The sequence below is a fragment of the Alligator mississippiensis genome, chromosome 4 (assembly GCF_030867095.1).
Source record: "Alligator mississippiensis isolate rAllMis1 chromosome 4, rAllMis1, whole genome shotgun sequence".
NCBI lineage: Eukaryota > Metazoa > Chordata > Crocodylia > Alligatoridae > Alligator > Alligator mississippiensis.
The window spans coordinates 238,763,567-239,780,164 of record NC_081827.1 but is presented as its reverse complement, the minus strand read 5'-3'; the positions used below and the strand labels follow the sequence as shown (position 1 = coordinate 239,780,164).

The 1,016,598-nt window shown below is 43.1% G+C and overlaps 3 protein-coding genes and 2 long non-coding RNA genes across 10 annotated transcripts; 2 read left to right on the top strand and 3 right to left on the bottom strand.

Moving 5' to 3' along the window:
- Window positions 1-49,247: 49,247 nt before the first annotated feature.
- GPR39 (G protein-coupled receptor 39) lies at window positions 49,248-166,787 on the top strand. Its single transcript, XM_006258101.4, has 2 exons — window positions 49,248-50,332; window positions 165,992-166,787. Exons 1-2 carry the CDS (start codon window positions 49,465-49,467, stop codon window positions 166,513-166,515), a joined length of 1,392 nt encoding a protein of 463 aa, XP_006258163.1. The 5' UTR covers window positions 49,248-49,464; the 3' UTR covers window positions 166,516-166,787.
- On the bottom strand, window positions 166,590-184,247 carry LYPD1 (LY6/PLAUR domain containing 1). The gene is made up of 3 exons (XM_014599310.3): window positions 184,089-184,247; window positions 183,533-183,670; window positions 166,590-167,125 (listed from the first exon to the last, which is right to left on the bottom strand). Exons 1-3 carry the CDS (start codon window positions 184,177-184,179, stop codon window positions 166,890-166,892), a joined length of 465 nt encoding a protein of 154 aa, XP_014454796.2. The 5' UTR covers window positions 184,180-184,247; the 3' UTR covers window positions 166,590-166,889.
- Window positions 184,248-184,706: 459 nt separating this feature from the next.
- NCKAP5 (NCK associated protein 5) lies at window positions 184,707-649,622 on the bottom strand. Of its 6 annotated transcripts, none has more exons than XM_059727432.1 (18): window positions 649,548-649,622; window positions 589,407-589,470; window positions 524,617-524,750; window positions 404,570-404,660; window positions 379,294-379,440; window positions 333,060-333,128; window positions 325,262-325,300; window positions 315,294-315,413; window positions 287,714-287,818; window positions 284,404-284,595; window positions 276,335-280,161; window positions 275,452-275,629; window positions 268,818-268,896; window positions 238,060-238,374; window positions 235,439-235,575; window positions 230,749-230,881; window positions 224,180-224,367; window positions 184,707-186,424 (listed from the first exon to the last, which is right to left on the bottom strand). In XM_059727432.1, exons 2-18 carry the CDS (start codon window positions 589,407-589,409, stop codon window positions 186,143-186,145), a joined length of 6,039 nt encoding a protein of 2,012 aa, XP_059583415.1. In that variant the 5' UTR covers window positions 589,410-589,470; window positions 649,548-649,622; the 3' UTR covers window positions 184,707-186,142. The 6 variants fall into 6 exon arrangements, with proteins under 6 accessions (XP_059583415.1, XP_019336002.1, XP_059583410.1 ...); XM_019480457.2 differs by lacking the exon at window positions 649,548-649,622 and adding an exon at window positions 649,046-649,198; XM_059727427.1 differs by lacking the exon at window positions 649,548-649,622 and adding an exon at window positions 637,904-637,965.
- On the top strand, window positions 411,702-415,241 carry LOC109281411 (uncharacterized). The gene is made up of 3 exons (XR_002088056.1): window positions 411,702-411,782; window positions 414,506-414,733; window positions 414,833-415,241. It is a non-coding gene; the product is annotated as an uncharacterized LOC109281411 (long non-coding RNA).
- A 17,335-nt stretch (window positions 649,623-666,957) lies between the features above and the next one.
- Window positions 666,958-966,963, bottom strand: LOC132250413 (uncharacterized). Its single transcript, XR_009462133.1, has 4 exons — window positions 966,689-966,963; window positions 887,753-887,963; window positions 863,552-863,680; window positions 666,958-667,027 (listed from the first exon to the last, which is right to left on the bottom strand). It is a non-coding gene; the product is annotated as an uncharacterized LOC132250413 (long non-coding RNA).
- Window positions 966,964-1,016,598: the final 49,635 nt, after the last annotated feature.

Genomic DNA, 1,016,598 nt, shown 5'->3' with positions numbered 1-1,016,598 from the left:
GAGAATAGGAAGTGTATAAATAAAAATGAATGAAAAATTCCTTCCCTGGCTAGTAATGAGCCTTACCGAGACTGGAATCCTTCCTGTAAAACGACTTTTAAGAGACAATGACGCAGTCATTACCATCCACTTGTGTTAATATTGGAGGTTATCAAATGCAAGTGAAAATTAGGCAAGATTATAAGAACATTACATGGGCCAAAACAAAAGAAGTGGAAGGGCAAGGCACAATGAGTTGCAACTAGCATGGCATGTAAAAGGTAATAAAACAAGAATTTTGCAAGTATGGCAGAGGAAGAAGATCAAGGAAAACAGGTCCCTTACTGAATGCAGAAGGCAACCTAGTAATAGAGAGGCCTGAAGGATTTGGCACCTTTTACATTAGTTTTCTTAAATAAGGTCAGTTACTAGATGACATGCAGTTGGCAGCAAAGATAGGAGATAAGCAGCCTAGAATACTGGAAGAACATATTACGGATTACTTAGAGAAGCTGGATTTTTTCAGATCAACAAAACCAGATGGGATGCATTGCAAGATACTGAAGGAATAGCCTGATGTAATTTCATAACCATTGGCTCTTGAGAAATGGAGGTCCAGTAAGCTCCTGGATCACTCAGAAAGGGCAAATGTAGTGCACATCTTTAAGAAAGAGACAGAGGATCCAGGAAAATACAGACCTGTCATTTTGCTCTTGATACCTGGAAAGATTATGGAGCAGGTCCTCAAGGAAACTTCTTATAAGCACCTAGAGGAGAACCAGTTTAACCATCTTTATTTTCTTCCAGGACAAGGCTTTATGGATGGCGGGTAGTGGATGTGATGTACCTTGACTTTAGCAAAGTTCTGGACACTGCCTTCCCTAAAATCCTCACTAGCAAACTAAGGAAATACAGTCTAGTTGAAAGTACTGTGAAGTGAATGCATAATTAGATATATCATCGTCAGGCTCATCAAATTGTCACCCATGGCTCTGTGTCAAGTGGAGAGGAGGTATGGAGCAGGGTTCCCCAGGGGGTCTGTCCTGGGTCTGGTAGCGCATAATATTTTCATCTATTTGGAGAATGGGATTGAAAGCATACTTAACAAATATGCAGATGACACCAAAATGGGGTGGAGTTGCAGACACTCTGGAGGGTGACTTTGAATTCAGAGTGACCTTGATAACCTAAAAGTGGTCTGGAATCAAATGAATGAAATTCAGTAAAGACAAGTGCAAAGAGCTGCACTGGGGACAGAACAATCATAGTCACTCCACAGCCTGTAATTGTGCATGACTAGTCTGCAGCACTGCAGAGAATGACCAGGTGGGTTGACAGTGAACCATAAGCTGAATATGAGCCAGCAGTGTGTTCTTGTTACAAAAAGGTTAATAGTATACTGGACTGAATCAATAGGAGCATCACTTAAAAATCAAGGAAAGTGATTCTCCTATTTGACACTGATGAGGCCTCACCTGGAGTACTGCATCCAGTTTTGGGCCCCTCACTTCAGGAAAGAAGTGGACATTACAAGGAGTCCAGTGGAGAATGACAACAATTATTAGAGACCTGGGAAGAACGATTTATGAGGAAAGGCTGAAAGAGCTACGGTATTTTGTCTGGCAAAGAGAAAACTAAGAGGGGATTTGATACTACTTTTCAGATACTTGAAGGGTGTTTATACGGAAGATGTAGATAAGATTATTTTTTGTGGTCTCAGGGGACAGGACAAGGAGCTATGGTCTTAAATTGGAGCACAGAAAATTCAGGTTGGAGGAAATTTCTCACCATCCGGCTACCCAGAGAGGTTGTGGCATCTGCATCCTTGGAAGTTTAGATAGACACTGGACAGGTAATTATGATCAGTCGAAAAATGATCCTACCTTGAGCAGGGGACTGGGCTGGATGACTTCCTGAGGTCCCTTCCAGCCCTACCTAACTTTGAGTATATTAAATGCTCTTTATCCAGAGCAGTTCTGAATGACACAGGTGAAAGATTTGATAAAGTAGTTTGTCTCCTATACACAGAGCAAGCAGAAAGAGATATATTCCAGTGCTTTTCCCAAGGGAAGGGAGTGAGGAAGACACAAACTCTATTTTGAGGATTATAAATACCAGCCACGTTGATTGGAGAAATGTGATGAAGAGACTAACCAGGTATGGACAAAAGATAAGATGAGTTGGATGGGTCCACCTGGTATCTGCGAAACAGCTCACCCTAGTTTCTGTCTTCTTGCCTTCAGTGAGGCAGGCACAGTTTTTCAAAACTGTGAAGAGCTATAAAACCACTTTTCAGAGGGAGCTGTTTTCCGAAGAGGCAGCTTGGTCTGAAGATATCACAAGAGCTGGAAATACTTGATTGTCTTGAAGGCCTAGCCCCTGGGCTCTAGCGGGTCTGAGAATCTCACCTTTCAAAAAAGAAAGTTTTTAACCATTATGATTGCCAATAAATGCTTGAAAATGTAAACCATGAAAGCTTAAATATCAGAACACAAATAAAAATCTGTCAGAATTCATCATTTTAAAAAGACACTGTATTATGATCTTCAGAGCCTGACTTGTGACTTGTTAAGTATTTGTGCTTGGCAAGACTGGGGATCCTCCAAGAAACAGTATTAAAGAGGCACAGGGTAACTTTTAGTGACATTTATTTGATATCTTTAATAATACTTGTTTTCTGTTAAACTTTTCATAGTTTCTGTGTTATCTGGTACTCATCTCTCATTATAAGTGTCATGCATCTTGCTGTTGATTTATACAAAATAAAATGCCTAGTATATCCTTAAGTCTTATGTTTCCTCTCAACATTTAAATGTTTTTTCTGTGCCGTTTGTGTGCTAGGAGCACAAGTGGGAGAAACCTATTTCCACAAAGATCTTAAAATCTAAAATACAGATGTGGATATGGGGAACACAGAGTTACCGACTTTGCATCTTTATTCATTTTTGCCCTGTCATACAGTTTTGGAAAGGAGAAGGTGTTTAGCTGGCTTAGGTTTGATGCATCTGCGGCTTCCAGAAGATGTGTGTTTTTAAGAAGAGGAACTGGGATCTTGTTGTTGAATGTGTCACTAGAAGTATCGTAGTATTGTTTTGCCTGGCTTCATTGCCAGCGTTTGAAAACAAGCTGGTTTCTACGGACTACTGCGTAGCTGCTCAGAATACAAAAAGGACCCTGGGGAGGAAGTGCAGTCTTATAACAGATATTCTGTTATTGCCACTGAATTAGGCACAAACCGCAATGCCAAATGGGTCTTTTTCTATTGATGTCGCTGAAGGCTGGACAGGGCACTGGTGTGCGTCCTTAGGAAAGTCACATCACCTTTGCATCACACAGCTTTTCCCCTCTGCACAGTGAGAATAATGGTGCTCACCTTCCTTTCCAAAGATCTTTGAGTCCAGCTGAGAAAATCACCGCTGAGAAATAAATGGTTATTTGCTATTAGAAGGGACACTGTTTTCAAAGCATGCTGGCTGCTTTCAGCCCAGACGGCCTCCCATCCTGTTGATCTCCTGTTGCTATCCTTCCTGGCGTCTTCCCCTGCAGCCTCCTCTCCTCTTTGTGCTACCCACCTGTACAAGTTGGGCAATCAGCCCAGTTCCTTTAGTTCTTAATGAGTCCCGACTGGAGATGCCAACAATAATACATCTCTGCTCTTGCCTCTGCTACTGCTGGTCCAGACCCTTTAATATTGATGTCTCCCTAGTGGCAGCAATGAAGATTAACTACCATTTGTTGCTTTTTTAAAAGTAAGTCTTCTAGCTATTTAAAGACAGTGTTCCAAATACCTATAAGACTTATTTTTTCAATATAGCAAATAGTAGTTTATCTTCATTGATGCCATCCCAGAGCCTTGCCAATACGAAAGGGCCTAACTGGCAGCAGTAGCAGAGATGTATTAGGGCTGGAGACTGGCTGGGACTCAATGTGCATGGGGAATCAGGCTGGTTGCTCAAAAATGACATGTAGATGAGAGCAGGAAAAAAGGGTACTAGGAGCAGCAGACACAGTGAGAATGTGGCAGCCCAATTAAAAGCTCATGCGAGGTAACTGCCCCTTTTGTCCACCCACCTCTTTCTCACTTCCCATGGCAGCAGCCACACAGCAGTTCTGGTGGCTTGGGAACTGATGAGACTGGAAAGGGCCTCCTTTGGATTGAGTTCAGCTGCTGTGTTCACAGGTAATTGTTAACAATTTTGGTCCCCAAAATCCCCACCATACATGCTCACCCACAGCTACAAGGAATGATATGTGAACCTCCCTAGAACACCCTAAACCAGGGGTGGCCAACCTGTGGCATAGGTGCCACGAATGCCCCAGGCAGCTGCTCTGTGTGGCATATGGTAGATAGGGGAGGAAGCAGGGAGCACTGCAGGAGATAGCATAGGGAGCAGAAAGCAGAGTAGCAAATTGTGCAGGGAAGCACAGGGAAGGAAGCAGATAGCAGAGCAGGCAAGGGAAGGGGATTGGCGTGACACCCAGGGAGGATGAAGGTCTAGTAGGCCTGGCTCCCATTACCCTAAATCATGACGAGCATAAAAGCAACCAAGGGCACTGCCAGTACCCCATCACTGCAGCAGCATGGAAGTGGTTGAATAACCTGGTCTGAGGATCTTAGGAAAAGAACCACGCTCCCTGTTACAGAGAAAGGCAAAACCCATACAATCCATGCTAATTTGATACACGGGAAACATTCTTTCTTGCCCCAGTAGTGTTGATTGGTATGACTAAAAACAGACGAGCAAGAGCCAGGAATATCTGGGATTAAGTACCATGAAATAGCTGGGCACATATATCAAAATCCCTCAATCTTAGCTGTGGCCAGAATCTCCGTGCTTCAGAGAGATGCAAAGAAAACAAGAAAGCAAAATTGAAAAAACCCACAGAAGCCAGGAGAATTCACTGGGGGGGGGAGTGAATTATACTGGCAAAATATTTATTCTTAAAAAGTACAAGAGCAGTGTTGTGATCTGTGTGCAAAGATGGCCTCAAGCTGATCCTAGCGTTGTTGATGTTCAGATATATGCCAGCTGCCTGTAATGCTGAAGAATCATCCCAGCCTCTGGGTATCTTCACATACCAGGGAATACCAACCACCTCCCTTCATCCTCACGTATGCCCTTGATGCTAGTGCTTTAGAACCTGTAAGAGCAGCTGTGTGCTAGTAAGTGCTCATCTGCACTGGGGATCCTTGAATAGCTGCTCTGCACATTTTATGGCAGTTATGCCAAGCTTCCCAAGTGTCTGAGCACATGCACAAAAGATGTTTTGAAAATGCATTCATTCTAGAAATGAATTCTTTACTTCAAAACCAGTGAAATAATTATTTTATACATTCAGAAGCAATCTCACCCAGGGCCTTAGCACACGCCAGTTTTATCTATACACCAATAGATGCAGAAAGACGCACAGGCCAGATTGAGTAGCCTCAAAGGGGGACAGTGTACAAAGTCTACCCCCTCTTGAAAAGGATAATAGGGAAGCAGGAAGTGTAGAGTCCAAATCAAATAGCACATGCAGTAGTAAGCAACCAAACGAGGACAAAAACTCTTCTACACACATTTTAGAAGCCTAAATAAGATGGATGAACTGGAATGCCTCATATTAAAAGGCAATCAGGACTCGTAGTAGAGATGATATCTTTTATTAAACCAACAAGATTTTTGCAAAAAAAATTCTTTAATTGCAAGCTTTCGGGCACAAACACCCTTCATTTGCAAAACTCTTGTTGGTCTAATAAAAGATATCATCTCTGCTACGATTCCTGATTGCCTTTTCCTCTAGACCAATACAGCTACAACCTGGATACTCGTCATATTAAAAGGTGACTTTGATATAATAGGTATGTCAAAGATGTGTTGGAAGGATAATAAATCAACATGACAATCAGTGTTATGCTGGATTACCAACTATATAGTAATGACAAAGTAGAACGTGCAGGTGAGGGAGTGGCGCTGTATGTTCAGGACAAAATAGACAGTAACAGTATAAAAAACCAAACAAGAAAACCACCATATCATCTCTGTGGGTAGAGATTCTGTATTTGAATTCCTGATTTGGAGGCTGAAGGTGATTACAAAATGCTAAAGGAGATTAGAGAAACTACGAGAGTGGGGCAGACCACATACACTGGGTGAACACCTCGGAGCAAGAAGTGAAGATAAAATTTCTAGATGTGATAACAAGTGACTGCTTTCCAGAACAACCTGGAACTCACACAAGGAGAAGCAATTTTAGACTTAATCCTGCATAATGCAAAGGACCTAATTCAAGAGGTATCTGTTGGTGAGCCACTCTGTAATAGCAACCATAATATAATCACGTTCAGTATGCTAGCAGGAGAGAGTCTGCCCAAAAAATCCACCAGGCCAATAAACAACTTTGGAATGAGGAAGTTAGAAGTTAAAACTAGCAGTCAAAGAACATAAAAGGCCTGAAGGCAGCCTAGAAGATGTTTAAAAATAACATGTGAGATGCTGAGCAAAAAAGTGTATGCTGCAAATTGAAAAGGCTATCAAGCAGTCCAATAAAATCCCTGCATGGTTTAATAGCAGAATTAAGGAGGCCGTCAATAATGAAGTGCTGGGCAGCGCAGATTACTTCTGCTATCTTGACTCAACTCTTACCAGCTCACTTAACCTTGATAGACAACCTGATGTGGGAATAGGAAAAGCCTCTGTCACCTTTGGCAAACTTAGCTTGTGTCTGGAACAACAAGCTGCTGACCCTGAACACAAAGGTGTCCATCTATAATGCTCATGTCCTCAGTACGCTTCTTTATGGCTTTGAAAGCTGGGTCGCATACTCCAAACAGGAGTGGAGATTGAACAGCTCCCACCTTCGCTGTCTCAGAAAAATCCTTAGAGTCACTTGGGACCAATGGATCACCAAACAGTGGGATCCATGAGAGGACTGGCCTAAAGCCCACGTAGACTACACTGGACACTTGTAGGCTTTGCTGGCTGGGATACATTGACTGCATGCCTCAAGACTGTTTGCCGAAGGCTGTGCTCTGTGGCCAACTCGAGAACAGCCTGCAACGCAGAGAAAGGCCAAAGCTCAGATAAAGCGACAAGGTCAAGCAAGGTCTCAAGAAATTCAGCATTCCCACTGACAACTGGGAGAACCCTGCCCACAACTGCTCAGTCTGGAGAATCTGAGTCAAGGCTGGTGCAGTCACTGCAGAGAACCATCAGAGAGCCCAGGCTGAGACCCGCAGGTGAGCCGGGAAGCAGAGCGTCCTTCAACCTCCATCTGACAATTGGGCCTATAGCCACTGTGGGAAGGCTTGCCACCCAGGCATTGGGCTTTCTTCCTGCACCACTGCCAAACACCACTCACAGACTGACTTAGTTGCATCTCCTTTCATCTGTCAAGATGTTGGACAATCATAGTAGGACACTGGTTGACATTGAAGTTCGCTTTCATTTTCTTACCAACTCATTTAACTTGGTGAGATTGTTCTACAGCTCCTCTCCATCAGCTTGGGATGGGACTACTGTACAAGCAGGGGCAGATCATGCAATGGTGAGGCTGCACCCCTGTTTTGGACTGTACTGTACCACTGGGGACTTTAAAAGTGCCCCCAAAGTGGAAAAGGATCCCCCCTTCTCCAACCTCAAAGGCCCATCCCTTTCCCTCCCCTCCCCATCTTCCATCCCCCACCTACTGTGGGTGCGTTCCCTGCTGTCTTGGGGGTGGGGGAACTCTTCAGAGCTGCTCCCGCTCTCTCCAGCTGTACTGCACGGGGGGCAGGGCTCACCTAGGGCAGTGACACCTGCAGCAGATTCCCACACCTGCTCCTGGGGGGACCGGGCAGTGTGGGGGAACCCACCCACTCCCCATTGCTGCTGCTGTTCCAAGCTAAGCCCAGCCCCTGCTCAACCCAGCTGGAGCAGGCAGTGGCAGCTCTGAAGCTTCCCTAACCCAAAGGCAGCAGGGAAAGCAACAGCAGCAGCTGGAGGAGGAGGGGGGAACAGGAGGGGATGGCAGGGTGGGGAAAATGGGACATGTGTCTGAGCACAGAGGGAAAGGCAGGGATTCTTATCTGCTTTGGGAACTTTAGAAAGCCCCGCGAGGCTCGTGCAGTGCAGTCTACCCACACTAGTGGGCTGGTGGGGAGGAGGCTGGGAGAGGGGGACTCTTTGGTTTACACCCGTGTTTACCAAATCCTGGGTCTGCCCCTGCCTACCAGTAAGCCATCCTCCCTCTCCCATACAGAGCAGTCCAAGAGAGGGGAGGGCAGCATGGGTCTGAGCCTGGGAAAGGAGCAGAAGCCAGCAGCATCTGACCTGCCAGCCAGCAGGCTAGAGGAGGAAGTGCTGGTGACCTTTTTGGAGACCGAAGTGGCTGGGCTAGGTGGATCATTGGTCAGACCCAGTATGGTATTTCTTATGATCTTATGTTCACTCCCCCCATCTTTAGAGCCCCACGTTTCCTACACCCCCTTAGCCACCTATCCCACCTGAAAACATCTACTTGCCTCTGAGAAGGCCTACAGCACCACTGTGGGGGTCATGGAAGTCTAACTATCAGATCATCCCTCTGTTAATAAATTGATCTTAAAAGGAGTGGCAACTGGTCATGTGTTGTTTTAATCACACCGTGCTCATTGCAGGCTTATTGCATTCACCTCCTTCCTTTCCAGGGACAACCTTGGAGTTTTCTGATGTTCAAAAGTTGAGTGTCAGAGATGTGTTTTTCTAGAAGGGGAGAATTGCTTACATGTAAATGCTGTTATGTGAAGATGCGGGTCTCAAAGATTACACCTTACCTGTGCAATCGCGTGCTAAGGTGCTGAAATTTTTGTACATCCTTCTGGGTTTAAAAATTCCTGTTTAAGGAACTTAACTTTTAATTTTCAACCACAGAAGAAATGGACTGTCAGAGAATGAAGGGCAATGGCAACATCTCAGCAGGAGTGGCATAGGGCGACTTTTGCCATGAATGGTAGTTAACAAGTGGAGCTGAAGGAGATACTGCCTACCAAGAACAGAACAAAACATCATCAGCTGCCACAAATAGGCATAGATCTATGACTACTTGTATCAGCTGAGGGTCTGGCTTTAAGAATGATCTTCATTTAAAACACAGCTACGGGTAAGTAACTAAAGCTAATATACCTTCTTTTTTTCTTAACTCATTCCCTGTCAACTTTAAATACGGGGTTCTCAAAATGTCAAAGTATTTTGTCACTCAGATCTGCAGGCTTTCTAAAAGTTGAGTTCTGCATTCAAGTGTAAAGGAAAGGGAACACGAAGCATTCAACTTCTGGGATGAGCAGAGAGTATGGACCATGTTTTGGTGATGCAATAATTTTCAGAACCAGTCTGGCTTCTTTGATCCAAAACATATAATAAACTAAGTAGCTAGTGATTCAAAGGTATAAATTACTACTTCAGCTCTGCTATGTATTGCATTTGAGGATTCTTGTTTAATATGTAAGAAAGAGCTTGTTTTGTCAACTGTTCTGTTTAGCTTTAATAATTTAATATCTAAATTATCCAGCTGCTTCTTAGTAGTACTATCACCTGCATGTTTGCTAGCAATTCTGGGATGCAACATACATTTTGTACCAGGAAAGCAGAAGGGTAGATTACAGGTCACCCCTATTAGTATCATTATTGTCCATTTTTCTTTAGGGGCTCATTCATAAAAGCTATTTTCTTCATCCTTTTGTAATATAAGTGGACACTTGCTATTATTTTTTTTTTTTTTATTTTCCTCTTGGTGCCATCTCTATTTAATAAGATTTACTCAGAAGCAGAAACTGCTGTTAGAAACAGTGTTTACCCTTAATTAACGTGTGAGCTTATTCAGGGCTATTACTAATGATCCTTTCCTGATAGCCTACTCTTCAAATTCAAATCCAAGGTTGGCAGGATTTCTTTGCCTGTGGTTATATGAGACAAAGGTATATAACTAATTGATCCCTTTTGGCTCTAGTCAATGACCTATACATTTTCCATCTTACTCAAATAGATAAGTGTAGGATTTTCTACTGCTAATAGCCTGGTTTGATATTTAGCTCCTATCTTTATTCAGTCAGCTCATTTACTGTCTGCCTTGAATGCAGGAAACATAAAGAGGCATCATTGTAGTGAAGTATGCTACAAGAATAAAGATGCTGATATATTGGAAATAAAATTATGTTTCAGTGTGACTGACAGTCTGGAGTTACAAATTCAGTATCTAGGTTTCAGTCAGAGATTACCAAGCATATTGTATTTTGGGGGTCTTATATTTAATAAAATATTAACATACCCATTATGCACAAATACCAAAACACTCTTAGACAAAAGCAAGAGATTTGACTGTACAGCTGTAGTACTAGGGATCTAACTCAGTTTTATTTCTGGGCCTCATAAAATGTAGAGTGTGAACCTCCTTTGGGACAGGGAGAGGGCACACCTCTACTAAATTACCAAACTGTCATGCTGAAGTACAAGGGTTACATGAACTGTTTATAAAGATGCAAAGATGAAATGTGCAGTGGTGAACCAGATCTCTTCCTAATGACACATGGTATTGACTTGTACAATGGAAGTAAATGAGTTAAAGTATGATACGTTTGTGTCTGAGGGACAATTGTTTTAAGTTAAAGTTTCCTTAGTGACTTAAAAATACCCTGTGTGTGTGTGTGTGTGTGTATCATTCTTCCTCTATATTTTATTCCATTCAACCACCTTCTTTTTCCTATGACCTTGCAGTCACAGCCTGTTTGGATACAGCATGCATGGATACAGATTTGCCTACCATCTTAATATAAAGACTCGCCAAGACAGTTTGCCATGGCCTTGAAATCATAACCTTATTAACAAAAGCTCATATTGATGCCGTTTCATTTTGATCTACTTATGTGGTCCCTGCAGACTTGCTTTGACATTGTCTGGCTTCATCTGGACATTGTAGAATGGCCTCCCTAAGCTCCTGTGAACTTATTTTGCTATTGATTTGTGTGCCAGCTTTGTACAATGAACACTCTAAGATCATTGGGACAATCCATAGTGCCATTCAAACAAGTAGAAAGAAGCCTAGTTGGAATAAAAACATTATAAAAGTGTCATGATCCCTCTACTCTGAATGCCTTTTTATAGATAAGGAGCTACGTTCCATCCACATGCTCTGCAGTCGGGAGCATGGGGAATTGGTAGGCTACTCATATCTTGTCAAGAACTCTCAAGATCTCATTGTCAAGATATTCTTCAACACTTGTCATAAAATCCATGTGTCATTGCTTGGCTGTTGGATCATTTGCTTAAACATTTATTAAGTAAATGACTGCTGGAGGAGAGGAGTCTGGCATTTTGTTCCAGAGGTTTTAAGACCTTGGCTCAGCCTTATCATTAGAAGTGGAACATGCAGATATGGAAAATACTCTAGCCACAAATCCCGGGTATCAAATTCTGGGCTCAAGCAACCCAAGAATCTCCACTGAATGGAGTTTCTATAGTGCAGTGTTATAAAGGAAAAGGGATCTCAGAGGAAGGCACATCATAGTTCATTATTTAGGGGTTTGAAACAGAGCTGGAATTGGACTGTTAGCTTGAACTGGGCACAGAACAATTGGCTAATATCTGTTTAACCTGCCTAATAGGCAAGGTTTCACTTGTTGGTTCATTTCTAATTTTGAAATGTCTGCCTGGGTAGACCTAGTTAAAAATAAGATATAGTAAAATTTTAGTAGAAAGAAACTGAGATTTGTGTTTGTTTGTTTATACAAGATGTTCTTGTTGTTACATTTTAAAATGGAAAATTATGCAACTATTCCGTCAGGACAAAGACAAGAAGAAATACATCTTCATTACTAAAATCCACATTTTTCAACCTTTCTATTTCAAGCTCATTTTATATATTGTAGCAATTAAATCCTAATGTGAACAGAGTGCACACTGGTTTGTTATTTTTGATGGAACAAGGGAATAAAAAGGTTAATATGACCTTCTTGTATTATGACACCAACAGGTCAGAATGGGACCTTTATGACACTAAGAGTTAAAAAAAGGGCATGATCTTGAGCATAGAGATATCCTCTCACATAATCCCATTAAAGTAAGCACTGTTAAAAAAGACCCCCCCCCCCCTTTTGTTAAAGATACAAAAAAAAAAGTTTGTTAAAGATTTGAAATGTAACATGTTAAGTAAGGCTGGGGTTTTTTAAATAATATTCCTTATTCTTTTTACCTTTAGCTGCAGGGTTTTTATAAGGAAATCCTCATCCTTTTGACAGACTTCCAAATTGTATTAACTGTCCTTTTTGGGGAATAACAGGAAGAGACAGCTGAGAAAGGCTGGAGCTGTTTCTGTCGGAGCCTTCTTCTTCAAAGGCAACACAAGACAGATATACAAGAAAGGAACCTCAGAGATGGAGACAAGAAAAGATGGGTTTCTCCATGTAAAGGGGCACCGCCCCAGCCCCCTGGCTGTAATCTACCCAGGTGCCTACACTGGCTGGGATCCCAGAGAGCTGGCTCCTCCCAGGATGTCTGACCAAGAGCCAGGCTCAATCAACTCCAGGAATCCTCCCCTTTCTGAGCGGGACTTCTCCCTTTTATGCCAGTCTTGGAGGCCTGGCATTGGCTGCAAGCATACTGGGATGGGGCCAACCCACCCACTCAAGGCCCCTTTCAGGGTACTCCCCTCCCTGGATTCCTCCTCCCCCTCTCATGAAAAAAAAGTCTACATTGAGCTGGGTTTTTCTAACCCTACGATGGATTTGGAAGGAGAAGGGTTGTATGGCCAGGTATCACTGCATACTTCAGGGATTTGTCTTCTTCATGGTGTGTGACTGGTGGAGGGGTGCACAGTCCATGATCAAGGTGAAGGTCCCACCCAGCAGGTAATACTGGAGGGCCTCTACCATCCATTTTACTGCCAGGGTTTCTTTCTCAATGACAGAGTATTTTTTCTCCCTTGGGAAAAGCTTTCTGGCTCAAATAGAGGATGGGGTGTTCCTCCGCATTCACTGTTTGGGACAACACTGCCCCCAAGCCCTCTACTGGAAGCACTGATCTGGAATATAAATTCCTTTGAAAAGTCTGGGTTGTACAGGACTAGTTCTTGGCATAGGCAAGCCTTCAATATGCGGAGCAACTGGGCACATTCTCTGGTCCACTGTAACTTTATATATTCATAGATGTTAGGGTCGGAAGGGACCTCAACAGATCATCGAGTCTGACCCCCTGCATAGGCAGGAAACAGTGCTGGGGTCAGATGACCCCAGGCAGATGTCTATCCAGACTTCTCTTAAAGACCCCCAAGGTAGGGGAGAGCACCACCTCCCTTGGAAGCCCATTCCAAATTTTGGCCACCCTTACCATAAAGAAGTTTTTCCTGATATCTAGCCTAAATCTGTTCTCTGTCAGTTTGTGATCATTGTTCCTTGTTACCCCAAGAGGTGCCCTGGTGAACAGAGCATCTCCGATCTCTTGCTGCGTCCCCCTAATGAATTTGTAGACGGCCACAAGATCACCTCTCAGTCTTCTCTTGCGGAGGCTGAAGAGGTCCAGGGCTCTCAGTCTCTCCTCATTGGCTGGTCCTGTAAGCCCCTAACCATATAAGTGGGCCTCTTCTGGACCTTCTCGAGTCTATCAACATCCTTCTTGAAGCATGGCGACCAAAACTGGATGCAGTACTCCAACTATGGTCTGACCAATGCCGCATAGAGGGGAAGTATCACCTCCTTGGATCTATTATTTACTTCTGAGGATGGTCCTTCTTCAGAAGGTCTATGAAGGGGCCTGCAATTGAAAAGCATGCAGGTATAAACTGTTGGTAGTACCCAGCCAATCCTGGAAACTGGCGTACCTGGATTTTGCTGTTCAGTGATAGAAACCTCTGCAAAACCAGGACCTTATCCACCAATAGCCATATTTGTCCATTCCCTAGAGTGTACCCCCGGTGTGTGGTTTCCATCTTCCCCACATGACATTCGGTCAGGTTTGTGATTAGACCCATTTCCCAGGGTGACCACAACACTGGCCACATGATTCAGGTACTCTGGCCATGTCTGGTGGTAAACACTGTGTCATCCAAATATGTTGCCACATGCCTCTGATCAGGCTGCAGGATCCAGTCCATCCACCTCTGGAAAGTGGCGGGGGCCCCATGTAACCCAAAAGTAATTGTCCAGAATTGGTATAAGCCAAAGGGGGTTGCAAAGTTTATCTTTCCCCTAGACTCCAGTATTAATGGGATCTGCTAAAGCCCTTCTGTCAGATTGAGGGTTGTAATGTACCAGGTCCCAACTAGTCCAGTAACTTGTTGACCTGCAGCACTGAATTTTGAGATTGCATTGACCTTACGAAAGTCACTGCAAAACCTCATAGTGCCACGCTGCTTTGGGACTAGCACAATCGACTTCTCCAGTCACTGTGTGATTCCTCATTACCCAGAAGTTCAGCATGGCCTATAGCTCCTGCTTCACCATCTCCTTCATTCTTTGGGGCGGTGGATGGGAATTTGCTTGGGTGCTCCATTTGCATCTGGTAGGCCACCAGGTTGGTTCATCCTAGATGTAAGGAAAACATGCTGAGGAATGGGCAGACCAGCCTTTGGGCTTGCTTCAGTTACCCCAGAGTGAAGTCACTCCCAAACTGTATCATCCCTTCCCCCTACCTGCCTGCAGTCCTAGCTCTGGTTCAGGAGCATAGGGAGCTATACAGTGGCACTCCTTAGCCTTCTATGGTTTCAGGAGGTTGACTTGATAGATCTATTAGCACTTCTGCCAGTCTGGTTGCCTAATTTCATACTTAACCAACCCAACCCACCAGATTACTTCATAAGGTCCCTGCCAGAGAGTCATCAGTTTTGACTCCAAAGATAGAAAAAGGAGGAGCCACCCAATCCCCAGGGTTGAATTTGCAGAGCACTGCCTTCTTATTGTAGTGCCCCTCCTGAGAGGCTTGGGCCCACCATAGATTTTCCTGGGCAAATTCACCCAGTGACTTAAGCTTCTCCTGGAGATTCAAGACCTATGAGACCACATTAGTGGCTTGCTGGGGTTGTTTTCCCCCCCATCTCCAGTATGAGGTCCAAGATTCCCCAAGGTTACCAGCCTGTAACAGGGAACTCCAACCCTGTTAACAGCAATCAGAGGGGGAGCAGGACTTTTGTAGCCCATAGTGGCCAACAGCTACAAAAGCCAGCCTCAGCATGAATACAGGCTGAGAGGCTGGGCCCTGTTAAGGTCTTTGGGAGGCTGCAGGGCAGGAACAGCCAAATCTCATTAATCCAAATAGAAGCAGCTGAGCTAAGCTGCAGCAGCTGGGGTGGGGGGTGTGGGGTAGGCTGATTATCAAGAAAGGCAGAAACCCCTGTGTATGACTGGAGAGCCAGCTGACAGAAAGGGGTGAAGCTCTGGGGTACATAAAACCAGGGCCTGAGAGCTAACAGGGGAAGTCTAGCTTTGTAGGGAGTAGATTTCCGAAAGAAGAGAGCTATAGAAGATAGCCTGCCTGATGCCTAAGTAATCCCCCTAGGGCTATAAGGAGAAAGCCAAGGGGCAGCTTAGGGTATGCAATGAGGCAAGTGGGGTGACTTTTTGTTGGAAAGTGGTTTGCTTGTGTTTGTTTTGACAATGCTTAAAGCTGGAGGACCAGCTTGTGGCTGCAAGGATGGAGGAGGCCACCAGTAGGCAACCTCCTGAGAGGTATTCTCCATTACTTGGGGGCTGAAACCCAGGAAGCTAGGATCCAAGGTGGTGGTGGTGGACCTGAGCTGAAGGGTCTCAGCCAGATGAAAAGGGTTAAAGCTGGGTAGGAGGAAGCCCAGAGAAAAATTTTGGGACCAAAGGGGCCCAGTTTCGATCTGGACATAAGTCTGCTACACACTTGCCAACAACAGAACATCCAACTGTTACAATGAGGCCAGTTCAACATATTGGAGATGCAGAAAGGGTGAAATCCTGCTCCCATGCAAGTCAATGGTGAAAAACCCATTTGATTTTGATAAGACCAAGGTTTCTTTCCAACTTTCCTGATGGTATAGAGATAAAAAGAAGCATTTCTGGGAAAGGCTGGCTGGTGGCTATCCATGAGGAGAAATGAGTCTATTAGGGCTCTGTGATTGCATATTACCTTGACAACTGAGAAACAAGTTACTGAATCTTTAGCCACGGTTCCTGCTACGTCCTCTTATGACTTCTTCTCCTTTCCACTTTATATTACTATGTTTATTAACTGGTAGCGGAGTCTAAGCAAACTTCATATTCTTTAGGAATTTGCAACATTTTCTAAAGGGACTTGTATTTAGCTGACCTTTTAAAACTAGCTATTATGCATTAGGCTGGGTTAACTATATATGTTAGACTTCTTATATTTGTTGTTCTGGATAAAAATACACACGTACACCTATCAGTTCCTGTGGATTTTGCACAAAGCAGGGAGCACGTATGACTTATTACCATACACAGCATAAATACAGCTTTCTTTTATTTATAAAACCTTTCCTAAATGCCATGATTGTTTTAATTATTCAGTTCCCCCAGCATGAGCCCATAAGGGTGGTATCAGAAGCACACTTCCTAAATACAGTACTAAACATGGAAGTATCCTCCTAAGCTATTTTAATGCTAATTATTCTGGTCCCTTCTTCAAAGCTTAGGCTTTAAACATTGTAACCATGAAAAGCAAGAGGGAACCAAATTGGAAAATGTATAGGAGCCATGGAGACGAAGTTGTGAATTGGCATTTAATCATGGAAAGAGATTCTGTAACAGTCCCATTTAGTTTTTTAAATTGGTCTGAGTCAGTGAGCTTTTATGGTAGGAAAATTGCACAGTAGGCTTTAATTGTGCATAATTATTGCACTGCATGGTGCAGAGTGCTGTATTTTAGACATTCAACTGATTTCCATTAAGTTTTTGATTGAGTTCTGGGAAGACGGATACCTGACAGTGCTTGGAATACACTTGTTTAATCTGCTGGTGCTTCCTTGTCTCTGAAAAATGAAAACAAACTTAGTAAAACATCTGCAATATTACAATCTATGCTGTATGGACATGCTCTTTCTGCTAAAATTAACTGGACTTTTGTTTTTTACTTCAACGGAAATAGACACGGACACTACACAAACATTGTTGTGTGTCCTTTTGGTTTGAGGTGTGTGCATTTATTAGTATTATATAGATTGATACCCCACTCTATCTAGAAAGGCTAAGAGCAGCTTACAATAAATGATTAACAATAACAGTCAATTCTCCAAGCAACAGCCCCAACCGAGATGTTGGAACATCTGCACAAGTGGGTATCCCCTTGGTGAGTACAGGAAGACAAGTCCAGGGCTCTGTAGACCTTATTCTTTTGTAACAGTATTTGAGGTGGGTTTACAAACTCTTATCAGAACAAGTTAGTGGCACTGCGTCCCTGTACTTTTATTGAACTCACTGGAACCCATTTTTTGATTACCTGGTGTTTTTCTCATTATAGGTATAGATATAGTCCTAGTTCATGTACCCAAGTTTGAAAACGGATGTAAAAGCTTGCCTGAGGTTACACAAAGCATCAGTAGAAGAGCTAGGAATACATTTTAAATTGCCTTAGCTACTAGTTACCAAATTACTTAGCAATGGGGCAGGTATTAGTAATTTAATTACTACCTGGCCAAACATAGGCTCACTTCAAGTAGGTTGTAAAGGGGTTCTCTGTACAAACTGGCTGAGTGTGTCCCTTATACTTGGTGACATAACGTTCTTTAGGTGAACTTTCCATTTTGCCACTTAATTGAGCACCCTTTCTAGGTTGTTCATATTTTCTTACTGCATATTCCATTCTTTCTGATCTGATCAGTTGATCATGTAGAAACACCCAGCCTGTGATTTGAGAGTAAGAGACCTTGACTTCCTCTGCTGTAATTAAGGATGTACACTGCTGTAACCTGAGGGTTGATAAAACCCGTGTTTTGATTGTTTTCTTCCTTCCACGGACAAAGCCTACTGCGAAGCTTTCAAGTCTTCAAAAATGTTCTGACTGTTTCTCATCTTTTCACCAGTAATAGACCCAATGCCAGCTTCCTATTGATCTTATGTATTCAGTATCATAGCTCTTATTCATCACGAAGCCTAATTATGAAGCTTGTGGGATGTGACACTTCCATGGAAGGACAGCTTAAGGTTTAGGTTTCGGATGATTAAACAGTGGCTGACTTTATTGTAATTATCAAATTCCATAGCCCTCTTTCTCTGCCAGAGATGAAAGTACTGTATAACAAACACTAGCTTTAGCAAAGCTATTTCCTTTCTGTTTTGAACTTGCCATTGTTACAGTACAGCTAACAAACCTCACAATGGTCCTCTTTTCCCTCTGCATATTCTAGCATGGAAGACTCTCTATCGCTAACCTCAAAGCATACACAACTGTAGGAATGAATGCTGATGACACCAGTTGAAGTGGTCTGTGTTTCTGTATGGGATGCTAATGCTGCAGTGGAGAAGCAAGGACAAGCTTTCTTATTTAAGCTGTTTATCTTGTGTTGTTCCCAGATGCTCAGAAAACAACAGTTGTAATGTAGCTGGGGTTAATCTAGGCAAGATTTTTGTCACTAATCTTTCACCCATCCATCTAAGTGGGAACTCCTTTATTAAAAAACAGAACATACAACAATTCTCTAATTACTTTGGCATTTTTCCTATATGAATTTGAATAGGCAGAAACAATACTGAACTCTTGGCATCCCACGCTGAACTCTTGGATCCTGCCAGTGAAACGATCAGTCTCTCCAGCTATGATCATTTCTGCTTTGCTACTTGCAGCAGAGAGAAGTAATACTAGAAACAAAAGTCCTAGTGAAAGCCTCATTTCCAGTGGCAGACAAGGTTCCTTGGGTGAATTTGATATCTTTTATTAGACCAACCCAAATAGTTGGAGAATAGTTATTAAGCAAGCTTTCGGGTTCCAAAACCCTTTGTCAGGCTAAGGAAGTTTCAGCAGTTGGTGTGTGCTCTTCCTGGATGGAAAAAAAAAAAAGTGGTGCTTTTAGAGGATGGGGCACTGAGAACATTACTCTTGGGGGACTGTTTTGTTGAAACCTGGTGCTAGGAACTGTGAAGGAAAAAAACTGAAGCACCTGAACAAATAACTTAGGCCTGTTATGGGTTTGGGGAATTCTCAGTTACCCCAGGCCCCTTTAAAATAATGGACAGTTTAAAGACTCTTTAGGTTCTTTGCAAATCCAAACGAATGTAAACACAGTCGGGCCTTTTGGCTACATATTGCAGAATTAAATCAAATGTGATGCTTACGCATAAAAATGCGTAAACAAAAATAATTATATTTCTTGTTGCTTCCATTTTTAATGGATTTTGCTACAAAACCCCCACAAAACAATAAAAGAAAACAAACCCAAAGACCAGAGAAAAGCCTTACTGAATGTCACTCTTTCTTAAAAAAAGAACCTGGATGTGTTCCCAGATTATACATCTGCCCCTCTAATTTATGTTTAAAATAATGTAAATACCAAATCAGACATCTGTGCACCAGATATTTACAGCTGCATGCATGTATGCTACTGCTGCTGGTGCATTTGCAGAAACCAGCATGAGCTCGCTTCTCTCCTTGACTTGGCAAAGAACACCCATTAAAGAGGACAGGCTCCAAGTATAATTAAGGAGCCACATGTTTTTTGCTTTTTTTTTTCCCTCTTTTCCTGGGATTTCTTTTAACTCTAATTCCTAGGTTTTGATTTTTCTCATTAACATGATAGTAGCAAAACTGACAAAATTGCATCTGATCCAATCTTAAGTGGTATCTTGGTAAAAAACAGATATTATGTAGACTGAATAACATATTTATGGATAGCAGGTATTTAATACTGGCTGATATCCACTATAGACTCTACATATTTTACAAATTATTTTCTTAGTGTTTCACTTAAGATGATAATGGGAGGGACTGTGCTAATTTTAATGGAGATGTCACTGTAAAAGCATTTTTATGCTATTTGTTTCATAAGACCAAGTAGACCCTTAGCAGGGTACAGAACATTTCAATATTCTGGTTTTATGAGCACAGGTTCATAAAGAACAAAGGTCATTAACATCCAATGGTTATTTAATAACCTAGACAAAATGATTGTGGAGACAGGTTCTCAAGGATGGCTAGACAACACCATCACAATTAGCAACATATTAACTACTTCCCTGAATAAAATATGACAGGTTCTCTTTACTGCAAAATTGCTCTGGATTATAGCTATTTTATTCCTCACAAGCCCAGTCCACACACACAAACTGCCCACTTGAGTGTAGGAGTGCTAGTGACACAAGGCAGCGGGTACAACCAGGGAGATAAGTGACAGCTGGAGTGAACACAACGCATTAGCTGCTAATCTGACTCTGTGGAGTAGACATGAGTTAGTCCGCTACCCTAGAGTAGCTCGAGTGGAAGGAAGATTGGGGATTCTTCCTTGCACAGTTTCCTCCAGGCTGTCTCACTGCCAGTTACACGTCCCCTGTTTAGGGGCTGGAAGTAGTCTACCAATTCATTTAGGACAGGGCTCCTGCCTGGCCCCCACTCCCCTTCTGGAGAGTCTGGCCTAATTTCATTTGAGAATTACAACACCAGGGAAGGATATTTTCTTGGCATGCTGCCAGGCAACTAGAAGCTGACCTCAAGATCCTTGTGTGCGACCATAAGAAACTGCTTCTGGGACCAGATGACATCTCGATGTGATCCCTTCAGGGTCCAGGGACACTGATTGGGATCAAGTAGAGACGCTTGCTATGCTCCAGCCCATTCTGTCTTCACTCTTGAGTTCCCAGTCTGGCTTCTATTCTACTTTTTCAAAGGACTGAATTTACCTAAAGGAGGAAAGAAAATTTAGTTAATTCCTTAAGGAGGACTAAAGCTCCCTAGCTGTTAGTGAGAGTTGGTAGGTCCACGCAGGACCATGAGAAGCTTTACTATTTTTATTTATAAATGTATTTTGCTAATATTTCTGACTACAGAAAAGTCCCAGAGGGGAAAATGCCATCTCTATTCAATGCATCTTTCATGAAAGAGTCTCATTTACAATGTAGAGGGAACATTGTGAAAGACACTCAATAGGTTCCTCCTTTTCAGGTCCCTTTTTGAAAAGGCTTCATTTATAGGTTGCCAGGTAACCCAAAGTCTTTGACTTTAAATAATTATTTCACATAGGTACATAAAGCAACATTTCTTGGGAGCTGAAACGGTAGGAGCTATCTGAAACGAACAGCAGTCTTGCCAACTGCCTACAGAGTTGACCATCAGTACTTTCTCCCACAAGAGTAAAAGAAGCAATTTGATAAACTCTTCAGTGGCTCTGTGAATCCAATTTAAAAAATATACAGCAAGTATTCTCCTTGCTGTTTATTAAACTGAATCTGCATTTTGCTCAAGGTCACACAACTGCTCAATAAGGAAATCATATTCTTAAACTGCTTCAGGAAGAACAGGTGTACAAAGGCAGCTCGGCAAAAGATCTGTGCAAGTATGAATTCATCATCAGGCATTTGCTTCTCTTTCCTTATTAGGTTACTAATTAGCTCTGTTCCATGATCTGCCCCTTCAGTTTGAAAAGATGGAAGAGTGTCATTGGGCCATGCTGTTCCCCTACATGCAGCTTCATATATGGAAGGGATTGGTATATATATCCACAGAGCCACTGGATCCAGCCTGCAGATTCATAGCTCACTAGGGGCTGGAAGGGATCTCACAGATCACAGAGTCCAGGCCCCCTGCTCTAGGTAGCAAGACACCTGGGGTTAGATGTGGGGCTTTGGTGGAGGGGCTTCAGCAGCCTCCATTGGTAGGTGCTCCTTCCTGTGCTCCAGTGGAGAAAAGTGGTGATGGCAGCTGGGACCCAGTGCCTGCCCACCTCTGATTGAAAATGGGTCTTTCTGGCCAGCAGCCTGAAAAGGTTGCTGATAGGGACATGTAGGATTGGGTTGCCTTATATTTATGCATGGGTGCGCTAGCTTTCTCAATTACACCTGTGTCTCTCCACTGACACTGCTCCAGTGACGCTGCTGAATGATACCACTTAAGTGGGATCAGATGCTGACCCAGAGTTTCTGATGCATTTCTCTTTAAACAAATAGAAGTAGGTAGGTCAGTAGATGTGTGACTTCAGCACTTGCTCTCAATCTGCTTCCACTTCTCCCATGAGCCAAATGCGGCTTCCACAGCGTACAGAGGGCATGTGGATAATTAGGGCTGTCAGCATTAATTTACAGGTTACTCTTTGGGAAAAGAGGCATCTGATCCCAGGCCCTCCACTTGTCATGTCTCATATGGTGGGTGTGAATGCTGTAGAGCAGGGGTGTCAAACATATGGCCCGTGGAGCTGTATGATCCAGCCCAGGGGTCACGGGACAGGCAACACAGGGGACCAGTCTGGGTCTGGAAGCAGTGCACAGGGCTAGTCTGGTGGAGCATTGCATGCCCCAGACTGACCTCCTGTGCTGTGCACATGGCCAGTCCATGTCCTAAGGCTCGATGCATGCACAGCAGCAGGGGCTGGCAAAGGGCACGTGCTGCCTGTGCTGTGCAGGCTGGATCCAGCATTGCATGGAGCACAGAGGGTCCAGGACACAAGTTGCATATAGTGCCCTGGACTGACCCTTGGGCTGTCTGCAGTGCTGGGTCCAGCTGACACTGTGGGCAGCACGTGCTTTCTGCTGGCCCTGCTGCCATGAACACAGCAAGCCTTGGGACCAGCACATGGACTGGACCTGGCACTGCAGACAATACACAGGGATTTGGTCCTAGTCTGAGCCACAGACCAGCCAGAGGATCAGATGAGTTTGACACCCCTGCTTTGGAGTATGGAGAGACTACCATGGGCTTAGAGGAAGTGCCAGGGTGTCTCTGTTACACTATGCTCACCAGCAAAAGCTGCCAGGTTCACAGACCTCCATTAGGCTATTGCAGCTACAAATGTAAGTGTGTGCTTAATTTTACACATGTGAGTAATTCAGTGGGAGCCAAAGTTAAGTGTCTTGAGGCTCAAGGCCTTACTGGAGTGATGAAGTCTATTCAGCTCAAGGAAAAATATTCCACATCTTCCTACCCTGTATTCTAGATAGCAGCACATTATTATTATTATTATTATTATTATTATCATTATCTCTGTGGTAGTGCCTTGGGAGGGGTGTAGATTAGGACCCAACTGTAATAGGCACTGTACACACACAGAACAAAAGATAGTCCCTGCCCTGAGGAGCCTACAGTCTAAGGAGTTCATAAGACACACTAGGACCAAGAGGGAGTCTGTAAATGTTTCATTAACATTTGATGGCTGCTTACAAATACAGCTTATGAGAGATCTATATTAACCATAACTTCTGAAAATGTGCACATTATTTTTATCATTTATCTTCCCAGTTAAACAATAGCAGCTGAAGAAAATGTCACATATTTTCTGATTAGAAGGACAGGAAATAAACAGAGGGAGATTCTCCCCAAGAAGCTATACTCCTACATGTAGCACACACAGGGAAATGAGTCAGTCCACATGGTTTTATACCACCTTTCTGTGCCCTAAAAATAAAACCACTTCAATGTTGTTTTGACTTGCATTGGTGGAGAGCAGCTCTCAAAGAATTGCTCCACAGACTAGCATTGTCCTCAAGTTCTCCCTGGGCTGGCATGGGCTTGCAGTTTATGCCAGCCATATTTCTGCTGAATCCTCTGCAGGATTTAGATCACATTTTGGTCCAGCAATGGTGCACAGGGCTTATTTGAATGACCTAGCCTATCCATTCAATGCCTGATGCCTCCTAAGGTCCCCAGTTATGATGCAGTTTGTTAATTAGGAATTAGACCCCCGTCTTGCTTCACATACTTTCCATTGACACATTGGGCAGCAATTTTGATTTTGCATCTTCCTGATGTAATGTTAAATGTTCTCTTCATTTGAGCAATATTTTGCTGTCATTATTTCTCCACAATCATGACTGCCTTTTCTGGTTTAAAAGCTCAAACAAAAATCAGTTGTTTTTCCAGAGCTTTATCGCATGACCTTAGCAGAGTATTATAATCAATAACAGCTTGATGAAAAGTTTATACCTGTGTCTAAAGTTCACAGTAATAACAGAGTTTGCAACTAACTACAGGAAAAAATCATGCAGCTTGGCTTGAGCCTTGCCTGCAGTACAAACAAACTATATGTTTCTTGGAACAATGCTATACAATATGAAATCCAGCTTTACTATTACTTCAGAATTTGCATGAGTTGTTTCACTAGCATCATTCATTATGATAGATGTTTGTAGGTCATGCTTTGAGTTTTCCAATCCCAGTTTAGGTGCTTCAAGATCAAAAACCTGATCTTTAATACATGCCTTAAATACTAACAAGACTGTATTAATGTAGGTGGAAAAAGCTTGATAGTACTGCAAATGGATCAGATTAATTTCTTGTAGGTACCAGTTCTCTGCTTAGGATCACTTACAAAATTTGGGTCAAAAATGTCTCGATCTTAGATCACTTTGTTGTCTTTAATTAATGGCATGAGAAGAGTGGTGAAGGGAGGGAAGCAGGAACGGCTGCAAAACCTTGTAGCAGTATGTAGTTCCATGACTAATTTAACTGGGGGGTCTAATCTAAACCCACTAAAAAGTAGGAAAAGACTATCATTGATTTCAATGTGCTGTGGATCAAGCATGATAGAAGTGATTGTTACAGTGCTGGGGGGGGGGGGAAGGAACAAAGAAATGAAACGCTGAACCATTTGATAGCAGGGGAACTTTCCAATCAAACCAGGGACCAAATCCCACAGACCTTACACAAGCAGCAGTACCATTACTAGTTGCAAATGGTAAAATGGGTAGTGATGATGTAGAAAGAGCAGAAGTGAAAATAATGCTGTTTTCTACTGGGGAAAGAAGCAACATGATCTGCTTATATTGCATGAGGATGATGAAATACTTTCTAGTCCATTAGTAACCAAGGAGAATGTTAGACACACACACACACACACACTTAAATCAGAACGCCCAATAATATCAAACCATGAATCCTAGAAATGTTGGCTGAAGAGTGGCCTGCTGACACTAATATTAGACAAATTTTGGAAGACTAGCGAAAACCTAGAAGACTGGAAGAATGCTGATGCCGTGCCAGTATTCACAAGGGTAAGGAACTTGACTGGTAACGATGGCCTGACAAAAGTCCTGGGCAAAATAATGAGAAAGCTGATGCAGGATTCAGCTGGTAAAGATCCCCAGGGCCTTGTGAGGAAAAAAACCCTGACTTAATTCCTTGATGTATTATATGTTTGATTTGATACACTAATTGTGGAGATGTATTAGACCACAAAGAATTGGACTTGGGACAACACAGCATTATGATTAAAAACTTAGCATTAAGTAATATTAAAAGTGCTCATTGAATGGATTAAGCCCTAGCTAGTTGACAGACCTCAAAGAGCCATTAACAATGGATTATTATTATTATTGAATGGGAGTGTTTCCCCTGGATTTTTGCAGGCTTGAGGCTATTTAACATTTTCATGTTAAATAAAGCGGAAGTAAATGTAAAGTTTGTGGTTGGCACAAAGATTGGGGCATGTACATGATCAGGGAAAGGCACCTGTAAAAGTAGGAATCTGGGCCCTTTTGGACAAAAGGCATTTTAATACAGCAAAATTTAAAAATACGAAGTCAAGCATCCAGGCACAAGGAGTAAAAGCCATATATATGGGATGGGGCACTCTGGAGAGCTCTAATTCTGGAAAGGATTTAGGGATTGTAATAAATCAGAAATGACTCACGAAGGGATCCATGTGCAATACTGCAGCAAGAAGGGATGATACAGTCCTTCGCTGCCCAAACACAGGAGTGACAAGGAGAGTCATGGAGGCAACTACATTTGCATACAACACTGGTGAGGCAAATTCTAGATTGATGCATTCAGTACTGATACCCGCTTTAATAAAGGATGTTGAAAACAGTCCCCAAAAAGGGAGCTTTAAAAAAAAAAAAAGCAATTTAACTCAGCAGAAAGATGGAAGGGTGATTTGAGACCCAATGTATAGGTATCTGCCTAGGGAAAGTGGTTCCTTAACTTAGCAGAGAAAGTTACTACAAGCACCAATAGCTTGAAACCAAAGCTACATTAAAAGAAGAAACTGAGCACATGCCTTCAGCAGTGATGGTGATTAACCAAGGACTCTCCATCTCTTACTGGTTTCAAGTCAAAACTAGATGTCTTTCTGGAAGATTTCACCCAGTGTACCAAATGTCCTGCTGGGAAATATGTAGGAGAAACCAAACGACTGCGCACCAGAATGAACACACACCGAAAATCTATCAAAGACAAGAATAACCAGCTCCCTGCAGGTGCACACCTCTCACCCACAGTCACTCCCTCGCTGATCTCTCAGTTCTCATCCTCAAAGGGAACCTACAACATGCCTTTTGTGGACGAGCCTACTGGATTCACTTCATAATGTACTGGATACAAGAATTCATGGACTCAATATAGACATTGGATTTATGACACGTTACAACCTGCTTGACATCTGATTTACCAGGTACCTGCCTGACCTGACCTCTTACATTCCCCCACCTTTTCTCTCCTCCCCACCCCTACTTCTGCCTTTTGTCTTCCTGATCTCCAACTACTTCATTTTTTGCAGACAGCCTCTTTTCTCCTTTGTACTCTATCGCTGTAACATCTCCCTTTAGTCTTCCCTCTCCCTTACCTGCTTTACCTTTTGTTTCTTTCTCATTTCTGCCTTTACATTTTCACCGACATCCTTTAAGCTTCTCTCATTCCTTGGGGTCTCAGACCAGCAGAGACTCCCTATGCCTGAAGAAGGGTGATTGCGCCCGAAACTTTGCCTAGAACTTTGTTCCAATGACTCAGTTGGTCGAGGAAAAGATATCACATCTACCTGAAGGAAACTTGCCTTCCTGGAAGATATGCATCAGCCAGACAGCAGCTACTTACTGTGCTCTCTACAGTAGTAAATGGATGAAATACCAAATTGTGATATACAGGATGTCACATTAAGTGACTGAATGGCTCCTTTTGGCCTTAAACTCCAGGAAACCAAATTAGAAAAACAAAAAAACAAACAGAAGGACAGATGAGATTCTGCTTGAGCGAGACTTGCAGGATTTGCTTTGTGTATCTAACTTGAGCACTGTTCCTGGCTCCTGTTAAAAATCCTGCCCCCAGGTGTTGCTGTTCATATGCATCAGATCAATTCTCAAAATAATGAATCCTTGTTTGCACAGTATTTCACATCACTATCAAACTACAGTATTAAAGGGAAGGAGCTATAATTAGTAAAAACCTTATGGGAAGAACCTTGTAGAAGTGGATAGGGAAGTACATTCCTATGCAATATGAAAACAAGTCATTGAAGTCAGTGGCAAGGAAGAGGTTTTAACTTCAAAGATTTATCCTTCTAGAAATGGATTGCAATTTCTATTTGATGCTATCATTTTCAGAGTAATCTCCACAGAAACCTGTGTTACTCCTAATCCTGGCCTGTTGGTTTTTCATTCCTGTTGTGTTCTGTAGAGCTTTGCAAGAGGGGAAAGTGTTTGAGAATCACTGAACTTGTTCAACGCCGTATGCTGGAATTAATTTCCTCTCCACACGCCAGTACCTTTACCTGAAATATTCAAGCTTCATCAGCCTGGAAAATGGTCAATACTGAAAACATAATTGGTCCTAAAAAGGGTTGTAATCGAAAGAAGAGAAAGTACTTATGGATTCCTCTATTACTGTTGTAGAAGTCCCCAGTAATTGCCGGCCAAAGTTTAGATTTTTTTTAAGAGAGAAAATGTCTTTCAAGGACTTTTTTCCCAGTAGTTTCTTAAATGGAATAGTAACAATAATAAAACCATGTGCACCCATGGACCTTGTTGGAATGGGACTCCTATTGTTGCAGGGCCAGAGACAGTCCTGATGGGGACTGAAGGAAGCCCTGGGCAAAGCTCCTGATGACTTCAGTGGAGACAAGGCTGTCACAGAAAGCAGCCATAAGGAAAGCAGTCAGTCCAGTTAGGTCACTCAGATGTTTCACAGCTCAAGAACAAGAGGTGCAGATGTCTGGGAGACGGAAGGTCATGAGCACTGCAGCAATAGCAATCAAAGTGGAAATGAAACAGTGCGGGTTTCTGCAGGGCAGTAGTGGAGGATGGGACAGTTCTACATCTGCACTCTCAAATGTTTCCACGTTAGGGGTAAGTGAGCTTATTTAGTAACAGCAGAGTGAGAAAAATGCCTCATGGTTTCCCTAGCAGACAAACATGACTGCTGTGAGCACATCCATGCTTTTCACATCCTTCCACAGGCCTCTTGCTGGTGGTGATGTAAGCTGAGACTCGCACATTCAGTTTTACCTCAATTACCACCAAAGGAATGAAAGTCTAGCCTTCTGCAGCCCTTTCCTTTCAAACTGGAGCACGAGGTGGTCTCCAACACCTACTCAAACTCACTGTTCCTCTTTTTGCTTTCGATTCTTCACCTTCCACCTTCCTTTGGCCAAGATGCATGGGGTAGCAGTCCCCACATCACTATACTTCTCATAAGCAGAGAGGTTGTTAGCCACCTCAGTTTGAAGTCAGGCACAAGGTCTGGTACATATACATTTTAGGCTGACTAAATCTGATACACAGAGCATAAGCTTTCATGAACTCATTTCATTGGATGCCATGCTGTGCCCCAACCACTTCTCCACGTCCCATCTTGCCACCAACTTGTAAAGTCCTGGCTGAGATTCAATTGGGGACAAGTTGGCTGAACCCCCAAACACATGATTAGGGGCACAGATCTTATACTGTACCCTTTCTTGAGATAAGGGGCTCTGCATCCTAAGTGCCTAGGCCTTAAACCAGCGTCACATACGACTTTCCCAACTAATGCACATTCAGAGCTTGACTATAATTGTTGAGGTCTCCCTCGGTTAATATTTTCCCTCCTTGGGGTTCATGAAAGTTAAAGCAAACACAAAAACTTTGCAGAGGGCTCTGGAAATCTATCACACTTTACTTGCAGACAAAACACAAAGCAGAGATTTCAGGAAGTTACAAACACCTGCACACAAAGTTTTCCCTGCAGTTCCTTACAACTCCAAGAGCAGTTTACAAGTTTGATTTGGTTAGCTGGGGTCCCAAGACACTTCTCATCTGCTTAGTCTTGCAATGTTGTTTTGATCAGTACAGATATTCTCCTTAGTTACAATGTCCAGTCCCTGCCCTGAGATAAAGTCCCTCAGGGGGATTAAGTGCCTTACCAGGTGAGTCATTGCTTGGTTACAGCCCACTTCAAATCCAAGCCAGGCCTGCTGGGCTGCAAAAGACTTCTGATTCCTTTCTATTGTTAGCACTCGTTTGGTCCTCCAGAAGTCTCAAAACAGAGGCTCCTACTAACAGACATGCCAGTAACGGTTTTTGGGGGTTTTTTGTGTGTATTTTTTTACAATCAAAATAGTTTAACAATTAAAACAAACATTCTCATAGCAAAGTGGACCAACTGATGTAGACTCTGCTTTTCCATTGCATGTGCCTCTTGTAAACCATCTGTAAATCCCAATCACAAGCCAGCAGAATCCACTTTCCAAACAAACTGAGTTAACAAAAAATTTAGCTATCACTTAAGCCTCCTTGTTCAAAACACAGGTTTTCATCTTCTCCCATCTTTTTTTTCTCCCCTCCCATGCTAGTTACAGTAGTTAGGTACCAATTTCCATAGAATTTAGTACCTAACTACCGTAACTGCTTTTGTAAATCCCAGTGGGTGCATCTACACATGTGTTGGCAGTAGGGCACAGTAAATTAATTAGCTCTGATGTAAGATAGTACTGTCAGGGTCAGTACTATCTTATGGTGGAATCATTTACTGTGCAGAAAGCATGTGTAGATGGTGACCGGGACCGCAGCAGTTTGGGCTGGGGTGGAGCAGCCCTGGGCTGGCAGCAGGCTCAGGGAGTCAGCCACATGGCTCTGCACTTTGGTGCCCCAGTCAGCCCCTCTGCTGCCTGACACTGCCACCTGGAGCCTGGGGCTGACCTCCGAGCCTGCTGCCAGTAGGGCTGTGCAAAATTTTGTCACCAGTTTTGTTTCGATGCTGTTTTGACCCATTTCGAGGTCGAAACAGCCTCGAAAGAAAATGAGGCAAGTCGAAATGTTTCGCTGTTTCAAAGCCGTTTTGACTTTTTGCCCATAGGCTATAATGGGGAAGGTCAAACAGCCTATAACTTTGTCATTTCTGGACAGATTTGTATAAAACTTGCAAAAATGGTATCCCCTTCTGAGGGCATGATGCATACCAAGTTTCAAGAAGATACGTGCAGGGGGTTTGGAGAAACTGCACCCCAAAATCTTGAGAGCCAAACTTGTGTCATGTATGTGACCACAGTGAGGTCAAAACTGCAGGCATGCTACCCTTGTGGAAGCCACAAAGTCTGCTAAGTTTCAAGGAGATAGGTGCAGCGAGTTCGGGGAAACTGTACCCCAAAATCCTGAAAGCAAAACTCATGTCCCACTGACCACTACCCTATGCTCCTTATCTATATGGGCACAAATGACATGGCCCAGAGCACTCCCAGCTGGGTCATGTACAGGGATTTGGGAGCGGGGCTTAAGGGGTTGGAGGTGCAGGTGGTGTTCTCATCGATCCTCCCAGTCTTGGGCTACGGGCTGAGGAGGAAGAGGAGGATCCAGGTAGTGAACCAAAGACTGCGGCGCTGGTGTCATTGGGAAGGCTTTGGCTTTCATGACCACAGTCCACTCTTTGGAGAGAGAGAGGCAGTGAGATGCTGGGAAGGGATGGCTTCCACCTCTCTCCACTGGGGAGGAGGCTCTTTGCAGCCAGACTGGCTGACCTGCTCCACCGGGCTTTAAACTAAGCTTGCCGGGGGATGGGGGGACTATTGCCACTGCTGGCCCACTGAGCAACCCAGCAGGCCAAGGCACTTGAGGGATCCCACCCCTGCCCTAGCCTTGGAATGAGCTGTAAGCAAGGCAAGGGCCCCCAAAGGGACACTTGCATGCCTATACACAAATGCCAGGAGCTTGGGGAATAAACAGGAGGAGCTCATCCTCCTGCTAAACAGATAATTATGATGTCATAGGGATAACAGAGACCTGGTGGGACTCCACCCATGACTGGGCCATGGGTAGAGATGGCTATACCCTGTATAGGAGAGAGAGAGTGGACAAAAGGGGCTGGGGTGTAGCTCTCTATGTCAAGGAAAGCTATGCGTCCTTGCAAGCCGACATTGGCACCCACAGTGGACTATTAGAGAGCCTCTAGGTTAAAATCAGTGGGAAACATGGCAAAGGGGACACTATGGTGGGAGTCTACTACAGACCCCCTACCCAGGATCAAGACCTTGACCAGGAGTTCACCAGGGAATTGGCTGAAGACGCACGCTCCCGGTGCATGGTTGTCGTGGGAGACTTCAACTACCCAGACATCTCGTGGGAAAAGCGCTCGGCCAAATCTGAGCGGTCACAAAGCTTTCTCTCATGCATGGATGAGCTCTATCTGATGCAGGAAGTCTACAGGCAAGTAAGAGGTAAAGCTCTAACTGACCTGGTACTAGCAACAGGGGATGACCTAATGATCGAAGGGAAGCTGGGTGACAGTGAACACGAGCTGATCACCTTCACCATCCACCATAAAGCTGGCAAGTCAATCAGTAATAAAGAAGTCCTTGACTTCAGGAAAGCAGACTTTGACAAGCTAAGGAGGCTTGTCAGTGAGGCCCTAAAGGGCCACAACCCAAAGGGGAGGGGAGTTCAGGACGAGCGGTTGCTCCTCAAGGGAGCAATCATGGATGCACAAGCAAAGTCTACCCCATCTCAGAGGAAAGGCAACAAAAGGGCACAGCAGCCCCTTGGCTCTCCAGAGAACTAGCGGTCCTCCTGCATCTAAAATGAAAGACCTACAAATGATGGAGAACTGGATCCACCACCAAGGACGACTACTCTGCTCTGGTCCGGACCTGCAGGGAGTGAACCAGGAAAGCCAAGGCTTCAACAGAACTCCAACTAGCTACAAGTATCAAGGACAATAAAAAGTCCCTTTTTAGATATGTGGGGAGCCGGAGGAAAAGCAAGGGCAACATTGGACCTCTGCTAAACCAGATGGGACAACTGATGCCCAGGAAAAAGCAAACTTCCTAAAGGGTACTTTGCATCAGTTTTCCACCAGTCCCCTGGGACGCCCCTGCCTACAATGGGACAGGGAGGCCCGGGTGAGGGAGATTTCTTACCCTCCATCAATGTTGACCTCATAAAGGAACACCTTGAGAGGCTGGATACCTTCAAGTCAGTCGGCCCTGACAATCTTCACCCCAGGGTACTCAAGGAGTTGGCTAGCATCATAGCCTAACCCCTGGCATGGATCTTCGAGCGCTCCTGGTGCTCTGGTGATGTGTTTGAAGATTGGAAGAAGGCCAATGCAGTGCCTATCTTCAAGAAAGGGAGGAAAGTGGATCCGGCAAACTACAGACCCATCAGCCTGACCTCTATCCTGGGGAAGGTCTTGGAAAAGATTACAAAAGAGGCCATCCTTAACAGACTGGCTGACGACAACATCCTGAGGGATAGCCAGAATGGGTTTGTTGCGGGTAGGTCTTGCTTGACCAATCTCATTTCCTTTTATGACGACCAGGTGACCTATCACCTGGACAAGGGAGAAGAGATTGATGTCATATATCTCAACTTTAAAAAAGCCTTCGATCTGGTATCTCATGATCACCTTTTGGCAAAACCGGCTAACTGCAGCCTCGGTCGCACCATGATCTGCAGGCTGGGGAATTGGCTCTGTGGTTGGACCCAGACGCTGATTGATTTCCGTCAACCACCATTATGGTGCCCTGTGACCAGTGGGGTCCCTCAAGGCTCTGTCCTTGGGTCTATACTATTTAACATCTTCATTAATGATGCAGACATTGGTGTTAGAAGCAGACTGGCCAAGTTCGCCGACGACACCAAACTCTGGGGTAAAACATCCACACCTGAGGACAGAAGGGTGATCCAGGCAGACCTCAACAGGCTCAGGAAATGGGCAGATGGTGTTTAACACCGAAAAATGCAAGGTTCTCCACCTTAGGAGGAAAAACCTGCAGCATGCTTATAGGCTCGGCAGTGCTACACTGGTTAGCACTACGGACAAAAGGGACTTGGGGGTCATAACTGACCACAAGATGAACATGAGCCTTCAATGTGATGCTGTGGCTAGTAAAGTGAGCAAAACCCTGGCTTGCATCCATATATGCTTCTCAAGCAAATCCCAGGATGTCATTTTCCCATTGTACTTGGCCTTGGTGAGGCCGCTGGAGTACTGTATCCAGTTTTGGGCCCCACAATTCAAAAAGGATGTGGAGAAGCTTCAGAGAGTACAGAGGAGAGCCACGTGCATGATCAGAGGTCAGGAAAGCAGACTTTATGATGAGAGGCCGAGAGTCATGGGACTCTTCAGCCTGGAAAAGCACAGACTCAGGGGTGATCTGGTGGTCACCTATAAGTTTATCGGGGTGCTCACCAGGATCTGGGGGAACATCTGTTCACCAGAGCACCCCAAGGGATGACAAGGTCAGATGGTCACAAACTCCTCCATGACCGTTTCAGGCTGGACTTAAGGAAGAACTTCTTTACTGTCTGAGCCCCCAAGGTTTGGAATAGATTGTCACCGGAGGTGGTTCAAGCACCTACTTTGAATGCCTTCAAGAGACATTTGGATGCTTATCTTGCTGGGGTGGTATGATCCCTGCTGACTTGCTGCCCCTGGGGTGGGGGCTGGACTTGATGATCTTCCGAGGTCCCTTCCAGCCCTAGTATCTATGAATGTCACGTGTACGTGTTAAGCCACAGCAGGGTCAAAACTGCAGGCATGCTAGCCCCTGCTGAGGCCACAAAGTCTGCCAAGTTTCAAGGAGATAAGTACAAGGTTTGGGGGAAACTGAACCTCAAGCTGCGGACAAGCAAAACTCATGACGTGGGTGACACTGTGCGTGTTAAGGCGCAGCAGGGTGAAAGCTACAGGGATGGTAGCCCCTGCTGCAGCCAGAAAGCCTGCCAGCTCTCAAGGAGATAGGTGCAGGGCTTCTGGGTTCTGGGGCTCTGCTCCTCTAGCTGCTGACAGGCAAAACTTGTGACATGGGTGCTTGTGCAACTATGTCTGTCTTGGGGCATGGGGGAGGGAAAACTACTGCAGGCCTGGCTGCTAGGCCCTGCTGTGGCCATGCAGCCTGCCAGCTGTCAAGGAGATAGATGCAGGGGGGTTCTGGGGCCCTGCACCTCTAGCTGCTGACAGGCAAAACTCATGTCATGGGTACTTGTGCAGTTGCTGCCTCTCATAAGGCAGCAGGACTAAAGATCCCCCATCACTTATCACGAAGACCTGAGGGTAATAACTGATCATAGTATGAACATGCACCGGCAGTGTGATGCTGTAGCCAGCAGGGCCAACAATACGCTGGCATGTATCAATTGATGCATCTCCAGTAAAACCATTGCAAAGAAGTGATTCTCCTGCTCTACTCAGCACTGGTGAGACCGCAGCTGGAGTACTGCGTCCAGTCCTGGCTCTGCACCTTAACAAGGACGTGGTAAAGCTTGAGAGAGTCCAGAGAAGGGCTACCCATATAATCAGAGACTTGCACAGCAAGCCATACAAGGAAAGGCTGGGGGACCTGAGACTCTTCAGCCTGAAAAAGAGAAGGCTGAGAGGGGACTTGGTGGCAGCTTATCGCTACATCAGAAGTGTACATCTAGGGCTTGGTGAACAACTGTTCACCAGGGCACCCTTGGGGAAAACTAGGAGTAATGGTCACAGTCTGGACACCCTAGTTGTGAAGTAGTTTTCCCTAATGTTGAGCCTAAAACGATCTTCCAGGAGTTTGTGGCCATTACTCCTAGTCAGAAATGACAAAGTTATAGTCTGTTTTGACCTTCACCATTATATCCTATGGGCAAAACATTGAAACGGCAAAACATTTTGGCAGAACAAAATGGAACAGCCATTTCGACTCGAAACAAAAGTCAAAATGAAACACTGTTCTGTTGAAACGGCAGTTGAAATGGAACGCTTCCGTTTCACGCAGTCCTAGCTGCCAGCCCAGAGCTGCTCTGCCGTGGCTCCAAATGCACCCAGGACTGCAGCAGTTTAAGAGGTGGTGCTTGGGAGCAGCTGACTCAGATGCAAACAGTGCCAAAGTTTATTGAGGTGCATTAATGTATATGCAGAGGTGCCCACTAGGTACTTATCTGTGCTCGTAGGCTTGTAAATGCCTTCAAAATCTGTCCTTCCTAGAGGCAAGAGGCTTTGTTTTTAACACTATTTAAAGGACAAGCGATTTGTTTAATATTGACTGCACACTAAGTGACAAAGCTGGAACCTGCTGAAAGTCATTTGGAGAATTTAAGAGTGGTAGTAAGAAAGCAGTAGCTCAAAGTATATCTAGATGAACTCCATGTTATATTACTTCTGTAGGATAAATAAGGGCAGTCATTTTGCTACAGCTGAAAACCATTCCTTTATCATCCCTGAATACCTAAAAGAGCTCTTTCCTGGTACATAAAGTCACTACAGACTTTTGATCATGCCATCTGCCCCAATAATAAGATAATTCCAATCTTATTATAATAACCCTAGATTACCAGCAAGTGTGGTTTGTCTCTAGTATTTGGCTTAGAAGGCTAGGGTAGTAAGCTGTTTAGTACACCAGTATTTGGGGTGGAGGAGTTTTCAAAGGTATAAAGGGAATGCTGCTGGTAGTAAAGAAAGTGGGGTTAACTACAAGTCAGAAGTGGGAAAAAATAAGCTTTCCAGGGATATAGGATATAGTCATACTGAATGCCTCGGGCACCCCTGCTCAGAAAAGGCTACCACCTCCGTGGTGTGATTTGACAATGACTCACTTTCATGTTTGCTTACTATTTATTTACCTACTTGTCTCGCAGCTGCCAGCGCACTGGAGTACCCACAACTCTGGTGTTTTCTGTTTGCATTTGGTTCTAGACTATTAAGTACATACAGAAAACACTTAGGTGTTACAAGGAAACAAATGGTATTCCTCCCTCATAAATATAAACCGCTGGATAACAGTGGGGTCATGTCCTCAGTGGCATCTTAATATAAATCTTAGGGCAATATCTACAGGGTAAGTTTAATGTGCCTGGAAGCAAGTCTTCTCAAATGCACTACACTGACCCAGGTGGGCTAACTCTTAAACCAGAAACAATGGAGCCCCTTTAAGGAGGAACTTTCATTTACGCTGGGGTAGAAGTGTACACACAAGCAGGTACTACCAAGCAGCTGACACATAGTATCCCCTCCTTTGTCCTATGAAATCATTTGTCTAAAGGAAATCTCGTGAGATAAAAATAAAAATCCATGGCACACTGCAAGATTGGAGGTTAAACTCTTTGGATGCGTCCACACATGCAAGCACGTGCACTAGCAGCAACTCAAATAGAAGTGGTGCAAATTTGAGCCAGGGCTTTTTGCCTCAGTGCACATACTTGGACATGCACTTTGTTGAGGAGCAAATTGTGCCACTTGGGGAAAAATAACCTTGCCTGGCTCCTCCCAGATCTGCAACCAGGGGGAGCTAGAGCCCGGGGCCAGCACCCGTGTTGTCCCCAGCAGTATAAAAAGCTGCCCTGGCAAGTAGCTCAGGGCTACTCGTTCTCAGGAGTTTCTGGGGCCTGGTCATTTGGTACCTGGGTTCACTATGTGTTGTGCCAGCCAGACTGATAAAGCAGCCCTGAGAGTTCCCTGCACCCTCTGCCCACTGCAGCAGTCTGACGGTAGGGGCTGCTGCCTGGCTGTGACCGGCTGTGCACCTGCCTGACCTGGATGGGGACTGCACAGCCAGTAGAGGCATCTGCCCCTCTGGGCCAGCTGCCAGTGGGCCTTGGCTAAAGGGTTGGCCTCTGTGCAACTCTACTGCTACATGTGCCCCCTGCTTGGCCACGTGGGCAGCTATCACCCGGAAGATGTTCCAGGTGTGGTGGCCTGCTTTGAACCATCAAAGCATATCCCCCTGGCCCCATTTGGCCAGGAGGTCAGCCACAGCCAGCTGGGTCCAAGGTGCCAGCTCTGAGCAAGCAGGGTCCTACCACTGGCCTCCCTAGCAGGAATTCTGGTGTTCCCTATTGGAAAACTGAAAAATCCCTGATAAAATAAATCCTGAAATCACTCTGTAAAATACCCCCAAATCCCTGTTCCTCCACAAGTAAAACAAAAGACCACTATAAAGACAGAGAGAGAGAGCAAGACAGAGACAGTGATCAGTTGGACAATGTTTTATTGATATATCTATAGTGTTAAAGCAAGCCTCTTATCAGAATAATAAAAGTGAATTCTAAATACATGTTTCATGAATACATGAATATATATTTTGCTACCCCCCCCCCAACAGGGCCCACATGCCCCACCACAGCCCCCTGATTGCTGCCCCACACAGCCCCACTCCCTGCTCCCCCAGACCCCCCAATGGCTGCCTTGCCCAGCCTCACATGACTACACCCCCCCAGGCATTGTCACTTTAAAGAAAAAACCTGGAAAAAAACCCAAAACCTGGACCCCCCCCCTACTTAACCTAGAAGCAGGGGTGGGAGGACTCCAGGGCCTCCTGGCAGAGCCCCCCGGGCAGCACAGGGCAGTGGGGGACATGAGGGCCCAGGCTGGGGCCATCCCTCTGCCCTGTGCTTTGTGGGTGGGGCCCCAGTGAGCCAGACAGCAGCTGGACTGCTGGTAAGTGCCATGCTTCAGCACCAGGGCTTCAGCGCCTGCCATAAGTAAGGGATCGGGGTGGAAGGGCTATGGGGGGGCCCCACCAGCCCTGCCTTGCCCCAAGGCCCCTGACCCCTGCTATGCCTGGCCCCACTCCCCCAGCCCTCCCCCAGTGCCCTGTGCCCCCTGGGATACACAGACCCTGTAGACCTAGGGATTGCTTTACTGCAGCACAATATATCTGAGTGCTTCTTATAGACTGAAGCATAGGAAGTAGCCTCCCTTAGTCAGCCAAGTAAAGGGAGCAAGAAGGCCTGCCCAATCTCTCTCAAGCATGTACAATAAGGCTGGCTAGAATGGATAGCTTTATTACAGAGAGGGTAGGCATGGGAAGAGGTACAAGTCAGAGAAGTAGCAAAAGATTAACCCTGAGCAAACAGAAACAGCTCGGTAGCCCCTTGATACATGACTAGAGTACATTAAGCTAAATTCCTAGTTGAATTTCTGTTAAGTTACTCACTTCCACATCCAGCAAATGAGAGACAGCTGTAAAGATCCATGTTTCTGCATGTGTTTTAAAATGTCCACCTCTCTTCTTCCTGCAGGGACCCTCTTAAATAGCCCTCCTGACCTCCCCACCTGGACCCAGTCAGGGACAGGTATCATTTGATGCCGGCCAATCAATTTGAAAAAATCACAGTTACCTAATGGAGTAACGTGGGCTTAAGCCCCTGCTCCCATGTCATGAGGCCAGAGCTCAACACAACAGAGAGGTTAAATTCTCACTCTCTTACCCAAGGTCAGTCACGTACGCAGTAACCCGGGACAGCCAGGTTGACAGACACATGAGAGAGAATGGGGAACAAGCAACCCAAAAAGTGAGGAGGCTAGGATGGAGTTCTTTCACACCATAAAACTGTAAAACAATATTTAATTTAAGTGAATGGTAGAGTACTTCAAGCATAGGGCACTTGTATTGTAAATGAGAAACAAGTAAGACATGCATCCATTTTAGTGATGCATCTGTTACGGCTTTCTCTGAAACAGGTCAAAACATACCTTCTTAGGCCCCTTTGCATAAACCTCAGTATCTGACTTTCGAAGTACAGATAAAATGTCTTATTTCAGTGTCATCTGGCCATATGAGTTCAAGTACAGAAGATGACAAGACAACAAATATGAGGTGGTAGTTAGCAATGAGGTCATTGCTTCTGCTGGAAGGGGCATCACTTAACAGGGCAGTTAGCACCAATTTCCATTCTTTCCACAGGAAATTTGCTTTAAAAACAGAACAAAGAACAACTGCATGGATTACAGCATTTTAGTACTGTTGCAGTGATGCCCCTACCCAGGAATTTCCTGAGGAACTGGAGTGTTAAAGCAGTAGATTAAGAAATGGAAATGGTAGAGATGGCAGGCTTGGAGAAGATGCCTTTTTCACAGTGGTCCATTTATTTCTTGTTAGCTGAAACTATTAGTTACAGTCAAAGAAACAAAATCAAAACTCCTGCTGGGAGCTACAGCGGAGCTACTCAAAAGGATGAAACTGTTTGAACGCTGCCTGGAACACTATGTTACTACAAAAGCTGCCATACGTTCAGAGTATATGTGTTACAGGCACATTTTACTGTTGGGTTAAAAATACAGCAAAAGGACCTCAGCAAGGTGTTGAGCAGATGCTTTGACATGTGCTTTAAAGCCATTAAACATCTATCTGGACAAACAGTTCAAAAACCATATAAAGAAAAAATGAGTTTTGCTTTGATGAGCAAAGGGCTATGTTCAAGGTTAAGGGGTGATCATTTCCTGAACTGGCCGCTGTTCTTGTGTTGAAGACCCTTGGGATTCTGTACAAATGATTTCAGGATAAACACATTCACTGTGGCCAGTTCATGCTTATAAGGGTCTTTCTTTTCATAGTTTTGAATGATAATATTTTCTTTACCTAAGAGGGAGAGTTTTGACTGAGGCCACCAAACCAACCCATCTAGTGTCAGGTTTCACATTATCAAGCCATATTAGAACGTCTTTCTTCCACGCAGAGTCAGGGGGAAGAAGCTGTTCTTTTTCTTCTGAAAGTTAAACAATTAAAAGTTAAAGGTCAGTCTGAGTCTAGCAGCCCATGGGCTCTCATGGTTTCTATAGCCAATGGCTAGCATCATGTTTCATTACCTTAGACTCCACAGCCTGAATGACCAGGTAACCATTTAGAGGTGGGTCAACTGGTATAAACTCACACCACTAGAGCCAGATGCCTTTACTTCTCCACCACCATACCAAAGATTAATGCTTTCACTCTCTGGCTGGGGAATGGGCAGTCACAACCATTCCAATGATTCACAAGTTACCTCTGATGTCAAGAACCCATAATACATGGGGTGTACTAGGCAGAGATGACCCAAGCAGGGTGCAGGGCCTGGGGCAAATCAGCCTGTGCAAGGCCCCACCCCTGGACACGAGTAAGCCAGCGGCAGATTTGGTGGTGAGGGTGGGGGATGTTGAGCATCTGGATGTGGTGGATTTGGCAGCAGGGGGGTGCCGAGCGGCCGGACGTGAAGCCAGCATCAGTGCAGTCGCCGTGCCACTCCACCAAGCTCTGCAGGGCCCCCCAAAGCACGGGGCCCAGGGTGGTTGTCCTGATTCAGCCCCCACCCAGGGATGGCCCTGGTGCTAGGGACAACATTCTCTATAAGAGAGAGATCTGTGAATGTAATTAATGTAATTAATGCTATTATTTGTGGACAGAAAACAGTGGTTCTACTTTTTTGTGTGTCTAGATATGAACTAAAGTAAATTGGGTGCTTTGCAGCCATGCTTGTAAACTACTTCTAATAAGAAAAATAAATGATCAGGGCAACGTTTGTAAAGAAGTGGGCATGGACACTTGTTACTCATTAATTGAGCGTACAGACTACCATACCACAGAACTATAGCATCTGCTTTTGATGTTGAAGTGAAAAGAAAAAAAGGATGGTCTTGCCGCCAAGACAGTTGACTGCAGCTCTGAGCATCTGTGTGCAGTTCTCATCTCTTCCACTGATTTCCTCTATGACCTTGGTAAATTAGTAAAATAAGCTAGGTGATAAACCTTGCTTTTATCTGCTAGTCTGTCTTGTCAGTTTAGACTATCATAACAGACAATTTGGAGAGGAGCCATTTTATTATGCAATGAACAATCTTGGTTTGGACCATAACAGTTACCATACCAACCCCCCAACAAAAAAAAACCCCAACCCCCACAAAACAACTAGAAATCTCACCCAACTAAGATTAATATTAACAAACTAGCATCTGGCATAGTGATATGGAAGTTGCAGCAAAGGAGGTAGACAGAATATCAGGAAAAATATCTTCACTGTTAGAATAGTGAGACCGTGGAATAGACTGCCTAGGGAAGTTGTGGCATCTTCATCATTAGAGGTGTTCAGGAAGAGGTTGGACAGCTGCTGGTCATGCATGATGTAGGTGTAGCTATGCCTATGTTCCACTATGGATATTTCCAATGTTTCTGGGCTTCACTGATTGGCACGTGGGGCTGGGAGGAGATTTTTTATCTGGAGCATATATTGGCAACTTTTGCAGTCGCAGGACAATGACCACCTCCTCCTGGTGCAGCTTAGGATGTTATGCCTTGTGTTGGGTCAGAGTTGACTGTAGTTTTGCTAAGAAGTTAGAAAATGGGTTTGCATGGGATAGTTTGGACACTGATGATCCTACCTCAGGCAGGGGGTTGGACTAGATGACCTCTAAAGTGTCTACCAGCCTTACTTGCCTTACTTTTCTATGACTCTGTCACCTCACTGAACACTGTACTATATACATATGCAACAGGATATTTAAAACCAAAAGACATATTTACAGATTTGAAGGAACAAAACCCAACACTTTTTAAATGACTTAATTATCTTCCATATTATTCACTAGAAGTATAACCGTTCTAAGGAGAAAATAACTTTCAGGTGGACTGAATTAGCTCAGGGGCAAATACAGAGAATTTTAATGGAAGACATTAGGTTACTAGAGAAGAGAAAACAGGAAGCCTGCTCCAGTTGTCTGAATGATGTTTTAAATTATTTACATTTTTAATGAAAAATAATTATGAAAGCCAATAGAAGCTGTCAAAGGCAAACTGATTTTTAAAAATACTGAAAACCATTTTGGCCCTACCTATTTTTTCTTCCCTGCTATTATTTCCATATTTCCCAAGGTACTCTCTTCTCTCCCTCAACAGGCCATTGAGGCGCCTGTCTGCAGACTAACCCTGAAATATTATTTTATTGACCTCCTATTCCTCCTTTCTAAACAAACAACCACAAGAAAAATGTGCAGCAGTGCTTCTGAGCGAGAAGAGTGTTGCTGAATATGGAAACAAACAATAGCAAAAGAGGTTCAGATTACACATCACATTAGAGATCACACGTTACAATTATACTATGTTAAGAGCACTTAAAACTTGAAAGATCACACATTCAAAGCTCGTTAACAAGTGTTAAGTGCCCTCTGGGGCCACGTCCAGACGAGCATGGCTGTGTGGTATGTGGTGCCACATACCGCACATTCATCTGTTTTTCACATTGCAAGGGAGCAGTGTGTGGGTTTTTTTTGATCCCTGGATATCCAGGGGTCAAAATAACCTGTGCAACCCCCCCCCCCCCCCAAACCAGAGCAGTGCATGCAGAGGCAGCAGGTGCTGCTCAAAACCAGAGCCTGGCTGGCCAGAGCTGCACTGCAGTATCTGCAGTATTAGCTCTGAGCGGCAGTATCACCGCTGTTGCAACCCCAGGAAGCCCCCAGGACCACAGGGAAGGCTGCTGGGGCCAGCCCAGTACTGGTCTCAGTCTCCCTTACCTGACCCGAGGCAACTTGCTGTGCGCTCACAGCATGGGCTTTCCCTAGGGACAACTAGTGACGGCACAAATGTCCATGCTCATCTGGATGTGGGCTAGGTATCTTAAAGTTATACTACTTCAGGCAAGGATTATCTTTGAGCTGTGATACCTAGCTTGAGTTAAATTAACTTCTGGCTGTTCACCTGAACTGAAACTATCCATTTGCAATGGATGGACAGCTGGGCAGCAAGTGAATGGTGAAGGAGGGGAAAGGGATGAAAGGGTTAGAACAGAAGGGGTATGGGAAGGGGGAAGGGGGCAGGACTAGAGGGGGAAGGGGGAAGATGATCTTTACCCAAAGTGGCATAACTTCAAAACTCCTAGGGTGTGTCTATATGTGAAATTAATGTGGCTGAATAAACTGAACTGAATGTATTGCTCCCGGGCACTGCGTTTGCATGTGTGCCCAGGACAGCAGTATGTTGAGCTGGGGCAGAGCAGCCTCAGATGGCAGGGAGCCCAGGGGGTTAGCCTGCCAGCCCTGGGCTGCTCCGACCCAGCTCAATATGCTGTGGAAGGCCTGGCTGGGGCACAAAGGTGCTTCAGTGTGGGGAGAGCCAGCAGGTATCTCCCACACTGAAGCACTCTTGTGCCTTAGCCAGCCCTGTCAGCATGTACATTTGTGTTGCATAAACTTGTGCCTGGCAGTACTAACGTACGAAGGAGATAAATAGCTTGTTCTGTCCTAATAGTACTGTACGTGTAGATGGTGATGTTTTACTGCGGAGCTAATTAGTCAGCTCCACAGTAGATGTCTCATGTAGACGCACCCCTAGAGGGCACTTAGCATTTGTTAATGAGCCTTTATGTGCAATTGTTCAAGCTTGAAGTGCTTTTAACACAGCCCAATTGTAATATGTAATCTCACCCAGAGAAATAGGTCAAAAAGTGTTTTTAACTTGAAAACTACACATTCATTACTTCATTTTCTTTTTGTTGCAATTTCTTTCCTCTTTCCCTTAAGTTCTGGAATTTCTCAACTGGAAGAAGTGAGAAGTTGAGGTGGTTTCTTTATTGCTGGTATGTGGCACAAACTTTTGACTATAGAATTCAGTCAGAACAATATGATTAGAGTAGCCAATTAGGGTTGATTTGCATATTCACAACATGGTCATCAAGAAATAGTTCTAGGGAGATAATGCAAATTGAATAATAGCTATCAACCCATCAGAATACACTGTTTGGCATGCTATATGGTAATAGAGAAATAACCATGTAATGATTATGCAAATTGGGCACCCAAAACCTATCAATGTGCATGGTAATTACACAGCTGAGAAGAAAAATGTACTTATAAGTCAGTAACTACATGGTATCCCTGCACACTGAAAAAGGTTAATCTACAAATGATTTGCATAAAATATGATAGCATCTGTCAAATGAGTTTGTTGTTTCTAGATTAGTTCCAGTTATTTCTCTCACAAGCCGTTCCTCTCAGTGGCCTGATCCTCTGTACAGTTTGCAAGACTTGGCCCTTAATGAGGGAATAAATTGGCCAAGAACTGAATGGTGTAGCACTTGCAATATATCCTTTCACCTCTGACATGGGCAAGGTGGCATAAGGGGAGGTTTTGGACAACAAGTACCTGTGCAATGCCTAGTATGTGGGAGAGAAGGCTTTGCTTTTCAGGGCTGTCAATCAAGCAATTTTCATCAGAACTAAAATTGCACAAGGATTAGAGAGGAATACTAACCAAAGAATTCAGGGAAGTCTTATAGCCTGCATTATGCAGGAGGTCAGATAAGATGATCACAAAGGTCCCTCCTGGCCTTCTAAAGACAAGAATGATTCACATACTACCACAATCTGCCTTTCTCATCTGGGTATTTGTATGGCCTTCATCAACTTGACAAAGTAACTACTTGGCTGGATAAAGGGAATGCCATGGATATAGTGTATCTGGACTTCAACAAAGCTTTTGACAAGGTCCCACGTGACTGACCCATGAACAAATTGGGGAAATGTGGGTTGGTAGAAAAATACTATAAGGTGGATAGACAACTTGCTTAATAGCCACAAGCAAAGGGTAAATATAAATGGATGCATGTAAGAATGGCAGGAGGTTTTGAGTGGGGTCCCACAAGGGTCTGTCCTTGACTGAGTGCTGTTTGATGGGCTTATCAATGATCTGAATGCTCATTTAGAAAGCTCCTTGAGCAAGTTTGCATATGATACAAACTTGAGAAGGATTGCAAACATGTTAGAGGACAGGAGTACAATTCAGAAGAATCATGACAGACTGGAAAGCTAGGCTGGAGGATGAAAAGAATGAAGTTCAACCCTGCTATGTAGTATGAAAAGATGCCAATTTAAACCTTCAGAAGAGTAATCAAAAGTACAAATACAAAATGGGTGACACCTGACAGGATGGCAGCACTACTAACCAGGATCTGGGGGTCTTGGTAGGTCACAGATTCAATATGAGTCTGCCGTGTGATGCAGCTGCACAAAGGCAAATGCATTTTTGGGATACATCAACAGAAGCTATTTGTGCAAGACACAGGAAGTGATGGTGCCTCTTGACTCAGCACTGGTTAGGCCTCCTCTGGAGTAGTGTGTGCAGTTTTGGGCTCCACATTTTAAAAAGGACATGGAAAAGTTGAAGAGAGTCTGGAGGCAGGCTATAAAAATGATAAGGGGCTTGGAAAGCAAGTCAAATAGGCTAGGGACAGAAATTACACACAAACTGGCTTAAGTGATCAGAAACTGGTTTAAATCTGTAACAGCACATAGGTTCAGTGCACATAAACCAGCTTCAAAATGGCCAAAGCTGATTTAAGATAAACCTGTTGAATGTAGTATCAGAGTTAACTGATTTCAGTCAAATTGGTTTACGGAACTTCTGTCCCAGACCCCTTCCTGGTTTAAGTTAAATCAGAGTCCCCCAGCATCCCAGCATGCTTTTCAGCCCTGGGCTGAGCTGGACTCGGCTGTCTGAGCCCGAGGGCAGGGCTGGCCCCACCCCTCTCCTCCTTAGCCAGGCTCTGGCTGGCTGAGAAGGGGGGTGGGGACTGAAGTCACAGCAGCGTTTGCCTGGCTTCCCCCTGCCATAAGGAAGAGGGAAAACACCTTTTCTTTCTTGCTGCAGAGAGTAGGACATAAATCAATGGCTTGAAATTGCAGCAAAGTAGGTTTAGATTGGGTATCAGGAAAAATGTCTTCACTGTTAGAGCAGTCAGGCAGTGGAAGAGACTGCCTGGGGAACCTGTGGACTCTCCATCACTGAAGGTGTTCAAGAGGTTGGACAGCCACTGGTCAGATATGATCTAGATCATAGTTTCTCAATCTGTGGTACGTGTACACCTGGGGGTACACGAGACACAGGCAGAGGATATGTGGGTACCCCAACACTCTCTTCTTTCTCTCATCCTCTTTTCCTCTCAAGCCTATGGCAAACATTTGGTTCAATTTAAAAAATGGAGTTCCCCAGTAATAATTTGGTGTGCCACGCTTTGCGTAGCACTGAGTTCAGCACTCCTAGCTTTGGCCAACATCACCTCTAGCCCAGGTACATACTTGAGTTGTGCACCTCTGGTGTAAAAGGTGGCAACCCTACCTACACCAGATCAGACATCTGTCATATCATGGCCTTATATACACAGCCCTTCTTCCAACATATGGCACACATTAGTCTGTAGATATAAAATCCCCTGGAAAATTGAGCGTTGGGGTACTTATTAACATTTTCAGAAGTTAGGGGGTACTTGCTACCTAAAAGATTGAGCAACACGGATCTAGATGTAGGTATCTCTCTGTTCTCCTAAGGGTATTTCCCATATTCTGGGCTTTGCCGGTTGCTGCATGGCACTGGAAGGGATTTTTTTCTCCTGCTGCTACATGTGTCAGGGCTTTTTTTTTTTAAGCCTTCCCCAGAGACATTGGATGTTGGCTGCATCCAAGGCTGGAGATTTTGAGTGAGGTGTGCCAATGCTCCTGCTGGGACTGAAAGCCGGATGTTCCTGGTCAGAGGATCTTGCCCCTCTGCCATATTTGGGGTCAGGAAGGAATTTTACCCCATGGTCACATTGGTATGGACTGTGGGAGTTTTTCCTTCCTCTGTGGCAGGAGGTGTAGCCCTCTCCCTGGGATCTCGACTGTATTTTTAATAACCTTGCAGCAGCAGGACATTGTCCACTACAGTTCCCTTGCTTAACCTGTGGCAGGTTAGGGTATTATGCCTTGTGTTGGGTCAGGGTTGACTGTAGTTTTGCTAAGACAATGGATTTCCATGGGCTGGATAGGAATGGTTTGGATAGGGATGATTTGCCTCAGGTAGGGGGTTGGATTAAATGACTTCTGAAGGTCTCCTCCAGCCTACTTTTCTATTATTGTGTGATCATCCGCAACAAAAAATATATTGATGCAGGAGTTGATTAGAACTGGTTAATGGGGAAAACAGAGTGAATTCTCAGAACTGCATCTACCTTGTATGCCTGTAATCCCCAGTTTTAGCAGCTTCCTACAATGTCTTTATCCACTGCCTGATAAATCATTGACTGCAAGTTCCCATCTTAGCTTAGAGTGGAAAGAAACTCCGTTATCTCTGTTTTTTATGCACAGACTTCTGCCCAGCACAAAGGCCAAGAACTCTGGATAACAAAACACAGTAAACAACACAGACAAGATCAGAAGGATGCTTTAAAAAATCATTTCTTCTCATGTAATAATAAGGGATTATCCACAGAAATTGGCCGAAAAAAAATGATAACATTTGTAAGGCCACACAAAACTAACCTGTGGCACTCACTGCCACAAGGTGTTCAAAGGGTGAAGAACTTAGTGGGAATCCCCCACAGATTGGACACTTATAAGACTGATAAGTTTATTATCTGCTGTAGTAACATTAACTAGGATAAGATATATGAGCTATCAACCTTCTGGCTGTAGACTATCATTAGCCACATGTGGTTAGGAAGAAATGGCTCCCTGGGGATAGATCGTTGTATAATTGGCCATGATAGGGATTTTTATATTTTCCTCTGAAGCTTCTGATGCAGGGGATGGGATACTGGCCTAGATGGCCCATTCATTTGATCTAACACGGCAGTGCCCATGTAACATCCTTGTTATGGTCTAAGTGCACAAATATAGAGCTATCCTCTTTCTACTTTTATTCCCTTTGTGGGACCAAATCTCTTTATTAGAGAGTTAATAAACTTTATATATATTCTAAAGATAATATTGAAAATTGCAAAATTGCGTTATGCATTTTATAATTGGTGTGGAGCAAGGAGGAGATCTAATCCTATTGGGTCTTCTCTCTCTCTTTTTTTCCCCTTTGATGGTAAGCAGCAAATTTTAATTAGCTTCATTTCCACAATTCAGTCATGCATATGTAATCTTTGTTCACACTTTTATAAAGTAAAATTAAGTGAAAGAAATTGGGTAATAATAGAAAGCTTGTCTAAGCAGAACAAATTTGAATTATCAAACAGAAAGAAAGATGACTGAAGCTACCAGGCTTGAAGTTGCACAAGGTCTGAGGTGGTTTCTCTGAAAAGGGACTGCATAAATAATCTACTGGAACAGGTGCTGATTATCCATGTTTGGGCTTCCTTTGTTCAGTAGTCACTTGGGCTGCCTAGGTGTAGTGATAACCACTGAGTGTGAGGAGACTGCTTAATAACAGCTTTCTAATGCTCTTCTTTTATCTCTAGATAAGAAGTGACCTGAACTTGTCTACTTAATAAAAATTACTTTCTGAAACCAGTTCTTTAGATTTCATACTGGGACAGCTCACCATACCAGGGTCTAACATGATTATGACTGCAAAAGCTACCCTGCCACTTTGCATTGCAATTTCAAGTACTCCTAATCTAGCCATACACCTCCTAATTACGTGTTTCCAGGGGTTAGCACAAGTGTCATAGTTTGAAACTAAAGCTAAAGCGTGTATTTAATTCAGTTCCCTGCAGTGAAACAGGGGAGAGGGCAATCCTCTGCAAGCCATGATTATTAGGAAGTATGAACACAATTAGGATTACTATCTGCATTATTTTTGTTATCTAGTGTGAAAAGATGGACATTTAAAGGGATATTATTAACCTGTTTAAACTCAAGTGTTTGACTGACTTTAAACTTATTAGGCGATCCCTTACTTCCCAAATGGTTACTTTAGAGAAGCATGATCAGTTTATCACCTGTGGACCTTTCTAAATTCAAATTTTTTTTTGGTATAAAGATGAAACAAGGGTACTCAGCTCGTGTAAACTGGCACAGCTCCACTGCAGTCAGTGTATTTGTTCCCATGGCAAGGACTGATCAAAGGATACATAAAACACAAAGGATGTTAGTCAAACCACAACCTAATTAGAGTTCAGCTGCTGAATGAATCAATCCTCTCTCTCCAGTGTCTACCAGCCCCACCTTTGTTTGTGCCCTGGCTGGTAGTTTCAAGGAAAGACCTTGTGGGGCAGAGCTCTGGTTTCAGGGAATAGGGCGGGCCCACCTGGGCTTGAATGGCACATGCCTTTCAAGTCACCTGGCTGCTCCCCAGTGACCACTTCCTTGCACAGTTAATGTTTAACAGAGAGGCTGGAGCTGCAGACACCCACATTTTTCTGTAGCAAAAGGCAAGTTGTATCCTGCATGGAGCAGATGGTAGCAGAACTGAAAGAGGCACAGAGGGTGACCCAGGGTGCTGGAGGAAGACCAAGTTGAGAGAGAGCAGACAATGAACAGAAGCTGTCTCTGAGTTTGAAGGAGGTAAATGCTGAGAACAACCCTACTGCTCTCTCGTCTTCTCTGCTGGTTTATTGACACAGGCTCTGGAGCTAGCAAATCAGCTGTGATTCAGGTGTGGCTTGTAACCACTGCAGCCTGAGTGCACTGGCTGGTGTAGGGGAAGAGGGAGGGGTTGGGGAAGATCCATTTGCTGCTGCTTCAAGGAAATAGGAGTTTCTTGCTCTTTCCTTGGAGGGGGCTGCTCATGGCTGGGCAGAGCAGCCAGTCAGACTGTTCTGATGTGATCGATCACAGCCACGTGCAAGAGTTTGAGGTGGCTCTGTGGATTAAGATCGTGCTGGCCGTCGTCTATGTCGTCATCTTTGTGGCGGGAATCATGGGGAACAGCATCACCATCAAGACCACCAGGATCCTGCAGCAGAAAGGCTACCTGCAGAAGGAAGTGACGGACCACATGGTGAGCCTGGCCTGCTCTGACCTCCTGGTCATCCTGCTGGGAATGCCCATGGAATTTTACAGCACCATCTGGAGCCCCTTCTCCACCCCGAATGGCAACGTGGCCTGCAAGCTGTACTGCTTTCTTTTTGAAGCCTGCAGCTATGCCACCGTGCTGCACGTGGCCACTCTCAGCTTTGAGAGGTACACTGCCATCTGCCACCCTTTCAAGTTCAAAGCCGGCTCCAGGCCCCGCAAGGTGAAGCTGCTCATCACCTTTGTCTGGGTTACCTCCATCTTGGTGGCCCTGCCTCTGCTTTTCGCCATGGGCACAGAATACCCCTTGGAAATTATCCAGGGCCACCAAGGTGTGACCGCCTGCACCCGGCCAACTGGCAGGCACCACATGCCTGAGTGGAGGAGTAATATGACCATATGTACCAACCTCTCTTCCAAGTGGACTGTCTTTCAGTCCAGCATCTTCAGCGCCTTCATTGTGTATGTTTTGGTGCTGGCATCTGTGGCTTTCATGTGCCGCAGCATGATGAAAGCCCTGATGGTACGTAAGCAGGGCACCATTGCAGTAAGAGGAGGATCAGGGCATCAAAATCAGCACCTAAGGACAAACGAGAGTCCCGAGAGCAAGAATTCCAGGAGACAGATCATCCTCTTCCTGGGTAAGAACGCATTGTATGTTTTGGGGATGGGTAGAAACTGCAGAGGCAGTAAGAACATAGGGCACAGAGGACCATCCATGCGGTAGAGGCCTCCCGTGCCTGTTTGAGCTGCCCAAGGGGTTGCGTAGAACTAGATTGAGTCTGGAAAAAAAAAATCTAGGTGTGCTAACACGGAGCTTTGGCTAACTTATATGTTGGGAAACATGGTTACAATTTGTTTCTGGTGGACTTTGTTCCCCCTAGAATTCCTTAGTATCTGTATCTGATCTGGGATGCAGGCAAAATGACCAGTTTGAGCTAAATCTGTGTTCCAGGTGGATGCACACTGCTCTAATTCAGAACAGCACCTAGCAAGGCTAGTATGCTGTGCCACTTTTGTCAACTGCTCCTGTCCTGCATCTGAGTGTTAGCAAAACCGCTGGGAGGGTGGGATTGGTCTCTCAGATTGCTATTGCCCTCCTTGATATTTTTTTTTCCTTTGGTCTCCTTTGAAGGCCCATAACCTTGAAATTATGTTTGATTCTTATCTGTCTCACCACATTTGTCAGACCAAAACTAATCAAGTTGTCATTTCGCCAACTCAGAATCTTTTCCGTCTGTGATCCATGTTGCCTCTGCATCTTGTTGAGGCTCTTGGAGGTACTCTTAATCATGTCCTGGTTGAATTACAGCAATTTCTTGTTTTGCTGGATTGCTTAATACAATACAAGCTGCCAAAAAAAATAATAATAATAGAACCGTTGAATGTGTGAAATGCACAGAAGAGCTAGGATTTTATGCAGCTTTCTGAAACTCAATTTGAAACCCTGGAGGGGGAACTGATACAATACAAGCAGGCCCTTAATTTAAATAATTCTTGCATGGATTAATGCTGGCCTGCACTTTCCTAGCTAGGCAAACCCTTCTTGTCTTCTCTGGTTCATGAAGGCCCTGCCAGAAGTTTGCTGATTTAGAATAGGGCTGGAGGGGAAGGCAGGGGAGGGGGAGAGCTAGGATCACTAGCACTGGTAAAAGCAACTCATGTCTGTTTGGGTCCTTGAATATCCTGAGATGAAATCTGTGGGAGGTGCAGAGGCTTAACTTGCTCCTGCAACAGCATCTCTGTGTTCAGGTTAAAGGTCTGGGACAAGGTGGGCCCACACACGCCCTCCAGGTTCTTTGTAGACTTAACATGCGAGATAGGAGGCTTCAAGCCACTCTCCTTGTTCTGCAACGTTGCTCCTTGTGTCTAACACGTGCTGCTCAAAAAATCCTCTCCTTCCTCCAGCGTTGTGTCTTAATAACGCAGATAAGTTTGGGGTCCTCTGGCATGAAAGTGATGTTAAACGATTCTACAGGCTGCTCCAAGGAACTGAAGCTAACTTCTGGGGTGGAAGGTGCTGATAACTAATGTGAGCTGGTTATGAGAGCAAGGCAGTTAGAAGGCCTGGCTTTTCCATACTTCAGTGTGCGAGGGTCTTTTCGGTACCTGTAGATAGTTTTCCCCCTCGCATGCCGTCTCAAGACACATTTGATTCCAGTTAAAGACCCAAATACAGCCACATAGGCATAGAGGTGAAGCTAAATTGCTCTGGCTTTTCTTCTTCCCTTTAATTATGCTTCCTACTTAGTGCACATCTAATTTGAAGTAGGTCAGGATGAGGCTGTTCACAGGCAGGGTGTTCAAAAGCTAAATTAAAGCACTTGGCTTGCCCTTTATCTTATGGGAATTTACCACTGATAACTGACGGCTTCTGTGAACCCTCAGCTTCCTGGAGCCATGAGACATTTCCATGACTTCCCTGAAATAATTTCTATAATATACTTCAAATGGCTCTTAATATGAGTCTTACTAATTAACTTGGGTTAGGAAATAAATGAATAAACTGAAGAGGAAGAAATCATGGCCTGTGTCCATGCGAATAATACAATGCAATTTAATTTGTGGGTTTCATAAGAATTCTGCTGCAGGGTAGTTTTAACCCTGAAGAAATGAACATACAAATTGTTTACAAATCGCTGAATTTAAATAGACTGATTTAGCAGCTCTGGGTTGTTGGGTTTTTTAGGGGGGTGGGGGTTGTTTGTTTAACAAATGGGTCAAATTAAAACAAATCTTTGCTCATTTCCAATATATTTCCCATTTTAATGTGAAATGTAAATGACAGCATATAGCAAGATGTCTTTGGGCATCTAACAGCAATAAAAACAATGTAGCATATTTCTCTTCTAGTTGTTAAAAGCGATAACTTCTATAAAAGAGAAATTGAATTCATAAATCTACCAAAGATGAGAAGAACCCAAATAGAAAGACAGAAGGAAGAACTGATGCTTTTTTAGTGTCGTATTATAGCACCGTGTTTGGGAATAATGAAAACAAATTGGGAATGTAGATAAAGAAAAAATATTGACTGTATTGCTTCAGAATGTAATTTGCAGATAAGAATCAAGATAGAGATGGGCTCGGGTGTAGTTTAGGCTTGAGAGATGGGGAAGAGGACAAAAGTAGGTACAGCTAAAAGTTGCCCAGGCCTGAATTCTTCTTACTTAATGGTGACAGAGAGCAATATTGGATCATAGTATCTGGTGTAATTGTAGACTTCTAGTCTGACAGTACAATATGCCTTTTCAATCCTAAAGTGTGTCTGAGGAATATGTTATTTAACTGCTGGGAATGGTGCTGTCTGGCCACTTTTTTTTTTCCAGGTCCTTGCCTGTGCTGGCAAGAAGGAGTGATTGGTATAGAGGCCACATTAACACTTCTGTGCCTTGTACTAGGTCTGGGGAATCCTTCTGATGGCTGGCCACCAATGGTGGTGGATTTATGGTAGTGTTGCTTCAGTGTATCGAAGAATTGATTTATTTTTTTTATTTTTTAAATAAAGCCATTGAATGTAGCACAGTGCTATTTCTTTCATACAGCTTTCTGTTATGATTGCTGTGTGCTTAGAAGATGTACTCAGGACTCAAAGTAGAGATGATGTCTTCTATTAGACCAACAACATTTTTGCCAGGCATTGGGGAAAAGATTGTAAAAGCTATACCGAGGAGAACTTTTACACTCTTATGCCTGATGAAGGGTGTTTGTGCCCAAAAGATTGCAATTAAAGAATTTTTTTTTTTGCAAAAATCTTGTTGGTCTAACAAAAGATATCTCTACTACGAGTCCTGATTGCTTTTTCCTCTGGACCAATACGGCTACAACGTGGATACCTAGAAGTTACACTAGATGTAAGTACTGTGCTACAAGGCTTACATCAGGCTTGTTGCAATTTGGATGGTGGGGAGGGGGCTGCAAAAAAAAAAATTGTTGCTGTGATCTCCAGTGTCATTTTTCATGTGTTAATCATTTAAGACCAGATCCTGCTTCTTTTAAGACTCTTCCGGGTCTTCTCCTGGGAGTGAAGCCAATCGAATCTGGTTCTGGTGTTTATATGGGGGTTTTGTCATGGGTCTCATGGCTATGGTCTGATGGCTATAAAAACATCAGCTTTGTATGTATATAAACATTAATAGAAAGCATGTCTCTGTCGAAGAGCTACTCTGCACAGTAGGCATTATGACCAGCAAAGTGTAATAAAATCTAGATAAATATTGCATCTCCATAGCCACGTATGGATCGCACTTTGTTCAGTATTTAAACTCTTGTGTATTTTATCTATAGCAGCAGAAGCTGGGCACCCTTATGTTCTCAGGCAGATGCTGGATGGACAGGGTTTGCATTAAAGTGGGAGATTTCAGCCTCCGCATAGACAGGAGCATCACAGGTTTCCCCCCCAGCCTCTTGCCTGTTTGCTGAAGGAGAGGGTGCGCTTTGCTCAGCTCTGGCCTGTCTGCCGTCTGCCAGAGGAGTTGTAGTGCTGGGAGCGGGGTGGGTGCAGGCTGGCACTGCAGGGACTGCTCTGGACCTCAAATCTTCCTTCGTCTTGGATGTGATCTATGGCCGTCCTAGCCTCTTGCCTCCAGTGGAACAGCTGCTAAGAAAGCTGCGTATCCTGCTGGGAGGTGTAAAGGACTCCTGTAGCCTCTGAACAGCTGCTGCTCTCAGCCATTTCATTAGATTAGGGCTGCAGCTTGCTTTTTTGGCTGCTACGGTATCTGCATAACTGGGCACTCTCTGGCCTTGCCTTTCTCTCAGACCAGTAGAGCCGGTTCTGCCATGCCTGGAGGCACAGAGCGATTCTCATGCCAGTTCCACGGTACTGCCCCTCCAGCTGTGGCAGACCACAGCCTCCCTTTCGCAAGGTAGATGTCTCGTGTGCTCTGACGGTCCGTGTCCTCCAGGCTCTGTGGATGTGCCTAATGCTTTGTACGGTCTCTCTCTTCCAAAGAGTTGCCATGTACTATTTTTCAGTGTTGATCTAGTTGAATGCTAAGAACATTGGACCAATATGTAGACTACCCCAAAATATTAGTGTGCCTTGTTGATTAGCAGGGATCCTGGTTTTCTCTGATTTAAAAAAAAAAAAAAAATCCCCAGTTTTCAGATTTAGAGAAGTAACCCAACACTTGCGTTTTTCCGTGAATGAAATGAAACACCACTAATATGTAGATAGATGTATAGAGACAGAACCGGCTCTGCTGGTCTGGGAGAAACATAAGGCTATATAGATATCTCTCTCTCTCTCCCTGCTAATCAACAAGGCACACTGATATTCTAGGGTATTCTATGTGTAATCATTTTCCATGATTGAAATAAAATATCACTATCTATCTATCTATCTATCTAGAGATCTCTCTCTATATCTACATACATAGATATCTATCTATCTATCTAGAGATCTCTCTATATCTACATACATAGATATCTATCTATCTATCTATCTAGAGATCTCTCTATATCTACATACATAGATATCTATCTATCTATCTATCTAGAGATCTCTCTATATCTACATACATAGATATCTATCTATCTATCTATCTAGAGATCTCTCTATATCTACATACATAGATATCTATCTATCTAGAGATCTCTCTATATCTACATACATAGATATCTATCTATCTATCTGAAGATAGATAGACAGATATCTCTCTCTAGATATATATCTACCTATATGTTACAATGAGGGATGGCGTATAAAGAGCTAGTTGGAATGATTATGGAAAATATGGCTGCCCTGTGAGCTATTCATCAGCTTAGCAATCTTTCGTTCTCCATATTCTAAAAAAGCCAGTTTGAACAAGCATGTAGGTGAATCTGAGCAATCTATTAAAGCAAAACAACTTGAGTGACCCATTCTTGGAGTTACTGGGTTGTTTTTTTTAAACTAGGGATTTAAAACAAAACAAGAAAACTCTGAAAACTAAAGTAGAACTTAAATTTTTTTTCCCCCATGAACACTAGTGTTGGCAGATTAATGTGTAGCTCAAAATAAAAGTATTGTGTGTCGAAATAGCCTTTCAAAAGATCACTAAGGAAATATATTTTGTAAGGCACTTGGCAAATGGATTTTCAGGAGGACAGATTACTTCAACTACTCTGCTAAAAATATGTGGTTGTCATCTCTAGATGACTTGGGCACTGTAAAACCTGACAATGGTAGGACTTCTGTTACAGGAAAATTAGATGTTTCTTCATAGGCTGGAAATTGTGTCTCTTTCTTTCCTTACAGAAAAAGGTACAGCTTGGGGACAGAACAAAAATTGAAAGAACAACTTGATTGATTAGTTTCCAGAAGACTACAACTGCAGCCCTTGTACTTTAAACTCGGTTCCATTGACTCCTTGTGGTTCATTTCTTTAATCATTCCACTCAACCACGTTTCTCCATAGAGTCCACTGGGGATGTGCCCGAAGGTGCATATGTTGTAGGCTGAGTGTTTTCATGTTATAATGTCCGTGCCCATATATTTCCTGGGAAGGCCTTCTTTGAAAAGAAATTGCATGTATGGATTAAAATTTAATCAGAAAACTATGTACTGATGCTGCCTTGTGCTGTGATATAGTCAGAGCCTATACACTTAGCAGGGGTCTGATATAATACAGAAACTGCTTTGATTCAGTTAGTGCCACCCACTTTGAGCCACTGAGCCTGCACCTCGGCATTGCATAAAATGCTGCCTCTTACGCGAGACCCGCAAAGCCAAAGATCTTGCTTAAGTCTGGCTGCTAAACTTGCTGTAATTTGTTCCACAAATGTTCGTTGCTGCCCAGGTTACCAAATCTGGGTAATGGCACGCTTTGCTGTATGTTCGGCTGGGTAAGGCTGTCCTTCAGTTCTGTAAGTCAATATTTCTGGTGCCATGTGCTGTCAAACAACGGCTGGACTTTACCCCAGAGATAGCTCTATCACCCTCTAATGAAATGCAGTTCAAGTGTTTTTAAGATTATAGTGTAAAACTTTTGGGGAAAAGGTTTTGCCAAAGGTCTTGTGACTTGTCCTGTACTAAAAAGCAGCTACTTTTAGTGAGGAAACTGTTTTTGTGAAGCATCCATTCTGTATTGTCAATTTTGGTTGACACACAATAAGAGCAAGCGATTGAATTCTCCAAGTAAAACTAAACTATGGATTTTCTTTTTCCTTCAGATAAAATACAACTTTCTAGATTTGAATCTGGCTGGCAGGAAATAACAGTATTTCTATGTTGCCCTCGGAAGGGTTGCTAGCCATGCGTGATCAAAGTCTTAAAAAAAATCAAGTCTCTTGAAAACAACGGCATGTCCAGCACAACAGGGCTGGGCACATCATTAACTAGCAGGGAAGACCTGTTCTTTTCTCGGGAGCCTCTTTGTTGGGCTGTTAGATGTAGTAATTATGTTGCACAAATATGGAGATAAGAATATTGCATTTATGGGAAACCAAGACAAGAGTTGCTGCAGTAATATCCGAATGGGGATAAACTGTTTCTTAATGCTTTGCTGAGGGGAAAAATGAAGTGGTTGTCTTACCACTGCATGCTGAAACCGAGAATGAGATTTTTCAAAGGCATCTTTTATGGGTGTATCTCTTCCCGAGGTTTCGGCTAGAGATTAGAGTGGGGAGGATGGCTGAGTGTCTGTGTAGAAACTGCCTAATAAAACTTGAGCAAGGGTAAAATCAAGTATGCAGGGAAAACACCAGGAGGGAATCTATTCTCTCCTGTTCATCTCTCAGCCAAGTGAACGTGACGGAGAGATGATTGCCGAGATGTTCAGAAACTGATCTTCTCTGATACACGTCTCGATGCATGCGGGGCCACCTGCAAGTTGTTTTGTCATGCTGCTGTGTATTCCTTAGTTTTAGGATAACTTTCATTTTTCTCCTGTGTGCAGTAGATCTTCTGTGTAGATAATGAATGCACCTGGTATGCTTGTGTCCTACCAACACGGGGTTTCTGGTACCTGGTAATGTGCATTTGTGTTTGAAAGGCCCCAGCAAGCTTAAAAATTCAAAGGGGCAAAATGAATGGGTTTGTTAAAGGGAGGGAGTGACTGAGAATGGGGTGAGATGGTATGAAATGGGGGACCAGTGCTAAAATGACATTGGAGAAGGGGGGATTTGGCAATTTTTTTTTTTCATTCTGTTGCTCCTTCCTTTGTAAATAGTTATTCATGGAAGTGAGAGATCAGCAGACTGGTTTAGAGTAATAGTGATTTAATCTTGGCAATATGTTACTCTTGTATCTGATGCAAAGGCTCAGAAAACCATCCCTTCTCTGCTTAGCAACTGTGTGGACAAGGGCTAGTGGTATAAACATGCTTAGGTTACTCCAGAGTAAAATCTGTGGTTGGTTTAGCCTGTAAGGAGCTGGCTGTGGCACAAATATAGTTGAAACAGATCCATCACTGCAAAGAAGCAGTTACTGGTTGGGTTTTTTTTGCAAGGGGGGGGGGAGGGGGGTTCCCCCCTGACATGTCTCCTGATTGTTCTTCATGTGTACTTGCCACCCAGTAAAACTGTGACTGCCTGTTCAGGAGAGATGGTAATGCCTGCCTTGGAAGAAGAAAATAATGTTTAACTGTCTCATTGCACTGCACTGGATTCTCAGTTTCTAATATAAACTATGCCTTTAGGAAGTCAAGGAGCTACACTGGATCAAATTGAAAGCTCCAAATTACTAATAAATTCTTAGATATTAAAGCGCTCTTCCATTAAAATTCACAGACTAGCAATCATTGTTTAAAGATAATGGTCTTAATGTCAGCTAGGAAAACAAAAGATTTAATTTTGCGAAATGTAGCATAATGCAAGTATGAAACAATAGGGGAATAGATAATGCATTTAATTTTCACAGGTGAGGACTTCAATAAATCATCTGTGAACTTGCCACAAATGAGCCCTATGTCTTGAAACTGGGGGAGATCTGTGAGCAATCTGCATTTGACTTGGCATCAGGCTCAGAGGGTAATAGCAATGATACGGTGCCAAAGGGGGAAATTAGTGCTGGAGACAATGATGTACTGCCGAAAGGAGGAGGGCAAGATTCCAAAATTGAGAGGTCTGGCTTGATGATGAACATGTGCGCACCCTTATTTTACTGGAGGCAGCCTCTGTTTTATTTTATTCACCCTTCTCTGTCCAGTTTGACCCTCCCTAGTAGTCTTTGGTTGGATGAAACTTGTCTGGGGGTAGGGGGAAGGCGGTGGTGTCTTCCTAGGTCCCTGTCCAGACCCATCTTTTGAGGAAAGGGCTGGCTCTGGGGGTACAGTCTGGAGGGAACTTTTTTTCTTTTAGGAGGTTCTGGCAGTTTGGATTCTGCAGAGGCGTATGTCGAACAAGGCGGGTGAGCTAGAAATCTGACTGTCAGACAAGACTCCTTTGCTCTAATTACTGTCTACCCATGCCAACAAGGGGGGGGAAGGATACATCAGTGAAGGATGCTAGGTGATCTTGCTCTCCTTCTTTCTATTAAAGGGCATATTGATAGATAACAGCAGGCATGCTACCCTCACAGTTTGAAAGTGAGAACCAGATGATGTTAAATGACAGGTGCTACTTTCTCCTAGCGTGGTGGAGAAGGTATAGCAAACCGCTTAATGTTCTTAGCATTTGGAGGGGCTCTGGGTAGACAGAGGAGCAGGGTCTCAAGTGCCTTCTTGCCAGGCCTTGGATGGAGCAGAGCAGATACTAGTGTTGTTTCCCTTTGCTGGGCAGCTGATAGGTGTCTTCACATGAATGTATTCTTGCATTGGGTATCCTCATATGTATCATCTGAAGGGAATGATGTCTTTTTTTCTTCCTGATAACGTTGGGGCAGAGGAAATGAAAGGAGAAAGATAGTGCTTTCGGAAATTTTTCACTTTTTTTTAGGGGTGTGGGTACAGAGGCAAAAGTATACTGTAGATGTATATGAAACCTGCACGTAAGAGAAACTGTCACCAAATCTTTCCCATCTTGCAACATCTTTAAAATGCCCAGCATATAAATTAGGAATACATGGTTCTCTGCCTACAATATTAGGGGGGTTAGATAGTTTTAAAAACAATCAGTTTCTTGTTTGAAACAATTTTTAAGGACCCTACTGCAGAAGGCAATTACACTACAGTTTTAATGGAGACAGTAATAACCTCTTGATGGCCCCTAGTCTTTCTTGGTCTCTAATCTACCCTTCTTGTTTCCCAGATACCGCTTTGCAATCCCCAGTGTGTATGTGTGGGTAGGGCTGGAAATGGTTTAATTATGCCAAATCTAAAACTCTTCATAACTTGAGAGACCAATTTAAAGTAACAGCGTCTGTAACAGTTGGTAAACTGCTTGCTATACAACAGGGGAAAATTATACTGGATTCTGCTTATTTTCAGCTCTCAAGTATGTGAGAAGCCTTAAAATCTAGGAAACATTTAATCTCACATAGGTATCTATATCAAAAACTAATGCAATTTGAGCCTTCCTAGTATTTTTCCTTGATATTGTCCAGTGTAGGTAAACACGTCTCGCATGCTGCATGCTTGTAGTAGACCGTCTTTTCACTTTAATCAGTGGGATTAATGGGTGTAACTCCCCTGCTGTTAGTATTCGGTGTTGTTCAAACTCTGAAGTGTGGCTCAGCCAAAGATCTTGGAAGGCAGCACAAGCTCTGTGGATAGATACAGAAAGTAAAAGTTTTGTTAAAGTGAGAATTGGCAAGGTTTTGTTTTTTTTTCCCTCCCTTAATTAAAAACAGCTTTCCTATCAAAATTTGAATGATTTTTTTCAACATTTTTGGGGAGGATGTTGAAACTGAGAATTTGGATTAAACTAAAAAATAGGAAACAAACCCAAGGTAACTTTCAATTTTTGCTAATCATTTTATTCCATTCTCCTACCCCACCAACTGTAATTTATTTTTTTTAAAGAATAAGTTGGATTTAAAAAAAGTTATTGACTATTTTGCAAGAGAACAAAAAATATTATTTTTATTTTTAGTGCATCAGTTCTTGAATGCCCAACTGAAACACCCCTTTAACAGCCCGGACTTTCAAAAAATTCTCAGTTCTTCACTGTTGAAAAATGACCGCTCTTTAAAAGATCTCAGGAGGCACAAAGAATCGAGATGCTAAAAATTTGGAGTTACGAATGTGAGAAGCCAATTGTGTGAGAATTTAAGGGAAAAAATTGTTAGTAGAATAGAACCAAAAAATTACTAAAATGTTTTGAAAATCTTTAAACTGTAAGAGTGTATGTATGTATGTATTCACAGGCAGATGACATTGAAAAATAGTTTCTAAGCAATGAAAATGTTAAACTTCTAAAAGATGACCATACCACATAGTGCCAGCTTAGCAATGGTGTATGGAGCAATTCAAGCAATTAAAAAATAAAAAAAGCAAACAACTGATAAGCTAAATGAACTGTGGCTTTCCTTGTGCCAACAAAAAATGAAACTGGTGAAAGATCAATAGAAGTCAATGAGTAAGTAAGCACAGTTGTCTAGCAAACGTCACCCGTTCTTCTGCCCTTCCATCAAAACGGTTTTGTACTTTTCATGGGAAAGGTTTTTTTTTTTTGGTTTTTTTTTGTTTTTAAATATTATTTTGGATCTGATGCAGCTTTTAAATAGACTTGAGTGGTCCCTTCTAGCCCTAAGTTACTAGAATCTGAGGATTTTTTTTTTTTAATGGAATCAGATCCTGTAGTGTTACGGAGGTGAAATGGCCACTACGTGTCTGTTTGACCTGCTTCGGCACTCTGGAAGTCACGGTTGGGGTGTATCAGACTCCTTTGACAATGACCTGCCATGTTCACATTTTTAGAACTTGGAATAAGAAACCAATTTGGGAGCGGATGCCAGTGATTTAATGGAAATGCTCGTGCATGAATGCTCCACTCCATGAATTTTTTTTTTTCCAGTAGTGTTGTGGCCTAGGAAGGCTAGACATATTCAGCAAAACACCAAGGATATGCTGTTTCTGAAGCAGAGATCCCTGTTTGCCCTTGGTAGGCTCTGCTGGATTTGTTTCCATCCCGTAGCAAAGACAGCACCATGCTGAAGCCCTCATTTATTTTCTTCTTCCCAGGTGGCTCAGCCAAGTCTTTGGCTTGGATATACTAATCCATGACCTATTCAAGTTGAGAGTCCTCCTGTGCCTGGTGACTAGGACTTAAAAGGCTCTGTTATGAATTCTTCTCTCTAGGAGAGAATTGGTTTAACCTTATCAAATGGAAGTGAAGTTTAAAATGACTGGATGTTTATTTGCTGACAGGCAGGTGATATCCTCTAGATTGACTGTCTCAGTGTGAACAAAGTGCTGTAGAACCAAATCATAACCTCGTGTTAGCCTTCAATCAAACCACATTAGGCTTTGGCAGTGAGGATAGTGTTTGGGCCTCCCTAGATGTATGCAGAGTTTTCTCATTTTGAAGTCTTATATAGTGATGGTATATTTGATATTTACATAATTCAAAGAGATGAATTCCTCTAAGAGCCACCGAAGACTTGATTTCATTAACTCAGGATTCAGCCATTCCCAGTTTCTCATGCAGGTGGCAAATACCTTTACTGTAAGCATACTTAAAGATTCATTTCTTTCTTTAATCAAGCGGCAAAATCCCACCCGAGGGAACCTGAATTGATTTTTTTTCTTCTCTTCAGAATGAATGCTGCCGACACCTTTCGGGTTAACTTCTTTTGGGAAATCTAAAGTTTAACCCTTGTTTGTATGACAAATTAGCCGAGAAGAAAGCTAACGCTTTCTGCTTAACCTGCTTAAAAACCTGGGCAAGGTAGGGGGCTTGTAAACCGTAGAAGCTTGATCCTTTGGGGTTGGAAGATGAACTAATTATAGTGAAAAGTAAGCGGATGGAGAACTTGCAATGCATCAGCTGCCCTGCAGTAACTGCTTATGTGCCTGATTTTTACCTTGCAGTGTATGTAAGTTCATTTGGAGGACTTCAGTTTACAATGAAAGAGGCAAGCTACTGAGGATTAGCTTATTATGAGGTAAGACCATGCACGTGAGCAGTTGATGTGCAATAAATCCCCTGGCCCAGGAACAATTTGCATCTTGTGCTCCCATGTGTTGAATAGACAGAGCAACACTAAAATTGTTACTACATGGGGGTGAATGCTGTAATTTATGCGTGTTCTTGAACTCTCTCCAAGGTAAATAAGTTAAAGTCCTTTTCTCCTTCAGTGGTTGTCAGAATAATGCTTTGTGGAAGTGGGCGTTGGGGAAACCTGGGCCAGACTTTCAAGCTTGGCCACACATCTGTGTGCCCCTGGGTGTTAGAGGACCATACCCCATCATCAAGCTATTAGCAGAAAATTGCTACGGCTAACTTCCACTAGCCCTTCAGTCTCGATGACTTTGCACTCCTAGTGTGGGGACAGGGTGGAGCTTGGAAAAGCTCTGCCTCTCGAGTCCTCCCCTGGCATAAGGCTGGTTGTTGGTGGGGGAAAACCTGTTGGTGGCTGGGATTAGATCTTAAAACTGGGGAGTGGGGGACCAGTGAGGAGTCATCAACTGAGCTGACTCTATTGTGTAGAGATCTGATTTATATAGTGTCTACCATGGCCTGATCTGTGTCTTGGACTCCTAATAGTTATAGTGCTCAAGTGAATTCTGCCTGCTTTTGATCAGATTTTTTTTCTCTCTCTCTGTCTCTCTTTCCAACTTACTTCCTTTGCATCAGAATTTTGTTTCTTCAAAATACCAGTTTTCACTTCAGATTTCTCATACGTTAGTTGAAGTTGATAGCTTGACCCTTTAGTCATTCCTGCTTCTCAGAAACACTTCCCAGAGCTCTCATCAAAACCAGAACACTCTGTTCAATTCTAATGGAGAGCTCATCTGATCTTTTAAAAGAATGTATTTATTTTCCTAGAAATGATGTGCGACACCTATTTTCTGCTTCCCTTTAACTTAGAATACAAAACATTTCCTGGTGACGGTGTCTTTAACCTGCTCCTCCGCTTTACCTCTTTCCAGCTTCTACCACAAAAAAAAAAGTAACAACTTTGCTTGAAACATTTCAAAAGAAGTTTCACCAAAAGCCCCAGGCTACTCGGTATCCAGGTTGGCTCCCCCAGAATAGAGGGGAGTTTTTCCAACTCTCTTCCATCCCAAATTAAAGTATGCCTTTCTTTTATATTTGACACACTTCCTACAAGTGTTCTGGCTATCGGGCAGCTGTCCTGTGCTGCTTTTTATATCATTCGTCTGCCATACTAACCTGCTTCAGTCTTCAGCAAAATGGCTCTTGATTGTCGTTGGTGAACCAGTTTTGGAAGACAATGTATTCACTTCAAGTAAAATCCTGTCTTGCCTTTTTTTCAAGTGCTTGGGACCATTTGCTTCCTGAAGCCTGGAAATTGCAAAGATGGATGGAAAGTCTCAGAACTAGCTACAGAGGGAAGTATGAGTGTATCGTGGCTCTGCTGGCTACGGGGCTTTTGGGCCAGGTAGTGCCTTGGAAGGCAGGGCAGTAGTGTTATTGGATCGCACCCGTAGACTCGCTTGGGGAGGCCACCTGAAGAGCAGCTGTCCTGGTGCTCTGTGCAGGGAATTCAGTTGGGTTTTGCCCTCCATTGTCTTGAGGAAGGAAACACAACCTCAAGTATTATTCCCCATGGTAACAGTTCAGAGAAGTCCTTGTCATTGTTCCTTGTTCTTTGTCTTCCTCCTGCTCTCTTGGGTGTCAAAAATCATCATCCTTCAGGGAAAGAGCAGTAGATGATATTCTCTTCGTTGTAGTGGCTGGTCATCAGAAACGGCTCTTGTAGAGCACTGTGAACCACTCACTCCATTACTATCCTTCTAGAGCAGGGGTGGACAAAATACAGCCCACCGTGTCTTTCCATCCAGATCACGGGGCCCCTTCATAAACTGGAAGAATTATCATAGACCTTGACCCTGGGATGCCCCTCTGCAAGCCGGTGCCTCCATGCAGCAGGCTCCGGCTGGTAAGAAACCACCCCCCACACCAGCCTGGATTCGCCCACCCCAGCCCTGCCTGGCAAAGGCTTTTGCCTGGAGACCCTGTGGCTGTTTCCCAGCCCTCCCTCCTTGCAAGAGTGGAAATTCAAGTAAGAGTCCCTCTGAGCCAGGGGCTCCCATTGTGGGGAAAGGTGCCAGGAGCACGGGGAGCCATGTAGTATGGAGCTAGGTTGGGCTGGTGCTGCATGCTGCAGGAGCATGGGAGCTGCGCGCCATGGGGCTGGGCTGGCTCTGCATGCTGCCATTACATGCTGCCAGGAACAGCGGGGAGGGTGGGAGTTGCTTGCTATGGGGCCGGGCAGGGCTGGCTCAACTTGCTGCCATCACATATAACTCCAGGGACTCTGAGGATCCCACCCACCATACCCACAGCACCCACTCGCCAACCACACCCCACGCATGCCCCCCCAACAAAATATACAAGTGTAAGACTGCATTTTGAGCAATTCCCTCTGTAGGCACTATGCAAACACCAGTCAGGACAAAAATATTCTTTGAAATAAAATTAAAATATGTTATAGTAGACATTTGATTTTTAGTATAAAATCTGTTGTTGAGAGGTTTTTTTTCTGGTTCCAACATGGCAACTCCCCCAAGGAGTACTTTTGGGGCAAGGGGAGGGACTTCAGGTGGCAAAAGTTAAGGGTGGGACTTCAGATCCTAAGGTGATGACCAAGGTATGGGGCTACCCTTGCAGCCCTCGACAGTTCACCAGAACTTGTTAAGCGGCTCTCCAGCCAAAAGAATTGCCTATCCCCGTTGTGGAGTGAGCGCTCAGTGTGTAGTGATCAAAGTCCTGTTCTAGGAACTGAGCATCTTCACACAGCAGGAGATGGCAGGTCAGATTTTGTCTGGAAAGTACTATTTTATTTATCTCTGCTGGAGACCATCATGTCTTCGTGTGGATGGATTCTTGTAGGTTCAGCAAAGGTACTTCAAACCTGGTCCTCAACCACTAGCTTTAGGAATGGCAACTTTATTCTCTAGAGGTACCAGTCCTTCATTCGTAAAACTGCAGGGAAGGACTTATTACAATGCACACTAGGAACTGGAATTAGTCTGTCAGGCCACTTCAAACAGCACATTGACTAGCCATCAAACACTAACGACTTTCAACCCAGTCCAGGTCGGAACGAATTGAAAACAGTGACCTAGAGGTGACAAGCTTCATATCTCTTTACATAACCCTGAACAATCCAGTCTGCCCGACCTGCGACTGTGTTCTTTAGTAACTGTTTTCTGCTTGGCTTTCCCATTATTAATATTTCAAAGTTCTAATAACTTTTGTTCCATGCTTTTGATGAAAATTAACAGCCAGGAAAAACTCTGTGCTTTAAAGTGAAAGTCAATGCTTTTGATCTGAGGACTGATGTTCCGCAAGCGGAGTTGAAACAATAATCTCATGATAAATCCTTAAAATAGAAAAGCTCCCTAGTGAATGAGTATAAATGAATGAACATTCACTTGCACTTTTTTTTAGGTTACTAAAGCTGATTAACATTAGGTACCACAATTTATTTAAAGAAGCAGAGTAATTGTTCACTTCCCATCCCAAGAACATGGAATTTATTTATTGCTCTGAATGTGTGCGTGTGTTTGATTTTTGTCTTGTCTTGTTTTGTTTTATGTGTATCCTTGAAATCACATTGGGGCTTTGGTTTTGGCTGTCAGATTTTTTTTTTTTTTTTTTTTTTTTTTTTTTTTTTGCAATTAGTAACTTTTAGTGTATAAGCAGAGGAGAAAAAAAATGGACACCATTATAGAAATTCAACAAACGAGTCCCTCTGTCTTGTCTAAAAAGGAAACAAGCTGAATTGGTTATGAGTAAAATAATGCATCATAGTTTGGGGGTGACATAAATAGCTTGATATTCAGAATAATTAAAAAGTAATACTGCTTACTGCAACAGAATAGCTTTTCCATTATGATCTAAAATGGATTAACCTATTTACCTTTTATTATGATTCTTCTTTGGGACTAAATTGGCTTCAATAAAACTACATGGGGGTCGGGGTGCGTCTTGCTGGGAGTAAGACTGTGACTTGCAACAAAATGAAGGTGTCATGGGTAGGTAATGTACCTGTATTAGTCTTTAATCTAGCCAGAGTACATCCTCTGATTGTTAGCTCATGTTTCCACATTTCGTTACTGTTACCCATGTTTGGTAGATTCAAGGCAGCATACTTGTGCTTCAATAGCATTTTCAGTTTGCAATGTAGATATTTGGTTTATACTTCTTGAGGTTCAAATCCAGTTCTCCCTCCTTCTCTCCTTCCTCTATCCTAGCCAGATAATGAAATGGGAAAAGATTTTGGACCCCAAGTTTGATGCTGTTGGAACATTTATGATGCTATTAACTGCAATTCCCTAGAGTAGAGTTGTGTTGTCCTCCCCAGAGATGTACTGACAGCTGAAAACCATAGACCTAAGCTTCTCTTCTGGTCCGTGTAACATCTCGTCTCTCTTCTCAGTTGTCTTTCTAATTTTATATTGCTACTGTCATGCTGAGTTAATTAAATGATGCAAATCTGTGCAAAGACATTTAATAGGCATTGTTCTGAACCAGTCTGATTTCCAAAGGGTGTGCCTTGAGAGTGATGGAAATGCACTGTGAGATCCCTCTGTGAGGAGGTAAATGCTCTCTTCCCCTGTCTAGCACCTGGCACTTGCCCCAGATACTCGAGGAGCACCTGTGGCTGCTCCTTGCATCCTTTTTCAGGCGTAGGGGTGAAGCGTGCTGCCATCTTTCATCCAGAAAAGTGTGCTCCAGGTATCACAAATTTGGGAAACACTGGTCTGAACTAACTTCTTAGGCACTTCATATGGTTTCCATATTTTATTCCTCCTCTTGCTGATTTTAAGGCATTGGGGTGTTTAGATTCAGGTTTTACACAGGCATCCCTTTTAATTCGACTCCAGTGTACTTCATAGGTCTGAATGAGTTAAGGTGCCATTGTAGTGTTGGCATTTTATACTTGGGATGTTTAATTCCCTTTACCTGCTACTGACTTTCCAGGCCACATAAAACTACACACTGAATCAGATGTTTCAGCAGCTCTAATATCCTTAAACACATTATTAATTTAGACTTAATAAGACAGTTTTACATTAAGTACCAATTCAATATGAAAAAACATATTTAAGGATTAATAACTTGCTGATATGCATCTCTAGCCAAAATAAATGAAACTATCAACATGATTTCAGGCAGACTAGGGAGATTCAGTATTAAGTCTGTCTTCCCACTGGAGCACATACATAAACTTGCAAACATTAATGAGAGTTTATTTGTGCACTGATGGAAGAACATATGCCACTTAAACAGGCTAGGGGAAAATCAAGGGGAAAATCAAGGTTCTTTTTGAAAGTTTCCTCTCTGAGACTATTTAACTTAAGCGTAAAATTATTGCAGGCCAGGCAAAAAGGTCTGCAGCTGGTGAACTTCAGAGTAAAGTTGAATTTTACTCTCAGGGCAGCTGTAAAAAAAAAAAAAAAAAAAAAAGGATTATAACTATGTTCTGAAAGTACTGAGCAAATTCGCAAGTAAGACGTAGTTCTAGTTGCATTAATAAACTGAAAGGGGGAAAAAAACCCTAGTCCTAGCAGCAGATGGATACAACTCAGGATTGTCAGCCTCTAGCAAAGACCTCTGTCTAGAACAGACCATTTTAGATTGAATGCCTTGAACACAGGGTTGTGCATTCAAAGCAATTTCACTTCTGTATCTTGGAGTAGCTATTTATATTACAGCAGGGCTCAGGACTGTTATTGTATTCGCATAGAGAGACCCATAGTAGAAGATCATCCCGGTCCTGAGGACTACTTTCTAAATAAACAGGACAAGCAAAAAAAGATGGCAAGGAAGTATCATAGTTTTCCAGATGAGCCAATTGATCTCTCCTCGGTTCTGGCACATTAAATACCAAATATATTAAAATTATTTCATGACTGTGTTAGAAATGCCCTTATTTACGGATGGAAAGTAAGCTAATGACTTTTGAGAACCACACGCCATGTTTTAGTTTATATGATATATTTTTTTTCCTTTGGAAGCTTAGTGTTATCTTTGTTTCCTAGCAGGCGCTCCTCTGGGAGTTGAATTTTTTGAGATCTTCAGCACAGATTACTGGGATGAAAATGAACTACAGTCAGTTGGTGGGGTTTTCACGCTCCTCGGTGTCTGTGAAATGTTGCTTGCAGAATTGAATTACCAGCCACATATTAATATTTGGAAAGTGAAGGGGATTAATTTTAAATGTGTCAGTAGCTGCTCAGAGGGAAACGCACCTTTGTTGACTTGCAAAACAAACTAGACGAAGGCTTTACTGAGCTACAGCAAGCTCTCTAACCCAAATTGCGTAGGAGTGAGACTTTGAAAAGCAGCCTGTTTTCATTTTCCCCTTGACATGCTTAAATACCTCTGCTCCCTTTTCTGTATTTTGAATCCCTCTTTTTTTATTTTTAGCTCTTCTGGTGGAGGGGCTGTGCTGCTTTTCCATGCTCCCGCCTTTCCCACAGCTTCCCTTAAATGTGGAGAATTGTTTTATCTTGAGAAAAGATGTGTGCAAGTCTTAATGGTCTGCTTTGATTAGTGTCTTTGTCGTTCGTGTGTCGCTGTACCTCCAAATGGATTGAACATAACTTCCCCGTGGTGTCTTTTTGTGTTTGTTTCATTTGTTTGTGGCTTGGCAGAAGAGGGGCAGAGTCTCTAGCGGTTTGTTTGTTTGTTTGTAGCCCTGAGCATTAAGACACTTTTCTGTTGCATCAGTGCCCACGCTTCATGCATTTAGGGTGGCAGGTGTCCAGTGATGTGTAGGATGCAGGTTTATAATTTGCAATAAATCTGCAATTTCCTGGGGGAAAGAATTTTGTGGAAGAAGGAGATGGAGAGAGAGCAGCGAAACCTGGACAACTTAATTCAGACACAGTTCAGTCCACAAGAATAATTCTCCATCCGAGTCATGTAAGCATCATTTGAATGCCTGCTGCACACGCAGGCAGGAAAACACGTTGGACACTGTCAAAGACCAATAGCTGATGCTGATAATGGGATACAATTTCACCGGCTTTTCTGAGTCACCGATATCAAGATGGGTTTTCGGCCCTTGCAGTAGAGAAAGAGATCGTGAGAGTAAGGAAGTGAAATGATGTTTGTTTTAAAAAGGGAGAGAGATGAATTGCATCAGGCTTTCAGCTAGTGAATCCTAAAGTTTCCAACCTAATTTTTGCTCTGGGAAAGTTTAAAACTTGAGATGGGTGCACTGCGTTGTGGGACTCAATCCAGTTCTAAACTTCAGGGTTTGGCCTGTGATTTCGTTCCATGGCTGGGGGAGGTCAGTATTTTTGGTGTCTTTAGTGTGCCGTGTCCTACCTGGGTGTTTGCCTGAGGGTGCAGGTAGAAGATTAGATTTTCTGAGCAATTGTTTCATTGTCTTTCAATGCCCTTAAGACCCTGCTTTGTCTAACCAAGCTCAATCCGGTGACGGTTGCAAACGCGCCCCCATCGTTCTGCCGTTTTAGGACATCTGTAGTTGTGCTTTTTCATAATCCATTTAATCCTCTAAACCTGGCATGCTTGCTTGTGTCATGTTCATGGAGGTTATTGTACAACCTTGCCTCCCACTTGCAACAAGTCTTTGTGACTTCCTCATCCTTGTATTCTTCAAACGAACAGGACAACCATCTTGGACACCAGCATCAAATCCATCAGCAGGCGGCACTTGAACAGCCTGATTAAACAACAGAGCATGTTGTGCCCTGCTTTGCTTTGGAGATTGAACTAATGAGAATTTTAAGCCGCCTAGTTTCAGCAGGGGCTGGCAGCATCCTAAACCTCTTGAACGACTTGTTACGGAGGTGGACAAGCTGCAAACTAGCAACTAATGTTGGCCCAAATTGGGGGTAGGGAGAAGTGGCTTGGGCAAACTTGGATGCGGTTGCCCTTCATAATCTATTTAGATTCCTGCCTCCCTTTATAGAGTAGCTTTCATGTATTTATTTGCTAGGATTCAGCCAAATATGATATGGTTTGGGGAGACGGGAAGTTTACAGAATTGCTAGTCCTTTTTTAACTAAAACCACATTACTGAGTGATTAAACATACTCATCAAACTTAGAACCAGGCCAAGATTCTCCAAAAACAGATTTCAGGGAGCTTTGCAAATAAATTGCTTCTGCCTCCTTCACCTGAGAAGTGTTAAACAAGCCCATCTGGGCTGCTTGGTGTCGGCAGCCCCTCTTCCTGAAAACTTGGCTTTATTTTTGTGTGTTTTCCCCGTTTCAGTGCCATAGTTTTGATGAGTTGATTTTAACAAGCTTGATTCCCCTCCACCTCTTGGAATTTGCAGGTTTCCTATTAATGACAAAGCCTACTTCTGTATGATTAGCAGCTCAAAGAAGTAATTCCCCCCCACCCCAGCATTTTGAGGCAATAAAAATTGGGAAACTTGAGGGTTTAGAATTAAAAGCAGATGATGGGGGATTAAAAACTTAGAGGTAGATATAGAAGGGGAAAAAACAGCCTTCAGCTGCCAATATGCAGAAAGCTTGTTCAGAAATCTTTCCCTCGGAATCAATATTTTGAAGCAGCAGTACCAAAGCCATTAAAACGACACATTTCAAGATTTACACCACAAAATTGCTGTCAAGTATTTTATTTGATTTGTGTTTAGAATAGGTTTTAATAGTTGAATTTGTAGGAGCTGTCAAATACTTATACCGTAGCATAGATGAGCAGATTTATGTGCTTGTTGTAATAGAGGTCTATAGGTAACTGCATTAAAAATAACGATACATCTACTGTAATGTTGCAGCGTTGCTCATGGGAAATATTCTTAATGATAACTATCAAGTTGAATCTCTTTAGTACATTAGGTCTGAGTTAACTTTATTGCTCCATTGTAAGTAGGACATGTTAATTTAACAGGTTCCTTCATTTTGGAGCAAACTTGGAAATTGTAGCATTTACACCAAAAAAGTAATTTACTGGGCTAGTCACTTTCCATATTCCCTTTGCTAATAAGGCATGGAAGAAACCCATTAGATCATGTATCACTTCCAATGCAAGATTATTCCCTAGTGCACATTTTCAAGTATCTTGTCCAGTCAGTTTGGAAGGGCCTTATTTGGAAATAAAATCTATGCAAATTGGGTGTAATAGGCACTTTTCTGGTTCCACTTCCAAGTGAGAGTTGTAGAACTAGTTTGAGAAATGCTTAAGTGTTTTCGTCCTTTTCCTTAATATTTTTCACAAAAACCAAAATTCTTCATTTCTCTCTCTCTCTTTTTCTTTTGCTTCTGACATTTGATTTGGAAAAGGCAAAAATGAGAGAGGAAACGGTATGGAGTTGTTTTTTTCCCCCCTCCAAATGTGCTTTCAAAATTAAAACATCTTCCATTTTTATTCAAACCCAGGAACATTTGAAAAATGTTTTTTTTCCACCACTAGATGGACTTCTTAATTGGAAAAAGTTTAGGATGGAATTAGGTGACCTGCTTCACTTTGAACTTGGAAGATCAAGCCCTAGATGGAAGTAACTGTCCTAGATTATCATAATGAAACCTTCTAAAATTGTAAAGAAGCCCTAGCCAAATTGCGATGGGCCACAGGACTTTCCCCAAATAAACTGTGCTAGAACACATCCTTTTTCCCCTCCTGGAAAACCCATTTAATTTCAATATATAAAAATAGTTATTGAAAATAGACCAGAAGCCTTGCTGAATTGCCCCAGTAGCTGCCCTTTTGTTGGATTAGTCTAATTTTAGCCTGAATTTGTAAGATTTGGGTATACCTGTTTAGTTGAACTCATGACTCTCTGAATTCTGTTTAGCTCATCGACATCTTGCATGAATAATGGAAAGTCTCTGTCCAGTTCTAGGAGATGCAGTGGTCGTATTGCTGTCAAATAAAGATACCACAACCACCTTGCTCCTACCTGAGATTCCCTTATTCATGCATCCAAGGATGGCATTAACTTTTTGTCAAAGCAGCTGCCTAAGAGTTGGTATTCAGCTGGCTGTCCACTAAGACCACTACATTTCTTGCTGGGGGTCTCATCCTGTAAGCATAGCCTATACCCTTGGCTTACGGAAGTCTATGTGGTCATATTAAAACATGCATTGTTTTGCTTGTACCCAATTTGCCAAGTGATCCATACCAGTCTGTTTTCTTTATTTACAAGTCAACTCATCTTTGTATCGTTCACAAACTGCACCAGTGGCAATTGATTAACAACGATAAATAGCATAGGGCCAAGAACCTTATGCGTCCCTCCTGCTAGTTGTATCTTAAGACCCGTCGTCTGTCTCTTTACCATGTGGCACATGGATTGGCATGATCCTAGCTTTTTAATATAAAAACAAACAAAACCCCACCATGTGCTACAAATGCTTCACAGAAGTCTTAGTATATTATATCAACACTACTTTCATCAACCAAGCTGGCAGTATCATCAAAAAAGGATATCAAGATTTGTTTTGACAGGATCTATTTTCCATAAATCCATGTTGGTAGGCATTAATTATTCTACCTGCCTTGAATTCTTATTATTCCTATGTCAGTCCTTCCATTATCTTGTCTTGGATCAATGTTAGACTGAAGTCCTATAATCTGTGTCGTTCTGTTTGCCATCCTTAAGTGTTGACACTTCATGGGTCTTCCCTTCCTTTAGTCTGTTTTAGAGCTGGCCAAATTTTGACGCCTTTACTTCAGCTACATTTTATAGCTCACTCCCAAAATAGCTTTCCTGATTTGAGAGCCATAGAGTTGGATATTATAGGTGGTTAACAATATTGGAATCCAGCCTTTACATAGTATCCAGTCTTCTGCTTAATCCTGCAGAAAAATCAATTGAGGCCTGGCTGTTGCTGAAACAGAGGTGATTCTTCAAATGCAGCTTTGATTTCATACTTTTCCCTGCTGCTTCATTGACAGCCTTTGTGAAGGAGCCAATCCTTGTTTAAACACCTCTCTAATTTGCAAATGTAGCATAAAAAAGTGTCTGCAGTGAAAAGGTTAACCAGCTTGGATTTAAACACCACATTTCTCCACATACAAGTAGCCCTTAAAAGCCACTGTGTGCGTTTGTCCATGCAGTGCAGATTGTTGTTGGAGTAATGGATAATCTTGAGGTATTCAATAGTCGAGGGAATCTGCAGTGTAATTAGCAAAAACCTTTTTGTGAGGAAGGGAAGAATTGAGGACATGACCTTGTTCTTGGGTAGTTCAGGTTGTACTGTGAATATTCCAGTCCTGACTGACTGTTGCTAATGCACAGTAATTTTCTCCTGACGCACGCTCTGCCACGTTATCGGGCAGTGGCAGTTCATTCTGTAATCCTGGAGCGTCAAACAAGCAAACAGAAAAAATAAGTTTTCGATCTTGAAGACTACAAAATGCCCGGAGGCAAACCGATGGGGATTGACACGAGGGTAACAAATCTTGGCACGGTCAAAGGAGTTGGGGAGGGGGAAACAAATGCTCTCTCTAATTGATGCACACCAGATTTTGCAGGGCCAGCACAAGATGTGGAAGTGGGAAAGCATCAAGACGCAGAGGGAACACAGGTGGCAAGTGGAGCTTATTAAATCAGGAGGTACAATTTGTGGTCAGCGAGTTTGCACAAGCTGACTGGCATCGCAGAGGGTGGCCGTCCTGTACATGTGTGCACCTTAGCCAGTGCGAGATGGAGCAGCCCAGGTGCTCCTCTGGATACCCAGTGCCTTCTCTGCAAGCTACAAGTCATTTGACTTGTTTTCCATTGTAGTGATGTTGGGCTCCTTAGCTACTCCTATCCTAGTTGCCTTCGCTTCTTGCTTTCTATTAACCACTTTTGCAGTGACTGTATCCCTTAAATGGCATATGTTAAGATTAGAGGTATCTATTTGTGCTAGCTGCAGTCTTAAACCAGTTTTGTAATTTTTAGGGATTTAGAGGTGAAAGAGGAGGTGCATCTCTAATCCAAGGTGATGAATATCTAATGCAAGAAGTTTTCTTAATTCAGTTTGAATTTAACTTTTATGCGCTTTAAAAATAAAGCTTTTACCCTGAGGGCTAGACTTTGGGTCCATTTGTCCAGTTCTTGACCCATAAATCTGATCTGTACTGTGGCAGTAGCCTCAATGCTACTAAAAATAAAAATCCTCCTGAACCAGAAAGTAGATCTGTGCTTCTCTGTGCTACGAGGCTTACATGATAAAAGCCCAGACTTCAACTTAATTATTCCCAATTCAGATTTGTTTTGACTTCATGATTTTCACTAAATGTAATTCACTGGCATTACACTAATAAAAATAGACACACTAGTAGTATGTTATGAGTCAGTTAGTGCGATAATAGGAAACTGTTAAAACACATCATGGCAGTAAAGGAATGTTATTCCCTCTGGCTCAAAGTCTTGGAAGAATCTTCTAAGCAGTATTTCTAATTGAGAAATTCTCCTCCCTTTGGAAACAATAATCCTTTCACAATCCAAAATGGATGTTTGATGGGTGTTAGAAACCTCCCAATTCAAAGAAATTGCCTAAAATTGCCTTGGTCTCCAGCCAGCCCTTACAGCATAGCTCCATTCACTTTTGAAAAATGCTCATTCTCTGTGAATTGGAGGTAATGGGTATAGTTCCTTTTTATCTAGTCGAGTAAAAACTGTACCGTCTTGCAAACATACTTGCATATAATGCTCTGTCCTTTGTATAGGGCAGTGTTTCTCAGCGTTTTTAGACTCGAGGCACCCCTTGGAAAATGCCAGCTCTTGGCTTTCGCTTGGTTTTTGACTGCAGAAAAAAGAACAAAGCAGTTTTTAGGTTGCAGAAAGCTTGGAAAGACCACAAGCCAGAATGTTTTTGACACTATGGAGTCCTACTTGTAATCTCCGAGTTGATCTTGTGCATTATGTTAGTGCTGAGGTATGCACACATTGGAAGGGTGTGGTGGGGCCATGCAAGGATCTGCAGCAGCACCCTGGTTGTGAATCGCTACTGCAGTACCTTCTTATGGCCAAGTTTCAGAGCAATTTATGAAATACTTTGCTTTGTTGAGTCCCTAGAAGGTTACTTCCGGGGTACTTGGATCCATTTGCTTTATGAACAAAATCATGGGATTAGCAGCCCATGGTTACGTGCAGGCTTTGTCTCTACCAGTGGCTCCCAACCTTTTGGCCCCTGGAGCCAGATGAGTAGTATGGGGTAAGGCCACGGGGCAGATGCTGCACTACCTGGTCGGACCAGGATAGTTAGCCTTGTTATCTGGCCTGCAGTGCTCTAGAAATTTGGCGGCAGGGGAGCAGCAAGTAATACTGCCACCTCTCTACCATCAAATTTCCAGACGCTTTGGTAGCCCTGTGGGCTGGATCTGGGGCCTGAGCACCCCTGGTCTATGCTGTTCTCAGCCATTATTGCAGCCCAGTTCTAAACAAATGCAGCACAATATGTACGCACCAGCCACTCTTCTGCTTTCGGAGTCATTGTCTATATCAGACAGCAGATTGAAGGTAATTTGACTCTCGCTCTGCCTTCCACGTGTACATTTCCTGTCCTAAGCATGATACTTCTACAGGGGCCATCAGAAAGCATCCTCGTACCTCTGTGTGAAGTCTGTCACTTAAGATCCATAATTAATAGACTCCAGCGTGGCTATGCAAGTTCAACAGCATCCTTGGGTCATGGGTTGTAACCGGTTTGTTTGGATATAAGTTATTCCAGAGCTAGCTGAGCTATGCCCACAGAAGCACTGCTTTTATACCAGCATCATTGCATCTATGCTTGGGGGGGTTGCCACTTTCGCTGTGACAGCAGAATTACAGCAGTCAAACTTGTCATCGTAGGCAAGTCTATAAACTGACAAGCCAAGAAATCTGTGGTCTTTAGCATAGTGTATGCCACTGGCTAGGGCACAGGGTTGGAATTCAGACCTGGGTTTTCTGATCACGGCTCTGCCCCTCTGTTGAGTGAGCTCTGGAAGTCACTACACCTCTTGTGAATGGAGGAGGAGGAATAACAGTCCCCATCGCCTTTGCAAAATGCTCTGTCACTGCAAAGTATTTTTTGATGCACCAGACGGATTTATTACAGCAGTCTTTGCTGTGTGAATTCACCAACTACAAATGCTGCAAGGGGCATAGCAGAGGCTGAGTCTGAGCACAAGTGTGGGTGTTAATGCAGATTTCCTTGCTTCTGTTGTTTGAAGTTCCCACAAGGGTAAATTTTTCAACGAGTTTTGGGAGACTTTTAGCTGCGCAACTAATTATTAAAAATCAACCTCCCCGCGCAACTTGATGATGAAAATCCTGTTCAATGTGAGATTAGTTTAGGCTTTTGTACTTCATTTCCTTGGGACTCTAATGGCTAAAGAAAAAGAAAATCACTCCTGAAAATGTGTAGCATTTTGGGTTTCACACAAATGTAATCCAATTACCCCAGCCTAGGCCATGCAAAACTATTTGGTCTGAGGTATACATCAATCTAATGGAAGTATAATATACTGAACTGAAGGGGAAGCCAGATCTGGCACATTTCTTAATAGCATAACACAAAGCAATTGCCGAAGGAAAGACATATGCTTCGGTCCTGTATTAAACAGTGTTTGAACAGAGTAATTTGCAGGGAGAAAAGGATAAAGCCCTTGCATGGTGGGGTTTGGAGGTATCATCCCAAGGGAATGGTTTTGTAAAGCATATACCATCTGGTGCATTCAGAATGCAAAAAGATTTACTCTTCAGAAGTCTGAGCCAGGGATAAAATTCTCTCTCTGCCAGGGATGGCTTAGCCGTATCCAGAGAGCAGGCCGAGTTTCATCACAGGCACTGAAGTTCCCCCTTAACCTCTAATTCAGACATCAATAGACTTATCTGCCTGTAGTTGGTAGTTTCTTTAATGAAAGTTCCTGAAGTTGTCACTTGTTCAGCAGCTGCTGCGAGCCGCTTCATTACTGTTCCTTCTGCTTTGCTTCCACTCTTCCCTTTTTTATTCCGGAGGTCGGAAAACAGGTAAACAATTTAAACCTGGTGTGAGCCTAAGCAAAGCCTGCTGACAGCGCCAAACATCAGGTCTACATAATATGACTGTCATTCTCCTCTCTTGCATGCTTTGATCAGCAGTCAAATTGCTATTGCTGGCAATTTAATTTACTTCTATTAGGTTTTGGAGATGAAACTCTTCGGCTGCTTGTCGATGTTAAAAAAAAACAAACAAAAAACGCACTTTTACCGGAAGAAGCACCTCCTTACTGCAACCCAGCTTTGCAGTCTGTAAAGATCTCTTCAGTGGGGCTTTTTGGTGCTTTTAGCTAAAGCTGATTTAATTGGCTATTGGATAAAAGCACCAAAAAAGCCAAAAGCTTGTAAGAACAATTTTTCCAGCTACTTGGTCTAATATAAGATATTGTATCTACCCGAAGAACCTTACCTGCTAAAGCATGCAGTCTTTACAGGCATTGGGCGAGCCAAGTTGAAGTAACATGCTGCCTTTTCCAGGCATGCGCAGGGCTTAGCGCAGGAATATGCCGAGTTTAAATTAAAACACCGGGTGGGTTTTTTTGTTTGTTTGTTGTTGTGTTTTTTACATCTACAGGCATCCTTCATGCAAATATCAGCAGCTCACTATTTCCATTAAATCAATGGGAGTTAGATGTCTAAATAACTTTGAGAGCCTGGGCCTTGGTTCATATCTTGAAGACAACTGTCTTTGCAACACAAATAGTTAGACATAAAAGATCACATCCTTTCCAGGGAACACCAATAAAACCACTTATAAATGGCTAATTATTAGTAGCATCATCTACTACTGTGCTTATCCAGGGCCAATCATCTCAAATGATGCTAAGGATTTTCCTGTCTTTAGTACTGGAACTATATAGATGATGAAAGTCTCATCCTTTCTGGATTGGGCACAAAGGGAAGCATGCACTTGCTAAATCTTCAATTAACTCTTAATTGACTCTTTATAAGTATTTGAAGAGTGAGCTATGCAATATTAAGTAGAAGGCCTAATTGTGAAGCTGAAAATGTAGCCACCAATTTAAAAAATCATGGTGTTCTGAGCAGCTGCGAGTTAGTTCATACTGACTAAACATTAATTTGCAATACATTTAACGCATCAAAATATCTTCAGAGCCTCTTGGATTACATCTGTGACTTCTGAATTCATGGCTACTGCAACAAGTACTGACACAAGTGATAAGGTCCTTTGTGGAGGTCTAATCCAGTAGACCCAGGGATGGAGTTGGTGGAGAGCTGGGTGCGGTGGTTGCTCCACTCCTTGATTCTTCCTCCTTCTAGTAGGGAGGTGAGGTGTGGGCAACTGGGGCCTGAGCCAGTTAAACCCAGATTAAGAAAGTTTCTTCACACTGTTGGGCTGGATTCACAAAGTAAGAACTTTCTTGGAGTCATCTGTCCTCTTATTTTTGGGGGGGTTATGCTTCTGCTTGAGCACAGCATACAAGGGTGTCTGAAGGATGTAGAGTCTCCTTTGAAATACTACTGTACTGTGGTATAAGATGTTAGAAGGCTTCAAACTTGTTAAAATAGGGGAAGCCTGCTAAATTTCATCTTGCTGTGATCTGCAAGTAGAAGGATTTGCAACAAAAACATCTGGCAGACTCCATGTACTTTTGGGCTACACCTTTTTTAATTTCTTTATGCTCTGTCTCCAAAATTATGCTCACAGAAAAAATAGTTCTGGAAGGGACCTCGAGAGGTCATACCAGATCATGCTAGCATGGAATAAAATGGAAACTAGAAATTTAGGGCACTTTTACGTGCGCTCTGGGATCCAGCACCAGGAGCTTTAATTAGTGAGCTGCTAATTAAAAGTGCCCATGAGTCTTGTGTATCAGTGTCCCCATGTTTAAAAAAAAAAATGGCGGTGGGGCACTTTGAACTAAAGCTCATCGAATGTGTGTTGTGTTTTTTTTTTCAAAGCGCCCTGCCACCATTTTTTTTTCAGCGTGGGGATGCATGGGGACGCTGTTACACGTGACACGAAAGGCTTCCAGAGCACATCAGTTTCCATGTTCCAGCCGACTCGATTAATCGAGACTGCTCTGATGCATTGGAAATCCAGTGCGTTGAAGCAGGCTCCCTGCACTTCTATAACAACCTTTTGATATGTGGTATTTTGGAGGATCAAGATGCTCTATTGGAGCAATGAAGCCATTAGGTTGTGTTAATGATAAGGCAAAGCAGTAACATCCAGAGTAAAGTTACTGGGCATCTCCACAATACTATTTAGTACCTTGGTAAAGATGGAAGGTTTCTTTTTTATTCTACTTTTTTGTTAGGATTCTTGGTATTTGTCTCGTGTGTTCTGGGGTGGGGGAGGAGTTAAGTGTTTTTTTGGGGCTGGGAGGGGAGTGATAGCCCCTGCCCTTCTGTAGGAGAGGGCAAATGGGCTTGGAGGGGATGCTGGAGGAAGGTGGGGAATCTCCCCTGGGGTTGAGGCAGACTGGTGGGGATGGGGAGTGGAGGAGGATGGGAAATGTGTACTTTTGCAATCTGGAAGTATGGCAGTTCAGATAGGATGGGCGGGAAGGTTTGCTTCTGTGGTCGTTCGGACAGAATAGTTGCAGGGAGGGGTGTTGGGGTTCTTGGGCTTTGTTCGGGGATTCTCATCTGTGGGTTGTTTATAAGCTGCTCTGAGCCTTTTGGATGGGGCAGGACGCAAGGCTAAATGTTTTAATCCTGTATCTAATCATAACATCTTGAACCAATCATTCAGGCCCGTGTTCTTTTACTGGTTCCTAATCAGTCTCTCTCAATCCTATTCATCGCTATATACCAGGAGTGTTTACAACCCAAGGGTGAAATCCTGGCTATATGGATGCCCATGGCAGTGGCCCATTTGCTTTCCATGGAATGAGGGTTTCCAAGTTCATGAATTTATGCTACCTCCTTAAGTCCCTCTGGCTCTGTGTACTATCCTTCCCTTTAGTATTGCGTGCTTTCTTTTTTCTCTCTCTCTCTCTCTACCTCTGGCTTTAATCCTTTCCCTTCAGCTTTCATACCAAGTCTTTTCCTCAAGTTAGAAATCCTCCTGTTCTCTCTTTCTAATTCTGTGCATAGAAGATGGTAAATAAAAATCTGAATTGTATTTCTTGACCTCTTCACTGTGAGGCAGTTATCACCAAATATCAGTTGGAATCGTTTGGAGGAAGGATTATGAATAATTAATCCAGATGACAGCAACCATGTCTGGTTGGCTCAGAATTAAACAATTGGAGGGGTCAGAAATGAAACCTTGTCCAGCTCTTCCTCACAAACCAAAAGAGGGGAGCAAAAGCCAATCCTCAAATGTATTTGCCACATCCTAAGAACTAGGCCTGTGCAAAGTGGCTAGCATTCACTTCGGATCCAGATTCGGCCATTTTGTTTGTTTGGGGAGGGGGCGGGGCACAGTGATTCAATTCCGTGATTTGAATCACTATCCTGAATCGATTCGGCCAAATCTGATTCGGAAGTTCGGCTGCTGCTGAATCGGCTGAGTCTCTGAATTGCACAGGAACCATCCCCCGTCCACTCTCTTAGCCCCACCTGGCCCCAGCTCCCGGCTCTTTGGGGGGGGGGGGGAGAAAAGCCCCCACTCACCAGCTGCTGCCCTACGCTGCATGGGGGGGCTCTGTCATGAGCTCCCCAACCCTCCCCCGATCCCCTAGCCCCCTTGTGGCTGCCCCAGCTCTAGCTCTTTAAAAAAAAAAAAAAAAAGCACAAACAATAAAAAGTCCTGACTCATGGGTTCCTGCCCAGCGGGGGGCAATTCCTGCTTCCCCCCATTGCCCCATGCCACGTGGGGGGCTCTGCACAAGCCCTTAGATGCCCCCAATGCTGCTGCAGGAGCTGGTGAGTGCGGGGTTTGTTTGGGTTTTTTTGTGTGTTTTAAAGGGCCAGAGCTGGGGCAGGTGGGGCAGCCATGGGGGGGCTGGGAGAGTGGGGGGTCAGGGTGCTCATGACAGAGCCCCCCATGCAGCATGGGGCAGCAGGGATTGCCCCTCCACTGGGCAGCACCCAGTTAGTGGGGTTAGCTTGGGTGAGCCATGGGGGTGTTGAGGGAGCAGGCAGGGAATGGTGCCTGGCAGGGGTCCCCCATGGTCCCCTTCCCCCTCCTCGAACCCCCCTCCTCTGGCCCCTAACTTACCAGCTTGGAGCCCGAATCACCAAAGCTCTCTGAATCTTTTCTGAATCAATTCGGAGGCTTTGAATTGATTTAGACCTTTTAATTGGTCCCCGATTCGCTTTGGATTTGGAGATTCGGCCACTGAATCGGGCCAAATCTCCTCCGAATCGAATCGGCACCCGAAGCTTTGAACAGCCCTGCTAAGAACCACTTTTAAGGGCTTCATTCTGATTAGTTATCCTGTCTATCCTCATTTTTCTGTTGTCAGGCTCATGGAGCTCCTTTGGACTCTACAAGCCAGGTGCATGTTTATCTAAATTTAAGCTAATGTAACGTGTATGCTAGGGTTAAAATTTACTTTATGCTTTCTGCCTCCTATAAAGCTTTCCTCTACCCCTCTTGTCCACTATACATGGGTTCTAGCATTGAAGCAAACTCTACTTGGTAAATGACTTTCAGGCCAAAGAATTGTGCTAACCCAACTTCGATGGAGAATGAGTTAATTGGACTGAAACCATATTGAAAAGCAAGGATAAAATGGTTTTGATCTTTATGCGCTTACTGTCTTTGGATTTTTTTCCTTATGCCTGAATCATAAATAGCACTTGGAAGTTCCCTGGCTTGGCATAAAAACATTCCAGGTGAGGCCGCACAAACTAGAAAATGCACTTAATGAAATTTATAATAAACCACAGTGTTGGTTTTGTCAGTAAGTCAGAATGCCATCATATCACTGAGTGCTGTAAAAAAAGAAACAACCCCCCACCTATTTATAATACACAATTGTTTAGAGTGGCCAGCAGTAATTTGCCACACTGAGTAAGGAACATGTGATTTGCTGTCATAAGTGAGAAGCAGCTTATGGAGGAGTGGTGAGATGGTAGAGAAAACTGTTCTTTGGGGCTGGATTTAGGACCCAGAGCCTTGATCTGGGAGGCAGGGTGACCAGGAGAGAGAGAGAGGGACCCTTTGTTCCTCTCAAGTCTCTGCTTTTGTAGTCTCCTTCCCTCCTGATGACTCTTGATCCGTGGCTATCTCTGGCTGGTTGTTTCTCTGTGGTCACACTGTCCACGTACTGTGTTGTCAACACGTTCCACATTCCAGGCCCATCACATTCACGCCTACTAATTTGGTCTTTCTGGGCCTTCTCCTAATTTGGTCTGTTCCCCCAAAACCAGGACTCAGGCCCCCTTGCTGGGGCCTTCTCAGCTTGTTATCATGCTGACCCATAACACGAGATACAGTCTGGGAACCATGGGAGTAAGTATGCCCTTGTTGTGTTAGACAACCTCTCTGCCTTGCAGGCTCTGATCTCCTTTTGTGGCATGCCCCCTCAATGGGCTGTGTCCATCTGCCAGCCTTGTGTTAAAGAGCCTGCGTGCTTCCAGGGCCACGAGAAACTTTCTGTGTGAGACTCAGGCTCTTTGGAAATCAGTTAACTCCTGCTGCCCATCTTAAACCATTCTAATGCATATATCTATACCTATAAGCCAATTCCCAAAAAGCAAACCTTTTTCTAAGCCAACACTGGCAATAGAAACTATTGTTAGGATGAACTATACTGAGCTACTAGCAGTATCCAACCTGCTTCCGTTGCGTCCTAAATTCAGGAGCCCTGCAAATCTATCTGTAATGTCTTCCTAGTGTGAGAGTGCCTGGCTATCAAACCTGTAGATCCCCTTTGGACAATATGTAGGCCTATGATTCTCTTTAAACTCTGAGGGGAAAAACCTTCTGACATCCAGTGAATAGCACTGTCAAAAGTTATCAGTCTGTTGTCAACAGTAAGCAGGAAATGTCGCTTTATTTATATCAGGCTGTGGTGAGTTTTTCTCATCCCTCCTAGGTTGGATGCAAATACTTGGGATACAGTTGAAGGATCCAACATGCTTGCAGGTGTTAAACTTTCTAGTTGGCTCTGCTCTAGGTCTGTGGTCCAAGTACTAGTCTGCTGCAATTATATATTTCTTCATGACCAGCTTTATAGTTCTGCACACGTAAACTCTGCTGGAGCTTATTCAGCCATAAGTAAATCTAAAATGTACAGATCATTAGAGGAACTATTGACCCATTTACGTGTAGAATAAGCATAGATTAACTGGGAATGGATCAGTGCACTTTTATAGCATGAGATCAATTGAGACTGAAGGATTTCTTGGGGAGCAGAGGGAAATTGCTAAAAATTGGACAAGGTAAGAGTACTTGGAGATGGATTTGAGTAGGGGGTTGGACTAGATGATGTCCTGAGGTCCTTTCCAACTCTAATTTTCTATGATTTGTGGGCCTGCGGGGCGTTCTTGGAAACAGCGGAAACAACGTTTCTTTCTCTAGTCCTAACATTAACTGAAGACTGAATAACTCCAAATGGTGAAATGAAAGGGGGGATGGGGTGAGCAGCTCTCCAGTGTTTAGAGCAAAGGTGGGCAATTATTTTGGGCTCACCGGCCACTTTTGGAGTTGTGGTGAGCTGTTGTGGGCTGGATCAACACTACCCTCTGCTCTGTGCTTGGCCAGGAAGCTGGGATGGGGCTGTGGGCAGGCAAGGAATGGCATCTGGGGGTAGAATGGGCAGGTGGGGCTAGGACTGGGATTGTGTGATGGGTTGGGCTGAGGCCAGGGTTGTGGGGTGGTGACAGCACGGGGCCAGGGATCCGGTCCATTCAAAATTGCCATGGGCTCTAAAGCCCTCCCAGTAAATTAGTAGCCCCCACAATATGGGGGCTAATGGATGAATGGAACAGCTGATTTCATGGGACAACTAAGGAAAAAACAGGATAGGGGTGATGTGGGAGGGTCAAAGTTTCAAAACATTAAAATAAGTTCTCTGGAGGGGGACACTGAGCAGAGCCCCCTGGGTTGCACCCACCAGTCCTCCAAGGCATGTAAGCAGCCAGTGGGCACCGCCCACTGGTGCCGTGCCCGGAAACGTGCATGGACAAGTGAGAGGGAAAGTCACCCTGTAGTCTCCGGGCACCTTCCCGGCCAGAGCCTCCTTGCTTGTCAAGTGCAGGGCCCACTTGGCCAGAGGCAGGAGGAGGTTGACCAGGAGGTCCCAGGAGTTGGTCGGGCTGAGGATGGGGTGACCAAAAACAAAAAGGTGGGAGGTGAAATTCAACCAGAACCTCAGGAGGAGGTTCTGGAGTTGGAGGGGCTGCAGCCTGGTGCACTCGAGGGTCATGTGTGCCAGGGTCTCCCTCTGCCCACAGAAGGGGTAGGAGACAGGGGTGAGGGATCAGGGCCTGGGGCACAGCCACAATCTGCTCCCTGCACACCCCTGGGTGCCAGTTCCCCAGGTAGGGGCATGCAGGGAGCATACTGCAGTTCTGCCCTGAGCCCCGGTCATGTGCTGTCACCACTCTGTGATCCTAGGTTCTTCATGGAGACTGGCTAGGACCTGTACAGGTGAGGTACATGGCCAGATGGATGAGATGTATGGGGAGGGGGGTGTCATGGGTAGGCAGGGAGTGGGACAGGTGAGTGGGGCCAGGTCTGGGATCATGGAGCGGTGACAGGGTGGGTCTAGGGCCTGGGACATAGCCATAATCTGCTCCACGCAAGGCCTTGCCCATTAAACCAGTGCCCATTGCAGAGATGTGTGGACAGCAGATTGTGGCTCTACCTGGGCCCTGGCCCCACACCTATCACCACCCCACTCCTGGACCTCCCTGCATATCCCGCTCCTGGATGCTTCTCTGGCTGCTGGGAAGTGAGTCCAGCCACTGTCACCCCAGCCTTGCTGCATGCCCAGGGGTGCTAGGACTGGCCATACACGCCACGACCTGGGCTACCCCCCATATCTGGGCTGAGTGGGGCTGAGGGACCTGTTGTGGGCTGGACAAAATCCCTTGGTGGGCCAGAGATGGTCCATGGGCCACATTTTGCTCACCCCTGGTTTAAAGAAAAGGGTTCCAAGAACATGTCTCATTATGTATCTCATTTGTACTGCAGCCTGGATTCAGGCTGTGGTTAAAAGAGTGAGATTGACGTGCGATCTGGGTGTCTCCTTTACTGATCAGCATGCCAGTGCTGCTCTAAAGGTAACTTCTTGTCCCTTTGGCCTGGTTGGAAGGATAGAGAATGGATTAGCATCAGTATTCAGAGCCTTTAACTACTGCTGCCACGAAGAAAAGGACATACTGTTCTGCCATCACTTAATGGTTTAACTCAGTCAGGAACTCATTATTAGGGATGCTGCAAGGACTCTGTTTATATATGTCAGGTGCGACTAGATGATGATAATGGACTTGGTGCGTTAATCTTGTTACCCCCTGGGGGTAGTTCTTTTGAACCAGTCTTCAACTGGAGTGCAAGAGAAATGAGACGCCCTCAATTCCAACATGCCAGGAGGAAGTGCTACAAAAAAAAAATTAATTGAAAATGTGTGTTCCAAGAGTGAGCTATGGACCCTTTTTCTAATAGACCTAGACTTAAATATTATTACTGAAGTACTGGCAAATTCACACATCAGTGTAAATTGTCTTGCTGCATCTGTCAACATGCACCTAAAGCAATAATAAAGGCAGAATAGCTCCTCATAAATATCCAATGTCCTAATTATCAGAGCTCGACTTAACCAATGGCAGGGTAATAAAAAAAATAGGTGGTTATATATTTATTTATTTTTGCTATGAAAATGCATACTTTTTATTTGAAGAGTGACCTCCGTGTCACAACTTTTGTGGCAAATAGAGCATGAAGCACATTGTGAAAAATATGGTTAGGGAATATGAAGCCACTAAATAGTTTATCTTATTGGCAATGTACTAAGATGAAAGTATTAACATTAAATCTATCAGGTTCCTCTTCCCTCCTTCCAAACTGTTTTAATAACATAGAATTTGAAGGTCTGAAGAGAAATGCAACACATCCGTTTCCCAATGTGCTTTGATAGAGGGAATATCATGAATTATGGAGTGTTTGCATTGGGGTTTAGAATGTCATCACTGTGTATCTCGAAGAATTGTTCTGCAGTCTTGAAAGTTTGCAATTCATTGCTTTTTAACAATGAATCACCCCATCAAGATGGGCCAAAACCAGACTGTGGGAGCCAAGCCCCTATGGATTGCTTGGATGTTAGGATTTGAATTATCTCTACACCTGCTGTTTCTGTTCTTGGTTCCAGGTTGGATTTACACCCGATTCCTGTGCTGTTTACTATGAGTCAAAACATTAAATGTAACGTGAATGTCAACAGCAATGTTTCAGTCCATTTCTTTATTATGAAGCATGAATGTGCGTTGCTCTATTCCTTAGAGCAAAACTCTTTTGCTCACATGCGTACATAAGCATGCTGGCTGGTGCATAGGGAGCTTGACTTGTAGCTTTCTTATTTGTCTTGTAGTAGAAGCTAACCCGACAGGCTAGGGACAGAAATTACACACCAACAGGTTTAAGTAATCAGAAACCAGTTCAAATCTGTAACACAACAGAAGTTCAGTGCACATAAACCACTTTCAAAATGGCCCAAACTGGTTTAAGAGAAACCTGGATGAATGTAGTATCAGACTTAACTGATTTAGGTTAAATTGGTTTATAGAATGTCTGTCCCAGATCCCCTCCAGATTCAAGGTAACTTGCAGTTCCCCAGCAGTCCAGGATGCTTTGCACTTCTCCTGTAAGCCCCACCCCTCTCTTCACAGGGTGGGCGGGCTAGCCTTGGCCCAAACTGTCTGCTCCAGCAGAGCAGAGAGGCGTGCTCCAGTGCCCCCTAGCTTCTGGCCTGGGCCACAGCAGGCATGTGGCTGCATTTCTGGAATCAAAAGTGCATGTCTGTTCACTTATTGGTTCAATCTATGCAGTTTAGACTGATCTGCGAAGATTGAGTTGGTTCAGCCTTGGGCTTTTTGACTGTCTGTACTTAGCCACAAAGTCCTAGGATCAATGAGGGTTTTAAGGCACTGTAAAACAATGTAGCAAGAGTCAGTCCTTGTCCAAAAATATCTTACAATCTAATGAAATAAAAGAGAAGGTAGGGGGAACAGAATACTTTTCTCCATGCAAGACATGTTGCATAAGATAAATGGAAAGACTTCCCTGCAGTTGCATGAGAACCGGTTGCAGCTGGGCTGCAAATGGACCCCACCACATTGCATACCGTTCAGACTATTGCCATTAACCACAAGACCGTTGTTCCTGTCTGGCTTGTCATATTTCATCTGGTGCAGTAAGTGTGAAGAGGCATGTTGGAAGGTCCAGACCTAAGCGCACAGACCTATAAGACTAGAATAATAGGACAAAAATAAATGTAGAGAGGGGGCTATGGAAGAGAGACTGTTTGCGATAACATGAGCGCCACATTTGGTCTTGAGTAACTACAGGTGTCTGTACTCTGTCTCCAGGGTGTCCTTGTAGGAATACCCCCTTATAGGAACACTCCACTCACATGCTCCAAACCTGGGAATGTGATGCTGAAGCTGATCAAGGAAATCCTCTTGAGATCACTTGAGACCTTGGTCTCTAGTGTGCTTGACAGCGAAGGTTGCAATGTCCCTAGAGCAGCTTCACCAGCATGTCTAGTTTTCAGGTTCGAAGTGCCTGGATGGGACCAGGTGAATGAGGCATGCTGGGAGCATCTTTTTTTGGGATGTCTTGGGGATACCAGCTAGATGTATTCCATGCATCCTGGTGGGATAATTCTTGTAATCATCTATGTTCCTGTGTTGAGTAGTAGACTAAGTATGTTGTGCAAGAAATAGCATAGGAGCAGATGAATGCTCCATCAATGCATGTATAGGCAATTGGGAATCTATTTTACTACTTCTAGAGCTGCTACTCCTACCCCTGGACCAGCAGAATGGAGTGAGGAGCGGCAGATGATGAATGCTGCTGTCAGGAAGACTTTCTTGCAGTTGGTATGAAGGCTTGTGTTGTGGCTTCCCCAGTCTCCCATCCCAGTGTGATGTGCTTGCTGCATTGAATTTCACCCATAAGATTTTTGCAGGCAACACAGTATTCTCTTCCAGACTTCCTATCTGACCGGTTATTCAGGTTTTTCTACTAGGCTTGTGGTGATGTTGAAGTGTCCTGCAGTCAGGTGATGGAGTAGGGTGGAGAGGTCATGGAAATACAGTTGGAAGGATAAGCTAGCTACTTTGGCTTAATATTTTAAATGGCTATAGGTTTCTTAAAATAAAATTAAATAAGATAAAATATTTGAGGTTCTATGGCAAGGCTCTCTAGTTCAATGCCTCACCTCACCATTGGGAAGGAAGTTAGTAACAGTTTCCAGTTAGAAAAATAGCTTGGTAAAGTAAGTCACAAATTTGACATACTGTAGAGTTTGTGCTTTGTAGATCCCCACTTAATTGAGAAAGAAGGGGATATGTGTACCTGCAGGGGCAAAATATTTAAAAAAACAACCAGTGGTACAGGTCAGTAACCTAGACTTTCTCCCATCTCAGAGATTTGGATTTTCATTATCACCAATGCAGGAACAAATGATTTTGCAGTGAGAAATCAATTCTTACTTTACAAGCAGGAATCTTTAGATTTAAAAGCAGCATTTTTCTCTCTTTTGGTTTCTTTGAAGCTTTACTGGGTGCTTGCAAAGACTTATCTGTTCCTTGAATACGGACAAATTAGTGGCATTTATCAGTGAAAAGTTTTAAGCATATGTAATTGGACTTTTGACCCATCTTCTACAGAGAGTGAAATAGGGTGTTTTTTTTTATAGCCTTTTTCTTGTTACAGTCTAGATAAATTTTGAAAACTATTATATGCTTCAAAGACTTAAGGGTAGGTGGACTTCTTTGGAAACAGAATGGTTTCTATAAGCATTTTGTTGGTGAACTGCTCTCTTGATATAGGATTTTTATACGGTCTATAATATTAACAATAAAATATTGTCTCCATTAAGTTTTCACGTTATCTGAAATTAAAAAAAAAAAAAAAGACTTGGGCATGCAGTAATGTTTTGACAGTAGTGCTTTTTTATAGGAATTTAAAATGGTCGATATTACAATTTCAATGACAAGCTTATAAAGAAATGTTCATGAAACCTAGAAAACCCATTTTTTTTTTTTTTTTTGTTTACAATTCTCATCTTATTTTGTAACACATCACTGGAGTGTTACGGATATGCTCACCTCTGTTTTAAAGGATGGAAATGCCAACACCCAGCAGCACAGAGTGGAGGCTATGTTGTTTAGAAAGAGTAGTCTGTCATCTTGTCTCCAGCTTCGTACTCCCTCTCTTGAATGAATCTGCCAACGTGACACTGGATACTGATGAGCAATTTGTATGGTTATAATACTATTGGCAAAATTCCATTGTTTTGATATTTAATTCTTAATTTACATTTTTAATGTGCTGTGTCCTTATTCGTAGGGCAGGCTTTACTCTTTTATCTATAATGCAATGGGTTTTTTTTCCCCCTTAAAATAATTACAAATTGCAAGGAGCCCTTTAGATTTGAATCTCTCCCTCTCACACTTGCTCACACTCGCACACAAGGACTGTGTCTGTGTAATGATTTTATTTCCTGCTTGCATACCTGCAGATGACACTTTGCTCAGATATATTTTTGGGAACTCTTTATATTTTAAAACATTACTATAAGATTAATTTGTCATTTTTCATTGCAGAGTGGGATTTGCCACTGGATGACTAAGTGATGGGAACTTGAGAATCAATGTCCCTGAAAAGTGTGCGTTTCAAAGTCTTTTTTTTGTATGTTTTTATTTTTGGTTAAAAAGTAAAGAAAAGAAAAATGTGCCTTTCAGTTGTAAGAAAATAAGAGCTTGGCAACAAGACTTGAACTAAGTTGTAACTAAGCCTTATTTTCTCTTTATAACGAGATCTCCTATTGTGCTTACAGTAGAAAACAGCTGGGAACTGAATGTACAGGGTTTTTATTAGCGTGAATGGCCCGCAGTATAGCACATCCACAGTAACTGTCTTGGGTTTTATATATTTCTATGCTACATACAACATGGCTCTCCAGCCCGCATGTCAGAATGGCATTGCCCTCCATGTACGTATCCTAAAGTTCTTAGTAAGCCTCTCCCGAGTATTCCTGAGACTTTGAGTGTTGATTAGAGCTTGTTCTTTGGTTGCACTTCAGTGTTTTTGCAAATGCATCTCCAATTACATAGGAGATCAATGAAAGGTACATGCCTTTCTGTGCGAGAGCCAAGGAAGGAAACCATCAGGGCATGGAATTTGTGCTTCCAGGCTTGAATCCTTCATCCTCTCATCTCCCCAGTATATTGATTAACCAAGGACATGCAGGGCTTCAAGAAGGAAGTTCAGCACTTGGATTGCTCCTGCAGGTGGGGAGAATTGTTCCAGAGATTTGAGCTGAGCTAGAACGGGTGTAAATTTCCATGTTGTTCTTTCCAGGGAGCAATGAACTAAGGCAAGGGTGTTAAAGATCCCACCTGTGGAGCTGCATCATCCAGCCCTTAGTGCTGGCCCTGCATGTGACCAGCCTGGGACCTCATCCCCCGCATGCCAGATCCAGTGCAGCTAGGGCCTGTGCAGCATGCCACGTCTGCTGTGACCAATTTGGGATGTCAGCCACCCATAGTGCCCACTCCGTCTGGTCTGGGACAGGCATCCCATGCAGTGTAGGTCCCAGAGCAGGTGCTGTGCAGTCCCAGGCCAGCCAGAGTGGGCATTGGATCTGGCTTGTGGGGGGGGGGGGGGAGCTTCTTGGGACCCCCGCATGCCAGATCTGGGCTCTGGCTGCTATAGGATAGCACTGCATGCAATACTTGCCCCACCTGGTCCAAGATTCATGCTGTACATGATGTCCTCCCCGGACTGGCTAGAGCAAACTTGTGGCACAGACCTAGGCTGGCAGGAGCAAGCTCCATGGGCACTGGATCTGGCATGCTCGGAGGGGGCGGGGAGAGAGATTTGGTCCACAGGGTTGATCCCTCACTGTTCATCAGGCCCATGGGGTCAGACGAGTTGACATCCCGGAGGGTATAGACTAGCAATTGCATTGAGGATGAATCTGAGAGATGCTTTGTGGATTCTGGATCTAGAAGTATTGTAAATCGAAGCAGAAGTGTTGCACATTTACTTGGTGTACAGCTAGTGCCAACATGGAATAACATTTTGTGTGTACTGGGTGTTTTGGTTCTTTCTGGGCAAAGGCCCAAGATTCTGGGAATGAAGAGGGAGAAGCACGAGGGACAGAATTCAAGCAGGCAGTCTAGAACTGCCAGGCCATTTGTAGAGCATTTGGGAGCATCATGCCTCCCAGTGACTTTCATAAACACCAGCTTGCTGAACAGAAACAGCCACCCATGCCGAGACAATAGACTAGGTCAGGTAAGACTATAAAAACATGAGTGTTTCTGCCCGAGTAATCCCTGGAATAGGATGCGATTGTGGGAGACCTGAGGCAATCCAGGAAGCATTGCTAGAGATTCAGATGTTTAAACTGGAAAACTCTGGATGTGCATGTGTATTCACTTGTGCAGAATTTGGTGCATAATGCTCAGTAAAAATGGGAAGAGTGTACCTAGGTACACCTTCAAGGGAAGACATAAAATGCTAAATTGATTTGGGGCATAATAGACCTTTTGAAAGACAGTGTCCTTGTCTTCCGTAGATGCTTCTGGGGAAGGCTGTAGGTATACCTTCTAAGTTGTTTTGATCTATAATCAAAGGAACTTAAAAATGGAAGGCACCACCTGAAGAAATTGGGGGCTGGAGCTATAAATTGCTGCTAAAGGGGAAGAAAATTTAATGGGGAGAAAGCGAAGGGAGTAGAAAGTGCTGTCTAGAAATGGAACGACTCTTTACAGGCCCTACCCCAGGGTGTCTGTTTCTGACATTGCTGAATTTCCCGGCTGTTATTGTGCGTATTCTTTCTTATTGTAACCCCAGTTAGCCCCTCCTCTCCCCCCTCCCCCTCTCCACCCACACCCATTTTTAAAGTCTTTTCATTTAGACTATGTGATCCTTTGTGATTGAAACACAATTTTCAGACTATCTGGAGAGACTAAATGTTTTTCACTTTCTAGGGCAAGACCTTGAAAGGAAGGGTAGAGCCTGCCTATGAATACAATTTAAGGGGCTTATGCTGATGCTATGAGATGGAGTGGGAAATTCTCTTAGTATTTGAACCAAACCTGGGCCCAAGTGACATGGGAAGCCTGGCATGTAAGGCAGGTGTAAAAGGAGGCAAAAAGAGCTAGAGTGGTAGATACAGTTTGCTGTACAGCATGCATATTGGCTTGGCTCCACGTTGGCTTTTCTTAGTGTAACCAGTATGTTTGAACACATAGTAGCCGCTCTCATTTGCAGTCCTATAATACATGGATGTACATCTAAAACTAGATAAAAGCCCCAGAGAAGTCTTACATTAAAGGCAGGGACTAAGTTGAGCTGTCAACGTAACGCCTTAATGTACAATATGCTCTTTGGAGTAGGGACTTATCAGCACGGAGGTTTTTTGGTGGTTCTCCTCTTACATAAATGAAATCTCTTATGCTTGCAGAAATAGATTCATAGATTGATGGGGGCTGGAAGGGACCTTGCAGATCATTGTGTCCAGCGCCCCCCCGCCCTTGGCGGGAAGACATTGGAGAGGGGGTATGCAAACTTGATTTATTAGCATCCTTCCCAAAACATGCTGATGCTTTGGGGGGAAATGCTGTAGAAACCAACCATTCTTACTTGGTGTCTGTGCTAGGAAATGTCAAATGCATGTGTGAATTGTAACAGAGAGCTCTTAAAACAATGACTCTCCAGGTCAAACAAATCTAAAGGTCAAAGTGCAACTCTAGTGCATACCTGGCCTCCATAGAAACCTGTATACTTGATTTCTACTATGTGGTACAGAGCTTGCACTTCAAAGTAGCCCCATTGGCTGTTTAGTAGTCAGCACTTTGCTTGGTACTAAGTGCTTTGTAGGATGCCGATCTAGCTTTCAGCTCTTTGAAGCAGCAGTGTTATTTTTAGATTGGTCTGTAGAGCACCTACTTTATTTAATGTGTTAGGTTTACTTAAGAGGCTTGTAAAACTTAATGAATCAACTCCAGAGTTCATTGTGGCACCCGGTGCATATTCCTGAGGCTTTTACCTTTATCTGCAGTTTCATATGCACACTTAAGCCCTCATTAAAACAAACCTTCACCTCCCAATAAGCACCACTTTGTTTTACTTCCTTTTCTATTTTCATCGGTGTCTTGCTGGGACAAGAATTCTCTCCCGAAGCTCCTGGTTTTGCAAAGACCCCGTTAGAGAGGGGTAGGTAGCTCTGTTAGTCTGAAGTCAGGCAGAAGGCAAGGGAGAGGTGCATCTTATAGTCTAACTGAATCAGAGATGCATAAGCAAATACCATCTGATTAAAAGACCTTGTTAGGGAGGGAAGCAGGCTGCTTTTTGAGTTTGCTTGCAAATTCCTTGGGGGTCTACCTTGGGGGGGGGGTCTTCCAGCGGAGACTGGACAAGCGCCTGGCTGGGGACGTCTGATCCCAGTGCTCTTTCCTGCCCAGGGCAGGGGGGTCGGACTCAATGACCTACTGAGGTCCCGTCCAACCCTAACATCTATGAATCTATGCTGTTGCAGAACAACAAAATAATATAGTGCCACTGAATGTATGAAACCTTTTTCAAAATAACAGCCAACATCCCCTAGTAATTCAGCACGCCTCAGAATAAATGCAGTTCTCTCCTTTTGTCATCTCAGAAAGTAGCATGTGAATGTGATGAGACTGTGACTTTCTGGGTATCCTTAGGATAGTTTTTTGCATTTCTAAACTGCAGTATGGAGACAAATGATGTGCATGTGGGAGATTTATTTTGTGGGTGTATCATGGCAGTGTCCTGGAAGGAAGCTGCATCCTGTGAGCAGCTTCACAGATGACTCCATGTTCTGCGGCCCTGGTTGTGGATGAGCTGGGGACTTTGCTGCATGTTTTCACACCTTGACTCAGTGGCTATGACCTTTGTTTTCTTCATGCAGATGTTTCCACTATGCCACATCTTGCTGTGTTTTACCAGCTAGCTGCCTAATATGTGACAAAAGGTGATAAATAGATAAACTTTGAGGAATACTTAGCTGGCTGTTCACCAAACCTAGCACACAGGATAGTCAAGCCTGGGTGGGACAGTGTTTCATTTTGCTTCTACAATCTTTGAAGGCAAAACACCCCTTCAGCCAGAAGGGGGCAGCAACATACTAAGGGAAAAAAGGCTTTTGTAATATGAATAGGCTTGGCAGAATTCGGTGTTTATTTTGTAATAACTTTGGCGGATACTATCAATGTTTATTTTTAAGGTTTTATTTCAATTTTTATTGATTTAACATTTTCAGGATAGCATGACATTAAGGGTGTGGGGGCAGATAACTTAATGATAGCATACTGTTAAAAGCTTTATAAAATTGCATGTCAAAATGTAAATATCCATAAACCAATCAGTCATACCTGCTTTAAATCATTTTGTTCATTTGGTGGTACATTCGTAAAAATAAACAAATAAAGTTTTAATTTTGGGTCTTTTGTTACAGTTGCTGGAATGCATAACTCGCTAGATCCAGTGCAAGCTCTCCAAATTTGAGTTTGTCTTTATTGAAGTACAAAACGTTAAGTTGTCCAAGTCGGTCTTCAACATTTGTCGTGAACTTTTCTGAACAAACTGAATGGTCTTTCCACCGACACTGAAGTTACTGGTGCTGTGAGTGCACATAATGCTGCACAGGACGTAACAGGCAGTGACCTGGTCTCACTTTCCGGTAATCAAGTGCTGTTATGTTGCTGTCATAGGGCATTTCATGTGCCATGTACAAGTCAGTCATGCTTCTGCCTTGCAAGGGAAAATATGCAGACAATTTTTGTAGTTGCAGTAATTGTTAGAGGTGCACCGATATATCAGTCCATATTGTATCAGCACTGATAAAAGGAAAATTGACATTATTGGCAATTGGCCGATATGGCTGATTAATGTCACCAATAAATGTCATGTGCATGTGCACAGCTGCAGCATGCATGTGGCCAGGAATGCAGCCTGGCACCTAGGAAAGCAGCATCTGGCTAGTAAGTCTATGGGAGGGAAGGGACGTGGGTGGCAGACTGAGGCTGCTATAGTGAGGGAGGGAGTGGGGCATGGGGAGGGGTGGAATTGTGGGCAGCATGTCTGGGGAGCGCAGAGGGTTGCGGGGGTGGATCCTGCTGCTGCATCCTCAGGGGAAGCATGGGGGGCATGTGTCCCCTGGATTTGTGCATGGGGTGAGGGCGGTATGCCCATTGCAGGCTGGGGGATGCGCCATCCTTCTTCTTGGCAGGGGGGCTTGGGTGGGCCAGGCAGTGGCAGCACTGGGAGGTGGGATACAGGGTGGCTATGGTGAATTTTGGTGTAGGACCGCCCCCCCCCGTAGCCCCCTTCCCCAGCACCACTGCCGCTAAGCCCCCCTGCCAGGAAGAGGCTGGCACAGCCCCTGGCTCCAGCCTGCCCTTACCCTGTGCACAAATTCAGGGGCACATGCGCCCCCCCCCCCTCCCCCCCCAGATGAACCAACTTGTGGCTCTGTCCTGCACACAGCCCCAGCCTCTGCCCCAGCCTGATCCCTCTCTCACCACAGGGACCTCAATCTGCACCCCCCCCCCCCCTTACTGGTTTGACGCTGCTCTCCAAGCTGCTGGGATGCATATTGGCAATTTGATTGGTATTGGCCAATATGGCTAGTTAACAATTGACCATCAGTATCTTCCAAAAAAATCTTTATCGGTGCACCCCTAGTAATTGTGTGACATTTGAGCCTTGATAAATGGGTTGAACATTTTGCAGTTGGCAAAGACGGATTCCGATCCATAGAGTCCATCTGGTACGTTGTGGGATGTGGTTGCCTTTGCTTTGCTTTGAAATTCTGAAGCAAAAGCATGCATTGCAGATGAAAGGGGCTGCCCTTTAGAGCCCACTGCCCTGAGTTCCACTTCTTTTAAAGCATTATTTACATCAACAGCAGCTTGCTTAAGCAGAGTGCCAATGTGATGCATTTGTTTCCATTTGCAAATGAACAGCAGGGATTTTCCTTAAAAATGCACAAGCAAAAGATGACCTTGCAGTACAGTTCTTGTTGGTTTCCATTGTCCTTGACCATCCTGCATAGCTTCACTGCTTTCTTCCAAGTGACAGCCTTTCTTACTGAAGAACCAGATGCAATCTCACAGTCCCAATGTGCACAAATATATTTTGCTGCATGCAGCAGGCCAGGAAAACCTGTGAGACTTGCACAACACTAGGGGAGAGGGGGGAGCATGTGCAAAACTGATGGATGTGTGTTGTTGCTGGCATAGACTCTGAAAAAACTCTAACTTTTACTTGTTGCTATGTTTAAATATTGCTGGAAAATGGACCACCAGTGTGTTGATATCACAGAACCCATCTGTTTTTTAATGCTTGACCAATGGCCACATGCAGAAGAGAAGCAGTACGTGGAATGTGCAGCAGATGTGGATGCATTTTGTTCAAGTTCTTCACTAGGCGTTGCATGTACATTGTGGAGTCACGGTTGATTTGACACACACTTTTCCGGTGTTAGGCTGTATTCTCTCATTGCATCTTGAATCCCAACTGACATGACCCCTGTGTTGCACTGAAGAACAACAGAGGATTTTAATAGAATGTTATTTACAGACTTATTTTTATTCCTGTAGCAATTGCCAGCTGTCCTGCAAGCTTGCGGGTTTCATCACTTACTAAAGAAAGTTTTTCATCACTCTGAAGTTCCTTAATAGTTGCTTGGTGGTGGGTGAAAACTTCAGGCAAGTATTTTATCTTCCAGCTGACAATGTTCTGGGCAGGTATGAGCTGCTGGTGTGTATTGGCGAAGCAGAGCAAATAAATAGCTTGAACCCCAGGTCCCGTTCATAGGAACGGCGTCGGAGCACAACACACGTATCAGGTCCCAAGGAAAATCCACCACTTCTTCCTTCCATTGTCTCGCTCTTCCCAAGCAGACCTCCATCAGAGTCTGTTTGACTTTGTTTTAATTTCGAATGGGTCTTACTGTTCAAATGTTCAGTAATGCGATTTTCCTGTTGGATGACTTCTGTCTTACAAACTGTGCAATGCAAAATCTCCTCCGTCTTTTTAATCATGTTTAATTCTAGGTCAGGGTATTCACTGCAGTATTCCTCCATGCTTTTTCTTTTGCAACCCATTATTGAAATAAGACCAACCCCCCCCTCCCCATTATAGTGCAGTGTAAATGCCTGCCGTGACAATTGTAACTATGTATGACATATGATTGTTTTCAACTTTTTAACTCCCATACATTGTAAGCTTGAATGATGCACAGCATAATTTTTTTCACAGCTCTGCCCCAGAGCAGGCGGCTGTAGCCAGAGATTTAAATAGGTGCTTTACTTATTGTGTTTTATACACGTTAATGAACTCTGTTTGGGGCCATCGTTGTTGTATAAATTTTGATTATTAACAATGCAAATATTTTTCCGTTGGTCTGCGAGTGTGAGGTGAAATCAATATTTATCGATGTTCATCAGTGGAAAAACCCAAACCTAAATATGAAGTATGAATTTAGAGGTGGCAAAAGAATCTCCAATGCAGGCTGGAAAGGTTTTATTGTATGCATCTGTGCTTTCTTTGAGGGGGTACATGTTGGAAATACTGCCCCAGTTCCCTGTATGTATCTTTATTCTACAGCAGATATGATGAATAATTGCCATACCAAGTTCCTTTAGTTTTAATTCAAGAGATCCCTTCCATGTTCCTGTTTAGTTTCTGTAACTTTATAAACTATGAACTGCACAAGTCTATAGAAAATTATATGTAAAGTAGGATTACCGTTTTCACTTTATTCACTTTATTATGACAATTGGCTCTTTGTGGTAGATTATTTTGATCTGTCATCTAGTTGGATTCCTCTCCCCCCCACTTTTAATTTTTTATTAGAATGCCAAATAAATATGACTCTTAATACTTAAAAATCTAACCACATATTGTAATTTGGACATTTTGAATTTTACTTCTAAGTTCACTTGCAAAGCAAATGCCAAGTAATTTATTTTCATAAATGATCATAGTAATTAGAGATGATTAAAAACCTACTAGGTCATCTGCAGTGTCTAGAGAGCCCAGTCCTCTTCATGGGCCAGACTGTCAAATGCACACATAACAAAGAAAGTCTTTGCTCTGCAGCTCTTATAATCTGTGTGTAAAGTTAGAGGCAACTGGTAGAAATGTCAGGCAGCCGGAGTAGGAGATTATGGCAATTAGTGTAAGCGTAGTAAATGGCAGCCCCTGAATGCTGGCTGCTTAGAAGCCATCCATATCATTTGTAGGCACTTTAGGGACAATTATGAAGGAAGAGACAGTGCAGTGGTCTCAGAGATCATAATGTGAAGTTATTCCAGTGGGTAGGCAGCAGCAAAGCAGAAGGTGGGTTGGAAAGCAGCAGTGGCAGACAAAAATTGGCCTTATTGGCAGAGCTGGCATGATGTCTGCAGCTCTGCACCATCCAGACTTATTGGGACCCTCTGCCAAAATCCTCCGTAGCATGGGCTCCACATCAAATTGAGGTGCTTGCATGCTGCTCTTTCCCCACAGTCTACTTACTTCCATGTTTAAAACTTAGCCTAGTTGCTTGCCTTCCCAGTATACCTCCAGCTGCTTAAGTTTTTCTCATAGCCAATACCACCGTTTCCTGATTACTAGGAAGCAGGAGGTGCTTGAGACCTCCTTCCTGTGGTTTACTACTGCCTTAGATACCACCTAATATGACTTGTGGTAGAGGAAGACCTAAGAGCAGTGAGTCTGGGCCACGTGTATATGTTTCAGGATCTTGAGGGTATGGATGTACCGCAAAAAGTAGTTGAGAGTGTATGGCAGGGAGAACTAGAGTTGCACTGGACTAAGGGCGGTGGAGGGCTGGGCCCAAAGGAGGTAACCACTAGAATATTTTTCAGGGAAAGTTAGAAAAATCTATTACCTGTTTTGGCAGTTTCAAGCCATTCAGTTATAACTCTTGCACCCCTCTTTCCTGCTCCCCCCTTTTTGCTTTTGGGCATTCACTTTTTCAAGTAGAGGAACAGCTGTGCAGTACAGATAAATTGTGAACCTTCTTGAGTGGTAACCATAGAAAATAGGGATTCTGCTTGTGGCGCCAGCCCCTTTCTGCTGTAGCTTTTTTAAGGAAAACTGATGCTGAATAGCTGATTAGAGCTCTGTTCTCTCTGCCTGGCACTGCCTCTTACTATTCCTTCCTAGATCATCTAGTTTGTTGAATACCACTAGTGGAAAAGGCAAGTCTCTATTAAGTATCCATGGGAAGTAGGGAGAGGAGAATATTGGTATAAATGAGGTCAGGAATATATTTAGGCTATAGTTAAAAGGTTTCTGCCCCTCAGGGTGGTGATGATGTAAAACAGTGACCTAATGGGGGCAGGAAACATCAAAACTAGTCTGAAGATGAGTAAGGTTTAAGATGCATGGTTCTCTGCAATAGCAGGAATCTCTTTTAAGCTCCATGCCCCTAAATTAGGGAGGAATAAAAAAAACTTTAGAGAAGAAGAGTGAAAGGGTATTTATTTTATTTTTATTTATGTATTTATTTATTTATTTAGATTGGACAACAAAGGCTTAGGGTGCCTTACAGTAAATGAGGGGAATTGATGAGGGGAACTAATTAACATAGGACTAGATTATCAGTGTTCAAGAAGGACCCCCTAAACAGTACGCCAACATAGTTTTGTGCATTAAATGGTTGCTCACATCAGATTTTATAGTGCTTCCAAAAGATGTCCAGGCGTAGGCTTTGGCAGGCCTCAAAAGGGAGGGTCCTGGAGTTGAGGGGCAACTGATAAGAACAACCTGTGCATTTTAGCCAGGGAGGGCTCACCATATTGATGGTACTTGCTTGCTATGAGTGAAATGGGGTAAGCACAGAGCAGGAAAAAGGGGTGGGAGAGGCAAGTGAAAGACCCAAGTTGGAGGGATTTAAAGAGAAGAGGAAGACTCTAAATAACCAAGCAGAAGAGAGAATTTCACTGGCTATTTCATCAAGCAGCATTTCATGCAAGTCTCAGCTGGACTCCTTATGTTGACTTCCATGTGGGTAACGGAAGTTAGATTGGGCAGCCATTTTTGCCTAATCTATCCTCCCTGAACATATGTGCAGTTCAGCATTTAGGTTGATGTAACCCTAGTTAGTAGGGCTGTGTGAAATGGCTGTGTTTCGATTCGGTTTCGGATTTGGCCATTTCAGAGGGCAGTGATTTGTTTTGGATCGCTGTCCTGTTTCGTTTAGGATGAATCTTCTCCAAATCTGTTTCAAATGGGTTGCAAGGGAAGCTTCGCACAGCCCTACCCAGCCAGGGCTGCAGGGCCCCAGCGGGGAGCAGGATGGGGCTGTGGGTGGCTCGTCCAGGGAAGGGGGAGGGCCGCTGCCCTCCGTGCAGGTGAGGAGACTCCTGGGTGGGTCTCTGATCCCTGTCACGCTGGGTCGCAGGGCAAGGAAGTAGCACAGAGTGGCAAGCAAGCCTGCTGGTCCCTGTCACACAACTCGGCTCCACAGGGAGCAGAGATCCGCACTGGGGTCTCCTCACTGCCGCTGCCTGCTCCGTGCTGCCCCGACAACATGGGACTGCGTGAGACGGGCAGTGGTGGTGAGGAGACCCTGGTGCGAATCTGTTCCCTGCAGAGCCAGGTCGGATGACAGGGCAGTGCTGGTCCCTGCTGCGTGACCTGGATCCTCAATGAGCAGAGATCTGGAGCTGCACGAGGTGGGCAGCAGTAGGGAGGAGACCCCGGCACAGATCTCTGCTCCCTGCAGAGCCAGGTCATGGAGCAGGGATTCCCCAGCCTCCAGTTTGATTCCCCAGCTCTCTGATCAGCTGATCATTCCCGCAGCTCTTCCCAGAGGGCGTAGGCCCCCGGATCTGCGTGCAGGGTTTCAACAGGCTGCCACCACAGTCTTCCCGGCACTTGGCACAGGCAGTGCCGAATGGCTACTGCTAGCTCTGGCCTGCAATAGCATTCTGCTGAAACCCTAGGGTTGACTTGGTGCCTGAAAATCCCCTTAGGCTTGCATGGGGTTGATTTGGTGCCTGAAATTCCCCATAGGCTTGCATGGGGTTGACATTGTGCCTGGAAGCACCCATTGACCTGCATGGGGTTGACTTGGTGCCTGAAAGTCCCCCTTAGGCTTGCATGGGGTTGACATTGTGCCTGCACCCCCCTGGGAAGAGCTGGGTGAATCGATCAGAGAGCTGGGGAATCAAACCAGGAGCTAGATGTCAACATCAGAGCAGTCGTCCCCGGCCCCTTCTTAGTTTTTGTTTCTCTGCAAGCCTGGCCGAAACGCCGAAATTCTCTGAAACTTTTGGGAGCCTTCTGATTTGTTTCGGAGCTATTTTTGGAGTCTTCCGTTTCTATTCGGATTCAGTGTTTCAGGTGCCGAAACAGCCCGAAACACCTCTGAAACAAAACAGTTGCCGAAATTTCGCAGAGCCCTACTAGTTAAGTCAATCTAAGCGTAACATCTGCATGTATCCCATGTGAGGCAAGTTGTAAAACAGGACCATGTTAGAACATTTTAAAGCGGTATTCCTTTTGAAAGGATACATAGGTATGGGATGCCCTGTTTCTGGCTGAGTTTTCTATTCTAATCGCTTCCTACTTGCTCATGCATTTCTCACTCTTTGCAGACTGAAATTTTCTGTGCTTGTGTTTTTTTTATTATTATTATTATTAAGCAACATTGGTTCAGCTGGTTTTGATTTATGCAAGCATGGGGAAAATATACTTTTCCCATATCTACGGAGTGAAAAACTACACACTCATAACTCTAAGCTGGCTGAAGCTAGCAGTGTCAAATTAGCTTGTTTATAGCCCTCGCTGGGGAGTTCCAAGTTTGGAGAAAATCAGCTCCGTGCTTGAAGTTTGGACTGTTTAGAAAATCAGCATTCCTATGCATGTACATTAGGGTCTGTTTTTTCTAATGCTTTTAACCCAGATCAGCTTGGAGGATTTAAGGATACATTGATTGAAGAGCCTTTCCTTTTTTTCCCCCGTTAAAAGTCGTCCCACTAAAGCCCTTCGGTCAGACACGTATGGAGCTTAGGCACAAAGCAGCACATTTTCCTTTCTCTTTTTAAAATAAACACACACAAGAACCTAAATGCAATGGGAAACTTTTAAAATAATGCAGGACTAGTGTTTTTCATATAATGTTAAGTTTGAGAAATCGAGCACCAGCTTTCAGATCTCTCTTTTCAAAGTTTCTTCTATAACGCTTTGGTTATCTCAATCGTGTAATGGGGAAAAAAAAATACCCTGTATATTTTTGTACCCTTGTTTTAATACCGAACGTTAATGTACCAAGCTTATTTACAGCTACCAACATAGCTGCCCCTTATTTTGTGGTTTTACTAAGTGCCAAATCACAGGTGTCAGGCCTCAGTTTTGACTTCTCTGGTCTGAATTCTGTGCTTGGCCTACTCCAAGGCCAGACTTAGTTTCCAGCACATACTTGGTATCAAGTGACCAAGTTGGTACCAAGTCAGAAGATCAGCTGGTGTCTGCCTATTTCTTTGCAGAGTTGTGCTTAGGGGTTAATACACAAGCTCTGTACAACCTTTCTTAAGTATAGGAGACTATTAACATTAGGAATAATGGAATTTAGAGATACTAATTAAAGAGAACAGGAGGCACTACTTCACAGTCAGGGCGGCTAGGACCTGGAACCAATTTCCAAGGGAAGTGGTGCTTGCTCCTACCCTGGGGGTCTTCAGAAGGAGGCTAGATAATCACGTAGCCGGGGTCGTTTGACCCCAGCCCACTTTCCTGCCACGGCAGGGGATCGGACTTGACGATCTGCTCAGGTCCCTTCCGACCCGTCCAACTATGAAATTATGAGCACCCTACATTTCCCTCAAAAAGGAGCTCAAGGAGCTCCACAGAACTTGACTAGCTTTTTTTAGCTGCTCCTGATCTTAGATATTTTTACACCCTTTTTATAGAGACCTGCTTTTCCATGCATGCCCTTCTTCATGTCACTTGACGGCACGTCAGGCAGCCTCCCCCTGCTTCCTCTCCCCTTCTCTGCACCACTGCACATACCCACACTAACTACTTAGGTGCTTGGACTTAGACATCCCGGTGATAGCCCATATGATCCCCTTACCTACTTTGAATGTGTGCATTTGTGACTGTCTTACTACTTCTTCTCTCCTGTATGGACCAATGCCCACTCCAATCTGATTTAACCCTTTGAGTCCAAGTGGGCATTAGTACAATACTGAAAAGGGGAACCATATGGTAAGGATGATGCTGAATTGATCACAATTTCCTTTAACAACTATCACCTGGCTGAGCTATTACAGGATTTCCATGTTGCATTAGGTGCATTTTAAAGTCTGTATTTTCTCTCTTCAGTTTGAACTGTGCAGCATTAATATACTTATCAGTGTGGCCAGCATTCAATAGTAATAGTAAAAGTCTTAGAAGCATCAAGGCTTGCATGTCTTATGTTACAAATGAGAATCTCTGCTTTATTTTAATTTCTTTAAAGAAAATAACTCAAGATTGTTGTAAAAAACTTGCAGACATGACATAAGTGAGCTCTAGAGGTGCAGAAAGCAAATTTAAGAAACTGGATTTTTTTTTTAAATGTTGTTTCAGGCCTCAACCCACCAGAAAAAAAATCACATGATTTGTAAATGCTTCTAGTTAGCAGATTTTTTTGCCTCTTGTACCATGCCATATTGAGTACACACTTCCTAATGTGCAGTACTAATGTTGGTGAATCCCAAAACTTCCTGTTTATATGATCAATTGGATGCAGTCAATGCAAAGTCTCAAACTTAGGAAAGTGAGTCTGTAAACAGTAAGCCACTTGGTGAGGGGCACACATTTTTCTAATCTTTCCTGGGGAACTTCTGCCCTGTGATTGGCTGCCTGATCCTCTTAAGGTAGGACAGCCGATCTGAGTAGGTTCAGGAAAAAGGCAAAGCTCACTTGTGGTCTCTCCTCTTCTTCTACTTCCCCTGAGGAGCAGACCCTGTTCTCTGATAAGGAAGGAGGAAGAGTTCAGTAGCTCAGAAAAGCTCTGAACCCTCTTCTATGCCCTCTTTCCAATAGAGGGGATGTCTCCCCCCTCCCCTTTCTTCCCTTCAACACCCAGAAGGGACATGGGAAGATCAGTGAATCCCTGCAGGAAAGAGGGGAAAGGGGATCCCACTGCAAGTGTCTCCCCAGGTTAAGGGAGGAGTGTGGGGGCAGGGACAGGGGAGGTCAAGAGTCCCAGGAGGTTCGGAAGCGGTGGTGTTGGGAAGATTAGTGATAAATAAAAATGATCTCATTTAGGACTAGGTTGACATTGTACAATCCTAGTGCAAAATCAATAGTACTTGAATGCTTTTGTGTTACTTCTTTCATGGTAAATGTGTTTAGCTCTTATTGTTGGCTTAGAAAATGGTATTTAAAGGTTTGTTTTTTGGGAATTGGCTTGTATGTGTGTATGCATTAGAATGGCTCAGGATGGGTAGCAGGGCTTAATTTGATTTTTCAAAAGCCTGGATCTCACATACAAGTTTCACACAGCCTTTGAAGCAGACAGGCAGTCTAACATAACAAAGCCAATGGACACACACAGTCTGGGAAACTGAGGGCATGTACCGTATTGTTCCATACCATGGGATGAGGTGGCACCAGCTCGCAAGGCAAAGAGGGGGGCCTAAGATACTTGTTTTGGGAAGGGTGTGCTTGTGATGAGCTTGGAATATGCTGACGGAGCAGGACATGGAAAGTGTGGTGACCTAACAGGGAGACCAACCAGCAGCAGCCACAGATCAGGAGGGAAGGAGATTATGAAAGCAGAGACTTGAGAATAACAGGGTTCTCCGCCTGGGTCCCTCCCTGGTGCCCTCCCTGCCAAGAGAGGCTCCAAGAAGGGGCCTGGGTTCAGGATCCCTGAAATAGGTGTCCATCCCTGGGAGGGGTCCCTGAGGCAGAGAACACATCACCAGCCTGTCTCATCCACCCCACTGGAGGGGGAGTGTTGGCCTTGGCATCTCACCTCCAGGCTGCTGACATGCTGACACCTAAGAGAAAGAGCTTCAGAGTGAAGCTTGCATCTTGGCCAGATGCATCCTGACTCTGACAGCCCTAGGATTGGTAGTATATAGAAATGCTTGATTGTTTGTATTGCTTCTTTTCTGTTATCACTGTGTATCATAAATATGCCTATTATTGAATGGAAAGGTCATGGTTGGCCTGAGGAACAAGGTATCTGGATCCTAAATCCAGATCCAACACGTACATGTACTGATGTTGCACCAAATGAAATGATTAGTTAATCAATTTAGCAAAAAGGGGTGGATAAAACAGATTGAATGATTAGTGAAGCTATTTGGTCTGGCTTCAAAGCTAGATTAAACTGTTAGGAAGACTAACACACAACTAGAACAGAAGAGTGACATATGTACATTAGGCCTTCCGCGCAGATGTCTTCCTGCTTCTCTGCCAGATGTTGTTGTCTTTGAAGTCTGAAGTCTTCTCTCATTGGTGCCTGGTATAACCGGTGCCCTCAGCTGCTGGGAGACTTTGCTGATCACTCTCTGGTCTGGTTCTGGAGTGGTCTGGTCACTCTTGCAGTAAACCAACCAACCATTCAGGACGCAGTAACAACTCCTTAGCTGAACACCTCATCAGCTCTCAGGCGCACAAGCGCAGACAGATCCATGGATGTGTCACAGGGACCCAGACTTCCCCCCCTTAGATGTGTGCACAGATGAGTGTCGAGATGCTTCTGCAGTGTCCTTGTATAACAATGGGCACTTAGTTACTTGCCACTTCTTTATTATCCAATCACATGCTGGACATTAGTCTCCCCAATGACAGCACCTGCCACTCATCCAAGCTGCAACAAGCTTTTACTCCGCAGCACTTACCTCTCCCCTTTACCTCCGGACCATTGCCTCACTCCTGTCAGCCGTTCTCTCTTTCTTGCCAAGACTCGGGCATAAATGGTGCCCGGTCACACTGGGGGAATTAGGTCAGGAGTTCAACAGTGCACTTCTTTTAGGCTGTTCTGAACTAGGCCCCAACTGCCCATGCTTAATAACCAAACAAAGCAAGTATGCAGAAACAAAAAGCTGTGGTCTACACAAGGTGTTAGGAGTCCTTTAACATAATCTGCTTCTATGCAAATGCATCCAGTGTCCCACTCTGTTGCACATTAATCATTGTTAACGAAATTGCTTGCTTAATCATCTTAACCTTGATGTTACCCTGGATAACAGACCTATGATATATCTGTAAAGGAATAACTAAACATTTGATACAGCTGAGAAGATAGAACTCATTCATTTTGCTCTGATTTATGATTAGCATTCCACAGTATGAAACTGTGTGCGCACTGCTGTGTATGTCTCTTATATTCCACAATATAAGTAATTGTTATGCCCTCTATTCCCCTTAGTGTGCAATTTGTGTGTTGGGCATTATTTTAAATGGAGGTTAATGATATATGCTCTGGGTGGGTGCTCTGAACACCTCCTGGCAAATACCAGAAGTTAGTGGTTTTGATCATTAAGTCTGGAGCATTTCAAGACTCCAATTTTTAATACTAAGTGCATGTGTATTGTTAAACAAAATACAAAGGAGCTATATTTGCAGCGATAGCTGCTGGCTTTCCATATCCTTATTGCTGGTATAAGTAATGTTTAAGACTAGCACAACGTTCTGTTACAACCTCTGGGAGCCAAGGCGAATGAGTTCACCTTGTGACGGCGTTTGGCTGAGATGACTATATAATCAATTTTGGGGTGGGAGGGCAGACGAAGCTGATTGAGGGCGTTTTTGACATATTGGCTAGTTAATCACCCTTGATCTTGAAGAACCCTATTAAGAAGTTTGCATGTTCCTTTCTTTTTAATACCTGTAGCAGAATCTCTTTCATTTGCCACTAGAATAGCTAGTCTGTGCCATGATTTTTAAGAATAGGCCGACAGACAAAAACTGTTGTGTTTGCAGTTGTACTGAGTATTCCAGAAGCTAAGCGAGCTGCAGTGTGTGACTCTTGGCCTGCCTAAAAGTAATTATCAATTTGTCAGCCAGACCTTGAACATCAACCTTGACATGGTAAAAAAACAAATGAAGAACCCCTCCCGCCCCCTCCAAACCACCTAATCTATGTAGGGTACATATCTGTTGCGTTAGTCTGAAATCAGCCAGGAGACAGGGAAGATTTGTACCTTGGACTTACTAAATCAGAGATGTATATCATAAGCTTTCATGAGCCTGAGCTCACTTTATCAGATGCTGTGGTTGTATGATGCATTCCAATCCTATAGAAAGGACTGGATAGGTAGAAATAAGTGTGGAAAAGTTAGTTTCTAATGTCTGCATTGCATATGTGATGCTATCATTAAAATGAAAGTGCAAAAGGAATTAATCTGTAGGTCTCCATCAGAAATAGGTACAATACATCAAAGATGAGGCTTTGTGCAAAGAGTTTTACCCATTATATCCATTTGTCATTGTTTCCTATTGTTGAGTGAGTTACAATAAGGGACAACATTGTCCCTGGTTGTCTGTCTGCGTAGGGTTGTGCATAAAGGTGTATTTATCAGCTTTTTGATAGGAAGATGTTTTTCTTGATGATCAGATGGAATAGCCTTCTCTTTCAATCTTGAGAGAGTGACAGATGCACATTCATACTCTGTCTCCTCAGTCATAGTAGTTATGGCCTCTGGCATTAGATTTTTGTGGGGGGGCTGTTTGGTTTTTGTTGGGTTTTGTTTTGTTTTTTTTGTCTCCCATGAGGTTTTCAACCTGACAATCTGAAAACTTTTTATTGACGACCAAACTTTTTTACTGACAGGTTTTACATAATGCAGTGACCCTTTTGTCAGGCCCCAAACAAGGGCTGGGTTCCAATTTAGGGGTTTAACACCAACTACAGTAAAAATGTTTAGCGGTCAGTGAAATAAATAAGGTTGGCAACCTTGCAGCAGTAGAACTGCTCCTACTCCAGGGGTCCCTTACTCCCCCCTCTCCTCCCTAACATTGTTTTACCCTCCAGCTACACCCTCCCTATCCTGGCACAGACCCCCAAAGGAGTATTACTGTCTCTCACCCTGCCACTCAGCAGTGATACAGGCAGGTGACTGGATGCAGCAGCAGTGGCACGTGGCTGAGGAGGAGGTGGGCATGGGCTACAAAGTCTTGAGGGAACGTGTTGTGCAGAGTCCTGTGCTTCCACTTCGATACCAGGCTCTGTTTGCACATCAGGTTTGCCTCCAGTTTCAGTTCAAGGAGTTCAAGCTCATGTCATCTTAATTTTGTTATGGACAGTTCCACCTTTCTATGGACATTTAGGGTCAGGCATTTTTAGGCTTGTTTTTATGGCAACCCCAGTCTCCCACATACTGCTTTTATTTGATAATCATTGCTCCTATATTTGGTGAGAGACTGCTTGCATATTGCACGCTTCACCTTTTACATTAGAGGGGTGAACGCATCTAGTGACTCTTTTTATGATAGAGAAGGTACTCAAAGCTTTTTGGCTCTAGTGCTTTTATACAGTGTGAAGCATCCTTGCGTCTGAAAGAAGAACGTGTGCCTGGTTTCCATCTCGCTGCATAGCCATTTTTTTTTATTCTGTTGGACAAGCCTTGTCTCGTTCTATTCATTTTTAATTGTTGGGGGTTTTTTTGTTCTCGACTGACCTTTTTATTGCAGTAAATTCAAGAGGGGTAAGGTTTCTGTTTTTGTTTTGACCCCTTTTGCAATGACTGTACTCTGCCCCAAAGCCATCAGCATGGAGAATTGTCTTTTGTATATCAGATCCTCCTTGGGAGTGGAGGCAGCATGAAGTTATCCTCACTGTACTGCCTATGTTCTTGCTTTTGGAGGGGAGGGGTTGTGGGTGTTTTCAATAACAACCGATTTATTGCAGTTGGGTGTTAGGCTCTAATTTTGCCTGGCTGAGCCAAAAACTTTAATACGAGTCAGACACATACTTGTTCCCTCTCACTCGGCCCAACGTCTCTGATTTGCTTCTCACAAAGTGCCTGTAGCATGGAGGATGATGACAGTGGTCCATAGGTCACCACTCATAGGTTCTGTCGTTGGTCAGATATAGCAGTCTCTCATTAGCGACAATGCCACTGATGCTGCAATGGAAATAGTCCTGTAGTTAGGCGTGATGCTTTTCTTTTGCTTTGCATCTGTGTTTTATGGACATATCTGGGTTCAAAGGGCAAGGAACTACAGAAGCAAGCAATTCAAAGCTTCTCCCTGAAGCGAGCAAGGGAATAGTGGAAAAGCTCTAGTCAAGGTGGCAAAACTGATAGTAATTAAGAGGCTCACAAGAGAGAACACTTTGAATAGGAGCAAGCTTTTAAAAATCGGAGATAGCGTAAACCGGAACACAGGCAAAACTAAATCGAACCAGCCCGGAGTCTATAAGCTTAATACCAATCAATGTGCTTAATCACTTTCAAAATGAGAGACGGACACTATGTCACCAATGTGATCCTGCAGCTGGTTCATTGTCTGACTTTTGCTTTGTTCTGAGGTGTTCAAAGGGGTGTGAAATACCTCAACTGAAACATGCCTAGGATGGCGGGAGGAAGGGGAGAATGACCATAAACTAAAATCCTGTGGTTTAGCATATGCACATCATAGAGAGGTAGGTCTTTAAACTCCTCGGAGAAGAAACACTCAGGAACAAGGCTGATATCATTAAGGATGTTTGCTTTATGCCTTTTGACTTCAATGGACTCAGGTTTTTAACCTTCTGTTATGTCTAATCTCTGAGAAAATACCCCATGTTTTCAGGGATGGATTATTGAGTCTCTCTTCCCTTGTTTCCCCCATCTTGCTCTTCCCTCCGTGAAGACCAGCAGAGAGCACGTTCGCATAAGAGCGACAGCTGGTCGTCTTCCAACTTCGGGATTTTTTTATGTTTGTTTACCAAAAATCTGTTAAATACTGGCCTTGGAGCGCATGAAATAGGAATCAGGTGTGCGCATGCACATAGGATTGCATTGCACTAATTAGAAGCCATTTAAAAACAAAACTATTCTGCACTGTTTAAAGCACTATAAACAACTGCTCCCTAAGTGTTAATCATCTCCTGCTGTTCCGTTCCTCAAGCTAAAAACCTCGACTCCCTTCCAAACAGTTTCTTAGTAACCAAATGTGACATCCCAGCCACAGGATTAGGAGGACTTTTAGTCCTGGAATAAGCAAACGCGTCTACATAGAAGGCAAAGCACTAAGGTCCTTGATTCTAAAAAAAGCTACAGGGGCGAGAAGAATAGAAAGAAAACCTAGAGAGATGTAAATAGACCTGATCTGACTTCTTCAAAATCTTCCTGGGGAAGAGCCACCCCTTTTTAAAGATGTTTTTTTTTTAAATTGTATGCTTAGAGCCAGTGTCAAGATCAGGTAAATGGTAAAAACCTCCTCACAGGGGATTGTCTCCTGAAACACTGAACTAAACAATGAAATCCAGCTAAATTTTTTTCTCATTGAGCATGGTTTCCTCCTTTGGGACTGGTCAGATCATTCTAGATCCTCTCACATAAGCCATTTCTGCCTTCCTTGTGGCAGCAGCATGTACGTAACCCTTTCCCAACAGGCACAAGCCTTCCTAACAAGCTGGGGTGTGTTTGATAATAGCTCTCATGTCATAAAAAAGTTAAAGGAATCTGTTTTAGTGCAAGACTTACCAGAAACCCCACTTGGGCTGGTTAAATGGAAAAAAAAAAAAATTCCTCCCAAATTGTTTCAAAACCATTTTGGGAAGGAGTAAGAAATACAGAGTTGGGTTCCACACTGCTAATGGTAATGTGAAATGAGTTCATTATTATGTTGAACTTTGAAATAAAAAAAGGGTTGAGAAATTGCCACAAGCACTGACCCATGCATTTATTATAATTGAATCCATTAGCCTTAATTTTATAATTTCTAAATTAACTTTGCACATTTACAAATGGCTTTAATCACTTGATAGAGGAAGTTAGGCATTAATACGGATAGTGAAAACAAAGAAGGAAAAACAAGGCAGGAATCATTTATATCAATATCAATGGGTTCATTTGTAAAATAGCGTAGCCAGAGGGCTAGCAGGAGTTAGTTGCCTTGTATTGAATTTTAGTTGTATGCCTTTCATAGTAAAAAAAACACATACCTCTTGTATATTAAGGCTTTATTTGCAGCTAAAGCCTCTGTTTTATTATCTTTTTGCTTAGATAGCCCTTGTGAAAGCATGAAAACTGAAGTCTGTTCTGTTGGTTGGTTATGGTCTTGCCAATCTCAAGGCCTACAGCTCGTCCTTGGGTTGAACATTTGGAATTTAGATGCAAGAAAGCAGTTAAATCTTTGAGATGTAAACTTATGTATGGGGCTTTTTTTGCATGTGCTGAGAGAAATGGTTAACAGTGTTAGTCTGGTGTCAGGCAGAAGTCAGGGCAGGGTGGCACATTAGAGGCTAAGGCAAGGCACAGAAATGATACTTTTAGAAGAAATAAGTGATCAGAAACTGGTCTATACCCATAACAACAAAAGTTCAGTGCAGAGACTAGTTAAAAAAAATGGCAGAACTCAGTCTAATATTTGTCCCCACTGCCCTGTCACCTCCCCAAAGGGTGAAAAGGGTGGTCTGTTCACTACTGATCTAAACTATGCTGCTTACAGAAAACTGAGTAACTTAGATTAATTGGGTCTCAGGCTTTTTGAATGTCTGTATCTAGGTTAACTGGTTCCAAAAGGCACGCGCTTTCATAGTTGACAGCCTACTGGGTCACGTGCTATCATCAATGTAAGTAGGCCGTCACCTATGAAAGCTTATGCCTCTGGTGCCACCTGCCTTGCTGTTTGTATGTGTTGGGCAGGATCAGCATGTAAATTTGATCTGCTTTCCCTCAGCCTGGTTAGGTGGTAGACTGAGCACAAATTGGGGCACAGAGTAACTATTTGCTAATTTAAGAATTTGGGGCGCAGGGTAACTATTTGCTTTGCCGAGTCATGGGTAGCATTCATAACTAGTGCTAGTCCTCCATTCTTGCTGAAATCCTCCAAAATTTAGGAGTGCAAGTCATTCCATTGAATTCAGTATTAAATATTTTACATGTACTTAACTGCTTGCTTGATGCAGATGCCGTTTGGACCTATATATGGCAAATTTACAATTAGAGATGATTAAGAAAAAGAAAGAAGGAATAGCTGTTCAAATATGCTTTAAGTCTACATATCTCGTTGTTAATTATGTAGGCTTGATTTGATTTGAATGGGGGGGTTTAGAACGTTTTCCTGATATCCAAACTCAGCACTTCTTGATATGTAGTTTCCATTTCAGTGACTGCAGTGGGAATACACCTAATGAAAACTCTCAGTGGTTGCAGTTTTGGTACTCAAGTCTCCTTACCTAACTCTCTTTTGAAGATTTGCAAAGTGCAAGTCAACTGCCTGGAGAATATACCTATTGAGCAATTTATATGAAATGGCTGATGTAATTGAGGCTCTGAAACAAAAGATACTAAAACTGCTTGTGATTATGGGTAGCACATTTTCCAAATTTGGACTAATAGCTAGAAACCTGAGGTTCTCCCATCCCTAAAGTAGTTTGGAAACTAATTTAGTTAGAAGATAAGAGAATTCTCTACTTACGTTATTAATATTCAGACGAAACATCTAGCCTCAGGAAGAGTGAAGATCATTTCAAGTAGAAGACTTCTTCAGGCAATTCCATGATACGTTTTATTGCCAATAGAATTTAGTGAGTGAAATCTGGTTGGGAGAGGCAAGACTAACTTCCATTTTCTTTATCTTAAGTCCAGGAAATGTTGTCTTGCAACTTCTGGTTTTCTTGATAGAAGCTGAGAAACTGAAAACTCTAAAGAACGATAAATGTAGGCAAGGCAGAGAAGTATTGCTGGGGGGGAAACTGCTTTCATGGGGTAGCAAAGCTTTTTTCAAAATCTTTTCCTTTCCTGGGATGAACTTAATCTGTTTTAAGATTTTTCTTAAGAACCCTTCCTCCCCCACGCATGGATTTGGGAATAGCCAGGCATTGTCCTGGGTTGAACTGGAGATTTTGAATCTAGGTCTTGCATGTTGGCTGTTCACAAGTAGTGTGCCTCCACTCTCTGGTTTTGACCAGCACTTCTACATTTGACCTGAGAAGGTTTTCTCAATGAAAGATTCATTAAAACTAATCAGAAGGTCAGAGGTTCTTCCAAGTCTAACAGCCTGTTGAGCTAGCGTGCTTGCGGTACACCAGCTTCTTTAGGCAAGAGTATGCAAGGGAGTCATGTCTAACATTATCTCTACCTCCCTTTGACTCCCCAGCTGAATGGCCAGGGACTTTTTTACTGCTAGGTCAACTGGGGCACCTTTTGGCAGGGGCCTAGATTAGAGCTTGAATTTATGCCTCCAGAACTGAGCTGAGAAGCCTGAACTGCTCTGCTATCACCCTTTGCCCATCAAAACTAGTATGCTCAGTTTCAACAAATTGGCATTTTCCAACAAAAAAGTCACTTTTTGTTTCCCCAAAAATGCAGTAAATTCTTCTTCACCACAGAACAGATTTTGCCAGCAGAACAAGACGCATGGCCGGATCCTCTTGTGTTCTGATTCCAATCGAGATAGCCTGATTCCTCTTAAAGGAAGAAAAACTGCCCCTGCCACCAAGTGGTGTGTTACTTTTCAGTAACCAGTTCATGGTATCTCCACCAAATTATCAATCTCTGAAATATCACTGAGATTTATATATTTCTCTATGAATGCAGGGAGCCCATTTCTATTGGCTGTGTATTCTGGTGATTTTAAATTTGCTTCAAAGATAAAGGAAGGGAAAAATTAAAAGCAGGAAAGGCAAAGAAAGGCAAATATTGCATGCAGAACTGTGTAAGACAGGGGTCCAAGTGCCATTCACACTTAAGGTGCTCTGTAATATGAATAAAAAGTGGAGAGAGTTGCGAGCACCGAGGAATTGTTTACACCAGTAGGTGGCTCTGCTATTTCGTTACAGAGTTGCATCGATAGCTCTTTGTCACCTAGCACTTCAGAGGTCAGCCACAGATGTTACAGTCAGCCCAAGTATAGTTCTGCAGACTTTTTCCAGCATGCAAAAGTGACTTACTGAACCCAGAACCCATTAAGTTTCAGCCAGGTTCTTTTGTCAGAGTATTTGGCACTGGGAGTGTAGTCTGGATTTTTGCTGAGTCCAATACAGGGCTGTTAAGCTACCAGTATCTGAAGGAGGCCAAGACTGAATCTAAACTGTGTATTATCCTTTTCCTTGATTGGTATTTGACTTCAGCACTGTACTGCTTTTTCTGAATACAAAGGGTAAAGAGGTAGAAAATAAGGGAACTAACAAGGTGCTTGGGGGTTGTGGAAGACTTTTGCAATACAGAAGGGCACTTTTCTTCCTGATTTATCTTGTATTTGCCATTTGCTTCAGTGCAGAGATACAACTTTAAGAAGTTCAACTGTTTTATTAGTCTCATCTGGTTTAAATAAGGGCACAGGCAGCATTGTAGGTTCTGGCCAGTTTGGGTGCATCCCCATGAGTGAGACTGTGCATTTCCCTGGGGACAAACACTGTCTCTGGGAAATGCCTGTGCACACGCACTCTGGTGCATGGCACATTTGCCCAGAGTGGAGTAAGGGAGTCTGGGGACAGCACCTAGGCTGGCCCCAGTGGCCTTAACTGGGATCCAGAAGGCCTCCAGGGGCTGCAGTGGTTTTTTTGACACTGAGATCTCCTGGTGTCAACCCTTCCCACCATGCACTGCAAATTAGCAACAGGGGAATGCCTGCATGTGTGGTGTGTGCAGTATGTGGTGCTGCAGATGGGTGTGTGGTACCACAGACTACATGTCTGCACTTTTCTGGACATGCCCTTTGAGTAAGAACTGGGGGGGAAAGGGGAGTGATTTTTATTGTCTTTTCGATTTAATTGGCCCTTTCTTTTGCTGAACCCAGCCCTTGGCGATGACTTGATTTGTTCTTTTTGGGATCTTAAGCTTGATTTTCGGATAAAGAAATGATACTTAGGAGAGTGGCTCCTGGTTAAATCTCCAGGTCTGAGTTGAATTGGGTAAATTACAATATTGCAAGGGATAAAGGGACAGAGATCTGAGCAAGGACAGAAGGGGTGGTGCTGACTGGGCAACACAATGGAGAAACCAGGAAAACTTGTGCTAGATATGAAAACAGAGGTTACAGGGAACCTGAAACATGGTAGAATAGCAAATCAGGACCAGAATATAGGGACTGAAGGGTAAGTGCTATTCAGAAGAGGTCAAAGTAAAGGTAGTAGGGCACTACTGAATGTTGGATCCAGAATAAAGAAGAAAGAACAATGATTTGGATAAGATGGAGTTGGTTGGTAGTGTGGCCTATGGTGCTGGATGCCAGTGAGGTTGAGAGCTCAGAGCTGATTTGCCCAGGATCTGGGCAGAGCCCCTACTTTTGCACCATTCCAGAGCCCAGGGGGAAAGGGCCACTGTCACTTGACCCTCCTCTGTCAGCTCCTTACCCCTTCTGAATTCATCAGCAGGGTAAAAGAGGGGATGAGTAGTGGTGATGCTTGCTCGCTCCCCGCTGTCATTCAGTTCCAGAAGCCTGGAGCTGAATATTACCCCTGCTTCAGCTTTTTTCAGCTGTGGGCACAGATCTTTAAAGTTTCCATTAATATTATTAAACTGTCCAGAGGTAGATTGGTGAATGAATGTTGCTAATAACTAAGGCCCTTTTATACCAAGATGTGATAACAGACAGATTTCTTCATCAGATAATTTTTTTTGAACCAGCAAGAGTTGATGCTATTTTAGATGGGGGGGTTTGCAGGCTGGGAGGACATCAAAGAATAGCTGTTTATAGAAAATAACCTTGAACTGAGTAATTGGAAGTTTTATTGATGGAAGAATAAACAAAACCAGTTGATAAATTAAGGGAACAACTTGGCGAAGTCAGTGGAGCTCAAGGACTTAAATATGATGGGAGACTTGGAATTTCTGTAGGGGAAGAATTTCCTTGTCAAAGGTCCAAAAACTCCCAGGCAATGAGTGGGGAAAATGTAACAGCAGAAGTATAATGGAGGTCAGCAGAAGTATAATGGAGTTCTGCATCCTGGACAGTAGTGGTGTATGGAGCTATGGCAGTGGCTGGTATGCCCTACAAGGGGGGTTTTATTATTCTTATCTGGAAATGACCAAATTAGTCATTTTAGTGGCCCTTATTAGTCATTAGTGGCCCTTAGTTCTGCTATTGGAGGCCAGAGAATAATCAGGGGAGCTTGTCCTGTGAGAAGAGCCTCACTTGCATCATCTATCAAAACAAAGGCTGAGACAGGAGATAACTTACTCTTTTTAAATTCAGGGTGGGGTGGAGGGTGAGGGGGGAGAACATCAGGAAGAAGAGTCATTTAAGTTAAAGGTCAATGTCTGCACAAGAAAGGGCGTGTATAAATTATCCATGAATAAATTTTATGTTGGAAAGTGTGGCATGTTTTGAACCATGAGAGAGATGAAGTTCCATGGAAGCTTCCCAATAGGATGAGTGGGGCAAGAAACTAAACTGGTTTGAAGATGGAGCATGATAAGCTTATGAAAGGGAGTAAGTGGTGTGATTGCCTGCAGTGAGATGAGTCACCCTAAGTGACCCAGGAGAGGTCCTGTGTTTCCCATGGCTTATATTTGTTACAGGTCAACTCTTGTTGCATCCTCCCCCCCCCATCACGAGGTGGGTGAGATGGGTTGGTAGTGCACCCTGTATCCATGGTGGCCTTACGATTCCCCATACCACTCTGAAAATCCCTCCTTTTTGTATTCTTTCTTCTGATGACTCTTCATTTCCAGGTACCGTTGATTGGTTTCCCTGTGGTCATCATACTGTCCATGTTGTGTTCTGTCAGCATAATTCTTTGTTTCCACAAACTCATCACATATCTTAATTTGGTCATTTCCTGATGTCTTAATTTGGGCATCTCTGACCTCCTCTAATTTGGCTAGTCCACCAAAACTGGAAATCCCAGGGGCTTTGCAGCTGGTCACTGTGACCTGGTGCCAATGCTGCAGGTTCTTATCTTGTTATGGGTTTTCAGGACATATTTTGAATTTCCCAGGTTGTTTGTCTGCTTGTCTGTTAGCTTTGGACACAGTGTCTGCTAAAAGGCTGAGAATGCACATCTTTGTCATAAACAGTTTTTTAGAAACCAATTAACCCTTGCTGTTCCCTTGGACCATTGTTCTAATGCAATATTTACTCTACCTGCAAGCCATTTCTTAAAAGCAAGTCTCTAAGTATCATTTTCTAGCCATTACTCTGCAGCTATGGGGGGGGTGGGTAACAGAGTAACTACAGGTTGCAGCTGCCTGAATTTTCCCTGCAAAAACCAGAGGCATAGGATGTGGTTGGGCATCCTGGGCGGTTGCCACACGTAGGAAAAGCAGTGACTTCTGGTTGCTGCTATGCTGCCAGCAGCAGACTTTTTTTAATCCCATGCTAACTAGTATTTTTAAGGAAGGATTTTTATTTCTTTATTCTGCCTTCAGAGAACAAGGTGCATGCCTTATTCAGGGGCAAGTGATATGCAAGAAAATATGGTATTCTGGACAAAGGATCAGGTCTTTTAAATATAAATCATCACTAAGGGCATTGTGGTCCTAAACACTTTTTAAATATACTTTAAAAAAATCATGAGCTAAATGGATTTGGTCTTCAAGAGGGCTTGTGACCACACTGTGTTCCCCAAAACAGTGTTTTTTAGACAAACTTGACTTCTCTGAAGTTGAGATGTTTGGGGATCTGTGTGGAATGCTCAAAGTCAGATATGTGATTAGGGATACAAAGATGCACCTATTGGATTTGATGGCTAGCATATCCTTGCCCAACACAAGACCAGAAACTAATCATTACTGCTTGCCACTTCCCATAGTGGTAGACACTTGAAGCAACAGAGAAAGCAATTTCTTACTTATAAATTGTTTTTCCCTTTTTCCTTTGAACATCTAGACCCATCAGTCTAAGGTCCCTCCCTTTCTATTGATTGATTGACACTCTCAATGGAAAAAGCAGTTGAGTGCTAAAGAAACACTCTAGTTTTATACCTGAGAATGTGAGCTTTGTGAAATGAATTCTGTGAAACTAATTGAACACGATTGGCATCTGCCACCGATACAGTGAAGAGAGGAAGAAACCTACATTCTGGACTGCAGGATATCAGTTGCTTAGAGAAAACCAATATCTGGTAAAAAGCTATTCTTTTGCTTTCATTCATCATCTCAGAGTTCACAACAAAGCTAGATAAGAGAAAACAAGTTCTGATTCTCTCTTGGCCATTTGAAATTCTGAAAAGCATATAAAAAGCCCTAGTTCTTTCTAGGTTGAGATCTCAGGAAATTAAACCAAACTATTATAAACCTACTGTAGGGCAGAATTCCTGGAAATATGAACACAGTGAGCCACATGGTTCCTCCTCTTGTGCCTGTTGCTTATTTAAATTGCATGGATGTAATCGAGAGCATCATCTGACCTGTGAATGCCTGATGGAGAAACTAGATTTGTTTTATTTCAAAAGAATTTAAATCAAAGATGCAATAATGCAGAAGATATGGGGGGGGGAGGGGACAGGGGACAATAAAGTGTCCTTCTCCCAAATCAAGTATTTTTAATGCATGTATATTTATATTAGTATTATGTGTTACAAGCTTGAATATGGTATGTGTGTGTGTGTGTGTGATTTTGTTTTTTGAAATCTATAGACCTAATATTCATATTAGAGTACTGAAGTTGAATGCTTGTGCAGAAAGGAAGAATGGCCCAGAAGTTAAGAAAGGGGACTACAAGAGTCAGAAATCTCAGTGTTGTTCTTGACTCCACTATTGACTTTGGTGACAATGAACAAGTCATTTAACCTCTGTGGCTCAGTTTCTATTTTGCTTCTGAAACATTTAAGTGCATTTGTTCAAGCTTTTAGGCATCTAATTCATTAGGCACAATCCTATTCCACCCCATGCAGGAAGCGCTACATTGCTAAATTGCTTATATTACTCCAGCATCTCCCTTTGGGCTGTTTGGAAGAGTTTTAACAAGAGGTTTGAAAAAAAGGATGATGAGTTTTAGCATGCAGTTCCTGGGAGCTTGTTCCTAGCAGGAGAGGGCAAGGGAGAAAACAGAAAGGTGGTGGATTTAAAAACTTCAATGAATGTCAGAGGTTTGTATCGCAGATGGATCAGAAACGAGACTTGGTGCTTTGAAATAGGAGAGCTGATAGGCAAGGTGAGGATAGGCCATGGAGGATTGTGAAAGTGTAGACCAGTAACTTCTACTTGGAGAGAGAGGAGCAGCCCATGGAGACATTCAGAGAGCGTTAATATGGGCGAATCGACAGGCTTGGAGAATAATCTTCATAGCGGATTCTGAAATGATGCAAGTCGGGCAAGATTGCATTGAGTATAGTCAGAGAGAAGGATGTTGCAGTAACTGAGAAGAATGCCTGGATGTGAGTTTTAGCTTTGTAGATAATGGAAAAAGTCATATCTTAACTTAGATATTGAGAGGATCTTTATAAAAGAGACGCAGCATAGCTGTGAGTTGAAAATGGCACTCGGGTTATGGGCCTGACTGAGCAGTCTGGTAGTGGGGTCCACAGTGATTAAGAAGAGCGGGAGGGAGATGGAGCTCTGGCTTAGCCATGCTAAACTTGAGCTGACAGTTAGATGTCCTCAGCAACGGTGGGAGACCAGGCTAGGATTTGACCTTGGATAGCAGCAGGAGATGGGTCTGGAATATAGAGGCAGGTCTGAGTTGTTATTAGTGTACATGTTAGCTGGATTGGTGCTTGCAGATAGGGATTACCTGCACACAAAGAGATGAAGAATATAGACTGGTGGGGAAGGCCACAGAAAGGTGGAGAAGGAATGAGGAGAAGGAGCGGTTAGAAAGAACACCTAGGTGAAAAATGGCTTTTCTATCCTGCAGGGATGTTCCTGTTTCATGTCCGCACGGACTTAAGGTTGTCCATGAAAGACCAGAAAGAGAGGGAGCGAGTCCCTCCAGAATGACCATTGCCTCATCTACTTGATTTTGGGGTCTTGAACATGGGTGCATCTCATCTCACAAATGAGGGGTGTGCATGTTTACAACACATAGCTGCGTCTTTAAATCCCATTCTGGATCTACCAAACTCTTCCCAACAAAAGTCGTCAACACAACCAGCGTGTTTGTGTTGCCAAAACTTTATTTTTTTTTAATCTTCATTTTTCTAACAAACTTCTTGGAAAATTCCTACTAGGTCTACTTATTCCTTACTTGTGCCTCGGTTGAGCCCAGAGGGCCCGAGCAGGAGACTGACGCTTCTTATTTTGGATCCTCCACGTGCCAGCAAAACAACAAAGTTACTCCTCTCCCAGTTTTAATACAGACGGGAAACTAGAGAAATAGGGAAGAAGGCAAAAACTGTTGTGTTTATAGCTTTTGCAGTGCTATGCAAATTCATTAGGTGAAAATCTGAAGATACCTCTCTATGCTTCAGCAGGTGGGATAAGCCCCTGTGAAAACCCCTCTGTGGTGGATTCCTAATGCAGTGATGGGCGGAGTGAGAATTCAGGTTTCATCATCTGCTCCCATTGCACTTCATTTGGCTGATCTGCAAAAACTCCCGAAGAAATGAGACCGACTGGAGATAAGATCCCTCTTACAAAAAGGTCTATTAAGTCTTTGTCCCCATTGTTGTTTCCTAAACACCGGTTGTATAAACTTGGATATCACAAACTCCAAGTACTCCATATTTTTTAATACTTTTTTTGAGTAATTTATTGTGATCTACCCAAAAAAAAAAAAAAAAAAAAATTTAACAACTTAATACAGATGGCCTGCTGGCTAGAAGGCAGCATTACTTCACAGAATTTGTGACTATGGCAGCAGCCTTGATTTTTTGTAACTACCTGAGCCAGTAGTGATTAAATGACAGGTGTGTTGTGGAAGTGACATGCCTGAAATCTTAAGGGCATATTTTATCTCTCTCTCTAGCAAAAATAGCTGTGTTGCATCTTAAATGGTTTGGTGTGTACCAACACACATTGTGGAGGGAACTAACTGTACCGGAGCTTTACGGCTCCTATCCTGCATCTCACTCAGTACCGATGCTGCTGCACTGAACTCTGGGTCCTCGGATCGATAGATAGCGAGGGAAGGCTACAAATCCGTTTCTGGACCCAATTCTCTGATTAGTCCGTAGTTCAGAGGGGAGAGGTGGCACTCTCCAGCAGTCACTTTTGCTGCTCAGGGCTTGACCTCCTGCGCACTTTTTTCCTTTAGAGCAACAAATCTCCATAATACTGTAACTCTAAGCAGTTTATCCAGTTTTTGAAAGATGCATCACCTTTCTCTTTCCAGTTGAAGTAAACAGCCCATAGAAACCCAAATGTGTATATGTAAATCATTCTGTCAGTGGAAAATAAAATACTTGTTCAGCTTTTTTCCCCGCCCCTCTCTTGACCCTGTTCTAGTATTTTAGTGTATGCACTTGAATCAAGTGAAAGAGCCCTGGCCCTCCCGCGGTCTCCCCTGTCACTGGCTGCTACTGCACCATCCAGAGCATGCTTCTGTACAGTCACACTGAAGCGTGGCACCAAGTCCTGCCAAACAAACTCCACACCACTTGGTTTTCTTAGGAAAGAAGACAACTGTGAAGCATGATATCTGCACTGTTTGGAAGAATGATCCATCAGGAAATGAGGAAAGTGATGCTGCTTACTAACCCGCTGGTTGAGTTGCCGAAATGCTTCAGGGTTTTTCTATTAAAGCTCCTCTATGGTGATGCCAGCTGTCGCACTTATTTATGCCATATTGATTGGCTTTTTTTAATGCCACTTTTATTACACATTTTTTCAAAACATATACGAGGTTTTATCTCCAGGACTCTTCATATTTTAAATGGGTTTTTGAGTTCCATAGAAACCATGCTCGATGCAAGGGGAAGGGGTTTTACTATGACTTTCTCCTCTATCTCCAGCCAGTTTCATATATTTTGTGCGTGCGTGCACGTTCCCCTGTGCCAATAGAAGCAGCCTTTTGATTTATGAAATTTTAGCTTTAATTAAATTGCAGAAACAGAATCTCTGCTATCATGTGAACAGCAACTCTGGAATTAAAATCATAATAGTGAAAGAAACAATTTATTGAGTACAAACTAGGGGAAAGGAGAGCAGAAAGGCAGTTAATGAAAGGCGAGTGAGGCTTTGGCAGTGCTCTGCAGGGCAGAGTGGAGCTGGCAAAAGGCCAGCTGGAATGTGTTTCCTAATTAACTTTAATTCTCCGCTTTTGAATTCGGAATGGATTGCAATGCTGTCATTTCTCCATCGTGTGCACTTCTCTCCCTGAATCTTTCTAGCAAGTAGGAATTTGCACTGAGCCGCAAGTGAGAAAATAAATAAATAAATAAAATCAATAGCTCTGAACATTTTAGTTTGTTCTTTTTCCCCGCCCCCCCAGGCTGTAGGATATGCTTTTAATGCCCCTCTCTGAGCTGCATTCCACTGCAGGAACTTCATTAGCACGCTCATTAGTGTTATCTGATTCACTGCTGCAGTCTCTCATTGGGAGTTGGGAACAGCAGCTGGAAGAGCAAATCAGCTTGAGCTAATGCATATGTTAATAACACTAATGTAGCATTTGGTGTTTCTAAAAGAGAGACAGTAAAATATCTATGTTGTCTCCTACAACACTTGGAGAAAATAAAAAAGACCAGTGCAACATAAAATAAAGCTATCTGCCAGGGACTTTTATAGTTGGTATTTATAGATTAGTGCAGTGTGTTAAAGATTTCAGCTGTACGGTATTCACGTGAAGACCCACGTAATGAATTATTCAGCTAGATCTATTGTAAACTGGGCTACTGACAAGAAAAACAAACTAATGTTTCAGTAAGTTGAAACGAGCCTGCCACCTATGACCTTCCAGTTCTGCATAGTCAATAGACCTCTGCCAGCAGAAATTCAGTACTCCATCTGCTTTATGTTCATTGCTTGTAGTGGCGCACAGACTGCGCCACTGTTTTAAGTTTCACGTTGAGGTCTTAGTGGAAAGTTTGAGCACAATCAAGCAAATTAGCAACGTAGTGCTTTCCAGGGTAGAGATTAGTCAGCTTGCTGTACCCAGAGTTAGTGAATGAAGTGCCGTACGCAACCTGTTTCATATTTCAGTAACAACATAAAATTCCTTACAGTAATAGACCTGACGTGGAAACTATTTTCAAACGGCTAATATGTGCCAGCTTTAACTGCTCTGCACTGTGAATTTAATAGCTCCAGCTGAGTGATCCTGAAAGGGTTCAAATGAAAGTAAAGTTGGGTGTAACTTCTGATCAGCCTGTATACGGTGTGGCACTTGATTTTGCTGGTAACCCTTTTCTATGAACCTGAAAGTGTCAAAGCAGTGAGGAGTCAGGGATGGATGTCCAAAGGTGGCATCTTTTATTTGCCTTTCTCATTTATACATCTAGTAAGAACTTTGCATCAGAAGAAGGTACTGCTGTTGCACTGTATTAGAGGACCTCATCAATAGTGATGTTGTCCAAATGTTGGTATTTGGAGTTTGTGAAAGATGGAGAACTAACAGTAATGGAAAGTTAGAAATGAGATCACTGCAGCCCACATGATCTCACCAACTTGTCTTAACCCTAAGGTGGAGGAGACCTTTCTAATCACAAGGTGGTGATCAGAATGGAGGAACTCTGTAAAATCTGCCACACCTAGAACCTCATTAGCATAGAACTTCAACGGCTAAGAAGTGTGACCACAAATGACCCAGGCTGCTTCAAGTTGACAATAAAAGCATTGTACTGCCTCCAGCCTAGTTCAGATGCCAACCAGAGTCATATTTCCTGTGCCATTCAGTTCCCCCCGTAGTAGTGGTGGCAATCGGGTTGAATTTTTCTCTTGTTCTCTTTTACCCAAGTGTTTTTTGTAGGCAAGTTGTCCTATTGAGTCAGGTTACTACTTGATCTGCAAAAAGGGTAGCAAAAGCTGGTCCTCGGTATCTAATTATGGAATTGCTACATTTTTGTATCCGAGGTTTGATTTCCAGACTGCAGTTTCTGTTAAGCAGTGATACAATTTCCATTTTTTTTTTTTATCTGATAAAGCTTTTGGCTAATTTCATTCCAGTTAATAAGCAATTCTCCTCCCTTCTAGGCTGCATTTCAGATCTTTTATCGGGAGTCCTGATCTCTTTTGCATTGTTTGTATTCTGCACATCAGTAGAAGCTCTGTGCATTTGAACTAGTGAAGTACAAGCTACAGCAACTCCATATTTTGCAGATCTAAAAAGAATTTGGCCCAACTGTATGTGTATGTTGTAGTCATAGCTTTCATTTTTATATAAAGCAATATGCTTTAGCGTCATATCATCTATGAATCCTAATAAGGCTTTATTTGCTTGCTTTCTTTATTTTTTATTTTGCTCTCAAAAGCTCAAATCACTTGCTTATTTTATTCTATTATTTTACAGAATAAACTCAGGCAAGGAAAGCTTGCCCTTGTCTAAACAAAAAGCAACTTATGGCCCATATTATCCCCCTATACACGAAGGATAAAATAAAGAAAAAACTAAGTTGAAGATGTGAACTGGAGTGTGAAAAGAATCTGGATAATTTGGCAGTGGTGTATGGATCTAAGCAGGAAGGGACAGTTCTTTATTGTTTAAAAAATGATGTTGTGCAAGTTCCATTATTGTAGCATTTACTGAAATAGTAAGAGATGTCTGTGAACAGTCTTCTTACATGGCACTAATTTTAGACAAATCCTGCACCATTCTAGTTGCTGTCTCCCTTCTTACTCTTAGCCCGTCCATTTCAGCAACCAGGGCTGACTTTATATATTCCTTTTTATGCGTTCCCTTGCAAAGACTTTTCTGAAGCTACCTTACACACAATATTGAACTGTTTGGTTTTGTTTTTTTGGGGGGGGTTGTTGTTTTTTTTTTTTTTTTTTTATAAAATGTTTCTTTTGCCTTTTTGCAGAAAGCCAAATGTGGAGTGCTAAGGAATATGTTGTTAAAACTTGACCAACATTGTTCATTAGAATAAGTGGAAAGAAAATATAAACCAAAACCCCCTCATTTTATTTAGTGTTATTCTTTAATATACCAGGCTATTTGGAAATACATTTCATATAATTTCAACCTTTTTAGAAGGATTTAGCACAAGAGGAAAAGCAATAAAGGAGCTCATGCCTTGCATACTGCTGTCTGTAACTAAAATCCATAAAGAAAATACATAATAACGTGATTTCTGAAGAATGGTGGGAGAATAGCTTTCCATTTTCCCATAGAATAATGAGGCTTTTTTATATAAAATATTGAAAGCAACTATATGTATATGCACACACACATGCACACATAGTCTGTGCGTGTTTTGGGTCTCATATACGCTTCTCTCCTTATAGAGAATTCTTGGCCAGTGATTGCAAGCATAAAGTAGAATCTGATATGCAATTATCCCAAGTGATAATGATCATTGGATGGTAATGTGTGGATAACTAATATTGTTTAAAATCAAAAGGAGCAAAGAATGAATAATTTTAAATATGGCTAGATCAACTTTTAAAACTGCTGACTGAAACTTTCAAAAATTGATTTGGCTCCCTATATATCTCTTAGGGACCACCCTGGGAAATAGGGTGTACTTTTTCCATTTTTTCAATGCAATTCCTCTGTCAATTCTTTCTCTCATTTATTTTTGTTTTTCTGGCTTTAAGTGAAGAATAGGGGCAGCTCCAGAGTTAAAAGAAGGTCTGAGTCTTCTGCTCTCTATAGATGGAGCTTTTGGGTGTCTTGGGAGTATCAGCATCACAATGACATCTGTGGTGTGGTAGGCTGTACAGCGTACCCTTTCCTTGTCATTTAATGTTCCCATCCGTGCCCATCAGAACTGGGCAAAAATTAAGCATAATCCTTCTGGTTTGTGCCAAAATCCTAATGCTGTCTAATGTCTACCACAAAGTATTACAGATGCCAAATGGCATTTAATTTGGCTGAATCATCTTGTGTGTGGTGGCACTAAAATCAGCAGCAATTGTACTATATTATGAATTAGTCTAATGCCAGTTTGAAGTCAAAGCAATTTTTTGACACACATGGAAACCTTGCATATAAAGTGTCATCACAGAGCCAATTTTTACTGTTGAGTAAAATCCCTTAGAAACTACTTTCTAATAGAAATGATAATGAAACTTTAATTATAACTGTGCTAGTCGGCTCCCTGAGCATGCACATCCCATTAGATGGTTTCTACCTAGATAGTGACATCTTTCAAGCTCATTTCCAGAAGTAGGGGAAAAACACCTGGTGTTCACCTGTGATCAAAATTGTTATGATTGTTAGTATTAATGGGTTAGTCATAATCTTATGAACCTTAATTGGAGATGTGGCTGGAGAAGGATGCAGTCCTCAAAGTATTAAGAGAAAAGTAGGGCTTTAATTATTAAAATGTGGCAATTCTGCTTAATGTAAATTACTCTTAGTTTGCCCTGCTATGCTAGAGACTTTATAAATAGCTATTTGGGCAGTACCTGGTGCATTCAGAAAGTGGTACTCATGGCGTTCTCCCTTGATTACAGAGGTGAGAAGTGCTGTAACTAGATTACTATCTTAGGGCATGATCCTGCAAAAAACTTGCTTATTTTTAAAGGAGTGAGTCATTCCGTTAACTCTAATTAGAGTAGACTTAAACTTAAATTGGTCCTTAATGTGGCAGCCTAGTTAGTGCTCAACTTTGTTGCAGTCACTCACAACACTTGATTAAAACTTAGTTGCTTAGATGTCTCTAAGGTAAATATACAGCTTTTTTATTTTTTGGTAGAGCCCTAGGAGGCTTAGTCTTCTTGTTCACAAGACTTCCCCTTTCTTCAAGTCGTATCGCCAATGTGAGGCCAGCTGAGGTGCTGAAGTAGGAGATTTCTCACCATAGGAAACTATCTTTGGTAGCAGGAAGCAGCAGACTGGGCAGCATCCTCTGTGGGTAAAGGAAGAGCAGAGCTGTGCTCACCCTACTTTGACATTAGGGCATTCAGACAAATCTGCCTTCAGGCTAAAGCTGATTCAAGTGAGGATTAGAGACATGCATCCAAAGTTTTGTAACGGTCCCAGCTCTATTGGCTATTCATGTGGAATCTGTTGGCTTTCATTTGGGCTTTGTAGCTGGTGCTGGGAATGCCAAAAGCTTTTGGATAGTTGCCTCTCTCTATTACTATCAGATAAACAAACCATTCAAACATTGCCTGTGCTTTTGGGTGCTATATAAATTAAAACCTTTTTGTTTAAAACCTAGATCATCTCAGCCAAGGTTTTGTCTACCTGGGTCTTAAAAACCACTAAGGATGGAAGATTTCATTACCGCTCTGGATAGCCTGTTCTGGTGCTCTACTATGCTTTGCGAGAGAGTTTTTCCTGGTATCTAGCTTAAACTTTCCTTGTTGCCACTTGAGCCCATTGCTCCTTGTTCTGTCATCTGCCACCACCAAGAACAGTTCAGCTCCATCCTCCCTGGGACCCCCCTCCAGGTAGTTGAAGGCTGCTATTAAGTCCCCCTCTCAGTCTTTTCCAAACTGAATAAGCCCAGTTCCCTCAGCCTCTCATAAGTCACATTCCCCTTCTCCCTAACCCTTTTGGTTGCTGGACTCTCTCCAATTTGTCTACATTTATCTGTAGTGGGGGGCCCAAAACTGGACACAGGACCCCAGATTTGGCCTCACCAGTGCTGAATAGAGGGAAATAATCACTTCCCTTGACCTGCTGGCAATGCTCCTACTAATGCAGCCCAGTATGCCAGTAGCCTTCTTCGCAACAAGGGCATGCTGTTGACTCAAATTTTCTGCTATGCTTAGCTAATGAAAAGGGTAAGGCTTTCACACTATTTCACTACTAAACTGTTGGCAGATTTTTTTTAATCAATTGTGGAAAATAGCTCCTGTACAGGAGACTTAACAAAAGCCCATGTTCTTGTTGTAAAACAGCCCCAGAAAGCAATTACTGTTCTTGTAGAAAGTGCATGATTCCCGGGTACTACTTAAGTCTGTCCTGCCGGTAAAATGTACTTTTTAAAGACAAACCTGCACTCTGACTCCTGCTGGGAGTTCCTGTTTTCTTTCTCTGGCTTTGTTACTGCAACTGGACTGTCGGTATTGCTCACGTAAACTGCAGTGAGAAGTTGACTTTACAAGTCGGACAATTTCTTTGTTCTTCTTTGACCTAAGGAGTGTGGGGTTTTTTTAGATGTAAGGCAGGTGTTTTTTGGTTCCAGTAATGCTCTAGAGCTGTAGTGGCCAACTCCTCTGGCCTGCAGGCTGTCTTGGTCACCTCTTCTCTTGAGTCGATGAGTACCCTAGCAGTTTCAGATTCCAGGGACTCCAGACGGGGGCTCAAGGAAAGCAATTTCAAAACTGCAGGGGAAGAGGCCAACAATGCCGTTGCTTCTGGAAGTCTAGTAATAAGCTGGCAAAAGGCATTGGAAGGCTTGGCTTCATCTGATATGATTGACATAAATCACCTCTGACGTTGTGGCATTCTTTTGGTGTCCCTAGTAGCCTTTCAAATTCCTGTCCCTGTGTCCTGTCCTCCCCCCGCCCTCCTCCCATGCCAAGAACTTGGCTGTTTCCCTGAATGGGAAAGTACCAGTGCGAGTTAGAACCTGTTAAACAGCATGCAGGACTCTTCCCTTTCCCCAGGATAAGTAGCGCTGTTCAATAAGCAAACTGATGAAGCAGAATGTGGGTGAATTGTGGTGTTTGGAGGAGGGTCCAACAGCTCTCAATGGGCATTTTTTGTCCTTTTATGTGTGCAGGTATTTTCTCTGTGAAGAATCCCAACTATCTGTGTTCGTAAAAATCTGTTCTGTGTAGTTGCATATTCATAATGTATTAAATACCTGACCTAGGGAAACTGTTTGCTGTATTTTTTGTATGATAAATGGCATTATCATCCTGTGTACTTTGGCACCATGACCCCATCTTTACAATCGGGCATGGTGGGTGCACATGGGACTGGGATGGCCAATGCACAGCAAACAACCTTTTCCACAAATCATCTGTTCCCACTCACCCTTAAACCATTCTGCTTCTGCTGTTGTTCTTTTCATTTTATGGGCTTTTCCAGTTCACTTGAATTACTGTTCAAAATCCTCTATTCTCTACCCTTCTCCTAATGCCCCACTGGTGTGTGTTTGTAGTCAGACTCCCAGCGATCCATAGAACTTGCCCCCTTCCGTTTCATCAGACAGCTGCTGCTTGCTCATTTCCCCATCATCCATATTGTATGCACAGCCCAACATTGCCCAAGCCCTATCTATCCATCCTCCATCTCCATAGGGAGAAAATCACCCCTGCATAGTCATCAACTTATAGGTGTTTTGGGATAAGTTGCTTGGCACCTTGGATCCTGCTTGCAGTTGAGAGATGGAGCATTTTCCAAGCGTTTGAAAAATGTTCCCATGCACTTGGAGGTTGCTGGCTGTTCAGTTCAATGTAGCTGTACAGAACTGCGGGAAGAGGGTGGGTCCAAGACTGCATCCCTGTTCTGCTCATTCATGGCTGCTGGGGTGGATGTGATGCTCTGCCAGTGGCCATGCATTCCCTGCCTGGCTAAGGCTCTAATGCAGCAGTTCACTTTCCTGCCATACCTTGTTCTTACTAGAGGTATTGTAAAGGAGACTGCATGTGGGCTGTTGGAGAGAGCCTGAATCCATGCAAGTCACTACTAAGCCCCTCCTCTGGACCCCCTTTGCCTCAGCTTGGCCCTCAAGCCTAATAGGCCCTTCTCAGCTTGCTTATGCCCTTGTAGGGCACCTGTAGCCTTGAGAGTAGCTTGTGTGGCTCCGTTCCTCCCCTACACTGTGCCCCAAGCCTCGCAGGTGACACTGAACCATTTTCTACTGTGCAGGGATCTTGGCCTTATCAGCCTTCTCTTTCTGTGCTCTTCCTGGGCCCTTTAGCCCAAGCCCATGATACAGAACCTGGTTTCTAGGGCCCAGCCTCCCTGCTGGCGGGTCCCTGACCCTCTCAGTCCTTGGTAGTGATCTGCCTTGGACCTCTGGCCCCTCCTAGACCCTGACCCCAATCCTGGGCCAGTTGGGGGACCACCTGGCTTCCCCAGCCTTGCCAGTCTCTTTCTAAAGCCCCTCTTGGGTTACCAACTCTGAGTAGGCGTTGAGCCTGCCCCAGCAGGGCTTAAAGCTAAACCATCAGTGTCCTTTTTTTAAAACAAAATACTTATGCCTTCTGGCAGATGCCCAAACTCTCCCTGGGCTTAACATAAAATAAAGAACCCCTGCCTGCATGAGCTGGCCTTTCTCTTTGCCCCAGGCAGCTTTCTGTAGTTCCTAGACATGCAGTCATTTATCCAGTTTCACTGTGACTTCAGAAGCCCTGCTGCTTTGTTGCCAGGAGCTCCTTTTTCTGGCTCCCAGGGCTGGACTGCTTGACCAGCTGAAGCCTGGGGCTTATATAGCTCCAGCCCCATCCTCTGCTGATCAGGTGATTTCCCCCTTGCCACCTGCAAGCTGCCCCTCTGGCTGCTTGCCCACCCTAGTATTCTGCTACACAGGGAAAAGCTAGAATACCTCGTCTGCCCAGACTGTCATGCATACATCTGAGCAGCTGCTTAAGCACAGGTAAGGGGAGTTGAGCTTCTTCATGGGGCTGTAGAGGCTGGATTGTCTCCTGTCAATAATGCCCATTTTAGGTATCAGCAGTCTGATTTTCTGGGGAACAAAGATGGCTGCCATTCCAAGGTTACCCAACGCTAGGATTTTCTCTTCATTGTGCAAGAGAAAAGAGTTGAGAGGCATAAGCATGCAATTTAATAAATAAGACAGTTGATTAGAAAAAAGCTTGCTACATCTAGTACTGTATATCAAGTTACCATGTACCACTTCAAAATTATTAGCTGCTGCAGGCATAATATTATCTAGTTTGTAGTAATGTATTTTCTTTCTGTTTAACCTGCTTTATTCTTTGGAAAGGTTACTTTATTTGGGGAGACAGGATATGGATTTTGGAAGCTGTGGCTAGAGAAAATGTAGGTCTTATTCTTCCTTGCCCTGTGCCTTTTGCAGTTAAGCAAGGCGTTGTGTGTTCATTCTGCCCTTGTGTAAGAAAAGACACAAGGTGCCAGTCAATAAAGGACTGAACCCAGGGAAAGAAAGCTGGAACGCAAATGCAGGCCCCAAGAAGTGAGAAGAGGGCTTGAAGCCTGTATAGTGGGAGTCTGCTTTTCAATTCAGTACTACAAATTAAAGAGAGAAGTGTAACCAGAGAGAGATCAAAATGTTGCACATGAGTGAAGTTATCTATTATAGAGAAAAGGGCACTGGATTCTGTGAGCCTTCCAGTTCCTTGTTCCTAAGTAGCCCAGGCCAGGGAGCAGCAGGGAATGTAATATTGTATGCAAACCTAACCTGCCCGAGCCCAATAAATGGAAGAGTCCTCATTTCATCTCCTTCCAAATGTAGAATGGACTTTGACTTCAGGAAGAAATTGCAGTTCCTTGACCATTTGCAGTTGTTTGTTTTAATTTGAATAGCATTACAGATGTTCATGGATAAATGGACATGACCTGTTCCCCTGAGATTTCCAACCTAAGGCCTTGATCCTGTGATTGGATCTGCTCACACAATGCTCCTGGACTTCAGTGAAGCTCCATGTAAGTGAAAATGTGTCGATTCAGTGGCAGATTAATGGTCTGGGTCAGGTCTGACATGAGGATGTGGAGAGATGGAGTGAGGAAGAAGTGATAAGAAAGAGGCTTACATAGTATAGGGTATTGGGTTTTTGTATTGTACACAAAGTGTTAACGGGGAATTGTTTCTGATATGCTGCACGGGAAAATGAGACAGGACCAAATCAGAAGCGTGCTCTGAGAAGGGACTGGATGGAGGCTGTATGGCAAAAAGGCCCCACCATGTCTTTTCTCCCTGTGTGTATGGGTATGTGGTGCATGGCACTCTTCCAAGAGCATTGATGGCAAAGACGTGCAACTAGAATGGCACTTATTGCAAGGAAAGAAATGGTGAGAAATGGAAGTGCCAAGTGGAGGACTGGCCACTGATTCCCTCCAGGAAGCAGCTCAGATGCACTAAAACTCTCTCATTACACTGTGGTGATTTTTCATCCTGGACATGTTAATCGGGAGCGCTCTTGCACCATGGGAGTGGTTGTGGGAAGGCGTGCGTGTTCCATTGCACTTGGCATTGGGGAATTTTATTTCAAAATTGATATTGTATATAGCTTCATTTATTATAAATGCGAGCTGCTTGTAGACTTTCTGCTGTTCGTGTTAGAGGGTTTTTCATATTATAATTTGCCTTTGGCATGGAACTATTCCATTTTTGCTTCACGATCTTCTGACTTTATATTAAAGCTCCTTGTGGAGTACCTACTCACACAGAGAACCTCTAAATAGCATCTAGAAACATACTGTGTTACGGCATCTTCATGTGGCTGCAATATTGATTCCATACCCCCTGCCAGAGTGACATTTTGTGTGGGCCTGTGCATGCAGCGTGGTGTGTGTGCGCGCATCTTTCCAGCATAAAGAAATGGGTATTTACCTCCATGTCCTTCAGTTTAAAAAAAGATTTTTTTTACACTAAGTGACTCAAACTAGGCTCCCAAATCCTTGTGTATGAGGTAGATTTCTCTTCCTCACCCCCCCCTGCCCCCCGGTCCCAAGTGTTTGGCTCCTATTCATTTTAATGGAAACTGATGGATGCTTGTTAGTTTTGAAAATCAGACTGCTTGCAGCACATGGTTTCAATGTTTGCTGCTTCCAGAACTACCACTAGTTCTAGCAGTACTTTGTATTGTGTCTAGAGAGTGGCATAACTAGGGGTAATGAGCGGGGCACCAGCCCCAGGTGCCAATTTAGAGGGGGCATCAGAATGGCAGCCTGGTGCGTATGCCTTTGCAGCAGCAGTTGAATTACTGGGCATAATACAGAATGGCGTACTGAACATATGCCATGGCAGCACGTTTAATGACTGAACCTCCTCCCACCCCCTTCAGATCTCCCGCACCCTCGCACCAGCTCTGTCCTTGGTGCTGAAACCCTCAGTTCCCTCTCTGAGGACAGGGGTTGACCCTGCAGACCAGCGCTTCCCAAACTTTTCCGCAGCATGACCCCATTTCTGGCTCTGTTGTCTCAGCATGGCCCCTCACTCCCAACCCACAGCCTCCCGCCCCAGTGACCCCATCTGCTGATGTTGCAACCCCATTTGGGGTCATGACCCACAGCTTGGAAACTGTTGCTGTAGATGCTTTGACTCCAAAATGAAGGGAGTGTTTTGTGGTCAAAAACCCAAGTAGGAGCTGACTTCTTTTTAAAAATATGTGTAAGGTCCTGAAGGTATCCCTCAATTTTCAACTTGTCCTTCCATTTTTTTTTAACTGGGATGACGATGCGGGAAAAATGGAAAAGAACGTGTGAAAGGAGGAGTGTGTATGTGCCTGGTTTCAGCTGTTTTTGGAGCTTGGGTATATTTGTCCACTATGCCCCACTGTGAAGACTGTAGAGAACTGGCCTTTTGGGGAAATCGGAAAAAGGGAAATCCAATTGATTGGTAAGGGAAGTGATCAGCAATCAAGCAGCTTCACTTTATTATTATTTTTTTGTCTGAAAGTAGTTCTTCAGCCTCTTGTTCTGGCATTTTGCATTACGGGTGTATGTGGGGGGTGGAGCGGGAGAGAGGGGGAGTTTTCTCTCAGTTCTCATGCCTGTCCTCCAAGCAAGGTTTCCACCAACACAGAATCCCAGTTTGGTGTTCATAATATTAACAAGCTGGAAAAAGGTTAGAGAGGGCATATTGAGCCTTACAGGCCACCTTTTAGACATTATTAAATAAATGGGGCACAAACCTTGCTTTATTTCCCTTCATAAATCACTCAATGTCTAGTCTTTGTAATCAAAATAAGTTCATATTATATTGCCATGTTTCTCTTTCTCTACATGGGCTTTAGGCCAGCTGGACTGCAGTCGTTCTTCAGTACAGATATGGTCCCCAGGAAGCAGATTTTGAAGCATTGTTGCCCAGCACCCTGCTTCTCATCATTGTCCATTTGATCGTGGCATATAGCTGTTGGCCCTCAGGGACATGACTATGTGAGGAAACTGTGGTGTGCAAATATGCAACTGCATCTGGATCAGTTAAGATGTTCTTGGCAGGGACATCAGGATCTTAACCATCTATATATGAGTTGTCAAAATTTACTATTTCATCCTTTTTCCAAAATTGAAAGAATAAAGGAAAGAAGCTGTGCATCCAGAGGGAAAGTGGTAGAGCAGCAAACTGAGGCTCTGAAGAAGAGAGTGTAATGGGTTAATGGAGCAGGAAACCCATAGCAAGAAGCATGTATAAAATTCTGACTCTACAGAGGTAAAGCACAAGATGTTACTCGCTACTGCCTAGCGACTAGTTGGAGGAGGTGGTATAGCCTTGCAGTTATAATACAACTGAAACACTTTGGTACATGTAATATTGGAAGGGATCTGGAAGTGAACTTGAAGGGTAAGGGGAAAAGGGAGGGACAGGAGAAAGGATTAATTGGAATGAAAATCCTGCTTGAACTTGTCATTTTTCTACTGTGCGCTTATTGCTCAAGTGGAAGGATGAAAGTTTACAATACGATGGCCAGAGTCTCTGACCTGCTTGGAAGAAAGCAGAAATTAAATGGAGAAGGACATGGAAGATGCATAAAATTCTGTCATGCACAGAGTGCAAATCAGGGTGTTTAAACAAAACCTCCACTCTCAGCTGGTTTATGTTTCAAAGGAAAACCTTTCAAACGCTGGGAGAGATTGCGCAGTTAGCCGGTGATGCAATTACATGGCTGTAAGCTGTAGAAACTCTTTCAATGTGGCACATATTAAACCTTTCAGAGGGAGTGCTTTGATTTTTAATTTTATGCTGTTGGCAGGCAATCAGGGTCTTTAATAGTATGGGGGCCAGAGGGAAAATGTTTCAAAACAGCAAGGATCTTATCATAGTGTGCAATTAATGAATAATTATTAAAAACCAGAAATAGCTGGAAGAGCAGGCAAGAGCTGGCAATGCAATTCTCTGGTTTCAGGCCTATAATGAAATCTCAAGAGAGGGAAGTATGATGTGTAATTAAAGCTGCACCCCCTCCACCCGCGGTTGAAAGATCAGTGATCTTGAGAAAAACATACCTCTCACTTAGTTTTGTTTTTTTGTCACTTAAGTGTCACAGCGAAGCATTTCACATCATGTTTTATGAGCCAAGAGATGCTCTTTCATTTTTCAAAATACTGTTTTAAATTGGTAGACTAGAAGGCTGGCTGTCAGCCCTAGAGACTGAAATGCTCTGAGCCGTGGAGCAGATGCATCATGGGTGATCAGGATGCAGTATTCCCTACCCATATCTGCCCACCAGACTGAGCTGAAGGATGGTTACTAGACTTGGAAAGAGTAACAGTCTCCGGGTCTGTTGTGAAATGAAAGCATGGTCTGGTGTCTGGATTTGCATACTGGAACAGAGAACTCTGGTGATCTGAGTTCAACTGCCACGAACTTCCTGGGGATGTTGGGTAAGTCACTTAATATGCCTAGTGCTTCAGTAAAATGGAGGGCACAACACTCCTCTTCTCCATGCTTTTTCCATCTAGTTCACTTCATGCTTGTCTAAGAGCTTGCCTTCCACTTTGCATTTAGAGTACCTGGTGCAAAGGGGCAGTGATCTCAGATTGGTCTCCAGGCACTACTGCGGGGTGGCCAAAATGTGGCTCGCCGGCCAGATGTGGCCTGCCAGGCCATTCTATCCGGCCCACAGGGTCCCTAAAAATTTTAGAAAATGTAATATTAATCTGTCCCTGGCTGCTTTGTCATGTGGCCCTCGATGGCCTGCCAAAACTCATTAAGCGCCCCTCCATCCAAAACAATTGCCCGACCCTGCACTACTGTAATGCAAATAGTGACGTTCAGCCCTTGGTGCCTCTCCTTAGGTTTCTAAGTGTAGCTGTAGCTTATGTCATGTGGAATGGGGCAAATGCAACCAACTTGCTTCAGCTGGGGCCTATGGAGACGTCATCTATTTGGTGCAGCTTCCAGGAACTAATAACTGGGACTGTGTTTGAATTGGAAGGAACGTACCAGTCACTGTAGCCCTCCAGTGCTGTGCCTCCCAATAGCTTATTCATGACTTTTTAAAAACAAATTTTCAGCTTAGACTCCTTTATGGAGATGGAGCTTATTTATGGGCCGACATAATGGCAAATCTTATTTTATACTTTTTCCTGCAAAGACCTCTTAAATGGCACAGCCATGGCTGTCACTTCCCTACTTAAGGCTTTACAGACACCTTTATTCTTTACCTCACTTAATCAAAACTTGCACGTTGCTATTTTCTCCAGACTTCTTTTTCTAATCTGAACCCTGTTGCCCTCCTGTTTCTGGCATTTTCATTTTGCCAGTGCTCTCAGTTCAGAAAGGTTGTAAGTTTTTACCTTTTACAACTGTTCTACAATGGGTAAGGGTAGAACATTGACCCGTGTCATGAATATTTAGTAAATAGTCTGCAGCATGCTGCATGTATGCACAAGGACACAAGCTGAAGGATCGTTTTGACTTGAGTGTTTCCTGCTTTTTGAGCGCTTAATGCGTTTGCTTAACATGGTCGTTCTGTATGAATAACCAAACACAGAAGAGGTGATAATGAATAGGGAATGATCAGGATGTTTCTACATAAAATACTAAAAGGCTTTTCCACGAATCTCTGGACTGAGTAATGTTTTGAACCCCTCTAACAATAGGCTCAATTTGGGAGCGCTCCAGGTTACAAATACGCTACATTTATTTCAGTTAAGGTAATATTTTCAGAACTCCAGTATCTGGTTTCACGTCGTTTTGTTTCAATTCTGTGTTCAAGCTTATGACTGGTATTGACTACAAAAGAAAAAAAAAAAGAAATATTTACTGCTCTGAACTTTGCTAAATAGGAAAAAAAAAAAAAAAGACAGTCTGATTTTTTTTTTTTTTTTTTTCTTGGAAAGCTTTCTAGCTGTAAAAGATGTTTCATTTCTTTATGTAGACATTTTGATTGTGGTGGAACACTGCAGCTTTAAAGAACTTCCCAAGCTGGAAAGACTTTAGAGAAGCAATCGCACTTCCCAGTCGCATTACTTTGAAAAACAGTGTTGCACAGCCAAATTATTTGGCCAGGTTGACTGGTATACGTATGAAGAGAAGTAGACTAAGTCAGCATGTGCTAGAAGCAGCATTTTCCTGGAATTGTTACTAGGAGGCAGGGCTCAGTCTATGATACTTTGAGTGCTGCCTCTGTGGGGGTGTATAGCTGTGTGGTGTGTGATTTTTGGGGGGGGGGGGGTGGTCTTCCCACCTCTGAACTCTCTCACAACCTCTGGTTCTCCAATTTCCCTCTGCTCTATAAATTAGGAAAAAAGATGCAAATTTCCCCCCTCTTTCAAGGAAGAGGGTAGCAAACTCATTTAGTCCTTTTTGTCGTCTTCACATCTCTGCATGATGTTCATGGAGGAAGGCTTGGTGGGACTCAAAGCAGGATTTGAGGAGCAGTTCTTCTATTAGAAGTTTTATATGGGACTAACTTGTACTCCCAAAGCAGGTGTGCAGGTAAGGAGGGAAGCCAACAATAGCATGACTTGGACAGGATCCTTTCTGCCAGGGCTAGGGGAAGGAGGAGTCAGCATTATGATGCTTACTAAAGCAGGAAATACTTTGAGACTTTGGTTAATTTAAATTGTAGTTGTTAATCTACAGGATGTGATAGGGGACTCCTGGGTCCCTTAGCATCCCACAGTGCTCTGCTTCAAGCTAGGGTTCAAAATATTTCCATGTTTCTATATGTACGCCTTGTTTGTAGTGACACGCAAGGTTAAAAAATTCTCGGTTGCCCTAAATTGCAGTGAAAATGTGCTCTTGTTTGTCTGGCAGTTCAAGCTGCTAAGACCTGGGCTTTTGTCCTGTTTTGTCCAGTGTTTTGGAGTTCAACGTAGTGTAGCTCTTCATTTCTAGAGAGGATGTCTCTTTGAAACTAGGTATGCGCAGGGTCCTTGTTAACTGAACATTAGCTTGAAGTTTTACAAGCCATATGCCAAAGATATTGGTTTTCTTTTCTTTTTTTTTCTTTAAGAACTTTTAGGCTCTGAGCTTTGCTAACAAAGCTTAACTGTCTTGCCCAACTTTCACTGTTGTCATTAATTCATAATATTGTCAGACCTGCTGGAATTTTAGTGCCAACTCAGCAAACGGAATGAACTCGGGGATAAAGTGTGCTCCATTTTTGAGACCATTGGTGGCAGATTATTACTTGATTTATCTCTGATTTCCATGTGTGGAACTAAATGTAAACTGTCATCGTAAATCACCAACTCGAGTAGAGCAGGAGAACAGTGCATCGTTTGCATATTTCAATACCACTAAATTAAAAAAAAAAAAAAAGTCCCTTCTTTCATGTACATGCACAATGCAAATTCCTCATCCTGAATGTTTCAGAGCTTCAGGGGAAAAATGTCCTTTAGGTCTCAGGTGTCTTGTGCTATTCTAGTTAGCACAGACATTTAATTTTGCTCCCAGGACCAGAAATCCTCCTTGATTTTCCAGCTAACTTGCTCCTAGTGTAATAGGTCTCATAACTTGTGCTTCTAACTCTGCTAATATTTTTGCCTCAAACTCTCACCACGCCTTGTCTATTATTGCAAGTACCTATCTTATTCAATCATGGCAACTACAGATGAAATAGGGCTATGTGTCCACTTCCAGTAATATCCCTGGCTTCTTGAATTACACTGTTTTTCCCCAGACTGTGTTGGAGGAGTGTAATCTTATCCAAACCTTTTTTTCCTCCACTCCTCTGCTTGAATCATTCTTACCTTGTTTTCTGCGCTCTCTAGTCTACTGAAATGAATCATTCCGATCCAAGTGTTATAGTGGCCTTCTCCTAGCTAAATTTTATTCTAGATGTGACTATACTTTAAATAGCACTGTTAATTCTTCTTTTTCTCTCTTTTCATTCTCCATGACTGGTTCTCATTATGTTGCTGACTGCCTGTGCAATAATGGCTGTTCCTCTTGCATCCAATTCTCTACTTCTTTCTTCTATTCCTTAGCCTGCTGAGGAGTCTTAACTGATCTGATGTAATCCGTTTGGTACTGTAGCTCATGCGCAGGAGTGAACTTGCCCGAAAGCCTATAGCAGCAGTGGCAGTTCTGATCCTTTGGTATCTTGGAAGCACAGTGCTTCCTGTGCTGCCCTGTACACCAAGAAGTGAATAAAAAGGGATGGTAAATGAAGCAAATGGATCGTCCGTTCTTTATTTTTATCCCTGTCTGCCAGCTACCCCTAGTGCTGGAGCAGAATGAAATCTGGCATCTCACTTAGCTTCTTGTGTCTATGACCCATGGGGTTCCAGTGTGATTTCTCACTCAAATACCAGTCTAGGACCACTAGGCATCCAAGTTCAGATGCAATGAGGTACATTCAATCTGATATAGCTGCTTCATGGGAAAGGACTGGTAGAGAGAATAACTTTAAAAAAAACAACCCCCCCTCCCCAACCCCCCCAAATTTATGGCCTTCTGTGTTTTATTAATTAAAAAAAACCACAAAAACCTTCCCTTTTTCCAGGTGTTAAAACACAAATCCAGACTCCTTACTTCATTTTATGCAAGTAAATCTTTGTATTTGCTTTCTAATAAAACAAGATTAAAAAATTATGCTACCTTTTGATTTATTGGTGAGATTTTTTTCTCCCGTTGGTCTGTGACAGATTTTTCGATTGTGTTCTAAAAGGAGTGCATTGCAGCTAGATTTTCCTGTTCAGATCAATTTGCTAAATTTTCATTTAGTTTTAAAGTGGTTCACTCTGTTGAAACTCCATTTTGTTCAGACGAGCAACTCTAGAGGTTTCCTGTAGCTTAGAGAGATTGCTTTTGAATTGGCATATTATTCAGTCATGAATTGTTTCTTTAGTATAAAAGCAAGTGAATGTTTGTTTTTTATCATGAATATGAGTTTTTTATCATAAATATGAGTTTAAGAGGGCACAGTTACTATTTTGACCAAATGGAAAAAAAACCAACAAAATTAAATGTGCCTCTTTTATGATATTTTGTGTTGTCTCTGTATACGGTGTATATATTAGTTAAAAAAATACTTGGTAAGACCCTCCTGTAGTGTGTAGTAATAAGATTTGCTGTATACAGAATAACAACATATTTTGTAACAGTGTCAGTGTTTCAGTCCTCACTAACAGAAGATTTCATACTAACACAAGATGTAAGAATTCATATGGTCTTGTTGATCAGTCACTAATCAAATCTTTAGTCGCATTCAAAATCTGACCCTAGTGTAATGTTCTAAGTTAATATACTGAGATTATTATATTAACTGAAGTAATGAGGTAAAAAGTAGCAGAATAAGTATATTTTTAATATTCCAGAAGTCAGCAGCTTTCTTGTTACTGACCTCAACAAGATTACTTTCTGCTTTATTTATATTACTGTTGTGTGTGTCACTCCTCAGTTTTCTGTTATATAAACTTCACTTTAATGCATGTAAGGCAATAGGAAGAAGAAGGCTGGGTGGATTTGTACCTTAGACTAAATCAGAGATGCATACACTTTTGTAAGCAGCAGCCAGTTTTCCATGTAGGCCATCTCTGACCTCTTAAAAACTTCTGCCAAAACCCACCCCCCAGCTTGGATTTGTTTTATGGCAAATCGGATGAAGGTATTTGCCTAGTATATAACAGCAACTCAATGGGACCCCACATTTCGCTTCCCTTTATATGTGAAATGTGCACGAATACACAAGAACTAATCATTTGCCTGTTTTGCTGGAGCCTTTGGCAATGGACCTAGATTTCAGTCTACATTAGGCAGTCTCTTGCACCCCTTACTAGAATAGAAGAATTCTGCAAGATGGCAGCTGTAGCTGGCATACCATTGGTGCCGTGCTTCTGAAGAAATAGCTGCATAGTTTCCAGTCTCCAGACCTGGACTTTGGAGACTTACAGTTTTCCACAGGAAGTACAATAGAAGTCCCTTTTATTGGAATAGGTTTAAAAAAAACCAAAACCCTATTTGAGGAGCCAGCTGAAGGACAGTCTCACCCCACTCAGTAGATTGGACCATATGTAAGAGTATCATCTGTAAAACTTCCACAGAGAATATGTTAGTCTGTGTGTGTACCATGGTGTTAAATTGGCAGCTACATACTTGTTTTTTCTGCCTTAAGGGAGGAAAATGGGGTCTTAATTCTTTTCTAATGAAAGATCTTTCCATTTTGAATATTTTAAGAAAAATCTTTCTGATAAGGAAAAGAGGTGCGCTGCTTTTCAGCGGGGGTGCACTGATAAAGATTTTCTTGACCAGTACCGATGGCTGATTATTAACCAGCCATATCAACTGATAGTGATCCGATAGGTGATTTACAGAAATGCAGCTCAGCAAGTTGGAGAGCAGTATCTGGCTGGTAAGTCTGTTGGGGGGCAAAGGGTGTGGGGGAGGGAAGGGGCATGGAAGGAACAGATCAGGGCCCCCACAGTGGTGGAGGGTGTGGGGTAGGGGCAGGTGCAGCCCAGCCAGGGCAGTGAGTGCAATTGTAGGAGCAGGACAGAGCCACAGGCAGCTTGTCCAGGGGGCGCTGAGGAGTGGGGGCAGCTCCCTGCTGCTCTGCACACCCCTAGGGTAGGTTGAGGGAGGGCTACTTACTGTGTTCTGAGAGCCAGGAGCTGTACCAGCCTTTTCCTGGTGAGGGGCCTGGGCTGGGGCTGCGTTCAGGGAGGGCAGGGGTGGGGTAGGCAGCAACGGTGCTGGGAGGGGGTGGCTATAACCCACCCCATAACCACCCCTCCCACTGGGCTGCTTCTGCCTGCCCTGGCCCAGCCCCCTGCATCAAGAAGAGGCTGGTGCAGCCCCTGGCCCTAAGCCCACGGTGAACAGTCTGCTCTACCCTGCATACAAATCTGGGGGGACACGCATCCCCCATGCCTCCCCTGGGGGTGTGCACAGTGGTGGGGAGCTGTGCCCCCCAGATGAACTGTCCATGGCTCCACCCTGCTCCCAGGGTCATATTCACCACCCTGGCTGGGCAGTGCCTGCCCCTGCCCCACTCCCTCCCTCACCATGGTGGCCTCTATATGCCCCCACCATGCTCCTTTCCTGCCCCACAACCCCAGACTTACCAGCCAGATGCTGTTCTTCAAGCTGCTGGGTTGCATTCCTGGGCATATGCGTGCTGCAGCTGCACGCATGGACACAGCATTTATTGGTGACATTATCAGCTACATCAGCCGAAAAAAGCCGATTGCTGGTAATGTTAATTTTCCTTTTATCGGTGCCAATCCAGTATGTCACCAATATATTGGTGCATCTCTGCTTTCCAGTAGGGTGAATAATTAAAGAACCTCTAAGAATCTTAAGCTGAAGGAACCAAGAAATTCCTCCTTCTAGGAAACTTTCTCCTACCTATTTTAATTCAGTGATCACCTAATAGACAGTGATCACCTAATAATAGAATTCAACATAAGACGGCGAGTGGGTAAGGTAACTAGTAGGGTGAAAGTGCTAGACTTTAGGAAAGCTGATCTCAATGCACTCAGGCGATTAGTCAAGGACGTACTGCAGAGTAGGAGTTTTGAAGGGATGGGAGCCCAAGAAGGGTGGCTGTGCCTTAAGGAAACGATCCTTCGGGCACAAAGCAAGACGATCCCCGAGCGAGGCAAAAAGGGAAAGGGGCCAGGAGGCTTCCATGGCTGACCAGAGAAATCCAAGGCAGCCTAAGGGCCAAAAGGGGAGCACATAAAAAGTGGAAACAAGGTGAGATCACTAAAGATGAATATACCTCCTCTGCTCGTGCTTGTAGGGAGGCAGTTAGACGGGCCAAAGCTACCATGGAGCTGAGGATGGCAACCCAAGTAAAAGACAACAAGACATTTTTTTTAGATATATAGGGAGTAAAAGGAAGGCCCAGGGAGGAATAGGACCCCTGCTAAATGGGCAGAAACAATTGGTGACAGACAGGGGGGACAAGGCTGAACTCCTCAACGAGTTCTTTGCCTCAGTGTTCCTAAGCGAGGGGCACGACAAGTCTCTCACTGGGGTTGTAGAGAGGCAGCAGGAAGACGCCAGACTTCCATACGTAGATCCTGAGGTGGTGCAGAGTCACTTGGAAGAACTGGATGCCTTTAAGTCGGCAGGCCCAGATGAGCTCCATCCGAGGGTGCTGAAGGCACTGGCCAACATCATTGCACAGCCACTGGAGGGAATATTCAAACGCTCGTGGCGCACGGGCCAAGTGCCGGAGGACTGGAAAAGGGCTAACGTGGTCCCCATTTTCAAAAAGGGGAGGAAGGAGGACCCGGGCAACTATAGGCCAGTCAGTCTCACCTCCATCCTTGGTAAAGTCTTTGAAAAAATTATCAAGGCTCACATTTGTGAGAGCCCGGCAGGGCAAATTATGCTGAGGGGAAACCAGCACGGGTTTGTGGCGGGCAGATCGTGCCTGACCAATCTAGTCTCCTTCTATGACCAGGTTACGAAACGCCTGGACACAGGAGGAGGGGTGGATGTCGTACACTTAGACTTCAGGAAGGCCTTCGATACGGTATCCCACCCCATACTGGTGAACAAGCTAAGAGGCTGTGATGTGGATGACTACACAGTCCGGTGGGTGGCGAATTGGCTAGAGGGTCGCACCCAGAGAGTCGTGGTGGATGGGTCGGTCTCGACCTGGAAGGGTGTGGGCAGTGGGGTCCCGCAGGGCTCGGTCCTTGGACCGATACTCTTTAATGTCTTCATCAGTGACTTGGATGAGGGAGTCAAATGTACTGTGTCCAAGTTTGCAGATGACACAAAGCTATGGGGAGAAGTGGACATGCCGGAGGGCAGGGAACAGCTACAAGCAGACCTGGACAGGTTGGACAAATGGGCAGAAAACAACAGGATGCAGTTCAACAAGGAGAAATGCAAAGTGCTGCACCTAGGAAGGAAAAATGTCCAGCACACCTACAGCCTAGGAAATGACCTGCTGGGTGGCACAGAGGTGGAAAGGGATCTCGGAGTCCTAGTGGACTCCAAGATGAACATGAGCCGGCAGTGTGACGAAGCCATCAGAAAAGCCAATGGCACTTTATCGTGCATCAGCAGATGCATGACGAATAGGTCCAAGGAGGTGATACTTCCCCTCTATCAGGCGCTGGTCAGACCGCAGTTGGAGTACTGCGTGCAATTCTGGGCACCACACTTCAAGAAGGATGCGGATAACCTGGAGAGGGTCCAGAGAAGGGCAACTCGTATGGTCAAGGGCCTGCAGACCAAGCCCTACGAGGAGAGACTAGAGAAACTGGACCTTTTCAGCCTCCGCAAGAGAAGGTTGAGAGGCGACCTTGTGGCTGCCTATAAGTTCATCACGGGGGCACAGAAGGGAATTGGTGAGTATTTATTCACCAAGGCGCCCCTGGGGGTTATAAGAAACAATGGCCACAAGCTAGCAGAGAGCAGGTTTAGATTGGACATTAGGAAGAACTTCTTCACAGTTCGAGTGGCCAAGGTCTGGAACGGGCTCCCAAGGGAGGTGGTGCTCTCCCCTACCCTGGGGGTCTTCAAGAGGAGGTTAGATGAGTATCTAGCTGGGGTCATCTAGACCCAGAACTCTTTCCTGCTTATGCAGGGGGTTGGACTCGATGATCTATTGAGGTCCCTTCCGACCCTAACATGTAATATCTATGAGTAGCATCTAACGAAGGAATTCGTGCCTATTCTTGGGGTGGGAAAAATCAAGGAAACAGAAGCAGGAAAGTAGCCTTGGAGAACAGATTAGAAAAACCATATGGTGATTAGAACAGAGAAGACCCTTTCAAAGAACAAGTTATCAAATAAATTGCATAGAGTACTCAGGAATGTTAAGTTCTTATTTATCTATTGTGGTAGATCCTAAATCAAGATTGAGACCCCATTGTGTCAGGTACTATAGAAGTGCATAGCAAAATCCTTTAAAAACGTATGCTAGAAGAGGAAACTTTAAATGAAAAAAGAAAAAAGCAAGGATGTGAGTCTGAAGGAAATAGCAACACTACTCATGGCTCTGTTTCTAACTTTTACTTGCTTGTTATGCATGAGCCAGAACATCATCTGTAACCAGAAAGCATTCAACAAACTAATCTACCTGATACTTAAAATCCTATCTGGAAATATGTCCCCTTTGCAGTGGGATCACCTGTGCCACAATATGTTGCTACACAGCTGATCTGGTTCATGAATGTCTAACAGACATCACCTGGGCTGTGGCCCTCCACCCACCCTGCCCCAGGGTCAATCACCTATCCCTCTCCAGGGCTTCAGGGGCCCAATTTGAGGGGGGAGAAAGGCTCCAGGTGCCCTGCCCTAACTTGAAGCATGTTTGCAAGTAGAGAACCTTCTCTCCACCTCCTGGCCTTGGAGATGTGTCCCTGTGTTTGGGCATGGATGATTTCCCCCCCCCCCCCCCACAGGGAATCCCCCCTGTACATCTCTGCAAAGCAGAGTTCCCCTAGGGGTTGCCCCCTCCTTGTACGTGGCCTCTCAACCTGGTGGGGAGGGGGGGCAGTGAGGAGAACAGGCTGGGTGCCAGAGCACCTATCATGCTGCTGCCCCCAGTTTGGAGGTCAGGTGCAAGTGGAGGGGAAGCTCTCCTGCAGGGGGATTCCTTTGTGCCCTGCCACCGTTTCCCTTGCCCCAGAGTGGATGTCTTTTCCCTGAGGATTGGGCCCTTGTGGACAGGGGAATTCTGCTTGGGGTGGCTGGAGAGTGCAGGCTGCCACCAGCAACTGGTAGTCTCCTGCCACAAGTCAACAGATGCCAGCTGCAAAAAGGCAGCACAAAAAAAAAAAACCTGTAGTGCCACCAAATTTAAACACTTGTGGTGCAACACGTGGCTATGGCATATTGTGACATGCTGCATTTTTATGGTGGCATAAAGTCCATGTCTGCCAGCAGCCATACACTTCTGGCAATGTGGAAAGGATCTTTCTTCTCCTTGGTGAGGTTTGTGTTTCTGAGGGTGAAGGGCAGAAAGGATAGTGCAGTGTTTTCCTTTCAATCCAGTTCTGCCAATTAATGATTGTCGTGTGCCTCAAGTGGTTGTGACTGCGCACACCTGAAAGAGGATCCACATTGAGGAAAGTGGTAGAATTTGCAGCAACCTAGATTCAGGATCAAGAGACGCTGAAGGGGGTAAGTGACCTCATTTAGGCTGCAGAAGTCTGGCACAACCTCATTGTGCTCCAGAAATATCCTCCTTGATGTAAGATCCCCAAATTTCCATTTACGAATTGTTAAGGATTGGCATAATTAGACCAGATGTACTATCATATAATTAAAATCGCTCCTGCTCTTCTCTTCTCTTGTTAATATAATTTGTTTTGAAAATCACTGTCTAGGCTTGTGCGTCTCCACTTGGAACTATTTTCTGTGTGTGTGTGTGTGTGTGTGTGTGTGTAGGTGGTCGATAGCGGGGGCTCTGGTTTAATTACTTTTTTCAAGTCTCCATTATAATCTCACTGTACTTAATACTCCTCAGAAAGGTGCTACAAAAGATAGAGCTGCATGCTTCAACTCCACCTGGAATACTCCAGTTAGTTTTCAACTTACCTCAAGGCGAAAGCTAAATCAGAGATGAATAACAGAAATGTTTGTACCTGGTGAGGTTTGCATAAAAAGGAATGAAAAGACTTCATTTATTTAGTCTAATAATCAGTAAATGGGGATTTGATGGACTCTTTTAAAAAAAAAAAAAATGATGGAGGAAATTGTCTGACTAATCATTCTCTTCTCATGCCATAGGATTAGGATAAAGATAAGATAAGAGAAAATGTCCTTTTTACGCTACATATAGTGTTAGATGTTGCGGTCTTACCAGTGCCTGCATGTTTATCTCATTGCTCAATGTAAGTATTATGAAAAAGCAAAACTCAGACATAAGGGTAGTTACTTTCTGTTTGCTTGCATTAGAGGGGTTTGCTAATCCACATTCAATTCTACACAGGGTGTTCTTTTCAAAAGCATTCTGCCTTACTATATTGCTTATTAGCAGATGAAAAAATACTTAGTTAAGCTAGTGTTGAGTGCCTTTGAAAACAAAAACAACCACCCAGATTACTTTAGTTGCATTTATTCTTTGGGAAAGGTTTGAGAAAGGAGACGCTGTCATTCATCAGCATCCTCCAGATCTGAAACTGTGATCACTAGGGGTTACAGGATGTTAACACAGAACGGGCTGTGTTGCGGCTTGGATGCCACCATGCTTCCAGTGACCTCCTCCCAGAAGGGAAGCTGGAAAACGCGCTGTAGTTGATGTTGTTTTGATAGTTTGACTTGCTGAAGAAGGCTTTGATCAGCATTCTCCCAGGGGCCAATGGCCATATAATTCAGTGTCAGGAGGTAATTTGGGAACGCTGTATCTCTTTCTACTTTAAAACAATCCTTTTCAAGGAAGGTGAAGGGTAGGCTTTACAGTCTCTGCTAGGTCACTGATTTAAAGCTCTCCACCACTTTTAGAAGGATGCAGTAGTGGTATGGGATATTTCATTTTTGATCTCGACTGGACTCTATTATTAATTACAGTCCAGTAAAATCCCTGTTATCCGGCACGAGTAGGGAATGGGGGGTTCCGGGTATCTAAAAATCCCGATTACCTGAGGCCGGAGGTTTTTGGTTGGATGCAGAAAAGGGAGGTGGCCACACGTGGGGCAAGGGCAAGATGGGGTGGCGGTGGCCGCAAGTGGAGCAGCTGCAGCACAGGTTGGTGGGATGGTGGTGGCAACTGCCGTGTGCGAGCGCCCCCCCCTCGGGTCATCTGGAAATTCCAGTTAATAGACTGTTTCAGTTACTCAAATGTCAGATAATAGGGATTTACTGTATTGCCAAAGTAAGCACTTAACATTCCCAGACAGGTAGTACATTTTTGGAGTTGAAAACTAATTGGTCAAGAAGAAGGGAAAATTTGAAACCCCAAACTTAGTAGATTCCCTCCTGCTGTTTTTGGCCACACTTTGTCCTTCTCCAAAAGGCACCATAGATCCGTAGATGTTAGGGTCGGAAGGGACCTCAATAGATCATCGAGTCCGACCCCCTGCATAAGCAGGAAAGAGTGCTGGGTCTAGATGACCCCAGCTAGATACTCATCTAACCTCCTTTTGAAGACCCCCAGGGTAGGGGAGAGCACCACCTCCCTTGGGAGCCCGTTCCAGACCTTGGCCACTCGAACTGTGAAGAAGTTCTTCCTAATGTCCAATCTAAATCTGCTCTCTGCTAGCTTGTGGCCATTGTTTCTTGTAACCCCCGGGGGCGCCTTGGTGAATAAATACTCACCAATTCCCTTCTGTGCCCCCGTGATGAACTTATAGGCAGCCACAAGGTTGCCTCTCAACCTTCTCTTGCGGAGGCTGAAAAGGTCCGGTTTCGCTAGTCTCTCCTCGTAGGGCTTGGTCTGCAGGCCCTTGACCATATGTGTGGCCCTCCTCAGGATCCTCTCCAGGTTATCCGCATCCCTCTTGCAGTGTGGCGCCCAGAATTGCACGCAGTACTCCAACTGCGGTCTGACCAGCGCCCGATAGAGGGGAAGTATCACCTCCTTGGATCTTCGGACCAGGTTAACAAAAAAATCTGCTGTTGTCAGGTGTACCTAGTCCTAAGGATGCAGTTGTCCTTGGGCTGATCACTAGGGGATTTCTGACTTGGTGTGAAAGCCAAAGGTAGCCCTAGCTTTCGCGTGTAAGCAGCTCTAACTCCTGTACAGCGGAAGAGGTCCAGCTAGAGTAGGTTCTCTTTGGACTGGTGCCCTTTTCTCATGGGACTGCACCCAGTTGCAAAAGCTAGACTTTTTTTTCTGATATAAATAGGAGTTTTTCTAAACTAGGTAACAGGAATGACCTTTTGTTGATGATGGTTTTTCCTTTCTTTCTCTTACTTGTCAGGGTTTAGGGAGGGTGAAAGGAAATGTTTGGGTTGCACAGACCTTTCTATCATTCTCTTCCAGCTGATTGCTTTGATTATGGAAGTGGGGAAGAACCCATCCTTGCGTTAGACTGCTGGGAAAAGCACTCAGTCTTCCCAGCAGCTTAATAGCTGAGGTAAATTGGACTCTGCTTCCCATCAAGAGACAGCTTTAAAGGCTGATTCCTTTCTCACTAAAGGGATTATTGTCCCATCTGTCTTGTGCCAAACATGTTGTTAAGATTTGGGTAAGCTATTCTGAGACCGGTAGGTGTAACAGCTGTCTTTCAGGATAAATGTAAAAAAGCAGTTGAGCTCCTATGTAGATTAGCAAGCTGAGATGGAAAGACCCTCTCCCCAGAACCAAGTCATGTGTAAGGCTGGACTAGGAGTTCGCCATGCAGTTCACTGTGACCTGGTAACAAACTCAGGTGTGAGAGAGTGATTGGATTAGAGCAGTGGTGCTTGAGCAAGTAAAGTGCTGAGACACGGCTCTCGGGGTTGAATGCTGGCTGAAAGGGTCCCATGGAGTTTGGTCCCATGGAGCTGGCTGGATCCTGGCACTGGTCAAGGAAATGGGATTAAACAGGATTGCACTGAAGAACTGCATGGCTTTGTCATGTGTTTCTTCTCCTAAGTGAAGCAAACTTCAGGAGGGACGTAGTTAGCCATGTTAGTATGAAGTGAAGCAGAAGGAAAGGTAGATTTGCACCTTTATGGACCAGTGATTTTTCAGCCATGGTGCCTTGAGATCCTTTCAGGGGTGCCACAGGTCCCACCTTATGTTAGCAAACCTAACAGTGCAAGCATAATTCACAAGATAAAGCCAGAGGTTTCAAATAGAAATCCATAGTTATGGTCTTTCTGAGTTATTTGCAACAGAAAAACTGCTGTATTTTTTCTTCAGTCAAACAGTGAAAGCTGAGAGCCAGCATTTTCTGAGGGGTGCCTCAGGTCTATCCAGGGGTGCTTTGAGTCTAAAAAGGTTGAGCACCACTGTTACAGACTAACCAACAAGCCTTCCTGAGCTGAAGCTCACTTCATCAGATGCTGTGGAAGGATTACAGAAGGCAGAGTGTAAAAAAAGAGAGAAATGATATTACAAAAGACAAGGGAGAGGAAAGGAGTGGGGGTAGTGATGGGAGAGGCAAACAAGCAAGCAGTAAATGCACGGGAAGAAAGGAATACAAAAGCAGATAATTCAGGTAATAGAATAAAAATCCACAGTCCTGTTTAAACCATACTTTGCACAATCCAGTCTGTGGATGCTTTCTTGTTCTGCAATTTCCCGTTCAAATCTGTTTTTTCAAGTTTGTTGCCAGAGAATAGCCATCCTCAGGTCAGCGATGCAGCGTCCAGGGAAGCTGAAGCGTTTTGCCGCAGGCTGTTGTGCATTTCTGCAGCTGATATCAGAGCTGTGTTCATTTGGTCCGTCATGTAGGGATTGCCCAGTTTTGACTGATGCAAGCAACAGGAGGCCCTGTAAGCAGGTGACAGCAGATCAGTGAAGGTGCAGCCAAATGCACCTCGGATGTTTTAATCCTTATTATTTGCTCCAGTGATGATATAGTCTCTATTGACTGTGCGGCACAGAAGGCATATGGGTTCATGACTTGATTGTCGCTGACCACTGAGTGTACGAGCAAATTCTAGAGAAGCAGGTCTGGAAGGGACCTCCAATGGTCATCTAGTCCAGTCCTCTGCCTGAGGCAAGATCATCCGTATCCCAAACTATCCTATATAAATCCATAATCTAACCTCTTAGTGAAACTATGCAGTCAACTCTGACAACAGGCGAATTCTGCCACAGGCGAATCAGGGGTGGGAGAGGGACATGACAGCCCATGTCCTGATTGTGTAAAGATTATTAATATATGCTCAAAAGATCCCAGGAAGAGGGCCACCCCCACCCCTGCTGCAGAAGAAGGCAAAACCCCCTGCAGGTCATACCAATTTGACCATGAGATAAAATTCCTTCCTGACCCCAAATATGGCGATCAGTCTGACCCCGAGCAGAAGGGCAAACCCTTTAACCAGGAACCTCTGGCTTTTAGTCCCAGCAGGAGCATTGACGCGCCCCAGTGCAAATCCCACGTTCTTTACAGTTCTAATTTGTGGACACAATAGATGTGTTTTCAAAGACATTTTGAAAAAGGGAGCATCTCTTTCTTGGCAGCCATGTAAGGTTTCTATGTAAGGCAACCCCCAGCATGGGTGCATTTTGCTTGGCACGTGCACCTCGGGGCAGACGGCAGGGAAGGGGTGGGGGGCTGCACTGCCACACCAAGGATCAGGCCCCTTGTAGCTCACCCACTGTCCACCCTTGGCACGCCAACATCTTACAAGCCAAGTTTGTGGGTGTTTTCAGCACTCCATCCAAAAACGTTGCCAGCCCCTGTCCTATGTAGTTCTAGTGCACTTTGAGAAGGAATGTGAGTGCTACACCAAGCACTCTTTTTAACATGACTTTGAAATCAAATTCTCAATACTGTGGATTCCTTGTTACCCCTATATTACAGAGGCACCTCTATGCTAAATACTTTTCGTAGTCTCGGCAGCTCAGTGAAAGAGCTGGGAGAAGACCTAAAGTCGCACTTATAATTCCAAAATTCAGCCAACATAATTGTTTGGTTTTATCTGTATTTTGACTACCTTAATTTATTGTTTTACTCTCTTCCCCTCGGTAGATGTTGCGTCTGGGTTCTGATGCACGCATTCAAATGGCTGCATATAACTTCTATGGAGTTTCCTCTTCTTTCTCTTCTCACTCAGACTGCTGCATATAATCTCCCACTGCCCCGTTTGAAAATCAGCTGGCAGTCATGTTTTTGCTATCCTTTCGTGTCCCAATAATTTCATTTTCAACCTGTTAGCTACAGAGCAGTAAGTTTTCTTCATCTAAGTTTTCAATACAGAAGCCCATCTTTGGAACCCGATAATATCTCTTCACTTCTGGAAGAGTCTTGCTGATTCACACAATGACAATTGGTTCCATATAAAATATAGCTTGGGTTTGTCTTTCTGGCAGAGCTCTTCAGTATCTCTCATATCTGCTGATCTAATATTTTCCCTCTCTGTATTTGTATTCAGCTGCTGATTGCTCAATGAATTCTCTTACTGGCTTGCAGTAGATGAGACTCCTGGTAGAGCTGTCTAATGCAGTAATGGCTAATTTTGTAACTTAAAAACTTCCAAATTGTGTGCGCGCTGGTTTGAAACTCTGAATTTAAATGAGATTTATATGGAAAAAATCCTTTTCAGTGTTCTTCCAGCACAGGGAAAAAAACAAGTCTTCATTCTTTGTAAAGGAAATCAGACAACCATTCCAAGGGAATTGTTCTGCAGGGGAGAATCATCAATAAAAACTAGACTTTTTGTTTTCCCTCCCCCCTTCACCCCTTCAAGTTTTATGCCCGTGGTAACATTTTTAAAATACCTTTTTCTTCATTTAAAAAAAAAAAATGGTGATCCATACATTAGAAATGCCAATCTCTCTTTGAGCACTGGGACATATAGAATTCTTCAAGAGAAATGGTGTAAAATGTATTGATTGCACTTTGCACTGCAGTCTTATGTAATGATTATATTAACTGAATATGAGAATGTATTTTTTTATTTTTTTTTAATAAAAAGGCAACTTGAATTTCAATTAGATTAGCATGTTTTCATCAATTCCTTATAATGATTGGGAGAGGATGACTCAAAAACCCAATGATGAGATTTTGAATTCTAAGTAGGGTGGTGAGCCTAAACAGAAGAGTTTTTCTATTGATTCAAATAGGACCCAAGTCACTGTTTATTTTAAGTCATTACTGTCTAATGGTAGCTTAGCAGTTGATGTGAAATGAAAGGGCTGCATGTCCAGGACCAAACTGAACAGCTATCCACATCAAACGCCCTATTAATTTTTCATCTTTCTTGGCTGGCAGAGTAAACAGCTAGATATCAAATTGGTAGTGTTGAGGTGATGGTCCAGGAAACATGTGAGAGGCAAGAATTCTTGTGGGTGCTATCTCTTACTGGACCAACTCCATGGTTTACATATGGAGGTTTACACAGGATATGGGTCCATCTGCTACTTAACTCTGCTGCATCTGTTTCTCTCCTAGAGGTCTAAGGAAAGGTGCTGTGACGCCCAAAAGCTTACCTGTGTCTCTTCCCAACCATTCAGTTGGTCCAATAAAAGATATCACACGCAAGATTTCTTGTCTCTAGAAATTGAATTGTCATAGAGATGAATTACTTTCTCATTTACTGAGGTGCGGTCCCTCGAGTCTGGATGCAATTTGTTGGTATGGTAAGTTGGAAGGCTGTGCTTCTGCGTGGAAAACGAGACTTCCATCTCTTTGGTGTCACTAATTTGGCATTATATTTTGAAAGGGAGAAAGATCTAGGAAAAGTAAATTACCAGTCAGTTTTCCTCCCCAGACCCCAGTACTTATAGCCTGGTTCATAAAGTATTGACTTGTCCTTGATGTGGTGGGGAAGAAATCAATAGATATGTACATGCTTCAAATGAATAATGGTCCAATGATGAGCATCATGAATGGTTGCAGTGTACTGAACATAAGACTTCAAGCTAGAAGCACTTTAGTTAGACATCTACAGTTCCATTTCCATCTTAATAGGGAAGAAATGTAGATAAATGTATGTTTCATTTTTTTTTTGTTTAGAATGAGTTATAGGAGGGATACATTAAAAGGCAGCTTCCCTATCTTTCATATTTGAGTTAAGTGCTTACAATAATTTAAACCATCTCCACAAGTAATACACGAGTGAAACTCTCTCTATAAGCATACGTGAATGGAACTATGTATCACTCGTGGAGACCATTTGCTTAAAAGTTATTGCAAGTAAAATAAAAGTTCTTCATTTAGAAGTAGAAGTTCACCATCCCTAATAATCCATACATATTGAAAAGTTACTGTGCTTATTCAGTAATCATATTTCTGCCATGCAGTTTTCTTGACTAAGCCACAGATGGAAGAAAAATTCTAGGAATTGGAAACAGTTGTACTAATGTTTACACTGGAATGATTGCATTTTTAAGAATGCTTGAAACGCTAAACTTGTCCCTGCTTAAAAATTGACGGTGATTGTTAGCCGTTTTACATTGCAAAGAAGTAAACTGTCTTGACTAATCATATTCTGCATACCTACGTCCTCTGACCATTTCAGATAAATACAATATTACTCTACCTCAACAGTTGAAGGTTGGTAAGGGCCAGTGCAAAGCGAGAACAAATTAGTAGTTTTATCTCTTCAGGGGCATGGCAGGTTTCATTGATGGTACATGTGGAATGATCCCTAGAAGCAATTTTCTGTTTGCATAGCCCAATGGGGTCCTCCATTATAAAACACGTTCCCTGTAATTCACAAAGAAGAGGTGTTGGGGAGGTTGACATGCTGATTCCTTGATATGACCCTAAGTTTTGGTTAGGCAAATGAAGAGCTTCTTAAGCTTTTCTTAACACCATGTAGCTGATCTCGCACATTCCCCTAGCCACCATGCAGTCGGAGGGAACGCTGCAAAAATTATCAAGCACAAAACCAGTCGATTAAAGTTTTTGTTTGTTTGTTTCCTGGAAGCCTGTCATTTAGTTTTTTTGGCAGTAACATCTGCTGGAGATTGCTGCCGCTGTTATTGAAGAAGCAAAAAATAGCCCCGTGCCTGCTTCTGGAAAGTAGCTAACAAACTCCGAGTAGCTTTCTTTCTACTGCTGTCTTTGCCACTGTCATCCGTTTCAGCCACCAGTGGCAATGCAACACTATCTTCAGCAGCACTTTCCTGCCCATCAGGAAGAAGAGTCAGATGTATCAGAACAAGCTATTTGGAGATGCAACCTTTTAGCAAGAGAGGAAGCAAGTGGGGAGATACATTTGCATTCTGTTTAATGGCCATCGGCTTGATCCAACACTTGGCAGCCTCCTGACAAAGCAGGTTTGCCACCGGTAAACTCCTGCTGACTGTCTGGTCTAGGATATGGGGGCACAGGGAAGACAATGGTCTCATGCAGGTCTTCTGGGGACAAAAGTTCAAGCTTTTTTGCTGTTTGGGTGTGTGTTTGCAGCTTTTTATGTGGGGAAGCATGTACCCAGACCTGGCACACTGCAACTTTCGCTCTCACCAGCACTTGCTACTGCAATCACCCATGAAACATTTTAAAAGGATAAACATAAATCCAAGGTTGTTGGTACTCTACACTAGATGTATGGCTGTTTTGAGAGAGGAACTGCCAAAAGCATTAAAAATGCAATTTGCAAGAAGACTGCACTAATTCCATTAAATCTATGATTTATTGAAACCATTAGTAGCTTCCCTAACTGGGAACGAGGCAACTTGTTGTTGAACACCAGTGATGTATTTATTTATTAAAACTTTGCAGTTGTCTCTCATTAGCTGCCCCACCTGACGGCTTTGTAAGACAAAACATCTTTGGTTTTCAGTACACTTGACCAGTGTCCGGATCGCTTATATATTCACCCATCACATTGAATGTGTAAACCCCTGAAGCCCTTAACATTGTCACCATTCTTGAAGCGAATAGGGCATTTGTATAATGCTCAACACAATTTGCACTGAAAGGCGCACAGCTTTATAATGTATATAATTCATCTCTCTCGCACATGAGCATGCAGGAGTATATATGAACAAATTGTTTAGTTTTTAAATTTAGCTTCTTGAGCAGTTACCCTATGGCTGTTTTACGGTACCTAGTCCAATGGGGCTCTGATTATAATTTGGTTGCTAGTTCTGCCATAATATAAATATTTAATAGCTACTGTGCTCTTTTCCTGGCACTGTGATTCCTTCATTAAGGCTATGTTATTTTTACTTTGAATATCAAACTGTGCAATGTCAAAGCACTCCGTTCTGGTGGTATTAGGGATGATTTAACTCAAAGGCATTTGGGAAGGTAACCTGCAAGGTGATAAATGCATCCAACTTCCTCTGAAGGCTTTGGCAGTTAATGGTACACATGGCTTCAGAGGAGGCTGTTGGTGGGATCAGACCCATTAGGAGCCACTTTAAATGGTTTACTGAAGGAAAGAATCATGTGTCCTGGAACAATGCTAATTGATTAGATGTATTAAAATTTCCTTAATGGCTTCATTTCTATTCTGAGCCACTGTTTAAAAAGGACAGCTGCTTGCTCACAGTTGCTCATTGTGTGCATTCAAACATATCTGCTTGTGTTAGTGATGTAAGTATGACTGCCACCTTTTTTTTTTAGCCCTGTTACCTCTGCAGAGCCAGCAACAGCAAGAGGAGAAGCTGGATTTGACGTGGCCTTTGCATATTCAGTTGATTGTTCGTTACCTTTTGGTCACTTTGTTTTACCTGTGCAAATGCAACAAAAATAAAAACAAAAAAGTAATGAATAATTGGCTGTCAAAGTGGACAGACCTTGGCTTGCAGACTCTTCTGTTTGCTGAAGATGATGCCGGCTGGGTTAGCTGTTAACTGTGCTTTCATCCTCCAAATTGAATTTGCACAGCTGGCTGTTGAATGGAGCAGACTTAATATGGGAACCATTAAGAGAGGCACTCCCTCAATGTCACTTCTATAGTCAGTGCCCAGATTTGGATTAAACTGTAGCTTCCTTCCCCTCTGAAACACAGCTTTTTAAAGGGAAAACTTGAGATTCGGAAAGGTGGGGCTATAAGAAAAAGATCTGCTAAATAATTGGCACTCATACAAAATGTATGTAGCAACGCATATATTGACTGTTTCAGTGAACATCAAAATGTATTGTCCCCTGAACTAAATATTGACACAGACAAAGCAAAGTCAATATTTATCTCTCAGGTTAATACAGTTTTACATTCACCTCCACATACATCGATATCTGCTTATTATTTTTATTATTATTATAATCTTGTCCTTCAGCAAAGGTTTGCATGTAGGTGAGGGGCGGGCAGGGTGGGTTTGTATTACAATTCTTCCCACGTTTTGATTTCTCCAGGTACTTTTATTCTTGACATGGAGCATAATCTTGCAGTCCTCATTCAAGCAAAAATCCTATTGAAGTTTATGGCACTTGGAGCACTAAGGAGTGGGGGATTGGGTTATTGATTTATTGGGAAATGTAAAGTTAACTGCATAGTTTCCACACCTTCCTAATGGTGTTTTGTGGTAGCTATGTAGACGTGTGTTTAACAGTGCGCTGAACAGATGCTGACTCAATACCGAATGCAGAATTGAGAGGCTTTTGATTCTCAGACAAGGTCTTAAGTCACAACCACAAAACGACACACCTCAGTGTCCGGTATTGACGCTGGCCCACTGTTTGGGATCCTCAGCATGGCTGCCTTGCATTTAAAGCTTTCTCCTGCCAGTCTCCCCCAGCAATCTTCTTTCTCTGCCTGCTGCGTGCTGGGTATGTCTGACTGCTTCTGATACTTTTCATATGGCATTCCAAGACTGTATGGCTGTTGCCCCAAGGGCGGCAGCTTGGTATGGTAGAGAGGAGTGGTTTGTGTTTGTCTGCATCTGTCTCCTTCACTTCGCTCCCCTTCCCCCCCCCCGGTGAAAAAGGTGTGTGCATGCATGACTAGAAGTAGACAGTACATCTATGAATGGACTCTAAATGCAACTTCTAAGCACCATAGAAATACTCAAGCCTCTGTTCAGTTGCCCACGCTGCTGTGGCCATCTAAGTTCCTGCTGATGTGCATGTCCTGCTGAGCAGCTCAGTCCGAGCAAAGGCCTCTTGTCTGCAGGGGGGCTAATTCAGCAGGCCTCCGCAGAGCGGTAGATAAGCCTCTTGCAACAGGCGATGAAGCACAAGATGCTTTTGGAGCTAGCTGCATCTTATACCCAGGAGTTAGGGCACTCATGGGAGAGGTGGAGGGCAGGTTTTCAAGTCAGGATGAGCAAGGAAATTGAATCCATTCCTCTCGCATCATGACAAAGTCCTGAAATCCTCAGGCCGTTGAGGGGATTGGCTTTCTCCCTCCTGCTGCTATTCCATTTGCTATTGCAGAAAAAGAGAGCGTGGAAGTTTGACTAATGCTGGTTGGTTGGTTTGGGCACTAATGGGGAAGAGTTATACTAAGTTTTAACAACTTCAGCAAAAGAGCGCGACTCGCCACAGTAACCAATAATCCAGTGGACAGGGCACTCTCCTGGGATACAAGATACCTTGGTCAAAGTTCTTGCCATCTTACTTTGACTGCCTTCAAACGGCTATAACAAGATGGCAAGAGGGTATCTATTTGTCTGTGTTGGTTTTTTTGAGGAAATGGGCTGGCTGTGTAAGAGTCACTGACTGCAGGTGAACTTATTGTTGGTGGTGAATCCTGAGCAGAGGTGGATGTCTCCATGCTCAGTGTGCTGACACCTATGAATGCCTTCAAGGGTGCTTAATTCTTCTTGTTTTATGAGGAAACTGGTCATTAACTCTGCCGTCGCTGCTTCTCTCTGTGGTGGCAGAGTGACTGCTGCTGAAGCCCCTTGCTGCCAAATGCAGCTGAAGCCCCACGTCCCTGGGCTGGAGTCAATGGCTCCATGGGCTATAGGCTGCCAACTCCCCATCTAATTCAAAGCTGTGGTTTCCATTAGGTGGCAGCATTGCAATAGTGGGTGTTGTGGTAACTAAATCCCTTGAGTCCTAGGAAAGTTGATTTAATCCTTGCCACTCTCTGTGTCTTAGAGTGATTTTCTTGGCATTCACAATATAACTTGCATGGAAGCAGTTCTGGACTGGAGCCCCTTTCAAGGGGATTACTTGCTCTTATTCCACCATTCGTAGTTTCCACAATTTAAGCACGTTTCCAGCATTTAAGCCACATTCCTCTAACTTGAAGAGCAGTAAACTAAGAATACAAATAGGAGATGATCCTTCACCCCATAAGAGCATGGCAGCTTCATAACTAATTTTGGTTACCAGGTCCTCTTCTGAACCTTTCTCTCCACAGTGGACCATAGCGAGCTGGCTTTGTCAGGCTCGTGACGGAGAAGTTGGCATAGCTGATAAACTAGTTCTGCTCCCATTAACAACTGTATGAGTCTGATAATGATAGACACCGAGTGCTTTCAAAGGAATATGCCTGCAGTTCAATTGCGTGTCTTGTTAACTTGATTGGAGACGTCCTAGCCAAACAACTAAACCTCAAAAAACCTTTGGCTGGAAGTGGAGATGAAAGACTGGGGGGGAGGGAAGAGAGGGGCAGTAGGATGTACCCATCCTCTCTGAAGTGAGCCATCCTGTTACTGCTTAGTGGCTCACAAAGGAAGGTTGAATGGAGTGATGTCTTTTGGCCTTGAATGCAAAAAGCAGATTGCTGGTTGGGTAAGCTGATGCTCTGACCCTCACAATAAGTGGAACTGGAGCCTCCAAAGCCTCCCTGGCTGCTGCACAAGGAATAATCTCTCCTAAGGGAGAGGCGATCCTGAATTCTGCAAGGTAAACACCCTGCTACTTGCATCTTCCTGAAATTTTGGTTGATAAATAGCTTCATGTTCTGCCTCTCTTGGTGCTTGTTGCTTTTTCTAAGGAGCATCAACATCCATTTGGCATCATTCAGGACTCTTAAATAACAGTAGTAAAAGAATCATCTTGTAAACTGACATTTTAAATAGCAATTGTAGCACATAAGCATATGGTTAGCCAAGTTACGACTCAAGTGTAGGCAGAAGTGCACTTGGTCCAGCGTGAAATTCTCAGTCTAGGTATTTTCACGAGCTTTTTTTTTTTTCCATGGCCTTCAAGGTAATGGACAATGCAGGCACGTGGGATCCGTGGAAAATGGGTCTTTGCTGATAGATGTAGGTTAAATTCTGCAACGTTTGATGTTTCCGACCACCACGTCTGCAAGGGAAAACAAGTAGATTTTCAAGCCTTACTTGAAGCAGTGTAAAAGTCTCAGTCTAGAAGGTATGCCAGCTTCCTTAGCCACCTGAATATGAGGAACTGATGTGTCTCGAATGGTGCTTCTTCTCTATCCCTTGCCCCCAGCCTGAAATATTGGGGGTACCCATTTTTAAAGGGAGGAGTTGCCTAAAATTGGAGTGGCACTCAAGCCTATGCCTCCCCAGAACTGGAAGGTAGTTTTTGTCTTAATCAGTTAACAATTATTGCTGGATGGGTGGATTTTTTTTTTTTTAATTCTTCATTGGGGAAACTGATGAATGCTGACTTGGACTCTGAGAGTAGGAATTGTGGGAATTGGAGGGAGGGGAAGGAAGCAATAATAACACCTTGTTTTTTAAACAGGAAAATAACAAACATCAAACGCAGTGCGCCAGAAGTGTCCCCATGATGCCGAACTTGCATTCAGGTTTTCCTGAATATTTTCCTCTACTAGGAGTGTTGCTTACAAAAGGTTACTTAATCTGGTGGTTGTGGGGAAACTCAGCATTGCAATGTGGTATAGACCACTAATGTTGCATTATACCCTGGAGTATAAAACCAGGCCAAGTATGAGAATATAAAGGATAGAAAAAAGCTAAACTTGCTCCCGTTGAACCAGTGTGTTTCTGTGTGCGCTCGACTCATAACTCAACTAACCATATGCTTATAGTCCACTGACAATTGCCATTTAAATGTCAGTTTACAAGCAGATGTTGAGAACCCTCCTTTGTGCCATTAATTTAATAACAGAAAAATAAAGTTTGGGATTTAACCTTGCTTCTGCCAACTGTGACTCAGTCTAGGAGCAAACTCCTGTGCGATGTGAATCATCGGGGCGAACAGAGAAACTGGAACGGATGAAAAGACTGTACACGAGGCGGCAGTGCCCATGATGGAAGTGGTTAATACAGATGGGCATCAAAATACAAAACCAAACAAACAGGCATTGCTGGAGTATCTTAGTGTCTAATTACAATTTCATGCCAGGACCCCAGGTACTGGGGGCTGGGCTGGCAGCAGCTAGGATGCAGCGTGGAAATGACAGGCTTAGATTACAAAGGAAAGGGAAGATTAAAGAGCCATCAAGTACAGGCACATCCTGTTTGTTATTGGAACAAGCAAAACCTGTAGAAAATCCCTGCATGCTCTACCAGGCTTCGGATGCTGCTAGCTGTAATGTATTTAAAATCCCCCACTAAAGGCAGTAATGAATTTAATTCGTAGCCCAGAGGAATGTTCCAAGTCATAAAAAAGTATTGTTAAGGGAGAGATGACTGCCAAACTCCTTCTATCCTGTGCCAGTGATGCATATTTGTATTATTGGCACTTATGCACCAGGTTTCGTTTACTACAAAAACGATCCTTTATCACTTATTAAGAATTAATAGTATAAAAGCGCTTTTGGGAATCTACAATAACAATTACTTAAACTTGGCAGTATTGCTCAAGGTTTGCACAATAAAATGTGCAATGCAGGGGGGGGAGTGGTATTTTAAAATGAACTTGCCTAGACAATGAGCTACTCTAGCTTGCAGCGAGGTGCTGCATGGTTTCTAAACATTTAAATGTATATGCCTTTCATCCAAGGATGCTGACGGGCTGGGTTAAGTATTTTTTTTTTTTTTTTTTTTTTAGCTCTGTGGAATAACAGTCGGTGCTAAATGAATTATAAAAGGCTTACTTAAAAGCTGGCATGTGTTTACTAATATGTATTCAACCAGATAAAGCATGAGGCCTCCAAGCTTTTGGCTGCATGGCTTCAGTGCACTCCTGAAGGCTAAACCAAGCATGGTGATTCTAACGTTGGGAATTTGAAGCACCAGTGCTGGGTTTAGACATCTGCATTACTTGAGTCTTAAGCAACACAGCTTTTGGGGAGGATGAATCTCTGTCCTCTCCTAATGGCTTTTAATACTTTTGCACAGCTATCAAGAGGAAAAATGAAGCTGTTACTCTTTGGGTGAGAGGTTAAAGGTCAGCTGGTATGTGCTACATACATAGCAGGTAGCTGGCCTAGGGAAATGATGCATCAATTCTGGTCTAACCCAGTTTGTTCGAACATTCACATTCATTTAACTGATCATCATTTAAGTTCATACACAAGTTTAAGTTAATTCTGCACATTTACATAGAAAATACTAAAACTTTATAGACTTTCCTCCTGGGGCTGGTGTACAAGATGAAATCAATTGCAACAGTAACTCGGTCAAAACACTACATTTTATATAAAGGCCTGAATGAGGATTTAAAGCTTTCTCTCGGTGGTATTAAGTAACTGGGTGTTTAAGTCAAATATGAACAATTAAAAGACACAGCAATTATTTTGTCTGTGGCTGTTCATGTAGTGCACTCTGAAAACAACGTGCTTATTTTTTTTTTTTTCAAGTGTAAAAATGAATAATTACTTATCCTGATAAAAATGACAAAGTTTAGAGATGAGCTACCCTTTTCTCCTGAAAGTCTAACCTCCGTGATGCTACACAAGGGCACACGCAGCTCATTTTTCACTCGCTGTACACACGACCAAATAGTCAATTCCCCAGAACAGAAAGAACTTAAGAAGCAATCTTAAAACACTTGGCAGTACGGATTCAAAATAAAGGGCAGTGTCCAACCGTTCAGATGCATGGTAAAAATTAGAAGCTTCTGAGCATGTTTATACTTGACGATGGTACTAAATTACTGTTTGGTTTCAAAATATTTTTCACCATAAAATCTCCTCCTCTTCCTTTCTTTATGGAGATTTTATCAGTCAAGCAATGCAAAATGCCTTTTCCATTTTTTAGTAGTAGTAATAATACAGAATTATTGAAACGAAAGCAATTTGTTGTGGTATGGTAAGAATTGGATTGCAAGATGCTATAGTAACAAGGGCCTCTAGCTTGCAGAAGGCAGCATTCAACTCAGTCATGGACTCTCGCTGTCTTTTGAAGGCTGCTGGTACTATCCATCAGAAGAGGCCTTATTCCTTATCTTGGAGACCTCCCCCACCTCCCACCCTTGGTGCTCTTTACTGCCAAGCCTTTCTGGTGTTTAGTTTGCTCACTGTGCTGACAGTGAGGAAAAGCACAGAAGTCTAGAAGTGTTCATCTCCGCAGCACAAAATTTGTCAGGGCACAGAAATGCAACAGGCAATATTCGAATGACAGGTGAAGGACGAGTAGCAAAAGGCGGCATAGGTGTTAGGGATCTGGGATGGGACAAGACAGTAAGGAAAGACGGCAGAAAGAGGATTTGTACAAGGGGAAAGTAGACTAGATGAAGTTGCCCTGACTCATTTGGTCACTTACCTCTCGGTCAAACAGATATCTGATGCTCCTTTTCTCAGGGCATGATGTCTTCTAAAATTAAATTTCCTTCAAATGCACTGAGAAATAACTGGTCAAAAGGGAGGTGTCCCCTTGGTGCGCGTGGTTCAACAAACAGAGAAATCTTTGAAAGCCCTTATGAAAACCTAATGGTAATTACTCTCCTTTTAAGAAAACGATTCGCTGTTTGTATAAAGACTCAGGAAAGTCGATATAAAATGTGAAAATTGCAGTTCCTTTAAACTTTGACACAGACAGTTTTATTTTTTTTTAAGTCCTTGCAGCTTCTTAGTGGCAGAAATCTCCCTTCTTTTTCTTAAGTCATATTTTTTTTTTTTTTAATCCAGTGAAATATTGGCTTTCAAATGAGAAAATGTTATCTAATATGCTGTTTTAGATTTCTAGGTCTTCCCAATAGGATTTTATCCTTTTCCATTCAATTATTTGATTTCTATACATTTGGAATTAGCAGGAAATAGCATGTAGATATGAAGGCAAAGCTATTCTGGCAAGGACAGGAATAAACGGAATATGTTGTGATTCTGTTCAAAGAGATTTCAGAGGAGCTATAAAAATAGAAAAAATCTGGTCCGAATATGCTGTGCACCACTGCTTCCTTACACTGTTTCCACAGATCTAACTGCACGGGGAGGAAGATGTCTGCTCCTACCACTAGGTCGGGGTGGGCAAAATGCGGCCCACAGGCCAGATGCGGCCCACCAGGCCATTCTACCCAGCCCGCGGGGCCCCTAAAAAATTTAGAAAATTAATATTTATCTGCCCCTGGCTGCCTGTCATGTGGCCCTCGATGGCTTGCCAAAAGTCAGTGAGTGGCCCTCCGCCTGAAATAATTGCCCGCCTATGCACTAGGTGTTATACAAAAGGCACCTTTGCTGCAAAGCCAGGGGAAGACCAAAGGAACGTAAGTGGAAAGTGTGAACATTAGAATTAATATTTTAAAGAAATAGATATTTTTCTGGGAGGATATTTTGGGGAAATTTTCAAAGGCTAAGTTTTCCATCTCTTGTTTCCATCCAGTAGCTTCAAATTGTGGGCTGTGTTCTCTTCTTGTACTTACCAGAGAGCGAGAGGTGTTTAGCTGTTAGCCTTAAGGCAGGCAGAAAGGGCAGCGTGGCCAACTGGTTTAGAGAGGCGTGCACTTTACTTGGGAGCAGCCTGCTTTGTCGGATGCCAGTTAGTTTCCAAGGTGCCACCTTGCCCCATCTTCTGCCAGAGAGTGAATAAAACCCTCCAGTCTTTGGATACCCATCTGCCTGCACAACTGTTCAGAATGAGCCTTCATGATCGCTGTTTCTCTACTTAATCTCTCTCCACAAGGGTGGATCCTGTAGACGCCCAACATGTAGCTTATTCCCCCAATTTTTTTTTAACTGAAGTATGGTATAGTGATGCAGCAGCACATTATATCCGATCATTTGTATTTACATATATCACATTTTTAACACATTTTATATAATTATTTCAAACTTACATATCCATGGCAGGGCTAACTTTTTTTTTTTCCCCCCATTTACATTCATGAACTGAATTCACCTGGAATTTTTTTTTTATGAAAGCCCAACATACATCGTAATTATCATAAAAAGATCCATACATACTTTACTTAAAAATATCTTTTGTAAGAGGAAAGTTACCAAAAATAACACCAAATATACTATTATGCATACATTTTTGTAAAATACAAACAAAAAGTGATTTATTTGCGGTATTGCCTAGTCTAATATGGCTATCTTTAAAACAGAAAAAGAAAGGAGGGGAAAGAGTAACACAAGAAAATCAGGCCGATTTTAAAGAAACCCATTTCATTCTTTCCAGAGATGCAAATATGACGGAAAGAACACTTGTAAAATTAACTGAGTATCAACAGGTACAAATAAACACTACCTAAATATCACACGTCTTCTCTGAAGCATATGCTGTAATGACCTTGTAACTCTTTTAAAAAAAAAAAAAAATGCATGTGGCAGAAAAAGCTGTCAAGCAAAACATTGAAAAATTAGTACCATTTACTAACCAGTAAGTGCAGAACTGAGAGGCTAAATATTTTTATGATTTGTTTCACATGCGCTCTCTCTCTTCCTTTTCCTTTTGCTCACAGGACTGATTGTTGCAACTCTGGCAATATGTTGGATGCCAAACCAGATTCGGAGGATCATGGCTGCTGTTAAGCCCAAACAAGACTGGACGATAAACTACTTCAGAGCGTACATCACCCTTCTCCCCATTGCTGATGCTTTCTTTTACTTCAGTTCGGTAGTCAACCCGCTCCTGTATAACATCTCTTCTCGGCAGTTCCGGGATGTGTTTCTGCAGGTCCTCCGCTGTCATCTGACGGTAGAGCATGCCAACAAACAAAAGCTCCTGAGAGCCCATTTCAGCTCCAGAGCCAGCAGCGCCCGCTCTATGCGTCCATTGATCTTCATCTCATCAAAACGCAATTCTTCGACAAGGACCAACAAGAAGGTTTTCTTAAGTACTTTTCAGAATGAGACCAAGCCTGACTGCAGTCCACAAAAATTGAGTGTTGAATCACTGGAGCCCAACTTGGATGAAACGCCACTGGAGACTAATGTAGAGCCCGGTCCAGTGGCACAGAATGGCCTTCACGAACATGAGATGTGACTCCACGCAAGGCAAAGTTCGTTGAGCGCTGACCTAAAACAACTGTTGATCTAGAAACAGAAGAATTGCCTATATTTTAAGTAGTATTTCTGGTAGACTTGTTTCCAACTACACAAATGAAGCAAGAGTCGTGCGTGCTGTTGTTAGGATTTTTGTTTGTTTGTTTTTGTGGGTTTTTTTTAAAGTGCACAAGAGATTCCATCTGGTACTTGAATTCATTAGTTGCTGACCAAACAAGAAAACGAACAAAAAAAACCCCTCTTGGACCAAACTTCTCTTTAGTGATTTGGAAGCAAAAAGCAAAAGAGCAGCATCCTTCGAAGAAAGGGAGACACAGAACAAACAATGCCAGGACAATAAAGCATCCTCAAAGTTTAGCAATACAATGATAAAAGAGCCAATTTAAGGAACAAAATAGTAGTTATCATGCCTGCCCTAGGCACTGTGCCGGAATTTCCTCTCTTCTTTGGTCGAGGGCCGTTGCAGAGTGGTGTGTTACAGCAACTGATACAAACGGAGTCCACTTTCCCCGGGGAACAGAAAGACTGGTATCCAGCGGAGGCTATGAGACAAGCTGCAGAAGACGCGCAGGATTTGCGATACAGGATTCCTACAAGACAGAACATGACTTAATTAGCTTGATAATACGGTGAACATTAGCCCACCTGTTTGAAGATCCTTACATGTTTATGTTGAAATGTTACGATTGATACAAGCAGTATAAATCCATCATAACTAAAGGGGGGTGGTACTTTGGCCCCTGTTTCGCTAGGAAATGACAGCCATTGTTTAGGTTTGTAATTTGTTAAAAAGAACCCGATTGAAATTGTAAAATAAACAGAATACGTTTTTAAACACGGGTCTTTTAAAACCAGACACTGCAATCCATTGGCAGAACCTGTAAAGATGTACAACTCGGAGACCAGCAATTTCCAAAACGTTCGTTTACTTGATTTACAAGTAAACCTACCGGAAAAACTCATCACAAACTGCTTTTTAACGGATGGAAGCCGAGCACATTCTGATGTATGTGGAAGGTATTTTCAAGTGTTTTACAAGGTTATAAATAAACCATTGTGCCCCCTCCTCCATGTTAGCTGCTTGTGGTAGTTCTGTCGTTTATTCCTCGTGGTTCTCTTTGGCATGTACTACCCTTAGATTTACCGTAAGGACTGAGGACCTGGTGGAAGTGTGGAAATTCCTTAGGCGACTAACACACTTCCAAGGTTGTGGAAACCACCTTGCCTCTGGGACCAGGTGTTACCCAAGGGTGTGTGAGAACAGGAGGATTCCCCTGATGTGTTGCTTTGTACTCCAACACTCAGCCCCACCAGGCATTTCATCTCTAGTACACGTGGGACAGGACTTTTGAGAGAGGCCAAGGAAGAAATGGGAGTATGGGGCATGAGTTCAACTATGGTTTGTACAGCTGTTGGCCAAATCCCTTGGGAATTGGAGTAACAAGGCAACCACAGAGTCTAACAGAGGCTTCTGCCAGTCTTAACTGGCACAGAACAACCGCCTTGCCTCCTTCCCGTGCATCTCTGTAGTGCAAGTCTACTTCAGTTATGCCCTGGGGAAAGGACTCCTAGTCCCAAGCAGGAAGAGATGGACAGGTTGGTCTTATGTTAATCGATCCCTATGTGTTGCACTGAAGTTTAGTGCAGTGTTACTGTTTTTACTGGAATCCAAGACTTACCTGAATCCCCAATAACTGAATTCTAAACACGCCTGGAATCTAATTTTTGGAGGGTTGTATTAAATTAATTGCCGTCCGCCCCTCCCCCCCCCCCCGCATCATAATCAGCAGTGGGGGTAGGTAAGGGAGGGCAGATGGTCCGACCTCTTCCCTTTGCTGCTTGCTTCCCCTGTCCATTGCCTGCATGCTCCACACCTGCCCTCCCACTTGTACCCCTCTTGCCTGCCCCCTGCCACTTACTCCCACTCCTGCCTGCCCCCCTTATGGTGCATGCATCCCTTGAAACCTACTTGTCCTAGTACTTATCCTCTCCCGCCTGTACCTCCAGCCCCTCCTAGTGTTGCTCTCCTTCACCTCCCAATGCTGCTTACCTTCCCCTTGCAGCTCTGGCCAAGGATGGGGAGGATGCAGCCCATGCTGCCTCCGGCCCCAGCCCAGCCATGCGGCGGTGCTGGCAGCAGAAGCTTTGGCCCTGGAGCAGGGGCCAGTGCTATCGCCACTGCTGCATAATTGAGCAGGGACCAGAGGTTGCATATGCTGCATGTTCCTTGCCCCTGTCGGGTACAGAGCTGAGCTGGAGCCTGAGCTGCAAGGGGGAGCAAAGGCAGGCAGGAGAAGCAGAGGCTGCAGGGGGCAGGTGGTGGTGGGGATATCAGCTGAAGCTACAACTAGCACCCCCCCCCCTTCCCTGCCCATACTTGAATCTAAGACGAGGGGCTTTTTTCTCCCTCTGTCTGTGCTGAACGGGTGGGGGGAGGAAATCCTTTTAGATGTGAGTAAATACAGTAATAAGGTAGGACTTTTTGGGTTCTAAAAGTTATCTAGAGAAAATTCTTATGTGCAAGTGAAGACCTGGTCCCACTGTAGGCAAAGGCATACCTCCCGCAGACCCAGAGCTGGGATTACACCTATTTTGGATTAATCTTTGAATATCAATTTTAATCTGTCTAATCCTCAATTTACCTTTATTTCAGCACCAGAAAGCATTCCTGCTTGAGTAAACTTTACTACAACTTCTTCCACCTTCTAGAAATGATGCTTTCAAGGTAGTCTGCATGTAAGGAAATTTGAAAATGTTATCATGTAGACCTTCCAGTACTTTTTACCATGGGTGTTTGTTATACTGGAGACCCAACTTGTCTCCCCCTCGTAAAGTTGTCTAGTGTTTTGTCTATGATTTTCCCCCCAATTGTCCAAACTTCTAGGTCAGCCACTCCTCTATATGGCTTTTGTGCAAATAACAATAAATCTGGAATTTCCCCCTGTTTAAATAGGAAGCTTTTAAAATGCTGACAATAGTGGAGGATTCCTGTTCCATAAATAGGGAAATTCCCTTTTTTCCTTCCTACTAAGCTTTCTCCTTGGATGGATATGGGTCCAATAAGTGACTTGTTCATGATTTGCACACGTACTGGGTTATACTTTACATCTATGAAGTTGTCAGATCCTTGTAGCTGTGCTACTTTTGAAGGCCTACGTTCAGTCCTGTGAACTTGATCGTGCCCTTAAGTGTAAACTTCCAGGCTTTCATTAGGGAACTCTGGAAGATGGTCATGTAGTCCTGGAACCTTAATTCCATGTTTCTGCAGTTGCTGTCAGGCAATCCTGCAGGGTGAATTCCATTTAATAACAACGAGCTCCTGTGAAAACAAAATACGTCGTTCCTACACATTAGGGAGAGTTTTGAAATTCCAGGACTGTAATTTCATGAACAGATGGAAGACATTCATGCCTAAATAGAAGAAATGATCAGCCCAGCAGTGTAATCTCACTGGGATGTTCTCTTGTGGGTCTTCATAACTCTGTCTTCCTATGGGAAATCCCATTCCCAAATGATTGCCTATTCGCATTCCTAGCTACAGGAGTAAGAACTATAATCATACTTTGCAAATTCAAAATTTGCAGCACTTCCATAAAGTTTGTGGTAGCAATCTGGCTTGGTTGCAGCTGCCTAGGGCCAGGACCTATACCTATACTTATTTAAAATACAGAGGGATCCTTCTGAAGTCTGAAATATGCTTCAATCATAAACAACTAGTTAAGTCAGCAGGAAGGCTCCAGGAGCTGCCATGCGTTATCTAAGCTTAGGCAGGGAAAAATGCTTCTGCACTTTACATATTACAATGCTGTTGTGGCTTGATGCAAAGAAAGCTAATTTAAAAATGGGAGGGAAATGCTGCCAGTATGTGATTTACTGTTTGGCTCAAGTTTTAATCAAATACAACTATACTTTCTCTGTTTCCCTTTTGGGACAAGGACAAGAGAAAAGAAGCTCTAAACTGTATAAACTGGAGAGGCCATTTACTTTATAGAAGATGCATGCAGCCCTAGTAAGCTTAATCATCTCCAGGGTTAAAGCTGCTGAGCAAGGTTTTTTTTTAATTACAATTATAGGTGAGTGCCTAAATCCTGTTTTTAACTGGGCCAAGCTGTACAGTCACCTGAACTCCTTACTTTTGACAGCAGGATTCAAGAAACATCATTTTTAGTGTTTTCCTACTGGCAAACTATTGTGGCTCTCCACTCAGCAAGCTAACTATTTTAAACTCTGTTCTGAGACACCTAGCTCTGTGCTGTGCTGGGAGCCTCGGGCTCTCGTTCAAGCTTCTAGGTCCTATGCCAGGGACAGATGCTTATGCATTCGGCAGCACAGAGCCCAGGTCCTCGATTTGATCTAGCCCTAAATGCCTGCTGTACTGTGATGATAGCACTATCAAATATTCTGACTTAGTGGTAGAATGCACCACATTTACTTGAACTGAAGATGAGATTTACCCCCATTACTAAGGGGGGCATGCAGCATCTTAGATTTAAGTACCAGCCTGGGGTAGCTTGTGTAGTGGGGTGCACCTTTGTGTGTGTGTGGGGGGGAGGTGGGGAGCATGGCAAAGACTATGCAACAACTGCCTCCCCCACCCTACTTTCAGTTCTTGCTCCAGCCCATATGGGCCCAGAGCTACCACCACTGCTGACTCTTCTGGAGCCAGAGCTGCCACCCAGAAGGTAAGTGGTATGGGGGAGGTGCAAGAGAGAGAAGAGGCAAGCAACAGGTGTGGGGGGGGGGGCAGGCACTGGAAGTGGCAGGGAGGACAAGCAGCAAGGGGGTGGGCACAGGTGAGCTGGGGGTCTGGCCCTTTATGCCCCTTCACTGCTTTGGGGTGGGAGGGCAAATTAGGACAACCCTCCAGTAATTAGATTCTATCTATGGAAGATTATAACAACTTCCTAGTTTTCGATGTACAGAATCTAATTATTAGAGAGTTGTCTTAAATTCAAAGTTGTCTTGGATTTGGGTACATATAGTAGTGTCTTATTCAAACTAAGGTGGGGCCAACCTTCTTTGCTTAAGGACTTTCTAGTGCAGATGAAGCCTGCAGTGAACAACTGTTTAAACAAGAGAAACCATTCCAGCTCCATGTTGTTCTCTTCTTTTTGTTCTCTAATCTGCTAGAAACAAAAACAAACCAGAAAATCCAAAGGGATTTGGCAGCTCCATTTCATTAGTTTCCCATAGCCTTTACCATGCATGATTTAAATGTTGTTTATCTAGTGTCACAAAATGCTGCGTTCCAAACATAAAGGGAGACGTGCCTTTTCCACTACAGTGTGTATAGCTGCCCACAAGCCTTTTCACAATAACATAAAGGGGCAACCCAAAAAAAGGTCCGGGGTGAATATAACATTATAGGCTGGAGTCAGATGAGGACTGGGCACCTACAAGCTTTGCTAGGGTCTGAGCCCAACACTGGAGCACTCTGGCGATCACTATGGCCCACCATGCTGTCTAGCTCTAGAGCAAGCATAATGTTTCTCTTGGCAAAATCTCCAACACACCTCGGTTTATCCTTCTGGGCATGGGCACAGCCATCTCAATGCTGACAAAATTGACAAGCTTAGCATCTATGTCATCTCTGACCCTGCTAAGTCACCAACTACACTTTTCCACTTGTAACAACTTGCAAGGTATGCCCTGGAAGGGGAGGTGTGCCCATGCCTAATCTCACCTACAAAAGAAAGGGGAAGAGGCAGTAGATAGGACATTTAGGCACTAGAGATGCAAGTACAGTTTAAAAATACTGGTTTTATCTCCTCTAATTATATCAGTTAAATGATTAACCGATAATGCAACAGCTCATACACAGCAGCTGCTGGGAGCCACTCCCAGCTCCCAGAGCCCTTTGACTAGGGGGCTGGAGGGAGGAGGCAAGGCCAGCCAGACCACACAGCCCACACTATGCCCTGTGCTGGGAGGGAGGGAGCACCTGTGAACGAGCAGCTAATTGGTTGATTGACAAGTTGTTTTCTTAGGCTATGGGAACCAGGCCCCTTTGCCGCTCCTCCTCCCTGCTCTGCTGTCTTCTGATCCCTGCTGGGATAATGCAGGGCTTCCCCTCTTCCCTTCCCTGCAAGACTGGGCCTGCTCAGAGCTAAAGGATAACCAGTAAGTAGGGGTGCACTGATAGAGAATTTTGGGACTGATACCGATAGCCATCGTTTGTTTTTTTTTTTAAATGAGCCATATCGGCCGATACCGATACGACTCTGATATGCAGCCAGGCAGCATGGAAAGTGGTATCCGGTTGGTAAGTCAGTTGGGGAAGAAGGGGCAAGGGAATGGGCATGGGGAGGGGGGAGAGGGGGGCAGATCGAGGCCCCTGTGGTGAGGGAGGGAGTAGGACTGGGGCAGGGGCTGCACAGCTGGAGCAGAGCAGGGGGATGGAGCTGCAAGTGGCTTGCCTGGGGGACACAGGGGACTCCTGCTGCTTCACGTACCCTGGGAGGGCATGGGGGGGCATGTGCCGCCAGATCTGCATGCGGGGTGAGGCGAGCTCCTGCTGCAGGCTGGTGCTGGGCTCTTCCCAGCAGGGGCGTTGGGCTAGGGCTGCACTCGGTGGATGGCGACGGTGTTGGAAGGGGTTCATGGGGGGGGCAGCAGCCACCCCAAAATTTACCATAGCTCCCTCCTAGCGCTGCAGCTGTCTGCTCCAAGCACAGCCCAGCTGATCCCCCTGCCAGGAACAGCCTGGTGCTGCCCCAGCTCCAGCCTGCAGTGGCAGCCCACCTCACCCCACGTGCAGCTCCCCGCCCCCCATGCCCTCCATGTACTCTGTGCCTCCCACACTGCACACACTCACACTCTCTCTCTCTCTCTTTCTCCTCTCTACCTCATTGCACACACCCTCCTGCTCCTGGCCCCGGGGTACCAGTGCAGCCCCGTGCTCTTGCAGTCTGGCAATGCAGCTGTCAGGGGCCATGTGGTGCTGGAGCAGGAGCGCAGGGAAGCAGTGAAGCTGGGGCAGGCAGAGGCTTCCGACTGTCGGGGCGGGGGTGATTGAGGGTGCTGCTGGGCTGACTTTGTTGCTGGCTCCTGCCAGCTCCCCCTGGGTCCTACTGTCCTTGGCTCCTGTCATCTTTGATAGGCAGCCAGGAGCAGATACATATTAATTTTTTTAATTGTTTAAGGGCCCTGAAGGCTGGATAGAATGGCATGATGGGACAGATTTGGCCCACGGGCTGTATTTTGCCCACCCCTGTACTATTAGCTTGTCAGCTAAAACTTTTAAATGCTGTTTTTATAGATCTGGCCCCTAGCTCATTAGCATTTTTTTGGTGTTTCCTCAGTTGGTCTATTCTGTATAAGCTGCAATTTACACTTTAGCACATACACACCTCCCATGTGAAATGGGTAATGGTTAATTATCTGAGCTTTAATGATGCCCTTTCATGATATATAAATTCTTTGTCTTGGATGTTGTTCTCATTTGCTTGTTCATAAAATGAAGACTGAATGCTGTGTGTACAAACCTGAAAAGACTCCGTAAGCCACCTTTGTTATAATAGCTTGCTGAATGGACTCACATTTCTCTGAATTTTCCCACTTCTGAATCATGGGAAGTCTGCAAATTTATCTCCTTTTGATGTACTTAGTCTGTGTCTCATCTGTCTACCTAAATTCTCTCTGCAGTTTCAATTGTATATGTCATTCTTTATTTCTTGCCCTAAATTGTGTGCGAGCTATTTAATGACTACTGCATTTCATCCTACTGATTGTTGCATTTCTGAAGCTAAGTGTAATGGAAACTCTTCATGGTGTTCACTGAAACATAAAGTGAGTACTTACCATAAAGTCAAATTAATTACTTAGAATATTTGAAATATTTAATCAAATTAAATATAATGTTGTAATTTATATAAAACAAGAGATTTGATGATTTCATTTCCAATTTCAATACATCTAGAGATGTTCAAGAGCACACTGTAAAATCACACAAAGACTAGGATAGGTCCTAGATCAGGGAATGGCTTATATTAACCGCCACGGAGACCTTTGTAATGGGTATCCTTTCCCTTCTTCAATAGTTTGTGAAGCAAAGCATCTCTGCTTTAGGTAATATTTGTTCAAATGTTTCATTATACAGTGATCTGATGCAACTAGTTCTTTTGGGATTTGCTCTCTGCCTTATAGAAAAAGTGGTTATGAATATTTTATCTGGTAAGGTCCCAAATATATTAAAATGTGACTGACAGAGCCCTTCTGAATGTTGAAAAGCAATGGTTACTTGCATTATTCTTCTAGAAGCAAACATTTGTTTACTCCAGCCTTGCTGATATGCAGCTAGAAAGACTCATGCTAGAAAAACACTTAATCTGTTAATTTGTGCTTTTCGTTTAAGCGAAGAAGCTGCTTGAAAAAAAACAAACAGAATTGGGTAGGTTTATTTTATATATACACTCACTTAAAATGACATTTTTTACATTTTAGACTGAATCTAGCAGGCCCTACTCTCTCAGAACTCCCACGGAAGCTAATTAGTGCCTTTAATAACAATCTGCATTTATGTAGTACCTTTCAGGAAAGACTTTCAAAGTGCTTTATAAACCATTAATCAATCTTCATTATATGAAATTATGATCCTCATTGTATCGAGGAGGAAACTGAGGCGTAGAGGTTAAATGATTTGATGTCTGTAGCTACAATACAAAGTTCCTGAATGTTAATCCCAGGATTTAGAGCCGTGGCTGTCCTTCCCTCTTTCATATCTTTATTCAGGGGTAAAAAAATGCACCTTATGAGTATATTAAGCATATAATTCTGATGAAAACACCTATTGCTGGTGGCATATGATATGTGGAAAACAGGTACGATGCTAAAGCTTTTAAGTAGGATTTCATATACATTTTCAAGTAATGCGTCCATGGAATGACTACATTAAAATTTTATTCAGTGATTTGTTTGTAAATTTCTGCAAATACAGTATCGACAGGCAGTTTTGAGCTGCAAGACTTTTTTTAAGCTTTGATTTTCTTTCTTCTGACCTATGTGCCATGATCATGTCTTGTGGAAATGAAAATCTCTTAGATGAAAACAGGATAATTGCTGGATACAGAGAACAAGGGACTGGATTGCTGCGATTTCTTTTACAATATTGTAGAACATGGCATCAAATCATGCTGCCCAATTATGGCACTGGAAGTCTAAAGCAAAACCGACTTGTTAATATTGTTCTAAATAATGACACAAGAAAATCCATCCTACTGCTTGCAGCCTCACAAAGCACAAGTGAGGCATTAAACTGCTTAAAAATATGCATTGATTAGGGAAGTGTAAGTGCAGCTTCTAGTTTTATGGTGTCATCAAATAGACTTTTTTTAGCAAATGCCAAGTATAGATTATAAACAATGACGCTCCAACAGTTAAGCCACAGTTCCAGCTTTCATTTGACTAGCTTAACATTTTGTGTCTTGCTGTGGTATCTATTTTTTTTTAAACTGTGTAATGTCCACTGACAGCCAACTGGCAAATTGCGCAACATTTCAAGCAAAGCTGTCTTGCATGGTCCTCCCAAACGGTAAAGAGCAGTCTTGGATATTGAGATTGAAAGTGTACTTTTGCTTCCAGGGTGAAAAGTGAAAGCTGGCTTCCTAGCACTCTGGATTGAAGCTGTGTGTGGTTTTTTTGTATAACTGTTTAATATAGTCTTAATTTCATTAAATGAACTGGAGAAACTCTGCATATGTTTACACCTATGAATAACTTTACTCATGTGAACAGCTCCACTTCATTCAATGTGTGTTGTTTGGGGTTTTTTAAGGAGTTGCACTGAGTTCAATGGGACTAGCTCCATCTGTAAACTTATTTGCTGGTATACATATATGCAGGACCAGAGACAATGCTCTCACCTCTTGCAAGTCGAGATTCACATATAACAACACTTAAACAGATTGGCCAGCCTGGCTACATTGGTAAGGCGATGCCAGAAAGATGCAGTTTATACCAGCAAGAGAGATCTTTTGGCAGTCGAGTTTACATCAGTTCCCCATATAGAAAAACCCATCCCAGCAACATTTTCTTGCTAGTATAATTGTATTGAGACTTGGGTTTCTGCCAGCACAGCTATCTCAGTGACTGATATGACTGTTTATCACCCTTAACTCCTACCCAACATAACTATACTAGTAAAACGTAAGCGTAGTACTCCAAGTCATAGAAACCTGGTTTTGGTTCTTCACAGGTCCTTCATATAAAAGAAGACCTAATGTGTCTAGCTTTTAAGTATTTATACATAGCTTACATGCAACTTTATATTCTGCTATTTATTTTGAATATTTAATACTAAAGAGCCCAAACTCGCTCGCACTGACTTCCGTATAAGCACCAGAAAGCTGCACTTAAAAATTATTTTTAGTTTCTGATTCCAGTGTCACTAATAATGCCACCACTAGAGCTCTTAAATGCTATCAATGTGGCATGTGAAATCTCTCTCAAGTTTGCCAACAGATATTGGGCTATAAAAAGAAAAACAACTGCATGAAAGGAAAATTATTGTCGTGAACTCTATTTTCTTGCGTTTGAGAAGCTCACTGGGAGCTAGTAAAAGTTCTGGTTCGGTCTCTGGAAATTTGTTTTTGATATTAAGTTTAATTTAGACATGAAACGCAATGCGTAAAATGGTGCACCAGGAGGAGACAGCACAGAGCTACCAGCCTTGGGCATTATATCCCATCAATGTATACACCTTTTATACAACTCCATGAAATAGAAAAGAGCATAAAAAGCTATTGTCCGTGTCCTGTGAGAAATGAAATTCACTGGACCAGATATCACAACTTCCTTAAAATAATACAATACTTCAACACTTATGCGTTTGGATCTTTTTCATGGTTTTCAAGTGATTTCAAGTAGTTTATGAACTGCTAGTTCCATCATTGCTTCCCTATATTTAAAAGCACTCAAAATAGCAATTTATTATAAAATCTCCATGGTTTCACCTTATCTAATGCACTTAATTCAGTTCATCTCCTGCTTGCTTGGTAGTGTTATAGGCAACTAAAAATTGGAAGCAATTTATTAATAAGAGAACATGCCCTACAGCTTTGGCATCTGAAAACAGTTTCTGAATGGTAATATATCCACAGCTCTGAATTTACAGCATATAGTGAAAGTTAATGACATATACCATCATTCTTTTATTTACATGCAAGCTTTTATTCGCATCAGCAACAAAAGAGCTTAGATGCTGTGGATATGGATTACTATGCTTTTATTCCATTGGGCACCTATCAGAGCAAAATAAGATTCTAACGGCTAATTGGTAAAAGAGAGAATTTTTTCCCCCTAATCTGGCAATTAACATCAAATATATAGTATACTTTATATTCATTTTTAAAATAGATCTTATGTAGACGCTTCCCCTCTATACCTAGTCGTATGCAAATTGCCAAACATGATTATTAAAATAACTTTACACAATGTCCTTTAAAAGAATGGAACCTGAAAAACTGGTTTGACTGACAGGTGCTCCTTACTGGCTTTTAATGGATGCTGAAGGTAAAGCCATTTCGTATAAAACTTTAATGCCCAGAATGATCCTCTATGAACACGCACTGATACAAGATTAAAACAGACAACTATCTCAGTTAGCCATAAGCGTATAATTGCTAGTTGTATCAACAGAGTTGTGCACATGCACCGAGAAGAACGTGCTTTTCTGTGATCTCCAGGAGTCACACATGGGATAGTAAATAAAAGATAAGCAGTGAGGCTGTAGGGCTAGGAAGGCAGAATATTGACTTTAGCTTCCCTGTGTTTACTAAAATGGGTGACTTACACTCTTCAAGAAGCTTATTTCTTACAAACAGCAATTAAAATTCACCAGTGAAATGATAGTCGTGTTCCTGTTTGTTCCTATGAATTGCTTTAAGTGAACAATTACAGTAATTGCTTTAATTACATTGCTGTATTCTATACAAAATGAATGCGTGGAAAATGCCATTGTAAACCAAACAAACAAGAGAAGCTTTTATTGCAGATTAATAGAATTAAAGAAGTTGCGTGAGACTGCCTTTACAAAAGAAACTGCATTGACAACCTTAACTTCTATAGATACCACTTTTTTTAAAATGCCTATTGCAGAGCCACTCTTGTCGGTTCCAAATGGCATTTTTAATGAAAATGCTGGGGGAATGGTATAATATAAATGGTGTGAAGTAGGTTCACAGCTACCTAATGGAAAGGTAGCAAGAGCACGGAGTCTTTTGTTTTAAAAATTAAACAGCCTGGTATATTTATAGCAACTGAATATTGAGATTGGTGTCATAATTTTTCAATTTCCACATCTCTCCTTTGATTCTGCCCCCCCCCCCCCCTATACTTGGTTCTTTACACTCTTGTATTGCAAGTTTAATCTATTTTTAAAAAATCATTTCTTTATAAAATGTACACCTTCATGTTGGGTGTACGATTTCTCCATTTGGAGGTTTACAAAAGGTGACCTTTCTTAACCAGCTCTATGGGTCTGATTTCAAAGCCTATCAAAATTCATGGCTCTGAAGACTCCTATTGACATTGGATCTTGGATCAACCCTTACGTGGTTAGCTCATCTTCAATAAAAGAAAGACTGGGTTTTTTTTAATATCAGCTTCATTTATATAGAATAAATGAATGAATAGCTAAAAGGTTTCATTGTCTCAACAAGTGGTGCATTTAGTTTCTGTTTTCACTTTGAAAAACAGCATCTTTGATGTTTTAGTGTTCAAACTCTATATTAGGAAAAAAAATCAATTACCGATGTTTCCATGAAATATTTGCAAGTGGAATAAATATGATGGGAAATGAATTCATTTGTCAACTAGTTCATCTATATGATCTGTCTTCAGAAACCAGCTGCTGTTTCAGCTGAAAAGCTAACCTTAAAAAGGTATCCCTTAAGTTAGTTGCTATGGGACCAAAAGTGACCCAATATGGTCTCTATGCCGCCTCCAATGCTATGAACAGCAAAAGCTACTGATGCTTCTTAAAGACTACATTAACAAATTAATTCTTTGGATGTCTTGCCCATGGTGAAGCACTGTCCTTTTGCATCTCCCACTGGAACGGAGTAACGTAAAGAACTGACAAACCCATGTCTATCAAACTTAATAAATAACTCCACTAAAACTTGAGTAAAAGAATATATACTAGTTCTTTTATTTCATGAAACCTCTAGTTCTGTACATTCTGGATAGGCCCCTTAAGTGTTATCACAACATGGATGGATATAAAACAAAGTGCAGGTAGGGAGGGCAGTGGGGTTTATACTAGCTCAGTAGTCACCTGCGTAACAGCTTCATACTTCCTGACTTTGACTTTTTTTTAAAACTAGGTAGTATATAGCACCACTGGAAACATCTGGTTGGTAATACTTAGGCTGATCTGATTTAAATGTAAATGTGCCTGAAAATTTTAGATTCGTCATTAATTTTGACGATCTGTGTTCAGAACTGTTGCTTTTTAACTTGGGGTCTTGTAAAAAAAAATCCTTTTTAAAGGCATGGTACTTTTTTGTAATACTTTTAGAATTTCTTGTCCAAAACGATACACGCTGTCAGACTGCCTTTATACTAAAATTCAGGAGATTTCCCTGAGTAAGCATAGCGAGTTCTGAAAAAGTTTAAACCTAATTTTACCTTAATCTGTGGAGTGGCTTGCCTAGACTACAGCAAGGCTTAAGGAAGTATTTTACAACGTAAATGAAAAAGATTCTTAAGAGCTGCAGTCTTGGCTGTGAGAAGTTGGTACAGGTATAATATTAAGCCATATTTGGAGCTGTCATTGCTTAACTTTAATGTAAGAAAGTAGCAACTGCCTACATGCCAATGACTATAACGCAGACACACCACAGCATGTAAATCAGTGACCCCCTTTTATTACAAAACAGACAAATAGATTAATGTGTGTTGCCAAGGATGGGTGACTGGATCAATTAGGTTACTGACTCAGACCATGAACTTTATCTTAATATACTGCATTTAACTTTTAAATAAGGTTCAGGAGAACCTGTAACATTTTGCTCACTGACAGAGTTATATTTTACGAAGGGCACAAATTGGTTAGTCTATAAAAATTAAATTATACTTCTTTGACTGCATCTAGTCAAGAGGAAAAACTCTAATTACAAGATTTTGCTGTCAAGTAATTGAAAATTCACATTCTTTATATACTGGGTTAAAAATTCAGACTCCAGGTCCATTATAAATGAAAATCAATATTTGGAACACTTTTCAGCTTTCAGTGATAAGCAGGAGCAAAAGAAACTGAGTTATAAAATGTACAGTTAAAGGAGGTTGAATGGTCAAATAATAATTGTGAGAATAAGGCATTTTATATTGCATTCATTTAAATATTAGAAGAAAAAATAATAAATGAATTGAGGCCTTTATGGTGGCAGTTTCCTCTAGTTTTAATACCAACCCCCTCCAGAACCGACTGAGGCGAACAGAGGAGAAGGTAAGTTTATAATGCAAATTTCACTCCACTTGGAATATATAAATTAAGATTTACCTGCTAAAAGGAGTCTATAACTGCCTAACTTCAAATGAACAAGAGCTGCATTTATAAAATTAAACCATGAAAGATGGATTTTAGTGTGCTACACTGCAGGAGAGTTCCTTTTAAAAAGGAAATTCAAATAGCATCCAGAGATCTTTTTGTTGTTGTTATCACTAATGTAGTAGTATTACAGAGGTTGAAAAAACAAAGAACATGTCATTACTGTTTCCCCACCTTTCATTAATCCCTGGCAAATCAATTTCTTCATAGTGAAGAAGACAAGTTTATACACCCTTAATTTTTGTAAGAGCCAATTAGAATGGTTCTCATTCTCAGTTTAGTATTGCCATGCTAGTTTAATCAGTTTGCAAACTTAATTGTTAATCTTACTTTTTTTTTTTTTTTTTTTTTTTTTTTTGAAGCCTGAGCAAACCAGCGGTACGTGCGTCATGAGCGAATGCCCCTTAAATCTTTTGGAGTGAGATAAATATTTTAAGTAAACCGTTCCTAGATTAAAAGAGGTCTGGCTGCAAAGTGAAGAGATGATTACAGATCTGGATCTTGGGAGGGAGACGCAGCTTAAAATTCTAAACTCGAATGAAAATCTTGTGCAAGGGAATGAAAGTGCTAAGAGTTAAATGAGGACAGGTGACACTTTTATGGAGTGGTAACTGCATCTGTCTATCCAGGATTTTGATAGCACTTCAGACTCCTCCACATCATTCATTCAAAGCTATTAAAAAGATGCAGGCAATTTAGGTGTGCATGTGGCAAAGCCTGCATTTCAGACACTTGTCTACTTGCTCCTACGTTTAAAGAACCTCACAAGCTGTAACCATCTCAAACCTCCACCATCCTCTCTACACAAACACATCTCGAAATAAAATGCTCCAGCAATATAGTTTGAGGGAAATATTTTATGTTCACATTTTTAAAATTCAGTTCTCTTACTGACAGGTCCTAATCTTCCCTTACATTACACTCCCTTTTTCTGCATTCCTCCTTCATAAAGTACATGAAAGGTACTGCTCTGTGCATTACCTGCATTGAGGGCAAATGCCTATGACACCACCACTGTGTATTGAAGGGGTGATTGCATTTCTTTGCAGTGATTTTTTTTTTTTTCCTGCCCCCAGGGTGTTATCTGTGACTAGCAGTATGACCTGAAGTTGCTGATAAGCATATTGGAAATATCATTTAAAGCTGTAAATGTTATTCATTACAAAACACTGCTTATGCAAAACAACTGTTCTAGATTTCAAGAACTTCGGCTGCATTTACATTTCCCATTAATAGATGGAGCCCCTGTTATTGGAAGGAGACAAACTGCAGCTTTATGGACACGAGTGCCAAAACACTCCCAACATCCCATTCTCATTTGATTAGTTCAGTATAAATTAATCTTCAATATAAATTCCCCACAGGGCCCAAACCAGTGTTTTGTTCCCCAGAGGTGGTACTGTGTAACCTGCACCCAGTGCTGTGTGTCTTTTGGAGATGGGTTTCTCAACCCATCCTCCACCTGGGTGTACAGAGGTAATACCTAATTCAGAGAACTTCAGGGAGCCAGGACTGCCCTCCATCCTTCCAGTTCTCCAAATATCACAACTGTCAGCTATGATAAGGTCAGGAAGCGATATGAAATAACAACAGTTAAGCACTCTTCCTCTACCTGCTATACCTGCCCCAGCAGTCTCTGATAAAGCTGTTGCATGCTACCGAATTCGAGGAGGCAGGCAGGACCTGACGTTTAAAACACAAACAGTCCTCCCTGAAATGTTTTGCAGTCTTTGATGTGTAAAAGACCAATGCACAGCACAGCACAGCACAATGATTACTGTGCAGAGGGGTAGGAGCACTAACAGGTAGCTTCCTCCCTCTTGAAAGCATTTTTATCTTGGTGTAGTGTGTGCTAAAAATACTCTGAATGGGGCAAAAGCTCCTGAAGATTGCTGAGCGAGACTACACTGCTCCATGCATCCCATCAGCAATGACCTGCTGAAGTCCAGAAACAGTTTATATATCCCTCATCTATTTCCACCTGCCCGCTGGTTTATGGGTGAAACCCAGCTATCTCTGCCTCTCCTCGCTTAAGATCGCCCTTTACCGTATGAGAAATGCTACAGTAAATAAAGACAGGAGGGAATTATTAATTTAATGTTCTTTCCTCCCATCTCTTGGGGGGGGGGGAGGCCCATGTAATTAACTGTAATGAGATTAAATTGACTTGTTATTAATTTCCCACTGCTGTAAAAATGAAATGGGAGGCCCATAAGACCATTTTAACAGCTGTATTAACATTTGGCTTGGAAATTTCACTATTTCCCACTTGAAAAGGAAGGCGATTAACCTTATTGGGCTGTAAAGCAGCTCAGCAATATTTAAGTTTGGCTTGGAAGTCACGGCCCCTTTGACAACTGGAAAAAATAAATGCCCGGCGCGGCAGGGCAGCAGAAGCCGAGGGGGCAAACGGGGCTGGTGGGGGGAAGGAAGCGATTTCAGGGCTCACCTGAACTTTTCTCCATGATTTCTTTCTGACACATGTCCTGGACATTCACGGTGCAGTTGACGATGAACTCGGGCGCGGAGCAGTCGTTGTTGAGCTGGAATTCCTCGCACTGGTAGCACTGGATTTGCAGCGCGCCGCCTGCGAGAGACACGGGGCGAGCCCGGAGTCAGGCAACAGGTGCAGCAAGCGATGCCCCCTCCGGGGCAGGGCACAGACGGGAGGCGACACGGGGAGCTCGCTCGCTCGCTCTCTCTCCCTCCCTCCCTCGGCGTTTTCAATGAGCCCAAACCCGGGGCGAGCCGCAGCCAGCAGAGGGCAGAGGAGGAAGCTGCCGGCCCCGCGGCATCTCCTCCCCGCAGCGCCTAATAGCCGCGCGCCGGCTCTGATCTGCGCCGCCGGGGCGGCTGCGGCTGCCGCTGCCCTGCGCCCGCCAGCGCTGCACCGGCGCCCGGCAGCTGTTGCACGGCAACTTCGTGCGCGGCCGGAGGGATGAATAGATGGGAGGGATGGATGGGATGATGGATGGGATGGAGGGAGGGAGGGTGGGCGCGTTTACCCGGCGCCAGCAGCAATCCGCAGAAAGTTGCAGCGACGCCGAGGAGCCACATCCTCCCGTTGCGGGGCCGCGGGGCTGCGCCGCGGGGCATGAGCCGGGGCGGCGGCGGCGGCGGCCGCCCGCTCCCTGCGCGCCGCGCTCCAGCCTCGCCGGACTTTGGGGCTGAGACTAAAAGAAAGTCGGGGCCGGGGGGGCGCCCGCGGCTCCGCACCATGTGACGGCGGCGGGGCGGGGAGGGGCGGGGCGGTGCCGGGGGGGGGGCTCCCAATTGCGCCTCCTCGCCCGCCCGCCCCCCCGCCCTCTCTCGCACCGCGTGCAGCGGGGGCTCGCAGGGCCAGGTGCGGGCACGGGACCGCCCTGCTACCAGCAGCCGCATGGAAATGCTCAGCCCTGCTCACAAACTGGAACAGAAAACGAGCTTTTTGGGGGTTTTTTGTGGGTTTTCTTTTTTTGCTGTAGTCAAAACCAAGCCCTGGCATGTATTGAAGAGGGGGGCGCCTCGACTCCTCTGTGAAGCCAGGGGTGCATCGGGGAAGGAAAAAAAAAAAAGGTGAGGACCCACGAACCCATACTTCAAACTTCACACTGCCAAAAACCTAGTTTAACTCGCTCTCCAGATAGGTCACAGGGCTTTTATTTAGAAATACGTGGCAAAGGACATGGCTCGGCGGCCAAGGAGATAATGACGGGGTACGCCTGACCCCGCTGACAACGTGAAAAAAAACAAACCAAAAAAACTCCCAACCACAACTGTAACAACTTGCACAAAGCATTACCGAAATAACACGGACCGTACACTAGCGTCTTCAAAAGATTAACAGGTGTGCGCTAAAGAAACAGTGAAGAGTCTAGACATACGCAAATATACCCAGTTCACAGGTTGCTGTACAAAAGCAATTATAAATACTTCACCACTAGAAAAAATACACAGAACTCTTGAAATAGATTTTTCCCGTACGTATAAATAGTCTCTGTAGAAAAAGACCCAGATATGTTGAATTAAGCTTTGTTAGCACCAAGGTCTTTGTATTTGTTTTCCTTAGCTGTAAATCAGAAATATGAACGGTATTTCAATTTTTTCCAGGATTAACCAATGGCCTTGAGGCCAAAGTGGGTCTGAGATGGTAAAAATCAACTCACCGCATTCAGAAATGATTCTTGTTAAATCGTTATATAAAGAGCAAAGAAGTAGGGATGCTTTAAAGTACATCCTGCCATTAGAAATAAAGGCCAGATCCTGCAGTCGTGTCAGGCAAAACTCAAATTGAACGTCTGTGATGGCGATCTTTCTCAGTTATGCACATGGGTAACTGTACAAAGTCCTGGGACTACTTACATGCCACAGAGGACAGGGCCTTTGGATCCAATCATTTTCTTATTGTATCAATCATCAAAACCCTCTCGACGTATCAACAGACACACTGTGGAATTGCACCAACTAAAATGCACGTAGCCCTAGCGAACCGTAGGTGAAATCATACAAAAAGGAGAAAAAAAAAAAAAATCAAAGTGTATGTTGTAAAATGAGGGTCCAAGAAAGTTTATTACAGACAATTTGGCAGGCTCAGGTTTATGTTAAAGCAGTGTTCCTACATACAGTTTTAAGACTAGAACAATTATAAATCTTTCTTTAAAAATCTACTAGCTTCTCTTGTTAATATGAACATCACCTTTTAAAAGTTAGTCATCTGCCATTCCAGAAGAATGGCGCCACTTTAATATTTATTGCTGTCATTTTTTCTACAAATATAATTTGTTCTCAAAAAATGTACAACTTCTGTACAAGATTCATAAAAGTGCAAAATTAAGACATTTTGTATAACAGCATTTTTGCGTTCGCTTCTCAGTCTCACGCATCACAATAAACGCAGTCTCGTCTTTTCTTATTGCTGTATCATGATGATAAGTCATGAAATTCCCTGCTGAGAATCCAACAATTTAGGCTGAAGTTTTTCAACAGTTGTTTCTTTCCTTTCTTGCTTGCTTTCTTTCTTTCTTTCTTTTTTTTTTCCAGTTCCTTAAGTGCTCCATTCACAGCCCACTGGAAAGTGTCTTTATACATCATTAGAGCCTTGGCTGGCACAAGATGAGAAGCTATCATATAAAGAATCACTCAAGGATTCTAAATTGTCTACACCATGCCTATCAGAGCTATTTAAAGAAGCGTCTTCATTCTTTCCATTTACTTCCTTTTGTCCTTCAACCTTGTTCAGACAGTTCTTCTCTTTTTCTAATAAAATCATATTATTGCTGTTAAATTTATTGAGTGACTCCAGGGAAATTTTAGATAATCTATTCTCAGAATCTTCTTCTGTTTCTTCAGTTTGCTTCAATTTCTGTAACAAGTAAGGACAATATTAGAAACATATTTCTTACAAAAATAAAGTTCTCCTCCTGTACGGAAATAATTATCGTCTGTCCAAAGTTCACTATGTTAAAGGAATCGATTGCTAGGGGTTTGTAGGCTTACTCCTCCATTATAATTAAATGGAATAATAAAGTCTGTTTTAGGATAAATCATAGCTTTAATGATTCTGCTGAGACAAATAGGACCCAATTTGCAAAACAGTTAAGTGCCATTAACATTTTAAGTGGCAGATTCCGGAATTTGTATGTGTAAAGTATCCTCAGCCTCTTCATAATAATTTACATCTCTCGTCTCCTTTGGGATTTATTTTTTTTAACGGTAAGTGAATATTGTCTATGAGTAAGTTTTGATGTCTGCCAAAAAAACTAACATGCCATAGACTTACTAAGAGCAGAAAAGTGGCATTTTCCATAAAGTACAGACACAAACGAAACTTGCTTGAAAATAACCTCACATTTTGCATGTGTAAGCCTATTGATTTCCATGAACCAAAAGACTCCCTAATAGAAATGAAAGCAACAAGACAGGAAATTACACTGAACTGGTCCAATCCCTACAGACCGGAATCAATCAGATATTGGCTAGGTCTACACTGGGAAGTGTTGTAATTTTGTTGAAAAAGCCGGACAACGTACTAGCACATTATATTAAAAATGCACAGTAGGATTATACAAGAGTAATTTTATCCCTTTGTTGGCTTCTGGAATTTCCAACCAGAGATCTGCTCAAAGAATAGTTTATCACCTGTTTAGGGAGCAGTTCAATAAGAATGACCAGTCTTTTTTTTTTTTCTTATGCTACGAACTCATGTAACATAAAATATTATAAAAAAGAAAAAGATAACATTCAACATTTTATGTTGAGACACCCAGGGTGCAAAGATTTCACAATGCCCTCAGGTACATTTGCTATCATAGATAACAGCCATTCCTCATTTTCTGTATTAGTTTTGGATAGCAACAAGTGGATCAATGAATTATTGGCAAGTTGAGAACAAATACTGTTACTTGGTTTAGGTGGGAAATGAAATGATTAGTTTAGGCTCATGCAAGAGTATAGTGTAACTGGAACCATGGATGATTAAACCTGTAGTGTAACTCTGGTCATCAGCATTTGTGAAAAAGATTACGTTTTGGCATATAACAGGCTTTGTTCCTCCCTTGCTGCTCTGTCCTTAGAGAACTTGGGCGACAGAAGACAGATTAGATGGAACAGGATGCTTATTTTTAACAACCAATTATGTAAAAGTGTGTGGGGGGGGGGGAGGGGATCTATCCAAACCATCCTTAGTCTGTCCACCAAGTTTATCATATTTTATCATGCCATATAATATTTTATTAACTAAAAGGGAAAATAGTTGGAAAACAGTTTTTTGCAAGCTTTCAGGCACAAACACCTTTCTTCAGGCCTTGGGAGACTTTGCTGCTCTTAACTGGACCAGGTAAGAACTTAAGTGAGACCTTACAGAAAAACTCAGGTGAACTAAGATGCAGTGATGTTAGTTGATGGGACTCCTTTCTTTAACCAGTAATAAACACCTGACTCTGCTCCAGGAGACACTGTAGTCATAACAGTGCCATTTTTTGGGATGGTACATACCACAGATTCTTTACCCACTGTGTTGATTAAAGATCTCACTACGTTCTGAAAGTGTAGGAGTGTAGTCTCTGGTATTGTGGCCAAATAGATATTTGGGAGGTTACCCTGGACAAACTACCTTGTTCAAATTCCCTGGAATTTGCTTGGAAGGATCTCCATATGTGCTATTTGTAAAACATGAATACAGAGCCTTTTATGCTAGAGAATATCAACATTGAAAACATTTTGCAATATGAAAAACTGGTTTAGGCATTTGAGTTCTGTGGGTTTTTTTCTTTTTAATTGTTTTTTCAACTTCACTTTGGATGAATGAAGGAGGCACATCAGGTTGTTGGGTGCCCATTGACTTCAGTAAGATTAGGGTTCCTTCCCTAATTTGACATTCATTTACCCTGGGAGAAAGTATTTTGCCCTGGGACTTATGGGTACATGGGTTGATTGCATGGGACTATATTTTGTTTCTGTATTGTACCCTGGTAAAATAACAACAATACCTAGGGTTGGCTAAAAGACAGAGTAAGTTGTAGGGGTGGCGAGGCAATTAACTGACGGTATTATGCAGGTGTTTCATGCATTGCTGACAGTTGGAAAAAGTGATCATAAGGACTTGGATGTCATCATCTCCTTCACTTAACGCTTGTTACTGAAGTGGAGGTAATAGCATTTGTATTTAGCTTTAAAATATTTTAGGATATAGGGTTGCCATTTTATCCATGTCTGACTGCCAAAGTCAATGGTCTAATCTGATATACGATAAGAGAATGGTCTGGCTCTTCTTTCCTCTAACACATTACTGCAGATGCACGTTATACTGATACTGTTTGGGTGATACGTGCAGTAATTTTTACCATTCTTTTTCATTTGATGTTGATGTACTGTTTTTATTTTGGATACTACATAATGTTTCCCTCCTGGGTTTCTTTCTGCTTTGAAAGGTATTAAGCAGTGCCAGCCCCAAGCAGTCAACAATCATGAGTCAGCTCCTGTAGTCATGAGACTGGCGCAAATATCAAAGAGGGGTTTTTGTTTGCTTGTTTTGATTTTTTTTAATAATAGCATTTGGGTTCCTCTTATTTGCTTTCTGATTTTGTATCATTAGGATTTGTATTTACAAAGCTCTAGGTAACCACAAGAGACAGACGTTTCCTTTTCTAGGGGAAAAGAAGAAAACAAAGAAAAAAATATTAGCTCATGCTTTACAGATATAAGACACTAACACCAAACGTTGCCAGTCTTGTAATAAAATCATGAGATAAGACTGGGTGATCTAAAGGTTTTGTAAATAGGGAATTCTGGGAGGTGGGAGTTGTAGTATACAATAGAGTTATACTACTATATTAGACAAGTTTACTATGAAGAAGCTCATTCTGTTGTTTAATTGCAAGACGCTTAGGTTAATGTGATAGGCAAGTACATGTCATGATGTATTTGGAAGGGGAAGCATGTAATATAATCCTTATTCTGTGTAGACAAAAAATTACAGAATTATATTTCATTAATTATAGTTCTGAAAGTAAACCCAATTACATGCCGGCTCCTCCACAAAGAACAAGTTTAAGCACTATTTATTTATGTAAGAAGCTTGACAGACAAGAAACTGTTCTTGCCTCACGATAACAAAATAACTTGCATATCCATTTTGCAAAGGCTAAAATACATTATCACTTTTAGCAACTCGGTGCCTCAGCAAGAAATGGTCCCCTGTGTTCTTTAAACAACCTATTGAGTACTTACTGAAGATGGATACAAATAGGACAGGAAATATAAAAGACTATTTATTTACCTATGGAACGCGTAAGTTTCTTAGTTTTCGCAGGAGTTCACAATAGCTTTGTTGCACAATATGCAACAAAGCAAAATAACGAACAATAAAGAGTACAACCCTGTGTTGATGCATTATATAGTGGGACAACCTGTGTCCTCAGTTATATGCATTCTGATCCATTATTTACTTAAGACAAGTGCAGATGTAAAAAGAACAGAGTTTGGCCCAAGGTTGCTAGCTTTGCTCATGTTTAAGTCATTAATTTACTAATGCACTTTCAGTGTCAGGGCTAATGTGAATCAGTAGCTTTTCCTGCTGATAAGGGCCATTCAGCAGGATATCAGATAGATAGCGTATCCTGCGGAACTGGATGGCTCAGGGATTTAGTAATGGTATACAGAGCCCTTAACCCCTAGGTCAGTGGGGACCGTTCTTTTCACCAGGCATGCCACAAATTAGCCCCACACCTTCCCCAGCTACCACTCCGATCCCTTTCCCCTACCTGATCTGCTGCTCTCCTTTCTGCTCCTTCCCTGCGCTCCTTGCCCAATTTGCTGCTTTACCTAATGAGTTCAGCCTCTGTGCTGCCTGTCCTCTCCTCAATCTGCTACACACATACAGAGGCTGCCGATGACACTTGTGGCACCTGTTCTACCCGTTCATCACCCTTGCCTTAGGGTCATTGGTTCAAATCAAATCTGGGCCATGTTAGTAGTGACTGAAATCATTAGTAGCAGAAGCCTCTTAGTGACATTAGGCAGTGGTCACTATTATGTCATAGATTCATAGATTGTAGTCGGAAGGGACCCCGAAGGATCATCATGTCTGACCCCCCCCCAGCCCCAGGCAGGAAAAGAACCAAGGTCAGACGACCCCAGCCAGGTGCCTATCTAGCCTCCTTTTGAAGACCTCCAAGTTAGGTGATAGTATCACCTCTCTTGGCAGCCCGTTCCAGATTCTGGCCACCCTTACTGTGAAAAATTTCTTTCTAATGTGTAACCTAAATCTTTTCTCCACTAGTTTGTACCCATTATTCCTAGTTACTCCTAGGGGTGCCCTGGTAAATAGCACATCCCCAACTCTCTGTTGTCCTCCCTTGATAAACTTATAGGCTGCTACAAGGTCTCCCCTCAGATGTCTCTTGTGAAGGCTGAAGAGATCCAGATCCCTCAACCTCCCCTTGTAGGGTCTTGCATGGAGGCCACTAATCATACGGGTGGCCCTGCTCTGGACCCTCTCCAGATTCTCCGCATCCCTCTTGAAGTGCGGCACCCAGAACTGGACACAGTACTCCACCTGCGGCCTGGGCAGTGCTGCATAGAGGGGGAGCATCACCTCCCTCGATCTGTTGGTCATGCATCCACTAATGTATGATAAGGTTTGATTGGCTTTGTTGATGGCTTCGTTACACTGCCGGCTCATGTTCATCTTGGAGTCAACTACGACTCCAAGATCCCTCTCAGTCGCTGAGCTGCTGAGGAGGTCATCCCCCAACCTATAGGTGTGCAGGAGATTCCTCCTCTCTAGTGGAGTACCTCGCATTTCTTTGTTGAATTGCATCCTGTTTCATTCTGCTCATTGCTCCAATCTGTCCAGATTGGCCTGTATCCATTCCCTGCCCTCCGTGAACATGTGTTCCCATGACTAAAAAAACCCCACAAATGGACATCTTTGCTGGCAGTGTCACCAGAGAGGCCAAGGTAGATATTGAACTGAATTCTCCCTTCAGACATGGTTCTTGTACAGCTATAAAGCAGGGTCAGCATGAAAAAACTCACTGCTGCTGAGCAATCTGTACCTATTCTGAAGACACTTAGACTGTGCTGTAGTCTCCTGGGCCTTTCACAAAAATTAACTTCACTCAGAAGAAAATATAAAAGATTCCAGCACAGATTTGCTGTGAGCCAAAATATGTTCAGTGCAGAAAGGGGTGTCAAAGAGCAATTTCAGCCTTCCTGATTTGCAATGACCTCGGCCCATCCTCTTAAACCAGCTTTAATCTTCTTTTATTGATGCTAACTGGCTACATCCTCTATGGGACCATACTCCAGTTATGACTCATGGGCCCACTCTGCCTCATCCTATGACATACCTTACACCAATGTGTGGTGGACAACTAGCGGAAGAGATGTTTGTTCCACTTCATGAAAGTGGAGAGCTTCTTTGCTTTGCAGGAATTCTTAGCTATCCATTGAAGGACACTTTGCACCAGTTTGAGAGTGGTATATAGTTGTCAAGGGACGAGAAAATGTGGTTCACACAATACAAACATTAATTAGGAGTCAATTTATGTGAAATATACTGCTGAGTCATGAATCAGAATATTTTTTCCACTTTGGCCATATGCTCAAGGGATTAACTAAAATCCACTAGTAGTGCAATAAAATCAGGTGTACCTTACTGAAGCAAATTAGAAAACAAATCTATCCTACATTCACACTGAAGTACTATATATTCACATTGACTATTTCTACTTTAGTACCAATTGATTATTCATATTTTTAATTAAAAAATTACTGGGCTAGATTTTGGCCAGGTGGGGTGCAAAGACCATCTTGCCAGGTGTGTCTACACATTCATTAATGCACATTTCCTAATGTGCATTAAATTTAGTACCTCCTATGTGAATTACTAAATAAACGCGCATTACGCTGCCCTAATGTGCAGTAGCAAAAGTACATGCTTTTTAGCGAGGCTGAATGTGCAGGAGCCTACTTTATTACGCATTAGCGTATTAGCCTTTTTTTATGCGACACTTTAATGTGTAGTAAAATAAGCTACTGTGCATTAACGTCCGCATGTTGACGCACCCCCCCTTGTTCTTCAGGCTCAGGGACTGCACTCTATATGGTGACCTGTGCAGCATAAATGTCTGGGGCTACTAAAAAAAGAGACTTGGGATGATAGAAAGGAGGTGGTGCCATCGCTGCAGACAAAAATCTACACTTGAAGGAAGGAAGCAGCAAGTCCACTCCTATTCTGCTGTGGGACTTAGCACTCATTATGTAGAGACGCACTCACTGCTGCCTCCTAGCCATACTTTTTTAACAGGGCATGCTTGAGCCCGGGATTAGCAATGAACAACGGTATAAACGTATCTTGCTTCCTTCTAAGTTTAGGTAAATGGCAGTTTTAAGGGGTCCAGAGGCAGCTCCACATGAAAGTAAAATGAACTTTATCTTTGTCTCACATGCACTAAGCAATTTAATTTTTAGATTAGCACAAAGTGAAAGGGGCACGGCTTCAAGTGAAGTATATCTGCAAGACATTACTTTGTAAAAACAACCAAATTGCTATGAGAATTAAATATAGATCAACAAAATCAATACTTAATTGCACAACTCAGGGTCTTTCATTTCAGATCTTAACCCTAACAGGAGGTGCCTGTTTGATTTGGATTTTGTTTTTTTAATATGTAAAACTTTATTATGAGACAAAACAATTTTCCAGCTTTTTACATTTTTAATTTCCTAAGTTAAATTGCTTGTGTATATTCAAGGTCATATTGATCCCACGGTTTCTTCTGCTTATCATTTTAAATTCAGGGTCTTACCAATTTGGATGTCTTAGACTCATTACTATAATTGTTTTGCATTGTTGATGGTAAGATTAAGTGGTAAATGACACAGATGCAGGGCGGTGTGTGTTACCATCATACCTTATGTTTAATAGGTTCACAGCTTCCTCTTGTAACAAGGATGTCTTTGTAACACAGGGCCTGATTCTAATCAAAGGTGTACTGGCACAAATCAGGAGTAACTCTACTGGAATCACTGGAGTTGCACTCCTGTAAAATCACTGGAAGAGAGATCAGGTGCAGACCCATAGCATTTTGTGTTCCCGATATGAAAAGGTTCAATTTACCTTTGAGCTGGGGTACGGTACTTTTCTTTCAGACAGACAGAAAGGGACAGAATGCAGCGGTAGTTTCAAAGTAGAAAGTGAACAATCTCCAGATCTCATTTAGCCAAACTGATGATAATGTTAGGTGGACAGGTAAGGCTCCACAGTGAAAATAGCTGTACAATCACATCCAGGAAACTACAAAGGTGAAAGCTGTAACTGCATGACCTCTGTTATATTACAGCTGAGCTAAAAATGTAATGTTTGAACTCTTTTCTTTTTAAAGCGTAACCTTAAATAATAAGTTAAGCCTTGTTCTCCCTTGTATATTGTCAGAAGCCTTCATCTGTTTTCTGGACTGATGGTAAAATAATTTTTGAAATAATGAATCATTTTTCTTTTTCCTGCTTGAACAGGAATCCCATGATTATTTTGCTGTAGCAGACAATGACCTTCTCAAAGAAACTCCATCAGATTTTCAAGATAAATAATAAGCCCTCTGTTTCTTGCCTCAAGGAAAAATTGCATTGATATGAAGTGTTTGTGAAATTATTGATCGGTTCATCATTTTATGGGAGAACAATATATACTTGGTGAAAGTCATCTACATATGGTATTATGTGTAACACGATAATACTGACAAAACCCCAATATCTAGCTTGCTGTATATAGGTGGACAACAGTCTACATAAATATTTAATTTTTGGTGGCAACCGGAGAATATTTTTGGTCCTCCTAAATTGTAAGTAAATTACCTAAGGGGAAAGAAAGCTCATTAGCATGAGCTCTGCATGACTCATACCTGCAGACCTGGACAAAATGGCTAGTGTTGCATGAATAGCTGGATGTAGAGTTAAGAGCTGTTCTATTTACGGTTTGAATCCTTGCATGAATTGGAAAGTAAAAGATATTGTCTAGTGCATTGAGCCTAGCGAACTGAGCCTTACTGTATTAAAAGCACGATTTTCATAATAGGGTTAGATGACTACCTGCCTTTAAGTAGTGATTAAGTGACCTTTGAAATACTGTGGGCTAGTATTCCATTGCACCTAGAAGTTTAGGTATTAAAACAGCAATACTTACATGCTAGTAACATTATCTTCACAGTTTAATAAACACTATTACACCTTTATTTGTACAGCAGGTTGTTTATACATAGACTAGATTAGACATATCCCAATCTTCTGCGTCCCTTCATTGAGCTTTGCCTATTTTTAGAACTCAATATTTCAGGTTCTGAACAGTTCAGGTAATTATTACTTTACACTTCCTGGTCAGGTAGGAAAACTGGGTATGCCAAATATCAAAAGGTTTCTGCTTTTCCCTTGTTATCACATGTTGGCCACTGGATGCATCACATAGATGTACATGGACAAATTTTACTTAAAGGCATGTGAGGAGAAAATAAGAAGAATGGAGTTTAGTAGGGAAAAATGGCAAGAAGGTAATAACAGGTGCTTAGTCAACGATGTCCAGAGGAGTTAAAAATGCTAAACACTGCTTACTTCAGAGTGAACAGAGCTATAGTCAGCTTGTAGCAGAAAGCCCTTGCCTGCATTTGCTCTCCCCTCTTTGGATATGTTTCTCTTTTTCTACCTTTTCTTCCTTCCTCTCTCTTTCACTTTAAGATAAGGAATTGTGTTTTAAAATTTGTATGTGTGCATTTTGTATCTCCCCTTGTAGTTTGGTATTTTTATCTATTTGTGTGCCGTGGCATTTGTAGCTTATATTTTATACTCCTCACCTTTCATCTTTCAACTGAATGTATTTAGTTTCATAAGTAAGTTATACACTGTAACAATGTTAACAAGGGCAGGAATCAAACTGCCCTTCTCTGTATCAGGCTGGCCCCTGAAAGAGGAGTGAATCAGTGATTGAATGTGTAACATGGTAGCAGACAGCAATTATCACCTGGAAGCTGCAGATCAACCAAGGGAAGAACTCAATAGAAGACAATGTAACAACCGGGAAATCTCTAAATGTCACTGATCAAGGGCTAGAAGCCCTGGCCTGAGTTAATCAACGCCGGGGACCAACTTTTGGGCTGAATATCTCCAGATCGACCACTCCCAGAGCCCTATTCAAAATTTATCAACAGACTCCCAAACCTGCACGTACATGTGGACGACCCCTGGGGCTGACAGATGCCATCCAGTAACCATTGAGGGGGGGGGAAGTCCCACGAGGGTCAATGACCCCTGGATTGGGCAAACCTGAAAACTGGGGAGTCACCAAAGTCTGCCAAGGACAGATAAAAGGCAGTGAAAACTGACCCTCAGTGGCGCCCTCTTGATCTCCAACTCGACCAGACCTGTCCAGCCAGAAGGACCAGCCAGCGACCCCCTTCTGGAAGATAACACCACACTGAAAGAAGCCTCAACAACAGACTCCAGCGCTTGTAGGATAGGTATACCTGACTCTGTAGCCTGCTACTGTGTGTGTGTGTATGTGTGTGCATGTGTGCATGTGTGTGTGGGGACCAGCCCCAAGGTTTATGATTACAGTGTTTCAATCCGCCTAATAAACTAGAATTTTAAGGATCCCGAGTTGGACTTTTGTAGCCAACAAGCTGACATGGAAGCATTCAGTTCATTCTTTGTGGACAAAATTGAGTCAGTAAAAGCAGTTTCTTCAGTCATAGTCTCAATGCAAAATATTAAGGAATGAATATCTATAGAAAGAAGGCCGAAACTTTTGATTTTAGCATCTGAAAGTTTGAAAATCAATAAGAGATCTACAGGACAAAATTCACATTTTAGAAATGAATTTTGTATTATTTATGGAGACAGTAACAAAATGGTTCTGATTTTTGTAGGTATGGGATAAAATACATTAAAATTTCAGACTGAAGGGCCAAGCTCTACAATGCTGACCAAGTTATTTTATTCTACCAAACTAAATAAAGTTCAATACTATCTCTAGATAGAAGTTGCTAGAGCTGTATTGCCAATGATAACCCACTGAACACCATGCTAGTGAAAGCCATGAAGTCTTAAGCTAAATACCGCCATCTGTTACATTCTTAATCAGATTTTACGTAAGAGTTAAACATCCTAAGGTTCTGTTCTGCATGCCTCTTTAAATACAGAAGGGATGAGATGGATGTAAATTGGCTAAATAATTCAAAATTAGAATGGTTTAAGTGAATTGTTTAAAGTGAGCATGCCTGCTTGGAAGGCAATATGATAGGAAAATAACAGTTCAAAGGATCACAGGAAGATAAGGCTGGAGGGGGCCTCATGAGGTCATCTAATCCAACCCTCTGCTTAGGCGAAGGTCATCCTTGACTAAACCCCTGCTCTTGAAAATGTCCAGGGATGGAGATACCACAACTTCTCTGGGTAGCCTGTTCCAATGCTTGATCCCCCCCATAGTGAAAAAGGCTCTGGAATTACTTCAGCCAATTCCTTCAGTACCCTATGGCATATCCCATTCAGCCCCACTGACTTAAAAGCATCTAGCTTTCATCTAATCTTAGTTCAATTGTTAGTTCAAATGAGCAAATGATTTTGGCACGCTAATTCAAAACGCAGCTCTTTTAAGGCTTGTTTTTACCCCATAGAGGACAATGGCAAAAATCCCCGTGAATTCAACAAGCTCGAGCTCAGGCTCCTACAGCAAATATTCTGACACACTCTTAACACTCAATAACAGGGGTCATCTTTTCATAAAGCTGAACTGTTCCCCCACTATTTTCCCTAGGCATTAGCCATACACTCACCAGTCTTCATCTTCCACCTTTGGCTTTTTTCAGCAAATCTATTTATTTTGGTAATTACACAGAAATTTCTCCCCTAGTTCTCCAGTTATGTCAGAGCTCCTTGACTGCAGCACCTCAGTGTGAGTAACAGTGTAATGATGGAAAATAGGACTGCATTCCACAGGGTCTCCTACAAGGCTCTGCAGTGAATTGTAACGGGTGGTGGGTAATGATTTTCCGCACTAATAACCATCTCTTTTGGGGACTGAACTAGATTCTTAGCTTGGTAACATCCAGAGTACATCATCAATTCCAATGGAAAAAGAAGCAGAAGCAGCAAATGTAGAAGAACCTGTTCTAAATGGTATTATGAGGCGGGAATTCGAGAAACGGTTCTCTTCTCACACCTATAAAAAGCAGTTCATTTTTATGCACTAAGGGGGGCAGCCTCTCCACCGCCCCTCAGCACTAGTAGCTTGGCTGGAAAATCTGCAAAGGAACTAATTCCTCGCACGGCTTCTCAAGAAATACTCCATGCAAATGGCAAAAATATGTACTAGAACCCTTGGGCATTCCCTCTGTAAGGATAATGGGTGCAGGGGAAGCATCTCAGGAGCTGCCCCTTTGTCTTTTTTTTTTTTGCAATTTTGCAGGGGGAAAAATTGTGCAATTTTGCAATTTTTGTTGTGGGGTTTTTTTTTTGCAATTTCCCAGTTGGTCTAATAAAAGATATCATTTTGGAACCAAGAGTTCTAGCTCTTTGTAATTTCTTCTTGTCTCAGACCGACGCGGCTACCAGGTACATCCCTACCAAGTACATCCTTGAAACATGGAAGATGCCGAATTTTAGCCGATTTTGGATTTTAAACTTCATTGCAGGACAACAAGAAAGATTTTTTTTATCTCCCCACCTGCCATCTGACACCACCAGGGAAGGGATTCTACCTGATCAACACATCAAAGAGCTACTCAGCACAGCTCACAAAGACACTCTCATGGACCCAGAGGGACAGCCTTCCATCTCTAGCTCCCTCTGTGCAAAAATGAAGTTTATTTTCGACTTATGGGAACTTTTTACCATCTATACTTTTCCCAGAGCCTGATGAAGGGCCTTTGAGCCTGAAAGCGTGCAGAAAAGGATTTATTTATTTATTTATTTTTGTAATTTCCCATTTGGTTTAATAAAAGGTATCCTTTTGGAACCAAGAGTTCTAGGTCATTGTATTTCTTTTTGCCCAAGACCAACCCAGCTACCAAGTACACCAGTAGACACTCCAGACATTCATATCCACACCCCCTCTCTTGGGCACACCTGTACAGTAGGTCCCTGCAGAATGACCCTTCAAACCACTGCAGCGCTATGCTTTGCAACTCCAACCTCCCCTGAGAGACAGAGTGAAATCGCTTCTGCTGCCAGCAGGCCCTCACATGGGCAAACATGAATGGGGCATTGGCTACCACCAAGGATTAATTCTTCCCTGTTTGTGCCAAAGCATGAGTTAGTTAAAAGGCTGTATGCAGGGATTCTTTCTGGAGCAATAATCTCCTCCTTTCCCTTCCACTACAAGTCTAGAAGTTGCAATGAAATGTCTTGGTACAGGAAGGGTTTGTTCTCTTGCGAATCTGCAGAAGACACAGTTCCACTGCCCACATTTCTGTTTCTGTCCTACCCCAGCCTTATGTAAGTAACCACAAAGGATCCTTCAAGCCCCGAGGAATGACTAGGAGGTGTGTCCTGCCCTCCCACACGCTCTTGGTGATTCACTCCGGCCTATACAGCAGAACTACAACCGTCCCACTGCACCCACAGAAGGCTGAGGCAAGACTGAGATTTAAATAGGGTAATGGTTCTTCTTGCCATTTCTACTTTGACACTGAGATCTCCACCACTTTCAGAAAGCGTTCAAACACACAGACAAAACAATAATTTCTCTGTCCGTACTGAAAGCTGTGTGTGATCCACCCACCCTCAAATCCTGTGCATGAATATATTCAAAAAACTATTAAAAAAAATCTGTAGCCATTTTACCTTTCCTGTGTCCCAGAAAACAAGTGAGAGCGGAGAGGCAGAAGCGACGTAGGCACGCGTGCAAATTTCAGAACAGTTTCCTCTATATAAAGGCTTGCAAAAATGGATTTAAGTAAGGCAGAAATTACTCTCTTGCTGTTTTTAAAGTTTATTTCAGTCTACCTAGTTGTGTCAATAAAGAGCTCATAGTATAAGCTAGCTAGAAAATAAATGCTATGAGGGATGTTCCATTTTATGTGGTTTGAATTTGATTAGTGATTAGTCTTGGCGGTTTAAACCACATGGGAACAGTAATCAAGGTTTCTCTACTGCAGTTCTGTAACAACTGGAAAACACTCTGTTGGCTCATGTCCCACGCTATGATGGGATATTAACCTAAAATCTAATTAATCTATGAATGAATTATGGCTCTAGAAAGATACTGTATTATAATCAATTTTAAGTGAGTTCCTAACAGAAGATAAGATGAAGAAAAGCTGTAAAATTACCAGAGGTTGATAAATTCTGTTTACTATGACTGATGATTTTCACGGGGATAATTTTACAATCCATCAAACTTTTGTCAGTTCAAAAATCAGACCGCCAAACTTATGCAGTAAATTAATTTTTAAATTTACATATTTATTAAAAATCTTATTGAAAACAGCAGGAAGTAAGCCCTATTTGAATAATAAAATAACTTGTTATTCTACTGGAAACAACAACAAAAAAATCACCTTCTATTAAAAGATTTTCTACTAAGGCAATAATCATATAAATTGCTATCTGAATCAGTTAAGTAAACAATTTATTATTAAGTAGCCCACCAAACATTATATTAAGAATGAATATAATCAAGCCAACAAAAGTCATTATTTAAAAGCCAAGAAATTCATTTTTAAGGCTCACATTTAGCATATGAGTGCACTGGAATCGGTTAAGGGGCGATTCATCATGGATTCCAGATTATCTTGGGAGACTGGAAAACTGAATCTACATCACCCTAACTCTCTAGCCTACTACAAAGGCAGTGCTGTGGAGAAAGCACCAGTAACTCTTTAAAACTCATCTTCATTGATTGCTCCTGCAGTAATTGTGGCTGCAACTGGGCAAAGGAGTAGCTCCAGTACAGTATGGCAATGGCTCAAGAAGTTTTTTTCAACCCCGTCTTTGTTCCAGATCTCAAAGCAAGAATTGAAATACAAGAATATGTGGGACGTCCCCACTCTAGACAGCTCTCACCAAAAGCTGAATGAGAACTATGTAAATCTGGTAAATCATGGAACAAATAGCGGGATAGAGTAGGGGTAGAAAAATGAAACAACAATGTGTGTGTGTTGGGGGTGGGGGGGGGTTAAGACGGAAAAAGAGAGAGAGAAACAATCAGGGACCCTTGCCACGCACTTGATTGAGGCACGGTGCAACCCACCAATCTATCAGGAACACAAACGTGGACGAAGTGCCAAGCAATGGATTAGAAACCATGGATTATGTTTTCTTAGGCACATCCAGTGCATCAGAGACCAGTTCAGGGGAGTTCCTGGCAGTGCCTAGTTGTAGGCTCCACATTTCAGCCTTATCTATACATTATGTTGCTTTAATGATTTTCTGTTACAAAGTTGGCATTTCCTCAACTCCCACTGTTGTTCCTCCCGTGTTGTCATGCCCAACTGACATGCTTTTGAAATCAAAGCAACACTGGTGATGCCAGCCCCGATGTCCCCTTTGTTTACTTCTCTCAATATTCACTAATGCACGCAGCACTCTTTTCTTTCCTGCTTCACCAAACAGCTACCTTTTCCTGCTCGTTCTCCTAAAAATACTACTTGCTTCATATCAACGTCAACTGGTTATTTGAGCTAAACCTACAAAAAATCATGGTTGCATGCATTACCACTGAGTAACCACATAATTTACAACTATAACTATAACACTTGCTCTTCTTCATTGGTATTATTAATTGCTCTTACCATTACACCCGAGATCATAGTGCAAGAGGTTCAGTTTAGAGACACGGTCTTTTCATCTGATTTGTAAAGCACCTGCTATATATTTGGATGCTAAAGCATTCCCGATACAGAAGAGTTTCTATTTGTAACTGAGTGCCTTGCACAACAGCAGTCCACTAATGACTTGTTTATGTGTTATGGGGACGGTGCTGAAGGTAGTAAGAGGCTAAAATTAGAGTGAGTAGTCTAGTCTGTGACCTGAAATACATGTGGGTGGACACACATATAGATCATAGACTAATCTAATATTTGCCAGACAACTCAAGGATGCAGTCCTGGGACACGACCCATCTGGCTTTATCCACAAGGAAATGAGAGAGACGAGAAGATATGCAGGGAATAGGTGATTCATGTCAGACACAAATCTAGCTTGCAGACGACACCCCCTTCACCCATGGCTCTAGAGAATTATCAAAAAAGAAACATCATTTGGAATAAGCAGAATATGTTGCAGCTGAGAAGAGAGCTGCAGGTTACAGAGACAGAAGGCTGCTCTTGTTAGAAGATTTGTAAAGTGTATTTGAAAGACTCCTCTTCCCACACAGCTGAACAAGCACTACCCATTTGGATTAATAAAAAATACGCTGGTTTTTTAAAGCTTGTTGCTTCACCTTTTTGGCCTGTATATCTCAAGCTGGAAAACACCCAGGCTCAATTATCCGTTGAGAATTCACAAAGTGGAGAATGCTGCTTCTGGAACAATACGTACGGTGTCCACCGTAGTGGATATAAGCGGCTGTAGGTCCCCATGTAAGGAGCATGGCCTTGGCCTGAGAAGCAGGATGGAAGCGAGGCAGAAGGTAGAATGGGTTTCTTCATCAGCTTTCCTTTTCACTCCTCCATGAAAACAAGCAGGGCAGATGCTCAACATGTAACAGAAACTCAGGGTTGTTGTTATGTGTGATGCTTCCATCCTGGCTTGCAATCCTCACCCCTCCACTCCATCCTTCACATCCCCTTAGGAAACTGGGAGGCATTTTGCAAGAGAATGGAGAAAACACAGCAGAAGGCAGCAGGTAGTGTGGAGGACTGGGAAAACCTGGTTTAGGAGTCTGAGTCCTGTCCCCAGCTCTGAGTAACTCATCTCGTGAGCAGAATGAGAAAGTGAGAGCTGAGCGAAGGAAACTTTCCCGTCTGTGGGTTTTACTTCAGTGACAGAATGATGCAGCCCATAATGCATGTAGAGATGTGAATATATAATAATTGGTAGGATAGCCAGACACCGGAGTGAGTTTGTAGGAGGAATATTTTAGAAGGTTTATTGCCTTTCGCATTAGATAAATGTTACTGCAGTAGTAATGTGATCAACTGATGTGAGGTCTGCATTATATGCAACATGTTCCTGTATATAAAATTTAAGTGGTATTATTGTTATTATAAAAGGCCACTAGGAGGACTAAAATACAACTGAAATTCAAGCACACATGCAGGAGTCTGTGTGCTAACATGCATTCATTTGCTGAGTGATCAGATGTTGTCACAGATGATGCACAATAACAAATGCAATTGAAAATATCAAATAAAATCAGACACCAGGTTATATTAGGAAATTAACAGTTTGAAAAGTTTTGTTGAACAATAAAATACATCTATGTGTGATAGATATTAGAAAACAAGCAAATCTGTTACTTGTATTCTACTTCCACTGTTAACTCCTTCCATATTTTGAATCATCCCAGCTTTAAATGGCCATGAGGGTTTAATTAAAATAGCCTCTCCTATGTAGAGGCACAAGCTCTTTATGGTCAGACCCCTGGCCTAGCACAATGCCCCACTGAAGTAAATAGGGCTCTACTTATGTCAAAGCTTGTTGTAGGATTAGGAGTTGGATTAGGACTTGGATTTACTGCATTTTGCCTACTCTGTTGGGACAGGGACCGTGGGTTTGATTAGCAGCTAGGACAAAGGAAGCTCCAATCTGATCCATTAGTGAGGATGGCACCATGACACTAATTAATAAAAACAATGCCTTAGCACTGCTGCTGCCCCTTTCCTCTGGGCATCTCAAACCACACAGCCACCTTAAATGGATTCAGCCCAAATGCACCTGGAAAGTATTTTTTTTACCTTTATTTTACAGACATTGAAAGTAAAGCCAAGAGAGGTTAAGTGATTGATCAATGCTACACAGAAAGCCAGGGGCAGAACTGGAAGTAATACCCTGACCCCATGATCCTGGGCTTAACTATTAAACAGCAAAGCTTCTTCTCACAGTAGAGATTATTTTTTTCTTTGCAGGCAGGAAATTCTCCCTGAAAAGATAATAAGGGCTGCAGTGGGCTCCTCCCAAGCAAACATCCCACAATTCTCTGAAAGAAGAGAGGACTCTGAGTGTGATCCAAAGCCCATTGCAGTCAACAGGCGCTTTTCCATTGACTTCTGTGGACTTTGGATCAGGCACTAGAGAGAGAAATGATATAACTTACCCAATTCCCTTAGAAACAAAATACTGAGCTGCAAACAAAGCTAACAAACACCAAATGGGACACCATCTGCTGCAAGGAACAGAACATGACCAGTTCCCCATGCTTGAGATTCTTCCAAATAATATCTGAAATGGGTTTTATTAGACTCCCAACTGTCTCTCAAAAGTTGGCTTAACACAGGTTAGCAAATGCTCGTGCCACCAGCTGCTTTAAGCCAAATTCTGATATATCAGCTGGGGTTGTCTAAATTTATTCCTACTGTGTTGCCCTGCATAAAAGACCTTTGGAAAATTAGTTTCTGCCCTGTATATAAATGGCTGTTGGTTATGATTCAGTCATAGATCCAAATCCACCCATCCGGCACATAGCTTGAATTTTCAGGCCACAAGCAATGGGTCTTCAGAAGGGAAGAGGGTGTTGGGATAAAATAATCCCTCCCAGCACCCAGCAGTGTCCCACGCAGTGTACCCAAAGATGGTAGTGGAAGACGAGTTCATCTGTATCCAGCTGCACAGAGGCAAAAAGTGCAAACATTACACTGCAAGCATCAGCTGCATGACTCCATCTGACTTAACCCCGTTTCTACAAAGGAAAAGTATTAGTTATGCCAGCAGGGTTTTCTCTATCCTCCCAGAGGAAGAAGAAGAAATTGCCCTGTGTTGCAATATGGAAGAACTAATAATTATACTTTTGTATAAGCAGTCGCCTCCTACTCCCATCCCAAATGACAGAAATAATCAAGAAATGATAGGGTTTAGGTCCACTAAGCAGTTCACAGATAACTGGAAGAGACAAACCACCCTCCCCCATGCCACTCAGCTCTTTTGGATGATTACTGCTGGTCTTTGGCTGGCTCTCCTGCCTCTGCACTCCTGGTGTATACAGTTTTATTATGACTAACACCCAGCCTACGACGGCACAGTGTAGATTCCTCCTTTTGCATTTAACTCCTTTATAGGAGTGCTGCACTGGGGGGCTACCTAATCTTTAATGGTGCCGATTGGTCTGGTGGGTTTTCAGTGACACAAGAGAACAAAGAAAAAAAGAGGACATTTAAAATGAAATAAAGCCTGTAGAATGACAGACCTGGTGCTGGCCCTTGCTTTTTGCCAGAGCGATAAAGGTTATTGGAAATGTAATAAAAAATAGCTAAAAAACAATAAGAGTTTTACCATGACACAACTTGAACTCTAGAATCATAGGACCTGTCTTTGTTTTTGTTGTAAACTACATAAAATGCCTTTTGGGGTTTCTTGGGAATTGCTTGCTCTACCCCAGTACAAACATTAGACATTATAAGCCAAATTCTCCCACTTGGGTACCCAAAGGCAATCACCTAAATCCATAATCAAGCCTATATCAGCAACCTGTTCTCTGAGGATTTGAGCCAAGAGAACTTATCATAGACATTATCAAAAGCTGCAAGAGCTCCTCAGGTCTGAAAATCCAGCTATTTTAGTGCATAAATATGAAATTAGGAGAACCTGTGTTAGGAAACAGTGCTTGAAAAAATAGCTTATATTTTTACTGATAAGGGCCCATAAATAGGGCATTAGAACTAGGCTTTGCAGTGTAAAATAACTCTTGCAACAGTAACTACGAGCTATATGCTTTATGCTCATCCACTTCTATTAATCAGGTTCACGCAGTCCAACAAACATACCTCCTGCATTTCAAATCCATTTGGTGTCTTTGTGCATGTGTAAGTACCCAACCTGCTAACTTTGCTGCAGATACAGTGTCTCAGTGAAGTTTAAACGCTCCTGCTATAAAAAATGTCATGTACTATTAATGCACGGTTAATATTTTAATTTTAAAATACTCAGTAATATAATTTATTCATATTTAATTTCTTCACTCCCACCCACTTGTGTTTTATTTGACATCCAGTGAAATCCATTTGAGGCCTTGTTTTACAGTGTGCTTAATAGTGTATTCAATTTTACAGACAAGATATGTGCATATATAACAGGAAATCAGAGGGATCACTTTTAAATGTATGACTAGCAATTATTCAAATAATTTTTCAAATAACCACTTGGGTTTTTATTTACTAAGAATACCAGTAGAGCAGTTAAATCCTGAAGGCTACAGGCTTTGAATAGTGTCTAGAAGTTTCAGCAACCTCTATTAATGATCAAGCAAAGAATGGAATAATCCAGAGAAGAAGGCAGTTCTGGGAACTCAGCTGTCAGGATATGTCTCAATGATGAATGGAGGGCAGTTCAGGCTGGGAAGACTCTGATATGTGCCACTAAAGTTTATATCACTCTTCTGAGCTTTTGTGAAAGGTTATTAAAGACATTTAAATTACACAGCTGTTTCTTACAAACTTCCCAAATAATCTTTGTCACTCGTTGCTATTAAGTCTGCTGAGTCCCCTGTTGCTCTATCATCCTAGATATAAATATTGCTTTTCATAAAAACAATATAAATGCTACACAGGGGACTGAAATCCAAGTCCAAAGGTTTAACAATATTGTAGAAAGACAAATGTTTCGCTTTGTGGCCTACTGTGATTAAAAATTAACAGGTGGGGTTGACAAAACAAATCCTTAACTACAACCAGTGTACTTATAGTCACATTCCTCACCAAGATGTTGCCAACCTGTTTGTCAGGTTTCATAAAGCATAGCTAATGACTTCATATTTAAATCAAAGTTGAATCGCTTTTCAGAGATGAAATATAGATTTAGAAAATGGCTGGACTAGAACAGACTTCAAAATGATTTTAGCATGTAACTTTTGAAAGATATTCATCACGAGCTTACTTTCCCTTGTAGGGGCACTTCTAGAACGGCTTAGCGGTACATTTTCTGTGTAGTGATACAGCTCCCATTAACACAAGCTGCATAACTTATTGCTTATGCATTGTGCTGAGACCATAACTCTCATATTAAAAAGATAAGTCATTTCCTACCCCTTCTTCATGATATGCAAAACATATCACTATTATTAATGGGGGAGGCAAGTCTCAGCTGGAAAAACAATTCACAAAAATGCTGTAGCATTATTCATCTAATTTAACTCTGCTAATCAGATACTCCTTTTGGAGTCAAAATATTTTCCAGTTTCACAAAACAGAGAGGTTTTCTGAATATCTCCGCCCCTCCTCCTCTCATCTTGATTGAGTCAATGCAACGTTTATTGTATTCAATTTCCTTTTTATCTGTTTCTTCTATTACTAATGATATTTCTACCATTAGAACAATTGCACTATGGTGCAAACTTCCAGAATAATATTTGTCATGTGTTGCTGTTAATGTGTTCTGAATCCCATGTTGGGGTACTATATTAGGTTATAGCATTCCAAATCAGGGCAACAATATGAATGCAAAGGGAAATAAATCCCAAAGCTTCGTTTACACAGCAGCAAGGCTGAGGAGTGAACAGCAACAAATGACAGAAACCCATAGTTCAGCCCCAGTGTAAATCACAAAGGCTGCACCTGTCGAGTTTTGACACATCCCATAGAATGATCTCGGTTTAAGAGGATCAGCCAGTAAATGTGATTTGTATTCAACGAATACTCTTAGTTCTTTCTACCAATTGACTAAATGTTCTATCTACTTATGCATAATCACCACGACACCTATGTAATCCCTAAATATTCTTCATTTATGTAGGCTGATAAACCTCTGCTAATATCTGTGGACTGCATCTTAAAGCCAGTTGTGGAATCTTTAGATCTCCCCTACCCTCCAAACAGCAGGTCTTTTACTTGATGTGGGTCTACATGAGACTTTGCTTTTGTAAACTGCCTGATGGCTTGTTTTGTTCTCTCTTTGCTGTACTGCTAGATATTTTAAGTAGCTCCTGTATCTGATTACAGACAAAAGATTTGAAATCGAAATGTACCCTATGGGAAATGTGCAGAGATGTGGGATTTGTTGATGTCTGGGGACATTCTAATCTATTTTTGATTTAATGTTTCTCTATGCTCAGCCAAATCAGACTTGAGGCTAGGCAATATATTTTTTAATTCTCAATACTCCCATGGGTGGCACAGTAAAGTCTATTATTTTATTGGATCAGGAACCTGTGGTTTTGTTACTGGGGTTGTCAAATATTCCTATGAGACACCCATGACAATAGCTCCTACATCAACATGGGTAATTATCCAGGCTCTTTTTTGATGGAATAAGTATTACAGCATTCATCTGAGGATCTAAAAGCCCTCTTTAAACATAAAGGAAGCCTCACAGCTTCCTGCAACGTAGGTAACTTATCATAATTTTGATAAATAGAAGTTCATGCATGGGGAATGCCCTTGGTGAGGCATTAACTACAAGGGGAGGTTCCTGTACAGTCAATGGGCTGTGAATTTACAGTGCACTACATAACTCTGCACCAGAGGCGCAGCTGGGTGTTTCTGCACCCTGGGTGGTAGCGGTGTATGGGGTAGCAACTGTCGCTGGGCTGCTGCTGGTAACAACAGCTGGTCCAACAGTGTAGGAACTGCTCTTTCTGCACCCCGCTAAGTCAGCACCTGGGGTTGATGCCCCCACACACTTACACTACTGCTCTTCACTAACTCCCCATGTGGACAAACTCAGATTGCATTCATACCTGGGAGTTCTTATTCCATTTACAAGGTGAGTAAGCTACTTTCCATTTAATACAGAGGCGATTCAGACTTTGGGGAATGAAAATCGTACCTCCATGTGCCTGCAGGGGTGAACTGGAACTTATCTTTGTTGTTTTACCACAGCAAGAATAGTTTCATCATGTGGACAGTTACAAAGCATCCTCTTCTTATAGTGCAGTCTAGTCTGGAGCAGCAGGCTCAGAACATGTGTTAGATGCTTAGCTCTGGCACAGGCCTAGTAACTTAATATGGGCAAGTCACTACACTCTCTGTTTCCCCATCTGGAAAATGGCCTCCTGGGTAAAGCGCTTCAAGACCTAGAGCTAAGTGCACTATGTAAGGGCTAGGTATTACTATTAGGGCTGCGTGGAGCTTTGGTCCCCGATTCAATTCGATGGAGATTCAGCCCGATTCGGTGACCGAATCTCCAAATCCGAATTAAATCAGAGGACCCTTTAATCTCTCCGAATTGAATCGGAACCCACTGAATCGGTTCGGAGAGATTCAGAAAGATTTGGTGATTTGGACATAGACACAGCTTTAAATGTTTTTTCTACATACCTCAAGGTACCAGGTGGCTCGTGAATGCTGAGATGCTGGGGCAGATGGAGCATCCCATGGGAGCGCGGGGGGCTCCCCAGCGTGCTCGGCAGCAGACCCAGAAGTGGATCAGAAGCACTTCTGGTCCACTTCTGGGTCCGCTGGGGTGCACACTGGGGAGCCCCTCTCCCCCTGGCTCAGTGACTGGTGCCTGCTGGGTTTGTGGGGGCACCTGAGGTCCCACCGTGGCCGACCGCTGAGCCGAGGGGGGGTGGCCGCCCCCCCCATGTGCTCAGCGGTGGACCCAGAAGTGGACTGGAATTACTTCTGGTCCACTTCCAGGTTAGCCGCCAAGCAGATGGGCCTCCCCCTCCCCTCACCCCATGCTCCTCTGGGATGCTCCATCTGCCCCAGCATCACAGCATTTATGAGCCATGCCTGGTACCTCGAGGTATATAGAAAAAACATTTAAAGCTGTTTCTATGGTTGAATCACTGCACTGAATCTTCAGATTTGGATTCAGACAAATCAAATCAGGATGGTGATCTGAATCAATGAATCAAATCACTGTCCCCGATTTGGGCTGAATCCAAATCCAAATCGAATATGGCCTGATTTGCACACCCCTAATTACTATGGCCCCTGACGGATGACAAATTAAAGGTGTGATGGGATGTGATATAGGATCCCAACAATTGTTCTTCCTGCCAGGGCACACCTGCATGGCAGGAAGTGCAATTGTGGGACCCAGCATCAGATCCCATTGTGCCACATTGCCAGTGCAGAGGGAGCTCAGGATCATGGCCCCAGGCTCCCCCTGCACTGGCAAGTAGCTCATTTGGCTCCCTGAGCTCCCCCTGGCTGGAAGCCCTGATCAGCTGTGGGAGCTCCTGTCAGCTGACTGGAGCTCTCGCCTTTTGCTTCCTTTGCTCCTCTAGCTGGGAGCACCCATCAGCATGGTGAGCTCCCGATTCCTGAGCAGCTGATCAATGTCCCCAGCCAGGGATGCGTGTGAGAGCAAAGGCTCCATGTGCTCTCCCAGCTGGGAGCCCTGATTAGCTGACCAGTCTTGAAGGGCTCCAGTATGCCCTGGAGGCTGGGAGCACTGGCCACACATACAATTAAAGGCATGACAGGAATCACCCACACAGTCAGTACACAAAATATTTTGTGTAATAATTTTGTGGCTTATTCCTCATTTTATCACACCATTAACTGAATGAACGGGTGGCCGGGTCACTACTTCGGACGTGATTAATGGGTTTATTATGTCTTAAGTCTAATGTCTGTAAGGAACATTTGTCATTTTGTACAATATTTACAGGCTAGTAAAGCAACCCTTGAAATGTATATTAATATCAAGCCGTGATAAGGATGGTACAAATCCTGTCCAAGTCAGTAATGAGCAATGGGTTCTGTAATTTAATAATGGCTGTTCATGGGATGATGTGAAGTGGTAGCATGCTTCAGTTCCTAGGTATTCACGTGAGGAAATCATAATTGCTACTTTTCTTGTCAGCCTCAGGAAACAGGAGAGGACTTGCATGGGCAGGCAGAATGACTTGTGGAAGGAGTCAGCTGGACGCTGTGACACTGAGATTATGTCACTACCTCTTCTGTAGCTTGACAATGACCCCCAGGCTCATCAATCCAGCTACTTTTGCCAACAGTAGTCTAAAATATGTTACAAAATGGAATAAGCGTGCTCTTAAGCATGTGAAAGGGGTGGCTTATTCATTCAAACACCAGATGTGAAATAAGTAAACTTCCTAGAAGTACAGATTCCCTAGACAGTAAAATAAGCTCATCCTTTGAGTTCAGTCATGTTTCCTATGTTTGTATCTTTTGTCTTTGACCTTAAAAGATGAGACCATGTCAACTCAAAGTGATCCAAGGCCACTGCAATAAGTGACTATCTACATGGGAACTTACTACATAGTAACTACTGCCTTGCCGCACTGCCCATAAGACTAACGTGGTCATGGCACAGGAGTTTCTGTAGCCAGCAGCAAACAAGGGAGTGATGTGGTCAGCACCATATCTGGTCACTACTCAGGCCTGAATTAAATGGTTGCTAACTGCCTTAATGACTGCTATGCCCTCCCCTCTTCCCTGCACTGCACAGTAAGCTAGGTTGTAAATTTAGGGCATGCTTATTTCTTGCATTAACTCCCCACATTCATAGATTCATAGATTATAGAGTCGGAAGGGACCCAATGGATCATTGTGTCTGACCCCCTGCCCCTGGCAGGAAAGAGGACTGAGGTCAGACGACCCCAGCTAGGTGACTGTCAAGTCTCCTCTTGAAGACCTCCAAGTTAGGTGATAGCACCACCTCTCTTGGAAGCCCATTCCAGACTCTGGCCAGCCTTATTGTAAAAAATTTCTTTCTAATGTCTAAACTAAAGTGGAGTCTACTCTCCACTAGTTTGCACCCATTATTCCTAGTTACTCCCTGGGGAGCTCTGGTAAACAGCACATCCCCAATTCCCTACTGTCCTCCCAAAAAATCATGGACCCCAGGGTCCAGCCAGGAGCCTAGGTACACACCCAGGCTTGAACTTGCAACTCCATGGGTGCAGAGTCAGCACACTCCCCTCTTGGCCAAAAACCTCGTGAGACCTAGCAGGGAGAATGTTAATGCATAGTAAGTAAAAGGTAGCCCACTCCACTCTAAAAGTAAGGTAAGTTCAGATGCATGGTCACACACCAGGGAGTAAATGCAATACCACTGTGTACATGCAGACTGCAGTTTCATGCACACTAGCTCCCCTGTGTAGGCAAGTAATCAGTGGAGGTGTTTGCTCATCAGTCCCTGACCAAACTTCTGCTCTTATGCAGTGTATACTGGTGTCCTGCCTGAATGCTGCTTTCTGCCTCTAGGTACGGCTGCAATTGAGTGGTGCTGAATCATCCCATGCTGTATCTGTAAAATGCTTTAGGATCTTTGAGCACAACAGGCAATACAGAATTACAAATCCTCCTCCTCCTAGACCTTACTTGGATACTGCACTGTGTTAATATGATAGATTAGAAGACTTGCAAGAACAATGAGACATGCTTGTAGCATTAACTCCCAATCAACTCACTCACTCACAAAAATGCCCAGTTTATCTGGGAACGATGCCATGTCGATTCTCTTTGTAAAGGCAGCCAAAACAGTGAAGGGCTTCACTGTTAATATATTTATTTTTCTTTTGCCCGCTTTTGCCAGCTAGCTCTAAAGCCTACTTGAATTGCAAAGCACGGTGATTTGAGCATCAAATCTCCTTCACGAATCAGCTGTACAATACACAGGCACTCTGCTGCATAGAATAAGAGAACTTCACATATAAGCCTCTTTAGTTAATTGAAGCCTGTAGTTAAATCACTGATGTAGCAAATATCGTGTGGATGAAAAGTCAGAATTTACATGTAATGTATCAGAAGTGAGGAGGGATGGAAGCAGAAGTTCAACCTTGTAGTGGGTTTAAGCAGGTTATCATTCCTTTCCACAAAAGATGCTTTCTTTCATCCTTTCAAGTCATACCTGGAAATATAATGAAGAAAAATCTCGATGATGATTCCAACTGAGCAACACGTAGGGAGGACAAGAAAAAAAATTAACTGTTACTGTGACAAGCCACTCAATGCCCTCCTGTCACATTAACAGGAGGTGAGGCTGCAGTGATGGCTCAGGTGGCAATCACAGGAGTCACCCAAGCGGCAAGGAGCCGGGCTATCAGCATATAAGCTCACGACCTGAGCTGGTCCAGTAGTCTAGCTCTGAGAGCGACACAGACAAGAGCTCCTGGGCAGCAAGGCTGCAGCAGGGCTCCCTGGTTATAGTGAGCCAGGGTAAGCAGCACTGGAGGTTTGTGGATGGGATTTTGGGGTGGAGGAGGTCCCAACAGGACCAGGAATAAGGCCAGTGCCTGGGAACAGGGCAGAGATAGCCAGAAGCCTGAGAGCAAGCCTGAAGCCCTAAGAGGGGAGGGCAAAGGAGCCCAGAGGTCTGGACCAGCAGTCTGAAGCCCGAAGAGGGGCATAGGCAGGGAAAAGGAGCCCAGAGATCTGGGCCAGGGGCTCAAAGCCTGATACACAGGACAAAGAAGCCCAGAGATTGGGGTCAGGGGCCCAAAGCCCAGGAGGGGGTGGAGGCAGGAGCAGGACAGTGCCTGGGACTAGCCCACATAGGTGAAGTGCCTGGGTGGGGAGTACAAGAGGTGCTGCATTCCAGGTAGCCATGAGAAGTGAAGTGCCCAGGTGGAGAAGGCAAGCCTGGAAATGCCACCCAGGAGTACCCAAGGTAGGCAAAGTGCCTGGGCAGAGAAGCAGCAGTCACAAGGACTGAGGCCATGGCTCAAAGGGGCTGATGATGGAAATAACTAATAACATCTGTGTGGTATGGGCATGGTGTAAAGGAGGGGTGCTTGTAGCCCCATTATAAGCCCTTCAAGTGAAGTAGAGACATCTGAATGCCCACGTGAGATTGAGGATCCCTGGGGCAGGTTCCCTTTCTCAAGAGCTAAGAACAAGGCATGGTGGGCGAGATGAAGGAAGCAAGCCTGAGAAGTGAGGCGGGGGGGAGCAAGGGCTAAGCGGCTACCAGGGGGCATTGTGGCCACCCCTGGGACAAGCACCTGTCAGAATTACATAAAAACATGTGACTGTGCCCAATACAGACAGAGACAAGGATGTATTTCTCATAATACTTTGGGGTCATAATGATGATGAATTAATATGACGTTTGACTGCTTGGGCTACTTCTGCGCAGAAAGGAAGAAGGCAGTAAAAGTCCTCGATCAGTTCGCATTACATCACAAAACAATTTGGTCAATAATAGGGTAGGATGAGACAAATATATCCTTTCCCTGAACTCCTACCTAAAGCACTTTGTTTTTAAAAGTACAAGCATTAAATTAATTAATTTTTAACTAATCAATTAATTCCCATCACTAACCTGTCATGAATCAGATGCCTGTTCAAGTAGAACAGACTGCACAAAGTTAGCAGACTATTAAAGGTATTATCTACCCGTAGTAGAAGCAGTGTTTGTTTTACCATTGGCCTGATCAAAAGCTTGCCAAATGGGAGTCGTTCCACTGACTTTGACAGACTTTCCATCAGGTTCGATAGACACTCATTAAATCAGATCAGCTATTGTTTAATTAAAAATCAGATTGAACTGATGCATAGGAAATAACTGTACTCGCATTTTAAAATTCAGCAATTAGCAGAAATCCAGTGAGAAAAATATATTAAGCCTGTTAATTTAGATGGCTTTTTAAAACGCATCCTTCTGTTTACCTTGCTATTCTTTTATCCGATATTTTGATGATTTGTTCACATAAAAAATGATATTTCACAGAGAATCACAGAATCATAGAACAGCAGGGCTGCAAGAGACCGCGGGAGGTCAGCTAGTCTAAATCCTTGCTCAAGGCAGGATCATCCTTAGCAAAAACACCCTACAGAAGTGTTTGTCTAACCTTTTCTCAAAACTGCACCATCAACCCTCATCCACAACTCTCCGCCACAACGCTCCAAAACATCAGGAACTCAGTGTGCTGCCACTACAAGGACAGGACGTGGCTTGTTAAAATACATTTAAAAGATCCAAGGGAGAGGACCATGACCCCCAACACAAAAACTCCCACTGTCCACACTGAACTGATCGTGGGGTAAAATTCCTTCCTCATCTCAATGGTGGCAATGGGTCTGAACTTTAGCAGAAGAGCGAGATCCTGTAACTAGAAACCTCTGAGTTTTTTAAGTCACAGAAGAAGCACTGGCGCACCCCGGGCGAGAGCCCCAGACTTGGCAGAAGCCACCACACTGTACTTCTGAGGAAGGAGACTAAAACCTGTATCAACCAGAGGGTGGAAAAAAAATCCTTCCTGGCTTCATGTGGCAACCAGCAAAGCCCAGAAGCATGGGGAAACCGAACACCCTCCTCTTGGCACTGCTCTCTGGAGACTGCAAGCACAACTCCATGCACTACATGCTCTTAGTGGAGAGCCAGACCTCTTTCTATCACCCAGGCCTTCTGTAAGCCCAGCCCAGTTCTTTAGTCCTGTTTCATAACCAAGCCAGGTGTGGAGTTCTTATTCATTTTCCTGCTCTTGAGCCTGGTCCTCACCTATTTCCACCTGCTCTGGCCTGCAGAGTTTTTCTCACAATCTGCAAAAAACGCTGCATGTATGGGTCTCCTGGGCTTCCAACTGTTGTTCTTCACAGCACGCTCCAGACATTACTACTCCTAAATCATTCCTGACCAATGCTTATTTTAACCTCCTCTTTCAAACCTTCACAATGTCCTAAGGCAGTCTCGTCCACTGCCTCGCTGGGCTTCCGAATGTGAACGACGTGCCTACATTCTCCTGCGATCTCTTGCTATGAAACACACGTTTATATGACCTGATAATAATAATTTCCAAAAGAGAAAGTTTATACTTATATAAAGATGGAATTAAGGATTGCTAAAATGTATCTATTTCTTAAATTTTCAAATGGGCTGTTCAGTTTGTCCTCTATTGCAAATAGGTGGCTTTTGTTTCTACCCATTACTTTGCATTTTGAAGCCCTGCTACGCAACACCCTTTTGCTGACCAAACAGATTTCTGCGTGTGTACGTTGGGGGTAATGCTAGGGGAAGGGAGAGAAATCAAGCTACAATACCTCCAGGTTAGCAAAGCTCCCTGCCAAAACGTCTCATTAGAACACCCAGTCTGTAACTACTGTCTTACTGGTGCCTTGCAGTCCAATTTAATTGAGCTAAAGCACTGCCACGGCACACTGCTCTTTTGACAAGCAGGGTAAACTCATTCTGTCCATCATGACACTTGTGGGGTTTTTTTTGTTTTTTGTTTTAAAAGGGCTCACATATACCATTTACAAATTAAATTCAAAGCACGTTGCATCTTCTTTTTAAAAGGCCACATTCTCCATCAAAGTTGCTTTTCCAAAATTTGCCTGATTTTTTCAGAAGTCTTGACATTGTTCCTCATTTCTGGTATTGCCCCCTTTTTTTGTGAGTAATGTTCCGAATCACACAAGTCTAATTTAAACAGACTATGGATCTTCTCATGGTGGACAAATTACAGCTGAGAAAAATTTGCTGTGCTGGTTCAAACAAGGAGTTCAGGGGCAACCTGCTTTTCATGGTCACTGCTCCTCATTTGTCATTCTGAAAAGTTTAATACTAATAGGCAAATCCCTGGTGTTTTATTGAGCTTTCACTGTTCACCAAGAGGCAATACTGTTTTTGAGCACTGTTTCAAATCTTCAAAAAGTAATTTTAAAAGCCCCCAACTTAACACATTAGAAATGCTGGTGCTGTGATGTACCTGTTATGTTTGAGCTTAACAGTGGATGTTCAAAGGGCCCTTACGGCAATTTTAATGAGTTTTGTTTAAGTCTAATCCAATGCTGATTTTGCACATTACAGACATTTGTCATGTTTAAGTACTGTACCAGAAGAATGAATTGAAACCAGAGACAACTTTTAGTCTATTTGATATAAAACAACCAAATTTGATTGTTCTCTTAATAGCAAGTAGACCTTGGCCTTGAGAAGGCAGAGTTGCAAAACATATGTATATATAATTCATCATGTCTGCATGAAATTAAAGCTGTGACTCTCTAAATGGAAGCTCAAGTTGTTTCTCCTCATTTATTCTTCTTAATACTGTTCAACAGTCATTCTTTTCCTTATGTTTTTCTAATTGTGAAGCCAGATATTGATAAACTGTTTTGTTCTTTTAAAATCAATTTAAATATAACAGTCTAACTCAAACATAGTATGCCTATCTGGTAAATTAGAAGATAAAGTAGGCATGGACCGGGATTTTTCCTTCAATTTGTGACTGAATTTCAGTACATTCAGTAAAACAAGGGCAATGGCTTATAAATCTAGAGTAGGCAAGGCCTAAAAAGGTCAATACCATTTTTATTTGGAAAATTTCAGAGGTATTTAAGCCACCTAAGTAGGAGTTAGGTGCCATTTTCTATTGAAACAACAGCGTGCAGTAATTTTTCTGAAATGTAAAAGTGGGTTCTGGGATAAGACAAAAATCCTTTTTCATTTGTGATCTAACCCAATGTTCTACATGCAGCAGCTCCTACATTATTTTCTACTATATCATCATTTAGGTTACAACAGTGCTCAAAATATGCTCAGCATCGTAAGATGTAGCCCTTGCCCAATATAGTTTACTATCACAGAGAGAGAAAAAGACCAAGGCAAGACTCAAGATGATCGGCAGGGATCCGGGTTTTCCATTTCTTGTGGAAAGATGCAAAAAAACACAGACTTTCTCCTTTAAAGGGGAAAATCATAGGCTTTCCCCTCTAAAAGAGAAAAACCTGGGAACCCGCAGGTATCCCCTTGCAGGCTGGGAGAGTTACAGCCTGCAAGGGCTGCTGGGGCTGGGGGAAGGAGGGCAATCAGAGGCAAGGGGCCACATGCATGCCAGTGCAGCCAGGCAGTGTGGTGTAGAGCAGCTCCCACAGCTCCCTGCAGATAAGTCTATGTGGGGAGGGCAAAGGCAATGCATGGCAATGGCAGGGGAGGCACAAGTAATGCATGGGGGGCATAGGTGACACACGAGAAGCCAGGGGGCATAGGCAATGCACTGAGGAGGCACGTGCCCCCCCAGATTTCTGTGCTCACAGTGGGGCGTAGGGCATGGGGCTGCAGCCTGGCTGGACCAGAACTGAGCAGGAGCCACCTCCATGGCCCAGTGGGCAAGACCCAGCACAGAAAGGCAGCATGGGCCATGATGCGGAATTGTATCCCCCTGCCTGCTGCCAGCAGGCAGGGGGCACCTCATCTTGGCAGCCATGATGGCAGCACTTCCTCCTGTGCCAGGTCGTGCCTCCTGAGCCGTTGAGCTGGTTCAGCTAGGCTGCAGCCCTGGACCCCATGCCCTGCTGTGGTCCTAGAAATCTGGGGGGATGGGGCATGTGCCCCCCCATACCTCCCCAATCCATAGCCTATGGTGTTGCCTATCCACACACACACACACACACACACACACACACACTTCCTCCGCCCCACACATACACCCTTCCCCACACAGTGGGGGGCTGGGGCCTGGTGGCGTGCAGCAGGTTGAGAGAGAGGGGCACCAAAAGGGTGGAAGACTGGGGAACTATGAGTTGGAAGTGAGGGGCACCAGCAGGGCCAGGGGGAAGCAGGTACTGAGTGAGGGGCACCAGCAAGGCTGGGGGTATGGGAGTCTGCGGGTCAGGAGTGAGGGGCACCAGCCAGGCTAGGGTGCTTCAGGTTAAGAGTGAGGGGCACTAGCAGGGTTGAGGGGCACCAGCAGGGCCAGGGGCAGGGCACTGGCATATCAGGGCTGCTCAGCACCACAAAGCAGTGAGGGATACAACTGCAGCTGGACCTGCGTTCTGGTGAGCGAAGGGGGCAGGGTAAGCTCTGACTTTCCATGATAAAAAAAACCAAAATCAAAGACCAAAATATATAGCTATTTAGAATTTATTGTATTATAGTGATTGAAGCACTGGTAGGCTTCCAAATTGCTTTAAAATGTAAATATAACAATACAACATTGTGTTCAAAGGATACCTATATATATATATAGTGGTGTTTCATTTTAATCATGGAAAAATGTGGATTTGGGGTTTTTAAATAAAAAAATTGGGATTTTTTTACACAGAGAAAATCAGAATTCCTGATGATCAGAGTAATGACTGGCATGATTGGTTAGTTCTTTTTTAATGAACAAACTTGTTAAGTTTCTGCTATAATCATTCAGACTCAGGGTCTTGTTACACATTGATCTTTGAGCTGCTCAAATATTGATTGATGTTAAGACCTTGTTACACATTAAGTTTAGGCAGCTCATAGAGCCCTTAACCCCTGGATTGTCCACACATTAATACCTGAAACTAGTTTTAAGCAGGTATATCTCTGATCTGTGTCACCCAGCTCCTGTTCCATTAATGTGTGGCCCACTGGCGACGTGTAGTGGGTGCACGTGCACCCCCTGAGGTTGACTGTGTGCCCCCTGAGAGAAGCGCTGGCGGCACTTCCGGGTTTGCCACTGGGCAACTTGGCCACAAGTTGCTACAGCAGGGGGGAGGGGCACGCTGGGCTTGCAGCCAGCTCAGCAAAGCAGGCAGGTAGGTAAGGTTTCTTCTTGGTCAGGGGGGAAGATCAAGACCTCCACAGTGAAGAAGGGAGCAGGGTAGGGGCAGAGTCAAATCATTTACCCCCACCCCGCCCCACTTCCTGTTGCACTATGGGGATTGTCCTAAGACCCAGCCCAGCCGGGGCCCCATTAATGGAGAGTGGGGCCCTGGCTGGGCCAGGCCAGGCTGTGGGGCAATTGGAGCTCAGTGGCTCCCGCTGCTGTGTGCACTGTGGGGGATCTGAGGGAGGGGTGGCATGTTCTCCCAACCCCTTGGCTCCAACATGCCACCACCCTGGACAAGCCGCTGGGCTCTGATTTTCCCATGGCCCAGCCCAGTTGGGGCCCCATTCACAGTGCATGGAACCCCGGCGTGCCCAGGTCAAGGGGCACATGCCCCCCCCAGCAATCTTTGCACAGAGCAAGGGTGGGCTGCAGCTGTGAGGTGAGCTGGGCTCTGCCTGTTCCATGCCTTGCTGCAGCCTTTGAAAGCAGCATGGCACAGCACCATGTGTCTCGCTGCCCGGCCAGCCCAGCAGCAAGACATGCATGGCGGCATGCTGCTTTCAAAGGCTGCAGTGAGGCACGGAGGCACAGAGCAGGCAGAGCCCAACTCACCTCGCAGCTGCAGCCTGCTCTTGGCCTGTGCAAAGATGTGGAGGGAGATATTCCACCCTTGTCTCCCCAGCACCGCAACTCTGCGGGAGCTGCCAGGCTCTCTCGGAGATGACTTAGATGGGGCGGGGGTCCCGAGGGCTCCATCTCTTCTGACCCAGCGGCACAGCCAAGGCTGGCTCCGCTCCAGCTCTGGGGCCCCCCAGGCGGTGGGGGGCTGAGGCCAGACAGGGGCCAGTGCAGGGAGGCACCCAGGGCCAGTGCAGAGCTGGGTGGGGGGGTGGATTCCAGTGCCAGGTAATGATCCCTGGCACCGGGGAAGTGGCAGCCACATGGGTACAGCAGACCCTGGCCCTGAGCCTGATTCCTGCCCGGTGCCAGCCCCAGCCTTGCTCTTTCCACCACTATGGCCCTTTCCCCACAGACTTTCATGCGAGGGGGGAGGGGGGGGAAGCACATGTGTGCATCCATGCTGTGGCAGGGCACTGTTGGTGCCTGCCATTTTAAGGGCAGAGCCAAGCAGCCAGCAGATGCTTGATTGCAGCAGCCATTTTAGATTCCTGGCTGCCTATATAAACAGAGTAGTTAGCTGCTGGCAGGCCAGGCAATAACACTGCTTGACTGTAAGGCTCCATGCAACATCCTGGAGGTAAGTGCAGGAGCCGCAGGGGATGGTTTGGAGGCTCCTGGTCCTGGGTATGACCTAAAAGTGCACCCTGCTGGGATTGGGTGGCCTGGTGGGGCTCTCAGTGGTGCGGGAGCCCCCAGGAAATGTCAGGCCAGTTACTACCCCAGCAAAAGGTGAGTAGGGGCACCTTAACCTTGGCTCTCACTTTTGTGTGGGCCATTAGTACCATCGGAGCAGGGTAGGCCAGGTAAGCTTCTGGAGGTGCCTGAGCCTGCTGGGGGAGTGACTCTGCAAGGCCAGGCATGCTTCCAGGAGCACCTGAGCTGAGAATAGGGACCCCAATCCCTAAGTGCAGGCAGGAGGCATAAACCCAACTGAGGGACTTGACTGGTCAATGCCGGGGCTAAGACCAGAAGGGTCAAAAGGGCCAGGGGCCCACTGCGAGGGATGCCCGTGATAAGCAAAGAAGCTCGGGGTCCCAACTGGCCTGAGATGGGGCCAGGGCTTATGGAAGCTGAAGGTCCCATGAGTGGGGACCACAGCTAATGGGCAAAGGGGTCAGTTGAGCCAACTGCCTGAGATGCCATCTGCAAGGCTTGGGCTGTGGTGTAGGGGTGGAATGGAGCTGTGGATAGCCTCCCTCAATATCAGGGTGTAAAATGGGTAGCTTCCTGCCTAACTAACACTCAATTATGTTCCATCAAGGCATGGCAGGTGAGAGAGGTGGGCAGTGTGCCCAGAGGCAGGTGGGGAAACTAACCCTGTGGCTAGTTGGGGACCCCCACTTTGCCACACATGCATACTCAGCCCCCCACCAATTATTTTTCTCCCTCTACCCCCAGCTCCCTGGTCAGTGATTGGTCGCTGGGGGCTGCCCCTCCCCCCGTTTGGCAATTGGTTGCTGGTGCCCCCCACCCCCCCACTATTAGGAGGCACCAGTTGCCTGTGGTGTGGCCATTCCAACAAATGAGCTGCCCAAGTTGTGATCCTCCAGTGGTGCAAGCACCTACTCTGGACTCCTTTTAAGAAGTGTATGGATGCTTATCTTGCTGGGATCCTTTGACTCTAGCTGACTTCCTGCCCTTGTGGCATGTGGCTGGGCTCTATGATCTCCTGAGGTCCCTTCTAGCCCTAATGTATATGAAATCCCAGGATGCACTGTCCTCTCCCTGACCCTCCTAGTCTGTGTGGACAGTCTTTCCATCCCCTGAACTCTATTGCTCAGGGGGCAGTCCTGACACCAAGCCAACTCTCCCTCCTACACCCAGGGGTGTGACCTTCCCACCCCCTGTGCAAACAGCCTGCAGAGCACATGCAAGCTAACCAGGTCACGGATGGTTCTACATCCCACATTAATGGAACATGAGCTGGATAACATGGATGAGATATGCCTCTCCAGGGCAGGTTTAACTTTCAATTGCTTAAAGTATGCTTAAAACTAATTTCAGGTGTTAATGAGTGGACAATCCAGGGGGTAAGAGCTCTAGGAGCCACCTCAAATTAATCTGTAAGAAGGCTCTGAGTGTTTTCAGTAGGACAATCTGGATTGAAGCAATGTTGAGAATGGAAGAAGGAGGGGACAAAAAAAGAGTAGGGAAGGAGCAAGAGTGGGATTTAGCAGATGCAGAGGAAGGAGAGAAGTGGGAAGAAGATGGGCCAGGCGCAAACAGTGATTCACAGGAAATAACATGTGAGTCCTGGTTTTAGAACTGAATGAATACAGTAATGGTGGGAGGTTCTAGCCCACTGCTGAGAGCGCAGATTGGAGGCTTATTCTCTGCAACGTCAGCTTCGGTCTATGCTGTACTGTTTGGGGATGGATCCCTCATGAGTCTGGGGCTTTTCAAAGCCTTTCTCCTGCAAGCTCTCTGAAGGTTGTTGCTTCTCTAGATATACCCTTGTTCATATGGCTACTGGCGATGTGGAGGCGAAACTGCTAGGCTGGGACATGCTCACCAGTCCTGAATAACCAGTATAATAAGTTAGCCAAACCTATTTCAGAGGACTTCACTTCTCCATACATGAAGTGACCAGCTTTATGCTGGAAACTCCACAAGACGGAGGAAGCAGCAAGGAGCCAGGCTGTTGGACTGCCCAGAAAGTCCACAGTACCTGTTTTTCCATCACGTGTGACTGATTGCCAAAGCATCCAGAAAGCACCGTATTCACTGATTATCAGAGATCCTACAAATTCATCTGCCATGAAAAAACATGGGGAATTTGTGTTTTTTCAGAGAATCTTTAGAATCACTGGGGGAAAAAAAAGAAGCTTACTGAAAATTAAAACGCTGGCTCCCCAGCGGAGGCCAGCAGTTCACGTGGCCACTGTGGCATCCCGTCGGGGGGGCAGAACCTGCCGGGACACAGGAAAGCAGCCAGGATGGCAGATGCCCCTCCTCTCTCCACTGCTGATTGGCCAAAAGGCTACCCACTGTATGGTCCTGCCCCACTCCAGCAATCAGTAGCAAGGGTCAAGGCTGCATGAATGGCAGCCCTCTTGACCAATTAGCAGTGAGGAGTGGGCCTGAATCAGCATGGGGGGAGGGGCTCACCATCACTGGGGTGGTGTGGTTTTGTTTTTTTTTATGAGGTTTTTATTGGAGAATTGTTTTTTTTTTTTGTTTGTTTTTTTGTTTTTTTTTAACATGGAAAACTCAGATCCCTGTTGATTGACAACAGCCTTTCTCCGCCACCTCACGTCCTCTACATACTCCCTTACATACTCTACCTGCACTTCTCGGAGGTAAGGTAAACAGCAGATTAAGCAGAAGTTCAGCTTTCATGGACATGCATTAACATGTAATATGCATTTTAATATGTATTGCAATATGTAATTAAGCATGCACATTTAAATGTAACAAGGGTCCATAAAGCATGAAGTTCCAAGAGGAGAAATGTATGAGACCTTGCCCAGGATGGTGTGTGAAGCTGTCTGCTGCATTTCTGGAGCAGAAGTCACATATGCTTAGGCGGTCCTGGACACATGTTCAGGATGTACCTTCAATATAATTAACTTTTCTTAATTTTTTTAATGAAATCTATTATTTATAGAAATTCAGTGGGTTAATGCATAGAAAACAGTGCTTTGTGAAATGGGCAGTAAAACATTGTACCTGCAATTGCTTGCTATAAAATATTTCCCCCTTTAATCCTCAGAGTTGGAATTGTACACCTCATTCAGCATGACTGCATGTATATTTGCTGTTATGGAAACAAGGTAGCAGAATCCCCACTATTTCAGAAGTGCCATGTGTTCAAGAAGGACCACAGCTTGGTATTAATTTATTTGTAGCACTCTTGATCAAGCCAAGTGGAGTTTGCAGAATATTAGCAATAAGACCTAATCTTAATAAAACAGTGCCAGACTACATGATGCTTCAGAAACTGAGAAAATACTTTTTTAACCATAATATAGAAGAGAAAATGGTTGCTAATTGAAGGGTTGCATTTGAATTTTAAAAAGAATGCCATTCAATCGCATCACATTACATCTAGTGCATCATGTACTAAGCTATCTGACATCAGCTGGCTCAGTGAAAGCAGCCACACAGAGAAATACTGTATTTTCCTGCTAACCTTAAACATAAGTTTGTAAAGTCCTAGCTGATCTCTAGTGATTAGTTTTGGAAGTTGGCTGTAGGCTAGAGATAACTACCAGATCATCACACTTAAGTAACCTCTTCTAAAATGCTTCTTATTCTTTGCTGTAAAGTCTTATCTTTGTATCAGCTCATGCCATTTTTTTTTTCCAAAGTGCATTTTCCAGAGTTTTAGTAGATAGTAATGCTGCATTCAGAAAAATAAACTACATGAGAAATACTCTTGGAACAAGGAAGAGGTAATATCGTAAAAGCAAAATAACTCACACTAGGGATGTCTTTGTTCTTGCCATCTTTACTGGAAGTTCCACTCAGCTGCTCAATAAAACTGTAATGTGTTAATTGTTCGGGTCCATCTTCTCCATAATGGCCATAGAGGCTGTGCTGGTACAAATCCAAGATTGACATGGGGTTCCCAATAAAGGACTTCCTTACACTACGTTCTTCTTGCTCAACTACAAAAGACATTTAAAAACACTGCACATTTGAGAGAAAGTTCATGTACAGCTTAAATGCACCATGATGTAATTTTTAATAGTAATGCAAATGTTTTAAAATAACTGGAAGTGGTTTGTAGTAAGAGCATTAAAAACTCTGTGCAAGTTAAGAGTATGATTTAAAGCAAGAGGAAAATAAAAGAAATTTAGAATTAATACTTAACATTCAGTATGACTTGCCACCCTTGAAGAATATATAATAGTATAAGATAGCCAGAAGTAATTTCCTTTCTTTTGTGACTGTAGATGAGATTGTTAATTGGACTTCAGGATAGAGGGTTTTATTTTATTTTATTTTAATTGTATTTTTTTGGTTTACGTTTTTATTCAATCTGTTAATAGCTTTCCTGTGCTAAATTCCACAGGCAAGCGCCCATCTTTGGGTTGGTTTACTTTTGAAATTTCTTTCCCATCCCCCCCATCTTTAGTTTTAGTAATCTTAAATCTTTTGGTAATTGATAAACTACAACTATGCTGATGTAAAATCTTGCTCAAGAAGAGCAAACACAGGATGGGATGACATGTCATAGACCGTACAGGAAGTGAGCAAGGAATAAAACCCGGGGTTTCAGACTTTCAGGCCTGAAATCCACAGTAAAAACAAAGACAGAAAATTTGCATGATCTTATGGGAGAGTGAAGGAGAAGTTGGCTCTAGATCAGCGGTGGGCAATTATTTTGGGTGGAGGGCCGCTTACTGAGTTTTTGGCAAGCCATTGGGGGCTGCATGATAGGCAGACAGGGGCAGATAAATATTAATTTTCTGAATTTTTTAGGGGCCCTGTGGGCTGGATAGGATGGCCTGGTGGGCCACATCTGGCCTGCAGGCTGCATTTTGCCCACCTGCCTAGATGCAACACTTGCCTCCGTGCTAGTTCACACTGTTACACAAACCTGAATTCTACCTGGAGCAACTACCGTATTTCCATGGCCTTTTCAAAAGCTATTGCCTCATCTACATTAAAGAAACTCACAGTGATATTAAGCCCAGATGAGACTGGACTCAATGGTCAATGCCTGGGATTTAGGCAAAACTCCAGTTATGTCACATTCTGTGGTTTAGTGGGCCAGTTTATGAGAGCCTGATCCAGAGCCCATTGAACTGGTGTTGGTTTTTCTAGCTGCTGTCTGCTTCAGGCCACTGTCGTCTTAGTGCTTCAGTTCCCTGCTTTTTAAGCAGTACTTAGAACTACCTCACAGGAGTACAGTGAAGACCGGTTCATTAATTTTTGTAAGCCCCTTAGAGAATAAAGTGATGGAACCGTATAGTATGTAGGTAGTCTCTGTGCCTCAGTTTGCTCATGTGTAAAATGGATACCTCACACCTTCATGTGGATGATGTGGGCTGGGGACAGACATTCAAAAAGCCAGAGCCTAAATTGATTCAATCTTTGCAGGTTAATCTAACCTGTCTAGATTGAACCAATTTGCAAGTGAATAGACATTCAGGAAATGCAGGCACATGCTTGCAGTGGATGAGGCCAGAAGGTGGGGAGCGCTAGAGCTTCAGGGAAGCTGTAGAGGGAGGCGGGGGGCATGGCCTGCCCCAGCAGTAGCCTAAAGTGAACTGGCCAGGGCGGGGGTTTAATTCCCGCCTCCCTGTCCCACCAGCACAGACCTGAGCTAGGGTCCTCCTGCTGCTTGCCCCTCGCTGCAGCAGTGGTGGGGGCAGGGGCATGGCCCCTGAAGTTTATTTCCCACTCCACCCCCAGGGAACTGCAGCCCCAACCACCATTGCTGTCGATTGCACCCTGCATGAGGCGAGCAGTGGAATAAGCTCCTTCCCTGCTGCCTCCACCAGATGCCGGAGGGAGTGGGGAAATAACCCCCTTCCATGCCCCCTTGCACAAGGAGCTCTGCTGGCCAGCCTCTGGTCACAACTCTACCCCTGCTGCTAGAGTGGCAAGGGGGCAGGGCCCCTGACATGGCAGCACCCCCGTCTTGGTTTCTCAGGGAGCACAAGACTTGCATGGGCGCAAGCATAGCCCCCTTAGGCAAGGGGGCAGGGAGAGGGGTTATTTCCCCCTCCTGGCATCTGGCAGAGGGGGCAGGAAAGGAGCATATTTTGCCACTTGCCCTGCACAGGGCATGATCGGTGGTGGTCAGGACTGGCAGAACCCAGCGGTGGTCCCCTGGGGGTAGAGGGGATGGAGGGGGGAATAAACCCCTATCAGGGGCCATGCTGACCAGCATCTGGCAACACCCCCACCACTGGAGCAACGAGGGGAGAGAGCCAGGCCAACCCCGGTTAGGGTCTTCACCGGTGGACAGGGAGGAGGGAATTAAACCCTCTCTCTGGTCATGCCTCTGTTGGTGGAGCAGTGAGCAAGGAAATGCCTGGCAGGTCTGTGCTGGTGGGACAGGGGAGGGAGGGGGAATAAACCTCTTCCTTGTCCCCTTCACCTTAGGGGGTCTGGCATCTGGCCATGCCCCCACCCCTGCTCTGGCTAAGGAGCAGAGGGGCGAGGCCAGCCCTGCTTTGCTGGAACAGAGAGCACAGCCCCATCCAGGGCTGCAGAGCATGCTGGGATGCTGGGGGACTCTAGTTTAACTGAAACCAGGAAGGGGTCTGGGACAGAAGTTCCATAAACCGGTTTGAGCTCAGTCAGTTAAGTCTGATACTACATTTGGGCCATTTTGAAACTGGTTTATATGCACTCACCTTATGTTCTGTTACAGGTTTAAACCAGTTTCTGATCACATAAACTGGTTTATGTGTAACTTCTGTTCCTAGCCATGAAGCCAAATCAGTTAATTTCCATAAAAATCTGTTGAGATCTTTGGATGCAAAATACAAATAATTTTTACTAATATGATCTGGGCATCTGAATTTGATGTGATCAGAGCAGATACACTGGTCCTATAAAGGTATCATCACAGTAGTGAAATTTGTTTTTTTTTCTGTTTGCTCCAATCACAGACATCATTTTTTGCAGTCATTTTGGTTCTGTTACTAGCCTAAAGCCTAAGTGGGCATATTCTGTGGAAGCCACATTTTAGTTAGTGGACCACTAAGGCACTTTGGCCTAATAGCTTTGCTGCCATTTAAAGCAGATGCTCACGTATAATAACCAGGGAACCAGGTTTTCCATGTATCAGGGAAAAATGCAGATTTTCTCCTTTAAAGGAGAAAAATGTGGGAAACTATGGGTGTTCCCTTGCAGGCTGGCATAGTTCCAGCCTGCAAGCAGTTGTTTGGAGCAGAAGGGAGCAGGAGGAGGGTGATCAGAGGCAGGGGGCACAATGTGCATATGGTCGGCAATACAACCCCAGGCAGCATGGTGGAAAGCAACTCCTGCATCTGCCTGAAAGTAAGTTTATGGGGAGGGGGCATAGCTGGTCACACATGGGGGAGGGCACATTTTGTGGGGAGATGGAGGCAGTGGATCATGCCAAGCCTGCATGGTGAGGGAGAGAAAGGGGCAGGGTTGGTGGCTGGGGGTGATGCCCACCCAGGGCAGTTCATGGTGCCTGAGGCTGGAACGTATGGTTGTGGAGCCTGGCCCCGGCCAGGACAGAGCCACAAGTGGCTTGTTCGGAGGGGGAAGGACCAGCTCTCTGCCACTGCGTGCACTCCCAGGGAGGCAATGGGCACCAGAGGCAATGTGTAGGGAAGGAATGGGAGGGCACAGGGCTGTATCCTGCCCAGACTGGCAATGGGTGGGAGTTGCCTCCAGGGCATGTGAGGGTGAAGTGAGGCACTGAGACTCATTGCTGCTGCCACTGCAAGCCCCACACCAGCCGTGCCACCACAGCCACCAAGGTGAGGTGCCCCCTGCCTATTGCTGCAGTGGGGGTGTGGGCAGGAGGCACCTCACCACGGCAGAGCAGCTGGCGTGGGGCTTGCAGCAGTAGCAGCAGCAAAGAGTCTCACCACCTGCTCTGCTCTCCCATGCTGGGTCCTGCCTGCTGGGCTACAGAGGCAGCTCCTGCCCAGTGCTACCATGCCCACTGTGGGCACAGAAATCTGTGGGGGGGGCACTTGCTCCCAATGCCCCCCCAACACATTGCCTCTGGCATCACTTATGGTCAGGCAACCCTCATGCCCCACACACAACCCTCCTACCCCACTCCCCTCCCTGCCCCACACACTGGGAGACTTGGGCCTGGGGGCAGCTGGGGGTCCCCTCTGGCAAAGCTGGGGGTGGGAGAAAGGGTGCTGAGGGTTGGAAATAAAGGGCAGCTCTGGCTCCCTGCCTCCTCCTCGGCCCCTACCTGAGCTGAGGCAGGGCTCTGCCCTGGGGAGCTGTGATGCCCCCTTGCCACCTCGGTGCGTTCCCTGGATGGTTGCTCTCATTGATCACCACTAAAGCCAACTCTGCCTGCAGATCATGCTAGCAGGGCTGGTGGTAACAGGGGGGGCGTGGGTCATGTTGGCAGGGCTGGGGGTGCTTGGAAGTGAGGGGCACCAGCATATCAGGGCTACTCAGCACCACAAAGCAGGGGGTGGGAGGTAGAGACAGCTGCAGGTGGAACCGCATCCTGATGAGCAAAGGGAGCAGGGGCAGCTCTGATTTTCCACGTTACAAAAAACCAAAATCAAATTATAATGACTGAGGCGCTGGCAGGCTTCCAAATTGCTTTAAAATTGTAAATATATCACTACAACATTGTGCTCATCTGATGCCTATCTATATAGTGGTGTTTCATTTTAATCATGGGAAAATGCAGATTAGGGGGTTTTAAATCAGAGAATTTGGGAGTTGATTTCCATCAGAGAATTTTGAATTTTTTAACAGAGAATTTTTTTTGAGTTTTTTAACCAGAACCCCTGAATAACATCCTTTAAAAAGTGTGATGGATAGAGAAAGAATGGTAATTGTCTGATATCATCTGTTTAATAAAATAAAACAGGGCTCTCACATAAGGATATTGGTGATAGAAAAATGTCAGGCATGCTTATTTGCTTCAGTTACTCACCTGCAGCATTGGGCATATAACCAAAGATTAACCCACAATTATAGGAGTGTGACCTAAATATATAAGTGATCTTAACTTCCCACTCTCCCACTATCTCTTTGCGGAAAAACCTCCAAATGGATTATCTTTAAAAGTGCCAAACGCTGAGTTTAGTTCCTGGCAGACACTAAATGGCACGTGTGTATCTAACTCAAGTATTGAGCTGCCTGTGGCATTTTAAATGCACATATCATTGCAGTATCTACTGTAGGTGATAGTTTCAGCTGGGTCAAGTTCAGTCCTGTATAAAAGGTCAACACAAAACCTATGCAGCACTGAAGTTTCAATTAAGTTCTCAGGGCTTAAGTGGGGCTTCAGTGGTGCAGAAACTTTGCACTGGACCTATGCACCCCCTTGCATTTCTCCCTGGCGAGGAAGTCAAGGACTGAATGGACCCTGATTGCACTCTTAACGATGCAGGGAATACTCTCCATAAGAGAAACTAAACTACGCTGTAGGGTAACTTGTACTAATAATGCTGATGGTTTTCCTATTTGGGGGCATTTATACACATACTTTTTTTCCCATGATGGACCAGAGATCTGCCGTTTAATCGAGTCTGCTCCGCACGCCAGCTGAAGTGAACTGCACTGTGCTGTGTGCACTTGTAAAAAGTGGTGAAATGTGCATTAGTGCACAGAAAATGGCAGTGGGGCGTTTTAGTTCAAAAGCACGCCACTGCCATTTTCTCAGTGCTGATGCGATTTCTCCGCTTATACCACTGCAAGTGTCACAGCACCGGGCACTTTTCAAAGCGCTTGGTGTTGCGGTGGCTACATGTGTAAAAATGCTGTTGGTGCTTAAGTGAGGACCGTAGCCTCTAAGCTTGACAGCCCACTACAATAAATAAATAAATAAATAAATAAATTACCCCAAGAAATTCACTTTTGAGGTTTTTATTAGATTGCTATTCCCAGTGAATTCCAGCAACTGAGTACTGTCCTCAGAAAGTGGCAATATTTAACGAGAAGGCTTAACTATACCAGCATAACCAGTACTGCTATAATAGGGAGGTTTCCAAACTATGGCCTTGATCACTGGTTTATTTTAACATACCAAAGAATTTTTAAAAAGTTCTTTATAGTCACTTCTTTATTGCTGCAATAATGCAACTGAAGACTTTTAGTTGCACTATAGGGATATATGAATACATCCTTAGACTTAGGTAGGCTCCTGATGAGAAAAAAAGGTGCAAGAAAGAAAGAGAAAAAAAAATGATGTTCATATACAATAAAAAGTACACAATGGAAAATTAGATCTGAAGAAAGATGTGGAGTTAAAAAGTGGAAACAAGATATATACAGCACAAAGGAAGACACAATCAGCTGCAGTCAAGATGAGGATGAGAACTATAAATTCCCATGTACAAATTTTCAATTACCTTGTTTGTTGTTCTGTGTTAACTCTACTAACTTTTCCTCTTCGGTTCCAAACTCATTTGTTTCATACTCTGTCTCTGTCTCAGTGTCAGAGTTGCTGCTGGCAGAGTACGTGCACACTCGCAGCGTTCTGTCCTGTACAAATAACAGCATTACAATTAATCAGGTAGCTCATGCTCATCCCAATAATCAAGTATGTTGATAGGAAAGAGAACATTTTGCAGTCATCACCTGGTGCATGCAGATAGTTCAATTGGAAAAAAGAAAGCTGATTTACTAATTTAACTGCATCAACTTATCACGGAGCAAGGAATCAAACTCCTTACAACATAGGAGATTACCAGTATTATTGTCCTGCTAAGTCCCTGCTGATACATAGCCAATTCTGTGACTGTCTTTCCCTCTGTAAAACTGCTTCAAGGCTATGAACTTTCTGCAGATTATTTATTTACGTGTGCTCATAGTAAATAGTAGCCATCAAGTACAATTTTAAAATCTTTAAAAAATTTCTAAGCTAGCAAGTCGATAACATGCAGGGGTTTCACAAAGTGCGTGATGAGATAGTTCAGTGCAAAGGGGTTACAGACAATGATTTAGAATGACCAGCCTAAAACACGCTTGGTTTTTGTACTTCTGCCCAAAACAGCCATCAAAAAGTCCTGTCCCCTTTCCTGCCCCTGGCATTTGGAAGGGCCATAGAGGAAAGAATAAACTCCACACATAGGCAGCAGAAGGGTGGGGGCTAATGGGCTTAGCCCCCCACAAATGCAGGGCAGCGGTAGGGATGCAGGGCAGCCTGGCTGTGGGCTTCTGGCAGCTGCAGCAGGGGTGGGGAGGGAATGGGTCTGGGGTGGGCGCTACACAGCTGGTGGGGCGTGGGACTGAGCTGCGAGCGACTCATCTGGGGGGAGTGGCTCCTGCTGCTACGTACACCCCAGGAAGCATGGGGGGTGGTTGCCTGCTTAGGGCAGGATGGGCTTTAGACGCGGACTGGGGATGGGGTTGTGCCAGGCTCTTCCTGGGGGGGAGGAACTGGGTCAGGCTATGCTCGGGTAGCGTGGTGACGGCATTGGGAGCAGGGCTATGGACGGGTGGGGGATGCAGCCACCCCAAAATTCACTGTAACCCCCGCTCCCAGCACTGCTCCTGCCGCCGGTCCCGAGCACAGCCCAGTCCAGCTCCCCCCTGCCAGGAAGAGCCTGGCACTGTCCTGGCCTCTGTCTGCAGCTGCAGCCTGCCCTGCCCCATGTAGACCCGGGGGCACATGCCCCCCATGCCTCCTGGTGTGAGTGCAGTGGCTCCTGTCTGCAGCTGCACCCCACCCTGCCCCATGTAGACCTGGGGGCACATGTCCCCCCTGCCTCCAGGGGTGTGTGCAGTGGTGGGAGCCACCCCCCCATCCTGGCCACCCCCCAGATGATCTGTCCCGTGCCCCACCCCAGCTGTGTGGGGTGAGGCCTCGATCTGCCCTCCCCAGCCCTTTCCCCACAGACTTACTTGCTGTGGGAGGGGGTGTGCATGCATGCATGCACTCACCCCCCCCCCCAAATTTTTTTCTCCCTATGACTCCACAATTGGCTACCTGTCTTTTGACTCTACAAGTAAAGTTTCTCATGCAAAACTTAATGGGTCCCTCTGGAAGTAAAAAAATAAAATAATTTTTTTTTTTTTAAAAGGAATGAAAAAATGAAAAATGAAAAGGGCTGAAGATGCAAGAGTTCAATGGCAGCAGCTCAGCAGGTGAAACCCAGGAACTAGAAAGAAGGAAGCCACATCTGATATTTCTGCTTGGAGATCTGATTATCTGTCAAAAAATTGGATTCACAAGTACAATAATCACCTGAACTCAAACCCCATTTTCCCAGTACTCTTAAACCTATTAGAAAAAAAAAACACTTTACAGTAGCTCTGAATCTCCCCATGCAGCACTGAGAAATTCAAAATAGCAGCTACTCATCTGATAAGAAACATGCTCTACTGACAAAAGCATCAGAGGGAGAGTCAGCAGCTCTGGACTCCAATCAAGGTCTGTAGCTGCCTTGCCAATGTGACACAAAGCAAGTCACGTAACCCTTCTAGGTCTGTGTAGGAGTTTGGGCTGATTTAACAGAAAAAAGTGCTTCAGTAAACCCCTGTTCCCTCCCACCACCCCGCAAAAAACTCCAGGCTCCACCATATGGAAACATAGAAGAACGCATAAATTACAGCATGGTATGAAGAATATAAACAATGTGAGGGTTGCTGGCCAGCTCTGGAGCAGAACTGCCTAATTATTCCCTTTCTTCAGGGAGGATTTTTTTTTTACTTGTTAACCATGGCCACTGCCACCCTCTCTGTGTGTCCAACCAGCCGTGGTGATGTGGCTCTTCTAGGGAAGAGGAGCCTGGCAGCCATCAAGGGTAGTTTTTCCATAGATGCATGTGTATGCTAAGGTGTTCAGAGGTGTGCGTCTTTGACAATTTGTTCTTTTTGTAGTTTTCAGGGAAGGACTGAAAGACAGGTCACTGCAGGGACTCATCAAAAGAAAAGGCAGAAAACAAAAGAAGAGCTTTCCCCTTTCACCTTAATTTCATATCACATCTATGCCAAACACTCATTTCACGTAAACAAGCAGAGCTAGACCTGGGGAAAAAACAGGCCTAACTCTCTAAAAGAAAACAAAGGGAGCCAGACTCTTAGGTGAGGGACAGATACACATAAACCATTTAAGTGATCCAAAATTGGTTTAAACCTATAACAGAACAGATGTTCAGTGCACATAAACTAGTTTGAAAATGGCTGAAACCGGTTTGAGATCAACCTGGTTGAATGTAATATCAGACTTAACTGATTTGGGTCAAACTGACTTATGCAATATCCGTCCCAGACCCCTTGCTGGTTTAAGTTAAACCAGACACCCCCAGCATCCCGGCATGCTCTCTGGGTTGGGCTGGGCAGGGCTCTCTGCTCCACAGCAGAGCTGGCCCCCTCCCTTCTGCTCCCTTGCTGGAGATCTGGCAGAGACTGCAGGCATCTGCCTGGCTTCCCCCTGCTCCCCTTCCTCCCTTCCCTCACCACTCCCTGCTAAGCAGGGATTCCCCCTTCCCCTCTGCCTTAGACAGGGGAATTTAATACACCTCCTTGCTCCTGATTTCCCTGAGGTGCTGCCTGGGCTGGTGTCTGGCCGTGCCCCCTCCCCCCCGGGGGACAAACCTGGCAGGGGCTGCTTCTCCCTTCCCCTCCAGGCACACCCCAGTGGAGTTCCTGCAGGCCAGGGTAGGGGTTTAAACCCTTCCCCAGTTATCCTGAGCAGCCTGCCAGGGCCTTGCCATACCTCTCCAGGTCAGCTTCCCTCCAGCCTTGTGGCTGGTGTGGAAGGGAAAGGAGGGCATGCTCTAGTGTCCCTGGCTTCTGGCCTGAGCCACTGCAGGCATATGCCTGCATTTCCAGAATAAAAAATGAATGCCTGTTCACTTGCAGATCAGTTCAATCTATGCAGGTTAGATAAAGATGTGCCAGTTAGAGAGTGAATCAATCTCTGCAGGTTAGAGATTGAATCAATTCAGGTTTGGGCTTTCTGAATGTCTGTACCTAGCCTTAAAGAAACAGTGTATCTTGTTATGGTATCTTGACCTCTACAAAATGCCTAGGGATAATGTTCAATTAATGAATGTTTGTTAAGCATGACACAAGATACCTACCATACCTTTGTGGACTGTAGAATTAACAATAAAAATGAAGTCCTCTGATGAAATGTGCTAAGTACCATATATATTCATATACCACCCATGCCTTCTCCCCTATCAGCCCTCCAAAATTCAGCTTCATGTCTTAAGTGGGAAAACTGATTTTTCTTAACTGGATTAGAAAACCGGAAGTATAGAAGTATGCAGACACTGTGTTCTAACACTAACAAAATGCCTGCCACTTCTCTGTGGTCCTAGCAAGCAGAAGCCCTTCAATCCAGTGTTAACGCTCTTATAGCTGCTAAGGAATTTGTAGTAGCTATTGGGTGAGCACTGTATCTTTTGCTGTAAGCAGCAATTGCGTTAGCTCACAGCAAGTGAGCTCTATATGCACTCAGTAGGATCTTGATGAGGACTGTGGTTTGGGTTGATTATTATTATTTACTGGAACTTATAATAAGACTCATTCACTGTAAAGAAGTAACAGCCTTGTTACTGCCCTTGCAAGAGTCTCAGACCTAGCCTTGTAGATGTCCAGCCATATCAGGAAATTCTGTTGCCTCACTTAGGACCCCTCTACATGTTACAGGTATTGTACAAGTAACTGGTTAAATGTGCAGTTACCCTGAGACCAGCTATATGTGTACAGTACGTATCACGCAATAAAAAGTTAGACCTCAAAAAGGTGTCAAGCTTTAATTTGCATGTGTAGCAGGGTCTTTAGACTGTTTCCTGGGATGCCCCACTTCTTGGACATTATCCAAGAAGACTTAATCTCTGTCACATATTAGGCCATGACTCTGGAAAAATCTTTTTTTCTTTGTTCTACCTTCCAAAAACAAGGTGCATGTCTTACGGGGGAACATGGTATGAGAGAATGTGTGGTAAATATTATCATTATTATTAGATTGTTAATTGTTCACTGTATTAAAAACTGTTAGCAATTTTTGACTCTACAGTTAAATGCTGTGTTTAGATTATAGTGTATCGAATAAAATGCTACTAGAGCATTCATTTTAATTTATACCTTTGATTTAGTAGTTTTCTTGCTGGTCCAGTCTGGAAGAATCTTCTTGGTTTCCACCGGTTTTTCGGTCTGCTCTAATGATGCTGAAGATACAGAACTCTGTTCTTGTCCATCTTGCTTTGTTAAGTTAATCATTCCTGATTTTAAAAAGAGATGATTTAAATTCCAGATCTAGTTGTCATTGCATTAACAGTAATGATTGGTTTTGTGCAAGTGTGATCCTGTGTCCAAATTGGGGCCAGATTCTGATACTTTTATGTCAGTCAAATACACTTTCACCTCCGTAGGACAACTTGTATAATACAGAAAATTTATTGTGAGTAAGGTGGACGAGTTTAATCTAATTTCCCAAGAGCAAGAGAAGGGGAGAAAGATGTAGTTTAAATCCCCTCTTTGAGTCTTAAAATATAAATGCTTTTCAAATGAGAAACAAAATGCAATACCTGTTTCCTAGATAACACTGTAGGATCGGTTCTGTTTGTATTCTGACAGACAGGAATAAAGCAAACTCGTGTTTTGAAACAAAAATAAAAAGACCTGATACTTTCCTAGGAGAAATTTTCTAAATCAACTAGTCTTTTTATTTACTAAGTTGATACTACATACAACTAAAATGTCAGAAAATAAACAGCGCATTGTGGAGCAAAACGAGAGTTGTGATTTTGGAGAGGAAGTGAGAGGAAGAAGGGTCAGATGAAAATATTCCAGGAAAGAATGAGTTGACCTCACCATCTGATGTATACTGGGTAGTTTTTTTTTTTACATCTCTTCATGACATTTTAATTAAGATACAAACCTTAAAAGGTTGGTGCTGTGAATATTAGCATTAAGATCAGAACAATCTTACTGCTACCAACTTCTTATGAAGCAATTCAATGCTTGCAGTTTCTATTCAATTTGTTATAATGACAGTGTTTAATCATGGAGTCTACTCCATAGCACCCTGCTGAATTGAGGTCACACATGTGGCTATTCAAGCATGTAGCATATAATCTATAACTAAGATTTCTCTTCTGACTCTCTCTCAGCTGTGCCATTAATTAACAGTACATTTATTTCAAAAATAGTATGTATTAAAAATATCTTTTATTTAGGTTTGATGCAAAATGACCAGTGGGTTTGAAATGAAGCCTATGATGTGTGTTTGCACTCTATTATACCACTGCATTTCAGGACTGGGAATATTCCTAAATCAACTAAATTCCAAGTTGTTTAATTAGAATGGCTCTTTTGTAAATTCTCATGAATGTATAACAGGAGCTTTTTCACATTTAGGTTCAGTTTAAATATCAGTTCATTAGTGGAACACACGCTTGGTGTCCTTACATAAAGCTGAATCTGTTGTGTAGCCTCACAGCTTCAGGGGACAGAATTTCTTTGTCAGTGTGGTGCAGATCGAAATGACACATGCAAGTCAAATACATTAGGATCAGCTCATAGTTGCCACAAACATTTTACTCTAACAAACTGCTAAAAAAATCATCTAAAAGCTAATCCATGCAGTGTGTGTGTGTGTGTGTGTGTGTGTGTGTGTGTGTGTGTACGTACGCACGCACATGCTTCCTTGTATTTTTTTAAATGGAAACTTTTTGAAGCTGATACTTCCTCTGAGTTTATATTCATTTTTGAAGAATATAACCCCCCAATCTTGAAATGAACGTGATACAAAGAAATAAATAATATTGTACTGGAAAATTAACTTCTGTTAATTAATTAAATCACTAGTAAAGGAACAGAAGTTAGTTATTAAACACACATACACACTGTTTGCTACAGTAAATTATGTGCACACGTAAAGCTCTGTGTGTGTATATGCATGTGAGAGGCAAGAATTTTTTTTGGAGTAATATCTTTTATTGGGCCAACTATATAGCTGGGCCAATAAAAGATATCACCTAAGAAATCTTTGCCTCACATAATTTCTGAACCATCACAGCTACAACCTCGCTCTTACACTATATGCGTATGTGCACTGTAGTGGAACCTTTACATGCCTCTTATTCCTTTGTTGACAATTGTTTTATATGTTAATAGTTTATGCACATTCAGCTGCTACATTAAAATGCATGTTTTATGTTACTGTAAATCCATATGTTTGTACAATCCAGCAACTTATCACAAGACTTAACGTTTATGGTTATCACCAACCATTCATTGATACCAAATTTATGCGCTGAGTCCAAATTGCAATGTAGTCCAAGTTCAATTTTGAAAGCAAGTCTATTTTTGTCGTTTCACATTTTAATATCACAACATGACCCTTCTTTATTCCTGGCAGCAAATTTAGAGACTATTCCTGAAAGCTGATGAATATCCACCGCTCTTTTTCAAGCCGACTGTCAGGCCTGCCCTACGTTTTTACTCAAATATTGTTTCTTGGGAAGGGATTTAATATTTTATACATTTTTTTTCTCTCTCAGATAAGATAAGCACTATGCGTAACAAATTTTCCACACAGCTCAGGTCACCAACTTGTTAATCTTATGTATTCACATAAGGAATCTTTTCCGATACCTGCTTAACATTGCCTGTTATCTAATGTCATTATTACAGGACTTCTGCTAATCGAAACAGATGTTAGGACAGAAAGAATCTAATTTCCAATGTAATTGGCATTTTACCTGAGGAGGCTGGTTTTGGAAGGCGACTTTGAAAAGGTCGTATATTTTTGGCTGTCATGGTAGGATCAGATGTTGAATGACTAATTATGCTTTCTACAGATCCCTGGCTCTTAGCCGTGGAAGGCACTTCTCGCTCGAGAGTTTTGGCTTTCACTGAAGGAGCTGAAGGAAGGACTTCCTCAGGAGACGTGAAGACTTCAGTTTCTAAGGTCGATTCTTGCTTAGAAACGTGTCGGGCCGTTGACCGGTTCCCTGAGTCTGGGAGAGGGAAGGTCCCAATCCCACTGTCCAAAGTTCTCATCTGGCAGCAAGATTCTAAGGTACAGAAAAGTGATGTGATGGGGCTGGAGCTCAAGGATTTGCTAGCATTTAAAAACAGTGAAAGGAATGATGGGGGGAAAAAAGACATCTTGAGGGGAGGTTTTTAAAGAAGAAAAATATTTCTCATTTAGCCAGCATAGTGTTAATTGTAAATGTAATTGTAACTTCTAGTGCTGTGGCATGAAACATCTATTTAATTAAACACAGCAAAACATCACATTGAGATATAATTAAAAGTACTATCAAACAATAAACAAGTGCCAAAACATTCAAAGTGGCATGACTTGGATTCCTGTCATCGTGGCGTTTAAAAAGATCATGTATTAGAAATTAATTGTTGCTCTTGAGGGTTGCTATGAAATTCTCTGAGTGGCTCATTATAAAGGGCTGGAGAGAATTCAGAGAAAAATATTCAGGAAATTAAGAGCAGACTTATAAGAAACAGTAAAAAAACAAAAGATAAAGCTTTCCCTCCCAGCCACTATCCAAACCATGGCTCTAACGTATGTAGGAGGGGCAGGCTGTGCTCAAATAACTCTCCCAAAAGACAACCATCTCTTCTGGCAGGTGATCAGAATCTGGCCTTCACCCATGCCTGCCAGAGCAACAACAGCATGGCTCATATCCCTGCTCAGTTCATCTCAACTGAGGAATGCAGTGCCGCGTAGATACCTGAATTATCCCAGGTACTGGAATAGCATAACCATGGCAGTGCAGTGCTGTGCCCAGGGTCATCTGCCCTGCCATGAAGGCTCTGCATCTGCCATGAAGTGAAGGCGGTCGCAACTGTGGATGCTCTGTTTGAGGATGGTATTTAAGAGTACAATCCTATCCCTTCACTGTCTATTCATACATACACATCCCTTTGCCTTGTACAGTAGAAACACAGCTAGGTTTCCCAAACAACACTGAAAGTGTTATGATGGTAATCTGCATATATTTCAAGGATATAAACACCAAGGAGGAAACTTTAGCACTAATGGCTTGAAACTGAGTATAATTTAGGTTAAATATCTGGAAACATCTCTTGACAATGAGATCTATCAAGCTGTGACAGAGACTCCCAGGGGAAGTAGTCGAAGTCCCATTGCCTGGGCAATTTAAAACTAGACTGGATAAAGAATTTGAGAATATACTATAGAGAACAATTGTATCCTGGCAGGAGATGCACAATATGACCCAATAGATCTTTTCCATCTCTATTTTCTATGCTTCTATGTATTGATCTCTTTATGATATCCCCATTTGTTATTTAACTCTGTTATAGTTAGCCATGCTCTGGCAAGTCATTTGCTGTTATTTTTCCTCTGCAGCATTTCTAATACTCTCCTTGAGGTTTGAAAATATTTCTCTCTTACAGATTTTGCTTTTGCCTTCTGATGTAATGAAATTAACACAACTGTTTTTATTTGACACATTCATCTTAATGGACCAAATCTGATAAGGATCCAAGGACTTATACACACACACACACACTCAAAATTAAGTTGCTCTTTATGCGTTCAGTTTTTTGTAAAGGAACTAAAACATTCATCCATCTAGCTACTGTACTTAAATGGCTCCTATTACCACAGGATTTGAGCCCTTCACAGTCTGTAATGTATTTACCCTCATGACATTCCTGTGTAGTAGGGAAGAATCACTATCCCCATTTTACAAGAGAGAATTGAGGCACAGTGAGAGAATAAGGCTATCTCTGTATAGTAAACTTACCATACTTCAGATTGGCACCTTTAAAAAAACTGCTTTGTGCCAAAAGGGCTGCTCCCTAAATTGGAAACTGTGCATCCATGTAATTGCCACAGATGTGCGACAGCGCCAATTAGCCCATCCTCTTGCTAATAAGGAATAAACCTTTCCTTCTGCTAAAGTACTGTGTGGATGCAGCTACGCTGCTCCTGGTTTATGAAGTAGTCTGCCCAGAGCAGTGCAGACTACCTGGAACATGATAAGGTATATCGGTGGCCTTCAAGTTATATTCTATTGTAAGTTATATACAGCTGTCTAGATATATCTTACATGACTTGCCACAGGCCATATACAGTGTGTGGCAAAACAGGGAAATGAATTCAGGTCACTAGTCTTAGGTGAGCAAGTTAACCACTGAACCATCCTCTCTGCATTTTCCTCTTTTTCATGCAACAATAAAATAATTCCTGAGAATTCTTTGGATTTTTCCTAGAAAATATTAGACTAATGTAAAGGAAGGTCAAATCCTATAGTTCATTCCTTGCCTTCTGCTCCCTGCTGTCAGGGGGAAGACATTGAATAGGTCAGGGATTTTCAACCTTTTTGAATCACTGTATGCCCTGGTGGCTGGACGCGGAGCATTGTGTCCTTGGCTGCCAAGCAGTGGGTGGCATGCAGCCGGACCTTGACTGGGGAGGGGGAGGGGAGGGGGTGGCACATGGCTGGATGCAGAGCGGCAGCAGCCACTGTGTGAGAGTTTCCCTTGCTCCCCTGCATCCAGCCAGGTGGGCAGTGCCTGCGTGGCAGTGTGGGATAGTGCATGGCAGCACTCTGTCCCTACCTACCTGCATGTACCCCCTAGGGCCTTTTCAAGTGCCCGTAGGGGTACGCGTATCCCCAGCTGACTACCCCTAGAATAGGTCATAAGTAGACAGTGGTTTATTTACTGTCAACATTTACCAGCAAAAGGAAATAATGGCACAAGAAGAGATTTCTCTTAATTCCTTTGGGCTGGAAAAGTGGTGATGGTTAAGTGGGGCTATAGTCTGTAGAAGTATAAGCCTGGTGATGATCCTAGGTTTTTAGCAGTGACACAGAATAAGCTGGGAAGAACAAAAAGAAGAGAAAACTTCAGAATCAAACTGTGGCAGGATGATGAGTGTACCGGCCACTTTAGGAGGAGAGGCAGCCTGGAAAGTGCCCAACAGATGGCAAAGGGGGCTAATGAGAGCCTCACCTGATTAGGAGAGGGCTGGGATTAGACAGGATATAAACCCAGACCCTGAGTGGAATAGGCAGTAAGATCCTGGAGGCTACCGTGGGAACATCTCTTAAACAGGATGGGTGCAGCCCTGGAATGCCAACTTGGAGACTACAGCCAGCAGCAGTCAGGAGGGGTTGGAAAAGGTCCCTAAGGGTCCAGGAGGGTGTGCAGGAATCAAGAAAAAGAGCAGGGCCCAGCAGAAAGTGCAGGAGCTCAAGAGTGTGGGACCAGGAGGTCCAGAAGCCAGAGACAGGCTATTTAGAGGGAACATCAGTGAGTGATAACACCTGCAAGGCATGAGGAGTAGTGTAGGGGTGGAAAAAACATGCAATTAGCCCATAAGGCAATGACCACAGACACCTGGTGATCATTAGAATGAGAGCAGATTGGGAAATCCTCCCTTATATACATTAAGGTGTGGCAAGCAAATGAAGGGGTGACTGACCACAGAGACCAGAGTGAGTAAGGGCTGAAGGGACCCCAGGAGCTTCACAGCTAGCCCTGGAGGGCACCTTACTACACAAACATTTTAAACAAACCTCCCTTATGTTATTATAAGGCCTGCTCCTACAACCTAATCTAAAATTCCTTTCAAATTTTGCAAATTAAGGGCTTGCAATCTGACGCACACAATTTGCAATGTCTTTTTCCCTTTACAGCAGCACATTACTGTCAAGTTGTTTTACAGACAAATACCATTTCCTTCCTAATAGTAACACACACATGGAAATGATAACTAGTAGAAGCAAATCAAATAACACATGCTAATAATGCAAGAAAGAGAAAGGGACCTTTAAGAAGCAAATTGAAAATGCAAGACTATCAACAATCTTGGGAGAAATTTCTGGAAAGAACACATCTAGGGCCAGAGGCTCTCTCTCCTCTATTACTCACTTTATAAAACCTAGGGATGATCCATGAGAGATGCAGCTCATAATCAAGAGAAGTAAGTATACTAAGGGCAATACAGATTGTTAAAAATTATTCTTGAAAAATGGAAAATCTCTGGCTGTTCCTAAAATAATTGACTCAAAGTGAGTGATCTCAGAGCTGACCAAAAATGCCTAAACTGATAAATTAAAGGAAAAAGAATGGATGCTTTTAACCAAGAATTGTTTTCTTGCATAGAGACTGTCTATGTAGCAGTCTTTGTGTAGAGAAATTCAGCTTATCAAACAACAGATTTTCCAAAGAGCTCAAGGGCAGATGTTTAAAGCTGAACACCCACAACTGAGATGTGGTTTTAAAAAGTGCTCAGCACTCAGCAGCTTCTATTTTAACTTTTATAACTAGATTTTCAAAACAGCTATGAACCCAAATTGCTGAGGGTATGAACAAAGTACATTGACTTAAACCAGGGCAAGGACTTACTGATGCTCCATAATAATGGTCCACATACCTTCCCATACCTGGTAAGTGAAAGCTAAACCACAGCAACTTACCTTGTTTCATTGACTGGTAACTTACTGTGGGCCAGCCTTCACTTACCACAGGCTAAGACAAGGTACATGGAAAGTTACCGCGGAGCAGCTTTTAACTTGCTTTTGTTAATTTGTCCATAGTTATTGCTGTTTTGAACATACTGCCCCTTGATCTGGCAAAGGCCTTCACAATGTTTTATGCTGTGCCAATTTTTCACTAATAATGAGTGTTGCCACATTACAGCCTAAAGCTAATTTTATTTAGTACAAATATTATTTAGATACATTTCAAACACGTCACTGTATTGGCCTTTTAACGTCCTCCATGGAACAGCTGCAGGACCAAAGAGTATTTGTCAGGGATGGCTTCCAAAATAGACTGCTTAAGCCGAGATATAATCATCTCAGGTTCTCCCAGCCTTGCACTGGGGCTTCAGTAGGCCAATTCACATCAGTAAATGCTGCACAATGTAAATAAAGGTCCATAATTAAACTCTGAGAAGTTAAATTTTTGATGCTGCAACAGGAATAATCAATAGATGAAAAATGATTCAGCAGAACATTAATGTCCCTAAAGGACTCATATCTGAACTTAATTGCTTTGGCTAGGGAATTTTTTTGAGCAAGCATGCCAAGTGCCTTGCTTGTTGTTTTTGTTCTGTTTTGTTTTTTTATGTTTTTCCTCCAGGGAAGAGTGAAGTTAATGCATAGGTATTACTTGTAATAGCAGCCATTGATATTGTCTTACCATCTGCCATGCTACTGATGAAACAGTTCAGAATCAAAGCCCATAATACTGAAAGAGTTCTACCTCTCTCCCAACCGTCCTAACCCCTGGCTATTAGTGGGGGGGAGGGGGAATCAGGAGTGGGTCCTAAAAAAAGTGTTTTGGAAGGGATATCAAGCTCATGCTTTGAATTTGCACCAATCTTTAGTTAGTAAGGACTATCCTGCATCTCTCTGCTGTTGGGGCTCTTCCATCTGCAGTGTTCCCAACTCTCATGATTGTTGGCTTTGTTCTTAAAGTCTACACTTCAGGAATGTGAAAAATTTAGCTCTTTCTTTTATCTATATGTAGATAGATAGATAGATAGATAGATAGATAGATAGATAGATAGATAGATAGATAGATAGATAGATAGATAGATAGATAGAAGAAAGAGCTAAGTTTTTCACATTCCTGAAGTGTAGACTTTAAGAACAAAACCAACAATCATGAGAGTTGGTAATACTGCATCTGGTACTGCCCACTGCTGAAGACAGGATGCTGAACTCAGCAGACCTTACTCTGGCAAGTCCTGTGTTCCACTGGTATATCTCATATACTACTTAAAAACTAAGAGCAAGATCATGCATACCCTTGGTTGGAAACCAGGAACACATAATTTCACCTCTGCATCCTTATACAGTCATGAGGCCCAACACAAGATATGTTAAAAAATTGGAGTTTTTTAAATAGCAGCAGCACATTAATAAACCTAATCATACATTAAATTGCTGGGTTGTATATATAAATATCTAATGTATATCATGTTCCCTATATGAAGGCTTACATAAAACATTTCACACATCTACTGTTTTCTTATTTCTCCTACAGCTAGAAAAATCAATTAAAAATGAAATGAAATGAAATTAACAACAATTGAATAGATTGCACCACAGCAATCAGATATATAGGCCTGAGCTTCCTGTCCTTTTAAGGGTAAAATTCCACATGGATATAAACAGGGATTTTAGCACAGATAAGGATTCTTAAGCATGAAAAGAAAACATGTCTGCAAAGAATTGGTCATTCAGAACCATGCTTGGTCACCTTTACTTGTGTATTTAGTAGCATCTTAATCCCCAATTTCAGGTAATCTCAATAAACAATTTCAGTGGAGTTGCTTGCAAACTAGGTATTACCCATTATGAGTAACTTGGGTAAAATTAGGGCCTCTGTAACTTTAAAAGTCAGGCCTGGATTGAACCTCCATAAATGAATGTTCAACCTGCAGAGACCATATAAGTGTCTGAAATTGAGAAATTGCAATGGATATGCTAACAAAACCTTTAAATGCCATTTCTTGGATGCATTGCTTCAATAATTTATGAAAATATTCTTACTAAGGGGGATGTGTCGCCATACTTCTTTTTTAAACAAACCTTTAAAACAATTTCTCTTAAATAATAGGAGCGCTTTCCAAAACATTCAATCAACCAAAGTGGCAGAGCAAAGATTTACATTCTACTCATAATTTTTTAATGTCATATATGAATAGAGTTCCTGACCAACTGCTTGACCTATTCAGGAAGTATTCAATAATACAAACAGATTACTTATTCCTTTAAATAGAACTCTTATTGGGGGGGGAGGGGGACTCCCAGAATAAGACTTCTATTTAAAAGAATAAGTGATATGTGTGTGTGTGTGTGTGTGTGTGTGTGTGTGTACACATATATATTCTAATATTATAAAAGCCTTAGTCTGTCTGTCTGTCCATAACGCTTTATTAGCACTCTGACTGGCTGTCTCAGCAGCCAATCATAGTGCTCTAGACAGACAGGACAGACAGCAGAATGCTGCCATGACAGTGGGGACTGAGGGGCCGGAGGTTGAGTGGGGGGCAGGCCAGCCCCCCATCACTTCTTGGAAGCAGAGGGGAACAGCGGGAACTGGAGCCCTGCCATAGCACAGGAGCCGGAGTTAGCCTCGCCCTCCCTGATCTGGTCCTTGGAGCCAGGGGCCAGAGCACCCCCTCTCATCCCCCAACAAGAGCCGGCAGGGAGGGGGTGGGGGGAAGGAGAATGTAGGGGGTGGTTACCAGTAGCTGCGCCCACCACCCTGTGGCTGCCACCCCATGCCTGCAGCCATTGCACTGAGCCTCTGCCCACAGCTGCCCCACCAGGCCCTTTCCCTGTTACCGCTGCTGAGCTTCCCGCTACCTTCAGGCCCAGGCCCACCACCACCGCTGCCAGGCCTGTGCCTGCCACCACTGCTGGGTCTATGGCCAACATTGGGCCCAGGCCCGTGGCCACCACCAGGCCTGGAGGCGTGGGGCAGTGGTGGCATGGGTGCGGCAATGGCCGCAGGGGGAAGCAGGTCTGGACCCAAAGCTGCAGGGTGCGGGGGGACAGACCCGGGCCCATAGTGGCAGGCAGGGGGGGGCAGACACAGGCCTGGCTCTGGAGTGCGGGGAGAGACCGTGGGCGGAAGGCTGAAGCAGCAGGGGTGAGGGTGGGGAGAAAGAACCTGGCCCCAAAGAGGGGGCAGAGCCACTGTGGAGGGGGGTGGGTAGGCGGGGGAGTGGCCTGAACCCAAATTGCCAGTGGGGACAGGGTTGGTCCTGAAGGGGGACTGAAGGGGCTTTGCCACCCCCCAACCCCCCCAGTCATTTTTTACAGGTAATTTGCTAGTGTGTGCGTTTGTGTGTGTGTGTGTGTATATATATATATATACACACACACACACACACATGTGCATATATATATATATATATATATATATATATATATATATATATATATAAAAATCTAAAGTGCTTTTTGAGTTGTGAGCATTATCAAGTTTGGGGGTGTAATAAAAATAATGCTCTATAACACAGACTGCTTAACTCATGGAATCATCTCAACTTGAAATAAAATGTATAGCATACAAGGCCCTGAGCACAGCAAGTTAAGTCCTTGCTTTGCTTTAAGCACACAGTCTCATTCAAACTTACTGGACCATCCACATACTTGAAGCTAACTATGACAGACTGAAGTTTCCTGATGTGCATGCAGACAGGGACTTAAACTTTTGAATGGAACTAGTTTCAGATTCCAGCATGTCATAATCAAATATGTGTATGGATCTGTGCTCCGATCTATAGAGGGTTGTCAGCTATCAATATCATGGCCAAAAGGGTCAGGGATTTCTGGAAATGTTTCACTCATCACAACAGTTCCCAATCAGATAGAACCACAAGGTTAACATAAATGTTTGGCTGGTTAGCTTAATGTTATTATTGCAAGAGGACAACATCTATTTCAAAGCACTGACATACTCAGTTTGTATTTATATGTAGTAGAGCTAGGAAATTTTCTGCAAGACTTATCTATGTGGCTTATTGTTAAAAATACCATTGGAAGCCAACCCACCTTTAAATTTTAATTAAACAGAAACATATTCTAAGGAACTGCAAAATGTGTGTTCAGAGAAAATATAGGGTTTTTTTTTGTTCAAAGATGACTTTCTGTGTAGAGTTCTGGGTTTGGGGTTTTTTTTGGGGGTGGGGGGTGGGGGGGGAGGGGGTCCTAGCTCAATAGCCCTTTATGAAAGTAGGTAAAATCTGCCATGATGCTCCTAATTACAACTAGTCTGACATTTTCTCCTATGGAAATGTTCAAGTTTTAATAAAACAAAAACAAAGTTTTGGGCTTCTATCTTTTCAGTTTTTGGCTAAAATATTTTGACAAAAAAACCCCAAAAAACCTGCAGAAAGCAACCAGTTTTTGCAAAAAAAATATTTAAAAAATCAGTTAGAAGCCTGGAAAATTTTCAAGGACCCCTTTCTTAGTTTCTCTAAACTTAAGTCCTCAAAATAATTTTGGAATGGAAAATAATATTTGAATGGCTTGCCTGGAAAGGACAGTTTTCATCCAGAGTGCATACAAAATGAGGACATAATCCAACCAGTAAATGAACCCAGAAGAAAGAGTTTAACAAATATTCCTCCTTTGAATTAGAAACTTCCATCCTGTCTCTTTAAATTAAAGTAGCATATACAGCAGATGATATGACCTGCCTTATGAGACGGATAGGGTGGACAACTAATTTTTTTTAGTATTTTGTAAAATGCCAGCTTATTATTTATCACTCGTCCTTCTTTTATAATAATGTCTGTGATGTAAATAGGTCCATGCAAAATTGTGTTACCAGTTAATAAACATCTTTAAGCTACATGTGGTATTGGCAGGAAGAACTTAAACTACAGATGGCAGAACAGATCTCTTTATTTGCACATCCTTCTCTTCATCTGCAATGCTGAAGCAACCACAAAAAGTGAATGTTCTCCTGCCAAATCAATGTCATTTTTAAAGTAGATTATTCCTTTTGGGCTTATACCATCCTTTGATCTAATTAATCAGAGATGAATGCATTGGTTGTTTACTCCCTGGATCGGAAGCGCAACCTTTTTGCAAACCTGACAAGGCTGAGAATGTCTTGGGTAGAGTCATAGTGATAAACAGTTGTCCTGATTTGTATGATCCTAATTTTCTCCATTCAATCACAATATATTTTACATTAATAAAAGTGAGTTATTTCTCATTTATACTAGGGAACATAGGAGAATCAAGCCCTGAGTTTTAAAGGAGGAATTGAAGACTATGTCCATATGGCACAGAAGGTGCTGTGGCTGTGCAGAGATAACCTGAACTTGATCTGCCCACAGGAGCTCCAAATCCAGTAGTACAATCATGTTACCAGTCCAAGTTCATTGGGTTAAGACCAGCTTCTCAGCTGAGCTAATTAACTCAAGTACAGCACTGAGCTGATGTAGCTGTATCCTCCAGTTCCAGCGCTAGCCTGTACAGCACTGTCTGGATATACATATCCATGTGAGTTTGGTCCAGATTTAGGGTTGCTTGAATGTAAGGTCAGATTTCAGGCTCATTTATAATTAAAATTTGTCTACAAAAATATGCCCCTGACTTAACCTGCCCTTCCCTATTTATTCAACCTTGTTTCTGTTGCTTTACCCTGTTCAGCCTTTTTTTTTTGCTTCAGTAACCTGCTTGTCCAATTCTATCATGGCTGACTGCATGCTGTTTTCCATGACCTTTTCCTATTCATGGAGTGCTCTTCTTGAACTGAAACATGAGACCACCACTTGTCTTCATTTATATCTCTCCCCAAAACACACATCTGCTTATATCAATACATAAACAATATAGTTTTATTAGCAATAAGTAATAATACTCTTTCTAAACCACTTTGTTGTGTATTCTTTGGCCTTTGTGAAACTTCCCCTAGCATTTAGCACTATGTCCCATTCTAATCATGACAAGATAGATGGTAAGCTCTTCCAGCCAGGGTTCATGGTGAAAAGGTGGGCCTCATTTATGGCAATAGGATTTTTCCCATTGAGAACAATAAGGGCAGGGTTTCAGCCCATTGACTCTTTTTTGTATTGTGACTTGCACTTGGCACTTTGGGGGCAACTCAAAATAGAAACAAAACTAGAGTCTGTAAGAACAAATGTTTATAAGGACATTTTCACCTATTCCTCTTCTTCCCCCACACATGAGCTCTACCTTCAACTAGTTACCATGACTTACAGGAAACATATTTCTTTTTTCTGAATAATTATATACATGAAAACAAATTCTGTCTTGCCAGCATGCCATGCCTTCTACCTGATGGGCAAATTCTAGCTCTATAGGTAGGGGGGTTGCTAATTTTTAAAACTGAAGTGGACTGACTAGGTGTGGGTAAGGCCAATTAAGGAATGTTTTGAGGAAGCATTGGACAGGGTAAAGCTTCTAACGTCCCCTTGGTCATACCTTCTCACCTATCAATCGGCCTTAAGCGTTTGCAAACATTCTTAAACCCTCCCAGTGGATGAATAATAGATGAAGAGAAAGATAAATCCTCACAGCAGATGTACAGGAGGCATCCAAGACAAGCAGCAGAAGCAAGAGACTCTTTCTACTACATTGCAGAAATGAGGTTCTTCCATGCTTCCATGATCCAAATGTGTAATACCACAATCTGAGAGAGACTGGCCATGTGAGTCACATGGTACACTTAACTGAATGGGTTCAGAGTCACCAATAATGAGTTCTTGAGGGAAATTCCAGTACTTGGAGTTTGTAATGACAGCCACAGGTGTTGCCTTTGATTTTTTGAAAAGATCAGTGACAGTTCACTGAGACTGTAGAAAATAGGTACTGGACTAGGACTCAGGAAACTGAAAGATGATTTAGTATCTGCCTCAGGCACAGGCTTACTGAGTGACTTCGGGTAGTCCCTTCTACCTTGCTATACATCAGTTCTCCATTTTTAAGAGGATAATGCTCCCACAGTGCACAAGATTGTTGTGAGGATAAAACTATTGGTATCTGACATTGGGTGCATCTACACATGCACTTTACTGCAGAGTTGACTAATTAGCTCTGGAGTAAAGTGTCACAGTCTACATGTGCACTGGTATTAGGGTGCAGTAATTTACTCTGCCAAAATGCACGGCTGGGGCACGAGGTTGCTAAAGTGCAGGGGATGCCTACTGCCTAGCTCCACACTTCAGCACCCTTGTGTCCCAGCCAGCTCCTCTGCCACCCAATGTCACCACCAGGAACCTGGGGCTGACCCCCCTGGACTCTCTGTGAGGCCAGGGCTGCTCTGCCCAGGTTCAAAGTGCTGTGGTCCCAGGTGCACGTGTAAACACTGTGCCTAGGAGCAGTTTTCTCTGGTGCAAACTGTGCTAGGGTTTATTATATTGCCTTAATGGCACATGTCAATGCACCCATTTAGTATACATCTACATTGCACCCAATACAGCTTAAAACTAGCTGGTTTGGTAGCTGAAGTCTTCACCTGGTTAACCTGGATAACCTGGTAATCTTGACTGAAAAGGTTAGGAACCACTGATTACATGCTCTTGACGGAAACTCTCATAATTGGAATGTAGCCTTCTTCCCATTATGGGTGCCTCCTTTGATTTTTAGTTCTCTACTGGACAACACCAGTGACAGGACTCTCAAGACTGTATTTGTTGCGCCTAGTAGCATGTTGGTTGCATTGATTCAGTTATAAAAGTAGCACATAGACAGCTCCAAATTTTGCAAATGCAGAAGAAAAATGTGTGATACATTTTGGTAATAGTTCTGCTTTTTTATTAGCATAAAGCATGTTCAAAATAGAAGCCACATCCCTGTTTAACAAGGCTTTAAATAATTTATATTAGTAATGCCCTTAGGGTGATTTTACTTAAGAGGAAAGGTAATAATGAGTTACATATATATCTATACCTGCTACTGACTGGTTTTCTTTCTCAATTAATGAAGTAAAAACTTGTTAACACAGACTTTCTGAGTGACTTTCAGCTGAACTATAATCTTTTTCATTTCAGTACACAAGTTCAGATCCTCTAGACCAGATGATATTCTAATCACTGTCTCTGAAAGCTAACTGTATGTAAGCAGGATGCAGCAGTTGGTGACAAATGGTGATGATTTAAAGCCAGAACAATGAATACTGATTTCTTTCAGAAAGTGTGTTTTTCCCATAACAAATGCGTGTAATATAAATGCTAGTTGGTGTTTCAAAAACACCATTAGCATGAGCATGTGGGAACAGTGTAACATACCTCTCTGCCTGTTAAGAACTAGAGGCAGACACATAATTCACTATAAATAAATATGATGAATTCTGTTTTCTTTTTCTTTCCTTTCGTTCTGTCTTCCTTTTTTCTTTGGCAGCAAATTGTCCATAGGTTGTGAAATTCTCAAGTTTATTTGGTAGTAAAAATGATGCATACATTTCTTCAGTGAATATTTCTTGCTCGTAGATACTGTGGACAGTATATAATGAATGCTTCAAATTTGTGCCAGGTTGACTAATTACGAGTTACATGATAATACTTTTCTACTTGGAGGCCTGGCACAAAGCTCACTGAAGTCAGTGAAATATCTGCCACTGACTTCAACTGGATTTGGAACAGGTCGTGGATGAGAAATAGAAATAACAATCAGATAAGAGTAAGAATTGTGAATCAGATGCTCAAGTAGCTCACGTAGACATGAGCATTATGGGTCACCATTTTTCATAAATATTCATGCTTCTAAAACCCATTCACTACAGTATTTGTGGAAAGAAAACAAAAAAAAATCAGCATGGATGCAATCAAAATGAATTTATAATAAAATGTGAACAGGCATTCATGGAAAACATTTTGCAATATTTGCTCAGCCCTACAGGTATAGTTAATGGAAGTACAAAGCTAAACTTCCACACAGGCAGATGAAAATGTGTCCATAAAACATCTTAACCAGAAACAATAATCTAAAAAGCAAAATAAGAGGACATCAGATCTATACGGAAAATAATAGTGTAAAGTACCTTGAAGTAACTGGGATAATTAGGCATATTCCCTGATATGCATGACAGAAACTAGAAGTTGGGCCAGATCATAAAATAGAGTAAATCTATGTAGCTCTGGTGGCTCCTGACCTGGGGATCTGCCACTGTTTAGATAACATTTATATCCTGAATAAGAGTTGCAGATGCTCAGTATGTAGAACAGTAATCAGAATATTAGCTCTGTACAACTGCAACCCTTCCTTCATTCCAGTTGTGTAATTCGGTTACGTAATGTAGCAATTCTGGGTGGCCAACAAATAATTGTGGCTAACAAGGAAGTGTTGATCCAAAAAGCTGAGGCTCCCCATAAAAACAAAGAAAGGTAGAAACAGTAGGCTATGGCAGTGCTGCAGGAAAACTGGCAATTAAACAGCTGCTATGTGTATTATCTCTTTGAAATACAAAAACGTATTTGTCTTTGGCAGGCTGAGGAAGGAAGCTAACATATTTTAGGAGACACTAATGCATGTCAGTTTCTTATTCACAATGACAAGATTCTCTATCACCTTCAAACTATGGGAGTAGCAATTACAAGGGGACACAGAAAACTACATCCCATGATCACAGACCCCTTCACACTGTCACTTAAGCATTAATCTCTGACAAAAGTATGCAAGCCCCAAATAACACGCAAGGGCCTACTACAGCAGACAGTACCTGCCACCTTCCAAGGTGCCCAAGCACAGACAGAGTTGACTCATTTGCAAACACTCTTCAGCAAAGAACTTAGTCCACTAAAACACACAAGAAAAAAGGAAACCTTCTTCTGCTAGATCTTTTAGTTCTACTGCTAGAGAAGTAATAGATTCATAAATTGTAAGGGGCTGGAAGGGACCTCGGAAGATCACTGGGTCCAGCCCCCCTGCAGCAGGCAGGAAAGAGAAGCGGGATCAGGTGACCCCAGCAAGGTGACTGTCCAGTCTCCTCTTGAAGGTTTCCAGGGTAGGTGACTGCACCATCTCTGGAGGGAGCTTATTCCACAGTCTGGAAGAAGTTGTTCCTAATGCTGAGCTTGAACTGGTCTTCCAGGAGTTTGTGGCCATTACTTCTGGTTCTCCCCAAGGGTGCCTTGGTCTCAGAGAAAGACAGTAGATTTGTCCCTCAGACATATAATGTAGTTTAAAGTTGTTTCATTGCTGGATAGGACCTGGTTTGTTAAGGACCTAATAAAAACATGCTCTCCCTTTGAAGTAAATGAGAGACCTAAGAATTCAGAATATGTCTGATGTGGAGGCAGTCCATTTGAATGAGCGCTATGCTTCATATCTAAGCCAAATTTCCAATACTGTGTAAGTTCGAGGTGTATGCATGTAGTATTCCCAAAGGCTGTCCAAAGTGCGTGTATACATCAAAGGAAAAGACTGAGTGCAGTCGTTTGGGGAGGCAATCATGCACAGGCACAGAACTCATCCATACAAGATGAGCAAGACCCATAGGCTTGGTAAGGCTTTGGCATGTGCAAACTATGAGGTGCACATAAATGACATCCCCAATGAACCCCTTGTTTTGCTGTTAGGTTCAGCCACTCCTCTTCAAAAGAGACAGCCAACCAGCATATCATGGTCATTTGAATGACCAAGAGGAGATTTTAGAGAGAAGAGAGGTAGCAGTACAGGGTTTGCTGGCTGGGGTGTAAGAACACTTCAGAGAACCGTGTAAAAGCATAAAGAGCAACAAGCAACTAATGTTAACCCTGTGCTGGGGTGGAGGAGGGGAGAAATCTGAGACATATCACCGGAGTCACTTAATTATCTGAGCATCTCTGCCTTTTGCTCAGCATATTTTTTACTGTTGCTGGCCACATAATTAACATACGTCAGTAGATCTACAACATATGGCAGCATGACAGCACTCCACAGTCCTATGCCTCCAGACTGCCTACACTGTCTCTGAAAATTCTTACGGGAGCACATGGAACTATAGCTCAAAGTAGTCAGCAGAGGCAATGGGTGCTTTCAGACCATAAGAGCGGGCGAAAGCACTCATCTTCCATTTTTTACCAGCATGCTGTCCATGAATCTATGCATGTGTCCACAGAGGCTTCACTGTCATACAACAGCCAGGGTACTATTAGAAGATGGTAAGTGAGGGATGCAATGAAACACCATCCCACATAATCTAGACCAGGGTTGGTCAACTTCTGAATGCCTGTGGGGTAAACAGCCCCATAAAGGCCGCATCAGGAAGCAGAAGCTGGCAGAGCGAGGACAAGCCTGGAGACTAGCAGCCTCCTGGGGTTTAGGTGGTGATGGCAGCAGCCGCAGCAGTAGGTGATGGAGGGAGATGTGATAGCCATGAGGAACTGTACCAAAACTTGCGGAGGGAAGTGTAGGGAACCGAAGAACTAAAATCGTCAGAAGCCTAAAGGCTATGTGCAAACCACTCACAGGCCACCAGTTGTACAGTGCTGATCTAGAGTACATCTAGGCCCTGGATATTACTTTAGTGAGTAATATCTAGTTTGGGTTGATGCTGCAAGAGACAAGTAGCTTATTTTTGCCATTTATTAATATTTTCTTGCTTTAGCTATTGGGGATCCAGTTATTTGGCGCATAGTCAAGCTGGTGAGGGAGAAAGGAAGAGCGAGCTGTAAATTTGCCTCATACATGAAAGCCTTATTTCAAAATCTCTACTCAGTGAACACACGCGTTGAACTGGGGGATGGGTCAATGTGTTGTGTCCCTTTTTAAGCCCAAAAGCTTGCTTAAATTTTTTTCCAACTATTTAAGTTGGTCTTATAAAAGATATCAGATTCACCCAAAGAACCTTGTCTGCCTCTGTGTTCCTGGGGCTTTTGAAAATGGACTTAATTCATGGTTGCAAGTAACTACATGACTGCAGGTATCAGTTCATGCATCTAAATTAACTGTGGAAAATCTGGCCCCTTATTGTTACTTGTATCAAAACAACACCTTCAAGAGTGTAAATTCCAAAGACCTGAGAAGCGGATTGGAAATTGATTCAATGCTACTCGTTTTGTCTGCTAGTGTTTTTACAGCCACTAACCTAGACCTTTCATCCGTAGACTAGCTATTGTATAGCTTGACTTGGGTGGTGAAGGGGGAGATAAAGCAAACATCATTCCTTTATCTGATCATGTGTAAAATGAACAAATCAGCCCCTATATCAGTGATAAGACGATTGCTAAATGATTCCTCTCAAATTCTATCAATGGGCTGATGAAAGAAATTAAGACTGACAGTGATAAGTTACTTTCTCAGCCACTGAGCTTCATGACAAGAGAGGATTTCATTAGCAGGCAACACATACTTTTATCAGCTGGGGATAGCTCTTCATTAGACACATCAGAGGGAGTCAAAGAATATACCCCACATTCAAACAATTGATTACCCTTTTTCCTCACTCCATGCTCATGACAGTGATCACCCTCCCTCACTAAAAGGCTAGGCTGCCTTTAAAATTGATCAGCCTATAACAGATCAATTTTGTTCACTGCCATATTTTTGGCTACATGATTTCATTTTATCTCAGTAATTCATTTTAGCCTCTACCTAACATGTCTTCAGGTTTTCAGGATTCTCTAATCTAAAACGTATTTACTTAAATATGTCAGACTTAATGGACATATAGGATGACATGTCAAGCTTAATGCATTCACTGCATTAGTCGAGTTTGTTTCCATCACAAATATCTTTATATTCCCAGAAATGGAAAGCATGAAACTGATACCTCTTATTTAGCATAAAAGAAACAAAACAAACTCCTGCAACACTTCCTCAAATGATGAGGGATGTAATATTAATTAACCATTTTCTTGGAGGGAAAGGGAATAATAGATCATTTCGGATTGGAAGCCTGACACAAAGCCTACTGGAGTCAAGCTATGACTGCTATTGACTTCAGTAGGCTTTAGTACAGGCCTTGAGTAAGTTATATAAGCATTGGGTAAGAGTGTAGATTTTGAATTGTGTCTGGATGTATGAATTTATTTAACTTTGCTTGTTTTTTGCAGATCTAAACTCCAGAAGGAAACCTAGGAACATCAGAGAAGAGCAAAGTTAGGTTGATCACTGTTCTCAGTGGTGGCAGATAACAGAACAAGAAGCGATGGTCTCAAGTTGCAGCAAGGGAAGTGTAGGTTAGATATTAGGAAAGACTCTCTCATGAGGAGGGTAGTAAAGCACTTAACGGGTTACCCAGAGAGGTTGTCGAATCTCCATCCTTGGAGAGTTTAAGACCTGACTAGACAAGGACTTGGCTAGGATGATCTAGCTGGGGCTGGTCCTACTCTGAACAGGGGCTGGACTAAATGTGACCTCCTGAGGTCTCTAGTCCCAACACAAATTGTCTATGATTCTGTGATCAGAGCAGCAGAACTATATCAGTATGGCAGCATGAAATTCATGCTGGAAACTCTGGTCTTGATCCTAAGTAAAGTTTAGAGCAGTGAGGTTAAAGGTAGGGATTAGGGCAGGGAAGATGATGGGAGGAACAGGAACAAGGAGGGGAACTACTTCTCTGTCCTACCTAGCATCTGGCAAATCCACGCGTTGTTATTATCTACGCTATTACATGAACCTAATGAACCTGACTGGGAGCCATTGAACTGTCTCCTCATGCGTCTTTAGTTAAGGACTCGATGATCTTTCGAGGTCCCTTCCAGCCCTTAATTTTTATGATTTCTATGATTCTATGATTATCATTACCACCAAAATGGTCTTCTGTTTAGGTGATGTGTGGGTCCATATCTACCAGGGAAAACCTTGAGATCAGAATTATTATCCCTAAGAAAGACGCTACCCTTTATCCTTCAGCTGAATATGTCAGATACAGACTTAAATATCAAGGTGATTGGTGACTTATAAGTACCCTAGACAGATTGATAACATAAGAAGAAAAACTAGTATGTTAATTTATGGTACTACAGTGCCCTCTTTTTTATATAGTGTCTAAGGCTATCTGGATTAAATGCCTGTAGTACTGAATTAAACAACATTGGGATATTAGAATTCAGTTATGGATGAGGATATTATGTTTAACGTTTTGGTACTTCGACAAAAGTAATTATTATGTTGACACTTCATTTTAAGTCAATCCTGCTCACAGTCACCAACATTTTATATGTATTAAACTTGCTATCAATTTATTTATCAGACTTGCTATCAAGTTGCTATCCAACCTATCTATAAAACTTGCTATCAAGGACATTTCCCACTGAAATCTTATTTAGAACACTTGTCTTCTTTCCTATGTGCAAAGCTTAGAGGGGTAGACTTAAAAATACAGTCCTACTTGCACAATACCAACACCACCAATTTCAGGGGCATTGAAAACGCCACTGAATTTCACCAAATATTCATTTAAAGAAAAGAAAGCTTAAAAAGTTTTATATGAAAGACAGCCCTTTTCCTGATCAGATTGCCTTTAAATTAAATAGCAAAACTTTTCTGCCAGGTTTTTCTTAGAAACGAAAAAAAATCTGATGTTAAAAGGAAAATGCCTGCTATAAGGTAGATGATTATCAAGAACTTTAATAAAACTGAGAACGATGGTACAGCAGAACTATAAAAGAAACACTTGATCTGAGTGTGTATTTTTGTTCTGACAAAGAAACCAACTCTACAACATATTTTTAATGTGACTTTATACTTTGGATGCCCAACCCTCTGTCCAGCTTGAGGACTTCCATAAATCCTTTTAACTACCTGCAAGCTTTTTCTCTGTATTATTGAAGTACCAAGCATCCACAATGTCTGCTGGTTGTTGGGGGAATTGAACTGGAAAAAAAGACATGAATTTTTTCTCAAAATTTGAAAGAAATTTAATCCAAACTCATTTCTTCAGAGGTTCTAAAAATCTAATTAATGTTTTAAATCTCTTAATGTTTGCGTGGCTTGTAATATTATATCAAATGTCCCATACAAACAATTAGAGCTAGAACCATAGGTGGATCATTTCCTCCCAGTTCTTGTGAACTCTACTTCTGTGGTCCTCAAAACCCCTGATCTGAGGAAATTAAGAATTTAACATAAATCTCAAATCTACACATCCCACTTGACAGAATGTTACGCTTTGGATAGCTCAGTTCTCAAAACACTGAATCCTGAAATATTTTGGATTGCTCTCTCTAACTCCTACTTCAGTCAGTTATTTGCTTTGCATGCCACCCACAGTGCTAAACTAATTACAGTTCAATTCATAACTCAGTTCATTCTTAATTCATTTTACCAACATCTTCACTGTGTATACTCTGGGCCAAATTCTGTATGTAGCGCTCCGACTGATTTCATATCACTGTTTGCTTTCATTAGGGAGCAGCATTTACCTTCAGTGAGTTAGCTCAACCAGAGACATTGAAAATAAAACATGGAAAAGAAAAATTATATCATGTGCAAAGGCTGTTGCAGATACACTTCTCTAGTCCTGACTTTGCCACGTTAGAATGCAGTCTAGTTATTTATAGTTCTTCAAGATGTGTTGACCCCATGGTTAAATATTTCATGCTCTTGAGGTGAGAGAAATTTTGTCAGCAGTGCTTTATACTCGTGCACCATACCAAGAGTATATGGTGGATAAAAAGGGTAGTCAGGGACCAACTACCACCCTGGTTCCTCTTCCACTGTGGACTCCCCTCAGGGAGAGAAGAATCTGAAGCACAAAGGAAGGAGGACAGGATGTCAAATGCATGTAGTGACAACACAGCTCAGAGGAACTCATTTTCTATATTGCTAAGTAACTTTTCTTTCTCCATCAAGTGCTTGTCCCTGTGTCTGTGTCACCATGGGGTGACTTCCAAGCCATGAACTTCAGAGTCCTTTTCTAGTGCAAACTGTAGGGAACCCAACCCAAAAGAGATGTTCAAAGCAGATGCCTATATTCACTCTTCATGTTTGGTAAAGGTATACCATATTGCCGCCTTGCATGCATAAATGACAAGGACATTCTTCAGAAGAGCTACTGAAGCTGTATGAGGTCTGGTTAGGTAGACCCTGATACTATGTGTTGTCAAAAGTAGTTTATCTCCAGACTGCCTCTATGTGCAAAATTACATAATCTTTTATTCTCTCAAAGAAAGTGACATCATTTAAGTCATTGTCTGAAGGGCCTGGCACACTGTAGCAGAATGCAAAGAGAGTGTCATTTTCTTTCTTCATAATATAAGAACCAATAACATACATAGGTAGGCAAATAACCTGATTAATACAGAATTCTATTTTGGGAAGAAATGTTGGATGTTGTCTAAGTAAAATGTTATCCTGGTGAAATACAGTAAGAAGGTGGCTGGAGATAAGGGCTTCCAATGCTTGCACTATCCCAGTTGAGTTTATTTTAGTTGATAACATAAGGAGGGCCACCTTCACAGAGGGTGAGACTGGAGACCAATAGTTCAAATGTTGCCGTTCATTAGAGATGTGAATTCTGAATTGATGGTGTCAGTTTCAATAAAGGTGGGAAGACTTACTAATTCTTTCAGAAATCTATGTGATTGTTTGCAAAAATACAGTACAGTTGAGAATACAGAAGAGATGAAGGAGTGTATATATTAATTACTGACCCTCCTTTTAATATTCATTTATTCTAGTTAATCACACAGATACAGGAACACTTCTGTGCCACACTGATGTCAGTGAACCATAACTATTGCCAAGACCTTCATAAATACTCTTAGTGATAGTGAAAGATGGAGCAGCAACTCTTTGTTTTGATAATGGCTTGCACCAATGGCAAATCTCAGAAATCTTTTGTGTCATGGGTCTTTAGTCTAAGTGAAAATATGCAGGTTGAGAGTCGCAAAACAATCCTACTGATCTAGCAGAGGAATTATCGAGGACAAAATAATCACTGAGACTCTCAGACAATGAATGAGATGGACCTGGAGTCACCTTTTTGGGGGGATAAAGAAGGCTCTGAAAAACAAAATCTCTCTATGCTGGGAAGATATAGGTCATGGGCAGGCAAAATATGGCCCGCAGGGCTCATCCAGCCCGCCAGGCGCAGGGCCACTAAAATATTAAGAAAATATTTATCTGCTCCTGGCTGCCTGTCAAAGATGATAGGAGCCAGGGGCAGTAGGGCCCAGGGGGAGTGTCAGCAGGAATGCAGCAGCTCATCCCTGCCCCACTCCCAGCCATTTCCCTGCCTTCCTGCCTCTGCACTGCTCTAGCACCATGTGGCTCCTGGCTGCATCACCAGACCAGGGAGCACAGGGCCACGCCAGTACCCCAGTGTGTGTGTGTGTGTGTGCATGCATGTGTGTAGGGAGGGGCTGTGTGTGTGTGTGTGTGTGTGTGTGTGTGTGTAAGGAGGGATCTGTGTGTGTGGGGTGGGACTCTGTGTGTGTGAGTTTGCAGGGTGAGTCCCACATGCACACACCACCATACACATACACCCACAACCCTCCTTGCACTGCCATACACGTAGATGCCCACACCCACACCCCCTCACACACCCTCCCCCCACACATAGGCTCCCACAAACCTATACCCACCTCCCTCACAATATACAAGAGTAAGACTTCATTTTAAGCTATTATATAAAATCACCTCTATGTACACTACACAAACAAATGTAAACCAGGACAAAAATATTTTTGGAAATCAAATTAATGTATGTTGCAGATGTTTGATTTTTAGAATATAATTTGGTATTTTTCCGGTTCTGAGATGGCAAAGCCCCTTGCTGAAAGGAGTACTTCTGGAGGCAAGGGGAGGGACTTCTGGTGACAAAGGTCAGTGGTTAAGGGCAAAAATTCCAGTCACAAGATGGTGACCAGGGGGCAGGACACCTGTCAAGGGGCATGGCTACCCATGAGGCCCTCAACAACTTGCCAAAACTGGGTAAGTGGCCCTCTGCCCAAAATAATTGCCTGCCCCTGATATAGGTTCTACTGCAATTGGAGAAAAGACTACTTTTCTATCAGAGATCTCTTATGAGAAGGGTCCTTGAAAAAAGACAGAGAAGATGTACTGGGATTGGGTACTTTGTGAAAACGTGTTGTATAACCTGTAAAAATAATTTCCAATCCTTATTTGTCCACTGCTATTGTATTTCATGCTGTTAAAATTGTCAGAGGCATTCTACATGTGGGAAGGAAAAGTGGGGAAATAAAACTAGATCCAAGGGGATTATTAGTGTGTAGCTCTTCTGTGTTTGGTTGATGAGGGTAGATGTAATGCTAGATAAGGCAGCTGAACATTAAGTCTTTGCTTCTTTGCCCTCTGATATTTTCACAGTGATTTATAAGGGTGTTATAGAAGAATATACCATATGTTAATGCACCTTCAACGTGATTGTAATAAATTTCCTTTTCTTTGAAGTTGAGCTAGGAAAATTATCTAATATGGATGTCAAAACAGATCCAAGGTAATGAAGACCTTACCAACAACTTCCTTTTGTTTAAGATTGCTGTGCATTGTTCACTGATCTCTGGAGACAGTTTATTAGTTAGCTTTGTTAACTTGTTATAATTAATACAATCAAATTCAGTGAGGATTCCATATTAAATGTGAAATATGGAACTGTAAACTCGATGACAAATACTTTTTCCAAAGAATTCAGACACTTAGTTTTTGTATGGAAAGGGATAACTTGTGATTGGTGCTGCTTATACCTTTTGTTTAAACCACTGTGATAATGAAGGAATTCAAGAAAGACTGAAAGTAAAGATCTCCTGCTCCCCTAAGTAGAGTATGATACTTTTTCTTGGTTTTCTTTGACATAACTACAATAGTGCTAGGAGTCTGCCATACTGTCTTTGTAAACCCTAAACGATTTTCATTAATAGGAAGGGCAATTCTGAAGTCTTGAGTGTGTCCACTCATTTTTGGTGATTTTCATCAACCTCCTCTAGTGAAATTTATGAAATCAGAAAATTAGGCTGATACTGTGCTGCCCCCATCTCATCTAGAAAAGAGGAGGACCTATTCTCATGTTCAAGCTGATCTTCATCCTCAAACTGTTGCTCCTTTCAGCAATCTAAACTTAGCGTGTTTTAAGCAGTTTAAGGCGTGTCTCCTGCCTTCTCCTGTCCCGAGTGTGAGACTTACAGTGGTGTTCCAGGGTTTCATCACTATTGCCTTTTGCCTAGAAACGGAGATGGAGCAGGGTAACCAAGTCATATAGGGCTGGTGGTCCCTAAATGTAGAGTTTTACATTAGATCCTTTATTTGAAGACCTGAGGATAACAGGTCTGTTTACAATGCAGAGCCAGGGCATTCCCACGCATGCCCTGTTTGCCTCCTTCTGGTCACACTCCAAATGCAGAAATACACCATGACACTTGTCTGGGGTTGTCTCTAGAAGCCGGATGGAGGTTGATGAAAATTACCAAAATCATGCACATCAGAGACCGACGTCTTGAGAATGGCTGTAGAGGGAGGCCCTCATTGCATGGTCTGGATATACCCCTGAAATATGACCCCTCAGAATCTAAAGGATGTCTCTGGCTAAAGGAACATATAACTGTGTACCTTACCTGGTACACAGCAACCCAGATAAATCCAGTACCAATGAGGACTAGGGTTCTTATCTCAATAATGAGCATATATATCCTGTGAGAGGATGATTAGTGATCACAGTTCTGGTTGATTAGAGATCATGAAAGTCTGTCAGATGGATACCAGAAAATAATCAGAGTACCTTTATGCAATACTGAGGGTGAGGCACAAAATGCCTTAGGAATACACACAACCTTAATTCCCAGACGTGGCAGCCAAACAGAGCTCATTAATTTTGGCACTGAATTACAGGCACTGTGGTTTTGTTCCCAGAGTCCCCACTGTCAGTTCTCAGTACACTTGGAGTGAAAAGGGGGTTAATTTTCTTTTGAAAAAAGATTTTAAAGACAAGTTGTCCTCCTTTTCCTTACAGGGAGGATGGCTGTTCTTTTCCATCATTCTTATGAGTACTGCAAGGCTTTGATGAATGATGGAGGGAAAGAGCCCTGGAGATGACTGAGTCCACTGTATAGGCACATCTTTGGTCTTGAGATCTGATTCAGCCCCCACTCCCTAGTCAATTAAAAATACCCTTGGATAAGTTTCCCTTAACTTTTTAGCCTTTTGAGAAAATTACTTACAGATGTTACCATTTAGAGGATATTTGTCTCCCCTAAACAATATAAGCTAGTGCTGTGGTTATTTTTTATAGGGAAAGGATGCAAAGAGTCTATACACTTTTTAAAACCTGGTGTTTAGTGTAATAGTCCCCCCACGGATAACGCAGGGAGACATAGGAGAGGGTAGTGACTTTAAAGGAGCTAAGTTCCTTATTTCTCCCAAACAAGGCATGTTTATTGTTGCCTGTGATGATATACTCCAATAAAACTATCAACTATCGAAGACTAGAAATAGGAACTTAAACCAATTGTCACGGCGGGGTCCTCGCAGAGGGCCGTGATCTCCTTGAGGCCCTCTCACCGTGCTACTTCGGCCCGAGGGCACCCTCCATTCTCGCCCGCCACGTCTTGATGGAATATGTAATAGGGAGCCTGCCTTGTGTTTCCTTGGGCACGTAAGCTCCTGGGCCCCTCGTGGGTCTCCCCGTACGATGGGCGCTACCCAAGCACCCCAGCCTTATGGGCTATGCGTGGCTCCTACCAGCCCCTAATACCATGCCCCAAGCCTCGCAGATGTAATAGATGTTGTTGGGTCTGTACGTCCGCTTCCTGGGCCTCCTCTAAAGTGTAGCCCACGCTGGGCTCTCTCTCTCACACCCAGCCTCTCACTGGGACTCTCCTGATGGTGCGGTCCTGCTCAGGGACTCCCTAGTGGGGCCCGGCCCTTCCGGCCAACCACACGGGTACCCTTTCTGACTCCGGCTCACCGCGCTGCTACTCCCTGTCTTCTCGGGGGGCAACCGCAGCGCCCTGCCTCGGTCTGAGGGGTGTTGCCGCACTAGCCTGCGGCCAGGCTCGCTATGCCCGTCTCGGGCTCCTCGATATGGCCCCTCTAGGGCTCGCCGTGCCCCCACGGGGCTTCTCAATCATATACAATGGCGCTCCCCCTCTTTGGGGCTCGCCATGCCCGCACGGGGCTTCTCAATCAGATCACCCCTCTCCCTGGGGCTGGGGTCTATGTACCCCGCACGCAATCCGGGGTCTCGGTCCCCCGTCTGCAACCTACCGGTTGCGCCCGCAACCCACTGGCCGCGCTCCTCGCTGCCAGTTGCTCACGCACTGGCGTGCGAGCTGCGCCTTACCTGGCACTATGAAAATAATGCGCCCTCTTGGCGCTAGGGCACCCCACACTCTCTGGGGTCCCTATAATTGAGGCCTCCTCCAACCCCTACAGCCTCACCCAAGCCTCCGGGTGTAATATCAAAGCCAAACAAACACAAGCCTCCTGGCTGTACCGCAAACATAAAGCCCCCTGGCTAAACCATACTGCCCCATCCTCTCAGGGCTATCATGAGCTGTACTTGCAATCCGGGCTTCTCCCCATATCTCGGCTGAGGGAGCTCCTGCCTCTCCGGCTGCTGGCAGAGAACTGCCAGCCTGGCTTCGGCCCCGGGCTTTATAAGGACCAGGCCCTGCCCCCTTCTGGCCAGCTGGCTCCCCTTAGTTGCTCCGGCAACCCACAGCTGTGCTCAATTAGCTCTGCCAGGGCTCTCTCCCTGGCAGTTTCTCCTCTCTAGGAGCAGGCACTAAGGTGCCCTGCGACATCAATGTAGAGAGCCAAGCAATGGACACTTGGTGCTCCAGTTCAGACCAAGTACAGTGAGAAGGAACTGTAGTGGTGCTTGATGCTACACCATCTTTTAGCACAAGAAAGGGTGCTCAAAGAACTATTATCATATGAAGATTTTATGAGATGCTGTGTTTTGGGGGATATTAAGGTATGTTTGTTAGAGCACGGGATGGGAACTAAGAGTTCTGCCCTCTGGCAATCATTCCAGGCATATCACATATTTATTTCTCTATACCTCAAGTTTGCCTCAATTGTAAAATACTTTCATAGTTGGTAGGGTTGGAAGGGACCTGAGCAGATCATCAAGTCCGACTCCCTGCCCTGGGCAGGAAAGAGTGCTGGGGTCAAATGACCCTGGCTAGGTGATTATCTAGCCTCCTTTTGAAGACGTCCAAGGTAGGTATAACACAACTTATCTACCTAAAAGAGGTGCTTGTGAGTCTTAATTAGTTTATACTTAGGAACACTGCATGTTCCTCAGATATATTTTTATTAGAAACCATATGCATTCCATATTCTCCTCTTTTTGGCTCATCCAAAGGGTTGTTAATATATTTAAATCTACTTATATTCACCAAATGCCAATAAAAAAAATTAGCAACTGACAGTTTACACATGTTATTTAACAGGCCCTAGAGTATCCAATTATTAGAAAGTGATGAACCAGCATTGTCTTACACGGTGCCAAGTTTGAAGGCTGTTAAATATCATCTAGCAGGCTCATTAGCTAGTGGGGCAGAACTGATACCAATTTAGACATTTTTCATTGACAACCAAATTAAAGAATTCCCCGCCACACCAAAAGTCTTTTTTAGATTACATTCATTCACCTCTGCTTGTTATGATTTTAGTTTCTTCAGAGCACCAAAGGGAAATAGAAGACAAGCTTCATTAAAATACACCTATAAAAACCTACCACAATGAATTTTAGAGTGTTAAAATGAACAGGGAAATTGTGAAGAATAGAGCTGGATTGGAAAGTGGTTTTCCTGCCCTGTGAAATTTTTCAGGATTTCAAAATTGTCCCGTTTTACACTGGGAAGGGACTAAGACCTCCAAAGTTTTTCAAAGACAAAACAAAACAAAACAGGTAGAGTAAGAATCATCTCAAAATAGCAACTATCCTCATGATCACAGAAACAGGAGTCCTAACTTAAAATCCCTAGGCTGTATTAGGTAGAGAAGGGACTTGAATCCTAGATAACTCCTCTAACCAACAGGCTAAATCAACTAACAACCAAGATGGCTCCCCTAAACATTCAACTATTGTAGAGTGAATCAGTCTCAATCTCTTTTCTCATTTTAACCAGAAATCCATCTTGAAATAGCTCCCAGTAACAGTTTTGTTAAAAATGGCACATTCTCACAAAACATTCATTTTTGAAAAATGAACTTTTATGATGAAAACCAGCATTGCCAAAAAGTTCCCAATTACTCTAGCAAAGAAGTCAGAAACAGAATGTATTTAATACACATCTTTTGGAGTCTGTTTCTCATGGAGAAGCATGTTGAGAGTAAGCAACAATGGAAGCAACACATGACAGGTTAGCATAATACATGGGCTTCAGAACAACACTGGCATTTAGGAATGCTACCTAAGAATGTCTCTAACTTTACAATTCTGTTCAAGTCTCATTAAAGAAAATATAGCATATGCCTAAATGCTTTCCTAATCTAGGGCCAGGATTTGTTAACAGTAAACAAAAGGCTACATACTTCACAATAATCCCCATAATAATGCAAGGCACTGTACATCAAAGAGTTTCATAACATTAACAAATGAATCCTCACAACAATCCCAAGTGACTTTGCCCTATACAGAGATGAGATTCTCTGCTGAGCCTTTAAAAGACACAGCACAGAATTTGCTGTCTAGAAGAAGCAGGGGAGAAAGCCACTTTAAGCTGCCTCTGCTTTGCCTTGTTCATCAGCTGATTCAGGAAATGGAGAGGCCCCAGAGTCATTTTAGGACATGCCTAGATGGTACCATACAGCGTCATACAGAAATACACAAGCTAGTTCTAAAAGAACTTAAACTCTACATGAATGAATAAACTGCCTTGGGTACTTGAAGCAATGTAGCTACCTTAGTGTAGCCCACCCTGTTTCATTTATGTCTGCTTCTCTGAATTTGCACGTAGTTTTGAGCCAACCACAAAACTGTACTTTTTTTGTTAAAGTGTTTGTAGAAAAAAAAAAGACTCAGCCCTAGTCAAGGGAAACATTATCAATCACATGTTGCATAACCCTTTGTCCTTCTTATTTGTAGCTATTAAAATGACTGGCAAATTATGGCTGAATCTGAGGGGATGTCAAAGAAACTAGTGTTCAAGGAACCCATTTCGCACAACTGCACAGGCATTTCTGATATGGGACTGTCAAGGTTGTGAACAGGAGCTAGCTAGCAGAGCCAGCAAACTTCTGTTGGCCCAGAAAGAGTTTTCAGAATGGCATGACCAGATGTCTCTGTCTCTCCCCCCTCTCTCCCATATATTCAATCATGCTAAAATGGCAATGCTAGTGAAGCTTTTGCCTGGAGTAATTCTTAATAGTGCTTTGGAGACTTTGGATCAGATTCTCTATATTCTACGGTCCCTGACAGCAAAGGGGGGCTGGAAATCTTCACAGCAGAATCTTCCTCTAACATAGTTGATTTCCCACATAATGGCTCTATGCTAGCCCCTTTCATGGGGCCAAATTTTGAGTAAATGTTGAACGTTTGTTTCAAATGAAAAGCTAGAGCATGATGGCTAGAAAATGGTATTTACAGGTTTGCTTTTGGGGATTGGCTTATAGGTAAAGTAGATATTGTATAAGAATAATGGTCCAGGGCAACAGCAAGGGTTAAGAGGTTTCTAAAAGCCTGTTTGTGACAAAGTTTTCTTCAAGGCCCACTGTGTTTGAAGTGAGCAGACACACAGCCTGGGAAATTGAAGACATGTACCACACTGTTCCACAACATGAGATAAGGTGGCATTAGGTCACAGTGGCAAGCTGCAGAGCCCTTGGGAATTCCAGCTTTGGTGAACAGACCAAATTCAGATGTGTGCACATGCTGGGTTCATGGGAAAGGAATATGCTGACAGGACAGAGCATGGACAGTATGACAACCACAGGGAAACTAATCAATAAAGAGTTATCAGAAGGGAGAAAGAATACAAAAGGTGGGATATTTTGGAGCAGCAGAGGGTCCCTGAGAGGGTAAAACGAGGGCACCATGGACAGAAGGCACATCACCAGCCCATCTCACCCATCCCTCTGTGGGAGGGTTGGCCTCGGCCTTTGACCTCCAGGCTGCTGACATCTGACATTCAAGAAAGAATGATAGAGCGAAGCTCACATACTGGCCAGATGTACCTTCTCTCTGTGACAGCCCTAGGACTGGTAGATATAGAATTTGTTTGTGCTATTCTTATCTGCTATCACAGTGTATCAATAAAATTTGGCTTTTATCAAATGGAAAGGTTGTGGTTGGTCTGAGGGTTTGGGTCCACCTGGAACAAGGTATTTGGGTCATAAATCCATTGCCAACAGAGCAGGAAAACCAAATATGAGGCAAGTTGAATTGTACTGTCCACTGCAAAGCATACAGTAAAGGTAATTATTATTTTTATTTTTTCAAATACCTTTTAGCTTTACCTTCCCTCTAAATAGGTGCTGAGCTGGCACTCACTCAGGGCTAGACTGTCAGAATCCTTAGTCTGTTGCACAGACCATTACAATGCTACTTTGGTCACAGAGAAGGGGACAAACCTGCCCCAAGCAAAAGGATGGGGAGAGGCAGAGAGGACTGCAATGGGAGAAACCTTGGTTGCTACGTCTACTCATTGCCCATTGTAGACAGCTGCTGCAGAGAGAACAGTAAATTGCTTCACAAAACAAGGTGGACTCACCAAAGTAACCTCCCCTTTTTCTCATGGGTAAGGAATGATGACTTTCATCTACAAAGGGTTCTTTGGTCTGCCTTTGAACTGCTGTGGCTAGGTACCATGCTTACAGTTCCAGTCTATATACCATGTAGCATTCCCCTGAGAATAAATGGCAGTTTTGCATGCACAACAGGCATAGGATGCAACCACAACACTCTAGCTGTGAAGACCACAGTGGCCTTTCTGCACTTTACCCTACAATGGTGTATACATGGGAGAACAGGGGAAGGGTGTTGAAATTTGGCCAAACACAACATATGGCAAACAAAAGCCCTTATTTTCAAGTGAAAAGTCAACCAGATGGTAAGTTAGTAACAATTACAGGTTGTTTTGCCAGAAAAAAGAAAGCATCAGTAGAATCCACTGTAAAATATAGTTTTGTACCTATCACATGACTCTGACATGTCTTGTTTGTCATGATGTCCTCTTCATCTTCGTGCTGGTTTTCCGTGACATCTTTAGTCTAGAAACATTATGACAAAAATAGGAAAGATAACATCCTTCGTGAGTCTGTTTTTTAAATGTGATTTCACAGATTTATTTTATTGTTTTATCTTTATTATTTACAATAATTACTATAATATCCATTTAGAAATGTACTATAATTCAACTGCCCAAGCACTAAATGTGAGAATTTACAATATGTCTTATTCTGTGAAAGATATCTAAAGATAATAGCTTTGATTCTAAATCCCCTCAAAAAAGCCATCATATGCAGCTGTCAAAAAAAATTAAGACTTGGGGAGATGTAATTCCTCAAGAGGAAAAAAGCTTCTGCTACAATTTATTTTAATAAGAAAAAAGAAGTATGTTCTGGTCTCATGACCATTTTTTTGTTTCTCTCCAGGAATATCAGGTCTCATTCTTTATGACAAGGAAGAGATGACATGAACTTAATGCGTCACATGGTATCTCCTTAATTCAGTTTGCAGCCTTTTCATATTAAGGCTTTTGTTTTCACCTCTGTTAATAAGCATCTCCTTATCTACATAGAAAGCCAATCACAACAATAAGAATGCATTGCCCTGTTCTCATCTCTTCATAATGATTTCAAGTATTTTAAGTATTTTGTCATTCTAATCCATATAGATTTGCTATGAGATGCTTGATACGAAAATATGCATATTTTACAGCCCGTTTGTTCTTCCATTCTCCAAAATGGGTGCATACATAAGTGAGTTTTTTCCCCTGCTGTTATGCATTTTGTCAACTGATTCCTTACATGTACAGACAAAAACATCTACAGCACACATATTTGTGGCCATGATTCAGAAACAAGGCCATATTTTTTTACACCGGTATATATAAATCACACAGGAGTGAAGAGAATTTCAGTAGGCTCTTTTCAAGTGCTTGGTGGTCTTGTTACAACTACTTGTTGACCATTTTCTGTTGTCTTGTGCCTCTAACAGTATCTGTTTCATTTTATTCAAAATAGCCTTAACTATGGCACATAACCTGAAATGTAAGACTTCATTATGCTCATTTGCATAAACAAGCACTGATATGATTCTTTTTTTTTTTTATCAGAGCCTAAATTCTCCCTCCTTACACATAGAGTGCCACTGACTTCTTGCAACTAGTAGACAAGAAGGATTCAGTTCTGTATCTTTGCAAAGTCGTTTATAATTTATTAACCATAAAGATTTCAGAAAATCTTCTTCCAGACATGTAGAATGAAAAGAAAAATACAGGTATCACACTATGCCAGTGACTTCCTAGTGGTATGTGCCTCGTTAATGGTCCTGCGTCCTAACTGCAAGTCAGTGGGTGCATCTACACGAGACACTTTACCGTGTAGTAGAGCAAATTACTGCGTAGTAAGCAATGCCATCTACACATGCAGACCCTCACTGCTAGCTGCCCCACACGCAAATTGGGGCAGGGGGCTGGGACTTGCCCCTCCCCTGCAGCTCTTTCCAAGCCCTCTGCACCCAACTGGGGAGCCAGAACTGGGAGCTGCCTGCTGCCAGGGTGGGGGGATATTGTCTCCACCTGCGCTCTGCCACAAGAGCCTGCCCCAGCAGCAGGCAGCTCCCATGGGCAGGGAGCAATTGCCCAGCCCCTTCCAGAAGACAGCTATGTCCTGGCCCCATGCCCCCTTCCAGCCCCTGGGCTAGCACCCAGGAGAAGCTCCCCCTGGCCGCTGCATGGGGGCAGAGCAGGGTGGGAGCAAGTCTTCTCCCAAATCCACACACGTGTAGACACCTGCCCAGGGTGGGTTGTTTACTCCCGAGTAAATTACTTGGGAGTAAACCCATCCAGCAGCATTTGCACATGTAGATGCGCCCAGAAAGGCAGGAAAAGCTTACTTAGAGCTCTCACTGCCTGAATTACAGTGCTTCTCTGTTCTTCTACCTCACACCCTATTAGAGCAGCCTCTTGGCTTGTTCTTACATACATTAAGGTGTAATAGTCACAAGGTAAAAGAAATCAGGATGAGCATGGCACAAGTGTCTTGACCAGGCCCCTTCTTGTAGAGAAATCTCTTCCCTTGTTACGCCTGCAGCAGTAGGGCTGTTGTCAGTGGCTGTATGTCAATGCTATATCACCCCTTCTTTATAGTGATCATACAGAGATGACTTTTATGATCTGTGGCCAAAACATGGAAGCAATGCAATGTAAAGCTGTAACATCTCACCTGAAGTTATTTTCAAAGGCAAAAAGACGTGGGGGCCTACAACAAAAGAGAATGAATGTTTTTGTTTGGGGTTGGTAGGCCTATCCATGCAGGCAAGCAACTGAATGGCATTTGGCCCTTCAAGTGAGGTGCCATTTTTTTAATAACTTGTCACTGCATATTTGGTGGCTGAGTGTCACTCCCAAGGTGCGTGCACAAGGTGGTTGTTGATGGAATGCAGTTTTAACATGATTTAAATGTGAAAGCTGAAGTAACAGTGTTCTCTTTCATAAACTGCATAAAGATTAGGATGAGTGGTGCAGAAGCAATGGCATAATAGGGCCCCCATTCTTTAATTGGCACATTGAAAGAGAAAAGATTTAATTCTATGAAATATAAAACACTTTAAAGAAAACACCTTCTAGAATGCCTGATGTAATTGTCAGGTTTAAAAAAAGCAGTACATACCCGATGAGGTATTGAAGTACGGGAGTTTCAGTGCTGACCCTTGTCACTCAATGTACTTTACATTGTTAGGAGAAGAAAAAGAATCCTCTTAGTTTAGGGCTTTTTTAAAAAGGCTTATAGTTTTCTCAAAAGGCATTTATTTTGCCTTTTAACTGAAAAAAATGCACAACAGGCCATGCTACCACATGCTAGTGTTTTCAGTCACAGCTATCTCTCTAAACTGAATCCTTTGCAATCTGCTTCAAAGTAAGCAGGCACCAAAGAATAACTGAAGTAACTAGTAATAAGATACATGCGCTTTATATTCAGATGGCTCTGACAGACGTGCAGGGAGGCTGATCCGATGTGCTGTAAATCCAGTGTCAGAGCACACTTGATTAATCGATTAATCGAGTCTGCTGCAGCACGGAAATTAATGCAATCCAGCAGCCTGTAGTGTCATGTGTATCATCAGAATCCATGCGCTGGAAAGTGCTTGTTTGATGAGCTTCAGTTCAGAGCATCCCACTGCCATTTTTCAGTGCAGGGATACTGATGTACATGATAATCAGGTGCTTTTAATTAGCGCATCTCACTAATTAAAGCTTCCCCCACCTCCCACAGCATGTCTATAAACACCCATTGAGTCCCAATTGTTTCTCATACAGGACTTTTGAGGACAGGATGAAATTGTATGTGATTTTGAAATCTTGTGTTATAGCCTAATTCTTTAGAAAATTAGCATTAAGAGCTGTAAGTAAATGATTTCATTCTCTTTATTATACATGTCCTTAGCATTTTGGCACTACTTATTTCATTTAGGAATTAAACTCAGCATAATCCATAATAAGGAATTTGCAAAGATGAAGCATATAATGTAATTCAATTTTCAAAAACAATATAGCCAAGATACTTTGATTTCCAGCTTAACAAAGGGCTGTATGGTATAGGATAGGTAATGCTTTTTCACTATGACTAATTTGTCCTTAGAAGCTAAACAGAAAAATTAGCATTTCTCCATTATTTATGTATATTAAGGACAATCTTTGTACTTCACCGATAAAATGAAGTGTGTTTCTCGAAGATATACTTAAAGTCCTAAATGACTCTTATTGTTACATTAGAAAGACTTTACAAAATGAGGGGGAAAAAAGCATAGCAAATTATTGCAGCATTAAAAAATAATAAGTTAAAAAGAAACTGTAGAAGGAATGTGCAGTGTTTTTTGTATTTCTGTATAGTGAAGATATACCCTAAGCTGTCAGGACCATATTAAATGGGGCATAGTTAAATTGAGTGGCTCTGATAAGGGGCTCTGCTTTGCTATCAAAGTTCTAGATCAGTTGGATTGAATTTCCTGCATATTGCACATTTCCAGACTTTCATTCTCTCTCTTTCCTTTCAGTGACACTACAAGGACAGCCTTAGATATGCTTATAATTTGTGGTTTTATAATGCAGGGGACATCTACATTTTCAAAGAAGAGATGATACCATAGAAGCCAGGAGCCAAAAGTTTTCCAGAGCATTCATTCTGCATATGCTTTCTGTGAGAGCTTTTTTTTTTTTCAAATGACCTTGTATATCCTCTTAGTAGAGAAATTATTTGCATGAAAGTAAAAATACACATTTGCCTGAACTTAAATGTGTGTGTGTGATACTTTAACCTTATTTACCTTTAAACATCAATACTAAGCTAATAGGTTTTCCAATTCCTATTATGATGCCCGCTTGGAACTTGCTTTACTTTTAAAGCAAGTCCCAGAGAAATAATTATTTCATATTTCAAATTTTCTCATATGAAATAGTGGCATCATGCTGTATTTTAATAACTCACTTCTCTCAGAGCAGAAATGATATGCTTAAATTAATGGTGGGCAGTGTATGAGGGTTCAAATTATTTTGCTAAAAGGGGAAAAATAACAACATTGAGGCTACAACAAGGAGCAGAGAGAGTGTTTTTATGACACCAAATTAATGCAGCCCATGTTAAAATGCCTGTATTGTACCAGTATTTGAATTTTAAAACATCCTGGGAAAGGCTCATGTTAAAAGCAAGATTACTCCCCACTGGACATGCCTCTACGAGATGCTACATAGTGTAGCTCATTGCTGCAGTGATGTAGATTTGGCAGGCACAAACCGTGATGCTGATGCCACTGCAGTAGGGTTGGAAACAACCTGCACGCTGCCGGGACTGCGCAGTAATGGCGGTTACCGTGCAGTCATTTAGTACCTGCTAAATGACCATACTGAATGACTGTGCAGTAACAACTGCACAGTTGGGCACATTTGTAGAGCATTTCTACATGAGACACTTAACTGAGCAGTAACGTAGTTTACTGTGCAGTAAGCACGTGCATCTACAAGTGCACATGCTTACTACATAGTAAATCTTGCTAATCACAAGTCAATTTGCTACCCACAGATGCAAGTAGCAAATTTACCTTCAATTAATAATGGTGCCGTAGTGCTCATGTAGACGCCTAAACGGAAGCAGATTTGCTCCCGGTCAGCTGTCCATCAGGGGGAGAGAGACTGTTCCCAGCTCCCTGCCTGTTGAAGGGGTGGGCCCTGGCACCAGAGCCCAGGCAGGGACTGTGTCCCCCTGCCCGGGCAGCAGGGAGCTCCAAGCTCCTGTTCCAAGATTGCTAGGTTCCCCAGCCCCTGCCAGCCTCAATCGAAGCACAGGGCATAGGAAGAGCCGCATCTAGCCCCCTGTCCCAATCTGCCAGTGTAGCAGCTAATAGCGAGCTAGCTGCTAACTGCCCCATCGGCAGATCAGGGCAGGGGGCTGAGGCCTGGCCCTCCTCTACAGCTCTTTCCAAATCCCTTGCCCCTGACTGGGAAGCCAACGTCAGGAGCTCCCTACTGCCAGGGCAGAGGGACATTTTCCCCACGCCAGAAGCAGGCAGCCTTGGGGGCATGGTGTTTCCTGGCCTGGTGCTTCTTGCCAGCCCCTGGGCTAGCTCTCAGGGGAGCCTAGAGCTCCTTCTGGTGGTGGCAGAGGCCCATTGCAGGGCCTCAGGAAGTGGGAGCAGTTTTCTACCATCAGCAGCAAATCTGCTCCCACTTCCTGCATGTGTAGATGCCTGCCCTACTCGCGAGTAAACTTGTTCCCAGATCAAATGCATGTGTAGATGCACCCACTGATCTCTAAGTTTAAGTATTAAAAGCTTCACTGCAAAGGGTACTTGTACAGTAAGATCTTACATCACAGTCCAGCAAAGATACAGACATGTTCTAGCTTTACGCACTCCTGATATACCACAAGCTCTTCTCATAAGACAGAATATTAAACAATTGCATAATCTTAGGAGAATCAGGGTCTAATAATGGATTAGGCATTTTACTTGCAAATTGTTACATTTCTGTTCTCCAGATAAAGTATTGGATCCAGTTAAATCTGAAGAGAAGCACAAAGTCCATTCCAAGACATTTGGGGAAGAGAATTTCAGAGACTGAAAGGGCAGTGAAGGAACCAAATTTCAAGGCACCTAATCCAGACCTGTGACTTTGAAAAGTCCCCACCCAAATGTGACAAATATTCCTTAAAAGAGGTGTACCACTTTGCCTTTCTCCACTGGGTTTTGTATTTCTTGGTTTTTTATTATTCCATACAAGTGTATAATTTTCAGGGGAAGAAATGAAAAAGAAAAAGAAGAAAATGGCCCTATTATTTCACTGAACTGCACTACGATTATGGCATCATTCTGCATATCTGCAGAAATTGAATTGCCAGTAGAAGCAGGAGGATCTTCATGAGTAGTAGCGTAATCTGGCCCGTAATCAAACTGCCAGCTTTTGCATTAATTCATAGTTCTTTAGCAACAAAAAAAACACTTCTACCACATATAAACAGTTATTATCCTGTTTGTCTGTACTGACAATAAGGAACACATTCACAAGTTAATAAGAGGGTAATAATGTTTTCATGTACAAAAGGACTTACCAGGGTCTGATTCTGCATTTCCATATCAGCTTTTGTTTTGCTGTTTTTCTTGTGGCTTCCTTGAGTGCTGATAGAGTTGCTGGGAAGAGAGGAGCCCTGGGAGCTGCCCTTCGACACACTCCTGTAGGAAACATTATTTGATCCACTTTCTGTCTGCTGAGCTGCTTTCTTATCAACTCTGCAGGTAGAAAGTGATTCCTCTGATAAATTACACTGCCCTTCTTCAATCACTCTACTTTTCCCATTCCTTTAATGTTTAAAGTAACCTCTCTGTATCTTTCTGTCTCTGGACCTTTGAGTGATAAATGTTTCTAACTAGCCTTGATCAAATCTGTCACTTGCAATTTCAGGTAGTATATCAGTTTCGTCTTTCACATATAATGATTTATTTTATATTTGGGGCTGCTGTGGGGCAAACTGGAAAACACCATACATTGATAGCTGAGTCCCTTTGTGGCCTAAGGTTACAGTAGTTGTAAAGGTAATTAATTCTGGCTAGTTACCAAATACATGTTTGCTGGTTACAATCAATGAGAATGGGATACATAAAAAACATGTACCTAATTTTCTTCTGTTTCACACCATATGCCTACATTCATGGCTTCTGGTGTCATTTGGATTCCTATCAACTTTGATCTAACTTACCATTCTTTAATTTCAAAGACCATTGGTTTGGTTAACAAAGTAACATGAAACAAATTATCATTTTATTGCTAACATTTTTTTTTTCAGAGATTAAAAACCTGGTAATGTACAAAACGAATTCAGCTATGCGTTCCTACTCTAGAAGAAACATGCTTGCATTGTATTTAACACTGAAGCAGCAAGCAAAGCTGGGGGGAAAAATATTGCACATCCCAACTTTGTTTCACAAAGCAGTTACCTGTTTAAAAGCTCCTTCATAAAGCCGTCTTTTGCTGAGTATGGAATTGTGGAGGAGCTGTTCTTTTGTTCACACCTAATTTGGCTGAGAGCGTCTTGTGAAGGCTTTGTATTCTTCCTGCCTTTCAAAACATCATCTAAAATATTGCCATTCTCTGTTTTCCTATTAAATTCATTTTCTGCTTCACAGTGCTGTTCGGTTTTCTTTTTATCTTTTTTTTTCTCTAATTTTGCCTGCTTATTTCCCAAAGTGGAACCTTTTGAATCTTTCTTCTCTACTTTTGTTTTAGGAGCCTCTGTCTTCCTACTGCTCAGGGCTGGCAGCTTGCTCTTCCGGAAACCAAACCAGCTAGCTAGAGAAGGCCCAGTCTTTTGTTTGGTCTCAGAAGTGGGAGATTTATTTTGCCCTTGACCCTTTTGTACGTTTTCTTGGATGCACAACATGACTTTTTCTTCTATCGTAGGTTGTAGAACAGGTGAACTCAAAGCACTAGTAACCTGCTCAGGGGCTTCGGATAACTTTAAAGAAGTTTGCTGTCTCTGCGATTTGGCTGCTTCAAGTTTACGAGGATATTGTGTGTTTTGAAGTGATGGAATCTGCTCTGATGAAAAAGTAGGCGCTGGCTCCAACTCCAATTCTGTTTGCATGGCACGTTTTTTGTTTAGGGGTTGCGGTTTAGCACTATCGCTGCTTTTCTCAGTGTGGATAGATACACCGAGTGTATCTTTCTGTGATGGTGATTTGTTTCCCTCACATTTCGAAATGCAGTGAAATAAGTCTCCTTTTGGGGATGTTCGAAATGGTAGTTTGCTTGGGCTGCCATGCTGACTGCTGCAATTACTTGTGTTTCCATGAGAACTTTGTCTACCATAGGACATTTCTAAGGCTTTTGAGGTACTTGAAAGGGTCTCTGATGTCACTGCTGGCCCAGGAGTGGCCTTGGTTTGAGATCCGTCCGTGGTGGAGTTCTGCCGTGTTAAAGAATTGCCTCTTTCAGAAGTGTTAGTAATAATCTGAGTCCGTACTTTTCCAAGCCCTTCTGTCAAAGGGGTAGATGCTTTTTCTCCTGTATGAATGCTAAAACTTTGACTGCGGGCTTTGGCTCCATTCATGCCCAGAGCTGGTTTCAAGTATGACTTGTTACTAGAAGAGATAGAGCGCTTAAAAACTTTGTTTTCTAATCCATCTCCTCTCTCTACCAAGCTGCAGTTTTCAGGGGAATGAGGTGATAGCGTATCTGTACCGAGTCCCACAGCAAAATTATCTTTTATTTCCATACCATGCTTGCTGACTTTTAATTCAGTACCAGTTGTATCTGTGGCAGTTCGACACTGGGATTCTTCTGGCTTGTACTTACTTGAACTCACACTGCTTTTGGAAGCTGCATTTATACTGTCTTTTTCTTGCTTCCCTGGGACCGTAGAACTCTTCCTGAGAAGCTGGGGAGATTTGACAAGTAATTTCAGCCCTACAGGGAGACGGGTTTTAACTTCTTTCTCATGAGAGCTCTGGGCAGCATTTGAGGTGTCACTGCCATGAAACGAGGTCGACAATGGAAAATGGTTTACCTGAGATAGAAAAGGCTCACTAATATTAGCTGTGTGACACTGTGGGGATGTGGGGGGACTGTTTGGTATCTTTTGTTGCTGAGACGCTCCACTGCTATTAGATAATCCTTTTCTGCCAGAGTGTGCGCTTTGTGAGGAATTCGTTTCCAGTGGCATACAAGCCAAAGAAAAAGGCTTGGTTGTCTGTGAACCTGGGCTAGAAAGTTCCCTGTTGCTGCAGGATGCCACCTGATTAGAGGTTTTGGGGAAAGCTCTCTTGGTGAAAACTTTGGAAGGTCCTTGGGAGGTTCCCGGGGAGCTGTGGGATTGCTGAGAGGTGCATTTGGCTTGCGCACTCATTTCTGAATTCTCTGGAAGGTGAGCTAACTCAGGTTTAGTCTCGGTGGATGCTTTTCTTGCTTGCATTTCAGGATTGGATTGGTTATGGAAAGCAGGATTTGCATTTCCTTTTAGAGGAGATGATTTAAGTACATTTTTTGCTGGTTCGCCAGGAGCCGGGGCTCCTGGCTTCATGGATAAAGGTGGGGAATGTTCATAGTTTGGTCTTACCAATAGGGATGTTGACCTGTCTGGAGGAGGTGGTGGGGAAGGGGACTGAGATCCTATGGCTGCTAAACCAGAATGGACATCTCTAGTTGGGGGTTCTCCATAGTCATTGGGCTCTAAAAGGCGTTGAGGCAATAATGGTGAACCTGGAACCTGGCTCTTTGGATTCCTTGTCCAGTCACTTCTGCCTGGAATTTGAGGATGTTGCAACGAGTGGGAAGGATGCGACTCTATTTTTGAATCTGAATGATGAGTTGGACTTTGTGCCTTTTTGAATCTTGGAAGTTTTACAGGTGGAAAAGCTGGGGATTTTTCTAGGGTTGTAGAGCCAGCTGATGAGGCCATGGTATTCTCTTCACTATCTGTCATCTTAGTTTTCTGTGGTGAAAACTTACCTCTGCTGGGGATTTTACTCAAGTTTTGTTTTTGATTGATACCTGCATGCCCAGTGGAGATGGAATTGGCCTTGCATGATGTAGTACACACTGGCTTCACTAGCTTTTGTCGTAGTGTATTTTGCAACATAACTCTTCCAAAATGTAAAGATTCACTGCATGTCGTAGGGACAGCTGTATTTTTATTTCCCACATTATCTTGGACAGTCTTTTTCTCTGTTACCTCGTCAGGTGTTTCTAAAACAGTGTGGTTTCTAGCGTCAGTTCCTGTCTGCAAATTAGTTATTCCCTGAGGTATAAGTTCAATGTATTCTGCACTGGGCCCAGTTTGTGACTGGTTGATTGAAATTTCATTCCTTGTTACAGTGACAACTCCAGTTTGATGCGAGTTGAATTCAATAGGCTCACCATCCTCAGCATCAAATATTACAGTAATGCACTCTTCAGAAGAAGTCTTTTTTATAACCTTTTCTTGTTTAATGAAATTACAAGTCTTTGGCCTAATATCCATCTGAGCGGATTCTTGTTTTTTTTCTTTATCAGTAGATATACACTGAGAACTCTCCATCCTTGAAAGCATGTCAGAGCTCTTTGTATGCCTGTCAGCAAAGGGAGTTAATAATAAATCTGATGGACTTTTCTCATCACTGCTTTCTATATGTAATTCATCCAGGACTTCATTGTCATCAGTATCTGAGAGCTGTAAATTAAGGTCCTTCCAGCCCATATTAGCAAGGCTTTGATCCAGCTTCACATTGGTACATGATTTTACTTCTAACTGAAGTCCATTGACAAAACTAGTCAATTTTTCAGGTCTTTCTTTTGAATTAAAATATGAACCTCTGTCCAGTAAATGTTTTCTATTAGGCTCCCAACCAAATAGACTGTCAGAAATACTGTGGGTTAATTTATTGCAATAGATCTGGCAGTCCTTGCTTGGTATTTCACGCAGCAAAAGTAAAGATGAAGACTCATCATCTGCATCATCATGTGAATCTGAATCATAAGTGAAAGCTTTGTTGTGTTCAATGCAAATGCTCCCTATTTCCACCGGCTTACAATGAACCTGTTCTTTATGGCTGCCACACTTAATTCCAGGAGAATATATTCCTTCATTGGAGTCCATGCAATCTTTGTAACCCCATTTTGATATTACTGAAGGTGATTCAAGTAATATTTTTCGTTTTTGTAACTTCTTCAGCCCTTCCAAAATATGGTTTTCCTTGATACGAGTTGGAGGTAGATCATCGGCGGGACTTGAGAGGTTGCTTGGGAATGAAGAACCAATGCTTATCCTTTGATCCCAGCTTATAGATGACTATTAAAAACCAAAACAAAACAGAGATTACTGAAAATTGGTGAGAAGAAAAACATAACATGTCTTAGTTAATATGTTATGAATTGCATATACTCTTAAGGTCCCAAATCTGGACAGGTTTACCATTTTTTGCTACTGATGCCAGTGTTACTCCTTAATGAAGGCTCTCATAATAAAGTGAAAAGGGGTGTGCAACTGGAAAATCAAAGAGAGAGAATGTGAACAGGGAGGTAAGATGAGAAATGAGAAGGACTCTGAGTGTCAAAGAGAAAAGGAACACACATAAATGAGAAGATTGAGATTAAATCAGAGCAAGAAAGGCACTGTGAAAGGTTGAAGATGACTGGTTGAATTAAAGGGAGAAAGGAAATGGGAACAGTGGAGTGAGTGAATAATAAGGGAATGAGGAAGGCAGGTGAAGGAGCTGTATTCCTACAGGCCTAATTATGCTCAGCTGACCTGCCAGTCTACATGCAAGGAAAACACAGTGAGAGCTAGACAGCAGATATACCAAATATTGCGTATTTACTAGGGGCTCCAACATCACTGTGACAAGCTGGGCCCTGTGCCAACACTGTACTAACACTCCTTCTACTGCAGATATTTCCCTAGTACTCACAAGCGTTTTGAGTAACAGATTTAGGATTGTAAGGGTCTCAGGTATTATGGTATTGGGGACATGTAACTAGGTAAGATAGTGAGCTGTTGCCAGAATTAGTAAAGCAGCAGTGGTGGCAGTGGTGAAGAAGTAGGGTTGTTTGGCATATGACTTGTGATACCTTGCAATTATGAACTTCATAACTTTAACTAGCTGTGACTCAGGAAGTTTAAAGCCAACAAATAGCCCAGAAAGCAACTAGGGATGATGGAAAGTTCCTTATAACTGCTGATTTTTTATTTATTTTTTTAGTATTCATCTATGAAGAAGCAGTGAACTAGGGACATAAAAGGCCTGTGGCTGGTCTTGTTTATCCTGCTATTATAAGCATAGCTACTAATAAAATGGGTATAACTTCATTTTTTATTAATCAAAGGGTCTGGTATCTATTACTGAGGGAAAACCCCAAGATCCTTCATAGTTTCTTACATGGAAGTCCTTTTTCATCACTTTTAAAGTCTTCTTTTTATTTATTTACTTTAAAAAAGTATCAATCACAATAGAATAGAAAATGCATAAGTATGCGAGCAGGCAAGTCCAAATTGAATCAGCTGCCAGCATGGCTGACTGGTAACAGCCCTGTCCCTGGCCAAGTGCCTACTTGGGTCCCAGGTTGCACCAGCTTGGGGACAGGGCAGCTGCTCTGGCAAGGAAGTGAATATGCTCCAGGAACCAACAGCCCAGAGCACTAGGACACTTGTGCCAGGGAACAGCCTTGAACCCAGCACCTGCCCATTACCAGCTGGTCTTGCTGTACCTTAAGCCATAGTGTGGCCACATGGCAACAAGGAGGAACCGGATTCGAGGCTGCTCCCCAGCACAAGTGTGCTAGTGCTCTGGGTTGCCGGTGCCCGGTAAGTATTCACTTCCTTCCCAGAGCAGCTGCCCAGCTCTCACTTTCAAAGCAGAACAAGAATTATGCATACTTGAGAAAGGACATTTTTGTACAGAAAGATACTGGGATGATCTTACTTAACCTAAAATTATGGCAAATTATTCCTCACCTAAAAATATTAGGATAAAACACCTTTCTGACTATTTAGAGTAGTCTGTGCTCCTCAAAGGGCACGGTAGAAGGTATATTCTTTTGAGAATCTTAAAGCAACATTTGGAGAAACTCTAGCAAAATATACTATATGGTAATATCTTCCACCAGAAGGGAGGAGGAATAGATGAGATGTAATACAGTAGGAAATGCAGGCTTTGCAAGATTAGGTTCCCTACTTTCCTGTGAAGATGGGGTTTTGTGAAGGGACAAGACCACTGAAGTGCTCCAGATGTGTGTTATAAATCTTCGTTTCAAAGAGCAGCACTTCTCCAATGAGCTGCAATGGAGCACGGACCTCCAGGGAATGGAGAAGCAGCACCCTTGGAAATAAAAGGCCACAGCAAGAGGCTGCATGGCTCATCCTTAAATGGTTGCAAACCCCCTGGATACAAATGACAAGGAGTCTACTCTCAATGAAAAGGCATGTTTCTGTAACACCCACGCACACTTGGGTTGTGTATACAAAGCATGTGCTTTTGGCTCTCATGTATTGTGATTTTCTATGTGTGTGTGTGCGTATTTTTGTATGTGGGCAAGATGGCCCCAGTTGTTCCGGTCATGTGTTCTGCATATGGAAAGCTGAGGCCTTGTTCTGGGCAAAATATGTAAAATCCTCTGGCCTGATTGGCTAGGGGAGCAAAGACGTTTCAGGCAGATTGGTTAAGAGGAAGAGAGCAGTGTGGCACCCCTGCCGGGGTGGTGTCATGCAGAGGGATATAAGGAGAGCTGAGCTGGCTGGGGGTGGAGGGGAAGCTGGTAGGGGCTGCTGAAGAGTGAAGACTCCTCCAAGGGAGAAGGGATTTTCAAATAGTGAAAGGGAGGAGAGAGAGAGAGAGAGAGAGGGAGAATTATCCCAGTGTCTGGGATCTCCTCTCTCCTTCTTTTCTTCCCCCTTCTCTAAGGGATTAATACTAGGGAGGAAGGTATTGGTTTCCCTTGGATTGGCTGGCCAGCAATTAGGCCTGCCAGCTTTAAACACGGTTGAAACCTGGGAGTTTTTAATCCTGCTACTTTTGGGCTGGGGTTGAGTTTGCAACTTTCTGCTCCCAGTGGAGTTGTATGACCCAAACTACCTGCAGCCCAGGCCGAGAGGGTAGGCCTGGCTTTTCCCCTCTGTTTCTTTTTATGGTCCTTTGCTTCAGTCGAGCTGTGCGCTTGGGTCAGCTGTAGCCAGTAATCAACCTGACTCCCTTTTGAGTTTGCCCTGTAGTTTTTGTTTCAGCAGGCCATGTAATCCAGCCCAGAAGTCTTGGGGTGCATGCATGCTGGCTGGAGCTGCAGTTCTACCCCACTCCTCCCACACATCCTCTCCATGGGAGCAAAGATCGGCACTGCCACTTCTCCAGGAGCAACAAGGAGCCCTTTGCAACGCAGAAGGACTCATGTTCTTGAGCAGCTCCTGCCAGTGCAGTGAACCCAAGGAGCAGCTTATAGGACTCTCTGGTGTGGACCACACTCTCCACTTCATTGCTGAAAGGCTGGTATAGGGGTGCAGGCCCCCAGAACTACCTGTTGGGAAGCCCCAAGTCCCAGACTGACTTGGTATGGGTGAAGAAGCTTCCCTCAAGAGGGTGCTACCTCTTTGCTTTGTAGCCAACAGTGTTTTAAAATTACATTTAGTGGTGGGGGGGAGGGGGCAGGTTTATTCTCTGTAATAAATTTGGGTTTTGTGTTTGCACTGCTTGTGAGGATGAGGTTTTGTTTAAACAGAACAAATTTAGTGTTCTCAGATTTCTGGGTAGGGACTTGAGCCACTGGTATAATTTAGGGGGTACCCTGACGTGTGAACCCAGCCCTTCTTGCTGCTGACCGGTGCCTTGTAGAAGGGCTGCACTTCTTATAATGTTCTGTTTAAATGACTGTAATGCTTGTGAAAGGTACTGAAGTCGAAGTCTGGAAAAGTCAGGCCCTTCATTTATGAATGGTAAATGCAGTATCAATGTGTGTTGCTTTGTGTCAAGACCACATTTAGAAGTACCAGCCTCTAGGGATGAGAGGATTATTTATTACTCAGAGTCATTCATGGCCAGATTCTCTGACAAACCCAGGTTCGGTGTCTCACTGCAACCTGGTGCACATTGCAGAGCAGTCTGTGGTTCCTTTAACACATGCCACTGGCAATGTTTCCCAAAAACCCACTTACCAGCAGAGGATTTTAAAGAGCAATCTACTCATAGGATGATACCATATGCTATCCTAGGAAATCTGAGCAGCCCAAATGAATCACTGGACTTGTATAAATTGGGGCAGATATTGGTCTCATGTATAAATGCATATGCTCTTTCTGCGCATAAGGTTGTATTCTGTAAGTCTCTTATGCCACTTAACTTAAATAACTAAGGAGTCCTGCCTCTCACATCCTCACATTTGCCACTGCTGAACTCTACCATTAAACTTTTGTGATAAATTGAGGGGGGATGGGAAGGAGGGGAAGAAAAGCAAATATTTCAGAAATGATCAACTGTTCAATTAATCTTGTTTTATATTGTTTCAGATAAACTTGGGTTAATAAAAGAAAGAAATCAATTCGCTTCACCCTTTTGCTGCATGTCTTTCCATCATTCCAAGTGTAGGAGGAGCCGCTGGAATATTCACTGCAAGCACTTGACAGGGAGAGTTCACTGCTACTGCAGCTGCTCCGGGGATAAAGGCGGCTGGACCCTGTTATATTTAATTGACTCTGGCATTTCAAGGCAGGTATACCGGCTTTCACATTCTGCTGGCATTCCTAAAACAGACGAGATAGAAGTATCATATGGGTGAAAACAGATCATGTCCACTTTCCCCTGATTTAGTTAGAAGGGCAAAATGCAAGCATGCAGTTCATTATTTTCATATTGCACCATTAAGAACATGTAAAACGAACATGCGTAAGTAAAATAAATAGCTCTCATTCTGAATATATTAAAATGGAAACGCATCTGAATTCATTCCATTTTCTTTCTTTCTTTCTTTATTCTGGCTCCGCTAGTCTGCTGGCTTTTCAATAAGGGTGTTTTGAGTGTATTTGAATGTTGCCGTTTATATTAGCAGCATGTTCCACTAACATACAGCAAACAAAGTTATAAGAGTACAAGTACATCTTGACAACTGCATTATAGTCCCACAATGTAACAGATGAGGCTCTACAAACTGGACAAGGTAAATTAATTTAGTGTCCCAACCAGAATGTCCACTGAGAATGGAATCTCTCCATTACAGTCTAATTTTGGTTTCCTATCTAGTCCAAAGCTTTGTCTAAGAAAGTCTCTGATGTAGGACAATCCATCTTTGTGTCACTCCCAGACAGCTGAAGCCTCTTGCTTATGCAATTTATTGACACTTTATGGCTGCCTTTAGTACTGGTGTAGTTATCGCCCCTCTCCAAATGCAATTTCAGCTGACTGTGACTAAATGCCAGCTTTGAGGAAGGGAGTAATGAAGAGCAGATAGCACTTTAAGTAAAATATTAAACCTTTGGAGGACTATCTAGGATGTGTTTAATTTGTTTTCAAACTAATACTCCTATACCTAACAATGCTAGACCTTCTTTAATGGTAAGTGCTTGTTTTGTTATGCTGTTCTGATATTCTCTAGTTGCCATAGAAAATCAGACACTTTTTTAATTATCCACAATACCAAAAAGAGTGATGCTACTTTATTTTCTCAGAAACTTTTCCATTGAATTTCATTAAAACTAGAAGATAATCTTACAGCCAAGCCTTAAGCAATATTTATTGATTCCTGCACTTGTTTATAGCCTAATATGGTTTTGCTTAGATGGGTGTTTTCACATTTATATCCCAATAGGACATAAAGAAACTCAAAGTTATATAATCTAAGAATAGCTGGCAATACTATCAGATAGGTTCAATGAACATGTAAATGTTTCATGGAAATCTTAGGAAAACATTTCATTTAGAGACTATTCATCTTCTAACCTGTAACAGGCTGGTTGGATTTTTGTTCATATTTTTAGCCACCATGGCTGATGCTATACTCAGCCAAGAGCCTGAGAACAGGATTTTTATTGCTGAAGAGTTCATCACTACTGCTGTTCATTCCTCACCTGACATCATAATGCTCTGTTTTTGACAAACCTAACTACAGGGCAAAGCATTATTCTCTGTCATGGGCAAAACCCATGAATGGAAAAATCAGTCATTGGTAGCAGCTGCAAGGTTTATTTACCTCCGGGAATTATTGGCACACGTGCTCCTAGGGAGCGAGAAGTATGAGAGGAGGGGCTTTCAGGTCTTGTGGACCACAAGGGAGCACAGATCCTACACCTCAGGCTGAGGGGTCTACAACAGAGTCCCTTTGCCTTGTTGATACAAATCTCATTTTACCCCTAGCACCCTTGGGAAATGCTGTCATTGTCTATGCCTGCACCCCGCCTTAAAGGCATAATGGCTAATAGCAGCACAGGGTATGTCTACCCCGTGCAAGGCAAAATAGAATAAACTTTTGCTAACTGTTTCAGTTGGGGTGCTAGAGAAACATGCTGGTTTGAGAGACAGCACATGAGGTTGCGCCCTACATGCCAAGCTAGACATGTCACCAAGTCTATACCACCCAATCTACATGGCACTTGCATGGAAGGAATTCTGTAGCCAGCGGGGAAGGTTAGCACACATCATGTTGCAGACCCCTCCCTTTGCTCTCCCATTTTTGGCTGCTTTGGGAGGCATTTCTTTCTCCCCTTTATGCTAAAAGAAGGAGATAGTCCTATAATTACAGAGAAAGAATAGCAGATGGATATCTAGGGGAAAAAAATCTGTGTTCATATAAATATCCTTATTATTTATGGCAAATGAGAAAGTCTGGAAAATATATAAAAAGGCATCGTGGCAGGTTCTCCAAATCTGCTAAATTGCAGCAGTTCTTTTAAAGGACGCTGACATTTTCTTCTACAACTTGCCTGACTTCTCTAGCTTCTCTTTAGCCAGCCTTAAAGATTACATTTAGTTCATATATTTAACTTGAAGATTAATTTATTAATTGACATTCTATAATCTGAATTTTTTTCATCATGAGTTTTAAACTATTATCTTTAATGAAATCAGAGTACAAAAGCTGAATGCCAGATTACAATTTAAATACATAATTGTTGGTAAAAAGGAAAGACAATTGAATGAATCAAACAATTACAGAGACAAAACTTCACACTTAGAAAAACCTAACCTGAAGGCTAAATTACAGAGTGTACAAGGGGCTGATAATATCTTTGTGAAGCTCTGAGAAAGAATGGCTTTTCATTAAAATACATATTATTATCAAGCAGACTGCATTTTTGTCGACACTCTTATACTTTAAGATCAAAGACAGAGAAAGGCTCAAAGTTTTGCTCTCTTTCCCCTTATTTCTTTCCATCATTATGTGACTTCTGTTTTTTAAGCTACTTTTTCCTCTTTGTCAATGAAACATGAAAGCCACGCCAGTTAAACTTTTGCCAAATAAGCACAAAGCTAGCCCCATCTGAAAAAAAAATGCAGCGCCCATGAATTTTTAAAAGTTCATACATAATATATCATAAAAGGAGGATGAATAATATGGTGCACGGGCTTTAATAAAAAGCTCCTTGACCATTTCTCAGAGACTCTGAGATGTAATCAATACCCAAAAAGGTATCTTGGGGACATTGCCAAGATTTATGGGGTTTTTTTTTTTTGCTCAGAGTGATGCTTTCTGCATCAACTCAGGATATGATATTGAATTTTAGAGAACAAGAGAAAGGAAAGTACTGTTATCTGCCTCGACAACACTGCAATTCAAGGATGAGCTTTATGGCTCGCCCATGACATCACACTTTACAGAGAGAAATGTATATTCCAAATGAGGGAGTCAAAGACAGCACAAACACTCACATGAATCTGAACATCAGCAGTTCGTGATTGCATCAAACTTCTGTTCCTTTCTACCTCTGAAAGCAAATCCCCAGACGAGAGATCTAAGATGCGGGAATGAAGTTTCTGGGGGGTGAGGGGGGAAAGGGAATGACCAAAGCATAAACATTTGATGAATATGCAATAGATCAGCATTTTTAAAACTCCAAACGGCGCATTTAAGTTTCAAGGGAGAACAAGCCCCGTGGTAAAAGAGTATTTGTCCTATTTAGAAAGGTTGCCATTTCACCATGTACCAACACCAAGACCCATTGAAGAAAGAACAGTTGATTTTTCATCTACAGGAAACTGCACTTTTTCTTCTTGTTATTGTTTCACAGCTTATCACTATTTCATGTTGAACAATGATAAATTAATATGAATGCAGCCATATCTATCCTCAGAGTTTGACAGGCTTGAATAAAAAATATAAAAAATGAACTATGGAATTAACATCTATAAGGCAATCAACATATTAACCTTGTTTTATTTTGGAGTTGTTATAGCCTGAGTGAATTATTGTAAAAGTGACCCTATTTTTAAACAGCATTGATCTTGTGAAGCCCTCCCTTGCACACATTTTAACTCAAAGTCATTAATGTCATCTGTTAGGAACAATTAATGTGAATAGAAAATAATTGCATCAGGGAGCAAGGGACTCAGAGGATTTTGTGCATTAATATTCACATACTGTTCGATTACATACTCAGTTCTTTATTTCAGTTTTGCTTGGAAGGACTGCTAAACTGGTGATATTTCCCACATATTAATCTGTATCCTAATTACCAAAGCTTTCTGGGTGTATTAAGCTCTATTTTTAATTGCAAATACAATAAAATGCATTACTTATATAAACATTCTTTCTTGGCCAACAACTCCAACAGACAAACTGATCCTATTTGCTGTCCCATCAGTCATGTGAGCCAATTTATTGGATTATAGATATGAAGGATGTGATCCACAGCCGGATGAAATAAATGAAACGGTTTCTACTGACTTCAATGGTCTTTGGATGAGACCTTATAGTAAAATCCTTGCCACCCTCTAACTGGCTTCTCCAAACTCTATAACCAGCAGTGGATCCAGGGGGTGCAGTGGTGCGATCACTCTGATTTTTGGTCCACCCAAAGTTTACATTTAATATTAATGGCTATAAGACTAAAGAAACAGCTTAATTTGAGTATTTTTATCTAAATAATTTTTGTCATGTTTTTTAATATACATGATACAGCATATTCCAGTAGTTATATTTGTTTTAACTTTGAACTTAAACTGATTAATATAGCCTTAGGCCCCCAGCATATTAGTAAAGAGTCTAGGATGCCTACACACATGCTCCTTAATGTTCTAATTGAACACTGAAGCATCATGCGTATTAAGCCCCTGCACGTTTTAAAATGGCCATGGGGTACTTTAACTAAACCCCATCAAACTAGCCCTAATTTCATTTTACCTGGAGAAGAATGTGTGTTGTGTTATAGTTGATGAGGCACCACATTATCTGCATCCCCATTTTCAGACTCCTAAATCCACCCATGCCTACAACTGTAGAGGAATCAAAATGTATAGGAACCATTATTTCTTTTGTTGTGCTGCTGTGTTGTGCTGGAGGGAGAACAAGTGGCAGGATGGGGCGTTAGTACCTAATGCTCTGCTAGTTCAGACTGCACTCCTGGAATGCCACCCACTAAAAAAATGAACAAAATGACATACTGATTCTGAAAGCCTTTGCTGTTCACAGCTGGTATTGAAAACTTCTATTTCAGGCAATTTAGTAATATTTTAAACCACTAATTATTAATTCGTGAGTAATTTGTCACAAGCTACATATTCATTGAGTTTTCATTCAATGCTTTCATTCAATTGATGCCATCCTGTTTCAGGCAAGATTATGGGAAACAGTTTGCATGATCGATGTACTGTATAATCATATTTCCTCTAACATACCGTTGAGTAGATTTGAATGCCATAAACACTCTGCATCCAATATGCTTTCCATTATAAATATTTACTATATCTAGTGTAAGTATCTTAACATCCCTGTTATCTGGTCTCTACCTATTTAGTGTGCATTATTTAAAATGTTGCTATTGGAGTTGCCACCTGGTGTTCACCCAAGAATTAAATACTAGCAAATAAGCATTCCCAAGCTCACAGGTTTTAAGTGAGTACAACTGTTAATCTTGATCTGAAGATCTTACAGTGGTTTGGTCACTATAATATCCATTTTTTTTCCAGACATATACGTCACTGGATTCTATGAGCAGGTGTTGTGCTGTTTTTTTTGCCAAAAGATGACTTCTCCAAGGAAACCAAAATCCTGCACCACAATTTAGGGTAAATGTCAATACTAGAGCTGAAGACTAAGGAATTGTGAGTTGAATAGACGCTTTAACATTTATTTTCCTAGAAAAATATTCCAGCAATATTACTTCCCAAATTGCAGAGCTTGAAAGCTTACTTCAGTTTTTTTGGGGCTCTTCACAGTATTTTTAACAAAAGAAAGTTATTGTACGAGTTAGCAGCATACATGGCAACAGGTGACATAGAGAACAATGCAAATTGTTATAACATTATCACATGAAACGTCAAGGGTTGCTGTCAACATCCTTATAAACCCAGCCCACTTAGTTTTTTTAGCCTATCAAGTAGGCGCGTGAGAAAAATAACTCTTCAAGAAGGAAATAAACCTTTAAATACCTTAACCTAAAAGCATTATTGACAAGATAAACTGTTAAGAGTTATAAGTTATTAAGATAAATGCAGGTATATCCATGTGATACACAAGAGGTCAGGCTAGATGATCTAATGGTCCTCTCTGACCTTAAACTCAATTAATCTATAGAACTATAAATAAATAATAAGCATAAATCAGCAAAACAAAATAATGACTAATAAGCCAGGAAAGTGTGTTCTCAAGATGCACAGCATAACATTTCTGCATTGAATAGCCTTATTAAGAAATCATTATACTGGAAATATCCCTACCCCCTCCTCCTTCCCTGTACACAGACAAATCAACTGTAACAGATATATAATGCAGAATTACCTGCATTACAAACTCTAAAGCAAGAAAAGTACTTTTGGATTAGATAATTAAACTAATGCAGTTACAGAGAAATAAAGCAAACTATCCAGTAAAAATATGAACATCCCCCTCCCCCCCTTCTTTTCTCTATAATAATATGGGGAAAAGGGAGGACATTACAGTATTCACCTAAGAATCTGTGCCTGATGGAGAACTTCTGGGATGTCTTGATTGAGGGATACCTGTATGGGAGTAGGGTTGACCTACACTGGGGAGTGTACTACAAAAAACATCTTACAGAAGTTAGCACAGCCCAGAGTGGTACCCATTTGCCCTCAAATATCCTTATACTGAACATTCCTAGAGCAGTTCAAGGCTAAGAAAATCTGAAGCAATAAATCCAGCATGTCTATGCAGGGGATAGGAAAGGGTGGGGGGGAAGAGCAATTAAGTTTGTATGTTTTGGGAGCAAAATGGCTACAGGAAAGAAAAAAGAGAGACTACACAATAGGAGCCCCAAAAGTTATTTGCTTACACCAACTGGGAGAACAGTTCACAGGTAGTAAATCTGCCAGCTGCTCAAGTGAGTAACTTCTTCCTTCCACATCTGAGCAGAAGTTCCTAGTGTACGCAAGTGCAGAATTAAAGACCATAAGCTAAAACTAGAATAGGATCCTTATGCTGCTTGACATGATTTAATGTTTGCCTGTGACTGCTAAATTTAAACCCATACTATATATGTAGGGATAGCAGTACCTTCAAACCAGTAAAACCATTAATAAATCTTTGCTCTTAGCCCACAGCTGGGACAAGTTAACAGCTGTAACTCATATGACTACAAGGACTCATAGGACTGATGCTGAACTGCAAAATGCAAAATCCAAAAAAAAAATAAAAATAAAAAAAAGGCTTGATGGTTGGTTTTAACACTACAGACAACTAATTACGGTATATGGTGATATTTGTGAAGGTTTATTTAAAATGAGATCTCAGTCTTGAATATGCAATTAAAGCTTGTTCCTTACCTCTCATGATATTTAGTGGGACTCAGCTACATGTGTATTAATGTGCTTTCCCTAATACGCATTAACTTTAGTACCTCCAATGTGAGGTACTGAAAAAATGCACGTTAGGCTGCCCTAATGCATGGTATGAAAAGTACATGTTTTGTAAGTGACATTTAATGTGCCTATTTGACTGTGCAATAGCATAATTGCACACTTTTTTACACGACACTTTAATGACCAGTCAAATGGGCTACCGTGCACTGAAGCACACATGAAGACGCACCCACAGTGCCACTGTCAGTGATTCAAAAGTACTGCCATATCTTTTCACAATCAACACGCGCCCAGAATATGTTATGCAATGTATTTTGGACAGGCAAAATGAAGGAAAAAAGATTTATCCAGAGTTATGGTTGCACAGAGCAGGGACGGAGACTAATCTTCACCTGATTCACCCTACCTTTCTTGCTGAACTGAAGTTGAAACCCTAGCTGTTGCTGAAGGCTAGTCTCTATGGGTAGATCTATGATTCTAAAATGAGCTGATGAATCTCCAAGGCTGTGAAATAAAAGAAGTGAGACCAGGAGCAGCTAGCAGACACCAAAATTGTCCTAAGGACGGTTAGCCTGATTAGTGGAACAGCAAATCATTAAAAAGAAGAGCTGGTTATTAATACCCGTGGAATGAAAAACTCTGAGCCATTAAGTCAACCGACTCCCTCAGCTACCTAAATTATAATGTCGAAGCAGCTATACTTTGGTTCAGGAATCAGATCAGGGTGCTTTTAGTCCAGTCAGAAAATCAGTTTCCTTGCTTAAGACTTGTACCTCTATTTGGAGGGGCAGAGGGGGGGCAGGTGATTTAGGTTGGGAAAGCGGCATGTTATATGCCAGAACATACAGTACTTATTTTTTCTCCTATAGCCTAAACACCAGATTTTGTAAACTGTCTCTGCAGACTTGCATCATTGTTTCCTGTAGCTTTATTTCTAATTTTTTTTTAACCTACAGTAAGTGAGCCCCAGGGTCTGGAATGCCTCATGGTGGTATAAGCAAGAAGCTGGAGATAGTTATTTATCGGTGTTTGAAATGTAGAGAATAAAATTAGAAGCTTACAATATTGCTCAGTATTAACAGTGGGAAAAGTTAGACATTAAAGGCATATTAAAGGATTAACTGTAAAATACATTTCAGTAAGCCAAATCATTTCAGTGTATAAAAAGGCAGCTTCCAGCTATTCCAGAAATTTCACCCAAGTCAAGTGGATTTATTTTTGATTTTCTATTAATCTAGTAAAAAATATTTCCCTGTTCAAGTTTAAATTTATTTCTTTTATTTTCTTTCCTGTGAGGGTGAAGTTGCTAAAAATTATTAAAAGTCAGGAGATACAAAAGTTGCCAAACTTTAAATTCAAAACTAGCATTAACAGTGGCTTGTCAGTCTTGCTGGCAAATCCTCCAGGCGAGTTTACTGAGACTTAACTGACAACATCCAAGACAAAGTACACGGATATGATATTACAAACATTTGTATGGAAGATTAGGGAGTTACAACTACATCAGAAAATCCTGTTAACAAGGCAAATCCAGCACAGAATATAAAACAAAGGTCTCACGTCTGTTTTAGATTCTACCGACTCGTTACACTTGGTTCTAGTCGAACCATTTTGGAAAAAGAAAAAAAAAAAAGGGAATATTCCGAAGTAACTGAAAAGGTTGAAACGGAAAGTCATAAATGTCCTAGAGTGTAAATTGTGAGGTATTAAGAAGGTATTTGATGCAGCAACACAAATAACATAATCTCTCTATATTCTTAAAACACTTGCCAGTGCTTCTATAAGCCTAAAATTATTCCCCTTCCAAATCCGTCTAGTTTTATTAATTTTTATAAACTGCTTCAAATAAAAGTTACATTAAAAGATACAAAGTAATCCTCTCTGATGCTTGCTTTCAGTTTATAACTTTATCAGTGTTTTCAAGCTCTTACTTCTCATTTTCATAGCGCTAAGTTAGGAGTCTGTAAGTACTGCAGCAATGATAAAATGAACTCCCTAGTTTTCTTGGGAAAATATGTGTAAAGTGAAATTCCCCAGGGATTATGATTATTTTAGAGTCAACAGTTTACACCAATAACCTGGTAATAATCTACTCAGAGGTAAATAATTAATTAAATTAATGCATTTAATTGACCTTGCTCACTGAAGACTCAAGTATATTAGGAAGCAAAATACATTCTAAAAATATGAACCTGCTTAAAATAGCTATCTTCACTTTCCATGCTTATTCGTTTAATAGGAAAAGCAGCAAATACTTTTCATAAATAGCTTTCCATTGATCTAAAATGAATGAAATAAAAGGATCATCCCACTTTATAGTATAAAGTCCAACAGCATATAGGTATGGGACATCAAAGACTATAACACAAAATGCTGCATATTATGACGCCTTACTTTTTTTAGATTATGCACACGATAGCAAAGACTTTACCATTACATTTCAGGGTGGCCAGATTCTTTCCAACCCCTCCCCCCCATTTTATACTTTAAACTTTTGTGATAAGAAAGAACTATACTATTAATTTTTATGACCTGCCTTGCATAACATCTCTGCGCTCTAACACCAAAGGGCAGGACTGTCTTTTTTTATTCCAAGGCAGTGGTGCTCAAACTTTTGGCCCTGTAGGCCAGATGACTGGCACAGAGCCTGTCTACAGGCTGGATCTGGCCCTGGGGGCCAAGTACCAACCCCTCCCTGTCCCATGCGCTGGGACTGGCATAGCAGCAACCCCTCCCACCCTCTACATGCTGGGATTGGATCCCAGAGGCCTGGCACTGCCCCTTCCACTGCACACCTGGCCCTGCATGCTGGGATCGGGCACTGGGTCCAGCACACAGGACTCAGGGTCCTCAGGGGCTATACATTTGGCAGCAGGGGAGCAGAGCCACTGCTTTCCCGCTGCCCAATTTTCAGACCCGTGGGGAGTTTGGTGCGCCAAATGACACTGTGCTACAGGCCAGAGGTTGAGCACCTCAGTCCCAAGGTATCCAAGAGAACGTAGTGTTTTTGTGCTTTGTATAATGTAGAAGTTTTTGATGGTGCAACATTCACTAATTTTTTCAAGTTAGCATCAGGATGGGCAATGAAAGCTCTTGGAGCACAATATAGTTTTGGCCTTTGTCCTCGCAATTCTTATACTTTAAAAACTTCTTTTCACATTCACTTTCTGACTGTCACTAGAACCAAAAATCATCTAAAGGAATTAGGCAGACCTCAATACGATCTTGTTATTGACATTTATGTTGATCGATGTTGGCTCCTACAGAATTGGAATCTGCAGATCAATTCCCTTATTAGATTCTTTCTCACTGCTGCCATGATCATTTTATCACACAAGCTCCTGTTATCAAATGCTGCTTTATCACTTTATAATGGGATAAGCTAAAGCTTTCCTCCAGCATACAGCTGGAAATGAAAACTGTCTTGAACCTAGAGGCTGCTTACTCCAATATTCACAAATATACTAATCATTATGTATATATGCATAGTAAGCAAAGATAATGTAAACTGAATTTGCCTAACCCTTACAATTCTCTCCCATTCTACATTTCCAAGCATGGGGGTGAGTTAACTGTTAAATGCCAGAAAATGTCCTGGGCTGACTCCTCATCCTCTCTTACATTATGAGTAACATAAGAAAGCAAAGCAGAGAGTTAAGAGATTTTTCATAGTTGTAACACTAGGAAGAAAAACTCAGGCCTCTGGAATGACAAGAAGCACATGTGTGCACAGGTGTGTGCAAGCACACACGGGCACATACTACCAAGAACAAAACTTATACAAGAGTTTGTTGCAGGATTGCAAAATGTGCTTGTACAAAGATGTGCACAGGCAAGGTACTTTTGTAAGAGTGGTGCTACCGTCATTGAGAGAGGAGTTCATCACATTAATTTAAATCTCCGATAAAATAAATTAGCTTTTTTATTGCCAGGTTGAACTATGAGGCTATGATGGTTATGTATTGCTACAATCCAGGTCTTAATGGTATTTTAGCCCTGTGGTGGGCAAATAGAAACCATTTCAAGCCTTCTAAAGGCTATTAAAACATGTGCAGATGTCTGGAAAATTAATACTATTATCTAACTCTACCCTTTTGCCTGTAGGAGGAAAAGGAGAGACAAGGCTCAGGGATAATATTTTAGATCAATACATGGTGACAGAGGACAGCAAGCACTGCTTTGCTAAGAAATTCAGTAACAATGAGCTGTTTTCCCAAGTGGGATTCCTTCTCACTTGGATTTTGTTAAAATCATTAATTTATTATGTTAAAAGAAATCAAAGGAGGTAAGAATCTTTTTCTTGTCCTCTGTCACTGTGGTTTTTCCAGGGCAGGTATGCTAGGCAAAGAAAGGTTCATCTACTTACCTTGCAGGAGCATGAATTTGTCAAGGTTAATGTTAAACATGCTGTATTCTCCTTTCCCTGAATGATTTGCACTTCTTTGAATATTTTTAATGGTATAGGAATGTCAGATAAAGTAGGAAAATAGCAGAAGGTTTTCCATAAAATATTCAGGCTTTTATAACTTCTCTTGTTAATAATAACAGTATGTTTTCTGCTATGATAATTTAATTTCAAATCATCAGGAACAGAAAGTATCTTATTCTATACTTTTTTTTTCTTAATACAGCTGTTTGGCAGATGGACCAACTAGTTTGAAAAGATTTAGAAGGTAAAAGTAAGTTGCCAGCTTTGTAATTTTCAGTGGAGCTATGAGGATTCATACCGGCTGAGATCTTGCACCAAAGACTCTCTGAACCTATTTGACTATTTTTAGAAATAAAATTCTGTGTTGTTTGTTAACATTTCTCTCCTCAGCTTTTTGTTGTTGTTCTGGTCTGAAAACCCCAAAATACAAAGAGAAAACCTGATCCCAGCAGATTTCCAGCCCAGGGCACAGCTCTGGAAAATGTATGCACATATATAAAAGTTACAGAACAGTCCATTTTTGCAGTATCAGAGCACAGCTTTGGAGACTTGAATAAGCATCCCAATTCTTGGATGTTTTACTGAACCAAAACCACTGCTCCATTCCAGTGGCTTCACTGGAGGAACGTCTACACGTGCTATTAAAGAGATATAGGCTTACTGCACAATACAATACTGTGCAGTAAGCCTTCCCTGAGAGCATGTCTACATGTGCACCATGTTGGGAGCAAATCTGCACCCTGTTGGGAGCAAATCTGCTCCTAACAGGAGCAGCCCAGTACAGGGCTTCTCCTGCCCTGCTCTGCCCCCCTGCAGCAGCCAGGGGGGAACTCCAGGCTCCTCCACAGTGCTAGCCTGGGGGCTGAACAGAGGACACAGGAGGCAGTCCTAATGCACATGGGCCAAGAGAGCTCTGCCAGCTGCAGTGGCACCTACTCCTGGCCCCAGGAGTCCAGATGTGCACATGCCAGGAGACAGCTGCTGCTATAGCCAGCAGAGCTGTCCCAGTCCCATGTACATAGGGATACAGAACTGCCAGCAAGCCCAGCGGGGACTCTCTGCCCAGCAGGGGGTTGACCCAGAGCTATCCCACTTGTGGGACAGCTGCCACCAATTCCCTGGCTGCGTGGGACTTCCCTGCCAAGCAGGTGGCTAGCCAGAACTGCCAGGGATTCCCCACCAAGCCAAGGGCTCACCAGCAGCGGCCCCATAAGTAGGACAGCTCCCAGGCAGCCCCCAGCTAAGCGGGGAAGCAGAGAGGTCCCCAGTCCCAGTGCTGTTTCACTCCCGGCTCCTGTAGGGAGCCAGGAGCTGCCCAGCACCAGGACAGGGGTGCAGAGAGCAATCCCATCCTGGTGATGATCGGCTCCCAGCTCCTGGGCAGGGAGCTGGGAGTTGAGCAGCACCAGGAATGGGGGGTAGAGAACTCCCCCATCCCCTGTGGCTCCTGCTGGTGTGGCTGACTGGGAGCAAATTTGCTCCTAGCCAGCATCAACATAAAGGGTACTGCACAGTAGATAATGTGCAGTTAATCTAGTATCTGTATTTACAGGTAAGAGAAAACTGCCCTTAACCTAATCTACTGTGCAGTAGTTGCACACAGATACATGGTGATGCCTTGCTGAGCAGTAGATTAGTCTACTGTGCAGTAAAGTGTCCACCCCCAGGCATTATTCCATAACAAGAATTATTCCATAATTATTCCAGAGAATTATTCCATAGACTTTATGTCAAGTGGATTAAGCACAGGACTGAGATTCAGGAATTCTTGATATTAAGTCTACAGCTGTTGCTGATTACTAAAGAGATGAGCAAATGTCTTAACTTTTTGTAGTTTTCCATCTGCAAAACAGAAATATACTTCTCTCAAGGTGGTGTTATGAACAGCGATAAATAGTGAAAAAAAAAAAGTGTTCAATAATTTGTTTCCTAAATCTGACTCAATCTAAGTCGAGGAAACAAGGCCCATTTTTAACTTCTCTTTTCCAGGAAATGGAAAAGCATTTGGCTTTGTTCAGATTAATGAAGGAGCTTCAGTTCATTTGCAGATAATCACATTTACAAGTAGAAAAACACATTCATGCCAAAAGCACTAGCTCAACTGCTCCTATATAAAACCACTTTGTGCTTTGGGTAGAGGGCATTAGGAGGAGGGAGAGATTGGGACAGTGAGAAAGGTAAACCAAGCATTTTCAAACTGTGTGATCACCCAGTCAAAGCAGAGAAAGGCAAAAGAGTAGGGAGGGGCCAGAAGATAAGCAGAGCAGCAGGGAAAGTTCGCGTGCCTGGAGATGTTGAACATGAATTAGAACAGGGAACAAAGATTTTTAGTGTAAGCCAATACAGAGGCAGGGCCGAAGGTCCATATCGGGGAAAATTAATCTGTGGAACCCAAACTTTATACAACTCTGAGTGTGTGTACAGGAGATGTTTACTGCCGAGTTGACTAATTTGCTCCACAGTAAATGTCTCGGTGTTTACACGTATAGGGCAATTAGGCTGAAGTAAACCAATTTACTCCACAGCAGGATAGTACTTCTAAGTACAAGTACAAGGTCAGGTAAATACAAGTACTAACCTGATGTGGAGTTTTTTACTCCACAGCAGTTCATGTGTGGTATGGAGCTGGCTGGCTGGGACATGAGGGTGCTTCAGTGTGGGGACTGTCTGCTGGCTAGCCCCACAGTGGAGCACCTCTTATGCCCCAGCCAGCCCCTCCACAGCACATTGAGCTGGGGGGGGATGGGGGGTGGAGAAGCCCCAGGCTGGCAGGCTGACCCCTGGGGCCCCCTGCCAGCTGGGGATGCTCCAACCTGGCTTAACGTACTGCGGTCTTGGACACACATTCAAACAGCATGCCTGGGAGAAATAAACTTGGAGGCATTAAACTCTGGAGTTTATTGCTTCTCATTAATTGCACATGTAGAGATGCCTAATAGGTCTCATTTTATTATAGCCTCGTAGGAGCTGTTTGGCATGAGGGGCCAGTGAAAGCCTGAATGGCTACCAGCCCCCTTGCAAGGATTGGTTCCAATTGGTGTAGATGGTAAAGGCACAGAACACGCTTCTCTGTTTGTGAGAAGAGAACAGTTAATGTAAAATCTGCTGCATAGTCAATACACCTGTCTGATTTTTCCCACCTTGCATAGGAATCATCTAGGTCCATATAAACAAGCAACTAAAAGAAGAACAAACATGAGTTATCAAGGGATTACAAAAACAGATTTATTAAAAACTATTAACCAAATAATTATGTATGACAAATAACTCATGCAAATCACAACTGTTCCCATACAATTCTTAGAAGGGAAAAGGGCCAAATAAGACAAATGAATTGCTCTGAACAGTCTGGCCATCTCTTCTTGGGAAGATTCCCAGTGAGATGAAGATGAGAACCACTATTATTGAGACAATTTGTAGTCATGCAGTAAGGAGTGCTGAATCCCTTAACACTACACAGATGGACTCTACGTGGGTCTGATGCTTAAGGGGAAGAAGTAGAGAATCCCTACTTTCATTCACCAACCTTCTGTAGTTCCCAGTCTCCCTGGCTCTTTGTACTGGGTCTGCAGAAGTTACTACAGTAATGAAAGGTTAGTTCTGCCATGGACTTGGCTTGGGGATGGAGAATAGGACATGGGAGGACCCCTCCCTGCTCTTCTGTGTTTTTTCAGGAATGTGCTCAGGTATGTACACATGTAGCCATGTAACTGTCCAGCCAGTGCATAGCCTATTGTACTGACTTAGCAGCGAAATGGACATTTATACCATCTATACTGCATGGGCAATAGCACTGCAAGCTTTGTGTAAGTGCTGAAGTACTTACATGGCTGGAAGACTATGGTTTGGGCAGGGAAGGTGACCTAGAATTCTGCCCCGGGGTCTCCTCTGTGCAGCTGTTTCTACATGAGGGCTTTGTTACGTGGTAATTTTGAGCTCCTGGAGCTCTTAACTCCTAGACTGTCCTGACATTAAAACCTGAAACTGGTTTTAAGCACTCATTATGCAGCTAAAAGTGAAGCCACTCCAGGGCAGGATTATCTCTGATCTGTGCTACCCAAGTTGTGTTACACTAAGGTGTAGCCACACTAAACTACACCTTAGTGTAAACACCCCATCTACCCCACTTCCCTAGCAGCCCAGATCCCTGCTCACTGTTCCTCTACCCCCCATCCCCACTTACTTGTGGCTGCCCATGCTGTCTGTCCCAGGACGCAGGCAGGGGAAGATTGACCTGTCTGCCCATCTGCTGTCACCACTCTGCTCTCTCTGGCTACTCTCAACCGGTCAGCCAGATTTAACCCTTCCCTGACTGCTGTCCTGGGATAGACAGTGTGGGCAGCCACAAGGAAATAATAATAATGCCCCATGGGCAGGGGGAGGCAGAAGACAGCGGGGAACAGTGAGGGAAGTCCTGGGGGTGGGGAAGACAGGAGGGAAGCCCGAAATGGGAGGGAGGAGGTTCTTCTCTTTCATTCCACCAGTCTCCTGCTGGCCTGAAGTGTGACTGCTGCAAACCGGAGCTAGCACTAACACCCGTCAACATTTGTGTGGTTCACAGGGTAAGGTGTAACAAGGCCCTGGGAGGATGGGGTACTAAAATTTGATTAGAATTCTATACATTTCAACCCTCAACAACTGCTTTCTGTAGATAAAACAGGGCTAGTACTTGGCCCAAGATGTAATACTGCTTCCACTGACATTTCAAAAGAAGTCAGCTCCTATTTTTGGTTTTGAATAAGCAACCAAATTGTCCAAGTGCTTGACAATCTGGTCCTATGTTCTATTATATGGAAAACTTAAATTAAAGGTAACTTTGACTGGAAATGGATGTTGTCTGTGGAGCATTATCAGCAGGACCTGGCCCCTCAAGCCTGCTGAGCCTCTGCCCCAGATGGCTAGAGAGCACAGGCAGCTTTTGGTTGCACAGATGTTGCCTGCAATAAAGCAACTTGGTTTCTTACTACCTCTTGTGGCTATGAATTTGAGCATCTGTGGCACAACAGATGGTATGGATGTCTGTTTGCTTTCACTTTGTCCTGTCATAAAAAAACCAAAAAACTTATGGAGGTGTCTGTTTTCACCCTTCTGCTAGTTATCTCCCCATGAGCTGGTTAAGATTGGGCAATTCTGTTTCTTTCAAGAGACCCTATATCAGTTTATTCTCAATGATCTCCTATGAGATAGTCTGTAGAATAGAATTTCAGTCAGCCCTTAAAATAAAACGCTATAGTTACTAGAAGTTACCTATAGTTACCAGAAGTAGGCATGCAGAAGGCATGTAGGAAAGAATTTTGATCCAGAATGCATAAAGGGAAACTTGAAAAGATTAGCTTGAGTACCTCCATTTTTTAAATACAATTAAGTGTCTAAGTTGAGAATCAAAACCCCACAATACGGGAGCAGAATAAAAAAAAAGTTCATATCAGTGATTTAATAGAAGAGAAGAACTGAAAAGTGGGCCTCCCTGAAGCAGCGTTATTAATTCAGGATGTCATTATTCTGACACTGGTTTCCATACTGTTAATGCAGTAAGCTAGAGTTTAATTCATAATGTTCAAGATGCCCTTGTACTGCACATAGGACACAGACAAATCACCACTCCTTCCTGTACTCCGACATATGTGAGTGACTAATGAAACATGGCTTACTCACACTCAGAGACAGAAATGAATATGAATACCAAACAGCTAAAAATATGCTGAAAGTTTAGTCTGTCAATATCGTGTTGCAATATCATGTTAACGTTAACGGTAACTGTTCATTTCAGCTTGCTCTTATCAAGAAAGACAACCAGATGGTAATATAAGAGTTAAAGCACTAATGGACTCTTCAGTTACATTGAGCATCTACGTGCTGATTTTATCTTGCTATACAGTATTTCACATTCTCAGCAAAGTCAACAGAGATTTAGTCAATGGTGTCATAGCCTCTGGATGAGGACCTGTATTTTACCGGTATCAAACCATCATTATAGAGGGTAGGTCATATGAGAAAGGAGGGAACAAATTAGTAAAAATTAGTACTAAAAGACTGGGTTGTTTGACTAGCTGTTTCATGATTCACTGTAGAGAACTTTTCACTTTTAACCTTTCTTTTCCTATAACTGCACAGTGTACATAATAGTATACAGAATAAATTCCAGGGAAGTGGATTTTTTCATAACAGACGGCAATACAAAATCTTATAGTGGCCTTGTGTGCTAACATCACTTAGCAGAAATTCAGTTAGATTCATCTGGTGAGGTGTACAAAAATATTTCTTTTAAAATCACTAGCAGATTACCTCGATTTGATAAAATTCTGAGTGGCTTGAAATGTAATCAGGAAGGATATTTACCAGTATACACATCTAAGGTAATGGAGCCATAGTTTCATGTTGTTTCATTCCTGAAGTTTTAGTACCATGGTAGTAAAATGGTAACAGGAAAAATAGGTATGATGATGACGAGGATGATAAAATAAGTCAAATTTTCATGGAAACTTTCACATACTCAATAAAGTAATGCTACATGGAAGCTTAATTCTTTCATTTACTATTCCAGCCGTTAACTTCAAACACACACACACTTAATTTTTCAAGTACTCATCCTTTGTTTAAAGTTCAAAGTCTTTTAAGATAACTAAAATAAATACTACAAATTTAGCTACATTAATAGAAGTGGTTACACTGACATACCATTTTAGAATTTCAATAGATTTCTACTTTAACATAAAGAACAGAAGCCCTCAAAATCTTTGAATCATTTAATTTTATGCATTCTTTTGGTATTTCATTTGGGAGTTATGGAGTGTGAAATACGCACCATGATGAGAAAACAATTATCTAGCACACCTGTTGTTTATGCATATTGTATTTAAGAAGGACCTTCAGTAGATATTATATTCCACCACATAATTTCAAATAGGAAGCTTTGAAAGCTGACCTGGTGACATGAAATTGCACTTTTGTATCTATCACATGGGTAGTGCTATGCCTACTGTGACTAGAATGATGCTTGTTTTCCAAGACAAACTTATATTTTAGCATCTGCATCCTAATCAGAAAGATTTTTCCATTTTAATAGGAAATTGCATGACTCTTGGCCTAACTATACATATTATATAAGAAAATAAAAGACAATCTGCCTCAAATACAAAAATGCATCAACTACGATATGCTTACAGCTTCCATCAAATGGAAGTAAATCTTTGAACCTTCATGGTTGCATTTATTATGAAGTTTCTCCTGCTGTTTGTGTGGACTTCAGATGCACTTTAGACACACACATACACAGTAAAATCCACTGTTTCATTAAAATCTCCTCTCTCCATCTGCAGCTATCCCAAAGGAGTGAAGAAATAGACCGGAACTGGTCATAAAAGAACAAAAACAATCAGAGTTCTCTGAATTTTCACCAAGTTCAGAAACTGGGATAAAAGCTACCTATAAAGAGCTCCAATTTAAACTCTGACCATTTACATAGGGATTTACACAATAAACTGACATCTTGCTCATATGCTCAGCAAACACAGCAGGTTGAAATACCATGGCACTTTTGTGTTCATTGGCTAATTCTCTAAGGTAGGTATGATTACGAATGAAAAACAAATGCAACACTAGAAAATAAAGGAACATATACCCTTCTACTGATTAAAAAAAAAAAATAGAGAGTTACCTTGAAAAAGGTATCTAAAATGACATGGTGGGACTCCTTGTTTACTGCCTTTCACAGATTTTCATACTGAATGTATTCAGTTTATAAGTATAAAGATATTTTTCTGACTATGACCAGACAGTCACCCAAGGCTCCAAAAGCCCATTTGGATCTTTTTCCAATGTATACATCATCTTCATTAATAAAAAACCTGAAAACCCAAGTTACACCTATAGAACCACATTATCTACAGCTTGTGCCTTCACGTGGCACTTAGTAAACAGTTATTTTAATGATGCATGAGATAGAATGGAATAGAAAGCTCACAGTTTTAGTTGCATGTATTTAGCTTGGCTGTACTAGGAGGAATGAAAAGCAGGAAAATCTTATCATTAAGGGCTTGGCATCAGTGTAGTTTCACTACTCTCTTGATGCATATAATCTTCTTCCTGCACAATTATAATTTCCTATTTCAAAATGATTGATAAATATTTTATGAAATACCATTTCTGTTTTGCCTCAAGACTGTGTACTCATCTGATTTATCATTGGTGGTCTATCCCCAGCAATTTATCGTTAGTGGGATAATGGACAAATTTTTCTTTTAATGTTGGAATCTGGAAAGTGTGTCCTTAAAATATCACAAAACCTCATGATTGTTTACATATGGAAAACTCTTTTATGCTTTTATTGCCAGCTGTAAAGGCTAATTATCTATGTTGGAAGGCCCTGAGAAATTCTGGTCACTGAGAATGATTTTCTCTTAAAAGATTTATCATTCACACTAGGATTATGGTTGTGCTTTATTAATTTATTTTGTATGGAAGGAAAAAGATTGGTAAGAAACTAGATGCTAAAATAAGAGGCCAAGCGTGACAGGTAAAGATCACAGAATGACACAAATCAGTGCTTAGGTCCACTAGTCCAATTCTCTGCTAATGAAAAACTATTCTCCACTGAACACTTGCCAGTTCTTTATCCAGTTTGGTTTGAAATGTCTCAAGTGATGATGCTTCCACTTTTCCCCTTGGGAGACTATTCCACAGCCCAAGATTTCATGGTCAGGAAGACTGGATCACCTCAAAGACGACTCTGGTTCAGAAAAACACATTAGCAAGTGTTTAATGCAAGCAGTCTGGCTGCATGCAAGTAGCCTTTTTCGGCCAGATGCTATTCCACTGTCTCAAAAATTCCCCATGCATACTTGTATAACATGCTTTTATGTCTTTAGACTAAGTCCCTAAAAGCAGGAAGCAGAAGGAGGACCCCTCCCCTTTTGTGCGTTCGATGTTATTCAGGGAGTTGTGTAGAATACAGCAGGATGATATTTTGGTGCCTGAGGCCACTTAGGTCCCTAACAGGAATAGGATCTGGCCCAATGGTGGATCTAGGGGGGGGTGTGGCAACGTGGTCACACTCCTCTTTTGGTTGTGTGCTGCATGTGACAAACGTCAGCAGAGATCCTCCAGAATCATCTGCATGTGCATATGCATGCACAACTGGACAACCTCTAAAATTATCAACCAAGAAGAATGCTTGCAGCTTCCTATCCGCAGGGGTACAGAAGCAGTTCTTGAGCATAAAAATATAAGCAACTTCTGCTTCAATATCAGCTAACAACATATATAGAAGTTCTGCAAAATATATGCATTAAGTCTATGAGCTATATCTGTATTCCTGAGTCTAGCAACAGCCACTGCTTCAAGTCACAGGCAATGACTGCCAAAGGGGACATAAGGCACAAAGTTAAAAAATCTACTTACTGGAGGGCGCATGTACATGAGATGCTTAATGCACAGTAGACTAATTCTACTGCACATAAGCAAGTCATGGCAAAAGCCATGCTAATGCGCTAATGTGCAGTAGAGTTACTGCACTCTACTGTGCATTAAACATCACAAAAACAACTTGTGCCTTTTCTATTGTGCAGCAGTGCTGGCTACTGCGCATTTAGTTGGTACCTCATATTAGAGGTGGTACTAAACTTAATGTGCAGTCGCAATGGTGCATTAATGCACATGTCAATGTGACCGCCTAGTCCACCTCTTGACATAATCTTCTCAGTTATTGCTCCATTTTATATCCATCTGTTCCTTTCCATCCCAACAGGTTAATCTGTTTCTGCCACCTTTGTTATATTGACAATGGCAACATCCTTCTCTTTGGCTTCCCGAATGTACACATGGCCTCTTTTCAGTCTATGCAAAATACAGCTGTGGAATTCTTCCTCACCAGTCAATTTGATCATCTGATATTGCATCATTTTTAAGCTTCTTGTCAACAAATACAGAGCTCTTTAATGCTGTCTCTCCCTGTCTGGATCCACCTTTAAATTCTGCTAGTGTACTTGCCCACTCTTCTGTGCTTATACATCTAGCCTTTTTGGGAGTCTCTCACACAACCACTTCCTCACCTTCTCTGCAGCCTTTATGCAACATCTGTTCCAAGCTTATCTACAAACCCGCTGCTTCGGCCACATTTACATCCGCCCTAAAGAACTTCTTCTGTACTGCTTATAGTCAATCAAGTTCCATAGATTCATGGATTCATAGATTGTAAGGGGCTGGAAGGGACCTCACAAGATCACCGGGTCCAGCCACCTGCACTAGGCAGGAAAGACAACTGTGGTCAGGTGACTCCAGCAAGGTGACCGTTCAGTCTCCTCTTGAAGATTTCCAGGGTAGGTGATTGCACCACCTCTGCAGGGAGCTGATTCCACAGTCTGGACACCATGACTGTGAAAAAGATTTTCCTTGAGTTAAGCCTGAACTGGTCTTTCAGGAATTTGTGGCCATTACTCCTGGTTTTCCCGAAGGGTGCCCTGGTGAACACTTGTTTGCCGATCCCTTGATGTATTCCCCTGATATAGCAGTAAGCTACTACCAAGTCCCCTCTCAGCCTTCTCTTTTTTAGGCTGAAGAGGCCCAAGTCCCTCAGCCTCTCCTCATATGGCTTGCAATGCAAGTCTCTGATCATACAGGTGGCTTTTCTCTGGACCCTCTCAAGATTTTCCACATCCTTGTTGAAGTGCAGTGCCAAGAACTGGATGCAGTACTCCAGCTGTGGCCTCACCAATGCTGAGTACAGCAGGAGAATCACTTAATTGGTTTTGCTGGAGATGCATCGGCTGATGCATGCCAGAGTATTGTTTGCCCTGCTGGCTACAGTATCGCATTGACGGCTCATGTTCATACTATGGTCTATTATTACCCCTAGGTCCCTTTCAGTCGTGGTGCTAGTCAGTTTGGTGCCACCAACCCTGTAAGTATGTCGGGGATTGTTTGTTCCCAGATGAAGCACTTTACACTTCTCAATGTTGATCCGCCCAACTTGCCAGCCTGTCTAGGTCCTCCTGTATCTGCAGCCTACTTTCACGCGGGACCACGCTTCCCCATAACTTGGTGTCATGTGCAAACTTGGCCTGTGAGCTCTTTACCCCCACATCCAAATCATTGATAAAGATGTTGACAAGCACTGGACCAAACACAGCCCCCTGAGGGATACCACTGGCCACTTTGCCAGGATGACACAGATCTGCTCATTAGGACTCTCTGGGTCCTACCCCGCAACCAGCTTCCTACCCACCTAACTGTCAAGCAGTTAAGCCCGCAATCCTCCAGTTTTCCCGTGAGAACATCAACTTGAGTTCTACATAAATTTACATATTATTCTTCTGTTCCTTCAATCTTCTATTTGCCTGCCTTTCAATTGCAAACTACTTGGAGCAGGGATTCTTCTTCTTGAGTTCTTGGAAAATGGCTAGTATAGAGATGGAGATTCTGTGAATGATAAAAAATATATATTTTTTTATTTTGGAGGAATATTGTTGAGGAGATTTTGGAAAGTAACTCCAGCAAACTCCTGAGTTGCCAAATCTCTTTGTAATTTTGATTTCAGGCTTGAAATGTATAGGCACTGTATTGATGATATTTGACAATATCTCCTGGAGATAGTTGAAAATCACCTGCTCAGAACACATTGATTCATTCATCTAGATCAGTTTCTTTTGATACAACAGACAATGCAACAGTATTAAGATGTTCAAAAAGCGTAGCAGTATGACATGGAATCACTTTTGAGTGGCTTATTTCCTTTCTTTGTGAGAAATCTCTCAGCAAGAATTGCTAAGATGCTTAACAGGCTGTCTCATGCATGACCTCACACTTTCTATTCTAGAGCTCTTCTTCTTCAACCTTTGTAGACTCCATGGTCTTTGCTGTCTGCTAACCAAATCTTGGATGAAGTTTAAATTGGTTGGTTTTAACAGAACTTGGCTGCTGCAGATTGCCTGGGAAGTTGCTTTTGTCCCCTTGTGTTATCACAGTGGTGGCAGCCATCAGAATATTTTAAGCAAATATCTCCCTTTACTGTGTTTCTGCTTAAACAAGCAGCAGCTCTGGACTTAACTTTCACTTTTGATTCACCAGCCCTTAAGTGACTTTCATTAAATGAAGACAGGGGACAGAGTTTGCTCTGGAGTCAGGGATGGATTTGGTAGCTGTGTTGGTCTGAGACAAAAAGAAATGCAAAACTCTATAACTCTTGGTTCAGAGATGATACCTTTTATTAGACCAACTAAGAGATCGCAAAAAAAAAAAAAAAAAAAAAAATTCTGCAAGCTTTCAGGCACAGGTGTCCTTCCTCAGGCTCGGGGAAAATTAAAGATGGGTAATCTGCCCCCGATTTTGCTGTGGAGCTCTCCAATGTAGCTAAACAAACTAACGAATGCAAAGGAACGAAGTTGAGAAACAGATCAACAGGCCAACTGCAGAAATGACAATGCTTTGAAGGGATTTGAAACTCGGTTTACTAATCTTGTTCCTAATTACATATAAAGAACAGGCTGGCATGAGGCAGGATCTGATATGCTGATATGCCTTCAGACCTAAATTATGTAGCTGTTCAGTACAAATTGGCACAGTTATTTAAATGAAAAGCTAACTGATGACAACCCCATTTCTAACAATTTAAGATGGTTCTGATTTACTAGAGCAGGGGTTCCCAAAGCTTTTATTCCGCGGCCTGGCAAACCACAGCATAGACGTGGCCGTGGTCCAGCAAACTGTGGCCCAGCAGTCACAGCTGACCATGGCCCAAATTTCCTGCTAGAAGACAGGTAAGGATAACCCCACCCCCTGGGTAGGGGAGTGGGCCAAATCCTGTGCTGCCATGGACTCTGCAAATGGAGCTGCGGCCTCTCCACCCAGCTCTGGGGGGCCACAGTTTACTAGTCCACGGCCACTTTCGATCTGGCAGCCAACCATGCTGTGGACCAGCAACTGACCCACTGCAGCCTGGCACCAGGCCGTGGCCTGGGGATTGAGAACCCCTGTTTTTCAAAACTTTAAAAATCTCCTTTGTGTTTTCCATTGACATAAGCCAACATGGATTCTCTTTTAACCTTCTGAATTACAAACATCATCATGAGGACAGATACTGAAGCCAGCCATTGCATTACCTCTTGTCAGGAGTTAGAGCAATTAATTGTTGCCATATATATAATACTGTTGTTAGTGCAATTTACCCCTTCCTACTAACTATTTCCCTCTGAACACCTACACTTACCCTTAAATGCATAGATTTACCCTTCAGATCACTACCAAAGCTAATGCAAAACTAGTTATAGCCTAAATAAACCACTTGGGATTTCAGCAATCTGTCTGCACCATTCCAAACACATTTCAGACAGAAAATTAAACAATATGTGAAAGCCATGGATCCATCATGATCATGGATCATGACAATCCAGCCCCAGGTACACAAGGCATATGTGGATGTTTCAGATATACTCTCTGTTTGTCCTGGATTTGCAAAAGTGAGATGTTTATGATATATATAACATGATAATGAAAAAATAGTTTGGCATCAGAGACTCCCCCGGCCTTATGATTTATAATATTATTTTATGTTATCCACATTCTTCATAAATATTCCTTTTCATTTAATCAAATAAATCAAATCAATAAATACTACTAGTACTTTGTACTTATTTAGACCTTTCATTCAGGCTCTTAGTGTTCTTTGCCAACAGCTATGACAATAACTCGGTGTGGGGAGATAAGAGAACAACACACTGCTGAAGGAGTTCAGGTGACAAATTTGTATATGTCCCTCCTATTAAAAAAAGATTTTCCTGATTCATCACAGTGTACAAGATTTTATAAAATGGGCTCTATATTAAGTACAGGCCAAATAATTACAATGCTCTGAATCAAGGATAACTTCAGTGAAGACAATGGAATGACTCTGCTATAAAAGCAGCGCACGTGGGATTACAGTCATGCCTCATGTCTGTAATTCCATTATGGCCAGTACAGAAAGAAAAAGAAAATAGGAAAAGCTCTCAGCTCCTTTCTGTCACAAGAATGTCTTGAGGAACATCAGCTGAAGGGTAGAGAAAAAAATCATACTTAGGATATTACAAGATAAAATATTTCCCTTAGCAGCTAAGTATTTATTCATTTAATATAACCGAAGATGAAGCAGAAAGAAATGGCAAGATGTCATTTCTGCTTGTATTTTAGTGGCATCTTGTGCAATCACAATTCAATAGATTGGTTTGATCCTCGGTGACTTCTTTCTCTTCACCTTCTCTTTTGGTTATCTTATCCTTTCAATCCCAACATCTTAAGGGATAGCCAGCACGGGTTTGTTGCGGGTAGGTCTTGCTTGACCAATCTCATTTCCTTCTACGACCAGGTGACCTATCACCTGGACAAGGGAGATGAGATTGATGTCATATATCTTGACTTCAAAAAAGCCTTCGATCTGGTGTCCCATGATCGTCTCTTGGAGAAACTGGCCAATTGTCACCTTGGGTCCCCCACGATCCACTGGCTGGAAAATTGGCTCCGGGGTCGGACCCAGAGGGTAGTAATTGATGGAAGTCACTCATCGTGGTGTCCTGTGACCAGCGGGGTCCCCCAGGGCTCTGTCCTTGGACCCATACTGTTCAACATCTTCATTAATGATGTGGACACTGGAGTCAGAAGCGGACTGGCCAAGTTCGCAGATGACACCAAACTTTGGGGCAAAGCATCCACACCAGAAGACAGGCAGATGATCCAGGCTGACCTGGACAGGCTCAGCAAGTGGGTGGACGAGAATCTGATGGTGTTCAACGCCGATAAATGCAAGGTTCTCCACCTTGGGAAAAAAACCCCGCAGCATCCTTATAGGCTCGGCAGTGCTATTTTGGCTAGCACTATGGAAGAAAGAGACTTGGGGGTCATCACTGACCACAAGATGAACATGAGCCTGCAATGCAATGCTGCGGCTAGTAAAGCGACCAAAACGCTGACTTGCATCCATAGATGCTTCTCAAGAAAATCTTGGGACGTCATTCTCCCCCTGTACTCGGCCTTAGTGAGGCCGCAGCTGGAGTACTGCGTCCAATTTTGGGCTCCACAATTCAAAAAGGATGTGGAGAAGCTTGAGAGAGTCCAGAGAAGAGCCACGCGCATGATCAGAGGTCAGGGAAGCAGACCCTACGATGACAGGCTGAGAGCCCTGGGGCTCTTTAGCCTGGAAAAGCGCAGGCTCAGGGGTGATCTGATGGCCACCTACAAGTTTATCAGGGGTGACCACCAGTATCTGGGGGAACGTTTGTTCACCAGAGCGCCCCAAGGGATGACGAGGACGAATGGTCACAAACTACTACAAGATCGTTTCAGGCTGGACATAAGGAAGAATTTCTTTACTGTCCGAGCCCCCAAGGTCTGGAACAGCCTGCCACCGGAGGTTGTTCAAGCGCCTTCATTGAACACCTTCAAGAGCAAACTGGATGCTTATCTTGCTGGGATCCTATGACCCCAGCTGACTTCCTGCCCTTTGGGCGGGGGGCTGGACTCGATGATCTTCCGAGGTCCCTTCCAGCCCTAATGTCTATGAAATTCTATGAAATTCAATGTGGCATCTACATTTCCACTACAACCTTTTAAGCCAATATTTACAAACCTGCCTCTTCACTCCTGGCCTTTATGCTATTATCTAATCTTTAAATCATGGCCTAAGGTCACCTCCCACCCTGGTTCTCCCACTGCCAGATTAAATATAATACAGCTAGCTAAAACTGAGCTTCCAGCCTTCCTTTCCAAACCTTCCTCCACCTCTCTTGAAGGATCTGAGCACAGAGGTATGCATTTGTGGACAGCCCCCTACTTCTGGGTACTGACATTTTTTAGTAGTAGCATTTATCCAGGGAGCTGCCTACTGCAGCGGCCCAAAAAACCATGGCTGGAAAGGATTAAAAATTAGAAACCTGAGGCCTGCTCCTAATCTGATGCTTTAATCATTTCTAGCAACTGAAAATCATATCCACACAGAGGCAGGGTAGCTCTCAAAACAAACTCACCTAACAGCACGAAAGAGATGATGGGGCAGAGTCTGAATTACCTCTTCCTCCTGGAAACATGGTCTTTTGTGTCAGAGTTTGGGTTACTTAATCTTCTTGTGACAGGGACGAGATTTCCCCCGTGTGACATCCACTGCTAGCAATGGATGCACAGAAATTCCTAGTGCCAAAGAATTAATGTACTGATCTGCATAATCAAATCCCCTAGATAAACACAGTCATTTCCCCCCCCCCCCCCAGTATTATCAGTCTCTAGGATTTCATATGTACTTCTATTTATCCAAAATTCATGAACATGTAATATTTAATAATCATTTTACAATGAAGGCATCTTAAAGTAGCCATGAAAACCTTCACTGCAGGAAATTTTCTAAAACAGAAGTAATCAGTTTTTCTTTTGACCTGTGTGTAAACCAGGAGGAAAAACAACACAGTGCAATCAGTATTATACACAAAACATGCTCTGCACTCAAATTTAAATCACTTATACTGCTTTTTTTTAATGATAACACTTTGAATTATATTATCCTCTTGTTTATATATATAGAAACCAAACAGATTGTAAAGGCTGTGTTTAAAGTTGAATGCACTAAAAGACTGGTGAGTCATGATTTTAAAAAGCATTTCTATTCACTGGCACAAGATTCTTGCACCATTTAAATTAAACCTGTTTGGTATGCTAAGAGATTTGTATATAGTTTAATGAGTATGTTTAAGTTTAAGAAAAAGAGTAGACTGACTCATGGCTCATCAAAGAACACCCTTGAAACAAGTTACTGCTGATAATAATAATCATGGTTACTGTAGAACAAGGACATGTGATTTTTTTTTCCTTCCACTCTTCTTTTGCAGTGTTTTTTTTATTTTATATTTGTAAATGTATTTAATTCCATCAATAATTTTAGTATGTAACTGCATGAATGTATAATTAAACAGCATTATATAAAATACATTATATACAATCGGGGTTAGCAACCTATGGCCCGCAGAACCTTTGACTCCAGCCTGCAGACGTGGGATTTTGGCAGCATTTGGTGTCAAGGATGCTCTTTCTGTGCTGCCATGGGGATGAATGCCAGAGGCAGGTGTTTTCCCATTGTGCCATGGGGAGAAGTGCCAGCTGCGGGCTCTTTCCTCATACCGCTGGGAAGACAAGTGGTGTCTGTGGCAGGGCACTAGTGCCTGCCTGCCTCTGACCCCGGGTAGGATGTTCCAGCTCACAGCCAGAAAAGGTTGCCTACTCTTGTATAAAGTAGCAAATGGAGGGTGAGATATCCAGAAGCATGAAAGTGAATTATTAGTACCAGTCCCATTGACTCTGAATGGTACTTGTGCACCACAATGGTACTTGGTACTACCACAGCAGATTTAACTTTCCGTTTCAAAATTTCTTCTGTAAATGACTTGGGTATTCTGAACAATTCCACTTTTATTCCTAAGTCACATGTGTACTTTTGGGAATTTATAAATGTTTATAAGGCATGTAAAATTAGACTGTTCTGATTCTATAATGAATTTCAAATAAACCAAATAATTAGAAAATAAGAACAACCTATGCGGAGAATGGATCTGGGACTCTATTCAAAAACATCTGGCTCATACATCCTGCCTGAGAACAACCGTGTGTGGTTCAAGGAAAACTATAATGTCATCTTCATTGGTTTGGAGACAGCTGTGGTTCTCATTGTAAATGGAGGAGTCAACCTGAATATGGCTCCTTTTAACCATTCAACAAAACCATTCAAATAATTTTATGGCCCTTGGCCCTAAATCAGAAATGTACTTAGGAACAAACTTAGTGCTTTCATCAACAGGGATGGACACAAGTAACTGCATTTCTGAAAGAGTATAATTTATTGAGGTGGTGCTCCAAGAGGTAGACATAATGCTTTCCCAGTCTACCACAGTTAAGTAAAATTATTAGGAAATACCTTTCTTAGAGTCTTAAAATTGAATTAGACATATACAGGAAATATCTATTTAGAGGATGAGTTAATTTCTGATGTCTCCAATTTTTTATTTTATTTTTCTATGCAAAATGAAAACGACTTTTCTGAAACCCAGTGCAGAGAAGGAGTATTTGACCACTTAGTCCTTTTCTGCCAATGCATGTTCCTTTTCTTCAATATATTCCTCAGCACTCAGTGCAGTCTAGCTGTGAACAGCTCAAATAACAAGCTTGCAATCACCTCCTTTGAGAAGCTATACAAGGGCCCAATTTTTGCCTTCAGGTACATGTGATGATTTCTGTAAGAGTTGCACGTGACTTCATGCAGGCCAAACTAATGTCACCCAGGCCAAATTCTTTCCTCACGTGCCCTTTGAGTCAGTGGCAATTACATGCATATAGCTAAGGGCAGAATTTGTTCCCTAAAAGAAGCTTCTCAGCATAAATAAACTTTAATTTAATTTCCACCACCAAAGTCAGATTTTCTGGCTCAAGCTGAAGTGCTGCTAGGCATCTTGTGCCTAATTGGAATGGTAGTAGGGAAAAATAGGGGACAGAAATGTAATTTCATAATAATGGAATAGGCCAAGGCAAAATATGCTACAAAATTTCTGATTGTTTGAGAATGGCAAGTGAGACGGGGAGATTGATCATTTTATGTCTCGATCCTCAATGGCTTCCTTTCACAAAAGACCCCAAATTGCTGTAACATATTCATGTAATATATTAATAATACAGCCAACATGAAAAAGGTAAAAACAGTGATATTCTTCTCATAGAAACTCATGCTTTGTTCACCACCAGGTGCATTATTATAAAATTATGATGAGAGATTTTACCCCACAGAAAAGATAAAGACCATTTATCATACTGAAGAAGCATCACAAAAAGTAAGGTTTTTCTCGGTTCCACTTTTCTCTCAACACAATGTGCAGTCAGTTTGGCAGTGTACACTTTCAGTTTCAACAGCATCAAAGTATAGATAACTGATATTTTTCTAATGTGTGACATCTATCAACTGTCATTTTGTGCTTGTTGACATTTTTGCAAGAAGAAAAACATTATATAATTGCACTGAATATAAATTGAACAGAGACCTCTCCTTACCTGGAGGAGGAGGTCAGAAGCTGGTTTGACTCTTTGTTGGAAAAGTACACTTAGCGTCCGATTCTGTTGCTCCAAATCAAAAACTCTTGTTTTCAGCTTTATGCATTCCTCCCTTAGATCCTACAGAGGAGTAGAAACAAGGAAGATTGGAAAAAAAAAATCTAACAGAAACATTTGAAATATCTCTTAAAATATGGCACATAAAGAAAAGGCAAATAGACAATTTACAAAATAGCAAAGTAAATGGGAAAAAATATACCATACCATTTCTCCATATTGTTTGATCTTCAAAGGATATTTTTAAAACTTTGAAATCAGAAATATTAGTCACAATATGCATCCTTCTGCAGTGCTGCCTCAGTCTAAAAAGGGACTTTGCCAGCAGTGTGTTTTATTGTATCAACATGACTGCAAAATCTGTCAAAAAAAATATAAATCTGCTGGAAAACTTGAGCAACAAGATAGGCCATGGAAGCTACACCACACAAGGAGTAGTTTGGTGCACCCTGAAGGCATTCTTTTGCTGTCTGATCCCCTTCCTGTTTGCTCTGGAGTAGTACCATGACACCGTTGTTGCCAGCTCAATAGCATTGACTGCTACATTGGGGATGGTGCATTTCTTCCCTGCCCCTTGTCTCTGAGCGTGCCACATTTGAGGTGGCTAAGTTGCAAATATAAATTCAATGAGGTTGCTACAGTCTTGTCTGGGGAAATCCATCTTAGCGTGAGTCTAAATGAGAGCTACCAATTGTACCATGTTGTTCTAGGGTGGGTCATCAGAAGTAGAGACTGTATACGAGACCTCTGGATCACAAAGCATGAACAGTCACTGCCTGAGTGAAAAGGCTCAGGGTGTTTAGTTAAAGTCCCTATAGATTCACAACCTTCTACTTATTGCTTAGAGAAAGTTCAGAGCACCACATTGTTATGATACACCCATTCCTAAAGTCTTCATTGCTTGTATTGGGTTAATTTCCCTCCCACATAAGTCAAGTCACAGTCCAAAGCAGAGAAATCAAATATTTGATAATCTATAAAATTAAGCCTGTTTTGGTTTCCATTTCTCCAGCCTGATAATACACCCTGCAATGTCTCAGTTAGATCTGATGGCGCAGTGTTGTAACTGAAGGAACTCACTGTAACTTGTTAAAAAAAAGAGGTGCCCAAGCACAAGAATTTGTTCCTAATAATACAATGGGAAACGTATTCTGGTATCTTCCTTGGAGGGGGAAGCCGCAATGGGGTAACTTTCATTTACCAAAAAGTAAGAGCAGGCCCAGGCCAGTGTGCTGCAATTCACTGTCCTCACATTAAATTGTTACTGTGCCTATGCCATAAAGTTTACTGAACATTGTTTATCATCTCCATAAGTAGGACCCCTTTGCTTTGGCAATTAAGCACGTGAGATTGAGCAGATGAGTTGTCCAACATAAATTAAGCATGTGCTAAAGAAATCTGCTGGGTTTAGGGCTAAATGTATATCCAAAATATACTTGGGGGGGGAGGGGGAGAGTTGCAACCACTATGGTGCTTGCTAGCCAAAAATTAATCCAAATAAAGCATTCCACTTGAGCCATAATTGATATAAAAGATCAACTTTTTATGTTCTGCTACCACAGATGCGGCCCAGACACCATAAGGACTGCAAAGTCACTAGCTAATGCTTATTCTGAGAGCTGCTGTGGCATCTCTGGTAGCGCTGGTACGCAGACGCAGGCCATGAAATAAAAATAAGCTCAGCCATGCTGATACATATTCCATCAGGATCAAAAGGGAAGGGGAAGTAAGAAACCAACATTTCCCCAATAAAAATGACAAAAGTAATGTGCAGAGAAACTTTAATAGCAATTTTCTAATTTGGGTTTTACAAATAATAGAAAACTAAAAGATATTCTACTTTAAAAAAAAAAAAGCCTTTGGTATTGCCTGCAACTTCACTGCTCCATATCGCTCCACCTTCTGTGCTATAGTGCCACGTGTTACATTTCCTTTTAACTTCTTTTGTTCCAATGAGATTTAGAACTGTTCAGTTCCTGGTACTTGGAGCTGATGTATATTTGGGCCACACAAGTACACAAGCAATGGGGAACAGGGCACAAGCAATTACGCTGGATATATCACACCGTGTTTATTTTCTCCCTTCTGTATAGTAGACCTGAGGTGTTTGTGAGCGCATCCTGACGAAGCAACTTCTAATCATTAGGCCATAAACTGGCCCCTAGGAATAGCTGGGCTGAAAGTATATTGGACTGCCAATTTCTGATGAAGGCATAAGACTTGTTTTAACTGGCCATTTGAAGGAAAGCAGGCTTCTGCCCTACAGTGGACTTTGAAAGGATTCAGAGTAGAATTTGGTTCACAGTAACTGTACAGAATCATATGATGTGGGTCCTAGTTTACCTTGCTGGACAGGAGACCTCTGTTATAAAAATGTACCTGCAAAAATTAGGAAGTAGGTAAATTCAGAATGTGTATGGACATTCACTTTCCCAGGAGAATCTCTCCTGGGAGTGATTTGACCCTGGTTGCTCCCAGGTTATTTTTCTCTTGGAGTGGCTATTTTTGCTCTGGGAGAAAAATCCTGCACATCTGTATACTCATGGTTTCTCTAGGGAGAGCAGTGACTGTCTCAGGAGAAACTGCATGTCTGTATATGGTTTTAGTGGTGCTTGTATAAACAGATAGTCCATGGGTACATTTATTCCCCCTCAAAAAGGTAGCCACTTTGCTCTGTTCCCTAAAATTAGAACAGCTGCTATCCTTTGATACTGCCTGACTTTATTTTCATCAATTGAAAGTGGAGAAACAGGCCTTTGGCTTCCCATATGTTTGCCTGTCAAGAGCATTAACAATATATTGACCCAATAGAAGTACACAGACCTGGTAAGATAATTCAAGAATGAGAAGTAATAGCCAGAAGTAACCAAGGTATTTGTCTGCAGCAGTGCCCATTCTTAGCTAGTGTGCTGTAGTTAGCACAGAGCATACAAAAGAGGTAATGACACAATGAACCAACTTGTCCAGAGACTACTGGAAACATTTTGAAGTATCTCTAGTTACAAAGGTACCAGTGGATGAAGTAAATTATTTCTCTGGGTAAAGTAGTAGGGTAGTGCTTATTTTAAATTGGCCTCAGGCTGCCCAAATTACTTGTTCAGTGCCTTCTAAAGTGACAAAGAGGCAATGATATCTTTTATTTGAAATGGAGTAAAATCCTAAACCTTTAATTTTGTGAGTGAAAACTCATACAGTGCTAATAACTCTCTTATCTATGACCTCACATGGGGCAGTGTGGCATGGGCTCATTTGGGGAAGCACAAGCACTCAGACTCATTTATAAACCTCTCATAAATAATCAAAGAATTTAAAACAGAGCCTTGGCTGCAACTCTGAAGTATAAAGATGCAACTGTACTGGGTGCAGTGAAGAGGAAAAATGATTCACAGAAACCGACAGTTTAAAACAATGCTGTAGCCTTAACAAAGCCTCTGCTCAAACTTTTCTTTTAAGTTTTAAACTTCGAGGTTTTATGCAGCTCAAAATTTTGGCTCTCTGCTGAAGAATAAGCGCACAATTGAAGATGGCAGATTGCTATCCAAGATACTGTATACTATGCCAGACCTAGTGATATTTGCAGAAAAAACTGAAGAAAAGCAAGAATAAAAAATTAACATAAGAATATGTATGTTGAACAGTAAAACCTGGTTTTATTATATTAAAATTATATAGCAATTACTTAATATGGTACCTCAAGTTATCTTCAGGAACTCATTATATGAATTCCTGAGAGCAGAACTAATGGAAAATAAGAAGGCAATACCAGAGTTATCAGCCTCAGGTACTTTTATAGCAATCATTTCATAGATTTCATAGACATTCAGGCTGGAAGGGACCCCGGAGGATTATCGAGTCCAGCTCCCTACCCCAGGGGCAGGAAGTCACCAGGGATCATAGGATCCAAGCAAGATAAACATCCAAATGTCTTCTGAAGGCATTCAAAGTGGGTGCTTGAACCACCTCTGGCGGCAGTCTATTCCAAACCTTGGGGGCTCGGACAGTAAAAAAGTTCTTCCTTATGTCCAGCCTGAATCGGTCGTGGAGGAGTTTGTGACTGTTGGATCTTGTCATCCCTTGGGGCGCTCTGGTGAACAGACGTTCCCCCAGATTCTGGTGGACACCCCTGATAAACTTATAGGTGGCCACCAGATCACCCCTGAGCCTGCACTTTTCTAGGCTGAAAAGTCCCATGGCTCTCAGCCTCTCGTCATGTTTTCCTGACCTCTGATCATGCGCGTGACTCTTCTCTGGACTCTCTCAAGCTTCTCCACCTCCTTTTTGAATTGTGGAGCCCAAAACTGGACGCAGTACTCCAGCTGTGGTCTCACCAAGACCGAGTACAATGGGAGAATGACATCCTGGGATTTGCTTGAGAAGCATCTATGGATGCAAGCCAGCGTTTTGTTCGCCTTACTAGCTGCAGCATCAGAATGAAGGCTCATGTTCATCTTGTGGTCAATCCTGACCACCAAGTCCCTTTCATCTGTAGTGCTAACCAGTGTAGCACTGCCGAGCCTATAAAGATGCTGCAGGTTTTTCCTCCCAAGGTGAAGAACCTTGCATTTTTCAGTGCTAAACACCATCAGGTTCTCATCCACCCATTTCATAAGCCTGTCAAAATCTGCCTGGATCACCCTCAGGTGTTGAAGGTTTACCTCAGAGTTTGGTGTCATCGGCGAACTTGGCCAGTCCACTTCTGATACCAATGTCTACATCATCAATGAAGATGTTAAAAAGTATAGGCCCTAGGACAGAGCCTTGAGGGACCCCACTGGTCACAGCACACCATGACGACTGACTTCCATCAACCACCACCCTCTGGGTCCTACTGCACAGCCAATTCCCCAGCCAGCAGATAGGGTTTAGGTCAAGGCCGCAGTTAGCCAGTTTTGCCAAGAGGTGATCATGAGATACCAGATTGAAGGCTTTTTTAAAGTCAAGATATATGACATCAATCTCTTCCCCCTTGTCCAGGTGATAGGTCACCTGGTCATAAAAGGAAATGAGATTGGTCAGGCAAGACCTACCCGCAACAAACCCGTGTTGGGTATCCCTTAGGATATTGCCGTCAGCTAGTCTGTTAAGGATGGCTTCTTTGACAATCTTTTCCAAGACATTCCCCAGAACAGAGGTCAGGCTGATGGGCCTGTAGTTTGCCAGATCCACTTTCCTCCCTTTCTTGAAGATAGGCACCACATTGGCCTTCTGTAGCATCTGAGTATTTTACATTCATTAAGGGGTGTAGGTTGTAGCCGTGTTGCTCTAAGGACATAGGCAGAAAAGGTTCTTTGGGTGAATCTGATACCTTTTATTAGACCGACTTAAATAGTTTGAAAATTTTTTTTAGCAAGCTTGCCAGTTGAGAATTCCTTTGTCAGGCTGAGGAAGTATCTGCAATTGGTGTGTGCTCTTCCTGGATGGAATGAATAGTAAAGAAGCCAGAGGCTGGTCTGCATGTAAGACAGGTAGTCAGTGAAGATGTAAAACGAGGAGTCAGTGGGTGAGAGACAGACTTGGGGGGGCAGGGGTGGGAGGAAGGGGATGAATGTAGCAGTTAAATAGTGGAGAGGTACCTGGGGAATCAGATGTCAGCCAGGTTATAATGTGTCATAAATCCAATGTCTATATTTAGTCCATGATTTTTTGTATCCAGGAGGTTGATGAAGTGGAGTTTGTAGGCTTGTCTCTGAGAAGTGTTTTGTAAATTCCCTTTGAGGGTCAGGACTGAGAGATTGGAGAGAGAGTGGTTTTCTTGTGAGAAATGTGCCCCCACAGGTAATTGGGTGTTCTTGTCTTTGATAGATTTCTGGTGTGCATTCATTCTGGTGCACAGTTGTTGTTTGGTCTCTCCTATGTATTTTCCATCAGGGCATTTTTTGCTTTGGATGAGATATATCACATTTCTGGAGGTGCAGCTATAAGATGCAGGACTGCTGATGGCTCTGCTGTGGGGTGTAGTAATAGTGGGGGTGGTGGAGATGTGTTGGTAGGTTTTGCATTTCTTGTCATGGCACGGTCTGGATGTATTTGGTGTGTTCTGGGCTGAGGAAGGTTGCTTCTGGCGATGAGGTTAGCAAGGTTCGGTGCTTGTTTGAAGGCTAGGATGGGTGGTTCTGGGAAGATCTCTTTAAGGATAGGGTCTCTTTCTAATATGGGTGGCAATTGTCTGAGGATTTTCCGTATGGGTTCAAGGGAGGGGTGATATGTCAAGACCAGTGGTACGTGATTTGTGGGGGGGAGAGGGTTCTTCTGTACTGCAGCAATACAAGCTCATCAGGGGAGATCAAGAGCAAATAGGCAGAGCTCTTTTCTCCCCAGCACCACCTGGGGTGACAAGGAACAATGGTCATAAGCTGATGGAGAATAGGTTTAGGTTGGAGATCAGAAGGCAATATTTTACAGTTAGGGTGGTCAAAATCTGGAACCAACTTCCCAGGGAAGTGGTCCTCGCCCCTACCCTGGGCATATTCAAGAGGAGGTTGGACGATCACCTGTCTGGGGTCTTGTGAACCCAGCATTCAATCCTGCCTGTGGCAGGGGGTCAGGCTAGATGATCTGATCAGGTCCCTCCTGACCCTAGCTACTATGAAACTATGAAACTATGAATTCTACACATGGTATCCAGGTGGCTCTTTCAAATGTGCGAATTATCTCTCTGGAGGAGTGTCCTTGTTGGGTGAAAGCCTTTTTAAGATTGGTGAGGTGGCAAGGTGAGGATTGGACAAGACAGGATTGGAGCCTTCTCACCAAATGGTGAAAGGTACTCATAGCCATTAATGTTACCTGAAAATCCAGGTGTAGTGAGGGAAGGCTGAACCCATTCAGTGATAGATTAGATACCCTTATTACCACAAATCACAGACTCTGGCAACCACCATCACTTCTGTTTTGTCTGGATCCAGCTTCAATTGGTTCACTCATATGCAGTCCCCAACTGAAAGCAGGCAGAGGATAAGGACGGAGACTATGAAGCCTGGGTCAGATGAGAAAGAGAGATGGCTGTCACCAGCCTACTAAGGGCACCTCACTCCAAATCTCTGCACAGTCTTGCATAAGAGTCTCATATACATGTTGAACAGGAGTGGCAACAAGATGGAGCCCTGGAGGACCCCACAGGAAAGGTCCCAAGGGAAAAAGATAAGCACTTGCTCATTACCATTGCTCATTAAGAGCACTCTAGCAAAAAACCCACCACACTGCATAAATGCATTTCATGGTTAACTGTATCAAAGGCCATTGAAAGGCCTAGTAAGCTCAACAGGGCACAATTTTCCCTGTCGATTTCCAAGCAAAAAACTGTTGCCAAGGCTTTTTGCATAGTCTTTGTGCTATACCAGGACAAAAGTCAGACTGATAAAGGTTCAGCAATGTGATAGCATCCAGATGTGCCTTGAGTGGTCAGGTGACTACCCATTCAATGATCTTACCCAAAAAAGGGAGGTTGGAAACACAGTGATAGCTGGCTGGGGAGTCAACATCAAGAGATCATTTCTTAAGTGAGGAAAAACACTGAATAGTTCAGCAGACCCTAGAGTGAAGAATATGGATGTTCTCTAGTGTCTCAGGATGGCGTGCAGATGTTGGATCCACACATCATGAAACAGATCTATTATAGACTGTAAACTTCAATTTCACAACGCTGATCCAGGTCTTAAGAAAACCTTCAGCCCTATTATCTCAAAATAATTTTGTTGTTTTTATGACTTCTTAAATTTCCCAGAGGTAAAACTTGCTGTTTGAGGAGGAAGAAAACCCATATCATTTTGTTGCATAAAGTGGTGAATTTTTGCTCTGAGGCTAATTCAGGACAATTCTCAAATGAACACATTTTTTTCCATATTCCTGGTGAACAGCTATGCACACTAGAGGAACTCCGTATGTAGTATAACAAATGATATACTCCAAAAGTGCACATTTAAGACTGCAATTCTGTCTCAAGGTTTCACTGACATTGATAAATCACTCAGGCTCTGCTCTCTCAGTTTGTGTCACCAGCATCCCTCAGTGGACTCACAGTTTCCTCATATAATGTTGTGTGTACAGTACTTTATTACAGAATACACTTAATTTAAACAAAAATTAATCCTGGATGTGTAATTTCAAATCCACAATAAAACACACACAATACATGTTACTGTGCCTTATTAGTCTTCTTGAATCTTTGAAAACTCTCTGCTTCTCTTCATGCTTCTCTCGGCCCCAGAGGTGTGTTACCTCACCCTGCCATGACTTGCTGCATCTTACTGCTTAGCTGGACTACAGTAGATTTATCTGTTTACTAGTTATTACTTGGATTTGTATAGCTACCAATTTGTGACCGACTCAAATAGTCCAATTTCTTATTATACACTATTGTTTTCCTGTCCTTTCTGGTAAAAGGACTCATATGAATGCTGTTAGAAGTACTGTAACAGTTATTATTTATTAGCATTTAGAAGAGTACCCATTTTCATCATTCTATGGATATTATATTAGCTGGTATTACTCAGTAGTAGGTAAGCAGCTGTTACATCTCATCAATACTAAGTAAATCACTTTACTAAATATATTCAAATCCTTTTTTATTATATCCATGTGAGTTCCTTGGCTTCTAGTGGGTCTGGGCGTTTTCACTGCTAGGGAAGTATGTTGTCATCAACATGTCTGCCTCCTACTGCAAAGAGATTCAGCTTTTCTCCTCATATGGAAAACACCATAATGCTTCCTAAATGAGAGATTACTATATTGAAAGCAACCCTTCAGAAAACACCTTATCACTCATGTTTTTATATTACAAAACAAATCAGGTTTCGTGTTTACACTCAAGGACCAGCCTCTGTTTCCAGTTAAGATACACAAAATAATAAACTCATTGACTTTGGCCTTCCTTTAGCATAGCTGAAATATTGTTCACGAAGGGTAATAGTGACAGCTCCGGAGACTGTAGTCCTGTAACTATATGTAGAATATAGTATGGACAGCAAAGTGCAAACTTCCCTATGCAGCCCTGGCTTATATCTGAACTCCATAGATCATTTCTAGGTTTTAGCATGTAGGTTTTTTTTGTCCAGAGCTCTGTAAAGTGGTATTCTGAGCACAGAGCCAAAGGCTTTGATCTGCACTCAAACCTAAAAGACTCAGTAATGGAAAACTGAGTAATGAATCCCCATCTGCAGTAGCAGGTGCAGAGTCTTTCTATGGTCATAGCTACTAAGTATAAAGAAGCAGAATACATTGTTAATTCCTCCCATCATTTGTCATTTGGTTTTGGGGATCTGTACAGTCTGTAAAATCAATGACTATAAATGGGATACTCCCACACATATACCTGCAAATTCCTTCTGTGCACCTGCTGTAGAGCAGAGATACAAGTTTGCACAATTCCACAGGACAGGGAGCGGGAAGAGAAAGAACCTCTTCCTTCACATCTGTTATACTATATGAACATGCACTTATACCGGGGCCTTCCCACTGCCCCTTTCGGAGCGCAGGATCTCCCATTTGATCCTTACATTCGTTTGAGAGAAACAAGAGGGCCAAGTAGTGACAAATGCAATAATGTTTTCCTAAACTGGACTTGGAGAAACAGGAACTGGACTAGGAGAGAGAACTAACCATTGTTGAATGGATTGTTGAGCCATCAGACGGGAAGGACATTCAGGCCTTCCTGACTCTAGACAGGAAAATTCTAGGTATTTAAGGGCATGCAGTGATGTATTCCATTATCAATCTTCTGAGGTATCCAGGTTCATAGATAGTTGTTGTTGTTGCAAGAGGAACATAAGTTATATCTTGAAATTTTGCACTTGTGTTCATGAAATTTGTGCACGCATTCTTTAAAAAAAAAGTTCTTATGTCTAAATGTGCATTCTCTTATTCAACGGTCAGCATCTAGCACTTTACAACATGCCATAATCGGAGAAGCAACTCACCTTTTGAGTAAGTAGAGCTTGAACAACCTGATTGGCTACCTGAAAGAAATAAAATAGATGAGTATATAATATTGATTTTTTTTTTTTTGCGATGGATACACCCTTTTTGAGGAATCTCACTGTTTTGCCCCACAACATTCACCCTTAAGTAAGAATTTTTTATGGAGATGTCTATAATGTAGGTTATAACATGTAGCCTCAACTCCATTAGAAAGAATCTTAAAAACTCCAGAATGACATTATACATGTTTGTTTTACTTCTCTAATCTAAAGCAGGAGGGAGATGACAATGACAATCAGAGGGTCATATTTCTGGCTAGTGTACATGAGCATAGATGTAGTGAGTTCAGAGGAGATGAAATGCATCAGGTGAGGACATGGGCATGAATGGTTTCATAAAGCTTAATTGTTTTTTGATTCAATATTGACAAAATAGTACATCTATCATGACAGGCAGATACCATGAAATGCCACAGAAAATTAAAATACCTACTGACACCAAAATGTGGTTGGGAGGCATTCACAACACACAGTCTAATTGACTTGAATCAGATTACATGCCATTGATTAGTAGTACTGTATATTCAACAGGGAATTTTTAAATTTATTTATTTTGTACAAACATCCTCTCATTTACACCTGACACTGAGAAAGAAAAATATTTTCTCTTGTTGATGCCTTTACATAAATGTTTCATTTTAGTGTTGCCATAATCAAATGTAATTTGAAGCTGTACATACACATATTGTCACATTTGCAATATGTTTGTTCAAATTCCACTCAGCAATCTTATAGACGGGTAACATAATCATCGACATAACTAGCATGTATCAAGAGGCTCCAGTTGCAATTTACAGTACAATTTTTTTTTAATCTTACAATATAATACACAAGGCTGTCTTTTGGAAGTGCAAATCTGCACTGACTTTCCCTAAAGGTAGTCAATTTAAAAAAAAAATAAGACTGTTCATGTGAATTGAGTCAGGAGCAGAAAGCTGAAGCTAATTTATTTCTGTAAATAATTCCATTCTTTTAGATCCAAAAGTTGGATTTGATTCATATTCTCATAAAACTGCCTACTATCAATTCTTTTCTCAAACTAGTCCCTAACTTAAGGAAACCTGTGGAACAAGGGTCACATATAATAGCTCTATACATGATTTAACAGAAGACACAGACTAATATTAGAACTGTAATAACCCACAGGACTAAATGTGTTATCTTTGAAATCCATGTGTGTTGCCCTATGGGCTTTTAGTCCACATCTAACAGTGTTCCTTCTGGCATGTACTTTCAATGTCTGTTTGCTCTACCTGAAAATTGAACAGACCACATCTAATACATTATGTCTTTACTTCCTGACGTGGAGTTACTTTAGCAAGAAGGACTACAAAGTTCTTTGAAGTGTGTACAAATCAGTAGCAACAAAATTGTTTACAAAATTTTCTCATGGCTTTATACTGCACTCAGTAGTGCAAATGGAATAATCCCCCAGCTGAATACCATTTTCCAGTGTGGGTGACTGAAGTTAGGCATCTCAATGAAAGTCGCTTGATATTCACAGCTGCTAATGACCCACAACTCATGCTGATCCCAATAGGAAGGGCGGGCACTCAATTTATCTGAACATCAGGATACCATCATATTGTTTTAAGCACTGCAGCTAGAAAATTCTGTCCCTGTAAGATTTTTCAAGCACAGTTCTCTGATTGATATTTTAAAGCAGAGGCGGTGGACTCAGACAAGCTGGAAGTCTGCACGATAGGATTCTACAGCTACTGTTGCTTATTTAGGAATTGCACTGAAGACAGTCACCAATTAAAGTAATATCCACATTCCCAGAGCTTAAAGGTTCTCATCCTTTTCCTCTAATAAAGTCTACGTAATTATATGTGGAAAAGGGAAGTATTTGCTAACTGCAATCATACCTTGTACCTGTACTGCTATCACTTGAGAATGGCAATAAATTAGAGCATGCAATCACATGCCTGTGAGGTCGATACAATCCTTATTTTTTTTTAAATGGGAAATCTTAGCTTACAGCCAGATTTTATAGGTAATGGATAACCACTTTTGTTAGAACCATGGGTGCTTAGTAAACTGCAGATCTTAAAATGACTTTGCAAGTCTCTTTGTTAACACAGAAAAAGCACAGAATATAATACAGAAGTCCTGTTATACAGTAGAGAGCAGTGCCAGCCTTCACCTTGTTTGCCTTTCCTTATACCGCCACAACTAAGTATTTTAGATTAATTTTCTTTTTGTGGATCATAACACAAGAGATAAAAGAGTATGTTACACCGTTTCCTTGCACAGTTACGTTTGCATAAATATATTATGCCGTGGTTTGGAGAGGAAGTAGCAGAAATAATGAGTCAAACTTACGTGAAAAAATATCAGTGTCACTTATTTTTGAAATGTCTACTGTACTAAGCATACATACATTTGCAGAACCATTTCTCTCATGTATGGCTTTGTGCAGCATTTACAAATTGCAAATGTATTGAACAGAAGTTTAACATATTTTTCTATAATTCTCAGAGTAATAAAATGAATATTGGAAAAGCCTCTATATTTTAGTTTAACTAATTGAAGTGTATAACAACATTAATAAGGCATAATTTAAAGCTATCATCTACCACTAAGGTGGTAATTTGTATGATTTCCTATACCTTGGTATAGTCAAGCTTGACAGCAATCTTAGCTGGCACAATTATGTGAATAAACATTATAGTACTTCTTGCCAATAAACTGACAGTCAAATTACAAAACAGGAAACTAGGATTAAGCATGTAAAACTCAAGCCCCAAAGGTAAAAGAAGATAATCCTGTTTCTTACATTATGTTTCTAGAGACAGGAGAGATAGGTTTACAGTATATTTCTGAATCTTAAACAAATGAACTTTTTCTGGTGTGGATAGCATTAGCAAGCTTCAATGTTATTTACTTTCAAATACTATTCCAAAGATATTCATATGTGTACTTTAGAAACGGGTAATTAATTTAAAATCTGTGAATATTTTGTAGAATTCATAAAGAATTAAACCCTTTAAGGTTTGCCATTGATGAATAGAAGTTTGGTTGAGTTTTATTGTGAAAATGTTCACAGAGTCATAGGTTTGCCAGGGACCCCAAGGTTTATCTAATTCAACCCCATGCACAAATGCAAAGTGGACAATTCCTAAACTATCTCAGATAAATGTTTATCTAGCCTCTTCTTCAATGAGGGTCATGGAGCATGAGTTATTTTGTTACAGGGGCAAATATTCACATGGAAAGATTAAATGTAGGATATCAAATGAATGAAGAAAAAACTACAAGGAATGACTTAATGATAGAGATGAGGAGAAGGAGGAGAGAGAAAGGGTATGAAAGACTACATTCACAGGTTTTGAAAATGAGATCTAGCAGGTTTTTTGCTACACAGAAAATTAGAGGTCGTTTGATTGAAATTTTGCTTTGTGTTTTTGTGTGTACTGAATCAGCATACATACTGGGGAGCATTACTGGTTAGGGTGATGATAGGGAAACAGCTTCACAAAACCTTTTGCTGGGGATGCATAAGTGGTCAAAGGCAGACTCCACTGCTGAGATTGAAAACTTCCTCTCTGACTAGGTGAGCATGGCTGTCTTGCCCAACCCTCACCTGCCTAGACAAGGAGCAGTGATTTGTGGAGTAGAGCTCAGCTTTGAAGAGCCTAGTATTGAAGAACACTGACAGCTCCCTCCAACCAGTCCAGTATCTTATAGCCCATCTTTGCAATCACTAGTACTCTGATTTAAGGGCAAAGAAATGTCTGACAGATTACAAAATGCCCTTCTGTGTGGGTTAGAGCACAAGAGGATGCAATGCACACTGGTTCAGAATTTTCCTTTCGACCTGTTGAGATCATACCATGATAGATATGTACCTCTATTGTCTGCCTGGAGAAAGATGCCCAAGTCTTTCTATGGCTAGGGACAGGCATTCAAAAAACTGGAGCCTCAACTGATTCAATCTTTGCAGGTTACTCTAACCTGCCCAGATTGAATCAATTTGCAATTGAATAGACATTAATTTTTAATTCGGGAAATGCAGATACATGCCTGCAGTGGCTCAGGCCAGAAGCTGAAGGATGCTAGAGTGTCCCCTCAGCTGTAGGGAAGCTGTGCTGGGGGAGCCGTGGCCAGCCCTGGTAGTAGCCTCAAGTGAACTGGCCAGGGAGGGGATTTATTTCCCCTCGTCCCTGTCTCAGTGGCATGGACCTGAGCTGGGGTCCACCCGGTGCTTGCCCTTTGGGCCACACTCCTGCCACTTCCCACTCCCACTCTGGCTAGGGAGCAGAGGGGCAGAGCCAGCCCTGCTCTGCTGGAGCAGACAGCCCAGCCCAGGGCTGCAGAGTATGCTGGGATGCTGGAAGACTTTGGTTTAACTTAAACCAGGAAGGGGTCTGGGACAGAAGTTGCAGAAACCACTTTGAGCTCAGTCAGCTAAGTCTGATATTACATTCAACCAGATTTATCTCAAACCAGCTTCAGCCATTTTGAAACTGGTTTCTATGCACTGAACTTATGTTCTGTTACAGGTTTAAACCCCGACAGCCAGCACAGTTTTGTTGTGGGTAGGTCATGTCTGACTAACCTCAACTCCTACGACCAGGTTACTCACCACTTGGATAAAGGAGATAAGGTCGACGTCATTTACTTGGACTTTAGGATTTTGATTTGATGTCCCATGAGGCTCTCAAGGTAAAACTATGGGACTATGGGATCAACAATTCAATGGTCAGATGGGTGGGAAACTGGCTTCGAGGTCGGACCCAGAGAGTACTAATAGACAGATCTGTGTTGACCTGGTGGAAAGTAGACAGTGGCGTCCCCTGGGTTCAGTACTTGGACCATTGCTTTTTAACAGCTTCATCAATGATCCTGATGTGGGGGTGAAAAGCACACTGGTAAAGTTTGCTGCTGACACTAAGCTGTGGGAAAGCGTGGCCATGCATCAGGGTAGGCTGATGATCCAGGCAGACCTAGACAGATTAGTTAGATGGGCGGACCAGAACCAGATGCTGTTCAACACTGAGAAGTGCAAGGTGCTCCATCTGAGGAGGAAAAATCCACAACAAACTTACAGGCTCAGTGGTGCTAGGCTAGCTAGCACCATGTCCAAAAGGGACCTGGGGGTCATAATTGACCATAAAATGAATATGAGCCGCCAGTGTAATGCTACAGTTAGCAAAGCAAATAATACGCTGGCATGCATCAACCGATGAAACTCAAGCAAAACTAAGGAAGTTATTCCCCTGCTCTACTTGGCATTGGTGAGGCCGCAGCTGGAGTACTGCATCCAGTTCTGGGCGCCATTTCAAGAAGAATGAGGAGAAGCTTGAGAGAGTCCAGAGAAGAGCCATTCGTATGATTAGAGGCCCGAAGAGCAAGACACACAAGGAAAGGCTGACAGTTATGGGACTGTTCAGCCTAAAAAAGAGAAGACTTTGGGGAGACTTGGTGGCAGCTTACAAATATATCAGGGGTGAGCATCAGGAACTAGGCAAACAACTGTTCAGCAAAGCACCTGAGGGGGAAGCCAGAAGGAATGGTTATAAACTCCTAGATGAATGTTTCTGACTGGATATAAGGAAAAACTTCTTCACAGTTCGTGTGACCAGAGTCTGGAATAGACTCCCAGCAGGGGTGGTGCACGCATCCTGGAGATATTAAAAAGGAGACTAGACACACACCTTGCTGGGGTTATTTGACTCCAGCAGTCTTTCCTGCCTAGAGTAGGAGGGTTGGACCCAATGATATCACAAGGTCCCTTCCAGCCCTAAACTTCTGTAAACTCTGTGAACCAGTTTCTGATCACTTAACCGGTTTATGTGTAACTTCTGTTCCTAGCCTATGAGGCTAAGAGAATTTATTGGATCCAGGTACAGCATGTTTACAATCAACCCAATTCCCTTTGGGCAACTAAGAATAATTATTATCATGGACTGGGAAATTCTCTAGCATATGGCTGAGCTACTGAAATTTGGACACTGATCACAGCCTCTGGTTTCTGGTCCTGGGTGGTGAAGAACCTGCCAGAATCTAACCCAAAGTAAGGTCCAAAGAAGAAGAATTCAGCAGGAAAAAGTTGGGCTGTTAATAAAAACCCTGAAGAGGGAAGCCTCAAGCCAGAGCCTTAGAAAACAGACATTTTTTAACAAAAGAGGGACTGTCTAGTGATAAAATTGTGGGAAAAAATCCATATCCAACATGGTGATCAGAAAGCCTGGAAGGGTTTCTCACACACAATCCTTAATGGAGAAGACAGCATCCACAGGATGGAGAAAGTGGTATGGAGATTCGGTGCATGAGAAAAGGGGTCGGCATTAGGACACTCCTACTTAAGTGGTCTTCCTTGGTCACTAGAGAGTAAAGAGCAGGGACTACAGTACAGAATTTCTTGAAGGACTGAGACAACGGGGTTGGGGGGGAAGCACAGGGAAGGATGGCAGAAGAGAAGGTGGGTCACTACAGCCCCCTTCTTCAGTGGCCCCTTGAGGCCTTGTGGTGGGTCCCAGCATACGCGGGAGCTGGGCAACACTTGTTGGTCTGTACTGCCACACACTCTCTTCCTTGTTTTTTAATACCTGGAGCTGCCAACTCCTCCGGCATCTTCGGGCTTTATCAGACACCTAGGGTGTACCCAGATCAGAGCATATGTGTGGTCTGCGGTGCCTCAAACCTCAAGTGGCACAGCTCTGGGAGACTCTGGCTGCTGGCCAGAATGTCTACTCTCTTCTAGGTCCACCCCAGCTCCTCCAGCATGACATGGGCTGCGAGAAGCAGGGAATGGGCAGTTTGCCCAAGGTGAGGCATTATGCCCTACACCACAGCACAGGTGCAGGGGCATGTGCAGCAGCAAACATTTGTGCCGCTACTTTTTGTGCCACTGCAAGTGCACACCCCTGCATGTGGGGATGCTGCCCTAGAAGCTATCCACCAGGACAAAATTATGGTGTCTTCATGTTAGCAGCATCTGATATCAATTATTTTTCTTCCTTGGCTTTAATGTATAAGATACACCTTTCTTTTGGACCTTTTTATAGTGACAGCTGGAAACAATGGAACCAATGCTAAGGCCTTATAAACCCCGAGCCAGAGGCCACTAGAATGTGCATCACGGTCATGTAATAATTGATGAATGACTTGCACTCTCTAATTGTAAATGGCAAGCCCTAATCCGAAGCTAAGCCACATAGACTGGGAGGGTGGGAGTCTCCTGATTGCAAATATTGCAGCTAGAGGTTCATTTGTCAAGTGTTGTGTGCTGATGGTGAGAAAGAGAACAGGCAGTGGGGAAAGCAGTTGTGAATTTGTGGAGACATGGTGCTTTTGGTCTGGAACATGAAAGAAAGATAGAGTTTGGGATTTCTGAACAAGTAAATCACTTGCTGTTGTTTGTCTAGATCTCTATAAACACCAGAGTCCACTAAATACATCCATGACCTGTGGGGTCATTTTCTTCCCCTAATGAAATATAAGCCTGTAAAGCCTCACTTTTTGGCTAGCTTCTCAAGCCAAAGGACAAGAGTGTTTATGCTAGAGAAGGCAAGGTCAAAAAAGTATGCCCTGCACTGGTAGTGCTAAGTATGATGTTATGAGATGCCACTGAGCAATTATCTCATTAGATGGAGATAATTTCTAATGAGATAATAATCATCTCATTAGATTGAGATAATGAGAAACTGAAGAATAAATGTAAACTTTGTGAGTGAGAGAGGGAACCCTAGTATTAAGGTGCTATGTCATAAGACCTTTCCATTTAGCTTACCTCATCAAGGCACCTTTCATACTGTTGTCTTTGATTTTCATTTTCCAGAGCCAATGCTGAATTCTCTGCCTGTAGCGGGATACAACAAATAATGCAAATGAGTCAATGGGTATGTTGTGTGGCATGTTAACTCATTCAAGTTCTTTTCCATATATATATTCTCAAGCTCCACAAACATCTTTTAAAAAATACCAAACATGTTTCCTGTAAGTTATTAATAAAAAGGGAAACAGCATTAGCATTATGAAATTACCAAACAAATACACTGCAATTTAAAAAATACCAACACTGATGTTCTAAGCATGTTTATGATCTAGTTTTGCAAGATGTGAAAAAGCATGGCTGTGAAGCACTGCAAAATATATTTATACATCAGCTTTCCCGTTATGGTTAATTTATAAGCTGTGTGGAGAAAATATCTGGAGAAAAATGGAATCTACTCCAGTGAGGGGGCAAAGTGAAAGGGAGCCCTTTACACCTTTTATTTCTACAATTTCTTATAAGCCATAACCCAGAGGCTGCTGTAATGTAGAACTGTGTATATAGTGCTCCTATAATAAGTGATGGGTACCTTATATTCTCTGATCAGAAAATTAATTCCTTAATCTGCTGATTCTACACATGTGAGAGTATGTTATTACAACAGTGAAAAGGAACTTTATAAATGAAATCTGAAAGTCAATTAATAAATTTTACTCTAACAAATGTCAGTTTAAACATTACAAAGTTTTCCTTGGTTTTAATCTGTCTGTAATTATCCACCACTCTCAGATTTTTGCATAATGCACATGAAAAAGCAGCACAATCTGGCCTTAACATTTAAATTGCATTAAATCAATGTATTATTCTGCATAATTTGGCCTTCAGTTTGGGGAACTCTTGTCATAGGGAAAGAAGAATTTCCCCAACTGTACTAGGTACAAATACATCAGCTTTAAACAAGGGATCCTATGACCCCAGCTGACTTCCTGCCCTTTGGGCAGGGGGCTGGACTTGATGATCTTCCGAGGTCCCGTCCAGCCCTAATGTCTATGAAATCTATGAAACAAGGGCAGGGTTTCTGTTCTCTCTCTCAGAAATGAAAACCTGAAATATAAAATTTAAAGCTGGCTTTGAGAATCTGTGCGCTCTACCTGCCTCCCACTCATAACTTCACAACATGTAACCATAACACCACAATCAATACATTCAGATAATTACAACCATTACACAATTTACAATGCTTGCTTCACTTTTACTGCTCGGTCAATCCATAAAAGCTTAACGAATGGGATTCCAAAAGAATTGTAGTTAAGATAAAATGGTCACTATTTGGCTAATATTTGCCATTCTAGAGACAGTTAACTGATGTAACCTACAGGGACAGTTTTAGTTGTTTCTAAAAATAATGTAATCATCAGCCTAACCATGTAAATCTGTAATTAGCTAATTTCAAAATAAAATATAGCTCAAGAGAAGATGCTGGGAGAGAAAGGTGTCTGTTCATAATTAGCTAGTATTTTAAAACACAGACAAAAACTAAGGTAAGAAGGAAAAGAGAGAGTAATATATAAAGATCACACATACATTTCTAAATCATTTTACAGAATCAACAGCACACAAAAGACACATGGAAAGTCATCTATCAGGAGAGAAATTGAAATATCTGTATCCTACTGGAGTCACAGAAAAAAACCCGTTGATGCAACCTATGAGTACAAGAGAATCTAGAAGTTTCTGCAGAGTGCTGACACTTGACAGAATAAGGTGCAATAGTAACTACCAAACCAGAAGTACAAGTAAAAGCAGAAACCGGAGTAACAAAAGAAGCAGTAAGAGCTTGGGAGTTGTACTGTTAAACAGCTCTTTGTGCCGAACAGGCTGCTCCATGTTACAAGTTTACTCTTACTGGCACATACCTACAGGCTTCAGAATAAAATTTACCCATATGAAGTTATATCTTGATGGGTAAAAGATAAAAGTCAATATCTTCCTATGAACATTACTCTGAAATGTACATCCAGCACCTTAGTGCTCTGACACAGTCATTAAGACTAAGTACAGACAATCAAAAACCCCAAGGTTGAATTGATTCAGTCTTTGCAGGTTAGTCTATGTTGCAAAGATTGAACCAATAAGCAAATGAACAGGCATTCATTTTTGATTAAAGAAATGCAGCCGCATGCCTGCAGTGGCTCAAGCCAGAAGCCAGGGGATGCTAGAGCACGGCTCTCTGATACATAGCCAGCATGGGCTGTGCCTCTTTCTGCTGCTCCTGAGGCCTTTAGGATTTGCAGTCTACAATCACAGCAGCAGGACTCTGCAGGGTTGCATATCACTTCCTCTTCCTGCTTCTAGGTGCCTCTGGGATTTGTAGTCCAGTTGCAGCCAGCACTAAGCTGGCAGGGCAGGGCAGCTCTGTACTTGGGGAAAGGTGAGTTTAACCCCCCTTTCCTGGCCTCAGACCCCAGCCACAGTTTGCCTTGCAGGGCCAGTGAGGCCAGTGAGCTAGTCCTCACTGCTCCAGCTAGGGAACAGAGGGGTGGGCCAGCCCTGCTCACTGGAGGAGACAGCACAGCACAGCACAGCACAGCCCAAGGCTGCAAAGCATGCTGAGGGACTCTGATTTGACTTGAACCAGGAAGGGTTCTGGGACAGAAATTCTGTAAACCAGTTTGACCTAAATCAGTTAAGTCTGATACTACATTCAGTCAGGTTTATCCTAAACCAGGTTCAGCCATTTTTAAACGGGTTGATCTGCACTGAACTTCTGTTCTCTTACAGATTTAAACAAGTTTCTAATCACTTAAACTGGTTTATATGTAACTTCTGTCTGTCGTCTAAAATGCTAGATTGTGCAATACTTATTCATATTGGGCATCCGCTCAAACAAGACCTCTCTGGGATTAATCTTGATGAGTCAAGATTAATAGCTACATCAACATTAATAGCTCATCAACATTAATAGCTACATATGATCTATCCCTAAAATAGGAAGTTTGAAGACTGTATCCATGTCTAGACTACAACAACAACATATAGTTGCACAGCACAGAGTAAAAACTATCAGAAGAGTTCCCTGAATTTCTTTTAAGCATCTTGTCTCATACTCTGTGATATAGAAACATGGAAGCTAAGATCGCCTGAATCCTTTTGCTGAATATCAGATTTCAGCAACTACTTTTGATGAGTACACCACGAAAATTAGGAAATTTGAGTTTGACAGCATTAGAAATAAGTAGCACATTTTTCCTCCTAGCCAGCCACAGTGGAAACATCTGTATAATACAAACATTTTCACACCAGTGGCTTTCAATATGTACTGAAAGGATGTAATCCAGTCCATGGTAGCTTGGTTTCTGTGCTCCTTGATTGCTGAGCAAATCATTCCCATTTATCTGGCATTTCTGTAATGAGAACTGAGCCAGGAAGGGAACACTTCACTGCCTTCATTTAAGATTGTTATGCCAATCCCCGGGAGGATCAAAGACCAATAGTTTATATACACCATACGGCAACAAAACACTTAGTAGTTACCCAAGCTCACCCCCAAATTATGTATATAGAAAACTGGGAGTAGAGCGTAGTTTAAAAAAAACCAACACAAATCTCCTTTTACAATAGGGAAACCCATGTGCTCTCTCTTTTGAAGAGCTGAATCTCAGAGAATTCTGGAAGTCTTCCATCACTCTTGACATCCAAGCCTTTCTCCCCAAGGTGTTCTCTGATGGGAATCCTAATGATTCTTCTGTCCTAAACCCCCAAGACACCTTCTGGCTAAGAAAAGCTTGTTGGATTCATGTGGAGTCAAACAGCATCAGTCCTTATAACTATCTGACAAGGGGTACATCTACACATTGCCGTATGGTGATGTTGTTACTGTGCCATGCTTCCAAATACTTCCAAAAGGAAGTATTAAAGCATGGTGCAGTAACTGCCTGTACTGCACCATATCTGCAGTGCATGGTTATTTTTAGCAGCTACTTCACTGAAGCGGTGCACTATAATGGGGGAGTGCACCACTATGGTGAAGTAGCTGCTGGTCATGTGTAGACAACTGTGGATGTTATGTCGCTGTAGTGAATTGCTATGGTGACATAAAATCTTGTGTAGATATGCCCAAGGAGTCCGTTAAGCAAACCAATTTCCTCTCTCTGAGGAACTCTATTACACTGTGCCTCGGATGCACTGTGCGTGTGCACGTGACAAGACTGCAAGCTGTACCTATACTATGTGGATGACCCCTACACAATGGAAACTATGCCATGTTTACCATCTCCAGAAATAATGATAGAGGAGTTCCATCTTCTTCTTCTTCAGTCCCCACTTCTCACAGCCCTGACATAACTTAGGAAGAGAGTCCATAAATCAGAGGAAAGGAAGCTGGAAGATTACTGAAGACAGAACTCCCTTAGGTATCAACTGACTGATTTCTGCAGTGGTTTCTGGTTTTAAATGCTGGGGTTTTTTTATTCCAAAGATTTCTGCACATTTTCCTTATGTCCCATTACATACAAACAGATTAAAAACCTAAAAACAAAATACTAACTCAAACCTGCTGAAGCATGGCATACAAAACTAGAAACCAATGCACATGCCACTGCTAGTACTTGCTTAGACTGTGGGCAAGCATTTTCCTGTTGGGATGTTAGTCCCTAGTGTACAGTATGATTCAGTCAGCCGAACCTACTTTGCAACATAATTTGCCATTAGATGAATCATTACATTTTGCTTTGCAGGCTATAAAGATACTACAATATTCTACTGATGCCAGGAGAGAGGATATGTGTTTCAAATCGCCAAATTGGAAGAAAATGGTTTCTGCTATAGAATACACTCCAAACAGAGAAAAAAAACAAGGTTTTAAATCAGGGATTGGATAATGCTAAGCAGCTTTCAACTGCCTTAATTAGAGACAACTTTGTTCTAAATTTTAAGACTGAATTTACAGAAAATCAATTAGAAAGTGAAAATTTTAGATTACTTTGTATAAAATAGGGGTTAGCTGGTATTGATGCTCTTGCCAGGATACAGTAATTACTCGAGACTTACTCAACTCTAAATTTGATCCACTTTTGAGAGTGAGAAAGACTTATAATAACCCCAGCAAAGCTGAAAATATTTTTAGGCCAGTTCAGAACTCTTTGTCCTTTTCATGATTTTTGTAGAACAGTTTTATATCTTTTTTGCTCTATGATAATGACTGGGTCATTCACTTAAGAGGATTATTAAAAATAGGTTGCTCACTTGGCAGACCAAGGTCCTGATCCATTTCCTATTGAAGTCAATGTAAGTTTTGTCATTTATTTCCCATATCAGAAGCAGACTAGTTTCAAGGAGAGAAAGGGGATGTTTTCAATTTAAGCAGGTGCTCTAATTCCAATTTCCTAAAACCTCTGGTTCACTTTGAATATGATTATATATTTTCTGATTGCATAGAGGGTATAAAGTTCCTTAATCCAAACTGACTTGCTGTTCATAATGCTATAAAAGAAAAGGATGAATCTTCTAAAGGGCTAGGGACAGGCATTCAAAAAGTCTGAGCCTGAATTGATTCAACCTTTGCAGGTTAGTCTAACATGGCTAAGCTAAACCAGTTTGTAACCATACAGACATTCTCTCTGGATCAGAAATTCAGGCATATGCCTGCAGTGGCTCAGGCTACAAGCCGGGGGAGGGGGTGCTAGAGCAGCCCTCCCTTCCCTTGCATAGAGACACACACAAGGACACCTCTCAGCATTAGCTTTCATACCATGTGCCTAGGATCCATGGGGCTGGGGTCCATGCTGTGGGAGATGCATGGGAGGGAGAGAGGGGAGGATACGTGCTTGAGCAGCAAGGTGTAGGGGGGAAGAGCAGGGGGAAGCCAGGCAGAACCTGCTGTACCTGCAGTCTCTGTCAGAGCTCTGGCCAGAGAATAGGGGAGGGAGGGGAGGCTGGGCCAGCTTTGCTGTCCGAAGCAGAGAGCCCAGACGGGATGCTGGGGGAGTTTGGTTTAATTTAAACCAGGAAGGAGTCTGGGACAGACATTGCCTAAACCAGTTTGACCCAAATTGATTAAGTCTGATATACATTCAACTGCGTTTATCTTAAACTAGCTTCAGCCATTTTTAAACTAGTTTATGTGCACTGAACTTATGTTCTGTTGCAGGTTTAAACCAGTTTCTGATCATTTAAACCAGTTTATGTGTGATGTCTGTCCCTAGCCAAGACAAAGGTTCTTAGTCTTTCTTGTAACAGAGACTGATTTGTTAGAGGAGTTAAAGCAGATCACTCTGGGTGCATCTACATGAGATGCTAAGTGCTCAGTAGCCTAATAACACTGTGCAGTAGCATGCTGGGAAAAACCCGTGCTAGTATGCTACTGTGCATTAGTATTAGGCTGCTGTGCAATTAAAGTCTGTAAAACCTATGCGCTGGCACTACTGTGCAGCAGTGCCAGTTACTGTGCACTGATTTAGTACTTGTTTAACCAAATACTTGATTAACCATTTAACTAAACTTAATGAGCAATAACTACAGCACATCAGTGAATGTGTAGATGCAAACTTTGTGCTTCAAGTTACTTCATTTGTAAAAGGCTGATGGTAGTTAACTATGTGTGTGTGTGTGATGTATTTTGGTATCTTTGGTTGAAAGATGAAATCTAGAAACAAAAAGAATCACAACTTTGTCCTGGGTAGCAAAACTGGGGGCTTTGCAGGTTGTTTCCATAAGGGTAAAAAATTAGTGATGTGTGTCCAATGCGTTCTTGGTGTAATCTTATTTGCACAACAGTGTCCCATTTCACTGAATACAGTCAAAATAAGCATGGCCTCTCCAGCCAACCCAAGAAGCCCTACCCCTGCCTCTATCCCACTCATAATTCTTTCTGTGCATCTACCACACACAGGATACCAACCAACCTCCAGGCCCCTGTATTTGCAACCAACACAACCGCTCAGTTCACAAAGCTTTGCTTTAACTACCATGAAGCTTAATGTGTTAGACAATCCTTATTAGATTCCACTTTTCACGTTCTACTTTAGTTTGACCTTCAAAATCACATGGGGAGTACAATGTAATCAACATGTTGCTCTCCACTAGCTAGACCGAGAAGACAGATATCATATGATACCAATACCCTAATCTTCCAACCTACTGCTAAAAACTTTTCAAGATTTTGGTTCTTGTTCTCAAGGGTCTAAATTGTTCATGGTCTGGTTATTTGGGAGGATGCCTCTAATTCATCACACATGGAAGTATCTTTTATTTTCTTCGGAAAGATTTGAGTGCTTTCTAAGTGAGACTTAGACTCTTAAGTCTCACATTCTTGGAAAAATTACCCTGAAGCTTTATGTGCTTTCATGTTTCATTCAGTAAAACTAGGATAACAATATTTTGTTACCGGGTAAGGGTTTTGTGAACCACAAGTTATTAGTTTATGCTGACTACACACTTTGAGATCTTTGGGTATAAGATGAGTGCACACTTAACAAATCTGCAGATGTCACTAGGTTGGATGGAGTTGCAGACACTCTGGAGGGCAGAACTAGGATCCAGAATGACCTTAGTAAACCGAAGAAATGGTCCAAAACCAATCAGGTAAAATTCAACAAGGACGAATGCAAAGTCCTGCACTTGGGATGGAAAAAGTATATGCACAAATTTAGAAAGGGGATGGGTTGGCTAGGCTGCAGAAGAAAATGTAGGGATCATAGTGGACCATAAGCTGAATATGAACCAACAATGTGTTTTTGCTGCACAATAAAAAGAAAAGAAAAAAAGAAAAAAAATCCCCTGCAAAACACCCAACTAAACAATCAATCAATCAAATAAAAAACAGCATACTAGGCTGTATTAATAGGGGTGTTGATAGAAATGCTTCACTATATTTAGCACTGGTCAGGTTTTTCCTGGAATACTGTGTCTAGTTTTGAACCTCTCACTTCAATAAAATGTGGAAAATTAGAAAACACCCAGCAGAGAGTGACAGAAGTAATTAGAGGTCTGGAAAACATGAGGCTAAGACAAAAGAGTTAGGATTACTTAGTTTGGAGAAGAGAAGACTAAGGAGAGATTTGATAATAGTCTTCAAATGCCTGATGTGGAGGATGGTGACAGATTATTCTCTGTGGCCAGAATGGACAAGGAAGAATGGTCATAAATTAAAGCAAGAGAAGTTTGAGTTGGATATTAGAAAGAACTTTCTGACTACAAGGGAGGTAAAGCATTGGACCAAGACAGAGAGGTTGTGGAATCTGTATCCTTGACTATTTTTAACAGCAGGTTATACAGATACATGCTGATACTACCTTGAGCAGGGGGTTGGGCTAGATGACCCCCTGATTTCCCTTCCAATCCTACTATTTTTTTACGATTCTATCATAAAAGTAGTGAAGACTTTCTGTAATTCCAATGGAAGACAATAAAAACCCTGAAGTTCCCACAAAAAAGAACAGAGGAAAAGCATATGTAAACCGATTTTCTTTCAAGAACCAATCACTACAGAGTGGACTCAGGAAACCCAAACCGATGGGGGGGGTGGGTATGGACAATAGAATAGACATTAACTCAGCACTGAGGGAAAAGGAAATGAGGGTTTAAAGGTTGTATGTCAACTTAGCAACTCAGAAGTCTTTGAAGGTATCATTGATAAAGGTCAAGGGGAACAGAGTTATGACAGTGAACTTTAAAAACACTGACAGAATGCTAGAGCACTGGTTACCATGTGCACTTCCTTGTTATTCATACTAAACCATTAGTCCCTTTATAGAAAGGTTTATTGATTTACACAGACACTCATTTGTCATGCCCTGTATAGTACATTAAGAGCTGTCCAAGTACTTCAAATGCACTCAGCAATTCTTTCATGTTTTTGGTCTATCATTTCATACATTTTGTGCTCAGAGCTGTATACAGCTGCACTAATCAGTCTAAGTATATAAGCTGTATGGAAAGGAGCAATGTTGCCAGCATCCCTTAGGTCCTTTGGCATTCTCCGTTTGACACTGGTATGGAAACAGGTGGCCACCTGAGCCTTTTTCAGGCCGGTTTTCCTTCATCTTTTTTTCTCTGTGCCTTAAAAAGAAAGAAACAATGCATCCTTTGAGAAAATAATTACATCTCCTTTTTAATGTTGGCTTTTCCCTGTCGGCAGGAGTCTTCCCAGAAGTGATGTTAGCGACATGTGTGAACCAACATATGCTGATAAAAACCCTAGCTTAGTTTTATCACTATATAAGTGCTTCCATAGGTATAGCTTATGTCAGCTCCCCAGTTCATTTTACATCAATATAACTAAATCTACACTAGATGTTCTCTTTTGGGCAGTTCATTCGACGGCTTTAACCACAAGCCTGTCTTTTCCCTTCCTAAAATACCCTGTCCATAAACAATACGCATCCTATTTTTCCAGCAAACAGTTCCACTCCATGAGAAGCATTCAGCCCATGCACTGAAGAGGCAGGATGAAATCATGTAAGGAACACTGTAACTGCATACATGTTCAAGAGCCCAAATTGAGGTTACGTGGGATAACTTTAATTCTGGCTTTTCCCAAGTTTTGATTGCCTTTGGAAATTTCCAGTTCTTTTAAAAACGTCGTCTGACCTGCTTTCTGATCATTCTTGCAGCAGGTCTCTAACATGACGATCTACCCTATCCAGTCTATCCTTTCGGTTAAGGCAGAGTTTCTGACTTCTATCAAAAGAAACAAGTCAAGTTCAATTTCAATGATGAAATCAAGTAATTAATCCCACTGATTCACCAATTAGCAAAAGAAAATATGACACAACAGAGACATCAACCCTGATCTTCAAAATGCCCCAGAAAAACTGGATTATTATTATTATTATATCTGAGCTCTGCTTCATTTTGTCATTTTTCTTTTCCTTTTCCTAACTTGAGGGGGAGAAAGAGGGATAAACTTGACTTTTATTTTTAAATCTACTTATGCTGGATAAATATTAGAATTTCACAAGGCTCAACCAAACCAACTCCAACCATTTGAGGTTCACAAGCCATTAGTGACAAGGCTGCCTCCTGGAAAATTTAAAAAATAAATCCCATTTTCCTTGCTTTCTTGAGATCTTTCAAGGGATGCGGTGGCCATGGCTTAATATTTTTAACTGGCTCCAGAATCATAATATTCTTCTTTCTTATTTTTGGTGACTATAAGGTAGTTAAGAGTGACAAGCCTTTAAAACCTTCAATATTTTCCCTCCTGACACTACAGAAATGTCTGGAGCTGACATTTTAAAAGAAGGCTAGGAATAGGATCTAGCTAAATAGCCTGCACTATAAGCCAAGGCTTATCTACCAGCAAATAAATACCGAAGCTATAAGCAAGTATATCAATAATAGTCTTTTGGGGTTTTTTGGAAAATTGTAGAAAACAGAAAATCTCAGTGCTATGGCTTACACTGCAGGTATCTGCAGAGTATAACGTATTTATAGTAAGATACCCATGTACAAAAAAAAATTCTATGTACCTCCCTACATAACATTTGTGAAGGATATCACTCTTCCAGACTGGTTTTGGCAAACAGTATGTTTTTGGAGATGAGGGGTAGCTGAGTGTAAGCAGTTCCACAAGTAATGGCAATACAGTACTATCAACCAAAACATTCTGAAGTTGCATAAAGTACAGTGTGCGTTGCTAGTGCAGGAAAGTGATGTCACCAAGTCTAACAAAAAGCTTTCGCATTAACTAATAACGAACAGAGCACTAACACCAGGAAGTACTGCATCTTCTCACACACAGCATGCCCCAGCATATATTGTTTTTGAAAGGTAGAATGTATTAAAACTATATATATTCCCTTCTAATAAGTCACTGAGCCACAGCAGCTAGGAAGCAAAGCCTGCTCGTTGTTCTGTTCCCTGAGAATCATATGCAAAGGTAACTTTGTTTTTTGTCCATAATCAGCAGGACTCCTCCCTACCATATTTCTCACTTACAATATACACCACTATTTCCAGCAGCTGGTTTTTGGAAAAAAAGGTGTGTGTTGTATGAGAGGAAATATGGTATTCTCCAAGAAGTTTCCTGATTTCTTCTGGACATGATGTTGCAGGCAGTGCTGCTGTATTACAAGACAGAAAGCTGAATGCTCATGCAAGGAACAGCAGGTGCTATTCAATAAAAAGGTGATTTTGCACATGTATCAATGCTTGCTTTCCAGTGTTCAACCTTGTGTATTTAGCTTTGACAAATTGTACAAAACTACCTCAATCTCTGCTCTTTTATTTCTTTGTACAGCGTCTAAGTGAGCAAACGCCAGCTTGAAGCACTTTCTGATTGGCTCCAAGCGCAGCCCGGCCCTGCCCCCACTGGGAAGAGCCTGGCACTGCCCCAGCCACAGCCCACGGAGGCAACCCGCCCTGCCCCACACAGATTCGGGGGCACACAGGTAGCTGTCCCCACCTCGCACCCCCTGGACAAGCTGCAGCTCCATCCTATGACTTACCCTGGCTAGGCAGCGCCTGCCCTTGCCCCAGCCCCACTTCCTCTCTCACCACAGGGGCCTTGATCTGCCCCAACATGCCCCTTCCCTCTCCCCTCCCCTCCTACCACAACAGACCTACCAGCTAGACAAAGCTCTCCAAGCTGTTGGGCAGTGCTCCTTGCCACCTATGTATTGCACTGTGGATGTGTGCATGCATGGGGCATTTATGGGCCACATTAACTGGCCACATCAGGCAAAAAAAGCTGATTTCTGATACAGTCAATTTTCTTTATCTCGTTGCCGATCCAGTATTGGACCAATGTATCAGTGCACCTCTAAATATTATTAAAAAGCGTAGCAGCATTGAAAACTTTAAGTGAAACTTGTTACAAATTCAAAGCCATAAACATAATAAGCCCTGGCCATAGTCTTTAAGAACATTTTGTAAATTATACCCATTTACTTATAGCATAACACCATTATATTAGATTCAGATACATGCACAGAAGAGTCACTTCATTTACCATTCAAAAAGGATAACTGATACTTTTGATTTAGAGGTTTGTTTATCTGAGTAGCTACATTTCTCTATGTTTTAAGAAACAATCTTTGGAGAAAATTCCTTCAGACCAATATTTCCCCCCCCACGTGGAATTCAATCAAGTATTCATTAGAGCTGTTTGACAACTTATATGAATACATCCACCACTAGAGTAGATTGTAAAATTTCCATTCAAACAATTTTGCAGCTAAAAATGAACTTTGGTGAAAACTGAAACAGTTCATGAAGGTATGTTGATTTAAATGAATTTTTTCCACCAAAAACACCTGAAAAGAGTCTAATTTAAATTGAGTATTTTGTCTTGACTTTTTTTACTACTGTATTATGACTTTCTCATTCAGTTTAACATAATCATTTACATTTAAAAAAATTAAAATGTTAATATCAAGATATTTATATACAATGTTACCTATTTATATATTCCATAGATATTGATTCATCATTGCTGGCATTAGTGAAATAAACATTTATATTTAATGTTTCTAAAACAAAATATTTCAGAATATCCAGTCTGTGGTCACTGTCTGAATGTCAGTGATTAACTCCAATTTGCAATGGGTGGAGATTTTGAACTGTAGGAATTTTATCAGGCTAGGAGTTTATTTTTTGATCAGATCTAGTTGCCACCTTAGTGACTTAAGGGCTAAAGCTAAGTCCCTTGGGCTAGGGACAGACATTACAGATAAACCAGTTTAAGTGAAACTGGTTTAAGCCTGTAACAGAACAGATGTTCAGTGCACATAAACCAGTTTGAGAATGGCTGAAACCAGTTTGAGATAAACCTGGTTGTATGTAGTATCAGACTTAACTGATTTGGGTCAAACCAGTTTATGCAATGTCTCTCCCAGACTCCTTTCTGGTTTAAATTAAATCAGACACCCCAGCATCCCGGCATGTTCTCTGGGCTGGTGCGGCTCTCTGCTCCACAGCAGGGCTGGCCCCTCCCTTCTGCTCCCTGGCTGCAGTTCCAGCAGTCTCTGCAGGCATCTGCCTGGCTTCTGCTGTCCCCTCCCCTCCCCACTCTGTGCTAAGCAGGCACTCCCCCGTCCCTCACAGACACCTCAACATTAGCTAGCAGACCACATGCTGGCTACCTTCACACTGTGGCACATGGGACAAAGGTAGAATCAACAGATAGCTGGTAATGTCCCTCTGTTGCTTTCTTTGTGGGCTGATAAACACTGAGTTAGGGGTGATAAACATTCCCTGCTGAGCTGGTCAGGAAGGGGAGGAACCCCTCCCTAATCAGTGTCCTGCCTGGGCCTGGCCATGCCCCGCTTCAGCTCAGCTCTACAGAAGGGAAGAGAGGGCTGCTCCAGCACCCTCCAGCTTCTACCTAAGCTACTGCAGGCATGTGCCTGCATTTCTGGGATGTGTCTGGTTACAAAACTGACTTCGTCTAGCTAGGTTAGATTAATTTGCAAAGATTGAATCAATTCAGGCTCAGGCTTTTTGATTGCGTGTTGCTAGCCCTCAAGGGCAAAGATTCCTGCTAACTCCAGTGAGCACTGACTCTTGTTCTCTGGAAAAGAATGTGTTAAGAAATCAAATTTTGTTTTTTGAAAACATGCTGTAGCATATCATAGTATTTTTGTTGTTTTTTTCCCCTGAGTGATATTAAAGATGCATTTAAAATTAAGTGCATATGTACACTTTTGCAGCATGCAGAACTTAAGTTTAGAATTTCATAGAAAGTTAACACCTTTTAGTTCAGACTGCTGAAGGGATGAGCATAGTTCTTTTGTCACTAACATATTAGAGTAATCTTTCTGCACTGTATGATCTCCTTATCTACCCATCCCCTAGAAGCATACTAATCTTCTACTTAAATCTGCTGTCAAGTCTGAAGAGGATAGAATATTTCAGATTTGCTTATGAAAATTCAAATGTTGCTACCTTAATTCTGATAGGATAAATTTTTGATATTCCCAAGATGGTCTTTTTGAGATCTGCAGACTAAACAAAGTTATTAATTTAGGCAATTTATGATACCCTGAAAGAATATATGAATGAATTACATAATTTCACTTTTCATGGCACACATCAATAGCTGCAAATAGAAATAAAGTATTATAAGAAAGCAGTGACTGCAATTCTCTCTCAGTAACATACAGAATGTAGTTGTTCTCTGTGACAGTTTTAACTCAACCCTTCCAAAATTGTGAGAATAAATCATATTCTTGAATTGAATATGGTTTATGAACCTAAATAAATACATCTGAGTAAGAAGCACGCTAATTTTTAATCATTGTCAAACTGTTTTTAAAACCTCAAAGAATTCTCATCTGAATAATGTTTTGGCTTTTGCAAAGGGAACAATTAAATTATAGTATAATGATATTACTTATACATGAAATGTATCAAAAAAGTATGTTTGATATAATTCTACTCAAGATAAAACACTTTTATTTTTGTCCTCCTGCAATGTTTTTCAGGATTTTTTTTATTGAACTCCTTAAAGTACTTGCCTTAAAGGGGTTCCTCGCAATTTAAGCTATTAATGTGAACCATTTCACAATTCATAAAAGAAACCTATAACATGTGTTTCTCTTTATATAAACTACATGGCTGTCTTGGCTTATTCCTGAAAGATAATCGTTGCTGCAATTTTTTTATTCCTCAGAAGACATCCATAAGTAAACTGCCCCCAGGTATTTCAAAATGAGCATCTTTGCACATAGATTTTATTTACTTCCCTTACAGGTACGGAATTAGAAAAAAAAAAGGAGCCAACTACCTGCTATGGTTGTTGGCCCATTGTGCTAAAAATAAGACATAACAACACATAATGCAATCTTTTCATAGCCAACAGCTAATTTATAATAACTGAACCAGGCAAATAATGTTTACCAACTGCCCACTGAAACACCACTCCATTCAGTTTTCTATTTTCTTCCCCTGAAAGCTTTGAATTTCAGCTGCTTGATTCTTACAGGCACAATAAGTAGCAAATCGCATTCTGTATATCATTCTGTTTGCACATCACAATACACAAAAGGTCAGATTTTGTTCCATCAGATGTGAAACTAAAGCTCTGAGTACATTAACCACATAAAAAAATAAAAACAAAGTTGCTTTTTCAGCACAAAAAAAGAAGAAAAATTATCAAATGTAGTTACTTTTATAATCTGTAGCTCTGTTTTCCTATCTGAGCGCACAATAGCTGGTTGCCCCATGTTGAGTGCTGGGGTAACTCCTTAGGATGACGGCAGTCCATTGCAATTTTAAATTAGTCATATAGGGCAGTCGTGCTCAACCTTTTGGCGCTGTGGGTCAGATGAGAGGCACAGGGCTGATCTGTGGGATGCATTTTTTGCATGGTGTCAGTTTGGGGTGTAATCTGGCTGCATGGTGGCCCAACCCTATGTTCTGGTGTGATCTAACACACACCTCATGCTATTGGGTCCATAGAGTTCTCCACAGGTCTGGAAATTTGGCAGTAGAGGAGTAGCAAGTAAAGCTGCTACTGCCCTCTTGCCACCAAATTTTCAGACCCACGGGCTGGATGACCTGGCTCCATGAGGGCTGGAGGTTGAGCACCATTGATACGGCTTCTTGCATTGAGAAAACCTTTAAATTTGTCTGATGCTGTTGTTTCGGGACTTGCTTAACATGTGGGCTACTCCAAAGGAGTTCTTTCTTGTGACAATGAAATTTCCCATAAGGCCAAACTAATGAGCAAGGAAAACCTGTTTAAAAACATCCTCCTGGGAGAAAGCCACCTTAGAGTCAATGCAGAGGCCTTTTGTAAGATACTAATAAACAGATTCACAAGTTTTCAAAGGGCCAATTTTGCTAATTTGCATTTCATGGAAAACTGAAAATGTGTAAAGGTACAAAAAAGTGGACATAAAAGGAAACCAGCTGTGTGTAAAGTAATGTATCATTTACATAAAGTCATTTTTAGTAACTGCTATAGAGCCTTCTACTAAACCTAAATAAATCTTCTATTTATTCAGAGCACTCTATACAGAGGACACAATCTACATTTTCGATCATATATCTTATACAAATATCCTTTTGTAAGCTCCTCCAGCAGCTAAAGAACAGGCATTGTTATAATTACCTGACAAAGTGTAATTGAAAACTGTAAAAATTATCAACATGATTTTGACAAATAATCATAGAATGAGCACATTCACAATGAATCATTTGCCCATCTGCAATTGCAATGTTACACCATTAGGCAAAAAAGTCTGTGCAATATTTGGAACTTATTCTTGTTGATGTCACAAGAGGCGCAGCTATGAAAAAGAGAACAGAATAAAGGTGTTTACCTGATTTGTGTAGCTAGACACAAAAGAGCCAAATCCAGATTAGATATAAGTAGGTGTAATTTCTCTTGCAGTCCCTGGAATTATACCCATTTATACTAGCCCAAAAACAGACTAACATTAGTATTGAACGTAAGGAGATGTTGCTGTTATCTTATTCCCAGCTGCTGTTCAAGTGCAATATCAGTGATTAATTGATCAGCCTAAGGGGAAAATGTGGAGAAGAGAACAAGAATAAATCAATGTGTGAAATACTATGCAACGTAATAGATACCTGGGATCGATCATATTACTGCCCACTCAAATCGGCCCGCAACTGGGAAACAGCCCTGCTCTCAGAAGGTCACCAGCAGGGCAAATCAGTTGCTTAACAACATAAGACATTTTCTTTGCTTTATTTATACTCAGCTCCTCGGTGAAAAAAAATTGGCCGTCTCTCAGCGTTAACCATTCCTAGGGGACCGTGCACCTAAGAATGGATTTGCTTGCTTTTCTCCTTCTAATTGAGACATTTGTGAATAGCTATCCTTGTGTCCCTGTGGAGGACAAAAAGAGTGGGTGAAAGCAAAGAAAAAGAGTAATAAGAAGAGAGAAATATTTTGGCAAGTAAAGTGGAAGTGACAGGAAGAGATGATATCTTTTGGTAGTGATAAGTGATTGAACGAACTGTAGAAAAGAAATCATCATTGTGTGCTAACTTAAAATCTATATTGTACAGAGTATGTTGTTTGTCAATGCAATGGGGTCTCTACCCCATCACTGAAGCTGCTGACTGGCTCCAGTGCCCTGGAGGGCTGGCCATGGAGGGAAGACTCCAGACTGTGGGGAGCTGCAAGGAAGCCCCTGAAGGCTGAACCACTGGGTAGCAGAGCTAAATATTTTGGCCTTACGTTGTAGTTTATTACCACATTGTGACATTGACTCAGAATGGGAGGGTAAGACTTTTGTTTGGGAGTGGATGCTTGTATTTTTTGTTGTACTGAAGCTGAACTAGAGGACTGAGGTGTGGCTGTAGGGGAGTAGGAGGCCGCGCAGAAGGGTGCCAGAGGTACCCCAGGTAATAAGGACTTCAAAGCAGGGCCAAGTAGTATAAATAGATTAAGGCTGAGAGGGCCAAGGCCCAGTCGTGAGCGATAAAAAGCTTGAAGGTCACAAGCAGCACATGAGGAGAGCACTGCTATCAGCTGAAGGACTGCAATGTGTGGCAGGGTACAAGCCCAGAGCCTGCAAAGTGCAATCCTGGAGTCAAGGGGGTCCAAAGCCCACAGAAGGTGAGCTAGAGGCTGAGGGAGCCCAGAGTCTGTGAAGGGTCCAGGAGCCTAGGGTCTTGGGACAGTGGACCTGGGGTGGAGGGACCCACCAGAGTAAAGAGGGCCAAGGCCAGAGGCCTCATCCCAGACAAGGATCTAAGACTTGCAGCAAACCCTGCCCCCAACCTCTAGGGGCAGCCTCCCAGTCCAATTATAACATCTAGGCATGCCAGACAGGACAACAGAGTGGGATCCTGAGAGGCCAGGGCAGTCAAGTAAAGTGGGATCCGGACAGCCACTCTGCGGTGATGTGGCTGACCCAGGGCTTAACCTGTTACAGCCTACAGTCCTGCACATAGGACAGAACAATCTTATGCACCGGTACAGACTGGTGGCTGCCCGGCTGGGCAGCAGCTCTGCAGAAAAGGACCTGGGGGTTAGCGTGGACAATAAGCTGAATATGAGCCAGCAGTGTGCCCTTGTTGCAAAGAAGGCTAACAGCATACTGGGCTGCACTGGTAGATTTGTTGCCAGAAGGTCAAGGGAAGTGATTATTCCCCTCTATTCAGCACTGGTGAGCCTACATCTGGAATATTGTGTTTGGTTTTGGGTCCCTCACTACAGAAAGGATGTAGACAAACTAGAGAGAGTCCAGCAGAGGGCAACAAAAATGGTGAGGGGGTTGGGGCTCATGACATGTGAGGACAGACTTAGGGAACTGGGCTTATTTAGTCTAGAGAAGAGAAGATTGAGCGGGGATTTAATAGCAACCTTCAACTACCTGACGAGGGGTTTGAAAGTGGATGGAGTTAGACTGTTCTCAGCGGTGGCAGAGGACAGAACAAGGAGCAATGGTTGCAGGAAAGGGAGTTTAGGTTAGATATTAGGAAGAATTTTCTCACTAGGAGGCTAGTAAAGCACTGGAACAGGTTACCCACAGAGGTGATGGAAGCTCCACCCTTGGAGGTTTTGAAGACCTGGATAGACAAATCCTTGGCTGGGATGTTCTAGTTGGGGCTGGTCCTGCTTTGAGCAGGGGGTTGGACTAGATGTGACCTCCTGAGGTCCCTTCCAACCCTCATTTTCTATGATACCATGGGGGCCCCAGCTTGCATTCTTTAGAACTCAGTGGGCATGTCTATACATGATGCTACGTCACTGTAGCAATGTACTATGGCAACGTAGCATCAGTGGGCACAAACCATGATGCCACAGCTATGTTGCCATAGTGATGAGCTCCCTCTGTATAGTGTGCCGCTATGGCAATGTGGCAGCTAAAAATAACTGTGCGCCGCAGGCACGGCATAGTAACTGCTGTTACTGCACCATCATTTAGTACTTCCTTTAGGAAGTGCTAAATGATGGTGCAGTAACAACGGCACCATAGGGGCATGTGTAGATGCACCCAGTATCACAGAAACCAAGTCCCCTTTCGAGTCTCCTTCTCCAATTTCACTCTGCAACCGACACACTCAGCAGGCATTGGGTTGAGCTGTTAAAATCCAGGAGAATTATTTCAAAACACAAGTAGTATTTGAACAAAGTATTCAGGCTTATGTTAATATTTGTGATAAATTTCTTTTAAATAGAAGGGTAACTAATTCGAAAAATGAAAGAAATAATTAAAGAAATGGCAGCAAGCCTAGACTTTGGGCTCCTTTTTGAAAAATTTAAAGCCATTGCAAAGTAATTAGGATTTTGATGATCTGTGTTGGACTGAAGAGAAAAAAAAAACTGGCAATGTCTATTTAAGAACAAAGAAAAACATAGCTACCATTGTTCCTTTTAAGAGATGGGAGGAGCTGAAATGTGGCAAAATGAAATGCAATGATAAAACCATGAAAGAGTGCTAAGCAACAGGCAATAGATTTTGGCTGAGAGAATTATTTATTGAATATACAAACAAAGCTAGAAAGAGACCTGGTATGAAAAATACTGCATAGAGCAGAACTGAGAGAAAGCAGGTAAACGCTGTACGAATGAAATCACCTTTCTAAGAAACAGCAGGAGGACGGCACAGACAAATCCTAAGTGCTCAAACCAGATCATTTTTTTCAGGAGAACAACAATTCTTCTAACAGAAGAATTGCATGTGTGATTCCCAGATTATCACAAGCTATTAACAGAAGTGCAAACTGTGCATTTCAAATGAAACACCACAAATAAGCACGGCTCTAGCTGCCTACAGAGAAACTATGATGATATGAGACATTTTGGGAGTGATATTCTATAGACAAGTTCAAGGTAAGACAGCATGGAAGATCTGATGTGTCTGGTGAAAAGATTGCGAGACTATGAAGGGCAGGAAGTCATCAGAATGTTAACTCAGCTGTAAAGAAGACCTAACAGTTGCAAGGATGTGAGGGCACAGTCAGATAAAGTGCAAATTTTACAGGCCCAAACATGCTTGGAGAAGGACGATGAATACTACTGTCAGTGACCACTTGGAGATGAGAGAAGCAGTCCTGAGTGTGAAGATGAAAGACTCATGCAATTGGCCTGATTAACAAGCACAATAGCATTAAATCTATGTATAATTCTGTTCTTTTATTTTAACTTGTAATCCTCAACTCCTGGACTCATTTCTTCATTGACACAAATGACCATCAGAACAACTTTTCATCAGAGGATTTTGAATAGCAAAATACCTAACTGGTAAGAACCCAGTCTTTGAAACAAACTGCAGAACATCTGAGCAAAAGAACTGGGAACTTATTATTAGTACTTCTGGAAAATAACTATCTTTCACATTAAGATTTCAGACTAAGACAAATGAATGTTAAAATAAGAAAAAAATATTTTGTAAGAACTGCTTGAGAGACTTACTGTGTGGGCACAACAATGCATGCTAATTAAAAAGGGAAGAATTTTTTTTGCTAATATTTGAGCATTTCCAATTGTTTTTCCAAAATACATTTCTGGTTTTGATCCTGCATATGCAACATGTATCAATTAGGACTGGAATAAGGAAATCCTTGAAGGTTTCTGATCACCAACACTATCATTAATGGAAGGCACTACCTTTATGGAAAAGGAAGAGCCTGTGCCCTCTAGATGGCATTATTCACCTGTATATCTCAAATATTAATGGGGCAAAATGCCAGCCAGGCAAAGTATCCCCCTCTCTATCCACATGGGCAATGTAGGCATGTTGGTCAAAAAGATCAGATGGCAGCTCTTGGTCTCAGTGGGAGGGTAACAGCTGTTCACTTTTAAAATGCAGAATGGGGGCCATCCTGAGAGAAAACCACTTCCTTGGCCATGTTATTACTATTACAGGTGCAAGAGAGGAAAGAAAAATACTGCAAAATATCAGGACAACCCCGCCCCCTGAAAACTAAGAATTTCCTAAAAATCCCTTTCAGGGATGGGTGAGATAACAAAGTGTGAAAAAAAGACAAAATTATAAAAGATTGTAGGCACTAGAAAAAAATGGAAAAATGGCTCCAAAATGGGTTGTTTCTTTCTTTCAATCCTTCCCTGTATGCATTATTTAGCAGCACTCCAAATCTTTGTCAGGTTATACACTGATTCAGTTCGTGTGCATGTGTATGTTATAAGGGTGTAGTCATGTTGTACAGTTTCCATTTCAGATGGCTGAATTCAATATCTTCCATGTTGCAGGGGTGTAGATGTGTATGTTATATGCATATACATACGTGTGCATGCACACATTCTCTCTCTCTGTATATATATATATGTGTGTGTGTGTGTGTGTGTGTGTGTGTGTGTGTGTGTGTGTGTGTGTGTGTGTATAAAAATACAATGTACTGTAGCCAAATCAGGTTATTCCTTGTTTGATGTATCCATTTTATTTACATTTTTGCAAGGTCATCAGAAACCACATTGACAAGTTAAACTGACCTCTTAAAATCAAAGTAGCTATTTGCATTTTAACTGCTGTGGATCAACTGAATGACTGCAAAAAATGAAGATCCTGAGTCACTGATCTTCTGATTACACCAATATGTCATAGGTTTGCAGGCATTTTATGTATTGTATTGTGACAGGGCGCTTGGTGCACCAGTCACGTAAAGGCAGACTGCCTGAAAAGCGGCAGGTGTGGCAGGGGCCAATTAAGGAGACACCAGACCAGAAGGGGGCTGGGCTTGAGCTATATAAGCCCAGGTCAGCTGGTCAGGTGGACTAGCCCTGAGTGGCACTAGAAAAGGAGCTCCTGGTATAATAACCAAGCTGGGGTAAGCAGCACTGAAACATCTCTGGAGGTTGTGGAAGTCATGGAGGAGATCTCAATAGGCCCAAGAACAGGGTTGGAAATCTGGGAACAAGACCAGAGCCTGGACCAGGACAAAGATGTTTGGGAGCAGGGCCCGAGCCCAGGATGAGAGCAGGCCTTGGAAAGGACAGACCTGTGGATAGGGTTGGGCAAATGGGCTCAGAGCCAGCACCCTGAAGCCCAGCAAGGAGCAGAGTAAGGGTAAAGCAACCTGGAGCTCAGGGCCAGCATGCCGAAGCCTGGGCTAAGAGCCTGGTAGGGTGGGAAGCAGTGCCTGGGAGTAGCCTGGGTAGGCAAAGTGCCAGGATGGGGAATACAGTGGGGCAGACTGCTCCTGGCAGTAGCCATTGTTGACGAAGTATCTGGGAAATGCAGGCAAGCCTGGAAATGACACCCGTGAGTAGCTAAGGCAGGCAAAGAGCCCAGGCATGGAAACCCAATCACAAGGGCTGAGGCAGTGGCCTGAAAGGGCTGGTGACTGCTAACACCTTGATAACAGCTGTGAGGCAAGGGTGTGGGTATTGGGAAGGACAGAGTTCACACAATGAGCACTTAAGGCAATGACCATGGACACCTGTGGTCCTAAGAACAAGATCAGACTTGGGAAGCCCTGGGGCAGTCTCCCTTTGATAGAGATAATGATATCAAGGTGTGGCAGGAGAAAAGAAGGGGAGCAACCCAAGGAGAACCAGGGTGGCAAGGGCTAAGCAGCCCCCGAGAGGTGTCGCAATCATCCCTGGGATGAGCAGTTGTGCCAATATATACCAAAATGTACCGCAGTTATCAAAAACAGGGGCCCAGACTCTCAGGCAATAGAAGTCAGAGCAGCATTAGTAACAACTGAATTCAGGGGAGTGACACCAATTTCTGCCAGCTGAGTTCCTGGGCCATGGCCTTTACCCTGTCTGGTTCTTCAAGTTGAACAAAACGTTGTATTATCATCAAGACCTCGTTAACAATCCATCTTCCAAAGCTCATAAAGAGAAATGAATTGAGAGTTTCTTCTCACTATGAAAGAGTTGAGAAACTTGATTCTAACTGCTATAGTAAAGGAAATGGGCTTTCCATTTCCAACCAGCAAAGAATGCTAATGACTTAAGGGATTTTCCTATTTAGATCTGTTGGACACAAATTCCAGCTATATATTATTTTTAGTTTAACAGTTCATGAATTATTGCTGGTGCCTTGCTTTGCTGGTTCATACAATTCATTTCATTAGCATGTAAATTGGGAATAAGAATATAAGAAATGCCATTTTGGGTCAGACGAATGGTCCATCTAGTCTAGTACGCTGTCTCGACTGGTGGCAGTAGTGGATGCTTTTGAGAATGATAATATGAACAGGAAATGATTGTTAAACTAGGTAAGTTATGTTACTTACAGATGAGGTACTTACTATACATACAGTGATTGGAGGATACTGAAAATGATTACCAGTGTAATTATAAAAGTCTTTTAAACACTTAAGAAAGTCCTTGATCTTCAAAATATCAGATTTTTTAATTATAACTGAGCAGGGACTCACTACAGAAGGCGGTTGGCATTTATTTCTCTAGAGTGACTTTCAAAGATTTAATAAAGCCAAAGGTGATTTTTCTTGACTCCTATCTTACCTTTTGTCTATTGACTACACTTGTATCTAAATGATTTGCTGGCACCAAATCATTATTCTTGTATTCTCCATATTTAATACTTTGAAACTAGTTAAAAAGCATTTGTTATCTCAGCCAAAGAAACCCATAAAAATAACGTATGGGAAAAGCAATTGTTTTGAATATGAAAATATGAAATTATTCTTATGGAGAGCCTGGAATCTTTCTGCATTAATACTTAGTTATAAATTATTACATTTAGTTGTGTTGCAGATAATATAAAAGATGTTAGTTCTCATCTTTTTCTGTAAATCCTGTAATAACATATTTATTAGATCCTATTATATAAACTCATTATATTAACTCTCTAGTTAAACAAAACCTGTATGGGATGCATAATGATATCACACTCAATCAGTGAAATGTGATTTAGAAATTTCACCTCATCAGAAAATCTGCTGAAGAGTGTTCTGCCCTTCAGTTCACAGAATTAGCAACTTCTGAAAGCTGAGTAACTTTCTGAAAGGTGTCACATTACCACACAGAAAGAGCATTAGAGCCAGTAAAAAAATTGATACTTTTTTCTTGTGGAAGGTTTCAGCCTTTTGGTGAAAAATTGAAATCTGAAGGACTGTGGCTGAAAAATGAACTATTTCCAATTTTGAAACACAGCCATGGTACCTAATAATGTTATCCTTGAAATATCCCATTCTTCTTTACATACCAAGCTTCCTGATCAGACTCTCATGATGCCCCTCTTAGTGTGGGGAACTGTGCATTATGGTAGTCCCAAGATTTGGGTGAATCAAGGGAGTGGGGGGCATGTGTCCCCTGATCTGTGTGCAGGGCAGAGGTGGGCTTCCACTGCGGGCTGGGGCTCTGCACCCTGCTGCCGCTGCCTCCAGAGACACGTGACGCCATGTGCCTGCTGCACGCTGACTTTGCCTGTGCTGGGCCCCCTGCCTGCCTGGTGGCAGCAGGCACATGGAGGCACATCAAGGCAACAGCAGTGGGGTTCAGAGCTCCAGCCTGCAGTGGCAGCCTGCCTTCATCCCATGCACAGATGGGGGGGGGAGGGGCATGTGCCCCCCCACCTCTCCCGGGGTGCACACAGCGGCAGGAGCCCCTTGTGCCCCTGGATTAACTTCTTGGGCACCAAGCACCCCATCACCCACCCCAGGGCCCCATCCACCCCAGCCCCTGCCCCACTCCCTCCCTCACTGCGAGGGCCTTGGTCTGCCCCCTCTACTCCTCCAGACACTTACCCGCTGGGTGGTGTGTGTGTGTGTGTGGGTGTGCACATGTGCTCAGCCCCTCCAAATAATATTTTCTTCCTCCACCTATGGTGATATGAATAATTCTCTACTAGGGGCTGGCCTGATACTCTTAACTCGTTGCACTACAGCAATTAATAACTACAGTAATCAAGCCCTGAATGCATTCAACAATGACCTACAGGTGAAGGGAATACATGTTACTATTATTATCCTATTCTATCTCCCAACAATCTACACTGCCCAACTGAAGGTAACTGAAGGCAATTTTAATATCTGAAATACTTCATATACTGTCATTTCCTACACATCAAGAAAGATAGAAATTATGAATGTTTTGAAAGATGGGCTTTGATGAAATTTCTTCTGCTTCTTAAGGTAGATAAGTCATTATAATCTGCTTAAAACATGTCTGTTTTACGTAGCAATACGATGGAAGTAGGAACTTGAGGATGTAAATGTTTGGGATGAATGCGCATGCTCAGTTCAGACTCATTAAAAGAATTCTGCTGGGAGAAAGCAAGTGCTCTGAGTGGTGGGTTTGTGATGATCCAGACTGCTCAAGGTCAGGTTGTGTTTCCTTGGAGCACAATGTGGGAATTGTGAAGAAGGCATATTCCACTCCTGCTGGAGCAACAGAGTCCAGCAAATGACACAGTCTCCCCTGGGACAGGGGGATGTTAAGACGACTATGTTGTCTTTTAAGAGAAGCCACATACAGATATTCACTGTCCCAGGAGAAATTCTTCTCATGGGAGTGATTTAACCTTGGTTGTTCCCTGGTTATTTATCTCCTGGAGTGGCCTTAATTTCTCTGGGAGAAAAAGCCTGAACATCTCTACATTCACGGTTTCTCCTGGAAAAGTAGTGAAACTGAATGAATGTACAAGGCCATGAGCAGCACATCTGCCCCCACTTCCCCATACGTGTAGATGCCTACCCAGGGTGGGTTTACTCTAGTGTAAATTTAGTCTCGAGTAAACCCACACAGGAGCATTTCCATGTGTAGATGTGCCCAATTTGGGCTTTTTTCTTTGTTTGAGAGTAATAGCTATAGAGGACCTACAAAAAATAGTTAAGTAAAAAAATGTGAAAGCTGTGTGTTTCTAAAAAGCACTAGTAGATTATGAATGCATTAATGATCATGTCGTTGTGTTATAATGTTATGTTACCATGTTTTTTCAAAACTGCTTGCACCTTAGAAAGATAAAAGTTTTCTGTCAGTGTTACCAGCCAACAGCACTGTTGTTTGGGGAGAGTGTTCTATATACAAGTGGAAAAAAACTAGAGTTTGTGAAATCAATTATATAACTCATAATTATTTTATTATCTGACAGCTACAGAATTTGGAATACCTCTCCTCCCAGCCATCTGTGAAAGGAGGTTTGGGGTCTTGCACATAGCTCAGAAATCCAACGATAAAAAATCTCCCTGGGAGAAGTTCAAAAGTAAAAGGATCATATTATTGGGATTAACTAGATTGACCTTTGGTGACCGATTTTAGTATAATGAATCTAGTCATGTGGGTGGCAGGGGGCTGGGGAGAGAGGCCATTTCTAGATAAATCAAATTACATGTGGGGACTGAAGGAATACTGACTGCTGCAGAATATTTTAGGCAATTCTGTGATTATGCTAAACTCTCCACATAAGGTCAATCAAATTTCTTGTAGGCAGTAATTGCAGATGAAGCACTTCACTTCCAGGAACCAGTGAGTTTCTTCTCCCAATTATGTCTGGGACCTTAGAATCCTTGCTGCTATAAGCTGTATGCTTTCTTGAATAAAAAAAGTCTTATCATACAAACAGAAGTACAATGTACTCAATTTACATCATAATGCATATGAGAATATATAAAAAAAAATCAAGCCTAGAGTCTATATAATGCCATTTTAAAAGATGAAAACGAGTCTGCTTTTTCTCTGAAATTTCAGTTCACCCAAAGGAAATAAGTGTCTTCATACTCTTTTTGTCTCAGAGTTCTTTGGTTATGAAATAGTCTGCTTCTCTATAGAGTAATAAAAGCATAATATGGGAAATATGTGACATACTTCCTCATTTGTTTAATGGTGATGATATGAGGGAAATTACCCTTTTAATACATTTGAACATTTAGCTTATGATCCTAAGTGAGTTTTTTCCCAAAAGCTTAATTTATTAAAACAAAATACATTTTGCCATGATGAACTGCAAAGGGCAAGAGGGCCAAATACTATAATTAGAATAATGGGATAGGTTCTTTGTAACACTGCTCCAGCAGAAATTAGGTCTACTAAAGTTCAGTTTACTGAAACTTTCATTAAGTCTCACTCACTTGCAAGCAATGAGATTTTCACACATGAATTAAACTTTTCATTGGAAAACTTCAAGGTAACCATTTTATGCTACCTCAGTGGCTTGCTATTTGGTGCCAGAAAGTAAGGTTTTTGAAAGCGGATGTTAATCATTACATTTCCTTGCTGGTAGAATTCATGCATGTCATACAATTTGGGGGGCTCACTGGCCACAATTCAGGTATGTAACAAGTTTTGGGAGCCATTTTCTTGTTGCCAATATTTGTCTTAATTGGAACGTACTTTGAGTAGGGTGAATGTATTAAGACAGGGATTGTCAACCGGGGGTACGTGTACCACTAGAGGTACTTAGAAAGGCCGTAGGAGTAAGCATGGGTGGAGACAGAGCACGCCCTAGGGCACAGCAGCAGCATTTCCCCTGGCACATTCCCATACTTTGCTTCTTACTCACACGGCACACCAAAGCGCTTCCCTATCCCCCACCTCAGCTTGCTTTCTGTGCCTACTGCCAGGAGCAGGGCTGGAGGGACACATGCGCCACACAGCCATCTGGACTGGGGGGTGGGGAAGGCGAGAGCTCATAGATTCACAGATGTAGGGTCGGAAGGGACCTAAGTAGATCATCAAGTCTGACCCCCTGCCCTGGGCAGGAGAGAATACTGGGCTCATACTAGGCTCATATTACCAGCTAGGTAATTGTCAAGTCTCCTCTTAAAGAACCTCAAGGTAGGAGCCAGCACCACTTCTCTTGGAAGTTGGTTCCAGATCCTAGCTGCCCTGACTGTGAAATAGTGTCTTCTAATGTCCAGCCTGAACTTACTCTCAATCAACTTATGGCTGTTATTCCTTGTTACTCTGGGAGGTGCACAGGTGAACAGAGTCTCTCCCATTCCCCACTGGTCCCCCCGGTAAGTTTGTAGACAGCCACCAAGTCCCCTCTCAGCCTTCTCTTGTGAAGGCTGAACAGGTTCAGGTCCCATAGCCTCTCCTCGTAGGGTCTGCTCTGCTGTCCCCAGATCATGTGGGTGGCCCTCCTCTGGACCCACTTGATGCTGGCCACATCTCTCCTAAAGTGCGGTGCCCAGAACTGGACTCAGTACTCCAACTGTGGCCTAATCAATGTCACATAGAGGTGGAGGATCACCTCCTTGGCCCTGCTCGTGATGCATCTGTGGATGCACGACAAGGTGCGGTTGGCCTTACTGACCGTGTCCTCACATTGGCGGCCCATGTTCATTTGGGAATCGATAATGACTCCAAGATCTCTTTCTGCCACTGTGCTTTCGAGAAGTGAGTTCCCCACCCTATAGGTATGCTGCTGGTTCTTACTGCCCAAGTGCAGTACCCTGCACTTGTCAGTATTGAATCCCATCTTATTCTCATTTGCCCACCCCTGTAACCTGTCCAGGTCCAGCTGTATCCTGTCCCTCCATTCTAGTGTGCCCACCTTGCCCCAGATCTTGGTGTTGTCAGCGAATTTGAACAGGGTGCTTTTCACCCCCTCGTCCAAGTCACTAATAAAGAGATAAAACAGTGCGGGCCCAAGGACCGAGCCCTGGGGGACCCCACTGCCCACATCCCTCCAGGTTGAATAAGACCCGTCCACCACCACTCTCTGGGTGTAGTCCCTCAGCCAGTTTGCAACCCATCTGACTGTGTAGGCATCAATGCCACAGTCGCCTAGCTTTTTAATGAGAATGGGGTGGGAGACAGTGTCAAAGGCCTTCCTGAAGTCCAGAAAGACTACATCTACTGCAACACCTGCGTCCAATGATATTGTGACCTGATTGTAGAAAGCAATCAGGTTGGTCTGACAGGACCTGCCCCAATGAACCCATTCTGGTTGCCCCTAAGCATCGTCCCCCCTGCCGGTCCTTCCCACATGTGCTCCTGGATAATCTTCTCAAAGAGCTTCCCCAGGATTGAAGTAAGACTAATGGGCCTATAGTTTCCTGGGTCCTCCCTCCTCCCTTTTTTGAAAATGGGGACCACATTAGCCCTCTTCCAGTCATCTGGCACCTGGCCAGAGCACCATGATTGCTCGTAAAGCCATGCCAGAGGCCCCTTGATAACCCATGCCAATTCCCTCAGCACCCTGGGGTGGAGAGCATCTGGACCTGTTGATTTGAACACGTCCTGCCCCTCCAGAATTTCCCTAACTTGGTCCTCCCTGACCCTGGGCCTGTCAGAGTCACTCCTGAGTCACTCCTGAATCTCAGTGGGGGAGTCCTGATCCCTGCACAAAAAAAAGGAGGCAAAGAAATTGTTAAAAAGGTCTGCCTTTTCCTCTGGTGCAACCACCAGATTGCCTAGCATATCCCGCAGGGGCCCCATGTTACCCAGTGCTTTCTTCATACTCCCTATGTATTTAAAAAAGGACTTTTTGTTGTCCTTGATCCTTGATGCTAGCCCTAGTTCCGTATCTGCCTTAGCTTTCCTAACAGCCCCCTACAAGCCTAAGCGATGGAGGTATACTCTTCTTTGGTTATAGCCCCTCCCTTCCACTGGGTGTATGCCTCTTTTTTGGCTTTCAGGCATTCCTGAAGCCTTTGGTGAGCCAGGGGGGCTTTTGGGCACTCTTGCCCCCTTTGATTCTCATTGAGACTGTCACCCCTTGGGTACGGAGGATCGTCTCCTTAAGGAACGACCACTCATCTTGGACACCCAGTTCCCCAACTCTCCAGGACCCCAGTGCCTCTCCTACCAATTTCCTCAACTCATGGAAGTTGGCCCTCTTGAAGTCAAGGGTTACTGCCTTACTGCAGGCCCTTGACACCCTGCGCTGTATGGTGAATTCCAGCAGGCGATGATCACTGTCACCCAGGTGGTCAAGAACCTGGAGTCCCCTCACCAGGTCATTGCCTGTGGCCAGAACCAGGTCCAGGAGGGCATTCCCCTCAGTGGGACTGTGCACCTCCTGGGTTAAGTGGAGGTCCTGTATCTCAGTAAGGAACTTTTGTGAGTGGTCCGACCTGGCTGACTGCTCTTCCCAGCTTGCATGCAGCGGCCACCACTGACTCACCCCTGCCCCTGCCCCACGCTTCCATCACTGCTTCACCCCGTGCTGCTTTCTCACGGCCAGTTGCATGTGTGGCTCCGTGGACTGGTGACAGGTGGCATGTGATAGGCCAGACACGAGGCCCATCACCACCCCATGGAGCTGCACATGTGACCAGCTGTGAGAAAGTGGTGTGGGAAGTGGCAGCAGTGGCAGTGCAGGGTTGTGGCAGTGGCAGCTGCTGCATGCAAGCCACCCCCCCGCCTGCCTGCCCGCCCATCTGGGCAGCATGCGTGCTGCCCACAGAGGGGCACCACTGCCCTCACCCTGCTCTTGGTAGTGCACACCGAGACACTCACCCACACCCTATTTGGAATAGCTCACATGCCTGGAGTACTGTCATAGATGGGTATAACTTTTCCAGGAAAGAAAAACCAAGGGAAAAAGGAAGAAGTGTTGCTTTATACATAAAGGTGCTGTACACACATTCAGAGATGCAGTATGAAGTAGAAAGTAGGCTCATTGAAAGCCTCTGGGCAAAGGTAAGAGGGTAGAGCAACAAAGGGGATGTCATGGTGGGCATATGCTACAGGCCACCAAACCAGAAAGAGGTCGATAAGGTCTTCCTTAAACAACTGGGAGTAGCTTCCAAATTAAAATGGCTGGTTCCTGTGGGGGACTTTAATTATTGGGACATCTGGTGGGAGGGAAACACAGAAGTGAACAAGCAATGCAATAAATTATTGGAATTTATTTGGTATAACTTTTTGATACAGATGGTAGAACTGAGACCAACTAGTGGGGGAGCTCAAACAGGGAGGAATTAGTAGAGAACATGAAGCTGGAAGATAACTTGGATGACAGTGACCATGAAATGACAGATTCAAGATCCTAAGGTGAAGAAGGAAGGGCAGCAGTAGAATAAAGACATTGAAATTCAGAAATGCAGACTTCAGCAGACTCTGAGACCTGGTGGACTGAATCCCCTGGGGGGCAAGTCTAAGGGGAAAAGGAGTGCAGGATTGCTGGCTGTACTTTACGGAGGCCCTTCCTTAAGGGGGCAGAATGAGCTATTCTGATGCTATGGAAGAATGGGACACATAACAGGAGGCCAGTCTGGCTAGGCAGCAATATTTTCAGTGAGTTGAAACTCAAAAAGAAATCCTACAAAATGTGGAAACTTGGGATTATTACTAGGGAAGAGTTTCTCACAGGCACATAGGGAAAAGGTTAGGAAGACCTGTTGAGCCCCAGCTCAAGTCTGGGATCGTGCCTGGTATGCAAAGGCCAATAAAGATACCAGGGGTGAAAGTACAAAGAAGATTTATTGCTAGCAATAAAAGGTGCAAGCAGAATAATTTCACATAACAAGCACGCAGATCACTATTTCTAAGCATCTTTTATACAGGAGTTTTTGAACCTTCATAAGCATCCTTGTTTGCTAATTGGTTATAAAGGAGTGACGCAAGGAGTTCTTCACTGAGCATGTCTCTATACCTGTGTTTTAGCCATGTATCTCATTTACATACATGTATGTTTCATTAGCATACTTCTTCCCCACCTAGGGGCGTGATTTTTAGTATTTTAATGAGCTCTTTGACCCAGTACTCTGATTCTGCTTTTGTTTTCAAGCCTCCTTTATCTAAGACTGTCTCCTCCTTATCATTGCAGATGAGCATTAGTCACATAACATTCCCTTTTGCTTGGTCTTTGCATAGTGGTTTCTAGGTCACTCCTTACAGACCTAGGTAGGATTTGAGTTGAAATTGGCCAAGGACTTAAAAGGAATGAGAAGTGATTCTACAAGTATGTCAAGAGTAAGAGGAAGACCAAAGAAACTGTAGGTCCCCTATGGAATGAAGAATGCAATCTAATTATGGATGATGCAGAGAAGGCTGAAATACTGAATGCCTTTTTTTTTTCTTCACAGATAGGGACAGCTACCTGATGACAAACACAGTTAGCAGTAAAGAGTCAAACAGCCTAGACTAGTGCCAGAACATGTTACAGATTACATACTTTACTTTTCAAAGTGGCAGGGCTGGAAGGGGGGGCACAGTAGGGTACTGAAGGAACTGGCTGAGGTAATTTCAGAGCCTTTGGCTATCCTCTTTGGGAACTTCTGGATGCTGGGAGAGGTCATGGATGATTGGAAAAGAGCAAATATATTACCCATCTTAAAGAAGCGGAAGAAAGAGAGTCCAGCGACTCAAACGCTAATCAGTCTGACCTCAGTACCTGGAAAGATCATACAGCAGGCTCTCAAGAAATCTACTGTAAAGCGCCTTGAGGAGAAAAAGGTAATCAGGAACAGTCAGCATGGATTAATCAAGAGCAAGTCATGCATGGCCAACCTGATTTCCTACTGAAGCTCCCTCTGCATGTTACAGGTATTGTGGAATTAACTAGTAAATTGAGCATTAACTTGAGACCAGCTACACATGCAAAGTAGCTATCACACCATAGAAAGGTCCAACCAGCTATAAAGGTAGACCTCAAAAATGTGTACTAACTTTATAACTGGTTGCTATCAAGTTTTAATTCGCAGGTGTAGCATGGTCTCCCCTGTAGCTGGGAGCCCCAACAGCTGACAAGGCTCCCAACTGCAGGGATACCCAGCTGGGGCTGGGAGTCCTGCAACTAAGGGGACTCTTAGACCTAGCAGCTGCTGACTCTGGGTCCTGACAGCACCTCACAGCTGCCAAGACCTAGAGTCCCACAGTTGCAGATGCTGGCTCCCACTGTTACAGATGTTACCAGTGCTCCAGGGCATGGCTGTGATCTTCTAGCCCCAAGGATGCATGGAGCCCCCAGGGCTAGGAAATTGCAGATGCTGTGGTCTTCCAGCCTCTGGAGGTCCCTGAACCCCTGGGGCAGGAAGATTACAGCTGCAGTGATCTCCCAGCCTCATGGGTACATGAAATCCCCAGGGCTGCTAAACCCTAGCTTCTGCAGACTTCCAGCCTTGGGGGTATGTGAAACCCCCAGGGTTTGTGGGGCTCTCCAGGGATGGGGGGGCGGGGGCTTTCAGCTGTGGGAACTTGCTTCTTACTGGTGCAGGGTTCTTGCCAGGATCAGGCTCCCCCTTCGCCAGCTGTAAGACATGATGGGATCTAATGCATGATCCCAAAATTACATGTGACATGGCAGGAGGCATGATCATGTGCATCCTGCATAGATCCCATTTTTGTCTTTACCTGCATTTTGTCTTTACTTGTAGAGGGGGGGCTAAGATAAGGTGACAGGCTCTGTGAGTGAGGGGAGAGCGGTGGATGCGATATACTTTGACTTTAGCAAGGCTTTTGACACTACCTGCCATTACATTCTCACTAACAAGCTAAGGAAATATTCAACCAGTAGTCATTAAGATTCATTGTCAAATTGGGAGGAGGAGGTATTGAATAGGGTTACTCAGGGGTATGTCCTGAGTCTTATTATTAAATATCTTTAATAAAGCTTTAAGGGTATTTGTACTCATGCACACACCGTAGTGGTGGGCACTTTGAAAAGCATCCAGTGCTGTGGAGTGTGCAACTGTACAAGCGGCGAAATGTGCATCAGTGCTGAGAAAATGGCAGCAGCATGCTTTCAAACTAAAACACATCAGAGGTGCTTTAGTTCAAAAGTGCACCACTGCCATTTTCTGCGTGCTGATGTGCATTTCACTACTTATACAACTGCACTCAGCGCCGTGTTACTCAATTCATTGAGTCTGCTCCCACCAGTGAATTTCTGGTGCATCGCAGGATGAAAACGTATGTGTATAAAGTCCCTAGATGACGGAACTGAGTGGACGCTTATTAGTAAGTGTTGGGTGGAGTTGCAGACACTCTAGAGAGTATGGCAAAGAGGAAGAATGACCTGGAAAGACTGGAAAAAATGGTCTGCAATGAATTGGCTCAGATTAAGCAAAGTCCTGCACTTGGGATGGAATAACTGCATGCACAAATACAGATTTGGGAATGACTGGTTAGGCTTTAGTGCTATAGAGAAAGTCCTGTGGGTTACAGTAGACCATAAGCTGAATATAAACTAGCAATGTGCCCTTGTTGCAGAAAAGGTTGGCAACATACTGGATTGTATTAACAGGAGTGCAGCTAGCAAATCACAGAATTGTAGAAAATGAAGGTTGGAAGGAACCTGAGGAGGTCATCTAGTCCAACCCCCTGCTCAAAGCAGGACCATCCCCAACTAGATTGCCCCATCCAAGCTTTGTTTAGCCAGATCTTAAAAACCTCCAAGGATGGAGATTCCACCATCTCTCCAGGTAACCTGTTTCAGTGTTTTACTACCCTCCTAGTGTAGTAAATCAGAGGGAGCTATTCTTTCACTCTATTCAGCATTGGTGAGACCTCATTTGGAGTACTGTGTCCAGTTTTGTGCCCCACACTTCAAGATGAATGTGGGCAGATTGGAAAGAGCCCAGTGCAGAGCAATTAAAATGATTCAAGGCCTGGGAAGTATGTCCTAATGACGAAAGGCTAAAAGAACTAAGGGCATTTGGTTTGGAGAAGAGACTAAGGGAGGATTTGATAACAGTCTTCAAACACTGGAAGGGTGATTATAGTGAATATGGATACACATTTTTCTTTGTGGCTGGACTGGGAATAACGACCTCAAGCTGCAGCAGAAGAAATTTAGCCAGAAGTTTGAAAAAAGAACTTTCTTACCAGCCTTTTACTATCTCCTCTCTGACCCCTGTTTTCCTCCTTACCCAGTACGTACAATGTTCCCATAAAGGGCTAATCTGTTTCAGTTGTGACTATACTGGCCCTTTTTTTTGCATTTCCGAGGTCCATGCTTTTTGGCCAATATCTATAAAATAGGGCAGAGGGAAAGGGAAGCCAGTAGCCAACCAATCTGTAGCAAAACTGGGAACTGAACCTAGATTTCCTCACTCTTAATCCAATCTCTAACCACAGTCCTCTCTAAAGAAATTGGAGGACCCAGGGTTTGGTATAGGAAAGAAGGTACCACTGCACACACAGAGATTTGAATATTTTACAGAAACCTTTAGATAATTTCCCATTATGGTTTCCATTACAAAAAAAAAAAAAATCTTTTTGAAAGTGCTTTTTTTAGCACCTTTTCCTTTTCTTGAGAATATCACTGTTTGAAATAAAGAGTGCTTGCTTTCTTATTACTCCATCAAAAGCAAATAGGTTCTGAAAAGTTGCAATGAAATAACTAAAGGAAAGAAAGGCTGGAACAGCTGGAACATTTAATAGAGTTAGATCGAGTTAATTCATGCTGAATTATCCATACTGCATAAATGTCTGTGCAAATGACAGACTTTAATAAGCCTTCAAAGCTGACAAAGTATTTATCACTGATTTGTTAATTTAAAATTTTAAAATCAAAATAACTGTGGCTTTCACAGACATGTTTAGATTGAATCTGACAGTAATTCGGAGTACCAGTTTCAGCTGCTTGTAATTATGCAGGTGCTTGGGCAGAGTGTGTTTTAGACATTTAGAGCTAGACTAAGTAACTAAAACCATACCCTTTATCGGGTAAGGCAGGGCTCCCTCATTCCAGAAAGACCATGAGAAAGGCTACACTTCAAATAGGAGCAAACTCTCCCAAGGGTTCCCTCTGTACACTAGGAGTGTGCAAACTGATCCATTTACATCTTCAAACTTTTTATGCCAGCCCTGATCCATGGGAAGGGGTGGAGCCATAAATCAGTCCTTTCTCTTCCCTTGCTGGAGATGTGCTCTCTGAGCATGCAGAACTGTGAACAACAAACGAGTCCTGGGATTTTCCATAGCAGTTGTTATTTCTCTGCTGCATAATTGGAAGGGAAATGTTAGGCTGATAGCTAGCCAAGCCCTACAAGGCTAAGCCTCTCTGGGGCATGTCCTCAAACGGATGAAACTGAACATTAAAAGTGAAATGCATTAGTAATGAACATAAATGTAATAATAAACAACAAGAATCCTTCACTGATCTTCAAAACTATTTTACAGATCTTGTGGCATTGTTGTTTGGTGTAGCTGACATTTTTCTAATATAAGACACTGTTTTTATCCACTTGAAAGCTTTGCCAAACCTTAATTACTGACTCTGAAGGTTTCCATACTGGGGTGCATAGGTGTACCTATGCTGAAAGATTTTTTTTTTTAATTCCAACCCAAACAGTTCATCTGTTGCCAAACAGGTAGTTGCTGTTTGTCCGTAGTAGAACATACTGTCCATGTTTTCTTTGAAAAAGTGTTATTGCTTCCCTCACTCTGCACCAGAACCTGATGCCTTTATATCAAGGATATATTTTTGCTGTCCCTGTGAAACGCTGACGAAATATGGCCAAGTCCTAAGGCCCAGGAAAACAGCTCAATAGAGACTTTCTGGAATTCTGCAGCTAAATTTCCCTCAAATTCCATCCACAGTGAGCGTGCTTCATCCTAGGGCAAAGCAGGACTTCCCTTGCCATTGCAATAAACACCATGCTGTGACAACTGGCAGCAGGGGCCATCCATTTTCTATGACCCCTATACCTGGGCCCCTGGAGCATTAGAGAAAAAGCTGCCTTTTGTTAGAAAAGAGTAGGTTAGGGGAAAAGGCCTGATAGGGCTGTGACAGATGACTGTGATTAGACACCGATAGGGTGGGTAAGAAGGAAACTAGAATGCGGAGCTGGGCCAGAGAGACAGAAGCTGGGAAAAGAGCTAGCTGGGAGTGACTGGGTGCAATAGGGTGTTTCTCTGGGGGCAACTGGACAGCCCTTGTGGTGGGGCTGCACCTGACTACCTACTCCAGCTCCCTAGTCTGGCCCCTTTCTCTCTCTCTCTCACCAGCCACATCTTGGTATTATTGGTGATGTTTCCTTGAGAGGCTTCCTTCAGGTAATCAAAGCCCATGCCAAACACACCTTGTCTACCTAATCTGCCCCTGGCCCCGAGTCTGAATGGGTAATGTGGGACTCTAACCCATCTCTTTCTCCTGCCTGTCTTTCCATTGGTAGGTGGAGGTCCAGCCCTGCAGGGCACCGGCCTTATTTTTCAGTCTGGGCTCTGGCCCCTTCCTAGGGCTCTTACTCAGAAACTGTCAAAAGAAGTTGGGGAAAAAAATGCAGGAAAAAATCAGTGTGCTGGGCACTCGGCTCTGCAGCCTCCTTGCCTCCCCTCACAGCTTCTCTGGTCCACCAAGTGTTACTAATATTATGAGCAGAAATGAAAGGAAAAAGAACAAAGAGCAGGCCCATACCAAGCTCTCATAAGCAGTCTGTGGTCCTCAGGGTACCCCTTTCCCCCAGGCCCTTCCAGTGCCAAAACAAACAGTTTTCAATCTGCTTGGGGCTCCGCCAGGGTGAACATAAAACAACCCTCAATTCTTTGCATCCCCTTCCCAGGTCCTCCCAAGGCACAAAAAGAAAAAAAAATGGAAATCCTTAGCACTTTGAGTACTTGCTCTTTCTTTCTTGGTCAACAGGGCTAGGGACAGACATTACACATAAAGCAGTTTAAGCGATCAGAAACTGGGTTAAACCTGTAACAGAACAGATGTTTGGTGCACATGTTTCAGTTTGAAAATGGCTGAAACAGGTTTGAGATAAATCTGGCTGAACATAGTACCAGACATAACTGATTTGGGTCAAACTGGTTTATGCAATGTCTGTCCCAGACCCTTTGCTGGTTTAAGTGATATCAGAGTCCCTCAGCATCCTGGCATGCTCTCTGGGCTGGGTGGAGCTCTCTGCTCCACAGCAGGGCTGTCCCCTCCCCTCTGCTCCCTGGCCAGAGCTCCGGCAGAGACTTGCAGGCACAGCAGGGTCTGTTGGCTTCCCCATGCCTCCCTCCCCCTGCCCCCTCACCACTTCCTGCTTAAGCAGGGATCCCTTCTTCCTCTCTGCCACAGCATGGACCATAGCCAGCATGTGGTGTGCTAGCTAATGCTGTGTAAGGCTCTGCCAGAGACAGCAGACACAGCAGAGTCTGCCTGGCTTCCCCCACCTCTCCCCCCCTCCCCCGCACTGCTGCAGCAGGAAATCCCTCCCCCTCCTCCCTCCCATCTCCCACAGCAGAGACCCCAGACACATGGATCCTAGGCATGTGCTATGCTAGCTAATGCTGCATGTGTGTGTCTCTCTCTCCAGTGAGAGACACACGCAGCATTAGCTAGCATAGCACATGTGTATCTATGTGCATCTCTCTCTCTCTGATTTCACTGGGACAGGCAGACAGTACAGTAACTGCTTAGGGCTTTTGGAGCTAATCAACAGGTCAGCCAGTAAGCTGTTTAAGAATTTTGAAGTAATGGAGAGAGGCCATTGTTTTGCTAATCGGGTGATAATAAATGTTATCAGCCCTAGGCTGGCTTGCTTGCCTGACAGTTTGCTGCACTCAGTATGACAAAGCAGGGAGGGAGATTGAAAAGCTTCGTATCATCAACAGATGCATGCACTGCATCCCCTCCCTTCCCTTTACCTCAGAGTGCTAGCCCGGGGCTTGGGGCTGGCAACAATCCCACTCCTTGAGCAGCCAGTGGGGAAAAGCCTGAGACCATGCAGGCAGACCTGCCTAATGAGAGTCGGGGCCTGGTCACACCCCCCTCAGCTCAACACTGGTAGGGAAGGGAGGGCTGCCCTCATGCTCCCCTGGCTTCTAGCCTGTGCCACTTCAGGCATGTGCCTAAATTTCCTCAGTCCAGAGAGAATGTGTGTCCAGTTTCAAACCAGCTCAGTCTAGCAGGTTAGACTAACCTGCAAAGATTGAATCAATTCAGGCTTAGGCTTTTTGAACGTCTGGCCCTAGCCCAGAAGTCCCTCCTGTCAGGCAGCAGCTGTCCTACCCAGAGGCGTTTCCAAGCTTCCCTCTCTGCAGGGCTCTGTCTCTCTCCACCACCACAGCCAGCCCCCACTCTCTAACCTGGGGAGATCTTATATCTCAGTCAACCATGCTCACCTGGGGAGCTGATCAGTCTTCCTGCTCCCTGGGCACAGCTGTAGTCAGTCTCAGCTGGGTCCTGAAGCCACTGATGGTGGGCTGAGCTTTGCAAGTGTGAGCCCCTGGCATTTCCTGGGATTTCCTGTCTGGGGTCCCTGCTCCCCTTCTACCACAAAATACTTCTCCCCACCTGTCCAGGTAGGGATTCCTTTGGCAGCTGAGATCTTCTCTACTCTGGGCACGCTGGCAGGGTCTTTCCTTACAGCAGGTGATCCTCCCCTTCTGTGGCCTACAAAGGTTTGGGCCTTACAGGGGCCCCACTGCCTTTCATTCCCTGGCCCCCTCTTCCCTGTAACAGGGTTGGGGTCCCCTGTTACATAAGACATGACTAGTTTAAGCACTTAGACTAGTTAGACCATTTAGAAGGAGGCTGAAATTCTAAAAACAAATAATTGATTATGTAATTAAAGACTAGGGCCAAAGTGCAAAGAAGGCTGAATGAAGGTTGAATGGATATTCCCAAACTTCTGAGTATTTGTCTTTGCCAATTTAACTAAGCAGCTCTTTGTCGGTGTGACATCTACTTGCACAGAGGGAGGATGTACATTCAAAATACCCAGTATTGCTCAGGCTTCCCAGGTGCTTTTTTTTTTTAAACAAAAAATCTCCAATCCTTTTTGTGATAAAAGCAGACCAGTAAATGAGAACCTACCAAAGAGTTACCTTACTCTGTTTCAATCATTATTATTTTATCTTTTGCAGAAGGCCACATGCACAGAGGAGTTATCAGAGAAATTACTTTTGCTTTGTAAGAGTTATAAGGCATTTGATCATAAATGCTGGAGTAAATTAACTGGGATTTCATGAGCAGCCAACTAAGAATGCTGATGGCACAAAGGAGTTTTGATATCCAAGAGATCACAGTTTGACACGAATTCCAACTACGTCTAGTGAGATGTAATGGGCTATGAATCATTTCTTATTTGTCATCTGTTTCATTTGATTACAAACATATGCTATTTATCAGTCAGTAGATTAGAAATAGAATTTGCTATGACTGATAACGGATGTAGAAAGATTACTGCTATAAAGGGTAAATGAGGGAATACTGAATTTTGTTTAACTGAACATATCTATAGCACATGCAAAACTGTATCTGAGAAAAAAAATAACTTTTGGGTGGGCTGGCTGCAAAGACAGTCGGAAACTGCTCTGTATTGTTCATGGAGAGAACAGCTATGCTAAGTTGCATTGTGGTGGTTTATTTGGCAAAGCACTTGATAGTGAATGAAGAGGAAAAACGGGCTAAAAATGCACTCCACTGCTTTCAAAATCATTTCTATCATTTAAGCACAATATTATCTGAAAATGAAGTATATAACTGTTTTTTTCCTTAGAATGGATCATCTGCAACATTCAGTTTGAAATCAGATTGTATCTGCATATGCACATTCAAGTGATTTGAGAGACTTCTCCCATCTTTGTTTTCCTGGTAGTAAAACTTACCCGGAGATTCCTAAACAGACATTCAAATACTGAACCCTTGAAGAGAAGACAGCTTGCTTGCTGATCATGTGCAACCAAGGGCCCCTATAGACACATCTCAGCATGCTATACAGGCTTCCTCAATCTGCCTGAAGACAGATGGCACCAGTGCATAGGGCAGCCCAGATTGGCTGACTCAAACTGCTCATGGGATGTAGGGATTATGAAGGGGGCATGTTATGCTCCTTGCTGGGCTGGAGCAGTAGAGTCCAGTGAGTGACACACTGTCCCCTAGGAGGGTACAGAAGGGATGAGTAAAGCTGAAGGGCTGTGCTATGGCTTCTCTCAGAAAAGACCATATTCACATTCACAGGAGAAACTCTCCTGGAACGATTTACCCCTGTTTAGCCACAGGTTGTTTTTCTCCTGGAACAGCCATTTTTGCTCTTGGAGAAAAATCCTGACCATCTGTACACTTGTGGTTTCCCATGGAAGAGCAGAGAGTCTCCCAGGAAAAACTGAACGTCTGTATTTGGCTTGAACAGGTTCATCGCAGTCATTAGTTTGGTGACAGGCAATTTATTAGAAAACCACCAGTCCTCTTCTGTTTCCTGTAGTGGTGGTCAATAACCTAAATACTGTTAGCACTGAAAAAAGTCACTATGGTTTATAACTAGGACAAAGAATCTTTTTTCTTCTTCTTCATATGGACCACCTAACAGGCTAGTATGCTTCCTACAGCTAGGGTGTTCCTGGGTATCTTCTCTCCTTTAATCTGTTTTTAGTCAAAGATCTAAGTACAGGATATTACACAACTTTTATGTTACTAGCTCAAACTCTTCCCTTTAATAATGACACATTACTGTTTTTAGTTCAGGAAAAGTCTGCCCTAGAAATGGGAGGTAAGGAAGGGCTAGGGAATGACAGAGATCTGTGTGCACTCTGGGAATCTGTTAAACAGTGAAACAGTATAATTGGCTAAGTATTTGAAAACTCACTTAATTCAAGTCTTCTCTCCTCTTAAAAATGTGAGAAGAGTCATGAGTCATTGGCATATGTTTCCAAATATATATGTAAGACTAATTTGTCTCATGTCTTTTGTGAAAAAAACAATTACAAATTGAAAATATTGTTGCTTCACTGCACTGTAGTTCTGCCAGCTTTTATGTTTCTGCTGGAGGAAGATCATTCTGGGTGGATAGACAGGGTGATGTTTAAGTTAGGGTTTTCATAGGTTTAATGAGCTGGACATACAAAGAGGCATAAAAGGGTAATATAAGTCTCAGATATTAAATTATTTCTAATCAGATGTTTTATCTTATCTTTTATTAGTTTAATGAGGATAAGGAGGCATATGCAAATTCCCATCTGAACCAGAATACAATTTAAACTGTGTCTAAATGAACTATTCCTATTTTACTGTCTGTTATTCTATGCACCTCTATGTATTGTAGCTATAAGTCTACTTTAGATAATAATTGTGCTTGAGATGAGTGTTGTGGGTATTTATATTTGTAACTTACCCAATTTCGGGCCAGGAGCTGCCTGCTGCTGGGGCAGGGGGACTTTTTTTTTTGGAAAATTGTTCATGTTCCAAGGCAAATCAGCCAGATCAATTCCAAATCTGTGAGTCGGTCAAAAACCATAAGTGGTCCTACTACTGGCAAATATCCTCTACCCCACCTGGGGCTTCAGATGTTTCCAAACCTTTGGCAGGCATCCTACGTGCAGGCCCAAGCCTGGAGTCTTGGGATTCAGATGCTCCTGGGTTTTGCTTGCCCTTAGCCATAAGGTCCCAGGAGCGAGCTAGGGAGAAGTTTCCCATTTCCATAAAGTGGGCATAAAGCCAAGGTCTTCCCACTGGAAGTGAAAGTGGGAGGTTAACTATACATTACCTCCAAAAATACTACCCTGTGTCTGGACAGTGGTTTTCCCTGGCCGCAACTATGAAAACTGCCTTGGTGGTCATGGTGTTTCCCCTGATTAAATGCAGTCAACACTGAATATGACTATGAAACAAACAGCCCATACTGGGGGACATTGTCCCAGCTGTGCTCTGAGCTCAGAGCCCTACCAGACGCAGGCCAGGAGCTAGGGCCAAAAGCAGGCCAGGAGCTGCCTGTTGCCAGGTGAGGGGGACATTGTCCTGGCCAGGCTATGAGCTTGGAGCCCATCCTGGCAGCAGGCAGCTCCTGGGGGCAAGGAGCAATTTCCCAGCCTTCACTCCAATCATGGAGCCAGGACCAGTATTTTCACTGTGCAGTAAGCCTACTTTGAATTAATAGCACGTGTAGACGCACACAGTCTCTTCCAGATCTATGATCCCAACAGAATAAGAAAAATCCTTCTCTTGGTTGCATCAGTTAGTAATGTAAGATGAAGGAAACATGATTTTACGTAGCTGTCACTAAGGGCCATACGCTACTCCCCCTATTAGGTGTATAAATGGATTTAGGCACCTAAATGCAAAGTATGATCATCTAAGTCCACTAAGTCTAATAGGTGGAGCACAATTTAATCCTACCTTTTTAATGGTAATTTTCTTTTTATGTATGCTAATGGGCAGATGGTTGGAGTAACTTTACAATATCCCTTTTTAATGTTGCTGACTTTATGAAATGTGTTCACTAATTATAATAAAATGTAATAATGTGAATATCCAAGATGAAGGAATCTGGTACCCATAGTAGAAGAAGTAACAAATACCCATTTTTTGTATTCTTTTCAAACACACTAATGAAAGACTAAGATTAATAGCTCTCACAATACTAAAGGATTAGAACTGCTAATTGCACGTAACTAAGAAAACGTATGTCTCTTAATTAATAAAGCATAGAGCTTTCAGCCTTTGACATCAAAATTTATAATCCCTAAGAAAAAAAAACAAGGGCAAGGATATATAACATTAAACCAGTACACAATTAACAACACTTTGTTTTAATTATCTTTGGGTGCAATTAATGTTGGCTCTGCAGTTCATTTTTCTTCTCTGATAGCTCCTTAGACTATTTATGTAGATTAATTCTTGAAGTATTGGCATTCGCTAATATGTGTTTTTTTTACAAGCTACTGCACAAAGCTGACATCAATGAAGGGAGCTGACCTTCCAGAACCAGATCCTGTCCATCTATAGTGTTATGTTTTTTCTTCTAGGCAGTTTGCCATAATTAATAAAAGGGTTATGACTTTATTGAACAACTTCTTATCAGTTGAAAGGACAGAAAGAATTGAAACAATCATGCAAAATGATTGAGATCAAGGCCAAGGGAGCATAAATCATGCATATTTAGAAACAGAAATCTGCAAGGAGACTTAAGTCATTCAACAAGAATTGATAAAAACAAGAGTGAAATGAAAAAAAGACTTATTCAAATTTTGTGGATCCAGGTAAAATGTCTACTTAACAGTAAATAACTATTCTATGTGGGGTTGCTGAGAATTACCGTATTCATCTGAATCCAAGATGACTCTGAATTTAAGATAACCCCTGAATAATTAGAGTCTATATATAATTTTTCATATATAGAATCTAATTATTGAAGAGTAGCCTTAAATTAGTCGCCCTCCCTGCCCCCCCCCGCCCCCTGCAGTGAGGAAAACAGCAGAAGGGGGGCAGGTGGCTCCACAACGTGTCCGCCCCCCTTGTCCCCACTGCAGTCTGCCCCAGTTGTGCCTGCACCCCAGGCTGCTTGTCCCCCTGCAGCCCCTACCCCCTGCCTGCTCCCCACAGCCTCTCTCCCCCACCTACCTCTTCAGACCTCACCCCCTCCTACCCCTCTGCAGCCTCTGCACCCTATAACCTCTGCCCCCCGCCTGATGCCTCCCTCACCTCCCACTGCAGTCTCTGGTCCCTTCCCCTCCCACCTCTTGTCAGGTGAGGCTCTGGCTCCATTTCCACCTGGGCACAGAGATCATATCTGGGCAGAGCATGTCTGGGAGGAAACAGAGCCAGAGCTGCACCTGACCGTAACTGGTGGGGGAGGATGGGGCAGAGTCTGGGAGGGAGCAGGCATGGGGACAGAGGCTGCAGGAAGGGGTAGAGGCTGAAGGAGGACAGAAGGGGAAAAAACCTCATCTTTAATTCAAGTATACAGTAATGTGAAACTACAATTATAAATGTCCTTTGTAATACTAAGTATCACAGTCCTTTGTATTTAGACCTGAATGCACAGCAACTGTTTATGTTCTATTATTTTTAAAAAACAAACGCTTCCTGGACACCAATATTTGGCTTGATTTTTAACTGGACTGGAATGAAAAGGAAGGCAGAAAGTAGAGTAAGAAACAGAAGGAAAACCTCCTTTTTTGCTTAACCAAAAACCTATAGGCCACATGATGAAGTCATTATTCATAGTTTACTCAGCCTCTACTCAGGCAAAATGGTTGCTAATATCATTAGAAACCACTTGGGCTGCTTGTACACGTGATGAAAATTGGCCATTTTTGCGGTTTAACTGCATCATGCTGTACATGTGCAGGGATTTTTAATGATTTAAATGAGTTTATTACATTGCAAACTCAACCACATCCAAAATAGTTTAGTTTGCTATCTGTAACATTGCAATCCTTGACAGTTCACCTCCCCCTCCCCCTGCACAGGAGAGGCGGGTTGAAGGCAGAAGTGGTGAGGGCCCTAATCCTTTTTTTTTTCCATGGAGCCTGCCCATGTGCCCTGTGGCCAGAGGGTGAGCTGCCAGTGGGCCAAGTGGTCCCTGAGCTGCAGAGAGCCCTGGTCCTTCCATCTGTGGTGGTGATGCCACCTGGGGCAGCCTGGGAGGGCTATTAGCAGGCGGGCGCTGCCCCAGCTCAGGCTCAGGGAACAGATGGATTGGGCTGAGTGCTGCCTGGAACTGGGCAGCACCCACCTGCTAGCCACCTGCCTAGGTGGCCCTGGGGGGTGCTGCTGCCATGGAGGAAAGGCCCTGCAGCTCAGGGCATGCCAGCACCTCTTCCCACAGCCACAGGAGAGGTGGGCAGGCTCCACAAAAAAAAAAAGTATAGGGTCCCTCACCATAACGGTGATGGAAACCCCTAAATTGAAACAGTAGGTTTTTAATCATCACAATTAAAAACCCACCATTTCACTTCAGGGGACTAAACCTCCATCATGTGTACAAGCGGCCTTGTATTCCATACTGATAAGCACAGTATGGAAGAAAATGATCTAAGAATGGAATAAAAACTTTAGAATTTGACATTACTTGGGACATGTGTTCTGATTCTGCAGTCATGCACATGTTGAAATCTATGTGACTACTCTTCCATAAAATTAAATCTGAATCATGGTTTGCATTTGCAAGATTCCAATGTTGACGGCACGTTGCTGGCTGTCTCCTAACAAAACAGAAACACTTCTTACTCACTGCCATTGCCATGCATTTTAGAAGTGGGGGAAGCTGTCATCATATCCCATACTTTCTACCTAAAAACTCTCAACAATGCCCCAAAAAAATACACAAAGTAACCTCTGTGAACAGTTCTCTTTGTGGTCTGCTAAGGAATGTGACATTTTCCACATTATGACAGTGACTACTACCTATCGAAAAAGTGCTTCTTCAAGCAACTAGTCTAGCTATTGCAAATTCAGCAATAAACACTACAGAGAAACAATGCTGGTTTTATGACAGTTATTAAACTGTGCATGCTATACAAGATTTACACAATTAACACTTGAAACAAAGATAGAAAGACACAAGTTTTCTTATTATATAGTCTCAATGGGTTTGATGGGACTGAATTAAAATTATTTATGAAGTTCTTTTTAAGGATATATGATCCTTGACATTAGAGAAGGATCCTTTCAGTGGTTTCAAGATTGAGCTTTTTGCTCATCCTTGGTAAATGAATCATGATAAAAAAATACTATGTAACATGAGTCTAGGTGAACTGTGAAAGACAAGATTTATACCACACTGTGATTCAGTACCAATAAAAGAGCTGGGGACCTTTTATGCGTAAAGTTGTTTTATTTCTTACCTCCAGAGCTTTCAATCGTTGTAACAGCAATTTTGTCTTTTCTTTTTCCTCTTCAGCACTGCTGCTTTCACTTCTTGAACCCTCATCTGCTGTCGTGTGAACATCTTCCATAGTTTCTTTGTGGTTTTTGTCTTCAGACAGCTTCTCCTGAAATGATTAACATTTTTTTCAATATTCACAAGAAGAGATAAAATAAGCCAGACAAGAGTAAATGTCATCAGTCTAATGAGAGCCAGTACTGATATGATTACAATCCTGAATAACCAAGTCATAAAGATTCTGCTAATTACATCACAAACTTAGTTCTGCAAAGAAGTCTTCACAGGTGAATCTTCATGCCTGCCTCCATTTTCACTGACTTATGCAATACTGTGCAAGATGCCCCTATTCGCCTTTTGAAGATATGGAATCTATATTATACATTTCATTAACAAAACAACTGTATGTTCTTTAAAAATTGTCGGTACATGAACTTGACCTGCCAGCTTCCACTGAGTATACTTTCACTAAGCTACAAAGGCAATTTATCTAGGGAATGTCAACAATGAAAAACCCCTTCAAGGTCAGGGTGTCCAGACTGTGGAATAAACTCCCACCAGTGGTAGTACAGTCACCTACCCTGGAAATCTTCAAAAGGAGACTGGACAGTCACTTCGCTGGGCTCACTTAACCCCAGTTGTCTTTTCCTGCCTAGTGCAGGGGGACTGGTAGGGCTATGCAAAGCTTCAGTCGTTGATTCGATTTGGCAGAGATTTGGCCGGATTTGGCGGCCGAATCTCCAAATCCAAATTGAATCAGGAGACCCTTTAATCTTTCCGAATCAAATCAGAACCCTCTGAATCTATTCAGAGAGATTTGATGATTCAGACATAGACATAGCTTTATATGGTTTTTCTACATACCTCAAGGTTCCAGGAGGCTCGTGAGTGCTGAGATGCTAGGGTGGATGGAGCGTCCCACAGACATGCGGGGATGTCCCCGGTGCACTCAGCAGCGGACCTGGAAGTGGACCAGAAGCACTTCCAGTCCACTTCTGGGTCCCACAGATATGTGGGGAGGTCCCCGGTGCACTCAGCAGCAGACCTGGAAGTGGATCAGATGCACTTCCAGTCCACTTCTGGGTCCACCGCAGAGCTCGTGGGGGACCACCTCCACCAACCCTGGCTCAGTGAATGGTGCCTCCTGGGTCTGGGGGGGCACCCAGGGTCCCCCAGCAGCTGATCGCCAAGCCGGGGGGCATGGAGGGGGGGGTCCCCCGCATGCCCAATGCTGGACCTGGAAGTGCACCGGAAGTACTTTAAATGGGCTACCAGGATGCCCATTTAAAGTTTCCTTTGAATACACCAGCACACAAAGAGCCCAAGACTGGGAAGCTGCTCCTGCTCCCAGATTCCTTGCCTGGACCTTTGAAAAGCCTGTGTGAAGCTGGGTTGGGCTGCAAGCATGCTCTTTCAACATGCTAGTTCACAGGGAACCTGAGACTGGGGAACAGTTCCCTGATTTTGGGCACCCTGTTCAAAGGACTCAGGTGTAGATGGGACGCACACATGACATTTAAATGTCCATGCACAGAGGGAGTCTCGGTTTGGGGAGCACCTCTCCCCCCCAATCTTAGGCTCCTCCACAGGCTGACATGGTCAAAATGAGTGTATGCAGCTGGAAACTGGTCCATGGGCCACCTTTACTGAGCAGTGGCAGACACACAATGGGATCTGAGGAATTTTATATCAGATACTCAAAATTGTAGGTCTTGCCATGCCAGAGCTTAAATGTCTCGCATGGCAGGACATGCTATTTTTGGGAACCAGGATAAAATGTCTCAGATCCTACCTCATGATTATATTAATGTCTGGCAGTGGCCTAGGAGGACACACGTGCTTTCTGCAAATTCATGCATCAGGAACAGGGGACAAGTCATGCCGGAGTATGGACAGGGGGAACCTCCCCTTGTGCCCCTGTGCAGACATGCAGGCAATAGAACAATGGGCCCTAATTAATTGTTGTGAATAAACAGTGTATTCCCATGATGAAAAGTAGAAAGAAACATGGGCTATCACCTAATCAAATTTAAAATCCAAGCCCCAAAACAATTCTCCTCATGCATAATTTTACACACCTGAAAAGCTCTATTGAAACTACTGAGAATACTAACACATACAGAATTTATGCATATGTAGAAGAAACTGTAGAGTCAGAGCTTAAGCTGTAAACAGAAAGATATCTCTGTTTCACTGATGTGGATCTGTCAGAAATTTGGTTTATTAATTTTAATTAGTGAACTTTGGTTGTTGGGTTTTGCAAAAGACCCACAAAATCTTGGATTTGAATGATGAACCCTACTAATCTGGGTAATTCTGGACTAATATTCTATATTTAGAAGCAAAGAGTGCCTGGGGAAAACGAGTTGAGAGGAAAAATCCAATAGAAGATAGACAATATATAAAATATTCTGTGAGAGGAGCAGAGGAGGGGGTGCAGAAAAAATAGAAACTAAGAAAAATACCCAGATATGTATTTATACTCTTTCTCTCTCATTAGTCATACAATACTCAGCACAGTAAATAGGCAAATGTATACTCAGCACAGTAAATGGCCTATACACAATTAAATAGGCAAAGTCCCTACAGAGCTTAAATCCTAATTGTTTGTTATAAAAAATTGAAAACAAATAATTGTAAGAAGAGGAAGTGGGAAGAAGGGATATGGATACAAAGGGATGGGTGACCTTACAAAAAACTGAGACAGATATATATTAAGGCCACTTTTTTATGTGCATTTCTTCATAGTTCTCACATACATAAATATATATGCTTAAATGTCATTTAGGACAGCACATTTATTGAACGGTGTTTGTTAAAACAGGGCATTTTCCTTGTACACACAAAGATGTATTTAAAAAGAGCTGACTCAGCTTTGGAGGAAAATGGAAAAAAACTCACCACTTCACAAAATCTGAAAGTACTTTCATAGGTCTAATGGTAAAGTAATCTAGCTCTATCAAGTCAAATCAGCACTATGAATTTTATTCCTAATTGGGTTTTTTTCTAATTGGCTTAGAAATTGGCTTGCAATGTTACAGCCTTTAACCAGGAATCAGTTTTATCTGGTATAGTTTGACTTACTGAATGCTGTCATTTAAAACAGGGTTTTTTATGCATTTCTGGACTATACGTTTGTTTGCTCCAACCAATTTCAAAGATCTGGAACCAAGTTTCCAAAGTCAGCAATTGTTCCCTACGTAACTATATAATACAATGTTTGGAACTAAGGCCTCTGACAGGTGTTACATTTAAGATGTGATTAACTGGTTCCCCTGTGATTAACTGGCTGCAGTTCCTGGGGGAGGGGAGTGCAGGGAGCCAAGCTTGCTACTCAGTGGTGCAATGGGATCTGATGCTTGATCCCACAATTGTGCATCCTGCCATACATGTACAGCATGGTAGGAAGTGCAACTGTTAGGATCATGGATCAGATCCCATTACGTCTTTAATTTAGCATCCATCAGTGGCCTCAGAAACATCTTATTTTTAGATGATTACAAATTTTGTGACCTTTGGACAACATACTATTATTGAAGGTCTTGCTATGTCATGCCCCATGATTCAGAGGAGAAGCAACAAGCTTCAAGACAAGGGTCCTGGACAGCCTGAAGGACCCTGACCAAATTCTAAAGAATATGCCAGAATGGTGAGCTAAGTTAGGAAAATGGCCTATACACATGCTTAGTATGTTGTGTAGAGCTATATATGTCTTGGGATTTCTCAAATAGAGTGATCCATTTTTCTTAACCTTTTGAGAAGTCCCTGTGTTCTATGTTATCAATGCCATGAGTTGGAATGAACTAAAAACCTAGCTCGAGATTTAGGGATGGAAGTGTTTTTTAGCAACCAAAGTGTTATGGGATCAGTGCTACCCTGAAGGCCTACAGCACTGGATTTCAAGGGCCCATGTTCTTATTGGAGTAAAAGTCAGAAATGTAGGCCTGTCAAAAGAAGGTGAGAGTAACAATGGAGCATGGAGCCCACTCAGATGCAGTGAAGTTTAAAGCACCTGGATCCAGCATAATAGGACCCACAATAGCCCAGTGATTGTCCAGCAGGGGGAAACAAAATAACAACCCACTTTATCATCACCTACATATAAGGACGGAGTACTGGTGTTCAGAAGCAGTCTTGCCCTCACTGGTCAATGGGAATTTTATCACTGGATTCAGTGTCTTGGTTCATATTCTCTAGTTACTGTAACTTGACGTTGTTCCACTTAAATCAACAAAGCCATGATTTAAAATGGCCTACAGTCTGGCCTTTTATCACTACATATGTATTTTTTAAAAAGATGTAAGTAGCATACAATGATGAACACTTTGTTCTAGTACATTATGGCCAATAGTAAGCAACAGCTGTAGGCAGGCCCAGAAACCTTGAAACGGCAAGAGTACTAGAATCAATGTGAAGATAGCCATTACTGACGACACTGAGCTAGGAAACTTCAGAATGCAGTGACCTGACTGAAACTTGTCGGAAAACTGATTTTCAGCAAGATGAATTATGAGGGAGCAGCTCAATATCCCTGCCTGCCCCTTTCCCCTCTCCCAGCAAAAAGATGCAATGAAAATTACAAATGGAGGTAGGCTGAAATCTTGATGGAACTCAAAATGACAAATTGTCTTTTTTAGAATACAATAAAAACATACTCTTTTCCTTTCATCCCAATGATAAGAAGTCTCTTATTAACAAAAAGACATTTTCAACAACAGTTATAAACAAAACGAAGACTATCTATGTAAAAGGAACCACTCGAGAATTTTCAGAAGCACGTGGTAAGTTGGGTGCTCCATTCCTATTTCATGATTCCATGAAGGGCAAAGAGAATGGAAATTGGATAAAGGAGACAGATCTAGCAGCTTTCTTACCATAGCATCTGGTCCTCTTGGACAGGCAAATATTAATGGGTGTCTCAACAGCTTTTTTGAACCAAAATTTGCAGTTTTATACATTTGAGAAACTCACTTTACTAAGGTATGTGTTAATGGCAATGCCACATTACTTGCCTATACTCCCCTGTTGCTGGGGCACTGAAAAAGAAATCTGACCATGTCTTAAGAATGACACAAATTTATGAAAAATATTTGCAAGAAAAATCAACTATTGCTATTAAAATATTTCATTGGATAAAAAAAGACATTTCAAATCATTAAACAAAAAGAGTGAATCATTGGAAAATAGCAATGAGTGCAGTTAAGAACAGCCTCAAGAGGCCCTGAAACAGCCACAGGGGACACATTCCTTGCAGTACTCTGCTACTCCAATAAAATAACAGACAGAGAAGCACAACAGCAGTGATTGGTAGGTAGAAAGATCTTTTACTATTATTCTGTTATGGTGTCCAGTCAGAACAGGTACTCCACTGTGACTGCACAAATATGTCATGAAATGATCCCTATCCTATGGAGCTGATGATCCAATTTGGGATTTTACAATCTAATTTGCAACCTAGGAGCTATTTACACAGATTGGAATCCTTGTGTCTGTTAAGAGAACAGAAACCATTAGCGTCATTGATCAGCTGTCAGGCATTGATGAATTGAGCACTTGCCTGTGGCAAACATTAAGACTTATGAAACATGGAAAGCCACTGGCACTGGAGTACATATCAAAGTAAAGGTTGTTGGTCGTGTGCAACATACTTTCAGAGTGTCTTGTAACAAAGGGACGTTCAAAGCAAATGGGGAGTAAACACATCTCAAATTGTTTGTGTTGCTGGAGCTGCTGATTTCTTTATTAGTGGTTGCTGGTGATAGGACACATCTTGGTAGTGAGAGCACTAAAAAGTACCTGTTTTATAGCTGTGTCAGTGGCAACAGTGGTGTAAGTGCTAGTATAGATAGTTTGGGACATTTTAACCACTCTCTATCATGAAAACCTATTTACACGATAAAAAACCTTAGACCTATCTATACTAGCTGCAGTATCACCAAATATTGGGTGGTTGTAACGGGGGAAAATTCAGATTACAAGACAGAAATCTTGCTTTCCCTAACCAGATAAAAATTAAGGAATGTCTCAGGAGGGCGTTAGTGCCTTACAAGTGATTACTTTTCTGGCAAATAACATAGAATTGTTGGAAAATTTATACCTTCACTCACAAGAATTAAAGCACATTTCCATTATTTTTATAGGCTTGGTATGCAAATTTGTGGAGCCTCAAATCAGTTTCATTTTAAAACAGAGTACCGTATTCAACAACTACAAACAATCTCTTCATTTCAGCTTCAGGTGTCGGAAATGAGTGATGTTTTTAATTCTGCTTTTTTGTATATAGTCCCTTTTATTTTTAAGCCACCAGATGATATTAAATATAGGGACTGATAACTAATGTAATTTTTTACTAAGGGGATATCCATAGTTGTAACTTTATAAAACAGAATGCAAAAATACTATTTTATCCCTACTATGAAACTATGAAATACACATCTAAGTTATGTACATGACTATGTATAACTTCCTACATAAATATAAGGCAGAAAAGGTCCTTTGCTTTCCTATGATTACATGTACACACACCAGAAAATGCCTATATGACATGGATAGCAATGTAATAGCAGCCCGAGCCACTTCTGCTTATCAGCCCCAACTCAATTAAACTACGAACTCCTTAGTACAGGGGTCTGAAACCTACAGCCCACGGGCTGAATTTGAAAAGACTGGATCTGGCCAATGGCAGCTCAGGAAATAGGCAACACTCCAGCCAGACCAGCAAATGAGGTTTCCCCACGGTCCTACTACTTATCTGTTTTGATCTATTCCCTCTTCAGCATCTTCTGTTCACCAGAGGGATACAGAAATTTGGGCCCTGGATATCCCTGGGGACCCATTACTGCTGGGTCATAATCAGTGGCCCATGGTGGAAAAAGTTTGCCATCCCCTGCCTTAGTAAATTTTGATTGCTTCCATATGAAATGCTTCTGAGACTTCCATAAGTTTAATTCTCTTTGAGCCTTCTCTGCTCTGCTAAATGAATACACACTAACTCCATACTCTCTCTCCAGTTTTCAAACAATATATAGGACCACTGATGTCATAATAAATTCTGAAAATCATTTCTTGCAATACTATTGTGTTGTCTTTCTCTGTTCCTCCATGGTGTACATTCAATTTTATTTCCCCCATAGACCTGCTAGGTGCAGCACTATTCCTCACTGTGAATAAGCGCTCACAATGTGAACAAGTGTTATGTGGATAAAAAATGTGCACAAGGCCTTCTTCCTGGTGGGAGGAGAGAAACAGCCTGCACTATGCACAACAAGCTCAAACAGCTTGAATTGGCAGGCTGACAAAAGGAAGCTTGAAGATTTTCTCCGAGGCATCTGTATTTTTCACAGGGTCTTTTTATCTTTAATCATAGCAGAGATTAGTTCATCATAGCTTGATACTATATTTTGTGGCTCAATCACTCTAAAAAATGCCCCCTGAATTTTACTAGAGACCTCTTGTATATTTTGTAACCTATTCCACTCCATGGGACCTGAAGTGCATAAAGTCATTAGGTATAATAAGTCCAAGCTACATGAGAGAGAGGGTGCAGTGGATTAGAAATGCATCTCCACTGAGGTCCTTTGAAAAGTAAGAAATGATGAGGTCACAGTGACATCAACTTTTCTGCTCTCTAAGTGGATTTTTTAAAATTCTCTTTACTTGCTAATCGGGATATCTTCTACCTATTAAGCTCTGTGACCCATGTCTGAAGAAAAAGTAACTAAGCAATCAATTTGGAATGCATAATGACTATGTATTCCAATTCTCTATGCACTGTCTATTTGCCTTGATATCCACACATGAACCTACAGTTTTTCTTTACTTGAAATCTATTTATTCACTTGTTTTCTTTTCCAGTGCTGGTACGGTAGAGTAAAATATACCTTTGTTTTAGACAGCACATTAGGAAATGCAATAATAATATTTTCTTGTACAGCTGGCAGCTTTGGTTCAGAACAAGCTGACCAAATTTGAAGGAAAAGAAAAGGATTCACATAAATCAGAAGATTTTACAGAAACATCACAAATTGTTCACAGTTTAACATTACTGCTGTCAGGCAAAACATATAAAATTCTCTTTTTCATCTCTGGATTTGACTTACAAAGTGAAAAGAGTGAGCAGTAAAATCCCCAAGATTAAATGTGCGTGATGGATAAGAGAACAAAGTGTTTTCTTTATGTCTCTAATATGAACCTACAACCACTGGCATATCAATCAAAATCTACTACACATTATTCTTCACTCAAAACACTCCTAAATATTGCAGGCTATCAGCCCTATTGAACAGTCCTGCAGTTACATTAATACATTTTCTAATGATGCTTTTATTGCCTGTTCCATCTATCAGTAACATTTATTTCTTCTGAAAAACTTTGAATCTAAGAGACATGTGGAATAAAGGAAACCTGTAGAGTGGAATGAAATATTGAAAAGAAAATTAAGATTAACCTTAATTAAATGTCTTAAATGAAGCAAATGGCTTAATGGATGGATAATGAGATACAGAGTCTTTTGTCTATAGATTATCTGTTCAAATGTGGTCTGCAGTAATCAAGTAGAATAGCTGTCTGGTGATCCACACAAAATGAATTGCTGTTAGTCTGCAGAGACACATATATATTAGGGGTGTGCAAAGCTTCAGTCTGTGATTCAATTCAGAGAAGATTTGGGCTGATTTGGAGGCTGAGTCACTGAATCCGAATCAAATCAGGAGAAGAAAAAAACCTCTGAATCGATTTGGAGCCTCCAAATCAATTTGGAAAAGATTTGGAAAAGATTCAGAGATTCAGAAGGCAGTCTTTCAGGGGAACAGAAACTGAGAAGAGGGAGGGAGAGCAGGAGGGGAAAGACTGACATCTCTGGCCAGTGACTGTGATCTTTCCCTGAGTCCCCTTCCAGTCATAGTGGTCTGAGGGAGGGATGTAGAAACAGCATATAAGACTGTTTGCAGGCTTTGTGTGCTTTTTGTGAGCTGTTTGTACCTGAGCAACAGTGTCTGAAAGGTACTGGACTGCCTTGGCTTCCTACCTAGTCAGTCTCCTGCTAGTTTCTGTTCTTGGAAAGGACTGGATATAGTTTACTAAACAGAACCCCTTTACTTACCCCTAAACAATCCATTTCTTTCAATTTATGTTTGTTCTTGTTCCCCCCTCACACACACACTTTTTAAAAAGAAAGCTGTGTTTTCCCTGGCAGTATGATCCATCAATGTGCAGAGAAGCACATACTTTATACACACTCACACACATACATCATAGAAGAAGAAGTCAGATAACACAACACATAGGAGGCTGATGAAGTGAAGTTCATAGGCCCGGCTGTGAAAAGTAGTTTGTGATTTGTTTCCTCTCAGGATCAGGCCTGAGAGACTGGAGACAGAGTGTTTTCTTGTGATAAATGTGCCCCCACAGGTAGTTGGGTATTCTTGTCTTTGATAGATTCTGGTGTGCAGTTTGTGGGGTACTGGAGATAGTTGGCAGGTTTTGTATTTTGGGCTATAGAAAGTTGGCTTCTCATGATGAGGTTAGCAAGGTTCGGTGCTTGTTTGCATTTACAAACCTCTTTTCATAGACGGGTCTATGAACTTCACTTCATCAGTTTCTTAGGTGTTGCAGGGCACTAAGGTGCCTGCTCCTTTAAGGGCTGAAACCACCTAGGGAGAGAGCCCTAGCAGTCACTCAGGAACCCCTCATCTGCAAGTTACCAGGGCAGCAAGAATGAGGGAATTAGCCTGCACCTGCAGGCAGTCAGCTGACCGGAAGAGGCAGGGCTTGGGGCATATATAAACCCCAGGGCTGGGACCAGAGAGGGAGTTCTCTGCCAGCAGCCAAGGGGAAGGAGCTCTCCTAGAGGAAGCTAAATTAAGAGGCTTGACGGCCCATCTCCTGCTTCTGGTAAGATTAAGGGACTTCGGGAGTTCACCAGACCCTGGCCTACAAGGCATGTTGTGCTGGGGGAAGGGTGATTCATTTAAAGGGACAGAGCACACCCTGAGCTGCTTGCATTATGTTATAGCCCAGGGGCTCATATTTTGATTTCTGTTTGTAAGCCGGAGGATTGGGTTGAGGCTACTGGGGAAGGAAGAAGCCTCACTGAGGGGCCCACTACAGTGTGGAGACCCCAGCGCCAGTGTGGGCGCTGTATCTGGGGTGCACAGATCCCAGCGCCAGTGTGGGCGCTGTATCTGGGGTGCACAGATCCCAGCGCCAGTGTGGGCACTGTATCTGGGGTGCACAGACCTCAGTGCCAAGGGGCACACAGAGAGAGAGAGACAGGGCTGTGGAGAGCCCAGCGCCGAGGGGCGCAGAGAGAGAGAGAGAGAGAGGGCTGCAGAGAGCCCAGCACCGAGGGGTGTAGAGAGAGAGACAGAGCTGCAGAGAGCCCAGCGATGACCAGAGGCTAAATGAAACTAAGACCTTAGAGGGACACTGTGTGAATGGCATCTGCGAGGCTTGGGGTGTAGTAAAGGTGTGGTTTGGAGACGCGCATCTAGCCCATAAGGCTGAGGGTGTCCCAAGACATCCATTTAGGAGCGGGATCCAAAAAGGATCCAAGAACCCACAGAGTTCAGTGGGGTCCATCAGGATGTGTCCAAACAAACTTGAGGGCAGCCTCCCTATTTATAATAGTTACACCAAGACGGGGCAGGATTGGCAGGGTCAGGGATCCCTAGGCATATCACAGCCATCTCCGGGGACCCCATCCCGTGACACTACGTACAGAAACTCATGGACTCAATATAAACATTGGATTTATGACACATTACAACCTGCTGGACATCTGACTCCCCAGGTACCTCTCCACTTTTACCTGCTACATCCCTCTTCCCCCCCCACCCAGCCGGTCTCTCTCACCCCCTGACACCTCCATTTCTACTCTCACTGAAACATTTCCTTGCCTGCATTGCATGCCAGGCTCTGGATTTTTTACTATTCCTTCCATCCAGGAACAAAACACACACACACCAACTGCAGGTGCTTCCTCAGCCTGATGAGGGGTTTTTCAACCCAAAACCTTGCTAAGATATATTTCTCTAACTATTCAGTTACCAGATTGACCCAAATAAGCTTGTCTGCCAGTGCCTTGTCCTTAGACCAACATGCCTAGCACCTGACTGGAAGGAGGCAGGGCCCTGGGCACATCTAAGCCCCAGGGTTGGGGCTGGCAGGGAGAGTTCTCTGGCAGCTGCTGGAGAAGAAGCTCCTGCAGGAGAGGAAAGAAGGGCTCTGTCACAGTTTGGCTGCCTGAGATGCTGCTAGTGCTACTGTGCTGCTTACTTACCTGTCGTTATTTAAAGTGGTGGACTGAGATGAGGCTGTAGGGGAGGAGGAGGAGACCTCATTGGGGCACACTGCCATGTCATGTAGAGGCCCCAGTGCCAGTGAGGGCATGCCTTAACACACACACAGTGTCACACACGTCATGAGTTTTGCTTGTCAGCAGCTTGAGGTGCAGTTTTCCAGAAACCCCTGCACCTATCTCATTGAAACATGGCAGGCTTCATGCCCTCAGAAGGGGCTACCATCCCTGCAATTTTTATTTGAATCAGCCAAAAAATGACAAAGGTTTGATACTTCAGTGATTCCCCATTATAGTCTATGGCCAAATCTTCCGAAGCTGAATCGCTCCGAATCAGTGCTGAATTGATTCAGAATAGTAATCCGAATCTCTGAAGCGAATCACTGTTCTCTGAATTGCTTCCCTATTCACACAGACCTAATATATATATCCCACCTGATCCATATGGTAATATGAATATACTGCAAACAACACCATTTTATCGGGTTCCTTTGTTGCCAGCAGAGAAATCCAGGACTTTATGGCCATGGGAACTGAACAACCTTTTCAGTTTTGGAGGTGACCCTTCAAAGGCAATACTGAGGCCTTACAGCAGGGCAGTGTGACAGTAGATGGCTAGACTTATTATTTGTGCTTTAAAGAGCAGATAAAACAGAAGATGCCAAATCAATTTTATGGTGATACAATTTGATAAAATGATACCAAAGGGCAGATACTTTTTGACCTAGTAGATACCTAAGTAGACACAGGCACTTAAGTATGATCCTATTTTACCCTGCTTATTCCCTGGAAAACAGTTAATGCAAAAGGTGGATGAATTGTCCTCATGCTCTCAGCTTTTTGTGACTTAGTCTTAAGGCTTAGATGACTCTGTGTTACAAAAGTAAGCATGTTAATATTTTTTTCAGGGAACTGAGTACGATGGAACAGGATCATACTTTGGTGCCTAATTGATGGAATAGGATCTGTCAGGGTGATCACTTGCAGCTCCCGTTGATGTTGTGTGTAAGTATAAATAGGCAAAATTTGCCTAGTATTCTCAAATATATATATATTATACTATAAATTGGTTTGACAGTAGTCTTTACAGTACCCCAAAGAAATAATTTTTCTCTTCTTGCAACAAACCCTACGTTCATGATAAAAAAACAAAACATAGATTTATCTTTTCTGTGGGAAAATGTCTATCTTAAAATATCTACAGTTGACTGAAATATGAGGCAAATTCTACAATCATTTGCATAGGGAAAATTTGAAATAACTGAAGACAGCACAGTAACCCAAGATTTACCCTAAGAAAATAAGCAGAATTTGACCCAACTGTTTTAACATTTGTTTTCTCATCACCCAGATGAAGGTCAAATTGTTTATTTTAATAAACTAATGAGCTTTTCCATTCCATGAGTCTTATTTTCAGATTTTCAGAGACACAGATGCACTAAAGAGCCTTACGTGAGCTTCATAGAGCTATACTTGTTAATCTGTTATTCTTGTCCTTCTGTTTTCAAGGAACACCACAAGGAAGCTACAAAGCACATATCTAAAGAAGGACATTAGTTGGTATTTTGGAATGACAGCAACATATTAGCTGATTAGTTCTCATGGGAGGTAATGTCAGCATAGTACAGTATAATAAAACTCATACAGAATTTGGACATAAAGCATATGTAGTACTGTTTAAACTAAGATTAACTCTGGCAGGTGCTCAGGAATATTTGATTGGTTGTGCAATCCCATCATGACAATGAGTTATGTAAACAGAGGATTTCTTTTCTGCACATGGACACTCTTTTGTCACTGGAATCCACTGTGATAGAGGCAAGGTTTTAAAGCTCTGCTAAACTAGAGATCTAAAGGCTGACGTTCCCCTTTCGCTTGGCTAGAGATGTAAGAGCTAAAGGATGCCTAACTGGCTTAGACAGGCAAGGTTCTTTGGGTAGATGTGATATCTTTTATTAGACCAACTGAGTAGTTGGAACAAAGTTCTTTGCAAGCTTTCAGGTATAAACACCCTTCTTCAGGCATTGGGAGACTCTGCTGTTGTTCTGAGATCACCAAGAGTCTCCCAATGCCAGAAGAAGGGTGCTTGTGCCTGAAAGCTTGCAAAGAACTTTGTTCCAACTCAGTTGGTCTAATAAAAGATATCACATGTACTCAAAGACCCTAGCCTGCCTATGTCCTTAGACCAACACAGCTACAACCAAAAACCCTGTAACTGGAATAGATATACCCCTGGGGTAGATGGCTATTACTATAGGACTGTGATCAAATCTAGATGCAGAAGTAAGCATTTGCCTATGACTGACAACAGGATACGACTGTTTTTACCATTCCTGCATTTAAGTTTGTCACTTTTACAACAAGTAAAAAATTGCTTCGTTTTCTTAATTTAGAAATATTGTCACTTTGTCACTTTTAGTTAGAGGTGGCCCTGCAACAAAGGCTGGATCTCACACCGAACTTCACATCGCTGCAATGAATCTAACCAAGATCTGAATACTCTTTAGTTTAGAAATTCAGTGTCCATATAACCCAGCCCATTACAATGATAAAGGTGAGCTGAGAATTCATGTCCAAATCTAAAAATACGTGAAGCCTTGATAATTACCTTAAAAAGCCTGGACATCCTTTTTGATTCTTTTGTCCTCCCTTTATTTTCAGTTGCTAGCTTTAATCAGTGAAGCAACAGCTAGAAAAAGGTGGAAATCTAAGACTAATTAACTATTTAAGAAACATGATAGAAAACTCCATATCAAAACTAGGGTGATAAATAACAGTTTCAGAGCTCAGGGTTAAGAAATATGTGAATTAATTTTATGACAGAGGTCCAGGTTCACACTGAATCCTTTAAACAACATCCAGCAAGCTCCCTTGTCTGGGTCAAAAAACTGATAATGTAAGCAGCAGCAAACTATTTCCAGAAAAAGAAAATAAACTAATATGTGAGAAAGTGTAGCCTGTACCATGGTAATATCCTGCCAAATAGAAAAAATATGAATAAATCATTGCATTCTCTTTACCCAAACAAAGAGAGCAGTATTCTAACTCCATTAAAACTTCTAAAATAAGTAGCTATAAAAATACTCCTTTGCAGTTCTACAGCACCTTCCATCTAACAGTTTCAAAGTGCTTTGCAAACACCAATGAAGCAGACAGGGCAGTAAGATTTCCTTGATGTTACAAAGGGGAAAATTTATGATTAGAGAGGTTAAAAAATACTTGGCCTTACAGAAAATCCATACTTGACCTTGGAACAGAATTCATATAATCAAATTTCCAGTCTCATGCTTTATCCATCAAACATGCCAACCTGTGTGTTAAGCTTAAAAATTTTTCAGGAGCAGAGTCTGCTTTTCAGATGAGCAGAATTGGAAGAGGAGGAGGCTGGAGGACACAAGGGACAGAAACCGGGTGTTGGAAAGTCATTTGACTGACTACTATATCTGGATTTTATTCATCTTAAACTTTTGGGGGCACAAACCTCATTCTCATAATGGGAAGCTTTGGGTAGGCAGTCTCTATGTGCTAGATCCTCCGATCCAGATTTCTGGACCAGAGGTTTAGAGCCACCTTACTCCCTTGATGTTGAGACCACTTGTATAAGTAGACTTAGGTGTTTAAATGTGCATCTATTCCACCTTGTTTATGTCTTGAAAATCTATTAATGCATCTATTTTTGCAACATACCATCATCTTGCCTTTAAGGCTGCATCACAAACCAAATGAATTAAAGTCTGTGAAACCTCTCAGGTTTTAAAGTAGAAGGCACACCCACTCGCTGTCTTTTACCCCCTTGTGGTTGTTTTATCTGCCAGCACTGCCATTCATGTCACAGTCTTTGCCTTGCATTAGAAGGATGACAAGAGTCTGATCAAGGGTGTAGGCCAGCTCTACACACAGACTGGTGCTATCTGCAGGCATTATCAAGGTGTGAATCAGCCAGAGCTAGAGGTGATGACACGCACAGAGTTTTTCACAGCTCTTTTGTTTGTGTACCCTTGTGAAAACTGTAGGATACCTGTAAGAATGAAGAAATAGGCTGGTTATTTTGATACCTTTGGAATGAATTCATAGGAAAAGATAGAGAAAAGGAGACACAGAGGTGGTTTCAGATGAGAGGCAGATGTGCGAGCCAGCTCTAATTTATACTGCTAGTACCACATGCGGCGTGGTCTTTACCACTCATTAGTATAGACAGAGTGTTCTGGGAGCAGCTTGTTTTCTAGAAATGACAAGCATGTGCACTGTATATTTTTAATACAGACATGGGAATACTCCATTAGACTTCCTTGTATTATACATAGGCAGACAAGGTTCTTTGGGTGAATCTGATATCTCTTATTAGACCAATTTAAACAGATGGAAAAATTTAAGTTGGTTTAATAAAAGATACCAGATTTACCTAAAGAACTTTGTCTGCCTATGTCCTTAGACCAACACAGCTACAACCTACACCCTTGCATTATACATAACTCTGTTGGTCTGCATTACTGAGTCTATAGGCAGACTCTGCAGATACAGTGAAACTGGAAGACTATTGTCCAGATATGTTCTTTGTGATGAAGATTTAGTTTTGAATGATGTACATTTGCCTGAAGGAATGTAACCTCAATTCATGTAAATAGTGGGTAGATTTAGCAGTGCCTGTAAAGCAGAGGCTAGCACCCAAAGCAGAAAATACCACAGCACAGATCTGTGTCAAGAGGCAACTGCAGATTCCTCTTCTGCTTGGTGAGCTAGAAAAGTGGACAGAGCTGTCCAAAGAGGCTAGAGATCTTCCACAGAGCCGCCAGAAGAAAAGGCTCCTCTCTCAGTCTTCCTCAGGAGGAGGGTGGCGGTAAAAATACTGGTAGGCCATCCCAGTAGGAATGCTTGTGGCAGCAGAGCAAGCCAAGTCAATGCTACTCCAAACCAAAGCAGGCATACATTTCGGGATCTTGTCTTTCTTTAAAATCTGATATGGAGCCTATGTCCCTCCTACTGAACCTATGAGAAAATGCTGGTTCTATTTACAAGGCTATATTTCCACTTAAAAACCTGAAAGGTTTAATAGGTTTAATTCATTTAAAGAGATGCATACAGGAGACCCTCGCCAGTTGCGGGCAATACATTCTCGTATTCCCCATGAATGGCAAAATCCATGAATAAGGCACTGCGTTCATGAACGCAATGCCCCCGGTGGCTGTGGGGGTGGGCACTGGCGGTGGTGGGAGAGTGGCGGCAGTGTGGGAGCCCAGTGGCAGCAAGTGCGGAGCTCCTGAGGAGCTCCTTTAAGTGCATTTAAGATGTGGGTTCAGCATTCACGAATATTTATAATGGCGAATGCTGAACCCGCGAATAGCGAGGGTTTACTGCCTTTAAAGTATGTGCTATTCAGCTGTCTCAGATGTGTTTCTAGGAGAAAGTAAAACCTTCTTGAGTGCCTTTAAAGCTATTAGCTTCTGGTTTCTGCTGCCCATGCTTTGTTTCCATAGCTACCCCTTAAGACCGAAACTTTAAGAGGTTTCTTGTTTTGTTTTGAAATAGTACCATTTGGTTTTGTGCCATAATTTTAAATAGATGTGACACTTTGTGAAAAAAGATGGAGAAGGGTTTATTTTTTGATAAACTGGATGATCTGACTCCTGGCTTCTGTATCTGCCTTTGAAACAGAAACAGGTCAGACAAAAGTTATCATGGCATTAGAAGGTATTGTTTAAAAAAAAAAAAAAAAGTGATGTTTCATTTAGGTCAGAGGTTCCCAAACTTTTTCTTATTATGTACCTCCTTCCAGATTTACCAGCTGCCCATGTATCCCTACCAACAAAGGTTTTACATTTTAACCCCTCAAATGCCAATTGATATTATAATGAAAATTAAATCCGCCATTACACCATTTCTCCTGTGTACCCCCCAAAGATATCTTGCATGCCCACAGTTGGGGACCCCTGATTTAGGTGATGGTTTAGAACTTTTAAATTTAACAAGAAGCTTTTTATTTTTTAACAGCATCACCAGTTTCAGCTCTTGCCCAAGCTTTATCATTTTTTTTCAGACAGTGTTGATATGATCTAGTTGTGTATCCAGAACCATCAAAAGGAGAAATGTGTGACAAGAGGAACAAAAATTACAGCAACACTGACATCTATAAACAGAAATGCTGCTAATTAATGGCTCATCCATCAAGTCTGTATACGTTTATGCAAGAAAAACACAACAGGGTTTTTTCCTTTTGTGAAATAGAAAATAGAATTGGTATAAATAGAAGCAGTACCAACCAGAGGGTATTTTAGTTCAAGTTTCTTGCTACAAGACACCACTATAGCCATGTATTATAGGAAGATTGTTTTCTACCTATTCAGCTCTGGAGTTGGTGTATTCTGAATGAGATCACGCCAATGATTCTCCCCTTGCCTAACCTTCAAAACACCTTGTCAGATCAATTCGGACCATTCTCAGAAAATCGTGAGTCATCTGTCAAAGAGTCAGTCCCACAGAATGTCTTTCACAAGTGGGATTTCCAGAAATAGACCAGAACAAGTGGGAGAATTTGTTCCAAAGGGTGCTGTAGCTCAACTTCCCCAACAGAAATTGTTCTCATCCAGTAGAGAGTAGAACTGACGTATGCTTTTCTTTCAATTCCCTTGATACATGATAGTTTTGAGAAAAGTGGGGTAAAGCCAGTATTAATGACAGTTCCAGCTCGGGATAGGCCATTCTTGTATTCACAGGAGATGAATCTCTCAGTAGAGGCCTCCATAGCCTGACCTGCCCTAGTCTCATCAGATATCAATTACATTCTATGTCCGAATGCTGTGTCACTCCACCTGACAGCCTGTATCCTGGCTGGAAAACATTTACTGAGAAGCTATTCAGCTGAAGTTCTGAGCTTTCTGTCCCAAAGCAGGACCTTTCACCAGACTGACTTACAAACTAAATGGAAGAAGTGTTTGATTTGGCTTTTACATCACTAGTTGTGTCCCTTGACAATCTATGCCAATCCCCCAGCTTTCTGCCAGTTCCATAAGAGTCCACCAAGCAACAATATCTGCACAGTAGGAGTCCGCAAAACAGGCCCTATTCAATTCAGATTCAGCCCGAATTGGGGACAGTGATTCAATTTAGCCGATTCCAAATCTGAAGATTTGATGCTGATTCATAGAATTAGTGATTCGGACATAGACACAGCTTTAAAAGTATTTCCTACATACCTTGAGGTAGAAGGCACAGCTCATGACTGCTGTGATGCTGGGGCAGATGGAGCATCCCACAGGAGCATTGGGAGGGGGGGAGCCATGCTGGGCAGAAAACCCAGAAGCAGACTGGAAGTACGGTTTCATTAGGGGCAGGTCAGGTCAGACCAACCTGATTGCCTTTTACGATCAGGTCACAAAAGCATTGGATGCAGGTGTCACCGTGGATGTAGTCTTTCTGGACTTCAGCAAGGTCTTTGACACTGTCGACCACCCCATCCTCGTTAAAAAACTAGGCGACTGTGGCATTGATGCCTGCACAGTCAGATGGATTGCAAATTGGCTGAAGGGTCGTACTCAGAGGGTGGTGGTGGATGGGTCATATTCGACCTGGGGGGAAGTGGGCAGCGGAGTCCCCCAGGGCTCGGTCCTTGTGCCCGCACTGTTCAATTTCTTTATCAGCGATTTGGATGAAGGGGTGAAAAGCAACCTGTTCAAATTTGCTGATGATACCAATATTTGGGGTGAGGTGTGCACGCTAGTAGGGAGGGAAAGACTGCAGAAAGACCTGGATAGGTTGCAGGGGTAGGCTAACAAAAACAGGATGCGTTTCAATATTGACAAGTGCAGGGTGCTGCACTTGGGCAGTAGTAACCAGCAGCACACTTATAAGATGGGAAACTCCCTTCTTGAGAGCACGGAGGCAGAAAGGGATCTTGGAGTCATCATTGACTCCAAGATGAACATGGGCCGACAATGTGAGGTCACAGTCAGCAGGACTAACCGGACCCTATCGTGCATCCACAGGTGTATCTCAAGTAGGTCCAAGGAGGTGATCCTCCCCGTCTACACGACACTGGTCAGGCCACAGCTGGAGTACTGTGTCCAGTTCTGGGCACCCCACTTCAAGAGGGATGTGGACAACACTGAGAGGGTCCAGAGGAGGGCCACCCGCATGATCTGGGGACAGCAGGGCAGACCCTACAGTGAGAGGCTACGGGACCTGAACCTGTTCAGCCTTCACAAGAGAAGGCTGAGGGGGGACATGGTGACCGTCTATAAACTCACTAGGGGGGACCAGAAGGGTTTGGGGGAGACCTTGTTTCCCCTAGCGCCCCCCAGGATAACAAGGAATAACAGCCACAAGTTGTTGGAGAGTAGGATTAGATTAGACATCCGTAGGAACTACTTCACAGTTAGGGCGGCTAGGATCTGGAACCAACTTCCAAGTGAAGTGGTGCGGGCTCCTGCCCTGGGGGTCTTTAAGAAGCAGCTTGATGCCTACCTGGCTGGGGTCATTTGAGCCCAGTTTTCCTCCTGCCCAGGCAGGGGGTCGGACTTGAAGATCTACAAGGTCCCTTCCGACCCTACTTCTATGATTCTATGATACTTCTGGTTCACTTCTGGGTTCACCAGGGAGCATGAAGGGGGGCTCCCTGTCACCCTCCCGGCTCAGCGATTATCCATGGTGGGACCCTGGGTGCCCCCCAGACCCAGGAAGCACCAGTCGCTGAGCTAGATGGGTGCAAGAGGGCCCCCCTGCATGCTCCCCAGTGGACCTGGAAGTGGACCGGAAGTGCTTCTGGTCCACTTCTGGGTCTGCTGCCGAGCATGGTGAGGAGCCCCCTGTGTTTCTGTGGGACTCTCCGTGGGCCCTAGCATCATAGCATTCACGAGCCCCTGCTACCTAGAGGTATGTAGAAAAAACATTTAAAGCTGTGCCTATGTCCAAATCACCGAATCTTTCCAAATCTCTCCGAATCAATTGAAGGGTTCCAATTCAATTCAGAGAGATTAAAGAGACTTCTGATTCTATTCGGATTTGGAGATTCAGCCATTGAATCAGGCCAAATCGCCACCAAATAGAATCAGGGAACAAAGCTTTGCACAGCCCTACTGCACAGTACCCTCCCATCCAGGACGGTACTATACTTTGTTGCCCTTACCACTCTACAGTGCTCAATTCCTGAGTCATACTTTTCCCCTATTTAGGAGAACCTATCTTCTTTGCACCTCAGTGTAGAATGAATGGGGTCAGTGAGTCACAGATTTAAGCCCTTAACTAGCCACTGACCAATTAAGACTGTCTTATTATTGACCATTTCATCAGCTCAGAAGGCAGGGGAGTCTCAGGCTATCAGGGTTGATCACTCCTACTTGTGTCTCATGAGGACAAGGTAAAGCTCATCCCGAATTCCTGCCCAAGTTGTTCCAAATTTGGTATGAACCAACACTGATTTCCTAGCTCTCCTTCCCAAAGTCACACTCAAAATCAAGAGAAGGTAATGTTCATACACCTACATGCACTGTCTTTTTGCTCTGACAGGCTACACATGCATCCTTACTACTGTTTGTAGCCTTTCCAGCTGATTAAAGCTCTAGCAATACACTCTCTGAGACAATCTCAGCAGTCCTGCAACTGTATAAAGGCATGCTGTAGATTAGCCTGGTTAGAATAATCACTTTGCCATCTCATAGCTCATTTCCCCGGAGTCCAATGTTCTGAAATCTGGAGGGCTGAGGCAGTCTCCACACTGAGAGTCCATGTGCAGGCCTCCAGGGAGCCACTACTGAGTCTTAGTTCTATGGGATTCTGTACCGGCAAAAACACCGAGGGAGGTTTGGTCTGCTGCGCTCTTTATCTCCTTGGATGGGGAAAATTTTGAAGATACGAGCTCAGACTTCTGGCTTTAATGAACACTGTTGGCTAACATAATTCAGTCTTGCTTCCATGGGACATATGCCCACAAAGACTGGAATCTATATGGATAATGCATCTCAGAGAACCACGAGTAATTATTCTTTTTTTTACATGTATTTTTGCATGAAAATGGCTATTTATGTATCAGAAACTTGCAAAAACACAATCTCATTTCCTCATTCTTTTAATATAAAAGAGGATAGATTGCGCTTGAAAACTGTCCAATTTCCACTTCAGTATTTGTTCCTTTTTGAGAAAAAAATTGCATGCCAAGCAAGCTCTTCTGTGAAAATGAGCCTATTCTCAAGTTCATAAGGAAACATGAAAAGCCTTGGATTCTACATCTATATCTATTTATTATCTGTCAGTCTCAATATATATGCAGTTCCCATCACTGAATTTTCTGTGAAGCTCACAAACACTGAGGAAATTAATCTTCAGCACCCCTGGGATAAAAGGAAACCCTCCATTTAGCTATATTCAGAGATAAACATCTAATAAATAGACAGATGAAGTGAGCTTACCAAGGTCAAAGAGGAGTCTGTGGCAGAGAAAAACTCCGAACCCTAGTGTTCTCAGACCTATTTATGTACATTAGATTTATCTACTGCCTTAAACCCAAAGATCACTCTTTCTCTCTGCTGTAACATATCTAATTTATACAAACAAGTGCATGCAATTCACTTCAAGTACCTTACTGACAATTTGCGAACCATAACTAATTGCGATCTTACAGCCGACTTTTTGCCTTCCTCTTCTGTACTGATTATTCTACCAGCCAATAGAAAAGTCAAAAGAATTCAGAGCTAGAAGGAAGCCTGAAACATCCTTTGCCTAACTGATCTGTAATCAGGGAAGTCTCTCTGTATGGTTCATGCGCAGCCACAGGATAAAGCAGAAAAATACTAGCCCTGGATTCCCAGCTGATGAGAACAAACCAAAGACTTACATAGTTCTGGTTTCAAACATGAGGGTTTGGTCATTCCTTGCTGACATCAAAGGCTATTTCTCCTCTCAAATAAAAGTATTTGTATTTTGAATGCCAAACCATTAGCCTGCAAGATTGTGTGTGGCCTCTAATGAATTTAGGCTTAAGTAGTTAATAGCGCTCTCAAACTTCAGAGTAGTTTATGAATTTTGGAATCTTTCACTGAACTGATCTTCCGGACATAAATTTCACCCCTCATTACTTAAAGAGCCCATGCTCCTTATTCTACATTACTATCTTAATGTACCTGAATATTCGTTGTAATTTCTCTCTCAGGTATTTTACACAATGCATGTACTATAATTGAGTAGAGTTTTATCTGCACCCTACTATAAAAATTACTTCCTCCGTCTGTCTGTAAGCTCTGTATACAGAATTCCCTCAAGGAGGTTGTCTCTGCTATAAGGGTGAGAATCTTGACAAGACTTAACTTCATTTACCAATACAGATGCATGCTCTGGCTGTATCTTATTACTTATTCCACTGACATGACCACTATGCAACATTTAAAGTTCATTAGCGGCAATATTTATTCAGGAGGCAGGTATATTGATATTGTTATAAGAACTCTGTTTTATATATCCCAGAACAATAATTAAGTTTGCAAAAAAAAACACATATGTGGTCAATGGTCAATAGATCAAAAGTGTTTATTACACAGAAGTTACTTTTATGACTACTCAAATATTAATTTGAACAGGCTGCACACAGTAAAACTAACTTACCATGGTGTCAGGGAATATAAGACCCATGTTGCATAACCACACTGGAGATTTCCCAGTAGGTTTCTTCATTTGTTACAAAATATGTGGCTGGATTGTGTCAAAAATCATCTGCAGACGTCCACATTCAGAGGTATGTTCTGTTTAACATTCATGGCACAATATGGCAGCTATTGTGGCATTAACCATAGGAAACAGGCTTGATCCCAGAATCCACTGAGCAGTCACTATTTTCAGATCACTTTTGAAATGGTAGCAACTATACTTGCATTCATTACATACATATCATTAATAATTTATAGTAAGTTTTCTGCCACATCATAATATTTTTCATATTTAATCTTGCATCCATTGTTAATATCAAATGTGGTATGACCGTGTCCCACACTGAGTGGGGAAGGACTTTTCCCCACTGCCCGTGACACACAGCATGGCTCTTGGGTAGTGGGATAAGCCAGGAAGCACTTCTTGCTGCTACCCCAAGTCCACAGTGTGATTTTCCCTGCCCAGTGAGCTCCATAGGGCTGGCTGAGCAGGGAATGCGCACAAAGATAATGGACATCCGCCACAGTAAAGTAGCAGAGTCTATTAGGACCATTTGTTGCGCCACTGATTTTCCTGTCGTGGGACACAACAAAGGGCAAGGACATCTATTTGGTCAGCATTTGTGCTCCTAAAAAATGTTAAGGTGGCGCAAATGAAATGTCAGACTACATCAGTAAGTATGATTTTGTTACTTAGGTACATGGATGCATTTTGGTCCATTCTCTTCTGGTTGCAAGGACGTATCTTATAATCCCCCCCCCCCTTTTTTTTTTAAGCAAAAAGTAAGAAGTCTCATTATCTAGAGGACTGGGAACTAATGTGCATTTCAATATTTGATTTCATGTAAAGGCAGAAATAATCACAGTAGACCTTTTCTGACCAAGGCCATGCAAGTTTTAATTTCAGTGGGACTGTCCTTGTTAAATATTTTAAATAATTAAGATTTTGGGGGCACCTGCATAACTGGGCTGAACCCCACTTCATTCTCATGGGAACACAAATATCCTCTTTACATGTTCAATATTATTATCATCATCTGGATAAAGTAAAACAAAAGGAACAAGACATATTCTGCAGTATGGGCAAGGCAAATTGCCACAAGAAACAAGAAACATATCTGCCTTTTTAAAGAGGGGTCTAATACAGGGGCAGGCAAACCCCAGCACAAGTACCAGAGTGTGGCATGCAAAGGCATTTTGCCTGGCACATGTGTCTCAGGGTGGAAGATTTGGAAGAGGCCAGAGCTGTGTTGTCCCTTGCGGCTCCCCTACCATCCACCCCATGTGCACCAACATCTTACAAGTCGAGGTTGTGGGTGTTTTGGCACTCTACCCAAAAACGCTGCTTCCCTTGGCCTAGTACCTTCTGAAAATGTGCACTGACACAACAGCTTGCTACTGTTTTGGGATATAATTTGCAAAATCATTTACGTTACTTAGACACATTAATATATTTTAAGTGTCATGTCTTTAAAATGTTAAAAATGTGCTTATTGTCCCCTTTCAAATGGCAGAAAGGACAATGAATGTAACAAATGAAAGAGTTTCAAGAAGGAGCAAGAAGATACTAACATGATGGTACTAGAAACAGAAAATCTTAGATGGTAATGGAAGAATTCATGGAGAAGGTGAAAGGTGAGGGATATGGACAACATTGAGAGGGTCCAGCGGAGGGCCACCCGCATGATCCAGGGACAGCTGGGCAGACCCTACAATGAGAGGCTACAGGACCTGAACCTGTTCAGCCTTCACAAGAGAAGGCTAAGGGGGGACCTTGTGACCGTCTATAAACTCCTAGGGGGGACTAGAAGGGTTTGGGGGACACCTTGTTTCCCCTAGTGCCCCCCCGGGATAACAAGGAATAATGGCCACAAGTTGCTGGAGTGTAAGTTTAGATTAGACATCTATAGGAACTACTTCACAGTCAGGGCAGCTAGGATCTGGAACCAACTTCAAAGGGAAGTGGTGCTGGCTCCTACCCTGGGGGTCTTTAAGAAGCAGCTTGATGCCTACCTGGCTGGGGTCATTTGAGCCCAGTTTTCCTCCTGCCCAGGCAGGGGGTTGGACTTGAAGATCTACAAGGTCCCTTCCGGCCCTACTTCTATGATTCAATGAAATGAGCAAAACTGAATTATTTTATCACTGGTTATTAGCATTCTTAACTAACAATGATAACACAAAATACTCATTACATATGTTAGATATACGTGTGTGTGTGTGTGTCTGTCTATCTATTTATCTATCGCTAGTGATTATTGGGGGGGGAGGGAGTTTCGAGTTTTGTCACAAGCAAACAATAAAAAAGCCACCCATACCTGATATACCTTCATGATATCAACAGTCCTCTCTCCATTCTGGTCTGTGGGTCCCTGGTTCTGCAGTAGATTTCTCACGGTCTCTTCCATTCTGAAGTATGAAAACATGTTAAAGATGAAAAATCACTGCATATAGTAGAGAGATATATTCACTGTTTAGGATCCGATAAAGGACAAAATTCATCACTTTACTGGTTATTACCAAATTAATATTTATTGGACATTCTCGCCTTGTGACATTCTCAAGCACAGACGCCAGTGCAGACGTTATGCATCCCTAGTGAATCTAGTACAATAGGACAGTTGGTCATCAAATAACATTTCTAATATTATATATGTTACAGGGTCACCAAAATAAAATTTCTTATAAAACATTTCTCCTGTGTGTATGCTCAGGTACATTAAAATGAAACTTCAAAACCAGAGTTCAGAGAACCTGCCTGTTACATGCTGTAAGCGTACCAGTGATCCGCCTTCCCAGAACGTATCGGCACTCACACTTCTGCCCTCCCCGCTCAGCGGGTGAGACTCGATGTGGCAGGGCAGAACAGGGCAGGGAAGCTTGGTACCACCGATGCGAGCCCCATGCTGCCATGGCAAGGCATGCCCTGTCCACCCAGCAGCAGCGGAGGGTGGCAGCACAGAGTTGTGCCCCTCACTGCCGCTGGGTGGATACGGGGTGCCTTGCCATGGAGGTGTAGGGCTTGTGGCCATGGCACAGAGCTTCCCTGCCCAGCCCTGCTCTCTCCTGCTGCACTGGGTCCTGCCTGCTGGGTCATGGAAGCTCCAGGGAAAGGGTAGCAGGGCAGGGAGCCTGAGCCCACAGCTGGCAGCCCACATCTACCCCGCCACGGACTCTGCTTTGGCCGTGCTGCAGCTCTATGCTCTGCTGTGCCACAGCAGCCATCACCTCCCATGGGCGGCCTGGGGCTCAAGTGCTGCTTTGGGGGTAGGGGGCTGCGGACCTGGGTCCCTGGTCCCATAGCCATGGCAGCTGGGGCCTCCTCTGGCAGGGCTGAAGAGTGTGGGGGGCTGTGGGTGGGGAGTCAGGGGCACTGGCAGGACTGGGGGGCTGTGGATGGGGAGTGAAGGGCACGAGCAGGGCCACGGGGCTGTGGGTGGAGAGCGAGGAGAATCATCAGGACCAGGGGGCTGTGGTTGGGGAGTGAGGGGCACCAGTAGTGCTGCGGGGCTGTGGGCTGGGAATGAGATGCAATGGCATGGGCAGGGCAGCTGCTGATCAGGGCTGCTCAGCCTCACAAAGCAGTGGGCTGGGGGACAGCCACAGCTGGACACACATCCTGGTGAGCAAAGAAGCCAAGGAGAGCTCTGATTTTCCATGATAAAAAAACCCAAAATCAAATGCCAAAATTTATAGGTATTTAAAATTTATTTTATTATAATGATTGAGACATTGGTAGGCTTCCAAACTGCTTTAAAATTGTAAATATATCACTAAAATATTGTGTTCAACTGATACCTATACATATAGTGGTGTTTCATTTTAATCATGGAAAAATGTGGAGTTTGGGGGTTTAATCAGAGAAGTTCCATTTTTATCAGATAATTTATGATTTTTAAACACAGAAAACCAGGATCCCTAGTGATCTTTAAGGAGTCTGAAAATGCAGAACAGGCTCCCTAGCTTTGCAGAAAACATCAAAAGCTTGGTAAAAGGTCCCTGGGTCTCATTTAAAGTGCGGATAAAGGAAAGGGGAAACTGGGCTATATTTCATTCTAATGCACAATAAAATTGACGAATTTGCTGGTTTCACACCATTGTGCCTTCAGTTACACGGTTCGTATTGTAACTTTGACTGATATGAAAACCTGGAAGTAAGGTGGACTAGCACTGAAAAGCCAACAATTAGAGGAAAAAACCCCAAGTGTGGAAAAAGGAACAAACCAGCCTGTACACCCTTGAAGCTTGTGAAGTTTGCATATAAAGTAAAGCCATCTCAACTCCCTCAGGAACTGAGAACTGAAGATGAGCTGTGCCTAGAGGAATTCTGCCTTCTCAGGCCAGGTGTAGCGCGCAGTTTTGTGAGTGAACTCTCCTAGCAAGTTTGGAGTGTAGGGAACAGTATGAAGACTGGCATCATTGCCAAACGTGTCCTTGATCTGTTCTCCCCTGAAGGACTGACCAGCAGGGGAGGTCTAAGACTGTAACCCTGTAAGACAGGGGAGGTCTAAGACAGTCTAAAACTGTAATTTCATTAGAGTTTAGTCACTTCAACATTGACATTAAAAGAAGAAACTTTATACTGTTGGGCTGAAAGTACACCATAAATGGAGTTGATCTGTAGCTTATCAGTAATCACAACCCACGTAAGAGCTGGTGGTTACAGTTAGGCATAGGTGACACATAGGGGAGACATGGGAGGGCATGTGCCCCCCCCCCCCAGAAACTGGCCCTTGCTGGCTGGGGAGCGGGGGGTGAAGACTGGTGACCCCTCTGAGATTGTGGGGGTGCCAAGAGAAGCGCCGGTGGCACTTCCAGATTTGCCGCTGGCACTTTCAGCCACTGGGGACCCCCCCCCGTTGGCGATCGGCCACTGGTCCCCCCCCAGTATCAGGAGGCACCAGTCACCCATGTGATTATGGACCTATTTATATTGCAGTTTCCATGGAAAAAATAAAAGCTTACCAGAATGCAAAGAAAGCATGACAATCCCTGCAGCCAACAAGCACATGGTTTGAGAGAGCACTACTGAAAGGCTGAGCTAGTGACAGAGACTCAGAGAAGGCACCAGTCAGGAAAGCAAAAGGGTTTTGATGCCATCTTTTAAGAAGCCAGATGCAATGCTGCAGCAATGCAGTAGTCTGAAGATGATAAGTGAAAAGAAATCTAAGAAACCTAAATACATTTCAGCTCAGGATCATAAAAGGCAGTTCCCTATAGGAAGCTTGCGTGCAGATGGTGGTAAATTTTGTTCATTGTACAACAGTGTGACTCTGGATATGTTGAAGAAAAACAGCATTGATCAGTATATAGAGGCTGAATTGCATATAAAGGGAAAGGCTGCTGCAGAGGCTGAAGGTCAGAGCAAGAAACAAACAACTACATCCTTGATCATTAAAAGCACCACTGAAAGCAGTCTGACAAGAAGAGAGGCTACGTTTACACTACTGGAGGCATTCATGGCCGCCAACATTCCTCGGGAGAAAACTGATGAACCTAAATTAAGGGACTACTTGGACAAACACGTGACAAATGCAGGCAGTTTCCCCTGTGCAAGCAAGCTTCACCAAGATTATCTACTAGGAGTAATTGCTTCACATGTTCAGTCTTCAAAATCTGCATTTGCAGATTAAGAATCAATCTCCATTGTAGCAGATGAAGCAAAAGATGCCCAAATTAACTATGTTCTGCACATTTTATCCATACCCAGCAACTGGACAGACTCTGACCTGCCTGTTTTTCAAACAGCTGGTTTGCCTCACCTCTGTCACTTTTTCTACTGTGGCATAAGCTGTGGTGAAGGCTGTTGTAAACTACAGCTTAGAATTGAACAAGACCTCAGCATTTCTGTCTAATAATACAATGTGGATATGCAAAGCTTTCTCTGATGTGCTCCATGGAATGATGCCCAACACAATTCACATCACCTGCAATGTACACATCCTTTCTTTAATAAGTGACACCTGGCGCACACATTTTCCTGATATGGATAGCCAGATTTCCTCTTTTAAAAAAGCATTCAAACATTGTCCAGACTGTAAGCTTTGATACAGGGAGACCCTCGCCAATCAAAGCAGGGATCTACATGTGACCGTGTCACTTCTACCAGAGCCCATGCTTACAAGGTGAAATTTGTGGTTTGACGCAGTTCATTACCATGCAAAGAATATGAAGTACTACCCTCAATTTGTGTTCGAGGAGCTTGAAATCACACCTGATACACAATGCATACTTAGTCCACGTGATCTCTTAAGACAAAGCGATAGTGAAGATCAAATTTAAGTTTGTGGCTAAAAATGCAATCCGGTTCATGGAGCTTTTAATGTGGTTTGAAAGTCAGCAGGCTTTGATCCACCAAGCACCCGACAAGCTAATGGATTTGATAAGCTGGGTCAAAGACATGGCATCACAACAACTTTCAAACTGTGAACATGACACCAGCAGAAGCAAGAACTGTTCTAGGCAATAGCTGCAAAGTTGAATCAGTACTACAGGTACAATCAGTCATTACCACCACCGTTTAAACAACTGGCTGCCTTCTTTTTTAGTGCCATTCACATTTTTTACATCAATCAGGTGCCTTTTCTGAATTTCAGCCCTCAGCCACTGAAATCAATCTCTGGATGGCAGAAAGAACATAACAAGGAATGTGCTGCTTACATTAACTTTATCAAAGACTGGCAGATGCCTTTGACTGTGACGGTGTTTTGGGAGTCTGTTTTGGAGTGGTCTCCACATCTCCACAACTTGGCAAAATGCTGCCGTACCATTCCAACCAATTCAGTGGATGCAGAATATGCGATCTCAGCGTATGGACAAGAGTTCACACCACAGAGACAAAGGATGTCAGCTACAACTGCTGGTGGATGCTGCACGCCAGCATTTAACAACTAACATGAATTGTTTCCATCCAGGTTAGCATGATTTAGTAGTACTAATTTTTTTTGTAGAGCTTTTTGTATGATGATTAGTTACAATTTATATTGTGTATAAATTTATATTCATAATATATTTCAATTTAGATTTAAATTTAATACTAAGGTTTATAATAATACAGTAATTTATTTGATATTTCTGCAGATTTTGCTATTTAGTTATGATGTGTTTTTGTTTCTCGGCCAATCAGCAGCAATGAGTGGGGCCACCAGGCCCCTCAGCCAATCAGTGGCAAGGGAGGGGGACTCACTGTGAAAAGACTGCAAAATCAGCTCCATGCGTCTCAAGCGGCCTGTGAAAATCCCTTTGTCTTGTTGCGATTTATGTAGGTTCCTAGTTATGGTAGTCACTTTTTATTCAGGCTAAGTGGACATAGCAATTAAGCATAAGACAATGGAAGCATTAGGCTACATTCAAGGCTAATCAGAAGATAAGTCATTTCAAAGAAGAGGATTCCCTGAACTGATGGCAAATGCTGGGCATAAAATAGTGTGTGCATGTGTGTGTGCATGCACGCGCACACACCCACACGTCAGAAGAAGCAAGCAAAGAGAGCAGAGATTCAAGATCCTTGGGATACAGAAATGGCTACAAGGATAAGTTTGAAAAACACATGCCTGCTGTTGTTTGTCGCTAATGCATTTAGGGAAGCATCACACGATTGTGCCAGAGAAACACATACCTCCTATCTTCACTTTCTCTTCCTAGAGGAACAGCTGTCCTGGATCCCAAACACTGGCTAACCACTCAGGCCAAGGGACAATAGTCCTGTCTTTATATAACCTTTGCGTAGCTGGTCGTCATTCTAATCTTTCAATCTGGTCAGAATTTATAGTACACGTTAATCTAGTGACAACCTTCCTGTTTACTGAGCTTTCTTCTTTCAAGTCAGCAGCATCCTACTTCTTTTGCTGACACTGTGAGGCATTCATCCTAGTCATATGCCCACTAACATTTTGCTTATTTTTATTATATTTTATTTCAGTCGATGTGCACGTTTTGGGGTTTTCAGAGTGCTCACAGAATAGTTGGACCATCTGTTGACCAAATGTGAATAAAAATAAGCCAGCTCTAATCTCTAGTGCAGACAGTGCTGCAGAGTTATTCAGTAGCAGATTTCTGCTTAAAGGCTGACCTTAATCAGATCATTTTTACTCATGAGGCCAAATCCTTTGGTTCCTAAGAGAATCCATAAGAGAAGACAGCAAATGGGTTTTTCTTTCCTAAAATGGGCACTCCTAATTTCGGAAGTTAATAATAAAGACAGGTCTTCTTTTCGTTTATATATCAATTCATTTCTAATCCGATGAAAAACCCTTGCAAATGAATAAACAGGCAAGTCAGGAAACAAGATAAAGGACAGATCTCATTCTCTGTGAAGCTAATTGGAGTTTCTCATTGAGACTTAGTGTCTCCGTATCAGACACAATATGTAGGTGCAAATGAACAAACAAATTAAACCACTTAAAACAATAAAATATAAAGAGTGCTTCAGCTCACATGGTCATTTTTTTATCAGACTGGAGTTCATCTTAATGTATATCTTCTATGCATTGACAATTAGGTTTATCCCTTTTGGACTGCATCTTTATTAAAACAAAAACAGAAATCCATCTTGCCTAACAGCTCTGTCATGACTAACCGTAACCTTAGAATACACTGATCCTTGTGGAATATAATTAGAACCTTCTTCTACCAAGACTATAGTTTCCACTGACCAAATAAAATTGCAGGGACAGATTCTCCCAAGTGACAAATAGAGTTGTTTTAACTACAGGTTATGCACTGTTTGGGGTTACTTATTTTTTCTGTATTTTATAGAAATTTGTCAACAAAATTTGGATCCTATGTAATTCTGACTCACTACATACAATAAAATTTACTTTAGATTCTCAAAGCACCTAAGATCCCTTAAATCAGGTGTCAGTGGAACAGCACAACAATAATATGGATGCAATTCTGTCAAAGATACTTATATTCTACTTGGTAAAAATGTTTACACCCTACTGTCCTGCAAAGTTTATCCAGCCCTGCTGTTGTGGTATAGAAGTTGCTTTGGTTAACTGTCCTTTTTCATTTGAAATCTGACCTTCCATTTTTAGGAGAGATTGCTTAGTCAAATATGCTATATTGTTATAATTTAATCTTGTTCCTCATACATTAGAAGGACTGATTGCTAATTTAATGGTGGCTGTAATACAAGCTAATTGTTTTATTATAATCTGCACAATGAAAGGATACACCAGTAAAATGTAATGTGCTTTTTAAAGATTGCCAGGGCATCTCTACATCCAGCTTCAGTCACAGCCTCGTTCTGCTTGGATTCAGCTCTTTCAAGTTAAGCCTCCTCTTGAGTAAGAGCAGGCAAAATTTGGAACCAGTGTGACAAACAAAGAAAGAAACAGCTTTACGGTCTTGGTTCACTACACAACAGGGTAGATATGCACTTTATAAGTAACTAAATAGGATATATAAAGAAAGCATACACTTCCATGAACCCAAGTTCATGATGCATCTGAACTGGGGCAGGGCTAGGGCCGTGCTCTGTGTCCCAGGCTGTAGTGGGGGATGGCACGTGCCGGCACTGGAGCAAGGGTAAGGAACTGGGAAGGGTACAGGGAGGCAGAGGCTACATGGGGAGGGAGCTGGGGGAAGGGATGAAGCTGCAGAGGGGGAAGAAGCAGTGCAGGGAGGAGATAGGGGAGGGTGGCAAAGGCTCAAGGCTGTGGAGTGGAAGAGGCAGGGGTGCACAGGCAGTGGGGGACAGGCAGCAGCTGCAGCTCTGGCGCCGACCCAGGCTTGAGATCGGAACTGGAGCTACAGTGGCTGCTTGAGCCCCATCGCCTCCCTGCACCTTGTACTCCAGCTCAAGACAAGGGGCTTCCACCCTCATGTTAAATGGGGGGGGAAAAACCCATGTCTTAGAATCTAGTCAATATTTTTCTAGTTCCCACAGATGAAAAGGAACCGACTGGCTTGGGCATACACACACATGGTCCTGTCCCAAAGAGAAACAGATCCCAGAGGTGGAAGAACAGGAGGGAGGAGAGCTTTCAAAATGACAGCCAAGAAACATTGACTCTTCCTACTCATAAGGCTTCTTACTGAAAGGTTTCTGTTCTTTTCAGGACGCTAAGCTGCAACAAATATGTGCACTGCAGCACCATGCAGGAGGTAGTCGACATCAACACGAAACCCAATTAGACAATTTAGGTTGGAAATGTAGCTGTGTAAATGTCTGGATGTGTGTGCATGTGTTTATTATATATAATTTGTCCTTTGATTTGTTAACTCAAATGTTCATCAGTACTAATGTTTACCAACTGGGAAATGCCAGCTCAGAGTCTGTGGCTGCATTATCGTTTTGGCCCTATTCCATCTCAGGCACTGAGCAGCTGATCCACCCCTACAGCGTTCTCCCTCCACCTGACAGAGACAGGCCTTTCTATTTAGTCTTTTATTCCAGTCAAATTCAAGGCAAATCTCCACTAAATTAGATTTTATATGTGGAAAGTTATAACAAATTTACAAATTTGGATATACAGAATCTACTTATTGGGGGACTGTCTTATATTTAGGGTTGTTGTATATTCAAGTAAATATAATGACGTATGGGATGTTTTCACGAAGATGGTCCCCTAGTGCTAGATACGACATAAAAAAAATCTGATTCCAAGCCTTGTCCTGAACATCTTACAATCTAAAAGGAGAGACACAGAGGCCTCAAGACAGGCAAAAAGAGATAAAGCAACCTGTCTGAGGCCAGGCAGGAGATGGGCGGCAACGCTGGGAACAGACCTGAAGGCTGAAGTTCTGGCCCCATGGATTTAGGGGCAAAACTGCATTAACTTTAGTGCAACACATCTCCTGAGGAATAATCCAATGCTCTGTTCATTGAACCACACTGCCTGGAAATAACACAAGCAAATCTGAGGCACTGGGCACAGTGTTGAGAAGACAAACATTGGTAAGTGGGTCTTTTAAAAATCACACGTACGTTCCTCAAGTCATAGAGAAGCACTTTTTAAATACAGACATTACATGTAAATAAATAAGGCAGGGTCTTGAAAACAATGCCCAGTGTTGGCTTATTTCTCTTCCCACTGAAGTCTAAATGTCAGTAGCACAAGAGCAGACCTGACCTTTCTCTAAAGCTGATTTAACTCCTAGTTAGGTAGCCCACAATGAAAGGCCTGACTCCTGTAGTCCTATACATGTCACCTTTAAGATCTGCATGTAGAAAACTAATTTCCAGCGTACAACACAAACCAGAGAGAACCTTGAGGATGGATTTATGGAGCTCATCCATCCCTACTCACCCTTATCTGATTTGCTAATGAAAAAAAGTGGACTAGATCTTAAACTTCAAGAAGCTGGTCATTGGGAAGTACGTTAGGAAGGATTCGGCAAATGGAGAGATCACTTTTTCCCATTAATGGGTCTTGGATTTTAGGAAAAGTATACATATCAGTTCATTTGCTAGATGGGTAAAGCAAAATGGGCATGGAAATTGTATATATCAAGTTATTTGCTGTATGGGTATTAATCTTATTTGCTATATGGCTATGTGTATATACATATATATTTGTGTGGAGAAAGTTGATCCTGAGGTTAGTTTTAATTTGTGCCCGTACATTCCATCTTTACTCATACATCATGCAACAGAGTCACTTACGCAGTGTATCAGACATTTAAAAGTATAAATACATTCAGAACAAACTAAAGATGCTTGCTTTAAAATAAGATTTCTAATATTTACAGCAGATTCTAAGCATATGCGTACACCCACTAGCCCATGTGTATACATAGCTTTTCATTTGGTACAATGTATTTTTTTTTAAAAAGGACACTGTCACAGAGAAAACTGCATGGCTTTAACTTACTCCCGCATATGCTTTGCTATTTAAAAGCAGTCAGAAGTGCTAGTCTCATTTGGATTTGTAGGATTATAGTCACTCCAAGGCCATCTGCATGTGTTGACAGAGCTCCATAAATTTCCATGTGTTTATTACGAACAGTGATGGTGCTCTGTGGAGTGAGGCAATTTTTGAAAGCATGAGGTGGATACGGAGAGGTACAAGATGAAAACTAGGTCTGGCATGGATGGGTATTCCTGGAAATCCTCTCAAACAGATTTCCTTAGGTGTTTCCTCAGGTATTTTCACACTACACAAGATGTCATGAAATTTTCAGATTTGTATTCTGTTGTTTTGCAGTACACATGCAACTCTTGGCAGCCAACAGCAAGCGAACATGCAGGGCGGGTATTTTATTCCAATGGCAATTTCCAGAGTTTTCAAGCTGTGACTCTCCCATAGGGTTTCTTGAAGATATCAAAAATCTCCTCATCCAATATCAAAGAACATATCATTCACATTTCCATAACTGAACTCAGAGGACTGCAGATGCAAGAATATTCTCTGTGTGGGATCATCTCTATCCTAGTCATCCCATCTTCTTATCATGGTACCAGACTTTCTAAAAGTCTTGTAACTCTTATGGAAGTTTTAAGGGCCTGAAAATTTCCCAAAGAGCCTTACAAGTGGGTATGTTACACAGTGGGTATGATTTTACGTAAGTGGGACAACCTTCAATATCTGGCTAATGATGAATACTATTACTACTATTTTTTTTCTTTTCTGCAGTGCTTTTCATTTGGAGATTTCAACACGCTTTGCAATCATTAACAGCTAAATCCTCCCTTGGTTATACTCATGAAACTGAAGACAATACAATTTGTGTGTGTATCTGGTGACAGATTCGCCCTCGATTAATCTTCACAACACCCCTGCGAGTACTACTATTGCACTGTCTTTTTAATTCATGCAAATGGCTGGGAGACCCATTGTGAATTAGTGAATTTTGCAAATTAGAAAATGAACAAACAATAAAAAACCAGGGACAATGCATCATAAAATGTACTTTGTTCATGTATTTGAAAAATGAAGTTTTGCTTTTATCAATTATTATAACAATGCACTGTAATTACATCATCACTTACACCATACTAATAGATCTAATGGTGCTTATTTAATAAAAAGAACTTCACTTGAATGCACAGTGAATCTTTAATGTGATATGGTCAGAATATGATGGGCTTCGTACCTGCTGGTTTTGGAATGTGCAGATTACCACAGTTCTTCTGTATCTTTGTTTTACAGGTGAGTACACTGAGGCTTAGTTAAGTAAGTTGGCATATATCAGGGAAACAGAAATAGATCCCAGAATTCCTGCCTCAAGTTGAACAGCAGATAACATTCTTTTTTATTATTTCATTTTATTTTACTTCGTGTTTACCAGGGCTGTACAGACCTCGAGCTGTTTCCATTCATGATCTAAGTTCCATACAGCAAAAAAGTATTTAAATTCAACTTTAACTTTTTGGGAAATCTTCTGTCTCTTTCCCAATATTTTAATGGTTTTGCACATTTCATGTAAATACTTCATGTCTGTACTTGCATAATTTTAAACAAACCATTTGAGCTTGAATGAAGCACAGCAGAAATTATCTTAGCTCTGTCTTTGTACTCATTTGGGAGTTTCTGCACTTCTATAGTGACAAAGTTTAAAAAGGAGGCAGCAGATTTGTGAAAGACTATAAACATTAGTGCTGTGTGAAGCTTCAGTCCCTGATTCGATTAGACAGAGATTCGGCCCAATTTGGTGGCCGAATCTCCAAATCTGAATTGAACTAGGAGACCCTATAATCTCTCCAAATTGAATCGGAACCCTCCGAATTGATTCGGATAGATTCAGAAATATTTGGAGATTCGGACATAGACGTAGCTTTAAATGTTTTTTTCTATATACCTCTAGGTAGCAGGCAACTCATAAATGCTGTGATACTGGGGCGGATGGAGTGTCCTACAGGAGCGTGGGGGGCTCCCCAGCGCTCAGCAACAGACCTGGAAGTGGACCAGAAGCACTTCCGGTCCACTTCTGGGTCAATAGGGGAGCATGCACCCCCCCCCCCCAACACACACACACCTCCCTGTCTTGGCAACTGGTGCCTCCTGGGTCTGGGGGGACACCCAGGGTCCCCCCACAGCTGATCACCGAGCCAGGGGAGGCACAGGGGGGCTCCCCAGCATGCTCCCCAGTGGACCCAGAAGTGGACTGGAAGTATTTCCGGTCCTCTTCTGGGTTTGCCATCAAGCACTCCTGTGGGACATTCCATGTGCCCCACCATCGTAGTGTTCATAAGCCATGCTGGTACCTTGAGGTGTGTAGACACAGCTTTAAATGTTTTTTTATGTCCGAATCACTGATTCTCTGAATCAGCATTGAATCTTCAGATTCAGATTCAGACAGTGATCCAAATCAACTAATGAAATCACTGTTCCTAATTCAGGCTGAATCGAATAGGGCCCGCTTCGCACACCCCTAATAAACATGTATATTTCAAATACTTTACAATTATTTTGGAATAAAGATACCTAACAAACTATGTAGGAGTAGAATGGTTTGGATTAAATGATTACTAAGAAAGTGTATTATTAATGTCATAGGGGAAGCTGTCTTGTAGTCAGGTTGATTTAACATACCCTAACTCCCTCCAAACAGAAGAGTGTCAAGTTTTCCTAAGTTATCACATATTTTTTTCCTTTAAATTTTATTTGTGAAATTAGCACTCTCAAAATTAAGGTGCTAATTGGACTTGGAAGTTTGGCTGAATAAAAATTGGGCAAGAACTTCAGAATATTTTATTAAAAAAAAAACAATTTCTTGTATAAAAATACCCTTCATGAGAAAGAACTGTTATCTCCTGGATGTGTTACAGGGAAAATGGCAGATACTGGCCCAAACTCCCACAGAGGACTACACTTAAGACAGTCTATGCACTACTGAAATATGGAAGTTCCCTACTCTGATTCTGGCTCCCTACAGATGGCACAGAAAAGCCACTACACATAAGCTGCTATACAATGTAAAAATACAGAGTCAAAAAAAAATATTTAAGATTTGTATTCTGAGTTTATGACCTTCTGGTTCTGTTTTTTCAAGCCTTTGTATACAACTAATAATACAACTTTTGAAAAGTTGAAAAAGTCATGTGATCACATGATTTTAAGAGTTTAAAAAAAATCATATATAAGACTTACAATAAGGTCCCATGAACTAGAAAGCTGCATGAACATATTTGGAAGAATATTCCAAAGGTATCAACAATATAGAGAACATAGACCAAACAACTACGCATATACTTGAGAAATGATCTTTATGCAGAGATCATGTGTATGACATTTCCAAAAAGTACATGTTGGGCCAAAATTTTGCTTTTGTTTTCTCCATTCTAAGAGAAACTGATTATAGATTTGCAAGTGTCCCCCATATAAGAAGCATGCTTTATAAACAGTAGGCCTATGCGAAGTGGCTAGTATTCACTTCGGATTTGGTCGATTCAGGGGACAATGATTCAATTTGGTGATTCAAATCACTGTCCTGAATCGATTCGGCCAAAGCAGGCAGGGGATGGGGCCTGGTGGGAGTCCCCCCATGGTCCCCTCCCCCCTCCTCCAGCTCCCCCCTCTGAATCTTTTCAGAGAGCTTTGAATTGATTCAGACCTTTTTACTAGTCTTCTGATTCGATTCTGATTTGGAAATTTGGCCACCGAATTGGGCTGAATCTCCTCCAAATCGAATCAGAACCCAAAGCTTTGCACAACCCTAATAAACAGTTTTCCAGGAACCCTCTTCCAGGCATGCTTCATGCAATCAACAAAGCCCAGTCTCAGTCCCTGCATACTTCAAAGTACCAGGGCTGCTAGTATCTCTCTTTATAACAGGGCTGTCAAACTTCTAAGTGGCTGGGGACCATACACCCCATGGACCTCACCAGTAAAAAATGTGTTGGTGCAGCAGTACAGTGTTCAAGCCACAGACTTCCATGGGCCACATGCCACGTGGTCCCCTTCGCCCCACCTGACACACATACAAAGGCTCATAGCACAGCAGGTTATGCCGCCCCCTAGATCAGGGGCAGAAAGTGGAAGATGGAGGGGGAGGAGCTTGGAGACTGCCAGTTTTTGCAGCAATGGGGGGAACAGTAGCTGGGTGGGAGTCTAGGGGCCACAAGTTGACCCCTCACAGGCCACATGTGGCTGTGGGCTCCAAGGTCAACAGCTAAGGTATGGGGAAGCATGGAAACATCTATCTGTCCTTCCACCCCTCACTCACAAACAAAACTGGGTGGACCCAGGCAGGGATGTATGTCCATGAGGCAGCACTCTCACATGCCTGGAAACTGTAGGACTTGTGCTTCTTGCAGTTCAGTCCTCCAGTTGTTCCCTGCCCAGTGCATACACACTCGAAAATGATATAATTCTCCACTGGCCCCTAACACAGAACTGCAGCTACAGCTGAGAGCAGATGTAAGGAATTATTCAAGAAGATACATAGATTGCTACAAGGCACCCTCTTCCTTCTGTAAGATTTGACTAATATAGGTGACATACAGTAATTAGCAGTACATATACAGTAACAGAATATGTAAGCTTTGAATAGTAAGGTCTAAGGTTCAAGTATTAAACTCCAGGTCATTAAACATGAAAACAAGCTGTGCTCGAGATACATAGGGAAGGGAGGACTTAATTTTAATAGTTCTAGTCTGCACCATAGTTCTAGTCTGCCCCAAATTCTAGTGGTATAGCAAAATGGTTGAATAAGTAATAAGTGGTTAGAATAATGGTCTCCAAGGGCTTAATTATCTGTATCATTAGGCAGTTCTAGTCTCCCTAAAAATGATATTGACAGCCTTTCCACAACCGAGCAATTGATAATGAGGCAGTAAAAGTACACAACTGTACACACAGAGATGACTGAAATGACCTCATATAGTTCATACTGGCCTGGTCAAACAGCAGGGTCTGAATTTAACCATTTGTAAAATTTATCAAAAGAACAGGAAATATTTTACATTGACATTTATTTTACATTAACAATATATTAACATTTTAGTGCTTTGCGTCTCCAACTACTGAAGCTAACCAGAACAGTGATAAAACTGTTGCTTATACCTTCCTGTGTTGTTGTATCACAGCCACTAGATGACGCAGAAAGTCTTCTAGCACTTTTTGTGTCTGCTCTACAATGACATCTCCTTAAATGTATCTCCTCCTTCATGCAAAAAGCTGTGCAGAACTCCCATCCCCTGCCTTCCCCCCAGGCATACAGTTTGAGATCTGGTGTCCCTAGTTCCTATAAAGGGTAGTAGCATGAGGCCATTATGTAGTTAGGCATAAGGAGAGGAACATTTTTCAGAATTTCTATCTGCACACATGTAGGAGAAAGGAGGAGAGATATAGACCCTGAAAAGTCATACTCCCTGGACCTAACCCATGCAAGAACATAGCGGCCATATACCAAGGACATGGGTCTGAGAAGAAACAGACACTGGAAAGATGGGAGGGGGATGAAATGATGCAAAAGGGCCAGAGAGAGAATGGCAGGGAAAATGGAAGTTCTGAGGAGAACAGGAGAGAAAGATAATTGGAGATCAGAGGAGAGAAGATAAAAAAGACGAGGGAAAAGGACTAAACATTTGGGGAAAGGGAAGGGAGTGATAAAGTATGAAGGCATAATTGAGATTCATAGAGAAAGGAGGACTGGAACAAAGGAAAAAAAGACATGAATTGAGAAAAAGAAAATGTGAGAACATCCAGGCACCTCTAAAACTCAGAAGTTTATTATATTTATTTGCAACACATTTTATTGAACACAAGAGAAAAATCGCTTGGAAGGAATGTGGGGGTGGAGGATGAAGGAGGCTTTTGATCTGATCACAACCCAAGATTGAGAATCATGCCATCACGTCCCTCCTCCCTGTTCAAACACTTCGTCTTTAAGCATCTCTCTTCAGCCCAGCATGGGGTACATTTTCAAACTGCTGTGCGGGTTTTTAGCTGTACAACTCCCATTGAGTTTAATGGGAGTCCTGTGGTTAAAGTCCTATGTGAGGCTTTCAAAATGTACTCTAAAATATCTAAATAATGAACTAGTTGAATGTTATCTTGTTAACTTGTCACAGACCATGACTGAAGTGAAACAAGGCCTGAAGGATTGTAAAGCTGTATCATTCTGTTTGCTAATATGTATTGGAAAACTCACCTGTGTTTCCTGAGAGAGTTTTTGTTCTTAGACCATTTCACACAAACCTACTGACCTCTAAGATTTATTTGTTCGTTATTAAAACAAATCACAGCTGTTTTTTAAAGGAAGAGAATCTAAATCAACCCATTCCACCTTTAACCCAAGAAGGATGCAGGAACCAGTCGTTAGATCACCATTCATGACCATGCTCTGCCGCAGACTTCTTTTGTGCCATCCTTTGCTTCCTGTGACTTTATTTGTCCTGTTGCAAAACGGGGATAATAGCAGCTCCTGCCTCACAGATTTGAGGTGCTTAGCTACTAGGGCAAGGGAGGAAGGGACAGAGAAAATTTGTTCAGATACAGAAAGAAGGCAAGGGAAAATATTCTCTGCTTCTTCTGCTAGAGGGGAGGTGTCTTTCTTCTATGCAGGCCTGAGATACACATGTGAAGCAGTCCCAGAAAACTTAAACAAGCAATGCCTGCAGTCTACTTGTACTATATACAGAAGGCCTTAGGACATGGACACATGAGCAGGTTATTGCAAGGCTATGGTATGAACTTATAGCACATCAGGTACTCCCTGGTAATTGCTCTTACCAGAAATAAATTCAAGGTAAACTATCCCTTACAACAAGTTCTTCATGTGTTCACCCACCCTTTACCTTCAGTGTTCTCTTCATCAGGAAAGCTGGGTGTTATTCAAAATAAAGCTATGCAGGTACAATTTTAACCAATGCTTCCTCTATTGCTGCAAATCACAATCTAATACCCTATTTACAGTGGGTGCGTGTACATGAGACGCTAACTCATAGTAGCCTGATCCTACTGCGCAGTAGCGTTGCATGACTGTGACATGACGCTACTGTACAGCACATTAGGATACTGCACAGTAGCATCACAAAAAGGCAATCTCTGGTACTACTGTGCAATAACTCAGTACTAAATAAATGCGCGGTAAGCTAAGTAAATGAAGTACTAAATAAAGTACTAAAGTACTATATAAATGCGCAGTAACCATTGCACAGTTGTGTCTTGTGTAGATGCACCCACTGAGTAGCATTTTATTCCATGAGTAGCCCCACTGATTTCAGTAATAGTATGGACAGACTATCAAAGCATTTTAGAATTACAATACTTTCCAGCTAATCCACTGCATCATCTGTCTCAGCTATTCCACTCTAAGGCCCCTGGCACATGTGCATTTAATGGCACAATGGGATCTGATCCTAATGGAGCAATGAGAGCTGATCCTATGCATGGCAGGATGAATGGGTTTGGGACTGGGAATCAGATCCAAATCATGCAATTATTACTTACCAGGGCATCGGCAAGTTGAAAATCAAGAGCCCACAGCCTGGTATGAACTGGTGCAATGCCGGAGCTGATTATAGGTCCCAACCCCAGACCGCACTAAAGCCTGTTTGAGACTCCAGTGTGGTCCTAGGTCTGAAATCACCTATCAGCCCATGGAAGGCTGTCAGCCTGCCACCATGGGGGAGCTGTCAACCAAGCCCCGCCAGGCAGCTAGCATCAGGTTGCATGGCAGGGAGCCTGCTGCACATTCAATTTAAGGTGTGATGGAAACCAGCCACAAAAATATTATACATATCCTGTGGAATATTTTTGTGTATGGTTTGCCATCTTGTAATGCCACTAATTGCCTGAACATGTGGCCAAGTTACTTTTTAAAATGTGATTAACAGATTAATTGCATCTTAAGTGTAATGACAGAAGCCTAAGTGAAAGTTAAATTGGTGCATCTTTAAACCTGATTATTTCAGTTTAGCTCCACTATTCTTGTAGGATTGGAGAAACAAAAAAAAAAAAGTTACCCAGGGAGTGTCTATGCATTCATTAAGGTGGCGTAATTACGGCACATTAAGTTTAGTACCTGTCATTACAATGACAGGTACAATGACAGGTACTAAACTTAATGTGCCGTAATTGGTGCTACTGAGCACTAGCACAGACGAACGCTTTTTTAGTGACAGGCTTTGCCTGCTGCACTAATGCACAGTAGAATTAGTCTTCTGCGCATTAAGCGTCTTGTGTAAACGTGCCCCCCCAGTAAAGATTTCATGGAAGTGCTTAGTACGTTAATTAGAAGAGGTGAAAACATGCATATCACTATATGATTCAGATTTGGATACAAAGCTGTACCACTTCACACCAGCTGAGAAATTGGATATTTAAAAAATATACAAAAGCTGTCTTACATCAGAGCCAATTCAATATTTTGCCAGCTTAGGTGTGAATATATAGCTTTATTTATGCATAGCTTTATTTTGATTACTAACGTAGCCCATTACCAACACACTCATTCAGTTCTTACCCTATTTATGTAATTTAGGGCATCACAAAAATGTGGAGCTATCTGGCCATTACTGGGTTTGAATAGAGGTCTGAGTTTTCATTTTGTCAAAACTGGGCGTACCAAGCAAAACTGTTAAACCCTTTCTTTTTCTTTTGGTAGGGGGTGTTAGATTTGGATTAGGCATTACTACATAAATCTGTTGCTGCATAATAGATTTTTCACTTGGAAGATCCTTAATATAGGCAAGTGGGATACAGGAAGATGCAAATTCACATGGCATGGCCCCATCCTGAAAACTCTGAGCAGTGTTGAGTAGCAGACCCACTGGACTGCACTGGGCGATCCATGGAAAGGGGGCCTTGGTAGGTTACGTAAATTAATGAAGGGCATTTATTTCACCCAAAGCTGGTGGAAAATAAAGCCTCCAGAGCCTCCTATACTAAGAAACAATTTAGCAGATCTCTTGAGGGACTTTGTGTGTTGCTTCTCTAAGCAAGAATCAACACAAAGAAACATATCCTTTGGAGTCCTCAGTTATTATAAAAATTGAAAAAAAGGATCATTATCTTCTAATACACATTTGCAGTGTAAAAGCCTGATTTCTAAGGAAAGCAGTTTAGGCAGGGATGTCCACAGCAGGGGAGAAGGGTAACAGTAACAGAAAAACACCTGATTGATAGGTGAAAGGCTATCTCTGGATGGCAGATGCCTGAGTATGGAAGAACGTTCTGCAGTTCCGGAGCTCGAAACTCTACTTCTTGCAGGGAGAGACTTTATTCAGCCTTCGTCAGGAAGGAGTACCAGTAATTTACACTGACATAAGCTTGCAGAGCAGGGTATACCATGCAGGACAGGTGGAGATCTAAGGTGGATTACTCATGTACAGATACAGATGAAACTATGTTGGTTAAGGGTATATATTTTGTAATAAAGTAAAAACAGTACAAAGCTTATTGTAGATGATGTTATACTGCTATAAATGCACACTGCACCAGTATAGCTTATTCCATTCTCTTTCCAAATGGAAATAAATGCCTTTATGCTAACAATATCTGCATTTGGGTTGCTGGCATGGTTGTACGTCTTTATTGATACCAGCATATTAAAAAGATTTATTTAGCTGTGGTAGTCTGCAGTCAGGCAAAACACAGAACAAGGTGTCACCTTAAAGACTAACTTGTTTAGAAGGCAGATGCTTTTGCAGGTGACTATTTGTAGCCTCTGTCAAATTAGGCTATCACCTATGCAAACTTTTAACTTTTTGAATGAGTTAGTCTTTAAGGTGCTACCCTACGCTGCCTTTAGCCAGTACAAATAGAGAAATGCACCTTTTTGTGTTAACGAGTCCTAAGATTCCCTGCCTATTTGCAAACTAATTTAAGATAAGAATATAGGTAGTACCATACTGGGTAAAACTACAGATCCATTTAGCTTAGTTTTCTGTATTTAGAGTGACTGAGAAAAGATGATAAAGGGAAGGATACCTATGCAGGGTCTATCCAGACTGATCTGACTTCCGCCCCTCTTCTCCTACAGCTTTCAGCATTCAGAGGCTTAGCAAGCCCTGATTTCTAGGTTATACCTCTAACTATAATGTTTAATACCCAGTGAGCAATGTAGCCTGCATGGATGAGTCTAGTATTCTTTTTAACCTGGTTAAATGATCAGTTTCTATAACATCCTGCAGCAATGTGTGAAAAGAACTGCCATTTTTTTTGTTTTATATCTGTGTCCTAATAATTTCATTGTACATACTCTACTTCTAGTATTATGAGATGGGAAATAATAAATCCCTATTTACTCTTCTCCATGCTATTCATGATTTTACAGACCTCTATCATATTCCTCCTTCCTCCCACCCGCTCCTACCATCATCTTTTCCCTAAATTGACCATATAGTGAATATGAGCCAGTGTGATGCTACAGTTAGCAGAGCAAACAATACGCTGGCATGCATCAACTGATGCATTGCAAGCAAAACTAAGGAAGTTATTCTCCTGCTCTACTCAGCATTGGTGAGGCTGCAGCTGGAGTACTGCACCCAGTTCTGGGCACCGCACTTCAAGAAGGACGTGGAGAAGCTTAAGAGAGTGCAGAGAAGAGCCACTCGTATGATTAGAGGCCTCAAGAGCAATCCACACAAGGAAAGCCCGACAGATATGGGACTGTTCAGCCTAGAAAAGAAGACTTCAGGGGGATTTGGTGGTAGCTTACAAATATATCAGGGGTGAGCATCAGGCTGTAGGCAAACAACTACTCACCAAAGTGCCCCAGGGGAAAACCAGGAGCAACAGTCATAAACTCCTTGAAGAAGGTTTCAGAGTGGCTAGAAGGAAAAACTGCTTCACAGTTCATGTGACCAGACTCTTGAATAGACTCCCAGTGCAGGTAGTGCACACACCTACCCTGGAGACCTTCAAAAGGAGGCTGAACACACACCTTGCTGGCATGAACAACTGGTGCCTCCCAAGACTGGGGGGACACCATGCCGGCGGTGGTGTTAGCAGTGGCGAGCAGCAAGTGGGGACTGCCCACAGCCGCTGGTAGTAGTGTTGGCAGTTGGGGCAGGGGGTGGTGAGCGGCAACCGCCTGCAGACGCCAACAGCCACATTAGCGACGGGGGGGGGGGCGAGTGTGAGCAGCAGCCTCCCATAGAATCTCAGGGAGGGCATGTGCCCCCCTGCATCCCCCCTATGCATTGTCTATGCTTGCTGGGGTTATTTGACTCTAGTTGTCTTTCGTGCCCACAGCAGGGGGATTGGACCTGATGATCTCACAAGGTCCCTTCCAGCCCTAAACTTTTTGAATCTGTGAAGTGAGAAGTCCCTCCCTACTTAATCACCCCTCTTACAGAAGTCTCTCCACGATCCTGATTATGCTTGTTGCGCTCCTAGTTCTACTTATCTTTTTGGAGGTGGCAGGGCCAGAACTGGAACCAGTATTCAAGGAATGGGTGCACCATGGATTTCCAATGGCATAAAGACAGTTTCAGTTCTATTTTCAATTCCCTTCTTAACAAGTCCTAACACTATATTTGCTTCTTTGGACTGCTGCTGAACACTGAATTGATGTTTTCAGAGATCATATGTAGATCCAGATTGACATATTCAAATTGTGGATCAGATCTCATTCCTTTCCAGGCGGTGGAAAAATAAAAATCAAGCTTATTATAAAAGCATGTGAGAGAGGCCAGGTTGATACTACAAACTTCTGCGGGCATGTCAGCTGGGGGTGACAGAGCCATGTCAGTTTGGTGTGGTCTCTGACTGACTAAGTAGTGCTGGCAAAATCCTGCTATTACAGACACAGTTACACTGACAAAACTACACTTTTGCAGGCATACCTAGTTTTGCTCTGGGAAGTGTGGGTGGGGACCAGTGGAACAAGGTATGCCAGCATAGCACAGCTTTCCAAATATATATAGATGCCATCCACACCTGGTTTCCTTTGCCAGCATAGTATAGTAGCTGCACCAGCAAAATGCTCATAACATAGGCCTAACTGTGGTCATCAAAGCAAATGAAAACCTCCTTGATACAAATATTACAACATTTGGGTCCCCTTGTGAATAAAGCCTGATATTGTAATAAATGGGAATATCACAAAAGAAATGGAGGGACATGGAATATCTTAAAACTACTCGCTCCAAATTAAAGTCACTGCTTTACTACCTTTCTTCTGTACAGTAAACATCTTTGTACTGATATTATTTCAGGACCAACAGAAAATGAAGATGCTTGCAGTACTTTTATTAGCAAGGTATGGGGATAATATTCTCGTATCTATGTTAAGCCATCTGTTAATGTCTCATTTCAAAAGCAATTTTTTCCTTGCTATCAGTTTACTTAGAGCAAGTGTCATATATTTCCTTAATCCCTACTACCCTAAACCCTCTTATACATTCTTGTCTGCATTCCTTTAGCATATCACGTGCTTGGAGAAATCCCTTGGCATGCAGACTATTTCTAAACCTGCTCAAAAATAAAGTGTTATTGTTTCAGAAGTATAAAAACTGTGCAGTATAAATACAGCACTGTACTGCATGGGATTGCTGGAGGGATGCGAGGGACTCATTTTGTGATTAAAGTCATGTACCTTGCAAAGTGAAATACAAGTATTGTTTGCTAATACAGAGGTGTCCAACTGGAAATTAATCCATTAGCAGGAAGAGAGATATCTGTATCTGATATGCTGAATGTTCACTTTCAATTTGTGACTCTTACAGTTGTTTGCTAATAACATGAATTTTTCCCCTTTGAACAAATAACTTTGTGTTTAATCTTGCAAAATGCATCCACACAGCTTTGGGCAAGTGGAAAGCTCCTGCATTCCATTTTTAAAACTCCCTCAGGGGTAAGTATATCAAACTGTAACTAATGAGAAATTATAAAGGATTTGGAGAAAAATGTTTGCTTATGTTTTACATGAACAATAAACAGCTACAACCAATTTCCCTCTTGATTTCAATTGGATACTATTGGATCAACAGCACAAGGGAGCTGTTTTAAGGATCTATCTACATGTTAATCTGAGTAAAATTGGAAGGGTGCATATATTAATACCCGAGAGTGCAGTCAGTCTGAAATTATCATGACAAAAATCTTTCCTATTAGTTGTTTCTTTAAAATAATTTAATATTTTAATAATTTAAAACAATTCTGATGATCCTTCATGCACATAAATAAAAATTGGAAATTCATAGATTTATAGATGCTAGGGACCTCAACAGATCATCAAGTCCGACCCCCTCCCTAGGCAGGAAAGAGTTCTGGGGTGAGATGACCCCAGGCAGATGCCTATCCAGCTTTCTTTTAAAGACCCCCAAGGTAGGGGAGAGCACCACCTCCCTCAGAAGCCCATTCCAAATTTTGGCCACCCTTACCATAAAGAAGTTTGTCCTGATGTCTAGCCTAAATCTGCTCTCTGTCAGTTTGTGACCATTGTTCCTTGTTACCCCAAGAGGTGCCCTGGTGAACAGAGCATCTTCGATCCCTTGCTGTGTCCCCCTAATGAATTTGTAGGCGGCCACAAGATCACCTCTCCGCCTTCTCTTGTGAAGGCTGAAGAGGTCCAGGTCCCACAGTCTCTCCTCATAGGGCTTGTCCTGTAAGCCCCTAACCATACGAGTGGCCCTCCTCTGGACCCTCTCAAGTCTATCAACATCCTTCTTGAAGTACAGCGCCCAAAAGTGGATGCAGTACTCCACCTGCGGTCTGACCAAAGCCACATAGAGGAGAAGTATCACCTCCTTGGATCTATTTGTCATGCATCTGTTGATGCATGATAAAGTGCGGTTAGCTTTGCTGATGATTTCGTCACACTGATGACTCATGTTCATCTTGGAGTCCACTAGGACTCTGAGATCCCTTTCCGCTTCTGTGCTGCTGAGACGGTCACTTCCCAGCCACTAGGTGTGCTGGATATTTTTGCGCCCTAGGTCCTGCACTCTGCACTCGTCCTTCTTGTACTACCTCCTATTGTGTACTACCCACTTTTCTAACCTGTTCAGGTCTGCCTGCAATCGTTCCCTACCCTCCGGAGTGTGCACTTCACCCCACAATTTAGTAACATCTACAAACTTGGACAGAGTACACTTCACACCCACATCCAAGTCACTGATGAAGATACTGAAGAGTATAGGTCGAAGGACCTAACCCTGTGGCACCCCTCTACCCACATCCTTCCAGGCTGATACCAGACTGCCTACTACCACTCTCTGGGTACGGCCACTAAGCCAATTTGCTACCCACTGGACTGTATAAACATCTATGTCACAGCCTCTTAATTTATTGATGAGAATAGGATGAGATACCATATGTAGTAGGGTGGAAGTGCTTGACTTTAGGAAGGCTAACTTCAGTGTGCTTAGGAGTCTAGCCTGACACACTGCAGGATAAGAGTATTGGCAAGAGGGGAGTCCAGGAGGGGTGGTCGTTTCTAAAGGAAGCGATCCTTCGGGCACAGAGAGAGATGATCCCAGTACGAGGGAAAAGGAGGAAAGGAGCCAAAAATGTCATTGGCTAAACAGGGAAATCCAGGGGAGCCTAAGGGCAAAAAAGAAGGCATATAGGTGGTGGAAGCAGGGGAAAGCTACCAAGGAGGACTATACCTACTTGGCCCACACTTGCAGGGAGGCAGTTAGAAAAGCCAAAGCAATACAGCCCTGAGGCTGGCAACACAAATTACAGACAACAACAAGTCTTTTTTTAGGTATGTAGGGTGTAAAAGAAAGGCACAGGTCAGCACAGGGCCCCTCCTGAACAAGAAGGAGCAATTAGTGACAGATGGGGGGACAAGGCTGAGCTCTTCAATGAGGTTTTTTGCTTTGGTGTTCCTGAACAGGGTTCAAGATAAGTCTCCTAATGGGCTCTTAGATGGGCATCAGAGGGACACCAGCCCTCCAACTGTCAATGCTGACTTGGTGCAGTCACTTGGATGGACTGGATGTGTTCAAGTCAACAGGCCCAGATGAGCTACACCTGAGGGTACTGAAGGAATTGGCCAGTGTCATAGCACAACCACTGGCATGGCTGTTTGAGCACTTGTGGCACTTGGATCAGATCTCAGAGGATTGGAAAAGGGCCAATGTGGTCTGTATTTTCAATAAGGGGAGAAAGGAGGATCTGAGTAATTATAGGCCATTCAGTCTCACCTCTATCCTTGGAAAGGTCTTTGAAAAGATTATGAAGGATCATAGCTGTGGCAGTCCAGCAGAAAAAAAATTGCAGCAGGGAAACCAGCACGGATTCGTAGCAAGTAGAGCATGCCTGACCAATCTGGTTTCGTTTTATGACAAAATGCTTAGATGAAGGAGTAGAAGCGGATGGAAGGACTTTAGCAAGGCCTTGAATACGGTATCTCATCCCATTCTGATAAATAAATTAAGAGGCTGTGACATAGATGTTTACATGGTCTGGTGGGTGGCTAATTGGCTTAGTGGTCACACCCAGAGAGTGGTAGTATATGGGCTGGTATCAACCCAGAAGGATGTGGGTAGACGGGTCCCACAGGGTTCAGTCTTTGGACCTGTACTCTTCAATATCTCCATCAGTGACTTGGATGTTGGTGTGAAGTGTACTCTGTCCAAGTTTATGGACAATACCTAAATTGTGGGGTGAAGTGTACAGTCCGCAGAGTGCTTCTAAAATCCAACCTGTTATTTTCTGTTGCTCTAGGATCCAATAGCAAATACAATTTTGCATTTGTCATAGTGCCTTTCAACTCTCTCAATTTTCCCATATAAAGCAAGAGATAGAAGCATGACCAGTGATTCTATACACTTTAATTTTTGAGCACGCCAAATAAGGAGGCCTGGCTTTAAGCATGATGAGCTTCTGCCTTCTTTAATATATCTCATACTGGTTAACCCTAATTGCTAGTCACGTAAAAAACATTAGCCATTAACCCCAAAAATCAACTCTATATAACAGGTTATCACCATCCCCATTTTAATAACAGGCAAACTGAATCAGAGATAAAATAGGATGTTGACCTAAGAAGTCTAAAAGCCACTTGAGCAGCCTTTGCCATCTGAGTCTCTAAGTACAGCCCTAGTCCAATCTGCTCAAGTCCCTGGAAAACTTCAAAAAAGCATCTACTTTTGAAATGCACTTTCATCTTAACTTTAAGGTAAATGGAGGAAGTAGTGGAGGATGAGGACAACAACTCAATAGCCTACACTATGGAGTCTCACTTTTTTAGCAAGAGTGCCACAAATTAGCCCTGCATCCTCCTCAAGTGCCACTCCAATCCCTTTCCCCTGATCTGCTTCTGGCTCCTTCCCCATGCTCCTAATCCACTTTGCTGTTCTGCTTCCTGCTTTTCCCCTTCCCAAACTGCTATGTGCCCCACACAGAGGCTGCTTGTACCACTTGTGGCCCTCATGCTACAGGTTGGCCATCCCCGGTCTAGCAGTTAGATTCACTCAGTAAATGTATAACTAGCACTGGGAGCAAGGGAGCAGAAAGCAGGATATCCTCCATCCTTCCCAAGGGAATGCTGGATGGAGGCATGTGCAGCCCAGACCAAGATACTTAGCTGGTAAGAGTTCAAACACATCCTATGCCTAGCATGTCCTATTGGCTGCCCAGAGGTAGTCAGCACTTCCGTGCCCTGGAAGCTCATAAATCTGCCCATTGCTAGAAAGGGAGAGCTACTTCAGTGGAACTGTGTCTCACTGTTTCATTGGTAAGGTCAGAAACAAAAATTAGTGATCCTGGAGTCGTCGTTTGCATTTGCCACTATATCATACAAAGTACATATAGGTCTCTTGCCCCCGTCAGCTGTCTTAAAACATCTTTTACATTTCAGACAGTTTTTAACTATTTTTAACTGTAATCCCAATATTGAAGGGAGAATATAAAGCTAAATTATTATTATTTTATGCATATGGTTTCAATGTTTTTCTATGGTTTTCTTAAATATATGAACAGCAGAGAGCATGTTATTCTTATGCTCTGGCAAGAAGACAAAAATAATTATCAAAGAGGAAGGTATTTTTGGCTCCTGTTTGCTCTGCTTTGGTACCAAGCTGAAGATACAATTACACAAAAATGGAAAAAGAAAAGGTAATTTCATATAAATTAAAATTATATAGGAAGTAGCTAACAGAAGAAAACAAAAAAGATGCGACCTTTCTATTTCCAAAAATTTTTTTCCTCTCAGTTACATCTGCAAATGTGATAGTCCTGCTGAAGTACTAATAGCTTATAATATGCATGACACTGGCTACTTAACAAGTTGACTACAGTCTGCCTCAGCCTAAGCATCCTGGTCCAATCCAACCCCTACTTGTCATTAAATTGGCACAGTACTGTAGAATTTTTAACACATTGAGAGGAAAGAAACTAGAGTCTGATGAAAGCTTTGCCTGAAGATTTAATTTGCAGAATATTTGCAAACCTGATTTCTCTGTTACATTTAGCATAAAAAAATATATCCTAAATAGAAAATCTAGGGACTCTGTCTCTAAAACTACTAGCAAGAGCAAAGAGCTTAGGCCAGGGGTTCTTAACCTTTTCAGACTCAAGGCACACCTCAGAAAATACCAGCTTTTAGCTTTCATTCATTTTTGACTATGGAAAAATAATAGAGCAATTATTTTCTTGCAAAGAACTCAGAAAGACCAGAACAAGTCAAAATGTTTCTGATACCATGGATTCCTGTTTGAAATCTCTGCATTTATCTTGGGAATTTAGTGTAGGTGTTTGCACACATAACAATGCTTACCTTGTGCAACATCCCACAGCACCCTTACCAAGATCTCACAGTACTGCAGGGTGCTACTATATCCTGGTTGAGATTCACTGGCTTAGACACTATGCTCATGGGCAGCAGAATAATACCAACACTTAGATAAAAAGAAGCAAACCATTCTACTATTCTAAATGGAACCAGATATCATTACATTCTTCAGTGTGGAAGTGTTTGGACTCCAAGCAAGTCCTTGTGCTCCCTATAGAATCTAGCAGCACTTGTTGAAACTCAGACTGTGTACACACATTGAAATATCTGGAAGAATTCTCCTAAGTTTGTTCTCATGGTAGAAAAACTTACCCAGATCCACATGTACAGACAAAAAGGGGGTGGGTGGGGAGGACAGGGCTGCGCACACATCTCAGCATCCTCTGCAAGCTCACTTAGTCTGCCTGGCAACAGATGGCAGCAGTGCACAGAACAGCCCTGACTGGCTGACCCAGACTGCCCATGGCCAGCCTGCATTTCCCTGCAGCACAAAGTGTGAATTGTGAAGGGGGTGTGTTCTTCTCCTATTTGAAGCAGTAGAGTCCAGCAAGTGACACACTGTCTCCTTGGAGGAGGGGGATGCTGGAGGACTATGTTCTCTTCTGAGAGAAGTCACAGCATGTACAGACATTCCCTCTCCCCAAGATAAATTCTCCTGGGAATTAATTAATCCTTGTTGTTCCCAAGTTATTTGTCTCTTGAAGTGGCCATTTTTATTCTGGGAGAAAAAGCCTAAACATCTGTACACTCATGGTTTCTCCTAGGACAGCAGCGACTCTCCCAGGAGAAGCTGAATGTCTGTTATCAGCTATCTTGTAAGCCAGCTGTGGAGTTGGGGTCCCAAGGGCTTTCAGGCTCCTGATTCTAAGGCAGCTGCTCAGAAAACTGTTGACCATTTGTTCCCATTAAAGGGCTGTAAGGTTCATGAGCTTTGGGTTGGACAACAGGGATCAGGAACCCTCTTCCTTTCACCCTGTGGGGAGGTAGAAAATGAGAGTACAGCCGCACAGGGAGGTAGGAAAGGGCAGAACACAACAGCTCGTCAAAAGAAATAAATGGTCTACAGTTCTGGAACCAGGAACCTGAAAAACCTTGGAACTCCAACTCTATAGCCAGCTTCCAAGATAAACTGCCTCAGAGCCAGGAAGTCTAGACACCGCTAGATCCTCAGGAACCAGGGAGGCAGCTGGGTGAACTGGAAAGCAGGCTGGATTCCAGCACAATTTTGATGGAATTGACACATTCTTGTGGAAGATCTTCATTGTGCAGTATCAGCTTTTTTTGTACAGAAATTTGTTCTAAAATTTCCAACCTGTGCCATCCAGAAGGCATTCAGCTCAATCTCCAACAGAAAGACCAAAGCACTAAAACTAGACTTTAGACCTGGGCCTTAACATAAAACCTTAAACAGACGCATATGCTTTTATATCAATTGTCAAAACAAAGCTGATGACAACAGTTCAGTTTTGCATTACAGTGTTAGCTTCCTGGGTTTTGCTGTGGTGTATTTCATTGGACAGTTCCCTAGAACTAGTGAGAAGTAGTGATGCAGCTGCCTGAGAATCAGACAAAGAAACAGGATTGATTGCTGACACTGTTCCTGAATGGAGAGGTAGTTAGCTCTGTTAAGTCTGAAGGCAGGCAGATAACACCTCATAGACTGACTAAATAATAATTCAGAGATTCATAACCTTCCTAAGCAACAACTTAGGTGGTCAGATGCTATGAAAGACATTTCATAGAGCAGGTGTTCAAATGGAAAGAGTGATTTAAATACAATGGATAGGGAAAGGGGGAGAAAAGGAGAGGGGCACTGCCGAGAGATGCAAAGGTGAGTTGAAGGGAAAAACAAAACAGTAAACCCATAGGGACATAGGGGTTATAAAAGCTAATCCAGGAATTGAGATAAGAATCTTAAAGCACCCCTCAGAAAATCCCAGATCTCAGTTTTCACTTTAGAAAAATAATAGAGCAGGTATTCTGTTGCAAAAAAAACCTCAGGATCACCACAACCATTGATTGGCAAAGGTCTTTGAGTAGATGTGATATCTTTTATTAGACCAAATGAGTAGTTGGAAAAAAGTTCTAGGCAAGCTTTGGGGTGCAGTCACCTTTCTTTAGGCATAAGGAGTCTCTGCTGGTCTGAGACCCCAAGGAATGACAGAAACTAAAAGTGTGGCAGGATGTCAGTGAAAATGTAAACAGGTAGAAATGAGAAAGACAAAAGGTAAAGCAGTTAAGGGAGGGAGAAGAAAGCATGGGGAAAAAAGGCCAAAGGGAGACAACAGTGATAGAATACAAGGTAGAAAAGAGGCTGTCTGTGAAAAAGGAAATAGTTGGAGATCAGGAAAACAGGAACGAAAGAAGCTAAATGTGTGGCAGGATGTCAGTGAAAATATAAATAGGTAGAAATTAGAAAAACAAAAAGGTAAAACAGGGAAGGGAGGAGGAAGAAAGCTGGGGCGGGGGATAAAAGGCCAAAAGGAAACGCTTAAGTGATAATAATACAAGGTAAAAAAGAGGCTCTCAATGAAAAAGGAAATAGTTCAAAGTCAGGAAGACAAAAGGCAGAAAGGTAGGGGAGGGGAGAAAGGTGGGGGGGAAAAGGGAATGTAAGTGGTCAGGTCAGGCAGATATCTGGTGAATCAGATGTCAGGCAGGCTGTAATGTGTCTCAAATCCAATGTCTATATTGAGTAATTGTGTTCATGATTTTTAGTATCCAGTAGGTTGATGAAGTGAAGTTCGTAGGATTGTCTACGAAAAGTGTTTTTTAAGTTCCCTTGGAGGATTAGAACTGAGAGATCAGAGAGGGAGTGATGCTTTGTGAGAAGTGTGTCCCCACAGCTAGTTGGGTATTTTTGTCTTTGATTGAACACACACCAAAAATCTTTCTGGTGTGCAGTTGTTGTTCGGTTTTTCCTACATATTTTCCATCAGGGTATTTGGTGCACTGGATGAGAGAGATAACATTTCTGGACGTGCAGGTGTAAGATCCAGGAATGGTGATGGTTCTGTTGTGGAGTGTAGTAATTGCGGGAGTCCAGACCGTGCCAGGACAAGAAATACAAAACCTGCCGACACATCTCCACCACTCCCACAATAACTACAACAAGTTACTGCACAGTAGTGCAGTGGTTCTCAACCTTGTTAGTGTCACGGTTAGTGCCTGCCCATGATGCGTTGCCATCGTGACAAACTATGTTGCCATAGCTCATTGCTATGGTGACATAGCACCTCATGGCTCTCGGAGCCACTCTAACTAAAGTGCCGCCCCCACACACTCCCGGACACCCTTGGTTTTGTCACTCACGCTGCTGGGCAGGTTGCAATCACTACATGGACTCTGGCAGAACTGTCCCCTCTCTGGCCAGACTAGTCCCCCCATTGTCCAGGATGGGGTTCTCCTGTACTGTTCTCTGCAGCCTCTGGCACTGAGCATTGTCAGGAATGTGATACAGGATATGCTAGACTATGCAGTGAAGGGGCTGCTATGGGTAGGGGGTGAGCCCAGCTGGGTGGGGAGGGTGGGGCAGACAGTGAGCTCATAGAGATGCCTTGGCAGGATGTCAGGCATTGGACCAGAGAGACAGTGACATCATAGATGGCTGACATCAACTTGTAGGACAAATTCCAGAACCCCAGGCCAGAGACTCAGATCTGAACAGACCTTCATGGTGTCAGGTCTCTCTGGCTGAAGCTCATACAGGTGAGGGAGAATCTGATTCCTATTTCTGGTCCCAGGGCCACCTCTCTTACCTGTCCATCCCTCCTGCTGCACAGGTGCCATCCCCAGAAACTCTCAGGTTTGGGCCAAGTGGTGCAGCTGGGCCCCTCTCTGCCTGGTCCCAACCCTTCCTCGTGGTTAATGAGTTCAGGGTTGTGGCCCTTCTGAGTCACGGTCTGTAATTCAGGCCCAGGTCACAGGGCCCTATCATGCAACAACATGCTAGTAACTTTGGTGTAAAAGCCAATTGTGAGCTCTGCCAAATCTCAGCCAGTTCAGACCAACCTGGAATGTCTGGGCTCAGGACAAAATACCGAGTTGTACCCTTTTGATAGGTGGGGAGCTTTGATCCTCATATCCCCCCGCAGCTCTGTCCATCTCTCCAGCTGTCTGTCACTCTGACTTGGGTGCTGCTGCACTGAAAACAAAGGGGCTGCTCCAAGCCTCAGCTCCTGGGGATCAAGCACAGACTGCTGCAAACCCAACAAGAGCTCCCCCCATCACTTCCCTGACTTCCACATCCTCCCTGCTCTAGTTCTCCCTTCCCTTCTCCCTCCTGCCATTTCCCTATTCTCACACCTCTTTCTGCAGAGCAGCTGAGCTGTTCCTGAAGGGATCTGAGGGAGGCAGTAAAGGAATGGGATTCTCCTCAGGTTCCTTCCAGGGAGGGCTCAGGTGGGCGGTAGAGACTCAGGGTCAGGAAGGAGAAGAGTCGGGCAGGAGGCAAAGGGGTTTGAGGAAGTCAAGCATGGGGCTAGGAACTCTGTGTCTCTGTGCCTGACAAAGGCAGTGCAAGTGAGAAGCGGGGGGGACTTTTGGAGGTGTCTTTTATTGGACCAGGTGTAAAATTTTGGAGCGATGTTAGACAAGGGCACAGAAGAAGGGCACCTGGTGCCCAGAAACTTTTCTACCTAAGCAAAAAGACTATGACTGGGAGAAAAATATGACAGAAAAAACAGAAATTGAAGTGGGGAATTCTTTCCCACCTATACGGTTGGTCCAAGAAAAGATGTTCCTAAAATCACCTTGATCATTGCATATTGCCCAGACCATCATGGCTACAACAATACTCAAACCCTATTGAGAGGAAGGATATGGCTTGTATATAAATGAGACAGACAAAGCCAATCATGGGGCAGAGCATTTGATGCTAGGAGATAATGGCCAGGTTGTTGCTTAGCGCAAGGTGATTGTGATCCAATGAAATTCCATACTGCCAAAGAGAGAAGAGATTAAACCTGTAATTATTTGGCCATGACATCACACCACATGATCAGTGGTTTCTAATCATCTAATCCCTCCAAGTTGAAAATAATGAGGAATACAACTGAGGAAAACATTACAAAAAATACAAATGGAAGTGGAGAGCCCTAGGGTAACAGTTCATCATCTGCCCAAAGAGCTATGACTCCACATTCGAGAAAGAGAAATCTGTGTCTCTAAGCCCCTCTGCATGCAGCAAGAAAGGGAAGGCAGCAACTAAGGACCGAGCAGCACTACATGGCAAGGAGAAAAGGGGGCAAAAAATGGCACTTGGTAGAAATTAGAAGGAGTGGGTTCTGCCATCTCAGTTGACTCAGGAACTGACAGCAGCAATGGGCTGTCCACCTCTCTGTCCACCACTCGAGTGGGGGCGGGGAGGCTCACTTTATGAGTAAGGCTGACAGAAATTTGCTGACAACAAAAGAGACTCAGGGATAGTCAGGTCTATTCCAGGATCTAGGCAGTGGTGCACTCTAGTGACCCCAGGGACCTGTGCCCATTCTCTCTCCTCAACAAGAATCACCTCTGCTTTTGGGTCCCCTCCAACTTGGCCTTGTCCCAGTTCCATTTTTCCCTCGTTCTTGGCTCCCTGCCAAGCATCCAAGCACTCATTTGGATATCTAACATCCCACTGCAAGGCCCTACGATAAAATGCATGGAGAAGGTAACCTAGACCATCTCATAGAAAAGAGAGATACGGAGCATGGTCTTCTTCCTGGCTCATAAGGGAAAGGTGCATCCTTCCACTCTCATTGTGCCTTCAAAAAGACAGGACGTGGCCCGTGTTAATTCATCAGCAATACACTCCACTGAAACCGTTTGCAAATCTCCGAGCTGTAGCTCACAAATGGTATTAGCAACTTCTTGGAATCTGTTCAAAAATGCTACAATCGCTTTAGCAAAAAGAAACCCAGGTAAAGGAGGGGATGGAACAGAAATTGATTGCAGCAGAAGTGATATTAACCAACCGTTTACATGTTTCTCAGGAGATTTAGCTAGAGTTTAGACGACCATGGAAAACTCAAAACCTTCTTAGAAGAAAAATATCAGATTGATAGACAGAGAAAGTGACAGAGCAAAAAAGAAACAACATATGCTTCATAAAGCAATGAAGGTTAGAAACAAAGCCACAGTACAATATATATATATATATATATATATATATATATATATATACACACACACACACACACACACACACACACACACCTTAATGAGGTAATTGGTAAATGAATAGAGTCAATAGTAGCCAATGGATTTGCTGGCAATTCTATTTAGAATTTCATAAAGAAGTTCATGACAAACCCCCAATCTAACAACATGCACACGCTTTATTTTAAAAATGTCTGTGATCCCAGGGAGCTCAATCCCTGGGATCATGGGGGCTTCTCCCATGATTACTTCCTAGCAAGCTGCATCAATGTTTGCAGGATCAGGGTACAACACAGATGGTAACTGGACCCTGTTGGTTTTTAAATTTGATGAGCAGAGTTCTATAATGCTTGAAGGTCCTGATCTCCAGGTATCGTCTCCATTGTTGTATCTGTCTTTTCACCGTCTTTCCATTAAAATAGTTATGTACCTCAGGCAAAACTCTGGCTATGCCAAAGTCAATGTCAAAACCCCCATTTAATTCAGTAGGGCCAAGCTTTTACCCTTACTCACCCCCAGAGCTGGGCTTTTATAGCAGAGTCTGGGACACAGACTCCTGGACCTGCAAGCAGTTTATACTCAAAGTTTAGGACTATCCTAGAATTTATTGTTTTTCATGCCAGGTAATCAGCCACCTAGATTTGTGCCGATTGCTAGTAAAGGCAAAAACGATCAGAACATCCTCTCAGGCAAGAAGTCAGGGCATGGGGAGATGTCAAACTGAAAGATAAAGTGCACCCTGCCATGATGCGCATTGTTGTGCGGGAGTCACCAACTGGCATCGTTCCACACAACCTTACACATTCTCTCCGGAAACAAGTGAGCAGGATATAATGCTATAAGATGTGCTGTATTGTGATGGGTTGCATGACAGATACTCTTTTCTTAACACCAAGGGCAACAACAGAGTGACAAAACTACAGAAGGCACTACAGCCTGGTGGCCACAGATTAGGAGGTAGTAGCATTGACCCAGTTCTGCTATGTGTAAAGTGGGGGGCGGGAAACACTTTACCTCCTGCATTAGGGGCTAGGGTGTTAATTAGCAAAAGCCTGCGCAGTCCTTGAAAAACAAAAGCTGTACAGCAGACAGTGTTTAGATGCCTCATCCTGAGAAAGAGCAGGGAGCAGCACTGCCCAGGGAGACCACAGCTTCTGAGTTTTGGTGTGAGATGAAGAAAATGTCTGCAAATAAATTGATTCTTTTCTGTAAAGTGAAGTCAGCTAGTTGATAAGTGCTTTCTTGGGGGCGGGGGGGGTGGGGGGTGGGATGAATCAGAGGCAGTCCCAATGTAAGGCTTCAGCACCTGTTCAAATCTAGAACATGGAAGAGAGATTTGCTGTCATTTCCCACCCAGCATGCGGCAGAGTCTCTGGACACAGGGTCCATTCCTCAGAGTGTGTCCAGAGGTGTATCCAACTCCTAGCCCCCCTGACACTTGTAATAGGGTAAACTGGCAAAATTCAATCATTTCTAGGCTTACGTGGGGGAGTCCTGGCCCTCCTGAAATCAGTGTCGAACCTCCCCTGGGCTTCAAGATGGTCACAATTTTCTCCCACGGTCTTCAGACTGCATGTCAGCTCTTCAGAAACAAACTCAGGGAGAAGCAATGTCTATCCTAGATTGTCCTTCCCTGACCTTTCCTGAACTGGCTGTTTCTTTATTTCCTATATTTACATCCCACCCTATCCAAAAGGCTCTGTCGCTTTTTGTGGGGGGCTGTTATCGTTTCTCCTAAAAGGTTGAATCGTGCCCAGTAGACAGATGTTGCCATGTACAGAAGGGAGAACGAAAGAACAGTAAACATGTTAATTAATTCCTTCTCATTTGTTTCTGCTACAGAGAAAGACCAAAGAAATGACTGATGAAATGACATATAATGCCGTGGTTTGTGGCTGAGGTAACAGACATCATATATCCAGCAATAATATAATATGAAGAGAGAAAAATAGCTGAGAGAGACATGAGAGATGAGGAGGCCAATGCCAAAAGGTTTGTCTTCATAGGGAGAAGATCACCAGGATGTGTGGAGAGGGAGTAGAAGGGAACTAACCCCACTGTTTTCTCATCAGTCACCTGGCCTGTCTCCAACAAAAAGCAGGCCACTGTCTCTAGGCAGAGACTTTTGGGAAGACAATCTTCCAGAGGCTGAGCCAGCAGTGGGACCTCCTCATCAGGCTGACAATATTTCTAATTTGTGCAGAGACAGCATGTGAATGGGAGCTCTGCTTGAGCATCGCATGCACACTATCAAAACGGAAAAGTTTCCGCATAGCCAAACTTACTCTAAATATGAACCAACAAGAAAGGATGGCAAGTTACAAAATTGTCTCATTAAGGAAGATATTTCTTCTGATTTCAAACAAGACTGCCCAAAAACAGGCGTGTTTAGAAAATTATTTTCACGGATCAATGTCCAGGAAAGAGTGCTAGGATCTGAGGAACAAGTACAAAGGGAAGGGCAAATGCCAAGGCAGCTTCAAGTCCCTGAGCATGTACAACCCACATCAAGGGGCAGCAAGAAGCCGAGTTACTGCACAGGGGCTCTGGGGCTCAAACTTTCTACATCCCCCCTGCACGCACTAACCAAGCCAAGGGCAGTCCACTCCGGAGTAACTCTACCGCAGATTGGCAGACAGCTTGCAAGAAAGCCCTTCTTTTCATCATGCAGATAGATATTTCCCGAAGAGGAAGTGCTACATAAGGCAGTGCAGGATGCTCGCAGCAAGCCCCTTTCAATATATGCAATTGAGCCTCAGCCGTTGCAGTCACTGACCAATATTTATGCTGATGCTTTTTTGAAAGAAATATGTGATGAACTAATGAGCAAATTGGTCTCTTCACAAAACCTACATGCTCAGGACAGCGCAATCCCTGGAAGTAATCCTTCACGTATCAGCACAGCTGTGGTTGATTCAACATTAAATAAGCTTTCCATATGTCAGGCCACAGACTTGCAGCCTTCTGAAGATCAGGGTCTCTTCCCTGACACAGACACATTGACAGCCAAAATTATCCACTCCAGTTTATCTGACCTTCTGCAAGAAAGTGCTCCCAAAGTCTTAGTTTATACAGACATGAAAAGCAACAAGACTACGTCGGCAGAGAGCTTAGGTGTTTTGATAAGGAGAGAAATGACTGATTACCAACAGGAAGAACCCTTAGCAAAAGCACCCTTTTCAGCTCTGCCTAAACCTCTAAAACCTGGGGGAAGTGATGAGAAGCTTTTAGACGATACTACCAAAAGCAATGCCCAATGCCAAAGTCCCACACCATCTACTTTGGCGGTATGCCACAGATTTTTGGAAGATATAATCAGCACGTTTTCATTTGATATTCTCCCTGCCACTGCCAGCACATCTTCCTCTATAGAAAAGAAAATGGAACTTGCAGAATTTGACTTGACTCGCATGAAGATAATCAGTAAAGTTATGGCAAAAGTCTCTGAAGATGAGAACTCTTCTAGCCAGCATACCGCACATCCGCATTCCAGGGAGGATATGATTCAAACACTTGCTGATTCAGTCTATAACAAGCTTTTGACACAGTTTCAGTCTAAATTCAACATGCTGGAGTGTTTAAGAAGGGGGTGCATGATTATTTCTGAAGCTCTTTGTGACTTGGTTTGCCAAGAGATTTCTGGGAATCCATTGCAGAACTCTCTTTCTGGAGAATTACCACTTCACCACCGTGCTGAAGCTGACAATATTGTTGAAAATACACCAAGAGAAGTTACTGAGCCTTCGGATAACCCAAACAGTTAATCATCAGATCTTAGTAAAATAGTTCTTCTTATCACAGAAAAACTAGAAGCAAATGTTTTGTCAACACTTTCTTCCCTCTTTCCCACTGCAGATTTGGATGCAGAAAAGAGTTTGTTACTGAATGATGCAACTAGAAAAAAACGATGTGCTTTGCAAGTACTCCTGACAAAACATCAGATGAACATGAATGAGCGTGTCAGTGAAAGAGAAGTTTTACACACTGAAGACAGCCGAGCTATGGGAGACCTGGTCCCTTCAGCTTGCACAAGCACCGTAGAACGTTCTGGTTGTGACATTTTTATTTGCAGAGACCTAACAAATAGGAAAGATATTTTAGCTCATAGGATAGCAGCTTCAATAGCAAAAGAAGTTGCCAAACCAGAATTTCAAGCCAGTTCAGAGGAGGAGACATTGCTTACTTCATCTTCAACAACAGAAGGTGTTAGGATTATTGAAAAACTCCCTACTGAACTTGGCATCACAAAGAAGATTCCAAAACCTACTTCAAACCCATGTATTCCTGTGCTACCCATGACATTTGTGGAAGAAATATTAAGTAGATTCCTGTCAAAAGTCTTAAGTTCAACTGATGGCAGAAGCCCTCGGTACAGAAGATGTTTATCAAGAGCTGAAGTGGATGAAATTGCTGAGAACCTTAAACAGGGCCGTGGAACAAGGCCTGTGCAAACATAAAATCAACCCTGTGGCAGCTACAAATGAAGAACAACATCTACATCCGGAACATGAAGAAGCAGTTAATCAAGTTGTTCTTTCCATTTCCAGGAATATTTTACAAAAATCTGGATCTGAGCAAGACCTTTATGATGATGTAACAGGTTTCAATGCACTTTTCCCTTGAGAAGTGGCTACTGCAATAATTGAGGAACAGAAGAAATGGGGGTTGATACAGGTATGTGACACTGGCTAAGTTAGGTGATGTACTCAAGGTTACGCAGGAAGTCTGTAGCTAAGCCAAGAAGTGACTCTAGGCCTCCTGAATCTGCATTCACTGACCTACCCAACGACCATCGTTGCTGGCCTACCCACCATATCCCATGCAGCACTGTAGGAAAGAGATAGTTAGTTCCTGACATTCAGGCACTAAACTCCGCAGAGCTTGACAGCAGAGGATCCTGTCAAGCTGGTTATCACTGCCATAGCCTAACACGCACTGGGCTTATTCACTCTGCCTGTAGCTTCCATTTTGACTAAGCATGACTGCTGAGTGATAACAAGACTGGACTGGAAATCCAAAGGTGTTTCCCTGTACAAAATCAAATCCTGTCCACAGGAGAGGCTTGTTTCTTGAGGAAGGACATTGGAATAAATGACCTTTGGAGACCCTTGCTTTATTCTTCTATATTAAAAGATTGCTTTCTTTTCTCCACAGCAGCTGCTGCCAGTGCTCCAAAGAAACAGTCTTCCTTTTTTAAGAAGATACCGAATGCTCTGTCCAGAGCGTGCTCTCTTCTCTCCAGTTGCCTACCACACCAAGGAAATTTCAGAAAGTCGCACCAGAGACTACACCTACACATTAAATTGTTTTAGGAACAATATAAATAGAGTTAGGAAAAAATGTGGTCTGGTGGAGGCTGCTGATTGTTCTTTGTGATCGTTTGCTACTTCGTTCTCACGTAGTCAGACTCAACAAAGAGGGCAGACAGAGACGGCAGACGGGAGGCCTGCTCCACAGGGAGGTGGGAGGCTCCTTTTAGGACGTGTTATTCAGGAGTTAAGGTGCACTCCCAAGCCGTTGGCTGGGCCACAGGAGGGGAGTTGGAGAGAGAGAGGTCAGGAGCCAGCCCAACCAGCAGGTAGTGCCACAAAGGACCAGGCATCTCCTGGAAATAACTTGGAGGTGCCACCTAGCAAGGGTGAGGAGTTAAAGCCAGCACATAATGCCATTTGGAGAGAGCAGCATTCTCCACCTGGGACCACAGGGTGATCAGAAGCCCCTGGAATCACAGGTGCTGACCCATCGTTCTCAGCATCAGTAGAGGGAACAATTTTCTGAGTCTTTAGCTATAGTGACTAGGGTTTAACCCAAGCTCTCTAAGCAGAAGAGCGGTATGGTACAGCTGCCTGGGGAGAGCAAACACCCAGAACTAGGACCAGTCTGTCTGTCTTGGCCTGGCAGTAGAGAGAAGTAAAGGGCATGTTGGTGTCCTGGACCCCTGCTTCCCCTTGGGAGCTCAAAGTCACCAAGGGAACCTTCAGACTCACTCCTATGAGGGCCTGAATCATCTCTGACCCATCTCTAATTTGTGCCCCATTTCCCTGAAGGCCTGAATGACTCTGGTGCTGGGGGTGAGAGCAGGATACTGCCAAGGTCACTGCTGCCCACCCTGAAAATTCAAAGCTTCGGGGGAAGAGCCCCTAAGTTAGGGCTGGCCCTCAAATAATGAAGATTTCTTTAATATGGGCTGCCTATACATGTGTTCATTGGCATTCTAATTAAGATGTGTTGTAACACACAAGGTTAATTGAGTCTGCTCCACACTCTAATCAGAATACTGCTGCAGCACCACAGCAGCACATGTATTAAGCCTCCATGCATTTTAAAATGGCTGCAGGGTGCTTTAACTAAACCTCATCAAATGAGGTTTAGATAAAGCATCCCGCAACCATTTTTAAATATGCAGGTGCTTAATACACATGATGGTGAGGCATTTTGATTAGAGTGGCTGCCCAGGAACCACTCTAATTAAAATGTCCCACCTCTGAGCATGTGTATAGGCAGCCATGATTTCTTTAAGCTCTTGTTTTTTAAACTCCCCATAAGTGGAGACAGTTTCCAGGCTGCTGGCTGACATATGGGCAGAACAGGAAACTCTGATGCCTGCTCCCACCAGGAGCTTGCACTGCCAGCCCTAGAGCATAGCTTCTCCACAATGATGTTCTAGTGTAAGCCACAGCCTGTGGGCTCCTGAAGCCTGTTCCAGTGAGTCCAGTTTCTGTTCTCCACTGTTCCTCTTGCACCTCTAACTTCAGGAGTGCCTCTCATCCTTCTCCAGACCAGGAAGGGGCTCCACTGAAACCCCCCATACTCATTCTCAGGCCTCTTAGCAAGAATGGGCCTGCCTGACCTAGGGCTCACAGGATGGAGGAGATGGGGGACAGGTAGTATCTGCACTGGCATTCTCCATCATCCTTCCATGTGAGGCGTGTTGGGCTACCAGAGTGAGGAGGGAGAACTGCTGCCTCCTAAGGAGCCTAGGGTTACCATATGTCTGGGTTTTCCCAAACATGTCCCCTTTTTTGGCCCCCTGTCCTCATGTCTGGGCGGGGTTTTTAAAATGCGAACAAATGTCTGGGTTTTTGCATTGCCTCTGCATTTCCCAGGCAGAAGCAGCTTGAATGCCTGGGGCTGGGAGCAGCGGGCAACATGATTGGCTGTCAGGGGTCACATGCTCTGCAGGTGGGCCCGGCAAGAATGTATGTGCACGTGCAAGAGCTGCATGGGCAGCAGGGCTAGAGGGACAGGGGTCTCTGGGTCGGTAGTGAAGGGCACCAGCAGTATTGGGGAGGGGTGGAGCATGGGGCTGTGGGTCAGGAGTGAGGGGCACTAGCAGGGTTGGGGGGGCAGGAGCTTAGGAGTGAGGGGCGGAAGCAGGGCACAAGCATTCCCCTTCCCCCCACTCCACAGGTGTCCTCTTTTTTGATCTTGGAAATATGGTAACCCTAAAATTAAAAATCATGGACTCAATATAGACATTGGATTTATGACACATTATAACCTGTCTGACATCTGATTCACCAGGTACCTGGCTGACCTGACCTCTTACCTCCACCTTTTGCCTTCCTGATTTCCAACTATTTCCTTTTACATTGAGAGCCTCTTTTTACCTTGTATTATTATCACTGTAGTGTTTCCCTTTGGCCTCTACCCATTTACATTTTCACTGACATCCTGCCATACTTTTAGCTTTTCTCATTCCTCAGAGTCTCAGATCAGCAGAGACTCCCTATGCCTGAAGAAGGGCAACTGCACCCAAAAGCTTGCTCAGAACTTTTTTCCAACTACTCAGTTGGTCTAGTAAAAGATGCCACATCTACCCAAAGAACCTTGCCTGCCTATGTCCTTAGACCAACATCACTACAGCCAAAAACCCAACAACCATTGATTTATATTTGAAACATCTGGGTTTATATCTTGTGAATCATTTTTGCAAACCTATCAGTGATAACATTATGTGACACCCCGTGGTACCCTTAAGAGGATCTCAAGGTGCCCCAGGGTGCCATAGCACCCTGGCTGAGAATCACTGGTTTGGATCATACTTAATGCAATCCAGTCTATGGATGATTTCTGTTCCTAGAGGGAGGCTGGAGATGCCTCAGTAAATTCTTTGTGTATGTAAAATTTTATCTTCACTTTAAAGTTATTAAAGACAAGTGCAGAAAAAAGAAAGCCCCCATGTTTAAGGATTTGTGACCTGAAGGTCTGTGCAGGAATCAAACACTCTTCATAGCCTCTCACAGCCTTGCCGAAGTTGAATATAACCATAAACAGCTGCAGCAGGAAGACGTGTATGCCTGCTTTGCGCCAACAGATCTACTCGTTGCTCCCCATTCCCTGCTAATATACAGCACATTGTCTTAGATGACAAGCCTTTTTATATCAGACATCTCTAAATGTGGCAGTGATCATTTTAGTCTACACTGGGTGCATCTACACGTTCAATTAATTCAAAGCAATAAACTCCAAAGCAATTTGAGCTAGAGCAATTTGAGTCAGGGCAGAACTGTTTACATCACGGCCCGGGGCATGGGGGAGGTTAGCTCAAGGCTCTTGAGGGGTTGTCTGGGGCACAAGGGTGCTGAAAATGTGGAGTCATGTGGCTAAGTGGCAGGCAGGAGTCTGGCCCCCTGCTGGCCGGCTGGGCTGACTAGGTGCAATTTACACCTATGGCCAGCATCTAAAAGTGTGTTTAACTGCAGTTAATTACCCTGACATAAGATAGTACTGTCCTTAGTACTATCTTACAGCAGAGTAAATTAGTTTACTAGGTCTAATAGCATTGCACATGTACATGGTGATGCTTTACTCTGCAGCTAATTAGTCTACTCCGCAGCCAAGTACACATGTAGATGCAGCTACGGTGATTGACCAGATGCAAGTGCAAACTAAGAACTGTTGCCGATGCATGTTGTTGGAGGACTGGGAACAGAAGATGACAATGCACAAACCAATGGGTATGGTGCACAGACAAAATATGACAAATGACTAAACTGTGATATCTGGGCAGCTTGGTAAATCACCCCAGAACTTACAGATCATTATTGAGTTAAAACAATATTTTTAAAAGGTAAATTTCATCTACCACAAGAACATTTACCTTTGACTCAATAACAAATAACAAAAAGATAGACATGTAAAAGATACCTGGTTTTGATTAATGACAAGGCAACAAATCACAAGGTATTGTTTACCTTTAACTAAGTTATGCAGAATAACTTGATGTAATTTATCTGCTTGGAGAGTAGATTGAAAATCATTGTATAAGTTACTTGGCGTAATTGATCAGTGAAAACACAACAGAACTATATTCATGTTGAAATCACTGTTAAAACAATGTAAAAATATTATACTGTATTTAATTTTCAGTGTGTTAGCTGTATCCTCTTTTTATCTTCATACAAACACTTGCACCAGGAACATTTTTCAAAAGTTAATAAAAAAAGAAACCTCTATATGCAGTAAGTGGTAGGTTAATAAACTTGCACTTCTTATTTTAAACATGTAATAGTTTTCTGAGAGCAGATGTGGAACAGTAATTAACTTGGTATATCCTCTATTAATGATTTTATTGCATCTACCTGGTTTTGAAATATGCAATCAAGTATGTGAGACTATTTCTGACTTCAATATATTAGGGTTTCTTTTTTGACTTAAGTTTCCTATTATTCTGTCTTCAGAATGAACTTTTCAAAATTCTTATCCCCATAAAGATAAAACTTTATGATCATTTTGCCTGGTTTTCTGACAGCTTTCCGTATTGCCTCATGCCAATGCCTAGCAGTTGTACATAGATCTGTTCATCATAATACAAGACAGAATCAAGCATATATCTTCTTGAGGTGATAAGACTGACTACATCTCACATAAAAATGATTATGGTGTCTGAAAAACAGCCAGGTGTTGGTTTAGTTTAGTTTTCTTTAACATATTTCTTCCTGAGAATTTCTCCTGGATTCTGTATCACCACAAAGATAAACGTCCCCGTTTCATTATATGTATCGATATTTATTTGTGTATTCTATTCTTGTAGTGAGAAAATCAGATATTAAAAAAACTCATTTACATAGTACAAGGGCAGGTTCATTTCAGTGTGATTATTCATGTGAATGACTGATTATTGATGAGAACGGGGGTTCACAATCTGGCTGCTGGTCAATAGAGAAAGGTAATTAAATTTACAGGATCAAGTTCTGAGGCCAACTAAACACGCATGCTACAGTTAAGGCTTTCCTTTAAACTCTGACTGTAAGGAAGCAGCCCAACAAAGGAGCCATACACATAACAAATTTACAGTGGTTTAAATAAAGGGGTCAACAGGGACTTGAATCCAGTATAAAGATTCAAGGTAATACTACACCACCTAAATTATACCAAACAAGTGTAATCTCTCTGTGGTTTGCCTAGCCCAGTGGTTCCCAGTCAAGCTGTTGTGGAAGCCCAGTGTGTTGCAAGACCTTGTTAAGGGTGCCACTGTATGGGTGCTGCCACTGTCACAGGATCCACTGCTATCAAGTGAAAGTGTCCTGCGCACCTTGTGCAGACCCAGATCTGGAAGCAGCTGCAGCAGGAGCATTTGCTTTTGCAAGAAGCACTTCTTGGGTCAGCCCTGCACATTCCTCCTGGAAACAGAGGCAAGTGGGCCAGCTCTACCTGGCAGCAGCAGTGGCTACCTGAAGAAATACACAATGCACACAGATAAATCAAATAAATCTAATGCAGGCAGCAACACCTGCTTGCTTCTGATGAAACTTCTTCCACATCTGACTCCGCAGGAGTTGTGTGGGGTACTTTCATTTGGCAGTGGTCGCACCACCCTAGTTGAGAACTACTGAAGTAAGCTGAAAGAGTACAGCAGTGGTTCTCAACTGGGGTGCCACCAAGTTCTGAAAAAAAGGTATGGAGGGGTGCCCCTTACCTAAAAAGCTGGAGAACCACTGGCCTACCTGTTTGCCCAACTCAAACAAGCTAATATATACTCCTGCCACCTAGTGACCCACTACATGCAGGTACCCCAGAATAGCTGAACGTCTGTCCCCTCTGGATCTTAGTGTAACTTACCACATGACTCAAAATTGATTTAAGTTACACCACAGTAAACATGTAGTGTGTTGAGATCCCAGCTTTTTCACATTTGAACAACAGTTAGGTACTAAAAAAGACAGTAATTCAGTTTCTTCTTTAGTTCCTTCCAAAGCCCTTTTTAGTCAATACTGAACCAATACCCCAAAATGAAGCTTGCAGTAAATACTTCTTGATAAGAAGAAAAACAAATTTTCACTACACGATCACTCCATGCTATTCAATTATTATTAAAGTACCATGTGGTATTGAATAAGAGAAAAAGTACAATTACCTGCTCACATACCACACACACCATTTTTCCCAAAATTGGGGTGTGTCTTAAGTGAGGAAGCTGATTTTCTGCCTGGAATAGAAGCATGCACTCTGATTCTTGGTCTACCGGATCAGCAGTGACACTTCTATTCAAGCAACTGAGGGAGTCAATTGACTTAACGGATCATTGTTAGTGATTGTCTGTGCTTTTTAATGGTGTTGATATTCTGCTAACCTTTCCTTAAGCAATTTTGCTTTCAGTTAACTGCTTCAGTTTCAAAACCCTGGAGACTCTTTTATTAGCCGTTTTCAAAATCACAGATCAATGCACAGCACTAGAGTTTTAGAGTTTGCTTAAGCAGGAAAAGGAGGGCGAGTGAGCTGAAGCTTAGGCTCTGCCCCTGTTCTATTCAGCCATAGTTTGGAAAAGTCTCTCTCTTCATTCTGCTTTCCCAGAAACAAGGTGCGTGTCTTATTTGGGGAAGGTATGTAGGAAAATACAATAGTAATTATTTTCCATTAGTTATTTTGATCAAGAGTATTTTTTGCTACCTAACCTAACTTGACTCATGTCTGTAAAAGCTGCTGACCCTTATCTTAGAAGTGGATATATTTTCTTGAGGGAAGGAAGATACCTGTTTATGACTAACAAGTTTGTATGTAGATTTAGTACCCTGTGGAATGAAAATTATTATATAAAACTTTCAATGAAGACTAAACCATTGGGCTAAGTACAGACCATCAAAAGGCCCAAGGCTAAATCAATTCAGCCTTTGTGGGTTAGTCTAAGCTGCAGGGATTAAACTGAAAAACAACTGGATGCATATTCACTTTTGATTCAGGAAAAGCAGCTGTGGCAGGGCACCTGTGGTGCCTGCCACTCAAAGGGTCTAAGTAGGCAGCAGAGACAGCATGCAGGTGGCTGCACTCCCTAATCAGGAGTCACATGGCCAGCAGAAGACTGCCTGATTGGGGAAGAGGACTCAGCTGCTAGCAGTAAGAGAAGGCTTGAGCATTATAGCCAGCAGCAGCTGAGCATTGAGCAAGCTTGAGCATTATAGCCAGAGGCAGAACATTGCCCGGCTGGAGTTGCTGCTTAGGAACACCCAAAGAACAGGGTAGGAACTCTGGGGATGGAGGAGGTTCCTGGTCCTGGGGAATGACCTAAAACAACACTCTGCTGGGGTTGGATAGTGTGGTGGGGCTGTTTCTGGCAGGGCAGCTTCCAAGAAATGCCACACCTGTGCCTCCCCAGTGAAGGGCGAGTATGGGGTGCCAGAAAGCCTCAGCCCCTGCTGCCTTGCAGATTACTACATGGAGGGGAAAGGCTATGGAAGTACATCCTCAGAGAAAAGCATAGGGGCCCAGGCCCACTGAGTGGGGCCTGAGGTGGTATCCAGGAAAGTCAACAGATGCCCGAGGCCCAAAGGGGCATAAAGCCCAGAAGAGTCCAGGTATGTCAACAGATGCCCAAGGCCTGAACAGCTGCAGGCTGAGTTAGGGGGCCCAGGAAAGTCACCAGATGCCTGAGGCCCAGAGGCCCCCATGAGGAGGCAGAGCAGTAGGGACCTGGCAGTCATGTAGAGTAGGGCCTCAAGATGGTCTGAAGGGCTCCATAGGGACTGGCTGGACTAACCACAGCCAGCAGCCATGTAGAGTAGGGTCTTACGATGGCCTGAAGGACTGCATACAAGCTGACTGCAGTAGTAGGAGTGGAGGCCCCAGTAAGCAGGCATGAGTTAAGGCCGAGGTATGTCCAAAGATGTTTGAGGCCTAGTCAGGCCAGAGGCCAGAGCAGCCCAGTAAACACCCAGGGAAGTGCTAGTAGAATTTGGATCCCACCTGTGAGGCATGGGACATGGTATAAGGGGAAGTTCAGAGCCATGTAATACACCTTTGCCATCGGGCTTTAAAATGTGCACCCTCCTGTCTAAATCCCCCCCTCCCCCTAACTTATTGTTTACATCAAGGCATGGCAAGCAAGTGTAGGTGGGCAGACTGCCCAGACAGGGAGGCGGGGCAGCATGAAGACCAGCCCCAATAGCTATGCTGTTACAGCAGCCATGTGTCTGCATTCTCAGACCAGAAACCAGGGGGCCCTAGAGCATGGCTCTCTGGCATGTAGCCAGGACAGGCTGTGTATTCACTCTCTTCCTGCTGCCCCTGAGGTCTCTGGGATTTGCAGTCCAGAATCACAAAAACAGGACTCACAGGGTTACTCATCACTTCCTCTTCCTGCTTCCAGGTGCCTCTGGGATTTGTAATCCACATTCGCAGCCAGAATTAACTTTCAGTAACTTTAACAGGGCAGGGCAGCTCTATACTCAGGGTAAGGGGGGGGTTTAACTGCCCCCCCACTCCCTGCCCCCCAGATCCCAGCCAGGGTTTGCCTGGGGTGGGGGGCAGTCTCTGCCTGCCTGCCTCCCTCCCCCCCACCCAAACCAAAACCCTTCTCTGCTGGAGGAGACAGCACAGCCCAGGGCTGGAAAGCATGTTGGGATGCTGGGGGATTGTGATTTAACTTGAACCAGAAAGGGGTCTGGGACAGAAGTTTCATAAACCTGTTTGACCCAAATCAGTTAAGTCTGACACAACATTCGACCAGATTTATCTTAAACCAGTTTTAGCCATTTTGAAACTGGTTTATGTGCACTGAGCTTCTGTTCTGTTACAGATTTAAATCAGTTTCTGATTACTTAAACCAGTTTATGTGTAACTTCTCTCCTTAGCCTTATATACATGTTAAATTGGTTCCCCTAGTCACATGTTATGTAACATGCAAACAAAAATAAGCTTGCATTTTATATTTCAAACAGCTTCACTTTTATTTTTTCTCAGCTAAGATTTCAATAGTGAGATCTCAGATGCTTAAAATTCATGTTATTACAATACATTTTAGTGTTCCTTTACATGTAGGTAGAAAAGTATTCTAAAATAATTAAAACTAAGCTAAATGTATGTTGTCATACATTCTTCTGCTTTTTCTACTATTCATCAACTCTAAATATGCAGTAATGTGTAAAGGGACTCACAGTCCTGGAACCAAGTTTTTGTAAAGGGATAAGGGATCAGACAAAGGTAAAAGACTGAAAATCTGAGAACTGAAACTAGCTTCATATGTAGATCTTTTAATTCTGAGTCAAGTTACACACAAGAAAGTTTTTTCCTCTGATTATTTTTAAATGAAGAGGAAAAGTAATAACTAGAATGCTTAAACTGTTGGAAAATTAAACCAACAAATATTCACTGACCTACCTATACGTTTCACAGTTGGGATCACATGCAAAGCCGTTAAATTCAAAACAATAATTAAAATGCCCAAAGACCTTCCTGTGTCACAAGTGAAGAGTAGGACAATTTTATGAGAAGTTCTATTCACTGACCTATTTGATGAGCTGCTAAAAGATGAAGAATCAGTACTTTCCAGGAGAATTTCTTACAGTGCAAGAACTTGCTTTTTAGTGACTTTATTTTATTTTTTAAAGAGAAAGACTTAGTGTGGGATCTGTTTTAGAGGACACACTATTGCACTGTACTTAGTAAGTTGTTCCCATTATTGAGCATTCTGATCAAAGGGCAATTTTATAAACCTCACCTTAAAAATTCATGATAAGAAATGTGGAAACAAGTCAGAATGTCAGGTATACTTTGCAGTCCTTAACAGCTCATTATTGGTTCATTTCTTTTGGAGGTTCCTTCCAGTCCTACTTTTCTATGATTCTCATTTGTAAAACTGTAATCCATTTGGAAAGACTTTTTGACGAAGACATCTCAATGAAAGAGACTCGGTGAATAACTTATTAAAGAAAGACAACGTTGATCATATATAAAAATTTAAAAGGTGTAACTAACAAGTTTTGTGCCATGGGCAAAATTTCCCTGTACCCCTAGGATGGCATGGGAGAACAGAGTGGTTTTTGACATGGCAAAGACTGGTTGCGGGGGTGGAGGGGTGTATGGGATGGGGGATGAGGAGGGGGCAAGAGGTGCCATTTTGGTGCTCTAAGTGAGCACCCAAGTCTGGTGGCTGCCTCAATTTCCCCCCAGTTACACTACTGAAAAAATGTATATAGGAATCATTAACATTCTAAGTTCTGTCGGTATGATTAGCATCTTTTAACAGTGAAGCCAGAATGTTTATTCTCCAAGGTATTAAGTATAATTGCTTAATAAAGTGAGCTGTCACTGCTACTGGGCTGGGCTGGAGCTGAAGCAGGTGGCAGAGGGCAAGCCATGGAAAAAAACAGCTCTGTCCTTCCATTCCCCACCTCTACTGCCTGCCTCCTACAACTTCCCCCATTGTCCCCCACTACCTATCCCCAGAACTAGCCCCTCCCCCTGCCACCCACTGCTTCCCCAACCACTTACTCCCCTGCTGCAGCAGTCCGGAGGACAAATTTAATATGACCCTCCAGTAATTAGACTTTATATATGGAGTATTATAACAAATTTATCAAATTTCCGAGTATGGAGAGAATTTTAAAATACTTTCAAAAGAAACTAGCAAAACAAGGCAACCAGGCCGTGAAATGACATATTTTTAAGAGTCAGTGTAGTTAAGAGCACTGTTCCAAAGGAAAGAAAAACCCTGTACTGCTTATACATGGTAATTTAGAATCATCAACTACAGCCACTCAGAAAAAAAGACCTCTGTGTCCTTGTAAATGGCCCTTTGCATACATATGCTTAATGTTCTGTGCTGGTCAAAGGAACAAACAACATATTAAACTATATTAAGAAAAAGAAGAAAAGATACTGAAAATAGTATATCATCATTAGAAAAATCAATGGTAAGCCTTCACCTTGAACACTGAGCTCTACTTTTATTACTTCATCTCGAAAAAGTATGGAGAATGTACAAGAGGTCCAGAGGATGACAACAAAAATTACTTGAAGGCAGGAAATCACTTCTAGATGTTAAAAAGAAAAGATTAATGATATCTAATAGTTCAGAAAGTACATGAACAAACAAAGACATTAAGCAAATATATATAGGAGATAATGAAAAGTACACAGGTCAATTTGATGTGCATATATGTACCATCTTTAAGGTGTATATATATCCACTATAATCTCTTGTGTGTATATTGAACATAAAGCTTACACCTGGCTTTATTGATTTCTTTTCTGTAGAGCTGGGAGAAATTTGTTGCCCCAAACTTATTTCGCCAAAAATAATTCTGCTTCAGTTAACTGAAGTATTTTGCAATTTAAATTGCTTTGGCAAATTATCCCAGTTGGGGGGAAAAAATGGAAAAAAAAATTCTGGAAAAGAGAAAAGTTTCATCTAGACATCTTAAAAATGAAACATTTCAATTTTCTTATTCAATATGTCATTTTATTTCCAAAATTCCCTTCAATTACTTTTTTAAAAAGTTGAAAAAGCTCAAAATCTAATTAGATTGCTTGTGATTTCAGTTTCATTCAACGCTAGACATTTTTCCCAATCTCTTTTGAACTGACAGCAGGAAGAAGAAAAACCTACCAAAAAGAATCAAATATTTATACAATGTTTATCAAAGTGCTTCAGTATGTGTGGTATTCCTTCCTAGGACAGGCTGCACAGCAGCTGGAAGATCTCAACCCTTATCTAAAGGACAGGAAAGAGGGGATGCACAATAAAGTAAAAAAAACGAACCCTTATTTTAAATTGGCAAATGGAAATACAAGAAGGACCTCTGCAGGCGATATCTTTTATTGGAACTTTTATATAGTTGGGACATGGACAAACTTTTACTACCACATACCCTTCTTAGGTCTCTGAGAAAAAAGCAGACACAGCTTGAACTAACTAGAAGATAGAACAAAGGCCCATGGAAAACTGCATATGTAAACACAAATAGGATAAGAGATATTATATAGCTGACAGACAAGAGAAATGCCGTAGAAAGAATAACCCAGTAAGCTGAAGAGCAAAACCACTTGAGAGGGTTGTTTTCACCTTGGAGTGCAGAGAGGTAAGTGGCAGATCAGTTGGATTGTAACGAGCCATGAAGGCAACAATAATATGAACTCAATACTATTGTTAAGTCCCTGGTTCTTAGTGTCCAGTAAGTTAAGGAATTTTTGTTCCGTGGACCAATCTTTTCAAGGTGTTCTGTGAGTACTATTTGCAGGTATTCTATCACTATCATGGTATAATATTTCATAAGAGAAATGCATGTTCCAGTTTTGGAATAAATTAATGAACATTATATACTGGGTTATGTCAATGGAAAAACTAATAATGGAAAACGTTAAGAGCAACTTACTATTGAAATTAAATACTGCATTTACTCAAATGCAAGATGAGGTTTTTTCCCCAGTCAACATGGGAGCAGGGAGAAGCCTGGTCTTGGACTGCTGGGGCAGGCAGCTACTGTGTGGACCTGGCTTTGCGCTTGTAGGAAAGTGGCAACCGAGCCATTGCCAGCCCTGGGCCCTGCCAACCTTGGCTCTCAACCTGCAGGGGAGGGGGCACACAGTGGCTAGGGACAGACATTACACATAAACAGTTTAAGTGATGAGAAAGTGGTTTAAACCTGTAAAAGAACAGATGTTCAGTGCACATAAACCTGTTTGAATATGGTTGAAATGGGTTTGAGATAAACCTGGTTGAACGGAGTATCAGACTTAACTGATTTGGGTCAAACTGGTTTATGCAATGTCTGTCCCAGACCCCTTGGTAGTTTAAGTTAAATCAGACTCCCCCAGCATCCCAGCATGCTCTCTGGGCTGGGCGGGGCTCTCTGCTCCACAGCAGGGCTGGCCCTTCCCCTCTGCTCCCTGACTGCAGCTCTGGCAGAGACTGCAGGCAATCTGCCTGGCTTCTGCTCCCCCCATCCCCTCTAAGCAGTGATTCCCTGGTCCCCTCTGCCTTACACAGACAGATAGCATTAGCTAGTGGACCACACACTGGCTACAGTCCGTGCTGTGGCAGGCGGGACAAAGGCAAAATCAACAGATAGCTGGTAATCCCCCTCTGTTGTTTTCTTAATGGGGTGTTAAACACCGAGTTAGGGGCAATGAACACTGTTAGTAATTCCCTGCTGGGTTGGTCAGGGACGGAGAAGTGGGGGTTCCTCTCTAATCAGAGCATCCTGCCAGGGCCTGGCCACACCCCTCTCAGCTCAGCACTGTAGATAGGGAAGGGAGGGCTGCTCTAGCACACCCTAGCTTCTAGCCTGAGCCACTGCAGGCATGTGCCTGCATTTTTTCAGTTCAGAGGGGATGTCTCTGCAGTTACAAACTGGTTTAGCCTAGGCAGCTTAGACTAACCTGCAATGATTGAATCAATTTAGGCTCAGGCTTTTTGAATCTCTGGCCCTAGCCAGTAAGGGTAATCAAGGGGAGACTGCTTAATGCCTGGGGAAGACTGCATGATGGGGGGAAGCACAGGGGAGATCTGTGGAGGTGGGGTCAGAGGGGAAACTGCACAGCATGTTGAGGGGTTGGCAAGGGATAGACCATGCTGCGTGCCTCCTCTCCACCCTCTGCTTACTTTAGGCTCTAGCTCTGGTCCTGACCCTGACCTGACCTGCCATGGCCTGGCCTGGAACTTCCACTACTGGGGTGTCTGGCTGGGCTGGGCTGGGGCTGCTGTTGCTGACTGCCTTGGAGCCAGAGCCATCACTAAAGGTAAGTGGCAGGAAAACAGAGGTTGGAGAGGGCAGGCAGCAGGGGAGAAGTGGCTGGGGAGGCAGGCACTGGGATGGGGGCAGGAGGTAAAGCATGGGGTCTGGCTACCTTACCCTACCCTTGTTGCTGCTTTCCCTGAAGCAGCAGTAGGGGAGATAATAATTTAAGATGATCCTCCTCAATATTTAAATCTGATACATGGAAAAGTATAACAAATTTATGAATTCTAAATGTTTTATGTATAGAATCTAATTATTGGGGGGTTATCTTAAATTCAAAGTCAGCTTGGATTTGGGTAAATTCAGTGTATACATATCAAATATCTGAAATTCAGAACTGAACTGTTTCAAAGTAAAAGCATAAACAATTACTTTAAAGTCATGTACGTGGATTTCATTATACATACATAGTCTAAAGCATGGAGAATTTGGAAGAGGAGAATATATACAGGTAAATTGTCAAAAAACATAATTCCCCATGAAGACACTGAAAATCAAATATGAAATGCTAATTTTGCAGAAATGTTTTTGGAAATCTTTTAAATCATCCACGGTTAAATAGCTTAACTTAAACCCCTCCAGAAGAACACAGTGCTGGTATTATTTTTTAAATAGCATGGAGGACATTTTTTAGATTATTTTTTAATTTCACTGTTAACTTTTGAATAGCCACATTTGCTGGATATCTTAATTGGGAACATATATTGTACAAACTGGAGAAATAAAACTGAAATTATAACTACTTCATTAAAACAATTGAGTTTACATCATATAGTAATGATAGGACACATTGTACAATAGGAACATGTGTGCGTCTATACTTCAGATAAAATGGAGAAGAACTATTTTCATGCCATGTATGTTATATAATACAACTTTATGAACAATAAAAACAAGGCAAACAATGCTGTGCTTCTATAAAATAAATTTACAACTGTGGAAGTGTTGTGAATTGCAACTAACCAGCAAGCATCAACCTGAAACGGCAAACTACTTATTTTTCAAAGTTTAGCAAGTCAGTTGTATGTGGACTTCTCCAAAGGCCTTGGAAATAGTAGTAGAATTAGTGTGGGGTAAGAGAGGCACCAGCCCCAGGTGGTGACTCGGACCCCCCACTCCCCCAAGAAGTCTTTGCCAAAACAGGGGCAACCCTGTGCAGCCCCTGCCCAGCCCTGGAAGCCCTACACAGCTCCAAGCCCCATAGCAAATCTGTAGAGCGGGGCTGGGGGAGCTTATGCTGTTATGGCAGCAGCAGTAGCAGCAGCTTCCATGCAAGTGAAGCGAAGAGATTAGAGAGCCCTGGCAAGTAAAAAAACCTCAACCTCTCCCCTTCCCACCCCCACCCTGGAATGGAAACAACTGTTACGCCTCTGCCCTAAAAGCATTACGTTTCCTTCTACTATCCCTAGAATCACACAATACAACTCCTGTACCCCCAAACAGTCAAAACATAGATTCATAGATGCTGGGGTTGGAAGGGACTTCAACAGATCATTACATCCAACCCCCTACCTAGGCAGGAAAGAGTGCTGGGGTCAGATGACCCCTGCCAGATGCCTATCCACATCATCATTTGGCCCAAAAGTTTTATTGTTATTTTGCATTAATCTTGTAAACTGACACAATTTTTACATAACCTGTCTGGGGAAGGGAGGGAGGATTTAACTTGATGGAGACCACAAAGCGTGTGTTGTGGCAAGCATGTACTTGTTTTTTCCATGAGAGCATTGACATTCAGTACCATTCTTCTACCATCAGTAAGTAACGGTATTTGTCATATACTGTAGCTAAATATTAAAGTGATAGAAGTGTTGTTCTAAAAATGTTTCTACTTTATTCATTCTTATTTTTACTTAAGAGTTTCACTGTCATTTTGACTGAAAATTATTTATCATAACCTTTGTGTTTTATGAAACTGAGTTTGCTACACAGTTCTCTTCTTGGTGCCAGAGCTTTCAGTTTCCAGGAAAACTTAATACTAAGATTTCATTGCTGTGGCTTGTGTTGATTGACTTACAGGTATGTAACTCAGATTTATTTTACTCATAACCTCAACTCCTAGAATTTTAAAATGAACACAAGGTTTAACTAAAGGAATAAGTGATGCAGAAGAAATATTCCAAGCCAAATTGTAATGTTTAAAAATTTTTTCTAGATGCTTTGCTGGACAGCCTTTTAACATTTTGGTTGCATTTACTTCTATAGCTCAGAAAATGCATCTTTATTCAGGCATCTGCTACCTCTACAGGAACCTATGAATATTCTATTATCTAAGGAACAGTACTTACGTGTGTTTTTCTGCTTTAAAGAGCAAATGTGGTGACTTTAACACACGTCCTTGTAAATTCAATGTTACATATTACGTAACTTTATGTAAGATCACTCAGTGAAAGACTATTTTAAAACTACGTCTAACACCATTCTGTAATCAATGTCCAGCCAACCTACTCTGCACAATTCTAGAGATTTGCTTTAATTACTAGCATGTTGGGTAGTGTAACAGGGGGCCTTCTTGGGGCCGATTTTCCTGTGGCCCACCTGTTTCTGGGCTAGCCACCTGCCTTCTCGCCCGCCACTCCTTGTTGTTAATTAATTGATGTTAATTAAGCAGGAGGCTGCCCATTCTTTTGCCCCAATGCCAGGGGGCGCTATCTGCGGCTCTGTTCCTCCCCTACACTGCAGCCCAAGCCTCGCAGATGGCATCCAGATGTTACCAACATCACCAGCCCCACACTGGGCCCCAGAATCCTACTAGTGGAACCCCACTTAGATTCCCTCCATTCAGGCAGCCTATTCTGCCTTAATTTCCAGTTGCATAGCTCCCTGAGCTGCTCCCCTTTATGGGTGTGGTCCCCCCTGGGACCTTTGGCTCACTAGCCCTGGCCCACCTCCAAGCCAGTCAGAACCCCAGGCCCTCAGCTCTTGGGCACTCCTCGCGGTGGGTCCCTGGCCCTTCGACCCTTCCGCTCATGGCCCCAGCTTGGACCAGTCAGGGGATGTCAAGACAGGTTGAGTCTATGGCCCCACTCCCTCTGGGATCCATCTTCCAGACCCTACAAAGGGGTAATGCACCTGGTTGTGGGAGCTAGGGGCTAAGGTGCCCGGACCTGCTTTTCACCTGGGAGGTCACTCGCCTGGCATTTCCTGGGGGCTCCCATGCCGCTGAGGCACCTGCCAGCTGCTGTAATCAGGCCCTTAAAGTGGCAGGCACAAACAGTGCCTTGCCACAGGTGGCAAACAGTGGCAGGCTAAATTCTGCACAAACTGAAATCAGAAGTAAAATTCCTACTTGTCTCAATGGCGGGAGGAGGCTTGGACCAACTGGCTTGAGCAATAATTTAGGACATTTTATGGGACACCATTATCCTTGGATTGCTAACTTTTTCCTCCCTATATGTTCCCTTATGAACAGATGCACTCAGACACTGGTGATAAATACCACCGAGCAAACTCTAGGGATTGTTTCCTGCCGTCATGTGCTCAAATTATATTTTCATCATAAACACCGAATTTCTGGATTTCAGACCAAAAAACGAACACTTTCTTATCCTATAGGTTTTAAGCTAAAATACAGCTGTCTTCAAGGCTCTTCATAACACTATATCAAATGATGGTAAACTTTATGAACATAAATACTACTTGGGGCCCAGGGGAGTCCTAAAACTTCTCCTGCCTCAGGCTCCAGGGAGCAGGGATACAGGGAGCCAGGCTTGGCAGCAGATAGCAGTGGCTGCATACAGGTTCCTTCTTGCAGCAACTGGTTCTGGACAGTGGGGCACACCTACAGGGGCTGGGTGGCAGCAGGGAGCTGGTGCTGGAAGGAGGAACTTGCACGTTGCCAGTGCCACTGTCCCTGGCTGAGCCTGGCCCTCTGCACAGCTGCTACCTGTAGCACAGGATCTGTATGGCTCCCAGGTCAGCAGCAGTGGCAGAGCACAGGCCCCCTACTTTGTGCACCTGCTTCAGACATTTCTTGCCCCCAAACCTCCCTGGCTTGAGGGTCAATTTTTCACACCTTCCTTTCGGATATCCTGGATCTACCCATGAGGTATTGATGACCATTATGATAAAGGGCATTGTCAACACTCTAAATGGCACCAACAATTTCATGAACTCTTCCAAACAGACAATTAACAAAGATACACGGTGATTGAAAACTTCATCGCTGTTTAAAAACGGTGAAAGTACCTGCAAACTCCCCTTGTGGTAATGATAATCATATAATTTCCATTGTAATTACAATGAACTCTGATTCAATTTAATTTTAATTATTTAAAATTTGTACATGCTCCAGGAAAACCTCATTAAGATGGCTCAGGCAGCTTGTTTTCAGAAGGGACCTGTGAGTTACCATTTAGGATCAGCCATTGCAGCATTCATTCCTTCACACTAATGGTTATGATTAATCAGTGATTACTTCCAGTTCAAACAAGAAAGTAATAGCAAACAAAATAACATCTTTAGTGTGTAGCAAAGATTTGATGATTACCACTGTGGGTACAGAAACCTGGCTGCCCATTTTTTGTGTGAAGAAAGGGAACGAAGAGGACAACAAGTTTTACTCTTACCATTGCTCTTACCATCGCTCTATGACCTTCATTGGTTTTTGCGGAAAAAAAAGGACTATGAGTGCTTTAGACTTCTAGTAGAAGTAAAGCATTGTAATGAGGAAGGAATATGAAGCTGTTACATCATTTTAATGGCAGTTGATTTATAACATATTGCACATCAGACAACAGCCTTATCCTCCCAACTCAATCTCAAGTATAATTTAGAAGCTTCTACATGAAGGTAACTTATGCCTGGCTGCACACAGAAGTGTTTCCACTCTTTTGAGGGCTTGAGTGAAGGCAAAGCAAAACTTCATTAAGGATCTGAAACACTGCTTCTGGCTCACATCCCAACATGATCTTGCTAATCAAAAGAGTGCACAGAGAGAAAATCTAGTGCACTACACCAGGACACCATTGATGAATTTCTAGTGCAGGGTGGCTTCTATGTACATCACTCAAAAGGTTACCAATGCATGGATATAAATATTTGTATCTAGCAGATACTGTACTGTATAAGCATTTATATAATCAATAATACTTAAGTTTGTAAGGTGAGTTTTCTTAACAAGTTTTCCTAAACAGGGACAAAACCTGAGGATCCCTACATGAAGTCAAGAGTTTGGAGACAGAAATCCTAGTGATCTTGCACAAAATGTGCTCTCTCATTATTTATTGTGGTTTCAGATGCTATTTTAACACTATGCTAAGAATACAAATGTTGTAGCAAAATATGAGACACTACAGAGTCTGGCTTCCTAGATTTTCATACGCAATTCTTTCTTTAACCAGGAAAGATTATAAGGGATACCTAGAAATACTGGTTTAGCTTTGGCTTTCAAGAACATTTATATGCATCAAAATGATCCAAAATATTTTAACAGTCATTGTCAGTATACATTTACCATAAATGTAAAATAACACACAAAAATCATAAAATTCAATTGTAGTCTATGTTCAATATCAAGCCTTCTCCAATTTAATCTAAATGCTACATTTTAAACATTGCTTCTCTCAAGTCTTTTTTCCTTTACTCCCCTCCCCACTTTCAATATTTTCCTTCTCCCTTTTGTTCATTATAACCAGTTTCACTAGGTCATTCCTGCAATATTTCATGGAAGTGTACTACAAGACCCTGTTGGAAACAGGATACTGCAGAATAAATGGCATGAGCTGGTGACTTTCTAAAACTGTGGGATCTTTCATTTGAGCAATGAAATAGACTTTTAAAATGGTGGGATTGTAACAGGGGGTAACTCCCAGGCCTGGTCACAGTGCCAGCACACCCATCTGTCTAGGGCAGTCTGCCCAGTCTCAACTGCCACGCTTTGTTTTTATGAAACTAGTTGTAATAATGCAGGAGGCTGCCCATTTTACTGCCCCGATGCCAGGGGGCATCCGTACTATCCTGTCCCATGCCTCACAGATGGCACTGTATTGCACAGTCCCTCACTGCGACCCACGCTCCAGGGTCTCACCGGGACTCTCACTCCCCCCTGGAGCTCATCATCACCAAGCCACCACACCGTATATTCAGGTACCCCGTATGACTCCCCCGGCCCCTTACTGGCCATCCTCTGCCTTTGGGCTCTGCTTGCCCCAGGTACCCTCACACACACACTGTATGCCCTCTTGCCAAGACCCAGCTCTGCCTCTGGCCGAACTTCTCCTCTGCCCCCACTCTAGGGTAACAACTTACTCCCCTCACTGAGGCCATCTCACTAACTTACTTTAGTGCAGCCCTTCATATTGCCCCATGCAAACTTACTCTGCACACATCAGTACTGCATACCCTTCAGGCCTTCCTTGAGGCCCTACTCCACATAGTCAGTTCTCTTCCTCTGTCCCCTCACTGGGGCTGACGCTCTGCCCGGACACTGGGGCCTCAGGGTCTTATACCCCTTTGAGGCTCAGGCATCATGTAGACATACCTGGCCCCTTCCTGGCCCCTCTCTGGGACCACCTCCACACCCCCTCCCTAGGTGACATCCCATGGGCTCAGGTTTCCACAGACGTGCCTGGCCCCCTGCTCTTAATTACCCACAGCGTAGTAGGAGCTGGTGTTAAAAGGTGCCCCTACCCATCTTTCACTGGGGAGGCAACTGGCCTAGCATTTCTAGGGAACTACCTCACCACGGGGAGTCCCACCAGGCCATCCTTCCCGAGCAGGGTGCAGTTTTCGGTCATACCCAGGACCAAGCAAGTCTACCTGCCTTGGTCTTACCTCTACCCTTTCTCTCATACTGTTGTTCCTGGGCTGCTCTCTCTCCTGGAACCTCTATTGCAGCCTCCTTCTTTTGACTTCTGCCTTCATAGCAGCGTACATGCTGACAACCCCCTACCCTCTTTCAGCTCGGATGTCCTCTCCATCGGGAGAGCCTTTGGCCTGTTTGAGGCCCTGGCTCTGCCTCCAGGCCAGTCAGGGTGCCAGATGGATCACTGCAGCCCTGGCCTGCCCCTTGTGGTGGGTTCAATTGCCCTTCAGCCTTTTGGGCCAGTCCCCCTTACATTGACCAGTCAAGGCAGGGGTGGGCAATTATTTTGGGTGGAAGGTAGCTTACCGACTTTTGGCAAGCCATTGAGGGCCACATGACAGGCAGTCAGGGGCACATAAATATTGATTTCTAAATTTTTTAGGGGCCCCACAGGCTGGATAGAATGGCCTGGCAGGCCGCATCTGGCCCATGGGACACATTTTGCACGCACCCGAGTCAAGGGATCAGAAAGTTAGCCTAGCAGCTGCTGCCCTCAATGGACAACAGGGGTCCCCTTGTGGGCCCCACCATATGGCTATCTCCCCCTAGGCTTGCTTAGAGCCCTGGAGATCTTAATGGAGCAGCTCTTCTCTCAACTGGGTTCACCTGAGCCATAGGCCTCACCCCTGGCAGCTCTAATCAGGGTCTTGCAAACAACTCTAAGCCCCACTTTTAGACTAAGCCTTGCTCTCTCTAGGCCCCCCACATTTTTCCTGGGGCATGGCACTCCACATGGCCCCTAGGAACCTCCTGCCATCCCCACAGTTCCTCCCTTACCTCCAAGGTGTTTCGAGCAGCAGCTCGGCTGGGTGTTCTTGTTCCAGCTGCCAGCAGCAGACTGCTGGCTCAGCCCTGGTACCTGAGCTAAAATGGAGGCTGTTCAGTCCTCTCCTCCAATCACATAGCCCCTCCAGTGGCCATGTGACCACCTCATCAGGGCTGGCCACACCTGCCAGTTGCCCTGCTGTCTGCTCTTGCCCTTAAAGTGGCAGGCACCAAAGGTGCTCTGCCATAGGCATGTAGCAAGCCAAAATGCGCTTCTCATCTCATTGCCCAAGACTATTCAATGGCACCAGTATTACCTACAGGTTGAGTCAGTAGTTTAAGACAACAAAATTGGTAACTAAACTGTCAGCATAGGCCAACTTGTACTGAAGTACTTCCGTGAAACTACCCAACTAAATTATTTGTTCAGTGGTAGGCCAATACAGAGCCCTTTCCAGTCCCCAGAGACCATTAAAAAGAAATAGGAAATACCTGACTTTAGTTTGGAATCTGCGTGTTTAACTAAATCCAATCCAGCCTCTATTGTCAAATTATTACTTCAGCTTAGAACCATTCATATCATATGTTAAACAGTCCATTTAAATATATATAATTATATGTATAATTATGAACCCACAATTACTGGCAATAATCACTTCCTGAAACATTATTCAGAATTAATTTCTCTAATTTTAATGAAACCATAAAATTAAAGAAGAGTTTGTTATTTTATTCTCAAAATAAATGTTATGGCATTCTAAATTGAAGCTATCATTACAGATATTAGCCCTACATTATGTCATTACCTTCTCCAAATCATTAACTACATAAACATATGAGACTCAGGGGCCAGAATTAATTAAATTCAAATCCTAGATCCCATTTTGGCCAGTTCCTGCTGGGAAACTCTTCAGCTTACTTTTATTAATAGCTTCATTGGCTAGGAGTCATTTCTGAATTCCTTTTTGCCACTCACTGCAAGGTAAATGTCAGAGAGGTTATTCCGGTTTTGTGAAGCTAGCTGTCCAGACAGGAAAACTGATAATGCAGATATTAGCTGAAGAAAAAATACAGTATCTGATTGAGCTGAGTAGATAACAGGAGTGGGCAGAAAAGAAGTTTTGGTTGGCATTTATTTATTCATTAAAGTAAGTTACTGGCAATATAAGTTTCATTTGAAAAGAAAAGGGAAAAAGCAATATAAGACTGCATGTATACAGTTTAAATTATAAGACTGCAATAAAGTTTTCCAGAAAATCATCATATATTCTTAAACTTCCCTACCACCATTATTATGTATTCAAATACTGTTTCTTCATCCACTATATTGAGAGTAGAAGTAATATTGAGTCTGTTTTCCTATATCCTGTTTCAGTATATTCACACATCTATATTTGCAGTAACGGAAAAGTCTGAGAATCTTTAGTAGTTTTAGAAAGCAACATACTTCAGACAGGAACAAAATACCTTCATTTTTGTTCTACAACTTCCAAGCATATCTCAAGAATGTTCTATGAAGCATTAAGCTGGTTCCAAGGTAAGGCATTACTAGAAAATAAATAGATGTTAACCAAGTGCCTGAACTAAATATACTGTGGCACACACAGTCAATAAGGTTCATTGCTTAAACAAGAACTTCTCTCTTCACTGCACCAATCATCACTTGCTACTATTCCCATCATTACTTAGCCTTAGGTTGCTCAAATTCATTTTCATAGAGGAATATTATAACCCTGAATGCATTTAAAATAGTTCTGATAAAACAAAAGGCTAATCGTGCCTTCTGTCAGGATCATATGGCATTCAGCAGGACCATCCTTTGACTAGCAAATCTTTTCTCAGCTTTCCTTGTTCTTTAAACTCTTCTTGGTTGAACTGCATTTTATTTTTCATTGTGTGAGCTGCCTACAGGGTAAGATTTCAAAGAAAAGTTCCAGTTTCAGGTTCTCTCACACTTTGGTTTCAGTTACTAAGGAAACTCACTTTTCGCTCAATATAATCATTTAATTCACTCTCTCTCAATTCTTAAATAATCAGTTAAACTGAAAACAAAAATAATACAAGACATGTTCAATAATACAAGGCACAGGATACAACTGAACACTTAAAGCACCTGTGCAATATAGGTTTAGCAACTTGCCATCAGAAATTAAGAAACAATGTAAAGGATAGTGAAATACTGAGACCTATGGTTACTATTAACTCATTGGCCCAAATCTAGTCCTGGTGCATCTCTACTGACAGCACAGAGGATTTTGGTCCATTAATTAGTTCAACAGAGTTGACTACTAATTTACAAAGGTTTGTAAATATCCAAGAAAAGTAACAAAGTCTGCAAGAAGATCTATTCACAAAGTTAAAAATGATACTACCATATTTACTCAAATACAAGATGAGGTGCCTCCCCTCCTAGTTGGCATGGGGAAAAGAGAACCTCATTTTATATTTGCATACAAGGAAACCATATTAAATGCATTGTCTATCATTAAACTGTTGCCAAAAGCAGCATGGACTTGGTAAACAAAACCAATTATGAAGCTGATTAAATGCAGCCCACACTGAGCATGACTATAAAACACATGGCCTACATTCAGCAAACATACTGATAGGACCAGTTAGTGCTGCCCATCTGAATAAGATACATCATAGTGCCCATTTGCGTACACCAAATAAGTTCACTTTACTCTTCATTCCCACAGCTCTACTGTGCCTTTCTTTCCCATTTCCAGTGATGTCTGTTTCTCCACCAGCTTTAAATGTCTTGTAAACATCACCAAATGGGGTCCCAAACAGTTCACCCAGAATCTCTCTGTCGCCCCTTCTCTCAGCCTGCTGCATATGATTAATGTGAACCCACTCTCCACAAAGTAGAGCTGGACCACATTGCTTTGTACCTCATCTGCATATACATTTTTGGAGGATCCCAGGACTCAACACCATTGGTTCCAGTCATGAGTGGTGGGGGGGAAGGGCTAATTAGCAAATGAATGCTTTGGGGGTGGTATCTAGGCTACACACAGATACTGAGCAATGCTAAGCTATGAGGTCACCGTGGCTTCAAATGCTGTTGACTCGGCTGGAGCTAAGCCCAATGAACTATATGGTAAATCATGAGCGTGTTGGCTTTGGACTAATATGAACAGTTTGCAGCATATATAAGTAGGTACAGAAATGCTGCTCAAAAGCATGTTTATGGAATTCCTGTACTAAAATTTGAAGCAGTTTCAAAAAAAGGTAAAATGTATCAGTTCTGGGTGATCAGTATGTTTATTTTAAGGTCAGTGGTTTCAAATTTGCCCCTCACTTTCATATGTTCAGAGAGAGCAGGGTCTGACAGTAAGGAGACTGCAGGTACTGAAGGGGAAGAAGTTGGGGAGACACAGGCCAAGTTTGCTACCTGAACCCCATACTTATTTTCCTTACCATAGCAGTGGGAGGGGGACAACTTAAAGGCAAATCACCAATGATTAGATTCTATACCTGGGAAATTGTAACAAATTTATACATTTTCCATTTACAGAATCTAATTATTGGGGATTGTATTTAGGATCATCTTATATTTGAGTAAATGGGGTAATTTCTTCAATAAAATTTTACATTTTTTCAAAATCCTTTACATAGTTTCAATAATGAAATCAAAATTGGGCACATATCCATTTGCAGACAGGTATTTATTACCCATCAGAAACTTATATTCTCCCTGTATTCTGCATTCTCAAAATAATCCTGTCTTCTGAAACAGAGCTCAGAAAAGGTGAAACTGATTCCAAATGATCTTTAAAACAAGCCACTGAATAATTTCGTACTGCACTTAATATTATCTTCTATTTATGCAATAGCAACCTGGCAAGCACTTTAATACGATTATACTGTTCTGGTAATAAATGGTAACACTGTCTCAACTCTGATAAATTAGAAAATAAATTTCAGTCCTTGCAAATGTTATTCTTTACAGCTTATGAAATATCAATGGAAACAAAATAAGTCTAAGATTCAGCCAGTGACTGTGTTCTTAGTCTGCAGCTGTTTTAGATCAGACCCAGAGTCACTCGACATGTGCAGATGTTACCCTTAGATTGAGCTAAAAAGGGTTAGATTGATCTAAGTGCTGATCTGTACACATTTGGAGAGGTTAGATTGGGAGAAAAATTGCTGGCCTGATCTTTGTTCACCTGGGGAGGTGAACTAAGTTAGACTGGGAATGGTTAGCCCAACTTAATGAACATCTGTACGTGTTAGACATGCAGCCCTGGGCCTTGGGAAAGCCCAGTGGCTTGCCTAGCCCAGGCCTGTGTTCATCTTTCCCCCTCCCCACAAACCAAGTTATTTTTAGGCCCCTGATGCCTCCACTCCTGACAGACAACCTCCCCCGACCCACCAACTCCTCTTCTTATGCCCATCAGGCTCCCCCAATCCCACCACCCACTATCCCTCCATGATCCCATCTGCCCCTCCCTCCACCTTGACTTACTTAGATTGGGTTCCCAGACTGCCTCCCAGCACCAGCAAACATCTGCACAAGTGGGACCTGATCTATGATCAGGCGTCTTAAAGTAAGCTGCTTGATTGTAGATCAGGTCCCACAAACATGTGCACATACCTGTTATAGTGGTACTATAAGTCCCCATTCACTGTACCTATGCAGCATTCAATGTGAAATTTTGAAAAGAAACCAGCTGAATAAGGCATTTTAGTTCCATCACAGCACATTATTAAAGCCAATTCTAGTTATTAAATAAATTAATGGAAGCAGTTTCAGTCTATGAAAATACTTTTCAACTGCATAGAAAATTCATCTTATACATTAGCTTTTCCTATATATAGATGAAGCTAGTGATATTTAATAGTCAGCTCCCTTTCCAGGAATATCAGGGGTAGCTAGGAGGTTTTCCAACAGGAAAGCCAGGGACCATCCGTCCCTCTTCCCCCTCTCCAGAACAATTGTTTAAAGGTGAAAGTACTAAGCATACATGTTTACAAGATTACACACACACACACACACACACAAACACACATATATGTTCATTGAGCGTTCTCCCCTAAAACATGGAATAGATTGAATGCAAAACTTTATGGTTGCTTAGTCATGTTATTTATATAGAGGGAGATATTTTTATACAAAATATTTATTTTGTAAAATAACATGACTGAGGAACTATAACATTTCGCATTCAATCTATTCCATGTTGTCTAGGGGGTGGGTGCAAAATGAACATAAATATTTTATAGAGGAAGAAAAACCCAGACATTTGTCCCAGTTATTTATCTTCAGTGGATGATATTTAAATCTGTTTGCTAGGGAGACATTAAGTTGATTTCATCAACCACTGAGACATAATCTTTTAACTGTATTTCCTTTGCTAGAGCCAATGGAAGTGTTTGAAAACAAACCAATAATAATAATTTTAAAAAGCCTAGTAGTAAGGGAGTTATCTAGATATGAAAACTATGGCTACAACCAAGCCTGCTAGCAAGAAAAACATAAATCATATATTGGGCCTATTTGGATACTGGTTTGCAAAGTTCAGTTATTAATACAGCTCCTCAGCTGGCATAAAGAAACTCATTTACATTAGATATGGATTATGGGGGGAGAGGGGGGTCTTTTTCAAAGTGATCAGTTGCTGGTGCACACGTGCATCCTGAAACAAAGCAGTGAATATGCACAATGGAGGGATAATAAAAGTTAGTAAAGAAACAGAATGATGAAAACCCTTGGAAGCATAATACAGAAAACAGCAGCAAGTCAAAATAGCTTAATTTAAAATCAAAGACATCTCAGAAGTGTCCTTTTAAGTATTTCTTATTCAAAATAAAAGTATATATTCAGTGATCAGCTGCAAGCAAAGCTCCAGCCAGATGCACTTTAAAATGGTGGAATTATAAATCCTTGAAAACTGGGGGATGGGGAGGGGGGTTATGGAAAAACTAAATGACCCATAAAGAAACAAAGAGACCATCACAACGCTATCAAAAAGTTATTTTGGCAAAAACTCATTTAACTGCTAGTTATTCTCTCACTATTTTCCTCCTTTGTTACTAAGGATTTCTTCAGTATCAGTGTCACAGCTTGCAAATCAATACATTTCTAATGTGAATAAAGTAGACTTTGTTTGGGGGCCTTTGCTGGTAAACAGAAGCTCTCCCTTTTATGTCAGCTTGCTTGTATCAGCTTATATCACATATTTCTTTCAATTCAGCTCTTGACATTCCCTGCTATGGAAGCAATTATAATATCACAAACACTGGTATATGGCATCATTCACTAAATCTTGCAGAAAGAAAGGATTGGAAGAGAGCTTTTATTTAGATACAAATACCTTGGAATCCTGCAAAGAGGCATGAGAACAGCGAGGTATTAGAAAATATTTGCATTAGCCATAAGTAAAGCTGTTTGGGATAAAATAAGTTTAAGTGACAAACTAAGTTACTACAGACACAAACATTAAAATAGGCCAAAGGGGAAAATAAAAGTCTAATTAAAGGAATATTGATGGTATTGTTACTCCCTTCCCCCACCACACACACACACACTGGGGAGTTGGTAGGAGATTTCACTGAACACACTAAGAATTGGACAGAAACTGAACAGGGATATTACGATCTCTTCCACTGCAAAACCATCAGAAATATTTTAGAAATGATTTTTTTCCTGCTTATGGTAAATTTTTTTATGCATGGGACTTACCTAGGAGGTATATTCACCACAAACTGTTTAGGATGGTGGCTCTCAACCTTTTTAGTTTTAGGGAACCCCTCATTAGAATCAAGGCACAGCTCACAAAATGCCAGGTCTTAGTTTTCATTCATTTTTTGACCATGGAAAAATAATACAGCAATTTTTCTGTTGTAAAGAACTCAAAAAGCCCACCCACGTCAAAATTACTTTAACATTATGGATTCCTATTTGAAATATCTGGGTTCATCTTGTGAATCATGTTTGCATACCTAAGGGTACGTCTACACGTGAAATGCTCCAGGATAGGTTTACTCTAGAGCAAGCCCACCCCAGGCAGGTGTCTACACGTGCAGGGATGGGGCTTAAGATTTACTGCTCATAGCAGCAGTCTGCTCCCACCCCTGCTGGCCCTCCAGTGGCCCCCTGTAGCAGACAGGGGGAACTCTGGGCTCCCCTTACACAGGAAGCATGGAGCCAGGAGATGGCTGTCCCTTAGCAGAGGTGGGACATTGCCCCCAGTGGGTCATTCCTCTGTGGGATATTGCTTGCTCTGCCCCCAGGAGCTGTCTGCTGCCAGGGTGGCCACCACAGCTGGGGCAGCAGGGGGTTCCCAGACCCCGCTCTGCGACTGCAGGGCTAGGGATGGGAGATTCTTATCTCCCAGCCCGAAGCTCCGTGGTCTTGGGACCTGGGCTGGGAGGTTCTTATCTCCCACCTTGGGCCCCGTGACTGCAGAACTCCCAGGTCCTGCTCCCTAATCATGGAGCAGGGGCTGAGGGCTCCCTGCTGCTGGGGCATGGGGACATTGTCCCCACCTGAGGACCAGAGGTGGAACCAGCCTGGCAGCAGGCAGCTCCCAGGGACAGGCAGCAACCTCCCACCCCATGCTGCCTAGCTGACCAGGAGCACATTTGCACCTGGTCGGCCATCTACACGTGCCATAGTACACAGTAAGTGATCAGGATGAAATCTGCTACTTGTATTTAGAGGTAGCAAATGTATTTGCAATCAGAGCTGCAAAGTGAGCATCTGCACAGTAGTTAGCTTTAATCTTGAGTAAAGCGTCTTGTGTAGACATACCCTAAGAGTACTAACATTGTGCCACGGCACTCTTGAAAGGATCTCAAGGCACCTTGTTTGAGCATCACTGATTTAGCCTTCTCATTTGTTCTCAATAGCATGGATATATAGTTTTCCCACCTACAATTTCTTCTTTTGAACTACAGCACCAGAAATCATTACAGCCCACACACTTGCCAGTATTCTGAAGTCCCAGACAAGACTAATTCACAGAATGACTAAGCGTGTTCTCATAAGCACAACTGGAAGCCTTTAATACAGATCCAGAAATATATCATACAGCAACATCATCTTTTCATTTACAGATGTTTCTTTGCATTTATTTCCCAACAGTATGGTCTCAGCATCACAGGACTGATACTACTTGAGGTTCCAGCTCTCACTTTCTTTCCAACTATAGGTTAAAAACTTTGTGTCCCTGTATTTCAGTATGCTTATGGAACAGATGTAGCATCAATATCCTGCCTTATAGTGGATGTTTTAAATGTAATTAGCAGGGATCCAGGTTAACTGTTTGCCGCAGAAAAACATGGATTTTCTCCTTTAAAGGAGAAAAACATGGGGAACTATAGGTTTCCCATGCAGGCTGGCAAAGTTTCAGCCTGCAAGGGGTTGGGGGAATGGGATGTAGAGGGCAGGGGGTGCCACATGCATGTGCTTGCACACGCATGCATGTGGCAGCGAGGCAGGGTGGTGGAGAGCAGTTGGTCAGGAATGAGGGGCATATCAGGGCTGCTCATTGCCACAAAGCAGCAGGGGAATAGCTGCAGCAGGACCCATGTCCTGGTGAGGGGGGTGGGGGGAACTCTGATTTTCCATGATAAAAAAAACAAAATCAAACACCAAAATACAAAGGTATTTAGTATTTATTTTATTATAATGATTGAGCACTGGTAGGCTTCCAAATTGCTTTAAAATTAAAATGAAATGCCACTATATAGATATATATCTATAGATATAGATATATATCTATATAGTGGCATTTCATTTTAATTGCAGAAAAACACAGATTTTGGGGTTTTCAATCAGAGAATTTGGGATTTTTAAACACAGAAAAGCAAGATCCCTAGTAATTAATTAATATTCCTAACACTGAAAAAATCAAACACCAAAAAAAGAGAAATGTTATATAAATGTGAAGTAGTGTTATGCGTATTGGCAATTATCTTGATGCAGTATGCTCCAGATGTCCATAAGAATTTTTAAACTCACTTTCAGATAAATATTTTCCCCACCTGTGCTTTTCAACACTCATTGATCATGATTGCTTTGAAACCATACATGAAACAATCAAATAGACTACTGATGAGTTTCTGTTTTTCTCATGAACTCCGTTTTCCCTCTAACACATACTTACTGAATACAAGCAGGTAGCTGTAGTCGGATGAGATTATAATCTTCCTTGAAATCTTAAATACCTTAGACTGATTATGTACTAGCCTTGCTAATTCACACTGTGATAATCCCCATAATTTGCGTGCACACTGAAACAGCAGTCTCGTTTATAGTCACACTTTTAACAAATTTACTACTTGAGTATTATAGTGAGTTCTTGCATTACTCTTCATGACATCAACAAACACTACACAGCATTTAATATTTATAATTACCATAAATAACTGAAGAAAAATGGTACTTCTCATTTATAGGAACAAAGAATTTTCTGTCATGCCTTTTGCTTGTTTTTTAATTTGCATCAATTTGCAATAGGTCTTCCAATTGCTCTTTCAAATTAGCCAGGTTCTCCTATACCAAATAACTAACTGACATAGATGAAACATAAGACTTTCTTTTCTGGTGTATCTTTCCAATATACTTAATATAGCTCTTTAAACATATCCCACCCTGATTGGACATGCAATTTACACTCTTAGGAGTAGGTTTCCAAAACAATTGCTAAAGTACTTCTTTAGATGAGTAACTCTATAAAGAGATTGGGATTACCACTCTGGGCATCAGTGGGTTGGAAGATCACCAGTTTTATTTTTGAATTAGGTTTAAATTCAACCACTATTCTGCTATATATATGCAGTGTAACATCTTTGTAGGCTAGACTTAGTTGAACTACTGTGCCTTGAAGAATGAAATTCATCAAATGCAGTTTCAAATTCGTGCCTTCATAAGTGCACAAAGAATTGATACTATTCAGTCAAATAAATGAGCGGGTTTGACTCATACTTAAATTATGATTCAGAGAATACTTGAAAACTGTGAAATTTAAACTTAACAACTAAAGAACAGGAAATGCGTGTAATATCTTGAAATGGCAATATCAAAGAGCTGTACTATTCTTGACACTTTGAATTGTAAATACAGATAAGTTACTTTCCTTCAAACCTACAAGTCCTACATGGAAAGCCTTAATACATGAATGCTCAGACTAAAGAAAAACAAGCCTACATGGCAGAAGCTGTCAGGAAGCATTAACTTCATGCACAAAAAATACTCTTGTAGCTGAAACAGTCTAACAGAATATAATTCACCAGGAAGAAGGAAGGGTTATAAACTTATCATGTGATTTTTCAGTCAAGCTTTCATGCAAGGCTGAGAAAGATGGAAAGCAGTCAGTCTGTTATTACATGTTTACAAATTAAGATTCCCACCTTGCAGCTGTATCCATCCATGTGGATAGGCCGTCACGCCTATGTGAAGCAGAACTGTTAAGAGTCAAGGGCACATTGCAGGCCTTAAAATTGCCTGCAAGGATATAACTGCAGGAGCAGGACCTGAAAGAACTGATGAAGAGGAACACCAACCCCGAACCAGATTCTATTATTTATTTCTATTTATTAGATGTATATGCCACCTGCCCCAACAAAGGCTCAGGGCAGCTAATAATAAACGAGAATCCCTCTTGCCCAATCCAAACTCACTTTAATGCCTCCATAAGAGAATAACAAGAATCCTGCCTCCTGCCCCCAACACAAAATATTCCCTCTTAACCCTAGCTGATCCCACTACCCTGCCTCACGTCCAGCGAAGTTTCCCTCTCCCCCTCCTAAACCATGCCTCCTTCTTCTACTAATCCATTCATTCCCCATTCCACCCACCATATGGAAACACATAGTTCAATTAAAAATAAATTAGAACAAGTAATACACTAAGTCACTCATTCTAAGTCTCTGTCCCTGGCAGAGTGGTACCAAAGGACACATGGCTTGAGCCTTGACCTTAGTCAGTGCCCATTCTGTGCATCATCCAGGAACCTGAGTCATTGAACAGCCTTCCCTCTCCCAGCAGAACTGTACAAAAACAGGCACACATCCCTGACCCAAAGAGTTTATAATCTAAGCAATCTAATCTCTGAACAAGAGTAACCACACATGAGGCATGCTAACTGGTAACATCATATATAATCACTTAGGAATACTGGTATGACATTTACTATGATACTTTTCCCTTACAACATGCCCCCAAAATAAAATACCTTGTGTTGAAGCAGAATGAAAAATAATAATAATAATTTTCCGAAGTCATGGCTGAATTCTGAACACAGCAGAATCCTGATCAGATGAACCGCAGCTCAAACAAAGCTACCGTTTTACCCCTCTCTCAGCCACCGCCAAATTGGCAGCGGCTTTTGGCTGCTCAACCAAAGGCTACTGGCCTTTTGTTAGCAGTTGTGAAGGGGTTAAAACCAACTGTGACATGCATTTGGCCTTTCCCTCTCAGGCTTGGAAAGAAGGATAGCCAGGGTAGCCATTGCAGCTCCCTCTGCAGCCACTGCATATTTCAATTCTGGCACAGAAAATCAGCCTCCTCATTTAACACATGCATCTCAGTTTTGGAGGGCTGATACTTGGGAAAAGGTTGTGTGTATGTGTGTGCATGTGTGCACGTGCACATCTGTGTCATGCAAGTAAATATAGTATATACCTATGGCTGAGTTTACCAAATAGTCTATTAGTAGCCTTTGATCTTAGAGAATACTGTAACACCTAGATTAAAGTAATCCAAAATCTCTACAGGGTTACCATAAATTTAAATGCATCCCCGAGGCAAAGAGCTTGAGTTTTTGGCTCCCATTTGCAAACTAGAGTTGTGTGTATCCTACAAGGAGAGGAGAATATCAATGTTTTTGGCACAATGAAGCCACCCACACATACGTAACTCCTACTGAAGTCAATGGGAAAAATATACCTCCATGCAAAGTCAGAATTTAGCCTTAAGCATGCAGGCCTACTCTTTCAAAATATTAATTTATGCAAGGCCCTTTTATGATCAGCCAAATGTATACCAAACAAGGAGTCTGCAAAATATTAGATTGGCCTCAAAATTAATTACACTCAGCAGGAATGACTTTATTCATTCAGATTACTTGCTAAAATGCCTCTAGGGGGTAAATAGAATCATTCTGTTCCTCAGGAATGAAATGAAGATGCTATTCCAAATGTCATGCTTTGGGCATGTAATCAATATTTCCATTATCAAAATATGCACAATAAACTGCCTTAAATATACAAATGTGGGCCAGTGTAATTTTCGAGACACCAATGAAATATATTTGTATGCATGCCAACTGTATACAGCTTGACCTACAACACACGCGGTTCATTTTCTTATGACATACACATATAGCGAGTTTGCTCCTGATAGAAATTCTACACGATACAACTTACCACAAAAACCACTACACGCTGCAAAAGATTGCGTGTCATCTGTAAATGCAAAGAATCATTTGTACCTAACAGCTTACCGTGATGTACAGCCAAAAAGTCTTCCAACAATTACTTTCACAATCACCTGATTGCTAATCTAATTGGCCATGTACTCAGATAAAACACATTTTCCTCAATTCACATCTCTGAGACCCCGTTTTGAAATTCAGCTGTGGTGCCTAGTCTGTGTGTGCGCCCTGCACTCCTACTCAAAGAATGCAGATGAGCAAAATATTTGCCACTCTTTGATTATTTGATCATGCTGTAGTTATATTTTTTTCTTCCCACTTAAGACCCCAAATGTGGAAATGTAGAGTTTTGAGGGATTTTTAAGTTGCTAATAATTGAGAATAAAGAAAAAAACCCTGCAAGATATGCAAATTGACAGATTTCAAGCCATTTTTTTCTTCCTTCTGCTTACACTGTATACACACGTATAAGTCTCAAGGGAATCCTTCCATACGCTTTGTAAACCTATGTAATGTCTGTTCTTAGACATCAAGGCTCATTGTAAATATCAAAGCTTAAAACCACAGGGACTTAATAGCAAAGAATTAATCCTCCATTTTCCTCTTATAACTTTGATGACTTCAGCAACAGAAACTTCAGACAGAGAAGACAAGAAACTGAAGAACAGATACCTACTTTTTCTAACTGTTTCTCCACTTAATCTTTCTTTGATTGTAAGTCTGACTGCTAGCCCTCCAAAGAGCAAAATGTTATCAAAGAGCAAACACAGAAACTAAACATTAACCACTAGAGAGCAAGAAGCTGCAACTTTAGAAATATATTTAAATACTTTAATGATAATTGTATTTTTGCCTGTGAAAAGCAATATGCTCTAAAGAAAGCTAAACACAGTCAAAGAGACGCGTTAAACTTAATGGCTTTTAATGTACAAACATTTCTTAGTAGTCATGTGTATGTGGACATGTATAGTTATGCAGATTGCAAAAAAAATTAAACAATCATGAAGTGAAAATTAAACAAAAGAAGAAAGGCTACAGAACTGAAACATTTCTAAGATGATCATGCCATTTTCACAACTGGAAAAATAGATTAAGAAAGTCCTTTTAATGGCAGCAGAACCACTCAAATACCTGAGAAATACATGACATTATTATAAATATAATAAAAACCTATGAATAACTGATAAATAACAACACTCAAAATTGTCACTTGTATAAAACAAACATCATTGCTGTACATCACAGTTATGTGCTTAACCTGGTATAAGGAACAATTAGATTTCACATAAAATGTTGCAAGAAGACAATTCTTCAGATCAAGATTTAAATTGTTTTAGAAGGACAGTGTGCTACTCCTGCAGATATCTTCAAATTTGACTGTTTACAAAGGGTGAACTATAACTATGAATATGTAATCAATATTATGAATGTTATTGTATTATTCATCTTAATTCTTTTCAGACTTAGGCAATTAAAAACAACAACTCTTTTTCCAAAAGGACTTAGTACCTGCAAACAGCCTCTCTTAGCATCAGATTAAAGTCAGGATCTTCTGAATAGGATCTCACAGTGATACTCTTCTTGTGTGTGTGCTGGGACATTGTCAGTTATAGTTCCTCTTTCTGACTAGGATAAATGACTTCTCACAAAAGGCTACTCAGGAACTGAGCTGCTTTTTTAAAAAGCATTAGCTTGGCCCCACACTGTGCAGTCAGAGACTCTTCTGCATGAAGCCTTCATTACTCATACATTTCAAATCTGTTGCATAGCACATGGGACATCAAATCTAATCATTTTGTCCAGTCCTCTGTTTTAAAGTCCTTAGAGCTATGCTTTCCACTTTCTAGTGGGGAGAGCAAGCTTTCTTTCTTACCACATGTTTGCTGGTATCTGACCTACATCGCGAAGAAAAATGAATCTCCTACTAATCCACAACCTAATAGCCAGACTTTCAACCCTTAAAACCTCAAGCAGAAAGGCCAGGCATGTGACAAGAAGCACTGGTTTACTTTCTCATTTTTAATGTGAATTGCTCTCTTCTCAAAAGTTATTTCACCATGTACTCTTACAGTAATCCAATAGAAGCATAATATACACGTTTAAAACACATGTTCATTTTGGGTATGTAGTTTGCTGAATATGTAAGACGGCACCTGGGACTTTATATATATATATATATTACATAAATGCTTAAAATTAAGTGCAACAACAATGTACTTATAATAAGTAATCTTTATGATACACTTATAATAAGTGCCAATGATACTGTACATGCAATTTGTACCCTTAACAAGTAAACATATTAGTTTAATTTACATGATGTCAACTGATAAAAAACACTATTAATGACTGGATTCTTTTCTCTGAATGTTTTACTGCTAAGCTGATTTGAGGTTCTGGAGACTGTTAAAACAAGAGGTAGCCAGAGCTTTCATGTTCTGAAGTAGCAAGAGCACAAGCAGTGACTTCAAATTTTGATTCATGTTGGAAGGTTTCTTTAGAAAGATGTATTAAATATTCATCAATTAAGGCACACATACTTTTTTTGCTTTCTTTAAAAAAAAAAAAAAGGAATTTTAAAAATACTTTTATCACAACCAGCATACTGGTGGTCTGACGACAGCTTGAAAATACAAACATGAATCCAGCAACACCTTGATATAAGAAACACTGTTTCATACATAGTTTTAATTTTTTTTTATGATTACACTGACTTGTTTGTTGTCATTTCTTAATCTTCTTTGTCAGCTGAACTTTTATTACCTGTTTAGGGGCTAAACAATGCAGCAACTACACCTGAAATGTCAAGGTCATTTTGTGACCATACAGCCTGGGTATTAGGTTCCTGGAATAGAAGCCAGAAGACCTACATTCTAGTCTCAACTTTGCCATTGACTTCTTGTCAATAGCTCTGGGTATTTTGTACCATCTCTCTGTATACTTAATTGGAGGTAATTATATGGAGGTAATAAAAGTTAATTTCTTTGTTAAGCACCTACAATTCCATGGACGAGAGGTCCTAAAATGTTTATTAAGTTTATTTTTATATTATTTTTTCCTGGCATCTCCTTCGGATGTGCTGGAGAGAGGAAGGGTTGATTCAGAAATGAGGAAATCCACACAGGGGTTTCCATCTCTGCTCCGCTTATTTGTTCCCGGCACTGGTACCATTGAGAAACTTTCTGGCAGGTGCCCTTCACTTCTTGAAAGCAGGGGGCATGTCTACATGAGACGCTGACTGTGCAGTAGCCTGATACTACTGTGCGGTAGCATCACCTGGCAAAAACTGTATCAAGGTGCTACTGTGCAGTAATATTAGGCTACTGTGCAGTACTGTCACTTAAAAGGCGCCTGCTGACGCTACTGCACAGTAAATCCAGTTACTGAACGTTTCAGTAAACGCTGAAGCATTGCTATTTGGTTTTGGCCAAAATCAGAATAAAACTTGCTGCATCTACACACGCAATTAATACAACTGAATATACTCTGGCTCAAATACTAAACCCGCTGTCACCATCTACATGTGCATCTATATGCTGCCGGATACCACTTGTAACTGACAGGACTATCCAGCAGCGCAGTAAATTAATCTATTGCACCCTAATTGCTACATACATGTAGACAGTGATGCTTTACTGTGCAGAAAATTAGTCTTATGTGCAGTAATGTGTCTCGTGTAGACAAAGCCATTAAGACCTTGCAAAATGTTTCATAAAAATATTCAGATTTACCCTTGCTCCCAAAGTAGCCAACAAACAGGTCAGTAATTATGATGCTATTTAGGATGTGGGGGTCCCAGGTGTAAAGGATCTGAACTTAGAGTAAGTAGCCTACCTTTGGGTCTCTTTCTGCCTCTGGGTTTAAACAAAAATTCCATCCTGAACTCTGGAAACTTTAATCATTTTGAATACATTTCTCCAAAATATTTTGATTTCGATAAGATAACAGTTGACAAAAATATATTGTTGAAGAATCCAACAAACTAATGGGACAGAACATGATTTTGTTGTGATATTTCTGAGTTCAATGTAATTAATAATGCTGCACGCCTCAATTTCAGAACTGCCTTGCCCATGTGCTGAATGAGGTCAAATGCACCTTCAGCAACAAAGAACTGACTAATCTCTTCGACACCTCAGGATTCTCTTGACAGACACCCCACTGCCCCAGATGCATCAAGGGAAGGAGGAAGTTAAGCATCAACCAATGGATGGAAGAGCCTGGAAAGGAGGGTGTCAGCCTGAGAACTGCAGAGACTGCAAAAGGAAGTTAACCTTAGAGTGCTCAAAGCTGTGCAGACTAGAAAGAGGGAAGAGCTAAGCTAAATATGGAGTGCTCAGAGCCGTGACAGCTGGCTTGGAAACAGGAGAACTGCTTTTCCCTTTGGAAGGGGCAAGAACTTCTTGCTGCACTACCTGTACCTTTGCTGAAGAGGAATCGTCTGCTTTGCTTGCCTGGGAGGTAAAGTGCTTTGCTTCTAAGAGGTAAAGTGGGAGGGCCACAGGTAAGCCTTGGGGGAGAAGAAGGACTTGAGGGCTTACCCTGCTCATAGCCACACCTGGGATGGCTGCAGGGGGTACTTAGGGAGACCAGAAAGGGCTGGGGGTCCCATGCACATACTCCTCTCGGGGAATCTGTTACAGGAAGTGCAAGTGCTTCCTCAGGAAGCAGAATGTAGTTGAGATTTTCTTTCTGGCCAGTGTGGGTGAGGGAACCAATAAGTAGAAACTGCTTTCCCTTGCACTCTTTGGCCCCCTTGCTTTTTACTGGGCATGTCTACTGTAGCAGTGCACTCCCTCAGTATAGCGCATTGCTACAGCGAAGTAGTGACTAAAAATAACCCTTGTGCCGCCAGCATGGTACAGTACAGGTTATTATTGCACCATCATTTTGTCCTTCCAAAAGGACTAAATGATGGCACAGAAACAATGGTGCCATAGGGGCACATGTAGCCATGCCCACTGATAACCTAGAAAGGTTATTAACCAGGTTTGGGACAAGGGGGTTAAAAAAAGGAGGTTCCATAGAGTCAGTACTTTCCTTTTCCATAATCTCTACTCCAGCAGGCATCGAGCAGGATTTTGACTGATCCTCAGGAAAAGTGGAATGGGATACTTTGCCCATAATTCATTAGCTAAGTGATGTTTTTCACATCTTCCTTTTTGTGGGTATACAGGTTGTGTGTATGTGTGTGCATGTGCACGTGCACAGGCACATGTGTGTAAGAACTACTCGCATATTAAGCTACAGTTGTGCTTTTTTATTTTATAAAGACCTAGCCTAGGTAGGGTGAATGGGAGTTGTAGGTACAGATATCTTCCTTTGCTATTTAAGCACTTTCCATTTGATTTTGTGGTGCTATATATTTCACAGTATTATTGGTTAGTAAACTGTTCAGAATTTCTCTGTGCTCATTTTGCCATAAAACAGCATCATTTACATTTATTAGCCAACAGAAGCAAGAAAACACCCATAAATCAGACTATCCCATTTCCAGTCAAGGTTAAGTATTTTAAAAACTTAGGATTTCAACTTCTGCATACATGATTGGTTACATGATTGGCTCATACCCAGAGCCTTTCTTATCCCTCCTTTTAATTTAATTTGGTGAATTTAGATTTGGCCATTACCAGACTGATTGGATGCATCTATGCTACAGTCAATAGTTTAAATGTAGCTTGGGTAGATGTGTCAACACCAGCTTTTAAAAAGCTACTCGGAGATCAAGAACAGCACAACCACAGCATGAGCTCTTTGTGGGCCGGGCCCCAAAGTACTTACCCAGAAGTCAAATATCTGGACCCACGAGGAGTCTCATGGGCTGAATCTGGCCTGCAGGCTAGAGGTTGACCACCACTGATTTAAACTAAAGAACCGATATTTTTGGTTATAATCTTGATATAACTGGAATAATCTTTGAAAACTGCTAGCTACTGGTTATTAGCAGATGGTGTGTACAAACCTTCAAATGAACTGGTTGAAGTAGAGTGGTGTCAGCAACCTGTTAGAATCCCATCCCTGTGACAACTGTACAAGCATTCAGGGTGCCTGTACATGAACTAGGAGGTTGCTTGGACATGTTTTAATTACAGCGCATTGAAACAGACTCGAATAATTGAGTCTGCTGGAGCATGGTAATTACCATGCTCCAGCAGCCTCCTGCATCTTGTGTATCAGCATCCCCATGTTTCAAAATGGTGGCGAGGACGCTTGAAATAAAACTCATTGGATGGGCTTGAGTTCAAGTGCCTCCGCCACCATTTTGAAGAACAGGGACACTGATACATAAGACACCGCATGCTTTAATTAGAGCGGCTCTTGGAACTACTTTAATTCAAGTGCCACTTCCCCACCTCCAGGGCACCTTCAGTGTACAGTGAGAAGCCATACAGGTAGCCTGCACTGGTGGCAGCCCCCAGCCAACAGGCCTGCATACATCCCAGCATGCTCTGCATGTTCCCCAGGCTGCCGGAGATTGCTGAGCAGCCAAGTGCGTAGGGTAACCCTGATTGGTTGGCTGCCACAGGGGTCACATCCCCCCACAGGGAACTCCTGCACATGGTAGCTATTCTTTCAGCCCAGAGGCTTTCATAAGAAAGACCTGGACCAAGCCCCTTCTCTCACTAACTGCAAGCACATAAGTTTATTCTCCTGCACTCCACCATGGCCCTATGCCCCTCTTGCAGAGGCAAGAGGATCCCGGAGCAGCACTACCTCATCCCTGCATCTGTAAAGACATTCAGGTACATTTAACATGCCCATCTACAGTTGGGCAAACACATCATTGTGCGGCACATGCCATACTACACAGTGCTCAGGAGACCAGCCACCTATGTAGGGTCACATACCAGACTCTATAGCCACCAGCTCCCCTGGCAGCCAATGACTTCCACCTGGCCAATGAACATGGTGCCCTCCTGGATGTCATATAAGACAGGTTTCTCACAGAGCACCTCATGACCATCTATCAACACTTCAGGGCCCATGAGATGAGCAGAAGCTGGTGGAAGCAGATCATCCTTTTCACCTGGGACAATAAGCAGTGGCTGCAGAACTTCCTCATGTGTTAGGCTACCTTCATCAACATCGTTGCTGAGCTGTGGCCCCCCAACACTGAGCAGCAGGACATCAGCATATACCCACCCCTTACTTGGAGAAGTTCAATGACTATTGCCATATGGAAGCTCATCAAACTTGACAACCTCCATTCCATTGCAAATGAGCCCAGAAGCAGCAGTCCAGAAGGTATACCTGTTCATCCAGAACATGCTGGCAAACCGCATCATTTGTCTCAGTGACCTGAACAAGATTGTCACCAGGTTTCATGTCCTGGGCTTTCCCAACTGCATAGGGACCATTGATAGTATCAACATCCCCACCCTCTGCCTGCCACAAGGTTCCCAAGAGTTCATCAACCACAAAGGTTTCTTCATTGCTGTGCTGCTGGGTAATGTCAGCCACTGTGGCCATTTCACCCACATCTTCACTAACAGGGAAGTCAGTTCCCATGATGCCAGTTGGTGGAGAATGGACAGTACATTCTCAGGGCTCCCAGCAATGAGGTTGGTGGAGTTGCTGTGCTGCCCCTTATCATCAGGAACCCAGCCTACCCTCTCCTCCCTTGGCTAACAAAGACGTACACAGGACTCCTGGACCACAGGCAGCAGAACTTCAACCGTTTCTGTTCTGAGGTATTGACATGGCACTGTTACAGGAAGCACTGGCTTTTCCCATGTCCCTGACCTGACCTTCCTATCAGCCTCCTGTGCCCTTGGTGGGGTGCAGCATAGGGAACCCCAAGCCCTGTTTCTGCTGCATTCCCTCTGCATGCTTAGGAAGTAAAGTCCTCAGTATTAATTCCAGGCTATGGGAATGGGTCTGCCTGGCTGGCCCTTGCCACAGAGAATGGGCTATTGGTTCTGAGTCCACCTAATGTGGAGTTTGGAAGAAGGAAGGGTCATGCTTCTGGCTGCATTACAAAGGGATGGAAGGGGTGAAACTCCAACATTTTTGGAGGGATTGCTCTGCTTGTCCAGGCATCAGAGGACAGCCTTGAGGGAGACACAGGGTACTGTGCCTAAGCATGAATGATTTTCTCCCTTGGCAACTCATGAGGTGTGAAACTGCCAAGGCCCCAGGATGGGTGCCTCTGGTCCGTAGTGGAGACAAGAAGGGTGGCGGGTGTGACTTTATAGCTATTGACTTCATGCACAAAAATTAGCACCATGAGCCTTGTGCACTGCCCATCCAGGGTGGACAGTACTTAGGCAAACCCCCAACCACCCACCCACTGTCCACCCTGTTCTTCATGCTCTGGAACATTCCCCTGGGGGTGGTTAGGGTGCTGATGGGGAGCTGGGGGGCATGACTGTGTGGCCACCCATAAGCTGCCCTCCTCCACTATGTGGAGGGGAGTGGGGCTTAGCAAAACCCTGTCAGGTGAAAGTCTCACACAATGGGCTACGGGAGGGGGGGGGGGCTCAATCTAGGTACCATCCATTTTCCTGTTCCGGGGTCAGGACCACACCTGGCTCTCCTACAGAGCAGTAGGGTTTGAGGGTTTCCTCCATGTCTGAGTCCCCATCACTTCTATGCAGTGCATCATGAACCCTCACCTTGGTGTGGGGAAGCTTATGCTGCAGCTTCACCATTCTCTGTGCTGGGAATGGGAGGTGGGGTGGGAGGTCTTTGAGCTCCTGTGTGGAGACAAGGGGGACTGGCAGATGGTTTCTAGGTCAGTGGCAGTTGATAGGAGGAACTTTCAAAGGACTAGCTGCTTGGTCCCAACATGAGGAAGGGTGTCTCCAGGGTCATGGAATCCCTCTGCATCTGTGGGGGTGACGTCCAGTGGAGAGCAGGTGTGCATCAGAGGGCTGCAGCCAACACAGAGGGAACAGGATTGTGGTCTACGCCCCACTGTTGGAGTTATGCCCCATGTCCCATTCCTCAGTATCTAGGACCCTGGCTCTCAGGAGCACATCAAGAGACCTTACATCCAGCTGCCTTATGGGTCACAGTCCCCCTGTGTCCCTGGGGAGCTGCTCTTGTACCCTCCCTTGCCCTGAATCTCTGGGGTCGTCATGCACCACCTGCTCTTGGGGAGCTTCTGCCACCTGTTGCTCTTTATGCCCAGCAGTGGCAAAGGTGTGCACAGTGTGGACAGCTCTGTCCACTGTGAGGATGTGGGTCAGCATTGGTAGAAGGACACAATCTGCCTTTTGGTCCTGGAGGCTTTGTTCAGCCTTTCTGGAGTAGGCTTTCATCTACCTTGTTCAGGTCCTGCACTGTGACATATCTCAGTTGTGGCACCATGTTCTCGTCCTCTTGGCAATCCTCTTGTACACATCTTTATACACACTGAAGAGCCTCTCCTGCATCACCTTATTGCTCCAGATGGCTATGAGATTCCTTGTCTCCTTGATGGTCCAGTTCTGCCTCCAGTGGTAAACACCAGAGGATAAAGGTGGGCTCTGCTGTCCTGATTGGCCATGCCTCTGGGGTCTGAGTGAGCATGGTTCAGTTTGGATGTCACTGAGTGAGTGAGGGTCTTGGCATAAGGATGGAGGTCTGGGCACACGTCTCTATCACTCTGATCTCCTGCTCCAGAGTGATTCCTGCTTCACTGGCCATGCCCCACCAAGCCCTGAACCCTGAGCTTCTACTTGCCAGCCCCAGGATGGCTGTCCATGGCCTCCAGGCCCCAAATTTTCCAGGGGCTTCTACCTGCTGGCCCTAACATAGCTGGTCATACTCCCCACAAGCCCCAAACTTTCTTGGGCCTACTCTGTGATGTTTGACCCTTACCCCAAAATGCCAGAGTTGGCTCCCCCATGTAGGGAGTGCGAGCTATCCTGCAAGCAGGGTCTGAGGATTTTGCTCTCAGTTTTAGATTTGGGGTTTTCAAATCTGGGTCTGAGTGTTGGGGTCCTAGCTCTTTGGATCTCTGGCTGAGTATAAGAAGTCTTTCAGGTATTTGAGTCTGGGTGTATGGGTTTGTGTGTGAGTCTTGTAGAGGGGTACTGGGACTGAGTGTGGGGGTCTAGGTCTGTCTCAGAGCGGTTCCGGAGGACTGGGTCCTGTGGAGCAGAGTATGGGGCTATGGAGCGGGGTTCTGCTTTCACAGCCCTGAAGCTGATAGGGGGTGGAGCTTGGGTCATTCTCAGAGCCTGGGTCACAGACGGTCTCCCTGGAGTGGGCAGAGTGGGAAAGGTGCACGCTGAGATGCTGGAGGACTGAGGCGGGTTCATTTGATTGGGAAGCTGTACAAGCATTTGTTTACCCCCTTGAGCCTCATTTGGAAGCAACTTCATCCTCAATTATTGCAACTGAGATTTCCTCCATGCCTGCCATTTTGAAGCACTATGAACACCTTGCATTTCCACTGACTGAACTCTGGTTGACATGCAGTGCTTGTACATACCCTTATTGATCTCAGCATTGCAAGTACCTTTAAATTACTGACAGGAATTCCAGAATAAAGTAGAGGCAAAGAAAGATGGTCAAAATAAAATACTCTTACCTACACTACATGTGAGGGAACACAAAAAAATTGGACTAGTTGAATTTAAACAAGATGCAACAAAATTGTATCCTCAAAGGACTTAGTAAAATAGTACTAATCCTTCATTTTCTAAATCCAACTCTACCTCTGATGCTGTATATTGTTTCATCTGAAGAATAAATAGGACTGTCATCCAGTTCTCTCAATTCTATGATGATTAACCCTTACAAATGAAAAACTCAGATAAAGAGACTAAGAACGCAAAGTAATTAGGATTCCACATCAGACTCAGCACATTATTTTAACTATTTTAACTATCCAACCATTTTAGCTGCTCTAATCCAAGTGGACAGCAAATGTTAAATTACTGCCCTGATTCTGCAAGGAAAATAGTCTGGACAAAATGTTGTGACAATACAGACTCTTTACTCTGCTTTTACCTTTATTTCAATGGGAGTGTTTCTGCAAATATATTTTGGATTTGAGGATGCACCTTTCACTTGGTAAAGATCAAGCCCTACCAAACATGGCAAGACCTCACCCCACTCACACTGGAACTGGCTAGTCAAGGAATGCAATAGGGTTTCAGCAATGATTTTACTATCTCTTATTACAACAATGAAACACAACCTATACAATATGTTTTAAGACGTCAACTACTTTGCAAGTGAGCAGAGCACTAAAATAATTTTAAAAGTGAGCCACATACAATCAGAGAATCATGAGGTTGGAAGGGACATCAAGAGTCATCTAATCCATCCCCCCACATGAATGCTATTCCTAAACCAGCCCCTGACCAATGCCTATCCAGCCTCCTTAAGAAAACCACAACTTATCTAGGCCATTTATTTCAGTCTGGCTGCACACACACACCCGAGTGACCTGGGATAATCCTTATAAGAAAAAACTTATACAGAGACACCTAACCAGACATTTAAATGCTGAGCCCTTAAACTGAAGATAGCTTAAGCTGACTCTCTACAGCTAGAGGCCCTCGTGGACACATCTTAGTATGCTCTACAGCAGGGGCGGGCAATTATTTCGGGCGGAGGGCCGCTTACTGAGTTTTGGCAAGCTGTCAAGGGCCTCATAGGTAGCTCCACCCCTTGACAGATGCCCCGCTCGCCTGGTCACCATCTTGTGATCAGAAGTCCCACCCCCTAACCCCTGACCTTTGCCACCAGAAGTTCCTCCCCTTGCCCTCGGAAGTACTCCTTTCAGCAAGGGGTTTTGCCATCTCAGAACCAGAAAAATACCAAATTTTATTCTTAAAAGCAATCATCTACAACATTCATTAATTTGATTTCAAAAAATATTTTTTCCTGATTTACATGCGTTTGTCTAGTGTACACAGAGGTGACTGCACAATAGCTTAAAATGAAGTCTTATTCTTGTATTTTGTTGGGGGTGGGTATAGATCTGTGGAGGCTGTGGGTGCGTGGGTATGTGGGGTATGGGTTAGTATGGGGGGAGGGTGGCTGGGGTTTGTGTATGGCAGTGAGAGGGGAGGCGTAGGTACATGTGTATGAAGGGGTGTGCATGTGGGACTCACCCTATGAACACACACATACACACTGCCCCTGTGCCTGCAAACACACACACACACACACACACTCTCTCTCTCTCTCTCTCTGCCCCATACCTGGGGCTGGGCTGCTCAAGCCTGCAAGCCTACTAAGGGCTCCCTCTGGGTTCTACTGCCCCTGGCTCCAGCCAGCTTTGACAGGGAGCTGGGGAAATAAATATGAATTTACTAAATTTTTTAGGGGCTCTGCGAGCCAAATAGAACGGCCTGGCAAGCTGAATGCAGCCTGTGGGCCGTATTTTGCCCGCTCTTTGCTCTACAGGCTCCCTCAGTTTGCCTGAAAAGAGATGACAGCAGTGCACACTCCTGATTGAGCAGTTTAGGTCAGCCAGAGTCAGCCTGTGTTTCTCTGCAGCATAATGTGGGATTGTCAAGGGGACACATTCTGCTCCCTGCTTGGCTAGAGTGGTAATGTTCAGGCTGAGCAACACATTGTCTCCAAGGTGGGGAGGGGCAACGGATCCAGGGATGCTCGAGGACTGTATTGTGGCTTCTCAGCATGGATTCACCACAGACATGTCGGACCACCTAATTGCCTTATATGATGAGATAACTGGCTCTGTGGATGTGGGGAAACTGGTGGATTTACCTTGATTTTAGCAAGGCTTTTGATACTGTTTCCCACAACATTCTCACAGGGAAGCTAAGGAAGTATGAGCTGGATGAATGGACTGTAGGGTGGATAGAAAACTAGCTGCAGCATCGGGCTTAGAAAGTAGTAATCAATGGCGCAACGTCTAGTTGGCAGCTGGTATCAAGTGGAGTGCCCGAGGGGTCGGTCTTGGGGCTGGTTCAGTTCAATGTCTTCATTAATGACCTGGAAGATGGCATAGACTGCACCCTCACCAAGTTTGCAGATGTCACCAAGCTGGGGGGGAATAATAGTTATGCTGGAGGGTAGGGCTAGGATTCAGAGTGACCTAGAAAAATTGGAGGATTGGGCCAAAAGAAATCTCATGAGGTTCAACAAGAACAAGTGCAAAGTCCTGCACTTAGGATGGAACAATCCCATGCACCAGGACAGGCTGGGGGCTGCCTGGCTGGGCAGCAGCTCTGCAAAAAAGAACCTGGGGATTTCATTGGACAATAAGCTGAATATAAGCCATCAGTGTGTCCTTGTTGCCAAGAAGGCTAATGGCATACTGGGCTGCATTGGTAGATTTGTTGCCAACAGGTCAAAAGAAGCAACTATTCCCCTCTTCAGCACTGGTGAGGCCACATGTGGAGTACTGTGTTCTGGTGGGGCCCCCACTACAGAAAGGATGTGGACAAATTAGAGACAGTCCAGTGGAGGGTGATAAAAATGGTGAGGAGGTTGGGACACATGACTTATGAGGAAAGACTGAGGGACCTGGGGTTATTTAGTCTATAGAAGAGGAAACTGAGAAGGGATATAATAGCAGCCTTCAACTAGCTGAAAGAGCGGTTCCAAAGAGGATGTAGCTGGACTCAGCAGTGGCAGATGACAGAACAAGGAGCAATGGTCTCAAGTTGCAGCAAGGTAAGTTTAGGTTAGATATTAGGAAGAATTTTCTCACTAGGAGGGTAGTAAAACACTGGAGCAGGTTACCCAGGTGGTGGAAGCTCCATCCTTGGAGGCTTTCAAAATCCAGCCAGACAAAGCTTTGGCTGGGATGATCTAGCTGGGGCTGGTCCTGCTTGGAGCAGGGGGTTGGACTAGATGTGACCTCCTGAGGTCCCTCCCAACCCTAACTTTCTGTGATTCTCTCAGAAAGGTGAGTTGTACAGACATCCAATGTCCCAACAGAAATTCTTTTGGAAGTGATTTAATTTTTGTTGTTCCCTGGTTATTTTTCTCTTGGAGCAGCCATTTTTGTTTCTAAAGACACTCATGGTTTCTCCTGGGAGAGCAGCAACTCTGTCAGGAGAAACCAAATGTCTGCACATGGCCTTTTACTGTTCTAAATCTAAGGAAGTTTTTCCTGGAAAATCTACTTTGCTGCAATTTAAGGCCATTGCTTTCTGTCACACAGGGAGGTGAAAAAGAAGGATGAGGAAAAAGGAGATGAAAGGGTAATGGGGCCAAAGCTAGGAAACTTTTTTAGTATTAGGGATGCGCTTCTCGAGATTGCTAGAAATAAGACAAGATTTCTACTGCTATCAAGCTCCTCAAGTGCCAGACAGGCCAAAAGTATGGGCACACACTAGCAGACACTTCACAGAGCCACACTCCATGCCATAACATCTCTTCTCTTTTGTCAGTAATGCATAATTACATTCACAAAAGGACTGTGACAACAGGATGAAGTGTAACCTATAGTGCCCAACAGCAGCATTTCATGCCTGTGGAATGACTTATACAGTTCTCCCATCATTAATGCAACCAGAACTACTAACCTATCTTAGCCGTGGTGGTAGGAGAGGCAGATCCTATCAGAAAGACTTACTGGATAAGAAAACTAACTCACATATGTGGTAACAGTCTTTGATAAGTGGCTGGGGAAACAATGGATTGTCTTCCCTGAAACTATATCCTTCATTTTTTTCTGTGAGCACGAGTCGAAGACTTCACCAGGAATGCTAGTCAACTGTGTTGACGAAAGTGAAAATTTAAAGTAGAATGGGTACAGGTACAGAAGAGAGTGACTAAGGGAACAGGAGAAGGGGGAGCCTATCCTGCAAGAGGGACAGAAAAAGCTTGGCTTGCTTTGCCTAGCGAAGCAGCAGTCGGGAAGAAATATGAGTGCTTTTGGTTAATGTATTGGACAGCAACGGCATAAGAATGAACAAGTACAAAATGACCATGAATGTGTTTAAGTTTGAAATGAGAAGGTTTCTAAACATCACAGGATTGAGGACAAAGTGTCTAATAAGTTTTAAGATAGAGCGTGATCATTTAAAGAATGGGATTCAATAATGTGGTTTTTGCAACAGCAACAACTGGACTTTGGCCATGTACACGCATACCTTTTCATCCCATGACACACTGGAGACCCGCCGCTTTGGGAGCTGATATGCAACACGCTGCGCCATGTGCAGTTGTATAAGTGGCGAAATGCGTGTCAGCATGCAGAAAATGGCAGCAGGGCGCTTTTGAATTAAAGCACCTTCTATGCGTTTTAGTTCAAAAGCATGCCGCCGCCATTTTCTCAGTGCTGGCACACATTTTGCTGCTTATACAACTGCAAGCACTGCAGCACTAGATGCTTTTCAAAGCACCTGGCACTGTGGCGCTTGCACGTTTAAAAATGCAATCCAAGTAGTCTCTTCCAGTCATATGTTCTTAAATGTTGTGATCCCAAGACAATTGTCAAATAAATACAAGTAGTGACCAAAAGGAGCCACGTTTACTGAACATATACTGCATTTCAAATATTTGCCCTCCCATAGCTTTGTACTATAAATATATTATTGTTAATATTTATATTAAGATACCAGATTATTTTTTAAAAATTGCATGTTTTAGATTACACGAATATTAATTATCCAAAACCTTGTTGTTTTTCTTCTAAACTCCTTTAGAGAAAAAGCTAAAGTGGAGATTTTTTCTATTCCAGTGCATACATATTTCATTTCATTAAAATTTTGCCAGTGCCAACACTGTTCCAATAACAAGTGCCAACCTAATGATGAAAGGTTATTTCACATCTTTACACACTCCAGATGGCAGTGATTCAGAAAGAATCTCACTTCTTAGTTCAGCAGGATTAGGAAACCTCTTACAACAACCTCAGTTGACATTTCTCAGCCTGCCAACACTGCAATGGATCATCATGTGAGTGTTCTAGGGAACAGTTGCCAATATAATTGTCCCATTACAAGTACACTGATTTGAGAAAATACACATACAGCACTGCAATAAACATGTCACAAAATATGCAACTGAGGGCTCACAACAAAACAGCAGACTGATCAGGAACAGGAAAATATTGTTCATCATATTACTATAACAAACTTCAGCAAATCAGTACAAGAGTAAAAGGGCTAAGCAAAAGATTATTACAAGCAATTTTTAATAAGACTACTCACTAGCTACAGAGTATAACTGTGAGATGTTTTTTGTCTTTGTATCTCTTGTATTCTAGAAGTGCTACAATAAAATATACACATTTAAAAAAAAAAAAGAAGTATTTATGCAATCATGCTTAGGAAATAGTATGGATAATGGGGGCACTCACTCCAAGAACTATAATATATGCCATATATTGGGTGACCACTATGAATGTAGTCTGGGGCAAATTTACCATTTTTCCCTCTGAGATCAAGATATAATCGTTGAGTCTGGTGACGCAACTGAGGAACAGCAGTATCACAATACCATGGGTTACCCTGATCCAATTAATTGATAGCTATAATCTTCCAATCTAATGCCATCTGTAAAATTTTGATGAGCAAAAAGACACCCAAATGTACCATCACTAAATCATATTGTAAGCATTTTAAGAACAGATTGGATTAGGGAAGATTATTAATCAAATTACCAATTAATTAAACAATTCTTTAAGGCGGATATGGTATTTTGTCTGAAGAAGTTTAATAATTAAAAAGGCTTGCCAGGGCTAATTAAAAAGCAATCTACTTACTAACATATCCCAGCTGACACTTTAGAAAACAATCATCAGGACAATTAACTAAGATTTCCACATCCCTTTCAAACACCATAAATGGATACTGCATTACTATATATGACCATTTACCGAGGGAAGCCCCAAACAGCCCGTGAGTTTATGCTGTTTATCAGACCAAACACTAATTTAAAACAACATGACGTGTTTGACTGCACCTTACAAATCAAAAAGAAAATCAGCTTATTTTAGCAATCTCTGCTTAGGAAAAATATTCTGTCATGTAAATAGGAGTTCAGCCTAGGTAAAGAGAAAAACCCACAACAGAAAACCCAAAGGATATAAGATGACAATAGGATGAATCTTAACTCTATACGCACACACAACAGTTTCTGGGTGTCATTTTCATTCTTTTACTTCTTCAACAGTCTGTCCTGAATCACATACAAGGGAATGTGTTTACACACATTACCCCATACCCGTTGTAGAGTACCCGGCCTTCTGTAAAGAATCACAGCCTACATACAACAAGACAGGTGGAAAGGTGGAGTGGAGCCAAGCACACTCCTAGCATATCAAAAGCCATACAGGAAAGTGAGCACAATAGAAGGACAAACCCTAACTCTCAGAAGAAAAGCTGAGGGATGTCTTTAATAGCAAAGAGGATTTTGACTGTTAGCCTGTCTGAAAATATGGCATGCTTCAACAGCTGCCATGCTATATATTCACTCACAGATGACCAGAAATTATTTCTAGTCTTGAGCAGAAATCTTTTATTCTAAGATGCACAACAGAATGTGATTGGCAAGCAAGCCAGAGAGAAAAACTCCAATCTACACCTTTAGTTAAACACAGCTCCGGTTTCACTCACTCCAATTCTGCATTTAATTATGAAGCCAAAAATCAACCCTCTGTCACTCTCTCTCGTTTTACCCTCACTTGGTTCTTGTTGCACTTACAAACTGAATTTTTACCATAGTGCTTTAAGAACTGACACAACACTCAGTTGATGAATAGCAGAAAGACTTGCTTTAATAACTACCAACAAGTTACAAAACTAAATGAGAGAAAAAGACTCTTTCCCAGTATAAAATAAATGAGCTATATTACCACACAGTCCTCATATTAGCTGCAGGAGACTCTGTACCCATGCAGGCCAGAAGCTGGTTCAGGTCTTCAGCCTTCTCATAGTGTGGATCCAGCTGGGGGCAGGTTACAGTGCCCCTTTTTCCTTCTGGAGAAGATGCCCACCATCTGCTGGCAACTCTGTTCTTCTTATACTTGTTCAATTGTATAGCGGCAGAGTATTCTTTCTTGATAGTTGGTTAATCAAAGTCCAAACAAAGCAGGCAAGGACAGAATGAACATATTACAATTATATCCTGTTGTGTTCATAGATTTCATAAGACACTAGGGCTGGAAGGGACCTCGGAAGATCACCAAATCCAGCCCCCTGCCCTAGGGGCAGGAATTCAGCTGGGGTCAAAGGATCCCAGCAAGATAAATGTCCAAATGTCTCTTAAACCTCTGGAGGCAGTCTGTTCCAGGCCTTGGGGGCTCGGACAGTAAAGAAGTTCTTCCTTATGTCCAGCCTAAAACGGTCTTAAAGGAGTCTGTGCGATCGTTTCGGGTTGGTGTGTGTTTGTGAAATTTGCAAGCTTTTGATCAGGTTTGGAATTCAATGGGATGGGTATTGATAGAATGAGATACCTTCAGGAAGTTGATTACAGAATACTATCTTCCGGTAGTTAGTTTAACAATAGAGCTGCATCAAATGGCTTATGACAGACATTTGACATACATTAAATGCCTGTTTTGAGAGAGATGTCTTGATTTCCAAGTTTCTTTGGGTGTATGGGACACCTTTTATTAGACCAAAGCAAGTTTGTTAAAATGTAAATGTAGGTAAGAAAAACAATAGATGGGAGTTTCAGGAAAGCCCCCTGGTTTAGCATAATAAACATTTAGAGACCGACTGCCTATTTTGAGCAATATACGTTAATTAATACATGCAAATGCAAAGTAGTGAGGCTCAAAGGCCACTGGGGACAATAAGTGTGAGTTCGTTTTAGGTTAGATGCAGTCAGTAGACTGATTTAGCATAACAAACCTTGGGTACATTTGCAATGTAACACAGGACATGTGATCAGTTTGGGATTGCTTTCTTTTACATGGTCCCAACCACAATCTTGCATTCTTATACAAAAGGTATTGTTTTAGCAGTTTAACAAAGTAAATGTCATGTGTAGGTCTGACCCAGCTGTTACAGCCATCAGTTCTGCCCAATTTGCTGGACAGAAGTGCAAGTGCATGAAGTTTACCAGTTCTTTGTTTATAGTCAGTCCAGTAGACCGGATGACACAAAAACCAACAAACTGTTATGTGATTTGCTTGGTCTACTGCACTAACATAATTAGCCAAGAAAATACTTAAAAAAGTCTGCATATTAGGCAACATAGTAAAGGAAAGACAAAAGGAACATTCAAATAAAGCCAACCACTTGTGTATGTTCAAGTAATCATTAGGATTAAGGATGGAACCCACTGAGAAAGACAGAAGAGTAACCTTCTGATGGAGTGCGATGGTATATCAGTGTTCACCAAGCTCTTTCAATTAATAGACTCCACAGTATGCAAACACTGATAAGTGGACAAAATGTGCTACACCTTAATGATCTAATCTGTATTCTCAGAGAATACAAACTAAGCTACACACAAACAGTCCATGTGGATTTCCCAGCCAGTGATGCTTCAGAAAGTTGCTATTTACTTTGCTAATATAGAAAGATGCTGCTCTCCTGTTAAATATAACATGCAATGCCACTGAAAATGCAATGGAGTTGAGACTGACTGGTTTCTGAATTAATGGGAATGCACTGACTACAGAAGATGACTAGAAGTACTTATTTAAGTAGGTAGTTTGCTATGTGAAACAGGGTGCAAGCTCTGTTCCAAAACAGGATGCAGGGGAAACTGTTGCTTCATACCCACTGAATCTCAAGGTCTTCTGTTCCTAACACCAGCAAACCCACGTCTTAGCTAATAGGCTGACAAGGTTCTTTGGGTAAATCTGATCTCTTTTATTATACCAACTCAAATAGTTGGAAAAATTCTTCTTAGAAAGCTCTCAGGTATAAATACCCTCCATCAGGCTGAGGAAACATCTTCAATTGGTGTGTGCTCTTCCTGGATGGAATGAATAGTAAAGAAGCCAGAGGCTGGTCTGCATGCAAGAAAGCCAGTCAGTGAAAATGTAAATTGAGGAGTCAGTGGGTGAGAGACAGGTGTGGGGGTAGAAGGGGAATGAATGTAGCTGGTAAATAGTGGAGAATACCTGGTGTTAGGCAGGTTATGATGTGTCATAAATCCAATGTCTATATTTAATCCATGATTTTTAATATCCAGGAGGTTGATGAAGTGAAGTTCATAGGATCGTCTGTGCAAGGTGTTTTGTAAATTCCCTTTGAGGATTAGAACTCAGAGATTGAAGTGAGAGTGGTTTTCTTGTGAGAAATGTGCCCCCACAGGTAGCTGGGTATTCTTGTCTTTGATAGGTTTTTGATGTGCATTCATTCTGGTGCTGAGTTGTTTGGTCTCTCCTATGTATTTTCCATCAGGGCAGTTGGTGCACTGAATGAGATATATTACATTTCTGGAGGTGCAGCTGTAAGATCCAGGAATGGCAAAATTTCTGGTTTGGGGTGTAGTAATTGTGGGGGTACTAGAGATATATTGGCAGGTTTTACATTTCTTGTCCCAGCATGGTCTGGATCCACTCAGTGTGTTTTGGAGCCATAGGAAGTTTGCTTCTGGTGATGAGGTTAGCAAGGTTCAGTGCTTGTTTGAAGGCTAGGATGGGTGGTTCTGGGAAGATCTCTTTAAGAATTGTGTCTTCTTTTAGTACGGGTTGCAATTGTTTGAGGAGTTTGTGTATAGGTTCCAGGGAGGGGTGATATATCATAACCAGTGGTATGCTATTCATGGGGTTTTCCTTCTGCACTGCAGCAATTCTTCACGTGGTATCTGGGTAGCTCTTTTAATAGTGAGATCTCTCTCTCTGGAGGAGTGTCCTTGTTGAGTAAAAGCACTTTTGAGATTTGTGAGGTGGCAATCATGGGTGTCCTCCTTAATGCAAATTCAGTGGTATCTGAGGGCTTGGCTGTATATTACAGCTTTTTTGGTGTGCTTAGGGTGACTCCTGTTTCTCTGCAGATATGTATGTTGTTCTGGGGGTTTCTTGTATACTGTGGTCTGTATTTTACCATTCTGGATTGTGATCATTGTGTCATATTAGATAATTGCATTTTATCCTGGTGATACAAAGGAGAATCATAGCTACTCCCTTACACATCTGGTTTCTTCTGTAATTCAATGTTAAGTGCAGTAGGACCAGTAATGGCTTCACTTGTTTAGTAGCCACCAGCAGTTTACACCATCTTGTGCTTTGAGGTTCTATACAATTGCTCACCATGAGAGATTTTTCTTTTTCTTCTTAGAGATCAGTGGTTCTGACTGAAATGGTGCAATGGACCCTACCTAAAGAAATCCCCATTCTTCCACTGGTTCAGATAAGATTCCCCATTAGGCCTATCCATGTGGTTCAGTTACTTATGCCTGCAGCATACCTTAAATTTTTCCTTCCATCCCACTCACGAGTGAATGGCTGCTATAAGGCGGCTTGCTAACGAGCACTGGACACTAACTGCAAGCAAAGGATCCAGGGCTATGCCAGATTACTTAGAGGCAAAGACCAAAGGCCCAGACACATTCCAAGAGTTAGTGAAGTAAATGTCCTTTATCTTGAAAATGATTCAGTTCCCTTTCAGGTATTTATCAAGAAACAAAGCAAAGCAAAGGAAAGTCTACTTGAAAGGCACATGCAGACTAATAGCATTTATCAGTTTACTAGATAATCAATGCTCTCCAGACTCATTCTTAACAAGACATATAGTTTTCTTTACATCCATTTGTAGCATACATTTAGTTAATCTGACTCCCAAAAGAAAAGCTCATGGCTTTGGGTGATATAACACACCACTGATATCTTTCTGGCACTGTTGCCAGCATAATCTCTTAACAATTACTACCAGTACTCTGCATATTTGGTGGATAACCTAAATTTTCCCTAAATGCATATTTAACTAATACCTAATACTTTTAAATGCAGCTTTGTGGTAAACAGGTAGTGTCATCTCATTTATATGGTGCAAGACTATATAATATTGCAAATGTTACAAATGAAGTTATTTCCAGGTAAATATAGTTTTAATAGCTCACATCAATCTATCTTTTTGCAACATCTGAAAACGGAAGTACACTATACAGTGTGACCAAAAATAATCATATTAGGCATCTACTTTATAATACGTAGACAGTAATTGTTGCTAAATCACAGTAGAGTCTCTATGGAATTAGATACAACATCCATATTAGTATCAAGTAACTTCAGCATGATTAATGACATTGCAACAAATATCATGGGAATTTAAATGGTTAGCCAGTATAATTATTTCTTGTACTCTTTACTAGGGCAATGCAGTCAAAGCCCATGGTAATTATTCAGGGTCCGATCCTACTCGTAGAAGCCCCAACCGTTAGAATATGAAGTACATCCACTCTCGTTGACTTAATTGCACTACAAGGATATCCAGCTTTTTCCAGGGAATTGCCAGCACGTTTTAGGACCTTGCTGTTGAGTGTTTCTGACTCAAAAGAACAGTTCGGTTCATGTCAGAGTATTTAAGTTGTAAAGCTTTTGCAGGATTGATTCCTTAAGTTTCACTCTGTCCTTGTGAAAAGAAACTCATTTTTCCTCAGTCAGGGCTAAGTAGAAACTGCATAAGTACCTTGGGAGTTGTCATTACCACTGTTCACTACCTTCCTATCATTTTGTTTTCCCATCTTCCTTCCTCTTCCCCACTCCCTGATTTGATTGTTTCATCCACCTGCTTGCTATGTCTTTCCCCAATCCTTGGGAGCAGTGCCAAGAAACAAGGAGGTGCCACCACATTATAAGAGGTACAGAAGAGGTATTTCGGTCACAGCCTGCATTGTCTGAACAACAAGGGCAGACTCCATCCATTTCCTTTAATGTTTCTCTCAGTTACTGCATAAGCAAAACTTTGAAATTACAGTTTGTTAATTGATGGTGTCTAAGCTTTAAATACACTCATGACAACTTTTAATTAAATGTAATTAAAAATACTTCTGTAAGAGAAACCCTCCAAAATATTTTCACATGAGACAAAGGTTAAAACTAAATTTTCTAAGTTACACTGTCCAATTCTGAGCACTCTCAAGAAATGAACTGCTGTATAGTCCATTGCCTTAAAACAATAGTATGGAATAATTACAAGTTCCTAGATAAAATTAAAATTAGCATAATAATTCTTCTGTGAAACAATCCAATCTATGCAGGCTACAAATTGCTACTAGATTGAAAAAAAATATATTACCAGCTCAAGTCAAGCAGATAAATTACTCAATTTTCATTAGTTATCGTAGCTACTTAAGAGGTTATGCAGAGCAAAGCGATAAACTGATTATATTTACAAATTATGTATTGGTTACATTTAGGGACTGGCTCTTTTATTTGCTCCATATAGCATCAGAGACCCAACTCAGAACAACATGAGCAAAGGCAACTTTATAGTTTAGTCCCTAACTGATGTTCCAAAGAAGAAAATTTCCAAACCATTACCCTTTCCTCCACTTTATAGAGTGGCTCGCAATCCAAGGGGAATTAACAGATAATAGCTCTTGCATAGAGGGGAAACTGGATTTGCAGCTTTCCATGGCATCTGGGCATCAGCCATAAGATTTAGGAAGGCCCATCCTCAGCACAGATATTCAGGAATGGACCAAATCACAGTGTGCTCCAAAACAGCTCACCCAGGTCCACATGCCAAAGCCCTAGTGTAGCTGGTAAAGAGGACTCAGAAGTCCTGATTCCCAATCTCATGCTCCAACCATTGCAAAATACACCCTTTCATGTTAAACCTTGCTTCAGATTTATTGAGCTACATCCCAAGTTCCACTTACGTCTCAAGCACTTCTCACTGACTCAAATGTGATTTTCCTTAAGTCAAGACTGACTGAAAACTGAACTGATCTACACAACAGTATCACGACACCATCACAAGGAGCTGGACCCACTTTTTAAGCAGACTGGCCTGTATTTTAGATACATTTGCAAGAATGACAAATCTTTGCACATGTATTCATTTTCCTCTATCTCCTCTGGTCTCCCTCTCTGTGCTGTGGCAAGCAGACAGGAGCAGGATGTGAGCACCCTGGGCAAGTATGAAAGAAATTACATTCTGCATGGCTTTGTTGCAGAAATTTCTCCCAACTACAGAAAGGGCATGTATTGGATAAATGCATGTGTCCCCAGTCTTAAATGATCCCTTGATTCTTTAAACATTATTTTAAAATACTTACCCCCACAGTACATGATCCTAAAACAAGTCCTAGCAAATATTTGGATAAATGGGAAGTAGTGATGTATGTTTGTATAAGCCACATGCTTTATAGTCTTTGTTTTGGAGAGAATGCCAGAGCTCCTTATCAAGTAGTGAGAGCTCTGTTATGACAACCAGCAGCTCACTGTCCATGCATAAGCTGTCTGTCATTTACTTTTTCATACTTTGCTCTCCCCTCCTCCTTTGCATGTGTTATATTGTGTGGGAAGCAAACAGCCGCCAAAATCAGGAAAAAGTTACGGAGTTATAAGACACAGCATATAACTATATTTTCCTATGGCAGTAAATAACTGTATTTTACTATTGCAGTATATATCTACGATCTCATCCTCTTATTCTCTGCAGTACAAATCTTGCGTTTTGCGTTTTGGGGCTCGGTCCTGTGAAGCGTATGATACCCTTAACATCCACGAGATTTCATGGGAGCTGAGGGCACACAGACGTGTCAGCAGGTCCTCAGTAGTCTCTCTCTCTTTGGAGTTAAGAAGCCTGTTTATAAAAAGGGGCACGCTGAAAGCAAGTAAATTTGGGGATCTGTCAATCTTCATGGTGTCCCTTTAAGATGTCAGTCACAACTCTGAAAAGTAGAGTATCTAGTATAGTATGGTGTCACTAAGAAAACAGATTTAGATTTCATTTTTTCATCACAATATTCCCTTATGACAAAAGTTTATGACAGAATTATAGGTCATTTTAATTTACCTAAAATAATCTATCTGAATATATTATAAAGTTATTTAATGACACATTTATCATTTGTCCTACAAACTCTGCAGTGCAGGGGAATAATTAATATGAACCATCTCAATCACTGTACTGAAAAACTTTTGACAAGCAGAACATTTCTGATTCTAAACTCCGATATTCAAGTCCACACTACATAAAAAAGAGAAATACTCTATTTATCAGAAACTTCTCACAGCAGTCTTTGCATTTAAATTATAGATGTTTTTTAAAGATTTACACTTATCTGACAAAGGGAGTCTGAAGTATGGCATAATCCAAAAATTATACAGAACAAATCTGGAAAGCATCTTGAATTCAACTTCATTCAAAACTTTTCCACAATTACATCAGTGTTAAAAACAAAAAAGCATGTAGTAATCTGTTCTTTGTTGTTATGATTTGCAAGAAATCTGCCATACTATCATGGGTCTCAATGTGTAGATGCAGCAATATACTGCTGAACTGTAAACTCTGATTTAGAGTATGAAAAAAAGATTGCCACCTGTGAAATGTTTTTTACATAGTTTGGTAATATAAACATTTCTGCTATTTTTAGGATTATGCTCTTTCTGCAGTAAAGAATTGCAGTAAAAAGACAGAACCTCTCATGATGGCATTTATTTTCTTTTCTAAAGAGGTACCACTGTGTAAGACTACTGCCAAGAGAAATGGGAGACTTTAAAGAAAGATATTTAGGCACCTTTGGAGGCATACAAACATTCACCACACCCAGCCGACGATCATGCTAATGGCCTGTGCAGGTGCCAGGAGCTGCTCTGGGCACACACTGTAAGTACCTTATTTACTCAAATATAAAACCCTGATTATAAAAACAACTCCTCAATAATTAGGTTCTTTATATGGAAAATGTATAAATCTGATATAATTTTCCAGGTACAGAATGTAATTATTGGAGGTTTGTCCTGAGTTGGTCAACCACCCACTCCTACAGCAGGGATAATAAATATGGGAGGTCAGATAGTCCCTCTGCCTTCTCCCCAACTTTTCCCCACCTCCAAGCCATGCTGACCCCAAAGCTCAGCACTGCTCAGTATGTGTGTGTACTCCAGAAACCACCCCCAAAGCATCCATGTGTTAAATAGACCACTACCCATAACTGGAACCGGCTGTACTTTTAATGAATCCTAAGATCCTCCAAAAATTTATATGCAGATGAGGTGCAGGGCAACCTGATCTGGATCCACCTCACGGAAGGTAGGACAACACTAATCATATGCAAGAGAAGGAGCAACAAAGGGTAAACTGTTTGGGGCCCCATTTGGTGATGGTTGCAAGACATTTAAGGCTGGTGAAGGAGCAGGAATCCTTGTAACTGGGGAAGAAATGCACAGCTCAGCTGTGGGAGTGAAGAGGAAGTCAAAATGTGTGCAGTGTAGTAGCTCACCATGACTGTTAAAACAGTTGGTGCTGAAGGGGGAACTGTGCTCAATGGGCACTACCATATGTCTTATGTAGCTAGGTTGCACTGGGGCCCAGGCTGGTCTTTAAGGCTCTGCCCTGGCCGTGTGCTGTTACCGCTCCCTGCCCACCTGCAGCCACATCCCATCCACCCAGCCAAGCACAGAGCAGAGCCACTTACGGAGTTTTGGTGAGCTGTTGTAGGTGGTGGGAAGGAAAGGGAAACTGATGCTATGCAGCTGGGGTAAGGGGTGCTGACCCAGCCCACAACAGCTCACCCAAATTTCCTAAAAGGCCCTTGGGCCAAATAATTGCTCACCCCTAATTTAAATCAACTTCATAGTATTTTTCCAGTAGAGCACATGCTACTTTTAGCAGCAGTTCAAAGATAGGCAATATATTTAGTGCAGGATCCTTCCAGGCGAATGTAAGATGAGGGACTTTTTTCCAAACCATGTTGATGGGGGGGGGACTCATCTTATATTCAAGGAAATATGGTAATTTGGGTGAAGAGGGGCAGGAAGCATAAAGGGGATAGCAGCTCTGTGGGGGAGCCACTGGGTTTGCGTGGGGAGGGGTCAGGAAGCTAAAAGTACCCTGATTGACAGGGGTGGGGCAGGGGAATGCAGCCCTGGGACTGGGCCTTCTAAGCCCTGGGGTTGTGTTCTGAATGTGTGCAGATGTTCACTGGATTGGGTTAACCCATTCTAAGTTTGGTCACCTCACCTACTTACCTGAACTAACTCAGATCAGGCCTGCCATTTTTGGCTTGATATAAACCCCCAAATGTCTGTGCAATACAACATTTAGATGGACCTCAGCCCCCTAATGTCTGCATGTACCTTTTGTTGGTGTAGAAACCTGTATGCTAACTTAAACCAGTTGCATGTTTTCAAGAAAAGGCCATTCACTTATCTCAATGGCCTGCAGGAAGGTCTTAAAAGTCACATCTGTTCTCCCCTATCTTCTCCTTTCCTGTTCTTGTTATCTTATTTCTGTTTCTCTAATCATTTCAGTGTGACATAATTTCCATTTAGACAGAAACCTTTGTATTACCAGATTCAAAGTTGTAAATGACAATTACTGTTACAAAGGTGACTTTTTATAATGTGTTTCATTGTAGAGATTCAAGATCTTTATCATCACACTGTCTTTATCTCCTAAGTATTCTTTCCATCACCTTCCTACTGGTCCTTTGTCATATGGATGTTATAATACAAAGATAATTTTAAAAAAGAGAGATGTACTTATTTAAATCAGAAATCCAGACTTGTGCCACATCAAGCTCTGATTGAGGAATGAATCCCTCTCTTTTGTAGTGAATAAAGTAAACCTTTAAAATTTCCACATCACTGTGGACTCAAAATTTGAAAGAAAAATAAGAGATTATTCCCACCATTTACTTGTACTAATGTGTAAATGGATATGGCGAGGGAATAATTTTTGACATTTTTCAAAAACTGGCAGAAATATGAAATGCAAATCTTCTTTCTGGAAGCCAAAGAATGTTCTGATTGATACAGTTACAGCTAAATATAAATCTTTTGTAGAATATTTTTAAGGGCCCGCTAATGAGAAGAAGACAGATGGCACAGATAGCAAATCTTATAAATTAAATCAAACTTTCCATTTTGAATATGTTTTTAAATGTCTGAATATTTAACATACTCTTGTATATCTTAAATTGGCTTGAATTAGTATGATTGTAAAACTAAACAAAGTTTCTTTTTACATTTAAATACAAGTGTCCTAATTTCCTCATATATTGTCAAATGTTACAATAAATTATACAGGAAGAAACCCTATGCAAAGAGGGATACAAATTCTCACTTTTCAAGACATTAGTCAGTCCAGTCACTAGCTGCATGGCATTAGGTAAAAAGTTCCCCTTTTAGCAGATCATCTGATAGTCATCTACTAGAGATTCCAGCCACAGTCATCCAACGCAGTTGGCACTGAAAGAAGATATTGGAAAAGATGTGCCAGAGGAAGGGCAGTTGCTGTTTCCTCCTCTCACTACTCTATCCCAGGCCTCAGAGTAATAGGAATTTCATCATCACTAAACCATTCCTCTTCTTTGGATAAAGCTTTAGAAATACAACTGCATTCTAGCCTTATAAAGGCAGAAAGGAAAGCACAGGCCACGACACTGGGGCTGAGTTCTAGTTCTGCCTCAAATTTCCTGGAGAATCTGTCTTAAGTCATTTAGACAGTATGAATTCAAACCAAAATAGTTAAACTGTTGAAAAAGGCTGTGTGAAGGCTCACGTCAGAGCACATTTCGAGCTGATTGCAAACTGATTCCAACTGTTGAACTGAAATAAACCATTCTTGAGACTAAAATTGCCCATTCTTGAGACTAAAATTGAGACTTTTGCACCAGCTTAGCTCTATTTATTTTAAAGCAACAACTTAAGTTACATGTTGTGCAACTTATTCATGGAGACCAGCCCTTAATGTTTGGGTGTATTATTTTTGCATCTGTACAATTATTTCTCTCTCACACAGACATGTGTTGAGGCACCACAGCTCTAAACACCAGTCAAAACTCATTTACACCCCAAACAGAGCTCACTGGTGTCTGCGTTTCATAAGTACATCTCTCTTTTTTAAAGAGAGATGTCTCACTGGTGTCTGCATTTCTCAGTTCAGATCTCTGTGAAACACTTTAAGAACCTCCCACTCAAGGTGTTACAGAGTAGATTTATTCTAACACCTCTATTTATTCTAATACCCCTGGTAGTCCCTATCCCCATGACTAGGTACAGACAGTCAAAAAGCTTGAGGCTATATTGATTCAGTCTTTGCAGGTTAGTCTAAGCTGTAGAGATTCAATTGAAACAGAAGTGAACAGACATTTATTTACCTTTGATTCAGGAAAGGCATTCATGTCTGCAGTGGTTCAGGTGAGAAGACAAGATGCACTAGAGCATGGCTCTCTGGCTGTGTTCACTTCCTCTTCCTGCTGCTCCCCCAGGTCTCTGGGATTTGCAGTCCAGAATCACAACAGCAGGACTCTGCAGTGTTGCTCATCACTTCCTTTTCCTACTTCCAGGTGCTTCTGGGATTTGTAGTCCACAGTTGCAGCCAGCAGTAAGTTTGAGCAATGGAAGGGATGTTTAACCTGCCTCCCTGGCCCCAGAACCCAGCTGGGATTTGCCTGCAGGAGGCAGGACCCCCACCCTCCTAGACTGGGCTGCATCCCCAGCTGGGCTTGTCACCTTCCCCCCACCCCGGTCAGTCAGCCCTCATTGCTCCAGCTAGAGAGCAGAGTGGTGGGGCCAGCCCTGCTTTCTGGAGCAGACAGCCCAGCCCAGGGCTGGAAAGCATGCTGGGATTCTGGGGGATTCTGATTTAACTGGAACCAGGAAGGGATCTGGGACAGAAGTTCCATAAACCGGTTTGACCCAAATCAGTTAAGTGTGATACTACATTCAACCAGGTTTAGCTTAAACCAGTTTCAGCCATTTTGAAACTGGTTAATGTGCACTGAGCTTCTGTTCTGTTACAGGTTTAAACCAGGTTTTGATCACTTAAACTGGTTTAATGTGCAACTTCTATCCCTAGCCCATGTGCCTAACTTATTCAATTTTTTTCTTTATATTTAAACATAAATCATACCAAAATGTATTCCCATTACTTATTAGGTTATCAGTTACTGAGGCTCAAATTAATGCCAATGGTTCTGGTAATGTCTGGTGCTCTTATCCCTGGTGATTAGACTTCCCATTATGGCTTTTCTCAAGTAATGTCTCTGCATATTAAATATGCTTAATCTTTCCCTCTGAACTCCCTCCTACCATACAGAGGGAATTCCTGTATATCATCCTTCTTTTGACATTTTCTCCACCATGACATATCTAATAGCAGAGGCCAGAGTCTCTAGAACCAAAATCCAGGACACTAGAGATCCACTGGAGGCCAGAACCATGTGGGCATATGCTCTATGCCTCCATGGAACACTCCTCCATGGACAATTCATGTCATTTTCCCTCCATCATCTCATGCCAGGAGATTTTTCAGTTAGGGAGAAAAGGCATGCAACCCTATCTAAGTCTCAGCTTTGGCCCACTCTCAGCAGTATCAAAGGAAGGAAGAAGATTACTATTTATTTCCAAATTCCCACCTGGAATTCCACAGAAAGGAAAGGATTGTTCAGAACTAATAGATCCTTTCTAAACTATAATACTCAAAGACCTAAAACCCAGTGAAGTCCAGCTAGAATTGAGCAGACCAAAAATACGGTTTCCTATAATAACTACATTTATAGTGGATTTCATAGCAACAACTATTATTGTTTTCTGTCCATTTCTTACCCAGACACTGTTTTCTACCCTCAAAACTCCATAGCCCTTGTGTTCCCTTCTAGATTTTTATTACCAAACATCTGATAAGGCTATTTTCCACCTTCCTACCAAAATGTCCTTCAAAATGTGCTAAATGTTGAATCCCGGGGTCTAAATAAATTACCCAAATCACTTCAGCTTAGTCTGCTATAAGCACCTACAATATATCATTTGTCCAGCTGTTACATCAGACTAACTTTTGTCTAGTTTTCCCATAAAAATGTAATGTGCAACCAGATAAAGGACATGAGATACACTTTTAGTTTATCTACTAAATTTGTTATTCTATCAAATAGATTATGTTGGATTGACATGATTTGTTTTTAACAAATCAATGCTGCCTATTATTCTTTAGGAAATTGTACAACAGCTGGTATATTAATTTTTGTAACAATCTGCCACATACTGAAGTTAGGCTTACTAGTGTGTAATCTTTTAGATCCCATTTGTCAGTCTTGTAAAACCAGGTACCAAAACTGTCATTTGCCAGCCTTCTAGAACTCCTCATCCTCCATGTAGCCCACAGATAACGTTGACAGTGATTCTACTTCAGCTAAATCCTTTGAGCACTTAGGCAAATAACCATGCCCCACTGAATACATTTTACCTCTCTAACCTGTTCTCTTTAAACTGTTCCTTCCAGATTTTACCTTGTGACCTCATCCTTTCCTTCTTAATTATTGTTGCATCAAGCATTCCATTATGATGATCTTTAGGAAGGGTAAAGCAACGCAGCTATGAGGCAATCTACATTTTCCTTTGTCAGTCTCTCGCATCTTAATGTTTCAAGAACCTTTTTGTTTTAGTCTTTTACAACCTTTGCTAGTGATGACAGCAGTACCAGCAACATAACTTTATTTTTTATATAGCATTTTTCATCAATACATCCCATAGCACTTTCCATATTAGTCCAGTGTTCACCATCTACTATTTTTTTAAAAAACAAATGGAAAAACTAGGATAGGTAAATAAATGGCTACCTACTCGGGCTATGCAAAGGGTCCATCACCAATTCAATTTGCTGAAGATTCAGCCTGATTCAGTGGCCGAATCTCCAAATCCAAATCAAATCAGAAGACTCTTTAATCTCTCCGAATCGAATCAGAACCCTCTGAATCAATTCAGAGAGATTCAGAAAGTTTCAATGATTCGGACATAGAAACAACTTTAAATGTTTTTTCTACGTACCTCAAGGCACCAGGCGGCCTGTGAATGCTGAGATGGTGGGGAAGATGGAGCATACCACAGCAGCAGACCTGGAAGTGAACCAGAAGCACTTCTGGTCCACTTCCAGGTCCACCGGGGAGCGTGTGCCCCCCCCCCCATCCCTTCTGGCTCAGTGACTGGTGCCTCCTGGGTCTGGGGGGGCACCTGGGGTCCCCCTGCAGCTGATCTCCGAGGGTGGTGGACAGACTTGGAAGTGGACCGAAACTACTTCTGGTCCACTTCCGGGTTTGCCGCCAAGCACACGGGGACTCCCACCCCCTCCTGTGGGATGCTCCATTTGCCCCACCATCACAGCATTCACAAGCCACAGCTGGTACCTTGAGGTAGGTAGAAAAAAAATGTACAGCTGCATCAATGACCAAAACACTGATTTTCTGAATCAGCATTGAATCTTCAGATTCGGATTGAGCCGAACTGAATTGGGACAGTGATCCAAATCAAAACATTAAATCACTGTCCCTGATTCAGGCTGAACCTGAATCGAATATGGCCTGTTTTGTACACCCCTATTACCCACAATCACCCAATAGGTTGGTGAGACAGCCAAGAACACAACCCAAGTTTTCATAACAATCCAATTCTTAATCAGGCAAAATTCTCTCCCTTCCACTCTGCAGAGCAATGATTCACAACCATAGATAAATATGAACCAGAGACTTCAAGAAGGAATCCACAGTGTGAAAAATTCTGACCTGTTGTGGTATTTATGAGCTCTTTGCAACAGAAGAATAGCTCTATGATTTTTCTCTATTAAAGAAATGAGTGAAAGTCAAGAGCTGGCATTTTTGAAGGAGTGCCTTAGGTCTAATGAGGGGGGCTTTTTAGTCTAATGTGGTTGAGAACCACTGCTACAGAACATCATATTGTATCTATATTTCTGACTTGCCCTGCCCTCTGTCTTATTCTTGTTATTCATTCCAGTACCACTGCTAACTCAGTTTTTCCCAAAAAAATTTCTGTAATTTTTTAAAACCTGACTTTATGGTTACTAAAATCCTGCAATGGAACTACACTGAACCAGTTAACATGGGTGGGGAAGGGGCAGGAGTGGAGGAGTGGGTTAAGGGCAGAGGCAGGGGAAGAGACAGGCACCGCCCAGCCACATTGGTGAATGTGACCCCAGGAGCAAGATGGACACGTGGGTGGCTTGTCTGGTGGGGGCACAGGGGAGTGGGAAGGGGGTTGCAGGAGGGGAGGGGGGGGTGGCTCCCCACCACCATGCACATCCCCGGGGGAAGCATGAGGGGCATATGCCCCCCTGGATCTGTGCATGGGGCGAGGCGGATGCCAGAAGCCCAAGCCTCTTTCCAGTGGGGGGGAGCGGGTCTGGGCCACGGTTGTGCTTGGGGCGGGCAGGGGAAGGGTGGGAGGTGGCACTAGGAGCAGGGGCTATGGGGTGGGCTATAGCCACCAGAAAATTCCCCATAGCCACCCTGTAGCCCCACCCTCCCAGCACCGTCATCGCTACCCACCCTGCCCCCACCCTCCACAAAAGTAGCTCTGACCCAGTCACCCTCCCTGCCACCAGGAAGAGGCTGGCACAGTCCCTGGCTCTGGGGCCACAGCAAGTAGCCCACTCTTGGCCAGCACACAAATCCGGGGAGGCACATGTCCTCCATGCCTTCCCTAGGAGTGAGCGCAACAGCAGGAAGCCGCCCCCCCATACCTGCACGCGCCTCCCAGACATACCACCTGTGGCTCTGTCCTGCTCCCAAGGTTGCATTCACTGCCCTGGCTGAGCAGCGCCTGCCCCTGCCCCACTGCTTCCCTCACTGTGAGGGTCTCAATCTGCACCCCCCATGCCCCTTCCCTTCCTCCCACCCCTTCCACCCGCACAAACTTACAGGCCAAAAACTGCTCTTCAAGCTGCCAGGCTGCATTCCTGTAAATCGGCTCTCAGATTGCTATTGGCCAATATGGCTGGTTAATAATTGGCCATCAGTATTGACCAAGAAAACCTTTATCGGTGCACCCCTACCTTTTGCCCCAGCGCACACCCTTGCATGTGGGGTTAGTGCAAGGAAAAATGTTTTGGTAGGGCAAGGAAGGCTGGGGCCAGCACCTGGGCTGGGCCAAACAGCCTTACCTGGGGTCTTGGGGCCACCCTGGGATCCAGTGGCAGCAATCCAGGCATGCAGAGCTTGGCCAGCAGCTAGAGCAGGGCTACGGCTTGCCATACTCCAGTTTTAAGTGGCACACATTGCTCCCATGTATGCCATGCCACTCTTTTTCTGCATGCTTTTTTCAATACCAGGATTTCCCAGTATCTAAATTTGGCTCTGGAGAACCAAATTATGTACTTGGGGTTCATTCTGTGGTATCTCAACAGCCTCTCAGGTGCCGCAAAATGCACATGCACACTTGTGTGGACATGGCCAGGGAGTTAAAACTGAGATGATGCATCCAACTACACTGGCTGCAATTACATGCCTGTTATTTGAGGGCAAAAGGGCAGATATTGCCCTTTGCCATTATGATAAAGTTGTGGCCTGCCACATATATCCATTTCTAACGCTAGAGTTTCATCCACCTGCATCACTATGTATCTACCTCACAGGAGTAATGTTTTATTAAACAGAGAGCAAAGCAATAAGGTCAATCATTGGCAGAAGTGAGGATAAAACTCAAGATTCCCAGGTCAGCCTTTATCTTTCAAGATCAAATGGTCTCTACCTGCAAAGAGTGAACAAAAAGTTGCTTGGCATTTTTTGATGATTTATTGCAGAACACTCCCAATCTCCCACTACGTAACAAAACCCACTCTGACGATTCTAAAGATGCAAAAATAAGTCCAATGAAGTGGCAACATGCAATGTACCATCTGAATTTACATGGAAAACATTTTGACAAATTCACCTTACTTATACTCTATCACATTGGGGGGGGGGGGATTGTTGGTTTTTCTTCTGTACTTACTTTCCTTGGAAATTTACCTTTATTGTGACTTAAATTAAATATCCTCACTCTGAATGAAGGTATTGAAATAGGTATCTGAGTTTTGATCTTTCTGTCCTGGATAGTACAGACTAGGGAGCAGATATGGATAAAAAGACCAGGGGCTCCAGTCATGGCTGATCCCTTGCTACCTAACCCCCTTAAGAACATAAGGGCATTGAGATGGGTTTGAAGGAGTTCCCTCCCCCACAGCAAACTCAGACTAGACAGAACCAATTAATATGAAAATAGTGCTGCTTAGGGGGAAAAAACCATTATGAAAAACACATCATTTTGTGTTTATCTTATTGAGGTCTTTGTGACTAAGGTACATCAACATGTCTGGCAACAGGATCTTTTTGTTAAGTGGGTGAAGCAATGTGTTCATTTTGAGCGCTGGCTGAACTTTATACGGCATCAAGGCAAGCCAGAGTTATACATCTGTGACACACATGACTTTCCTCCTTTCAACATTTTTCAAAGGAACCAAACTATAAGAAATCCCACAATAAAAAAAAAGTCAGTACTTAGTGTACTTTGCACATTCCAATACCATTTAAAATATAGCTATAAGAACTATACACTACTAATAACTGACAGATGTATATGCTTGTTACTAAAGGTCATGTTTACTTTAAAAGCATCTCAACATGAAGAACTGTAAGGGTTGAAGGCAGTTGTGTATACTATGCACCCCTAGAAAAGTAATCACACTTAGCTCTTTGTTAGCACCTCTTTTTCATAGATTTAAAAGTGCTTTAGAAAAAATCATGAAGTAAGGGTGACTTGTGGTAAGAGCACTTTTGTGAAATTATCCATAATAATGTAACCATTTTAGAGTGCAAAATGCAATACACAATAGCTTATAGTTTTGATTGATGCAGCTTTCCATGGTACTGTCACATTCAGTACAGGGGTCCCATTCTTCAAACCAGGGCTCTGAAAGCCTTAACATTTTGAGTCATGGGGTCTTCACTCCTTATTTTTGCACTGGCAAAGCATTCCTCTCCCACCCTTTCCCAGGCACTTCTGCATGGTGATTGCTTTTCTGTGCTCTGACCCTTGGACATCAGGGATCTTACTGGAGACATCCCATCAGTAGCCCCAAAGTCATACTACCACAGATTCTTTTAGGAGCTAGCCAGGACCCTGTTTTGGGAATTAATCAGGCCAAACAAGAGAGAAAGAAAATTAACAAGTAACTGAAAATTACATCAGCTTACTCCACGGTCCTTCTACATCGGGGGCGGGCAAAATCCAGCCTGTGGGTTGCATCAGGCCTGCGGTGGACTCCATTTCTCAGCAGCCCCTGCCCACATTGCTGTGGCTGGTTTCCATGGAGCCCCAGTAGCAGCAGTGCTGCGACAGTGCGGGGCCAGGGTTTCCATGGAGCCTGGCCCCAGCAGTGCTGGCAAGATGTGTGGCTGGGCAGGGAGCTGCTCCGGGGCCGGGATATTGCACCTGTGCCAGCATGGTCCAGTGCTAGGGAAGAGCTGTGATCTGCTGCTTGCATGCCCCGGATTGCAGCTCTGCCCCAGCTCCAGACTACACTGCCACTGTTGCAAGATCCCAGCCCCGGAGCAGCCTTGCCAGCACTGCTGGGGCCAGTCTTCATGGAAATCTTGGCCCTGCTATCATGGTATCACCACTTCTGGGGTCTCCATGGAAACTGGCCACAGCGGCACAGGCAGGGGCTGCTGGGAAATAGAGTCCTGCCACCAGCCACATCTGCCATTTTGCCCAACCCTGTTCTATATGGAAACCAACTGGGCTCAGCTTTTTATACCCATTTTGTCCTGAAGTAGCCCAAAAAAACCCTTCTGGAGGAGCTTATGCTTTGCTCTGTGAACATAACCACAGGATACCAGTGGAACCTAATGGTGAATTTGCTTGCATTTTTGATGTACTCATAAAGTTGCATGTGTGCAAAGCACCATTTGGTATGCAGTTAAAGTATTGCCCAATTCTGTAGCTCTCGAGTGTCACTGAAGTATAACACCATACAAAGAAAAAAAATATCATACAAACTACTAAATTGTAATACTAGCCCAAAAACCTGAGAGAGCTCAGTGCTGTTTAGTACTCCTATATATCAAGGGTGGGAACTTTATAGATAAAGGGATCAGAATTACAAGTATATGGTAGGGACATACACTGCCACCACATATGCACTAACTAAAAGTGTAGGCATCAGACAAAATAAATGAATTACTTTGCTTTAGCTCACGACAGACACAAATTACTCATTTCCCTAGACCCTTTAAAAGAAGCATTCATAGCAAATAAGAGATTCAACAGAACAGCAATGCACATTATTCACTAGCATGTCAGTATATTGAAATAAGACTGGCTATTATTATAGCTTTATTTGTCTAAATAGCCTACAGGTGTTCAGGGAATATATATTTCCTTATGCACAACCTTAATAATGCCTGGAGTGGAGCAATTCATCATTCTTACAAGTGTGACATCAATTGAAAGGTGTCATTTGAACATAGCCGTTTATAACTTTTGTTATTTGAATTACTTCTATTTTCAGAGACTATCCACAACTCTACAGTCACTTTGAGCAGAGGTCAATTTTTATATAATGAAAATGTGATCTGTTTTGCCACCACTGGGCATGTCTACACATGATGCTATGGTGATGTAGTGATGTGCTCTGACAACAGCTCATTGCTACATTGACGTAGCATTGGTGGGCACAAACCATGATGCCAACAGTATGTCGTTGTAATGATGAGTTACCTCTCTGTAGCGCATCATGACAGCAACGTATCTGCTAAAAATAACGGTGTGCCGTCATTTAGGACTTCCTAAAGCAAGTCCTAAATGACGGCACAGTAACAACTGCACCCTGGTGGGCAAGTGTAGACACCCAGTAAAAAGGAATCATATATACCATAAGAGGAAAAAAAAATAGCCCATCATGGTGAAAAAAAAGTCTGTTTTTGAAGGAAAACCATACATAAAATATAAGGACACGTACTTTCTTAACCCAAGAAGAATATTACTAAATAGAAGCAAGTGCCTGAATCATAATTTATTTTAGCTACATTTACACCCAGCATGGAAAAAATGATAAATTTAAGTTTGATATAAAGCGACCACCCTTTTTCAACTCTTTGTTAGTAGAAAACTCCAAGAAGCTGGAAAATTGATGCATTCAAACTTGTGAATAGAAAGAAATTAAATCTAATGCCAATTCCAAATTCTGCCTTGTGTATACCCCTTTAGAGATCTGAAACCAAAGATGCCTGATAAACAATTCATTTTTCTTACCATATGAGAAGCCATAAGGTAAAGTACAGTTTTCCAAAAACAACAGCAAAAAAGCTTGCTATTATTGAACATATTGTTAACTATTTCTGTTTCATTTTGTTTCTTTAGGTATTAGCAGTAGTAGTATATTACAACATTTTCACTGTCTTCTCTTGAATTGTATTTATTTTAAATGTACCCATCATACTGTCTGCATACATGTATAAATAAAGAAATAAAAATAATACTATGTTTACCTGACCACTGTCAGACAACAGTAAACCAAGCTGCTGGAATGTGCAGTTTTATTGCATGCTTTTATCAAAAAATATAAATTATATAATTGTTTTTAACACATGCGATTTATTCTTCATTTTACTTTATTGATTTCATGAAAGCTGTAAATAAGTTAACTACTATTACTAAGCCAAACCCAGCATCTCCTTGCATTATCTATAATAAAAAGTGAACACTCAACCAGCAACCTTTCAGGCCAAAAGCCAACTAAGATGGGCTTTATGCCAGGCCCTGGCACTCGGCAACCTTGAATCCTGTCTATCCAATAGCAAAAGTGGGTTACACCATCCTTCATTAAAAACACTCTGTCCCTAGAAGTGAAAAGATCACCCTGGCCTGGTGGCATGGACACTGGGGTGAGCAGCTGGAAGCCTGTAAACCAGGAGTTTGAGGCCAAAGTAAAAGTGCTCAGGGCACAGCCATGTCAGATTCCAACAAATGTACAAATTTTGCTAAACAGCTTGTCACAAAGACATGAGGAAGGATAGGAAGTGAAGAGACCAAATTTTGAACATGAGCAAGAACTCAGCCATTAAATCCCTTCTACATCAGTGGTGCTCAACCTCTGGCCCATGGGCCAAATCCAGCCCGCGGTGCTCCCCATGGGTCAGGAAATCTGGTGGTGGGGAAGCAGTGGCAGTACTACCACCCCTCTCTGCTAATAAAGTCCATGTGGGGTGGATCAGAGCTGGGGCATGACTCTCCCCCTGCATGGCCAGATTGGAGACAGGACATGCCCCCTTCTCTGTGCTGTTCCTGTTTCTCCACGAGAGGCTGAACCATGCCCCCTTCCTCCTGCAGGTCTGGCTCATGCCCCCTCCCTCTGCCCAGCTGGTGTGGGGCACACCCCTTGCCTCCACCTGGTCAGGTTGGTGTCAGGCCATATCCCTTCCACCCACAGGGCTGGGTCACAACCCCTCCCAGACACGGGGCCAGGTTGGAGTCAGCCAACAGCCTTCCACTATGTGGCTGGATCCAGGCCAGGCTGCCCTGCTCCCTCCTCTGCACAGTTGGCTGGGGCCCTGCCAGATCCAGCCCACAAAGGGATTGGGCACTGCCCATCTGGCCCCCCAGCTAAAAGGTTGGGCACCACTGCTCTACATCATTGCAATATATAGGGAAAGAGCTGGTTTCTTAGCTAGCTAAAACCCATACCATCCTCCTTTTAAGATAAAGGTCAAATATTCAAATTGTAACTAGAAACAAGCAGTCTTGTGGTCTTCAACACACAAGTGTGATATGTACCTTCCAGTTAGCACTGCTTATTTAACAGGTTATTGCATTCTACCCTTCTCAGAGGTTTTGCATAAGCCCATGCAATCAGACCTGGAGATGGATAAAGCATAGGGATGTGTTGCAAAGTTAGCCTCAAATACAAGTTCTTTCTACCTTTGTGACAAGCTGCCTCACTAATGATCTAGTAGGGGTAGGGAGGGCTAATATGATAGCCCCCCATCCACCCCGGCAGCATGACTATAGCTGAGACGAGCCAAGCAAAACCCGTAGGGAGGTGGGTGCAGATGCAGGCTGCCCGCTGCAGCCTTGGGGGTCCCCGCCCTGCTGTCCCCTCCCCAGGATCCCCGTGCTGGCAGTACTGCCATGACAAGGTGCCCCCGGCCCACCCAGCAGCAGTAGAGGGCATAACTCCATGTCACTTCTCCTGCTGCTGCTAGTTGGGCAGGGGGCACCTCACCATGGTGGCAGAGCTAGCATGGGGCTCCCAGGGGTAGGGCAGCAGGGTGGGAAGCCAAGAGGCCGCAGGGGCAGCCTGCATCTGCCCCCACCTCATGCACAATTGTGAGGGGCATGTGCCCCTCCCTGGGAGTGTATGCAATGGCAGGAAACCACCCCTCCTGCCCCCTGGATGAGTCACCCATTGCTCTGGCCCACTCCCTGCCGCAGCCCTGGGCCCCATGCACTGCCTTGACTGCGCGGCTCCCCCCAGGGCCAGGCCCAGCCCCTGTCCCACTCTGTCCCTCACCATGGGGACCTCAACCTGTCCTGCTCTCCCCCCTAGACTTACCTGCAGGCAGCTGGGGGAGCTGTTCTCCACCTCTGCCTGGGGCTGTATTTCTGGCCACATGCATGGAGCTCTGTCAGCCTGCAAAGGAAAACCCACTGTTTCCCACAGTGAACGGAAAACCTGGATCCTTGCACAATACTGGGAATCTAGGACAAATCCAGTCTCAGAGTCATGCAGCTCAGGACTGGGATTTGATGTTCCCATTTTGTGACTGTCCTGCCCAATTAGGGATGGGTGGTCATCCTACCCTCTTCCCACAGAGGCAGTAGCTGAGGAATTCCTGCACAATTCTGCCTAACCTTGTTAACTCCATTACAGAGTTTGGCAAAGGTATACATACTACCAAGACTAGCTTTGCTAGCTACCCTTTCTCCATCTGCAGGAAAATATTACCAGCCAATGGGGCTGTACAACGGATCAGGCCAAATGCTCAACTGAGTGGAAGGAAGAGAGCAAAGATACTACACATCCCAACATCTCAACACAGGGGAAAAAAGATAGATTTCATTCTCCTTTCATGGATTTGGGAGTTTGCAGGATTTCACCAACCTGGCTCTAAGCAGCAAGCTAAACTCTTGTGTAACGTCACAGGAGTAACCTCCGGATACTGTTTAGCCTGCAGAGGCTAGAACCACTTTGAGAAGAAAAACGACCATCTCCTCTCTCAAGGGGAATGCCTTCTAAGTTTTGAAGGAGTTGGATTTATTATCTTGCCAGCATCTTAAACAGAGGAACTGCCTTTATCTGCACACTGTATTGCAAAACCAGGCACTCACTTCATGATGGAAAATTCTGCTGGAAGTATTATCTAGAGGCCTAATATGGTAATAAGGCTGAATCCAGGATCTTATGCAATTGGCATGTATATCCTAGCAAAATTCTTAAAGGAAACTGAAAAAATGCCCCTTCAGCTTTGACTTCTGTTTTTTGTTGTTGTGCTTATTTTACTTCATGTATATCTGAGCTTCACTAAGTACCTTGCTTTTGTAGATGAATTGCTCAATGCATAGAAAATAGCTTAGAAGGCTCCAAAGTCAAATCTAGAAGTTATTTTGATACAAAGTGGACCTGCTCCAGACCCCTGAAATGGTTGAGAGACTTGATTAAATTAGTCACACTGGCAATTTAAAAAAAAGATAAGACCTTTACAAGAACTCCTTTATGACGGCATTGCTTCTTTCTTAGGATGCAAAAATCCCATGAACATCAGTTCAAACAAAGAAAGACAGAACATTACAGTGACTCAGAAACCAGAAGCATTTATCTGAAGAGAAGGTCCCTTTCTTTATATCTTGTTCACCAGATTCCACCAATTATTTTTCTGCTTGAAACAGTTTTAGTTATTTAAAGACCAGTTGATTAAGAGGTTCTAAACCCTGGCTGGGAGTCAGACACTTGAGTGGATTTAGGTGTCTTCCAAAAACAAGAAGAATCTCAATGAATGTTAGGTGGGAGTTAGGCAGGCAGAACCTGAGTTGCTTCTGAGCATCCCCAGAATACCTAGCATGGATGCCCAGGGAATCTGCAAGCATTTATTCAGGCACCTAATGAGTTCAGGGGTTGCATAGGATGATTTTTGAATGAGTCTTTTGGAACTTAGGTGTCCAATCCCCGTGTAAGTTCCACTTAGGCACCTAAAAATCAATTTATATCAGGCTCAGAGTTTAAAATGCAGGAATGTCAAAGTTTTAGGTCCTGGAGCTCTAAATACTGAACTGTTGGGGCCAGCTTGACATGCTAGGCAGTGGCTACCTCAGCCCCAATGCTGACTGCTAGCATACCACTGTCACTGATGCAGACAGTTTTGATACAGCCTGCACCAGTAGTGCCAGTACCAACTCGCTATATCTTGTTACGCATGTTTTTGAATTACAACAAGTTTTTTGCTCTTTAGATAAAACTGAGTGTAGAGAGTCATTAAAATATTCATTTCCAAAGGATAACTAATTGCAAAGAAATTGTGTATGACAGCACTAACACTGGCAGACATGCCATCTCCTTGAATGGACACTTTTTTAGTAATGGAAAAGGCAGCCCACTCCAAAAAGAAGAGGCGGGGAAGAGGGAGAAGCAACCCCTTTGCCATGAATGGGCAACATGTCTACACTTCAGCATCCAAAGACCAAGATGGAATGAAATGAGATTAGTAGTTTGACCAGAGTTTAATGGATATTAGAAAAAAAAAAGACCAATCACTTTAGGCTAAGGGTTGTCCCAGAGTTACATCTTAGTACAGGAATTTTCAACCTTTTTAACAAGTGTACCCCTTCTACCTCAAAGTTTCAGCTCATGTACCCCTTTATATTTTTCTCTCATTTTTAAGGGGCGGAGGAGGAGAGCAGATTGAGGCTCCCATGGTGAGGGAGGGAGTGGGGCTGGGGCTGGGGCAGGGCAGGGCCAGGCGCTGCACAGCTGGGGTGGATTGTGGGATGGAGTCATGAAAGAAGTTCATCCAGGGGGCAAGGAGAAGGGGAACGGCTCCCGCCACTCTGCTCACCCCAGCAGAGGCCCAGGGGGCAAGTGCCCCCCAGATCTGCGCGCGGGGTAGAGGCAGGTGCTGCTGCAGACTGGACTGCACCCCGCTGCCACTGCCCCAATTGCTGTGCAATGCTATGTGCCTGCTGCTGCCAGGTGGGCAGGGGACACACACACACACACACGCACAAATGCAGACAGATGCAGACACAGACAGACACACACCCAGATGCAGACAAACAGACACATGCAGCTGTAGACCCAGATGCAGACAGACAGGCAGATGCAGACAGACACAGACACACAGACACAGATGCAGAGACACACAGACACATATGCAGATACAAAGAAGCAGACAGACACATGCAGACACAGACAAACAGGCATACACACACACACAGATGTATGCACATATGTACACACACTTGCACGCGCACATGCGCAGACACACTTGCACGCGCACATGCGCACACACACTTGCACGCGCACATGCGCACACTCACACATGCAGATGCATGCACACCAGCACACAACACATGCAGATACAGAAACACACAGAAACCCCTGCCCAACCAGGTAAGTGTGTTGGGGGGAAGGGCCAGATCGAGAATGATGGGGGAGGAAGGGAGTTTGTCTCTGTTCACTCCCAGGAGCAGGGCTGGTGGGGGAGAGGGCAGCAGTGCCCTTCTGCAGGCTGCACATGTGCTACCCAGATGGCTGGACTGGGGGGACTCTTATGTGAAGGCCACCACTGCCACCATCACTGCTCCATGCTGCTTTCTCATGGTTGGTCACAGCTCTGGGCTGATGACAGGCCTCATGGCCAGCCAATCACACTCTACCCATCACCAGCCTGCAGAGCCGCATGTGCGACCGGCCATGAGAAAGCAGCATGGGGCGCAGTAGCGGTGCGGGACAGTGATCGTGGCGGTTGCTGCATGCGAGCCCTCCCCCACCCTCCCATCTAGCTGGCCAGGCAGCACATGTGCAGCCTGCAGAGAGGCACCACTGCCCTTGCCCCCCCAGCCCTGCTCCTGGGAGAAGGCACAGAATGCGGGTTGAGGTAGGGGGCAGGAAGGTGCTGCAATGTACTGTGTGGGGCTGACGGTGCCCGGCATGCCCCTCCCCCGGGTAAGAAGCAAAGTATGCAACGCGCCGGGGAAAATGCCACCACCGTGCCCCAGGATGCACTCTATCCCTGCCCGCCTGCCTGCCCACATGTACCCCCTACAACCTTTCTAAGTACCCTTAGGGGTACACGTACCTCTGGTTGACATCCCCTGTCTTAGTACACCATCCAATCCAAGTTTCAAGTATTTCCCAGAGCCTGATTGTTGGGTTTTGCTATAATTCTCCAAAGAGTATAGGTGGCAACTGCTAGGTCACTTTGTTGTGATTAGATTCTGACAGAAATGCAAACATGCCTTCATCACAAGTGCTAGATAATTAGTTATCAATTCTGGTCTGATCTGCCGACAAAACATCACCAAATAGAATACAGCAAAAAGAGTCAAAAACACTAGAAGAAAGCTAAACAGTGCATGTTCACAACACTGGAGCTACTTATACTGTCACTTTATGCAAAGTGTTATTGGATTTGTAGTGGGCATGTCTGCCTTTTGGGAGTGACAGGCATAACCCAATAGTCAATGCTAGTGTGAAAGGAATACTGATAATACTGATACACAGTCTAATGTGTATTACAGAGTTACATTTACAGACCTTTACTGCTCTAAAATGGGTAATTTCCTACTTTGAGTAACACGCGATCTTAAAAGCCTTAGACAGTATGCTAGCAACAGATGTACATACCTGTAAAAAAAAAGGCTATCATAACAGAAAGACTTTTTGCAGTTCAGACAAAGTGGAATTTAAAGAACTGACCCTCACCTCTTCAATTACTGCTTGCAGATATATTTTACAATAATGTGTTTTATTGAACCTGTTTTCTGTACACCAAAATAGTAATCAAAATAAGTGAAGTCCAAGCCACTTTTATTACTGCTTTAATGTTTAATCACTGCATGGGTTTGTATGGACTATATGCATTCAACAAGCAACAATTCTCCTGTTTGCTGATGGACAGAAGAGAAATGTAATCAATTGAAATTGTGTATAGTACTTAATGTGCTTTTTACAACAGTGGTAGAAATTGCACCTACTGTTTTGGTTCTTTTTGGACATCTCTGGACATACAGCTGTAAGAAAAAGTGCTGAAATGGTCACTACAGGCCAGACACAGTAGTCAGACAGAAGGGCACTTTTTCACTCCAGCTTCCAAAACACAAGGAAGTATACATTTCTGTAAATTCTGAGAAGCCAGCCAAGACATCTGATTAAAAAGGCACTGAGGAAAAACTGGATCTAATACTGGAAGGCCAGGAAGTGACTGGATAGTGTTGCACTCTACAGTGACCTGTGAGCAGATTGGGAATGAACATTACTGATAAATGGGAAGAGGAGATCAAAATCTCCACACAATGCATATTCCTGAAAGGATTTTACCTAACCGATCAATATTTGAAGGCTCGGTCTCTTTTATTTAGTTTGGCAACAGCTGTATACTTCCTTATGATGATAAATTCTCATGGAATTGAACTGAAGAGTTACAAAGAAGCAAAAGATATCTGGATTTGAAGGGGAAAATACACCATCGGAGTTACACTTATACAAGAAAACACAATATCTGTAACTACACAACCACAAGGTAAAATCCTGCCTTTAGGAATAAACAGTTTTCTTGTAGCATTTATATTTTGAACACATGTGGCATCAGATAGGAAACTAGCACCTACCTATCCAGTGTCCTACCTAACATGGGAACCTACAGTTTGATTTTATAAATCTGTTCCTTCTTGTAAAACGCAATGGTCAGAAATTTACCATGAAACTACGGCTACTGTGTCATTTCAAGGGTCTGGTAGATTTACACAGATGCTGAGTAGAAGGACTTCGATTTATTAGGGAACCTTAGCCAGAAATATTGCTGATGTGGTAGAAGCAGGGCCTTCAATCAATAAAAAAAAAAAATGCTTTCCTTCTGAAGTCTCACAGACAAAGCCGCAAAATTGTACGTTTGTATGGTTGCTCAAAATGTTTTCACACAATTTAAGAATAGACAGCCTTTTACATTGATTATAAAAGGTCTAATTAGTGTTTCACATGCTGTCCTGCCCAGCCTTCTAAAGATGCAGAGAAAATACATTTAGAAGGTAGAGAGAGACCTTCTATTCAGCACAAGCTCTAAACCCGTATTTACATTATCCTAATGCCTGTACATATAAATCAGAAACACATATTCTGACTCAGCGGTGGAGATGTGGAGATTTTCAAATGCATGTGGAATTGTCCCAAAACCTTTTGTTTCTGGGAGAAGTGGGCCAGACAGTGCATGGCTGCAGCATGAGCCAGCCCTCCAGCCTGCTTTAGGGCTATCAGAGAACCCGAATGGAGTAGGAGTGTGCGCACAGACTGCAATCCTGCACGTGGGGCAGTTTCACCTAGCCACCACAGAGGTGATTGTGCCTGCATCGTGGTACCCCGGAGGGGTTGTTGCAACACTCTGGTTGAGAATGACTGGTACAGCAACTAGAAACCACGCTGTTCAGTGTTGTACAAAACAGTTTTCTTTCACTGTAAAAACAAAACTAGATCTGATTTTTGGGGGGGAGTGGGACACTGCAAGAGGGTTGATGCATAAGTTCCTTTGTGTTGGATAATAATAAAAAAAAAAAGTGAAACTATTTTCTATTTTGATTTTGTCTGTATTGGTTGCTTTTCCTTGTGTAAATAAGAAGCATCCAAAATTGCATTTTGGCTAACAAGACCTCAGTGTGCATCACAAAAACAGTAAGGCTCGCTCCTCCATCTTAGCCATTTTTGTATATTGATTGACTACAACAGGGGTGCTCAACCCCTGGCCTGTGGGCCAGATCTGGCCTGCAGCCTCCTGTCATCCAGCCCACGAGGCTCCCCACAGGTCCAGAAATGCGGTGATTGGAGAACAGTGCTTCTGTGAGCTGGATCGGGCACCTGATCCCACCACAAACAGTTGGGTAGGAGTGGTACCAAGTCCAGGGCCCAAACCCCACACACAGTGGGCTGAGAGGGGACAGTGCTGGGCCTCAAAACCCAATCCTGGCATCCTGGGGGTGGGGGGCAGGCTCCTATGGATTAATCCTAGTGGGAGGGGGTGGCACCAGGCCTCTGGGGACCAAAGTCAGTGGGGCAGAAGGGCCTGATCCTGGCGCACAAGGCTCAATCAGATAATGAACTAGACTCACCCCACTCATCTGGCCCATGGGGCCAAAAGGTTGGGCACCACTGGACTACAGAGATAAATTAAGACTTTGGTTCTGCAATATCAGTCATGTGAACAGATCCCAAGCTCTAACACAGAGCCCCATTCAAGCCAATGCAGAAATGAGGCCTGAACGTGTTCAAAGAGAGAAAAAGCTTCCATCTTCTATGATGTTGCGTACTTGGCAATAGCCCAGAAAGAATTATCCCATTTCAGTAATTTAATAAATGAATGTTATTTACAATTGTAAGGATGACAACAGGCACAGCATTTATTCATCGTACCAGATTATGAAGAAAATAAAACTTTGATTCATTCATTTCTTGAGAAATGTTAAAACCTATGATTTTATAGAAAAAAAACAGTAGGGGTTGTACTAATTTCTTTTCTACAGATTTTGTTTAAACTGGCTCTGGAATTGTATAGCAAGGGTATAATCATCTTAAATTCCATAGCCTGCTTACAATCATTTATCCAGAAGCCTATTGGGTTTATCCTTATTACATTCAGTAGGAGTTTTTGTCTCCTTTATGTCCATGTTATCCAAACTATCAGAGTGATGCCCTGTGCTTTGAATTAAAGCATATTCTTTCCATATTGAGAACAAAGTTTATAGAACCATGACATACCTTGAAAACTGCTGCTGCAATCCATGCATTTGAGCTCTGCTACGCTCTGACTCCAGTGTCACCTCCCGTAATCTTTTTTCACTCTCGAGTCTCAAATGTCTTTCTTCCTCCAACTCATGTATCAGCCTCTCACGCTGGAAAACACCACCAGAGGTCACATGTTAGGCTGTGGCAGAGTACTTATTTAATTTTTTTTATAGTGCTTTCTTTGAGGATAAAGATAATAAAACCTGTGAAAAGAGACCAGCAAACCTACTGAATTTATTTAATCCTGATGATTTGGTCTATATCACTCTGAATTGCAGGACTGGGATGACGACAGCCCAAACCTAAGTTCTCCCCATTATGAATATGAGAATGATCATTGGGGTGAGATTCCTTGCCCGCCATTCCCATATGCCCCCTTAAGGAGAGATTTGCAAGGGTTAAATGATGCTTGTCCTTTGTTGGTAATACATACAAATGGTTTAATACACTATTATATCCAGCAGCTATTATCATTAAAGGTAAATGGGGGAAAGGATTTACAGATATTGTTAACAGTTGAGAAATGGGATAGTATCTGGAAATCACTCTGTAAAATATCTAATTCATAGCTCTTAAGATTTGTTCAGAACAAGATATTAAATAGGTTTTATTGGATCCCAGAAGGTTATTTAAAGCAGGGCTAGCCTCAGACGAGTATTCCTGGAGATGTGAAAACCAGGTTGGGTCTCTTACTTATATTTTATTCTTTTGTCCTAAAATTGCTCGTTTTTGGCTTAGCATATATGTAGCACTTTCTAAGATACTTAAAATTAACACGGTATCATTGCCAGATTTATGCATATTGGGGGTTATGGATTCATTACCATTGTCTGCACCCATGAAAAAATGGCTAGCTATAATCTTTTTGGTGGCTAAATGGATAATTTTAAGGAAATGGAAAACTCCCAATGTACCTTCATTTTCACAATGGTTAAAAAAAGTTATGCGTGTTGTGTTAATGGAGAAGATTAAATATGCAAATAGACATAACTGGGCTCAATATGAAGAAATTTGAAGCAATATGAATCTTATGTTAAGTTTATCAAGTGATTTGTTTGTGGTTTGGTATCCTTTAAATGTATATACATATTTGTTAGTTGGTTGTATACAATGTCAAACTCTCCCCTTCCCCTACTGTTTACTAAATTTATAGCATGTATATTTATCTATTGTGTAATACTTTGTTTTTGCTTTTTTATTGCATTTTACTTAGTTTATATTTTACTGTTTTTGCTGGCTTTATTTTGTTATAATATGAAAATTAATAAATATAATGACAAAAAAGTGATGCTCGTCAAGGACCTATGGCTCCCATTGTTGAAAAGGCCACCACCCATACGGAGGGAGAGACTGGGCCAATGACCACCCCCATTACTCAATTGTCATTGCGAAAAATTTGGGGCCCCTAAATAGGTATAATTTCTGAGATTGGTTATATTCCCTAAATCAGGTATGGGAGTCAGATAAGCTGTCAGCTGGAGATGTGGTAAAAATTGTAAAAGTGGCCTTGGGAATAAATAGCTCCTTATTGTCTAAAAAGGTTTATTAGGGTGAAGAAACGAATGTAATAGCCATCCTGAGGGAAGTTGCAGGAGTATTTGCGGGGCATGGTGGGATGCTGCCCACAGTGGCTAGGCCTGTGCAGAAACTGGGTGAAAATGCAATAATATTTACAAATAAATTGTAGCTAGCCTTCCGGACGGTGGTCAATTTAACCACACCCCTGCAGGGGCAAGATATGAGGGATGTCAATCCATTATTCAAACAGCTCCTGTTTGGAGTACTCAAGAGGGAAACGAAAAGCAAGCTCTCATTGCTGTGTGACTCGGGGTCAGACTGGAAGACAATTCAGAATGCAGTATTGCATGTGCAATGCAGTAATGAAGCCTATCAGAAAGGGAAAGGAAAAGCCTCAGCTGTCACCTTTAATAATAATGGACCGAAGGGGACAGGAAAGTCTTTTTCTAGCACCCATAAAATATAGCAGCTGGGCTAGGGACAGAAGTTGCACATAAACCAGTTTACGAGATCAGAAACTGGTTTAAACCTGTAACAGAACATAAGTTCAGTGCACGTAAACCAGTTTCAAAATGGCTGAAACTGGTTTAAGCTAAACCTGGTTGAATGTAGTATCAGACTTAACTGATTTGGGTCAAACTGGTTTATGGAATTTCTGTCCCAGACCCCTTCCTGGTTCCGGTTCAGTCAGAGTCCCCCAGCATCCCAGCATTTTGCAGTCCTGGGCAGGGCTGTGCTATCTGCTCCAGAGTAGGGCTGGCCCCACCCCTCCGCTCCCTAGCTGAGCAGTGAGGGCTGACTCACTGGCTCGTGGTTCATAGATGTGCTGCTCTAGCATATGGGAACCCGAATGGGAAAAAGCTGCCCAAACTGTAACCAGTAAGTTCCCGCAAGTGTGGGCTCAACACAAATTGGAATGTGGGAGAACTGAAGCCCAGATTTAATTGCTGGACCTGATCCCCCACCCCAAAAACAATACAAATATCCAACTGAGGCTGAAAGCAGCCTACAGGAGACCATGAACACTTTGCTAGAACAGAGGGAGGTTGTAGAACAGCAGAGTATCAACCATGCCCCCATGTGGCCTGTAAGAAGAGCAGATGGGAAAACAGAGGCTGGCAGTGGTTTATACGGCCCTCAATAAGGTCACTCCTATGACAGTCCCAGTGGTAGCAAAATACTCAGTGGTAACAAAGTGATGGCAGCAATTGTTGGAGGGCAAAGTGGTTCTCAGTGCTAGATTTGTCTAATGCCTTCTTTGCCACTCCCCTTCACCCTGATTTCTTGTATAAGTTTACATTTATATTCGGGGGAGGACAGTACACCTTTACGCGGGTAGCACAGGGAATTCATGCTGCACCTGCTATATACCACACTCGTGATGCACGTGTGGGATAAACTGGACAACCAAGAAAAAGTGATTTCATATGTAGATGATATCTTGATACACTCCAGTACCTGAGGAGAGAATCTCGAATAGTTAGGACGGATCTTACAACTGACAGAACAGACAGGCTTTAAGGTGAGCCCTAGTAAGGTGCAGCTATGTCAGCAACAGTTTTTCTATTGATGTATAACTTCAGTGCATGAAGGGCAATCCCCAGACACACAAAGGATACAGAAGTTACCAGCCCCAACCTATGATACCACCCTGCAGTTGTTCCTGGGACTGACCGGATTCCCTTGGGGGGGTCATAGAGGAATTTGCAAAAAAAGCAGCGCATCTATACAAGCTCCTAATAAAGGAATCTCTGTGGGAATGGGGGGGGGAGGGGTGTGGAGCAACAAGAAGCAGTTAAGGCCCTTAAGGAAGGCTTGGTACAAGCATTGGCCTTGGTTTACCCTCAAGTGAATAAGCCATATATCCTCTAGATAGCAACCACTGCGCGAGGACTCAGAGAAGTGCTGAGTCAAGACCATGGCACCAACATGAGGCCTGTGGCATACGTGTCCCAGCTTCTAAATCCAGTAGAGCAAGCCTTCACATCATGCAAGAAAGATGTTCTGGCATTAGTGTGGCCACTGCATCATTGGAAGTATCTGGTTGGTCTGGCCCCAGTAATACTGAGGACAACACAGATGCCAGAAAATACATTTTGGGTGTGTCTACATGTGCATTTACTGAGCAGTAACTTACTGCAGAGTAAGAGGCTTTTACACCAGTGTCTATACATGCAGGTGTTACAGTGCAGTAACACTGCATGTGAACTGACTTGGAACTAAAGTTAGCCCCAAGTCAGTCCATACAAACAGGTTTACAGCACAGTAAGGCATCTACACATGCCTTACTGCACAGTAACTACTCAAGATTATTCCCAGTACCCAAGTCAACATAAACTGCCATAGTTACTGCAAAGTAATTTTCACTTACTGAGCAGTAACAGTGCATGTGTACATGCACCCACTGCCTGGAAAAGCTAATGAAGGCCATGTATCCAATCCAAGATTAGCAAAATGAACCTTAGCACCAATAAACAAAGATGTCAGTGTAGAAAGCAGACAGTTTATCTCAAGCCCCATATAGCTTGCTCATAGAGGAAGAAAAGCATGAATGTCCATTTCCTGAGACAAAACCAAAAAGATATTCTCCACTTAGAGGGAACTTGGCTGTTGCTGAAGCAGACAAAGGACCTTATGTTGTTTGGTTTGTGAACAGATCCAGCTTCCACAGCAGGATATCTTACAGTTAATGTTAAAAATGAGGAGGTGATAAAAGGAAAGTGCACCCCCATTCAGCACAGGCAACTGAGATTGTGGCCATGGCAGTTGTGCTAGAGAATACTCCACAAGATGAACAAGTGGCAGTGTCTTCTGACTCAAATTGGGTAGTAAGAGTCATTTTGGACTTGCTACCAGTGCGGAAAGAGAGAGGTATGAAGTCAACTGATGGAAAGACAGTGGCTCGTGCTTCCAAATTGTTGCATGTGTAGTAATTATCAAAAAAAAGGATTGAACCCACCTATATTAGTAAAGGCCCATAAAAAGGGAACTGAAGAAATCAAGTGAAATTAGGAGGTTGATTTACAGGCAAAGAGTGGAGTGAATGAAGGGCCACAATGGATCCTTGATAAAGCACCAATAGTAGCTGGAGCTAAGAGAACCCAAGAGGCAGTGGATTTGGTAGCATTACAGGCTCAAAGCAAGGAAATAAAATACTTGGTAAACAAGGGGCAGGGGAAAGGATGGAAAATTTGGAAAGAGCCATCAGGATTGGCTTTAGCCCAGAAACAAGAGGAGAAGGAGGCTCCAGTGTAGGAAAAATTATGGGTAGAAATGATAACCATGGAACATGAACATGGACACTTAGGGATAGATGCAATCCTAATAAGACTGCAGGCAGTGGGACGGTGGCCAAGTATGAGGGAGGAAGTCAAACAATACATTAACAACTGCTTACCATGTGCAGCAAATAATCCTGATAGCAAAGTAATTAAGGGACCCCCCCAGGATAACAGAGAATTAGTGGTCCATGGAGTAGGCCACCAGTACACTACATTGGACCCATGCCTCAAATGGCAAGGGGGAATAAATACTGCCTGGTGATAGCAGATAACTTTACAAATTGGACTGAAGCTACACCCATTTGTAACAACACAACTACCACCGCAGCACAGGTGTTGGTGGAACAGGTGCTCTCCGGGTGGTGGGCCCCCAAAGAAACTGAGTCAGATTGGGGCTCTTATTTTGTTGGAGAAAATATCACACAGGCAGTCTGTCAAGCTTTTAAAATACAATGGAGACTGCACAACCCCCGTAGTTCAGGTCAAGTGGAAAGGACAAATAGAACCATAAAGACTGCCTTGCAAAAAGTGGTCAACCAACAAGGGAAGGATTGGGATCAAAACTTACCCTTCATTTTGATGGCACTTAATTTTGACAGCACTAACTGTAGCTGCACCTGGAATCACCGTAAACAAAGCAAATGACAGGTGAGAGATGCAGCCACCAGAGCAATGGTGGCTAGGAGGGGAGCCTCTAGATAGCCTCCAACCTCATATCCTAACAGACCACAAACCTGTCACAATCAGTGGCTACCACACAGCGGCAAGTGGCCACAGCCTTGAAAGCCAATGTCCAGAAAATGGACAAGCAGCTAGGCCCCATACTGCATCCTCAGGAATGGGAGATCAGAGACCAGGTGCTGTATCGAGAGGTAAAAGAAAAATCATGTGCTCAGTCCTCTATGGATGGGACCAGTCTGAATAGTTACCAAGGCCAGTCCACCTGTATATCAAATAGAAATATGCCAAAATTCCACATGGAAGCAAAAATGGTTTCACGCTTCGCAACTAAATACTTGGAAAGGAAAAGAATGAGGGGTGAAGACCTCATTATTAATTATGTTTCAGATGCAGTTCAACAGATCCAGAAGAGTGGCTCGGGCAGTGATTCATCGAACACCTGTGAGGAAGACTGCGGTTATAACGAAGAAGAAGGAAAAGGTGTGGGTATGCTTACGGATAAAAAAAACCCAGGCAACTAAAGGAACTGAGTGCTAGCATCAAAGAAAGTACTGCAGAAAATTGGTGGGATAAACTGACCCATTGGATCTTCAGCCAAGGACTTATTCACATTATCACCCCCCGATTATTGCATTATTGATTCAAATTCCTTGTACTGTAGTTTGGTTACATGTGTCTGTAAACTGATAGAAGCAACAAATGAGTGAACAACACGTCTTGCTATTATGGAAGGAAAAGAAACAGAATGATAGTAATGTAATTTTATGTCCTTGTTCTCTTTTAATATTAGTTCTGTTTTAATATTAGTAATATCAGTAGTTCTGAGCTTAAATATTATTGGCTACAGCTGTATTTGTAGTGTTATGTGATGTGTATTGCTTACGTAAGCAACTGAAAATTTTAACGGCCAGGCAAGACACCCTCCTGTGCAAAGGATAGTGGCTGGGGCAACACTGGGTTGAGGTGACAAGACTGCCACAAAGACTATCAGTCTCCACTAATGGTTACAAGCCATTAGGCATAGAGAAAGTGGGGCTTGTGGCACCCAATACCAGACCTGTGTCATAAAATGGCAAGTAACAACAGAGGCCAAGGCAAGAGTGGATGAGGATAGTGAAAGCACTATCAAAAAGAACTAACAGTTCCTCTGCTGGTGGCTACAACCCACTAGGCATTGAACTGGATAGGCCTCAATGCTCTGTTGCACCTGAGCCTACAACTAAGAGTGACGGCTCCTCTAGGAGGGCCATCAAGAAGAGGAGCAGTGGCAAAGACCTGGCACAATCATCACAAGTGTGGGCTGGAACTACATGACAGGCCTAAGGAAGCAGGCGAGGGTTCCAGACTGCTCGGGGTGGTAAGTAGGGAACTATAGTTACATTTTAAAGCAAAACCTATAAGGGGTAAGAGACTGAAATACCTGAGAAGAGACAGTAACACTGAATGTATGAGAGTCATGAGGGGCACGTGATACACAAGGGACATGAAAAGCATGCTGTGGTCAAGGCACCTATGGGGAAAAACCCAGGCAGAGAGGAGGCCTGAGGGATCTCCTCCTCATTACTGAAGACCACCTGCAGATCCCCCAGAAGGACTTTCTGAATACCTGGCTACAAGGATACTTTGTCCTCAGGGTAACATAAGACCTATGCAAGGCTTTCTGTTGTCCTTTTGGCTTACGTTGCATTTTATGTTAGGTTCGGTTCACTGCGTCTTACTGGGTTGTGCCTTAGCATACGTGCATTTTTTTCTATTGTTCTTTGTTATGTTCTTGAAGTTGCAAATTGCTGTGGTCAATAAATGCTGTCTTCAGAAAACAGACTCTTCTTGTTCAAGCATTTATGAATTTATTGCCACTATCTAAAATCTAATCTTGAGTCTGGTAACACTCTTGCATATCAATATCACCTAAAACAGTATTACCTGCAAAGGAAAAAGACTTCATACAGTTTGGTTCGCTACTCTCACCCATGCTAGCAGAGGATTCTTTGCAATATATAGTTTGTTATTTGTATAATGCGTCATACTTCTCAAGGAAGACGGTCTTCCACTTTTTGTATAGTTCTACAATCCACTTGCACAACGTACTGCTTCCAATAACCAAAGTCACAAAAATAAGGAATAAAATAATATCTTATTTCTGAGCCTTTGCTTTGCATGCTCAGTTTGTTAATTCCATTGCAATTTACTGCAAAGAGAGGAATGGAGGGCAAGAGAGAAAGAGAGTGCATATGCAGATTTTAAGATTTGGTAGGGGCACAAATCTGTGACATAATAGGGTGCTGTAAAATACCCCTATGATCTTGAGCTGCTCTCATTTGGCTGAGTCACTGAATTCAACAAAAAAAGCCATTAAAAAGAAAAACTTCTCCCCTCTCCATCCCTACTTGGAAGCCAAGTTTGGAAAATCATTTAAGATGCAATTTATGTTTAAATGTTAGTTATTTTGCAGAGGTCAGAATTAGCACAAATCAAGTCCTTTTCATCATTCACTGGAATGGCATTATTACATCCATTGCTTAATGATTTAGAGCCTCAAGAGCATATCTGGAGTTTCATCGTGTAGCCACTGCAGTCAACAGCAAAGCTCATCTTTACATCAGCAGGTGTGGAGGTGCTTGTATTTTATTTTATTCTGATAAAGTACTCTAGTAAAGAATCCTGCCCTGATAGTCTGTGTACTTCAATAAAGAAGCGGCATAGAGAAAAATATTTCAAAAGTTTAACAGCACTGCCCTTTAGGACAAAGACATAAAAGTATATTGATATCATGGGCTGTGGAAACATAAGGCTGAACAAAACAGCGACAGCATACCATACATGTCAATATGTAGCACATGTTCATTTCTGAATTAACCCCTTAGCTTCAACTCCAATACAAAAGCACCTCTATTATACGTAACTGGCCACACATGATTTCAGGGGAAAAAATAAAACTGAAATGAGTATTGGGATTTTTAAAAACCCTGTGCATTCTCAATGGGAACTACTACGAAGAAATTAAATCTAAGCATATGTGATTATTCCATAGCATCAAACAAGTCAATGCAAAAACTCGATCAACTGACTTACTAACGTACTATGTTCTACTAGTAAGAGAGCTCAGGCATCAGCTGGTTAAAAGCATTATCAAATTGCACTAGGCACACCATTTATATGCTTTGGAAAACACTGTAAACATGGGGCGGCACAATTTGTCGCCTGTCAAAGATTTTGATGTAGGTCTGTTGCTGACCTACATTTTTATGACATACCTGCAAAAATGAATCAAGATATTATACATACAGTTTCATTACAAAATAACAAAAGTTTTGTACTGTTAAGCCATTAAATGGGAGAGATTATTTGTACAAGTCTCACAGCTATAAATCTTATAGGATAATAATTTATAATAGCAGTAACCAAGGGACCAAAATATGAGCATTACCAAGTGGAAAAAGGATCTTAAAGACAGTGATAAATAAGCAGATGCCACAAAGGGAAGCTGCAAAGGATTAAATGAAATATCTATACACTTGTGGAAAAATATGGGGAATTATGCAGCGAATAGAGAGCTTCTGTCTAGCTAGTCATACATAATATCTAGAAAATGGAAATTTTCAAAATGGGAAATGAATTATCAGGAAATAAATTTATTGTTCTAATTAAATTATCCAATTAATGTTCTTGCTGCTTCAGAACCCAATTCTGCAAGATGCTGAGAAGTCCTTTGCTATTACTGGATGTCTAGGGAGAAAATCAGGACTGCTCAGCACGTATGAAGCAGTGCTCAGGACCTCGCTGCAGCAAAATCCTGCCATTCCATGAGCACAGAAGGGGAACTCAAGCAAAAGATATTAGGGGAGGTTTTCAAAAGTGGTCAGCATTTTCTTAACTCCGTGCTCTTAGATGTCAACTTTAAAACTCCCACAGCTTCTAATGGGAGTAGGGTTTGGCCAATGCTGAGCACTTCTGACAAAGCGATTAATTATAAATGTCCCTTGAGAGAAGCTGCTCCTAGAAAGACAGAGGGCAGTTGGTGGAAAAATGACATGCAAAGAAATGTCTGGTGTTTAGACTTGAGCTTGAGGCTGAAACAGCCAAAGAGTCAGGGAGGAAAAAATGTACGAAATCAGGAACTGAACTTTCATTCATGTGCAAGCCCTGAACGTCCTCCAACATGTCTGGGACTGCACAGATGAGCATTTTGGTCAAACCCAAGACTTTTGCTGACCTAAGAGACCTGGTCCCAGCAACAAATCCTCCATTGCTGTCTCCAGTCTGAGAGAGAAGCTATCTCTAGTTATCTCCCACTGAGAGATCCTCAGCTGAGCTAAACACCACATTTCACAGAGAGGTCCATCCGGAGTTACCTGCCTGCAGTCTGAGCTACTAAATCACAGGAGGATGGGTCAGTGAGTACACCACCTTACACAATTACAGGATGCACTTATTCCTACACTCTCCTTTTGAAAACCTCTGATGAAGGAGATTCCACTGTCCTACAATTCTTAGGGTTAGAAAGCATTTTTTTTCCCCCTGAGATTTAATCTAAATCTTTTCTGTTGCCATTTAAACCCACTGTTTTGTGCCCCGCACTCTGCTGCCAGGGAGAACAGTTGTTCTCTCTCTTCTCTATGGCATCCTGTCAAATGTTTGAAAACTGCTATAATGTCCACCCTTGATCTCTTTTTTGCCAAACAAAACATACCTTGTTTTTTCCACTTTTACTCCCAATCTCTTTAACATCTTTGTTCCTCGCCCCTAGATTCTCTCCAGTTTTGTTTAGCTTTGTGGGAGGAGAATTCAGCTATCGACTCAATGGGCATTAAAAAACATTGAATCTATACTGAACGTGTTCCAGTTCCCCAGAACTTCCTATGTGCCAAATGCAATAAGCTCTGAGCCCCTAATAAACCACCTATATATTAGGTGCAGAGTTAGAGCTCCAAGGAAAAAGATCAAAGAGAGATATAGCAGCAGCATCCCCCTGGTCTAAAGCAGGGGTGAGCAAAATACAGCCTACAGCCCAGATGCCAAATGATTTTACCTGGCCCACAGCACCTTCTTTCAAGGAGAATTGTATCCAGCCCATGGCTGCCCTGGCTTTCGGGACCTCTCACCCTTCTCTCTTGCCCGTGCCAGTCAGCTGCAGCAGCAGCCACTCCCCTCCCCTACCCTCACCAGCCGGCCCACCATGTCCCACCTTCATTGTAAGCTCCAAGGCACTGAGCTCCCAGCCAGGCTCCTGCCCAGGGAGGCTGTCTGCGTGCTGCTCCAACCCTGTGCCTGGTGAGTCGAAGCTCAGGTAAGGATCTTCCTGCTGGCAAGGGAGGGAGTGCAAGGGGAAGAGGGCCAGGAGTCACGGGTTATCTGGGCTTTGTTGGGCTGGGGCTTAGTAGGGGTGTGGGCACCAGTGCCACCGTGTGTACCCATGCGCCATTTCAGGCTGCCCCACATGAGTGCAGTGGGAGTGCTGTCATGACTTCTGCCTAATCCCGAATGCACAGCAGATGGCAAGGTTGGACAGGAGTCATGCCAGCTGCACCCATGTGGACTGAAGTGGCAAGTGGGAACACAGCACATCACTGGCACAACTACATTGCAGGGACTTGGGGCAGGGGAGGGGATGCAGGGAGAAAGAGGGAACAGCACAGCACTGGCCTGGCTGGGCCTGGATAACCTGCACCTCCCAGCCCCCCGCCCCTTTCTCCCTTCACCCTTTCCCCCACCCTGAGTCCTCAGCACATGGCCAGGTTGGGCTGGTGCTGTGCTGTATTTCCGCGCCAGCTTAGGCCACATGGATGCAGTGGCCTGACCCAGCTTCTGCCTGATCTGGCCATGTGCTGGGGACTTGGGGCAGGAGAGAGGGTGCAAGGCAAAGGGGGCCGGGAGCCGTGTCTCATCTGGCCTCAACTGGGCAGGTGCCACGCTATGTTCCTCCCTTCTCCCTGCACCTCTCCCTCACCGCAAGTCCCAAGCATGCTACCGGGTCAGGCAGAAGCTGTACCAGCTGTGCCCACATGGCCTGGGGCAGCAGGCAGGAATACAGCACAGCACTGGCCTGGCCATGTACTGGGGACTTGGAATTGGGGAGGGGTTCAGGGAGAAGGAGGAGACAAAGATTAGGTTCCCCTAACCTCTGTTCTCGCTGGTGGACAGTTATTTGGGCCAGAGGGCTACTTAGGAAATTTTGGTGAGCTGTTCTGGTGGGGTGTGGGGGAGCTGATGATATTTATTTAAATATTTAAATTGAATTTTTACATGGGGGGGGTTGCAAGGAACTTCAGGAACATCATCAGTAAAGGAGGAGACAATAGCTAAAAATCATATATACATCTCATGAGCTGGCTAACATTAGCTAGCTAGCTGCTGAGGATATAAGGAGGAGGCAAGCCAGATGTCAGTAGCTATGGCCGTCTCGTGGATATTAAAGTGACTTGCCACAGGTACCGTGGTCCAATTTCAAAAGCTAAAGTCAGTCATTGGCCAAGGGAGGACATTCTCACCCAGCCAATCAGCATGTTGTGGGCGTGGCCTGGGCGCAGAACTGTTGCTAGCAGTGGTTAAAGCTTGTGCCACGACCTGGGAGCCAAGTGTTCGTGGCTCGGTACCAGGCCACAGCCCAGCAGTTGGGAAACTCTGGTATAAGCTACTGATAAAGTGGATGTTACTGTCCAAGTGATCCTGCTGCAAAAGGTGAATGCAATGGCCAACACTTGCTACTACGAATTCACCTGACAGAAGTCTTTATTACAGAACGAAGGCTTGTACTCTGTGATGCCTTATGGAGGAGGATCACTGCGGTTCCACGCAGTGGAATTTTTGCTTTTGTCAGTTTGGTTTTTAAAAACCTAGGACGTTACCTTAAAAAACGACACTCAAAGAACAAAAAGCTTGTAAAGTCAAAACATTACATAGCTACACTAGTTCATTGACAGAACAAGTGAAAGTGAGAATGAATTTTAATTCAGCCTGCTTGTAAGTATGCATAACCCCATTTTCAAATCACAATCTATGTTGTACAGGAGCCATAATTTTTCAGTGTGTGTGATGGAAACTATACGAGAGAAAGCGATGTAAGAACAGCAAGAATGTCTTCCTGTTTGGAAAACACCGCATGAGATTTCAGAAAACTGAGAGTTCTTTACTTGACTAGCAGACTTCCTATGTGACAACAGGACAAGCCTATATAGTTCCCATGCCCAGGAGGAGTGCATTAAGATTTAGAGTTTAATCAAAATTACACAGGAGCTATTCTGGAGACCAAGTAAGAGTATGAATAGGAAACTCTCCACAGCAAAGTTTTCAGAATACAAATAACTTATGTACCTAACTTAGTGAAAAAGTCTCTCTCTGGTTTTACCTATAAATGGAAAAAAGGGCAATATTTTCATTTAAAGCAGAAAGATACAATAGGATGCTCAGAAAGAGAAACAGCAACCTCAGCTCATGTAAGGGCAAGAGCAAGATAAAGTTCCTTTTCCTTGGAAATATATGCAGAATTTCTGACACTCCTACAAATTCTGTGTCGTTGTAGTTCTTGCATTTGACTTTTTTAACTAAGCAAAGTGAAGGAATGTGAAAAAAATGTATTAACCAGTTGAATGGTTTAACAATTAACACTGGATAGAAACTTAATGGTGGGGATACCCAAGAGCACCGGTGCTCAGCCTTTTAGAGCAGTGGGCTAGGTGCTTTGGATTTAGCTGCGTCCTGGATCACAACTCGCCTCTGATAGGGCATGGCGGTAAGAAGAGAGGGGTGAAGGAAGTGAGGTGGAGAGGGAGGAGAGAGCAGCACCTGCCCAAAAGTGGGGGAGAAATGGTGAGAGAGAAAGCAAGCATGGCCTGTTGTAGGGCAGGGAGGAGGGAAAGAGCATGGAGAGCTGCAGGGGGGAATCAACAACACAGCACAGGGCAAGGAAGGGGACACACCAGGCTGAGCTGCTTGCTGCTGAACCCTCCCCATGCCACGGCCAGATCCAGTCATTTTGGGGACCAGATCCAGCCCTTAGGTGGTAGGTTGAGCACCATTGCTTATGTGGAACAGACTGGATGGAAGCTAATAAAAGAAATAGTAAAAATGAAAATATTTTTAATTAGTGATTATATATGCAATAGCACTAGAAAACCACATATTTTGTCAGTGAAATCATTCATACGGTTCATGATCCTCTTTTTTTCTAGTTATAACTTCCTGATCACGTGCTTCCTCCTCTTACTTTTTATTTGTCATCAGTGTTCCTCTCCTTGCATTCAGAAATGTTGCTATTACTTTCTTTTCTTAGAAAAAGAAGAACCCTCACCACACCCTCTCTCACTCACAATGGCTGTTCTACCTCTAATACTGCTGCCATCTACAAGTTTCTGAAAAAAAGGTCTCATTTCTAGTTGCGTCTCCTTGCAAAGTGAGGTTTTCAGTCTGGTTCTGGAACAATTCATGGTACCAAATTCATTATTTTCCAAGAGTTTAGAGCCTGGCTGATCAAACATTGCAAACAGTTTCTTAAGATTTATAAGTCAGACTTTTAAAAATACTTTGTCACACATGAGCTCACTCTCTGCTCACTTTTTGTGAACACTGGAACAAACAAGTTTGACTAACTAAATATTTGCAAACCAAATTCGAGTGCCTGAATATTTGTGTAAGATACTATTTTCTATTTGCATAAGTAAACAGAAGTGCTTCAGTTCTTCTCCAGTCAGATGTCTGAAACAATGCTTGAGTGCACAATCACAGTTAAGTACAGACATTCAAAAAGCTTGAGGCTGAATCAATTCAATCTTCGTAGGTTAATCTAAATTGAGTAGATTGAACCAATAAGCAAGTGAACAGACATTCGCTTTTGATTCCAGAAATGCAGCCACATGCCTGCAGTGGCTCTGGCCAGAAGCCGGGGAGTGCTAGAGCATGCCTTCCTGCTTGGCTGGAGCAGACACCTTGGGCCAAGGCTAGCCCACCCACCTGGCAAGGGGGGGAAGGGTTGTGCAGGAAGTGTAAAGCATCCTGCAATACTGGGGACTGTGGGTTAACTTGCATCTGAAGGGGATCTGGGACAGAAGTTCAATAAACCAATGTAACCTAAATCAGTTCAGTCTGATACTACATTCTCCAGGTTTAACTTAAAAGAGGTTTATGTGTACTGAACTTCTGCTGTGTTACAGGTTTGAACCAGTTTCTGATCACTTATACTGGTTTGTGTGTAATTTCTGTTCCTCGCCTTAAGCAACAGTTCTAAGTTGGAATATTCAAAATCGATACAGACTTTTATTACATTCAAACAGTAAATACATCTCTGGGGAATTCTGGCTGGCTCTTTCATATTCCACAGAGAGAAAGAAAAGCTAAATTTGATCTTTTTTCCTGGTTGATGATTATGCTCTCTGCTGTTAAATGTCTAGTCCAGTAAGATAGGTCAGTCTGTCCTGAGAAGGGCCCTGCTTATTCCATCCCCTTGCATTTGGTGGGAGTTAAGAATGCTCAACAATTTGCTATTTACACTACATCCAATTAAAAACTGAAGGCAGTGGTCACAGTGGTGACAGCTATAGCACAACTCATACTTCAGATAGAGCAAATGGAAGTCCTTTATCCTACCAGAGCTGGAGAATAACTTTTTCACTTCCTCTATCAGATTTATATTTGCAGAATGAAGACAAGCCATAGCACCTTGAAGTTTTCTGTGTGTCTGCTGTCCTTCTCCGTGTCCTGCCATCTGGCCTACCTCATTGTTTACTTCCAATTTGTCCATTACTTCTACCTAAATGGCACCCAAGCTTGAACAGCCTAGGACTTGCAGTGACTTTTCTAAACACGGTGGTATGCACAATACCAGAAACGATCTGCTTGTCTTGAGTGCTCACTCTTTACACCATAATGTCCTATAATTGAATTATTCCTTCTCTGATAGGATCCCATTGAATTGAACTGATTTCAATTCAAAACAGGTTTTTTGATTTGCAAGTCTCTCTCCTCACTGACTTGTTTGACTCTCTATCCATCTCCTGTTCCTCCAGTCTGTGACTTCTCAGGGCTCCTCCACATTAAAATTCCATTGTCAAAGATGATGCATTTGTTTGCGCTTCATCTAATCAGATCTTCCTTTCACCTGGCCCCAGTGAGCCAATTACTTTAATCTTACTATGAAAATCTGTGACAAAATGTTTTCAAAGGCCATCTTCTTTATTTTGCAGTTGCAAATTGCTTCATCAGGTGCAAATCCTACCACTCAGATGGACAAGTATGTCCCTGTATCTCAGCCATATCCACAGTCATGCAAGCAGCTGGGTTTGAGACCACAGTTAATTATGGGTGCAAAAAAAGTTAACATATTTTACTTTAGCAGCAACATGAACACACGGAAAAAAGAGAGCAGCCTGAGGCCTTCATGAAAATTAGGCTATTGCTGTTCTGTTAATCTCATATTTAACTCTTTAGTAGATTTCTTATGATAGGCAAGGAAATACAGTGCAGCTGGCCTTTATACAACCTATCAAGTCACTAGTACGGCTGCCTGCTTTTTTTAAAAATCTCCTACCATTTAAATTTTGGGGTTTGATTCTCACATCCCCTAGTCCCAATTAAACCCTTTAATTTATGTGTAAATGGGCCTTGAAGTAAATAATGTAATGTAAATAAATGTAATTTACTCTCAAAATAAACACCCTAGGTATAAATGAGAAAGTGTAAAAAAGATCTTTTTCTTTCTTTTCTGACTGCTTGTATTCTGAATGAGAACTTATGATGGAGAACTTGCTATGGCAACTGTTAATTTTAAAAAAGAGATAAGTATTATCATAAAAGTAATACAATATTCAAACACAAGCAAAGGCTAATAAGACTGGCTAATAACCCTAAAACTTGATTTTTGCCAACTATTTTCAAGTGTTTTGAAAACAAGGCCACAACTTCTTTTCCATTAATATTGATTTTTAGCCAAAACTTTTCCATCAGATTTACACCCAGGTAACAAGAAAACTCCCTATTAAACTAATTTTTCTCTTTAGACAAATACTGTTAAATCCCTGCTATTCAAAATGCAGAGTTGTTTGCAGAAATATATTCAATAGTTATATTAAAACATTCTAAAATTCTCCATAATAATCAAACTAAAACAGAAATACAGCCCAGTGGGTTGGCTTGGAGAGCAATATCCTACAAAGTCAGAAGGTCCATGCTCAGGATTGAATACTAGGGTTTTTTTCCCTTAATGATGTCTAAAAGCATTTCTGGCTCATATTCTTAATCTGACAACTGTGTGCACCATGCACAATCAAGCACAGATATTCAGATAATTTGGACACAGGATTTTTTTAAACATCATCACCATGCCAACAGATGATAAGCTTTACAAGCACAAAAAAAACTATGTCCAAATGATCTGCATGGAAAAAAGGTGTTTTGCCAGTGTTGCTTTCTGTAGTTCACATGCAGAAGTGGTAGAACATATAAACACATAAGCAAAGAATTTGTCAGCATACATTTTTGCATGTACAAATACAGGTCTTGTTTTGACAACTGACGTTGGAGTACTCAACCTCCTGCCCACGGGCCAAACCCAAACCATGAAACCATGGCACCTGGCCCCTGGGACCCCCACAGGTCAGAAACTTTGGCAGTGGGAGAGCAATGGAAAATCTGTGTGTCCAGATCTAGCCCTGCCTGGGCCACTGCCACAAAGTGGGATCAGAGCTGCCCCCCCCCACACACATCTGCATTGGGCTGGGCTGCTCCCCATTGCCCCCACCCTGCATGTCCAGACCTGAGCCGGGATGCTCCATCCTCACCCCCTCCCCTGCCCGCCATGCATCCTGATTGGGGCCATTCCACCCTGCCCCTGCTTGCACCCTCCCCCCCCCATCCAAATCAGGGACGGGCTTCTCTTGCCCCACCAATCCTGTGCATCCAGATCAGAGCAGATCTGCCCCCCCCCCACACACACACACATCTGAATAGGTGCCAAGACACTTCCCAACACACCCTGGGACAGAAAGATCAGGGTCAGGCTGCACACACTCCGCCCCCCCACCCCGGCAGACTGAACTCCCACTGCACCGGCCCCCTGTATTGGATCAAGCCCACCAGCTGGATCAAGCCCACCAGCCAGATCTGACCCATGCCATGACCTGACACCACCCATCCAGTGTGGAGGGCAAGAAGGTACAGGGAATGCTGATTTACACGACAGAATCTGTGGGTAGAAACTGTAAGGAGGTCTGTGTGTGCCCATATTGGGAAAACCAAACCACCAAGTGCTACATAAGAGTTTCGTGAGAAGAAATAAGTTACTGGTTAAAGGAAATGTGATTTATCATCAGGAATGAGTGATAAGGTGAAAATCTGAGCACTTTACTTGAATAATTCTTGCACACAGTCAACAACACAAGGGCAAAACAGCACATAAGCCAGTAAACAGGGGAGTCTGAATGGAAATTTGAATGGGGAGTTTGCCCAGCTACTTTCTTTCTGACCCCTTCTTCACCCTGTACACTTGCTGGGTGGGAGCATGTGAAGAAGGAAGAAGAACTTTTTTTCCCCAGGATGTAGCAGCAGAAGTGAGAGAAGGAGCTAGCAAGAGAATCAACAGGATGGCTGAAAAATGTTACAATGGCAAATCCCCTACCACTGCCAGCCCTTCCTCTACCTGAACCTGTTTTGACTTTATCCACCGCTACTGATCACTGAGGCTTCCACCCAGGCTCTGGTCTGGCCTTGCAAGGACTGCGGCCTGCATGGCCCTGTCAAGGACAGCCAGGTGGAGAAGGGCTTGCAGTCTGAGAGGTGCCTCCTGGTAGATTCTCCCAGGAATCAAGCAAGAGAGCTGCAGGCACAGGTGGATGAGCTCAGAAGAATACATCAACTCAATGCACAAAGAGACCTCCAGCATCATGGAAGGGACAGGCAGGGAAAACCCTGGAAGACACAGAACACAGGTACTCTAGAAGGTAAAAGATGCCAGCGGGTCTCCTCTGGCAACAGGCAGCACTCTTCCAGAGCTGTGGCTGTCCAGCTGGAGAACAGATATGAAGTCCTGGCATCAGATGAGAAGCAGCACACACCAGTGGCAGGGGAGGCCAAGCCATGCACATCTAGGGGAAGGAGGGTCAAGACCAGTGCTAGCAAGAATAAGTGATGGGCTGTGGTGGCTGATGACTTCCTCTTGCAAAGCACAGAGCCATCCCTCTGCAGGCACGACCTGTTGGCTTGGGAGCTCTGCTGCCTGCAAGGAGCCCATATCTGAGATATCACAAAAAGGTTGCACTGCCCCATGCTGCTCATCCATTTGGACACTAATGATTAGGCACCTACTGAATTTTGGGCAGTTGACAGATGCTTGGGGGCGGGGGGGCAATCACTGGGGAGGAGCGGGACTTCTGGGGCCACTTGGCCAATCAGAAGTGTGGGGGGCCCACCATGTTCTGCCAGTGCCAGAGAAAGAGAGACAGGGCCAGGAGCCCACAACCCTGAAGGGCGTTTCCAGAGCCCTTGAGGAGTGAGATCAGGATCCAAGAGAAGCAACACCAGAGTCCTTGAGGGGTAAAACCAGAGCCTTTGAGGGGTGAGATCAGAGCCAGAGGGGTGCTATCAGAGTGATGAGATGAACTTTAGTTTAAAGCACCCCACTGCCATTTTTTTGCATGGAGATGCTAATACACATGACGCCAATACACATGATGCCAGAGTCTGCTGGAGCGTTTTTATTTCTGTGCTCCAGCAGACTCGATTAATTAAGTCTGCTTCAATGTGCTGGATTTCCAGCGCATCAGAGCTGGTTCCCTGCACGTGTATAGGAGCCCCAATAGTTCGCTGTCACTGTCTAAATGGGAAGAGGTATCAAGTGGGGTTCCCCAGGGGTTTGTCCTTAGTCCAGTATTGTTCAATATCTTCATTAATGATTTGGATGATGGGATCGAGTGCATGCTTAGAAATTTTCAGATGATACCAAGTTGGGTGGAGTTCCAAATACTCTGGAAAGTAGGGCAAGGATCCAGAAACACCTGCAGAGATGAGCCAAAAAATGGTCCACAATCAATCAGATAAGATTCAACAAGCACAACAGCAAAATCCTGTACTTGAAATGGAATAATTGCATGCACAAATATAGACTAGGAAATGGCTGGCTAGGCTGTAGTAGTGCAGAGAAGGACCTGGGGTTACAGCAGATCACAAACTGAGCATGAGGCAACAGTGTGCTCCTCTTGCAAAAAAAAAAAGCCCACAGCATACTGGGCTGCATTAACAGCAGTGTTTCTAGCAAGTCAAGGGGAGTGATTCTTCCAGTCTATTCAGCACTGATGAGGCCACACCTGGAGTACTCTGTCCAGTTTTGGGCCCCATCCCTCAACAAGGATGTGGACCACTTGGAAGGAGTCCAGCACAGAAAAACAAAAACGGATTATGGGCCTGAAAAGCGTGCCTAAATGAGGAAAGGCTGAAATACTTGGATTACTTAATTTAGAGAAGTCTGATAACAGTCTACCAGCACCTGGAGGGCAATCACAGGGAGGATGGAGATGGGCTTCTCTCTTTAGATATAAGGGACAGTACTAGGAGCAATGGCCTCAAGCTGCAGCAGAGGTAATTTAGGCTGGAGATTAGAAGGCTCTTTCTGACCATGAGAGTGGTCAGCTTGGAACACGCTGCCTAGCAAAATTCTGGAATCTCCATCCTTGGAGGTTTGCAGGAACAAGTTAGACAGACACGAATGATCCTGCACTGCAGGGAACTGGTCTAGACTGGACTGTCCTTGCCCTTCCTGCCCTATTTTCCTATGATCCTATATTACTTGATAGAAATCATCTTACTGCATTAATTTTAGCCAAGTCTTCAATAACGTAATTCTAGTGATTTCATGATCTTTCACCTACAAAACTTTTACCCCTTTCATTTTATCCCTGACAGTATTTATTTTTGTGCTTAAATCATCAAAATGCAAGTCTTGCTGCCTCTCCTGACTTAATTCTTATCGCCTGCTGCACTGCATAGACAACACAAATCAAGAATAAAATATGGTCCACAGAGAGATTTCTGAACAAATGAAAAATTCTTCACGTCAAACACAATTGTGAAATTATTCAGCTGAACAACTAGTTTGGTCCGACATTTTAAGCAGGCACTACCATCTGTAGAGCAGGTTTTATACTTTTAGGAGTTTAAAAAAATTTCACTGAACGAGAGATGGTCTTTCATAGTAGATGAACCCATCAGCCTGAAATTCCGAAAGATCAGAGCACGCAGCATATTCCAACCATTATCGCAGAAGTAGTCCAGCAAATCTTAGAGTCCCTTATTAAGAGAAGGTCCCGTTCTTCATCAGGCAGAGGAAGCATCTGCAAATGGTCTGTGCTCTTCTTGGATGGAGCAGTAAAGCAGCCAGAGGCCAGTTCATATGCAAGAAAGCCAGCCAGTTAAGATGTAAACTGAGGTGGTCAATAAGTGAGAAACAGGTGGGGGTAGGGGTGGGAAGGGGAATGAATGTAGCTGTAGTCAATGGATGAGAGGCAGGAGTGGAGGGAGGAAGGGAGGGGGGAAGATATCAGATTTCCCAAAAAAACTTTGTCTGCCTATGCCTTAGACCAACACAGCTACAACCTATACCCCTAAAACCTCTGAAAACTCACAGGTTTCTAAGTTTACACAGAAATCCCGTGGCAAAGCCAGGAAATGAATCCTGATCATCCAAGTCTCAGTCCAGTAAGCCCAACGTCTCCCATGGAAATGAAGCTCAGATCTTCTCAGTCATGAACTGTCTCTTGTAGTTAGGCAACTGTTCCCAGTCAGTCCTTCCTCACAGTGAGTTTGTGTGGGAGGCGAGAGGGTGGTGGTCGCCTCATTTTTACACATTAGCTGTTGTGCACTAGGTTGAGCTCTTACTGAAATGTGTGAGACCCAAGTTTAAATCCCTCAAGGCTGCATCCAGGCATGCAGGCATGTGCAGTTTGTGGTGCCGCAAACCTCTTTGCAGCACCACAAATGGCAAGCAGGGAATATTAAAATGTGCCCTGCACTGCAAATTTGAAGCACTAGGCTGCAATTTGCTACCGAGACAGTCCAGTAGTGAAAAAAAGCACCGGGGAAAAGAAAAGCAGTGGAGCTCATGCTACAGGAACGTGCACCAGGAGACACAGAGGATCAGTCCTCCAGGGAGACACTCTGCCTGCTGGCCAGAGCATCGCCACTCCTGCAGTTGTGCCCTGGCTCCTCCAGCACACCACGAGCCAGGCAAGGGTAGTTTTCCTGAAGCAGGACAATTTGTCCCTCACGAAACTACAAGTGGAGGGGCATGCACTGCGAGCACACACTCCTGTACATCTGGATGTGGCCCCTGTGTCAGAGAAGACTTGCATTCATATTTCCCTCTACCAGAAAAGTGCCCAAACCACCAGACTACATGGCATTCTTTGTGAGGAGGCTTTATTATTTTCTCCCTTTGAAAGTCTTCCACTCTGCATGGAAAAACTAAAATGCTATTTTTCAATTGATAGTATCATAAAATATTCTAATAAATAATAAAATAACTAAACATTATAATTTAGTGGCTGGTAACTTATGGCTTGTGGATCAGATCCAGTCCATTAAGCCATGGCTTCAGGGGCATTTGGCAGTGAGGGGCTGCGGTGCAGTCAGCCGCCTGGGACTCCAGCGAAGGGGACCTGTCCCTGCACTGCACCACCACCACCATAGTCAGGTGCCCGGGGCTCCGGGGGACGGTGGTTCTGCCTGTGCCCCGCTCTGGCAGAGGAGGGCATTCACCCTACCAGGCTGCAGCTGAGCAGTGGGGAGAACTGGCAGCGGCTGGGACCTAACACCCACCTTCTTTGATCCAAGCTGGGTCATTTCAGCCCCCCTGCCAGCAAATGTTTCCAATTATAATGCCTTCATAAGTGAATGAATGAATGCCTGGATAAATAATGTATTCATAATATGATTCATAATTGTAAACAAGTATTCACCGGAGCAGGGACTGGAATCCAGGTCTCTTCTCCCCAGCAGAATCCTTCTCACACTCTCTCTAACCCAATGAATATTAAGAGTACAAAGTGGAAAAGCTTGAACAGAAAAGACCCCAGAATCCCCTGTTGCTCAGTTGTTAGGCATTCTCCCAGGAGGTAGACGTGGATGTCTGTTCACTTCAGTCTGTCTCACACATCTGCCTAGTTGTTGAATCCAAATGCTGCTTACGTGTGAGCCGAGTGAAACAGCTCAGTGTGGGCAACAGTCAGGTGGTTCTGGGCATGACCAAAATTAGATACTTAGGCACATAGAGAAATTTACTCTGAGAAACTCAGGTGATGCTAGTGCTAGGCAGCGGCTGAGCAAAATGTTTTTAATGATCTACACTATAGAATTAAGTACCTAATGATTTGACAGTGAGGTGCCCAAGTCCCTTTGTGGCTCTATCCTTACAAGCATCACAAATATTGGGCAAACCACTGTGACCTTACAAAAAGTGCATAATCTATCTTAGTTTTATTCAGCTATAAATTACTCTGGGCTGTGTATTTTAGTTTAAATTTAAAATGATTCAAACTTCAGAATGTCCTTTGTCTGTTCCTTATTGATTGCTGTTAAACTACATGTTTCTCATTCTGTAATCAATACTTCTTTATAAAAATAAACACAGGCTCTGACAAACAGCTCTGCAGCACACAGCACCCTTCCTCATAGTCATTTTTGACAGCATGAAAAACTACTACCCTTAAAGAATGGAAAAGACGTGCATTGATATTTGTCCTTATTACAACTTTTACAAGCTGCTTACAGCTGAATCATATTTCTATAACCAGACGTTATTAAATTAGACAACTATTGAATACTAGTTTTCCAACAATAGTGATTAATATGTCTTTGTCTTGCATTATTGTTTCAAACTGTGCTAGTAAAGCTGACAGTATTTTTAAAAACTTTTCCCACAAAGAAGCTATAAGACATATTTAAGCAGTGTGAAGAATTAATATATAAACAGCAATAACCTAGAAATTCCAGAACTTAATCTTACAAATCTGGCTATTTATTTATTTTAACAGCATAGCTGCTATCTATCTTTATAGCTGTAAATGTGGTGTGGTTGTTTCACAGTCGGTCAAAAGTGAAACAGCACTGTATCTGATATACACCTGTAGTACAGAAAGAGTAAGAGAGTAAGAGAAAGGGCTTTATTTTCACTTTAATTTTTCCCCATAATTTCTAAATGTAGTCATGTCTCCTAAACCTATTCCCTTTAAGACTCTAGAACACCAGGACTCACAGTACAACAAACACAGTATTGCGTGGGAATCTAGGCAAGCTTTCCAGTAGTTAGTGTTTCACACTCAACCCCTCCTTCCAGAAGGGAATTCTAATATAATAAAAGCCTTGCCACTTCCATCTGTCTGTCTGTAATGCTCTGGGACAACTGCGCATGCACAGCCCAGAACCTTGGGACAGACAGACGGAGGCTGAGGTGGGGACTGAGACGGGCGGGGATAGGCTGTGCTCCCTGCTGCGGGGCACAAGGACTGGCCATGTGGGGGATGGCTTGCTGCCATGGGGGGGCGTGGCTTGTGACCATGGGGGGGGGCGTGGTGCAACACTGAAGGTTGCCATGAGGGAAGCGTGCAGCGGGGGTGTGGGCAGTGCCTGCTGGCTGCAGTACATGGCCGTGGGGAAGGGCGCAGCCCCCTGCACACTCCCTGCATGCCATGCCCTCCCCACACCAGGAGCACAAAAACATGGAAGGGGTGGGGGGCGGGCATGAGGGGCGTGCCCTGCACTCCCATCATGTGCTGCAGCCGGTGGGTACTGACTGTGTTCCCCTGCCTGCTCCCCTTGGGGCTTTCTGCAGCCGTGCACCATGCCCCCTCTGTAGTCCAGAGCCAGCGGGCACTCCATGCATGGCGGGGTATGGCCACAGGGTACTGCACAGGGAGTGGTCATGAGGAGTGTGCCCCGTGTGCTACAGGCAGCAGGCACTGCCCACACCTCCCGTGCCCCTGCAGACACACACCCCGCCCCTCACTACCCACAACCAGCAGGTGTGAATGGTTTGTGGTTGGGTGGGTGTGTGGCATGTGGCTGAGTGGGTGGGTTGCGTGTCTGTGGTGTCTGATTGTATGGGGGGTGTGGCTGGGTGGGTGTGGCGTGTGGCTGGATGTGTATCTGAGGTGGGGGGGTACATGGGGCTGGACACAGAGCGGGGGGTGGGAGGGTTGCGCGTGGCTAGATACGGAGTGGCGGCATTGCAAGGCAGTGGGTGGTGGCACTTTGTCCCCGCTGCCTGCCCGTCATTCTTGACAGGCACTTTGCAAATATTCTAAAGAATAATCTTCTGCTTCCCTATTGAAATCCAGATGAAAAAACATCCTGGGAAAATGTAGAGGGCCCTGAACAATTTGAGTAAAAGGTTTTTCCAAGCTTGTTTCTCAGGGCCTTGTTACATGGGACATGTAACATGTGCTAAATCTATGGAATGGTACGCACTACTGAAGTGAGAACATGTTCTGAGCAGTCACATAGTAATGTTACAATTACAGCTCATGCTTTGCGGCTAGGGGGCCTGTGAACAGACATCCTAGCATGCTTTGCTGGAGCAACTTCTTCTCATGTTTCCAGCAGTATCTGAAGACTGCCAAGCACAGACAAAAGAGCTGATTGGTTGAGGTGAGCTGACGATGCCAATTCCAATCTTCCTTGACCAAGCATTCCAGAATGCATCAGCTCACCTGGAAGAAGACGTCCTTAAGAACTGCACCATCAAACCCTTGCTGTACTTACGATACATCGATGACATCTTCATCATTTGGACTGAGAACCTGCAATCTCTGATTGAGTTCCACCAGAAATTCAGCAGTCACCATCCCTCCATCCGACTTTCTTTAGAATACTCCAGGACCAACATCTCCTTTTTAGACACAATGATCAGTATCCAGAAGGGTAAAATACAGACCACAGTATACAAGAAACCCACAGACCAACATACATATCTGCACAGAACCAGCAATCACCCTAAACACACCAAAAAAGCTGTGATATACAGCCAAGCCCTCAGATACCACTGCATTTGTACTGAAGAGAACACCTGGGATTGCCACCTCACCAATCTTAAAAAGGCTTTCACCCAGCAAGGACACTCCTCCAGAGGGGTAGATCGCATGTTTGAAAGAGCCACCTGGATACCACGTGAAGAACTGCTGCAGTACAGAAGAAAAATACCCACAAATCGCACACCGCTGGTTATGACCTATCACCCATCCCTTGAACCTGTATGGAAAATCCCCAAAAAATTGCAACCCATATTAGAAAGAGACCCTAGTCTTAAAAAGATCTTCCCAGAGCCACCCATCCTAGCCTTCAGACAAGCACCGAACCTCGCCAACCTCATCACCAGAAACAAACTTCCTCAAGCCCAGGATACACCAAAAGGATCCAGACCGTGCCAGGACAAGAAATGCAAAACCTGCCCCCACATCTCCACCACCCCCACTATTACTACACCCCACAACAGAGCCATCAGCATCCCAGGATCTTACAGCTGCACCTCCAGGAATGTAATATACCTCATCCAATGCACCAAATGTCCTGATGGAAGATATGTAGGAGAGACCAGACAACAACTGCGCACTAGAATGAACGCACACCGGAAATCCATTGAAGACAGAAATACCCAATTACCGGTGGGGGCACATTTCTCACAGGAGGGCCACTCTCTCTCCAATCTCTCAGTCCTGATCCTCAAGGGAAACTTACACAACACTTCCCAGAGATGAGCCTATGAGCTCCATTTCATCAACCTGCTGGATACTAGAGATCAGGGACTAAACATAGACATTGGATTTTTGATACATTATAATCTGCCTGGCAACCGACTCCCCAGCCCAGCCCAGCCCCTGGCTTCTTTACTTTTCATTCCATCCAGGAAGAGCACGCAGCAACTGCTGCAGTGTCCTTAGCCTGACGAAGGGTTTTTGAACCCGAAAGCTTGCTTAATAACTATTCTCCAACCATTTGGGTTGGTCTAATAAAAGATATCAAATTCACCCAAGGAACCTTGTCTGCCTCAGCTCTCCAGGGGCTTCCAAGAAATGACAAGTGTCAAAAGAGACTAAATCCTTGCCATGACTGGTGTAATCTACAGGTGCTCCATGCTTTGGCAGTAAAAGCTGTTGAGGTACCATTTGAAGGATCATGCTGTTGCTATAAGCGACATGCTGGACCACTTGGAGGAAGCACAACATGACACCAAGTTGGGACACTGCAGCCTGGTATCAGATGCCACCTCACCACTGCTGGACACTACCAGCAAGCTTGGACTGGTGGAACTAGCTCATGCTTTAAACCTAGGATGACACATAGTGGAGGAACTTTTGGACTTTCTGTGGCATATTCATGGACCTTAGTACTGAGCTGGTTCACCTGCTCCAGTGCAATGACATCGGGCTTCTGTGCTCTGTGTCCATTGAGAGATTTGTGGCCCTGATGATATAGAAGTTGGTGCACAACAACAGCCTCTGTTTCATTACCAAGCAATTCAGTGCTGTGTGGACAATGGAGATAACAGCAAAAATGGTGTGTGGTGCCATACTTGAGGAGCTGAGGCCTCAGTTCATCCAGCCTGGGGACCCGCAGAAAGTCATTGCCAGGTTCAAAACAATGGACTTCCTGAATTGTGTGGAGGCCCTTCATGGGATCCATATATCCATTCTGCGTTGCCTCACTGTGACTCGGATTAGATAAACTATAAGAGATTCTTTTCAGTTATACTCCAGACAGTTGTAGACCACCTAGAGTGCTTCACTACAACCAATGTAGGGAGCTTAGGTTAGGTCCAAGATGCGCCCATATTCAGGAATTTTGGTTTCCTGGACATGATTTAGCAAGAAGAGGTTCCCCCACTGCTTCCACCATGGCTTTGGGTGGGCTGACTGTTCCCACCTTAATAATCAGGGACTCAGCCTACCCATTGCTCCCCTGGTTTAAAGCCATACACCAGCCAGCTGGACCCCAGGAAGGAATTCTTTAACTATGGCTGAACAGCTCCCAGATTGGGATGGAGTGTGCCTCTGAGTGCCTAAAGGTGTGCTGGAGGTCCCTGGGAGTCCACCTTGAACTCAGGCTGGGGAACATTCCCAGCTTCATGGCTGCCATCTAATCCTCCATAATAGATATGAAGCAAGAGATGAAGCTTTCTAGCAAACTGGCATGAGGAAACCATGGCAAAGGATAACCCTGGCACTTTTGATAGTGCCCAGGCTGAAGCAGTGTTCCCAGCTGAGCATCCCAGAAAGAACCACCCAAGGTCCATTCAGTCTAGGGGAGTCTTGCCTGACTACTTTCTAAAACAGGAGCGGGCAAAGTCCAGCCCATGGACTGGATTCACCCAGTGGCCGGACTCCATTTCCCAGAAGTCCCTGCCCGCATGGCTTGGGTCAGTTTCCATGGAGACCCCAGCAGCACCCGCATTGTGATAGTGCGGGGCCAGGGTTTCCATGGAGACAGGCTCCAGCAGCACTGGCAGGCAGCAGCAGTGCCAGCCTCTTCCTGGTAGGGGAGCTAAGGGGCACTGTGCTGCGGGTGGGAGTGGGGCGGGCTCAGCTGCTGCTGCCTATTCAGAGTGAGCAGTGGCAATGGCAGTGGTGCCACTGGGAGGGGTTGCTATGGGGAATTTTGGGTGGCTATAGCCCCCCCAGGTCTGCCCCTAGCACTGCCCCTGCTGGCAGGGCATGCAGCAGTGCAGGGAGCTGCTCCAGAGCGAGGCTGGGATCTTGCAGCAGTGACAGCATACTCCAGAGCCAGGGCAGAGCCAGGATCTGCACCCTGCACATCCCTGCCTGGGCCTTGCAGACTGCAGATCATGGCTCTGCCCTGGCTCTGGCCCATGCTGTCACCACAAGATCCCAGCCTGGCTGTGGAGCAGCTCCATGCTCTGCCATGCCTCCTGCCAGTGCTGCTGGGGCCGGTCTCCACAGAAACCCTGGCCTCGCGCTATCACCGTGTGGCTGCTGCTGTGGTCTCTATGGAAACCAACCCCAGCCATGCAGGCAGGAGCTGCTGGGAACTGGAGCCTGGCCTTTGGCCAGATCCACATTGGATTTACAACACATTATAACCTGCCTGACATCTGACTCTCCAGGTACCTCTCCACTGTTTAACTGCTACCATCATTCCCCTTCCCCCCCGCCTGTCTCTCACCCACTGGCTCCTCAATTTACATCTTCACTGACTGCCTTTCTTGCATGCAGCCCAGCCTCTGACTTCTTTACTATTCAGTCCATCCAGGAAGAGCACACACCAACTGCAGAGACTTCCTCAGCCTGATGAAGGGTTTTTAAACTTGAAAGCTTGCTAAAAAAAAATTTCCAACTATTTAAGTTGGTCTAATAAAAAATATCAGATTCACTCAAAGAATCTTGTCTGCCTATGTACCAGTTCCAGTAACTGGCAGGCCTACATTACAAAAATGTCTGCTGAAGAGTTCTCAGGAAGTCCCCTGACTGGTCCTGACAGCGCTCGTAGGCAGCAAGCCAGCTGTCACTGGTAGCAGCTCAGTATGGAGATGACTCAGAGATCCTCCAACATTTGATTCCAGTCGTCCAACAGATATTTTGGCTATGGGACATCCTCTGAGCATAAGTGTCCCTTTGTGGCCTTGAAGCATCCTCAGTGCTGGAGCTTCCCAAGCTCTCATGCACCAGAATGAGTTCTGAGGAATGAGAAAAGCAGAAATGGCCTTGAGATAATTTCCAAAGTTGATAGAGCATGTGTGTGAATTCTGAATTCCCGTTCAAACACTGGCAGGTGCAAAGACAACAGTGCAGGGACAGCAGAATTGAACTTGAAACTGTTGCAAACTTCTAAGGCAGTATGAAAAGAAATACAGCTTCCTCCCTCCTATTCATGGGACAGCATGAGGCAGCTACCTTCCCAGGACCCAAAAGATGACAGCGCTCCCTAGCTCCAGACCTGTCCTCACCTGGCACTCAGAAAGGAGCATATGGGACTGCCACTGGCCATATACCAACAGTGCCTTTGGAGGGACAGGGACATAAGGCAGCACAGGGCTACATATGAGTCCCCTCTTCTCAGGGTTTTGCCCCCTCAGTCACACCTCTGTTCATGCTCAGATGCACCTAAATAACCCAGGCCACTGAGCACCCTAATTGGCCCCATGTATCGAGTGCCTTAACTGGCCCATTAAGCCATAACCGAGTCATTAATTCATACACAACTGTCATGGCCCAAAAAGGAGCGTGCCACCAATTCTCACTTCCGCACTGTGCAGAACACAATGCCCCCTCCCCTTTGGTAAGTTGCAGGGGGGAGGGAGAAATTTGCACCCTTTGCCATTCCCACACCTAGCCACTTCCCCAAGCCATTCACCAAATCCAGAGCCCAGAGGCACTCCCAAACCAGAGCCCCAAGTCACCCCTGAACCATGAACCACCCCCACAGCCTCAGATCCCCAAACACACCACCAGTCACCCTTTCCACCAGAGTTGCTGAAAATACCAGTGGCTGGTGTAATATTGTCTGTTTCCATTTGCTCAATAACAGTCTTGCCTGAGCTGTCTCTGAATTGTGCATCCTGGTTCTAGGTTTGAGTTTGGGTCTGTCAGGGTCAAAGTCAGGGCCTGGTTGGGGAAGAAATTCAAGCAGGAGGCATCTTTGTGCTTCTCTGTGGCCAGTTCAGTAGCAGGAGGTAGAGAAGTGATTCCATCTATGCTTGTATCATTGGCACACCGCACCAGGCCTGCAAGCATGTAGTGCACAGAGTAGCAGAAAGTGATGGTGTGGCCCTCCTCAATGATCCTGAATAGCACCTTGCAGGAAGGGACCACAGTCCTTGTGGCTTCTGAGATGTTGTTGACATCCCTGCTTCAAAATGTACTGTGACTTTGTGCCTTAATTTTAATGTGGATCTTCAGCCTGTCTTGCCAGTGCCCCCAAGTCACCATCTGTGCCAAAATGCACACACAAACTACCTGGTGTTGTTGGACTTGAAGGTCAGCTTTGGCAACGGTCCTCTCATCGCACCAGACCATGATGAAGTCCAGCACCTCCAGTTCAAGGCCTATGTGCTAGGGTCTAAGGAGGCCATTCTTTAGTTCAGTTCAGTTTACAAAGCTGACCACAGTGGAGTGCTGGAGCAAATATGGCAGGCCTTTGTGAACCTTGGGGGTGTCAACGGGTGTTTGGGGTGCTGCCATGTGAGCTGGTCACACTCCTGGGGGGGGCAGATGTGAGCCTTAGGGCCAATACTGCCCCAGTGGAGGCTGGTACCACCCTCCCAGGCAGTAGAGTTCAGATAGGTTGGTAGACATAGGTTGAAGCTTGGAGCAGTGCATCACAGGATGTTGGAGGACTGAAACTTGTTCATAGTATCTTCATAGAGCAGTCTAAAGATAGCTAAATATAAGTTACTTTACAATCTGGAGATACTTCCTGCACAAAAAATCATAATTTTGCTATCATATGAGTGTACTTAGCATGTGTTTTGCTGTTTGAATACATGGTTGCTCATATTTTTAGTGCATTTAATGCATACTGGGCACGTCTACATGTGCCCCTGACTGCGCAGTTGTTACTAAATGATTGAGCAGTAACCACCATTACTGCGCAGTCCTGGCAGTGCACAGGTCATTTCCAGCCCTACTGCACAGTAAAGTCAGCAATACGTCACTGTCCTGTGTTGTCATAGTGCCTCATGTAGACACACCCACTACGTGTAATGTGCAACATGGCCCATACATAATAGCAATATTTAAAACACATTTTCAATTTGCAGCCTTAAAGATGAATAACTTTAAATATATCCCTGCTTGGGTTTCTCAACAAACAACAAGTACGTTTATTTAGGGGGTAGCTGTTACAAACTCTTTATGTTGTGCTGCTTCTATGATGAATAGTAAGAAAGGACTGCAAAACTTTTATTATTGCTGGTTGATATTTTAGTGACAATAGACAGTAGATTACATGGTTTATATTCTTAGAAGATGGCATTGCTCCAAACCAATTCAAGTAAATTAAAAATGTTTTCTTGATACAGTTACTATTTCTAAATAAAATAGGACACTGGCTCTCACTGCGCAGTAGCTCAAAATTGCCACCATGTGGTAGGACAGTAACTTCATTTACATGCACACACACACAAACATAAGTATGATTTTAATTGCATCTTTTCAACAAAATAATTGCTGTCCTAAAGCTCTTTTATCATTGTAAGCGCACAGTTAATCTGCATTTAGAACTTTAGAGGCTCTTATCTGCTGGGTAACATGTATGTAGTTGGAGCTATGGCAGTATTTGTCTTAAACTGGAAATTTTAAATAATTAAGTGACATTCAAGACAGACCTAAATAGTTAGCACTACTGTCTTGCTGTTTCTCTCTGCACCTGTGGTATACAGCCAAACACAATTGTGGGGTGGGGGGGGAGAGGGCGTTCTTACTGCCACACTGCTCTTTAATTATGTGAAATAGGCAACACAGGCCACATAAAACTTGAGTCACCACAAAAACCACTCAGAGCCTTCCAGAGACTAATAAACCAGAAGCTACGATGTGGACTTCTTTTACAATCTTTATTGGAGACATTGCTGTAGACATAATAGTAGTAATATATAATCTATTATAGCAAAACAAACTATTTCCAGGCGTGCCATATGCATATGAAACATCGGTATCTCTGGTAGCCATCTTTATATTCCCATTTACTGAACTTCTCAAAATCAACCTACTTATTGTACTTTCAACACTGACTCAAGAGGAGCAATAAATATTTTGACAGTGCTTTCTCTTTAATAAAAATTTACTATGCATTCAAATTTGCAGTTCAGAGTCCAGGTTTAAGATATGCATTGATCTTAGCTTCCTAGCATAACTAATTTTGCATTCCGGCTGTATTTTCTTTTATGGATAGGGAGTAAAAGAAAAGACTCCTTAGTGAAGAAGAAAGCTCCATATAGTCAGATCATGGAATTTTTATCTTAAAATGATAAAGCCTTTCAAAAATGAATTTGCAAATGTAATTGAGCTTCTAATAGCTTCTACGGACAGTAATTAAAGAAATCTCATTTCCCTAAATTAAACATAATGAAATGTTTTTCAAGATCAAATAAAAACTTGGAACTGATATTAGGGCAGAGATAATTTGTATGAAAATTTAGTGTTCAAAAGTATGCAGAATTACTCTAAGCCAACAGCAAAGCGAGTAACAGTAACAGTAATAAGTAATCCCCCCCCCCCCCCCCCAAAAAAAACCTCTCTGCATCATGTCAGTGTTTAATGCTTGGAAATAATTTTAACAGAATGTCCTTACAAGGTGACTTGTTTCATATTAAGTTGTCTAAGTAAACATAAAAAATCCTAGACAGTATCAGTTACCCATTTTTTTAAAAACTAAGAAAAATGTTATATGGAATCTCTCAATGATGTCATTCTATTATAGCCTTGTAAATTCTGAATTTTTATGTAAAAATGTATTCAGTGGTTAAAACATCTATTTCCTATCTGCCTGACTTCATAGAATTTACTCTTAGCGCAGAGAAATTGGCAGCCAAGTAACTTATTATCCTAAGAGTCAAGTTGTATTGTACCAACAGACTGCTAAGAAATAGGTGACTGAACTACACTTCAGGCTGAAATTTAACTGGATGATCCACAGAATCATTTAATACAGTATTTTACGCCAGATCTGCAACTCTTAGCTGTGAGATTTCCCAAAGGGATGGTTTAACCACTGTGAAACACTATATAGAAAATATTTTTGGAAACAGAAATTTCTCTTTGCAATATTTTTTTGGTTCTGGAATTTGATTTTAGCTTAGAGTAAAACAAGACCTTTCCAGAGTGCTCTGAGTCTGGCAGCAAGGACTTTCACTTCCCCACAGCACAAACGAGTGCCCCCAACACCATCATGCAGAGCAGGGGTTCTCAACATTTTTAGACTCAAGGCACCCTTTGAAAAATGCCATGTCTTAGTTTTCACTTATATTTCACTATGGAAAAACAATATAGCAATTCTTTTGTTGCAAGGAAATCTCAGCAACAACAGGTCAGAATACTTTTAACACAATGAATTCTTGTTTGAAATCTCTGGGTTTATCTCGTGAGTCCTGTTTTCACACCTAATCATGCTAACATTGAGTGGCACCCTGGAGCACTCTTGAAAGGATCTTGTGCCACCCTCATTGAGAATTGTAGCTGTAGAATCACTCTTGCTCAATAAATCCTCTTAATGCTTATCCACTTTAAATTATTAAGGTATTACCAATATATACTTCAGCTAGGGAGAGAAAGTGATTTGATGATCTGATGACTGGAACATTTCCATAGCATGTGGGAGATGGGTTGAAATCCTGCCAGATTCAGAGCAAGGACTTGAACCTGGGTCTTAGCTCAGAAAAGTACTCTAAAAGTATGCTGTCTAGTTTTTGGTCTCTCTGGCCATGTGTAGACAAAACGAGAGGCATGTGTGCACAACACTTCAGAGCGGATTAAATGCTTTTACAGTGCTTTAATGGTGTTGATGTTTGCACGCATTGGCGGCATATTGCACAATAATTCCAGCCGCTTTAGCAAATTTGGCAGTGTAATGCGTCTTAAATGATTTGGGGCACAGCAAACTAAAACTCCTCGGAGGATTCATAGATGCTAGGGTCGGAAGGGACCTCAACAGATCATCGAGTCCGACCCCCTGCATAGGCAGGAAAGAGTGCTGGGTTCAGATGACCCCAGCTACATGCCTATCCAACCTGCTATTGAAGACCCCCAGGGTAGAGGAGAGCACCACCTCCCTTGGGAGCCCATTCCAGACCTTGGCCACTCTAACTGTGAAGAAGTTCTTCCTAATGTCTAGTCTAAATCTGCTCTCTGCTAGCTTGTGGCCATTATTCCTTGTAACCCCCGGGGGTGCCTTGGTGAATAAAACCTCACCAATTCCCTTCTGTGCCCCCGTGATGAACTTATAGGCAGCCACAAGGTCGCCTCTCAACCTTCTCTTGCGGAGGCTGAAGAGGTCCAGGTGCCCCAGTCTCTCCTCGTAGGGCTTGGCCTGCAAGCCCTTAACCATATGAGTGGCCCTTCTCTGGACCCTCTCCAGGTTATCCGCATCCCTCTTGAAGTGCGGCACCCAAAACTGCACGCAGTACTCCAACTGCGGTCTGACCAGCGCCCGATAGAGGGGAAGTATCACCTCCTTGGTTCTGCTGATGCACGATAAAGTGCCATTAGCTTTTCTGACGGCTTTGTCACGCTGACGACTCATGTTCATCTTGGAGTCCACTAGGACTCCAAGATCCCTTTCCGCTTCCATGCCACCAAGCAGGTCATTTCCTAGGCAGTAGGTGTGCTGGACATTTTTCCTCCCTAGGTGCAGCACTTTGCATTTCTCCTTGTTGAACTGCATTCTGTTGTTTTCCGCCCACATGTCCAACCTGTCCAGGTCTGCTTGTAGTTGTTCCCTGACCTCCAGCGTGTCCACTTCTCCCCATAGCTTTGTGTCATCCACAAACTTGGACAGAGTACACGTCACTCCCTTGTCCAAGTTGCTGATGAAGATATTGAAGAGTATCGGTCCAAGGACCGAGCCCTGCGGGACCCCACTGCCCACACCCTTCCAGGTCGATATCAACCCATCCACTACGACTCTCTGGGTGCGACCCTCTAGCCAATTCGCCACCCACTGGACTGTGTAGTCATCCAAGTCACAGCCGCTTAACTTGTTCACCAGTATGGGGTGGGATACCGTATCAAAGGCCTTCCTGAAATCTAAGTATACGACATCAACCCCTACTCCTGCGTCCAGGCATTTTGTAACCTGGTCATAAAAAGAGACTAGATTAGTCAGGCACGATCTACCTGCTACGAACCCGTGCTGGTTTCCCTTCAGCATAATTTGTCCTGCCGGGCTCTCGCATATGTGAGCCTTGATAATTTTTTTGAAGACTTTGCCTAGGATGGAGGTGAGACTGACCGGCCTATAGTTGCCTGGGTCCTCCTTCCTCCCCTTCTTGAAAATGGGGACCACACTGGCCCTTTTCCAGTCCTCTGGGACCTGGTCTGTGCGCCACGAGTGTTCAAATATTACTGCCAGTGGCTGTGGCTGTGCAATGAAGTTTTAGTTTGCTACACCTACAGCCATGGAACAAAGCACCAGGCTCTGTGAAGAGCACGGGCTCTGCAGGCAGCCCATGCAGGCAGCCTGGCAGCAGCCTGGGAAGGCAGGCTCCACCCAAGATCTTTTTTTTTTCTCCTGGAGCCTGCCTACCTGCTTGAGCTGCACAGGGGCCTAGTGTTTCCCTCCACAGCTGCAGCTGCAGTGCCCCCTGGGACTGCCGGACCCAGGTGCCTGTGGGTGGGTGCCACCAGGGGGAAGGGGGGTGGCATCACTGCAGCAGAGGAAAGCACCATCTCCTCCCCGACCCCTCTCCCCCCTGCAGCCCAGGGATGGCTCTGCCAGCCGGCAGCTCGCCTCCCCTCCCCACCGCCGGAGAGGCAGGTAAGTTTGGGTGTGTGCACGACACAGGAATTTAAAGTACCATAAGTTGAAGCGGTGTTTCTAAAAACCCAGCACTTCAATTTAGGGCCCCCATTTCATCTACACATTCAGAAAAGATTTCATTTCATCTACACATGCCTTCTCTCTCTCTCTCTCCTCTCTACTTTCCAAGTTTCTCTTAGCACAAATTCCATCCTGAACCTGTGAAATCTCCCCAACTAATGGATTTTCTTTTTTCTAGCAGAAGCCACACAATATTGTCACTTTTATTGTACTGTTCTGGCATGACATCCATTCCATCTTCAACAGCAGAGTTAATTATCCAAGAACCACTAGCCTAACCTCTCTGTGATTGCAAATAGGACATCCCAAGAGATTAAGAACTTTAGACTTTGTAATTTAGGGAACAGTTTTCTGAAATAATCCACGATAAAGAAGGTTTGAAGAGTACTAGGGCTACTTCACTCACAACTGGGAAACATTCGTTGGCAAATGAGCCGATAATGGTAGCAAAACAGTGAACCACATTTGTAAGGTTTCTTTATTGCAATCTCTTTCTCTAAGCAGCTGTGACACAAAACAGATATTTGCAAGCTTGACTGTGCTGCTCAGAAACCTTTTGTAACAGCTGAAGAAGTAGAAAAATCAGTCCTCCCTGCTGGAGGCAGACAGATGTGGGATGGACTCCCAGTCACTTCTGTTGCTGCTATAGCACAGAATCCCTGGGAAGGCCAGTAAAACTTGCAAGAATCTGGTTGGTGTCATTATTGCTCAGAGCAGGTGGTGCCAGCAGTGAAATGGACCTTAGAGCTTTTTATAGTTTCACTCCACTGCTGACAGGGCAGTGAACAGGGCAAAGGCATGGTGAAAAGGGGAGTGGAGGAAAATAAACAGACAAATAAAAGTGAAAAGTAATGTAGCCCCAGCTACTCCTACAGTGGTTTCTCCTTGCAGCAGTCAGTGGAGACCAAATCTGGAGCTAGATGACACTTGGACACAGTCCAAGCATTAGAGCAGAAATTGATGTAGTAAGATCCTTGTTTCATGCCAAGATTCAGGGTTTTGACTTCACATGCCTCACTGCTATGCAGGGATTGACAAATAGACTTTACTCTCAATAATATGGTATTGTTTAGTGTATAATGGAGCAGGAGAGAAATAAAATGATAGTTTATGTTGCAAGCTTGGGAGGAGCTATAGTTTATGCATTAAAAAAAAATCCATGAAATGAATGTGGTCAAGTGAAAACATACAGTGAACACCAGAAGAAAAAAAAACCTTAAATGTCAATTTTATTCCCATCACTTTCATTAGATATACATGTTCACAGACCACTTGATATCAATGGCACAGCTGCAAGGGGTAGACCAAGAGCACCAAAGGCTGTTGTAAACCTTTGGGATTCCCTCCTCTTTTTTCCAGATCAAATATAAATTATGTAAGCAAAATATTACAGTACTGCTTAGAGGCTCTAACTAAGATCAGAGTCTTGTTGTGGTAGGACTGCTTTTCATATTTAGCAATATGTTTTACTAAATGTTAGTGTTTGCCCATCACAGGCACTGTTTTTACCACCTCAGATATACAGCATATGTATGCAGTCTTGACCTTATTATGCCAGTACTCAAGTCCATAGCTCAGGATGCAAAATATACCTAACTGTAACTGACAAATACTTCTATGGAAAATGCAATGTATGAGCATTAATTCCAATGCCGTTTACAGTTGTGCTGCTTGGATAAACTAAACCTATAAGACTAAGCCCATCTGTTTTTAAATTTTATCAGAAGGGAAGATACATAAAAGATTCTTCTAGCTGCTGCACAATGACTCAATATTACTGTCAGTATTCTCTTCTTATACAGGACAGATTTTTAAATGGGCATTTCAAACCTTTGCTGAACTATTTTCAGAGGCATTTCCCTGGCAAAGAATCATTCCATTAAAAATAATCCCAAGAGAAATGGCAGGCAATGGTTATTAGGAAGCATGAATGTTAAGTAGGCTAACTGTTCTTTGATAACTTTCTGCAACAGAAGTTGTTGCAGAAAGCCAGCATTTCTTTAGCATCCTGGCATCATGAACATAAAAACTAAAGACAGAGAGAAGAATACAATTTTGTAAACAGGATGAATTCCAATTTCTGATAGGGATAAATATCCCCACAAAAGAGACTTGCATCAAACTGCTGCAATAGAATAGTGTTACATTCCCAAAGTTGCCTTAGGACAAATCTGTATATGCAGTATACCATCTCTCAAGACACTACACTAGAAAAATGAGAGTAATTGTACAGAGCTGTGAGGCTTAGAAGGAAGAGGAAGGAGAATTTGGAAGAGGGTAACTTACCGGACCTTTGGCAGTTGCTACAATATTATATTATTAAATACACAAAATTAAATCACTCACTATTCCCATATGACAGAAAAATGGCAAGTGTAAGAGGAGGCCAGCCTGGCTGGAAAGCAATGTCTTCAATGAGTTGAAACTCAAAAAGAAATCAAAATGTTACTTTAAATTTCAATTGCCAAATCAAAATTGAGACCTTATAAAGGGGGATAAGGCAAAATGCTGAGTTTATTGATTGCATGAATTAGACATAGAGGTTCAGACACACCACCTGTATAGACACACGCAAACATACACAGACAGACACAAACACAAAACAAGCACTCCATTCAGACCTTACAGTTACCGGAAGCAGTTGTTCAATAATGGCACTGGGTGGCCGGCCCCTGGCCTTATTGAGAGAAAGATTCTGTAGATAGCAGCTTTGGAGTGGGGTGAAACAGATGCGTCTGTGCTCTGACGAAACAGCAGTTGAGAGAGAGACTCACCCAACTGGGCATTTTTAAAGTTTTCTTTTATAAGGATTGGCATCCTTTGTTTCAGCACTTTGGGGTTTTTTCATACCCAGCTTCGGTTTTTCCAGTTGTTTTTCATTCATCTTCAGCTTATCTCAGTCCGAGGTCAGTTTTATTGTCAAAGTTGGTATCTCAGCCTTGGAGTGTTCTTGCTGCCTGTCTGGCAGGATGTGTGTATTCTTCCTCCTCATTATCTCTTTTGTGCTTAGCCTCAAAGGGATTCTTCAGCCATTCATTAATTCATTTACTGACTGGTAACTTACATTTGACACCTTGTTGCTTCCATAAACAGTTAAATCTTCTTCTCCCATCTCTATGCCATTCTTTCACCATTCACCCTTTTACACAGACTTGTACATAAAGGCTATGCAGAGTTCATTCACTTATGTCAAGCAGAAGGATACAAAATGGAGTTTTCAAGTTGCTTACAGGACAAGACTAACATGGTTACATTTCACTATTATTACACTCTATTTTAACATCAGCTACATTAGTTCAGTTCCTGCTACACTACAAAAAGTGAAAACATAGTCATTTTACTAGAGGCAGCTACTAGATGACAAATGCAGATGACAGCAAAGGTAGGGAAGAAATCAAGCAAACTGAAATAGTGGTAGAAAAGGTTAAGGATTATTCAGAGAAGCTAGATGCTTTAAAATTGGCAGGGCCATATGGGATGCACCCAATGCCACTGAAGGAATTGGCTGAGGTAAGTTCAGAGCCATTGGTGAACTCATGGAGGTTGGCTGAGGTTTCAGATGATTGGAAAAGGGCAAACATAATGCCCATCTTTAAGAAAGGAAAGAAAGGGAAATACCTGGAAGGATCACAGAGCAGGACTCCAGATGATGAGTCCTGGATCTCACGGACTCTATTGTGAAGCACCTTGAGGAGAACAAGGTGATTAGCAACAGCCAGCATAGATATACCAGGAGCAAGTAATGTACAACCAACCTGATTTCCATCTATAAGGACGGGCTTTATGAATGGGGGAAGAGCAGGCTTTAGCAAAGGTTTTGACACAGTTTTCCACAACATTCTCATTAACAAAAAAAGGATATATAGACTAGATGAAAGTACTGGAAGGTGGTGTAATAGGGGACCCCTACCAGTATTATCTTGTCAACACAGCGGCAGAAAGGGCTCTTGGAGTCATTGTTGACTTCAGGATGAACATGAGCCGCCCATGTGAGGAAGCGGTCTGTATGGCTAACCACACCTTGTTGTGCATCTACAGATGCATCACAACCAGGTCCAGGGAGGTGATCCTTCCCCTCTATGTGGCATTGGTCAGGCCACAGTTGGAGTACTGCGTCCAGTTCTGGGCACCACAATTCAAGAGGGATGTGGCTAGCATTGAGAGGTTCCAGAGGAGGACTACTCGCATAATCCAGAGGCAGCAGGGCAGGCCCTATGAAGAGAGGCTAAAAGGGCCTGAACCTATTCAGCCTCCACAAGAGAAGGCTGAGAGGGGATCTGGTGGCTGTTTAAAAACTCACCCGGGGGGGCCAGAGAGAATTGGGGGAGGCTCTGTTCCTCCAGGCACCACCCAGGGTTACTAGGAATAACGGCCACAAATTGTTACAGAGAAAGTTCAGGCTGGACATCAGGAAACATTACCTCACAGTTAGGGCTGCCAGGTTCTGGAATGGACTCCCAAGTGAGATGGTGCTCTCTCCTACCTTGGGGGTCTTCAAGATGATGTTCGACAGATATTTGGCTGGGGTGACATGACTGTAGCACCCATTCCTGCCTGGGGCAGGTGGTTGGACCTGATGATCAGTTTAGGTCCCTTCCAACCCCAAGCACTATAAAACTATTATGTCTAAAGGGGTCATGTACCTTTAAGGATGCAGGCCCAGAGTGGGAGCCATATTTTTTCTAGTTGGCCTTGGGAACATCTTTGAAGTGCTTTTCTTTCCCGCCCCCCCCCCCCCCCTTTGAGTGTAAGCCTTGACTGAGCTGGGAGAATAAAACTGCTTCAAGAACTTGGAGTCAGACATCCAGATGACATGGATAGCCCAGTGAAACTGATACTGGATGATCATTGCCTTGATGCTTGTGGTGTTTGCTTGCAAAAGGACATTTCCCAATCAAAAGTTTCCTCATCACAGGCCCTGGTTCTCATGGGGGACTTCAATTATCCTGACATTTGCAGGAAGGGAAACACTGCAGTGCAAAGGCAAGTCAGGAAGTTTTTAGAGCATCTTGGGGACAGGTGCAAGTGCTGAAGAGGCCACCTAGGAGCCATGCTCTTCCTGACCTGCTGCTTACAAACAGGGAAGAATTGGTGGCAAATGTAGTACTGGATGGCAATTTGGGCAGCAGCACCCATAAGATGATTGAGTTCAGGACCCTAAGGAAAAGAAGGAAGGAGAGCAGCAGAGTAAGGACCCTGGAATGCATAAAAACAGACTTTGACTCCTGCAGGGAACTGATGGGCAGGATCACCTGGGAGGCCAGTCTGAGAGGGAGAGGAGAGCTGGCTGTACTTTAAAGAAGCCTTACTGAGGGTGCAAAAACAAACTATGCTGATACTCAGGAAGATAAGCAGGTATGACAGAAGACCTAAGTGGCTTAGCAGGGAACTATTCAGTAAGCTAAATCACAAAAAGGAAGCTTATAAGAAGTGGAAGCTTGGACAAACAACTAGGGAGGAGTATAAGAGTATTGCTTGGGCATGCAGGGATGATGTTAGGAAGACTAAAGCACAATCAGAGTTGCAGCTAGCAAGGGACATGAGGGGTGACAAGGAGGATTTCTGTAAGTATGTCAGTAACAAGAGGAGGATCAGGGAAAGTGTGGGTCCCTCCCTTAATTGCAGAGGCAACCTAGTGACAGATTATGCAAAAAAGGCTGAAGTACTTGATGCCTTTTTCATCTCAGTCTTCACAGGCAAGGTCAGCTCCCACACCACTGCACCTGGCACCACAGTTTGGAGAGCAACTGTGGCAAAAGAACAGGTTAGGAACTATTTAGAAAAGCTGGACATACACAAGTCCACGGGACCAGACAGGATGCACATGAGGGTGGTGAGGGTGTTGACTGATGTGATTGCAGAGCCACTGGCTATCATCTTTGAAAAGTCATGGTGATCGGGAGAGGTCCTGGACAATTAGAGAAGGGAATAGTGCCCTTATTTAAGAAAGGGAAGAAGAAGGATCCAGGGAACTCCAAGGGCAAGTTATGCCTGACCAACCTAATTGCCTTCTATGTTAAGATGACTGGCTGTGTAGATCCAGGGAAAGCAGGGATACACATCATATACCTTGACTGTAGCAAGGCTTTTGATATGGTCTCCCACAGCATTCTTGTATGCAAGCTAAGGAAGTACAAGTTGGATGAATGGACTGTAAGATGGATAGAAGACTCTTCAATATCTTCATGAATGACCTGGAAGATGGCATAGAGTGCACCCTCAGTGAGATGACACCAGGCTGAGTAGTAGATATGCTGGAAGATAGGGTTAGGATTCAGAAAGACCTAGACAAATTGGAGGATTGGACCAAAATAAATCTCACATGGTTCAACAAGGACGAGTGCAAAGTCCTGCACGTAGGACAGAATAATCCCATGCACTGGTACAGGCTGGGGACTGCCTGGTTAAGCAGAAGCTCTGCAAAAGAGGCCCTAAGGATTACAGTGGACAATAAGCTGAATATGAACCAACTGTGTGCCCTTGTTGCCAAGAAGGCTAACAGCATACTGGGCTCCATTGGTAGAAGTGTTGCCAGCAGATCAAGGGAAGTGATTATTCCCCCCTATTCAGCACTGGTGAGGCCACATGTGGAGTACTGTGTTCAGTTTTGGGCCCTTCGCTACAGAAAAGATGTGCACAAAATGGAGAGAGTCCAGCGGAGGGCAACAAAAACGGTGAGGGGGCTGAGGGACATGATTTATGAGGAAAGACTGAAGGAACTGGGCTTATTTAGTCTAGAGAAGAGGAGCCTGAGAGAAGACTTAATAGCAGTCTCAATTACCTGAAGGGGGGTTCAAAAGAAGATTCTCAGTGGTAGCAGATGACAGCACAAGGAGCAATGGTCTCAAGTTGCAGCAAGGGAAGTTTAAGTTAGATATTAGGGAAAACTTTCTTACTAGGAGTGTAGTAAAATCTTTGTTATCTGACATGAGTAGTGTAAGAGGGGTGTCAGTTATCTAAAAATTCCTGTTAACTGAGATTGATACTGGCCCCAGCCCGCAGCAGCGGCCCACCCTACCCCGCTCAGATTCCTTTCCCCTCCCCCCGCTCCTTTCCCTGCAGACTCCTGGCAGCTTCTCTATCCACAGCATCACTAACTAATGCAAACAACAGAAATACTTGATGTGTGTGCCGGACAGACTCAGCAAAGATTCCAGTTGCTGAAGTGAGAATTTGTATTGGGGGATATTTGAAATTCTGATTAATAGAGTATTCCAGTTAGTAAAATGCCAGGTAACACAGCTTTTACTGTAAAAGACTGGAACAGATTATGCAGAGAGGTTGTGGAATCTCCATCCTTGGAGATTTTTAGGACCTGCCTAGACAAAACATTGGCTGGGATGATACAGTTGGGGATGGTACTGCTTTGAGTAAGGGATTGGACTAGGTGATCTCCAACCCTAATTTTCTATGATTCTGTGTTCTATTATGCTAATGTTGGTGTGTTTGTCTTCCCACTGGATTTAAAGGATCTTCCACAAGCAGCATTGATGGCATTTCTTCAATGACTTGACATGCCTCCTGTATGTTGTCTATATCTCAGCTTTGTACAGTAAGATCAGAATCACGATTCCCTGATAAACCATGAGCTTGGTTTTGAATCTGATGTTGCATTCTTTGAACACTCATTTCCTTAGGCATCCCTCAAGGCTGCACTTACACATTTGAGGTGTTATTGGATTTCTTCATCAATGTCAGCCTTCTGTACAAGGGTTTAAGTTGTTCCTGGCATTTTTCCTGCAGTTGGCAAGCAGTGAAAATCATGTCAATTGTACCTCGTGATGTCCCAAACCCACACTGAGATTCTGGGAGGTGCTCTTCAGCAAGTGGAAGGAGACAGTTCAGGAAGGATCTCACAATGATCTTTCCTGTGGTGGACAGCAAGGCGATCCCTCTCTAATTTCCAGTCAGACTTGTGGCCTTTCTTAAAGAATCGTCACAATCGTGGAATGCCTGAGGTTATCTGGGGTTGCCTTCTCATTCCAGATCCTCAAGATGAGGGCACGGAACGGTGATGTAAGCTCTTCCCCCTTGTGCTTGAAGATTTCAGCAGGGACTCATTCCATCTACCCCCTCTCTCCCTTGTCATTTTCCATCTGCTTGATGGCTTCCCTCACCTCCCAAGGGCTGGAAGTATTCCAAGATAGTCTCTGACTGAGTGCTATGGGATTGAATTGAACACTCATCAACAACTGAGTCTCAGTTGAGACGGCCTTCAAAATTCTCCTTCCAACAGGCACTGATGGGTCCCCTTTCCTTGATCAGGTGTCCTCCATCCTTAGAGTTGGTCCCTGAGTACTCAGATCATAGATTTCTTTGGTGGCACTAACAAAAACTGCACTTATCACAGATGTCAGCAAGATGTCTTCCCACCTTGTTACCATCTTCCTAGCTCCTAGCACAGCTCGAGTGATGCAGACATTTTTGCAATCCCAATCATGAATGATGACATAGTCCACAAGTGCCAATGCTTAGATTGTGGAGGTTGCCATGATATCTTGTACCTGTTTTTTCTGGTGAAACAGGGTGTTGGTGATGGTGAGTCCATGTTCTACACATTTGGTCAAGAGGAGAATGCCATTGGAGTTAACCTTTCCCACTCATTCCTTGCCAATGGGTCAAGTCCCTTCTGACTCTGGCATTGAAAATTGCCAAGCAGAATAAGCCTGTCTCCCTACAAAACATCAGAAAGGATTTGGTCTAAGTTAGCACAGAATTTCTCCTTGGCTTTGTTGGCAGCATCAAGAGTCAGGGCATGCACGCTGATGACAGTAGCCACTGATGATCCCTGACAATTTGAGATGGAGAGTCATGAGGCACTCTAATTCCAATTAAAGGAATTCACTGAGTTGGTTTATCTGGTGGCAGAGCTATGCTGTTACCCAGTGCGTCCATATGCGGCAGATAGTGGAATGACCTTCAGGGAAGATTAGCTGTGAAATAAGCAGGGGTAACTCTGATGAATTAAAAGTTGCAGACCAAGCAGCAGCTGCACCACCAGGGTATCAGATGGCAATGCTCTCCCTCCTGAAAACCCACATATATCCTCTGAGGGCACTGTGATATGGTGAGTACAGGTCAACACTATAAAAGCTATCCAGCCCCTAGCATGGGTCTACAAGTCCTCAACTGCAGAGCAGGCAGAAGATGTTAGAATCTCAATGACTTCAAAGGCAAACAAAGGCTGCAGTGGAACAATATCTCCAATTGTCTTGGCCTGCTTGCCATTGGATCAAGGTCCCGATTTGTCAAGAAATGAGTGGAAGCTGATGTATAGCAGCTTCTCCACAACAGAAGAAATCATGCACAAGCATCTTCAATGAAAATGGATTTAGCACATTTTTCAAGCCCTTCAGTGACTAGCTAGTGAAGACGGGAACAGGATTGTGAAGGCCGGAAGCTCCTACTCATGAACTGGCATGGAGGCAGCAGTTACACAAAGGTCATTTAGCACTTGGACAAGGCAGAAGTGTGATGCAGCAGCTGTAACTATGACTTAGCAACCCTCTTTAGGATCCACACTACTTACCCCACATGAGAGGGGGCTAGAAAACAGTACCCTATACAGTCTGCCTACCTTTTTCCTGACTGGATAACCATGTCCAGTGGGATCACCTTTACTATGCTTGAAATCAACAGAGACACACAATCAATATCAGGACCTTCAAGGACAATCCTAATAGTGAATGTTCAGAGCACCACACTGTGATCATGGCTTGAGAACTCAGGTGACACAACACTGACATCACTGCACTGAACAAGAACCAGGGGGCGGGAGATGGGAAGCTCAAAGAACATTTCAGTGGTTGTACCCTCTTCCAGAAGGATAAACAGGAAGAAGAGCACTTCACAGAGTTGGCATTTCCATTAAGAGCGAACTCATAAGCCAAATTCACCCCCATGTCAATTCAAGCAGAATCAAACTAACTAGGATATACTTTGCACATTTATTTTAAAACCTAAAAAAAAAAAAAAAATCAAGGACCAATGAGAATGTTCCTCCCCAGGGTTTTCAAATAAGGACTAGGGGTCGGAAATCTCTGCTTTCTGCTTCAGCCTCTGTGCTACTTCGTCTTCCCCATGTTGGGAAACTGATAGTCAACTTTTCTGAAAGCTCCAAAGGTTACTTTTGTTAATCTTTTGCTGTACTTTCCAAAGAGCAATTCCTTTTGAAACATACCAGCTTGCACCAAAGGGCAAGTATTAGCAATAAATAAATAATACATCCTCCTCCTGTAAAGGGAAAATTTTCTCAATTTGAGTATAATTTCTCAAATTACTTAGTTGGGGGGGGGAGATTCTGATGATAGTAAAAAAAAATTACATCCAATACTTGAAAAAATGTATTTAAAAATATACAACCTATACGACTCAAACTCTAGTTTTAGTACGAGAGATTTATTTTAAAGCTTTTGATTTAAGACGTGTATTTTTTCCCTATGAAATCTCAGGCAATAAACTGCACATATTTTCATTCTGAGGCAGTTTATCATCACTGACATAGGGCAACCTTATATAACACAAGATTTCCAGGAACAGTCACAGAATTATGACCTACTCCTCTAGTGGAAGTCATGAACAAAGCTGCTTAAATGGGAAACTATGCCAGTCACTGCTCCAGGGCAGAGGTTAATAGATACCACCAAACTTAGTATGCTCCCAGGAGAGGATAATTTTTCTCCAGCGTTCAGAAATAGCTTCTAAATAGTTAGGGTCATCATAGAGTGCTGATCACAAACTGAAAATGGAAAGAGTAATTACAAAACTATTGTCATAAAGGCTATGTATTTGGGGCCAAATCTACTTTCCAACACACAGAGCAAGTGACTGATCTATTATCATTTATATCACAGTATGTCCTCTGGGTTCCAAATTACTCTCAACTGTCCAAAGCCCCAGCAAGAAACAGTCCCTGACCCAAAGAGTTTACCCTCCATAGAGACAATGCATAAAAACAGTGGGAGGATGGGAGTTTTAATAGCTCTGCTTAACAGATAGGGGGCTTGAGCGCTGAAAATGAGTAATTTGCAGAGATTATACAGCAGGTGTACAGCAGAATATGGAATCAAACCCAGGACTTCTAAATAAGAGCCTAAACAACAAAATAAGAATGAGGGAAAGGAAGAATCCTCTCCTTAGGCTATGAACATGTTTCACAGCTGTGCTTCTCATTAAAGTGGAAAGACCAGAGAACTGTGTCACAGATATCCACCAGTCCCAATCCTATAAACACATGAAATTTGCATGGCATGGGACTGCTGGCTTCTGCATCCACCAAGCAGTTTACCCAAACCTTTTTGTACTCCACAAACAAATGAGACAACACCGATCCTGCCATTCTCTGCACTTCTGCATACTAAGAGTGTAACCAGGATGCACCTCATTATAAACATCTGATAGAATACTAAGAACTACCATATTAATTGACATTCCACTATGCTCTACACAAAAGCTTTTAATGAACTAGCCCAGAAAGCCATTTCACTGGGTTCTGACCAGATTCCTGGGTACAGTCCTGTTGGGGACATACTTCAACAGTGAGGGGGCAAGCAGTGGCTACATCAACCCTCACTGCCACTTACCCCACTGTCACTGCGTCCAACAAGGAGGAGGCCAGATCCAGCCCAAGGGAATGATCGAGTTTGGCATGGCACCCCTGCTCTACACAGACAGCATTACTTGTCATTATAGCTTGAAATGTGAATGGAAATCACCATAGTAGCATATCATAGCAAGGTAAGACTTGAAATGAGGGACTATGTGGTATTTTTCCTTTTATAAGATTTTCAGAACAACTACAAAAGCACAATGAATGCATAATACCAAGCATTATGGAAATAATACAATCCAAGCATCAAGAAGTCATTCCCACAGTCTAGACACAATCCTGTTTTACAGGACACACCATAAACTCTGTATACCAGTAGCAGACTTGGGAAAATATGCAGTGAATGAAAAATTATGAAAGATCTTGTTGCAGGGCACCTCAGTGCCTGCTCCTAGGGAGTAGAAACTGCCAGGGAGAGAGAGAGCCCTGGCAGAACATAACGAGCACAGCTGCGGGTTGCCAGGGCCACTAATGTGAGTCAGCTGGCCAGAAGGGGGCAGGGCCTGGCCCTCAAAGCCCAGGGCCAGGGAGGTAGGAGCTCCTGGGGCTAGAATGCAAGCATTGCAAGAACCGCTCTAGCTGAGTGAAGGATGGCAGCTCTGAGAGGTTTGAGCACCATGGTTTAGCCAGATGGCTTTGAGTTGAGTTATAGCCAGGAGGCTCGAGTTTATGTTTGCTTCTGATATTACACCGGTGGTTTGGGTGAGGCTATAGGGGTTGGAGGAGGCCTCATAGGGACCCACAGGGGGTGGGACCCGAGCGCCAGTGAGGGCGCAGTATTCTAAGGGGGAACCCCAGTGGTATGGGGACCCCGCACCAGTGAGGGCGCAACTTGTGGGGTGTGTAGACCCCAGCCCCAGAGAGGGGCAGCTTTGAGAAGCCCCAGCGTGGGCACGACGAGCCCCACGGAGGGGGCAGTGTTATTAGGAAGCCCAGGACGGGCACAGCAAGCCCTAGAGACGGGGCAATATTATGTGGAAGCCCAGTGCAGGTGCAGTGAGCCCCTGAAGAAGGGCTAGTGCTGCGACAAACCCCGGAGCAGGGTAGAGTGCTGCGGTTGCCCCAGCGAGAGGGGGTAGTGGCACGGTGAGCCCTGGGAGAAGGGGGCAGCAGCGCGGTGGGCCCGAGAGTCAGGGGGCATTACCGAGAAGTCCCCAGAGTGGGCGCAGAGAGCCCCAGACAGGGGGCTGTATTTTAGAAGCCTGAGTTCAGGCGACATTGTAGGACAAGCCCCAGGAGAGGGCACTATTGTAAAGGCCCCAGACAGGGGGCGACACTATAGAGAAGGCCCCAGAAAGGGCCAACATTACAGGGAGGCCCCAAGTGGGCTCGGAGAGCCCAAGAGAGGGCAGTACAGCAGGGAAGGCCCCAGAGAGCGGGTGAGAGTACGTAGAGGAGGCCCGAGAGACGGGCAGTATATATATAGAGAGAGACATACCAGCGTCTATCCCATCAGCGAGGCTTGGGGCGTGGTATTAGGGGTTGGTAGGAGCCACGCGTAGCCCATAAGGCTAGGGTGCCTGGGGAGCACCCATCATACCGGGAGACCCCCAGGGGGTCCGGGAACACACGAGGACAGAGGTCCCAGCTAACTGTGCCTGGGGAGTTGTGAGGCAGCCTCTCAACTTTATCTAACCATCAAAGATGTGGCGGGCGAGAATTTGAGGGTGCCCTTGGGCTGACTTGGCACAGTGAGGGGGCCATAAGGAGATCACGGCCCTCCTGAAGGACCCCGCCATGACAGATCTTAATTGTGAAAGATTTAGTATCTTAGGCTGTCTACACATGTGCTCACTGATATTCTAATTAGACTATCCTGTGACCATTTTTAAATGCGTAGGGACTTAATACATGCGACGCTGTAGTAATCTAATAAGAGCAGCTGCCCGGGACTTGCTCTATACAGTAATTAAAATGCCTACCCCCACCACCCCCAAGCACATGTATAGGCATCCATAGTTCTGACCCTAGAGCCAAATTAATAGAAAATATGTCAGTAGTTGTTTTACAAGGCAAAACTTGAATTAAAGATTATGAGACAAAGAGATGAAAAACATAGTAGTTAATTTATTAAACAAAGTTAAATGATCAACTAGAGGTGCACCAATAAAGATATTTTGGGCCGATACCCAGGGCTATCCCTGGGTGGGGTGTGAATCAGAGTGACCTCCCTGGGCTCCGCACTTTGGGGGGCCCCATGGAGCTGGGTGGAGCGGCATGGCACCTTCACGCAGCCACTGGCTTCACGTCTGGCCACTCAGCAACCCCCTTCCCCAGCCGCCGAATCTGCCACCGGCTTCCTTGCATCTGGCGATGGGGCCCCGCACAGGCTGATTTGCCCTGGGCCCCACACCCTGCTCAGGTCATCTCTGCCAATACTGATGGCCAATTATTAACAATCCATATTGGCTGATACCAATTCGACTGCCAATATGCAGCCCAGCAGCATGGAGAGGAGCATCCAGCTGGTAAGTCTATTGATGGGGCGGGGTGGGAGAAGGGAAGGGGCATGGGGGTGCAGATAGAGGCCCCTGCAGTGAGGAAAGGAGTGGGGCTGGGATTGCTCAGCCGGAGCTGGACAGGGCACAGGACAGAGCTTCAAGAGGCATCTGGGGCCTGTGGGGAGAGTGGGGGCAGATCCTGCCACTATGCACACTCCCAGGGGAACCATGGGGGGCATGTGCCCCCAGATCTGTGCACAGGTCAAGGGCAAGCTGCTGTAGCAGGCTGAGGCCAGGGGTGGCCCTGGCAGCACTGGGGAGGGATTATAAATTGGGCTATGGCCACCCCAAAATTTGCCATAGCCCTCCTGTAGCCTCCCCTCGCAACTGCCATGACCCACACCAAGCACGGCCCCAGTCCACGGTGGCAGCCTGCCTTTGCCTTGTGCACTGATCCAAGGGGTACATGCCCCCCATGGCTCCACTGGGGGTGCATGCAGCATCAGGATCTGTGCCCCACCCCCCCAAGCCGCCCAGACGAGCTGTTCATGGCTCAGTCCCACACCCCATCCTAGCTGGGCAGCACCTGCCCCAGCCCCAGTCCCAGCCCCACTCCCTCCCTCACTGTAGGGGCTTTGATCTGCCCCTACCCTGACCCCTACCCCCAGCCCTTCCCCCTTCCCTCCCAACAGACTTCCCAGCCAGACACTGCTCTCCAAGCTGCCAGGCTGGCTGTGAGCATGCTGCAGCTGTGCAGATGCATGCAGCATTTATCAGCAACATTATCAGCCACATCAGCCCAATAAAGCTCTTGCTAATAATGGCAATTTTTCCTTTTATCTGTGCCTATATGATATGGACCAATGCATCAGTGCACCTCTAGTGATCACCTAGGAATATTACTTCCCTATCACTTTTCACAATCAGGGATATTAAATGAGACTTTAAGGGAGGGTGAAGGAATTTTTCTGTGCTGAAGGAAACCTGTATGGGTCAAGGTAGCATAGAGTCCCTTCATCTTTTAGTCTCCAGTTCAAACCTGGCTGGTGTTAGTAGAGAGCAGACATCATAACATTTGAAATGGCTCATGGGCTCAAGTAAATTCAATCATTAATTCTTTCCAGTTTCTAATAAACTTTTCTTACATGAGAGGGCCAAGGATTTGATGGCTGAATTATACCTTTATCATATATAACCTTCTTTTAAGGGAGTGGGATATTTTTATTACTACACAATCTAGGAGATGCAGCCAAGAGACAAGAACTCATTGTCCTAACTGCAATACAAATAGAGAGAAAGAAGGTAATTCTTTCCCCAAAGAATGTACAATCCAAACTATGTGCTCTGCTGTTTGTGCTTCACCTGTTCTCTAGAGAAATACAGCTGTTCGGATGCTTTATTTCAACAGTGAACTTTATTCACTCAAAGAAGCATGTCTATATTTTTATGGAATCAAAAAGATGGAACAACTTGCTTCTTCTACCATTTCTCCTTCCTCACCCTGACCTGTATATAGATATAATATCACTGCTGTTGTGTCGCATTTAAAATAAGACAACTCTTTAGGACAACAGTTTCTGAATCACACTGGACACTGCCCAATATGGCACATATAAATAAAATTTAAATAAAATAGTAGGAAAAAGGCAGCAAGTCTCATCTTTAGCTGACAGATGCAGAAAAGAAATAATGATTTTGCTCCTTATACTGGGCCAAACCCCACTCACTTGACTTTGTCAGGAGTACCTGTCTAGGTTAAAGATAGTATGAGATGTGCCAGCGTAACATCCTTTGCATTGCATTGTCTTCATGTTACCTCATTAATTCATAGCTATGGCAAGTCACTGTGACCGTAATTCTGAAAAGAAACCACAAACTGAAAGAAGTACCAGTACAAATATTATTGTAACCACTAAAAAGCTTGTGTTAATTCTGATACAAAGGATATTAGGACAAAGGCCAGATCTTGAAGCAGAGTTTCAACGATTCATAGAAGTTCACGTCAAGAGAAATATCTTAACTTAATCCAGACCTTGCATTGTACATAAGAACAAGAAATTAACAGTACCTGTAAAAAAAAGGTTTGTTTTACAAAATACAGTGAATGAACTCTGGGCTAACACAATAAATTAAACTGTTCCCAGAGCTAAGGCAGTAGACGTGTTATTTTGGTAATGCTACTGTTTACTAATATAAATGCCACTGAAGTATTCTAGCAATTAAACAAGAGAATAAAATCAGTGATTTTTTTTTAATAATTTTCCTAGAAGCTCTAGCTAAAAAAAAAAAAATACAACCCCAAATACAAAATAGCAATTTTACTGCTATTCATAAGTATAGACTTCTTTTCCTATTTTGCACAAAATGTAAATTGTTATACAACTTCTATATTAACCCTTTATTTTAGAATCACAAGAAACTTTACAACTAGTTGACAAATTACTCCCCTGGACTAACATATACCTTTATATTTACCTTTTCCTTATATTTTGTAATAGTGACTATATTCAGGTCACCATTGTAAAAATATTTCCTCAATAAATTCTGATGTTCCTCCCCCCAGCCAACTCATCCCATTGCCTGAGGTGCTCAGAATTGCAGAACTTAACCTTTTTAATATTAAAGTGGCCACAATTCACTGTTAGCGTATATGTGCATCATTCCTATTAGCCAGTGAGATATTGCCTAGGGCAGCATACATCTGTTTCTAGCCATAAAATGGGATTTTCTCCACGGTGAAGGCAACTGCTACTCTGATATTAAAATACTCAGTGGATAGCTCTCTGAACCATTGTTATATTGCCTTGATCAGCTCCTACATGGGTTACCTAATGTTTAATTGCCAGTTTCTATCAGAAGGCAACTGAGTTTACGCTGCATTTTTTAAATAATTTTTTTGTGTTATACATCCAGGCCTTATATAAAACATGACCTTTTATATCAACACTTTTCCTTTTCCAGTGGTACTTATATACTTCCTGCTTCCTTCCAGGTTGATGCTAAATAGTTTTCAGAAGCACACAAAGGCAAACCAATTGGGTTAACTTGAGCAACAAGGTCAAAGTCTGTTTTATGTAACTACATTGCCTACAGTAGTAATAATTGTAGAGAAGGTCTTCGGTCTCTTCCCCACCACTGGAAATGAGGACAAATGGTCTGCTTGACAAATGAGATCTTACTAGTCTTATTATGTTGTGATGGCTATCTACAAGGCCAAATTTAAATTCAAATGGGAATAGAACTTGTCTACAAAGTTTGAACCACAACATTGCCAGTGCTGCACTTTGAATATGCTGCAGATGGTTTATACTTCAACTTAGCTTTTACTAGGGATGCTATTTTAAATGAATGTAGCTCCCTCTTCTGGTAGAAAACAAGAGTACTAACTAAAAATTATACACACTCTTAGGGACCTTTCCCTTTCCTGCTGTGTGCCCTTATTTCTATTAAACTTATAACAACAATGGAATTAAATAAATTGATTTCAGTCAACATGTTCCTCACATTTTACAGCAGAATTTGATGAATAAAACAAACTCTGAAATGATCTCGGAAAGACAAGAGCTGATTTTTAGGAGCAGGGAAAAAATCAGCTGATATTATAGGGCATCAGTATTTCCATTTCAGGAAGACTGAACAAGTTTGATTTATCTTACCTATTCTTAAACAAGTGCAAAAATGTCTGAATTTCTTTTTTTAACCTATGAAAACTTGTCTTTCTTTCTTTTTTGAAAATAAAAATATCAATTAACTGAATATCTACATATTTGGAGCAAACGAAATAGAATACACAAGAAGCTACAAGAAGAGTGAAGGGACTCAGCTAATGGCTGAAACTGCACGAAGGAAACACGGTTGTAAAAAAGTAAATGAGGTCACCTGAGGCCCCTTCCAATCCTATGACTCTGATTACCAAGTACGGCAATTAATTGGGTCCAAGTGCATTAGGTAAACTTCTAGGCTAAGTACAGACAGTCAAAAAGCCCCGGGGCTGAATCGATTCAATCTAGGCAGCTTCCTGTAAGCTGCGTAGGCTGAACCAATAACCAACTGAATTGACAATCAGTTTTCAATTGGGAAAGGCAGGAGGAGGCCTGCACTGACCCAGGCCAGTAGGCAGGGGATGCTAGAGCCTGCCTCCCAGCTTTCTGGTCATTGCCAGCCCAGCAAAGTGTCCTCAAAGCCCTGCTGTCCCCTAACAAGGAGTTAAGAAGCCCCCTGTCCAGGTACTGACCCATCTTGGGGGAGCCTCCCCCTCAGGAGGTTCCTGCAGCCTGGGTTCCCCAGCCCAGGCAGCCCTGGGGAGCCCCCTTCCCCTTTCCCAGGTGCTGATTGCTTCAGCTACTGCCATAGGAGGGAGGGAGGGAGGGAGAAGTCCTCTGGGCCAGGTGCCTGCCTGTGCAACCCAGCATGGGAGCACCGGGGAACCCTGGCCTTGGGGGGCTTCCCCCCACCCCAGCCCAGGCCAACTCCAGAGAGTCTATGGGAATTCTTCCTCTCCCCAACCCCAACCCCTTGCCTTAGCTGCTGCTAGTCTCAGGGATAGCCCAGGGAGCAGAGGGAAATTCTGCTGGAAGTGCCAGCAGCCATGAAGCCAGAAGTGCCAGTGGAAATGCACTTCCCATTTCGCCGCTGGCTCAGCGATCAGCTGTTGGGGGGCCCCGATCCCCCTGACCCCATCAGCGATCTGGTACCTCCCCCTGCCCCCGACTCAGGAGGCACCAGTCACCCATGTCCTCTGCTCCCCTGCATCAGTTTTGCCTCAGACTCACAGCAGCTGTGGAGGACCAGGAGAATTTCCCTCCACTCCCCGAAGCTGTGTGAGATTTGCAGGGGCTGAGGCAAGGACTCTGCAGTTCAGGAGGCGAAGAACTCCCCTCAGTTCCCTGAGCTGTCCCGGGCTGGGGGACCCTGGGCTGGGGTAGAGGGAAGACCCCCAAGGCAGGAGCTCCCTGGTGCCCCCATGCTGGGCTGCACAGGCAGGCACCTGGCCCAGAGGACTTCTTTTCCCTCTCCCCTATGGCAGGCGCTGAAGCAATGCATAGCATGGAAGAAAGAGGGGAGAGGGCTGCCAGGAGTTGAAAAGCCCCCACTACAGGGGCTTTCCCTCCCTCCATGAGCTGTGTAGACCTCGGTTAGAAGGGGCTGAGGGTCTGTTCCCCTTCCCCCCCTGTCCCTATGGGTTGACAGACACAGGCAGGATGCAGGCTAAGGGGCAAAGGGGCGAGGCAGTCCCTGCTCTGCTGGAGCAGGCAGCATAGCCCAGGGTTGCAAAGCATCCTGGGATGCTGGGCGACTGTGAGTTAACTTGAAACAGGAAGGGATCTGGGACAGAAGTTCCATAAACCGGTTTGATCTAAATCAGTTAAGTCTGATACTACATCCAAACAGGTTTATCTTCAACCAGTTCTGGCCATTTTGAAAGCAGTTTATGGGCCCCGAATTTCTATCCTATTACATGTTTAAACAAGTTTCTGATCACTTAAACCAGTTTATGTGTAACTTCTGTCTCCAGCCCTAAAGAAGCTGAATCATCATTATCAGTCATAACCACCATTTAGCTACCATTAAAATCACAGAATTCCTAGAAAGAATGGGAAACAGTGCAGATAGGCCAGCTAAGGGGAACAAAAGACAGGACACTGGGATTAACTCCCTTCTTTCTGGTTTAGAATGTTTGAAGGGTCACGTGGGGGTTATCACTCAGTAGCTGTAACAAGCAAAAATGTGAAAGACCTTAATTATCAATATTTAAATCAAAAAGGAATACAAAGTCAAGCAGCGTTAAAAAGAAATATCGAATCTGCTTCATTATGCACTACTTTTTAAAATTACAGTACAGACAGACAATTTTATTGAGGCAGGGACATAAAAGTTGGGATTTCAAAAAGATAATTTAGCTTTTTGTATCTCATCTTTAACAGTTCATTTATTGCTAAATATCATCTATTTTTGAATGACCCAAGTGCTTCTGCATCAACAGACTTTCTGTTTGCTCAAGGCTATTGCACAGATTTATCACTTCTCTGATAGAAAATGCTTCCAAGCTGGAGGCAGTACATTGTGCTGCCATGTGTAAGACCCAAGTTTTAGTGAAACCTCAGGACTCCCACTCCTCAGAGAAGACCAGGCACATTGCAGATGTAATGTGCTGGGTCTCTAAAAATGCTGATTGCACAGATTTTAGGAACACTCCCTGCTAGCTGATTAATGGAGCAGCAATAATGTCAGCTTTGGTGCCAGCCATGTAGCCTCCTGCTGCAGCACTAAGTGCCACAACAGTGAAAACAGCCAAAGAGGGGGAGAGGAAACAGAAATACTAATAGCAAGAGTTTCCATAATAATGTGGTGAGCTTGGCTAATGCTGTGCTGTCTTGGGGTGATAAGTGACACTCTATATGCAAGAACCTGGAAATGATGAAGTTATACATACACATATCTACATACATACACACACACATACACACCCCCACATATACATACATATGTACACACATACATACACACACACATACACACATATGTAAACACATACATACACACACATCTACATATAGATACATATGTACACACACACATACATACACACATACACATACTCAAATATACATATCCACACACACACATCCACATACATACACACACACATATCCACACACACATATCCACATACATACCTACACACACACACACACATATCCACAGATACATATACACATACATACACACACACCTATCCACATACATACATACACACACACACACACCTATCCACATATACATATACACATACATACATACACACACACATACATTTTCATTTCTCTGCTATTGCTATTGGTGCAGGCTGAAGGTCAAAAACTATATAGTTTAGTTTTTCCCTATATGACCTTTGGGATACAAATCTGAGCTAAGAAGAAAATAAACGAAAGCTAGGCATTAAACCCTCCCATCAATTTTATTATGAGATGGATCAACTCCTTTCTCAGAGATAGAAGCAGTGAAGAACAAAGTGGAACATACAGATTTCAGAGACACATGAAGATGAAAGGATCTGAGGAAATTAGTCAAACTTTTTCAAACCGTAACAAATAAAAGTTTCATTCAAGTTTACCTTAACTTGAATATACAAAACAGTGCAAGGAAGCTGTAACACAGTTCAGTGTCTGGTAACAAATGAATCATGTCACTGGTTGTGCAAATATTTCCCCTCTTTTCCTTCTTTTGAAATTTACAGTTTGTACCAATTTATGCCAAAAACTCTTTGTAAAGCAGTAGTAGTGCAGCTCACAGTGAAACTCATTAATATAACTTGTTTTCCCATTATTAGCACCATCTGAGCCTGTTGAAAGTCTTAACCAGGGTTTTAATTTCTCCACAGAGAGCTTTAAATTAATTAGTGGTTTACATGCTAACAAAGAATCTGATACATTTACAAATCAATCTAACGTGGAAGGATTACAGGAGGGTGGAAACCTATTCACTGGGGACCTCACATTCAGTTAACATGGTATGTTTATAACAAAAGGGTGCAGGTGTGAAATAGATGGATACAGGGAAGATGCCATGATAATCACTTCACATCACTTAAAAACACAGCAGGAAACATGGTAAATCAGAGCCTAAGGCCCACCCTAAGTGAAACCTATGTAGACATAAAAGACAATATCATACCACTTTAACCTTCATAAATAAATTCCCTGAGTCCTAGGATTTCTATGGTTTACAGGACAATGAACTAATGGAAAATTGATTTGCATTAAAATACTTAGATGCAGGAGAAAGAATAGAAAACATACATGTGCACACATATACATTAAAAGACACAAAATATTCACAGTTTTAATTATTGTTCACTCTGAATCCAAAGCAAGCAAAGGAAGTTTGGTAAAATATTTCACTATGGTTAAATTATACGAGACAAATGAAACAAGGTCCTTAATGATTTCAAGATGATCCCATATATTTCTCTGTTCTAGAATAAACATAAATAAAATAAAATGTTTAGCTAGCTTAATCTTTAAAAAAAAAATCTCTTGATTTTAAATATACTCTGCAACCACATACTAAAACTGTACATTTCTCACTCACTTCAGTGAAAGCTATGCAAGTATGAGGGCATAATCTTGAGTTAGTCTATAGGGAGAGAAATATCACTGGACATACTAGAAGAAATTAGAATAGGAAAGCATCACATGTGCATGCTTAAAAATTATGGACAATACACCTGAAGTAAGAACCACCATCCAATCTAGGAGTTTCCACTTCAATATGCAACATCAGTAAAGGGACAGTGCAATTTGAAGGTGACCAGTCTACAAACTGGAAGATATTGCTGAAGGCAGTTCAACAAAAACAAATTTAAATAAATAAACCCAAACAAATCATCAAATGTTCAGGTATAAATGTCGCCTCTCTTTTTTTTATTCCAAAGAATATATTCCTTATATTGATTTCAGCTCTAGGTGTGACACCAACTTTTCAACACTTACAAGTCTAAATACGATATTTTTATACAAATAAAATATATTTCTATATCTTTGGTGGTGAAGATTTGTCTAGAGATTAAATGCTTTAATTTAGTCTTTTCACCTCAGCATTTCTCAGTATCCATCTTATGCCAAGAAGGAATTGGACCCCGAGAAAATTTAAAATCTTGGAATTATAAAAATGGATTTCCTAGGAGGCTGTAGCCTGACAAAATGGTGATCACATGCTGTATGCAATGCTTAATCTCTTCATTTACAAAAAGATATTTTTTTCATAAAAATATATTTCCTCACTGCTCACCATGTGTTATTTATACAGATGTGTAAAACTCATTTATTGAACAAATGTATTGCAACTTAAATAGTATCTACAACACATGCTTAGTATTTACTTTTCATTGTTGTTTTAGTGCCTGAATAATCCCCACTGCAGCAATTCCTGTAATGGTGGGTGGACAAGAATGCAACAAGTCTTTCCTGTCTATAATTTCTATGAGCTATATGCAAAAAGCAACAGCTGGCCATAAGTTATGGCAGAGATTAACCGGCATCCCTCTGTGCAGGAAAGCAAATCCTAAATGGCGTATTCTTAACATGATTCATGCTGGGAAGGCAAAAAGGAAAAGTATCCACAACTTTCTCACACTGTGACCAAATGGGTGCCAGATGGAAAGTGGGGGAGTAGAGGCCAAAAGCTCTAGCACCATATGCTCTCCCTTGAATTGCACAGGTGTTGGAGTAACACATGTGGGAAAGGTATGAATACACTACGTTCATTGACATGGGTCAGACTTTTATTGTGCATGGGTTTGACTTAATAACTTAGTGCAAAGAGACCACCTATTACTATCTTGGCCCACCGCTGGTCTCAAAAGCCAAATTCACTTTTGAATTTCTTAGCAGAAAATAACTGAAGCCAGAGAAACCAGCATAAGAGCAGATGATGCATGTCGGGGCAAATGACTGAAACTGTGGATAGCCCCTTTGCTTGGGCATCAAGACTTAGGGGGACAGCTAAATGGTAGATTCCCCCAGCCTTACTCATAGCAAAGGCCAGCTACATACTCTCTCTAAGTCTCAGGAATACTCACCAAATGAATGCACGGGGTCCCCGTCAGGGACTTTAATGTGTCTGAGTTGGAGTAAAGATGCACAAGTCTGTGTACAGGAATGGCCTGGCTAAAAACTGCTGACAGCTATTTCTTGCAAGAACACTAACATCATTATGTTAATCACAAGGCTGCATTTAATCTGTTCTGCACATGACATAAACAGGAATGACATGCACACCTAAAATCCTGGAAGTCTTTCAGCTGTGCTCATTCCCTTCCCTCCCCGAAGGAGGAATTAGTGCACTCCGTAAGTGTACATTTTCCCTGGACTCTGAATCTGTGACACTACTGGAATACTGGAAAAAAGGAGCATAAATACTGTTTACCAACCCTGACCTTTTCTTACTGCAAACTGTTCGGCTTTGGAAGTGCAAGTCAACAAGGTCAAATATGAGTATTTGGTATTACTTTATATTTTTGTTTAAACTGTAACTATACCTGCATTTTTAAATACTTGATCATTTTCCTCTCTCTTCTTTCTTGCAGGCATTACATGGGATTTGTCTTTTAGACTGCAAGGTGTGTGGGACATGTCTTTGTACAAAGCCTAGTGAATTGGGGGCCCAACCTGACCGGGGTGCCTGGGCAGTACCATGATATGATGAAGTTAACAACAACAACAAACCTCAAGCTATGCTTTACATCGGTACAAAACAGAATACACACACTAACAGTGATTTATTGGATGGAAATAGGAGACACTATTCCTCACAGTTTATAAACTAGCCAGGGAAGCAGCAGGAACCATCTGTCCAGTCTAAGCAAGAGGCAAAATGATATGAGCTAGCAGCAGGAGCAAATAACTGTTCAGTCGGAGAGCTCTGTGCCAGAGAAGGCAGCAGCCCATCATCAGGAAAGGGTCCAACATTGTCACCAAACAGATAGACCCTGAGTGAATGAAGGATGTTCACTGTGATTGGCACACTACTGCTGTAGCTATTACTGAGATGGTCACTGCGTCTACAAGATGCCTAAAGTACTCCATCAGAACTCCCTAAGCTAGTGCACCTCCAGTTTGCTGCAGTACTTGTCCAGTAGCACGTCAGATCCAGAATAAATACTGTTGCAAGGAGCTCTTCATCAGTACCTGACAGATATTGTGGCCAACTTCCTCTTTGACTGATGCCATTGCTTACTGCTCTTTTCCTTTGTCTCCAAGCTCAAAAACCGCTGATGAAGGTGTCAAAACTGATAGACACGTCTCCTGCAGTCCTTCTGAATCATGGAAATGGCTGCCCATCATCACAAGGAATTACATATGTGGTACTGATTCAAAAATAGAGGTGGTTCTACAAGATTTTTGACTCCCCTGTTCTAAGTTAGCGGTGGCCAACCTTTTTGAGAAGCATGCCACAAGGCAAGTCCAAACTATTAGATAATGCCATTGCAATAATGTGTGATGCTACTGGCATAGTGAGAAAAATACTGTTCACCAACTCTGACCTTTTCTTACTGCAAACTGCTTGACTTTGAAGGTGCAAGACAACAAGGTGCCACTGGGGCATGGTAGTGTTGAATCCAGCAGTACCTACTTCTGTAGCTCCCCTGGGGCCAAATCCTCAAGGCAGCACCAACCCCCAACTCCCACCCAGATCCCTTTTCCCACCCCAATTCCCAACACTGGTGCCCTCTAATTCACTGCTTGGGTCTCATGTGCCAAACATACCACCTGCCCATATGGGGTACTTGTGGCACATGTGTTGCAAATATTTAAAGGGACCCACATATTTGTATAAGTTAATTAGATGCTCAATTTTATTTAATTTTTTTACCAAAATGTATTCCATGAAAGATTCAATTCTAGTAACTTTACGACTTCTTTATATTATAGACCCCTTGCTTCATTTTCTGAGGACAAGTTTTTTTGATGTTGGAGCATTCTGGCATCTAGCCCCTGAACTCCTGTCTCATTCTCACAGCCATACAAGCTTGTTCTATTGATCCATCAGCACATTTTATGTTGACATTACTAGCGTTCTCTCGTCTCGTAGTTCTTCACTCTGTCCCAGAACTCCCACCTCCAAATTAAACCAAGGAATACATTTAGCAGTGACTGTGCTAGCACTTCTAATATATACCTATGAACATGCATGGATCTGAGTGTCCACAGCAATGAAAATAAAAAATGGTTCCACCATAGCCAAACGAATCAGGAGCTGGACAGAACACAAGATCTCAACCTGACTCTTACAGACAGAATCTGGGGGTTTTGACCATTGTCACTTTCCTTATGGCTAAATCCCATATTTACTTGAATCTAAGATGACCCTGAATTTAAGACACTCCGCCCCCCCGCATAATTAGATTCTATACATGGAATATTTATAAATTTGTTATAATTTTCCATGTATAGAATCTAACGATTGGAGGGCCATCTTTAATTCATTCCCCCACCCACACTATTGCGGGGGGAGGGGGAGCAGGTAGTATACGAAAATTAAGCATCTTGTCCCCTGTTGATGCCGCCCCTTACTGCCTCTGTCCCCTGCCTGCTCCTGCAGATTCAACTCCCTGCCCCCGCAGCTTCTTCCCAGTCTCTGCTCCCCGATTCCCCCCCCCAGGCTCTACTCTTCCCCTTCTCCCCCACCCTCTGCTCCATACCAGGAGACTCCCTTCATGTTCTATCCTGGCGCACCAAGCACAGCCCCAACCCAGCCCCATAGCAGCTGTACTTTTGTTATGGCTCTGACCCTGGGTAGGGGTATGAGCCAAGTAGCAGCAGCTGCCTGCCCCCCATCGCTCTTGTATGCAATTCTAAGATGAGAGCCTTTCTCTGCCCCGCCCCCATGTTAAATGGTGGGGAACTCATCTTAGAATAGAGTAAATACAGTACTCAACAGGCAGTCAGCACTGGCTCAATGTCTAGTTGGGAAGAAGGATCAACTAGGGTTCCCCAGGGATCTGTTCTGAGCCCACTAATGTTTAATATCTTCATTAATGATTTGGATGATAGGATCAAGTGCACACTTAGCATATTTGCAGAGGACACCAAGTTTGGTGGAACTGCAAACACCCTTGAAGATAGAGCTAGGATCCAGAATGCCTGGACAGACTGGAGAAATTGTCCACAATCAATCAAATAACACTTAATGGCCCTGTCCACACAAGCGTGGACATTTGTTTCCCTGGGAACAAGAAGCAATGGCACACCTTGTGCCACTACTACTTGTGCCTGGGGAACACCCACGCCACGCACACTCTGGTGTGTGGCAGGTTACTCTGGGTGGGGTAGGGGAGGCTGGGGCCAGCAGTCTTACACTGTGGTCTTGGGGAACTGCAGCTGTGGTGCTCCTGGAGCTGACAGCCTTGCCAGCAGCTGGAGCGTGGCTCCTGCAGGCCAGGCTCTAGTTTTAGGCAGCACAGGCTGCCGACACGTGTGCCACCTGGCTTTTTTTAAGATGTGGTTTTTTTTACCCCAGGATCTCCTAGGGCCAAAAGATGCCCCTGCACTGCAAGGTAGCAGCGTGGGGAATGCCTGCATGTATGGCGTATCATGTCGCAGGCGGGTCTGCAGCACCAGATACCACATGTTCACACTCATTTGGACACGGCCAATAAGAACAACTGCAAAGCCCTACACTTGAAATGGAATAATTGCATGTACCAATATAGACTGGGGAAGGACTGGCTAGGCTGCAGTACTGCAAAGAAGGACCTGGGGTTACAGTAGACCACAGGCTAAATATGAACCAACATTGTGTTCCTGTTGCAAAAAAAAAAAAAATGAGAAGAAGTCAGGACAACATCCACCCATTCATTTTTTTTTTTTTCTTGAAGCAGTAGGAGTGCTTTGGGTTTATATATACTGAAAATAGTTACCCTGCATAGAAAGTTAAGCAATATTGCTTATTTAACAGAATCTTGGATTATCCTGCAAAATGTATTCCACGCTCAAGGTATTGCATTAGTTCTGTCTTCAGTGGAAAATTAGTTCATACAATTAAAACAGACAGACACGTTTCAATCAAGGTAAAATCAGTTTCTAGATTTTGTAAAAATTATTTACACTGAGAACCAAAATGCAATTACAAACCTGAAGCCTGATCTTTGCCATCCTCCTCAGGCAAAACCCTCTCTGTACTTAAGCAGGTGTTTTATTGTAGTTGCAGACTGGATTGTGGCTTAACATTTGAAAAAAGTGTTTCTCAACTTGCATATCAAAACTTTGCTTCCATATATAAAATACCAACATTAAACTCAATCTTTCCTGCAAACCATCAGCTGTGTATCCCAAATGTCTTTCAGTTTATTGTAAAAGTCTTATAAAAGGCGTTTATGAAAATTTTTAAGGACACTGCTGGAATTTTTTTTTCAAGACTTTGCCTCACATGACTAACAGAGCATTATATGCAAAGGTATACTCTCCAGATGATCACCACCTCTGGCTCTCTCCATTGAGCTAAAGACATTATGGGTCAAATTCTTCGTTCAGATCCATGTATGTGATTGATTTAAGTCAATGGTAGCTGCATGACCATGTTCTAGTAAATGGGTTTTAGTTGTCATTGTTGTTTTGTTGTTTTTGTTTTAAGCTTCCCGAACATATCTCTTCTATCCCCTGGGTTCCCCTAGGCTATTTACCTAATACAGGGGCAAACCAAATTCTTACCAGAAGTAAAACATTTGTTGGATTTTAAAAAATTACCTTCAGTAAATGTTCAAAATGAGAAAATGTGTAAAATGAGAAAAGTAAAAATAAAGAAATTAAACTTATTTACAGTCAAGACTGCTCCTTTCTAAAGTGCCTTCTCTTTCATTTTCCTATCTTCTGCAGTTTGGTAGCACTGAATAATGACTAAAAAAGTTTCATGCCTCAGTCAGAATGCGTCTGTGTTCCCCATGCTGCATATACAGTTCCAAACTTGAACTTCCAGAAAACATTCTCAGTGAAGCAAAGAAGTCAGTTCCTCTTTCTAATGAAAACTTTTCCAAGACAGCAGTATCTTTAGCTGTAGGGTTTTCCAAACACCTTTATGAACACAGAATCAGCTAAACTTTCATTGAGCTTCATGCAGGATTAATATCTCAATGGCCATCCTCAACAAGATGAAATACGTTCAAGATGTGAATGGAGAGGGTACAATAGAATTGCAAATAGGATAATAGCCAAAGCTTACCATTGTTCCTTCACTCTTATTTCGTGCAACTTCCCGCTGCAGCCGAGCCACAGACAGCTTCTCCCTATGGAAAGAAAAGCATATGAATAGCAGTTCATTTTTCACTAGTAGGGAGAATACGCCGGTCACTCGTCACTGTAGCATTCTTGGACATTGCTGTGGTAACCTCTTGGCAGATCCAGCTCTCTGCCATATTTTCTAAAAATATTTCATGGGGTTGAACATTATTGTTGCATTTGTGATAGTTTGACAGTTTGACAAAATGTCAATAAATCAAATAATCTAAGCCCAACTGTTTCACTGAAACAGCTAACAAACTAGCCCATAAATTTTGACTTTCAAAACTTCTGTAAGTTATAATGCACAGTGGCACCTTTTATATCCCCCTCCCCCTGTTAATTTACAGATCAGCATTATCCTGCTCCATGACAGTTTTGGTTGGCATATTAAAATACAAATATAGTAACAAAGATGGATAGATGAATGGATTCTTGGTAGCGTGTGTGTGTGTATTATATGATCAATAAACTGAACAAGCAGCATGTGCCCTCCAACCATACTCATACGAACAGTATGTAGTGCTTTGTATTATGCTACTACTTAAAAACTTTAGGACACTTTTACATGTAGGGTGACCACCCATCCCTAATTAGGTGGGATAGTCCCGGAATGGGATCATCAAGTCCTGGTCCCGGGCTGCATGGCTCCAGGACAGCATTTATCCCAGATTTGCAGCACTGTGCAGGGATCCGGATAACCCCTTACAGGCAGGCAACAACCCAGCCTGCAAGGGACTGCCAGGAGTGGGATGCAGGGAGTGCCACGTGCATGTGCTCACCCACAGACACGCATGTGGCCGGGAAACAATCAGGCAGGTTGGATAGCAGCTCAATGCAGGTAAGTCTATGGGGAGAGGAAGGGTAATGGGGGGTAGATCAAGGCCCCCATGGTGAGGGAGGGAGTGGGGCAGGCTCTGGTGGTGCTGCCCAGACAGGGAAGAGCATGGGGTCCTGTGGCTGGGGTGGGAAATGGGACAGATGTGGGTGGCTCATCCAGGGGGTGCAGGGCATGTCAGGGAGTGGCTCCTCACCACTGTGTGCACCCCTCAGGGGTGGGCATGGGGGGCATGTACCCCCCACAGAACTGTGCGCAGGATGTGGCCAGATGTGGGCTGCCTTCTGCGGGCTTGGGGCTTCCCGCCCCACTGCCCATTCCCTGGGAGCCCCGCACCATTATAGCACAGCAGCAGCATGGAGTTTTGCCACCCAATGCTACCAGGCAGGCTGGGGGTGTACAGCTGGCATGGGGTTCCTGGGGGAAGGGCAGCAGGGTAGGGAGCCCCGAGACCACAGTGGGCAGCCCACTTCTGCCCCCCACCCCTCAGCTCTGGTCCAGCTGTGCCACCGGCAAGGGGGTGGAGAAGGCAGGCATGTGTCCTGCCTTCCAATTTTGGAAAGGTGGCCACCCTATTTACACATGCTCTGGGGCGGAGAGGGGCAGCATTTTAATTAGAGTGGCTCCGAGAGCCACTGTAATTAAAGTGCCACAGCATCTTGTGTATCAGTGTCCCCATGCTTCAAATTGGGGGAGGGCTTGAACTAAAGCTCGTTCAATGACCACTATTTTTAGCACAGGGACACTGATACACAGAAGCAGGAGGCTGTGAGTGTGGTAATTGCCACGTTTCAGCAGACTTGATTAATTAAGCCTGCTCTGATGCACTGTAATTACAACGTGTCGGAGCAGCCTCCGCGCTCATGTACAGGCACCCTTACAGCCTTATCCTGCAGTCTCCAGTCCCATGAAATCTTCAGTGAAATCCTTAACTTGGCCCATGTAGGATTATTTTCTTAAGTAAGAATTGGGGAAAATTCTGTGTACACCAAACCACAAAACACACCATGTTTCTCTTTAAGGAGTTGTAGGCAAGAGATGAAAGAGATGGTATTTACTGACCGGGGGGAAAATGGAAAGGAACTGTATATAGGATGAAAAAAAAACATTGTAGGTAAGAACTTTTACATCTCTTCTTCTCAGAAAATATAAAGCGACGCCAAGGAAACCTCTACTAGTGAAGCACAGAAAAAAAAAATCAAGGAAAATAGCAGGGGAGAATAGCAGGGGAGAAAAATAAGCTGATATGCTAGAGTGAGTTCCTTTAAAATGGTTTTAGGAAAGGCAATAAAAAGGGTCAGAGGTCTGGAAAACATTATTTAGAAGAAAAGGTTGGAAGAATTGGGATTATTTAGTCTGGACTAGAGAAAAATGGAGGGGGATTTGGTAACAACTTTCAAGTACCTGACAGGTAGTTGTAAAGAAGATGGTGATAGAATATTCCCTGTGGCTGCAGAGGACAAGGCAAAGAGAAATGGTCTTAAATTGCAATAATGGGTAGGATATTAGGAAAAACTCTCTCACTATGCGGGTGATTAAGCAATGGAGCAGGCTAGCCATTGAAGTCGTGGAATCTCCATCCTTGGAAGTTTTAAGAGCAGGCCAGACTAGCACTTCTCTGGAATGGCTTGAAAAAGATAATCCAATCTTGTCCTGAGCATAGGTTGGACTAGATAAGTTCCTGAGTTCTACTTTTCTATGATTTTTTCAAGTGGATTTTTCAACTGGGTTCAGGAGGGTATATCACTGATCTATATCAGTGATATACCCTCCTGCTTCCTCCAACATAGCAAACAGCATACGATGCTTGCTTGGGGTGTGGGAAAACCACTTCTCCAGCAGGACAAATCAAGAGAAATGCATCTGCTGGTCAGGTTGCTCAGTTGTGTTATGAGGTTTGGGTCCTTACTTAAACTAGGCAGAGCAGGGATTTGCAACTCCCCCGATGAAAGCTCCAGCCAGTCTGTTGGCTTCTCTCAGGTTCTTTATGAAAATTTCTGAAAGTTGCTGGTTTGCTCTGATGCAGAACAAATTTTTAAAATCTTGAAAACATTATTCCTTGAAGATTATTAGCTTGCTGAATTAAGACTTTTTTTTCTTTTGAGGTAAAAAAAAAAAAAGTTGTCAGTTCCAACAGCTGTGTCTTATCCTCTCTTCTGACAGCACAGCAGACAGCATAACACCATGGTTTAAAATATGCCTTTAATGTTGAATTAAGTAAGAATTATTCTAAAATAGAAAAAATTAATCAAGGGGCATGAAAAAGAAGGGGGTAAAGATGTGGCAGGTAGGAAATATGGAATGAATCGCTACTCAAAAGAAAAGGAAATGTGCATACTCTGTAACCACTTCCCAACTTGGTCTCCTACTCTTCAAATGAAATAAGACTTTTTTAGCGATCGAGTTTTAGCATTAGCAGAGATAAGTCAAGGCAGTCTGGAACTCAGGGAGAGCAAATGTAGTCAATGGCCCAACACAGCCAAGTCCCAGACTCCTCCCATGTTAAAGTGCAATAAAGGAATCCATGAAAGGGTCAATGGTGTATACGGACAGGCCCAGCCTCAAGGAAGAAGTCTCAAAGAGCCAAGTCCCTCAATCACCCCTTACTAGCAATGTGGCTATACTGAAATGATGATACTGGAACAATATAGGCATGATCTCCAACTTCAGAAAGGAAAACGAACCTAAACCACTTCATTATACTTCGGCAATCACCAACTCAAAAAGGAAAGAAAGATGAACTGGTAAGTGATCTGGAGCAGGGATTAGTAAAAAGGAGGTAAGAGTGTAACATATAATATCTCCGTTCCCTAAACCAGGGAAACCTCTGTCCTATCAGGGCTTCTACAGACGGGAAGGTGCGACAGAACTGGTTCATACAGCATCATCCCGCTGGAAGGGATTCCCGGAGAAGAATGCTGGCAACAACATTAATTCCCTAAAGATCTTGCTCTCCGCTTTGAGAGGCGTCAACTCAGGCATATGTGAGATGGTGTCAGCAGAGTGCTATTAGGGACCATACCGTCAACGGGAAGGCAGCAATGAAGTCGCCCTGCATGGGGATTTACAGGATTTCCACAGGGATTAATGGTGTTCTAATGGACAGCCTCAGCTCGACACACACTGGGCCAACAAGGGCACCTTTCAGGCCAATATGAGGCTCTAAAAATGCAGCTTTTTAATATTATTATTACTATTTATTTTAAGCACGTTGCTTGGGTATTATCACAAGGAAATTACAAAATTGGTAAATCCTGTTTTAAGGATTTAGCTCGTCTACTAAAAATGGCCAGTTGTGGCTTTCTGCATTGCTTCACCACTTTAATATGACTTAGTGGAAAAAGCTAGCATATGCTTTGAGTGGTTTTCACTTGTTAACTGCAAAATAAACGCCTATAGATATTTTACAAGCAAAGCACACATGAATTGTTTATGCATATTTTTAAAAAGTCAGCTAAAGAGAAGAGAATGTTAAAATATGCATGAAGAAAAAAAAAAAAACACAGGCTGCCCCTGTATCTATTTCATAACAGTGGTCTGTAAATATTTGCTTGTTTACTTCTAGAAAAGAGAGGGGAAAAGAAGAACTGATTGTTTTCCCCAATCAAATCACATGCACCCCAAAGGAAAAACAGCCAGAGGATTCTGGAGCTGAAAACCCCAAATCCCTCCCAAACTTCATTAATCAAGAGGTTGTTGGTACAAGAATCTTTGAGCATCCCTAGGAAGTCCCAAAAAAACAAAAATAAAAAGAACTTCTTACAAGAATTTACAATTGAACCAGAGCAAGGATGGCCACTTTCACAGTATCGGGCTAATATAAATATTCCCAGGTTGAGCTAAATTCTTTATTTAAAAATAAATGCCATATGTCAATTGGTAAAAAAAAAAAACAAAACAAAAACAAAACAAAAAAAAAACCAAAACCCAGCACCAAAAAAAACTTGTTATGTATAAGGAAAACTTTGAATAAGGGGACAGCCATCTGTTGCATGGTGTCTAAAACAAGGAGGCAAATCAATTTTATATTTCCATTTTAAATAGGTCCCAATGCACCCCCACCCCCACCCCCTTATGCCATAATTGAAGAAAATATGCATTCGAGTCCAGACCTGGGCAGATGGTCATCTTCATTTAGGAGAACACATTTCAGAAGCACAGTAGTGCCTTTGGATCAAATTAATTCATGGTGTAACTGTATGATCTGCCAGCCAGGATGAATTAAAGCCATTAGGCATAGCAACCTATTGCCTTGCACAGTGTGTAAACCAGGTCTGAATGAGAAGCGCACACACTGCGTCTACTTTTGAGTTAGTACAGTAGTATTTTATATAAGTGTGCATTGCTCTAATTATACAAGGTGTGTGGCAAGTGAGAATCAGGCACATTATGTTTAATTGTGCTGAAACAAGACTGTCACCACTGCTCAGGGAATTCTGGGCATTCTCAACCTAGAGGGATTTTTCTTTTTTAATATTGGCGTAGTGCTATACTTGGATAAGCACTTTTAATACAAAAAAACAAGAGGCTCTTAGCTGCTTTAGCTTCTTAGACGCTAGGAGCATTTTGACATGTAGCTTCAAAAGTTAATCTCATCTCTTTTTCATCTTTTTTTTTTTAAGAGAAAAAATGCTTAGCCTATCTATATTGCTAGGTGGTTTTAGTTAATCAAACATGCTTCACCCTTTCAGCATGATTAATTGACAAAGTTAATTAGCAACCAGAGAAAGCTTGTAAGAGAAAAAAAATTCTTCACGGAGAACTAAGCAAAAAACCCCCCAAAAAACAAGTGACCACTTCAGATATATTTGCTTCTAAAGATTTCACATAAGACATTTACAAATGTGTTCCTAGAAAGCATATTGTGCACCTTAAAATGTTAATATTTGCATTGTAAGTGGTATATTTCTTAAGGCACAATTTATAGGCTGTAAATTCAGGGAGGGGACTGAATGCCCAAAATCAAAGACATTGCAGAAAGGTAATTACCCCATGGAGCCATATGGGGATCCAGTTATTTCCTCTGCAGTTAGGACCAAGCATATAAATGAAATTGTGTTGTATTAATGCAATGCAAGAAAACACATTTAAACTCTTCACATTACCACTATATCATCTAGAAGCTTGGCTTTTTTGTATAATGAATGAAGCCTGTTTGACCCAGAAAGGAGAAAGGCTTATTATGTTCTGAATAATCCAGCCAGTATTGTAACCTCTCCCTAAATTATCATTTCCCCTTAAGGCCATCTTCCTTATGAGTTAGATCCATTCAATTGGGGAACAGATATTATATCACATGACTAGTCACAGCTAAACAGCACAGCTCAGATTTTCGACATCGGGGATCACACACGCAAACTTTTTGCAAACACCAGAGACAAAAAAAAACCAAAACCTGGGAACTTAAAAAGATTTGATTTGCTTCCTGCAATTTCAGAAACAAAAGAGCCACATTTTTATATAAATAATTTGCTGAAAGATGTTTTTCAGCTCTGTGCCCTGACCTTGAATTCCTAGCTCTATTTCTCCCAATAATGAGCCAAACCCTAACACCGAACCTCCAAAACATTAAATTGGGATTATAATATGTATTAGAAGGATCAAATCAGGAGCCTTCTGAGGCAGAGTTTTGGTTCAGTACCTTACATCGACAAAATGATACAGTTCTCTAGTGCACAGTTATCAAACTTGTCTGAACAGATGAATGGTGCAGGGTTGGTCCCAAGGGCCAGATTTGCAACCCAGCTGGAGATAGGCCTGGTGTCCCAGGTGCTCAAGTGCCACCATGGGAACAAGCCACCATGCTGGGCTTCTTCCCACGTTGCTGCTAAGGCTACAGTACTCCAGCCCTCGCCCAGGCTCATGGCTACACCTGTGGGAAAGTCCCCCCTCTGCCCCCCCGATGGCCTGGCTCTGCGGGCCAGATCCAGACTCTATGTTTGACACCCCTGCTCTAAAGCAATGGTTCAGCCTGGTCTTTAAGGGAATCTCATCCTTACTTGCTATGGTGGTTTTAGCATGCCCGGTTAAATTAATGTGCAAAAATTAATTAATTAATTAAATTAAGTCAGGGGGGGGAAAAAATCAGTGAAAGGTAAGAATTTGTCATTCAAAAAAAAAAAAGTTGTGTAATAAAAGAGCATTTTGGCATCAAATCAAAACTCAGGGAGAATTTGACATTTGTTGGTATTGCACCTAGAGGCTGACTTATTAATGCTTCAATGAACTGAGTTCCCCAGAGTCCATCTAGTACACAATACCCATATCAAACTCTGACAAAGTCCTTTTTCCCCACTCTTAATCACACACCAGTACTCCTGCCATGCGCACACTTCTTGCATTCTTAACGTTAAGCAACTTCCAGAATATCACTTTTATGCTGTTAGTTATCACTTTCCTATATAACTATATTCCTCCTTTTCTTCATGTTCTCCTTGTTAGTCATTCAAATAATTATTTTAGAAGTCAATTATTTTAAGTCTAAGCTCTAGTTTTTCTATTAAATGACAATAACTTGGCAGATTGAAAACCATACTATTAAAATCATGTCTTTATTAAAATGATTATGCCACTGTGGTTCATCCAGCTTAAAAGGCAGTAGAAACTGATACAAGCAAGCAGCAGAGATCATAATTTGAACACTACACCTTCATTACCCCTTGCAAAAAAAAAAAAGCATACCTGTAGATCTTTAATAATCATTAGTAGACAGGACCCTTGTTTTTCACACATTTTGGAAAAAAATCCTCTTCTTCCTCCTCCTCTCCTTAGAAATCCACTAAACCAAAATGATGCCACGACTGACCTAAAGGGAAAGTTCCTCCAACGTCCTTGTTTTCCATAGAGGCTTCCCATCCAAGTACTGGCCAGGCTTGACCTCATTTCTTTTATTAAATCTGACAAGAGCACAGCCCAAGGTGGTATGGCTACAGTGAATTAATATGCTTCTTTTTACTGGCATTTTGCATGCTGTGGTTAGCAGTGTTACATTCTTGCTTTCTACTGAAAGAGATTATATACACATACTGGATTCATCATATCTAAACGGCCATTTAACGTTCAATTTTGGAATTGTTTGGAATCAACCATTTTAACTGGGTCTCATAACAGAGACATTTAACTTGTATGGAACCTTTTAGATGCTGCAATACAGACTAAGTGTTATTTAAAATAAGTTTCTAATTTACAAGCATGGCAGTAAGTTTCGTAATTAAGTCTTCCATAAGAGCCCCTCTACAAATGGAGGTAAAGGTGTGATGGGATCTAATCTGTAATTCATACAATTTTGCCTCCTGCCATGCCATATGTGTATGGCGGGAGGCTTGACTGTGGGATCATGCATTAGATCCCATTGTGCCTTACTGCCGGCGCAGCGGGACCCCAATCCTGGGCTCTCCCCACACTGGCAAGTAGCAAGCTCCTGCTGTTGGGAGTCCCTCAACTGAAGGGGCTTGTCGCAGGGCACTAAGGTGCCTGCTCCTAGAAGAGTAGAAACTGCCAGGGGAGAGCCCAAAGAGACTGGCAGAAGCCCAGGTGCAGGTTACCAGGGCAACAGGCTAGCGAGCAAATTAGCCTGTACCTGCGCCTGGTCAACTGACCAGAAGAGGCAGGGCCCTGGGCCCATATAAACCCTAGGCTGGAACTAGGGAAGGCAGTTCTCTGCCAGCGGCTAAGGGGGAAGGAGCCCTCCTAGAGGAAGTGAAAGGAAGAGGCCTGACCTTAAGTTCTGCTCCTGGTAATGTTAAGGGGCAGAGTACACCTTGTGCAGTTTGAGTTATGGTATAGCCTATGGGCTTGCATTTTTAACTTTTGTTTATAAGACTGGTGGTTTGGGTGAGGTTATTGGGGAGGGAGGAGGCCTCACTGGAAGCCCACTACAGTGTGGGGATCCTGGTGCCAGAGAGGGGGCGGTGTTTGGGGGGGTGAACAGACCCTGGCACCAGAGAGAGCGCTGTGTTTGGGGGGGTGAACAGGCCCCGGTGCCAGTGTGGGCACAGAGACCGAGACAGGGCCACGGAGAGCCCTGTAATGACCTGAGGGCCGAGTGAAACCAAGACCTCGGAGGGACATTGTGTCAATACCATCTGTGAGGCTTGGGATGTCATAAAGGGGCAGTTTGGAGCCACGCATATAGCCCATAAGGCTGGGGTGTCCTGAGACATCCATTGTGAAACAGGACCCACAAGGGGTCTGGGAACCCACAGGGTTCACAGGGTGTATCAGAACTGTGTCCAAGTGGACTTGAAGGCAGCCTCCCTATCTTTATAACTACATCAAGACATGGCAGGCGAGAATGAGGGTGCCCATTGGGCCAAATTGGCATGGTCAAGGGGCCATAGGGGTCCCACAGCCATCCCTGGGGACCCGGCCCATGACAGGGCTCCTGGCCACAGGGGCACCCCATGCACCTCTGCAGCTGGGAGACTGCAGCTGCTGCAATGCCAGCTACAGGACACCTCACACACCCCTGGGGATGACAGATCACAGCAGCACTCCATGGCTACCAGGATCCAGAATCCACAGCTGCTGTGTGCTGCCGGGGCTGACAGTCCCTTCATCTGCAGGACTCCCTGCCCTGGCTGTGCATGGTGCACCCTAGTGGCCGGGAGCCTGGTCAATGTTGGGGCTCCCAGCCAAAGGGGTAGACCCTGCTAAATGTGCAAATTAAGGCTGGATAGCAGCCATCTATAAAGCTTTTATACATTTTCTAGCAATCACTTTATAGCTGGCCAGACCTTTTTATGGTATGAGAGTTCATTTACATGTGTAGCTGGTCTAAATTAATTGAGCAATGAACTCAGTAACTGCATGATACATGTAACATGTAGAAGGGGCCTAACAGAATAGAGTATTTTCTATGTTGAAGAAAATGATCAAGGTATACTTTCTATTTATTTGCAATCATAAATAAAACATTTGTTTTCATTACATTATTGAATTTACATGGAAGAAATAAGTTGATAAACAATTTTGTAGAGCCTGTATCTGAAATCAAGTGACCTGGCCACAGCTGGGCTAGGTAACTGTCCAGATTCACAGAAGCACAGTCCCTGCTCCAAATAACTTGCAATCTAAATAGATAGGACAAAATCAGGGACCAAGAAAAAGGAAGTATGAAAATAACAGGAATTATCATCAGCAGTCCCCACTGACTACCTAACATTCAGTTGACAGTTTCTGGTAAACAACAAGTAAATGAGGTTAAAAATTGAAACATGATTGTGTAGTTCAGGGGATGGCAAAATGCAGCCTGAGGGCCAGATGTGCCCCACCAGGCTATTCTATCTGGCCTATGGGGCACCTAAAAAATTTAGAAAATGAATATTTATCTGCCCCTGGCTGCCTGTCATGTGGCCCTCGATGGCTTGCCAAGACTCAGTAAGCTGCCCTTCGCCTGAAATAATTGCCCGCCCTGGTGTAGTTGTTCCCAGATGAGAAGTCACAGATAGAACACACACTGTGGAAGACAACACAGAAAGATATGCGAGTAATTAATGGATGACTGAGACAAGCATTAGGTTGGACAATTTGGAAAGAGTTCAATACAGAGCAACAAAAATGATTAGAGGCTTTAGAAACACATCTCATGAGTAAAGGCTGAAAGACAGAGTTATTTAGCTTGGAGAAGAGAAGACTGATGGGAGATTGGATAACAGTTTTCAAATACCTGAAAGCTATTAGGGAGAGAATGGAAATGGGCTTTTCTCTGTGTTTGTAGGGAACAGGACTAGAAACAATAGTCTTTCACTTCAGCAAAGGATATTCAGGTTGAGGATTAGGAGGAGCCTTCTGACTATGAGGATAGTCAAGCATTGAAACAGGCTATCTAGAAAAAATCATGGAGTCCCCATTTTTGGAAGTTTTCACGAGCAAGTTAGACAGACACTCAGCTGGGATGGCTTAGTCTGGGATAATCCTGCTTGGAGAACAGAAGAATGAATCTGGTGCAGAAAAGGTGGGGAGGCAACTAAAAGGACTGGAAGAGAAGGAGTTCTCAGAATTTGACATCAGTGTAAAATAATCTCTTATTTTATTAAAAAGACCATTTCTCAAATACAGCTGTGCTAGCTTCAGATCAGCTGGGGCACTTGAACGAATACTCCTGGATTTATACTATCTGGGGGTGATATTCCACAGAGACCTCTCCGAGGATCATCACCTTGTCGTGGTGGAGAGGCTTGCATGTTCCAATGACCCCGAGAGCAATGCTGTCTGGAGCTCATGCTCCTGGTAGGGCCACCCCTGGTGGTAAGATTGAGGGGGAGGTTCCAGACAAAGAATGATACAAGAAGTCCTCAATGGTGGAGCAGGTGGAGGAAGGCTGTGGCCCCAGTAGCTGCGAAGGCGGAAGAAGGCTGCAACAGTGAAGTGGCCTCAGTTGTCGTGGCTCGCCATACCACTGAACCCAACCATGAAAACCGTGTGGACCTGATTGTGCACTGGAGTCCCCATGCTAAACACACCATGCACAGACTTCCATCAGGTCCAAAAGCTCTGTGGCGATGGAGGATTGGTGATGAGGGAAGGACTGTGATACCTGGAGGTCCCCAGCCAAGAATCTGCACACAGGCGGCAGATGCGCAATGGTCATCAGGCACCTGTGTTGAGACAGGGGTGTCCTATGGCCGCTGCATCCGTGACTGAGTAGTCCTTTTTAGGATACCCTGTGCTCACCCTGATGGGGGGGGGAGTTAGAAAAGGTACCCCGAAAATAAGCTGTCCCATCCTACCCCAAAATTAGGCTGCCGCCACCGCCACTGTATTCCACAGAGAGCTCGTCTCAAACTTTTTACTACAACAAGATTGGTAGTGTAGCTCTCACTGTAGGATTCTAGCTTCAAGGCCTTCCTTTTATTTTAATTTTCAGTCTATACGGTTGGTTTTGTGTGTACATGCATGTGCACATTTAAATAATTTCTACTTTAGAACTGATTCCACAGCACTGAGAAAACAACATGTTTATATTCTTATCGACAGATCAAACAAAATAACCTTTCTGAAAATGAGTCCCAAACCTTAAAATGCTGAACTCTGATTTTCTTTCATGCTTTCAGATCACGATTAACTTTGGCAATATAGAAGAGCCAGTAGGTCAGGAGTCAATGTTTTTTTAAATTGTTGACCTTTAAACAGTTTTCCTCAGTAACAGCTAACTGTCAGTGGGTTGTTAAAGAGGGAAGTATATACAACCTGCTGCTCTCAAAAGTGTAGTTTTCAATTTTTATTCTGCTGACCAACAGACATGCAAGGAGTAACAAGTAGCATGTTTAAAGAATTTCACTTCCCAAAATGCAAAAAGAAAGAAGTCACTGATACAGCTCATTTCCTCAATAAGAGAAAATACAACTTTTCACAGCTAATGCTCTGTCAAGAAAGAATAGTGACTTTTCCCCATACTCATTGATTTATGCCTTCAATTTGGCATAAAGGAAACACCCATAGGGCATAATGACAAATCCAGTTAATTCTGAATTAAATTAAGTATGTATTTACAAAATTGTAAAAACTCCTCTATTATGTCCATTATTCAAAAGTCATGCATTTAGCTGCTAATTGTTCTTCAATCCCATTATGCTAAAAATTAATAATAAAACAAATATGGAAAGCTACCACCATTAATAATACATATTATTAAATAATGGTATTAATCATACCATTAACAACAGCAATAACAGTAATAACAACTACAAGAAAATTTGCTCAAACCAGTTAACTTAAGGAAATAAATATTCTGGTACATCTTCCGAGAGTTTTATTTGAGCTAATAGGCACATACTGTTGATCAGGTAAGATGAAGAATCCAACCAAGGAGAAACTGAACAACTTTTTTCCATCACAATAATTATTTGGTATCTGTTTGGAGAAAAAGGACCCAGGGAAAGATTAAGAATGGAAAGTATGGATCATACTTTGACACTGGAGTATGGAACTAGAGATAGGCCTGTTGAAAGTCTCTGGGTTAAGGTTTAGAGGGGAAAGCACCAAGGGTGATGTCATGGTGGGTGTCTGCTAAAGACCACCAGACCAGGAGGATGAGGCTTTCTTCAGACAACTAACATAAGTTTCCAGATCACAGGCCCTGGTTCTCCTGAAGGACTTTAATTACCCTGATATCTGCAGGGGGGGGCAACACAGCAGTGCACAGGAAATCCGGAAGTTTTTGGCGAGTGTTGGGGACAACTTCCTGGTGCAAGTGCTGGAGCAACCAACTAGGGGCCATGCTCTTCTTGACCTGATGCTCACAAACAGGGAAGAATTGATGGGAAATGTAGTAGTGGATTTCAACGTGGGCAGCAGTAACCACAAAATGATCCAGTTCAGGATCCTGACAAAGGGAACAAAGGAAGGCAGCAGAGTATGGAGTCTGGACGTCAGAAAAGCAGACCGACTCTCTCTGGGAACTGATAGGCAGGATCACCTGGGATGCCAGTCTGAGGGGGAAAGGAATCCAGGAGACCTGGTTGTATTTTAAAGAACCCTTACTGAATATGCAGGGACAAACTATCCTGATGTGCAGGAAGAATAGCAACTATAACAGGTGACCAGATTGGCTTAGCAGAGAACTCTTCAGTGAGCTTAAACACAAAAAGGTGAGTTTACAAGAAGTGGAAGTTTGGACAAATGACTAGAGGAGTATAAGACTACTGCTTGGGCATGCAGGAATGAAATCAGGAAGGCCAAAGTGCAATTGGAATTGCAGCTAACAAGGGCCATAAAGGGTAAGAAGGGTTTCTACAAGTATGTTAGCAACAAGAGGAAGGTCAGGTATAGTGTGGGTCCCTTATTGAATGAGGGGAAGCAGCCTAGCGACAGATGAGGAGGAAAAGGCTGAAGTATTCTTTCCGTCTTCACAGGCAAGGTCAGCTCCCAGACTACTGCGTTGGGCAGCACAGTTTGGGGTGAAAGTGAGCAGCCCTCAGTGGTGAAAGAACAGGTTAGGAAATATTTAGAAAAGCTGGATGTATACAAGCCCAGGGGGCCAGATGCAATGCATCTAAGGGTGCTGAGGGAGTTGGCTGATGTGATTGCAGAGCCACTAGCCATTATCTTTGAATACTTGTGGCAAATCGGGGAGATCCCAGGAGATTGGAAAACAGCAAAAATAGGGCCTATCTTTAGGAAAGGGAAGAAAGAGGCTCCACGGACCTACAAACCAGTCAACCTCATCCCAGTCCCCAGAAAAATCATGGAGCAGGTCTTCAAGGAATCCATTTCCTAAGCACTTGGAGGAAAAGAAAGTGAGCAGGAGCAATCAATGTAGATTCACTAAAGGCAAGTCATGCCTAACCAACCAAATTGCCTTCTATTATGAGATGACTGGCTCCGTGGGTGCAGAGAAAGCAGTGGATATGATATACCTTGTCTTTAGTAAGACTTTTGATATGGTCTCCCACAACATTCTGGCATATGAGCTAAGGAAATGTGGGTTGGATGAATGGACTGTAAGATGGATAGAAAGCTGGCTGGTCATTGGGCTCCATGGGTAGTAATCAATGGCTCAAGGTCTAGTTGGCAGCTGATATCAAAAGGCGTTCCCCAGGGGTCGGTCATGGGGCCAGTTTTGTTCAAAATCTCCATCTTCAGGGTCGTTGATGGCACAGAGTGCACCCGCAGCACGTTTTTAGATGACACCAAGCTGGGGGGTGTAGGGCTAGGATTCAGAGACCTTGGACAAACTAGAGCATTAGACCAAAAGAAATGTCAAGAGGTTCAATGATGACAAGTGCAAAGTCCTGCACTGAGAATGGAACAATCCCATGCACCGGTACAGGCTGGGGGCTGCCTGGCTAGGCAGCAGCTCTGCACAAATGGAGCTAAGGATTACAGTGGACAATAAGCTGAATTGGAGCCAACAGTGTACCCCTGTTGTAAGGAAAGCTAAAAACGTATTGGGCTATATTAGTAGGAGTACTGCCAGAAGATTGAGGGTAGTGATTATTCCCCTCTATTCACCACTGGTGAGGCCATATCTGGAGTACTGTGTTCAGTTTTGGGTGCTCCACTATAGAAAGTATATGGACAAGGTGGAGAGAGTCCAGTGGAGGGCAACAAAAATGATTAGAGGGCTGGGGCACATGACTTGTGAGGAGAGGCTGAGGGAACTGGGCTTATTTAGCCTGCAGAAGAAAAGACAGAGGGGGGATTGACAGCAGCCTTCAACTACCGGAAGGGGGTTCTAAAGAGGATGGAGCTGGACTGTTCTCAGTGGTGGCAAATGACAGAACAAGGAGCAAGGGTCTCAAGTTGCAGCAAGGGAAGTTTCGGTTGGATATTAGGAAAAAAACGCTCTCGCTAGGAGGGTAGTAAAACACTGGAACAGGTTACCTAGACAGGTGGTGGAATCTCCCATCCTTGGAGGTTTTTAAGGCCCAGCTCAACAAAGGCCTCGCTGGAACGGTCTTACTTGAGCAAGAGGCTGGACTACATGTGACCTCCTGAGGTCCTTTCCAACCCTCATTTTCTATGATTCTATTATTCTATGCTATGGAATGGCAGGGAGGTATAACAGAGACAAGAGTTCACCTAAAAATATCAAGACAATTAGGATTTGTATTTAGGGGGTCCTTTTGTATATCGGGGCTGGCTGTTATAAAATCCAAGCTCTAAATCCCTTTAGTATCATGACCAACTCCCCCAGTAGGTCATTTTACAGCTCACTGTAAACATTTTAGGACTACTCTGCATGCTGTATTGCAGCATGGTATTTATAGCATCCAGCGCAAGTAACTGTAGAAGTTAAAACTGAGATGTAGTTTCCATTCTATTTCCTCCCACCCCAAGCTATTTTCAGTTGCTCATAATTTTCTCAAATACATTCTTTGCAACTTAGCTATGTACCAAAGATAGTACATGGGCAAAGGGCAGGAGGAGGGCAGAAAGAGAGAAGAAATCCAGCAAAATCAGAATCAAATGAATTATTTTTGAATTGCTAGTATGAAAGTAATGAGCATGTTAAAAATAAACCATGTCTATGTCTTTCTTCCCCTTCTGTACGTCTCTCATGAACACTTTATCTTTTGAAGTGTTTAAGCCTACATAAGAAACCTTTTTTCAGCATCTTCATCATGGCTGATTTTACAAAAATATAATTTTTAAGTATCAGATCTTTACCCCATTGAAGTCTAACAGAGTTTTGCTATACATTCAATAGGACCAGAATTATTCAGTAAATACCTGGTTAGTGTTCTCACACATGAAATGTATGGTATAAAGCTTCCCATAGCTCTTTTCTCAGATCTTGATTCAGGAAGGTATACATGTTTAGGCTTAACTTCTAGCAACTATGTAGGCTCACAAAATTCTAGTGGACTACTGGTATACCTAAAATTAAGCATGTGATTGAGTATTTTTCTGAAGGTAGGTCTTGGAGCAGCTTCAATTCACCCAAGTATATACCTGTGTTGTGGAAGTGACACAAGCCAAAACTTAGCAATGCTGAGTCATCGTTAACCTACATGAAGTGTTGAGCTGGCATTTAAAAAAAAGACTTCGCTCAAAAAATAGCATCATCACACCACAAAGGGAAATTACAGAAATTAATACCATTAATGCAATATCAGGAGCAACACTTAAGATACTAATCAGGAAACACCGTAAGTGTCTACTAAGTACCAAACTCAGACAAACTGCATTTTGTGTATATTTTATGACACAGATAAAATACTAAGCAAGCTGTACATTTAGCAAATGCTTAATATGCCTAACATTTTTGTAAACTCGGGCTGAATTCTGATCTATAACCTCCACAGACTTCAGTAGTACTGAAGCACATATTACAAATTGGAAAAAAACAGCCCATAATTTCTACATTATTACTAATTCATCTACATAGCGCATATGTTGCATTTTCTATCAGTGTGTCCTTGATAAATGTAAGCCTTAATGTTTCTGTTATATAATCTACACTATAAAATATAAAAGAAGTGCAGTTTAGCAGAATTCAATACTGTAGCAGGAACTTTTGTAACTTCCTGATCTAAGTGACTGATTTATCAATCTTAACGTTGAATTAACATTAATATTTGTATTTAATATTGTATTATTTCTGCCAATAAGTGGCAATCCAAAAAGCATATGGGGTAAATTTGTATGATTAGGCAAGCTGCAAGAGCTCCAACTCTTATCATCATGGGAAACCTCAATGTTAAGACCGACAAGAAGAAGAGAAAAGGAGGACTGATACAAGCCATTCTGGAATGCTAACTAAGCATAGGACATTTCAGATTACTATGAAGACAGGAGTTGCATGTCCGTCCAACACCTCCTCTATATGAATTGTTGTTCATTCTGTCTTTTTAGGTATTAGTTCAAAGTTGCTTCACAAAAACAAGCCGACCTCATTAGAACCTAGACTTTTTGTGGTGCTACAGCAAGGTCCTCTCTGAGGACCAGACCCTATCAATGGATTCATTCAACAAAAAAGTCTAACACAGGGCTCTTCAACTTCTGAGTGGTTGGGGCTGTATGCCCCTCATGCTAGCAGGCGCTGCATGCCCCTTCCCCCCACCCTGCTGGACCTAGCACCTGCGTGCCCCCACCTACTACTTCATGCCCCCCCCACTGCTCCTCCACATACCTCCTACTGCACCACAGGCCCCTCCACGCTGCTGCTCTGTACACCCTAACTCACTTTTAGCTTCCCAACTGTGGCTCCCCCACTGCCCTACACCACTCAGGCACCCCGGGGCTCTTGGGGCATGTAGGCTGTGTGCTGTGCTCACTGCCCTGTCTCCTGAGACAAGGACAGGAAGGAGAAGCCATAGGGAGGGGGAGCCTAGAAGCCTGGCTACTGCTACAGACAAAACAAGGGGGCAAGTGGGAACCAGATGGGATCATGGGGCCACAATTTAACCCCTTAGGGGCTGTAGATAGCCCTGGCCTAGAAGCTGTTTCAGGCCTCACTGGACTCTAATGATGGGTAGATAGGCACAACAATTCACTTGGGCAGATTCATTTGCAGAATCTAGCCCAACCTGCAAACAGGCAAACCAATTCAGAGGAACTACTCACTTGTATAAAACCACACACAAGTGTTTGCAAGACTACAACCATAGTTCACAATGCTACAAAAGAGCTGACTACCCTCAACTACTGGAGCTGAAGATGCAGTGCATGCAGCAGCAGAATCCAGGTACTTTCTTAGTTATCTCTCATCAAGTTTAAAAAACAAAAATAACCCCAACCCTAATGAGATATATGGTGGTAATAAAACCGAGAACAGGGTTTTAGTGATAAGACAAAGTCAGACTCTTCTTTCATGGACTGCTAGTCAAAACCTGAGTGAGTTCAGTGAAATCAATGGAGCTATTCTAGAAACTTAACTAGATAAGCAAGATTTTTTAAAAGTTGACAATGGAAGATATTTTATCTGCAGCCTTGGGGGATTCTCCTTCTAGTTACTGTCTCCTGCTATTATTTGCAGTGGAATTGCTTATTTTTCACAGTTTCCTCCTCCAGCATGTTGTCTCATTCAGCAATTCAGTTTTACTCTATACTAAAACAAGAATCCATTTACATGTTGTTTTACTAACAGCAATTAGGGTGATTTTGTTGTCTGAAAACAGAAAAATTGCTCTTACAAGCAACTTTCATCATTTGCTATTTTAGTTTTTGACCTCTATCTCATGTGTCACAGTTTGTTTTAAAACTTGATAGAAGAGGCTGTCCACTTTTATGATGACTTATCTCCAACTTGTTTTTTTTTTATGAAGAATTACAGTTTTACATCTTTATGCATATAGGTTTGTCCTTTTTTCTGCTTTTTTTCCCCTTTAAAAATGAAAAAAATTGAAAGTCAAAAGATCATAAAAAACATATGAGAATTTCTTGTGGAGGGCTATTGAGAGAATTAGTTTCAAATATGACATAGTTCAGCCATTATCCAGCAACCGGAAATTTTTTATTCTTCTAAATTCAGTCACTGGAAGATGATATGGAGACAAGCCATGAAGACATGTTAAAATCTCTCTTCATCAAACAGTTAAGAGCTCAAGTTAATAAATCCCTCAATAAATGATAGTTTATATGCCTTTTCCCTGGAGATTTGTCACGTGGACAGGATGTGCTGTAGAAACTTTTCTGAAAGGGCAATGGGTTTCCCATGCAAGTTGTTTTTTTATGAGATTTTAATGCTCATGAAAGATTCAAGATTGACAGTACTGTAATCTCTAGTCCTCTCTCATTAACATAATGCACATCATTATTGCCAGCAATATAACTTTTCCCAACAGTATGTCTCAACCCAAGTTCAAAAGAATACAAGCTTCTTTAGTTTTGTTGTCTGCAAAGATTTATGAAACCAATTCAAATATCTTGTTTCACACAGATCTTTTACAACTTTTTGTTGGAAGTGATATTAGATGTAAAGTAGAGGTGAAAAGCAATGATGGGCTGCTATTTTCTATAGTCAGTCTTCCTTCTGATAGAAACCTTTGATCAGTGTCTGCACATCTTTTCTTTAATCCTAATCCATTTTTGACAATGGTTAGCATTTCTAGCTCCTCAGGTAAAATCCAGATGTGATACCGATCCGAGAAGTCAGACTTTTTCCAAACTTGTATTCTTATAATAATTGTAGAGAGAGCTCAAGAGAAAGAACTGTCTCAACAAAACATGCATCTCTGAACCTATCCAGGTATTACTACGGCACACAAGGATCAAGACATAATGAAAAAATGGAGATCTTTGAAACACCAGGCTCTGAGTCCACTCCTATGTTTCTATGGAAACAAGTTGCAAAATAGGTATTTTTAATAAACAAGACCTCAAATGTATGATTAAAGTCTCTCAAAGCAGAAAATGGAAAATAAGATTAAAAAAAATAAACACTATGGCACAATGGTTATGTCATGCCTTCATCACCCAGGGGACAATTGCAATGCTTTCCTTCTGTTTTTAGTTGACAAAGAAGGCATTCACTTTTTCATTTGTTTTCAAGAACATTTAGACTTACTTTTATAGACTCATCTAGGTCTCTGCAGTGGCATTATCATCTAAATAAGCAATAGCAGATATTTTCATTAAAGTTGGCCACTTATCTCTTATTTTCCTTTAGAGTAACCTGAATCATTGTAACATCTTGTTTATACCCATTGTAATTGTAATTTTTCTTTTCACAGCTTTACCCAGTGTAAAAAGGTTTTCTACCATTAAAAAAAAAGATCACTTTGGCATACAGATCTGCTTCTTTTAATACGGTTGCATTTGTCCAATGTCACAACTGTTTCCTTTCTAAAGTTTCATTGATTGTGTTTGCTTTGGTGCTTTCTAAATGTCATTCATGTCTTGTCCAAATAGTCAAATAAAATGCCTTAAAAATAAAAATATTCACCACCATTTTTTGGAGGTGGACAGGGACACTCCAGAGTTAGTTTTACTGTTTCACTCCCTAGATTTCTCCTTCTCTACATTCTGAACTATTTCTTTTATGAGTGTTCAATACTACATGCTCTAGTGAAGAAATAATGAAAAGAAAAACATTAGAAAAATTAATTAAAGGGGTAAAGGGATATTTAGCCATTTGTAATTAGGGGACACGTAAGAAAATGCATACTACTGTAATTACTTGCATACAACATGCACACATCTTTTCCCAAGTATCAGTCTTCCAAAATTGGGGTGGTCATCTTAAGCAGAAAACCCAGCTTGCCTCCCAGAACAGAAACATTTCCCTTTGATCCCTACTCTACCCATAGCTTAAAAGTAATCACCTGACAGCAAGAGTAGAATTTCTATTCAGATAGCTGAAAGAGTCAATTAATTTAATGGCTCATTGTGTTTCACTCCACAGGTGTTAATGACTGCTTCTCCTTTTAAATAGTTCTTGGTGTTCCACTATTTATTTTGACCTTTCACCCAGCAATTTTACTGGCTGCTAGCTATTCCTGGTCTCTCCTCTACTACTTCATAGCCCTACAGGCTGTTTTTAGCTCTTTTATAAAAATCACGGATCTGCCCATTGAGACTAGTCTTCAGCAGCAATTACAGTTTCAGGTTTTGGCTGAGCAGGAAAGGCAGGGCAAGTAAACTAAATATTAGGCTCTGTGCAACCATAAATCCCTACTCCATGCAACCATAACTCTGGAAAACTATTTTTCTCTTTATTCTACCTTCTCAAAAACAAAGTGTGTGCCTTATGTGGGGGCACACGGTAAGAAAGAAAATATGTCAATATTAATGAGTGATGGTGCTGGATGGAAAGTGAAAATGTATTCGATAGTAAAAAAGGACAATGTGAAAATTAGAATGTGTTGGGCACAGAGTACACACAAGAAACACATTTTGCTATTTCCAATGGAAGTTAACCCAAAGTTGTTAATCTAAGTATATTTATTTTAAACACTTTGTATTAAAAATCATGAAAAAGGAAATTCAACCACACCACGGGTATGCCTTTGAGGAGGAAGGGCCCAGTCTTAAAGCTCACTGAAGTAAATGGGCATCAAACCACCAAGATTTGTAATCATCCTGCCATGACACCACTCTTTCTCCTCCTGTATCTACTTAGTTGGGAAAGGGACCTTTTCTGCCTCTTGTGTCCAGCTTCTAGGATTCATTCCCTGATGAAGTGCTCTAGCCATCAGGTCATGGGCAGGGTATTGCCCAGAGCACTCCAAATATCCAATTCAAACTGGCCCTGAGCAGCTAAAAAGGGGAAGATGGCAAGGAGAAGAACATGCCAGAGGGATTTTATGGCTCAGTGAGAGGGACAGTGCTCTTGAAAGCTGGAGACCCTGGGTTCTGTCCCCAGGCTTTTCTGAATCTCACCTTTAATATTCATTTATACATGAACACAGTACTTAGGATAATATCTGCCCATTCAGCACTATCTAGACCACTGGGTGCAGATTTGGATTCCACCTTTTAAAAAGGACATAGAGAAGTTAGAGAGGGTCCAGAATCAGGCAACAAAGTGATAAAGGGCTTAGAAGAGAAGCTGTACAAGGAGAAATTGAAGGAAATAGGTACATTCAGCTTGGAAAAAAGAGGTGCTTAAGAGGGGACATAATAAGAATCTTCAAATATCTGCAGGGCTGCCATAAAGATGAGGGAGAACACCTTTTCTTTCTTGCTGCAGAGAGGAGGACACAGACGAGTGCCTTGAAGTTGCAGCAAAGAAGGTTTTGATTGGATATCGGGAAAAAACTTCTTCACTGTTAGAATAGTGAGGCAGTGGGACAGACTGGGGAAGTTGTGGAACCTCCAGCATTGGAGGTAATCAAGAAAACACTGTATAACCATTAGGACTGTGCAAATTTTGGCGGCCATTTTGTTTCGGATTTGGATGTTTCAGTGGCCGAAACACTGAATCTGAAACAAAACGCAAGGCTCTGAAACAAAACAGATCCATCCGAATTGTTTCGGAAATGTTTTGGACTGTTTTGGAGGTGGGCTTGCAGTGGAAGAGAAACTAAAAAGGGGGTGGGGGGTGGACTGCTCTAATATTAATATCGGTAGCTGGCCAGTGACAACGATGTGTCCCTGAGGTCCTTTCCAATCCCAGTGCTCTGGTGGAGGGACAGAGAAGCACCAAAAAAAGCTGTTTGTGAACTGCTCTCTGCCATTTTGTCGCTGCATCTGTGTCTGTGTAGCAGCAGGAGCAGCAGCAGAGAGCAGCATCTGTAAGCTTACAGCTTGGTAATGCCTTCCTATCAAGCTGTAGCCAATCTTTTCCTATTTACCCTTGCCTATCCTCCCTATTGTTATCACTTTGAAACTTTTTCTTCCCCCAAAATCCTGTTATTTGTTCTTGTTATTCCCTGCTTCTCCCCAAACAAAAAGAAAGCAGTGCTTTGTCTGGCAGTGTTTTATCACTGTGCAACTGCAAGAAAGCACTACACATACATTACACACACACATTTTTTTCCAGCACATGAAATATGAAGCATGCTGGAAAGGCAGGTGCCAGGTCTTCTAGCAGGGAAGCCAGAAAGGGCAGATGGAGAGCTGTAAGTTCCCCCTCCCCCAAACTTAGATGCACCCTCTTCCCTAGCACTAGCAGGCATGAAGCTTCTGGTGCTAGCAGCAGCAAGGAGGTGGGACCAGTGACTGAATCTGCACCCCCTCCAGTAACACCACCCATAATAATAACCCCCACCACCACCAGCATGACAAGCAGCACCAGCATGACAGTCTCCTCCACCCCCATTTCAGTTCCTAGCCTGACCCTTCCAGTGCCAGAGGAGGAGCTGGATCTGGAAGCAGGGGACCTGAGCACCCTAGCAAAAGAAAGTCTGGGGACCAAGGAAGAATCTGAGTTTGTGCTCCACCTCCCTTCAAGTTTCCCTAAAGCCATGTCTCCTTCCCCAGCAGTTCAGAGGAGATTGAGGTTGTGGAGGCAAGTGGCTCAGTTGAGTCACCTCCTCCTGTTGTTGCACTTCTGCCTGCTGAGGAGGGGGATCAGGCAGGATTCATACCCGCACCCCAAAAGCAAGGGGGTAGTTTGGTGTGGAGTAATTTTGAGGTGACAGATGATCCCACATATGCTATTTGCCTGCATTGCTGCTGTAAGACCAGCCGGGGCAAGGAAGCAAAACACTGCAGCACCACGAGGATGCTGATGCATCTCAGGAGGCACCACCACCTTGCCCTTGCTCCTCCTCAACCTGGCACCAGTGGGAGCATGCTCAAAAAGAAGTCTCCCTCTCGCTCCAAAGTCCCCATCCTCAAGAAACAGAGGCAGGCCATCCTGGAATAGTGTGGCAAAGGTGGACAGAAAGTGTGGCAAGTGTTGCAAAGGCAAGTGAGATCACCCAGAGCATCAAGGAGATGCTTGCTCTGGATGGCCAGCCCTCCTCCCCAGTTGAGTAGCCAGGGTTCAGGAAGTTGATGGCGCTTGTGGCCCCATCCTACCAAGTGCCCGTATGCACCACCTTCAGCAGGATGGTGGTACCCTCCCTGCATGAGGCATGCAGAAAGTACTTGAGGGAGGAGCTTCACAAGGCAGGTCCACAGGTGGCCTTGCACTTCACCTCAGACATCTGGAGCATCCAGGGTGGAGATCATGCCTACCTCTCCCTCACACGGCACTGGTGCCATCAGTCAGGCCGTTGGTGGTCTCTCCTTCAAGCCAAGGTGATGGATGAGTCCCACACAACAACGGAGATCATGGTGGCCATGAACCACATGGTGCAGGGGTGGCTCGTTGGGCAGGGAGAGCTCACCCATGGGATCATGGTCACCAACAACAAGGCCAATATGGTCAAGTCAGTCTGTGATGATAACTTTGTTGGCATCCACTGTGTTCACACAAGTTCTACCTCATAGTCAGGGATGCCTTGGAGGGGGACAGCGCAGCCAGTAACAGCACGGCCACACCTGGCCAGGTCATTTTGAAATACAGGAAGGTGTCAGGCTACTTCCACCAGAGCATCAAGGGCAGCAAGATTCTGCAGGACAGACAGGCAGAGCTGAGTGTCCCACAGCACAAAACCATCCAGGATGTGGAGACTCGGTGAAACTCCACATACCTTATGTTGGAAAGTCTGATGGAGCAACAGAAGGCCATCCATGAGATAGCTCTGTTAAGGGGCCACTGATCCCAATCTCCCTGACCAAGGCTGAGTGAAATACCATCTCCCAGATCTGGGTGGCCCTCAAGCCATTCCTAGAGGCCACCAAGACTGTCAGCACTGGTGATGCTCTCCTTAGCCAGGTGAGCCCCATAGTGAGGGAACTTGAGAACCAAATGGAGAAGTTCCAGGGGATCAATGTTCCTGGATGGAGCAAGCAGCTGTCATGAGAGGTGAAGGAGCTGAGGGAGGGCATCAAGAAACAGCTGGATCCATTGTGATCCAGTACATTCCATGTGCTGGTATTCATCGGCGACTTGGACGAGGGAGTGAAGTGTACTCTGTCCAAGTTTGCGGATGACACAAAACTGTGGGGAGAAGTGGACATGCCGGAGGGCAGGGAACAGCTACAAGCAGACCTGGACAGGTTGGACAAATGGGCAGAAAACAACAGAATGCAGTTCAACAAGGAGAAATGCAAAGTGCTGCACCTAGGGAGGAAAAATGTCCAGCATACCTACTGCCTAGGAAATGACCTGCTGGGTGGCACGGAAGCGGAAAGGGATCTTGGAGTCCTAGTGGACTCCAAGATGAACATGAGTCGGCAGTGTGACAAAGCCATCAGAAAAGCCAATGACACTTTATTGTGCATCAGCAGATGCATGACGAACAGATCCAAGGAGGAGATACTTCCCCTCTACTGGGCACTTGTCAGACCACAGTTGGAATACTGCATGCAATTCTGGGTGCTGCACTTCAAGAGGGATGTGGATAACCTGGAGAGGGTCCAGAGAAGGGCCACTCGTATGGTTAAGGGCTTGCAGGCCAAGCCCTATGAGGAGAGACTAGAGAACCTGGACCTTTTCAGCCTCCGCAAGAGAAGGTTGAGAGGCGACCTTGTGGCTGCCTATAAGTTCATCACGGGGGCACAGAAGGGAATTGGTGAGGTTTTATTCACCAAGGCGTCCCTGGGGGTTACAAGAAATAATGGCCACAAGCTAGCAGAGAGCAGATTTAGACTAGATATGAGGAAGAACTTCTTCACAGTTCGAGTGGCCGAGGTCTGGAATGGGCTCCCAAGGGAGGTGGTGCGCTCCCCTACCCTGGGGGTCTTCAAGAGGAGATTAGATAGGCATGTAGCTGGGGTCATCTAGACCCAGCACTCTTTCCTGCCTATGCAGGGGGTCGGACTCGATGATCTATTGAGGTCCCTTCCAACCCTAACATCTATGAATCTATGTGCTACCCGAGGGTAAAGGGGAGCATATGCAGCAGCAAAACCCTGGATCACTGGACAGAGGTCCTAGTGAACAGAGTCTGGGAGGCAGAAGGGCATGGGCAGGGGGACATGAAAGAGGGGGATCCACTTTCCTGTACCAGCACTTCCAGCAGCAGCCGATCTCCTCCATGACAGCCTCTGACAGTGTGTGCCAAGGGAATGGTTTCAATGGTGGGGTCCAGAAGCCCTGGATCCCAGCCTCAAGCAGGTAGCACAGAGGCCTTGGTGGCTACCTATCTCAGCAAAGACATGAAGCCACTTGGCAGGATCTGGCCACAGTTGCCTAGGAACATCTGTCCTATCCACCAACCAGTGTTCCAAGCAAGAGGGTGTTCAGCTTTGCTGGGGATGTTGTGACACCCCACCGCACCTTCTTGGATCCTGGTTTGGTGGAGCAGCTGGTGTCCCTCAAGGTGAACCTCCTGCTGCTGGGGTTCCCCGAGCTCCACATGCAGACAAAGTGAGTGCCACCCTCCTCACTCTGTCTGCGCCTATTTCCTTTTAATTTTTTTTTTAACCATTTAATGCCCTAATCTCAAAGCTGGAAGTGGCACTCACTGCATCACCAGTCAGAAGGGGAAGAACATCTCCCTACTGAGCTCCTGTGCCAGGATGAACTTGGAGGCATGGACTTGGACTATGGGGAAGGAGGAGACCCCAGGTCCTGGACATGACCTAAAACTGCATCCTGCCAGGACTGGAGGCCTGGTGGGGCTGCTGGTGGCATGGCAGCCCCCAAGAAATGCCAGGACCAAGGACCTCCCTGGTGAAAGGTGGATAGGAGGCACCTGATAACCTCCAGCCACCACATTCACTCACAGTCCTGGCTAGGGAAAGCCCAGACCTGTAAGATCTTTGAGAGGCCTGAGGCTTGCTGGTTGCAGTGGAGTTGTGAAGCTCCAGGTAAGCTTAGTTGCCTAGGATGCCATCTGCGAGGCATGGGCTTTCAGGTTTATAACCCTTCATCAGGCTGAGGTAGCATCTGCAGTTGCTGTGTGTGCTCTTCCTGGATGGAAGGAATAATAAAGAAGTCAGAGGCTGGCATGCAATGCAGGCAAGAAAGCCAGTCAGTGAAAATGGAAATGGAGGTGTCAGGGGGTGAGAGACAGGCTGGGAGGGGCAGGGGTGGAAGGGGGATGTAGCAGGTAAACATAGAGAAGTACCTGCTACCTGGGGAGTCAGATGTCTGGCAGGTTGTAGTGTGTCATAAATCCAATGTCTATATTGAGTCCATGAGTTTCTGTATCTAGGAGGTTGATGAAGTGAAGTTCCTAGGCGTGGCTGTGAAAAGCAGTTTGTAAATTCCCTTTGAGGATCAGGACTGAGAGACTGGAGACAGAGTGGTTTTCTTGTGAGAAATGTGCCCCCACAGATAGTTGGGTATTCTTATCTTTGATAGATTCTTCTGCATAGTTTGTGGGGGTACAGGAGATACGTTGGCACGTTTTGCATTTCTTGTCCTGGCATGGTCCGGATCCATTCAGTGTGTTTTGGACTGTAGGAAGTTGGCTTCTGGTGATGAGGTTAACAAGGTTTGGTGCTTTTTTGAATTTACAAACCACTTTTGACATACAGGTCCATGAACTTCACTTCATCAGCCTCCTAGATACTCATGAACACAATACAGATATTGGATTTATGATACACTACAATCTGCCTGACATCTGACTCCCCAGGTAGCAGGTACCTCTCCACTTTTATCTGCTAAATCTCCCTTCCCCCTACCTCAGCCTCTCTCTCACCCCCTGATACCTCCATTTCCATTTTCACTGACTGGCATTCTTGCCTGCATTGCATGCCAGCCTCTGACTTCTTAACTTTTTCTTCCATCCAGGAAGAGCACACACACACCAGATAAATGCTTCCTCAGCCTGACGAAGGGCTTTTAGACCCAAAAGCTTGCAAAGAAGAATTTGTCCAACTATTCCACTGGTCTAATAAAAGATATCAGATTGATCCTAAGAACCTTGTCTGGGCTACGTCCTTAGACCAACACGACTACAACCTACACCCCTTAACATAGAAGTGACACCAGTTTTGCTTTGAACAGTTTGAGGTACAGTTTCCCAGAAACCCCTGCACCTATCTCCTTGAAACATGGCAGGCTCCATAGCGTCTGAAGCGGCTAGCCTCCCTGCAAGTTTCATTCAAATCAGGCAAGAAATGACAAAGTTATATGCAGCTTTGTGATTCCCCATTATAGCGTATGGCCCAAACACTGAAACAGTGTCGACATTCCGAAACAGTTTCAAAACCGTTTTGGCGAAACAAAACGGGACAGCGATTTGAAACACCAAAATGAAACACTGTCCCTCCAAAATGCCAAATCCAAAACCAAAATGAAACAGCCATTTCTCACAGCCCTAATAACCATTGGTCAGGGTCCATCCAGGAGTAGCAGAGCACAGGCACAGCTATGGACATTTTCCATGCTTCTGGGTTTTGCTGGTTGCCGCCTGGGGCCTGGTCAAAGTTTTCTTTTTTCCCCTTCCTCAGAAGCACTGGGTATTGCCTGCAGTCAAGGCAGAGGATTTTGACTAGGGTGTGCAAATGCTCCCATTTGAACTAAAACCTACAATTTCCTGGCTAGAGGGTCTTGCTCCTTTGCTCAGGATCAGACTAATTGCCACGTTTGGGGTCAGGAAAGAATTTTACACCACGGTCCAATTAGTAGAGACTGTGTGATCAGGGGGTTGCCTTCTTCTGTAACAGAGGGCATGGGCCTCTTTTCCAATCTCTCGAGAATATTTTAGGGTTGACCAAAAGCAGAACTGACTGAAATTGCCCCCCTACTTCATCTGCGGCAGGCTAGGTTGTGTGACAGTTGATTGCATAATTTTAGGAACACTTTACACAAGGACTGTACCAGATGTTTGGATAGGGCTGATCCTGCCTCAGGCAGGGGGCTGGATTGGATGACCTCCACAAGTCCCTTCCAGCCCTACTTTTCTATGCCCAACTGGGAAAAGAGCAAAGACTCTAATCACTAGGATACTGGGCTTGCCTTGCCTTTTTCCTTCATCCTCCAACTTCTTCAACTGCTCCTGCTTCATGTCCTCATGCTGCCAGCCATGCTTTTTTTCTCCAACTAAAGTTTCAGAGACTTCTACACCATCATGTGCATACTTGAACAATCCTATTCGGCCTCAGCCTGAGCAATCCTAGTACAACCACCTAAGCACAGGAAAGAACATGGCAAGGCTAGGTAGGCAAGTGGAAATCTAACCTAAAGCCTATGTAAGTGCCTAACACTGCACTTATGCAAGTGTATAAGTGCCACTCAGGTGTGTAAAGGTGACACAGGATCTGCTCCTAGGGCTCTAAACCTGTGCTACTGACATCGTTAAGTGTAAAATCCAAGTTCAATAATTTCTGTAAATCACTGTAAACATCAGCGTGCACACTTTATTACATGAGAAACAAGGTATAATCAGAAACAAAAATTGCATCTGAATTTTAAAACGTGGCATCATAAGAGAGCTTTGAGGAAAATTATAAGGCATTAAATAGCTGTGAGTTAAACAGCATATTCCATTAGTTTCACTGTTCTTTTTTAAAATCCCATTCTGTAATTTAAACAACAAATGTTAAAACGCTGAAACCTATCTGGTGAATTCATCTGTATACACCCTTCAAGCATTAAAATCAGTTACATACTAATGACAATTGTGTCTACTGTCACTCTAGCTATAAAGGCAGGCCAAGTGAAGTCAAAGCCAATGGCCTCTGGCTGATTGTGTGTATTGACAAATTAGATGATTAACTGGAACCATCAAGCTCAAATGCACTGTGTCCCTACAGACCTAAGAAAGAAGGGAGGGAAAGGATTGTTTTTAAAAGGGATATAATCAAAGGGACCCTGACCAAAATGACTGAAGGAAGATAGGCACATAAAGAGCATTATTTGTACTGAATCAAGCAGTGACTGGCGTGGACTCTTATTTCAATACAGGATATGCTGTCACTCCAAATAGTGGGCATATCCCCAAATGCTAAATACAGAAATCTTTCAAATCAATCTTTCTACCCAATTAAAGTGAGCACAAAAAAAAAAAAATACGCTAGTATGTCAATGACAGCTTTATCATAGGATACAAGACTAGCTCAGTAAGGCAGTTTACCATTTAAAAATGCTGAAACAAAAGCAAGAGTGTGTCAAGGAGATTAGCATAATAACAAAATGTTTGTTTTGTTATATTTATGGGAAGGGTTTAGTTCACAGAAAATTCAGAAAACACATCTGAGAATAGTGAAAGGAAAACAGCAAATACTGGCGCAGCATGCAATTAAATTCAATCTGCCTCATTTATATGATGTGTCTTCTGCAAAACAGCTTGCATAAGGTGAACAGGATTTGGTCCACAACAGAATTATTAAAATAGTTACTCTTGAATGACACAGAAAATATTTGTTTATAACCGCACAAAAAGAAATATGGGTATATCGGAGAAAGCAAGAGTGTAACTCAAGTGTTACCCAATTTAAATAGAACTGTGTTTCTAGTTGTTCCAAATACAAGTGCAAATTTTATCACAATTATTAAAAATGTAAAAACCGAACATACTGTAATCACTTTCCAAGTAAACAAGTTCAGAAGATGGGATCCTTTCAACTTAAACCTGCATCAGGAAAACAACAATCTACCACTAAATTACAATCCTGTGACCTGTGGAATTAGATAATCCTGGTAAGGCCACTCTTTAATAATTTTTCATACACACAGTTGCAAGATTTATTTTGTCAATCTAATAAGAGGGTTTCAAAGCACAAATGGCAAGTGGGCACCCATCTCCCACTGGCCTTTAGTGGGCGTTACGTACTCAATTGCCATCTGGGCCTTTGAAATTTTCCCTTCAAATGCTCTTTAGTTAAGCTTTATTATTATTATTATTATTATTATTATTAAAAGATCCTTCTTTGATATGTTAACATTGATATGGAAAGTTTGTGTACATCTTATTCACAACCTGGATGTTACTGTTAAAACAACCTGTTGGAGTGTGGTCAGCTTATTACCCATACATTTTGTCCAAATTCCCATAATGTTTAAAAAAAATACATTATGAAACATACTTCAGTCCCTAATAAGGTTGTCTATACCCTTATTTTCTAAAAATGATTTAATACAAATATTATCATCATATTTAATCAAATCAAAGACAGGGTTCCTCCCCTCCATTTAACAAGCCCCCCATGATGGCATTGAGTATAAGCCAGGGAAGGGGGAGGGGGACAGGACAGCTGCTTTGGCTCAGACACCTGCCCCCGCTGCAGCAGCTGGTACCAGGCTGGGCTGGGGCCAGAGCAGATACATGGTCCCTGCCCTAGGCTCGCTAGAGTGGGTGTAGAGCAGTGGTCTCCAATGTTTTTAAGTAGATCACCTTTGGCATTTAAAAGCAACCCAAGATCTACTGTGCACTGCCGCCCCCCCCCCCCCCGCCCCTGGCCCAGCAGGTAAGTCTGTGGAGTAGGAAGTGGCGGGGGCAGATTGAGGCAGAGGGAGAAAAAATTATTTGGGGGCACGCCTCCCTAGCAGGTAAGTCCCACCTGGCCGGGTCCCCACTCAATTTACCCCTGCTTCTGCCTCTGCAGCACTGTCCCTCACCGTGGGGGCCTCAATCTAGCCCCCACCTCTTCCCTCCCCCACGAACTGACCTGCTGGGTCAGGGTGTGTGTGTGCATGCATGTGGGCTCAGCACCCACCCCAGCCTCAAATCGACTCCAAGAGGTTGGTGACCACTGGTATAGCGCCTACTAGAGCCAGAACCAAAGGGTAAGAGGCAAGGGGAGTGGGAGAGTGGCTGTGTGGCAGTGGCTCTTGGGAGGGAGGCAGGGGAGCAGAGGCTGCGGGCAGGCAGATGCCAGGAATACAGGCACCACAGGGGCAGGGAGCGCATGGGTCTGTCTGTTTGATTCCCCCCACTGCCAACCTGCTGCAGCAGTGAGGGTAATGGACCAAATTTAAGATGACCCTCCAATAAACTAGATTTTATAGATGAAAAATTGTAATAAATGTATAAACCCTGGGTAGGAAATAAGCAGTGGATATACCTCTGTACAGGAGCACTACAAGTGTTACCTCAGTCATGTACCCAAATCAGGCAATAGTCATAACCTGAAAACAAAGCCTTAACTGTGGAGAACAAAGTCTATAAATAAATCTAAGAGAGATGCCCATGTGTTACTTTTGAGCATATAAATGCGCCATATCCCTTAATATCAATATCAAACAAATGCATGTTTCTAATGCATATTACGTCCTTGGTTTTCCAAGCAGCTGTTTTGTTTTTAAACTTGTATTTAGTGATATTGTATACTGTTCTCTTTTTAAATTTTATTCAATGCAGTACCGCATTTCTACTGGTAAGTTCATGTATAATACCAACAGTTAAAATTCACTGTTCTCTTCTAAGTTTTAATGCAATTATTGTATGTACTATCTAGTTTGGTATAGTTTTACATTATGTATCATGTAGGCATAATTCCTCACAAGATGCCGCAGTCTCTCTTATCAAATTGTTTTTCCAAACAGGATTAGATAACCAAGGATGTACTATATTCAAGTACCTTATTATAACTTATATAGTACAAAACAAGCTGCATCAATACCAGGGGTATACACCACGCTCACCATAACATTGAATCTATTATTTAATCTGCATTATATTAGTATTAAAACACCCTGCAAAATGGATCTCCTGAGCATGGTACTGAACCTAGTTTCACTCCCAAAGAGATAAACTCTGTAGATGCGCAGAAAACACAGCCAGTGAGTACACAAATTGATAGGAAGAGCAGGAAAAAAGGGGGAAATGGATTAGGGTAAGAGTGATTAGATTCATAGACATTAGGGCTGGAAGGGACCTTGAAAATCATCAAGTCCAACCCCCTGCCCCAGGGGCAGGAAGTCAGCTAGGGTCAAAGGATCCCAGCAAGATAAGCATCCAAATGTTTCTTGAATGACTCCGAAGTACGTGCCTACACCGCTTCTGGAGGGAGTCTATTCCAAGCCTTGGGGGCTCGGACAGTAAAGAAGTTTTTTCTTATGTTCAGCCTAAAATGGTCATGGAGGAGTTTATGACAGTTGCTGCTTGTTTTCCCTTGGGGTGCTCTGGAGAACAGACATTCCCCCAGATCCTGATATACACCCCTTAAGTACTTATAGACAGCCACCAGGTTACCCCTAAGCCTGCGCTTTTCTAGGCTGAAGAGCCCCATGGCTCTCAGCCTCCCATCATAAGGCCTATTCTCTTGCCCTCTGATCATGCATGTGGCTCTGCTCTGGACTCTCTCAAGATTATTCAGCAGCTGGCAGCTCTATGCTGGCTGCTCCCAGCGGCTGAATAGTCCGAGGTTGGGGGGAGGTGAGAGGGAGGAGCCCCCTTGCCTCAGGGGCCCAGCCTAGCTCTCCCCAACACGCCAGCTGAAGTAGCTGGGGGGGGGGCATGAGGCAAGGGGGCCCTGTTGTCTGCCCCTCCATCCCAGCTCCAGCCATTCAACAGCTGAGAACTTCCTCACCGACAGCCCCAGAGCTGGGGGGGGGGGGTACACTGTTCGACAACCTCCCAGGAGGTGGCTGAAGCACCCTCACTTGTGGGCCTGGGCTGGTGCAGGCTGCCTCCAGCTCCCCTCTCCTTCCCCCTGACAGCCCAGGGGCGGGATTGGGCACCGGCCCAGCCTAACCCCCAATGCAAAAAATTAACCCTAGAGGAAACACAAGTTCCCCAAGATGTTCTGCTTTTGAGCACCTTAATATCCGATTGAACCATGGTTAAATTTTTGCATGATCAGCCATTTTAAAAGCGTTCTGCAGGCATGCACGTGTGTTGTCACACTTTCAGGAACCAGATTGCTCAAAAACTGTCACTTTTGTCCGCACCAATAACCTTCTCTTCCAGCTTCAGCCGAAGTCCTTAGTTCTGCTTCAGTCTAATGTCAGTCAAGACATTTTGGCTCAGTCTCATGCTGCTTTTACTGCAAATCATCAAGAACTGGTACACTGTCCAAGTATGTACAATTGCAGATAATGAGCTTGCAGGATATTTTTCAAGCAGGTTATGGATAGAAGAAACTGGCCTTCACAGTGACCCTAAATACAATTTCTTTTAGACTCTACTGGTGTTTTGAGAAAACACCTCCTTTTAAAAATATATAGCATCTGGTGCAAATAATCATGGCACAGAGCAATACCACTGTGTGATTTATGTAAGTGAATTCCCTCACTCAGATTAGAAAAAAACTGGAACAAATTCTCCGAGCCCTTTGAAATCAATATCCTCTATTCTGACAGAATTGGATGCAGTGGAACCGCACGGGCCAGTAAACAGAAAAGGACAGTGGCCACACGTGAAACTGGGAGATAAACTTATCATGTGCAGCTAACTCCTACATGCCATCACAGAACCATGCCTTTAAATTCATAGAGAACAAAACAACAGGCAGAATATATGCCCTTTAAAAGGCATTTAGAAAACCTACCACTTAATCCAAAATGCAAACATGCACCCTAAATTTAAAGGGTTAGAATATTGTCTGTCTACTTCAGAATACTACCAACCAACCTTTATGCATACCACTACCATCACCGACACCACACAATAATTTTTTTTAAGAGAAAGCTAACAAAAAATGTACTTCCTTAACAACAAAAAATACATCAGTTGATGAAATACTGGTTTTGAATGAAATATTCCTTTCTGAAAAATAACTTAGCATACTTTATTAATCTGGATTTAAAATCATAACTATTAATATATTGTATTCTGGAAGTTTACCAAACTAAAAAAGAAAAACATCTATGGGATGTTCACACCTGGTCTCCTATTTGAGATGGTAGGGCAGGAAGGGAAAAGGAGATCTCTTCACACCATGTCTATGTTGCAAAAAACAATTCTACATTTTGATACACTGAAACATATAATTGTTGGCACATTCTTCTTAATAAGAACTTGCCAACAAAGACACACCACCTTGCAATAATAGACAGACCTAAAAGGCATCTATTAAAGACTAAAACTTCATCGTAAGAGAAAAAAAAACAAGCTTTTTGATTGCATTATTACTCCTTCCATCACTGCACATATTATGAAACATCATCACAGCTCACACTGAAAGCTATTATTACCTAATTTCATGTGGAAATGAAACATTAGCATCTTATTCTGCACAAAATGTATCCAATCAGAAGTATAATATATGCCCTTTATGAATGTGGCTTATGAATGTATGACCAGAATGTAAAAAGTTGTCTTGTTTGCACTACTGGCTATCAAGTTTATTTGTAAATTAGAGCTTTGTAATTCAGTCTCTTCACTTAACATTTATTCTATTTATTCCATATAAGTTTTTACAGCACACAACCTCCTTTCCCCCAATATCTGATCTGACTAGAAGGCAATTTTCCATTAAGCCAAAATGATTGCAAATCTGTCAGATCTTATACTGAATTTATTCAAAGAACTTAGCGGTACTTTCATCTAGTATACTTTGCAACCAAGTCTAAAATTAAAAATTAAGCACTCAAAACACACAACTTCCAACATGTTCTTGAAATAATTGTTTCATTTTAACTATTTCCTTTTCTTTTTTTTTTTGCTCTTCCCTCTCCCTCTACAATCACTACTCAGGTGGTTTATAAGCAGTGATTTCTTATTTAGACATCTGTAGGAATAGGAAGAAAGGGGCCACATCCACAGCTGTTACGAGTCAACATAAGCACCACTGAAATCAGCTTAATCAATTGGTTTACAGTTTCTAAGTAACTAGCCCCAATGCTTCAAAGGGGAATCAGTCCCATAAACTGGATTACAGAGCCCAGATCAATGGGCTTCCAAATTTATTGAATTCTGTGAATCATCAACATGTAACAAGTGTAGACAGTGGTGCCCAATACTGCTTAGTGGGTAATCTGGACAATTTGAGCACCTGCTCAGGAACACAACGGGGCTCACTCAGCCTGATCTATTGGAAAGCCTAGCAGACTACTGGTACCAGCCAGCTGGCCCTTGATTATTACTAGTCTCAGTTGGTGGCTAAAAGCTTGTGACTGTTTCAGATCATTCCCCTGCCTCTAACCTAGACAGCAAACTTCAACCAACTGAAAATTTTTAACTAGAACTGCACCTCTGACCCTCCGAGGTGAACCTCATGCCAGGTTTTAGGCTCCCAGCGAACACGAGGCTCTGAGTAGAATAATAAAACTCTGACTCTCAGAACAGTCATCTGGTTCAAGCTGCGCTTACCTCAGCAGGTCCGATTAATGCTCAGATGTATAATTCTGTTTCCTCAATGGGCAGTTAGCACAAATCTTCCTTAAAATAAAGTACTATTAATTTAGAAGAAAAGCATTTATGAAAAATCGTCATATATACGATAATTATTGCACAAACATCGTTTTTCCCCCTAAGACTGAATTCCCAGGATTGGGACAGGCCTGACAATTTTAGCTTCTCTGCAGTTTCTCTCTGTCATCCTTTTACAGATTCTGGCATGTGGCATACTTCATTGTCTGAGAAGCAGGAACAGATACTTGATATTGTAAACTGAATAATAAGACTCTGCAGCTTTTATAGATGCACACAAGTATCTAGGCCTCGTTACATGGTAACTTTAGGTGGCTTCTGGATCTCGACCCCTGGACTAGCTGCACATTAACACCTTTTAGGTGGCTTAAAGCACTCTTTATTCAGTTTAACATTACCCCACTCCAGGGCAGGAATCTCTTGAGTCTACATAATTTTGCTCCTGTTTTATTAACTTGCGGTTAGTTTCCATAGCTTTTCTGTGCAAGCTGAAGTCCTCCAGCATCCCAGAAGGCAGTGGGCCTGCTGCACTTCCCACTGCCGCTTGCTCCGACTAGCTCCGCTCCTGGTGGGGGCCGAGACAGCTGGTCCCAGCGGTGGTGGGAACTGCATCACTACCGCTGCCCAGAACAGAACCAGCTCCTGGCAGGAGCAGAGCTGGTCAGAGTGGTGGTAGGAGATACCATGGCTTCCAGGAGCTGGGGCTGCAGCACTTGTTCTGCCCTATGGGGGCAGGGAGCCTATCCTTACCCTAGCTCCTTGTCCTGCCCCTGCTCACCAAGCCTCTAGTGGCAAGTCGCAGCTTTGCAAGTGAGAGGCAATTAGAGCAGGGTTTTTGCATTAACATGTAACTGTTCCACTGAGCTAGTTAACATTTGTTCAGTTTACAGTGTAAAGTCTGACACTGAACCTGGTTTAAGTGGCTTACTTTAAGCCACCTAAGCCTACCTTGGGAGTGGCATGTGCAGGCATTCACCACTGATGGGACCAGTGCAGGCAGCCCAAAGATATATAACTCAGGGTGGAGGATGGGGTTGGTGGGATCCCAGGTGTTCTTGTTTGGAGGGGGTGTGGGGAGGGGACATGGGACAGTAGGGGAGGTAGAAAATAAGCCTATCAGAGTTGGGGTCTAGGGGTATAGTGGACTTTCCCAGTCCTGGAGCTATGCTGTGAATAGAAGTTCACTAGTTTGAGTTCACAGATCAAGTTAAACCTTTACTGATCTATAGTTATTTTATTATTGATCTGAAGTTATTTTAACTGAAGAGGTGAACTAATTTAGATCAGGCATGCCATTTTGGGGGTAATTTAATCCCTCCAATAGCCTGCATAGCCAGGCATTTAGATTGACCTAACATCTGTACATACCTCAAGTCACCTAGTAGCTTCTACAAAAGTAGCTGCAAGCCTTCTCTAAGACAGGGGTGGTCAACCCGCAGCACTATGCCACTAGTGCTGCAGACAGCCTCTGTGTGGCACACAGCAGACTGGGGTTGGTGCAAGGAACACAGCAACAAATAGGGCTGGGGGCACAAATGGAGCTCCAGATCAGGCAGGGGAAAGGGATAAAAAATAGCACTCAGGAAAGGTGTGATCCTTAATTTGTGGCACATCTGCCAAAAAAGGTTGGACTCCACTGCTCCAAGGCAGTTACAGGAGATCCACTGTACTAAAAAAGGTAAGCAGCCTAAATGATCTTTCACTTTTTTTTTTTTTTTTAACTTTATACCCCTTAAATCATTCCTTTACTAGTACAGGAAAACCTTGTTAGTTTGATATTGGATAGTTCAAAGTATTAGATACTTCATAGGTGACACAGAGGGGTGCAGGGGGCCATGGCTCCCCCCCTAAGAGTTCTGGTGCCCCCCCTGACAGTGAGCGCTCTGGCTGGTAGGGGGGCAGTGTCCCCCCAAAATTGGCTCTGCTGGCAGCCACTGGGGAACCCCCCCCAGTCACTGGCTGACTGCTGGGGGACCCCCTGAGTCATGCCCCCCCACACTCAGGAGGCACCAGTCGCCCATGGGATACTTCAAAGCTATTGCCTGTTCCCAGCCAAAAAGATAGGCTTTGGAATGCTTTACAATACAGATAATTCCAAATACAGCTATCTTGCAATTCAAAATCATTTTCTCATGACAATAGCTTCACAGTATCCAATACTTTAACTATGAGATATTGCACCATGGTTGAGTTGGTGGGATTGGGGGAGTACGGTGTCATTGAGGTTTAGCAGGTCGGCAGGGGCAGGAAGTTGGTAGGATTGGGGGTCACTTGGCACAAAATCAAGGGTGATCAGAAGTTGGCAGGATCTGGGTCAGTCTAGTGTGATCTGGGGTTAGCAAGTCCACTAGGGGTTGGCGGGTTGATAGGATGAGGAGCAGTTGGGCAGCATCAGGTGCAATCGAGGTATGGTGGCCCCAGGAGAGAAGCACATCTGCCTGCATTATGCTATGCATGTAGCTACACTACTGCTCCAACCCTTCCTGGTTGGGCTCCAATGTGCCTTCTGTAAACCAAGGTGCACTAAGCAGCTCCACCTCACAGCAAAAGCAGCCTAGAGGCAGATCAGGTTTTCAGGAGGTACGTGCATGAACAGAGGGGAAAGCAGCTGGAACGGGTTGGGGCAGAGAGCAGAAAAACAGCTCAAACCATGCAAAGCAAATCAGTCCACAGGAATTTGTCACATGCTTCAGATCTGCTGCTGGTTTTGTTGTAAAGAAGGATATGCTTTAATTTAAAGATGTGACCTTTCAGCAGGCTGCCCTTTTATGCCAGCACAACCTAAGGTGCAAAGAGCAGGGAGGCAGCAGGGAACCTCTGTGGGCAAAGCTGGCAGAAGCACTGCCCCTTTAAGGGTGGGGGAGGAATACAAACTCGGATCTCTCTGGAAGCAGGGCACAAGCCAAACCTAACCTTGGTCGGTCCATTTAAGTGTAAGGACTGCACGTAGGTGAATTAAATCTGTTTATTTTGAAGTTGGTATCCTTGGTCCCCTGCATTTTGAATTAAGGAGGTTTTTCCTATATACTAGTAACTATCACACAGAAACAGTAACATCTATGTGGGTGGAGCAAAGCATAAATTATTTTTTTTTCCATCAGAAACAAGACAAATGTGTATGATTCAACCATGACAGGATAAGGAGAAGAGTTTATAGTCCATGCAGTCCAAACCCTTCACAGCTTTTTAGCTTCAAGCTAGTATCCAGGGGGGTGGTTGCAGAGGGGAAAGAGAAGGGAAAAGAGGGACTCTGTGATATCTCTCGATGGATCAGAATGGAAGCTAAATTTGGGAAGGATTAGACAACACTTAGACCCAAAATTGATAATCATGAGCCTCTGGCTGTGAAGAAAATAGATGTCATTCCACCTAGATCTGGCCAAGTTGCTTCCAACCTTAAGGTTTGCACACTTCTTTATATATTTCTGTCTCACTGATCAACAGGAAGTTTGGTGTTCTTTTGGTTGGCCAAGGTTTAAAATTATTGCCATGACAACCTGCAGTAGAGCTCTTAGGAACAGTACCAAGTATTCAGTCAAGTACACACATCTCCACACCAGTCCAGTCTTATATATAGCAATTACTGCATGCATGAAATGAATAAGGAATTACATTCCCCATGCTGTACTGAACATTCTTCTTTTACAGAGAGCAAATGCATTATTCCACCGTTACGATTTATTTGCCATCGTTCTCCCGAAACAGATTTTTCAAATTCCAAATATCTTTTTACTTTTAAGAGGCATGATAAGATTATTGTGGGAAGTTTGGAACTAGCAAAAGGCAGAGGGTTTTAGTTTTGAGCATAAGTGTACTTCTATATAATAGAAGTGCACTTATGCTCAGAACGCATCATGTTTCAGATTTGCAGAAGAAAGTTACTACCGTTAGATAATCATTGACAACACAAACTAGAAAACATGACAGTGATTTCAATCTATGGAATACAAGCATGAGCATGCATGCAAATTGTATATACATGTATATGTGTGCATATAATACACATAGATATATGTATGCATGCGTCACATGCATACATTTAATGTTAAATCTATTTAAAGGGTTTTGTGTCCACCCATATCTGTAAACTTTCAACAATCTGATAACCAATAAATTTGATGAAAACTAATTGTCCTGACAGCTTGCATAAAAACTGTAAAGGTACAAAAGAAAAATGCTGGGGCAGCATTTTCTTTCTGTGCAGGACAGTAGCTATGGAAACTACCTTTAGAGGCCAACTGGCCTTCATCCCAGTACAACATATAAAATAAAAATGCTACTTACACTAAGTCAGTAGCAGTAGTCTTGAATTTCAACATATCCAACTCTACTGCACAAGTTAATGCAAGATTTTCACTGTTTTAATTAAAAAACAATTTGACATACAATTGTATTACTATTAAACATAATATTCAAATATTAAATCTACTCTTAAGGATGTAAGACATTATAAACATGCTTCATGTTGGTATTTATTATAACCAGATATTGGGGAGTACATAAAAATTGTAAAACCACTTAGATATAATCTAAAAAGAGAATCAATATATAGATTCTTCAGTTTCCTAATTGAAAATGTATTTTATTACTGTGCAATGTAAATGCCTTATTCTCAGGCCAGAGAAAGAGAAAATGTGTACTCTCACCTAATTCTCTATTTTAGAAACACACCTTTACCTATCCTTTAACATTCGTTCTTCTGCAAATATCAAATGCAAAGCTGCACAAATGCTGAAATATCAAATGGTAGCTAAACATAATTACAAATGCTGATGGCTTACTTTCTGGGGGTGGGGCTGGGTGGGAACCACTAAATAAACTGAAAATGAATCTGAAGAGAGACGTACTGTGGCAAATAAGTCTGAGAACCTCGGTCAGCCAAACAAAACAGTTATTGTAGGACAGTAAGTCGTAAATGGTTAATGATCCACTTAAAACTTTCGAAGAAAGATGTTTCCCCCCGTAGAATGGTATTCTGAAAGTAGTGAAAGATTTCATTCATTAAGAAACCTAGCAACCTGGAAGTAGGCAGGAGTGGAATGTTTCAAGTATACATATATTTCCTCTTTTACACAGGTCAGTATTTTGCTAAAAACTGTACTATCTTGTGATGCTGAGGGGTTCGAAACCTCCTTTCCACTACAGACACTCTGAAACACTTGCAAAACCTTTTAATATTTTGGCCCACTCCAGCAAACCTTACCTAAATAGCTTTGTTGGGACGACTCACGAATGACAGGCTTGCAGGATCAAGCCTACATTCATCAAAACTCAAATCTACCAACCAACAAATGATCCATGCTAGTTGTTGAGTGCAATCAATTCCCAAGGAATCCATGGCAATTGAGGGCATAAAGCTTCTTTCAGGATCTGGTCCTAAATCATTATTTAAAAAAAAAAAAAAACAACCCAAAACCACCCAACATGGACAATGTTTTTAAATACCATATTTACCCAAATCCAAGATTACTTTTACTTTAAGAAGACTCCCACCCACAACATTTAGCTGTTGGAGGATCTTCTTAAATTCATCCCCTACACCACTGCCACAGGGAAAACAGCAACTGGAAGGCAGGGAACGTTCCCCATATCCCTAGTCATCCTTCCCCTCCACACCACCACCACCACCACTTGGCCTCTGTGCCTGCCCCCTCCAGTAGCCCTCAGGCTACTTCTGTGATGGAGTAACTTTTCCACTGCCCCTAATGGCTCAATATGTCCAAAAGGAAATGCAGTCCCTGGCATACAAGATCCATAAAAATGGTATAGACGTTGCTGTTTATTTGGAAAGCTGAAATAGCTAAGTAGAGACACTTGTGCAGAAAGAACCACCTCAGGGGCAGCCTGCCTGCCCACCCCCCCTGCCCCACAGCACTTTCATCCCCTGCCACTTGTCCCACTCTGGTCTCTGCCCTTTCCACACCACCCAACCACTTACCTCTGCAGCTGCTCTAGCCCAGTCATCACCACGGGCACGGAGCACCCAGCCCAGCCACACCGCCTGGGTCCAGGCCAGGGCCAGGTTCAGATCCACAGCAGCGTTTTCTGCCACTAAGCGTGCCCCTTCCCATGCTCTCTCATGTTTCCCCTGGTCTGTGCTCCCCTTCCTCATACTCCCCGTGCTCTGTGCATCCCTTTTCTGTGCTTACCCTGCACCACCTGCCCCTTCCTCATGTATCCCCACGCACAGGACAGAGAGGAAAGGTGGGGGGGTTGCGCTTTATGTCAAAGAGCACCTCACATCATCAAGGATTAGCTTTGGGTTAGAGAAGAGTCGGGCAGAGATACTATGGGTCAAACTACAAGAGGGGCGTGGTGAAAGGGACCTCACAGTGGGTGTCTACTACAGACCACCCAACCAGGGGGAAGAGCTAGACCAGGACTTCTCCAGTCAGCTTAGGGAGGCGGTTAGGTCAATGGATGTTATTGTCATGGGTGACCTAAACTACCCAGACATTTGCTGGGAGGAGCAGACAGCCAGGTCTGACCACTTGCATAGGTTCCTGGCTGTACTACAGGACCTTCACCTTATCCAGGAACTGCACAGCCCCACTAGGGGTAACGCCTTGCTGGACCTGGTCCTGGCCACGGGGGAGGACCTGGTGAGGGGACTGCAGGTCCTTGACCACCTGGGCAATAGTGATCATCACCTGCTGGATTTCACTATCCAATGCAGGGCGTCTAGGGCTCACACCAAGGCTAAAGCCCTTGACTTCAGAAAGGCCAACTTCAATGAGCTTAGGAGACTAGTGGGGGAGGCACTAAGGGCCCAGAAGGTAGAGGAGATGGGAGCCCATGAGGGATGGTCATACCTTAAGGGGGCGATCCTCCAGGCCCAAAGGATAACAGTCCCTGAGAGAAGCAAGGGGGCTAAGAGTGCTCAGAAACCCCCTTGGCTCAACAAGGGCATTCAGCAATGCCTGAGGATGAAAAGGGAGGCGTACAATCAGTGGAAGGGAGGAACTATCACCAAGGAGGAGTACTCCTCCTCGGCCCGGGAGTGTAGGAGGGCTATTAGGAAGGCCAAGGCAGAGATGGTACTCAGGCTAGCGTCCAGGATTAAGGACAACAAAAAGTCCTTTTTCAAGTACATTGGGAGCAAGAAGAGGGCACCAGGCAATGTAGGGCCCCTGCAAGACACAAACAGTAATCTAGTGGCCACGTCAGACAAGAAAGCTGATATTTTTAACAGTTTCTTTGCCTCTGTTTTCCTAAACAGGGACCGGGATATCCCACCTACCAGAGGTAAGGACAATCTTGGGGATAGCTCTGTCAAGCCTTTACTCAGTGCAGATGTAGTGCAGGATCTTCTGGAAGGGCTAGATATTTTAAAATCTGCAGGTCCAGATGCCCTCCACCCTAGGGTGTTGAGGGAGCTGGCAGGGGTCATCACGGAGCCTTTGGCATGGCTGTATGAGCATTCGTGGTCATCTGGCCAGGTGCCGGGGGATTGAAAACTGGCTAATGTGGTCCCTATTTTTAAGAAGGGGAGGAAGGAGGACCCAAGTAATTATAGGCCTGTAAGCCTCACCTTGGTGCTCAGGAAGCTCTTGGAGAGGATCATCAAGGAGCATATCTTTGGGGGACCTGCAGGCGAGATCATGCTCAGGGGCAATCAGCATGGGTTCATTGAAGGCAGGTCCTGCCAGACCAACCTGATTGCCTTTTACGACCAAGTAACTAAAGCCTTGGATGATGGTGTCGCTGTGGACATAGTCTTTCTAGACTTTAAGAAGGCCTTTGACACTGTCTTTCACCCCATCCTCATCAATAAATTAAGCAACTGCGGCATTGATGCCTGCACAGTTGGATGGGTAAAAAATTGGCTGATGAGGCGCACCCAGAGAGTAGTAATGGACGGGTTGTACTCAACCTGGTGAGATGTGAGCAGTGGGGTACCCCAGGGCTCGGTCCTCGGGCCCACACTGTTTAACATCTTCATCAGCGACTTGGACAAGGGGGTGGAAAGCACACTGTCCAAGTTTGCTGATGATACTAAGATGTGGGGCGAGGTGGACACACTTGAAGGGAGAGAGAGGCTGCAACTAGATTTAGACAGACTACAAAAGTAGGCAGATGAGAAGAGGATTGGGTTCAACGTAGACAAATGCAGGGTGCTGCACCTTGGGAGAAGGAATCCACAGCATGCATACAGGCTGGGGAGTTCCCTACTTGAAAGCACAGAGGCAGAAAGGGATCTTGGAGTCATTATTGACTCCAAGATGAACATGAGCCGCCAATGCCAGACCTCAGCCAGCAAGGCCAGCCATACCTTGTCATACATCCAAAGGTGCATCTCAAGTCAGTCCAGGGAGGTGACTCTGTGCGACTTTGGTCAGGCCACAGTTGGAGTACTGCGTCCAGTACTGGGCGCCGCACTTCAAAAGGGATGTGGCCAGCCTGGAGAGAGTTCAGAGGAGGGCCACCCGCTTGGTGAGAGGGCAGCAGGACAGGCCCTATGAGGAGAAACTGAGGGACCTGAACCTGTTCAGCCTCAGCAAGAGGAGGCTGAGGGGGGACCTGGTGGCTGCCTACAAGCTCATCAAGGGGGATCAACAGCAAATAGGCAGAGCTCTTTTCTCCCCAGCACCACCTGGGGTGACGAGGAACAATGGTAATAAGCTGATGGAGAATAGGTTTAGGTTGGAGATCAGAAGGCAATATTTTACAGTTAGGGTGGCCAAAATCCGGAACCAACTTCCCAGGGAAGTGGTCCTCGCCCCTACCTTGGGTAAATTCAAGAGGAGGTTGGATGACCACCTGTCTGGGGTCTTGTGAACCCAGCATTCATTCCTGCCTGTGGCAGGGGTCAGGCTAGATGATCTGTTCAGGTCCTTCCTGACCCTAGCTACTATGAAACTATCTCTGTCCCCATGACTCTTCCCCATGTGCCCCCTTGCACTATCTTCCACTATGCTTCCCCTACCCCATACCTTGCCACATGGTCCACCCTGGCCCCATCCAGAGCCACAGCAGCTGCTTGCCTGGCCTATACTCGAACCTAAGACAAGGTTTTTCCTCATTCATGCTCTATAGGGAAAAAGTAAATACAGTATATATACCACCATGGTGCACTGAAGAGACCTCATATACACCACAGCTGATTTACCATATTGCCATTGAGATACTCAAGAATAGGTTAGGTCTAACATATACATATTTCTATCTGACACAGAAAAATTGAGAAGTGACCTATGTGCTCAAAATATGGATCTTGTGTTTGATACATATAGAATCCAAAAACTGACTTGAGCCAGTGGACTGTGATGGCAACATGTGCAGGGTGGGGGATCTGACTTCACAATATTTAAAATGCCACCATCCTGGTGTCACAGAGAAGTTGATTACCATGTGGGATGGGTTTTTTTGTTAGTTGAAAAATGAGCTGTTATACAACAAATAGATCATACAGGCTAGTTACTCAGCAGGCATAAATTGGCATAGCCCGATTTTGTTCATGGCAGTCATGCTGATTAAATACCAATCCATTATAAAACAGTGGCTCATGACATGTTATTGTATTTACTCCAATACAAGATGAGGTCCTTTTCCACATTCAGCATGGGAAAAAAATCTACTCATCTTGGATTCAAGTACATGGCAGGAAGTTGGTGGGGGGAAGGAAGCAGCTGCTGTGGCTTTGACTCCATCCCCAAGCCTCGTATTAAGGGGGAAGTGGGGGAAAAGGCTGTGAGGAGCAGTGGAGGACAAAGGGTAAAGGGGCCACCTACCCCTCACTCCCAGCAGCCTGACCCCCTAGCCTCTGCTTTCCCCACTGTAGAAGTTGGGAGGGGGGGTGAACTTAAGATACCCTCTCTGATTAGATTCTATACCTGGAAAAGTATGACAAATTTATAAATTTTCCATGTATATGATTATAGAATCTAATTATTGGAGGGGTCATCTTAAATTTGAAATGGTCTTGTATTCAGGCAAATACAGTATTTTTATTCCATTAGGTCAATAGGAATTTTGATATTACTTTATGTGAGCAAAGAATCAGACCCCTACCTCCTTTGCGCAGGACCACTGACCAAATTAGCCCTATTACATGATCCAGGTCTGGGAATTGAGCTCACCCTTTCCTGTAAATAGGGAAACTACTAGGAAACTGCTGATTGGAGAGCCTCTGTATTGATTCCCAGCTGCTTTCAGATTGCAGCTATTGAGACCATGATAAAAGTCCACATAGCATTGTCCACCCAAATCAGTCTGGCTTTTCATAATCTTATCTATGACCTTCAGTGAACTTCCAAGTGGACTTCCTACCATACGTCATTTTCAAACCTGAGCTTCTGTGAAGCCTCCTTCTCAACACAAAAGAGGTGAAGATGAGAGCTGACTTTGCTAAAGATGCTGCTACTGAATGTGTTTTCCCTGATTATTTATAAATTAATGCTGTGTCTAGGGCCTTTATTAAATATCTGATGTAGAATCTCAGAAATGTGTACTTAGTAGCAGCATATATTAAAAACAGAAATTCAGGGAAATGATTTTTTAAGCAGAATTGTTTCACTAGTTTGAATTTGGGGCGGGGGAGAAGGGGAGGAAAAACAGTTGGTGCTGATCCCTAAAGTGTGTTAGACAAACTCGTGGAACAAATCCTGTTTACCTCATACAGTCTTATGCCTATTCACATTAGCAGGATCTGGCTCTAAGTTTGTTAAACACTGCTATCTACCCATAATTATTATAGAAAAAGTAAATAACCAACAATAACAACATAGCCACAACACACACAAAGTGGAAATGTTACTTATAAAATTTATATATGAAAGTTTCTGTCTCATCCTAGCCCATGCAAAAAGAGATTTCTTAACACGATTAATGTAATTTATTGGCACTACTAATGATATTTTGAGCCTGACAGTTATGTCTCCTTGTAAGATAACACCTATCTTTTCCTAGATTTATTAGTGTAAGCTTGCAAGATATCATTATGTTACAAAAAGATAATCAGTATTGTGTTGTTTACTTTATACTAAGCTGACCACACAATACAGTCTAATCTAAATGGTAAAAAATGGCAGGCTTTGCATTGATTCAAATATAAGCCAGATTTGATCTAATAACATCAGACCTATACTTTTATCTTTTAAAATGTATTTTGCGGGGGGGGGGGGGGGGGGGGAAACGGAATTTGAATCTATAGATTCTTCATTGGAGCAATGAAACTAGTTGCAACTGTTTAACTAAAAGCAGAATTTGGCCGTGAGTTAATCTGTTTTCCTTTTTTCATTCTTAACTTCCTCAAAAGAAACTTCAGCAGCGTTTTCTGAAAAGCTATCAAACAGAAAAGATCTGGAATTTACAATACTATATTTGGAATTTCTGAAACTGAAGTTGTTCTTGGAGCACAGCTCCATGCTCATATCAGTCACCAAGTCTTTGATTTTTCTTGGTGTTGCTCTGTGTTCACACGCATTCAGAGCTAATAGTAACTCTTGTGCTGCTGTTACGGTTTAGACCAGAGGGGTCAAACTCACCCGGGGCCCCAGACTGGTCCACACCACAGAGCTCCTTGCAGGCCACATCTAGCCTAAGGCATGGGGTGGTCATTGCAGCAGCAGCAGGCCCTGCCACAGCAGTGGGACAAGTGGCAGTGTCCAGGCAGCTGAAGGGTAACTGTGTTTGCACAGCCCTCACTCCACCCCTTGTACAGGAGGTCATGTTCGCTGGGGCCCCAGATTCTGCAGCAGGCCACATCCACCACTGGCCATGCCCCCAACTTCTAGTCTGCCAGCAGGCTGGATGGAGCGGCTCTGCAGATTGCATCTGGCCCACAAGCACGCCATGAGCCGGCCGTATGTTTGTCACCCCTGGTCTAGACTACCTTTACTGTGTCAGCCCATAGTTGAGTCTCTTTGCTGGTTCCTACTATCAGCTTCAGATATTAGGCTTTCCTAACATTCAAAGCAATTAATAGACCATACTCCAAATTACTTTAAAGACAAAATGTTGACATTGGCACTTCAAAAGGAAATGCAGATCACAAAGCTCGGATACAGTATGTCTGAGCTAGGAACAATGCTCCCTGGGACAAGAGAAAGCATTAACACAAGGAAATCAGATGAAGCCAGAACATGACTATATTTAAGTAATGCTTTCCACCAGAGTGATAACAGAACATTCCTACTCTCCAAAAATAAAATAAATAAAATTATTAACAAACCATCCAACCAAAACATAAGTGCAACTAATGTTTTTTTAGCCTCAGAAAGAGAGAAAAAGACTCCATAAAGTCCGTCAGGTACTTTAGTACTGCAAATAGTAATTACAATAGTAAAATTAATGTAAATAAAAGAGAAGGGATTCAGATCATGAAAAGTAGAGAAGGGCCCAGAGAACTTTTAAGTCATGTAAATGAGTTCAAGTCAGAATGATCTCAGAACCACTAGCAAAAAATGTTCACTTTTGGGCTAAGTACAGACAGTCAAAGAGCCCAAGGCTGAATCAATTCAGTCTTTGCGGGTTAGTCTAAACTGCAGAAATTAAATTGAAACAGACGTTTACCTTTGATTCAGGAAATGCAGCCAGAAGCCAGGGCGATGCTGGAGCATGCCTCTCTGGCTGTGTTCACTTCCTCTTCTTGCTGCCCCCAAGGTCTCTGGGATTTGCAGTCCAGAATCACAGCAGCAAGGTTCGGCAGAATTGCTCATCACTTCCTCTTCCTGTTTTCAGGTGCCTCTGGGATTTGTAGTCCACAGTTGCAGGCAGCAGTAAGTTTGAGTGAGGGAAGGGGTGTTTACACTGCCCCCTCCCTAGCCCCAGGCCTCAGCTGGGGTTTGTCAGGGGGTGGGGGGGCAATCTTCACCCTGTAGGCTGGGATGCATCCCTAGCTGGACTTATCCCCCACCCCCCATCAGCCAGCCCTCACTGCTCCAGCTAGGGAGCAGAGGGGCGGAGCCAGTCCTACTCTCTGGAGCAGACAGCCTAGCTCAGCCCAGGGCTGGAAAGCATTCTGGGATGCTGGGGGAGTGTAATTTAACTTGAACAAGACGGAGTCTGGGACAGAAGTTTCATAAACCAGGTTGCTCTAAATCAGTTAAGTCTGATTCAAACAGATTTCTCTTAACCCAGTTTCAGAGATTTTGAAACTGGTTTATGTGCACTGAGCTTCTGTTCTGTTGCAGGTTTAAACCAGTTTCTGATCACTTAAACCAGTTTATGTGAAAATTCTGTCCCTACCCTTGGAGGACTGATGAGGTCCCAGAAGAGATAACAACATGCATCATAAAAGAGAGAGAGAGAGAGAGAGACAGGGAGGGGGAGGAAAAGCAGGGAATTATAGACCAGCCAGTCAAATGATACGTTTTACAACTTCTTCCTAGTAATTTCCTATGTCTTGAAGTTGGACTATAACTGGGGGGATAATGAGGTGACGAAGAAGCATGCCAAACCAATTAGAATTTTTGGGGGGCAGGGGAAAGGGATAGGAGAAGGGCAGGAAAGAGTGAGCTGGCTTGGTGGATAAAGGGAATGTGGTGACACAAGATACCTACACTTTAGTAAGGCTTTTGGCAGTACAGTACTACATGCCACTCCCCCAAAACAAGCTGAAGAACACAGGACTGCAAGGGGCTTCCCAATCTAATTGGGCCAGTATCTTACATTTGCAGGCAATATCAAATCACCCAACGTCTACAAGAACATTGCCATATATCACAGTCACAAAGCACCCCATGAAAACCCAAACCACAAACAAATGGCAAGAGGAGACAAGAGCGCTACTAATGCCTTGACACTGTAGTGCCAGGAAATAGCTTAGGTTAAAAAATATACTCAGATGAGTGTAGGCTTCTAAAGGAAGGCAAAAGAAAAAAAAACAATCCAAACAAACACACAACTAGAGCACCCAAGCCAAACCCATTATCTAGACACCTGAAAGGTTTTCAGCACCATTAGGAGCACCAGCCCACCCCAAACTCCCACATCGAGTTGCAGCCAACACCAGACATCCAGTGCTTTGGAGAAGTGTGGGCTAGAATGAATTACCATTACATGGATACATAATTGGTTTAATAACTGTGAGTGAAGAGTAGCTATTATCGGATCAATGTCAGACTGGCAGGAGGTCTCAAATGCAGTTCCACAGGGGTCTGTCTGGGTGTCTGAGCTGTTTAACATTTTTATTAAATGATGCAGACGATAGAGAGTATGTTGAACCAATTTTCAGATGACACAGAAGTTGGAGAGGCTGCAAACACTTTGGAGGACAGAACTGAAAGAAATTCTGATAAACTGGGGAACCGAGCTACAGTTTCAGTTGGCTGTGCACAAAGACACATGTACAAATACGGAACTGGGGATAACTAGATTTCCGGTAGCGCTGCCAAGAAAGATCTGCATGTTCTGCTGAAGCCCAATCTCAACATGGGTCAGCAATGCAAAGCTGTTAAAAACAAGCCAAAACTATTTCATGTTGCAACAACAGAAATACTCAATGTAAGGCACTGGAGGGGGAAGGGTCTGGTGGGCACCTCACCCTTGTGTGTCCCCCCCACCTCCCCCCTATTCCTATTCTGCCCTCTTCACTAAAGGTAGAGCAGCAGCACTGGTGCAGGAATAGTGACCGGTGGTTCACAGTGGAAGGTGTTACCTCATTTATTTAGCCACTTGGAGGGGCAGAACGAAATAGTGATGGATTTTTTTTTTGTCCACTTGACATGCATATCAAAGACAAAAGAGGTGATATCTCCTCTAGCAGCAACTGTTACTACTGCACTGCATGCTGCTGCCACCCAGGACAGTTACACCTCTGTCTAGAATAACTTAGGTGCAATGTGTAGAAGTTAAGCAAGAAGACCCTCAAGATCCTTCCAAGCCCCATTATTCCTGCATTTGCTTCATATGGAACATTTTTTATACCAGGGAGTCAAACACCAGACCTGTGGAAGTGGGTCATCTGGCCTGCTGAGCTTTCCTGAAATTGCCTGTTGACATTTTCAGTGCCCTGCATGAGTTTAATGTTGAAAAAGAGTTGGAGGTGGCCTCATTCTCCTTCACTACTCCAAATCAGCCAATACTGTTCTCGGGTTGACTGACGCCAGAGCTGTTTAGCTCACCCCCAGTGTCTGCCTGCTCTTTCCCTTTATTTTCATGAAATCCATGAAAATGCGATTTTGGTAGCTCCCTAATTATGAGTCATGCTGTGGCAGCAAAGTTTCCTAGGAATCTGCGTAACGACAAACTAAGCATATTAGAACAGTAATTGAAAAAGCAACAATTTATCTGCGCACAAGCACCCGCCCAGGTAACAAAGCAGTGAGACATATCCATGTCCTTTCTCAAGGAACTGCTGCTTCTTCACAACTCTTTGCTGAGGGAAAAATTCTTAAAGTGTATGATAAAGCCTGCAGATGTGGCCAGAGAAGCAGCAAGCCTTGGCAAATATTAGCCCCTCAAACACAGAAGCCAACAGATCTAACTAATCTGATAATCTGCACTCAGCTCCAGATCAAGACAAAGGCATTTGCTGCTTCTTCAGTAGCAACTGATGAAAGCACAAATACGAGTGATCTTGCACACCTAGCTGTGCTTGTTCAGGGTGAGAGATTATGGATGTGGCCCTCAGGTGCCTGTAAAGCAGGGAATATGCTCTGCCAACAGGTTTCAGTTTGACACCATGGCTACTCAGTAGAGAAATATTTCTGAATAAGAAACCCTGAAGTTTGAAATGTTGATTTAATGCTAAATGATTCCACTTCTCATAAAACAGTCACGGGGTGGGGGAGTTGCTAGTTTGCCTGAATCTCAGCACATATTCCACCCAATCAATCCCCTAATCCTGGCTCATCCCAATAGCTACTTTCTTCATACCTGCTCTTGTGCTGCAGAACATGTCTGGCATATCCCATGGCCAGAATGATGTCCTCTATGACAAGGTGTCTCTCTCCTCAATCTGTTTTGCAATCTTCCTTGATGTACAGTATTTCTCAGACTCAACTGAATCTACACCTGCCCTCTCTGCCAACTTTTTCTATTTGTTTACTGTCTTCTAATCCTTGATTCCTGACTCTCTTTCCTCGCCGCCTATAATTTTCCACATTTTCTCCCTTTCCACAGAATATTTGGACGTCTTCAGTCTTTGTTCCAAAATAGTTTTTTTGTTTTGTTTTTGTTAAGAATCTGGAATTTGTCACAGGACAGAACATCTGACTTTCACCCAGCTCTAAAGCTGGCCAACCACATCTCTCTGCTTTCATGAATTAATTTGTCCATATTATTCTATGCATTTTTTGTCTCGTCTTGCACTTAAACTTTTAGCTCTGTGCAGCAAACACTTTTTTGTTCAGGACTAGTACAATGAAGCCCTTGAGTAGGACCCCTAGTCAACTGCCAATAAACATGTGAATTTACTTTGACAAATGTGAATATTGACGTAAGTATGACAGCATAACGCAAGAATAGATGTTGCATTTGTCCTGGAACAAGTTGTCCCCATGTTTGTCCTAAAAAAGAAATATCCTGGGATTGGTGTGTACACACACCACCCTTCCAGTTAGGGTTTAGCAAAAAGCAGCTGAATGCACTGCTGCTTTTTGCCATTGATTCGAAGATGCAATCCTGTGACAACCATTAAGATGCACTTCACGGTATCCCAAGACAAGCTGTTAGCACTAGTTTTCCCACGAACCTTTGTAAAGCTTGTCCCAGGACAATGAACATGGACACCTGAACAACTGCATTTTGTCCTGAGATACAATGGTTTCTTCCAGGACAAATGCAAGATTTGTTTGTGGCCTAAGGTGCCAACCTGCCCTGCCTTCTGCCCAAATTCAAATTAATTACCCCACTCAAATAAAATAGTACGTGAGCACAGTAAAATTTAGTTTCTGTTGGTAGCTATTATTTTGCTAGGCAGTAACGACTGGGTTCTAAACTGTGACCTCTTTGTAACCATCCACAGTACTGCTTGCTTGAGCTGGTATACCCTTTCAATATTAAACTGAAGAACGGTCAAGCTTTCCCTTTGCAAATAAGAGGGGTTCCTTTGGCTCATCCTGTAGTTAGTATATCAAAATTGGACAATATACTGTATTGAAACTGGAAAAACAAAAATAGAAAGTCCAATTGCCTTGGTAGGGGCTTATAAATTTGCTTTGCAGCTACTAACAGGCAGCACCATGAGAAGGTAGTCACTCCCCCAGCAAAATACTGTGCTCCTGTATGGTGCACTATTTGTCACTCTAAAAAGATCAACACTGTACTTTACGGTGCACTGAGACTCATACCAGGCTGCACAACCTACACACACAGATGTACTCCCTGTACTCTCGGGCATTAGACCAAATGATATAAGAAGACAGACCCAAACATCATTACTGGCAATAGAGACAAGAGATGATGAAAATCACCTGCTTCATTAACTGTTAACTGAAGACCCAAACAGATGGAGGCTTAAGAGGCTTAAAAGTCATAAACCGTTTGTACATGAAGCCTACAAGATCCTGGAAGAGATTGGGGATGCTGAATCAAACCTACGGGCAGCAACAGAGTGGGCCGACCACTGGAAAAGGTCACACCTATTCCTACAGCATTTTATATCAACACCAAATAAGCCCCCCATTGGACATGACCTTGACAGAGAAGTATGGATTAAGCAGAACAGACTGAGATCTGGATATGGATGCTTCAGAACAACACTTCACAAGATGAACATCTTGGACAGCCCTCTGTATGAATGTGGTATCCACCAAACAGCACAGCACTTAATCAAAAGCTGCAATCTTTACAAATGCCCAGACAGGGTAGATGGAATCCGCACATTGAGTGATAATACCAAATAGTGGGGACGTCTACACAAGACACTAAGTGCACTGTAGACTAATTGTACTGCGTGTTAGCATGTCATGGCAAAAGCCATGCTAACAAGCTAATGTGCAGTAGAATTAGTCTACTGAGCATTAGCATAAGAAAACCCTGTGTGCCAATGCTACTACACAGTAGCACCAGTAAATGCACATTCAGTTAGGACCTGTTATTACGGGTACTAATCTGAATGCACAGTAACCACCATGCATTAAAGAACATGTCAACGTGCCCACTGACACAGAGATTTGGAAGTTGATATCTGATGCCAAGCAAAAGAAAAAAGAAAGATCATCCAAAAAGACTGTTTATGCTAACAGTGGGCTCTGCTTCATGAACTTCAAATCCTTCATCTAAGAGCAAAAATCAGAGGCAATCCCTGCATTCCCCTGTATTATTTTACATACTATTTATAATTTAACCATACACTAATCTGTTTGTATGTTGGCACGCAACAATCCCATTAACATCAAATAGGCATGATTCTGATTAGATGTTCATTAGAAAGCAGGGGGAAAAAATCACTAGAGTGGAGTTGCAGGAATATAAAACTGGTATGAGACACAGGCCATACCAGGCTGCACCAGGCTGCATTGTGTGAGACACAAGGTCAGACACAATGCATGCTCAGTGTGACTCAAAGAGTTACTTTGGAACAACTCCAAAGTTAATGGGAAGACTAAATTACTTCACTGGTTTTGGATCAGACTCTACAAATAAGACATTCTATGCACCGTTACGTATGGCAACGTACATTAAACACATACCATGGATTGCAAGAAGACTTCTAGTATTTATGATGTCACATTCCACTGTGCCTTCAGTGAACCACAACATAGCAAAGAGAGAAAGAAAACGTATGTGCAAGCAAAACTACTGATGTCAGCGAGGTCATCAGTAGTTTAAGAAAGTACAAGTTTGGCTTCTAATTCTTTGTCTGGCCAGCATACCGTATGTAGACATGTACACTGGGCATAAGCTATAAGCAACAGCTTGAAAGTAGAGAAAAATAAATAGTGGGAAAGTTATGTATACACTGCATTTCAATTAGCTTTGAAATGACCTGGCCCAGGACTGTGCCTACAGCTTTAATATTCGCCAATGACAACAGAATTGTTATAAGCAACGTAGCTCATCTTCAGGAAAAAAAATAAGCGTAAGAGTACAGTAGTATATCCAATGGCTGGTAACTTTCATCTTGGGAAAAGGAAGTGATTTTTTTCTTCCTTTCATGTCACAGAGAACAATATACATTACTGGACAAAGGCCAGGAATGTACTATCACTTAAAGTCTTCTGAGATATAAAAAAAGTTAGCTTAATGAGATGAATGCATTGTCCAATTAGGGCAACAAAGGCCAACAGGATCTGAGATTCTATCAAAAGGGATATTATAAACAATACAAGGACAACTATTATAACACTGAACAAAGATGTAGGGAAACCAATTGGCAGGCATTTAACTTGGCTGAGATAGTCTGGTATTTAAAAGCAACCTAGAAAAGAAGAGAAAAAGAGGCAATGCCTTTTTGCTTCTTTATGACATCATAAAATCCTGGAAGTTTGTTTTGGTTTTCCCACTTTTAACAATTATTCTTCTCTCTCCTTCTTTTCTTTTTTGTTTTGTTTTGCTTTTTCCCACTATGTCTAAGGTAGGTTGAGTCTGAGGCTGCCTCGTTTTATAGTAGGATCTTTTTTATTTTGATGAAACTGTGAACACACAATCTATAAGAAGAAGGGTGGAAGTAAGGAAGTTTTAACAACAACAGGACTCCAACATTACCCAACCCAAGAACTGATTTTTTTTTTGCCTTTCTCCCATCCCTCTTCCCCACCTTTTAATACAAATTTGACCAGTTTTTGAGACTGACTTTTTGTTCTCAAGATTTTCCCTGCAAGACTGGGGAGCTAAAACATTCAGAATTCACTTTTTAAAAGGGATTCTTGCATAAGCAACTGATGCCTGGAACTAGGACATTAAGAAAAACACTTAGTACATCATAGGAGTTGTTGGCAACAGCACAAAACTTTTCTCAAATGCACTCAAATTAAATGTATTACCAAAAAACATTTTAACTTGTCTGATTTTTTAAAATCAGGTTTCACTTGTTCCAATTTTGTTTTCAAAACTTCCCTGACAACTTAATTCTACTACTCCTTCAGCCATTGCTAGAGGCAATCAGAGTAAATAAGCACCGAACTAAATTTTAAGTTAGAACAGGCAGAAGCGTCTCTTTATAATACTTTCAGCCATGAAAGAGAGAGGCAGGCTTTCCTTTGCAGACCATCTTCAAAATTATTTCATGAACAGCAACAGCTCCAGAACTAGAAAGAAGAAAAGGCAAAGAGTGTCCTGAGCAAATCCCTCAGCCTCATTCCAGTGCAGCATGTGGCCGATGTCTTGGATAAGAGCTGTGGTCTCAAATGTCCATGATAATCACAGCAAGGTAGGGAATTAGCAATAGAAACCATATTTGCTTTACAACCCTTCCCATGCTAGAACTGTTGGATTACATAGATTAGATTTTAACCAGGGTCAAACTAATAGTAGATAACTGGGGGAGTCCTTGAAGATAACAACAAAGGTGGGGGAGGGGAATAGCCTTCTACTACCTTTCCTAAGTAGCTTGTCATTAAAGCCCCTGTCCTGAAAATATCCCACAGGTTCTTTAGTGCTGTGAGTAGACCAGTGATTTCAAGGAGGCAGCAATTCAGTCAGTCATGCACATAAAGATTTGCAGGACTAGGGCTTTAACTAGCAATTCATTAGCAGAGGGCAGCATTGTCCAACTAAGCAGCTACAGGCTGTGTGGGACTTGCCAATGGGGGCCACACACCCCAGGGGGATGCCCAACCCCAATCCTTGGGATGCAAGAGGGAAAGATATACTTTTGAGGCCAAGAATAGCCACAATGTCATTCTTAGAAAGATGGTCCAGCAATAACCACACAAAGGAGACAAGAAATCATCCAAAAGCTTTTTTTTCCAGTTTGCTGTCAAAGGGTGCTGACAGAAGTGACGTTTGTTGCACGATCGGCCCCCTGAGAGCACTTTACTGACGTACTATGACAGAAGTGCACGGCTGCAGAGCACTTTAAAAGTGGCTGATCACGTGAAAAATTAACCCTCATCTAATGAGGGATCAGATGAAGGCACTCCAAAGTGGACTGCCTTAGGGAACTCCTGTCAATCCCTCATGTGATCAGGGCTGGGCTGCCCAGCCCAGCTCCCAGGGCTGCCTGAAGGAAGGAAAGGGGAGAGAACTGTGGGCTGGGGTTTGCCCAGCCTGAGCTGGAGTGAGGGGCAGGTGCACTGGGATCCCCCTCACCTTGCCTCTTCCCTCTCCAGCTCAGGCTGGGCAAACCCCAGCCCACAGCTCCCTTCCCTCCCTTCTCCCTGCTCCCTTCTTGCAGACAGCACTGGAGCTGGGGTGGGGGGCTAGGGGAGAGAGGTTGCAGGCAGGCTCCTCTGCTGAATCAGCTCCAAAGTGAAGCTTGATTCCTTCCCCTGCCCCAAACCCAGCAGGAGAATGTCTGTTGGGTGATGGGGACGGTCGCTCTAACTCGTGGCGCTTTTTGTAAAGTGCCGTGAGTTAGAGCAAGGACCTGCACATCTGTCAGCACCCAGGGTATCTACATGGAGCTTCTTTTTCCTCCTCAACGTCTCCTCAGTATATCACTGAGATTATGTAGGGACACGGGCATGACTACTTCCTTATGAGATCACATTACTTAATGAGATTCCTCAAGTACTACTCAATTAGAGAAGGAATTGCAGTGTCAAGTCCACAGTGGGTTGCATGCACCACCTACCTACCTATGTCACTTTTAATAGCTAATGGCCTAGAAACAAATTCTGGGATACCTTCAAATACCCAATGCTCTGAAGTAGAAACCCGGTATATAGAGCACTTTATCAAATCACTGTTTTTGTGACCTTATAATCCATATCAAGTGTAATAAACTGTCACAAATATGGAGAAAACGCCTAAATTTGCAGCGCCACAAACAGGACAGCGATTTCAGTTCTACCACTGTCAATCCAGTGGAGCCCTACTAGACACAGGAGAAGTGAAACTCCACATTTCCACCAAGTGAACTGAGCTCAGACTCTTAGCTCTCAGTCTCAGCAAATAAATTAGGACTACTGAGTACTTTACCCCCTCCCCCACTCCCAAAGTACAATTGTTGAATTTCTCCAATTTGTTTCCCTTTAAACAAGGAGAGCATTCAGGGCAGCATTCTAGATACTCAAGTCACAAGAAGCATGTTGCTCTCAACATCAATTCATTACTGATAATCTGTACCAAGATCCCAAGGAAAAAGTCCTACAGGTTTTGAGTATTGGCGAGCTTATTCCCAACTACGTTTAAAAACTTAACTGGTCAGTTCCGGCATCTCTGAGTAATTTTTATTGACATACTAACCTGTAACTCTGGGAAGCCTGGAACTAAAAATGCAATAATGGCTAGCAAATACAAGACTGCAAACAAAGTGTAATAATCTTAAGTAAACGACTGCCAAGCAAAAGTCCTGCAGATCAAACAGTTCCCACGAAGCCTTCTGCTATTAACTAGTGAAAAGGTCCCATGACAGCTCCACAGTCATGCACAATAACAGATCACTGCACTTCTGTTTACTTACATAGCTTATCTGCAATCCAGTAATATACACACTCAGCCCCCCAGATTGAAATCACTTGCCTATGAATTGTTACCTTGCTTGTTAAAAAGTTAGCACAGCAAACTTCCTAATGATAAACGAGGAACACCGATTTAAAAAAAATAAATACAAGTTTACAATCAGATAGCCTGGAAACCATTTCAACAGTAATGCCGTGAGTATTACTATATCCAGTTATGGGAGCCAGTTATCTAAAATATAACTTAAAACAGAATATTAAGTTTAGCAACACTGTGTCAACTATGAGGCCTCCAGAATTTATGCAGTTTACAAAAAAAATGGACCTTGAAGCAAGCTGCAAGGTCATTATATTTTTGGTTTTAAATCACTTCCCAGGTAAACCCTTCACTTCATGAGCAAACTCCCTCCTCCCCCCCCAAAAATGGATGATGGGTCTATTACTGCTGTTTATAGAAGGGACAATTGAAAGTTTCTCAGACAGGAACAGCAATTGATCACCCAGCACTCTATTTTTTTCTCTTCCTGCCTTGTGTATTTTAACTTTAATTAGACTTCATTTTCTTCCGAGTTTTTTCCCCTTCTGTCCACACCATATCACTTGTGCTGCATCACACCAATTCATTTTTTAAACTGTTTCACTGCAACAAGAGCGCCAAATCGTTCGGCTGCTTCTACCAAAATCGCATGAGACAAGGAGAAAGAAAATACAGCGCTTCTGAAGCAACAGGGTTGACACGCTCACTCTAGGGAAGCGTCATATAGAAAGCAAACATCACATGGCTCATCATCATGCTCCTGCTCAAGGCAAACCCCTAAGAACATTACACTGATTTGATTTCTTCTCCTCTGTCCTAAAAGGGGGGAAAAAAACAAAAAGGGAAAATAAATCACAGTCGTGGCAGGACATTCGTGTCGCTGGGATTCAGAGGACAGCACAGAAGATGCTGTTTACACGCAACCTCAAGTCTCTGAGACGCTTTGCACGGAAGGAAAGAGCTGCCCAGCACCAGCTGTGCATAAACACCAACTGAACATGTCACTAGTCCGGGTTTCTCCACTGCCCAGGCTCAGCCAAGCAGACCCTTGCTGGAAGCAGTTGCTGTTCGCATCAACCCCACAGACACACAGGGGGGGAAAAAAGAAAGAAAACAACCCCTAAAAAAACCCCCAAAAACCCCCCAACCCCCCGGTGCACCGGTTACCTGTGCTGTACTCCTCTGCTTGAAAAGCAGTGAGAAAGTGCTCAGCTTCCCCATAAGGGAAGGAGGGAGGGGGGAGAAACAGAGAAGGAAATTGCTATTTCTGGGCTCTACAAGGAACTGATTTCTTTAGCAAGTTTGTTTCCGGAAAGCTGTCGGGGTCAGCAGCAGCCTCCTTGCCCGGACCGGGCGCCGGAGCCGAGCGCCCCTGGGCCGGGAGGGAGACTCCGCCCGGCCCCGCGGACCCCGGCGGGAGGCGGGCATTCACCGACATGTCTCAGCATCCCGAGCCGGGCGCACCGACACGCGCCTCGCTCCTCTTTAAAAAAAAATAAGGGGGGGGGGGGGGGGATTTCGGTGCCATCCATCAGCATTAAGCTGCTTAGGGATGCGGAGCAATTCGGTGCTGCAGTTGCTAGTAGCAACAGGGCACCCCCCCCCCCTTCCTCCTCCTCCTCCTCCTCCTGCCGCTGCCGCTCCTGGCGCGGAGCAGGTGCCTCCTTACCTGGCCCGCGGCGGCCCCCGCGCTCCCGCCGCCGCCCCGCGCCAGCCGGCTCGGCCGCCCCGGCCCCTGCTCGCCGCCGCGGCTCGGGGCCGTCAGATCCAGCCCATCTGCGGCAATCATCATCCGTCTCGACTGAATGGCTCTGACAAATCTGCGCCGGCAGCCGGGGGAGGGGGCGGCAGGGGACAGCCCGGGCTCCCTTTGTCTGCAGGGACAGCCCGGGGCAGCCCCTGCGCACCCCCCCAGGCACCACCTTGGCCACGTGGAGGACGGTGCTCTCGTGTAGCTTTGGAGAAGGGGGGGGAAGAAGGGGTCTGTGTGCCACCAGAGGCTTCAGATCATTTTTTTTTTGTGTATATATCATTGTATCCAAGGCCAAATGAGGCCAAACTAATGCCAAATCCACAAGCAGAAGTGGCCCTACTACGGGCAAACATCCTCCACCTGCACTTGGGGCTTCAGATGTTTCCAAAACCTTCAGTGGGCATCCTCCGTGCAGGTCCTGGATGTGCCCAAGTTTTGCTTGCCCGTGGAGCAAGCGAGGGAGGAGACTCCGGTTTCCATAAACTGGGCTTAAAGCCGCTGCAGCTCGGCGGGTAGTGAAGAGCAGTTCTCCCGTGGGGCGGTTCGGGAAATCTGCCTTCTTGGACGCAGATACTTGGTAATCCTCCTGCCAGGTGAAGAAGTCGCTATGCTTGAGCTGAGCCTTCAAGAGGCTGATAATACAGGGGCAAGATCAGGAGGCAAGAGGGCCTGAAGTATACAGACCTCCGCACCTGGGTGGGATATCAACGCCTACAGTTTCTTGTGCACAGAGTAGAGAGGGAGGAAGAGTTGCCAGGATGGTCATGGGCAATCTCTGCATTGGAGGATGAGCCCTGCCCCTGCTCATTGTTGGCTCTTAAGGTGACTTGAGTCTGATCCTGGAGTCACAGACCAGCACCGTACCTAGACTCCTGTTGGCTCCGGGCAAACTTTTTGCATCGGGCCCCCCTTCACCAGAGATAGTGATAATAATAATTTTTAAAATTACCATTTTTGGGGCCCCTTTCTGTCCAGGTCGGTTTGCCCATGCTTGTGTCCAGCTCTGCACAGACCCATCCACAGAAGTTGAGGGTCTTTCTGCTAGGAAAAGTAGGCGGCAAGCCTGGATTCTCCTCCTTTTTCTTCTTCAGCACTTTCTCTGCTTTGAGAGCAAGATGCTTTACTTCAAATCAGGTTACCACTTAACTGAGGTTGCTGCACCATTGAGGTTGGTCAGCAACCCGTTCCTTCTAGCTCAACACCTCTGCCAAGGGAGAGGGAGTGCTCAGCTGCCAGGGTCTTTCCCTTGATTGTAATTCGGGAGGGGGCACATTCATGGCCTAGGACAAGCTGATAGTTTGTATCATGGAAATTTGCTCTATTGGGGGTGGAGGGGAGCATGGCTGTTAACCTTTTCTATTTCTGGAGAGGCAATGTATTTGTTTTGGTAAATGACTCCCTGATGACACAACTGCATAGAATAATGGTCATTTGAAATATTCAGAAAAAATATTCTTTCTACATAGATACTTTGTTAAAAGTTTTCATCAAAAGTTGGGGGGAAACCTGGCAACATGGAGGGCTCCCAGCCCATCTTGCTGAAATTATCAAAACAGTGATGAGTAATTAAGAGTTATGTAAAGTGAAATATTTGCCAGTCAGGATGCTTTGCTGGATGCCTGACTATTATTCCCATGTAGAACTTAATACAAAAAAAAGTTATTCAACCAATGTAGTACAAAGGAAACTACAGTATACTTTTAAATCCTAATGCTCTTTATAAAGAAACCCTAAACATTGTTTTGATGTGCACAGAAAATCACAGAAAACTGTCAGATCATAGTCAATAAATGCAAATATAAGTGTTCCAGGTTACAGCTGGACAGAGTGGCACCTTATAGACTAACTCATTGAGAGAGGCATGAGCTTTCATAGGCTGCAGCCAACTTTGTCAGACACTACGAATGGCCTTGCAAAGGGCAAGGGCACCAACTACCTCATAGAATAGAAAATTAGGGTTAGAAGGGACCAAAGGAAGTTATCTCATCCAACCCCCTGCTCAAAGCAGGACCAGCCCCAATACCTCTCTCTAGCTAGATTACATACCTGATACCTCTCTCTGTCTAGATTACAACAGGTTGTAGGTGTCCACTGTAAATGTGGTACCTCATGATACAAAAGGCACATTTGTCAAATTTCAGGAAAAAGGACTAAAATTATGGAAGGCAAAGTGCTCTGAATGGGGTTTTCTAGCTCAGCTAGAGAAAGGGTTACAAACCAGGGAAAATGATGGAGCTTGAGATAACGGGGAAATGACAAGAGGGCAGCTAAGAACAACATGACAAAAATAATGATGGTGGTGGCGCACTGGGTGTGGTGCCTATTCGAAGGAGATACGGATGGGGACCAAAGAAAGTCTGGAACTAAATTTAAGGAACACTGAGAATCAACTGAAGAGAACAAGCCTTGTAGAGATGAAGTTGCACAGCTCAAGAAATCAGTGGGTCAAGAGAACTTGAAGATCACAAGTTGATTTTTGTGACTTTTGAACTTTAAAGGAATGATAAATTCCCAAATATGTACAAGTCACTGAGGTTTGGAATTTGGGACTTAGGAAGTACATAAAGGAAGGAGTCACATTAGTCAAGAGAAGAAGATAGGAATAAGAATTTCAGTGAAATAGTTGCAAGGGCAGTGTCGGAGCTCCGATTGTCTCTGAAGAATGCATATAAATAGTACCACTTACACATAGACACAACCAGGAAGTTTCCTTAAAATCCTGCCTATGTGACTCAGATATGGCCGTTTCAGTATTTACAGTATTGGCTAAACTTCCTTTGCATTGTTTAGGCAATAGCTAGGCTTCAGAGCTGTTGGCTACGTGAAGAAATTGACTTTTTATTGTTATTGAGACATAACCACAGTCCTGAAATAGGTAAGAAAGCACAACCCTAGTCAAAGTCCTGGGTTAGTGAATATAACATATGATATCATAATGGAAAAGGCAGTGACATTTTGATAAAGCATTCTCTCCGTATGAATTCATTGGATATTTTTTAGGATATCTTGAAATTAAGAAAGCTATATGCAGGCAGAAGGTAATGATGTCGTAGCAGAAAGTGAGGAAAAGGCAGAGAACGAAGGGGAGAGAAATAGAAGTCAAATATAAACAGCAATATTATTAAAATTGAATGTAGAGATTGGTGACAGCTGGAGTGAACAGTACCCTGAAGCAGGAGTGTAGAGATGGCAAGAGGGACAGTTCCTCAGTGGCTACCAAATTACTCCAGGTCCCCACATAACACCACCTCTGCAAAGTTGCTCCCCCAGCCCAGGGCACACCCCATGGCAGTGCACTGCCTCACAGAGCCCCATGTTTGTTGGGGGGTTGCTTCAAATGTTGCCCCACCTCTAGAAAAACCTATCTGTGTCCTTGCCATGAGGTGGCAGAGAGAAACCTCTTTCTTAGATACCTGCCTTTGTTCATCCTGCTCATAGGCTCATGGTTAAACTCACTGCCAGATCTGGGATTAGGAAGGACTTTCTCACCAGGGAACATGGGAATTTTGCACCTTCCTCAGTAGCACAGGTACAGATCACCTGCTGTGATAATCTGACTCCATGTCATCTAATCAACCCCCTGATCCTGGAAAGGCCTTGGGCACTGGTGGTATCTCAGTCTCTCTTGTCCCCTGTTGGCACATCTACACATGCAGTTAGCATGATGCAATAAACTCTGAGGCAATTTGCACTGGAATTTATCACTCCCAAGCATGCCGCGTACACGTTTGCCAAGGACTGCCATGTTGAGCTGGGTTGGAGCAGCCCCAGATAGCAAAGGGTCCAGGGGGGAGGACAGGCTGCCAAGCCTAGGTCAGCTCCAACTCAGTGACTACACATGCGTTGTGGTGCACTAAATAATGCTGCCGTATGCTTGTGTTTACAAGTCCTAACCTATGGCGGCATTTATTAGTTTACTGCAGTCTAATAGGGCCACATGTGTAGACACTGAGACTTTACTGCAGAGCTAGTTGGGGCAACTCCACAGTAAATGTCTTGTGTAGATGTGTCCTGTCTGTGGCACCATAATAGGAGTTTAGCAGAAGGCTGCCATCAACGAAGAAATCCAATGTTGCCTCAAATGCTCACGTGCAGCCTTCAGATGCTTGAGGAAATGGGTGTTCGAAGACTGCAACAGATTCAAAACCAAGCTCATAGTTTATCAAGCAGCCATGATCCCCACCTTACTGTATATGGAGCTGAGACGTGGAAAACGTACAGGAGACACCTCAAGTTGCTGGAGAAGTACTGTCAACACTGCTTGTGGAGGATCCTTCAAATCCAGTTGGAAGACAGATGCACCAATGTTAACATCCCCTTGCAAGCAAACACCAGGACCATCAAGGTGATGATCATCTGACATCAGCTTCGCTGGACTAGCCACATCATCCAGATGTCTGACTCAAGACTCTTGAAGCAAATTTTATTCTCCCAGCTCAGTCAAGGTGAATACTCAGAAAGAGGGCAGAGAAAGCACTTCAAGGATGTCCTCAAGGCCAACTTAAAAAAATTCAACATCAACTTGTGGGGGACCGCACCAAGTGGAGGAAACATCTTCTGCAAGGATCTCAGTACTTTGACAGCTTACAATGGTAACAAGAGATGGAAAAGCAGAAGCGGCAGAAACAACATGTCGGGTACCGAACCAAGAATCCAGAGCCATCCACCCCACACAGAAACACATGCCCGAGTTGCAATAGACCCTACTGATCCCAGATTGGCCTTGTCACCCATCTTTGGACCCACAGATAAGGCAATCGTGGAAGACAATCATCCTTGACTGCAAGGGATTACTTATGATCTTGAAGACACAAGTGTTCTGCTTTAACAAAAGTCACTGGGTTCAATTCAGAAGCAGCTGAGGAAACATAACTGCCCGTATTATACAGGAAATCAGACTCAATGATCTAGTGTTTTTATGGGTTTTTTCCTGGCTTTAAATTGTGTTAAACTTTGTGAAAGGAAGTGACAAAGGAGCATGAGCAAGATAAACAAAGTGGTGTCAAATATCAGACAAAAGATACTGTCTTTAAAATCAGTTGAAATGTGGTAAGCCTGCAGCATTACACACCAGTCCAACAGAGCATGTAAGGATATATATGACTTTAAGCACACGCCTAGTCCCATTGAAATGAAGACTAAGTTCATCCACACATATGCTTAATTGCTTCATTGTAGGGAGAATGTAGGGGGCATTTTTCCAAATAACCAACCTTTTAATTGTTGGATTAAACTACATTAAATTTGTGATACTACAACAACAACATTACAGTACAATATAATCCTGCTTTCATACTCCTGGCTTGAAAATAAAGATTTTAGCTTCATCTGGATAATTTATTATCCACATATGATTTCACCTCAGCATTCAAGTAACACCAAAACCCATCAGGTGGTATGTAAATTGGTTTAAACTATAGTATTACAGTAAGTTCCCATCTTATATTATCTGATTACAATGGCAAAGGCTAACTTTCTGGTTTCAGTGTGGCGTGACAACTCTTAAGGTCTGAGAGTAACCACCGTTCTCTTCTGGTTTGATGATTACGTGTCTGATTATTAGATGCCATGTCGGAGACCACAAACTTTAGTTTCTTGGTTCATTTTCAAACCCCATCTGTATTTTCCCAGTCTTGCTTTCCTTGAAATTCCCAGTGTAGTCTCCAGTAAACAGCAATATTTAGATAATGGCAATGTCTTTCCAAGTATTAAATTGTTTAAGAGCAATCCCGCACCTACTCATGTTAAGAGCAGGAGTGTCCTCCATCAGTACAAACATTTCATGAAAACAAAGACAAAGAAACAATCCAAAAACTCTGTGCTTTGTCATTTTTCTACAATAGCTTGCAGCTCATAATGGTGGCTACAAACAATATATATTTCTGAAATCAAACTATGCTCTTCCTGAACCCCTGTTGTTCCTCACCTGCTTGTTTGCTTTTCAAAACTGATATATTTTCAGGGTTTCATATATTTGGCATAGCTGACTTGATTGTATATGTGCCTGTTCCAAACCTGCCATTGCTTCTTGTCTCTAAGACCGAAGCAATTTTATCCAGCATAAATGTTTACAAGATAAGAGACCATGCTCTCAAAAATGTCCGTGACTTTCATTTTTGCTTTGGAGTGATCTCAGAAATGCAAAGCTCATATTTCAAAACTCTTTAGAGTAAACCTAACAGCAAACAACAGAAGTTTAACATGCAAGCAATTAGCAAAGGGTTTACTTGTGGAAAGCAAGCAGCTGGTAAGACTAAACAGCCGTGTCCAGTATGTGAGGTTTGCTTCTTCATTTGAAGCAACTGGCCACTGTTGAAGGCAGGGCATTGGCCTACATGGCCCACTGGTCTCTTTGTCAATTTGTCCAGTATAAAATTAGTGCAGGTGAGATCAGGACCAGAAATTGCCAATTGAATTTGCCTATCTATTGTTATCATCTGCAACTCATTCCATTCTTGTTTTCAAAGTGAAAATAACTTGGAGCACATCTTAGATAGGGCAACCAAAATCCAGAATTATCTATTTCACCTGTAATTACTAATATCAGTCTGACCATTTTATCTAAAAAAACCTCTGTGTTTCAAGATCAAAACTCTGCCCTGAAATATAATGAAGAATTTGAAAGAAAAAAGCAAGGAAGGTACTGAAGTCTGGTACTAAACTCAACACTCTCCATGCCCTTCTTAATAACAATTTATATTTTCTCCTCATACAGGAATGAAACAGAATAGAAGGAATGTAAGACTAAATGTTAAGACATAATGCCCTAAGGTTACTAACTAACAAATAGTGTTAAAATATTAAACAATTAGCAAGGTCATATAGTCATATCATTTTTGGGAACCACAACCATTTCACTCCGAGTCAGATCCCGAGAGATATTCAGAATCTCCAATACCAATTTGGGAGAACTGAGGTGGTACGGTACGTGGCAAGTGTGATCCTAAATACAGACATTCACTATAGCATTCTAGAAAGAGCTAATCCACATAAGTTATTTTTGGTATAGGTATTAGACACTATTCCAAAGTAAAAATAACTTCTATTGATTATCTTAACAGAGACAAACCAACACAGTCAATACTCCATAACAGCTATGCCAGTTAATTTCCCACTGTAGACAAAGACTCTGAAACTGCAACTACCATTGCCTTCTACTGAAATCATCTTATTCATTTCAGCTGGCATTTGATCAAGCCCAACATGCACAGTCCTATTCCCAATGAAGTCAATGAAGTTTTAGTATTGATTGGATTCCAATGATATTTTTTAAATGTCTGAATAATGCTGCTGTTTGATATTGCAGAACAGAAGAGAAGTGAAATCCCTGCTTGTTTGAGGCCAGGAAAATAGTAGCATCTGGCCAATTGTTCAAGCATGTTAATAAAGCGTTATCTGTAGGAAAAGGGGATAGGGATTCAGAATGCTTAAAGCCTTTGATCTGTATTAATGACTGTAGCTCTGAGAGGGCTGGTGCAGGAAAATCTGCTCTTCCTTTGCATGTGACCTCCCTCCCCTAACCAGGTATAATTCAACCCTGGGAAATATAAGTGTGAACTGAAGCACCAGATCATCCTCAAGTATTAGGGAAGTATGGAAATATTCACACCCATTTGTAGCAAAATAGGGAACATCTATGGTTATTCCTGTCTGGTATTCACACTCACATAGAATGGCATATTTTAAAACATCCTGAACTATCCTATAGCATTTCTCTCATGACTACTGTTCCAGATACAGCAGAGATCAAGGTGGGATTGGTGACCTCAAATTAGAGACCTGGTAGTGAAACCAAGAGACTGGATTTTGCAAACTTTTATTCAATTTCCCAACCCTTGTAGGACTATTCACATGAGAAATGGTTTGCAAATTCAGGATCAAGCTGATTTAAATAGGAAAAAATCTGCTTATGTTTTTAATACTCTAATGAATATTGATTTATAATTGAAACCTCATCCCTTGTGGGACTTTTTACAATAATGTTTACACAGATTTAAACTATAAATGTATGTTTTATTCACCTGAAGATGACTATGTTGGCATGTATTCTTGATTTTTTTTTAAAGGAAAAAACCCCCAAAATAACCTCAATGTGCAAATGGACCGTATCTGCAAATATGGGTTGCTACATCCATAAAGTCATGAAAAATGTCATTCCTTAACGTACAATGCTCTCATACAGCACATAGAATTTATAGAAAACATACATTGGATCTCATTATATAATATACGGAGGCAGGAGGTCAGCCAAATTCTTCATAATTGGAGGAAATGTGTATCCAGAAAGGGAGAGCGCTCTTAAATCATACCTCTCTGAGTTCTCCTACCTCTATTACAGCCAACACCGGAACTAAACAAGCAACCAGATGAATGATCTGGATGAGGCTAACCACAGACCTAAAAGTTATTCTTGCAAAAATATGGTCTTGTACATCTGGACCTTACAATTGCCAAGTGCATACAAAGGGTCGACAGAGGTGTTAACTGTCATGGTAGAAAACAGGAAAACAATTATAGAGCAGAGTAAACTTGATATATCAAATAACAGGAAGAGACAATGTCACAGTAATATTTTTGTTGCACAGATGTCCTTATTTTCCTTTAAAGCTATGTATACCATTTTTGACTGGTCCAGAAAAATGCCTGTTGGTGTGCCTATATCAAGAACCGTTGCACCAGTGTAGGTACACCAATGTACACCTAAAATAGCCCACCTCAAAAATACAGATTTAATATCCATTCTTACAATCCACACAAAATGCCTTCTCCCACAAAGAGTAAAGAAGGGAGATTACAATAGTCTGAGCCAAAGAGAAAGGGCTTTTTATAAAGCCTGACAAACTTGGGGCACCATCCTGTAAGATGGTATAAGATCTGACCTTGTAACAATCACAAAACAATAGTTTCATAGTGCTTAGGGTCGGAAGGGACCTAAACAGGTCCGAACCCCTGCCCCGGGCAGAAATGGGTGCCGTGGTCATATCACTCCAGCCAAATATCTGTCCAGGCAATGTAACAAGCTGCCTAGGGAAGCTGTGGAATCTCTTTCGTTGGAGGTTTTCAAGAAAAAGAGGGCAAAGCATTTGTCAGAGATGGTTTAGGTGCTGGAGGAGTGTTGGATAAACTTCTTCACAGTTTGTGTGACCAGACTCTGGAATAGACTCCCAGCAGGGGTGGTGCAGGCACCTACCCTGGAGAGCTTCAAAAGCAGACTGGACGCATACCTTGCTGGGGTTATTTGACCCCAGCAGTCTTTCCTGCCCAGAGCAGGGGACTGGACCCGGTGATCTCATGAGCTCCCTTCCAGCCCTAAACTTCTGTGAATCTATGGATTAGTTGACCTTGAATACTGTGATTTGATGGAAAATAAGATTTCACAGATTTCTTATAGTATCTTTATTACTTAATATATTTGTCATTCCCCATCTGTAAAACAGGCTTGATAATACTGCTCTCCTCCTGCCCTTTGGGTGGAGGGGTATGTGATGTGAATGATAAAAAGGTGGATGTATGGGCACAGAGAGAAATGACAGTTTTTGCCTGATCTGACCCCTGAAAGTGCTCTACAGCCATGACCAAACAGAAGAGCATGGCTGCAGAGTGCTTTAAAAGAGCCCAATCCAGCAAAAATCTGAACCTTCATTGTATGAGGGAGCAGAGGGAGTTTGATCAGGGGTATTTTCAGCCCTTGCTGAAGAATGGGGTGGGTGGATTGCAGCCCCCCTGAAATCAGGGGGAGCTCAAATCCACCCACCCCAGCTCCAGTGCTGGCTGGGGAACCCCTAGAATGAGTTCCCTCTGCTCTCTTTTCCCCCTCCTGTTGTGAAAGTAGCACAAGCTGGCAGGGAGGAGGGGCCATTGATAGGGGAAACTGGCTGCAGATTCCCTTGTCCCCTGAAACCAAGGATGAACTTCTGTTTGGTCCGGGGGATTGGTGCAACTCAGAACGCTTCCTGCCATGTGTTCTGAGTTACAGCGGGGAGCTGCACTGCTGTCTGCACCCTATCATCAGTGTCAGCCCAATACTGAACTTGTGCTTTATAAGTGAGAAAAGTTTGCAGGGAAAGATGGCAGTCTGACAAATGGGGAGATCAAAGTCCTTTATCTACTCATAAAAGGAAGGCCCAGACAGGGCAGCAGCAGTGTAAGCTTCCTCCAAAAGACCAAAGATGTGAGAATAATTCCAATTTCAGGCTTGTTCCATCATCAGCCTCTCAACTGAAACTGACAAAAATGGCATCATCAAATGCTCCCAATTTTGATAATGTTATCCATTAAGGTGCATCAAACTCCTTTGACTGCGCTGAGAACGTCTAACATCCTCCACCTGGAGAACTGGAATGCACTGTGTTCTCCATTAAGTAGTTTCATGAGTAAAAGGACACCTTAGTATACATTTTTTTTCTCTTTTTTGTCTCTCTCTCTTAGGATAAGATTCTTCTTCTCTTCTACACTCAGTCATGATTTTCTATAATTCCAGTTAATTTATGAGCATTTTCTCTATTTCCATGCAGACAAGAAAAGAAACACTTGATAAAAACCCTGTTACTGACATTTCTATATGCAGACTTATCCCAATAGTATATACTGCTTATATAGGCACAAATCTGCTAGCCTTTTGTACATCTGATTTAACTCCAATGGTGGGCATGTAACTATTCATATTTACACTGGTTTAATATGGATCAATATCTACCTCATATCCTTTTATGTAAGAAAGTATTATAATGAGTGAGAGAGTTTTTACAGAGAGAGAGCGAGATCTGTAAAATCTCTCTCACTCATTATAATATTTTCATATATATTATTTGCTCTCTAGGAGTTTTTTCAGAGTAAGGTTTTAGAAGTAACCCATATTAAAGACTTACTAGTCATTGTTACTTACAGCCACTTATTCCTTGGTAAGTTAGAAGTAAGTTAAGTGAAGCAGAATCTCGCCATTAGTGAGAACAGAAGATTAAACTTATTACGAGTTATTGTTGGTTATTTTATGTTGGTTATTTTCTGGCCCTTAAATAAGTTTGGAGAGTATTTAATCTTTTAAAAAGAACTTGCTAAACTGACAGAAATGCATCACCTACGTATATTTTGCATATTCCGCGTTACACATTGTGATCTTGATGATCAGATTTAGTACTAAACCTAAAGCTGGGATAGATTTTTAGATTAATAAATGCTCCAATATTTTTCAAAGCAAACATTAAATTTTCTAGAGCAATATTTGACCCATGCTGTGATAGCGTTGTATATATACATGCATACTGTGCCTAATGTCTTCTGACTGAACCACAGTGTATATAGTTCAAGAGACCCAGACTATAACCATCTGCCTAAAACAGACGGGATCAGGTAAAAGCAACTCCCAACAGTTGTTGAACCCTAAATAATTACTGAAGTAATAAGAGCATCTGATACACAAAAGGGTTCATTTTTTTATAAAAATGTAAAACAAATAGTGAACCATGCTAAGATTATACATTTCATTTCTCTGCATACAAATGAGGAAATAATTCACTCTGGGCTGCTCATGTATTTTGCTTTTAACAGACATCCATATGTCAGATAGTCCATCTATACTCTTCCCTGCTGGAGTTTTCTTCTTTCAACTTAGTAGGGAACATTTGTGATCTTTATTCTACCAAATAAATCTGAGGAATATATTTTGCTCAAGGCTCCTATTTTTATTAATTTCAGAGAAACAAATCAATTCATGGTTCAAGTGGTCTTGTTATTAAGACAACCACACATCTGTGCAAAAAACCCCTGATCTATTACATACATTTGTTAAAATATTTATAAATTAAAATGTTGGCTAATTTATTTAAGTTTGTTACTATGATTATATGAAACTACTGATCCTTTTGTTATCTTCCAAGTTTTACTCCAGGTTCTTTATTATATGTGTATAGCAATCTGTTAATATGAAAAATATTCTGTATGTAAAAAGCTCCAAATCACTTCTGAAATGATGTAGATAACCAGATCCCAAAATTTAAGTTCTTACTTATAAAATATTGCTGGTAATGTGAATGGGAGTTATATCTGAATTAAGGGTGCAAGAAAGGTCCATAGTCTGTTAGGAATTTTGCTTTACACATGTTCTGTCCTGATCATGCACCTTGCCTCATACTTCTCATGAACCAGAGCTTTTTACAAGTTGTGCTTTGTATAATAAGTTAAATTAATATAGGTAGCTTGGGTAATGTAGGTATTACTCCATGAAAATATAGTTTAGCATGAATATTTCTTGTTGATTTAAATAAACACACAATTTCTGAACCTACAAAATAACTGACCAGTAGACACTTTTTTTAAGTATTCATGACATTTTTGCTTTGTACACAACAAGCAATATCAGAAGAATGAATTAGATTTTTGGGACTGGTGCCAACTTAAAAAAGGTGTCACTGTACTGTTTAAAATTATTTCAACAGCACTTTGATACAACTAATACTCACTGTAAACAAGTACAGAGCTATTTTTTATGACCATTTTTAGCTGATAAGTATTCTAGCGTCTTCACCATCACTGTGCTATTCTTTGTGTTAGAGGGTTAACACACATACTGCAATAAAATTCTGCAGTGTGGTGTCTTTGTTATCTTTGGTCCACTATACAGCTAATGCAATCACTATCTTTATTTTTAAATTATCCTGTTATGTGACCATTTTTATAGGCATTCTCCTTTTAGCATATATTTCTGTAGGGGCATAGATTGTTCTTAGTGTTCTACAATACATACAATTTAGCATATGACAAAATATCTACTTTTTCTATACACTAGGATCCACAATGCCAACCTAACCAGCCTGAAATCATGAAAAAGGCTCTTTAAAAAAGTATGGTGTGACACAAGGCATTGTACCAGAGATGCAAAGGAAGAGAGCCTTTTAAATTCACAGATAAAGCAATGGTAGTGCTTTTTGTAACCAAGTTACAACATATGCCCTGTTCATTGAACCATCCAAATTTACATTGATCTAAAGACATGTACATTTGGTCAAATATCAGATGTGTTCTTAATAGCCTTTCCCTCTGGAGCCTAAATGTTGGGTCTTAGAGGAAATGTATTCACAACTGCCAGCAAAGCATATGATGCATCTAAGAACTGAAGTGGCATTGTCAGCTGCATTGGAAAAACTACTATCCGTGTTCTAATGATTCAATCATGCCGATTCTCCTTGTTCATTGCTGTTGTAAGAACCAAATTCACAGAAAGTATAAACAGAAGACATATTCTGTCACTTGTAATTAGCAGCTACGTGAAGAACAGAGATGGCTATCACAAGCCAAGTTCTTGCCTCACTCACAACTGTACTTCAGCATTTTAAGGCGTATGTCAGTGCTTGTGCCTCTTTTGTTTTATAAATGTACTGTTTTAGGATCAAAGAAACATGGCAACTAAGTTGACAAACACAAGCGATCAAGATTTAAGTGACACCTCAAAACTTGTGTTTTTCCCCTCGCTTTATCAAATAACACAAATTGGAAGTGTCAGAAGATACAAGGCTGAGGCATAAAAGACAGAGAGAGAGAGAGAGAGAGAAAAGCCCCAGATCTCTTCATAGGGATCTTTGTCAGATGACCAAAGGCAATACTCCTGGATTCTAAAGTAAATCCCATTCAGGCTCACTGGTGTAGGCTAATCAGGAACGGTTAAAATGGGGATTAAATAGCCGAGCTCCCCAAGACGGTCCCGCCTTGAACAGAGGACTGGACTAGATGACCTTACGAGGTCCCTTCCAGCCCTACTTTCCTATGATCCTATGATTCTGCCAGTGGGTTCTTCAGCCAAGATAGTGAAAGAGCCATCAGGAAATGAAAAAGCACAAAATACAACTTTACTTCATTGGTAGCATTAGACATTTTTTCAAAGACTTCACTTCTGTAACACCATATAGGACATTAGGGTTTTCATTTGTCATGCATCTTATTCCCCAATGTTTAGTGCTTTCTAGTCAAGCAGTTTAAAATTAATCACAGTTGTTATTTTAATCTGGATTCACCATTAAGAATTCTTGCAGAGCAATTTTCCTTGCAGGCCAATTAAAATCCCCCAGTGGAAGTTTATGATTACGACAAAAGCAACCTGTTTAATGCTTGGCACTGCCTTCATTTACAAGCATTAAACCCATGAGTATAGAGACATGTTAATGCGTCAGATGAAAGCATAACAAAATTATTTAAGAAAGTCTGTTTTTTAAATCTGTCTTTGGAAAAAATGCTGTTAGGTCTTTATGCATGTGCTTGTGTTGTTGTATGCTTGTTCACTCTCTCTCTGGGTTTTTCTTCACAGTAAGATCTAAGTACTATGGATCCTCAGTTTATTTTCTGATTATACTCTCTCTGAAATCCAGAACATTTTTTAAACATTTTCACAAATGGAAAGAATTAGGTTTGATCCAAGCTCCACTGATGTCAATAATAAAATAGAGGTTAACAGGAATGAGATTGGACCCTTCATAACAAGCATGCCATGCTTAAATATTAATTCTTTATGTTAAAAGAAATAGTGAATTACAGTTCTGAGGCCAAATGTCAACCTAACAAATAAATAGGTAACAAATAAACAAATAAGCAAGAATTGAACATGAAGATCGACTGTTGTAATCTTTACTTAGGCAGTTGACCCAATTGTGGTCATTCTGCAAAGGTTACAGGAGCAAAGTTTACTTCTCATATGGTTTCTTCACATGGGAATTATACATAGAAACTACAATTTTGTCAAATTAGCCACAGCACTGAATGAGTACATGAGAAAGTACCAGTGTAAGGAAAAAAATCCTTTCTTGCCCAATATTTTATGCTATTTTTAAATGGGTGATTAAGCAGAAAAAAATCTAAAATCATCTTAAATGTTCCAGTGCATGATCATAGGCTGAGATGCATCAAAAATGAATTTAACTCCAGGGGCTTCAACAGACTTTGACTGGACTTGAAGTTGTACCTCTGTACATATGTTAATATTTTCAAATAAACAGGAGGAACATGTGAGGATACAGCCAAGGAAAAAAAAAAAAAAAGAAACATCCTTCTCCCAAAATATATGCTTTTATATCTCTTATTTTAGCCATGACCCAACCTCTCTAATTATGAGCTTCTATCTTAATCACTGTCTTAATTTCTTATATAACAATAATCCTTGAATGGTCCTCTGTTTAAAAAAAAAAAAGCATCAGTCAAAAACAGCTGCACTTCTGCATGCTACCAAGGTTACTCTCTTCATGCTTCCAAAATTCTTTAGAAATTGATAATCTGGACCTGGTCTAGAGGTCTGTTTTATCAGAAAGCTATGAAACATGAGCTAAACATAACCAGTCCTCCTGGGAGTGTGATTACAGCAATAAATTTCTATGTTCCACAACAGATGGTTATGCCACATGAAGAAAGTAAAACCTATCAAGTGCTGTAAAATGAGAAGAAAAAAGAAATTTCTGCTCCCACATCAAATTAAGTGCCTTTTAGTTTGCTGTTGTACATGTGGTATCGTAGACGTTCTATATCAGCACCATGACATCGGTTTTAGTCTCCTCCGTCTCAGACTGGTTGTTATAAATCAGTCCAGGCTGTAAGTAACATTGAAAGAGCTAAACGTTCAGAATTTGTGTCTGTCTTTTTTATTAGCTAGCCTAGAGTAAACTGGGGGCTATCGTTCAATGTCAGGTTCAATGCCCAATGACCCAATAGGTTAAAAACGTGGCAGTCACAAATCAAGGGCATAATGAAGTCTGAGAAGTGGTCTATGCTGATTTATTAGAACATCTGTTTGACTACACAAAATCTAGTACTTCCCTTGAATATCATGAGCTAGTCCCATAATCCTCCACATATCAGAGATTCCCTTTTTTTAAAATCTAGTAATTTAAAATAGTCTATCCAAACCAAAGGGCTTTTTTTCATGACTCATTGCCAGACTGATGTTTTTACCTAGGTATCTCAATGGCCTGCAAATGGGACACCTTTATCTCTCTGTAAAAAATAACAAAAAAGAAATGCTGACTTTAATTTTGAAAAAAAAAAAACACTCACTTTAAAACATTGCTGTGTCAATTCACAATTCAATAAAATCCTACTCTCTGCTGGTTCTCAAGGAGATTTTAATTTGCTTTACTGTTCATTTCTATTTTTTCACTATATCATTATTCACTATAGTGCTTCTATTATCCTTCATTCGGATTCAAATGCTGTTTACTGAATACTGTAATATTGCATATAAACCTCCGTTCTTTTACTATAATCATTCAATTTTTAAAGGACAGGAATGTTCATCAGACATATATCAAACAATGTGCAAAGTCACCCACTGAACAAGCTTTAGTTAAATCGCCCCCACTACTATTTGGAAGCACGGAGGCACAGATATATGAGGTACAGAGGCTGGCTGGAGCACGCTAATTAGCATGCTCCAGCAGACTCGATTAATCGATTAATTGAGTCTGCCCTGGCACGCTGCAATTATAGTGTGTTGGAGCAACCTCCCAGCACATCTACAGACATAGTATTTCATCCTAAAAATGTTTTCTCTGTGCGCATCAGCAACTTGATTGGATGTTTTACTTGGATCGTTTGCTGATGCGTTACTAGTGATGCCAGACTAGTAACGCCCATCCTTATTATGTAGGCCAAATTACATCTCTCTAAATCTATTCAAATGTTATTCACAAAAGGAACAACTAGTGACCTGATGACATAAATGTTTCTGGTACTATAGTATTTTTCCCGAAGCAGTGCTCTATAGAGGTTGCTCTAAGTGAGCCAGGAGTGTCCATGAGGTTTGTATATACAAATTAGGTATTGACCTTGTGTATTAAGAGAGGATAATGTGAAAAGTACTTACTGGACAATCAGTACTCCTTTCGTTTCACTGAAGCAGGATTGCTAGAAGCAGCTAAGTTAGGCTTTAAAACTGAATTTCCTATGCTGCCCAAATTATTACCATTTTGGGGGCAGTTATGTGTGTCCTTTTACATAACATCGAAGGAGACACAGATAATTAAAGATACTAAAAGCTTTGATAAATCTATTCCAATAAAGCTGCCTATATTTCAAAATAGAGTTAGCACAGCGTGTTTAAAAAACATAGAGCTTTCATACACTGCGAATTATGATTTATCAAAGAAGCTCTCTAGCCAAAGCTGTAATTTAGAGAGACAACTGTCTGTGTTGTGCATGGCTGAGTTATTTCATTGGGTTAAAGTTCAATATTCCATAGGCCACATCTCAGAAGAGGTTCAGATTACATACCTGTCCATTTTACCTGACATGTGGAGTCAAAACTATGGACTGTTACATTCATTTAAAAATAATATCAATTGTACTTGCCTCCATAGGTTCCAACGTTGCTCTTCTAGCTGAGTCACTAAATGCTCTATGTATTTATTTGAGTCCATATATTCCTAAAAGAAAGGATCAAAATGTTTGATTGGCATATATTTTGTAACCTTTCTAAAATGTTGATTTACTGACACAGTTCGTGAGGGTCACGTTCATTTTGGGGCCAGTGGAATCCTTACGCACAAAATTCACGGCAACAGAAAAAATACAGTTTTTTAATGTAGGCTTGTACGTGCACCCGAGGGTTCTTATAGAAATCCTTTGCCCTGTACAGACGTTACTAGGGAAACTCTGGGCAAGATGCATGACTATCATCGGTATCTACACCAGTGGTTCTCAACCTTTTTCGACTCAAAGCATCCCTCATTAGACTCAAGGCTCCTACCATAACATTTGTGAACTGAGTGGCACCCCATTTCAAAAACTCATTTATTTAGTATAGTACTTACCTCTTGCAGAGGGGCCAGGCAGTGGGGGCAGAGGAGAAGCTAAACAGGGGAGCTTGAGCCTGCCCTTCTCTGCTCATCTCTTCACACCCAGAGCCTGAGCCTGCACTTATCTGTGGATCTTCTCACATCTCCCTTATCTCCTCACATTTCCCGTGGTGCCCCTCAAAGGATGGCAAGGCACCCTGGTTGAGAATCACTGATTGACACAATATACCTAGAATTTTCCTCCACCAATCCCCTGATACAGAAAGCCTGCAGAACAGCCTCTCTGTAGGTTTTGGGTGAGAGTTCGACTTGGGATGGACCAATTTTCCCTACAGATCTCAAGATATATGGGATGAGTTTATATACACTAGGCAACCAGACTGTTTCAAAATGCTTATTTGTTAATGCCATGTGAGTTTGAAAAAATGTTATCACAAAAACTATATTTGAATATTGAGCTATAATTTAGTTCCTAGCTCATTGTACTGCTCCCGATGCAATAACTTTGTGATATTACTGGGCATATGAAAACTACTGCATTTGTAGGCAGTAACAAAAATATAACAAATAAACATACATAATACGCAATAAAATGTATCAGTATCATCACTAAAATGATGATTGTTTTCCTCTTGCTAAAATAATGCTGTCTGTTCTTTAAATAAATGACTATTTTCACTACAGAAACACTTACTTTAGCAATAGAAAAATAACTTCATTTTCAGAATGAAAATAACTCCAGGGTGGTATTTATATGAAATATTTCAGAAAGATTCCACAAAATAGCATATAGCATAATATACTGCATTCCCATGGCTATGGAATCTGTACAACCACATTAATTAAACCAACAAACTATCAATAATAATATAACTCCTTCAAATAATAAAAAGAGAAAATGTGTCAAACTTTATACCATGAAAATAATAGATGTTAACATAATACCAGGAGAAAAATTCTATGATAGGTTCCCAGAGATAAATGTTCTTCCTTAATGGTTTATGGATTCACCAGAATGCCCCTGGATGAGATCATATCCTCATTTACTATGGGTGGCTGTATAACATTATTATTTACATTGTGTACATGTATGCATGTTTATTGCATAGTGGCTTGTCTTATTTTACCCATTTATCTTCATGGTACAGGAATGGAAGGTAGTATTACCAGAGGGACAGTACATCACCCTTCTTTCCACAAGGTGAAGATAAATGTCATAAGAGCTCAGCCATCATACTTTATGTATACAATGTACATATTTATTTTTCAGGACTGAAATTGTTCTAAGTAACAGTGCAACATTATAAAAGCTTAGACTTGGATAAGAACAGAACTTCTTCTGGAATACTGCTAAACTTTTAAGAACTTGTGGGTTTTGATAACAAAAAGAATAAGTAGAGAGAGATAGTTAGCCATATGATACTAGCCATAGATTCCTAAAACAAGGCCATCCTTTCTTTTAGGAATATATGGACTCAATTAAATATATAGAGCTTTTAGTGACTCAGCTAGAAGAGCAACATGGGAACCTATGGAGGCAAGTACAATTTAGTCTGAAGTCAGGCAGAAGGCAGGCCAGGGTGGCACCTTCTCGATCAGTGGTTCCCAACCTTCTTTTGCTATGACCCTAAATTGGCCATCAACAACCTCCCAACCCAGCACCACAGGGGCTGCTGGGAACGGAGTGTGGTGGCGGTGATGGCAGCGGCCTGTGGGCGGGGCTGGGGGAACCGCCATTGCCCCCTTTGTATACACTGGCCCCACCCCACCCACCTCTCCTGCACCACGCACGTGTGTGCACGTGTGTGTAGTCCCTTTACAACCCTACTGAGGACCCCCACGACCCTGATTTGGGTCGCGCCCCAAGGTTGAGAAACCAATGTTCTAGACCAACTTGTTCAGATGGCCATGAGCTTTTGTAAGCTACAGCTAAATTAAGCTAGAAAAAGTTAGATAAATGATCTATGATGCTATGAGATACAGAATACTGGTCTAGCTGGATATTTAGTCTCAGCTCATATGGCATCTCTCATGTTCTTATATTCACTATATTCATAGACACAAAACGGAGCACTATTCTAACAAAAAGATAAGTATTTCATGAATACTAATCATACTAGTGGTATTCTCTTCTGTCCTACTGGTATTCTCTTCTGTCCTACCAGTGAGCGGACGCGGAAGACGGCATGAGAACTGCATTAGAGAGACCAATTGGCGGCTTCGGCAGTGGTGTCTCAAGGCAGGCTTCGGCTTCCTGGACAACGACTCGCACATCACTATGAGGGACATGCTCAGTTGGGATGGGCTTCACCTGTCCCCCAAAGGTAAGCGTGTGGTCTCTTCTAGGTTGGTGGATCTCCTCTGGTGGGCTTTAAACTAGACTCGTTGGGGGGTGAGGAAGATGAGGGCGGGGGAAGCTGTGGACCACCAAACCATGTGGCACCCACAAGGACAGCCCAGCCTGAAAAAGGAGAACATCGGGAACCTGCAATCCATGGGGCAGACAGCAATACAGCACAGGTAAGCAATAAGCAGGTAAGCAATAAGGGGCCCTTTGGGAATCGGAGTGGGGGGGCAAAAAAGGCACCAGTCACAGGGCTCAAGTGCCTATATACTAATGCTAGGAGCATGGGGAACAAGCAGGATGAACTAGCACTCCTGCTTGCAGAAAACACCTACAACTTAGTAGGGCTATCTGAAACCTGGTGGGATTCTTCCCATGACTGGGTGGTACATACTGAGGGTTATAGGCTGTACAGAAAGGACAAGGTGAGGAAGAAAGGGGGAGAGGTTGCACTCTATGTCAATAAGCAATATACATCGACCCTTATCAAGACGGAATCGAAGGAGGAGAAAGTAGAAGGATAGTGGGTTAAGTTACATGGGGGGCAAGGAGAAAGGGATTTGGTGGTAGGGGTCTGCTACAGACCCCCACACCAAGGGAAAGAACTAGAATCGGGGCTTCTGCGGCAGCTCTCAGAGACCATAAAAACTAAGGGGGCAGTAGTCATGAGGGACCTAAACTACCCAGACATCTGCTGGGAGACACAGACAGCAAAGTTCCACCGTTCACGCACTTTCCTATCCTGAGTACAGGACCTCCACCTGACGCAGGAGGTACACGGTCCCACTAGGGGGAATGCCATACTGGACCTGGTATTGGCAATGGGGGATGATATGGTAGGGGACCTACAGACTGGTAGTCACCTGGGGGACAGTGATCACCAAATAATAGAATTCACCATAAGACGTCGAGTGGGTAAGATAACTAGTAGGGTGAAAGTGCTAGGCTGTAGGAAAGCTGATTGCAATGAACTCAGGCGATTAGTCAAGGACGCACTGCAGCGTAGGAGTTTTGAAGAGATGGGAGCCCAGGAAGGATGGCTGTGCCTTAAGGAAATGATCCTTTGGGCACAGAGGGAGACGATCCCGATGCGAGGAAAAAGAGGGAAAGGGGCCAGGAGGCTTCTTTGGCTGACCAGAGAAATCCAGGGCAGCTTGCGGACTAAAAGGGGAGCATATAAAATTGGAAACGGGGAGAGATTACCAAAGAGAAGCATACATCCTCTGCTTGCACTTGTAGGGAGGCAGTTAGATGGGCCAAAGCTACCATGGAGCTGAGGATGGCATCCCAAGTTAAGGATAACAAAAAATTGGTTTTTAGATATGTAGGGAGTAAAAGGAAGGCCCAGAGAAGAATAGGACCCCTGCTAAATGGGCAGAAGCAATTGGTGACGGACAGGGGGGACAAGGCTGAACTCCTCAACGAGTTCTTTGCCTCAGTGTTCCTAAGTGAGGGACACAACAAGTCTCTCACTGGGATTGTAGAGAGGCAGCAGCAAGGCACCAGACTACCATGCGTAGACCCTGAGATGGTGCAGAGTCACTTGGAGGAAGTGGATGCCTTTAAGTCGGCAGGCCCGGATGAGCTCCATCCGAGGGTGCTGAAGGCACTGGCGGACATCATTGCACAGCCACTGGCGGTAATATTTGAACGCTTGTGGTGCACGGGCCAAGTCCCAGAGGACTGGAAAAGGGCCAATGTGGTCCCCATTTTCAAGAAGGGGAGGAAGGAGGACCCAAGCAACTATAGGCCAGTCAGTCTCACCTCCATCCTAGGCAAAGTCTTCAAAAAAATTATCAAGGCTCACACTTGCGAAAGCCCGGCAGGAAAAATTATGCTGAGGGGAAACCAGCACGGCTTCGTACCAGGTAGATCGTGCCTGACTAATCTAGTCTCTTTTTATGACCAGGTTACAAAACGCCTGGACGAGGAGTAGGGGTTGATGTCGTATACTTAGACTTCAGGAAGGCCTTCAATACGGTATCCCACACCATAGTGGTGAACAAGTTCAGAGGCGGTGACTTAGATGACTACACAGTCCGGTGGGTGGCGAATTGGCTAGAGGGTCGCACCCAGAGAGTCGTAGTGGATGGGTCGGTATCGACCTGGAAGGGTGTGGGCAGTGGGGTCCCGCAGGGCTCGGTCCTTGGACCGATACTCTTCAATGTCTTCATCAGCGACTTGGACGAGGGAGTGAAGTGTACTCTGTCCAAGTTTGCGGATGACACAAAACTGTGGGGAGAAGTGGACATGCCGGGGGGCAGGGAACAACTACAAGCAGAGCTGGACAGGTTGGACACGTGGGCGGAAAACAACAGAATGCAATTCAACAAGGAGGGATACAAAGTGTTACACCTAGGGAGGAAAAATGTCCAGCACACCTACAGCCTAGGGAATGACCTGCTGGGTGGCACGGAAGTGGAAAGGGATCTTGGAGTTCTAGTGGACTCCAAGATGAACATGAGCCGGCAGTGTGACGAAGCCATCAGGAAAGCCAATGGCACTTTATCGTGCATCAGCAGATGCATGACGAACAGATCCAAGGAAGTGATACTTCCCCTCTATCGGGCGCTGGTCAGACCGCAGTTGGAATACTGTGTGCAGTTTTGGGCACCACACTTCAAGATGGATGTGGATAACCAGGAGAGGGTCCAGAGAAGGGCCATTCATATGGTTAAGGGCTTGTAGGCCAAGCCCTATGAGAGACTAGGGCACCTAGACCTGTGCAGCCTCCGCAAGAGAAGGTTGAGAGGCGACCTTGTGGCTGCCTATAAGTTCATCATGGGGGCACAGAAGGGAATTGGTGAGGTTTTATTCACCAAGGTGCCCCCGGGGGTTACTAGAAATAATGGCCACAAGCTAGCAGAGAGCAGATTTAGACTAGACATTAGGAAGAACTTCATCACAGTTCGAGTGGCCAAGGTCTGGAACGGGCTCCCAAGGGAGGTGGTGCTCTCCCGTACCCTGGGGGTCTTCAAGAGGAGGTTGGATAGGCATCTAGCTGGGGTCATCTGAACCCAGCACTCTTTCCTGCCTATGCAGGGGGTCGGACTCGATGATCTATTGAGGTCCCTTCCGACCCTAGCATCTATGAATCTATGAATAATGTTGTAGCTGTGGTGGTCCAGGAAACAGGAAATAGGTACCCAAGATATGCTATTGAATGCACAGTTGTACCTGCCCTGGCATCTTCTGCTCACCCTACTTGCCTCCCAGCCCCCAAATACAATGCTGAGTGCAAGGCTGCACCTACCTGGCTCCTGTGGCTGGGCAGTGCAGTGCTGCCCCAGCTGTGGCAAATTCTCCCAGGTAGCAATTCTGGCACCCTGTCATAGTTGACACCCAGGAGTCGTGCCCCACTTTCCCCTCTAGGTTACATTGTTGTTGAAGTGTATCCCAACCGTGCAGGTGGTCCAATAAAAGGTGTCACCCACAAACATCCTTGCCTCTTGCATGATAACTGATATCATTTAAGATGGCTCACATGGAATTTATTAGCTGCAACAATGTCTTTGTTAAGGTAGACTTCTTTGATTGCACCTCTGGGCAACAGAACAGCAAAGAAGGGACCAGATGTTTGAGTCAGCTGGAATAGTATTATTGGTAGGAATTTTACAATTAGGGTATTATGAAATGCTCTGGCATATGTTTCTGCCCACATTAATTATTTTACTGTTCTAATAAAGCGATATGCTTGCTCTTCCGAGCGTTTAACAATAATGAAAAATCTTTGTGTAGAAATTCCCTAAAGTATGAGATGAAAACTTTTCCAAATCTGCAAAAACCTGTGCAAATGAAAATAATTTCAGTAATATTTTGTGTGATTAGTAAAGAGCAGCTAATTATTGTGCAACTTTCAATTGGCTTCCTTAGCTCTCCTAAACCTCTAAATCATGCACTAGATTCCATGGCTCAGATCTTATTCTGCCTCTGAGATGTCTAAGTGGAATTTAGCCAGCTGTTTGGTGTCCTAAATATAATCCTATTCTAAGATGCTTGAGTCCCCAGAAATCCATTAACACATCTCCTTTTGCAACATGCCTTCATATGAGTCTTAAAATGTCTAAGTCCCAAAAGGGGGGAGGAGTAGGAAAGATTCCCTCTTTCTTTCCCAGGGAGTGGGAGAACCGGTTCTCAGCTCCCCTCACTCACAGGGGTTTGAACCCACATCTTTTATTTGCCAAGAAATGGGCTAGGGACGACTGAGAGCATCCTCTGTTCCTCCTGCTACCACTAGGCCATTGGGTTGAAAGGTATATAAGGGGCCAGACAAATAGTAAGCCGGAGGGAAGCCTGCAGCCCATTGCCTTGGGAAAGAAGCAGCCCTGGTTTCTGCTCTGTGGTCCACATGTTGTCTACAAAACGCTGTATGCTTCTGCCCACAGCAATTATGTTATTATTCTTAAAAAATGTATAAAAATGAATACAATAAATCAGGTTATTCATCTCTGGGGCAATCTTTTGTTCTAGTTTAATTCACCTTTGTTCCAGTTCAGTGCCACTGCCTCCTCCCTTTCATCATTGACTCTTGATAATTGGTCACTATTGAATAATTTGCCATACTTGCCTTACCCTTGAAGTGGCAAATTAACCAGAGTTTACTATAAATAGAGTTGGGAAAATTTTATGCATCAGCACTTCCTAGCCCACAGTTTGATAGTTGGGAAGTGGGAAATATGGGCTTAAACCCTTTCAGGGGAGGAGGACCAGAAACCTAAGTCTTCCAGTTCCTAATTAAGTGTCCTAACTACAAGGCACTGGACTAACAATAGATGGAGCCTCTCTCTCTTTCATTTAGAAAAATGCCTTCACAGGGCAGATCCCAGAAGCAGTCCTGACTCACATACACCATAGTGTGTGTACCTAGCATTACATGTTGGTTGGCTGTAATGATCCCCTGTGTGCACTAGAAGCTCATAATGGTGGTGACTGCCATAATGGAAAAGCTATGAGTCTCCACAATACAAAACAGGATTAGCTTTTTAAAGGTCCTGTCCATAGGCTGGCTATTAAGACACCGGGTCATGTACCTCCTCAAGGAAATATGATCACTCTTCTTAGGCAAGATACATTCTTCTGGCCATGCAGCAGCAAAGACTCAGACATCTAGAAGGCGGAGTAGGATCTGGGCCCAAGTGTAAGGACAGATGCTGCATTCTTTCTTTAAGCCAAATTTCCCGCTGTGCCAGATTCTGTTCTTTGTCAAATAATGTGAAACCAGAGGAACTCCATCAACTTCAATAGGCCTATTCTGAATTTTATATCAGATGCTACAGAGAATAGAATCTAGCATGTTGGCTTCATCTTGGACCCATGTAGTCTGTGTTTTAATAGACTGAGTTAAATTTTACATAAAGTACATTGCGTAAATTGGACAATGAATTTTTCTGAAGCCAAGATGAGAAAAATCATTCTGTAGTGAATGCACGTTATGGCTTAGAAATGCAGTATGCAATCATGTAAAGATTATTGCCTAGGTACCAAGTTCTAAAACAAGCCTCCATTGTATTCACCAGCTTTTACTATATCAAAGATAGCATAAATTAGTGTTAATAACTCCTTTATATATTTTTTACTGGAATATTAAACACTTTCGGTTTATCCTTCAGTGCACTTTGCACAGCAGCCAAGGCAAGAAACCAAGTTTTATTCCACACAATTTTGCTATGATAATGTGAAAACTTAATTTTGTAGCAATTTTTGTGAGAAATATGGTTAAGGCCATATAAGCAATTGGGGAAAAGAATGTATATATTTATTTTCTATAATTCCTGCTATAATGCCAACTTTGTTCTGTAGTAAATCTGAAATATGGTTTCATTTGTGCATAGAGAACTGCCAACTCATAGTGGGTGATTTGTTATTATGGCATAGATGATATCCAAAAAAATCAAACACAAGTCAAATATACTTCTTTGTGAATAGCAGAAACATCTGCTTTCTGCTGTCTTTTGAAGGTACATAAAATGATTTAGTATTGCAGAGAGAGAAATCTACTTTAGAAAAGTACCGTACTTCCAAATTGATGTTTGTCCACTTCTCTACCTGCACACGTGACAGGAATTCTGCCTTTGGTTTCAGTACCACCAGGAAGTAACCCATTTAGCCTGTTTTCACATATCTGGAACACTTCAGTTAGCAAAAAGAGTCAGCCTTCACAAAGATAGAATGGGAAATATTTTGAAATGCCATAATTTATTCATGACATGCCAGGCAAGTCTTTGATTTTGTCTGCAGTAGGCCAAACCTTTTAATACTCATGAAAGACTTCAGGAACGCCACCTATTATCAACGGTACTAGATCAGATAGGCAAGGCAGAACTATTGTTGGAAAGCTCAAACCTGAGCAACATAAAAGTAAACAATCCTATTTACTGTCTTGAAGATATTAATATATTATTCTGCTTTCCAATAAGAGGCATTTGGGGTAGGACCAGAAACCTCATTAAGTCTCATTTCACTGCAGGTGTTGCCCTGTAGGGTCAGTCCAACTCTCAGGATCTCAATATTGCAGTGTTAGACAGGAGGGTGTGACACAATTGCACATACACAAACACACAAATCAATTAGGTGCATACACACACACATACACACTACCAGCTCAGGCACATAAACATCCAAATCAGCCTAGGCACATGCATACCTATCACCAATTCAAGCACATACACACTACACACTAAAAATTAGACAAAAATCAATTGTCAATACCTGTACACACACACACACACACACATACACACACACACACACACACATATACACCAGTTCACACACATACAACCCACCTACACATAGGTAAGTTCCTAACTTGGATGGTATGGTATGTATGTGTGTGCTTGGGGTACCTGGGGGAAGGTTAAGGTGAGAGAGAGAAAGTTAAAGTGTAGGGAGTAAAAGTTGCCAGAACCGGGATTAGAACCAGTAGACTAGAGAGAAGCTGACTGAGGAACTGAGGTTTACTTAAGATCAAGTGGCCCCAGGGTTACTCGAGGTCACTGATGCATGGGAGGGAAAAGGAAAAAAAAGAGAAAAAAAGCACCTGGTGGCAAGGAGGAGACAGCCAGGAAACAGAGAGAGACAGAAACCTGGGAGCTTGGGGCTGGAAACTGAGGCAGACAGCTGAGATATTGGGGGAGGGCAGATAAGTGGTGGCAAACAGAGGGTTTGGAGGCAGAGAGGAGCTCAGGACAGGTGCTGGAGGTGGCAGTGAGCCAGAAGCAGGAGAGGGAGAAATGAGACAGAAGTTAGTTAGAGGGGCAAGGAGCAGAGACTGGAGCAGGGCTGAACCACAGTAAAGCAAAACCCAACTCAGGGGTCCAAATAACAGGTTTATTAAACAGACAACATGTCACACAGCCCCATGAAATAATTAGTTCACACACGCATGCACACGCACACACAAGCACTCACAATGGCAGCAGGAGAAAGAGACTCAGTGGAAGGGCTGGAGTCCAGGTAGGGAAGAGAAACAGAGTCCAGGTCCTTGGTTGAAGAGGGGGTAGGGGGTGATAGCTACCTATCCAGGCTGGAAAGGGGTCCTTGTCCAGTAGGTGTTATCAAGAGGGGGGTCGCCTGCAGGGCCTCTGGGTGGATAGGTGGTGTGGCATGGTGCTGGTCCAGATAGAGAGGGCGTCCCAAGGAGTCAGTCTTCACTACCCATTTTATAGGGCAGACTACCTCTGATCTCCTATGGGGAGGGCCTGTCCAGGCAAGGTCAGTCCTGTCCCAGAGGGTTCCAGATGTTCTTACCAAGCATGTGCAGCCTTGGCACAATGGTGGGTTGCCTCATCTTTTCATAGATTTCATAGACATTAGGGCTGGAAGGGACCTTGGAAGATCATCGAGTCCAGCCCCCTGCCCCAAGGGCAGGAAGTCAGCTGGGGTCATAGGATCCCAGCAAGATGAGCATCCAGTTTGCTCTTGAAGGTGTTCAATGTAGGCGCTTGAACCACCTTCAGTGGCAGGCTGTTCCAGACCTTGGGGGCTCGGACAGTAAAGAAATTCTTCCTTATGTCTAGCCTGAAACGGTCTTGAAGTAGTTTATGACCATTCGACCTAGTCGTCATCCCTTGGGGCGCTCTGGTGAATAAACGTTCCCCCAGATACTGGTGGTCACCCCTGATAAACTTATAGGTGGCCATCAGATCACCCCTGAGCCTGTGCTTTTCCAGGCTAAAGAGCCCCAGGGCTCTCAGCCTGTCATCGTAAGGTCTGCTTCCCTGACCTCTGATCATGCGCGTGGCTCTTCTCTGGACTCTCTCAAGCTTCTCCACATCCTTTTTGAATTGTGGAGCCCAAAACTGGACGCAGTACTCCAGCTGCGGCCTCACTAAGGCCAAGTACAAGGGGAGAATGACGTCCCAGGATTTGCTTGAGAAGCATCTATGGATGCAAGCCAGCATTTTGGTCGCTTTACTAGCCGCAGCATTGCACTGCAGGCTCATGTTTTGTTTCTTGAATGCTGAGTGTGGTTCCAATGGCTGGGTTGGTCCAGGTATTCATGTTGATGGTTCAGTCATTCAGAGGGCGCTATTTTTAGATCTACTGCCATTGTCTCTCAAGCACCCTCATTCATCCCCATTCATTCGTTACATAGGAGGGGTAGGTGTGAGTCATGGATTACACAACCAGGCCTGGGGACAGGACGGTGACTTGACAAACAAAATGGAAACTTGACATGACTTATGCTAACTTACCTATGTAGGCCTAAATCATATTGTACCAGTGAAACAGTAATATAGAACAGTAAAAATCAATATAAATATAATAATTAAACAATATAAAGGTGAAAAAACAAAACAAATACAACTTGCTACCAAAGTAAAATGCTGAAGCTTATCCTATGTCTTAGCTCACTTATACTTATCTATAGGGAATAGAGAGGGAAAGAAAAAGTCAGAAATGGTCGGGGAAGGGGGGGGAATGCATTTTAAAAGAAAAAAAAAGAAAAACAGGGTTTTGCTACACAGGCACCACTTCATCATAATCCCTTTCATAAAGTATCAAGACAGACAAGAATGAACGCACATCATCAACGCGCTACAAATGCAGGTCAGCCATCAGAACTAATTAAGTAAGTATAAATTATCAAGATCCACCTTAAAAATAGTTAGAGTTTTTTGGTACCTCCTTTGCCAATTGTAAAGCAGTTTCAAAATTTCACTGAATTTATGGTAGAAATCTTCTAGTTTCCAAATTAACTTTATTCATGGCAAGTTTACAGCAATTTGTTCTTGTGTCAACAGCCTTTTTTTAACTTAAATTGCCCTTCTCCCATTCTGGAGTTTTTATAGACAGTCTCTTAGCCTTTGTTTTGCTAGACTACAAAAGTCAAGCTTATCTCCTCCCACACAATTGACTGCTGATTCCCTAGATCATGCTAGCATACCTTCTCTACATCCATTTAAGTTAATCTTTCTCAAACCTGGATGATTAGAACTGTACATGATGTTCTAGATGTATCCAGCGTCTCATCCAATTGTACTAACATTTCCCTATCTTGACTGAAAGTACTTCAATTGATATATGCTAAGATTTCATTTGCCTCTTTCATTCTGCATCACATAAAGAACTCATAGTCATCCTGTGATCAATACCATGGTCCTTCTCCTTCTCAATTTCTTCCTGTTGATAAGGTCCCAGTTTATCAAAGAATTCATTATTAGTTCCCAAGCACACTACTTTGATTTTTTTTTTTTTTTTTTTTTTTTTTTTACAGCTTTCATAGATTTCATAGTCTTTAGAGTTGTTAGGGACCTTGCAGGATCATTGGGTCCAGCCCCCTGCCCAAGGGGCAGGAAGTCAGCTCGGGTCAAATGATCCCAGCAAGATAAGCATCCAAGTGTAAGGGTGTCCAGAGTAGGTGCTTGCACCATTTCTGGGGGGAGTCTATTCCAGACTCTGGGGATGCAGAAGTAAAGACGTTTTTTCTTATGTCCAGCCTAAACTGCCCTTCCCAGAGTTTGTGACCATTAGATCTTTTCTTTCCTTGGGGTATTTGCTGTGGCATATCTATGCTGACACAAGTGTAGATGAGACATACTGGGCACGTCCACACGTGTGCTTTAATGTGCAACAGACTATTTTACTGTGCATTAAAGCATCATGTAAAAAAACATGACATTACGTTAATGCACAGTAAAAGTCTATTGCACATTAAGCATCACTAAAAAAACATGGAAATGCACTATTGCGCATTACCGAAGCCTAATACATATCACATTGGAGGTACTAAATTTGATGCTCATTAGAAAAGGTGCATTAATGCACATGTAGACACACTGAGAACATGTTTCCATCAACTGTTATGGAGAAAATCTAGAATAACTATGGGCCTATAATGCAAGGACAAGGATTCCTTCATTGAAGGTTGGAGTAACAATTTAAACTAATAAAATAAAATATATCTATGGATGTTTTCAAGGGTGGATCCAGAGGTGAGGGTGAAGTAGTACCCCACCCCCTGATTCTTGCTTACACCCACGCAAACTTTACAAACAAATGCCTGGGAGGGGCAGTGCCATTTCTATTCAGGCAGCACTAAAGGAGTCAATCAGATTCATGACTCATTATCATCTCCCTGATTTCTGCTAATCCCTCTTATTTCAAAAATGTTTTTTCTTTTTGATGGTTTTGATGTTCCTTTTTCCTTTTTAATGGTTTTGATGTTCCACTATTCAAACCACCTTTTCCTTTCTTCTGCAGTGTTGCTGTCTGTTAGCCATTCGTGGTAACATCTCTTTTCTATTTCACAGCTCTGCTGACTGTTTTTAGCTCTAGCTAAAAACCTTAGCTCAGGTTTGGTGATATTAACTTGGGTATAGAAATGACTGTCAGTGAGGTATTGGAAGCACTGTCAAGACACTCAAGAAAAATAGGTTTTGTTTTATGAAACTGAATAAGAGATATACATTTAACTATAATGGAGACAGGACTAATAACACAATATCTTTAGACCCTTTTTTGCCTGCCTTTTGTTCTTAAATGTAATATATAATCTAGCAAATTAGTGCACATTCCAGTAAAGTTGTATTGCTTTTGCTTTGATCTTAAACTGAATAATTTAGCACTACTGTATTAGTAAAGCTTCCAGTTTCTCTTTAAAGAGAGAAAAATGTGTTGTGTTATATGTGATGTGCCACACCATATGCACCCCCCACTTTTCAAAATGTTATATGCACCCCCCACTTTTCAAAATCCTAGATCTGCCCCTGGATGTTTTATAAAGCATGTAGATCTTATTGTCAAAGTGAGTTTAGAAAAATTTAAGAGAACTAAGCATGTAGGGCTTATAAACTTATATTCAGAAGCAGTCTGTTGCAATCCAGTTTGGTCCTGGGAAGTGTCTAAACTCTACATACATCCCTTAGATTGAGACAGATCACACATACAACACAGTACAAAATGGAAGAGGAGAAGGAGGGGAGTACCATAACTACTGGGTTAAAAGTGTCATTCCATCTCACTTTTTCTCTTTCTGGTCCCATGAATTTTGCATTCCTGGCTAGTCAGTGATTCAGCTTTAACCAGAGGAATCAAGGGCACCCAAGACAGCCCTAGCATAAAAGACTTATAGTTAGGGTACTCTCCTGGTAAGTGGGAAAAGTGGGTTAACACCCCTTCAGGGTAAGGAAAAGCTGCAACTTAGATCTCCAGCTTCCTAGGTAAGTGCTCCTACTTCTAAACTACTGGACAAAAATTGGATACTACCACCACCACCATTCAAGGGTCAACAGGAGTTTCTATGCTTTATCCTGAACTCTGTACTGCTGTCAAAGTCAAAGTAAGCACATCCCCGCTGAGTGGTCTTGGATCTGGAGACGATGGGAGAACCTCACTCCCAGCACCAGCTGAGGCATTGAAACTGGAGGAGCGGAAAATACCACACACCCCTGTATCCAGCATTTCCTGTTAGCTACCTGCTGAGTGTATGAAGATCTGGATCACATTTGAGAGACACCTAGGTTCCTATTTAATGTTTAGGAAGCTTATGTACCTTAACCTAGGGAACAAAACATCTAAATATTAATTGTTGTAGAGGCCCCTACAAGATCTGTCTAATAGCCTGTGAGCCAGCAAAACATTTAATTAGATTACTTTCTGGTCAATAGGAGTGCTTAAAAGCTTAACTGGAAGGGGACCAGAGGATTCTGGTCAATCTTGCACTTGGTGCTGAACCATCCCACTTCAGCAGAAGCCTGTCCTATCACTTTGGCCCCAGCTACACCCTTCATACTCTTTAAAGTAGCACAGTCTGTACTCTGGTGCAGCAGATCAGTTTGTCAGTGCAGGAGGGGACAGGACCATCATTTCCTCTCTCCCTCATCTCATGGTTAGTTGTATTCTGTATGTATTCACATAAAACTGTGATTACCCTTGCATGGGGGCTTCAGGCATGACCCAATCTCTGTCCTCCAAGCCACCTTCAAGCAGGACCAGAATTCATGTGCCAGCTGCAGGATTCAGGAGTACCACCATCCTGTGCACAGAGTTATCCCTCCACTAGTTCCCACAGCAGGCTTGTGTTGTGCTGAGTGCCTTGAGTTGGTCCTCAGCACTAGGGTGAATTTCACCCCTGCAACATTTTCATTTAAACCATTGTGATAAGATCACAGTGACTCTAGTACTTCACGTTTCAGAGTAAAAGGTGCATGTCACTTGAGAGCAAGAAACATAGAAAATGAACAACTGGTCAGAAATCCACTGTATTCATTTTCTTCTGAAGTGAACTAAGGATAGTGACTATTCGATAGAGTATCCAGTCATCCATTGTCAGAGACAGGGATGCACCCCTGGTCCCATATTCCTTAGGAAAGGCTAAACAATTGAAAAAAAAATCCTTCTCCAGTCAGATCACAGACTTGCCGAAACTTGGACACCACAGCGGCAGAAGCAAAGAGAAAGCAGCTACATTACCTAGGAGATGGAGAATTAAACTGTGATCTTATGTGGGGAGACAGCAATTCATCTTTGGAAGGATCTTAGAAGTCTGCCTTGGGGGGAAGCTTTAGATCTGCAGAGAATTCTTTTAGAGAGTATTATCATTTTAAAAAAATATTTATTGTTCCTTATCATTCTCCTGCAAAAACCTTGGATGGAAAGTAGGCTTTTTCCAACAGACCAAGAGGGCATTTTTTTTTTTAATATATAGCCGTCTGGATTGTGTTTTTTACATGTCTGAAAATGTTCAGAGAATCAGGGATCTGAGCAAGCTGTCTACTCATGTCACGTGGAAAAGACATAAAACTTCCTTATATTAGATATTTCTGTCACTCCCTTCAACACTACACCTGGTTAGACTGCTCACCTTTAGTGTTAAATAACAGTTTGGCTCAATGGTAAAAGCTAAAGAAAATAAGGACTTTTCAATCTGTCATTTTCACCCTTTTATAATTTTCCTACTTGATCTCAATGTGGTAGTTTCCTTGTTAATGTTATTAACAATTAAAACCAAGCTGCACATTTTGAAACTATTTCAATGGACCAAAAAGCTGGCAAGAGCTTTCTTCCACATGCTGTGTGCATTATGAACATTATAGGGAAAACGGTAATGATTGCTTTAACAAATATGTCAAGCAGATTTCTTAATTGTTCAGAATTACTTAAGCCTCAGTGAGCATTTCATATTAAATCTCAACTGAAGTGATTAAAACTGATTTACCAACTCATCTGAAGCCAGTTGTTTTCATAAAAATCAGCTGGGTCTCATTGCTACTGCTGCCTTGTTCTGGCTTTGTATCCTATTGAACATCATAGTCACATATCTAAGAGTGGAGTTTAATAAAGCTTGAAATAGCACAAGCTAGTTAAGGGACTGATTCAGCAACCCTTATGCACTCTGAGTAGGTACCGTGAGTTCAAAGGGACGACTCATTCAAGTATAATACAGTGCAAGTGAGGGATGCAGGATCCTCATCTGCTGGAACACAGCATGGCTACACTGACATGAGTGGAAGTATGCCAGTTCACAACAACTAAAGGCCTGCTTTAGGACTACCACATAACAAATTGAATATACTGCCAAGAAGAAGGGTTAATCTATGAATCCCTGTTCATTCTCTTCTTTCATGGACTATGGAGAAAATAGCAGCCTCTGCATTGGCCTCAGCATGCTAATAATACTTGCAGTTCTGCATTAAGACAATGATTGTAATTACATTTCACAGTTTCAGCTGGTCACCCACCAGGATCAAAAAGGAAACCTCTCTTTATATATCATTAGCCAGGGTTCTGGGAGGTTCCTTTACCTTCCCCTGGAGCATCATGGACTAGTCACAGCTTTTGATGGAAGGCTAGATAGGGGAGATCAGTGCTCTGAGGGAGGACAGAAAATTCTCTTGCTGAGATATTTGCCTGGTATTTTCTTCATGTGCTCAGAGTTAAACTGGTGATGGGTCTGTGGTCAAGAAGGAATTTTCCCCCATATCAAACTGTTATGAAGTTTGGGGGAGTTTGCTCCTTCCATCACAGCACAGGCCAGGGTTTACCTGCTAGGAATGTCTGGGATTATCTCATCTAATCAGGTCCTTGCCACTGTAAAGGCCTCATGCATTGACAGTGTCTTGGTCTCCCCACTCCTCATTTTCTAATCTGACTCAAGTTATCAACCTCAATATAAGGGTTTCTAGGTAAAATGTAATGGTTAGGGATACAGTGGAAGACAGTCTCTGTTGTCCAATAATCCCTTCCATTTTCAACCTCCATGAAACATAGGCTACTGGTCCCAGGACTAGAGGATTAGAAGACTAGAGGTTTCTACAAGCACTTTTCCCTTGAGAGCAGAAGCAGTAGGGAAGTTGAACAGCATGCTATTTCAATACGGCTATGCACTGGCTAACCTAAGAGTGGTGCTAATGAGAATTAGCCAGCCCTCATCTGTTGGAGCATGAAGGTGCTTTTGTGTTAACAGACCCATGTTTATATTCTTACCCCAACAGACTTAATATCTACATATTTATGGCTCTGACTAAATTAGGCATGCAATGAAATGTGCCTTGCAATGAAAGATGACCCAGAGGAGGTAGTGAGACAGCTCTGGGGTAGGACTGACATGACCCAGAGGTATAGGACAAGAAGGTGGCTAGGAAGGTAACTTAATTCTCTATTTATTCGGCTCACATTCCCCAGGTTGATTTTTTTTTCTTGTCCTCATCATAAGTTGTGTGTGAAGCCCCATGAAGTTAGCAGGAACACACACAGGACAGAATTCCAGAGCTTCTCTGTCAGCACTACAGAGTGAAAAAATGGAGCTAAGGAGTCAGAAATAGTATCTCAAGGGGCGTCCGAAGGGCATGGAGAAGAAAAACACTGTCAGATTTTCAGCAGAGCTAAATCAGTGCATCCCCACTGATTTCAAGATCTAACTTTTAAGCTGTCATTTCTTGAGTGCTACACATTTATATAGCTCAACACGAACATAAATCTCTTGCCTCTGAGAAATGCCTACTTTCCCGAGACATCACATAGCTTCCTTTCAAGGATGTTCAGCACAGACCTGTTTGATACTTCGTTGAGTATGGATGATAAAGTAGGAGCCCACACTAATCCAAGTATTTGTCACCTCTAGGGAGCATTGGTGTAATTCAGTGAAACTACTGTGAACTAACAAATGGGTTTCGGTGGGCACGTCTACACGAGATGCTTAATGCCCATTGGACTAATTCTACTGTGCATTAGCGCAGATGGCAAAAACTGTGCTAATGTATTAATGTGCAGTAGATTAGTCCAATAGGCATTAAGCATCACACAAAAAACATTTATCTGCACTAATGCACAGCAGCTTTACTCCAGTGGGCATTAAGCATCACTTAAAAAGCATTCATCTTTGCTAATTCACAGTAGTGCTGATTACGGCACATTAAGTTAGTACCTGCTATTACAGGTACTAAACGTAATGCTTTGTAATTATGGTGCATTAATGATTGTGTAGACACTCCCAGCTAGTACAAAAATTGGATGCCCATTCTTGCCATGACTTGAATGCTCAAGTCCTTCACTGCTCCTTTTGAGCTTCTGATGCCTGTTCAATGCCTTGGCCTTGATTTCAAAATGAGTAGGTCAAGCCTCAGCTACATCAAAAACACATTCTGATTTGTGAAACACCATAAAACAGAGTACATAGGAAGTTGACAAAAATTACAGAAACAAGATGCACAGATGGAGTATCTAATATGTCAGTGGTCCATTTAAAAAGCACATAACTAGGATAATGGATGGATTACTGGTGAAAGGTTTTGCAGAAGTGATTATGTGTAAAGGAAAGAAGAGCGGGTTATGAATTCCAAGGGGAAGAGGTAGCAAGGAAGGGGGAACAAGGAATGAAAAAACAAAGTGAATATGTCTAAATACAGCATTCTTGTTGACACAAGCATTTGTTACACCAAAGAAAGTTTGCATTCCTTTTGGCCCAGAAACCTTCTAAGGCATCAGTAGAGTAGGGAACTCATATTGCTTCCTCGTAAATTTTGAGAAAACTATTCTGTTTGGCTGCATAAGTTAAAAAAAATGCATTTCGTTCAGAGGAAACATATGATCTGTATTTAATTCACAAGACAGCTGGGGATTTGTCTGTTTGTTTGTTTTTTCCTAGAGAACAAAATGAATCAGTGACAGTCTAAGTAAATGAGGATATTTCAAGTCTTCGCTGGCATCCCACGAAGTTTAAATATTGTTGAAGTCCTCCTAAATAAGTGGGAGCTATTAACACCTAATAGCAACTGAGGAGACATCAAATAAAAAGACGATCATTGTGGTTATCAAATCTCTACCAAAGGACAATAAAAATGCTCTCCATATCAACATATATGCCTCCTACACAAAAGTGGGTACCCCTGGTTCATAAATAGGGTCAAATTTGAAGGTTCTTTATCACTTTATAGTCATTCATTTAGTGAGAAAAAAATCCCACTGACACCGGTATATGAATGTCCGGAATAAAAAAAGAATAGCAAGTACCAGAGAACATGCCCTATTATGAAACAAACTGAACTGACTATTTAGGTCCTGGTCCTCAGTTGCAGTGAGATGGCACAAAATGCTAGAGATGGTAAAAGGAATTAGCAAAGGGCTCCTTACATATTTCTTTGACCTTGGGCTGGTTCCCAGCATAAGGGCAACAGTTTGTGTACTCTCCAAACCTGCACAAACTGCCAATGAGCCCAAAAGACTATGGTTTGCTGAGAGAAAGTAAATCCTTCCATTGCCCCTTCTATCACCCAGAGGTACTGGGACTGTTGGTGGTTTAGAATCAATTACACTGGCTTTTCATCACCAAAAATTTCTATTAAAGTGGGCTGATCATGTTTCATGGCTTGTTGTGCCATTTTATGGCTCTTTGTGCTATGCAGCACCCATGCAGGGAAAAATCTGGGCCTTTGTATGAGATGTCTACATGCAGTGGTGCAGCCCAAAGTTAGCTGAATGTGATGACACATTTATTTTTATTGATTGATCTAGGTTCTAGGAGCTATGGAGACATTCAGGTCTTTATAAATTGTTAATGGCCGTGTAATTTAGGAAAGAGAGAATCTGAGATGCCACTATAACTTAAAAGATCACATGGTGAAAATGTGGTGAATGACATTTCATGGGGAATAGAAATCTGGCAGCTAGAAAAGCAGATGAGACTCAGAAAAAAACTCCAATAAACACTGGGCAACATTTTTATGAGTTTGCTTTTACACAGTATTAACTATGGTCTTGTTTATGTTCATTGCAATTTATATAAATAAACATCACACAGAAAAGGCACCGATGCTTATAGAAAATGCCCAGAAATGTTAACAATTGGAGTAATGCAAAGTAAAGATTTAAACTTTAATTAATCAATTGCTGACATTACTAGGTAATTACAATTTGTGATAATTTCTTTGGGGTTTTTATAAATATAAATCAACCAGAACATGCAAAGTAAGCACTTACTGGAGGCATCTGCTTTATATAAATGCATAGTACTTGCATGAGACTCATGGATGTGGTAAAGGAGGTAAGGAACTGTAACAGGGATGGAAACGTATTCAGAAGATCCTTCGTAAGGGTAGGGGAAATCTACTTAAGAGTTTCTGAGGCTCTCACAGATGTGGCGTGTTCATGGATAAAGTGTACCGTGGTTCCATACATTACGTAGACTACTTATTCTGCATATTCATTTGCAATACCAGCTGACAACTGCAGGAATCTGTCAGCCATGTAACGACAGGTACACTCCAAGAAGAAATATTTTTGATCCATTTTTTTATTTTTTTTTTATCTCCTGAGCACCACCAGCCTCATTCTATCAAACATCACCATTTTAGAAGACCATCAATTTTCACAAATATTAAGCAAAAATATCACTAGTCTGACATCTATGCCATAATAGGTAAGTAGAGGCACAAAGATGTTCAAGGAGATACCCAAACTTGCGCACACAGCCAGTCGGTAAACATGGAAAAGACGCCTCCGGATTTCCAGTTTTCAGCCTCCCTCTCTACACCCAGCTAGCCTGCTATCTAGCAAATGACACGTTGATAAAAACCAAAGCCCTGAGCAGCAGCTACTGTATGTTTTGGTCTGTCATAAAAACAGAGAAGCAGGAGATTAGCAACGAGAGGGAAATATGAGTGCAGTGGCTGAGGCTTCCTTCTCCCCAGACATACTCCCTCTCTGCCTCCTCCCCACTCCACCGCCCCCACACCAGGCCTTTGTGCGACTGCTGAAAGAAATCTTGCCTTCATTGTTTCCTGCCATTGCTCTTTTTTCACCTAGCAGCAAACTCTGCTCTAGCCACAAACTTTTTTTCTGACTGGAGATCAAAACTTGTTGAAACAGGTTTTTTGAAGTAACAGCTGCGCTGATGGTGTTACTGGAATAACACCACATAAACATTCATTTTTAAGAGAAATTGTGTAATCTCAAAATTACACATCTAGCCATCCTCTCACAACTTTTTACAATAGTTGCTGTGGGCAGCCTAGTACCTTTTACATACACACACAAATACACACACACACACACACACACACACACACACACACATATATATATATGTATGTATGTATGTGTGTGTGTGTGTGTGTGTATTGTATTATATATATAGTGTGTATATGTGTGTGTATATGTATATATATTATAAATGAAGTGTATGTGTGTGTGTATGCACACACACACACTTCATTTTATTCCAGCAGAGAATATGGCACCACAAACCTATATATTATAAATATATACGATATACATTCACACAGCAAGTAACACTGAAGTATGTGGCTAGGTAGAGATGTTATACCGAGGCTAAGTACAGACAGTCAAAAAGCCTGAGCCTGAATCAGTTCAAGCTAGGCAGCTTCCTCTAAGCTGCCTAGGTTGAACTGATAACCAACTGAATTTACATTCAGTTTTCAATTGGGAAAGGGGGAGGCCTGCACTGAGTGAGACCACTAGGTGGGAGGTGCTAGAGCTCATCTCCCAGCCTACTGACCATTGGCAGCCCAGCCAAGTGTCCCCAGTCCCTGCTGTCCCCCACACAGGGGGTTCAGGAGCCCCCTGTCCAGGGACTGGCCAGCCATAGAGGGGTTCCCCCAGCCTGGGTTCCCCAGCCTCACCCCCCGCAGCTGTTGATTGCTTCAGCCACTGCCACGGGAGCGAGAGAGCAGCAGTCCTGCCAGCCAGGTGCCTGCCCGTGCAGCCCAGCATGGGGGCACCAAGGAACTCCTGCCTTGAGGGGCTTGCCCCCGACCCCAACCCAGGGTCCCTCAGTGAGTCTCAGGGATAGCCCAGGGAGTGGAAGAAAATTCCTCCGCTCCTCTGGATTAGGTTTGCCTCAGACTCACAGCAGCTAAGGCAAAACAGGCTATGGAGGAGCAGAAGAATTTCCCTCCACTCCCTCAAGACTAGCAGGGCCTAAGGCACAGTTCTAAGGCTAGATTTGGGATTTCCTCATCTCCCTGGGGCTGTCTGGGACTGGGGGACCCTGGGCTGGGCTGTGGGGAAGCCCTCTGGGCTGGTCCCCCATGCTGGGCTGCATGGGCAGACACCTGGCCCAGAGATGTCCTTCTTCCTCCCTCCTGTGGCAGCCACTAAAGCAATCAGAAGCTGGGAGGGGGAAGCAGAGAGGGCTGCCAGGATCCAAAAAGTCAACACCATGGGGATTTTCCCTCCCCACATATGCTGTGTAGACCCTGGCTCAGGGGAGTGGGGGTCTATTCCCCTTCCCCTGTGTCCCTATGGCTTGACAGACACAGGCAGGATGCAGGCTAAGGAGTAGAGGGGCAAGGCAGTCCCTGCTCTACTGGAGCAGGCAGCATGGCTCAGGGCTGCAAAGTATCCTGGGATGCTGGGGGACTGAGTTAACTTGAACCAAGAAGGGATCTGGGACAGAAGTTCCATAAACTGATTGACCTAAATCAGTTAAGTCTGATAGTACATCCAACCAGGTTTATCTTAAAGTGGTTTTGATCAGTTTGAAAGCAATTTATGTGCACTGAACATCTGTTCTGTTACAGATTTAAACCAGTTTCTGATCACTTAAACCAGTTGATACGTAACTTCTGTCCCTAGCCCTATTGTGCCAGAAACATGCAGAAACTGCTCTATAGCCATAACAGAATAGATGTTCATGGCTTATAGAGCATTTTAAAAATAATGGATCCCACTCTAAGTTAATCTTTGATGGATGTGCTATCAGACTAAAGCGCTTTACATTACAGCTTTTTTTTTAATGTGTGTGCTACAGTTAATTTAGGTCCCATTCACCAGAATCCCAGGGGCCCCTTGCAGGGCAGCATGCTTGCCTCAGGCTCTGCCCAAGTGCTGGGCCAGTCCTGCCCTCTCAGCTGTCACTGATCCCACCAAGACCCGAGATGGGAAGCTTGGGGTGGCACGCACAGCAAGGAGATCCTTTCCTCCCCCCCACCCCCAACACATACACGAGTTCCTGGTGCAGTCAAAAGTGGCTCAGCCCTGCACTGCCATTCCTGGCTGCACTTGGGGGAAAGGAGCCCCCACAGTAGTACCCCCCCCATACTCCCAGCTTGGGTTATGGTGGGAGCCAAGCCAGGCCCCCCCTGTGGCAGCCCCCCATCAGAGCTCCTGGATCAGTGAAAGGTGGCATAGCCAAGCGCTGCTGCTCCCACTGGCTCTCTGCAGGGAGCAGGGCTTGAGGTGTGTGCGTGTGCATGTATATGTGCACGTGCATGTGTGTGCATGTGCACATGTCTCCAGCTAGGCCCCAAGCTGGGCCATGTTGCAATCAGGTGCAGACCAGAGCTGCTGCCACTGGTATTTGACAGAGCTTGGGCTTTGAGGGTGTGCTATGTGTGTGTGTGCGTCTCCTTGCCCCTGGCCAGCCTTGCCCTGAGTGATCCTGTCCCGTGCCCTTCCCTTCCCCCAAACCACAGCCGATCCAGGCAGGACATGCACGCCCAGCCCCCATCATGGCTCCAGGGAGATGCTGGTGTCCAGCCTGCCCCCATCAGCACTCAGCAGATGGGATTCCCCCACGTGGATCCTAGCCCCTGGCATCCCCAGCCCAGCCTAGAGGCCCCTTCCAGCCCTGCTTCTCTATGATTCCCTGATTTCTGTTGCTGACAGACAGCCGGGGGTGATGCTCCACCACATCAGGCAGCCAATCACGAATGGTTGCATCAGGGACTCTACAGCAGCCTGGGGAGTCCATAGGGCATGCTTGGAGGCATGTAAGAGCTTCCACTACCTGCTGGTCTTGGGCAGTGTGAGCACCCCCCATCCCCTGCCCCACCAAACAGTGAACATCTATTAGGTTTGAAGGGCAGGCAAGGTTCTTTGAGTAGATGTAATATCTTTTATTCAACCAACTGAGTAGTTGAAAAAGAGTTCTGAGCAAGCTTTTGGGTGCAATCACCCTTCTTCAGGCATAGGAAGTCTCTGCTGTTCTGAGACTCCAAGGAATGACAGAAGCTAAATGAGAGAAGCTATTTGATTTGAATGTACTCTAACTTATACTGCTTTAAGTATAGCATGATAGAGCGCTTTCACCACAGGCTTTTTGAACATGTGTACTTAGCCTCCATGTTTATGTACACTCATATATATACACTGTGTATGTCTACAACAGGGCTATCAAAAATATGGCCCACAGGACAGATCTGGCCCCCAGTGCTCCCCCTGGGTCTCAAAGTTGACCCACACCTAAACACTTGAACTGCACCCTCCAGCCATGTTCCCAGTTCTGCCAGTGCTGACGTGCATTGATAACTGCAAACAGAGACATAGTAATATTTATGCAACGGTATTAATAACATAATTACTTGAAGGATCAGGGACCAGATGGATTAAACATAACTAAATTACACAAAAAAAGGTGGTTTTACTGATATAAATACCCCCTGGTGCTGAGTCTTATACACGACACAACCCTTCAGTATTTCTGCACTGATAATAAATAGATATCAGTGCAGATCACTGCAAATGGCCATGCAGCAACACCTCTCCATCTCCTGTGAGTTGGTTGTATCCTGCTGCAAGAAGGGTACAGTGAACTCAAGGAGAGAGGGAGATGGATCTTTGCTGACAAACACAGTAGATGCAATGGCCTGGCATATACAACAAGTCTGGTTGGGGAGGGAGCAATGCACATAATATCTCATAGTCCAAAGTACAGGTTGAAGTGAGGCTACACTGAGCCCTCCAGCTTCTCATAAAGGAAATAAGATAAGAGATTACTTTTATGAGATCTCATGCGGAACCTTTACAAAGTGTGGCTTCACTGGACTCTGGCTGTAATTTCTGAGAAATTAGAAATGTGTAATTTTTCTCTTGCTGCTCACACACAACTGCTGTTTTTAATGATGATAATCCTGTGATTTTATAAGTAAAAAGACTCATGCATTACTTATTCCAGTGCACTGTAGCTTCAAGTTCTATAGCTAATTTTCATTACGCAGTTGTAGTTGTAGGCACTAAACAAATAATAATCATATAAAGTAATGGTACGTTACACCGCTTAAAATTAATTTATTTCCTCTATGAAAAAAAAAAAGCAGAAAACTTTAATTTAGCTCTTTGAGTAAATCTGATATCTTTTATTAAACCAACTCAAAGAGTTGGAAAAATTCTTCTTAGCTCAGCATTTTCGTATCCATAAATATAATAACTTACAGGACTAATTCACAGGAAAGATGTACCTTCTAAGAAGAAATTAATATTGTAGCTCAGTTCTTAGTAATACTAATGACAACTGTACAGCTTAATACCTGCATATGAAAATTTTAAAAAATATACTCCTAATGTTATATGCCTAGAGGCATTGTAAGCAGTTACTGAAAAATATTCCATACATTTAGAGAAGACCAAAAAAAGCATGAGGCAAAGGACAGGAAAATTTGAAATATTTAAAAATGTAGGCTTAGATATTTATCCACCGAATGCTTCTCAGAAGATAAGGACAATTTAAATTGGCCATTACAGTCTATTTACAGTCATCAAACATGATCCTTAGATGACTTAGGGTAGTCAGCGAGTGTATATAAGCCGTTAGGCTACCACTAAACTGATTCTCATCACTGAACCTAACACAATGGAAAAACAGCTGTTATAACACTTACCTTGATTAGAGCACAAACATTTTAAAGATCTTAATTTTCAACTGAAAAATCTCTATCCATAATGTGACATGGGTCATGCTAGTGTCCTGGAAGCTGTACTGTAGCTTTTGAGAAAGTTTAGCCATTGACTTGCCATAGTGGGGCACAGTGCCCTCTCTCACTATAGAAACTTTAGTTCTTACTGTTCTGAGATAAAGAGTAGAAAAGGAACATCAGAAATGGTTATAATATATTAACTCTTCACTCCAAAGCTGGTTTTCCCAGAAGGGTGGGAAAACATATAACTATTCAGCTTCATATTAGAATACATCTTGTCTTGATCAAACTAAGGTAGTCTCACTGCAGTAACCAAAACATAGGGTGCCCCAAATAACTGCAATTTTCCCCTGTAGTCTCAATGACAGATCTACATAGTAATTGGTCAGGGAGATTTCATGAATGTTAGGTTTTTAAAGCTGTTTTGGGTTGTTTTATTTATTGCACACATTTACTCGTTGGAGAGTGGCTAATTATAAACACAGCATTTGCAAAGCGCATGATGCTCTTCAGCACTCAAAAATAATGGCAACAATTTGCATATTGAGGTCAGCGCATTGCACTTAATCTACAAATGCATCCCATGCGTGGAACATGGACAATATACCTTATGGCGTTCAGAAGGGTTGATGTTTGGGGTAATTAACATAACCTTCCAGAAATTTGCATGTCTATCCAAATTACATGAATTATCTGCTAGAGCTAAAATACTGGGTTTACATAAACTTGTGACTAAATCAGAAGCAGAAAAAAAATCAACATTGAGAGAAGTTCAGGCCCAGAAACTAATTACGGTATAGGGAAACTCCCCCCTTCCTCCAGCCAACTGAACATTACACATATGTTTCTATGCAAAGGGTTGAGTTGGTTTTATAGGCACTATCCTGCATTGTGGCTGAAAGAAAGCTCCAGGAAGGACTGTGTACAATGGGAGAATCTACTATTTGTGTCATGATTTAAGGCATGCAAGTCCCCTCTTTAATGTCCCTTGAAGGGCAGCCTTGTGTGGTCCTTATGTTTGGGTAGATGAATCTACAACTGCAGTGAAGAGACAAGACAAGGGAAGGAGCCACCTCACCCATTTTACTAAAACCTATTGTGTGTATCATGGGTGGACTTGAAAACCACCTAAGGGAGTTAAGCATCACAATGCCACTAAAAGTATGGGAATTTAGACATTTCTAAAAAAAGCCCCTCTCTCATACAGTTTGGTTCTGAAAAGAGCGGAACATCTGAAAGTCCCACTGAGCTGTCAGGATTAAGCCGATATTGGGGTAAAGTCATTTTTAAACATTGGATTCAGTATTTAATCATTCATTTAAAAAGCATATCGGTTGTCATCAGCTTGTCAGTATTTAAATGAGAGGACCCTGAAAAAAATCTCTGCTTATTTTCAAGCAGGAAATGCTTTGAAAGATTGGCATTTCACATGTATAGAAACATTTACAGTAATAATGTCCTGACGACAACTCTAGGAGAGGATTTCCATCTAAGTGGAATGATCTAATTTATCTTTCATACAATAATACCCAGTGGCTATTGTGAACATTTCATTATCATGGAAATTAAAGACAACACAAGGAAATTAATGTTTTGAGAGAACCTTATATGGTCCATTTAACTCTTCTTTGATTGTCCATATGATGTAATAAGATAATTTGCTTCTTTTTATATGTGTCTGAGCAATGGAAATAACACTTTTCATAAATCATATGCCTAAGCTTTAAGAGCTAATTTAGGCTTGTTAGTGTAAAGGTTTTCACATTATTTCATATTTCTATACAAATTAATCCATTTTTAAGAGTCTGCCCTAGTTATGCTCTTGCCCCTCCTCAAGAGACACAGACAAAATCCCTCTCCAGTTACATTGGTTTTGGATCTAATATTCTAATTACATTTCATCATACCAATACCTCGTCTTATTGAACTCAAGAGAAATTTTTGCCATTAAATTCCACAGGATCACATAAAGACTATGAAATTGTGCTTTATATCCCTGGGAAAGAAATGGCCCATACTGTTCTGTGGCCTCTGCCAAGAGAAAATGGTTACCACTGAGGACAGCCAATGGGCTCACTTTACCTCACTTCCCTCTGAAAAACTTCCTAAAGCCTTATTCTCATGTATATCAGGACAGCTTATAGAGTTGTAGTCACAGCCAGGCCCTAAGGAAAGTGCAAATATAAATGATTCTCCCTTTTAGGTTCCATGATACTACTAAAATGTGGCAGACATGGCCATAATCTAAATGGGAATCAGGCCCTAGGCCTCACATAATAACGAGGTCCCCAACCATAGTATTTTTTTTTGGTGATACTCATGTTAGACACTGCACATATTATGCCTGACTCCTTATGCATCTAGATATACCACACAAGTTAACATGGAACAACTCTTTCGATACAGATCCTCTTCCTAGGTAGCCTTGCATCATTCAAATTCATTGGATGACAGGATCATAGGAAATTAAGGCTGGGAGGGACGTCATGAGATCCTCTAATCCAGCCCCCTACTCACAGCAGGACCATTTCTATCTAAACCATCCCAGTCCAGCATCTGTCAACCAGCTCTTTAAAAAAAATCCAAGGATGGAGATTCCAAAATTTCTCTAGGTAGCTTGTTACAGTGATTCATCACTCTCCTAGTCAGAAAGTTTTTTCTAATTTCCAACATAATTTCCTCTGCTGCAGTTTTAGGTCATTACTCCTAGTCCTATTCTCTACAGCTACAGAGAAAATCTATCTCCATCCTTTTTATAATCACCCTTCAAGTATTTGAAGACTGTTACAAAATCTTCCCTTGGTCTTCTCTTAGACTAAATGGATGCCTATACAGGTGCCTGGGGGTGGGAAAGGGCTGTTTTAATTAGAGCAGTTTCCTAACAGCTGCTGTAATTAAAATGGCTCACTGTCATGTGAATTAAGCCACTCGTGTTTGAAAATGGCTGTGGGGGTGCTTTAACTGAAGCTCATTCAACAAGCTTTAGTTAAAGTGCCCCTAGGCTATTTTACGGGGGGGGGGGGCACGGGAGGGTTAACACACATGATGGTGAGTGATGCTGGAACATTGTAATTAGAACACGACCCAGCACATCTATAGGCAGCCAGTAATGCTAGTTCTTTTAGCCTTCCCTTGTATATCATTATTCCCAGGCTTTAAATCATTTTTGTCTGTGTTGGACTTTTTCTAATCTGTCCACATCTTTCTTGAAGTGTGGGACCCAAAACAGGACCAATACTCGAGGTGAGGCCTCTCCAGTGCCAAATAGAGTGGAATAGTCTTTACCCTTGATTTGCAAGAGACCCTCATGTAAATACAGTCCAGTATGCTGTTGGCTTTTTTTGCATTAAGACCACAACTACAGTTATTCCTTTTTAATTAGAAAAGCATATATCATGAAGGAATCAACAGAACATAGACCTAATTATTTAAAGCATGGTGCTCAAGCTTCTAGCCCTGCAGGGCTGATATGTTATGTAGGGCCAGTCCACAGGCCAAATCCTATGGGTGGGATCAGTCTGCTGCCCAGATCCATCATGGGATTAACACATATGCTGGTCCATAGGTGCAATCTGGTGTGCTGGATCTGGCTACAGAGCAATCCTGTGCACCAACCTGGTCACAGGGTGATCCCACACACCAGTGCAGCCTGGTGCATGTGGTTGTGTCATTTAGCCCACAGGGCTTTCTACAGGTCCAGAAATTTGGTGGAAGGGCAACAGTGGCAGTGTTAATTGCCACAGCTTTAGAAGCCACAACAATTAACGTGGCTCCTCTCCCCTGCTGCCAAATTTCCAGCCCACTCGTGGGCCAGATAACTTGGCCCTGCACGCCAGATTCAGTCTGTGGGGCAGAGGCTGAGCACCTCTGATTTACACGGTTATTTCACCACTTGATTGAGACTTTTAAGGGTATCTAATAAGGACACTTGCAATCCTACTAAGCTGAAATCCTACTACATCTTTAGGCACCAAAGTGCCTTGAAAAATCTGGCTCACAATATCTTCCATGTCAAACAGTGTTTCTTTGTTTTTCAAGATGGGGATAAGAGGAGCAAAGATAGTATATTCTTTCTCTTTGATATTTACATTTGTACTATATCAGGTAAAATAAAACATCCTGTCTGCATATTTAAAAATCATGATCACTTATGTGGATGGCTGAATTCCACTCTCATGTGAGCATGCACACACGCATCGAGTGTCTGGGGGCAGAAGGCATGCCGAATATGCAAGTATCTGTCTAGCCACAAAGTAAATATGAAGGTGGAAGAGGATAAAAAAGGAGACAAATGGAATTCTCAGTGGAGGAAAAGGAGGATAAAAAGGAAGGCAAATAGCATTCTTAATTTATCATTTTAGAATACACAGTCTTAGCTGTACAGAACTTCATAAAGGCTTATTTGTAAGCTTTCTACATGGTATTAACATTTGATAGCGTCTTTATATGAAAAACAGCTTTTGGTTATTTGTACCAAAAGCTATAATACACATGCCTATAACCACCCTAAACGAAATCCACAGCACCAGCACTTCATCAAGATAGATGTATCCACACAACTGACTTTGAAAGGCAGGGAAGTATTATTAGCTCTATTTTTCAAGTGGAAAACTGAGCCACAAAAAAATACTTATTTACTTAGAGCCAGTGAAGAAGCTTAAGAGAACGAGAAGGCTAGAATCTAGATCTCCTGAATTCTAGTCCAGTGCCACCACCTCAAAATGCTGTCCTGAACTAGATATTTTTGAGTAATATCAGAGGGAAAATAGACCAGTGAAAATCATTCATATAACATTCACATTAAAAGTAAAGTTATAGTCAAGGAGACTAGGATGATCCTATTTGGCTACTTTCCTCCTGACGAAGTTTTTGTAAAGTTTGAAGAAGAGAGTTGTTCAATGGTATGGCAATATTTTGATAGAATGCTTTTCGCCTTAGTAGTTTAGACTTTATCCAGAATTATCTTGCAAATATCATCAATACAGGTGGTGATTTGGGTGGTAGTAGTGATGCTTCTCTTTGTTCCCAGAAGTCCAAGGAGATTGTAGGATCACTACATAAATGCATATACTCTGGAGAGACAGCTCTTGTCCTGGAGAGTTAGCAAGATGAAGTCAAATCACCATGAGAAGCCCAATTAAATTAACTGAAGTTTCATAGATTCATAGATATTAGGGGCTGGAAGGGACCTTACAATACCATTGGGTCCAGCCCCCTGCTGGTGGGCAGGAAAGACTGCTGGGGTCTGGTGACCCCAGCAAAGTGGGCATCAAGATGCTTGTTCCATATAGATTTGAAAGTCCATGAAACCAGTTCTAATTTCAGGATCAAGGAAAAACGCAACAAAGATTCAGGGAGAGGATATGATCAAATATATCAATTTGTGTGTGTGTTACTTGCAGCTTTCTGTCTTTAGCATTAAAATCACACAAACACTTGCACACAGTAGGCAGAAAAAAAATGTATACTTCAGGTCTAATAAAACTACAGAATAACACTTGCTGAATGTTATTGACCTACACTCTGTAATTGAGATAGGATGGATTACTTCTTGAAACTGTTACAGCATTTCTCCTCTTAACTGTTTCACTACTTACTAAAGGCACACTGGCTGGAAACAGATGCTTTCAGTGGAGTGCAATCAGCTGTGCCGCAATATATTGTGGCACAGCTGATCATGCTCCAGGGATGTCTATAGATGTCCCCAGCTGCTGTGCCCCATCTACAAGCAGGGGAACACTCGGGTCCCCCCATCCACATTTGTAGATATGCGGGGTGAAATCACTTTTGCAAGGTATTTCCCTGTGTGGGTTTGCAACTGAGGTGGGAGGTAGGGTCAGCCCACAAATTTTGGGGCCCCCTGCAAGAAATAGTTTTGGGGGCCCCTGCCCCAAAGAAGCCGGTGGCAGTGGCGGGGCGAGCAGCCGGATGCAGGGGGCCCCTTAGCTGTGGAGCCCCCTGTGGCTGCAGGTTTTGCTGTATAGGATGGGCTAGCCCCGGTGGGGTGGGTAAGAGTGGGGGTGGACTTTCACCGGTGTCCCTCCTCTGCATTTGCAGGCATGCAAGGAAATCCCTGGGCTGGGGGTGATGTGGGTACTAAGGTGTACAGCTGACAGCTCAGAGGTCACAAGTTCAAGGCCACAGCTGAAGTACTCATGGTGTGGCCCTGTCAGATTCCAATGAATCTGCAAATTCTGCTAAATACCCTGTCACAAGGGCATAAGGAAGGAAGGAAGGAAGGAAGGAAGGAAGGAAGGAAGGAAGGAAGGAAGGAAGGGAAGTCCCTCTGCAGGGGATTTCCCTGCTCATGTCTGCAAATCTGGAGAGGATGGAGCTTCCTTAGGGAGTCCCTCTGTGCATTTGTAGGCTGTGCTTTGACCTGGTGTGCATTCCTGGCAGCCATGCAGAATGGGTTTCAAATGGAGGGGGAGCCCCCCTCTGAGAGTTTCCCTCTACTCCACATTTGCATGCATGTGCAGGCATGGGTAACTGGTGCCACCTTAGCTGGGGGGGTGGGGCACGTGCCCTAGCAACCAGTCCCCAACCAGGGGGAGATCCCCCCTTGGCCAATCTAGCTGACCTGGGGGAAGCTGATTGCTGCAGCCACTTCCAAGAATGACTGCGGCCATTTCTGGGAGTGCAACAGTACTCCACTCCCTGGCTGGCGCTTGCAGGAGGGGCACCGGTGCTCCCGCGTGCCCCCCTTGCCTATCACCTAAGCGGCGAGCATGGCTGGTCAGGGGAGTGGACCAACGCTGTCCCGGGGTACCTGTTCACCCCCTGTGCATCACCACTGTGTGCAGGGAAATTCCCTGAAGAGAGATTTCCCCATGCACTGCACACGGTGTGTCTGCAACCTGGACACCCACTTGTAGATATGCATGCTGAAGCTCCTGCTTTCCCTCCTTACCCAGACATGTCTCTGGGGTATATGTCTGGGAAAGTGAGGTAGGTATTCCCAAGGTTTGAGGGGATCTATCCTGCCCCTCAAGCCCACGGAGCCTCGGCCCTGGGGAGGCTGAAGACCCCAGGCAGAGCTCTTCTGTTATAAGCAAACAGATGTGGGATGCAATATATCAGCCCAATTTAATCCTGCCTTCTGTCACAGCCACAGGTTCGAGTATTTGTGTTGTGATGGAAGGTATGGGCATCTGTCTGCTTTCTCTTTGCACCGTCTGTTTCCACCCCTTGACTACAGCAACAGAAGAAAATAAAAAAGGATGCTGAACAGTTGTAAAACTCTCCAACCTCTGAAAGTTTTGAATTAATGATTAAACAAAATTATTCAATGGCTTGCTTAGCAGCTCACACAAAATGAGGTATAACTACAACTGCCAATTAACACTTTCATTTTGCATACTGACAGACTTGAATGGCATCTGCAAAAAGGATGGCCAATACATAGCTCTGTGACATTTCCTATTTCCGTGTATTTTTCTCCTGTTGCTGCTGTTATGACTAAAAGCAGCAGGCTTATATTTTCCTCAGTGGGAAACGTAGCACCTGCTGTTGAAAGGAAAGCAATTATTGTGTCCTTGCTAAATCTTGGACCTATTTGTGTATGATTTGCCACTTAAATATATAAACATCATGCTCTGTGCCAGGTTAGGTGGTTAAACACTCTGGAACCCCAGCTGAGATACCAGCAGATGTCACTTTAGGTGCCTATTAACAGTAGGAAGGTTGCCAAACTTGAGTCCCTTTCCAGTAACTATGACCAATCAATCAAAAGTGAAAGTGAATAACGTGCTCTCAGCTTCTGCATATGAGGCTTCATGGTCTAAAAAGCAGATTCCTCCTCCTGCTCCTGTCCAATCAGATTGTATTTTTTACTCTCGCTTCAGCAAGATTTGCATCTGACCTCATTTGTACTTCTTTTCATGTGTTCTTCTATGACTGTAAACCTGTCTGACAGAGGAACCGGCATTTTACTTGCACATTGTCAGATCCTATTTCTCAATGAAATCTATTATTATCAAACAGAACAAGTCTTATAATTGAGAGAGGATGTGAAGCAACATGGACTTCCATACTAGCTGCCCGTGGCAGAAAGCAATAAGGAAACCAAACCCATTTTAAATGTGTGTGTTAGTAGGTACGCAACTGAAAAAGCATATGGGTATACGTGAAAAGCATTACAAATTTCAAAACATATGTGCAGAGTATCTTATCAGCAGTATATTAGGTAAATAAAATTAGTATTATTTTCATATGTATTAATACAATAGAACACACATTGGTACAGGGTAGGGAAAGCAAAAATAAAGAATGGTGGGAATATATATGAATGCAGATGTGAAAAGTTATTACGTAAGAAAACTTTTAACACTAAAAATCATCACTGGGTAGCTTTCAGATGAGAGAATTAAAAACATGTTATTCCAACCTTGCTGTCATCTGGCCTTAAAGTATCCCCACTGACAAACAAGGAGAAATATTTTTCCCAGGCAGAACTAAGAATAATTTAAAGTTTTTAACAGTCTAATTTAGTACTACAATGTACCTAAACGGGCTACCTGAACTACAGAAGAAAACTGGAAATAAACACTCCCTTTCATATACTCCTGTTCCTAACAAAACACCATGGACATTGCCTAAAAAAAATAAGTTGGATGGATAGTTGTAAATGTTTTCTTTATATATGAAGTAATGTTAAATATGTAGAGCATACCTAGAGAGGACTGTACCTATGAAGTCATCTCTAAGATAGCATTCCTATGTTGGTGTTATGTTGAGTGAAGCACAACAGCTACAACCAACAACCCTAAAGCGTGGAAGATATCAAATTTTGCCATTTGAAACAGCTACAACATCCAGAAAGGTTTTCTCCCACGCAGTAGTAAAAATCGTGGCTCCCAGTAACCTGACTTAATTATTACAAATGTTATTTCCTGGGTCTGCAACTCACAGCAAGCCAACATGCTTTCAGCACCCCATACTCAGACAATGTCTGGTCCAGGCCTATGCATTTTATGGACCTAGAAAGAGCTGGAATGGAAGGTTTTTGTCCCCTCTAAAGGCTGCAAAAGCCTATACAATTGAGCCATAATTTAATCCTTGTAACTAGATTCTAACTCAGTAAGAGAAAGAAAAGGTGCACTGCTGAGTGAGACAAGGGTTTTCATATTCTTTCCATGATTCTCTGAGCCTATGGAGAAAAACTTGGATCTTACACAGTAACAACTTAATAAAGAGGGAAAGAATGGATAATTCTCAAGCCCATCTCAAAACTGGTACTAGTTTATATACAAGTTACAGACTTCTCTGTTATCAGCAGCTGAGAACCAGTCAACTATGAACCCATGGCCTGGAACCTTTCTGGCTGTGAAGATTCCCAGACTGTAAGTTTGCTGAAAGTGTTATGAAGTATTTGGAACAGAGCTGAATTACTGCTGTGCTTCAGAAGCTTTCAAGAGTTCAATTGACATACACTACATGTTATGGTCAGCTTGTAAAGACTGAGAAAACATCTCTGAAAGACGATAAGATGGGATATGTCGTTGTATATTTATGGACATGTAAACATTATGGTGCAAGTTAGCCTTTACATCTAACTTTATAACATCAACATAGGGAAATGTCTGTCTGATGAACACTAGATGATTTATGGTTTAATAGATTTTAAACTTTATTCATAGTTTCCTAAATACTATTTAAACTGCAATACATTTTTCATAGATTTCATAGACCTTAGGGCTGGAAGGGACCTTGGAAGGTCATTGAGTCTAGCCCCCTGCCCCAGGGGCAGGAAGTCAGCTATGGTCAAAGTATCCCAACAAGATAAACATCCAAATGTTGCTTAAAAGAGTCCAGAGTGGGTGCTTACACCACCTCTGGAGGGAGTCTATTCCAGGCCTTGGGGACTTGGACAGTAAAGAAGTTTTTCCTTATGTCCTGTCTAAAACAGTCTTAGAGGAGTTTGTGACTGTTGGACCTTGTCATCCCTTGGGGTGCTCTGTTGAATAGGCGTTCCCCCAGATCCTGGTGCACACCCCGATGTAATTATAGGCTGCTTTTTGTTTGACTAAGGCCACATATAGACATTCAGTTTCTACCAGGAGAATTGCTGTTCTTCTGGTAGAAACCCAAAGTGTGCAGATGTTTGTGTTTTTTCTCCCAGTGTAAAAATGGCCACTCTGAGAGAAAAGGGCACCTATACATGTGACAGACTTCTGCTCTGACACGTGGTAATTGGCACGTATTAGAGCAGACTCGATTAAAGGAGTCTGCTGCAAGTCTGCTGCAGTATGATAATTAGCATTGTCCAGCAGCCTCCATGTCACATGTATTCAGCATTCTCATGTTTCAAAATGGTGGCAGAGGTGCTTTAACTAAAGCTCATTGAATGAGCTTTAGTTAAAGTGCCCCACCACCATTTTGAAGCACAGGACACTGAATACATGTGACACTGAGGGCACTTTAATTAGAGCGGCTCTCAGAGCCGCTCTAATTAAAGCATTCCCCCCTCCACCCTGGAACATGTGTATAGATGCCCCAAATGACCAGGGAATGACCAGGTTAAATTACTCCTGGGAGAGGTTCTCCTGGGAAACTGAACTTCCACACACTTTCCCCTGGCTTAACTCTCCCCAGGGACCAGGAAGAGTGAAGTTGGAGGAAAGGTTCCTGTGAATTCCTAAGACCAGGGCCACCAGCCTAGAGAAAGTGTGAGGGGGAAGGGTGGGGAGTGGTACACAGCTACTCCCCTCATCCCATAGACTGGGAAGGGAGGGGAGCTTCTCTCTGCCTGTTTCTCACTCCAGAGTTCCTAGTGCTGGAAGCAGGTAAGGGTTTTGCCATGCAGCTCCCTTTTCTCAACTCCTTGGCACCAGGAGCTGAGTGTAGACAGCATTCCCCCAGCCTGCTTCCCCTTCTGGATGACTGCAAGCAAGTGCAGCTGGGAGCCAGGATTGCAAGCCCAGCTCTCAGCCACACTGGCTTCCCCTTGCCTCTGCCTCATCATTCAGCAAAGTAGCAATTTAAAAGCTTGAGGGGCCAGGAGCCAGGCATGGGGAAAGACTGCATGCATTCAACTCCTGGCCCTTCAGTTTCCCCTTGCCACTTGCACTACCCGGCTGACCTGGAGCGGAGTAGTGTGAGGCAGGCTGCTGTGCTGTGGCAGGCTGCTGTGCTTTGGAGCTTTGCCTCTGCAGCAAAATGCATCCACCTCCCGCTGCACTGCTCCCAGTGCCATATTTGCTGTGGCAGCTGAGTGCTCCTCCTACTCCCTGCACTCCTGCAGGTCAGCCCAGAGGAGTGCAAAGAGTGGGGTTATTCTCCTGTATGGGGATGGGGGGCAGGGGTATTCTCCTGGGGCTGGAACCCTCCCCAACTCTCTGTGGTGGCTGCTGCTTCTCAGCAGCTGCCAAATACCACTTAACAGCCAGCCACCTTCCAGGGCAAGGCAGCCTGTCAATTAATGGGCTCTCCTAAAGCCCACCTCTGAAACACTCCAGCCTTGGGGTTGGAGAAACATCTGGATAATCCAACCCCCTGGCTATTTTTCTACTGGAAAAAATTTCTTCCAACGCAAATGAATGAACCCAAAAAGCTGTATGATACTGTCTTTGGAAACTTGACTGGTAATGAATAGCACCTACTTGTTAAAGTTAACATACAACAGCCCCATGGTTTAGCTTTATGGAGTACTTTCTGCAAGGACAGAACTCTGCCCTGTGCTGTTTCAATGAGTTAAACTGAGGTGAACAAGGATGTGTAAAGAGTAATATATAATATTCCCTAGATGTCCCTTGACCCCTTAAAATACATTCTTGCCTAGGAGTTTCCTAAAGAAAACTACTTTGTTGCAAACCCAAATACCTGTGCTTCAATGAAGTTTATTTTCTCTAGCAGTATGACAGTAAAGGTTTGGAAAATTGCCGTACTGAAGAGCAACCTCCTGCTTTTCAGTACATTTGCCTCTACTTCAGTGATCTTTCCTAGTTTCCTGAAAAATTACTGCTCAGGAGGCCAGAAACAGATCAGCAGAAAATAGGGGGCCACACACCACACATCATTTTTTTTCACATGATCTGCTAGAGACAAGAGCTTTTAGCACTCTGCCAAATTCAACCATTCTGGCATGTGCATCGGTAACTGTTCAAGACTGCAGTCTATGAAATAAAATCCTATGCTATAGCTTGACCCATAAAATCTTTCTTAAACCATGACTTGGAAAATAAATATAACATATGGTCTTTGTTGAGACGCAGCAAAAGGTTCAGTGACAATATAAACATGGCCAGGTTGGGCATTTCCTCCCTAATTTATTTTGCAAACAAGAGTTGCCAAAATCTACTATGTATGAATTTTATTTGATTGACTGATTGATTTTTATTTATGTATCTTCTAATGAAATGCTCTAACCAGCTCTGAATTGCTCATTGCAAACACTTTGATAAATCAACGGCAAGGTTGACTTATACACTATTGCTCTTATTACTACCTCTTTGTCTTCTGCTTTGCAACCCCTTACAACCAGATTCACCCTGCATCACAACACATATCATTCAAAGGCCTACAGTAAAGTGTATGGAAAGAATGCAGATTGAAACTTCTGTATTTCTCCTCTCTTCCCAGCAGCAGACTACAAATCACATCAGGTCATCTGCCTTTTCAATACTATTACCATTAGTCTAGCCTCAGGTGGTTGGTTTTCTCATATATTTACTCACCGATGAAGGGCAAAATTTCTGTACCCTTATGGAATATTGGTCTCTAGGTTTTTAGAATCAAAAGTGCAAGTAAGAAGAATCCCATTACATTTGTCAACCATACAGCCGATTGCTTATGAATACCAATGCTGAGCATTTATATAGTTTCTTAAAGATTTAAATTGCTTTATAAACTTTGGGCAATCAGGAAGCCATTGAGTTCTAGGCAGAACTCCTCCACTGGAAACAATGTCTGTTTACAAGAAAAAAAAAACATAGCTTCTACAATACAGCACTCATAACCGATGGCTGGAAAATGGTATTTAGAGATTTGCTTTTAGGAATTAGCTTGTAGGTAAAGTAGATATTGCATTACAACAATGGTTCAGGGGAATGGCAAAGGTTAATTGGTTTCTAAAGCCTGTTTGTGAAAAAGTTTCATGTTCTCAGTCTTTGAGGCCAAAGCCAGAAGACAAAAAGCCTGGGAAGTTGAAGACATGCAACACACTGTTCCCTGAAAAATAGAGGTGCACCAATACATAGTCCCATATTGGATCAGCACTGATATAAGGAAAATTGATGGTACTGGCAATCTGCTTTTTTTGACTGATATGCCCGATAATGTGGCCGATAAATGCCCCGTGCACGTGCGCAGCCACAGCGCAGCATGTAGGTGGCCAGGAGCGCAGCCTGGCAGCGTGGAGAGCAGCCAGGTCTGGCTGGTAAATCTATTGTGGGGGAAGGGCCATGGGTGGGCAAATAGAGGCCCCACAGTTACGGAAGAAGTGGGGCTGGGGCAGGGGAAGGCGCTGCACAGCTGGGGTGGGGAGTGGGACAGGGCCATGAGTGGCTTGTCTGGGAGTACGGGGGGGGGGGGAGAGGGGCCACTGCTGCATGCAACCCGGGACAGCATGGGGGGCATATGCCCCTGGATCTGCATGGGGTGAAGGCAGGTGGGCTAGGCCACTGCAGGCTGCGACTGGGGGCAGCACCAGGCTGTTCCTGGTGGGAGACTGGGCTAGGCTATGCTTGGGGAGGACGGCAGCACTGCTAGAAAGGCAGTTACAGGCGGGAGGGCTGCAACCACCCCAGAATTTGCAGTAGCTGCCCTCCCAGTGCTGCCACTGCCTGCCCCAAGTGCAGCCTGGCCCATCCCCCTTCCAGAAAGAGCCTGGTGCTGCCCTGGTCCCAGCCTGCACTGGCAGCCTGCGCTTACCCCATGTGCAGATCCAGGGGCACATTTCCCCCATGCCCTCCTGGGTGGTGGGAGCCACCCCCCCCCTACTCCCTGAATGAGCCAATCACAGCTCCATCCTGCACCCTACCCTGGCTATGCAGCACCTGCCCCTGCCCCACTCCCTCCCTCACTGCAGGGCCTCGATCTGCACCCATCATGCCCCTTCCTTCCCCCCTCACCCTTTCCCCCACAATAGCCTTACCAGCCAGAGCTGTCCAGTTGTGTATCAGCAGATATGGCTCATTAAAAATCAGTCATCGGTATCGGCCCAAAAAATCTCTATTGGTGCACCCCTACTGAAAACCCACAACAAGAGATACGGTAGCATCCGGTCACAGTGACCAGCTGCAAAGCCCCTGGGATTTCTGGTTTCGGTGAAATGACCAAATTAGAAGGCCAGCTGCGTCCAAATTAAGACACTGGTAAGTGACCAAATTAAGATGTATGCGTGTGATGGGTTTGAGAAACAAAGGAATATATGCTGACAGAATATGGACAGTATGGCAAGCACAGGGAAACCAATTAACAGTACCCAGAAATGAGGAGTCATCAGCAGACAAAGAATACAAAAGGGGTGGAGGGCGCACCACCTGCCCATTTCACCCACCCTGTTGGGGGTGGGTAGGGGGGAGGCCTCGACCCTCAACCTCCAAGACTGCTGACATTCAAGAAAGCACCATGGGGTAATTTTGTGTACTTGCCAGTCATAACTTCCCTCTGCGAACCCTGGAACTGGTAGATAAATAAAATGCAGGGGGAGTTATTTTGTTTGCTTTGCCTGCATTACTCTTATCTGCTATCACTGTGTATCAATAAATTTGCCTGTTATTGAACAGAAGTTGTGGTCAGTCTGAGGATGTGGGTTTGCCTGGAACAAGGTATCAGGTCTGGGTCATAAATCCAGTGCCAACAATAACATCCTTGTGAAGTAGGTAAGCATTATCCCCATTTTACAGATGAGGAAGCTGACCAGAAGCATTGTAGAGATTTATCCAATCAGTGTCAAAAGCCAAGATGTGTACTAATTAATTTTTGCTCCACCTTCTTTTAGGGGTTATCAGCCAGCTAAAAACCTCTACGAAGTGAGATATGAACACCCAACCTTGTTGCACCCCTTTCCTTACAAATTAACTGCTGCCAGGCTTTCATGCCCTGGATTGGCTGTCTGTTGGTAACATCTCATGGGTAAATCAAACCTATTAGCTTACGTTTCAAAAGAATTTCCTTCCTTTGGGACTACAGTGTACAGCCCCTTACTTGCATAGATTTCTTAGATTTCTATTAGACAATCAAGTCTGACCCCCTGCTCTGGGCAGGAAAGAGCACTAGGGTTAAGCAACCCCAACCAGGTGCTTGTCTAATCCCCTTTTAAATGTCTCCAAGGTAGGGGAAAGCACCACTTCCCTTGAAAGTCCATTCCATATTTTGGCAACCCTCACCATAAAGAATTTTTTCCTGATGTCCAATCTAAATATGCTTTCCTTCAGTTTATGGCCATTGTTTCTAGTAACCCTGAGGGGTACCATGGTAAACATAGTATCCCCTATTCCCTGTTGACCCTCCGATGAGCTTGTAGACAGCCACAAGATCACCTCTCAGCCTTCTCTTGCGGAGGCTGAAGAGATTCAGATCGCTCAATCTGTCTTCATAGGATCTTACCTGCAGGCCCTGCACCATACAAGTGGCCCTCCTCTGAACCCTTTCCAGGTTGTCCGCATCCCTCTTGAAGTGCGGCGCCCGAAACTGGATGCAGTACTCCAGCTGCGGCCTCACCAATGCCACACCAATTTCCTCTATGCCTTCTGTCCCCTGACTCATGCGCTGACTTCTGGACTCACCAAATACAATGACTATAACTAATGATATCAGATTAACTCTACTGAGCAGACTCATATAAATTCACACATCAGTTGAATGCAAAATCAGAGACATACATGATATAGACTTTGATAAAGGAAAAAACCACTAATATCCATATAATTCTCTAATATGAATGTAACTAGCTGGACTTAGGCATCAAGCTTGCAATCAGAATACATGGAGTAAATTTAGAGGTGGATTAGTTTTCATGTGAAAAATTAGGTTGTGTTGGTGCTGAAGAAATTTTTGACACTCCTAGATCAGACTTAAGTTCAGGCAATAAAATGAGAAGTCATTGGTATGGTATCTATAACTTCAGCACGTTTTGCAGGAATTGGGAAAAATGGAATTTGTCCAACATGGTTGCATCCTACTAAGCTGAACTTTATGAAGCACCTTTCTCCACTCTATTATGAAAATAAAATTATGGTAATTGTGAATCTTGGCTGCACTAATAGCAGACATTTACAGGTGGGACTTGTATGAGAATATATTTTGATTCAACAATGAGCTATCATTGAAATAGTAACTTTTTAACATGGGGTCTGTAAATGCTGACACACAGTCCTTTCTAGAGGAAGCTAAACATATCTAAATGTCAGAAGCATAGAACAGGGTCCATTGCCTTCAGTGGTTGCTTGATCACAAAAACTCCTTGATCTTTTTCACTCAAAGGAGTTGCATCTACATGTGCAATTAATGTGATACAATAAACTCCAGCTGGAGTTTAACTGCTTCCAGGCACAGAGTCTACAAGTGTGCCTGGGACAGAAGCCAGGGTGGAGTAAGACCCCTGGATGGGGGCAATTTACATCCCTGGTCACCATCTACATATGTATTTCATCACAGTAAAGTACTCCACTGTAAGATAGCACTGTCCCCAACAGTACTACCCTATAGTGTAGCTAATTAGTTTACTGCGCCCTAATACCGGAGCATGTATAGATGACGACACTTTACTGAAGACCTCAAGAGTCTACTCTGCCATAAAGCGCATGTGTAGATGCACTCAGGAGGTGCATCTATACATGCATTTAGTGCATGAGAATAAACGTCGGAGCTTATTGCTCTGGAGTTTTTTGCTCCTGGGTCACCATTTGAACATGCTCCTAGGAGCAATTAACTCCAGAGCAATCAGCCCCAGAGTTTATTTATGTGCAGCACATGGAGCCCAGTTGGAGCAGTCACAGCAGTTGGCAGGGGGCCTCAGGGGTCAGCCTGCCAGTCTGAGGCTGCTCTGACAGGGATCAGTGTGCTGCACAGGGGCTGGCTGGGGCAAGAGGGTACTTCAGCACCAGACTAGCCAGCAGGCAGCCCCTCTAATGAAGTACCCTTGCGCCCTAGCCATCTGGGTCAGTGTCTACACATACACTGCTGTGCACAAAAAAACTCCACCCTAGGATACTACTTGTATTTACAAGTACTACCCAGCTGTGGATTTACTTATTTTCCTGTGCCTTAAAAGGGGTGCACATGTAGACACTGAGAAGTTTACTGCAGAGATAATTAATCAACTCCATAGTAAATGTCTTGTGTAGATGTACCCAGAACATACCAGACTATACCTTGCAGAGCTACACCTTCATAAAAGCACTGAATATTGGTAACATCCACAGCCATCTTGTAATCCTGTACTGCAGAGAAAATCTCATTGTTAAAATACATCTTCAGTGAGACAACTTACATTAAAGTGACTCAGATGTCTGAATAAATTTGCAGAACTGAAATTAGATTAGTATCAATAATATTTCACTCCTCAATTTTATTTATGTAGGTAAAATTATAGTAATCATTTTGGCTACTGCAAGCTTTTAGTTGCTTTGCTAACTGAAGTAATTACAAGTTATGTTTCCTAGTCCAAAACCAATAATGGCTTCTGGGGTTGTGAAAAACAGGCTATAAATCTATTAAAACAAAATAAATGGATTCCCGGTTTCAAATTCAGGGTTTAGTGCTGTGCATTATTCAAAGTATATTGCTAAATTGTAAGTGACACTGTCATCAGAATGTGATTTCTGTCAATTTATTATAGATTTAGAAGAAAATGTCAATGAAATAAGGCAAAATTTTAATGGTATGCCAGTAAAAGTCACTAAATCTCTTTCAAAGATCTATTATTGCACATGGCTGCAGCTGCATGACTTTATTTATCCTTTGGAGCCAATCAATCTAGAGAGAGTTTGAATTAAATGCAGATGCCCCAGTGTCAGCCTACCATGGTTTTCAACTACTGTGACAAGTATAAAGATAATCTGTAATTATTAAAGGTTAAAAGACAAAGTGTAGGAATGAAAGCAAAGATTTTCTTCCTTATGCCAACATCCTTCGTATTGATTTTTTGGGTGGTTTTTTTTTTTTTCATTTCTTAGGAACTAGGATTGCTTTGAAACCCACTGACGATTGCTAAAATGTGCTTTTCAGGAAGACTAGAATGCAACAGAAAGAAATCTGTGACTATCCATGAGATCATTTTATTACTCAAACATGTGGCACAAACCAAAGCTATATCTTCAAGCAAAATTTTGAGCCATAAAAAAGTTCCACTGTACCCAACTGTATGCAGAAAATCCACTCGTTTGTATAAACAGAGACATATTTTAAAACATAAGAAATGATTTGTGCAATTGTATTAATCTGGGTATGCAAATGAAGGTTTGTGTTTATGTTATTATTGATCTTTTTGCAATGCCAAAAAGGGTTAAAGATATAGAGAGGAAAAAGCCATGCATTAAAATCTTTATCAGTGGTTAGTTATTTTGCTTCTACCTGTCTGGGGTAGCTAGTTTGGAACATCTTATATTGTGCAATTTACAAGTGAATTGCTCAATAGATAAAAGTGTCAGGGGGCTTTGATGGGACTGATTTTCAGTTGGAGGATCCCCAAGTATTTTATGAAAATCAGAGCTCTTAGGCTCAGTACAGACATTAAAAAATTCTGAGGCAGAATCAATCTAAGTTATGCAGTTTTGCACAAGAAGCATAGTTTAGATCTGTAGTGAACAGAAAGCACACTTGGCCTGTGGTGGGGAGAGGAAGGGGGGCAAATCTTAGACTGGGTTCCATTGCTTTAAATCAAACTGGTTTCTGATCACTTATACCAGTAAGGCTAAATACAGACAGTCAAAAAGCCCGAGGCTGTAGTGATTCAGTCTTTGCAAGTTAGTCTAAGCTAGAAAGATTGAACCAATAATCAAATGAACAGACATTAATTTGTGATTCAGGAAATGCAGCCACATGCCTGCAGTGGCTCAAGCCAGAAGCCAGTGTGCGCTAGAGCACAGCTCTCTGGCATGTAGCCAGCATGGGCTATGTGTTCACTTCCTCTTCCTGAAGCCCCAGAGGTCTCTGGGATTTGCAGTCTAGAATCACAGCAGCAGGACTCTGCAGGTTTGCTCATTACTTCCTCTTCCTGCTTCCAGGTGCCTCTGGGACTTGTAGTCCACAGTCACAGGCAGCACTAAGCCAGCAGGGCAGGGCAGCTCCATGCTCAGGGGAAGGTGAGTTTAACCCCCCTCCCTGGCCCCAGACCCCAGACGGGGTTTGCCTGAGGGGGGCCAGTGAGCCAGCCCTCACTGCTCCAGCTAGGGAGCAGAGAGGTAGGGCTAGCCCTGCTCTCTGGAGCAGATAGCACAGCCCAGTAAAGGGCTGAAAAGCATGCTGGGATGCTGGGGGATTCTGATTTAACTTGCACCAGGAAGAGGTCTGGGACAGAAGTTTCATGAACTGGTTTGACCTAAATCAGTTAAGTCTACATTCAACCAGGTTTATCTTAAACCAGTTTGAGCCATTTTGAAACTGGTTTATATGGACTGAACTTATGTTCTGTTACATGTTTAAATCATTTTCTAATCACTTAAACAGTTTATGTGTAACTTCTGTCCCTAGCCTAAAAGTTTAACATCTGTACCCAGAGATGACCCAAGCAGGGTGCGTGGCCCAGGGCAAATCAGCCTGTGCGGGACTCCACCCCCAGATGCAAGGAAGCTGGTGGCACATTTGGTGTGGGGGGGTACCAAGCAGCTGGACGTGAAGCCAGCGGCAGCGCCTAGTCACCACAGCCACTCCTCCCAGCTCGGTGGGGCCCCCCAAAGCACAAGGCCCGTGGCGATCACCCCAACTCACCCCCCACTAGGGATGGCTGTCTGTACCTGGCTATAATGTCTTGGATTGGCTACACAGCATTTGAAAATCTTGGCTATGATCACTGTTTTAAAAACTCATGATTTCACTTCTATCCTGAAACCGTAAAAGTAGAACAAAACGAAGGATTTAGGGGATTACAGCAGTATGAATATATTGGCAAATTTAGGCCATGATCTTCCAAATGGAGGCAGATAGAGAGGTTCTTGCTCCCAAGTAAGTACATCAGAGTCAGTAAAACTCCACTCCAGAAGAGGTAGACACATAAATACTTCTGGTTGCAGGGTTAGGACTTTAGTGGAGACAATTTTAAAGGCTTATCTGATTGTCTGACAGCTTTAATATTTTCAGCAATTTAGGATGTTTCCAGTTTCAATCTTTTTTCCTTAAAGACACATTATATAATAGCAATGAAAGGAATAATGTGAGTTATTCAGACATATCAACCATAAATAATGTTTCATTTAATCTTGATGTTTAGTTATGCCATGTTAAATATAAAGACTCAGTATAATCCCCACATGCTTTAAGTAGAAAGTAATACTGACTTAATTAAGAAGAAAGTATTTAATGCCTATGTTTTGCATTGTGGTTGATGGAAAACCCAGTCATTAACTTATAGTGCATTAGGATTTCCTCAACATTATACACGGTTGAAATAGCAAGCACAGTAGCAAGAGTCACACTACCCATCTGGGTCATAAATATTTCAAAAATATTCTTTACAAAGGGAAAACTTTTTGATTAATGAGAAGTAGCTTCATTTTTTTTTTAAAGTAACCTCACAATTCATCATTATTATGGTTAAAGTGAATGCATTAGATCATTGATGACAAGTAGGAAGGATTAAAGCAAATTAACAGACCATCTTTAGCTGTCTTGACATGATTAGTATGTAGCCATGATTAGTATGTACCATCAATAGAGAAACATACCAATTGCATTATAACAAGTGGGAGAGTCCTGAATATTACAGAAATGACAGATATTTCAGCCTTGTCCTTTTTTAGCTTTTGTTTTAAAACTGATCTCATGAGCATTTGACTCACAAATAAAGTAACATACTTGTTTTTTATAAGTCATAAATAAGGCTAGACTTAGGTCAAGCATAGCATAAGAGTTCTGGATTCCAAACCTAATGAAAAATATCCATGACTTGACAGTTTGGAATTTTTGTGTGTGACATCATGGGGATGGATGGGTGGGTTAATGTGACTGCAAACAGTTGAACAAATTTCATTAGGAGCCCTGGGAGCTTCACAGGAAGGTAATAAAGGGCAAGCATTCAGTAAAAACACTGAAAGCGGATCAGTAGGGCCTTGGGGGGACTTTTAATTACTCAATGGAACCCTAGTACAGGTGGGTACATCTTGTAGAAGGTACCTCTCCCGAGGATCCACTAAATTTTCATTTGTTTTCTTTTCCATTGAGTAACAAGACATCCTGCTCAGTTTTTAAAGAATCTTGAGGTAGTACCAGGTGGCAGTGGGTATGCTAAGTATGATTTACTGCCTGCTCTTCCAATCCACAAAGGTTTTCATGAGCACAGAACAGAGCTAAAAAACATTTCTGCCCGTCTGTCAGAATAGTAACACTGACTGTATGGCATGCAGAGACTCTTAAGTCTAAGCACAGTAACTACAGAAATCCTTAGGATCCTTTATCAACATTCACTAGATAGCATGGCCTAGTGTTCCTAGAAGACAGCAGGGGTGGATCCAGAAGAGATGAAGTCACATGGACTCATCCCTTTTCAATTGAAGATGCTATGGGAGCAGCAGCAGGGAACTTTTTTAAAGTCTCAGATCAGGTAAGAATTCCACCCCCTCCCTTCCCCTCCATATTCAGAGGCGCCTCGCGTCCCTTCCCTTCCCTTTCTGTCCCTCCATCCCTACTCCCTTCCCTGTCCAGTATTGCCACTATCTCTGGCTGCCCCAGAGGTGGAGCTGGGGGGATGCTCTAGAGCCTCTGCTGCCTGCTACAGCTAGGCTCCATGTGGAGCTGGGCTCAGCAAGGGGCAGCAGCAGTGGCAGGTGGGTTCCTTCTTCCTGCCCAGTCCCCCCGGGTGTTCCCTGACAGCCTGGGAGCAGGTGTGGGGGAAAGGAACTCACCTGCTGCTGCCATCACTGCTTTCTGTCCAAGTTTGGCTCCGTGTACATCTTGCCAGGAAAAGGATGGGAGCACCTCTGAGTCTTCCTCCCTACCCCAAGGTCAGATGGGGACAGGAACAGCAATAAGCAAGGCAGGAGGAAGAATGGGAGGGGATGGGACTTGCCAGTATGCATGGAGGGGAAAGCAGGAGGAAGGGAAGGACGTTACCCGATTGATAGACTTTATAAAAGACCCTGGCTGCTGCCCTTACAGCAGGCTTTGCCTGCCTGGGGGAGGAGGAAGGCTGTGAGCAGAGGATGCAACCACCTCTGCAACACTGGTCACTGCTCCTGCACCCCTCTTTACCAAATACTGGATCCAGCCCTGACAGATGGCACTGGAATTTGAATCTAAGTGAGTTAAGGATTCTAGCAAGCATTTCACACATCCCTGATGATGATGGCTGAATACACTTCTGTTTATATATCCCAAAATGCTATTGACTTTTTTAATGCAAAAATAGCACACTGTTGACTCATATTCAGGCTGTGGTCCACTGTAATCCTGAGGTCATTTTCTGTAGTACTGCAGCCTAGCTGATTATTCCCCTATTTATATTAGAGCATCTATTTGTTCTGCTCAAAGTGCACTACTTTGAATCATAAAAAAAATTGGGTTTGGAAGGGACCTCAGGAGGTTATCTAGTCCAACCCCCTCCTGAAAGCAGGGCCATCCCCAGCCAAGGCTTTGTCTAGCTGGGTCTTAAAAAACTCCAAAGATGGAGAGTCCACACCCTCTCTGGATAGCCTATTCCAGTGCTTTACTACTTTCCTAGTTACAATGTTCCTTCTAATATCTAACCTAAACTTCCCTTGCTGCAACTTGAGACCCTTGCTCCTTGTTCTATCATCTGAAACCACTGAGAACAGTCTAACTCCATCTTCTTTGGAACCACCCTTCAAGTAGTTGAAGGCTGCTATTATATCCCCTCTTAATCTTTTCTCCAGACTAAATAAGTCAAGTTCCTTCAGTCCCTCCTCAGAAGTCATGCACCCCAGCCCCCTAAACATGTATTTTGCTCTCCACTGGATTCTTTCCAATTTGTCCACATCCTTTCTGTAGTGGGGGGCCCAAGACTAAACACAGATGTGGCTTCACCAATGCTGAATAAAGGGGAATAATCACTACCTTCAATCTACTGGCAGTGCTCCGACTAATACAACCCAATATGCTTTTAGCTTTCTTTGCAACAAGGGCACACTGTTGGCTCATATTCAACTTATTGACCACTGTAACCCCTAGATCCATTTCTGCAGAGCTGCTGCTTAGCCAGTTGGTCTTCAAACTGTACCAGTACATGGGATTTTTCTGTCTTAAGTGTAGGATTTTGCACGTATCATCACTGAATCTCATGAGATTTCTTTTGGTTTAATCCTCCTATTTGTCAAGGTCTCTCTGAATTCAAGCCCTACCTCCAGCATATCTATTATACCCTCCAGCTTGGTGTCATCTGCAGACTTGCTGAGGCTGCACTCCATCCCATCTTCTGAGTCCTGGATGAAGTTATTGAACAAAACTGGCCTCAAGACTGACCCCTGGGGCACTCCACTTGATACCAGCTGCCAACAAACACATTGCATTGAGCACTTCAGCCTTTTCCTCCTCATCTGTCACTAAGTTGTCTCCCCCATTCAGTAAGAGACCCACACTTTCCCTGACCTTCCTCTTCTTGCTGACATACTTGTAGAAACCCTTCTTGTTACCCCTCTTGTCTGGTGGTAGCTGCTAGGGCTGTGCGAAACTTCGGCAGCCATTTCATTTCAAAGGTGTTTCGGCTTGTTTCAGCACCCGAAACACCGAATCCGAAATGAGACAGAAGGCTCCAAAACATCTCCGAAATGAAACAGACCCATCTAAAACATGTTGGAAAATTTCGGAAAATTTCAGAGTTTTAGAGTTGGGCTTGCAGGGAAACAAGCAGCAGCACCACTCTTCCCAGTGCTCAGCATGGGCTGTGCCAAGCATTGGTTCCAGCTGGCAGCGGCAGCCTGCTGTCATCCCATGTGCAGATCTACGGGCCCGTGCCCCCCACAGGTGTCTGGCCCATCCTCACAACCCTCCCAGGGGGTGCTGGACCTGCATGCAGGATGACAGCATGGTGCCACTGCCAGCTGAGGCCAGTGGCAACACCATTTTTCCCAGCGCTCGGTGCAGGCTGAGCTAATCACTGGTTCCAGCTGGCAGCGCCAGCCTGCTGTCATCCCATGCACAGATCCAGGGCCCCGCACCCCCTGGTAGATGTCTGGCACATCCCTGCAGCCCTCCCAGGGGGTGCAGGCCCCTGCATCTCCATGCAGGATGACAGCACGCTGCCACTGCCGGCAAGTGGTATGAGTTTTGCCTTGAACAGTTTGAGGTTCAGTTTCACAGAACCCCTGCACCTATCTCCTTGCAGCTTGTCAGGCTTCATGCCCTCAGAAGGGTCTACCATCTCTGTAATTTTTGTCCGAATCAGGCAAGAAATTATATAGGTATAGGCATTTTAGTGATTTCCCATTATAGCCTATGGCCGAATCACTGAAACAGCATCGAAACTCCAAAACAGATTCAGCTGAATCAAAATGGAACAGTGATCCAAAACACTTAAATGAATCATTGTCCCTCCAAAACTGAATTGAAACAGCCATTTCGTACAGCCCTAGTAGCTGCAACTCCAATTGCTCTTTGGCTTTCCTGATTTCATCCCTGCATGCCCAGCCAATACTCTAATACTCCTTCCTAGTTGTTTGCCCAAGTTTCTACTTCTTGTAAGCTTCCTTTTTGTGTTTTATCTCACTGAAGAGTTCACTGGTAAGCCAAGCTGGTCTTCTGCCATACTTGCTAGTCTTCCTGTACATCAGGATGGTTCATTTCTGCTCCCACAGTAAGGTTTCTTTAAAGTACAACTAGCTGTCCTGGACTCCTTTCCCATTCAGACAGGCCTCCCAGGGGATTCTGCCCATTAGTTCCCTGAGGGAGTCAGTGTGATTTTCTGAGGTCCATGGTTCTTATTCTACTACTCTCCTTCCTTGTTTCCCTTAGGATCATCAATCATCAAATTCAATAAGCTCTTAGCCTTATTGAATTCCATCTGATTCATTTCAGAATATTTCTCTAAAGTATCAAGGTCATTTTGAATCCTAATCCTGTCATCCAAAATGTCTACTACCTCATGCAATTTAGTGTCATCTCCAAATTTATTACATGCACACACAGTTTCATCCTCCAAGTCATTAATGAAAATATTAAATGCTACTAGATTCAGGATAGAGAATGCCTGGAGAACCTGATTGGATACCTCCTCCCAGTTAGATATCAAGCCATTTGGTGATTGCTCTTTTGAGCCCAATAATTCAACATGTTATGCATCCATCTTGCAAAAAAGATGATCAAGGGGGCTTGGAAAGCAAGTCATATAAGGAGAGGCTGAAGGAACTAGGCATGTTCAGCTTGCAGAAATGGCACTTGAGAGAATATGATAGCAGTCTTCAAATACTTGAAGGGCTGCCATAAAGAAGAGGGAAAGCACCTTTTCCCTCTTCCAGCAGGGAGGAGAGTGTGGACCAATGGCTTGAAGTTGCAGTAAAGTAAGTTTATCTTAGGCATCCAGAAAAACTTCTTCACCATTAGAATAGTGAGGCAGTGGAATAGATTATTTAGGGACATTGCAGACTCTTCATCACTGGAGGTGTTTAAGAAGTGGTTGGACAGACCCTGGTCAGGAAAGATCTAGATCTAGTTATGCCTGTGTTCTACTGTGGGTTTTTCCAATGCCTCTGGGCTTTGCTGGTTGCCCCTGTCCCCATCCCCCTTTCTGTTACATGCACCAGTCTGGGTTTAAGCCTCTCAGAGGCACTGGGTATTGACTACAGGCAAGGCTGGGAACTTTGACTAGAGTGTGTCAATGCTCCACTGGGTCCAAAGCCAGAGGTTCCTGCCTAGAGGGTCTTACTCTTCCACTCTGGGTCAGACCAGTGACCGTATTTGGGATCAGGAAGGAATTCTACCCCCTGGTTAGATTGGTATGGACTCTGGGGATTTTGCCTTCCTCTGTAGTGGGGAGTATAGCCCTCTACCTGGGATCTCTTGAGCATATATTGGCATTTCATATAAGAAGGATGTTGGCTATGATTCTCCTACTTTACCTCTGGTTAGTGTGTTAGGTTTTTGTTGCTTAGGGTTGATGGTAGTCTTATGCAGAGTTTAGGTTATGGTTTGTGTGGGATGGTTTAGATAGGGATGATCCTGCCTCAGGCAGGGGGTTGGACTATATGACTTCTGGAGGCCCCTTCAAGCCCTACTTCTCTATGACTATTTTCTTCTAGCCTTATAATTTCTTCAGGTAGCTAGACAATTATTTTTTAGCTTACTTATAAGACCATCATGAAAGGCAGTGTAAAAAGTCTTACTACAGTAATTAGATCATATCCACTGCTCTTCCCTCATTGACAAAGCCCATCAAATTGTCATAGAAGGAAATCAGAAGGGCCAAGTCTGACTTTCTCTTCAAAAATCCAAGTTGGCTGTTCCTCATGACACTGTTACCCTCTAGTTACCTTGCTGACGTGTCCTCTAAGTTTTGAGGTATCAACACCAAACTGACAAGTCTATAATTTCATAGCAAATAGAATGACCCTACCTTGAGCAGAGTTTTTGGAGAAGATGACCTCCTAAAGTCCCTTCCAGTGCTATTTTATTCTGATTGCATGGGTCACCCATTGGGTGTTGGGCTTACTGTGTCTTACCTGGGCAGGAGATCATCCCAAGAGTTATTTAATTACTTATTTTAATAATGAACCAGCCTGTGAGTAAGCATGCTTGTTCTTTTTTGTAGGCTGCAGGAAATATCATTGCCTATAGTGGTATGGTGGAATAGAGACTGAGGTGGATAACTTTGACTGGCATGGGGCAGGAAGCCCTATTTGCATGCTTTTCCACAAACAGCCCTTACATTCCAGGATGCGGGTGGTTTAAATTTTTTTCTTTCACTACCATAAGCTGCCTTGTCTCTCAAATAGGTTAGCCTGCTAAAGCACTGCCTCATATGACCTTTTGTGGCTCTGTAGCTGAGACGGCCTCATATCTCAGAGAAAACAGGGCCCTTTCAAAACAAGATGGAAAAAAGTTGGAAGGTTTAGGATCAATTTTTCCTACCCTCAAATTTTTCCCTTGCCAGAAGATCACCTCAATAAACTACTGTCAGTTCCAGAAGCAGCATCCATTATTACACCTATCTTGCTATCATGAAAGAGATTTCTATAGTGTGAATGGAGCGATTGTTATTATCTGCCTGGGATATCGATAAGTTTGCACTTAACAGAAGCAGCTAGCTAGTCACAATTGCCTAGTCATTGATTTTCCTTGCTACTGCTAGGCTACTGCTGCTCCTGTCATGTGGCAGAGACAACTGTTTTCTGAGGGAGCTATATGGGCACAATTAACTTTACTGCCGCTAGAACTCGCACTATTCAAATCTCCATATTCAGTTACTCTCTACCCTGCATTCCTCTAATTGCTTCTTCCACTCCACTCCTTTCTCCCTGCCAAGATTGATCCAGGACCTGATGAAAAGGGAGGTAAAAAGCTGTTCCACCAGACAAGAGCACAAGAGGCTGCAATTGCATGAGTTTAAACATTCATACAGAAATAGCAGAATGAAAAGCCATATCGGAGCAGCACACCCATTGTTCAGCCATGCACAATGAATATTTATTGGGCTGGTGTCTTATGTGCGTAGGAGAAACTGTAGAGAGAGCCTGAAATCTCACTGAGCACATAAGATTACATGTTAAAAGTCTGGTAAAACTAGAGAACTTGAAACCACCAACAAATATAAGTGTATTATCAAAGAGCTCCTTTTCTTCTCTTTAAGTTATTTGCTCCAGAACCCTTCTCTCTGTGTAATCTATTTAAATACCGATCACACCAGAAAAATCTCATTCCCATATAGTGCTATATACAATAATATTTTGTACAATAATATGTGCCGCCATTACTCATACACTACAACAAATCCCTCTGTACATAGACACACATCACCACTTCCTCCATCTCTCAAGCTTCAGCTAAACTCTGCCTTCCCCAAAGCCGAAGTGCATTGATAATGAGAGCGTGACAAATCAATCTGCTACTGCAGCAAGTCTTTTAAGTCCTGCACTTGGAACAGTTTGAGTTATCTGGCAGCATGAGATTAAAGCAAACCTGAACTCAAATTTAGAGATCAGAGTTTGAATTTCCTGATTAACAGCTTTCTGCAGCTATAGCACCTGCATAAGTTTATATTCTGATGGAAAATTTATGACAAGCTAAATGTATTTATTTCCTTCAGCTACTTACAGAAAAAAATATTAAAATGTATATGATGCCACTAAAAATGAATTACTTTGTACCTCCCTCTGTTCTTTTGTCAAGCTGTGAAGGGTTTGCCGGGTAATGCAGATAGATGAATTTCAGTTGTTTCTGAAAGGTTACATTGCCATTATTTGTTTTATATATTTTTTTTGTATATGGAGAACATCATAATATCATAGTACCAAAGCACTCTCCCAGTCATTGCACTTTCTGAAGGTCTACCATTTCTTAAATTACCATTTACCCCTCGATCTTTCAGTAGGAGTGTGAAGTCAGGTTCCAAGTCAGTTCCATTTGCATTCTTATGGATTTAGGAACATACAGAAAGTTCTTGAACTATATTTTAATATAATATTTACTACTAGGGCCAAATTATGACTTTATGGATAGTAAAAGCTCTGTTATCCAGCATCCATGGGAAATGGGGGGTGCCGCTTAATCAAATATGCTGGTTATCTGAGAGTTATACTCATCTCCAGCCCAGCAGGTTGGAGGCATCTTTGCCTGTTCAGACCACCGCCCCTCCCGGTGCACCAGGGCTTTCACTCCCTGGTGTCAGTGTGCCAGGGGACAGAGAGGGGGGCAACACACAGACTGCTTTGCCCCAGGCTGTGGTTTGCAAGGAAGAAACGGGACTCTGCTCATGGAGGCAAAACCAGAAGTGCCACAGTGGGACAGATGCCGGTTAATAGAGCATTCCGGATGGTAAAGTCCCAGATAACACAGCCTTTACTGTACAGCTTTTTCTGACTTTAATGAGAGGAGAGTATATCACAGGAGTAGCCTCACACCTAGTTATTAGGCAAAAATTGAATCCAAGGTCAAACTAGGGATAAAATGATATTATTGTCATACTTTTAAATCTATCCTTTTTCAGCAAACTATTTTATAATGTGCTTTTCCAAAGTAAAGTTTCTGTGATTCAACAATGCTACTTTCATTATTTTTCATTTTAAAAATATCATTCCAACATATATGCACGCATAAACTGAACTACATACGATTGCCAACCTAGCATTGTCTTTCCTACCTTGTAGCCTGCCTATTTTTCCTGATCTTAGTCATCATCCTAATATTATAAAAACCTAAGTCTGTCTGTCTGTCCATCTATAATGCTTTATTTGCACTCTGATTGGCTGATGAAACAGCCAATCAGAGTGCTCCAAGCGTGGGGTAGCACCGCCATGATTCCAAAGCCACGCTGAGGACCGGACAGAGCCTCAGCTCCCTCACCCCACTCCCTGCAAAAGGCAGAACAGTGGCAGCATGGGACATTAGGTGGCGACACTCCATCCCAGCCCTCTCCCCCTCCCTGTCATTCTTGATGGGAAATTGGCTAGTATCATATATACTTCTGCATAAAGTCCACTGGTTTGGGGGAGTATTTAGTGGTTCTCCATCATATTCAGTGACAACAGCTGCTGATTTCATCTCCACAATTGTGATTAAGAATTGTAATAGGACTACAGAAGCAAATTCTCACCCAATTCTGACTACCACAAGAGTATTTATCATGATCTCGGGTAGTCTGAAATCAGACTTTTGGAGTAAGTGATAAATCCACTTCAAATATGCCTTTGCTATCATTACTTCTTTCCTGGTACATCTCAGAAATGTTTTCACACATACAGGACTACAAATGTCAGATATTTCTAAAGCTGTTCTATTCAAAGTTGACTTTGAATTCTCTTTCTTTTGTCTACCTGAACACTCAGTTCTTCAAACTTAATTCAACCATCATATATCAGCTTTGCTACCCTTTTTTGTCACAATCATCATGCTCCCATGTGTAAATGGACATTTCAAATTTTAGGTTACATTTTAGGTGATATTTGACTTCTTGGGTTGACCTCTATGACCAGGTCCACCTGAGCAAGGGCATGCCTTTGCAGCAGCACAAATTGTGCCACTACGTTGTGCTGCAGTGTATGCCCCTACTCACGTGCTTTGCAACGGATCACATTGTCCCACTGCTCCATGTGCTGCGGGGAGGGGGATAGCTGGGGCACAGGGTGCCACAGCATGGGGCTACCCAGCAGGCAACCCCCATGCTGAGGCCCTCTGTGCCCAAGCCAGCTGGTGAGTGGAATGTGGAGACAGGAACAGGCAGCTCAGGGCTAAGGAGCCCCTGCGCTGAGACACACTGTGTCCCAGCCAGCCATGGAGCAGCTGGCTGGGGTGCAGTGTGCCTCAAGATGGAGAAGCAGCCAGGCCAGGGCTGCCTGCTCCCCTACGTTGAGGTACACTGCACCCCAGTCAGCTGGGCAGAGGCTGGCTGGGGTGCAGGGTGCCTCAGCATGGAGGCTCCACAGTGTGTGGAGATGGGGGAGCAGGCAACCCTGGGCTGCTTGCTTCCCCATCTCCACATTTGTCTTAGTACATGCCACTTTGGAGTACTTTGCACTGCTTTTTTCTTCTTTTGCTACTGGGAAATCCCGGTAGCAAATTTTGCCCCAGTCCTACAAATGAGCAGTGTGTGCACAGTTTAATGTGCAGTGCATGTGGTTTGTGGTGCTACAAAGAGGTTTGTGGTGTCACAAACTGCACGTGACTACATGTCTGGATCAGGCCTATGAGAGCATTTATCAAGCATCTTGTGTAGTCTGATGTCAGGTATTTGGACTCTGTGCCCAACCCACCTCAACTGTCTTTGCTATCATGGCCCCTATACATAACATATTTACTCCTTTCAGGATTGTGGTGTTTGGTATCTGATGCCACCAGTGAATTTTCATGATCTTTCTGAGGAAAACATAAGTGGTCTAGCTCTCACATGCATATGGTATATCTAATGCATTATCAACATCCATTTTTTTGTCAGTGTAGTGCCCCTTTTCCCTACAACTTCAGCTGGAGTCTAAGAGAGGCACTGGAGGCTTTGGACAATCTTATTTAATCATTTAAATGTGTACTGTATGGCATGGTACTTCCTAGATAGATGAATGTATTTACTACCTATCAATACCTATCAATACCAATGACAGATACCTATCAATATTGATACGAGATAGTACATAAAGATTGTTGGCCAGGAGTTTGTGGGTATATGACCTTTATTTTCCTAAGGCTAAAAATAATCCCAAAATTCTTACAAGCCACTGAAAAATGATCAGCAAACAAGAGCTCCTGAATGAGTTCTTCAGAGGTCTTAGGTTGGACTCTAGTTCTGGATGGTAAAGACTACAGAATTTACTAATCATCCTACAGTACGTGTATGTTTATACAAGCACCTGACAGCCATAAAATCAAAAAGGGTACTAGCATAACATAGTCCCATTTGACTTCATTACAGCCATGAAAAAGACAGATAAATCACCATTTTCAATTATTCTGTTCCTCTCACTGTCATGGAAGCAATAGACTATCTAGATGAACTTTTTCAGATAATCTACTTTGGCTAATACTTTCTAAAGTCTTTCGTTTGGCTGCATCAAAATCCCCTGTGATATCAAGAAAGGCAAAAGAGCCATATTTTGCTCTCAGCACTATTCCTGAAGTTGGCTAACAATAAAAGTCATATTGATTGTACCTCTGCTTTCTCAGCTATATCTCTAGAACCATCTAGAACAAGGGCACTCAACCTCATGCCTGAAGACCATATCAGGCATGCAGGTTCTGATCCAGCCTGTGAACTGGCCCTGCACCACTCTTCTGGTCTGTAGCACAACCAGTTGAGCACCATTGTTCTAGAAAAAAAATTGAATGCTATAGCAATAAAAACAATGAAAACTGAGAAAGTCTAATGTAAGATTCCCAAAGATCATGCATGTTGTATTGCATTGTAGGAGATGTAAATGCAAAAGCACATGTTTTGGAGTCTTATTCTTATATTGGTATAAACTGAACACATAAAAAGGAGCACGTCTCACTCCAAAGAGAGTGATAACAGTCTTCTATTTCAAAGAGCAAGCATATGGACTGTGCTATAGAGACTGATTCTTCTTGCCTTTTTTATTCAGGAAAACACATGGCTGTTTGTAGGATAGGGATGAGGGTTAGGAAATGGGTTAAAATGTTAAAATCAGAACCCAGGGCAAAGGACGGCTCTCCACCGCCAATGTCTCTACATCACATCTCCATATCATCAGACTCGATGATCTATTGAGGTCCCTTCCGACCCTAACATCGATGAATCTATGAATCACGTTTTCTGCAATTGAGCAGATTTGGGTCCCATGCATGTATAAATCTGGGTCCATTCATTTATAATCAATGGAGTTCCTTTAGATTGTGTAAGTGTAATTATTTCAAGGGTGTGTTTTGCTGAAGTGTATCTGCTGAAAAAGAAAGGGAGCACCTGCACCACACTAGTGAAGCAAAACAGTACAGTGAGCTAAATTTTTTCTTTCGTTAAGTATTATGGCTAGGGACAGACATTCAAAAAGCCTGAGCTTGATTTGATTCAATCTTTGCAGGTTAGTCTAACCTGGCTAAGCTAAACCAGTCTGTAATCACACAGACATCCCCTCTGGGCTGAAAAAAAATACAGGCATATGCCTGCAGTGGCTCAGGCTAGAAGCTGGGGGGGGTGGGGGGGAAGCGTGCTAGAGCAGCCTTCCCTTCCATAGTGCTGAGCTGAAGGAGGCATGGCCAGGCCCCAGCAGGATGCTTTGATTAGGGAGGGGTTCCCCCTCCTGACCAGCCCAGCAGGGAATTGATAACACAGTGTTTATCACCCCTAACTCAGTGTTTATCAGCCCATTAAGAAAATAACAGAGGGACATTACCAGGTACCTGTTGATTCTGCCTTTATCCTGTCTGCCACAGCACAGACTGCAGCCAGCATATGGTCTGCTAGCTAATGCTGAAAGGTGTCTGTATAAAGCAGAGGGGACTGGGGAATCACTGCTTAGACTGGAGGGGTGCAGGGAGCAGAAGCTAGGTAGATGCCTGCAGTCTCTGCCAGAGCTGCAGCCAGGGAGAAGAAGGGAGGGACCAGTCCAAAGCAGAGAGCCCTGCCCAGCCCAGAGAGCATGCTGGGATGCTGGGGAAGTCTGATTTAACTTAAACCAGCAAGGGGTCTGGGAAATACATTGCATAAATTGGTTTGACCCAAATCAGTTAAGTCTGATATTACATTCAACCAAGTTTATCTCAAACCCATTTCAGCCATTTTCAAACTGTTTATGTGCATTGAACATATGTTCTTTATAGGTTTAAACCAGTTTCTGATCACTTAAACCAGTTTATGTGCAGTGTCTGTCCCTAGCCTATGCAACCTCCCCCTCTATGCAGCATCTCCCCCTCTATGCGGCACTGGTCAGGCCGCAGTTGGAGTACTGTGTCCAGTTCTGGGGGCCGCACTTCAAGAGGGATGTGGACAACTTGGAGCGGGTCCAGAGGACGGCCACTCGCATGATCAGAGGCCAGCAGGGCAGGCCCTACAAGGAGAGGCTACGGGACCTGAACCTGTTCAGCCTTCACAAGAGAAGGCTGAGGGGGGATCTAGTGGCCTGTTACAAACTAGTCAGAGGGGACCAGCAGGCATTGGGGGAGTCCCTGTTCCCCCGAGCACTACTAGGAGTGACTAGAAATAACGGTCACAAGCTGGCAGAGGGTAGATTCAGACTAGACATCAGGAGGCACTACTTCACAGTCAGGGTGGCTAGGATCTGGAACCAACTTCCAAGCGAAGTGGTGCTGGCTCCTGCCCTGGGGGTCTTTAAGACGAGGTTAGACAAACACCTTGCCGGGGTCATTTGACCCCAGTACTTTTTCCTGCCATGGCAGGGGGTCGGACTTGATGATCTGCCCAGGTCCCTTCCGACCCTACCAACTATGAAACCATGAAACCTGGGGGGGGGGTTTCCCCTCAGACAGGCTGGATCACATGTTAAAATGCTGAAGAATATGATGGCAGCCTTTACAAGAAACTGTATCAAAGACATATCAGGCAAAGAGCTTTGGAATGTGCTCTGTATTTGGGCAGACCTGCTTGAAGCCTTTTGAAATGGATTAGAAACATTTATTAGCATTGCAGTAACTTATAAGGAGTTTCTGTATAAAGCAGTCAGAATACCTGAAAATGTACGGATTTCCATCTGGTTTGCACAGTATATGACAAAAGATGATCATAAGCACAATATGTGCATCCTAAAAACTTATCACAGGGTGGGACCGTGATGCATAACAAGGCATAAAAGGTAAAGAACATTTTGGCTTTTATTCAGATAACCTCTAAAATGCTTCATAAGGAAAATGTACACCTCTGATTAAAATAAACTTACAATATTTTTGCAATTTAAATCTTTGCCAGCTCAGTTTTGTAATATTCTTGTAGTATACATAAATGATTATGAAGCTTTTCTTAAACAGTTGCCCACTGCCCTAAAAAACCCATTTATGATCTTAGTCAAATAATTATATTCTCCTATTAAATATCACCCCTTCAGGCTAGTTATTGTTGAGTATAAATGTGCCACTTTATATGCAAATACAATATACTGAGAGTTGAATAAAAAGTTCAGCATATATCTACTGAAAAATCATCTTATTATGTTTTGTATTAATAGACAGAACTTCTTGTGGTATGAAATGTTAATAGAGTTCAACAGGATGCAATATTTGATTCCTTGTCTTTGTGAAATCTTAGTTATAATTGTAGTTCTTTTATTTTACTTACCTATATATTTCCATTATTTGGGAAAAAAATTAAATGAGTACCTTGTGAAATCTATTGCATTTCACACATGAAAGTATTTAGGTAAATCAATCATTTATTAATGTCTGATATTTGTACACATACTGAATGATAATGATTACATGAACAAAAAAGGAGGTACACTAAAATAATGCAGTTTTATGAAAGATAATTCAAAGCCATTAGTACATTTTAACACAAGTTCTCAGAACAAAAAGGCCATTATATCCCAGGAGGAAGATGATTTGTAGTTAACATAATTCATCATGATACATCAGAAGCCATCCCACATTATCTAGTCTAACACACTTTGGTCATCAATGTATTCAAAATTCATGAGAAGAGGAAATTTCAAAGTCCCAGCATTAAGCTTTTTCCTCATTATTACTTACTGGCTAATATAAGATGTGACAGATGTGATGGCAATCACAAGGTAATAGACTACAGATATCTAAAATTGTTCAAGTGATCTAAGAAAGGGCCTAAACATTCATTCCGGATTGGGCACCCCACTTAAAAGTGACCAAAATAAAAGGGTTAGCCAACGTTTTGTTCATTTGGACTGGAAGTCAGAATTACTGAAATCCAGTATAAAGATGGATTCTCTGTATTTTTGAGACTACTCAGGTCCTGAATTTCATCTCATTCTCATGTAAAACAGGAGACAACACCCTGCATCCAATGTCATTATACTGGTGCAAAACTTGTGTAAAGCAGTCTTAGGAACTTATGGTTGCTGTCCACACCGGGTGCATCTATACATGCACTTACTCCAGCCTAGATTTACTGTGCTACTGCACAGTAAGGGTTTTTGGGTAGGTGTCTACACATGTGGTGATTAGGGAGAATATTTTCTCCCAGTTCCCTGCAGCCCTGCAATATGTCCCTGCTGCCACCTGCTCTGGGGTGGGGACAATGTTCCCCTGCTCCTGCAGCAGGGAGTACCTGGCCTTGTCTAGCTGCCCCAACAGCAGATCAGGACAGAAGGCTGGAACTCGCCCCACCCCTGCAGCTCTTTCCAAGCCCCGTGCCTCGATTGCACAATTGGGGGTGGGGCTGGGACCTGACCCCGACCAGGACAGTTCCTGGCCAGCCCCGGGATGCATGGGGAAGTCTGCATGTGCAGCTCAGACCTGGCTGGGAACTGGCCAAAACAGGGCAGCCCTCAGACACCTCCAGGCCGCACATGCTTCCCTGTGCAGCCTGGGGCTGGCTTTGAACTGTCCCAGTCAGCAGCAGGTCCCAGCCAGCTCCAAGCTGGGCATGAAATTGTCCCCATGCAGGGAGCTCCCAGCCCCTGCTCCATGATCACAATTGCTGGGGAGCTTGTGCAGGCTGCGGAGCTTATCTCCCAGTCTCCCTGGCTGATTCCTCCCACAGCTCTGCACTTCCGGACCTGGACAGGGAACAAGCTCCCCAGCCCCTGCCAGTACAGCGTTCTCAGCACCAGCTCCGTGACTGCAGGGCCACTGCTGGGAGATGTTTATCTCCCAGCCTGAGCTCCATGATCATCCGGTTTGGGCACGGAGATGTTTATCTCCCAGCCTGAATCCTTTAATCATGAGGTTTGGGCTGAGAGACTCTTATCTCCCAGCAGAAGTTCTACAACCATGGGACCACCATTGGGAGATACTGATCTCCCAGCCTGAGTCCCATGACCATGGAGCTCAGGGTCTCCCAGCCCCGCACTCCCTGATCATGATGGCAGAGAGATCTTTAACTCCCAGCCCCCATTCCCTAATTGTGACCTGGAGCGAGGGGCTTGAAGCTCCCTGCTGCTGAGGCAGGGGGACATAGTCCCTGCCAGAGCTCCTGCGGTGGAGCCCGCCCTGGGAGCAGACAGCTCCCGGGGCAGGGAGCTACCTCCCACCCACTGGTGGATGACTGACTGGATGCAGATTTAACTCCTGGTCAGGCATCTACACGAGTGCTATGGCACCATCACTAATGCTAAGTAAATTTGCTACTTGCATTTGCAGGTAGCAAATTTACTCGGAATTAGGGATATCTACTGTAAAGTAAGCATGTGCATGAATAGATGCACATGCTTACTTCACAGTAAACTATGCTAATTTGGCATTAAGCATGTTGTGTAGACGTGCCCAGTGAGACTCAGAAAGGACCGCCTGCCTGCATGATAGGATACTGTAGGATCTGCAGTTCGGTGAACTTTTTTCCTGATGCTCCAAAGCAACAGATGTAAGAAATGGCCAACTTCCTGCCACCAACTATAGGGACAAAATAGTTTACAAGTCTGCAAGTTCCCTAGAAGCCAATAAGAGATAAGAGTCATAGAAAGATAGCATAATGGGAACAGAGAGTATCCAGAGAACTTGCTGGGGTAGAAAGAAGGGGGATTAGATGCCAGATAGGTTTATGGGTGGAGAGGATGGAAAACCTTGCCAATTATTCAATGAGATTGGTGATTACAGTTTGGACTCTTTGGGCATGTCTCCATGAGCAGGAACGTGGATTTCCCTGGGGACAAATAGAAATGGCACATATTTGTGCCACTGCTAGTTGTGCCCAGGCATGCCCCTGCATGTGTGCTCTGGTGCATGGCACATTGCCCCAGATCAGGGAGGGGAGGCCAGGGCCAGCACCTGGGCTAGCCCCATTAGCCTTACCAGGGATCCTGGTTGCCTCCTGGGGCTGCAGTGGCTGCAACCCAGGCACACAGAGCCTGGTTAGAAGCTGGAGTGTGGCTCTGGCTGGCCAGGCACCAGTTTTGGGCAGCACAGGCTGCAGCCACTTGCATTGCCCTGCTTTTTTCTGCTGCGGGTTTTTTAGATACTTGGATTTACCGGTGTCTAATTTTAACACCGCACTGCAAATATGCAGCACGGCAAACAGAACTGCAAGCACCGCATGCATTTCATGGCACCTCAGAAGGCTTTGAGGTACCACAAACCACATGTTCCTGAGCATGGGGATACAGCCTTTGGGTTCATGGTGTGGAAATCAGTACCTCCAACAAAAGCTAAGGGACTAGGAGGGCTGACAAACTGCTGATTAAGACCACAGCACCTCTGTAGACCAAAATAGATTGCTGTCAAATAACACAATTTAACATAACACTCTTTGCAGATGCACCAAATACATGAACTGCACTGCCATCCTTAACGTGGTCACCATAATGAAAGTTTTAGCTAGACAAGAAATATAGATGCTGTATACACGTGTGTGTCTCCACTGAAATTAAGGGAGTTGTATCCACTTCTAACAGGGATTAAATAGCTGGCCTAGGATCTCTGAATTTTTTTCATTTCTTAAGTTTAAATGAAGCAAATAATATTAATTGAAAGTAGTTTTTATAGATCAATTTTTTGTCTTTTTCCATATTTCTTAAGGCAAAATGTTAATTGAAATAAATGCAACAATCTGATAAGGTCAGACCCCAAATCAAATGAAATCCAGAGACTGGGTTGGATCATACCCATAATAATTAAAAATTTGGTGTGGTCAATCATAATTTTAATCATAGCAAAGCATTAACCTAGAAATATTAGCCTCTTAAGCATGAGCTCAGTCTTCAAAAGTACTGAGGACACTCAATCGCTTTTCACAAGTCACCAAAGAGTACAGGTACTCAGCATCTCACAAAAGGCATTTAGCACTTCTCCATATTATGGTGATGCGTAATCTGTGTATTGTGTTTGTACTGCTAATGCTCAGTAACTGTACACGAACTACCTTGCACAAGGACTAGATATTAATACAGGACACTCAGCAATGAAACAACGAATGTTTTCACAACGTCTGAGTAAAAATATGAGCCAACAGTAATTTAGCATTTGGGTTGGGTTTTTTTTCCCTTGGTACACCAGATTTGGAGGAAAGAAACTACAAAAAAGTTCTAGTCCTTTTAAGTACTGGTCATCTTCCCAGTATGTCCACCTCTGTATATGTTACAAACAATCTTTGATTTCTGCACTATCAAAAAAGTGTGATTATAGAACCATACAATTATTTTTAAACATCCATTAGTCAAAGATTTCCAAATATATTGAAACGAGTTTTGGCAAATAAAACTACCATTGTGCCTTTTAGATCTTGGTTGCCAAGTTATAGCCTAAGGAGAATGTTTATAGCCTTTATACTCCCATGAAAGTGGGACTTCTAATAAAAATGCTGCTGACATTCCAGTAACTATTGTGGCACTAGCAGGAACTTCTCTATTACTGGTAGGTATTTGAGCCCCTAGTCTCCAATTTCCAGATAATGTACTGACTTAATCACCACTCTCCAAAATATAAAGCAAGTAATCTTTTTGTCTTTTGTTCATTTTTCACATTTCAGAACAGCCGCTTTTCAATCTTTCTCTACACCATCTCCCCCCGCATCTGTCTCACCCTGTATAGCTATTCTTTACAATTCCTGCCATACTTATTTTTGTTGCTACATTGAAATCTTATGCATAATTATGTGAGGTTGCTATGGAGATTATATGTGATTTGTCATGAGGAAAATCTATTGTGTTTCAGATAATTCTGCACACTAATGACCTTAGAATCTTTTTTTCTTCCTCCCCCAGGAGTTAGACGAAACTATCTGCATTGATGCTAACAACTATGAATAAACCAGATTTTATAAAAAGCAAAGTTAGTGTTATTATACTCAACACAGAGGCTGAACTTCTGTCCATTTTAAACACATGGGATGGGAACTTGTACAAGGTAATGATTATGTAAAATGTAGACTCTGGTGTGCCAGGGATGCCATAAGAGTACACTAAAAAGGTCTTTATAATTCAGTCTTTTCCCTGGCTAAAAATGCCTTTAAATGATGTTCATGATTTGACATGTATCCATTTTTCAGTATTTATAATAATGGAATAATTCAGGCTGGATACAGCTTATGGAAGAGAGCTTTAAACTCAGCCGAAACAGCAAGACTCTGGAACAAAAACTTACTCCTTTTTCTGCAAGCTGTGTCCTTTTAAAGCTGGAAAAGCTTAGGATGTGATTGATTACTGCATGTCAGTCACAAGCAATTCAGGCCATCCAGTTCTGGCTGAACAATAGCTGGGGGCTTAGCTTCAGCCTCCAACAAGGTCATGGGTTTATTTCTTCCTCAGCCCATCTAACAAGCTCCCACCTTCCTGAGACTGGGGACAATCTAAGAAAACGCACAAATTTGCATAGAAAATAAGCATGAGAATGCAGAATCAAACTTCCATCACAGAAGATCCGACTAAAGAATTTGCCATGGATTTCTGAGGGGAAAAAACAACATCCATGTCAAACAGACAAGGTTTGAGGACATGGGTGGGGGGGGGGGGGGTAAATGAAAAAAAAAATAAACATCAACAACCAGGAGGGAAGGGGCATGCCTAAAATTAATAGAGCTCAGGATACTCTTATCAGGAGCCTACCCATGTGATGTGATAGCTCTAATGTCAACTACAAAGCTACAAACCCACAAAAGATACGATCCATAGCTCAAGCTATGTATTGTGTGGCTGGATGAAATAGTAGAAAAAGTGTAAATGCGGAAGAACATTAAGATCATGATGAAGGATCCTCGTTCCAGCTGTGTGTCCTAGGCCTTGGACATGCATTCATTGGTGACACTATCGGGGCATGCACACGTGCACAGACCCATGCCTTGAGTATTACAGAGTTCCCCTCAAAGATACGCTGTCCAACCAGGGGGTGATAGGAGGCGTTTCCTTAGCTCCTCCTGTGTTCAGTGACAGGTATTGCCAGCATAGCAACCCAATCACCTGTTGCTGCCAGGCAGCAGCAGCTGATTGAGGTACCTGCAGGTAGCAGCTGGCAGCATCTGGTTTGGTGGTCTCTGCTACCCAGGTTCACAGACCGATCAGCTGCTCAGCGGAGTGGGGCAGCGGCAGATTTGTGACAGCTGCTGCAGCAGAGAGAGCAGCAGCTCTGCTCCCTGCAAGCAAGGGAGGCATCCACTCTCCTCCCCACCCCCTTGGAGGGCTGAGAGCCCCCTGTAATGCTACATGTGATTGTGGTAACACTGCAAAGAAGTTCACATTTGAAACAGGAACTTTTTTGTTGTGTAGAAGCCATTTCTGTAGCACTAGAAATAGCCTAAAGATATAGACGCTCAGTGTTTGTAGCGCTATAACAGTATACAGCACTACAAGATAATGAGTATCCAAGGCCCTACGGCACTCTTTTCTTTTATCCCCATAAGCGTTCCTCAGCACCTTGTTAACTTCAATCTTTGATGATTCTTCATGCATTCATGTTCACTTGCTTAAACAGCCAACAAACCATCATTAAAAGATTCATTAAAGTATCATGCACTGATGGATATACCTTGGGTGAACATATTATAGATGAAGAGCGGTCACCCCAATATACTGAGACCTAACTTAACTATGGACGATATCCTTTGTATACACTTGTGACTTATAAACACAGCACTTGATTTCCTTTACCGTAGACTACTTGGGTTAATAGCTGATTTTTGATGCGAGGTATAAACAAGTACAGCCTCTCCACTTCAACTGCCTCCTTTCAGCCACTCCTTTAAAAAATGCACACAACACCAAACGTGCAAGGATAACAGAAGGTTGGCTGACACTTCTGTAACTTCCAATTCCCTCATACTTACCATCAAGAATATCTGAGAGTTGCCATGCTTTTATTCCAGCCCCACCAAAACACTGGAAAGGATGATCTGCTCCTAGGGCCATGTAATCTCATTGCCTGGCTTTGGTGGCATCAAAAACTAGTTGAGTTTGCTCTTGTGATTTGTTGCCCAAACTCTTCGTTGAATTTACAAGTCCATTATGCACAGGCAGGGATATATTGTCCTTAATATTGCTAATATTAAATGTGTACTGAAAAACAGAACTTTATAATATTTGTAACTATTCCTTTCTAGTACTTCTGCAGGTAGTCAGTGAAATATGGTCAGATGAAACCAACTACTGCACTCAACAGTATTATTATATTACACTATATTTTAAACCCTTTTGTGATAAGAATTAAGCACTTGTAAAAGTCTGGAGTACTTTTTTTTAATAAAGGGAAAGAAGAGAATGGTTGTCAAATGCTGAGCTATATAAGGGAGGGAGGGGAACTCATGCATACAGCTTTAGAGATTTTGTTTCCAACAAAACCTGGGAAATTGCATTCCCTCCTTGATTTATGCCAAAGATGTTCTCCAAATAAAAAGGGTGAGTGGAGGTGATATGAAAAGGGCTTTTAATCTGTGTGATAAATTGTCAAATTCCATTATGTTTAATGAGTCTCATCAATGCATAGCTAGAATAGCAAAAAATAATAGGAATCCTATCAGAAACTAGTATAAACAAATTACATGAATTAATAATAAGGATCCTATTAATGTCTACATTATTTAGGAAAGTTAATGAAGCCAATTTTAAGTTTTTCTAATGTATGCTTAGTGTTTTAAAAGTTAGATCTCCTAAACAGATTTTAATGTTCATTTGCCTTCTTCAGTTTTCTTTTTCCCATAATTTAAACAATGAAGAATCCTATAGACTTCAATAAGAAAATATAAAGTCTTTTTTTAAGCCATCATTAAGAATTTAATATGAATTTTGTCTTTACTACAGGTCTCCATAACATGGTTCATAAAACCCATTTAAAAATCACAAAACCCATTTAAAAGAATGCCAGACTACTACAATCTATCAGATTTAAGAATAATTTCTACAAAAACCTATTAAGTTTGTATTGGAAAATATTGTTGTCATTTTTCATAGGAAAACTATAATATTGGGCCAAGTATGTAAATTAAGATGACATGGAAATTATACACTATATTTCAAAAAGAATATAATTACAAATTAGCATCTTAATATATCAATTTAGCCTCGTGTTGACCTGAAATAACAAATATAGCTATGAGCTAAATTCTACTGCAGATTTGTAAGAGATTATTCTAACTGTGAGATTAAGAGAAAACAAATCCCAGCTACTTGATGGCTAAAAAAAATAGTTTTCTGATATTGTAATAATAGTTGTAAAATAAAAAGGAATCAAAGATTTGATGAAGAAACAGCTACAAATCAATGGGAATAAGTAACATACAAATCCCCTTAACTAAATGTATTGCCTATAAATGAGAAAAATCAGCAGTTTTGTTGGCAAACAATGCTGGTTTTAATGTATTAATAACTAAGATGATTATGCTCCACATACATCTCTCAATATAATGAGGTGTTTTCATTCAAATTTCACAAATGATTCCCATAGCCCCCAGTTGTTCCAGGACATCTAGGAATTATTGAGAGTCATCCTGCTGATCAAAGTGAGGACCTATCTGTGATGAAACCTAGACTCTCCAGAAATCAATGGCAAAGCTCCTGTTGAGTTCAGTAAGGTCAAGATTTCATGCCAACAGCCTAAGTGTTGGTGTCAAGCAGAGAGCTTGATATTAGTCCCTGATGTCTCTTTACAATATCTAGTTATTTTACTTTGCGTAGTATGGAGCAAACTACAGGAACATACTGCAGAGGACTGTTCTCAGCACACTGCTGCATTCCTGAGAGGCACACATATGCAAGCATGTATGCTGCATATTTTATTAATAATTCTTTATATAATTTATGGGACTTGAGGTTGCCATGCTTACTTGAAGTCATTCCTGGACAACCAACCCCAAAATGGCATTATTACATATGCATGAATAGTTGTGGCAGGAAAGTGGAACCTGGGGGAGGGTTGGGGGAAGAAGTATAGTGGCAGGATGGGGTGGGGCTCCCCTTATTCGAGTAGGGAGGAGATCAGGCCACCCTAGAGCTTCCCCTGGGGAGAAACCACAAGACCCACTGAGAAAGAAGCGGTGACTTTTCTGTAGTGCAGCTGCCATGAAGAAGGAAGGAAAGACCCCCCACAGACACCAATTTATACAGCTTGCTGGACCTAGTTCTGGAGAACATGGTCCCATAGAAAGGCAGTGGAGCCTGGTAAAAAATGGGGGCACGCTGGGCCTGTCTGCCCTACCCCTGCCAGCCCTGGTGCAGCCAGGCCCTTTGCTCTTCAGAGTCTATGGCAAAGGCGCAGAAATTAAGGCCCAGTTCCTAAATACTGCACATTCAGGTGAGATGTCCAACCAGACTCTGGGCAAAGACCCCCAATTTCCATACCGTCTCGGTGGATGAGTAGTAACCCTAGTGGAGCCAGTGGCATGACTTCAATCATGATAACTCCCATTACTGTAATTCAGCAGCAGGGGAAGAGGGGGCAAGTGGCAGCAGCAGTGTACATCCCTTGGTTTTACACAACTCCAGAGACTTGGGGTTGAGTGCTGCTGCCACTCATCCCCTCTCTTCCCTTGCTGTTGAACTGGAGGGGAGGAGAGGGAGAGGGGAAAGAAAGACTAATAGCAGGAGTGCTTACCCCCTGGGCTCTGGAGCAGTGGGTTTCAGCCCGACCCCACACCAACCAGCTCATGAGCTCAGAGCTCAAGGCACATTCAGAGCTCCTAGCAGGCCCCGCACTAACATGCAGGTGAGTTCAGAAAGCTCACTGCACGTGCAGCGCACAGCCAAGGGGGCACAACTGTGCTGCCACACCTGGTGAATCCTACCATGTTTGTAACCCTCAGCTTTGCACTTCTCTAAAGAGGAGTTCCATTTTTAGAGCTATCCATCTGGTTCTTGTCATCAGCACTGCGTTCGGAGAAGGGTTTTTTTCCTCCTTAGACACAGTAACTTTTGGGTACTGTTGCCAGAAGCAATTCTTAGATGTGGCATGTGCAGCATTTATTTACCAGTCCACAAGTGTGTTGTACTTTCAGGAAGGAGACCAGATTTGAACTGCCAAAGATTTACACAAACTTTGCAGGAGGAATGCCTGTGATGAATAAAGTTTGCATGCTATTCTGTGATCTACTAGGCTCAGTAAGATAACAGAAGTTAAATGACATTTAAAAGCTTCTACTGAAGTCTGTTTACTTTAAAAGTTACAGTGCAGTTGACAAAGATGTTAACCGCTGGCTTCAGTCATACATTTATATTTTAACCATTGAAGGATGCACAGATACGGCTTTACTTGAAACTGTAGAGTAAGGAAAATGTCACATCAATTATTTTTCTCCATGTGGCAGTATAAGTGTTTACTTTGAATGCTTATCTTTCATTTCAACAATGTATCAGATCCTCCCCATTTTCAACAAAATATTAAGATGTTTTTAATATATGCATGCTTGTAAAGGGTAATTCAAATCAATACAGCATATTCTGAGAAGCTGCCCAGTTAAACCATCTACTGTAGGTGGCTGTAAATTTTCACGCATAATTTCAGCAAAAAAAATGAAAAGACGTTTAATTAAAAATGAGTTAAAAAGCTCTAAAATATAACAGGCATGACAAGAAGTCCAACTCTCAGAATAAATCATACACTCAATTCAGTACAATTCAGGTAAGATTCAGAAATTCCAGTATATATTTTTCCAAATATCTAGAACTAACCTACAATAATGTTATTTGTAAACTTACCTATTAAAATGGAAAAAAGGGAGTTATGGGTAGGTGTTATATTGCAGAGCTGTAAGGCAACACACGCTCAGTTAAGTTCCTTTGAAAACATTTAACTAAATATGTTTAAGGCATTTAGGTTTTCTTTCTACCCCTGAACTGAGTGTCCAGAAAGGCAGGAACAACTGACAAAGTAGGATCTCTTGTGCATAAAGGAGAATTCTGTAAAATTTATTGGTATATTTAGGAAGAAAATTATAGAAAATCTAATTCTGTATCTGCTCCTTTAACTGTCTTCTTGATAAACTGAGATTTTGATCTCCTGGTTGACTTTAGGGGGCACATCCCCAGAAGTGGGAACATACATTCCCTGGGGACAACTAGCAGCAGCACGTATCTGTGCCACTGCTAGTTGCCCCCAGGGAACGCCCCTGCATGCGTGCTCTGGCGTGCAGCAAGTTGCCCCAGGTGGGGTAGGGAAGGTTGGGGTTGGCACCTGGGTTGGCCCCAACAGCCTTACCTGGAGGCCTCGGGGCCTCCTGGGGCCCCAGCAGCAGTAATCCAGGTACACGGAGACTGGCTGGCAGCTGGAATGTGGCTCTGGCTGGCCAGGCTCCAGTTCTGGGTGGCGCGTGATGCCACCATGTGTGCCACTCTTGTTTTTTCTGGCATGGGTCTTTTTTTACACTGGGATTTCCTGAAGATTAGCAGCACAGTGAACACCTGCATGTGCAGCACGTGCATGTGCAATTTGTGGCATCATGAACTGCATGCTTGTGGGGATGCATCCAGGGAGTGGAACAGTGGAAAAGAGAAGTCAGGGCTTCCTTCATTTTCCTCCAGTTCTCTCATATCTTCCATTCCCAATTGGATGAAAAAATAAGATTAGAATGAGAGCATTCTTGTTTTCCATTCTGTGGCTTTTAAATCTTCTAGGTAGAGATGGTTGGACAAAATACCACATTCAAAATGAAACAATAGCATTTAAAATTTCTAAAGTCTAAATAAGTGAACAAACCTAATAAAATATGGCTTCAGTGCTGCCTTTACAGATTTGGTACCTGCTTGGAAGTCCCACCCCAGGAGCACTAGGGACACAGTATAGCAAAACCCATAGCTAGGGTGACCATACATCCTGGTTTGGCTGGGACAGTCCCAGATTTCATAGGCTGTCCCAGCAGGGGAAAAATAAAATGCATGTGTGTATGTGGTGTCCGAGGGGGGTGGGGTTCAGGCAGCTCAGACCCCTACCCTGAGGGGAGTGGGTTTCCCATTCCTCCTTCTGCCCACCCAGGTGCTGGTGGGGATCCATGTTTGTGGGGGCAACACTGGGCTCCAGGCTCTGCCCTGGGAGTGTGGTCTCAGTTGGGCCAGGCCGATTGGTGGCTGGCAGCAGCAAGAGGCTGCCCAGCTGCAGCCACTGCCACATCGGGTGTTCGCATGCTCTGCCTGTGCAGGATGGGCACAGGGTGGTGAGGAGAGGTGGCAGAGTCATGTGCCTGGCCATGCTGGCTATGAGGGTCCTGTGCACCTGGGTCTGCACAGAGCTCAGTGCCCCCTATGCACCAGTCCATGCCTCCTTTCAGGCGCTGCAGCTGGGAGCAAAAGAGGGGGCTGAACGGCCCGTGCCAGGTGAGAGGGTGCATGCACCAGGCTGGAGGGGGAAATTGCAGGGAGACAGGCTGCAATCTGGCAGGAAGGTAGAGTGGCATGGTGCTTGAGGCAAGTAGGCAGGCAGGCACTGCTGCTGCTCACCTGTCTGGCGCACCATGCCACTCCGCTTCCACCTCTACCCTACAGCAACACCACTGACTTGAGGAGGGGACAGTGTCCCAGATTTACCATGTTCCCATATGGTCACTCTAGCCATAGGATTCAGTGAGGTTCACTCTACTGAGTGCTCTTTCAGGTCTCTACAAGAAATTAAGTTTCTGTTAGCCTCTCCTCAACCTCCTAGGTCTCTCATAAGCTGAATATCCTACTGCAAAGTGTCATAGAAGCAAAAAATTTTTTTCTATTGTGAATTGAATATTGGAGCAACAGGTACTGTCTATTTTAAAGAACTTAATTCAAAAGAATAAAATTATCAACACCTTAGGTGAATACACACATACTAAGTTGAGTTAAAATAAGGCGACTTAATTAAGTCAACTTAAGCTAAGCCACATTGGAGCATACATACACAGCTCCTTCTCATAGTGGCGGCCATCTTGTGAGCTAAGTAGACTTAATGTGACTCAAGATAGTACACCTTGCAGGTATATTATCTTGTGCCACATTTAAGTTGACTCTGTTCCATATACGTGTGTACGCTCTGAAAGTTAAGTCAACTTTAAAAAGTTAAATCAGCTTAACTGTCAGAAAATTAGTACATGTGTACATACCCATTTAGTTTCATACCAAGAAGTAAAGAAAACCTTAGTTTCTGCTACATTTTCTTAGTAAATTGTCTGGGAAAGCTCTGGTAACTAGGCTCATTACATGCTGTCCAACACTCATTGGAAGTTTATCACATATTAATTTTAAAAACATGATATTTCGTTTCCTCCTTGTGATAAAGTTTTCAGGATAAAGAACTACAATGACTTTGGAGTAGTAATTTGTAAAGGAGATTAGTCTGGCACTGTGGATCTGAACAATTTGTTTCTAATTATTACAATAAATGAGCTTTACAGGAAATTCTAATAATCAGGAAACTTATGAGAAAATGGAATAATAAGTAAGTTCTGGTATTCTCCAGCTTTGGATAGTACAGTTATGCTATTACTACTAATGGTGCTTTGTTCATCTCACAGAGTCCTTGAGAAAAAAGCATTTATTTTATTATGCAATATACTGAATACATCTATCTTGCAGTTGCTATTTACATTCTATTCAAATGTTGCCTTATTCTGAATGGGATTTATCACATTAGGTAGACTGTGTTATGCATCTACAAACAACTTTAAACATTATTTCACACTCGAGTGCTCTGAGCAAAGAAAAAAGCTGCTTGTAGGTTTTGCTATCATTTCCAGTGTGCATTCATATTACACTGATACACAATGCAGCCATTGAATCATATTGTCCAACTTTTGAATTATTCAGATTATAGTAGAAAAGGGGTTGGGATGAATTTGGGGTAAACTTACACCCCCTTCTTCCCAGACATGTTTCAGATTTTTTTCAAAAGACACAGAATTCTATCTACTGCATTTACCTCCTAAAAGCTCTTCGTCTTGGACTCAAGTACAAGGGGAAGGCCAGGCAGGGACCAGGAGTGGACCAGGTGGCTACTGCACCTCTGGCTCTGGCTCCAGCCCCAACCCATGCTTGAGCTGAAGTCAGAGCCACAACCACTGAACCTGTCCTTGCCCCTGCCCTTGCTCCAGGCTCCCCTGCCAAATGTCCTCCATAGCCTCTTCCCACCTGCCTCTGCCCCCCATTTCCCCTTCCACCTCCCTTCCCCTGCCACATCCCCTCCCCCCCTTCCCTGCTGCAGCTTACCTTGAATCTTGGCTCTGCCCCTGCTTCAGCTGGAGGCATGTAGTACATGGTAGCTCTGGCCTCTGCCTGGTCAGGCAGCCATGGCACCAGCAGCTCTGGCTCAGCTCCATCTCTGACCCAGTCCCAGGGTCGGAGCTGCCACTGCCACAACCACTGCTGCCTGGCTGAGGAAGGGGATGGAGCCACCATGTGCTCTATGCCCTGGGCTAGAGCTGGAGCCCAAGCTGCAACTGAGGGCAAGTGGTAGTGGGGGGAAAGCAGGCAGTGGCAGGGCCAAGTGGGGCCAGCAAGTGGGACCCAGGCACTGGAAGGCACAGACACCATGGAGGGGGGCATGCACTGGAGACTGCAGGCACTGTGAGTGCAGGCAGTGGAGGAGCAAGTGCAGTGTGGGGACAAGGGGCAGAGGCAAAATGTGTGTGTATGTGGGGGGGGGGGTAAAGGATGGAGGTCAGGCTTCTTGACTCCCTTGCTGTTTGCCCCCTGGTGGAAAATTATAACACATTTATAAATTTTCCATGTACAGAATCGAATTATTGGGGAGTCATCTTAAATTAAAGTCATCTTGGATCTGGGTAACTACACTATGCAGGGCATTATTATGCATGGCACATTCTCCCCTCAAAGCTTAGCTGTGTTCATAATTTGAACCTGGATCTGAATTACGCTACTAGTTCCTCTCTGTACAATGGGCTGAAACCAAGATCTGAATGTCCTTGACCAATTTTTCTTTCTTGAGTGTAACTCGTCTTCCCATCTAAATAGAATCTCTCTCTCTCTTTAACACCGATTTATAACCCTACTCTTTAATTCTGTTCTGATCCACAAACTCCAACAGTAGTGTTACCGGGCAGATACATCAAGACTTGTGTATGTGATGGACTGGTGGTTCGAGTGCAGTAGTCAGCACCTGGATTCATTCTTCATTAGGAATATCTGGCATCATTTCCCAGGAACCAACAGACCTGCTTCTAAGTTTATGACTTTTTAGACTACAAGTATCCCAGTATGCTGAGCACAATATCTCATTGATGATATTACTTTAAATATGCTCTAAATAAATGTGAAGGGGTATTTTCTTTTCCTGTGTGTCACTCAGCCCTCCGGCATTTCTGTTTATTAAGATGAATGGCACAGTAAAATAATGTCAGATTCCAGATTTCTGGCTGTTAGATCAAGTAATAATATTCAGTGATGACATCTATTAAGTAATTCTCTCATTCGTTTGTTAACCTTAGTGTTTTGCTTCAGTTCAATGATGCATCCAAGATAGGTTAAAAAGAAAAAAAGAAAAAGGCTGTATAGCTTCTAGCCATTAGCAAAGACTTAATCTTCCTATTCACAAGTGCATAAACACGCCCTGACAAATCCACAATGGGGTATGAAGGGAAATCACCAAACCACAGTAATCCAGATTGGCATTTTTTAAAACTCTCTTCCCAGCTACTCTTCAGTGTATTCATATGACCCAATCCACCATAGTATCTGAGAATCTCTCAAGTGCTCAAAAAGGGAAACAATAATCTCTGTTCCTCCTTTTCCAGACTGAAGGAGCAGTTGCTTTTTTTTTTCATAAGGAGAAATAGCTTGATTTATTTATGGCTTTTTGATTTCTTTGTTTCTTTGTGTGTGTGTGAGTGAGAGGTTGTGATGTGTGAGAAAAGGAACTGCTGGGAAACTGATGTCAAAGAAATGAGTTGTGCTCTTGGTTCTGCGAGGAGTTAACTTTGTGGTCATTCTTATCTGTAGTAGGATACGAGTTCAATCATCTCAATTTGGCTTCTGGAAAAATTGTTTCCTACTCAAGAGTCTCATATTCATAGGCAGTTTTATTTTTCTTTAGGAATGTGGCTAGCTGTTGCAGGAGATAGGGTTTGTGGAAGAAAACGTGATCTCACCAGTAGCAAGGGGCAAAGAGGGCTTTCAATATGAGAACTGGGACCTTGAAATGAATTCTGCACTCAGTGCGAAGTCAGCCCCAAGACTGGAGAACAAGGGGAAGTTCATAATGATCTGCCTTGTTAAGCAGATTGGCTATACCACATAGAGCCTTTTTCAGGGCTCATGGCTTCGTTCCTAGATATAATGAGCTGTAATAATCAAGCCTGGAGATTATGTGTTGATCAGCATGGCCAGGTCTCTGTCCAATAGCTTGTGGTGCAATTTTCTGGCTGGTCACAAATGGAACTTGAAGTTATTTGCTCTCGTGGAGTGCTTCCAGGTGGTGCGCAGAGCAGCTTCCATCACAGTGACCAAGCATTTGCAATGAAAAGAAGAGGCAGTCATGCTGCCCTCAAAAGTGTCACTTGTTCTTCTACTCCTGCCAAAACTCCCTTGTAACCATCTCTGCTTGGATTGTTGCACAGGAACTTAAGTGGGTTAATGAATATTTCTTTGTAGGGTGTTCTTTCTCTGTAAGTTCAACCATCATCAAATTTGCTCAAACAAGGTTGAATGGCTAACAAACACACTGGGAGACACAAGCAAAGCTGCCTGGGGATCTGCCCTGATTAGTGCACTGGAGACTTCAGGCAAAAAGGGGAGATTTGCTATTAATAAATGTAAAGCCCTACTATCTGGGGAGTAAATTAACAGATACAAAGTTGGTGGGGGAATGTACCTAAGAAATCACAACCCACTGCATGAAAATGAGTTAGGATCCCTCTTGCCTTTGTAGGAATGGTCTAAAATTACAAGCTTTAAAATAGCAGAGCACCACACTCGCCACAAGAAAGCCTTGGGATTCAGAGACTGGGTGAGGTGTCTATGAAAAGAGTGGTAGCAAAAACTGGTCTACAATGGAAAAAGGTGTGAGAATCAATGCAAGATATGTCAGCTTCAGCTGTTAGTGCCTAGAGGTTACAACATGAACTGGAAAGGTAAAAATGTGCACATGTAATAATTTAGCTTATTTTAACAACTGAAGAGACACTCATTGCCATGGCTACAAGGTGTAATACATACTAAACCAAACCGATTTTAACAAATAGAAAAGGGCTAAAGAGCTCTGTCACTAGAAATGTTCCTACAAATGTACATAATTCATAGGTTTTTAGTTGTATGTAACTAGCACATGGTTCACTGATTATTTAAAATCATGGAACTAAGAAGTAGGCAAGCAAATACTGTGTTGATTTTAAGATTGATCCAATTATATTTTTCAATTTCAGCAGAAAGAGAGGGCAAACAGTTTCTTTGCCCTTAATATATTGCATATAGACAGAGGTTTTTGCAAGTAATCCACATTTTGTTACTCTTTTTCTTGAGTTGGAGGAAATACGTGGCTTATCTAAGTGCAAGTTCACAGTAGATTATAGCTTGAAATTTACGTGAAGAAACTCAAAACCAGATGGACTGCAGGCGATTTCCCACTTCGTTACAAACGTGAAACTTGTGCCAGGCTGTCTGAGGTTCACAAACTTTTCTGCAAATGCCGCTGAAGATTCATTCACAACTATGGTAGTGAATTCCAAGCAAACCTAGGGCACGGTCATTGTGGATGAAACCATTGCAACTTTGGTTCCATTAAATAATTACAACCCCAAGTCAAGGGAAAACATTATTTAAATCAACATAAAAGGAAAAAATAAAATTTAAGTGGAAAATTGAGAAACCATGGGGAAAGTCCACCAGAGCTTCTGCTAACCTGACCCACCGAATTGATATCATTCCACTGAGGTCCCTTTGCTTTTCCTGAAGTAAATTCAAAATATAATAGTCTATTTCAGTTGTGATGCCATGCACGTCTTCCCTGTCCTTACCACAGCAGTATGTTGGTGAGCAGAATATATAAACAAGAGTTTAAATTCTATTCAATACATACTCAATGTATCTTTAATGAAGCTGACTCAAATCTAACTGCAAATTTAATACAATCTGTGCATCCAATTGTCACAAACTTTACTGAAGATTATGGCAAGCTTCCGAAACTACTCATTGTAGTACCTGGTATAGACTGTACCAATGTAGCCTTGGAATAACAATTCATTTATAAAACAGCTTTATCTCTTTTATGTACTCTAGAGATAATATACAAAGGCTTACTAAGTAGTATGGAGTACAACCATTTATACATGCTTAGAAGACAGCAAATAAGGGTGAAAGGACAGGCAGACTATTGTGCTTTGACTATGTTATTGTCTTTATTGTAATTGGTTTGTGACCAATACCAGAGGTACAGAGGTGCTTAAAGGTACATAGAAAACACCATATGAATGGTTACATTTTGACCAAGTCTCAAAGACTTTCAAACACAGCTCATGCCCATCAATACTCTCTCACTGACTGTTTAATGGAGACACGAGTTGCTTTTTTTGGCCTAGAAATAAACTGGATGTTTCCTGGTAGCTTCTAGCCTTGGGCTATATAGGCTTTTACATTTTTTCCTGTTGATGTTTTTGGCTAGGTATAGACATTCAAAAAGCCTGAGGTGGAATCATAGAAGCATAGAACTGGAAGAGACCTGTAGGATCACCAAGTCTGGTCCCCTGCCATGAGCAGGAAGTTATTGGACTCAGATGAGCTCAACAAGGTACCTGTCCAGCCTCATCTTGAACACCTCCAAGGAGGGTGACTGCACCACCTCTGCTGAAAGTGTGTTCCAGATTCTGGTGACTTTTACAGAGAAAAAGGTTTTCCTTATATCCAACCTGAACTTAGCCTCTATTAGTTTATGCCCATTGGTCCTTGTCCTTCCTTGAGGTGCCTTCCTGAATAGTTGCTCTCCTCATTCTTGACACTCCCCATGATGTACTTGTAGGCAGCTATCAAGTCACCTTTCAACCTTCTCTTCCTCAGGCTGAACAGGCCCAGTTCCCAGAGTCTCTCCTCATTAGGCCTACCCTCCATGCCCTTAACCAAACAGGTGTCCCTTCTTTGTACCCTCTCGAGCTTATCAACATCCTTCTTGAAGTATGGTGCCCAGAACTGGACACAGTACTCCAACTGAGGCCTCACCAATGCTGAATAAAGAGGGAGGAGTTCCTCCCTGGATCTATTGGCCACACAGCGGCTGATGCACACAGGAGTTTTGTTTGCCCTTTTGGCAGCCTCATTGCACTGTTGGTTCATATTCATCTTCCAGTCTATCGTGACCCCGAGGTCTTGTTCAGATGTTTTGCCACCCAGTGGACCACCGCTCATTGTATATTTGTGGTGGGGGTTCCTCCTACCCAGGCGAAGGACCTTGTACTTCTCCCTGTTGAACTTCATCTGATTTCGTTCCACCCATAAATCCAGTCTGTGAAGGGCATCCTGGATTTTTGTCTAGGATGTGTGGTGCGCCTGCATTTCCCCACAGCTTGGTATTGTCTGTGAACTTAATCATTGTGCTTTCCACCCCTTCATCCAAGTCATTAATGAATATATTGACTAGCATGAGTCCAAGCACTGATCCCTAGGGGACACCACTGGAGATGGCCCTCCAGGATGAGGCCATCCCATCAATCATCACTGTCTGGGAGCAGCCTCTAAGCCATGTTGTCCACCCACCTCACTGTAGACTTGTCCAGCCCAATAGTCTCCAGTTTGTTAGAGAGAATCCCACGGGAGACAGAGTCAAAGGCTTTACTGACCTCGTGTCCCTTGTCCAGATGGCTAATTACCTTGTCATAGAAGGACACAAGGTTAGTCAGGCATGATCTACCCTCAACAAAGCTGTGCTGGTTGCTTTTTAGCACCCCATCTGTTATCAGCTTGTAGTTAATGGGCTCCTTAACCAACTTTTCAAAGATTTTTACCCAGGACTGAGGTCAGACTGACTGATGTTTGTGGGGTCATCCCTCTTTCCTTTCTTAAAGATGGGCACCACATAGGCCCTCTTCCAGTCGTCTGAGACCACTCCCAAGTTCTGTGACTCTTCAAACAGGTGCTGCTATAAGTTCAGTCAGTTCTTTCAGGACTCTTAGGTGCAGGTCATCAGGCCCAGCAGACTTGAAAATGTCTAGACTTTGAAGATCCCTCACCTGTTCTGGGCTGATTTCATGTAGACTGTTACCTTCCCTCTGTTCCCTAGGTCTCTGGTCAGGTGAGCCACCCTTGTTGGGTTTCAGGAATACCAATGCAAAGTATGTATTTAGGAGTTCTGACTTTTTGCAGGCATCAACTGTGGGCTTCCCCTGGGTATTCAGTAGGGGTCCCACAGTGAAGCTCAATTTTTTCTTGCTCCCTATGTATCTGTAGAAGGACTTTTTGTTCCTTTTATACTGGTTGCCAGTTTGATCTCCATGCCTGCCTTAGTTTTCCGTGTCTCGTACCTGCAGGCCCTGGCAAGATAGGTATATTCCCCTCCCTGGTTGCTGAGCTGTTCCTCTATTGCATATACACTTTTTTCTTTTTCAATAGCTTCCTAATATCCCTAGTGAGCCAAGTGGGTCTCCTGGCTCCTTTCCTGCATTTTGCCCACATGGGGATGACCTATTTTTGAGCTGTGAGAATTGCCTTCTTAAGGAAGCACCATTGTTCCTGCACTCCCAAATCATCCAATTACCGGTTGCAGAGGCCCTCTCCAATGAGCCTCTTGAATTTGCTGAAACCTGCCTTTTAAAATTTAGGACTTCTGTTCTGGTGACTAATTTCCCCATCTTATGGTGGTTAGTGAACCTTATCAGGTCATGGTTGTGGCGGGCCAGTAGGGGGCACTCCTGCATTGAGCCGCCCACCTCCCTGCATCCGCCCACCTTCCAGGCTCCAAGTGCCCTCCCTGGGGTGCCTCACGTCCGGCCCACCCCTTCCCTGGAGCACACCCACTAACCTGGGGTTCCTGCTGCCACCATCCAAGGCTCTGGACTCAATTCTGGCCCTGCGCACGGGCCCAGGTAGCCAGTGATGCTTTGTAGATTGGTTGGCTAGTGGCCATTATTGGCAGCTTCGATTGGACCGGGCTGCTGAGGTCAGAGAGGTTATAAAAAGGCCCGGTCCAGGAAGAAGGGGAGCCATTAGCCATGCGGTCACCCAGGCGAATCTGAAACTGGCTCTCTCCTCATCACCGCATGCTCCAAGAGTGACCTGCCTCCAGAGGAAATTCCAACTACCTCTGGATGATGGGTGTGAGTAAGCTACTTGAGATCAGACTAGATATTTAGCTTACAGTAACTCAGATGCGTGTTTAAACAGCTACCTCAGCCGCTCTAGTTTGCTCTATGGGATTCCTCTGATATTCCTCTGATATTTCCATGATACTGCTCTACCCTTTACCCTGTTTCTGCCCTACCCCCTGTAATCAATAAAGTTCTCCTTGTGACCGGTGTGGGAGACTTATTGAGGGGTGGGTCTAAATTATGCCAAGGAGGCCCCTTAGGTCTGTGGACTAAGGGAGGCTTCCCTAATAAGCACCTGACTTGGGAAAGTGCCCCAAGTGCTTATATTGGGTCTAGTACCCATTGGACGATCAGGCCTGTGTTCTCCAAGGTGCGCAGAGCCAGAATTGAGTCCAGAGCCTTGGATGGTGGCAGCGGGAACCCAGGGCTAGCGGGTGTGCTCCAGGGAAGGGGTGGGCCAGATGTGAGGCGCCCCAAAGGAGGCACTCGGAGCCTGGAAGGTGGTCGGGCACAGGGAGGTGGGCGGCTCAAACAAGGAGCACCCCGTACTGGCCCGCCACAATGGTCACTGTCGCCCAGAGTACCACTAATCCTCAGATTACCTACGATGTCCTCCCCTTTGGTCAGCACTAAATCCAGAGTGGCCTTGCCCCTGGTAGGCTCTTCCACAATATGTGTCAGAAACAGACTGTCTATTGTTGCCAGAAAATTGGCTGACCCGCTGGAGGCGGCTGAATGGTCTTCCCAACAGATGTCTGGGTAGTTGAAGTCACCCATAACAATCATGTCTCTAGTGTTAGCTGCCTCTGTCAGTTCTCCTGAGAATGCTCGATTGCTCACCTCCTCTTGGGAGGGAGGCCTATAGTAGATTCTCACCATGAGGTCTCCCTCTCCTGGTCCCCCTTGTAGCCTGATCCAGAGGGTCTCAAGGGACCCTTCCTGCTCTCAAAGGTGACCAACAGGGAGGAGTACTGCTCTTTCATGTAGAGGGCCACACCTCATCCCTTCTTCCTAATCTAATCCTTCCTATAAAGCCTGTAACCCTTAATATTTACTGCCCAGTCACGTGTATCATCCCACCAGGTCCCCATCAATGCAAGCAAGTCAAATTCCTCTTCAGCCAAGATGGCCAGTTCTTCCTGTTTATTTCCCATTCTTCTGATGTTCCCATAAAGGCATCTGAGTTCTCCCCTAGTGGCCTCAGGTTTTCTGTCACAATGTCTCTGCCTCAGGATATCAGTACCCATCTGGACATATCTTGTTTGAACACCGTCCCACGTGTCACTGTGGCTAGTGGATTCTCCTTCAGGAGCAGAACCTTCTCCTTGGCCCCTGGACATGCCTAATTTAAAGCTCTCCTCAACAAGTTGGAACTCTCATGGCAAAGAGCTTCTTCCCTCTACTCGTGAGGTGAATACCATCCCTTACGTATAGGCCACTGTAGTTAAACTTCATACCAAGGTCAAGCTATCCAAAGCCTATACAGTGACACCATCTTCTAAGCCTTTGGTTGACCTTCTCGATACACTCCCCCCTCAGAAGGCCATGGCCCCTGACTGGGACGATTGTGGACAAGACAACCTGCACTCCTAAGTCCTTGAGCTTTGCCCCCATGGTTCTGTAGTCTCTCATGATCCTCCCAAGCTACTTATTGCTGCGTTGCCGGTGCCCATATAGACAAGGAGCATGGGGTAGTGGTCAGTAGGGTGGACCAGTTTAGGGATACTTGCTATAACGTCACAAATCTTTGCTCCTGGAAGGCAGCAGACATCTTGAGCAAAGTGGTCTGGCTGACAGATGGCTCCCTCTGTACCCCAAAGCAGAGAGTCTCCCATGACTATCATATATTCATAGATTCATAGAAATAGGGTCAGAAGGGACCTTGTAGATCTTCTAGTCTGAACTCCTGCTGTGGGCAGGAGAGAAAACTGGACTCAAATGACCCCAGCCAGGTAAACATGGAGCCTCCTCTTAAAGACCTCCAGGGTAGAAGCCATCACCACTTCCCTTGGAAGTTGGTTCCAGATCCTAGCCACCCTGACTATGAAGTAATGCCTTTTAATGTCTAGTCTAAACCTACTCTCTAGCAACTTATGGCCGTTATTTCTTGTTACTCCGGGAGGCGCTCGGGGGAACAAGGTCTCTCCCAAACCCCGCTGGTCCCCCCTAGTAAGTTTATAGATGGCTACCAGGTCCCCCCTCAGACTTCTCTTGCGAAGGCTGAACAGGTTAAGGTCCTGTAGCCTCTCCTCATAGGGTCTTCCCTGCTGTCCCCAGATCATGTGAGTGACCCTCCTTTGGACCTCTCAGTGCTGTCCACATCCCTCCTGAAGTGTGGCACCCAGAACTGGACACAGTACTCCAGCTGTGGTCTGACCAGTGTCACATAGAGGGGGAGGATCACCTCCTTGGCCCTGCTTGTGATGCATCTGTGGATCAATAATGACTCCAAGATCTCTTTCTGCCACCATGCTTTTGAGAAGGGAGTTCCCCAGCCTATAGGTATACTGCTGGTTTCTACTGCCCAAGTGCAGTACCCTGCACTTGTCAGTATTGATTCCCATCCTATTTTCATTTGCCCACCCCTGTAACCTGTCCAGGTCCTGCTGTAATTGGTCCTTCCCTTCTAGTGTGCCCACCTCACCCCAAATCTTGGTGTTTTCTTCAAATTTAAACAGGCTGTTCTGCACCCCATCATCCAAGTCACTAATAAAGAAATTGAACAGTGCAGGCCCAAGGACTGAGCCCTGGGGGACCCCACTGCCCACTTTCCTCCAGGTCGAAAATGACCCATCCACCACCACTCTTTGAGCATGACCCCTCAGCCAATTTGCAATCCATCTGACTGTGTAGGCATCAATGCCATCACTCTACATTGCTTCCTTTCTGGGGTTGGTTGATCCCGCATGGGTGCATCATGATTCATCAATGGTGAGAAGGCTTTGTAACTGTTGTGCAATGTAATTGGTGGGATAACTGATGCATGTCGTGGCTTCAGTCCTGACATGACCAGTTTCTACCCACTATCAGTTGGGGCAGACAGGCAGGCTTGAGTAGCTGCCTGTAGGGGAATCCCCTAGCTTCCCAGATTCCTGAGCAGCTGGGGGATCCCCAGGGTCCCAGATCCCTCCCTGGAAGGCAGAAGAGTTGAGTCCTTGTCCCCTTTACCTGGTGTCCGGCACTGGAGCACTAGAAGACTTTCCTCAGCATGGGGGGTGGAGTTTGGTTGCCCAGGGTATGCTGTGCATAAGGCAGCTGGGGGGCAACTCTACTGACAGTACCCACTGGGCTGCCCTTTTGCACACCCTCCTGCACAAACTCACACACTGGACCCAGAGTACACCTGTTTGCACACTCCTTAGGGGAATGGGCTAGGTCAAAGCTGGGGTGGGGCATGACCCTCCTTGGCTCCACTCAGCTGCCACTAACACCTAATGCCCACCCACTGTGGACCCTGCCTACCTCCCAGCTCCATGGTGGGGGATTCAGTTGGGGTCATCCAGAGAGTCTTCCGGGGTCCTGGGCTCATGGAGGCATGATAGGTTTTCACCCATGTGTCTCACACCGGAGCTGGACCCAAATCAATCTAAGTTATGCAGTTTTCTGTAAGCAGCATTGTTTAGCTTGGCAGCAAACAGAATATACATTTGCCCTTTGTGGTGGGAGGGGGAGGCAAATCTTACACTGGGTTTCATCATTTTTAAACCAGCCTATGTGTGCTGAACCTCTGTTCTGTTACACTCAAACTGGCTTTGTGTGCCAAACTTCTGTTCTGTTATGGGTATAGACTGGTTTCCAATCAGTTATAACAGTAAAAGTGTAATGTCTGTATCTGGCCCCACAGTTCAAGTAGATGGGGTAAAGACAAAAGTAAAGTGAGACCACTGGGATTATTATGAGATTAAGTAGGACATATGGGTCAGTAATACTCTTTGGTTTGTAATGTTATAAAAGGAATGATGCAACTAAGTCAATGGATTTGGGTCCAGAAAGTCCTATAGTTTTCAATATTGTACATTTAGGGGAAACTCCTGAAGTGAATAATTAAGTAAGCAAAGGGTTCATCAAAGGGTTCATTTCTGTAGACGCTATGCATCTGGATCAGAATGTAACAACATATAGCGTAGAGATTTGTCAGAGAATCAAGAACTGTCTATGTTTAGCTCAAATTTTTGAGCTAAGGGAGAAACCGTCCAAGTAAATCCTGCTTACTATGCACCCTCAGATATGTAGTTAGGCCTGAGGCTCCTTCTTGAAAGAAGAGGAATTTAATAGCTTTAGAGAAGCTACTGTTCATTTGTTAAGGTTTTTTTCATAGTGCATAAAGGTGCAGACTTTGTAGTTTGGAGCTGAAATACCCCTGGCTATAATATAAAGGATACCACCATGGATTAACAGAGTAATCATTTGAAGCCGTGTTGCAGAAGGGTCTGCAGTACAATAGAGTTCCTTTACATTGCTTAAAATTTTAAATAGCCAAAAAATGAAAACCTTAAGAGTTTAATCTGAATTTCAAAGTGTATGTTATTCATTATTTTGGCTTCATGGCACTTGGTATTTGATGTCCGATATGAAACACAGTCTCTGCAATACAGTATGGTATCTCTCGTTATCAAGAAATTAGTCTGGTAAATTGATTTAAACACTGAATCATAGTAATAGCTAAATGGATAATTAACTGCCACATTCTAAATTCTGGACGTAAAGACATAGTCCATGCTGAAACAGGAACCCCTAGGGCTGAATTTCAGCTGACTCAGCTAGAATTGCTCCTGGGCTCTCCAAGGAAATGAACACTGAAGTAGAAGGTACTTTTGAAACATCTCCATTTTGCCACTGCCACCCCCACATTTTTGGAAAGATTTCAAATTGTTTCATCTTGGAAAATATCCAACCCTATGTCAAGGATCAAAGATTCACAAGTGCTCAGAACCTCCACTTTCCACTGAGAACAGTTCAAAGCCCTTGCAAAGTGCACTGTTGGGAAAGGTCCTACCTGAATAAGGCACTGAACATAATGACCACGAAGACTCTTCCATCTTAAATTTTTCTCATTTCTACAATTTTTATATCAGAAACAAACTGCTGTGAAGTTAGCATACTGAACATATAGCCTCACCACTCAAAGAAAAAAGTGTGCTGTAACATACTTTTATGGGCCAGGTTTCCTCTGTAATCTCAGTATGCCTAAGAGTTCTCTTCTACTATGACTGTTCTTGCTTTTCCAGGCTACTAGAAAGGAGTCAGACTAAAGAAAGAAATGAACAAGCCTTGCAGAATCACATATAGGTAGTAACCAAAGGCCTGGCAAGCTGTTGCTTGGGAGCAGATTTCCAAAGTTAGTCAGCACCCAGAAGTTCAAACCAAAAAGAAAGGGGTGTCTACTCACGTCTCCCATGCAAACAGCTTGAAAGTAGTTTTCTCTACAGTAACGTCTCCCAGGCCTGCGTCTACACATGCTGGGATGTGGGAACAGATTTGCTGTTCCTAGCAGCAGACTGCTCCCACTCCCTGTGGCCCTGCACCAAGCCCCAGCAGCAGCCAGAGGGAGTTTCAGGTTCCCCCCAGGGGTCAGGAGACAGCTCTCTCTTGGTGGAGGCTGGAACATTGCTCCCTGCCCCTGGGAGCTGCCTGCTGCCAGGGCGGGCTCCACCACTGGAGCCCAGGAGAGGACAATGACCCCCCCTACCCTGGCAACAGGGAGCTCCCAGCCCCTGCTCTGGGGTCATGGGGCCCAGGCTGGGCAATCCTCATCTCCCAGCACCAGCTCCATGGTTGGGGGGCCAGCACTGGGAGATTCTTCTCTCCCAGCACCAGCTCCGTGGTCACTAGGAGATCCTTATCACAGAGGTGGCACTGGGACAGAAGAATTTCCCAGTGCTGGCCCCATGACCGTGGAGCTGGCACTGAGAAATAAGAATCTCCCAGCACCAGCCCCATGATTATGGAGCTGGCACTGGAAGAAAATGATCTCCCAGCATCAGCTCCACAACCATGGAACTGGCACTGGGAGAAAAGGATTTCCCAGCCTGGGCCCCACAACCATGGGGCTGAGGCTGGGAGACAAGGATCTCCCAGCCTCAGCCCCATGATTGCAGAGTGAGGCCTTGGAGCTCCCTGCTGCCAGGGCAGAGGGATATTTTCCCTGCCCAGGCTCTGGTGGCAGAGCCCACCTTGGCAGCAGGCAGCTCCTGGGGGCAGGGAGCAACCTCCTGCCCCTGTTACCCAGCTGACTGGGAGAACATTTGCTCCTGGTCAGGCATCTGCATGAGTGCTATTGCACAGTAAGTAATCTTGAGTAAATTTGTTTGCTGCACTTGCAGGTAGCAATTTTATTCACAAATTAGACCAAATTACTGCGCAGTAAGTGTCTGCACATGTAGACGATGATGCTTACTGTGCAGTAATTAGCTCTAATCTTGATTAAGGTGTCTCATATAGACACCCAGGAAGTGGGAAAGGAAAAACTATTGCTTTGAAATAAAACTCGTGCCTCTATGCCCACTTCATCATCCTTTTCCTGGGTGAGTATCTGCCCTTTAATACACTGCTTTACCATTTTGTGATGTAAGCATCATCCTCACTATAATTTACTGGACACACGTTTGCACCGAAGGGTGGCCATCTGGGTAAACGGCAGCATACTGGGAAGCTTTGAGGAGCTTGCTGACTAGAAGAGCAAACAACTCATTGCAGTTGTAATGTAAACTGTATATTTGTTAGTTATCTTCAAGCTAGCATCTAACTCTAACTTGAATGGATCAAGAAGAATAATCTAGTGTTCCTTCATTAGAAGTGTTTGTCCTATTCTGCCTGAAGCTAGTGCATAGCAGACATACATTTCAGAGCTAATAACTGGAATCTCAAAGAGCCAGGCTTTGGTGGATAGTGTTCCTGGCATTCTGTCATGAAAGTAATTTCTATACATGCTGAATCTTGGATAAACAGGGGTTTTAACTGCTGGAGCTGTGTCCAAAATTTTTATGAGGCTTGCCACCATATTTATTTACTCATGCTTCAGAGCTTATTCTAAACGTCCACATGCTTGTAAAGGTCCAAATTACATTGTGGGATGGAGAGACTTGAAGCTCTGTGAACATTTTATATAATGAAGGAGGAATTGTGGAAACTATTAATAATACTTAAAACACATGCATTATTAATACCACATGTTACTCCTAGGGTTAAAACAGGCAGTATCTTTAACACTGCACAGCAATTCCATAGAAATGCTACATTAATTCACAAAAAAGGAATTAATAGATTCACCATGCCAGCAAAATGTTCCATAAACAGCTTGTATCCTGCTGTCTAAATATACTGGTTTTGTCTCATTTGATTTAAAATTACGGACAAACAAAATGATTGAGAAAAATACTACCCAGCCCACAGGGCACGTGCAGATTAATGCCAGCCAAGGGGAGAAAAGTCCCGGTAATATTAGCCAGATTTTCTGCTCCTAATAAATCTTCACACAGTACAGGTATACAAAACAATTGTGCGTACATCTACAAATGCACAATTTTGGCAAACAAAAGACTTTCCACTAATAATCTCTCCACTCTTCCTTTGCACAACAGTCACATCCATCCTATAAAGTACAATTTATTAACGGATGGTTCAATCAATGCTTTTTATTACTTTTGCTGCTATGCTCCTTTATAACGTTGCTTCCTCATCTTTTTTAAATTCCTCTTGCTTTCCTACTCCACAATGGTTTCTATTTAAAGGGACCCAATTCTGAAGTTCTTAAACAAGCTGCTCCCCTCACCTTTGCAATCTGCAGGCAATTTGTCTGAGTAAAATCTGCAATACACAGACTGTGGGAGCCACAACTAGGTAACTGGAAGAAGAAAGTGGCGTATGATATTATTTTCCACTGCAATCTTGGTGGTGCCACTGATCCTGCCAAAATGAAGCCTTGAATTACTGTTTATTTATGCAGCAACAACACAGAGGTGCTTTGTGATGTCAGGATTTAACAATTCACGGAAAAACAAGAACAAGGAATTACTTCCTAAAATGCAGCTATGAACTAACGTGAACATGATTTCTCTTGCATCACAAACACTGTGATAACTGTTGCATGAGACTATACTGCAGAACAGCATGGTATAGACATATATTCAAAGTGGCTAGTATTACTACCCCAGAGCCATAGGTATGAGGGCTCTTCAAGGTCTAGATGAGAACTCCTCAGAGGGCCGTGCCATCCTAGTTCTCCTGGCTCCCCTTAACTATTCAATGGGTGTAGCCTGGCACACAGCTAGTCCTGGAAAAGAGAGCCCACAGGGATGGCTTAGCCTGGGAAAGGACATTCTCTACAGTTTGAACAAGAGAACAGGACTTACCTCCAAATGTGATCATAGGCAGATTTTTAATGCATATATTCAAAACTGTGAGCTAACACCCCTTTTCCCAGCTGACTAAATCTGTGAACCCCTAAAAACTTCCCTGTGACAGCAGTGTTGTTCAAGCACCTAGAACCAGCTTCTGCACATGCTCAGAACTGTATCTATCTCCTGCCTAACAGGGTCCAGAAATTAGGTGCTACTCTGCTGTCCTCTGATCATAGACTCAGAGAGAAGCAGGGGTAGAAGGGACCCCAAGAGGCCATCCAGTCCAACCCCCTGCCTGAGGCAGGATCATCCCTATCCAAACCATGCTATACAACCCATAATCTAAACTCTACATAAGACTACCACCAACCGTAACACAGCATAGACCTAGCACCCTGACCTACCAGAGGTAAAGCAGGCAGCCAACATCCTGTGTCTATGAAATGTTGTCAATATATGCTCAGGTGATCCTGGGTAGATGGCCACTTCCCCACTACAGAGGAAGGCAAACCTGCTCCCCACCCCCATCAGTCTATACCAACCTGACCATGGGGTAAAATTCCTTCCTGACCCCAAATATGGAGATTGGACTGACCATGAGCAGAGGGGCTCTAACCTCTGGCTTTGGTCTGAGCAAGAGCATTGGCAAACACATTAAAAGTCCCCAGCCTTGGCTGTAGCCACCACCCAGTGCCTCTGAGGAAGTCTTAAAAACACCCTGACACATGTAGCCAGGGAGGGGGTTAAGGGGCAGCCAGCAAAGCCTGTAAGCATGGAAATAACCATAGTAGAACACAGGTATGGTTACATTTAGATCATCTCGAACCAGTTCCTGTCCAACCTCTTCTTGAATACCTCCAAGTGACAGAAAATCCACAACTTCCTTTAGGCAATCCATTCCACTGCCTCACTGTACTAACAGTAAAGACATTTTTCTGCATATCCAGTCTAAGCTTACTTTGCAACTACGAGCCATTGATCCGTGCCCTCCTCTCTACAGCAAGAGAAAAAAAGTGCTTTCCTTCTTCTTTATGGTAGCCCTTCAAGTATTTGAAAACTGCTATCACAGCCTTTTTTCACAAGCTGAACATGCCTAGCTCCATCAGCCTCTCCTCAACTGCTGACAGTAGTAGCCCCCTGAAAGTGCTCTACAGCCATGCCCTGACCAAAGGGCACAGCTGCAGAGTGCTTTAAAAGTGCCTGATCATGTGACAAATTAACCCTCATGTGATGAGGGTTCAGATGGAGATCTCCAAAGTGGAGCACCTTCATTAACTTCTGTAAATCTCTGCACAAGCAGGGCTAGGCCCTGCCCCTGTTGCTGTCTGCAGGATGGGAGGAAGGAGGGGAAGAAGTAGAAGAAGTCATTAGAATCAGAAAGTAAAGACATTTCTTTCTCTCTCTCTCTCTCTCATACACACTCCCCCTCTATGCCACATACACACGAATACTTCCCCTCCAAGCCATACACACAAAGGGCATTTATAGACATGCTGCAGGAGTGGTGGGAGGGGGTCTTTAATTAGAGAGGCTCCGAGAGCCACTCTAACTAAAGTTTATGGAGCGCCACGTGCAACAGCATCCCGGCACCAAAAATTACGGCAGAGAAGCTTTAATTAAAGCTTGTCAAATGAGAGTTAGTTAAAGTGCCCCCATCACCATTTTTCAGTGTGCAGATGCTGATACACATGATGCTGGAGCATGGTAATTACCACACTCCAGCAGACTCAATTAATTGAGTCTGCTCCAAAGTGCTGTAATGACACTGCATCAGAGTAGCCTCACTGCATGTGTATAGGCACCCAAAGTCTCCCTCTAGAAGCCACACACATACACACACTCTCCTGCCCAGCCACACACTGGGCTGCTACTAATCCCACTGTTCACAAGGAAGTGCACCCCAGCTTGGGGTGAGTGCAGCTTGCAGAGTGCTGTGGAGGTGGCCCTGTGGGGTTGCCACTGCTGCACCCAAAAGAGCACACTGCAGCCCCGCTGTCTTTCCCCTCCCTCTTCCCATCCTACAGACAGCACCAGACAGCAGCCTCTCTCCACTGGTTTAGCTCCAAAGTGGAGCATATGTGCATTGGGTCAGAGGGGGGCACTCTAACTCACAGTGCTTTCTGTGAAGAGCCATGAGTTAGAGTGGGGGAAGCATGTCACAAATTTTTGTGTTAGACTGAGGGGAGGAAAGCTCTTATCTGAGTTCAGTTAACACATTTTTTTTCTAAGTTAATCAAATCCTAACTAGGACACTTGATTAAAGGAAATTAATAATTAAGCATGAATTAAGCTGTCTACCTCTAAGCACCTCAAAACAAAATCACACAATGAGGCATAAATAGAAACATAGTTAAGTTGCCAACATGGTTAAGTATTTGTTTACCTTAGATTTAGCTGAAGAAGTATTTAGGCCATTACTTCCAGAATGCTATTACATAAATTCACCCCTCAGAAAACACAACTGCCAGATCTTAACAGAATTGCTCGGTCTTTGATGATGTGTAATTACTAAAGCCTAGGCATACAGTGAAACAACTTGTTTCCAAATACCTTGGTAACCTCTAAGTAGGAGTTGACTTAAAGCACAATTGGACCTTACATTATTCCCTTGTAAAGAATTTTCATTTGGACGTTATGGGATTAGCTAAGTAACCTGGTGAGTGAGAGTGCCTGTAAGTGACTGGTAATCTAAGTGGGTTAGGGGGCTATGAGAGAACAGATCTGAGTGAGATTAGGGAATCAGATCTGAAAACATTCATCAGTAACTGGCTAAGGGGCTTTGAAAAAAGAGCGAAGGAGGAAAGATAATAAGGGGAAGAAAGATAGCACCACACAAGGAAAAGACATGAAAGGAGATGAACCAAGGGTAAGAAAATTATAGTCAAAATGAAACAGGAAAAGATACTCCCCTCCCTCCTCCTAGACTTTCTAAGGCTATAGAGAAATGTGTATTTGGAACATTTTCAAAAGGGCAGAGGGAGCTGCTCTTCTGGACCACGTGCAGCAGTTGTTATGCTCTAAGTCAGGGACAGGCAATTATATCGAGCGGAGGACTGCTTACTGAGTTTTGGCAAGCCATTGAGGGCCGCATGACAGGCAGCCAGGGTCAAATATATATTAATTTTCTACATTTTTTAGGGGCCCCGTGGGCCGGATAGAATGGCTTGGCGGGCCGCATCTAGCCCGTGGACTGCATTTTGCCCACCCCTGCTCTAAGTGCTATTTGTGCACAAGCCTAGAGCATTAAAATTGGGTGATTTAGCTCACTTGTATCACTACAGGCTGGAGCACATCTAATAGTTACAGCATACCAGGTGCTGCACACTTCTGAGCAGCAGCTCCCCTTGCCCTTTTGAAGCCAGTCCAAATGTATATGCGATATGTCAGTGCCCTAAGCAGAGCTGAAATGTCAAGATAAGGAAGAACAGTGCAGGGGAGACATTTGTCAAATGTTTAGCAGAGATAAATTCAAAATCTGAACAGATCTGGAAATTAGGTCTGGGTATATAGAGCACTGTAAGCATATATACTGTGCAATTTTTGCCAAAAAAAAAAAGCCAAAGTAATAAAGTGTATGACAGGAAAGTTTGCAGCATAAGGGCAAATCAGTCCTTTATGTCTATATGTAAGTAGTGAGAATAGAGACTCTGTTTCACAATTTCCCTTATTGCCTCAGGACTCTTACAGTAGAGAAATTTCCCTGATAGCCTATCTAAACTTACTTTGCTGCAACTTCAAGACATTGGTCTACATGCTAATCCCTTCAGATCTAGGGAAAAGGTGGTTTCTCTCTTTATGCAATCCTTCAGATATCTGAAGACTGCTATCATGTGTCCTGTCACATGCCTTTTCTGCAAGCTGAACATACCTATTTCCTTGACATCTCCTCACGTGACTTGCCTTCCAAGACCTTTATCGCTTTTACTGCCTGCCTCTGGACTTCTCCTGCCTGCCTCTAATTTCACCATATCCCTTTTAAAATGCGGAGCATGAAACTGCACACAGTACTCTAGTTGAGGCAGAACCAATGCCAAGAACAGAAGCACTATGGCCTCCTGTGTCGTACCTAATGCTCCCATTGAAGCAGCCCAAAGTTGCGCTTGCCTTTTGTGTAGGTATCACACTGCAGACTGAGAGGCACCAAGGCTAAGTACAGACAGTCAAAAAGCATGAGGGGTAATTAATGAAATCTTCACAGCTTTCTCCAAGCTGCATGGATTGGACCATTAATGAGCAAAACTCATGTCCACTCTTTGGTTGGGAAAGACAGGCAGATGCCTGACTGGCTGAGGCCAGAAGGTGGAAGGCGCTCTCGCATGCCTCCCAGTGTGCTGGACATAACTGAGGGCACCTGTGAGCAATCAAGTGGGGGCCATTCTTCATTGGCTGCCCAGCACATGCCCCCAAGATCCTGCTGAACAGAGCCCCCTGCCCTGGCCCCAGCCCCCCACAATCCCTCCTTCTATGGAGTACCCCTGCCTTGCTGCCCAGTGCAAGACTGCCGGGTGCCCCAGTGCATCTTGCTGACTTCCACTGATGCTGGGTTTCAATGGGATTCACCAGGCAGCCCAGGGGGTTTTTGCCAAGTGGTGGGGCCCAATTCTTCCTTCTATGGAGCTGGACCAGCTAGGCAGGGATGGGGAACCCCTCCCGCCCAGGGCCCACTCCCCCCTAAACTAGGAAGACCCCAGTTCAGAGTGGGAGGACTGAGGCAGGGGCGATGGGCTTCATTTCCCCCTCTCCCTGTGGGTCAAAGGCAGAGCCTCACAGGGGTCAGGGCTGTAAAGCTTTGCCAGGCAGGGAAGGAAAAATCATCCCATGGCGAGGACTCCCCCCAGGTGGGCAGACCCCAGCTCAGGGGAAGCCCAGGGCCAAGGCAGTGGGCTCTGTTCCCCCACCTCCCCTGCCAGACTGACAGGTGCAGGCAGGATGCAGGGCTGGGGAGCAGAGGCTTTGCTGCCTCAGCTCTGTGACAGCCCAGAGGCAGAGCCAGCCTGGCTCAGCTGGAGCAGGGGAGCACTGGCAAAGGCTACCCCATCCTCCCTGTGAGGGAGGGTTAGTGGGGGGCTGCAAAACATCCTTGGATGCCAAGGGACTGTGACCTAACTTGAGCTGGGAGGGGATCTGGAACAGAGGTTCAATAGACTCGTCTAGCCTAAACTGATTAAATCTGATACTACATCCACCCAGGTCTATTTTACATCAGGTTCTGCCACTTTGAAACCAGTCTAAGCAGATTGAACTTCTGTTCTGTTACAGTTTCTGATCACTTATGTCAGTTTATGTGTAATTTCTGTCCCTAGCCCAAGACTCTTTGATCCTTAGGTGCTCCCTATGCATTGCTCATCAAAATTGCTGGCAAGAACTATTATTCCCAGCTGATGATAAACATATTTATTTGAAAGTGAGACTGTCTTAGATATGTCAGATTGCATCATGTTTCCAAAGCATATTCCAGGTCCCTTGCATTGGAAAAGAGTTTCTCACCCTTCTACTTCCACTTACAAGTTACCAGAGTCAAAATGTAGTCAAAACGTAACAAGATGTATTTACATGTTCTGGACATCATTGTACAAATGGCTTCCTGAAGATTAAGAACTTACCATGTGCTTCCCTGGAACCCACACTTATCCACATTAAAGCTACGCAAAGTTTGTCTAGTACAGAGCACTATGGTATTAGCAGGCTTTACATTGACTTCGCTCCCATCGTTTTTTATCTGTCTAATAGCACCCATGAGAAACTAACTAGTCCTCAACATTTGTGAGATTTTAATAGTAATCCTTTGATAGTTGTTGCCCTTTTATCATTTCTGGTGCCAACTAACATATAGTTAACCAGAGTACAGTTACATACAGAATAGACAATGAAGCTGAAAGATGTGGTTCACATAATCTGTATCTGTACTTGACTGATATGCAGATTCCAATGTTTGTTTTAATGCTAGCAAGGGGGAAAGTGGGGGGACCTGCATAAAGTTAAGCAAACTGTGCACTTATCCAACATGCTCATAAGTGGAGTGCTTTGTAAAAGGTGGCACAAGGCTCAAACGTAAGTGAACTTACAAATTCACATTGGGCCCCGTTCTGATCTCTTCAATACTGTTGTAACTTCATTGTACTCCCTTCAAATTATTTTTGATTAACAGCATCAATCTAGAAAAGCAATTAAAATAATGTGTGTTTGGTGCCTAAATGCCCTTTAAAATCTGGTCCCAATCTCCTAACACTTCAACTAAAGTCAATGGGAATACTCACATGCCCGCTCTTGTACACATGCTCAAGTATTTTGCTTAAGCCTATTTTTCTGTTAATTAATTCATCACTGTTTTCTGCACGTGCATGGCTGTGTATTGGCACTGACTAATGGATATTTTGCCAAACAGATGCTTATCTGCTTATAAAAGTATGAAAATATGTTGATTTCTGTGCTTGTTTTCTGTGCCTTGCAACTCTCACTGTTTTGAATACTTATGTATTGAAATTAGCAGATGTGCAATACTAAGTTATAAGGATAGGAAAGTCCTGCATGGGTACATTCGCCAAGGAGCACATTCATGCGTGCTATACAGCACAATTGCTTTGGAACCTCCTGAACTAACTGAACATCACTGCAGTCCATTTGATGATGCTAGCTGGCATGATCCCAAGTATTTTTCACTCCCATATGTCTGGCAGCCAGTGGGTATACCAGATGGAGTCACAACAAACTAGGATAGTCAGATGACCATCACTCTCTTGGATGACACAATGAAAGGTCAGAGGAGCATTGGCTGGTAGTCGCCATAAAAGGATTCTACCTGCCGGGGGCTTGCTGACTGTTTGCAATAAAACATGCACAGGTCTACTAGTTACCACTTTGTTGAACATAAAAGAACAAAAACCCAAAACAACAGATTTGATTTATTCACTGTCAAAATCATTTGTTCAAATCAATTCTTGTTCTTTCATTTGGTCAGTACATTTCTTTTGCCAGTCTTTATATGGCACACTAAGTTTCTTTTTGTCCTTTTGAAGAAAAAAAAAGCCTTCATTTCCATGCAGAAAAGTGAAAATATTCCATAAAATACACCTAAAAATAAACTTGTTCATGATCATACTTGTGCATGTGACCATAGCTCAGTTTAGCTGGGGAGATTAGCTGAAATAATTATACAGCTATTACCACTCCCTTACAAAACTAAGATCCCCAAACGGACTTTTGACACCCCAACCTTGGGGCACTGCTGTTTCTAACATAGTTGTTCTCCTTAATAGATTTACAGAATGAATTTCAGATCTGTGATGAATCCCGTCACAAAACTTTACTTTTTATGCATGAGAAGAGACGAATTCCAATCTGTGGGATCTTCCCATATTTTATGAATGGCAAGCTTTATCCAGCAAAAATACCTCTTGATTTTATTAGGGATTTTAGTAGGGTAGACATGTATCATTTGATTCCAAGTTGCCAGTGCTACAAAACACCAAGGGGAGATTGGGTAAATCTCTTGTTTTGGACCAAACTTTCATGCAGTTACTTTGCTTGGTTTTGTTGAATGGTTGTTAATAATTTTTTAAGTCATTTTGTAGATTTGCCTCAAAATTCTGTTTTTACATTTTTGTTGTTTATTTTGTCTTGTCCTTATGACAAAAAAAAAAAGAAAAATCCTCAAGACTGTTTTTACATTTTTTTTTTTTTTTAAACGAATGAAAAGCCAAAAATTGCCAGTTCTTTTCTACATAGGACTCTTTACATTCATTTCTACTTTCCATCAGCTTAATCACAAAGTACAATGCTGTTTGACACAAGCTTCTGTTTCCAAAAAAACAAACTCCAAAAGAAGCATCTTTTAATTTTGACACTCTATGCCAAGCATTTGGTTTAGATTTATCATACACAACAGCCTCAGGGTTTTCAGTACTGCAGAAAGGAACTGGAATATGATATGCAGTGACAAGCAACTAGAAAACACATTTTTAAATCTGATCATTTAAAGTTATTTTTTTCCACTGAACCACAATGCTTTCTTACTGGTTTCTGAGAAATATAACAACTGCATTCCTTTATTTGTTCAAAATATTTGATGTGCCTACACAAGCAAATATTTTCTATGACTAGACTAAAGGAAGCAGAAGGATCAAATCAATTCCATTTAATTTATTTTTGTTTTACAACTTCAGGGCCAGATTCAATAAAAGCTCTGTCCGATTCTGTACCACAGTAGCCTGTGCAAGGTCACATGGGACACACTGAGGTTTTATTTAATTTTGCACCAAATGATTTGTGAGCAACAAACAGTAATTTCTTTTTTTTTTTTTTTTAACTCTTGCTTATCGGGACCCTGCACAATCGAGTTTCACTCTATAAAGGCAAACCCATAAAGGCGTCAAAAGATAATCTGAGCTGTGAGAGACATTCTTGGGATCTGGACCAGATTTAGGATAGGATTGAGCATTAAGGTTCAAAAGTAAATCAGGGCCATAATTCAAATACTGCTAGCACCGCAGTCTCACCAGCTCTGCTTGCAGGGTTTGGGCCTTACATAAAAGGATTTTTTTAAATGTTTCTGCTGACTGCTTTTGACCAAAACCATGTAAGAAGTCTTCTTGTGAAACTTGGGTGTCTCCTGGTTTTACACTCAGAGTTTCAAGTCCTAATCCTTAAAGCTTCTAAAGGAATTTGGATTTCATGTTTTTGGTGCAAGTTCTGGCATCTTCTAAACTGTCTACGCTGCCTAATTTCTGGACAAAATTTGCTTCTCAGTGGTTTCCTGTGCTTGGCACAGACAGCACTGATATTTCCAGGATGGACTCTTGGGCTAGGTACAGAAATTACACATAAACCAGTATAAGTGATTGGAAACTGGTTCAAATCTGTAACACAACAGCTGGGCTAAGTACAGACAGTCAAAAAGCCCAAGACTGAATTGATTCAATCTTGGCATGTTAGTCTAAACTGTGTAGATTGAACCAATAAATGAACAGACATCCACACAAACTTCCTTTGTGTTACAGATTTGAACCAGTTTCCGATCACTTATACAGGCTTATGTGTAATTTCTGTCCCTAGCCTAGAAGTTCAGTGAACATAAACCACTTTCAAAAGGGCCAAAACTGGTTTAAGATAAACCTGAATGGATGTACTAACAGACTTCACTGTTAAATTGGTTTATTGAACTTCCATCCCAGATCACCTCCAGATTCAAGTTAACTCACAGTCCCCCAGCATCCCAGGATGCTTTGCACCTCCCCCACAAGCCCATCCCCCCTACCCTTTGCAGTGTGGGTAAGCTAGCCTTGGCCCAAGGAAGGTGTGCTCTAGTGCCCCCCAGCATCTGGCCTGGGTCATTGCAGGCATGCAGCTGCATTTCCAGAATCAAAAGTGCAAGTCTGCTCACCTGCTTATCAGTTCAATCTACCCAGCTTAGACTAACTTGTGAAGATTGAATGAATTCAGTCTCAGGCTTTATGACTGTCTTGTGCTCATTCTTAGAGTCCATTCTGCTTCAATCCATATTTGGAGAATTTTTTGGTGGTTCCTCTCTTCCCCTCCCAAAACCCACCCACATATTTGAAACCAGGAATATGTTGTTCAAGAAGGATATTTCTAAATTGCTTTTCCTTGCTTTTTCTGCAGAAAGGAAAATGCCACCTGAATGAAAATGTATAAAACTAAAGGTGCACCAATACATCAGTCTGATATCAGATAGGCACTGATATAAAGAACATTTTCTGTATCAGAAATCAGCCCAATGCAGCTGATAATTTGTCCAATAAATGCCTGTGCCTGTGCTCAGCCACAGCGCAGCATGTAGGCAGTGAGGGGCACAGCTGGCAGCATGGAGAGCTGCCTGCAGCTGGTAAGTCTGGTGTGGTGGAAAGGGAGGGGGAGGGGAAGGCAGATCAAGGCCCCCATGGTGAAGAAGAGTGTGGGGTTAGGGTTGGGGTTGCAGCTGGGGCAGATACAGGATGGAGGCATGGCTTGTCGGGGGGGGGGGTACGGGAAGGGAAGCGGTGTGTGCGTGGCTTGTCCGGTGCCCATCTGGTGGCTTCTGCCACTGCTCCCGCCCCTCATCGAGGAGGGCACGGGGGGGAGAGGATGTGCCCACAGATCTGCACGGGGTGGGGCGGGCTGAGGCCGGGCTCTCCCTGGCTGGGCAGATCCGGGGGCACATCCCCACCCACATGCCTTCCCAGACAAACGGCAGAACACTGCCAGATGAGCATCAAACAAGCCACATGCAGCAGTGGGAGCCGCTCCCCCCCTCCCTTCCTGCACCCCCCTGATGAGCCACACCTCTGTCCTACGTCCACCCCAGCCTGCAGCTGCAGGCAGCCTGCATGCCACATCCCCCAGATGAGCTGCTTGCAGCTCTCCCGCAACCCTCCTCGCCCCGGCTGGGCAGTGCCTGCCCCAGGCCCAGCCCCATTCCCTCCCTCACTGCAGGAGCCTTAATCTCCCCCATACACCTCTTTCCTCCCCTTCCACCACACCAGACTTACCAGCTGGAGCAGCTCTTCAAGCCAAAGAGCTGCATATCAGAAATCAGATCAGTATCGGCCAATATGCCTCCTTAAAAATAGGCTATCGGTATCGCCACCAAAAATCTCTATCGGTGCACCCCTAACAAGAACAGAAATATTCTGTGTACTTTTCCAAGACGCATTGTCCCCACCAAAATTCTTTAGTGGTATTTCCACAGCTTAATTTCCTTCTGCATCAGTGTCGTGGGAGCTTACGGACCATTAGCGTTAAGATCATCTATAATGTGGTTATGATCTAGCGGGATATTTGCCCCATAGGGATCAAATTCATTCTTAGTCTTAGTCATTTTAAACCAGTACATTTGCAAGTTAATTTGCATGAAATTGTCTTTGGATTCCCCTTGATGTGCAGTAGTTAAACAAAGGTTTTTTTACTGCCTTGTTGAAATCTCTGCTTTAGACAATCAGACTGTTACAGGCTGTCTGTAAAATAAGGTTGAAAGTTGTTTCCCTCGTCTAGCTTGGACTGATTTTATATCTTCCTTTATAAACAATGAATAAAAATACTTCGTTAAATGAATATTACTATTTTAAGCAGTGAGTAATTCTATATGGCAAAAAAAGAACTGAATTTTGGTGTAAAAATTATCATAGAATATCATTTTCTTACCTACTATATAAGATGTCACTGCTGGCCAACCTCAGTGCTTTTGTGTTTCTTTCTTTAAACTGTATGTCCCATTCTGCAGATCTTTCATGTGCTGAATTCTGCCTTGGGATACCTGGGGCTGATTCACTACTATGTAATTGTGTTTTAACTTCCCTGATTTCAATACAGGCATACCCGAATAGCACCCAATAAGACAGTGGTGGCCAGGGAATTCTACACATGGAAGTGTATGGGGTAGGTTCAAATTATAATTATTTCTCAATATTCAGTATTCATCAATAATGCAGGTAACTGCACTATGCAATTTTATTCAAACACATTTCACAATAATTCACCAAAAATCACCAACCAAGCTATATTTTTAGTGATACTGTACACTGTAGAGTGACATTGTATTGTTCCAAGACCTAAACTAAGCTGGAAAGTAAGTTTATCAAGCTAAATTACAGCAAAATTGTACCTTGAGACATAGCTAAATTTATGCCAGTAACAATTACTGGTAAGAATATTAAGCCAACTTTATATATAATACAGGCATATTTTATCCCACATGGATTGCATGCTAGTCTCAAAAATATTGCTGTGGTAATTCACCAACTGATTCTGTATCAGATGAAGGTACAGCATACTATTCAAAGTATCCCCTAACCTATAAGGTCTTACTGATATACGGACCTGAGGACAGGAATATCAAAGATCCAGCCCATCATCTAGCCCCTGATGCTGGCCCCACGTGGGGCCAGTCTGGGACTCCCCCAGGATGCCAAATCCAGAATCACAGTCCCTCCCCAGGCCAGTACAGGACTGTGCCACACATAGCATCGACACTGGCTAATTTGGCATGCAAGCTGCTCATAGTGCCTATTCTGGCCAGTCCAGGATGCGAGCCACACATGGGACCTGCTCTAGCCAGTCCAGCATGTGAGCCAGCTTCGGTGCCTGCTCTAACTGGTTGGGGACATGAGCTACATGCAGCATCCAATCCCACCAGCCTGGGACTGCACTGCATGTGGTGCCCACTGCAGCTGGTCTGTGCCCAACTCAGTGTTCCTGCCAGATCAGCTGGAATAGGCGTCACATGCCACATGCATCCTGATCTGGCCAGAGTGGGTGCTGAGTGGGGCATAGTACCCAAACAGCCAGAGCACTGGATCTGGCATGCAGGGGTGGGGGCAGCCATGGGCCTGATCTGACCCAGAAAGCAAGCGGCACACTGTTCATTTGGCCCATGGATCAGTCCTGGTTCACTCATCTGGCCTTCTGGGCCAGATGAGTTTGTTGTTACTGTCTCAGATTAAATATTGTCCGCCAAATCCTGAGAAACTTGCTCAGATTTTATTCCAATTTGTTAACGGGAAAAATGGAAGTTTTCAACGAGAGCTTTGCCCAAACAAGAACAGAGTCAAATGTCAGCATCTGACACACTCTGAGTTTTAAGCCAGTATACAATCATAGAAAGTGAGGGTCGGAAGGGACCTCAAGAGGTTATCCAGTTTTCTAGTCACCTTACAGTCCATTCATCCAGCCCATACTTCCTTAGCTTGCTGCGAGAATGCTATGGGAGACCATATCAAAAGCCTTGCTAAAATCAAGGTATATCACATCCACTGCTCTCCCTGCATCCACAGAGCCAGTCATCTCATCATAGAAGGCAATCGGGTTGGTCAGGCATGACTTGCCCCTGGTGAATCCATGCCGACTGTTCCTAATCACCTTCTCTGCCTCCCAGTGCTTAGAAATGGATTTCCTTGAGGATCTGCTCCATGATTTTTCCAGGGACTGAGGTGAGGCTGACCAGTCTGTAATTCTCTAGATCCGCTGTTTTCCCTTTCTTAAATATGGGATCTATGCTTGCCCTTTTCCAATCATCTGGGATCACTCCCACTCGCCATGAGTTTTCAAAGACAATGGCCAGTGGCTTTGCAGTCACATCAGCCAACTCCCTCAGCACCCACAGCTGCATCCCATCTGGCCCCATAGACTTGTGTACGTCCAGCTTTTCTAAATAGTCCCTAATGTGTTCTTTTGCCACTGTTGGTTGTTCACCTCTTCCCCAAACTGTGCTGCCCAGTGCAGTAGTCCGGGAGCTGACCCTACCTGTGAAGACTGAGGTGAAAAGGCATCAAGTGTTTCAGCCTTTTCTGCATCCTCTGTCACTAGGTTGCCTCCCCCATCAAGTAAGGGGGACACACTTTCCATGATCCTCCTCTTGCTACTGGCATATTTGTAGAAACCCTTCTTGTTCCCCTTCACATCCCTTGCTCGCTGCAACTCCAATTGTGCTTTGGCCTTCCTGACTTCATCCCTGCATGCCCAAGTAATACTCTTATACTCCTCCCTAGTTGTTTGTCCAAGTTTCCACTTCTTATAGCTTCTTTACTGTGATTTAGTTTATCAAAGAGCTCCCTGCTAAGCTAAACTGGTCTTCTGCCATACTTGCTAGTCTTCCTGTGCATTGGGATGGTTTGTTCCTGCACTCTCAGTAAGCACTTCTTTGAAGTACAGCCAGCTTTCCTGGGTACAGTGTTCCAGAATAGAAGTGGTTAAAGTACTTTCCCTCTGAGAATATCAGGCTCCATAAAGGAAAATTGCTAGCCAAAAAAGTGTGCAGGTGGATTCCAGGCTTTAAAATGTAAAGACATTGAATTGAATGTGCACAGCACGGATCTATATAAAGCTTTAGCAAATGAGCCAACAAACTTGTCCAGGAGCTTTACATTCATGTTGCTATGTTCCAGTGAGGTTCCATAAATACAGAGTATATTTACCAGTGAAGTGTGTGCTATGTACAGGCCAGATGGCACACTGCAAATACGCAATGTGGTGCTTTCCTCTAAAGAATACCCAGCCACCAATATATTACATAAATGTTATTATATTTTAAGAAAAAGCTTTCTTATCAACAATCATGTTAAAATACATTGCAAGTGCTTTACGCTTGCTTTATAGGATTTTCATGGTAAAACTGTTTTATTTCTCCTTTTCTTTAAAAAAATGAAAAAAAATCAGAAGATTGCACATTTTCTGCTTTCTTCTATGTCACCATTTTATTGCTGTTGTGGGAATGAGACAGAAGATAACTGACCATTGTATTTTGTTTCAAAGATAGTATTTGAGTTCCAGCTGCTTATTATTTAATTACTCTTTCTGAAAAGCAAACATGGTTGTTTCCATGTCCATTTTAGGTTTTCTAGTTTCTAAATATGGAATGTCGAGAACCCAAGGCACTTAATATGTCAGTTTTTATTTACACAGCTCTTCAGTTATCATTGGGAACAGCACTTCTACCTAGCCTTCTGGCTTCTCAATGGAACTGCTTGATAGAAATAGAATGCCACACAAATTTTAATAAAGAAGCAAACTGTACTCACTGCTTTATCTCTGTGCATTATTTTAAATAAAGTGGTAATCTCATAATACTCTTGACATAGGGAGCTCTCCATTAGCAAATAACCCTTTTAAAATACAATCAACTAAATAGACATTTCACAATGAATACCAAGCATACAATCACTCTAAAAGGTCATTTTACATGATATACCATGTGCTATGTTTTGTTTCACTAAAGAGCTGTCCTCGTTTTTCATTCATTAAATTTTGAACAGTATAAGCCCATATGCAATGTGCAATTTGCAATAATATCCCCCTGAAGTTAAATCGGCTCCAAACATCAACCCAATTTCCTGTCAAAATGTGCCATACCATTAAGAACTGTCTATACTGAACAAATAGACCTACCTTTATGAGCTGAAGAGAAGTAAACCTTACAAATGACTATACCCAGCTGGATCATTAGGATCATTGCAGCTGTTCATTTTACTTTGGGAAATCCCAGATATGCTGAATCACAAAAGTCAGACCTTATTTTTTTCCTTCCGCCTGAGTGAGGCTGCTCTTTCACTTCTTGTCAATATTTAACTAGTTTGTCAAGTTAGATTATATCACCTGTTCTAACCCCTACTCTTGTAATTCCATTTAAGTGGGTGTGCGTCAGGTACAGCATCTTAGTCAAATATTAAAGTCTTATCAACCTCACATCTGTTTGACTGAAAAGGAACACAGATTTCTTCCTATGCACATTGTCACATGTGGAGCATATTGCACATTTTGCCAAATCGTTACAGCAGGGAGAAAAGCTAACAATAGACATAAACTGTAAGGATTTCTATTTTCTACTGCAGTAGCGAAGCAGCATAAGCAATTAAGTCTTCTGCTGGTTATTTACAGAACTTAAAAAGAAATATAAAAATGCCTTCTATAGCAAAAGATGACAACAAAATCAATAACTAAGAACTCAAAAATAAACAAACTCTTTAACAGATTGCTTAATATACCATCAGGACAAAGCATTTCAGAGTTTGAGTGTGAAGAAGGTCAAACAAAGCATGGCTTGAGGGATAGTCAGTGATCAAAGTCGGGGAACCTGGCCTGTGGTTGCCCTCTCCATGTAAGTAGATAGTAATGACAGAGCTGCTCAACTGCACGCTTTTATTTCTGGGGTTTACAAACAAGCAATTTCCATTTAACTCAGTGAAGCTGTAAGTCCCAGCCAGTATTAGTCTTGTGCAAATTTATTTTTTGATATATTTTATGTACATTTACATGCAAAGTAACTGTGTCTCTCAGGCCTCAGGCAATTTGCCAATGCAAGTCCTCAGTGGCAGAAAGTTCTTGTATACAGATTCAAAGGCTCAAATCACAGAACCTAGCAAAAAAGATGATGCAGAAGCCTTATAGTATTTCAAAGTACAACAGTTACCATAAAGAGTCAAGCATTGCCAACCCACTAGAATATGTCCTTATGATAGATAAGACTATTTTATGCCAATGTATAAAATTCTTCTAAAGGAAATTCTCATTAAAATTTTGATTTGCTAATGATGAGCACTGCCTATTTCTAAGAGGACTGGGATATGGAAGAGCAGGGGAATCTGGAATGATTAAAGAAAACTCCAGCTATCTCCTCCCCTCTCTCTTCTCTTTTTGCGCTTTCTCAGAAGGGGATGCTTGGGGACAGGGAGATCAGTCAGACCCTGCCATGGAAGTGGTGGAAGCTTTATTGCTCAATGACATTGCAAAACAAATGTAATAAAAGGGTATGTTAGCAAGAAAACATGTTGAATGTCCTAATGGTACTTCTCATTCTAATGTGCATGAGTTTATGACCTTTAGGAAAGCCTCATGCCCTCTTTTATAACAGGAATAATATAAATGTTGATGTCATTATGACATGAGAATATTTATGGACAAGTCTTTCCTGAGTCATTTCAGCAGGACTTCCCAAATGCAGACAGAAGTGACAATTCTTGCCCAATCTGGCCACAGAAACCAGTTTATAGCTGTGACCAAACACAAGTGCATGGCTGCATATCACTTAAAAATGGCCAATCAAGCAAAAAATCTGAACCTTTATTGCATAAGGGGTCAGCTGAAGACATTTCAAAACAGCCTCTTCTGTAACTTGTGTCTGCACTATCTAGGTGTAGAAATCTAAGAGAATTTTCCTCTTAACAGAGCTTGCGAGTATGTTTCTAGCCATGAACGTATGCATGTTAACTCAGTGCTTATAGAAGATGCTTGATGGAACACACCTGAGATCTCTTTATGTGTCTTATACAAAGTCCACTGAAGTCACTGAAAGTAGACTTTTTATAAGATGCACCATTTTTTTCTGTGATTTTATTCAGTTCTGGATAAGGCTTTATTTCACTAAAATGCATAAACACAGAAACTCCCTCACAATGCCATACCCTGATGGAGTACTAGGTTTGTGGTCAAAAACAGTGATGATTTTTGAGGTTTGAGCCTCAAAATAACTAACCAGTTTATCATCAGTCACGAACCCTCTCAATACAAATGGATGTTCTAGGTAGAAAGAGCATTATCACCCACATCCAGCCCCTCGAACTATCCAATCTTTCCTGCACACACAGGTTTTTTTTTTCCCCCTGAAGTTCACAAAGTGTGCTGAAATAGATAATGGCCCTCAAGCAGCCACAAGCTCTTTTGCAGTTCTAAATCTATGCTTCACGCAATATTTCTCTGAAACCAGTGGGACAAGCACTAGCTTTGTACAGCAAGATATTTTTGTCTTTGATAAATATTAACTGACATTCCATCATCATAGTAAAAGCATCTGACCCATATATCACAGCTGCTGAAGCTCTGTAAGGAAGAAGTTTTCTTTGACACTATCATCAAAGCCAGAGCACATTGTTGCTATAAGCCAGATCCCTAAGTAGGGCTTGCTTTCAGATCAGTGAGTACTAGTTTACAGCATGTGGCATCAACATGATGAAATAGAACAGAGAACATGTGGCAGAGTCTTTTAATGTGGTTATTAACCTTTTTTATTATTTTTTATTAAAAGGGGGAAGTTCCTAGCATATCCTATTAAATAACACATTCACTAGGGGAACTAGGTAGACTCATCACTGACAGAGTGTACAATTACTACTATTAATCAGATAATGGCAGGGGACTTTTGTCCAATTACAAAGGATATTGCATGGGAGTTACCATCCATCCATTAGGATTACAAGATGCCACATATGTCACTTTGGCAGCCAAGCATTTTTTTAATGAATTTCAATAGATATTTTCAAATACCATCAGTGAATAGAGTATTGGAAAATAATCCCAGACCTGAAACTTGAATCCATAGTTAAGAATTAATTTTAAAAATAACACTAAGCTCAAAGACAAACAGTAACTCAATCACGAGACTTACACTAGAAAATATTGCAAATGCTAAATATTAAGAAAGTCCTTAGAAGAGAGTAAAAACCTGAGGTTCAAGTGTACTTTCATAACAGATGTCACAAAGGCAGGACTCTGTTTCATAGTTAGGGTCTATGGGCTTCGGAGTTTGGGGGCAGGGCAGTTGGGAAGAGAGGCTGTTTGTTTCTGACCATACAGAATCTGACACAATTTACAGAAAAAGGGAAATGAGAAAAAAAAAACCCGGAAGTGTTTCATACATTATATGCCTGATTTCTTAGTTTAGGTCAGTGTTGCTCGACCCCCAACCCATGGAGTCATATATTCCAGCCTGCAGAGCTCCCCTCATGTCCAGAGATTTGGCAGGGGGGCAATTAACACTGTTAATGCTTACTTGCCACCAAATTTCCAAGCTCCACACAACTGGATTGTCCCTGGCTAGGCCAGCTCTTCAATGGGAATTGGGCCCCATTCCCAGGCAATTTCCATATTGCTGCATAAGGCCCCACCTGGGCGAGCACTGCAAGCCAGATAGGGCCCATGGATGGGACCTGGCCTGCGGACAACCTGGCACTGCTCATCTGGCTCAGTGAAAAAGGCTGGTCACCACCCAGTTAGGCAGAATACTATGAATCATAGAGGAAATTATACATTTTGTTCCAACAGAAACCTTTACTTATATAACGTGATTCTCGTTTGTTTTTAACAAGGTGTGTTCCTGCCCCCACCACCACCGCCATGCTGCTGGGCTTGTTAACTCAGCCCAGCTTGCCACAACTGCTGTCAATGAATATATCTCCCCCCTGATGGTAGTTAGGGAGGAAGACCAACACTGCAGACAGGCATTAGACAACTAGTTCTGCACTGAAAGCCTGAATGGATTTAGTTTCTCTCCCTTCTTTAGACAGTTATTTAATAGTTGTGTGATTATTTGAGAGACATCTCCAACATTTGCAATTTTGATAAATCATTATGTATCATGAAGGATCTCACTGCCAATGAACTACTACAGCATTTCAATTACAAATCCCTATTTTCCATTTCTAAAAATCTTTTAATTGAAATACAAACCTCAGAGACTGTTTCTGTGTCTGGTTCTACCTGCACAGGTTGGGAAAGCAGGTATTACCGTGTAAATCTGAGAAATCTTGCCTTTTTATTGAAATACATCAATACATCTATTATCGCATGGCTATGTTACGGCTTTCAGTGCCTCAAAACACACTGCATTTTCTTACATAACACACGCCTCCTAATAAGATAAGAAGCTTGGTTTCAGGAAGGTGGAAGGAAAAAAAAAGATTTTTCCGGAGTTATGGCTGCTTGGAGCGGTGACAGAGGCTAATCTGTAACTCACTCACTCTCCCTTTCCTGCTTAGGCAAAAAGCTACAGTTTTAACCCTTTCACTGCTGAATTGGCTGCTTTTTTGTCAGTGTAGGAAAGGGAGGGTAAATGAGCTGAAGATTAGGCTCTGTCCCTGCTCTAATTCACCTGTGAAAGGCTGCTGCCGAACACTGGGCTCCTCCCTTCTCCCTCTTCTCTCCACTGTGAAGCGAGAAGGAAAAGAAGCAGGAGTCATTTTACAGCATCTCCATGCTTCTATTCTGGACAGAAGAAAAATCAGCTTTCCTGCCTAAGACATGCACCCCACGCTTAGTGGGCTGATTTGATGGTAAAGAGTGCATGGTAGTACTCCCAGATTTAACCCTCTGATACACTCATGGCTCTCACTGACTTCAGTTTCGTTCCCCCTGCCAAGGTACTAGCAGATATTATAGACTCATGCCATTTTTTAATGCAAATCAAACTCCTACTGCTATCAATGGGAGTTCAGCCAAAGTGAATGAAAGAAGGCCTGGATCAAGGCTTATATTCAGAAGGGAAAATGTGTAGTGCTGGTAACAGTCTCATTTGCAGTACAAAAAGGCATTCGATACAAATTTCAAAAGTGCTCAGCATCAGTTTAACTGTGCTCCAATGAAGTCAGTTAGTGATTAGACTTCCACTGCCCTCAGTGGAAGCAGAGCCAACCTAATACTTTTGGAAGTTCAGATCCTGAAGACAAGATGAAAAGTCATTTTTTACTGAAGCAGAAGAGTGGTCCTCAACCTTTGCAGGGTTGTGGCAAAAGCCACAACCTTTTTTGAATGTAATGACTCCCCAGTTGAGAACCATTCTGCTCAACTTACAGCCAGTGCTTCTCAACTGGGTGAGCTGCCTCCAGGCAAGACCAGTAAGGCTGTGGCATGTGCATGTACTCCACGTGAATTAGGGTTCTCTGATCATCCTAATACAGGCAGGAGAGCAAGCATGCTCCAGTCCTTCCTGGTCTAACCCTGCACAGCATCTCCTGGAAACAGGTGTGCGGGACAGGCATAACTATCCCACATGCTTGTTTCCAGAAGTGAGTGCGCAGGAGGAGGTTCAGGCTGGGAAAAGCTTCAGTGTGAGGCACCTCCCCTGGCTGCCTTAGGCTTATCAGAGATCCCTAATGCTGGAGGAGCATATCAGGCAATTTTATCTGACCACCAACACTGTGGCAGTGGGGCCTGCATTGCAGCACCCCTGAGGGGGTTTCCCAGCAACCTGGTTGAGAACCCATGAAGTAGAAAGTCCAAAACTTCCTTTGTACCATGTTGAACCTATAATCTGAAAAATCTACCTTAAGTGACTACTGGAGTTGCAAATGTCAAAAGACACTGAATATATATCACTGTGTTTAGAACTCACTTTTAAAACTTACTTATAACACTGCAAGTTAAATAGGGAGGCCAATTTTCATTAAGTTCATAATGTTGCCCTTTGTCTCAGTGTGTTCTCATTAAAATTTGAATATGGTACATCACACAGTATTCAGTATAATTGCAGTACTAACACTCTCTTATTATCTACATCATGCAACAAACTGATATGATTTTTTCATGAGAAACAATAAAAATGTTCATCAATTATTAAAGTTTTCTTTTCAGCAGATAAGGCTGACAAAACCTATAAATGGAAAAATGTGTTTCCTCCTACACTTCACCTACATGCATATTGCATAATTTGTTTTCATACAGTAGACCCAGCCACATAATATAAAGTATTATTTAACACACTGATTTTTATCTTTGTTTCACCTTGTTTGGATATCTTGTAAGAAATATTAAGCACATATATTGCTCTCTCATGTGGAACTAGATCTGCATTGTAGGCTTAAGAACTGCCTGTTCTTCTCAAAGAAATTAATACAGTGTTTAGCATCTGCAGAAATAAAAAGAATATTCTTCTTTATCAACATTCATCAGGCTTTCAACATTTTCAAAGCAATTAAAGTTGATGAAGCTGTGATGAATACAGCAACCTAACTGTATAAACAACCAAGGAAGGATGATCAATCCTAGTAAATATCTAGAGTAAATACACCTATTGGAACAGGACGGCTCTTCATGACCTGAAGGTCATTCTCTATAAGGATCATTAGGCTTCAATGACTTCTTCAAACTATCATAGAGAGTGGATCATAGAGAGTGGTATGAGGAAAGGTATTACCAGAGATTTTCCTTCAGAGCAAATATGAGTTGCTTGCAGACTTCTGCCAGCTTTTGCAATACCCTGTGAACCCACAGACCTAAGCAACAGATGCTATGCTATGCTATGGTTTCTGGAGTAACTTGAAAGTGTCTCTGAAGCTCACATAAACAGGACCACCATGCTTTAGAGCATTAAAACATGTAGCTGGTTGCATACAAAGTTCCACTCCTGTTTCTGTCCATCTAACTGACTAAAGGTAAAGAATGTCGCATGCTACTCACAATTAACACAAAGCTCAAATAAGTGGCTACATCTTTCTATAAACCACCCAAAGTTTTGACAGCTTGGAATCTTAGGTTCATTTACTTGAAGAGCAGGAGATCTATGCTGAGAAGTGTAAAAAATTGTGTAACCCTTTGTCCACTTAGGCTAGGGACAGACATTGAAAAAGTCTAAGCCTGAATTGATTCAATCGCTGCAGGTTAGTCTAATCTGGCCAGGCTGTACCAGTTTGTAACTGTACAGACATCCCCTCTGGACTGAGGAAATGCAGGCACATGCCTGCAGTGGCTCAGGCTAGAAGCCAGGGGGCACTAGAGCAGCCCACCCTTCCCTTCTATAGTGCTGAGCTGAGGTTGGGGCATGGCCAGGTCCTGGCAGGATGCTCTGATTAGGGAGGAGTCCCACCCAGCAGGGAGTTGATAACAATGTTTATCAGCCCATTAAGAAAACAAAAGCCTCTCTCATTAGTTCAAGCTCTTCTTTAACAACTTTTTCCAAGAAAGAAACAGAGAGACATTACCAGCTGAGTTACTGATTAGCTCCAAAAAGCCCAAAGCATACACTGTCCTGTGTCTGCCTTTGTCCTGTCTGCCTTACATAGACACCTGTCAGCATTAGCTAGCATACCACACGCTGGCTACTGTCTGTGCTGGGAGAGGGGAGCAGGGGAATCCCTTCTTGAGCAGCGAGTGGTGGTGGGGGAGGCAGGTGGAAGCCAGGCAGACACTGCTGGACCTGCAGTCTCTGCTAAAGATCCAGCAAGGGAGAAGAAGGGAGGGGACAGCCTAGCTATGGACCAGAGAGTCCCACCCAGGGCTGCAAACTTAAACCAGGAAGAGGTCTGGGACAGACATTGCATAAACCAGTTTGACCCAAGTCAGTTAGATCTGATACTGCATTCAATAAGGTTTATCTCAAACTGGTTTCAGCCATTTTCAAACTTATTTATGTGCACTGAACATCTGTTCTGTTACAAGTTTAAACCAGCTTGGACGGGCCCACTCCACTTCCCCCCCAATGCCCACCCACCATGGCTGACAGCCATCTACTGGGAGGAGGCAGGGCTGGGGTGAGGGGCTGCATTGGCCAGTCAGGGGTGGTTAGCTGCTGGCTGCACTTGGCATTCTCCAGGAGCCTGCTGGGGGGCATGCAGAAGCATCCACAACCTGCTGACCTCAGTCAGTGCAGGCAACCTGTGTGCCCTTCATCCCCCCCACTGAAGGGCGAACTTGTGTTCTGTTCACTCCTGGACTAACCTAGTCTGCTTAGAGAAACCTGTGTAAGTTAGTTCAAATTTGCCTCAGGCTTTTTGAATTCTGTACCTAACCAATGTGGCAGCTGAATTTATGTTGCAGATACACAATAGAAATAATGTGGAGTAATTTGCCCCATATTTTGCTCCACAGTGGCTGCATTTACATGAGATGCTGACTGCACAGTCATTACTGTGCAGTCATTTAGTACTTGTATCATCTTTTTTTGAACTCTACTGTGCAGTAGCCTAATATTACTGTGCAGTAGCAACACATCATGGTCGTTGCCATACTGCACAGTCAGCATCTCATGTAGACACGGTTACTAAATATATTCTGGGAGTGAGGAGGAAAAGCGCAACTCTCCCAAACTAATGCCCACAGTAAGTGTTGTTATAGTCCCTGTCTATTAGGTGGCAGGTAAGTCTGTTTGCATTCAGCAAATGGCTACTGCAAATAGACAGCGACAAGGAGAACAGACACAAGATACACTGTATGTAGTAACTTTCCCAAATAATTAAACTGGCACCTTCCCATATAATTAAATTTTCAAGGAGTAACTTTACTCTAGAAGTGAGTGAATTACTACATAATATGGCTGAATATTGTGCTCCTGCTCTGTTTTTACTATGGAGTAAAGTCAATTTATTAAATTTGGTCTTTGCCAACAAAACAAAACACATTGTATGTCTGCATTCCCAGTTGACTGAAGAGGGAATGGAGCTTACTACAAGATGTCATTCCTAGACCATTTTGGGCATATAATTCCTTTGATTTATCTATCTTTTCCTCTTCTCTGGGCAAGGAACCCAAAAGAGGGTGCTTATAGGACTGGCTTGTTCCCCACACTTTCCCAGTCCTCACTTACATCTGCTCTTCCAGCCCTCACTGGAAGAGATATAGCCTTACAGCTCCATAGGTAAACCTCTCCTTTGACAAGAGCTGAGGCAATGATTGTCAAAGCCCAGGACCATAAGCCTTCCTTTACTCACTACTGTTGCACATTCCACAGTTTTGAATGGCCTACCATTTTCTCTTTTGACAAAAAATACCTCAAACAACAAAGGTCCTCTAGCATATCCTGGGTAATCAGCTTGGTAGTGCAGCCACGCATGCCATTTCCAGCAACACTTTCCCTATGACCTGCATTCTCCTTGAAGATCTCATTTAAATATGGGCCAGACCCAAACTGTGCACTAAATCCCAGCCCAAAAAAGTATGGCTGACTTCAATAAATTTAAGTGTGTGTGGAACTAAAAACATATTGACAGTTAAAGAAAGTCCATAGTTCTCTTTTATCCAGTACACAAAAGCCAATATCAATTGTCAGAGAGTCCCAGTGAATAGCAAAGAACATTATGATTCTCTCTTATGAAAATATTATTATTACAAAACAAAAGTGATTTCAGTAAGTCCTGAATACTATCCTGACGCCAGCAGGCAAAGAAGTAACAATCCATAAAGTCCCAGGGGGGTAGGAACTAGCCTTTCTTACCCTGAATTAAGGTCATACATACCTATCACTTACATAACTCCTTTAATAGGGCACCCAGAAGATAAACAAAAATCTAACCTTTCTATCATTGCTGCATGCAGTTTGTTCAGCTCCTACAAGCACAGTGAAAAAAATGTGAATGTACTTACTGTCAAATGCGTGCACTATTCAGACTGCCTATTGACTGCAAATATTTACTTTTTACCAGAAATATTAGGAGACTCAAGTAATGTTGTTTGAACAGTACTTTAAAGCTCAGCTCCTCAAAACAACACAAGAGGCTTTGCATACCTAGAAAGTATCATGATTAGCTCTGTAATATGTCACATGACTGTCCTGCACAATATTTCTTGATTGGTATCTGCAAAAAGCTTGATCTCATCTCTCCTGTACAAAACAACCTAAATTATATTTGCCAACATTATAAATATTCACAAATATAAGTTCGGTTTTTTTCACCCCATCTTTCCTGTTGTAAATCCACTGAACCTACCTTAGATGGACTCCAGATGATGAATCTGACCTGTAATCTTTGGCAGAGATTCTTGCAGCTGAGTGATCTCCTCTGTGCCTATATCAAATTTTCCACAGCATTCTAAATGAAATGGATATTGCAACTAACAAGTACATTAAAGAATTCAAACTTATTTAAATTGGCTTCAGTGTATTAAATGTCAGAGTTGCATTAGCAATAAAATGACAATAGGAAATAAAATTCTGGTGTATATTTGAATAGCTGGAAGGCAAGTTCACTTGTTTGGACTGTATTTGATCTTATAACTCTTTGCTATTTGAATACTTTGATCCATGCAAAGTTATTGGATTCATTTTTCTCAAAAGCCTTCAAACAATAGAGAGTATCGACAGGAATCCAGAGCTAGCAGCTGAGAGGATATATTGCTCTTGATTCAGGCATAGTATTGCAGAATACTTGAAAGTGATCCAAAGAGAAATAAATCCTCATACAAACGTTATAGAATTCACTACCACTCATATAAAAAGTAACGATTAGGAACTTGCATAGGGCACTATATAATAAGAACAAATCACTACACTTAAATTACCCTCTGTGGTTTCTTTGTAAAGGAAAAATGGCACCAAAGTCGTATCTTGCTACCACTGTGCTGAGGTGGTTTTCTTTTTCAGATGCTGACAATATTTTGCTATTTATTACTGAATGAAAGTTGTAAGAACATACAAAATACTTACAGTATCATATAACAATTCCCCATCAGATCAAATCCACTTCTCTCTATAGGCAGCAGATAATAACACAAAAGGAAATAGGTGAGAAAAAGTCACACTAGAATTTGAAAAAGGGAAGACTGAAGGTTAAAAGATTTTAGGGAAAACCACCATTATGGTGCACTTCACATTCCCCATTAGACTTTACTTGAGAGTAAGAGAATCAAACACCCGTTAACAACTATTTAAAATGGGCTTCTGGAGACTGGGAATACAGATTCAGTGGCCTTATATTAAACAGTCTGAAGAATCTCTAAGTCCAGGTATTCAATATAGACAAATAAAAACAGCTTAAGCTGACAGGCTATTGCTACCACAATGCAGTGTAAAACCATTTGGAAGACTTAAAAGACTTTGGATCCGATGTATTTTATAAAAACAGATGAAACACACACTACCTCTATAGCATTATATTAAGTTTAACAATGAATAGATTGAGTTGGTTGCACTGCTTGCCAGCCAGCCTGCACAATACATCCATGGGGAAAAGATGTGATAAGTAGGGAAAAGAAAGTATAATGTCTTTATAGCCTGAAATCCACTCGTTTCCATTACTGGGGCACACTTTCTTTATGCATTCACCATTCCATAGCATATTCACTACTCCAGTATGAAATTGCTGCCAACTCATATAGCGGCCTCCGTGTTTGCTTTAAAGCCTCCATTCCCGGAAGTCTGTGATTAGGTGAAAATCTCGGCTCTCTTTTTAAAACAAGTTTCTAGCCCTCACCGCTGATGAAAAATGTTGACAGATGTCACCCACGCATGATCTCAAGGGTCTTAAATCAGAATCATCAAAACCCAAATGCATTTTTCTACTCATGAGTCTTTAAAATGAATGTTATCATTTTGGGAGCCTGCCTGATCCATGACATTTGACTACTTGAAGCTGGCAACACTGATCATGCATATATTTCATCCAATTCTGTTGACCACTGCACTAGACTGGTCCAGTCCAAACTCATGCACATGGGTTGGGAGCAGGGGAAAGTGCTTGTGACTTCTAATTATGGAAAACGTAGCTTATTGCATGTTTTCTGAGCCTCCTAAGTATTCACACACACAAAACCTCACTCAAAAGTGCACAAGTGCCAGTAGTCCTTTAGAGGCAAGGCACTTCACTGAACAGTATAGAAGAGCAGAAGCGCACAGAGAAGCAAGCAGATAGAGATCACTCAGAAACCAGAGCCTCCATGTCGAGAGAAACAAGTGAGCAAACTGTAAATGACAGCAGGTGATTAACCGGTCAGACTCACAGTTTCATCCACCTAGCTCCAGTCAAGGTTGGGCATACCTAAGGAGGTCCCTCTGGCCTGGCAGAGTGCTCCTTTTCCTATGTATTTAAAGTGCATCCAAGTGCAATACAGAAATTGAGGTCACTTGGATCAGAAGCAAGGGAAAACACTTGCAGGTGCAAATCTGAGAGCTTTGTTTGGGCCTTCCAACCATGTAAGAGCTTCCCAACCCTCTTAGAGAAATCCACTGTCCCTCCCAAGCTCCAGTTCTGCTTCTTTTAAGACCTACTACCTCTCCCCCTAGAGGAAAACCCCATACCTTTTGATTAATTTCAAGGGCTCAGGTGAACTTACCCAGCTTTCCAGCAACTATTTTGTAAAGTCATGTGTATTGGGCTACGCATTTGGAAATTTGGACCAGGAGGACAGGTTAAGGTAACAGATAGGATGGCTGGTTACAGAGGGGAGAGCAGCACCAACCACAGGCACAGACAGAGGTATATTACATCTTTCCTTATTTGAAAGAGACCCTTGTTCAGTCAATGATAAAGAAAAGCACTGTTGCCCTTTTAATGCCCCATTCACCATTATTAAGTCACAAATAGATTTCACCACTGTGCTGATGGCAGACAAAGCCACTGGGTGGGATTTTTTTTTCCTGGAGACTGATGTAGTATCATGAGCCCCTTGGAAATAAGCTACTGGGACCTCTAAATTATCATATTTAATGAAAAACTATTGTACATTTTTTAAAAAATGTCCGAATGTGAAAAGGTTGGGGGTTTTCATCCTGAATATATGGTCAGGTCACTATAAAGAGCAAATAGTCTGATCGCTTCACTCACTGTCACTTCTTGGAACTTTAATATATCTGTCAAATTCCATTCCAGAATCACTGCATTTTGCTGCTGTGCACATTAACTTTTTAGAAGCACAGTCACAGATATAATATGTGCAGCCATGTGCAGGAGGGATGACACAAAGGTGATCTTTAGGAGTCTGATGATGGCAAGTTAACTGAGTAGGAAAACTGCCTTTCAAATTCAAGCTCCATTGCAGCCCCATCTGCATCCTCTTATTGATAAAGAATGGTTTCATGACCAAGAACTGCCTTTTTTTTTTCCCCCCTGAACTACTTCAAATGACTCACCCACAAAGTTCTCCTTTGACTCTTCCAAAAGTAGTTTACATTTTGGCCATGTTTACAATTTCCTACCATATACAGCACAAGGGTTGACTTTAACACCCAAACCTGATAGCTATTTGTATATCTAGCAACATTGCTCCTGTCAGATGACAGACAAGCCCATTACAATGAAAATCATACATTTATTGCTATGGTATTGACAAATGCTTATCACTGTGCACACTGGCATCTAGGGCTAAGGAAAAAAACATTTTAAAAGCCTGAGCTTCAGCCTGAATTGATTCAATATTTGCAGGTTAGTCTAACCTGCCTAGACTGAATCAGTTTGCAACTGCACAGACATTCCCTCTGGACTAAAGAAATGCAGGCACATGCCTGCAGTGGCTCAGGTTTGAAGCAAGGGGGTGCTAGAGCAGCTCTCCCTTCCCTTCCAAAGTGCTGAGCTGGGAGGTGGTGCCCAGGCCCTGGGAGAATGCTCTGATTAGGGAGGGGTGTAAACCCCACCCCGCCTGCATCATCCCAGGCTTGTCCCTGCTTGCTGCTCAAGGGACGGGAGTATTGCCAGACCCCAGGCCCTGGCTAGCACTCCGAGGCAATGGGGGGTGTGCAGTACATGCATCTGTTGATGACACTGAGCTTTTCAGTCTCCCTTTCCCTGATTCTTCATACTGTCTGCAAACCTGACAGGTGAGGGAGCCAGCAGGAAGCTGATAACAGAGTGTTTATCAGCCCCTCAACAAAACAAAAGCCTCTCTCATTAGTTCAAGCTCTTCTTAAACAGCTTTTTCCAAGGAAGGAACAGAGGGGTATTACCAGCTGACCTGTTGATTAGCTTCAAAAAGCCCTAAGTGGATACTGTTCTGTCTACCTTTGTCCCAGTGAAATTGGACACACACACACTCACAGACACCTCTCAACATTAGCTAGCATACCACATGCGTGGCGTCCATGGGGCTGAGGTCCATGCTGTGGGAGATGGGAGGAGGAAGGAAGGGGGCGATCCCTGCTTGAGCAGTGAACAACAAGGTGAGGTGGGCCAGGGGGAAGCAAGGCAGACCCTGCTGTGCCTGCAGTGTCCACTGGAGCTCTGGGTAGGTTGCAGAAGGGCGGGGCCAGTAAGGCTGTGTGAAGCTTCGCTAGCTGATTCGATTTGGAGGAGATTTGCCCCAATTCAGGGACAGAATCATTGAATCCAAATCAAATCAGGAGACCAATTAAAAGCTCCAAATCAATTCAGAAATGCTTCAGAAAAGATGTGGCCACTTCAGATAGGTGTGCTGGACATTTTTCCTCCCTAGGTGCAGCACCAGTTTATGTGTAATGTCTGCCCCTAGCCCTAGAGAGCTGAAGTGAATCTTAATTAAGGAGCTTTATCATCTTAAGAGAAATATAGACTCTCAACACAGTAACTTTGCTATGCCCAACAGTGGTAGCCTTAAGCACTGAACAGGCTGCCTCCTGAATTGGAAGCAACATAGCCATATTCCCACAGCACTTTAGATAAGCCAACTGAGGGCACCTAACTGTCACTGTCACTCACTAGTGTCATTTAGCCCACCCAACATGTCCTGTGGATGCAGCCCTAATGCTTTTAGTTGAAAAGCAGCCCATCTGGAGCAGTACATGCTTGAACATGGCACTGACAAGATGGTTAACTGTACCCCATAGATATGGCCAGTACCAACTACCCTAGCCTCCAAATTAATTAACCCCCTTGGGACAGTGCAAGGACATAGCCACTCCGCTTCTGGTTTAAGTGGTAACTTGCCTGGAATATCATGGCATATGTGAGGGCACCGCTGCTATCAAGTAAACATGGCCATAGTTTATTATACTGGTGCTCAGCCTGGTATAGCTTTGAGTTTGCTGCTATTTGTTTCAGCCAAAGAGAACTGAATCCAGGTCATATTTTTTTATTTCCCAAACATGTTCAAAATGAGGGTTACATACATAACACAATGCAAACTATAGAATATTTGAAAATCAGGCTACCTGGATTGCATTATGATGTCTTAGGAGACTGGCTGGTAGCTAATGAATGGACATGAAAGAGGACACAGTGCCTTAGGGCTGCTCGAAGATCATTACTGACTGTGGCAATACCCTGTTTTAAGGCAGATATTTAACAAAACGGTGCCGTTAGAAATGTTTTACAACTGCCAATGTTGTATCCCAATGCATGCTACAATGCATCTGTATACTTTAAATGTAGCATTTCCAAGTAAAGTTTTTTCATCTTAGCACAAATTCAGACCTCCAGTGCCTCTGAAATGAAGTGGGAATATTTAGTAATGTATTTTAAGAGGGGAGACAGTTTAATAACTTCTGTTAAGACCAACATAGAGCCACGATGCAGTTACCAGACCACCTCACAGAGCGGTCTTGGACAAATTACAGCTTCAGAAATTGCCACTAGGTTAGGGGCAGACTGTTAGGCTTGCATATAGTTAAGGCATTGGCAGAAGGGTTGAAATAGGTGGGTTTGTTTTGTTTGTAAGTAAAAGAAAATATTTATTCTTCTCCCAGTGCTACAGCTGCTCCAGGGTTCATAAAAGCTGCCTCCTGGCAGCATCAGTTGCCAAAACTTGCTGTGCTCCAAAATAAATGAGCAAAGGAGCATTTTTATTCAAAGCAAGTCCATATGTAGCAAGTAGGGAGCTGTTCACTCAGTGCCCTCTGGAAATGAACTTGAAAACAGGCATCTGAGATAGAAAAAAAATAAGAGAAGCATACATGAGAGACCGCCAATCCCCGCAAACACAAACAGGCAGTTCAGAAAGAGAGCTGTTCTTTTCAATTTCTCTCCCTATAACTAATACTCAGAGCCAGATTCTCAGATGGTATACATCATATTACCAATCCCAAGCACACACAAATCCTGCAATTGGACTATGAATCACAAAATGTGTGAGAAATAATAAACATTAAAAAGGAGCCATGGATTGTAAAAAAGGAAACAAACACACAGATCTGAGATGAAATCCTGAGAGGTGGTGGTAGTAAAATTAACATTTTAGCTCCAACCAACATCAATAGAGATGCATAGATTCATGCCAGCTGAAGATCAAGCCCTGAATCTACATATTGGCTCAGACAGGTTTGAAACATGTGGTCAGCTCTGTGTATCAATATCAAACACATCATAGGAGGAATTCCCCAACCCAGTTGAGATGGGAGGACTTGTAGCTCTTTGCTTGGGCTTTTATGGTACAAAAATTTTGCTTTGTTTTCCAGTCCTCAATGGTTGAATTATTCTTTTGTGGTAGATTTTTTACTAATGCATTTGTTCCCAGGAGCATCCACAATGTGTTTGGTGCTTTGTAGACTTTCAGGAAGGAACGGTCTTTCCAAGAAGTAATGGGTAAAATGAAATGTTCATAATTTTGGGATAGGAGGGGAGGAGGAACAGGTAGACTTCTGGGATGATTCATCTGAAGTAAGCTGGCAAAAGGAAAGGCTGGGTTTGTCATGAAATCCATCTTGACCAGTGCAAAGCTGCAGATGAGGCTGGTAATTTCACCTTGCTGAGGTGTAAAGATTTTTCTGTACCGTACCAAAATCTCACTATTCACTGGTCCAATTTTGCTGAGAGACAGGTCAGCAAAACATCTGGTCAACTGCTCTTGTGTTTTGTTTTTGTGAAAAAAACCCAAGTATTTAAAGGCTTATCAAGTTCTTCCAAGTAGAATACAAAGCTCAAGATTTGCTTTTTAAAATTGTTAAATTCTTATTTGTAACCGAAGTAAATCCCAAATTCTGCTGTCTATTTAAGTAATCATGCCAGATGCTTGTTTTCACCAAGGACAAGTCTCTACATTGTATAGGAACCTCAACACAACTGAGAATCTGGCTTGCTGAATTTGTTCATTGCAACAGCTGCTGAAAATATTAGTGCAGTGATAGAAGTTTTAATTAAAAGATGCTCCCTAATAAGGATACTGAGGAAGCTGATAACTGGGAAATGGTCCCTCAGTTAAATAACTAGTTGGTTAGTTAGAAAGACTAAAGAGGTTGCCTACTGCTCCTCAATTAAAGTTCATTGTTGAGTTCGTCTAATTCACATACACTTGTGTTTATTGAATCTGGTGATTGCTGTAGTGGGGATCCTATCTTTGCAGCCTTCCCTTCATGATTCATCCTGCATTCCCAGTACATTGATTGTGCTGGGAGGTCTGGGTGTAAATCTCAATCTTTGTAGGTCAATTTGTATATTGGTATTATGAACTGTCTGACCTTCTCTGATGCCATTTTGATTGACCCTGAACTTCTATAAACTGCTTTTCTGTGTTAGACTCTATTCTTTAAAAGGCTCTTTCATTTACCTGACAGGCACTCAGGCTGAGTAAAGTGTACCTCATGCACATGCCATCTGTCTAACTTCTTTTTTTTTGCCAGATGTGTTGATGATCAAGACAGTTACAGGCAGGAAGTAGGGTATAGGCAGACATAACAATTGTGTCTATATCAAATACCAATATAAGAGATTACGATGGGACTATTATGTCTGTATGATTCTGTAGCAATACAAGCGTAGAAAAACTATTGCAGCTTTAGCTCCATTGTATTCAGTGTGAAAGTTCAAGTGATATAGATAACTTGTATTCCTATAGATCATGCAGACATAACAGTTAGATTGTAGCACTTAAGGCACATACCTAAATGGAAGCTCTCCTTACTGTTTTAAAGCAGTTGAAAGGTATGTTTGTCCATAGCGTGGATCATAATAAATTTATTATTTTCCTTGCAGGACTTGTAGGGTGGTTGGAACTATAACCCCAATACTAGCGTACTGCTCTCTCTCCTCAAAAATTCCTATTAAGAATAAATTTTATGCCCATATCCTGACATGTACAGACTGGGATTTCAAGTCCTTGGGGCTCCAAAAGAAAAAGTGCAGATTTTCATCTACAACCCTTTGCTGTTGTTGTTTTTCTTACCAACAGCTTGATTTCTAACTTAAGAGGCTTTTATTTCTCCATATTCTTGCTTTCATTTACAACTCACCCAGCCATACCGAAGAGGACAAAAAGCTGCATTACCCACATCTCAGAAAGCAGCCAACCACACTGGGCATTTTCATAAGCCATATAGATTTTATTTTTTGCTTCTCACATCTTCAATTTGCCACATCTTTGTCCTTCTGGATAATTTTTGTACTTCTGGACTGAGAGATTGACAACAGTATCATATAAAGGAAGTGAGGTGTGCTTCCTTTATACTTCCATGTCATAGCTTTGCGACATATCATAGGGTGTTTATGGATGTGCTCCGGGATGAGGGGGGCACTTTAATTAGAGCACCCCTAAGAGCCACTCTAATTAAAGTGCCCGGAATGTCATGTGTATCAGTGTCTCTGCACTGAACAATGGTGGCGGGGGCACTTTAATGAAAGATGGTCGAACAAGCTTTAGTTAAAGCGCCCCCATCACCATTTTTTAGCACGGGGACATGACACTGGAGTCTGCTGGAGCACAGTAATTACCATGCTCCATCAGACTTGAATAACTGAGTCTGCTCCAACACGCTGTAATTACAGCACGTTCGAGCAGCCTCCCTGCATGTGTATAGGTGCCCATAATGGACATAGCTGGTAGATTAAGTCCTGGGATAAGTATGGTCTGTGGTAAGGAAAGTTACCTGGATATAAATAGATGGGGGTAAAAGAACATCATGAAAAGAAGCTAGTTTTATCTGCATTGAATGTCTTGCAAAGATATTAATAAAAATCCAAAAATGTACTGCCTTTAATTAACGTATAGAGCAAAATTATTCCCCTATTAAGAGAATTTACAGTTGTTCCTTTGCCAATAGAGATCTTCTTAGTTCTCTCAGATGAAACTTAACCTATGTTGAGTCTAGGCCTTGCATGTTACTATAGAGTTAGCAAATTCATTATTTAAAACCTAATTTTGCCTGTGGCATTTCTTCATAGCATTACACAATATTTATTCTTCCTTGGTTGTATACCAGGAAATCAAAGAAACACCATGGTGCTCTGGACACCATGGTGCTTGTGCCTTTCAAAGCTGTTTAGTTGAATTTGTGTCAGCATATATATTAGCTTATGACAAAAATCCTTGATAGCAGCAAGTACAATGGGGAAAAATTTATCATCAGAAAAAAAAGGAGTCTTCCTAATGAAAAGCCATTTATAAGGAACAAGTACAACAGCAAACAAAGAAGGCGTGTAGCCAAGGTGGTTGAGAGCTGTATTGATTCACTGTCTTTCTGTAGCAGCTGTTACCCTGCTGAACACCAACATGAGGAAAATTACCTCCTTCTAAGTCCCTAAAGGCAGGAGCAGTACCACCAGCTTTCCCTTATTCAGAATCCTTCTGCAGCATCTCTTTAGTACATAGACTAAAGCTGACATCAGCTCTAGGGACACACAAATGCAGGATTAATACTGCGGTACTGTCTGTGTCATACATGGATATGTCCTGGATTTCCTGCTGTGGTGTTTGGTCTCTATGTACAGCTCATGTTGAACCATGTTCATTTTTATCATGTTTGCTCTTGCACAAACTGGGATACTTGGTATGAATGTATTTTTCTGTTTTTATAACATGACTTGAAATAGGCAGTGAGGTGATTGCTAAACCAAGTGTCAGGCATGATGCACACCAGACAATAGCTATTCACATATCCAGGAGGAATGCAATCTCTAGAACATACAGCTAGAATTGGTATGCATATCAAACAGCCAGAAAGATGGCATAACTTGCAATATGTCCTTGAGTAAAAGTGTCAACCCCAAACAGTGACTGCTTACATATCAAAGGAAAATACCTCTGTTTAGATAGACAAGGACTGGAGAGCATTTCTGAAGGATGTTTCACATTGAAAGAGTGTCTCTCTCCTGAATAAGTGATAGCTGAAAAAATATTATCAAGTGTTTGTCTGTCTGGAAGCAGAAATCATATGCAGAAATATGGAAATATTTCTGTCTTACTTAAAAACAATATTGAATCAGGAAGGATACCTAACAGGACAGACAGGGACCTGTCTAGAGGAAGAACATTATTTGTATAATGCACAGGGCCCCTGAGAATTGAATAGGCAGAAGGCAGGGCAGCATAGCACCTTAGGCCCCTCTATATGTTGCATTCATACCACAATCAACATGTTAATTAAAGCATAAACGTCAAGGGTGCTACACATGCACCCAATTTGCTAATTTATGGTGCCTTAAGCCAGCCATAAAAGTGATCTATGTAGAATGATGCCGATTCCAAAGCCACACTTCTTGCCATACTCATATGGCTTGGCAGGAGACACGACTGACTGCTGGGTTCAGGGATCAGGTGAGGTGGTTCACACTTAAATGAACTTGTGCCAGAGGCCTAATTGGTTCAGAGACATGAACTTTCATAAGCAACAGCCTACTTTTTCCAAATGTTACATCTGCAAGATCTAGTCAGGGCAGGTGATCCTAAGACTTTCCTGGATAAGGAGTTATCCCAAGGGCAGAAACTAGTCTGTTCCCTGCAGACATGCAGACCCTTGGAGAGAGGCTGGGAGCTCTGGGGAGGCACCTCAGCATCATAACTTGGTTTGGGACAGGAGCATGGCTCACTGATTTCACAGGGAGTTGTCAGAACAAGGAGAGCAAGAGCAGGACCATCTCACTTTGGAAAGAGGGTGGGATTGAAATTTAAGCCATCTGAGTATTTCGACAGCCACATCTACCAATGCAAGAGCTTTATCTGATCAGTTGATGGAAGGGCAAATAAAAACATCACTTTATCTTAAAGGTTTCTCCACTGACTTTCCCCAAAGTCCCCTTGGCTTCTTTGGGCAACTTTCTTTAGAAACAAAGAACTTTTATATTTCAGTGTAGAAAAGAAGTAAAATATTTAAATGCATGCAAGCAATTTAGGCTTGGAATTGCTCTCTGTTCCCCCATATTGAATGTAAACAGGTGTGATCAGTAGTTCCAAGGTGACTACTAGTTTCCAGTCCATTGATTTATTCATTTATAATCACAATAATCTGCAAAACAGAGTTACCTCATGTTAGATGAAATAGCTTTTGTGCTAGAAAATAATCATCATCTATAATTTTTATAAGCTAAGGGCGGCTTCCTTCTGGTTACATAAGATATCCAGTCTGCCTCCTCCCAACTGATGCTCCATATAACAAAACAGAGCGTTTGAGGATTAATAAATCCTGTTCTCTGGTTTAATTTGTTGCCCTGTCTATAACAGAAGCCTTGCTGCTGCCCCTGTGCCTGAGCTTTGCATCAAGCTTTTGTGAATCTGAGTTATCGATAACTTCAAAATTAGCACTCAGTGTCTCTAACTCACAGTCAAACAAGGTTCTTTGGGTAAATGCGATATCTTTTATTAAAGCAACTAAAGAATTGGAAAAATTGTTCTTTGCAAGCTTTCAGGTACAAAATACCCTTCTTCAGGCAGAGGGAGAGTATACAGTTGTACTGGGCACTCCTGGATGAGACAGAAGCCAGTATTCAGGAATGCAGGTCAGTGAAAATGCAAATGTATGGCAGTGAGGAATCAAATATCTGGTAGATTGATGAACTAAAGTTTGTAGGCTCATCTGTGAAAGGTTTTTTGTAAATTCCCTTTGAGGATTAGAACTGAGCAATTGGAGAGAGAGTGGTTATCTTCTGAGAAATGTGCACCCACAGGTAATTGGGCATTTTTGTCTCTGATAGATTTTCGGGGTGTGTGCATTCTGGTGTGCAGTTGTTGTGTGGTTTCTCATTTTAATGCACAGGTGGATTCCCCATATTGCAATATTACCTCTGTCTTTGCTAATTCATGCTTAAGCTGCAGTAGTGCAGGGGCAGCTTCCAGCTGCCTGGCCCTGCTGCAGCCCCCACATCAGCTAGAAGCTGCATTTGTGCTGCGGCTGGAGAACTGAAGGCCAGGGAGAAGTGACAGCAGCAGCATGGGTGCAGCTCCTGGTTGCCCAGCCCTTACGCAGCTCCCCTCCAGCTGGAAGCTGCATTGTGCTCCAGCCAGAGAGTGGGAAGGTGGGAAAAACAGAAGCGACTCAAGCACAGCTTCTAGCTGCATGGCCCTGGTATGGGTGCAGGCAAAGGCCTCTCACTACTGATACGCTATTGAAACCAGCTGCCCCATGATGGACTGAAGCTGGGCTATTCCTGCTTGAAAAGATGGCTACCCCTGCTCTAAAGGCATTAGCGAATTCGAGCCTTCCTCCAGATTCAAGGTTTACCCAGGTGTCGGTGGGTACCTGGCTGGAAAGTCTGATGTGACTGAATGGGATGCCAATTTGCTGTCTTGTGTTGGGTTGCTTAGAGAAAGTGGCATGTCTTAACCATACTAGTCCAATGGACCATGAGACACAGGTGGACACTTAATCTAGCCTGGGCATAAAAGCAACTGAAAAAATTCTTCCAACTCTTGGATGCATAATTTTAGTTTGTTTCAACATGAGGAGTCTGACAAATGCATGTTTGTTGAAGGATGCGTGGCGATTCTAGAAGGGCTGTAAACAATATACCAAGTAGGATAGGAAATATTTTACTGGAGAATAATTAATAGTTGTGAAACCTTTTAAACTGCCAATTCCATTCACAAAACATATCCCCTTGAATCTGACATAATTCATATCAGTGGAAACCATATCTACTTCTCATAACATCTGAAGAGTTTTAGAGAGGATTTCAGTAGAGACATACAAAGGGTGAGAGACAGCCTTGTGGAATAAAATAAAAATAATAATAACTTCCCACTGGGGTACGGCTTCTCATTGGAGGATCTGCCAGGGCTTTACAAACATTAATTAAGCCTCACGTTTTCCATATAAGGTAGGTAATTACTGTTTAATCCCTTGTTCCCAGATGTGCAAAATGAACCTCAGAAGCAACTTAAGTTTCAAAAGGCAGGGGTGGAGCAAAGGCTAGAACCTAAGCATGCTTAACAGCTGACCCCTCACCCTAACAAGTGGACTTCATTAACTCCCAGATGGAAAATTCATCCTATAGTGCCATATTTTGTTGACGTTACCAATGATAAAAGAGCCTACCTGCTTATACAATAAATATGGTTATATGGCAAGAAACAAGGCACTGTAACAGTGGCAGTCTTATTCATTTTATCTGCTACCCAAACATTTTAAAGTAATATCTGGAAACTTTACTGACAAGAACGTTTTTTTACGACCATTAACTCTGCAGAGCCAATAACACAGTGACAGAGCAAACTGCATCCTGTCCCATCCTACACATTAATTGGGGTCTTTATTTCCCATAATGATCCAAGAGACAAAAAATTCACATACGAAGTTGGGTTCATGGTGCTGGCTGGCAGATAAAAGAAATAATGGATGAAGGAATCAGTGAGAGAATGAATGTGGAACCCAACATTTTTTCCAGATTGTTTGGGGGGGGGGGGGGGAGGGGACTGTTTTTTGGGGGGTTTGATACATTACACAAGAACACTGAAAAATGCCAGTCTTCTTCTCCTGACCTAGCTAACTGGATCAACAAATTTGTCCTTTGCTTCCACAGCATACCAGTGCCTTCATTCATATATGTAGCTGGTTCATAGTCCATAGGAATTTCATGGGTGTATTTGATGGCAGGATGTGGCGCAATGAGTGTAAAGTCACTCTTTCACAGGTGCATAAAACTCCCATCAGCACTAATTTGATAGAACAGACATAGCTGCAAAGACCCCTCTGAGTGCATTTGAAGGCAGGTGTCAGACAAAATATAGTCTCTTGAGCTTGAGCTACTTAGTTAATTCCATGGCATTAATATTTCAACTGCATCAGCTTCAGAGGAAAATATGTAGGCCAAAAACAACAAGAGCCTGGCTTGAAACCAACGTCTGAAACCTGCAACTTATTAAGTGCAAGCTACTTTTCTTGAAACACTTCCTGTTTTCATAAAGACAACCTGCAATTCAAGGGTTCTCACATTACTAGTACTAAATGATGTCTGAAAAACAAAGGTGTGAAATGCAGCATACCAAAAGGATTGAAGGCTTAAGGAAAGAAAAAAGAAGCCAAGCCATTCCATACACTGTACAACTGAAACATTCTCCATGTACCTATTAGACAAAGGGGAAGCTTTTATTTAGTGGGAGGGAAATAGTAATTTCCAAGAGCTCAAAAGCATCCTTAGACTTCCAAGGATGCAAATCTCAAGCTACACTGCAGTTCACATCAAATTAGGATTCAGTTTACTATGATAAATTGTGTTTTGGAATATGAACAGGTGCACTGAGTCTTAAATGGAAATGTTTTCTGTAATGTGGACTGAATGTAAACTATTGTCAACTGCTGGTGATTATTATCACTCAGTTCAGTTTTATTCCATGCCCCTATTCTATTGGGATTCTGTTTTAATTTATCAGCTTCCTGCTTTGCTTTTCACAGAATCACATGATAGGATCTTGAGGGACCTCCAGGGTCATCTGCTCTAACTCCCCGACTGTATGTTTAATGGTACTTGAGACAAAGAATGACTCTCTAGCCTGGTGGTTAGGACCCTTACCTGGGAGGTGGGACAAGGAATTTTCGTTCTTGCTTTAGTGAATATGTAATTATTTATACAAAGTAAAATGGTGTCAATAGGAAGGGTTGAATGCATCTTCATAACCCCAAATGCCAAAAGCCTTATGATTAGGGCACTCCCGTGGGAGATGCTGGCTCCAGTCTCCTCTACTGAATGAAAGAATTACCCCAGATCTCCCACACCCCAGGTCAGTGATCTAGCTACTAGGTGACTGGATAAAAAAAGAATAACAATACCTCTTCCTCCTCCAGGAATCGAACCTACTTCCTGTTCCCCATTTTTTCCCCAGGTGAAACAACATAGCACATGCAACCCAAATTCACAAAATGTTTCAGGATGATTAAAACTGCATTTTTTAGTCATTTACATATGTAGCAGAGCAACGGAGAAGAGCAAGGCTCTGCACCCCTCCCTTGGCCCCATCCGATCCCCAGAGCACTGTGAGGAACGGAGAGACTGCTGGCTGCAGGGTTTGAAAGAAAACCCAGCCTGGAGTGAAACTCAAAGGAGCCCCAGGTTGAGGCACTTACCAGAGGGGCAGCTGACTGGCACCTGGCAGAGAAGGCAGCACATCGGCTGCCAGGAGCACCCGCAGGGAAACAAGTAGCAACTGTGGGGACTGGAAGTAGAGAGAGGAAGAGAGTAAAGACTCCTGGCTGTAACACTCCTGGACAGGGGTAGGAGGAGTCAGGGGCTCCTGGTCTTTTGTTACGTTTGTCATGTCTGTTGGACATCAGTGGATGTGGAGGGAGTGTAGGGGTGGTGGAGCTCCCAGCCAGCAGTGCCCTGTTTAAAACCCCAGGGCAACTGAACTGGCAAGTCTTGCCAGCCCGTAAAGGGACAAGCCCCAATTTAAACTGTGACTACTCCGAGTGCTAAATCCTGCCTGCTGGAGAAGTACATGTCATATCGGGTAACTACCTTCCTGTTACATGAATTAAAACTTAAGAACAAGTCATGCAGGAGAGAAGGACAAGAGACAGTGGCACTCATAGGCCAATTTTGGTAAGGGGAGTACCCAGACTCAGGCACCTACCCCTGACACTTCCACAACACGTTACCAAAAATGTTTGATACTATGCCAGGCTTCATTGACAGGAAGTTTGGTTTTCTCATAAGACAACTAATGTGCATTTATCTTCCTGCTCTAAAACTCAATAGTTGAAATAAACCCCTGTATTTCTGCCACAAGACTGACCAGGGATGTCAACCAGAGGCTGAGAGAGGGGCGTATGATGCTGACTTTGATTACCTATCTTTTAGTACTTAAGAAGTGAGAATTGTGAGCTGAGCTCATATCTTTTATTAGACAATTTTATAGTTTGCAAGAGCAGTTAGACAAGTTTGGAGGCCAAAATGCACTTTCTCAGGTCTCGTTATCCAAAAGTTTGTCTAACATTACTACCACTATAAAGCTCATCCAACAAAAAAATATTACCTCACCTCACAAATCTTGTTTCTTACAAATTCCCTGAACCATCACAGCTAAGATGACAACATGACATCATGGCCCCTTTTAGTAAAAAGAGGTGCTCATTTTCACTAAGGAATTTACAGTAAGATCAGTATCAGAGTGGCTGTTATTGTGCTGCAAGAGAAAAAAAAAGCCCTCCTTGTTTCAGCAAAGATAGAAGCCTTAATGTTCATAAAATCCAGTGTCTATAATCTTTGTGAGAACTATTTTTTTTAAATCACAGTGTATCTTCTTGTGTCTTACTAGTAAGAGTTAATATTCCAGTAGGAATATGGCAACTTCCATAAAGTTTCTGAATACTAAAAACTAAGTTAAAGCATGTGAAGGACTCCCATGGGTTTCAGCCTATGTAGTCTTAGTATCTGAGCCGAGTTAAATATGGAGACAATAGAATTTGGTCACATCCTGTAGTTTTGTTTAACCTGGGTAGCGTGTATGGCAGAAAACAACTAGCAAGAACAGGGGGGTGGTCTTACAGTAGGGGTGGGAAAAATATGTCCCATGGGTCAGATCCAGCTCACTGTGGGATTTTGTCTGACCCACAGAAGGTCCTTCAACTCCCCCTGGCCCAGGCACAAGGGGAAGCCCAGGCCAGGGCACGTGCAGCCAGTCCTGCCACCCCCATGCATGCAGCACGGCTGGGGTGGTGCAATGGCTAGACTCCATTTCCTGGCAGTGGCAGCTCCTTCTGGGTGCTGCTGCCAGACCCACTCTGTTACACAGGCACTCAGACCATCCCGCTACTGGGGGCAGGACCCACATAGGCTTGGTGCACAGCCCAGCACCTGGGATGGGGCCCCAGATCAGTGGGGAGCAGCACCCAGGAGTGAGATGGGTGGATAGGGCTAGGGAGACCCTCAGACCTTGTGCTGGTGACAGCACCTGGCTGGTACCAGTGGCAAAACTGAGATCTGGTGCCCACACACCCCTGCAGTAGGCATGGGTTCTACAGGCAGGGGTATGCAAGGAGCAGATCGTGGCTCTTCCCTGGCACGGGTCCTGGCCTCACAGTGTCACTACCCCAAGATACTGGTCCTAGCCCCAGATGCAGCTCCTCTGCCCATGCAGATCCTGACTTGTCTCCATGGAGACCCCGGGATCAGGGGCTGGCGACCGCGTGGGGCTGGGGCCGGGGCCAGGGCAGAGCCCTGGTTCTATAGGCAAGGACATGAAGGCAGCACATTGTGGCTCTGCCCCAGGCCCTAGCCCTATGCTATCAGCTCCCCACAACCCTACCTTGTGACCCTGGCTTCACCCGCCCATTGCGCTCTTGAACACTGCTCCCCACCCGCTCGGGCCCTATCCCACATACAGAGTTTTGGTGAGTTGTTGCTGTGCTGACCCAGTCTACAACAACCCAGCAAAACTCCTTATATGCCATGAGGGCCCAAATAATTGCTTACCTCTGTCTTACAGTCTATTAGTCTAAAACTCCACAACTTTTACTTCAATTCTTTGCTCTGCTAGAGACTTCCTATTGGCTGAATCAGTTTACTTACAAGTTTCCCACCATAAAATGTAGTTACTCAAACTGCAGCCCCCATCATGAAAAATATACATCCTAACATGTATTTATATAGAGCATAGTACAACGAGGACTGAAATTTCAGGAGTTGCTGTTACGCAAATAAATGCTGACATCAGAAGCACTGTCTGTGATGGTATGGAAATACCTTCAGATGCCAAAAGAAAAACTCTCTACTTCCAAAATTTATTTCCAGTTTCCAGTAGTTATGGGGCAGATCTTGAATGCTGTGAAAAATACAAGTATTTTCTTTCAAGACTCAGCAATTTTTTGATGTAGGAAAAACACATGGCTGACAAGAAAAGGCCATGCAATTCGGCCTTATGGCAGGGTGAGCAATTATCTGGGTCCATGGGCTAGATCAGGAGTTTTGCTGAGCTGTCACAGGGCAGGGCAGAACCAGGGATCTGTTCCAGCCTCAGCCCAGTGCTGTCACTGCCTCACAATCCTGGGGTTTCCATAGAGACTGGCTGGACTCCACCCAGGCAGGGTGCACAGCTGGGTGGACAGAATGGGGATGCTGCCAGGGAGGGAGCTACATCCAGGGTGGGGCTAGGGCCAGGATCTTGGAGTGGTGATAGCATGGGACCAGAGCAGAGCCACAATCTGCTCTGCATGCCCCTGCCCACAGAACCTGCACCCATTGCAGGGACATGCAGGCAGAGGATCATGGCTCTGCCCCTGGCCCCAGCCCTGCACCCACCCCAAGATCACAGGGTCTCACTGGTTCCATCCACTCATCTTGCTCCTGGACACACCTGCCTGCCTGGCCACAGCCTCATCAAACGCAGCGGGCTGAGCTCCCTGTTTGGATGGGTACAGCCCCCAGGGGTGAGTGCAGGGTGCATGAGTCAGTGTACCCAGGCAGTGGGGCTGGGGCTGGCAACTGAGGCAGCTGGAAGGAGGCACTGCTGCTGGGGCTGCTGAAAAACGGAGTCTGGCTGCTGCACCACCCCAGTCCCTCTGTGCCCCCATGGGAGGCAGGATTGGCCACAATTGGCCACACATGCCATAGCCTGGTCTGCCTCCCATGCCTGGGCTGGGCTGTCTCACAACCAAATTAAGTAGTGCCCATGTCACAAACAAGTAAAACCATTCAAAACAGTTTTTTTCTGCACTAGGTTAACTAAGGGTTAACAATAATGATAGTATCCGCTTTTTTGCTGCGCATGTCAAAAAGAAATTTATTGCTGCGCCACTAACAGAGATAAAATTTAGCCTTCTGTGCTGTACATAAATCATTATAACTGGTCAGAAAAACCAGGGAGTAACCCTATGATAACACCCTAGCGAAGACTGCTAGATAACTGGCAATTCTAATTAAATTTATGATGTGGCAAAAAGCAATTGGCTATTACACAAATAAAACCCGTCTTCACTTCCGTGAAGAATGGGAGACCTCCGCACAATAACTGACAAATTGATCACTTGTCAATCTCCCCCGTCTCGACCTTATCAGACGTAAATCAACAACCTGCCGGCCCGACTTTTTTCTCCGTTTATCTGCCCGACCAACGAACTCTTATGCAGACCGACCTATGACCTACGAACCTCAAGCTGTAACTAACCAAGTATCTCTGACCTCCGCTATTCACCACCTTGACGGCGTGAGTAAATAATCTTGCTTTGCAACCGATAAGCATCCGCCTAATTAATTCCACTCCAAGCGTCACAAGTACCTGCCTGACAGCCTTCTAAGGCCCCGGACCCTTATGTGCCCGGGTGGGAGTCAGGGAGAGCTGCTGGCCGGCTGCCCTGGGTCCCGACAGGCTGGACCAAGGGAACTGCCACAGGCCAGACAGAATCCCTCAATGTGCCAGATCTGGCTCACAGGGTGTATTTTGCCTACTCCTGCCTTAAGGCGATTAGCAGTAACACTTGTGTTCATGGGGATGAGATCTTGCTTGAGGAGCTATGGGGTAACCTTCCTTTTTTCGAAAAGCAAAATTCCATCAAGGCATGGCAGACAAGTTGAAGAGGATATTGCCCAAAGAAAGCTAAGGTGATGAGAGCTATGGGGGGCTCCACGGGCATCACAGCCAGCCCTCGGGTGGGACCATGTTACACTAACAAATTAACATGCTGAGAATACCTTCTGAGAGAAAATTATATGGCATTTTAGTGCAAAGCTAAGCATTGCAGCACACAATATAGATAGCTGGAAAGGATTTAATAAGCTTGCAGCAATTTATTAAATCCCTCTTTAACCAAGTTATTTAGTAACAGGCTTCTACTCGCTCCTAAATCCCAATAGATTTATTGATTAGCTTTGATTTAACAATACACCTAGCACTTCCAGATGTCTTTTTCCTCCCTTTCCCAAATATGTAGATATGAAAACTAGCAGAAGTACATTAAAGAATAATGGTACCACAGGTCTTTATATGTTCTCAGATGAATTCTCCTCTTTGGGCCTATTCTTCCTGTTTGTACAGGAAAAGCAGACAGACTAGCTCATCCCAGACGTGAAGAGAAGCACATATGATTTTTATGTTGTTCCACTGTGTTCTTAATTAACTTCAGTAGCCTAGGGCTTAATTTACTCTAAACTGCGCTCTTTGTCTTGGAGAAATGTACATTGTGATAGGCACACACAAATCAGTATGTACCTACTGTGTAATTCTACACACAGATGAGACATTTCAATGACTCAGGTAATTTACAGTGCCACTCGAATCACAAATACAAACAAGGGAGCAACTTATACAAATTAGTGTACTGAGCAAATGGGCAGATATCAGTAAAGAAGTGCTCTAACTGACAATATAATGACTAAAGAGAAGTGCCTATTATTTAATAAAATGACAGAGGAGTCTTAAACATAAATAAAACTAGAAGAATAAGATAAAATTCACTATATCTTTATTTGAAATTTTAATTTATCACTCTTCATAAGAATTTTTGCTAATACTTTTCCGGGTCAGCCATTAACCTAAATTATCACCAGATATTATTTTTAGCATATAATGACAGTGATCAACCAGACAGTGACCCCTTTATGCTAGGCACGGTACAGTGAACTTTTGTTCGCTTTGGGAACATTTCTGGTTAAATAGTCTTCTTACCTGAGAGGTTCTCCAATGAAGTGGCACAGCTTTATAATAATACCATATTTCATAGATTCATAGATGTTAGGGTCGGAAGGGACCTCAATAGATCATCGAGTCCGACCCCCTGCATAAGCAGGAAAGAGTGCTGGGTCTAGATGACCCCAGCTAGATACTCATCTAACCTCCTCTTGAAGACCCCCAAGGTAAGGGAGAGCACCACCTCCCTTGGGAGCCCATTCCAGACCTTGGCCACTCGAACTGTGAAGAAGTTCTTCCTAATGTCCAATCTAAATCTGCTCTCTGCTAGCTTGTGGCCATTGTTTCTTGTAACCCCCGGGGGCGCCTTGGTGAATAAATACTCACCAATTCCCTTTTGTGCCCCCCGTGATGAACTTAAAGGCAGCCACAAGGTCGCCTCTCAACCTTCTCTTGCGGAGGCTGAAAAGGTCCAGTTTCTCTAGTCTCTCCTCGTAGGGCTTGGTCTGCAGGCCCTTGACCATACGAGTTGCCCTTCTCTGGACCCTCTCCAGGTTATCCGCATCCTTCCTGAAGTGTGGCGCCCAGAATTGCACGCAGTACTCCAATTGCGGTCTGACCAGCACCCTATAGAGGGGAAGTATCACCTCCTTGGACCTATTCGTCATGCATCTGCTGATGCACGATAAAGTGCCATTGGCTTTTCTGATGGCTTCGTCACACTGCCGACTCATGTTCATCTTGGAGTCCACTAGGACTCCAAGATCCTTTTCCACCTCTGTGCCACCCAGCAGGTCATTCCCTAGGCTGTAGGTGTGCTGGACATTTTTCCTCCCTAGGTGCAGCACTTTGCATTTCTCCTTGTTGAACTGCATCCTGTTGTTTTCTGCCCACTTGTCCAACCTATCCAGGTCTGCCTGCAGCTGTTCCCTGCCCTCTGGTGTGTCCACTTCTCCCCATAGCTTTGTGTCATCTGCAAACTTGGACAAAGTACATTTGACTCCCTCGTCCAAGTCACTGATGAAGACATTAAAGAGTATCGGTCCAAGGACCGAGCCCTGTGGGACCCCACTGCCCACACCCTTCCAGGTCAAGACCGACACATCCACCACGACTCTTTGGGTGCGACCCTCTAGCCAATTCGCCACCCACCGGACTGTGTCATCATCCACATCACAGCCTCTTAACTTGTTCACCAGTATGGGGTGGGATACCGTATCGAAGGCCTTCCTGAAGTCTAAGTCTATGTCCTTGAATGTAAGGCAACCTTGAATATAAGATGACCCCCCCCACCAATAACTAGATCCTGAACATGGTAATTTTCCAGGTATAGAATCTAATTATTGGATATTTGCCTCGACTTTGCCCCCTCCCCACTCTTACAGCAGGGAAAATAAATCAGTGGGACAAGTAGCCCCCTTGCCCTCTTCCTTCCCCCAGCTTCTTGTTCTGCAGTTCTTCTCCCCATCCTTACTGTCAGACCCCACCCTCCCTGAGCACATGGAAGTGAGGAGCAAATATGAAAACACTGACCATGAAACACATACCTATAGTAATTTGCATATAGTACAGGAAACCCCCGCTTAACGCTGTTTTGCTTAGCTCTATTTTGCTACAATGCTCATTTTAAATTGATACCTAATTCCACTTAGTGCTCAGTGAGTTTCATTATAACACTCATGGTCAACATCTTGGGTATTAAAAACACTTGTGGTTGCCATCTTGGATTGTCAAATACTTTCAGTTTCAGTTAACGCTCGTTTCGCTTAACACTTGTTTTCTCAGGAACTAAGAGCGCTAAGCAGGGGTTGCCTGCACCCATAAACTTAGTTCATCCATTTTACCTTTTTTGCAACTGCTGCAAGTTTTAGCACAGGTTCTCCATACACATTATTTTACATAGCACTTCTGTACCTACTTACGTATGGTACTAAGTATGCACCAAATTAATCCAAAAGGCTCATGTTTTATCACATAATTCATTGGGCTGGGGTCCAGCAGAATCAACAGCATTTCAAGCCATGGTGACCCCTGCAGCTCAGCACTGCTCAGTATGTGTGGTACTCCAGATAGCCCCCACAAAGGGTCCGTGCATAAATTACACGTACCCCCACCCCTCCCATTCATGACTGGAACTGGGTGTTCTTGCCACAAGGCCCGAGATGCTCCAAAAATGTATATGCAGATGAGGAACAGGGCAACCTGGTCCAGCTCCACCTCGTAAAAGGTGGGACCATATTAATCATATGCAACAGGCTGAGAGAGGGGGCAACAAAGGGATTCTAGGTGAACCGTTTGGAGCTCTGTTTGATGTTTGCCAGGCACTTAAGGCTAATGAAGAAACAGGAATCATTGGAAATGGGAAAAAAATGACAGCTCAGCTGTGGGAGTGAAGAGGAAGTCGACACTGAGGGGGACCATGCTTAGTGGGCACTACCATATATCTCATTCAGTTGGGCTGGTAGTTTCCCACACATGGGCCATGCGTTTTATAGTCTGACTCTGTTGGCTTCATTTAATCAGCTTCATAGTTGGTTCCCACCACTAAGCATGTGCTTCTTTTGGCAGCAGTTTAACGATAGATGATGTATTTAATGAGGTGTCTTGTATGCAAATTTAAGACAAGAGGCTTTTTTCTCTATGCTGATGGGGGGGCAGTCATCTTCTATTTCAGTAAATATGGTACTTTGAAAATCATTATGGTTAAACAATTGATGCATATCAGAAACCACACTTGTTCGCCACTGTGTTAGCTTAATATATACTAAAATCTGGGTTTTTAATATTTTTAATGTTTACAAAAATATAAAGAATAAAAATCAATGTCACTGACACAAACTGCATTTTATGAGATATAAATGAACACTCTTTAATTAAGTGAGAAAATTACTTTTTTCATTCAATACTTTCTCTCACACTCTTTCATCAAAATCTGTAGGAAATAAATGCCCACTTCTGATAACTAACACAGAATTACCCTGTTAGCTGCTGCTATGTTTGTAGCTGCTGCTACGTTCTTCTGTCAGCATAATTATGATTAATTAATGAAAATTTAGTTTCTAATCCCCCAAACCTAATAATATTACATCAAGACATGTTTCATAACTCCAGAATGATTTTCTTAAATCAATGCATTTTTTTCATATTGACACACTCCATATTCCATGCATAGTCCCCAACTTTGGTAAATGGAAAAACAGCACATTCTAATTAATCATCTCAAAAGCTAGTTTTAAGGAGAAATAAACTGAGTTTATCAAATCTCTTCCCTGAGGATAGAGACATTCCACGTAAGTGCTTCACAAAGTTTCTTTCTTGATATCTTTTGCAGAAACCACCCCTGCTGTGTTTGCCCTCTGGTTATTAGTTTCACCTGTAAACAGTTCACTGCCACTGCTGACTCCACTAAACATCTTCTTTGTACTTCAATCTGCATTTTATGTGAACTCTGGAGCTATTAACCACTAATATCAACAGCATTGCACAGTCTAGGAACATTTATTGCTCCCCTGCTTAGTTTAATGTTTCTGCCTTAGTACCATAATATTATTAATAGTCACAGAGTACAATAAAAGAAAATTAAGTGTTTATTTTGTTTAGGCTTTAGCCACTTTACCTGCAGCCTTTTTCCATTACATTTGCACATAAATGAGCACATACTACATTTTTTAGATGCAAATCAGGCTTTAACTTTGCTAATCATATTGTTCTATTTCTAGTCATCTTCCAGGCCACTTTATTTGTTGTTGCAAGTGCATGGATATTACAGTAAAAAAAAGTGTGAATGTGGTAGCTATTCACCTCACTAACATGCTTAATTTACATATTTTCGTTTTAAAAACAATTATTTTCCAAAAAGTAAGATTGCAATATATGTATTCAATAGTCTGCAACACCTCCACATTATGCGCACACCTACAGTGCCTACTTGCTTCATACATCTTTTTTTACTCAACTCAATAGGTTGGTTTTTTGTTGCTCTGCTTTTTGTATTTTTTTTTATGATTGAGAGAGAGAGAGCAACAGAGCGAGAAAGATTTAAGGCTATTTTTCAAACATATCTGAATGATATCTACCAAGAGTATGCCATATAGATATGTATGAACACCTGACATGCCCATTTACAAAAGAAGTATCAGCCCTCAGTGTGTGATATGGCAATGAGGAGGTAATGAGTGAATAAATATTGTGTGCCTCCTCTAGAAAATGGACTGATGTTGCTCCTGAGACTATTCTGTAGAACAGCATTAACCTCATCCTTACCAAATCCCAGCTTAACTTCATCACATGGTTCTACTGTGCATATGTTTGTATCAGTACCATGGCAAGGAAGTTTGATAATTCTCTGCTTTTCTGCAATATTCTGCCATTTAGCATTGTTTGTATTCTTTCACTTTATAAACATTGGGATAAGAATAATTTAAATCCCTTCCTCCCCATGGCAAGCATGCAAGAGGAGGAAACTTAGGATGAATTCTCATCCCCATTTAAGTTAATGGGAGTTCTTAAACTGAATTCACTGACACAGGTTATAAGCAATCCAAACTATATCATGTGCATGCTGTAGTTTTAGTTTTAAATATCTTGATATTATTTCATAAAAACACATGATCATATATGGTTTATATCTTATAATTGTATAATTATGCTAAAGGTCCCTTTGACCAAATTTCTTAGAGTGTCTATGCTCTTTGGAGGCAACATATTTACGGGCAACAGTTTGGACAGCCCCAGGTAATGGTAAACCAGGTACATAAATAAAAGAAAAATTTTGTTCTTAAAAATGAGTTTTTCTCAAAGTGTTAAATGTCATCTACCAGACACCTCCAGAAACCAAAAACACTGTAAAATGAATTTGGATTGGTTCCTAGAGGTCTCCAAAACAACAGTTTTCCAAAGTTTCCATCCATACATCTAGCAATAATTTTCCTACACAAATTAAATCTGTAGATAAAAGACTGAGTAAAAATGTCTAATACATCCTTAATATAATCTGTGATACCAGAAGAAAAGAGGATATCATTTTTGGTAAGAAATTTGTACTTTTTATTTTTATAATTCTTTCTTTCTACTTCACCACTAAATTATTGGTGTTATACTAATAAGTCCATTTGGGTTGTCTCTGGATCTTTTCCTAGTCATTTACTTCATAACTTAATTTTAAGAAGTAAATTTGGTAAAATATCATTTGGTTATCTGGCCAGTAGTCAATAATCCATTAGGCTGCAGTGGAACACAGATTTCACTCCTGGAGGGCAGCAATCATTCTATGAATTTCCAGCAAAGAACAAGGGCATAAAGTAAAGCTCTTGTTGCCATGTTCTGAGTTAAAATTAAGCCAGGACTCTGTTCCATCCATGTGAGCTGTGCTAAATCATTCATCCCAACTAGGCCATTTAGTAATCTGTATGTTCCCTTTACAACCATAGCTCTAGTGGTGAATGACAGTTCCCACTGGGAATGAGCCAAACAGAATAAAGTTTTTGTTTTATAAAAACAGACCCAGTGGGCACACCTACACATGATATTAATGCGATGCAGTAAACTCCAGTGCAGTTCATACTGGAGTCTATTGCTCCTGGGTGAAGCATTTACACATGCACCTGGAAACAGCATGTTGAGCTGCACAGCAGAGCCTCAGCTGGCAGGGGGCTCGGGGGTCAGCCTGCCAGTCTAGAGCTGCTTGGCCCTGGCTCAACAAGCTGCAGAGGGGCTGACTGGGGCATGAGGGTGGTACAGTACAGGGCTAGCTGGCAGGCAACCCTCATACTGTAGCACCCTCATTCCCCAGCCAGCCCCAGTCACCATCTATGCGCGAGTTAGGGCAGAGTAAGTAACTTCACCATAGGATAGTACTTATGTTGGGCACTACTATCCTATGCCAGAATTAGTCTACTCTGGCCTAATAGGGGCGCATGTGTAGACAGTGATGCTTTATTGAGGAGCTAATTAGTCAATTAGTAAAGTGTCTCATGTAGATGCACCCAGCGAGGCCTTATGGGCTGCATATGCAAACGAACCTCAATCCAGCATCCAATACTTCAGGGATAAGTATATGTATCCAAGTTTTCAGGACTAACTCTGCAGAGTCATGTAGCTTACCTGAATTGCATATGAAGTGCAGCATGGACCCAGGTAACTATAGGCCAATCAGCCTAACTTCCATCCTAGGGAAAATCCTAGAATCCTAGAAAATTCTAGAAAACTTTATCAATGAGTCTATCTCTGATTAGGTTGCAGAAGGTAGGATTCTGAATGACAGCCAGCATGGCTTCATCATGGGCAGGTCTTGCCTTACCAACCTCATCTCCTCCTATGACCAGGTAACTCGTCACCTGGACACAAGGCAGCAGATTGACATTGTATACCTTGACTTCCAAAAGGCCTTTGATCCCACAATATCCTCATGAGAAAATTGGAGGATTGTGGGCTTAACTCCAAGACAGTCAGGTGGGTGAGAAACTGGCTGCAGGATAGAACCCAGAGAGTCGTAGGGAACAGCTCTGTTTCATCCTGGTGAGAAGAAGGCAGTGGTGTCCCACAGGGGTCAGTGCTTGGTCTAGTACCTTTCAACACCTTTATTAATGATTTGGATGTGGGGGTGAAGAGTTCATTGGCCAAGTTTACAGACGACACCAAGTTATGGGGAAGCCTGATCATGATTGAAGATAGGCTACAGATACAGGCAGACCTGCACAGGCTAGCAAGTTGGGCAGATCAGAATCTGATGAAGTTCAATGTTGAGAAATGTAAAGTGCTCCACCTCGGGATGAGCAACCTCCAACACACCTACAGGCTTGGTGGCACCAAACTGACTAGCACCACGAATGAAAGGGACCTGGGAGTAATAATAGACCACAGCATGAATATGAGCCAGCAACGCAATGCTGTAGCCAGTAGGGCAAATAATACTTTGACGTGCATCAATTGATGCATCTCCAGCAAAACCAAGGAGGTGATTCTTCCACTCTACTCAGCACTGGTGAGACTGTAGCTGGAGTGCTGCATCCAGTTCTGGGCACCACACTTTAAGAAGGACACGGACAAGCTTGAGAGAGTCCAAAGTAGAGCCACCCATATGATCAGAGTCTTAAAAGGCAAGCCATATGAGGAAAGGCTGAGGGATCTGGGACTCTTCACCCTGAGGCAGTGGCAATGCATAGGGGGTACACGGGGGTGCACATGCACCCCCGAGAGTGCTGGTGCACCCCCTGACCAGCTGCACTCACCGCTTAGGTGATGGGCAGGGAGGGCAGCCGGTGGGATCACCAGTGCCCCACCCTGCAAGCACCAGCTGGGGAGTGGAGCACCATGGCACTCCCAGAAGTGGCTGCAGCCACTTCTGGAATCTGCCACAGCCACTTATGAAAGCAGCCACAGCAATCAACTGCAGCAATCAGCTGTCTTGTGATAGGCCGCGGGGGGGACGCCCCTCCCCCCGGTCAGCAAGATCAACTGAGGGAGGCACCCCTGGCCACTGACTGGTCACTAGGTGGGCACAAGGCCCCCCTGACTAAGGCAGCATCAGTTGCCCATGGCCTGAGGAAAAGAAGGCTGAGAGGGGACCTGGTAGCAGCTTACCGCTACACTAGGGAAGTACATCAAGGGCTCGGTGAGCAACCATTCACCAGGGCACCCGAGAGGAAAACCAGGAGTAATGGCCACAAACTCCTGAAAGATTGATTCAGGCTCAACATTAGGAAAAACGTCTTCACAGTCAGGGTGCCCAGACTGTGGAATAAGCTTCCTCTAGAGGTGGTGCAATCACCTCCCCTGGACATCTTCAAGAGGAGGCTGGACAATCACCTTGCTGTGGTCACCTGACCTCCAGTTGTCTTTCCTGCTTGGTGCAAGGGGCTGGACCTGATGATCTTCCGAGGTCCCTTCCAGCCTTACCATCTATGCTCTCCTCTCAGCTATCTCCAATGTATCATTGTTTTTCTGGTAGTGAGGTCCCTAGACTCTATCCCTAGAGCAGTCTTACAATCACCAAATGGAGCAAAACGTTAAGTTCCTTGCTCTTTAACTCAGGGTTTACAGCCCAAATTCTCTTTCTTAGATGGAGTAATTAGTAGCACTTTGGGGAGGGCATACATTTTCTGGGCAATATTCTTCTTGTCTATTTAACTAATTACAATGATCATGTCTGAACACAAGAGAAGAAAGGGGAAACATACCAATTCATTATAGCAACAACAAGGATCAGCATTTTCTTATCATAAATTGCAGGTAAACTTATTTTCTTATGTGTCAGTGTAATTAATCATCTTGTTTAGCATCTTCAGATAACAACACCTTGTATCTGTTTTGACTGAGATAGGCACAACACATTTGGCAAAGTATTCTGTATCCAGACCATTTTAATTGTTGAAATTGTTATGTTCATGTTTGGCCTTTTCTGTTACTCTGAAGTTAACTCAATAAAATGCCAGACAATCTGAATACTTTGGCCTATACTTACCGCCTGAACTAATGGTAGTGTTCGACACTATTTATTACAGAGCCAAATTCTGTCTCCATTTACAATCAAGTAATGCCAATGAAGTCAAGGGGTGGGGGAGGGGTAGAAATAAGGCCATAATTTGCCTCATTATAATGGGTGATTGAAGCAGTGAAAACGTCTTCAAATTTACCACTTAATTCACTGATTCTATCTAAATAAACCTCTCAACTGGATGGAATGCAAAAAGAGAGATCTCACTTGTATCTTAACTGAGTAATAAAATAAAATTAAAAAGTAAAAAACCTTATCAGTTAATTGAGATTCTCTTCAATTATATAACACAACTTACTAACCTTTAGGGCTTTTCATTAACCAAGGTTCATCGCTTCTAATCATCCGGCATTCAAAAGCTCTAGATGGGCATGCCAATGTAATTAAAGTTGCCAATTTTGCTGACAAAGTTCTTAAGTTACAAGAGCAGTTATCAATGTTAGATAAGTAATCTGGTACTATATTGATTTCCCAGATACAGTTCCATCACATTAATGTCTTAACTGCGTGTATTAGAAAAATTAATCTTCGAATATCCATTAATTCTTTAAACTTTTTGGCCTGAGCAGGAAGTAGTCACTAGTTCATAACGATATGTGGTATGGTATCATAGTTAATATATACAATAAGAGCCCTAGTAGAATTAATAAGCATTTTTAATCAAGCCTTTTAATAATTAAGGTTTTAATCTACTAAGGGTAATTTGGTTGACCCAATTCTCCCAAATATATCCCCTACATCTTTTGCCATATATATTGTACTTGGTAGATAAGTAGACTCAGAGACTCTGACATACCAATTCCATAGCTAGTTCAAAGGAACCTCCTTACTGTAGAAATTCCTTTATACAGGATATAAAGTAAATAATATGACATCTCATTATAGTACAGGAAACCCAAGAAGTCCAGCATGGTTAAGTCATTGCATCTACCTGACACACAACATGCACAGTAAAAATAAAATTGTATATGTTGCACAGATATGTCATATTTGTCACTACAACAATGATAAAACATTTTATAAATCCTGACATGCATGGTTCAAATCCAAGCTGCATACAGGAATAGTTTTGATCTCAACAAACCTAATCATGAATAAAGGTAACCACATTTAAGTACATGCAGGATTTGTGTGATTAAGAACCAAATCCTCAAGTCCCCACTCAACCAAAACACACTGGTTCAAAGAATGATGCACCTAGTTCTGAATGTAGGACAAAGCACCCCATGTTGGGAAAGGAAACAGGAACGTCATGGAAGTAAGCTTCTATCCCCTCTCTTCCAATGGAATCTGTGTCATTGACATTTTCAACAGTTATTTGCTTGAAACTGTTCTGCAAGCAGAAGAGTCTAAATTCATTAGCAAATGTTTTGTTGAAAAATTCTCAATCAGTTAGTTTAGTCATTGCATCTGATAAAGTAGACTATTCCCTACAAAAGCACGTGCCTCTCTGAACCAGATAGTCTCTAATCTCTAAGGTGCTGCTCTGTTGGGGTTGTGCAAAATGGTCTATATTTGATTTGTGTTCAGCCCGAATCAAGGACAGTGATGCAATTCGTTGATCTGAAGATTCGATGCCAATTCAAAGAATCAGTGATTCAGCCATAGACACAGCTTTAAATGTTTTTTCTACATACATTGAGTTACAAGAAGAATGAGTGAATGCTGCAATGATGGGGCGGACGGAGCGTCCCACAGGAGCAGGGGGCGCTCCCCAGCATGCTTGGCAGCAGACCCAGAAGTGGACCAGAAACACTTCCAATCCACTTCTGGGTCTGCCAGGGAGCATGCTGGAGGGGCCCCTTGCACCCCCTGGCTTGGCAATCAGCCACAGGGGGACCCTGAGTGCCCCCCCCAGACCCAGGAGGCACCAGTCACCAAACTGGGGGGGCCCCCTGCACACTTCCCAGCAGACCCAAAGGTGGACCGGAAGAGCTTCTGGCCCACTTCCAGGTCTGCTCCCAAGCATGCTGGGGAGCCCCCCGTGCTTCTGTGGGATGCTCCATCTGCCCCAACATCGCAGCATTCACCAGTTGCTTGGTACCTTGAGGTCTGTAGAAAAAACATTTAAAGCTGTGTCTATGTCCAAATCACCAAATCTTTCCCAATCGATTCAGAGGATTCCAAGTCTCCTGACTCAATTCGGATTCGGAGAGTCGGCCACCAAATTGGGCTAAATCTTTGCTGAATTGAAACAAGGACCAAAGCTTCGCACAGCCCTGCTGCCCTATCCTGCCATCTGTGTGGGCCGGGAGCGATCCGGGCCCTTTTTTGCGCCGCGCGGGCTGTGGCCAGCAGCCCGGGCACGCTGGGTCAGAGAAAACAGGCGGCACGCTGGAATTAGTCACAGACGCGTAATGGTTGATTCAAGATTGTTTACTTACACCGAAGATGGTCGCGGTGTAGGCTGGACAGTTTCCCAGGCACAGCTCCGCTTAAATCCTCGTTTGAGGACTATGACAAGCTCGGGTCTCTCCCACAGAGTGGTTGAGGCTCCGTGGATCCTTTTGCGTGCAGGGAAAGGGATACGTCGAGGATTGCGAACGGCGACGGGGAGAGGCTAGAGGCTGATCAGACCTCTGTTGCCTGCTTGAAATGCGCTGGGTCCGATAGGCTCCGCAGCGCTTAGAGATCTTCACACAGCATGAAGTCTCCTCCTCCTGGTGTTCGTGGAGTCCTCCAACTTGGGCGGAAACCACTCAAGCTTTTTATACGGCTAGCAAGCCACCACGTGTGAATAATTTCATGCAAGCCAATAATGGGGCTCGAATTATAATACAAATGACAGGAACTCTTTGCAACGAGCATTTCTTAGCTGCAAAGAAGAAATGCACACTGCAAAGAAAGCTACAAATTGGCGGGAAAATAATTCAGTGGTGCCAAAGCACACACAAAACAAAAATCACACCCTTGGGTTGTGACACCATCTGCCAGTCAGTAATAGACAAAAGATTTATGTGATCCAAAGAGAAATTCGGAGACAAATCTCCATATTTTTACTTCATCCTCTTATTCCATTATTGGGAGTTTCTCTTGGTATAAGGATGAGAGCGTTTAGCCTTTTTTTTTTTTTTAATCTGACTTTAATTGTTGTAAGGTATTCAAACCTTTCCTGAAAAATATCTGTCAGGATCAATTAAGGCCTATTGGGTAGGTTCCTGGAGGGGAAAAGACTACTTTCAAATTAATTCTTTTTCCTTTATGCTAGCTTACACTGAAGACTGCAGCACAGCATAGAGATACCTATGCTAGCTGTAGACAAGCTAGTTTGAATTCTAGTAGCAGTCTAGTCACAGCAGCATGGAGCTCAGCATAGGCTAAATTTATTTGATTAGCCTGTGCTGAACTCCACATTGACTGTTTCTGGTACCAGAGTCAGCTCTTTTAAACCTAGCTGAGGGATTTCTGCCATCTACTGCTGTCTGCAGTGTAGACATACCATTAGGTTCAGAAGCCCTTCATAGAGTCCTCAATGACCTGGGGCCAAATCTTATTCTCAATTACACCCATACAATTGCACTACAGTCAGTAAAGCTTGACCTTACACAGACTTACAAACTTACTTAATGTTCCATACCACAAATAGACCCACTGAAGTCAACAGGATTGTGCACAAAGCATAGCATTAAGTACATAGATAAGAATGTTCAGGACCAGGGCCTAAGGGAGTATTATTCAGCTCAGACAGGTTTTTTAGTATTTGCTGGAATGCACATTTACATTTCGTAGATCATTGGCCTCTAATAAACTACAGCACCCAAATAAAAATGAATGACAACTCCAGGTGGGCAACTTTCCAGGAGACCCAGCTCTACAACTAAATCACATATTATTATTTAATTCTTCGTACAGGAGTAGAGAAAATTGCCCCCATCCAAAATCAGGCATCACTGTCCTTACACATAACAAGAACTGCCTATACCCTTAAGAGCTTACCAGCTAAACAAACAAGTGAGGAAAAAAGGCCAATAAAAATGTGCTATTATCCCCTGGGAAGATTATTTATCCCATAAGGAGACTGAGACATTAAGTGAGCTACCAAAAGGTCAGGCAAGAGGTGGGCACAACATGCAGCTCACCAGGGGAATCCCATTGACCTGCCATAATCTTTATTAAGTCACTCACTCATTGCTGATCCACAAGCATTGCAAGTGAAGAAATAGATTTGAAAGGTAAAAGAGTCAAATTACTCTTCATCACTAGTAGCCTTGGCGGGAGGGGAGTAGGGGGTAAATGTGTCAACAGACCTGGGCACCACCCTTGTTGGGGTAGGGGACGCAAAACCTGCAGCGACTGCAATGGCAACAGACCATGCTACCACAATCAGCATGGCAGCAGCTGCCCCATATATTACGGCTGCCCCAGGTGCCGTGCTCCCCTGCCACACTTCTGTCTGTCACCAGATACTGTGTCCTTGCTGCATGGCAGCTCAGTTTTCCACTCGGGGCAACCCTCCATTAGAAAGTACACCTTGCAGACAGCCTTCATTAAATCCAAGTTGTGCACCCCAGCACAGAAAAAGCCCATAAAGCCCATAGCACAGTGAAGAACAGAACCCAGAACAGAATCTTGTGCGTGTGGTTTTGTACCTTCCTCATATGGCCATCTTTTCTAGTCAAATGACATGCAATTTAAATAGAAAATAAACAGCTAAAACTATACTATTTGCTAGAAATGCCTTCATTTTTAAAAATGTATAAGAAATTTATTGGTAGCTAAAATTGCCATCAATAGAAATAAAATACCAGGTTGTTAGAAATCAGTATGGTGATTACTACATGCACTGACGTGTTAGAAATCATAGGTCTCCAAAGACCATATTTAAAGTATAAATCCTTCTTCTTTCACTGAATCCTTACCCAGACTAAACACCCACAGACTCTTTAAAGTACATGGGAATTTTTCTTGAAGGAGGATTGACTAAGAATGTCAGAATTTGGCCTGAAGTCAACTGGAAACTGGCCACGATCTATATGCACTGTGCCCTCAGGCTGCACTTTTAAGGACCTTTGATATAAACTTAGAATTAGATTTTAATTAGTCTTGCTCTGCTTGATTTATATTAATTGTCAATATCTATGGTTTGGGATAATACATCTTACAACATGATCATAGACAGACAAAATATTTTTCTTATGACTAAAAGGAGGAGGAATCTACAGAGAGTCCAAGAATGATACTATCCATTTGATTTGTTATTTTAACTACAAAACACAGGGCTTTTAACAGAAACTAGTTTTAAAAATGTGGCAAGAGATGGGAGAATACATTCTTAAATCCTGCTGCAGTCAAGGCTCTTGTTTTTGCACTCTTACCACTCACTTAAGACCTAAGAGTTCCCAGTGATTATTCTAACAGTCTCTGAAGCACCCATAAAGTTCAAGGAACTACAAAGAAACCCCAAATCTTATTCCCAGTGAAAAATAGAGGTTTCAAAACAATTCCATTTGTATTACCAGCCAGTAAATATACTCATGTGGAGACAGATTTTGGTCTCCAACATCTCACACTTGGAAACACATCATGCCTCAAGAAATGTCACTGAAATTAATATCTGAAGTATTTGTTTCCCAGGTGTCCTGGCCAGACTGTGAACATGTGAAGAGTAACATACGCCTTACGTTAGTAAGGGTATCACAGTGTAGGCCTCAATGAAGTATTCAACACAATACAAAATCCTAACCCTCTTCTAAAGCCAATGCTTTTGCAGCAGTGCTTAGCTCCTTATTTTAATTAAGCCTGGGTTTGGGGTGGTTTTTCAGTTTTCATTTCATAGACATGTGCATGTGAAATGTTATATTTGGAACTCAGCTTGCAGTCAGACTCTGGGTGACAATTCTAGGACAAATTACCAAAGGATATGAAGGAATTTAAAAAAAAAAATCATATCTGGTTCTTTGGTCTTAGAGCAAGGCTTACCTATGAAGCTAAAACTATAGTGGCACTATGGATTTTCCAAATTTATATTTCAATTTGCACATTGACAATCTCCTTTTCTGTGGTTTGCTGTGCATATTTGTAAAGGAAAGTGTGTGATAGTACCACTCTCTGTCTAGGACTATGTTACAGAAGCACCCGACCACATATAGCCTTATGAAATTAGAGTGCGGTGAAGCTATAGGGCAAAAGACAGAAGTAGAACAGGGCTCAAATAACTTAACCCACAAAAACACTGCAGTTGCACTCTTTACACCAAGAACATGGGTAAACGGAAATAAACCCTATTGTTTGGGACTAAGTACAAAATAGTGATGAGCCTTATGTTAACAGGCACCAGACAATTTGCCCAGGTCCTTTTGATCACTGACTTCAATGATGCTGTCCTTGTGGAAAAAGGATGTGGCTAATTTCTTTTTCATTTTCATTTAGGCAATTAGGTTCTGAAATCACTTCTCTAAGAGTCTGCGATTTCTTGTGCACAATTTTATTTCATTTGACTGACAGATACTTACAAAGAACTGAAAGAGCTCTTTGCCACCATGAATATATCCCTTTGTGAGTTTTTGAGGTAAGATATTACAGCAATTTCCTTGAAAGAAATTACTTGTTTTTCCATTGTTCCTATGAGTCAAATTCTCATCTGAGAATCTCAAGATAACATAATAGAAAAGAAAGCCTGCAATACTATATTTAATGGCACTACTTCTCCCGGAACATGGCTCTTTAGAGAGATCTTTCTGTGGTGGAACAGAGGAATCAAACGTATTGCTTGCAAAGCTGTGTTGTGTGGCCTGCAGGACTGGAAGAGAGGCCAGGGCCTGCTGCCTAAGTCTGGGCGTACGGGTCAGTGGCAAGGGATTAACAATAGCAGTATTAGCCACTGCCACCCACCCTACCCTGACACTGCTCACTCTCCTGCTGTATCTGGAGCTGGCCCATGAGAAGCCCCATGGTTTGGATCCAGCTCTAGTACCAGGGTGACTTTGACACTCCTGTGGTAAACCACACCAACGTATCTTCCTCCTACAGACACACACATTATTGTCTTTTAATCATTTGCAGACAGTGTCAAATTTTCACACTGCATCTGGAAAACTGGATGTGAAACCCATTGGCCAGGTCTTTGCATTCTAACAGTACATACAGCAACATCATTCCTAAAGACTCTCAATGTTTGCTTATTCCAACATTAATATTTGAGTAGAGGAAATCTGAGCAGTTGAAAAGTGCCTTATCTAGACTAATTTAAAACAACAGAAGAGGAAGTGTATTCTCCAACCCACTTGTGCCACAATAGAGCATTAGCTTCTGGCTTGTGTCAGGTATTTGACCCTGTGCTTCCTAGAAAAATAAGTACAATGTTAAGGTTAATTCACTTGTTCCTTCTGATCTTAATACAACTACTACTATATACTATATGTGCAATAGTACTAATTTAGAGCGCAAACACTTGGATGTCCTCCTGACATATAGAGCATTGCCAGTTTCTAGGCTGCTAATCAAATCAGTGCTTGGGAGGGTGGACTGTGAAATACCTCTTCTATAGCAACTCAAGGGACCAGTAAAATGTTGGCCTGCTGGAAACAGTCTTTAAAAAAATAAAGTACACAGATAGTACTGCAAACCTTTGTTTGCTTTAAAGAAGGAGTTGCCTGCAAAATAGTGAAGCTCAGCTCCCTGTATGTTAACATGCTGATAGTTGTCAAAGACTTAAAGAATTTGATAATTACTTTATCCCTCTAAATGAAGTTATTCTGTGTACTCCAGAATGTAGTAGTTTAATCCCGTAAGAGAGCATGACTATTAGATGTTGTGCATTTATTCAATAACTTCGTGAAATTGCTGTCTTGATTGAAAAATCTTTCATCTAAATGAAAAAGATCCGTTTAGGAAACAAACCCTTATCTTCTTGTGGCTCTACTTGTCAAAGTTTGAGAAATCAAAACAACACAGAGTCTAAACCCTTGTACTGGATTCATTTTGAGATTACCAGAGGGAGGACTGAGGAAGATTGGAGTGAGAACTTCAGGATTTGTCTCCATTGCATAATGCAGATAATCAAATCAGAGCAAGTGGACCCCAAAACCTAGGGTCCTGGTGTGGTGGACCCCGGGCCATGGGGCCTAGCCAGATTAAAAGTGAGCCAAGGCCCAGAAGGGCCTGAATTCAGACAAGAACCTAAAACCCACATCTGCTCCCTGGTTCAGCCTCACTACAAACCGATATCATCAAGTCATGGAAAGCAAGACAACAGTGAGGGGACAGGACCCAGAGAACTTGGAAGCAATGGAAAGGAGGTTGGAGCACAGTGACTAGCTGGGCCAAAAACCTTGTAGTGTTGACACTGAACCTTCTATGTTACGGTATCCCAGGACAAGGAGTTTTCAGTACAGACTACCTCTGAAAAGGAAAAGGCTTGGAATAGAACAGAACCCTATTTAAGTGCAGACTACCCCATTTTCCTCAACAGCCTCCTAACTGGTAAAGGTAGCTTTGTCCTGCTGAAGCCATAAGGAGTTGTGCACTGCAATATGACCAATATAAATGAACACTGACTGTAGATACATTCTCAAAAAACATAAGTGATTTCAGAGTGAAGTCTCATAGGAACTGCATGGATGTCATCCTAGTGTAAAATATGCATTGTCCACTCACTTCACTCCCAGCAAGAAAGTCAGTTATTAGTGGAGCATAGTCTTCCCTAACCCATCAGAAGAAAGGACTACAGTTTGGAGGCTTTGAAGGCAAGACATACCCAAGTTCAAAATGACCTCCCTTATTGCTTAAGCTGGATATTCATGGTTAATGTGGAGCTTTTGTGATGTGCTGGTATGAATTTCACCCTTTAATTAAGAAAGGCTCATAAGTACTTCAGCAGTGAAAGTCGGACACAAGTGGTAGCCAGCACCATACCTAGACTCCTGGTGGCCCCGGGCAAACTTTTAGTATTGGGCTCCCCTTTACCAGAGATAACGATAATAATAATAATAGGACAACGGGAAAAAAAACCCCAACCATTTTCAGGCCCCTTTCTGTCCGGGCATCAAGCAGCCACCCAGATCACCCAGGCCTATGTCGGGCCCTGGTTGTAGAAATAATACTGTTACTATTTATGGAAAAACTAAATTGTTATCCTCAAGTCATAGAAGGGCTTGATATCATAGGAGGAGTAATGAGTTTAAATAACTTACACCCCACATATGGTTTGGACTGTGCGGGCCGGGAGCGATCCGAGGCTTTCAGGGGTGCGCGGCGGGCTGTGGCCGGGAGCCCGCAATGGTAGGGCAGGTACTTTTGCACGAGGGACTAGAATTAGGCATGGACTCGTAGTGGTTAATTAAAGATTGTTTTACTTACACTGTAGGTGGTCACGGTGCAGGCAGGAAAACTTTCTTGACTTGCAGTTACAGACAAACACAAGTGGAGTTTGCTAGGCTCCACTGAAGACACATGCACGGAGTTTGCTAGGCTCCGCAAAAACAAACATGACAGAGCTCTGGATACCCTTGACGAGCGCACAAAACCGGAGATACGTCTTAAGAATTTAACGAACGAGACGGGAAGAGGTTGGTGGTTGATCAGGCCACCGAACTCCTCTGAGATGCACACAAAGTTTCTATTACTCTGCCGCATGCTCAGAGTCCCCACGAGATGGTTGTGGAGTCCTCTACCAACTTGGGCGGAAACTGCTCAAACCTTTTATACGGCTAGCGAGCCAATTGCTAGCCGCCATGTGGGAATAATTTAGAATCAGCCAATAGTGGGGAACAAATTTACATACGGGTGGCAGGAACTCCTTTGCACCGGGGTTTTCTCTCTGCAGCTGAGAATTACACCGTGCAAAGAAAGCTCCATGTGGCAGGAAATAATTCTGCAGTGCCGAAGCACACACACAATCATTGGGTCATGACATGGACAAGTTGTTGTTTCTTGATATGCAGAATCAGCACCCAAATTGGAGCAAAATGTCATGTTTTAATCTCATCTAGCACTTACTATAAAAAAAAAATTGACAACCAACGGCAACATACAAACCCTCTTTTGGCCCTTGACTGCCTGGCCCAGATTTAGACTCCAAAGCAACTGGCAGGACTTTAGCACCAGGCTGTCAGCTGTGTGGCCTCCAAATTATAGTCATAACTGTTGCGTATCTCTCCTGCCTGCTGATGCCCCTTTAGTTTCCACACAATGGATGGTATATCCTTGCCAGAGTAAAGATCAGCAGGTACACATTTTGGAAATCTTAGGGGCTAGGGACAGACATTCAAAAAGCCTGAGCCTGAATTGATTCAATCTTTCCAGGTTAGTCTAACCTGCCTAGGTTGAACCAATTTGCAAGTGTACAGACATTCCTTCTGGACTGAGGAAATGCAGGCACATGCCTGCAGTGGCTCAGGCTAGATGCCAGGTGCTAGAGCAGCCCTTCCCCTCCCCTTCCACAGTGCTGAGCTGAGGAGGGGGGCATAGCCAGGCCCCAGCAGGATGCTCTGATTAGGGAGGGGTGTAAATCCCCACTCTGCCTACACCGTCCCACGCTTTCCCCCGCTCACTGCTCAAGGGGCGGGAGTGCTGCCAGACCCCAGCCACTGCTAGCACTCTGAGGCAAAGCGGGGAGGGGGAGGGAGAACTACTTGTGTGCAGTGGATGCATCTGTTGATGATATTGAGCTTTTCATTCTCCCTCTCCCTGCTTCTTCATACTGTCTGCAGCAAACCTGACAGGTGAGGAAGCCAGCACGGGGGTGATAACACAGTGTTTAGCAGCCCATCAACAAAACAAAAGCCTCTCTCATTAGTGCAAGCTCTTCTTAAACAGCTGTTTCCAAAAAAGGAACACAGGGACATTACCAGCTGACCTATTGATTAGCTCCAAAAAGCCCTAAGAGGACACAGTCCTGTCTGCCTTTATTTCTGTCTACCTTTGTCCTGTCCCAGTAAAATTGGAGATGCACACATACACAGACACTAGGGGTGTGCAAAGCAGGCAGTATTCAATTCGGATTTGGCCCAATATGGGGGACAGTGATTCAATTTGCTGATTCGATTCACTGTCCTGATTCAATTTGAAGATTCGTCTATGGCCGAATCATCGAATCTCTCCAAATTGAATCGGAAGCTTCCGATTCGATTCAGAGAGATTAATGGGTCTCCTGGTTCGATTCAGATTCAGAGATTCAGCCGCTGAATCGGGCCAAATCTCCTCCGAATTGAATCAGTGACTGAAGCTTCGCACCACCCTAACAGACACCTATCAGCATTAGCTAGTATACCATGTGCCTAGGGTCCATGGTGCTGGGGTCTGTGCTGTGGGAGATGGGAGGAAGGTAAGGATTTCCTGCTTGAACAGTGAGGGCGGGGAGAAAGGGACGGAAGAGGGAAGCAAGGCAGACCCTGCTGTGTCTACAGTCTCTGCTGGAGGTCCAGCTAGGGAGCAGAGGAGTGGGGCCAGCCCTGTTTTTTCTGGAGCCAACAGCACACCTTAGGGCTGCAAAGCATCTGGGATGCTGAGGGACTGTGGTTTAACTTAAACCAGGAAGGGGTCTGGGACAGACATTGCATAAATGGGTTTGACCCAAATCCATTTAGTCTGATACTTCATTCAACCATGTTTATCTTAAACCAGTTTCAGCCATTTTGAAACTGGTTTATGTGCACTAAACTCATGTTCTGTTACAGGTTTAAACCAGTTTATGATCACTTAAACCAGTTTATGTGTAATGTGTGTCCCTATCCAAGGTGTCTAATGTATTTTGGATTGTAAAGCAAGCATAACAAAATACAATGTGTAGATTTAAGCTCGCTTCAGAGCCCAAACTTAAAGAAATGCTAGGGAGAAAGGTAAAAAACATGGGACTCTGTTCCAGGGAAGTTGGGGACCCAATAGCCACATATCAAAACCAATATGGCTTTGGGATGAGTGTGTTTCTGTCTGGATATTCTTAATCAAAAGAGAACTGAGTGGCTATAAACACCAAGAGAGGTCTCAGTTAAAGCTTCTACAATCCTTTTTGAGCACTCCTTTCACTAGACTTTATAGGATACGTTGTATTAGGGCTACCAGACATCCCAGGGCATTGGGTAACTTCCTTTAGTACTTGGAAGAAACTTCCCAATATGCTGCATGTTCATTTTCAGAATTACCATATCCACAAACATATATCTAACTACATATATATACCATATCACTCTTTCACTAGAATTGCAATAGCCTCTTAGGAAGTCTAACACTGTTAAGTGTTATCAGACAGACAAACTCTATAAACAACAATATCTAGTCAGAACGGGGCAAGGTAAGGATGTAGTGATATACTTTTCTTGCATTTATATATTAATCAGAACTTTCCTGTTTTAAACCACTTTTGTATATAAATGTCCTAGTCAAGCAACACAGTCAAGTTTAACCAAAAGAAATACATATTCTTTTGGCTTCAATGCCTTTTCCTTTAGTTCCTTTTTCTCTGACAAATTCAGAATATTTGTCAACAGCAAATACTCTGAATGCTGAGTGAAGGATAATCTTTTAAAATGTGATTTTAAATGTTTCAGCCTTCAGCTTTTCTAACTTTTGCTACAATTGCTACAGTCACGTCTCATTTGAGGATCAGTTGAATGTAAATGCCTATACTCAGCTAGAGGGGGGAAGGAAAAACTTTTTTTAAAAGAAATATTATAGGCATTAGTTCCAGAAACATATGGCACTAAATGAGAGCCAAGCACTAACCTCAGAAACTCTGTATACAAGTGTGCAAGTGAAGCAAATTTTGTTCCCTGAGTAGTAAAAAAGGGTATGTGCTTTGGGTATGTGTGCTTTGTGGGTGTGGGGATACAAACATCTGTCTTTCATCTGCTTAATATATATTTTAAATAATATCAACAGAATTGGTTGGGGAAAAAAAATTTCTGCAAAAATGTTCCTTTTTTCATCAAAAAAGTTTTTAAAATTCTGAATATTTCTATTGGCCTTAATTGTCAAAAATAAGTAGAATAAATTTGGACCCACTTTAGCCCATTTGATACCAAAAACAGCATTTAATTTTTTTTTAAATGTTAATACAAAGAGGCCATGATATCAATACTTAGCATTTCATTAGCAGAACTATTTTCACTCCGAAGTGATTTATGAAGCCTTGTGGGGTAGGTATTTTTATTCCCATTTTACTGAAAAGGAAATTTGTAGCAAAAACACAATATTCAGCCCAAAGCCAGTACAATACTGTCAGCCTGGGTGTAGGGTCCAAATTCCTATTTCTGTGCTCACTAGACTGCTTCAGAATGATTTTTTGAATAAATCTCCAATTTTAGAATACAGGTACAGCATTTGTACCCATATCCTGTCATTGTGAAATGCTTCCATTCCATCTATAGCCTCTTTTACTTCCAAAGATATAGCGATGACACAAGCTACATAGAAACATGCTGTAATCTCTCATAAGAGATGCAAGTCCTTCAACTAAAGGTGGGCAGGAAACAGTTTTCCCATTTCCTTTTTTTTTTCTGTTTCTTATCAAGACAGAACAGAAACCTTTAAAAAACAACCCCCCCAAAAAGCCAAGTGGAGAGCAGACTCTCCTCAGATGTGAGCAGCCCAAAGCCAAAGTCCACTGTTCCAGAATCCAAAGCAGGTCTTGAACCCGGGTCTTCCACACCTGAGGAGAATGGCGCAAGTATTTTGCAATAATTTGGTAGGACTTGTTCTCATCTTTTTTTTTTTTTTTTTTTTAAACCATCCTGGACCAAGAAATATTTCTGTTAAAAATACCCTTCAAAGTGATCTGATACATTTCTAGAAAAACCTTTGCTTTTGATGAACTGGCATTTTACAATGGAAACCATTTTGTCAAAACCTCCCAACCTACTTTAATTGCAAGTTACTGTTTCTCTGGAATTTATGGACTGAGCTGCTTTAAAGGATACCATCCATCAAACTCTCAAGCTGAAGTGTGTAAAAGTGCCTATCAGAAAAGGAAATATAAAAATCAATAGGGCAAAGGGGATACAGGCCAAGACATATATCAAATAGCAGGGCTGAAATTAATAGCACAGCTCCAGCTAAGGGATCAGCACAGTGCTGGGAAAGGGGCGTCCACAAAGACACATTCCTAAAAGTTTCATCATGGTAGTCTGGTACTTATAGCTTGGGAGAGGTAAGACAAGTCATGTTATGTTACCTTGTTTAGCATAAGCCCATGCTACTAATACAAGCAGATATGACAAGTCACTACCTGATGTGTCAGTCCAGAGACAACAGGAATAGACATGGTCTCCTGCAAACCAGTCTAACATATAATATAAATGCACAGTACCATGCAAAAAAGTTTGGTGCCTGGGGCAAAGCCCACAGCGGCAGCCTACCCTCACCTTGCACACAGATCTGAGGGGTAACCCCCCCTTTCCTGGCCTGGAAGTGCACAGAGCAGCAGGAGCCACCCTCCCCCCCATCCCCACGCCCCCCAGACAAGCCACTCGCGGATCCATCCCGTGCCCCACCCCAGCTAGGCAACACCTGTTGGTGCCCCTTCACTCCAGTGCCTGGGGCAGTCGCTCCGCTCACCCCCACCCCCTTGCTACAGCACTCTCAATGCAGCTTCATTTTCTGAAATGGCCCCTTTGCTGAAACAGAATTTCATTTGTTGGCTGCTATTTATACTTCCTTGGATTATTCTCATTTCTAAATTAGTTTTTTAAATTGAATATTTTCCTCCAGCCAAAAGGTCAGAGGATTTCTAAATCTGGCCTGTTTCTATTTAAAGTAGAGGCACTCTCTCATCTGCTGTTCTTGAAGTCAGTGAGAGAAGAAAAAGCTCAGGGCTATATGCTGCTGGAAGCATGGAGCATTAGGAGATTCATAGATGTCAGGGATGGCAGAACACCTCTAACACTGCTCCTTTTCTAAACTTGCCTCTGTTTTTGGTTTCTCTCCTCCCCTGCTTTCCCCCACAATAGAGAGATAATTTGCATGTACAGTTGGACGTGAAGCTATTATAGTTGCTGCTCCTTGCTGATGAAAGTTTGCCCAGTTATCAAGTCCTACTTCCCAGAAGACAAAAATGGGGTAACAAGCTAATGCTATGACTCTGGACATCATTGAAAGTCTCATGGTACCCAATTCTAAAGTGCTTTACTGGGTATTATCCCAAGTCTCCAGATGGGGAAATTGAGACTCCAAAGGCTGAAGACAGCAGACCTCAGGGCAGAAGTTCTCACTCATAGTCCTCTTCTCTAACAACTAGATAATGTTGCCTATGAGTTTCTGGGACAAAATTCTTCTACATCCCCTGACCTCTCCATTCTTTCCTAGCCCTCTACATACAAAAAACTCATGTTCCTAACAAGGGTAATGAAGGACCATACTAGAGATGAAATGGCTTCGTTGTCCAAGTGAATTGTATGAGGAGAGACCGCTCTGATATGCAACATTCAAAAGAAGCTCTTGATTATCTCTTTCTTTCCTCTACCTGTCCAGAAGTACAAAAGTGTTTGGATTGTATAGACAGCAATGTCAGAAGAGTCCATTCTGACCATCTATTCTGGCATAACCAATGCCACACAACTCAGCTGTGACCAAAGGGGTTGATTCAGCTTCCTCAATAGACAAGGTGCCATCCACAGTTTTAGAGTTCAATGTTCAGTGTCAAAGATTTGGTTTAAAAGGCCATTTTGAAACTGGTTTGTGTGCACTGAACTTATATTCTGTTACAAGTTTAATCTACTTTCTGATCACTTAAAGCAGTGTATGTGCAATTACTGTCCCTAGCCAGGGCACCTTGTGTTGACAGCCTACTACAATATGAATTCAGGCTTAGGTTCCCAGTCACTTTCAATTCTCAGGCTCCTTTGAACCAATCTCTAAAGACAAGATGGATATGGCAGCTCCTGGAAGTGGCACTTTGGCTTACCTTGTTGTAAAGTTTGACTAAAAATGTAACCAAATAAAAACACAAGGGAATATTTTTTGCTGGAAAAGGGAAGAGCTAATACCGGTGTTTTTACAACAGTGCCCTGCGTTTTCCATATTTGTTGCCATCATCAACAACACCAGCAAATCAGAATGAGCTTTGTCAAGAAGCTGCTTTTCACTTCAACAAAGCCAAAAGTTTCAATTCACAGTTAAAAAAAAGGCCAAACATAGGCTTACCTCATGCTGTCTTTTCTCACAAGTACTGTTCCTTTCAGTGCTGCACAGATGCCTCTTGGGAGCAGCATACAGAAGTGGCAGGAGACAATATTTGAACTAAGAACCCAGAGGCAATTCCATCTCTAAAAGCTGTGAATAATCTACCAAACTGCTTCACCTGCTCTACTGATGACATTTGTACTTGTTTCATATAGGAGCACTGCATGGTGAGAACAGAATAAGGAAAGCAAGAAAGTAAAATGGTCATCAAATTAACAAGGAGCAAGAGCAGAAATCACAGCAGAAGCCACAGCAGCATTTTCTTCCCTTAGGCAAGCATTCATGCAAAGGCAACCAAACAATATGTTCCAGAAGCTGGCCCTGTTCCAAGGACAGATCATACTAGTCATGTCTGACACCCATAAATAAATAAAAATCAGCTTGCGGCCACGTGGGGCAAGAGGCTGCCCCAGACTACCTAATAATTACCGGTAAGAAACTCTGATAATCCCCACTTGGGAAATTCCCTCTGAATCGCTTCATGATAGAAGGCCTGCAGTATTTGTCACATTTTTTGGAGCAGTAGAGGATTTAGTCACCTAAACCTCTGGATGTCATGGCATCTGCAGTGATCTCGTGATTCCTGCATTAAGCAGGGGCTTCTGTGAGGAAGCCGAGTCCCTCCACACAATTCCCTTGGTTCCTCTTCTGCCATGAAGAAAGGAGACAGAGAGCTTTTGTTGGGTCTGCATGAATTCAAGTGAGCAGGCTGGATGAACTTCATCCCAGGGTACTGAAGGAACTGGCAGAGGAGATCTTGGAGCCCTTGGCAATGACCTTTGTGAAGTTGTGAGAGACGGGCCAGGTACTAGATGACTGGAAAAGGGCCAGTGCAGTGCCCCTTCTTAAAGAAGGCAAAAAGGAGGACCTGGGGAACTACAGACTAGTTAGTCTTACCTCAACACCTGTGAAGTTACTGGAGCGTATCCTAAGAAAGGCCATTTGCAAGCATCTGGAGGAGGAAAGGCTGATCACGAGCAGCCAGCATGGATTTATGAAAAACAAATCACATCAAACAAACTTGATCTCCTTCCTTGACAAAGTAGCAACTTGGATGGATGAAGGGAATGCTGTGGATATAGTGCATCTAGACTCCAGCAAGGCTTTCCACAAGGTCCTGCATGACTTTCTCAAACAAATTGGAGAAATGTGGTCTAGATAAAACTACTACAAGGTGGACAGATATCTGGCTCAATAGCCACAAGCAAAGGGTAATTATTTATGGGTCCATGTCAGAATGACAGGAGGTTTCAAGTGGAATCCCACAGATGGAGTGTCCTAGGCCTGGCGCTGTTCAATGCGTTTGTTAACGATTTGGGTGCTATCACAGAAAGCTTCTTAAGCAACTTTGCAGACAACACAAAGGAAAGGATTGTGAACATGTTGGAGGAGATAAGCACAATTCAGAAGGATCTTGACAGGTTGGAAAGTTGGGCTACAGTTAACTGGATGAAGTTCAATGTGGACAAATGGAAAGTGTTTTTGCTTGGGAGGAAAAGTCAAAAACACAAATATAAAATGGATGCTGGATGGCAAGACTATGGAAAAGGATCTGAGAGTCTTGGTAGAAAATAGACTTAATATGAGTCTGCAGTGTGATGCAGCCACACCAAAGCAAATGAGGTTTTGGGATGCATCAATAGAAGGATTAGGTAAAAGACATGGGATGTGATAGTGCTTCTCTACTCAGCACAGATTAGGCCTCATCTAGGGTACTGCATGCAGTTCTGGATTCCACATTTCAAAAGGATGTGGAGCAGTTAGGGAGGGTCCAGATGATAAAAGGCTTGGAAAGCAAGTTACGAGAGGCTGAAGGAGCTAAGTATATCCAACTTGCAGAAAAGATGCTCAAGAGTAGACATGATATCAGTCTTCAAATACTTGAAGGGCTGCCATAAAGAAGAGGGAAAGCAACTTTTCTCTCATCCTGTGGAGAAGAGTGCACAGACCAATGGCTCGAAGTTGCAGCAAAATAAGTTTAGATTGGATGTCCATAAAAGCTTCTTCACTGTTAGAATAGAGAGGCAGTGGAACAGGCTGCCTAAGGAAGCTGTAGACCCTCCATCACTGGAGGTGTTTTAGAAGAGGTTGGGCAGGCACTGGCGAGGGATGATCTCGGCATAGCTATGCCTATGCTCTGCTAGGGGTATTTTCCACACTTCTGAGATTTGTTGGTTGCCCCTGACCCCTCCATTCTGCCCTTTCTGCTACATGGACAGGGTGTTTTTAAGCCTTCTTCAAAGGCACTGGATGTAGCTACAGCCAAGGCTGGAGATTTTGACTGCAGTGTGCTTCCTTATGCTCCTGCTGGGACCAAAGCTAGAGGTTCCTGGCTAGACGGTTTTGTTCCTCTGCTCAGGGTCAGATTGATCACCATACTGGGGGTCAGGAAAGAATTTTATCCTGTGGTCAGATTGGTATGGACCATGGGGTTTTTTTGCCTTCCTCTGTAGCAGGGGGCATGGCCCTCTACCCAGGAACCTTTGAGCGTATATTGACAACTTTTTATAGAAGCAGAACATTGGCTGCCATGATTCCCCTGCTTTGCAGGTTAAGGTGTTAGGTCTGTGTTGTGTCAGGGTTGACAAACATCTTTCATAGAATTTAGACTATGTATTGTATACAATGGTCTGGATATGGATGGTCCTGCCTCAGACAGGGGGTTGGACTAGATGACCTCTGGAGGTCCCTTCCAGCCCCACTTCTTTATGATTCTATGGCAGCAAGGCTGCAGTCCTTGCAACACCACCTTGCACTGATAGCAAAAACTTCTCAACATCCCCATCTTCTCAGGGCAGCATCTGGTAACCAGGTGCATTTCCAGTTGGGAATCTACAGTCGTCTGGTGGGAGGATGCCAGTGAGAGTAGCTGCCTCCTGGTTTTCTCTCTCTCCTCCCCTGATTCCCCCCCCACCAAAATAAAAAAGCTGCAGGTATCTGATCCCATGAAAAGACCTCCCTTATATTTAGTCAACAATTATACCTTCCTCTTCTCAGGATGTTTGTCAGCCTGGCTACATGTGTGTTCACATGTGACCAATTTTTCACAGGCCTTAGTATGATGCACAGTTGCAGAAGACGTGTCATTGAATCAAAGAGTTCGATAAAGATCATCTTGTCCAGCCCTCAGCATGAACGCACGTATGTCTAAATCATCCCTGTTCAATGTTTATCCAGCCTCGTGGAAACCTTTAATGAAGGAGATGCCACAACTTCCCCAGGCAATCTGTTTTCCTGCTCTAGTGTTCTAACAGCAAGGAAGTTTTTCCTGATACCAATTAGATAACAATTACAACAAACCAATTGTGTCTGAAATGATATAATCCCTGTTCTAAGTATAAAAAAATGTTGCAGCAATGTAAGTACCATGAGCCACAGATGCACTGGATGCTGCCATAGTAAAAGAGCATAGTGATGACAGGGACCATGGGGAAGTGTTCAATTTGAGTCAACGATTCAGTTGGTCATTGGCTTGGTATTTTAGTTTGCTTGAAAAATTCTGAGATTTTTTTCTTTCATATAGTTTTCACATGTGGGACTACAAAACTGGCAGGAACATGTTGACTGATAAAATGAAGCTCGTGCACACCTAAATTTGCATCTGGCCTCCCAAGTGATGAGCTCACATAATTGGCTGCTTTGGGCATTACTGCTTGTGGCTTTCTCTGAATCTCTTTAATCTCTGTTGTTTTCTGTGTTATGCATTCATATATATTGTGGATTTTTTTAGGTTTCAATGCCCCACCCACTTACATCCTTGCTGAACAAAGCAGAGCTTTTCTTATGAGCTTAATTTTGATTTTGTAATATTTTGAGAAAAAGGGTGCAATTGGCTACACAAAAAGTAATTACATTTTCAAATTGTTCATTAATCTTAGGGGGTAGCTTCAGACCACAATTTGGTTTTTACTTGCTTGCCATCCAGAGGCTTGAATATACAAGTACAAGTCCTAGGATTAATCCCTTTTTTGCCCCACAGATTCTCTGCCCTCGTCCTTTTAAGAGACTATTTTCATTTATATAACGAGTTGTTAAACAAGTTATTGTTCTACATAGTGTTTGGCTTAGGCCCTTTCAGCTTCTTTCCTAGACCTTTGGACCATTTTGTGCCCCAAAGCTTGTCCAAATCTCTCTTGTCTCTCCCAAAGGTTGGTTCTAAAAGATATGAGTAAAATATATCAAACAAACCTTGCTTCTTGTATGTATCTCTGGATCATCATGCTACAACACCATTTTAACCTTAATATATCATGAGAACCATCACCTTTGCAACCTCTAATATTTGATTTAATTATAAACATTTTGAAACCAACATTTTTCCCAGTATTATCCTGAATTAACTGGAAATTAGAATATGTAGGCATTAAATGAAGAATTATGTTGTATTCTCCTCACTTCAAAATTTAACCATGTGTCCAAATGTAAATAAGCTTGATCCTTGGAGGCAAAACCATAATAAAATATAACCATATTTTTCTTATCTACAGTTTACCCAAAACTAAGTTTTCAGCGAGGGAGATGTTTTTTGGTGTAATTCTTCCCTTTGGTGTTTCATTTTTTGTGTAGCTTTAGCCACAAGCATGATTATTACATTTCTTGAAAAACTGAATTTCATCTTTGATAACTCTGTTACTTGCCTGTTATAGCAAATATTTCTGAGACAAACAAGACTGCATCATAGCAAATTGCAAGGGAACCAAAACAGTGATTGTGTTTTTGCTTGCTTTATGTGAAATATTACATTTGAAGTGAGCATTTGATAACACAATATTCTCAAGGCACATCCCCCAAAGAATGCTCGAGCGCACTAACAAAAACAGGCTCTTACTTATTTTCTGCCAATATTCTTGGTTGGCTAAAGAAATGCTTGAATATTCTTGACCTCATAATTTCATTTTAACCCAACCACTCTAGAGAACTGAATAGCCATCTTTGCTTGAAGAATCTATGTTGTAATTTGAAAGTGTGTAGAAGTGACAAACAGGTTGCAAATTTGACAATATTGAAGGATGCGGACGTGCTGCATTCAAATATATCCTTCAGAATGTTCTTGCAAAATATCAAGATTAGGGAATGAGGTCAAGTTGTTTATAGTCAAATTGTTCAGTTTACTTATGAAAAAAGTAGCCACAAAACCTATATTCACAATCACTCATCATTACAATGGAACACTATGTTGGAAAGATAAGATGTGAAGTGTTATGTACTGTATGTGGAAAGATTTCAGAATATAAATGGTGTGTATATAAATAACTAAGAGCCAGTTAATGGACATTGCCTAACTACAATAAGTACGCAATTTCTGAAAACAGCTAAGCCTGCGGTATCTTTAACCAACATCAATTCCAGGGAAGGGAATAGAAAATTTAAATATCCAGGAGATTCCACATGGATTCAGATAAATAGTTTCTCTCACCATTAGGAAATGTATTTATTTGCCTAGCCCTGAGTGAAAACAGAGAAAAGAGCCCTGAACAGAAAATGTAGGTTGAAATCAATTGTTCATGTACTTCAATCCGTGTGTTAAGAATTAATAACTTTGCTGACATTTCCCAAAAGCACACACTGACCTCACCAGGCACACGATCAGTGTAACTGTAAATGTAGCTCACTTTGTTAATTAGCTGCAGAGAGATTAGCTGGGTTCCCAACTTTAACTTTATTAGCATTAATCAGAACAGAATTTAAGCTTCCAGTGAGATGCATAGTAAGCAGTTTCTGCATCTTGGGCTGGCGACCAAAATTCTTGAACCCCCTCATAATCAGCACCGAGGGCTGGTGCCACAGTCACCCATTCCTAGTTAAGCTATTACTTCTAATTCAGCATTAAACATTTTAGTCCTTAATCCTCCCTTGACTTTTTCAACTTCCACCTAAAAGGAGTCTCAGAGGACACTCATTTTTTTCTACAAAAGCAGAACATGTGAATACAAATCAGCTGCATTTACTTATTACAGACAACTGACCAATCCTACTCCCTCCTTATAGGTGTGAAGCCCACTTAGTTTCAGTGAGGATGCCCAAAACGCAGTCTGATGTTATGGCCTCTTCTACAGCAGCGGGTCCACACACTAAACTTCCACTGAAGCCCCTGGGAGTTACACAACCTGGAACAGCTACAGAAGCAAACTCAGCATGAGGAGTCCATAACAGTCAACATGTTTCAAGGGAAGAGCTGAAGGCACTGTGCAGGTATTGTTGAGAGAAAGAAATTTCAGATGGAAAAAGTTAATAAATCTAGTTTAAAGTCAGGTACCGCATGAGCTGAAACAATATCTGACTTGTAAGGAGCTTCTTGTCATTCTTTCTCCTGGAACTTGTAATAACCTGACATTTCTTAAAATGAAAAATGCAAAGAAAATGAATTTAGTACAAAAAAGTACATTTAAAGTAATGCCGAGTCTGTGAAACAAGCCAGCTGCAGCTAGGAAATTCAATTTAACACACACACCTCCAGCCCTAAATCAAGTGTTGATGTGTTTTGTTGCCAACCACAATGCAAGTAAAGCTGGAGGCATTTGTTCTTCTCTCACTAATTGCACACACGCAGCTCCCCCTCCACCCCTTATGCTCCTTCAGAAAAACTTCTAAAGGCACATCATTTCCACAAAGCATTCCACCTAGAAAGGTCAGACCACCTGTCACTTTGTTTGTTCACTGTATCATATTCAGCCAAAGCTCACATGTCTGCAAGCGTTTTAGAGCAGGCGTTTGTTCTTTGTTTAGCACCTTTTCCATAGTGTAATTCCATGTATGCTTATGGAGCTCCATCCATTATAGCACGTCTGTATCCTGCAGACACAGGAGTGCCTTGCTGCTTCCTGTATCTATCACAAGTAGAATGTTATTGCCGCATAAGAAGCCAAATCCAGACCTACTGTAATAAGGCATTCTTACCAAGCATAGTCTGAGACAAAAGCAATAGAGAGGTCATTTGCATGCACAGTTGGACATGAAACTATTATAAACAGCAAAGGAGTGAAGCTCACACCATCTTGGCATTCCTTAACCACGCAAAAAAGGACATTCAAGCTCCCCTTCCTGCAGTTTGCCAGGGGCATGCACATTCTACACAGCAAACCAATGCAAGTTATGGTACGTAGACATGTACGCCCAACACATAACATGCACCATCATTTATGCCTCTGCTGAATTAGGTTGGGTCATTGTTATTTTATTTCTATCATTCTCTTAAAAAGAAACATATTGTGGGAAGTGCAAAAGATATGTATTATTCCTTAGAGGACTAAGAAGAAACTCCTTTTCATACATAGGGTATGGAATGTATAATATTTGATAAAAACAGGTCAACATATCTAGTTAGATCCCATCTGCTTCATGCAGACATCTGAGCCAGATGTCCTCTTTATGAGAAGGGAATAAGAGGCAAAATCATGCTGTTCCTGCCCCCTCCCTTCAAAACAGTAGAAAACAGGTGATGCAGCTGCAGACTTTCCTCCTTTTCTTCCCATAAACAAAGTTCCTTAATGAAAACTTCATGCAAATATGGCTCTGTTAAATCAAGCCTCAAGGGGACATGCTTTATTATGGCAAGCTTTCCTCCATGCACAGAGAGAGGTAGTTAGAAGTGTTAGTCTGAAGTCATGTTCTCCTCCAAATACACCTGGATACCTAGGAACAACTCAGGAGGTAACAAATGCTGCTCTGCATCACACTACCAATAACTCTGAACCTTCGGTTACCCTCAGAGGGGAGTGAGGGGGCAGAAATGTAAGCCAATCGCAACACAGCTTGCAAAAAACCTTCTGAACTAAGGAGTTGAGGGGAGGAAACATAGACCCTGTAGCAAAACCCCTAGTTTTTCTTTTTTTTTTTTTAATTTTAAAATGAATTCCCTCCCCTTCCCCAACCATTTCTGACTTTTTTTCTCCCTCTCTATTCCCTATAGATAAGTATAAGTGAGCTAAGACATAGGATAAGCTTCAGCATTTTATTTTGGTAGCAAGTTGTATTTGTTTCGTTTTTTCTCCTTCTTTATACTGTATAATTATTATGTTTATATTGATTTTTACTGTTCTATATTACTGTTTTACTGATACTATATGATTTAGGCCTACATATGTAAGTTAGCATAAGTCATGTTAAGTTTCTATTTTGTTTGTCAAGTCTTCATCTTGTCCCCATGCCCTGTTGTGTAAGTATGTTGTAACCTATGACTCATACCTACCTTTCCTATGTAACTTGGTCCCTGAATGAATGGGGATGAATGAGGGTGCTTGAGAGACAATGGCAGTAGGTCTAAAAATAGCTCCCTCTGAATGACCAAACCATCAACACCAATACCTGGACCAACGACCCAGTCATTGGAACCAACATTCAAGAAACAAAAGACAAGGCAATCCACCATTGTGCCAAGGCTGTACATGCTCAGTAAGAACACCTGGAACCCTCTGGGACAGGACTGACATTGCCTGGACATCCCCCCCCCCCCAGGAGATCAGAGGTAGTCTGCCCCTTAAAAAGGGGCAGAGAAGACTGACTCCTTGGGACACCCTCTCCATCTGGACCAGTACCATGCCACACCACCTATCCACCCAGAGGCCCAGCTGGCGACCCCCTCTGGACAACACCTGCTGGACAAAGACCCCTTTCCAGCCTGGACAGGTAGCTATCACCCCCACCACCTCTTCAAACAAGAACTTCAACTCTATTTCTCTTCCCTACCTGGACTTCAACCCTTTCACTGAGTCTCTTTCTCCTGCTGCCATTGTGAGTGCTAGTGTGTGCGTGTGTGTGTGAACCAATAACTTCATGGGGCTGTGTAGTGTGTTGTCTGTTTAATAAACCTGTTATTTTGCAACCCCAAGTTGGGTTTTTGTCTATTTCTTGACTGTTTCCTCCTTGTACCACTTATCTGCCACCCAATCTTTCAGCTGTCTACCTCAGTTTCCAGCTCCAAGCTCCCAGCTATCTGCCAGCCCCAATCTCTCAGCTGGCTGCCTCAGTTTCCAGCCCCAATCTCCCAGGTTTCTGCCTCTCTCTCTTTCCTGGCTGTCTCCTCCTTGCCACCAGGCTTTTTGCCTTGCACCAGTGACCTCGAGTAACCCTGGAGCCACTTGACCTTAAGTAAACCCAAGCCTCAGTTCCTCAGCCCAGCTTCTCTCTAGTCTACTGGTTCTAATCCCAGCTCTGGCAACTTTCACTCCTTACACTTTCTCTCTCACCTTAACCTTCCCCCAGGTATCCCAAGTACCCCAAACACACACATACATACTGTACCATCTAAGTTAAGAACTAACTCGTGTGCATGTGTAGGTGGGTGGTGTGTGTGTGAACTGGTGAATATATATATGTCATCGTGTGCATGATATACGAGTTATTGATCCGTGTATGTGTACAGAGTACGAAGGTATTGACAACTGATTGTTGTCTAATTTGTGGTGTGTGTATGTGCTTAAATTGGTGATAGGTATACATGTTCCTAGGCTGGTTTGGATGTGTATGTGCCTGCGTTGGTAGTGTCTGTGTGTGTACATGTGCAATTGTGTCACACCCTCCTGTCTAACAGCACAATATTGGGATCCTGAGAGTTGGCCTGACCCCACAGGACAACATGCCCATGAAGGATGGAATATTACAAAATACATGTTTTGCAGCCTGTTTTGGTTGCAACCCCTGTTGGGGCCCCTTTGCTTTGATGCCTGGGGCAGTTGCCCCACTCTTCGCCCCCTTGCAACAGTACTGTGTCCATAACAAATATAATAGCTTGTGTGATAGGGAGTGTGTAGATGAAACAGGGGCCCTAAATTGAAGCAGTGGATTTTTAAATCACCACTTCAATTTGGGGCCGATTAAACCCCCATGTCATGCACACAATCAACTTACCTGCCTCTCCGGCGGTGGGGAGGGGAGAGCAAGTTGCCAGCAGGAGGAGCAGTCCCTGGGTTGTGATGGGGGGGTGCTTTCCTCCACAGCAGCAGTGCGTCCCCCCGCCGCCACAGGCGGCACCTGCCCAGAGAGCACCACAGCTGTGGAGGGAAGCACTGGGCCCCTGCACAGCTTAGGCAGGCAGGCAGGCTCCCAGATTGTGGAGGGGAGAAGATCAGGCTTGCTGCTTTTCTTGGGCAGAGCCTGCTTTCCCAGGCTGCTGCCAAGCTGCCTGCAGGGCTTCCTGCAGAGCTGCAGAGCTGCACAGAGCCTGGTGCTTCACTCCATGGCTGTAGGGGCAGCAAACTAAAATTCAGAAGAGGAGTTTTAGTTTGTTGTGCCCCGAGTCATTTAAGGGGCAGTACGCTGCCAAATTTCCTACAGTGGCTGGAATTAATGAGCAATACGGTGCCAAGGCGTGCAAACACTGACACCATTAAAGCAGTACAAAAGCATTTAGCCTGCTTTAAAGTGTTGTGCACACATGCCCCTCATTTCATCTACACATGGCCAGAGCTGCTGTCTTGGCCAACATGGCAGCAAGGGACCTACAGAGCTAAAGGTATGATTTGTTACACATCTCCGTACCCAGAGATTGTAATAATTCATTTCTCCTATGAATGAGCAGAGGACCACCTGAAACTCATGTTCATCTGGCCCTTACACTTGTATGAGATGTGGAAGAATACCTCACCTGATGGCCAGACAAGCACAATAATCAGCTTTCAAACACTAAATAAAGGTTCATGCAATTAACATTTTTTAGCTCATAAGAATCTAGAAGTCATAGGACTCTGCCAAGATTTCACCCAAGGAAGAAAAACAGTATTATTAAGCTACAGGATCAAGATTATACTTTCATTTAGACTGGTATAAATTTTGAGTAACTTCCCTGGACTTAAATTAGCTTTCGGTTACACTGGTATAGGGAGAGATGATTTCTAATCTAGAGACCAGATTTTAATTGCCCTTCTGTAACTTTCTAATTTCAGTGTACTCTTAGGTGATGTATACTGGAGTGGCTTTCCTCAAGTCAATGCTGCTTTACACCACAGGACAATTTCGTCCATTAATTTCCATTGCATTATTTCTCATGTGTTTGGTGCAAACGAAAGTGGAATCAAGCCCTGTGTCTTATTTAAATCAAAGTTCAAGCTGATATCATTTTGCCATTGGAAGGGAATAGGCTTTCCAAAGGAAGTGCTAAAAGAAAAGTGCTACTATGACATGCAGCTTTAGCAAAACAGAAAGTGAACCATAACTAACACTCAACTTAGCTAACTGAATACCCCTCCCTCTGCTTGCTTTAATCTACCATATCGTTTAAGCTGCTCCTCTAAATAAACAAAAACTGGTTCAGACAGCATATATCCTCTTAAAATTGCTTTTGGGTGTTCAAATCCTATTAAAAGTGTTGCCTCTAGGGATTTTTACTTTAAAACATTTGTACATGTATATGAAGGAAAATAAGAGTGAGTTCAAAGCTGAGCTGACTGCACTAGCATGTACACAGGACTTTGTATTTTAACTAGCATGACAGTCAATGAGTGGCAACTTTATCAGTTAATGTTCCCAATGGAATGAGAAGGTAGAAATGACAAACCAAAACAAAGTAAACAAGAGTTAAAAATTTTCCTCCCCTCCATTTTCAATGAATTTTCATACACAAGTCAACTCAATAACTGCTTTGAAATTTCAAGTTAGGATCAGCCCAGGCCTCAATTCATGAAAGTATCTTGCAAGACAAGTTTGTAAGGCTTTTCACCTAAAAACTGGGAAAAAGCAACTTAGGGTATATTACAGTATGATTTAAATGTAAATTCTGGTTTATACACATTTAAACTCAGAGATCTTTAGACTCTTTTTCTAGCATCTTTGTTTTAGTTTTCATTCTATAGAAGCATGTCATATGGTCTGCCAACACCAGATAAGACTGTCAGTCCATTTCCCAAGTGGCCATACTCCCTCTGTGATGATGGGCAGCCAGAGAAAGGTAAGTTGTTGGCTACTGTGGCCAACCAGTTGTTTCTAGTTATATATGCAGAGGATAAATTCTTTCCTGGCTCCACAGGCAATTACCTTATGCCCTGAAGCAAGAGATCAGATTATAGTTATCATTAAGTTAGGTTTTAGAGCTACAAACATTATTAGAGGTCATAAAGTTATCCAGCATTTTTTAAAATGCAACCGCAGTATTATCTCATGACCTCCTGCAATCTTGAATGCCACTGGCTGATAATATGCTGTCTTTATTATTGCCTATTATTAGAGATGGGCTCCAAGCCAGTATCAGGGATGTTTGGTTCCAAGGGTTTAGGATGACCCATCTCTACCTTTTATTAGTTCCTTAGTTTCTGAAACTCTTTCCCAATTTAGTCCTTGCAGGCATCAGTCCAGCAAAGCACTAAAGAACATACTTAACAAAAAGCACATGGGTAGCACCATTAATCTCAACTGATTATACCTATAGCTTCAGGATTTCAGGAGGTCATTGAGATAAAAATTGTGGCCTAACTTTGTAAAAAGGATGAACAGTTTTATAGTTGCTAGTAATGTTTGTACCTTTGCAAGCTAGGGGAAGGGAGTAAAGGTAGAATTTCAAAAGCAGCTCAGTGAGGTACCAATCCCATAAAAACTGGTCCACTGGTTTGGTTTTAAGTTTGGAGCTAGGGACAGAAGTTACACAAAAAACAGTTTAAGTGATCAGAAATTGGTTTAAACCTGTAACAGAACATAAGTTCAGTGCATATAAACCAGCTTCAAAATGGCCAAAACTGGTTTAAGATAAAACTGGTTGAATGTACTATCAAACTTAACTGATTTGGGTCAACTGGTTTATGGAACTTCCATTCCAAACCCCTTCCTGGCTTTAGTTAAATCAGAGGTCCCCAGCATCCCAGCATGCTTTTTAGCCCTGGGCTGTCTGCTCCAGAGAGTAGGGCTGGCCCTGCCCCTCTCCTTCCTAACCAGAGCTCTGGCTGGCTGAGACAGAGATTGGAGGCAGAGCAACATCCACTCACTGCTCAAGCAGGGATCCCCTCCCCCCCACCACCCCTCACAGAGCATGGACCTCAACGGCATGGACCCCAGCTGACATCTGGTCACAGTCATGCCACCCCATGCTAGGTAATGCTGATAGGTGTCTATGTGTGTGTGTCTCCAGTTTCACTGGAACAAAGGCAGACAGGACAGTGTCTGCTTAGGGTTTTTTTGAGCTAATCAACAGGTCAGCTGATATAGCCCCCCCCCCCCCCCCCCCCCCCCGCTCCTTAAAATACTTTGCAAATAGCTGGTTAAGAAAAGCTTGAAGTAATGAGAGAGGCTTTGTTTTGTTGATGGGCTGATAAGCTTTGTGTTCTGATAAGCTCCCTGCTGGCTGCTGGCTTGCTGAGAGGTATGAGAAATGACTTGGTTTGCAAAAAATACAGTGCCTGTCAGCTTGCTGAAGACAGTATGAAGAAGCAGGGAGAGGGAGACTGAAAAGCTCAGTATCATCAACAGATGCATGCAGTCCACACAAGCAGTTCCTTTCCCCCCACCCTTTGCTTCAGAGTGCTAGCCAGGGGCCAGTATCTAGCAACACTGAGCAGCGAGTTGGGGGAAAAGTCTGGCAAGGGCTGCTTCCCCCTCGCACTCCAGGAACACCCTGGCTGGGGACTGTGCAGACCACGGTGGGGGTGTTAAACCCCTCCCTAATCATATCATCATGCCAGGACCTGACCATGCCCCATCTCAGCTCAGCACTATGGAGGGGAAGGGAGGGCTGCTCTAGCACCCCATGGCTTCTAGCCTGAGCCACTGCAGGCATGTGCCTGCATTTCCTAATTCAAAAGTGAATGTCTATCCACTTGCAAATTGATTCAGTCTCTGCAGGCTAGACTAACCTGATTCAGTTCAGGCTTGGGCTTTTTTAAAATCTGTCCCTACAGAGAGGGAACCTAATACCATCTACTGAATCACCAACATGCTTACTGCAAAACCTGTGCATTGTTAGAAATCTTACACAAGAGGACTCACCTTGCACCATGGCTACAAATAGCTATGCACCTAAATGAATACAGTTCCCAGATAAAAAAAACTGTCTGAAACAAGAATATAAAATATCAGTTTCCCAAGGATAAAAACATTACGAGGTTATACTAATTATTTGAAAGCAAACATTGTAAACCTAGAAGTTCAGGTGTAAGATTAAAGAAAACCCAAACGTGTTGAAATATGGAAATACACAGGTAAGACACAAAAAGAGACTGCAATGATGTCATGAATTGAATTAGCATTACTCTTAGCATAGAATAAAAGGGTTGAAAGGGATCTCCAGGATCATCTAGTCAAACCCCTTACTCAAAGCAGGATTATCACTGACTAAACCATCCCAGTCAAGTGTCTCATTAACCTGCTCTTAAAAACATCCAAGAATGAAAATTTCACAACCTCTCCGGCCTGTTCCAATGCTTAACCTAAATTTTCTTTGCTACAATTTAAGACCTTGTTCCGTCTCCCATAGCCAGAGGACAGTCTATAACATCCTCCTTTATAACAAGCCTTCAGTTATTTGAAGATTGTTATCAATTTCCCCCATCAGTCTTCTTTTATTCAGAAGAAAATAACCTTGGTTCTTTCAGCCTTTCCTCATAAGTCATGTTTCCCAGATGTCTAACAATTTTTGCTCTCTACTGGACTTTTTCCAATGTGCCCACATTTTTCTTGAAGTGAAAGGCCTAAACTGGACATAGTATTTCCAACAAGGCCTCACCAGTTCCATATGAAGTGGAAGAATCACTTCCTTTGATTTGCAAGTGATATTCCTATTAATACAGTCCAATATGCTGTTGACTTTTTGCAACAAGGGCACACAGTTGGCTCATATTCATCATATGGCCCACTATAACCCCAAGGTCCTCTTCTGCGCTACTGTAGCCTAGCCAGCCTTTTCCCGGGCTACGTTTGTGCATATGATTTTTCCATCCCAAGTGCAGGACTTTGTACCCAGTCCTTGTTAACTTTAATCTGATTGATTTCAAGCCTTTTCTCCAGCTAATTAAGGTCATTTTGAATCCTAGCCCTACCCATCCAGTATGTTTGCAACTCCATCTAAACTATTTTCATCTTCAAATGTGTTAAATATTTACTCAACTACATCCTCCAAATCATGATATGCAATAATACTGCCAATAGCTACAGATCATACTGAACTGATTAACCCACCTTCAATTTTTTTTTTAATCTTTACCTGCCATATGTCACTATAAGACAGAAAACTATGCTGTCTGGGGCCACCATCTCTGAGGACAGTTTTATTTCACTTCCTGTGTTTTCAACTAGATTCACTAGCCACTTTGAAAGAGAGTGCCCTAATGGAAGACACCCATGTTCTCAGTCATACCAAAAAATATTGGATCTGGCAGCCACTTTGAAAAAGGTCAATTCTACACAAAGGCCAGGTACAGACATTACACATAAACCAGTATAAGTGACCATAAATTGGTCTAAACCAATAAAAGTACAGACATTTGGCTCACACAGACAAGTTTAAAAATGGCAGACCGCTATCTAAGATAGACCTGGATAGTATCAGATTTAAGTGATTTATATTAGACTAGTCTATTGAATCTAGATCCCCTCCAACTCAAGTTAAGTTACAGTCCCCTGGCATCCCAGGCTGCTTTGCAGATCCCCACTAACTCCTGCTCACAAGGTGGTGTGCTAGCCTTGGATGTGCTTGTCTGCTTGGACTGAGCAGGCTCTCACCGAGCCAGATATAGGCAGAAAGTGAGGCTAGAAACTGTGCCCGTTATCAGTAGTGGCTGGGAGGTGGGAAGGGCCAGCTCTAGCCCTAGCCCCAGCCACAGCCAGCACAGCTGGGGAGGGAGGGGGTTGCATGGTGAGGGCTCCCCCCACCACTGCCTGGCTTGGCTGGCCAGTGTGGCTCCTCTCCCCCCAACAAGTGACTGGCTGTCAGCATCAGCAAGGAGGAAGGAGGAAAGGAGGCCCCCACTATGTGGACCCACCCCCCAGACCCGAGCCAGCACAACTGAGTGGATCCCACATGGCAGAGGCCTCTGTTCCTTCCCCGCCCTCCTTGCCACCACTGACAGCTGGCTGCTCATGGGGTGGGGGTGGGACTGGGGTCTGTGCTGGCCAGTCAGGCTACAGAGTGCAGGGAGGAAGAGACCTCCACTGCACCACCCCCCAGCTGTGTGGGCTCAGATCTGGAGGGACTGGGGGACTCCACCCCCCCCCAATGCCACTGACAGCTGGCCACTCACAGGGGAGTAGGGCTGGAAAAAGGAGCTGTGCTGGCCAGCCAGGCTGGGCAGCAGTTGCGGGGAAGCTTCTGCTTCACACACACCACCCCCCCCCCGTGCTGGCTTGAGTCTTGGGGGGAGGGCCTACTTCCCCCTGCTGCCGCTGCTGATAACCAGCCACTGGTTTGAGCTGGGGGAGCCTGGGGAGGGCTACTTGGCTGGGCTCAGCATTCTCCGGAAGCCTGCTGGAAGGCATGCAGGAGTGTTCCCAACCTGCTGGCTTCAGCCAGTACAGGTAGCCTGTGTGCCCCTCCCTCCCACCGAAGGGTCTCTTCACTCCCGACCTAACCTAGGGGGGCTCCTGATTTAACCTAGAATAAAGCATAAAACTTAGACCTCTTCCTCCTCATGATTTTTTAACTTCTATACTTAGCCAAAATTATAGAAGAATGCTATTCATTTGCCTCTGCTGAAGAAGAAAACTTTCAGCTACAGAGAAATTAATCCTAAAAAAATTTGTTAAATGTAGCCAAGAAATGATAGTTTTGTTAGCTATATATGTAAACAGGAAGTTTGAAGAGTTTGCATTACTTCAGTATTATGATCATTCAGACCAAAGTGTTACACATAGTATTGAATTTAATGCAGGATTCAACTGTAAATTAATTTTAACATGTAAATATATTAACTAATTTAATCATAAATTCTCAGAAAATTTATTCTGTCCTCAACCAGTAAGTGATGTAATTTGGGGGAGGATATGCTAAAAAAATTAAAAAATTATGATCCTTAACGTTGGGTTACATGCTACCCTTCCAAAAGATTATTTTCACAGGTCGCTTCACAAACTTTACAACCAAAGAAGGGGACAATGAATAATGTCAAGTGTGCCAATTCTGCAAACTTTCAAGGAAAAGGGCTGAATATCGATTGCAACAAATCATTCTTGAATGATATACATTACTAACAGAGAAGGAGTAGGGCAGTCCTGAAGCATGAAAACTGATAGGTCATGAAGATGTGGAGAAGAAAGTAAATTCAGAACCTTATAGGTTATGCTCTATAAAACAAATTTCATTTTTGAATAGAAATCAACACACAATTCCTGGGACAGGTGCAGTGTGCTGATTGCTTGAAACATTTAGCTGTTTGTCCTTTAGCTACTGAATTCTGCCCAAACCAAAGAGTAACATATACCAGCCAATCTGGGAGGTCTGCAAAACAGATATAGCAATAATTCAACTGTGCTGTTACCCAGACATAAATCAAACCTCTGCTGAGACAGCAATGCCTGAGCTTTGCTGAATTCCTACACTGATAATAAAGTCTTGACAATGTGTTTGATGCGACTCTCAAAGGAAAGCCTGAAGTCACAGATGAAACCCAGATTACAAGCTGGCTATAATGTAAATAAATCCCATCAGATGGAACCATAAATGGAAAAAAAAAACCCAAAACAGAAAACAAACAAACAAAAAAAGCCAGCTGCTCAGCCAGTAGTAGAAGCCAACTATAATTCAAAATTAATCAAAATTTAACCATTATAGTAATTATCACAGATCAACCCAACTTACCAAAGATGTGAGAAGAAATATATACAAACCTAAGCGTATATCATGTATGATAATGAAAGCAAAATATATTAGCTGGTTATGGAAATTCTTGAAACAAAGCACCTACAGATTGGTCATAAGCTTTGAATCTGATCCTGATGATTTATGAAAGTGTAAATCAGTAGTTATATCATTTAGACCAAAAGAGTTTAAGTGGTGTAAGGCATGTGCAAGTAGTGTAAGGCAAGTGCCAGTTTCACCCAAGTTCTCTTGGAGTCACTGTGGAAGTTGTATTTTGGGCATCATCTTTCCCTTTTTCATCTATTGGCCATCTATTCGACATCTCCCTTGACATATTTTAATTTCTCTTCTTGTCATACAGCTCCATACATCATAGGATTCACAGTACCATAGTGCTTTGTACAAGATGTAGTCCAGCCAAGGAGCCTATCCAGGAGGAGAAGAGGGCTACAAGGCACACAAAATACAGTGTCCAGAGGGCACCACAGCCCCGTACCATAGCACAACAAACCCCAAATTAAAAAAAAAAACCATAAAAACCATTAAGTAAAAAAAATTGCAATTTTTCTTGATCATTTTTCTATGTTTGAAAAACTTCATATTTCTCCCCAGTTTAGGATGAAAACAATTTTCAAAGTACCAACATTTCTCAAGGGATGGAAATTTCCATTTTCTATAGCTTAATTCATCAGGGAAATGATACACCCATATAGAGCCACAGAAGTAGGTATCACTCACTAATGTGTTTTAATACACATGTACTGTGTTTACTTGAATCACAGATGAGGTTCCTCCAATGAGCATGAGGGGAAAAATAGCCTCCTTTTGGATTTGAGTAGGCTCAGGGCTGAGCCTGGACAGGGCTCACAGTTGGTGAAACACAAGAGGCACCATGGGATGATGGTGGGAAATAGAGGAGCCTGACCTGTGTGATGCCGGGGGAGCATGGGTGAGACTACGCAATCACAGACAGGCTCAGGCACATGGGGGCAAGAGGGTGGGGGCAGGCTACAGGGGGAGAACTGGATGAGTGGCAGACAGCAAGGGGCAAGCACAGAGAGGCAGGCAGCAGTGGGACAGGCACGCGGCAGGAAGCATGGGGTGAGGCTCTGGCCCCTTGCCTCTGCTTTCCCCACGGCAGCAGCACAGAGAGCAAATTTCAGATGGCCTTCCACTAACTTTGTAGACATGAAAAATAATAATAAATTTGTACAGTTTCCATGTATAGAATATAATTATTGAAGAGCTGATTTAAATTCAAAGGTGTCTTGGATTCAGGGTCGGGGGGGGGGGTCTAGTGGGTCTGGGGAGGGTTTGGCCAGTTTGCAGGTGGGGGCAGGGAGAGATTGCCTAGGGAGGCAGGGTTGCAGCGCTAAAACTAGCCCAGTCAGGGTCAGGGAACTGGGAAGAGTGGAGCCCTGGGGCTGTGCTGCAAATGCAGGAAGGCATTCATGATTGGGTTAACATTTTTTTTAGATTGGGTTAACCCACTCTCAATCTGAATTAGTGCACCTCCTCAGGTGAACTAACTGAGATTGGATGCACCATGTTTTGGGCAATTTAAACCCTCCAAATGCCTGACCCTGGCAGGTCAATCTAAATGTAACACCTGTACATACCCTTAGGCTGCCTGTACAAGAGGTTCCCAGACAGATGATCTAATTAAAATGGCTCACTATCAAGTGTATTAAGCCCCCTGGCATTTCAAAATGGCTGCGGGGGCACTTTAACTAAAGCTTATTCAACAAGGTTTAGTTAAGCACCCCCGCAGCCAGGGGAGATGTATAGGGGGTGCATGCAGGTGCACATGCACCCCTTTAGTGTGGCAGTGTACCCCCTGCAAAAAGGCACCACCGACACTGTCAACATTGTCTGTGGGCAGTCACCACTCGCCACCCCACCGCCGACACCACCGGCAGCGTCTGTGGCTGGTCCAAGATCACCCCTGGCCTCCGCTGCTGGCAGTGCCTGTGGCTGGTCACCGACCCCTGGTCGGTGCTCTGCACCCCCACCCCCCACACCACCCATAGTGCTGGCAGCATCTGCAGGAGCTCTGGGTTTACCGCCACCAGGCTCCCACCCCACCGCCACACTCCCGCCACCACCAGCACAGCCATGCCCCCCCAGCCATCGGGGGCACAAGCCGTTCATGCCCACAGCTTTTTGGAGCATGGAGGGGGGTAATGGTGAGGCGATGCTGGAACGTTCTAATTAGGACATGGAGCAGATTGATTTAATTGAGTTGGCTCCAGCATGTTCTAATTAGAACGCAAAATGAGTACACCCATAAGCAGCCTGAGAGACTAACTGGTTCAAAGAGGTACCTGTTTGCATAAGCAACAACTTTGGCTGATGTCTTTCTGAACCAGTTAGTCCCTACGGTGTGCTCCTACCTTAGCTACTGCCTGACTTCAGTGTAACACAGCAAACCACTTCTGTACTCAATGAGCAATTAGTACTTATGGCAAGTTGTGTTTGTGTAAAAAGAGATCCATTTCGACTGGGACTGCAATTTGTGTACTAAAAAAAAATTTTGGAAGCAATTGGGACTGTCTTATTACCCCAATAAAAACACTATTCTTGTGAGATATTTAATATTTATTATATGTGGGAGGACAGGATGGAAAGATATTTTTGGTCCAAAAGCTATATGTATATGTCACAGAAGACACATAGGAGTGCTATGAAAAGTTATGAGTCGGTTTTGGATTCAATCAGACACTAACCCTGAAATGTAATCACACTGCCAGTTATCTTTGCCAAAGCTCTTAAATTTGAAACTAGAAAAAAACCATATTGAGTGCTTAGAAACAGTAGAGGTAATTTTTCCCTCAGTTTTATCAGAGATTTTCGCTTTAATGAAAAACTGTAAGAGAGTAGGATGGTGAAAATAAGCCCTTTGGAAAATCAACAAGAAAACTGTTTCAAGCCAAAATTATCCTGCTTTACTTTCAACATTGGGAAAGTATCCATCAGTGTCATAAAAGTGCATGGATTTATATAGGCTATTCCCCATGAAGCCATTTGTTCCTGCTTGGGAATCTGAACGCTTCAACAATGATCCTGATTTATTTCCTATCTGGGTTGGATTGGCTCCTAAAAAGAGAGTAGATGGCCAGCTTGGGAAGATCTGCCGGAGAGCAGCTAAAGCAGAGCTTCGAGACATTCATCCGTAACAGCTGAGCCTTGGCAAGCACTTTAAGGAAACCCTGATAAGAAATCTGTCTGGTATCAGGTCTCTCTCCAGAGATCCTTGACTTTGTCTCCTGAGTCCTGGACAACAGGTATCTCCATTTAAGCTGTATGAGTTTGACCACCTTTGTTAAGAGCATGAGGCACAATACAGAGGAGCCTAACATATCTGGTCAAGATTCCTACATGAACGAGCTTTCCATTAGAAAATACTTCACAAAATTAAAGTGTATCCATTTCATTAACTTTTTTATGGGAAGCATTTTGTTAGGGTAAATTTGAAGTGTTTCATTTAAATGAAGTAAAAAATGTTTTAAATATATATCGGGTATATCAATTAGTATAAGATATGAAACGGTAAGAACAAAGCCAAAATATTTGCTTGATCAAGGTGAAACAAAATATTTAATAGAAAAAAGTCTCAATTTTCAACTTTTTGTCCAAATTTCCTATTCTTAGAATTTCCTCACAGATTGAAAATTATGGTTTTTGATCAACTTCAAAATACAGTATATGACTTAAGACTATACTGTCTTTATTGTGAGTCGCAGAGTAGAATAAACAAAGCCAAAAACATCACTTTTCCTTCAACCTCTGCTACTTATTTAATAATCTATCAAGTTATAGCTACTTTCAAGCTTTTCCAAAGCAACTGACCCCAACTGCACACATACACACATGCAGGTACACAGAGTATCTTTCATCTACTATACACTTCACTGATCTGTAATACTACACAATATATTGGAGAAGAAAATTTGAAAAAAATAACACGTCCAATGGAAGCTGCAGAGCAGCAATTTTTAGCAACATAATATAGCAACCTGAAATGGTACAGGTCTCTGTAACTTTACCTGTCCATTGATTTCCTTTACATTAAAAAACTATGAGAAGTACAAAATGTTCCTATAAGATGCTTCTTGGTCATTCTCTCGATGTGTCTTCGGCTGAGCTATCTAGAGCAGAGTGTTTGAACAACTTTAATAATAACAACCCATTTAATGTATCCTGTCTCCACTGCTTTGAACAGTCTAACCTAAGATAATACACAGTGTCATAACTAATCAAACTAACTATGGCTTTCATGCAGAACAATGCAAGAAAATGTTGCCTATGAACTATGAGACTGGAAACACTGAAGGTAACTGGACTAAGCAGAAAGAGTTACTGAAACTGATCTTTGTTTAATGGGAAAATAAGAGGTCTGCATCATAGAAAGCTGATTTTTAAAAGGATTTTTGTGGGTGATAGCTTTGATTGGACCAACTGCATGTTTGGGATAGACTTAGACAAGCTTTTGAATGCAGCACATTCATTTTTTTATATGTATATTTCGGGCAAGGGCAGAGATAGCTGAATAGCCTGTCTCTAGCAGCAAGCTCACCAAAATGAAAAATCCAGATTGGCTGCTAGAGCTATTTGAAATCTAGGGTTGTCCATAGTAAGCCACATCCACAAGAAGAAAAATTTTCTATCAGAAGAATCATGGACCTGAAACAGGTGATAAATGGATAAACTGGTTATAGAATCAATAAGTGGATAAACCACTTACACAAACAGACTTACACAACAGGCTATAATGAAGAATAGGAACATAACAGATACTGTAGGCCAGGGGTGGGCAAAACAGGGCCCCACAGGCCATATCCAACCCATGAGGCAGTTCTCTATCTAGCCCACAGGGCCTCTAAAAAAAATTTAGAAAATTTCTATCTGGCCCTGGCTGCCTGTTAAAGATGAAAAGGCACCAGGGGCAGTAGGACCCAGGGGGAGCCAGCAGCAGAACCCAGAAGCCACAGCAAGGCCTGCCCCGCCCCACCCCACCCCTAGCCAGAAGCCTGGACCTATTCCCTGCCTTCTTCCACCAGAGAGGGAAATCCAAATAAGAAGGGAGGGAAAGGTGGGGAGGACCACAGGTGATCACACCAGTCCTCAGGGCCAAGCCCCAGGGCTGGCTTCTGTGGTCCCAGCACTGCAGCCAGGAACCACGTAGTACCAGAGTGGTGTGGGGGTGGAGTGGAGAGGAACAGCTGTGGCAGCATGCAGGAAAGTGGGGAAATAGCAGCGGCAGGCAGGGAAGGGAGTGGCAGTGAGCGGGCGCATGGGAGTGCAGTTATAGCTAAGCAGGAGCGCAGGGCCCACACCAGTGTGCCGGGGCCAGCACTGGCAGGAGCCCAGAGCAGAGCGGCAGAAACACAGGGTGCAGGCTGGCAGGGGCTCTGGAGCTGAGCCGGCTCCCTGCTTTCCCTGCTGGCACAGCCCAGCCCAGCTCCATATAGCCCCTGCCAGTCTGGGCCCCATGCCCACTCTGTCCCCACACTCCCACCCAGATGTTGCTGCACTCCTGAACACCTGCTTGCTGCCACTCCCCCACCACCTGCCACCACCATTTCCCCACTTTCCTGCCCACCACCACTGCTGCCGTTCCTCTCCACCCCCACCCACCACTCCAGCACCATCTGATAACTGGCTGCAATGCCAGGACCACAGGACTCAGCAGGAGCTGGCCTGGCCCCCATGATTCTTGGCTTGATCACTGCACTGCTGGCCAGGCTGGTCTGGCTCCTACTGCAGCCTGTGGTCTTGGCTATGCAACTAGGATGTGATGCTGGGGCGGTGAGTGGGGCGGGGGACAGGGAAGTGCCAGGAGAATGGCAGCGGTGGCAGATGGGGGGAAGTGGTAGTGAGTCAGAGCACGGGGCCCATGCTGGTACCCTAGGGCCAGGAGCAGCATGAGCATCAAGCCCAAGCTTGCAGAAGTGCTGGCTGGGGCTCTGCCTGCTGCAGGAGGGCTGTAGGCAAACCTTCCCCCTCTACACATGCCACAAACCTCCCCAGCCACACTCCGCCCCACACACTCATACCCACCACAAACCCCATACTCACCCACACCCCACACATCCACATGCTCCCCCACCTCACATACACCCCCCCACACCTCCATGCCTATCCACCCCCACAAACCCCACACACTCAGACACCCACAGACCCCCCCAAACCTATACCCACCCACCACAACCTACAAGAGTAAGACTTCATTTTAATCTATTGTGTAATCACCTCTATGTACACTACACAAACACATGTAAATGAGGACAAAAATATTTTTTTGAAATCAAATTAATGAATATTTTAGTAGATGTTTTCTTTTTAGCATATAACTTGGTATTTTTCTGGTTCTGAGATGGCAAACCCCCTTGCTGAAAGGAATACTTCCGGGGAACAAGCAGAGAGACTTCTGGTGGCACCTGTCAAGGGGCGAATCTACTCTTGTGGCCCTTGACAACTTGCCAAAACTCGGTAAGTGACCCTCCACTCAAAAGAATTGCCCACCACTGCTGTAGGCTGTAGACAAGATCAGTGACTAATGACCACACTTACTACTGCAGTTTATGGATGTAGCAATATCCTAAGTTATGAATGATCCGTGCTTAAGCTGATACACAATCAACAACCAAAAAGGGTGCAGTTAAATCATGAGCAATAACCTGAGAAAGAAGAATATGAATCTGTTTATCAGGCCATTAATATTAGACTAAGCCAAGAATGAATAACTGCTTTTTGAAAGTGTGTGCAACAGGAGCCAAAAGTAACAACTAATGTTTTGCCTTCTAATAACAATCGAGTTGTATTCAGTCAGCCAGAATCCTATTGCAGCAATAACATGTCTTTGTTAACCTATGATCAACCTTGACCACTTTCAAGGGACTTATGCTAAGTTGCAGATGTGTAGCTATTCCAGAGTGAACCTTTGCAGATATTAGAACTGGGCCTAGTCAGCAAAGTAAAAGAAACAGAACATGTCAAGGAACATTCCCAGGTGGTGAGGGAAAGAGATGACAAATGCTTTCTCCCAGAATTGTATTTTTCTCAAGGACACAGACCCCAGCTATTTAGTATCTTCCAAGTCCACAGGGAAACTGGTTCAGTCCAGTTCCCAAGGTTTCAGCAAAACAAAAATAAATGAACAACAATCAGAATATTTATTTAAATAGTCCACATATAAAGATTGGGTGTAAACAGGGGGAATCTTCACAAAGACTTCTGCAAATTTAAGACAACCTGTTTCCAGCTTCCTCCCTTCTGCATCTCCCCCAAATTGTATAGGTGAGAATCTGTCTTGTACTGTTCTGTGTAGCTAGATAGGCAGAGAGACAAGAACTTATGCTTTAGGACTAATCAATAAAAGATTGGGTTATAGACCCATCTCTTGTACCCTTTTCTGACTTGGGTGGTAGTAATACCTTATCTGCTATGAGTGAATGGAGGATCACTGGGAAATGTGATTGTACCTTGAATTGGTGTACAAAAAGGGTAATCAGTAAAGAAATTGTAACTATCTCTGAACTCTGTATCTAAGCTTTTAAAGAAGTCCTGATTATAGACAGGCTGTAGTCTTGTCTTTCAAAAGACCAAACCAAAGATCAAAAGACAACGTTTTTGCTAACAGAACCAACCAAAAAGAAATACAAGAAACAAAATACTAGTAGAGAAAAATTTAATATTAAAAAAATTGAATGGTCAGAACATATCATAGAGCAGATGAAAATACTAGTACCATTCCTGACATGCATATGATAAAACAGAAGTCTGACCAAAATATAACCAATAATCAGCAACCCATAACTAAAAGATAAGGGTACAGTACCAAAGCACTAACCACATATATACAGCTGTTGAATAACAAAATTTTTTTGGTTCAGTTACTGAACAGCAATAACAGGAAAAAAAAATATTTTCTGGTGGAAACAAAACAATAATATTTTGTGGGTTTTTGGCAGGACAGATAAAATGTAATTTTGGGTCAATATTTAAATGACTGATGCTCTCCCAAAATGAAAAGTCAGAAAACTGCATTTTGAAAATATGTTAAGTACAATGTTGCAATATTTCCCAAATGCAACATTTTGAACTTTTTCCATGAATTCACTGTTGATTAAAAATTTGCCCATTTCTATTAGCACACAGTGTTAAAAATGTGACACAGACAGAGACACTGGGTTGATGAAACTTTCCGATCACATAGTGCGAAATAAAAACTCGGTTCTCGGACCAGTGCTTTTCAACATGTTTATCAATGATTTGAATATCAGTGTGGAAAATGTACTGGCAAAGTTTGTGGATGACACCAAGTTATGGGGGGAGTGCCGTCACGCTGGATGACAGGCTAAGGCAGTGTTTCCCTCCGTTTTCCAGCCCAAGGCACACTTACATTAATAAAAATTTTCTGCAGCACACCTGTTAAGGCGTTCCCCATCCTCATACCAATTGTAGCTCATTTCCAGGGCAAAATTCTGCAGCACACCTGTTCACTTCTGATGGCACACTTTTGTGCTGTGGCACACTGGTTGGGAAACACTGGGCTAAGGGTACAGGCTGACCTGAACAGGCTTGTAAAATGGGCAAATCTAAACCTGATGATGTTTAACACCGAGAAATGTAAAGTACTCCATCAGGGGAGAAATTATCCACAATATACTTACAGGCTCGGTGTTGCTACACTAGCCAGCACTACAACTGAATGACTCCTGGGAGTCATGATCAACCACAAAATGAACATGAGCCACTAGTGCAATGCTACAGCCAGCAAAGCAAACAACACTGACATGCATCAACCAACACAAGCAAGACTAAGGATGTCATCCTCCTGCTCTACTCAGCATTAGCGAGGCCACAGATGGAGTACTACACCCAGTTCTGGATACCGCATTTCAAGAGGGATGTAGAGCAGCTGGAAAGAGTCCAAAGGAGGGCCACATGAACTATTAGGGGTCTGGAGAACAGACCATATGAGGAGAGGCTGAAGGACATGGGACTGTTCAGCCTGGAAAAAAGAAGACTAAACGGGACTTGGTGGCATCCTTTAAGTATATAAGAGGCGAACATCAGGGCTAGGAGTATATCTGTTCACCAAGGTACCCCAGGGGACACTAGGAATAATAGTCATAAACTGATAGAAGACTGCGTCAGATTAGACGTAAGGAAAAAAATTTTTATGGTTTGTGTATCCAGAGTCTGGAACAGGCTCCCACCAGAGATGGCACAGTCACCTTCCTTGGAGATCTTTAGAAAATGACTGGACGCACACCTCGCTGGGGTCATCAGACCTCAGCAGTCTTTCCTGCCTTAGAGCAGGGGTGCTAGACCTGGTGATCTTGGGAGGTCCCTTCCAGCCCCTATCTTCTTTGAATGCCTTTCACTAGGGAAATTAGGCCTCAAATTACACAAAGTAAACCATTTTATATGAACAAGCTGCACAGTAGATGCAGCTAAAGTCCCCCATTTTAAAAACAAAGCAACAACAAAGGGTTTTTTTTGGATATGAGACAGAAAAAGGAAAGTGACAACAATAAGGCGAATACAACTATCTTAAAAGGTCCAGAAAAATTATACAAGATTCAAAATTCATATGCAGATGACATTTACATGCTCAATCCAATAATATATTTCAGTGTACTAGACCAGGGATTGCCAACCCATGGCCCATACACCAGATTTGGCCTGCAGAGCCATTTAATCCAACCTGCAGATGTGGAGCTTTGGTGGCTTTTAGATTAATAAAAAAAAAGAAACACAAACGTTGACTATAGATAATGGACTGAAACAATAGAACAACACCTTTCTAGAGAAAATGTGTCCAGAGATCCTCATAAAGATTCTCAGATGAAACCTCTCAGTGGGCCTATGCAAGTGGCTGATAAGATGTACACTTCACTGGCCCATCACAACTGCTCAGATAGGAGAAATGGCCTATGACTATTGCATAGGTGCAGAATACCAGGGACAGAAATGCAAGGAACTTATGATAATGTGTTATGAACCTAGCAGAACCCTGAAGCAAAAGGCAACCTGTTTATTCCCACTGAGAGGGAATATCTACCTGTTCATATTTTAGTTGTTTCAAAAACAAAACTATAAGAATTATCAACTAAGCAACATGCTAGCTCATGCTATAATAAATCATGCCAAGGCAAACTTTGATATATCTGGTTTTTGCAATGAATTGGTTTCATTACATGCACCTAAAAAGTCAAAGATTCGCAGTGCATCGGTGTTTTACAGACATGACTAGCCATCCATATTACCCAGAGTCCAACAAACAAGCAGAAAAATATGCACGAGCAGTCAAGCAGCACTTAGTTTATTCTGTTCAGCGGGATCTATACATTTTAGGGCATTCTAAACCAGGGGGATACAACCTGTGGGCTGGGTGCAGCCCACAGGACTGCATTATCCAGTCCAAAGGGCTCCCCAGGTATCCCGAAATTTGGAAGCAGGGTGAGTGATGGCAGCTCTAATTGCTGCAGCTTCCAAAGAATCTAAATAAAGATAAATACAACCTCTATGCACTCATTTTTATGAACAATGCCAAGAGAGCTGTATATCCACAAGTGATCAGGATTTTGAATTTGCATATCAGATAAAAGATGAATATTGAACAACACAAATCATCCTAACAGTCAGATGGGACATTGATTGCATTCTCACGCAGAAGAAAGAGTCTCTTTCCAGAATCATCATTAGTGCTTTAATGCAGGGCGCTAATGTAAGAACTCCTTGCAGATGAAATCTTTCATCTGTTCATCTCTGAGCACCTTACAATCACACACAAGCCTCCCTACATTTTTGTGAGGCCAGACATTATTATCATCTGCATTTTACTGATGAGTAAACTGAGGAACCAAGGTTTTGAAATATTTGTTCAAGATCACAGATTCCAAGCCCAGAACACCTGCCTCACGACCCTGTGCTTTAATGCGCTACAGACTACAACATTTGCTTCCAGTAGAGACCTCCAGTTCAACTACTGATTAGGTTTGATTCTGCTTAGCATTTCTTATATATGAAAGTAACTTATCTGTGATAACTAACCTAGGGTGGAATGGATACCCACAAAGTAGTATTTATTATCTTATAGTGCTACCATTATTACAAGGTAGTGGTGTCATTAAAGTTAATCCAATTGACAATCGCAGCAGTGTATGACTGAACTGAAAGGGCTGGAGCACAGCTCATGAACCACCAAAGGGGTTATTTACTGCAGCTTGCTCTTAAAAGTAAAAACTACATTTTACATTAAATGAAAACTTTTACTTTGTAAAGGCTGGCTGCTTGGAAAGATAAACTATTGTCAAATGTCCTACTCAGCTAAATGCCATTGCAGCTGTAAGCTCCAACCAAACGTGAAGTCAGCTGAGGATTAATTCACATAAATAAAGAGCACAGCTTGAACCTTCAACTTTTTTTCTGATCAAACACCGTCTTCAAGACAACTGAACAGTTTGCACCAAGCAAAGAGCTGGGTTTCTGGTCAGCCTTTTATTATTTTCACAAAGCACTGTACTCCGAGTGAACGCACAGCTACATGTGCTCCTGGTGATAATGACACATTCAGGTAGGTTCTCCAGCCTACATACGCTTCTTTAAAGGTTAGTCTGGGCTCGGGTGTTTTGTTTTGGTTTGTTTTTTTGGAAGAACTTTAAGGACAACTTGAAGGATAATCAATCTTTTCATTAGCTCTTTTAATAGCATCCCCACCCAGACCTCCCTCACTCACAAAACAAATAAAACACATTCTTGCTAGATAAAAGGACCACTGCCAGTTTAAAAATTCCAGATTCATTTCTTAACCTGTTACAAAATGACAAATTATTTAAAGTAACATATTATTTTCTATGTCTGCTGTATATCTCCCTTTCACATTTTGACTTAGATGAAAAAGAATACAAGCTACAGAAGTCAGCTGCCATTTTTTTCCCCGTTTTTGTTTCATTTTCTGGTTGTTCCACCTTTTTAAAAAGAAAAACCATAAAGCATTTCTAATCCTATTAGATGCTTTAAATATTTCTTTTCAGAGGACTTACATTTGAGTCCTCATCTACTTTCCTTAATTTTATATGGAATAGTTCTTTAAAAGTTTATTATTAAAAATAACTCCGCTATAGACAATGATACAGCTTGATCACAGTTTACCGGTGATCACATCCAGTCTGAAAAATAGTACACAACACCAAGATATCTAATGGGTAATGACTGAACAGTAACTTGTAAATAAACTTCTTATAATGAAAAATAAAATGCAAATGATGTTTTAATTTTCGACTGAAGTACTTTCAGAAATCACAGTGTAACTTATGAGTCATGACTTACTCTATACTCCCACAAGTAATCCAAAGGAACATAAGTTTCTATCTTTTCTAATTGACTGCATCTAGAATGTGACAGAAAAGCTGGAGTTGCCCTCTAATAACCAGTCTGCAGATCTGATCAAGGCCCTTTATTAATAATCAATGAGGCAACAGAGGCAGGTGGCTTATTTGGGCTTTTTTTTGTTTTGAAGATTAAAAACAAGAGGTCCAGTCTAGTCAAAGCTCCTCAATGCACTGTCCAATCTACATAGAAATGCTGTCTTGTTTGTCACATATATAGAGAGATCTTTCTAAAATGCTATAAGAAACAATGTCTTTACTATAGGGTGTTTTTTTCACTAGACTACTAAGGGAATGATACTATTCAAAAGTAAGCCCTGTACAACTAGTCTGTGAGGTTCACACTGTCTGATATTAAATGAGTTATTTCACAGGAACACAAACTATAAAATATTATTGCCAATGTTCTAAAGATGTGAGCACTTTTAAAAATGTAGCAGGCTGGCTGGTGGGCTCGCTGGCAGCCGGCTTGATGGTTTGAGCTGGATGGCTTAGGCTGATTGGTTGGGGGAATTCCCTCCCCACCAATCAAGAGAAGGCAGGAGGAAGGCTTGTCTTGCTCTGACCTAGGGGCAAGGTGAAGAGGACCTGAGCGAGAACTAACCCCTCAGGCTTTCCTACCAGTCTATTTTCAATTGGGGGCGGGGGGAAGTCTCCAGAATGGATAAAAGCTCCCAGAAAGCATGTGGCGCCCTGTCAAGCTGCGCTGCACCTGTGCCATGGGGCAGCTGCTGCATGGGTGCCAGGCAGGGGGGGCAATCCCCGCTGCCTCCCACTTCCCCACATTGCATGGGGGGGGGGCTCCGCCATGAGCCCTCAGAGGCCCTGATCTCTGCTACTGTAGCCGGTGAGTGCAGGGCTTTTTTTTTTTTTAAATTGCTGGGGTGCTGGCATCCATCAGGGGCAGACCTGGGTGGGGGGGGAAGGTTAGGGAGCAGAGGCTGTGTGGGAGGGCTCTGCCACATGGCCCCAGAGCCCCCGCTATTGCTGGCAAGTGCAGGGCTTTTATTTTTTATTTTTTAAATTGCTGGGAGGCTAGGGCCAGGCAAGGAAGCCATCAGGGGTGGGCGATCAGGGAACAGGGGCTGCATGGGGGGGCTCTGTCAGAAGACCCCACAGCCCTCTCTGCAGCCAGTGAGTGCAGGGTGTTTTTTCTTTTTTTTTTTTTCTTTTTTTAAGTGCCAAGAGTCTGGGGCTAGGCGAGGGATGGGGCTGGACAGGGAAGCCATGAATGGGGGCTTCTCCCACAGCTCCCCTCACCCAGGGAGAGGCAGGAACAGCCAGAGGAGCCATGGGAAAACCTGCAGTCACCTGTACCTGTCTCTGCCCAGCCGATCTGAATCTCCAAATCTCTCCAAATCTTTTCCAAATCAATTGGAAGTCTTCAGATTTGATTCAGACCCTTTAATGGGTCTCCCGATTTATTTTGGATTCAGTTTGGATTTGGCCACCAAATCAGGCCGAATCTCCTTCAAATCAAATCAGCTACCAAAGCTTCATGCAGCCCTAATCTTTATGCATGTGTATCTCATTTTATGTCATCTTACTGTGTATGTTCAATTATTGTCCCATCACTTCCTATTGTTGATTTGTTGTCTAACATGTGTTGTGTCATTGAGTGTTCCTTTGCCTGCGGCCTGGCAGGTCCTATCGAGGGCAGGGACTGCCAATAACTGGAAGACCTCAGAGGATTAAGGCCTGTGCCTGAGTTCAGGGTTGATAAGAGTTATTGTTTATGTAAACCTATATTTGTAAATACGATATGCATGTATGTATATACATTTATGTTTCCAAGTTCACAGCAGGAAATCACAATATGTATCTAGATATCTTTCATATAAAGCTTATCTGCTGCCATGTTAAAGTTCATGGTACCTGACCTGGTAGTTATTTTAAAATTGGGGAAGTTTGTGGTGGGCAATACATACATACATTTCACTTTCCCTTCACGTAAGAAAATTAAAGGAAAAAAAAAAGACTGTGCATTGTACTTCTAGGGAGAGTCTTATGTGTATTTGTACTGTTCTCCCAACAGTACACTGTTTGAAGGTCCCAATTTTAGAAATAAGTCCAAGTGAAAGTCCAAATTAGAAGTTGATATCTGAGCCCAGCACTAGAAGCTTAAGTTCTTCACTTCATAATTGGCACACAGCAAAGTTTGCATTCAGATTTAAAAAAATAGAATGGCTCAATGCCACCTTTTCCTATTCTTTCTCTCTTCCCTTCATGGAAATATTCACTTCTACAAGGAAAAGACAATATGAAGTAGTTAGGTAAAGTCATATCACACTGCTCTTTTCCTTAACGTGAACTCCTGTGTATACTGGTTTCTCATAGTCCAAGGTCAAAAGCTGTAAATGGGTTGCTTTTGAAAGCACACAAATGAGATTCTCTCTCTGGTGGAATATTGCTAGAAGATGCCACAAAACAAGGACTGCATCTACCGATGCACCTCAAGCAAGACCCAGGAAGTCATCCTCCTGCTCTACTCAGTCTTGCTGAGGCCACAGCTGAAATATGGCATCCAAATATGGCATCTGGGCTCAGCACTTTATGAAGGATGTAGAGGAGTGAAGACTCAGCGGGGGCTTGGTGACAGCCTACAAGTATACAAGGGGTGTGCATCAGGAACCAGAAGAACATCTGTGCACCAAGACACCCCAAGGGAAGACAAGGTCTAATGGTCACAAACTACTGGAAGACTCTTTTACACTGGACATAAGGAAAAACTTCTTTACCATCTGAGTCTCCAGAGCCTGGAATAGACTCTCCCCAGAAGTGGTGCAAGCAACTACTTTGGATATCTTTAAGAAATGCTTGGATCTTGCTGGGGTGATCTCACCCCAGCTGACTTCCTGCCCCTTCCAGCCCTAATGTCTATGAAATCTATGAAGGAGGGAGTGTGGTATTTTTTTAATGGAGAATCAGAGTCAACAGTTAGAAGACTAGTGTGTAGTCTTGAAGAATACCTGAAAATGAAAGTGCAACAAGACGACAAGGGCACAGTTAGGCAGCAGGCTCATGTGAAGAGAAGAGTGTGAGAGAGAAGTATGAACATAAGAAATGGAGTTGCATGTGGAGATGAGTGGACCAATTTTGGAAACATAGCAACCTAATGGAATATATAAACACTGGGGATGCAGGAGAAAAGGAGAGAGAGGACCAGGATGCTAAAGAGACGGAAAGGAACTGACAGGTGAAGGAATGAATTTGTCCTACCTGCAGTATGGGAAGGTAGCAGACTAACAAAGATGAACCCAAAATTGTTTCTCTGACTTCTAAGAGATGACCACTTGGTGACTAATAACAATAACTATCACTTGTATGTTGCTTTAAATAATCAATTAAATAATTTTACTCAGCATAAAGCTTCCTTTGACAGCAAACATATATGCCAGCAGCTAGCAGCTTTTTGCAGTGGCGGAATGACCCCACACGAGGACCTGGCTGCCAGTGCTGCTTCTCTTTGCAATCCAGCCAAGGCCCATACTGTGGCAGCCTCCTGCCACCCAATTTTGGCATGGGAAGGGCATAATCTGGTGCTGTCAAAGCCCCCTTGTCAGACTACCACTGAAATCCCCTAGATCCGTAGACCTGCAGACTAGATCCTGACCCATGATGCATGCAATTACAAAATATGCACACATATGTTGACATTTAAGGTGCAAAACAGCAAACCATATCCTTCAAACTTCACATACCTCAGATGCCTTCTCAAGAAAAGCATAGCTGTGCCAGATAGCACCATTCCAGCAGTTAGTATGCTCAAAACACATTACAATAGAATATTCTTTTCACTCTCCAATTTACCGTCTCTATTTACCTCTGAACGCACGGCTGCCATTGGAACCCAGAAATAAATTATAGCCATAGGAATTAGGTCAGAGGCCACTTCAGTAGTGTCCATGCCTAGAACTGTTAGCAGAATTTGGACCCCTGTATAAACACAGCCCATACTCTATCGATGCATAATAAATGTTTAATGTAGTTCTGCTTCCTTCTTATAGTGCATTACTTGATGAAACTTCATCTCAGTTCTTCAATCCCAGTTCAGTGCACTTGCAAGAAACACTCAAGAAAGTACCTGTAAACTTCTGAACTATGCAAGCTCCTGGCAAGTGGATACAGGCCTTGAAAAGGCTGACCTACTTGGAAAGGAGGCTGGCCCATTACAGCTTCTCCCTGAAGCTGCTTACAGTGTAAAAATGAGTGCTGTGCCTTACATGCCAAGCAGTTAACAGGTTTCACTCTTTTACTATGACCTTTGGAAGCCCATTCTTCAGGCTAGGGGAGCCTTGTTCTCTCCCTGATCATATTTTACAAGGCTGAGTGCACAGGCAACTGGTAGCGGGGGCATGGGGAGTGAGCATGTACCCCCCGTGAGATTGGCCCCTGGCTCAGCACTGCTTAAGACGGGGCAGGTTTTTTTCCACGCATGCTAGCAGTCTGTTGGGGGGGGGGGGGGTCACTAAGCCACGCCACAGAAGTATAGGAGTGGATATGGGGCTTTGGGCCTGCCCCCAGACCCACCCACAACTTGTGCCCCACCAGACTCAGGAGGCACCAGTTACCCCTGGCAGAATGGATGACCTTCAGACTCATTTCATCTCTGCATTTGAGAGATAAGGAAAGGAGTAGTTCCTTGTACTTCTGCACCCTACATAGGCTTCTTCCATTCTGACATTGCCAGCCAGGGGTCCAAACTCAATTTTGGACTAAACATACCAGCTGGTACCCTAAGCATCATTCTCAGCAGGTAGGGGGCACTCAAAAGGTGGTACAGTCATTGCAGAAGTCATAGAGGTCAATGTGGGTTGGGTCAAACCTCCCAGTTTGATCCATTTCAGCATTTTAGTTGTAAATATATACTCCAAGTAAAAGTTATATCCCTATATGAAGTATTAGAGAATGGTCATAAATCCTGGGAATGTGAAAGCTGACCCCCACCTTCAATATCTATGAAGAATTTTTTAAACAGGGCATGCATGATAAGACAAATAAATATTCCTTATTATCTTCATTCCATAGCTTAAACATGAATTTTTCAAGGTAAATTTAGCTTCAGATGTGTTCCTATGAAATCCAGGATCCAGTATGGCACTAATGATTGATCTGCAGTAGATGCCCATTGATTTCTCCTTTAAATGATATAACAGTAATTTATATTTATATATTCCCATAGCAGACCTTAAAAATTCTGTCTGGTGCCCAGATAGTTAAACAAGTATTTGCTGTTAGATAACCTTAGAAGTTGCAGCATTCCAGGTATTTCCTATATTAAGTATGAGAAAATACACAAGAACACTACAGACACTGATGTAACCAGATTTTTCTATTTTATAGAGCATTGGCAACTGTTTTCAAAATAACCCTTGTATACTATGCTCTATATTTCCCTGGTGTAACTTCAATGAATCTAGTGACATGCCTTTATGTCATAATATGCTGCTGTTATGCTGATGTAAAAATCCATTAGCCCTGGAGTTTGTTATATTCACCAGAGGCTTTGCTATTTTAATGGCTTGCCTTAAAATATATGCTTTAAAAAAGGGACAATATTTTGGGGCAGAGTAATCAAAGAGCAATACTTTTAATGCCAAAACATATATACAGTAAATGAATATTTTTATTCTTACCACAAGACTGCTGTCCAGAGAAAATCTTTTCCCAAATTCCCTTTTCTGTAGCTGTCTTTTTCTCTCCATGGATGAGGTTATTTGTTTTCCTTCTGCTGTACTAGAAATATCAGGCTGTTTCCAGCATCACTGAAAAAATTAAAAGCACATTTCAATATTCTGGTTAACAGTTTCTGTCTTTCATCATTAACTTTTTAATAACCCAACAGTTAATGACTTAGCGTATAGAGTAGGCTATGTTCCAGGAACATGTTTTGTGTGCCAAAAGAACGGACGTGTCCAGACAGAAATGTGAACTGAACATATTGGTAATATCTCAACCAAAAGAGAAAAAAAAAGCAATCTATGTTGATACTGTCCTTGGTTGCCTTTATTAGGGCGCTCTGTGTTTTTATAGTCTTTACTAACAAAGCTGGGAACTGTGTTTGCAGAGCTAATCAGCTGTCTGAGAAAAAAAAATTCAGTTCATTTCGTGTTATTCACACTCTTCAGGAAGCCCTGTATCTATAAGGCACAAATCCTGCAAGAGTCCATGTGCATTCAACTTCAATTATTCTTTAGGGAAATAGAGCACCCTGAGCACCGTTCCTAGATTTTAGAAGCCAGAAGGTTCGGTTGTGATCATCCTCTAATTTGAACTCTTGCACGACACAAGCCATGGAATATCACCCAGTAAATCCTGTGATGGAGGTAATTATCTTTTCCTGTTGTAGAGGACTGGCCTTATGGTTGCTGACATTTTTCTATTAAGTCTATTTCCAAGTCATAATTTACCACTTGTAGCAAAAAAAAAATTAAAAAAAAAATCCCAACATGTCCACGATAACAGGATACTTATTTCAAAGCTTTAAACTTGTAAAACATGCAGCTGACATTTGTATAGTGTGCTTTGGGAATATAGGCCAGATTTTATCTCAGCTGCACTCATGTAAATCTTGGGTAACTCTGCTGAAGTTAATGAAATTATTCTGTATTTACGATGGGGTAACTGAGATTAAAATCTCGCCCAGATCAAGGCAGACAGATATGTACATGAACATAAAGCCAAATATAGGAAATTCCTCCCCCAATCCATACTGAGTGCATCTATAATGTCAAAGGACAACATTCTAGAGCTGTTACTCTGGGCTGACTCCCAGTAAAGCCAAAGGGAGTTTTCAGTGCACAAGGGCTGTAGGATTTTGTCCAAAATCTTTATTCAAGAGCTATTTTAAAAAGATGAGATTTGTAAAAAATAATAGTTTTGCATTCTTGCAATTAGTGCTAAACCCATCAAATGTAATGGGAAATCACACTGATAGAGGGCAGAATCTGGATCTAAACAGCCCGGTTGTGATCTCCATTGCTCACTATGATTAGCACCTTCAAAAATGAGCAGCCCATAGCACTTCAGTAGGGCTACTATAATAAAACAGTATTTTCTGAGACTTCAGGGAATCAGAATCTGCAAGATATCCAATGTTAGTTTTATTGTTCTCCCCAGTATAGATGGGCGCTAGATCTCACTTACACTCACTTACACTTTTGATTTACATTGATGAGAGATTAGAGTTCAGCCAGTTTTCTCTGAAGTATGTAAAAAGAATGAGTCTAACAGAGATTCATCTCCACAATGTGCACAATGAGGAGGATGAATATCAGTGAAGAAATCTCAGTTATTACTTTGTAATCATTTTCTTTTCCCATTTTATACAGAGATGATTACTGTACACCTCTTTTGCTTTCTTTACTACTGTACCAATTATAATGTTATATGTGCTATTCTTGAGATAATGAAGATGCAATAGTGAACTACTATGTAGTTACCATTGTTCACAGACTAGTTAACCTGGCTGATAAGAAATACCACAGTAAATATTATAAAAGAGACATAAGCAATTGATTGCAGTGGTTTTTACTTAATAATACCACACATCAGCAAAAGAAAGAGTTAACTCCTATCATCTTTAACAGGACGTGTACACTTGGCATGCCTGTGGTGCATGTGCTCAAGGAAAGGTTATTTCTACCGACCGGTGGATATACAACGATGTTGGAATAAACTGGAGGCAGTTATAGTTTGGATAAACTTATCCCAAGTATTTGTGCACAAACACTTAGCAGAGACCAGCCCAATTCTGGTGTAGGAACATGGTGAAGTCTTAAATGATACTGTGAACATGTGCCACACAAGCATGAAGATAAGGACAAGATTGCATGTTAGAACTAGCAGACGCTAATTCTAAGGAATGTTAGCCTGTCTTAGTCTGTCTATCCTGCAACTTCTAAGGTTATCTAACAACAAATACTTGTTTAACTATCTGGGCACCAGACAACATTTTAAGGTCTACTATGGGAATGTATAAATATAAATACAAGTGCTAGTGATCAGTCACACATCCAAGGTTAAAACCTTCTTTAATGTGCACAGCTCAGACCTGCTGCTAGAGGGCTGATGAGCAGAGGCATGGATAGGGACTGCAAATCTTCTCCATGCCTTCCCTGCTTACTGTTCTCTAGCTAAAATACAGACCAGGAAGGGGCTTGGATCTTGTCCCTTCATCAGGCCCCAGATCCCCCCTTGACTCTTGGATCAACTCCTCAACCCCTGGATCTCTACTCTACTGCACCAATCAGCCTGAGAGCACTGGCAGGGTAGTGTGGGGGGACTGTTTCTAGGCTCCCTGAAGCTCATGCTCCTTGCCCCCTCCAGCTCCATTAAATTATCTGGCCCAGCAGGGGCTGGAGCTGGGTGCACAGAGTTGACATGGTCCGCAAGGACCCCAGGAGCAAGCAGGGAGGAGAAACTCCCCCCCCACCACTACCACCACTGGTGCCTCCACCACTCTCAGACTGATTAGGGAAGAATGCCAGTGATCCAGGGTGGAGGGGCCAATGGGGGAGCAGCAACCTGCAAGCTCCCCACCCACCTGCTCCCCCGCCCCCCTACCCCTTCCCTCTTTCTCCCTCCAATCCTGCCCCTGTCACTCTTTCCCCACGCTCCCCCTAACCCCACCAACTCCCCATCACCCCTTTTCCCTACATCCCCACTCAACCCATCCCCACCCACCTCTTGCCGAACTGTTCCCAGCTGTCAGTCCAGGGCTGTAAAGTCCTAAATGATAACTAGTACACCTGGGAGCAGTGCCTTCTGGGATACTGGAAGATCACAAATTGGTGGTTTTATCTCAGATGAATAGCTGAAAGTTAACTTAACCGAAGCTATGTAGCACAGCTCAGAGATAATCCTTGCCTAAAGTGGCATAACTCCAAGATGCCTAAAGGGCACTTAGCACTTGTTAATGAGCCTTAATGTGTAATCATTCAAGTTTCAAGTGCTCTTAACTGTGGTCTAATTGTAATGTGTAATCTCACCCTAAGAGCTTTGCTAAATGGTAATTTTGGGTGGTTCTTGGAGCTCTTAACACCTTGATTGTCCGCACAGTAACACTTGAAATGAGTTTTAAGGATATATTAGGCACCCATGTTATCTCTCTCCAGAGAAGGCTTATCTCTGATCCCTGCTACCCAGTTTGTATTACACGAAGGCAGAGACATGCAAAGTCTGGCCTGTGGGCCAGATCAAGCAGGTCATGTGTCTGGGTGAGGAGCTACTCCAGGGCAGTAACTGGGATCTTGCGGCGGTGATGCAGGCAGCGGATCGTGGCTCTGCCATGGCTCCAACCTGCACTATCACTGCCACAAGATCTGGGCCCCAGCCTTGGAGCAGCTCCCTGCCCAGTGGTGAGCCCTGCCAGCGCACTGCTCATGCCAGTCTCCAGGGAGACAATGGCCCTGGGCTGCCACAGCTCCACCACTCCTGGGGGCTCCGTGGAGACCTGCCAGAGTGACGCAAGCATGGGCTGCTGGGAAATAGAGTCCAGCTACCAGCTGGATCCACCATTTTGCCCATCCCTGGCTCAGCCCAGAGAAGAGCAGTAGCCCGGCAGTGACCAGACAGATAAGTTAACCCTTCCTTGCCTGCTCCACTGGGATGGACAGTACAGGTAGCCACAAGTAAGTGGGGGTAGGGAAGCAGGTGGGGAGCCCCAAGGGCAGGGGAGGGAAACTGGGGCAGCCCCTGGGGTGGGGTAAAGCCCACAATGGGAGGGGGGGGTCATTCTTACCATTCAGTCCTTCAGGCCCCTGCTGACCTGAAGCACAAGTGCTCCAAACTCGAGCTAGCACCAAACACCCATCAACATTTGTGCACCTCACAGCGAAGGTGTAACAAGGCCCGGCGGTTCCTAGCCAAGACTGCTTACAGCAGTCCCAGCTGCCCCTGCCCACATCATTGCAACCAGTTTCCATGGAGATCCCAGGAAAGGGCCAGGGTTTCCAGGGAGACCAGTCCCAGCAGTGCTGGGGCAGGGTGCACAGCTGGACAGGGAGCTGCTCTGGGGCTGGGGCAGAGCTGCAATCTACTGCCTGCATGCCCCTGTCCAAGTAGTGTGGGCTCCTCGGGTCTCCATTGAAACCGGCCACAGTGATGTGGGTAAGGGCTGCTGGGAAATGGAGTCCACCATGGGCCCAATCCGGCCTGTGGGTCAGATTTTGCCTGCCCCTGGTCTAGACCTATCCAGAGTTAAATAGTGAGAGCTAAGTGTATCTGCTACATGTGAAAGGATAATATCCCATAAAACACGGGCCAAGATTTTGAAAACTGAACAAGTAGTGTGGGTGCCAAGTAAATGCTTACCCTTTAGAAATAAGAATGGAAAAGGGGTTCTCAAGCTGGGTGCCCAGAATTACCAGAGGCAAGACTGTTTGGGGCTGATACCTTTTATTGAACCACCTGCATGCAACTATGCAGTTGCACAATGGAGCTGGTCCAATAAAATATACGATCCACAAAAACATCTCTTCCTGGACCAACGTGGCATTAACTTCACTTTACCACCAACATTACTAGATGCTTTTGGAAGTCCTGGTCATAGATCCTACAGATACTCCAGGGCTCTGTACAGAATTGCTAAATATTTTAGTCAGACAAACCAAGAACCAGTTTGGCTGTCAGAACCAGACACTCTGCAAAGAGATAAAGTCATTGGTTAACAAAAATGCTGACAGACAAGTTCCTGTTTTAAGAAGTTGAAGGCAATAAAGTCCAGACATTTCTATGCAACATATTTTTGTCTGAGAGAGAGATACGCCTACCAGATAAGTCTACTTCCCTGCAAGAAAGCTACAGGTAGCCGGCCAGAGTCATCAACTTGATGATGTATCTTGAAAATACTCATTTTATCATACACAAAGAATGTTCACTGCATTATAATAATCTACAAACCAGAAGAATCAAGCTGTTGTGATTAACACACATTTCTGCCTATAATCCACCTAAGAAAATTGTCTTGGTTAGTCATATCTTCATTTTTAATGGCACTAAAGTATGCTTTGATGTACATACTGCTGGAAAAGCATTATATTGCCCAGAAAAAAAATCCAAGAGATTTAAAACTGTACATCAGACAGCTCAAAACTAGGATTTCAATAGAGTTCTGGCAATATATGCCTGCCAGATATGTGCCCCACAACAATTAAATCTTTTTGAAACATGAAAATGAGTGTATTGCTGTAGTTTTAAAATTTATATGAATTTTCATCATGAAGGCAGTAGAACAGCTTTCCCCATCTTCCTCCTGCATACCCCAATTATAATATAAAGCAAGTGTCCATGGGGCAATAAAGAATTCATTCTAAACAGCCTTTTCAGTCCTAAGCCACTTCTGCAGAGATAGTCAACAAGTGAATATATTTCTTCTCACGTGGATATCAGTCTTCTCAACTGAATTGAAACCAATAGCCCCTTTAAAAGTTTATGCTCTTTAAAAGTTTGTTCCAGCTTAAAGAATTCTATTAATTTAAGAACTATGCTTTATACTTGAAATACTATAGCTGGCACTGATAACAGCTCAAAAAAGAGGGGAAAAAATGAAAGTGCGGTCACTGGCATAATATAAGCTACCAACAGCTACCAGGTAGTAAAAACTTTCAGTCAATGCAAATGTTGGCTAAAACTGAACAGGTGACAGAGAAGAAAGTCTCTATATCTCATCACCAATCCTTTGAGCCATTCAATCTCTCTGAAATCTGTTTCCTAACTGAAATGTTATCCTCTGCTCGTCACATACATTATACAGTAGAATTCCTTATGAAGACTCCCTGCTGACATCAGTGTGTGTGTTGGGTTTATCCATGGCTTCTTTCAGAAAAAGTGGGCACGGATACATGCAGACATCTGAAGTCTTGGAAAAACTGCACGAGTCTTTGCAGTAAACAAATAAAAGAAAAAAGAAAGTTTTCCCAATTGTGAAGGTCATTACTAAGTACACTGAATGAACCAAAAAATGTTCGTTATATAGCAACATCACCGTTATCTCGCCAGGTCTAAAACAGTCAATATCAACATCACGTTTATCTTCCTAGGTCTAAACTAGTCAAAAAGCCGATATCTATTCCATAACCATTGTTGCCTTTCCAAATAGTACAGTGTTTAAAAAATATTTTCAGGATTGAATGACCGCAAAACCCCACCTTGGAAAAGCATCAGAAAATTTTGCATGGTGATTAAAATCAGACTATTAAGCTGGTTTCATTAACACACCCACATGCCTCCCTCTAATGTTATTCAGCGTGATGTTAGGGTTGAAAATGACAAAAAGAAAACTTGTTCCAACATTCTTGTATGAACGGATATGCCAGACGTCTGTCTTCAGACCTAGGTGACAAGGGAAACAGGAAAGTGCAGTGACATCTGAAACTCAAAACTGAACCAGACATTTTCTATTTCACTTACAGGACATTCCACCGCAACCCTGTGAGGACAGCTTGACCAACTAAAGCTCAGCACACCCAGGTATGTGATCAGACTTGTCAACAGTTTGCCAGCACTAATATACTGTACATTCACACCCACTGGATTAGGCAACTATTTAGATAAGCAAACTGCCTCTTTTCAGAAGGGGAAGGAGAATCCTAGTGCTGTCATGTGTTAATGCATTAATTATATCAGAAAAATTCCAGCCTCAGAGGCTAAAACACTTAATGTTATAGGAAATATAAGGCTGCAAACACCACACTAATTCATGCAATCTACCCAAGCATCTAATCTTCCTAGTCGACTGAAAAAGTTGCATCAAAGCAAAATCAAATCACCACTACCAAAGAAAAACAGCTTCAAGAAAGTCAGCTGAGAACTAGCTATTGACAATAAAGCTAATTATGAAATCCTGTTTAAGATAGATAAGTTTTTTTCACAAAGATGACCTGTAAGTTGCTCTGCAGTCTGGAGTATCCCATACTCTGCTTTATTTGCATTCTGTTCCACTATGTCCCCTATGTGAAGAGCCAACCTAGGGTCAACATCTCCCTCTGCAGTATCTGACTAAGGAAGTTCCCCCCAAACATGTATTGGTTTGGACTGGGGAAAGGCAAAATCTTACCCAAAGTTTTATTCTACAGATACAATAACACAAATCTGCACTGTTGTTAAACTTTCCCCTTGTTTGAACCTTGACTTTTCCATCTACCTTTCCAGTTTCCTTGTGCAAGACATTCTCCTTCCATTTGTCAAAGGAAACACCGCCTTTCAAGACTATTTCTAGGAGTTAAATTAGTAAAATTAAGGGATTAAAACTAGCAAACCTATTTATGGGTTCAAAAAATACTGGGAATTTCAGTGAGTCATAAAATACAAAACATGGCATTAACTATGTCTTGGTAATAATACCTGTCAGAATAAAATGCATGAGACAAGTTTAAAGGATTTGTATTTCAATCTTTCACCAAGTTAATTAACGGGATTACTACATTCACTTAAAAGGATAAGATGGGCTACAGAGCAGCCATAAAATGAGTGGCCACAAGACTGTACTCAGAATGGTAACAAAAATGGGTTACGTTTCTATCATTCCTTTATCCCATAACAAGCATGATTCATCTGAGGCCATTTTCTGTTCTTATTCTATTTTTTCCTGATAAAAAGACCATGAACATTTAATAGACTTCTAACAAAATCAAGGCTGTAACCTTTACCGCATTTCACCTTTTGCTTGGCTGTCCATTTTTATTGTGGAGTTGTAAGGTCTATGCTGGAGAGAAAAAGTGAATAGCCAGTAAATTACACCAAAGAACCCTGAAAAGGTCAAAGGATTACACATTGCTGTTTGCTTTTATGGAACATATGAGGCATTCAAATTGTGGAACTAAATACTTGTGACAAAAATGACAAGAGATAAAAACGAGTAGGCCTGAATCTGTTGTTGCTGAGACAGTGACTGATGCGATTGGAAACGGATATATATTGCAGTGTTTTCTTCTTTAAAAAAAGAAAAAACAATTTTGGAAAGAAGCTGATCATTGTAGATTCTTCGCTCGAGGACAGAAGTCAAATGACTTTTGATGGCACTTAGGTCTACATGAAGAATGGGAGAACACTTGGTGATACTCACAATAACTGTCCTGCAAAGAGGAGTCCACAGTCCATGAGTTAGCCATTTAAATTCCATATACAAGGCATGGAGAGCATTAGATATCTAGGAATGTGGACCCAAACCCAAGTAGCACGCCGAGTTAGGGGACACTTAAGCTAACCAAAAGAAAACATAGAAAAGAGGTGCATCTAAAATCTCACCTCCGTCAGAGCTCAGGCACCCCAACCCAATCCATATAAAGTCAGGATTCACAGCTCCAAACTTTCTCCTACAGTTAGGAACCTAAGCCCTTACTTTTAGGGATAGAAGCCTAGCTCCTGCCTAACCCACATATGCGCATTAACGCAGCGTGTGTCCATTGGCTTGGGACTAACTTTAGTCCCAAATCTATCCTCACACCCACATTAATGTGCATTAGTGTGTGCACATGTATACACATGAATTGCTTGAATGTGCATTAGGCAAATGCACATTAAGTTTAGGCGCATGTAAAAGCGCATGTAGACACGACCTTCCAGTCCCACTTTCATCTCTTCTGGTGGTGTTAATCAGGAGTACATCCATGTAAACAAGTTACCCTGGCAAGAAACCAGTGAAAAAATCAACATCTTACTACAACTGTCCACCACAAGCAAAATAGTTCAATGGGCTGTACCAACTGGAATTTTACAAAATGTGTGTAATGCTTGCGACAGATGCCAGACAGATGGCAGTATCAGAAGACCTCTCTTTTCCACAACATATGCAGAAAAAGCAGCATCTCTTCTGCATCCCTGCCTAACCTATTTTCCAGAGGGATCAACAAAATGTATTGATTTCCCATTTATGTTTGATTCTTCCCTGCTTAGCTGGGACTGCCAAGCGGGATGGTAATTAATGCTAGTTATAACCATGGCTTTGCAATCTAGATCACAAGGCTACCAGGAATTAGTCTCTGAACATCTGTAACTACTTTAAGTCACTACCACTTAGAAAGAGAGGCATCTCATTGCCATTCCTTGAGCAGTTCAGACTTTTGGCAAACTTTTTTTTAGCATCTTTACCAAAAATTGTGCATGGCAGTCACAGTTTTTGCTTATTTCTTGTTAAATACACAAAAATGAAAACAGTTAACTATGCTCATTTTTATGAAAAATTTCAGAGTTGTGCTAATGGAAGCGTCCTGTGTCTCATGACCTATCACTGCAAAACATGATTTGATTCTGAAGAGTAACCGAGCCCAGGAGAGTGAAAGATCATTTATTTACTGATAATTCTTAATCATGGATGTGAGAAATGATTAAGAGTTTCTTAACTTTTTTGTAGCATATAAACCTCTGATTTCATTCCATGAAGCACTCTGTGATGTTATGAAACATTCATGAGGCTAAAAAGAAAACTCTCAAGGTGAAATCATATGCTAAATAAACATCCCTTGTTTCTGTTACTACTAACATGTTGGGTGCCAAACCTCGCACTTCCTGTTCTGATGGAACAACCCATTTACTTTGGTGGGCACGTAGCCTGCAGAATTTTTTGCTAACAAATCTGGGCATCTTAGGATGACATATGGTCCCCCACATTATGTAAAAGTTCTTACTTTGCCTTTTGGACTTCCCAACAACTGTACATTTAGAAGAGAGGCAGCAGATAATGACACATCCCCAAAATCAAACCAAAGAACAATCTGTTCAGTAGACCTCCTTGGGCAACAAGGTATCATTCAACAGCCCCAGTCTGTCACTACCTCATCATCATTGCTGAGCTCAGACATAATAAATATTGGTGGCTACAGAGAGAGATGCACCTTGGTCCTGACAACTGGTTGGCCCTGGCAGAAGTCAGAGGAAAGAGAATCCACCTTAAATTCAGCCAAGTTTATACCACTGAAGGATCAATTCTAGCAGTACACCGCTCCATCACATGCACCATTTCCTTTCCTTAAAGTTAGTGATAGGAAAATAGCTGGTTTAGCACAATTATGTCACCTCTGCTAACCTTATAACGGCAGGGTTTTCCTTGCATTTGTGAAATTGCAGGGTGATTCTCACGTCAGCTTAAGTGTGCTTGTCCCTTCTCTTTGGCACAAAGTGAATTGAATGGACATGACAGCCTGGCTCCTTGTGAATAAAGATGGGGCAATTTGGCCCTACCTTATATAAAACAGGAATGCTCTGAGAGAGTTTGAACATAATTGATCTTATCTTTTTAGTAGCTTAGATGATGTAAGAGTAGGTACACAATAAACAAAAAAAAAGGTCTACCTCCCCAGGTCCTTCCTCAATTTTATGCATCTTATGGTCAAGAAAACTGCAGTGGATAAATTAAAGGGTGGATTGTGTCTCTGAGGGTGAGGAGGAAGAGAAAAACACCTTTCTCTAAATGATACAAGAGAGGTTAGTGGTATTCCATGCTATTTCCCTGCAAGTCTGGTGAAACTACGCCTAGAATAGTTCTTTCACTGCTGGCCCAAAGTATACAAGCAAGTTGGAGTGAAATCAGACAACAGCAAGAAAAGTTAAAGTATTAACTTGCATGGGGAAAGAGTAACAAAGCTTCACATAGTCCTGTTAAACAATGACAGAAGAAGGCAGGTTGGAGAAGTAATTACTATCTACATGTGCTTGAGGAAAGTGTATAAATACCAGAAAAATGGGGAATTGGTTGATTTACCTATAAAGGGGTGAATCAGAGAAAAAGTAAAGCAATACTGTTGAGTATTAGAGAAGATACCTAAAGTGAAATGCAATATAGACTGTGGCATCATCTTCCAAGGGACCCGATGATAGACTTGGCATATTAAAACTGAAGCACAATAAAGCACAATACAATAAACTGCAGAGAATGATGCTGCACTGATACGATGGACTATAGTCCCCAGTAGGGTTTTTCCATTTCTTTTTTCACCTGATTCCATTGTAATGGCTGATCCACATTAAAGAGCTATTAAGCTCAAAGGGTCTTGCTTGGGAAAAACATAAAAAAGCACAGCCCCTCCCTTCCCCCCCAGGCAATCAGCTGCTAACAGTGTCTTCCTTTAGTTTCCCTATGAGGGGATTGGCTGTCACAGGCTGACTTCAAACCTTGCCATCTGCCAGAAACTTAATAAAAATGTAAATTTTCAAAAATGCCCTTTAATCTCTCATTTAAAGGTCCATAACTCTTCTATGTTTTTGTCATCCTACCAATCTCTAATTCATCTGTTTTCAGTCATATCAAATGACACAGAACAGAAATGCAGTATATGGTGGACTACCATTAGCAACAACATTGGATTACAGAGAGGGAGCAACTGGAGGGAATCAGGAGAAAGAGAGGTTAAGTTTTCAGTGACTTCTTTTGTCAAGTATTTTCCCATTTTTAATATGATGCAAACATTGCTTAACCATACACTTACTAAAAAGTATTTAAATTGCACTTGGTCCCTCCCTCATTTAGTGAAGTTCAAAGAATCTTTGTGTGAAGCGTGGAGATAGTGCGATTAGCATGCGGGCATGCTATTTCTGATGCGAGAAAGGCCACTGACTTCAGTCTAATGTAATCTTTTTGCCAATCTACTTTTAAGGTGATTTTTAAAACTCAGGCTGGGATACATTTTCAGACTAAAGAGTTCATTTGCCAAAACCTGCAGTTGTCTGTAATCCAAGGCAAATAACTGATTTTCTCTATCTCATTGTCCCCACCTGGAATATAGGGGTAAAAATACATTGAGCAGGATATTTTAAGGATGAGTTCATTTTTGTCAGGAGCTTTGATAATGAAACATGCTCTGCCAGTGGCACTGCTATGTTTTATTATCATCATTTAGCAACCATCTGGCTTCCTTACTGTTCAAATAGGGTTTTTTAATAGAAATGTTCTTTATAGATATGTGTATAAGCAAACAGAAGGCCAAGCTGAGTTCTCATTTCAACCTGGCCTATTCTCCTGATGTTAATGATGAAACTGTGTGTGTGTAACCAGGAACAGAATTTGGCCCAATATAGGTGTACATAAAGGATACTTACAAGACTTTACACTAAAGGAAAACCCAACATACAAACTTTTTCACAAGAAAGAGCACCTGACAGTCATCAATTAAAAGATTTGCTTGCACGTCTCAGGAATAGAAGATACAACCAACGGGATTGCGTTTTGTGACTTGAACTATTCAGCCATACAAGGGAGCAAGCAAATGTCCTTGTACCTTATGTCTAGGTTATCCAGAACTTGAATCTGGGAGCAAGGAATTAAATGAGGCCATGTTCCAATTTACCATGTTACAAGATCAGGTGGGGAAAGAGAGCAGCACTTGGATTCTACAATATTCACTGCCCAGAATAGCTGAGTAAAAAGGTTGCAATACTTGACGGACGGGAAAGGCCAGAAGTGAAATTACTACCCACCTCCCTGAGAACAAGGGAAAAAATCATGTAGAAATTGTTACCCTGGGCAGTGTCTCAGAGTCATTTCTGGAAAGGGGAAGCTTATGCACTGCGCCTTGTTCAGGGCTTTGCCTACAATCATCATTTATCCCATAAATTTTAAACCATCGCTGTTTAAAGCCTTTTCTGGTGACAGAAAATTTTTGTGGTGATGGAAAATAAATGGAATTCACTTGATTAAAGACTGGTAAATAGAAACGACAGAAACTGCTTCCTATGAACATCATGATATATACACAATCAATAACAACATGACAGAATTTGAGCTTTAGGGGAAGAAGTTATTAGTTTTAGTAAAAGGATATAATTAAATACAAGAGAACTCTAAGGATTCCTGAGTGGAGAGGGGCAGAGAATGGCCAGTCTGAGACTTTTTGTATTGTTCTATTGTTGTCTTTCCTTTTCAATCTCATTCTACGATTTCTTTTACTTGTGCGATCTTAAGCTCTGGCTATAGAGGCTATCTGAACAGAATCCTAGCATTCAAAACTGTGGCTTAACAAAGAAATGTATTTATTAAGACACCACAGGTCATATTATAGTTTAACAATCTACTTCAGTAGCAATTCTTCATAGATGTTAAAATTCTAGTGCTATATCCAAGTCATTAATTTATAAATATTCTACATCTCAGATCCATATGGAACACTTGGGCAATTTAGTACCAGTGTAATATGGGAATTGAATAGCTTGGAATATGAGAAATTAGAACATTAGCCTTTCACCTCTTCAACACTGTTTCAAAATCAGACCTGGTTGATACCAAATGAAACCCTGTTGACTGTTCAGCAATCTCTGTGAAATACTTTAATTTGATTGTGGACAGGTTTCTACATAATTAAAATAGCCAACATAGTTGATACACTGAAATATTCTTCCTAATAACTCATCTGTTCCCCCCCCTACCACCACACACACACACTTGTAAGTAGAAAATATTTAGAAAGTTTGAAACTTAATTTAAAAACAAAAAGGATACAGTCGTCTTTGCATTCCTTAAACAAAGTAGCACTTTAGCAAAGCACTTTGGGAAACCCAGAGGAATGGTGTTGTATACTGAAAAGTATGAATGTACAGACCAATAAACATACATTGCCAATAGATAACTCAAACCACTTCAAAGCAGCATTTGACGAAACCTACAATAGTGTGGATCACACTACAAAATCTCATGGTCGGTGTTGTTCATAGTGTCTGCTACAAGAGAATAAAATTTTCCCTACTCCAGTGACATGGTGGGATAGTTGCCAAATCATTCATTTCAATGAAATTGCAATGACAGTATAAAATTGGTGCTCCAAAATCTATGTTCCCACATGGGACAGAAATGGAGCAGTGTTTGCATTTTTGGAAGTGAAATAGAAAAAGAAAGTCACAAGTAGATAGCCAAGTTCAATGTCCAAGTAGGCTAGTTTCCTTGAAAAGAAGTCATGGCAACTGTTTCATGCAGTGATGGGATTTAGAAAGGAAAAAAAAAGAAGCCCCCAGTTTACATGCACTTCAGAAATGGGACAATAACATAGAAACCTGGTTAGTAAAACACTAACTGCTCCCTTATTGGTTTAAGAGCATGGACTCAACCTGAGACTTTACCAATTAACATATGAGTCACCAGAGATTTCCATTGTCTTGCATTGCTTCATACTCTCCATGCATTCAATCAGGAACCTTTCATGACAGATGCATCCTGGAATATTCAGAGAAACTGTTGTATGAATGTTATATGCATCTTTAAGCAATTGTTATTAATTGTGTCTCTGGGTCAGTAGGTGAGAAGGAATGTGTCTTGCAAAATCAAGACTGGGGTGGCTAACTTGCAGCATGGGTGCCAAAAGTGGCAGAGGTCACCTGTGTGTGTCCAAATTAGGGATGGGACAGGCAGCACAGTAGCAGACAGGGCAAGGAACAATAAGCAGAGCAGCAGATTGGGTAGAGAAAGGGATCAGAGTGGCAGTCAGAGAGTGTGCGGCAATAACTTATGGTATACCTGCCAAAAATAGAGGACACCCACTGATCGAAACAATGGGGCTATGCTTTCACATGGCCAATGATGAAACAGTGCAGTTAACAAGGCTTTTGATGCTTCATCGTTCTGGGGAGAATCACTGGTCGTTTGAACTAGCTCATGAAAACTGAGATGATAAACATGAAACCAGATAAGGTAACAGCTCCTGAAGTGGGCAGGGCAAGGCATACAATCCAAGGACAGAGAAGCAAAAGATATGAAGGGGAAGTGCCTTTCGTGTTCTTCATGGTGACAATCCGGTAAGCTAGGCATCTATGTAACCTTTTCTTTTTCAGAAAGGTTTTCTTCAAAATGGTTTTGTTGGGTTTAGCTTCTCTTACTCATCATCAAATAAATAGAACTGCATGTGCTGAAGCATGGACTGGTGCCGCCTTAGTCAGGGGGGCATGTGCCCCCCCAGACCTGTCAGCAACCGGGGGGGGAGGGGGGTGTCCCCCCATGGGACGATCTAAATGACCAGGGAGGAGGTCTGCCCATAGCCGATTGCACCAGCCGGAAAATGGCCGCAGCACTCCCACTCCCCAGCTGGCACTTGCAGGGGGGACACTAGCACTCCCACCTGCCCCCACTGTCCATTGCTTGAGCAGGGAGCACAGCCTGTCAGGGGGTACACCAGCACTCTCAGGAGGTGCATATGCACCCCCATGCACCTCTGCATTGCCACTGTGCTGAAGCGTCCATGTGACATGCTGGGGTGATCGCAATGAATTGCAGAAGCCTGCAGCCTATGGGTCTGGTCTGGTCTGGTCTGGTGGAAGACCGAGGCTAGGGACAAACACCACACATAAACTGGTTTAAGTGATCAAAAACTGGTTTAAACCTGTAACAGAACAGATGTTCAGTGCACATAAACCAGTTTGAAAATGGCTGAACCCAGTTTGAGATAAACCTGGTTGAATGTAGTATCAGACTTAATTGATTTAGGTCAAACCAGTTTATGCAATGTCTGTCCCCAACCTTGCTGGTTTAAGATAAACCAGACTTTCCCAGCATGCTCTCGGGGCTGGGCAAGGCTCTCTGTTCCACAACAGAGCTGGCAGGTCCCCTCTGCTCCCTGGCTGCAGCAGAGACTTGCAGGCACAGCAACGTCTGCCTGGTTTCTTCCTGCTTTCCCCTTCTCCTTCCCCCTCCCTGCTAAGCAGGGATCCCCAGTCCCCTCTGCCCTACACATGCTGGCTATGGTCAGTGCTGTGGCAGAGAGCAGTGCTGGCTTAGCTCTTTTTGGAGCTAATCAACAGCTCAGCTGATAATGATCCTCAGTTCCTTCTTTGTTTAAGAAGAGTTTGAACTAATGAGAGAGGCTGTTTGTTTTCTGAGGGGGTGATGCTTGCTGATAACAGAGCTGATAAGTGCTCTGTTATCAAGGGAGGCGGGGGGGAACCCATCCTGACTCCTGCCATGTGGGCCTGGCCATGCCATCCTCAGCTCAGCCCTGTGGAAGGGCTGAGCACCCCCCGGCTTCTAGTCTGAGCCACTGCAAGTATGTGCATACTTATCTGAGATGACTGTGTAGTTACAAAGTGATTCAGCCTAGCCAGGTTAGACTAACCTGCAAAGTTTCATAGTTTCATAATTTCTAGGGTTGGAAGGGACCTGAACAGATCATCAAGTCTGACCCCCTGCCCTGGGCAGGAAGGAGTGCTGGGATCATTATACCCCAGCCAGATATCTATCCAACCTCCTCTTTAAGACCCCCAAGATAGGGGAGATCACCACCTCCCTTAGGAGCTCATTCCAGAGCCTGGCAGCCCTAACCATAAAGTAATTCCTCCTGATATCAAGCCTAAACCTGCTCTCAATCAATTTGTGGCCATTATTCCTTGTTATCCCAGGTGGTGCCCAGGGGAACAGAGCCTCACCTATTTTCTGCTGGTCCCCCCTGGTGAGTTTATAGATGGCCACCAAATCTCCTCTCAATCTTATCTTATGGAGGCTGAATAGATCCAGGCCCTTTAGTCTATCTTCGTAGGGCCTGGCCTGCTGCCCCCTGACCATGCGACTGGCCCTCCTCTGGATGCTAGCTACCTCTCAGTGCTAGCCACATCCCTCTTGAAGTGCGGTGCCCAGAACTGGATGCAAGACTCCAACAGTGGCCTGACCAATGCCGCATAGAGGAGAAGGATCACCTCTCTGGACCTGCTTGTGATACATCTGTAGATGCACGACAAGGTGCGGCTTACTGACTGCTTCCTCGCATTGGTGGCTCATATCCATCCTGGAGTCAACAATGACTCCAAGATCCCTTTCTGCCACCATGTTGACAAGAACGGTGTTCCCCAGCCTATAGGTGTGTTGCAGGTTCCTTCTCCCTAGATGCAGCACCTTGCACTTGTCTGCATTGAATTCCATCCTATTATCATCCGCCCACCTCTGTAACCTGTCTAGATCTAGTTGGATTCTGCCCCCCACCTCCAGTGTGCCCACTTCTCCCCACATCTTTGTTTCATCAGCGAATTTGGACAGCGTGCTTTCCACGCCCACCTCCAAGTCACTGATAAAGATGCTGAATAGTACAGGCCAAGCCCTGGGAAACTCCACTGCCCACATCCCTCAAGGTAAAAAACAACTTGTCCACCACCACTCTCTGGGTGCGACCATTGAGCCAATTTGCCGTGCATCTGACTGTGTAGGCATCAATGCCACAGTCACCTAGTTTTGTTTTGTTTTTTTATGAGAATGGGGTGAGAAACAGTGTCCAAGGCCTTCTTGAAGTCCAGGTAGATGACATCCACCTCAACGCCCTCATCCATGGACTTTGTGACTTGGTTGTAAAAGGACTGAAATTGAATCAATTCAGGCTCAGGCTTTTTGAATACATGTCCCTAGCCTGAGAGACCCTACACTAAAAAGGTGGCAGCTGGAGGCCTGACACCTAAGCAGGATGCCTCCTCAGCAAGCCTACGAAGGGGCCAGAGATACAGTTAAATCAAAAGCTGTGACATCTTGATTTCATAACACTAGGGAAGGAAAGTTTTTTTCTTATGACCCCATTTGAGATCCAAGTTGAAAATGTATGCTGGATACAAATCACTCCAAAATATCAGTACATAGGTAGTGTGGATGCTTTTGTTATGCAGGGTAGTAAAGGCCAGAGCCATAGGTAATGGAGAGAGACTTGGCATCCCCTCTCTGCGTCATGAGCAGAGCAGAAGCAAGGAAAGGGGAAAGCTGAAGAAGGGAGCAATAGGTCTGCAATCACAGGATCTATTCCCCTCCTCCTCCCATAATGTACACGCACAGCAGCAGACGCAGCCACTATACCTGCCAGACAGTAGATAATTCCCTTATGTACCCAGTGTAAAAAGTTCATCCACCCAAATTCATTTTGTAGAGCTCACCAGCAAGTTGTGAGGTGGTAACACCTTTTGGTCATATATTTCTTGGCTCACTGGAGCATGGCAATCAGATTGCCTTTGGCTAGTGCAAGGGCAGCATCGGGGGTCAGGGCACAAAGACCCTTCTGCTTGCCCTTCCACATGCCACCCTTCCACATAGATTCTGAAGTCCAAAACTCCTGCTCGTTCAGTAAGCCCTGGGAATGGGTAATGGTGTAAAAAGGTGGGGTTGTGACCAGCCCCTGTACACATTAGTCCATTAGGCAAGCAACAAAGATAGGGCAGGTAGCAGCATTCTCAGACATGGCTGGCCATGTGTGGCCCCTTGCAGGCATGCTCCCAGGGGCAAGGGAAACCATGTTCTGCACAAAACAGATGTCTTTCCTGGACATCACACAACTTGCAGTGTAACCTCACATCTCATGGCATGATATGGCTTGAATAGTAGCCCCAAAAATATGGCACCCACAAAAAGTAGCTGCCACATTTGCTAGACAGTGTACAAAATGAACTGAGAGGTGAGATCAGATGGGATTCTCACTTCACTTTTTAGTCAGTTATTTCCTTTGCATGTGACAACTGATATGTAGTGTCACTTGTGCTATTGAGCAAACTAAACATCCAAAGTGTTCATTCCCCAGGTATTGTGCATTTGAAACACTTCACTCTAAGTGCAAGAGAAAAGTAAAAATCAATGGAAGCACTCACGCATACATTTTCTAATGATTGCATTTCTGTTGCATTTTCATAGCCCAGAGGTGCCTATAACCTGTTGTTAATACTCAACAATCAAAACAAAGACTTTAAATATTTGTAAAAATTGTGTCTGCCAAACTGCAAACATATATGAATTGTCCAGAAAGACCTTACAAATTAGGAATGGGGGAGAAAAGAAAGCAAATCATGCAGAAACTATTTAATCAAAGAATAAAGACAATTATAACATCTGTTAATCTTTTGTGTGGGTTATAATTAGATGCTGTGGAGGAGTAGCCTTTAAAAGGGGATCCTTTAACATCTGCTAGAAGGACAAACACAGTGCAATAAATGACTCTCCAAATACAATCGACAAAACACAAGCAGTGCAGAGTTCACAAAAGCTGTGTATAAAAGATTAAGGACAGGAAAATATTTTGCAAAAGGTCAGTTCCTGCAGCACTGCAGCCTGAATAATGATGGCAAGTTTGGAGCCCAATTCAAATCCAAGCTTGATTGCACCTTTGGAAAGCAATTCTTTTCTCATTTGTATCATTACACTGAAAGCACATGCTAGTGCTGTGTATTATGTCAGCTTATCTATCAAATTAGAACAGTTTACAATACATCATACCCACATGTTTATTTTAAAAGACCAGTGTAGAATTTCAGTCTAATTAGGGTCATGTAAAATAGCACTGCGCTTTAATAGTGATGTGATTTTTATTTTAAATAATTAATCACGCAGTAGCTTCACAAAGAACCCTAATTATTTACTAATTTTGCCCTTGAAAACATCCATATGTTTTAAGCTGCATTACTCATTGAAAATGTCGGTCTAGCAGGGAAGTATTTTATTCAGTTTAACATGGCCCTCTACTGGCACAACACCCCCAAAACCTTATCAGTGTGATCCATTCAGCAAGATTCAGGGAGTCTGTTGTTTGTTCAAGCACGTTACCGCCAAGTCATTTTGTATCTGAGAAGATTCACCTAAGAGCTCAAGAAACTAGCAAAAAGAAAAATGACAGAGAAAAACAAGAGAAACTAGGTCATTATATTCTTCTATCCCAAAGTTTCTGCGCCAGGAGAACTGCTTCCTTTACTCCAGATCCAAGTCTGGATATCAGAATCATACTGAAGATAAAGGCAGACTGAACACTATTGGGTAAAACAATTCATTTAGAGCCAGCATTATTGTCAAGTAGAGCTGTACCCGACTCCAGCAGCAGGGATTTAGACAGGATGAATGCCCACATGTAATTTCAGAAAACTATTTAGGTTTAAATTGCTATTGAGCATGAAATGGGTTATCAAAATCTGGCCGAGGCTGTAAGAGGAACAACAAATTGCTAATTGCTAACAAAAATAATCTCTTATTCAAAATAATTTCTGCCACCATTCCCAGATACCCATAATGGCAATTCAAGACAACTGCAATCAAAATAAGAGAGATGGTGAAATTTGCCTTTGATGTTTCATGCAATAATTAAGTCTTCCCTATTTGTATGATGTCTGAATAACAAAGAAACAAAAGGAGATGGTAAACTGTTGAATTTAACAATTTAGATAAGGATGAATTATTATAATCAAGTTGTACTGTCAAAGGGATTAATTTGCTATACACATTTGATGCAGCACAGTGTGTACCATCCAAAACTAGCCTGGCTCTGAAAATAAACCAAATTCGGTGCGTCTCCACAAGCGCACACACGCAGGGGTGTGCATTCCCTACGGAACAAATAACAATGACATATGTTTGTGCCACTGCTATTTGTCTCTGGCCAACCAGGCTCCCTTTCTGGTGGTGCATGCTACTGCCATGTGTGCCACACCGCTTTTTTTAGTGACGGGGGGTGGGTTTTGACACCAGGAGCTCCCAGTGCCAAAAATCCCCATCATGCTGCAAATTAGCAGCGCAGCAAATGTGGGGACATGCCCATTCTGTCCTTTCATGAAAAGCTTACCAAACATGCAGTTTAACAATAGCAGTTGTTCTCTGTGGCTAGATGCAGACTTCAAAAAGCCCAAGGCAGAACTGATCTAAATTACACGGTTTTCTGTAAATGGTGTAGTCTAGATCAGTAGTGAACAGAACACACATTCACCCTTTTGTGGGGCAGGGGGATCTTAGACCAGAGTCCATCATTTTTAAACCAGTCTGTTTGTGCCAAACTTCTGTTCTCTTACCAGTATAGACTGGTTTCCAATCACTTTTACTGGTATATGTATAATATCTGCACTGCCATGCATCAATACTAATATACCACTTTTCAGCAGCATAATGCTTATCCCTGTTTCATTATCCAAGCTGCTTTTTACAGGGCCCACATCATTTACAACCCGCAGACAGTTTTACTAACAATTTTCAGAACCGTCTGCTATAGTACAAACCATATTCACACGAGTCACCTGAATGCCAGTCAAAGAAATCATAGCAAGATTTCTGAGTAATTTTCAGATAACAGCTATCCAGCTTCTAGCCCTGAAAAACACCTTGATTAATTTACATAGACATCAGGAAATATCTTAAGTAATTGAGGTTTCTGCGTACTACATGATTCACATCATTAGGCAAGTGTGGATCAGAATATTGCAAATGTTATGGGTAATGTTCTATTTATATTATACATTTGTCCTATTGTATGCGATAAAAATGCATTTTAGATGCTCAACATTTTGAAAGCTATATTGAGCAGCTTTGATTTCACAGGTCAAATCTTGAAGGTACTATCTTCTCCACTTTCCTCAGCAGTTGTTCAGCAACTTGATGTCTCAGGCTCTGTGCTAGCAGAACTTAACTTTTTAACCAGTTCTGCTTCTATGCTTGGGCTAAGGTTTTACCCAGTTTTAATCCTACTCATCCCACTGTCCTTATTCTACTTCTTCTCAAATTGAGAAAGAGCTAGAAGAACATATTTTTCTAGCAACTGTGCCTTTATATACCATACTAAATTATATCAAGCTCCAGGTACTAGAACCTCAGGCATATTTGTAGGACCCCATCCTACAAGCCTTATCAAAGCACATAGTGTTATCCTAATGTGTTTTAGTGAAACAAAAAAAATGTAAAAAAAGGAAAATGAAAGAAATATGCAGAGAGTTATGGAGATAGTTTACATGATTCGAGGGTCTCATCTTCATCCTATTGAAATTGGAGTTTTGCCATCAACTACAGTGGAAATAAAATCCAACCCCTATACCTCACCTAAGAGCAGATGGGCCTGCCTCAGCCCATTTAAACAGCTATCCTCTAAACAGTTCCACATGAGTCATTTTGCATACAACTAGTACTAGAGAAGTCAGTGAGTCTTTTCACATGCCTAGCATCCATTGTATGCATTTGTACAATTGGGACTTCACACTTAAAACTTGCTTAAGTGAGAGATGAATCAGGACCGATCCTTGTCTGAAATCTTATTTCTTTGTAATTATTTTGTGCAGGTTTGTAGGCTGGCCTTGTAAATATAAACAGAATTAGCCTCTCAACCGATTATCCAGAAAGAAAAAAAAGGTGATTTACCCAAAGCTGCATGGGAAGTCTGAGAGAGAAGCCAGATCTCCTGTGATCCAGTGCCTTCAATTTAAAACTATCCTTCCTCCCCATGAAAATGCTAAATTGCAATCCTGAATTATTAACCCTCCACCTTGTAGGAGGTCCTTTCAATTCAAACCAACTTGAAAGGAAAATCAAGGCTTCAGCATTTTGAAATAACATCCTTTCTTTTGTTATCCAATTGCTAAAAGAATTGTCAGCACCCATGGCATAGCACAAGGCAGGTGGTTTTAAAAAGTGTTTAAGTAAATGAACGTTGAATGGGATGGTCCCAGGTTGAACAGGTATCCTCTGATGGCCAATCCATACAATAGCCATAGGAGTGGAGTGTCTTCCACCCTGAGAAGGAATGGCATGTCTGAACCTACATAGGAGTGATGGCATATAAGGCGGCATATGCAGTTGAAGTAAGGATCCACACTGGGTAGCATTTAGAATTAAAAAGTTCTTCAGATCCAGCGGGATTAGATGTGGTGTAGGCTGTTTTAGCCATATATGCTCAGGAATCTCTTCCTGTCTCCTACCTTAGGAAGCACACATGACTTCCACAACAAAAACACACAATTAAGTAGAGGGTAGTAGTACTAACAATAATGGTAATAAAGTATCTAGAGCTCTTTATGCTCAGCATTATGATCAGATAGCTTTCTGAGGAGTAGGCAGTACATCTGACACTATAGGTAATATGAGGTGATCATGGGATGCTTCCCAAAGTATAGTACCAGGGAGCAGGAGATCTGGGATTTGTCTTCAGTTTTTCCAAACAGACTCACCCTTAGTGATTCACTTTTGCATGTTTGTAAAATGGGGACAAGGGGCTTGTCAACTGTGCTGAATTGGTGTGAGGCTAGGTGTGTGAGCGTTTGTAAAAAGTATGCTATGCTCCTCATAATGGAGAGCAAAAAATTACTAAAATGTATTAGTAATAGCAATTACCAATGAGGTCCCTCTCAGCAGTGCTATTTATCATTTGCATGTTTTACTACACACCATTTCCTTAGCAGAAATAAATACATTTGTTCACATGAACAATACATAATTATTTACATTGTTTGTGTAAAAAAGAACAATGTAAAAATGTATTAACTGAAAGGTGTTAAGTTTCAAAGAAGACTATGATCTGCTTGCTTAAACATGTATGCTTCCAGAATTTGTACAGGGATTAGAAGTAAAAGAAACACGCTCGTTTTGCTTTAAAACTAAATATATGTAAGCAGTGAAAAAATGAAAAAAATTAAAAGAAAACTGGGTTAAATATTTAAATTAATGTTGATAGTCCAGAACTAAGGGCTACTTAGAAAACCACAATAAATAATTAGAATTAAGAACAGTTTCTCAGCCAGTTTGTGGAAAAAAAAATATTTCTGACATTTTTAGGGAGCCTGAAATTACACTTAGATTATACTACTATACTGAAAAATTAAGTTCAACATAAACATAGGAAAACAAAATTCTGAATGAGCTTTTCATTTGTCCTGTTGTCCTCACTCAAAACACATTCAAATGTCTGACTTCAAATGAAAGCACCCCTAGGAGTTACATACTTACCATTTGTGATTTCATTTTAATTAAAGCAGCAGTAACACTAAAATAAACATTTTTTTTTTTTTTTAAAGAAAATGACCTTTGCAAATAAGATAAAACACTGAAACAGCGAAAGTCTTACTTGCAGTTGTTCAGTGAAAACATGCCACAGTCCTAGAGAAATCAGAACCTTAAGTAGTCCTCGCAGTCCAAAAATTCTCTTGAGTTTAGTCAGGGTTTATTTACCAACCTTTAAAAATCTGTGGTTAGAAGAGCAGAGTTAGCTTGCTAGCCCATCCACAGCACTACTGAAGTCCTACAGTAACTGCAGACATGAAGTTTGCTGGTAGTTGGTTTTTCTGCTGTTATGTAGTTTCTCTGTACTTGTAAATACAAGCTCTGTGGACAAAGTCCCAATGACATCACAGGCAGCTGCTTATTGTTGAGTCTTTATTAACTGACTGTCAAGAAAGAAAAGGGAAGGGGAAAGAAAAGTACAAACTATCTTCCCTGCAGCACAATCTGCATCTTAGTAGGAGTTCCAGTTCTACATATGTAAATACTTCTATTTACCCAAACTATGTTTTCTTAGGATGAACAAACAGTGTTTGCTTGAAAAACAAAAAACTAAGTGTATTCTAACTAACTTCAAATGGAAAAGAGGGGCCCAGGAAAATAAAGCTTTAAATGTAGACATTACCTTTATCAGGATATACCCCTGCATTCTTCTAGCATATGTGTATGCATGTGTATGTGTGCATGTGTGTGTATATATAATAAATATATTTTTTCTTTATAACTATCATTCTTCTAGCATAGGGGTGTGTGTGTGTGTGTGTGTGTGTGTGTGTGTGTGTGTATAATAAATATATTTTTTCTTTACAGCTATCATTTTTCTAGCATTTGTGTATGTGGGTGTGTGTGTATAAAAAATATATTTTTTCTTTACAGCTATTTTATGTTTATAAAGATATATGTAAAGGAAACTAGAGCTGAAATGTAGCAGTATTTGCAATTTAGAAAAATAACCTCCGCAATCACTTCCATAGTACAGATGTCTTGTTTTCTTTGTCAGTTATAAAGTGATAAGACAGTTTAACTTCTAATGTCATTGACATATTTAAAGTATTGATCAAATCAGAGTTAATCCCTCATTTTTATAAGGTTAAAACATAAAGAGCAAGGGAGGGTCCATGCCAAAGGCAGTCACTCAGGCAGTACTAGGTGGCAAGGACATAAAAAGAAATCTCTTACTCCTGGAACAGTGGGCTCGAAACTAAGTGGTGTTTTAAAAGTGGTCCCAGAATAACAGCTTCTGGTTAGTTCCCACCAATCTGAGGAGTGCAAAGCCTCTAATCTGACCCTGTTGTTAGTCTCTGGAAATTTCTGCTATATACAGCAGAAATCTAGAACTGGACTTGAAGCTTGCACCTTGGCTCCTATTTCTCAGATGTTGACCTTCGCAGGCCAGAATTTCAGACACTGGCAAGGCACCCTACAAGAAGAGAGACTACTGCCTCCACTCTGTTATCTGCTTGCTCTTCAACATGGGTCTCAGGAAATACCCATTCCCATTTGCCTCCAAAAAAAATGCAGCTTGAGCCAGAGAAAACTGGAATAGAAAAGCCAAACTGAGGTAGTATTTTGTTTTCCAAATTCCTCAAGCTCTAGGAGTGACATTTTTTGTCAGCCTACATCCCCGCTCCTCTCAGAATCATAGAATCACAGAAAATGAGGGTTGAGAGGGACCTCAGGAGGTCACATCTAGTCCATCCCCCTGCTCAAAGCAGGACCAGCCCCAACTAGATCATCCCAGCCAAGGCTTTGTCTAGCCGGGTTTTGAAAACCTCCAAGGACAGAGATTCCACAACTTCTCTGGGTAACCTGTTCCTGTGCTTTACGACATTCCTCATGAGAAAATTTTTCCTAATATCTAACTTAAATTTCCCTTGCTGCAACTTGAGACCACTCGTCCTTGTTCAGTCATTTGCCACCACTGAGAACAGTCCAGCTCCAACCTCTTTGGAACCACCCTTCAGGTAGTTAAAGGCTGCTATTAAATCCCTCCTCCCGTCTTCTCTAAACTAAATAAGGCCAGTTCCCTCAGTCTCTCCTCACAAATGATGTGCCCCAGCCCCCTAACCATTTTTGTTGCCATCCACTGGACTCTCTCCAATTTGTCTTCATCCTTTTTGTAGTGGGGACCCCAAAACTGAACACAGTACTTCAGATGTGGCCTCACCAGTGCTTAGAGGGGAATAATCACTACCCTCAATCTGCTGACAGCACTTCTACCAACGCAGCCCAGTATGCTGTTAGCCTTCTTTGCAACAAGGACACACTGTTTGCTCTTATTCAGCATATTGTCCACTGTCACCCCCAGGGCCTTTTCTGCAGAGCTGCTGCCCAGCCAGTCAGCCCCCAGCCCGTACTGATACATGGGATTTTTCTGTCCTAAGTGCAGGACTTTGCACTTGTCCTTGTTGAACCTCATGAGATTTATTTTGGTTCAATCCTCCAATTTATCAAGGTCTCTCTGAATCCTAGCTCTACTCTCCAGCATATCTACTATTCCATCCCATCTTCCAGGTTCAGGAAGATATTGAACAAAGCCAACCACAGGACTGACCCCTGGGGCACTCCACTTGTTACTGGCTGACAACTAGACATCGAGCCATTGATTTCTACCCTTTGAGCCTGATGATCCAGCCAGTTTTCTATCCACTTGACAGGCTAATCATCCAATCCATATGTCCTTAGCTTGCTTGCAAGAATGTTGTAGGAGACCACATCATATGTCCTGCTAAAATCAAGTTTTCATAATGCTCAAAATTCCTGGGTCAGATCCTTAGCCAGTATAAAGCAGTACAGTTGCTCCGAGGTGAAAGAAGCTTCATCAGTTTAAACTAGCTGAGGCTAAGAGCCTTGCCTATAACAGTCTTATTCTAAGAGGAAAAATAATCCATACTACCTGCTTTAATGATAGAAGGCCCGACCAATACTTTCCCCTTAACATACGGGCTAGGGGCAGAAGCTACACATAAAAACTGGCTTAAGTGATCAGAAATTTGTTGAAACCTGTATTAGAACATAAATTCAGTGCACGTAAACCAGTTTCAAAATGACCAAAACTAGTTTAAGATAAACCTGGTTGAATGTACTATCAGACTTAATTGATTTAGGTCAACCCGGTTTATGAAACTTCTGTCTCAGATCCCTTCCTGGCTCAAGTTAAATCACAGTCCCCCAGCATGCTTTGCAGCTCCTGTCAGGCTTTTCCCCACTAGTGGAGGGGGTGGGGGCATGGGACAGCAGGCTCAGGCAGAGAGGGATTAAACCCCCTGCCTCCCCTCTCCCACCAGCAGGGACCCCATCCAGGATCTGCCCAGCATTTCCCCCTGCTCATGGCTCAGCTCAGCCCTCCTCCCAGTCAGGGGGAAATCCCACTGTGCCTTTCCAGCTGCCAGGGCTAGGGTTTCATTTGGGCAGCCCAGAAGCAAAGGCCAGATAGGAGGGAGGGGGAGAGCAAAATGGCCCCAAGCCCAGGTGGGGAGATGCACAAAGGGACTGCAGTAGCAATGGCTCCATCCTGGATATGAGCCCCACCAAGCAGAGGGACCCAGGCTGCGAGCGAGGGCAGAAAGCTCAAGTATATCCTCGCTAGCCCCGGGCAGAGCCAAGCTGAGCTGAACATGCAGCTGAGGGAGCAAATCCTGCCCAGCAGCCCTTTTTACCACCTGGAGAGTGACTGTGCTGAGCCACGAGCAGGGGGGAAAAGCTGGGCAGACCTTGGCTGGGGTCCCTGCAGGCCAGGGTGGGGGTTTGAGTCCCTCCCCAGTCATATTCATCAGGCTGGGGCCTGGCCACACCCCCACAACTCATCTTCCCTCCAGCCTGCAGGGAAGGCAGGGCTTATTCTAGTGCCCCCCAGCTTCTAGCCTGAGCCACTGCAGCCATATTGCTGCATATACTGGAATCAAAAGTGAGTGTCTATTCACTTGCTTGTCAGTTCAATCTATGCAGGTTAAACTCAACTGTAAAGATTGAATCAATTCAGGCTCAGGCTTTTTAAAGGTCTGTGCTTAGCCACTGCTTATAAATGAGTATCATGCTTGCTACCTTGAGTCGTACCACCAAAGTCAATATAGAATGACTCATGCCAGTAAGCACGACACCTGATAAAGCATGTTGCAGAGTTTCTTCCCATAAAGGTGATTTAGAAGAAACGGTCTTCTGAAAGGAGAGACAATTTTTGTAAAACCTCCCTCAAGTTCTCCATGTGTATCCGCATGTACCCCCTAGCATACTTGGGCACTCCTGTGATGTAAAATTCTACTCTTACTAGTGAGACTGCAATCCTGGCTCTATTAAAATCAGTAGCAAGAATCTTGTTAATTTTAGAGAAAGCAGGATTAGGAACCTGTTAAGGAATACTGGACAGTAACTTGAAAGAATAGCCACTGGGACAATTCATAAATGCTTTCCTGTCAGGAGTTCATAATCTGACCCATAAAACTGTTGAAATATTTTGAAGGTGAAACGAGGTACAAGAGTGATAAGTATTAACATACCACATGTAATTATTAGTTGTATAAGGATTTCAACTCATAAAGCTACTTTAGTCCCCAGTCCTACAAGTAGGTGTAGTAGCACAGAAATCCATTTAAGCAAATGCTAATAAGGCTCTGTATGTGCACACAGGTCTGTTAATCAAGGCCTTAGATTGTTTTAACAGAAATAGGCCCATCCATAATCTCAGTGGAAGGGATAGATTTAGCTTAAATCTGATGCTAATTTACAATGTGTTTGCTCAAAACAGGGTTAAGATTTGTTACTCAGCCCTGCCATTGCAAGGATTTATATGCATTAATTAACTGCAAAACACAGGTTAAATTCCTGCACACTTGATAACATAATCGGTTTGTAACCTGACATGAAAGGAGATGCACATAAAAAAAAAAGAGTGGATCAGGGTTTCATAAATTAAAAGAGCTACTAATTTAAAAGAAAATGCCAAACACTTCATAAAACAAAGAAGACAGCACTTAAAGAAGATGCTGTTTGTTCCCAAGGAATATTTGCACTGTTTAGCTGAGATCTGACACATTTTAGATGCAATACTTACAACTTGCAAGGAAATTCTGATGGATTTCCAAGCCAAATACTGGCGCACACAGCCAGAGCTGTTCCCCAACTAGATCAGAACAGGTGACACACTGGTTCAATTCTCCCTGCTGGGGACTATAGTTGATGCCACTAGCTTGGACATAGAGGCCTCCAACTCAGTGCCCCAAGTGACCAAAGACATTTGCAACAGAGCTGAGAAATGAATCTAATCTCTTGATTCACCAGGCTATCCTTCCTAAATAGACTAGGAAAGACTGCTGTGTAATGATTGGAAGTATGCAGATTTCTGCTGTAGTGAGACAGGCTAGCTATCTTTCTAAAGAAGAGACCATTCAGAATTATTTTCCACAGCTTTTACCTTTTAAATTCTGTTCTGTTCACAATACACATCAAACTGCAGGTACACCTACAGCTTACATAGCCAGGCCCCAGTTATATATCACAGGGAATTAATATTACAGTACATGCTTTTGGTGTAAGAGTTAGAAGTAAGGGATGTATTAAATAACCAGTTCAGTTCAGAGACAACCAATTTACCCAATTCACACAGATATTCATGTCTTCCCCATTAGTTCTTTCTTCCCATCACAAATCCTCACTTTCTCTTGGAAAGACTTGGATTCTAACAGGCAAGGTTCCTTGAGTGAATTTGATATCTTTTATTAGACCAACCCAAATAGCTGGAAAATAATTATTAACCAAGCTTTCGGGTTCAAAAACCCTTCGTCAGGCTAAGGAAGTTTCAGCAGTTGGTGTGTGCTCTTCCTGGATGGAATGACATGCATTCATATCCTAATGTCTGGGCCTGACTCTTATTAATTGAGATGGCCCTTTTCTGGAGATGGATGTAATTTTGTCATAGTACTGTATATTCACTGCCCAGGGACTGGAATACTATGAGAAGACCATATCAAGCTGTTTTAGCCCTAACAGTGGCTCTATGGAGTATTCAAAAAGGCCCATGTATGCTCAACTTAATACTAAACTCAATACATAATAGCACATAACCATCAAAAGTTGGGTCCTGATACTTCAACAACTACCTTTCCTCCCATGATATGTTGGTGGGGGTAAAGTTTAACTTTCCTGTGATTTAACAGAGAGGAAGCCGGATACAGATCATTTTCAGAGACATATCATCACCTGTGGAATGTGCATTCTCTTCAGTTCACCAAAGCTTGAATTTGTTGACCTTCAGGTCACGTGCAAAGTTTGTGTGTTATTTGATGCTGTTCCTAAGATTGAGGAGGGACAGGCACAGAAGTCAAGCGTTGGATGAAACATTAAGGCTTAAAAGGGCCAAATTTGCTAGATAGTATTCCTAAATGACTATACTTTTGCAAACGTTGAGTTCACCTACGCTACTAACTTGGTGAGAGGGTTGATTTTTCCCATCCTAACAGAACTGATTATAGATCAAAGAACTACAGTCCCTCGGAAATCTAGGCTGACTTTTTGAGAAATCAAATGACTTTGCATATTTATACCAGGGTATCAGAAAGCAAAATTTTGTCCGGCACTTTTAAAATCCTTACCAATCTCACTTTGGCCAATATAAACAAGCCCCAAACATATGAGAACACAGATGCCTAAACAGATCTGTGTTTCTAGCATGTTATCTCAGCAAACATTTTTCCAAGCTTGGGTATAGCTGGTACACAGGACAAACAAGGGAGCTGAGTGAAAGTATGTGGGGGGAAAAAAGAAGCATATGGGGGCACAACATGCTTGCTTCAGATCCACATTGTCAAAGGAGGGTCTTCACTTGAAACAGTTTAATCAGCCTTGAAAGCTTTTGATCACCAAGACAGTTTTGTTTTTAAAACCTACTAGGTAATTTTTCAAAGCTCCCTGTGCCTCCCCTGCATGCCAACAAGAGGGGAGAAGTTTGAATCAAGGCAAGGTTTTATTGCTGTAACAAACAATAGATTTCTCCCCCTTAACATTTATGAAGTCAGGTTTCACAGAAAGAAGCTAACAGCATTTAATAACAGTAAACTGACCTCTGATTGGGTATTCCACTATATAATGGAGTCATAGTGCAGTATAAATCTCAAATGTCTTTTGTAAGTGGTCTCAAGTGAGCTCTAGGGATGAATACATGTACTTAGAATGGCACCTCCACAGTCTTTCCAGTACCTGACTGACAGTTTTATGTGATGACCTGTGCATTCCCAAGATCTTTATTAACCTTCCTAGTACCTTAGGAGGTGGTTCAGCATACATTGCAGCCTGCAAGAGGGCATTTGTGTAAAATTATCTCCTGCAACTGAATTCCTGCATTTTCTAAAATTTTGCCCATATTTATAAAGGTGAAATGTTGGGAGCCTAAAGTGGCATGGGATGCATAAAGGACTAACACAATATATTTCCTTCAAAATTTCTAGTGAGGCAGGAAACCTAAAATGAACATAGCAATTCTTCCAGCTACAACTATGATCTGCCATCCAAAATAGTTTAAGATCCAAATTCCTGCTTTAATAGTGCATTGTAAAGGACCCTTATATATCTGACTCAGAACACTACGCTTATAATGCTTAAAGGATATTTGCATTCACAATATGATTTCTTATTAAATTGTCTCATTTAAGCAAAAAAATAAGCAAGTTTTAAGTCCAGCTGTTAAGAACTGTGTCATCGTGTAGCATTTGTGGTAGAAGGAAAAATAAGTTTCCAATCTCAAAGCATGCATCAAATCTATGGTATTGTCATGCTTATTTAACTGCAGTAATCGTGTAAAATTGGCTTTGAGTAACTTAAGGGTTTAAACCATTTTTCCTTCTTTCCATTTCCTGTCATCTCTGTAATTATTAAAATTGTTCAACCACTAATGGATTGATCCACAGCTTATTGAAGTTAATTGCATTGACGCAGTGGACTTTGGATCAGGGCCAGCATCATACATCAAAAATCATGCCTTCTTAAGGTCCCAGTCTTTCAAAGGCTTAAGCACATGCCTACAGTTAATCACATGTGTAAGTCTTCTGAGGTTTGGGGCTTACGGCTCCAATCCTGGAAAAGGTTAAGCCAGGGGTGGGCAAAATGCATCCCGCGGGCCAGATCCGGCACGCTAACTGGCTGGATCTGGCCTGCAGCTGCCCCCACAGTGCTCCACACAGGGCTGAGACCCACCCACTCCCACCAGGGCAGCCCATACCACACTCCTACCAGCCCTGGCCCTGGCCAGAGTGCAGCTTTTGGCGGGGCTGTTGGAAGTACAGCTCCAGCTGGCTGAATGCTCTTCTGTTCCCTTCACCTCCAGCAGGAGCAGCCAGACTGAAGCTTCCCTGCCCGCACCCAGAGCAGCGCAGCAAGGGGCAGGAGCAGGAGGAGCTGCAGCCACTGGAGGCGAGGGGAGCGCAGCAGCACCTGGCCGGCTGCAGCTGCACTGGGAAGAGCCCCACTGGAAGCTGCGCACTGGCCAGGGCTGGGGTTGGGGCCAGCGGGTCTGTTTGGTTCCCCTTGCCTCCAGCTGTGCCTGCTTCTTCTGCTCCTGCCCCTGCCACACTGCACTGCTCTGGGTGGGCAGGCGGGTGGGTATGGGGGAAGGCTTCAGCTGGGCAGCTCCTGCCCATCACATGGAGCTCTTGCTCCAGCTCCTGGCCACCTTCCACCTGCTCCACCTGTCCACAAGTCACCAGGCTCGTCGCACCAGGCGGGTGGAGTTAGTGAAAGGTAGCTGGGAGCTAGAGCCAGAGCTCCACGCACTGGGCAGGAGCTGCCCAGCTGAAGCCTCCTGCCCGCCTGCCCACCCACCCAGAGCTGCATAGTAGAAGCAAGAGCAGCAGCAGCAGTCACAGCTAAAGACAAGGGAAGCAGAACATCCCCGCCGGCCCTGGCCAGCGCACAGCTTCTGGAGTGACTGCAGCTGGCCAGGAGCTGCTCTGCTCCCCTCGCTTCCTGGTGACAAAGCAAGCCCTGCCAGATGCTGCATACTGGCCAGGGGCTGGGCTGGGCTGGGCTGGGCTGGGCTGGGAGGCTTGAGTGGGAGCACAGTACTAGCTGCCCCAGGCTGCACTTAGCCCTATGTAGAGTGCTGCACCCATGTGCCCCGCACTTCCCCCTCCCTCTTCTCACCCCCAGCTGGTTCCCAGGCAGGTTCCCCCCCCGTCTCCACCCCCCCACACGCACATCCCTCCAGACACCTCCATACACCTCCTGTCACTCTCCCTCCCCCCTCCCCCCCCCCCCAGTCAGGGCATGCAGGGAGTAGATCATGCCTGTCGCGCTCCCAAACACTGCTCCCCACTGACCCAAAGCCCCGTAGGGAGCTTTGGTGGGTTGTTGGGAGGGAAGGAGTGACCTGGCCCTCAACAGCTCATCAGAACTCCCTACGTGGCCTTAGGTCCAAATAAATGCCCACCCCTGGTTTAGGCAGTGCCTAACTATGTGTACGGCTGTGGTCCCAGTGGTCTGTCATAATGGATGAAACTTAGAATAGTACCTTTAGGATCTAGTTCTACTGGGACTGTGCCCACATCTTCAAGAAAGTATATGGTGAAGTGACAGCACAATTGGGGCCTTAACACTGACTGATTAAAGCTCTCTTTCCTCCCTTCTGGACATATCACTGTTTGTCAGAAAGCATAGGTATCCATTTGTGAAACACACCTTCCTCCGCTGCAGGCACTGACTTCCTGGCAATCTATTTGTGACAGGTTCTACAGTAGCTGTGATGGCTGTCTGGTAGTTAAATAGTCTTGTTCTCTGGATTACTTTGTATTCCTGAATAGGAGCCAGTTTAACCTTTTACTTAATGAACTAGACACTGGGTGGAAATAATACATTTTTGTACATGTCAGAGCAGCAGTTCTCATACAAGGACTGCTCTCCTCACATTCCTACAACCAGTTTCATTATTGAAGAAGTACCACCCGACCTTAACACTTTTAGGCAGGCAAAGCTCATGGTCCAGATATCGTTTATGTCTAATATAAGAATAAGACGGGCCATCCTCTGAAACTATGAACAACTGTTATAACATCCCTTATCAGCCCTCAATAATAAACTTCATGCCTCCTTTCTTATTAAAAGAGGTAATGATCACAGCAACACGTAGCCTGCAAGGGAATCTATTTTATCCAGACAGCTTAATGCAGAGTGTCCTCCCACATGCACACACCAGATGGTGATATGCATCAGGCTGGAAGATTCAGCTTCACTCAGTGTATCCCCACATCTTTTTCTTCTTCTTTAAAAAAAAAAAAGAAAAGAAAAAGAGAAGTCTCCAGGGAGAAGAGAATTATAAATGATGTCAATCAGAATTTATTTTTACCTAGATTGCTTTTAAATATTGTGCAATTCTAAAATAAAATCAATGATTCGGAGTACTTGCCCGAAATACAAGCATGCACATGATGCTGCCAACCCTAAGAGTGAAAAATAAAGAACAGAAAAAGCCATCGGTATTATCAACTAGGGGTGTGCGAAGCTTTGGTCCCCGATTTGATTCGGCAAAGATTTGGCCCAATTCAGTGGCCGAATCTCCAAATCTGAATTGAATCAGGAGATGCTTTAATATCTCTGAATTGAATCGGAACCCTCTGAATCAATTCGGAAATATTCAGCAATTTGGAGATAGACACAGCTTTAAATGTTTTTTCTACATATCTCAAGGTACCAGGCGGCTCATGAATGCAGCAATGCTGGGGTGGATGGAGCATCCCATGGGAGTGTGGGGGGGTTCCCCTCCCCCCTCCCCCCCCATGCACTCAGCAGCAGACCCGGAAGTGGACTAGAAGCACTTCCAGTCAACTTCTGGATCCGCCGGAGAGCACGCGGAGGGCCTCCCCCCCTGCCCTCTGGCTTGGCTTGGTGACTGGTGCCTCCTGGGTCTCGTGGGGGCACCCCGGGGTCCCCCCATGGCTGATCACTGAACCAGGGGGAACGGGGGGGCCAGCACACTCCCCAGCAGACCCGGAAATGGACCCGAAGTACTTCCAGTCCACTTCCAGTTCCCCACCAAGCATGCAGGGCCCCATACCCACCATGCTCCTGTGGGATGCTCCATCTGCCCCTGCATCGCAGCGTTCATGAGCCATGCCTGGTACATTTAAAGCTGTCTCTATGGCCGAATTGCTGATTCTTCAAATCAGCATCAAATCTTCAGATTCAGATTCAGCTGAATCGAACTGGGGACAGTGATCTGAATCAAATCACTGTCCCCGATTTGGGCCGAATCTGAATTGAAGAGCCCATTTTGCACACCCCTATTATCAACCCCCTCTCTTCATTCACCTTGAACCATTCTTTTCCCTTCCCATCATAAGGGATTCCCATTCTTCCCTCTTCTGTGTGCTCCTCTCTCATCCCATAAGTCATGGAGAGGAACAAGCACCATCTCTCTGTGGAGGAGAGAAAAGGAGAATAGCTATCAATTCCCATTTCTTCTTTCCTTGAACGGTTTGTAGTCCAATTCCTTCGAACTCTATACCTTACTTGCTTTGTTCTCTCTTGTATGAATGAAGCCATAAATTCTCTCTCATACATGGGGACAAACAAAACTCTTGGATTAGAGGTGATATCTTGTATTAGACCAACTAAATAGTAGCAAAAAATGTCTTTCTTTGCAAGCTTTCGGATCCAAACACCCTTCATCAGGCTGAGGAGAATTCAAAGGCTGTACAAGTTGTCCCAGGTAGAAAAGAAACTTCATTTTGCACAGGGGCAGTAGAGGGTGGAAGTTTTTCCCTCCCCCTGTGCTCCTCAAAGTCCTTTTGTGAGAGGGTTGCTCTGTGATATGCAGATTAGGCAGGCTTCTTCCCTGGAGGTTTCCAATGTTAGATAGGGAAGGGAAAATTTCATCTTTCTTGGTTAGCAATAAAGTTTACATTTCCAAACAGCTAAATATGGTATCTTCCATGTTTCAGGGATATATGTTGGAGCTGTGTTGGTCTCATGCATCCATGGGCACATGTATTCAGTTCTCCCTGTCTTGATAACTCCTGCTTTACCCGCACTATGCTGTGTCTTGTGCTGCTTATCATACAGTCCCTCAACAGAATCCTAAAAAGGGGCAAACCAGAACTCTGAGGTGCTGTCTTGGGGTAAATCTCCCCCCCACCCCGCATCACTTCAGAGGGGTCAGTTTTGTTCCCCATGAGGTGGGTGGGTTTGGGTGTGTTGATGTGACTGATGAGGTGCTGGCAGGTGGCTTTCCCCTGTCTGCTCAGATTGGGGGGTGGGCAGCAGTTAACATCTGACAGCCCCAGGGCTGTAGAGAGGGGCTAGGCTTTCCCAGCCCTGAGGCTGCCAGGGGGATGGGTTTGGTTTGTGAATAAGCTGGAATGGTGGAGTCTGGTTGAGTCCCGGACAGTCCCTCTTGGGGTTGGGGGGGGGGAGGGGGATGGAAGAAGAAGCAATGCACACTGGGATGCCTGGAGGACAGTGTGCAAACTTCTATTGCTTGATAATTGTACAAGTGTTTGTTAAACCCAACTAACCCCTATTGGTTTAGATTAGACCCTGTTATACAAAGTGTAACTTTGCACAGGGCATGCCATTTTTAAACCAGACTAATTATTGTGAGTGCTTGCACAGTGAGAGTTTGTACCAGACTCTTGTATTTTCCCTTAGTTTACTTTTGGGGAAAGGTGGCTATTCAGGTAGGGGAAATGTTCAACAATCTTCAAGGATTTCCTTCCAATTGTAATATGTGGAGGAAGAGCTTGTTGATTTGAGGTGGGTTTGGGGTGAGTTCAGTTGAAGATCTGTACTACTATATGTGAAATCAGAATTAGGTCTATTGTTTCCTAACTGACATACGGATGAGAAGCAGGAGTGGCAGATTTTGGCTGATGCACTGTTTATGGCAGATGCAACAAGCAATGACAGCTCTGTAGTGTCCTAGGTAACTCTGGATAATGCTTGTGTGCTTATATTAGTGAGAGGGATCATATGGTGCGAGTTACCAAACTTTTATCAATTCCTGGAACTATGAAAGTGACCTTGACTTGCCTACCATGTCTTGATGTATTTTATGGTTATAAAAGGGAGGCTGCCCCAGGGCTTCCCAGGCGTGGTCTTGCTCTAAGGACCACCTGGTGGTTGTGGTCCTTTGTCTTATGGGCTAATTGCATGGCTCCATACCTTCCCTACACCATGCCCCACGCCTCATAGACTTTGAGTCACCAATCATGTGGAACACGTGTCCCTTTGTTTCCAGGCTACTCCAGGCCTTCCTTCCTTGGGGTTTTAGCCTTCCTGGCCTATTTACTCTGGCTGGTTCTATAGCCATGGCCCACCCTTCTAGGCTTGGCTTCTGAGCCCCAGCTCCTGCTCTACCTTGAACCTGCCCCCATCAGGGCTCAAGATAATCACATACCCCTAGGACACTAATGGGACTTCCAAGCCACCCCTCTAGGCCCAAACCCAAGCCACCAGTGTTAACATTAAACATAGAGGTCACTTGCCTGATTAACAAGTATCTCCCTTTCTCTGAGCCCCAGTTAGCTCTTTCTTGTTCCCAAGCCTCTAGTGCTGCTTTCTTCCATCCTCCCTGTAGATTTGGGAGTCCTGCTGTGCTGCTGTCAGGAGCTCCACACTCCACGACTCTCAGGGCTGGCCTCCTTGACTGCCTCAATTCCAGGGCTTATATAGCTCTGCCCTGAGTCCTCTTCTCATCATGTGAACAGCTGCCCTGACTACAGGGCTATCCTTTAAACCCCGCCTTGCTGGCTGCCCATGCTGTAAAGCCTCTGCCCTTAAAGGGGATGCAGCACTCTCCAGTAACAGGGCCAGGTTTCCCTGCTACAGAGGGAAACTGAGGTTCAGATAGCTGTGGAAGGCTGCCTGTAGGAGCTCCAAAAGAGCAGGGCCTTGGGAGGGAGGTTTGAAAACCATACACACATAAGACAGCTAGGGAAGAACCATGCAAATAAGCAAAGCACTCCTGCAACAGGTAGGCAGAAATCTGCCACAGATTTAAGCTTCCGAGCTCAATTAAGGGACACCTATAGCTCACCCAGGGAAGTCCCCTGACCAGAAAGGGGCAGTGCCTGGGAGACGCATAAACCCAGGGCTTGAACCATGGCAAGCAGACTGGCCCTAAAGGCTACCAGGGAAGGAGCTCTGGATTGGGGTGGCTATAGCTGGAGCAACTGGTTGAGATCTGGCAGCAATGTGCACTGTGATCAAGGGGCTGAAGGCTTACATGAAGCCACATGCCAGGATCAGAAGAGTTTGATTTTACTGCCAGAGAGTTTAGGGTTTGATAGAGCCAGAGGGCTCAGTACCCAAGATAGAAAGTCTGGATCTGCAAGCCACAGGAGGAGGAGCCTTGCTGCAAGCTGGCTGTAGCTGAGCTAATATCTGAGGCCAAAACAGAACACTTGCAAAATAGGAAGCAGTGAGAGCCCAGGGGTGGGGCTGCTTTGGTGTTCGGTTGTTGACTCTGAAGAAGGGAAGGTTTTCCTTCCTGTATAGTAACACACTCTTCTGTTGAAGTTTGCTTCACCCAGAGAGGGAGGTTTATGTTATGCAGTTGCTGGTCATTTGCATTTTAGTTATACCAGTGACCCAGGTTTGGGACTAGTAAGGGGAGATGGAGGTTCTAGTAGTGCCTGAATGGCATGTGACTGCTTTGAACCCTGCCTGGGGCTGGGATTAAGGCACTCAAGGAGATAAGAGGCAGGGCCAGGGACCCAATGCCTGAGCAGGGCCAGGGGCCCAGTGCACAAGGGCAGAGAGACCAGGGTCAGGGGCCCACAGCTTGGGAGGGGTGGAGATAAGATCCCAAGAAGATGAGATGAGGACTGGAATCTAGAAGCTAGGACCAACACAGTGGGCCTGGGCTAGGAGGCTCCAGCGAGAGAAATGGAGAGGAGGCCAAGAAGGTCAAAGCTCCCACAGGAGAATAACCGCATGATACCACCTGTGAGGCATGGGCATGGCTGTAGGGGAGGACCAGATGCCATGAATAGCCCATAATGCAACAGGTGCCCTGGTGGGGAGTGTGTATACAAGCGAGGAAGGCTCACATGACATGAAAACTGATTGGGATCAGTGGGGTCCAAGAGGGACCCACAAGTGTGAAAGCTGACTAAGACTTGTTCTAGGACTCTGGGACAGCATCCCTTTCTCTCTAAAATATATTTCCAGAAAGACATGGAAGAGTAGAAAGAAGAGGGAGGAATCTACAGGGAACCAGAGTAAGACAGGATTCTCAAGGCCACCAGAGGGCATCACAGCCACCTCTGGGACTCATTGCTGTGGGGCATATCCGTAGATAATGATATTCAACACCAGATAAAGTGTACAAGGGCTGCCTTTGGACACCTCCAAACTTATGTCTTCAATGATCATCACACCAGGACCCAAACCAAACTTCTCATCTGCCAGGCTGTTGTTATCCCTTTCCTGCTGTTTGGGTGTGAATGACACATTAAAAACACCTTTGGATGACACATCAGACACACCTGAAAGCTTTGGAACACTACCACGAGCAACGGTTTTGGAAAATCCTCCAGATCAACTGAAAGATCAGAAGAAGAAATGCCAACGTTCTGGCTTACGCAAACACTACTAGCATTGAAGCCATGTTTATATGGCACCAGCTGTTTTGGAAAGGAGACATAAGGATGCTGACAACCAGCTCCTGAAACAGGTCCTAAAGTCCCAAGTCACTGATAGTTACTGCTTTAGAGGTAGGCAAAAGAAGAGATTCAAGGATAGCTGTGATGCTTGAGCACTGAATCATCTCCAGTGGCACTATAATATATCATAGAATCATAGAAAATGAGGGTTGGAAAGGATTTCAGGGGGTTGTCTAGTCCAACCCTCTGCTCAAAGTAGAATCATCCCAGCCAAGGCTTTGTCTAGTTGGGTCTTAAAAACTTCCAAGGATGGAGAGTCCACAACCTCTCTGGGTAACCTTTTCCAGTGTTTTACTACCCTCCTAGTGAGAGAGTTTTCCCTAATATCTAACCTAAACTTCCGTTGCTGCAACTTGAGCCCATTGCTCCTTGTTCTGTCATCTGCCACCACTGAGAACAGTCCAGCTCCATCCTCTTTCAAACCACCCTTTAGGCAGTTGAAGGCTGCTATTAAATCCCCTCTCAGTCTTCTCTTCTCCAGATTAAATAAATCCAGTTCCCTCAGCCTCTCCTCACAAGTCATGTGCCCCAGCCCAAAACCACTTTCATTGCCCTCCACTGGACTCTCCAATTTGTCCACATCATTTCTGAAGTGGGGGGCGTTGATATGGCAAGGCATCAATCATTATGAGCAAACTCACCTCACTGGGGAGATGGACAGATAAGAGAGATAAAGGGAAAGAGCTGAGAATTGATGTCACCGTAATCTGGCTCCTCCCTCCCAGAACTAGTTGCCACATCTGCAGTCATACATGCAGACCTCATATCAGCCACCTCAGTCATCTTACAGACTCAGCAATGACTTCCCTATTTACTAAAAGACAATCATCCTTGTACCAAGGGAATGTCAACAATGACCTCACTGGCATTATTATATCAGTGACCATAGTCAAGCCAATCCTTTCCAGAAGGCTCTACAAATGGAACATCTCAGGCTATTCACAGAAATTAAAGCCACTCACATTACCCCTTTTATCGTCCAGTTTTCTTCCATCTATATTAAGAGTACTGAAAAACCAACACCCATGAAGGATCTTAACATAGACTGACTCTACATAAATGATCAAAACTAATAATATTCCTCCCTTTGGCAGTACCCAAAGCTACTTTTGTTCATACACTCTTTGATCAAATCATCTAGTTTCTTTGCATTTATACAACGTGGAGGCTCAGAGGCTGTCATAGTACTTGACAGACACGAACGTGTCGGTTTCCAAATACCTCCAAGATTTTTTTATATATACATATATATACACACACAGACACATACACACACACACACACACATACATATATGCTCCATGCTACAGATCTGAGAAGCACAGGGGTTAAGTTACTTGCTCAAGGCTACAGATGAAGTCAGTACCAGAATAAAATCCAAAAATTTCCACTCTAAACTCTGTCAAAAGATGGTTGGGCAATGCCATTTAATGCTTTAAAAAAAAACACTTCAAAGTAAATTGTCACATAACCTCCCTACTGTCCTCTTGGAAAGTCTAAGATTGTCATAGTGTATGGTGATAAATTGGGAACGTAACAGAATTTCAATCATATGCTATGAATATTTAAAATCTGTTGGATATAAACACATTTCAACAGTTGGTTAGAGACTTCATCAAAGAGGGAAAACCAACCTCTCTGTAACAATGTTAACACAGCTCCCAAATTATTTTTGCAAGGAGAAAACGTCAAGTCACCCTACTTCAAAAGATCCAAAGAACCTCCTCCTATCTTCTCTGGAAAGAAAAATGTAGGGCTACTCAATGAAGGAATGGTCTGTTCTGCCTTATCACACTTATGTCTCTATCATAGGCCTTGAAGATTTTGCTGCATACTATGAAGAGAGAGAAATTACTTGTGCAGTGATATATATACAGCGAGCAACACAGAGTAACTATTCTTATGCCTCCGCAAGTTTCAGCGATTGTCCTGAGGGTCACAGACTATTTCAAACGGTCTGATAAAGACTTCAGTTAGATTAAAACCATCAAAACCCGACTAACGTTCTAAACAAACAATGTTGTCTCAGTTAGATTAGTTACAATACATTTTCTGAACTGGCAGATTTCCCTTCCAGCTGTTCAGCTGTTTCTTCTCCACAGGTAAAGCAAGCTGATCTGTTCGAGAGGACAATTTGCAATGCATCAAAAGAAGCGCATCTGAACAATTCTCCTATTAGGATGTTGTAGTTGTTTTTCTTTACTTGTCTTTGTGTCTGTGAATTAACATTAAAACTAAACATGACAAAGAAAAATGCAATTTAGTTGACTCCAACGTAAGACAGAATTACAGTCCAGCTCACACTCGCATATATATTTTCCACTAAAGCCATTCTCTGAAATCATTCTACTGAAGACAACAGCAGTTGCATGCCTGCCACACATTGCACAGTTTGATCCTAAGTTTTGCTCTGTTCCCCTAATATCATTATAATGTAATTACACTAACACCAGTATTCCAAGTACACCACCAGTGTACAATGTAATTACACTGACACCAGTGAAAGCATGACAGCTTTGAATCACTGTCATCAAAGCCAGAATGAGAGCCTACAGACCCAATTCTATGCGTACTTGCACAATATGTGGGCACTTGCATACAAATGGTTGCAAAATTCGACCAAAACAAACCAGTAAGACTCAATACTCACTTTGCAGAACTGCAAGAGAGATTATAACAAATGGGAGGTAGTGAGTGTACAATGTGGTCCAAAAGCAATGAAACCACCAGGGTTATGCACTGGGGGGCAGGAGTGATGACAGGAGCTAGGCTGGCTGTAGCACATGCCATTTCTGTGCCCCCTCAAAGTGGGCACCAGGGGTTGATGCCCTAGTCACCCACCCCACATCAGGCCACTGGCATCCCATATATTTATATTGCTAAGAGTGAAAAAAAGGGAGTGCATTATTTTCAGGTTGTAGGAGAAAACCAGAACAAGTTTCCAATCTTGGGAATAAAAGCTTAATACAGCTCATCCAGCTAAAGCTAAACAACATCCTTAACCCAAATTAAGAGCAAAACATGTTTTTCCTAAGGTAAGCAAACCTCCTAGAGTGTCATTATACCCAACTGGGCCTCACTCCCACCCTCATGAACGGAAGGGCCTGGTCTGACCAGTGCACAGCTTCTGGGCAGGGTTGCTGCTGCCACTGCTGCAGCCTCCAGGGGACCTGCTCAGCTTCTGCAGCATCCTGCTCGTTCTGGGCACCAAGTAGGGAAGTGGCAGGAGTGGGGGCAGGGGTGAGGGGGAGCTGGGTCGGAGCACAGAGCGTAGGGTTGGGCCTGGCAGCACTGCAGAGCCTATGCCCAGGAGGGTGGCAGCAGTGCAGAGCTTGGGTGGGCAGGGTGCAGGTATGAGGGAGGGTGGGGGGGTATGGGGACCTCCCACATTTCCCCCATTGTGTGCAGCCCTGGCAGACAGCAGCAGCAGCAACAGACAGGAGCACCCAGGTGCTGGTGCCCTGTGCACGTGCTAGTGCCTGGCTCCGGCCAGCGTTCCATATAGGGGTGAGGGGCACAGCCCAGCCAAGCCACCTCTATTGCCACTGTGCACACAGTCCCCACACTTGCTTGGCACTGGAGTGCAGGTCCATATGCTACAGCCCACTGCCTTCCCTGTCCCCTGCCACACAGGTCCTGCGACTCTGCCAGAAATGGAGGGGAGCCCTGGCCCCTGCTCCCCAGCAGAGTCCTGGGACCAGCATGGGGGGGGGGGGGGAAGGTGGCCACCTCCAGCACATGGGGCTTCCATTTGGTGCCGTGCGAGTGTGGGGCCTGCACATGCACAGCACCCACCACTGATACAGGTGATCCTCGTCATGATGTGCAGAACTGGCTAGAGCTCCACGTCGCTGGGCACCAGAGCCTGCACCAGGCAGGAGTGCTGAGCACTCCAGCCTGCTGCTGTTGTGCCTCCCACCTTCTCTCACACCCCAAATACCCATACCCTGCCCCCAAGCCCTCCACATATACACACCCTCAACATACTCTATAGCCACCCCACACACACAGCCACACACCCTCACAACCCCCCCAGACACCCACACCCTAGTACACACATACCACACCCCCATGCACACACAACCCCCACAAACCCACCATACACACATCTCCCCCCCCCCCACACACACACACACACACACACACACACACACACACACCCCGCTCCTCCTAGAGCTCTTTTTCCTCCCTTCTGGACAGATCACTGCTTTCTGACAAACATAGTAGACCAAAATTTTATTTTTTATTTATTATTTATTATTCAATCACCCAAAATAATTGCCCACCCCTGAGCTATGGTTGCTATTTACAGCATAATTACATGAATGTAGTTATATTACTCATCTATAATTGATTGAGTACCAAATTCTAGGTTGTTTTTGATGAAAATAGGGACTTGGTTCAGGAACTAATCCACCATTTATAACATTGTTTCCTATGAGAAAATTGGTTCTGAGTTGAAAACCACGTCTTAAGTTGAAATGTTGCAAGAACCAATTGTGTTGTAAGTCCGAGGGCTGCCTGTAGTAACAGAAATCATTTCATACAACATAAAACACTTGATATGATGGGAATTCTCTCTCCTGGAGTGTCTTACCTCTAGAAAAGTAGAAACAGTGCTGTTGAAGAGTAACACGCATTTGGAAGTGTACCATGATTGCATGATGACCATTATCTTTGCCAACACCAGGAACTGAATCCAAGAATTTCCAGAGCAAATAATTGAATTCAGTTCCTGGTGTTGGCAAAGATAATGGTCATCATGCAATCATGGTACACTTCCAAATGCGTGTTACTCTTCAACAGCACTGTTTCTACTTTTCTAGAGGTAAGACACTCCAGGAGAGAAAATTCCCATCATATCAAGTGTTTTATGTTGTATGAAATGATTTCTGTTACTACAGGCAGCCCTCAGACTTACAACACAATTGGTTCCTGAAAACCATGTCTCAAGTTGAAATGTTGTAACTCAGAACCAATTTTCTCTTAGGAAACGATGTTAGAAACGGGGAATTAGTTCCTGAACCAAGTCCCTATTTGCACCAAAAATAACCCAGAATTTGGTACTCAATCAATTATAGATGAGTAATATAATTAGATTCATGTAGTTATGCTGTAAATACCAATCATATTGATTTGGAAGGACTTCTTTGAGGTGACTTTGCTGGACTTTTTGAAGGACTCTTGATTGTCCTTGTTGAAGGGTTCTTGAGTGGAGTCTTCTCAGGAGTCTTGGTTGCAGGTTTTTCTGGAGTCTCATCTGCTTTTTTAAAGAAAGTGTCCAAGGAAGTCTGGACAGATGTTCTCCAGGGAGATGGGCAATGCAGCAAACTTGTTTGCTGGTGTGGCATTGCATCACATCAAGCGGTGTAAAATCGAAACTGACGTCAAAGTTGAAACAGGATATCAATTTTTAAACATTGTAAGTGTGAAACGTTGTAATCGCAAACATTGTAAGTCAAGGACTGCCTATAATATGATACCTTCAGTGAATGTGTGGCCTAAGAGACTTGAATGAGGCCAAACACACTTTCTTTATTGCCTGGAATCCTAAATACCCTCCTCCTACCCCTTTCACACCTCTTCCAATTCTTCCCTCAGTTTGGGCATGGTTTCTTTCTCCAGTGCCACTGACATTGGCATATGAACTAAAGCAAATTAAAGTTACTGTGATGCAACCTTAGAATACATAATCAAGAACTCTTGTCTATTCTGTAATGAGGACCAATTAATACTTGAATTATTCTGCCACTCAAAGGATTTCAAAATACAAGGATTGCAGCCAGAATGTGGTGCTGATTTGTTCATTTATGATCTAATCTGACTATAATTGTCTGTACTGAATGTAATAAATTTAAGCAAGAATACATCAAGTCAGTTATTCCAAGATATTGAACAAGTGTCTTTGTACTGTGTACGATATTACAAAAACCTTATTAGTATAATTGCATACGTCTAAGGATCAAGCTGCACTCCATGTTTTTCAGACATTTCTGTGTTGAGCATTCATAGCTTTAGCACTCTCATTCTTTGGTCTAGTCTACACGTGGAATTATTACATAGTAAACTGGAGTATTAATTCACTGCATAGTAAGTTAAGTGCGTCTTATCCTGCTTCAGTTTAAGAGTGAGTTTTGTGCCCACAAATCTTCCACATGGAGAATTATTATGGAACAAAAGCACCCAGGGAGGTCATACCCTAGTTTACTGCGCAGAAACTTCCCCATGGGATTGCATTCCATGGAGTATATATTAGGTACTTGTGGAAATTCTTACTTTGCAGTTTGATCATGAAGTGTTTACTGAGAGTATTAAGCTTCAAGTCGGTCTGACCGGACAATTTGTGAGCTGAGATTTCCTCCTAATGAATCTTTGCTATTTGTCCATCTGTTGCATGCTCTAAACTCTCTAAAGCAGGGACAAGTCTCTTTATTATGTGTACTTGGCACAAGAGTTCCTTATCCTTGACTGTGGCTCCTAGGCATTGCCAGTATATAAATAATAATTTACAGGAAAATCCCAGGATCTTTAACTCAGGTCATCACTAGTTTAAGAAATCAAATTAAATTTACTCTAATAATATTTTAATTTTAAACCTAAATATATACTGTTAATGATGTGTGAACAGTGGCAGCATAAGCAGGTTACAGAGCTTTTCTTTACATTTAAAACTTTAAAGGAATAAAACATAGTAAATAAAAGAATGTACGATTAGAAGCCAGGATCTGGACTACCCTGCTCTCAACACTGAAGACTTACATTGGTCCATAACATTTTGCATCATGTTTAAAAGTTCTGATCTCATGAAGCTTTTACATTCATTCCGAGCTGATGATACCAGGCACAAGATTTCCTTTGTGGTTTCTGTAAACACATAACAAAATGGACACATTTTTCTAACAGGAATAAGATGAATAGCTACCCATCTGTGGTGATAAAACAATGGTAAACTGTAGTATAGAAAACTCCTTATTTTCTTTGTTTGGAAAGATTCAGCAGCTTACAGTAGCCGGCAAGTTAAACTATAATTATAATTGTAATTTGATGTGGATTATCTCCATACAATGCAGAAGTGGTACATATTATGCCAGAAGTTGGTTTACAATTATAATATTATAAACCTTAAGACAGTGTCAATATTGACAATACAGGCAGTCCTCGACTTACAGTGTTGAGTTACAATGTTTTGCACTTACAACGCTTATAAATTGAAACCCTGTTTCAAGTTTCTGATGTCAGTTTTGACTTTACAACACTTGATCCATCATGATGCCATGCCAGCAAAGTTTGCTGCATCACCCATCTCCCTGGAGAACATCTGTCCAGACTTCCTTGGACACTTCCTTTAAGAAAGCAGACAAGACTCCAGAAAAACCTGCAGCCGAGACTCCTGAGAAGACCCCAGCCAAGAGCCCTTCAAAAAGTCCAGGAAAGTCACCTCAAAGAAGTCCTTCCAAATCAATATGATTGCTATTTACAGTATAAATACATGCATGTAGCTATATTACTCATCTATAATTGATTGAGTACCAAATTCTGGGTTATTTTTGGTGAAAATAGTGTATTAGGGCTTGGTTCAGGAACTAATCCCCCATTTATAACATCGTTTCCTATGGGAAAATTGGTTCCGAGTTACAACATTTCAATTTAAGAAGTGGTTTTCAGGAACCAATTGTGTTGTAAGTCCCAGGACTGCCTGTAATTGAATAAAAGAAAAGTTGGAACTTTTATTTTTATTCTTTTTTTATGAATGACAAAAAACTCCAAGACCTTGTCACTAGGAACAATTTGCACAAGAGACTGCACTTTCCACTAAACATACAGAACTTCCATTACTGTTCAAATGAATAGTATAAATATATCAAGAGGAGAATAGACACCAAAGGCTATATAAATACTAGATGATCAAAACCAAATGTAATCACATGCAAGTATATGCAGGTGCTAAAAGCAAACTACAGTTTATTCCTGCCAAAAAGGCCTCTTTAGACTACAATTAGTAAAAATGTTCTCACTGCTGCAATATTTCCCCTTCAGGGATAGCAATCTTATTTTAGGAACAGACAAGAAAATGTGATTTTATCAGTCTATCATGATAGACTTAACAGACAATGGCACTCAGGCCCTTGAAGGTTACATACATTTTACATGCACATAACAAATTAGTATTAACATATGAGCTCCCTCTATGGTTCCCAAGGCTGCTGCTCCCTGTACTGTCATCTCTGGTTTAATCTCAAAACAGGATGAAGCGTGATGACTATTAGCCCCATCATGCAGTCCTAGCTCAGGCTAAATTCTCACTGAAGTCAGGCATGTAGGATCAGACTTTCTGAAAAGATGGTAAACCTAAAATTGCCAGTCCAAAGTGCTGCAATATGCTCTAAGCTCCACAGAAACATACAGAGCTCTTTTGGTTTTAAGAAATGTTGCAAAAATTAATTGAAACCGATTGTTCATTATTACTGCTTGTTCCTTTTGATTCAGTCTCTCTCTCTCTTTTGTGCATTATATTATTTGCATTGTATGGGGGGAGGGGATGTTGAAATACGATTGACTTCCATTCTCATGGAACCATCACATGGAGGAGGTATGTGTTTCAAAAGCTTTTTCAGATGCTGAAATTTTAATGACATACAAAAAGGGAAAGGTCATGCAGCGTGCACATGCAAAATGCCAGCATTGCCACTGGGACTAGTACTCTAGCTTCTGTGGAAGGCCACAGTTTCTTAAAATTACTGCAAGTTTAAGCAAGTGCCTCTATAGCAAACTTTCTGCTGGTGCACAAGTATTCGAAGATTTTCTCCTTAGGCAAAAATTGAGCATTATGGAGATACTTATGTAAATAGAAAGAGCAGAAGTGGAAAAATTGACTGACCTCCCACTAGCAATATGCCAAGCAGGCCTTCTTAAATGAACATCCCAATTTATTCAAGTCACTCAGTATCTGTTTTGTGAGAATCTCTAGCTTTAGTGGGGAGCTGGCGAGAAAGTATTTTTGGAAAAAATCAAAAGCAGTTATAGGGAGCCAGAAAGGCTACCAAAATACCAGTCATTAAAATTGATGCTTTTACCCAATTAAATTGATGGCACGAGCCACAGAGAAGCCTAAAAATAAGATGCCCATCAAACTAAAATGCACATACAACAGGACATTTCTAGCAGACACAGTCAGCTAATACACTTGTCCAACAATTTCCACATTCACTCCCATACTCCCCCCAAGCGTTAAAAAGTCCTCATCCATTTCTGATCAGCTTCTGCCGATCCCCACAGCTGTGATAAACTTATACATTTTCCATACAAAAGTTTCCCTAAGTATGCTGAAAACTTAATGTGTAGCAGAAGGATAACATAAAAGGAACTTAATCACAATGTAAGAGTAAAGTTGTACGTTACATTTAAACTATACTAAATCTATGGGAGTTAAGTGGTGTTAAAGCTAGAACATGCTGGGAGCAGTCACACATTAAGGAATAATACCATTTCTTGCCTAACAGCCCTAAAATACCACTTGGGCTAGGGACAGACATTCAAAAAGCTGGAGTGTGAATTGATTCCGTCTTTGCAAGTTAGTCTAACCTGTTTAGACTGAACTGATTTGCAAGTGGATAGACATTCACCTTTGAATCCGGAAATGCAGAAAGATACCTGTAGTGGCTCAGGCCAGAAGCTGAGGGGCACTCGAGCAAGCCCTTGACTGGAGGGAAACTAAGCTGAGGGAAGTTGTGCGGCCAGGCCCAGGCAGGCTGTGTGTTTGGAGTGGGATTTAAACCCTCACCTGGCCTGCAGTGACCCCAGCCGGGGTCTGCCTGGAGAGGGAGGGGGGAAGCAGCCCCTGCCAGGAGTCCCCAGCCCCAGCCCCACTCATTCGCTGGCTGGCCACGTATCAGATTTAAATATTGAGGAGGATCATCTCAAATTAATCTCCCCTACCACTGCTCCAGGGAAAGCAACAGCAGGGGTGGAGTAAGGTAACCAGACCCCACTCCCTACCTCCTCCCATGCCAGTGCCTGCCTCCCCAGCCACTTCTCCCCTGCCACCTGCCCTCTCCAACAGCTGCTTTCCTGCCACTTACCTTTAGTGATGGCTCTGGCTCCGGGGTAGTCAGCACAACAGCCCCAGCACAGCTGGACATCCCAGTAGTTGAAGATCCAGGCCAGGCCCAGGGGCACAGGCAGTAACTGGCCCACAGCAGCCTGCCCAAGCACCTGGTGCCAACACAAGCCAGCAGTGGATGACAGGTGCCTCACCTCCACCTGCCATAATAGACCCGGCAGCACTCCAGAGCAGGGTTTGCCACCCCCACCCCTTTCTCAGCCAGCCAGAGCAGTGATGGTGCTCCAACTAGGGAGGAGAGGCATGGGGGCAACCCTACTTGGCTGGAACAAACAGCCCAGCCCAGGGCTGCAGAGCATGCTGGAAGACTCTGTTTTAATTTAAACCAGGAACAGGTCTGGATCACAAGTTCCATAAACTACTTTGACCTCAATCAGTTAAGTCTGATACTACATTCAACCAGGTTTCTCTCAAACCAGTTTGGGCCATTTTGAAACTGGTTTATGTGCACTAAACTTCTGTTCTGTTACAGAATTAAACCAGTTTCTGATCACTTAAACCGGTTTATGAGCAACTTCTGTCCCTAGCCTAGAGGGCTGGCAAGCAGGGCTGTAGCTAGGAACCAGGACACCTAGGCTCCATCCCTGCTGGGGGAGGAGGGGAAGACACAGGGATGGGAATGATACATCCTGGGATGCTGGAGGACTGCAGATTGCTCATTTTATCTCCATGAAGCTGACTGAAGTTTCCCTAGGGAGCACAGCTCTGAAATAACCCTCGCCTGAACTGGCATAACTGAGATGCTTAGATGGCACTCAGCACAATGTAAATGAGCCTAAACATGGATTTTAAGTACCCTTAGCAAGATCTAACTGTAATGTGCAACTTTACTCTTTTTAGAACAGCATTCCTAATGGATTCATTTAAATTAACAGAAGCTTTCTAATACACATTTATCTGATGTTACCACAGAAATAGCCAGGCTGCTACCCTGGAATAATGCAAAATGTAAAGTTCAAGTCATCCTTGCCACAGAACTAAGACCAAATTTTGGTGACATACACAGAAACGTGCTTATTAACATGTGTCTGAAAACTTATTCAAAAGCTGGCTTTTCTCCATATATTCCACATCCAGGGCCCACTGCAAAGCCTATTAAGGTCAACAAGAGCCTATTGAGTTCAATAGGATATGGATAAGGCGGTAAGTGTGGTGCACTCCTCTGTTTCCAAGAGCAGTTTCCAGCCAGTGATCCAAATCCAAGCCTGTAAACCACAAAAGACATGTTATGCCCTGTTTGTGACTGATCCATGTCATGCCATCATGTCTCATACAGCAAACCTCTTGGCTTCTAGGGCAAGGCAGACAAATATTTCAGTCATGGCATGCTGCAGAAGGCACAAAAGACCTGTTTTGTTCAGGACAAAACCACAGAAACAATGAACTATGGCAATCCTTGTATGAAAGCTCAGACACTCATGAAGCTGACAGAGCTTCAGGTTGGGCTGCTAAAAGAATGGTACAAAACTCCGTTGAGATGGAGAGTGCTGTGTGTTAAAAATCCTTGAGCTTTGGTTTTTTGTTTTGTTTTTTTACCTGCACTGAAAGTTAAAGATTGTACAAATCCTCCCCACCATAGTATAAACATAGTAAATATTTGATTCAAAATATGAATGTATTTATTTGTCCCAAGCATAACTCTGCTGAAGTCAAGAACATTATGAACTAGGCATTAATTTTACATACACTGGCTTATAAAACTTTGACACTTCTAATGTCTATTGTCAAAAACCAGCCTAGATATATAGCTTTGCATTTCTCCAGATAACTCAAAACAAGCCCAGACCAAGTGCCCTCACTGATTTGCAGTAAAACTGCAGATACATGCAAGAAACACTGTTTTTAGTTGCCATCTATGTTTCTTTCAGGTCAAGCAAAGTTCCAATTATTTTCCATGCTTTTCCTTTTTTTCCTCTAAACTTCCATCTTGCTCTTATCCTCTACATCATGGTGAACTTTCCTCTAAGAAAGGAGAGTTGGAAGGCACTTATTTTATCAGGGCTGCTATTTAATTACAAGAATCACACCCAGAATCACACCCAGATATCCAAGGAGACCAAGGAGTCCTCTGCTTCCACAATACCTTCCACCCCCTCAATGCACTAAATCATACTCAATTCTGACTACATAAAAGTTCATGGCATTTCTGGTACAACATAAAGCCAGCAATCCCATCTATTTAGAAAGTTCGCCTCCCTCAAAGTCATACAAAAACTAGAACTCTAGGTTCCAAAATGATACCTTTTATTAGACCAACTGGAATATGGTAAGAAAATTGTTTATTTCTGCAAGCTTTTGGGATCAAAGTCCCTTCATCAGGCTCTGGGAAAAGTGTAGATGGTACAAGATGGTAAAAAGTCCCCATAGGTAGGAAATAAACTTCCTTTTTACACAGAAGGAGCTGAAGATGGAAGGCTGTCCCTCTGGGTCCATGAGAGTGTCTTTGTGAGCTGTGTTGAGTAGCTCTTTGATATGTTGATCAGGTAGGATTCCTTCCCTGGAGGTATCAGATAGCAGACAGGGAAGTAAAAAAAACTTCCTTGTTGTTCTGCAACGAAGTTTAAAAGCCAGAATTGCCTAAAATACAGCATCTTCCATGTTTCACCAAATACACCCCTCTCCCTCAAAGTGGAATTAAGAGAGAGAAACCATACACATGCACATATGTATGGATTTGCATGTGCTTGAACTCATGTGTGTGTGTGTGTGTGTGTGTGTGTGTGTTCTTGTGTGCTCTCATACAACATTAATTGAAAAAGGTGACCATTGCAGAGGAAGTAAGAAACACTAGATGATGTATTCTGTAACAACGCATGAGGAACTGAGGAGTTGAGCACTGATCACTGGTGAATCATGCAAGCCCACAGCTTCAAGAGTGTATATTTGCCCCTATGATTAGTGGAACGCTAGACACACTTGGACGATAAACATCTTAATTAAAACTAGTGGTTCTGAAAAGTGTATGCAAAGAGGAAATGAAAAAGCCACATGATTCCAATGCCATTTGCCAATGGCCTCATCCACAACGTGCCCTACATCTAGAATATGTTTGAATTGAATCACTACTGCAGAACCGTGCTGCTATATTGCAGCCCTTGGATCAAGGCATAATTCACTCAGTAAAAGTTACCATAGAAGCCAGATGCTGAAGCAAATTCTTTTTAGCGTCAATAATCATTACACCGAAGAGAAGATAGATCTCAAACAAACCCATGGACATGATTTGTTGTAATGTGGTGTTCCATTAAAATATCAGTATAAAATATTGGCAAGAGCCAGACATGATTTCAATGGAAGGCGCCACACACTGACCTAGAAGAAGAAACTAATGAACCAGATACAAGACTGACAAACTATAGGGCATGGATGTTAGTACCACAAGCATTCCAGAGGAAACAGTCTTTGAGGATTTTGTTGCTACAGACAACAATTTACGTGTTGAACTCATGAACAAACAAATACTGAATGTGTTGAAAGTGGTGACGGATGGTACAAAGTCTGGACGAAGTGAAGTTGACAGGAATAAGCATGAGGACAAAGTAGGGGAGCAGCCTATCCTAACCATTTTAGCAGTCATTACACAGCTAAGAAAACAATGATAGCTACTGTCTATTTCAATCAATGTTCTTGATGGAAATTTTGTATGACTATATGATGTAGATTATATCTGTGTGAATCACAGCCCAAGACTTACATGCAGCCCATGAATAGTTAACCTGGGTCCCACAGGGCTCATTAGTGTGGGTGCCAAACCACTGTGTTGGCAAGACTCTGGAACCCAAGTAGTAAACACCGCTGCTATTTGGCATCCCACCCCCTTCCCCACTACTGAATCCAGGTCTTTGGTTACCACTGGCAACTAAAATCAGCAACAGGGGAAAGAGGGGGGCAAGACATAACAGTGGCATTCACCCCCCCCCCCCAGGTTCTGGAGCCATGGCAACTCCAGTAGCCACACCAATGAGCCACCGCCCTGCTGCTAGAAATGGGTCTTCTGGCTCACAGGAAGCTCCATGAGCTAGATCCAGCCCACAGGGTCAAACAAATTGGACACCCCTAATGTAGATGAATGTTTAACAATAAATGCAATACAAAAATGTGTACAATACAAAATTACAGACTTCCTTCAAATCACAAAAACAATGTAAAATTACTGCTTATACTTTATGTTAACTAGCCAGGCAGGCCTAGTTCAGGAGTGTCAAAGACATGGCCCACGGACTGGGTCCTGCCTGCAGAGCCCTAACATTTGGCCTATGATGCTGCCCATCCATCTTGGAGAGGAATGGGGTGTGGATTGGGGACAGGGCACATGCTGCATGGAGTACCAGTGCCAAACTGGCCCTGTGTGCTGGATCTGCCATTGGGGACCAGTCCAAAGGCTTGATCCATCCTGCAGACTGGCCCCACACCATTCATCTGACTCACAGGGGCTAATGAATGGTACCCATGAGCTAGTTAATCTTGATATTTTACATGTATTTGTACATTATGCTGGTTTTCTATATTTGGAGCAGTTTTGATCTGATGAAATTCACTATAAATGAAATAAACAGAGAAGCCCCTTGAAATCGCTTATAACAAGATCCTAGTCATGCGCTCACACTCTTGTAAATACAGGACAAGAAATTTAAAAATAAGCCCATGCAGCTGCCAAAAAAGCCTCCCCCCCCCCAAAAGTGAGGCTCTTGCCTGAATATGCAAGACACAAAGGCAAAAATGCTGTTGATGCTGTAGGAGTCGACATGTTTATTCCAGATTTACTACACAACAGAGTGTTGGGAACGATTTTACGTAATCCCCTTGAGTGACACAGCCTGCAGCATGCTGGAAAAGCTATACCTTTCTGGAGAGAATGCGAGCCAACCAACACTGAAAGGGAAGACAAACATTTATAGAGCCATATAAATGCCCCCTTCCAAGATGTACTGCTATGACTGCAGAAAGACCCAAAGGAATAAAGAGTTAATAAAAATCTAGAAAAAGCTCAATTATATAAAATACAACCCCATCCATCAGGTTTTGGAAATGGTCTATGAAGACGCCAAGCTAAGTGCATGTACCCCAAGATCACTAGAGACCTCTTAGAAAAAAGTCAAGCATGATTTACAGCATGCTGTAGCAGTCACACGTACCATTTTTGATGTTCCAGAGCCTATGCAGGCTGTCACTTGAAGAAATTTCAAGTTATTTGCTATTTTGTAGATCTGTAAATCACACGAATGCTCATATTATTACCGCATGCACTGTTGGTTTACATCAACAGATCATCTCCAAAGAACTAGGGTGATGAATTATTGATAATACCTTGTATAGCTGGCAAACATTTATTTGAAAAAAATCAGGCTTCTGCGATACAGAACATGCTTCTTTCCAATCTCCAGATCGAACCTAATGTAAACTACACCAAGCAGCAGATTAAAAAATATATATCCTAGCTCTCAATTCATGTTCTCATTTTTATCATTTGATGGTTCCCATAAAGATTGTTTATTATTGATGTGAAATGCTGGAACCAAAATATCCTGTAGCTAGAAGTTGGAAGTCTTTATAAGTGAGTCAGTGTCTCTCTGTTGGCTTCTTCTCAATGTGTTTTATTTCTTCCATTGAATAAACAAACAGTCCCATTCTCTAATAGCTAACCAAGCTCAACATTTTCCTGTATTGTTTTGACAGATGTTGTCAGGGGCTAATTACAAAAACTTGTATACCTATCATTGGTAGACATATCCTTTGGTAATTTTCCATCATGCAGTAGAAAAATACACAAAAAGGCCTGGTGTCATGAAAAGCCAGACTAATAAGGAACTTATAGGTATGGAAACTAAGTCGCAATTTAACTTTCCTCACTGATAAAAGATGCATTTTGAAAGGAATTGTGGTAAGTTCATGTTATGCAATAGACAAGAGTAGACATGAACACAACAGTTTCTAGGAGAACTCATCAACAGCAGCCAGTGAGAAAAGTCTAAACAACCTTCTTGTTGGATGATACTCAAACTCAACCATCTATTACATTTGGCCAGTATTTAATCTATTACAGGTTTCCCTTGCTTTATGCAGGTTCTGTATGTGCGAATTTGCCCTTATGCGATGACCCTTTTAATACCAAAAATTCATTATATGCAAGGTAAATTCACTCTTATATAATCAGTGTGGTGGAAGCCCACAGTCAGCTGCTTTGCGCAGTGCATTGTGAGAGCGACACACACCAAAATATTGTCTCCTATGTGGATCTGTACTCCTCACTCGTTGTATGAGACACGTATTTCTGTAGTTGCCATCCCCATTATGGCTTCTAAGTGTCCCACTAGCTTATCTCCTACCCACCTCTGCTGTTGGTGAGTATCAAAATGGTCTTGTAAAAGTGGTAGAAATGGGTCTAGGGGTCAGTATAGTCAAGGTCTTGGAACATATCCTTATTTGTTACATTGTAAAGTGGGTTCCCTTTATGAAAATTTGATTTTTGCGCCATTTTCCAGGAATGTATGTACAACATAAAGCAAGAAAAACCTATACTGTATTTACTCAAATCCAAGATGGAGTAGGCACAGAGGTGAGAGGATGAGGGGGCCAGGTAAGAGAGGTCAGGCCCAGGCATGGGGGAGGGCAAGGAGCATGGGGTTGCAGGTAGCAGGGTGCATATGGTGGAGGCAGGCAGCAAGGGATCAGGAACATGCAGCAAGGGGGCAACATGGGGGGAGGCAAGTGACAGGGCAGACAGGTAGAAATGTCAAGGAATGAACATCTGGCCTCTCAGCCTGCCTCTGCTTTCCCTCCTACAACACTTGGAAGACAAATTTAAGATGACCTTCCACTAATTAGATTCTATACATAGAAAATTATAACAAAAATGTATATTTTTCCATGTATAGATTCATTGGGGAATGGTGGGGGGTACTGTCTTAAATCCAAAGTCATTGTGGATTCAGGTAAATACAGTAATACCAGTTTTGTAGCCAGCCCATTCTGTAGCTAAACAGGCACACTTCAGCAAATATACTAATGCTGGTGGAATTCAATTATAATAAGTGATGTTTTACTCTGGTATGCAACTGGCTCTAGCAGTAACTTGTTTTAAAAAGAAACATTATATCAAAATAAATTAACAACAGATTAGAATTAAATATAGTTCATAATGGTCGTTTTTTTTTTGTTTGTTTTTTTTGGGGGGGGGGGGGTTTTAACTGCAGTTGCCAGACCTTTAGAGGAAATAGGGCCTGACTTGTAGAGGGCATTATGGTAAAAGGTAATTATCACCCTGGCTAGTAGGTATAGTGTTCAGGAGATGGTAGGTATATTTTCTTCAAGCTCTGGTAACTAATATCGCTAAAAAGAAAGTGTTTGTTTTATACCTGCAAAAGAAGTGTGTTGTAGCATAATTTTTACTCTACAATACAAGGTAACATATACACACAATATATACTTATGTGATTTAAGTTCAAAAGAGCATTTTTCCAGCTTGTAGATGTTACATAGTCATATAAATGAATACACATTGATCTCAGATTAAAAGGATAAAGCACAAAAATAAAAGGAGTATGGGTGGTTTGCCAGCTACCCTGCTGGGCTCATGAGCGATTGTTTATAACAGAATAACTGAGACACCTACCAAAAGACCCCAAAAAGTTTCAATGGATCACATTTTTCACCTCCCAGTGAAAGGCAAGAAGTGATAGTGAATGGAATTAGATTAAATCAATCATATATAATGGGATAATTGAATGAAAGGGATTTAATTGGGAGTTAGGCCACAATTTTTAGCTCAAGTAGGTTTACATATGTAGTAAGGTCTGATTCAAAACAACAACTGGTTTTGGATTAGGGACCTAACTAAATGTTTATTTGGTTGCCCCATTTCTCTGAAGACATTTGTCTCATCTTAAAAAAGAAATTGCTATATGCACTACCACCAAATAGGAAGCAACATATCTTCCTGTTTTTCTAAACTCTCCCACCCATGGGTGTTAATAAGCTGTACTGATTTAATAGGACAAATGTATGCCTGTTCCCATTCTGTGAAAAAGGATTGTAGGCCACCCTTCTCCCCCTCAATGTCATGAGAAGCTATAGTACGTGATGTTTTCCATGCAACATGTTAGATAGGATTAATTTGTGCTTTCTTACCTTTTCCATTTGATTTCCTAATAGCCTGGGGGTGATAAGGTACAAAAAATGAATTAGTCTAGGCGAAACTTCCAAACCTGTTGAACATCATCTACATTTGGCAATGGGCTGATCCACCCTTTTGACTCTCATTCAGATTACTTACCCATTGTTTGACTTCCCATGGTCTCTAAAGAAGTGAGCTACTGAAGACCCACAGAAGTGGGAATTCATTGGGATGTGCCATTATAAATCTACCTTTAGCCCTTTTACAAATCCTAGTATAACATACTTTCAGAGCAGAGGGAGATAATCCTGCTTGAAGGGCCTCATTCTAGGCTAGTCAACATCAGTGGAAAGTCTCCTATTGATTTCAATGAGCTTCAGATCAAAAGGCCCATGGGTTCCACTAATGTGAATGAAAGCCTCCAAAAACTTGAATTTAAAAATCAAGATTTAAGCCTAAAGGGAAAAAAGGTAAATTCTTTAGAACTCACATTATGGAGCCAAGGCAGAGATAAATTGAATTTGATGATAAACCAAAAATGTTATTCAAAACATTTGAAATAATGCTTTCATCCTCTAATAATGCTGAAATCAGTCATGCTTCTAGCCAAGAGAGCTGTAAGGGCAGGACACGTGTAATGATATACACAATACTTCTAGCTACAGGTCATATTAGGCAGTTGGAAAACTAAAAACAAAGTTCCACAGAGTATCTGTTTGAAATTCAATTTTGAAGCAATTAAGGCAGATGGAATCATGCACTTTAGAGAAATTTATAGCCTTGGGATCCCTAAATGCATACGTTAACCATAACTAAAGCTACTTGTAGCTTTTAAAAATCAGTAAAAGATTTTTAAAACTTACCTGAAAGTTCTTCCTCTTGTTTTACAAAATATGCTTTTAGCATTTATAGACTACAGTGCCTTTTAAAATCATAGGTTTAGTACGTGCTGCTCTTGATGTTTGCTGTTCACATAGTATATCAACAGACACTTATTCCTGCTGTCTTCCTCTCCTATGGGAGGATAAGATTTTCAGAGCTGGAGAGCTAAACTTCAGCTCCTGTGACCTAGTCCGCTGAGATGCTGACCACTCCCACTTTTTTTTGGCTGGAATGGTGTTTCATATACAGAAGTGCCTCTCAGAAAAGTGGAAACTTGGACAAAGAACTAGGGATGAGTATAAGATTACTGCTCGGGCATGCAGGGATAAAAAGTCATGAAGGCCAAAGCTTATTTGGAGTCACAGCTAGCAAGGGATGTGAAGGGAAGCAAGAAGGGTTTCTACAAATACGTCAGCAACAAGAGGAAGGTCAGAGAAAGTATGGGTCCCTTACTGAATGGGGGAAGCAACCTAGTGACAGAGGATGAGGAAAAGGCTGAAGTACTCAATGCCTTCTTCACCTCAATCTTCACAGGTAGGGTCAGCTCTGAGACTACTGTACTGAGCAGCAGAGTTTGGGGAGGAAGTGAGCAGCTAGCAGTGGCAAAAGAACAGGTTAGGGGCTATTTAGAAAAGTTGGACATACACAAGTCCATGGGGCCAGACAGGATGCATTTGAGGGTGCTGAGGGTGTTGGCTGATGTGACTGCAGAGCCACTGGACATCATCTTTGAAAACTTATAAAATGGCAAATACAGTACCCATATTTAAGAAAGGGAAAAAGGAGGATCCAGAGAACTATAGACCAGTCAGCCTTACCTCAATCCCTAGAAAAATCATGAAGCAGATCCTCAAGGAATCCATTTCTAAGCACTGGGAGGAGAATAAGGTGATTAGGAACAGTTGGCATGGATTCACCTGGGGCATGTCATGCCTGACTAACCTAATTGCCTTCTATGATTAGATGACTGGCTCGATGGATGCAGGGAGACCAGTGGATGTGATATCCCTTGATTTTAGCAAAGCTTTTGATACAGTTTCCCACAGCATTCTTGCAGGCAAGGTAAGGAAGTACAGGCTGGATGAATGGACTGTAAGGTGGACAGAAAATTGGCTGTTGCATTGGACTCCCAGAGTAGCAATCAATGGCTCAAGATCTAGTTGGCAGCTGGTATCAAGTGGAGTGCCCAAGGGGTCAGTCCTGGGGTTGGTTTTGTTCAATATCTTCATCAACGACCTGGAAGATGGCATAATATGCATCCTCAGCAAGTTTGCAGATGACACCAAGCTGGGGGATTAGTAGATACAGTGGAGGATAGGGCTAGCATTCAGTGACCTAGACAAATTGGAGGATTGGGCCCAAAGGAATCGCATGGGGTTTCATAGACATTTGGGCTGGAAGGATCATCAAATCCAGCCAGAAGATCATCGAGTCCAGCCCCCTGGCCCCAGGGGCAGGAATTCAGCAGCGATCATAGGATCCCAGCAAAATAAGCATCCAAATGTATCTTGAAGGCGTGCAAAGTGGGTGCTTGAACCGCCTCCTGTGGCAGTCTATTCCAAACCTTGGGGGCTCGGACAGTGAAGAAGTTCTTTCTTATGTCCAGGCTGAATCGGTCGTGGCGGAGTTTGTGACCGTTCAACAAGGACAGGTGCAAAGTCCTGCACTTAAGATGGGAGAATCCCAGGCAGCTCTGCAGGAAAAGACCTGGGGGCTACAGTGGATAATAAGCTGAGTGTGAGCCAACAGTGCCCGTGTTGCCAAGAAGGCTAATAGCATATTGGGCTGTATTAGTAGGTGTGTTGGCAGTAGCTCAAGGGAAGTGATTATTCCCCTCTATTCAGCACTGGTGAGGCCACATCTGGAGTCCTGTGTCCAGTTTAGGCCCCCCACTGCATAAAGATGTGGATACATGGGAGAGAGTCCAGCGAAGGGCAAGAAAAATGTTGAGATGGGATGGGGGACATGACTTCTGAGGAGAGTCTGAGGGAACTGGGCTTATTTAGTCTAGAGAAGAAAAGACTGAGAAGGGATTTAATAGCAGACTTTAACTACCCAAAGGGGTGGTAGTCAGAGGGTTCAAAAGAGGATGGAGCTAAACTGTACTCTAATGGTGACAGGTAACAGAACAAGAAGCAATGGTCTCAAGTTGCAGAAAGAGAAGTTTAGGTTCAATACTAGGAAGAATTTTCTCACTAGGAGGGTAGTAAAACACTGGAACAGGTTACCCAGAGGGCTCCATCCTTGGAGGTTTTTAAGACTCAGCTAGACAAAACTTTGACCTGGATGATCTAGTTGAGGATGGTCCTGCTTTGAGCAGGAGGGTGGACTAGACGACCTCCTGATGTCCCTTCCAACCCTAATTTTCTATGATTCTATGAGGCTAACAAAACATGACGTAGGGAACTCAATCATGTGGCTTCATTTTCAGAGGAACTGAGCACCATCAACACCACATCTACAACTGTATTGTAGAAGTAAGATAATTAAAAAATGAACATACAAAAATGCTAGACTCCAAATAAAGCAGGTTGCATTGTGGTAATTACTTTCAGCAAATACTAGCTACTAAATGTAACCAGAAAAGAATGACTCATAGCAACTGTGTAAGAATGCAAGGTGTTATGAGAACCAGATAAAAATCAAACAGCAAAGAAATCCAGATTTTTTTTGAGAGAGAGAGATTTCACCAATATAATATATAGCATAGAACCCATCTAAATCAGAGCTGTTGCTCCTGTACCAACATTTGTTATCTAATCAAGTAAGCTTAACACAAACAGGATACCATCACTGCTCATTTATGATCTTTGGCCAACTGAAAGTCTTAGTAGGAATTTCCAGAATATTGAATTCAAAGTGTCACAGGAGTAGATGTGCCCTAAATGCTACAGAAGTAAAACCGGTACCATCAAAAGAAGTGTTTCTGATGTGAAACGCTGCAATCCAGTCAGTCTGAATAACAAATACTTGAATATATGCAAAGGTTGGATGGCCGCCAGATCCTTGAAAAGGTTCTTGTTCAGCTGAAATTTACCACCTATGCATCTTCCATCTAAAACACTGTGCCTTATAAAACAGTGCTTTTAGGATGCATAGATATGAAGCTTTATGCTACTCATATAAAACTGTCATGCAAGATTATTTTCAGCATAATATTTACCAAATTAAATAATGTAATGAGAAAGCCTACTGCTGAGGAATTCTAGTTTTGACTGCCAAAAGCACTGTGTCTAATCATTTATGATAGTAAATAAATGTTATGAAAGTTCACAGAGAAACTATTAGCTAAATTACTAAACAACAAAAAAAGGAGCCTCCATTATGTTCCAGGAATGCATTTTTGGCACGGGAAACAGAAGTTTGTATACAATGTCTTTTTATAGATTAGTCAGGGGGAAAAATGACTGCATTGATATACTGCAAACTGTAGCATTTTTTTTCAAAAGAATTAGAAGTGACATAAGTTTTCAGGACATCTGAGAAGAATAGAATTTATTTCGTTGAAATAATTCCAGCTTTTTCACTCTGGTTAGTTTTGTTACCGAGACAAACTTTCCCATTGTTTATTGTTCAGCAAGTTATGTGACTGGTACATATAAAGACAAAAAAAATCTCAAATTCACAAATATTTTCCTAAATAATTATTGAACTGTTCCCCTTATAAAGCAAAGCAAAATAACTACCAGGTCTCTGTTAGCACAGGCATTGGCTTGAAGGCTGTGCCTCAACTGCAAACGGCTGTGGAGATAACAAGTCACAACATGTAATACTCTAGCTCAACTGTTCTTAATACACTTCTTCATGGGCCATTAATGGTCAAAGGAGTCTTTTTTGATCACCAAAAAACTAAATTTTGTTATTTGGGGGCATTGGAAGTGCAGGTTGTTTATGAAAAACTTACCAATAAAAGTGGTTTCCAGAACAAAATGTCTGGGGAACTATAACAGGGATCCCTTGCCCTGTTACTGGAAAGTGGTCTTTGCGGCACAGGCAACCAGCAGAGCTAGGGAATAGCCCTGTGTTGGAGTCAGCTGACAGGGGAGTCACATGACAAGAAAGGGGCAGGGCTCTAGGAGTATACAAGCCAGAACAGAGGGTTAGACCTGGGAAGCAGCAGGGGGAGGAAGCTTTGTTGTGAGCTGGCTATTACTGATGACTGCTGGGCAGGGAGCCTTGTGAAAGCAACCCAAGGGATCTGATGCAAAGCCTGGAAGAAGTGTGGTAGGCAGCCAGTGGGCTGAGTGTTTGTGTTGCTGCCAGGTGGCATAAATTTGTGTTATAAAGAGAGTTTATTTTGGGTTAGAGTGCTATACTGGTGGTTTGGGCGGGACTGTGAAGGATAGTTTTTGGAGGTCCAGGCTCAGAAGTAGGGTCAGAGGCCTGGGAACAAGGCCAGCACACGGCCAGGGGCCTGAAGCCCAGAGAAGGGCAGAGCTTGGGGGCCAGAACTCAGAGAAGGGTAGATAGCCCAGAGAGAGAAAATAAAGGCCCCAGAGGGCAAGATAAGGGGCTGGAGCCTGGAAGACAGATCCAGAACAGTGGGCCTTGGTTAAAGGACCAGCTAGAGTAGAGGGGCAAAAGCTGGGAAGGCTGAAGCTGCGATAAGGGAATAAAGGCCTGAGGCGGCCTGGTGACTTAGGGATAATGGTCCCACCTGATTGATGACATGAAACCTGTGCAAGGAATAGTATAAGGGGAAGTCAGAGCCATGTAATAAGTCCTTAAAACTAACAGCACCAGGAGAATAGACTACTGGAGAGGAGAGAACACCTTAGGTTCAGTCTGAGAGCAGCTTCCTTTTCATGAAGTTTCCATCAAGACATGGCAGGAAAGAAGGCAAGGCAAGACTTTGAAAGAGAGAGCGCCTAGCAGAGGGCTGTAGGGGAAATCACAAAAGCCCTCAGGCACCTAACCCATTACAGGAATCAAAAGTGTTTGATCTAAAATAGCATCATGCTGAGGAAAAAAAAAAAATATCCTAGATCATATAGGAGACTTCATTGGTTCTCATTTTCCATATTCTGAATGAGGAAAACTCTGGGCTGTAATGGTAAAGTTTTGTGGAATTCACTAAATCAGTGGGATATATTTTTGTCCAAAAAGCAATCTTTGGCTATGCTACACATTTAGGGGCTATGCTACACATTCCATCCAGTACAAAGACTCTTGAAGCACTTACTACCACCATCGATTTATGCAGATAAAACCATTAGTGAGAAAACTAGTATGCCAATACAGATTTTCTTAACCCAAATAAACAGATGCCCTGCATCCAAGGATTTCTCATTGAAATCAACAAGAACAGGATCAAAAAACCATATGAGGCTAATGAGCAAATATAAAATCAATGGCACATTGTTTTCAGTTAATCTAGTAGGGACAAGGTAAAAAGTTTGGGTTCCCCAAAGGTCATTCCTGGCTCCAGTATTGTTCAACATCTTCATTAACGATTTGGATGATGGGATCAAGTGCACACTTGGCAAATTTGTGGTTAACACAAAGTTGGATGGAATTGCTACTCCAGACACTCTAGGATCCAGAATTACTTGGAGAGACTGGGAGAAATGGTCTGCAACCAATCAGCTAAGATTCAGCAAGGACAAGTGTGAAGTCCTACACTTAGGACATGATAGTTACATGCACAAATACACTCATTAGTGGCTAGGCTGCAGTACTACAGAGAAGGACCTGGGGGTTACAATAGAACATACAAGTGTAGCAGTGGACATAGTATTTCTGGACTTTAAGAAGGCCTTCAACACGGTCTCTCACCCCATTCTCATTAAAAAACTAGGAGACTGTTGCGCTGACACCTACACAGTCAAATGGGTCACTAGTTGGCTGGAGGGCCGCACCCAGAGAGGGGTGGTGGATGGGTCTTATTTGACTTGGAGGGATGTGGGCAGTGGGGTCCCCCAGGACTCGGTCCTCGGCCCCACACCATTCAACATCTTCATCAGTGACTTGGACAGGGGTGTTAAAAGCACCCTGTTCAAATTCACAGATGACACTAAGATATGTGGAGAAGTGGGCATGCTAGAAGGGAGGAATAGGCTGCAAATCAGACCTAGACAGGTTACAGGGGTGGGCAGATGAAAACAGGATGGGTTTCAACACTGACAAGTGCAAGGTGCTGCACCTGGGGAGGAAGAACCAGCAGCATACCTATTGGCTGGGGAACTCCCTTCTCATCAGCGCAGAGGCAGAAAAGGATCTTGGAGTCATTATTGATGCCAAAATGAACATGGGCCGACAGTGTGGGGACACAGTCAGGAAGGCCAACCGCACCTTGTCGTGCATCCACAGATGCATCTCAAGCAGGTCTAAGGAGGTGATCCTCCCCCTCTATGCGACACTGGTCAGGCCACAGTTGAAGTACTGTGTCCAGTTCTGGGCGCCGCACTTCAGGCGGGATGTGGACAACATGGAGAGGGTCCAGAGGAGGGCCACTCGCATGATCAGGAGTCAGCAGGGCAGGCCCTACAAAGAGAGGCTAAGGGACCTGAACCTGTTCAGCCTCCACAAGAGAAGACTAAGGGGGGGGATCTAGTGGCCATTTACAAACTAGTCAGGGGGGACTAGCAGGCATTGGAGGAGTCCCTGTTCCCCCGAGCACCACTAGGAGTGACAAGAAATAACAGTCAGAAGCTGGCAGAGGATAGATTCAGGCTAGATATCAGGAGGCGCTACTTCACTGTCAGGGCGGCTAGGATCTGGAACCAACTTCCAAGAGAAGTTGTGCTGGCTCCTACCCTGGGGGTCTTTAAGAGGAGGCTGGATGAACACCTTGCCGGGGTCGTTTGACCCCAGTACTCTTTCCTGCCACTGCAGGAAGTCGGACTTGATGATCTGCTCAGGTCCCTTCCAACCCTACCAACTATGAAACTGTAAACTGAATGGGCCAACAATGTGCTCTTACTGCCAAAAAAAAAAAAAAAGCCAACAACATCCTGTGTTGTGTTTACATGAGGGTCTCCTACAAATCAAGGGAAGCAACTCTTGACCTATTCAGCACTGTGAAGGCCTCACCTGGATTACTGTCCCCAGTTTTGGGCCCCACACTTAATGAAGTATATTGACAGATTGGAAAGAGTCCAATGGAGAGCAGTAATAAAATTATTAGAGGCCTGTAAAGCACAATATACAAGGAAAAGCTGAAAGAATCAGGACTGTTTAATCTGGAGAAGAGAAGATTGAGGGGGGATTTGATAACAGTTTTCAAATACCTGAAGGGTGATTACAGGGAGCATAGAGATGGGCTTCTCTCTGTGACTGTAGTGGACAGTACTAGGAGCAATGGCTTCAAGCTTCAGCAGGGGAAGTTTAGGATGAAGATTAGAAGGAACTTCCTAACTATGATGTGTTGAAGCACTGGGACTAGCTACCTAAATAAATTGTAGAATCTCCATCCTTGGAAGTTTTCAAGAGGAGGTTAGACAAACACTTGGCTGGGATGGCTTAGTCGGGGATAATCCCACCTTGAGCAAGGGTCTTCGCTAGATGACCTCATGAGGTCCCTTCTAGCCCAAGTTTCCTATGATCTAATAATATGCATGAGACATACTACAGATATAACCCCAACCCTGAACACTTTCCTAGTGTTTGTCATCTTGCTTGATTCAGCTCCTACCCCCAAATCCTCTCTTTGTATTGGTCTGAAAAATCCTCATTTTCTGCTTCACTCAAGTTACATTTTATATTCTAGGAAGTTTGTATAAAATCCCAATGACAGGTTGACCAAGCTAATAGAAATCACATTTATATATCAAAATAATACTCAGAAATGTCACAGAAGGGAATATTCCCCCAGGTTTGTTTTTTTTCAGTTAAAAGACTTGATTTTTTTTTAAAAAAAAAATCAAGCATTAAAAGTTCTTATTTAGGGGGGAAATGGTTTATTTATGCGCATCCTATGCTTCTTTTTTATAACAACCAGTATTGAAATATGTAAGTGCCAAGTCTACTGCTGGTGTAATCAACACTTTTGATTGATATCAGTGAAGTAATGTCATTTTATGCCAGTTAAAGATTTGCCTCATTTTGCCCTCACCCAAATATTGTGTTTTCTTAATATTTTTCCTGACATTTTTTCTACAATGGTAGCAGCAAAGTAACAAGTCCTGTACTTATACTGCTCTCTATATATGTAATTGGATTTGGATTTATACAGTCTTTCATAAGAAGAGATTCCAGATGGCTCTTTCCATCCATCTATGAACCGATATTGATAGCCCATTGCAAAGTATCTCAGCACCTCCGCTTTGCAAAAAAAAAAATTGTTTTATATAACAATAGTAGTGCTGTGACTATGCAACAGCCATTCTCTTTCAGCAATAGCTCCCAAACACTGGTTGGTGCTCAAAACTCATCCCGTTTACCAAAAGAATTTGGGGCAAGTTCCCTAAATCAAAAGCAAAAGCCTGATCTTAGTGTTAAAATTAGTCTCAGCACAGAAGACCTTTTACAAAATGGCAGTTACATAACTTAAGCACTTACCAGGAGACTTAAGTAAGATTTGAGTGGTACAGAATGTCACACGACTGTGTACTCTGCAGTCAGTGTCACACAAAATGAACATTTTTATCCCATTTCTTTGGTTAACAAAGCGCTTGACAGTGCAAAAGCTGTCCTGCTTACTCAGACTTCAGTAATGGTTCCACGACCCACCGCTCTCATCTTGATAGTCCTAAACTCATGCATTAAGCAGTACCCAGCATGCAATTACCAATCCTTTCCTGAAGTTTTAGTTTTAGTTTTGCAAAGCAAAGTTCATAAGATGCAATATAATTGCTTTCTGAAGATAGTTATCTAAAAGAAAAAAAAACTGCACAACTGTCAAGAAAAGAACATGCTCATCCTCTTTAAAAGATCCATGATAATGTCTGGAACCTTGATAGAAGAAAGTAGTTAAGAGCAGAGCCTTCAAAGACAAAGGAAGAACTGTTGTTAAGGCATCAAACTAGACTGTAGGTTCATCTCCCAGGTTTGCCCACATCTTCCACTACAACCCTTAGGCAAATAACTGGTTTGTTTTTCTGCTCCCAGTTTGCTAAACGGCCTTTTCACCCACTAGTTTGACATCTTGGCCATTTTTATAGTTTGGGGGGGCAGATGCTATCTGTAACGGACCCAAATGTGGATTTTCTTTTCCCCAGCGGAGTGGTGTTATTAAAGCAAAAGGAATAAGTTGAAAAGTATTATCAGAGGGTATGAACAAACATACATTTCAGAACAAACATACGTTTTAAAAGGAGAGGAGGCAGTGCTGTTACAATCTAAATATTACAACTAAAATAAATCCCCCCGAGCATGAAGCAGGATTAAGTTTAGAGCACTTGTGTTACATTTGTGTCACCACAAAAATCAGGCAGAAATAACAGTTGTAGTGTAACAGTTTATAGTAGTGCCTTTGATGGATAAAAGTGTTTAATCTGTCTAAACCAGTAGTGCTCAACCTTTTTGGTCAGTGGGCTGGATGAGCAGTACCCAGTCTATCCACAGGCCAGATCCAGCTGGTGGACCTGATTCTGTGCTGAGGGTGGGCCCCATCCAGACACTCAGAGGAGGATGGGGGACAACTTGGCCCCAATCCAGCTGCATAGGGGAACAGGACTTGTTCCAGCCCCAGCCTAGCCCTGCGGGGAGAGGGGGGTGGCCCTGATCCAGTACAAGGGGGAGGGGAGGGGGCATAGCCCAGCCCCAATCCAGGTGCTGGGAGGGGAGGGGAGGGAAGGGGGTGTCGGTTGCCATATTAATTGCTGCCACTTCTGTGTCACCAAATTTCCTAAGCCATGGGGAGCCCTGTGGGACAGATGCAATGTTCCCATTGGCTGAGTTTGGAGGTTGAGCACCCCTGGTCTAAACCTTAAGTTTGATTATGGTTTTCTGATCTTGCGTGTTATATGGTGACCCTTGGTGTTACAATAATGCAAATACAATAAAAGTCCTTGGCATACACTAGTGGTGTTTATGGCCTGTGGGCCAGATCTGGTCCATGGAGCCATTTCACGGTCCTGTAGGGCTCCCAGAAGAGCCTAGAATTTGGAGGTGTAGCAAGCAGCCAGGAAGTGTGCAGTGCCGGAGAGGCAGGCAGGTAGGGGCTGGAGAACAGCAAGTGGAGAAGGAAGGAAGGAAGGGAAGCAGAAGGAAGGGAAGTGGCAGGGGATAGGCAGCAGCAGCAGGAGCACGGGGGAAATGACAGTGGGTGAGAGCCCAGGACCCCAGGGGTCAGGGCTGGCAGCAGCAGGAGCCAGCTAGGAACTGCAGGAGCCAGCTGGGAACCATAGGGGCTGGACTGGCTCCTGCTGCATTCTGCAGTCCCAAAGTTGCAGCCAGGAGGTGCTCAGCCAGGTCCGTGTCACACTGCACGGTTCCTGGCTGCAACGCCAGGACCACAGAATGCAAGAGTCAGCCCAGCCCCCACAGTTCCCAGCTGGCTCCTGTTGCCACTTCTATTGTGGGGGCTGCATGCCTGCCCCTCCTGCACTGGAGCCAGCTGCCTTCCCTGCCCCCTGCTGCACAGGTCCATGGACTCCACTGGGAGAGGAGGGAGCCCAACCCCCTGCTTCCCTGCAGAGTCCTGTGCAGGGCTTCCCCCAGTGCAAGTGTAGAAGCTGCAGGTGTGCAGCATGGAGCTCCCATGATAGGGGTAGCTGGGCTGGCTACACTTCTTAACCTCCACACAGCACTGGCCCAAGCCACGCCACACTGGACACCAGTGCCTGCTTTGGGCATGAGCTCCCTGAACCCTTCCCCACAGCAGCAGGTGGGGGGGTTCGGGGTGAGGAAGTATGTGGGGGGGTCCCTTCACTCCACCACCCTCCCTCACACCCTACAAATCTCACACATCTATACCCTTACCCCACAACCCTACCACATACACATGCCCCAGCATACCCTATTCCCACCCACAGAGCCACAGCCTCTCACCCCCCACACACCACCCCACAGCCCATCATACACACACATACACGCTTCCCGTACCGATCACACACAATAACTAAAAACTAAAGTCTCACTCTTTTATATTATGCAATCCCTTCTACATACAGTACCCAAACACAAACCATGACAAATGTTTTTTATACTAAAATTAAAATATGTTTTAGCAGGTGTTTGACTTCTAGTGTATGATGTGTTTATTTTCTGGTTCTAAGATGGCATTCCCCCCTCCCAAAAGGAGTATTTTTGGGGGGCAAGGGAAAGGGACTTCCAGTGGCAAAGGTCAGGGGTTAGGGGGTGGGACTTATGGTCCTAATATGGCAACCAGGGGGCAGGGCAATGGTCAAGAGATGGGGATACCCATGTGGCCCTCAACAGCTCACCAAAACTCATTAAGCAGCCCTCCAGCCAAAATAATTGCCCACCCCTGCCATATACCCTTGGCATTGCTAGCCGTAAGTCACCAGCTAGCTTGACTGACCTCTTCTTGAAAATCCCCAGTGAAGAAGATTCCACAGCTTCCCTAGGCAGTCTGTGCCAGTGCCTCATTGTTATAATAGTGAAGAAGTTTTTCCCCAATATCCAATCTAAACCTACTTTGCTGCACTTTTATGCCCCTGCTATGCATCCTACCCTCTGCAGCAAGATTCTTAGTCCCTGATCTACTAATCCTACTGCCGTTAGTAACTTACTCTTTATGCAGTTCCATTCAAATCAGTGAGGCAGATCCTTAGGTGTTATAAAATTTCCAGAATCTCCCTGAAGTTCAAGAATTGGTGTCAATAGAGATATGATAATTTACATCATCTGCCCCCATAAATCAGCTCAAAAACAAAGAAATTTGAGAAAATTATCCAGGAGCACATCTGCAAGTGACCAGCAGAGGAAATTATGCTTAGGAGCAATCAACATGGGTTCATTAGAGGCAGGTCCTGTCAGACCAACCTGGTTGCCTTTTATGACCAGGTGTCACAATCCTTGGAAAAAGGTGTCATGGTGGATGTAGTCTTTCTGGACTTTAGGAAGGCCTTCAACACTGTCTCTCACAACATCCTCGTTAAAAAATTAGGTGACTGTGGTGTTGATGGCTACACAGTCAGGTGGGTCGCAAACTGGCTGGAGGGCCACACCCAGAGAGTGGTGGTGGATGGGTGATTTTCGACCTGGAGGGATGTGGGCAATCGGGTTCCCCAGGGCTCAGTCCTCAAGCCCACACTGTTCAACATCTTCATCAGTGACTTGGACAAGGGGGTGAAAAGCACTTAGTGTCATCCGCGAATTTGAACAAAGATATGGGGAGAAGTGGGCACACTAGAGGAGAGGGACAGGCTACAACTAGATCTGGACAGGTTACAGAGGTGGGCAGATGAGAATAGAATGGGTTTCAACATGGACAAGTGCAAGGTACTGCACCTGGGGAGCAAGAACCAGCAGCATACCTACAGGCTGGAGAACTCCCTTCTTGTCAGTACAGAGGCAGAAAAGGATCTTGGAGTCTCTATTGATTCCAAGATTAACACGGGCTGCCAATATGGGGAGGTGGTCAGGAAGGCTAACCTCACCTTGCCATGCATCCACAGATGCATCACAAGCAGGTCCAAGGAGGTGATCCTTCCCCTCTGTGCGACATTGGTCTAGCCGCAGTTGGAGTACTGTGTCCAGTTCTGGCCGCTGCACTTCAGGAGGGATGAGGACAGCATCAAGAGGGTCCAGAGGAGGGCCACTCATGTGATCAGGGGACAGCAGGGCAGGCCCTACAAAGAGAGGCTACGGGACCTGAACCTGTTCAGCCTCCACAAGAGAAGACTGAGAGGGTATCTGGTGGCCATCTACAAACTGGCCAAGGGGGACCAGCAGGCAATGGAAGAGTTCCTGTTCTCCCCAGCACTGTCTGGAGTAACTAGGAACAACGGCCATAAGTTGACTGAGAGCAGATTCAGGCTAGACATCAGGAGATGCTACTTCACAGTCAGGGCAGCCAAGAGCTGGAACCAACTTCCAAGGGAAGTGGTGCACACTCTTACCTTGGGGGTCTTTAAAAGGAGGCTAGACATTCACCTAGCCGGGATCGTTTGACCTCCGCATTCTTTCCTGCCTATGGCAGAGGGTTGGACTTGATGATCTGATTAGGTCCCTTCTGACCCTACCAACTATGAAACTATGAAATACGCACGAGTAACATGAGCTCTAAGTTAGATATAAAAGGGGTAAGTTGTGGAAGAGGTTCATATTTGTCCTACTGTACTTTTTTCAGCATGTAAAGGAAATGCTTTGTATGAGCACACAAAACAAATGCCACGTTAACTGAATCTGGCCACTGCTGAGCAACAGGGCCAGCATCTCTCTCAAAAGACCAGTTTTACCATTAAAATAAAATGTTTCTTCACTCAGTGCATACCCTGTGTGAAATTCTCAGGTTAAGTACAGTCAAAAAGTCTGAGAGTGAATCAATTCAATCTCTGCAGGTGAGTCTAAGCTGTGTAGATTGAACCAATAACCAAGTGAACAGACATTTACCTTTGATTCTGGAAATGCAGTCACATATTTGCAGTGGCCCAGGCCAGAAGTCAGGGGGCACTAGAACACACCTCTCTGCTTGGCTGGAGCAGACAGCTTGGGCCAAGGCTTGCTCACCCACCATGTGGCAAAGGGGGGGGGGTTGTGGAGGAGGTGCAAAGCATCCTCCTGGGATGTTGGGGATGGTGAGTTAACTTGAATCTGGAGGGGATCTGGTACAAAAGTTCAAGAAAGTGATTTAACCTGAATCAGGTAAGTCTAATAATACCTTCATAGTTTCATAGTTGTTAGGGGCTAGAAAGGACCTTACAGATCATCAGGTCCAGCCCCTCTGCATATGAGCAGGAAAGACTGCTGGGATCAAATGAACCCAGCAAGATGGGTATCAAGACATTTTTTGAAGATTGCCAGGGTGGATGATTGTACCACTTCTGGGCGGAGCCTGTTCCAAACCCTCGGCACTCAGCTTGTAAAGAAGTTTTTCCTTATGTCTAGCCTCAATCAGCTTGTGCCCATTATTTCTCGTCCTCCCCTGGGGGGCCTTGGTGAATACATGCTCCCCCAAACCCTAGTGTATGCCCCTGTTATACTTATAGGCTGCAACCAACTCCCTGCTGAGTCTTCTCTTCTCCAGGCTGAACAATCCCAAATCCCTCAGCCTCTCCTCATATGTCTTGGTCTCCAGGCCTCTAATCATGTGTGTGGCCCTCCTCTAGACTCTCTCGAGCTTCTCCACATCCTTCTTGAAGTGTGGCACCCACAACTGGATGCAGTACTCCAGTTGCAGTCTCACCAAGGCCAAGTAGAGCAGGAGGATGACATTCTTTGCCTTGCTTGAGATGCCTCAGTGGGTGCATGCCAGTGTTTTATTAGCTCTGCCAACTATGTCATCACATTGGTGACTCATGTTTATTTTGCTGTCAATCATAACACCCAGGTCTCGTTCAGTTGTGGTGCTAGCAAGCAGAGCAGTGCCCAGCCTGTAAGTGCATTGTGGGTTATTTCTCCCCTGGTGGAGCACTTTACATTTCTCTGTATTAAATGACATCAGGTTGAGGACTGTCCTCTTCATGAGCCTGTCTAGGTCAGCCTGTATTGCCAGTCTGTCTTTGAGCATGACAGTGCTCTCCCATAGCTTGGTGTCATCAGCGACCTTTGCTGGATTGCTTGTAATACTTGAATCCAAATCATTAATGAACATGTTGAAGAGCACTGGTCCAAGTACTGACCCCTGAGGGATGCCACTGGTCACCCTCCATCTGATGAGTCCCATGAATCAGTACCTTTTGGGTCCAACCTTGGAGCCAGTTATTTAGCCACTGGACCGTGAAGTCGAGACTGCATTTTCTGAATTTGACCATGAGGACATTGTGGGAGACCAGCTCAAAGGCCTTTCTGAAGTCCAAGAACGTGACATCAACCTCATTTCCTCTATCCAGGTGGCAAGTAACCTGATCATAGAAGGAAATGAGGTTGGTCTGGCATGACCTGCCCATGAAAAAGCCACGTTGGCTATCCTTCAGTATACTGCCTTCAGTTAGCCTATGTGTAATGGTTTCTTTGATGATTTTCTCCAGGATTTTACCTGGAATTGAGGCCAAACTGATTGGCGTGTAGTATCCTGAGTCCTTCCTTTTCTCTTTCTTAAAGATGGGTACCACATTTGCTTTTTCCAGGCTGCTGGAACCTCTCCCAAGTGCCACAAGTTTTCATATAACTTCACTATTGGTCACGCAATGGCATCAGCCAGTTCTTTTAGCACTCTTGGGTGTAGTTCATTCAGTCCAGCTGATTTATCGATATTTAGTCTTTGAAGGTGCTCCCCCACAAGATCTACGTCAACTATGGGAGGGTGTTCACCCCCACCATGGTCATCCTGTATGCTGTCAAGCAAGCTAATACCCTTGGACTGGTGGAATACCAACGTGAAGTATCCATTAAGGAGTTCAGTTTTGCCCTATCAGTTAACAGTTGTCCCATTTCATTTATCAGGGGCCCTATGCTTCCCTTGTTCCTTTTGCAACTTCTTACCTATCTAAAGAAGGACTTTCTGTTGTCCTTGTTGCCAATTTATGTTCAGTTACTGCTTTTGCTGTCCTGTTCTGCTCCCTACAGGTGTGGGCGGCTGCTGAGTACTCCTCTTTGGTAGTTGTTCCTGACTTCCATCCCTTATAGGCTTCTTGCTTTCATTTCAGGAGGTTCATGACTTCCCTGCTGAGCCAAAGGGATCTCTCCCAGCTCTTTTGATGCCTCTCTTGCAAGAGAGAATAGACTTTCTTTGAGCTTTTAGGATTGCTTCCTTGAGGAAAGACCACTCTTCCTTATTCTGTATTCTCTTCCTTATTAGGCTATGGTCCTGCAGGGCCTCACCAACCAATCTCCTGAGTTTGTGAAAAACATCTTTCCTAAAATCAGTGATTTCTATCTTACTGGCTGATTTTCTCCATCCACTGCAAGCCAGGGAAGTTATCATCTCAGGGTCGCTGTCACCTAGTTTCCCTTCAATCTGCAGGTTGCTCACTAGATCATTCCCTTTGGCTAAAACCAAGTCTAGGAGTTCCTTGCCCCTGGTTGACTCGTAGACTTCCTGAGTTAGATAGAGCTCCTCAACACAAGTGAGGAAGTTAGCGATCAGATCTACCTGAGTACTTATCCCACAAGATGTCTGAGTAGTTGAAGTTACACATGACAACCATGCTCCGTGAGCGTGCAGCCTTTGCCAGTTCTCCAGAATATTCTTGGTCAAGCTGTTCCTCTTGGTTCAGAGGTCTGTAATAAATTCCTATGATCAAGTCCCCTTCCCTGTGCTCTCCCTGTACCTTGACCCAGAGGGTCTCAAGTTGCCCTTCTTTGTATCCAGTTTTCACCTCTAGGGGAGTGTAAATCCATCCAGGTTTATCTTAAGCCAGTTTGGGCCATTTTGAAAGCAGCAACTTTTGTTGTGTTAGATTTGAACCAGGTTATGATCACTTGTACCAATTTGGGTGTAATTTGTGTCCTAGCCCAGGAGACAGAGAAAAGGGTTAGTTTTCCATATGCTAGAAGATGTTACCTCTAGGGAGGGAGTTAATAGGAAGTATCAAAGAACGAACTGAAAGACTATCAGATCAACAGTGGAGAAATTGTAGTGCACACTTGTAATAATGTACCCAAAGAACCTTGTCTGCCTTGTAATAATGAGGCTTTCCTATAAGCTCCTTTTTTAAACGGGTGCTCTAGGCCCTCTGCTTGTGTTACACAACAAAGCTGGAATGTTTGCCAGACGTAGCTTTCATATTTTTCCCCTGTCTCTTTTTAATGAACAAAGAATCCATTTACAGATACTTAGCTTCAAAATTACTCATATTTGGCTCTTGCTTTTATTTTCCTGAGACAGCTAAGTATGGTGCAAGGGGACTTGTTGTTTTCTGCTCTCATATAGGCCTGTGGCCAAGAGCTCAAACTAATAAAATACACATTCACTTTTTACTATTAATAGTTATACCTTAATGTTTACATTGTGCATTTTGTACCAGAGAATCATACAGCACTCTACAATACATAGTTTACAAACAGCCCTCAAAAATCAGACAGAAGCATTGGCCCAGAGGGAAGAAATCATCATCCTGAATCACCAAAATTATTGCATTCAGCCGCCTAGGTAAGCCTTGGCATCTCCTGTTCAAGTATTGACCCAGGCCACTGCTGCTAAACTTGAGAGACCAGGCAGGATTACAACAGTATTTCTAAGCTTTTTTTAAAGCCATGAAATCCACTGCATAGGACTTGTTGGTATTTTTACAGACATAATTTCTACAGGAATCTTTTAAAAGCTAGAAAAGCTGATTTAAAAGCCACTGTATATAGTTTGCATATAAACAATAAAGTAGTTTGCAGAAACCAGCAAAGGCAAAAGATTATCTGTGCATTACTCCCCAGCAGTGACTAATGAGAAAAAAAAAAACAAAAAAAACCACAACTTTCAAAAATTCATCTGTTTAAATCAAGTTTAAATGCAACTGTTAAGAGCATTGTTGCAGAAATGGAGTTGAAGTGCAATGCAAATCACATTTTGCATTACAGGATCATAGAAAAGTAGGGCTGGAAGGGACCTCACATGGTCATCTTGTCCAGTCCACTGCTCAAGGCAGAGTCATCTCTGACTAAACCCTCCCAACCAAGTGTCCATCTCACCTGCTCTTGAAACTTTCCAAGGATGGAAATTCTAGACCTTTCTAGGTAGCCTGTTCCAATGTTTGACTAACCCCATAGTCTGAAAGTTCCTCTTATCTCCAGCCTAAATTGCCTCTGCTGTAGCTTGAGACCATTGCTCCTAGTCTGGTCCTCTACAGCCACAGTTAGGTTAATCTCCATCCTTTTTATAATCTTCAGGTATTTGAATACTTATCAAATGACCTCCTCAGACTTTTCTTGTCCAGACTAAACAGTCCTAGTTCTTTCAGCCTTTTCTTGTTAAGTCGTGCTTTCCAGACCTCTAGTCATTTTTGTTGCTGCTTCCCATTGGACTCCTTCCAAGCTGCCCATATCCTTCTTGAAGTGTGGGGCTCAAATTGGGACACAGTGCTCCAAGTGAGGCCTCAACAGTACTGAACAAAGTGGAACAATCGTTTCCCTTGATTTGCAATCCAGTAAAAGCACACTATTGGCTCATATTCAGCTTATGGTCTACTGCAATCACCATGTTACAAGGGGTTTCAACAAACAATCATACATTGTTGCCTGTGAAGGGTCAGTTTATGGCCTAGTTTAGTATCATCTTGTAGGGACAGAAGCAGAAGGGCACTAAGATTCCACATTCACATATTTCTCTCAACTCCTGGTCAACAGCTGGCACATCTCTCCAGTACAAGTGAGTGAGAACTGGGTATAAACGTTGGTCCCACTTGCCCAGCATGGTTTGGAGGGTGAAGAAGCAACAGCAGATTGATTCGCACCATGAGAAAGCAAGAAGCAGGAAACAGTTCCTTCCTTGGGGCAACTCAGCTATAGCCACTTTTTTTATAAAGAGTCTGTGCCAAGGCAGCATAGCTCTCTGGAAACAAAGCCCGCACTAATATGACCAGATGCGAGATTGAGCGGAAGATTCTTTTGAGACAAAGTGACAAACACAACATTCATGTGGGTTACCACAGAAGTACCGCTTTTCAAAATGATTCTGAATCCCTATTTAGTGGTTCCTACCGCTGAAAGGGAAAAAAAAAAGAAATACATTGGCTTTGGACAGAAAAATGACAATGGCCCTGTGGGCAGAGCACAAATGTGAAAAACAGTAATGCCATTAAAGCAAAAACACTATTTAATTCACCACAGTTATGTGCACAGAATGCCAAGTCCTTCAAATTCATTTAATCAATATGCCCTCATATTTATCAGTGAGAGTTACTGCAAGTTTGCAAGTATTACCCCATCTAGAAAATTAAATGTTATTTTATTGGTAATTTCTCTCTTCTCTACTCTGAAGAAAATGCTTCCTAAAAAGGAAAGGATGTCAGCAAATTTATTTTAGGCCTGATGCTCAGGGTAACAAAGTGGTTGTGCATCTCACAGCCCCAGAAACATGCATTTCAGTCTTCCCTGGACTCATGCTAAAACTGTTTCCAGTTGACAACCTTCAAGTGGGCACCTGATCATTGACTGGGGAGCAAAAGGCAGACGTTCGGTTGCATAGCTCCCTTGCGTAAGAAACAGGTATGCCTTAACTGTGCTAACTCGGTGAGCCATTTAGGCTTAGGGAGAATTTGATAATGATTCTGAGGCTTAGACAAAAGACCACAACATTTAAGGCTCATTCCCATTTTGTCATGAACTATTATGCAATTTCAGGCAGGTCACACACAATCCCTCTCTTGCTCAAAATTACTTACTATATATTCCCCAGGTTATTACAGGGATTTAAAATCATTAATATCTGTATAGCACTTCAGATACATATATTAAAGGTCAGACCTACTCCTGTGGTGAAGTACTGCTGAGAAGAGTATGTCAGGGAACTGGTTATGGCTGCTTAAGTGTGAAAGTAATCTGAATCAGCCCTGGCCATTCACGTCAATTTGGGGAGCCTAGGGGCTGCTCTATTTCATACCACCATCTCCGAGTCCATACTCCAATACAATTCTGCATCCCTGTTTAGTGGCTCCTACCACAAAGATGAAAGGTAGGCTTTTAATAGGAAGCTTTGCATTATTCACTATATTCCCCCAGTTCCATAACTTGCTCCCACAATAGGGAAGAGGCAGGTTTGCTAAGGAACTGCCTCTATAAACTTGTACCAGCAAGGAGTCCCTCTTCAGTATGGAGATATTCCTGGCTACCTATTTACGGTCAGATTTCTGTCCTGTAGACTGACACTCATCTACATAATCTGACCATAGAAGTTCAGTATATTCTCATCTAGCTACCAATTCAGCCACTAAGAATAGTTTCCTACAGTAGGTTTTTTCCTAGTGCTTTGTCCTATTTAATTTTGAGCAATGGGTCTTCCACCATTTTCCTTGATAGACCATTTCACAGTCTAATTATTCCTACTATTATGAGGTTTTTCCTGATACTCAGTCCACATTTTCCTTTCCTACAGTTCATCACATTACTTTTTATAACCACTCATGCCATCTTAAATGCTTCTTCCTCTCCTCTGGATTTTAATTTTTAAACTTGAAACTGGCACACACAAAATCCCAACAATATAAGTAATTTTCTTGTTGCATTTGGATAATCACAGAAAAACAAAGATCCCTGAACCAAAGGATCTCCTTGGATATAGTAAATAGGCCTGGATGCAATAACAGACCATGTTAATGTGCTAAAATGTGGCCCTCTCTGAAAATGACTGTATTAAGTCACTGTGGCAAGGCAAAGTTTCCAGTTTTCTGAGGAGTACTCAAAAGATTTTTTCAGTACAATTATGTTGGCAAGGGATGTGAATTTTTGCTGAGAATTTTATTCATAAAATAATAAAAGTATAGAGAAGGTATATGCAGTATAAAGATACTTTGTGTTGATAAATATTTTTTCTATATGCAGATACACAATATTTCCATATCAAAAGAATCATGTTTATACCAATAAAAGTGATTTACATCAGTTTGGACAGTTCTGGCATTTTGAAAAGGAGGGTCCAGATGATGCAGTGTATCATTACACATAATACAACACACATTTTTCTCCATGTAAAAAAGAAACCAGAAGCTTTGCTAATATGCTATGGGCTGGGAAGTGTATTATTCAGTTCAAGACTAAAGCAAAAACAAATATAACACTTTATTGGAATGTGCATTAATTTGCTATCATATATAACATATAATATCACAACAAACTAAGCAAAAATAGTCCAGAGTTGTTGTTTATTCAGTCCTGTTCTCATTAGAATTAAATGTACATCTCTCAAAACAAAATCTAGCCTTCCAGAGCAATTCAACAGTACATCCACTGTTTCACTGAAAGTTATTTCCACACCTGAGTGGATGTTCACTTGAGTTAATGTTTCCATGCCTAAATTGAGGTGTTCTTAACTCCAACTAACAGTCTGCAGGAGCTACATTAAAAGGAGCAGCTAACACACGGCAGAATTGTGGAAAAAAGGATAGCTTAATTGGTGGACTATTAAAAACAGAAGAAACAGTCATTAACACCTGAGGAATGAAGGCATGAGAAGGAATCAGATCGGTTCTAATGAGCCATGAAGTCAAGAGATTCCCTCACTGCTGCCAGAATAGAGATGCTACTGCCACTGCCAAGTGTGCGGGCCTGGAGCAGCCCGAGGCCCTCGGGGGGTTTTTCGCGCGGCAGGCTGTGGCCAGCAGCCCGGACACGCCGGGTCAGGGAAGACAGGTGGCACGCTAGAATTAGGCACGGACGCTTAGTGGTTGTTTAAGATTGTTTACTTACACCGTAGATGGTCGCGGTGCAGGCTGGAAAACTTCCAGGAAAAGCTTCACTTAAGTCCCAGTTTCAAGGACTCAGACCCGGGTAGAGCTCTGGATTCACTCACACGAAGTTTGCTAGGCTCCGTGGAACTCGCGCGCAGGGAAGGGGTTCGTCGAGGGATCGTTCGGCAACGGGGAGAGGCCAGAGGTTGATCAGACCTCTATAGCCAGCTCTAAGGCACACGCATTGGGTCCGATAGGCTCCGCAGCGCACCTAGAGTTCTCCTCAAGATGTTTACGGAGTCCCCCCTTGCAGGGTTCTCCTCCGGAGATCTCCAACTTGGGCGGAAACCACTCAAGCCTCTTATACGGCTAGCAAGCCAATCGCTAGCCGCCACGTAGGAATAATTTAGAACTGACCAATAGTGGGGCACAAATCTGAATACAAATGGCAGGAACTCCTTGCAACATGCGTTTCTATGTTGCAACGAAGAAATGCACCCTGCAAAGAAAGCTATAAGTGGCGGGAAATAATTTAGCAGTGCCGAAGTGCGCACAAACAAAAATCACACCCTTGGGTTGCGACACCAAGCAGTTGGTTTTTAATTTTTGGTCCACCCACCCAAAGTTTAACAGAGGTGTGACTGCATCATTGAACCACACTTCCGCTGCCACCACCACCACCCCAGATCTATTCCTGTATACCAGTATCAAGAAAGGCAGGATTGGTACTTTACTGGTAAGTTTTGCTTCTTTACTATAAGTGTAGAAATCATCTGAAAATGTTATAGCATATACAACACCCTCATGTCTCACTGAGTCAGCACACAGTTAGCTTAGTTGCCAAAAAAAATGCATTTTTCCTAACTCCCAGCACTGTGAACTCACCCTGTGATATGAAAGCCAAAGCAGATGTGTCTATTTCTTCTGCCACCAGTGATAAGAGGTTCTGTAGGTCAATTCATGCCCTCATTTATACATCTGCAACTTTACAGAAAATCAGTCTCCAGAGTGCTAGTAAGAGCACACTTTGGCCTGCAGGAGTATTTAAATGACATGTGAACAAGGATATAGTTTACTCTACTTAGTATTAGCTCCTCCATGCTAATATAAGTAAAATACTGTAAAGATTTGTGTGTCAGCAGTTCTGACCCAATAGCATTTGAGGTCTTGAGTAAGCAGTCATACTATATAGCCATTTTTCAAAGCAGAACTGGCCTTTAAGTCCTTTGCATTTCTAAAAGCAGGCCATGGTAAAGTAGGCCACATCTTCTGGATGTGAAATGAAGAGTTATCTTGCCCAACTTATAACCACAATTTCCATTCTGTTTTGGCTCTCATAGCTGGTCACATGTATATAAAGCTCTCAGTCTGCAATTATTAGACTTGAGGCTTCAGGAAGATTTATCCATTTCCTGTGGAAGAACCATGATCAAGTAACACACTGGTCTGGCCAATCACCCTGGTCTACTAAATTCTTGGGGAAATGACATTGAAGAGGATTTTGCCTTTGAAAATATCAGAGGTTAGATAGACATTCAGTCTGGTGTCCTGTGAGCTTATAACTGATGCTCCTCAATGCTGATTTTTAGATGAGTTCCTAAACAACTGGTATTTAGCAATATCTACAAAACTGCCATTAGCCAAAGCATTTTGCTTAAAAATTCCCGGCATAAGAATTTGGAAAAATACAGTGGGATTTGAAGCAGCTACCAAAAAAAAAAAACCAAGAGAAAGTGGTACTTTGTGGCTGAGGGGTGTTGGCTATAGCCGTGTTGGTCTAGGGACACAGGCAGACAAGGTTCTTTGGGTAAGTCCAATATCTTTTATTAGACCAACTCAAATAGTTGGGAAAAGTTCTTTGCAAGCTTTTGGGTACAAACACCCTTAAGAAGAACTTCTTTCTAAGGGTGTTTGTACCCAAAAACTTGCAAAGAAGAACTTTTCCCAACTATTTGAGTTGGTCTAATAAAAGATATTGGACTTACCCAAAGAATCTTGTCTGACTTTGTGGCTGAGAGATTAAAAAATATTCTTCAAACTAACTGTTCAGCCTAAAAGAAAAACTTTGGATATATTAAGAACATCTATAGACAGAAACATTTATTTGAGGGATGCTATATCTGATCAGATATTTAGGTCCCAAATTTTACCATAAATCCATAGTTCTAAAAGTTAACACTGTTACAAACGTCACAGACTTTCAACTTTGTCCCCAAATAATATGCATGGAAGCCAAACCTTATTCATGCTTAAAAACATTTTGCTTTAACAGCAGCTATTCAAGCTATAACGTTATCTTGTCTCCTGGTGTGGAAAATACCTAGAATTCTAAAAGATTTGGAATTAAATAAAGTAAGAAAAAAAACTTTCTATTAAAATTTTCCAATTTAATATCAGGTAAATACCTTGATGTTAGTCTTCAGTGTAATCCTTTTTTATTTGTTTCTGTCCTTAATTCTGTATGTATGTGAATCACCTGCAGTAATCATCAGCATAAATCTGGTCCAGGAACATTTAGCAATAAAAACATATACTTCTATAACAAGTGTAATTCTATATAGTAACAACAGGAGTAGTCACTTAGGGATGGATCTTATTCTCTCTCTTAGCCAAGTACAACTGGGACACATACTTATACATGCACTCTTATATTACACTTCCCGAGCCCCTGACAAATGGACAAATGGTCCTCCTTGTCCTTTCCACATTTATGGCTTAGTCAAAGTCAAGATGAAGGCTCATTACAAAAGTAATGGTCTTTCAGGGACTTGAACAGAGTGACATACAGTCTCACTGAGATGCCCCAGTGCTATCTACAGGTCTAACAGGTAGAACAGGACTTGCCCTTTAAGGTGAAATCCTGCTTTGGGAGTTTTGGCATTGCCTTCAAATGAGTCAACGTATCAGTGTTATCTTCAAACTAGGCATTGAAAGGACATATGACATAAAAAGCAGCACAATTCCACAACCATAAGCACAGGGTACAGTCTCTCTTTCTGTGACCTGTACAGAGCCATGAATACTATTAGCAGTGAAATACTAAATAATTATCAGAATCATAATATACTCCCATACAGAAACCACAGAACGTTTTGCTTTGCAGGAAATCAGTACAACAGCAGCACTTTGCCTGTCGTACTGGCCAGTTCTATGTTGCTGTAGTCTTTTAATAGGAGAAGGGAGAGTATGTTCAGACACATGGGGATTTCATGTTCGGCTAGTCGAACATGTTAAGTTGGTGCTGATCTTACGGAAAACGGGGCCCTGGGCAAACTTGTATTTTGCCCACCCTCCTCTGCCCAAGTCATTGGCACTGCTGCAGGCAGAGGCAAGCAGGCAGGAGCTCAGGGCCACTGCTGCTAGGCAGGAACAAGGCAGGCAAACTGGAGATTGTGCCACCCCCATCTGTATATGCCTGACCCAGCTCTTCCTGAGCAGCAACTGGAGGTGGGGGGCAGACTAGACTGACCGCCACTCCTCCTGCATGGGGCAGGGATTGGCTGGGGTAGGGCAGGGGGAGAGTGTGTGTGTACAGTAGCACTCCCCTGACCACAGTGCCCTGAGTGGTCGCCCACCTCCAAGGCCGGCTCTGTATGAAGTAGTAGTGGCAGCATGGAGTATCAAGGTAACAGAAGTATTATTGCACAGAGGGGAGCGTGCACTCTGTATGTTCACATCTGTTTGCTGTTATAAACATTTGAATGGCAGGATCAAGCCTCACTCAGGCAACATTTCCAGTGTAGTCATACCAAAGCTGGGTGACTCCTTCAACAAGTAATCTCTCTCTTGCTTTTGCTTCCCCTCCCTTTGTTTCTATTAGGAAGGTTAGAGCTCTACAGTTGATGATCACTTGTTCTGTGCCCCCAAAACAGGGATTTTCAATCATAGAAAATGAGGGATGGACGGGACCTCAGGAAGCCACATCTAGTCCAACCTCCTACTCAAAGCAGGAGCATCCCCAACTACATCATTCCAGCTAGGACTTTGTAAAGACCTCCAGGACTGGCTTGACATAACCCCATCTGGAAAGATCTAGATTTAGCTATTCTTAGAACAAAAATATGTACAAAAATATGAGTTCCCTTCCAAACTGCAGCACAAACTCTTTGAGAACAGAATGAATTTTGATTGCAATCTCCTCAGGGCAGGACTGACTCTTACTGTGTGTTTGCATAGTATATCAGCATGTTGATCTCCGTTGTTATTACCAGAGCCAAAGGCTATGGAGCAGGGAACCCAGAATTAGCAGTGGATTCCTCCAACCTGTTTGTCTATATACTTTCTAAACCCTTCTTGTACTTCCTTGAAAAACTGGTGTATTGAACAGCACCTGAGGCCCCAAGAGAAGCACCAAGCATTCCATATGTATTTAAGGGACACTTACAGAAAAGTACAAAACAAGGGGGGGGGGGAAGCGTGCGTGCGTGTATAAAAATAATGATGGGGGTGGGTGTAGAAAATAACGATCAGGTATCAAAGCAAATAACCCATTTTTGAGGTTTCCACACAGCAGGTTCACTGCCTTCTTGTATCATCCCTCATAACTTCCCTAGAAAAGTTGCTCTATTGCTTTTAACTTTGCACATAAGCACTAATTTATATAGCATTTTCCATCTGGAGATCTCAAGTCACTTCTAGACAGCAGCTTTTGTTATGGTATTATTGGCTCCAGCTACACTGCTAATTAGCATGTGTGGAGGAGGGCATTATGATGTGCTGACTCCCTACCATCTCTGCATGCTCATCTATACTTTAGCTTTGGACTTGCATTGAATCATTAAGAAAAACTTTGTCCCAACCCTGTAGACACTTATGCATATGCTCAATTTTTTGCAGAATCTACATCTCTGTGGCTTTAGTTCTGCATCTATCCATATGCTGTAATAAATATGGATAATGCAATATAAACACACTCTGTGAGCCCAATTCCATAACAGTTACTATGAAGAAGTACTACTTGGTCAAACCATATCTCCAATACGACCAGCCACATGAAAAGTGACATTCCAAACGACAAAGCAAATAAAGCTTGCAGAAATCAGGCCCTAAACAATGAGAGTTTTAGTGTATATTTCTTAAAATGTTCTTGTTCTTTTTTATTGCATGCAAAATAATTTCATAGGAGATATGAAATCAAGTTACATTTTGTTGCAAAATACCTTGAAAAATATTATGTTGTAGCCTGACCAACATTTATCTTGGCAATAGGCACATGAAGCATTTCTTAAAGTCTCATTTTGGCTTATACTCAGTGCTACTTGCACATTAACGATTAACAAGGCACATTTAACTGAATCCCTACTGTTGCAATATGATCCCTTACTGTGAAATGTGCAAGATTCTTTGCTCACAGTTAACAAAAGTGAAGCCAAAAAAAGGACTGGCCATCATGTACTGAAATGGGAAACAGGCAGAAATTTCATGCAAATTAAAGTGCTGAAATGAAATGATAGATAGAAACCAACACTATTGGTGAAGTTCTGCAGACATTTCAGTTTACAGTACATCAGAAATGAGTAAGTGTAAATAATATCTGCTTTCAAGGGAGCATTTAAACAACACACTGTATGCTTTTCTTCAGCTATTTCTTTTAAACTAGCAAAAGAGAAGAAGAATATTCTTAGCTGAGACAACTCATTAAAGAAAAGGTGAAGGAAAAAGCCTGTGAAACATTTGAAAACCAGGTTCACAATCCTCAAATAGGTGGCAGAGAAAATAACTTCTTAGGTACAGTATATACAGCAAACTTTGAAATCTCTGTACAGATGCAGCTAGACAGACTGCAGCTGTGATCTTAATATGTCAGGAAAGCACCAGACAACCGAACATAAAATGTGAAGAGGTCTACAAAAATTAATGCATTTAATCAGACACTGTAATAGCTCTGAAAAAAGAAGGTAAAATTAACAGTGCTGGTACATAAGTTACTGGGTAACATCTTCTCTCTATTTACTCAGGCTGTCTCATAATTTCCTCACAAATCACAGGACTAAATTAGAAGTGTTAACAGCATCTTCAGTGTTGCTAATGTAAATTCTTCATTATAAAATTTAAAATATCAAACAAAAGTCTGTCCTTACCTACAAGGCAAAGCAGAAATGGAAGGTCAGTATGTTCATTTTACAAACTCAGTATTTTCTGTTTCATTCTGTCAGTGTTATAACGCTAGTGAGGAAGAAAGTGTCTGAAGTTCTCAGATCTTCCTTCAGAGTTTTAATCATTCGCTTCCCAAGAACGGGTTTAACAAATACCACTGTGTTCTGTCAATATTTGTATGCAGCACCACAGAGGGCAAGCTGCCAAACCTACATGGTTTAAAGAGCCAAGGGTAGAAAACTGACACCCTAACAAACACACTCCCTGCTTTGTCTCTTTTAAGGTGGTGCTAAAAGTGTCATCTTTGCTTCTGACTGCAGCTTAGGGAAGCTCTTTGTTTAATTTCTCCACTTCTCCAAGAACGCTGTATTAAATAATCTTGCTCACCAAACTTTGGTGTTCCGTTTCATTGCCCTAAAGTTTCTTGCACAAGTTTAAGTCTTTTGCTTTCCACCAGCTGCACTTTAAATGTATTTTAATTGGTTGGAATTTAGAAAGAATCCATTTGGCAGTCATTTACATTTGAAGCACGCCCAGAGCAGCTGAAACAGGCCCCAGAAGCAGCCCGATTACTTCATCAAAAGATGGTGTTTGAATGCCATTGACTCCTACATAGCTACACTGAACTCTATTATATAGCAGAGACTATGTAATTAATATTTTTCTATTAAATTCTTAATTATTTGGGAAACAAAGTTTATTGAGTAGGTTGTAGATTTACAGCGTTCAAAGACCCATTTGGGTTTGAGAGATGGGGAAAGGGCTTGTGCTTAGAAAGGGACTCTCCCCGTTTTAGATTTCCTTATGGAAATATAAGTGGTATTCTTGCATGCATATCTGCAGTACCATTACCTACTATTGTAGCTAGAAGTATCAAGAGTGTTACCAATTTGATTTTTATATGAAATAGTATTTGAGATGCTTAATGTGCTAGATACACTAGAGCAAAGCATATAATATTGTTTCTACATCACTATTGTTAACTGTCGCTCATTTTCCCCCCTTACAATTATTTTTTATTTCTTAACAGAGTAGAATAAGATAGCTTTGCAGTCTCTCTCAATTTAGTAAATTCATCTCACCTCTAATTCTGTAGTCCATAATGCAGAAGTTTAAGGGCTGACAGCACTGAGGAAAGCTACCAAAAACCACTCAGCAATAAAAATGGGAAGGCATTAAATAGGAAACCATAAGAATTCACACAGTAAAATACAATATTTAGGATTAATGTAGCGACATTAACAAGTCAGATTTAAAAGCACCAAGACACTTCAAGTCATTCTGATTGAACACACAGCATCTGAGAAACCCAGCGTTCTGCAACCCACGAAAGCACTTGTGAAATTGTAACTGCTTGAGAGTTCACTTATCATCATCAGTGTACCAGTGAGGATGGAGGAGCTGAAGAAAAGGGGATTATCCTCTAGCTGGAGTACAATGAAGACTGTTTTCTACATTTAAAAGGTGAATAGTTTTCATAGAGAAGTTGTGACAATACTTGCTGCCTACAGAGAAAAGCAGTATTTCAAGGGCACCACATGAAAAGGAGGAGGATTAGTACCAGAGAGAGACCCTTCCATTTCTGAAGATTTGCATGGTTTAATAATTTGATGCCATGCAACACTTTGATGCCTAACCATCCTAAAACTGTAAGGACATACAGGCTTAACCTGCAAGGCAGCAGCGTACTCAGTTCTTAAGGAAGTTAGTGGAAGAGAGCTTGCAGAACGATACTACATTTATTAGGACTGATTATTTTTTGCACTTCAGCCACTTCACGCTACCCCTTTGTTCTGAAGGGATCAAAACGTGAAAAGAATGATCCCCTGAAAAGAGGAGCTGCCAAGTCAGTTTTACATCAGGCCCTCCTAGTTCCTAAAATGTGGGTGATAACATTAAGGTGGCTCAGTCAAGTTTCCTGCATGCCATCTCGCCTGGGTTGGTCATCAGCTCTTATCTGGATACTTCTACCTCCCGCACTATAGGTGCAGCTAACCACCTCAGTCATTAATGGATTTTGCCCTTAAAACACGTTTGTTATGCAAAGAGGCATTATCACCCTGTCTTAACTTTAAATAAAACAGAATGGGAGAAGGTGCAAAGAGGGATAAGTTACTTGCCTAAAGATCTCACTGGATCCACAGTACTGGAACAAGGGGCAACAGCCCCAGATGCTGACTCAGAGGGTGGAGGGGGTACAAAAACAACAGCAGCTGTGCTTCCAGCTCAGCTGCCTGCACTGTGCTACTGATGCACAGCCACTGACAATGTCCCACATGCCACCCAGGGCATTCAGACATCCAGGTACACCTCTGTGGACCAAACTGGGAACTGAACCCAGCTCTTTGGAGTCCTAGTCCATAAACAAGACCATTCTTTTTCCTTCAAGGGGCTACTGCATCAGGAACACAAATTAGAGCAGGTCTCAGGATCCCCCAAGAGCAGAATAGTTTAAAGGCAATCTGTAACACCAACAGCACTCAAACAGCAATTCCCATGCACTTTAAAGGGTGTTAAACTTTGCTAAGCACCCTCTAAGCATCTTAAAAGTTATGCCACTTCAGGCGAGGGTCATCTTTGAGCCGTTCTGTGGAACTTAAGCTTGGGTTTTGTTACTGCACTCCACAGTGATAAAGTGACCAATTCAGTCATCCAGCATCCCAGGATACACAGCTCCCAGCCTCTCTACCCCTGACAAACTTTCCACCCTCCCAAACTCTACTACCCAGGGGCAGCGTTAGCCCCAAGCCAATGCCTTCACCCACCTCCAGTGGGCATTACCCCCGCCTACATGGCACCATGCTGCCAGCTTCAAAGATTCCAGGAGACCCAATCCAGGCCCCCAAGCTGGCACCAGGCACATAGCCTTCCCCTCAGATGACTAAACCTTTGCCCTATATCTGGGCAGCTCTCCCCTAGGCATGGGGAACTGTGGCTTCCCTCCCCATGTTCCTGGGGGCTGTAATGTCGAGCACGGTGAGAGCATGGAGCCCAGGGTAGGCATGGCTCTCTGGGTTCCATGCTATCGCTGTGGTTAACCCCCGGCAGCTCAGCTGGGAGCAGAGCCACCAGGCAGCAAAAGTAGGGAGCCCGCTTCCCTGGGCTCCAAGCTCTCACTGTGGTTTTGATGCTCCACTCCCAGAGGGCAGAGTCCTGGCTCCTGGCCACCCTGCTACTTGCCAGCCCCTCTCATGACAAGTCACAGTTGTGCAGGTCAGAGACAGCATTAAACTTTAAACTTGTGACGGCTCCAAAACCGCTCTAACACTGCCAGCAGTCCACATGTTTAGAATGGCTTAATAATAACCTGTAACAACACCCTAATTTACAGTCGCCTCCCCTATCCTCTTCCCCTTTCATCTTTATCAAAGTACAGAAACAGAGCATCAGAAACTTGGGCATGTCTTTGCATCCAAGGGCCTCTCAAACCGCATGGTGAGGCTCCCAACGATTTGAATGGGTCATCTAAGAAGTCTATGGGCCAACGAGAGGCAAAGCGCTGCTCGACCTGGTGCTGGCTACTGGAGAGGACCTAGTCGGCGACCTAGTGATCGATGGGAAGCTGGGTGACAGCGACCACGAGCTGATCACCTTCACCATCCGCCAAAAAGCTGGCAAGTCAGTCAAGGACTTGCGTTTTGCTGACTTCAGGAAAGCCGACTTTGACAAGCTCAGGAGGCTTGTCAGTGAGGCCCTAAGGGACTGTGACCACAGGGAGAGGGGAGTTCAAGAAGAGTGGTTGCTCCTCAAGGGAGCGATCCTCAATGCACAAACTAAGTCTATTCCATCTCAGAGGAAAGGCAGCAAGAGGGCACAGCAGCCCCCCTGGCTCTCTAGGGACCTAGCAGACCTCCTGAGGCTAAAAAGAAAAGCCTACAAAGGATGGAGGATGGGAGTCACCTCCAAGGAGGATTATTCTGCACTGGTCTGGTCCTGTAGGGAGCAGACCAGGAAAGCCAAGGCTGCAACTGAACTCCAGCTAGCTTTGAGCATCAAGGACAATAAAAAGTCCTTTTTCAGATATGTGGGGAGCCGGAGGAAAAGCAGGGGCAACGTTGGACCCCTGCTGAACCAGATGGGGCAACTGACAACTGACGCCCAGGAAAAAGCCAACCTATTAAATAGGTACTTTGCGTCGGTCTTTCATCATCCCCATGGGACGCCCGTGCCCGCTACAGGGCCGGGAAGTCCAGGTGAGGGTGATCCCCTGCCCTCCATTAATGCTGACTTTGTGAAGGAACATCTTGAGAAGCTGGATACCTTCAAGTCAGCTGGCCCTGACAATCTTCACCCCAGGGTACTCAAGGAGCTGGCGAGCATCATAGCCCAGCCTCTAGCGCGGATCTTTGAAAACTCTTGGCGCTCTGGTGTAGTGCCCGAAGACTGGAAGAAGGCCAACGTGGTGCCTATCTTCAAGAAAGGGAGGAAAGTGGATCCGGCTAACTATAGGCCCATCAGCCTGACTTCTATCCCGGGGAAGATCTTAGAAAAGTTTATTAAGGAGGCCATCCTTAATGGACTGGCCGACGCCAACATCTTAAGGGATAGCTAGCACGGGTTTGTTGCGGGTAGGTCTTGCTTGACCAATCTCATTTCCTTCTACGACCAGGTGACCTATCACCTGGACAAGGGAGATGAGATTGATGTCATATATCTTGACTTCAAAAAAGCCTTCGATCTGGTGTCCCATGATCGTCTCTTGGAGAAACTGGCCAATTGTTGCCTTGGGTCCCCCACGATCCACTGGCTGGAAAATTGGCTCCGGGGTCAGACCCAGAGGGTAGTAATTGATGGAAGTCACTCATTGTGGTGTCCTGTGACCAGCGGGGTCCCCCAGGGCTCTGTCCTTGGACCCATACTGTTCAACATCTTCATTAATGATGTGGACACTGGAGTCAGAAGCGGACTGGCCAAGTTCGCCGATGACACCAAACTTTGGGGCAAAGCATCCACACCAGAAGACAGGCGGGTGATCCAGGCTGACCTGGACAGGCTCAGCAAGTGGGCAGATGAGAATCTGATGGTGTTCAACGCCGATAAATGCAAGGTTCTCCACCTTGGGAAAAAAAACCTGCAGCATCCTTATAGGCTCGGCAGTGCTATGTTGGTTAGCACTATGGAAGAAAGAGACTTGGGGGTCATCATTGACCACAAGATGAACATGAGCCTGCAATGCGGTGCTGCGGCTAGTAAAGCGACCAAAACGCTGGCTTGCATCCATAGATGCTTCTCAAGCAAATCCCGGGACGTCATTCTCCCCCTGTACTCGGCCTTAGTGAGGCCGCAGCTGGAGTACTGCGTCCAGTTTTGGGCTCCACAATTCAAAAAGGATGTGGAGAAGCTTGAGAGAGTCCAGAGAAGAGCCACGCGCATGATCAGAGGTCAGGGAAGCAGACCCTACGATGACAGGCTGAGAGCCCTGGAGCTCTTTAGCCTGGAAAAGCGCAGGCTCAGGGGTGATCTGATGGCCACCTACAAGTTTATCAGGGGTGACCACCAGTATCTAGGGGAACGTTTGTTCACCAGAGCGCCCCAAGGGATGACGAGGATGAATGGTCACAAACTACTACAAGATCGTTTCAGGCTGGACATAAGGAAGAATTTCTTTACTGTCCGAGCCCCCAAGGTCTGGAACAGCCTGCCACCAGAGGTGGTTCAAGCGCCTTCATTGAACACCTTCAAGATGAAACTGGATGCTTATCTTGCTGGGATCCTATGACCCCAGCTGACGTCCTAACCTTTGGGCGGGGGGCTGGACTCGATGATCTTCCGAGGTCCCTTCCAGCCCTAATGTCTATGAAATCTATGAAATCTACCAAGCAATGTGACTGAGGGGGAGTTTCAAAGCTCTTTAGAGCATCAACAGCATAACTGACAGGATATTCCTGGACCATAACAGGATCTCAATGTCCTGCACTTATAAACCATTAGAAAAACCAGGAAGTTTTATAGCAATGTGGGTTTTTTTAACGTTTGGAGGTTTTTAGATGGGTAATGGTAGTTTGTATAACAGCTCACCCCAGTCTCATCTTTGTCTCAACTGGTAAGATCCAAGCTTGAGAGGGAAGGAGATCAAAGCTCTATTCCTATGAAGGTCGGAAGCAGCCATGGCTTACAACAAAAAGACAGCCGTGAAGTCCTAAGTAGCCACTGTTTTGTGATGGGACACTAAGGACAATCAATCTTTATTTGTATTCAAGATCTGTCTTCAAAATACTCAAAATTTGAGGCACTGGTAAATATTGCCAAAGGAACAATAAATCCTATCTGTTGCAGAAAGGGGTTTATTCCTAAGCCTTATGTTAAATTCAAATTCCAGTCACAATAAGCCTCAGAAAAGCCGTATGCTAACTGATTTTCTGATAACTGTTACACAAGAAAATCCTTTGCATTGAGAAAAACGTAAGCATATGAAACACAGACTATGAAGTGACTTAATAGCCCTAAGCTCAGTGAAAGGGAAAATCACTACTTTAAAATTTCAGAAACTCTTTAAAAAGGGGAGAGAGAGAGAGAGAGAGAGAGAAATACAGGTACTTTCATAAGAAAGATAATCAATTCTTCAAAATCAAAAAGACACTAACAAACAAAAAATACCTCCACCATGCCTAATGGCAATTCTTTGCTGCCTTCTTTCGCCTTCTGCTGTTGGCATCTAGTTGGATGAGAAAAATAATTACAGTATTATGGACAAGCAGAAAGGAACTGATGGCCAAAGAAGAAACCCCACAGAGAAGAGGAAGCTAATTTTCTCCTTTGCAAATGCCATGCATTTATGAAACAGTTCCAGGTCTTAACTAAACTATCTTCAGGAGATATATAACGCTATTAGAATAACTGATACTAGGTTAAAAATCAAGGGAGTGACTTGGATGAGAATGCAGGCATGTAGAATTTATAAAGCCACAGCCCAGCAGAGACTTGGCGAAGCATGTGACAAGAGACAAAATGAATTATGTTGCTGAAGAGGACATTAGGAGGAGCCTGTTCTCTGACCAGTGTACCAGAGAGGGCACAGCATGAAGCAGAAGGCAGGAGTAATGATACACAGTTCTTTTTATGACTGGGTGATGGCACTGACCATCCCATTATTTTTTATTCAGAGACTGCCAATAGTATGATAAGTGCTTTAAAAGGTAGGTAATTGGATGAGCAGGAGATTCCCTGGTCACAGCTCAGCTGTTCATGAGGCAGGACAGCAGAAGGATCCTTCTTCTGGAATCTGCACAGGCCCAGAGAGATGGCTGGGTACACTAGGGATAGTACAGCAAATACATTCCCCTTGCCTGACACCTTGCCTGGGCCAGGGTTATACTTTATAGAGGCTCTGTATCCCTGGTCAGGTATGTGGCTACACCACAGCCTTAAGATGATAATGTATACAGACAACAGAATTCAGCAGCACTAAATGGATGAACAAGTACTGGTAGTTTTAGCTTGTAGGTGAGCAACTACAGGTAAGAAGGACGAGTCCCTGTAGACAGTAGTGTACATAGAAAACATCTGGATCTAGTGTAATGACTGATTTACAAAACCTTGACATTGAGCTATGGGGAGATAGATGTAGACATTTGGCCTTCCGTATATATTAAAGCTGGATATGCCTCAACCATCCACCAACAGGTATTCCCTAAACCAGGGGTATCAAACTCATCTGTCCCCATGGATTGGATGAGTGACACAGGACTGATCCATGGGCCAGATGAATGACAGTAGATTGAGCCCATGGACCCCTTTATCTTCCCCATCCCCCATCACCACTGGACCCAACACCCATGGCACCTCCTCTGGCCAGTCTGGGATGCAAGCTGCACACAGTGCCCATGACAGGCAATCCAAGGCAGGTGCCAGGTGCAGCAGCAGGTGCTGGACCAGTTACAGCAGGCACTGCCTGCAGCGCAGTCCTGGACTGGCCAGAGCAGATGCCAGATTAGACATGCAAGGGATCCTACCCCATCCTGCTCCAGGACTCATGCTGAACATGGCACCTGTCCCAAACCACCTGGAGTGGACGCTGTATGCGGTATGTGTCCTGGCCTGGCCACAGCATGCACTGGAGGCAGCTTGTATCATGGACTGTCCAGAGCAAGTGCCACGTGTGGGGCACCATCCTGAACCAACCAGAGTGGGCGCTGCCGTTGCTGGATCCAGCATGCAGAGTGAGGGGGGCAGAGGATCACAGGCTGGCCCCGCACAGATGCTACTGCAGCACAGGTCCTGGAGCTAGCATGCCATGTCACATAAGTCCCAAGCCCTGCGTGTTGGGCAGGTCTGGTGCCTGCCACATGTGGCTGGCACTAGAGCAACACAAGAGCCAGTACCAGCACCACAGCCTGAATGATGTGGTCTCTGGTCCAGATCCAGACCACGAGCCATACCTTTGACACCCCTGCCCTAGACACACCATTGTAACTGGAAGGAAGCAACATCAGAAACACCAATCCCTTTGTAAGGAGATGAACAGCTACTCAAGGACTTGAAACCCAGCTGCAGGTGGTCAGCAGATAATAATCTACCTGGCTGAGAGACTTGGGGCCAGCTGGAAGGGATGATGGCCAGCTAATGGGACTGGAACCACAAAGAGTCAGGAACTTCAGGAAGCAAGTGCTGGTTGCTGTGCTGGGGAGAATTCCAGGTCTAAAATTGCTCCTTTTCCTAACGCCCAGAAAGGGCAGGTGGTTTTGGTTGTCTGTTTCATTATTGCTTCAAAGTAATTCTTTGAAAAGTAAAACTGGCCTGAGAAATTAAGAAGGGAGCTGACTTGCCTGTTTAAGGCAGCATGGTAAGTGACCCACGTATACCCCTCCTCACAAGAAACAGTATTCTGAGAAATACATCTCACGTTGGGAGTTGTAACAGGGTGGCCGTAATGCCCCTGGAGCCCTCTCAGCCCTTGTCAAGTTTGCTCTCTTTGGGCAATCTCCCTTTCCACTGTCCTGCCACACCTTGATGTATTTATCTTTTAGAAAAAGGGAAGCTGCCCCAGGGCTCACTAATCCTCGTCTCACAAAAACACAGGCATCCGTGTCCATTGCCTTAAGGGCCAATTACAAGAGCTCCATCCTCCCCAGTACACACCCCCATGCCTCACAAATGTAGCACACACTCATCATATCATAACCACCCCCACGGGCTACGGGCTCCTGGCTCTGTTCATCCTTACACCAGCACTTCCGGGCTATGGACACACTGGTCCCCTCAACCTCCGGCTGTGGCCCTCCTGGGTTTCAGTCCTTCTGCTTAGGCCCTGGCACTCCTAGGACAGTTGAGACAGACCCATGAGCTCTCCAGCCCCACCAGTCTCTGGCAGTGGCCCTTCTTGAGCCTTGGCCCTGCTCCTAGGCCAAAAAGACCTATGGGCTCCCTGGCTCTATCTACTCCCCAAGACCTGTCCTCTTTCTGAGCCCTTTAGCTCCCTTCTCTCTTTGGACCCTCTGGTCCCTCTCTCCCTGGGCCAGCTGGGACCTCCTCACTTCATCTCAGTTCCTTCCACAACCCACTTTCATCTCAGTTCCTTCCACACTCCTCGGCCATAAGGCTGCGTGCTGGCTGTTCTCCCAGCCCCAAGGCTGAACTCCTGGCCCCAAGGCCGTAGGCAGACAAGTTTCTTTGGGTAAATCCAATACCTTAAATTAGACCAACTAAAAATAGTTGGAAATATTCTTCTTTACAAGCTTTTGGGTATAAACACCCTTCTTCAGGCAGAGGGAGCATCTGCAGTTGTTTTGCACTCTTCCTGGATGAGACAGAAGCCAGTATGCAAGGATTCAGGTCAGTGAAAATGCAAACAGTGTGACAGTGAAGGTCAGAGGGGGTGAGAGACAATGGGCGAGAGACAGGTGGGGGTGTGGGAAAAGGAAATGGTGACCTAGAGATAGAATGTAGCTAGTAAATTGTAGGGAGATTACCTGGATTATCAGATGATAGGCAAGTTATAATGTCCCATAAATCCAATGTCCATATTTAGTCATAGCATCATAGAAAGTGAGGGTTGGAAGGGACCTAAGGAGGTCACATCTAGTCCAACCCCCTGCTCAAAACAGGATCAGCCCCAGCTAGATCATCCCAGCCAAAGTTTTGTCTAGGTTTGAAAACCTCCAAGGATGGAGCTTCCACCACCTCTCTGTTCCAGTGTTTTACTACCCTCCTAGTGAGAAAATTATTCCTAATATTTAATTTAAACTTCCCTTGCTGCAAATTGAGACCATTGTTTTTTGTTCTGTCATCTGCCACCACTAAGAACAGTCTAGCTCCATCCTCTTTCGAATCCCCACTTCAGGTAGTTGAAGGCTGCTATTAAGTCCCCCCTCAGTCTCTTCTTTGTTAAACTAAATAAGCCCAGTTCCCTCAGTCTTTCCTAACTCATGTGCCCCAGCCACCTCATCATTTTTCTCACCCTTCGCTGGACTCTCTGCAATTTTTCCACATCTTTTCTGTAATGGGGGGTCCAAAACTGAACACAGTACTCTAGATGTGGCCTCACCTGTGCTGAATAGAGGGGGAATAATCACTTCCTTTAAACTACTGGCAACACTTCTACTAGTGCAGCCCAATATGCTGTTAGCCTCCTTGGCAACGAGGGCACACTCCTGGCTCATATTCATCTTATTGTCCACTGTAGCCACCATGTCCTTTTCTGCAGAGCTGCTGCCTAGCCAATCAGCCCCCAGCCTGTACTGGTGCATGAGACTGCTCCACCCTAAGTACAGGACTTTGCACTTGTCCTTGTTGAACCTCATGAGATTTCTTTTGGCTCAATCCTCCAATTTGTCTAGGGCATCTGAATCCTAGCCCTACCCTCCAGCGTCTCTGTTAATCCCCGCAGCATGGTGGCACCTACAAACTTGCTGAGGGTGCACTTTGTGCCATATTCTAGGTCATTGATGAAGACACATTGAACAAAACCGGCCCTAGGACCAACCCCTTGGACACTCCACTTGACACCAGCTGCCAACTAGACATTGAACCATTGATTACTACTCTCTAAGCCTGATGCTCCAGCCAGTCCATGATTTTTTGTATCTAGAACGTTGATGAAGTAAAGTTCATTGGCTCATCTGCAAAAGATACTTTGTAAATTCCTTTTGAGGATTAAAATTGAGAGATTGGAGAGAGACTGGTTATCTTATGCAAAATGTACCCCCACAGGTAATTGGGTATTTCTGTCTTTGATAGATTTTTGGTGTGCATTCATTCTGGTGTGCAGTTGTTTGGTTTCTTCTACATATTATCCATCAGGACATTTAGTACACTGAATGAGATCTATTGCATTTCTGGAGGTGCTGGTGTAAGATCCAGGAATGGTGATGGTTTTTTGTGGGGGGGTGGAGACGTGTTGGCAGGTTTTACATTTCTTGTCATGGCATGGTTTGGATCTATTTGGTGTTTTGAGCCATAGGACATTTGCTTCTGGTGATGAGATTGGCAAGGCTCGGTGTGTGCGTAAAGGCTAGACACACTTGGTGTGAGCCAGAGCTGCTCTCTCAGCAGCCTGCTCAGGGGCTCCTTCCCCACCAGCTTCCAGAATAAGACTGCTTTCCTACCTCAGGCCCTGGGCTTATGTACACCCCAAGCCCAACCCCCTTCTGGTCATGTGTCTTCCCCAATTGCTGCCTGAGCTGTTTGTAGACCCTTCTCTCCTCTGAAAGTGACAGGTGCACTGAGCACCCTGTCACAGAGTCCATTGGGAGTTTATATGTCACTGTTCTGAACATAGTTTCAAAGAGCAGTTTCTGACACAGGATGGAAGCATCTTACTCAAGTACCAAAGCTGCTGACAGCCAGCTTCCAATACAACAAATCCCAAATGCTAATGCAACAGCAATGTTCATTCCTTATCTAGGACACACCTGTATGTCCCTGAAAATATTAAGTCACAGGCAATTCTTTATGAGTAGACCTCAGAGCACTGAACTATATTATAGGGAGGGAACCTTTTTTCAAACCATAAATTAGAATATTCTGAGTCTAAAGCCAAATTCATACCTTGAGCAGATTTACGTCAAGCATAAAAAGAACATGTTAATCTTCATTAACAGCAGTTTGCAAATTCACTGCAGTATCATGCCCTTGGACGTATTAACATCAGTTTGTAATTTCACTCATCAAATATCATCTCCATAAACTTGCACTGACATTACTTTCCCTTCTCCTCACATCCAATCATACAAGGGAAAAAAAAATATCTCAGTGAGGATATGTGATCACAATCTCCTTTGCAGACTACTTCTGTCAGGAGCAGTGGTGATCTTCCTGAGAAATGGAATAACAAGACACAGGAGAGACATGCTAAAATGAGTGTTTCACATCAAGATCGCCATCTTTCAGGATCAGACCCTTGCAACAGTTTACAGAAGTTAACAGTTCATGAAACCATGGGAATTTTACCACTGACCATTAAAAGTAGGATTATGGTTTTAATGGGTACAGTAAACATTTCAACAACATAAGTTCCTTCTTTTCTGTGGGCGTGTCTACATGAGACACTAAATGCGCAGTAGACTAATTCTAGTACACATTAACGTGTTGTGGCAAACGCTGTGCTAATATGCTAAGGAGCAGTAGAATTACTCTACTGTGCATTAGCATCACTTATAAAGCATGTGCCAAAGCTACTGCTACTGCGCACTGGAGTCAGTACCTGTCATTACAGGTACTAAACTTAATGCGCCATAACTACGGTGTATTAAAGAATGTGTACATGCACCCTGTTATCAATTAAATGGCTCTCATAGAGCTACATGGTACTTCCTAGCCTACTCTGAGCAACAATCTTTAGAGTTGCCTTGTGTGTAGATGTACAATGTGAAGTGGGCCCCTCATGACTGTGCCAGAAAGACTCCCACTTCATTTTATGCTGCACAGCTTGACACATCTCCTAGTGATATTCCCACTTCTGTAGGTGTATAATTTGCACATGGAGACATACTTACCCACACTTTACATGCAATGTGGCAGGTCACGGTCTTTCACAAAGATGCAAGAAAATGGTTTCCCCAAGTGCTTTACTGAGCCAATAAATGAAAATGGTGGAAATTTACATAAACAAGAGATCAAGTTTTCAGGAGAGAAGATGAAAGATTCAGAAGTACACAAAGGGCCTTGAAGATCATAGCAGAATGCAACCGAGTACAGAGCAGGTCCAGACAACCTAAGACCTGAAGTTCAAAAGCAAACAAGGGTGGGGCTAAAACAGTCCAGATTAGGGAACCATGCAAGATGCACATTATCCCCCAAGGGACTCAGATTTTGTTACCCTGAGGTGATTGTATGCTCTTGAAATGAGCAGTGTTGACTTTGATGCTTGGTGACAAACATGTTATTTTCAGTTGCTTTAAGAACTTATGCCAGCATGACAACATGTAACCTGACAGAACATGAATCAAGTGTCATGGTGTAACAGCTCTGACTGGGGGGAGGGGGGCCGTCTTTAAAAGTTTAAATGCAAATCCTGCGGTCCTGCTTACTCAGAACACAGTAGAAATAAAACCCTGTGTGCTAGCAGAACTCCTTGCGAGCTCAGATTTCCTACCCTACTGTAACAGCTAAGATTGCCATTACATCTACATAGTTAGACAGAGGCAAACAAGCAAATAAGTGAGTCCTGAAGAAGGCACAGCTTCAAGACCTATGGTAAAACTGGCTATTTTAAACACAAATTCCACTCATTCAATCCATTGGGCATCAGCATCTACAACGTGTAATAAACAGTGCTTTGGAAGTCATGTCAATGGCAGTACTTATAACAATAATGAGAAACCACAGGATCTTCATTAGTCTAATGCAGTGGTGCTCAACCTATAGCCTGAAGGCCAAATCCAGCCACAGGGCCATGTCATTCAGCCTGAAGGGCTCCCTATGGGTCTCGAAAGTCAATGGCAGGAGAGGGGCAGCAGCAGCATTAATTGCTGCAATTTTGGAAGCCACAGCAATTACCACTTCCATGGCTCCCCTGCTGCCATATTTCTGGACCTTTGGGTTGGATGACATGGCCCTATGCTTTTTCATGTCCATATGACGAGGTGTTTAGCACAATTTGCAGATTTATTGGAAGCCGACAGGGCTATGCTATGAGCACTTCTGCTGTGGTCAAACCTGCAACCTCTGAGCTGTCAACTGTGTGCCTTAGTGCCCCTGCCACCCCATCCCTGACCCAATGTCCTGGATCACACTGGATCCAGCACACACAGCGAGGCCAGCACATGAGATTGCTCCACAGCCAGATCTGGCACTTGGGATCACACCAACCAAACCCTTTTGTCAATCTCATATTGGATCAACTTGCACTAACCCCACCCCAAGATCTGGCGTATGGACTGGCCCCACACCACAACATGGGGCTGAAAGGATGACTACCACCGGTCTAATGGATATATAAGAATTAACAAGGACTGGCTTTCACCAAACACATCAGATCACCAGAATACAGAAATATATAACACCATTTATGGTATAATTAGCAAAGATCAATATTTAACATGGGCTCTGGCCCTAGTCCAGTAGGTTGGTCCATATGCCCAGATGCTTACAGCTGTATGGAGCTCTACATGAATTGCATGAATTCGATGAGCACAGGAATTTGATTTGCTGATTCGATCCTAAACATTCCCTTAGCATGTTATCATTCTCCCGTTCACATTTCATTATAACTGCTTAACCATTATTATTATTACAAAGTATTTATTAAGAATTTTATTTTACCTATTCTCATAATAATAGTATTCAAAGCACTAGGCAGACATTACTGGATACGGTGCCTATGTCCTCCCAGAAGGCAGCATAAGTAGGAAGTGTCATCCTTTCATCTTTTTTTTTTTTTTAAGGTACAGTATGCATGGAACATAATTAAACTCAGACTTAATTAAAGCTTTTCTTCCCCAGAGACTGACAGGTAAAATATAACTTACAGAACACTCATTTCCAAGTACAAAGCAGAAAAATGTCTTCAATCCAAAATGACACAGCAGTTAATATTATGGAGCAGCAAAGCACTAGAACAGGAATACTTTCAGTACTCTTGGGGCCAAATTATGCATTTATTTACACCAGTCTCACTCCTGACTGTTTCCATTCACTTCAACATAGTGTGACAGAGCAGGAAATGAGCTGGCCTTTGCAATGTATGGCATTATTAGATCAGGGGAATAGGCAGACAAAATTATGTTCTATTTTTTTCCCCCCAGTGGTTGAAATTTCAACCCTCTTCTGAAAGACTAGCTTGGGCAGCTCCTTCTGCACATGCAGATCTCCATTGACATTAATGGATTTTTACAGGGGCACAAGGATCCACTTATGCAAAAACATGTGCAGAACAGTATAACCCTAAGGAAGTTACTTTACTTTTCTCAGGGCCAATTTGCTTACCCTGACATCAACAGAATGGATAAATGCTACCTGTCTAACCTTGACGATGCATAGGGGGTGCACGCGGATGCATGTGCACCCCGAGTGTGGCAGTGTACCCCCTGCAAAAAGTGCTGCTGACACAGGCAGCATTGCCTGCGGGTGGTTGCTGCACCCCCAACCTCACTGCTGACACCACTGCTGCTACCTGAGGGAGCATTCATGCTGTCTAATATCTGTATAATTTTAACAAAGCTGTCAGAGACTTGGGGTATCCTAGCATTGAGTGGTTCAGTGCCTAAGATGCAGCTGGATCTTAGGAATTGTTTCCTGTGTGAATATCTTAAAATTTTATATTTAAAAAGAAAGCAGCTATGACTGCCTCAGGGTCACAGCAAAGTAGGGCTGAAAAGGAGCTCCCACTGTGTAGAGTCCTATCCTCTGCTCAAGGCAGGATTACCCCGATTAGACCATCCCATCCAAGTGTCTGTCTAACCTGTTCTTGAAAACTTCCAAGGAGGCGATTCCCTGACCTCTCCAGGTAGCCTGTTCCAACACTTGACCACCCCCATAGTCAGAAAGTTCCTCCACATCCCCAACCTAAAATATCTCCTGATGAAGCTGGAGGCCATTGTTCCTCCTCCTGCCCCCTACAGCCACAGAGGGATTATCTCTATCCTCTCAGTAATCACTCCTCAGGTATTTGAAGGCTGTTATCAAATCTCCCCTCGGTCCTCTCTTCCCCAGTCAAAATAGCTACAGTTCTTTCAGTCTTTGCTCACAAGTCATGCTTTCCAAGCCTCTAATCATTTTTGTTACTCTGCTGGATTCTTTCCAATCTGTACATGTCCTTCTTGCAGCCCAAAACTGGACGCAGAACTGCAGGGGAGGCCTCACCAGTGCTGAACAGAGAGAAAGAATCACTTCCCTACTTCCCTTGATTTGCAGTGACACCTCTGTCACCCCAACCCAGTATGCTGGGGGGGAAGCGGGGTGTTGAGGTTGGGTGTTTTTGCAAAAAGAGCACACTATGTATTAGCTCATATTCAGTTTATGGTCCACTGCAACCCCCAGGTCCTTTTGTAAAATAGCGTGCCTAGCAAATCACTCCCCAGCCTGTATTTGTGCATGCAATTATTTGGTCCCAAGTCCCGAACGGTGCAGCTGTCCTTGTTTAATTTCATCCGATTGATTTCAGATCGGAGCAAGGTGCTTGTGCATGTGTGGAGAAAGGGAACTCCAGGAGCCTAGAGCACTTTCCATTCAAAAACAAAGGCATGTATATATATAGAGCGCGCGCTCAGGCATTTCCAAGGTTAGGGAGCAGCTGGGTAAAGATTTTCAGGATCTTTCTCAGTATAACACCCAGCCTGCCTTTGTGTTTTGTACACTTACAAGCAAATTCGCAGGGTGGAGAAAAGTAAAGTGCCACTTTGCTTTTCCTCAAATATCATCTAAAGATAAAAGGAGCTGGGGGCAGGGAACTGCCAATTAGTGTTTTCAGAAGGACTAGTAAGCCAATAATAGGCACCTAACCAAACCGCTTAGAGAAAAATTATGACCTGTGCTATACTGAGCTTACACTTACCTGTGAGGAGTAGAACAGCTGCTTCAGGACAAAAAGGCCACCACAACTTTCTCTGCACCAGCAGCAAGATTGCCATCCCAGGCAGAAGCAGAAGGGCAGGTTCAGGCCACCAGAGATAGGCAAATGAATCAACCACTTGTCTCAAGATGTTTTAGAGCTGAAGGTTAAATTTCTAAGCCTCAAATGTTGACTAGCTCAACAGATCCTAAGGCGTGGACCCCTTGGAGAAGGTGAAAACAACAGCTCCTCCCTCAGGCCCATGTAGCAAAAGGAAAACAGCTGGATTTTGGGAACCTGGATTAACACAGGCAGGTGAAGGTCCTCACCTAATCAGGAGCTCACAAGGGGCTTTTGTGTCAGGCAAATATTACAGCTGCTTATTTTGCATGAGTATCAGAATCACTGCAGAGTCCTTCTTGCAGACAAAGGAAAAGCCTAAAGCTAAAAACAGTGTCTTTGAAAAATAATGCAGCTGTAATAAAATATCAACATATATATTGTAAGTACAGATTGCATTTGACAGGGCTTGGCTGCAAGATACTGAATAGTTGTAAGGGGCATTATAAGTACCTGAAGGGGTGCTCTCCTTTGTGGAGAAGTGCAGCTGTAAGAGCCTTTAGCATGAGCCAGTCTGAACTGCTTGTTATGCTCTGCAGAAGGGCATTTTAAGCAATGCTTGTTAGATACTGAAAGATCTGTCAGTCTTGTGGGTTTGGATGGACTGGCAAACACCACGTCCTGCTCACTCATGCTCCTGCCAGAGATGCTCTTCCTGCTGTCAGTGGGATGGTCAAGGTCAGTGCCGGTGCTGCACAGGCCTATACCTGTAACTACGTCCTTCAGGCTGAGGACCTGTTACCGGTTAGGCCCATTTGACTTCTTGAACAACACGCTGCAGGCTGAAATGCTGAACATTTCCCTTGTGTTGGAGCCTTAACTGCCCTAGTTTTGCTGCACATTCCTCTCTCTCATTGCATTATTTATCCACATTTACAAATCCTTCAGTGTTATCTAAATATTCATCTGAATTGTGTTTAGTGTCTGCCTGACACTAACCATAAAATATCGAGATATATATATATTGTAATTACAGGTTGTGTTTGACAGTACGCTATGGAGAAAGCTGGCTATGAGAGTAAAGACATTCAGGGAAGTTAGGGGGATGTTAGATCAAGTTAAAAATGGCCACCCAATCTAAGGTAGGTCAGGATGGGGAGGCTAGTGGGAAGGCTTGGGGGGTAAGCAGGATCCATGGGAGGATGGGGAAGAGAAATTGGGAGGAAAGCAGGGTCTGTGGGGGTGTTAGGAAGGTTTGGTGAGATCAGAAGAGCTATTCTTAGGGGCAGCTTGGAGAAACGAGGGGGCTCTTTCCCTCTCCCCTGGGACTAGGGCTATTTTTAACCCCCCCAGTAAACCTACCCCCCTCTCCTACTTTCCCCTACCTCACCAAGAAATAATCATATTCCTGCACTGAAAAACTTCCTTTAAAGTCAAAGCTGTCTCTTGAAGGCTAAGAAATGTGCTCTAGTGGTTGCAAAAAAAAGGAATGGAGGTTTTCTTTCTGGCTCCACCATAGACTTCCTTACTGGGGGAATCATTTACTCTTTAGGCCTCAATATTCCTATTTGTAAACGGGAAATTATCCACCTCTTGCACAGGGTTACAATGGCAACACTTAACTAAACAAGCTTAGTAATTAGCTTTTGAGATACTATGATGGAAAGTGCTATGGAAATTAAAAATTGCATTGCTGCTTTAGAAGCACATGATGAAACTGTACTAAGGATACCCGAATAATGTATATTTTCTTAAACAGGTAATGTTTTAACTGGATTTTAGTTATTCATAACATGACTGGGACAAAGATACAGTACCAATGGCCAGGCAAGTTAGAGCTGCTATAAGGTTATGGAAAGAAAGCAGGCCACAGCCAAATAGAGCTCAGGATGTAAGCTGCAGGATCTTTCCACTGATCTACTCTTTTACTGTAAGTCACTAAAGCGCTCTGAGTGATATGGTCAATTATCCTGCACCAAGTGAGTAATCATGTGGTTGAATTTTGAACAAGCTGAGAATATAGGTAAGATCCAGTGGCACAAAGGTATTTGAAGTCACTCAAGTTAGTGGTAATGAATATGTCCATAAGAAGACTTAGGAAAAGTAGGTCAGCCCTAGCAACAGGAGATAATGTTGGTTACTGTGGGACTAAACAAGAGAGAGAAAAATGGCAAGGACAAAGTTTGGAACAGACTTGGACTGTGTGGAGGTGGCCCTGTTTGTATTTCAGACTCCCAGGCTTCAGTCTAGTGACTGCACTGGGACTAGTCCTTTGGGACGTTAGAAGAGCTTATTGCTGCTTCTTCTCTTTGGTTCTATAACTGATACAGCTGAGCATAAAATTCAGTCTCAAACTATCTATCCAAGTTAGTAACATGAGCTTATCACATTGCTTGAAACTTTATGCCACTTATTGTTTTTAACTGGAAGTCAATGTCTTTTTGAGGGCACAGCCCACATGTAAAACATGACATGTGGGTTCCATCTAGATTTTTAAAATTCCAGTGGATTATTTAAAATACCTCTTGTTGACTAAGCAATTTTAAGCATATACAAGGATTAACAGTACTAGGCCTGGTTCCCTAGTGTTGGTTCAGGGATTCTGCCTGAGAAAAGGCAGCTGGGTTTTTGCAGAAGTAGGTTTATGGCTGGGATTTCTAAAGGAATCCCACTTGCAGAGGCTAGCGAGGTGATGCACATCCTTCAGTTACCCTTTGGAGCAGACCCCCTGCTTTGTCAGTAGTCTCCACTTTAGGGTACTGCGGGCTACTTAAATTCTCTCCGATTCTAACAGTTCGTGAATCTGAGCACTAAGTACTGCTGAAAACAATGGATTCAACAGACTTCCTAAAGCAGCGTCTCTGCAAAAGACTCTTATGCATGCACAGACTCAAAATAAATCTGACTCTGTATATTCTGGGACTATAACATAGTCTGTAACTGACTTCTGTCTTTTAAAATGTAGCTCCCAGTTCTAGACTTATTAAATTGAAATGAAATGCATATTTGAGGCAGTACTCTTCCCCATGTAACACGCCTACCTTCTTGTTATTCTGACCCCTGAATAGACCTCTCCCACTTGTGTTTAGCCAATGATTTTGCTTTAAAGTTTTAACAAGGGAAAGAATGATTCACCGCTATTACAGCTGTGCAGGTGCAGAAACTATTTGCATGGATGCTCAGATGTTCAACACACCCACTGATGCCCTTCAAAACAATTCACAGGAATTTGCAGACTACATGTAGAAAAAAAAAAAAAAGATCAAAACTAAATTTACAGGGCTGAAGAAATAACTGAGAATCAGTCTAAAATAAATGTCTGCTCTGAGCAATTAGATGCACCATGATTACTAAGCAGTAAAAAAAATAAAATAAAATAAAAAACCAAGCCAAAAGTTATCCTGCTAGCTCTTAGGGCAGTTAATATAATCCTAACAGCCACTAGCAATCAAAGGAAATTGGCAAGAGACTAAGATCAGGTTGGCCTTGTTTTACCCATGATGATTGATTGTGCCACAGCCACTGCAATAACCAGCAGTTCAATCATGCCATAGGCCTCACTAGAAAAGAGCTTTAAAAAAAGGCAACAATAGAGACATTAGTGCTGATATAGGAAAACTACAGTGTGCATCATCTGGATCTCCCAGATGCTAGACGGTGTGTTCATGATGGATTGACTCATCTTTTACCACATTGTTCTTTTGCTGCTGTCACTAATCTTTTGACCTGCGCTCTGTGTGCATGGTGTGGAGGACCTTGCAGAAACCAAGTTCCCTAATTTCTGAGGTATAAACATGTTAATGATAATAGATGGTTATTATTTTCTTCAATAAAACATCAAAAAAAAATCACATAGCTGATCAAACACAGAATAATTGAAAATAAAATCTGTGACCATCAGCCTTAAAGTTCCCAACAGATTTGAAGTGTTTGGTGTCTTACTATGATTTTAGTGCTACGCTGTGACTAGAAACAGAAAAAATTTGCCCTCCTCCTTTTCTCTCCCTGTCCCCTCTAAAAATATTTGTATAGAAGGCAACAGGAAGTTCCTGATATAACTCTGAATTCCTGGGCTAGGGATAGAAATTACACACAAACCAGTATAAGTGATCAGAAACTAGTTCAAATCTGTAATACAACAGAAGTTTAATGCACATAAACCACTTTCAAAATGGTCAAAACTGACTTAAGATAAACTTGGATGGATGTAGCATCAGACTTAACTGATATAGGTTAAATCAGTTTCTTGAACTTCTATCCCAGAACCCCTTCATATTCAAGTTAACTCGCAGTCCCCCAGCATCCCAGGATGCTTTGTACCTTCCTTCCTACACAGACACTTGCAGGGAGGGTGGGCTAGCCTTGGCCCAAGCTGTTTGCTCCAGCAGAGCAGGGAAGCATGCTCTAGTGCCCCCCAGCTTCTGGCCTAAGCCACTGCACACATGTGGCTGCACTTCCAAAATCAAAAGTGAATGTCTGTTCACTTACTTATCAGTTCAATCTACGTAGCTTAGACTAACTTTCAAAGGTTGAATCAATTCAGCCACAGGCTGTTTGACTGTCTGTATTTAACCCAAAGGGTGTCCTAGAAGGGCTGGGTGAGGTTGCTGGCTACTGGGCATCCTAGGATCCCACTATTTGGTGGCAGCCATGGGCAGCACCATGAGCCAGGATAACACCTGTTTATACTAACTGTCCAGCAGGAAAGACAAGGAGGTGAACAAGGGATGACATGATAGGGGACCTCCAGATCGGTAGCCATTTGGGAGACAGTGATCACCTAATAATAGAATTCAACATAAGACGTTGAGTGGGTAAGGTAACTAGTAGGGTGAAAGTGCTAGACTTTAGGAAAGCTGTTCTCAATGAACTCAGGCGATTAGTCAAGGACGCACTGCAGAGTAGGAGTTTTGAAGGGATGGGAGCCCAAGAAGGGTGGCTGTGCCTTAAGGAAATGATCCTTCGGGCACAAAGCAAGACGATCCCCGAGCGAGGCAAAAGAGGGAAAGGGGCCAGGAGGCTTCCATGGCTGACCAGAGAAATCCAGGGCAGCCTAAGGGCCAAAAGGGGAGCACATAAAAAGTGGAAACAAGGTGAGATCACTAAAGATGAATATACCTCCTCTGCTCGTGCTTGTAGGGAGGCAGTTAGACGGGCCAAAGCTGCCATGGAGCTGAGGATGGCAACCCAAGTAAAAGACAAGAAATTGTTTTTTAGATATATTGGGAGTAAAAGGAAGGCCCAGGAAGGAATAGGACCCCTGCTAAATGGGCAGAAACAATTGGTGACAGACAGGGGGGACAAGGCTGAACTCCTCAACGAATTCTTTGCCTCAGTGTTCCTAAGTGAGGGACACGACAAGTCTCTCACTGGGGTTGTAGAGAGGCAGCAGCAAGGCACCAGACTTCCATACATAGATCCTGAGGTGGTGCAGAGTCACTTGGAAGAACTGGATGCCTTTAAGTCAGCAGGCCCGGATGAGCTCCATCCGAGGGTGCTGAAGGCACTGGCCAACATCATTGCAGAGCCACTGGCGGGAATATTTGAACGCTCGTGGTGCATGGGCCAAGTCCCGGAGGACTGGAAAAGGGCCAACGTGGTCCCCATTTTCAAAAAGGGGAGGAAGGAGGACCCGGGCAACTATAGGCCAGTCAGTCTCACCTCCATCCTTGGTAAAGTCTTTGAAAAAATTATCAAGGCTCACATTTGTGAGAGCCCACCAGGGCAAATTATGCTGAGGGGAAACCAGCACGGGTTTGTGGCGGGCAGATCGTGCCTGACCAATCTAGTCTCTTTCTATGACCAGGTTACGAAACGCCTGGACACAGGAGGAGGGGTGGATGTCGTATACTTAGACTTCAGGAAGGCCTTCGATATGGTATCCCACCCCATACTGGTGAACAAGTTAAGAGGCTGTGACATGGATGACTACACAGTCCGGTGGGTGGTGAATTGGCTAGAGGGCCACACCCAGAGAGTCATGGTGGATGGGTCGGTCTCGACCTGGAAGGGTGTGGGCAGTGGGGTCCCGCAGGGCTCGGTCCTTGGACCGATACTCTTTAATGTCTTCATCAGTGACTTGGATGAGGGAGTCAAATATACTCTGTCCAAGTTTGCAGATGACACAAAGCTATGGGGAGAAGTGGACACGCCGGAGGGCAGGGAACAGCTGCAGGCAGACCTGGATAGGTTGGACAAGTGGGCAGAAAACAACAGGATGCAGTTCAACAAGGAAAAATGCAAAGTGCTGCACCTAGGGAAGAAAAATGTCCAGCACACCTACAGCCTAGGGAATGACCTGCTGGGTGGCACAGAGGTGGAAAAGGATCTTGGAGTCCTAGTGGACTCCAAGATGAACATGAGTCGGCAGTGTGACGAAGCCATCAGAAAAGCCAATGGCACTTTATCGTGCATCAGCAGATGCATGACGAATAGGTCCAGGGAGGTGATACTTCCCCTCTATCGGGCGCTGGTCAGACCGCAGTTGGAGTACTGTGTGCAATTCTGGGCGCCACACTTCAAGAAGGATGCGGATAACCTGGAGAGGGTCCAGAGAAGGGCAACTCGTATGGTCAAGGGCCTGCAGACCAAGCCCTACGAGGAGAGACTAGAGAAACTGGACCTTTTCAGCCTCCGCAAGAGAAGGTTGAGAGGCGACCTTGTGGCTGCCTATAAGTTCATCACGGGGGCACAGAAGGGAATTGGTGAGTATTTATTCACCAAGGCGCCCCCGGGGGTTACAAGAAATAATGGCCACAAGCTAGCAGAGAGCAGATTTAGATTGGACATTGGGAAGAACTTCTTCACAGTTCGAGTGGCCAAGGTCTGGAACGGGCTCCCAAGGGAGGTGGTGCTCTCCCCTACCCTGGGGGTCTTCAAGAGGAGGTTAGATGAGTATCTAGCTGGGGTCATCTAGACCCAGCACTCTTTCCTGCTTATGCAGGGGGTTGGACTCGATGATCTATTGAGGTCCCTTCCGACCCTAACATCTATGAATCTATGAAATTCATTCAGAGTATTTGCCATTTCATGGATTTCATTGCATTTCCTCTGTATAGGAGGAAAACATGCATTAAAAAAAAAATAAAAAGCTGTTCAGGATTTAGAAACCAGACCTCTTAGTTAAAAAAAAAAAAAGAAAAGAAAAAACAACCATTATACAGAAGTCTGGTAACAGTTACAATCCACAAGATTTAGGTGTCACTAACAAAATGGGAAAAATCATGGCCTCACTAACTACTAGTCAGGGATGGAGTGATTTGCAAGGACCCTAAATCTTCAGAATTGACCATACATTGCAGTGACCAGCTCCATCTTCTGCTCCCCCATTCACTATTCAGTGGAGTTTTGGAAATCCCTGTAGATCACTACAGCTTTGTTGACAGGTGGTTTACTAGTTATAATTGAAGACAAAGTATACTGTCAGAACCAGTAAGTGCTCCACAAGTTAAGTTTCAGGCCAAGTTGAGTCATCTTTCCTCAGTGCTGCAGATCCACCTACCCCACAGGCAAGAAAATTAAAGAAATATGAAATCAAGAATGAACTTGAATCATTCAAGGGGAGGGGCAGATGTATTTTTTAGGTTCAGGCACATAGAAGTCTTCACTTAGAAGCGGCTAGAAATGGGTCAAATTGTTATCATCTCTCCCATTAAACTCCCAACTTTGTGAACTTTGATTTAAAAAAAAAAAAAAAGGCATCAATCAACTAAAATCTTAAAGCAGCAGTTTTGAAGCCTGAAGCACCCTGAGTTTAGGTCACCTCTATAAACTCTGTGAAAAATCTTACAATTTAAGCCATTGTGTTTTTCGATTTATTTTTTTTTAATCTGGTTTCACAAAATGGGAAAACTGACCCCTTTCAGAGACAAAGCTTAGCCCTCCTTTGTGTAAACGCTTTACTGTGTTTGGAAGTTCAGCTCTCTAGTTGACATCTCAGATGGAATAGCCACTCATCATTTCAAATTCCATGTAGCCAAAACTACACACAAAATCTTCTCCTTAATCTCTATTCTCTGCTAGAATAAATTATGATTTCTTCCTTCATGTCCCTTGGGTTCAGAACGTTAGGGGTCCTTTTTACAACAACTTCTGTGCTCAAACATAAGCCATTTTCAAATACTGTAACTTCAACCTACAAAACACTTCTAAAATCTGTACCTTTTCTATCTCCACAATTAAAACCCTCCTCATCTCTCTTAGCTATCTCCTTCTTCTCTTTTAAGATACAAGAGTCTTCCCATCTCCAAAATCATGCCTATTTCTACACTTAGGTCCCTCTTTGAGGCACTTAACTGGCTCTCCATTTTGTTATGGATTGAATTTAGACTTCCTATCCTTGCCTTCATATGGGTATGATATTTCCTACTTCAGCAAAATCATGCAATTTTGTATTCCTTCTCACCTTATTTACTCAGGAAAAAAAACTGTCAAATTAAGATAGTGACCTCAATGGAAAACATGTTTTTCATTTACAAGTTTTTTTGAAAATAAAATTATTGGCTAGCTCAAATTGCAATGGTTACATTAATGCAGAAATATGTTGTCATGTTCAGATTACTCTCTGCAGCTATTTTGTGGGTCTCTACAGTGCTGCTTACAAGGTGGCTACCCAGGTCTCCTAGATAGATTAGCATTAAGGGACAGAGGAGAACGTACTAAGAGAACAGTGTAACAATAAAAACAATATCATGAATACAGCAGAGACAGCCAAAATGGTCTCTAACGTATATTGCGCAGAAAATTGTACATTTCTGCTGTACCTTCTTGCCATGTTGCATCCACTGTCTATAAAGCAAAAGAGAATCCATGCAAATAAGACATTGCTTCTTGAAACAAACTAAACCGGTGGGGGCCTACCTTTTTTGGTAGGAATGCCACAAATAAGCACCACACCTTCCCTAAGTTCCACTCCAATCCCTTTCCCCTGCCTGATCTGCTGCTTTGCTTTTTTCTGCATGCTCTCCGAATTTGCTGCTTTGCTTGCTACTTCCTGTCCGATCTGTTACTATGCTGCCTGTTCCCGCCCCAGTCTGCAAAATGCCATACAAAGAAGCTGCCCATGCCACTTGTGGCACCCCCGCCACAGGTTGGCCACTCCCTGAACTAAATAATCATGGAATTACTTGACTTGTGCATTAATTTAATTAATAACATACAAAAAATTGAAAATGTGTCAGAATAAAAGTATTTTTTGCTTTCCACATGCCCAATGTGAAAAGAAAAAAAAAAAGTGACATTGTTTTAGATGTCCACTGAAACAATGAACAGCACTTTTTACTCTAAATATATATTGCGCTGGTGTTCTTCACATTTCAGGAAAAAAATAACAGGATATTAAATTATTTAAGCCACAATGAAGGCTATAGAACTAACTCTACAACCAACTGTGAAAAAAGTCAGATTCTAGATGAAATGAACTGTAACATATTTACAAAAGAAAGCAAAGAACACAACCTTTGACTTTCCCTCAGGCCTCATAAAAAAAGATTCAGCTGTGATTTACGAGCCTTGATGCAAGAAGCCTTCATAGTGCAGAACATTTTCATTTGATTTTAGATAGGTTTAGTTGTTTAAAATTCAGTATACAAGTTATTTATAATTATGACCCCTGCTGAAAGACAGTACCCAAAGCAGTTACCATTAATGGCATTTTGTATGAAAGCCGATTCTAGCTAAACAATTTTTAGGGGGGAGAAAAACAGCTTACATTTAGTAATAAACAAATTTTTACACCAACCTGTAAGTAAAACAATAGCAATTACAAGGAAGGAGGACATATTAAGTCATTCCGTTCCTCTCTCATTGAAGAAGAGTCCCTCTACTGACTTGTCATAGGATCAGGATCTTGTCCTTCCCTATAAAACTGTTGCAAACAAGAGCAGCCACCATGATTTCTTTATAATTTTGCCTGAATCGTGTTAGTATGTTATGCTGCTAATAGGCACAAAACAAAAACCAAAGCAGTACTTTACCAAAAGAGGAAGTTCGTCAGTTTGACCCAGCTGGCCCAATATCTGTATAGATCACGCTTCGGGGCAGAGGGGTGCTTTTGTCTAATAGCCAATTCAATCAGCTATTAGATAAAAGCATTAAAAAGCCCCACCCAAGCTCATGATCGATACAGACGTTGCGCAAGCCAAGTCAAACTAATGTGTTGGCTCTTCTGGGTATGTACTGTGGTTGGCATGGGGGTCCGCCAAGCTGAAAGTGAAGTGCTGTTTTGTTTTGTTTTTCACGTCTGTAAGCTGCCTTATTTATCACATTCCCCTGTGCCTCTCATACTAGAAGCTTTGCCTTCACTACAGAATCAGCCTAGGCTACTGCGGAGCTTGTGTTCCGGAAGGGGCTATCGTTGAGCACCCTAGGAGAGAACCACTTCCGACTCTCCTGCCACATCTTTGGTGTTATAAAGAAAGAGGAGGGTTCAGTGATATTATTATGGGTGCTCCCCAGGGGTAAGTCACAGAGTGACAGATTGAGGACTGAGGGCTCCATCTCTCCTACACCCGATCCACATGCCAGCCGCAGTGTCACCAAGGATGCAGTAGTCACTCAGTTAAAGCCACTGGGCTCCTTCAAAGATATAAGTGCCAGAACTGTGTAGATGAAATCTTGCTCCCCTTCTCCCATGACGCGATGGTAGGTTATACTGCTGCTGTCAAGGCACACGATCCCCACATATCAAAGGTAATTTTGTTGAGAAAAAAAAAAGAAACAACATAAACAATAATATACTTCAAAGGTAGATGTGTGAGATTCCCTTACTTCCCAGAGCCTCCCCAGGTAAGTATCTAAGACATCCCAAATACCCTGAGCCGATATCCTTCTCTGGGTTTGGGTTGCCCCAATTCAACGTCCAGTTAATACACATAAATAAAATGGGGCCTTGAAGCTCCAACCACTGCTTGCAAACAAGGAAACAAAAACCCTCTTGGAGTGCTCACAAATAAAGTGAAAATGGAGGTGAAACTGCATATGCAGTCCTTTCAGCTGGGCTGAATCCCTCAGGCTCCAGCACTCAGCTTTCCCAGGGCTTCCCCTCTCATGGAGGCAGACAGCCCTGAATACCCCTATCCAGGTCTGCTGGTTCCCCAGGTCCAGTGGGGCTAACAGCTTTTAGTCCCCATTGTCTCCCCTCCTTGGGGACCCCTTGGAAGACTGCCAAGTCCTCCAAATGCCAGGCTCTGCTTTCTGGCTTTCTCCTTCCTTCTCACTGGGGCCATGTCTTCCTTTATACTGCCAGCACATGGCAGCTCATTGACGTCATGTGCTGTGCATCCCTGGAGCCAGAAGGAGCAGGAGCTTATAAATCGGTGCAGCAGCGCTGTCCACAGCTCCAATGCCTGCCGCAGTGTTCCTGCAGGTAAGTCTTTTAGGAGACAGGCCTTTTAGGAGACAGGCCTAGTCTCCAGTTGGCTAGTCTGTGGCCATCAGGCATGGTCTCAGAGAGGCATCCCAGTGAGTTCTGCCCATCTCCCCACATCTCGCCATCACACCTGGGTTTCCTCAGGACCTCGCCATTCACCCAGTAAAAATCTAATCCAGGCCTAACAGTGCTTTTCAGCTTTATTTAACATATACAACATTAAGTCTATGTTTGAATGTAGATTTTACTTTAGCCTTGACTGATGACCCACCTATTTGGCAATAGATGCCATGTTGGTCAATAGATGCCATGCAATCTCATCCTGCAGTTTTACATGGCCTGAATTTTTCTTTCCAAATCTTATGCACTGTATTTTAACCCCATATTTTCCTACTTCACTTTTCAGTATTTGAACAGCGAGAACTACCCAAGATCTCTTTATCCCACATGGCCAGCTGCCAGAAGCTGACCTAGCTTTCTGGTAAAGTTGTGGTGTGATATCAGTAAATCCATAATGTGAGGAAATAGACCCAAGATTTCATTGTTATGTTTGGTGGACAGGAAAGAAATTGAGAGGAAGCAAAGTCAGTCAGGTGTGCTATGAATCACTTTAGGTTTGCAGACAATTCCTTCTGACAAAGTTTTTGCTGACAAATGCTGTTGGCTTTTGCCTTCAAAAACTGTCTCTATTAATAACAAGTATTTCTGCTTGGAAATTATTTACGTTTTTATTCTTATGCTACAGTCACAGACAGCAGCTCCCCATCAAAGAAGAAAGAGAGAGACAGCCCCCTGGGAATGTACTCCTAGAATAGCCTAGTTTAATGCACTGCTTAAAGCCTTGAGATGCCTCGCCAGAAATCCATAGTGACAGAGGCTAGCACTGAATCATTGTAGATGTTGTTACATGAGTCTGGTATGGGGAAGGAATTACAGTGGGGATTCACCACCTGTACTAGAGCAGTTTGAATTAACTCTGCAGTAAAGACAAACCACAAGAGACTAAGGAATTACCGAGATAAAGTTAATTACTTGCAAAAAGCGACCAGTGATTGCCAGAGACTAGAATGTACAGTGAAGTGAAGCCAGCCTTTAGTAAGGGGAAGATTGGGACAGGGCTACTTCTCTCTCTGCACAAGCCAGCAGAGGTTAAAGTTAGGGCTGTATGCCTTCCCTAGTTAACTTGGGGTTTCCATGCTTGAATTCCTCCTCAATTTTTTTTAGTTCAAGTGAGAGCAGACATCCTGCAAAATAATCAAGTTAGTATCTCATGATTCTTAATGTCAAAGTCAGTTGAGCTGCTCTATGCATTCTTTTGCCAATGAACTATGGGAAAGCATGTCTATCCTTCCTAGGTTTATGGGGAAAATTGCAGGAAGGCACTGAATAACTAGCACTGCTGCAGTGGCATTTATCAGCAACAACAAAATAGAGTGGTCATGCTAGCAGCTGACAAGTAATGTTGATTTGGGTTTTAGCCTCTGCTCACTGACAAGCCAGCAAACTCAAGATAAGGATGCTACCACACTTGAGTTAAGGGGATTTGTGCACAGATGAGCCTTGAGGTAGGAGCAATACTCACGTTATAGCTGGAGTTAGCTTTAACGCAAAGTCTTAATAGGATGTAGTAGAGCAACCGCTTTCATTTCTGTCATTACAAGTTAAAATTGTACCAGAAGTAGACATGGACAGTTCAGGAGCTCTCACTGGTGCGGTTGCCTCCTGCAAACAGTCTAGTCTCAGACAGTGCAATATGCTTTACAAATATGCCATTTTCCTTTACTGAGTTCCTAAGCCTGGACTATGAAGGAGTTTTCAGTCAGACTGCACTAAAACATAGGCAGATGGGATTACCTGTACTTATTTGTTCCAGTGGCAGAGGCTAGCAGAACCTGCACCAGCACTTTGAAGTCTAGGGAGAAGGCCCTCCAGCTGAAGAAAATAAAAAGGCAGAGGAAAAGGAAGTCTCCAGAGCTATGCTGCCCTGAAAGGCAGAGGTAAAAATGAGCTTATCTATGAATTCAGAACCCTAGGAGACGCCAAACCAAGGGCAAATCTTCAGTTGAACTGTCCATTGCTCTTTTATCTATTTAAAAATAAATTAATTAATTAATTTAAAAAAAAAATCAAACCTCAGAAAAGTTACATTTTAAATCCAGCACAAACCCTGCAGGAAATCATATGCCTAGCAGAAAAGTTGTCTGCTCACTGGAAGACAAAACAGGATAATGAAAATGAAAAGGATAGATACCTGCACAGTGGTGTTTAGTTTTGCTGATTGCTCTCTGTAGTCATTACTGAACGATGCATATCTAATCTTACTTCCTAAGCATTGGTTTCCCCTTTTGACAAAGTGTCTGCTCTTAACTTATGCTTCAAGGATCAGATTAGAATGAATTTTATTGGTACTTTGGCAGGGGATAATTCTGCTCTACATAATTTTAATGCTACCCAGCTGCAGGTAAGGAAGATAACAGCTCGTGTTCCTATTCAGTTTAACAGTTATAACTGAAAGGCTCTGCTGTGCCTTCAAAAATGCAAAATATATGCCAATCTGTTCTTTTAGAATTTAAGATATTGTTTCTATACAAGTGTCTGGAGAGAGAAATTTGCTCTATGTTCTTTTTATAAAGGGGACATTCAGTTTAACCGAAACCAAATTACGGCGACAATAGTACAGGCTGGCAACATGCTATTTTAACTGCATCACAGAGCAGAAGAAAAACTCTCACTGACTGAACAGGAATTAATGAACGGGTGGATTACGAGCACATAATGCTCTGGGTAACCTCAATAGTCCAGAGACAATTTACTTTAGTCTACTTGAATGCAGTGACTAAAAAGAAGGTTTCCCAAATTCAGCTGTACTAAAGCAGTCAATTTTTTTACTCTGAGTTTGAATGTTACTGTGTTGTTAGTATCCATGTATCTATCTCAGTCAAAACGGGGAATGTAAAGTTGAAATGAATACAACAAAGCATCACCCATATTGCATGTTTTCCTTTACAGCTGTATTCAGAATGGGGAGTCCCAAGAACTCTGCAGATGTCCCCTTTGGGCGCCTTGCAGAAGATGATCATCTGTTGGGGGCTGAACAAGCATCAAGAAGATAATAAACATCTCAGATGGAATACTCCAGATTTTTCAAGGTGGCTTCACTACTTTTCTAGACAAATTTGAACCTTGGGATGACTGTGACAAATGCACATTGTGAAGGTAAGCCGGTTTGCAGACTGTTTGGATTATTCCCTAGTTTTTCAGTGTTTAGCTCCCAGGTCTCAGCAGGTCTTCTGCTAGCTGTTTGCAACTGGAGGAGCCTATCAAAACGTGACATATTATGTTCCTTTTTGAACTTGCACTTGCAAAGATTTCCAGCAGACTGTGCAGGAGGCAATCAAGAGACTAATGAGATCAGTATGGCTTTTGGATGTTGCAGCAATTGTAATCCCAACAAGCTATAGTGCATGCTATGCATCATTCTTTAATTACACCTGTCTCTAAGAAGGACAATCAATCCCAGCGACACCTATGCCCTGGAGACCCAACCACCTCAGTTGTAGCTGGGAACAAAAGACAGACATGGATACTATTTATGCAGTTCTCGGTGACAGATTGCACTATCTAGCCTACCACGCTGCACTATCTTCTGCTCAATCAAGTATAATAATGAATGGAATGGGTCATAAGCAAAGTATTTTCCAGAAAGATGTTACCAGCTATAAATAATAAATGGTTAAAATTGAGTAGGAGGTTTGCAGACCTTTTAGATGTCAGTATTTTTACCCACAAGCTGTCCTAAATTTTCCAGATTGCTTTGCAGATTCCTTGCCAGCTGGCACCTATGCATAACCTATACACTATACTATACAATACTCTAGTTATCTGGCAAAGATATATTTGATGACATCATCCATAGTTACAAATTACACCAGTATGCTGTGTTACTTTTTGAAATGTTTCTAGGCTTGCTCAGAAAAATGATCATGAGCTCCAAAATGAGCAGTCCACAACTCTCCAGTGTGAACCAGAGTTTTCAATAAAGAACTTTAACTTCCTACATCTCTGCCATTTGGCTGAGGAGATGGATGAATTCAAAATAGCTGGAAAGCATTGATTCAAGGAAGGGTGACATGAGACAGATGCTAGTCAGATTCCCCTACTGTCTTTTCATGAGACATGCACATTTCAGGTCAACAATGATCTCAGCCGTGCAATACTACAACCACTCCCGTCTTCCCTGCTTTGGAAAAATAGATATTAGGGCTGTGCAAAACAGCACCATTTTATTTTGACTTCCGTTTCACCAGGACAGTGTTTCATTTCAAGTTTCGTTTCTTTTCGAAGTACTGTTCTGTTTCATTTCATTTAAGCTGTTTCACTGTTTCAATGTTTCGCCCATAGGCTATAATGGGGAAGCATGAAACTGCCTATAATTTTGTCATTTTTTGGCAGATTTGGATGAAACAAGCAGAGATGGTAACTCTTTCTGAGGTCATGCGGCCAGCTAAGTTTCAGTGAGATAGGTGCAGGGGTTTCTGAGAAACTGCACCTCAAATTCTTTAAAGTAAAACTCATGTCATGTGTGCGTGTTAAGGCACAGCAGGGTGAAAACTGCAGGCATGCTAGCCCCTGCTGAGGCCATGAAGCCTGCTAGGTTTCAAGGAGATAGATACAGGGGTTTCTGGGAAACTGCACCTCAGGCTGCTGACAAGCAAAACTCATAACGTACGTGTGTGTGTGTGTGTGTGTGTGTGTGTGTGTGTGTGTGTGTGTGTGTGTGTGTGTGTGTGTATAAGGCGCACTCTTAGTGGAACTAGGGCCTCTACACAACACAACAGTGTGCCCCAATGAGGTCTCCTCCTCCCCTACAGCCTCAGCTCAGTCCACCACTTTAAATAACAACAGGTAAAATAACTTAGTGAGCAGCAGCACAGTAGCACCAGCAGCATCTCAGGCAGCCAAACTGTGACAGACTAGAGCCTTTCTTTCTTCTCCTGCAGGAGCTTCTTCTCCAGCAGCTGTCAGAGAACTCTCCCTGCCAGCCCCAACCCTGGGGCTTAGATGTGCCCAGGGCCCTGCCTCCTTCCAGTCAGGTGCTAGGCATGTTGGTCTAAGGACATGGCACTGGCAGACGAAGTCCTTTGGGTTAATCTAATCTGGTATCTTTTAGCAGACCAACTAAATAGTTACAGAAATATATCTTAGCAAGGTTTTGGGTTGAAAAACCCTTTGTCAGGCTGAGGAAGCACCTGCAGTTGGTGTGCACTGTTCCTGGATCAAAGAAATAGTAAAGAAGCCAGAGGCTGGCATGCAATGCAGGCAAGGAAGCCAGTCAGTGAAAATGGAAATAGAGACATCAGGGGTTGAGGGACAGGCTGGGGGGGGGGGGGGGGGAAAGAGGGGAGAAGGGTGATGTAGCAGCACAGGTAAAAGTGGAGAGGTTCCTGGGGAGTCAGATGTCTGGCAGGTTGTAGTGTTAACAGAGCTGAGTGGAATCTTGTATATGTGTGTTTCCCTATATAAATTCTATATTATAACTAAACAACAACAACAAAAAAGATTTTGAGGGAGGAATAAATTGAAAGGAATCAATTAATATAATAAAATAAGTGGGTATAGAAAGAAAGCAAATGGTATTACAGAATCCCACTTGCTAGGCTAGCAAGTAGGAAATCAATGGTAGCCGCCTTTGTCATCTAACGCTGCTGAGCTTCTGGAAGATCTCATTAACTGACCCCAAGGCAGAAAGCAGGCCAGTTCAAACAATGCTGCTTTTTCTGCTGTTTTTCCATCCCTCCACCAGAGCACTGGGATTGGAAGGGACCTCAGGGAAGGATCACAGTCACTGGCCAGCTACACAGGCAATATCAGAGCAGTCCTCCCCTCTTTTCCCCCCTCCCTCTCCTTACTTTCCGTTTCCCTGCAGGCAAGCCCAGCTTCAGCTTCGAAACTCAAAATGTTTCAAAACTTCCAAAACGTTTTGACTGCCCTCGTTTAATTCAAGGCCATTTTGAAGCCCTTCGCTTCATTTTGATTTCACTGTTTTGAGCTCGAAACAAGTCAAAACAGCATTGAAATGAAACAGCCAGCGAAATTTCACACAGCCCTAATAGATATGTATCTTTTGTGTGTAACATAAGAAGTTATACCAAAAGTAACTTACTATTGCACCCTTTAAGCACCCTTTAACAAAATTTTACAAGATCATTCAGCTAAAAATTACTGCAAGCCCCCAACAAAAAGTTTAACTCTGAACACAAAATCTTTTCTCTGGTAATCACTGTAAACTTCTAACCCATTCAGGACCTTTTCCCCCCAAAAGGCCTACTTAAACAAGAAGTTTCAGAGAGATCCATGAAGATTGGAAAATACAGACTATTTTAAAACTTGGGCTACTCTTCACAAAGAATTTTCAAAGACTGAACATCTAGTCCAATGGTTCTCACCTTCAAGGTACCCCTGATTAGACTAAAGGCAGCCCTCAGAAAAGTGATAGAATAATTCTTCTGTTGCAAAGAATCCAGAAAGACCACTACAGGTCAAAACATTTGATACTGTTGATTCCTATTTGAAAGTTCTGGGTTTATCTTGTGAATCATGTGTAGGTATTTGCACACCTAACAGTGCTTATATTGTACTGTACCCCGCAACATCCTTAAAAGAACCTCATGGCATGCCATGGTGTTATGGCACCCTGGTGATCTACTCTGACCACCTGCATAGCAAAGCACATAGAATTTCACCTATTTTGCTCTGTATAGAGTTCAATATCTTGAGTCTGGCCAGAGCATCTCTTTCAGAAAAATCTCACAATCTTAATTTAAGGACTGTGGTTAAGCTCCACTCTGTGACTTGGCCCACACTGTGTACCCCACTAGGGATCCTTCCACCCTCCAAGAACACTTTCCGGCCATAACTTGATGGAAAATTTAAGTAGAATTCTGTCCCGTTGGAAGCAGAAGTCTCTGTCATCAGGGCTACTCCCTCTCAGGCAAGATAGTCCACTATGGTCTCTGAGAAGATGCTGGGCCTATAACAGGGGCTCTTCCACCCCTGCACCCACTCCATCTGTCATCCCAGTGTTAGCAAGGCAGCTTGGCTCTTGGGGACTGAGGGAAAGGGGGCAAGTGGGGAATTCCCCCTCTGGGCTCCCCCTAGTCTTCTACAAGGACCCTGAGAAAGAAAACCATTATCAAAGAAATACCATTTCTCTTGTTAGTGTTCTACTGCCTAGGGCTAGAGACAGACATTCAAAAAGCCCGAGCCTGAATTGATTCAATCTTTGCAGGTTAGTCTAACTTGCAGAGATTTAACCAATTTGCAAGTGGATATTCACTTTTGAATCAGGGAATGCAAGCACATGCCTGCAGTGGCTCAGGCTAGAAGTCAGGGGGCACTAGAGTGAGCTTTCCCTTACCTTCCACAGTGTTCAGCTGGGAGGGGCAGGGGGAGCACAGCCAGGCCTGGCAGGACACTATGATTAGGGAGGGGTTTAAACCCTCACCCTGGCCTGCATAGTCCCCAGCTGGGGTGTGCTTGAATGAGGGAGAGGAGGGGGAAAGCAGCCCTCACCAGGCTTTTGCCAGCTCATTGCTCAAGGGGTGGGGAGTGTTGCCAGACCCCAGACCCCATCCCCCAGGCTAGCACTCTCAGGCAAAGGGAGGTGAGGGGAAGGACTGCTTGTGTGGACTGCATGCATCTGTTGATGATACTGAGCTTTTCAATCTTACTCTCTGTGCTTCTTCATACTGTCTGCAGCAGACAGGCACTGCTTTCACTGCAGTCCAGGTCATTTCTCACACCTCTCCTTGTCCCCTCTTGAACACTGACAGATTGCAGCCTTTGAAGCAAGCAAGCCAACAGGGAGCTTCTCAGAACACAAAGCTTATCAGTCCATCAGGAAAACAAAGCTTCTCTCATTAGTTCAAGCTCTTCTTAAACAGCTTTTTCTAAGGAAGGAATGGAAGGACATTACCAGCCGACCTGCTGACTAGTTCAAAAAAGCCCTATGTGGACACTGTCCTGCCTGCCTTTGTTCCAGTTAAATTGGAAACACACACACCTCTCAGCATGGCCAGTTGCGAGCTGGGGTCTGTTCCCCTGGGATCCCCGCTGTGGGAGAGGGGGGATCCCTGCTTGAGCAGTGAGTGAGGGGACAGTGGGGTAGGGGGAAGCCAGACAGATGCTGCTGTCTCAAAGCTGCAGTCCCCACCCCCTTCTCAGCTAGCCAGAGAGAAGGGTGGGGCCAGCCCTGCTTTCTTGAGCAGAAAGCCCAGCCCAGCCCAGGGCTGAAAAGCATGCTGGGATGCTAGGGGACTCTGATTTAACATAAACTATTGATGGGGTCTGGGACAGAAGTTCCATAAAGCAGTTTGACTCAAATCAGTTAAGTCTGTTACTACATTCAATCAGGTTCATCTTAAACCAGTTTCAGCCATTTTCAAACTGGTTTATGTGCATTGAATTTGTGTTCTGTTATGGGTTTAAACCAGTTTCTGATCACTTAAATTGGTTCATGTGTAACTTTTGTCCCTAGTCTAGATGTTTGCTTGTACCTCTATGGAAATATTAGGTTGTGGAGCTCTGCAAAGTATACTCCATATTCTGGTGTTAGTAACTACAACTGCCTGCAAACATTTAAAAAAAAAATAAAATAAAATAAAAACAATGCACTTTACCAGAAGCAGCAGCAGCATGTTAGATCAACCTGGCTCCACAGCATCTGTATAGATCAGGAGCTTCAGCGTGGCTTTTTGACACTTTTAGCTAAAGCAGATTCAATCACCTATTAGATAAAAGGGCCAAAAAAGCCCCATTAAAGTGCCCAATCTATACAGATGCTGGGCAAGCCAGGACCAACTAATGCGCTGGGCTCAGTGTGGGAGCACACCAAGTATAAAGTAAAGGGCTGTTTTTGCAGGGGGAGGGGTTAGCATCTGCAGGCAGCCTGTCATTTTGTACTGGAACAGTGGGCTACAACAGGACATATTTTCAATTTAGGTGCCAATGATGGTGATTATGTATTTTTAAATTGAGGAGGCAGATCCCAAATGGCTTTCCCATGTTGAATTTGTTATCCGTGTCACCATGTGACTGGTGGTGAATTCAGGGGCCACATCTCATGGATTAAATTCAGTGAACTATTATCAACTGATAGAACTCCATTAAGTATGTGAATCTTGCTTCCCATCCAAGCCTGTTCATGCACTGGTCTGTGTAGAATTTCTGCGACTGTGGATTTGTGTGTATATATAATGTATATGGCATCTTTTTTGAGTGTGATCATTTTAAACCATGCATAAAAGTGTTTGTAATAGAAGACAGAGCAAGGTTAAGAAAACATATTTTGGCTGTGTTTTGTTTATCATACTATAAAACATTTTAAATATATAATCAATTCTCATTTTACTTTTATCCACTGTAGAGTTGTGGCACAAACGTCATACTTTTAAAGAGCATTTATGTTGATGTCTTACATATTTAACATGGTATCATATTACCAAAGGGTTTACCAACAGTTCACATTTATATCTCATTACATGATTTTTGCCTACCCTCAGTTGCTGAAGCATTAACAGCCCAACATTTGGGAAAAATTCCAAACTAGAGTTATTTGTCCATGAGGTAGTTTAGATCTCTATACATCAGCGCATGATTATTTTGGCTGTGGGTTTGCATAACTGCATTGGTTTCCTGTAGTATAAATAAGAGAACAGTTTAGAGCACTGAAGCTTTTGCCTTTTTTGGGGGAAGTTTAATACCAACAAGGAATTACATCCACCATACAATTTAGTGAAAAGTTAATTCAACCAAAACAAATAAGATAAATAGCAGTTTAATCATGGCTGGGCCTGAGCCATGGAGCTTGTATCCAGATCCTAACTCCTCTACTGTTAATGAATCTGGTGTTTAGAGTCAGTGCCATCTCTATATTTTCTCAGTGGTGCCAATCTGAATGGTCTTTAAATCAGTATCTCACCCCATTGGCATCAAATGGCATTTTGCAGTTGATCTCAAAGGAGCACAAACAAACTTCCAGTAGGGGTATGGATAATGTAAATGGGCTTAAGGGCTTGATCACCAAATACTTGACCCAGTTTGGATTTGAGAAAGGGCATTTTGTGCCCAAAAGCTTGGCTAATGCATTCCCAAAGTATATAACTGGTTCAATAAAAGATATTACCAAAGAAATCTTGCATGGCACCCTGTAACAGGGGGCCTCCTCAGGGCCAACTTCCCAGTGGCCCGCCCACCTGTTTCTGGGCTAACCACCCACCTTCTCACCCACCACACCTTGTTGTTATTTATTTAATAGATGTTAGTAAGTGGGAGGCTGCCCATTTTCTGCCCAATACCAGGGGGCACTATCTGCAGCTTCATTCCTTCCCTGCACCACAGCCAAAGCCTCACAAATGGCATCTAGATGTTCTCATCATCATCACTGGCCTCACACTGGGCCCCAGAATCCTCCTAATGGAACCCCACCTGGATTCCTCTCCTCAGGCGGTCTCATCCACCTTCATACTGGGCAGCATGGCTCCCTGAACCGCTTCCTCATCGGGTGTGTTCCCCCCAGGACCTTTGGCTCACTAGCCCTGGCCCACCTCCAGACCAGTCGGAGCCCCAGGCCCTCAGCTCTTGGGCATTCCTCACAGTGTGCCCCCAGCCCTTCAGCCCTTCTGGTCCTGGCCCCAGCATGGGCCAATCAGGAGAAGTCCACACAGGCCTGAGTCTATGGCTCTTTCTCTCTCTTCAAGGGTCCACCCTCCAGGCCCTCCAAACAAGGGGTAACCCACCCAGTTGTGGGAGCTGGGGTTAAGGCACCCCAACCTGCCTTTCACTGGGGTGGTCACTGGCTGGCCTGGCATTTCCTGGGGGCTCCCGCACCACTGGGAGCCCCACCAGGCCACCCACTCCCGGCAGGGTGCAGTTTTAGGTCATGCCCAGGACCAGGAGCCTCCTGACCATCCCCTACAGCTCCTCCCTGACCTCCAGACGACACCAGCAGCCCTCCAGTCAGGCGATGTTGTTGCCTGGCCTCCAGCAGCAGAACTGCCCTGTTTATATGGGCAGCCCTAGGTTCAAAATGGCCGCCCTCATCAGGCACCCCACAGCTGCCAGCTCCAGGCCCTTAAAGTGGCCGCACAACCAGTGCCCTGCCACGCACCCCTACAGGCTTCCTACTCACAGCAGTAGGCATTAGTCCTAAGCAGCACTTACAGTATCAGACCCCTAGTGTAATCAAATGTTTGTATTCTGTAAGTATCTGTATTAGGTAGTATGTTGTTTATACTGGTACACGTCTTTGCCAGGAAAAGTACATGATGCCGGCATGGGAATACATATTCCTGGAGGTGCCTTCTTGCCTGAAGGAAAGGTGTGTGACGCAGTGATTTTTCTGATGTTTGCATACATACCCGGTATTAAAATTCTTAGTACTTTGAAATTCTGTTGCTCTGTCTATCCAAGTATCAGAAAGTGTTGCAAATGTCAACACTTCAAACAATGTTAGCAAATCAACTCATGCATAAAAACCTTCTTCTGATGTAGGTATAGGATATTCAGAGATTGTTTTATCCAGTATTGATGTATTCAGCTTTTTCTGAAGAGATCTACCCAAACTGTTAAAGTGTCCATGGCTCACTCATTCCCCCTCTGCATATTGTTGCCACAAACTTTCTACAATACCCAAGGTTATACAGAGACCTCTGCAAAAACCTGATTTTTTTAAACCTAAGATGATTTTTTGTTATTTTCCGTTATAGGAATGGTTCCTTTTTAATCTGAGCTATATGGGTCAAGTGCATGGCTAAAAAAAGGTGTTCTTTAAATGTATGGTAATCAAGGTACATGTTTATATACGTCTGGTAAAAAGAAATTCCAGTTTCTTCCACAAGTGAATACAGTGGCCCAGAGCCTCAGTCTTAAGTGCCTGTCAAGCTGCCCTAAGTCTGATTCTGGAAAGCAAGTATTTAGGAAGGCCATGTAAACATGTGCTTGTAATTTGGGAACTAAATGGGCATTATCATCCTCTTTAAGGTTAAGCAACTACTTAAGCCATGCTTCACAAAAACACTTTTGTAGGCAGCTGACAAAATGAAGGGGAGAGATGGTTAAAGAGGTGCAGGGAGTGTGGGACAGGATTGGGCCCCAGGGCAGCAATGGAGCTCCCTATGGGCAATCTAATCTTGCCTGCACTACAGGTCCTGTGTATTGCAGGTCCTCTATATCCCCTGTTCCATCTTTCCTGCCATGTCTTCATTTTCCTTCTGTATTGACTGGGAGGTTGCCTCTGACTCCTGGAGTATACGGTCCTGGTGCCTATCTGACTCAGCTGAACTCTGCTGTCTCAGCCCTCCACCTCCTAACAGAGCCTGTTGCCTGTGGGCAGCTCACATGCCCAGTGAGAGCTGCTCATGCCCTCTGGCACTGCTCGAACTCTGTGGTCACAACTTGTGACTCAAGTGGCACTAATTAAGCCATGTGGCCTCCAGCCTCCCCCCACAGCCATACCCATGGTGTCATTCTGCTGTCATTTACCTTCCACTATCGTCTTCGGCCCTCTTGGCTTTAAGCCTACCTGTTATTCTGGATATAGCTGTCTAGTCTAGGCCCACTTGTTCTGGCCTGGCATCACAGTCCACCTTTGTCTTGCTTTCAGGCTCTCTGCCCCTCGTGACCCCAGCCCACCTGTATCTCTCTCTGTCTTACACCCCTACCCCTGGTAGGACTCGAAACCTGGTATGCCTTTCAGGTATCCCTGCATGGTCTCTTTACCACCCCTACATCCACCACCCACTCCTCCAATTTAAAACAAAACAGATATTCAAGCAGCCACTTCAAACTAAAAGACTCAATCTCCTGCCCTCCCCGTCCCCCCCACCCACCCACCCCCGGCTGGGTCACCATGCAGATGCTAACCCAGAAGCTAGCCCAGATTCAGAGGCCTACACCCACCCCAGACATCCCTGCTGTATTTTCTCTCTAAAGTAACAGGAGCCCCTGGTTCCCAGTTACAGGAGGACACAGCAGTCTGGGGGTCAATCCAGTCACCAGGGAACCAGAGGCTTAGGAAATTACAAAGAGGGCAGACAAAGCTCTTTGCCTCTTCTTTTTGTTTATTTAGCAATCCATCTGAACCTGAAGACTGGGCCAGATGCAGCAGGTGCTAAATCACATCAGCCAGGAAGGGAACAGAGCACTGCTGTAAGCTTAGGGAGTCGACGTTCCCAATGTACCTGTAAAAAAGCCATTGGGACACACTGTGGTTTCAGTGTGAATTCTACAAACCACGAATGCTGCACTGCAAGAATGCACCGTTCACTGCATGAAACAATTCAAAGTTTTGTGCCTTCCATAGAGAGCAACTACAAGGTGAAAAGATTATGCTAATATATTTTATATTTTCATAGCACATTCATTCTCTAAGGATACCAAACCATTTAACAAATGACAGGCTGTGAGGAATAAAAAGGACAGGTAACCATCTAGGATAATGGGTTTCCAGGGCAGCATAAAAAAATTACCTCTGTCCTCTCCTCTTCCCACCCTTTTAAAGAGCACAAAACACCAAGTGGAAGCTTACTTCACTATGTCTCTAAAATACTATTTCCCTGTGTGCTATGTTAAAGCATCACCTATCTAACCCATCTGGTGAATAGTTCAGGGGACGTGGGTGTGTCATATCACAGCAAGGCCCCCATTGTACTAATTCCAGCTCTTATCACAAACACACAGAACCACCGCATATTCAGTGACCTGCAGGCTTCCAGGTTGCAACCAACTAATTTACACAGTACACTATATTGTAGGAGTGAAAAACCACTTCTTTTCATAAGTGTCTTTCATCTGGACACTGGCACTCTTGTGCCAAGTTATTTTCCTTTCTTTTGTAATATGAACCCATGGAAAGTGGAGACTCGGGAGGGAGTTTTTTTTAGAAAACAGTCCATAAATGCAGTCCATAAATACAGAATGATGGTCCATAATTAAGGAAACGGAGTCAAGTTAAAATTCAATAATCACAGAAAGTCCCCTGGCATGAGGAATGTTTCCTCAATTAATTTGAGGAACCAAGATCCGGTTGTTCTCACTCTGTCTTAATTCACATTTTCTTCAGTACACTACTCCAAGGGAATTACTCTCAACAGAGGAATATTATGGATGAAAGCAGTCTTACGAGCCCATTGGGTCCAGAACAGCTACAGAAGGTAACTGATGGCTGTGTGCATTAACAAACCGCCAGTTCAAGTACCTGTCCAGTTCTCTTTGAACATGGCTGTTGATGTTCTTTTTACAGAGGTGTTTGGTAACCTAATATATAGTATTGCAAAGTAAACTTGTGTCAAGCACTTTGAGAGCCAAGTAGATTATATCCACTGTTGGATTTTTCTCTGCTTTGTGCATTACCTACTTTTAAAAACTCTAGTAGATTTGTAAGGCCTAATTTACTTTTTATAAACCCATGATGGCTAAGTTTTGTCAGTACATATTTCTCCAGATGTTTTGTGATCTCATCTTTTATTAATGTCTCTAGGATCTCGCCTACCACTAAGGTTAGCCTCACTGGTCTATAATTTTTCGTCTCTTGCCACTCCAAATGGCTCCCATACTGACTAACAAGTTTCCTCAGCAAGGTCAGCCAGAGAGACATGTGTATATATATAAAACATGCCTCTAGTTGCTCAGAGGTAATATTCAGTGGGTTTTGCATTTATTCAGTAGCCAAGATATTTGCAATGATATATTTATATAACATAAGTGTTCTATTGGGCAAGCTTCATAAAGCCAACTGTGAAATAAAAGTGAAGCTGTGCTCTTGGAATGGTTATAAATTTTAAAAATATCTATCACTTGAGTTCTCATTTTTTCAGAAGAAATACCTTCTCCCTGTCTTGCACAAATGTTCTTCATTGTCCAGGGCATTTTGAGTTGCTACTAGTTTTCTGGTTCTGTCCCACAACAAACTGAAATTCTGGAAAGAGCAAGATGTGACATGATGCAGCAATCCAAAAGGCATAATTTGTACAGTATAAATTTTAGGCAAGCTTGAAGTTGGGTACAAGCTATTAAGGCTTATGGGTAGAGATCTGAAATATTAAAGGTACTGTCCATGCTATGTGGACATTAGAGAACTCAGCATTTATCTTAAGAGTGGTGTCACTGTCCTAACATGTGTCTCCGCCCAAGAGATACCTGCATTTCAGAGATACAGAGCACATAGCTGTTGTAAGCTTTGGGTGAAAGATACCAATGAGAATCTCAGAGGACCTTTGGCTGCCATGGCTGCATCTACACATGCAATTAATGCAATGTGATATACTCTGAAGCAGTTTGCACCAGAGTACATTGCTCCCAGGTGAAGCATCAGCCTGGCAGCAGGCTCTTTGAGCCAGGGTGGAGGAGCCCTGAGCTCGCAGCAGGCTCAGGAAGTCAGCCCCAGGCTCCTGGTGGTAACATCAGGTGGTGGAGGAGCTGGCTGGGGCATGAGAGTGTTGAAACTGCAGCTCCATAAGACTGACCCCCTGAGCCTGATGCCAGCCCAGGCCTGCTCAGCTCCAGCTCAAACCACTGCTGTCTTGGTCACCATCCACATGTATGTCGCAGCTCAGTAAATGAATCTGCCATAAGTACTGTCTTATGGCAAAGCTAGTTAATTTACTGTGCCCTAATACTGGGACTTGTGTAGACGGTGACACTTTACTATGGAGCTAATTACACACCTGCACAACACATGTAGATGCACCCTATGTGAATTAGACACTTGGAAAATTGTACCTATTCCTCTTTATATGCCTAGGACCTTCTCAGATCAGGGAAATCCATGTGTGCAGGCTCCACAGAGCCTGAAACACAGCTGCTGTTAGCTAGTAGAAATCACACTGAAAGAATTTACGAGAATGATTAAATTATATTTGTCCTAATGCAGCCCTCATCATTGTAATATCAGAAATGCTCCTGAACACCATCTGACTCATCACAGTTTACTCCCATTTGCTACATATGGCAAGTGCACTGGGTGGATTAGTGTGCTTTATATTGATACAAGACAGTGTAAAATAATCAACTTTTCCATGTCCCTAAAAATTATTTTTTGGCATCTTTAGACTTAGTGGGACATATTCAATGCTGAGTCTGAGAGCATAATATATACCTTCTTTCACCCCATGAACCATCAATGTTCACTTGTTGCAAAAAAGTCAACAGCATACTGGTTTGTATAGACAGGAGCACCTCTTGCAAACCAAGTGAAGCGATTTACTCTATTCAGCACTGATGAGGCCTCACTTGGAGTACGGTGTCCTGTTTTGGGACTAGCACTTCAACAAAGATGTGGACAAATTGGAAGAAGTCCTGTGGAGAGTGACAAAAATTATTAGAGGCCTGGGAAACATGGCTTGTGAGGAAAGGCTGAGAGAACTAGGACTGCTTAGTCTGGAGAAAATTGAAGGAGCATTTTGTTAACGCACTTCAAACACCTGGAGGGCAATTATAAAGACAGACTTTTCTTGGTGGCTGTAAAGGAGAATTTTACCTTTTAAATATGCTTACCCAGTTGCTACACAACCTTGCTCATGCTCTGTTTGTTCTGTTATGGTACCTTTGTGTATTCCTTCTCTACATACCCCCATGAACATGCATGTTATGTGATTTCAGGGCTACTTGTGCCTGTTCTTACTGTTTGTGGGTAAAGCGTGTAAGTGTAGAGGGCCAGGTGGATTAGATCTTTGCATCCACAGGCCCTCCATTCCAAAATTCTGGAATTGATAGGTGTGGCAGTACACCTTTGGGTGCTTGCCACTTTAAGGACCTGAGCAGGCTGTGAGGCAGCCTGCAGGTGACTGCAGAGCCAATCAGGTGGTTGCACCCAGGAGCAGTGTACTCCAGTGCAAACTGCTCCAGAGTATATCACATCACATTAATTGCATGCGTAGACATATCCATGGTAACCAAAGGTCCTCTGAAATTCCCATCGGTATCTTTCACCCAAAGCTTACAACAGCTATGTGCTCAGTATCACTGAAATGCAGGTACCTCTTGGGCAGACACAAATGTTAGGAAAGCAATAGCCAGGAGACCGCCTGATTAGAGCAGGGTGAAGCAGCCTCAGAATAAGAGCAGGCCCTGAGGAGTAGAGCCGGCAGTAGCAACTGGGGAGCCAAAAGGTGAACATCTCCCAGCTGGAGTACTGATGCTCCCAGGAACATTCTGGAAGTCAGAGTAAGAGCTATGGGGAAGGAGGGGGTTCCTAGGGATCCAGTGGGGTCCCAAACCCTGAGGAAATGGCTATGGCTATGGGCAAAAAGAGAGGTAGGCCAGCCTACGGAAGGGGCTTAGAGAGTGTGGGCATACTGAGGGGCTAGGCAAACCCCTGATTAGAACTGGCTGTAACTGAGGCCAGGGGCTCAGATGAGCCCAGTGGAGTAAAGGGCTGTTAGTAGATCTCTGGGACATTAGGCAGGCCCAGTGAGAGTTAATGTCTATATGCTGGGGCCCAAGGAGGACCCCTGTTGAATAGGGAGGTCAGCTGCTGCTACACTGATCCTCAGTCTCTCAACTGGACAGTGCAAGGGGGCCGGGGCCAATAAGCTGAAAGGCATGGAAGCCCACTGCACGAGGCAGGCCAGGACTGCGGAGAGCTACTGGCACCCCAACTGGCCTAGAGGCAGGGCCAGAGCCTAGAATAGACTGAAGGTCCCCTCCATGTTGGGGGGGGGAGGGGGACATCACAGCTGAGAGAGGATAGGAGGTCAGCTAGCAAGCAGGCTGGTATGAAGGAGGCTGAAGCCCAGCCTCCTGATGGGAGGTATCCTGCAAATGGGCCTGAGAGAGATGGGGCCTGTGGCTGAGAGGAAGGGTATGAAATGAAGATTGCAACACAGTGCCCTGGAGTGAGCAGCCCCAGAGTAACATCCAAAAGCCCAATGAAGGAGGAGGGCAGATAGGTCTGCATTGGTCCTGTAGAATGACCTAAAACTACACGCTGCTGGGGAGCATGGTGTGCTGGGGCTTCCAGTGGCAGGGCAGTCCTCAGGAAATACCACACCAATGCCTCCCTAGTGAACAGTGAGTATGGAGTGCCAGAAAGCCTCATCCCCCACTGCCTTGCAGGTGACCCTGTGGAGGGGAAAGGCTAAAAGAGCACAGGCTGAGAGAAAAGCACCAGGTTTGGGCAACCAGATGGAGGCTAGGAGGGCCTGAGGCCCAATCCCTGAATGAGTGAGGCCTAGAGGGAGGCCTGAAGGAGAGTGAGATCCAGGTATGTCAGACTCCTGAGGCCTGAGTGGACCATAGGCTGACAGTGGGGTCCAGGCACATTGACAGACACCTGAGGCCCATACAGCATAAGGCCCTGCAGCCCCAGTGAGGGGGCAGAGTGTGTGGGACCAGAAGCCTAATGAGAGGCAAGGAGCCCAGAGGGCATATGGGAATTGAGACCCTAGTGCAGGGGCATGTGGCCAAGGTAAATCTCCAGATGCCTGAGGCCAGGTTTGGGCCAGAGGCCGAGTGTGGCCCAGCAATGGTGTCAGGGGAGTAACAGTGCGTAGTCTGGGCCAGTGGCCTAGTATGGTCCAACAATGAGACTGGGGGAATTAGGAGTGATTCGGGTGCCATCTGTAAGGTATGGGACACGGTACAGGGTAGGTTGTGTATTGCATCTTTGTTATCAGGTCATTAAATGGGCAACCTCCCGCATTTTTCCATCTGTTTTGTTTGATTACATCAAGGCAAGGCAGGGTGAACTGCCCTAGACAGGTGGGTGGGCCAATTCTGTGACTGGCCCTGGGGATTGCCCCCTGCACAAATGCTGCAAGGGAACATTGCACAAGGGTCACCGTGGGATCAACAGTTACTATAATCTGTGTAGAGGTCTGAAGTGGAGTGCCCCCCTTTTCAAGGTAAAGAGAGTATACAGGAGAGACATTAGATAGGGGTCACTCCTTGGATGATAATGAAGTTGGTCATAAATTCTCAAAAGTAACTAGTGCCTGTGGGTACTAGTTCCTATAGTGGGTTCAAGTGGAAATTTGTCACCCACTGTGTAACCAGATTTAAAATTAGACTTACGAATTCAGTGCCACTATCTAAAATGTTTGAAGGAGAAAAGTCCGTTCTTTGAAGAAAGCACTTATTGAACACAACAGTTTGCAACTTCAAGCAGATGATAAAGCACAACAGAAAACTTCACCTAAGCTAAGACACAGTGCATGCATCTACACGTGCACCTGACTGCAGTTGTTACTGTGTAGTCGTTTAGTACTTACCTTACCAAGTACTAAATGACTGCACAGTAACCACCATTACTGCACAGTCGTGGTGGCACATGGGTCATTTCTGACCCTACTGTGCAGTAGCAATGAGCTATTGCACAGTAAGTCATTGCTACTGCCCAGTAGCATTGGCATCCTGGTTTGTGCCTGCTGATGCTACATTGCTATAGCAACATAGCGTCTCATGTAGACGTGCCCAGTCAGACAACACACGCAACTTAGCCTAGTTTAAAATGCAATATAATAAATCAAGAAGACAACAGAAAGCCTTGCATGACTCTTACATAATCTCAAATGTCTCCTTACAGATTCTCCCTTCTGGGGGATCTGCAAGTTTTCTGAGGCGTTGGAGTGGAAATTATGACCACAAATTTCTTTTCCAATTCATTAAATACAATTTATTAAATGCAAGCCTCTATATGTAGAAATGGATTTATCTGCTAAATTAACTTACTATGTCAAAACAATATTTGCACCTTGTTATTTCACCTATTATTTTCAGAATATCAAACATGAGTTTTGTGACTAGCTGTTACAAATATAGCTATTCCATTTTCATGATCAATGCTGCTAATATCTTAGCATTCATCTTATAGCATAAATCAGTCAATGTGTAAAAGTTATTGGCAAAAAGAAATAAAGATTTATGTCCAATACTGTGTGCTAGTCGAGCAGCTTTTCTAACTGTAGATGTTCTCTAATCAATTCAAGATACATCATCTTTCACTCTGAGTTTTAAAATATAGCACTATATATTAAAAAGTTCTCTCATTAATCTTCAAAGCCTGCATCTAAAACCTTCAATCAGCTTATTCATAGCCAAATAATATAGACATACAGCATTCATCATGTATAGTCAGATGCAGACTTGATTCCTAAATATGAAAATCAGTCAGTGCTGGACAACTTTTGCCTAAGCTAGCAAAGGTTTTTGACCACCTACTGAACTGCCACTAATGAGATCCAGTACTATCAAGCTATACAAGATCCCTCATTTTGTATAAAAAAAAAAACAACTCACAGATTCTTCTACTTTCCATTACACATTCCAAATTGCTGGATTCATCTATTGCTATTTTTGCCATTATATACAGGTAATCACTCATGGAATTACATTTGTTCTTGTTAGTCGAAGCTATAAATGCATCACACAAAACCATCCCATTCTCTCACAAGTTACCTTTGTATATGATCCCATGCTAGAACAATCTGATGTACTGGTAGTAGAGCAGGTCACAGTGGAACTCCTATTCGTCAGAAATATTGAAACATTTTTGGAATATTTCTGCAGATTTTTCAACATTTCATTAAAAAAATTTAAACATTTATCACAATGAAAACTATGTTGGCAAGCAAAATATTAATAAAAATATTTTCAATTATATTTAAAAATAGTAATCAGTATAAAAAGTTGCATCAAATAATACCTTTCAGTAATTTTTCACTGAAATATTATCTTTTTTTTTTGAGAGAGAGAGTCTTTTTCATTAAAAAAAAAAAAAACAACCGTTCTCATTTGAAAGATTTCAACCAGCTTGTAAGTGGGTTGCTTTGCCTGCTGCCTTCTGTAGGCATGTGCACTCCCTAAGGAGTTCTTCAGCCAGTCCTCCCAAGGAAAACACAATCTTTTGAACAAGTAAGCAAATAAAACCAAAACTTTCTGCCATGTCCCGGACATGAGGAAGGGAGCCCATTTTCCTCTGGCCCCTCCTTGCAACATACTGTTCCACTCACATCTTGCTTCCTTCTCCCCTCTGTTTACTTCTCTGTATGATAGAGGGCCATTGGCCAGAGCGGATCTTAACACTGGCCTGCCCACCTGTGTAAGGCAGTCTGCCCCGTCTCATCTGCCACAACTTGGTGTAATAAACAAGATGTTGAGTGCAGGAGGCTGCCCATTAAATGCCCTGATGCCTAGGGCATTGTACACGGCTCCATACCATCCCTATACCATGTCCCATGACTCACAGATGGCATTGCCAATTGATAATAGCTCCAGCCAAAGGCTGAGCTAAACTCTGCCCCTTGCTGGCCTCTAGCATTCCACTCCTGCACTCCACCTCCTCTCACAAGGCCTCATTCATCCTGCCCCTCACTGTGCCACTTGCCCAGCTCCATGAGCATTGGCCATGCACAAGGGGTGCACGCAGGTTCACGTGCACCCCTGAGATTGGCTATGCCTCCAGCCACAGCTGCTGCAGCGGGGGGGAGGGGCAAGCTGGGCTCACAGCTGGCCCAGCACAGCAGGCAGGCAGGTAAGGTTTCTTTCTTTAGTTTCTGGGCTTCAGGGAGGAGGCAGGGGGAGATCAAGACTCCCACAGTGCCAGTGCCAGTCCCAGGCTTGCTCCCTGCCTCACAATGTCCTTTTTCGCTCCCCAACCTCTTCCCTGAAGAATTGTTTTTCTCCCTCTGCCCCGGGCCTCCCAGTCGGCAATTGGGCATTGGGGTACACCCCTGCCCTTGCACATCCCTGGTGCAGCCCTTCATGTCACCCCTGCAACTCTACTCTACCCCCCCACACACACAGTCCTTCAGGCACCTCCATGCGCCCTGCTCTGTGCAGGCCCCTCCTGTACACTTTCACCCCCTCACCAGAGCCCTTTTCTGCCCCCTCACTGGAGCAAATCTATGCCCCCTTTCTGGGGCTCCGGGTCTTACACCCCATGGGCTCAGGTGTCCACCAACATGCCTGGAACCACTGCCTGCTCCTGATCAAAAGTTACCCACTGCGTAGTGGGAACTGGGGTTATAAGGCACCCCTACCTTTCACTGGGGAGGCAACTGGCCTGACATTTCTGGGGAACTACCCTGCCACGGGTAGTCCCACCAGGCCATCCTTCCCCAGCAGGGTGTAGTTTTGGGTTATACCCAGGACCAGGAACCTCCTGCCATCCCCATAGCTCCTGCTCTTACCTCCCAGGATGTTCTGAGCAGCAGCTCAGCCAGGTGGCTTTCTTCCAGCTGCTAGCAGTCTTGGCTCAGCCCTGAGGACCAGAGCTGAAATGGAGCCTTCTCAACCCTCTCCCCCAGTCACATGGCCCTCCTGCGGTCATATGGCCACCTCATCAGGGCTGACCCGCACCTGCCAGCTGCCCTGCTGCCACTCCAAGCCCTTAAAGTGGAAGGCACCAAGGGTGCTCTGCCACATTCAGATAGCTTTTAAAGCTCCTAAAAGGACACTCCCTGATTATACAAAGACCCAGCAACTGGGTTTTCTCAATAGGGCTGACTAGTCCTTCTTAAAGGAACAGATCACCTTGTTACATAGCTCTAGTCACTAATGGATGGATGTGTAATTTTATTTAAGATACTTTGACATTGTTTAGTATTTAAAACAAGCAGTGAAAGAAGTTAAGAAAACAGATGAAAGTCAGCCATTTTGTCAGTAGTGTCATTCATTAACTACATCAGGATCATTAATTATATCAGGTAGAATTCACCACACCAATATAAAGCTTTGTTAACTGAAAATAGAATGCAGGAGTTCGGAGAGTAACCTTTCACTATGGCATAGGTTTTCCACTGAGTGCATCTTCAATTACTCTTGCAGTTTGTCACATCTGTCCATCACAATTGATACTCTCCTCCTTGGCCTACATTTGACCAGCCCAAGATGCTGACTCCCTGGTTCAAAGGAACTCTGGAGGGCTTCCAACCTACTCTGCTAGCTCAAATACATGTCTTACAAGGTTCCAAGGAAAGAATAGGATTCTCTTGTACGTTGATCTTAGCCTCTTTGTCTGTATAAATGTTCAGTTGCTTTTCCAATTAGACATTTGTATTTTATGACCGCAACCAGGCATTTGAATTCTCATCAGGGAAATAACATAAGAATGATGATAACTTATCTAATAGTTTCCTACTAGTGATCCAAAGAGAAAACAGAACAAAGAACTTAAAACTGGAAGTAGGAAATGGGATTTGAAAATGAAATGCTTTTATTTTGGAACAGGGTGTGTGAAATGTTAGTGTTAGCTGCATTCTTTTTAACTGGGCCACTTATGTTGAGAATATTTGTCCAATGTGATCATGATACATGAAACTCTTTCTAAGAATTTTGGTGCACTTGAATTATCTTTATCTCAATGTGGAATGCTAGTGAGAGCACCGTTTACAGCCTTATCGTGTGATTTCAGGAAACAAAAATGTTTTGTAATGCTTGGCGAGTATTTGTCTTAAGTCATAAAGTCATAGAAAATTAGGTTTCGAAGGGACTTCAGGAGGTCATCTAGTCCAACCCCCTGCTCAAAGCATGACCATCCCCAAGTACATCATCCCAGCCAAGGCTTTGTCTAGCCAGGTCTTAAAAACTTCTGAGGATGGAGCATCCACCACCTCTCTGGGTAACCTGTTCCAGTGCTTTACTAGCCTCCTAGTAAGAATTATTTCCTAATAACTAACCTAAACTTCCCTTGCTGCAACTCGAGACCATTGCTCCTTGTTCTGTCATCTGCCAACACTGAAAATAATTTAACTCCATCCTCTTTGGAAACACCCTTCAGGTAACTGAAGTTTGCTATTAAATCCCGCCTCAGTCTTCTCTTCTCCAGACTAAAAAAGCCCATCTCCCTCAGCATCTCTTTATAAATCATGTGCCGCAGCCTCCTAACCATTTTCATTCCGATTTGTCCACTTTCCTTTCTATAGTGGGAGGCCCAAAACTGGACACAGTACTCCAGGTGTCGCCTCACCAGTTCCAAATAGAGGGGAATAATCACTTTCCTCAATCTACTGGCAATGCCTCCTACTAATGCATCACGGTATGCCATTAGCCTTCTTCACAACAAGGGCACACTGTTAGGTCATATTCAGCTTACTGTCCACTGTAACCCTTAGGTCTTTTTCTGCAGAGCTGCTGCTTAGCCAGTTGATCCCCAGTCTATAGGGGTGCATGAGATTGTTTTGTCCTAATTGCAGGGCTTTGCACTTCTCCTTACTGAACCTCATGAGATTTCTTTTGGTCTAATCCTCCAATTTGTCTAGGTCTCTCTGAATCCTAGCCCTACCCTTCAGTGTAGCTACTCCTCCCCATCATTTTGGTGTCATCTGCAAATTTGCTGAAAGTACACTCCATCCATCTTCCAGATTGGTAATGAAGATACTGAACAAAACTTGCCCCAGGGCCAACCTCTGGAACCCTCCACTTGAAACTGGCTGCCAACTAGACAGTAAGCCATTGATTCCTACTCTTTGACTCTGACAATCCAGCCAGTTTTCTATCCACTCTACAGTCCAGTCATCTGACCCATACTTCCTTAGCTTGCTTGCAAAAATGTTGAGAGAGACCATATGAAAAGCCGTGCTAAAGTTGAAGTATATCATGTCCACTGCTCTTCCCACATCCATAGAGCCAGTCATCTCAGCATAGAAGACAATCAGGTTAATCAGGAATGACATGCCCTTAGTGAATCTATGCTGACTGTTCCTAATCACCTTCTTCTTTTTCAAGTGCTTAGGAATGGATTCCTTGAAGGCCTGCTCCATGACTTTTCCAACTAAAGTGAGGCTCATCAGTCTGTAATTCCCTGAATCTTCCTTCTTCCCTTTCTTAAAGATGGGCACTATATTTGCCCTTTTACAATCATCTAGGACCTGTCCCAATCAGCATAAGTTTTCAAAGACAATGGTCAGCGGCTCTGCAATCACATCAGCCAACTCCCTCAGCACTCTTGAGTGCAGTATGTCCAGCCCCATAGACTTGTACACACCCAGCTTTTCTAAATAGTTCCTAACCTGTTCTTTCACCTCTGTTGGCTGCTCACCTCCTGCACATACTATGCTACTAGGTGCAGTAGTCTGGGAGCTGATCTTGCCTGTGAAGACTGATGTGAGAAAGGCATTGAGCACTTAAACCATTTCAGCATCATCTGTCACTAGATTGCCTCCCCCATTCAATAAGGGACCCACATTTTCCCTGACCTTCCTCTTGCTGCTGACATACTTGTAGAAACCCTTCTTGTTACCCTTCACATCCCTTGCTAGTTGCAACTCCAATTGAGCTTTGGTCTTCCAATTTCATTGCTGCATGCCCAAGCAATAATCTTATACTCCTCCCTAGTCTTTTGTCCAAGTTTCCACTTCTTCTAAGTTTCCTTTTGTGTTTTAGTTCACTGAAGAGTTTCCTGCTAAGCCAAGCTGGTCTTCTGCCATACCTGCTAATCTTCCTGAGCATCGGGATGGTTCATTCCCATGCTCTCTATAAGGTTTCTTTAAAATACAAACAGGTCTCCTGAACTCATTTCCCCTTCAGACTGGCCTCCCAGGGGACCCTACCCCTGCATGAGTCAGAGCCTGTTTTTCTGAAGTCCAAGGTTCATACTCTGCTGATCTCCTTCCTTTCTTTCCTCAGGATCCTAAACTCAGTCATCTCATGGTCACTGTTGCCTAAGCTGCCATCCACTACTACATTCCCCACCAATTCTTCCCTGCTTGTGAGCAGCAGATCAAGAAGAACATGTCCCCTAGCTGACTTCTCCAACACTTGCACCAAGAGGTTGTCCCCAACACTCTCAAAAAAATTCCTGGATTTCTTGCACACTGCTGTATTGCCCTCCCTGCAGATGTCAGGGTGTTTGAAGTCCCCCAGGGCCTATGATCAGGAAATGTCTGCTAGCTGTTTGAAGAAAGCCTCGTCCACCACTTCCTCCTGGTCTGATTGTCTATAACAGACACTCACCATGATATCATCCTTGTTGCTCTCCCCTCTGACCCTCACCCAGAGACTTTCAACAGGCCTCCCTCCAGGTTCATACTGGAGCTCTGAGCAATCATACAGCTCTTTTACATAAATCACAACTCCTCCTCTTCTCCTGTGCCTGTCCTTCCTGAACAGTTTATACTCATCCATAACAGTGCTCCAGCCATGTGAGCTCCCACTAAGTCTCTGTTATTCCAATCACGTCATAGTTCTATGACTGTGTGAGGACTTCCAATTCTTCCTGCTTGTTTCCCAGGCTCTGTGCATTCGTGTACAGACAACTGGCCAATTGCCCTACTTTCTCAGGAAGAATGAGAAGGCTTCCTCTGTTACCTTCTCTGCTTGTGGTTCCTCCAGGTTACCCACTTCCTGACCTACCTTAGGCTTTTGGTCTTCATCCCCTGGAGAACCTAGTTTAAAACCTTCCCCACTAGCTTAGCAAGCCTGCTTGCAAAGATGCTCTTCCCTCTCTTCATCAGGTGGATCCTGTCTCTTCCTAGGAATCCTTCTTCTTGGAACAACAACCCATGGTTGAAGAAGCCAAAGCCCTGCTTGTGTTACCTTCTGTGCAGCTATGTTTGGTCTGAAAGATGTGTCCGCTCCTGCCTGGGCCCTTCCCCTTGACCAGAAGGATCAAGGAGGACACCACCTGCACCCCCGTCCCCTTCACACTTGCACCCAGAGCCCTGTAGTCACTTTTGACCTGCTTAGGGTCAGCTTGGCAGTATCATTGGTACCCACATGGATAAGCGCCATGGGGTAGTAGTCAGAGGGCCAGATGAGTCTCAGTAATCCTTGCGTGACAACTCAGATCTGGATGCTGGGCAAGCAGCAGACTTTCCAAGACAATAGGTCAGGCCGGCAGAAAGATGCCTCCATCCCCCACAAAAGGGAGCCTCCAACCACCACCACCTGTTGTTTCCTCTTGGTGTCAGTGGTGTCCTGTACTATATGCTATAATCCATACTGTAGTGACCTTCATGAAGTGCAAAAGTAAAAAACAACACAAGGACCTCATCCTTTTTAATGCTCTCACAGAAGAAAAAAGCATAATCATGGTATCTGTGACTCTAATAAAAATCTATAAAGGAAAATACAGAAGTTGCATGTATATTTAGTTGTATACATGCATACTTGTATATGCATAGCAACTATTTAGATATTCTCCTGTAAAGGGAGAGGGTAATAAGTTCTCATGACACAAATCTTCTTTCCCATTTTTGTTTGAAAACCATATACCTAGATTCCAGTGGAACTGTCCCTACTTAGATTTAAGCATAATGTGAGAAGTTCAGATCCAGCCTAACGAGAGTAGGAGATTATAAAACACTGTGCATGGAATCCTGGCCCTGCTGAAGTCAACATCCAAAGTCTCATTTGACCTCACTAGAGGCAGGATTGCACTCTGTATATCTAATTGACAAACCAAGGAAAAATTATCTATAATTAAAACTAATTGGTCTATAGCAGTATGCCAGTGACAAACTCTGGGTAACTCACAAGCTAAGTGTCTAATACAAACATAAATACTACATAGAAGCAATAAACATGGCAACATTTCCTTTCTTTCCTGTCTCTCGCTTAACTATCTTTCTCAACTTGTCACTTAGTAACTGCATGAAACTCATTTTAAAATTGAATTTTTTTCACTGTAACCAGGATAATATATTCCAGTACAAGGTATTTTGTAGGACTAGACTTAGTTCAGAGAAAAGGGAAATAAGAGAGAAATGTTTTTTAAACAATTTAACTCATTTTGACTGAATATATATTAATTGAATCTCATGTCATTTGGTTCATATTACTCATTAGCCATAAAAAGTCCACCTCATGTTCAAAGGCATTATCTGTCCACATGGTGAAAGTATATTTCCTGATAAAAGGAGAAAAGGGTGGAGAAAACAATTGCTGTTCTATTAGAGCATTTCATGCAGCTATCATCCTTCTTCCTAAGAAATCTAATCATTTTATTCCATATATTCTAATCATCTGAACACAAGACAGGTCTGTATAGAAAGGATTGAATTCTCCCCTCATCAATCATTTCTTTCTTCGTAGACAATGTAATTTTGCTTCAACCTAGGTCTAAGATTTTGTTGTTGCTGTCATCATTGTTTTGTTGTCAGGATTTTCCAAGGCATCCGTGGGAGGAAAGCACTTAAAACCCACTGAGTTTCATTAGGGACCTACCTGTCCTCGGTGTTTTTAAAAATCTCCCCTCATCTCTTGTCCATTTCTATAAATAAGGTGCTTAATTTTGCAAATTTTCCATTCTTGTCCTGTTAGCACTCATGTACCTGGAAATCATGCAGTATAACTATGAAGATTGTGAATTCTGACAAATTCTCATTCTTACTACTAAAAGTAATTTACATCAGAGATTAAAAAAAATAAGAAACTCTCTTTATGTACAGTTATGTACTCTAAAGGTTAAAATCCCATGTCCTTTTGAGTTTCCTGCAAGGCGTGTACGTGTGCACATGAGTGGGAGTGTTTCTTCCTTCCTTTGTAATGCCATGTGTCACTAGGGGCCTAGTTGCACAGTAATTTTAGGTGGCTTCTGAAGCTCTTAACCCCTGGATTGGCTGATGTTAACACTTTTTAAATAGCATAAAGCATTCATTATTCATTTTAAAAATACGCCACTCCAGGGCAGAATTATCTCTAGTCTGTTTAATGTTGCTCCTGTTCCATTGAGGTGTGGCCACTTTCCACAGCTATTCTGCCCAAGTTTAAGTCCTCCAGCATCCCAGGATGCAGTCATCCATCCTGAGTCAGGAAGGGGATGCCAAGGCATAGCAGGGCTAGGTATGGCACCTCTTCCCTGCTGCTCCCACAGGGCAGAGCCAGCACCACAGCCCTGAAGCACCCAGTGGCCACAGTGCCTCCCAAACTGGCTCACTGCTCTGAATGCCCAGGTCAGACTTGGGCCATGGTGACTGATGGGGGCTGCAGGCTGATGCTCACCCTTCCTGCTGGTCCACAGTTGAACCTGTGCACAGCCCCGCACTCCATTGCAGCACACCCCTGTTCAGTACCTGTGCCCCCAGACATACACCCCAGTGAGACGAGGTGGCTGAAGCAGGGTGGAGTTTGGCAGCTGCAATGCAACAGCTTAAGGCCGGTTCCCGCTGACCTCATGTTCCACTGGGCTGTGCAGGGTCCAACCACTGGTTCCCCCCATGTGATTTTCCCAGAGTAGCCACTGTTGATAGGCGCCTGAAACCCCTGAACCGGCCCCAGAGAGGTACAAGGATAGGACTTCCCACCCCTTCAGGCTTGGGAGGCAGCTGTGAGCTGCATAGCCTACCCACCTGCTCTGTGCAGCCCAAGTCCAGACGGGCAGCGCTGAGCCCTGTACTTCATGCCCAGAGCCTCCCAGCTACTATGGGGGTGGGGGAGTTCACAGACTTCAGGCACCTGCCAACTGTGATCCAGGCAAGGGGAAATGGTAGCCAGACCCTGCACAGCTGGCAAAGCACAGGATCAGTGGGACCGGCCTTGGGCTGCCACGCTACAGCAGCCAAGCTTCATCTGCTCCAGCTGCCTGGCCCCACTGGGGCATGCATCTGGGTCATGCCTACCTGATCCTTTTCCTCTGGATCTGGCAGCCCGGGGAGGGGGGCCCCAGAGTAAAAAGGGATCAGGCTCTTTGAAGCTCAAGCAGTGAGCTAATCCTGCCCCTAGCTCCTAACTTTGCTCCTACTCACCAAGCCTCTAGTGCAGGGCAGGCAAAATATGGCCCGTGGGCTGGATCTGGCCCACCAGGTCATTCTATCTGGCTTGCGGGGCACCTACAAAATTCATATTTATCTGCTTCAGACTCTCTGTCAAAGCTGACAGGAGCCAGGGGCAGTAGGATCCAGGGGAAGCCGTCAGGAGAAAGGCCAGCCCGGCCCCACCCCAACCTTTAGCCCACCCACCTGGAAGTGTCTGCCTCTGGCTGTTTTCCCTGCACACAGCTTCTCCAGCACCATGTGGCCCCTAGCTGCATCATTGGACCGTGAGACAAGGTGTGCACTGGTACCCCAGGGCCAAGAAGGTGTGTGTGTGTGTATGTGCAATGAGGGAGGGGGAGAGAGAGAGAGAGAGAGAGCAATGAGGCAAGCACACAGTGTCTGTGTGTGTATAGTGAGGTAAGTACCGTGTGTGTATCACAGTGTATCTGTGTGTGTGTAGTGAAGCAAGCACAGTGTGTGTGTGTGTGTGTGTGTGTGTGTGTGTAGTGAGGCAAGCACATGGTCTGTGTGTGTGTGTGTAGTGAGGCAAGCACAGAGTGTGTGGGTGTGTTCGTAGGGGGGTCCCATAAGCACCCCCCACCATACACATGTACCCATACCCCCCACACTGCCATACACACAGACCCCCCACACCCACACCCCCTCACACAGCCCAGCCACCCTTCCCCTACACACAATCCCCCACAAACCCCATACCCACCCACACCCCACATATCCACATGCACTCCCACATGCTCCCTCACCCCATACCCACACCCCCACAGTATACAAGAGTAAGACTTCATCTTAAGCTATTGCGCAATCACCTCTATGTACATTACACAAACATATGTAGATCAGGAGAAAAATATTTTTTTTTAATTAAATTAATAAATGTTGCAGATGTTTGATTTGTAGAATATAATTTGGTATTTTTCTAGTTCTGAGATGGCAAAACCCCTTGGTGGAAGGAGTACTCCTGGAGGCAAAGGGAGGGACTTCTGGTGGCAAAGGTTGGGGGTTAAGGGGCTGAACTTCTGGTCCCAAAATGGCAACCAAGAGCGGGGCACCTTTCAACCCATGCAGCCCTCAACAGCTTGCCAAAACTCAGTAAGTGGCCCCCTGCCCAAAATAATTGCCCACCCCTGCTCTAGTGGCAAGTCACAGCTGTTCAGGTAAAGGACAGCCTAAAATGGTTGTTTGCCTTAAGCTGCGACTGCTCCACTAAACCAAAGAACATTAAGCCGATTAACTTTTGTTTGGCTTCCAGCATCAGGTGTAAAAAGGCGCCACATTGCATCACATATTTGGGCCATGGGAGGTGAAGATTAAGCCTCTTCACAGATCTTTCTTTCATAGATTGCAAGATGAATATACATGATATAACAGTAGTCATTCAACTAATCTGATAATGACTGGTGTCATATGATAGAAGTATTAACCTTTAGTAACAGTCACCCATGCAAGTGATTGGTGCTAGGGGGAAAAAATCCAACACATTTCCTAGTGTTTCTAGGAATTACACTTCCTTATAGGCACAGTTGTCTGTAGTGAATCAAACTCTATCCAGTCATTTATACTGTACATATTATGGATACAAAAATGTACTGTAGGATTGAACAAAACTGTATCCTATGTATTCAGGATGATAATGGAGAGAAACCCATGCTGTTAGGTAAATCTATTAAATGATAGGCATCAGAAAGATCATGCAAGACACTACAGTTAGTTCTTTGCGCATTCAGCATCAGAGGATGTTTCAGTGTTCTGCAGAGCTATCAGTTGTGATTAAAAAGCTCTATGTTGGGATTTTAAATATAGCAGAATCTGTAAATGCTCTGAAAACTCTAGGAAATTTGGGACAACTTCATTGTGAACAAATGTCTATTCAGACACTAAGTGTAATACACTGACTGACAGTTTATACAGAACTTGGCGTGCATCACAGAAAGAGGAATAAAAGAATACTTTTAGCCTCTGATAAGCTTTATGGCAGGCCAGTAAAATCTTAATTGAGACATACTGAACCATACAAAGAAGTTTGTATTATATGATAGGGGCTTAAATGAATAGGCATAGTCAGAAGAAGATGAAAGAAACCTCTCTTAATGAGGGATTTGCTGAATTTTTAGAGTATTATTTTTTTCCAATCCTCAAATTTGCTGATTTTCTTACATATTCTTGTCAGTTATATTGTGCATGAGTGGATATATTCCTGTATTTATTATCTCTCATGTAATTATTTTGGCTAGCTTTAATTGCACTAGTCAGCCGCATCTAAACAAGTGTGGCCATGACGTATGTGGTGCCACAGACCTTTCCATTGTGCCACATACCACACATTCTGCTGTTCTCCATGCTGCAAGGAAGCAGCAGAGAGAGTTTTTGTGACATCTGGATATCCGTGAAGAAATCTTTGACCCCTGGATACCTGTGGGGATAAAAAAGCAGAGTCACACATGTGGCAGCAGTATGCCACCCAAAGCCAGAGCCTGCCTGGCCAGAGCCACACTCCACTGCCAGCCAGGCTCTGGGTGTCAGGATCGCTGCTGCTGCAGCCCTGGGAGGCCCCGAGAACCCCAGGTAAGGCTCCTGGGGCCAGTCCAGTGCTGGCCCTAGCCTCCCCTACCCCACCAGGGGTAACTTGCTGCATGCCAGTAGGACTGTGTGAAGCTTCAGTAGCCGATTCGATTTGGAGGAGATTCAGCCCAATTTGGGGACCAAATCTCCAAAACTGAATCGAATCATGAGACCAATTAAAAGTTCCAAATCAATTTGAAGTCTCTGAATCGATTCAGAAAAGCTTTGGAAAAGATCTGACCAATTTGGAGATTCAGCCATAAACTAAACAGGAAGCTGACAGCTGCCTCCACCTGGTAAATCTGTTGGGGTTAGGGGAGGGGGGACGGAAGGGGCATGGGAGAAAGAGGGATTGGGGCTGGGGCTGGGGCTGGGACAAGCTGCCCAGCTGGGGCAGGGGGAAGCGGGACTCAGGAAGAGGGGTGTGGGGGTGCGGGATGTGGGCGTGGCTGCATTTGGAACGGGGGCTCTGCCCTGCTGCTGCTTGCCAGCCGGGGTGGGCACTGCTGCATTTGCCAGCCGGGGTGGGGGGAGGGTGGGGGGGGCATGGAATGTGGGCACAGCAGCCCTGGGAGCAGAGGCTATGCCCTGCTCCTGCTTGCCCCCTTCCACCCGGAGCAAGCCACACCTACATCCCGCCCCCCCCCCCGCCCTGGCTGAGCAAGTGGCAGCAGGGCAGAGCCCCTGCGCTGAGCATTGCCTCACCCGCATCCCCCACCTCCCTGCCTCCCTCCCCGAGTCCCATGCCCCACCCCCCACCCTGGCTGGGCAGTTTGTCCAAGCCCCAGCCCTAATCCCTCCCTCCCTCACTCCCCTTTCATTCCCCCTCCCCCAACCCCAACAAACTTACCAGCTGGAGACAGCTGTCAGCTGCCTGTTTAGTCTATGGCTGAATCTCCAAAGCGGCACCAAAATAAAAGCAATAATAATAAATATCTGAAGGCACTATTTGATCTGCTTTTGTGAAACAGACAAAATAAAGCAACTTAAAGAACCTCAAAAGACATGGGTCAAATGTTGCTGATCTTCACTGATTTTTACTTCAAAAAAGGCCATGGAATTTGGTTCATGTCTAAGGCCACATGAGAATTTTTTTTTTAGAATAAACTTGATATGCATAACTGTATTAGACTGGACAATACCATGGGGCCCAATCCTGGAGTCCTTTGACATGCACAAAGAAGAAAAGAGGAACAGGAGCCCTGGTGCTTCTGAACAGGAAAAGGATATTCCTTCTCAGACAACCACAGGAATACATAAGTATACCTTATCAGCCAGCATCATCTTCAACTCTTTCCATGGGCTGCTATGCATGTTGTAGTCATCATGCTAATATAGGAGGGTGAAGTAAAAAGACTGCTGTTTATACAAACAAAAAATACTTTTTCCCCCAGTTCTAGATCACATACCCTGAGGAGTTCCAAGTCTAAAGCGCACTTTTAAAGTTCACCAGCTTGTTCCGATAGGGAAACACGCTAAGAGTTTCCATCAGTAACCAACCGAAGCCTCCCCCAGCTGTCTTTCACCAGCAAAAAGAGAAAATAATATACAGTATAAGCTATAATAAGAAAATTAATAAAGCAGCTTTAAAATCTATCCTTTTAAAAGTTCCTTATCAAAAGCTTAAATAGTGTTAGTCAGGCTTTACAGGTGAAAAACAAAATGCAGAAAATAACCCATCTGACCAAAATGACACAATGGCCACATCCGCACGAGCATGGACACTTGACTCCCCTGGGACAACTAGCAGCGGGACACCTTGTGCCGCCACTACTTGACCCAGGGAACGCCTGTGCCATGCACCCTCTGGAGTGTGGCAGGTTATCCCAGGTGGGGTGGGGGGAGGCTGGGCCCAGCACTGAGCCTTACTTGGGGTCCTGGGGGCCTCCTGGGGCTGCAGTAGTGGCAATCCTGCTGCTCAGAGCCTGGCTGGCAGCTGGAGCATGGCTCCAGCCAGCCAGGCTCCAGTTTTGAGTGGGGCACACTGCCTTTACATGTGCCACCCCACTTTTTTTTGTGTGTGTGAGCATGTTTTTGACCTCTGGATATCCAGGGGTCAATAAAAAACACTTTGCTGCTCCCTTGCAGTACAGAGAACAGCTGAATGTGCAGTATGTGGTGCCTCAGACACGTCTGTGGCGCCGCATACCTCATGGCCACACTCATCTGGACGCGGACCATCATAGCAGAGCAGATTCCAAACCCAATATCTTCTAACTCCATGTCTAATGTAATGCTCCATCCCCAGGACTGTATTACCTCGGCTGGAACGATTTTAAGTGCTCTCAAACCTTCTCGCTCTGAAATTGAACGAAACTCAGTCAAGGAGGGTGGACATACAACACATATATCTTCCAGTCATACTGTTGGCATGCAGAGGGTTATTTAAAAACTGTAACACCTGGTTACAACTGGATCAATTTAAAAGAAAGAGTCTAACCATTTTATTCGAAAAGCTATCACAGGTACTACCACCTAATCAGCAAATACAAGAGAGCGATATTTTCCCTCTTGAATGCAGACTGATCTGATGGCAGTCATTTTCTGTTCACTTCCCTTGACTACAGCTCCTTTCTACCAAATAGTATTAAAAGTTAGGAGTTCACTTTGCAAACATATAATCCCAGCCTTTTGCTGGGGTGTCACAGAACGGCTCTGTGTGATGAAAGTTCACTTACAAAATAAAAAAGATTGTATGAACACAAGCTTTCTCAAATCTTTCATTTTAGCCCCAACCTATTTCCCTATTGAAATCTGAACTGTAATGAAGTGACAGCCACTTCCTCTTCCATGAGTTTTGCTATATGTTATTACTCTGATGTCCTCAAATTATAAACCTACACTTCTGACATATTCTTCAACTCCTTGAGTGACCTTCATCCTTCAGTAGAAATGACTGAATGTGGGCACGTATGCAGGTACTTGACTACAGTACAGGCTAGGGCTTTTGATTAAGTTTGCAAAGGGAGAAGACTCTTGGCAAATTAAATCATTAATACTTCCTGTCAGTTCTTTGTTTGCACAAACCATTAGCATTATTCAACGAAAATAATAAAGGTGAGAAAGATGCATCTCTTGCCTGAAAATAGTCTATCCATTGTTTGGGAAAAGTGTGTATCACAACCGTTCAACATAAACAGTTTCACATTTAAGTTTAGGACAGGGAGCAAAAAAGATAAGAATTCAAACCTAGATTCTCACCTATTCCCCTGGTGTTGCTCTATTACTTTAAAAAAGTTACTCTACTCTACCTCCACTGAGGAGCCAGCTTTTAGTATTTAATTATTAGGTTTTTACTTCCATTTCACTGGTGTCAAGATTTTAAAACGATAGATACCGTTGAGGAGAAATAGAGTAGAAAAGGAAGAACAGTATAAAACTGTTTCCATGGCAACGGTTCAGATAACAGTAATAGTCTACGTAGCCTAGAGGTAGAGGTAAGTGAAACTAAAATATATGTGTAAAATAAACACTTTCAAGGACCTTTTTCACTTTAAGTACATAAATTTAAATTTAGGTAGTGCCTGAGTATTGCAGATATTATGAATCTTATATGTCCAATTTAAAAAGTAAAAAGTACATCAATCATACGCTGTACAGCCCCATTCAGGAGTTAAAAGCACCGTGTGAGAAATGCCTACTATAGTTACATGGGGGGGAAAAAAAAAATCAAGAAATTGCTATAGCTTCCCCCATTGAAGTACCACAGATTTAAAAGAGCACCTGGAAGCCTTATCAGTGTAGACAGTCAGGTTACCATTTTGCATTCTGATTCATTATCTAGCGACTGACTTAAAAAACTAACCCGTTATTTTCCGATTGCTGCCGAATGAACATGTGCTGGCCTTGCTGCACGGCACTACCACGGGGACTCTGCGCACTGGAGGACGGCCGGTGGTACAGATGACAAAACCCAGACAAAACAACAGAACTGCAGAAGGCTTTGGAGAAAGGACAATGGCTAAAGGGCATGAGGGAAAGTCTAAAAGACTGAATTGAAAGAAATGAGGAGGGAGAAGAGCACAAAAACAAGGAAGCGAAGGGACCTGCTAGGAGTCAGGGCAGCAGGCAGACTGATCAGTCTCCCAACGGCCCCGATTGTCTGGGTGAAACTAGCTGCCCACTTTCTGATTTCCCCCAGCTGATTGCCCCCATATATAGCAGCCCTTTCAGTATGCAGTGGGCTACCAAACAAGACAGCTGTACCTGTCTCATCTAGTTGTGTTCCTACTACCTAGTCCTCATTCGTGGTCTGGTTTGTGCTGCCCACTGGCCACCCTGTTCCCTAGTCTCCTGGCGCCCAGTCCCCTGGCCTTGTCCTGCTGGGTCTGAGTCCCTTGGTTCCCAGGTCTCAGGCCCTGGCTCCTGGCTCCTAGTCCATAACTCCCAGCTTTAGTTTGGATCTGTGACCCTAGGACAGTGTTTCCCAAACTTTCGAGACCTGGGGCGCACCTTTTTCCTGGATTAAAAATCAGCAGCACATTTTGCTTTTATACCCAAAAAGTGTTGTGGGTGTGGGTGGTTAAATTCAGAAGAGGTATGGAGGGGGGTCTTAAGGCTAAAGAAGTGAGGAACCACTGATCTACCTGGTGCCACTTGACAGCAGCAAGGGCAGGACCTCACCCTGCAGCAAGGGTAGGACCTGTGCCCTGCTCCTACTGTCTGTACCCTCCTGCCCCCTCGTCTATACTTTATGGTGCAAGGGCAGCCCCTGCTGCTTAGGCTGCTCCTGCAGGTCTCACAAGCCAACAACCACCACTGTGGCCTCTCCTGCTGGCCCCAGAAGCATGGGAGGAGTGGGGCTGAGCCTGGCTTCAAAGCCTGGCTCCATCTTTACATCCATTCATTTGCCCATTTACAGCAAAGCAGACTGCTGGGGGAGCTGACACAAGGAAGGGCAGGGGAAGGCAGCAGTAGTACCAGTCCCCAGAGGAGCAGCAGCAGAAGGCACTGGAGCAGCTAAGACAGGCAAAGGGTACTGGAAGGAAGGGAGAGCATTTACCTCTTCACACAGGGGGATCTCATGACACACTTCTATTGCTCTTATGGCATATTATGACTGTCTGAGCCCATGACTTACTAGGTTGCAAATCTCTAGGGATCTAGACCTGACTGCCCATGTTGGCCTGGTCACTCCAATGGCAGGATCATAGATGAGATGGATAGAATTTGATGCTTCTAGGATGCTAAATGGCATATGTTTAGATGAGGCTTATTTCAGTCAAGAGATCCCTTTGGAGCTATCCAAACTTAGCCCCTGATATTTGTTATGCATAATAGACAAACAGATGCCCCAACTGACATTTAATTCCCACTTACGAGTTTGATGAAAGCTTAATAGGTTCTGTTAGAAGGTCACTGCTTCAACTACTGAACATAGCAGACACAACCCGCTGCCCAGAGATGTCAAGGGTGACTCCAATTCTTCATTAGTTAAAGGTGTTCTTTTGAAAAACTGCTGAAAACAATACGATACAAAACCAATTTCTTCCAGTTATACCAGTTACTATTGCAATAGTTCTTATTAGTATTACACTAACAGATTTACAGCTGCTTTTACAAGGTAACTATTTTTCAGTCAAGAACACAAGGATTTAGATAGCAATTCTTCAGGACGAGTGCTGTCTGTCTTCATTTTGTGTCTCATTCAGCGCGGATTGCTCTGTGCTTAACAAACAGTAATTACCAGGAAAAAGACTTACATTTGAAACACGGGATTACATGCGATTACAATAAAACTACGTTTGATTTAGTATTCTGGAGCTACCAGCTAACCTCAATGTGAACAAAAAGAGACAGTGTGTGAAATTTACACTGGAAAGCAGTAACTATATGCCAACTGCAAATGAGTGTGAACACTCATAGCTATGTCAGGAATGCTGTTTAAATAGACTAGGTGTGCCATTTATCCATTAAATTATTTAATTGATGCAGCACACCAAAGCTGTTCCCATGGCAATGCAGCAGCAGCTATGGAAATATAAGCAATTTGTTCTTGTACTCCAATGTGAGTGGATGAGCATAAAACTTGTGTCCATTTGAGTGAACAAATACAGGAGTATTTCTAGTGCAAATATGTAAGATCAAAATCATTCCATTCCTGACCACAGTAAAAAACATGGATAAGCAGACAAAGGTCAACAAACTTGAGTTTTGCTGTGTCAGACCGGGAACATCCTGCTCCCAAAGGGCTGTTAGCAGAAGAGTCCCAGATGTTC

Excerpts from the sequence above, each read along its gene's own strand:
- GPR39 (XM_006258101.4), top strand. The coding sequence starts at position 49,465 with ATGGCTGGGCAGAGCAGCCAGTCAGACTGTTCTGATGTGATCGATCAC. Across the intron at positions 50,333-165,991 it reads ACAGATCATCCTCTTCCTGG|GACTGATTGTTGCAACTCTG; the intron begins GTAAGAACGCAT and ends TTTTGCTCACAG.
- LYPD1 (XM_014599310.3), bottom strand. The coding sequence starts at position 184,179 with ATGCCCCGCGGCGCAGCCCCGCGGCCCCGCAACGGGAGGATGTGGCTC. Across the intron at positions 183,671-184,088 it reads CGGATTGCTGCTGGCGCCGG|GCGGCGCGCTGCAAATCCAG; the intron begins GTAAACGCGCCC and ends TGTCTCTCGCAG. Across the intron at positions 167,126-183,532 it reads AATCATGGAGAAAAGTTCAG|GAATCCTGTATCGCAAATCC; the intron begins GTGAGCCCTGAA and ends TCTGTCTTGTAG.
- NCKAP5 (XM_059727427.1), bottom strand. The coding sequence starts at position 637,950 with ATGCTCCAGCATCGCCCTGGCTTCTGGCTGCATTTCCTGAATCAAAG. Across the intron at positions 280,162-284,403 it reads GAAAGACATGCAGCAAAAGG|TCATCTATAAGCTGGGATCA; the intron begins GTGAAGCGAATT and ends GGTTTTTAATAG. Across the intron at positions 268,897-275,451 it reads AAATGCAGAATCAGACCCTG|ACTAAAGATGTCACGGAAAA; the intron begins GTAAGTCCTTTT and ends TAATGTTTCTAG.